Source organism: Erythrolamprus reginae, chromosome 6 (assembly GCF_031021105.1).
Source record: "Erythrolamprus reginae isolate rEryReg1 chromosome 6, rEryReg1.hap1, whole genome shotgun sequence".
NCBI lineage: Eukaryota > Metazoa > Chordata > Lepidosauria > Squamata > Dipsadidae > Erythrolamprus > Erythrolamprus reginae.
The window spans coordinates 37,136,307-38,106,598 of NC_091955.1; the positions used below are offsets into that span (position 1 = coordinate 37,136,307).

At 42.1% G+C, this 970,292-nt stretch overlaps 4 protein-coding genes and 1 long non-coding RNA gene across 10 annotated transcripts; 4 read left to right on the plus strand and 1 right to left on the minus strand.

Moving 5' to 3' along the window:
- The first annotated feature begins 36,062 nt into the window (after positions 1-36,062).
- CNTN1 (contactin 1) lies at positions 36,063-796,106 on the plus strand. Of its 4 annotated transcripts, none has more exons than XM_070755541.1 (25): positions 36,063-36,292; positions 289,103-289,218; positions 320,518-320,550; positions 322,331-322,369; positions 355,571-355,697; positions 360,341-360,519; positions 392,865-392,960; positions 394,908-395,114; positions 397,873-397,969; positions 414,258-414,439; positions 429,475-429,599; positions 537,687-537,804; positions 539,191-539,341; positions 547,219-547,346; positions 557,549-557,724; positions 620,926-621,046; positions 626,041-626,199; positions 653,490-653,639; positions 740,098-740,168; positions 762,016-762,250; positions 773,630-773,733; positions 787,768-787,954; positions 789,153-789,265; positions 791,184-791,340; positions 795,454-796,106. In XM_070755541.1, exons 2-25 carry the CDS (start codon positions 289,158-289,160, stop codon positions 795,531-795,533), a joined length of 3,096 nt encoding a protein of 1,031 aa, XP_070611642.1. In that variant the 5' UTR covers positions 36,063-36,292; positions 289,103-289,157; the 3' UTR covers positions 795,534-796,106. The 4 variants fall into 4 exon arrangements, with proteins under 4 accessions (XP_070611642.1, XP_070611645.1, XP_070611643.1 ...); XM_070755542.1 differs by lacking the exon at positions 36,063-36,292 and adding an exon at positions 69,001-69,022; XM_070755543.1 differs by lacking the exons at positions 36,063-36,292; positions 289,103-289,218 and adding an exon at positions 190,768-190,795.
- On the plus strand, positions 237,905-239,065 carry LOC139169121 (tigger transposable element-derived protein 1-like). Its single transcript, XM_070754943.1, has one exon. It carries the CDS (start codon positions 237,905-237,907, stop codon positions 239,063-239,065), a length of 1,161 nt encoding a protein of 386 aa, XP_070611044.1.
- LOC139169433 (cyclin-dependent kinase 2-associated protein 1-like) lies at positions 601,602-601,867 on the plus strand. Its single transcript, XM_070755545.1, is given in 2 exon segments — positions 601,602-601,673; positions 601,676-601,867. Coding segments are annotated over 2 exon segments (264 nt in total).
- Positions 796,107-902,477: 106,371 nt separating the features above from the next.
- On the minus strand, positions 902,478-940,107 carry YAF2 (YY1 associated factor 2). 3 transcript variants are annotated; one of them, XM_070755574.1, is made up of 4 exons: positions 939,696-940,107; positions 938,872-938,997; positions 922,783-922,935; positions 902,478-903,477 (listed from the first exon to the last, which is right to left on the minus strand). In XM_070755574.1, exons 2-4 carry the CDS (start codon positions 938,904-938,906, stop codon positions 903,240-903,242), a joined length of 426 nt encoding a protein of 141 aa, XP_070611675.1. In that variant the 5' UTR covers positions 938,907-938,997; positions 939,696-940,107; the 3' UTR covers positions 902,478-903,239. The 3 variants fall into 3 exon arrangements, with proteins under 3 accessions (XP_070611675.1, XP_070611674.1, XP_070611673.1); XM_070755573.1 differs by having other exon boundaries at positions 939,398-939,697; XM_070755572.1 differs by lacking the exon at positions 939,696-940,107 and adding an exon at positions 939,398-939,662 and having other exon boundaries at positions 938,872-939,000.
- Positions 939,371-951,846, plus strand: LOC139169439 (uncharacterized). The gene is made up of 3 exons (XR_011559474.1): positions 939,371-940,273; positions 944,353-944,452; positions 951,792-951,846. It is a non-coding gene; the product is annotated as an uncharacterized lncRNA (long non-coding RNA).
- The last annotated feature ends 18,446 nt before the right edge of the window (positions 951,847-970,292 follow it).

A 970,292-nucleotide genomic window follows, 5' to 3' on the forward strand; every position in this document is an offset into this window, starting at 1 on the left:
CTTCAAGCCTTGCAAAGCACCACAGGCAGAAGCCTTGCCTGCCATTGGATGAGGGGTTTGTGGGTTCATCGCCACTGAGCAGATGCAACCTCTGAAGAAAAAAAACAAGTGGACATGTAATGTAACTCCATAATCAGTGGACATTCAGTGGACATTCAGAAGCCTTAAATTTGCAAATTTTGGAGATCCCTGAGGCTGAGGCAGAGATAGCAGTGCCCTTCCCCAGCCAATCTTAATGAAAGAAGCTGAATGGCAGTAAGTGCATCAATTTTTGATATCTAAACCTTCTAAGCCTTATTCAATTAGTAGGAAACACATCTTTGTCAATGTTCAAGTAACATACAAAGTAACACATGCATATTTTCTACATAAATATCGAAGTGCCAACTCAGCTGCCACTATATGTTCCTCTGTAGTCTCTTCTGTAAATTTCAAAATTCATTAACGTAATGTTTAGAGAACAACAGTGTGATATCTCCAAACATGCCACAAACAATTCTTGACTTCCAAGAGATTCCTTGTTGTGCACTTTCAGTTAATTTTAAGGAAACATTTAACTTCCAAACTTACCTGCTTAAAGCAGAATTCTGCCTTCCCACTGTAGAAGAACTATTACTTCTTTGAGGAAGTAACAATGCTAGGAAAGATAAGAGCACATTCAAGTCATTTAATTATGCAAATTATAAACCAAGAACTACTGGTCTGGTTGCATTTATTATATATTATTAATCATGTGAAGATTCCCACAATGGAGTGTTTCCTCCCTCCCTCTCTTTATTTTTCTTCCTCCCATCTGCACTATAATTAACCACCTGTATTCTATTGATTGAAATATAATTTTTGATGTACAATGCTGATGTTGATCTGGAAAGTATAACATTGCAATAAAAATGACTGTAAATTTGATAAAGAGATGGGGATATTCACCTTCTAATCCTCCTGCCTTGAGCACAGAAAAAAGCTTGGTGGTTTTGGGCAAGTGAATCAATCTTGTCCTAGGAAGAAATGGGATATAGAGAAAATTGAAATTCAGCAAAATAGCTTCCTTTTTTCTCTTACTCCTCCCCTGTCTTTCTCTCTCCCACTTTCTCTCTCCCCCTCCCTTCCCCTCTCTCTTCCTCTCTCTCCATTCCTTTATTCCTCTTTCTCCTTCCCTGTCTCTCTCCCTCCCTCTTTCTCTCCCTCCCTCCCTTCCTCTCTCTCTTTCTCTCTCTCCTTTCCTTTTTCTCTGGCTAGCAGCAGAGGCAAGCCTGGAGCCCGGCTTCCCCCCCGCCGGACATTTGCAGGCTCCAAGTGCCCCGGTAAGGGGAAGGCTCACCTGTCCCGCCCCCCCCCCCCCGAGTCGGGGGGGGCAGGCGAGCCTTCCCCTTACCGGCGTGCTTGGAGCCTGCAAATGTCCGGGGGGGGGGGGCAGGTGAGCCTTCCCTTTACCGGCGCGCTTGGAGCCTGCAAATGTCGGGGGGAAGCCGGAGCAGGACTCTTTTAAAGATTTGAGGGTCACTGGGGATGGCTGAACATGCCACGGACAAAAAAAAAGCACTGTGGAAGGCAGAGGGGAACAAGGGAAGCAGAACTAGAGTCTGACTCGGATGTCTGGGAAGAAGAGCGAGCCAGAAACGAAGAAAAAAGGGGAAGCAGCACCTTGGATTAGAGAAAGTCACTGTGGAAGAGCTGCTCTATCAGCTGGAAGCCAGCCCTAAGCCTGGAACGAGGGAAGTCTGGGGCTGGGGAACTTAAGAGAATGCAGGCACTAAATAAAGCGAAGCCAAAAATGTGCTAAAAACCACTTGTTAACAGCTGACATGCATTCACAACCTCTGGATTGTTTGTTTTGTTTGTTTGGTTTTTTTCCATTTCGGTTTCAAGGAGGACAAGTGTCAGATGGTAGGAATGGTGGCTGCGGGGTTAATGTTCTGAGCTCAGTGAGACACTCTGGGCTGTCTTGCATTTCCTCCCATCCCCACCCAGCCCCTCCCTCAATCCCGTTTCCCCCACTCTCGCCCGCCGAGTGCCCTCAGTCTTGCTCCTTTACTATTTCCTCCCTTGGCTTCGCTCCACCAAAGATGGCAGAATTGGGATTGGCTACTTGATTGAGAGGCGTAGCGACTGTCTGGGGCCTCGACATTTGCAGGCTCCAAGCGCACCGGTAAGGGGAAGGCTCGCCTGCCCCACCACCCCGACATTTGCAGGCTCCAAGCGCACTGGTAAGGGGAAGGCTCGCCTGCCCCGCACCCCCAACATTTGCAGGCTCCAAGCGCGCCGGTAAGGGGAAGGCTCGCCTGCTCCCCCGACATTTGCAGGCTCCAAGCACGGCGGTAAGGGGAAGGCTCGCCTGCCCCCCCGACATTTGCAGGCTCCAAGCGCGTCAGTAAGGGGAAGGCTCGCCTGCCCCGCCCCCCAACATTTGCAGGCTCCAAGCATGCCGGTAAGGGGAAGGCTTGCCTGCCCCCCGACATTTGCAGGCTCCAAGCGCGCCTGTAAGGGGAAGGCTCGCCTGCCCCCCCAACATTTGCAGGCTCCAAGCACGCCGGTAAAGGGAAGGCTTGCCTGCCCCCCCCCACCCCAGACATTTGCAGGCTCCAAGCGCGCCTGCAGGCTCCAAGCGCTGTAAAGGTAGCCCCCCCTACTTACCTTAACCTCTGGTCCGGGGAGCTCCCAAACGAAAGCCTCTTCGGTTGCCAGCCAAGGCTTAAATAAGGGGAGTGCCCGGAAATTCCCGCGCTGAGGAGAGAAGCCATTTGATTGGCTTACCTCCCTCTGTGCTAGGATTCTGATTGGTGCACGGGGGTCTATTTCCCCCTGCGCTATTGCTCACGCACACAGCTTACAGGGAACAGTGTTTATGACTATAATACAAATCAGTTTCCTTGGTGTCTGACCTGATGCTTTCTTTTGAAGGTGGTGTAGCTCTGTCTGGAGGTGTTAGTACAGGAAGTTAAGGGCAGTGTGGTACTGGGGCAATATATGAAGAAATGTCAGGCTACGTTACAGGCGGTGCATTTTTGCCAGTGCGACGTTTGGAAGGGTCCACCATGCAGAAGTAGCAATTTGTTGAGTGATCAGTCGGTTCATGCCAAATTCTTGGGATAGCAAAATGCATGGCTCTCTTCTCTCCCCTGTACCAACCTATAAGCAAGCAAAATAAAATTTGGATTGAGAATTTGATTTAGGCCTATTTCACATTAATGACTAGTGATATTTACAATATTAACACAGTTAATCTGTTATTTAAGAGAGTAGCATTTATCCACTTACCTTCAAGAGTTTTCTTGCAGTGCTCATATGTGAAATAAGGAGCCCATGGTTTGTCTTGGTCACCAACAGGCATGCTGAAGTATGCTTTGTAGGCCTCACAATCTTAGCAGATGCTTCCACAGAGTACTTTTTTGCTCAATATATACATTTACATTCCTAAGCTCCTCCTGTAATGGGTGTGGGGTGAAGTGTGAATACTGTCATTATCAGAATCTGACTAGATATTGAATTCACACCTGTCTGTCTAGGTCAATTCCCCTTTGTCTGTGATGGCCATTGCCCACTTACTATGCAATCCCAATCAATTGGATCCTGTCTCTCCATCTATCAGGAAGGGCTATAGTGGCCCTATATAACTGTAGTTATACAGCTACCTACAATTCTGTACAGTCCCAGAAAGTTCTAGATAATTCTGGACAGTTCTAGAAACTTCTTGATAGTTCTCACAATTCCAGAAGCTTCTTCAGTATCTTGGAATATTGTGAATATCCTTAAAAATAAATCAATTTCAAAATATCATTGTGCTGACCACAAAACAAAGTTTACAGGGAATAATAACTTTTTTCTATTCATTTAAGGTACAATCAATCAGGAAAACACACAACAACTGGGAACAAAAACTTTTTTGAAAATTGTTACATGGTGAATCCATACTATATTCAGCACACTTTTAAGTTGCCCCAACATTCAGTTTTCACTACTGAATCACAAAATGGGCACAAATATACAATCTACTTTGCTTTTTCCAACATTCATTTCATGCAAAAAATCAACTATTATTTGCTATTTTTCTATCAGGATTTGCAATTACCTTATTAAAATTTACTCATATGTATTGTATCTCATTTATTTCCCCATTTTAGTACATATCCTATTATAGTGTACAAATTTACCTACTTTTCAAGTTTTTCATCATTTATGTATAACCTTTTCTTAACTTTTCAGATCTGTATGTTGAGTTGAATCACATCTTTCACTGTAAAGCATTCAGATAATCAGCCAATAATATAGCATCATCTGCATATGAAGCTACAATCACATTTCCATTAACAAACTTCCATTTTATATTTATCCATGAATACATTAAAAACCAATGGGACATCATCCCATTTGTTAAGCTTTTATTTTGTTCTTGCAAATATGCTTTACTTTCATCAGTTGCTTGTCATATTTATTAAGTTTGTACCAACAGATATAAAATCCATAAGTAATATTACCATATTCTGCATTTATTCTAGATATTTGCAACTGAACTGCTTTTGACAGTATTACTCTCTAGGAGTTATATTTTAGGAGATTTTTTAATTAAAGATAATGTCTATGATCATACAGGTGATTAATCTATTGCAGGGTGTTAAACTCAAGGCTTGGAACTGGTCCACAGGGCTGCCCTCGACAGTGAAGGATTGACCTGCAGTGCCTCTGCCAGTGAAAATAGAGTTTGGAGAGCACAAAACATTCAGATTCTCAGCCAATAATATCCTCTTAAGCTTTGTTTTTGACTGCGCCAACCTCCTGCAGCCCTCTGCCAGCAAAAATGGAGCTCAGGAGGTGTGCATGCTCCATTTTTACTGGCAGAGGTCTGCAGGAGGCTGTCATTGCCGAAAATAGAACTCTGAGGGAGGTGCACAGTCTCCGCAAGGTCCTTTTTCCCTGGCAGAGGGATAGCAAAACAAACACAAAACAAAAGAAGAAATGTTTCCCCTTACGTATTTGAACATTATTATTTATTTGACTTCTATGCCGCCCAATCCCAAAGGACTCAGAAGGGACCTGAAAGGGAAAGAGGATGGTGATCTATGCCATGCTATGCTATGCTATACAACTATACTAATACTATGCTATGCAATGCTATGCAATGCTATGCTATGCTATGTTGGATCAGAGGGTCCTACCTTGCAGAGTGCCCAACCTGTTAGGACTGAGGCAAGACCTTCCGGAGGAGATGGCTATTAAAGTACAAACAAGCATGTTCGAATGAACCAAACTTTTATTAGAAAAAGTAGAAAAATAAAGTTTGCCTTAAGAGGCTTAAAATGTACGTCTACATGTCTAGAAAACTAAGACCGTAATTTCCGCTTAATTGCTTCTCTTCCTGCAAAGAGGAGGATGTGAGCAAAGCAGTTACATCATAGAGGAGGAGCTACATTAATAAACAGAGTTAACTAACTACTGGATGTTTCTTAATGTCTTTGGAGGCTGTCAATCAGCAGCGTGACACCCCTTCTTTGGCAGTCATCACAGACATAAGGGACATCAAGACATCAAGGCATCAATTCACTTAAGGCACATTTTTTGGAGAGGTATTCATGTTGATCAACTGGCAACGGCTTATTCAGCAAGTCAGCGATCTGCTCAGTAGTAGGCACATACTGAATTTTCACGAATCCTTCTTTCACACTCTCTCTGGTATTTCTATACCGGATATCAATGTGCCGTGAACGAGCTCCAACAAATTCAGCTTCAGCAATATATGTGACTGAAATATTATCCTCCATAATAACAATTGGTTTCTTTGGACATTCCCAAATACTATCAGTGAGAGGAGAAACAGAGGTTAATGCATTACAGCAATCAGAAACACATGCATATTCAGCCTCAGTTGAAGAGCAAGAAATAAACTTCTGCTGCCTAACTTTCCAAAAGATAGGAGAACCATTTAAAAACAGTATATAACCAGAAGTACTTTTCGTGTTTCTGTGTCACTTGCCCAATCAGCATCTGCATAACAAATCACTTCAGGGTACTTAACATGTTTCGGCTCAAGGAACAGCTTCTTGTCCTTAGTAAGCTTCATGTATCTCAACAGTCTCTTTATACAAGACCAGTGGAATGTAGTTGCATTGCCAACGTATCTGGACAGTAGATTCACACTCAGTGAAATGTCAGGTCTTGTCCAACTGCTGATGTACAATAGCGATCCAATCACTGACCGGTACAGCGTTTTGTTCTCAAAATCAGGATGTTCTTCTCGGGTTAACCTGTAAAAATCAGTCTGCATAGGAGAACGACAAGTGTTCGCATCAGACATGTTACAATTTTGCAAAAGCTGGTCAACCTTACTTTCTTGTGAAAGAGAGAACCCCTTCTCAGTTTTCTCAAACTGAACACCTAGATAATCATTAATATGTCCTAGGCCAGTGTTTTTCAACCAGTGTGCCGTGGCACACTAGTGTGCCGCGAGACATGGTCAGGTGTGCCGCGAAGCTCAGAGAGAGAAAGAAAGCAAGAGAGAGAGAAAGAAAGAGAAATAAAGAAAGAGAGAGGGAGAAAGCAAGAGAGCGAGAGAGAGAACAAGAGAAAGAAAGCAAGAGAGAGAGCAAGAGAGAGAGAGCAAGAGAGAGAGAGCAAGAGAGAGAAAGAAAGCAAGAGAGAGAGAGAAAGAGGGAGGGAAGGAGAGAGAAAGACATAGAGGGAGGTAAGGAGGGAGAGAAAGAGAGCAAAAAAAGAGGAAGGAAGGAAGAGAAAGAAAGAGGGATGGAGAGAGAGAAAGAAAGAGGAAGGAAGGGAGAGAGAGATAATTTTTTTGTCCAAACTTTTTTTAGCTCCCCGCCCCGCTCAATGTGCCCCAGGGTTTCGTAAATATAAAAAATGTGCCACGGCTCAAAAAAGGTTGAAAATCACTGTCCTAGGCTTTTTAAGGTGAAATGTTTCTCAAGACCCTTAGCAAAAGTTTTACTCATGCTTTCATTTGGACCAATGTAAACAATATCATCAACATAAACAAGAACAATTTCATAAGTCTTACCTTGCCCTTTTGTAAACACGCATTCATCAGAGACGGACTTTAAAAAGCCCATTGAATTTAGCTTTTGGGTTAAGAGATGGTGCCACATAAGGGCACTCTGTTTGAGGCCGTATAAAGACTTGCTCAGAGACCAGACATCACCTTCTCGGTCCTGGAACCTGGGAGCACCTTTGACGTAGATCTCTTCATTCAGATCAGCGTTCAAATAGGCAGTCTCTACATCGAACTGAAAAGCCTCTAAGTTCAAAGCAGTAGCAGTGATCAGAGCAATCTTGACACTCTCATTTCTGACTGTGGGTGAAAATGTGTCAGTGTAGTCATCTGGATAAACTTGAGAGAATCCTTGAGCCACAAATCTAGCTTTGTACAGCTTTCCTTCATTAGGTTTTTGTTTGACTTTATACACCCAGTGTGTGCCAATGACTTTCTTGTTCTTAGGAGGCTCCACCTGTTGGAACACCTTAAGTTTCTTTAAACAGTCCAGTTCGCGTTCCATAGCCTCATACCATTTTTCTTGTTCAGATTCAGGCAAAAGTTTGATCTGGGAAAATGATCAGGTGGAAGTGTAAGATTATTACACAAGAAAAAAAAAGGAGATTGAGATACTTGCTGTGCAAATCTCTTTGGAGGGGTTCCTTTAGTGGTTCTCTTTGAACGTCTTGGAACGCTGGTCCATCCTTCATCATCATCTCCGCCTTCAAGTTCATCGTCAGGGATTTCCTCTGCGACTGTCGAAGGCTGTTCATCATCTGGAACATCAGGAACATCTGGGACAGCTGCCTGAGCATCATGTTCCGCTATACCATCCTTAGGAAAATAAACTGAAGTATCATTACTATGTATACTGGACCAATTTGTGTCTTCCTCAAATTTAGCTGAATTAGAAATATATGCTCTGTGATGAGAGTCAGCAAATTTGTAGTACTTAGAGCTTTCATCAAAGCCGATGAATCTCAATCTTTCTGACACAGGACCTCCTTTCCTTCTTTGTTCAAGTGGAATGTTAACAGTGGCATAACAACCAAAAATGTAGATGTTTTGAACATCAGGCTTCTTAGCATGAAGCAAGTAATAAGGAGTCTCTTGTATTACGCTACTCCATGTTCTGTTAACAATGTAATTAGCATACCTTAATGCTTCACCCCAGTATGAAAAGTCCAAGCCTGCATCCTCTAGGAGACAACGAAACATTGTCTGCAGGACCCCTTTTCGACGTTCACAAATCCCATTGTGGGCAGGAGTCGCAGGTGCTGAGGTCTGCTGGCGGATTCCATTCCTGGCCATCCATCCTTGGAACTGTTGCGACATGAATTCGCCTCCACGGTCACTTTGAATTCGCTTGATCCAGACGTCATGTTGGGTGCAGCAAAGTCTTTAAAGACCCCAAACGCCTCAGATTTTTGCTTTAATAGAAAAACATAGCCAAATCGTGAGTAACTGTCAACTACAGTTAAGAAATACTTATGTTTACCAACAGTAGGCCGAAATGGACCGACAATGTCGGTGTGGACCAATTCAAAAATGCGTGAAGACAATCGAAGGGCAAACTTAGGTATGGGAGATGTTTTGGACTTTGCTGTGTTGCAAACTTTACAGTCTAAATGAACTTTGCAAGCCCCATCAATTTTGAAACCATCAACATATTCAGACATCTTTGCTAAAACGGGGTAAGAAGCATCCCCCAAGCGACGATGCCATCTGTGAATGCACCTGGAATGAAAAGATTTGTTTGTTAATACATGTTTAACATTTGTAACAACATTAGGAACCTCGGAGATTTCATTGGCTTTAGGAGCCTCTGAACTTGTAGTCGCACCAGGTTTTCTCTCTGGACCTGTGCTTTTGCCCACTGGAACATTTATACTTACACCACCTTTAGTTGGAGGTTTAGGTTTTAAATAAAAAACACCTCTGATGGGAATGGCAGTAGCAAGAATTTTGCCATCCTTGGTAATGTAAGTCTCTGTAAGGTCATGGGTTACTACAGTCCCTAATTCTTCTCTCAGGCAATACACACTAAGAATGTTGTTCTTGGCAGTTGGAACGTAGAAAACACTTGAGATATGGCAGTCCAGTTCTTCGACGTAGACTTTTCCTTTTCCTTCCACTTTGGAGAGATTCTCTGCAAATCCAAACACCTCTTTGACATCTGTCTGGTGTAGCTCAGTGAAGGATTCCTTCCGGTATGCGACGTACACAGCCGCTCCGCTGTCTAGGGTCCATAGTTGACGTATGTCGTAGAGTGGACTCTTATCAGGAACAGCTTTGAGGAGGAGAGTGCTAACATAAGTAGTTTTCTCACCTTTGGAGTCTTTGGGAGTTGACTTTGCAGTCCCAGAACTCTTTCCTTAGGATCCTTTCTTCTGTGACCCCTTTGGTTGAGTTGGATATGCGGGAGGATCAGATTCGCCAGATTGAACACTTTGCAAATCAGCAGACTTACGAGTGTCATCCTTCTTAGGTTGCTTCTGGCATGAGTATCTCGGTGTACTGGTTTTCTGTTGACCGCTCTTGGCCAAGCTAGGTTTGTGCGTTGCTGACATTGGCCTAAAGCTAGTGTGCAGCAACTCTTCTTCTTCAGTTAGCATGTTACAGAGTCTCTGTGTTGTCTTTTGGGCCAATGGGTACATATTAAACTTGTAAATGGCTTCCCTCCATTCAGGGCCAAGGGAATTTACGATAGCAGCATTGACTTGGGTATTGTCCATGTGATATCCTCTCTCCTCCAAATCTTTATGCATTAATAGCATCTTGGATAAGTGTGAAGCAATTTCATTCCCTGTAGGAAGTTTAATATTATGAAATTTGGATATCCGAATGAAGTTGCCTTCATCTGAGATTGGCCTAAACATGCCATCAAGTGACTCTAACAGCTCAGCAGAAGTAATGTCAGGTGTGTACTTGATTGACAGTTGTGAGTCTATGCTCATAAGAATGAGGAGCTTTGCTTTTATGTCAGCTTCTCTTTCTTCTTCAGTCCAGCGCCTTACTGGGGGATTGAGAGCAATCTGATCAATCTGATGAGCCAGTAGGTACAAATTAATCCTGTGAAGCCACATCTTATAGTTCTGCCCATTTGACTTCAACACGAACTCACCTTTCAGTGCTGAAGAGGTGATAGTTTGCCTTGTAGATGCAGCCATCTGAGCTGCTTGCAGCTGTTGGGGTTGAGCCCCAACACCCGCTGGCAAAACTGGAGGTTGAAGCAGCTGGGGAAGCTGTGTTGGCATCTGTGGAGTGAGGACTGGAAGTCTCTGTGGTGAAGCAGAAGTTCCTGGAATTTGAGGAGCTGCATCCTTTTGCATTTGTGCGGCCTGAGAAGCTTGAGAGACACTTGGTTTAGAATCAAAATGATGAAAAAACCTGGTTGTTCCAGCTTCAGGAATTGGCTTAGCTTTGTGAGCATACCATCCACTAGTGGCCGCTGTTGCGTAACTTGCTGCGGTGGGTAAGATGCCCCCCCCCATGGCTTGCAACTTCTAAAGGGGGATCCACCCTCCTTTCTCCTGTAACTTCTGTGGGTAATCCACCCCCCTTTTCCTTTTTTGCTTGTAAAGGAAAGGGCTCTATTTGAGACATATGAGCAGGGTAGAAATGTGAGATTAACGAGGCGTGGCTCTGTTGCACATGTCTGCCTTCGGCTGGATAGGACAAAGACATCACTGTGCTATATGCTATATGCTATATGCTATATGCTATATGCTATATGCTATATGCTATATGCTATATGCTATATGCTATATGCTATATGCTATATGCTATATGCTATATGCTATATGCTATATGCTATATGCCAGTGTTTCCCAACCTTTTTTGAGCCGCGGCACAGTATTCATATTTTCAAAATCCTGGGGAACACTGAACGGGGGGGGGGAGGAGCGGCTAAAGAAAAGTTTGGACAAAAAAAATCTATTCCTCCAATTTGCTCTATTTCTCCCTCCCTCTTTCTCTCTCTTCCTTTCTTCACTTCTTTCTCTCCATCCCTCTTTCTTTCTTTCTTCCTCTCTTTTTTGCTCTCTTTTTCTCTCCCTCCTTCCCTCCCTCTATGTCTTTCTCTCTCCCTTGCTCTCTCTGCCTCTCTTTCTATCTCTTTCATTATCTCTCTTTCTCTCTCTCTCTTTCTCTGTGTCTCTTGCTATCTCTTTCTCTCTCTCTCTCTCTGTCTCTCTCTCTCTCTCTTGCTATCTCTCTTTCTTTCTCTTTCCTTCTCTCTCTCTCACTTTCTCTGTCTCTCTTTCTCTCTCTCTCCGTCTCTCTTGCTATGTCTCTCTTTCTTTCTCTCTGCCTCTCTTGCTATGTCTCTTTCTCTCTCTCTTTCTCTCTCTCACTTTCTCTGTCTCTCTTTCTCTGTCTCTCCGTCTCTCTTGCTATGTCTCTCTTTCTTTCTCTCTCTGCCTCTCTTGCTATGTCTCTCTTTCTCTCTCTCTTGCTTTCTTTCCCTCTCTTTTTCTCTTGCTTTCTTTCTCTCATTCTCTCTCCCCTCCTTTTTCTCTCTCTCTCTTTCTTTCACCACGCCGTTGAAACACATCACAACTTCATTCCAACGGCTCTCCAAGAAAGAAACGCAGCAGGAAGATCTGCAACCTAACCGGGGCTTCTTCAGAGGGGAACCAACCAGCCCTAAGCACGGACTCAGTGCTGGGGATTCAGTCAAGAAGGGGCAGAATTGCAGAGGAGCTGACAAGGGGCGAAAGGGGGGCTTGAAACATAGCCCACCCTGGTATTTATTGTTGCTCCTGTGGGAGGGCATCGTGGGACTGCAGCCACCTCCCCCTTCGAGGTGGGAGATGACTTGCCGGCAACAGAGAGAAAAAGAGAGCTCGAGCCGGAGAGAGAGTGGAGGGCGCCGTTGTCTTCGCCTCCGCCCGGCTCTGCAGCTAAGAGGCAGCATCCATCAACCCCCTCGCCCTCCCAGGCGGCGCCCGGCCACGCTCCACCTCCCGGTAGCCCGGCCGACTTTTACCTGCTGCCGGAGCCATTTTCTCACACCCTGCCGCCACCAGGGAAGCTCCAGCCAGGCGGAGCGCACCGTAAAACAAGAAGAAAAGGTCAGCTGTGAGGTGGCACACCCCCACCCCGCCTTTCCGCGGGACCTTTTCTTCATGTTTTATAAGGTGCGCTCCGCTCGGCTGCAGCTTCCCTGGCGGCGGCAGGGTGTGAGCTTTGGGGCCCAGAAGGAGGGAGGGTTGCCGGCAGTAGCAGGGGCAAGGTGGTCAGCTGTGAGGTGGCTACTCCTGGTGCCGCTGCCGCCGCCGCCACCAGGGAAATTCCCCCCACACGCACTTAGCCATGCCGCACTTAGCGCCCCGCCCAGCTGGAGCTTCCCTAGGAGCTTCGCGGCACACCTGACCGTGTCTCGCGGCACACTAGTTGGGAAACGCTGCTACATGCCACATGCCACATGCCACATGCCACATGCCACATGCCACATGCCACATGCCACATGCCACATGCCACATGCCACATGCCACATGCCACATTTATTTATTTATTTGATTTTTATGCCGCCCTTCTCCTTAGACTCAGGGCGGCTTACAACATGTTGGGGAGGACGAAACACGAACCTACTGGGCCCACCAGAAGTTGGGAAACAGGCCATTTCTGGCCTCTAGAGGACATCCAGGGGGGTGGGGGAAGCTTTTTTCACCCTCCCAAGGCATTGAATTATGGGTGTGGGCACTCACGTATGCACGATAGTGCATGCCCATGCTTTTTAGGCAGTCAAGGAAAAAAAGATTCGCCATCACTGATTAGCATGTAGCATATAGCATATAGCATATAGCATATAGCATATAGCATATAGCATATAGCATATAGCATATAGCATATAGCATATAACATATAGCATATAGCATATAGCATATAATGGCATGGCATGGCATGGCATAGAATAGAATAGAATAGAATAGATGTTTAGAGATTTCATCTAAATGCTGGATACCTAGGTCATATTATAATACTGGGGGGGGCAACTACTGACCCCCTCAGAGAGGGTCCCCACTTGGGCGTCCTCGACTCACAGCTAACATTAGAGCACCATCTTTCAGCTGTGGCAAAGAGGGCATTTGCCCAGGTTCGCCTGGTGCACCAGTTGCGGCCCTATTTTGGCCAGGAGTCACTGCTCACAATCACTCACACCCTCATCATCTCGAGATTTGACTACTGCAATGATCTCTATATGGGGCTACCTTTGAAAAGTGTTCAGAAACTTCAGATTGTGCAGAATGCAGCTGCAAGAGCAATCATGGGCTTTCCTAGATATGCCCATGTCTCGTCAACACTCTGCAGCCTGCACTGACTGCCGATCAGTTTCTGGTCACAATTCAAAGTGTTGGTTATGACCTATAAAGCCCTACATGGCATCGGACCAGAATACCTTCGGGACCGCCTTCAGCCACACAAATCCCAGCAAACTATTAGGTCCCACAGAGTTGGCCTTCTCTGGGTTCCATCAACAAAAAAATGTTGTCTGGCGGGACCCAGGGGAAGAGCCCCGACCCTCTGGAATCAACTCCCCATGGAGATTAGGACTGCCCCCACTCTCCTTGCCTCTCGTAACTCCTGAAAACCCACCTATATTGCCAGGGCATGGGAAAATTGATATACCAATCGTGTTATGCCAGGCTTCACATTACGAGCCCCAATTAAGTCCAAAAAGTAAATTCAAACACACACACTGTTGTAAAGTAAACAAAGAATCGGTTTATCAAAGGAAAATATTGTACACATGCACTTTAATCAGCCAAAGTCTTCTCCCACAAACCTGGAATTCTGTGAAAAGCAAAAACAAAAACAAAAGCAGAGCAGATAAAGGCAGCTGTGAAGACATCACAGCCACCCCCCTTCAAGCTGTACTTAACTGTGAAATATTCAAAAAGTCCTGGTAAATCCTGAAACAGTCCAAAATCAAACAGCACTCATCTCTCACCAAACGAATAATCTCCCATGCACGCTCTCAGTGATGCTGGCAATTTATCAGCAGCCCCATTAGCCTAATTGCCCCAGCCACAGGTGTTCTCCCTTATTTTCTATAATACTTGCGCAGTTGTTCCCTTCTCGTCATAAACCTGCATCTGCAACCATCTATGAATCCCTCTTCCTCTGAATCTACTGATGATTCACTAATGGGGTCATTAGCTAATGGGCTGCCTGTAACTACCTCATCATCTGATCCTGCTACATTCCCAGAATCTGCCCTTGACACATAATCCTCAATGTCCAAAGCTGTTGGCAGCAAAACCGGTCTCTGATAACGTGAGGATTCTCCTCCCAAACCAGCACCCACAGTCCTAAGAGCAGGAACTGGCCCAGAGCCAACCACAACACCATTTCCCCCCGGAAGGCCCCTCCCCTGAATCCTGTGCAAGGTATGGGGCTTGTGCGAAAACTGCACGTGAAACACCTGAATGCGTGCGGGAGCATCCACCAGTGTGGCCTCCACCCAAGAGCAATCATCTGACTCATCCTCAACCCATTGCACTAAATACTGGAAGCAATCGTCCACCCAACGTGAGTCCCCAATGGCATGGATCATGACGTCAAGCAGGTGATCCCAAACACAGGTTGCAGGCAGGGTGGGTATACTAGGACGGAACGGGCAGTCAGGTTGAACAGGAACCAATGATGAAACACCGTGTGAACTCGCATGTTGGCAGGCAGGGTTAGACGATATGCCATAGGATTGATGACCTGCTCAAAGGACCCATGAACCATGGATCTAACTTTCGACGAGGCAATTCCGAGGTGATGTACTTTGTAGACAGCCACACCTGATCTCCGACAGCCAACGGGGGGACGTCTCACTGGGACCAATCAGCAAATCACTTGTAATACTGCTTGGCCTTAAGCAGATATCGTTTCGCCATCTCATGTACCATGTGAAGTTCCGAGAGAAACTCCTCCACCGCTGGGACTGGGGAATCTAACAGGGTTAGTGGAAAGAACCGAGGATGGAACCCATAATTGGCATAGAAGGGCGTGATTCTTATAGATATATGATGAGAGTAATTGAAAGCAAACTCTGCCACCGGGAGACAGTGTGACCAGTCAGACTGCCGGTCCGACACAAAACACCACAAGTATTGCTTGAGAATGCCAATGACCTTCTCAGTGCCACCATCAGTCTGAGGGTGCTGTGTCGATGCGAGACAAACCTGCACCTGTAAAGCAGACATGAGTTCCCTCCAGAAACGTGCTGTGAATTGAGTCCCCCGGTCTGACACCACCTGATCTGGAAACCCATGGAGCCGGAAAATGTTCTGTAGGAATAGTTGGGCAGTGACATGAACTGTGGGCACTCGGTGGCATGGAATAAAATGTGCCATTTTAGTCAGCATGTCCACCACCACCACCACCGTGGTGAACCTCGAAGACACTGGCAAATACAAAGTCCATGGACACAGCTCCCCATAGCCTCGTGGACATTGGCAATGGCTGTAACAATCCTGGCGGGGCCCCTGTACCAGATTTGGCTGCATGGCAATGTTCACAAGTGTTCACATAGGATTGTACATCATCATGGAGCCGCAGCCACCAGAACGTTCGGGACACTAAGTCCAAAATCTTGAACAATCCAAAATGACCAGCGGCGGGATTGTTGTGATATTGGGACATGATTAAACTGTGAAGTGGCCCTGCTGACATGTACAATTCTTTCTCCCAGATCAGATAATTCTGTTCCGAGGGTGTGAGCTTGCAGGAGTGGTAGGTGCATGGAAACAGAGTGCCACCCTCCGGACGGGCCTGAAGAAGCACAGCGCTGACAGCGACATCAGACGCATCGGTCTCCACAACAAACGGCCCATGCGGGTCTGGATACTGCAGCAGGGGTTCCTTCATAAAAGCGTCCTTGAGAGCCATAAATGCCTGCTGCTCAACCTTACTCCATTGAAATGGCATGTGTTTCTGCAACAGGCGGGTGAGGGGTGCGGTCAAGATGGCAAAACCTGGGATGAACGTGCAATAATAATTCGCAAACCCCAACAATCTCTGCATGTCCTTCACCCTCCATGGGGGTTGCCAGGTTTTGAGAGCTGACACCTTGCCTAGGTCCATAGCCCTGGAGAAATGACGTGTCCCAGAAATTCAATGGTGGTCTGAAAAAACTGACATTTCTCCAACTTGGCATATAAGCTCTGCTCTCGCAAATGGTGCAGAACCCGGCGAAAATGCCACAAATGACTGGACTGTGATGGGGAGTACATAAGAATGTCATCAAGGTAAATGACCACAAAATGGTCTAGCATATCCCTGAACATATCGTTCATCAGGTGCTGGAAGACCGCCAGGGTGTTGGTGAGACCGAAGGGCATACTCAAAATGCCCGTACATGGTGCTGAACGCCATTTTCCACTCATCCCCCAGTCGTATCTGCACCAAATTATATGCACTGCGTAGATCGATCTTGGAAAACACTTTGGCAGCTCGCAGGCATTCCATTAACTCGGGAATCAACGGCAACGGGTACTGGTTGTGCACCATTATAGCATTTAGGCATCGGTAATCACAGCACAAACATAAATCCCCAGTCTTTTTCTTAACAAACAAAACAGGTACGGAGAGAGGCAAGGTCGAGGGCCTGATGAACCTTTTAGCAAGACTCTTGTCAATGAAGTCCTTGAGGGCCACTAGTTCGGGTTCAGACATGGAATATAACTGACCGGCAGGAAGGTTGGTGTCAGGAAAGAGTGCGATGGCACAATCATATGGCTGATGCGGTGGCAGCTGATCCACCTCCTTCTTGTTGAAAACATAAGTGAATTCTGTGAGGCACTCAGGTAAAACAGCCTTGGGGATCCTGGGCCCTTGAGCAGCACAAACATGAATGCGATGGTCCACACACTGCAGATTTGAAAAGGTGACTATGTTCTGGGACCACACCACATGAGGATTGTGTGCACGTAGCCAAGAAAATCCCAAAACTACAGGAAAATGGAAGCCTCGGGTGACGTAGAACTGGAGAGCCTCCTTGTGGGTTCCGATGACCATACACACTGGCAAGTTTTGGAACCAGATGGGCCCGGACAACAAAACTCGCCCATCTATAGTTTCCACAGTTAATGGAGGATCCATAGGACACAATGGCAAAGAATGTCTCTGCGCAAAAACCTTGTCCAAGAAGTTCATGGTAGCCCCTGAATCCACAAGGGCAAGAGCCACGAGATGCCGGGTACGATGGTCTACATGGAGTTGTACTGCAATCATTAAGTGTCAGTATGAGCCGGGGTCATCAGCCAAAGAGTCCAGAGAGGGTTGAATACCGGACCGACCTAGTGTTGCCACCAAGCCGGGCTCCCCTCGTTTCCCGACTGAGCCTCTGGCTGAGAAACCAGGGTCATGGGAACCAACACCGAGAAATCAGGAACTGTGGTTGAAACATGGGGTGCAGACTCTGGAATCTGTCCTGGAGGAGTTGGGATGGTGACAATCAGTACAGGAGTGATCGGGACAGGGACAGCAGCCGTGCTCCGCCGTTTGCGAGGACAGGCATTTGCAAAATGACCTGCACCCCCGCCATAATAACACAGACCTGATGCACGTTGATGAGCCTCAGTGGTCAGGCGGGATCTGGCAACGCTCACATCCATTGGTTCCACCAGAGATGAATGATCCACCATACGAGGAGGCAGGGCTGGCATGAAACGGTGGGGTGCAGGATCCAGATACTGGACTGGCACATTTGGCACCCCCCAACGTGGTGTGGTGCCAGAAACCTGGGGAGAGGACCGTCCAGTCCAACGTACCTCTCCGGCCAGCAGCCGGGCTTCTATGTCCTGGCAGTGCTGCTCCAGCCCATCCAGGGTGCGCAGCAGGGCCTCGTGAACCAGCTCGTCCAATATAGCCTCAGACAAGCCGTCCTGGAACACCTCCATCAACACGGCCACATTCCATTGCATCTGCACGCGGAAGTCACTCATATATTCCGCCAACGGGCGTGAGCCTTGTTTCAATTTCTTCAACACCCTCGTGGCTGTCTACTCCTGCACTGGATCCGCAAACTGCCATTGCAACCAGTGTTCCCTCTAATTTTTTTTGGGGGGGGGGCGGAAAAGTATAGTGTCTGAGCGGCAGTCCCTTCGGGACTGGGCGGCACAGAAATAATAAAGAAAGAAAGAAACAAAGAAACAAAGAAACAAAGAAACAAAGAAACAAAGAAACAAAGAAACAAAGAAACAAAGAAACAAATAAAAAACCCACCCTGTTTTGCCTCAGAGAATTTCAAAATAAAATACTGTACTATGTGTCTATAAAAGTGAGCTCATAATAGGGCAACTCTATCAATATCAAAATGCCACTTAAATAGTTGAGCTAGTTTCAAACTAGATTTTGATTTTCTTTCTCTCTTCCTTACTCCCATTCTTTTTCTTTCTCTTTTCCTTCCTCTCTTTTTTCTATCTGTTTCTCTCTCTCTTCCTCTCTTCCTCTCTCTCTCCTTCCCTCTCCCTCTTTCCCTCTCGGCTTCTGGGCAGGTTTGGAAAACTCTGAGTTGATGATGATTTTTAAGTGAGCGATTGCTCACTGCTCAGCTTAGAGGTAACTATGATTGCAACTGCTTGCAAAAAATGGTGTAGTCCTGCAGCAGCAGATCATCTCGGTCCAGCAATGGAGACACCCATGCTGCAGCGGGGTCTGCCAACAAGCTGCAGAGGAAAGCCACCTTCTCTGCATCCCTGGGAAAATGTATCATTTGTGCAATGATAAACAGCTGCACCTGGCTGAGGAAGGCAGGAAACATGCTACGTTCGCTCCAAAACGTCTCAGGCATAGCCACAAAACACTTCCTCCGTGGCGGGGGCTGTGGGGCAGCAACCAGCAGCTGCACCAGGGGAGGGGCTGACTGCTCTGATAACACGTCCACCTGGTTCTGCAGAGCAGCATCAGGTTTTGTATTTCCAAATGGAGAGCCTCAAAAACAGCCTGTATCTCAGCCATAGAAACATAGAAGACTGACGGCAGAAAAAGACCTCATGATCCATCTAGTCTGCCCTTATAATATTTTCTGTATTTTATCTTAGGATGGATATATGTTTATCCCAGGCATGTTTAAATTCAGTTACTGAATTTACCAACCACGTCTGATGGAAGTTTGTTCCAAGGATCTACTACTCTTTCAGTAAAATAATATTTTCTCACGTTGCTTTTGATCTTTCCCCCAACTAACTTCAGATTGTGTCCCCTGGTTCTTGTGTTCACTTTCCTATTAAAAACACTTCCCTCCTGGACCTTATTTAACCCTTTAACATATTTAAATGTTTTGATCATGTCCCCCCTTTTCCTTCTGTCCTCCAGACTATACAGATTGAGTTCATTAAGTCTTTCCTGATACGTTTTATGCTTAAGACCTTCCACCATTCTTGTAGCCTGTCTTTGGACCCATTCAATTTTGTCAATATGTTTTTGTAGGTGAGATCTCCAGAACTGAACACAGTATTCCAAATGTGGTCTCACCAGCACTCTATATAGCGGGATCATAATCTCCCTCTTCCTGCTTGTTATACCTCTAGCTATGCAGCCAAGCATCCTACTTGCTGTCCCTACCACCTGACTGCACTGTTCACCCGTTTTGAGACTGTCAGAAATCACTACCCCTAAATCCTACTCTTCTGAAGTTTTTGCTAACACAAAACTGCCAATACAATACTCAGATTGAGGATTCCTTTTCCCCAAGTGCATTATTTTATATTTGGAAACATTAAACTGCAGTTTCCATTGCTTTGACCATTTATCTAGTAAAGCTAAATCATTAGACCCCATAGAGCTCCATGGTTCAACGAGGAGCTCCGGGAGTTGAAACGCCAGAAGAAACTTCTAGAGAAGCGATGGAGGAAGAGTAAGCCTGAATTCAACCGAACACTTGTAAGAGCTTTTATTAAGACCTACAAAGTGGCGCTCAAGGTGGCAAGATGCGCGTACCATGCCGCCTTGATTGCATCAGCGGAATCCCGCCTGGCCATTCTGTTTAGGGTGACCTGTTCCCTTCTAAATCAAGGGGGAGTTGGGGAGCCCTTACAGGGTAGTGCCGAGGAATTTAACTCGTTTTTCACTGATAAAGTCGCTCGGATCCGGGCTGATCTCGACTCCAATTGCATAGCAGTATCGGCTGACAATGAGTCAGTCGAGGTGACTGGGGCTAAACGTCTTTGTCCCTCAATCTGGGAGGGGTTTGACTTGGTGACACCTGATGAAGTAGACAAGGCCATTGGAGCTGTGAGTTCCGCCACCTGTCTACTGGATCCGCGTCCCTCTTGGTTGGTTTTGGCCAGCCGAGGGGTGACACGGAGCTGGGCCCAGGAGATTGTCCTTGCCGAGGGGTGACACGGAGCTGGGCCCAGGAGATTGTCCTTGGGGAGGGGGTCCTTTCTGGCCCTTTATAAGGAGGCACTTGTGCGCCCCCTCCTCAAGAAGCCTTCCCTGGACCCAGCCGTGTTTAATAACATCCAGTCTCCAACCTTCCCTTTATGGAGAAGGTTGTTGAGAAGGTGGTGGTGCTCCAACTCCAGCGGTCCTTGGAAGAAGCCGATTATCTAGGTCCTCAACAGTTTGGATTCAGGTTCGGCTACAACATGGAAACTGCTTTGGTCGCGTTGATGGATGATCTCTGGCGGGCCCGGGATAGGGGCTTGTCCTCTGTCCTGGTGCTTCTTGACCTTTCAGCGGCTTTCGATACCATCGACCATGGTATCCTTCTGTGCCAGCTGAAGGGGTTGGGAGTGGGAGGCACTGTTCTTCAGTGGTTCTCCTCCTACCTCTCCGGTCAGTCGCAGTCAGTGTTAGTGGGGGGTCAGAGATCGACCTCTAGGTTTCTCCCTTATGGGGTGCCTCAGGGGTTGGTCCTCTCCCCCCTGCTATTTAATATCTACATGAAACCGCTGGGTGATATCATCCAAGGGCATGGGGTGAGGTGTCATCAATACACCGATGATACCTAGCTATACATCTCCACCCCATGTCCAGTCAACGAAGCAGTGGAAGTGATGTGCCAGTGCCTGGAGGTGGTTGGGGCCTGGATGGGTGTGAACAAACTCAAACTCAACCCAGACAAGACGGAGTAGCTGTGGGTCTTGCCTCCCAAGAAGGACAATTCCATCTGTCCATCCATTACCCTGGGGGGAGAACTATTGACCCCCTCAGTGAGGGTCCACAACTTGGGCGCCCTCCTCGATCCACAGCTGACATTGGAACATCATCTTTCGGCTGTGGCGAGGAAGGCGTTTGCCCAGGTTCGCCTGGTGCACCAGTTGCAGCCCTATTTGGACAGTGAGCCATTGCTCACAGTCGCTCATGCCCTCATCACCTCGAGGTTCGATTACTGCAACGCTCTCTACATGGGGCTACCTTTGATAAGTGTTCGGAAACTTCAGATCATGGAGAATGCGACCGCGAGAGCCATCGTGGGGTTTCCTAGATTCGCCAACGTTTCTGCAACACTCTGCGGCCTGCACTGGCTGCCGGTCAGTTTCTGGTCACAATTCAAAGTGTTGTTAATGACCTTTAAAGCATGGCATTGGACCAGAATACATCCGGAACTGCCTTCTACTGCACAAATCCCTGCGGCCGATAAGGTCCCATAGAGTTGGCCTTCTCTGGGTCCCCTCGACCAAACAATGTCGTTTGGCAGGCCCCAGGCCCCTTCTCTATGGCGGCCCCGGCCCTCTGGAATCAACTCCCCCCAGAGATTAGAATGGCCCCTACCCTCCTTGTTTTCGCAAATTACTCAAGATCCACCTTGTCGCCAGGCATGGGGGAGTTAGGATATTCCTTCCCCTAGGCCATTACAAGTTATGTATGGTATGTTTGTGTGTATGTTTGTTTTTTATAATAAGAGTTTTTAGTTGTTTTATTAAATTGGATTGTTACATTGTTGTTAGCCGCCCCGAGTCTGCGGAGAGGGGCGGCATACAAATCCAATAAATAATAATAATAATTTACCATATTACAGACGCCTCCAGGAATATCAACCCTATTGCATACTTTAGAGTCATCGGCAAATAGGCAAACCTTGCCTACCAAACCTTCCCCTATGTCACTCACAAACATATTAAAAAGAATAGGACCCAGAACAGACCCTTGTGGCACACCGCTTGTAACTTGTCTCTGCTCAGAATACTCACCATTAACAATAACTCTCTGATGTCTATGCTTCAGCCAGCTGCAAATCCATTGAACTATCCAGGGATTAAGACCAATCTTCACTAATTTATCTATCAGCTCTTTATGTGGAACTGTATCAAAGGCTTTGCTGAAATCCAGATAGGCAATATCCAATGCACCACCTTGATCCAACACCTTTGTGACATAGTCAAAGAAATCAATGAGATTAGTCTGACATGATTTGCTTTCAGTAAAGCCATGCTGATTTGGGTCCAATAAGTTATTGTTTTTTAGGTGCTGATTTATCCTCTTTTTGAATAGAGTCTCTGTCATTTTAACTATAACTGGTCAAGCTAACTGGCCTGTAGTTACCAGCTTCTTCTCTACTGCCTTTCTTGTGGATAGGCACAACACTGGCCATTCTCCAATCCTCAGGAACATCTCCTGTTAACAAGTATTGGTTAAACAAATCAGTCAGGGGGGTAGCAAGGACAGATCTGAGTTCTTTGAGAACTCTGGGGTGGATGCCATCTGGACCCATTGCCTTATTTATCTTTAATCGTTCAAGTTCTTCTAAGATATCCGCTTCTAAGATCACTGGAGCTGAATCCATACAGCTGGAAGCAATGCTATATCTCTCTATAGTATTATTTTGTAAGGTGTCTTTTGAGAAAACTGAACAGAAGTAGCTATTCAAATGGTCAGCGATCTCCTTATTCCCATCAATGCATGTATTATTCCCAGTACTAAGCTTCGTGATGCTGCAGTTTTTCTTCTTCCTATCACTAATATATCTGAAGAACGTTTTATCCCCCTTCTTTACAGATTTGGCAATTTCTTCCTCTTTTGAGGCTTTAGCAGCATATATTATCTGTTTCGCCTCCTTCTGTCTCATTTTATACACCTCTCTATCAGCTATACTTCCAGACTCTTTATACCTCCTATAGGCAGCCTTTTTTTCATTGACTATAGCCCTTACATCATTGCTAAACCATAGCGGTTTCTTCTTCCTTTTACCTTTAGTTATTTGCCTTACATACAGTCCAGTGGCTTTTAAGATGGGCTTTTTAATACAGTCCACTGGGTGCTCGCTCCTGCCATTTTATCCCTCCCCTTTAATTCAATATTTAAATATTCCCCCATTGCATTAAAATTTGTTTTTCTGAAATCCAATACTTTGGTTGCAGTATAGGATTGCTCACAATCAGTTTTTACATCAAACCACAAACATAGATGGTCACTGCAACCTAAACTTTCTCCCACCTTGACCTCTGAAACCCAATTCCCATTCGTAAAAACTAGATCTAGAATATTCTCCCCTCTAGTTGGTGTCTTAACCAGCTGTGCCAGAGCTGCTCCTGTAAAGGCCTCTACTATATTCTTACTTTTGCATGTAAGGGCACTGGGGATATTCCAGTCAGCCTCAGGCATGTTGAAATCACCCATAACCACAATATCTCCCTTTAGTGCCATTTGGGTAATTTCATCCACCATCTTGTTGTCATATTCCTCAGATTGCCCTGGAGGCCTATAGATCACCCCAATTGTAATGACAGAGCCGTCTTTATTTTGCATGCAAATCCAGAGAGTCTCCAGATCTTTACATGTATTTTGAATTAGTGTTTTTAGACTTTCTTTAACATAAATGGCTATTCCACCTCCCCTTCTCTCTATTCTATCCTTCCTATACAGTGTATATCCTGGTATGAATATTTCCCATTCATTAGAATCCTTAAACCATGTCTCAGTTATGGCAACCAGATCCAAATTATCTCTAGATATTATGGCCATTAACTCACAGAGCTTGTTGCTCAAGCTTCGAGCATTCGTGCACATTACCCGGAGAACGTTATTTTTATTATTAGTTTGCCCCTTATCATCAACAACTACATCTATTTTATTTACAGCTCCCTTTTCATAAGCTTCCAGAAACTGATTTATCCTCATTGGTCGGGGACAGAAATCATCCACATCAGTTACATCTCTGTCCCCTTTACCTAGTTTAAATGCCTGTCCAAAAAGGTTCTGAATTCCTCACCGAGCACCTGGATACCTCTGTATGATGGATGCAAAACATCCCTCTTAAACAACTCCCTATTAGACCACCTACTGACATAATGACTGACATAGCCAAAACCTTCAGCTTTACACCACTGCCTTAACCACACATTAAACTCTCTGATACAAGTTGTTTTATCCTCCTGGCCACAAACTGGTAACACCTCTGAGAAAGTCACTGAATCAGTTATTTTACCCAGCTCCACACTTAGACATTGAAAATATATTTTTACTACATTAACATTTCTCTGGCACAAATCATTTGTGCCAAGATGCACCACCACATCAACGTTATTACCTTTACTCACAGCCTTGACAATGTTTGTAATCCGCCTCCTGTCCCTGCTGGCAGTGGCCCCTGGGAGACACCTCATCAGCTTCACCCCATCCTTACTCTGTCCCAAATCAACACCTCTAACAGTCAAGTCACCCACAAGAAAATGTGTCCTCTTTTTATTTCCGCTATGCACCTCACTTACAACAAATTCCCCCTTGAACATCCTTTCATTCTCCGCCTGAGGGGCCTTGCTAATATCTACAACATCCTTACTATTTAAATCCGCAATAACATTATAGGAATTTGATACAGAGAGACCAAAATTGCTATGTTTTTGCTCCACTGCACGTAATCTTCCTGAACCGACAGTTGTCCACACAACCCTCCTCCTCGGGGGGTGCTGTGGAAGTGGAGGCTGCACACATGGCTGCATTACAGCACGTGGCTAGGACAATCTTTCCACTTCTGACTGCAAGCTACAAACTAAGGACTGCAATCTAGAGATCTCACCATATAAACTAGATGTCCTTATGCAAAGAGGGCAGCACCCCAAGTTCCACAAAGTACTACGGAACACAACAGCCAAACAAGTGTTACACTGCACCAAGCCAGTCATCTTAACAATGTATTGAAATACAAGTACTTAGCAAGAAAATCAACAACCCCTATTGCTACCAAACTTTGCTGATTTTGGTTTATGGATATGATTTGTGCGTCATCTGTGCTTGAACACAAATTGCCAATAAAATTGTCCCTAACAGCCAGTAATATCTGCCCCACCTCATTGAATTCAAAAAATACAAAATGTAAATAGCACTACCTTTCTCTCCTCCTTCTCTGTGATCTGAAAGCCATGCCAGCAGCCATTGCAAAAACAAATGCAGGAAAAGCAAAAACAAACAAGAACAGGCCACAAAACTTGATCAGTGTGTGTCTGAAAGGTGGGAGATTATTCTGTTATGCCGGGTTTCAAGTTACGAGCCCCAATTAAGTCCGAAGTATAAATTCAAACACACACACTGTTGTAAAGTAAACAAAGAGTCAGTTTATCGAAAGAAAAACATTGTACAAATGCACTTTAATCAGCCAAAGTGCTCTCTCACAAATCAAAAGTCTGGAATGCTGTGAAAAACAAAAGCAGAACAGATAAAGGCAGCTGTGAAGACGTCACAGCCACCCCCCTTCAAGGGTCCTCAAGCTGTACTTAACTGTGAAATATTCAAAAAGTCCTGGTAAATCCTGAAACAGTTCAAAATCAAACAGTACTCGTCTCTCACAAAACAGATAATCTCCCATGCATGCTCTCAGTGACGCTGGCAATTTATCAGCAGCCCCATTAGCCTAATTGCCCCAGCCACAGGTGTTCTCCCTTATTTTCTATAATACTTGTGCAGTTGTTCCCTTCTTGTCATAAACCTGCGGCCTGCGAGCATCTATGAATCCCTCTTCCTCTGAATCTACTGATGTTTCACTAATGGGGTCATTAGCTAATGGGCTGCCTGTAACTACCTCATCATCCGATCCTGCTTCAGTCCCAGAATCTGCCCTTGACACAGAATCCTCACTATCCGAAGCTGTTGGCAGCAAAACCGGTCTCTGATAATGTGAGGATTCTCCCAAACCAACTCCCACAGTCCTTGGAGCAGGAACTGGCCCTGAGCCAACCACAACACCCTCGGCTGTTCCACTTTATGTATGATTTGTTTGGATTGCATGATTGTTCTTAATAAGGGTTTTAAATATTGTTTTTAATATTGGATTTGTATATTGTATTGTTTGTTATGAGCCACTCTGAGTCCTTGGAGAGGGGCTCTCCTCATTCTCCTGCATGGAAAACTGTGCGGTCTTTCCTGCTCGCCTCACACATCCTGCTTGGAGAGGCTAGCCCCTGTACCCCAGCTGGACCATGTGTAAAAGAGCACCACTGCTGCATTTAATGCCAAATTGAAAATTTGTTTTCCACCCATTTTTATTAATCTCATAACATGTCTTTAACTTTTTTCTTTACCTTTTTGAGTCTCCAATTTTTGAGATGACCTTTCATAACCATTCATAAACTGAAATAACATATAAAATATATTCAGAAAGGAAGAAATATTTTTGATTTTAAAAATTTGGTTTTGTAAATTTATAGTAATCATGGCTAAGTATTCTTAAGCAAAGCTTCCCAAACTAAGTGGTCTCTCCTCTTGGTCAGCTGTGTTTATTCTTATAGTAATCTTCTTGTGCACACAATTACAATGATTGATTTATTCCAAAGATAGCTAATTAGTAACAATGTGATAAATGGTTAATATACAACTTACAGACAGATCATGTCAAGCGTATAGGTGAGCCTGTTTTATTTAAGGTAGTATCCTCATACTCAGATTGATAATTATCATATACATTATTAAATTGCTCATATTGGAAGACAGACATTGCATAAAACAACAAAAGCAAATAAGTATAACAAGAATACCAAGAGCATAATGAATAACAACTCTGAGCCAAGACCATAAAGCATCCCATCAAGTAGGTAATACATCCTCTTGAATCTGAGAAGCCAATTCTTTCAAATTATCTTATTGATGTTTTACAATCTGAGATTTATTATTCACAATCCAAATGATGTATTAACAATAAAAAATCTATAGCAGTTCGATTGTCCAGAATTGCATGTTGAAATTCAATTTGTTCCTCATTTAATGCTGCAATATCTCAGGACTCTTAGGACTTTTAGGAAGAAGGATAATAGAACTTTTTCTCCTTATACCAGAAGAACTGGAGACTATGCCTGGCTGGATAAGAGTTATACCATCTTAAATCCTGATTTAATTTAATTATGTTTTTATATTTAGTATCTTAATTGGAGCTGGTATTTTAAATAAGGGTGTGGATGTGCTTGGGGGTATATGTCAGGAAGTTTGAATGAGAGGTTGCTTTAATTAATTTACGGAGGTAATTTTATAGAAAGATGGGTTTTTATTGTGTTGTTTTTAAACTATTTTATAGGGGGATTAATTCTTAATGACAAATGATTGTGTATGAATGGACGGAGAGTGGGACTAGGATGAATGAGCTGAATGGAAGGGCCAGAGGCGAGTGGAAGGGGGGAGCCTGTCAAGCCGCCAATCAGAATGTAAGACAAATAAAACTCAGAGTCCTTTTTGTAAAAGTTCAAAAGTGAATTTATCAAAATCAGAACTAGAAGCATCAAAAGAAAAGAAAAGACTGAGAAAATGGCACGATACAAGCATATATCAAATATTTGTATTTGTATTTGTATTTATTATATTTGTATGCCGCCCCTCTCCGTAGACTCGGGGCGGCTCACAGCCATGGCAGAGAACAATGTAAAATACAAATCTAATATTTAAAAAACTAAAAACCCATAATTTAAAAAACATACACACAACATAAACTATATAGGCCTGGGGAAGATGTCTCAATTCCCCCATGCCTGATGGCAGAGGTGGGTCTTAAGGAGTTTACGAAAGGCAAGGAGGGTGGGGGCAATCCTAATCTCCAGGGGGAGCTGGTTCCAGAGGGTCGGGGCCGCCACAGAGAAGGTTCTTCCCCTGGGTCCCGACAGACGACATTGTTTAGTCGATGGGACCCAGAGAAGGCCAACTCTGTGGGACCTAACTGGTTGCTGGGATTCGTGCAGCAGAAGGTGGTCCCAGAGATATTCTGTTCCGATGCCATGAAGGGCTTTATAGGTCATAACCAACACTTTGAATTGTGACCGGAAACTGATACCATGGTCGACCAAAGTAGTTTCCGTACTGTAGCCGGACCTGAATCCTGACTGCTGAGGACCTAGATAATCGGCTTTTTCCAAAGCCATTCCCAACCAAAACTGTATACCATGCCACCCTGGGAAATATGAGAAATGTGCAAATACCCAGACCGAGCCGACCAAGCCATGAGTCATAGGCCCAGCCCTATTTAAAGAGAAAAAAGAGATTATGCGGGGACTTCCATGGGAGTCTTCAGACAAGGGTGGCCTACAAATATAATAATAATAATAATAATTATTATTATTATTATTATTATTGATAATAATAATAATAATAATAATACTACTACAATGGTACCTTGTGATACGATCCCCTCGTGATACGAACACTTCGAGATACGAACCTGGGGTTCAAAAAATTTTTGCCTCTTCCTACGAACTTTTTTTCGCCTTACGAACCCACCGCAGATCGCAAAATGGCGCTCCGCTGGCCGCCGCCGCCCGGCTGTCACCTTTTAAAAGAGCCGGGGAGCTTCTTGGTGTTCTCCCGAACCCAAACCCAAATCCGAACTTTTCGGGTTCAGGTTCGGGAGGCCGCCAAGAAGTGCCGCCGCCTGCCTGTCACCTTCTTAAACAGCAGTGGGGCTTCTCGACGTTCTCCCGAACCCGAACCTGGAAGTTCGGGTTTGGGTGCGAGTTCCGGAGGCTGCAGAGAAGCGGACGGCTGTTTCAGAAGGTTACAGCCAAGCGGTGGCGCTCAGCGGAGCGCTGTTTTTGCGATCGGCGGCGGTGTTTTCGGCCAATCTGGAGGCTGGAAAGGAGGTGGGGAATCCCAATAGGGAATTCCATGGGCGGAGCTTTGACGTAACGAAGATGACCTTCCTGGATTAGATTAGATTAGATTTATTGGATTTATATGCCGCCCCTCTACACAAACTCGGAGGTCACGTTTCGGCCAACCAGGAAGGATGTCTTCGTGAGGTCAAACCTCCACCCATGGAATTCCCTATTGGGATTCCCCATCTCCTGTCCAGCCTCCAGATCGGCCGAAAATGGCACCACCCGGCTGTAACCTTCTGAAACAGCCGGGCGCTTCTCGGCAACCTCCGGAACCCGAACCTGAACTTCTGGGTTTGGGTTCGGGAGAACGCCGAGAAGCTCCCCGGGTGTTATAAAAGGTGACAGCTGGGTGGCGACGCCCAGTGGAGCACCATTTCGGGATTTTCCTCCCCCCCCTTGCACGCATTAATCACTTTTACATTGTTTTCAGTGGGAAACATTGTTTCGTGTTACAAACTTTTTGCCTTACAAACCTCCTTCCGGAACCAATTAGGTTCATAATACGAGGTATTACTGCATTTATTTATTTATTTATTTGTTTGTTTGTTTGTTTATTTATTTATTTATTTATGGGATTTGTATACTGCCCCTCTCCGTGGACTCGGGGCGGCTAACAACAGTGGTAAAAAGAGCATGTGCTAAAACAGCCAAAAATTCTTGTTATACAGTAAAACCAATCATACATACAAACATACCATGCATATATTGTAGAAGCCTACGGGGAAAGAATATCTCAGTTCCCCCATGCCTGACGGCAGAGGTGAGTTTTAAGGAGCTTACGAAAGGCAAGGACGATGGGGGCTATTCTAATCTCTGGGGGGAGTTGGTTCCAAAGGGTTGGGGTCACCACAGAGAAGGCTCTTCCCCTGGGTCCCGCCAAACGACATTGTTTAGTTGATGGGAACCGGAGAAGGCCCACTCTGTTGGACCAAACTGGTCGCTGGGATTCGTGCGGCAGAAGGCGGTCCCAGAGATAATCTGGTCCAGTGCCATGAAGGGCTTTATAGGTCATAACCAACACTTTGAATTGCGACCGGAAACTGATCGCCACCAATGCCGACTGCGGAGTGTTGGTGTGACATGGGCATATTTAGGGAAGCCCATGAATGCTCTGGCGGCAGCATTCTGCACAATCTGAAGTTTCCAAACACTTTTCAAAGGGAGCCCCATGTAGAGAGCATTACACTAGTCGGGCCTCAAGGTGATGAGGGCATGAGTGACTGTGAGCAGTGACTCCCGATCCAGATAGGGCCGCAACTGGTGCACCAGGCGAACCTGGGCAAACGCCCCCCTCGCCACAGCTGCAAGATGTTTCTCTAATGTGAGCTGTGGATTGAGGAGGACGCCCAAGTTGCGGACCCTCTCTGAGGGGGTTAGTAATTCCCCCCCAGGGTTATGGATGGACAGATGGAATTGTCCTTGGGAGGCAAAACCCACAGCCACTCTGTCTTATCAGGGTTGAGTTTGAGTCTGTTGACACCCATCCAGACCCCAACAGCCTTCAGGCACCGCCACATCACTTCCACTGCTTCACTGACTGGACATGGGGTGGAGATGTAAAGCTGGGTATCATCTGCATATTGATGATACCTCACCCCATGCCCTTGGATGATCTCACCCAGTGGTTTCATGTAGATATTAAATAGTAGGGGAGAGAGAACCGACCCCTGAGGTACCCCACAAGGGAGAAGCCTATGGGTCGACCTCTTACCCCCCACTAACACTGACTGCAACCGATCGGAGAGGTAGGAGGAGAACCATTGAAGAACAGTGCCTCCCACTCCCAACCCCTCCAGCCAGCGCAGAAGGATACCATGGTCGATGGTATCTAAAGCCGCTGAGAGGTCGTGAAGCACCAGGACAGAGCATAAACCCCTGTCCCGGGCCCACTGAGGGCCTAGATAATCAGCTTCTTCCAAGGACCGTTGGAGCTGGAGCGCCACCACCAACTAACTTCCCCATAAAGATTAGATTAGATTAGATTAGATTTATTGGATTTATATGCCACCCCTCTCCGGAAACTCGGAAACTTTATCACAACAATAATAAAAACAGTACATAGTAACAAATACAATTCCCACCAATCTAATTACAATGTTAAATTTAAAAAAAAAATCATAAAACAATCCCAATATATATAATAAAACAGACACACAGTCAATCAATCAGACGACAAAACAACATGGGCAAGGGGGAGATGTTTTAGTTCCCCCATGCTTGACGACAGAGGTGGGTTTTAAGGAGTTTATGAAAGGCAGGGAGGGTGGAGGCAATCCTAATCTCAGGGGGGAGCTGGTTCTAGACGGTCGGAGCCCCCACAGAGAAGGCTCTTCCCCTGGGTCCCGCCAGACGACATTGTTTAGTCGACGGGACCCGAAGAAGCCCGACTCTGTGGGACCTAACCGGTCACTGGATTCGTGCGGCAGGAGGCGGTCCCGAAGATATTCTGGTCCGGTGCCATGAAGGGCTTTATAGGTCATAACCAACACTTTGAATTGTGACCGGAAACTGATCGGCAACCAATGCAGACTGCGGAGTGTTGGAGTAATATGAGCATACTTAGAGAAGCCCATAATTGCTCTCGCAGCTGCATTCTGCACGATCTGAACTTTCCGAACACTTTTCAAAGGTAGCCCATGTAGAGAGCATTACAGTAGTCGAGCCTCGAGGTGATGAGGGCATGAGTGACTGTGAGCAATGACTCCCGGTCCAAATAGGGCCGCAACTGGCGCACCAGGCAAACCTGGGCAAACGCCCCCCTCGCAACAGCTGAAAGGTGTTTTTCTAATGTGAGCTGTGGATTGAGGAGGACGCCCAAGTTGCGGACCCTCTCTGAGGGGGTCAATAATTCCCCCCCCAGGGTAATGGACGGACAGATAGAATTGTCCTTGGGAGGCAAAACCCACAGCCACTCCGTCTTGTCTGGGTTGAGTTTGAGTTTGTTGACACCCATCCAGGCCCCAACAGCCTCCAGGCACCGGCACATCACTTCCACTGCTTCGTTGGAAGGGAAGGTTGGAGACTGGACGATAGTTGTTAAGAATTGCTGGGTCCAGGGAAGGCTTCTTGAGGAGGGGGCGCACAAGCAGAAACCAGCCAGGAGGGACATGGATCCAGTAAACAGGTGGCGGAACTCACAGCTCCAATGGCCTTGTCCACTTCATCAGGTGTCACCAGATCAAACTCTTCCCAGACAGGTGGACAAGTACAAGCCCCAGGCACGTCGACTAACTCATTGTCAGTCGACTCTGTAGTCCAATTGGAGTCGAGGTCCACCCGGATCCGAGCGATTTTATCAGCGAAAAACTTGTTAAAATCCTCGGCGCTACTCTACAAGGGCTCCCCAACTCCCCCCGGTTAAGAAGGGAGTGGGTCACCCTAAACAGAGCAGCCGGGCGGGATTCCGCTGATGCAATCAAGGCGGCATGATACGTGCATCTTTTAGCCTTGAGCACCACTTTGTAAGTCTTAATAAAAGTTCTTACAAGTGTTCGATCGGATTCAGACTTACTCTTCCTCCAGCGCTTCTCTAGATGTCTCTTTTGGCGTTTCAACTCCCGGAGCTCCTCGTTGAACCATGGAGCTCGATGAGGTCTAGTACCGCAGAGAGGTCGCAATTGTGCAATCCGGTCAAGAGCCTCCACTGCAGCCTTGTTTCTGGCCTCAGCAAGAGACTCCGCCGAACCGTGGATGAGTGTCTCTGGAATAACCCCAAGCGCCCTTTGAAAGCCCTCTGGGTCACATGAGGCGTCTGGGGCGGAACTGCCTAATCGGTTCCGCCTCCCTGCGGGGAAGGATTGGAGCCAAGAAGTCAAGCCGCAGTAGAAAATGGTCTGACCATGACAAAGACAACACTTCTAAGCCCCTTAATGTCAGACCATTACTCAATTGCCCAGAGAGGAATACCATGTCGGGTGCGTGCCCCCCCTTGTGAGTCGGACCCTGTACTGCTTGAGTCAGGTCCATGGCGGTCATGGTGGCCATGAATTCCTGTGCTAATCCAGAGGTTTCGCCGAGCGACGGTAGGTTAAAATCCCCCAAGACAATGAGTCTGGGGAATCCCACCGCCAACCCGGCCACATCCTCGAGCAGCACAGGCAGGGCTGTTGACACGCAGCTGGGAGGCAGGTACGTGAGCAACAAGCCCACCTGAACCCCTAAGTCTAACTTCACTAGGAGGGACTCACAACCTGCAATCTCTGGAGCAATGAGTCTACATAGGCAAAGGCTCTCCCTGGCTATAATAGCCACTCCTCCCCCCCCATCCCTGAGGTCAAGGCTGGTGCCATATATGAAACCCGGCTGGGCAAATTTCAGAGAGAGGAACTGCCAGGTCGGACTCCCCATCCAGGATCAAATCCTGGATGAGGAGAGCTTTATTTACCACCGACCTGGCATTGAGCAGCAGCAGCCTGAGCCCAGGGCCAGAGTTACACTCATCACCAGTACCCTAAGTTGAGCTCACAGAGCCCGAACGAGGGATCATTATTAAGCAACAATCTCTCCTTCCCCTGGAACAACTAATTCTGTGGTTCCCGCCATATCTGCCTCTCTCCAGCAACACTGGAATATTCCAACCCTCTGCCACCCCAGAGATCGGTGCCTCCTCCCCTCCTGCCTCTCTCTCATCAGGTTGGCCATTTAAATCATTCATATCATTCCCATTTACCCCATCCATACCATAATCCCACCGACCCCACCCATCCCATTCATACCATTCCACTCATTCCATACATATAATTAAACCCACCCCAATTATCCATAATTTAAAAATTAAAAATTAATTAATTACTAGTAATATTAATATTAAAAAATCTAAAATTAATAATAAAAATTAAAAGTTCAGGAAATAGGAAATAAATTAAAGTTCATTAATCAGCAGTCAAAGATAGCACCAATTCTCAAGGTGGACTCCAAATGTTCAATGTTCCATTTGGCACAATTCAAAAGGGAGTTGCAAAATCCTAGGTATATAAATTCTGTCCTCCAGAGTCTCTGAGGCAGGTTTCTATATCTTTCTCTATATTTCAACCACCACTTACGGCCTCTCTGACAATACATATACAATACATCAGTTCATTAGATTAAATAAGGTCAGCAGCAAAGTAGCAAAAATGGTGCCAAGTTCTCAATGGTAAAGTCAAGAGTTGCTTAGGATCTAAAATTAATTCAATGCCCCCTAGAAGTGGGGGGGGAGATGTCCAGGGGGGAAGATGTCCGAATCCTGGGTATGCCAGTTGTTAATTACCCTGTCTTCCAGGCTCTTTGGTGCCAGCCGCTGCCACCGGTCGGCACTCCCAGGTCTTTCTTTCTATCCTGGTTCTCGTAGCACCTCCGTTCTTCGCTGGTTAGCCTCCAGTTAGATCCCAGTAACACCGCTGCTTTCGGGCGACACCTCCAACTCCCACTTGTCCAGCGGCTTGGCATGGCCTCCCAATGTTCCCAAACACTCCCAACACCTCCAATCACCCTCCAATCGCCCTCAAAACACCTCCGAATGCTCCTGGGAGATCCCACGCAGCCTCAATGCAACCTTGACATTGCCCTCGGCTTTCTCTCCTCTCTCGCGACCATCTTTTCCACCGCCACAGCCAGGCCCAGTCTCTCTCGTAGGCCCATCATCTGGCAGACCTTCCAACACCAAGTGCTCCAGCGTCTAGGTCCACCCGGGGGGCCTTGAATAGGATCGGCAATGTCCCTTCCATCCAATCCACCAAACCTGAGGCTTCTTATTAACTCGATCTCCCACCGCTCAATCAATCTTAAAGCAGCAGCAATCAATCTTAAATCTTAAAGCAGCATGGGTCAATGAGACAGCAAATCCTAAACAGCGGCTGCCATTTTCCACAGCACAGCTGACTGCCTCCCGATCTTTTGCAGTCCAGGCAGCTCTCTGATTGCAAGGGAAGACGTCGAGCAGGGAGCTTCAGAAACAGAAACAACTCACCCAGCCAAATTTGCTAAGGAGTAAGCTCGCTGACATGATTTATTGCCTATATCCGAGATGTTTCACCCATTGTCTCAGGGAGCAGCCGTTCCTCCCCTCCTCCTTGCTGCCCCACCGGAACTGGTGACCTATAAAGTCCTTCATGGCATCGGACCAGAATACCTCCGGGACCGCCTTCTGCCGCACGAATCCCAGCGACCAGTTAGTTCCCACAGAGTTGGCCTTCTCCGGGTCCCGTCGACTAAACAATGTCGTTTGGCGGGACCCAGGGGAAGAGCCTTCTCTGTGGCGGCCCCGACCCCAGAGATCAGAATTGCCCCCACCCTCCTTGCCTTTCATAAACTTCTTAAAACCCACCTCTGTTGTCAGACATGGGGGAATTGAGATATCCCCTCCCCCCAGGTCTATACAATTTATGCATGATAAGTTTGTGTGTATGTTTTGCTTTTTAATATGGGTTTTTTAGTTACTTAAATATTAGATTTGTCATACATTGTTTTATTATTGTTGTGAGCCACCCCGAGTCTGTGGAGAGGGGCGGCATACAAATCTAATAAATAAATAAATAAATAAATAAATAAATAATTATCATTATCATTATCATTATTTATTACTAATTTTTTTCTTATGAATATTTCTTATGAATTATTTTTTAACACAAAATAAAATGAAAAAATAAAGACATTTGATAACATTTGGATACAAGCAACAAATTACAGTCATACAGTCCTGAGTGGGAGGAAAAGGATGATAGGAATTATGAGATCAGACCTTGATCATTTGTCCCGACTCCAAAATGCGGCATGACTTTAAAACTGACTGGATTGGATTTCCACCCTCGAGAGAAAAGCCCAGCCAGCTAATTTCCCCCCTCCTCCCCCACTCCAAAATGCGGCATGACTTTAAAAACTGACTGGATTGGATTTCCACCTTAGAGAGAAAGAGAAAAGCCCAGTCGGCTAATTCCCCCCTCCCCCTCACTCCAAAATGCAGGATGACTTTAAAAACTGACTGGATTGGATTTCCACCCTAGAGAGAAAGAGAAAAGCCCAGCCGGCTAATTCCCCCCTCCCCCCAGTCCAAAATGCGGTGCGATTTTAAAAACTGACTGGATGGGATTTCTACCGTAGAGAGAAAGAGAAAAGCCCAGCCAGCTAATTCCCCCCTCCCCCGACTCCAAAATGCGGGATGACTAAGAACTGACTGGATTGGATTTCTACCCTCACGAGAAAGAGAAAAGCCCAGCTGGCTAATTTCCCCCCTCCCCCGACTCCAAAATGCGGCACGTGATTTTAAAACTGACTGGATTGGATTTCCACCATGGGGAAGGAGCGGGGAAGAAAGAAGGAGAGAAAAGTATGGCTTTTTCTAATTGGATATTGTATTTTTTAAATTCTCATTGAAGGCATTTGTAATTGCTTCTAAATGATGTTGGTTTTGCTTTTGCAAAAAACAAAAAATCAAAACAACCTCCTTAGGTGCAAGTCAGCTGAAAGTTCTACATAATTCGTTAACAATCAAGGCATGTTAAACTGATCTGTGTTTCCTGAACTAGATACTGGATATTGGATACTAGATGTAGAAGTTGTTTATGGTTATTCCCAGTTTCTGGAAGTATTGTCTACAAGGTGGGAAGATGTTCCTCTAAAGAGATGTCTCTTGTGGCTTGTACAGATATTTTAAAATGTGAAACATTTTCTAATAACCAAGATGGAAGGGACCTTGGAGGTCTTCTAGTCCAACCCCCTGCTTAGGCAGAAAACCCTACAGACAAGTGGGTATCCAACATCTTCTTTAAAACTTCCAGTGTTTGAGCATTCACAACTTCTAGAGGCAAGTAGTTCCATGGATTAATTGTTCTCACATTCACTCCTTGCTTCCAAGTTGCTTCTCTCCTTGATTAGTTTCCACTCACTGCTTCTTGTCCTACAGGTGCTCTGGAGAATAACTTGACTCCCCCTTCTTTGTGGCAGCCTCTTATTTACATTGTAAATAAGCTGTCTCAGACAGTTCTCTTAAAACAGAACTCTTATAAAATTGAAGTAATATCCTAATATACATTTCGAAACTTTGAACTAGAGGAATCAGCAAATGTTTGATACTTTAGTGATGGGACAGATATTTAGCAAGATGTTTAATAAATTCCACTGCTGGTTGGCATTTATAGCCAAAGAAACATGCAAACAATTGTAGCCTTCTGTTAAAATGAAGCCTTCTGTGAACATAATACAGTGGTACCTCGAGATACGAGTTTCATTCGTTCCGGACCTGGGCTCTTAAGTCGAGCAGCTCTTATCTCGAACGACTTTTCCCCATAGGAATTAATGTAAATAATTTTAATTGGTTCCAGCCCTCAAAAAACTCACAAAGTTAGTCTAAATTATGCAGAAAGACATGTTTTTAATGAAGAAATGTACATGTACATATAAATGAATAATGAAGTTTCTTTCACTTAACTTGTAAACTTTCTTAAACTTTTAAATTTACATATGTTCAACTTCTCTGCCACCCAATCCTGTAGGACAGAGGTCCCCAACCCTTTTTGCACCAGGGACCGGCTTTAAGCGATCAAGAGAGGAATGGGTGAATGAATGGACGGAGGGTGGGAAGGAAGGAAGGAAAGAGGGAAGGGACAGGAACAGAGGAAGGAAGCAAGGAAACTTATGAAAGGGGAGAGTAAGAGAGGAATGAGTGAAGGGAGGGAGGGAGGGAAGAAGGTGGGAAGGAGAAAGAAAAGAAGAAATAGAGGAAGGGAAGGTAAAAGAGAGAAAGAAAAAGAGCAAGAAAGAAAGAAAGAAAGAAAGAAAGGGGGAAGGGACAGGAACAGAGGAAGGAAGCAAGGAAACTTATGAAAGGGGAGAGTAAGAGAGGAATGAGTGAAGGGAGGGAGGGAGGGAAGAAGGTGGGAAGGAGAAAGAAAAGAAGAAATAGAGGAAGGGAAGGTAAAAGAGAGAAAGAAAAAGAGCAAGAAAGAAAGCTGCAAGCACCCCCCCGAGCCCCCCAGGCCGGCTGCAACCTTTTAAAACACGCGCGCCGCTTCGCAGCTGTCTCCTGAAGCCGAACGCGGAAGTTAGCGTTTGGCTTCAGGAGACAGCTCCTTGGCGCTTGTATCTCGAATTTGGGCTTGTAAGTAGAACATGTACCTTTGTATTTCCACTCATAAATTAGTTTGATTAACAAAGAAGATAAAAACAAGGTTTTATCATGGTTAACATGGTTTCTTGATGGTAAAAAATATATTTAGGCAGGGTTCTCCAAACTTTTTACACAGGGGCCAGTTCACTGTCCCTCAGGCTGCTGGAGGGCCGGACTATAAAAAAACCCCTATGAACAAATCCCTGTGCACACTGCACATACCTTATTTTAAAGTAAAAAACAAAATGGGAATGTATTTAGAGAGGGGGAAGAAGTCTGAAATTCATATATGTTTAATTTTTTTTAAATTTAATTTTGTTTTTTAATATTAGGATGTATTAATTTGTAAAATTGGATTAGAATTTTAGAACTATGTAGAATTACATAGGTAAAATTAATGGAAGATACATAGGATAAATAAGGGGTTTATTATATGTACTGTATGCTTTTATGAGTTTGCATTATGAATTTAAAATATACTTGGAAATGTAGAGGATTGATGAAAGTTAATAATAGTATGTGCCTGAAAAGTAATTGAGCTTGGAAATATTGAATGAAATATAGAAAAGTAAATATGGAAATATATTAATTGATGCATTGGTGTTCAGATAGATTTTCATAGTATTATTAGATTACTATAATACTATGATAAATATTTAATAAATGAAGATTTTAAAGCATGGATTTATTAATAGTTGTGTTTTTGGTTTTTCTGGTTGTTTTAGTTTTAATAGTAATAGATTTTGGTTTTATTTTATTATTAATTTCTTTTAATAAAAAAGAAGGGACATTTTTTTCATAATTAGGAAAAAGTTGTATAAGGGTTTTTTGTTTCTTTTAAGAAGAATGAATAAAAAGGAGGAGTAGGCATGATGGCCTATCTGGATTTATAAGAGGATAATTATATTAATTGAAATAGAAAATAACAGAATAATATAGTGGGAAGGGACCTTATTGTGCCCCAGGACTGAGCCCCAAATAATTACGCAATAAGGTGTCTTGGGTGACATCTGTGGAAAAAAATCAGGCGCTCAGGCATGAATATTTATTTGTTTGTTTTTCTGTCTGTCTGTCTGTCTGTCTGTCTGTCTGTCTGTCTGTCTGTCTGTCTGTCTGTCTGTCTATCTATCTATCTATCTATCTATCTATCTATCTATCTATCTATCTATCTATCTATCTATCTATTTAGACTTCTATGCTGCTCAGTCCCGAAGGGACTGCTGCTCAGACACTATACTTTTCTGCCCACACCGAAAAAAAATTAGAGGGAACATTGGTTGTATCATCTGCAAACTTCAGTAGTTTAACAGATGGATTGTTTGAGATGCAGTCATTAGTGTATAGACAGAAGTGGTGAGAGTACACAGCCTTGGGGGGCACCTGTGCTAATTGTACATATATCTGATGTGATTTTTCCTAGCTTCACCTGCTGCTTTCTGTCTGTTAGGAAGCTTGTGATCCACTTACAAGTGTGTTCAGGTACCGCTAGCTGATTTAGTTTGATTAAGAGAATGTCCAGTATGATGGTATTGCATGCTGAACTGAAGTCTACAAAGAGGACCCTAGCGTAGGTCATTGGAGATTCAAGATGTTGAAGGATGTAGTGTAGAGCCATATTGACAGCATCATCTGTTGATCTATTTGCTTGGTGTGCAAATTGTAGGGGGTCTAACAGTGCATCTGTGATGGTTTTCAAGTGGGACATCACTAGCCTTTCAAAGATTTTCATAACTACAGATGTTAGAGCAACTGGTCTGTAGTTATTCAGTTCCTTGATGGAGGGCCTCTTCAGCACTGGAATGATAGTCGAGCGTTTGAAGCAGGAAGGAACATAGCACAACTCTAGTGATTTGTTGAAGATTTGGGTGAAGATGGGGGCCAATTGGTCAGCACAGACTTTTAAGCAAGAAGGAGTTATCTTGTCTGGGCCTGGTGTTTTCCAGGCTTCTATCTATGAAATAGATTTTTCACTTCCTTTTCTGTGATCACTAGGGGTTGTAAACCCAATGGGATGGGTTCAGTTGTAGAAGATTTAGCTCTTGTTGGTGTGTCTGGGATGGAGGTTTTGAAGATAAGTGGTTGTGGTTTCTTTTCAAACCTGCAGTAGAACAAATTCAGGTCATCTGCCAATTGCTGATCTCCTTCAGCTTGGGAAGGTGGTTTGCTGCAACCGGTGATGTTTTGAGAGTTTTCCACATGTTTGCTGGTTCATTTGTTGAGAATTGATTCTTTAGCTTTTCAGAGTAGTTCCTTTTTGCTGCTCTGATCTCCCTTGTTAATATATTTCTGGCCTGATTGTACAGCATTCTATCAACTTTTCTGTAGGCTTCCTCTTAGGAATTATGTAACTTACTTGCTCTCCTGCCGGCTGCAAAGACAGGAAGGCACGCTGAGGCGGCTGTGGGCTGCTTTGGCAGAATACGGGAGGGTGGGGCCAGAAGGATTCAGCAGGTTCGGGTTCCACGAACTAGCCCGAACCAGCTGCCAAGTTCGCACGAACCCGCCGAACCCGAATTTCATTGGGTTAGCCCAACACTATTAATGACCTTTGTGATCACATTAAAAGCAATTGTGTTCTCTTCGCCAATGATGTAAAACTTTTCAACACCACCAATAACACAGCTACTCTCCAAAAAGACCTAGACTTTGTTTCTGAATGGTCTAATATCTGGCAACTCCAAATCTCAACCAAAAAATGCTCTGTCCTTCACATTGGCAAAAAGAATCAGAATACCAAATATAAACTGAATAAACAAGAGCTTACAGAAAACCCTTACTCTGTAAAAGACCTTGGAACACTCATATCAAATGACCTAAGTGCCAAAGACCTATGTGCCCTTAGACTATTCATTGTTGACCTCTCCATATTCCTAAGAGGTCATTAAGGGGAGTGCATAAGTGCACCAGTGTGCCTTCCGTCCCCTATCCTATTGTCTCTTTATGTTTTACTAGCATCATGTATATGAATACTATTATTTCTAATATTTTATTCATGTATATTAATATGATTATATCTTCACACACCTACATTATGTACTAGACAAAACACATACCTACATTATGTACTAGACAAAACAAACAAACAAATTAATAAATAAAATGTCCAGAGATACTTTATCAGAAGAGCCCTCCACTCCTCCATGGGCAACAGAATTCCCTACACAACTAGACTTACAATCCTAAGCTTAGAACTACGTTGCCTTAAACATGACCTAAGCATAGCCCATAAAATCATCTGCTACAACTTCCTTCCTGTCAATGACTACTTCAGCTTCAACCACAGCAACACATGAGCACACAACAGATACAAACTTAAAGTAAACCACTCTAAATTTGACTGCAGGAAATACGACTTTAGTAACCGAGTAGTTGATGCATGGAACTCACTACTAGACTTTGTAGTATCATCACCTAACCCTCAAAACATTACCCTTAGACTATTCACTGTTGACCTCTCCCAATTCCTAAGAGGTCAGTAAGGGGCATGCACAAGTGCACCAGCGTGCCTTCCATCCTCTATCCTAATGTTTCCTTTTTTTTACTAGTATAATGTATATAAACATTATTATAACTTTCTGTACCACCAATACGTACTTGACAAAACAAACAAATAAAAATAATAAATGATGCTTACATGTTTCTTCACTTCTCCTCCTCTACTTCGCTTGCCTGCCAACTTGTCTGTTTATTGCAATGGATGCAATGGATTGGTATACATATATACAAATACAGACAAGATATAATGAAGATAATAAAGAAGAAGAAGGTATAAATCTTGAAAAAACTAAACTAGATGAAAGTTTGGCTCAGATGAGCATATGATAAAAAAGTTTTATGGTTATTTTTTATCTATTGATTTAGAATTTGAACAAGTTAAAGATACAATGATAAAGTGGATGAAGAATATAGGATATTCAAAAGTGGCAACAAATTTGGGAAAGAAATTATAAAATGTCAATGTCAACAGCGTATAAGGAGAATATATATAAGATGCTTTATAGATGGTATATGACACCAGAAAGATTAGCAAAAATGTTTAAGAATAGATCAATGAAATGCTGGAAATGTAATCAGTTACCAGGCTCTTTTTATCATATGTGGTGGACATGCACAGAAGTTAAGAAATTTTGGAAAGAGATTCAGCAATGCATACAGAAGATTTTGAAAAAGACTATTGAATTTAAACCAGAAATATTCTTATTAGGTAATTTACCAGAAAATTTTAATAAAGATGAAACATATTTGATTATACATGTTTTAACAGCAGCTAGAATAGCATATGCACAAAATTGGAAGCTGAATAAAATTCCAGACGAAAGAGAAATATTATGTAAGATTTTAGACTGTGCTGAAATGAATAGGCTTACTTTAAAACTTAAAGATAAAGAGTGTGATTACTATAAGATTTGGGGGAAGTTTTATGAATGGTTGGAAATTAAAAATAATTGAGAAGTATTGTCTTTTACTTATTTTTGAAGAAATACATGATGATGTAATTTTAATCTATTAAAGACCCAGATGACGAAATAAGGACTGGTGGCAGCATTGGATAAGGAGTCAACACAGAGATGAATGGGTTAAATTAGAAATTGAGTTAAGCTGTTAAGATGTTTATGTCTTATTATAAATAGAAAAAGGGAATATAAGGGACTGGATTTTATAATATTGTTATTTGTAGATGAAATATATCTCATGTGTGGTTAATTTTAATTAGCATAGCAAAGAACAGGATAAAAGGTACATATTGAAAGTATTATTAGCGCTTTTTTCTCTCTCTGAATATTAAAAAATATTATTAATTATTATTTAAAACATTGATTCTGTGTTTTTATTGCTCATGTTATTTTATTGTATGTTGAAAGAAAAATAAAGAAAAAAATTATACCCCCCCCCCAAAATAAAAGAGATGGAAGGGATCTCAGAGGCCAACTAGTCTGACCCCCTAGTCTGATCTCCAAGCAGGAGATTGAAACAGAATGATAGAAATAGAGGGAACCTCAGAGGCCATCTAGTCTGACCCCCAGCTCAAGCAGGAGATTGAAACAGAATGATAGAGATGAAGCAGACCTCAGAGGCCATCTAGTCTGACCCCCAGCTTAAGCAGGAGATTGAAAGAGAATGATAGAAATGGAGGGGATCTCAGAGGCCATCTAATCTGACCCTCTTCACAAGCAGGAGAATTGGTCTCCCGGTCAAACTTCTGGGCTGCTAAAATGGCTGGTAGAACTCCCTGCCTCACAACAAGCTAATCCTTAAAAACTAATTTGGGAAGCCAATCAAAGCAATCCTCACAAAAGAGGGGTGGGAGAGAGCATCCTCTTAGCAAAGGACAGAATTGAAGTTGCTGGTTACTGTCTAGGGCCCCTTTATGACTTGGTCATCATGGTGATCTGTAGAATTTTTATGATGCATGGAGGCTGATGTAAAAGGAACAAGTGGTTTTGACAAAACAAACTAGAGGGTATCTAGTCCAACCCCCTTCTCAAGCAGGAGACCCTTAACAGAATTGGGTGGGACCTTAAGGAGATCATCTATAATCATAGAGATCATCTAGTCCAACCCACTTCTCAAGCCGATTTCTACAGAGTGTGAGAGATGGAAGGGACTACAGAGGTCATCTAGTCCAGCCCCCTTCACAAGCAGGAGATTTCTACAGAACAACAGAGTTTGAGGAGACATCAGAGGTCATGTAGTCCAACCCCCTGCTCAAGTCAGTGATGTCTACAGATTCCCATACAAATTAATGTGTTGGAAAGGACCTCAGAAGTCATCTTTTCCCATCCTCCCACCCTCCACCCATACAAATTAGCAAGAGTTGGAAGGGACTCTGGAGAGAGAGAGAGAGAGAGAGAGAAATGCGAAGGGAGTTTGAGAGAGGACCATGTAGCAGTGAGTTCCCCTGGCCAATTTATCAGCTCAGAATTTGTCAAATGTGTATGGGTGGAAGGGCGGGGTGGGAATGGATGACCTCCAAGGTCCCTTCCAACTCTAGTTAAATGTGTATGGGTGGAGGACAGGGGTAGCCCCTTACCCCCACTTCTGAGGCCTCAGAGTTTTTGCCTCTCTCAGCAAACACTTTCTTTTCTCATAAGTGCTACACTTATCATAAAAATTCCACAGATTACCATGACAACCAGGTCATAAAGGGGCCCCAGTAACCAGTAACTTCACTTCTGTCCTTTGCTAAGAGGATGCTACCTAGCGCTCTCTCCCACCTCTCTTTTGTGAGGACCAATCTGATTGGCTTCCCAAATTAGCTTTTTAAGGATTAGCATGTTGTGAGGCAGGAAGTTCCACCAGCCAATTTAGCAGCCCAGAAATCCTGCTTGTTAAGAGGTTTGGACTAGATGGCCTCTGAGGTCTCCATCTCTATCATTCCGTTTCAATCTCCTGCTTGAGCTGGGGGGTCAGACTAGATGGCCTCTGAGATCCCTTCCATCTCTATAATTCTGTATCAGTCTCCTGTTTGAGCTGGGAGTCAGACTAGATGGCCTCTGAGATCCCCTCCATCTCTATGATTCTGTAACAGTCTCCTGCATGAGAAGGGGGTCCTCACGATGAACTGGTGTGTGTCTGTGTATGAAAGAGCGAACTGTCCCATTCTTTATTTCCCAAAGTAGCATTTTGTTAGGACTGTTCTGATTGGATGGTGGCGAAGTGTCCCATATGGCCAAAGGGCTGGGGCGAATAGCTAGGGGCCTTTTGACAAGAGAGATGGCCTATCAGTTGCTGTGGAACAAAGAGCTTCATCCAACTGGCAGAGGCAAAAAGTCCCATCCCCCTTTTAAGCACCTTACATTGAGCAGAGGCTGGGTGGGTGTCTGCACTTGCTAGCAGCCAGGCTGAAGAAGGGAAGAGCTGGGCGGCTTGCAGGCCTTTTAAAAAGGCCGCTCGCTAAGTCCAGTCACTTCTGCCCTTGTGACATGCACAAACATTCTGGGAGGTCTTGCACTGCTGTGAAAGACCTCCCAGCAAACAGGAAATCCATGCTGTGTTCTCTAGCACTAACGCAAATGTCGGCCCCGCGCTGAGTGCATGCGGCCTCTCAATTGCGATGGATGCGGAATAACACACGGACACTAGAGCTGGGTAATAAGGGCCACTTTATTAAATATGAACATAGAAGACCTGCAGAGGTCACTAAATGGGGTGGAAGTTCCTATGTGCAACATACTTGGGCAACTAAATGGGTTTAACTCCAGCCTGGGCAGTATGAGGCTATCTTTAGGCTACGCCCAGCCCTATAAGCCATGCCTCAAGCATGTGGGAGGGCTCACCCCCATGACCCGGAACTGGAAATGATGTGAGCCCCAAAGGCACCCCCTCTCCAGCACCCCGGTCGTGTAGGCAGCGTGAGCTATGGAAAGGGGCAGCCGATCATCTTCCAAAAGATGCCCAATGGAGTACATACAGTTGCTACTGATACTCTTTTCCGCCCCGTTACTGCCACAGCAGGGGGTCAGATCTCTATCTTGGCCCCATGACTCCCCCCTAATCCTGCACCAGCTCTTGCATGCACCTCTGCAAGCCATGAAGGAAAATGTCATTCCCGACATCTGATAGGTGAACTCATCGTCCCGATAAAGGCTGGTACAATCAAACATAGGCCCTGGGGTCTAATCACTGAGCCACCATCTGCTTTAACATAGCTTGCCACGTGTTCTGCTACCTGTATCCTTGTCAAGTCCCCCACAATTGGTTTGATGGCCTCTCTACACCCTTCCCTTGAAGGGTCTCAAACCACATGCAATGTGTGTTGAGCCATATGCTCCACAAGACCCGAGGGTCAACAACGGCTTGATACACCAGTGCCAAGCCCAACACAAATCAAGGTAATTGCAACCGAAGCGCAACACCAATCACTTGGGCCCATCTACGGCTCCACATTTCCAACAATTGGAGAAGCCCCGTCTCAACGGAGACCTCTGTGCCCTGGCCATTCCATTATGGCCCAGAGACTCAGTGACAATTGCATTTCCTCAGATGGTGACGCAGCACTTCTTCCAATGTTTAGATGGGTCAATGTGTCCCTCACTTCTGGGTACCATATGCCCCAACCATTTGCCCTCTGGGCTGCACTCTGCCCTCCCACCATACACATACTCCCTGTTAACGGACTGAGCATTTCATTGCCTTTTCTCTTCGCCCAGCCATTGGACAAGTTGTGCCCCATAGCCATTGTCTGATGGCTGATAGCCATTGTCTGTCGGGAAAGCAGAATACTCCTATGTGGTTACTAGGTGCCATTCAATGGAGTGCCTGGCACCCCAGCCTAGCAATGGTCCTTTTATTGAAAATCACATCAGGTTTTCACTGCCGAAGCCTCCTCTGACCAAGAAAGCGTGAGTGACAGGGATGAGGGGAGTTTGGCAGACAGCCCAGGAGGAGATCAATCATCTGTATCATCCTTGGATTCTGAGCAAGAATTAATGACACATCCACGCATGTGTAGAGTGATGCATAGGAGACAAAAACTGAAGGATTATTACAAGAGAAAATGAGGCCACCTGTGGTTGGGTGGGGTGCTATAATTAGTGCTACAGATAAAAGTGCAGGATTAAGAGGGAAAGAATGGGGAAAACCTGTTTTTAGTGCTAGTTCTTTCATTCTTCTGGCATTACTGAAGATTACAGATTAACAGAGTTGGAAAGGATCTTGAAGGTCATCTAGTCCAACTCCCACCCAAGCAGGAGATCCTATACAACAGGGGTCCCCAAACTTTTTATACAGGGGGCCAGTTCACTGTCCCTCGAACTGTTGGAGGGCCGGACTATTAAAAAAAACTATGAACAAATCCCTATGCACACTGCACATACCTTATTTTAACGTAAAAAACAAAATGGGAATGTACTATTTAGAGGGGGGGGGAAGAAGTCTGAAATTTATATATGTTTATGCTTTGTTTTTAAATTTTTTTTGTTAACATCTGATTGGCTATACAAGGTTCTCTTGGTTTATAGAAAAATGTATAAAAAGGTTTATAGAAAAATATATAAAGAAAGAAGGAAGCACTTTGGCATAATTGGTATAATTGGTGTTGTACTTTTTGAAGGAACATTAAGGAGGGAATTTAATTAAAAGAAAAGTATGTACCTGGATGACAACATCAGGAAAAAAACCTTTTGCAACTTTTTTGATGATTGATATTAGTTACTGACAAAATATCGCATTTTATTCAGGGAAAATTAGATGGTACATTGTATTGTTTGAATGTATGTTGAGAGAAAAATCCCCCCCCAAAAAAGTCCTTCCTTCCTCCGCCCCTCCATTAATTTCATTCTTCCTTCCTTCCTTGTTCCCTCCATTTCTTCTTCCTCCCTTCTTCCTTTCCTTCCTTCCATTCCCCTCAATTTTTCCTTCTTTCCCTCCCTCCCTCCTTCCCTCCTTTCCACTTCTCTCTTCCCTCTCCCTTTTTTCCTTCTTTCTCATTTGTTTTGTTTCCCTCTCCCTCGTTCTTTCCCTCCATCATTTTCTATTTTTCTCTTTTTCTCTCTCACATTCCCTTCCCCTCTCACTTCTGTTTTCTCTCCCTCTCTCTCTTGCTTTCTCTCTCTCTCCTTTTCTTCTCTCTTCCTTCCTCTCTTCTTCTTTTTTCTGCCCTGCAACACGCCACGGGGCAGTCGGCTGCAAGCAGGAGTTCCAAGATGGTGGCACCGACATCGGGTCGCAGTACATTGCTGGCACTGTGCTGGGCATGGGCATGGGGCTGGCACTGGCCCGCTGGCTGGGCCGGGACGGAGGTGCCAGCCCCATGCCCAGCGCATGTCCTGCAACACATCCAGCCGCCGCCGCCGCTGGTGCCTTGCAGCCAACTGCCCCACTGCCTCCCCACGGCTACTGCTCAGAGCCCTCCCACTTGACCCACGTTTGGCTGCGCCACCTTCGCGGCTTGCCCTTGCTGCCCCACGCCCGCCAGAGCTGCCCGGTGCGGCTGAAGCGCGGGGCGGAGTAGGCGGCGGCTGCTTCAGGCCCGCCCCCGAGCTGAGCTTTCTTTGGCTTCCTTTGAGGCAAAGCTGCAAAGCTCATCTGCCGCCTCGAAGGAAACCAAAGGAAGCTCAGCTCAACGAGGACCAGCTGTTGGTCCCTATAGTATACAACTTCTGACAAATGGCAGTCCAATTTCTTCTTGAAAGCTTCCTGTGATGAAGCTCCCACAATCTCTGAAGGCAAACTGTTAATTGGTTGATTGCTCTCCTTACTTCTAGGTTGAATCTCTCCTTAATCAGCTTCCATCTAGTATTCCTAGTATGGCCTTTGGCTGCCCTGGAAAATAGGTTGACCCCCCCCCTCCTGTCTATGACAGCCCCTCAATACTGGAATACTGCTATTATGTATCCCTCTGTTAATGCAATTTAGGATTGCATTGGCTTTTTTGGTTTCCACAGCACACTACTGGCTCATATTTAACTGGTTGTCCACTAAGATGCTAAGATTCCTCTCACAGTTACTGCTATTAAGCCTGGTTTTATTTTTTATTAGAGCTGGAAGGTACTTTTTAGGTCATCTAGTCAAAACCCCTGCTCAAGCAGGAACCCCACACCATTTTAGAGAAATGTCCATCCAATCTCCTCTTGAAAGTCTCAAGTGTTGGAGCCTTCACAATCTCTGCAGACAAGCCGTTCCACTGGTTGATCACTCTCATCATCAGAAAGTTTCTCCTTATTTCCAGGTTGAATCTCCCTTTAGTCAGCTTCCATCCATTGTTCCTTGTTTGGTTTTCTGGGGTTTTATAACCATATTTTTCAGAGTTTACCAAGCTTCTTGAGTTGTTTTTCTTTTTAGGATTTTCATCCAAGTAAACTTTCCCAAGTTCTCTCTAGGTTTATTAAAATCAGCTCTTTTAAAATCTATGACTCTAGTATCATTATGTTCTATTACTTGAGTTTGCGTTACGTTGAATTCTAGTATGACCTGGTCACCCTCACTCAAGGTTCCTGCAGTTTCAACTCCCTCTATCACTTATTCTCTGTTTGTAATAATTATGTCCAGTATGACTGTACCTCTAGTTTCTACCTCTACCTTTTGGATAACAAAGTTGACAGCTAGATCAGTCAGGAACCTATTCGATATCTCAACTTGGTGCGGAATTGTTGTCAGGATAATTGAAGTCCCCCATTACTATTGCAGTGCATTTCCTACATCTATTTGTTGGTTGGCAAAAAGTACATCTATTTTTTCTGCTTGGTTGGGAAGCCTGTGAATACACCTTTGGCCATGTCATTCTATTTTTCTTTTATATTGACCCATATGCATTTAATGAAGTTTTCATCTTTGGTTTCATGCATTTCTGTAGCAATATACTGGTCCTTTACATACAGTGCAACTCCACTTCCACTTTCATGGGGTCTGGGTTTTTTTTTCCTTTTGAAAAGTTTGTATCCTTCTATCAGTATGTTCCAGTCACGGGTTTCATCTCACTAAGTTCCTCTTATTCCAACTATATCATATCTACCTTCATGAATTAATAGTTCAGGTTCACCCTGTTTGTTCCCCAGACTTTGTGCATTTGTATAAAGGCACTTGAGATCTTTATGTCTGACTCTGGGTATGCTTCCTATGTCTCCTATTTGGTGTTTGAATTTGTCTTCTTTCTCACCCCTCTTTACCTGATTATTTGACTTGTTTTCTAGGGCTTTTTGTTTGAAAACTACTACAGCAAACAAGACAAAAACCTCCTACGCACCAAATCTAATAGAGCCTTCGACAACTTGGTCAACAATAAACTCAAAGACTCGAGACCTATCCCACCTCTCAAAGGACCCAACAATAAAGAATACCATGATGATTCATCAAAAGCTAACCTCCTGAACTCATTCTTTGGCTCTGTCTTTGTCAACAGCAATGGCTCATCCCCCAAATTCATTTCTCGCACCACAAACTTTCTCAACGACCTAACCCAAATAAACTTCAGTGAAGACTGAGTTGAAAAAGCATTTTGTGACCTTAAACCTTCTCTATCGTCGGACCAGATGGTCTATGTGCTTACTTCCTAAAAAAAAGCTCTCTTCTGCCATAGCTGAACCACTAAGGATAATTTTCAAAAAATCCTTCAGAACCAGCACAGTTCCTAAGCTATGGTCTAAAGCAATGGTCATCCCCATCTTCAAAAAAGGACACCCCTCTCTTGTAGATAACTACAGACCAATATCACTATGCTGCATCCCAGGCAAAGTCATGGAATCAATTATAAACAAATCAATTATTCTCCATCTAGAAACTAATAATTTGCTCTCTAACAAACAATTTGGATTCAGAAAAAAACTATCCTGCAACCTGCAGCTCCTCCACTGCAAAAATATATGGACAACTCATCTAGATCAAGGGAAATCTATAGATGCGATTTATATCGACTTCTGCAAAGCCTTTGATTCAGTGGTCCATGACAAACTACTCCTAAAACTCAAATCCTATGGCATCTCAGGATCCCTCCAGAGATGGATTACAGCATTCCTGTCAAACAGACAACAAGTGGTCAAAATAGGAAGCACCATATCCACCCCCGTCCCAGTTAAAAGTGGTGTACCCCACGGTAGTGTACTAGGACCAACACTCTTTATTCTCTACATCAATGACCTTTGCAATTACATCACAAGCAACTGTGTCTCTTCGCTGATGATGTAAAACTCTTCAACACCACCGATAACACAACTACTCTCCAAAAAGACCTGAACTCTGTTTCTGAGCAGTCTAACACATGGCAACTCCAAATCTCAACTAGCAAATGCTCTGTCCTACACATTGGGAAAAAGAATCTGAACTCCAAATACAAACTGAATAAACAAATTATCACAGATAACCCCCACTCGGTTAAAGACCTCGGTATACTAATAACAAAAGATTTAAGTGCCAAAGCCCACTGCAACAACATAGCCAAGAAGGCTTCAGGAGTTGTAAACCTAATCCTACGTAGCTTCTGCTCTGGCAATCTCACACTACTTACCAGAGCTTACAAAACTTTCACCAGACCCATCCTTGAATACGGCTCATCTGTTTGGAACCAATATCGCATCTCAGACATTAACACCCTTGAAAATGTCCAAAGAGGAAGACTTCCGGTTTTTGGCGTCAAGCTGTTACCAGGCAGCCTTCCTTTTCCCCGGGGGTTGTCCTGGCCTTTCGTGTGTTTTTTTGGTGCTTAACGGTGATCACTGACCTGGAGAGATGGTGATTTAATAGAGGAACTCCTTGTGTACCTGAGGGAGGTCGGCGGACCCACCAGGAAGCAGGGAAACCCCCTTTGCCAGCACACGAAGAACTGATCTTCAGATCGGCCTGAAGCTGTGACGCTCCGACTCCATTAAGGAAGCTGTGAGAAGGCGGCGGTGAAAGCTTTGGAGTGAAATAAGTGAAGAGATTCCTTTTGATCGATCGTTGTTTGTGGATAATAGCAGATGAAAGACCCCTGTTGTGTCCTTTGTATTGTTAAGGAAGAGTGCCAAAACCTTTGAGAAAAGCGGCGACTGCGATCCTTAATTGGCTGATGGCGGCAGAGAACAAACAAGACTAGGCAGATCGAGCAGATGTGATTTAAAACCTTATACCAACTGAACTTTTTCTGCTGGACTCTGTGATTTTGCAGTGAAAGATTGGAAACAACGTGTGATACACAACATTTGGGGGTGAGAAAGTTTTGGATGTCTTGATGGTAAGAGGAAGTTTTGAACAGATTAAGTGGATTAGAACGAACTGAGTCGGTGACAAGCCACAAAAATCGGAGGTTTTTATATACTTAATCTTTTTCCTTTTTTTTTACCCTCTCTTTCATCTCCCCTCTGTCTAACCCCACTACTTCACCTCACTTTTGATTGCATATTGACTCTGCATTGTTGTTCCAGTTGTCAGAAAACAAACAAAAAATCTACAAACTTTTGAACTTTGATTCCCTATTAACTCTACAACGCTGTTCCCTTACTGATAGACTGTCAGAGATTGTCAGAGACTTCCTTAATCATAGAGACTCTCAGAGACTGAACTGTGAACTGTGACTCAGCGCTATTGCATCAGCCCAAGAAGAGAGAAAAAGAAAAGGAAAGAAAAACATCCCTCAATATTATCTGCTCCTTATTAATTTCCTTCCCACTCCTGAATATTCCTGTCTACTGTTACTCTCCTTTTTCCAGTTACAGTTATCTTCCTTTTTTGAATACTCTATATGTGATTTGTTGCAATGTTGAGAATAACCCCTTGATTGTTTGATTTTTGAAAACATTTTTGAAAACATTCTACATTGATATATTGCCATTACATCTATATACTGTCATTGATAATACTTTATACTGTTATATTATCATCATTACTAGAGATCTATTGAATCTATGAATTAATTGGATTACTGAGCTAGATTTATTTACGGATTTATATCTAAACTAATAATTTATTTATTTATTGACCTATATACATATATGCTGATGTGTTAACCTATCTACTTATTATATACTTATTTACCTATCTATCAATATAAACACTACAATTTGTCAAACAACTGTATTTAACTATTATAACTATTAATTATTATATATTAATTGAAAGCTATTTTTCATTACCTATTAATTACTCAATTCTTCTAACCTACTCTAACCTTCTTGAATACCCATATCTAGAACATTAATAATATTTATTAGATATTGATATAGAACTGTATATTGACATTTTTGAGTCTTAAGAATTGGATTATAGAGCCTATTATAATATTATTATAAGCTATCCTACTATAAGTTTACTATAAGTTATTCTATTAAGATTAATATAAATTAATAGTATCGAACATTTTGAGTATAAGCTAAACCCATATTTCTGTATCTCTTACTATACCCTGTCTGACTTTCCCATAAATATTCAAAATGTCATCTACTAATACAAATACAAGTACTAAAGCTTGGAAGAAGGCAGCACCTCAATCTTCAACTCCGACCATCCAGCGTAACTTAGAAAACTCTTCTACTGACAAAACATCAGCTGTACAATCAGACCAAGCTGCACCCATCACCCTAGCTTCCCTACAGGAGATAATGATTAATATGCAGAAATCAATGGATCAGAAGTATGAATTAATGATGGAAAATATGGGTGCAATGAAGGAAGATATCAAGGAAGAGATCAAGAAAATTGACGATCGTGTTGGACAGCTTGATGAGAAGATAGTGATGATGCATGGAACCCTCACACAGAATGATGAAAAAATTCAAAAAATTGAGGAACAAAATGATAGAATGGAAACCAGGTTGCAATACGCAGAAAGTAGGACAGAATACATCAATAAAAATCTGGAAGAGGCCATTTTAAATCTTGAGCTTGAGAAATCAGCATTCTTCTTGAGGTTCCAGAATATTAGCGAATCAAGTGAAGAGAACCTGCCTCAGATTATGTCAGAAATTCTTGCACCCATCACAAATAAAACCCCACAGGAAATGTATCAACAAATGGATGAAATTTACAGATTATCTACAAGTTACGCAAAAAGAAATCGCCTACCCAGGGAAGTACATATTAGATTCACTAAGCGTACTATAAGAGATGAAATCTACAATATGTCAAAGGAAAATCCTCCATCATATAAAGGAAAAGAGATCATAGTCCTTCGTCAAGTTCCTAGACGAGTGCGTGAAAAGCGGAAACCCTATCAAACCCTAGCTAATAAACTCAACAGAAACAAGATACCATTTAGATGGCTGACACCTGAGGGCATGCTTATCTCCTTAATTGACAAAAAATACAAAATAACTTCGACAGAAGATGCAAGAGACTTTTACGATCAAGTCATCAAAAAGGTAGATGAGGAATGTATTAGGGAGCAAGAATCAAAAGATAAATCTAGCCTGGATGAAATCAGCTCTGAAGACACTCTCGCAGATAAGGAAACTGGACTTAAATTAACGGAAGAATATGGCAGAGACGGCCCAACAACAAGATCTCAAGCGGAGGCGAGAAAGGAGAAAAGAAGAGAACCAGCAAACTAACTTACATCACAAAAACCCCTTACCGAATAATGAAATAAGACTATTCTCTATCAATATCAACGGCCTCAACTCTCCTAGTAAAAGGAAAAAAACATTCTACAAAATTGAACAACAAAAAGCAGATATAATCTGTCTCCAAGAAACGCATGTAAAAAAACAAGACCAATTAATCTTAAACCATCCCAAGCTTGGAGAAATCTTCTCATCCCTTGCTGAAGTCAAGAAAAGAGGAGTAGTACTATACATTAAACCTAAACTTAACCCTAAACTAATTTACACAGATGACAACGGACAGATATTAATAGTACAAATTACATCAGGAACAAAAAAAATACATATAATCGCAATCTATGCTCCCACAATAAATCAATCCACTTTTTATGCAAAGCTACATCAAAAAATCACGGAATTAAACTTAACAAATATAATAATAACAGGCGACTTCAATGCAATATTAGACAGGAAAAAGGATCATAAAAGCACTAAGCAAATGAAAAAGAGAAAACAACTACTGACAACTTTTGAACAACTTACAACTGAATTAGCACTAAAAGACATATGGCGTCACTTTAATCCAAACAATAGACAATATACTTTTTTCTCTTTTCCTCACAAGTCATGGTCCCGCATAGATATGGCCTGGGCTGATTTAGAATTTATCAATGAAGTAACAGACATACAAATACTTCCAAACTCCTGGGCAGATCATAACCCCATATTGTTGAAATGGAGAGATTCAACTAATAACCATTCAAGACGATGGACTATGAACCAAACAATATTTAAAGAAGAAAACTTTCAAAAAATGTTAAAACAACAATTGGGTGAGTTTCTCCAAATTAACAATGATGGTAACACTTCCACACAAAACCTATGGGACACAATGAAAGCCTATGTGTGAGGAACCTATATTGCATACCAAAATAAAAAGAAAAAACAGAAACAAAACAGCCTATCCACACTAAAAATAAAACTTCAGAACCTTGAAAAAACCCTACAAATGAAACCAGACAACGCCGAAATTTTAGGAGAATTGAATATTACAAAACATTACATAAACCTGCAAACTCAAGAAGAACTCTCACATAAACTAAGGATTGCCAAACAAAAGCACTTTGAATTTGCAAACAAACCTGGGCGATGGTTAGCCTCAAAACTCGCTCACCAAAAAGCAGATAAAATTATAGAGGCATTATATGATCATACAGATGCTTTAAAAACAACACTCAGCGATAAAAAACAAATAATTAAATCTTTCTTTGAGGAATTATATAAAAAAGATGACGTAAATGAACAATTAATAAATAATCTATTCAAGAACTTAGAAAATACAGAAAAAATAAATAAGGAAGATCAGGATATGCTAAATGACAAAATAACATCAATGGAACTAACTAGTGCAATTACAAAACAAAAAAATAATAAAACCCCAGGCACAGACGGTATACCTGCCGAATTCTATAAACAATTTCAAGAAATTCTGGAGCCTATAATGTTACCCCTTGTTAATGAAATTCTCGAGGGTTCAAAACTTCCTTCCTCCTGGAACGAGGCCTACATAACTTTAATACCTAAAGATACACAAAATAGAGCTCACATTCAAAATTATCGTCCAATATCCCTGCTTAACTCAGATTATAAAATCTTTGCATCCATCATAGCTGAAAGATTTAAACGAATATTAACTGTTAGAATACATACAGACCAAAATGGCTTCCTTCCGGCAAGAAACATAACAACAAACACAAGGATTATTTTGGACTCTTTAGAATACTACAATAAAAACATAGATAAACCAGTAGCATTCCTATTCGTAGATCTACAGAAAGCTTTTGATAGTTTATACTGGCAATTCTTTACAACACAAATAGCGTCAATGCAATTTGGTAATAAATTTACAGAACTCATTAAAACTATATACTCAATACAAACAGCCAAAATACTGATAAACAATGATATGACAGAAACAATAAGTATAAAAAAAGGAGTGAGGCAGGGCTGTCCCTTAGCCCCCCTGATTTTTATCTTTGCACTAGAAGTTCTACTAAATAAAATAAGACACAATAAGGAAATCCAAGGATTAAAAATTAAAAATGAACACTATAAACTTCAAGCTTTTGCTGATGACATGGTGTTCATTGTACAAGACCCCTTAAAATCTGCACCTATCCTAATTAATGAAATAAATAAATTTGGAGAGATTGCTGGATTAAAAATTAATAGAGAAAAAACAAAAATGATAACAAAAAATATGACAAAAAAGCAGATATCGAAATTAGAAGAATCCACTAAAATAAAAACCGCCAAAAAAGTTAAATACTTAGGATTATGGATTACCGCAAATTGCAGCACTATCAAGAAAGACAATTACGATAAACTAATCAATGAAATGGACAAAGATTTTTGCAGATGGTCGAAACTCCCACTCTCTATAATGGGGAAAATTGCTGTAATTAAAAGCAATATACTTCCTAGATTTCTATACCTTTTCCAAACTGCACCCATTAAACTAAATAGGACCTTTTTCAAAAACTTACACAAAAAAATTCGCAAATTCATATGGACAAAAAAAAAGGCCAGGATAAAACTTAAGGACCTATAAGACCATAGGTCAAGGGGTGGTTTTGGGTTACCAAACATGGAACTATACTACCATGCCTCAATTGTAAACCTACTGAAAGAATGGATAATACTTAAAAATTCTAGAATATTAACACTTGAAGGCTATGACCTTCAATCCGGATGGCACAAGTTTCTGATGACAGACATAGATAAAATACCAACATATTTCAGATCACACTACATCCGAAAAACCTTAATTAACACCTAGCACTTCATTAAAAAAACCCACTACCTCTGCATCCCAAAATGGATTTCACCAACAGAAGCCATTATATACCCGAATGCATTAACCCCTGATAAAATTATAACATACGACCAACTACTAAACGAAAATAATGAGCTAATTCCTAAGCAAAAACTCATGGAAAAAGGTATTAAAGTAGATTGGTTACACTACCTACAAATAAATAAGATAAGAACAAATCAGACTTCCAAAAAAATAACCCCCTCGATAAAATAATTTTTGGTCCACAAAAAAAGCAAATATCAAATATATACAATATCCTCTTTCAACACGATACTGTTGAAGAAATAGTTAAAGGATCTATGATAGCGTGGTCACAAAACTTTGGGTACACAATTTATTTAAACGAATGGGAAAAAAATTTGGACTGCTAACTATAAACTAACGATGGCAACCTCATATAAGGAAAACCATTATAAAATGTTCTACAGATGGCACTTGCCACCTGCTAGACTTGCAAAAATGTATCCAAATCTATCACCATTATGTTGGAAATGCAGAGAAAAACCAGGTACATATTACCACATCTGGTGGACATGTGAAACCACCCAAAAATATTGGGAAAAAATTAAAACTATACTAGAACAAATTACCTCTCAGACTATCCATGAGAAACCCGAACTATTTCTACTAGGAATCACAAGACAAAATTTTAGTAAAGAAAACAGATATATTATAATCCATATTATTACAGCCGCACGGATTTTATATGCACAATTTTGGAAGCAAGAAAAAACCCCAACTACTCTATCACTCTTGATTAAAATAATGGAATGCGCAGAAATGTCCAAACTAACAATGGAACTGCAAAACAAGGATGAGACAGATTTCTACAAAGCTTGGGATAAATGGTACCTCTGGTTAAAAAAAAGGAATTATCTAAAAATTACCCATCAAGAAAAATATCCAACAAAAACAACTTGAAAAAATAGCAATTTACATCACAAATCATAACATCAAACTGAAACAACAAACTGTAAACATCGATCGACACGAACTCCAACTTTACAAAGAAAATAAACCCCTAAATGAATTATATATATTGGCACTAAAAACTACATTCAAAACATATCGATAAAGCCTTAGGGTAAAACACACCAACTACGAGCTCAAACTACAGGCCGCAAATCATGAAAGACCCAGCTCTAACGCTGGTTTTCGCTTCTCTATCCCCCCCTCCTTCTTCTCCCTATCCTCCTTCCTTCTATATCTACTTCCCTCCCTTCACAACCCCCTTCTCCCACTCCCCAATTACTACATAAGTAGAGTGTAAAAAATGTACAATATGCATATCTCTTTTGTCTTTCTGTATTTGGTTTTTATTGTATATATTTAATAAATTTATTTTCAAAAAAAGAGAGAAAATGTCCAAAGATACTTCACCAGAAGAGCCCTTCATTCCTCCACTTGAAACAGAATACCCTACGAGACTAGACTTTGAATCCTGGGCCTAGAAAGCTTAGAACTAAGATGCCTTAAATATGATCTAAGTATTGCCCACAAGATCATATGCTGCAACATCCTTCCTGTCGGTGACTACTTCACCTTCAACCACAACAACACAAGAGCACACAACAGATTTAAACTTAATATTAACCGCTCCAAACTTGACTGTAAAAAATATGACTTCAGTAACCGAGTTGTAGAAGCGTGGAACTCATTACCGGACTCCATAGTGTCATCCCCAAATCCCCAACACTTTACCATTAGATTATCTACGGTTGACCTATCCAGATTCCTAAGAAGTCAGTAAGGGGCGAGTACAAGTGCAGTAGAGTGCCTTCCGTCCCCTGTCCTATTGCTCTCCTATATCTCATATACTTTTCTTCTATTCCTATATCTCTTCTTCTATTCTTTCATTGATATGTTTTATGCCTATATCTTCTCTTCTATTCTTTCTTAGATATATTTAACTATGAATATATCCTCTATAACCTTCATTATGTATTTTACTATGTGTATACCCACTAAAACCCTCATTGTGTATTGGACAAAATCAAATAAATAAATAAATAAAATTAGGTCCTTGAGATCCTAAATATGGGTCACCCTCTCCCCTCAATTTTAGTTTAAAGCCCTCCTGATAAGTTGAGCCAGTTGTTTTCCAAAAATATTCTTCCCAGTCTTTGTGAGGTGCAGCCCATCCTTTGGCAAAAGCCTATCATGAAGATAGTACAGACTATCATCCAGGAATGCAAAGTTTTTTTGGTGACACCAATCCTTTAGCCTGTGGTTGACTTCTAGAATCCTTTGTTTCCTTATTGGATGTTGGCCTTTCATTGGCAGCACAGATGAAAAAATACTTGTGCACTTAACTTCTTGACTTTCTTGCCTAGCTGCTCATAATCACTCAATATTGTTTTCAAGTCCTTTTTTGTGTCATTGATTCCTACATATAGTAGATGTTTCCCCAATCTATCCCCCGCAATGGTGTGCAGTAAAATACAGTAATACCTCGTCTTATGAACTTAATTGGTTCCAGGAGTAGGTTCGTAAGGTGAAATGTTCGTAAGATGTTCGTAAAATGTTCCCATAGGAAACAATGTAAAAGTGATTAATGCCTGCAAAAAGAAAAAAAAATCACAAAATGGTGCTCCGCTGGGCGCCGCCGCCTGGCTGTCACCTTTTAAAACAGCCAGGGGGCTTCTCGGCGTTCTCCCGAACCCGAACCCAAACCCAAACTTTTCGGGTTCGGGAGGCCGCTGAGAAGCGCCGCCACCCAGCTGTCACCTTCTCCTCAACGCCGAACCAGGAAGTTCAGGTTTGGGTTCGGGTTCCGGAGGCCGCTGAGAAGCGCCCAGCTGTTTCAGAAGGTTACAGCCAGGCGGCGCTGCTTGGCGGAGCGCCATTTTTGTGATCGGCAGCGGCGTTTTCGGCCGATCTGGAGCCTGGAAAGGAGCTGGGGAATCCCAATAGGGAATTCCATGGGTGGAGCTTTGACGTCCATCTTTGTGTTTCAGAAGGTGACAGCCGGGCGGCGGCGCTTCTCGGCAGCCTCCCGAACCCGAACCCGAAAAGCCCCCCGGCTGTTCTAAAAGGTGACAGCCGGGGGGCGGCGCCCAGCAGAGTGCCATTTTGCAATCTGCGGTGGGTTTGTAAGCCGAAAAAAGTTTGTAAGAAGAGGCAAAAAAATTTCGAACCCCGGGTTCGTATCACGAGGGGTTTGTATCACGAGGTACCACTGTATATTACTTCACTGCTAAGACCGAATAAAATTTAGTAATTCAACAACTCTTTTTAAAGTTATCATTCTTAAAACATGGTGCACTATGAGGTAATAATACTTCAGTGCTAGTGTGTGGAACAGGTCCAGAATTCCTTATTTGCTAAGTTGCTAAGGTTGGACACCCCTGTTCTAGATCCTACTTGGTTTTTTAAATTTACTTATTATCATATTTTGTTTCTAATCACACTGTTCCTACAAGTGATTTATAAATGGTGCCCAAAACTTACTATGCTGTTTGACTTGGAAAGCTCTCCCAGTAATTAAACTCCACTTGATGATTTTAATCACAGAATATGTTTATTTATCTGGTATCTTCTTATCAACTTAGGATTGAGATGAAATTCCTCAGACCTGTGTCCACAATTTGTATCATCACAAAGGTGTAAAAAATGAATGCTCTTCCCCGCTCCTGGTTACTGGTTCACAGGCTTGCTGCTTCTTGGTAACAGACTAAAAATGCCTGCTGATGAGCAAGGCTTAGCTACTTCCCTACCCTGATGAGCTCAATGGCCCAATAAGAATTCACAGAAGTGGTCACATGTAAAACTACATGTGAAATATAAGTACATTCCCTTAATGCAATGTCTTAAAGAAACATGTCTTAAGACAAGCTAAGTATCTCTTTCTATGGTGACAGTACACTCTCCACCTGAAATTTGTAAAATTCCACTGCCAACCAGTGAATAAACTGAAATAAACAAAGGCATAGGCTAAATAAAGCAAATTATCTATCTAAGATAAACAATGTAACGTAACTATCTAATTAACTAAATAAATAAATAAATAAGGCATACCATAACAGTGTAACTTAATTATCTAAGTAACTAAAGTAAACAAAGTGTATCATCAAACAATGCAAACATTGAGATATATACAAGGCATGTAAAGCATGAAGTTCAATCTTGAAGCTCTATCTTTCTTACCAGCAAGACTAGGTTGGTGACTGGTCTGCTGTAGAGTTTCTTGGTAAAAGTCTTTGAGTTGGGCAGAACCTGGAATACAAGTCCCATGTGCCAAGAGTTTCAAGCTGTGAGGGAGCCGTTTGCCCGGATCTGCCTGGTGCACCAGTTGCGGCTCTATCTGAACAGGGAGTCTTTACTCACAGTCACTCATGCCCTTATCATCTCGAGGTTCGACTACTATAATGCTCTCTACATGGTGCTACCTTTGAAGAGTATTTGGAAACTGCAAATTGTACAGAATGCAGCCGCACAAGCGGTCATGGGCCTGCCTCTCTCTCCAACATTCCGGGGTCTGCATTGTTTGCTAATTCAGTGTTGGTTATGGACTATAAAGCCCTACATGGCATCGGACCAGATTACTTGCAGGACCACCTATTGCCACACCAATTCCAGTGACTGGTTAGGTCCCACATAGTCAGCCTTCTCCAGGTCCTGCCAACTAGACAATGTTGTTTGCAGGACCTAGGGGAAGAGTCTTCTCTGTGGGGGCCCTGGCATTCTGAAATCAGCTCCCCCTGGGAATTTGCACTGTCCCCACCCTCCTCACCTTTAATGAGAGTCTTAAGACTCATCTATGTCACCTGGCTTGGACTGATTAGATCTTAGCCCCTGGCCAATGAATGATTGTATGATAGCTGTAAAAATGGGTATGATTGATTTTTAAATTCAATTAGGGATTCCAGATAGACATGACATTTTAAATTTAATTGGATTAGTTTTACTGTTACTGTTATTGTTTTTATATGCTGTAAGCCACACCAAGTCTTCGGAGAGGGGTGGCATAGAAATCTAACAAACAAACAAACAAACAAACAAACAAACAAACAACAAATACATACACTCTGGTGTATGCTATGGCTGCTATTGCCAGTGTGGATGCATCTGAGAAGACATGCAGTTGCATTTTATACTCTTGCTCTGCTGATAAAACATCTGCTGGATGATTGCTAGGAAGAATATGGGCTCTTTTCTGAAGCGAATAAGCATACCTAAAAGGCTGTTGGTAAGATCGGGTCCTGTAAGAAGGATTTTGTTCAAAGAGAGGTTTTTGAACTGAGCATTTCTATCAAAGACTACTCTTATCTGCCCTGGCTTTTGTAGGTGGTGGTTTAACCTTTGCTCTTAGCTGAATAAGCAAGTAACTTTTACCCTAGATACATAGAGAATATAATTTTATAGGCTTAAATAATTCAGAATAATGAGATGCTTTTTATTGACAAGATTGGTTTCCCATATCATTGCAATAATTTGGTAATAACCTATAGTAGGGGATCGCATTTGGTTATCAAAATATCTGCCCACCAATCAACTGGGTCATAAGCTTGCTTGCTGGTTCCTGGGCCCATTCCTCATAGAAGCAGTCATCAACCCAGTGATCTACAGACTAACCTTGCCTCACACACTCTGAATTTGTCCTGTCTTCCATCACTCCCTTGTTGTCCCAGCCCATCCTGCCTGCCTAGTCCATTCTGCTGCACGACTGCTGTCTGTGCCTAGCATCCAGTATGCATCACCAGAGCCTGAGATTGCCGGCATTAGGGATTCCCTATGGCTGAAAGGTCAGTTCCAGTACTTGGAGGGAGGGGCAGCAGCCGGAGGATGTGGACTCTTATCACGCTCCAAATCTGGTCTGGACATTTCATGAACATTTCCCATCTAAACCGCATCCTGACCGACAGATCCAGGGGAAGGGTCCTGTGGTGAGGTATAATTTTGTGGTCCACTTGCACCCTGCACAATTAGTCACAGACCCAGAGGACACAGAGACAGTGGAAGCATGGTACAGGCATCCTGTGTTCCTAGTACCCGAGACTGACAGTGAAGAAGACATGATGTTAGAGTCTGAAGTGCAACCAGATCCTTCTGCATGTCCTGACATGAATGACTCAGGAGAAGAGGAGGAGCCTCTTCTGAATTTGCAGATTCTCTAAGACAGCGTTTCCCAACCGGTGTGCCGCGGCACACTGGTGTGCCGCGAGACATCGCCAGGTGTGCCGCCTGGGCGGGGCGCTGCGGTGCCTCTGAACTCTCCGCTCCTGCCCGATGCCGCGGTTTCTGGCGCTCTCCTGCTGGGCCCCAAAGAAGGAAGGCAGGAAGGAGAGCTCCGTTCTTCGCGCAGGCAGTCGCGGGGAGATGGCGGGGGGGGGGGGCGGCTAAAGCGGCCCCGGGCACCGTTCCCTGTAGGCTTTTCCAGGGGCGCGCAGGAGAGCGCCAGAAACCGCGGCATCGGGCAGGAGCGGAGAGTTCAGAGGCACCGCAGCGCCCCGCCCAGGCGACAGGGAAGCTTCAGCTGGGCCGCGGTATCGAGCAGGAACCGGGAGGTCGGAGGCACCGGCACGGCAGCGCCCGCCCAGCTGAAGCTTCCCTGTCGTCATCGGCAAGTGTCCTTTGGGGCCCGGCGGGAGGGCACTGGCGGTGCGAGCGGGGGGGGCGCGGCTGCAGCGGCGCAGGCAGTCACGGGGAGATGGCGGGGGGGGGGCTAAAGCGGCCCCGGGCACCGTTCCCTGTAGGTGGCCCTGTAGGCTTTTCCAGGGGTGCGCAGGGAGCCGCGGCCACCCGCCCGCCTACCGGATTTCCCTCCGCGCGGTTGGGAAGGTGGATTCGCCGCCCCCGCCAGCCCGATCTCCCTCCGTGGGGGGGTAGGGGGCGACAAACCGACGACCGGGGGCTGTCCGTCCGTGTTGGGTGGTGCAGGGCAGGCACAGGCAGCCCCAGGGGAGAACAAGGGAGGGAGAGAAAGGAAAGAGAGAGTAAGGGAGGGAGAGAAAATTGAATGAAGGAGGGAGAGAAAGAAAGAGTAAGAAGTAGAAAGGATAGAGATAAAGGAAGAGAAAGAGGGGGAGAAAGGAAAGAGGGAGGAAGGTGGGAGAGAAAATTGAATGAAGGAGGGAGAGAAAGAAAGAGTAAGAAGTAGAAAGGATAGAGAAAAAGGAAGAGAAAGGGAGGGAGAGAAAGGAAAGAGGGAGGAAGGGGGGGGAGAAAATTGAATGAAGGAGGGAGAGAAAGAAAGAGTAAGAAGCAGAAAGGATAGAGAAAAAGGAAGAGAAAGGGAGGGGGAGAAAGGAAAGAGGGAGGAAGGGGGGAGAGAAAATTGAATGAAGGAGGGAGAGAAAGAAAGAGTAAGAAGTAGAAAGGATAGAGAAAAAGGAAGAGAGGGAGGGAGAGAAAGGAAAGAGAGAGAGAGGGAGGGAGAGAAAATTGAATGAAGGAGGGAGAGAAAGAAAGAGTAAGAAGTAGAAAGGATAGAGAAAAAGGAAGAGAAAGGGAGGGAGAGAAAGGAAAGAGAGCGAAAGGGAGAGAAAGGGAGGGAGAGAAAATTGAATGAAGGAGGGAGAGAAAGAAAGAGTAAGAAGTAGAAAGGATAGAGAAAAAGGAAGAGAAAGGGAGGGGGAGAAAGGAAAGAGGGAGGAAGGGGGGAGAGAAAGAAGATATGAAGGAGGGAGAAAAAGAAAGAGATAGAAAGGAAAGAGGGAGAGAAAGGAATGAGAGAGAAAGGGAATGAAAGAGGGAGAAGGGGTGAGAGATAGAAAGGATAGAAAGGGAGAGAAAGGAAAGAGAGAAAGGGAGGGAGAGGAAGGAAAGAGATGAGAGAGGAAGGAGGAGACAGAAAGAGAGGAAGGAAGGAAGAGAGAAAGAAAGAGGGATGGAGAGAGAAAGGAAGGAAGAGAGAGAAAGAGGGAGGGAGAGAGAAATAGAGCGAAAGGGAGGAAGAGATTTTTTTTTGTCCAAACTCTTTTTAGCGCCCCCCCCCCATGTTCCCCAGGATTTTGAAAATATGAAAAATGTGCCGCGGCTCCAAAAAGGTTGGGAAACACTGGTCTAAGAGGCATGGGTGCTTACTCAGGAGGATGTTTACTCATGAGTAGCACTGCTGACTACTGGGCTACACCTTCAGGATATTTAAGACAGACTAATGTGTCACTCCGGTGCAGAGAACAACATGGTTCATGCTAGCATCTAGAATCCAGTTCTTGTTTTTTCAGCTTGCGATACAAAGAGACACATTCTTGGCTTTCTGATGAGCTCCAAGTTTCCAGCTAACTTCTGAGTGTCTCTGCTTCTGAATATTATTCCAGCTGGGTAATTATTGTCTCTTTCTGGGATTAAAGCCAGCTGATAAGACTTTGTAAGCAGAATGGCAAAGCCATTAGACTTTAGTTTCATTAAAAAAAAAATTGTAACTGCAAAATACTTCTTGTGTATAGTAAAAATCATTTATTATTTAAAACTGGTGGTGTGCATCTGCAGGGCCGCCGATAGGGCAGTATTACCGGGACTGGCGTCAGGGACCCGGGCAAATTGAAAAATGAGGGGGGCCCGGCAATTGAAGAGTCGGAGTGCTAAGGAAGCTAATTGAATTCAGTTACAAAATTGTTACAATCGAGACCAGGCAAAGGGAACAGATCAGCAAAAATGCCTAATTTTTCTCTATTCTGCCTAAAGAGCTTCATAGCTGCTAAACATGAAGTTTGGATCAGAGCCAATTTGGTATACATTTTGGTTATGGTGTTAGATTTTTTTCAAAATTGTGCCCTTGTAAGTGTGAGGAAAAGATGTGTTGCTTTGGAGTTGACATGTGTTTTGGAGCCGTCTCGCCATTTTAGATTTGGGAAGCAAACACCATCCTTGATTCCAGAAGCAAGCATTGTGGGAAGTGGGAAGATTTGAATATGCAAAGGAGAAGCTGGGTACAGCTACTAAAGACTTCAAAAAAACAAACTACATCATATTTTAAGACTTGTACAGAGAAGATCTGAAGCAGGAGTTTGTTATTTTAAATTTTACATTCTAAATTATATTAAATGCATACAAAGTAATATCTCTCCGTATGTTTAATAGATATGATAACATCCTAGGAAAAGAAGAAAGAATAAAGAGAAAAAAAGGTGTTGCTCTTAGAGCCACGAACATGCTATTTGTTAAGAGACATTATACATTACACATTTAAAAGCTTAAGTATATTAAGTTATGGAACTCAATAGCAGGTACGTGTATGAGAAAAAATCTTGGAGTTTTTGCATATTTGCTTCATAATATGGATTTGATGATACATGAGGGTATGTTCTTTTTTATAAAGTACTTTAATTTTAAAATTTTGCAAACTTTGGAAAATGCTAGAAAGAGATAGGGGGAGAGGTTAATGAGAAGAAGAGGGAAGGTTTTTTTGCTCTTCCCTCCTCTTTCTCTTCTTTTTTCTTGCACTGTGCTTTTTACACCTATGGTGGAGTTTACTATAGTTTTAAACATTATTGTGTATAATTTATCTTCTGGTTACCTGTTATTTATTGGTATTATTGTGAAAACCAATATTTTTTTAGTGTGATGCAGGAGTATTTTGTCTTTATCCTTTGTGCCATCTTATTGCTGCTTTTAATATTGTTGATGGCAAAATTAATAATATTTTGTTAATTTTGTGTATTTGCACTGTTCTGGTTATTTATTTATATGTATGTAATATGTTGATGTCACTTGAATATTTTTTCTGTGTTATTAACATATTATTAATCTGTCAAACAAGTGTACCTTGTTGTAGTGGCAGGGTTTATTTTTTTTTTTTGAAAGGTAAATTTAATACATAATTGGTATGTCGCAAAATAAAGTAGTTTTAAAATGGCGGGGGGGGGGCAGACACTTAGGCTGTATGGGGCCCCAAAATTCCTGATGGCGGTCCTGTGCATCTGATTTGGGGGAGCTCGATGCTGGAACAGAACAGGGGCAGAGGAAGATATCTACTCCTTTTTTACTATGTTGTTTGAGCTAGAATGCTCTCCCAGTAGTTAAATTCCATGTGCTGATTTTAATTACAAAATATGTTTATTTATCTGGTATCTTCATATCAACTTATGATTGAGATGAAATTCATCAGACCTGTGTCCACAATCTGTATCATTGTGAAGGGGTAAAAAATAAATGCTATTTCCCGCTCCTTGTTACTGGTTTACAGGCTTGCTGCTTCTTAGTTACAAACCAAAATGCCCACTGATGAGTGAAGCTTAGCTACTTGTCAATCCTGATGAGCTCAATGGCCCAATAAGAACTCACAGAAGTGGTCACATGTAAAACCACATTACCTAGAGTGCAATCTAACTGCAATTCCCTTAAAGCAGTGATTTTCAACCTTTTTTGAGCTGCGGCATTTTTTACATTTACAAAATCCTGGGGCACACTACCAACCAAAATGACACAAAATAACACTCTAAGACATTCTCCTCTCTTTTCCCATCCCTGCCTCCTCCCCCCTTGTGTGTGTGTGTGTGTATACTCTTGAACCATTTCTCTTTCTCTCTTTCTTGCTTTCTCTCTCTCTTTCTCTCTTTCTTGTACACCACGCCGCAGCAGCAGCATTGGGCAGTAGCCACGGGGCGGCGGCGGGGCAGTCAGCTGTGAGGTGGAGCTCCAGAAGGGAGGCACAGATGGCGGCTGCTGGATGTTTTGCTAGATGTCGTACATGCTGGCACTGGGCATGGGTGTGGGGCTGGAGTCTCCATCCCGGCCTAGCCAGCGGGCCAGTGCCAACCCCACAGTGCCAGCATGTACGGCGTCTAGCAACATGTCCAGCCGCTGCCGTCAGTGCCTCAGTTTGGGAGCTGTGCCTCACAGCTGACCGCCCTGCCGCCGCCCCACGGCTGCTGCCCAATGCTGCTGCTGCTGCGGCGTGGTGTACACTGTTGCCGATCGCTCGCAGCAGCCGCTCCACAGCTACTGCCCGGTGTCACTGCTGCTAGCGCCCTCCTGCCGGGCCCCAAAGCTCACCTGAGGTACTGAATGAAAACTAATTTTTGGCTTTTTGTATGTTTCCTACATACTGTAGTCAAGGAAGATGTGCAATTATACAGTGTGGAAGAAAAAGACAAACTAAAAAAGTACTACACTGAAATATCAACTATGCTTTATTGTACCATACATTGAATCTTGTGTCTTTTTCATATAACTACTATTTTTGTTGTAATTTGTTTATCTGCTTCCTTTCTACAAAAGGGACACTACAGTATAAGACTAAAAGATAGTTGAAATTTGCCTCAAAATATTTAAACCTATTATTAACAAGCTAGACTGCAAGTAATAATAGGGGAAATTGAGGCAAATTGTGAATTTTCTTTTAAAGTGACAGCACAATAATACACAAGCTCGAATATTTAATTCTCTCTTTTTCTTTCTCTCCCACTGCTTGTTTTTCTATTCCTGAAATTCGACGTACAAGTTTTTTGGGCACAGTTTTTCTGACTCCCCTGTCCAGCTAGTCGATTACTTATTGCCCTCACTATACTTTCCTCGCAGCACGGCGACCTAAATTTTTCCACGCGCTAATTCCTTAGGAACGGCACCCAGATCGATGGCCGGTGCAGGGTTTCATTGTGAGACTGAGCATGTGCGAAAAGCTACCTTCTCCTCCTCCCCCACTCCCCAGCACTGAGACGGCGGGTGGGGTTGCTGCGTCGCTTTTGCATCTGCAATAATGTGTCATCGCAAATAGAAAAGAGATGGTCGAGCGGGATGGAGCGAGCCACTGACTCTCTTTGCCATCGCCTCTATCTCTCCAGGGGACCTAACGGCTGGTTTCGTTCCCAGCTCCTACTGATTCTGCCGTCCGTGGCTTTTTTGCAATCGGCTGGCAGGTTGCGGCGGTTTCTTAATCCGCAAAGCCCCACTCTGACCCAACATCGCCGCTCTAATTGATGAGTCCAAGAATGACATCACGCTCGTCCAATCGGTACCGGCGCTGCTTCAGTTCCCAACCTCAGTTCCAATCTCGATCGGTTTGGTCCGCCCATAGCCCCTCTGGCAAGGGCGGGCAACTATCAAGGTAGCGAGGAGGACGCGCTAGGCTGGAGGAGGCGGGCTGTACAGGCGTACGGGCCGGGCACTCCCAGGCGCTTGCGGCTGAGGCGGAAAGTCTTTAGCTGACGCCCAACCGTGCGCATCCATAGCTGCTAACGACAGGTAGGAAATATGGTTTTTCTTGTTGTTCGCTGCATAAATGGAGGCCTGAAGAGCCGCTTTAGTTATCAGGTGGAAAACCTGCCCAAGCCCTTCGGAGAGGTGGTGGATGAGCCAGGAGGTTTTTAGGGAATGCCTGTCATTCGGAGGAAAGGTGTGTCTGAAAAGTAACCTACTAGAGAAAGGGAGAATCTGGCCGAGGGCAAGTCATCTTCTGAGGGAAGATGGAGAGAAGGAAGAGCAGGTCAACAAAGTTGTCAAAGAGGATACCAGGAAAAATTTTTCAGTGTATGCTGCAGTAGCAGCAGCAGGGATAAGCTGTGCCTGGAATAATAATCAGTTCCAGCCTGTTTGGTCAGTTAGATAAGCTAATATTTCATCAAAGGGGGCTTCCTAGCCCCTTTACTCTCATTTTCCTCTTTCCATATTAGAAGTTTTGATTTCAAGGGCACATCAGCTTTGCCACCAGGACATGCATGTTTGCTTATTATTTTGCTTCATAAAACAAACTTAGGCATGCAAAAAATGTTCTTGATATTTCCTGCCCTGTTTTATCAATTATTCACTTTTGGTCAGAAACAGCTAAGTGACACAGTTTGGAATAGCTAAAAAAAGGAAAGATTCCATTTCTGCTTATTTGTAGAAACACAAATATTATTTGTTTGTTTGTCATCTATCTCTCATGCAACAACAAAGCTGTAAAATTGGATGGGCTGATGCTCCTCAATAGATTTCCATGATTTGAACCTGAATCTCTGTACTGCCAATCTTAAAATTTACAGAGAATGTCAAAACATGGTTTAAAGAGATGGTCCGAATTCAAAGGAGTTCTTATTGTGAAAGCACAACTTGACCTTTTCTTTGAGGTATTTATGACATACTACATATGTTAAAATATATTCCGGCAAGACAAGATGAAGGGTGAAAAGGCCTGTAAATCCTGTCAGAAAAGTCAAAGTATATATTTTAAAGAAAATCAATAAGAATAGAAGGAAGGAACATTGGAGGTTTTCTAGTCCAGCCCCCTGCTCAAGTAGGAGACCCTATGCCCGTGATGGCGAACCTATAGCACGTATGCCACAGGTGGCACATGGAGCCATATCGGAGGGCACGTGAGGTGTTGCCCTATGTCAGCTCCAGCGTGCATGTATGTGTTAGCCAGTTGATTTTCAGCCTTGGGGAAGGCCATTTCACCCCTGGAGTACGAAAAACCACCCAAAGGACAAACCGGAAATTCAGAAAAGCTGTTTTTTGTACTCTGGGGCTTCAAGAAGCTTCCCTAAAGGCTCCGCAGTGTGAAAAACAGCATAACACGAAAATCAGAAGTCTATTTTTCTGAACTTCTGGTTTGCCGGTTTGGCTGTTTTTTCATCGTCCCAGGCTTCAGTGAGGCCGGTGTGTGGGAGGGAATGGGTGTGGACATATGCCCACGTGCCAGCATATGCACACCCACTCTTTTGGCACACGAACCAAAAAAAGGTTTGCCATCACCATTCCCAATTCTTGCAGCCATTCTTCTGTTTTAGTCTCCAGGCCTTTAATCATCAGTTGCTCTTCTTGGCACTTTTTCCAGTCTCAACATCTTTCTTTTAATGTGGTGATCAAAACTGAATGCAATATTCCAGGTGTGGCCTTACTGAGGCTTTATAAAGTAGTATGCCCTTCGCAAACTCCTTAAAACCCACCTCTGCCGTCAGTCATGGGGAAATTGATTCTCCCGGGCCGTTCCGTTTTATGCATGGTTTGTCTGTGATGTATGACTGTTTTTATATTAAGGGTTTTAAACTATTTTTTAATCATTGGATTTGTACTGTGTTTTGTTGTTGTGAGCCGCCCCGAGTCTCCGGAAAGGGGCAGCATACAAATCTAATAAATAAATAAATAAACAAACAAATAAATATTAACATGTGATTTTGATTCTATGTCTCTGTTTATACAACCAAGGATATTATTAGGTTTTTTGGCTGCTACTTCACACTGCTGATTCACATTTAAGTGACTGTCAACTAGAACTCCAAAGTCCCTCTCAGTTATTGTTTTTGAGCTAGATTTTGCCTAATCTGTACTTGTATTTTTGGTTTTTCCTGTCCAGGTGTTTTTTTCACATTAAATTTCATTTTGTTGGATAGGGCACGTTGTTCAAGTCTGTTAAGATTGGATCCTGAGATTGTCTTCTGGGGTGTTGGCCAATGTTCCCTCTAATGCGTGCAGTGTGCTGGGCACAGGGAAAACCAAGCTCAGCCCAGAGTTTTCCATGCCAGCGCGATGGAGCCGGTGCCCCGTGGGCTCTAGGCCCCGCCCAGCTTCTCCGGCTCTGTTGCTGCGTGCTGCTTCACCGGGCGGTCTTGGCATCAGTGGGCCCCTGTACTGCGGGGGGGGGGCATGCAAGCCCCTTGCCTCCACCACCTCCTCTTCCACTACCCTGCTGCATGAGCCAGTTTACAAGGGGCTGGTGGAAGATCTGATGTCGCTTTTACTCTTTTTTCCCCCTACCTTTAGCAAAAGCGACATCGGGTCTTCAACCAGCCCCTTGTAAACAGGCTCAGGTAGCACGGTGGTGGAAGGGGAGGCAGTGGAGGCAAGGGGCTTGCATGCCCCACCCCATGGCACAAAGCGAGCACAGCGGTCAGGGCAGCAGGGGCCCCCTGACGTTAAGACCTGCGACAGCCAGTAAAGCTGCTGACAGCAACCACCTGATCGCTGTGAAGGAGTCTCAAAAGCCTCCTGAGGGGGTTTAAAGCAGGGCCTGAAAGATTCCCCCCCCCCCCCCCCCGCTGCATTTTGAAATGGAGAATCCAGAAGTCAAAAAAGATGCAAGCTGTCCATTGTGAGTGCTGAGACAATGGGAGGAGTTGTGAAGCTTCGGAGAGAGGGGTGGGGATTGGAGAGGGAGGACAAAGCTTCGGAGAGGGAGGATGAAAAGGTGGGAGGGGCTGGAGCCGAGTGCCTGGCAGCACGTCTCTTCCCCACCCCGTTTCCCTCCAACACGGCTGGGTCCCCCCCCCCATTTTTGAGCCAATGGAATCTGCTCCAGGACAATCCTTCCTTTATTTCTTTATTGGCCAAGTGTTATTGGACACACAAGGGAGGAGAGATAAACAAATGGAGGCCTGAAGTGAAGGGGGGAGAGAGGGAGAGGACACAGGAATGAGAGAGACCTGGAAGGAGAGAATTTGAGAGAGGGAAAAGAGAAAGAAAGAAAAGGGAAAGAGAGGGAGGGAAAGAGAGAAGTGGAGAGGAAGGAAGGAAGGGAGGGATGGAGGGAGGAGAAATGGAGGGAGGAAGGAGGAAGAATGAAATGAATGGAGGGAAAGAGGGTGGAAGGACTTTTGGGGGGGTAATTTACAATGTACAGTACCTTCTAATTTTCCATGAATAAAATGCAGTATTTTCTTAGTAACTAATATCAATCATCCCAAAAGTTGCAAGTTTTTTTCTGCTTTTGTCATCCAGTTACATACATGTTTTTAGTTAAATTCCCTCCTTAATGTTCTAACTTATTAACCAGTATGCCAAAGTGCTAAATTCAATTCCATTTATGTATTAATCCAAAACAGTATCACCTACTGCGTATCTTATTATAATCAATACTAACTTTATTAAAACAGATCAGCAATTCCTAAATTCATATATCTAAATAGAAAAATAGGAAGTTAAAAAAAAGAGCAAACAAAACAATACTCCAAGCTTAATCAACCCTTCTCAAACTCCAATTTCTTCAATCTGAGCAGAACTTTGAACCAAACCCTTTTCTTGTTTATTTTTTTGTATCCCCTTTAAATCTCCTTTTCCATTTTATTCTTTCTATTCTTCCTTCTAGGGAGAAAGGATTTTGTTAGAAAAATAAAGGGGTTATTGGATCAAACTTTGGACACTTGACAAGTTAGTTATGATGGTGGCCATGTCCCAGGGTTATATGAACATCTTTTGGGATGTTCAAGCAGCTCCAGGGATTCACTTAACGACTGTGGCAAGAAAGGCGGTAAAGTGAGGCAGAACTCAATAACCATCTTACTCAGGAGATAGAAACGTTGGCCTCATTGGTTCATTTACTGACCGTTCAAAGTCACAATGGCCCTGAAAAAACTGACTTATGCCCCTTTTTCACACTTAGGACCTTCGCAGCAGCCAGATGATTGGAGGATCAAAACTTTGCTGCCGTTTCATTTTTATGACCGTTGCTGTGTGTCTTGAGGTCACGTGACCCCCTTTTGTTTCTAACCGATCCACGCCCAGGCATGGAAATGTGCTGCTCAGATATTATACTTTTCTGCTCACACCGAAAAAGTATTATTATTATTTTTTAATAAACTTTATTGATTTTCTTAAAATTGACAAACATACAAGCACACATTTAACATAAAATTGGGGTTGCAAATACCCCGCTTGTTCAAGAAGTCAAATTGCAATACAGAAAAGAGAATACATTATTAATATGTTAAGTCAACCTATTACTTTAAGTGAAAAGAAGAAATTTTGTTACCTTATTATATAAAAAAACATAAACTTCATATCTAAGCAAAGTACAAACACAAAAATTAAATCCTAACCATACTACTATTGTGCATTTTTAATTGTTCTTTTTGTCTATCCATGTATACACTTTATTCCAAATCACATAAAATTCAGATTCTTCTTGGTTATTTAACCGTCTTGTCATCATATCCATTTCAGCACAATCTAATATTTTCTTAATAACCTCCTCCTCTTTGGGAATATCTTCCCCCTTCCAATTTTGCGCATATACTATCCTGGCCGCTGTTGTTATGTGAATAACTAGATGTAAAATATCTTTCTTATATTTCTGTTTGGTTATACCTAATAAGTAAAATTCCGGAGTTTTTTTAATCTCTTGCTTTATTATTTCTTTTATTATTCTTTCTATCATTTTCCAATATGTCTTATCTGGCTTTCCAATATGTTGTTCATAATATTCTAACATATTAATAATCATTCTAAGATTATTTTTAATTTGTCTACCTGGGAGGAAACCATTTTGATCTTGGTGAATTTTACCATTTAAAATCTTTTTAAGTCTACCTGCATAAATAGAAGTAAATATTTTATAGTCTACATTTAATAGTGATATAGGCCTATAATTTTTTATATTTTCTTTATCTGTTCCTGATTTATGAATTAAAGTCATTAAAGATTCTAGCCATGATTTAGGAATTTTACCACTCATTCTACTTTCATTGAAAGTTTCCAACATATTATTTATTATTACATCACTATCTATTTTGTACCATTCTGCCGGTATTGCATCAGGCCCAGTTGCTTTATTGTTTTTTTGCTTTTTAATAGTTAATTGCAATTCTTCAATTGTTATTGGACTATCTAGATTTTCTTGCTGTTCTTCCGTTAATTGTGGTAATTCTAGGGATTCTAAGTAATTAAAAGTCTCATCTTCATTGGTATCCTCTTTTTTATATAATTCTTTATAAAATTCTTGTATTTTTTTTTGCCTTCTCCTCTATATTATGTTTAACCGTTCCATTTTCATCTACTAACTCTTTGATTATTTTTGATTGTCTGTATTTCCTTAACTTATATGCAAGCCATCTTCCTGGTTTATTCACATGTTCAAAGTAATGTTGTTTGGCCTTTTTAATCTTTTCTGCTAACTGTCTTTGTTCTATAAGTTTAATTTTATGCCTTTGCAATTCTTTTTTTTTTAAATATTTTTTATTATTTTCAAAAGAGAACAAACAAAGACATACAACATTGAACATTTAAGGAGCTACCATTGCTCCGCTTATCTTAGAAGTCTAACTAATACAAAATATAAAAAACTCTAACTATTATCAGATCTAAGCAGAGAAACCACACTTGAAGATTACATTATCGTTAAGTTTAGTTATAAATTTTTAAAATTAAAATTATTAATTAAAATTAAAATTATTAATTAAAATTATTAATTAAGTTTCTTTATGAGTTTTTTTTAAAGAAAAATCATGAAAAATAATATACATATATATATATATGTTTTCGTAAATTTTCACGGGTATATGTATGTAGATTGTTCTGAGTTCGGGTTTTGCCCTGTGTAATGTTTTGCATGTCTATGCGACGTTTCGGCAAAATCACATTCACCATCATCAGGCTGATGATGGTGAATGTGATTTCGCCGAAACGTCGCATAGACATGCAAAACATTACACAGGGCAAAACCCGAACTCAGAACAATCTACACACACACACACACACACACACACACACACACACATATATATATATATATAAAAGCAATAAACAAATTAGTAATACAGGAAGGAGATAATATAAACACTTCTAAGTTAGTTATAATATAAACTATATAGTGCTATCTTATGATTTTAAAATAGTCATTTATTCTTATATATTTAATTTTTTATACTGTTTTTAACATTCCACCAATCATATACTTTATCCCAAATTTTATAAAATTCTGTTTCAGTTTGATTGTTCAAACGTTTAGTCATCATATCTAGTTCTGCACACTCTATAATTTTTTTAAACACCTCAGTGTCTTTCGGTATTGTCTTTTCTTTCCATTTCTGCGCGAATGTTATTCGTGCCGCTGTCAATACTGTATATGTATTATTAAATAGTAAATTTCTTTTTTATACTTTATGTTTGAAATACCCAATAGAAAAAATTCAGGAGATTTTTTTATCTTCTCCTTTGTTATTTCATTTATCCAATTCTCTACTTTATTCCAAAATATTTTTCTCTCCGGACAGGTCCACCATGCATGGTAATATGTGCCAACTTCTTTTTTACATTTCCAACAAATGGGCGATACCGAAGGAAACATTTTGGAGATTCTATATGGTGGAAGGTGCCATCTATAAAACATCTTAATTTGATTTTCTTTGAAAGAGATTGATTTTGTTATTTTCCAATTATACATCCATATCTTTTCCCAAGTATCTAAATCAATCTCTTTGCCAAAATTTTTGCACCAACTGATCATATTATCCTTCAATATCCAACCTATCGTTCTATGATTTAATAAATATTTATAAACGTTTCCAATTGTCTTTGATTTTGGAATAATAATTTGCCCAATACATTATTTTCTTTTTTAAAAATATAAGTCTTTACATCTATTTGATATCTAGAACTAATCTGCATATAATGCCACCAATCTAAATCTATACCTAACTCATATAACTCTTGTTTTGTTCTTAATTTTAATTGATTATCTAACAAATCACTATATTTCCAAATCTTACCTTTTCCTTTAAGATTTGGGTGCACTATGGCTTCAAGGGGTGAAACCCATTCTGGCATTACTAAAAAGTGATTTTTCTTTATTTCATTCCACACTTCTATCAATGCCTTTCTAATAACATTATTTTTAAAATATGAGTGGGTTCTTAACTTATCATACCATACAAATGCATGCCACCCGACCATCAAGTCGTGGCCTTCTAGATTAAGCAATCTTTGATTTTCTAGTGTGAGCCATTCTTTTATCCATGTCAGGGCCGTGGCATGGTAATATAATTTCCAATTTGGGAGACCCAGGCCTCCTCTTTCCTTACGATCTTCTAATGAGTTTTGTTTTATTCTTGATTTTTTACCTTGCCAAATAAATTTTCTTATTATCTTATTCAATTCGGCAAAGAATTTCGTTCCTGGATTTATTAGAATCACTTGGAAAAGAAACAATATTTTTGGAAGGATATTCATTTTAACTGTGGAAATTCTTCCTACAAGTGATAATTGTAGATTACTCCATATTTCTAAGTCTTTTTTAATCTGACTTAATAATTTTAAATAATTATCGTCTTTTAAAGATACGGCTTTAGAAGTCATCCATATCCCTAAATATTTCACTTTTTTCGTGATCTTCATGTTTGATAGGTCTCCTAAGTATTTTCTCTGTATTTCAGTCATGTTTTTTGTTAATATCTGTGTCTTTTCCTTATTTATTTTCAATCCTGCAACTTTCCCATATTCTTCAATCACATTTATTAAATTTAAAATAGATTCTATTGGGTCATCCAAAATAAACACTACGTCATCAGCAAATGCTTGTGTTTTATAGGTTTCTTTTCTAATTTTCAATCCTTTTATTTTCTTGTCTGCTCTTATTTTTATCAACAATGCTTCTAAAGTTAAAATAAATAACAATGGTGATATTGGACAACCTTGTCTTACTCCTCTTTGTATAATTACTTTTTCTGTTTGTTCACTATTTATTATAATTTTAGCAGTTTGTTCAGAATATATAGCATCTATTATATTAAAAAACTTTGTTCCTACTTCCATCTTATTTAATTGTATTTTCATAAAATTCCAATCCACGTTATCAAATGCTTTTTGAGCGTCTAGAAATATAAGTGCCATTTGCTTTTCAGGGTGCTGCTCATAGTATTCCAAAGTATTAACTATTATTCTTAAATTATTTTTAATTTGTCTTCCTGGTAGAAATCCATTTTGATCACTATGTATCATATTATTTATAATACTTTTAAATCTATTGGCAAATATTGATATAAAGATTTTGTAGCCGACGTTCAACAATGATATAGGTCTATAATTTTCAATTTTTTCTTTCTTAGTATCTGCCTTATGTATTAAGGTTATTAAAGTTTCTGACCAGGTTTTTGGTAATTTACCTGTTGTCAATATTTGATTATATATCTCAAGCATGTTGGAGAAAAATATTTCTAGTTCTAGTTTATAAAATTCAGCTGGTATTGCGTCTGGACCAGTCACTTTATTATTTTTTTGATTCTTTATAGATTGTTTTAATTCTATATCTGAAACAGGTCTATTTAATCTTTGCTGTTGAGCTTCCGTTAAAACTGGAAGTTCTATTTTTCCCAGATATTTAAAAATTAAATCCTCACTTATCTCTTCTTTCTTATATAATTGTTTATAGAATTCCGATACTATTTCCTTTTTATCTTCTATTCTATGTTTTATTGTACCTTTTGAATCTGTCAGATTTTTTATAATTTTATTTTCTCTCTCTTTTCTTAGTTTGTATGCCAGCCATCTTCCAGGTTTATTCGCATGTTCAAAATAATCTTGTTTTACTCTCTTTATCTTTTCTACAATTAATTCTTGTTCTATTAATCTCAGTTTATGTCTTATTAATTCTCTCTGATTTTTTAATTTGTCGTCCTTATCCTCTTTTTGCATTAAAATTTCTAATTTTCTTAATTCTTCTACTAATGTTCCTTGATATTCTTTCTTTTCTTTATTTTTTTTGCTATGAATGATATTGTTAATCCGCGTATATATGCTTTGGTTGTATCCCATAAATTTTGAGGGGTGGTATCTGTGTTTTTATTTATTTTTTAAAAAATCTCTAATTCCTTCTCTATCCATTTCTTATATTCAGGATCTTTTATTATTGTTCTACTCATTGACCAATTCTTTATTATCCTTTTACCTTTCCAATATATGGATAGAGGGTTATGATCCGCCCAAGTGTTTGTCTCTATTTCTATTTCACTTATTTGTTCCATTATGTGAATAGGAGCCCAAGCCATATCAATTCTAGACCATGTCTTATGTGGGTTGGAATAAAAAGTATACTGTTTATCTTTTAAATGCTGTTCTCGCCATACGTCTTTTAATGCTAATTCTGAACTCATTTTCCAAAATGAGGCCGGTAATATTACCTTTTTTTTCTTTTCTTTTCTTTTCCCGTTATAATCCATTTGGTCATCTGAAATTGCATTAAAGTCTCCTATTATTATCATATTTTCAATTGATAACTCATTAATTTTTTCATGTAAATCTTTATAAAATTGTTTTTGATTATCATTTGGTGCATAAATTGAGACAATTGTTAAAGGTTTTATTTCTAAATCTAATTGTACTATCAAAATCCTTCCATCCCCGTCATTGTATATTTCTTTGGATTCAATTAGATCATCAATATACATTACTACACCTCTTTTCTTTTGATTAGCCAAGCTTGTATATAATTTCCCCAATTTTGAGTTTTTAAGAAGACTTCTTTTTGATTTTTTGATATGGACTTCTTGCAGGATGTTTATCTGGGCTTTTTGCTTCGTAAGTTTAGTTAATACTTGGTTTCTCTTCCTTGGGTTATTCAATCCATTTACATTGACTGAAAATATTTTCAGATCATGTGTCATCTTTATTTATAGTACCTTTTCGGTTCTTTTGGTTCTCGAAGTCGGGTATCCAAAATTAAGTCCTGTGAGATCTGTAGTTGTTTCTGCCTCACCACCAATGCTTCTTCCCCTCCACCACCCGTGGCCCCCATCGTTTCATCGCTAGGCTGTGGTTGAATCTGGATTTGTGCGGTGCTGTCCAGTCCACTGCGTGCCAGGAAAGATCTTGCTTGTTCTACGCTTTCTATTTTCACTCTCGTTGATTGCCATGTTAAGGTCAGGCCTTCTGGGATCAGCCATCTGAAAACAATGTTCTTTCTGATTAAAATGCTTGTAAGAAAATAATATTGTCTTCTACTCTCTCGGATTCTCCTCGGAACTTGTTTCAGAATCGTGATTTCTTTCCCATCCCGTTTAATGGACTCATTTTTTGTGCATCTCAGTATCGTGTCTTTAACGATTCTTCTTGTAAACTTGATATGGACTTCTCTAGGTAAATTATGGCGCCTTACATATCCAGTCTGGACTCGGTAGACTTTGTCGATTTCTTTTACCAGGTCTGTTGGGTCTAACTGCAAAATAGCGCCCAAAACTTCTGCCATTTTTGCAGGCAGATCTTCGTCTTTTTCTTCTTCAATATTTTGGAACCTCAAGCCATGTTGTGCGGAGTGAAGTTCAAGATTAGTTATTGCTATATCAAAATCTCTGTGGGCTGCATAGTTACGATCTTCATATTCTTCTACTCTCTGTCCCACATCTTGGATTTTCCCTTCTGTCACTTGTATTCTCTTTTTGCTGTCTTGTAATTTTTGTTGAATGACTTTTATGTTTCCATCCATTTCGACAACGTTCCCTTTTACTTCAGTTAATTCGGTTCTAAGTTCCGCAATTTCTTTTTTGATTTCGTCTTTCATCTCCTTCATCTCTTGCCTCAGTTCTTGTAAGTAAGTTTTCATTTCTTCCTTGTCAGTGTCACTTTGAGTTTTTGCCTGGGTTTGTAATGCTTTAATGTCTGCTAGTGCTTCTTAGATAATCTGGAAACTAGGGTCCATCGTAGGCTTATCTTTTTCTTTCTCTTTGGCCAACATTGTAGGTATGGTCCTTTGTTGTAGCGGTGATGAAGTTGGGGAGACCCTGGGTGTAGAGGTTGGGACGGGAGTAGTTGGTTGTTTTCGCGTTGTTATTGTAGTCACTGATGTCACACTCTGTGCCCTGTGGGAACCTTTCATAATCCAAAATCACTGTTATTATTTTATTTTAAAAATTATTTTAATCTAAATCTTATGTATTCTTAATGGGAAAGTGAAACAAAGGAGAGGGGGAAAAAAAGGAAATTAAGTATATCAATTCAATTCAATTTATGTTATAATTAATTATTTTGGTTTAATTAGAAAGAAAGGGAAAATGAAAAAAATGGAAGAGAAAAAGAGAAAAGAGAAAAGAAAGGAAGGGTGGAAAAATATAAAAATATTTCAATAAGTTCCTAGACTCCTTAAAGGGGGGTTCAGGTAGGGGAAAGGAAGAAGCCAATATTCTAGCACATAGCTATTTGATACCAAAAAGAGAAAAAATATATAAATATGATTTTAAAAGGGAAAAAAGGGGAGAAATTTAATTGAAAGAATTGAAAGGGAAAAAAAATCCAAAAAATCTAAAGGAAAGGTCCAATAGGTGAGGAAAGGAGCAAAAAAAGAAGGAAACTATTAAGTCCAAAAATGCCAAATATAGGTTATGTTTTAATAAAAATCTCAAAAAAGAAGATGCTCCAAGGAAGTGTCCACTGTAATATCCAATGTAATGTCCAGTTAAAATAAATGTCTTCTTATTATATGGAAAAACAAGGAGAGAAGAAACAAGCACGAAAAATATCCTTACACCTCCAAATTTGTGTTGAGAAAGAGAGAATAATCCCACTTAGTCCATAGGAAAAATATTTCTGGCAATAAATCCAATTAAAGTGAACCTTTCCAAATTCAAGTACTTATAAAATAATCTGAGTCTCTTTATTTTATAAAAAAAGTAGAAAAAGTAAAAATACAAGAAATATCCTTACACCTCTCTTATAACACAGAAAAATAGTCCCATCAGGTCCAAAAACAACGATAGAAGAGAAATAAAAATGATGTCAACAGTTTTAAAAATAGAAAAATAGAGTAAATAATCCAAATTTCATTTCAAATAATTGTAGCTTCAGTAGGATTCCATTCAAATAACGTAGCTTCAATTTAATTCAGTTCATAGGTTCATGTATTCAGTTCATTGGTATATTTTACTTCATCCACTAAATGTTTAGCAAATCAAAGTTTAACTTTATTTAACTTTATTTAAAAGGAAGAAAAAGAAAATTTATATATCAAAAATATAGGAAAAAAGTAAAAAGGGAAAATGTACACACCACACTATAATCTTTAGTTTAGAAAAAAGTGAAAGTTATACTTAATTGTAGCAAAGACAAGTAGTTCCGGCTGGTTTTCTCTTCAGCGAATGGATATCACTTTCAGTTTTCTTCTTTTGTGGATTCACCTTAAAGTTTAAAAGCTTCTTCTTCCAAAGTCGTCCCGATACCAAAAGAATTCCGTGTGGTGCTAACGATCTCCTTTATCTGCCGATCTGTTTTTTGTAGACTTCAATTCTGTTTTTTAAACCTTCCGCTTTTGGCGGCCGCTATGGCTGTGTCCAGGCAGCCGCCTGGGCACAGCTCTCCATTCCTGCAGCTGCGGGGTAATCCCTAACCCCCGAGACCCCAGCGATCGGTCTCGGGGTGTCCAGGAGACCCCCTGTCCTGTGCTGACCCCTCCGGTGCCGGCACAACGCGAATCCGCGTCCTACAGGAGGGAAAGGAAGGTTGCGGAGCCGGAGCTTGGCTTCCGCACCTCCGACGCGGTCAAACTCCACCCGGAAGACATGCCTTTGCAATTCTATCTTTCCCTTAATTTCTTTATTTTTACCATTTTGTTGTGAGAGCACCTCTAATTGTTTTAATTCTGTCATTAATTGTTCATATTGTAGCTTTTTTCTTTGTTTACCTTCGCTGTATAAGAAATTGTTAATCCTCTGATGTACACCTTCGCTGTATCCCATAAGTTTTGAGGGGAAGTTTCTGAATTTCAATTTATCTCAAAGAAAATCTTTCATTCTTCTTCTATCCACTCCTTGTATTGTGGGTGTCTTATGACATTCCTGTTCATTTGCCAATTTAAGTATTTCATATTACTTTTCAAATATATCACTATCGGATTGTGATCTGCCCAAGTATTTATGTCTATCTCTATCTCTTTAATTTGTTCTGAAGTATCCTTTGAAGCCCAAGCCATATCTATTCTTGTTCAAATATTGTGGGGATTTGAATAAAATGTATATTGTCTAGTTTGTGGATGTCTTTCCCTCCAAATATCATTTAACAATAGTTCAGTTTTCATTTTTTGAAAGGTAGTTGGTAATATATTTTTCTTCTTGTTTTTCTTTCCCCCTGAATGATCTAATAATCTATTCGAAATTGCATTGTAATCTCCAATTAGAATCATATTTTCAATATTTAACTCGTTTATTTTTTGGTGCAACTGCTTATAAAATACCATTTGGTTATCATTTGGAGCATAAATAGAGACAATGACAATCGGTTTCGGCTCTATATTTATCTGAACAATTAATATTCTACCTTCTTTATCAGCATATAATTGTTTGGAGTTTATAGAGTTTTCAATATACATAGCTATCCCTCTTTTTCTTTGGTCTGCCAACGCGGCGTACATATTTTCAATTTTTGGATTCAATAATAATTTCCGATTTGTCTTTTTAATATGAACCTCTTGTAATATTACTATCTGTGCTTCTTGTTTTTTAAGTTTAGCGAATATTTGTTTCCTTTTTCTCGGCACATTCAGTCCATTAACATTGACGGAAAATTTTTTAAAGTCTTTCGACATAATTATTTATAATATTTCTTGGGGTCTTTCGATTCGCGTTGAGGTTATTTTCTTCTCGCACCTGTTTCCTCTTCCCTCCCCTGGGCAGTGTCACCTGTCTCGTCCTCCTTTCTTTCTGGCAGTTCTTTCATTGGTTGTTCAAACTTGCGTATTCCACTGGTTTCATAGAACTCTCGTGCCTCTTCAATATTATCAATCTTAAACCTTTGTGAATTCCAGTACAGTGAAAGTCCTTCTGGAATAAGACAGCGGAAGGTTATATTTTCCTTAATCAAAATTTTGGTCAAAAAATAATAATCCCTTCTGCTTTCTCTTACTCTTCTTGGAACTTGTTTCAATATTGTAATCTCTCTTCCTTTATCTTGTAGTTTTTGGCATCTTGTCCATTTCAAAATATTATCTCTTGTAGTTCTCCTGACAAATTTAATATGGACTTCTCTTGGTAAGTTATGTCTGCGAACGTAGCTGGTTTGGATGCAAAAGACTTCATCAATTTCTTTTGTCAGTTCTGCTGGATCCACTTGAAGGATTCCTCCAATTATTTGTGCCATTTTTGTTTGTAAATCTTCATCTTTTTCTTCTATTATATCCTGGAATCTCAAGCCGTAGGATGCACGTTGAACTTCAAGATGTGTAATTGATTCGTCATATCTTCTATTTCTAGAGTCAGCTCTATCTTCAAAATAATCCATTCTCCGTTCGACTTTTTCGGTTTTTTCTTCTACTGCCTTTATTCTTTGTTCATTCTCTTTCAAAGTCTCTTGTATTTCTTTCATCTTCTCTTTCATCTCTCCCTTATCAGCTCTTAATTCCGCCATTTCAGCCTTTAAACCTTCACGTTGTTGGTTTGCGTCATCTTGGGATTTAAACATAAAGTCTTTCATTGCATTCAGTGTCTCTTGTATTGTTTGAAGAGTAGGTTGCGCCTGTGCTTTCTCTTTCTCTTTTGCAGACATGGTTGCAGAAACACTTTGATGTACTGGAGATGGGTGAGGTGATACTTGAGGGGATGCAGTTAAAGTTTGTTTTTTAATAGTCTTTGTATATGTGGATGTACTAGACATCCTAGTTTGTTCTTAAAAGATACACCTGAGTAGGCTTCTCTTGTCCTTCTAATATTTTATTTTTGTTGGCTATAAATATATTCTTTCCTTTCCCTTTTTATTTTATTTATTTATTTATTTTTGAGAGGAGGAAAACTCCAATAAACTTCAAAACACTCTTACTTTGTAGCTTATATTACTACTTATATTCTATAAAATTTTACTATAATTTCTTAATAACACAAATTAAATACTATATCTAAGTTGTCAGAATTATAAAAAAGCTAAATCTGGTAAAATATGTTTGATAATTATCCACAATACTTTTTATGATCTATCAATATTAAAAAATCATGTAACTAACGTTCAATCTATTTTAAAATAGCAATACTGTATTAATTTATTAATTTCATAAGAGAAAAAGAAGATTATTTCTTAATATAAAATTTACAATGTTGAAATCACCAAGTTTCAAGTAAAGGCAAGGAAAGAAGAAAGAAATTATTTAATGGTGGCAAAAAAAAAAGAACAGGGGAGAAAGGAAGAGAATTTTCTAAATCCAATAATTATTCTTTTATAAAAAATATTCCTTTTTATTAGCACTTTATAACCTAGTAAAATTTATTATTATTATTTTAAATTTCAGTAAGAAATAAGAAAAATAAATAAACACACCAAACCAGGGAAGGGGGAGGCAAACCAGGGGTAATTCAGCAATTCATTATGTCAGTTAATTCTATTTAAAAATCCTATACAATTTTAATATTAATATTCCCTATATCTTAAAGGAGAAGGAAGAAAGAGAAAAAAAAAGAAAAAGAAAAAGAAAGGAATGAAGAGGAAAAAGGAAAGACCTCAAAGAAAAAAGAAACAAAGAATAAGAAAAATACTATAAGCAAAATTAATATACTTATATTTTTAGCCAAATATAAAACTCCTTGATAAATTAAAATTGATTGAAGTCCTCTTTAGTAGTTGTCTTCTAAGCTCCGAGGTGCCAAATAGTTCCAAAGGTGAAATTAATCTAATTTTATATAGTTCAAAACAGCGTTAATTAATCCAATTCTAGTTCGATGCAAAGCCAAATTTCAAAGTCCAAATCCAGTCCTTAAATCCAAGGTTTTAATAAAGATAATTCAGTCCAATTCCAAACATAAAGGTTAAAATATATCCTCAAGACCAGTAAAGCGAAAACCGAAGAAATATTCCTCTTTTGCAGCCAGTTCCAACAACAACACCAAAGATCCAAAAAACAGCAATCAAATCAAAATCACACCAACCTTGTCCATCTTCTTATTTTAAGTCCTCGATATTACCGCATAATCCATTTAAGTTTTGAGATATTTAGTAGTTTAATTCCATTTTATTTTGAGTATCAGCGACAAGAAAAAATAATCCCTCCGCCAGTAGAAAGAAGTTCTGGGATTATCAATATAGTATAATTGTTCTTTATTGCTAATAAAGTTTATATTTATTCATAACACATGATTTTCTCTTCCAAGTTGTAGATATAGTATATATTAATACATAGTCTCAAATCTAAAAATTTTAATCCAGTCCAAATCAAACAGAGAGAAAAAGTAGATCCTGCCGTTTGCTCTTTTTCGGCCCCTGGATACGAATTTTCTTTAAAAACTTTCTTTTTTTGCCTTATTTACTCAAGAGTTCAATTTAATCAAGTCTTCCAAGTTTTTATTTAATGATGGAATTTTACCTTAAATCTTCTTTTCATTTCTGTATTCTTCTTCTGCTTTAACTGTGCTTTTTAAAGTTCTTGTATTCTTCTTTTTCCTTCTTTCTTGCTTCCCACTGATCTGGACGGATCACAAATGGCCGAGCCCCCTGGGAATACGAGGGCCGGTTGTCCTTCACCAGAGCTGCGGGGCAATCCCTTGCCTTCGGAGCTCAGGCACCAGCTCCTCGGGTTCAGGGAAGCCCCCTGTTCCAGGAACGGGCCATCCTGACCCGAACCGATCGCAAACGCGACCTCTGGAGAGGTTGAAGAAGTCTCGGGGACAGAGCCCTGCTCCGGAGCCTCCGCTGTGATTCTGGACCAAACCGGAAGTCACACCAAAAGCAAAAAAAAAATTAGAGGGAATACTGGTATTGGCTATTCCTTCCAGCTTAAGCATCATTTGCAGATTTGATGCATTCTCCTTCTATTTCCTCATCTAAGTCTATACACATGTGCTAGTATATACACATGTGCTAGTATAATACACATGTGCTAGTATACTAATTAAGGCAGAGGGTGTGTTGGTCACATATATTGTAGCATGAATGCACAGACAGCTGGAATTTGATTCAGCTTTATGCTTTGTGAAAATATGTGATAATGATTTTTTAAAATGGCAGATACATGAATCTTTAACCTAGATTTATCTTCATAGTTTTAAACTTAGAATATTTATTGGCATGTATTTTGATAAGCATTAATAGTGTTGGTTATAGTTCACATATACATTTTACTATTACTCTTATGATTATGCAACCCACAAGTAGTTGGTTTTTGTGTCCAATGTTTTATATATTTATAGAATAATTTACAGTTCTACATCTGAAAAATATATACTTATGTTATACTTTTAAAGTAATTAATCTTGATCGTACCAGCATCTGCTGGTAAGAACAGAAAAGCATTCCTAGAGCTACCATTGAATTCAGAAGAAATATCTTCATGTTAATTAAAATATAATATATAGGAATAGTTTTCAATGAACTTAAAGAAAAATTACTGCTTTGATGTGAATACAAGAGCCACTAAATTATGTTCTTAGCCATATATACCATCCAGATCAATAAGTTCTCAATAATGAGCAAAAATAATCAAAATCAATTATCCATACTGAGATAAAGCCTACAACACAGTACAGTGGTACCTCATCTTACGAACACCTCTTCTAATGAACTTTTCGAGATACGAACCTGGTGTTTAAGATTTTTTTGCCTCTTCTTCCAAACTATTTTCACCTTACGAACCCAAGATGCCGCCGCTGGGATGCCCCGCCTCCAGACTTCTGTTGCCAGCCAAAGCGCTGAGATTTCCCTGAGCCTCCTTTCGCTGGGAATCCCCACCTCCAGACCTCCGTTGCCAGCTGAAGCACCTGTTCTTGTGCTGCTGGGATTCCCCTGAGGCTCCCCTCGCTGTGATTCCCTTCATTTTTGCCGGCGCTGCTTTGAATCCTAGCGAGGGGAGCCTTAGGGAAACCCCAGCAGCACAAGAACGGGTGCTTCGGCTGGCAATGGAAGTCCGGAGGTGGGGTTTCCCAGAGGCGCAAGGCAAAAGGGATGGGTTTTGGGATTGCATGCATTATTTGATTTACATTGATTCCTATGGGAAACATTGTTTCATCTTACGAACTTTTCTACTTACGAACCTCATCACGGAATGAATTAAGTTTGTAAGACAAGGTACCACTGTATTGGTCCAAAGTTACTGAAATGTAAACCACACTGTTTTACATTATTTCTACCAGTATTTTAAAATTAAATAAATTAAAATAATAAATTAAATTAAAAAATTAAATTAATTAAATTAATAAATTAAATTAAATTAAATTAAATTAAATTAAATTAAATTAAATTAAATTAAATTAAATTAAATTAAATTACTGGTAGAAATAATGTGAAACAGTGTGGTTTACATTTCAGGACTTCTGTGGAATAGGGGCTCCAGTTGGAGTTTATACACATGCCTCCTAAACGTTTCATTCTCCGTACTGAAAGAGCGGGTCCGGCAGTCACGTGGGTTGCTCGCTGTCCAATCCGCAGAGGACCGAGCCTAGTCTTTAAAAAGCCTGCTGGATTGCAAATTAAGCCCACTAACATTTCAGAGGATAAAAAATGCCCACCCAGAATCAGACACAAACACCTAAAATGCCTGTACACTAATGCACAAAGCCTGGGGAACAAACAAGACAAACTAGAAGTACTAATGCACGAGGGCCAATACGATCTAATTGGTATTACAGAAACATGGGACGAATCACATGACTGGAACACACAGATAAAGGGCTACAATCTCTTCAAGAAAAACAGGTCAAACAAGGAAGGAGGTGGAGTTGCACCATACATAAAAGACCACTACACCGCCACTGAGCTATATCAATCCAAAGAAGATAACCCCCTTGAAACCATATGGGTTAACATAAAAGAAAAAAAGGACAACATTACAATTGGAGTTTACTACAGGCCCCCAAACCAAACAGATACTATGGACAACCTCTTTACAACCCAACTATCAGCAATATGCAACAAGCACAGCACAATAATAATGGGGGACTTTAACTACCCCGATATTAACTGGAAAACAAACTCAGCACCAAGTGGAAAGTCTGACAGATTTCTCACCAGCCTCGCCGATAACTTTCTAACTCAAAAAGTGGAAACAGCAACCAGAGGGACTGCAATACTAGACCTAATTTTAACAAACAGGGAAGAAATGATTGAGGGAATAGAAGGAGAAGAGACGCTAGGTGAGAGTGACCATACCATCTTAAAATTCAACATTGTGCAATCACTAACTACAACACCCAACTCGACTACAGTCCCAGACTTCAGAAAAGCGGACTTTAACAATCTCAGAGCGAACCTGAAGAATAAACCCTGGAAGGAACGTCTTAAGAGTAAATCCACACAGGATGCCTGGGAAGCCCTAAAAAAACACTATCATTGAGGCCCAAAACAATTCAATCCCCATGAAAAAGAAAAGCAGAAAAACTAAAATGAAACCAGCATGGCTAAACAAGGTCCACGCAGACAACGTAAAAGAAAAAAAAGCCAAATACAACAAATGGAAAGAAGGACTCATAACAAAGATGGAATATCAGCAAACAGCCAGAACCTGCAAGCAAAACATAAGTACAGCAAAAGCTCAACATGAACAGCACCTCGCAACGAAAATTAACGACAACAAAAAAAGCTTCTTCCACCGCATAAACAAAAAAAAAAAAAAATCAAGAAAACAGTCACCATACTAAAAAACAAAGATGGTAACGAAATCACCAACAACTAAGCACAGCTGCTCAATACCTACTTTACATCATAAAGCAGGGGTCCCCAAACTTTTTACACAGGGGGCCAGTTCACTGTCTCTCAAACTGTTGGAGGGCCAGACTATAAAAATAATGTATGAACAAATCCCCATGCACACTGCACATACCTTATTTAAAGTAAAAAACAAAATGGGAAAAAATACAATATTTAATATTTATTCTCCCCCCCCTCTCTCTTTGTCCTTCTCTCTTTCTATTTCTCTCTTGCTTGCTTGCTTGCTTTCTCTTCTCTCTTTCTCTCACTCACTCTCTTTATATCTCTCCCTCTTTCTCTCTCCCTCTCTCTGTCTCTCCCTCCCTTTCTATCTCTCCTCTTCCTCTCTCCCTCTATCTCTCCCTCTTTCTCTCCCTCTCCCCCTTTCTCTCTTTCTTTCTCTTTTCTTTCTCTCTCTTCTCTTTCTCTCACTCACTTACTCTTTGTATCTCTCCCTATTTCTCTCTACCTTTCTTTCTCTTTCTCTCTCTTGCTTTCTCTCTGTCCCTCTCTTTCTTTCTCTTATCTCTCATTCTCTCACTCACTCTCTTTGTATCTCTCTTTGTATCTCTCTATCTCTCCCTCTTTCTCTCTCCCTTTCTATCTCTCCTCTCCCTTTCTCTCTCTCTCTTGCTTTTTTCTCTCTTTCTCTCTCCCCTCTTTTTTTTCTCTCTCTCTTTCTCTCTCATACACCACGCCGGCAACAGAGAGAGAAAGAGAGAGGCAGAGGTCGGGCGCGTTACCAGGAGGTGGAGGCGGCGTGGGGATGCTGGGTGCCGAGGACACCGAGGAGGGGGTGGACGTGGCCTCTCAGCTGCAGAGCCGAACAAGGGCGGAGGCAACGGCGGAGTCCGGCGCTGGGGCCATATGGAGCCGCTCATCCAGGGGGGCGTGGCCCTCGGCTCTCTCTCTTTCTCTCCCTGTTGCCGGCATGGTATATGAGAGAGAAAGAGAGAGGCAGAAGTCAAGCGCGTTACCGGGAGGTGGAGGCGGCGTGGGGACGCTGGGTGCCGGGGACACCAAGGAGGGGGTGGACATGGCCTCTCAGCTGCAGAGCCGAGGCCATGCGGAGCCGCTCATCCAGGGCGGCGTGGACCGGCAAGGTGCCCTTCGCTCTCTCTCTTTCTCTCCCTGTTGCCGGCGTGGTATATGAGAGAGAAAGAGAGAGAACGGAGGGTGACTTGCCAGTCCACGCCCCCCTGGATGAGCAGCCCTGCATGGCCCCAGCGCCGGACTCCGCCGTTGCCTCCACCCTTGTTCGGCTCCGCAGCTGAGAGGCCATGTCCACCCCCTCCTCGGTGTCCCCGGCACCCAGCGTCCCCACGCCGCCTCCACCACCCGGTAATGCGCCCGACCTCTGTCTCTCTCTCTCTCATATACCACGCCGGCAACAGGGAGAGAAAGAGAGAGAGCAGAGGGCGACTTGCCAGTCCACGCCCCCCTGGATGAGCGGCCCCGCATGGCCCCAGCACCGGGTTCCGCTGTTGCCTCCGCCCCCATTCGGCTCTGCAGCTGAGAGGCAGTAGCTAAGTTCACTCCTTTGTCTTCCCCGGCACCTAGTGTCCGGCCCCACGCCGCCTCCAGCTCCCGGTAACACGCCCAACCTCTACTTGCAGGAACGGGTGGTGGGACGGCGCATAGGGGCAAATGTTTCTGTGCGAGGTGGTCGCGCTAGCAGCTTAGAAGGAACAATGACGGCGCGGCCACCTCGCCGCTGACACAGCCCTTCCCGGCAGAGCCCTCCCCAACAGCTCCCTCTGCCAGCGCACAGCTCTGCTCGCCCGAAGCCTGGTGTTGAGGCTGGAGAGCGGGCTTCGGGCTCTCGGCTTCAGCGGCTGCCATTGGGCCATTGTTTTCGTGGCGGCTGCCCTGCGCTTTTTAAATGCGCCGCTTTTCTGCGCTGCTTTCTCGGGCAGCTGGCTTTACTGGCCAGTGCAGGGTGGCTGCTACGACAACAACGATGCCATGGCGTCCGCTGATGCCAAGAGCTGTCAAAGAGGCCCTGAAGGGGGACAGGGTGGTCCCTGCCGCCTGTGTCAGCGGCGAGGTGTGCTTGCCTTGTGCCGTGTGGGGGGGAGAGGCGATGGAGGTCAGGGATTTTCAAGCAGCCGCCTTCCCCCCCCCACACACACTCAGTGGACAGTTTTTCAATTGCCATCGCCTTTTCCTGAATTTCGCGTCCACTCACCGCGGAGGAGGAGGTGGAGAGGCAAGGAGGCGGGGAGGAAAGCGGCCCTGCAATTGGCCAATTTATTTCTCGCCTTTAGGGAGAGGAACTGTTGCTGCTCTGCCATAGGGCAGCAACAGTTTCTCTCCCTAAAGGCGAGAAATAAATTGGCCAATTGCAGGCCCGCTTTCCTCCCCGCCCCCTTGCCTCTCCACCTTCTCGCTCAGCAGCCGACCGCGGTGAGTAGACAGGAGATTTGGGAGCTTATTATATTGATCAGTAAACTTTTGTGAGCTGCCGCAGGCCGGTTAAAAGACCTCATCGGGCCGCATCCGGCCCGCGGGCCATAGTTTGGGGACCGCTGTCATAAAGGAACTACCAACCAAACAACCTACAACCTAACTGCAAATAACAGCCCCGGAACCGAACTCAACACCGACAAAGCTACCATTAGGGACTACTTGAGGGAGCTTAATGAGTACAAATCACCGGGACCTGAAAGACTCCACCCCAGAGTCCTAAAAGAACTGGCAGACACCATAGCAGAACCTCTTCTCCTCATCTACCAAAAATCGTGGGCCACTGGAGACCTACCAGAAGACTGGAAACGAGTGGACGTAGTTCCTATCCACAAAAAGGGGGAAAAGACGGATCCAAGCAACTACAGATCTATTAGCCTGACTTCAATACCTGGAAAAATACTGGAGAAAATAATAAAAAACAGCTTTGCCACTACCTGGAAACAAACAAGATAATATCCAACAGCCAACATGGGTTTGTCAGAAACAAATCATGCCAAACCAATCTCATATCCTTTTTCAACACCATAACCAAATCGTTAGACTAGCGCAACACGGTGGACCTCATATACTTAGACTTCAGCAAAGCTTTAGACAAAGTCGACCACCATCTCCTAATCAACAAATTAGAAAAAAGCGGAGTAGACTACAACACATGCAGATGGATCAATAGCTGGCTGACCAACCGCACCCAACGAGTTGTCCTCAGGGGTTCCAAATCCACATGGAAGAACGTAGGCAGTGGGGTACCACAGGGTTCAGTCAATGACTTTTCATCAACGACTTGGACGAGGGAATAGAAGGGCAACTGATCAAATTCGCAGACACCAAGCTGGCAGGGGTAGCCAATAGTCTAGAAGACAGGCTCAAATTATAGAAAGATCTAGACAGACTAACACAGTGGGCCCACACCAACAAAATGAAGTTTAACATCAACAAGAGCAAAATCCTTCACCTAGGCAGAAAAAACCCTGGACACACATACAACTTGGGAGAAACCCCTCTTAGCAGTAGCGACTGCGAAAGAGACCTCGGAGTCTTGGTGGACAATCAACTAAACACGAGCCAACAATGTGCAGCAGCAGCTTAAAAAGCCAACACAATCCTAAGCTGCATCAACAGGGGAATACACTCCAAGACCAGGGAAGTCTTAATACCACTGTACTACGCCCTGGTTCGACCACACCTGGAGTACTGTATTCAGTTCTGGTCACCACACTTCAAAAGAGACATTGAAACTCTGGAGAAGGTGCAAAAAAGAGCAACCAAGATGATTAAGGGATTGGAAACCAAGACTTACGAAGAGAGACTGAGGGAACTGGGCATGGATAGCCTAGAGAAAAGGAGGGCCAGAGCGGACATGATAGCAGTCTACAAGTATACGAGGGGATGTCACAGAGAGGAGGGGATCACTTTATTCTTCAGGGCATCAGAGGGCCAGATGAGGAACAACGGCTGGAAGCTGACCAAGGAGAGATTCAACATGGAGATAAGGAGGAACTTCCTGACGGTCAGAGCGATCAACCAATGGAACAACCTACCAGCGGACGTTGTGAACTCCAACACTCTGGACATTTTAAAGAGAAGATTGAACTGCTACTTGACTGGTGTACTATAGGGTTCCTGCTTGGGCAGGGGGTTGAACTCGATGGCCTTCATGGTCCCTTTCAACTATAACAATAAATAAATAAATCCGCCCCTTCCCCAGAATTCGCTCGGTCCTGCGATCCAGCAGGACGTGTGGATGGCTCGCTCCTCTCTATAACACCCAGTAATTGAAACGTCCCTTGCGGATCGCCTACGCGCGTCCTGCCTGGCGCCATTAAGTCCGCTGCTTGGCCCTGTGTGAGCCACTCAGGCCTTTTCTCCCTGGCTAGGCCTCCAAACCAGTGTGCCTTAGTTTACTTGTTAAGGTTAGCGAGGCCTGCCCTTCTGTACTCACTGGCACGAACTCTGGTACCGGCCAGATTAACTTTGAGCTGCAGACGCTCCTGGGCCTAGGAGCAGGGCCCCCTTCCTCTTGGGAACGTTGCCCTTTAGAGCTTCTCCCATCCTTTTGGCTCAAGTCTTGCACCTGTAATTTGTTCAGGCCATGACTTCGTTTCCCAAGAGAGGCATTTCAAAATGTCCCAGAGAGGTTAGGCCTACTGGCGATGAAATTGAAAATATCCCCCAGGCTCTTCCTCCTCTTCCTCCATAGCCCCTTTAATGGCTAGACCCAACAGGGCTGAGAAGAGAAGGGACCAAGTTCTGCAAAGAATGCATGAGAAATTGGCTAAATGTTTAAAAGTACAGGCCCAAGTGCACGTTAGCTCGGACCCTCCAGAGGCTTCAAAACTGCCTCCCTCTGATGTCCCTGTGCTCTCTCTGGATGAGCCAAACCTAAACAGACCCCAACCTAACTTATGGGGCTTACGTCCAGAGGAGCCAGATATTATGATGGAAGATCCCTCTGAGCCAGACCCAACCCAGGCCTACAGGGCATCTCTCTTTACTGGTTACCATTACTAATCTTCCTCCAGAGCTTCAATCTATGTATTCTGCCTTGTCTCAAGCCATTGATGCCAAGCTCTTGGCTATCAATGTGCCTTCTTTCTCTCGTCACCCTCCACGTGCCCCTAGGCCCGTGAGTTCCTTCTCATCCTACAGAAATTCCAGAGCCTGAAGACTTGGATTCCTCCCAGGATGAGAATAGGGATGTGGACGTAGAGGACAGGGATGATCCATTCCAATGCTTGTCAGAGGATGAGGAATCACAAATCAAGATTCCAACTCCTGCGGCAATTTTTCCAGCCCAACTCTTCAAATCTCTTCTATTCAAGGCAAGAGTGGCCACAGGCTTGGCTGGTCAAGATAAACAATCTGTTTCTTCCACAGATCCACCTGAGGAAAACCTGCCTTATTTTATGGAGGAATAGAAAGACAATGAGGTCATCCCCATGCCAAAATTGTTCAAATACGTTCTGCTCAAGCAGTGGGACCACTCTGCCTTCGGTTTCAATCCCACAACTAAAGACAAGAAGTTATATAAGCTTTCTCCATCTTATGAAGATCTTCTTGTCTGTCCCAAAGCTGATGAACCGGTAAAAACCCTACACTCTGCGGCTGCCTGGTGAAGCAGAGGAGATGCTAAAACCCGAAGACAAATAGCCTACAGCAGATGCTCAAAAGGTATTTCTTAGCAGATACCTGGGCTATCAAGAGTGCAGCAGCAGCATCTTTCTTCTCTAGAGCTATTCTCTTGTGGTTTCAACAGCTCCAGCAGCATATCCCCCTGATGATCTATGGGGCCAATAAGACTTCAATAAAGTTTTTGCAGCGGCCCAATACGTAGCAGATGCTACCTTGCAATCATCGAGATTTGCAGCAAGGTCAGTAGTGGCCTCAACGACAGCTAGAAGACTTCTATGGCAGGCGGAAGTTAGACAAAAATGGCAACTGGCCATTGGTCCTTTGAAATGCGACCTTCTGTTTGGTGACCTCTTGGACCCCCTTCTCACTGAGACCACTGACAAAAAGAAAGCTACCAATACTCAGCCCTTTCGACGTCCTAGCCATCAACAGGATCAAGGATTCGCTTTCCAGAGAAGCACAGGTCAGTATTCCCCTCGTTTTCGTTCCCAAGGTGGCAGAAACCCCGGGGTAGAGGATCCCGTTTTCAAAGTGTTTCCTTCTCGACCAGAGCTTCCAGGAAGCCTAGATGGTAATCCATTCTACTCCCATTGGGGGGGCGCCTGACCTGGTTCTCCTCCAGCTGGCGCCGTTCCTGTAAGGACCTCTGTGGAATGGGGGCTCCAGTTGGAGTTTATAGACATTCCTCCCAAACGTTTCATTCTCCGTACTGAAAGAGTGGGTCCAGGAGTCATGTGGGTTGCTCACTGTCCAATCCATTGGGGACTGAGCCTAGTCTTTAAAAAGCCTGCTGGATCCGCCCCTTCCCCAGAATTCGCTCAGTCCCGCAGTCCAGTGGGTCTCGTGGTGGCTCGTTCCTCTCACTAGACACCTTCCCTTCATCTTCTTTCTACCAGATAAGTAAAAATCCTTTTCTATTTTTTACTAGAGCTTGCCTTTATTGCACGCCAGCCTTACTGGGCTCGGTGTTGAGGGAGAAGCCGCGGTGCGGCTCCCTGTGGTTTTTATTGCAAACGCCTTGCTTGCGCTGCTGCCGGATTATATTTACAAGTAAATCTACCGTATATACTCGAGTATAAGCCGACCCGAGTATCAGCCGAGGCACCAGTTTTTGCCACAAAAACCTGGGAAAACTTATTGACCCGAGTATAAGCCGAGGTTAGAAAATGCAGTGGCTACTGGTAACTTATAAAAATGGAAACCAATAAAATTACATTAATTGAGACATCAGTAGATTAAATGTTTTAGAATATTTATTTTAAAGAAAACCAAAATTAGCTCTGTAAATTTAAAAGAGGGTAAATGAAAGCAATCTGGTAATAACAATAAATTAAAAAGTAAAAAAGGAGCTCAATCAGCAACCAAGCTAAAACCTATTTCTAAACCTAACCCAGGGGTCTTTAAACTTGACAGTTTTAAGACTAGTGGACTTCAACTCCCAGAATTCCTGCACCAGTCATGCTACTTCAGGAGTAGGAGTTGAAGTCCACAAGCCCTAATTTTTCTAGGTTTGAAGACTCTTGCATTTCTAACCCTAACCCTGGGCTCTTTAAACTTGAGTTTTTAGAAGCCTGGAGAGAGTTCATGCTGTTTCCCTGCCCCCCTCTTTAGCTTGCTGGCTGGCTCGTTGGCTTGATCTCCTACCCCTGATCCTCCCTCCTCCTCTTCGTCTCCCTTTATTGCCCCATGTGTTGTGCAGGGAAGCAGATTTACTAAAGAGATCCACTTTGGACGGCAACAGGGAAAGGAGGAGGTGGAGAGCCAGAATAGCCCACAGCTGCGTGGGAGGAGGAGGAAAGGAAAGAGCTGCCCTCCTCCTCCTTCTCCTCCTTCTGTACCAAGTGGATCTCTTTAACAAATCTGCTTCTCTCTCCGGCTGGAGGCTTCTAAAGCCTGGAGAGAGTTCATGCCGTCCTGGTCCCTCCCACCCTTTAGCTTGCTGGCTCTCTCCTCCGTCTCCCTTTATTGCCCCATGTGTTGTGCAGGGAAGCAGATTTGCTAAAGAGATCCACTTGGGACGGCAACAGGGAAAGGAGGAGGTGGAGAGCCAGAATAGCCCACAGCTGCTTGGGAGGAGGAGGAAAGGAAAGAGCTGCCCTCCTCCTCTTTCCGTACCAAGTGGATCTCTTTAACAAATCTGCTTCTCTCTCCGGCTGGAGGCTTCTAAAGCCTGGAGAGAGTTCATGCCGTCCCGGTCCCTCCCACCCTTTAGCTTGCTGGCTCTCTCCTCCGTCTCCCTTTATTGCCCCATGTGTTGTGCAGGGAAGCAGATTTGCTAAAGAGATCCACTTGGGACGGCAACAGGGAAATGAGGCGAAGGAGAGCCAGAATAGCCCACAGCCGCAGGGGGGGAGGAGGAAAGGAAAGAGCTGCCCTTCTCCTCCTTAAATCTGCTTCTCTCTCCGGCTGGAGGCTTCTAAAGCCTGGAGAGAGTTCATGCCATCGCCGTCCTCCCCGTTTAGCTTGCTGGCGGGGTGCCCTCTTGTGGTGATTCGGCGCCCTCTTATGGTGACTCGAGTATAAGCCGAGGTCGGGTTTTTCAGCCCATTTTTGGGACTGAAAACTCGGCTTATACTCGAGAATATACGGTACTCGGCTAGGAGGTTTCAAGCAAGCTGAGGATTGTAAAAGAAAGGAATCAAAGGGCTTTTTTTCTCACCTCCTGCGGTGTGGGACATTAGCAAGTTTTTTTCCCTTGATTGTCCCCCGGACTTTAGTCTCCCCTCCGTATTTAAGTTTTCGGAGTGGTATATTTGGTGCGAAGGCCCTCAGCGCTCAGTAATTGCAGGCCCTTTCGGATTGCCAACGTGCTTCCCGTCTGGCGCCAGTAAGTCCACTGCTTGGCCCTGGAGTAAGCTGTGAGCCACTCAGGCCTTTTCTCCCTGGCTAGGCCTCCAAACCAGTGTGCCTTGGTTTACTTGTTAAGGTTAGTGAGGCCTGCCCTTCTGTACTCACTGGCACGAACTCTGGAACCATCCAGATTGACTTTGAGTTCGCAGACACTCCTGGGCCTAGGAGCAGGGGCCCCCCTTCCTCTTGGGAATGCTGCCCTTATAGCTTCTCCCATCAGATTTTTGGGGGGGTTTTTTGAAAATAATTTTCATTTACATATATATAAGACAATAACAACAGACAATACATTTACATAAAAAGAAAATAAAATAAAATACAGAAAAAACAAGCAAGAGATATATTTAATAGAGACTGTTGACAGCGTTCTATCTTCGTTTTGTTCTTAAGTTTCCGGCGATGTTTAACCCAGCGATTTAAGTTATATGTTTGTTGTAATTGGGTTTTTATTTATTTAAATTACTTCCTTGTCATGCAGCACTATAAAGGTGAGTTCTTTTATTTAGCCAAATATAAAATTCTTCCCATATTTGGTAGTATTTCGTTTTTTCTTTTCCTTTTAGCTCCATTGTTAATTTGTCTGCTTCAGCACAATCTAACATTTTTTTAATTAAATTCCGTTCATTTGGCATATTTTCATTCTTCCAGAAATGTGCGATAGCTATTCTTGTTGAAGTTATTAAATGTTGTATTAAATAGTAATGTTCCTTGTTCATCTGATTTTCAATAATGCCAAGCAAAAATATTTCAGGTTTAATTTCTAATTCAATCTTGGTTATTTCCTTTATCCATTTCTGAAGTTTGTGCCAGATTTCTTTAACTTGTCTGCAGGTCCACCACATATGGAAGTATGAGCCTTGTTTCTCACCACACTTCCAGAAATTAGGCTTAAGGTTAGCGTACATTTTTGCTAGTCTTTCGGGGGGCATATGCCACCTATAAAACATTTTTATTGCATTTTCCTTGTATGCGGTGGATTTTGTGATTTTGTAGTTGGTATGCCATATTTTTCCCATTGGTCCAATTGTATTGTATGACCTATATTCTTTGCCCAAGCGATCATATTTCCTTTAACTATTTCTTCTACATTTTGGTGTTCTTGGAGTATTTTGTAAATGTTTGCAATTGATTTTTTGTGGGGGCCTAATAAGATTTTATCTAATGGAGTGTAATTTTTCTGTATTCCATATTTCTTTATATCTACATGGAATCTAGATGATATTTGATAGTAGCACCACCAGTCCACATTTATCCCTTCTTCATTCAACTGTGTTCGTGTTTTTAATTTTGAATCTTTATCTAATAATTGTGAGTATTTTAATAGTTTTTGTCGGTTTATAGTATTTGGGTAAATTATTGCTTCTATGCTTGAAAACCATAATGGTATTTTAAAATAATGTTGCTTTCTAATTAAGTTCCAGTTGTCCATTAGTGACTTCCTTACCAGATGGTGTTTAAAATATGAGTGTGTTGTAGATTTGTTATCCCAAATAAAACTGTGCCATCCGGACTGGATATCATGTCCCTCCAAAGCAAGTAGTCTGGTATTTTCAAGTTGTATCCACTCTTTAACCCATGTTAGCACTGCTACTCGGTAGTAAAGTTTGAAGTCAGGTAGGCCAAGCCCCCCTTGCTTTGGATTATCTTGTGTCCATTTAAGTCTGATTCTTGGTCTTTTCTTTTGCCATATAAATTTAGATATTAATTTGTCTAGTTTTTTAAAAAAGGTGCCTTCTAATTTTATTGGAATTGTTTGGAAGTAATATAAGAATTTGGGTAATATTGTCATTTTTATTGTGGTGATTCTTCCTAATAATGAGATTGGTAATTTAGTCCATGTATCCAATTGTGATTCTGTTTTTTTTAGTAGTGTATCGTAGTTATCTTTTTTTAGTGTTATACATCTAGCTGATAGATTTATTCCTAGATATTTAATTCTTTCTGTAATCTCCAGTTTTAATTTATTAGTCAAAGTTTGTTTGTCTTTTGCTGTCATATTTTTAACTATAATTTTAGTTTTGGTTTTATTGATTTTTAGTCCTGCTACTTGTTCATAATTGTTTACTTCTTCCATTAATTTTTGGCCCGTTTGTATTGGATTTTCAATGGTGAAGGCTATATCATCTGTGAATGCTTGTAATTTAAATTCGTGACCTTTAGTTTTTAAGCCTGTTATTTCTACGTTTTTTCGTATTTGGTTTAACAAAATTTCAGTAGCTAATATAAAAAGGAGTGGGGATAATGGGCATCCTTGACGTACTCCTTTATTTATTTGAAATGTGTCAGTTGTCTCTCCATTGATTATGATTCGAGCTGATTGCTTTGAATATATAGTTTGAATTGTTTTAGTAAATTTTTGTCCAAAATTCATTTTTTTCAGTACCTCAAATAGGAATTACCAATTTAAATTATCGAACGCTTTTGGGGCATCCATAAATATTATTGCCGCTGTTTTTTCTGAGTGAGATTCGTAATATTCTAGAGTGTCCAACATTATTCTAATGTTGTTTTGAATATGCCTACTAGGTAGGAACCCATTTTGATCTGAATGTATCCATTTGTTTAATATTATTTTGAGTCTATCAGCTATTATTGCAGTGAAAATTTTATAGTCCGCATTTAACAAAGCTATGGGTCTGTAGCTCACTATTTTTTCTTTTTCCTTTTTGTCTTTGGGGATTAAGGCTATCAGGGAGTCTGTCCATGAGTTTGGCATTTTCCCTAAATTTAGAACTTCATTGAATACTTCCAGCATCAATTCTTTTAGAGTGTCCCCAAATTCTTTATAGTATTCTGCCGGAATTCCATCTGGTCCGGGAGATTTGTTATTTTTTTGTTTACTTATGGCTGTGTCTAATTCTTCCCTAGTTACCTCCTTCCCTAGAAGTTCTCTATCAAAATCCGTTAACTCCTCTATTTCTCATTTTGTTAGATAGTTATTTATGTCTTTTTCGTTTATTTCTTCCTTTTGATATAGAGTTTGATAGTAATCCCTGATGATCTTCTTTTTTTCCTTTAGTGCAAGTTGTAATATTCCTTTATTATCTTCTAATTGATGTATATACTTATTTTCTTTCTCTTTTTTTAATTTGTATGCCAGCCATTTACCTGTTTTGTTGGCATGTTCAAAATGGTTTTGTTTTTATCTTTTTATTTGTATAGTTATGTCTTCTTGTATAATTAAGTTTATTTTATGTTTAATTTTGTCCTTTTCTTGGTTTAAATTGTTATTTTGGGGGTCATCTTGTAGCTGTGTTTCCAGTTTTTTAATTTGTTCTTGTAGATGTGTCCCAAATATTTTGGATTGGGGTGTCGTTGTTCCAATCATATTTCAAAAAATATTTTAATTCTCTGGTCATATATTTTATATATTCTTTTCCTTTTATTATATTTGGATATATGGCCCAACGTTTATTCCCTTTTCCTTCTGTTTTAAGTTTTACTACTATGGGGTGATGGTCTGCCCATGTGTTTATGCCAATATTGATTTCTTCTATTATATTTTCGATTTCATTTGTGGTCCAGAACAGTGTTCCCTCTAATTTTTTTGGGGGGTGGGCGGAAAAGTATAGTGTCTGAGCGGCAGTCCCTTCGGGACTGGGCGGCACAGAAATATTAAATAAATAAACAAACAAACAAATAAACAAATAAATAAATAAAAAACCCACCCTGTTTTGCCTCAGAGAATTTCAAAATAAAATACTGTACTGTGTGTCTATAACAGTGAGCTCATAATAGGGCAACTCTATCAATATCAAAATGCCACTTAAATAGTTGAGCTAGTTTCAAACTAGATTTTGATTTTCTTTCTCTCTTCCTTACTCCCATTCTTTTTCTTTCTTGTTTCCTTCCTCTCTTTTTTCTATCTGTTTCTCTCTTCCTCTCTCTCTCCTTCCCTCTCTCTCTCCTTCCCTCTCGACTTCTGGACAGGTTTGGAAAACTCTGAGTTGATGATGATTTTTAAGTGAGCGATTGCTCACTGCTCAGCTTAGAGGGAACTATGGTCCAGAACATATCTAGTCTGGACCATGATTGGTGTGGGGAGGAGGAGTATGTGAATTTGGTCTTATGTTTATTTCTTTCTCTCCATGTGTCTTTTAATCTATGTTCTTCCACCAGATCAAAAAAGACTGAGGGCAGGCTTTTCCTGTTACTACATTTGTTATTCCCCCCCCCTGTTTTATAGTCTATTCGAGGGTCTACAATTGCGTTGTAATCACCCAATATGCACATGTTGGGGTTTTGCATTCTATTTATTTGATCGTGTAATTTCTTGTAAAATTCTTTTTGATTCGTGTTGGGTGCATAAATAACAATCATTAATATCTCTTTTTGGTCTATGGTAATTTCTAGCATTAGGGTTCTCCCTACTTCGTCTAGGTATTTTTGTTTGGGGTTTAACCATTCTTTGACGTAGACTACTATGCCTCTCTTTTTATTCTCTGATGAAGCTGCAAACATTTTTCCAAGTTTTGGTTTTTCTTACAATTTTTCCTCACATTTTTTAATATGGGTTTCCTGTAGACAAGTTACATCCGCGTTTTTATTTAGTAATTTTTTGTAAATTTGTTTTCTTTTAATCGCTGAATTCAATCCATTGATGTTTACCGAAAATATTTTTGCTTGTTTGACCATGTTATTGTTTCCTAGCTGTGGCTCTTGTAACTATTCTCTCTCTTTCCTCTCTTGCCTCTCTTGGTTCTTGGTTCCTGTCTTTTGTTTCTGGGTTAATGTTTCTTGCTTCCTGATTGTTGGGTTCGTTCTCCGTATTGCTGTTCCTGGTTCCTTCCAAATTTTCCTCTATAAATCTGTCGGCTTCATATGTGTCGATTTTAATCTTTCTATCTTTCCATGTGATTAGTAGACCCTCCGGGATTAGCCATCGGAAAGGGATCCCTTGTCTGATCAGTCTGATTTTTGGCTCAAGTCTTGTCCCTGTAATTTGTTCAGGCCATGACTTTGTTTCCCAAGAGAGGCACAACTAAAGGTCCCAGAGAGGTTAGGCCTACTGGCAATGAAATTGATAGTATCTCCCAGGCCTCTTTCTCCTCTTCCTCGGGAGCCCATACAATGGCTAGACGTACCAGGACTGAGAAGAAAAGGGACCTAGCCCAACAGAGAATCCATGAAAAACGTTTAAAAGTGCAGGCCCAAGTGCACATTAGTCCTGACCCTCCAGAGGCTTCTAACTTGCTTCCCTCTGGGGTCCCTGTGCTCTCTCTGGATGAGCCAAACCTAAACAGACCCCAACCTAACTTATGGGGCTTAGGTCCAGAGGAGCCAGACATTATGGAAGATCCCTCCCAGCCAGAACCATCCCAGGCCTTCAGGGAATCTCCAGCTCTACCTGCTAATATTTCTAATTTGCGTCCAGAGTTTCAATCTATTTTTTCTGTACTGTCTAAAGCCATTGATGCCAAGCTCTCGGCTATCAATGTGCCTTCTCACTCTCATCTCCCTCCACGCGCCCCCCAGCCCGTGAGTTCCCTCTCATCCTACAGAATTCCAATTAATGAGGATTCGAATTCTTCCCAGGATGAGAATGTGGACGTAGAGGATGATGATGACCTGTTTCAGCACTGTCAGAAGATGAGGAATCTCAAATTAAGATTCCAGCCCCGGCTGCCATTTTTCCATTTCAACTCTTCAAATCTCTTCTTTTCAAGGCAAGAATTTCTACAGGCCTAGCCAGGCAAGAAAAACAGTCTACTCCTTCCACAGATCCTCCTGAGGAGAATTTACCATACTTCGTGGAGGAGCAGGAAGACAAAGAGGTAATTCCAATGCCCAAATTGTTTGAAGATGCTTTGCTTAAGCAGTGGGACCATCCAGCCTCTGGCTTTAACCCCATAATCAAAGACAAGAAGTTATATAAGCTTTCCCCTTCTTATGAAGATCTTCTTGTCTGTCCTAAACCTGATGAACCTGTTAAGACTTTACATTCTGCAGCGGCTAAGCTGGGTGAAGCAGAGGAGGTTCTACGGCCCGAAGACAAACGCCTAGGGCAGATGCTCAAGAGATGTTTCTTCGCAGATACCTGGGCTATCAAGAGTGCTGCAGCAGCATCTTTCTTTTCTAGAGCTATGCTTTTATGGCTTCAACAGCTCCAGCAGCACATTCCCCCTGATGATCTATGGGGCCAACAGGTTTTTGCAGCAGCCCAATATGTAGCGGATGCTACCCTGCAATCATCAAGATTTGCAGCCAGGTCAGTAGCGGCATCAACAATGGCCAGGAGGCTCTTATGGCTGCGCCCTTGGCAGGCGGGGGTGAGGCAAAAGTGGCAGCTGGCCATGGATGGGTCCCTTGAAACGCAACCTCCTATTTGGAGACCTCCTGGACCCTCTTCTCACAGAGACTGCTGACAAAAAGAAGGTTTTGGGGCCCATCACCAAGAAGGCCACCAAAACTCAACCTTTTCGATGCCCAAATCATCAACAGGATCAAGGGTTCGCCTTTCAAAGAAACCCAGGTCAGTATTCCCCTTGTTTTCGCTCCCAAGCAGGCAGAAACCCCAGGGGTAGAGGATCCCGCTACCAAAGAGGGTCCTCCTTGACCAGAGCTTCCAGAAAGCCCAGATGGTGAGATTCATTCCATTCCCATAGGGGGGCGCCAGGCTTGGTTCTCCACCAGATAGCGCCATTCCTGTAAGGACCCCTGGGTTATTGACACTGTGGAATGGGGTCTCCGTTTAGAGTTTATTTCCATTCCCCCTAAATGTTTTATCTCATGCCCATCCCCCAGGTCTTCCTCATCTCGTATTCGAATGGAGGAAGCTATTCTTCATTTGTTATCTATCAAGGCTATTCAACCTGTTCCCTCTTCCCAGAGAGGTATGGGCTTCTACTCCATCCTCTTCATGGTCCCTAAGACATCTGGAGGATGGAGAGCCATCTTGGATCTTAAAAATTTGAACCAGTTTATTAAGTATAGGAAGTTCAAGATGCATTCCTTGTCATCCATCTTAGCCGCTATCCACCCTGGGGACTTCATGGTCTCCTTGGAACTCATGGAAGCCTATCTTCATATTCCCATTGCCAAAGGCCACAGGAAATTTCTTCATTTTGCCTTCCAGGGCAAGCACTACCAGTACAGGGCAATGCCCTTCGGGCTCTCCTCGGCTCCTAGAGTTTTTACTAAGCTCCTAGGAACCCTGGCGGCTCATATCCGAACCACGCCCATCCACATTTTATGCTATTTGGATGACATATTAATTCACGGGGCCTCTAAAGAGGGCACCTGTTCAGACCTCAGCATTACCATGTCTATCCTACAGGATCATGGTTTCTCCAGTAAAGACTCCTAGTAAAGACTCCTTTACTAAGCTCCTAGGAACCCTGGCGGCTCATATCCGAACCACACCCATCCACATTTTATGCTATTTGGATGACATATTAATTCACGGGGCCTCTAAAGAAGTCACCCGTTCAGACTTCAATATTGCCATGTCTATTCTACACGATCATGGTTTTTCCATTAATTTCAAAAAAAGTCAGCTCCAGCCGTCTACTTCTATTCAACACCTGGGAGCTATTATAAATTCAGATCTCTCTCAGGTCTTTCTCTCTACTGAGAGAAAAGCCAGTATCAAGGAGCTTATCTCCAGGATAAGGTCTTAGGACAGGATTTCCATTGTTACCCTGTCCTCCCTACTGGGAAAGATGGGTCCTGCATTGGTATTATCCCATGGGCTTGTCTTCACACCAGGGATCTCCAATGGCTTCTGTTACCATTCCAGAGATTGGGGAACAGCAACTCAGCACGCCTCATCATCGTTCCACCCACAGTCCTAAGACCTCTTACGTGGTGGACCTCCCCCGCTGTAGACAAGGGATCCTCCTTCAGGTGTCCAGGTCAATTTTCTATCACCACAGATGCCAGCTTATCGGGCTGGGGAGCCCACGCTCAGGGCTTGATAGCCCAGGGCACGTGGTCAGCAGAGGAGGCTTTCAGACCAATCAACTGGCTGGAATTGAGAGCAGTGTTGTTAGCCCTCAAACAATTCAAACCTCACATCATCAATCAACATGTACTCATTCTCATGGACAATATAGCCACAAAGAACCATATTTACAGACGAGGGGGTACCAGGTCCAAGGCCCTGATGAGGGAAGCCCTGAAGTTGGGTCTCTGGTCAGAGAGACATCTAGAAACATAGAAGACTGACGGCAGAAAAAGACCTCATGATCCATCTAGTCTGCCCTTATACTATTTTCTGTATTTTATCTTAGGATGGATATATGTTTATCCCAGGCATGTTTAAATTCAGTTACTGTGGATTTATTTACCACGTCTGCTGGAAGTTTGTTCCAAGGATCTACTACTCTTTCAGTAAAATAATATTTTCTCATGTTGCTTTTGATCTTTCCCCCAACTAACTTCAGATTGTGTCCCCTTGTTCTTGTGTTCACTTTCCTATTAAAAACACTTCCCTCCTGGACCTTATTTAACCCTTTAACATATTTAAATGTTTTGATCATGTCCCCCCGTTTCCTTCTGTTCTTCAGGCTATACAGATTGAGTTCATTAAGTCTTTCCTGATACGTTTTATGCTTAGACCTTCCACCATTCTTGTAGCCTGTCTTTGGACCTGTTCAATTTTGTCAATATCTTTTTGTAGGTGAGGACTCCAGAACTGAACACAGTATTCCAAATGTGGTCTCACCAGCACTCTATATAGCGGGATCATAATCTCCCTCTTCCTGCTTGTTATACCTCTAGCTATGCAGCCAAGCATCCTACTTGCTTTCCCTACCGCCTGACTGCACTGTTCACCCATTTTGAGACTGTCAGAAATCACTACCCCTAAATCCTTTTCTTCTGAAGTTTTTGCTAACACAGAACTGCCAATACAATACTCAGATTGAGGATTCCTTTTCCCCAAGTGCAATATTGTACATTTGGAAACATTAAACTGCAGTTTCCATTGCTTTGACCATTTATCTAGTAAAGCTAAATCATTTACCATATTACAGACGCCTCCAGGAATATCAACCCTATTGCACACTTTAGAGTCATCGGCAAATAGGTAAACCTTCCCTACCAAACCTTCCCCTATGTCACTCACAAACATATTAAAAAGAATAGGACCCAGAACAGACCCTTGTGCCACACCGCTTGTAACCTGTCTCTGCTCAGAATACTCGCCGTTAACAATAACTCTCTGATGTCTACACTTCAGCCAACTTCAAATCCATTGAACTATCCAGGGATTAAGACCAATCTTCACTAACTTATCTATCAGCTCTTTATGGTGAACCGTAGAAATCAATGAAATTAGTCTGACATGATTTGCCTTCAGTAAAGCCATGCTGATTTGGGTCCAATAAGTTATTGTTTTTTAGGTGCTGATTTATCCTCTTTTTGATTAGAGTCTACATCATTTTAACTATAACTGATATCAAACTAACTGGCCTGTAGTTACCAGCTTCTTCTCTACTGCTCTTCTTGTGGGTCGGCCCACAGGGACATCTACAGTCCCTGTGGACCGACCACATATCGGGAGTTCTCAACGTACAGGCAGACTGGCTCTCCCAGTCAACTGTGGACCCAGGAGAGTGGAGCCTCCATCCGGCTCTGTTTCAGCAAACCTACCTCGAATTCGGTCACCCATTGCTAGACCTGTTTGCGACCACGATCAACACTCAACTCCCTCGATTCTATTCCTGGTTCCCATCCCCGGGAGTGGAGGCAACAAATGCACTCAGAGTCCCGTGGCCTCGAGAGCTGCTTTACGCTTTCCCTCCAATTCCAATTCTCCCAGACGTGATCCACAAGATCATCCTCGAGAAGGCCCAAGTGATACTGATAAATCCTTACTGGCCACGCTGGCCTTGGTTCGTGGACCTACAATGTCTGTCCGTCCAGGACCCCTGATGACTCCCCATTTTGGAGGATATGTTGCAGCAGGGGGCCTCTCAACATCCGGATCCAGAGTGGTTCCACCTCACTGCTTGGCTATTATCCGGCGTGATCTAGATCTACGAGACTACGACCCGGACACTATAGAAATAATCCTGAAAGCCTGAAGAGTCTCCACCAATAGAATTTACGATCACACCTGGTCCAGGTTTCACCAATGGTGCTCACAGGAAGACCTATCCCCTCTGTGCATTCCCATTCACAGAATCATAGCCTTCCTGATGAAAGGTTTCCATCAAGGCCTCTCAACTAGCACCATTCGCTGTCATCTAGCCGCTCTATCTTTGGTCCTAGCAGGACCCTGCAGACAAGCACTCCGCTCTTTCCCGGAAATTCAAGAATTTCTAAGAGACATTTCCAACCTCAGGCCTTCCAAGGTTCACAGATACCCATCCTAGGACCTATCATGGGTTCTCCATTCCCTCACTCAGGCACCATACGAACCCCTAAGGTCAGCATCCTTTAGGTACCTATCTTACAAGGTAGCATTCCTGGTGGTGATAACATCTGCCTGATGCATTTCAGAATTGGCAGCCCTATCCATTCGACAGGATCTATGCCAGTTCCATACAGACAAAATAGTCGTGCACCTGGACCCCACCTTTCTACCCGAGGTCAGTTCCATGTTCCACAGATCCCAGGACATTGTATTGCCTTCATTTTGTTCCAATCAGGACCATCAACTTGCGGTCAGATGGCACACCTTAGATCTCACCAGAGCGCTGATAATCTATATCCAACGGACAAGACCCATCCGAAAGTCAGAAGCCCTATTCATAGCCTACCATCCCAGATCCCTGGGTTCTAAGGTATCCTCAACCGTAATAGGCCGTTGGATCCGAGGGACCATCTCAAAGGCTTATGAGTCAGCTTCCCTCAGCATACCCAGAGGTATCATAGCACACTCCACAAGAAGTGCAGCTACATCTGCCGCATGGGCAACTCAAGCTCCATTGGAAGAAGTCTGCAAAGCAGCCACTTGGGCCTCTCCAAACTCTTTCATAACACTACAAAATTGACTCTTACGCTTCAGCGGATGCTGCCTTCGGCAGAAGAGTCCTCCAATCCGTTATCCCTCATGATAGCAAACTAATCCCTCCCTAGGGACTCATCTATTGGGTATGTCCCACGTGACTGCTGGACCCGCTCATTCAGTATGGAGAATAGGCGTTGATCGCTTACCTGAACGCCTCTTCTCGTGCGCTGAGCGGGTACAGCAGTCACTTCCCTCCCTTTTCCTATTCTAACTGTGTTATATTCTTAACCTTTAATTTTTCCTATCATGAGAGTTGAGCACTATTTGAGCCTAAGTCTAGAATTTTTCCTATCATGAGAGTTGAGCACTATTTGAGCCTCCACATTTGAGCCTAAGTCTATGGATTCATGAATTCTGGGGAAGGGGCGGATCCAGCAGGCTTTTTAAAGACTAGGCTCGGTCCTCTGCGGATTGGATAGCGTGAATGCTGTATCCGCTCAGCGTATGAGAAGAGGCATTCAGGTAAGCGATCAACGCCTATTTACATTAAATAAAAAATTTGTTCCTTTTTAAAAGTTTTGTTTATTAGATTTTGAAAATTAAAAATATATACATAATATTTTTTTACATTTACCCATTTTACTTTACCCATTTCCTTATATTTCTTGTTTTACAATATTATATACATTGTGTTTATATATATTTACAATAGATAGTAAAATAATACATAGTAAAAAATATACATTGTGTATATTTAGATATACAATAGATAGATACAGATGTACAATGGCACCTCTACGCCTCTACTTAAGAACTTTTCTAGATAAGAACTGAGTGTTCAAGATTTTTTTGCCTCTTCTTAAGAACTATTTTCTACTTAAGAACCTGAGCCCAGAAAAATTTCCCAGGAAATTTGAGAGCAGCATGAAGGCCCAGCCAGTTTCCTGCCATTCTCCCTTTAATCCTGGCCATGTCGGGCTTTTTTGGGCTGTCAGAGGAGCCTTTCGGTGGCACTTAAGGAGGCTTTGGCAGTCCAGAGCAAACAGAGCGTTTTCCTTTCTCTGGGCACTTGGAGAGGGAATAAATCACTTCACTGTGGTGACTCCCTTGTGTTGCCTCCCATACACCCAGTGCGAGGTTGCCCCCTGGAGCATCTGGGTGTGGAAAGGCAAAAGGGGGGCCTTCACCTTGGTCGGATCAACTCGGCTTCAGCCAAACCGAGGAGTCACCACAGTGAAAGAAAGGAGCCAGCTACAAAGCGAGCGAGAGGAGAGGGGAGCCCTTCAGCATGGGAAGGAAGAGGAAGCAGGTAGCAGCAGCAGCCGCCTTTTGGTCAAAGGAGCAGAAGATTCCCCCCTTACACCTACCTGGGTTTCTCTCTCTGATGCAATGTATGGGAGGCAGCCTCGCGCTGGGTGTATGGGAGGCACGTGCTCCTCCTTGCTGCCTCATAATCCCTCTTTTTTTTTAAGCCTTAAAGTTTTGGATTTTTTTGATTCCCCTCACCTCACTTTCTTCTTTCAGCAGTGACTGTCTTCCTCCTCTTCTTCCTCCTCCTACTCCCACCCAAATTCGGAGCTTTTATTTCTTTCCTAATGGGTTTGCACGCATTATTTGCTTTTACATTGATTCCTATAGGAAAAATTGCTCCTCTAATTTTAGATATTGTATCTTTTTCTCTTTATTTTTTTTTTGCCATAAAGGAGATTGTCAGGCCCCGAATATCTACCTTTGTTGTATCCCAGAGATTTTGTGGGGTTGTTTCATTATTTTTATTTATATCAAAGAAGAATTCCAATTCTTTTTTGATCCATTCTTTATATAAAGGGTCTCGCAAAACATTTCTATTCATATGCCAATTATTGGGTTTTTGCTTACCTTTCCAATATATAACTAGTGGGTTGTGGTCTGCCCAACTATTGGTTTCTATTTCGATATCTGTGATCCGTTCCATCGTGTGGGCACAGGGGTGCCCAAGCCATATCTATCCTAGTCCAAATTTTGTGGGGGTTTGAGTAAAAAGTATATTGTTTGTTTTGTGGATGGCATTCACGCTATACATCTTTTAGCAACAATTCAGTGCTCATTTTCCAGAAAGTTGTTGGTAAGATTACCTTTTTTTCCTTTTCTTTCTTTTCACCTGAATGGTCCATTTGACTGTTAGAGATTGCGTTAAAGTCACCTACTATTATCATATTTTCTATTGATAATTCAATTATTTTGTCGTGTAATTCCTTATAAAATTGTTTTTGGTTATCATTCGGTGCGTATATAGATATAATGAGAGGTTTTGGTTCTAAATCTAATTGTATCTAATTCTACCTTCTTGATCACTATATATTTGTTTTGAATCTATTGCTTCATCACTATACATTGCTACACTTCTATCTATAGTTTGGGGCATACCAAATTGAGAGGGGGGAAATTAAAAGTTTAGCACATCATTCTATTTCTATAATAAAGAAGAAACCATAAAATATAAAATGCAATAAGAAAAAGAGAGTCAAAGATATACTTAAGTTATGTTTTCAATGTAAATAATTCCAAAAAAAGGGGAAGAGAGGGTTTGGGTTTTTTGGTTGAGTCCTTCTTAGATCTTAGAGTCCTTAGTCTGTAATGTTTATTCAATCCTCAGCCTCGCAACCGCTCCCAATCCACAAAAGAGAGTCCAGGGAAATTGACGACAATCCACAAATCCACAAAAATATAAAAAAAGAGAAAGTGCAAGTTTATCTTTTTTTAAAAATAGAATTTATTAAATTATATACATAAATGAAAGACATACATTAACAGACCATTGAATTCATAGATTGTGAGTACAGTTTTTCATTTTTCTGTTAAAGGACAATACAACAAATAAACCCATCCCATCCCTACCCCTGCTGCCTCATTGCAGCTTCTCTTATTATATTTTTACGGAAGTTCATATCAGCGAAATCATATATATAAATATTTATAAATTGTACATATATACATCTCTGTTCGTATATCAAAATAACAATAATATTTCAATTGAAAGGGTTTGTCAACAAATAAAGTGGTATTTATCTATATTTGGGTTGTTATTGTATGTTAATTCTTTTATTTATTTATTTATTTGTTTGTTTGTTTGTTTATTATCCCCCCGATCATTGACCCAATTATAAAAGTTTTTCCATGTGTCTGTGTCTTGTGAGTTTTTATCATTTTTCAATTTTTGTGTTAATGTATCATATTCAGCACAGTCTAGGATGTTTTTGATCAAATCTCTCTCTGTTGGTGGTTCTTCTTTCTTCCAGTTTTGTGCTATAGTAATCCTGCTTGCCGTTATTATGTGTTGTAATAAATGGTATTCTTTTTTCTTAACTTTTAAGTCTATTATACCTAATAGGAAAATCTCTGGTTTAAATTGTAATTTAATTTTAGTAATTTCATATATCCAATTTCTAATTTTAATCCATATTGTTCTGATTTTTGGACAGGTCCACCACATGTGGAAGAATGTTCCATTTGAATTTGTACATCTCCAACAATTCGGTTTTAATTTTGGATAAATTTGGGCTAGTCTTGATGGTGATATATTCCACCTATAAAACATTTTTATAATATTTTCTTTGTATGCTGCAGATTTGATTATTTTATAGTTCTTTTTCCATACTGTCTCCCATTGGTCAATGTAGATGTTATATCCCATGTTTCTTGCCCAACTAGTCATAGATCCTTTCACTAATTCTGTTTCCATTTCATAGTGTATTAAATAGTTGTATAATTTTGTTATGAAGTTTTTTTCTCCTCCTAATATCAATTTGTCGAGGTCTGTATCTTTTTCCTGTATCCCTTCTTTTTTTAGATCAGTTTGCCATTTTGAATATATTAATGTGTAGGGCCACCAGTCAATTTTAATATTTTGTTCTGTTAAGACTTCTCTTGATTTGATAATACCCTCTGAGTTTAATATTTGATTATAAGTTACCATTTTTTTTAGTTCTGTAGTATTCGGGTGTGTCAAGACTTCCATGCCAGAGTACCACCTGGGAATTCTTGTGTAATGTTCTTTTTTTATTTTTAACCATATTGTTATTAGGGCATCTCTAATCATATGATTTTAAAAATATGTTGGAATTTTTTGGTTTTGGTTCCACAAGATATTATGCCAACCGGTTAGCATATTGTGGCCTTCTAATGCTAGTAGTCTTTCATATTTAATTTCTATCCAATCTTTGATCCAGAGAAGGGTAGCAGCATGATAGTATATTTTAAAATCTGGTAAGCCCAGACCTCCCTGTCTGGTTTTATCCTGTAGCCATTTCAATCTTATTCTAGTCCTTTTGTTGTTCCATATAAATTTGGAGATATTTTTATTTAATTTGGTGAAGAAATGGTTATCTAGTTTTACCGGTAAGGTTTGGAAGAGGTAGAGGAATTTTGGTAGAATTGTCATTTTTATTGTTGCTACTCTTCGTAATAAAGAAATTTGAAGTTTGTTCCAATCGTTCAGCTGCTTCTCTGTTTTTTTCAGCAGTGCTTCATAATTGTTTTCTTTAATTGTACTGCATTTTTTTGTTAATATGATACCTAAGTATTTGACCTTTTTAGCAATCTTGATTTCCAACATATCCTCTAAAATTTTTTCTTGTTCTTTATTCATGTTTTTGGTTATAATTTTAGTTTTTTGAATATTTATTTTTAGTCCTGCTACGTTACCAAATTCCTTTACTTCCTCCATTAAATGTTAGATCTAATCTGCTTTAACAATGTCTCGGTAGCTAAGATATACAATAAAAGAGATAATGGACATCCTTGTCGGACCCCTTTTTCAATTTGGAATTTTTCAGTTATGTCCCCATTAATTGAAATTCTTGTGTATTGCTTTTGATAAATAGTCTCAATCACTGTAATAAATTTAGAGCCAAATTTCATTTGTTTTGTTAATTCCTTCATAAATTTCTAATTCAAATTATCAAACGCTTTTTGAGCACCTAGAAAAATGAGGGCTATTTGTTTTTCAGAGTGCTTTTCATAAAATTCTAGGATGTCCAATATTGTCCTTGTATTGTTTCTGGTAAATCTACCAGGTAGGAAACCATTCTGGTCGGAGTGTATCCTGTTGTTTAGAATTGGTTTTAATCTGTTTGCCATAATACTCATAAAAATTTGCATTCAATAGCGATATGGGTCTATAGTTTTGTATTTTATGTTTATCTGTTTCACTTTTCGGTATTAGGCTCATTGCTTCTGTCCAGGAGTTGGGTATTAATCCTTATTCAAACACCTCATTGTATACCACCAATAGAGGTTCTCCTAAATTAATGATAAATTCTTTATAGAATTCACAGGGAATACCATCAGGGTCTGGAGCTTTGTTATTTTTCAAGTTCCTTATTATATCTTCTAATTCTGTCATAGTAATTTCCTTATTTAGTGTTCCTCTTTCACTATCTGTTAATTCCCCCATCTCCATTTTTATTATATATATCTTTTGATCTTCTACCGTGTTTCCCCGAAAGTAAGACAGTGTCTTACTTTCTTTTTATCCCCAAAAGCCCCACTATGTCTTACTTTCGGGGTATGTCTTATATTGGAAAAAACGGTGCCCGTTAAGTTACCTCGTTGAGCAGGAAGGTAGCGCTGGAGTCAGAAAAAGACATAGACAGATGGGGAGGGAGCCGGCCGGCCGGCGAGGCCCGGAGTGCGCTGCCAGCTGGGAAGGAAGGAAGGAGGGAGGCGGCCCCTGCCCCCACTGCTTTCCCTGCCGCACTGCTCCCAAGCGCCTTCCTCGCCCTCGCCGCCGCTGCCTTCTCGCTCTCCAGGTCCAGCTAGATGAGAGGGAGGCAGCAATACCCCCGTGTTTCCCCGAAAGTAAGACATATGTCTTACTTTCGGGGTATGGCTTATATTAGCCGACCCCCCTGAAACCCCCGATACGTCTTACAATCGGGGGTGTCTTACTATCGGGGAAACAGGGTATTGGTTTGACTTCTTTTTTATATACAGTGATCCCCCGGGTATCGCGATCCCGATCATTGCGAACGGCTATATGGCGATTTTTCAACCCGGAAGTCAAAACACCATCTGCGCATGCGCGCCCTTTTTTCTATGGCCACGCATGCGTAGATGGCGCCGGGCAGATCAGCTGCTGGGCGGCTTCCCTGGGTCTTCCCCCTCTTGCTGGCGGGAGGGCGAGCGGCGGGCATCAGCGAGGAGTTTCCCCACCGCCCACGCAAACTCCTCGCTGCCGCTCGCCCACCCTTCGCCCGCCCACGCCGTTCGCTCGCACCGCTTCCCAGCTGAGTCCTGAAGCGAATTGGCTTCAGGACTCAGCTGGGAAGCGGTGCGAGCGAACGGCTTGTCCGCCGCCTGCCTGCCCGCGCGCCCGCCGCTCGCCCGCCCTTCGCCCGCCCACGCCGTTCGCTCGCGCCGCTTCCCAGCTGAGTCCTGAAGCGAATTGGCTTCAGGACTCAGCTGGGAAGCGGCGCGAGCGAACGGCGTGGGCGGGCGAAGGGCGGGCGAGCGGCAGCAAGGAGTTTGCGTGGGTGGTGGGGAAACCCCAGCGCCGCTTCCCAGCTGAGTCCCCTTCCCAGGAACCCCAATCTTCGGCTCCTCGCTAGCGCTGCGGAAGTAAAAACACCATCTGCGCATGCGCAGATGGTGTTTTTACTTCCGCAGCGCTACTTCGTGAAAAACCGATCATTGCGAGGTGTCCTGGAACGGAACCCTCGCAATGATCGGGGGACCACTGTAGGTCTTTATAATAATTAATAGCAATTTGTTTTTTCTCCTCTATCGTGGCGAGTTTGCATCCTTTGCTGTCTTCTAGGAATTGAATATATCGTTCTTCTTCTTTTTTGAGTTTATAAACTAGCCATCTGCCGGGTTTGTTTGCGTTTTCAAAGTAGTATTGCTTAGCCCTTTTTAATTTCCACACTATTTCATCCTGTGTTATTAAATTGATTTGATGTCTAAGTTTATCTTTTTCCTCTTTTAATTGCTCATTTGATATGTCTTTTTGCAGATCTATTTCTACTTGTTTGATTTTTGTTTGACATTCTTTAATTTGTTGGTTTTTAATTTTCTTTAGTTTGGCCGAATGTGAAATTGTGACCCCCCCTTAAGTATGCTTTCATGGTGTCCCATAGGTTCTGCATGGAGGTTTCTTCGTTCCAGTTGTCCTTAAGAAAAAAGTTTCAGTTCCTTCTGTATGTGATCTATATCAGAGGTCCCCAACCGCCGGTCCACGGACCGGCACCGGGCCGTTGGGGGTTTTCAGCCAGTCCGTGGCACCAGGGCCCCCTCGGCCTTTCCGCACCACCAGCGGCGCTCCCCCGCCAGCCAGCCAAGCCCCGCGCCCGCCGGAACCGGCTCCTCGCTCTCCCCCCGCCGCCCGCCGCGTTTGCAGGAGGTGGGGAGGGTCGGGTGGCCCGCCAAGGCCAGGAGGGACGCCGCTGCCCCCCCTTCCCTCTCTCCGCCCGCCGCTGCGCCTCCTTGATGCCGAGAGGAAATGCCGGCAAAGGCTTTTCTCAGCGGAGGTCTTCAATGTCGGGGGCGCACGGGCGGTTGCACGCGCTCCCTATCTCCCTGCTAGCCCACTCGGAGTATTCAAAATAAGAAAAACCTTTGCCGGCGAAGGCTTTTCTTATTTTGAATATTCCGAGTGGGCTAGCAGGGAGATAGGGAGCGCGTGCAACCGCCTGTGCGCCCCCGACATTGAATATCACCTTCGCCGGCCCCACCTCTCCTGCAAACCCCCTTGCTGAGAGCCCGGGGCGAAAGTGCTCTCGCAAAGGTGAGGCGGGCAGGGCGTGCGCGCGTCACCGCTGAGAAGAACGGAGAACGAGAGTGAGTGATAGCAACAGACAGCAAGATAGAGAGAAAGTGAGAAAGAGAGAGTGAGAGAAAGGGGGGGAGAAAGAGATAGCAAGAGAGAGAACAAGAGAGAGAAAGAGCGTGAGAAAGAAAACAAGAAAGAGTGAGAGAGAGAGAAAGCAAAAGAGACAGAAAGAAAACAAGAGAGAGAAAGTGAGAAGAAGAGAGAGAAAGAGGGGGAGAGAGAGAGAAAGAGAGGGAGAGGGAGAAAGAGACAGGGAGAGGGGGGAGAGATAGCAAGAGAGGGAGAGAGAGAAAGAGAGAGGGAAAGGGGGGAGAGATAGCAAGAGAGGGAGAGAGAGAAAGAGAGAGGGAAAGGGGAGAGAGGGGGGAGAGAAAGAGAGAGGGAGAGAGAGAGGAGATAAAGGAAGAGGAGAGAGAGAAAGGAAGAGAAAGAAAGAAAGAGGGATAGAAAGAGAGAGAGAGTGAGAGATGCTCAGTGAGCCTTTTTTTGAAGTTGCCTTTCTTTCTTTCTTTCTCTTTCTTGCTTTCTTTCTTGCTCTTTTTCTTTCTCTCTTTTACCTTCCCTTCCTCTATTTCTTCTTTTCTTTCTCCTTCCTACCTTCTTCCCTTACTCTCCCCTTTCATAAGTTTCCTTGCTTCCTTCCTCTGTTCCTGTCCCTTCCCCCCTTCTTTCTTTCTTTCCTTCCTTCCTTTCCTCCCTCCATTTCTTGCTTTCCTTTTCCTTCCTCCCTTCTTTCCTCCCTCATTCCCTTCTTTCACTCCTTCCTCTCTTCCTCTCCCCTTTCACACCTTTCCTTGCTTCCTTTGCACCCTTCTTCTGTTCCTGTCCCTTCCCTCTTTCCTTCCTTCCTTCCCACCCTCCGTCCATTCATTCACCAATTCCTCTCTTGATCGCCCCTTTTACGGCGCCGCTGACAGCTAGCTCCCCCCCCCCCACCGGGCCATGGAAAACTGGTCTAGCTTAAAGCCGGTCCCTGGTGCAAAAAAGGTTGGGGACCTCTGATCTATATGATCTTTTTCCTTCAGTAATGACTGGTTTAGAGACCATTTTAGGAAATCTTTTTTTGGTTCTTTTATTTTAATTATGATTGGATGATGGTTCGCCCATATATTAGTTCTGATCTCAACTTGTTCTATACAATTGTCCAAACCCATATCTCCCCCAGCCATGTCTATCCTTGACCACGATTTTTGAGGTGGTGAGAAGAAAGTATATTCCATTTTTCCTGGGTGTCTTTCTCTCTATAAATCTAATAAATTAAACTCTCTCACCATTTCAAAAAAATTGTTTGGTAAGGTTTTCCTGTCTTGGGTTTTCCTATTCACTGTTTTATAATCCTTTTGTGTGTTGTGAATTGCATTAAAATCTCCTATAATACAAATATTTTTTCCTCCTAATTGTGTTATTTGTTCAGTTGTTTTTTGATAAAATTCTGTCTGGTTTGAATTTGGGGCATATATCATCATCAAGACTGCAGATCTCTGGCCAATTTTAATTTTCAAATTAAGGATTCTTCCCTCTGGATCTGCATATATTAATTCAGGTTGTAGTCTCTCTTTTACATAAATTGCTATACCTCTTTTTTTGTGTCTGCTAAAGCAGTAAATAGTTTTCCTAGTTTTTAATTTTGAAGTAGATTTCGATCTTGATTTCTAATATGGGTTTCTTGCATACATATTATATCTGCCACTTCTTTCTGTAGTTTATTCAACGTTTGATTTCTTTTAATAGAGTTTAATCCGTTTATATTGACTGAAAATATTTTGAGAGATTTCATTTTATTTTTTATTTTTTCCCTTTCCCCCCTTTTAAACTTTGTTTGTTTCTTTATTTCTTTATCTATTCGTTGATGTTCCCTTTTCTTCTTATCGTTATTTTTGTTTCTTATTCTTATTGTTTTTCACTGCCGCTATTGTTGTCACTCTGTCTTTTTTTCTTGGAGTAAGATCTTTTTCTGTTTCTTCGCTTAGTTGCCTCTGTTCTCCTTCTTCCCTTGTGGTCTGAGATCCTCCTTCGGAACCGGTTAGATTCTCACCTTCCAAATATTGAAATATGAAGTTGTCCGCCTTTTCAAATGAGTCTATCTTGATTTTTTTGCCTTTCCAGGTTATTAACAGTCCCTCTGGAATTAGCCACCTAAATGGTATCTCTTTTCTCATCAGTTTTGCTGTCAAAAAATGAAATTCTCTACGCCTCTCTCTGATTCTTTTAGGAACCTGTTTTAGTATGATTATCTCTTTGTCATTACACATTATTTGCTCATTTCTTGTGGCTCTGTAGATTGCGTCTCTCGCTGTTTTTTTGTAAAGCGTATGTGTACCTCTCTTGGGACTCTGTTTTTCTTTGCGTAGTTAGTCTGAATTCTGTAGACCTCATCTATATGGTTTCTCACTTCATCTTCATCTAGTTGTAAGTTATCTGTTAATATCTTCACCATTTTACTTGGTAGATCTTCTGCTTGCTCAGGTACGTTTTGAAAATGGAGATAATACGAGGATTTTTCCATCTCTAACACCACAATAGCACCCTCTAGCTCTTTATTTGCTGCTTTCAGTCTTCCTTCAGCGTGTATAATGTTGTCGTCAGTTTTGATTATATTGGCTTCCATACTTCTAATCTTTTGTTCATGACTGTTGATCGCATCCTGGACGCCTTCCATTGTTGCCTCTAATCCTTCAATCTTCCCTGCCATTTTGTCAAAGTTCTTATTAGTTTCTTCCTGGTTTCTCTTCATTGTTTCCTATGTTAGAGTTGATGATTCTTGGCTTCTTGCCATACATTCTTGTATAAGTTCAAGTGAGGCCTGTATTGACTGAAGAGTTGGTAACTGACTCTGTTTATCTGTAGAGGTCATCTCTGTGTTCAGTTTTGAGCTTGAAACATTTGGGCTTCCTGCTGGAGTTGGTTTTTTTAGTGTTTTGGTGAAAGTTGTTGACATACTTGAAGGAGTATTCCATGGCTTTCTTTAGTAATTAGTGTGTAGAATTGTAGGATAGGTGAAGTATCTACCTTGAGTTTAGTTAATTATCAGTTGAAAAGGTATAAGTATTTTAAATCAATTCTTTTGGCAATATTTTTCTCTTATCCACTGGCTACACAATATTTTCAAAATTCTCTACAGTATAGTTAATGTTTAGTATAATTAATATTTTTCAAATAGTAAATGGTGGGTAATAAATATTTTATAAATAAATATCTATAAAAATAAATCTAATAAGATTGCTCATACAAATTATCAATTATACCGACAATGCTATCACATATATCACATAATATTCACAAATTCCTCTTAACTGTTTCTATTATTAAATCTTAAATATCAAATATATTAAGTATACAGTATTTCTATGTTTATTTAATTTTGATTGTATTTAAATTATGTAGGTTGTATATATCTATATGTTTGTACCATCCCTCAGTCTTATCTCAGACCATTATTATTATTATTTTCTATTTCCTCATATTATAGTGTCTATCACGAAGTATCCTAAACAATACTAGTTATGCAAACTTATATTACCACTATTGATTTCACAGGCTAAAATTTCAATTCCTTAAATAATTCATTGTTTAACAATCACTTTGGCGACTACTCAGATTATATACTTATCAAAATTTCAGTTCATCAAAATTTCTCTTCATCAAGTAATTAAAATGTCCAATAAATAAATCAAATAGTTATATCACTTATATGATTAAATAGATCAATTTATCAGTTTAAATATAAATAGATATCAATAAGTATTATCTTCATATCTAATAATTCAACACAATAATTATAATAAGTGCTGCAGTTAAGTGAATAAACGTATTGAATAGACAATTAATCAAACATTAAGGAGTTCTAATAGTGAGTTAACGTATAAGAGATTGTAGTATTAATCAGTTATAACTTAAATTGGGATAACTTTCTAATAGGCAAACAAACTCAGTTCAGTTTAAGATTATAAAAGCCAAAAAGAGATGAAAATTCCAACTTTCCACGTGGGACTGGTGTCTCCGTTCTTCTTGTGTCTGGGTGTACTCTTGTCATCAAGTGCCCCCGTTCAGTCAGCTCGTCGTTGTCCCTCCTCACCATCTCCTCACTGTTTCACTCTCCCCGACTTTCTTTCCAAACCCCAAAAAAGGCAAAACAAGCTGGTCTTATTCTTTTTCTTTCGCACCACCGTGATGTAAAAGCCTCTAGCCACTCTCTGTCACTCCGAGCTCCGTCTCTCCATCTCTCCGTTGGTCGTTTCCTTCCTTCTGGGGATGCACAAAATCCTGGCAGCTCTGCTGTACTGCTCCCCAGCCAGCACTTAAGAAACGCCTCGGCTCCGCTCACCCGTGCACCTCTCTCAGCACACTCCATTCTCCGCTCACCGTTCTTCGCTCTCCTTCTCTCACAGTACACTGCCCGCCATTCACTTCTGCTCGCCAACTTCGACTTCCTTTTACTTTCTCTTGCCTTTGCTCCACTCTCAACACTCGCTGCTTTTCCGCACTCCAGGAGACTCACAACGCTCAAAGAGAAAAGCTCACCGAAAATACATCTCTAGTTTGGGTAAGTAAATCAGTTGCAGTCGTATTTCACCATTTTCGCTGATACCCCCATTTGTATTTCTTGACTTCCCCAATGTTTGCTCGGTGTGCTAGGCCTTCGGGCTGAAGGAAAACCTCAGCTTTTTCCTCCGTCTGTTCACGGGGCTTTGGCCTCTCGTCCAGGGAGGTTTGCGCGTCCACCCCCCGCTCGAGACTTCCCCTTTCTTTAGCTCACTCACTCGACCGTGAGGAACTATCTCCGTTATCACGACTAACAAACGGAAAATTTCGAGTGCAGCTCTGGAACCCCAAGTCCACACATTGCACTGGCCTCGCCCCGCCCCCGGAAGCCCCGCAACTTTATCTTCTATTTATAATCCAAATTGGGAATTCTGTCCATTTATGTGTAGGTTCGTTATGAAGGGTAGTTTAATCCATACGCTGCAATCTCTTGTAAAATAGTCCGCTTAGAAATTTATCCAAACTTCAAAAATCCATCTTGTAGAGTCAGGGTAATTTATTTCATCAGGTTTCAATAAAAAATTGACAATGTCCAGTGTTTAATCTATGATATACCTTGTCTGTTAAAGTTCGTTTATAAGAAAGAAGCAAATAGTTAACAAAAAAAAATAGATCCGGTTGTAGCTTTACTTTCACCCAAGGATTTGATTCTTAAAAGGAAAACTTTTCTTTGTTCGCCTTTTTAATTTCAAGTTCTTTTGCTTTTCAAAAAATTAAACTCCAAAGTTTTACCTTATTCTGTACTTTTCTTTCTTTCTGTAGATCTTTATTTCTTTCGACTTCTGTTTAAATATTTTGCTTCCTCCTCCATGTACAAGCCACTATGGCCGCGTCCCAGTAGGAATTGGGGCGTGGTTCTTCATCGCTGTAGCTGCGGGGTATTCCTTCCCCTCTGAGGCAGTGGTGTTCTGCCCCTCGGGATCCAGGAGACCCCCTGTTCTAGGTCGAGCCCTCCGAGCTCGGCTGAAACGCAATTAGTGCCCTACAGCATTAAAAAAGGAGAGACGGGGACGGAGCACTATCCCCGTCCTCCCGGCTCGGCTCGATCCCTACCCTATTCTAGAAAAAATAGTCACTGTAGATCAGCAGAATCATCTGCCCTACTCTAATTATATCACTTTCAATCCAATAAAATCAGCATATTCCATTCTGAAAAGAAGGGAAAGAAAAAAGAAAGAAAAGAAAGAAAGAAAGAAAGAAAGAAGATCATTAAATTAAATTTAATGATATTCCAAATTATATTAAAAATATAGTCAACATTTCTAGTATATCATTATTCCCTTTTCTTTAACTTTAAAAAAGTTTATATCAGCATATATCATTAAAAATATTTTCTATTTCCATGCTTTTTCTTTTTACATTCATCATAGTTTATCTGCTTATAGTTCATTTACTTATATAATTCCATAGTCCTTCTCATCTATATATTTAAATCAACAACAACATTAACCAAATTAATCCTTAAACCTTAATCATTAGTATTAGTCATCCTACCAAACCTAAGTTAACCTAAACATTTTCAATTCAATTTTATATTCAGTAGTATTATTTCATTATCCTAATAATGTCCCCATCAAAATAATTTTATATGTCTCAAAAGAGTAACTTAGTTAACCATTATTTCATATGCAACTCACTTAACATCTTAATCTTTACCTTAATCATTAAAGCTAAACAACCCTATCAAACCTAACCCTTTTTCAATTTCTCATTCAGCAGTAATATTTCATTAATTTCCCCCTAGAAAAATTTCATTATTTCCACCAAGACAATATTTTTTTAAAATCTCAGATATCTTAGTTAAACATTCAATTAATCTCATTTAAAATCCAAATCTTTAATTAGATCATCCTGCATTAAATCAATTTATTCCTAAAAGTTTCATTACATTCTCTTATAATAAAGTCCAATTTAAAATCAATTTAAAGTCAATTTCATTTTTAAAATCTATTTAAAAGCTTTAAACCCTCATTTAAATCCTTTACTTTTAATAATATTATTTCATTATTCTGTAATTTTACCCACCAAAGTAATTTTATGAGTCTCAAATATCTTAATTAATCAGTATTACATATGCCACTCAATCAAAGTCAATTAAATCAATTAACAATCATAGTCTTAAATTAATCCCTCCTCCATCAAAGCAGATTCTTCCTTGCAATGTCATTAAACTTTTCGTATAGTAAAGTTCAATTAGAGTTCAGTTAGAATCTAGTTTGAATTAATAGTCCAATTAAAACGCAAGGCCTCTCTCAGGCTCCTGTACCTCCTTCCATGCCGCATCACATGTTCTCTCTTACCCTTCCAGAAACAGGGTCGGGCTTCTTCTTCCCTGAGGGTGTTTCTTCCCCAAAAGGTCCGAAATTCCCTCTTGTGGTGGTCCTCAGAGAACCTGAGCCAGGGCTCCTGCTTTCTCGAGCCATCCCGTCTGCTCCTGACCACAGATGCCAGCCTTTCAGGATGGGGTGCCCATATTCATGTGTCAGTAGTCCAGGGCCTTTGGTCAGAGGAGTCCTCCTTGCCCATCAACATCCTGGAGTTGCGGGCAGTTTACCTGGCTCTTCAACATCTGAGCCGGCATATGGTGGTCCTCACTGATAACACCTCAACCTACCACACATTAACTGGTCCTTAAATGAATGCAGCACGGAACCCATCCATTCTACTATATATAATACCATCACCTATCTGGGACTCAACCAACTAGTAACTAATAATACCAGACTTGATAACTGTCTGGATCTCATCTTCTGCAACAGCAAAAGTGCAATATATGGCTTACAAATAACAGAACCATTTTCCAACAGCGACCACAGCATGATAAACTTCAGTCTCAATCTAAGCCACACTATGATCCACCAAAATAATACAACACCAAAATTCAATTTCAAAAAAGCGAGCTATGAACTCATTGAAGTCCACCTCTCAACATTAAACTGGAAAACTCTATTCTCTGAATGCTACAACACATTCCTACTTGAAATGAAAATTATCATCAGACTTCATGTACCTCTAACATGTACCATAAACAAAAAAAATAACCTTCCCATCTTAATAAGAAAATTACAAACAAGAAAAAAATCTCTCTAGAGGAAAAACAAAAAAGGACACGTTTCCAACTTCAAAAGCCGATATAAAAGCATTTGCAATCAAATAAAAGCAGAATGCCTTAACTACTACAGCAAATAAGAGGAAAACCTCCTACGCACCAAATCTAATAGAGCTTTCTACAACTTTGTCAACAATAAACTCAAAGACTCTAGACCCATCCCACCTCTCAAAGGATCCAACAACAAAGAATACCACGATGATTCATCCAAAGCCAACCTCCTAAACTCTTTCTTTGGCTCTGTCTTTATTAACAGCAATGGCTCATCCCCCAATTTCATCAATCACACCTCAAACTCCCTCAACGACCTAACCCAAGAAGACATCCCTGAAGACCGAGTTGAAAAAGCATTACGTGACCTTAAACCTTCTCTATCAGTCAGACCAGATGGTCTATGTGCTTACTTCCTAAAAAAAGCTCTCTTCTGCCATTGCTGAACCACTAAGCATAATTTTTGAAAAATCCTTCAGAACCAGCACACTTCCTAAGTTATGGTCGAAAGCAATGGTCATCCCCATCTTCAAAAAAGCAGACCCCTCTCTTGTTGATAACTACAGAGCAATTTCACTATGCTGCGTCCCATGCAAAGTCATGGAATCAATTATAAATACAGTGATCCCTCGAGTTTCGCGATCTCGATCTTCGCGAAACGCTATATCGCGATTTTTCCACCCGATGACGTCACTCTCTTCCTTTCTCATCTTTCTTTCTCTCTCTCTTTCTCTATCTTGCTTCTTCCTCTCTCACACTCTCTTCCTCCCTCTCTCATGTCTTTCTTTCCTTCTCTCTCTTTCTCTATCTCTCCCCCTCTTGCTGGCGGGCGGGCGAGCGGGGGCATCAGCGTTCGGCCGCCCAGCAACTGATCTGCTCAGTAGCGCAGCAGCAGCGAGGAGCCGAATCGGGGTTTCCCCTTTGCGTGGGCGGCGGGGAAACCCCGATCGTCTGCTCGCTGCTACTGCGCTACCGAGCAGATCAGCTGCAGCAGCAGCGAGCAGACGAAGACCGGGGTTTCCCCGCCGCCCACGCAAAGGGGAAACCCCGTTTTGGCTCCTCGCTGCTGCTGCGCTACCGAGCAGATCAGCTGCTGGGCAGCCGAAGGAACCTTCCCTGGGTCTTCCCCGCCGCCCACGCAAACTCCACCATCTGCGCATGCGCGGCCATGAAAAAAAGGGCGCGCATGCGCAGATGGTGTTTTTACTTCCGCAACCCTACATCACGAAAAATAGATTATCGCGAGGGGTCTTGGAATGGAACCCTCGCGATAATCGAGAGATCACTGTAAATCAGTTACTCTCCATCTAGAAACAAATAATTTGCTCTCTAACAAACGAATTTGGATTCAGAAAAAAACTATCCTGCAACCTGCAGCTCCTCCACTGCAAAAATATATGGACAACTCATCTAGATCAAGGGAAATCTATAGATGTAAATTATATCAACTTCTGCAAAGCCTTTGATTCAGTGGTCCACGACAAACTACTACTAAAACTCAAACCCTATGGCACCTCAGGATCCCTCCATAGCTGGATTACAGCATTCCTGTCAGACAACAAGTGGTCAAATTAGGAAGCACCATATCCACCCCCATCCCAGTTAAAAGCAGTGTTCCCCAAGGTAGTGTATTGGGACCAAAGCTCTTCATTCTCTACATCAATGACCTTTGCGATTACATCACAAGCAACTGTGTCCTCTTCGCCAACAATGTAAAACTCTTCAACACCACCCATAACACAACTACTCTCGAAAAAGACTGAACTCTGTTTCTGAGTGGTCTAACACATGGCAACTTCAAATCTCAACTAGCAAATGCTCTGTCCTACACATTGGGAAGAAGAATCTGAACTTCAAATATGAACTGAATAATCAAATTATCACAGATAATCCCCACTCGGGGATTCCCCACTCGGTTAAAGACCTCAGTATACTAATAACAAAAAATAAGTGCCAAAGCGCACTGCAACAACATAGGCAAGAAGGCTTCAAGAGTTGTAAACCTAATCCTACGTAGCTTCTGCTCTGGCAATCTCACACTGCTTACCAGAGCTTACAAAACTCGAATACAGCTCATCTGTTTGGAAGCCATATCACATCTCAGACATTAACACCCTTGAAAATGTCCAAAGATACTTCACCAGAAGAGCCCTTCATTTCTCCACTCAAAATAGAATACCCTATGAGACTAGACTTTCAATCCTGGGCCTAGAAAGCCTTAAACAAGATCTAAGTATTGCCCACAAGATCATATGCTGCAACGTCCTGCCTGTCAGCGACTACTTCACCTTCAACCACAACAACACAAGAGCACACAACAGATATAAACTTAATATTAACCGCTCCAAACTTGACTGTAAAAAATATGACTTCAGTAACCGAGTTGTAGAAGCGTGGAACTCATTACCGGACTCCATAGTATCATCCTCAAACCCTCAACACTTTACCCTTAGATTATCTACGGTTGACCTATCCAGATTCCTAAGAGGTCAGTAAGGGGCGAGTACAAGTGCAGTAGAGTGCTTTCCGTCCCCTGTCCTATTGCTCTCCTATATCTCCTATACTTTTCTTCTATTCCTATATCTCTTCTTCTATTCTTTCATTGATATGTTCTATTACTATATCTTCTTTTCTATTCTTTCATAGATATATTTTACTATGAGTATCTCCACTATAACCTTCATCATGTATTTTACTGTGTGTGTGTGTGTGTGTGTGTGTGTGTGTGTATATATATATATATATGTCACATATATATATATATACCCACTAAAACTCTCATTGTGTATTGGACAAAACAAACAAACAAACAAACACCACAGCCAAGGCTCACATCAACAGGCAGGGGGGTACTCGATCTCCTGCCCTTATGGAGGAGGCCAGAATCCTTTGCACTTGGGCCGAGACACATCTTCTATCCATCACGTTGGATTACATTGCGGGGGAGGACAACACCACAGCGGACTGGCTGAGTCGTTCCACCAGCGGACTGGCTGAGTCGTTCCATCCTACCATCTTCCGGTATATCTGCCGACACTTTGGGCAAACTCACGTGGACCTCTTTGCCACCAGCTAGAATACCCATCTGCCTCGCTTCTCTACCAGGTTCCGCTGTCGGGGGGCAGAGGGCACGGATGCGCTTTGCTCCCCTTGGCCAGAGGGGCTTCTCTATGCCTTCCCCCCTCTAGCCTTAATCCCCAGAGCGATCCGCAAACTTGTACAGGAGGGTGCAGATCTGATTCTGGTGGCTCCTTACTGGCCATGCAGAGCCTGGTTTGTAGACCTGGTGACCTTATCTGCATCCCCTCCTTGGCGTCTTCCAGTATCTCCCAACACTCTGAGTCAGGGATTGATCTTCCATCCAGACCCCCACTGGATGAAACTGACCGCCTGGTGCTTGAACGCCTCACCCTAGTCAGCCACCAGGTGCCCATGGGAGCGATGGACCTGATCTTGAACAGCAGACATCCGTCGACCAGTGGATCTACGCTTCTACCTGGTGCACCTTCTGCAGGTGGTGCAAGGGAGCAAACTGCTCTCCAATGGACCTAACGGTAGGACAGATGCTGGGGTTCCTGAGTGAGGGGTTTGACAAGGGGCTGGCTCCCAACACCCTCAAATGCCAGGTAGCAGCTTTATCGTCAGTCTTGGTCTGCGCAGATTCCTCTCCCTTGTCACAACACCTGCTGATTAAAAGGCTGTTGAGGGGTGCCTCTATATGCAGCCCTCCGGTCACTCATCATTTCCCAACATGGAATCTGACCAAGGTGCTGACGAAACGCCCATACGAGCCATTCCGAGACTCTTCCATGTGTCACCTTACCTTAAGTCACCTCGGCCAGAAGGATTTCCAAATTAGCTGCCTTCTCTATGTGCAAGGATCTCTGTCTTTTTCTGCCTGACAAGGTAGTCATATGTCTTGACCCTTCCTTTCTCCCTAAAATAAATTCATTGTTTCACAGATCCCAGGAACTCTCCCTTATCTCCTTTTGTTCCAGACCAGTACATCCACTGGAATGGAAGTGGCATACCTTAGACATCAGATGTGCTTTACGTATCTATTTGTAGCACATGGCAGAATGGAGAAAATTCGAGGCCCTTTTCATTTCGTATCTCCCAGCCTCCATGGGGAGAAAAGTCAACTCCAATACCATAGGCAGATGAATAAGGGCAGTCATAGCTAAGGCTTACAATGTAAGCTCCTCGCCCTAGGGGCATTACGACCCATTCTACCAGGAGCCCAGCTGTCTCGGCCGCCTAATCTAAACAGGCCTCTCTAGAAGAGGTGTGCAGAGCAGCCACCTGGTCTGCACCAACTACTTTCATCAGGCACTATAAGATAGACTCCTTTGCCTCTTCTGATGCAGCCTTCGGTAGAAGGGTTCTCCAGCAGGTTATTCCTGCATCTGCACCAGCTACCTAGAATTTCCCCTCCCGAGGGACTCAGGCTTTGGCAGGTTCCACTGACTGTGGACTACACCAATGGTTGAAGAATCAACCATTGAACTTTCTTACCTGAACGGTGATTCTCAGTGTTTGGTGTAGTTCGCAGTCAGCCCCCCCCCCCCATTGGCTCATTTTCGTACCTAGATTTTGCTACCATGTCCTTTTCTGACCTTACCATGCTCGTCTAGAGCAAATCGCATGTCTACTCTGGCGTCTTGTTCTACATGTCTTGACTGTATGTTGTTTTCTGTCAGTCTTGCATTCACGTTGACCACACTGAGCCCAAGCTTCGAACTTCAAAAAAAGCGGGAAGACTGACAGAATTTTATCTTTTATAACATGGGCTCAGTCCTGATTGGTTGACGGATGGAGGTCAACCCACTGACTGTGGACTACACCAAACACTGAGAATCACCGTTCAGGTAAGGAAGTTCAATGGTTAATTTTCTCATATTGCTTTTGATCTTTCCCCCAACTAACCTCAGATTGTGTCATCTTGTTCTTGTGTTCACTTTCCTATTAAAAACACTTCCCTCCTGAACCTTATTTAACCCTTTAACATATTTAACCCTGCTGTTACGTTCGGGTCTGTGAGACCTGAAATCAAAGTTTGAGCCCCTGTAAAAACTTTTCCCTGCATATCTGAAACTTGAAATTTTATGACTTTGCATCATTTCAGGTGTTCTCCCTATGATAATTTTTTTTGGGGTGGGGGCTTCTTTCTTGTTGAAAAAAAAGTCCCTAAAGTTCTGTTCCTGGGTCAGCCTGACCCGAACCAAAAATTCTTCATTTGAGATGCTTATGTTTGGTCAATTTGAAAACGTTTTTCACTTGGAAGGTAGTCTGAACATTTCTGCAGACAATGAAATGAAAATTGAACTGAAAAAATTGGTGCTTATTGGGTTATTTTGATCAAAAAGTCCCCGCCCCCTTTCTGTGATCTTTTTTTTCAATTTATAGATAGTTTAGCCTGCAAAATCCATTCAATTTTATTAAAGTTGGTGTGGGATTGGTAGTTTGAACATTTCTGAACATAAGAAAAATATAAATGAACTGAAAAAAATGATGTTTATTGGGGGGGGGGTTAATCAGAAATAAGGTCCCCCCCGGCTGCTTGCAACCGTTTTCACTTTAAATTTTTTTTAGACTCTAAATTCAAAATATTTTTAACATCTTAGGCATTGATTTACTAAACTTAACATTGCTGATCATCATAAAAATATTTTTGAGGGTGGGGGAAAATTCTTTTGGGGGAAAAAACGTACACTTTTACTGTTTCAGGTTGTATAGGACCCGGACCAAAACATTTTTTTAAGGTACCTAAATTTGGTCTTTTGAAAGCTTTTTCTTTGCTGGTAAACTAGTTTGAACATTTCTGCACACAATGAAATGAAAATTGAACTGAGAAAATTGATGCTTAGTGGTTTATTTTGATCAAAAATCCCCCACCCCCATTTTTGAGCATTTCGTGTCAGTTTATATTTTTTTAGGCTACAATTCTCCAAGGGATTTTCCCTCAAAAGGTTTGATATACAAAATTGAACATTCCTGATCATAAGAAAAATATAAATGAACTGAAAGAATTGATGCTTATTGGTTTATTTTGACCAAAAAGCCCCCGCCCCCATTTTTGAGCATTTTGTGTCAGTTTATATTTTTTTAGGCTGCAAATCTCCAAGGGATTTCCCCCCAAAAGGTTTGATATACAAAACTGAACATTACTGATAATAAGAAAAATATAAATGAACTGAAAAAAGTGATGCTTATCAGTTTATTTTCGAATATAAGACCATAAACTACTTGAGTATAAGCCTATTTGAGTATAAGCATGGGGGCCGCCGTTTATGAGCAAAATAAACCAATAAGGATCAATTTTTTCAGTTCAATTATCATTTCATTGTGTGCAGAAATGTTCAAACTAGTTTCCAAGTGAAAAAAGCTTTCAAAAAGACCGAATACAAGTACTTAAAATGAACAATTTTCGGTCCGGGTCAAACAGAACTTTAGGATGTGTTTTTGAGCAGAACAGCAGGGTTAAATGTTTCGATCATGTCCCCCCATTTCCTTCTGTCCTCTAGACCAGTGACTTTCAACCTTTTTTGAGCCGCGGCACATTTTTTACATTTACAAAATCCTGGGGCACACCACCAACCAAAATGACACAAAATGACACTCTAACACAGTACATATTATACATATAGTTAATAATATAGTTTCTAAATGTATTTATACACACTTAGTGTGAAACCTCGGCCTGTTTCAATGAACACAAAAGGGATATCCTGGCAGAAATGGTAGCTTGGGGACCCATGTTTCATTTTCCCACGGCACATCTGACCATGTTTCACGGCACACTAGTGTGCCGCAGCACACTGGTTGAAAAACACTGCTCTAGACCAGTGTTTCCCAACCTTTTTTGAGCCGCGGCACATTATTCACATTTACAAAATCCTGGGGAACATTGAGCGGGGGGGGCCCCCTAAAAAAAAGTTTGGACCAAAAAATATCTCTCTTCCTCCCTTTCGCTCTATTTCTCCCTTCCTTCCTCTTTCCTTCCCCCTCTCTCTCCATCTATCTTTGTTTCTCCCTTCCTTCCTCTCTTTTTTGCCCTCCTCTCTCCCTCCTTCCCTTCCTCTATGTCTTTCCCTCACCCTCCTTCCCCCCTCTTTATCTCTCTTTCTTGCTTTCTCTTTCTTTCTCTCCCCCCTCTTCCTCTCTCTTTCTCTCTCTCCCTCTCTTGCTATCTCTTTCTCTCCCCCCTCTCTCTTTCTCTCCCTCCCTCTCTTGCTATCTCTTTCTCTCCCCACTCTCTCCCTCTCTTTCTCTCTCTCCCTCTCTTGCTATCTCTTTCTCTCCCTCCCTCTCTCCCTCTCTTTCTCTCTCTCCCTCTCTTGCTATCTCTTTCTCTTTCTCTCCCCCCACTCCCTCTCTCTTTCTCTCTCTCCCTCTCTTGCTATCTCTTTCTCTCCCCCTCTCTCTTTCTCTCTCTCCCTCTCTTGCTATCTCTTTCTTTCTCTCCCCCCACTCTCCCTCTCTTTCTCTCTCCCTCTCTTGCTATCTCTTTCTCTCCCCCTCTCTCATTCTCTCTTTCTCTCTTGCTATCTTTCTCTCTCCCTCTCTTTCTCTCTCTCCCTCTCTTGCTATCTCTTTCTCTCTTTCTCACCTCCCTCTCTCCCACTCTCTCTCTTTCTTTCTTTCTCTCTCTCCCTCTCTATCTCTCCCCCTCTCTCTTTCTCTCTCTTTCTCTCCCCCTCTCCCTCTCTCTTTCTCTCTCCCTCTCGCTATCTCTTTCTCTCCCCCCTCTCTCCCTCTCTCTTTCTCTCTCCCCCCTCTCTCCCTCTCTTTCTCTCTACCTCTCTTGCTATCACTTTCTCTCTCTCTCTCCCCCTCTCTACCTCTCTTTTTCTCTCCGTCTCTTGCTATCTCTTTCTCTCCCTCCCTCTCTTGCTATCGCTTTCTCTCTCTTTCTCTCCCCCCTCTCTCCCTCTCTCTTTCTCTCTCTCCCTCTCTTGCTATCTCTTTCTCTTTCTCTCCCCCCCTCTCCCTCTCTCTCTCTCTCCCTCTCTTGCTATCTCTTTCTCTCTTTCTCTCTCCCCTGTCTCTCCCTCTTTCTCTCTCTCCCTCTCTTGCTATTACTTTCTCTCTTTCTCTCCACCCTCCCTCTCTTTCTCTCTCTCCCTCTCTTGCTATCTCTTTCTCTTCCCCCTCTCTCCCTCTCTCTTTCCCTCTCTCCCTTTCATGCTATCTCTTTCTCCCCCTCTCTCCCTCTCTCTTTCTCTCTCTCCCTCTTGCTATCTCTTTCCCTCTCTTTCTCTTCCCCCTCTCTCCCTCTCTCTTTCTCTCTCCCTCTCTTGCTATCTCTTTCTCTTTCTCCCCCCCACTCTCCCTCTCTCTGTCCCTCTCTTGCTAACACTCCCCCTCTCTCCTTCTCTCTTTCTCTCTCTCCCTCTTTTGCTATCTCTTTCTCCCCCCTCTCTTCCTCTCTTGCTATCTCTTTCTCATTCTCCCCCCTCTCTCCCTCTCTCTTTGTCTCTCTCCCTCTCTTGCTATCTCTTTCTCTCTCTCTCTCCCCTTTCTCCCTCTCTCTTTCTCTCTCTGCCTCTCTTTCTCTCTCTTTCTCTCCCCCTCCCTCTCTCTTTCTCTCCCTCTCTTGCTATCTCTTTCTCTCCCCCCTCTCCCTCTCTCTCTCCCTCTCTTGCTATCTCTTTCTCTCCCTCCCTCTCCCTCCCGCTCTTGCTATCTCTCTCTACCCTCTCTCCCTCTCTCTCTCCCTCTCTTGCTATCTCTTTCTCTCTCCCCCTCTCTCCCTCTCTCTTTCTCTCTCCCTCTCTTGCTATCTCTCTTTCTCTTCCCCTCCCTCTCTTTCTCTCTCCCTCTCTTGCTTTCTCTTTCTCTCCCTCTCTCTTTCTCCCTCTCTTGCTATCTCTTTCTCTCTCTCCCTCTCTTGTTATCTCTTTCTCTCCCCCTCTCTCTTTCTCTATCTCCCTCTCTTGCTATCTCTTTCTCTACCCTCTCTCCCTCTCTCTCTCCCTCTCTTGCTATCTCTTTCTCTCTTCCCCCTCTCTCCCTCTCTCTTTCTCTCCCTCTCTTGCTATCTCTTTCTCTCCCCCCTCTCTCTCTCTTTCCCTCTTTGCTATCTGTTTCTCCCTTTCTCTCCCCCCTCTCCCTCTCTCTTTCTCTCTCTCCCTCTCTTGCTATCTGTTTCCCTCTCCCTCTCTCTTTCTCTCTCTCCCTCTCTTGCTATATCTTTCTCTCCCCCTCTCTCCCTCTCTCCCTCCCTCTCTTGCTATCGCTTTCTCTCTCCCCCCTCTCTCCCTCTCTTGCTATCTCTTTCTCTCTCTCCCTCTCTTGCTATCTCTTTCTCTCCCCCCCTCTCCCTCTCTCTCTCTCTCCCTCTCTTGCTATCTCTTTCTCTCCCCCCTCTTTCCCTCTCTCTCTCCCCCCTCTCTCCGTCTCTCTTTCTCTCCCTCTCTTGCTACCTCTTTCTCTCTCTTTCTCTCCCCCTCTCTCCCTCTCTCTCTCCCTCTCTTGCTATCTCTTTCTCTCCCCCCTCCGTCTCTCTTTCTCTCCCTCTCTTGCTATCTCTTTCTCTCTCCCCCTCTCTCTTTCTCTCTCCCCCTCTTGCTATCTCTTTCTCTCTCCCTCTCTCCCTCTCTTGCTATCTCTTTCTCCCCCTCTCTCCCTCTCTCTTTCTCTCTCTCCCTCTCTTGTTATCTCTTTCTCTCCCCCCTCTCTCTTTCTCTCTCTCCCTCTCTTGCTATCTCTTTCTTTTCCCCTCTCTCCCTCTCTCTCTCCCTCTCTTGCTATCTCTTTCTCTCCCCACTCTCCCTCTCTCTTTCTCTCCCCCCCTCTCTCTCCCTCTCTTGCTATCTCTTTCTCCCCCCTCTCCCTCTCTCTCTTCCTCTCTTGCTATCTCTTTATCTCCCCCCTCTCCCTCTCTCTCCCTCTCTTGCTATCTCTTTATCTCCCCCCTCTCTCCCTCTCTCTTTCTCTCAGCAGCGGCATTGGGCAGTAGCCGTGGGGCGGCGGCAGGGTGATCCGCTGTTTGGCGGAGCTCCGGAACGGAGGCACCGACGGCGGTGGATAGACGTGTTGCTAGACGCTGTAGATGCTGGCGTTGCTCTGGGCATGGACGTGGGGCTGGAGCCTTCGTCCCGGCCCAGCCAGCAGGCAAGTGCCAGCCACGCAATTCCAGCAAGTCTAGCCGCCGCTGTCAGTGCCTCTGTTCAGAGCTGCGCCTCACAGCTGATCACCCTGGCGCCGCCCCACGGCTACTGCCTGCTGCTGCCGCCATCACCCTCCAGCTGCGCGCTGCCCTCCAGCTGCCGCCGCCCTCCCACCAGGCCTCAAAGCTCACCTGCTGCTGTCACCAGGGAAGCTCCAGCCGGGCGGGGTGCTGCAGCTGCCGGAAAACTTGGAAGGCGCAAAGAAGGAAGCTCAGCTTCCGGGTCTCACAACTTTTTGCTCTTCGCAAAATGTTGTGAGACCAGAAGCTGAGCTTCTTTCTTCGCGGCACACCTGACCATGTCTCACGGCACACCAGTGTGCCGTGGCACACCAGTTGGGAAACACTGTTCTAGACTATACAAATTGAGTTCATTAAGTCTTTCCTGATAGGTTTTATGCCATTCTTGTAGCCTGTCTTTGGACCCGTTCAATTTTGTCAATATCTTTTTGTAGGTGAGGTCCCCAGAACTGAACACAGTATTCCAAATGTGGGTCATCAGCGCTCTATATAGCGGGATCACAATCTCCCTCTTCCTGCTTGTTATACCTCTAGCTATGCAACCAAACATCCTCCTTGCTTTTCCTATCGCCCGACTACACTGTTCACCCATTTTGAGACTGTCAGAAATCACTACCCCTAAATCCTTCTCTTCTGAAGTTTTTGCTAACAAAGAACTGCCAATACAATACTCAGTTTGAGGATTCCTTTTCTCCAAGTGCATTATTTACATTTGGAAACATGAAACTGCATGATTGCAATATCATTACTTTTTAGGGTTTTCAATACACTACTTATATCTTCATACAACTTCTCTACATCCTTCTCATCACTGTCAGCTGTGGGAGCATAAACTTGCATAACATTCATATTTACTGGAGTACTAGTTATTTGGATCATCATTACTCTATCGGATACAGGAATAAAGGACTTGATGCATTTATTTACAAGATTGTTTATTACTATAGCTATTTCTATTCCAATGATGTTTACTATTTTCACATTCGGATTTGTAGTTTTGGGTTTATCTTGCTTCTAGCAGACCGAGAGATTCATAGCACTCCAGCACCATTTAAGGGGTACCCTTACTTGAGGCAATTGTTAAATTTTGCCAACATTAAAGTGATTTTTATGGGAAATATTATTATTATTTATTATTTATTAGATTTGTATGCCGCCCCTCTCCCTAGACTCGGGGCAGCTTACAGCAATGATAAAAACAATATATAATGACAAATCTAATAGTTAGAATCTAAAATAACAATAATACATTTAAAAAGTCTAAAAAACAAGAAACCCCAATATATATAAGAAAAAAACCCCATACATACAGTCATATCATACACAAAGAACTACATAGGCAGGGGGAGATGTTTCACTTCCCCCATGCCTGACGACAGAGGTGGATTTTAAGGAGTTTACGAAAGGCAAGGAGGGTGGGGTCAGTTCTAATCTCTGGAGGGAGCTGATTCCAGAGGGTCGGAGTTGCCACAGAGAAGGCTCTTCCTCTGGGTTCTGCCAAACGACATTGTTTAGTTGACGGGACCCGGAGGAGACCAACTCTGTGGGACCTAACCGGTCGCTGGGATTCATGCGGCAGAAGTCGGTCTCGTAGATACCCTGGTCCGGTGCCATGAAGGGCTTTATAGGTGATGACCAACACTTTGAATTGTGACCGGAAACTGATCGGCAACCAATGCAGACTGCGGAGTGTTGGAGTAACATGGGCATATTTTGGAAAGCCCATGATTGCTCTCGCAGCTGCATTCTGCACGATCTGAAGTTTCCGAACACTCTTCAAAGGTAGCCCCATGTAGAGAGCATTACAGTAGTCGAGCCTCGAAGTGATGAGGGCATGAGTGACTGTGAGCAGTGAGTCCTGGTCCAGATAGGGCCGCAACTGGTGCACCAGGCGAACCTGGGCAAACGCCCCCCTTGGCACAGCTGAAAGATGTTTCTCTAATGTGAGCTGTGGATCGAGGAGCATATCCAAGTTGCGGACCCTCTCCGAGAGGATCAATAATTCCCCCCCCGGGTGATGGACAGACAGATGGAATTGTCCTTGGGAGGCAAAACCCACAGCCACTCCGTCTTATCAGGGTTGACTTTGAGTCTGTTGACACCCATTCAGGTCCCAACAGTCTCCAGACACCGGCACATCACTTCCACTGCTTCGTTGACTGGACATGGGGTGGAGATGTAAAGCTGGGTATGATTAACGTACTGATGATACCTCACCCCATGCCCTTGGATGATCTCACCCAGCGGTTTCATGTAGATATTAAATAGCAGGGGGGAGAGGACCGACCCCTGAGGCACCCCACAAGGGAGAGACCTCGGGGTTGACCTCTGACCTCCCACTAACACCGACTGCGACCAACCGGAGAGATAGGAGGAGAACCACTGAAGAACAGTGCCTCCCACTCCCAACCCCTCCAGCCGGCGCAGAAGGATGCCATGGTCGATGGTATCGAAAGCCGCTGAGAGGTCAAGGAGCATCAGGACAGAGGATAAATAAATATATACAGTAGTGTAATAGTCTACCCTTCACTGTGCACATGCTGTTCAATTGGCTGCCATCATACCATGTGTTGTTCTTCTGAAACCATTCTGATCAATGAAGTCTCTGCCTTGAGTTGATACTAAAGAGTCAGCTGCCACTTATCAGGCCTGTTGGTCCATGGGAGATATTCGATTCCCTCCAACCCACCTTTATAGCATAAAAGCTATACTGAGTAGGGGGCCTCAACCCGCCATCTGGGGACACAATCTGTGAGGGTTTCAGGCTCCCTTTAAGAAAGCCTAACTGCCTGTTTGTTGGAAGAATGGCAGGATTGGGAATATACATATACATATATATTACTGAATAAAATTACAAGTATTTGAATTAGCAGTTACAGAAAGTCAATCCTTATGAAATGAAGTCACTTGTAATATTTCTTTATTATTAGATTTATATCTTTCTTTTGTACAATTCTTGTTGGCTTAACTGCCCTGGCTGCTACCTGATTGGTTGAACTTAATCAGCCAGCATGCAGGAGACTTGGATACTTTATTGGTCTCTACCCCCCTCAGCTTTCCCCATAAATAATGAAGTTGACAGCCTTAATTCCATTGTTACTGTTTTAACCATAGTTCTTGAATAAACAGCTATATTCTCCTTGGACGGAGGAGTCACTAGTCAGGATGGGTTGTACTCGCTCGTCAGAGGCGTGTCCGAGTCAGAGAAGTATAAAAATGCTAGAACCACCCACAGGCCCCAGTTTTTTTGACCCGCCTCTAACAGAGACACACTCATGGCAGTACAACCATCCTCACTGAGACTCTCCTAATTAGGTTAGTAATATCATTCAGCCTTCCAAATTTTCTTGTAGCATCAGTCCTGAGGGAGCAGTTGGGTGCAGTGATCCTTCGGTCCAGCCAAACTGCTGGGGGGGGGTAAGGCCCTAGGCCTTTACCCCTCCCCTGGTTCTGTTTGCCTCCTTGGCCATTAGGGCTGCCTGCTGGTTACAGCGGGATCCTTGTTGCCTCTGTCCTCCTAACCAGACGAGCGAGCCTCACTGTGACCCTTCGCCTTGGGGCTGGTTACAGTCCCAGCAGCGGTCTTTTTTGCCTCTAATCAGCTCCTAACAGCACGCCAAGCCTCCGCTCCCCGGGAGGGAAAGTGGGAGAAGTGGGGGATCTGGTAATTCTGTGGGGAGGCGAACAGGTCCACTAGTGGTTTGCTGAACTGGATCGATATTCAGTGGAACACAGCAGGGTCCAGAATCCACTCTGCCTGGTTCACTGTCGTCCTGCTGAGGGCGTCTGCCTGGATGTTGTCCGTTCCCGAGATGTGTTCCGAGTTGAGAGAAGCTAAGTTTCTCTCTGCCCAGAGACTGATCCTCTTGGCCTCTGACATAAGGGTCCTGGATTGGGTACCCCCTTCCCGGTTGTTGTGGGCCTTGGTGGCCATGTTGTCTGTTTTTATCAGTATGTCTTGTTCGGCTATAAGTTGACTGAAGGCTTTAAGGGCTAGGAAGACCGTGTGGAGTTCTAGCCAGTTGATTGAGCATGAAGCTTGGCTTGCAGTGCAAAGGCCCTGAGCCTGAAGACTGTTGCAATGAGCTCCCCAGCCCGACAGACTGGCATCCGTGGTGATTGTTATGGATGGGGAGCTTCGGTACAGGGTGCCTTCTGTGATGGCTGTGGATCTCCACCAGGACAGGGACCTTCGTACCTATGGAGGAAGATGGATTTGTCTTGCGAGACGGGCCTGAATTGACTTTTGGAAAGGTAATAGGAACCACTGGAGATCTCGGGAGTGGAGTCTGGCCCAAGGGACTATGGAAAAACTGGACACCATCTTCCCTAATAAAAAAGAGAGGGAAGAGAGGGGAGGAAAGGGGTCCTCCTGAATTTGGTAAACTAACTCCCTTTTCTTTTTTTTAATAAAAGTTTTTATTTACACGTATACAAAACATAAAAGACAATAATAACAGTTGATAATTGATGCCAGGTACATTATAATATATCTTAATATAAAAATATAACAATCAATAAACATATAGACTTACGAAGAAAGGATAGAGAGAGAGTAGAGAGAAGAAGGGGAAAGAAAAAGAGGCGAAGCAAAAGAGAGGAGAGAAAAAGAAAGAAAAAGAAGGGTGGGCGAGTGTACAGTGGAGCTGTGTTAAGAATATGAACTAGTTTTAAATTTATTAGCTCATTACCTTAGATCAAGTTTTGTAGTATAGATAGGTAGAAGCAAGCGTTGAATAAATCATGGTATAGAGATTTTGGAACTAGAAGTTAAATTTCATATTTATATATCTAATATCTCTTATAGCTATTGGAGAAAAAAGGAAAAGTTTTATACCGGATTTGTATCTGATCTAATATATACAGATCATTCCACTGTTTAAGCAGATTGTTCTCTTTTTTTAACCACCTGTAGAAGGGATCCCAACAATTGTTAAATGAAGACTCGATTTCATTTCTAATTGCCATGGTGGAGGAAGGGAAACTAACTCCCTGATGCTATTCATCTGCTCTGGAGACTTTGATCTTTTTTAATGAGTTTCTTGTAAGCATGTAATGACCGGGTTATGTTTAATAAGTTTGTGGAATATTTTTTTCCTCTTCACCGGATAATTCAGTCCATTGATATTTACTGATATTAGTCTTGTTTCTTGAATTGGGTTTGTCTTGGAGTATTTCCCTTTTCCTTTAGTTTCCTTTCTTTGCCCCAGTTTGGGATCTTGTTGTCGCGCCTTGTCTTCCATCGTCCTCGGGTCCTTTGGTCCCTTGAGTCTGGGAGGGAAGTTCTTCTGAACTTAATTCATCATAGCTGGTTCCTTCTCTCTCTGGTTGTTCCTTGGAGGCTAGATCTTCTATTTCTTTGATGTGAAGGTTGAAGAATTCTCTAGCTTCCTTTAGTGAGTTGATCCTATGCTTTTTTTCAAGGAATGTAATGAGAATTCCCTCCGGTATTAACTGATAAAATGGTATTCTATGTTTTTTCAGTCTGGCTGTTAGGAATTGATGTGTCTTCTTTAATTAACTACTCACACAGTCCAGGGAATTATTACAGCTCAAATCTAAAGCAGGACTCCAAAACCATGACAGTAGAAAAGCCTCTCAGTTCCAAGGCACTGTTCTTCATTGCTGAATGTTGCTTGCCACACACCCTTTCCTATCAGCCTGTCTTTATGTACTGCCAAGATGTGGCCAAATATCCCATCTAACCAATGCCAATAACCCCTTCTAAAGAGATATTCATGTCTGGATATGATCCTCCTTATTCTTGCATCTAACATGGGGTCCTGATCCTCAAAGTCTCCATCATCCTTTGACTCAGACAATACCCTAACTGGGGATTCTACAGTCTCTGGTGGTTCCTCAGTTCCTAACTCTTCCTCAGTCTCACTGTCAGACTCAGATGGCAAGAATACTGGCCTGCAACTCCTCTGTCTCCTAGTCCTTGAAATCTATGACCAGCTGAGCCGGACGTGGACTTCTCACAACACTATCCCCCACTGCAGGGCCCTTTCAACAGATCCATCGCAGGGGATGTGGTCAGCAAAGGCTGTAACAGTCCAGGAGGTGCTCCCATGGCTGTCCTGGCTTGACGGCAACGAACACAAAAGTTCACATAGGAATGGACATCATGCTAGAGTCTAGGCCATCAGAAAGTTTGAGAAACTAGGTGCAGGGTTTTTAGGAGATCAAAATATCCAGCTGCTGGGTTGTGCCAACTTGGGGTGTACTTGACTCTAAAACTGAATCTGGCAAAAAAGAAGGAACAACAGATCTGATGCTGATTCAGTTTTCTTGCAGTTTGCAGGAACTCCAAGTTTTTGTAGTGAGTCCGGACTTCTACTTGATGGCCAGCTCCCTCAAGGTGATGTCTCCAGGTCTCAAAGGCGGTCTTGATGTCCAATAGTTCCTTCTCCCAAATAGTGTAATGGTGCTTGGGTGGATTCAGCTTTCTGGAATAATAAGCACATGGGAACAGGGGGCCACCATCCTGATGCATCTGGAGAAGCACAGCTCCAAATACAACATCCCATGCTTCTGCCTCCACCACAAAGGATGATGAGGGTCTGTATGCTTCAGCATGAGTTCCTTCATGCTAAAAGAAGGGTCAGAAACGTCTGCTGCTTGGGATCACCCTACTGGAATACAACTTTTTTTTGCAGAAGCTGAGTGAGGGGCGTGGTCAGGTTTGCAGACCCCAGCATGAACATTTGGTAATAGTTCATGAATCCCAAGATTCTCTGGATGTCTTTCACCCAATGCAAGGGTTGCCACGTTTTCAAGGCCTCGACCATACCAGGATCCATGGCAATGCCTTCTGGAGAAATAAGATGTCCCAAGAACTCAATTGACATTTCTCTAACTTGGCGTAAAGGTGATGTTCTCTCAGGCATTGCAGGACTTGATGGAGATGCTGACGATAACTCATGCGTAATGGGGAGTAGATCAGGATGTCATCAAGATAACTATGACAAATTGGTCCAACAAATCCTGGAAAATGTTGTTCATTAAGTGTTGGAAGACAACCGGAGCATTCGTGAGTCCAAAGGCATGATCGTATACTCAAAATGACCATACCAGGTGCCGAATGCTGTCTTCCACTCATCTCCCTCTTGGATGCATACCAGGTTGTAGACGCCCTGCAGATCTAACTTGGTGGAGATGGTTTCCATTCAAAGATGTTCCATGTGTTCAGGAATCAAAGGCAAAGGGTACCAGTTGTGCACTGTAATGGCATTCAATTTGTGATAGTCACAAACAGGTGCAAATCTCTGGTTTTCTTTTTCACAAACAGGACTGAAGCCAACAAGGGTCGGACGAAACCCTTGCCCAAGTTTTTGTCCAAAAAGTCCTGTAACGCGGCCAATACGGGTTCCGACATTGAGTAAATGTGTCCCACTGGAAGCCTGGTGCTCAGAAGCAAGTCAATGGCACAATCATATAGGTGGGAATGGGGTGCAAATGGCCTGCCACTTTCTCGCTGAACACATCTGCAAAGTCTGAGATGTCTGCCAGCAATGAGACATCAGGTTGCCCTGGCACCTGGGCTGCATAGACTTGGCATATGTGGTCCACACACTGTGGGCTAGAAAATGCAATAAAGTTCTGGGATCACACAATACAAGGGTCATGAGTTCTTAGCCATGCCAACCCAAGGACCAAGGGGAAATGAAGTCCTTTGGTGACATAGAACTGGATGGCCTCCTCATATTGTCCGATGACCAGGCACACAGGCTGGGTCATGAACTTGATCGGTCCAGACAGCAACAGATGTCCATCAATCATCTCAACTATTATTGAGGGCTTGACTGGGCACAAAGGAATAGCATAATGACAAGCAAAAGCTTCACCCATTAAATTCGTGATGGCTCCAGAATCCACCAAGGTGTGTGCTGGAAGGCCCCGGGTATAATTCTCAAGAAATACCTTGGTATTTCCAGGGTCCAGGATCTACTTCTGCAGAATCTGGCTTGGTGCCTGTCTGACCCAATATTTCCATTAGGCCAGGCTCTGGTCATTTCCCAACAGGGTTGCCTAGAACTGGGTAACCGGATCATAGACTAGAACAGGAGCAGGGGTTGCTGCACCACATCTCTTATTGTTGCAAGAGATGGCAAATGGCCCACCTCCCTACCATATAAACATAAGCCCTCGGCTTGACATCAGACCTTTTCTGCATTGGACAGGTGAGGTCTGGCTGCACTGAGGTCCATGGGTTCCTCTCTGGGAGCAGGAACTGAGCGAAACACAGGTCACACATATGGCGTCTGACTGAAACATCTTGGTTTTGATACTGGTAGATTGACAGGTATCATCTAGGCAACATGGGGGGGGGGGGTTGTAATTGACCTCAAAATCCGTGACCACCTGAACTGTATGTGGACCACTCACAACACTGACATCCTTCCAGATGATGAACACGATATCTGCAAACTAACAACAAGCAGGAAGCCCTTCAAAATTAATCAATCACCTCAGCAAACTTGTTTTAACTGTATATGTGGGTACAATAGAATGGATTGTTATTTTAGAAATAGAACCTTCTGCCGTTGTGCCAAATGGGGACATCTAGTAGAGTTTGCAGAACTTCCTTGTCGGCACCAGCAAGAATACCCATTGGGGCATACTCCCCAAAGCCTCTTTCTGCTTCTACTTCAAGGCTACCTCCAGGATTTAGAGCAAGATCTTCTCATAGATCCCCCACTCTGTTACTGGAGTCCTGTTACTCCACCTCCAGAGATCTTTCTCCAGTTTCTTACTATGTGAGCCATGCCGCCCTGGTTGACCTGTCACAAAAGTTGTTTGTTACTATTCATATTTAGGGCCAACCCTGTCGGATGGAGGTGGACACTAGGTCATCCAAACCTTTACTCTTCTGGAACACCTTGATACAGTTATTCCCTAATTTTGATAAGGAACATTTAGAACCATGCCCCATTGCTTTCAAAGATTACCAAGGGAATCGAATTCCGCTTGTAGAGTGTGGATCTTTCCTTATCTCCTATAGAGGGTTCAAAGACTATCTTCCTCTCATCATTGTCTACGGACACTTGCCTGCTCTGCTCAGCCTCAACTAGTTCCACGAGTTGGGTCTGGCTGTCACTGGAATCCATATGACCATCGTTTCACCAACCTCCACCATCACTTCTGAAGGCCACATGGCATTGCTGCAGAAGGAGTTTCCTGATGTTTTCACCCTGGGAATCGGTAATACACTGGAACCCAATTTCTTTTCATTTGGATCCTCAGGGGGCCCCATCTGTCTTAAGTCTCAAAGGGTCTCAGTAGTTCTAATGCCTAAAGTAGACCTCGAATTGGACCAGATAATTTCTCAAGGTGTATTACAGCCCGCTGACCACGCTAGGTGGGAAACTCCCATCATAATTCCCCTCAAACCAGATGGTACAGTAGAATTTGTGCTGATTATAAAGCTACCCTTCAGTCCAATCTTTATCCTATCCTGGTAATGCAACACCTCCTGCACTCATTGGGCTAGGGGTCTGTTTTCTCCAAGCTGGACCTTGCACAAGCTTGCCAGCAGCTCCCGGTGGGTGAGCCAATTGCCTTAGCTCAGATTAATGTTACCCACCGGGGAGCTTTTAAACGCACCAGTTCCAGTTTGGCATTAGCATTGCCCCCGGCATTTTTTAGAGCCTCATGACAATGCTCTTACATGGGATGCAGGGTGGTGGTGGCTTATTTTGATGATGGGCTCATTTCCCCTTACACCCCGTCAGAACTATAGCAGGAGGAAGCAGGAGGAAGCTTGGAGACGCTGCTCCGCCAGACTACGGCAGAACCATCTTAAAATAGGGGACTTGCAGTTAAGATTAGCAGCTTCTTTTTACAGCCCCAGGGAGAGAAGAAGTCTCTGCATTTAATGATCCTGTCAATCTGCCTCTCTGGTAACCCTCAGTGGCTCCGTGAGAATTGAGAGCCGACCAACTGATCAGCTGGGGCTCGGGAAATGGCGACCGCTAGCATTCCTTGAATGCCGAAGCCGAGGGAACTGCCGGAGTTGCTTGCCGCTTGTTATTTAACCATCTGTGTGCCTGCCTGTGCCCTGCCTGAGAAGACCAATCGACCTGTTCCCTGGGTGATTCTTCGTGGCTCCGGTTCCGGTGGAGGCAGAGGGAGGGAGGATTCACTGCCCCACCGGACTACGGTGAAAAATCTTTAAAAATATAGAGAAATTGGGTACTCAGCTCAATGGCTCATCTGCAGTCCGGAAGGTGAGCATTTGCTGCATAAAATGATGCCAATGCCCCACTTTTCCATGGCATTTTCTGTCCTCTTCGTTGCGAAGACTTGTCGGATCGATCAGCTGGGAAGCGGGAATGGCGGCCGCTAATTAGAACACAGCTACCTGCCATTTGCTGCAGGTTGCTGTCCTTTGTAGCCGCGCTCGAGAGATGGGGAGATTCGGAGGCCGGAAGAGAGCACCCCTCAACAAGATCCTGATGCCCTGCTGCTCCGGAATGTCTTTCGGGTGGTTTTCTATTGCGGAAGTACTACCAAAAAGGCTGAGCACCAAGATTGAACAAGACAACTGGACCTTCGTTACTAAATTTGTTTCTGGGATGCTGTGGTGCCAAATGGTGGGGGCGCCCGACGTCGGGGGGACTATTGAAACGGAGGTCATTGTGCAGGTTTGGAACCGGAGGGATTATTGTGAGAGGAGATGCCGCCAAGGGGGAACAGCGGACATTGGAGGGTGACTGAAGCAAACGACAGGAGCAAGGAAGGACACAAGGTTAAGGAAGTCGGAGGAAATAACAACTAAGCCATATGGACTTGGACTGGGGGTGCTGGTCAGGGGTCAGGACCAGCACTTTGGTGATTTCTTTCCCCAGAAACCTGGACAATTGCTAAGTGGAGAATCATACCAGACCCTTAAGAAGCCATTTATTTGGACTTTGGCGCCATCTTCCTGTTGACTTCTTAAGAGCTGCTGATTGACTCCTTTTTCTATATTTTTAATATTTTTATATTTTTATATTTAGCTATTTTTATATTTTACCTGTTTTAATATCTAATTAATTTAATTAATTGGGAATTGTATTTTAACTAATCTATATTTAATAATTAATTATTGGGGTTTTAGTGATGGATGTTTTTAATTATCAGATTGAAAGGAATGGAATGAATAGGTGTGGATGGGAGGGTGGTAGTGATGATATGAGTGAATGGGATTATTTTAGTAATTATTGGAATGAATGGAATACTGTGAATGAAAATGAATGGGAGGGGGGGGGTGATAGATGGAATGGAGTAGGTGGGGGGATTATAATAAGTATGAAATGAATGACTATGACATGAATGGAATTTTTGGCACACCTGACGCTGGAAGGGCAGGAGGGGGGGACACTTATCTCTGGGGTGGCAGAGGGTCAATATATCCCGGTCTTGCTGGGGAGAGGCAGGTATGGCGGAAGCCATGGAGCTAGCCGTTCCAGGGGAAGGAGGGATCGCTGCTTAGTAGCAATCCCTTCTTCCGGCTCCATGAGCTTAACTCAAGGCACTGGTGATGAGTGTAATTCTGGCCCTGGGCTCAAGCTGTTGCTACTCAATGCCAGGTCGGTGGTAAATAAAGCTCTCCTCATCCGGGATTTGATCCTGGATGAGGAGGCCGACCTGGCTTGTGTGACCGAAACCTGGCTGGGCCCGGAGGGAGGAGTTCCTCTCTCTGAAATTTGCCCAGCTGGGTTTCGGGTATGGCACCAACCTCGACCCCAGGGAAGGGGGGGAGGAGTGGCTATTATAGCCAGGGAGAGTCTTTGCCTGCGTAGGTTCATTGCTCCAGAGGTTGCGGGTTGCGAGTCCCTCCTGGTGAAGTTGGACTTAGGGGTTCAGGTGGGCTTGTTACTCACATACCTGCCTCCCAGCTGAATGTCAACAGCCCTGCCTGTGCTACACGAGGAGGTGGCCGGGTTGGCGGTGGAGTTCCCCGGACTTATCGTCCTGGGGGAATTCAATGTACCGTCGCTCGGCAGTTCCTCTGGATTGGCACAGGAGTTCATGGCCACCATGGCAGCCATGGACCTGACTCAAGTAGTTCAGGGTCCGACTCACGAGGGTGGACACGTGCCCGATATGATATTCCTCTCTGAGCAATTGAGTAATGATCTGAGACTAAGGGGCTCAGAAGTGTTGCCTTTGTCATGGTCAGATCATTTCCTACTGCGGCTTAACTTCCTGGTTCCAATTCTTCCCCACAGGGAGGCGGAACCGCCCCAGACGCCTGATGGATCCAGAAGGTTTCCAGATGGCGCTTGGGGTTATTCCAGATACACTCATCAACAGTTCGGCAGAGTCTCTTGCTGAGGCCTGGAACAAGGCTGTAGGGGAGGCTCTTGACCGGATTATGCCCTTGCGACCTCTCCGTGGCACTAAACCCTGTAGAGCTCCATGGTTCAACGAGGAGCTCCGGGAGTTGAAACGGCAGAACAGACGTCTGGAGAAGCGATGGAGGAAGAGTAAGTTCGAATCCGATCAAACACTTGTAAGAGCTCATATTAAGACTTACAAAGTGGCGCTCAAGGCGGCAAGATGCGCGTATAATGCCACTTTGATTGCATCAGCGGAATCCTGCCTGGCCGCTCTGTTTAGAGTAACCCGCTCCCTTCTTAATCAGGGGGGAGTTGGGGAGCCCTTGCAGAGTAGTGCCGAAGATTTTAACATGTTTTTTGCTGATAAAATCGCTCAGATCCGAGCGGACCTCAACTCCAATTGTAAAACAGAGTCGACTGACAACGAGTCAGTCGAGGCGACTGGGGCTAAACGTCTTTGTCCATCTGTCTGGGAGGAGTTTGACTTGGTGACACCTGATGAAGTGGACAAGGCCATTGGAGCTGTGAGTTCCGCCACCTGTTTACTGGATCCGTGTCCCTCTTGGCTGGTTTCGGCCAGTCGAGGGGTGACACGGAGCTGGGTCCAGGAGATTGTCAACGCCTCCTTGGGGAAGGGGTCCTTTCCGGCCCTTTATAAGGAGGCACTTGTGCGCCCCCTCCTCAAGAAGCCTTCCCTGGACCCAGACGTGCTTAATAACTACCGTCCAGTCTCCAACCTTCTCTTTATGGGGAAGGTTGTTGAGAAGGTGGTGGCACTTCAACTCCAGTGGTCCTTGGAAGAAGCCGATTATCTAGGTCCACAACAGTCTGGATTCAGGCCCGGCTACAGCACGGAAACTGCTTTGGTCGCGTTGATGGATGATCTCTGGCGGGCCCGGGACAGGGGCTTGTCCTCTGTCCTGGTGCTCCTTGACCCTCTCAGCGGCTTTCGATACCATCGACCATGGTATCCTTCTGCGCCGGCTGGAGGGGTTGGGACTGGGAGGCACTGTTCTTCAGTGGTTCTCCTCCTACCTCTCCGGTCGGTCGCAGTCGGTGTTAGTGGGGGGTCAGAGGTCGACCTCGAGGTCTCTCCCTTGTGGGGTGCCTCAGGGGTCGGTCCTCTCCCCCCTGCTATTTAATATCTACATGAAACCACTGGGTGAGATCATCCAAGGGCATGGGGTGAGGTACCATCAATACGCCGATGATACCCAGTTGTACATCTCCACCCCATGTCCAGTCAACGAAGCAGTGGAAGTGATGTGCCGGTGCCTGGAGGCTGTTGGGGCCTGGATGGGTGTCAACAAACTCAAACTCAACCCAGACAAGATGGAGTGTCTGTGGGTTTTGCCTCCCAAGGACAATTCTATCTGTCCGTCCATTACCCTGGGGGGGGGATTATTGACCCCCTCAGAGAGGGTCCGCAACTTGGGCGTCCTCCTCGATCCACAGCTCACATTAGAGAAACACCTTTCAGCTGTGGCGAGGGGGGCGTTTGCCCAGGTTTGCCTGGTGCGCCAGTTGCGGCCCTATTTGGACCGGGAGACATTACTCACAGTCATTCATGCCCTCATCACCTCGAGGCTCGACTACTGTAACGCTCTCTACATGGGGATACCTTTGAAAAGTGTTTTGAAACTTCAGATCGTGCAGAATGCAGCTGCGAGAGCAATTATGGGCTTCTTTAAGTATGCCCATATTACTCCAACACTCCGCAGTCTGCATTGGCTGCCGATCAGTTTCCGGTCACAATTCAAAGTGTTGGTTATGACCTATAAAGCCCTTCATGGCACCGGACCAGAATATCTTCAGGACCGCCTCCTGCCGCACGAATCCCAGCGACCGGTTAGGTCCCACAGAGTCGGCCTTCTTCAGGTCCCGTCGACTAAACAATGTCATCTGGCGGGACCCAGGGGAAGAGCCTTCTCTGTGGGGGCTCCGACCCTCTGGAACCAGCTCCCCCCTGAGATTAGGATTGCCCCCACCGTCCCTGCCTTTCGTAAACTCCTTAAAACCCACCTCTGTCATCAGGCATGGGGGAGGGGGTCCTTTCTGACTCCCTACAAGGAGGCACTTGTGCACCCCCTCCTCAAGAAGCCTTCCCTGGACCCAACCATTCTCAACAAGTATCGCCCAGTCTCCAACCTTCCCTTTATGGGGAAGGTGGTTGAAAAGGTGGTAGTGCTCCAGCTCCAATGGTCCTTGGAAGAAGCCAATTATCTAGGCCCTCAACAGTCAGGCTTCAGGCCAGGCTACAGCAGAGAAACTACTTTGGACACATTGATGGGTTTATCCTCTGTCCTGGTGCTTCTTGACCTCTCAGCAGCGTTCGATACCATTGATCATGGTATCCTTCTGCGCCGGCTGGTGGGGTTGGGAGTGGGAGGTACTGTCCTTCATTGGTTCTCCTTCTAGCTCTCCGGTTGGTTGCAGTTGGTGTTAGTGGGAGGTCAGGGGTCAACCTCTAGGTCTCTCCCTTGTGGGGTGCCTCAGGGGTCGGTCCTCTTCCCCCTGCTATTTAATATCTACATGAAACCGCTGGGTGAGATCATCTAGGGGCATGATGTGAGTTATCATCAGTATGCTGATGATACCCAGCTGTACATCTCCTTCCCATGTCCAGTCAACGAAGCAGTGGAAGTGATGTGCCGGTGCCTGGAGGCTATTAGGGTCTGGATGGGTGTCAACAGACTCAAACTCAACCCTGACAAGACGGAGAGGCTGTTGGTTTTGCTTCCCAAGGACAATTCCATCTGTCCATCCATTACCCTGGGGGGGGGGGAGAATTACTGATGGATGGCAACTTGGGCATCCTCCTCGATCCACAGCTAACATTAGAGAACCATCTTTCGACTGTGGTGAGGGGGGCATTTGCCCAAGTTCACCTGGTACACCAGTTGCGGCCCTACATGGACCAGGACTCACTACTCACAGTCACTCATGCCCTCACCACCTCGATGTTCGACTACTGTAATGCTCTCTACATGGGGCTACCTTTGAAGAGTGTTCAGAAACTCCAGATCATGCAGAATGCAGCTGCAAGAGCAATCATGGGCTTTTCCAGATATGCCCATGTCACATCAACACTCCGCAGTCTGCATTGGTTGCCAGTCAGTTTCCAGTCACAATTCAAAGTGTTGGTTATGACCTATAAAACCCTTCATGGCACTGGACCAGAATATCTTCAGGATCGTCTTCTGCCGCACAAATCCCAGCGACCAATTAGGTCCCACAGAGTTGGTCTTCTCCGGGTCCCGTCAACGAAACAATGTCGTCTGGTGGGACCGGAGTCTGCGGAGAGGGGCGGCATACAAATCTAATTAATAATAATAATAATAATAATAATAATAATAATAATAATAATAACCTCTGTGGTGGCCCCGACCCTCTGGAATCAACTCCCCCCGGAGATCAGGACTGCCCCCACCCTCCTTGCCTTTAGCAAACTGTTAAAAACCCACCTCTGCCGACAGGCATGGGGAAATTGATTCCCCCTGACTGTTCCATTTTATGTATGGTTTGTTTGGAATGTATGACTGTTTTTATATTAAAGTTTTTAAATGTTTTAATCATTGGATTTGTACTGTGCTTTGCTGTTGTGAGCCACTCTGAGTCTTCGGAGAGGGGCGGCATACAAATCTTATCATCATCATCATCATCATCATCATCATCATCATTATTATTATTAGCTTCACTTCTTCCAAAATTGAGACTATTCAATCAGCCCCTAGACCCTCCTCCAAGTCAGAGTTGCAGGCTTTCCTAGGCCTCCTGAATTTTTATTCAGTATTTTTTACCACACAATGCCACCCTGGCTGAAGCTCTTCACAGACTTTTAAATAACCACACTGAATGGCATTGGGGTTAGCAGAGGAGACTACTTTTAGAACAATTAAACAACTTTTAACTTCTGAGGCTGTTCTTGTTCAATATAGTAACAGCCTCCCCTTTCTGTTAGCGTGTGATGCCTCACCATATGGGGTGGGAGCAGTATTTAGTCACATCTTCCCAATAGGCTCAGAGGCGCGATTGCCTTTTTTTCCTTGTACATTGTCTCAAGCGGAAAGGAAGCGTAGCAGCTTGACCACAAGGCTCTCGCTTGCGTTGCTGGTGTAAAATAGTTCCATGATTATCTTTATGGGTGGCACTTTTATCTGCTGACTGATCATAAGCCCCTCCTAGGCATCATTGCAAATAATAGGCAGACCTCTAATGTCCTTTCTCCTTGGAGGGGGGAGTCGCCAGTCAGGATGGGTTGTACTCGCTCGTCAGAGGCGTGTCCGAGTCATGAAAAGTATAAATATGCTGGAACCACCCACAGGCCCCGTTTTCTGACTTGCATCAATAGAGACACACTCGTGGCAGCACAACCATTCCTATTTGTGATTCCTATCTCCAATTGGTTAGTACCTTTCAAATTACAATTATTTCCTTTAGGATTAGCTCTAAATTATTGGATTTGGTTCGAGGGAGCAGTCGGGTGCAGCGGTCCTTTGGCCCAGCCCCTCTGCTGGTGGGTAAGGCCCTAGGCCTTCCCCACTCAGGCTCCAATTTCTCCTTCGGCCTTTAGGGCTGCCTTGGAGCCTCTCGCAGGCAAGCCTTAAGCCTAGTTAGGGATCCCTGCTGGTTACAGTGGGATCCCGGTTGCCAGCGTCCCTCCTAGCAGATGTGCGAGCCCTCACCGAATCCTCATGCCCCGGGGCTGGTTACAGCTTCGGCGGCAACCTTTTCTTCTGAGTCGGCTTCTGGCGCTGCACCAGACTGGCCTGCGATTGGCCTGATAAGGAGCCGATCGCTATCACCTTTAGCGAGCCGTGACACAGCTTAAATTCCGGCTCCCAAAATGCCGCTGTTGGTTTTTTGGCGCTGCGCCAATGCCCTAAGTTAGGTCCGATATTGGCCCGAATTGCTGGTGATGCAGCAGGTGCGGGCCCACTCCTAATTACAGGGTCTCCTGGCAATTTTCTTAATAGGCCCTCATTCGGCCTAAGGTAAGCCTCTTGCTTTCCTGCCATTCCTGGGCCCGGTTGCTCTCCACAGGGGGGAAAGAACCCGCTTTAGGGTTTTATAACTTCACTATCGGAGCAGTCCCAGAGTTATTTGATTCAGGCCTTGACCAGATGAGACCTCTGGCCCCTCCTTGGACCTACCCTAGGGCTTCAGTTGTCTTCCAGGCCTCTGGGGACGTCTACGCCTCTGGATTAAAGAAGGAGAATAAACAATATCATTTATACTACAGTGGTTTCCCCTCTGGGCCTCCTGGTACAATTGAGCTAGGCCTAAATTTGATAGTAGTACCAAAGAGTAAGATTCAAATCGACAAACAGTCTTTAATCAATTCTCCCCTTACCACCTTAGATATTGACCACAGAGGAATGTTCATTCCTTTCCCCCTCCCTTCCAATCTCCTCTTGCCTACCCTGTCCAAAAATGGCAAATAATTCCAAGGCAGGGAGGAAAAGAACCAAGAAAACCAATAGGCCTCTCCAGGAAGATCCTGACACCATCTCTACTATTCCGGAGAGCAATCCAATTGCTCAGTCCTCCAGAGCAGAGAAGTGCAGAGACCGAACCCTTCAGCGCATTCATGAAAGAGCGGCTAGGGCCCTATCTCCTTCTCTAGCCAGGAATCTTGAACCGGCTCCCTCTCCCATCGGGGGCTAACCCCCCACTAGCTTCCAGCATCTGGGGTCCAGCGGGCCTACCTAATCTAAACCCCAATTTCGGAGACCCTAGACCCCCAATTCCTCTTTCTCCTACTATCCTGATTACCCCTTCGGCTCTTCCAGTTCCCCCTACAGGAGAGATTTATTTATTTAATTTATTTATTTATTGGATTTGTATGCCGCCCCTCTCCGCAAATGCAGCAGACATCACAACCTACCCATCAGCAAGAACCTACTCTTTCCTCTCCTCCGGTCTTTGACCCGTTAGCCATACAGAAGTGGATGGAGTCAGCGGTCCAACATAGTGTGGCCCCCGGTATCAGCAACCTGACGTCCGTCATGCCTCCTAGACCAGCAGAGGCCCCCCCAGTGGCCCCTCTACTTCAACCCTCCCTGTCTTTAAGACCCATTCAGGGGTCCTGGTCCGACTCTTCCGATGAAGATTCGGATTCTTCTGACAAGGAAACCCTAGAGGAAGGTGATGCTGGGCTCTTAGAAGACGAAGGAGACACCCCAGCCTTACCCATGTCAGCAGCCTTGTTTCCAACGGAGCTGTTCTCCACCATATTGTTGAAGGCTCGAACAGCAGCGGGTCTGACAGACCCTCCAGCTCAGGTTCAACCTTCGGCTACACAGGTGGAAACCCTGTTCATAGCTTATGCCGGCTCCTCCCTTCTTTGTAGAAACCGTCATGAAACAATGCCTGAATCCCGCGGCAGGTCCTGCTCGTTCCAGCTTAGAAAAAAGATTCTTCAATTCAGCTTCAGAGCTTTCATCTTTTCTGGAACCTCCAGCAGTGGACATTCCAGTCCTAGCCTTGCAGTCTTCAGAGACCCTTCCAGGTGAGCTTCTCAAAGCAGAGGACCAAAAGATCGACCAGGTCCTACAGAAAACCCCCCAAGCCTCAGCTTGGGCAATTAAAGAAGCATCTTCATCCTCTTTTTTTGCCAGAACCATGCTGATCTATATTAGACAATTACAGGAGCATATTTCAGCCTCTGACATTACGGCTCAGCAGACTTTGAACAAGCTATTTGCCACCTGCCAATTGCTATCTGACATGACCCTCTACACTTCCAGGTTTGCAGCCAAAACCATGGCCTCCTCAGTGGTGGCCAGGAGGATTACCTGGCTCAAGAAATGGCAGGTAGACATCAAGCACAAGTGGCGATTCGCATTGGCAGAGTACAAGGGAAAAAGTCTCTTTGGTGACGTCCTCGAGCCCTTTCTCATTGACTCGAAGGACAAGAAGAAGATCTTACCTTCGAGCCAGAAGAAGACCACCCAACATCCTTTCCCATACTTTCGCCGACCCTTTCGTCAGCCAGACTAATCGTTCTCCTACTACAAGGGTCCATCTCAGTCAAATGACACGATGTGCAATGCCCAAGACAAGGCCTCGAGAGGTAGAGGGACCAAGCGACCCTTTCGGGGGTCCACCGGAAATTGCCAGGGACGAACAGGTAGGTGGTAGATCCCCTCCTCCTGAACTATCTTCAGTCCCAATAGGTGGCCACCTGGCCAAATTTTCCTCCCATTGGGCCTCCACCTGCTCATATCTCTGGGTCTTCAACATCGTTACCCACGGCTTACACTTAGAATTCATCTCCATGCCTCCCTCTTTCTTTATCTGCTGTTCTGTCTCTAGGAACCCCTCCAAAAGGGCCCTCATGGAACAGACTATACAACACCTCCTGGACATCCGGGACATCCAGCCTATCCCCCCTGAGTTTCTAGGACAGGGTTTTTACTCTATTTTGTTTATTGTACCTAAGTCCTCCGGAGGTTGGCGAGCAATCTTGGGTTTAAAATGCCTTAATTTCTTTTTTAAATACCATAAATTCAAAATGCACACTCTGAAGACCATCTTAGCTTGAATCAGAAATGATGACTTTATGCCTCCCTAGATTTAATGGAGGCCTACCTTCACATTCCCATTGCCAGGGAACACCGCAGGTTTCTCCACTTCTCCTATGTGGGCAATCATTTCCAATACCGAGCCCTTCCTTTCGGCCTTTCCTCAGCCCTTCGTGTTTTCACGAAGGTTCTGTCTGTCTTAGCAGCCCACCTCAGATCCATCTCCATCCAAGTCCAGTTCTATCTAGATGACATTCTTGTGTTAGCCAGCTCCTTTAACCAGGCTAAGGCCCACCTGCAGATCACAACCGAAGTCCTATCAGCCCACAGCTTTTCAGTTAACTTCCAAAAAAGCCAACTCACTCCTTCTGTTGCAGAAACACAGATGTTTGATGCCAATAAGGGACCAGAGACCACAGGAGGATACAGGATACAGGTTTATTTGGTGCATGCATCAGGTTCAGAAGATATAAAAGCAATGTCTGAACAACGTGGATTGCTTTTCAGGGCTCTTTATACATTTCCAAAGGAGTACAAAAAACACACAGTATCAGCCAATCAGATACTAGTTGTCAACGTTTCCTTATACAGAAAGTAAAAAGAGGTTATACAATGTAGGAGATACAGAATGTACAGAATGTACAGCAAAGAGGCACTTGCGGTTAGATTGTGGGTTCCTGCAAGGAGCTATGTGCCTTGAGAGCAGGTGGCTCCTTCCTGAGTACATTTCGTGGTTACGCGTTCAAGCAGGAGCTGCACCCCACCCGGGCACAGAGGAAACAGAGGTGTGAAAACGGAAAGATCCTTTTGCCCGGCTCTCAGCACTTTAACAATGCTAAGAGTACAGCAGATATGTAGGACAAAGGTCATATATAAAAAAAACAGAATTCAGCAAGAGATGCAATATAAAATGATATCAAAGCAAAGCCCAGCTTCCTCATTTCCCCCCTCTTGGAACTCCAACCGAAATAAAGGTTATTCGGATGGGGTTTCAACCCTGCTGCTGGAAGGGGGTTGAAGGTGTTGGAGGGTTCGGGGCTGAAGTGGCAGGAGTACTTCGTATATTGGCTCCTCATTATCGGGGTCCTGAGTGGCAGGTTCCCCTTCCTCATTTCCTCCCCTGCGGTTGTTTAGCAATTGCATGTGCCACAGAGCCAAAATCTTCTCGGAGGACTTTTTGTCCGCCACCAGCGAGACAGTGCTATGAAAAAGCTTCATAAAAAGAGGAAGCACAAAGTTTCATAATAAGGAAGCACAAAGTGGACAATAACACAGCCAGCCACCAGAAAAACAACACAAGCCAAAACATATTTGATACCGGGTAAAGAAGGAAGCCATCCAGCGAGGGCATGAGAGAGGTCCAAACCTTTCCAAGTCTGCACTGGAACATGTGCAATCTTGACCATGCGATCGGTGATTTCCTCAATGACCTCCCCACTATTATCAATCTCAATGCAGCAGTCAGACAAATTAAACTTTCCACACACACCCTTCCTTTGCTAAAAGATATTCCAAATCTAGCCTGTTTTGCATGACATACGTGCATGACTTAACACTCTCCGAGGCCAAGTGGGCAAGACCACGGACCGTCTCGTTAGTGACAATTTCCACCACAGCCTGGAGGCGGATGAGACAGTTAAGCATATAAATGGGGGTGCGATAACCAAAGGTACCATCCTCAGCCCAGGTGGCCAGGCCATAAACCTTTACAATACGTTCGGGGGGCCATTCATCATCCTTCCAGTTCCCGATCTTAAGGTCACTAATGAGGGATCTTTTAGAGCAAACATTGCCAATTTCATCATATACAGGCACCCCAAGAACTCGTCTTTGCTTCAGGGGGAGCAGAAAAAAACCAGGGCGAATGACACCAAGGACACAAGAGCCACACCAGTTGAGTGGGAGTTGGGCATAAGCATATTTTCCACAAATCCAGTACATGCCATCTGGAGCAAGCCAAAGCAAATTGGTGTTTTGGGGGTCCAAAATATATGGGTTCAGGAGGCTAACGTTTTGCAACGCCCGGGCCATGGGGGTTGACTGCAGACCCTTGCCAGACCACCAGGCTGCATTGTTCCACGTGGACAGGCAATGCAGGTTTCCAACGTGGGCACAGCCAGCGGTGTGGTTACGGGTATAACAGACATTGCCCACCAAGTTAGAGAATAGAGCCCAGTTCCCCTCCTTCCCCGCAGTATTTGTCAGATTACCAGCCAGCTCAATGTCATGGACAAAGGTGTAATTCAACACAAGTGCTTCCCAAGGCCATTTTTCACCCATGTTAGTTCCCCCACAGACAAAACAGTTCTTAACCTGAAGGGTGTGTGCCACATCTTGTGCAAGTTGTACAAAAGTATTGGTTACAGCAGGGGGGGCTGCCCATGCATTTAGTTTATCCATTTCCTGATAGTAGGACCAAAAGAGGCTCTTTTTCCGTCCTACTGTCCGGGTCTGGGCCGTGATTTCCAAGGACAGAATCAGGGAGGGGTCATATCCCTGGCCATCTATTTGCATTCCAAAAAACATAGGAGCTTGTGGGACCACAACCGGAGTGAAAGAAAGAGTGACAGGGTTACACTGGCCACTTTTGCAGTTCGGGGAAACACCCACAAGATAAGGAGAACTTCATCCCACCCATAGTGCCAGGGGTCCATGTAGCAAACGTAACGCAAGACCAATAGGGACAGTAGTTGTGGCCAATCACATGACAGTCACCCCATTGGGAACAATGGCAAACATGTTTATGTTGGGATGAATAGGAGCGCTCCCAACTCAGGCTGCCACACCCGCCTTGGGGGTGGGCATTGCGGTCAATATACTGTAATAGCAGGCATCAAAAGTAAAATTAACAGGGAGATTGAGAGTGGGAATAGAGGTACGGCGAATCTCCTCTCTCCGACCGTATGTAATGTGGCAGAGAGTAACATGATATTCAGTGATTTTAGTGGCCTGTTTAGGGTCATAGCACAGAATACCCCGAGACCCATTGCATCGCTGGTAGGTAGTGGCATTCACGGTGCAAGGGGGAAGATTAAAAGTTTCACAAGACGGAGGAGTATGGTAAACAAGAGTGCGGGCAAGAAAATTGTCTGTGCGGGTAGTTTGAATACAGGGGAGGCAGGCTGAAGGAGAGCGTGCCTTGTCCCGCAAAGCCCTTTTACTACGAGAGAGGGTCTTAGGGCGGCTGTCAGGGGCCCGCAAAGGGATTATCGGAGCGCAGGGCTGCAATTCATGAAGGCGGCACACGAAGCCCTGAGTTCCATTACAGCGATAAAGAGTATCCCCAATGTGCTGGCATGGGAGAAAATCCAAGGGGGTACAGGATGGAGGCTCCCCAGCATAATAGTACACAATATCACCATTAGGAAAACATATAGGACAAGTGTCAGGAATTGGACGCCCTCCCTTAGAGACGGGCTTGGGAGCCGGTAAAAGGGGGAGATTGAGTGACATAACATCTAATAGTACTCCCGGTCTTACACTGATAGAATTTACGACCATCATGCCAACAAGGGGGTAGTCCAACCTTAGTGCAGTTGGGGGGTCTGAGGGTGGTCTGAGCAAGTTGCTTTTTACCTGGGGGCCCTCGCATACACTTCATGCAGGGGGGGTTTGACACTGCTGTAACCTGTAAAGTTGTAAGTGCCAAAGCAGAGGGCTCCACCGAGGGGGTGGGATTAAAATTGGGATCCGTGTCTTCGCATATGGCAACGGAATCCAAAGGCCCATCTGACTCTCCCTTTGCACGAAAAATACGGTAGGCATACATAGAATTAATAGAAACACTTATCAGCAAGGGGGAAAAAAAAAAGGAAAAAAAATGAGCACGCTCAATACCAACACAAGGGTTTTACGGAGATAAGCCAAACGGCGGAGGGTGGTATGCAAGTAACTTCCAGACTCCATAATAGGACAATCAACCATGGGGACCCCGGCGGTGGAAGAGAGGGTGCTGAGTACTCACCAAGAAGAGGAAGTAGAGAAAGGCCAGAAACTGAAGCAAAAGAGGAATCACTATAACATAAACAGTTTTGATGCAATCGGGGGACATCCAGGAGGTAGGGGTCCTGGAGAGACTGCAACTTCCACCGCAACTTTGGGGGGGGTAATAGGTTTAGCGGCACCTGGGGTGGCGGGTAAGGCCGCTGCTGGAGTTGCTGGCAAACCGTTGCCCGTGCGATGGACGCGGGCTTCCGGAGCCGCGGCTACAGGGGTTACTCCTGGATCGTTGCCCGTGCGATGGACGCGGGCTTCCGGAGCCGCGCCTGCAGGGGGGGCTTCTTCGAGCCGTCCGTCCGTTGAGGGACCGCTTCCGGTGGGTCTCCTGGAGGGAGGGCTCTCCTCTGCTTCTTCAGCATGAGTTTGAGAGGATCTGTGGGGTGAGGCAATTCCTTCCATGTGGTGGGGATTGCAAGCTTGATCCTCGTCCAATTAATCCAAGATTTGATGGAATCAACCTCGACAGCAAGAGGGGAGATCATGACCACAATATATTGCCCTTTCCATGTGGGCCTGAGAACTTCCCTGTTCTAGTCTTTCACCCACACCTCTTGGCCAGGTATAATGTTGACAAGAATGTAGGGTCTGCATTGTAACACATAATCTTGGAGTTCATTAACAGTGGCATTTAGTGTCTATAGCTGTTTAAATTTAAGGGAATCTGCCACATGAGTGGAATATTGGATCGTGTGGGGGGGTAAAAGATTGGGTACCCTCCCATACAGTAATTCATAAGGGGAAACATGTATGTTCTTTTGAGGGGCACATGTCACAGCAAAAAGGGCCATTGGAAGCTGAGTTTTCTGACATATTTTGGCTAATGTATCTTTAACAGTCCTGTTAACTCTCTCCACGCGACCACTGGGGGGTGCATGAAAACTACGTGAAGCTTCCAAGTGATGCCAAGCATCGAAGCAATTTTCTGGGTGCCCTTATGGATAAATTCTGGACCGTTGTCTGAGGAAATTCTTGAAGGCAGCCCATACCTCGGAATGATGAGGTTTAGTAGGGCCCGGGTGACTTCCATCGGGGTTTGGAGAATAAGGGATGGCTTAGACACGTTAATGGTGGGTTTCCCTGCTTGTCACACTGCTTTCATCAAAAGGATTTGGTAGTCCTTGATCTTGTCAAGGTTACCCTCTACATAGGGGTCCCACTGGGGGTCCTCTGCCGGGAACTTCTGACCCACATATGTCTCTAGGTCTAAACCTGGGGGGGGGCATTGGGTTTTAGGATTTTTTTCTCTTTCCTCCGATTTAAACAGGGTTCCCATTAGCTGTTGCAAGTCCATCCATAATGGTTTTCTAGAGGCTTGCAACTTCTAAGGGTTTTTCACTATATGGGCCATAGTGCAATTTCCAATTCAAAAGATCGGAGGTGGTGAAAGGAACATGTTGGAATAGGGGCATTCTTGAGGTTTTTGTGAAATCATCTGGATCAATGGCAATTTGATCCACTCTGCGAAGTGGGGCTGTGAAGGACACTGATGTGGTTTTTGCTCTGGTGCGTTCCGCAATGGGTCCTTCACCTACTGGACCTGGCAGAGACAGACTGGCCATTCGCTCACTGGGGCCTGGTAGAGTCTCCAGTTGAGGAATGGACCCTGAGGAGGGGTCTTTGAATGGTTGTGAGAGATCTCTTTGTATCCGGGTATTGCTGGAGGAGGGTCTGATAACGGGCAAACCTGTCAGGGGTGGTTTCTGGCCATAAGGCAAAAGGACATATGGTGGGGACTGGGACACCTCCTCCGGGCAACTAGACAGTACGGGGGGTTTTGATTTTTCCATCTCCATGGGGGGGGGGCTGACTGAGTCCTTTGCCCCTTTTGGTGTGGGAGATGGAACAATGTGAACTTCTCTGGGGCCGCCAGGGAGGGGATGAGTTACCTCCCCCTCTCCTAGGGGTCCTTCTCCTGAGCGTGGCCCCTGAAGGAATGGGGACCATGGCCAGGACTTTACACTGTTGGGTCCTACATTTGGTGACCCATGGAGGTGGATTTTGAGCTAGTTTCAACCAAATATCAATGTATGGCTCTTGGTCAGGATGGCCCAAGGCAGGATCAAATACAAGTCTAGTGGGAATATCGAAGGTTCCTATATCAGGCCATCCCAAGTTAAAAGAGGGCCATTCTGACGTACACAGGTCATTTTATACTATACTCTCGAGTTTGATTATTATAGACCTGGTTGAAATGTTTCATTACACACTCAAGGGGGGTCTTGGGCACACTTGGTTTCCCTCCCATATTCCACCCGGGGCACCAGACAGAAAAGGGCAGGGAGTATACAAGGGAGGTAAGGGGTCCTTCCCTTGAGACACAAAAGGAATTTTATTCACTTCACACAATCTCTACCGGCCCAAGGTCCTGGAGCTCACAGCCACCTGTGGGAACCGCGGTAGGCAATCACACACACAACGTTTTCTCTCAGAAAACACAGGCCACCCACCTTGGGGGTCCCTCAGTGAAGAACGAGCCAAAACGAGGGTGATCAGTCCTCGCCTCTGTCCCTCTACATAGGGAGAGATAGACTCGTACCAGTCTCTAAAAAGTGTCTACTACAGAGGCCTCGCCTTAGAACTTGCCTTTTATCTTGGAGACTCGGTTACTCTTCCAGGCCGGCGTACAGATGTCCTGATCTCTGGTTTCCTCTCAAGAGTGGTTCTTGGATCGCAAACCGTCAGCGTGGCTGCCCTGGTGTCAACAGGAAGGTCCTCGGAGAAAGATTTCCGATGGCGCCTGGACTGTTCCTCTTTCACACCTGGGGCAGACACCACTGAGGTGGGCGTCCAGAGGAATCCAAAGTCCCGTCTAGTCCCTTTGTGGTCGCCAGAAAATGTTGCAGAAACACAGATGTTTGATGCCAATAAGGGACCAGAGACCACAGGAGGATACAGGATACAGGTTTATTTGGTGCATGCATCAGGTTCAGAAGATATAAAAGCAATGTCTGAACAACGTGGATTGCTTTTCAGGGCTCTTTATACATTTCCAAAGGAGTACAAAAAACACACAGTATCAGCCAATCAGATACTAGTTGTCAACGTTTCCTTATACAGAAAGTAAAAAGAGGTTATACAATGTAGGAGATACAGAATGTACAGAATGTACAGCAAAGAGGCACTTGCGGTTAGATTGTGGGTTCCTGCAAGGAGCTATGTGCCTTGAGAGCAGGTGGCTCCTTCCTGAGTACATTTCGTGGTTACGCGTTCAAGCAGGAGCTGCACCCCACCCGGGCACAGAGGAAACAGAGGTGTGAAAACGGAAAGATCCTTTTGCCCGGCTCTCAGCACTTTAACAATGCTAAGAGTACAGCAGATATGTAGGACAAAGGTCATATATAAAAAAAACAGAATTCAGCAAGAGATGCAATATAAAATGATATCAAAGCAAAGCCCAGCTTCCTCACTTCCACTTCCATTCTTCATTTGGGCACAATCATAAACTCCTCCGAGGGTCTAGTTGCCCTTTCCCCTGAATGGATAAACAGTATTAGGGAATTGATCTCTCAGCTCCAGGGCGACCCTTCCCCGCCTCTCTTCCCTACTAGGGAAGGTGGTATCTAGTTTCTCCGTAGTTCCCTGGGCCAGGCTTCACTCCTGAGACCTCCAGTGGTTTCTCCTCCCCTTCCAAAAGTTGGGTCAGGCGCATCTTGCAAGACGAACCCATCTTCCCTCACAGGTCAGAAGATCCCTCGTGTGGTGGAAGTCCAGAGCCATCGAAGAAGGCACCCTGTATTGAGCCTCCCCAACCATAACAATCACCACAAATGCCAGTCTGTCGGGTTGGGGAGCCCACTACCTCAACCAGCAAGCTCAAGGCCTTTGGAATTCAAATCAAGCTTCCTGCTCAAATCAACTGGCTAGAGCTACACACAGTCTTTCTAGCCCTCAAGAGTTTCAATCATCTCATAACGGGACAGGATGTCCTTATCAGGACTGACAGTATGGCCACCAAGGCCCACATCAACCAGCAAGGTGGCACCCGATCCAAGACCCTGATGTCAGAAGCCAAGAGAATCGGCCTTTGGGCGGAGAGACATTTAACCTCTCTCTGATCAAAACACATCTCAGGAACAGACAACATTCAAGCTGACGCACTCAGCAGGACATCAGTGAACCAGGCCGAGTGGAAGCTAGACCTGTCAGTCTTCCACTGGATATTGAACAAGTTCGGCAAACCACTGGTGGATCTATTTGCCTCTCCTCACAACAAACAGCTCCCTCACTTCTTCTCCTGCTTTCCCTCCCGGGGAGCGGAGAACTTCGATACCCTCCATTGTCCCTGGCTGAGGGGATTGCTCTACGCCTTCCCTCCCCTACTTATCCTTCCCCAGGTCATCCACAGAATCCTGGAGGAACAAGCGGAGGTCATCCTGATAGCTCCTTTCTGGTCCAGGCAACCCTGGTTTGCAGACTTAAAGATATTGTCAGCAGCGGAACCATGGCATCTTCCAGTGGAATCACAGCTTCTCTCCCAGAGTCCCCTGCTCCTCCCAGATCTAGGCCGGTGCAGCTTGACCGCCTGACTTTTGAGCTGAGCGTCCTGAGGAGCCAGGATTTCAACAAAGACATCATCGACTACATCCACAAAGCAGAAAAACAGTCCATGGAGCGCATCTACTCCTCAACTTGGCAGACCTTTTCTTTCTGGTGCAAATCACAAGGACTCTCTCCCATTCATATCCCTCTTTCTAAGGTCCTCAAATTCCTGAAACAGGGCCAGGATAAAGGACTGTCTACAAACACCATCTGCCAACAAACTGCAGCCCTCTCCTCCATCATTGCTTGCGACAACTGGACCTCACTTGCTCACATTCCCCTAGTATCCAAATTCCTCAGAGGTGTCTCTAACGTCCACCCCACTGTCATCTATCGATTTCCCACTTGGGATCTCCTGAAGGTACTGTATTCCCTGAGCCGCCCTATGAACCTCTACGGGAAGCCTCTCTTTGCTTCCTCTCAAGGTAGCATTTCTTATAGTCATCACCACAGCCAGACGAATCTCTGAGCTAGCAGCCTTATCAGACAGAAAAGATCTATGCCTTTTCCACCAGGATAGAGTAGTCCTCCATCCTGACCCATCTTTTATTCCCAAGATCAACTCGACCTTTCATAGAAGCCAAGACATCATCTTGCCCACCTTACGTGTCCGGCCCTCTCACCCATCAGAACATAGATGGCACACACTAGACGTTAAGAGAGCACTCTGTATTTATCTCAAACAAACACAGCCTATCAGACGAACTGAGGCGCTGTTTGTCTTCTTCTCGCCTCAAAAGATTGGCCTCAAAGCCTCCTCCTCTACCATTGGTTGATGGATAAGGGGTGCCATCGCCAAGGCCTATGACGTAGAAGGCATTCAGAGACCTCTGGGTATCACTGCTCACTCCACTAGGAGCGCAGCCACCTCAGCTGCTTGGGCCACTCAATGCCCATTGGAGGAGCTATGCAGGGCAGCTACCTGGACCTCCCTCACTCCTTTCATTCGTCACTACAATGTCGACAAATTTGCTTCGACGCAAGCTGCCTTCGTCAGAAGTGTCCTTCAAAGGTTAGTAGAACATGTGGGGTAATCCCTCCCTCAGGACAATAACTTTGACATGTCCCATCCTGACTGGCGACTCCCCCCTCCAAGGAGAATGAGCGTTGACTCACCTGATATGCTCTTTCTCTTGGTAGGGTAGTCGCCAGTCAGGTCCCTCCCTTCCTTACTGTTCTCTACCTCATATTTCTTTATACCTGCCTGTCTACTTCCCCACTCCGTTCTAGGGTTTACAATTTGTGTATATAGTTCAAAAAATATTGTTTAGACAATTTAGGAGTCTAGGTTGTGCTGCCAATCCGAGTCAATGTTTTCACTTCATCATCAAAACTGGGCCTGTGGGCAGTTCCAGCATATTTATATTTTTTGTGACTCGGACATGCCTCTGATGAGCGAGTACAACCCACCTCCGGACTTCCGTGTTTTTGCGATGCTGCGATTTCACTGAGGCTCCCTTTGCTGGGAAACCCCACCCCCAGACTTCCGTTGCCAGCGAAGTGCTCGTTTTTGCGATGCTGGGTTTCGCCTGCTGGGATTCGCCTGCAGCATCGCAAAAACACAGAAGTCCGGAGGTGGGGTTTCCCATGGAGGGGAGCCTCAGGGGAATCCCAGCAGTGCAAAAACGGGTGCTTCGCTGGCAACGGAAGTCCGGAGGCGAGGCATCCCAGCATCCCAGTAGGTTTGTAAGATGAAAATAGTTTGTAAGAAGAGGCAAAAAAATCTTAAACCCCGGGTTTGTATCTCGAAAAGTTTGTGTGACGAGGCGTTTGTAAGACAAGGTATCACTCTACATTGTTAGTTTCTAGGTGGAGGGTAATTGATTCTTTTATGATTGATTCCATGGCTTTGCATGGAATCAGCATAGAGAGATTTGTCTGTAGTTTTCAACTAGATTGGGATCTTCCTTTTTGAAGATGGGGATGACCGTTGCTAGTGACCATAGCTTTGGTAGTGAGCTGGTCCTTTATGATTTTTAAAAAAGATTATGCTTACTGATTCGGCTCTGGCGATTGAGAGAAATATGGGTGAGGTGCGATTAGGGAATTTGGGGGATGAGCCGTTACTATTTACAAAGACTGAGCCAAAGAACGTGTTGAAGAGGTTAGTTTTGATTGATTCATCGTAGTATTCTTTGTTGTTGGCCCTTTTAGTGGTGGGATGGGTCTCGAGTCCTTGAGTTTGCAGTTTACAAAGTTATAGAAGGAATGGTTGGATTTGGTGTGCAGGAGGTTTTCCTATTGTTTGCTGTGATAGTTGAAGCATTTTGTCTTTATTGGTGGCATATGTTTTTGTAGAGGATTTTGAAGTTGGTACATGGTCTTTTATGTTTTTCCGCCAGAGGTAATTTTTTTGGGATTGTAGTTTTCTTATTGAGATAGGTAGGTTGTTTTTCTTGTTTATAGTACTTATTAGTGGTACATGTAGTCTGATAATTCTTTTGACTTCAAGCAAGAATATGTTGTAAAGGTCATCGGCAGTGTTGCAGCCAGAGAACAGAGTTTGCCAGTCAATAGTTGAGAGATTGACGTGTATGAATGTATAGTTGGCTTTTAAAAAGTTGTACTTGGGTGTCACATTATTAAGGTGATTCCTGCAGTGGCGTAGGTTGAGGCTGAAGTTAATCATGGTGTGGTCACTGTTGGAAAATGGTTCTTTTATTTGTAGTCCCTAAATTGTTATTTTGCTATTGCAAACTATGAACTGTTGCAAATTAGGCAGCTGTTGAATCTAGTATTGTTTGTTACTAGTTGGTTGAGTCCCAGATTGGTAACAGCTTTGTATAGGGTTGTATGGATGGGTTCCGTTGTGCATTAGTTTAGGGTTCAGTTAATGTGGAGTAGGTTGAGGTCATCAAGGAAGATAAGGGGGTATGGGCAGGAGGCTACCCACATAGTAGTGAGGTTAACTTGTTCCCATGGGTGATGTCATAGTCTGGGGCTCTGTAACAAAGTAGGAAGCGAAGTGTGGCATTTAGGGTTAGATCAAAGATGATGGTTTCTCTTATTTTCCCCATAATAACAATTTCTGTGATGTGGGGTGAACTAAGGAGAGAGACTAGCCCAGTCACCTACCCAGCTTTCATACCTAAAAGAGACCACAGTCTCTTAATTACTAATGCAACACCTCAACCACTACCTCAGACTGGCTCTCCTCTCATGAAAAACTGGAAGCAAATGAATAACCTAGCTTGCTTGAACAAAGAACAATAATGAGCAAAAACAAAGTAGTGTGCATTTGTTCAGTAGCCTGAGTGAACAAAACATCCTTTCAGTGCTGTTGAAATTCTGATATATAAGACAGCAAATTCTAAATGTGCCAGTTCATAGCTATTCACTTGGAAAACATGTCATTGTCCTAAGAAACCTTGATGGTAAGCCCAGTGAGATCAACAGAAATTCTGTGCTTTGTAGCCAGAATTCATTATAGTTTGTAAAATTATAATTTTAGGAGAAGACATAGAGAAATACTGAATTAAAGTATAAAAATACTCCTTTGGATAAATGTTTTAGATCATATTTCAAATGCAATGTGATTAATATTTTAGGTAGATGTATTTTGATCTGCTTTAAATATTAATCAAGTTCTCTATAAAAAATCTTTGTGCAGGGAAAGACTTAAAACTATTATTAAAATGTAGAATGAATCTGCATTCTCTTTTTCACTTTATGTGCATATGCTGTGGCTGGCCATAACATCTACTTTTGATGTACATTTTGTATATATTATTTTGAAGTTCTGAAACTTTTTGAAACATCAAGTATATATACAATAAACATAAATATATAAGTTGTTGCAGCCATAGAGAACTGCGGGCCTCTCCTGTCCCCCTAAACAAAATTTTCAGATTATAATTTCACTCCATAGGGACTAGACAGCTAAATCCTCTTACCACTAACTAGCCTTGATAGCCCATTCAGAAGAAAGAAAAGAAGGAGGGAGGGAGGGAGGGAAGGAAACTAAATTATGGAACAATGCTTTGAGAAAGCTGGAACTCCTTGAGTGGCATCTGAGTTTCCTGTGATGTGAATCGTGAGTTGCGACGGACGCCGGAGTAAACACACGGACCACAGAGCTGGGTTTTATGGGTCACTTTATTTATTAAATCAGGACCTGTAGGGGTAAAATAAATGGGGCGGAACTCACATCCAACATTCATGGCAACTATTGGCAAAATTCCTTGCTGAGCAAAGGAAAGAAGCCCTTGACCTTGGCCTTGACCTTCCTTGCTCTTGGCCGTGCCCCAAGGCATGTGGGAAGGCTCCACCTGGCATGTCACCAATAGGCTTGTGGCAGGTGAGCCCCAAGGGCACCTGCCCCATACAGGGGGTCAAATCTCTATTTGGGCTCCCTGCTGCCCCCCACCTGCACCAGTTCATGCAGGCACCTCTGCAGGTCCTGTTAGTCTGTCAAAGCATAAACTGTGGCTCCCCATTAGCTCGCCCCTTCTAAGGCAAGCCACTCCTCCATACTTGGGGCCAAGCCCCTCGCCAAGGAATCTGGCGCCATGACCTGTGGATTCGCATGACCTGCAAGTTGACTGCTGCTTGTCCCCCCTTCCTCCCTTGAGGTCAAGCCCAACATTCGCAAAATGAGCCATTGGCCCGCAAAGACAGCAGCTTGCCACTCTGAGCCAAGCTGCGCTTCCAAACTTGGAGCCAGGCCCCTTGATAGACAATCTAGCGCCATGAGCATCCTGCCTACTGTTGCTCACCCTAAGGAGGTCAAGCCTTCTCTCGCAGACTGGGACAACGGCCCGCAATCTCTCTGGCAACAAACCCTCCCCTGCCGGGGTTCTCTTTCTTGGGCCAGGGGGAGGGGTGGCAACAGTAAAATACTTTTCTCCTATGCCAGATGGTCATCCTCAGCTGGGTTGGTACTCCTCTCCCTCATTCTCTCTTTGCTGCTGCTTCACCAACCTGGACTGAGATTTCTACTACAGCCCTCGAGGTTCAGCTTTTCTATTCCATCTCAAATGACGGTCCTCAGGTCCAATCCACCCAGGAAGCTGTGGGGAAAAGAAAACAAACACATCGGTCCCTCCACTGGGGGATCTACAAGGGAGCCCAATCACCTCCACGCCTTTGCTGGGAGCAAGGACACACGGCCCCAACTTGCCACTCCAACACTTTTGGTGACCTGATGGAACTCTTGCCCTGCTCCCCTGCGTCCTTCACTTCAATGTTGGTTAGACTCTGTGCCATTCCTCTTTGCGTGATTGTGACTTGTCCAATGGTCACTCTAAGGTGCACAGCCACATGGCCATGCGCCCCAAAATAACCACCCGCATACTCTTTTCCAAGGATGCACAAGGAGCCAGGCGTTGGAGTTGGGGGCGAGGAGCGACGAAAGTGTGGAGGCCGGAAAAGGTTACTTTAAATGTTGGGTGCGTGGGGGAGCAGGAGGTGGGGAGGCACCAGCAGTAGACTTAGGTGGAAGGAAAGGGAGCCGCGGCTGCCCCCACCCCCACGGCGCCTCCGCCCCCTCGCACCCCTGGCCTCTTGCCGCTGTTCCCCCCACCCGATCCGCCCCTGTCTCCGGCTTTCTCCTCCGCCTCCCACCTTGTGGCGCGGCTCCGCCTGCAGTGGTGGCTGCAGTGGCGGTAGCGGCTGTGGCTTCTTCTCCTCATCCAGCCACTAGCAAAGGGGCTGTGAGAGGAGTGGGGCAGGCGTCCCCGAAGCACTCTGAGAAAAGCCTCTCACAGCCGGAGCGTTTCTGGAAAGCCTGCCCTTATTTTCAAAATAAGAAAAACCTTTCTCGGCCTCCAGAGAAGAAAGGAAGAGAGAGAAAATTAGAAAAAGAGAGAGAGAGAGAAAGAGGGGGAGAGAGAAAGAGAGAGAAAGAAAGCAAGAGAGAGAGAGAAGAGAGGAAGGAAGAGTGAGAGAGGAAGAAAGCAAGAGAGAGAGAAGAGAGGAAGGAAGAGAGAGAAATGATAGAAAAATGGGAGTAAAAAAGAGAAATGAGAAAATGATTGAGGCAGAGAATGAGAGGAAAGAGAGAAAAACAGAGAGAAGTAACTCTTGATTTAAAGCATATGGTAAAAAGCACTTAAATAAAAACAGAAAAAAACCCCAGCCCTCACCTGTTTTTGGAAATGGCTCAAGAGTTCACACACACACACACACACACACACACACACAAGAGGGGAGGACACAGGGATGGAAAAAGAGAGAAGTGAGAGAGAGAAGGAATGAGAGAAAAAGGGAGGAAGAGGGAGAAATGAGAAACAAATGAGACAGAAAAGGCGGAGAGACAGGAGAGGTACGCAGAAATGAGAACAGTGGTAGAAATTTGAGGAGGGATGATTGATTATTATTATTTTTTTTGAAAAAATAGTTTATTAAATTTCACATTTTAAAAAAAGGTGAAAAGGGAAGAGGGTGAGGGTCAAAGAGGTAAAGATGATAGGCAGGTGATTACATCATTGTAAAAGTAATTCTGAAATATATGGAAAATTATGAATGGTATAAGTAATTATCTTGAAAAAATAATTACATTTCATAGCAACAGATACAAAGTGTATTTACAACAGATATAAAGTATATGCATATAATATATACTAACTAGTAAGTAACTAACTAGTAAGTAGACCACCATTATAATAGACCCTGAAAAAAAAGAAAGAAATGGGGGAATCAAAAAGGAAGTATAGAATAGAAAAAGACAAGTATAGAAAAAAATAAAGAGGGTAAAGAGATTCTGCATGATCTTAGACGTTTGTAGGATATGCGACATAATAGTGCGTTGGAGTAGTAGATGTAGATGGTAAAAAAATATAAAAAGTTAATATAAAAATAGGTTAAGTTAGAAGTAGTTGGAGAAGTAAAAAATTATGTTATAAATATTTTATCTTTAAAGTCGAATTGGTTATTGTCGGTGTTTGGATTAGTTATAATAGTATCTAATATTTTCTTTTAGAGCGGTCAAAGATGGGGTGAATTTACTAATCCTAACAGGTAAAGGATTGGTATTTTTTTGCTGCAATCCATTGATACCACTTATCCCATATTTTATAAAAATCAGATACTTTTTTGTCTTGAATTTCCATAGTAATTTTGGTCATATCGGCACATTCCATAATTTTAGTAATAACTGTTAGAGTCAAGGGGATTATTCCCTGCTTCCAGGTTTGAGCATATGTGATTCTGGCAGCTCCTAGAATCTGTAATATAAGATATTTTTTTTGACGTGTGTATTTTTGTCTAAATATTCCTAATAGGAATAACTCCGGTTTGAGTGTTACATCAGTCGATATGACTTGGTCCATTAGAGCTTTAATATCCTTCCAGAATTTTTTTAGTGTAGGTACAGGTCCACCATAGGTGGTAATATCTCCCTGGTTTTGCTTTACATTTCCAACATTTGGATGATAAATTCGAAAACATTTTTAATAACCTTGCCGAAGGCAAGTGCCATCGGTAAAACATTTTTAGTTGGTTTTCTTTATAGGACATTGCTAGTGTCATTTTATAGTTGGTGTTCCACATTTTCTCCCATTCTACTAGATTGATCGTGTAGCCAAAATTCTGGCACCAAGCAATCATGCAGCCTTTAACTTGTTCTTCACAATTATCTTGGGATAATAAGTAATTGTATAATTTAGATATCATTTTTACCTTTGGGCCGAAGAAAATTAAGTCTATTGTATTATTTTTTTGAAAACCAAGTCTTTTTTTATGGTCATTGTATTTGAAATTGATTTGTGAATAAGTAAACCAGTCCAAATTTATCCCTATATCTTGTAGTTGTTGTCTTGTTAGTAAGATATTGTTTTCATCTAATAGTTGTTGGTATGTTAGCGATTTGGAATATGAAAAATGGTTGGGATACGTAATTAATTCGTTAGGGGCTATCCATTTGGGTACGGAGTGGTAATAATTTTTTTTATAGTTTGCCAAGTTGTTATCAAAGTTTTACATAGGTAGTGCTGTTTAAAATAGGTATTTTTTGGGAGTCCATCGTTAAGATCGAGTGCCATCCAAATTGAAGGTTGAAACCTTCAATATAAAAATCTTGGTAGGATGTTGCATTTAATAGCGAATATTTTCCCATCAGGGAGAGTTTCAAATTTGACCATCTTAGTAGATCTTTTTGTACCTCTTTAAGTAATTGGTCGTAATTATCTTTTTTTATGGTACTATAATTTGACATCATCCATATTCCCAAGTATTTGATCTTTTTAACTGTCTTTATGTTAATTGAATCCTCCAAAAGTATAATTTGTTTTGGGAACAGGTTTTTAGTTAAAATTTGAGTCTTTGTCTTATTAATTTTTAAGCCAGTTACTTCACCAAATTTATATATTTCCTTTAGTAAAATCGGAACTGTTTCTATTGGATCCTGTATAATGAAGACAACATCATCCGTGAACGCTTGTAGTTTGAATTTTTCTTTTTTAATGTTGATACCCTGGATTAAATAGTTTCTTATGTGATTTAAGAGTCTTTCAATGGCCAAAATGAAAATCAGTGGAGCTAGGGGAAATCCTTGACGTACTCGTTTTGTTATTGGTATTTTTTCAGTAATGTCATTGTTGAAAAGAATTTTCGCAGATTGTTGCGAATAAATAGTTTTAATTAAATTAAGGAAATTTTCACCAAAGTCCATATATTCAATTTGTGTAATAAAATATTCCCATTGTAAACTATCAAATGCCTTCCTTAAGTCCATGAATATTAAAGCTACTGGTTTATCGAAATTTTTATTGTAATATTCAAGGGTATTTAATAAAACTAAAAGTTGTTTAATAAAATAAATCAACCTGTTCCAATAAATATATTTAATTATAAAATATTTAACATAACAATTCAAGAATTCTTTCAACAAATCTATATTACAACACATGAAAACATTATATTATATTAACCATACCCATGATTTTTGTAAAATGTGAATAAATACATGTTAAAATTATTTTTCAACATTTACGAGAGCATCCCAAAATACCATTTCCAAACAGGAAACTACTATAGAAAACTAATTTATATTGTTTCTAATACATGAAGAAGAAAAGGCTGCTTTCCAATTGGAAATGAGACTTCTCACCATGATTAGGAATGTCATTTCTAGTGACAAAGTACTAGAATAATTCTGCAGTTAATCAGCATTTCCCAAATATTTCTGTGTACATAAATATTTTTTTCAAAACAATATTAAAACTCAGATTAATAGAGTTGGAAGGGAGCTTCTGGTCATCTAGTCCAATCCCCTGCCCAAGCAGGAGACTGTACCATTTCTGGAAGAGAGTGGAGAGTGGCTCCACTCTCCAGGAGAGTGGAGCCTTCATCCGGCTCTGTTTCAACAAATCTGCTTCAGGTTCGGTCTCCCATCGCTAGACCTATTTGCGACCAAAGCCAATGCTCAACTCCCTCGATTCTTCTCCAGGTTCCCATCCCTGGGAGCGGAGGCGACCAACGCACTCAGAATCCCTTGGCCTCGAAGTCTGCTGTATGCCTTACCTCCAATTCCAATTCTCCCAGGTGTGATCCACAAGATCATCCTCAAGAAGGCCCAGGTAATTCTAATAGCCCCTCTCTGGCCACGCCGGCCCTGGTTCGCGGACCTGCAATGTCTGTTCGTCCAGGACCTCTACCGACTCCCCATTTCGGAGGATATGTTGCAGCAGGGCGCCTCTTTCCATCCAGAACTGGAGTGGTTCCACCTCACCGCTGGGCTATTATCCGGCACAACTTAGACCTGCGAGGATATGACCCAGACACGATAGAAATAATCCTAAAAGCCAGATGAGTGTTCACCAACAGGATTTACGACCATACCTGATCAAAATTCCACCAATGGTGCTCACAAGAGGATCTATCCCCCCTGGGTCTTCCCATCCACAGGATAGTAGCTTTCCTCATGAGAGGGTTCCAGCAAGGTCTTTCTTCCAGCACCATTCGTCGTCACCTGGCAGCCCTATCTTCGGTCTTGGCAGGGCCTTGCAGACAACCACTCTGCTCCTTTCTGGAAATTCAATAATTTCTTAGAGGTATTTCGAACCTCAGACCTCCCAGAGTTCACAGATACCCGTCTTGGGACTTACCGCGAGTTCTTCACTCCCTTACTCAGGCACCGTACAAACCACTAAGATCAGCGTCCTTCAGGTACCTATCTTATAAGGTAGCATTCCTGGTGGCGATAACATTTGGCCGATGCATCTCAGAATTGGCAGCCCTTTCAGTCAGGCAGGATCTATGCCAGTTCCATCCGGACAAGTAGTCCTGCGTTTGGACCCCACCTTTCTACCTAAGGTCAGTTCCATGTTTCATAGATACCAGGACATTGTGTTACCCTCATTCTGTTCCAACCAAAACCATAATCTAGCGGTCAGGTGGCACACCGTAGATCTCACCAGAGCGCTGAGAATCTGCATCCAACCGACAAGACCCATTCGAAGGTCTGAAGCTCTATTCGTGGCCTACCATCCCAGATCCATGGGATCCAAGGTATCCTCAACTGTAATAGGCCATTAGATCAGAGGGACTATCTCAAAGACTTATGAGTCAGCTTCCCTCACAATACCTGGAAGTATCACAGCACATTCCACAAGAAGTGCATCCACATCTGCTGCATGGGCAACTCAAGCTCCATTGGAAGAAGTCTGCAAAGCAGCCACTTGGGCCTCTCCAAACTCTTTCATAAGGCATTACAAAATTGACTCTTGCACTTCAGCGGATGCTGCCTTCGGCAGAAGAGTCCTCCAATCCGTTATCTCTCACAATAGCGAACTAATCCCTCCCTAGGGACTCATCTATTGGGTATGTCCCACATGACTGCTGTACCCACTCTCAGTATGGAGAATAGGTGTTGATTGCTTATCTGAACGCCTCTTCTCGTACGATGAGCGGGTACAGCAGTCACTTCCCTCCCTGTACTTCTTTTTCTAACGATGGTTATTCCTTTAACCTGTTCTTTCCTTATCATGAGAGTCGAACATTATTGAGCCACCACAATCGAGCCTAAGTCTACGGATTCGCGAATTCTGGGGAAGGGGTGGATCCAGCAGGCTTTTAAAAGACAGGCTCGGTCCCTGACGGATTGGACAGCGAGCAACCCACGTGACTGCTGTACCCACTCATCGTATGAGAAAAGGCATTCAGGTAAGCAATCAATGCCTATTTTCCATTGTCTTGAAATAACACTGCAGCTATTGCCATGTCGCTGGCGTCTGACTGGATTACAAACTTCTGTTCGGTGTCAGAATGTTGCAAGATTGGCTCCTCTGAATAAAGTCTCTTGAGCTTTTCAAATGCCTTTTGGCATTCCATCGTCCACTTGATTGGCTGAGACGGTCTGGGCTTAGTAGGGACTGACCCGGTCTTCAGTAGTTCGGTTAGGGGCAAAGCAACCTCAGCAAAAGCTGGAATGAACTGCCGGTAGAAATTTGCAAAGCCTAAGAAACTCTGTAATTGTTTGCGTGTGCAGGGGGGGGATGTCAATCTAAGACAGCCTTCACTTTAGCCGGGTCCATTTCTATGCCTTCGCTAGATTTGTGGTATCCCAAATAGTCTACTGACGCTTGGTGAAATTTGCATTTGGAAAGCTTTACATAGAGCTTAGCAGCCAAAAGTTTCTTCAAAACGTGCCTCACCAATTTGACGTGATCAGGGAGATTCTGGCTGTAAATAAGAATGTCTTCTAAGTACACAAGAACTCCGTTGTAGAGGTGGTCGTGTAGAACTTCATTTATGTATTGCATGAATACAGCAGGGGCTCCTTTTAAGCCAAATGGTATCACCCGAAATTGGAAACTCCCTAATGGGCAGTTGAAACTGGTTTTCCACTCGTCCCCCCTCCTTTATTCAGATGTGGTAATACTCCTTCCTTAAGTCTAGCTTGGTAAAATACTTCCCCTTGGCTAGATGATTTACCAAGTCTTTCATGAGGGGGAGGGGATATGTGTTCTGCATGCACACACAGTTCAAATTTTTGTAGTCCACCACAAGACACACTCCTCCATCCTTCTTAAAGAGAACTGGGGCTGCTGTCCTGGAATTAGCAGGCTGGATGAATCCCTTTTTTAAGTTGGTTTCTATGTAATTTCTCATTTCTCCCAATTCTTTCAGGGACATTGCGTACATTCTAGGTTTTGGGAGAGTGACCCCTGGTTCAAATTCTATAGCGCAGTCAGTGGGTCTGTGAGGGGGCAGTTCATTGTAATCTTCCTCACTGAAAACTTTTCCCAAGTCTCTGTATTCCAAAGGCTCCCTCTGTAGATCTGGAAGTGTTCCTTCCTTCATCGCAGCCACTACCAAAACCCCATCTGGCTCCTCCCGGGGAAGGGGTTTTCTCCTGTTGGTCTCTGGAACAAGGTTGGAGCCCAGGGGAGGAAGGGTTTGCGATATCCACCCTCCCACCGAATGGTGGGGGTCCATTTGTCCAGTCAGGCCAAGCCCAATATGACAGCTTCTGACATCTTGGGGGCGACTATGAATCTTAAGAGTTCATGGTGTCGGCCTATCCGCAGCTCCACTAACTCAGTCAGGAGAGTAGCAGGAACTCCACCTATTATAGAACTGTCCAGCTGTTGGAACCGGATGGGCTTTGCCATAGGCCTGGTCTGGATTTTTAACTTCTCCACTACAACTTTACTGATAAGACCCCTTGAACACCCTGTTTCAATCAGGGCCCATAACTCTTCCTCCTCCCCCGTGGTCATCACCTCAATCCTTGATTTATCGAGTAATGGATGGATGGGCTCACTCACTATTGGGTCATCTTCTCCACCGGGCTCCTCATCCAAATCGGGGCTGGTCTTCACCCTCAATAAAGTCCTCCGGAGGACACCGCTCTGCTGTTTGAAATACCCAGCAACCCTGCATAGGGGCTTCTTCAGATCCTCTTTATGCTATTTGGCATGGCTCGGGATTAGGGGGAGAGAGGGGCGTCAAGCAGTCGGCCCCCTTATGTCCATTCTGGTCACATCGATAGCAAATTCTTCCTCTAGTGGCCCCTAAGCAATGGGGCCCCAAACGGCAAGGGGAGATAACAATGCCTGAAAAAATTATCTGGTGTAGAAAGGGGAGGAGGAGGTTCCTTCTCAGCAGAAATTGTTTCACCCAATGTAACTGCGTTTGTGTACCAGTCTTGAATGGACCAGTTGCTTCCCCTCTGCGTTTCACAAGCCTCTCTCAATTCTGGATCAAGAGCATCTTTGAAAATATGGATCAATTGGGGTTCTGGCTACTCCCTCAAGTTGCATGTAATTTTCTGGAAAACATCTATAAAAATCCTTACTGGCTGTCCGGCTTGCTGGAAATGGAAAATCTGGTTATATTCCTTTGTCTGTGGTTCTACCCTCTTCCACTGGGGGGCTCACTCGTATTGCAATTCCGAAAGCAGTCTAGGCCAGCTCACTGAAATTTGAGAAGCAGCGAAGGAAGGAGGAGGGAATTTTTTCATGGGGGAATTCCTTAGTTGTGCCAGTAAGTTTTCCTTCTGCATATACCGTACATGCTTGCAGAGATTGGGGCTTGAAAACCTACATTATTTGCTGCTGCCATGCGAGAAGGTAATTTCAGGGTCCCATAGGGAGGGGGGTTATTAGGAATCCACTGGCATTTCACCCATCAAAACTCAGGAAAATAAATTGCATTTGGTTTCCTCAACTCAGCCCTGACCTTTTGTCTTCTATGCTGAGGACACCCCCCTTGTACCATTGATCCGCTGGATTCCAGCTGGATCTTTATCTGCCAGGAGAGGGGGGAAGAACACTCTAAGCTGTTCTGCATTCAGGCTCTTAGTTAACTTTTTCCTTTCCATTCTTTTGAGAAGTTGGGAGGGAGCCGAAGCTGTTATAAGAGGTGGGAATTGCTGGTATCTGATGTCATCGAAGCAAGTAGCGTCTGAGAAATAAATCCCAACCCACTGCTGTGCTCTCACACGAGGTTCTATTTATTAACAAAGCCATTTTGGATTCATGTCTGGCAATACCAGCAGTTGAGGTTCACTTCCGTTCTCTACTAAGTTAAAGTTCATTTTCACAAACCCACACCCACAAGTGCAATCACGTGGACCAATCTGGGAAAGGGAGGGCTGGTCTCTTCACTGGTTCAATCACCTAGGACTCAGCTGCTGTGTCAGGACCCTGACATTGATCTCTTTAGCAAATCTGCTTCTCTCTCCAGCTGGGGGCTTCTAAAGCCTGGAGAGAGTTCATGCCAGTTCTCCCCCCTTTAGCTGGCTGGCTGACTTGCTGGCTAGATCTCCCTCCCACCCCTGATCCTTCCTCCTCCTCCGTCTGCATTTATTGCCCCATGTGTTGTGCGGGGAAACAGATTTGCTAAAGAGATACACTTGGGATGGCAGCAAGGAAAGGAGGAGGAGGAGAGCCAGAGGAGGAAAATGAGGAAGAGGAAAGAAATAAGAACCCTTGTCTCTTTCCTTTCTTCCTCCTCCTTTTCCTCCACGACTGCTACTGACAGGAGAAAAGAAAAGAAGAAGGGAAAGCAGCCGACAGCAAAAGAAGAGAGCAAAATCTCCTCTTTCCTTTCCTCTTCCTCTTCTTCCTCCGCGGCTGCGGGCTACCCTGGCTCTCTTCCTCCTCCTTTCCCTGCTGTCATCCCAAGTGGATCTCTTTAGCAAATCTGCTTCCCCACACAACACGTGGGGCAATAAAGGCAGACAAAGGAGGAGGGGGAATCGGGTGGGAGGGAGATCCAGCAGCAGGCCAGCCAGACAGCTAAAGGGGGGGGGACTCTCTCTTTTCAGGCTTTAGAAGCCCCCAGCCGGTGAGAGCGAGAAAAAAAGATGGCAGGAGGAAGAGGCAAGGGGGCTGGACATGGGTGGGGAGGGAGGGAGAAGTGCCCCAGAAAGTGGGAGGAAGGGGGGAAAGGGGGAAAATAGAAGCAATGGGGTTTAATAATAAATAGCAAGGTCAATGTGCATGTGTATCTTGAGCTCTCTATTGCACCAGTAGGAATCGCGGGGTGGGGAAAGTGGCTGTGTTGGAAAAGGTGGGGGGAGGATGGAGAGCACAAAAAGGAAGGAGCAGTTGATCCCATGCCGGAGGCTTCTTCAGGGTTCCGCTGTCGCCAGTTAGCCTGGGCTTGCAAATGGGCAAGCCAACCCTTTTCCTCCTCTGCCTCCTCCCTTGCCCGACTTTCTCCCCACAGGTTCAGCTGACTCACAAAGTCAGCATCCGAGCCCTTCTCTCTTCCCCTCCCCTCTGCCGGGAAACGTTCTCTACCCAGCCCCTTTTACAAAATAAGGATGATTAAGAAGGAGGATCAGGGAAAATTTTCCTCCCTTCTGTAAAGGAGGTGCAAAAGTGATCGAGGCTTGTTTGTGACCGGGGGGAATGAAAGGGGAGGGGGGTGTCTGGATATTTTTTGGAAGGGGGGTATGATGAATGGAGGATGCACAGGCTAAATTCTCCTCTTCCCCTCCCTAACTCACCCCTCCCCATACCAACAACTACATCACATCCAAACGACGAATGATTATTAAGGAAAGGGAGGGAGGAGTTTGCAAGTGAGCTTTTTTTACCTTGCTGGGGAAGAGCGGCAGGCTTAAGATCTCTGTCCCTGTCTCTGAGTCACTCTGGAGTACAGATCCCAACGAGCCAGGGCGAGGGGGGCGGGAGAGAAACTAGATTATGAATATGACTTCATTGATGACAGCCATTTACTTCTCTCTTCCTAAAACTCCCGCCCCGCCTCTCGGCTCAGCTGCTTTGCTCCCATTCCGATGCTCTGTACTAGATAAGAGAGAAGGGAGGGGGAAGTTCCTGACTGGACGAAGCTGAGCTCTTGGGCTCCCCATCCGGAAGAGGAAATGGAGAGGCATATTCGCTACTGTGCGGAGCTTTAACCCGCTGCGCAAAAAAATGTGGCAGAGCGGGCGAGCTTGGTCGGAGTGCGCGAGTGTGGCTGCCATCTATTTCTCTCTCTCTCTCTCTTCTGGATGGACAGGAGAGCCCAGAGCTGCCACCTTCTCGCCCGCCTATCCTGCCGTTCCAAGAGATGCACCAAGGCCACCCAGGAGCCGCCGCTGCCAGGACAGGATCCCCTCGCTGCCCATGTCCCCACTGCGCCCCACACCAGCAACAAAGCGGCAGTGGCAACTGCTGGGGTGAACTTTCCCCTTGGTTGCCTTTCCATGGTGGGAGCAGTGGTGGTGGCTAATGGAGTGGGGATACTGGCAATGAGGGGATGCCATCCTGGCAGTGGTGGCTCCCGAGTGGCCTTGGTGCAGCTCTTGGAGCGGGCAGGATGGCGCCTTTGGCGAGGGGGGGCGACCAGCAAGGCGGCCTGGGGCTCCCACAGACACATTTTGCCAGCGAGATGGTCTCACCCGCCGCTTCCTTGCCTCTGTCCCCACTCCTTTCGCCTCCACTTCATCCACCCGCTGCTTTTTTTTTAAAGCCTTAATGTTTTGGATTTTCCTAATGGGCTTGCACGCATTATTCGCTTTTACATTGATTCCTATGGGAAACATTGTTTCAACTTACGAACTTTTCTTCTTACGAACCTTGTCACTGAATGAATGAAGTTCGTAAGATGAAGTACCACTGTAATAAATAAAAACTAATGTTTGTTGTTCTTTTTTTTGATCTTAGTAAAATATATCCCATTGTAGTAGGAGAAAATTCATGTCATTACAGCGGCATCACATGACACATTGGGACGTCCCCCCCCACATTGCTAAACTGGGCATGGGCGTGGCCAGTGCATGATGCATTCGTCTCGCAGCCAGGAGTTTGACAGTCCTGCTTTATTTGATAGAATTGAGCATAAATAATCTAGCAGAGCTGATAATACATATTTAGAATAAGGAAAAAAGAGTAATTGGCGATATATAACTTTTTCATGCAAAAGTAAGGACAATATATAAAATAAAGATGTGGGAAGAAATTTAGCTGTATCGTGCCATGCATGTTGGCACTACAAGGACTGCAGGGAGGGAAAACTTAGCTCTATCTCTGATGTAGGCTGGACCAACTGTTTGCTGCAGTGATTATTTTAGTAATCTGATCAATATATTTCCATTATGGACTGCAATGCTGGCTGCAGAAAGTATCCTGATTATTTTAATGTATGCATTATGCATTTTCTTGCTTTAGACTTGAGACTGAATAATATGGATGTCATTATTATGAGATGAACCTTTGCAGAAAATGACTGCAGTCAAATCAGGCCAGAACTGGGGGGAGAGGGGTGTGTGCTGCTTTTTTAAAAAGAAGATATTGCCTTGATTTTACCATGCTCAGAACAACTGATTTAAAAATGATGTAGCCATCTAGAGAGCTAATTTCCTGCCTCTAGCTTGTTTTCCTCAGAAGATTGGCTGAGAGACGATAACAGCTGTGCTTTCCTCTGAGGTCACAGCTTGAAATCCCAAGTCATCCCTGTTCTGTCTTTCTCTTTTAATTTGCTTTCTGCCACAGAAGAGAATATGTGAAGTTTTGGGGTGCAGCTATCTGAAATGCTATTTCAGAGCATTTATTTAAGAGATTTATTATAGACAAAAAAACCCAAAAGGGAATTCTTCAGCTAAGGTAAATATTTCTAATCCCTTCCTTATATGACAGTACAGTCAAATTTTTGTGATCAGCTTTTTCTGTGATAAGCTTTTTAAGAGGGAGTGTGAAACATAGCCTATTTGGGGACATTGCTTTTGTAGCAAGCATCTAAAGAGGGATTATAATGTGGAAAGCTCCTTGATTATTTTTTTAAAATACTGTGTTTGGTATATTTGGATCTTTTACTGAAGATTTCTAACAGGAAGGGGGAATAGTATATTAAGCTGATACCTACAATGATATCAATGTTACCTGGACTTGATGATATTGTTTTATTTTCATGCTGTTAGTATACACACCAGGTAAACAATCAAACATCAACATCAAAAACAAAGTATTTGTGGTGCTTGCGATTCTCAAATGGGCAAAGGAAGCATATCTATCTATATATATAAAATTTCATTCAAAATTTCATTCAAAATTTCTTAATACTGAAATACTTTGGCAAAAAATTAGATAACTATAATACAACAGTGTATTACTACATAGGGATAAGGAATTAGTATATTTGTATGCATTGCTCTTTGAAGCTAGGAGTCAAAAGCAGCAATAGATGGATATTATGAAAATAAAAATGCCATTATTTTCTATATAGTTGATCTTTATAATTTGTGGAAGAATGGTGATAACTGAATATACATTTGTAACTTATTGTTGTGAGCCGCCCCGAGTTTGCGGAGAGGGGCGGCATATAAATCCAATAAACCTAAACCTAAACTGGTGTTTAATAAAAGCTAATGCATTGTGCAACATAGTTAATAGTATCAAAAATGTTTTTAAACATATGCCATACTAAATTTATAAAGTATCTGACAGCTTTTTGATATTGTGAGAAATATACTAGCCTTAGTTACAATTTATTGTAATGCAATTTTTGCTTTCCACATAACCATTTTCATATTTTGTCCCATGTCTATTCCTGTTTTTGACTTTTTGACTTGTTGCTTTTATGGCTATTAATACATCTTTTTCTTATAAACTCAACTAATTTTTAATCCATACATAATTTGCAGTTCAGTAATATCTATTCATTAAAACTTATGAACACTTTTAATACAGTAAATAGCTTTTTCTAACTTGAATTCTCTTATGTGAAACATTTTTATCACTTTTCTTTCTTTTCTCTATAAATATTCATTGAATGTTTCTACAGGAATGCATTTTGTTTTTGCTTTCTTTCTTGTTGAAACCCATTTTACTCTCACTTTCCTGTTAAATGCTATTTTATTTTATTTTATTTACATATATACTAGTTGGCTTCCTATTTCATTGTCCACCACACAACATTTTATACTACTGTTTTAAATCCAACACAGAATTTTGTCCTGAGCATTATATCTTTTTCACCTTTACCATCCTAAATTCTGTTTACTACCAAGTCATACCATTTTTCCAAAAAAAATTTTTTATTGATTTATTTACATTAAAAACAAAACATACAGAAAAAAAATATTGAGAATACAACATATATGGGCTTTTTGCACATGCGTCCTCGAGAGTAGACACTCCCACGGAACGCTCTCCAGATGTGATTTGAGAAAACAAATCTTAACCCTTAACAGCCCTCTCAAACTATGTGAAAAATGGACTGAGAGGTAGAGAATTTAAAAGAGACTTGGAAAACCTGCTGGGATCAGCTAAAAAGAGGAGTTACAGAGCAGAACTTTACCGTTAAAAAAGTGAGTAAAAAAGACAAAGGGAAATGGCAATTATTCCAGATCTGGGGGGAAAAATGGATACACTCCTTCAGGCATTTGCAAATGTAGGACAACAACTGAAAGACATGCAATTAGCCATGAAAGAAGTGACAAATGGTATGAATGAATTAAAAGACCAATCTAAAGATCAGGAGGCAAGGATCTCGAGACTTGAGGCAGACAGAAAAAAACAAGAGCAGCGTATAAACAATTTAGAAGACCGGCAAAGAAGATCAAACTTACGTTTGAGGGGATGTAAACAGGATTTTGCTGAAAATAAGAATTTAATTCAATTGATTTACCAATGGCTCCTAGAAAACAAAATTAAAGTCGATTTGGGTGAATTTGAAAGAGTTCATTGGGTCCACGGTCCTCGGAACTCAGACAATCAAAGAGACATTGTTGTAAGATTTGCCTTGGAGCAGAGGGCTGCTGAAGTTTTAGAGAGCTTAAACAAACTTCTAATCTCCATTACAAAGGCTCTCCTGTCCGTGTCTTGAAAGATCTGTCTGCTCAAACACTGCTGGCAAGAAATCAGATGAGACCTGTTGCGAATTTGCTTTTTCAGAACAGTGTTCGTTTTACGTGGAAACACCCAGCTACGATTCTGGTCTTTAAAGGTACCAAAACGTATTTGGCAAGTTCTCTGGAGGAGGGAATGAAAATGCTTTGACAGTTGGGAATAAATCCGGATATAAATCAGCAGGCAACATCAACAAAGGAGATAAGTGGAGCTGATGGGGGAGGAGGAACAGGAGATTTCATTTGTGATTTATCAACAGGAGATTCTACCAGCCAAGAGTCTGCGAAGGAGGAGAGAATCGTTGTACTAGAAAAGGAACTAGCTTTACTCCGAGAGAAGGGAAAGAAGGAGGAGGGGTGAGCTACGTGTCAAAGAAAGAAATAAGAACTGGATTGTATAATTGGCATTGTTGTTCCCAGCTGATTAGCTTTTTGGGTATTCTCTTTCCTTTCAATACTTAATAAGGGGAAATGAAGGAATAGAGGGGGGGGGTTTGAGGGTTACTATTTGTTACTTAAATGGGTAATTTTTTAGAGCGTCCTTAGAGGGATAGCAAAGCCATGGGTGCCTCTCGGAGCCAATGGAGTTTTTTTCCATTGATTCCCCCTTGGAGGAATGTTGAGGGAGGGGCACTTGGGTGTGGGTTTAAAACTACAAATGAAGAATCTTCCAATATGCTTCGCTTTACAGAGGAGAGAAATATATCTGAAAGGAATGGGTGAAAGGATTTTGATGCAATTAAATGTGAATGGAATGTTGTCACGGAATAAACGTTATAGAATCATGAAATTGGCTAGAGACAAAAAAGTAGATTTCTTATTTTTATCAGAAACACATAAAGGGAGGAAAAGAGAAGATAAATTAATTAATTATAATGACTGGGGTTGGATATATGAATCTAGCGGAAATACTAAAAGCAGAGGAGTAGCGATATTAATACACCAAAGAGTTCCCTTTGAACCAATTCAGACTAAAAGGGACAAGGAGGGAAGGATGTTGTTTATTAAAGGAAAAATGAATAATAAGGTAATAACATTAGCAGTAATTTATGCCCCAAATGCAAATACAAAGCAATATATATTAAATACAAAGCGTAAATTGAATAACTTTGCAGAAGGCACAGTGATTCTGGCAGGTGATTTTAACATTGAATTGACAGCAGGGAAACGAAAAAAAATAATTTGCCTTTAAATAAATTAGGTATGTTGGATCTTCATGCCGAAGCGACAAATAGAGCTACGTTTTATTCAGCTAGGCACAATTTATTTAAATAATAAACAAAATTATTGATTTAAATAATAAACAAAAAATATGGAGATATAATCCTCTTGTGTCAGTAAGAGAAGAAGATAAATTGAAACTCCAAAAAGAATTGACTGAATATTTTAAAATAAATGATACGGGAAATATGAAGCAATCAATAATTTGGGATGCACATAAGGCCTTTATGAGAGGGAATTGTATTAGTACTGAAATTTATATTAAAAAAAGATGGGAAGTAGAAAGAAAAAAGCTAATTAAAGAAATAGAGTTAACGCAAGAAAGATTGAGAATCACAAGAAATAGGGAGTGGAATAATTTATTAAAAATTAAAAAGAAGCAACTGATACTTATGGATGAGCAGCAATGGAATAAAATGAGATTGATTGTAAAGCAGAAAATTATGGGATGGGGAATAAATCAATGAAACAAATGGCAAATTATTTAAAAAACGAAAAGAAAAATCTTGCATCTCTGCATTAAAGGATAAAAAAGGTATAATAAAACGTAGTAATGATGAATTGCAAAAAATAATGAAAGAGTTTTATGAAAATTTATATAAAAAAGATCAAGTCATTCTGCAAAACATAGAGGTTAAGGAGAAACTAATCGAATAAGACAAACAAATATTAAATGGGAAAATAACAAATGATGAAATTATTAGAGTTATTAATGGTTTGAAACCTAAAGCTCCAGGCCCAGATGGATTTATAGGGGAATATTATAAGACTTATGTGATTCACTTATTACCGTAATTGGAAAAATTATTTAATAACATACTTCAAACCTTTAATATTCCACAGTGATGGAAGACATCCGAAATTCTTACTATCCCAAAACCAGATCGGGATTTGTTAGATCCGGGATCCTATCGCCCCATCAGTTTATTAAATCAGGATTATAAAATATTTATGAAAATTATAGCAAATAGGATAGAGAGTATCTTACCAAAAATAATTGGTGAAGACCAATATGGATTTGTTAAAGGAAGGAAAATTTATGAACCAATTAGAAATGTTGTTAATGTGCTACACCAAAAAGAAATTATGCATCTTAAAGTTAGATGTGTATAAAGCTTTTGATAAAGTTAATCATCATTACCTGTTTCAACTTTGTAAAGAATTAAATATGGGAGAAAATTTCTGTCAAATGATAAGAGAAATTTATAAGGATAATACGGCCTACATTAGGGTAAATGGAAATAGAACAGAGAAAGTTAATATTCAAAATGAAACTAAGCAGGGATGCCCACTACCCCCCATGTTGTTCGCAATGGAAATCGAGGTTCTGGCAAATAAAATTAGAAATGATAAGGACTGGAAGGGTTACCAAATTGGAAAACTTGAATTGAAATTAAATCTTTTTGCAGACGATGCCATAATATTGTCTGAAACCCCCATTGAAATGATGAAAAAAATAATGGTTTTACTTCAGGAATTTAAAGACCAATCAGGTCTTTCAATTAATATTGAGAAATCAGAAATAATTTGTTTAAATAAAGGTCCTAAAGAGTAAATCGAGATACAAAAAATTTCAGGATTGAAACTAGGATGTAAAAAAATGAAATATTTAGGAATTTGGTTATTCAAAAACCCAAATAAAATTGCTGAGGTAAATTACAATTTAATATGGAAAAAAATGCAAAAGCAAATTAAAAAGTGGAAAGATAAGAGTTTGAGAAAAATGGCAAAAATAAGAGCTCTTAAAATGATGATTATTCAAAAAATGATGTATTTATTCCAAGTTTTACCAGGTACCTTTCCAGGAGCAAAATTAAGAGAATGGGATAACAAAATGAACTTTTGGATTGAAGGAAACAAAAAACCTAGAACAAGGAAACGATGGCTGATTGCCAGAGAAAAAGATGGAGGATTTGGGGTGCCCGAGTTTAGAATTATATAGAGAAGCATTTCAAATAGAAAGATTAATGGAATTACAATTATTGACAGAAAAGAAGTGGGTGAAACTTGAAAGGGAGATTAATAATATTAAAAATAAAGAGATCTTATTTAAAAAATGGAGTAAAATAAAAATCAATAGCTTAGCCGATCCCTTGAAAGCAGCCTTAGATATTTGGTCAAAATGGCAAAGGAAATTAGCACATAGGATTTCAAAATTATCAACGTTGCATGTTTTGAATATAAATAATGATGTTAACCTAGGTAGAGTTATAAAGGAATTAAATGATAAAGGTATAATGAGAATAGAACAATTATATGAGACAGACGGAAGAGTTAATAGAACTCGCTTCGAATGGTGGTTGGGCCAACAAAAATGGTTGCAGATTAATGCAATATGTAAATATTTAAATAAAAGTGAGAATAAAGAAGCATTTTTGAGAGAAGAAAACTGTCTAGAGAAAATATTAAAAGAAAAGATTAATGATTCAAAAGGACAGGCTAGTAATATTTATAGCATGTTATTACAAGTGGAAGAGGAAGTGATTAAAGGCCTAACAAGATATTGGCAAAATGAATTACGGATTAATGAAAGCGAGATGGAAGAAGTAGTAGAAAATATACATAAGATAAAGAATACAAGACTTAGAGAAATGAGAAGGAAAATTTTACATAAATGGTATTTCATGCCAGTAAAACTAGCACACTTCCAGAGGAAAGGGAAAGGAAATTGCTGGTATGGTTGCCAAATAAAAGGAGTTTTTATGCATATGCTCTGGGAATGTGTTGAAGTTCAAAAATTTTGGAAGGAAGTACAGAATGAAATAAATAATATGCTAAACGTTAATTGGATAATTACAAAAGAATTAGCAATACTAGTTAAATATGGGGAATTACGAGAATTTAAAGAAATCAAAACAGCAGCTTTGGAAAGCGCTCAAGCAGTAGTGGTATTAGGTGGAAAGATAGCAATAAATGGACAATCCAGAATTGGTACTGGTACATGGTGGACCACATCCACTTTGAAATTATGGAAATAAGATTAAATAACTTTGATGAAAATAAATTGGAGAAGCTGATGGCACGATGGAATAAGGTGAAAAATTATATCTTAAGTAGAATTTATGACGACAATGTGAAAAATAAATTCCAATCACTTTTTGTATGTAAAGAAATGTAAACTGAAGCTAAGGAAGAAATTGAAACTTATTGTAAATAATATAACCCCTTAAATGGTGGTGGGTTTTTATTGGTGTTGGGCACGGTTTTTTTAAAGTATTTTTTGTTTGTTGTTAATTTAGTAAATAAACCAATTAATTTTTTTTTAAAGAATACAACATATATATGTACAAAACGAAACAAACAAAACAAAAAATCGATTAGTTAATCATTTGATACATATCTATCAAGAACATCTTATAATGAATATATTCCACGGCTAATACAGACGGTAATATGAAAAAACTGGTTTCGGTTATTCACTTAATTCACTATTTTGTTGTGCTTTCAACCGATTAAAATCCATCATAGGTATAATAATATATTTCTAGTATATCAAATCATTCATAATTTATCTCAATTTTTTTAAATAATTATAAAAATTTATTCCTTTTTGCATATATATTATCTATTTCATATAAATATCTCATTTTTATTTTTTTCTTGTTTTTAACCATTTGTAAAAGTCGTTCCAAGTCTTATAATATTCGGAGTCTTCTTTATTATTTATTTTATGTGTCATCATATCAACTTCGGCACAGTCCATAATTTTTTTAACTAACATAGAATCATCTGGGAGGTCTTTATGTTTCCAATATTGTGCAATTGAAATTCTAGCTGCTGTCAAAATATGTAACGTTTAAATAGTATTGTTTCTTTCCCATCTTCTGATCTATAATGCCTAATAAAAATGTTTCGGGTTTTTTGTTAATTTGAGTTTTAGTCAGTTCCTCTATCCAATTATGTATTTTATTCCAGAATTTCCTAATTTGTGGGCAGGTCCAACATATGTGAAAATAGGTCCCTGCTTTTTCGTTACATCTCCAGCAATTTGGCTTTAGTAGGGGATACATTTGTGCCAGCCGTGCTGGGGGGAGATGCCACCTACAGTACATTTTATAGATATTTTCTTTGTAGGCGACCGATTTGGTTAGTTTATAATTCTTGTTCCAAATTGTATCCCATTTATCTGGATCGATGTCGTATTCAAAGTTTTTATGCCAACTTTGAATATTTCCTTTTAAATTATAGCTCTGCGTTTTGTGTTTTAACAAAAAGTTGTATATTCTAGTAATCATTTCTTTTTACCTAATATTATCAAATCCAACTCTGATTTCTTTTTTAACATTCCTCTTTTCCTATTATCTTCTTCATATTTTGCTTTTATTTGCATTAGTGGCCACCAATCAATTTTAATTCCTTCGCTATCTAATTGTATATTTGTTTTTAATTCTCCTCTTTCATTTAGTAAGTCATAATAGGTAATTAATTTTTTAGTATCAATTGTGTTAGGATGCATTATGGCTTAAATTAGTGAAAACCATCCAGGAATTTGAAGGTAGTGCTGGTTTTTAATTCTCCACTGCACTTGGAAGGAGAGTCCAACAGGGGTAATTTACCAATCCTATTGGAAGAGACTGAGTTAAAAATTTACATATTAATTAAGTACCGCCCCCTTGTAGTCACTACCAGTACAAGGCCATGCCATTTGGCCTGTCATCGGCACCCTGGACCTTTACAAAACCTTTAGACGTATTGACCGCCAATCTCCGAGTTCAATCCATCCGGTTGATGGCCTATTTGGACGACATAATTATACTGTCCAGGTCCCCGTCAAAGGCGAGGGAAGACCTGGCAGTAACCATACAGACACTGGAGGCTCACAGCTTTACCATCAACAAGGAAAAAAGGCAAATTTCTCCCACTACCAGATTATTACACCTGGGGTCCATCATAAACACGCTTTCAGGCACCATATCGCTCTCTCCAGAGAGACAGAACAACATACACCAATTGATTTGCAGCATTCATCACCAAAGGTGGGTCCCTCTACCATTGCTCTCCAAAATATTGGGGACCCCGGTGTCTGCCATAGGCATCGTACTGTAGGCCAGACATCACATCCAGACTCTTCAATGGTTTCTACTTCCCACACAAAAGATCAAAGTGAGTCATTCTCACAAGTGGGTCCACGTGCCTTGAGAGGTCAGAGAGTCCTTGAAGTGGTGGACATCCCAAGCACTATGTAGGGGCTGTCTATTCCACATACAAGATCGTGTCATCCTTATAATGGATGCCAGACTTTTGGGATGGGGTGCTCACATTGGACCTCACATGACCCAAGGCCTCTGGTCTGCAGAAGACCTATCACCGGTCAATATCAACTTCCTAGAACTCAGGGAAATGTTCCTGGCCCTCCAATCATTTTCTCATCTAGTTCAGGGCAGACACGTGTTGGTGTTAACAGACAATGTCGCGACCAGAACCCATCTGAACCACCAGGGGGGCACGAGGTCACACTGTCTCATGAAAGAAACTACCAACCTTTTCGAATGAGCTGAATCTCACCTAGCATCATTGACAGCAGAGCATATTGCCGGAACCAGCAATACTCAAGTGGACTGGCTGAGCAGAGCTACCCTGGATCCCTCAGAGATTGGATCCAGAACTATTTCAGCAAATAATCCACAGATTCGGGATTTCACTGGTGGATCTCTTTGCAAGCCACCAAAATGCTCAGCTTCTAAGATTCTACACACGCTTTCCAGAGCCGGGAGCAGAAAGAGTCAACGCTCTACTATCCCCTTGTCCTCCCGGATTTCTATATGCCTTCCCTCCAACAAGCCTCATGCAAAGAGTAGTGGACAAAATTCTGCAGGAACAGGCGGAACTGGCCACGACGCCTGTGGTTCTCAGACCTTGTGGCACTATCAGTATCACCTCCGTGGAGAATCCCAGATCAGGACATTTCCCTCAGCCAGGGAATCCTATGACATCCAGATCCCTAGTGGCTTCAACTGACTGTCTGGCACTTGAGAGGAGCAGACTAAGACACCTTCATTTACCGGAGAAGGTAATCGCCACGATGCAGGCCGCGTGACGTCCATCAACCTCCAGAATATACCAGGCGACATGGGTGGCTTTCTGTGAGTTTTGTGACAAACATCAACTTAACCCTAGAGAGGCATCGGTGATTCCCGTCTTGGAATTCCTACAAGCGGGAATGGAGCGAGGCTTGGCTCCTAATACTTTGAAAAGACAAGTGATGGCTCTTTCAACCATGATACAGGTATCAGAGGCATGCTCGTTAGCCTATCACCCATGGGTGAGGGATTTCATACGAGGCGCCTCTAACAAACATTCCCCGCCAGTTCGTAGGTTCCCGTCATGGGATCTTTCCCTAGTACTCAGGTCACTGACGAAGCCTCTGTTCGAGCCCCTGAGATCAATCTCACTTCGTTTGCTATCCATTAAGACAGCCTTTCTTGTGGCAATAACGTTAGCACGCAGAGTGTCAGAACTATCGGCACTATCTATTCGACTGGATCTTTGTATCATCTATCTGGATAGAGTTGTATTAAGACTGGATCCCACCTTTATACCAAAGGTGAATACTACTTTCCACAGGAAACAGGAACTAGTACTTCCGGATTTCTGCACGCATGGTAACCACCCGACGGAGCTAAACTGGCACAAAATTGATGTCAGGCAAGCACTGAAGATTTACATTAGGAGGTCTGAGCCATTCAGAAAGTCTTTTCACATCATAAGATGGGACTTGGAGTGTCCTCAAAATCCATCAGCCGTTGGCTTCGAGACTGCATTATTGAGGTTTACAAAGCAAGTGCCCAGGTTCCGCCATTGGGAAGCACAGCCCACTCGACTCAGAGTGTGGCTACGTCAGCTGCATGGTCAACACAGGCATCCATCGAGGACATTTGCCGAGCAGCGACCTGGGCAGCTCCTTCAACATTTATCCATCATTATAAATTGGACTCCTTGCTTCAGCGGAGGCAGCATTTGGTAGACGAGTTCTACGAGTGTGTTCTCCTCTGATGACCCTGACACGACCTTCTCCCTCCCATGGGCCTTAATCCCATGATGGACTCTCCTTCCAAGTGCAGTGGAGAAGAACCATTGTACCTACCTGAACTGTCTTCTCGATGCACTGGAAGAAGAGTCCAAACCCACCCGGCACTGTTATAGTTCAGGGACGCCGGAGTTTTGGGTTCAGTTAAGTTATATGGTTGTTGACAATAAAATTTGGTTATCCTTCTTACATTGTCTTCGTTTTTTAAACTGAGCTCATGGGGACTACAAGGGGGCAGTACTTAATTAATATGTAAATTTTTAACTCAATAGGATTGGTAAATTACCCATGTTGGACTCTCCTTCCAGTGCATCGAGAAGACTGTTCAGGTAGGTACAACGGTTCTTTTTGTCCATATCTCATTTATGACATTTCTAATTTTATGTGTTTTAAAATAAGTAAATATTTTATCTTTTCCATCCATGAGAAATGTGTGCAAACCTAGATGTAAATCGTGTCCTTCAAGCAGGAGAAGTCTTTTATCCTTCAGAGTTATCCATTCCTTGAGCCAAACTGTTATTGCTGCTTGGTGGTAGAGTTGAAAGTCAAGGAGTCCAAAACCCCCATGGATCCTATTATCCTGTAGATAAGACAGTCTAATTCTTGGCCTTTTCCTTGCCCATACAAAATTTGTTATAATTTTATTCAATGTTTTGAAATATTTTCTATTTAAATTAGTTGGGATTGTTTGAAAAAGGTACAATAGTTTTGGAAGAATTACCATTTTGATTGTGTTGGCTTTTTTAGCCGCTGCTGCACATTGCTGGCATGTTATCTACCAAGACTCCAAGATCTCTTTCACAGTCACTACTGCTAAGTTAGGTTCCTCCCAGTCTCTATGCGTATCCAGTGTTCCCTCTAAGCTGCGCGGATGCGCAGCCACGCACGTGTTTACAGACCTCCACGCAGCAGTTTCCAACTGCCTCGCAGAGGTAGTAGACCGGACCGGTAGCCGACTGACCAGAGCCAAGGAGCGTGAGAGGTGTAGCGGCCATTGCAGCTGGGGCTGCTTTTGTTCAGTCGGGCGGACTCCCACTTCACGCGCCCTGCTGCTGCCCCTTTGGATCGTCACCTTCGGGGTACGTGCCCGACGGGGAGTTTAGAAAAGCACATGCCGGAACAGGTCTGAGAGGGCGCCGGGTATCTCGGATTTTCAGCCAAGCGCTCTGCGAGGCGAGCGAGGCTGCACTGCCTCGAATCGGGTGCTGGGGCAGGAAGGGTTAAAGCAGTTGCCTTTTGTGAAGGGCTGTTAATCTTTGTTGCTGGCAGAATATGCCGGGGGTGGGGAAGCGGCTACCTCACTGGGGCGGAGGGAGAAGAGAAGAGGGGTGGCAATTGCCGAAGGGTTCCGACTGGGAGAAGGGCACTTGGTAAGCCCCAAGGGCTCTCTTAAGGAGGGGAAAGTGCACTGCTTTTTTTCTTCAGCTGCTCAAAGTCTATTAAATGTAAGCCTTCTGCCAGTTCTTGGGCTTTTAGACTTTCCTCAAGCCAGGAATTTGGAAGAAATACCATCCCCCCTTCCCTCCCTATTGGCTCATACAGAGATGGAGGCAGAGGGGAAGAGGGGAGGAGTGAGAGGGGGAGGGAATGTGAGAGAGAAAAAGAGAAAGAAAAATGAGAAAATGATGGAGGGAAAGAATGAGGGAGAGGAAAAAGAAACAAATGAGAGAGAAGGGGAGAGAAGAAAAAAAGAGGGAGAGGGAAGAGAGAAGTGGAGAGTAGGGAAGGACGGAAGAAAAGAAGGAGAAATGGAGGGAAGAAGGAAGGAAGAAATGAATGGAGGGATGGAGGAAGGAAGGACTTTTTTGTGTGTGCGTGTGTAATTTTTTAAAAAAAATTCTCTCAACATACATTCAAATAATAAATTAGATGGTACATTTTCCATGAATAAAATGTGGTATTTTGTTAGTAACTAATATCAATAATCAAAAAAGTTGCAAAAAGGTTTTTTTTCTAATTTTGTCATCCAGTTACATACTTTTCTTTTAATTAAATTCCCTCCTTAATATTCCTTCAAAAAGTACACCACCAATTATATTTCTAACTTATTAACCATTATGCCAAAGTGCTTCCTTCTTTGTTCATACATTTTTCTATAAACCAAGAAAACCTTCTACAGTGATCCCCCGGTTATTGCGTCCCCGACCATTGCGAACAGGGTAATTTGCGATTTTTGAACCCGGAAGTCAAAACACCATCTGCGCATGCGTGCCCTTTTTTTTCTATGGGCACGCATGCGTAGATGGCGCCCGGCAGATCAGCTGCTGGGCGGCTTCCCTGGGTCTTCCCCCTCTTGCTGGCGGGAGGGCGAGCGGCGGGCATCAGCAAGGAGTTTCCCCACCGCCCACGCAAACTCCTCGCTGCCGCCCGCCCTTCGCCCGCCCACGCCGTTCATTCTCGCCGCTTCCCACCTGAGTCCTGAAGCGAATTTGCTTCAGGACTCAGGTGGAAAGCGGCGAGAGCGAGCGCTAGCGAACGGCTTGTCCGCCGCCCGCTCGCGTGTCCCGCGCCCACGCCGTTCATTCTCGCCGCTTCCCACATGAGTCCTGAAGCGAATTCGCTTCAGGACTCAGGTGGAAAGCGGCGAGAGCGAGCGCTAGCGAACGGCTTGTCCGCCGCCCGCTCGCGCGTCCCGCGCCCACGCCGTTCATTCTCGCCGCTTCCCACCTGAGTCCTGAAGCGAATTTGCTTCAGGACTCAGCTGGGAAGCGCGAGCGAGCGGCGCCAGCGAACGGCTTGTCCGCCGCCTGCCTGCCCGCTAGCGAGGAGCCGAAGATTGGGGGCGGCGCGGCTGTTTTAAAACGTCGCCGCCGGCATGGGGGGCTTCCTAGCAGCCCCCCAAACCTGGGTTGGGGGTCCGGGGGGTGCTGGCAAGCCCCCCATGCCGGCGGCGATGTTTTAAAACAGCCGCCCCGCCCCCAATCTTCGGCTCCTCGCTAGCGCTGCGGAAGTAAAAACACCATCTGCACATGCGCATATGGTGTTTTTACTTCCGCAGCGCTACTTCGTGAAAACCCGCTCGTTGCGGGGGGTCCTGGAACGGAACCCTCGCAACGAGCGGGGGATCACTGTATAGCCAATCAGATGTTAACAAAAAAAATAAAAACAAAACATAAAAGTATACGAATTTCAGACTTCTTCCCCCCTCTAAATAGCACATTTACCTAATCCCAAATTTAAAAATTATTTCAACCCATCTAACATTTAGCCAATTAATACTTATCTACATTTCTTACTTAATTATTAATCTTAAATTTTAGCCAATTTGAGAAAAGGAAAAAAATTCTAAATATTCTCTATTTTCAATCAATTAAAAATCATTAATATCATTAATCTCCCCAACAATTCTAAATTCAATTCCATTTATGCATTAATCCAAATCAGTATCACCTACATATCTTATTATAGTAATCAATACTTCTAACTTTATTAAAACAAATCAGCAATTCCTAAATTCATATATCTAAATAGAAAAAATAATTAAAGTTAAAAAAGAGCAAACAAAACAATACTCCAAGTTTAATCAACCCTTCTCAAACTCCAATTTCTTTAATTTGAGCAGAATTTTGAACTGAACTCTTTTCTTTTTTTATTGTTTTGTATCCCCTTTTAATTCTTTTTTCCATTTTATTCTTTCTATTCTTCCTTCTAGGACGGAAGGACTTTGTTAGAAAAATAAAGGGGTTATTGGATCAAACTTTGGACACTTGACAACATAGTTATGATAATGGCAATGTCCCAGGGTTATGTGAACATCTTTTGGGATCTTCTGACAAGTAACTGCAGGGATTCACTTAACAACTGTGGCAAGAAAGGTGGTAAAGTGAGGCAGAACTCACTTAATAACCGTCTTACTCGGCAGATAGAAATGTTGGCCTCCACTGGGGTCAGAACAGAAGTCAAGGATTATCTGTCTGACCAGTGCACTCTTTTAGAAGCAGATCAGGAGTCCATTTTGAAGCGCCACAGAAAACATCTAGGGGGGAAGGCAGGTTGTCTTCGGCTTATATCGGTTCATTTACTGACTGTTCAAAGTTGCAACGGCCCTGAAAAAAGTGGCTTTTGCCCCTTTTTCACACTTAGGACCTTCGCAGCAGCCTGATGATCGCTGGATCAAAACCTGTCTGCCATTTTATATTTATGACTATTGCTGTGTGTCCTGAGGTCACGTGACCCCCTTTTGTTTCTAACCGAACCACGCCTAGGCATGAAAATGTGCTGCTCAGACATTATACTGTTCCGCCCCTACAGAAAAAAAATTAGAGGGAACAGTGTGCATGTCTAGGATTTTTTTTACCTAGGTGAAGGACTTTACTTTTCTTGATGTTGAACATCATTTTGTTAGTTTGGGCACACAGTGTTAATCTATCTAGGTCCTTTTGTATTTTGAGTCTATCCTCTAGGGTGTTGGCTACCCCCGCCAGCTTGGTGTCATCTGCAAATTTGATTAGTTCCCCCTCTATTCACTCATATCGGTTATTAGTGAAAATGTTGGAGAGCACAGGGTCCAGGACTGAACCTGGTTGCTCCTGCCTAGCTCCTTCCATGTGGATTTGGAGCCATTGAGGACAACTCGTTGGATGAGGTTGGTCAGCCATCTGTTTATCCATCTACATAATCTACCCCATTTTTTCCTAATTTGTGGATTAGGATATTGTGATCTACTTTATCAAAAGTTTTACTGAAGTCCAAGTATATTGGGTCTACAGCATTGCGTTGGTCTACTGATTTGGTTATGGTGTTGAAAATGATATGAGATTGGTTTGGCATGATTTGTTTCTGACAAACCCATGTTGGCTGTTAGTTTATTATCTTGTTTGTTTCTAAGTAGTGGCAAAGCTGTTTTTAAATTATTTTTTCCAGTATTTTTCCAGGTATAGAAATCAGACTTATTGGTCTTTAGTTTCATGGGTCTGTCTTTTTTCCTTTTTTGTGGATGGGTGCTACATCGGCTCGTTTTCAATCTTCCGGTAGCTCTCCTGTGTTGGTAGATAAAGAGTAGTGGTTCCCCGATGATGTCTGCCAGTTCTTTTAGGACTCTGGGGTATAGTCTGTCTGCTGCTGGCAATTTGTACTCATTGAGATCCCACAAGTGGTCCCTTTTTATGTTTTTATTTATGTTGAGTTCAGTTCCATGGCTGTTTTTTGCAGCTGTGTTGCAGATTAGTTGGTTGGTGGTTCCTTTTTGTGTGAAAACTGATGCGAAATAGGCATTGAGCAGCTGTGATTTGCTTCTGTTATCTGCAGTTTCTTTACGGTCTTCATTTTTTAGTGTAGCAACTGTTTCCTTGATTTTCTTCTCGTTGTTTATGTGCTGGAAGAAGCTTTTTTTGTCATTGACTTTCATTGCAAGATATTGTTCGTGTTGGGCCTTTGCTGTTCTTATTTTTTGGTTGCAGATTCTGGCTGTTTGTTGGAATTCTGCCTTGGTTATGTGTCCTTTCAATTTTTTGCATTTGACTTTTTTTACCTTTTAGGTTATTGGTGAGGTCTTTGTTTAGCCTTGTTGGTTTCTTTTTAGTGTTCTTGTTTAGTGTTCTTGTTTTTCATAGGGATTATGTTGTTTTGGGCATCTATGTTTGTGTTTTTTAGGGCCTCCCAAGCTTCCTGTGTGGATTTATCCTTTAGAACTTCCTTCCAGGAGATCGTTCCCAGATTGTTTCTGAATTTATTGAAGTGCACTTTTCTGAAGTCTGGGAATATAGTGGTGTTGGGTCCAGCAGTTAGTGATTGCAATATATTGTATTTTCAGATGACATGGTCACTTTCATCCAACGTCCCTTCTACTTCAATTGCTTCTCGCAGGCAAGCCCTAAGCCAGGTGAGGGATCCCTGCTGGTTACAGAGGGATCCCTGTTGCCAGTGTCCCTCCTAGTGGACGTGCGAGCCCTCACTGAATCCTCACACCCCGGGGCTGGTTACAGCTTCGGTGGCACCCCTTTCTAATACCAGGCCTTTTCTTCTGAATCGCGTAGTGGTGCTGCGCAAGGCCGGCCTGCGATTGGCCTGATAAGGAGCCGATCGCTCTTACCTGTAGCGAGCCATGACGCAGGCTTAAATTCCAGCTCCTTAAAATGCCGCTGTAGTTTTTTTAGCGCTGCACCAACACCCTAAGTTAGGCCCGATATTGGCCCTAATTGCTGGTGGCGCAGCAGGCGCGGGCCCGCTCCTAATTACAGGGTCTCCTGGCAATTTTCTTAATAGGCCCTCATTCAGCCTAAGGGAAGCCTCTTGCCTTCCTGCCATTCCTGGGCCCAGTTGCTCTCCCCAGGAGGAAAAGAACCCCCTTTAGGGTTTTATAACTTGACCATCGGAGCAGTCCCAGAGTTATTTGATTCAGGCCTTGACCAGCTGAGACCTCTGGCCCCTCCTTGGGCCTACCCTAGGGCTTCAGTCCTCTTTCAGGCCTCTTGGGACGCCTAAGCCTCTGGCTTAAAAAAGGAGAATAAACAATATCATTTATACTACAGGAGTTTCCCCTTCTGGGCCTCCTGGTACAATTGAGCTAGGCCTAAATTTGAGAGTAGTACCAAAGGGTAAGATTCAAATAGACAAACAGTCTTTATTCAATTCTCCCCTTACCACCTTACAGATTGACCACAGGGGAGTGTTCACTCCTTTTCCCCTCCCTTCCAATCTCCTCTTGCCTACATGGCAGATAATTCCAAGGCGGGGCGGGGGGGAGAGAAACAAGAAAACCAATAGGCCTCTCCAGGAAGATCCTGACACCATCTCTACTATTCCTGAGAGTAATCCAATCGCTCAGTCCTCCAGAGCAGAGAAGCACAGAGACCGAACCCTTCAGCGCATTAATGAAAGAGCGGCTAGGGCCCTCTCTCCTTCTCCAGCCAGGAATCCGGAACCGGCTTCCTCTCCCGCTACCCCATCGGGGGCTAACCCCCCACTAGCTGCCATCATCTGGGGTCCAGCGGGCCTACCTAATCAAAACCCCAACTTGGCAATCCCTAGACCCCAAATTCCTCTTTCTCCTACTATCCTGATTGCTCCTCCGGTTCCCCCTACAGGATAAATGCAGCAGACATCACAACCTCCCCATCAGCAAGAAGCTTCTCTTGTCTCTCCTCCGGTCTTCGACCCTGTAGCCGTACAGAAGTGGATCGAGTCAGCAGTCCAAAGTAGCATGGCCTCCAGTATCAGCAACCTGATGTCTGTCCTGCCTCCTAGACCAGCAGAGGCCCCCCAGTGGCCCCTCTACTTCAACCCTCCCTGTCTTTAAGACCCATTCAGGGGTCCTGGTCCGACTCTTCCAACGAAGACTCGGATTCTTCTGACAAGGAAACCCCAGAGGAGGTTAATGCTGGGCTCTCAGGAAACGAAGGAGCTACCCCAGCCTTACCCATATCAGCAGCTTTGTTTCTGATGGAGCTGTTCTCCACCATATTGTTGAAGGCTCGAACCGCAGCAGGCCTGACAGCCCCTCCAGCTCAGGTTCAACCTTCAGCTACGCAGGTGGAAACCCTGTTCATACCTTATATGGAGGAACAGAATGTTGTGCCGGCTCCTCCCTTCTTTGTAGAAACCGTCATGAAACAATGCCTGAATCCCGGGGCAGGTCCTGCTCCTTCCAGCTTAGAAAAAAGATTCTTCAATTCAGCTTCAAAGCTCTCATCTTTTCTGGAATCTCCAGCAGTGGACATCCCAGTCCCAGCCTTGCACTCTTCAGAGACCCTTCCAGGAAAAGCAGATGAGCTTCTGAAGGCAGAGGACCGAAAGATTAACCAGGTCCTACAGAAAACCCACCAAGCCTCAGCTTGGGCAATTAAAGGAGCATCTTCATCCTCCTTCTTTGCCAGAACCATGCTGATCTATATTAGACAATTACAGGAGCATATTTCAGCCTCTGACATTACGGCTCAGCAGACTTTGAACAAGCTATTTGCCTCCTGCCAATTGCTATCTGACTTGACCCTCTACACTTCCACGTTTGCAGCCAAAACCATGGCCTCCTCAGTGGTGGCAAGGAGGATGACCTGGGTCAAGAAATGGCAGGTAGACATCAAGCACAAGTGGCGATTCGCATTGGCAGAGTACAAGGGAAAAAGCCTCTTTGGTGACGTCCTCGAGCCCTTTCTCATTGACTCAAAGGACAGGAAGAAGATCTTACGTTCGAGCCAAAAGAAGACCATCCAACATCCTTCCCTGTATTTTTGCCGACCCTTTCGTCAGACAGACCAATCGTTCTCCTACTACAAGGGTCCATCTCAGTCGAATTACAAGATGCACAATGCCCAAGACAAGACTTCAAGAAGTAGAGGGACCAAGCGACCCTTTCAGGGGTCCACCGGAAATCGCCAAGGACAAAGAGGTAGGTGGTAGATTCCCTCCTCCTGAACTGTCTTCAGTCCCAATAGGCTGCCACCTGGCCAAATTTGCCTCCCATTGAACCTCCACCTGCTCATATCTCTGGGTCCTCAACATCGTTACCCACGGCTTACACTTAGAATTCATCTCCATGCCTCCCTCTTTCTTTATCTCCTGTTCTGAATCTAGGAACCCCTCCAAAAGGGCCCTCATGGAACAGACTATCCAACACCTCCTGGACATCCTGGACATCCAGCCTGTCCCTCCTGATTTTCTAGGACAGGATTTTTATTCTATTTTGTTTACTGTCCCTAAGTCCTTCGGAGGTTGGTGAGCAATCTTGGATTTAAAACGCCTTAATTTCTTTTTGAAATACCATAAATTCAAGATGCACATCCTGAAGACCATCTTAGCTTGAATCAGAAAGGGCGACTTTATGTCCTCCCTAGATTTAACGGAGGCGTACCTCCACATTCCGTTTGCTGGGGAACACTGCAGGTTTCTCCGCTTCTCTTATGCGGGCAAGCATTTCCAATATTGAGCTCTTCCCTTCGGCCTTTCCTCAGCCCCTCGTGTTTTCACGAAGGTCCTGTCTGTCTTAGCAGCCCACCTCAGATCCATTCCCATCTGAGTCCAGTTCTATCTAGACGACATTCTTGTGTTAGCCAGCTCCTTTAACCAGGCTAAGGCCCACCTCCAGATCATGACCGAAGTCCTATCAGCCCACGGCTTTTCAGTTAACTTCCAAAAAAGCCAACTCACTCCTTCCACTTCCATCCTTCATTTGGGCACAATCATAAACTCTTCCGAGGGTCTAGTCACTCTTTCCCCTGAGCAGATAAACAGTATTAGGGAGTTGGTCTCTCAAGTCCAGGGCGATCCTTCCCCCCCCTCTTCCCTCCTCCTTACTTGGGAAGATGGTATACAGTTTCTCCATAGTTCCCTGGGCCAGATTCACTCCCGAGACCTCCAGTGGTTTCTCCTCCCCTTCCAAAAGTTGGGTCAGGCGCATCTTCCAAGATGAACCCATCTTCCCTCACAGGTCAGAAGATCCCTCGTGTGGTGGAAGTTCAGAGCGATTGAAGAAGGCACCTTGTATCGAGCCTCCCCAACCATAACAATCACCACAAATGCCAGTCTGTCGGGTTGGGGAGCCCACTGCCACAACCAGCAAGCTCAAGGCCTTTGGAACTCAAATCAAGCTTCCTGCTCAAATCAACTGGCTAGTCTTTCTAGCCCTCAAGAGTTTCAATCATCCCATAATGGGACAGGATGTCCTTATCAGGACCGACAATATGGCCACCAAGGCCCACAACAACCGGCAAGATGGCACCTGATCCAAGACCCTGATGTCAGAAGCCAAGAGAATCGGCCTTTGGGCGGAGAGACATTTAACCTCTCTCCAATCAGAACACATCTCGGGAACAAACAACATTCAAGCAGATGCACTCAGCAGGACAACAGTGGACCAGGCACAATGGAAGTCTTCCACCGGATATTGAACAGGTTCAGCAAACCACTGGTGGATCTATTTGCCTCTCCTCACAACAAACAGCTCCCCTGCTTTCTCTCCCGCTTTCCCTCCTGGGGACCTTCATTGCCCTGGCTGAGGGGATTGCTCTATGCCTTTCCCCCCCCCAATCCTTCCCCAGGTCATCCACAGAATCCTGGAGGAACAAGTGGGGGTCATCCTGATAGCTCCTTTCTGGCCCAGGCAACCCTGGTTTGCAGTCTTAAAGATCTTGTCGGCAGCGGAACCATGGCATGTTCCAGTGGAACCACAGCTTCTCTCCACCCGGATCCAGGTTGGTGCCACTTGACCACCTGGCTTTTGAGCGGAGCGTCCTGAGGAGCCAGGATTTCGACAATGAAGTTATTGACTACATCCACAAAGCACGAAAACCATCCAGGGAGCACATCTACTCCTCAACTTGGCGGACCTTTTGTTCCTGGTGAAACTCGCAAGGACTCTGTCCCATTCACATCTCTCTTTCTAAGGTCCTCAGATTCCTGAAACAGCCTGGATAAAGGACTGTCTACAAACACCATCCGCTGACAAACTGCAGCCCTCTCCTCCATCATTGCTTGCGACAACTGGACCTCACTTGCTCACATTCCCCTAGTATCCAGATTCCTCAGGTGTGTCTCTAACGTCCACCCCCCTGTCATCCATCAATTTCCCACTTGGGATCTCCCTGCATTCCCTGACAGAGCCGCCCTACGAACTTGTATGGGAGGCCTCTCTTCGCTTCCTTTCTCTCAAGGTAGCATTTCTTATAGCCATCACCACAGCCATATGAATCTCCGAGCTAGCAGCCTTATCAGTCAGAGAAGATCTATGCCTTTCCCACCAGGATAGAGTAGTCCTCCGTCCTGATCCATCTTTTATTCCCAAAATCAACTCAACCTTTCATAGAAGCCAAGACATCATCTTGCCCACCTTCTGTGCCCAGCCATCTCACCCATCAGAACATAGATGGCACACACTAGACGTTAAGAGAGCATTCTGTATTTATCTCAAACGAACACAGCCTATCAGACGAACTGAGGCGCTGTTTGTCTTCTTCTCGCCTCAAAAGATTGGCCTCAAAGCCTCCTCCTCTACCATTGGTCAATGGATAAGGGGTGCCATCGCCAAGGCCTATGACATAGAAAGCATTCAGAGACCTCTGGGCATCACTGCTCACTCCACTAGGAGTGCAGCCACCTCAGCGGCTTGGGCCACTCAATGCCCATTGGAGGAACTATGCAGGGCAGCTACCTGGACCTCCCTCACTCCTTTCATTTGTCACTACAAGGTCGACAAATTTGCTTTGATGCAAGCTGCCTTTGTCAGAAGGGTCCTTCAAAGGATAGTAGAGCACGTGGGGTAATCCCTCCCTCAGGACAATAACTTTGACATGTCCCATCCTGACTGGCGACTTCCCCCTCCAGAGAGAATAACCTATACCACGGTTTTTCAAAAAATATTAATTAAAAAAATACTTCGCAGGTTTTTTTCCTATACCACGGTTTTTCCTACCCGATGACGTCATATGTCATCGCCAAACTAATAATTTTTGCAAATTAAAAAAAAAAATATTGTTAATAAATAATTATGTTTATAAATATCAGGATCACTAAGTGCCTTATTCAATGGTGAGTACCAGTAATAATGGTGAGTAAATGGTTGTTAAGGGAATGGGAAATGGTAATTTAGGGGTTTAAAGGGTTAAGGGAAGGCTTGTGATACTGTCCATAGCCAAAAATGGTGTATTTACTTTCGCATCTCTACTTCGCAGAAATGCGACTTTCGCGGGCGGTCTCGGAACGCATCCCCCGCGGAAATCGAGGGAACACTGTATATAGTTCAAAAAATTTTGTTTAGACAATTTAGGAGTCTAGGTTGTGCTGCCACTACGAGTCAACGTTTTCACTTCATCATCAAAACTGGGCCTGTGGGCGGTACTAGCATATTTATATTTTTCATGACTCGGACACACCTCTGACAAGTGAGTACAACCCATCCTGACTGGCGACTCCCTTACCAAGAGAAAGAGCGTATCAGGTGAGTCAACACTCATTTTAGTTGTTTGTGTCTGATTCTGGGTGGACATTTTTTATCCTGCAGTAGATTTGTGGGCTTGACTTGTTCCCCTTCCTTATTTTCTTCGTTATTCAGTCTCTTCATTTGGTCACCCACCCCTATTGGTCCTTGTTTAAAGCCCTCCTGATAAGATGGCCTAGTCGGTTTCCTAGAAGGTTCTTCCCAGCTCTAGTGAGGTGTAGCCCGACCCTTGCTAGAAGTCCTTCTTGGAGATTTTGTAGGGTGAGGTCGAGGAAACCAAAGTTATTTTGGTGACACCATCTCCTTAGCCAATAGTTTATTTGTGGGATTTTGTGTTCTCTGGCTGGGTGTCATCCTCTTGTGGGTAGGATGGAAGAAAAAAAAAACCTGTACACCTATAGTCCTAGTCTCTCATTATTGCAAGTCTTTTCCTGTGTCATTTGTTCCCTTATGGATCACCAGTAGGGGGTTGTAATCTGTGGGTTTTATTATTTTGGTTAGGTTTTACGTTATGTCAGAGATTTTAGCTCCATGGAGGCAGCACACCTCTCTGGTTTAATTGTCTTGTCTGCAGATGGTAGGTTCAATTACCCTGAGAATTAAGTCACCAATCACCAGCACTCTCATTTTCCTTTTGATTGGGTTAGTGTGGGGGAGTCTCTTTCTTGGTTGCGGTGGCACCTGGTGGCACTGTTTTATTGTGCTTTCTTTCTGGTTATTCTTTGTCAATTATCTGTGGGCTCTCTGGTGTTAGGAGTCCTAGGTATTTGTTGCTTGTAAACAGTGGAAGTGGGAGGGTTGGAATTGGTAGCAGTTTTTTATTTGGTTTGTTTTTCCTTTTTTGTGTGACACATGTCCATCCGTTTTCATCCTCTGGGGGGATTGGTTCTTGAGGAAAAATAGAAAACCTAGAGAAAAATCGCCATGAAATCACTTCCTTCCTTATCATTGTGTGTGGTTGGTTTGTCTTCCATGTGTCTGGGTGGTTGCAAGGTGGGTGTGGGAGAGTAGAATGAGAGAAGTTGTGCTTTTAGTTTGTTAGGTTCTTTTGTAGGGTGTGTGTATGTATTTTGCAAGATGAGTTGAAGTGTGGTGGGAGAGCTGTATCCTGGTTGGGTAGGTTTGAGTGTTCAGTTATATGATTCACTACATTTCTCCTACTCTCTCTTACTCAAACTCATAGTTCTAAGCCAGTTGCTTTTCCCCAGCCTCTGTAAATTCAAACTGATTGGAGAATGGCAATTTCCCTCCTTTCTCCTCCTCTTCTTATTCAAACTCACAGTCCTCTGGCAGTTGCTCTTTCCCCAACCTCTGTAAATTCAAACTGATTGCACAATATAAAGGACATAACTGTCAACCATACCGTTGACTTCTGCAATGTGAGACTTTGTGTTACGTTTTCTATATCAGGTACATCTTATTTCTATATTTTGTTTTATTTTAAGATTGTTTTAATTTAATTAATGTCATTTAATTTAATCTCATATAATTCTTTGATTTTCTGTGCATTGTCCACTAGTGGCCGATATCTTATAGTTTAGCCTCTGGTTTGCTTATTTTTCGTCATTCTGAACTGTAATTTGTCTTCATTTCAGGTTGGAGGGTGAAAAGCTCGGTTGTTCTTTTTTCAGATTTTTAAAGAATTTGTTTTGTTTGAGCCATTCATACCATTTTTCCCCAGGCTGTGTAGAAGTCTAATTTGTTTTTATCCTGTAAATCGTAAGTCATTTTTGTTTATTTTGTTTATTCTGCACATTCAAGTACTTTAATTATAGTATACAGTGGTACCTCTACTTAAGAACTTAATTCATTCCGTGACCAAGTTCTTAACTAGAAACATTCTTAAGAAGAAGCAATTTTTCCCATAGGAATCAATGTAAAAGCAAATAATGCATGCAAACCCATTAGGAAAGAAATAAAAGCTCAAAATTTGGGTGGGAGGAGGAGGAGGAGGAAGAAGAGGAGGACAGTCGCTGCCAAAGGAAGAAGGTGAGGTGAGAGGAATAAAAAAAATCCAAAACTTTAAGGCTTTAAAAAAAAGAGAGAGGGACTCTGAGGCGGCAAGGAGGAGCACTGGTCATTTGACTGGGTGGACATAGCCAAGTTGAAATTACTCATGTCAATGGGTGCTTTTCCCAGCGCCTCCCCTCCTAGCTCCTCCTTGTCACACCCGATCTCAACCAGCCTCAGTGTATCTATAGTTCTGTAAAAATGTTGTTGACTTTTTTCGACTTTATTATCTGCATCTAGATACTACACATGTACTTTCATGGACTATTGAAAGCAGGAAATGGCTCACATTCTTTGTCCAAGAGTATGATAGGCAGGTCATAAAACAGGATGTTGAGGGGCTGCTAGAAAGAAGTGGGTCAATGTATTTTCCAAAGCAGCAGAAGGCAAAACAAGAAGCAATGGGTAGAAACTGAACAAAGAGAGAAGCAACCTAAGGAGAAATTTCCTGACAGTGAGAACAGTTAACCAGTGAAACTTCTTGTCTCCAGAAATTCTGGGTGTTCCAACACTAGAGGTTTTCAAGAAGAAACTGGACAGCCGTTTCTCTAAAATGGTATAGGGTCCCCTCCAAATTCCCTTGTAAGCATTATTCTGACACCTTTTCCAGGCCCTCCGTTCAGATTTGGCATTCTGTTTTCCTGCCTTGAGCAGGGGGTTTGACTAGAAGACCTCCAAAGTCCCTCTCAATTCTGTCATTCTGTTATCCCTGAGCTAAATAGATAAGACCCTTATTGGGACCCTCTCTTTTGCTCCCTCTGGACTAATGAAATAAAGAGCTGCATCTAGACGTTGCTTTTAATAAGATTTATAGAAACCTGCAGTTGAATGCTCTTCATGTCTCCTTACCTGGAGACCCAATTTCATTTGGAATTTAATCCCAGTCTCATGGCCCTTTTAGCACTTCTCCAAAATGCACCCCCAAGAAGCCCTCTCTCTCTCTCTCTCCTTCCCTCTCCCACATAGAGATTTGATTGGATATCTCTCTCCCACCCTCCTTCCCTCCCTCTCTGCTTTAGGCTTAGAAAATCTGTCAGTGCTGTTCCACATTTGGCAATGCTTAAGGAGAATTAGGGGCTAGGGACACTTGACATTCTCCTCTCTGCTGCAGTTGAGGCTGTCAGAAAGACTTTGGCAAGCAGACAATGCCTTTTCCTCAGCTTCTCAGCACTAATGCGAGATGTAGCTCTACTGTCCAGGACAGACAAAGCCTCTCATTTTGTACAAACCATCTGCTGACAGTGGATACACAATTGTGGGTGGTGTGGTGGGTCCATCCAGGACACAGAAGTTCTGTCAGTAGCCTGGCAGCCTGGCTTGAGCAATGATTTTTTTAAAAAAAATATTTTCCCTACGGGGAGCTATTGAAATGGGAAGCATGCTTCTGCCTATATAACTAGAGGGAGACTCTCTGTCCCACAAAAAACCATGGCTTGAAGACTGCTCCTATGCCATGCCCTGCTGCCTTCCCCAAACACCTCCCCCCATTGCAAATGCAGTGTGCTGTTTCAGTGGGAAATGCCTGTCATACAAAAAATCCCACTCACTCATCTCTTGCTGGCAGGCTGACTAATTGGGTGAGAGGAGAGGCAGAGAAGCTGGAGGGAAGTCGATCAGCACCCTCCAAAAGAAGGGGGCTGAGGGAAAGTGTATGTGCTAGAGCATGCTGCAGGTGCCCTCGCTCACCCATTTACCTGGCTTTCCTCTGTGGTCCAGCTCAATTCCGAGGACCAGGAGATGGAGGAGTACTGGCATTGCAGGCCAGTGTTCTTACCATATGAGTCTGAGAGTGAGAGTGAGAGACTGAGGAACCACCAGAGACCGTAGAGCCCCTAATTAGGGTATTTTCTGAGTCAGAGGATGATGGGGACTTTGAGGATCAGGACCCCCTATTAGGTGCAAGAATAAGGATCAGATCCAGACATGAATATTTGTCTAGAAGGGGTTATTGGCGTTGATTAGATCTATGGGACATTTAGCCACACCTTGGCAGTATATAAGGACAGGTTGGTGGGAAAAGGAGTATGGCAAACAACATTCAGCAATGGAGGACAATGCCAGAGGTCCTTCCCCCCAGCCTTTGCCCAAAGCCTGGTGCTGCACCAGGAGGCTGAAGTTGGAATTTCTTCCCCACATATACCTTGGCAATGGGACTGTTTCTCTCTACCCCGCTTTGCAGATGCTGGATCAGGGGGACGGATCTAGCTTTACTACTCATTGCAGTTAGGAATCTTAAGGCTGAGAATGAATGTTTGTGTTGTAGCCAGCTCCTAGATCAGCCTCCTGCAAACTCAATTTTTCAAGGAGCCTGAACAAACTTTGGGCATCACTTGCTGAAGTAGAGGGTGGTCCTGGAGCTAATAGGTGGCCATGCTAAGTACATGAAGGACCCCATCATGAGTCCTGGTGCCTCAGCAAGCAAAACTTCAATTAGGTTTCTAGGAAAACGATGGAGTTTGTAGGCCGCTAGCACCCAGATTGGCTGCAACACAAGCGTTCATTCTCAGTTTTATTTGAGATTCATAGCAGCAATGGATAGCAAAACTGACTCCAGCCGTGCCTTCCAGCTCCTAACAAAGGATTGCCTTGGCCATGACCAGCTGGTACAAATGTACCAGGATGAAGGCTGGGCCGTGCAAAGGCAAGTTGTGCTTCACTCCTGCACACTAAGGCCATCACTACTGCTGTGTTGGCCTGCCTGTACCAACCTCTCTTGATGCCACAGCACCATCTTTAGGATCCACAGTCTCAAAGATTGCAAGGCAAGAGAAAAGGTGGCCACATGTCCTGCCACTGCCATTCCAGAGGGTTGCAAGGGGGTATAAAGATAAAGGTTCACTCATTTGCTTTGCTCTGCTGCCTCTGCTGGCTTTTCTCAGCTCTCCTTGTTTTGCAGTCAGCTTTTCATTTAGGGAGCTGTGTGGCAAGAGATAAGGCATTTCATTTCACTTTGCAAGAGTGGAGTTGGGACAGCAAAGCCAGCAATGCTTCGGCCTTCCAGCTGGGACAACAATTTTTCGCTGATAAAATCGCTCAGATCCAGGTGGACCTTGACTCCAATTGGATAACAGAGTCGACTGACAATGAGTCAGTCGAGGTGACTGGGGCACGTACTTGTCCACCTGTCTGGGAAGAGTTTGATCTGGTGACACCTGATGAAGTGGACAAGCCATTGGAGCTTTGAGTTCTGCCACCTGCTTACTGGATCTGTGTCCCTCCTGGCTGGTTTCGGCCAGCAGGGAGATGACACAGTGCTGGGTCCAGGAGATTGTCAACGCCTCCTTGGGGAGGAGTCCTTTCCGGCTCCTTATAAGGGGGCATGTGCGTTTCCTCCTCAAGAAGCCTTCCCTGGACCTAGCCGTGCTTAATAACTACCATCCAGTCTCCAACCTTCCCTTTATGGGGAAGGTTGTCGAGAAGGTGGTGGTGCTCCAACTCCAGTGGTCCTTGGAAGAAGCCGATTATCTAGGTCCCTGGCAGTCTGGATTCAGGCCCGGCTACAGCACGGAAACTGCTTTGGTTGCGTTGATGGATGATCTCTGGCAGGCCCGGGACAGGGGCTTGTCCTCTGTCCTGGTGCTTCTTGACTTCTCAGCGGCTTTCGATACCATCGACCATGGTATCCTTCTGCACCGACTGGAGGGGTTGGGAGTGGGAGGCACTGTTCTCCAGTGGTTCTCCTCCTACCTATCCGGTCGGTCACAGTCGGTGTTAGTGGGGGTCAGGGATCGACCTCGAGGTTACTCCCTTGTGGGGTGCGTCAGGGGTCGGTCCTCTCCCCCCTGCTATTCAATACCTACATGAAACCGCTGGGCGAGATCATCCAAGGGCATGGGGTGAGGTATCATCAGTATGCGGATGATACCCAGTTATACATCTCCACCCCAAGTCCAGTCAACGAAGCAGTAGAAGTGATGTGCCGGTGCCTGAAGGCTGTTGGGGTCTGGATGGGTGTCAACAGACTCAAACTCAACCCGGATAAGACGGAGTGGCTGTGGGTTCTGCCTCCCATGGACAATTCCATCTGTCCATCCTTAACCCTGGGGGGGGGGAATTATTGACCCCCTCAGAGAGGGTCTGCAACTTGGGCGTCCTCCTCGATCCACAGCTCACATTAGAGAAACATCTTTCAGCTGTGGTGAGGGGGGCGTTTGCCCAGGTTCGCCTGGTGCACCAGTTGCGGCCCTATCTGGACCAGGACTCACTGCTCACAGTCACTCATGCCCTCATCACCTCGAGGTTCGACTACTGTAATGCTCTCTACATAGGGCTACCTTTGAAAAGTGTTCGGAAACTTCAGATCGTGCAGAATGCAGCTGCGAGAGGAATCATGGGCTTCCCAAGGTATGCCCATGTTACACCAACACGCCGCAGTCTGCATTGGTTGCCGATCAATTTCCGGTCACAATTCAAAGTGTTGGTTATGACCTATAAAGCCCTTCATGGCATCGGACCAGAATATCTCCGGAACCGCCTTCTGCCGCACGAATCCCAGCGACCGGTTTGGTCTCACAGAGTTGGCCTTCTCTGGGTCCCGTCGACTAAGCAATGTCGTTTGGCGGGACCCAGGAGAAGAGCCTTCTCTGTGGTGGCCCTGACCCTCTGGAACCAGCTCCCCCCGGATATCAGAGTTGCCCCCACCCTCTTTGCCTTTCGCAAGCTCCTTAAAACCCACCTCTGTCATCAGGCATGGGGGAATTGAAATTTCCCTTCCCCCTAGGCTTATAGAATTTATACATGGTATGCTTGTATGTATGAGTGGTTCTTTAAATTGGGGTTTTTTAGATTATTTTTAATATTAGATTTGTCTACATTGTATTTTTATATTGTTGTTAGCCACCCCGAGTCTTCGGAGAGGGGCGGCATACAAATCAAATCAAATCAAACCAAAGCAAAAAATAAATAAATAAACAAACAAACAAACAAATAAATAAATTAAATGTCTGCTCATGCTGCCATTCCAGAGGGCAGAGAGCAGCTGGGAGGCCAGGCACTCCCACAACCTGACTTGCGTGATGGTAGCAGGGGTCACTGCTCAGGGTGTGTGTGCCTCTGGGCTTGCATGCAGTGGACTGCGCTCACCCAGACGCCTCCAAAATTAAATGCTGAAAGTAGCATACCACAGCAGGGAGACTCACTCCAAACCTGCCTGTTTGGCCAAAGACCCAAGGCCTGGTCAGTTGACCTCCTTTTGGGATTGGCTCTCGGCTGTCACCCACTCAGTCTCCCCTCCACCAGGATCTTCCGGGCTCTCTGGTATGAGCCTCCCAAAAATTCAAGGGTACAAATTTCAGACACACACACGTTTGAAAATTCAAAACAATGTTCTTTATCACAAAATTCAAAATAAACTTAGCACTCTTTTTGTATTGCAAAGAGCACTCGTCCCAAAACAACCTGGTAGTCTGTACAATTCCCTTAATCAGTCCTTAAGTACTTAGCTTGCAGCTGTGAAGAAACACCACAGCCCTTCTTCTTCCAACGAAGTGAGAGACACACACACTTTGCTCTGCTTTGGTTTCTTTTTTTTCTTTTTTTAAAAAATATACCTTATTAGATTATATAAAAAAAGAGAACAGGGAAAAGGGGGCTGGGAATACAAAAAAGAGAAGTGGGAGGGGGTTGGGGTTGGGGTAAACAGTATTTTTATACAGCGACTTATATATATTATTGTATATACATTCCAAATATTTGTCTATATGTAGGTATTTTGTATTCAATATTCTTATTTGGATAATCTTATAGCTGTAGTATTTAATGGTCCAAGAATAGCGTAGAAAGAAGAGGTGGTTGGCGGTGGGATAGAAAAGGAAAGAGAATGGAAAGAAAAGACAAAGATAGAGAGGAAAAAGAAGAAAAAGGGGAGGGGTGGTACCTGCAAACTAGCAGGCATTTGGATTATGACCACTTAGTTTGATTATATTTATTATTTTTGTTAGTGAGAAGTAATTGTAGGTTGCGATATTAGTAAATTTCTGATAATTATCAAATGGATTGAACCCAGAGAGGGGTTGTATTGATTTTGATCTGAATTTCTATTGTGTATATCGTTATTTTCATTTGTATTAAGAGATTTTAATTGGTTTTTGTTTTATTGTCCTTAAAGTTGGATAGCTTTGCTCTGCTTTGGTTTCAAAGTCATGAAAAATCAACAAACAAAGTCCGGAGACAGCAAGGCAGTCCTGAAGAACAACGATCAGATAATCTTCCACAACGGCCAAACCCACACGCTTCTATTTATATCAGCAGCACTAATTACTGGAGCCCCACCCAAACATAGGTGACCTCTCTTATCTCCTGTAATATATCCTCAATTGGTCTCTTCTACGCATAACTCCTGCGCCTGCGTGGGTCCAAGACTTCCACATCCGAATCGACCAAAGATAATGGAGATTGACTTCCTGGGCTGTGTGCCAAGCCCCCCTCTTCCAAGTCTCGCGGGCCCCAGGGAAAGAGCCTTCTCTGTGGCGGCCCCGGCCCTCTGGAATCAACTCCCCCCGGAGATTAGAACTGCTCCCACCCTCCTTGTCTTCTGTAAACTACTTAAGACCCACCTATACCGCCAGTCATGGGGGATTTGAGACATCTTTCCCCCAGGCTCGTTATAATTTATGTTTGGTATGTATGTGCTGTTTGGTTTTTAATTATGATAAGGTTTTTAGTTTTTTAATATTATATTTGTGCCATTATAATATTGTTTTTATCGTTGTTGTGAGCCGCCCCGAGTCTTCGGAGAGGGGCGGCATACAAATCTAATAAATAATAATAATAATAATAATTATTATTATTATTATTGTTATTATTATTATTTGTACGAGGAAACTGAACTACCTGATTCTGTCGGCAATAAAACAGTCCTATGACATGTTGAAGTTTCCCCTGCATCCACCTCCACATTCCCTGGGGCAGGAGCTGGGCCAGAGCTAACCACAACAACATCCAACCTCTGACAGGGTGACTCATTGCTTCTGGGTGGCAGGCGAGCACAGCGCTGTGCTGGAGTACTCTGAGCCCACAGCAGACACTTTCTCTTGGGGCTCCCTCCATTGCGGAAGAGATTGGCAAAGTAAATTCACCAGGCAGATATCAGCTGGGCCACATGGTTGAGGCAAGCAAGGGAACCGGAGAGCAGCAGCAGTTATGTTGTGGGCGTGACTCTAGGCATTGGCCAAGGTGGGCAAGGCACGATAAGGAATGAATGGGAGAGGCAAACAGAGAGGTGTGGGGCCAGCTATTGGCTCGATTTGCCAGTTCACCAAACTGCGCAGAATCTTAACAAGCAGTTTGCTGAACTGGTCTGAATTTGCAGCAGCCCACCTCTGGTCTCCCCATAACAGAGGCTTTAGTCTTATAATAAGAAAACAAAAGACACACAGGTAAAACAAGTAGCACATCCCCAAAGTAAAACATTGATTCATTCAGGATTTGTCCGGGTATTCTCTGAGAAAGATTTGGAGGAGTTTGGGTGTCCAAACATGTTTAGAATCCACCCATTTGGATTGTGAAGGTGGAATGTGTTTCACAGTGAGGTGCTGGACTTTCTCTCTATGTTTCCTTGAATATAGAATCATAGAATCATAGAGTTGGAAGAGACCTCCAGGGTCATCGGGTCCTCCCCCCTGCTCAATGCAGGATTCATTAAGTGATCCCAGAAAGATGACTGTCCAGTCTCTGTTTGAAGACCTCCAGTGAAGGCGAGCCTACCACCTCCTGTGGCAAACTGTTCCACTGGTTTATCACCCTTACTGGGGCAGCTCTTGCATAGATACAAAGTCCTAACCAGAGACCACTTCAATGGGGAGAACTCTGTGCTATTATGCATATAATAGTTACATGCTACCTCTGCAAAAGGTAAAAGGTCAGCCCAATTATCTTGTTTGTAATTAATGTAGCACCCAAGGAACTATTCGAGGACTAAATTGGTTCTCTTGCATGCCTCATTAGATTAGGGGTTATGGGAGAAGCTTAAGCCCTGGGTGGGTCCTATCAGTTTCAGAAATTCCTGCCAAAATTGTGATGTGAACTGCACTCCTCTGTCAGAAATAATGTATTCAGTGGCACTGTGCATTTTATACCTATATTGCATGAAAAGCTCAGATAATGTTTTTGTGGAGGGAATTTTGGGGCAAGCCACAAAATGCACCTGTTTTGAAAAAAGACCAGTAACAACCCAAATAACAGTATTCTCCCCATTTCAGGTAGTTCCACAATAAAGTTCCTAGATATTTTTTTCCATGGTGCCAGTCTGCAAAAGTTCGGTAGGATTCCTGGGTGGTCTCTTTGCCAATGTACAGACTGGACATCTGGCCACATACCATATTTTTCGGTGTATAAGACGCACCTTTTTCCTCCCTAAATTAGGCTGATCGTTAGGGTGTGTCTTATACACTGAATGTAGCTTTCCCCCCAGCCCTAACTAGCTGCTAATGATCTTCCCAGCTCTTACCTTGCAGGCTCTTTCATTGTTTCTCTCTGTGAAGAATGTTTTCAAGCCCTAAGTCTTTGCAGGGTTTTTTTCATTACTCTAACTTGCTCTGAGTAAATTTCTTTCTAGCCCTAACCAGGTGCTAACAATGTTCTCAGCTCTTATCACTTGCAAGATCTTTCATTGTTAATCTCTGCCAAGAATTTATTCCAAACCCTGTTTTTGCAGGGGTTTTATTTTTCATTGCTTTACTTGCTCCAGATATTTCTTTCCAGTCCTAATCAGGTGCTATTAATGTACCCAAGTTCTTTCATTGTTACTATCTGTGAAGAATGTTTTCAAGCCCTAAGTCTTTGCAGGGTTTTTTTTATTACTCTAACTTGCTCTGAGTAAGTTTCTCTCAGCCCTAACCAGGTGCTAACAATGTTCCCAGCTTTTACCCGCTTGCAAGCTCTTTCACTGTTGTTCTCTGGAAAGAAGAATGTTTTCCAAGCCCTAAGTCTTTGCAGCGTTTTTTCCATTGCTCTACTTGCAATGTAAGGAAAATCTGAGGAAGGCTACGCACCTGGGATCAGCTGGGGTGTGAGTTCAGATGGCGGTGGCTAGCTTTCCACCTGGTTCTTTTCTTTTAGAGAGAGAGAAAAAAATGGGGGTGGGTGAATAACAAGCTTCTCTAGAGAAAGAAATGTGTATTTCCCACCAATTGCAGTGTAAAGACAGAAAGAAAGGCAGAATTACATTGCAATTGATGCAATACACATTTCTTTGTTTAGAGAAGCTGGTTATTCGCCAACCCCCTTTTTTTCCTCTCTCTCTCTTTAAAAGAAAAGAACCTGGCCACCCCCAACCGAACTCACACTACAGCCAATCCCAGGTGCGTAGCCTTCTTCAGATCTTCCTCAGATGGGCTTGGCTTCCCACTCACGGCAGCAATGTCTTCAGAGCCTGGAGCTGTCATGCAGTTGCAGAGCGATGCCAGCTCTAAGTCCAGCTAGAACAGAAGGGAGTGTGAATCTAAACCGTAGGGTGGGTGGGTATGGGAGGGGGAGATAACCAGGAGTAGAGCTGAGTCTGGCATGACTGGTGGAGGAATTCTGGGAGTTGAAGTCCACAAGTCACTGAGACCGCTGACAAAAAGAAAGTTTGGGGGCCCACCAACAAGAAGTCCATCAAAACTCAGCCTTTTCGATGCCCCAATCATCAACAAGATCAGGGGTTCGCCTTCCAGGTGAACTCAGGTCAGTATACCTCTCGTTTTCGCTCCCAAGCAGACAGAAACACCAGGGGCAGAGGATCCCGCTTTCAAAGAGGTTCTTCCTCATCCAGAGCTTCCAGAAGGCCCAGATGGTAATCTCCATTCTACTCCCGTTGGGGTGGTGTCTAGCTTGGTTCGCCTCCAGCTGGCGCAGTTCCTGTAAGGACCCCTGGGTTATTTCTACTGTGGAATGACTCCAGTTGGAGTTTATCTCCATGCCTCCCAAGCATTTCATTTCTTGCCCATCTCCTAGATCTACTCCATCTCGTCTTCGAATAGAGGAAGCTATTCAACATCTGTTGTCCATCAGGGCTATCCAACTAGTCCCCTTTTCTCAAAGAGGTCTCGGCTTCTACTCCATCCTCTTCATGGTCCCTAAGACGTCTGGAGGATGAAGGGCCATTTTAGACCTTAAAAAATTAAACCAATTGATTAAATATAGAAAATTTAAGATGCATTCCCTGTCATCCATCCTAGCCTCTATTCATCCTGGAGACTTCATGGTTTCCTTGGATCTTACAGAAGCCTATCTCCACATCCCTATTGCTAAGGGCTACAGACAATTCCTGCGCTTTGCCTTCCAGGGGAAGCATTATCAGTATAGGGCCATGCCCTTTGGGCTGTCCTTGACTCCTCGAGTCTTTGCTAAGCTCCTAGGCGCCTTGGCGGCCCACATCCGAACCACGCCCATCCAGATTTTGTGCTATTTGGATGACATATTAATTCACAGTCCCTCTGAAGAAGGCACCTGTTCAGACCTCAATATTGCCATGTCTATCCTAAAGGATAATCGTTTTTCTATTAACTTAAAAAAAAAAGTCAATTCCATTCTTCCACTTCTATTCAGCACCTGGGAGCAATTATAAATTCAGATCTCTCCCAGGTCTATCTTTCTACTGGAAGAAAGATCAGTATCAAGGAGCTTATCTCCCAGATAAGGTCGCAAAGAAGGACTACCATCGTCACCCTGTCTTCCCTACTGGGAAAGATGGTGTCCTGCATTGGCATTATCCCATGGGCTCGCCTCCATGCCAGGGATCTACAGTGGCTTCTGTTACCGTTCCAGAGATTGGGGAACAGCAACTCCGCATGCCTCATCACTGTTCCGACCACAGTATTAAGGTCCCTTACGTGGTGGACTTCCTCTGCTCTGGACAAGGGATCCCCCTTCAGGAGTCCAGAATAATTCACCATCACCACGGATGCCAGCCTGACGGGCTGGGGGGCCCACGCTCAAGGTTTGATAGCCCAAGGCACGTGGTCAGCGGAGGAGTCATCCAGACCCATCAACTGGCTGGAATTGAGAGCAGTGTCATTAGCCCTCAAACAATTCAAACCACACATCATCAATCAACGTCCTGATTCTCACGGACAATATAGCTTCAAAGAGCCATATCTGCAGACAAGGGGGCACCAGGTCCAAGGCCCTGATGAGGGAAGCCCTGAAACTGGGTCTCTGGGCAGAGAGACGTCTTCAGACCTTATGGGCCGACCACATTTTGGGAGTCCTCAGTGTGCACGCAGACTGGCTCTCCAGGTCAACTCTGGATCCAGGAGAGTGGAGCCTCCATCCGGTCCTATTCCAACAGATCTGCCTCAGATTCGGTCACTCATCGGTAGACCTATTTGCGACCGTGACCAACACTCAACTCCCTCGATTCTATTCCAGGTTTCCATCCCCGGGAGCGGAGGCAACAAATGCACTCAGGACTCCTTGACCTTGAGGGCTGCTTTACGCCTTCCCTCCAATACCAATTCTTCCAGATGTAATCCACAAGATCATCCTCGAGAAGGCCCAGGTGATCCTGATAGCCCCTCACTGGCCTCACCGGCCCAGGTTCATCCAGGACCCCTGGTGACTCCCCGTTTCGGAGGATATGTTGCAGCAGGGGGCCTCTCACCCTCCAGACCAGGAGTGGTTCCACCTCACCACTTGGCTATTATCAGGGTTACAACCGGACACTATAGAAGTAATCCTCAAATCCAGAAGAGTTTCTACCAACAGGATCTACGACCATACCTGGTCCAAGTTTCACCAGTGGTGCACACAGGGAGATCTATCACCCCTGTGTATTCCCATTCACAGAATCGTATGAAAGATTTTCATCAAGGCCTCTCAACTAGCACCATCTGCCGTCATCTAGCGGCTTATCTTCAGTCCTAGCAGGGCCTCGCAGACAACCACTCCATTCCTTCCCAGAAATTCAAGAATTTTATTTTTATTTTTTATTTTTTATTTTATTAATAGAGTTGAAAGGGACCGTTAGGTCATCGAGTCCAACCCCCTGCCTGAGCAGGAAACCCTACAGCACCCCAGCCAAATGGAAGTCCAATCTCCTCTTGAAGGTGTCCAGAGTTGGGGAGTTCACCACCTCCCCTGACAGGCAGTTCCATTGCTTGATCGCTCTGACCGTCAGGAAGTTCTTCCTTATTTCCAGGTTGAATCTCTCCTTGGTCAGCTTCCAACCATTGTTCCTCGTCCGGCCCTCTGGTGCCCTGGGGAATAAAGAGACCCCCTCCTCACCGTGGCAACCCCTCAAGTATCTGTAAACTGCTATCATGTCCCCTCTAGACCTTCTTTTTTCTAGGCTGTCCATGCCCAGTTCTCTCAATCTCTCTTCGTAAGTCTTGGTTTCGAGTCCCCTAATCATTTTGGTTGCTCTTTTTTGCACCTTCTCCAGAGTTTCGATGTCTTTTTTGTAGTGAGGTGACCAAAATTGGATGCAGTACTCCAGGTGGGGTCTGACCAGGGCATAGTAGAGTGGTATTAGTACTTCCCTGGTCTTGGAGTGTATTCCTCTGTTGATGCAGCTTAGGATTGAGTTGGCTTTTTTGGCTGCTGCTGCACATTGCTGACTCATGTTTAGTTGATTGTCCACCAAGACTCCAAGATCTCTTTCGCAGTCACTACTGCTGAGTGGGGTATCTCCCAGGCTGTATGTATGTCTAGGATTCTTTTTACAGAGGTGGAGGACTCTGCATTTGTCGGTGTTGAACCTCATTTTGTTGGTATGGGCCCACTGTGATAGTCTGTCTAGGTCTTCTTGTATTCTGAGCCTGTCCTCAAGGGTGTTGGCTACCCCCGCCAACTTGGTGTCATCTGCAAATTTTATTAGTTCCCCTTTTATTCCCTCGTCCAGGTCGTTGATGAAGATGTTAAAGAGTACAGGACCCAGGACAGAGCCCTGTGGTACTCCACTGTCTACTTTTTTCCATGTGGATTTGGTGCCGTTGAGGACAACTCTTTGGGTGCGGTTGGTCAGCCAACTGTTTATCCATCTACATGTGTAGTAATCTACTCCATGTTTTTCTAGTTTGTGGATTAGGAGATTGTGGTCGACTTTATCGAAAGCCTTACTGAAGTCCAAGTATATGAGGTCCACTGAGTTGCGTTGGTCAACTGACTTGGTTATGGTGTTGAAAAATGATATGAGATTGGTTTGCCATGATTTGTTTCTGATGAATCCGTGCTGGCTATTGGATATGATCTTGTTTGTTTCTAGGAAGTGGATAAGTTGTTTTTTGATTATTTTCTCCAGTATTTTTCCAGGTATAGAGGTCAGACTGATTGGTCTGTAGTTACCTGGGTCGGTCTTTTTGCCTTTTTTGTGGATGGGGACTACGTCAGCTCGCTTCCAGTCTTCCGGTAGGTCTCCAGTGATCCAGGATATTTGGTAGATGAGGAGGAGTGGTTCCGCTATGGTGTCTGCCAATTCTTTTAGGACTTTGGGGTGAAGTCCGTCTGGCCCTGGTGATTTGTATTCGTTGAGTTCTCTCAGGTAGTCCCTCACTGTGCTTTTGTCTATGTTAGAGTTCGATTCTGGGGCAGTTTGTTGCAGTTAAATTGCAGATTGGTTGGAGGGAGGTTCCCTTTTGTGTCAAGACTGATGCAAAGTAGGCGTTGAGTAGCTGTGCTTGGTCATTGCTGTCTGTGATTTCTTTACCCTCTTCGTTTTTTAGTGTGATGATTGTTTCTTTGATTTTCTTCTTATTGTTGATGTGTTGGAAGAATCTTTTTTTGTTGTCTTTGACTTCCGCTGCAAGGTGTTGTTCATATTGTGCCTTTGCTGTTTTTATTTTTTGTTTGCAGGAACTGGCTGTTTGCTGATATTCCGCTTTGGTTATGAGTCCTTCTTTCCATTGTTTGTACTTAGCTTTTTTTCCTTTTATGTCATCTGCGAGGGCTTTGTTTAGCCATGCAGGTTTAGTTTTGGTTTTCCTGTTTTTCCTTTTCATGGGGATTGTGTTGTTTTGGGCGTCTATGATGCTGTTTTTTAGGATCGCCCAGGCTTCCTGAGTGGTTTTTCCTTCTAAGAGTTCGTTCCAGGGGCATTGTTCAAGGTTCGCTCTGAGCTTGTTAAAGTCCGCTTTTCTGAAGTCTGGGACTGTAGTGGTGTTGGGTATAGTAGCTAGTGATTGCACTATGTTGAATTTGAGGATGACGTGGTCGCTCTCTCCCAGTTTCCCTTCTTCTTCTGTTCCCTCTATTGTTTCTTCCCTGTTTGTTAGTATTAGGTCTAATATAGCATTCCCTCTGGTTCCTGTTTCAACTTTTTGGGTTAGAAAGTTGTCAGCTAGACTGGAAAGAAATTTGGCAGACTTTCCGCTTGGTGCTGAGTTAGTTTTCCAGTTGATGTCTGGGTAGTTGAAGTCCCCTATTATTGTCGTGCTGTGTTTGTTGCATATGTCTGTTAGTTGGCATGTGAAGAGGTCGTCCATTGTGTCTGTTTGGGTGGTCTGTAATATACTCCAATTGTGGTGTTGCTCTTTTTTTCTTTTATGTTGACCCATATGTTTTCTAGGGGGTTATCATCTTTGGTTGGATGTAGTTCTGTGGCAGTGTAGTGGTCTTTGATGTATAGTGCAACACCTCCTCCTTTCTTGTTTGACCTGTTCTTCTTGAAGAGGTTGTAACCCATTATCTGTGTGTTCCAGGCGTGTGTTTCGTCCCACCGGGTTTCTGTGATTCCAATTAGATCGTATTGGCCCTCTTGTATTAATAATTCCAGTTCATCCTGTTTGTTTCCCAAGCTTTGTGCGTTCGTGTACAGGCATTTTAGATGTTTGTGTTTGTTTGCAGGTAGAAATTTTTTATTCTCAGGTTTGTTTGTAGGCTTGTCCCGTTCCCCTTCCTTGTTTTGTTCAGTGTTTTGTCGTATAGTTTGGTCACCCTCCCCTCTCAGAGCTAGTTTAAAGCCCTCCTGATGAGTTGGGCTAGTCGGTTGCCTAGGAGGTTCTTCCCCGCTCTAGTGAGGTGTAGCCCGTCGCTTGCTAGAAGCCCTTCTTGGAGATAGTGCAGGCCATGGTCGAGGAAGCCGAAGTTCTTATGGCGACACCATCCTTTAAGCCAGTGATTTATCTGTGGGATTTTACGTTCTCTGGCGGGGTGTCATCCTCTAGTGGGGAGGATGGAAGAAAAAACAACCTGAGCACCTGTTTTTCTGATTGTGTTGCCCAAGTGGTCATAGTCTTTCATAATTTGGTTCATGTCTTTCCCTGTGTTGTTGGTTCCCGCATGAATCACCAATAGTGGGTAGTAGTCCGTGGGTTTGAGTATTTTGGTGAGGTTTTCAGTTATGTCAGAGATTTTAGCTCCAGGGAGGCAGCACACCTCTCTAGATTGGTTGTCTGGTCTGCAGATGGGAGGCTCAGTTCCCCTGAGGATTGAGTCTCCAATTACCAGTACTCTCCTTTTCTTTTTGGCTGGCTTGGGGTGAGGGAGGTTAGCTTCTGTTGTTGAGGCTTTTGGTGGAGTTGTGTTGTGCTTGGTTCTTGGTGTTTCTTTGTCAGATGTTTGCAGGTTTTCTTGTTCCGAGAGTACTGAATATTTGTTGCTTGTAGGCAGTGGGGTTGGGAGGAGGAGGGTTGGAGTTGGTGGAGGCTTGTTTTTTCGTCTTAGGGTGATGTGTGTCCAGCTATTTACTGCTTCTGGGGCGTGGATTCGGCTTAGCTCTTCTGGGGTGTTGGTTTTGTTGGGAGTCTGATGGATTTTCTCATTGTGATGTTGGTGCTTCAGGGTTGTTAGGTTTTTCTCTAGGTTTTCGATTTTTTCCTCAAGTAGCTGGATGAGTTTGCATTTGTTGCAGGTAAAGTTTTGGAGGTTTGAGGGGAGGAGTGAGTACATGGAGCACAAACTGCAGCACACCATGGATTCAGTTCCGTCTTCATCTATGCTTGTTCGGGGAGTGACTTCTGTGTGCATGGTTGGTGTATCTTCTCTCTCTCTCTCTGTGTTGTTCTTTATGTGTGTGGTAGGTTGCAGGGTGGGTGCGGGAGAGTGCAGAGGTGACATGTCTGCTCTTGTTGCTGGGTTGGTGATTTCCTCTGCTTCCCTGGTCAGCAAACCTGGTGTTCTTTTGCCTCGCGGTGAGCTTTTAGCTTCTTCCCAGCATGCACCAGGAGTATGCAAATTACCCCCTGAAGCTCAGATTCCTGAGTGGTGAGTTCCTCTGCTTCCCTGGTCAGCAAACCCGGTGTTCTTTTGCCTCGCGGTGAGCTTTTAGCTTCTTCCCAGCATGCACCAGGAGTATGCAAATTACCCCCTGAAGCTCAGATTCCTCAGAGGAAATTCCTAAGAGGCATCTCAAATCTTAGGCCTCCCACGGTTCACAGATACCCGTCCTGGGACTTACCATGGGTTCGCATTCCCTCACTCAAGCGCCATACGAACCCCTAAGGTCAGCATCCCAGAGACCATCTTACAAGGTAGCCTTTCTGGTGGCAATAATATCTGCCCAGCACATCTCAGAACTGGCGGCCCTCTCCATTTGACAGAATCTATGCCAGTTCCATACGGACAAAGTAGTCCTGCGCCTGGACCCCACCTTTCTAACAAAGGTCAGTTCCATGTTCCACAGATCCCAGGACATTGTGTTGCCTTCATTCTGTTCCAATCAGAACCATCATCTTGCGCTCAGATGGCACACCCTAGACCTCACCAGAGCTCTACGAATCTATATCCAATGGACAAGACCAGTTCGGAGGTCCGAAGCCTTATTCATAGCCTACCATCCCAGATCCCTGGGATCCAGCGCATCCTCAACCGTATTAAGTTGTTGGATCCGAGGGACAATTCAATTCAATTCAATTCAATTTATTAGATTTGTATGCCGCCCCTCTCTGAAGACTCGGGGAGACTCACAACAACAATAAAAACAATATTCTAGTGAAAACAAATCTAATAATAAAAAGCACATAAAAACCCTATCATATTTAAAAAGCAAACAACACATACATATCCAAACATAAATATAAAAAAGCCTGGGGGAAAGGTGTCTCAACTCCCCCATGCCTGGCGGTATAGATGGGTCTTGAGTAATTTATGAAAGATAAGGAGGGTGGGGGCAGTTCTAATCTCTGGGGGGAGTTGATTCCAGAGGGCCAGGGCTGCCACAGAGAAGGCTCTCCCCCTGGGGACTGCCAAACTACATTGTTTAGTCAACGGGACCCGGAGAAGGTCAACTCTGTGGGACCTTATCGGTCCCTGGGATTTGTGCGGTAGGAGGCGGTTCCGGAGGTACTCTGGTCCAATGCCATGTAGGGCTTTAAAGGTCATAACCAACACTTTGAATTGTGACCAGAAACTGGTTGGCAGCCAATGCAGGCCACGGAGTGTTGCAAAGATGTGGGCGAATCTAGGAAGCCCCACGATGGCTCTCGCGGCCGCATTCTGCACGATCTGAAGTTTCCGAACACTTTTCAGAGGTAGCCCCATGTAGAGAGCATTGCAGTAATCGAACCTCGAGGTGATGACGGCATGAGCGACTGTGAGCAATGACTCCCTGTCCAAATAGGGCAAACGCCCTCCTCACCATAGCCGAAGATGATGTTCCAATGTCAGCTGTGGATCGAGGAGGACGCCCAAGTTGCAAACCCTCTCTGAGGGGGTCAATAGTTTCCGCCCCCCAGGGTGATGGACGGACAGATGGAATTGTCCTTGGGAGGCAAGACCCACAGCCACTCTGTCTTGTCTGGGTTGAGTTTGAGTTTGTTGACAACAGCCTCCAGGCACTGGCACATCACTTCCACTGCTTTATTGACTGGACATGGGGTGGAGATGTATAACTGGGTATTATCGGCATATTGATGATACCTCACCACATGCCCTTGGATGATCTCACCCAGCGGTTTCATGTAGATATTGAATAGCAGGGGGGAGAGAACTGACACCTGAGGCACCCCACAAGGGAGAGACCTCGAGGTTGACCTCTCACCCCCCACTAACACCGACTGCGACAGACCGGAGAGGTAGGAGGAGAGCCACTGGAGAACAGTGCCTCCCACTCCCAACCCCTCCAGCCGGCACAGAAGGATACCATGGTCGATGGTATCGAAAGCCGCTAAGAGGTCAAGAAACCAGGGCAGAGGATAATCCCCTGTCCCGGGCCCACCAGAGATCATCCATCAACGCGACCAAAGCAGTTTCCGTGCTGTAGCCAGGCCTGAATCCAGACTGCTGAGGACCTAGATAATCGACTTCTTCCAAGGACCGCTGGAGTTGGAGCGCCACCACCTTCTCAACAACCTTCCCCATAAAGGGAAGGTTGGAGACTGGATGGTAGTTATTAAGCACGGCTGGGTCCAGGGAAGGCTTCTTGAGGAGGGGGCACACAAGTGCCTCCTTATAAGGAGCTGGAAAGGACCCCCTCCCCAATGAGACATTGACAATCTCCTGGACCCAGCTTCGTGTCACCTCTCGACTGGCCGAAACCAACCAAGAGGGACACGGATCCAGTAAACAGGTGGCAGAACTCACAGCTCCAATGGCCTTGTCCACTTCATCAGGTGTCACCAAGTCAAACTTCCCCCAGACAGATGGGCAAAGACGTTTAGCCCCAGTCACTTTGACTGACTCATTGTCAGCCGATACTGCTATACAATTGGAGTCGAGGTCCGCCTGGATACGAGTGACTTCATCAGCAAAAAATGAGTTAAATTTCTCGGCACTACCCTGCAAGTGCTCCCCAACTCCCCCCTGATTTAGAAGGGAGTGGGTCACCCTAAACAGAGCAGCCGGGCGGGATTCCGTTGATGCAATCAAGGTGGCAAGGTGGCATGGCATCTTGCTGCCTTGAGCGCCACTTTATAGGTCTTAATAAAAGCTCCTACAAGTGTTTGATTGAATTCAGACTTACTCTTCCTGCATCATTTCTCTAGATGTCTCTTCTGGCGTTTCAACTCCCGGAGCTCCTCGTTGAACCATGGAGCTCTTCGGGGTCTAGTGCCACGGAGAGGTCACAATGGCACAATTCGGTCAAGAGCCTCTGCTGCTGCCTTGTTCCAGGCCTCAGTGAGAGACTCTGCCAAGCTGTGGACGAGTGAATCTGGTAAAACCCCAAGCACCCTCTGAAAGCCCTCAGGGTCCATCAGGCATCTGGGGCGGAACCTCCTAATCGGTTCCGCCTCCCTGCAGGGGAGGATTGGAGCCAGGAAATCAAGCCGCAGTAGAAAATGGTCTGACCATGACAAAGGCAATGCTTCTAAGTCCCTTAGTCTCAGACCATTACTCAAATACCATGTCGGGTGTGTGTCCCCCCTCATAAGTTGGACCCTGAACTACTTGAGTCAGGTCCATGGCTGTCATGGTGGCCATGAACTCCTGTGCTAGTCCAGAGGAACTGCCGAGTGATGGCAGGTTGAAGTCCCCCAGGACGATAAGTCCAGGGAACTCCACCGCCAACCGGGCTACCTCCTCGAGCAGCACAGGCAGGGCTGTTGACACGCAGCTGGGAGGCAGGTATGTCAGTAAGAAGCCCACCTGAACCCCTAAGTCCAACTTCACAAGGAGTGACTCACAACCCGCAATCTCAGGGGCAGTGAGTCTACGCAGGCGAAGATTCTCCTTGGCTACAATAGCCACTCCTCCCCACCTTCCCTGGGGTCGAGGCTGATGCCATATCTGAAACCCGGCTGGGCATATTTCCGAGAGACTAACTCCTCCCTCTGGGCCCAGCCAGGTTTCAGTCACACATGCCAGATCGGTCTCCTCATCCGGGATCAGATCCCGGATGAGGAGAGCTTTGTTCACGACCGATCTGGCATTGAGCAGCAGCAGCTTGAGCCCAGGGCCCGGATTGCACTCGTCATCAGGATCCCGGGTTGAGCTCACGGGGCCAGAACAAGGGATCGCTTTTAGGCAGATATCTCTTTCCTCCAGAACGGCTCGCCCCATGGCTCCCGCCATATCTACCTCTCCCCAGCACAACCGGAATGTTCTGGCTCTGTGTCACCCCGGAGATAGATATCCCCTTTCCTCCTGTCTCTCTACCGCCAGGTAGGCTAAATTCCACATTCATACTATCTCTATTATTCCCATACATATCATCCCACCCAGCCCACTCATTCATATCATAAAACTTACACCACCCACTCCAATCATCAATCATTAAAAAAAACCCATAAATTAGTTAAATGTTAATTATAAAATACTAAATATAAATATGAGTCAGCTCCCCTCAGCGTACCAAGAGGTATCGTGGCACATTCCACAAAAAGTGCAGCCACATCTGCCGCATGGGCAACTCAAGCTCCATTGGCGGAAGTCTGCAAAGCAGCCACTTGGTCCTCTCCAAACTCTTTCATAAGGCACTACAAAGTTGACTCCTTCAGCAGAAGAGTCCTCCAATCCGTTATCTCTCACGATAGCGAACTAATCCCTCCCTAGGGACTCATCTATTGGTTATGTCCCACGTGACTGCTGGACCCGTTCTTTCAGTACGGAGAATAGGCATTGATTGCTTACCTGAATGCCTCTTCTCTTTGAAGGGAGGAGTTGACAGTCAGGATGGATTGTACTCGCTTGTCAGAGGCGTGTCTGAGTCAGAGAAGTATAATATTGCTGGAACTGCCCACAGGCCCAGTTTTTTTTGACTCGCCTCTAACAGAGACATCTCGTGACAACACAACCTTTCCTCACTGTGACTCCTTCCAAATTCATCTTATTAGGTTAGTAATTCCAAAATTAGTCCATTAGTATTTTTTCTTAATGGGCCCTGAGGGAGCAGTGGGGTGTGGTGACCTTCTGCTCCAGCTCTGTCCTTCCAACCCCCCCACCGGCTCCTATTCCTCCTTCGGTCATTAGGACTGCCCTGGAGCCCCTCGCTGGCAAGCCCTAAGCCAGGTGAGGGACCTTGACTGGTTACAGTTGGGTCTCTGTTGCCAACGTCCCTCCTAGCAGGGACGGGCGAGCCCTCACAGCGGCCTTTCACCCTGGGGCTGGTTACAGTTCCGGCGGTGGTTTTATTAACGTCGGCCTTTAACTCAGCACCAGGCTCACTGGCGATCAGCCCGATAAGAAGCCAATCGCTTTTTTCTTCCCTGTGACGCAGGAAGAATTTTCAGGTTTGTGATCATCGGAGCTTCCCAGGCCCTCCCGATCGTCCGATAAAAGATACCAGCATTTACCCAGTGACGCAGCAAGGCCTAGCTCCTGTTGTGGTTGGCTCTGGCCCAGCTCCTGCCCCAGGGAATGGGGAGGTGGATGCAGGGGAAAATTCAACATGTCACAGGCCTGTGTTATTGCCGACAGAATCAGTTCAGAGTTTAGTTTCCTCAGACGAAGAAGAAGGTGGGAGTGACTTGGCAGAGGAGGGCTTGGCACACAGCCCAGACAGTCAATCTTCCTTATCTTCCCTTGATTCAGATGATGATATTTTGGACCCACGCAAGCACAGAATTATGCGTAGAACAGACCAAGCAAGAACATATTACAGGAAATAAGTGAGGCCACCTGTGTTTGGGTGAGGCTCCAGTAATTAGGGCTGCTGCTATAAATAGCAGCATGTGGGTTTGGCCGTAGTGGAAGAATATCTGATCGGAGTTTGTCAGGAATCCTGTGTTTTCTGGACTTTGTTGCTTTTTCACGCCGTGGAAAACAAAGCAGAGCAACATGTGTGTGTGTGTCTCACTTTGTTGGAAGAAGAAGGGGTGTGAAGTTTCTTCATAGCTGCTAGCTAAGTACTTAATGACTGCTTAAGGAAAATTGTACAGACTACCCGGTTGTTTTGGGAAGGGTGCTCTTTGCAATACAAAAAGGGTGCTTAGTTTATTTTGAATTTCGTGATAAAGAACATTGTTTTGAATTTTCAAACGTGTGTGTGTCTGAAATTTGTACCCTTGAATTTTCGGGAGGCTCCTATCAGAGAGCCCGGCAGAACAGCTCCCGGCTTAGTCACACAGTTTTAATTTCACTCAGTCCTTTTATCTCTCGAGCTGTTGGCCTTTTTTTCACTGGTTTATAGCTCTTTCAACTGCTCTATTTAATTCATTTATCGCCTCCACTTGGTAGATGACCTGGAGTTTCTCCAAGGTTTTGGCACCCTTTTTGGCCTATTTGTTATGAGGGCATTTGGCGTTTCCAGGCTGCTGGAAACAACTAGGCCCTGGGCTTTAAGAAGGAGACAATTAACTGCACTGAGAAGTTCCCCCATTGGGGCCCTCCTTTCCCCTTTGTTCTAAATTAAGGGCTAGGCCTTTCCCTTTAAGAATTGGCTGTAATTGTTTTTTACAAGATCAAATTATCTTACGCATTTATTCAGTTGAATTCCTGCCTAATTATTAATAACGTTTATTTCATTTTCTCCTTACCTCCACAGATCCCTGCAAGGGGATTCTGCCTCCTTTTCCTACTGATTCCCTTTCCTACCTTGCCCCAATTTCCTGTCCTTACCATGGCAGATTTAGCTAAGGCGGGAGGGAAAAGAACCAAGAAATCTGTCAGGCCTCACCAGGAAGTCCCTGATGCCATCTCTATTCCAAAGAACAGGGATCCTGTATCTCAATCCTCTAGAGTGGAGAGGCATAGGGATCGTACCCTACAACATTTGCACAAAAAAGCAGCCAGGGCTCTGTCTCCAGCACCCACTACTTCCTCTGCTACCCAAACCGGGCCTACTACCCCACTTGCTGCTAGCATCTGGGGTCCAGCAGGCTTACCAAATCAAAATTTGAATCTAAGTTCTACTAGGCCTCCAGTTCCTCTATCTCCTACGATCCTCCTAGTTCCTCCAGCGCAGCCTATTACTACCTCAATCGGCTAGCTCAATCGGCTTCTCAACCAGAGATCCCTCCCTCCTCTTCAACAACCCTTGACTCTTCAACCATCCACAGGTGGATTGAATCTGCAGTTCAACACAGCTTTGATTCCAAATTTGGCTCTTCATCTGCAGCCATTCCTACTAAGCCAGTGCAAGCTCCATTAGAGGTTCTTTCTTCCGTCTCTTCCTCCGTCAGCAGACCCACTCAAGACTCCTGGTCTGATTCCTCCAATGAGGATTCAGACGTTTTGGACAAGGAATCCCCGGAGGGGGACGACGCAGGTCTGTCGGACAACAAAGGAACTGCTCCATCCTTATCAATGTCAGCAGCTTTATTCCAAGCTGACCTATTTTCAACCATCCTATTAAAAGCTCATATGGCTGCCACCGCCTGCTCAAGCCCAACCTTTGGCCTCTCAAGTGGAAACCCTGTGGAAACCCTACACAGAGGAACAAGACGTGATACCTGCTCCTCCTCTCTTCGTAGAGACTGTCACAAAGCAATGCCTGAACCCTGCGGCGGGCCCTGCTAATCTAGAGAAAAAATTATTTAACGTGGCCTCGGAGCTCGATTCCTTTCTAGAACCTCTTGCAGTGGATTTTTCAGTTCTGGCCCTACATTCCTCAGAGAACCTTCTGGGTAAGGAAGAGGAACTCCTAAAGGCAGAAGACCGAAAGGTCGATCAACTCCTACAGAAGAGTCACCAGTCTGCTGCCTGGACAATCAAAGGAGCGTCCACCTCTTCCTTCTTCACAAGAACCATGCTTCTCTATATTAGAAAATTACAAGAACAGATTACAGCCTCTGACATCTCAATTCAGCAGACACTAAACAAACTATTTGCTACCTGTCAATTGCTTTCAGGCACTACCCTATATACATCCCGATTTGCAGCCAAGACCATGGCTTCTTCAGTAGCGGCCAGGAGGATGACCTGGCTGAAGAAATGGCAAGTAGATATTAAACACAAGTGGTGTTTTGCCACAGCAGAATATAAGAGCAAGAACCTCTTCGGTTACGTCCTCAAGCCTTTTCTCATTGACTCTAAGGTTAGTAATTCCAAAATTAGTCCATTAGTATTTTTTCTTAATGGGCCCTGAGGGAGCAGTGGGGTGTGGTGACCTTCTGCTCCAGCTCTGTCCTTCCAACCCCCCCACCGGCTCCTATTCCTCCTTCGGTCATTAGGACTGCCCTGGAGCCCCTCGCTGGCAAGCCCTAAGCCAGGTGAGGGACCTTGACTGGTTACAGTTGGGTCTCTGTTGCCAACGTCCCTCCTAGCAGGGACGGGCGAGCCCTCACAGCGGCCTTTCACCCTGGGGCTGGTTACAGTTCCGGCGGTGGTTTTATTAACGTCGGCCTTTAACTCAGCACCAGGCTCACTGGCGATCAGCCCGATAAGAAGCCAATCGCTTTTTTCTTCCCTGTGACGCAGGAAGAATTTTCAGGTTTGTGATCATCGGAGCTTCCCAGGCCCTCCCGATCGTCCGATAAAAGATACCAGCATTTACCCAGTGACGCAGCAAGGCCTAGCTCCTGTTGTGGTTGGCTCCTCAAGCCTTTTCTCATTGACTCTAAGGACAAGAAGAAGATTCTACCCTAGAGTCAAAAGAAATCGTCCCAACGTCCATCTCCTTATTATCGTCAGCTCTTTCATCAAACTGACCAATCCTTTTCTTACTACAAGAGACTGACACAGCAAAACTACAAGTCTCGCAACTTCCAGGACAAGAGCTCAAGAGATAGAGCGGCCAAATGTCCCTTTCATGGGTCTACAGGAACCCACCAGGGCCAAAGAGGTAGGTGGTGATCTTCCCCTTCCAGATTTTTTCTTCAGCCCCTATCAGCGGCCGCTTAGCCAAATTTGCCTCTCAATGGGCTGCCACTTCCTCAGATCCCTGGGTTCTTAGTACCATTACTAAGGGTTTATATTTAGAGTTTACTTCCCCTCCCCCTAGCTTTTTTATTACCTGCACTGTTTCCAGAAATACCTCCAAGAGGGCCGTTATGGAGCAGGCCATTCAACAACTTCTAGATATCCGGGCTATTCAGCCCGTTCATTCTGAATTCCAGGGACAGGGGTTTTATTCTATTCTCTTTATTGTTCCCAAATCCTCGGGAGGCTGGAGACCAATCCTAGATTTGGAATGACTCAACCTCTACATTAAATACCACAAGTTTAAGATGCACACCCTTAAGACTATCTTGACCTGATTCAGGAAGGGGGACTTTATGGCCTCCCTAGATTTGATGGAGACATATCTCCTTATACCCATAGGTAAGGAACACCGCAGGTTCCTCTGCTTCTCCTATGTGGAAAAGCATTTTCAGTACCGAGCCCTCCCTTTCGGTTTGTCCTCAGCTCCCTGGGTTTTCACAAAGGTTTTATCAGTTTTAGCGGCCCACCTCAGATCTATTCCCATCCGTGTTCAGTTCTAGACGACATCTTGGTATTAGCTAATTAGACGACATCTTGGTATTAGCTAATTCCCTCAGTCAGGCCCAGGACCACATGGAAACCACAGTCAGACTTCGCTCAGATCATGGCTTTTCTATTAATTTCCAGAAAAGTCAACTTTCCCCTTCTACGTCTATCCTTCATTTGGGTACAGTTATTAATTCCTCGCTGGGTCTGGTAAGCCTCTCTCCTGATCGGATTAACAGCCTTAGGGGCTTGGCATCCCAGATTCAGGATGACCCCTCCCCTCCCCTCCTTTCCCTCTCCTCCTTGCTGGGGAAGATGGTTTCCTGTTTTTCCATAGTTCCCTGGGCTAGGCTCCATTCTCGAGACCTTCAGTGGTTCCTCCTACCCTCCCAAAAGCTGGGCTAGGCGCACCTGGCAAGATGAACTCATCTCCCTCCAAACGTTCGAAGATCTCTATTGTGGTGGAAGTCTGGAGCCATCGAGGAAGGCACCCTATACCAATCTTACCCATCCATAACCATCACCACGGACGCCAGCCTAGCGGGATGGGGGGCCCACTGCCGCAACCACAAGCTCAGGGCCTGTGGAACACGAGCCAGTCCTCCTGTTCCATCAACTGGCTGGAATTACATACTGTCCTTCTGGCCCTCAGGAAGTTCAGTCACCTAATTGCGAGCCAAGATGTGTTGATCAGAACTGACAATATGGCCACCAAAGCCCATATCAACCGTCAGCGGGGCACCCAGTCCAGAACCCTGATGCTAGAGGCCAAGAAGATCGGCCTCTGGGCAGAGAGACACTCTCTTCGATCAGAACACATCTCGGAAATGGACAACACCCAGGCAGATGCCCTCAGCAGAACAATAAACCAAGCGGAGTGGAAGTTAGACCGGAGAGTTTTACGCCAGATCTCAAACAGGTTTGGGAAACTGCTAGTGAATCTGTTCGGCTCCTCTCACAACAATCAACTCCCACGCTTCTTCTCCCACTTCCCTTGTCGGGGGTCGGAGAATCACGATGCCCTTCACTGCCCCTGGCCCAGGGGCCTACTGTACGTCTTTCCCCCATTGCCAATCCTTCCACAAGTTGTCCACAAGATTCTGGAGGAGCAAGCAGAAGTCATCCTGATAGCTCTTTTCTGTCCCAGGCAACCCTGGTTTGCAGACTTAAGGATCTTGTCGGTAGCAGAGCCATGGCAGATACCAACAGACTCTCACCTCCTTTCACAAGGGCTCCTGTTCCACCCGACCCAGGCAAGTGCCGCTTGAATGCCTGGCGTTTGAGCAGAGCATCCTGAGAAACCACGATTTTGACAGCGATGTCATCGATTACATCCACAAGGCTCGCAAACCTTCCACGGAACGTATTTACTCCTCAACCTGGCGAACCTTCTGTTTCTGGTGCAAGTCACAGGGATTGTCTCCTATCCATATCCCTATTTCCAAAGTCCTCAGATTCCTGAAGCAGGGCCTGGACAAGGGACTTTCCTCGAGCACCATTCGGCGACAGACATCAGCTCTGTCCTCCATCATCGCTTGTTACAATTAGTCTTCCATCGCTCACATTCCCTTAGTGTCCAGATTCCTGAGGGTCGTCTCCAACTCTCACCTCCCCGTCGTTCACCGTTTTCCCACTTGGGACCTTCCCAAGGTCCTGTATTCCTTAACAGAACCTCCTTACGAACCCTTGAGGGACGCCTCCCTAAGGTACCTTTCTCTCAAGGTGTCCTTCCTAATCGCTATTACAACAGCCAAACGGATCTATGAACTAGCGGCCCTATCGGTCAAGGAGGACCTCTGTGTTTTCCACCGGGATAAAGTAGTCCGCCTTGATCCATCCTTTATCCCCAAGATCAATTCAATCTTTCATCGAAGCCAGGACATAGTTCTACCGACTTTCTGCTCTCGACCTTCTCATCCCTTGGAGTACATATGGCATACATTCGATGTGAGGAGAGCCCTCCGTATCTACTGAAAGAGAACACGGCCCATCAGACAAACTGAGGCCTTGTTCATATTTTTCTCACTCCAAAAGATTGGACTTAAAGCTTCCTCCTCTACTATTGGTTGATGGATCCGTGAGGCCATAGCAAAAGCCTATGATGTGGAGGACGTGCAAAGACCCTTGGGCATCACCGCCCACTCCACTAGGAGTGTGGCCACATTTGCGGCCTGGGCCACTCAATGCCCCTTGGAGGTTGGAGGATTTATGCAGAGCAGCTACCTGGACCTCTCTCATGCCATTCATTCGCCATTATAAGATTGATAAATTTGCCTCAGCTCAGGCGGCCTTTGGCTGGAGGGTCCTTCAACGAGTAGTGGAGATTATCCCTCCCTTGGGACAATAACTTTGACATGTCCCATCCTGACTGTTGACTCCTCCCTCCAAGGAGAATGAGTGTTGACTCACCTGATACGCTCTTTCTCTTGGTAGAGGAGTCGTCATTCAGGTCCCGCCCTTTTCTGTGGGCCTTGCCTATCGATTCCTTCCCTTTTTCCTTTCATTCTCCTTGCTCTGCATCTAGCACCTATAGTTTCTGTACATAGTTCAGCTCTTTACCAAGTTTAAACCATTAAGAGTTTAAGTTTTGTGCTGCCACTCCGAATCAATGTTTTCAGTTACGTCATCAAAAACTGGGCCTGTGGGCGGTTCCAGCAATTTTATACTTCTCTGACTCGGACACGCCTCTGACAAGCGAGTACAACCCATCCTGACTGTCGACTCCTCTACCAAGAGAAAGAGCGTATCAGGTGAATCAACGCTCATTCTCATATGCTGAGCGGGTACAGCAGTCACTTCCCTCCCTATTTTCTTTCTAACCATGGTTATATCTTTTAACCTATTTCTTCCTATCAAGAGAGTAGAGCATTATTTGAGCCACCACCTTTGAGCCTAAGTCTACGGATTTGTGAATTCTGGGGAAGGGGCAGATCCAGCAAGCTTTTTAAAGACTAGGCTCGGTCCTATGCAGATTGGACAGTGAGCAACCCACATGACTGCTGTACCACTAAGCATAATTTTCAAAAAATCCTTCAGTACTAGCACACTTCCTAAGCTATGGTCGAAAGCAATGGTCATCCCCGTCTTCAAAAAAGGAGACCAATATCACTATGCTGCATCCCATGTAAAGTTATGGAATCAATTATAAACCAATCAATTACTCTCACCTAGAAACTAATAATCTGCTCTCTAACAAACAATTTGGATTCAGAAAAAAACTATCCTGCAACCTGTAGCTCCTCCACTGCAAAAACATATGGACAACTCACCTTGATCAAGGAAAAACTATAGATGCAATTTATATTGACTTCTCCAAAGCCTTTGATTCAGTAGTCCATGACAAACTACTTCAAAAACTCAAATGCTATGGCATCTCAGGATTCCTCCACAGCTGGATTACTGCATTCCTGTCTAACAGGCAACAAATGGTCAAAATAGGAAGCTCCATATCCACACTGGTTCCTGCTAAAAGTGGTGTCCCCCAAGGTAGTGTACTGGGACCTACGCTCTTTATTCTCTACATCAATGACCTTTGCGATCTCATCACAAGCAACAGTGTTCTTATTGCAGACGATGTAAACTCTTCAACACCACTGATAATACAACTACCCTACAAAAAGACCTAGACTCAGTTTCTGACTGTCCAACACATGACAACTCCAAATCTCAACCAGCAAATGCTCTGTCCTACACATCAGCAAAAAGAATCAGAAATTATCACAGATAATCCCCACTCGGTCAATTACCTCAGAATACTAATAACTAAAGATCTAAGTGCCAAAGCCCACTGCAACAACATCGCCAAGAAGGCCTCAAGAGTTGTTAATCTAATCCTACGTAGCTTCTGCTCTGGAAATCTCACACTACTTACCAGAGCTTACAAAACTTTTGCCAGACCCATCCTCAAATACAGCTCATCTGTTTGGAACCCATACCACATTTCTGACATTAACACCCTCAAAAATGACCAAAGATACTTCACCAGAAAAGCCCTTCACTCCTCTACCCGAAACAGAATACACTACGAAACTAGTCTTACAATCCTGGGTCTTGAAAGCTTAGAACTATGATGCCTTAAACATGATCTAAGTATTGCCCACAATATCATATGCTGCAATGACCTGCCTGTCAAGGACTACTTCAGCTTCAACCACAACAACACAAGAGCACACAACAGATTCAAGCTTAATATTAACCACTCCAAACTTGACTGTAAAAAATACGACTTTAGTAATCGGGTTGTCGAAGCGTGGAACTCATTACCGGACTCTAGTATCATCCCCTAACCCCCAACATTTTACCCTTAGACTATCCACGGTTGACCTCTCCATATTCGTAAGAGGTCAGTAAGGGGCATACATAAGCCCACTAGAGTGCCTTCCGTCCCCTGTCCTATAGTCTCTCCTATATCTCCTATATCTTCTCTACGATATCCTCTATAACCTTAATTGTGTATTATTGTGTATTATTGTGTATTGGACTAAATAAATAAATAAATAGCATTATTATTATTATTATTATTATTATTATTATTATTATTATTATTATTATTATTTTGGGATCTAGTGTGTTAGAGCGTCTGTTGGCGATGGCCACTTTGGTGTTGAATGGTAGTGGCATTTTTTTACTTGTAACCAGGTGTCGATTAAACTGTCTCTAATATAATTTTGTCTGAAGTATGTATGTATTTTATGCTTATCACCTCCCAGATATGTGTGTCAGCCTGCTTGGAGATCGAAAGCCTCTAGGGCTAGAAGTCTGGTATTTTGAGATGAATCCATTCTTTTATCCAGTTTAGTATTGCTGATTTATAATAAAGCTCCAAGTTTGGCAAAACAAGCCCCTCCCTCTTCCTATGATCCTGTAATTTGAGTTTAATCCTAGCTTTTTTCTTTGACCAAATGAATTTACGAAATTTTTGATTAAGATTTTGTAATGAATGTTTTATTACGTTTTATTGGAAATGCCTGAAAAAGAAATAGTACTCTTGGTAGGATGTTACTTTTAATTTCTGCTATTTTGCCCATTAAAGAAAGTTGTAAATTTGATCATTTATCTATTAGAATTGGACCAGTTTCAATGGGTCCTCTAATATGAAGGCCATATCATTCTCAAAGGCCTGGGTTTTGTATACCTCTTTTTTAATTTTTAAGCCCCTAATTTCTTTCATATTTCTTATTTAATAAGGTTTCCAAAGCTAAAATAAAAATTAGAGGTGCCAAAGGGCAGTCTTGCCATATTCCCTTGTTAATTTTTATTTTTGCAGTAATGTCGTTGCTTATTAATGTTTTTGCTGTTTGGTTGGAATAAATAGATTGAATCAGTCCTATGAATTTGTTACCAAATTGCATTGTTTCTAGTTGTGCTATAAAGAACGGCCAATAGAGGCTGTCAAAAGCTTTATGCATATCGACAAATATTAGTGCGGATTGTTTGTCAATTTGTTTATTGTAATATTCAAGTGTATCTCTTTAATTGCTTTTTATTGTTTATAAATTGATAAGATCTCTAAAGTACCAGTACATTTATTTTGCATATTTCATAGTAAACATTATTTCCCTGGGTCTCCCTGTTTTCTCTCCTCCCTACGTGGTATCTTTACCTTTTTTTAACTTTCCATTCCGTTTTTGTCTCCTCTGCCTTTCCTTTCCCTTTCTTTTAATTAAAAGAAATAAAATTCTTTCTTTTATTCCCTTTCTCTTTCTTTTTTCATGTCTACTAGTAATGGGTATCTTAATGAGAACTTTTGATTGTTAAATATATAAAACATATATATTTCAGTCTTTATATAGAACTTATTTGTTAGTAATTATTAATATTGTATAGCATTATATACCACATTTTTTGATAGGATAATATAGAGTAATAGTAATTTTTGAAACAGGATAGATTGTTAAATAGTTTTACCAATACTATTGAATGGTAATTTGGGGAAGAATATTTAAGATATTAGGGGAACAAAATAAAATAATCAATGAAATGTAACTACTACAATCCTAAAAACAGGAAAAAAAGGCAGCCGCCAAACAGGCTGTATCTACACCCACTCCATCTAACCAACACTCCATTGAAGATATGTTAACTACCAAAAAAGTTAGCAATATACCCCTGATTCAGACCATGAACACCACGTTAACTATGATGCAAGAGACTATGTTAAAACTCCAGGAGACAATGACTGAACCATAAAGATTTAAACACAAATATTCAAACATCAGATGAAAAAATGGAATTAATACAGGAAATTATTTTTTAAAAATGAGAAAAAATACAGTTAATAGAAACTAAGACTGAAAAGATGAGGGTAGGGGGGAGTGGAACATCTGGATCAGAAGGTTATGACAACCAAAAAGGAATTGGAAAACTCTATTATGAATCTCAAAATGGACTGTTCCTCATTTTATCTATGCTTTCAAAATGTTACAGAAATGAGAGATGAAGACCTGAGAGAGTTAATGACTAGAATAGTGGCAGAGGTACTCCGGAAAGGCAAAAGAAGCCAGTGATGAAATTGATGAGATTTACTGGCTGCATACCAATTATGCAAAATGCCACAATCTCCCAGGGAAATCGATCACATCGAAAGAAAAGGAAATAATTGTCTAGAAGCAAATCTCGAGTACTGTGAGTGAACACAGAAGAGAATATAGATTTTTGGTCAATATACTCTTTTTTTTAATTTAGGATTTTTATTGATTTTTTAAAAGATATAAACAAACATACAACATAAAACACGTGCTTTGTGATTAGTGCCCACCAACTGACAAGCATTCACACCCCACCACCAAATCAGGGGTGTTTCTTGTACAGTGATACCTCATCTTACAGACCCCTCGTCATACAAACTTTTCAAGATATGAACCCGGGGTTTAAGATTTCTTTGCCTCGTCTTAAAAACCCTTTCTGTCCCTTAAAAACCCTTTCTGTCTTACGAACCTGAGCCCGGGTCTGTGGGCTCTCTTACTGCGCCTGCACTCTCGTACTGTGCATGCGCTGACTGCTGAAGGAATTCCCCGCTAGAAAAGCTTCCTTGAGTTTTATCTTGTTTATATATGAAGGTTTTTTATATAAGGTTAAACAAAATTTCTTCTTTTCATTCAAATTAATATATTGATCTAAGGTATTAATAATGTATTCTTTTTTCTGTATGGTAATTTGACTTCTAGAATAAGAGGGGTAATTGCAACCCCAACTTTATGTTAAATGTGTGTTTGTGTGTTGGTCAATTTTTATGAAAAATCAATAAAGTTTATGAAGAAAAGAAAAGCTTCCTATCTTGCCCCAAATTCTTCAAAAAATAGCCACTCCAAAAGCTTCCTGTCTTGCCCCAAATTCCTCCAAAAATCGTCACTCCAAAAGCCTTAAAAAGTTTGGATTTTCCTAATGTGTTTGCACGCATTATTTGCTTTTACATTGATTCCTATGGGAAACAATGTTTCATCTTACGAACTTTTCACCTTACAAACCTCGTCCTGGAACCAATTAAGTTCGTAAGACAAGGTATCACTGTATACCATTTTAACTCAATCATTATAGAGTGATTCCAATTTATTCTTTGTAGCTTGGTCTCGGATTCTACTAGCCATATATCATCTTACTTTGTCCCATCGTCCCATCAGTTGCACAAATCAGTTTCATTAACCGAATTCATCCTTTTATCCATAATCTCAAAATGAATATGGTCCACCATGTACCGGTACCAATTTTGCATTGTTCATTTTGTCGCATCCTTCCAACTCAAGACTATTACCGCCTGAGCACTTTCTATCGCTGCTTGTTTTATTTCTCTAAATTCTCCTATCACATTGCTTTTAACTAATACTGCCATTTCCTTAGTAATTATCCATCATATACAGTAGTCCCTCGCTGTATCGCGCTTCACCTACTACGGCTTCACTTCATCGCGGGTTTTCAAGAAATATTAATTTAAAAAATCATTCGCGGATCTTCGCTGGTTCGCGGGTTTCTGAGGAAGACGATCGGCAGATTTAAACAATAAATAATAAAATGTATTACGAATTACAATACTGTATGTACGTTTTTATACTGTCCTCAGAAATTAGAAGCTTCATAGCCTGCCAGTGATGCCACTCGCCTACATGAGATAGTAAATTACACATGATTGGTTGGTTGCTAGAGAAGCGACCAACCGGAGGAGAAGGACCAGCTTTGTATCCCAGCGTCTGATTGGTCTCTGTGCTCTGCGCAGCGCATTCAATTCACCAGAAGCATTGGTTTAGAAGGAGAAAGAGGAAGTAGAAAGGAAGGAGAGGGAAGGAAGAAGAGGGAAACGACTAAAAACTTTAATTCAAGCATTCAATTCACCAGAAGCATTGGTTTAGAAGGAGAAAGAGGAAGTAGAAAGGAAGGAGAGGGAAGGAAGAAGAGGGAGACGACTAAAAACTTTAATTCAAGCCCAACCATGCCACCCAAACGGGCAAGTTCTTCATCTGCCGAAACCAAGGGGAAGCGTCAGCGCAAAACGCTGACGATTCAAGAAAAAGTGAAGCTGCTGGACATGCTCAAGGAAGGCAAATCGTACGCAGCAGTAGGCCGGCATTACAGGATAAATGAATCAAGTGTACGCTATATAAAGAAAGATGAGAAGAATATCAGGTCTACGGCGACTTTTACATTCAATAAAACGGCAAAAAGGGTAGTTAGCAGCAGAAATAAAGGCATCATTAAAATGGAGTCTGCTTTGGCAATTTGGATGGAAGACTGCCGTAAAAAAAATATTGTTTTGGACTCTAACATGATCAGGACAAAGGCTAAGTCTCTGTATGACACCATGACGGGAGATGACGACAATGAAGAACCCCAACCTTCAACATCAACGGCTTCTAGCACCCAGAAGATTGAATTTACTGCAAGCAAGGGGTGGTTTGAAAAATTCCAGAAGCGCTTTGGCATTAGGAGCGTTTCGTTACATGGAGAGGCTGCCTCTGCTGATAACGACGCAGCAGACTATTACGTGAGCCACACATTCCGCACCATTATAGAAGAAGGGGGCTATGTACCTGAACAAGTCTTTAATATGGATGAGACAGGCTTGTTCTGGAAGAGGATGCCATCGCGGACTTTTATTATGAAGGAGGAAGCCAAAGCCCCTGGCTTTAAAGCACAAAAAGATCGTGTGACATTGGTAATGTGTGGCAATGCTGCTGGATTCATGGTAAAGCCAGGGCTTATTTATAAGTCGCTGAATCCCAGAGCCCTCAAGAATAAAAACAAGAATGTGTTGCCTGTGTATTGGATGCACAACCGCAAGGCATGGATCACAAAGAACCTTACGAGGGACTGGTTCCATCAGTGTTTTCTTCTGGAGGTCAAGGAATATTTAAAAGAGAAGGGCCTGGAGTTCAAGGTGCTTTTGCTCATGGATAACGCTGGCGGCCATGCTACCGACATTGGGTACAGTGGAGTCAAGATTACCTTCTTGCCACCTAACACTACGTCGTTGATCCAGCCAATGGACCAAGGCGTCATTCGTGCGTTTAAGGCACTGTATACGAGAAATTCGTTACAGGCACTCGTCGAAGCAATGAATGTGGATGACAATTTCTCACTAAAAGCGTACTGACGTGAGTACACGATATTATCATGTCTCAAAAATATTCAGAAGGCCCTCACTGAAATGAAAAAGGAAACAATGAACTCGTGCTGGAAGAAATTGTGGCCTGAAGTAGTGAAGGATTACAGAGGATTCTCAGCAGAAGAAATTCAGCATTCGGCAATAAATAAGGCTGTGGTCCTTGCAAAAGCCCTAGGGGGAGAGGGCTTTACTGATATGACTGCCCAAGATGTGAATGATCTTTTGGACACGCACGCCCAGCCATTGTCTGACGAAGACCTGCTGGAGTTGACCAAGTCCGCTAGCGAAGAAGAGGAGGAAGACAACGATTATGCTGTCGAAGAGGACTTTGGCTTGACGCTTGAACGCCTTGCAATGATGCAACGAACGGCTCAACAACTTGTGCAAATGGCCGAAGAGTTTGACACGGATATGATCCGTGCAATTCAGTTACGAAATTACATTGAAACGGGCATGCTGCCATACAAGAACTTGTTGACCCAGCTCAAGAAAGAACGCCAGCAACTTCCAATCACGATGTTCTTAACTCGTGAACAGAAGTCTGATAAGCCAGCGATAGCGCCTTTAGCAGAAGTAGAAGTCTGTGCTGCCGAAACATCTGAGAACCAAGATGAGGTACCACCTGAGGAAGTGGTACCTCAAGAAGCCCAGTAAGCTCATCACATCATCATTGTAAATATTGTAAATACGTATTGTAAATTGTACATTGTAAATACTATACTCATCATCATCGATCTACAAATATGGTGAGTACCCATAAAAAATTTCTTTTTTATTATTTTTATTATTTTTAAGTTATATTATATATGTACTACTGTGATATGTATTTTGTAGGAGTGTGGGAAGGGTTTATAAACACTTAAACACTTTATAAACACTTATAAACACTTAAAACAATGAATATAAATACTTTAATAAGAACTGTCAGTCGATAAATTCCACATCGCGGATTTCACCTATCGCGGCAAGGTCTGGAACGTAACACCCGCGATAGGTGAGGGACTACTGTATTTAACATCCTATTAATATCCTCTTGCACTTTTTCCCATAAATTCTGCACTACCGGGCATTCCCAAAACATATGCATGAACACTCCTTTATCTTGGCACCCATGCCAACAGACACCTTTAATGTTCTGCTGAAAATATGCAAGTTGAATGGATTTGTAATGCCACTTATGTAATATTTTCCTTCTCATTTCCCTAACCCTTGTATTCTTAGTTTTCCTTATGTTCTCCACTATGTTTTTCATCTCTTGCACATCTACTTGTATTTCACTTTGCCACCATTTAGTCAATCCTTGGATCACATCCCCCTCTGACCGCATTAACACCTTATATATATATTACTTGCTTGCACCTTGGTACCTGTTGTGGTTGGCTCCTGCCCCAAGGAATGTGGAGGTGGATGCAGGGGAAACATCAACATGTCATAGGCCTGTTTTATTGCCGACAGAGGCAGGTAGTACAGTTTCCTCAGATGAAGAAGAAGGTAGGGGTGACTTGGAAGAGGGGGTTTGGCACACAGCCCAGGAAGCCAATCTCCATTATCTTCGGTTGATTTGGATGAGGAAGTATTAGACCCATGCATGCGCAGAATTATGCATAGAAGACACCAATTGCAGAAATATTACAGGAGATAAGAGAGGCCACCTGTGTTTGTGTGGGGCTCCAGTAATTAGAGCTGCTGATATAAATAGCAGCATGTTGGTCTGGCCGTTGTGGAAGATTATCTGATCGTTGTTCTTCAGGACTGTGCCTTGCTGTTTGTTGATTTTTCACGACTTTGAAACCAAAGCAGAGCAAAGTGTGTGTGTGTTTTACTTCGTGGAAGAAGAAGGGCTGTGACAGTTCTTCACAGCTGCTAGCTAAGTACTTAAAGACTGATTAAGGGGATTGTACAGACTACCAGGTTGTATTGGGACGAGTGCTCTTTGCAATACAAAAAGGGTGCTTTGTTTCTTTTGAATTTTTGTGATAAAGAACATTGTTTTTGAACTTTCAAGCATGTGTGTCTGAAATTTGTACCATAGAGCCAGGCAGAACAGTACCCTCACTTTTTTCTCTTATTATTTTCTCTAACTCTATCTCCTCCCTAAATAGTGCTTCTTTATTCTCCCTTTCATTCAGGTATTTACATATTGCATTTATTTGTAGCCATCTTCCCTTACCCAACCACCATTCTATATAATTTCTATCTGGCCTCCCATCTTTCTCATATAACTGTTCTATCTTATTTATTTTATTTATTTATTTACTCGATTTTTATGCCGCCCTTCTCCTTAGACTCAAGGCGGCTTACAACATGTTAGCAATAGCACTTTTTTAACAGAGCAAGGCTATTGCCCCCACAATCCGGGTCCTCATTTTACCCACCTCGGAAGGATGGAAGGCTGAGTCAACCTTGAGCTGGTGATGAGATTTGAACCGCTGACCTTCAGATCAGCTTCAGTGGCCTGCAGTGCAGCACTCTACCTGCAATAACCCTGTTTAGATTTGTTTCATTATCTCTATTTATTACATATAACAATGAAAATTTTGATTTATATAATCCTATTTCCCCCTGCCATTTTTTCCAGATTTCCACAGTGCCTTTCATGGGGCCTATTAATTTATTTAGATCGCTTCTATTCTACCTTATAAAAATTAATTCTCTATTCTTCATCCCATTTATCTCTTTTTCCAATTTCACACATTTTCAAATAATTGCAACTCCATTAATCTTTCAATTTGAAATGCTTCTCTATACAACTGCAAACAGGGAATTCCACATCTGCCCTCTTTTTCATTAGCTATTAAACACCTTTTCCTTACCTCAGTCTCTTATCTTCTTCAACCCCCAAATTAAGTTTTTTATCCCACTCCCTAAACTTTCATGCTAATAAAACCCCTGGCAATACTTGAAACAGGTACATCATCTTGGGGACTATCATCATTTTTAATGCTCTTATTTTAGCCATTCTCCTTAACCTTTTCTCTTTCCAGCTCCTCATCTGTTTTAACCTTTTCCTCCATATCTGTCTATAATAAACCTCCACAATTTTTCCTGGATTACTCAATAATCAAATTCCTAAATATTTCATTTTCTTTAGTCCCAACTTCAACCCTGATTCCTTCCTGATTTCTATCTGCTCTCTCGGACCTATATTTAAACACATAATCTCAGATTTTTCCATATTAACCGATAACCCCGATTGCTGTTTAAACTCTTGCAAAATATTTCTTATACCTTTAATCATCTCCATCAGGGCCTGGGTCAGTATAATTGCATCATCTGCAAATAGGTTTAATTTAATTTCTAATTCCCCTATTTTATATCCTACTCAAGTATTACCTTGTCTTATCTTATTAGCTAATGTCTCTATTGCTATTGTAAACATCCCTGCTTGGTACCATTTTGAATTTTAATTCTCTGCGTTCTTTGTCCATTCACCCTTATATATGCTTCATTCTCTTTATAAATCTCTTTTATAATTCCGCTAAATTTGTCCCTATTTTACCAACATTAAGGACTTCAATATTTACCTGCTCTTCTTTATACAAATCCTCATAATATTTTCTCATTATCTTCTCTAACTGCTCTTTACCAAATCTAACCTCTCCACTAGGGTCTCCCAATGCTAATATACATGATTTTTCTTTCCACTTCTTCAAATATCTTGCCATTTGTTGCATTGCTCATTGCTCACAGTCACTCATGCCCTCATCACCTCGAGGTTCGACTACTGTAATGCTCTCTACATGGGGCTACCTTTGAAAAGTGTTCGGAAACTTCAGATCGTGCAAAATGCAGCTGCGAGAGCAGTCATGGGCCTACCTAGGTATGCCCATGTTTCACCATCACTCCGCAGTCTGCATTGGTTGCCGATCAATTTCCGGTCACAATTCAAAGTGTTGGTTATGACCTTTAAAGCCCTTCATGGCATCGGACCAGAATATCTCCGAGACCGCCTCCTGCCGCACGAATCCCAGCGACCGATTAGGTCCCACAGAGTGGGCCTTCTCCGGGTCCCGTCAACTAAACAATGTCGGTTGGCGGGCCCCAGGGGAAGAGCCTTCTCTGTGGCGGCCCCGGCCCTCTGGAACCAACTCCCCCCGGAGATTAGAACTGCCCCTACTCTTCCTGCCTTCCGTAAACTCCTTAAAACCCACCTTTGCCGTCAGGCATGGGGGAACTGAAACATCTCCCCCTGGGCACGTTTAATTTATGCATGGTATGTCTGTGTGTGTGACTGTTAGCATATGGGGTTTTTTAAATATTTAAATATTTTAAATTTGTCTGATTGCTTATGATTTGTTTTTACATGTTGTGAGCCGCCCCGAGTCTTCGGAGAGGGGCGGCATACAAATCTAAGTAATAAATAAATAAATAAATAAATAAATTGATTTTGTCCCCCAGCTCAATATTTTTTATCGCATCGTCATTCTCATCTTATTCCATTGGATCTCATCATACACCTTCAATTGTTTCCTTTTCAATTTCAATAGGATATTCCATTCCCTACTCTTAGTTAATTTCAGCTGCTCTTGTATCATATCAATTTCTCTTATCTTACTCTCCCTTTCTCTACCCCACCTCTTTCTGATATCTGCTTCCATACATATACATTGTCTCCTCATATAAGCCTTACATGCATCCCAAACGATTCTTGAATATCGCCTACATCATCAATTCTAAAATATTCACATAACTCTGTCTGCAGTTTATCTTTGTCTTGTTTGTTAGAAGTTATGACTGCATTATATCTCCAAATTCTTTGATTACATTCCTGATCTATTTCCAATTCTGCCAATAGTGGGGCATGATCTGACAACCAAATACTTTTTATATCTACTTTTTAAACTTGTATATTGCCCACCCTATTCATTAATATATAGTCAATGCAACTAAATATATAAATGTATTTACTATCTACGTGAAACTGCAGGGCGAGATTATCCAGGGGCATGGGGTGAGGTATCATCAGTATGCTGATGATACCAAGCTGTGCATCTCTACCCCATGTCCAGTCAACGAAGCAGTGGAAGTGATGTGCCTGTGCCTGGAGGTTCTTAGGGTCTGGATGGGTGTCAACAGACTCAAACTCAACCCTGATAAGACGGAGTGGCTGTGGGTTTTGCTTCCCAAGGACAATTCCATCGGTCCATCCATTACTCTGGCGGGTGTTGTGTTTGGGCCTGGGCCAGCTGTTGCTTCCACAGATGGGAGAGACGCGGCACAAAGTGAATGTGAAAGCCTGGCTGACAGCCAGGAAGATGTGGCAGGCAGCCAGGGAAATGTGGCAGACAGCCAGGAAGATGTGGCAGACAGCCAGGAAGATTCAGCAGACAGCCCAGGGGATTTGGCCTGCAGTCCCTCAGACAGTCTGTCCTCACTCAGTTCGTCTGCAGATCAATACATTGATTTACGTAGCCGAAGAGCTATACAAAGAAGGGATTGCTTTAAGGAATATTACAAATCATGATAGGAGCACCTGGGTTGGGTGTGGTTCCCTTAATGAGGGCTAAAGGGATAAAAATGGAACAAGGGCCAAGGCAAACTGGCTTTTTATCTGTGTTGTTTTTGTGGTTCCTGCTTCGAAGTTTCTGTGCCGTTGGAGTTTTCAACTCAGCTTTGTCAGACAAGTGGGAGGTGAAAACTCTGGGACTTGCTGTTTGCTTCAAAGATTCAAAAGGACTCCTGAAACGTCTTTGCTCATTCCAGGTTGTCTTTGTTTGTTTTTCCCTGTGTTTCTTTTGTATGCAGCTGAAATAAGCTTTGCATTGTTTTCGGATATTAAGAACTGTTTTTTGAGTAAGCTATTTTTGTTTATCTAATACAAGGTTGCTGATTAACAGAGCACGTGTGTGTTTGATTTCTTTTAACTGGACAATTACGCATTGCCGAGCCAGTCAGGCAGAACAGGGGGGAAATACTGTCCCCCTCAGAGAGGGTCCGCAACTTGGGCGTCCTCCTCGATCCAAAGCTAACATTAGAGAACCATATTTTGGCTGTGACGAGGGAGGTGTTTGCCCAGGTTCGCCTGGTGCACCAGTTGTGGCCCTACCTGGACCGGGAGTCACTGCTCACAGTCACTTATGTCCTCATCACCTCGAGATTCAACTACTGTAATGCTCTCTTCATGGGGCTACCTTTGAAGAGTGTTCGGAAACTTCAGATTGTGCAGAAGGCAGCTGCGAGAGCAATCATGGTCTTTCCCAGATAGGCCCATGTAACACCAACACTCAGCAGTCTGCATTGGTTGCCGATCAGTTTCCGGTCACAACTCAAAGTGTTGGTTATGACCTATAAAGCCCTTCATGGCACCGGACCAGAATACCTTCGGGACCGCCTTCTGCCACACGAATCACAGTGACTGATTAGGTCCCACAGAGTTGGCCTTCTCCGGGTCCTGTCGATGAAACAATGTCATCTGGTGGGACCCAGGGGAAGAGCCTTCTCTGTGGTGGCCCTGACCCTCTTGAATCAACTGCCCCCGGAGATCAGGACTGCCCCCACCCTCCTTGCCTTTTGCAAACTCCTTAAAACACACCTCTGTCATCAGGCATGGGGAAATTGATTTCCCCGGGCCATTGCATTTTATGCATGGTTTGTCTGGGACAGTGTTTCCCAACCTTTTTTGAGCCGCGGCACATTATTCATATTTTCAAAATCCTGGGGAACACTGAAAGAGGGGGGCGGGGGGGGCGGGCTAAAGAAAAGTTTGGACAAAAAAACCCTCTCTCTTCCTCCCTTTCGCTCTATTTCTCCCTCTTTCTCTCTTTTCCTTCCTTCCCTTCTTTCTCTCTCTCCATCCCTCTTTCTTTCTTTCTTCCTCTCTTTTTTGCTCTCTTTCTCTCTCCCTCCTTCCCTTCCTCTATGTCTTTCTCTCTCCCTTGCTCTCTCTCTCTGTCTGTCTCTCTTACTATCTCTTGCTTTTTCCTCTCTCTCTTGCTCTCTCTCTCTCTTTCACTGTCTTGCTATATGTCTCTCTTTGCCTCTCTTGCTATCTCTCTTTCTCTCTCTTTCTCTCTCTCTGTCTCTCTTGCTATGTCTCTCTCTCTTTCTTTCTTTCTTTCTCTCTCTCTCTCTGTGCCTCTCTTGCTAAGTCTCTTTTTCTCTTGCTATGTCTCTTTCTTTTTCTCTCTCTCTGCCTCTCTTGCTATGTCTCTCTTTCTCTCTCTCTTTCTCTATCTCTCTTTCTTTGCCTCTCTTTCTTGCTCTGTCTCTCTTTCTCTGCCTCTCTTGCTATGTCTCTCTTTCTCTCTCTGCCTCTCTTATATGTCTCTCTTTCTTTCTCTCTCTCTCTCAGCTGACTGCAAGCGGGAGCCCTGACGGCGGCAGCTGGACATGCTGCTGGACACCGTATATGCCAGGCCCGCAGCGCCAGCATGTACGATGTCCAGCAGCACATCCAACCACCACCGTCAGGGCTCCCGCTTGCAGTCAGCTGAGAGAGAGAGCGATCCCTCTCGCCGCCGCCATCTCCCCGTGACTGCCTGTGGCCGCTGCAGCGGGCCCCCCCCGCTCCCATCGCCAGTGCCCTCCCGCCGGGCCACAAAGGACACTTGCCGTCGACGCCAGAGAAGCTCCAGCTGGGCGGGGCGCTGCCGGTACTTCCGTCCTGGGGCTCCCGCTCGCAGCTGTCAACCGGCTCCTGCTCGATGCCACGGTTTTCGGCGCTCTCCTGCTGGGCCCCAAAGAAGGAAGGCGGGAAAAAAGCGCGAAGAATGGAGCTCTCCTTCTTCCTGCCTTCCTTCTTTGGGGCCCAGCAGGAGAGCGCCGAAAACCGCGGCATCGAGCAGTAGCCGGGGGACAGATGCGAGCGGGAGCCCCAGGACAGAAGTACCTGCAGCGCCCCGCCCAGCTGGAGCTTGGCGGCACACCTGGCCATGTCTCGCGGCACACTAGTGTGCCGCGGCACACCGGTTGGGAAACGCTGGTCTGGGATGTATGACTGTTTTTATATTAAGGGTTTTAAACTGGTTTTTTTTTAATCATTGGATTTGTACTGTGTTTTGTTGTTGTGAGCCGCTCCAAGTCTCTGGAGAGGGGCAGGGCATAGAAATCTTAATAATAATAATAATAATAATAATAATAATAATAATAATAACAACAACAACAACAACAACAACAACAACAACAACAATGATATCTTGCTGAATAATAAGTACATCTATCTGGTATATCTGCATGGAGACCCATCATATTAAGTCTATTTAAACATAACATCCTGCTATTTTTTATCCCATTTGTTAATTGAATATTGAAATCTTCTGCCAAAAACGTTATGCCCTCCATAAAGTTATCCAACTCTTTGTATTTATTATAAATTGTTTTGTTTTCGCATTTGGGGCATAAATTGCCGCCAGTGTCAATTTCTTTTGATTTATTTTCCCTTTAACCACCTACCTTCTCTATCTTTTTGAACTCCAACCACCTCAAATAAAACCCTCTGATGAATAAGTATCACCGTACCTCTACTATTTTGCGTTCCTCGAGATTCATATACCCATTTCCAATTTCTATCATTAACCAATTTATCCCTTCCTCCCCATTTTGTATGTGTTTCTGTCAAAATCATAATACCCACCTTATTTTGCTTAGCCATCCTCAATAACCTATAATGTTTCAAATCTGATCCCAAAGCATTCACATTTAAAACCATTATAGTACGCTCACTCATAATATACAAAAATAACCCTTTTCCCTTCTTGTTTTGCTCTTGGTTTACTTATTTTCCCCTTCCTCACCCCTCGAAAGTGCCTTCGCCCATGCTCCCCCTGCCAAGAAGGGGGAGGACAAGAAAAACCCTTGGCCAATCATAATCAGCAGCATCTCTACTGATTATGTTCCTTCATTGCTGAGCTCCACTTGCAACCACTTTTTAATATATTTGGAAAAGGAAATCCCCTCCCACCCTCCTTTAATTAACCATTGAATGATACCTTCTTTTACTTTTTTCCCATCTTCACCCCCAAAGAGAATAAAAATTAATAATAGTTTCCGGAAACATCTCCAAAAGGGTACAGCAGAGTCAGTTTCAACTCTTCACTTCTTTGCTTTCCTCTTGTGCTGGGCTCTTGGTTTTCTCTTCTGCTCCCTTCTAATGACGTCCACCTGCCCCATCAACTCCTTCAACTGCTCCTCTCTTTGCTTTTCCTCCTCATCTGGGATACCATGACCGCTGGAGTAATCTCCTCCTCTCCTTGTGGCTCTCCAACTGCTCTGCTTTCTCCTCCTTTTGCTCCTTGTGACTCTCCATCTGCTCCGCTTTCTCCAAACTCAATTCCAAGTTGGTTCAATAGGACCTTCCTCTCCTCCAACATTAGCAAAAGTAGCTAAGCAAAAAGACATATGTTTGCAGGAAACCCATATTAAAGAAAATGAAAGGAAATATTTAGAATACCCAAGTGTATTTATCTTGAACAGATTAAAAAAAAGAGGAGTAGCAATACATATTAAGAAGGAAAGTAAAAATAAGTAAAAATATCTAGTGACCCCAAGGGAATAGTACTAATCATAAAAATAGGAAATACAATTATTTTGATTGTAAATACATACGCCCCAAACAAGCAATAAAAATAATTTTATAAGAAAACACATACAAAATAGTCCAAATTGAATATAACAATATTTGTATAATTAGAGACTTTAATGGAATAGTTGATGGGAAAAAAGATCATACAGGAGGGAAAAAGAAGCAAATGGAAATCTTCATTACCAAAAACATTATTTTGATATGGCAGAAGAACTTAATCTCATAGATCTCTATAGGACACTTCACCCAAAAGACAGTTTACCTTTTATTCTTACTCACACAAAACATACGCAAGAATAGATATGGCCTGGATATCATGCAAATTCAGTAAAAATGTGGAAAAAGTAGAAATTACACCAAACATTTGGGCAGACCACAACTTCATTAAAATAACAGATAAATATAAAACAGAGTAATAGAAGATAGACCTTCAATATACAATTTATACAAGATAGCCAATGTATACAAATGATAGAAAAAGAATTAGGACTATTCTTCATGAAAAATAGAAAACAACCAACCTCCACACAAAATCTTTGGGATACATTGAAAGTGTACTCTAGAGGAATAATATCCTATAAAGCAAAAATAAAGAAAGAAAAGAAGTAACAATATAAGAACATATTAAGAGAAATCAAACAATTAGAAAGTAAAGCACAGGGAAAACCAGGAGATGAAAAGATACAAGAATCTTTAATAGAAGCCAAAAAACAAACTGAATTTAATTGATCAAATGGAATATGCCAGAAACCTTAAATTTGTGAAACAATCACACTTTGAAAATGCAAATAAACCAGGTAGGTGGCTTGCATATAAAATTTAAAAAGCGAGAGGAAGTAGAGTGATTCACTAATTAAAGGATAAAGTAGGAAACTTACAAAATAACAAAGAGAAAATAAAAGATATTGCCGTCTAATTCTTTGAAAATTTATATAAGCAGGGTCATAAGAACATAAGAAGAGTCATGCTGAATCAGGCCAACGCCCATCGAGTCCAGCATTCTGTGTCACACAGTGGCCCACCAATTGTCCTTGGGGATCTTGAGCAGAAAGAGAAGGCAAAACCCTCCCTTTCCCCTGACCCCCAACAAATGGTACTAAAGGGAATCCTGCCTGCCTCAACCAACATAGAGGCGGCACATGGACATCCGTTTCAATAACCACCGATACACTTGGCATCCATGAATCTGTCTAATCCTGCCTTGAAGCTATCAAGGCTGACAGCTGCCACGACCTCTTCTGGAAGTGAATTCCATAAATCAACAACCCTCTGTGGGTAGAATAGGATGAAATAGAGACAGATAAAATTGAGGAATACAGTAATACCTCGTCTTACAAATTTAATTGGTTCCCGGAGGAGGTTCGTAAGGCAAAAAGTTCATAAGACAAAACAATGTTTCCCATAGGAAACAATGTAAAATCAATTAATGCATGCAAGCAAAACCCCCCCACAAAAACGGTGCTCCACTGGGCGCCACCGCCCGGTTGTCACCTTTTGAAACAGTCGGGTGCTTCTCAGCGTTCTCCCGAATGCCGAACCCGGAAGTTTGGCAAACATTCGGGTTTGGGTTTGGGTGGCCGCCAAGAAGCCACACCGACCAGTTGTCGCCTTTTGAAACAGCCGGGGGGCTTCTTGGCGTTCTCCCGAACTCGAACGCCAAACCCAAACTTTTGCCGAACTTCCGGGTTTGGCATTTGGGAGGCCGCCGAGAAGCCCCGCCACCCGGCTGTCGCCATTTGAAACAGCCAGGGGGCTTCTCAGTGTTCTCCCGAATGCCGAACCCGGAAGTTCGGCAAAAGTTCGGGTTCACCATTTGGGTTCGAGAGGATGCCGAGAAGCTCCACCGCCCAGCTGTCAGCTTTGCAAAAGAGCCGCGGAGCTGTCGGCCGGTCGGGAGGCTCAAATGGAGGTGGGGAATCCCAATAGGGAATTCCATGGGCGGAGCTTTGATGTCACGGAGACATCCTTCCTGGCCGGCCGAAAAGGCAACAGCCGGGCGGCGGGGCTTCTCGGCGGCCACCGAAACCCAAACTTTTGCCGAACCTCTGGGTTCGGTGTTCAGGCGGGTTCGTAATACAGAAAAAGTTCGTAAGAAGAGGCAAAAAAATTCTGAACCCTGGGTTCGTATCTTGGAAAGTTTGTATGACGAGGGGTTCGTATCATGAGGTACTACTGTACTTTCAACAGACAACTATTCCTACTATAAAGGCAGAACATAAACAAATGTTAAATAAATAAATAAGCTTAGAGTAACTAAAAATGCCATTCAGAAACAGGAGAACAATAAAACACCCGGACCAGATGACTTCCCTGCAGAATTTTACAAGATAGCTAACTGGAGCAATACAACAACTAAAATTGGAACTATACAATGAAGTCCTGATTGATGGGAAAATACCAGAATCATGGAGGGAATCACATATCATCACATTTGTTCGTTTGTTTGTATTTCCATGCCACCCTTCTCTGGCTTACTCAGGGTAGCTAACAAAGACAGGCTTTTCAACATTGTTATAAGATGGTGCAGAACCAAATTTAATTCAAAATTATAGTCCTATCTCCTGGTTAAACACTGACTATAAAATTTTAATGAATACAATGGCAGAAAGAATAAAAAGAATATTGAATAAAATTATACATTCGGACCAAAACAGATTTCTGCCTGAGTCCAATTGGGTCAAATATGAGAACAATTTAAACATTTTGGAATATTACGAGGCACCTCCAGAAAGACAAATAGCAATTGTCTTTCTGGATGTGCAAAAATGTAGATTGGCAATATATGAAATTATTAATTTAAAAAATGGAATTTGGTGACAAATTTTTAAAAATGATTGAAACTATATACTCTAGCCAATCTGCCAAAGTGATAATAAACCAAAGTACAACTAAAGTCTTTCAGATCCAAAAAGCAGTGAAACAGGGTTGTCCAGTGTCACCACTACTTTTTATTTTAACATTAGAAATATTATTAAACAATTATTTTTATAATTGTTCTCTTATTATTGAACATTTCTTTGTTAAATTGATACCTGAGTATTTAATTATCTGGGGCGCAGAGCCAACTGCGGAGCCGGACGGTCAGTGTGGAGCCGAGCTCTCTTCAACTCTGCCGTTCTACAGACATTCGATCGGTCTTCGAGGACCACAGACCTTACGTGCAAAGGTCTGAAGGAAGGGGGGTATCGCCAGACCTATTTTTGGGGTGGCAGCCCAATCGACGAAGCGAACTATCCCCCGGAAAGATCTGTGTGCCTGTAAATTAGGAGCATAATGGCAGCCTAGAGAGCTTCCAGCTGGAGAAGAACGAAGCACTAACCAGCGAGGGCGATCATGACGGTGGATCTGATCTTAAACATACCAGAATCTGATGATCTTTGAGAGCAAACAGTGAGTTTACCCTTGGGAACTGCACCGTCTTAAAATTTGTTTATCTACGAACTGTAAAGATTTCAGAAGGAAGGAGGAGGGAGACGCCATCTTCCTCCCCTCCGCTAGTGGCGAGTTAAAATAAAAGACGAATAAAACGGTCAAAGAAGCCTTTAAATCTTTTACTATTTTCATTAAGAAGATCTGACGCTCCCTGAGGATAACTAAAAGCTACAAAAAACAATGCCTTTTTTTCCTCCTTGTTTGAGACATAGCGACAGTGAATTTACCTAATATCAGGAAACGCCAGACTTCACTTCACTTATTTTTCTTTTCTTTCCCTTCTTGTCTTGTCTTACTTTACACGGTGTGTTATACTGTACGTATGCTAAAATAAAAAGACTAGGACTAAGACTAAAGACTGGGGAACTGAGAAACTGGGACCTTTACTTTGGAAAAACAGAGAAGGACACAGAAAGACCCAAACGATCTAGGAAACTCCAGAGAACCTCCGTTGTGACTAGCGGACTGTCATTAACAAGCAGAAGGGAGGCATATACATTGGAGGACACTTAGAAGACTTCTGGAAGAAGGTTTATTGTGTGATTTGGTGTGAATTTAAAATTTTTTGATCAGGAATCTGTCTGTCCATTCATATTAATCTCTACAATTTAGAATTAATGGCTAGCTTTTGATGACCTAGAGATACAACTGGAGCAAAGAGATTGAAGACTGGTTTGATTTAAATAAATATAAATACATATACATATATATATATATAATTCATACTAAATACATAAAATAGATATTACTGTCAAAAATATATACGTCTTTATATATCCCATTATATTCATTATATCCTTATTAAATATTATATTATATTATTATTAAATGTTATAATTATATTATTATTAAATGTTATATATATAGGTTAGATAATTAATGTTATATATATAGGTTAGATAATTTAACTGTGCTAATAATAATGATATAAACATTTTATCTGACTAATTGATTAATCTACTGTTTAAATAATCAATTGCTAAAGCATAAAAACAGAATACTAGATCTTTAGAATAAATAAATAATCAACTGATCCATATTGCATATATATTACTTACAAGAATTAATTTGTTTATACTGATATATTGATTCATTCATTAATTAAATGATATTTGATATATTTACTGATCTGTGATATATTTACATAATGAAATTTTGATACTATTTGCTCTATTAGCCACTTCTGGACTGCTTGTTACACTGTATGTGTATGTATATATATATATATATATATTTGTTTTCATAAATTTTCACGGGTATATGTATGAGTTCGGGTTTTGCCCTGTGTAATATTTTGCATGTTTATGCGACGTTTCGGCGAAATCACATTCACCATCATCAGGCTGAAGTTTCCAAGCTTCGTGCTGTTGTAAAATGGAATGTTTGCAACTGTCATTTCTTCCTAGTATATAGTGTGGGGGTGGAGATTTGGTTTGAATGTAGCAAATAGATTGGGTGATTATGTTTCAGTGATCTGATTGGTTGGTGCAATCATAATTATTAGAAGGATTGACATGGTGATTTTTATGAAGTGTTTTTGTTTAAGGCTGGTTTCCAAATTTCAAAATTCCAAATTCATAATTATTAGAAGGATTGACATGGTGATTTTTATGAGGTGTTTTTTTTGTTTAAGGCTGGTTTCCAAATTTCTGGTAGGCGGGACGTGTCATCTCTTTTATTTATGCAAAGGGGGCTCCTCTCAATTTCTATGGCTTCTAGAGCAATTCTTCTATATAAATTCTCTGTTTTGTGAAGTAATTTAGTTTTTTCAAAGTCAATTTCATGCCCTGTTTTTTTAATGTGCTGGACAAGGGAGGAAGTCTTTTCTTCTTTTTTAACTGCATTCACATGTTCTGCAAGGCGTGCACTTACTCTTCAGTTGGTTTATCCAATGTATGTGGCTGCACATGTTTTGCAAGGGATTTCATAGATTCCTTGGTATTCCAATTGGATTTTATCTTTGGGGCTCCTTAGGATATTAGATATTTTTTGGTTGGTGCAAAATGAAGTTTTGATGTTATGTAAAATTCTGCACAAACATAACATCAAAACTTCATTTTGCACCAACCAGAAAATATCTAATATCCTAAGGAGCCCCAAAGATAAAATCCAATTGGAATACCAAGGAATCTATGAAATCCCTTACATCCCTTGTTATGTAAAATTCTGCACAAACATAACATCAAAACTTCATTTTGCACCAACCAAAAAATATCTAATAACCTAAGGAGCCCCAAAGATAAAATCCAATTGGAATACCAAGGAATCTATGAAATCCCTTGCAAAACATGTGCAGCCACATACATTGGACAAACCAACCGAAGAGTAAGTGCACGCCTTGCAGAACATGTGAATGCAGTTAAAAAAGAAGAAAAGACTTCCTCCCTTGTCCAGCACATTAAAAAAACAGGGCACGAAATTGACTTTGAAAAAACTAAATTACTTCACAAAACAGAGAATTTATATAGAAGAATTGCTCTAGAAGCCATAGAAATTGAGAGGAGCCCCCTTTGCATAAATAAAAGAGATGACACGTCCCGCCTACCAGAAATTTGGAAACCAGCCTTAAACAAAAAAAACACCTCATAAAAATCACCATGTCAATCCTTCTAATAATTATGAATTTGGAATTTGGAAATTTGGAAACCAGCCTTAAACAAAAACACTTCATAAAAATCACCATGTCAATCCTTCTAATAATTATGATTACACCAACCAATCAGATCACTGAAACATAATCACCCAATCTATTTGCTACATTCAAACCAAATCTCCACCCCCACACTATATACTAGGAAGAAATGACAGTTGCAAACATTCCATTTTATAACAGCACGAAGCTTGGAAACTTCAGCCTGATGATGGTGAATGTGATTTCGCCGAAACATCGCATAAACATGCAAAATATTACACAGGGCAAAACCCGAACTCAGAACAATCTACACACACACACACACACACATATATATATATATATATATGTCACATGTTTAAGCTGAATTTTTTTGAAAATTAAGGGAGACTAGGATAGATCTATTTCGGCCTTATTTTGGCCTCATCAGCTAGCCATACCCACTGGGACTTGAACCTGCAACCTTTGCCTTGTAAGGCAGAGAATTATCCTCTAGGCTACATATATATATATATACACACACTTTGATGTATTTTTTAAAAAAAAAATTTGTAAAATAATTTTTATTTACATATATACAATGAGACAATAACGACAAACAATACATTTACATAAAAAATGAAAAAACAAGCAAGAGATATGTTCTACTCTCCTCCTGTAGTAGGGACTGTTGACGACGTCCTCTCTTTTTAAAAAATTCTTGGCGGTGTTAAGACCAGTGGTTTAAGTTGTATATTGTTATAATTGAGTTCTTATATTATAAATTCTTATCAAATAAACAAAACTAAAATTGTGTTAATTGTTTAAGAAAATTTGTTATTTAAATTATATCTTTATCTCGCAGCACTTAAAGAGATGTTCTATTATTTAACCAGATGTAAAATTCTTCCCATATTTGGTAGTATTTTGTTTTTTCTTTTTCTTTTAGTTCCATTGTTAATTTATCTGCTTCAGCACAATCTAACATTTTTTTTTATTAAATTACATTCGTTTGGCATATTTTCATTTTTCCAAAATTGTGCTATAGCTATTCTTGTTGATGTTATTAAATGTTGTATCAAGTAGTAATGTTCCTTATTCATCTGATTTTCAATAATACCAAGCAAAAATATTTCAGGTTTCATTTCCAATTCTATCTTAATTATTTCTTTTATCCACTTTTGAAGTTTGAGCCAAATTACTTTAACTTGCCTGCAGGTCCACCCCATATGGAAATATGAACCTTCTTTCTCACCACATTTCCAACAGTTGGGTTTGAGATTAGTGTACATTTTGGCTAGCCTTGCAGGGGGCATGTGCCACCTGTAAAACATTTTTATTGCATTTTCTTTGTATGCGGTGAATTTTGTAATTTTGTAATTTGTATGCCACATTTTTTCCCATTGATCTAATTGTATTGTGTGGCCTATATTCTTTGCCCAAGCAATCATATTCCCTTTTACAATTTCCTCGAAGTATTTTGTAAATGTTTGTAATTGATTTTTTATTTGATCCTAATAAGATTTTATCTAATGGGGTATAGTTTCTCTGTATTCCATATTTCCCTATGTCCACATGAAATCTAGATGTTATTTGATAATATTTTAATTCCCTCTTCGTTTAACTGTGTTCGTGTTTTTAATTTGCAATCTTTATCTAATAACTGTGAGTAGTTTAATAATTTTTGCCGACTTAGAGTGTTCGGATAGATTATTGCTTCTATACTTGAGAACCATAATGGTATTTTAAAATAATGTTGCTTCCTAATTAGATTCCAATTGTCTAATAATGACTTCCTTACCAGATGGTGTTTAAAGTATGAGTGTGTGGTGGATTTATTGTCCCAGATGAAGCTATGCCATCCGGACTGAATGTTGTGTCCTTCCAAAGCTAGTAGTCTCGTGTTTTGAAGTAGTATCCACTCTCTAACTCATGTTAGAGCTGCTGCTCGGTAATAGAGTTTGAAGTCAGGCAAGCCAAGTCCACCTTGCTTGGGACTATCTTGTGTCCATTTGAGTCTAATTCTTGGCCTTTTCTTCTGCCATATTAATTTTGATATTAGTTTGTCTAATTTTTTTAAAAAGGTTCCTTCTAATTTAATTGGGATTGTTTGGAAGAAATATAAAAATTTGGGTAGTATAGTCATTTTTATTGTCGCAATTCTTCCTAGTACTGAAATTGGTAATCTAGTCCATGTATCTAATTGTGATTCTGTTTTCTTTAGTAATGTATCATAGTTATCTTTTTTTAGTGTTATGCATCTAGATGATAAGTTTATTCGTAAGTATTTAATTCTTTCTGTAATCTCCAATTCTAATTTACTAGATAGTGTTTGTTTGTCTTCTGCTGTCATATTCTTAATTATAACTTTGGTTTTAGTTTTGTTGATTTTTAGCCCTGCCACTTGTCCATAGTCATTTATTTCTTCCATTAATTTTTTGCCCGTTTGTATCGGATTTTCGATAATAAAGGCTATATCGTCCGCAAATGCTTGTAGTTTAAACTCATGACCTTTGATTTTTAAACCTGTTATTTCTTCATTTTTTCGTATTTGGTTTAGCAAAATTTCAGTGCATAGTATAAAGAGGAGTGGGGATAATGGACATCCTTGTCGCACTCCCTTATTTATTTGAAGTGTGTCAGTTGTCTCTCCATTGATTATGATTTTAGTTAACTGCTTTGAGTATATAGTTTGAATTATTCTGGTAAATTTTTGTCCAAAATTGATTTTTTTCAGTACCTTGAATAAAAATTCCCAGTTTAAATTGTTGAACGCTTTTTGGGCATCCATGAATATTATTGTGGCTGATTTTTCCGAATGTGATTCGTAATATTCTAGAGTGTCTAGCATTATTCTGATGTTATTTTGAATGTGTCTATTAGGTAGAAACCCATTTTGATCCGAGTGTATCCATTTGTTTAATATTATTTTTAGTCTATAGGCTATTATTGCTGTGAAAATTTTATAATCCGCATTTAGTAAAGCTATGGGTCTACAGTTCATTATTTTTTCTTTTTCCTTTTTATCTTTGGAGATTAAAGTTATCAAAGAGTCTGTCCATGAGTCTGGCATTTCCCCTAAATTTAAAACTTCATTAAATATTTCTAACATCAGGTCTTTTAAAATGTCTCCTAATTCTTTATAATATTCTGCCAGGATTCCATCTGGGCTGGGCGATTTATTATTTTTTTGTTTGCGTATAGCTGTTTCTAATTATTCCCTAGTTATATCCTTCCCTCAAAATTCTCTATCAAACTCCATTATCTTCTCTAGTTCACATTTTACTAAATAGCTACTTATGTCTTTTTTGTTTATTTCTTCTTTCTGATATAGTATTTGATAATATTACCTAGCTATCGTCTTTTTTTCCTTTAATGCAAATTGTAGCATTCCTTTATTATCTTCTAATTGGTGAATATATCTATCCTCTTTCTCTTTTTTTAATTTATATGCCAGCCATTTACCTGTTTTGTTATCATGTTCAAAATGGTTTTGTTTTGATCTTTTTATTTGTACAGCTATGTCCTCTTGTATGATTAAATTTGTTTTATGTTTAATTTTGTGTTTTTCTTGGTTTAGGTTGTTATTCTGGGGGTCATCCTGTAACCGTGTTTCCAATTTTTTTATTTGCTCTTGTAAATCTCTTAATTTTTGTTTTTTCCCCTTATTTTCTCTACTTGTATATGCAATTGTTAAACCCCTTGTGTACTCCTTAGTAGAATCCCAAATGTTTTGAGCAGAAGTGTCATTGTTCCAATTGTATTTCAAAAAGTCTTTTAATTCTCTGGTTATGTATTTTATATATTCTTTTTCTTTTATTATATTTGGGTATATAGCCCAACATTTGTTTCCTTTTCCTATTGTTTTAAGTCTTACTGTTATGGGGTGATGATCTGCCCATGTGTTTATACCAATATTAATTTCTTCTATTATGTTTTTGATTTCATTTGTGGTCCAGAACATGTCTAATCTGGACCATGATTGGTGTGGGGATGAGTAGTATGTAAATTTAGTCTTATGTTTATTTCTTTCTCTCCATGTATCTTTTAATCTGTGCTCTTCTGCCATATCAAAAAAGATTGAGGGCAAACCTTTTCTATTACTACATTTTTTATTTTTGCTTCCTGTTTTATAGTCAATTCGTGGGTCTACTATCGCATTGAAGTCCCCTAATATACATATGTTTGGATTTTGCATTCTATTTATTTGGTTATATAATTTTTAATAAAAATCTTTTTGATTCGTATTTGGTGCATAAATAACAGTTATTAATATCACTTTTTGATTTATGGTGATTTCTAATATTAGGATTCTTCCTTCTTCGTCTGAGTAATTTTGTTTCAGGTTTAACCATTCTTTAACGTAAACTGCTATGCCTCTCTTTTTATTCTCCGATGAAGCTACAAACATTTTCCCAAGTTTCGGATTTTCTAACAATTTTTCCTCAGATTTTTTAATGTGGGGTTCCTGCAGGCAAGTTACATCCGCATTTTCATTTAGTAATATTTTATAGGTTTGTTTTCTTTTGATTACTGAATTCAGTCCATTAATGTTTACCAAAAATATCTTTGCTTGTTTAACCATGTTATTGTTTTCTAGCCGTGGCTCTTGTAATTATTCTTTCTCTTTCCTCTCTAGGATCTTGGTTTGTGTCTTTTGTTTTTGGGTTCTGGTTCCGCGCTTCCTGACTGGGAGGTTCGCTCTCCACGTTACTGTTCCTGGTTCCTTCTAGGTTTTCCTCAATAAATCTGTCGGCTTTTTCATATGTGTCAATTTTGATCTTTCTGTCTTTCCATGTAATTAGTAGGCCTTCCGGAATTAGCCAACAGAATGGAATCCCTTGTCTGATCAGTCTATTTGATATAAATTGAAAATCTCTTCTCTTATTTTCTTTGGGATTTGCTTTAGAATTACTATTTCTTTTCCTTCAAATATTAATGGTTCTCCTCTTGTACTTTTATAAATTTCATCTCTGACGGTCTTTTTGGTCAATCTGATGTGGACCTCTCTGGGTAATTTAAAACGTCTCGCGTAGTTAGTTTGGACCCTGTATAGTTCGTTGATATGATTCCTAAGTCCTTCTTCATCTATTTCCAGGAGTGTGGTAAATATTTTCATAATTTTTGTAAAAAGATCTTCATCGTTGGTTTCAGGTACGTTTTGAACTCGTAGGTAGAAATTTGCTTTTTCCATTTCCAGTAATGCCACAGCGCCCTCCAACTCATGGTTTGCCGCTCTTAATCTCACTTCTGTTTCTTCTATTTTTCGGTCTGCCTTCACTGAGTTTTCTTCTATCAATTTGATTTTTTGGTCGTGATTTTCAATGGTGGCTTGTATGTTTTTTATTTGGGTTTTAATTTCTTCCATGTTTCCATTCATAAATTAAAATATTTTATTTGTTTGGATTTGGTTTTGTACCATGGTTTCCTGCATCCTGAACATAGTTTCTTGAGTTTGTTTCATGAAATCATGGATTAAATCCAGTGAGCTTTGAATAGTTTGAAGGGTTGGCCCTTGCTCTTGTTTTTCTATTGTAGTCATCTCCGTCGATGCTTTATTTCCGATTGTGAGCGGTGTTGTTGGTGTTTGCTTCTTGAGTGATTTTGTATAAGTTTGTGACATTTTTACCTTTCTAAAGAAATTACTCCACACTCTCATTCAATATTAAAGGTAAAGAAAGTCTTGTTTTCACAATTATATTGCTATCTATAATCTATTCATTCAATCAGTTCTAGATTTAATCAGTCTATTTTTTTAAGATCAATTTTAAAACACACTTAATTCAGTACATTTAATTACTATAATATTTCTTATGCTTATACTTATCCTATCGAGATGTCTAATAAAAGAAGAGATATCAAAATAATAAGGTTGGTATGGAATAATTAAGTTAAATTAATACAATGTTAACACTATATTATATTATTTACTTATTAAGATATTATTGCTTATACATTAATCACACACTTATTTATATACACTTATAACAAAATTATAAAGTAAAAGAAAAACTTTAGTCAATTTAATATTCTATTGTAAAAGTTCAATTCACCTTTCTCTAAACCTTCAGTTCAATTCAATTCCTTTGTCATTTAATAGTTTCTTAATAGCAATCACTATACAAGGTTATATTATATTTACAAATTCAAACAGAAATTAATTATAGTTAGTTTTTTTACACCAAAATCAATTATTTAATTAGTACAATTCAATTATTTAATTAGTACAATTCATAAAAATATTTAAGTATTTAAGTTGTAGATATGCAGTTATAGCTATGTAAAATGTATAAATGTATAGGTTATATGTGTATCAAGAGAATTAATAAGTTGTGCTATGTTAAATTACAAATTGGGGGAGGGAAATAAAGGGGAATGTAACTTATTAGAGGGAAGGAATTAGAACAAAGGAGTATTTAAAATGGGGGGAAAGGAAAAAAAGGGAAAGGGGAAAAAAGAAAAAAAAGAAAAAAGAAAAGGTTGCTAAGGAGTTCTGTTTAAAGGTTCTGTTGAAAAGTTCAAAAAAGGATTCGAAATAGTTCAAAACTTAGGTATAGATCTGTTGTAAAAAATAAGTTATGTGAAAAAAAAGAAAAGAAAATAATATAATAATATGTATTTAAAAAGAAATAGCCAAGGGGACAAAGTTCAAAATGAGGAAAAGAAAAAAGAAAAAAAAATCACAAAAAGCAATAACACAGGTTGGAGAGTCTTCCCGTCAGGAAGCTAGTTGGCGTTTACGTTGACATATATCTTTGAGGTCACCAGAAAAAAAGAAAAAATAAAGAGGAAAAAAAGGAAAAAGAGGAACAAAAATAGCGGAGAAAAGTTGTAACGCTTAATGTCTCAAAAGGCTAATAATTGTCCAGAGCTCACGTTTAGTATTTGGATCTATTTATCTGAATCACCAGTTTATTCTCGTTAATTCTCGTTCGCTCTTGTTAGTTCTCTCTGTTTACGGCAAGTTCTTAAGTTACGGCAAGTTCTTAAGTTTGCCTAGCCTTTACAGAAGTCTCTCCTTAAAGGGGCCGCAATTAGCGTATCCAAACAGGAGGGGGAAAAAAACAAAAGGAAAAGTACGGTAAAAGACACGGGGGAGAGAAAAATAAAAATCCACAAAATCTAATTTCCAATTACCTGTAGTCCAAATGCCGGTTGTCTCAGGGGGTTATAAAAATAAGAAAAGACAAAAGAGAAGAGCGGAAAAATAGTAGCTGGGTTTTTTTTTTCTGTTTCTTGGTGGGCTCACGTTGTTAAAGTTATAATCTTTCCGATCTCGCACTTTAGCTCCGATCTATATTTTAACTCGCTGACAGCTTAATCTTGTAGGAGGCTTTCTCGTTTCTGGCTTGTTTTGGAACTTCTTAATATGAGGTCGATCTTGTTTTCTTATTATTATTTTGGCTGTCACCCTCCGATCCACTGATCTACGCCGACTCTCTTGTATTGTCTCCTTCCTGGTGTCTTAAGGGGTCGCCATGTCTTCGGGCCGTAATGTTGCCACACCGGCTTCTTTCCTGTCAGGTTTAGTGGGATCTAGCCACGGAAAGCAGGGTTTGCGCACACCCACACCCTCCTGGAGTATTCCCACTTTTGTCACTCACCTCTCCGGGATTTGCAATGGCTCTGAGGAGCCCCCCAAATGAAAAATCTCAGAATCAAGTGGAGCAATGACTCCCTTAACTCTGCTTCACCATGGCCCCACCCCTGGAAGTCTCTGATGTATTATTATATGATCTGAAATAACGTATTAAGGACTTATTAAGATATAGGACACTAAGACTACGCTATACCGAGAAAAGCTGTATTAAGGAATGTTATATTAAGAATAGAACTTTATACCCACTGAATGGTAACCTTTTAGATGTTTTAGATATTGAACAGAAGAACTTTATAGCATATCTGACATATCCTAATATCTCTACCTCTTTTCTTCTAAACTATACTCTTCCTACTAACCTTAAGGAATATATTAGAAACAGACTCAGAAAATAATATCATTAGCAACAAGAACTCAAGACAAAACTGAGCTTTCCTTTATTTAAAATTGAGAGTACCTTCTCTTTCAAATTGTGGAAGGGAACATAAGAGATTCATATAAGTGGACTAACTGGTGGAACTTTATCAAAATGACACGTCTCTTGAATTTATTTAGACTGAGAACAGGGAGGAGACCGATTAATCAATCTACTTCGGCTATCCCCAGCCCCTCTACTCAGAGATCTTTAGAGGACATGTTGTCCAGAGAAAAATCAAATTAGTTTAAAGACCTGCAAACAATGTTACTACAAATGCAGGAAATGATGTCCAAAAACCATGAAGACATAAACAAAAATTGGGGAGGTTAGAAGCGATACAACAGAATTAAAGGAGAGAATGCAAAATATGGACAATAAGCATGAGATCTTTCAACAACAGATACTCAAGCACGAACGAAAAATACAAGAATTGGAAGATAGATTAGACCAAGACCATAAATATATGCAGGACATGACTGACAGACTAGTCCAGGCAAATAAGGAATTAGAAAACACAGTAATCCAATTAGAAACCGAGAAAGCTAACCACTACCTCCATTTCCAAAATTTAAGGGAGGATAAAAGTGAGGACCTCCCGGACATAATGGCAGACATTCTGTCTAAGGCTCTGGGAACGGAGAAGGAGGAAATGATCAATGAACTTGACGAGGTTTATAGGATAAATTTATTTATTTATTTATTTATTGGATTTGTATGCCGCCCTTATCCGCAGACTCTGGGCGGCTAACAACAATGATAAAAAACAACATGTAACAATCCAATTTAATAAAACAACTAAAAATCCTTATTATAAAACCAAACATACACACAAACATACCATACATAACTTGTAATGGCCTAGGGGAAGGAATATCCTAACTCTCCCATGCCTGGTGACAAAGGTGGGTCTTGAGTAATTTGCGAAAGACAAGGAGGGTGGGGGCCGTTCTAATCTCTGGGGGGAGTTGATTCCAGAGGGCCGGAGCCGCCACATTGTTTGGTCGACGGGACCCGGAGAAGGCCAACTCTGTGGGACCTTATCGGCCCCACTAACACCGACTGCGACTGACCAGAGAGGTAGGAGGAGAACTACTGAAGAACAGTGCCTCCCACTCCCAACCACTCCAGCCGGCGCAGAAGGATACCATGGTCGATGGTATCGAAAGCCGCTGATAGGTCAAGAAGCACCAGGGCAGAGGACAAGCCCCTGTCCCGGGCCCGCCAGAGATCATCCATCAACGCGACCAAAGCAGTTTCCATGCTGTAGCCGGGCCTGAATCCAGACTGTTGAGGACCTAGATAATCGACTTCTTCCAAGGACCGCTGGAGTTGGAGCGCCACCACCTTCTCAACAACCTTTGCCATAAAGGGAAGGTTGGAGACTGGACGGTAGTTATTAAACACGGCTGGGTCCAGGGAAGGCTTCTTGAGGAGGGGGTGCACAAGTGCCTCCTTATAAAGGGCCGGAAAGGACCCCCTCCCCAAGGAGGGGTTGACAATCTCCTGGGCCCAGCTCCCTGTCACCCCTCGGCTGGCCGAAACCAACCAAGAGGGACACGGATCCAGTAGACAGGTGGTGGAACTCACAGCTCCAATGGCCTTGTCAAATACTAATTATGCCAGACACCATAATCTTCCAAAGGAAGTACATATTAAGCTAGTGAAGAAATCAGTTAGGGACGAGATACTCCACAGAGCACGTGAAGACCCCATTGAATATAAAGGGAGACAATTAGTCATTCTAAAACAAGTCCCGAAACGTGTCAGAGATTTACGTAAGCTATACGCTTTTCTTTCAGCTAAACTGACTAGACATAATATAAACTTCAGATGGCTGGTCCCGGAAGGAATTCTGGTGACCTGGCAGGATAAGAAAATAAAAATCGATTCAATTGACAAGGCGGAAGAGTTGTATGAAAAAAATTTTGCTAACCAATGACCAATGGAAACTAGAAACCAAACTGAAACAAGGAACCCTCTCCCAATTGTAGAACGACTAGATGATCAGGTATTAAATAGACCGGAAGAGATAGTGGATAAAAATAAAAAACTTGACAGAAAAGATGGCTATACAGACTTACCTAAAGATATTAGAAGCACAAGGGCAACTAGACCCAAATATAAATAACCAAAACATAGCTTCACAAAGAAAGATAAATTGGGGAATTGAATTTTATTTAGTTAATATAAATGGCCTAAACTCACCAAACAAAAGAAACAAAACCCTTAATAAATTATCTAAGCTTAATATAGACATAATTGCCATGCAAGAGGTACACATTAAAAATAAATTTGAACATCTACTCAAAAGGAATAAATTGGGAAACTTATTTTCATCTTTAGCACAAGAAAAAAAGAGAGGTGTAATCTTTTATATTAACCTAAATATTCAAGCAAAACTAAGATTTAAAGATTCAGAGGGTAGAATCTTAATAGTTATAATCCAAAAAGAACAAGAAATAATAACTTTAATTAACATATATGCCTTGAACGAAGGACAAGAAAAAATTTATAAAAAATTACAGACCATTGTTAGAGAGCATGCCACTGAAAATGTTTGTTTGATGGGGGATTTCAGTGGGATAACTAACAAAGAACTTGATTATAATAATGGTGGGGGGGGGGAAAATTAAAAAATCCTCCCAAAATCTTTCTCTGAACTAATCAAAGAATTTAAACTTAAAGATAACTGGAGGGAAAGGAATCTACTAACCAAAAAATTCACCTACTATTCAGATAGACACCAATCATGGTCAAGATTAGACATGTTCTGGTCAACAACTGAACTCAATACAAAAATAGAGACGATTGAGATAGAATCCAACCTTATCTCTGTTCACAATGCTATAAAGATAACTTGGAAAGGACAAAAACAGTGCCATAGATGGACACTTCAAAAATCGATTCTAAATCATGAAAACTTTAAACAAAAACTCCAAACAGAAACTAGATTCTTTTTCCAAGAAAATGATAAAGAACACACCAATTTACAAAACCTTTGGGATACAGCTAAAGCTGTAATAAGGGGAATTGCGATCTCATATATGGCTAAAGAATAGAAAAATAAAAAGGAAAAAAATGAAAACTTAGAAGGAGACTACAAAATATTAGAAGAAAAACTGCAAAAACAACCGCAAAAGAAAGACCTAAGACAAAAGATGTCTTGGATTAAACATCAAATTAGTTTGTTAGATAAAGAGAAATTAGCCCAACAAATTAAAGTAGTAATCAATATAACCTTGAAAACGCAAACAAACCTAGTAAATGGCTAGCTAACAAACTTAAAAAACAAAAAGAAAAGAAACTAATTCATTGTCTTATAACATAGGATGGGGAACTATGCCATGATTTGGAAAAGAAAAAACACATAGCCAGAGACTTCTATAGTAATCTCTATGACAATCAAGAAAATATAATTAAGGAAATACAATACCAAAAAATTCAAGAAATATTAGAGCAGGCCTGTCTCCCTAAAATACCAAATGATACTAAAGAATTATTAAACATGAAAATTTCCACCACTGAATTAAAAGATACAATAAAAAGTCAAAAAATAAATAAAGCTCCCAGCCCAGACGGCCTTGCAAGTGAATTTTACAAAGATCTACCACCACAAATTGAAGAGACCCTACTAGAAGTTCTTAATGAAGCTTTAGAGAAAGGAAAAATTCCCTCATCTTGGACAGAAGCAAATCTGGCCCTGATAGCCAAAAAAGATACAGACCCAACGGAAATAGCAAATTACAGACCCATCTCTCTACTAAATGCGGACTATAAAGGTTAGGTTTAGGTTTAGGTTTATTGGATTTATATGCCGCCCCTCTCCGCAAACTCGGGGCGGCTCACAACAATAATAAAAAAACAGTACAGTACACAATACCAAATCCAATGCCCACCCATCCAGATTCCAATTGAAATTAATAATCTCATAAAAAAAACAAAAACAAAACAGTATATATAAAAAACAGGCACACAGTCAATCAATCAACAAAACAACATGGGCAAGGGGGAGGTGTTTTAGTTCCCCCATGCCTGACGGCAAAGGTGGGTCTTAAGGAGTTTACGAAAGGCAGGGAGGGTGGGGGCAATCCTAATCTCAGGGGGGAGCTGGTTCCAGAGGGTCGGGGCCCCCACAGAGAAGGCTCTTCCCCTGGGTCCCGCCAGACGACATTGTTTAGTCGACGGGACCCGGAGAAGGCCAACTCTGTGGGACCTAACCGGTCGCTGGGATTCGTGCGGCAGGAGGCGGTCCCGAAGATATTCTGGTCCGGTGCCATGAAGGGCTTTATAGGTCATAACCAACACTTTGAATTGTGACCGGAAACTGATCGGCAGCCAATGCAGACTGCGGAGTGTTGGAGTGATATGGGCATACTTGGAGAAGCCCATAATTGCTCTCGCAGCTGCATTCTGCACGGTCTGAAGTTTCCGAACACTTTTCAAAGGTAGCCCCATGTAGAGAGCGTTACAGTAGTCGAGCCTCGAGGTGATGAGGGCATGAGTGACTGTGAGCAATGACTCCCGGTCCAAATAGGGCCGCAACTGGCGCACCAGGCGAACCTGGGCAAACGCCCCCCTCGCCACAGCTGAAAGGTGTTTTTCTAATGTGAGCTGTGGATCGAGGAGGACGCCCAAGTTGCGGACCCTCTCTGAGGGGGTCAATAATTCCCCCCCCAGGGTAATGGACGGACAGATAGAATTGTCCTTGGGAGGCAAGACCCACAGCCACTCCGTCTTGTCTGGGTTGAGTTTGAGTTTGTTGACACCCATCCAGGCCCCAACAGCCTCCAGGCACCGGCACATCACTTCCACTGCTTCGTTGACTGGACATGGGGTGGAGATGTACAACTGGGTATCATCGGCATATTGATGATACCTCACCCCATGCCCTTGGATGATCTCACCCAGCGGTTTCATGTAGATATTAAATAGCAGGGGGGAGAGGACCGACCCCTGAGGCACCCCACAAGGGAGAAACCTCGGGGTCGACCTCTGACCCCCCACTAACACCGACTGCGACCGACCGGAGAGGTAGGAGGAGAACCACTGAAGAACAGTGCCTCCCACTCCCAACCCCTCCAGCCGGCGCAGAAGGATACCATGGTCGATGGTATCGAAAGCCGCTGAGAGGTCAAGGAGCACCAGGACAGAGGACAAGCCCCTGTCCCGGGCCCGCCAGAGATCATCCATCAACGCGACCAAAGCAGTTTCCGTGCTGTAGCCGGGCCTGAATCCAGACTGCTGAGGACCTAGATAATCGGCTTCATCCAAGGACCGCTGGAGTTGAAGTGCCACCACCTTCTCGACAACCTTCCCCATGAAGGGAAGGTTGGAGACTGGACGGTAGTTATTAAGCACGGCTGGGTCCAGGGAAGGCTTCTTGAGGAGGGGGCGCACAACCGCCTCCTTATAAAGTGGCGGAAAGGACCCCCTCCCCAAGGAGGCGTTGACAATCTCCTGGACCCAGCTCCGTGTCACCCCTCGACTGGCCGAAACCAGCCAAGAGGGACACGGATCCAGTAAACAGGTGGCGGAACTCACAGCTCCAATGGCCTTGTCCACTTCATCAGGTGTCACCAAGTCAAACTCCCCCCAGACAGATGGACAAAGACGTTTAGCCCCAGTCACCTCGACTGACTCATTGTCAGTCGACTCTGTTTCACAATTGGAGTCGAGGTCGGCCCGGATCCGAGCGATTTTATCAGCGAAAAACGTGTTAAAATCCTCGGCACTACTCTGCAAGGGCTCCCCAACTCCCCTCTGATTAAGAAGGGAGCGGGTTACCCTAAACAGAGCGGCCGGGCGGGATTCCGCTGATGCAATCAAGGCGGCATGATACGCGCATCTTGCCGCCTTGAGCGCCACTTTGTAAGTCTTAATATGAGCTCTTACAAGTGTTCGATCGGATTCGGACTTACTCTTCCTTCAGTTCCATTCTAGCAAACAGAATTAAAGGCTATCTTAACCAATTTATACACTCCGATCAAAATGGTTTTCTCCCAGGGAGACAATTAAGGAATAATATAAGATTGATACTAGACATTCATGAATATTATGAAATCCATAGTGATAAACAAGTGGCCCTAATTTTTTTAGACGCCCAGAAGGCCTTCGACAATCTATCTTGGAATTTTATGATTAAACAACAAGAATATATGGAATTCGACCAAAAATTTATAAATGCGATCAAAGCCATATATACCCACCAATCCGCATATATTATTCTCAATGGAGATGTAACAACTAAAATATGTATACAAAAAGGCACAAGACAAGGATGTCCATTTTCTCCCTTACTTTTTATTCTGACACTAGAAGTTTTAACTAGAATTATCAGGAAAAACGAGATAAAAGGACTAAAATGTAAAAATGAGACATATAAACTACAAGCGTTTGCGGATGACCTTGTATTTATCTTAGAAGATCCATTAGATTCAGGCCCAAAACTACTTACTATTTTAGAAAACTACGGTATGGTGGCAGGACTAAAAATCAACAAACTAAAAACCCAAATTATAACCAAAAATATGAAAGAATTGCAAAAAATTAACCTAGTATCAAAATTGGATATTCAAATAACCAAAAAAAAAAAAATACCTAGGCATCAACATGACAGCAAAAGTCTCTAGCCTAAAAGAAGACAATTACGATAAACTAATTGATAAAATTCAAAAAGAGATAGAGAAATGGAAGAAACTGCAACTCTCTTTATTAGAAAGAATAGCGGCCATTAAACTTAATATACTACCAAAAATTATATTTCTATTCCAGACAATTCCAATTTACCTTAAGCAAGATTTTTTAATTAAATTGAACAAACTAACTAGCAATTTTATTTGGCAAAATAAACGTCCCAGAATCTGACTTAAATATATGCAAGAAAGAAAAGAGGAAGGAAGCCTTGCTTTACTGATATGGAAAGACTATTACAATGCTGCATCCCTAATGTGGATAAGGGAATGGATACTTTTAACCAACACCAGATTGTTAAGTCTAGAAGGGCATGACCTCCATTCAGGTTGGCATTCTTATCTATGGGGAAAAAAATTAAAAACCCACAGATATTTCACTAACCACCTTGTTAGAAAATCCTTGCTACATACTTGGGAAAAAATTAGGAATCAGCTATATAAAGGGATCCCATTATGGTACGTACCTTTAGCAGCCTATGTACACCCTAACTTCCATTAAAAAATAACATAATAAGATATAAAGATATAATAAATACCAGCTGAGAAATTAAATCAAGAGCAGAACTAGAAACTCTAGGTCAAAAAACAGAATGGTGGGAGTATCTACAAATCCAATCGAAATTTAATAAAGATAAAAATACGTTAGGAATAGCAAAAAATACTTTATTAAATAAAATATGTCTAGGACCACCGCAACTAATCAAAAAATTTTATTGTCACCTAACAACTAATGAATTTGACAACACTAAAATAAAAACCAACGTTAAACAATGGAATCTCGACCTTAAAAAAGAAATTAAAGCCGAAGAATGGCAACTCATATGGAGCAGAAATTTTAAATTGACTCTAGCTACATCATATAAGGAAAATTTAATTAAAATGTTCTATAGATGGCATATTACTGCAATAAAATTAGCTAAGTTAAACAATAAATTATCACCCAACTGCTGGAAATGTCATCAAGAACAAGGTACTTATTTCCATTTATGGTGGCAATATAAAAAATCGCAGACCTACTGGAAAAAATTAGGAAATTGGATAGACGAAATTTTAAATTTGAAAATCGAAAAAACCCCGGAATGCTTTCTTTTAGGCACTCTAAGACAAAATCTTTCCAAAAATCAAGTTCACCTAATTATTCATTTAACTACAGCAGCCAGATTAGCATTTGCGCAATGGTGGAAAAACAAAGATATACCCCAAGATGACTTAATAATAGGGAAAATCAAGTATTGTGTAGAAATGACTAAGTTAACTATGGCAGTTAGAAACAATACTGAGTCCTCATTTAACAACTGTTGGGATCCTTTCTATGGTTGGTTAGAAAAAAAAGAACAACTTTCCTAACAAATGACAAGAACAGTATATATTCAAACAGACACAAATCTGGTATTAAATCTTTCCTTCTTTCTCAATAGATGTATGAGACATCGATATGTACTTTAAAATTGGACTGGCTTTCTTAAAACTTCTTTATCTTGATTTATTCAACACTTTCTTTTACTTATCTATAATTTCAAATATTAGATATAAGGAAATGAGCTGCTGAAAATATATCTAGTTCATAATCTCAATACAGATCTATCGTACACCCGCCCACCCTTTTCTTCCCTCTACTCTTCTCTTTCCCTTTCTTTCTTTTCTTTCTCTATGTTTGTATGTTTATTGACTTTTTTTGTTTATTTGTCTTGATCTATTGTCGAAGTACAGTGGTACCTCAAGATACGAACCTCTCGTCTTACGAACAACTCGTGATACGAACCCGGGGTTCAGGAAAATTTTGCCTCTTCTTACGAACTTTTTTCGAGTTACGAACCGGCGTTCGGAGACTGCTGGGAAGCCGCGCGGCTGTTTTAAAAGGTAACAGCCGGGTGGCGGGGCTTCCCAGAAGCCTCCCAAACGCCGGTTCGTAACTCGAACAAAGTTCGTAAGAAGAGGCAAAATTTTGCTGAACCCCGGGTTCGGTTCGGGAGGTTGCTGGGAAGCCCCCCAGGCCGGCTGCGACCTTTTAAAACACCCGCGCCGCTTCGTAGCTGTCTCCCCAAGCCGAACGCGGAAGTTCGGCTTTAGCGTTCGGCTTCAGGAGACAGCTGCGAAGCGGCGCGGGTGTTTTAAAAGGTCGCAGCCGGCCTGGGGGGCTTGCCACCCCCCCCGAACCCCGAACCCGGAAGCTGCTACGAGCGGCATTTCACTTTATCTCCCAGGCAAAAAGATGCCGGCATTCTGGGATGATGGGGCCGGACTTCCCAGGCGGAAGGCGTGCCCTTCTCCCCGGCATCTTTTTGCCTGGGAGGGAAGGTGAAATGCCGCTCGTAGCAGCTGCTACGAGCGGCATTTCGCTTTCTCTCCCAGGCAAAAAGTTGCTGGCATTCTGGGATGACGGGGCCGGACTTCCCAGGCGGAAGGCGTGCCCCTCTCCCCGGCATCTTTTTGCCTGGGAGGGAAGGTGAAATGCCGCTCGTAGCAGCTGCTACGAGCGGCATTTCACTTTCTCTCCCAGGCAAAAAGATGCCGGCATTCAGGGATGACGGGGCCGGACTTCCCAGGCGGAAGGCGTGCCCCTCTCCCCGGCATCTTTTTGCCTGGGAGGGAAGGTGAAATGCCGCTCGTAGCAGCTGCTACGAGCGGCATTTCACTTTCTCTCCCAGGCAAAAAGTTGCCGGCATTCTGGGATGATGGGGCCGGACTTCCCAGGCGGAAGGCGTGCCCCTCTCCCCGGCATCTTTTTGCCTGGGAGGGAAGGTGAAATGCCGCTCGTAGCAGCTGCTAGAGCCGCCGGCATTTCACCTTCCCTCCCAGGCAAAAAGAAGCCGCGCTGCTGCTCCAGTCGCCCGGTCCTCTCCTGCCTCCCGCGCCGATGTTCCCCACTGCGTCGGGGGCCGCCAGCCCCGAATCGGACGCACCCTCGCCGCTGCCGCCGCGCCCACTGCCCGCCCCATTCTCTCTGGAGGTCTAGCCAGAGCCGGAGCCAGGTCCGCTCGGCCGCGCCTCCTCGCCTGCCGCCCAGCCGCCCAGGATGCTGACCTGCTACCTCGCGGTGCGCCCGCCGCCGGCCCGATCCTGCGCCTCCTGCTTCCCCCCCAGCCAAAAATACAAAGGCGGTCTGCCGCTCCCGCGGAGCAATGGGAAGCTGAAGCCGCCGGCGGTTTCAGCCTCCCTTTGCTCCACGCTGCTCCGCCCTGCCTGTCTTTGTGTTTTTGGCTGGGGAGGGGAGCAGGAGGACCTTCCTGACTCCCTCCCCCCAGCACTTCACCCAGGACAACAGGCAGGGCGAAGCAGCGTGGGGCAAAGGGAGGCTCAAGCCTCCTTTGGTGGTGGCGGCCGGCTTCCTGGTTTCTGAGTTTTGGGCTTGCACGCATTAATTGCTTTTCCATTGATTCCTATGGGAAACAATGTTTCATCTTACGAACTTTTCACCTTTTCACCTCCCGGCACCAATTAAGTTCGTATCTTGAGGTACCACTGTATATTGTTTAGACTATAATCCAACATGATTATTATTTTCTGTAATTTGAAATGTTTTTTATTGTCAATCGCAATTATATGTATTCATTGTATATTTGTAAATAAAATATTTTAAATATAAAAAAATTATTTTAAATAAAGTATTAAATTTTCTTTACCACTGTAGACACAGCTCTCTCTCTAATTTTCCTTCTTGTTTTGATGTCATGATTGTTATTTTAAGGCCTGCCATTGAGCCATATTTTTCTAGTTAACTGATCAAGGATGGGCCTATTTTGTGTAGATTATTGATAATTTGGACATCAAAGGAACTGAAATTAAAAACCAAAATTACAAATTACATGTGTTTGTGGAATATATATATATGTATATATGTATATGTGTATATACATATAAGGCAAAGGTTTCAGGTTCAAGTCCCAGTGGGGTATGGCTAGCTGATGAGGCCAAAATAAGGCCGAAATAGATCTATCCTAGTCTCCCTTAATTTTCAAATTCAGCAAAAAAACATGTGACACATAGAGATAGAATTGTCAGCTATCAATAAAATTAACTGCCTTGGAAATGGCCCTGGGTTGGGCTGAGAGGCAAATAAGGAGCTGTGATGTTCCTTCAATACACCAGGGTGATTAGACACAAAAATATGTAACCCTTCCCTGATGCAGAGCTGAAGAGATTGGATACTGTAACATAGAGGATAATTCTCTGCCTTAGAAGGCAAAGGTTGCAGGTTCAAGTCCCAGTGGAGTATGGCTAGCTGATGAGGCCAAAACAAGGCCGAAATAGATCTATCCTAGTCTCCCTTAATTTACAAATTCAGCAAAAAAACATGTGACATATATATATATGTATGTATGTATATATGTATAAATAATCCAACAGAAAAAACATATAGCCCCTCCCTGGTACAAAGCTGAAGGCATCAAATTTGGTGGCCTAGAGGTTAAGCCCCAGGATCAAATCGCAGTAAGGGTATGGCTAGCTGATGAGGCCAAAACAAGGCCGAAATAGCGCTCTCCTAGTCTCCCTTAATTTTAAAAATTCAGCACAAACATATGATACATACAGAACATAGTTTGTTGGCTATGAATAAATTAACTGCCTTGAAATGGCCCTGGCTTGGGCCTAGAGGCAAAAAGGAGCTGTGACGTTCCTTCAATATACCAGGGTGATCCGACATAAAAAACCTATAGCCCATCCCTGGTACAGAGCTGAAGGGATCAGGTCTGGTGGCCTAGTGGTTAATTCTATGCCTTACAAGGCAGAAGCTGCCGGATCAAATCCCATAAGGGTGTGGCTAGCTGATAAGGCCAGAACAAGGCCGAAATGGTGCCATCCTAGTCTCCCTTAATTTTAAAATTTCAGCAAAAAACGTGAAGTCTGGTAGGCGGGAGGTATCATCCCACTTGTTCATATTTTGGGGATGTTTTTCTATCTCGATGGCTTCCATGATTATTCTTTTGCTGTAGTGTTCTGTTTTGGAAATTAATTTAGTACTGTCAAAATCAATTTCATGTCCTGTTGTTTTGAAGTATTGGAAAAGGGAGGAGGGTTTTTTTTTCTCTTAATGCATTCTTATGTTCTGCAACACATGCATTTGCTCTCCTGTTAGTTTGTCCAATATATGTGGCTGAGCAGATTTTACATGTATTTGATAAACTCCCTGGTTTTCTAGCTGGATATAACTTTGGGGTTTCTTAGGATGTTGGCTATTTTTTAATCTGTACCAAAGGCTGTCTTGATGTTGTGTTTGCGGAGAATTTTGCTGATTTTATCCGTCGTACCTTTGATGTAAGGGAGGAGGGCGATGACATTGTCCTGTTCTGTGTCTTCGTTCTTGGGGGGTGTCTCTTTTTGGATGAAGTTGGTGATTGCCTCTCTTTGGTTTGCGATGATGGGTGACAGGGGTGATCTCATGGGGGCTCCTTCTATCTGTTTGTATCTTTGTCCATTGTGGATGAAGTATGTGTTCATCAGGCAGTGGTCGGTCAATTCTAAGATGTGCTTCGGGGGGTTGTATTTGTTTTGGATGGCTGTCAGGGCTTCTTTAATAGGCACTTGGGTGAAGAGAGATATGATATCAAAGCTTACAAGAATGTCACTGAATTACACAGTCTCACAAATGTATTAATTTCCAATGGATTCCAAAGAGAGGCAATCACCAACTTAATCCAAAAAGAGACACCCCAAGAACGAAGACACAGAACAGGACAATGGCATCGCTCTCCTCCCTTACATGATGAGGCCAGAACAAGGCCGAAATAGTCCTATCCTAGTCTCCCTTAATTTTAAAAAATCAGCAAAAATATGTGATGCATGTATAGGTCATCCACAAATAGTTGTAATTTGTAATTTTCCTTTTTAATTTTAGTTCCTTTGATGTTCATATGTGTGTGTGTGTGTGTGTGTGTGTCACATGTTTTTGAATAAATTAACTTCCTTGTAATGGCCCTGGGTTGACGGTCTTGGTATATTCGGGTTTCTTCCCGTGTAGGATTTGGAAATTTCTGGCGACGTTTCGACGAGGTCCCACTCGTCATCTTGAGGCTGGTGTTTCTGTCCTTGTTCTAAGGCGAACACTGCGAGACCTGAGCTGCCTTCCTTCTATAAATACTGGTGGCTGGGTGTGGTTTGATGACTCAGCAATTGCCTGCTGTGTAGAAACTTCCTGGTGAGTCAGTGGGGTAACATCTGGGGTCGTTGATGTAGCTGAGGTATGCTGATTAGTTAATGGTTGTAGATTAGGCGTGATATCCTGAGTAGTTGGAACTTGCAGGCTACTTGATTGTTTTGCAATGTGTGTTCTGAGTCTGGTTTCTATGGCTGGGATACATTTGAGGGCTGGTTTCCAGATGTCTGGTAAGTGGGAAGTATCATCCCGCTTGTTCATATTTTGGGGATGTTTTTCTATCTCGATGGCTTCCATGATTATTCTTTTGCTGTAGTGTTCTGTTTTGGAAATTAATTTGGTACTGTCAAAATCAATTTCATGTCCTGTAGTTTTGAAGTGTTGGAAAAGGGAGGAGGTTTTTTCTTTTTTCTTTAATGCATTCTTATGTTCTGCAACACGTGCATTTACTCTCCTGTTAGTTTGTCCAATATATGTGGCTGGGCAGATTTTACAAGGTATTTGATAAACTCCCTGGTTTTCTAGTTGGATATTGTCTTTCGGGTTTCTTAGGATGTTGGCTATTTTTTTATCTGTACCAAAGGCTGTCTTGATGTTGTGTTTGCGGAGAATTTTACTGATTTTATCTGTGGTGCCTTTGATGTAAGGGAGGAGGGCGATGCCATTGTCCTGTTCTGTGTCTTGGTTCTTGGGGGGTGTCTCTTTTTGGATTAAGTTGTTGATTGCCTCTCTTTGGAATCCATTGGAAATTAATACATTTGTGAGACTGTGTAATTCAGGTTCCAGGTGGTCTTTGTCGGCTAGGCGTTTGGTTCTGGAAATGAGGGTCTTGGCTATGGAATTGATCTGTGCAGGGTGGTGGTGGGATTTTGCGTTCAAGTAGCGGTTGGTGTATGTCTTCTTCTGGTAGACGGTATGTCATAGGGAGCCATCGGGTTTTTTGTACATTAGGACATCCAGGAAGGGAAGTTTGTTGTTGGTTTCTATTTCCATGGTGAATTGTATTTTGGGGTGTAGGCTGTAGAGTTGTGTGAGAAAGCTGTCCAGTTTTTCTTTCCCATGTGGCCAAATTACGAAGGTATCATCTACATATCTAAGCCAGAGTTTGGTTTTGTATTCAGATTTGTCCAAGGCGTTGGTTTCAAAATATTCCATGTATAAGTTTGCGATGACGGGTGACGGGTGACAGGGGTGATCCCATGGGGACTCCTTCTATCTGTTTGTATCTTTGTCCATTGTGGATGAAGTATGTATTCATCAGGCAGTGGTTGGTCAGATCTACCAATGCCTTGGACAAATCTGAATACAAACTTTGCTCGTGCAGAGAGCCGGCAGAACATATATCATAAAAGGCCCATCCTTGATTAAAAGAAAAGTTTTGAAAGCTAATAAAATTTATTGTTTTAAAAAATAAAAATAAAATGTATATTAATGAGGTGGACAAAATTAGAGAAGTATAGAAATAACCTGCCAGTCTGTCGTATCCTACCCTGGGTCTCTGAGAATGGCACCACTAGTTATACAGGAATGTTACAGGGATCACATATCAACTTATCAGGGGGTCATATTGCTTTCACTCTGACCTGAACTGGTCAGAGCTTCTCACCCCTTAGTGCCAGAAAGGATGAACTGTACCACCTCCACACCTTTACCTTTCAGTGCTGTCTCCAGGTCCTTGGAGCTGGTTTCTCTGCCTTCTTCCCCAGTGTTGCACAGCTTTGATATTGGGGCGTTGGTTTGGCATTTTGCAACTCAGTGCTCCTCCTTTCTGTACTTGAAGTATGGTTAGAACTTAGAATACACTTATTGTCACTTGTAAGTACACTAACGGCATACATTAAATGAAATTTCATTGCAGACACTTCTCAAAGAGTATAGTATAATACCTCCAATATAACTACATAGACATGACAAAATAAATAAATACAATATTATGCATATACCCACACAGAGAAATAACACAGTCTACTTCAGATATATACAGTGATACCTCATCTTACAAACGCCTCATCATACAAACTTTTCGAGATACAAACCCAGGGTTTAAGATTTTTTTGCCTCTTCTTACAAACTATTTTCACCTTACAAACCCACCGCCGCCGCTGGGATGGACCGCCTCCGGACTTCCGTTGCCAGCAAAGCACCCATTTTTGCACTGCTGGCTCCCCTCCATGGGAAACCCCACCTACAGACTTCCGTGTTTTTGTGATGCTGCAGGGGAATCCCAGCAGCGCAAAAACGGGCGCTTCGCTGGCAACGGAAGTCCGGAGGTGGGGTTTCCCAGCAACGGGAGCCTCAGTGAAATCGCAGCATCGCAAAAACACAGAGGTCCGGAGATGGGGTTTCGAGGACTTCAATGTTTTTGCAATGTTGCGATTTCACTGATGCTCCCTTTCCCATAGGAATTAATGGAAAAGCAATTAATGCGTGCAAGCCCAACATTCACCCCTTTTGCCAGCGAAGCGCTCATTTTTTTGCTGCTGGGATTTCCCTGCAGCATTGCAAAAACACAGAAGTCCGGAGGTGGGATTTCCCATGGATGGGAGCCTCAGGGCAATCCCAGCAGCACAAAAACGGGCGCTTCGGCTGGCAAAAGGGGTGAATTTTGGGCTTGCACGCATTAATCGCTTTTCCATTAATTCCTATGGGAAACATTGTTTCATCTTACAAACTTTTCACCTTAAGAACCTCGTCCCGGAACCAATTAAGTTTGTAAGACAAGGTATCACTGTATATGTACATGGTGAGAAAAACAAATCTTGCAAATTTTCCAGATGGATGGCATAGGGAACAGATTACAGAATCTGGTAGTCCTGCTAGAAATACTTTGAAATTTCCTCATAGAGGGAAGCAAAAGAAACAGACCATGGAGTGAATGTGTGGGATCTATAATAATGCTTTCAGCTCTGAGCACATAGGTCTTATAAGCAGTATCCTGATTAACATGAAGCGAGCTTCCTATAATTATCTCAGCTGTCCTTACCATTCTCTGAATAGACTTTCTCTCTAAGGCACTGTACCCACCATCTGGGCACTTCGATACTCTTTGATGACCTTGAGGTCCCTTTACAAGCAGGGGAGGGATTTATGCCATCCATGGCCCCTATGGTGTCGGTCATTGGTGAAGTCAATTTCTACCTCATCTGCTAACACATACCAGTATTGTAGGATGCATAGGGCCACACACAAAATACAGGTGTGGCAGATGTCATTGTTGAGGCCATCTTTGAAGCAATCAATCAGGATGTCTTCAGGCTATGTGATTAGCTGGCTTACCAACTCTTAGATCTCCTGGCTCTATGCAGCCACTGATCGCTGCACTTGGGTGATAGTCTTTGTTCAGTTTCGAGCCTTGCATTCCACCAATGGGTGTCAAAGGGCTTCTGTATTATTGTAGTTCGGCAACTATGGGGTATTGTTATTGTAAGAGAAGACCATCCACTCAGTAGCTGCACTCTCCAGAGCCATAGTTATGCATCTTATTCAGGCTGCCTCCATCCCCAGTTCAGCCCCATACTCCTGCATGCAGTTCCAGATATGCATCAAGAAGAACAGTAGTTGCTCAGGGTCTCCCCCATATTTCACATCCAAGACATTTGGGGCTCAACACCTCCAAAGGGCAGCCTCCTGCAGCCCCTGCAGGAGGAGACTTGTGTAGCAGTTGCTGGTAGCATCACTTGTGCTGGTGCCAGATCAGGTGGACCAGGTGCAGCTGTCATAATGGCTCCATCAATGGCTTGAATTGGAGTTTGCCGGGAAGCCTGGGTTATGTGTGCCAGAGTTTCCTGGGCTGTTCAACTCTCTATCACCTCTTGTATGAGGTACAGGGCCAGCTGGGCACCCTCCATACCCAGTGATCATCTATGCCTGTCAAAGTCCAGGTCCTCTCGTCATTCTTCCTTATCACATGTATAGTGCATTCTAGGGGGGGAGCCAGCTGTAGCTCCAGTTTCATCCAGCTCACTGTTGTGGCTGAACATTAGGTGTTCAGTCCCCATGGCAGATTGCTGTCTCTGAGTTAACCATTAAGGCAGATCTTGTCTAATATCAGAGCTGCTTCTGTTCAATTCCTAGGAAAGAAAAACATTTGTCTCCATAGATTTAGAGAAAAGGTAGGAAAGAAGTGAACACAGATGAGTCAGGCCAGATCTGAAAACCACGTGAAGCATCAAATTAAAACAAACCTTAGAACCTTAAACACCAACACCCCTTGAAACTAGGCAAGTAGAATTCAATCCCTGACCATAAGACATTTTGGGGAAGTCTCTGCATTCTGAAGCCAGAAGAGTTGACCTTGAAAATAATAAAGTCTAAGCTGACATTTGCAAAATCTCACAAAAAAAATCCTCCTTCATGCTTCCGCCACCCCAGTGCCCATCGCGCCCCCTTTCCCCGTTTTCATGGCAGTAGGTAGCAAGCTGGCAAACAAATGAAGATGCAGGCTAACAAACGAGAAGATGCAGAACACATGAGCTTCAGTATTCAGTATTTCTCTACCCATGACCAATGTTCCCTCTAATTTTTTTTCAGTGTGGGCGGAAAAGTATAGTGTCTGAGCGGCAGTCCCCTTGGGACTGGGCGGCATATAAATAAATAAACAAACAAACAAATAAATAAATAAATAAATAAATAAATAAATAAGAAAAAATCCCTTCTTTTTTATTGAAAGAAATTAATAATTTAAAAAAACTAAAATCCATTACTATTAAAACTAAATCAACCAGCAAAACCAAAAACATAACTATTAATAAAAACAGGTGAGGGGTGGGTTTTTTTTCTCTGTTATTATTTAAGTGCTTTTACCATATGCTTTAAATCAAGAGTTACTTCTCTCTCTGTTTCTCTCTCTTTCCTCTCATTCTCTGCCTCAATCATTTTCTCATTTCTCTTTTTTCTCCCCTTTTTTCTATCATTTCTCTCTATCTCTTCCTTCCACTCTTCTCTATCTCTTGCTTTCTCTGTCTCTCTCTCTCTTGCTTTCTTCCTCTCTCTCACTCTCTTCCTTCCTCTCCCATCTCTTTCTCTTTCTTTCTCTCTCTTTCTCTCTCTCTCCCCCTCTTTCTCTCTCTCTTTCCCTCTCTTGTTTTCTTTCTCACACTCTTTCTCTCTTGTTCTCTCTCCCTTGCTATCTCTTTCTCTCCCCCCCTCTCTCTCTCTTTCTCACTTTCTCTCTATCTTGTCTGTTGCTCTCACTCTCGTTCTCTCTCCATTCTTCTCACAGCGGAGGCCGGCGAAGGTGATATTCAATGTCAGGGGCGCGCGGGCGGTTGCGCGCCCCCCCATCTTCTTGCCAGCCCGCCCGGAATATTCAAAATAAGAAAAGCCTTCGCCGGCGAAGGTTTTCCTTATTTTGAATGTTCTGAGCGGGCTGGCAGGGGGATGGGGAGCGTGCGCAACCGCCTGCGTGCCCCCGACATTGACTATCACCTTTGCCGGCCTCCGCTGTGACAACGCCTGCCCCGCCTCTCCTGCAACCCCCTTGCTGAGAGCCCGGGACGAAAGTGCTCTCGGCAAAGGGACTGTGAGATGGGCAGGGCGTGCGTTTCTGGTGCGGGAGGAGCCGCGCCCGAAGGCAGGAGGTGGCGGAGGGTTAGAGGGGGCGGATCGGGTGGGCGGGGGGCAGCGCCGAAAGGCCGAGGGGGCCGGAGGCACCGTGGGGAGGCAGGGGCGGCCGCGGCTCCCTTCCCTTCTACTGCCAGCGCCTCCCCGCCCCCCGCGGGCTGGCAGGGGGATGAGGAGCACGCGCCCATGAAAAAGGGTGCACGGGGGGTATTTTGGGGCACACGCGTGCTCACGCGCACAGCTTACGGGGAACGCTGCCCATGACTTCAATTTTAGAAACAGAAATAAGCAGGCAAACATTCGTGATAAAAATGTATCAACATCTTCACTACTTTCATTTGCATTAAATCAACCAGGCTAGACATTCACTGTGCATTTATTTTGCTGTTTTGAAACAGCAATAGCACTTGGACTCCTATACCACTTTACAGTGTTTTACAGTCCTCTCTAAGTGGTTTACAGAGTCAGCACACAGTGAAACTTCTGGTCACAAACACTTCTTTTTTGGCAAAGTATCTTTTTATTTTTCTCTCCAATCACATGTACAAAAAAAATATCATTAGTACTGAATTATATTACAATTAATCATTTTTACAATTTCGGTATACATAATTTAACCAATGCTACTTCCTTTACATTTGACATCTGAACAAAAATAACTGGGTTCATTTTAATCAACTGAATTGTTACACTATTACCTATATTTTATATATTCTATATTTTCTATTTGTATTTACTTCTTTTTATTAGTATTTTAACCTTTAGTATTTTAATTATAATTGATTTATATTTTAACTAAATTATTGGGGGGGGGGGTTATTGATGGATAACTGGGATGGGCATAGGGTGTATGGAGCAAATGATTGGTATGGATGGGGCGGATGGGATGGGTGGGGTCATAGTATGGGTGAAATGAATGGGAGTGATGTAAATAATACACTTGGCCAACCTGGCGCTGGAGAGGCAGGAGGGGGAGGGGCGGCTATCTCTGGGGTGACAGAGGGTCAGGATATCTCAGTGCTGCTGCGGAGAGGCAGATATGGCGGTTCTTCCAGATACACTCGTCCGCAGCTCGGCAGAGTCTCTGGCTGAGGCCTGGAACAAGGCTGCAGCGGAGGCCCTTGACCGAATTGCGCCACTGCGACCTCTCCGTGGCGCTAGACCCCGTAGAGCTCCATGGTTCAACAAGGAGCTCCGGGAGTTGAAACGCCAGAAGAGACGTCTAGAGAAGCAATGGAGGAAGAGTAAGTCCGAATCCGATCGAACACTTGTAAGAGCACATGTTAAGACTTACAAAGTGGCGCTCAAGGCGGCAAGATGCGCGTATCATGCCGCCTTGATTGCATCAGCGGAATCCCGCCCGGCCGCTCTGTTTAGGGTAACCCGCTCCCTTCTTAATCAGGGGGGAGTTGGGGAGCCCTTACAGAGTAGTGCCGAGGACTTTAACACGTTTTTCGCTGATAAAATCGCCCGGATCCGGGCGGACCTCGACTCCAATTGTAATACAGAGTCGACTGACAACGAGTCAGTCGAGGTGACTGGGGCTAAACGTCTTTGTCCAGCTGTCTGGGAGGAGTTTGACTTGGCGACACCTGATGAAGTGGACAAGGCTATTGGAGCTGTGAGTTCCGCCACCTGTTTACTGGATCCGTGTCCCTCCTGGTTGGTTTCGGCCAGCAGGGAGGTGACACGGAGCTGGGCCCAGGAGATTACCAACGCTTCCTTGGGGAGGGGAGTTTTTCCATCACTCTATAAAGAAGCGCTCGTGCGCCCCCTCCTCAGGAAGCCCTCCCTGGACCCAGCCGTGCTTAACAACTACCGTCCAGTCTCCAACCTTCCCTTTATGGGGAAGGTTGTTGAGAAGGTGGTGGCACTCCAACTCCAGCGGTCCTTGGAAGAAGCCGATTATCTAGGTCCTCAGCAGTCGGGATTCAGGCCCGGCTACAGCACAGAAACTGCTTTGGTCGCGTTGATGGATGATCTCTGGCGGGCCCGGGACAGGGGCCTGTCCTCTGTCCTGGTGCTTCTTGACCTCTCAGCGGCTTTCGATACCATCGACCATGGTATCCTTCTGCGCCGGCTGGAGGGGTTGGGAGTGAGGGGCACTGTCCTTCAGTGGTTCTCCTCCTACCTCTCCGGTTGGTCGCAGTCGGTGTTAGTGGGGGGTCAGAGGTCGACCTCCAGGTTTCTCCCTTGTGGGGTGCCTTAGGGGTCGGTCCTCTCCCCCCTACTATTTAACATCTACATGAAACCCCTGGGTGAGATCATCCAAGGGCATGGGGTGAGGTATCATCAATACGCCGATGATACCCAGTTATACATCTCCACCCCATGTCCAGTCAGCGAAGCAGTGGAAGTGATGTGCCGGTGCCTGGAGGCTGTTGGGGTCTGGATGGGTGTCAACAAACTCAAACTCAATCCAGACAAGACGGAGTGGCTGTGGGTCTTGCCTCCCAAGGACAATTCCATCTGTCCGTCCATTACCCTGGGGGGAGAAACATTGATCCCCTCAGAGAGGGTTCGCAACTTGGGCGTCCTCCTCGATCCACAGCTCACATTAGAGAAACATCTTTCAGCTGTGGCGAGGGGGGCGTTCGCCCAGGTTCGCCTGGTGCATCAGTTGCGACCCTATTTGGACCGGGAGTCACTGCTCACAGTCACTCATGCCCTCATCACCTCGAGGTTCGACTACTGTAACGCTCTCTACATGGGGCTACCTTTGAAAAGTGTTCGGAAACTTCAGATCGTGCAGAATGCAGCTGCGAGAGCAATCATGGGCTTTCCCAAATATGCCCATGTCACACCAACACTCCGCAGTCTGCATTGGTTGCCGATCAGTTTCCGGTCACAATTCAAAGTGTTGGTTATGACCTATAAAGCCCTTCATGGCACCGGACCAGAATATCTCCGGGACCGCCTTCTGCCGCACGAATCCCAGCGGCCAGTTAGGTCCCACAGAGTGGGTCTTCTCCGGGTCCCGTCAACGAAACAATGCCACTTGGCGGGGCCCAGGAGAAGAGCCTTCTCTGTGGCGGCCCCGGCCCTCTGGAACCAACTCCCCCCAGAGATTAGAACTGCCCCTACCCTCCTTGCCTTTCGTAAGCTACTCAAAACCCACCTCTGCCGCCAGGCATGGGGGAATTAAGACTTCTTCCCCCCGCTAGGCTGATACAACTGTATGTATGGTATGTTTGTACGTATGTTGGTTTTATACATTTAGGGGTTTTAAGTTAGTTTTTAGTATTGGATTTTTTACTGTATATTGTTCATGTATATTGTTCATGACTGTTGTTCGCCGCCCCGAGTTTTCGGAGAGGGGTGGCATATAAATCCAATAAATTGAATTGAATTGAATTGAAAAATATTATAATTTATAAAAATGTACACCACAATTGTATATTATGCATAATTTTGAGTATACTGGTCTAATTATGTGGGTAATTCATTTTTTAATAATTGAAGAATTTGAAACATAGAAACATAGAAGTCTGACGGCAGAAAAAGACCTCATGGTCCATCTAGTCTGCCCTTATACTATTTCCTGTATTTTATCTTACAATGGATATATGTTTATCCCAGGCATGTTTAAATTCGGTTACTGTGGATTTACCAACCACGTCTGCTGGAAGTTTGTTCCAAGGATCTACTACTCTTTCAGTAAAATAATATTTTATCATGTTGCCTTTGATCTTTCCCCCAACTAACTTCAGATTGTGTCCCCTTGTTCTTGTGTTCACTTTCCTATTAAAAACACTTCCCTCCTGAACCCTATTTAACCCTTTAACATATTTAAATGTTTCGATCATGTCCCCCCTTTTCCTTCTGTCTTCCAGACTATACAGATTGAGTTCATTAAGTCTTTCCTGATACGTTTTATACTTAAGACCTTCCACCATTCTTGTAGCCCGTCTTTGGACCCGTTCAATTTTGTCAATATCTTTTTGTAGGTGAGGTCTCCAGAACTGAACACAGTACTCCAAATGTGGTCTCACCAGCGCTCTATATAATGTTCTGTCTGGGTTTTCCCAGACCTCAACACCAACTGAAAAAACAGCCAGACACTCTGGTAAAAGCCAAAAGTATTTTATAGCTGGAAAAAATAAGCACAAAGGAAAACCTGTCTTCACAACAGACAGGCTATAATACGTTACAGCAGGGTCCTGATGTCCAGTCAATACCACAAGCTTCTTGCTGGCACCCCCCCCCAAGGTTTCAATAGTCCAAGGTACAAACCAGGATTGTAAGCCACCAAAGTTCACAGACAGGTCTCACGAATCTCCAAGATAAAACTCCACAAGCCAGGAAGGGTGGGTCCGCCTTTTATCCTTTCCCAAGAGCACCACACCCAAACCCAGCTGTGACCTCTAATGCTGGAAATACTTAGCCAATTGAGTCCGTCTCTGATTAGCTCTCCTTTGTCGCATATCTATGATGTCTTGAGCATTTTCCCCTAAGGAATCCAGGCTGCTTGCTGGGGAGAGCTCCCCCTGGTGGAACTCTGGCTGTCCTTCTTCTTCAGCCTGGGATTCCTCTTCCTCGTCAGTCTGCACCTCCTGTTCCTCAGCCTCTCCCTCTGAGCTGGAAACCGACAGAAGGTCAGCCATTCCCGGAGGGGTCCCAGACTGAACCACAACATATAAGAGGATCACAATCTCCCTCTTCCTGCTTGTTATATCTCTAGCTATGCAGCCAAGCATCCTACTTCCTTTTCCTACCGCCCGACCACACTGCTCACCCATTTTGAGACTTTCAGAAATCACTACCCCTAAATCCTTCTCTTCTGAAGTTTTTGCTAACAGAGAACTGCCAATACAATACTCAGATTGAGGATTCCTTTTCCCCAAGTGCATTATTTTACATTTGGAAACATTAAACTGCAGTTTCCATTGCTTTGACCATTTATCTAGTAAAGCTAAATCATTTACCATATTACAGACCCCTCCAGGAATATCAACCCTATTGCACACTTTAGAGTCATCGGCAAATAGGCAAACCTTCCCTACCAGACCTTCCCCTATGTCACTCACAAACATATTAAATTAATGAAACATTAATTATTTTAATTAGCGAATACTATGGATGGATATAGCATTGCTTCCAGCTGTAGGGATTCAGCTCCAGTGATCTTAGAGGCTGATGTCTTAAAAGAACTTGAACAATTAAAGATAAATAAGGCAATGGGTCCAGATGGTATCCACCCCAGAGTTCTTAAAGAACTCATATCTGTCATTGCTACTCCCTCTGACAGGAGATGTTCCTGATGATTGGAGAATGGCCAGTGTTGTGCCTATGCACAAGAAGGTGAGTAGAGAAGAAGCTGGTAACTACAGGCCAGTTAGCTTGACATCAGTTATAGTTAAAATGATGGAGACTCTACTCAAAAAGAGGATAAATCAGCACCTAAAAATCAATAACTTATTGGACCCAAACTAGCATGGCTTTACTGGGGGCAAATCATGTCAGACTAATCTCATTGATTTCTTTGATTATGTCACAAAGGTGTTGGATGAAGGTGGTGCCATGGATATTGCCTATCTGGACTTCAGCAAAGCCTTTGAAATGGTTCCACATAAAGAGCTGATAGATAAGTTAGTGAAGATTGGACTTAATCCCTGGATAGTTCAGTGGATTTGCAGCTGGCTGAAGCATAGACATCAGAGGGTTGTTGTTAGTGGCGAGTATTCTGAGCAGAGACTGGTTAGAAGCGGTGTGCCACAAGGGTCTGTTCTGGGTCCTATTCTTTTTAACATCTTTGTGAGTGATATAGGGGAAGGTTTGGTAGGGAAGGTTTGCCTATTTGCCGATGACTCTAAAGTGTGCAATAGGGTTGATATTGCTGGAGACGTCTGTAATATGGCAAACGATTTAGCTTTACTAGATAAATGGTCAAAGCAATGGAAACTGCAGTTTAATGTTTCCAAATGTAAAATAATGCACCTGGGGAAAAGGAATCCTCAATCTGAGTATTGTATTGGTAGTTCTGTGTTAGCAAAAACTTCAGAAGAGAAGGATTTAGGAGTAGTGATTTCTGACAGTCTCAAAATGGGTGAACAGTGCGGTCAGGTGGTAGGCAAAAGAAGTAGAATGCTTGGCTGCATAGGTAGAGGTATAACAAGCAGGAAGAGGGAGATAGTGATCCTGCTGTATAGAGCGCTGGTGGGACCACATTTGGAATACTGTGTTCAGTTCTGGGGACCTCACCTACAAAAAGATATCGACAATATTTATTTATTTATTTATTTATTTATTTATTATTTAGATTTGTATGCCGCCCCTCTCCGAAGACTCGGGGCGGCTCACAACAAGATAGAACAAATCATAAATAATCAGAAAACTTTAAAATTTATACAAGATTTAAAAGAACCCCATATACTAACAGACGCACACACAAACATACCGTGCATAAATTAAACATGCCCGGGGGAGGTGTTTCAATTCCCCCATGCCTGACGGCAGAGGTGGGTTTTAAGGAGTTTACGGAAGGCAGGGAGAGTAGGGGCAGTTCTAATCTCTGGGGGGAGTTGGTTCCAGAGAGTCGGTGCCGCCACAGAGAAGGCTCTTCCCCTGCAGCCCGCCAACCAACATTGTTTAGTTGACGGGACCCAGAGAAGGCCCACTCTGTGGGACCTAATCGGTCGCTGGGATTCGTGCGGCAGGAGGCGGTCTCGGAGATATTCTGGTCCAGTGCCATGAAGGGCTTTAAAGGTCATAACCAACACTTTGAATTGTGACTGGAAATTGATCGGCAGCCAATGCAGACTGCGGAGTGATGGTGAAACATGGGCATACCTAGGTAAGCCCATGACTGCTCTCGCAGCTGCATTCTGCACGATCTGAAGTTTCCGAACACTTTTCAAAGGTAGCCCCATGTAGAGAGCATTACACTAGTCGAACCTCGAGGTGATGAGGACATGAGTGACTGTGAGCAATGAGTCCCGGTTCAGATAATGGGTCCAAAGACGGGCTACAAAAATGGTGGAAGGTCTTAAGCATAAAACATATCAGAAAAGACTTAATGAACTCAATCTGTATAGTCTGGAGGACAGAAAGGAAAGGGGGGACATAATTGAAACATTTAAATATGTTAAAGGGTTAAATAAGGTTCAGGAGGGAAGTGTTTTTAGTAGGAAAGTGAACACAAGAACAAGGGGGCATTATCTGAGGTTAGTTGGGGAAAAGATCAGAAGCAACATGAGAAAATATTATTTTACTGAAAGAGTAGTAGATGCTTGGAACAAACTTCCAGCAGACGTGGTTGGTAAATCCACAGTAACTGAATTTAAACATGCCTGGGATAAACATATATCCATCCTAAGATAAAATACAGGAAATAGCATAAGGGCAGACTACATGGACCATGAGGTCTTTTTCTGCCGTCAATCTTCTATGTTTCTATGTCTCACACATGCACACTCATGGATCTCCAAGTTTTTCTCAGACAGCTGCATCTCTGCTAGATGAATTTAGAAGAATAAGAGTAGATTGTCAGCGGAGCATTTCTGGAACTCTGATTCTAGGACTTCCACCATTACAAATGTTGGAACTCCACACTACATTACCCAGAAACCCTCACTTAGGTAGTGCCTGAGTATGGTCAACTGTTTCCTGGAGATATAACTGTCTACTCTAGACTTTCATTTTACCTTCTGAAACTTTTTCCATAAAGATATTCCTGTCTGCTTCATAACCTTCTGACCCAGGCATCTAATAGGGGCTTCTGACCCCCAATGTCTCCCTCCTCTTCTGACTCAGACATTACCATCATTGGGGTTTCTACAGTCTGGAGGTTTCTCAGGTTTCTCAGGTTCCAATTCTCCCTCACTCTCACTCTCAAGAACACTGGCCTAGGGTACCAAGACGGACCCAGTTCATCCTCCTCAGAATCTATGATTAACTAACCTGGTCGTGGACCACTCACAACAGTAAATAATACTAAATTTAATAAGTATATGTCATTCATATCTTAATTCATAAACACTGTGGCATCTATCCTATTTTATGGATTTTAAACAGGTATGCCACAGATTTTGAAATAATGCTAGGAGATATTCAGAATCCAAAATCACTTATTTCTCTCTTTTTGTTTTTATATACAGCTGGATTCCATTATTTGAAGTTCAGACATTCTTGTGAATCAACATTCTTGTGAAAATGAAGTTGAGGTCTTTCTCCAATTATTTTGTTGCCCTTTATCTATTTTTTTATCTGGCAGGTAAGATATATTCTAATTTTTATCTATAATAGCTATTTTAACTTATTTTAACAGGGCTGGAATCATCGTTGTGATCTACTTTGAGGTAAATATGCAAAGAATTAAAAAGAAAGGCTATAATGCTGTATCAAAATGTTTTGACACAAGAATGAATCAATTACATTCAACAACATTCAGCTTAATCTCCCTTACAGGATCGTTCAAATAAGGTTTTAAAAAGAAAATTAATTCAGCCTTGAAGTTTTAGTACATACTTAAAGATACTATGTTTCCCTGAAAATACAATCTATCCAAAAAACAATGCGTAGCCCAATTTTCACGCCTGTTCCTAATATAAGCCCTACCCAAAAAAATAAGCCCTAGTGAAGGGGATGGGAGCACAGGAGGTAATTCTTCCCTTTCCCGGTCATCTTATGGAGGCTTGGCCCCTTAAACACAGCCAGTGATGGCTTGGAGCTACCTCTCAGCTGAGTCAGCGATGGCTTGGTGCTACCTTTCATTTTGTTTCTCCAGGCACCTGGAGGTGTTTCTGGTACACTCTTGCCAACCACTGGCCTTGCCCATGGTGCCAGGTAACCTCACACCTGAAGGCCCCTGTCTTCAGCATCTCTGGAACAGGTGGTGACCATGGTTTGCGCTCTAGCAAGCCTGGAGCTCAGTTCTTGCTCAGGCTGCTGTTATGATGAGACAGAAGGTCATACAGCACATTGGAGTTGGCTCTCCCTGCCTCTGCTCGGCTGGTGGGCCTGCTGCTGCTGGCCTTATGGGGATTCTTCACCCTCCTGGCTGTTCTGTTCTCGACAGCCCTATTAAGCTGCTCTTGCCTAGCATGGGGCAACTCGGCCCATATCTACAACCCTGGAGCACCTCTCCCACCACCAACCTGCCAGGGCCCCCTTTGACAAGGGTCACACTGCCTTGTGCGAGTTCCATAGCAGCCCTGCAGCAGGACGGATGAGAGAGCAGGAAATTGCCCCTTCCTCCCTTGCACCTACAAACCCTATCTTTCCTGGCCACTAAGCCCCTGCCTGCATCCCTCTCACTGGAGCAAGATGAGCAAATCGCCACAGAGGCCTCCTAGTGCTATGCTCTGCTGCAGTCACAGAGCAAACTTCTTTCTTCCCTGTGTACAATTGCAAAGCTAAGTATCTGAAGCCACAGAAGGAGCATTTTTTGTATGTGTGTCTATGCAGGGTTCCCCAAGGAAAACCAGGAAAATTCCTCCACACCGATAGATCACTGTATGAAAGAGTTTTCCTCACTCTGCCCGCTTCTGATCTTTATCCCTCTCCCACAACTCAAGTAAAATCAAACCATGATCATAGAATCATAGAGTTGGAAGGAACCTTCAGAGTCATCGGGTCCAACCCCCTGCTCAATGCAGGATTCATTAAACCATCCCAGAAAGATGACTGTCCAGTCTCTGTTTGAAGATCTCCAGTGAAGGCGAGCCCACCACCTCCTGTGGCAAATTGTTCCACTGGTTTATCACCCATACTCTTTGAAAGTTTTTTCTGATATCTTAATCTAGTCTCTTGCAGTTTCATTCCATTGTTTATTGTGCAATGAAGAGATTCAAATGTGGAATTAAATATAGAACTAAAAATGCTAGAAGCACAGAGAGATGAGAACTTGCCATCTACCGGTTGGAGGAGTCATTACAAGGATAATTAATTTTCTTTTCTTTTTAAGTTTGTTAAATTTAAATCATTAAAAGGGGTGGGGAAGGGTCATTGGAAAAAAGGAGAAGGGGAAGAAAAGCATTACATAGTAATAAAAGAGATCTTAAACTATACATACGGTCATCTATATCACTATATTATGACCACAATTACATTACATAACAAGAGATATAAAATGTGTGTACGTAATATAAAAGAAAGTAGTGAATCTATGAGGTACAAAAAGAAATAGAAGAGAAGGGAAAATAAGAGAAGAAAGGAGAACAGAGATGTTGGTGGAGAAAGATTGGGGATAGAGCACAGGGTGTGGGGAGTCTGCAAGATAGTGGGCGTTTTCAGGATATGCAACATTGTAATATGATAAGATAGTGGGTGTATATGTTAGAGAGTAAAGTGATCAAGTATAAAGTTAGATCAATAATTATATTTATTGTGTGAAATTATAAATCAATTAATGTTTCAAAATGATTAAAGAATAGTTAAAGAAAATAGATCAAGTTAATTGTACTCGGTATTTGGTCATGTTCTGTTAATAATTTGTGTTTTCATTTAGAATGGTAGAAGAGGGGGGAAATTTATTGTTTTTGGGAGAAAATTGATAGGTATTTTTTTGCTGCAATCCATTGGTACCATTTCTCCCATATCTTGTAGAAATCTGATTCTTTTTTATTTTGAATTTCCATAGTTATTTTAGTCATCTCCACAGATTCCATAATTTTAGTGATAGTTGTTAAGATAGAGGGTTTTTTTTCCTGCTTCCGTTTCTGGGTGTATGTGATTCTAGCTGCTGTTAAAATCTGTAAGGTAAGATATCTTTCCTCTCGTGTAAGTTTCTGTCTAAATATGCCTAAAAGAAACAATTCTGGTTTAAGAGTGACATTATTCGTTATGACCTGGTCTAAGAGATTTTTTATTTCTTTCCAGAATTTTTTGGCACAGGTACAGGTCCACCATAGATGGTAGTAGGTTCCAGGTTTAATTTTACACTTCCAACATGTATGGGATAAATTTGAATACATTCTAGACAGTCTAGCTGGGGGTAGGTGCCATTGGTAGAACATTTTAAGTTGGTTCACTTTATAAGATCTTATAATTTACTGTCATATTTTTCCCACTCTATTAGATTAATCGTATAGCCAAAATTCTGGGCCCAGGCAATCATACATCCTTTAACTTGTTCCTCCATATTGTCTTGCATTAGTAGATAATTATAAAGTTTAGAAATCATTTTTGCACTTGGGCCAAAAAGAATTAAGTCTATTGGATTATTTTTTTGAAAGCCAAATCTATTTTTGTGTTTGTTATATTTGGAATTAATTTGTAAATGAGGACCCAGATTGTGGGGGCAATATGCTGAAAAGTGTTCTGTTAAAAAGTGCTATTGTTAACATGTTGTAAGCCGCCCTGAGTCTAAGGAGAAGGGCGGCATAAAAATTGAATAAATAAATATGTTAGCCAGTCCAGATTTATCCCTAAATCTTGAAGATGTTTTTATTTATTTATTATTATTATTTGGATTTGTATGCCGCCCCTCTCCGAAGACTCGGGGCGGCATGTTGTTTTGTCAGCAGAATATTGTTTTCATCTAATAATTGTTGGTATGTTAATATTTTCGAATGAGACAAAAGGGGACAAAAGATTGGGATAGGTAATTAATTCATTCAGAGATATCCATTTGGAATGGTAGTAGTTTCTTTTTATGTGTTGCCATGTTGTTATTAGGGTTTTTCTTAAATAATGGTGTTTAAAGTAATTGGGTATTTTGTGAGTGTCCATTGTTAGAAAGAGTGCCATCCAGATTGTAAGTCAAAACCCTCAAGAGTTAGTAATCTTGTATTCTTCAGCATTACCCAGTCTCTTAACATGGATAATATTGCAGCTTGATGGTATAATTGGAAGTTGGGGAGTCTGAGGCCTCCTCTGGTTCTACGGTCGTGGAGATTTTTAAATTTAATCCTAGCCTTCTTTTTGGACCAATAAATTTCCGGATTTCCTATGTAAATTGTTAAAGGTTGTGTTCAAGTTTATTGAGGCGACTTGGAAAAGGTACAAAAATCTTAGTAGAATATTAGATTTTATTGCGAATATTTTCCCCATCAGGAAAAGTTTCAAATTGGACCATCTTACTTAGTCTTTTTGGATATCTTTAAGTAATTTATCCAAGTTATCTTTTTTTATAGTACTGTAATTTGACGTCATCCATAAACCCAGATATTTAATTTTTTTGATTATTTTAAAGTTAATTCTTCTAATAAGATATTTTGGTTTTGAGTCGTGTTTTGTTAAAATTTTAGTTTTTTCCTTGTTAATTTTTAGGCCTGTTGCTTCTCCAAATTTATGAATTTCTTTTAGTAGAATTGGTGCAGTTTCTATAGGATCCTGTACAATAAAAACAATGTTGTCTGCAAACGCTTGTAGTTTAAATTGTTCTCTTTTAATTTTAACAGCTTGAATTTGATTATTATTTCTTAGGTTATTCAGTAGCATTTCAATAGCCAGAATGAAAATCAAAGGAGCTAAGGGGCATCCTTGACATACACCTTTTGTTATTTGTATTTTCTTAGTACATTGTTAAAAAGAATTTTAGCAGATTGTTGGGAGTAGATAGCTTTGACTAAATTGAGGAAATTATCCCCAAACTTCATATGATCAATTTGACTTATAAAGTATTGCCAGTGCAAACTATTGAAAGCTTTCCTTAAATCCATAAATATTAGGGCTACTGGTTTATCGCTATGTTTATCATAGTATTCAAGAGTGTTTAGTATTATTCTTGTGTTAGTGGCTGTATTTCTGGAAGGTAAGAATCTATTTTGGTCTGGGTGGATTATGGTGTTTAGAATTTTTTAAAAACGGTCTACAATTATTGAAGTAAAAATTTTATAGTCGGTATTGAGTAATGATATGGGTCTGTAGTTTTCAAGGTATTCTCTATTTTGGTTATTTTTCGGAATTAATGTTATATAAGCTTCTGACCAGGAGTTAGGAAGTTTATCATGTAATAGAGCATCATTGTAGATATCAAGCATTATAGGTTCCAGTATGTCTTGGTGGTGTTTATAGAATTCAATGGGAATTCCATCCAGGCCTGGGATTTTATTGTTTTTTTGCTTTGCAATTGCAGTTTTAAATTCTGTTATAGTAATTGTATTATTTAACATGTATCTTTCTTCATCATTTATTAATTTTTTTTCATTTTGATCTAAGTATTTTAGTATCAATTCTTCATTCATTGTTTCTGTATTGTATAATTCTTGATAAACATCTTGAATTATTTGTTTCGTGGTATTTGATTTTAAATATCCAAAGTTATCATATAAGACCTCAATGTTTTTATCTAATTTTTGATGAGCCAATTTAAGGGCCAGCCATCGATCCGGTTTATTGGTGGATTCAAAGTGTGATTGTTTTGCCATTTTCAATTTGTGTGAAAGTTGTTGTTGGGTTATTAAATTTATTTCATGGTTAATGGGTTTTATTTCAGCTAAAATCAAAGTATTATTAGAGTTTGTCTGTAGAGTTTTTTCTGCATCTTGTAAGGATGTATTTAATTTATGTAATTTCCCTTGTTTTTATTTTTTATTTTTGGCAGAGTAGGATATGTAAATTCCTTGGATGTAGGCTTTAGTGGTATCCCAAACAATTTGTTGGGATATACTATCATTACAATTAAGTACAAGAAAGATAGGTAAATCACGTTGTATTATATCCTGAAATTGTTGTCCATTGATAATTGTCTGGTACATGGACCATCTTTGTAATTTTTTGTTATTTGGATCTCTAAGTGTTAATAACAATGGATTGTGGTCTCTCCGGGTGCCAGTTTGTATTTGAATATCTGTAATTTCATTTATGAGTTCTGAATTAGACCAAGTCATATCAATATGTGATCAGGATTTGTGCAGGGGGGGTAGGTATACTGTTAAGAATCAAGGTGGTAAAATCTCCACATATCTTTTACAGCAAATTCATGTATTGATTGGTCAAAGGTGGTTGGAAGTAGTTTTTTTGAATTGTACTTAGAGCTACCTTTATAGTCATTTGTTTTGTCTGTAATAGCATTGAAATCTCCAATTATAATAAAATTTGTTAGATCCAATTCTAGTATTTTTTCATGTAAGTTCTTAAAAAATGTAAGTTGCTTGATAGAAGGGGCATATTTTTCTATAGTTGTTAACTTTTTATATCCTAAAGTTACTTGAACTATCAATATTTGACCATTTTGTTTGGCATAAATAAGCTTTGGAGAAAAGCTGTTTTTGACATATGTGGCTATGCCTTTTTTAAAACCGTTGCTGATGCAGTAAAGAGTTCTCCAACATTGGGAGAATGTAATAAATTAACCTCATCCTTTGAGATATGAGTCTCCTGCAAGCATATTATATCATAATTGTGTTTGGTTAGTTTATGGAAAATTTTTATTCTCTTGTTATTTGAATTTAAGCCATTGATATTGTTGTGGTTAGCTCTGGCCCAGCTCCTGCCCCAAGGAATGTGGAGGTGGAGGTGGGGGAGACATCCACATGCCGCAGGCCTGTTTTGCTCCCAGTAGAATCTGACGACGAAGTCTCCTCTGACCAAGGAAGTGTGAGTGACAGGGAAGAGGGGAGTTTGGCAGACAGCCCAGGAGGAGATCAGTCATCTGTATCATCCCTGGGTTCTGAACAAGAATTAATGACACATCCACGCATGCGTACAGTGATGCATAGGAGACAACAACTGAAGGATTATTACAAGAGAAAATGAGGCCACCTGTGGTTGGGTGGGGCTGCTGTAATTAGTGCTACAGATAAAAGTGCAGCCTGGTGTATTAGCCTCATGGCAGTTTATCTGATTCATTGTTTCGTCAAGATCGTGGTTTTTGCTGTTCAGGATTGTGTGTATGGACTCTCTGGACTTTAGAATTGGACTCAATTTCCCAGTTATTGGGTGAGCAATTGGACTGCATTCAACCTGTGCCTTGTGTATACCAGAAAATCCCTTTGACATTTAAAAAGGGAGCTGTTTTCTGTTTATAAAAACTTTTGGGTTTTCCTTTTATCATGTGGTGTGTGTCTTCCTGGACTAATTACCCTGTAATTATGGATGGTTGAGACACACTGGCAGAACAGATATTAGATGAAAATATTGTAATCCCATTATGTCGAGAGTTGGGGTATGGGTTCTCTTGACTTCTTTCGTGCCTCGGTTTTTGCTCATGTAATTGGACCTCATCTTGCATAGTCGTCATCAAATTATTTTGTTTCAGGCTCTTTGTCTAATAGTTTATCCTCCGAACTAATTTCTCCGGTGCTAACCTTGTCTGTATCGTCCTCTTTTGTCCTCGTGTCTTCAACCGGCTTGAGAATTTGATTGTAGAAATCTTTTGCTTCATCTGGTGAAGTAATTTTATACTTTTTATCAATTAATGTCACCAAGATACCCTCGGGTGTCAACCATATGAACGGGATTCTGTTCTTGTTTAGTTTATTGGTTATAATTTGGTATGGTTTTCTTTTGTCTCTCACTCATCTAGGGATTAGGCGTAGCACAATAATTTCTCTGCCTTTGTAGGATACAGTGTTTTCCTTCAACATGTTATATACCTCGTCTCTAATAAATCGAATATGGACTTCTCTTGGAAGTCTATGACGTTTTGTGTAGGTTGTTGAGATTCGGTATGTTTCATCAGTGTGTTGAAGCATTTCTTGTGGGGTCTTTGCCGGTTATATTTGCAAGTATCTCCGCCACTGTGTGTGGTAAGTCTTGATATTCAGATTCAGTAAAGTTTTGGAAACGCAAGAAAAACACTGATTTTTCTAGCTCGAGGTTGATTATTGCTTCCTCTAGGTTTTTGTTAATATATTCAGTCCTTGCTTCAGCAAATTGTAAGCGTGTATCCATCCTTTCATTTATCTCTTCTATGGTTTTTATTTTTTGGATGTTGTTTGTTAGGATACCATGGACATCTTCCCGTCGTTGTCTAATTTTTCCATCCGCTCATCCAGATGTCCTACGTGGTCTTCTATTTTTTTATGTCTTCTTTCATTGTTCCCATAGTTCCTGTTAAAACATCATAATTCCGGTCAATTGACTCCTGTATTTTAGTCATCATGTCAAAAAGTGAAGTTAATGTAATGGTCGATGTTGGTTGGGAAAGTTGTGTCATTGGTATTTTTTCAGTAAAGGCCAGTTCTGTTGTACGTTGATGGTTGTGTAGTAATCTTCCAAGATTTTGTGATTGTAGATAGACTTGAAGAGGACATCTTAAGTAGGCTCCAAATAAAATCTAATTTACTCATACACTTTTAATTAGTATAGATTAGGATGGCACAATTGTGAGGTTTAGTTAGTGTTAAGTATTCAGTAGGTTGAGAGCAAATTGAGAAAGGTGCCATGAGATAAGGTATAGTAAATAGAGGAATGGTAGTATCAGAGAGGGAAAGATGTTAAGGTAAATCAAAGAATTCAAAAATTCCAAAAATCAAATTGTTCGTTTAAATGTTATAATAATAATAATAATAATAATAATAATAATAATAATTATTATTATTATTATTATTATTATTTATTAGATGTGTATGCCGCCCCTCTCCGAAGACTCGGGGCGGTTTACAACAACATAAACAGTGTACAAATCCAATTTTTAAAAAATACAATTTAAAACCATTATAATAAAATAATCACACAATCCAATCAAACCATACACCAACCTTGACAATTGGGTGTGTGTGTTAAATTTCCCCATGCTTGTTCTGCCGGTGTGTTGCCAACCGTCCTTAATTACAGCTTAATTAGTCCAAGCAGACACACAGATATGATAGAAGGCAAATAAATGTTCTTTACCAACAGAAGAGAAGAAAAAACTCCCTTTTAATCTTCAAAGGGATTTCTTGTAGCAACAAGGCACAGTTGAGATACAATACAAGAACAAAGTCCAATTATTAACTCAGTAACTGTGAAATTGGGTCACAGATACTGTTGTTCAAACAGTGATAAACATTCACAATGAAGTATAATCCAAAGTCCAGGAATCCAAACACAGTCTTGAATACCATCAGGAAACAACAATTCACCTTGACGAACTATGATCAGATAATCTTCCACAGTGGCCAAGCCAGCACGTTGCTATTTTATCAGCAGCTCTAATTACTGGAGCCCCACCCAACCACAGGTGGCCTCTCTTATCTCTTATAATATGTCTTAAGTGGTTCTCTCCTATGCATAGCTCTACACATACATGGGTTTATCATACGTTGCTCCTCTGAATCCAAAGAAGATAAGGAAGATTGATCTCCTCCTGGGCTGTCAGCCAAGTCCCCCTCTTCCATCACACCCACACTTCCTTCGTCATTGGATACTTCACTAGTTGACTCTATCGGGAGCAAAACAGCCCTGTGACATGTGGATGTTTTCCCCACATCCACCTCCACATTCCTTGCGGCAGGAGCTGGGCCAGAGCTAACCACAGCAACCCCCCCCCCCGGAAGGCCCCTCCCCTGGCTCCAGCACAAGGGATGAGGCTTCTGTGGAAATTGTTCATGAAAAGCCTGGACAAGGGCGGGAGCGTCAACCAGGGCAGCCTCCACCCACGAACAATTGTCATGCTCACCCTCCACCCATTGCCCAAGATATTGAAAACAATCGTCCACCCAACGGGAGTCCCGGATGGCATGGATCATGACCGCAGGCAGATGATCCTGAACACAGGGTGCAGGCAAAAGGGGGACACTGGGAGGAAGTGGGCAATCAGGAGAAACGGGTACCAAAAGGGAACTTCTCAATCGGGAAAGGGCCCATGAAGTGTGGATCCAGTTTCCGTCAAGGTAATTCCGAAGCGATGTGTTTGGTGGACAACCACACCTGATCACCAACAGCCAACGTGGGGACATCTCGCTGGGACCGGTCTGCCACCCGTTTGTAGTCCTCTTTGGCCTTAATCAAATACCGCTTCACCATCTCATGAACTGCTTGCAGTTCCGATAAGAAGTCCTCTGCTGTGAGGACCGGGAAGTCTAACAAGGTTAATGGGAAAAACCGGGGATGGAATCCATAGTTTGCACAAAATGGCGTAAGTCTTATGGAGGTATGTTGGGAGTTATTAAATGCAAACTCCGCTACCGGGAGGAAACGTGACCAATCAGCCTGCCAGTCTGACACAAAGCACCACAGATATTGTTCCAAAATGCCAATGTTTTATTCTGTCCCATCAGTCTGAGGGTGTTGGGTCGAAGCAAGACAGACTTGGACCTGTAAAGCAGATATAAGTTCTTTTCAGAACCGTGCTGTGAACTGAGGTCCTCGGTCCAACACAACCCGATCTGGAAGTCCATGGAGCCGGAATACATGCTGCAAATACAATTGAGCAGTGACATGGGCTGTGGGTACCTGGTGACAGGGGATGAAATGGACCATTTTTGTCAACATGTCCATCACCACCATGACTGTGGTGAACCTCGACGAGAGGGGCAAGTGTGAGACAACGTCCATAGACACAGCTCCCCACGGCCTCGTGCGCATTGGCAATAGCTGTAATAATCCTGGCGGGACCCCTGTGGCTGAATTGTCCGCATGACACCGTTCACATGTGGCAACATACGAGTGAACGTCATCTTGGATTCACAGCCACCAAAATATTCGGGTCACATCCACCTTCACATTCCTTGGGGCAGGAGCTGGGCCAGAGCTAACCACAACAAAGCCTGGGGGCAAATATGAGTTTTTAATAACTTACAAAAGGCAAGGAGGGTGGGGGCAGTTCTAATCTCTGGGGAGAGTTGGTTCCAGAGAGAAGGCTCTTCCTCTGGGTCCCGCCAGATGACATTGTTTAGTCGATGGGACCCAGAGAAGACCAACTCTGTGGGACCTAATCGGCCCCTGGGATTCGTGCGTCAGAAAGCGGTCTCGGAGATATTCTGGTCTGATGCCATGTAGGGCTTTATAGGTCATAACCAACACTTTGAATTGTGCCTATACCTAGTTTGCAATATATAAATATATAATTATGTATTTATTCAAATAAACAGCTAATATTCATACAATCAATCTATCTGAATGTTGAAATGTAAGAAGTTCATTCAATTATGACAATTATACTATATATAGTCAGTTAATCAAAAAGTCAATTTTAAATATTAGATTAAAGTTATAAATATATAAGTAAATGCAAATTTATTAAATATAAAATTAATTTATCAAATAATAAGTCAACTATCTACTATCTATAGATTTGTAAATTACTGTTTATCTATATTGAAATAGTGGAAAAGTTTGTTAATATCATAACAAAGACCAAAGAGAAAAGTTGAGAGAGTATGTAAAAAAGAATTAATTCTAAAGGTTGATTCAAGAAAGAGAGAAGAAAAAGATTTTTTTTGGCAATTTCACAGTTTTACAGTTCAAATTCAAAGATACAAATATGAATATATAAATATATCAGCAATTAAATACAAATTATGTAGAGTGTAAATACTTAAGCAATGATTGGTTTGGTATAAATTTGAAAGGCAATATAGTAATATAGTAAATATCTAAACATAAGGAAAGTAGTAAAAAGAAGGTATCATTAACTTTCCCTTTATATAAGTTCATTCAGTTTGAGTAGGTCCAATAGATCCAGTAAGTCCAGTAGTTCAAATAGGGTAAATCCATTTTGTCTTTAAATGTTTGTGCAATATTTTAATGGTCATATCTTAAGTAGTCAAATATATAAAGAGTTGAAATAAGTTAATTAATCAGTTATTCAATCAGTTAATGAAGTTCAGTCGTTGTTATTGATATTATTGGGTATAGCAAATCCAAGGGAGGATCCAATTGATATAGTTAATAGAGTCTGAGTATCCAAACAAATAAATCTGCGAGGTAATTCAATCAGCAACAAGAGAAAGGAGAGATCTGCGAATCCACAGGTTCCAAAGATAAAGAAGGTATTCTAAAAGACGTGGGTTAAAAGTCAAGGGATGAAAGAAAACAAAAAAAGGGGGCTCTGTGGGGAGTTCCGGTTTTTATAAGTTCAGCGGTGCCTGATTGATTCCATTCATTCCATACAGTCTAATCCAAGTTGTAATCAAAACGATGACAGCAATCACAATCAAACTCCTTTCTCTTACCTTCAGCACGTTCTAAAATCTTTCACCCTTTGGAGTCAATGTCCAGTATTAGTCCTTCTTTCTGTTGTTGTAAATTCTAAAGCCAGAATCCAGTGAAAACTGAGTTATAAAGTATTTACGCCTATTCCAGCTAATTATTGCATAGTTACTGCCGCCATATTTATCAGGAAAAAATCATAGTCGCCGCCTTCTAGAAAGTTCCAGTTCAGGGGGAGATGGCAAGCTCAGACTACAAAGGGGATACTTTCTGTTGCTTTCTATACCAAATACCAAAATCACTCACAATCTTTCAAAGTCTCAATCCCAAAGTGCTCCGTCGCTACCGTGGCTTCCACGAATGAATCAGGAATGCCGTGTTTCTGGATATTTCCAGACAGATCTCTTTGAGTGACAATCAAGAGGGTTTCCTCACTTCCTGAGGGGCCCGCTGGCCACACCCCTCTTCAAAACCATGGGCTCTACAAGTGCGCGGTCATGTGATACAGCAATCAAAACACTCAAAAGGCCAAAACAATCCTGGAGGAACGGAATCGCCCAACAATAGCACGACGTCACAACCGGAGGTCCTGAGAATTTCATTTCATATGCTCTGTAGATGCTGGCCATGGTCGTGGATTTTATCTGTCCTGGTTATGAGATTGGAATGTGTTTATTTTGTATTTATCTTTGAGAATGGAGGAAGCTAACATCTTCTGTTTGCAACAAGAAGTTTCATGAGAAGTATTTGAACTGGCTGATAGAGATATGGCCACAGGGTGGGCAAAAAATATTAGAAAAAATTAAACATGAGAAGAATAATTTGAGGATAATCATACAATGGGTATTATTATTAGAAAGAGTCTTTGTAATTTGGAATAAATTTGCAAATGAAAAAATATGGATGGTAGCAGAATTTCTGAAGAGGAAGAAGATGGAGATTATTATAAAATTATAAATTAGAAGAATAAATTTTTGTAAAATTATGAGTGGGATGTATTGGAATTAAATGATGAATTTTAAAGTTATTTGTAATTTAAAAAAGGGAAATTATACTAAGAAGAGATTGAACATAAGATATGGGGATATGAATGAAATTTAGAAGGGAAATTAATGATTAAGATATAAGAGTATTAATTGAGCTTTATATCTAAGATATAAACACCAGGCGGTGTTGTGGTTAGCTCTGGCCCAGCTCCTGCCCCAAGGAATGTGGAGGTGGATGTGGGGAAAACATCCAAATGTCACAGGCCTGTTTTGCTGTCGACAGAGTTTACCAGTGAATTATCCTCTGAAGAAGGAAGTGTCAATGGGATGGATGAGGGGGGCTTGGCAGACAGCCCAGGAAGAAGCCAATCCTCCTTACCTTCGTTAGATTCAGTTGAGGAAATAATGATAGACCCAGGCATGTGTAGAACTGTGCATAGGAGAGAACAGCTTCAAAAATATTACAGAAGATAATTGAGTCCACCTGTGTTTGGGTGGGGTTCACGTAATTAGGGCTGCTGTTAAATTGGCAGCGTGCCGGCCTCACAGTGTGGAAGATTATCTGATCGTATTGGTTTGGATCGTGCCTTGCTGTTTCTGGATTGTGCTCAGGACTTTGTTTGTATTCCCGGACTTTGGAATATAAAGACATTGTGAGTGTTTATCACGTCTGAACAACAGTAGCTGTGACAAACTTCACAGTTACTGGTTTATTGCTGGGATTTATTGCTGGACTCTGTAATCTGTCTGTATTCAAGAGTGCATTGTTGTACAAGAAATCCCTTTGAAGCTTCTTTTTTGTTTGGATAAATAACATTTAATTGCATTCTTTCGTTTGTGTGTTTGCTTGGCTAAATTTCCCTTTAATTGCAGGCGTGTGGCATACGCCGGCTGAACATGTTATGATATATTTTGGGGGTAAATAATGAAAAATGGAATAATAGAACAATAGCATAATAATAGAACAATGAAAATAGAACAATGAAAATTGAAAATGGTTATGATTAGTGTTGAGTGAACTGAACTTCCACAGTTCGGGTCCGTGCCAAATTTGGCCGGGTTCAGTACACCAAACCTGATACTGGACTTTTCAAGAAGTCCATGTACAGGTTTGGCGTTCAAATGAACACCGCGATACACCAATCAACAGGCGTATTGTAAGCCGAAGCCATGCTGCATCTGGGCAGAAAACGCAAGGACCGGCTGTGATTGTCCATGCGTCCTGCTTACTAGTGATTGGCCAGCTGGATGCATGGCTGTGATTGGCACTGCGGGACACCTGACCCTACCTGTATAAAAGGCAAGACCACATGCTCCAGCACCATTAAACAAGCGCCGCATTAGCTAGAGACAGTGCTGCTGCTGCTGACAGGGAGAGATAGATTGGTGAGATTTCTAAGGACAGATCACCTAGGCATCTAAGACAAAAAAAGGGAAGATTTTGGGGGGGGAGTCTCCCTGCATCTGGTGGTGGCTGCCATTGAAAGGGGACATATCTCAACTGTGGAAGAAGCTGATTATCTAGGCCCTCAACAGTCAGGATTCAGGCCTGGCTACATCACGGAAACTGCTTTGGTCGCGCTGATAGATGATCACTGGCGGGCCTGGGACAGGGGTTTATCCTCTGTCCTGCTGCTTCTTGACCTCTCAGCGGCTTTCTATAGCATCGACCATGGTATCCTTTTGCGCCGGCTGGAGGGGTTGGGAGTGGGAGGCACTGTTCTTCAGTGGTTCTCCTCCTACCTCTCCGGTCGGTCGCAGTCAGTGTTAGTGGGGGGGTCAGAGGTCGACTTCAAGGTTACTCCCTTGTGGGGTGCCTCAGGGGTCGGGCCTCTCCCCACTGCTATTCAATATCTACATAAAACTGCTGGGTGAGATCATCCAGAGGCATGGGGTGAGGTATCATCAGTATGCTGATGATACCCAGCTGTACATCTCCACCCCATGTCCAGTCAACAAAGCAGTGGAAGTGATGTGCCAGTGCCTGGAGGCTGTTGGGGCCTGTATGGGTGTCAACAGACTCAAACTCAACCCGGATAAGATGGAGTGGCTGTGGGTTCTGCCTCCCAGGGACAATTCCATCTGTCTGTCCATAACCCTGGGGGGGGGAATTATTGACCCCCTCAGAGAGGGTCCGCAACTTGGGCGTCCTCCTCAATCCACAGCTCACATTAGAGAACCATCTTTCAGCTGTGGTGAGGGGGACGTTTGCCCAGGTTCGCCTACTGCACCAGTTGCGGCCCTATCTGGATCGGGACTCACTGCTCACAGTCACTCATGCCCTCATCACCTCGAGGTTCCATTACTGTAATGCTCTCTACATGGGGCTACCTTTGAAAAGTGTTCAGAAACTTCAGATCGTGCAGAATGCAGCTGCGAGAGCAATCATGGGCTTCCCAAGGTATGCCCATGTTACACCAACACTCAGCAGTCTGCATTGGTTGCCGATCAGTTTCCGGTCACAATTCAAAGTGTTGGTTATGACCTAAAAAGCCCTTCATGGCATCGGACCAGAATATCTCCGGGACCGCCTTCTGCTGCATGAATCCCAGCGACCGGTTAGGTCCCACAGAGTTGGTGTTCTCCGGGTCCCGTTGACTAAACAATGTCGTTTGGTGGGACCCAGGGGAAGAGCCTTCTCCATGGCGGCCCCGACCCTCTGGAACCAGCTCCCCCCAGAGATTAGAACTGCCCTCACCCTCCTTGCCTGTCGCAAACTCCTTAAAACCTATCTCTGCCATCAGGCATGGGGGAATTGAGACATCTCCCCCGGTCCTATACAATTTATGCATGGTATGGTTGTGTGCATGTTTACTTTAAATAATGGGTTTTTTAGTGTTTTTAAATTATTAGATTTGTTGTACATTGTTTTATTGTTGCTGTGAGCTGCCCTGTGTCTACGGAGAGGGGCAGCATACAAATCTGATAGATAGATAGATAGATAGATAGATAGATAGATAGATAGATAGATAGATAGATAGATAGACATCGCCTCCCAAACAACAAGGCCACCTGCCTCTCCCCAAAGGGACAGTGGAGGATCATCACCAATGCCACTTCCACCAACAGCAGCAACACCATTACCAAGCCTGTCCATACTGTCCCAGGGAAGCTTTCAGCTGTCCATCCCTCAAACTTTGGAGAGAAAGCGGACGTTTGGTCGATCTCACCCACGAGCCCAGGCCCTTAATGCCAGCATTTCAAAGCTGCAGGTATTTGAAATGCTCCCCTACCGCCTGGTTGAGACAGAAAGCTTCAAAAATTTTATGGAAGTGGCTGTCCTACTTCCACAATACCCACTTCCACAATCCCAGCCGCTACTACTTTTCATGCCAGGCCATCCCTGCCCTGCACCAACAGTTAGTGGAGAAAGTTAGGTGTGCACTGCGCAATGCTGTCAGTTCCTGCGTCCACATCCCCACTGTCACATGGGCCAGTAAAACATCTCTCACTGCCCATTGGGTGAATGTAGTGGCGGCTGGGAATGAGGCGGGAAGCAATTTAGCGCATATCCTTCCACCACCCAGGATTGCTGGACATCAGTTGGTGCCTCCTGTTGCCTCCTCCTCCTACTCTGCTTCCTCCTCTTCACCCTTCACATGCAGTAAGCGCAGTGCAGCAACCACTGATTTGAGCACGGCCATGGGAAAACGGCAGCAGGCGGTGCTAAAACTCATCTGCCCAGGAGCTGTGGACTGGCATCCAGGGGCAGACAGCCGAGTGGTTGCTGCCGCTGCATCTGAAGCCTGGCAAGGTGGTGTGCCACAACAGGCAGAACCTTGTGGCAGCCTTGGGCCGAGCGGGGTTGATGCTCATCCCTTGCCTGGCGCATGTGCTCAACTTGGTGGTGCAGAAATTCCTGGCCAATTATTCAGCGCTGCTGCATAAAGTGCATGCCGTATGTGCGCACTTTCACCATTCCCACCCTGCTGCTGCTCGCCTACCTTCCCTGCAGAGAAACTTTGGCCTTCCCACCCACTGCCTTGTATGCGATTTGCCAACCAGGTGGAATTCCACGCTGCATATGCTGGAAAGGGTGTGTGAGCAGCAGCAGGCAATAGTGGAGTTCCAGCTTCAAAACGCCCGGGTGAGTAGAAGTGCAGACCACCAGCACTTTACCACCCATGACTGGGCCTCCATGAGGGACATTTGTGCTGTGCTGCAGTGCTTCCAGTACGCCACTGATATGGTCAGTGCTGATAATGCCAATGTCAGCACTACCATCCCCATCCTTTGCCTACTGGAAAAAACCCTTCGGGCCATGACGGAGGATGTGATGGTGGCACAGGAGGAAGCAGAGGAGGAGGAGTAAGGCCTGTTTTCCCAGGCAGCAGGGAAGCGCATACGTGGCTCGCAGGGTGAGTGGCTGGGCCGACAGCAGCCATGTACTCTGCTGTCCAGCCAGTAGAGAGTTTGGGGGGGAGAGGAGGAGGAGGCCTTGCAGCAGGGTGCCCTCCAGTGCAGCTCACAGGCATCAATGGAGCATGGCTGGAGGGAGGAGCAGGAGGAAGAGGAGGAGGAGAGACCTGTTACTGACAACCTCTCCTTGATTCAGGGCAGCCTGGCTCACATGAGCCACTACATGCTCCAGTGCCTGCGCAATGACCCCAGGGATCCCCGGTATAAGGACAACATCACCTCTTTGATCCCAGCACTCGAGCGGGAGCGCAAAATGAGAGAATATAAGCGCGCGCTGGTGGATGCATTAGTGGCAGAGTTCCCACAGGACTTGGAGGGCTCAGTGGTGGCACACGGAGTAGGAGGAGGACGCAGTCACCAATGCAGTGGGGGCACTGGCAGCATCTCACTGGGGAGGGTGAACATGGCCACAATGTGGGAAAACCTATTTTATAATCCCCCCACAATCGGATGTGATGGCCCATAATACCAGAAGGTAGAATGTGACACACATGGTGGATGACTAACTGTCCAAGCGTCTCATGGTACTTAGTGATGCCTCCAACCTCTTCAATGTTTGGGTAGGTAAATTAGACACTTGGCCAGAGCTTGCCCTCTATGCCCTGGAGGTGCTGGCCTGCCCTGCGGCAAGTGTCCTGTCCGAGTGTGTATTCAGCACCGCAGGAGGGGTCATCACTGACAAAAGGATCTGCCTATCCACAGACAACGCGGACATACTTACATTCCTTAAAATGAACCAAGCGTGGATCCCATGGGACTTGGCTGTGCTACCACCTGAGTGAGTGGTTAGAATGTTTGCTACCACCACCATCTCCTCCTCCTTCTCCTCTGTCACTTCCACCTGCATCACCTCCCCCCCCCAGACAGCTGTAAAATTCATGTATGTATATATTTAGGTTTATTTTTATGTAAATACTTGTGTATAGTTTGGATTCATATTCTGACAATTTTGTAACTGCATCTGCTCATCCATAAAATTAATGTTTGCAGAGATGGTTTCTAACAGCCAAAATGCATGTTCCTTCCAAGGGGGGTCACCTTGAAAAAAGCTGAAATAATTTGCCCCCTTCAATGGGGTTCGGGTTCGCCCAACACTAGTTATGATTATTTTGGATATTAATATTTTTATTATTTCTGATATTAATGGGAGAGAGGTGAGGGGAAAAGGTATGAAGGTTTAATTATAAGATAAACAAAGATTAGGAGAATTTTATATGTGGATGAATTATGTTTAACTGAAATATAGAATTAAGAAGATGGGTCATTCCGTGTGAAGTGGACCAGTGGTCCCCATCTTACCATCTCAGATTTTGATGAAATTTGGCACATAGTTCCTTTATGATATAAAACTATGCTGTGCAAAATTTTAGTTCAAAAGACTAAAAATTGGGAGTTGTAGGAGACCTCAAATAAAGGGTTGCAAAATGCTGAGTCGGCAAAAATGACATTTTGGGCCAAATTCCAAAAGCTGTTACCGCAGCAGTTTCATTTATTTATTTTATTTTATTTATTTATTTATTTTGTCCAATACACAATAATATGCTACAAACTTATAGAGATACTATGGAGTCCGGTAATGAGTTCCATGCTTCAACAACTCGATTACTAAAGTCGTATTTTTTACAGTCAAGTTTGCAGCTTGAATCTGTTGTGTGCTCTTGTGTTGTTGTGGTTGAAGCTGAAGTAGTCTTTGATAGGCAGGACATTGCAGCATATGATCTTGTGGGCAATACTTAGATCATGTTTAAGATGTTGTAGTTCTAAGCTTTCAAGACCCAGGGTTGTAAGTCTAGTTTTGTAGGGAATTCTGTTTTGGGTAAAGGAGTGAAGGGCTCTTCTGGTGAAGTATCTTTGGACATTTTTGAGGGGCTGTTAATGTCAGAAATGTGGTATGGGTTCCAAATAGATGAGCTGTATTCTAGGATGGGTCTGGCAAAAGTTTTTAAAGCTCTGGTAAGTAGTGTGAGATTTCCAGAGCAGAAGCTACGTATGATTAGATTAACAACTCTTGAGGCCTTCTTGGCGATGTTATTGCAGATCTTTAGTTATTAGTATTCCAAGGTCCTTGACTGAGTGGGGATTATCTGTGATAATTTGTTTATTCAGTTTGTATTTGAAGTTCTGATTATTTTTGCCGATGTGTAGGACAGAGCATTTCAGTAGTATGTTGGAGATATTTGGAGAACCTGCACACCTTGTAAGGCTTTATAAACTGGCAAAACCCCATGTACCTAGTCCTCTTACTTTTTACATGGTTCAGGCTCAAACTTTGCAAAAAAACACCCTGAAAAATGAATTTACAGCAATCTTCAGGCTTCTGTAGTTTCAAAACTACTTGGCCTGATTTTTAGCAGGTGTACTAATTACACAGTTGCAATGAGGACTTTAATTTGCAGCACTTTCCTTCAAGTTGTTGAAAAAATATAAGAGTTCAAAGTTGGTACTTAACGTGTTTTTGCCAACTTTGGGTTATTTTTGATGCCCTGTTTGATCCTACTTTTGGGAATTACCTCTTGGCGATGAGCCACCATTGACCAATACATGTTTAAAGTACTAACTGACTTATATAGCCATTAGAAACATCAATAGGCCTGTTTCCTCTATCATGCAGTAATGCTGACAAAACCCCCACTTTTTCGGACCCTTATTTGAAACCTGACCTCACCCTTCCATTTCCTAACAAACATTCCTGTTTTTTAGTTTTCTTGAACGCAGTCTAATAACATAATGTGTTCTTTATTTTTTTAAAATGCTGCTTATTGAAAAAAGAATCACTTTTACTGCACTTGTATCAAGGGTGCAGTGCAGAAATCACATGCTGCCCTCACACTGTTGAAGACATTTTTTCAATCCTTATATGAAAAGACACCAAAAGTAAAACAATATATTTTTTAAAAAGAGAATCTACTCTTTTTATTGGTCCTAAATTGAAGAGGATTGAAGCTGTCCCACAGGGCATCAAAAATAGCCAGAGAGGAAGTTTGACCCATACCAACATCTCGCGTATTAACACCACTTTCTCAGCCTACTACCAAAGCAACCTTTCCCTCCTGCTGAGGCTTTAGGAATACCTTCAAAGCAAATTCGCCCATCATTTCAGCATGAACCATCCTGCTCCCGACTGAGATATGGCTCCAACCATGCCTGCTTGCTGACCTTGAACTTGCTCAGCAAGCACAAACAATGCCTTTTGCAGTAGCAAAAGCCAAAATCAAAGCATTGTTTTTAGCTTCTCTTAGATGATGGGATGGGCGCCTTCAAAGGTAGAGGAAAAAATTTAGACATTTCCTGAAAATAAACCCTAGCACTTTTTGGGAGGTCAAAATAAAATAAGACCAGGGCTTATTTTTGGGAAAACATGATAGTTAAGAGTCAAATTCAGTTACTAAAAAGCAACATATTAATTACTTATAATCTTATTGATATGTGATACAGTATATCATTTCCACATTAGATACATTTATTTGGTTTTAGTTTAACATACCCAGCATTTTTTTCTCCAGGCAGTATTTGTAGAAACAAAATGTGAATTTGAATACTATGTCTCATGTTGGAATTCAAGCATTATTCAGGCTTAAGCCTTAACTAGGAGTTTTATAATTTCCATTAATTATTCATTTATTTAACTTTTTAATTGACTTGATTTTTTAAAAGGTCACATAAGAAGCCTTTTTCTTCCTCTTATTTCCTTTTTGCTCCATTTTCTGAACTATTCCTAGCAAGTTTTATAATAGTCAGGAGAGAGGAGAGGGTGTGGCCAAACGTCATAGCAGGATGGAGTTCCCCACACTCCATTGGGGAACACCAATATCCTCGCCATTAGGAGGTCCAGACCTGTCAGAATTCGACCAGAACTGTCTTGAAGGAGTGGGGGAGAAGAGAGGTGCCTGTTGGCAAGCTGAGGGGATAGCAAACACCCCAGAAAGCTGACTCAGTCCTCTTTGCCTGGAGCGATAGAAGATGACATTAAGAGTCATCCTAGCTGGGGTGGCCGTGAACAACTGAATTGTTTTTGAATGATTGAAGTAACCTGGGAAAGAGATGCAAGATTATGTGCTGGGGAGCAGAAGAGATGGGAAGTAGAAGCTGATGAGTGTTGCTGCCAACATAAGCTTGAAAAGGACCTTTGGATAATTTTAAAGGGGAACAAATTAAAGGAAGTGTAGAAAGCAACTATGTAGCCAATAGAGGACCATAGAGACATTAAGAAAAAAGGAGGAACTGAAACTGATACCCAGTTTTTGAGAACTTAGTTTTTTCTAAAATGAACTTGGTTTAAGAGATGAGTGAAGAAGTTTGGAAGAGAATGTTTTGTTAACAAGATGGATTTAAAGATGAATATTGTTCTGCCTGTCCCCAGGCCACCTAGAAACGAAGTAAGTAATCAAACACACACACACACACACACACACACAGGCTTGTAAAAATAAAGCAAAGAGGTGTTCTTTATATTCAGAAGGCTGCAAGCCACGGAGTTTCAGAGCAATGTTAGTTTAAGAGTCCAGCAGAATGAAGCACTCAAGTCAGTACAGAGGTCTTTCTGGCTTACATCAGCCACAACTCACAGCTTAAATGTCAGAATGTCCAAAGATATCCACAGGGGGGAGAAGAAGCGTAATGCCCTCAGATGGAATCTCCATCCTGCCCTTCACTTGTCCTCCTGTTGAAATGCTGCATTCTCTGAGTGCTTAACAGCCCTCTAAAAATTTTTCCAATGTAAAAATTCATTCAGACAAATGAAGGAAGTGCCAAGTAGTTTAATATAATGCAATCTTTTTATAATCTCCTACATCTGTGATGGGCAGGACCAAGATTCCATCTGAGGGTATTACGCTTCCCCCCCCCCCATTTCTCTTCCTTAGAATGGAAGGGTGGAGACAAAGTGTGCGTAGCTGTCATGGGGTTGCTCAATCTGAAGTGGGAGAATGAAGCTCGGAAAAACTCCACTTTAACCCAGTGAGAAGGGTATTTTTTTGGGGGGGTGCATCTTTTCCCCGGCTTCTCCAAGCTTTCTTCTCCCACTTCAGATTGAACAGCCCAGTGACAGCTTGGCATGCTTCTTCTCCCCCCCCCCATTCTGAGGAAGAGAAATGGGGGGGTGGAGAGAAAGCATGATATATCAAGGCGCCAGCTCTGCTGCTGCTGCTGCTGCTACTGCGTGGGAGAAGCCGGGGGGAGCGCAGGGAGGCATCCAGCCATGGCAATCATAGAAACATAGAAACATAGAAGACTGACGGCAGAAAAAGACCCCATGGTCCATCTAGTCTGCCCTTTTACTATTTCCTGTATTTTATCTTACAATGGATATATGTTTATCCCAGGCATGTTTAAATTCGGTTACTGTGGATTTACCAACCACGTCTGCTGGAAGTTTGTTCCAAGGATCTACTACTCTTTCAGTAAAATAATACTTTCTCATGTTGCCTTTGATCTTTCCCCCAACTAACTTCAGATTGTGTCCCCTTGTTCTTGTGTTCACTTTCCTGTTAAAAACACTTCCCTCCTGAACCCTATTTAACCCTTTAACATATTTAAATGTTTCGATCATGTCCCCCCTTTTCCTTCTGTCTTCCAGACTATACAGATTGAGTTCATTAAATCTTTCCTGATACGTTTTATACTTCAGACCTTCCACCATTCTTGTAGCCCATCTTTGGACCCGTTCAATTTTGTCAATATCTTTTTGTAGGTGAGGTCTCCAGAACTGAACACAGTACTCCAAATGTGGTCTCACCAGCGCTCTATATAAGGGGATCACAATCTCCCTCTTCCTGCTTGTTATACCTCTAGCTATGCAGCCAAGCATCCTACTTGCCTTTCCTACTGCCCGACCACACTGCTCACCCATTTTGAGACTGTCAGAAATCACTACCCCTAAATCCTTCTCTTCTGAAGTTTTTGCTAACACAGAACTGCCAATGCAATACTCAGATTTAGGATTCCTTTTCCCCAAGTGCATTATTTTACATTTGGAAACATTAAACTGCAGTTTCCATTGCTTTGACCATTTATCTAGTAACGCTAAATCATTTACCATATTACAGACCCCTCCAGGAATATCAACCCTATTGCACACTTTAGAGTCATCGGCAAATAGGCAAACCTTCCCTACCAAACCTTCCCCTATGTCACTCACAAACATATTAAAAAGAATAGGACCCAGAACAGACCCTTGTGGCACACCGCTTGTAACCTGTCTCTGCTCAGAATACTCGCCATTAACAATAACTCTCTGATGTCTATGCTTCAGCCAGCTTGAAATCCACTGAACTATCCAGGGATTAAGTCCAATCTTCACTAATTTATCTATCAGCTCTTTATGTGAAACCGTATCAAAGGCTTTGCTGAAGTCCAGATAGGCAATATCCACGGCACCACCTTGATCCAACACCTTTGTGACATAGTCAAAGAACTCTATGAGATTAGTCTGACACGATTTGCCTTCAGTAAAGCCATGCTGATTTCCATCTTGCTTTCTCAATGCAAAGACAGAGAGAAGGGAGGGAGGGTAGCCAATGCCTCAAACAACAAGAGGCTCATCCTCCCATACTCTTAGCAGGATCAGACAACGTGTCCTACTCAGCCACGCACTCCCCATGCCAGCAAGCACAGACTTTCACCTTCTTCCTGAGGCAGGCGAGCCATCTCCACTCCTGGCTGCCCCCAAACTCCCTTATGTGTTGTCCTTCTTAAAGGCAGTGGCAGTAGGCAACTCTGCCAGCACCAGACCCATCCACCTTGGCTGGCCGGATTCTGCCAAAGGATTCTTATGCCACACACACACACCAGCTTAGGTGACACTTCCAAATGGCATATTCTGGGCAACTGGCAAGCAGCTGCACCAGCTCTCCTCAAAGTTCTTGCGACCCTTCTGCTTCAGGGGGAATATGCAGCAGGAGTTATCTCCATTTCGTACCCTCTCAGCAGGGGGAACATGCATCTTTCTGGAGTTTAATACCTCTACGTGTCTGCCAGCTGTTATCTTTAGGGGAAAAATGGTTGCAAACTACAGCAACTCTTCTTGCAAGAGTAGTTCTCGCAGTGAGAAGAGTTTGCAAGCTTCTCTTCTGGGAGAGCGAAACGATTTTCCGAAGGCTGAAAATCAGCTGGCCAGCGTGCGCATGCACACTGGAGCTGATATAGGGCAATGCCTCAAGTGTCCTCTGATATGGCTCTGCGTGCCACCTGTGGCACATGTGCCATAGGTTTGCCATCATGGCTCTATGGGATTTTAAAAGATGTATTATAGAACTTGGAGTTGGAAAAGAAAAGAAAAAGGATATGAAAGAGAACAATGAAAACAATTATGAACCTGAGGACAATTATGATAATGATGAACACAAAACAAAAGAAAAAAAGACTCTAAATCAGTGATGGCGAACCTATGGCATGCATGTTACAGGTGGCACACTGAGTCATATCTACCAGCACATGAGTTATTGCCCAGGCTCAGCTCCAGCACACATGTGCATGCCAGCCAGCTGATTTTTGGCTCTCATGGAGGCTCTGGGAGGAGATTTTCTGCTTCTGCAGAACCTCTGGAGCCTTGGGAGGGTGAAAAACAGGGCTACCAAAAGTTGAAAAACAGGCCATTTCTGGCCTCCAGAGGGCCTCGGGGGGCAGGGGAGGCCATTTCTGCCCTCCCCAGGCATTGAATTATGGATGTGGGCATTTGCACTTGCATGTGCTTTCGGTACCCAAAAATGCTCTAAATAGACAAATTGATGATTATGCTGATTACACTGGGGTTTACAGTGACCAAAAGAGTACAGGAAGAAAGTATTGGTATTGAATGAAACAATTAAAGAAAGAAGGGGATAGTATAGAGAAGAGATTAAGAAGGATTGAATGATTGAAGGGAAAAATATTGACTTCTTTCCCGTTCTTTTCCTTTTCCAGAGGGGGGGACAAAAACGGGAGGTAAAGACTCATGGAGCTCCAGAGAGGAGAAAGATGTGGGAGAGATGAGCAGAGGGGGGGGGACCAAAATGGGAGGGAAAGACTCATGGAGCTTAAGAGAGGAGAAAGGTGTGGGGGAGATGAGCAGAAGGGGTGGACAAAAACAGGAGGGAGAGACTCATGGAGCTCAAGAGAGGAGAAAGGTGTGGGGGAGATAAGCAGACGGGGGGACAAAAACAGGAGGGAAAGACTCATGGAGCTCAAGAGAGGAGAAAGTTGTGAGGGAGATGAGCAGAGGGGGTGGACAAAAATGGGAGGGAAAGACTCATGGAGCTCAAGAAAGGAGAAAGGTGTGGGGGAGATGAGCAGAGTGGGGGGACAAAACCGGGAGGCAGGGACTCATGGAGCTCAAGAGAGGCTCTTTTTGCCTTGCTTTGTTGGGACTGCAACCTCTTGCTGTCCCTTCCCCCACTCCGTTCGCCTCAGCTTCGTCTGTCCGCCGCTTTAAAAAAAAAAAAAGCCTTAATGTTTTGGATTTTCCTAATGGGCTGGCACGCATGATTGGCTTTTCCATTGATTCCTATGGGAAACATTGTTTCATCTTACAAACTTTTTACCTTACGAACCTCGTTCCAGAACCAATTAAGTATTACTAACTAATTATAGTCCTAATCAAAAGATAAATAATTGTATGTAGGGGCACAGATTTGGAGTAGATAATTAATGTGATTATTGAATATAAAAAGAAAATATTTTCTCATCAATTCCATACTTCATATTAGATTGATGCAAAATTGGCTGCACTATTTTTTTCTAACTGCTGAAAGAAAGTATAAAATGTAAAGTTATTGTTATGCTGGGCTTCACATTACAAGCCCCCAATTAAGTCCAAAGGAAAAATTCAAACACACACCTTTGTAAAGTAAACAAAGTTGGTTTACTAAAAGGAAAATACTGTCCAAAACGCACTCCTAATCAGCCAAAGTGCTCTCCCACACACAACAAGCCTTGAATGCTGTGAAAAACAAAACAAAAGCAAAGCAGATAAAACGCAGCTGTGAAGACTTCACAGCCACCACCCCCTTCAAGAGTCCTCATGCATAAACTTAACTATGAATTAGTCCAAGAGTCCTGTAAAATCCTGAAACAATTCAAAGTCCTTGTACAATCCAGATGTAAAACACAGTTCTCTCTCTCTCCAAACAGATAAACTTCCACGCCGAGAAGCAACAATGTTGGCAATTTATCAGCAGCCCCATTAGCCTAATTGCCCCAGCCACAGGTGTTCTCCCTTATTTCCTGTAATACTTGCGCAGTAATACTTCCTTGACATCAACCTATGTCTGCAAACATCTATGAATGCCTCCCTTTCTGAATCTACCAATAATAATGATGATGATTCACTAATGGGGTAATTAGCGACTGGGCTGCCTGTAATTACCTCATCCGTTGATCCTACTTCACTAGAATCTTCCCCTGACACAGACGCTTCGCTGTCAGAAGCTGTTGGCACTAAAACTGGCCTCTGATAATGTGAGGATTCTCCCACATCAACCCCCATAGTCCTCGGAGCAGGAGCTGGCCCAGAGGCCAACCACAACACCATCCCCCCACGGAAGGCCCCTCCCCTGACTCCAGCGTAAGGGATGGGGCTTGTGCAGAAATTGCACGTGAAACACCTGAATGAGGGCAGGAGCATCCACCAGAGCAATCATCTAGCTCGCCCTTAACACATTGCACTAAATAGTGGAAGCAATCGTCCACCCAACGGGAGTCCCGAATGGCATGGATCATGACGTCGGGCAGGTGATCCCGAGCACAGGGTGCAGGCAGTGTGGGTACATTAGGACGGAGCGGGCAGTCAGCATAAACAGGAACCAATAGGGAACCATGAAACACTGTGTGAACTCACATATTGGCAGGCAGGGTGAGACGATACGCCACAGGATTGATGACCTGCTTGATGGTGAAAGGGCCCATGAATCGTGGATCTAACTTTTGACGAGGCAACTCCGAGGCGATGTACTTTGTGGACAGCCACACCTGATCTCCAATGGCCAATGGGGGGACGCCTCGCCGGGACCGATCAGCAAATTGCTTGCAATCCTCCTTGGCCTTGAGCAGATATCGTTTCACCATCTCATGCACCGTGTGAAGTTCTGAAAGGAAGTCCTCCACCACCGGGACTGGGGAATCTAACAAGGTTATTGGAAAAAAATGAGGATGGAACCCATAATTGGCATAGAAGGGCGTGATTCTTATGGCTGTATGATGGGAGTAATTGAAAGCAAACTCAGCCACCGGGAGACAGCGAGACCAGGCAGACTACTGGTCTGACACAAAACACCGCAAATATTGCTTGAGAATGCCAATGACTTTCTCAGTGTCACCAGTCTGAGGGTGCTGTGTCGATGCGAGACAAACCTGCACCTGTAAAGCGGACATGAGTTTCCTCCAGAACCGTGGCGTGAATTGAGTCCCCCGGTCAGACACTACCTGATCTGGAAGCCTATGGAGCCGGAAAATGTTCTGTAGGAATAGTTGGGCAGTGACATGAACTATGGGCACTCGGTGGCATGGAATGAAGTGTGCCATTTTAGTCAGCATGTCTACCACCACCATCACCGTACTGAACCCCAAACACACTGACTGGCAAGTGAGTTACAAAGTCCATGGACACAGCTGCCCACGGCCTCGTGGGCATTGGCAATGGCTGTAACAATCCTGGCGGGGGCCCTGTAGCGGACTTGCCCGCATGACAACATTCACAAGTGTTGACATAGGATTGTACATCATCATGGAGCCGCAGCCACCAGAATGACCAGCGGCGGGATTGTCGTGACACTGGGACATGATTAAACCGTGACGCGGCCCTGCTGGCACGTACAACTGCCCCCGGTACCAGAGCAGTCCATCCGCAAATGTCCAGGGAGAATTGGGCCCCATCTCCCGCACCCACTGTGCCACAAAACCACCACCCCGCTGCATCTCTCAAATACACCTCCTCAAATCGACGGGGTCATGGGTGGCAGCCAAAGCTTCCACGGGCAGGATAGTTTGTAATGGGGCTGGTTCTTTGGGATGCATGAACTCAGATTTTCAAGATAAAGTGTCCGCTCGAGGCTTTTGAAAACTACTGGATCTGAAAGTTGAACCGTGCAAAGAACGACCAATGTATCTGTCATTGATTCAACTTTTGGGACGTTTGCAGGAACTCCAGATTCTGATGGTCCGTCCAGAACTCCACCTGATGCCAAGCTCCATCGAGATGATGCCTCCATGTCCCGAACGCAGACTTGACAGCCAACAATTCTTTCTCTCAGATCATATAATTGCATTCCAAGGGTGTGAGCTTGTGGGAGTCGTAGGCGTACGGGAACAGAGTGCCTCCCTCGGGACGGGCCTGAAGAAGCACATCGCCGACGGTGACATCGGAAGCATCGGTCTCCACAACAAATGGCCGATGCGGGTCTGGATGCTGCAGCAGGGGTTCCTTCATAAACGCGTCCTTGAGAGCCACAAAGGCCTGCTGCTCAACCTCACCCCATTGAAATGGCACGTGTTTCTGCAACAGGCAGGTGAGGGACACTGTCACGGTCAATCTCTGCACGTCGTTCACCCTCTGCGGGGGTTGTCAGGTTTTTAGAGCCAACACCTTGCCCGGGTCCATGGCTATGCCCCCTGGAGAAATGACGTGCCCCAGAAATTCAATGGTGGTCTGAAAAAACTGACATTTCTCCAACTTGGCATATAAACTCTGCTCTCGCAAATGGTGCAGAACCCGGCACAAATGCCACAAATGACTGGACTGTGATGGGGAGTACACTAGAATGTCATCAAGGTAAATGACCACAAAATAGTGTAGCATATCCCAGAACACATCGTTCATCAGGTCCCCATACCGGGTGCCAAACGCCGTTTTCCACTCATCTCCCGGCCGTATCCTCACCAAATTATATGCACTGTGTAGATCGATCTTGGAAAACACTTTGGCAGCCTGCAGGCATTCCATCAACTTGGTAATCAACGGCAACGGGTACCGGTTGCGCACCGTGATAGCATTAAGGAGTTGGTAATCACAGCACAAACGTAAGTCCCCAGTCTTTTTCTTAACAAACAGAACAGGCATGGACAGAGGCGAGGTCGAGGGCCTGATGAACCCTTTTGCAAGATTCTTGTCAACGAACTCCTTGAGGGCCACTAGTTCAGGCATGGAATATAACCGATTGGCAGGAAGCTTGGCATCCGGAAATAGTTCAGTGGCACAATCATATGGCTGATGTGGCGGCAGCCGATCTGCCTCCTTCTCATTGAAAATATCAGCAAATTCTGTGAAGCACTCAGGTAAAACAACTGCAGGTATCCCGGGCCCTTGAGAAGCACAAACATGATGGTGATGGTCCACACACTGCAGATTTGAGAAAGTGACTATGTTCTGGGACCACACCACATGAGGATCATGCACACGTAAACAAGACAATCCCAAAATTACAGGAAAATGGAGGTCTCAGGTGACGTAGAATAGGAGAGCCTCTTCGTGGGTCCCGATGACCATACGAACTGGCAAGGTCTGGAACCGGATGGGCCTGGACAACAAAACTCACCCATAGATAGTTTCCACAGTCAACGGGGGTTCCACAGGACATAATGTCTCTGCGCAAAACCCTCATCCAAGAAGTTCGTGGTGGCTCCCGAATCCACAAGGGCAAGAGTCGCGATATGCTGGGTACGGCAATGTACCTGGAGTTGTACTGCAATCGTTAGTTGTCGGTACGATTCGGGGTCATCAACCAAAGTGTTCTGAGAGGGTTGAATACCGGCCTGACCTAGCGTTGCCACCAAGCCGGGCTCCCTTGTTTCCCGACTGAGCCTCTGGCTGGGAAACCAGGGGCATGGGAACCGACACCGAGGAATCAGGAACTGTGGTTGAAACGTGGGGTGCACACTCTGGAGTCGGGATGGCAGCAGTTGGCACGGGTGTGATTGGGACAGTGGCAGCAGCCGTGCTCTGCCATTTGCGAGGACAAGCATTTGCAAAATGACGTGCCCCCCCCAATAATAGCACACACCTGTCGCACGTCGATGAGCCCTCTCCCCAGGGGTCACGCGGGATCGAACAAAGCTCACATCCATTGGTTCCCCCAGAGATGCACGATTCGACATATGAGGAGGCAAGGCAAGCATGAGTCTTCGGAGAGGGGTGGCATGCAAATCTAATAAATTATTATTATTATTATTATTATTATTATTATTATTATTATTATTATTATTATGAAACGACGAGGTGCAGGAACCGGGTACTGGACTGGCACAGATGGCACCCCCCAATGCGGAGCAGGCACAGGCGTGGCACCAGAAACTCGGGGGGAGGACAGCCCAGCCCGACGCACCTCTCGGGTCAGCACCTGCACCATGAGGCCGTGGAAGTCACTCATATATTCCGCCAACAGGGGCAAGCCTTGTTTCAATTGCTTCAACACCCTCTTGGCCGTCTGCTCCCGCACTGGATCCGCAAACTGCCATCGCAACTGGTTGCAAAAAGTTGGTTTATGAAAAGGAAAATACTGTCCAAAACAGACTGTTAATCAGCCAAAGTGCTCTCCCACACTCAAAAAGCCTTGAATGCTATGAAAAACAAAACAAAAGCAAAGCAGATAAAACGCAGCTGTGAAGATATCACAGTTATCAAGCCTATATGTAATATATTTTTGATACAGGATGTGAACAATTTATGAAATATAAATATAGTCAAATTATAGTAGAATTGAAATGGGAATAAAGATTTAAGATTGTGATCATATAGAACAAATTAAGAGGGATTTTTTCTGTCACTTAATAAAATTAAAATTAGCCATTTTGGGATGGTTTGTAGAGGGTATAGGCGGAAGTAGGGAAGAGGGAGAGAGAAGAGAGTAGGAGGGGAGGAAGAGAGGGTAGTAGAAAAGTGGAGAGAAGCTGTAAGAAAGTAGATAACTGAGGTGGAATTGGCACCTGAGATAGAAAGAGGGGAGTGGGGGAAATAAATAATAAAAATTAAAATTTAGAATGCAATCTAGGGTATTATAGTTAAATATAATGAGATGATACATGTCTATGAATTGATATTGAAGGTATATGTGATGTTTTGTATATTTTTCAATGTGGAGAAAAAAATGAAAAAAAAAATAGTCAGGAGACTGCTTCTATTTTTATAAACAAAATGTAACTGCTTATTTAAAAAATTCTTTACTCTCTTTTTATTAAAATAGGCCTGAAATACTCAACTGCTATTGGAAGTAATGGTAAGTAATGTAGCAGAAATCCCCTCCTTTCCTTTTTTTGTAGATTGATGTAAACATAGATTTTCAAGGCATCTAAGGTTCAAACTTTGACAGATTTGTGCTGTTAGTGATGATATAAGTATGATAAATGACAATGCAGATCATGCATCAAGCTAAGCCATAATGCAGTTATTGATTTTGACTTTGTGTATTTTATGAAATAGCCATTGTTGTTTGCAAGCTATGATTTATGGGTCAGAGAAGTATCCAATCAATTATTGCTCAAATATTATTAAGAAACCTGTCCTGTGAAACCACACTTTAAGATTTTGTAGCATTCTAACACCAAATGTGAAATTCACCTTTTTTTAAACAACATCAACTGCTTAGGGATACAGTGGTACATCTATTTAAGAACTTAATTCATTTCGTGACCAGATTTTTAAGTAGAAAAGTTTGTAAGTAGAAGCAGTTTTTCCCATAGGAATCAATGTAAAAGCAAATAATGCGTGCAAACCCATTAGGAAAGAAATAAAAGCTCGGAATTTGGGTGGGAGGAGGAGAAGGAAGAAGCTTTGTAGCCGACGCTTTTCCTTCACTGTGGTGACTCCTTGGTTTGGCTGAAGCCAAGTTGATTCGGCCAGGGCAAAGCACCCCCTTTTGCCTTTCCATGCCCAGACGCTCTGGGAGGCAACCTTGTGCCAGGTGTGTGGGAAGTAGCGCGAGGGAGTCACCACAGCGTAGTGGTTTATTCCCTCTCCAAGCACCCAGAGAAAGGAAAACACTCCGTTCGCTTGGGGCTGCCCAGAGCAAAGGGAGCGTTTCTTTTCTCTGGCCCCTGGCATAAGTTTATTCCCTCTCCAAGTGCCCAGAGAAAGGAAAATGCTTCATTCTCTCTGGACTGCCAAAGCCTTCTTAAGCACCACCAAAAGGCTCCTCTGTCAGCTCAGAAAAGCCCAAGATGGCCGGGATTTAAAGGGGAATGCTGCCCTCAAATTTTCGTGCTCGGGTTCTTAAGTAGAAAATGGTTCTTAAGAGACAAAAAAATCTTGAATACCCGGTTCTTATCTAGAAAAGTTCTTAAGTAGAGGCATTCTTAAGTAGAGGTACCACTGTATTTCATATTTTTTTGAGGTGTGCAATCAATAATGGCTGAATCTTTGCCTCTGATATCCATGGAAGCTTTGGCATTGAGTAAAAACAACTAACTACATTTTAGATATTTTACCTGAAACATTTAATTTTATCTCAGCTAGGTCTTTTAAGTTTAAGAAAGAAATACTGAAATGAAATATAAATACTCAACAGTTGAATGGACATCTTTGGATACAGGAAGTAATATTTAAGATATGCCAAACTATCGGAGTTGAATGTGTATTATTAATCATGTCACTATTGTTCTATTGCTTTTAAGTCAAGACTAAATGTTTCCTTTATCAGTGAATAATTTGGTAAAATACACTAGTGTAACATTCTGATTAAAGTTACTATTTAATATGCAGGTAATTAAAGTTAATATATCAACTGTTCTGTATTTTTTTGCATGAGCTTTGCTTTTTGCTTTTCTTTTTTCACTGAACCCCAGATTTGTTTCAAATGTCTGGTACAACCCAAGTCAAGTACTATTTGGTGCATCCCTGGTAATAAAATAATATTCAAGTGATTTTTCTGTAAAGTAATAATATTGGTATGTCTTACAGAAGCAGTGATATTTTTAACTTAGTAGCTGCTCATGGGTTGGGGAACTCATTGAAAAAGCTGAAAAAATAATGTTTTGTTTTTCTATTCCAATACTTAACAGTTCGTGACATGATACATGGAATCACAGTTCACGTACGAGGTAAGTTGAGCTCTTCTATTCTCATGTAAAATTGGATAATTCAGTGAATGATTTTATATCTTTAAGCAAATTTTTTTAAAAAATACTAGTCTTGTTTTCAATTAACAGGCAATAGTATATTTAATGGACAAAGTTTTACAATTTAAACAGAAAATATAAAATAATTACTGCTTATGATCCCCAATGATTCTCGAAGTAATTTACATGTAATAAAAAGCAGTTGAAAAAAATTGTTTTAATAAAATGTAAACAATTTTAAAAACAAAGGAAAACATTAAAGCTATATGAGACTTGTTTTGATATCTTATCAGGTTACTTACCTAAGTAATTTCTATTTTGATTGGTAGTTTCTCTTTTTTTAATTAAAATTTTAAATTGATTTTATAAAATATGAACACACACACAACATACAACAAGTACTCTGTGATTGGTGTCCACCACCAGAAAAACATTCACCTACCACCACCAATTTGGGGGTGTTTCTTACCATTCTCCACTTGCACTGCTTCGGAGAGTCCAACATGGGTTAATCTTCAGCCTAGCTGGAAGGGACTGAGTTAAAAATTAGCATAATTTACTGGTCCAACCCCCATGCTGCCCTTCCCGGGTCAGTCTAAAAAACTCAGTCATAGTGTAGGGACACATGAGTTTTTCCTCCTAGGACTCTTAGAGTCTAGGAGTAGTTTTAATTGTTTCTTATTTGCTATTAATTGTATATTTATCTGTATTAACTGTTTGAAATAAATGTGCTAACTGTACTTAATGAATTTTTCTCCTTTCTGTTTCTATTCCAGATTTATGGAGCAGCACACCTCGTTGGGGACCCTGCTCTGTGGAGTATGGCCCCAAATTCGGCTTTCCCAGTTCGGAGCCTGTTCCCTGCGTGGGTACAGCTCCCAAGATTGGAGGTTACCGGTGATGAAGGTCCCTGGCCTGCGCGGCCATACCGTTCCTTGCAGCAGGAGGAGATTCAAATCTCCCGCCACAGAACGACACCGGCAGAGGTCCCCGGCCTGCGCGGCCATACCTCAGGGCGAGGCGTTTTTCTTTTACTATGCTGGGCCAGAGCGAGCAATTTGAAATTCCCGCCCAAAAACGCCACCCGGGATCGGATTTAAACCGATTATTCCCCTTTGCCGCCTGAGTCGGCTACATAAGGGAGGGGCCATTACAAGATGGCGCGGCACACAGGGAGCCGCCATTTTGGAGCAACCGACTTCCGGCCTGGGTCCTAGAGGGGCAGGAAGAGACCGGATTTCCTGTTACACAGGAAAAAGAATTGCGGTGGCCATTTTTTCGCTCGGTAATACTGGTTATAACAAAAGAAAAGGCTCTTTCCTCCATTCTCACGTTACGGAGGCTTGCAATTAACTCCCCAATGGCTGATCTTCCACAGCAGGGGACAGCAGAGCCCTCAGCCACAAAGGCCAAGGAGAAGACACACTCCTCAAAGGCAAAGTCAAAAACCTCTCAGTCATCATCTGGATTAAGAGAGGCCGAGCGTCGAATTAAAGCATTGGAGGAGCAACTAGAGGCTCAGAAGCAATGCAATGCCACTGTCTCATCAGTGCCAGGTCAGAGTGGGGGTGTGATAACTGGGACTCCACCAAGACTCCCAGAAGGAAGTGGTTTGGCAACAGACAGGGACTGGTCCCCAGATAGGTTCGGGGGCCCATCCCAGGTGGCAGAACCTATAAGACCTGAGGTTACCAGGCCATCCTCTGTCTCTCCTGCATGGCACATGCCGCCCCCACCATTGCCTACTGCCACATTCACCCCAACAGCTGCGGGGCTCAGATCATCTCCAGATACCTGGCAACGCCTGCCACCAGCCTTGCAGGATATGATTGCTTCAGCATATTCACATGGCATAGTAACGGGAGTGCAACAAGCAAATGCACCTCCTGCCTCACTAAATCCTACTCCTCCTCCTTCCCTACAAAGGAATATCTGGGCAGCACCGGCTCCCCCATCCCCTGCTCATGACTCCTTCCTAGAAGATCCTGCATTCAGAGGGCAGGGCTCAGAGCCAGATGATGGCCTATCTGAGGATGAAGGAGCACCCCCGGAACCACCAACATATACAGGCCTCTTTAGACCCGCTATCTTTCGCGTACTGCTTAATAAAGCAAAGATGACTGTGGCTTTGGGCACCCCTGAAAAGCCCACAGATTCTGCATCAGCCCCTCCTCCAGCCTCGAGGGTGCTCATGGAGATCCAAAGGGATGCTGACCTTATACCAGCCCCTAAGCTCTTTTTGGACAATGTACAAAGGCCTTGGCAATACCCAGCAGCTGCTCTAGGCCCAACAGCTTCTGAGCATAAATTTTATGCATTTGAGCCAGAATTGGAAAAGTTACTTGAATTTCCAACGGTAGATGCTCCGATTGCAGCTCTAGTATCTAACGCATTAGTTCCTTCCGAGGTGGCAGATGGCCTAAAGCCGGAAGACCGGAAGGCAGAGGCAATTAATAAAAAAGCTCACCAGATGTCGGCATGGGCCCTCAAAGCAGCTTCGGCAGCCTCATTTTTTAACAGAGCTTCGGTCCTTTGGCTCCAAGAAATGCTCTCGAAGCTGGGACCTGAGGAGGGTCGCTTAAGGCAGGACCTTAACAAGTTGCTAGCCGCGGCAGAATTCTCGGCAGATGCCACTCTGTCTGCATCTCGTTTCTCCTCACGAGCCCTAGCAGCAAACCAGTCATCCCGACGCTTACTCTGGCTCCGGACTTGGCAAGCTGACGCCAAGTCCAAAGGACGTCTAGCCTCGGCCCCATTTGATGGGTCAAGATTGTTTGGAGAATCTCTGGACAAAGTCCTTGTGGAAGACAAGGACAAGAAGAAAGTCATGCCTAGAACTTACAGAAGGCAGGAAAGACGCACTGCTCCATATTCTAGGCGCCAGCCCTTTCGGGCCGAATCTTCCCCCTCTGCACCCCAGGCTGGAAGATCATATACCCAGGGGTCCTACTCCCAACTGTCCTACAGAGGGGACAGGGGTGGCTTTGGAGATAGGAACAGGCAGTTCCAACAATCAAGGAGGACCTATAGAGGTTCCAACAGGGGAGGCTTTAGAAGGAACAAATGACTCTACCAAGTCAGTTCCCATAGGGGGGCGGCTGCAGCACTTCACCGCCTCCTGGGCATCTATGTCCACCGACACTTGGGCCATAAATACCATAACTCAAGGACTCACCCTGGAGTTTACCCTGAATCCTCCAAACAGATTTCTGGAGTGTCCGGTTCTCTCCAACAATCACAAGCGCAACCTCCTTTACCAAGAAATTCATCATCTATTTCAAATCAGGGCCATCGAGAAGGTTCCTCCACACCAGGAGAAACAGGGGTACTATTCCATAGTGTTTATAGTACCCAAAGCCTCAGGGGGTTGCCGCCTCATCCTCAACCTGAAGCAGTTGAACTTATACATAAAATACCGAAGGTTCAAAATGCACTCTCTAAGGACCATACTATCCGCAATACGTCAACAGGACTGGCTGACGTCAATAGACCTCAAAGAGGCATACCTCCATGTCCCAGTGCATCCAGATTCCAGGAAATACCTTCGGTTTTGTTTCGAAAACCACCATTTCCAGTACAAGGCGATGCCTTTTGGCCTATCGTCAGCTCCCAGGACTTTTACAAAGTTATTGGACATCCTCACTGCGGAGTTACGGACACGCCCGCTACGACTGATGGCGTATCTGGACGATATTATTATACTGTCCAGCAGCTACAGTCGGGCACGACGCGACCTGTCGGAGACTATGGAGACCTTGGCAGAGGCGGGGTTCTCAATCAACTACCAAAAGAGTCATCTCATACCGACCAGGTACTTACCTCACCTAGGTACCTACATAGACACCACGGAAGGCAAGGTCTTCCTATCATCAGACCGCCAGGTCAAGGTCAGGTCGCTGATCACAGAAGCGCAACGCAACCGTACAGTAACGTTGGCCTTTCTGTCCCAGCTGTTGGGAGTTCTCATCTCCTGCATAGACATTGTTCCCTGGGCCAGACTGCATGCCAGACCACTGCAGTGGTTTCTCATTCCTTTTCAACAAAACCGGACCAGCCACTCTTCCAGATTGGTGACAATCTCACCAGACGTACGCAGATCGCTCCCATGGTGGAAGTCGTCGGCGCTACATCAAGGATCGCCGTTCCTACTACAACAAGAGGTGACGATAACTACGGACGCGAGTCTCTCAGGTTGGGGAGCTCACTCCGAGGTAGGGATGGCCCAAGGATTATGGAGTCCAGAGGACCTCGCATGCACCAACATCAATTACTTGGAACTCAGAGCAGTCCACCTAGCTCTACGACACTTCACGGGCCTGGTGAGGGGCCGAAATGTACTGATACTTACAGACAATGTGGCGACCAGGGCACACATCAACCATCAAGGCGGCACGAAATCAGGTCGCCTGATGAGAGAATCTCAGTCCCTGTTCAGGTGGGCAGAGCAACGCCTCGCATCTCTGCGAGCAGAGCACATATCCGGCACCTCCAACATACAGGCAGATTGGCTCAGTCGGACTACTATCGACCCGACAGAGTGGAGCCTGAGTTCGGATCTTTTCCAGGACATTGTGCGCAGATTTGGGATTCCAGCAGTGGACCTATTCGCCACCTGCCACAACAGCCACCTACCGAGGTTCTTCTCAAGGTTCCCCTCACCAGGAGCGGAACAGATCAATGCTCTAGCCTGCCCATGGCCGAGGGAGCTGCTGTATGCATTCCCCCCCGTCTGCCTAATTCCGAGGGTAATACACAAACTATTACAAGAACAAGCAGAAATTCTCCTGGTAGCTCCTCATTGGCCCAGACGCCCTTGGTTTGCGGACCTAGTGGACCTTTCAATTTCTCCCCCTTGGCGCATTCCACATCACAAGGTGGTGCTGACACAGGGATCAATTTGCCACCCAGACCCCCAGTGGTGGAGTCTTGCCGTGTGGCACTTGAGGGGGAGAGACTAAGAAGGGAACAGGTTCCGGATAAGGTGATATCCACCATACAGGCAGCACGCCGTCCTTCCACAACGCGAATTTACCAGGCTACCTGGAAAGCCTACTGTGCTTTCTGCAGAGGTCGTAATCAGGATCCTCAGTCACCTTCAGTGATCCAAATTCTGGAGTTCTTACAAGCCGGTTTGGATAAAGGATTGGCTCCAAATACACTCCGCAGGCAAACGGCAGCTATTGCCACTATACTTAAAATGGACTTTGCTACTCCAATCTCCCAGCACCCATGGATTCGGGATTTTATTAGGGGAGCAGCGAACATTAGACCTCCTACTATACACCGTTTCCCCACATGGGATCTACCACTGGTGTTACAGGCCCTCACGGAGCCTCCCTTCGAACCCTTGAGGGAGATACCGCTACGCCTGTTATCTCTGAAGACAGCTTTCCTCACGGCAATCACATCAGCAAGGAGGGTCTCCGAACTCTCAGCCCTATCAGTCCGGCCGGACTTATGTATCTTCCACACCAAAAGAGTGGTCCTCAGGCCAGATCCCGCCTTCCTACCTAAGGTGAACACGGTCTTTCACAGATCTCAGGACATTGTACTGCCAGACTTTTGTGCCCAGGGGTCCCACCCACTGGAACTAAGATGGCACAAGTTGGATGTCAGACGGGCCATCAAACTTTATATTCGACGGACTAACACCTTTAGAAAAACAGAAGCCCTATTTGTCGCATATTTTCCAGCATCTATGGGGAGTAAAGTTTCGCCCAAGACAATTAGTTGCTGGATTCGTTCCTGCATCATCACGGCTTACAAATCAAGGTCTACACCGATACCAAGAGGCATCACAGCGCACTCAACAAGGAGTGCAGCCACTTCAGCGGCATGGACGACACAGGCCCCGATCGACGATATTTGCCGTGCGGCAACTTGGGCCACGCCTAATACATTCGTTAAACATTACAGATTGGACACTTTCGCTTCTGCGGAAGCAGCCTTTGGACGCAGAGTACTGCAGAGAGTTTGCACCGATACTGCGCCCCTGGTCCAGCCTTTCCCCCCCTAATGAGTTAAGCTTGGGTATATCCCATGTTGGACTCTCCGAAGCAGTGCAAGTGGAGAAGAACCGTTGCACTTACCTGAACGGTCTTCTCGCTGCACTGCAAGGAGAGTCCAAACCCACCCGGCTGTTTGGGCCCAGGGTCTCAGGGTTGTCATAGTTTGAGTTACTTCCAAGTTAGTTAATTAATAAAGTTCTTTGGTTTACTATCACTATGACTTCATTTTATTGTAAGACTGACCCGGGAAGGGCAGCATGGGGGTTGGACCAGTAAATTATGCTAATTTTTAACTCAGTCCCTTCCAGCTAGGCTGAAGATTAACCCATGTTGGACTCTCCTTGCAGTGCAGCGAGAAGAACGTTCAGGTAAGTGCAACGGTTCTTTTAACTCTGTTTACATATTATAAAGTGATTCCAATTTATTGCTTGTAGCTTGGTCTCGGATTCTACTAGCCATATATCATCTTACTTTCTCCCATCATCCCATCAGTTGTCGCAAATCAGTTTCAATAATCGAATTCATCCTTTTATCCATAATCTCAAATTGGATATGATCCATCATGTACTGATACCAATTTTGCATTGTCCATTTTGTCGCATCCTTCCAACCCAAGACTATTACCATCTGAGCGCTTTCTATTGCTGCTTGTTTTATTTTTATGAATTCTCCCATCGCATTGCTTTTAACTAATACTGCCATTTCCTTAGTAATTATCCATCATATATTTAACATCCTATTAATATCCTGTTGTACTTTTTTCCATAAATTCTGCACTACCAGGCATTCCCAAAACATATGCATGAACACTCCTTTATCTTGGCACCCATGCCAACAGACACCTTTAACATTCTGCTGAAAATATGCAAGTTGAACAGGTGTGTAATACCACTTATGTAATATTTTCCTTCTCATTTCCCTAACCCTTGTATTCTTAATTTTCCTTATATTCTCCACTATATTTTTCATCTCTTGCACATCTACTTGTATTTCACTCTGCCACCATTTAGTCAATCCTTGGGTCACATACCCATCTGACTGCACTAACATCTTAGATATATTACTTGCTTGCGCCTTGGTACCCTCACTTTTTTCTCTTATTTTTTCCTCTAACTCTATCTCCTCACTAAATAGTGCTTCTTTATTCTCCCTTTCATTGAGATATTTACATATTGCATTTATTGGTAGCCATCTTCCCTTACCCAACCACCATTCTATATAATTTCTATCTGGCCTCCCATCCTTTTCATATAACTATTCTATCTTAGTTATCCCTCTTCCCTTCAACTCTCCTATAACCCTATTTAAATTTGTTCCATTATCTCTATTTATTACATATAACGATGACAGTTTTGATTTGTATAATCCTATTTTCCCCTGCCATTTTTTCCAGATTTCCATAGTACCTTTCATGGGATCTATTAATTTATCTAGATCTCTCTTATTCCACCTTATAAAATTAGTTCTCTATTCTTCATCCCATTCATCCCTTTTTCCAATTTCACACATTTATTTTCAAATAATTGCAACTCCATTAATCTTTCAATTTGAAATACTTCTCTATACAACTCCAAACAGGGACATCCGCATCCATCCTCTTTTTCATTAGCTATTAACCACTTTTTCCTTACTCTCAGTCTTTTACCTTCTTCAACCCAATAATTAAGTTTTTGTCCCACTCCCTGAACTTTGATGCTGATAAACCCCCTGGCAATACCTGAAACAGGTGTATCATATTGGGAACTATCATCATTTTTAATTCTCTTATTTTAGCCATTCTCCTTAGCTTTTTCTCTTTCCAGCTCCTCATCTGTTTCAACATTTTCTTCCATATTTGTCTATAATTCACCTCCTCAATTTTCACTGGATCTCTCAATAACCAAATTCCCAAGTATTTAATTTTCTTTAGTCCTAACTTCAACCCTGATTCTTTCCTAATTTCTATCTGCTTTCTCAGACCTGTATTTAAACACATAATCTCTGATTTTTCCATATTGACTGATAATCCCAATTACTGTTGAAACTCTTGCAAAATATTTCTTATACCTTTAATCATCTCCGTTGGGGTCTGGGTCAGTATAATTGCATCATCTGCAAATATGTTTAATTTCATTTCTAAATCCCCTATTTTATATCCTACCCAAGTGTTATCTTGTCTTATCTTATTAGCTAATGTCTCTATTGCTATTACAAATAACATTGGAGATAAAGGGCATCCCTGCTTGGTACCATTTTGAATTTTAATTCTCTGCGTTCTTTGTCCCTTCACTTTTATAAATGCTTCATTCCCTTTATAAATCTATTTTATAGTTTCACAAAATTTGTCCCTCATATTTAATTACTGTATATACTCGAGTATAAGTCGACATTTTCAGCACAAAAATGTGCTGAAAAATCCAACCTCGACTTATACTAGAGTCACTGACTTTCACTGACATGAAAACTGTCCCAAAGCTCCACAGTTCCGATGTGAAAGGCAGGGAGGAAAGAAACCTCATGGCTGGCAACAGGAGGGTTTTTTTCCTTTCTGCTCTTGCTACCACTCAACTGCCTGATTGGCAGCAGGCTGAACCAATCACAGCTCCTTCTCTACACAGAAAGGAGGTACTGAGAGAGCTATCTGATTGGCAGCAGGCTGTACCAATCACAGCTCCTCCTCTACAGGAAATACTGGGGGAAGGGGCGGGAGGGTTGATCCTCCTCAATTATTTTTGGTAAAATATGTTCAAGTCTGTTTGCCAATATCTTTATAAATATTTTATAATCTTGATTTGCCAAACTAATAGGACGGTAGGACCCTGGCTCTCTTAAACATCGGTCAATCTTCAGGATGGTAACAATCTCTGAAATCTTCCATGTCTGCGGGATATCATGAGTTAACAATATATTATTAAACAATTTTCCCAAATGTGGCAACAATTCATTTATATAGGTTTTATAAAATTCTCCTGTGAACCCAACCAGGCTGGATCCTTTGGCTTATTTTAAGCCTTTAATAACTCTAGCAATTTCATCTTGTGTAATTTCTGCATTCAATATTTGTTTATCTTTTTTGCTTACTATTTTCCCAACATTAAGGACTCCTATATTTACCTGCTCCTCTTTATACAAATCCTCATAATATTTTCTTATTATCTTGTCTAACTGCTCTTTACCATATCTAGCCACTCCACTAGTGTCTCTCAATGCTAATATACATGTTTTTTCTTTCCTCTTGTTCAAATATCTTGCCATTTTTTGCATTGATTTTGTTTCCCAGCTCAATATTTTTGTCACATTGTCATTCTCATTTTATTCCATTGGATCTCATCATACACTTTCAATTGTTTCCTTTTCAATTTCAATAGGGTATACCATTCCCTACTTTTAGTTAATCTCAAATGCTCTTGTATCAAATCTATTTCCCTTATCTTACTCTCCCTTTCTCTACCCCACCTCTTTCTAATATCTGCTTCCATACATATACATTGTCCCCTCATATAAGCCTTACACGCATCCCAAACAATTGATTGTTGAATATCGCCTACATCATTAATTCTAAAATATTCACATAACTCTGTCTGCAGTTTATCTTTGTCATGTTCGTTAGAAGTTATGACTGCATTATATCTCCAAATTCTTTGATTACATTCCTGATCTATTTCCAATTCTGCCAATAGTGGGGCATGATCTGACAACCAAATACTTTTTATATCTACTTTTTTAACTTGTATATTGCCCACTCTATTCATTAATATATAGTCAATCCAACTAAATGTATGATATCCTGCTGAATAATAAGTACAGTGATACCTCGTCTTACGAACCCCTCTTCATATGAACTTTTCATGATATGATCCCGGTGTATAAGATTTTTTTGCCTCTTCTTCCGAACTATTGTCACCTTACGAACCCGAGCCGCCGGCGCTGGAATGCCCCGCCTCCGGACTTCCATTGCCAGCCGAAGTGCTTGGATTTCCCTGAGCCTCCCCTTGCTGGGAATCCCTGCCTCTGGACTTCTGTTGGTCCGGGATTAATAGGAATAACTTGAAAAAGAAATAAAATTTTGGGTAGAATATTCATTTTAATTGTGGAAATTCTTCCCACTAGTGATAATTGCAAATTATTCCAAATTTCGAAATCTTTTTTGATCTATCCTAATAATTTTAAATAGTTATTGTTTTTTAAAGATCTGGCTTTGGAGGTCATCCATATACCTAAATATTTCACCTTTTTTGTGATTTTCATATTTGTTAAATTTTCTAGATATTTTCTCTATATCTCTGTCATGTTTTTTGTTAATATCTGTGTCTTTTCTTTATCTATTTTCAAACCTGCGACGTTCCCGTATTCTTCAATTAGCTTTATTAACCTTAAGATTGATGTTGTAGCATCTTCTATAATGAAAACTACATCATCGGCGAATGCTTGCACTTTATAAGTTTCTTTTTTAATCTTCAGTCCTTTTATTTCCCTCTCTGCTCTTATTTTTATCAGCAAAACTTCTAATGTTAAGTTAAATAATAATGGCGATATTGAGCAACCTTGTCTTACTCCTCTCTGTATTGTTAATTTTTCTGTTTGTTTCTAGCTGATTGTTCAGAATATATGGCATCTATTATATTAAATAATTTAGTTCCGACCTCCATCTTATTCAATTGTATTTTCATAAAATTCCAATCTACGTTATCGAACGCTTTCTTAGCATCTAAAAATATAAGTGACATTTGTTTAATTCCTCCTATTACTTCTGCCATGTTTGCTGATAAATCTTCAAGGTTGGTTATTGCTGCGTCGAAGCCTCTGCAGGCTGCATTATTGTTATCTTCATATTCTTCTACTTTCTGTCCCATATCTTGGATTTTTATCTTCTGTTGCTTTTATTCTTTTTTCGTTCTCTTGTAAATTTTGTTGTATTACTTTCATATTTCCATCCATTTCACCCATACTCCCTTTGACTTCATCAATTTCAGTTTTAAGTTTGCCAATCTCTTTTTTTAATCTCTGTTTTCAACGTGCCCATCTCATTTTTCATCTCTTGCTTCATTTCTTCGAAGTATTTTTTCACTTCCTCTTTATTTGTTTCAAGTTGAGTTTTTGTCTGAGTTTGTGTCTTCTGCATGAAATCTTGGATACCTGCTAATGTATCTTGTATAGACTGAAGGTGGCTTTTCTTTCTCTTTTTCTTTTTCCTTGGCTAACATTGTTGTTATTGTCTGTTGTAGTGGAGATGATATTGGAGATACTTTGGGTGTAGGGGTTGGGGTTGGAGTAGATGTTTGCTTTCGAGTTGTTGTTGTTGTCACCGAAGTCACACTTTGTGCCCTGTAAGAACCTTTCATATCTGAAAAATTTAAACCTTGTTATACAATTTCTTAAAACAATCTCTTATTTTCCACAGTTAAAGAATAAATTGGCAATTATAATACCAACAATAAAAAATATAAAATAAAATAAAGAGGAAAGGAGTATAGAAAATATCAATTTAAATTTAATAACAATATGAAAAAAAAGAAAAAGCAAAAAAGGGAGAAAATTAAGTAAAGAGAGAAAGGAAAGTCAATAGAAGCAAAGTTATAATAATACTGGGACAAGAAAAGCAAGAAATAGAGAAAAAAAGAAAGATCAATCTCTTAAATATTAAATCTTAAGGTGGTGGGGCAGGTACAGAAAGGGAAAAAACAGGGTTGCTAGCACATATTATATTTCTAATTTAGTTAATAAAAAAGAGAAAGCAGGGAAAGAAAATAGTAGGAAAAATATTAAAATTGTTTAATCCAAAAATATATATGTAAAAATTTAAAAGGGGAGAAATAAAAATCAAAATATTTTCTTAGCAATATTACAAGAAAACAAAAAGGCAAAAATTATCAAAAGTTCAAATAGAGAGAAAAAAAATTGCTTAAAACAGTTATGTTTTAGTATGAAAGTCCAAAAATAAAAACTCCAAAGCCAATATCAAATATAACGTTTATAAAGTCCAAAATTCAGTAAAAATAAGTCTATTCTTTCTTCCTTTCTTAAAAAAATAGATCATTACGCTTCTGGTGTCTGAAGAAAAAATAGTCCCCTAATACATGTCTCCAAAGTTTTTTCTCTTTATTCTCTTTATTCCTTGAACTCAAATTCCAGATAAAAATAGGAAAAATAAAAATAAGGTTCAAAATTTTATTCCAACAAGGTAAAAATTCATTAAAAACAATCTATAAATCGTTTATTCAATTAATTTCATTTCATTTATTCAATTCATTCTAAAATAGTCCAAACAAAATATTCTTCCAATTATTTATTTATCAGTCCAAATATTTGTAGCAATTTGAAATTAGAGATACAGTGTTCCCTCGATTTTCGCGGGGGATGCGTTCCGAGACCGCCCACGAAAGTCGAATATCCGCGAAGTAGAGATGCGGAAGTAAATACACTATTTTTGGCTATGAACAGTATCACAAGCTTTCCCTTAACACTTTAAACCCCTAAAGTGCAATTTCCCATTCCCTTAGCAACCATTTAGATCATTACTCCCCATGTTTATTTATTAAAGTTTATTAAAAATACATATTTATTAAAGGCAGATGAAAGTTTGGCGATGACATATGACATCATCGGGCAGGAAAAATCGTGGTATAGGGGGAAAACCCGCAAAGTATTTTTTAATTAATATTTTTGAAAAACCGTGGTATAGACTTTTCACGAAGTTTGAACCCGCGAAAATCGAGGGAACACTGTAATTATAGTTTTAAAAATACGAAAAACACTGTATAATGTCTATTGTATGTGATGAAATAGAAAGTGTAAAATTGTCGTTCCTTTAAAAAAAAAAAAACCAATGCAACTCCACAAAGACAAATAGATCTGGCTGTATTCTTCCTTTGCGGATGGATATCACTTTCAGGTTAAAGGCTTTGTTTATAAATCTCCTTTAGCGTTGAGATCTTCTCTTTTCTTTTTTGGATGGTATATACCAAAAGATTACCTTAAGGTGCTTATCTTCTCTCTTCTCTGTTGATCCGGCTCTTTGTAGACTTCTTTGTGCTTTTCTAGACTCCCTTCGTGAGACAGCTGCTATGGCCGTGCCCGGACAGCTGCCTGGATGCGGTTCTTCATTGTTGTAGCTTTGGGGCTTTCCCTACCCTCCGGGGCAGTGGCTCCGGGAGACCCCCTGTCCTGCGTTGAGCCCCCTGGGCTCCAACGGAGCGCAAATCGCGCCCTACGACGAGAAAAAGAGTGCCGTGAAGACGGAGCGATGTCTTCGCGCACCCGACATGGTCGAGTATTGATTTTTATAATATAAAAACACACACACAACATATAACAAGTGCTCAAGTTTGTGCCCACCACCAGACAGACATTCGTACCTCACCACCAATCGGGGGTGTTTCTTGTAAAAATCATTTTAACCCAAGAGCGAAATATTTATTTACATATTATAAAGTGATTCCAACTTGTTTCTTATAGCTTGGTCTCAGATCCTACTCGCCATATATCGTCTTACCTTGTCCCATCGCCCCATCAGTTGTCGCAAATCAGTTTAATTAGTCAAATTCATCCTTTTGTCCATAATCTCAAATTGAATGTGGTCCACCATGTACCTGTACCAATTTTGCATTGTCCATTTTGTTGTGTCCTTCCAACCAAATACTATTACCGCCTGAGCACTTTCTATCACTGCTTGTTTTATTTCTCTGAATTCTCCCATCTCATTACTTTTAACTAATACTGCCATTTCCTTAGTAATTATCCATCTTATATTTAATTTCCTATTAATATCCTCTTGCACTTTTTGCCAAAAATTCTGCACTACTGGGCCTTCCCAGAGCATATGCATAAACACTCCTTTATCTTGGCAACCATGCCCACAAATACCTTTAACATTCTGCTGAAAGTATGCAAGTTGAACGGGTATGCAATACCACTTCTGTAATATTTTCCTTCTCATTTCCCTAGCTCTTGTATTCTTAATTTTCCTTATATTCTCTACTATATTTTTCATCTCTTGCACCTCTACTTGTATCTCATTTTGCCACCATTTAGTCAATCCTTGGATCACATCCCCGTCTGACTTATTTATTTTCCCTTTAACAAACAGCCACCTTCCTTCTCTATCTTTCTGAACTCCAACCTCAACTAAAACCCTTTGATGAATAAGAATTGCAGTACTTCTACTATTTTGCGTTCCTCGAGATTCATATACCCATTTCCAATTTCTCTCATTAACCAATTTTTCCCTTCCTCCCCGTCCTTTGTGCATTTCTGTCAAAATCAAAATATCCACCTTATTTTGCTTAGCCATCCTCAATATCCTATAACGTTTCAAGTCCGATCCCAAACCATTCACATTTAAAAACATTATAATACACTCACTCATAATACATAAAAACAACCCTTTTCCCCTTCTTATTTTGCTTTGGTTTACTTATTTTCCCCTTCCTCACCCCAACCCCGCCCCCCCAAGGTGCCTCCCCCGTGCTCCTCCCACCAAAGAGGGGGTGGACAAAAATTTCCCTTGTCCAGTCATGAGGCACCTCTGCTGATTACCTTCCTACATCACTGAGCTCCCCTTGCAATTACTTTTTAATATATTTTGGAGGAGGAAACCCCTTCCACCCTCCTTTATTTAATCATTGAATAAAACCTTCTTTTCCTTTTTTCCCATCTCTCCCCCAAAGAGAATAAAAATTGACAATAATTTCCGGAAACACCTCCAAAAAGAGGAGACAGAGACAGTTTCAACTCTTCATTTCTTCGCTTTCCTCTTGTGCTGAGCTCTTGGTTTTCTCTTCTGCTTCCTTCTAATGGCCTTCACCTGTCCCAACAACTCCTTCAACTGCTCCTCCCTTTGCCTTTCCTCCTCATCTGGGGCGCCATGACCGCTAGAATAATCTCCTCCTCCTGCTGCTCCTTGTGGCTCTCCAACTGCTCTGCTTTTTGTAGGTGAGGAGCCCTTGTCCAAGGCTTTCTTTCCTGTCAAAGGTCTTGGGGACTCTGGTATCCTGTATCGACGTCATACCATGGGCAAGACATCACTTGAGACCGCTTCAGTGGTTCCTGCTTCCTTTCCAACGGACAAAATCAAGCCACCTCCACAGGAAGGTTTTGCTTCCCAGCGGAGTTCGCAGCTCTCTTCGCTGGTGGGCTTCCCCGGCCTTGGACAAGGGCTCCTCCTATCTGCCAAGAGACCATCTTACGGTAACGACGGATGCCAGTTTAACGGGATGGGGGGCCCACCTTGCCTCTCAGATGGCCCAGGGCCTATGGGACAATCAGGACTTACAGGAGTGCAACATCAACTTCCTGGAGTTGAAGGCGGTCTCGCTGGCCCTCTGGAGCTTCGCCCCCTGGGTACGGGGGCATCATGTCCTCATCCTCACGGACAATGTCTCTACCCGGGCCCATATCAACAGGCAGGGGGGAACACGATCACGTCGCCTAATGGCGGAGTCGGAGTCCCTGTTACGGTGGGCGGAGGCCAATTTAGCCTCACTCTCAACGGAACATATCTCGGGTGTGGACAATGTTTGCGCGGACTGGCTGAGTCGGGAGACTCTAGATTCCGGGGAGTGGCGCCTGGAACCCACGATCTTCCAGGAGATTATCGGGAGGTTCGGCGAGCCAATATTGGACCTGTTTGCGACCTGCCACAACACCCAGCTTCCCCACTTCTTTTCCTGTTTTCCCTCCCCTGGAGCGGAGGGAGTGAATGCTCTAAGCCAACGGTGGCTGTCAGGCCTGCTTTATGCCTTTCCGCTGGTCCCACTGATACCGAAGGTAATTTGAAAGTTACTGGAGGAACGTGCAGAAATTCTCCTGCTGGCTCCGTATTGGCCGAGACGCATCTGGTTTGCCGATCTGGTGGAACTATCGGTTTCAACCTACTGGAGGATTTCAGACCATCGAATACTCCTCACGCAGGGGACAATGAGCCATCCAGAGCCTCACTGGTGGCAGCTGACCGTATGGCACTTGAGCGGGAACATCTGAAGAACCAGCTCATGCCAGATGCGGTCATAGACACCATGCAGGCAGCCCGCAGACCTTCTACCAGGCGGGTTTACCAAGCGACGTGGGCGGCGTTCTGCGATTTCTGCAAGCAGAGACAAGTGGACCCGCAGGGAGCCTCTCCTTTGATGGTGCTTTCTTTTTTACAAGCGGGCCTGGAGAAGGGCCTCGCTCCAAACACCCTTCGATGCCACGTGGCTGCTTTGTCAACTATCCTTGTCAAGGATCACTACCGTCCCCTCTCAAGGCATCCCTGGATCAGGGATTTTCTGTGAGGGGCGACCAACTTGAAGCCATCTACGGTTCATAGGTTTCCTTCCTGGGACCTGTCATTGGTGCTTCATGCCTTGACAGGTCCTCCATTTGAGCCTCTAAGACAAATTTCCCTGAGGTTCCTGTCCATTAAAACTGCCTTTCTGGTGGCTATTACATCTGCCAGGAGAGTCTCTGAAATCTCAGCGTTGTCAACCAGGCAGGACCTTTGCAGGTTTTATCCGGACAGGGTTGTGCTGAGATTGGACCCGGTGTTTATCCCTAAGGTGAACTCCACTTTTCATAGGTCGCAGGACATAGTTGTTCCGGACTTCTGCACTCACGGGAGCCACCCGTCTGAACTGAGGTGGCACAAACTGGACGTTAGACGTGCTTTGAAAATCTATATACGCCGAACTCAGGGGTTCAGAGCTTCCGAAGGTCTATTCATATCTTTCTCCACTAGAGCGATGGGAAGGAAGGTTTCTTCTCAAACAATCAGCCGTTGGTTGCGGGATTGTATCTCTGAGGCGTACAAGGCTAAGAACACCCCCGTTCCACAGGGGATAACAGGACACTCTACCCGAAGTGCGGCCACATCATCGGCCTGGAGGACACAGGCATCACTGGAGGACATTTGCCGAGCAGCCACTTGGGTGGCTCCGTCCACCTTTATAAGACATTACCGGATTGACTCATTTGCTTCCTTGGAAGCAGCGTTTGGGAGGAGGGTTTTGCAAGGGGTATGCTCCTTCTCAGCGCCCCTGGTCCAGCCTTCTCCCTCCCTTTGACTATAACTTGGGCATATCCCATCCTGGACTCTCCTTGCAAATGCATTGGAGAAGGACTGTTGAACTTACCTGAACGGTCTTCTCGATGCACTGCAAGGAGAGTCCAGACCCGCCCGGCTTTGGGACCAGGGTCACGGTTTTTGTTAAAGTTCTTGTTGAAGCTTGTGGGTTTCTTATGGTTCAATAAAAGCTTTGTTTTGCATTACTGCTCCTTCGTACATATTAGACTGGAGGGCTAAGGGGGGCGGTGCCTGACTAATATTTAAATTAAACTCAGTCCCAGCCAATCAGACTGAAGAATAACCCATCCTGGACTCTCCTTGCAGTGCATCGAGAAGACCGTTCAGGTAAGTTCAACGGTACTTATCTCTATTTAATACGTACAAAGTTGACAGCTTTGATCTCTTTATTCCCATTTCCCCTGCCATTTTGACCAAATTTCTAAAGTCCCCTTCAAAGAATCCATTAATTTATCAATTTCCTTTTTATTCCATTTTATAAATAACAGCTCTCTATTATTAATTTTATTAATCTCTTTTTCCAATCTAACCCATTTATTATTCTCTAATATCTGCAGCTCCATTAATCTTTCAATTTGAAACGCGTCTCTATATAGCTCCAAGCTAGAGTTTCCCCATCCTCCATCTTTTTCATTAGCAATCAGCCATCTTTTCCTTATTCTAGGTCTTTTATTCTGTTCTATCCAATAATTCAATTTACTATCCCATTCCCTCAACTTTGCATCTGAAAAGGTACCTGGTAAGATCTGAAATAAATACATCATTTTTGGGATAATCATCATTTTAAATGCTCTTATCTTTGCCATCCTTCTCAATTTTTATTTTTTCCAACTCTTCATCTGTTTTAACATTTTCTTCCACATCAGGTTATAATTAAACTTCACTATTTTATTTGGATTTTTTAATAACCATACTCCCAAATAATTCATTGTAATCTCAATTTGCTCTTTGGGACCTGTATTCAAACAAATTATCTCTGATTTTTCTATATTAACTGATAATCCAGACTGTTGTTTAAATTCCTGTAATATAATCATTATTTTTTTAATCATTTCAATCGGCGTCTCAGTTAATATAATAGCATCATCCGCAAAAAGATTTAATTTTAATTCTAATTTACCAGTTGGTATCCTCTCCAATTTTTCCCCCTTCTTATCTTATTGGCTAGCACCTCCATTGCCATTGCAAATAGCATTGGAGATAATGGGCAACCCTGTTTAGTGCCGTTTTGAATTTTAACTTTTTCTGTTCTATATCCATTAACTCTAATATAGGCTATATTTTCTTTATATATTCCTTTTATAGTTTCACAAACATTTTCTCCCATGTTTAAATCCTTACATAACTGATATAAATAATTATGATTAACTTTATCAAAAGCTTTATACACATCTAATTTTAAGATTCCCAATTTCCTTTTAGTGGCGGTAGCATGATGTAACACATTAACAACATTCCTTATTGGTTCATATATTTTCCTTCCTTTTACAAATCCATATTGATCTTCTCCAATTATCTTTGGTAAGATATTCTCAATCCTATTAGCTAATACCTTCATAAATACTGTACCTTTCCAGCTGTTTTCGATCTGGTGATAGTTCCCTCTTTGTCGTTATTATCCTGGGCTCCCTTTTTTTCTGTGTCCAGCAAGCTTTCTTGTGAGCTTATCTCGTCCTTTGTCTCCCTGTCAACCTGCGCTTGCTGCTGCTGCATTCTTTGCTTGGTTGTCATAGAGACGGGGAGGGGTAGATATCAAGGGGGGGTGCAGGAGGAGAAAAGTTTCAGTTAGAATAAATTTCGATTTCCCAGATGGCAGTGAAGACCGTTAGACGGGCAAATTCCTGAGAAGCCCGGGAGGAGCATCTTGGGCCACCTGATGCATCTGGACAAAGGAGATTGGGCGAATGCCCAACAGCGGGGGAGAAAAGGGGGTTTTAGTATGTGTGGTACGCACCATTTTTCCTCAGACTTTGCTTTGCTTTCGATGCTTCAAGTTGTTATTTTGATAAATTCACTTTGAAGCTTAATCTAAAGGACTCCGAGTTTTATTTGTCTGAATTCTGACTGGCAGCCTTGACATTAAGCAAAGTCAGCGTAAACAGTCACACCTGGAGAGCAATCTACCAGGGACTGGCGAAAATGTCTCGAAATGAAAGTGAGAGGGTAACTTCCGAAGAAGAAGTTGCTCTTAAAAGCCCTGACCCCCTTATCCTGGAGAAAGAGGAAACATCAGACCTCAGCGGAGACGAACCTGCCAGACGGGCAAATGTGACCCATCAGAAAAAAAAAAAGTAAGGAGAAGTGGGAGGTTAACCAGGAAGAAAATCTATTGGCAAAATTGATGTCAGGAATTAGGGAGGCCCTGTCAGCGATGGAAAAGAAAAGTCAGGCTTCCCTAAAAGCCGTTCCGAGTGAGGAAGAGGGGGAGGAGGATGAGGATCAGATGCTGGGACCCTTGGGCCAGGGAGAACAGCGTCAAAAGGCAGCTGCCCAAAGTCCTCCCCCCCACAGAGGCCTGAGCCCCGTGAGCCCAAGACGCCCTGCACAGAGGGGGGGAGCCCGCAGAAGCAAGGACCCAACCACCTCCCCTTCACCCAGCGTTACGATGGAGCGCCGGCGGGGCTGAGGTATTTCCTGGCCCATGTAAACCAATACATGGAAGATTATGAGAATGAATTTCCCATGGCCCGAGTGGTGACCCGGGCGTTGGATGCGGAAGCCACAAATTGCATGGTGTCACTGCATGAGAGGAGAGACCCCATCCTCAGGAATTTTGATCAGTTTATGATGGCACTCAGAGCGCGTTTTCAGGATCTCCAGGCAGAGAGGAAAGCTAGATTAAAGCTGAAAACCCTGAAGCAGGGAGGGAGATCAGTTACTGAATACACACAGGAGTTCAGGGAACTGATGGCTTACGTGAGCTCGTACCCAATGAATATTCTAATGGAATAGTACATGGATGGGTTGGATGATGAAGTTTACCGGCATTGCAGAGGCAGAGCAACCCCTGGAAACCTTAGCAGATGCTTCGAGCTGGTGGCAGTGGTGGAGATAGATCTCCAGAGAAGCCAACGGGAGAAAAGCCCCCCCCCAGGGGAGAGAGGGTCCTGAGGAAAACACCCTGGAGCTTCCCAGACAAGCCCAAATCTACATCGTGTTTCCGCTGTGGAAAAGAAAGTCACTGGGCGGCGGAATGCTTTGCCAAACCTGTGCCAACGGTGACACCTAGTGGCGGAAAAAATCGGAGCAACGGATCAAGAAATCCCCAGAGGCTGGCAAAAGTGGAAAGGAAACCGTAGAGGTCGCCCCCCCCCCCCGAAAGGGAGGAGTTGGGATCTCCGGATCATCCTAACATCCTGGAAAGCGAGCTGGAAGAAGCTTTGTCGGTAAGGCCTCTCCCTGGCTGTGTATATATTTCCCTAACTATAAGGGACCCAAACGGGGGGACAAGGGGAAGCATGGTAGCCCTGCTGGATTCGGGCTGCACCAGAAATTTAATGTCCCCTGAGGTAGCGGAGAGTTTGGGCCTCAAACTCAAGAAATTAAGGGACCCCATTTCTTTTACCCAGTTGGATGGTTCAATAGCAGGGGAGAAGGCCTTCACTCAGGAGACAGGAACTTTAATTATGACAATGGTCTCCCACCAAGAGACTATACAATTCATTGTGGGACCTGTGCTTGATAGCGCAGTCATTTTGGGTCTACCCTGGTTACAGAAATGGAATCCAGAAGTTAACTGGTGTACTGGGGCGGTCACTATCTCCTACAAGGGGAAAGAGGAACTGGGATTTGTACTGGCAGAATTGGGAAGGAAAGTTCCCCCTCTGGTGGAAAAAATTGCAGGCGAGGAAAAAATCCCCAGGGAATATTGGGGTCTTAAAGCAGTCTTCAGCTAAAGGGAAGCTGACAAACTGCCCCCACATAGGACCACGGACTATAACATTGATATAGCGCCTGGGGCGAAATTGCCCAAGCCCAGGATGTACTCTTTGACTCCTGGGGAACTGGGTGAGTTACGGCGATTCATTGACAAAAATTTGGAAAGGGGATTTATACAACCGTCCAGACTTCAAATGGCAGCCCCCATCATGTTCAGAGAGAAGAAAAATAGCTCGCTCCGCCTAGTGGTGGACTATAGAAATTTTAATGCCATTTGCATGCATAATGTATACCCCCTGCCCCTTATGAAGGACATGTTAACTTACCTGGCAAAAGGGAAGTTCTTCACAAAATTGGACTTACGCAAAGCATTCTATCAGGTGTGCATAAAAGAGGGAGATGAGTGGGAAACCGCTTTCAACACTCCATTAGGATGTTTTCAATTCAGGGTACTCCCTTTTGGCCTACAGGGGGTGCCAGGAGTCTTCATGCAACTAATCAATGAGGTACTGCATGAACATTTATTTAAGGGATGCTTGATCTACCTAGATGATATTTTAATATATTCAGAGTCCCTAGAGGAACATGTAACTCTGGTCAGAGAAGTCTTAAAGAAACTTAAGGCAGCGGAACTGTATGCTAATTTGAAAAAGTGAATTTCACCAGAGCAAAATTGACTATTTAGGTTATCGCATCTCACATGATAGGGTGGAAATGGATCCGGAGAAGGTAAAGACAGTCTTGGAGTGGAAGGCCCCACAAACTAGGAAGCAATTGCAAAGCTTTCTGGGTTTCGCTAATTTTTATCGGCAATTTATCCCAGCGTTTTCTCAGATAGCACTGCCGATTACCAGCCTCCTGAAAACAAAAGGAGAAGGTAAACCCAAACCCAATGGGCCTCTGTCGTGGTCCATGTAGTGCCAGGCAGCTTTTGAAAAGCTGAAAAAACTGTTAGCAAGTGAACCAATCCTTAAACATCCTGATTTAGAAGAGCCATTTGTGGTACAAGTGGATGCCAGTGATATGGCCTTGGAAGCGGTATTACTACAACGAGATGAGGGACAGGTGTTACGTCCCTGTGCGTATACATCGAGAAAGCTAAGCGACACCGAGCGGAGATGGGCAGTGTGGGAAAAAGAAGTGTTTGCAGTACGCTGGGCACTATTCACCTGGAGGCATTTCCTAGAAGGAGCAAAGCAACCTTTTGAGGTGTGGACAGATCACAAAAACCTGGAAGCTTTGAAACCCCCCCAGAAATTATCCCCTAAACAAGCCAGATGGGCGCAGCATTTCAGTCGATTCAATTTCTCACTACGCTATTTACCGGGGGGAGCAATTTTATGGCAGATGCTTTGTCGGGAATGCCGCAGTAAAACAGCGGAAGGCTAGAACTAATTCAGTCAGTAATACAACCCTCACAAACTGCTTGCTCAGCGATGACTCGACACCAGAGCACAAAGAAGACGGAACTTCCTGATGGTTTGATGGCAGACCTGCAAAAGGCGTTGGAAACCAATGATTGGTTTTGGACTCATGAGAGGGACTGCACCAAGAGGAACAGCCTAGCTTGGCTGGGATCTCGTTTGTATACCCCACTAGCGTTGAGGCCTTTAATATTGGAAAGAGGACATGATTCCAAGGTGGCAGGACATTTCGCTTTCTTGAAAATCCTGCATTTATTAAGAAGGCAGTTCTGGTGGCCCTCCATGAAAAAGGACATTGAGGCTTATGTAGCACGTTGCCCAGTATGTGCAGCTGCTAAACGACCGCATAGTAACAGCCGGCTGTCAGAATCTAGCTCGCGTATCCCTCTCCAGGGTGCTGATTGGGCGCGTAAGCTCAGTTACTCGTAAGCGGGAACTTTCCTCTGTATTCATTGGTAGCTGCCTCAGAAGGCGTGCTGTATATAAGCCTGTGTATTCATGTTTCTGTTCTTAAGCCTGTACCTGCCCTGTTGGCACGACTTGTCATTAAACTGTCATGTTTGATTAAAGGCCTCAGTTATTATACTGGCGACGAGAATTCAACCCTGCCTTTTCCATCTCGCATCTATATCTGCAGTAAGTGAAAATGTCTGTGCAGCTTACTTTTCCCCCTTTCAACCCACAAGGGGAGACCTGGGACTCTTATGTCGCCCGGTTCGACTGTTTCCTAATCTCGAATGGGTATACCGAGATTTCTGGGGACCGCAAAAGATCTTATTTTCTCGGTTTCTGTGGCCCCGAGATGTTTGAGACGGCCAGGGCTTTATTTGCTCCAGTCTCCATACACGATGTGCCTTGGCAGACGTTCCTGTCAACGCTTCAAGATCATTATGCCCCAGACCCATCCCGCTGTGCCCGGAGATACGTCTTTTATCAGAGGAACCAGGCGGAGGGGGAATCGATTAATGAGTTTGTGGCCGCTCTCCGCCGGGCAGCCTTATATTGCGAGTTTTCAGACTTGAATGATTATTTGCTGGACAGGCTAATGTTCGGAGTCCGGGATGGCCGCCTTAAACGCCGCTTGTTAGCCACCCGGGAATTAACTTTTCAAACAGCATTAGCTGAGGCTCGTGCTTTTGAACTTTCCACACAATCTCTGGCAGCCATGGACAGTTCCGTGAACGCTACGGCCAAAGGGCCAACTGTGCCGGAAAAACCTAAAACCGCTGCGGAAAAGGAGGACAGCAGCAAGGCTGAGGAGGAGGAAGTCTGCCGGCTGGGGGCTTCTCGGGGTCGTGAGCCTCCTGCTAGCCGCCCCCGTCCCCCTCTATCCCCTTGCAGAGGATGTGGGGGAAACCATTATCGGTCCAATTGCCCATTCAAGGAAGCGGCTTGTCGGCGTTGTGGGGCCAGAGGCCACATTGCGAGAGTCTGCCGTTCCCGTAGGTCCCCTCCAGCCGCCCCCAGAGAGCAGAAAGAGTTCCAAAGATTCAATCCCGCTGGCAGAGGAGATTTTCTTCCACTAAGAGGGATGACTGCAATGCCATTTATAGCTGCCCGCGCCCAGCAACCACTTATGTGAGGAAAACATCGGTTTCAACGGAAAAGATCTCCGTGATGGTTCGCCTGGGAGGCGTGACTTGCTCTATGCAAGTGGACACGGGCTCCGCTCATTCCTTGGTTTCCTGGGCCACGATAAAGAGATGCATGCCCTGCTTGAGCAAGAATCGCTTACAGCCATGTACTGTGACTTTACGGGACTACCAAGGGGCACCCATTCCGGTTTTGGGGGAAGGGAGATTCCCTGTCAGATTCAAATCGTTCACGGGCAAGTTGCCTCTTATGGTGGTGGACGGGCCATTTTCCAGCCTCCTGGGTTTAGACTGGTTCAAGTCTTCGGGGCTCTCTGTTTCGGGGGTGAACGCCGTTAGGGGGGGTCTGTATTTAATGAGCTTACTAAGGAATTTCCCTCAGTCTTCGATGATAAGCTGGGTTGTTACACTGGGACCCCGATTTCTTTCAGCCTTGACCCCAAAGTGCCAGCGGTGCGGCTGAAACCCCGCAGGGTGCCCATTCCCCTCAGGCCAAAGGTTGATGCTGAATTAGACCGTCTGATTGCCCAAGGGGTGTTAGAGCCAGTTGACCAGGCTGTTTGGGAGACCCCACTGGTCATCGCTTTTAAGGGGGATGGGGGGTTGAGATTATGCAGGGACTATAAATGCACTGTCAATAAGGCTCTGGCTCACCACTCGTACCCGCTCCCAGTGGTGCAGCAGTTACTCCACACTCTGGGTAATGGTAAGCTCTTTGCCAAGCTCGACCTCTCCCAGGCTTACCAGCAGCTCCCCGTTGACCCCATGACTGCTGAGACTCAGGCGATTATCATACATCGGGGGGGTTTTCAAGTGCCACAGGCTACAATTTGGGGTCTCTATTGCACCGGGAATGTTTCAAGGATTAATGGAGCGTTTGTTGTATGGGCTGGACGGCACGGTGCCCTACTTTGACGATGTCCTGGTCTCGGGCAGTTCCGAAGACGAACTACTTCGCAGGGTAAAGAAGGTACTGGTCAAGTTTCAGGAGGCGGGACTAAAACTCAAATCAAAGAAGTGTGTTTTTGGTATTTCCAGAGGTTGATTTCCTGGGATTCAGGGTGGATGGGAAGGGAATCCATCCCACCCCGGAAAAGACTAGGGCCATATGGGATGCCCCCAGACCCCAGTCGAGGGAGGAGCTGCAGGCTTTCCTGGGGCTTTTGAATTTCTATGTGGTCTTTATCCCGCATAAGGCTTCGGTGGCAGAACCGTTGCATAGGCTGCTGGACAAGCGGTCTGCCTGGCACTGGGAGGAGCGGGAAGAAGCTTCTTTTAGAGGGGTAAAAGGAATACTCACCTCAAATAGCGTCCTGGCACAATATTCCCCAAGTCTGCCATTAGTTCTTACCTGCGACGCCTCCCGGTACGGAGTGGGGGCAGTCCTCAGCCATAGATTGCCAAACGGCTCGGAGGCCCCTTTGGCGTTTTTTTCTCGGACCCTGGCCGTGGCGGAAAGAAACTATGGGCAAATAGATAAGGAGGCATTAGCCCTTGTGGCGGGAGTCCGCCATTTCCACGAATACTTGTAAGGTAGAAGGTTCGAGTTAGTAACAGACCACCAGCCATTGTTGGGGTTACTAGCAGGCAACCGCCAGAGCCCAGCTGTGTTGTCTCTGCGCATGACGCGCTGGATTGTTTTTCTGGCCAATTACACCTATACCCTAATATATAAACCGGGTCGCCACATTGCACACGCCGACACACTCAGCAGATGCCCTGTAACCGAGGAATTAGCAGACCCCGCACCGGCCAGCTCCGTCTTGGCGCTTTCAGAAGGGCCTTTAGTACTAGCTGCTCCAGAGGTGTCAAGGGAGACAGGAAAAGATCGAATTTTGGCCCAGGTAAGACAATGGGTCTTGAGGGGATGGCCACTCGCTGCCCCAGATGACCTATTCATACCTTTTTTTCGTTGCCGCACTGAGTTCTCAGTGGAGAAGGGAGTTCTTTTCAGGGGAGGCAGAGTGGTCATTCCAGGTAAACTGCGGAACCAGGTTTTGTCTCTGCTGCACAAGGGTCACCCTGGCATTGTGAGAATGAAGGGATTGGCCAGGGATTACGTATGGTGGCCAAGCTTAGATAAGGAAGTGGAGCAGCGTGTGGCTGACTGTGCTGTGTGTCAGGAGAGCAGGTCTATTCCCCCCGTGCTGAACCTTTGACTTGGGAGCCGCCCTCTGGCCCCTGGACGCGCTTACATATAGATTTGGCCGGTCCCTTCATGGGGCAAACGTTCTTAATTACTGTAGATGCATATTCCAAATGGGTGGAGGTGGCCCAGTTACAGTCCACTCAGTCGCAGGCCATCATTGATTCTCTGATGGCCCTTTTTGCCACACATGGCTTTCCGGACCTATTGGTCTCGGACAATGGGCCGCAGTTTACATCTGTCCTTTTTGAGTCATTTTTAGCAACTGCAGGTGTTAGACATGCCTTAACCTCGCCTTGACATCCGGCCAGCAATGGTCAGGCGGAACGGGCAGTTCGGTCAGTTAAAGAGTCCCTCAAAAGGTTGCCTCCAACGTCTTGGAAAGCTAGATTGGCTGATGTGCTTCTGGCCCAACACACCACCCCATGTGTAACTACGGGAAGGACACCAGCGGAGCTTTTAATGGGTCGCAAGTTGAGGATTATACTTGACAGGCTCCACCCAGGGTACACGGCAGCAGTGCAATGGCCTGAAGCAGCCGGACGAGAGGTGTCAGTAGGAGATGCGGTATTTGCCCGCGCCTATTCGGGTCAAAAGAATTGGGAGAAAGGCACGGTGTGCAGGGAACTGGGGCCTCGCTCGTTCGAGGTAGAGTTGAGGGACGGGCGAATATGGAGAAGACACCTGGATCAGGTCAGACTTAATAGAGAGGGAATGCGTGGAGACCGGGGAACCAATGAGTTTCAGGGGGAGTGTTTTCAGGAACCGCCCACAGCAGAAGAGAGTTCAGGAAATTCATCCTCGGCAAATAGCAGGGAGGCGGAGGTGGTTCAGGCTCCCCAAACTATCCACCCGGCTGAGATCACCGGTTCTGGACATTCCGCAGAGCCCCAGCGCTCCGAGAGAATCTGTCGCAGACCGTCATATTTGAAAGATTATGTTTGTGTCAGCCGAAGGGGCAGGAGTGCTGTGTCCGCATAGTAACAGCCAGCTGTCAGAATCTAGCTCGCGTATCCCTCTCCAGGGTGCTGATTGGGCGCGTAAGCTCAGTTACTCGTAAGCGGGAACTTTCCTCTGTATTCATTGGTAGCTGCCTCAGAAGGCGTGCTGTATATAAGCCTGTGTATTCATGTTTCTGTTCTTAAGCCTGTACCTGCCCTGTTGGCACGACTTGTCATTAAACTGTCATGTTTGATTAAAGGCCTCAGTTATTATAGCTTATGTAGCACGTTGCCCAGTATGTGCAGCTGCTAAACGACCCCCAGGTCTCCCCCAAGGACTTTTGCAGACAGTGGCGAGACCGGGGGCACCCTGAAGGAAATATCAATGGATTTTATTGTGGACCTACCTGAGAGTGGGGGAATACAGTGATTTGGGTTGTTACTGACCTTTTTTCCAAACAGGTGCACTTTGTGGCGTGTTCAAAAATCCTCACTGCCAAAACACTGGCCAGATTGTTCATACAACATGTGTATCGGTTACACGGAGTTCCTGAATGAATCATATCGGATCGTGGGGTGCAATTTACCTCTAATTTTTGGAAAGAGTTTATGGGGTTATTGGGCACTAAACAGCTCGAGCCATCACCCTCAAACCAATGGGAGGTGCGAGAGGACAAACTCCATCCTAGAACAATACCTGAGGTGTTATTTGAACTACCAACAAGATAATTGGAGTGAGCTCTTGCCCTTCGCAGAAATGGCCTATAATAACTCATTACACAGTAATACGGGGTTCACTCCTTTTAAGTTAGTAAGTGGACAAGACTTTGTGCCAATTCCGGAACTACCCCAGGATAAGCCCCAACAACCATCCTTAAAAGATTGGATGTCGCAACTCAAGGTGACTTGGCCCATAGCGCGGAAAGTGCTTCATGAGGCTCAAATAGCTCATAAGGCCCAAGCGGATAAGAAAAGGATAGCTGCAGTGTACAAGGTGGGAGATAGGGTCTACCTTTCAAAAAAATTCTTGAGGACAACGCAGAAATCCAAAAAATTAGGAGCTAAGTACGTAGGTCCTTTCCCTATTATACAAGTGGTAAATTTGGTGGCATTGAAGTTAGAATTGCCAAAAGAACTTAGGAAAGTCCACCCAGTATTCCATATCAGTTTACTGAAACTGGAATGGATAAGTGAATTGCGGCCACCGCACCCAGATCCCCCTGCCCCACTGCTCATTGAGGGTGAGCAACATTTTGAAGTAAAAGAGGTGTTGGACTCCTGGAAAACCAGGGGGGAAATTCAGTATCTAGTAGCTTGGAAACATTTCCCTGTATCACATGCAGAATGGGTGGACGAAAAACATATGAATTCCCTGAGGGAAATTGACCGTTTTCGATTGAAATATCCTGATAAGCCATAATGTGGTATTGTATATATTTGTGTTGTTTTGTTTTTGTCTTTTAGGACTAAAGTCCCACTTCCAGGGGGGGGGCAAATGTCAACCTGCGCTTGCTGCTGCTGCATTCTTTGCTTGGTTGTCATAGAGATGGGGAGGGGTAGATATCAAGGGGGGTTGGGAAGTGTGCAGGAGGAGAAAAGTTTCAGTTAGAATAAGTTTCGATTTCCCAGGTGGCAGTAAAGACCGTTAGACAGGCAAATTCCTGAGAAGCCTGGGAGGAGCATCTTGGACCACCTGATGCATCTGGACAAAGGAGATTGGGCGGATGTCCAATGGGGGGGGGAGAAAAGGTTTTTTTAGTATGTGGTGTACGCAACATTTTTCCTCAGATTTTGCTTTGCCTTCGATGCTTCAAGTTCTGATTTTGATAAATTCACTTTGAACCTTAATCTAAAGGACTCCGAGTTTTATTTGTCTGAATTCTGACTGGCAGCCTTGACACTCCCCTTCTCTTCTTGTTTCCTCTCTGATCTTATGTTTCTCTATTTCTTTAATGTGTTGTTCATAAAACTCCCTTGCTTCTTCTGGGGAATTTATTCTATGTTTTTTATCAAGTAATGTAATTAGCATTCCCTCCGGGATCAGCCATCTAAAGGGAACCCTATGACGGTTTAGTTTAGAAGAGAGAAATTGGTATGATCTTTTTTCGCGGACTCGCTTCGGAATTTGTTTTAATACAATCACTTCTTTCCTCTTGTAGGTAAGTGTATTACCTCTGACTGCATTATAGACCTCGTCTCTGGCTGCCTTCTTGGCAAATCGCACATGAATTTCTCTTGGCAATTTGTTCCGTTGGGCGTAGCTAGTATAGACTCTATATATTTCATCAATTTCTTTTAGAGCCTTTTGCGGTGTTGTTTCCATAATGTCCGCCACGATTTCCACCATTATTCTGGGGAGATGTTTGTCTCTGCTTTCTTGAATATTTTGAAAGTGGAGGTAGAAAGACGATTTTTCTAGTTCGAGGGTCAATATCGCTTCTTCCAGGACTTTGGTGGCCGATATTGCTTGCTTCTCTGTCTCATGCAGTTTTGCTTCAATCCTCTCATTTTGCTCTTCTAAAACTTGCATTCGTTCGTTATTTTTTATTAGAGCTTCTTTGAAGAGTTCCTTCCATCCTTTCATCTAATTTACCTACCCTATCTTCAACTCTTTTGATATCGTCTCTCATCACCTCCATGTTCCCGGACAGTTTTTCATAATTCCGATCCATTGATTGGTCTATAGACTGTTGCATCTTTGACATCATTTCTTGCATTGATGTAATGATTGCATCTGATGTCTGAGGAGTAGTTGCTTTATCAGTCATTGCTGCTTCCATACGTTGGTTCTGTGGTGTTTGCGGTTGTGGTGCCGATAGTTTTCCCCCCGGTTTAAATTGGGACATTTTAAGTGCCTTCAAAATACAATAGAACGTTTCCATCTTTTGTTGTAAAAGACTTACCTAAGATATTGTTTATATTACAATTGTTACAGTTACAGTTTTAATCACAGTAATAGTATGTTTTAATTTTATCACTAAAATCAATGCATTCAAATCAGTTCAATCAAGGTAAATCAATAGGTCAGTACTTTAAATTACTCAGGTTAATCAAAACAATTTAATTAGTTAAGGAAATTTAAAGTAATATGGAGTCAGAATAATTAGTTTTAAAAATCTATTGGTAAGCCTATATATTTATAAATATTATCATAGGTTTTATAAATACAACCTGAAGTAATCTATGAAAAAAGTCTATCAAAGCACTCAAATAATATCAATAGTTAATATCAAAATTAGTCAAAATATAGGTATAGGTATGTTGATTTCAAAGGTATTAACTTCAGTTACAATGAACAATATTAATCAAATTGTAATTTAAAAAAATTCAACACCACCAAATATAATTCATAAAGCGTATTAATATAAATTCATAAGTTCAATGTTATATCAAATTCAAGATCTATAATAATAATGTCATAATCTATTTAATGGGAAGGATGGGGAGGGAAACAGGAGAGGAAAGGAAAAAAAGGAGAGTAAAAATAATAATAAAAAATAAGATAATAATATTAATATCAATAATAATAAAAAGTAGGAAAAAATGGCAAAAGTAGAGGCAAAAAGAAAAAAAGGAATCAAAAAGAAAAAAGGAATAATTAAATACTTCTGAGTCATAATAATAATAATGAAAAAAACTAATGCGCAGGGCCGCCGGTTTCCCTTATATATATATATATTCTATACACGTAATCTTTTCAATGAATGCCTGTCTGCTTTAGAAATAAGGTTTTCTTTTCTAATTCTGTCAGTCTGTCACTTTTACTTTCTCCACTTCCGTCTTGTTCTGTAACAAAAAGAATTCTAATGGCCGCTTTGACAATCTCTGAAACACCCACACAACAGGCAGCAGAAGTAAATTCTTACCAAATCCCTCTCTCTTTCGTTGCAACAACGACTTTCAATATTTGAGGGGCTGCCACAGAGAGGATGGAGTCAGCACTAGAAGGCGAGACAAGAAACAATGGATGGAAGCTGACCAAGGAGAGATTCAGCTTGGAAATAAGGAGGAATTTTCTGACAGTGAGAGCGATCAACCAGTGGAACAGCTTTCCTGCGGAGGTTGTGAATGCTCCAATATTTGAGACTTTTAAGGGGAGATTGGACTGCGAGTTGTCAAAGAAATGGCAGCCCAGTCTTTTGTTAAAAACCTCCAGTGATTGAGCATCCAGAACCTCTGAATACAAGCAGTTCCACTGGTTAATTGTTCTCACTGTGAGGAAGTTTCTCCTTATTTTAGGTTGCTTCTCTTTTGGTTCAGTTTCCATCCATTGCTTCTTGTTTTGCCTTCTGCTGCTTTGGAAAATATATTGCCCCCCTCTTCTTTGTGGCAGCACCTCAAAACCCTGTTTTGCGAAGCATGCATGCCATTTCCTCCTTTAGGTGCTCTATGAAAGTACATCTATAGTATGTAGATGCAGATAATAAAGGGGGGAAAAGTTGAACAACATTTTTATAGAAATATAGATACATTGAGGCCTTTGAGGTGAGCAGCCAGGAGGTAAGGCAAGTCTGGGTGTGACAAGGAATGGCTGGGAGGAGAGGGGTGAGACAGAGCCAGGTAAGGCACCCCTCAATATGAGTGACATTGAGTTGGCCATGCCCATCCAGTCATATGACCACTCGGTCATACCCACCCAGCCGATCATTAGGGCAGTTTTAATGTTTCATATCTGAATCTACTGCAGAGAATGATAATGTAATAAAGAATAATCCCACACAAAAGAAATCCCTTATAAATGTTATGAAAATCAAATGATATATTTAAATGGTCTCCTTTGTTTTATTTGTTTGTTTGTTTGATGTACAAGATACTCAGGACTTTTAAAAAAAATTTCCCATACAATAACTTAAGTTTTGAATTTCCTCTTCTTAATAGGAAATAAAGGAAAATAAATTCTGTTACTCTTAATAGATGCCATTTTTCATTTTAACCTAGGGAGATTTCACTTAATATAATTACATAGCAGTTTAACCTGGTCTCGAGATCAGAACTTTAGAAGTAATATCATTGTTTACTGTATTAATATAAAAACAAATTATAATGAGCAATTTATGGGTTGACTATAACATCTTTTTCTTTCAACAGTCAGATACACAGCTCATTATTTCCTTGAAGATGTTTTATTTGTAGATATAATTGGTTTAAAATTATATAAACATGTATAGTAATTGTTGGTAGATAAAATAATTCAAATGGAAATTACCTATGTGGTTGAAACTGATGTTTCTCTCCAGAATTGAATAATTTCAATAATATCTGGCAAAAAGGTCAAATAAAATATAACTTGTAGTGACTGGCTGTGTTAATTAGTTTTCAGAATCATCAGAAGTTTAAAAAAGTTTTTCTAGTATTTTTTGTTAAGTGTAACCTATTATATAACTGTGCTAAAACTCTCTTTTAACAGATCACAAGAAAAAAGAATTAAATTGTTTTTAGATTACGTTTACTTTATTGTCTTCCTGGTTTTATATTGAGAGATAGGATAATCGAAAAACTAATGCAGTCATATATCCTAATTAAAGCCAAATGTGCACTTGTTGCTTCACTGCTGCAAGTGATTTATTATTACCTTCATTTTTTATATAATATACAATACTTCAGTGTTTTAAACTTTCATAGAAAAATATTAACATATTACTTTCTTGATGTTTTGTTATAGTATTATATACTAACGGAACTGAGACCACCACAAACTGTTAGACAGTATGTGCATTGTATCTACAGATCTTAGAAGGATGGTCAAGGGAAAAATGTTATTTATTTAGCATTTATTGCATATTCATAATCCGCTACATAAATTTTGCACCAAGCTTTCATTTGGACTGTAGACATAAAACTAGATGGAAAAGAGTATGAAAATAAGTGCTTTCAGTAGATGCATGTTCAATATAGAATAGCTATTAATGAATTGTCTGGGACTACTGAAAATATCCTTTGGGGCTTGTTCTGAAAGCATTAAGGACTTAGGGAAGATACTCATTCAAAGTAAGTATACTGTATACTGTAGTATAGTAGTATATTGACAAGATAAAATAATTAATTGGAAATTATAGCTTGTGGCTGTTCTTGTGTTGCATCTTTAAAAGAATTTTAAAATGTTTAAACTAACTAATTGTGTGACATTATTCAATTGCCTTGCCATCTATTTGCAGATGAATTAAAAGGTTATGGACCAATTTTTGAAGAGCAGCCCATTGATACAATATACCCAGAAGAGTCTCCAGATGCAAAAGTGTCAATGAACTGCAGAGCTAGAGGAATCCCTACACCTACCTACAAGTAACTAGGGTTGCTTTCCTAATGTTATAGTAATAATAATAATTGTACTAATTCAGTTTAGATCTGAGATTTGGTCCAAAAATGCAACGGTGGTGGATAATCCTAGAAAGTTTGGAAAAGAAAGGTTAATGATTTAGTTCCAAGGTTTTATTTTTTCAGAAAGGACATTTTAATTTACAGCCACCTACAGTATATTGTTGCTATGTGAGTAGCAATGCAAAGTAGCACACAAAGTCAGTTGGGAAGTTTTCAGGAAGTCAGAAGTCATGATGATAATCATGTGAGATCCACACTTAACACACAGAATCTTCACTTAACTAAAAGTAACTGGGGGCTGCAATAACTACTATTGCTAACTCGTAAGGTCAAATATCACTGTTTATCAGTGTTTCATTTAGCAATGGAAAGTGCCAATTGTTTTTACTAAATGAGTCCTACCGGTATATAATTTTTAGCAAATAAAAGTGTACTGTCACAATGAATAGAAAACAAATGGTATTTTTCCAGTGGTGACATTAGTATGAGTGGAAGTGAAGAAATGGATTCCATTTTCCAAGCTCTGATTTTTCCAGCCTGGAAGCTTTAAAAAGGCACTATCCACCCCAGAGAGGCAGATAGAAACAAGGGAAAATTCCAAGGATCTTGAGGAGAAAGGCAATCTCCCGGAAGGTTCAGGAATCCTCCCTTGATTCCAGCTGGGAAGAAACCATTTTGGCAGTTTCAAAGTGCTGACAGCTGAAGAGAAGGAAGTGAAGATTAGGAAATCAACATAAAATTGTTGATATGAGAAGAGATCCTCCTAAAGGAGGTACAAATATTGGATTGAATGGAGGAGTGGAAACATTGTAACTCAAGGATTTGAGGCAGAGTGATTGCCTGACAATAGTGGCAATCAGGAGGAGGAAAGAGTAGATAATTTGGTTGAAAAGTGGCAGTGCAAAGAAACAAAATAGCAAACAAGAAGAGAAAAGAAACTCCAATCGTATACAGGTTGGTGACTATGTGGATTGGTGGCTATAAGCTTCACTTATTTCCTTAATGAAATTTATAAAACCCTATAAAATTTCAGTGGAACTTAAGGGCTGATATTTTTGGATCAAATAACTGAATTGATTGAATGATGAACTATGGTGTGGTGGATTTACAGGCTGACCTTACAGAAAGAGACAGAAATTAAGAGAAGTGATTACCAGAGACATTACATTTGGACAATTTGGAATTATTGTTATAATTCCATAACTCAATAACTTTAGAAGTCCAAAAATTGGAAATAATGTGGTGTTAAGTAAAGAAGATGCAAGACTAAAAGAAGATTGCATAGACCTATGAAAATAATATAAGATAAGTGATCCTATTAAACAATAGTGAATAAAAACACTTAATAGTTAATTGAAAGATAAGTAAATCAAGAGGAAGAGGTAATTCAAGAAGGTTGAAATAATTGTATAATTTATAATATTTACTATATTTAATTTTTAAGAAATTATAGTGATACAGATTGATTATAGTTGGATTGAAATTTTAATTTGATGATATATACTACTTTATCATTTTATATTATGTAGCAAATGTATAAAAATCAAACCGATAGATAGATGCTGATCACATAAGGAAAATAGCAAAATAGGTACAGTAGAGTTTCAGTTATCTGACATGAACGGGCGGGCCGATAGTTGGATAGCTAAAAATGTCAGATAATCCTGCTCGCCTGCCCGCTTCCCTCCTCGGCTCTCCTCGGCTCTCTCACTTGCTTCCTTCACTGACTCGCTCGCTTGCTCGCTTCCCTCCTTCCAGCTTGCTTCCCTTTTGCGGCTGCCATGTTTGGGGGCATGTCTGGGGGCTGTGGAAGTGCCTACAGCCATGCCCCCAAGCAGCTGCAACATCGGATAATCCAGAATGTCAGATTATCGAAGGACGGATAACCAAGACTCCACTGTACCATATTTTTCAGAGTATAAGAGGCGCCGGAGTATAAGACACACCTTAGTTTTTGGGGAGGAAAATAGAGGAAAAAATCTACCAAGCAAGTATTTATCTGGTTAGCATCCTTAGTCTGTTCAGCTTCAGCACATTATTTTATCCCCTGGTTAGGGCTGAAAAAGCCTTTTTCTGAGAGAGTAGGAATGAAAACAATCCTTCAAAGATTTAGGGCAGGAAAAAAATGCTGCAGAGGGAGTAGGAATTTTTTTAAAATTCTGCAAGCCAGGAAGATAATTAGCACTACGTTAGGACTGAAAAAGCCTTTTTCAGAGGGAGTAGGAATAAAAACAATCCTGCTAAGACTTAGGACAGGAAAAACCTTCTTCAGAGGGAGTAAGGAGCCAGGAAGATCATAAGCACCTTAACTAAGGCTGGGAGGGGGGGGGGGGAAAGCTTCAAAAAAGCTACATTCAGAGTATAAGACACATCCAAATTTTCAGTCTCTTTTAGGGAGGAAAAAGATGTGTCTTATACTCCAAAAAATAAGGTATATTTTGAGAGTGGTATGTGGGCAGATAAACAGCTTTAAGTAGGAAATAGTCAGTCTGGTTCTTCTGTCTCACCAGCTTGCAGCACTAGTCATCATCTGAACACAGGTGAAAGCAAAACTCCAAATTGGGGAAGGCAAGTAGCATTCAAAGTTATGTGGCCATAAACCCCAGGACTCTTCCAACCACCGGCAGAACCTAACACCACCCTGAAAAGAAATTTCTACAGTAGAGCTACCAGGAAGCTCAGAAAACACAGTAATTTGGTTGATCACTGATTTGTTATCTAAACAAATGCATTTTGTGGCCTGCCAAAAGATCCCTTCTGCCCATATCTTGACTAAATTGTTCATCCACCACATCTATAGGCTGCATGCTGCTTTACAATGGATAATTTCCAACTGAGGAAAGGACATTGTGCCCATGCCTGAGCTGCTCTTGATCACCCACCAACCCCCTCTCCCATTCCATCTTTTAAAAGATTGGGTTACCCAGCTACAGAATTCCTGGCTGGTTATCAGAAAATAATTGGAGGAGGCAGGAGAAATGTATACAGATTAACACATTGGAAGAGACCTTGTAGGTTATCTAGTCCAACCCCCTGCCCAAGCAAACTCTACACTAGTGCTTCTCAAATAGTGCCCCCCCTGGGGGGGCATAGAGCGATGCCAGGGACAGGGCATGTGACCCCAAGGAATATGTGTGATTGTTCTCAATTGATTCCCTAACCGAAAACAGGGTCCACTAAATTTTGTGGGACTTAGTCCCAGGTAAGTGGGTAATGCAGCCTTCTCCAGTCAATAGTTTGCTTGCAGCTTATAATAAGTAAAATAATAAATATTAACACTAAAATTCCATTGGGGCCCAGATTGAAGAGTTGGGGGTGCGTGAAATGTTTGCTTCTTCCTAGGACAGAAAATAATTGAGAAGCACTGCCCTACACCATTTCTGACAGATGGTAGTCCAGTCTCTTCTTGAAAGCTTCCAGTAATGAAGCTCCCACAACTTCAGAATGCAAGCTGTTCCATTGGTTAGAAACATAGAAACATAGAAGTCTGACGGCAGAAAAAGACCCCATGGTCCATCTAGTCTGCCCTTATACTATTTTCTGTATTTTATCTTAGGATGGATACATGTTTATCCCAGGCATGTTTAAATTCAGTTACTGTGGATTTATCTACCACGTCTGCTGGAAGTTTGTTCCAAGGATCTACTACTCTTTCAGTAAAATAATATTTTCTCATGTTGCTTTTGATCTTTCCCCTGCTCTGACTGTCAGAAAAATTCTCATTTCCAGGTTGAATCGCTCCTTGTTCAGTTTCTATCCATTATTCCTTGTCTGGCCTTCAGGTGCTTTGGAAATTTATAAATTTATAAAAAACATTCAGACAAAAAATGAACAAATCCCAAAGACTTAAAAATAGGAGACCAGGTCTTTCTGTCTATTAAATACATGCAATCCAGATAGCCTTCCAAAAATCTGGGATAAAAAAACTGGGAAGTATGTTGACCCTTTCTCTGTCAAAAGAATAATCAACCCAGTCACAGTGGAACTTGAGCTGCTGAAATCACTTAGACGCATTCACCTGATTTTCCATTGTGATTTGTTAAAATCAGAAACTCAGTCCCTTCTGCACCCAATGCTGCCTCCATCACCTAAGCCACTCATGATTCAGGAGGAACAACATTTTGAAATTAAGGACATTTTAGACTTTCATAAAAACCAAGGAAAACTCCAGTATCTAGTGGCACTGAAAGACTTTGCTCCTGAGACTGAATGGGTGGATCTTAAATACGCTAAAGCACCCAAACTCTTCAAACGTTTTCATAAGCAATATCGTTATAAACCAAAATAGTTCCCTATTCTAACTATATATTTACTTTGTTTCTCTCTCTTGCTTTGTTGTGTGTTTCTGTTGATGTCCTTGTCAAGAGGGGTAGAATGTAATATCCATCAGCGTCAACCTGCCACTTTGCCAGCATTCTGCCATCAATTGGGAATGATTTAGGTACAGTCAAATTCCAACTGAATTTCCAATTTCAATGGAACAGATACTCTTATTGCCATAATCTCATTCTGTAGGGATAAGATACCATGTTCTGAAGGCAATGTGAGCAACTGAAGTGCTGAAACAATGTGTTAATATTTTTTTAATAAATATTTTCCTTGAATAGGTGGCAACGTAACAACTGGGATGTTGATATTAAACTGACAAAGGAACATTATAGTATGGTAGGAGGTAACCTGGAAATCAATAATCCTGAGAAGTCAAGGGATGAAGGAACATATGTTTGCATAGCATACAATATACATGGAACTATAAGAAGCCGGGAAGCAACTTTAAACTTTGGTTGTAAGTCATCTTTACATGAACCTTTACCTTTAGACAAACTCTTTGAATTGATGTTCAGTAGATTGGTATGTTAGACTGTGTTGTCAAATAATATGTGGGTATATAGATAATTTTGTATTTATTTGTTTATTTTGTCATGTTTATATAATGTATAATGGAGGTGATGACCCTTAGAGAGCTGTATGCAATAAAATTTCATTTTATGTATGCCACTTGCTTGCTTGCTTGCTTGCTTGCTTGCTTGCTTGCTTGCTTGCTTGCTTGCTTGCTTGCTTGCTTGCTTATTTATTTGAGTTTAAAGGGACCTTATAAGTCATAAAGTCCAACCCCCTGCTCAAGCAGAAACCCTACACCACCCCAGCCAGATGGCAGTCCAATTTCTTCTTGAATATGTCAAGAGTCAGGGCATTCATAACCTCCACTGCCAGGCCGTTCCCCTGGTTGATCACTCTCACTGTCAGGAAGTCCTTGCTTATGTCAAGGTTGAATCTCTCCTTGGTCAGCTTCCATCTGTTGTCCCTCGTCTGGTCCTCTGGTGCCCTGGAAAATAAAGTGTCCCCCACCTCTCTATGGCAACCCCTCAAATACCTGTATACTGCTATCATGTCCCCCCTGGCCTTTCTTTTCGCTAGACTATCTATGCCTAGTTCCAGCAACCTCTCTTTCTATGTCCTGGTTTCCAGTCCCTTTATCATTTTGGTTGCTCTTTTCTGTACCTTTTCTAGAATTTCTATGTCTCTTTTGAAGTGTGGTGACCAGAACTGAATGCAATACTTCAGGTATGGTCTGACCAGGGCGTAATAGAGTGGAATTAATACCTCCCTAGTCTTGGAGTGTATCCCCCTGTTGATACAGTTTAAGATTGTGTTGGCTTTTTTAGCTGCTACTGCACATTGCTGGCTCATATTTAGTTGGTTGTCTACCAAGACTCCGAGATCTCTTTCACAGTCGCTACCAGTGTTCCCTCTAAGGTGCACAGCATGCTATAGCACAGAGATTTTTAGCCCTCAGTGCGGGAATTTCAAATTCCAGCACGGAGGACTGACCTCTGCACCGGAATTTGAAATTAGAGGAACTGTTGCTGCTCTGCAAACATAGGGTAGCAACAGTTCCTTCAAGTAAAGGCAGAAAAGAAAGGGGCCAATTGCAGGCCCGCTTTCTTCCCCACCCCTTAAATCCCAGATTTTCTCCTCCCCGGCCCCCAGCAGCCAAACAGTTGTTTAGCTGCCGTCCGGCCAAGGTAAGAAAACCGTCCGCTGCCCCGCAGCTGCCCCGCTGCCCAGGCCCAGCCATCGGCCTATTGTGGTTCCCCTGCCCAGCCTCCGGCTTGCCGCAGCCCGCCCACCACCCAGGCCTGACCACCGGCCTATTGTGATTCTCCTGCCGCTGCCCAGGCCCAGCCGCCGGCTTGTTGCAGACCGCCCGCCACCCAAGCTTCACCACCGGCCTATCACGGTTCCCCTGCCACCATCCCATAGCCGAGGCCCGACCACCGGCTTGCTTCGGCCCAGCACCACCCAGGGCCCCCCGCCAGCTTATCGCGGTTCCCCTGCCGCAGCCCAGGCCCACCCACCAGCTTGCCACGGCCCACCCACCACACAGCCCCCCACCGGCCTATCACGGTTCCCACACGCTACCTTGCAGCCCAGGCCCACTCCCCGGCTTACCACCCACCCACCACCCAGGCCTGCCTGCCGGCCTATCGTGGTTCCCCTGCCACAGCACAAGCCGGACCACTGCCGCCCCGCAGCCAGCCTGCTGTGGTTCCCCCACCGCCACCCAGCTGCTTCTTGGGCTTGCTACTGGCGGCATTGGCCCGCCCGCCGGACTATTGCTGTTTCCCCGCTGCAGCCCAGGCCCGACCGCCGGCCTGTTATAGTTCCCCCGCTGCTGGCAGTGTTGGCCTCGGGCAAGAGCCTGGCCTAGGCTGGGCGCTGCTGGCTTTCAAGCATGGCCCTTCGCTTCACCCCACCACCCTATCCTGTAGGATCTACCGTACGTTGATGGGCGAAGGGGTGGATGCAGCTGCTGCCTCTCAGCTGGAGAGCCAGATGGGGGCGGAGGCGACGGCAGAGTCCAGTGCTGGGGCCAAGCGGGGCCGCTCATTCAGGGGGCCGCGGACCCTCTGCGCTCTCTCTTTCAACTCTCTTCTCTCTCTCTCTCTTTCTCTCTCTGTTGCCGGCGTGGTGTACAAGAGAGAAAGAGAGAGAGAAAGCAAGAGAGAGAGAGAAAAGGAGAGGAAGATAAAGAGAAGAAAGGAGAGAGAAAGAGAGAACAAGAGAGAGAGAGAAAACAAGAGAGACAGAGCAAGAGAGAAAAAAGGAGTGAGAAAAAGAGAGAGAGAGTGAGTGAGAAAGAAAACGAGAGAGAGAGAGAAAAGGAGAGGAAGGGGGGAGAGAGAGAAAGAGATGAAAGCAAAAAGGGGAGAAGAAAGGGAAATGAGAAAATGATTGAGGCAGAGAATGAGAGGAAAGAGAGAAACAAAAGAGAGAAGTGACACTTGATTTAAAGCATATGGGAAAAAGCACCCAAATAATAACAAAAAAACCCAGCCCTCATCTGTTTTTGTAAATGGTTCAAGAGTTCACACACACACACCCAGGGGGGGAGGAGACAGGGATGGAAAAAGAAAGGAGACATGAGAGGGGGAAGGAATGAGAGGAAGAGGGAGAAATGAGAAACAAATGAGAGAGAAAAGGGGGAGAGACAGGAGAGAGACCCAGAAATGAGACAGTGGTAGAAATTTGAGGAAGGGTGATTGATTATTAAATATGGATTGACCATGGAATGATGATAAAAGATATATTTAGGTGTTGTTTAATATTAGGATGTATTAATTTATAAAATTGGATTCGAATTTTAGAACTATATATAATTACATAGGTAAAATTAATGGAAGATACATGTAATAAATAAGGGGTTTATGATTTGTACTGTATGCTTTTATGAGTTTGCATTATGAATTTAAAATATACTTGAAAATGTAGAAAATTGATTAACGTTAATAATAGTAAATGCTAAGTGCCTGAAAATTAATTGAGCTTGGAAATATTGAATGAAATTATAGAAAAGTATAATTTATGGAAATGTATTAATTGATGCATTGGTGTTCAGATAGATTTTCATAGTATTATTAGATTACTATAATACTATGATAAATATTTAAGAAATGAAGATTTTAAAGCATGGATTTATTAATAGTTGTATTTTTGGTTTTATTGGTTGTTTTAGTTTTAATAGTAATAGATTTTGGTTTTGTTTTATTATTAATTTCTTTTAATAAAAAAGAAGGGATTTTTTCCTTATTTATTTATTTATTTACTTACTTACTTACTTACTTACTTACTTACTTACTTACTTACTTACTTAGACTTTTATGCCACCCAGTCCCAAAGGGACTGCCACTACACTATACTTTTCCACCCACACCGAAAAAAAATTAGAGGGAACACTGGTCGCTACTACTAAGTAAGTTTCCTCCCAGTTTGTATGTGTGTCTAGGGTTTTTCTTATCTAGGTGAAGTACTTTGCTTTTATCAATGTTGAACATCATTTTGCTGTTTGGGCCCCCTGTGCTAATCTATCTAGATCATTCTGTATTGTGAGCCTATCCTAAGGTGTTGGCTGCCCGCACCAGCTTGGTGTCATCTACAAATTTGATTATTTTCCCTTCAATTTCCTCATCTACGTCATTGATGAAAATGTTGCAGAGCACAGGGCCTAGGACTGAACCCTGTGGTACCCCACTGCCTACCTCCTTCCATGTGGATTTGGAGCCATTGAGGACAACTCGTTGGGTGAAGTTGGCCAGCCAACTGTTAATCCATCTACACGTGTTGTAATCTACCCCCTTTTTTTTCTAATTTGTGTATTAGGAGATTGTGATCTACTTTATCAAAAGCTTTGCTGAAATCCAAGTATATAAGTGCACTGATGTGCCCATCGTCCCCTCTCCAATTGTCTTTCCTTATCTCATTTATCATATATATTCTCTCCTTATCTATATCTATATCTATATATATATTATATATATATATATAACATATATATTCTCTCCTTATCTCTTATATCATATATATTCTCTCCCTCCCATCTACTTCTCCTCTTTTTACTTTCTATCGTTATATATATTACTTAATGTCTATTCTCTTCCATATGTATTGTATATTGGACAAAGAATAAAATAAAAAAAATAAATATTAGGTCCGCTGTATTGCATTGATCTACTGATTTGGTTATGGTGTTGAAAAATGCTATGAGATTAGTTTGGCATGAATTGTTCTGACAAACCCATGTTTGGTGTTGGTTATTATCTTGTTTGTTTCTAGGCAGTGGCAAAGCTGCTTTTTGAATATTTTTTCCATTATTTTTCCAGGTATAGAAGTCAGACTGATTGATCTGTAGTTGCGTGGGTCTGTCTTTTATTCTTTTTTATGGATGGAGACTATATCGGCTCGTTTCCAATCTTCTGGTAGTTCTCCTGTGTTCCAGGATTTTTGATAGATAAGGAGTACTGGTTCCGCAATGGTATCTGCCAGTTCTTTTAAGACTCTGGGGCTAAGTCCATCTGCTCTTATTGTGTTTTTATTTATGTTGAGTTCAGTTCCAGGGCTGATTTTTACAGTTGTGACGCAGATTAGTTGGTTGATTAGTGTACATTCAAAATGACAATAAAGTTATTCTACGTTTAAGTCTACTGACTTAATTTAGTTTGACATTGTCATGACCCGTGCTGATTGGAACAGTATAAATGAGAGATTTTATACTATTTTTAAAAAAATTAACTGTGATTAGAATGAGAAAGGTGAGTGAATATGAATGGATCATTTTCTTCTAGATGAAAAATATTTATTATATCTTCTAGATAAACCTATCTGCTTATATGTAATAATGAATTTTGTTACTGCTGGTTGATTACATAGCAGTTTATTAAAACAAACCTCGTGCTTCTATAAAATAGATACCAAAATAATGGTATTTTTGCAAACATGACTTTAATTTTAAAAAACATCTTATTTCTGGGTTTTTTTAAAAATAAACTGAAAAACTTTCCAAACAGTATTACTTTAGGGTCATTTTCAAAACTTTCTACTGCAAAGTTACTCTGCCAATCATTGCTGGAACATATGTCTTCATGATATATCCCTGCTTTCTTACTAGCCTATTGATAAGAAAGTATGAAATTAACTTAGATATTTTAGCCTCAAGGCATGGTTTTGTTTCCATCCACAAAAGTAGATCTCTCATGAAGTCATGTTAGTGCTCCTGATGTTGGAATTCAACTTTGCCTGTCTGGATTTGAAGTTGTGAATTAGTTAACTGTGAGGAGTAATGAATTTGATTACAGATTAACAGAGTTTGAAGGAATCTTGTAGGTCATTTAGTCCACCCACCCACCCAAGCAGGAGACCCTACACCATTTCTGACAGATGACAGTCCAATCTCTCTTGAAAGTTTCCAGTGATGAAGCTCCCACAACTTCCAAAGGCAAGCTGTTCAATTGGTTGATTGCTCTCACTGTCAGACAATTTCTTGATCTCCACATCTCTGTGGCAGCCCTTAAAATATTGGAACACTGCTATTATGTCTCCCCTGGTCCTTCTCTTCACTAGACAAGCCATGCCCAGTCCCTGCAACCATTCATTGTTCAACCGTTAGACCCAGTACACTGTAATATCTTCATAAATGACTTAGATGAAGGAATAGAAAGGAACTTACCAAATTTGTGGATGATACTAAGTTGACAGGAATAGCCAGCACCCTATCAATTCAAAATCCAATCTCCTAATCATCGTAGTTGCTCCAGTCCCCTAATCATTGTGGTTGTGGTATTAGTACACCACTTGATCTTCCCTCTGTTCATATAACTTAAGCTTGCATTGGCTCTTTTGGCTGCCGTTGTACACTGTTGGCTCATATTTAATCGGTTGTCCACTAAGACAGTGTTTCCCAACCTTTTTTGAGCCGCGGCACATTATTCGTATTTTCAAAATCCTGGGGAACACTGAAAGGGGGGGGCGGGCTAAAGAAAAGTTTGGACAAAAAAACCCTCTCTCTTCCTCCCTTTCGCTCTATTTCTCCCTCTTTCTCTCTTTTCCTTCCTTCCCTTCATTCTCTCTCTCCATCCCTCTTTCTTTCTTTCTTTCTTCCTCTCTTTTTTGCTCTCTTTCTCTCTCCCTCCTTCCCTTCCTCTATGTCTTTCTCTCTCCCTTGCTCTCTCTCTGTCTCTCTTGCTATCTCTTTCTTGCTTTTTTCTCTCTCTCTTGCTCTCTCTCTCTCTTTCACTGTCTTGCTATATGTCTCTTTCTTTCTCTTTGCCTCTCTTGCTATCTCTCTTTCTCTCTCTGTCTCTCTTGCTATGTCTCTCTTTCTTTCTCTTTCTCTCTCTCTCTGTGCCTCTCTTGCTAAGTCTCTCTTTTTCTCTTGCTATGTCTCTCTTTCTTTTTCTCTCTCTCTGCCTCTCTTGCTATGTCTCTCTTTCTTTTTCTCTCTCTCTGCCTCTCTTGCTATGTCTCTCTTTCTCTCTCTCTTTCTCTATCTCTCTTTCTCTATCTCTCTTTCTCTGCCTCTCTTGCTATGTCTCTCTTTCTCTCTCTCTCTGCCTCTTATATGTCTCTCTTTCTCTCTCTCTCTCAGCTGACTGCAAGCGGGAGCCCTGACGGCGGCAGCTGGACGTGGTGCTGGACACCGTATATGCCAGGCACGCAGCATACGTACGACGTCCAGCAGAACGTCCAACCGCCACCGTCAGGGCTCCCACTTGCAGTCAGCTGAGAGAGAGAGAGAGAGCGATCCCTCTCGCCGCCGCCATCTCCCCCGACTGCCTGCGGCCGCTGCGGCCACCCCCCCCCCCCGCTCCCATCGGACACTTGCCGTCGACGAAAGAGGAGCTCCAGCTGGGCGGGGCGCTGCCGGTACTTCCGTCCTGGGGCTCCCGCTCGCAGCTGTCCCCCGCCTCCTGCTCGATGCCGCGGTTTTCGGCGCTCTCCTGCTGGGCCCCAAAGAAAGAAGGCAGGAAAAAGGTGCGAAGAATGGAGCTCTCCTTCTTCCTGCCTTCCTTCTTTGGGGCCCAGCAGGAGAGCGCCGAAAACCGCGGCATCGAGCAGGAGACAGCTGCGAGCGGGAGCCCCAGGACGGAAGTACCGGCAGCGCCCCGCCCAGCTGAAGCTTGGCGGCACACCTGGCCATGTCTCGCGGCACACCAGTGTGCCGCGGCACACCGGTTGGGAAACGCTGCACTAAGACTCCAAGATCTCTCTCACAGTTACTGCTATTAAGCCTGGTTTCACCCAGTCTATATGTGTACTTTTGATTTTTCTTGCCTAAGTGTAGGACTTTTACTTTTCTCTACATTAAATTTCATTTTGTTAGATAAGGTCCAGGGTCTATGGATCTTGAACCTACCATCTAGGGTGCTGGCTATTCCTGTCAGCTTAGTATCATCTAAGTCGTTTATGAAGATATAGGAGTGTACTAGTCTAAGACAGAACATTATGGTACCCCCTGCTTACTTCCTTTTAAAAAAAAATTATTGAATTGTTTTAAAAAACATAACCAAAAACATATATACATTTACACATTTGCAATATACAAAAAAAGGAAAAAATACAAACCAAAACAAACAAAAAACAACAACAACAAAAATATACAAAAATATACAATAAACAATTACAAAAATAACCCCCTGCTTACTTCCATCCATGTAGATGTAGTACCATACCGTCGAGTACGGTTTGTCAGCCAGTTACAAATTCATCTGGAGGTAATGCTATCTATCCCACTTTTTTCTAGTTCACCAAGAAGTAGGTTGTGATGTACTGTCAAATATCTTGCTGAAGTATATTATGACTACAATATTTCACTGGTCTACTAATTTAGTCACTATGTTGAAGAATGAAATAAGATTGGTTGGGCATTGTTCTGGTTTCAGGGTCATACAGATAATAATTGGGATAAATGATTGCTCAATGCCTCTCATTGTAAAAACACTTCTTTATTTCTCTCATTAATACACCAACTTTGCACGCAGTGTTTTCTTTCCTCATCTCTATCTTTAGCAATTAAGTAGATTAGCTTGGTAGTAACATAAAAACATTCCAGAAGTCATTCTAAAATGTATGGGCTAATCAGTACTAGCCAGGAGTCATAAAAGTAGGTAATAAATCACACATTGTTAGCTTACGCTCCAGAGCGTGTCCTGGACGCGTCCATTTGGGGATTGCAAGATTGAACGAAATCAGCTTCTCTTCCATTCACACCCGGATGTGAGGAAACTGATTAACCAGTTCCTCACCTTCTAATATTTCTTCCCTAACACTTGTTCCCTTCTCTTCTGAAAGCGTCTGAAGTAAGGGTTAATCCACCTCAGGTCTTCCTCACTAGATCCTGAATGCATCTCTACATAATTTGCCTCCCTCTCTGAACTAACCTCCCTTTCTATCTGTAAATCAGGCCTGTCTGCAAATTCAAAATCGCTCTCCACTTTGGAATCTGAATAATCCTCAGGCTGAACGGGAGTATAGACAACACCACCCCTCTCCTCATGCCCCCCCTCCCCCGGTGGATAAATGGGGATAGGTTTGTTAGGAAAATGAACATGAAAGTCAAAAAGTAATTCAGGAGCTTCAAAGTCTTTAGCATCCCTCCAGTCAGTGTTATCAGGCCTGCCTCCCAACCATTCCACCAGGTATTGGAAACAGTTGTCGAGCCAACAAGAGTCTTGGATGCCAGTAATGTTCAAGCGGGGCACTGGAACGTGAAGTCTGGCCACAGGGCATGGAGGAGCAGGAACGGCAGGACCTGGAACTGGTGGGCAAAGTGGAGAGTCAGGTGACACTGGAACCAATAGTAAGTGATGAAAAATGGGATGGACATGCATAGAAGTGGGCAAAGTCAAATGGTATGTAACTGGATTTATGACCTTTTCAACAGGAAAAGGGCCAATGAAATGTTGGTCAAGCTTGCGGTGATGTTCAGAAGAAAGGTATTTGGTAGAAAGCCGGTGTATCCACAGTGCCAGAAACTCAGCTTCTACACATGCTCAGAAGAAAAAATAAATTTACCCCCCCCTCCCAAATCAAACAAAATTCAAACAAAAGTTTTTAAAAGATGGCGATATCTATGGACAGGCACTGACCGAACCAGTTCTGTAACATCATCATGACATCACCAGTGGGTTCTACTGGTTCAGGTGAACCAGTTCAAACCAGGAGGAACCCACCTCTGGTTTGTATCCTTGTATCAGTATGTTCCAGTCATGGGTTTTGTTCCACTAAGTTTCTATAATTCAAACTACAGTGGTACCTTGGTTCTCGACCACAATTCGTTCCAGAAGTGTGGTCAAGAACCGATTTGGTCGAGTACCGAATTAATTTATCCCATAGGAAATAATGGAAATGGGTTTAATTGGTTTCCAGCCCTATTTCCTTTATTTCCTATGGGATAAAGATATGAGGTCTAAGTACTCCAAGCTGTAGTAAGGGTGGGGGCAGTTTCGGGGGGGGGGCTCCTTTCCTCAGTGGTTCGTCTTCCCTTTAAGCAGTTACACCAACTTTCTCTTTCCCGAGAGTAGCGATGGCAGCAGAGGCTTTCCTTAGAGCAGCAGCAGCGCCGGGAACGTGAGATGAGAAAGGGAAGCCGTTGACGTTCCCGGCGCTGCTGCTGCTTTAAGGAAAGCCTCTACCGCCGTCAGGAAGGAGAAAGTTGGTGTAGCTGCTTAAAGGGAAGGCAAACCACTGAGGAAAGGAGCCCCCCCAAAACTGACGGTATTGAGCCGCCCCCACCCTTCCTACACCCTTCCGCTCCAAGCTGTAGGGAGTGGGGGGGTGGCTGCAATACCGTCAGTTTTGGGGGGGCTCCTTTCCTCAGTGGTTCATCTTCCGTTTAAGCAGTTACACCAACTTTCTCTTTCCCGAGAGTAGCGACGGCAGCAGAGGCTTTCCTTAGAGCAGTAGCAGCGCCGGGAACGTCAGCGGCTTCCCTTTCTCATCTCATGTTCCCGGCGCTGCTGCTGCTCTAAGGAAAGCCTGTGCTGCCGTCGCTACTCTCGGGAAAGAGAAAGTTGGTGTAACTGCTTAAAGGGAAGACGAACCACTGAGGAAAGGAGCCCCCCCGAAACTGACGGTATTGCAGCCGCCCCCCCACTCCCTACAGCTTGGAGCGGAAGGGTGTAGGAAGGGTGGGGCGGCTGCAATACCGTCAGTTTCGGGGGGCTCCTTTCCTCAGTGGTTCGTCTTCCCTTTAAGCAGTTACACCAACTTTCTCTTTCCCGAGAGTAGCGATGGCAGCAGAAGCTTTCCTTAGAGCAGCAGCAGCGCCGGGAACGTGAGATGAGAAAGGGAAGCCGCTGACGTTCCCGGCGCTGCTACTGCTCCAAGGAAAGCCTCTGCTGCTGTCGCTACTCTCGGGAAAGAGAAAGTTGGTGTAACTGCTTAAAGGGAAGACAAACCACTGAGGAAAGGAGCTCCCCCGAAACTGCCGGTATTGCAGCCGCCCCCCCACTCCCTACAGCTTGGAGCACGACTGGCAGGCTGTTTAGTGGGCGGCCAGAATGGGCGTGTCGGATTTCGACTCCCATTCCTTCTCACCCCGTCCCCTCATTTCGGATAATAAACAAAATTTTCTGTGGCTGTTCGGTATCCGAATTTTTGTTCAGATACCGAAGCAAATTTTTGCCGAAAATTTTGTTCGGTATCCGAAATGTACGAGAACCAAAGCGTTCGAGTACCGAGGTAACACTGTATTTCATATCTACCATCACGTATTAATAGTTCAAGTTCACCCTGTTTCTTTCCCAATCATTGTGCATTTGTATAAAGGCACTTTAGGTCTTTATGTCTGACTCTGAATATGCTTCCTTTGTCTCCTATTTGGAATTTGAGTTTGTCTTCCTTCCTATCCCTCCTTACCTCATTTGACTTGTTTTCTAGAGGTTTTTGCTTGGAATTAGGTCCTGGAGATTGGTCACCTTCCCCACTCAATTTTAGTTTAAAGCCCTCCTTTATTTAAAATTGAGGCAGTCATTTTCCGAAAACATACCTTCCCAGGCTTTGTGAGGTGCAGCCCATCCCTTGGCAAAAGCCCATCATGGAGATAGTGCAGACCATAGTCCAGGAAGCCAAAGTTTTTTCAGTGACACCAACCTTTTAGTCAGTGTTCACTTCTAGAATACTTTGCTCTCTTACCAGAAGTTGACCTTTCTTTAGCAATAAAGATGAAATAATTACTTGTGTACCTAAATCCTTGACTTTCTTGCCTAGTTGCTTGTAACCACTCAATATTGTTTACAAGTCCTTTTTTTGTGTCATTTGTCAATACATGTAGTGATAGAAAAGAGTAGTAATCTGTGGTTAGGTTGTCAGCCACATCTCTGATTTTTGCTCCATGGTGACAACATACCTCTCTGGATTGACTGTCTGATCTACAGATGGCAAGTTCTATTTCCTTGAGAATTAAATCTCCTAGCACTTTTTTTTCCTAGGGAGTTTTGGGGTATTTCTCTATCACAGAGGCATTTGATGGTGCTACTTTTTTATGGACATTTGATGATGCTTCTTTTCTAGGTGTCTGCATGTTTTCTTTCAGGGATAGTCCACCCTGAGTCCTTGGAGAGGGGCGGCATATAAATCCAATAAATAAATAAATAATAAATAGTCCATTAAATTAATTGTTTAGCACCAGTGGGACTTCATCAGAGTAGGTTGATTTGGACAGGGATTTTGTACTAGGTTTGTGTGTTCTTCCATCTGTCGTCATCTTCTAAGGAGTCAATTCTTTCAGAAGTTTTTAAAAATAATCTGTTCCTACTTGCTTTTCTCTTGCCACTACTGGGTATTCAGCTCTCCCTGCTTTTCCCAGTTCATGTCATTGCTTCCCTGCCCCCCCCAAAACCCCTGTCTATTTCTCTGCTATGTTGTTCTGCTGTTATTCTCAGCCACAAGTCCTCTGCTCTGCTGTGCTGCAATGCTCCACCACCACCATCAGCCTCTTGCTCCACCATTACTCTACCATCACTTTTCATTCTACTCTCTGCATTGCTCTCAAGTTCTGGTTTGCTGTGCTGCTGGATCTCCTTTCTATTGCACTGCTGCTTCTCTTTGCTCCTCAGTCACGTGGCTCCTGTTTGCTGATCCATCACACCAGTGTGTTCCCAGCAAACAGGGCCTGGATGTCCTATAGTAAGCTCTCCACTCCTCTCCGCAGCTGACTCTCCTTCTTCTCCCTGCTCCACTCTCACTGACTTGCCTTTTTGTTCTCTGCCAGTCGTTGCTTTGCCCTCAGTTGACTCACTTCTCTGCCTCATAGAATATTTTTTTAAAAATTTAAGATATGAAAGGCTCCTACAGGGCACAAAGTGTGACTTCGGTGACAACAACAACAACCCGAAAACAAGCAGCTACTACAACTCCAACTTCAACCCGTATACCCAAAGTTCCTCCAACATCATCTCCGCTACAACAAAGGACCATAACTACAATGCTGGCCAAGGAGAAAGAAAAAGAGAAAGAAAAGTTACCTGCAGATCCAAATTTCCAGTCTATTCAAGATGCATTAGCAGGCATTCAAGATTTTATGCAGAAGACACAAACTCAGAAACAAACTCAACTTGAGACTAACAAAGAGGAAATGAAGAAGTACCTGGAAGAAATGAGACAAGAGATGAAAGATGAGATTAAAAAAGAACTAACAGAAGTAAAAGGAAACATGGTGGAAATGGATGGGAACATAAAAGTCATACAACAAAATCTACAAGAGAGTGAAAAAAGAATAAAAGTTACAGAAGAAAAAATCCAAGCTATGGGGCAGAAAGTGGAAGAATATGAAGATCATAACTACAACGCCCACAGAGGCTTTGACATTGCAATAACTAACCTCGAACTCCAATCCGCATCACATGGCCTGAGATTTCAAAACATTGAAGAAGATAGAGATGAAGATTTATCTACAAAAATGGCAGAAGTAATAGGAGGAATTATGCAAGAGGACCCTGCAGAATTGAAAAGAGAAATAGACGAAGTTTACAGAGTCCAAACTGGATATACAAGACACCATAATCTACCAAGAGAAGTACATATTAAGTTTTCAAGAAGAGTAATTAAAGACAAGATTATGAGACTGACAAGAAACCAGAAATTCCAACTTAACGGAAAAGGAATTACAATTTTGAAATAAGTTCTGAAAAGGGTGAGAGAAAGCAGAAGAAAATATTACTTCCTTACAAGTATTTTAATCAAGAAAAATATTGTGTTTAGATGGTTGGTACCAGAGGGCCTTCCCTAACTTGGCAATCAACAAAAGTGATAATAGACAGTGTGGAACTAGCAAGATCCTTTTTAGCACGCACCGGGCTGGACAGGTGTGATCAGCCTCAGATAGAACCAAAGAGTAGTGATGACATGATGGGGGCCACAGGTGGAGGTGGGGAAGAAATACCAGAAGCAAAGAAGAAACAACCACAGGCATCACAAGAATTAATCTTAGAAACTAGACTCCGAGAACCAAAGGAACCAAAAAAATACTACAAATAGAGATGACATATGACTTGAAAATTTTCTCAGTCAACGTAAATGGCTTGAACAATCCAAAAAAAAGAAACCAAATATTTACCAAACTTAAACAAAAAGCGCAGATAAATATTTTACAAGAAGTTCATATTAAAAAAAACAAAACGGAGTCTTCTAAATAACTCAAAATTGGAAAAATTATACACTAGTTTGGCAAACCAAAAGAAAAAGGGAGTAGCAATGTATATAGATGAAGCAATTGAATCTAAAGAAATATACAATGATACTGATGGAAGGATTCTGATGGTACAATTAGACCTAGAAACAAAACCTCTTGTAATTGTCTCAATTTATGCACCAAATGACAACCAAAAACAATTTTATAAAGATTTACATGAAAAAATAAGTGAATTGGAAATTGAAAACATGATAATAATAGGAGATTTTAATGCAATCTCAGATGATCAAATGGATTACACTGGAAAAAGAAAAGAAAAGAAAAAAAGGTAATCTTACCTGTGACATTTTGGAAAATGAGTATAGAACTATCACTGAAGGATATATGGAGAGAATACCACTTAAAAGATAAACAATATACTTTCTATTCTAACCCACATAAGACGTGGTCCAGGATCGATATGGCTTGGGCCCCAGCGCATATAATGGAACAAATCAGTAAAATAGAAATAGAAAAAAAATACCTGGACAGATCATAATCCTCTATCGATATATTGGAAAGGTAAAAAGAAAACAAATAACTGGTCAATGAATAGAAATATAATAAAAGATCGAGAGTATAAAAAATGGATAGAGAGAGAATTAGAGATTTTCTTTAAAATAAATAAAAATAGTGACACTACCGCTCAAAACTTATGGGACACAACAAAGGCATATATACGTGGGTTAACAATCTTTTATATAGCAAAAAAAAATAACGGAAAGAAAATACGTTATGAAAGATTAGTAGAAGAACTTAAAAAATTAGAAATGTTAATGCAAAAAGCTGATAACGATGATAAAGCTAAAAATCAAAGAGAGTTAATAAAGCATAAGTCGATATTGATAGAACAGGAACCAATAGTAGAAAAGATAAAGAGAGCAAAGCAAGAATATTTCGAACATGCGAACAAACCAGGAATATGGTTGTTGTATAAACTAAGAAAAGAGAGGGAAAATAAAATTCTAAAAAATTTGATAGATTCAAAAGGTAAAATAAAGCATAGAACAGAAGAAAAGAAGGAAATAGCATTAGAATTTTATAGACAATTATAAATGAGGACTTAATTTTTGAATATTTGAAAAATATAGATTTACCAGTATTAACTGAAACACGATAACAAAGACTAAATAAACCTATTACAGAAATGGAATTAAAACAATCTATAAAGAACCAGAAAAATAATAAAGTGACGGGCCAAGATGCAATACCAGTAGAATTTTATAAATTAGATATAGAAATATTTTTTTCAAATATGTTTGAGATATATAATCAAATAATGGCAGAAGGTATATTACCTAAAACATGGGCAGAAACGTTAATAACTTTAATATATAAAGTAGGAACAGAAAAAGAAAACATTGAAAACTATAGACCAATTTCATTGTTAAACGTAGATTATAAAATGTTTATATCAATCTTTGCTAACAGGTTTAAAAATATTATAAACGATATGATACATAGTGATCAAAATGGATTTTTACTAGGAAGACAAATTAAAAATAATTTAAGAACAATAATAAATACATTAGAATAACATCCAGAAAAACAAATGACGCTTATATTTTTAGATGTGAAAAAAGCATTTGACAATGTAGACTGGAATTTTATGAAAATACAATTAAATAAGATGGAGGTCGGAACAAAGTTTTTCAATATTATAGGTGCCATATATTCTGAACAATCAGCTAAAATGATAATAAACAGCGAGCTGACCGAAAAAGTAGCAATACAACGAGGAGTTGCCCAATATCACCATTGTTATTCATCTTAACTCTGAAAGCATTGTTGATAAAAATAAGAGCAGACAGGGAAATAAAAGGATTGAAGATTAAAAAAGAGATTTATAAAGTACAAGCATTTGCAGATATGTGGTCTTAATCTTAGAAGATCCCAAAAAATCTATCTCAAGGTTAATAAATTTAATTGAAGAATATGGGAAAGTCGCAGGACTGAAAATAAATAAAGAAAAGACACAGATACTAATAAAAAAACATGACAAAGATACAAAGAAAACATTTAGAAGATTTATCAAATATGAAAATTACAAAAAAGGTGAAATATTTAGGGATATGGATGACTTCTAAAGCCATATCTTTAAAAAATGATAATTATTTAAAATTATTAGGTCAGATTAAAAAAGACTTAGAAGTTTGGAACAATTTGCAATTATCATTGGTGGGAAGAATACAATTAAAATGAATATCCTCCCTAAATTTTTGTTTCTTTTTCAAGTTATTCCAATAAATCCCGGATCGGAATTTTTTATGGAATTAAATAAGATAATAAAAAAATTCATACAGCAAGGTAAGAAACCAAGAATAAAACAAAATTCATTAGAAGATCGAAAATAAAGAGGAGGCCTCGGCCTCCCAAATTGGAAATTATATTATTATGCCACCGCCCTAACATGGATAAAAGAGTAGTTGACCTTAGAAAATCAAAGGTTACTCAACTTAGAAGGTCATGATTTAATGGTGGGTTGGCATGCCTTTATATGGTATGACAAGGTTAAAACACACTCATATTTTAAAAATAATATTATTAGAAAAGCACTGATTGATGTATGGATTGACATAAAGAAAAATCATTTCTTAGTAATGCCAGAATGGATTTCACCCATAGAAGCTATTACACATCCGAATTTAGTAAAAGAAGGTAAGATTTGGAAATATAGGGATTTACTGGACAATCAATTAAAACTAAGAACAAAACAAGAGCTGCAAGAATTAGGTATTGATTTAGATTGGTGGCAATACATACAGATTAGTTCCAGATACCAAATGGTGCAAAAATTTTGGCAAAGAGATAAATTTAGAAACATGGGAAAAGATTTGGGTGTATAATTGGAAAATAACAAAATAAATTTCCTTCAAAGAAAATCAAATTAAGATGTTTTATAGATGGCACCTTCCACCATATAGAATTTCCAAAATGTTTCCAACTGTCTCACCTGTATGTTGGAAATGTAAAAAAGAAATTGGTACATATTACCATGCATGGTGGACATGTTCTGAGGCAAAAAACTATTGGAACAAACTAGAGAAATGAATAAATGAAATAACAAAGGAGAAGATTTAAAAATCTCCTGAATTTTTTTTATTGAGTATTTCAAACATTAAGTATAAAAAAGAAATTTATTGCTTAATAATACATATATTGATTGCGGCAAGAATTACATTTGCGCAGAAATGGAAAGAAAAGGAAATACCAAAGGATGCAGAAGTTTTTAAAAAAATTATGGAATGTGCAGAATTAGACATGATGACAAAACGTTTGAATAATCAAGTTGAAACAGAATTTTATAAAATATGGGATAAAGTATACGAATGGTGGAACTTTAAAAATAGTATTAAAAGTTAAAGAAATAAGAATTTAGAACTATTTGAACTTATTATTTTGAAATTTTATAAGATAGAGTGAAACAGTTTAAAAATAACAAACACAGAATTTTTTTTCTTTTTTTTCTTTTTTCTCATAGATAAAGAAATTTAATTAACATAAGAATATAGAGTTAAATTTAACAAGTATGTAATATATATGTGCTATTTCTGTATTGATCTGACCACAGTTAGGTTTTTGCTTTTTGTAGTAGTTAGACTTCTATGACAAGCGGAGCAATGATAGCTCCTTGAGTGTTTAATGTTGTATGTTTTTGTTTGTCTTTAAAAAAACCCAATAAAAATATATTTTTTAAAGAAAGAAGATTTTCCTTCCTGCTCCACAGCTGGCTGCACTCACTCACTGGCTCACTTCCTTGTTCTCCACCAGTTTGTTTTCCCTCTCCACTCACCTCACATCAATGGGCCTCCAGACTCTTGCCTAAGCTTCTCAGGTGCAGCTGGATTTCTCTCATTGTGGGTCACTGCCCTTAGTGGCATTTTCCTCCTATTTGTTTAATCTTCCCTCTCCTTTTCCTTTCTCCATTCCTTTTTCTTTCTTTCTCTCTTCTCCTCCTCCCTGCTCCACTCTCTGACCAGATCACCTCTTTCCTGTCTAGGTATAAAACCTTGTTTTTCTCCACATTAAATTTCTTGTTGTTTGATAAAGCCCATCAAGATATTTTTGGATACTGAGCTTGCCTTCTGAGATGTTGGCTATCCTGCCAACTTAGTGTCATTTGCAAATTTGATGAGTTCCCCTTCTATTTCTTCATCTAAGTCATTTGTGAAGATATTGAAGAGCACTGTGGCCAACACAGAACCTTGTGGTAGCTTACTGCTTACATCCCTCCATGTAGATGTATTACCATTAAGTACCATACTCATTGAGTATGGTTTGTCAGCCAGTTACAGATCCATCTAGTGGTGATGCTATCTATCCCACTTTTTTCTAGCTTACCAAGAAGTAAATTGTTGTCTCCTTTGCCAAATGCTTTGCAGAAGTTTAAATACAGTGGTACCTCAAGATACGAACCCCTCGTCTTATGAACAACTCGAGATACGAACCCGGGGTTCAGAAAAAATTTGCCTCTTCTTACGAACTTTTTTCGTGTTACGAACGCCAAACCCGAACTTCCGGGTTCGGCGTTCGGGAGGCTGCTGGGAAGCCCCCGGCTGTTTTAAAAGGTGACAGCCGGGCGGCGGGGCTTCCCAGCAGCCTCCAAACGCCGAACCCGGAAGTTCGGGTTTGGCGTTCGTAACACGAAAAAAGTTCGTAAGAAGAGGCAAATTTTTTCTAAACTGTTCGGAGGCAGCTGGGAAGCCGCGCGGCTGTTTTAAAAGGTGACAGCCGGGCTGGGGGGCTTCCCAGCAGCCTCCGAATGCCAAACGCGGAAGTTCGGGTTTGGCGTTCGGCTTCGGGAGATGGCTGCGAAGCCACCCGGCTGTTTTAAAAGGTCACAGCCGGGCTGGGGGGCTTCCCAGCAACCTCCCGAACCCCGAACTTTTGCCGAACTTCCGGGTTCGGGAGGTTGCTGGGAGGCCTCCCAGCCCGGCTGTCACCTTTTAAAACAGCCACGCGGCTTTCCAGCAGCCTCCGAACGCCGAACGCGGAAGTTCAGGTTTGGCGTTCGGCTTCGGGAAGCTGCTGGGAAGCCGCCTGGCTGTTTTAAAAGGTCACAGCTGGGCTGGGGGGCTTCCCAGCAACCTCCCGAACCCCGAACCTTTGCTGAACTTCCGGGTTCGGGGTTCGGGAGGTTGCTGGGATGCCTCCGAGCCCGGCTGTCACCTTTTAAAACAGCCGCGCGGCTTTCTAGCAGCCTCCGAACGCCAAACACAGAAGTTCGGGTTTGGTGTTCGGCTTCGGGAAGCTGCTGGGAAGCTGCCCGGTTGTTTTAAAAGGTCACAGCTGGGCTGGGGGGCTTCCCAGCAACCTCCCGAATCCTGAACTTTTGCCGAACTTCCGGGTTCGAGGTTCGGGAGGTTGCTGGGATGCCTCCGAGCCCGGCTGTCACCTTTTAAAACAGCCGCGCAGCTTTCCAGCAGCCTCCGAACGCCGAACCCGGAAGTTTGGGTTTGGCATTCGGCGTTCGGGAGGTCGCTGAGAAGCCCCCAGGCTGTTTTAAAAGGTGACAGCCGGGCGGTAGCGTTTTTTTGCGGGGGGGGGGGTTTGGTTGCACGGATTAATTGACTTTACATTGTTTCCTATGGGAAACAATGTTTCGTCTTACGAACCTTTCGTCTTACGAACCTCCCCCTGGAACCAATTAGGTTCGTAAGACGAGGTATGACTGTATATTATGCCCACAGCATTTTGCTGTGTAGCATGAATCCATTTATTTAAGATCAGCTGGAATGGGTTACAATATAGCACAAAGTAACAACAATTGAAACAGTGTAAACCTGCAAAGCAGCATGGCCATGAATCCTTTTTAAAAGTTTTCCCTTGTAGGTGCAGCTTAATAGCTGCTTGAATTTCCCGGTTGCGTTTCACCCAATCAACGGCTGATATGTAGATTGGGCTAATTTACATACATAACACCCCTCCCTTCATAGTCCCTTCATAATATCAATCAGTCAACCATGTGATATAGTCTTCCAATCGGATTGGTCGCCGCGTTTCCCTTTCTGACCTGTGCAGTTCAGTTGAATCATCAGTGGCGAGAGGGGAGGTCGGCTCTTGTGCGGCTCCGCGGAGCTCCATTGGCAGCCTGTGTTGAGTCTCCCTGCGTTGAGTCTGCAGTACCTATGCCAGCGTCCAGGAGTCATTGGCTCCCCCCACTGTATCTCCAGGGAAGGTCAGATAGGTACTCCCTTACGTCCTTGGGTAATTGAGTGTCCAGGGAGTGCCGCAGTTGCCTCTGGTTGCTCCCTGTGGGGAGCGAAGACCCAGATTTCTTGCTTAGTGTCTGGTTTTCCCCTGATCGGAGGCTGGATTACTCATCTCCTGAGTTGATCTATGTCCCTCCTCCACTCTCAACTATCATTTAACAGGACTTTATATGACTTGTGGCCTGTTTTTTCCACTATGTTACCCATTTGCCAGGCTACCCTTCCATCGAAGTTCTGTGCAAAAACTGTTTCTCTCACTTCAAAACTGCGTTCAAGTAGTGTGCCCTTTTTCTGGTGATTTATTTATTTATTTATTTACTTACTTACTTACTTATTTATTTATTTGGTTTGTATGCCGCCCCTTTCTGTGGACTCGGGGCAGCTAACAACAATAATGAAACAATATGTAACAAATCTAATATTTAAAATAATTTTAAAAGCCCTTATTTTAAAAAACCAAACATACACACAAGCATACCATGCATAAATTGTACAGGCCTAGGGGGAAGGGAATATCTCAGTTCTCCCATGCCTGATGACAAAAGTGGGTTTTAAGGAGCTTACAAAAGGCGAGGAGGGTGGGGGCAATTCTGATATCTGGGGGGAATTGGTTCCAGAGGGTCAGGGCCGCCACAGAGAAGGCTCTTCCCCTGGGTCCCGCCAAAAGACATTGTTTAGTCAACGGGACCTGGAGAAGGCCAACTCTGTGGGATCTAACTGGTCGCTGGGATTCGTGCGGCAGAAGGAGATCCCGGAGATATTCTGGTCCGATGCCATGAAGGGCTTTATAGGTCATAACCAACACTTTGAATTGTGACCGGAAACTGATCGGCAACCAATGCAGACTGCGGAGTGTTGGTGTAACATGGGCATATTTAGGGAAGCCCATGATTGCTCTCGCAGCTGCATTCTGCACAAACTGAAGTTTCTGAACACTTTTCAGAGATAGCCGCACGTAGAGAACGTTACAGTAGTCGAGCTTCGAGGTGATGAGGGCATGAGTGACTGAGCAGTGACTCCTGGTCCAAATAGGGCCGCAACTGGTGCACCAGGCGAATCTGGGCAAACACCCCCCTCGCCACAGCTGAAAGATGTTTCTCTAATGTGAGCTGTGGATTGAGGAGGATGCCCAAGTTGCAGACCCTCTCTGAGGGGGTCAGTGATTCCCCCCCCCCAGGGTAATGGACAGACAGATGGAATTGTCCTTGGGAGGCAAAACCCACAGCTACTCTGCCTTATCAGGGTTGAGTTTGAGTCTGTTGACACCCATCCAGACCCCAACAGCCTCCAGGCACCGGCACATCACTTCCACTGCTTCGCTGACTGGAGATGGGGTGGAGATGTAAAGCTGGGTATCATCTGCGTACTGATGATACCTCACCTCATGCCCTTGGATGATCTCACCCAGCAGTTTCATGTAGATATTAAATAGTAGGGGGGAGAGGACCGACCCCTGAGGTACCCCACAAGGGAGCAACCTAGAGGTCGACCTCTGGCCCCCCACTAACACTGACTGCGACCGACCGGAGAGGTAGGAGGACAACTACTGAAGAACAGTGCCTCCCACTCCCAACCCCTCCAACTGGCGCAAGAGGATACCATGGTCGATGGTATTGAAAGCCGCTGAGAGGTCAAGAAGTACCAGGACAGAGGATAAACCCCTGTCCCGGGCCCGCCAGAGATCATCCTTCAGCGCGACCAAAGCAGTTTCTGTGATGTAGCCGTGCCTGAATCCTGACTGCTGAGGGCCTAGATAATCGGCTTCTTCCAAGGACCGCTGGAGCTGGAGCGCCACCACCTTCTCAACAACCTTCCCCATAAAGGGAAAGTTGGAGATTGGATGATAGTTGTTGAGAATGGCTGGGTCCAGGGAAGGCTTCTTGAGGAGGGGGCACACAAGTGCCTCCTTGTAGGGACCCGGAAAGGACCCCCTCCCCAAGGAGGCATTGACAATCTCCTAAACCCAGCTCCGAGATCAGCCAGGAGGGACACAGATACAGCAAACAGGTGGCGGAACTCACAGCTCCAATGGCCTTGTCCACTTCATCAGGTTTCACCAGATCAAACTCCTCCCAGACAGATGGACAAGTACGTGCCCCAGTCACCTTGACTGACTTGTTTTCAGTCGACTCTATTATTATTATTATTATTATTATTATTATTATTATTATTATTATCATCATCATCATTAATTAATTAATTAATTAATTAATTAAATTCGTATGCCGCCCCTCTCCGTAGACTCCAATTGGAGTCGAGGTCTGCTCGGACCCGAGCGATTTTATCAGCGAAAAAAGTGTTAAAGTCCTCGGCACTACTCTGCAAGGGCTCCCCAACTCCCCCCTGGTTAAGAAGGGAGCGGGTCACCCTAAACAGAGCGGCTGGGCGGGATTCCACTGATGCAATCAAGGCGGCATGATATGCGCATCTTGCTGCCTTGAGCGCCACTTTGTAAGTCTTAATATGAGCTCTTGCAAGTGTCAGATTCAGACTTACTCTTCCTCCATCGCTTCTCCAGATGTCTCTTCTGGCATTTCAACTCCCGGAGCTCCTCGTTGAACCATAGAGTTCTACGGGGTCTAGTGCTGCAGAGAGGTCACAGCGGCGTAATCCGGTCAAGAGCCTCTGCTGCAGCCTTGTTCCAGGCTTCAGCAAGAGACTCTACCGAACTGTGGATGAGTGCATCTGGAATAACCCCAAACGGCTTCTAAAAACCTTCTGGATCCATCAGGCGCCTGAGGCAGAACAACCTAATTGGTTCCACCTCCCTGCGGGGAAGGATTGGAGCCAGGAAGTCAAGCCATAGTAGAAAATGGTCCGACCATGACAAAGGCAACACTTCTAAGCCCCTTAGTGTCAGACCATTACTCAATTGCTCAGAGAGGAATACCATGTCGGGTGTGTGCCCCCCCCCCTCGTGAGTCGGACCCTGTACTACTTGAGTCAAGTCCGTGGCTGTCATGGTGGCAATGAACTCCTGTGCCAGTCCAGAGGTTTCACCGAGTGATGGCAGGTTAAAGTTCCCCAAGACATTAACTCTGGGGAACCCCACCGCCAACCCGGCTACCTCCTCGAGTAGCACAGGCAGGTCTTTTGGCACTCAGCTGGTAGGCAGGTACGTGAGAAACAAGCCCACCTGAACCACTAAGTCCAACTTCACCATGAGGGACTCACAACCCGCAATCTCTGGAGCAACTAGTCTATGCAGGCAAAGGCTCTCCCTGGCTATAATAGCCACTCCTCCCCCCCTTCCCTGGGGTCGAGGTTGATGCCATATCTGAAACCCGGCTGGGCAGATTTCAGAGAGAGGAACTCCTCCATCTGTGCCCAGCCAGGTTTCAGTTACATGTGCCAGGTCGGCCTCCTCATCCAGGATCAGATCCCAGATGAGGAGAGCTTTATTTACCACTGACCTGGCATTGAGTAGCAGCAGCTTGAGCCAAGGGCCAGAATTACACTCATCACCAGTGCCCAGGGTTGAGCTCAGAGAGCCAGAACAAGGGATCGTTATTAAGCAGCGATCCCTCGTTCCCCTGTGGCTCCCGCCATATCTGCCTCTCCCCAGCAACACCAGGATATTCCGACCCTCTGCCACCCCAGAGATCGTTGCCCCCTCCCCTCCCCTCTCTCCAGTGTCAGGTAGGCTAATTAAATCATTCACACCGTTTCCATTCGTTTCATCCATACCAAAATCCCACCCAGCCCACCCATAACAATCACTCATGTCATACATATTATCGCATCCATCCCAATTATCTATCAAATTTAAATCCCCCCCAATAAATTAGCCAAAAAGTTATTACTAAAATCTCCATATAAAAATCCTATTAATAGTTAATAATGAACATGAAATTACTGTAATACTAGAATACCAATTACTCTAGGTTACTCTTAAGATCTTAATAGAATAACATTAATTATTAAAAATTGTTAAAATTATAAAGTGCTAAAATTATAAAGTGCTAAAATATAGGAAATAATTAAGATCAGTTGTCCATCAAGTCAGCAATACAACAACAGTTCTAAAAGGTGAGTTCTGGAAAAGAGATTTGGTGTTCAGGAAGAAGTCCTGGCATATTGTTCTCCAGGGTCTTTGGTGCCGGCCAATGCCACTGGCCGGCACTCTCAGGTCTTTTCTCTGGCTCCACAGTCGCCTTTGTTCTTCTACTCTTGCAGTATTTCCACATCTCCAGTCCCTCTGCAGTATTATATGATTTTAGTACAAGCTCCATGTACTTTCAGTAGGGCGAGCCTCAGTCTCAGTCTCGGTCTCCTCCTTCCTCTCATCAGTTTATTATATTCCCTTGGTCTCCTCTCTTCTCTTGATGTAATTTTATCCTCCCCTTCCTATAATGGCTGTTCCGACTCCAGCCTGATTGATTGATTGATTGATTGATTGATTAATTGGAGTTGCATGCCGCCCCTCTCCGTAGACTCGGGGCGGCTAACAACAGTGGTAAAAACAACATGCGACAATCCAATACTAAAACAGCTAAAAACCCTTATTTTAAAACCAATCATACATACAAACATACCATACATAAATTGTAGAAGCCTAGGGGGAAAGAATATCTCAGTCCCCCCATGCCTGATGACAGAGGTGGGTTTTAAGAAGCTTACGAAAGGCAAGAAGGGTGGGGGCTATTCTAATCTCTGGGGGGAGTTGGTTCCAGAGGGCCGGGGCCACCACAGAGAAGGCACTTCCCCTGGGTCCTGCCAAATGACATTGTTTAGTTGACGGGACCTGGAGAAGGCCCACTCTGTGGGACCTAACTGGCCACTGGGATTCGTGCGGCAGAAGGCGGTCCCGGAGATAATCTGGCCCGGTGCCATGAAGGGCTTTATAGGTCATAACCAACTCTTTGAATTGTGACCAGAAACTGATCGGCAACCAATGCAGACTGTGGAGTGTTGGTGTAACATGGGCATATTTAGGGAAGCCCATGATTGCTCTCGCAGCTGCATTCTGCACGATCTGAAGTTTCCGAACACTTTTCAAAAGTAGCCCCATGTAGAGAGCATTACAGTAGTCGAGCCTCGAGGTGATGAGGGCATGAGTGACTGTGAGCAGTGACTCCCTATCCAGATAGGGCCGCAACTGGTGCACCAGGCGAAGCTGGGCAAACGCTCCCCTCGCCACAGCTGAAAGATGTTTCTCTAATGTGAGCTGTGGATCAAGGAGGATGCACAAGTACATCGAACCCCGTTCCAGTGGTCCAATCAACACTCCCACCATCTGGTGCCACAGCGTCCAAGGACCGTCTGGCTCGGTGGTCAAAAGTTAGCTGTCTAGTTCAGTTCTATGTCAGTTCTTAACCATCCCCCTCTTCTTAACATTCTTAACGTTTGTAGTGTGAAAATTAAGTGACCTTAATTTTTGTCCCATTAGAAGCTGTGCAGGGCTTTTATTTGTTATTGTGCTTGGTGTTATGTGTTGGGTTAACAGGAACTGGTCAATTCTCTCTTGCCAGTCCCCAGGTGCTCAGCGGCTCAATGCCTCTTTTGCTACTCTCACCATTCGTTCTTGCCCATTACTAGCAGGAGAAAAAGGTTTCTAATGCCAAGTTCTGCCAGGAATATCTCCATTTGCCTTGCAGTGATTTATCAGACACAATCACATTAGGAAGTCTATGTGTGGCAAACAGTTTTCTCAATGCTTTTACAGTTGCACAAGTAGTTGTGGACCCCATCATAATTATTTCCAACCATTTTGAGTAAGCATACACTACTATTAAGAATGACTGTACCATCCAGAAATATGGGGCCAAAGACTGCACCTACTCCATAGGGGAATGCGTTGCAGGTTAGTCGTAAGGGCAAGGTTGTATTATATTGAATATTAGAAGACAAAAGGTTTTTTATTGCCTTGAATGCACTCTATTCTTTGTCTCCCCATGTCTAGCTGGCTCCTTTCTGAAGCAATCTATGTAGGGGCTTCGCTCTGAGAGAGGCGGCACCTGACCGGTCCCTGACACAGTCGCTCGCCCGAGCCGAGCCTGCCGCCCAATAATATGGCACCAGTGCAGATTACAGCTCTGCCCCTTCAAGGCCTCTGATTTGGCGATGGCAGCATCCTGGGGCATGGAGGTGACATTCCCGGTGCTGCTGCTCATCGAAGGGAAGCTGCTGGAGACGCCTCAGCAGTTGCCACTGCCGCTGCCACCTCCTGTCCCGCCTTGGTAGCATCCGATGTATAAGACACACCCAATTTTCAAAGCACTTTTTAAACGTAAAAAGGTGTGTTTTATACACCAAAAAATACCATAAGTATCTGCCTTCGTCTTCATTGCATAAACAAAGCCAAACCTTGAGAAATGATCCACAATGCTCAGAATATATCGTGAACCATCATAGCTAGTTTTCCTCATTGGACCTATTATATCCATAAACACTAGCTCCAATATATCCTTAGTTTTAAAACCTTCGGTTTGTAGGGGTAACCTTGCTTTTCTCCTCATGGCAAATGTTGCAATCTACAAATCTGGAACATGATTTAAGGTTTATGCCATTAACAAGCCCAATTGTCTTTTTCACCAATTGAAAATTCAAATGCCCCATTCTCCTATGCATGAAATGGATACAATTATTATGAGGTTTTACATTTGTTTGTTTGTTTCTCTATGTTAATAACATATAAACCATCTTTAAGCTCTGCAACAATTTTACACCCCTCTTTCTCAATAATACAATTGTCATTCTTAAACAATACTGTATAACCTATCTTAGTTAATACATTGACAGACAGCAGGTTATACTTTGCCTGAGGAATATATAATGAGAACATTGTGTTTTTAAGAAACAAACAGTTTGCATTTCCCTCCCCAGCTGCATTAATTTTCCAACAGTTAGCTAAGCAGATACTCTACTTCAGGGGTCCCCAAACCTTTTACACAGGGGGCCAGTTCACTGTCCCTCGGACTGTTGGAGGGCCGGACTATATAAAAAAAACTATGAACAATTCCCTATGCACACTGCACATACCTTATTTTAAAGTAAAAAGAAAATGGGAACATACTATTTAGAGGGGGGAAAGAAGTCTGAAATTCATATATGTTTATGTTTTAATTTTCTTTTGTTAACATCTGATTGGCTATAAAAGGTTTTCTTGGCTTATAGAAAATTGTATAAAGAAAGGAAACACTGGCATAATGGGTAATAAGTTAGAAATATAATTGATGTTGTACTTTTTGAAGGAACATTAAGGCGGGAATCTAATTAAGAGAAAGTGAATGTAACTGGATGACAAAATTAGAAAAAAAAACTTTTTTGATGATTGATATTAATTACTAATACCGCATTTTATTCATACAGGCTAGAGGGAACAGTGGCCAGGAGCACAGGATATGGACGCATCCTGTGCTCCTGTCATCACCCACGGGCCGGATAAATGGCCTCAGCGGGCCGCATGTAGCCCCCGGGCCGCAGTTTGGGGACCGCTGCTCTACTTACTGGCATTTAACTTTTCAAAAGATTTCTTTTCATTAATTAAACAATGTGTCGACCCACTATCAACAACCCACAACCACATTTCACATTCCTGGTTTGTTTTACATTCCTGGTAGCAACAAAAATATCACCAGGCTCTTCTTTCTGGTGACAAAATTTTGCTAAATCTCCTGGCCTTTTACAGTTATAGCATTTTCTTACAGAAATATTTCAAGATACAAAGTTCCTTCTCGGCTTTTCTTCTTGCTTAGGTTTTTTTCTTAATATCAAACGGTCTCTCCATATACTTGATTCTTCAAGCAGACGGCCAGTCACCTCAGTCAAAGTAAGTTCATCTCTGGCCAACACTCCTAATGATGATACATAGGCATCGTAGCTGTCATCAAGCGAAGATAAAACAATGATGAATCTCTGAGAAAATAAGCTCTTTTTCATGCAGCTCTGTCAAAATCCCCTTAATCACAGTCAAATGAGCTAGCATGTCTCCATTCCAGGCTAAGTGGGTACGAAAAAGTTTTCTTGTTAACTGTATATGTGCTCCAACACTGTGCTCCAGCACATATATCCTCTGCAAAATGTCCCAACACTTGGCAGCCGAACTCTTACCACGAATGTGAGCTAGTTGCAGGTCATCAGGTGTAAGTCCTATCAAGCTGTGAGCCTTATCATTGTCCCGGTCAAACTCTATCAAGCAAATAATCCTCTAGAAGCCGAGGAATAAGCAAACAATGTTTATTGAAGCAACAACTCTAAAACAAGAACAGAAGACGCCACATAGTGGTGCATATAAAAAGTCTCACTAATGACCAATTACTTAAGCTATTATGACCTCCATCCATACACGCCCTGGTAACAGCCTTAATACATTACACTAACATCTTCAGTATTTTGGAGGTTGCACGCCTGCAGGAAGATCCTGAATTTTGCCATGTAGGTTGTCCAGGTACCCTTCTCCAGGTTGAAGTGCTTGGGAGCTTGTGCTACTGACAATTCCATTTTTACGGTTTTGGTTTGTGTTGATTCTAGATCTTCATTGCCAGTGTTTAATTTGAGAAAATAATGGAAGACCACATTGTAGCCTGAATTTAAAATCGGCTGGAATGGGTTACAATATAGCACAAACTAACAACAAGTGAAACGTGTAAATCTGCAAAGCGGCACGGCTGCGAGTTGTTTTTAAAAAATATAGGAGAGACAATTGGACAGGGGACGGAAGGCACACTAGTGCACTTATGTTCGCCCCTTACTGACCTCTAAGGAATCTGGAGAAGTCAACCGTTGAAAGTCTAAGGGAAAAATGTTGGGGGTTGGGGGTTGACACCACGGAGTCTGGTAATGAGTTCCATGCTTCAACAACTCGATTGCTAAAGTCATATTTTTTACAGTCAAGTTTGGAGCGGTTGATATTAAGTTTGAACCTGTTGCATGCTCTTGTGTTATTGCGGTTGAAGCTGAAGTAATTGTTGACAGGCAGAATGTTGCAGCATATGATCTTGTGGGCAATACTTAGATCATGTTTAACGTGTTGTAGTTCTAAGCTTTCTAGACCCAGGATTGTGAGTCTAGTTTCGTAGGGTATTCTGTTTCGAGTGGTGGAGTGAAGGGCTCTTCTGGTGAAGTATCGTTGGACCCTTTCTAGGGTGTTGATGTCCGAAATTCAGTGTGGGTTCCAGACAGGTGAGCTGTATTCGAGGATGGGTCTGGCGAAAGTTTTGTAAGCTCTGGTGAGTAGTGTGAGATTGGCGGAGCAGAAGCTACGTAGGATCAGGTTGACAATTTTAGAAGCCTTTTTGGTGATATTGTTGCAGTGGGTTTTGGCACTTAGGTCATTTGATATTAGTATTCCAAGGTCTTTTACTGCATGGGGGTTGTTTGTCAGATTTTGTTTATTTAGTTTGTATATGAGGTTCGGATTCTTTTTGCCGATGTGGAGAACAGAGCATTTGCTAGATGATATTTGAATTTGCAAGTGTTAGACCAATCTGAGATGAAGTTAAGGTCTTTTTGGAGAATAGTTGTGTTGTCTGTGGTATTGAAAAGTTTTACATCGTCGACAAAAAGAACACAGTTGCTTATGATATGATCGCAGAGGTCGTTGATGTAGAGAATTAAAAGAGTAGGTCCTAGTACACTGCCTTGGGGAACACCACTTTTAACAGGGACGGGGGTGGAAATGGTGCTTCCAATTTTGACAACTTGTTGTCTGTTTGACAGGAATGCTGTAATCCAGCTGTGGAGGAATCCTGAGATGCCATAGGATTTAAGTTTTAGGAATAGTTTGTCATGGACCACTAAATCAAAGGCTTTGCAGAAGTCGATATAAATTGCATCAATAGATTTTCCTTGATCTAGGTGGGTAGTCCATATGTTTTTGCAGTGAAGTAGTTGTAGGTTGCAGGATAATTTCCTTCTGAATCCAAATTGTTTGTTAGAGAGTAGATTATTAGATTCTAAGTGAAGAGTAATTGATTGATTTATAATTGATTCCATGACTTTATATGAGACACAGCATAATGATATTGGTCTGTAGTTATCAATGAGAGAAGGATCCCCTTTTTTGAAGATGGGGATGACTAGTGCTTTTAACCATAGCTTGGGAAGTGTGCTGGTCCTGAAGGATTTTTGGAATATAATGCTTAGAGGTTCGGCTATAGCAGAGGAAAGCTGTTTTAGGAAGTATGCACAAAGACCGTCAGGTCCAACTGATAGGGAAGGTTTGAGATCTTGTATTGCTTTTTCAATGCGGTCTACAGTGAAGTCGATTTGGGTTTGGTCGTTGAGTGGGTTAGAGGTGCGATTTGTGAAGATGGGGGATGAGCCGTTACTGTTAACAAAGACAGAGCCAAAGAAAGAGTTGAAGAGGTTGGCTTTGGATGGACCATCATGGTATTCTTTGTTGTTGGGTCCAATGAGAGGTGGGATAGGTCTAGAGTCTTTGAGTTTGTTGTTGACAAAGTTGTAGAAGTTAGTGTGAAGGAGGTTTTCCTCTTGTTTGCTATGATAGTTGAGACATTCTGCTTCTATTCGCTGGCATATGCTTTTGTAGCGGCTTTTGAAGTTGGTTACTTGGCCTTTTTTGTTTTTACGCCGGAGAGATCTTTTTTTTTTTTTTGTAGTTTCCTTATTGAGACAGGTAAATTATTTTTCCTTTTACCTTTGGTTGATGTTAGTGGTACATGTAGTCTGATAAGTCTTTTAATTTGGAGTAAGAATGTGTTGTAGAGATCATCAATAGTGTTGCAGTTTGAAAATAAAGTTTGCCAGTTAAGAATTGAGAGATTGGCATCTATGAGTTCATAGTTGGCTTTCCTGAAATTGTACTTAGGTGTCTCATTATTCATATGGATGTTAGGTTGGTATAGATTGAGATTGAAATTTATCATACTATGATTGCTGTTGGAAAAGGGTTCCTTTACATGCAATCCATAGATAGCGCTTTTGCTATTACAGAATATGAGGTCAAGACAGTTGTTGAGTCTAGTATTGTTTGATACTAATTGGTCAAGTCCCAGGCTGGTGACCGCATTGAATAAAGTAGTATGGATTGGTTCCGTGCTGCATTCATTTAGGGTCCAGTTGATGTATGGTAGGTTGAGATCACCAAGGAAGATAGTGGGGTAGGAGCAGGAGGTTGCCCACATTAGTAGTGAAGCTAATTTGGTTGGGTGATGTCATAGTCAGGAGCCTGGTAGCATAGTAGGAAGCAGAGTGTGTTATTCAGGGAAAGATCACATATAATGGTTTCAGGGAGGATAAGATCATGTGCAATTTGGATGTTTTTTAGATTAAGTGTTTTTTTAATAGAATATAGCTACACCGCCTCCTCTGCGGGATTCTCGGTCAGATTGGAAAACAAGGTAGTTATTTGATGTGATGACGGAGTCAGGATAGGATGAATTTAGCCATGTTTCACAGACAAAGATTATGTCAAATATGTTGGTACTAAGGAATTCAGACAACCTGTTGGTTATGCTTCTTGCATTGATTAGTTTACATTTAAGATTGATTTTGGGTTCTGGATTGAAACTGGGTTGTCTTGAAGTAGTAAGGGGGGCGCTTCCCTATTCATGGCTGGAAGTGTTAGGGATGTCCGTTTGCTGGTGAGGGATGGTAGGGATAGAAGTGTGGGATGGCTGAAAGATGAAGGGAGGGTTATGGGTCTTGGTTTTGATGCATTCAGTGCGGTAATCTATGTATAGATTAGTTTCACCAGGATCTTGACATCTCTTAAGTTCGGCCCGAAGTTCACGAGAGCGGATGCGTTTTCCCTTGCAGGCGCGGCTTCTGGCTGCATTTCACCCAATTAGTGGCCGGTATTTAGATCAGGCTAATTTACATACATAACACTTTATTTATTGCAGCATTATTGAATTATATAATTCCCAGCAATTGTGGAAAGTAGCTTTTTTAAAAAGCAAAGTCTCCCAGCTACTGACTATTTCTCTGCATTTTTGAATGAAGGCAGCCATACTACTGCTGGCCTTGTTACTGAGACAACACAATGATGACGGACTTCTGTGTTTTTGTGATGCTGCGATTTCGCTGAGGCTCCCCTTGCTGGGAAACCCCACCTCCAGACTTCCGTTGCCAGTGAAGCACCCATTTTTGCGCTGCTGGGATTCCCCTGCAGCATCGCAAAAACACAGAAGTCTAGAGGTGGTGTTTCCCATGGAGGGGAGTCTCAGGGGAATCCCAGCAGCACAAAAATGGGCACTTCGCTGGCAACAGAAGTCCGGAGGCGGGGCATCCCAGTGGCAGTGGCTTGGGTTTGTAAGGTGAAAATAGTTTGGAAGAAGAGGCAAAAAAATCTTAAACCCCGGGTTTATATCTCGAAAAGTTTGTATGATGAGGGGTTTGTAAGACGACGTATCACTGTATTGGGAGATGTTATTTTTTGTAGATAAATTGGATAATAGTTAATATGAGATACATTCTTCTTCATATGTTTATATATATTGTCTTGCATAGATTTATATCCTTTTCCTCCGGAAGAGAGACATGCAGTAAAAGTGCGAGAAGGTGTAGGTGCTGTTCTTCTCTGTGATCCTCCACCTCATTATCCAGGTAATTAAATTTATATATTTCAGTTTCAGTTGGAACAATAACATAAGAATTAATATACAGTAATTAGAATAATATTAATCTTGACTATGACTAAATTTGTAAGTCTCTTGAGCCTTAGAAAAAGAGGAAGCTTGACATGTGAAAATAAAATTCCTTATAGTATGGTTGTCTTCCTTCAGATAATAAAGATTATAAACGAATTGAATCTGTTTACTATTATAATAATTTATTATTCAAAGTTGAAAACAGCTGAAAACTTTCAGAGAAATATTGTATGTATTTTACAAATGGAAACTAATTTTATCAAGTATATATTTAATGTATTCAGATAATTTTATTTATTTATTACTTAGATTTGTATGCCGCCCCTCTCCGGGTTATGAGCATTTCCTTAGTGAATGTTCAAAGTTATGGGATTACACCCCATTTATGAACAAATCCTGAAATTATGAATATTACAGCACCCTTACAAATGACCACAGAGGCTCTGCAACATTTGCCCCACCAATTTCCCCCTTCCTGGCTGGGTTTTCACAGGCATTTTACTTTGAGAAGTTCTCCTCTCTGTCGTGCTTTCTTTGCCTACTTCATCACTTCAGACTTTCAGTGCATTAGCAGAGAACCGAAGCCTAACGTACTGCGAGATCAGTAGTGCGAGATCTTATGCTACTGATTTCATGTGATCTTGCACTTTAGGCCTCTATTCTCTGTGAATTGAGGCTTGGACATTTGCAAATGGATGGAAGGCTTTCTTTCAGGCTTTCTCTCTGTTTACCATTTCCTTGCTAAAGCCCGCAGGGAGACTGTTGCAAAACACAATTGCAAAAAGCTTTTGTTGGCATCAGCGACTGGGCACATCCCTCAAAGCTTTGTTCTTATAGGCAAAGGCTTTTTGAAAAGGACTGCTCAAACCTAAAGGGATGCAATTCTCAAGGAATTTGGTGACAAGGAAAGAGGCACAGAAGACTGCATGCAGTCTTTTGGGCCTCCTTTATCACCAGTAATCTGCTTGACAAGGCCTCTGATGATGAAAAAGGAGGCCGGGAAGCAGGCCTGGCCTTCTTTTTCATCACTAGACTCCTCATCAAGCCCTTTGTTGATGAGAAAGGAGGAAGAAGGCAAAGAAACAGGCGGCAGAGGAGATAGATCTTCATAAAATAAGACATCCAGTATGGCAGGAGGGGGAAAAGCTATTGTGGGGACCCCAGAAGAAGAATGAGATATCTGTGGGTTGGGGGAGGCCTTGGAGTAGATGGCCTGTTTCCTCACTAGCGCCCCCTCCCCCATGGCCTTTTCCACCCTGAGATACCTCATGCACTTAACAAGCTTCACATTTGATTATCAGATGTGTGGACCAAAGGAGGGAGTGATGGCGTTCAAGGTACAAGATTCACTCCCACAAATACTCGGGTTATGAATGGAATGTGCACACTCCATTACATTCGTAACTTGAGGACTATAAATGAAGAAAAGTTGTTCCAAAGTTCTAACAGTTGGCCCTCTTGCAGTCATGTGATCTCATTTTGGGCACTCAGTAACCAGCCCACATTTATAGCTTTTTGCAATGTCCATGGTCATATGACTGCTTTTTATAAAATTGATGCTGATAACTGGCATTTACTTCTGGTTTTGGGGGCAAAAACGGTCCATTGCAAATAACGGTTTCACTTAACAATCACAGTAATTGCATAATGTAATAAAGTTAGTAAAATCGGGTTGGTTGTGTCAGTGGTCTGCTTTATGACCATCATCACTTATGATCCTTATGGGCATTTACAGTTGTAAATGCATAGCCAAGAACACTGATATGACTGGTAATCCCTGATCCATGACTAACCAGTGCTTATCTTGCTTAGTTTCCAACAGAATTAGCTAGGTGTTACCAAAGCTTTTAAACAATAGCTTCAGCTCTATTAATAAATTTTAAATACATTTTTCTATCTCCAGATGATCTAAGTTATCGCTGGTTTCTGAATGATTTCCCAGAATTCATTACTTTGGATAAACGGCGATATGTGTCACAAATAAATGGTAATCTTTACATTGCCAAAGTTGAACCTACTGATAAAGGCAACTATTCATGCTGTGTTACCAGTAATTCAATTACTAAGAGTGTATTCAGCAGTTTCATTTCACTCATTCCTCAAGCAGATCGTAAGTATTCCTCAAAAGTCTTGTGTATGTCAGATGTTCTTCTTAAACAATGTCTCCTTTTCTTTTGTATATTTTATCCAGTTCAGTGAAACACTATATGAAAGTAATGTTTGGCTTAGATTCTCATTTCAGCTTGTTATTTCTGAATTTTAGATTTTACACTTTATCTTATAAATCCAACTTTTGTTTTTGTTATCCATTCAGTCTCTTTCTCTGTGTGTATTTGTGAGTGTGAAATAGAGAGAGCGAGAGAGACAGAGACAGAAAGAGAACAGGGCAGTTGTAAATACCGTATTTTTCAGTGTATAAGATGCGCCGGTATATAAGACACACCTAGATTTTAGAGGAGGAAAAAAAGGAAAAAAGTATTCTGAACCAAATGGTGTAGTATTATATTGTTTAATAAAATACCAGTGTAGCAGAATACTTTTTACAACCATGTATACTTTTTAAAACCATGTAGACTTTTTACAAACTTCAAGCTTGGCAGCTTCAAGATTTGTGGACTTTAATTTGCAGAATTCCTACACCAGACATGCTAGTTCAGAAATGGAAGTTGAGGTTCACAAGCCTTAAACTTGCCATGTTTGAAGACACTTGCACTCCTAACCTCTAACTCAGATGTCTTCAAACTTGACAGCTTCAAGACTTGTGGACTTCAGCTCCCAGAATTCCTCCACCAGTCATGCCAGACTCTCCTCCTGGTTGTCTTCCTCCGCATACCCACCCCCCCACAGTTCAGATTCACATACCCTTCTGCTGTAGCTGAACTTAGAGCTGGCATCGCTCTGCAACTGCATGACAGCTCCAGGCTCTGAAGACATAGCAGCCACGAGTGGGAAGCCAAGCCCAGCTGAGGAAGATCTCAGGAAGGCTGCGCACCTGGGATCAGCTTGGGTGTGAGTCTGGCTGGTGGTGGCTAGCTTTCCACCAGGTTCTTTTCTTTTAAAGAGAAAGAGAGAAAAGGGGTGGGCAAATAGCCAGCTTCTCTAGAGAAAGAGATGTGCATCTCCCATCAATTGCAGTGTAAAGACAGAAAGAAAGACAGAATTACATTGCAATTGATGGGAGCTGCACATTTCTTTCTCTAGAGAAACTGGCTATTCACACATCCCTTCTCTCTCTCTCTCTCTTTAAAAGAAAGGAACCTGGTGGAAATCTAGCCATCCCCAGCCAGACTCACACCTCAGACGATCCCAGGTGCGTAGCCTTCCTCACATTGCAAGTAGAGCAATGGAAAAAACCCTGCAAAGACTTAGGGCTTGGAAAACATTCTTCTTTGTAGAGAGTAACAATGAAAGAGTTTGCAAGTGGGTTAGAGCTGGGAACATTGTTAGTACCTGGTTAGGACTGGAAAGAAACATTCGGAGCAAGTAAAACAATGAAAAAAACCCTACAAAGACGGGGTTTGGAATACATTCTTTGCAGAGAGCAACAATGAAAGAGCCTGGGTACATTAATAACACTGGGTTAGGGTTAGGAAGAAATATTGGGAACAAGTAATGCAATGAAAAAAAAACCCTACAAAGACAGAGTTTGGAATACATTCTTGACAGAATGTAACAATGAAAGAGCTTGCAAACCAGTAAAAGCTGGGAAAATTGTTAGCACCTAGTTAGGGCTGAAAAAAACTTATTCAGAGCAAGTTAGAGTAATGAAACAAACCCTGCAAAGACTTAGGACTTGGAAAACATTCTTCACAGAGAGTAACAATGAAAGAGCTTGGGTACATTAATAGCACCTGGTTAGGGCTGGAAAGAAACATTTAGAGCAAATAAAGAATGAAAAAAAAATCAAAGGCAGAGTTTGGAATACATTCTTGGCAGAGATTAACAATGAAAGAGGTTGCAAGCCATTAAGAGCTGGGAACAGTAATTTAAGTAAGAGTAATTTTAAAAAAACCTGCAAAGACTTAGGGCTTGGAAAACATTATTCGCATAGAAAAACAATGAAAGAGCCTGCAAGGTAAGAGATGGGAAGATAGTTAGCAGCTAGTAAGGGCTGGAAAAAAGCTACATTCAGATGCACCCTAATTATCAGCCTATTTTAGGGAAGAAAAAGGTGCGTCTTATAAACCAAAATACAGTAATCAGTGAGCCAAGTCTGATCATGGCTTACTTTCAAATTAACTCACTTGCTTGACTGAATAATGTGTGTCTCAGAAATGTATGATATAAAACTTGTAAACTATAAAAAATAGAAATATATGAAAGGATATGAAACAGGCACTGCTTTTCCCATGTTTGGAAAATCAAATGTGAGAATGTTTACATTTTTAACATGTGACAGATAAGAATACAGGAAGCAATATAATAGTTAACATTCTCAAAACAGTTTTTGGTTAACTGGTAAGAAACAGTTTACATAGATGTTAAACGAAATATTGGGATTTTTTCTATTTTAAAGATTTTCATATTTTATTTTGATTAAATATTTCAGCTTTTACGTTTTGAGAATTTTTACAAATTATCAAAATAAAGCAGTTAGAATTTCTGTAATTTCTTAGCCTCCAGTATTGTCCAGATTTTTATGGCCCAGGTGTGGTATTGATATTTTATGACAAATTAAATCAATTTTTAACTGTAAAATAAATGTGTGTGATCCCTTCCTTCAGCTTCGTACAACTGTTTCATTTTGCAAATACATCTCGGTTTCCATGCTTAGTTTTTTTTTTTAAAGAAATTAACTTTCCAAATATTATATGTTCTAAGTATTCATTTTGTAGCAAACTATTTATTTTATTGTTTTTTCTTGTTAGGATCAAAAGGCTATGTGCCAGATATCAGAGTGGACTTCAAAGATATATATGCACTTTTAGGACAAAATGTGACACTAGAATGCTTTGCGCTTGGAAAGTACGTATTCTTGAATTTAGTAATATGCATGGCAAAATGCAATCTATTTTGGCCAGGGCTGGGTAGCTTTATTCTGCTATCAGAAGCAATCCTAATATATGAATTTGAAAGAGTTCTCAGTGCCTCCTATCACTCATTCTGTGCACTATATACAAATGCACAATATCTGGGGTTCCCAGGATGATCTATAACTACTAATACATGAGGGTGGATATAATATAGTTGGAATAACAGAACCTCTATATTAATACACAAAACCAAAGATGAAAACCTCCTAGAATACACATGGGTCAATATAAAAGAAAAAAAGAATGACATGGTCATAAGTGTATACTTATAAGGCCACCCAATCAAGCAGAAAAAATAGATGTCCTTTTTGCCAACCAACTAACAAATATATGTAGGAAACACACTATAATGGTAATGGAGGACTTCAATTACCCTGATATCAATTAGAAAACTAATTCTGCACTAAATAAGAAATCCAGTAGGTTCCTGACCTAGCTATCAACCTAGCTGACAGCTTTGTTGTCCAAAAAGCAGAGGAGGGAACTAGAGGGACAGCCATACTGGACTTAATTCTTACAAACAGAGAAGAAGAGATCAAGGGAGTGGAAACTGTAGGAATCTTGGGTGAGAGTAGCCATGTCATACTATAATTCAACATAGCACAAACACAAGCAAAAGAACATAATGCCATCAGACTTGTAGATTTTAAAAGAGCTGATTTTAATAAACTCAAAGACAACTTGAGAAAGATTCCTTGGATGAAAATCTTAAAGGGACAAAAAACTGAAGAAGAACAAGAAATGCAAGAAGAATCCAGCATGGCTTCACAAAGATCTCTGTCAGGCCGAAGCCATCGTGTGATTTGGAGATTTTGGCCTGCCACATACTATGTATTAGACTGCATTCATGTGGGAATTTGGGAGGGGTTGCTGCATGAGGGAAGTAGAAAAGTAGCCATAACAAATTCCTTCCAGATTCTCAAGGTCATTCTTTGTTCGACATATGCCCAGAAGTTGATGGGAGTAACGGACACATTGGCATGAAAAAGTCAACATGATAAACTGTGGATGTGGGAACAAGTGTATGAACTTTAAACTGGGTGGAGAAACCTTGGTAGCCTTGTTTCTCACAGATATGCCAACATGGCTTTGCTAGTAAATTGGAACTTTGAGAAATGCTATGCCTCGGACTCTGATTTAATTTTGGATGCTGTTTGGAACCTTGACACTAACCCAAATCTCCCTTAAAAAATTCATCCAGCTACCCCAAACCTCAGGGAGCTATTCGGGGCCCTAAGCCCCAGCACCAACCCAGCACAGATGGTGCAAAGACTCAGGGACGATGGAGGAGAAGAAGCCAGCCACAGGGGAACCAGTACAGGATAAGCCGATTATTAGAAGCCTCTACTCTCCATCCCTGGAATTCATGGCTGCAATTGAGGCCACAGAGAAGGAATGCCAGTTGGCGAATAGGCACAAACAGCCAGCCTCTGAGACCCCCTTTCAGTTGGAAGGGACCTCTCAAGGTACAGTTGGGTGTGTGTGAATCCTTCCCCCCCACTGAGTTTGGGAAACTCAAGTGGACGTGGGGTTGGCCTCGGCCCTGAGTGGAAGCCACAGGAGAGCATGCTCACTAGGCACTCTGAAGTCAAAGGATCACAGCCACCGTCTCACAGTCAATCATTGGTGGAGCTCCCTGACCAGTTTCGGATGCCTAAGCATAAGTTGGACAAATCCCCAACCAGGATCCAAAGCCACTAGATGGCACCTGGCTCAACCCACATTCTCCTTTTCGAGGAAGTACCTGGGACCCCAAGGGAATGGGGATATGGCCTCTTTCCACATCGTGGCAAGCAGAACCCCAGGGGACCTCTCCACTGGGGTAAAGACCACATGGGCTACCTTCACCCTGAGCTGAGGGCTGTTAAGGAGTGTGCAGAACAATCCTGATAAACCAAGGATTCCCCTAAAATCAACATCCAAATTCCCCGTTGTAGGAACTGGCCCAGAGCCAGCCACAACACACACACACACCCAGAAGGCCCCTCCCCTGAACCCTGCGCACAGGATGGGGCTTGTTCAGAAACTGTACATGAAAATCCCAAATGAGCTCAGGTGCATCCACGAGGGGGACCTCCACCCAAGAACAATCATCCAGACCTCCCTCTGTCCATTGTACCAAATATTGAAAAAAATCAGAAGATCCCAAACACAGGGTGCAGACAGGCCTGAAACACCAGGACGGAGCGGGCAGTCAGGACTAACAAGAACAAATAGGGAGCGACAAAACACCAGGTGGATTCTCATGTAGGCAGGCAGGGACAGACGATAGGCCACAGGGTTTACAACCTGCTCCACTGTGAAAGGACCCATGAACCATGGATCCAACTTCCGACGGGGCGACTCCGAGGAAGTGTACTTTGTGGAAAGCCACACCTGATCTCCGACAGCCAATGGGAGAACATCATGACAGGAATGGTCAGCATACCTCTTATATTCTTCCTTGGCTTTTCTGGGGTATCTCTTCACCATTTCATGCACTGACTGTAGTTAAGACAAGAACTCCTCCGCAGCTGGGACTGGGGAATCCAAAAGGGTCAGCGGGAAAAAACAGGGATGGAAGAGATACCGTGATCATTCGGACTGTCGGTCCAACACAAAACACCGCAGGTACTGTTCGAGAATGCTGATGACCTTCTCAGTGCCACCATCGGTCTCGGGGTGCTGTATAGACGCCAAACAGACTTATTGGAGCACTGACTGGTGATCGGGCTGCACCCATCTCCCCATCTGATTCCTCTCCCCCACTGTCTGTCCCTGGCTGTGAGTCAATCTCATTGTCTGATTCTGCTGGCAATAAAACAGATTTCTGATAAATCGAGGATTCCTCTAAATCAACATCCAAATTTCCCACTGCAAGAGCTGGCCCAGAGCCAACCACAACACCAACCAAGCAGCTATCAGGCCTTTGGGATGTTGGATTTCCAGACAAGCCACAGTCCCATGCCCTGAGTGAACAAGAGATGTGATGTGGTCAAGCTGGCCATCGAGCTTCCAAGTGCCTGGCACTGCCCCCCCCCCTGCATTTCCGAGAGCCACGCCACACCTGGTCCTCAAGAAGAAGCCTGCGAGGCAACCGGAGCTGGGGCGCTGGGCCCTACAAGCAGAAGTGTCCCCTCCTCCCTCTGACAACACCAAGGTATTGCCAGTGGAGGAATCAGTCCCGAGATGAGATAAGGTGGTGAAGACGACCCGATGGTGAGTGAAGCAGTTTGCCCCTTCCTCATAAAAGCAAAAATTGCAGTGGCAGAGATGGCTGTTTAAAGTGCCTAGTAAACAAGGCAGCGGTAGAGAAGCTGGGGATCTGTACCAAGCCCCTAACAAACCCCATCCGATTCCAACAAATAATTGGAGGGGACACCACTCTCCTCATCGTTGGTAGATTTACAAATGGGACATCACCACAAACTTCTCTGGTTCATAGTTGCCCCCAAAATGTCAGAAGCAATCATCCTGGGGTTGGCCTGACTAGACAAGTGGATCCCAGAATAAGATGGGAGGATGGGTACTGGAAGCTGACCCTGCACATCAGGCCCACAACCCCACTAGAAAATCAAAACCACCCAGAGAAATTAACATCCCAAGGCACCACCAGTCCCCAACTGGCAGCCCCCAGGTTCCCAGCAGATACTGCCCGAATACCAAGATATGGAGGGGGTATTTAGTGAGGAAGTCTGCAATGAACTCCCCCCTCACTGGCCAATAGACGATAGAATTCAAATTGGGAGCAATACTCCCCAAACCCAAAATGTACTCCATGACTCCAAACGAACTGGGGTAGTTGAAGTGATACATCAATGCCAATTTGAAGTGGGGTTTCATCCAGCCTCTGAAATTGAGGGTTGCCATACCTGTACAGTTCAAAGAGAAAAAAGACCGGTGTGTGTGTCAAATTGTGTGCCATTTTTGTTGGATAAATGGCATGTGTGTGCAAAACACCTACCCCCTTCCCCACCTGAATCACTTGTTTACCAAACTGGACTTGAGAGAGGCTTAGTATCGCATATGAATCAGGGAGGAGGATGAGTGGAAAACCACTTTCAACTGCCACCTGGGGAGTTTCCAGTTTAAAGTCATGCCCTTGGGACTGCAAGGGGCCCTGTGATCTTTATGCAATACATCAACAAGGTGTTCCACCCCCATTTATACAAGGGGATGCTCATTTATTTGGATGACATTCTCATCTACGGAAAAATGTTGGAGGAGCATGTGAAGTTAGTGCGACAAGTCTTGAGAAAACTTCTAGCAGCCAAGCTCTATGCAAAGCTCTCCAAGTGCAAATTCCATAAAACCTTGCTTGACTACTTAGGATACCACATTTCCATGTAGGGAATAGAGATGGATCCAGGGAAAGTGAAAGCAATGCTTGATTGACAGGCCTCACGTACTCGCTAACAACTTCAAAGCTTTTTAGGCTTCACAACCTTTACCGGAAGTTTATACCAGCCTTTGCTGAGGTGGCTGACAGAACTGCTAAAAATTGGCCAATTGCCCACCAAACCAAATCCCAGTCAGCCGATTGGCTGGATGATGGAATGCCAAAAGGCATTCGAGAGGCTCAAGCAACTCTTTGCCAAGGAATCCATCCTACAACACCCAGACCCAGAATGCCAGTTCATAGTCCAGTCAGATGCCAGCAACGTGGCAGTGGCAGCGGTGCTGTTACAAGATAATGGAAAAGGCCAGCTCCTGCCATATACTTACATTTTGAAAAAACTCACAGCAACAGAGTGAAAATGGGCCACCTGGGAAAAGGAAGCCTAAGCCGTTTGTTGGGCACTGCTAACTTGGCCTTTCGTCCTCTGGACCCTTCAGGGAAGCTTCCCTAAATCTCCAGAAGCAAAAAAATCACCCAATGAACAAACCAGAAGTTCAGTAAAAGGCACTTCTGGTTTGCCGTTGTTAGCATCCTTAGCAACTAGGATTGACAGTGGGCGGGGCACAGAAGTTCTGGCTTCTGCTCCCGATCCAGCTTTCCACTCCAAGATACCAACTGCTGCAGCTGCAGCTGCCGCACAGCCATAGAGCAGCTGCTGGGCAGAAGGGGTGCAGGGGCTAAAGCTGCAGCAGCAGCTATCTTGAGTACAGAGATCCGGGTTGGAATCAGTGGTGTGTTGCCAATCCTGATAGAATTGGCTGTGGTGTCAAGCAAGCCACCCACAACAGCCGCACTATGACTGTTAGTCAGCGAAGGCTGGGGGGGGCACAAGCCAGTCAGGCGGCAGCTTGTTTGGCAACATGACCAATTCCATTGGGATTGGCAGGGCACAGGGTGCAGAGGTATGGTTGTTGCTTCCGACCCAGCTCCCTTTCCTTAAGATAGCTGCTACTGCAGTTTCAGCCCCTGCGTGCTGCCGAGGAGTGCCCTGCTCCTGTGCCCCTTCTGCCTGGCAGCCACTCTATGCGGTAGCTGAAGCTGCAGCAGTGGCTATCTTGGCATGGAAAGCTGGATCAGGAGCAGTGCCCAAAACCTCTGCATCTTGCATGCTGCCAATCCCGATGGAGCTGGCCACAGCACCAAGCAAGCTGTCACCCGCCCAGCTTGCATCCCCTGGCCCCCACTTGCCCGTAGCAGACACACTATGGCTGAGAGTCAGTGGGAACCAGGGAGCCCAAACCAGGTGGGTGACAGCTTGCTTAGCATTTCGGCCGATTCCACTGGGATTGGCAGGGTGCAGAGGTTTCAGTTGCCACTCCCGATCTGGCTTTCCATACCAAGATAACCGCTGCTGCAGCTTCAGCTTCCCCTGGGCTTCTCCCGTTCTTAGGTCTGGGGACCATGCCCACCCCTGCCGGTCCTCTGGTTGCTCTCTTTTTTTGGCGGGGGCGCCGCAGCCTCTGGAGCCATAGCCCTTACATGGCCCGGGAAGGAAGAGGCACAGGTAGCCCTCGCCCGCCATCCCTGCAGTACCCCTGAGAGGAAACAGAGACAGAGAGAGGCAAAGAAAGAGACAAAGATGGAGGCAGAGAGACAAGAGGTAAAGAGAGAGGGGGGAAGCGAGAGGGGGAGGGAATGTGAGAGAGAGAAGAGAAAGAAAAATGAGAAAATGGTGGAGGGAAAGAACAAGGGAGAGGAAAAAGAAATGAGAGAGAGAAGGGGAGAGAAGGAAAAAGAGAGTGAGAGGGAAGAGAAAAACAGAAATGAAAGGGAGAGAGTGAGAAAGAGATGAGAGCAAAAAAGGGGAGAAAAAGAGAGAAATGAGAAAATGATGGAGGCAGAGAATGAGAGGAAAGAGAGAGAAACAAAAGAGAGGGAGACTCTTGATTTAAATCATATGATAAAAAGCATCCAAAGAAGAAGGGAGGGGAAAAAACCCAGCCCTTACCCATTTTTGGAAATGGTTCAAGAGTGAACACACAAACACACACACACAAATAAACACACATACAGGGGGATGAGACAGGGATGGAAAAATAGAGGGGGGAAGTGTGAATGACTGAGAGAAAGAGAGAAATGAGAAAATGATGGAGGGAACTAGAGTCAAATGAGAGAGAAAGGAGAGAGAAATGAGAGAAAGATTGAGAGAGAGAGAGAATCAGGGAGAAAAGGGAAACAAATGAGAGAGAGAAGGGGAGAGAAAGAAAAAGGGAGAGAGAGGGGGAAAGAAACAAATGAATGTGAGAGAAATGAGAGCAAAAATGGGGACAGAGAAAAACAAATGATAGAGAGAACGGGGAGAGATGGAGAGGTACACAGACCTGGAGGGAGAGAATGAGAGAGAGAGAATGAGAGAGGGAGAAAAGGGAAACAAGTGAGATAGAGAAGAGGAGAGAAAGAAAAAGAGAGAGAGAGGAAAGAGAGAAAAATAAATGAAAGTGAGAGAACTGAGAGCAAAAAGGTAGAGAGAGAGAGGAAAGAGAGAGAGAAACAAATGAAAGTGAGAGAAATTAGAGGAAAAATGGGGAGGGAAAGAGAGAGAGAGAGAAACAAATGAGAGAGAGAGAAGGGGGAAAGAGAAGGAGAGGTACACAGAAATGAGAGAGACCTGGAGGGAGAGAATGAGAGAGAGGGAAAAGAGAGAGAGAGAAGTGGAGAGAAAGAAAGAAAAGGGAAAGAGAGCGGGAGGGAAAGAAAGAAATGAAAAGGAAGGAAGGAAGGAAAGAAGGAAGGAAGGAAGGAAGATATTTCCCACACAAAACACCAGCAGCCACAAAATTCCTCCACTTGTGGCTAGAGAGGTTTGTGTGTCTGGGTGGGGGAGATGTTGGCCATTTCCATCCAGGTTCTGGGGACCTGTTGTTTTCTTTACTATGCTTCCGGTGTTTTCTTTACTGTGGGAAAGGACAGGCCCAAAGGGCTCTTGGCACTCTTTTAAGGTTGCAGAGACTTCCAAGATCCCTTCCTGCTCTTTCTACTGGTGGAGTGCTACAGTTGCTGCTACTTGTGCATTTCCTAAGCAGAAGCCAAGGCTACCTTTAAGCCATGTGGACAATGAAGATGTTAAGCTCATCCTCTATCCCCATGATGGTGAACCTATGGCACTCAGTTTTCATAAAAACTGGGGTGTTTGTGCCTTACCCGAGCCCGCAGAAGCACTCTGAGATCTCCCAAATCCTCTGTGTGCCCCGTTATTCAAAAAGTGGGGTGTGCAGAAGGTTTGAGAGGCCTGCAAAGTGCTCTGGGGAGGGGCAGGGGGGACTAAAGTTATTTTCTTACTTACCTCTTTTCAATCTTGGTGTGTCTTATAGTCTGAAAAATATGGTAACTTGCCCTATTGGCACTTGGAGATAAATACGTGGGTGTTGGGTTGTGGTTTGGACACTCGATCTCAAAAAGGTTCACCATCACTGCTCTAGGATCCAGATGAATCTTGAGAAGTTGAATAATGGACCCTATTTAACAAAATGAAATTCAATGTGGAGAAAAGTAAAGTTCTATATTTAGGCAAGAAAAAACAAATTTACACATATAGACTGAGTGAAACCAAGCTTAATAACAGAAACTGTGAAAGGGATCTTGCAATCTTAGTGGATAACCAGCTAAATATCAGCCAGCAGTGTGCAGTAGCAGCCAAAAAATCCAATGCAATCTGAAGTTGCATTAATGGGTGGGATACAATCAAGATCAAGTGAGGTACAAATACCACTCTGTAAAGCTTAGTAAGATCACAGCTAGAGTACTGCATCCAGTTTTGGTCACCATACTATAAAACAGATGCTGAAATTTTACAAAAAGTGCAGAAAAGAGCAACGACTATGATTAGGGGGCTGGGGACTAAAACATATGAAGAATGTTTACAGGAACTGGGCATGGCTAGTCTAATGAAGAGAAGGAACAGGTGAGACATGGTAGCAGTGTTCCAATATTTTAGGGTCTGTCAGAGAGAGGAATGGGTCAAGCATATGTAGGCCAGACAAGGAATAATGGATGAAAACTGAACAAGGAGAGATTAAACCTAGAAATAAGGAGAAATTTTCTGATATTGAGAGCAATCAACCAATGGAACAGCTTGCCTCATCACTTGAGACTTTCAAGAAAAGATTGGACTGCCACTTGGCACAAATGGTGTAAAATCTCCTGCTTGGGTGGGGGATTGGACTAGATGACCTACAAGGTCTCTTCCAACGCTGTTAATCTGTAAAGCATCTGTAAGCACTTAATGTATTTTTTGGAGTATAAGACACATCAGAGGGAGTAAAATAGTGGGGGAATCTACTTACCATGTATTCACCTAGCTAGCAACCTTAGTCTGATCAGCTTCGGCACATTATTTTATCCCCTGATTAGGGCTGAAAAAATCTTTTTTCGGGGGGGATTAGCAATGAAAACTGTTCTGCTTTGGGCCTGAATGGATTCGCACATAGAACCACCCACTGGCAAAAAGTTCAAACCAGAACAAAATTGTGTTTTAGAAACAAAAGTTCTAGAAGTTTTAGAAACGAAGAGTTGTTCTTCTAATTTCTGCTGGCAACATTCCCAGTTAAGTTGATAAAAGAGCTGACTGCGGGCGGAGAGCCCAGTCTAATTAAAACATTCCAAAGTGATTACATGCATTTTCAAAACATACTCTATTAATCTTCAGTCTGTCAAACAGCTACATCTCAGTGATGTTAAAGGGAAAGCAACAGTTTGACAGTGAAGCATTTCTGGAACTCCAGATCTAGCATGGCCACCATTATGATTCATTGTCATACCACACCTCTTTCTCCCAGAAATTCTCCTTTTATACTGTCTAGGTATGGTCACTGTTCCCCAGAGCTATATAACTGACTAGACTTCTTTCATAGATTCACTTTCTACACTTTTCCTCATAAAGCTGTTGCTGTCTGCTTCTAAACCTTCTGACCTGGGCATCTAATAGGGGCTCCTGATCCTCAATGTCCTCCTTCCCCTCTGAGTCAGACATTACCATCCTTGGGGTTTCTACAATCTCTGGAGGTTCTTCAGGTTCCACTCTCCCTCACTCTCACTCTCTGATTCAACTGGCAAGAATGCTGGCCTAGGGTACCAAGACAAGCCTGGTTCATTCTCCTCAGAATCTGTGACTAACTGACCCAGTCGTGGACCACTCACAACAAAAACAAGCCTGTAAAAACATAGGGCTGGAAAAAACCTTCAGACGGAATAGGAATAATAAAATCCTGCAAGCCGGGAAGACTGTTAGCACCACATTAGGGCTAAAAAACTTTATGTATAAATTTAACATGTTTCATGAATATGGCTCCTAATGTGGTATGGCTTAGCATTACAGCTACAAAAAAGCATTGAAGGTGACAATGAAATTGTCCTTAATGAAACTAGCCAGACATTTTCCAGTTTATTGTTCAGTTATTATGAATTCAATCTATTCTCCGTACTGAGAGAGCGGGTCCAGCAGTCACGTGGGTTGCTCGCTGTCCAATCTGTCGGGGACCGAGCCTAGTCTTTAAAAAGCCTGCTGGATTCCCAGAATTTGCTCGGTCCTGCAGTCCAGCGGGACTCGTGGTGGCTCATTCCTCTCGCAAAACACCTTCCCTTCGTCTTCTTTCTACCAGATAAGTAAAATTCAATTACTGCCTTTTACTTGGAGCTTGCTTGCCTTGGTTGCGTGCCAGCCTTACTGGACTCCGCCGAGGGAGAAGCCACGGTGCGGCTCCCTGCGGTTTTTTTGCAAATGCCTTGCTTGAGCTGCTGCCGGATTTCATTTACAAGTAAATCTACTTGGCCAGGAGGTTACCGGCAAGCTAAGGATTGTTTTAAAAAGGAAACAAAGGGCTCATTTTTACCTCCTGCAGTGTGGGACAGTTAGCAAGCTTCCCTTGATTGTCCCCCGGACTTTAGTCTCCCCTCCGTATTTAAATTTTCGGAGCAGTTTATTTTGGCGCGAAGGCCCTCAGCTCCCAGTAATTGTAGGCCCTTGCTGATCGACCTCGCGCATCCCGCCTGGCACCAGTAAGTCCACCGCTTGGCCCTGGAGTAAGCTTTGAGTCCCTCAGGCCTTTTCTCCCTAGCTAGGCGTCCAAACCAGCGTGCCTTGGTTTAGTTTTGGATTAAGGTTACTGAGGCCTGCCCTTCTGCATTCTCTGGCATGAACTCTGGTACCCACCAGATTGACTTTGAGTCGCAGACACTCCTGGGCTTAAGAGCAGGGCCCCCTTCCTCTTGGGAACGCTACCCTTATAGCTTCTCCCATCAAGTCTTTCCCTGTAATTTGTTCAGGCCATGACTTCATTTCCCAAGAGAGGCACAACTAAAGGTCCCACAGAGGTTAGGCCTACTAGCGATGAAATTGATAGTACCCCCAGGCCTCTTCCTCCTCTTCCTCGGGAGTCCATACATTGGCTAGACCCACCAGGGCTGAGAAGAGAAGGGACCTAGCCCTGCAGAGAATCCATGAAAAATCTGCTAAACGTTTAAAGGTGCAGGCCCAAGTGCACATTAGCCCTGACCCCCCAGAGGCTTCTAACCTGCCTCCTGCTGGGGTCCCTGTGCTCTCTCTGGATGAGCCAAACATAAACAGACCCCAACCTAACTTATGAGGCTAAGGTCCAGAGGAGCCAGACATTATGGAAGATCCCTCCCAACCAGAACCATCCCAGGCCTTCAGGAAATCTTCAGCCTTACCTGCAAACATTACTAATCTGCCTCCAGAATTTCAGTCTATGTTTTCTAAAGCCATTGATGCCAAGCTCTCGGCTATCAATGTGCCTTCTCACTCTCGTCCCCTTCCACACGCTCCCCGGCCTGTGAGTCCCCTCTCATCCTACAGAGTTCCAGTTAATGAGGATTCGGACTTTTCCCAGGATGAGAACAAGGACGTGGACGTAGAGGATGATGATAACCCTTTTCATCGCCTGTCGGAAGATGAGGAATCTCAAATTAAGATTCCAGCCCCAGCTGCCATCTTTCCATTCCAACTCTTCAAATCTCTTCTTTGCAATGCAAGAGTTTCTACAGGCTTAGTCGGGCAAGATAAACAGTCTACTCCTTCCACAGATCCTCCTGAGGAGAATTTACCATACTTCATGGAGGAGCAGGAAGACAAAGAGGTAATTCCAATGCCAAATTGTTTAAAGATGCCTTGCTTAAGCAGTGGGACCATCCAGCCTTTGGCTTTAACCCCACAACCAAAGACAAGAAGTTATATAAGCTTTCCCCTTCTTATGAAGATCTTGTCTGCCCTAAACCTGATGAACCTGTTAAGACTCTACATTCTATGGCTGCTATGCCGGGTGAAGCAGAGAAGGTTCTACAGCCCGAAGACAAACGCCTAGAGCAGATGCTCAAGAGATGTTTCTTCGCGGATACCTGGGCTATCAAGAGTGCTGCAGCAGCAGCTTTCTTTTCTAGAGCTATGCTTTTATGGCTTCAAAAGCTCCAGCAGCACATTCCCCCTGATGATCTATGGGGCCAACAGGACTTTAACAAGATTTTGGCAGTGGCCCAATATGTAGCTGATGCTACCCTGCAATCATCAAGATTTGCAGCCAGGTCAGTAGCGGCATCAACAACAGCCAGAAGGCTTCTATGGCTGCGCCCTTGGCAGGCGGGGAAGAGGCAAAAATGTCAGCTGGCCATGGGTCCTTTGAAACACGACCTTCTATTTGAAGACCTCCTGGACCCCCTTCTCACAGAGACCGCTGACAAAAAGAAGGTTTTGGGGCCCACCACCAAGAAGGCCATCAAAACTCAACCCTTTCGACGTCCAAATCATCAACAGGATCAAGGGTTCACCATCCAAAGAAACTCAGGTCAGTATTCCCCTTGTTTTCGCTCCCAAGCAGGGAGAAACCCCAGGGGTAGAGGATCCCGTTACCAAAGACGTTCCTCCTCGACCAGAGCTTCAGGAAAGCCCAGATGGTGAGATTCATTCCATTCCCATAGGGGGGCACCTGGCTTGGTTCTCCAGATGGTGTCATTCCTGTAAGGACCCCTGGGTTATTGCTACTGTGGAATGGGGCCTCCAGTTGGAGTTTATTTCTATTCCTCCTAAACGTTTTATCTCATGCCCATCCCCCAGGTTTTCCCCATCTCATATTCGAATGGAGGAACCTATTCAACATCTGTTGTCTATCAGGGCTATCCAACCTGTTCCCTCTTCCCAGAGAGGTCTGGGCTTCTACTCCATCCTCTTCTTGGTTCCCAAGACATCTGGAGGATGGAGAGCCATCTTGGACCTTAAAAATATGAACCAGTTTATTAAGTATAGGAAGTTCAAGATGCATTCTTTGTCATCCATCTTAGCCGCTATCCATCCTGGGGACTTTATGGTCTCCTTGGATCTCACGGAAGCCTATCTTCATATTCCCATTGCCAAAGGCCACAGGACATTCCTTCACTTTGCCTTCCAGGGCAAGCACTACCAGTACAGGGCAATGCCCTTCGGGCTCTCCTCGGCTCCCAGAATCTTTACTAACCTCCTAGGAACCCTGGCGGCTCATATTCGAGCCCCGCCCATCCACATTTTATGTTATTTGGATGACATATTAATTCATGGGGCCTCTATTAATTCATGGGGCCTCTGTTCAGACCTCAATATTACCATATCTATCCTACGGGATCAGGGTTTCTACATTAATCTCAAAAAAAGTCAGCTCCATTCATCTATTTCTATTCAACACCTGGGAGCCATCATTAACTCAGATCTCCCTCAGGTCTTTCTCTCTACTGAGAGAAAAGTCAGCATTAAGGAGCTTATTTCCCAGATACGATCTCAGAGAAGGACTTCCATCGTTACCCTGTCTTCTCTACTGGGAAAGATGGTATCCTGCATTGGCATTATTCCCTGGGCCCATCTTTTTTGCCAGGGATCTCCAATGGCTTCTATTACCATTCCAGAGATCAGGGAACAGCAACTCAACAAGCCTCATCACTGTTCCATCCACAGTTTTAAGATCCCTTATGTGGTGGACCTCCCCCACTCTGGACAGAGGATCCCCCCTTCAGATGTCCAGACCAATTCACCATCACCACGGATGCCAGTTTATTGGGCTGGGAAGCCCATGCCCAGGGGCTGATAGCCCAAGGCACGTGGTCAGCGGAGGAGGCTTCCAGACCCATCAATTGGCTGGAATTGAGAGCAGTGTCTCTGGCCTTCAAACAATTCAAACCGCATATCATCAATCAACATGTTCTGATTCTTACGGACAATATAGCCACAAAGAGCCATATTTGCAAACAAGGGGGCACCAGGTCCAAGGCCCTGATGAGGGAAGCCCTGAAGTTGGGCCTCTGGGCAGAAAGGCATCTTCAGTCATTAAAAGCCGACCACATATTGGGAGTCCTCAATGTACAAGTGGACTCGATCTCCTGATCGACTCTTGACCCAGGAGAGTGGAGTCTTCATCCGGCTCTGTTTCAGCAAATCTGCCTCAAGTTCGGTGACCCATTGCTAGACCTATTTGCGACTGAGGCCAATGCTCAACTCCCTTGATTCTTCTCCAGGTTTCCATCCCCGGGAGCGGAGGCGATCAACGCACTCAGAATCCCTTCGCCTCGAGGGCTTCTTTACGCCTTCCCTCCAATTCTAATTCTCCCAGATGTGATCCAAAAGATCATCCTCAAGAAGGCCCAGGTGATTCTGATAGCCCCTCACTTGCCATGCCGGCTTTGGTTCAACTTCAACGTCTGTCCGTCCAGGACCCCTGGTGACTCCTCGTTTCGGAGGATATGTTGCAGCAGGGCGCCTCCATCCAGATCCGGAGTGGTTCCACCTCACTGCTTGGCTATTATCTGGTGTGATTTAGACCTGTGAGGATACGACCCGGACACTGTAGAAATAATCCTAAAAGCCAGAAGAGTGTCCACCAACAGGATTTACGACCATACCTGGTCCAAATTCCACCAATGGTGCTCACAAGAGGATCTATCCCCCCTGTGTCTTCCCATCCACAGGATAGTGGCCTTCCTCATGAAAGGGTTACAACAAGGCCTTTCATCCAGCACCATCCATCGTCACCTGGCAGCCCTATCTTCGGTCTTAGCAGGACCTCGCAGACAACCACTCCGCTCCTTCCCGGAAATTCAAGAATTTGTCAGACCTTCCCAGGTCCACAGATATCCGTCCTGGGACTTACCGTGGGTTCTCCATTCCCTTACTCGGGCACCATACAAACCCCTAAGATCAGCGTCCTTCAGGTACCTATCTTACAAGGTAGCACTCCTGGTGGCAATAACATCTGCCCGACGCAACTTAGAATTGGCAGCCCTTTCAATCAGGCAGGATCTATGCCAGTTCCATCCGGACAAAGTAGTCCTACGTTTGGACCCCACCTTTCTACCCAAGGTCAGTTCCATGTTCCATAGATCCTAGGATATTGTCTTGCCTTCCTTTTGTTCCAACCAGAACCATCATCTTGCGGTCAGATGGCACATCCTAGATCTCACCAGAGCGCTGACAATCTACATCCAACGGACAAGACCCATTCGAAGGTCTGAAGTCCTATTCGTGGCCTATCATCCCAGGTCCATGGGATCCAAGGTATCCTCAACAGTAATAGGCCGTTTGATCAGAGGGACTATCTCAAAGGCTTATGACTCAGCCTCCCTTTCCATACCTAGGAGTATCACAGCACACTCTACAAGATGTGCAGCCACATCTGCCTCATGGGCAACTCAATCTCCATTGGAAGAAGTCTGCAAAGCAGCCACTTGGGCCTCTCCAAAGTCTTTCATAAGGCATTACAAAATTGACTCTTATGCTTCAGCGGATGCTGCCTTCGGCAGAAGAGTCCTCCAATCCATTATCTCTCATGATAGCGAACTAATCCCTCCCTAGGGACTCATTTATTTATTTATTACTTAGATTTGTATGCCGCCCCTCTCCGAAGACTCATCTATTGGGTATGTCCCACGTGACTGCTGGACCCGCTCTCTCAGTACAGAGAATAGGTGTTGATTGCTTACCTGAACGCCGGGTTGGTGCAGCATGTAGACTGCTGTACTGCAGGCCACTGAAGCTGACTGTAAATCTGAAGGTCAGCAGTTCAAATCTCATCATCGGCTCAAGGTTGACTCAGTCTTCCATCCTTCCAAGGTGGGTAAAATGAGGACCCGGATTGTGGGGGCAATATGCTGGCTCTGTTAAAAAAAGTGCTATTGTTAACATGTTGTAAGCCGCCCTGAGTCTAAGGAGAAGGGCGGCATAAAAAATTGAATAAATAAATAAATCTTCTCGTATGATGAGCGGGTACAGCAGTCACTTCCCTCCCTTTATGTTTTTCAAACCTATGGTTATTCCTTTAATCTGTTTTCTTCCTATCATGAGAGTTGAACATTATTGAGCCCCACAATCGAGCCTAAGTCTACGGATTCGAGAATTCTGGGGAAGGGGCAGATCCAGCAGGCTTTTTAAAGACTAGTCTCGGTCCCCGATGGATTGGACAGTGAGCAACCCACGTGACTGCTGTACCTGCTCATTGTACAAGAAGAGGCGTTGAGGTAAGCAATCAACGCCTATTTTATGACTCAGGTTTTTGTGGAAAGATATCTTTAAAATAACGTATAATCCATTTACTTGACAAAAGAAAATATTGTTTTAACATATTATTGGCATTAGAGAGGTGTGTAGAGGTAATATAGAATTTATTCATTCTTTCTTAGACAAGTGAAGGAAGCAGGTTGAGAAGGGGAAAGATCATGTCAGTGTGCAGTAAAACAAGAGCTAAGTGAAATTTCTGCTTAAGAAACTCTTTTGTAATTGTGAAACATGAAGAGGAAAGCTGATGCTATAATGACTTAATAAATGAAAGTTCCAACAGCTAATTGAAGCTGAATTAAATTGTTTTCCATTTTCTTTAAGCCCTGTTCCTGAGCTTAGATGGAGTAAATATCTTGAACCAATGCCAAGCAGTGCAGATATAAGCATGTCTGGTGCAGTTCTAAAGATCTTCAATATTCAATTTGAAGATGAAGGAATATATGAATGTGAAGCTGAAAATTACAGAGGAATGGATAAACATTCAGCAAAAGTGTATGTTCAAGGTAAATAGAATTTCTTCATGCATTTCATCACTGAAAAATACATTTATACATATTTATCTAATATCATTTTAGAAGGTTGGTTTTTCAAAATTTCATAAATTAATGTAATATTTTGCACTGTGACACAATTCAGAATAATTCAATTAACTAAAGGTAGGTTGATAATAAACTGAACCAGCAAACATTATTCCAATTTTTAATTAGCAGCATTAAGCATTAATTTGGGTTAACTTCTAATTTCAAGTATAGAAAATTAATTATTTTGAGATAGATAGATAGATAGATAGATAGATAGATAGATAGATAGATAGATAGATAGATATTGAATACATGAACAGTGTGGCATCTTGGTATCATTAATTTTGAATAATAATAATAATAATAATAATAATAATAATAATTTATTAGATTTGTATGCCGCCCCTCTCCATGGACTCGGAGTGGCTCACAACAAAATAATAATGTTAACAAATGTAAACAAATCTAATGTTGAAAACATTTAAAAACCCAATATTAAAACCATGCAACACAATCATTCCATACATAAATTATATATGCCCAGGGGTAATCTAGTTCCCCCATGCCTGGCGGCATAGGTGGGTCTTAAATAATTTACAAAAGGCAAGGAGGGTAGGGGCGGTTCTAATCTCTGGGAAGAGTTAATTCCAAAGGGCCAGGTCCACCACAGAGAAGGCTCTCCCCCCAGGGCCCGCCAACCAACATTGTTTAGTTGACAGGACCCAGAAGAGGCCAACTCTGTGGGACCTAATCGGTCGCTTGGATTCGTGCAGCAGAAGACGGTTCTGGAGGTATTCTGGTCTGATGCCATGTAGGGCATTACCAACACTTTGAATTGTGACCGGAAACTGATCGGCAAGTGATGCAAGGCATGGAGTGTTGGAGAGACATGGGCAAATCTAGGTAGCCCTATGATGGCTCTCACGGCTGCGTTCTGCATGATCTGAAGTTTCCAAACACTCTTCAAAGGTAGCCCCATGTAGAGAGCGTTGCAGTAGTCGAACCTCGAGGTGATGAGGGCATGAGCGACTGTGAGAAGTGACTCCCAGTCCAAATAGGGCTGCAATTGGTGCACCAGGCAAACCTGGGCAAACACCCTCCTTGCCATAGCCAAAAGATGGTTCTCTAATGTTAGCTATGGATCGAGGAGGATGCCCAAGTTGTGGACCCTCTCCAAGGGGTCAGTAATTCTCCTCCAGGGTAATGGACGGACAGATGGAATTGTCCTTGGGAGGTAAAACCCACAGCCACTCTGTCTTGTCAGGGTTGAGCTTGAGCCTCTTGACACCCATCCAGACCCCAACAGCCTCCAGACCCCAACAGCCTCCAGACCCCAGCACATCACCTCCACTGATTCACCAACTGGACATGGGGTGGAGATGTACAACTGGGTTGTATAACTCACTCCATGCCGTTGGATGATCTCACCCAGCGGTTTCATGTAGATATTAAATAGCAGGGGGGAGAGGACCGACCCCTGAGGCACCCCACAAGGGAGAGACCTAGAGGTTGACCTCTGATCCCCCACTAACACCGACTGCGACCGACCGGATAGGTAGGAGGAGAACAACTACAGAACAGTGCCTCCCACTCCCAACCCCTCCAGCCGACGCAGAAGGATACCATGGTCGATGGTATCGAAAGCCGCTGAGAGGTCAAGAAGCACCAGGACAGAGGACAAGCCCCTGTCCCGGACCCGCCAGAGATCATCCATCAGCATGACCAAAGCAGTTTCAGTGCTGTAGCCAGGCCTGAACCCTGACTGCTGAGGGCGTAGATAATCGGCTTCTTCCAAGGACCACTGGAGCTGGAGCGCTACCACCTTCTCAACAACCTTCCCCATGAAGGGAAGGTTGGAGACTGGACGATTGTTATTAAGTACGGCTGGGTCCAGGGAAGGCTTCTTGAGGAGGGGGCGCACAAGTGCCTCCTTGTAGGGAGCCGGGAAGGACCCCCTCCCCAAAGAAGCGTTGACAATCTCCTGGACCCAGCTCCGTGTCACCTCTCTGCTGGCCAAAACCAGCCGAGAGGGAGAGGGATCCAGTAAACAGGTGGCAGAACTCACAGCTCCAATGGCCTTGTCCACTTCATCAGGTGTCACCAGGTCAAACTCCTCCCAGACAGGTGGACAAAGATGAGCCCCAGTCACCTTGACTGACTCGTTGTCAGCCGACTCTGCTATCCAATCGGAGTCAAGGTCCATCTGTATCTTAGCGATTTTATCAGTGAAAAATGTGTTAAAATCCTCGGCACCTCTCTGCAAGGGCTCTCCAGCTCCCCCCTGATTAAGAAGGGAGGGGGTCACCCTAAACATAGCGGCCGGGTGAGATTCCACTGATGCAATCAAGGTGGCATGATACGTGATCTTGCCGTCTTGAGCACCATTTTACAAGTCTTAATGTGAGCTCTTAGTGTTCGATGGGACTCAGACTTACTTTTCCTCCACCGCTTCTCTAGACGTCTCTTCTGGCATTTCAACTCCTGGAGTTCCTCGGTGAATCAAGGAGCCCTCCGGGGTCTAGTGCCAGAGAGAGGTAGCAACGGCGCAATCCAGTCAAGAGCCTCTATCGCAGCCGTGTTCTAGGCCACAGCAAGAGACTCTGCCGAACTGTGTGCGCCCTCTGAAAGCCCTCTAGGTCCATCAGGCGTCTGGGGCGGAATCACCTAGTTGGTTCCGCCTCCCTGCGGGGAAGGATTGGAGCCATAAAGTCGAGCTATAGCAGAAAATGGTCTGACCATGACAAAGGCAAAACCTCTAAGCCCCTTAGCCTCAGACCATTGCTCAGACCATGAGAGAAATATGTCGGGTGCGACACGCGACCCTGAACTACTTGGGTCAGGTCCATGGCTGTCATGGTGGCCATGAACACCTGTACTAACCCAGAGGATCCGCCAACCCAGCAGGTTGAAATCTCCCAGGACAATAAGCCAAGGGAGCTCTACCACCAACCCAGCTACCTCCTCAAGCAGCACAGGCAGGGATGTTGACACACAGCTGGGAGGCAGGTATGTGAGTAACAAGCCCACCTGAACTTCACCAGGAGGGACTCACAACCCGCAATCTCAGGGGCAACAAGTCTGGGTAGGCAAATTGACTCTCTGGCTATAATAGCCACTCCTCCCCTCCTTCCCTGGGGTCGAGGCTGATGCCATAGCTGGAACCCTGGAATTTCCGAGAGAGGAACTTCTCCCTCCAAGCCCAGCTAGGTTTCAGTCACACAAACCAGGTCGGCCTCCTCATCCAGGATCAAATCCTGGACGAGGAGAGCTTTATTTACCATCGACCTGGCATTGAGTAGTAGCAGCTTGAGCCCAGGGCCCAGATTACACTCATCACCAGTACCCCGGGTAAAGCTCGTGGGGCCAGAACTAGGGATGGCTTTCAAGCAGCGATCCCTTCTTCCCCTGGAACAGCTTGCCCCATGGCTCCCGCCATATCTGCCTCTCCCCAGCACAACCGGGATGTTCTGGCCCTCCGCCATCCCTCTCTGTTACCAGGTGGGCTAACTTTATCGCTCATACCAATCCCATTTACCTCATGCATACCATCCCACCCATCCCATTCATTCATCTCATACATATCATTCCACCCTGCCCAGTCATCCATCATTAAAAAACCCGCAATGAATTAGTTAAAAAAGAATTAATATAAACATTAACCCAAATTATACTAACATTAATAAAATTAAAGGTAAAATCCATACTAATTATTAAAAAATATAGGGAATATAAGAGGTAGTTCAGATTTCAATTAATCAATCAATTAAGTCAGGTCCGTACAAATAGCACCAGAATCTAAAAGGTGAGTTCTAGGAATGTATGATGTTTGTTGGTGAACCAAAGTCTGAGTCCTGGGTATATAACTCTGTCCTCCCAGGCTCTTTGGTGTCGGTCGCTATTGCTGGCCAAGTCTTTCTCTCTGTCATTGTTCTCAGCTCCCCCACCTCCACGGCACACCCTCGGCTCTTGTGAGTTGCCCCGGATGCCTTCCAGTGCCTTTGTTGGTATTGGAGGACCTCTTTCGATCTCCAGGCCCTCAGTGGTAGCACACAGCCTCTATAAGATTTTCATACCATCAGATTTCGGCCCACCAGTCTCCTTCATGTTCCTCTCGGCCTCCTCCCTCACTGCAACAGCCGGTCAATCCACTCTGCATGGATCCTCCATCTGCCAAGCCGTCCGACGCCGAGTGCGTCCACCATGTAGCTACTCAGCATCCTGGGTCTGTCCGGTAGGTCAGGTTGTTTTTTAGGGGCATCTTGTTTCACTTATTTTCTTCCTTCGGCCAGTGCAATATAGCTCGTTCGGCTCGCTCATTTACTCACTCGCCTACCTCAGCCTGCCTTGATTTTTGTCTTGGCTGGGTTTCCCGATCCTTTTATTTTTCCATCAGCATGACTCAGCGCAAATAGCAGCCGCCATTTTCCACATCCCAGCTGACTCCAGATCGAGCACTCAGCGTGTCCGCGGCTAATTCCGCCACGGAATGCTGCCGGAGCAGGAGGATTCAGACGCAGGATTAGTTTGCCTCTCTAAACCTCTAGAATGAATTTGTCAGCTTGGACTGAATGCCTCTATATTTCCAGATCTTCCACCGTAGTCCGGCGGAGCTGCAGCTTCCCCCTTCCACTTTGCTGCCCCACCGGAACCGGAAAATAGTGAAACCAGATAATAGTTATAATCTTGATAAACTTAATTACATTAATCATACACACATCCTTATAATAACATTATAAATATTACAATTAAAATTGCTAACATTTTAGCATTAATTTGGGTTAACTTCTAATTTCAAGTATAGAAAATTAATTATTTTGGGATCGATAGATGGATAGATAGATAGATAGATAGATAGATAGATAGATAGATAGATAGATAGATAGATAGATAGATATTGAATACATGAACAGTGTGGCATCTTGCTATCATTAATTTTGAAATCAGATAATAGTGATAATCTTGATAAACTTAATTACATTAATCATACACACATCCTTATAATAACATTATAAATATTACAATTAAAATTGCTAACATTTTCGTATTTGCTCTACCATGTATATTCATCATTTATTTATTCAGTATTTTAATACACAATATACAATAATCACCTTACAACTTCTGTTCCGTTCATTTACATACTAATTTTAAAATATTATATAGACATATGCATAATAATATTTTCACTATCTGGTTTCTACCTCTATTCTATTTCTTAAAAGAACAAATCTTATACTTGTAGGTATTCTATTTCTATCCATCATCTTTTTTCTCTTTTAGTATTTCAATTCTTGTTGACTTTTTCGCATGTTTTCCATACTCCTTCCATTTTCTCCTCTATTTCCTGGGTTTACTGTTCATTTTTCATTGTCATTTGATGAATGACCGAGTCTTCAGAGAAGGGCAATATACAAATCTAAATCTAAATAATAATAATAATAATAATAATAATAATAATAATAATAATAATAATAATAATAATAATAATGAAAAGCATCATTTGAAGTTCTGGTCTCACAACTATATCATGTATCAAGTCCTTTATCTCCCTGTGGTTCTTTGTTATAGTTTCATGAATACTTTGAAAAATCAATATTTCCTGTTGAAGCATCCTGTCTTATTTTGATGAGTCAAAAGGTTACTCAATGAGCTCTCAAACTCTCAGTTGTCTATAACATCAAAAAGCCAGTATTAAAACAATTTATTCAGTCCCAAAATTATTCCTCAGGATGCACACTATTTATAGTTCTTTATTGTCCTCAGCCAGTCAGTTTACTCCTTCCAAATTTTCCTTGTTTCACCTCTTTATGTAGTTATCAGACAACAATTATTATGTTCAACATTAACTCAATACTGCCTATCTTCAGGGATCGGTCCCACCCAGAATGGGGGGAGGATGCTGCTCTGGTAGTGGAAGTGGAGCTGCGTGTGCAGCTCCATTACCACTGGGCATACACACACTAGGCACGTGCAACCGGCACAATTTAAGTAAAACTTACTGGTTTTTTTACTTCCGCACATGCACAGAAGCAAAGAAATCTGCAATTTTGGCCCAAATCTCGCTGCTGGAAGGATGTTCACATGAGATTTCAGCTGCTGCACATGCGCAGCAGCCGAATCTCACTGCGGCACCTAGAGAAGCAGCTGGAGCCAGCAGAAACAGCGGCCTGTCTGAGATCTGGCTGTGTGGCCTGCTCTAAGCTCTCCCGCACCACAGTCATCTCTTGGCACATGCAACGATGGTGCCCCAAGTGAGTCGTGGCCTTTATTTATTTATTATTGGATTTGTAGTCTTTGGGAGCAGCACTTTGCTCCCGAAGGCCACGACTTGTTCAGGACATCATCACCGCGCTAAGAGATGCCTGCAGCATGGGAGAGAACAGAGCAGGCCACGTGGCTGGAGCTTGGGGCCACCTGGCTTGCTCCCCGCACCATGGCTCCCTTTCAGGAGATCACACAAGCACCAGAGCAAGGCAAAAGGGAAGGGCCAGGCGGTCCACTCATGGCATGGCGGGTGGCAGCACAGTGGAGCAGGCAGTGGGCAGGCCACTTGCGATGGAGCTGCTGCTCATGGAGTGGCAGAGCAGGCAGCCTGTTCATGGCGGAGCCTCCATAGGTAGAGCAGTTCGGGCAAGCAGATGGGCCGTTTGTGGTGGAGCTGCTGGTTGCGGAGCCACCGTGAATGGTGCAACAGAGCGGTGGGGCAGGGAAGTGGATGGGCCACTCACGGTGGAGCTGCTGCTTGCAGTGCAGCAGAACTTCCCTGAGCGGCGCAACACAGCAGGCGGCAGATGAATGGTGGCTGTTACTTACCTTACTTTGGACAGTTTTCAGGCCTTTTTGCTTCCACGCATGCGTGAAAGCAAAAAAAATTCCTGGAAATCTCTCGCACGTGTCCTTGCATGAGATCAGCTTTTGTGTATGTGCAGAAGCTGAATCCTGTGCCAGGCATGTGCGTGCCAGGCGTGCACATGCTCCCACCAGGTGGTCCGCCACTGCCTATCTTGTATTTGGTTCTCATTGTATATATTCCTATTTTCTCCAGTTTCACCTTATCCTGTTCTTTCAATAAAGTACCTATGCATATAGTCTGTTTTATTGAAAGATAGATGGGTTTAGCTGCATATTGAGCTGCACACAGATTAATGTGTAATGTGGACAAAACAGTGAAACAGCAGCTACCCAGGAAGTGGGAGTTAGGTTAACGACTATACAGAGGCCTAGTACTCTGCCAACACACTTACCTGCATATGGCCATACAGCAATATACATAGACGAGCATCTCCAGAAGCCACTATTTCACAGAGCCAGGTGTCTTCTCAAATCTCTAATTCTTCCAAACACTCATCAGCAAGTAATGCACTTGCCATTTCCAGGGCAAAGGCTGAAGCTGCAAAAGCATGAGCAGCCTTTGCTGAAAAAGAAATGGAAATAAAAAGAGAGAGAGCATGGTTAGAGACTGAAATAAGCTGAAGGAATGCAGCAAGAGACACCCCTAGAAATGCAGAAAGCCCTTTTAGAATTGAACCTAGAGCAGCTTGCCATAGAGAAAGAAGTATCAGCTTCCACAGCCAAAGTCAAAGCCCTAGAAAGAGCTGTATATTCTGACAACAAATGCAGTAAATGTAGCAATATGTTTTTCCAGAAGCTGAACCCCAAGATCCTCTGCAACACACTTCAGAATATGTCTATCCAGGCCAAGCAGCAACGCTCAGTTCAATGGAAAAGAGAACCTTCAAGAAGCAAGCCAAAGATGCTACTCAGCACCACTGTAGGCTAACAACAAGCCTCAAACGTACAAATCAGAAAGCTCTAAGCAAAGCTTGCACCTCTGATAACAGACCCCACACACCCAAGGTGTTTGAGCCTGCAAATTATCCTATCCAGCCTTCACACAGGAGCATAATAGAAAATAATACCTGAAACCAGAGACATCTTAAAGATATGACTACACAAAACTTTTTCACCACAGCAATGCACAGTCAGCTAATCAATAATAATAATAATAATAATAATAATAATTATTATTATTATTATTATTATTATTATTATTATTATTATTTAGATTGGTATGCTACCCCTTGCCATACACCTTGCCAAGTTCCTTGCATGACGTGAGCCAGTCACACAAGGACTTGAAAAGTTTAATGATCATCCTGAAAGTTATAGAGCCTGGCGATCTTCCTTTCCAAAAGCCATCAGAGGCTTAGATTTGTCATGTAGTGAAGAGATAGATTTAATAGTAAATGGTTTGGAATCAAATCTACTGAGCATACAAAATGAGTCAGGACAATAAACATAAACTACCCTGAAACTGGCCTTAAAATTATCTAGGACAGACCTGATGAGTGCTAGATTCAGCAGAAGCTGAATTCAAAATACTTGATAGCTTTCCCAAAATACATAACAGAGCCTATCAGAAACCTAGGAAACTTAGTGACCTACCGATGGAACTTCAAGTACCTAAGACAGAAGGAGACTTGCAAGGACTTGCATTCCTTGACACATCCAGAGGTGTCAACCCTATTGTATAAAGTTACCCTATAACTTACAATAGCAGTGGATCACACATGGCTTCAAATACAAAAAAAAGTACAACATTCCATTTCCCTTCTTTGTTTTTGTGGACTTCTTGTGCCAATAAGCTAAAACAAGAAACGATCCTAGCTTTGACTTCACATTGTCATGTGCTGTTCCTTCAGAACATAATCCTCGTAAGCCTCCAGTAACAGTCCACAAAATTAATGGGACTCCTCCAGATTCCCTTCACAGGTCTGCCAGCTCCTCCCACATAGAAACTGAGATCAGAGATCTTGGTAAGCATGTCTTCTACACCAGAATCCAAGGGGTGGATTCTAAATATTTTCTACCAGTTCTCTGTTGTGGGTATGATTTATTGGTCATATGACTGAGTGAGCATGACCAACTTAATGTCACACCCATGCTCACTCACATGATCCCACACCAAACCACAACCACAGGAAAAGGTAGGAAAATCTCCCCTTTAGCGGCCCCACCTCACCCTGCCCCACTTGCCACCCCCAAGTTGCAAGTCGTGCATTTTACCAGAGACTGGCACATCTCTCAGCCATTGCGTGCAGGGAAACACTTTGCCATAGTAAAGAAAAACTTATCTTGAGCAAGTGAGCATCAGGCAGTTGGGGTGAGCAAGCAGGGGCCAGTTTAGGGGTGTTGCCAGCTAGAGGTTGCTACTGCTTCTGTGACCCAGGCCAAATTATTGCTAACGGTTCTCCCAAACCGGTGTGAACCAGTAGTAACCCACCACTGCATAAGCCACATCCTCTCCTAAAATGCAAAGCCTTCAGGGAGAAGTCCATGGAGAACTGCAAAGATTTCCTGAAAGCAAACAGCATTTGTTACAAGTGCTGCTCATGAGTCCCCACTTTGCCAATGACTGCGAGGTCAGTGAAAAATGCATGGAATATGGCACCCAGGGCCAGCTCCATGGACCTTACAACACACTTACAGTCCCAGTGAACATGACAAGGAGGAAGGACACACTGATACAATCACAACAGAAATCAATGTAAAATGCACAGGAGTCTTCAAAGTGATTGCAGGTGGCAAGTCCTGCTCCAAAATCTGTTTAGTATGAGTCTTCATAGCAGGCCAAAGTGACAAAGCCATTAAGATTCATGCCATTCTAGATAACCAAAGTATCAGGTCTTTAGCCAACTCAAACTTTGAAACCTTTGGCATTAAAGGCCCCAGCACTCCGTATTCCTTAACATCCTGTGCAGGAATTGTGGAGATGGCGGGGAGAAGAGCATCTGCTTACATAGTCAAGTCGGTAGATGAGGAAACATGGCTGACTTTAACAACTCTTATTGAATGCAACCAGATCCCTGACCATAGATCTGAAATCTCTACAGCAGATGCAGCAATTCATAGCACATTTGAACTTCATAGCACATTTGATACCAGAGCGCAATTTTCAGACTCAGATAGTCTTACTCCTAGGGAGAGATATTTTATGAGTCCATAAGCCAAGAACTCAGATAAATAGTCCCCACAATGCTCAGAAATTAGGCCTAGTGTGGGTCATTATATGATGTGTGTCTAGGTAGCATACACAAGCCAATCTCTGTTAACAATATGCTTACAATCACATTATAAAATAGACATCCTCCTATTTTTCAGCCAAGCCACAATTAATTCCTCTTAAAGGAATCACTGCACATTACCCATTTGCCTTGTCCCTCCATAGGCCCCTTTAATGACAATCTCGCCTTTAAGGTGCACAAGGCTTCCAAAAGACTAAGGATGACAACCGGGTGACAATAACTACTAACAACAAACTCTCTTTAGAAATGACAGAGCAGAGATTAGTCAAAGAAGATACTGACCCCTCTTGCCTTCATATCACAGAGGCAATACCTAATTAACAATAAAGGACAAGCTGTAGCCTGCTCCTTGCTACAGTCTCCATCTATGCCACAGGAGGTTGAACAACTAGCCTTGTGGTGTGACTGGAACAATCTAAAACTGAACACACTCAAAACCATAGAAATGTTAGTAGATTTTAGGAGAAACTCGCCCATCCCACCACCTCTCACCACACTAGACAACACAGTATCAATAGTAAGGACTTTCAAATTTCTAGATTCTATCATATCTCAAGACCTAAAATGGTCACCTAACATCAAAAATGTCATCAAAAAAGCACAACAAAGAATGTTTTTTCTGCACCAACTCAGGAAGCTCAAACTGCCCAAGGAGCTGTTGATACAGTTCTACAGAGGAATCATTGAGTCTGTCATTTGCACCTCTATAATTGTCTGGTTTGGTTCTGCAACCCGCAAGACCTACACAGACTTCAGAGGATAATCAGAACTGCAGAAACAACAATTGCTACCAACCTGCCTTCCATTGCAGACTTGTATACTGCACAAGTCAAAAAAAGAGCTGTGAAAATATTTACTCTCCTCTCTCATCCCCGACATAATCAGAACTGAGTCCTTCGGAATTGGGCAGCATAGAAGTCAAACAAACAAACAGTTTCAACTCCTACCCTCAAAACGTCGCTACAGAGCATTCCACACCAAGATACAAGAACATTTTTTTCCCAAGACAACTAGATAAAGAACAGTTTTCTCTCTCTGCTAAACAAATAATTCCCTCAACACTATCAAACTATTTACTAAGTCTCCACTACTATTACTACTAGTTTCTTTCCAATCATTCCTATCATCCATTTCTTCCCACTGTAACTCCTTAAGATTTTCATTAATATTGATTGTTTCCTCATTGCTTATTTGACCCCTATGACAATCATTAAGTGTTGTACCTCATGATTCTTGACAAATGTATATTTTCTTTTATGTACACTGAGAGCATATGATCAAAGACAGATTCCTTGTGTGTCCAATCATACTTGGCCAATAAAGAATTCTATTCTATTCTGTTCTATTCTTCAGAACCTGTGGACAACACCATAGCTCAAATGGCGCATACCACAAATATCATCAAGCAAAAAGCAATTGAACCAATCTTCTGCAATGTATTCCATAATTTCTGTTCAACAGAATGGTGCTGGATATACATTAAATGACCTCAGCAATTCTAAGGGAAAAGCTAGCAATAGGATGTTATATTCCAGACTTAGTTTAGTGTTAAGTTCCCAGAGGTCTCATTGGGAACTGCAGTGACAGTACCTCATTGACAACCATATCACCAAAAATGCAGTGGTAGCTCAGTTAATGCTACCATCTCAGAACTCAAATAGTTGTATCTGTTGATACCAAACAGGGAGTGTCATGCCCCAACATATAATCTTTATATACTGATGTTGCTCTCTAGCCCAATCCCTTTATCCATCAGCCTGCATGCTCAAAACATGCTGGGAAGTCAGACTCCACTTTTCTTTAGCATTTGGAGAAGACAGAAGCACAAAGAAGAATCCATCTTAATCTGTGGCACATAGTCAACCAAGGACAAACCCACATAGAGCATCGCTGGTGAGATTTAGATTACTTGTATTTATTAATAATTATGTTCAGCAGTAACAGCCAGTAAAAGCTCAGTACGAACTAAGCCTAGCAACAAAGGTCCAAGACAATTTAAAAAAGCTTCTTCCAACACATAAACACCCCCCCAAAAAATCAAGGAAGCAGTCAGTCCACTAGAAGTAACGGACAATAAAGAGAAAGCAGAACTGCTCAACAACTTTTATCGCATCTGTTTTCATGCACAAAGAAACAACAAAACAATGAGCTTGTATCACAGCTGCAGAAATCAAAATTGAAACAAAACACTACTTTAATAAAAATACAGTAAGAGACCACCTATTGGAACTCAATGAGTAAAAATCACCAGGACCAGATGGACTGCACCCCAGATTCCTAAAGGAGCTTGCCGATGTCATCACTGAACCTCTGTACCACATCTTTCAAATATACTGGACCACAGGAGACCTACCAGACCATTGGAAACGAGCCGGCATGGTCTCTATTTACAAAAAAGGCAAAAAAACAGACCCAGGAAACTACAGACCTATCAGCCTATCGTCTATTCCCGGGAAAATATTAGAAAAGATAATCAAGAAACAGATCTGCCACCATCTTGAATCGAACAACGTAATAACCACCAGCTAACATGGATTTGTCAGAAACAAATCATGCCAAACCAACCTCATTTCATTCTTCGACACTGTGACCAAATCAATTGACCAGAGAAATGCATTGGACATAATATACTTAGACTTTAGCAAAGCATTCGACAAGGTGGACCACAACCTCCTACTCTCCAAAGTAAAGAAGAGTGGGATCAACAGTAACACAACAAGATGGATTGAAAACTGGCTTACCAATCGCACCCAGCGAGTAGCCCTCAATGGGACTAAGTCCACATGGAAAGAGGTAGGCAGCGGGGTACCACAGGGAACAATCCTAGGCCCAGTACTCTTTAACATATTTATCAACGACCTAGACTAGGGAATACAGGGGGAAATAATTAAATTTGCACCAAGCTGGCGGGAGCGGCCAACACCCCAGAGGATAGGCTACAGAAAGATCTAGACAGACTTGTACAGTGGGCCAAAATGAACAAAATGAAGTTCAATGTAGAGAAGAGTAAAATCCTGCACCTAGGCAAAAAAACCCCCAAAACATGCATACAAATTGGGTGAAATCACACTCACCATAAGTGACTGTGAAAGGGATCTTGGAGTCTTGGTGAATAACCAGCTAAACATGGGCCAGCAATGTGCGGCAGTGGCTAAAAAAGCCAACACAATCCTAAACTGCACAAACAGGGGGATACACTCCATGACCAGAGAGGTAATAATACCACTCTATAAGGCCCTGGAGTCTTGCATCCAGTTCTGGTCACCACACTTCAAAAGAGATATAGAGACTCTGGAAAGGGTGCAGAAAAGAGCAACTAAAATGATAAAGGGACTAGAGACCAGGCCATATGAGGAAAAATTGCTGGAACTGGCCATGGATAGTCTAGTAAAAAGAAGGGCTAGGGGGGACATAATAGGTACTTAAGGGGTTGCCACGGAGAGGAGGGGGTCACACTATTTTCCAGGGCACCAGAGGGCCAGACGAGAAACAACGGTTGGAAGCTGACCAAGGAAAGATTCAACCTGGAGATAAGGAAGAACTTTTTGACGGTGAGAGCGTTCATCCAGTAGAACGGCCTGCCAGCGGAGGTTGTGAACTCCCCAACTTTGGACATTTTCAAGAGGAGATTGGACTGCCATTTGGCTGGGGTGCTGTAGGATTTCCTGCTCAAGCAGGGGGTTGGACTTGATGACCTGTAAGGTCCCTTTCAACTCTAATAATAAATAAGTTAAATAAATAAATAAACAAATAAATAAATAAATAACTGCTATCTTGTATTTGGTTCTCATTGTATGTATTCCTATTTTCCTCAGTTTGACCATGTCCTTTTCTTTCAATAAAGCATCCAGAACTACACACATGGTCTGTTTTATTGGAGGATAGGCGGGTTTAGCTGTATGTCAAGCTGTATACAGACTAAGGTGTAAAGAGGACAGAATAAACTTTTGGCCACGCTTGTTATTTATATTGCTTTGATTCTTACTCGGCTGATCATTAATGTTTTGTTCATTAAGAAATTATGTTTAAAATTCATAATTTTAATTAACTTATTGACTGTAGGTATTTGTATAATATTTTAATTTCCATTTGTTAACTGTCTGGAATCTGTGGCAGATTTGGTGGGATAGAAATAGAAGTAAAAAGGAAATGTCATTAAGCATGGCATAAGATCCCATTTGTTAACATACAGTCACGAGACCTGGTTTGGATGAAATAGGAAATCATAATTACTCATGGTATGAATGACCATCAACAAGACTTAAACTCATATATTCTCTATTCATTCTTTGATGTGCTTCAAAGGAAAAACATAAATATTTGCTTTTAAATGAACTATTAGCACTGTCACAGCAAAACGCTGGGAATGTTGGCTTTTGGTTTTTGAGCAGTTATTTATTAATTAGAGCAGGCGTTTCAAACTCAATTTCATTGAGGGCTACATCAAGGTTGTGTTTGACCTTGGGGGGCTGGGGAGCATGGCCAATTTGATGTTAATCATGTGGTGGTGGTCTGAGCACTGTGGTGCCTGTGGTGGTCTGAGCGCTCTGCCAGTGAAAAATGGGCTCATGATCTTCATTTTTGGCTGGGGACGGCCTCCTGCAACCCTCTGCCAGAGAAAATGAAGCTCAAGAGGGTCACATCCTTGTGAATTCTGTTTTTGGCTGGGATAGCCTTCTGCATCCAACTGCCAGTGAAAAGGTGGCTCTCCTGAGTTCTGTTTTCACTGGCAGAGGCACTGCAGGCTGATCCTTTGCTGTTTCCAAAGGCCCTGTGCGCCAGATCTAAGTACCCCACTCATGGGCCTTGAGTTCAATACCTTTAAATTAGAGTTTTATATTATATGTATGAATTAAGCTGGCTCTTAGGGCTAGAAGAAACTGTTTTAAGCATGCATACAATACAAGAAAAGCTGTTTCTCTTGTCTTTCAGCATATCCAGAATGGGTGGAACATATTAATGATACCGAAAGAGATATTGGTAGTGAATTCCATTGGCCATGTATAGCTGCAGGCAAGCCTATTCCAACAATCCGGTGGCTGAGAAATGGATTACCGGTAGGATTAACTTACTTATGAATCACAAAATATTATCTTTAATGGTTAAAAAGCAATAATAAATTGATACAATTCTTTTGATAAATAATGTCCAAGTGAAATAAGTTTTCAAAAATGAACTTTTACAGTTCATGTAAAATACATGTTTTAGAAAAAATACAGTGTTCTGTCTGGGTGCCCCCAGACTTCAACACCAACTGGAAAAAACAGCCAGACACGCTGGTAAAAGCAAAGGCACTTTATAGTTTGAAAAATAAACACAGAGAAAAACCTGTTCTTCCCAACAGGCAGACTATGAGGCTTCACAGCAGAGTCCTGACGACCAGACAATACAGCAGACTTCTTGCTGGCACACACACCACTGTAGAGAATAAGACCCATGCCTTTCCCCCCAAGGTTTCAGTCTTCAAGGCCACAAGCCAGAATCAGAGACGCCAAAGATCACAGCCAGGTCCCAGGACTCCCAAAGATAATACTCCACAATACAGGAAGGGTGGGTCTGCCTTTTCAGCCTTTCTGGGGAGAACCACACCCAAACCCAGCTGTTGCCTATTTAGGGCTGGAAATACCTGGCTAATTGTCCCCTTCATTGTGCTGCTCTTCTCTGCCTGAGATCGATGATGGCTTGTGCATTTTCATCTAAGGACTCCAGGCTGCTTGCTGGGTAGAGCTCCACCCCGGGGGACTCAGGCTGTTCTCCCTCTCCCTCGGCCTGATATTCCTCCTCCCCGTCTGCCTGGGCCTCCTCCTCCTCCTCCTGTTCCTCATCCTCCCCCTCTGAGCATGGAACTGGCAGAGGGTCAGCCGTTCCCTGAGGAGCCTCAGATGGAATCACAACATACAGTAATTGTATATTTCTTTTGGATTTAATTTTTTAATTTTTTTCTGCACCATACAGTAAAAATATACATCAAAAAACACATCCTACATGCCTAACATTATTTATATATGGGATTTTCTTATCTGATAAAAAACATAGTAAATAAAAAGCTTTTCAGAAACAATTACTATATTTTTCGGTGTATAAGATGCACCCAGATTTCAGAGGAAGAAAACAAGGAAAAAAGTATTCTGAACCAAATGGTGTAGTATTATATTGTTTAATAAAATACCAGTGTAGCAGAATACTTTTTACAACCATGTATACTTTTTACAAACTTCAAACCTGACAGCTTCAAGATTTGTGGACTTCAGCTCCCAGAATTCCTCCACCAGTCATGCTGCCTTAGGAATGGGAGTTGAAGTCCACAAGCCTTAAACTTGCCAGGTTTGAAGACCAAAGTCAAGTTTCACCAAACCCAGCTTATTTAACCCCTATGACAATCATTACGCATTGTATCTCATGATTCTTGACAAGTGTATCTTTTATTTTATGTACACTGAGAGCATAGGCACTAATGGCAAATTCCTTGTGTGTCCAATCACACTTGACCAATAAAGATTCCTATTCTACTCTACTCTACTCTACTCTATCCTATTCTGAAACCTTGTGTAAAACCTTAGATAATCTTGAAAAAGCTAAACAGGGTTAGATGGGATTCTGCTGCTTACTTGGATAAGAGACTACAGGGGGAAATTCTAAATATAGACTCCTACCAGGAAATAACACATAGGCCAGAAGGTAATGGAAAACCCCCCCAATTTCTCCATTGTTTCCAAGAAAATAACCTAAACCCGTCCATGTGATCCTTCCTAGAAGTGGTGCCCCATTTTGAAGCCTTGTCTGCTTTTAACCACAGGCATTCCCAGGCGCGAGTCATTCCCTTTCACATGTTTTCTTTGACCAAATTCATGGAAAATGCTTCATTTCCCAAATTACCAATAACGAGTTCCTTATAGAATGGTTCTGGAAGAACCTATGTATTTTTTTGTTTTTCATACTACACAAACACGTGTCACTCTATTTATAAACCGTGTCCTTCTAAGATCAAAGTTCTTTTATTTCTGAGCATAATCCATTCTTTAATCTGTGTCATTGCTGCAGCTTGGTAGTAAAGCTCCCAATTTGGAAGTCCAAACCACCTCTTATTCTTGTATCTAACTAATCCTGGGTCTCTTCCTTTGCCAAATAAATTTTGGCGTCAAACTCGGCCTAGTCAGCATTTCTAGATAATACAGTCCATTTATCATTTAAGCATATGAATTTTGTTCACCTGAGTCCTGGCAACAAGCATCCAGCAGAGAGATGACTTTTATTGTGACAGAAATCATGGTTTTAAAGCCTTGTTCAAGCACACCCCCAATCTCACATCTCTTCCATTGAAAGACATTGAATCCCCACTCCCAATTTCCCAAGATCCTTTGCCTTTATACTCCTGGAAGTGACATCACACCACAAAGAGGCTAAGTCAATACACTAATACCTTTTACTATGCAACTCCTCTCGCCTTCTGAGCAATATTCTATAGCGAGGGTCTATCTACTGACTTCCTACTCTAATGTCTTCCTCATCCTCCAACTGGGACCACTCCTCTATTGTCATATCAGCCCCCTCTAGAGGCTCACTCAGGTCACTTTCTCCCTCACTCTTACTCTCTACTTCAGCTGGCAACCACCCTGGCCCAGGGTATCCAGAGGAACCTGGCTCAGAATCTGAGATGACCTGAAGTGGACAAGGAGCACTCACAACAACAGTGACAATGGACATCCTTGTCTTGTTCCTTTAGTGATATCCACCTTGTCAGTCATTTCGCCATTTAATATTATGCTTGCTGTTTGTTGCTTGGCTGCATAGCTAGAGGTATAACAAGCAGGAAGAGGGAGATTGTGATCCCGCTATATAGAGCGCTGGTGAGAACACATTTGGAATACTGTGTTCAGTTCTGGAGACCTCACCTACAAAAAGATATTGACAAAATTGAATGGGTCCAACGACGGGCTACAAGAATGGTGGAAGGTCTTAAGCATAAAACTTATCAGGAAAGAGTTAATGAACTCAATCTGTATAGTCTGGAGAACAGAAGGAAAAGGGGGGACATGGTTGAAACATTTAAATATGTTAAAGGGTTAAATAAGGTTCAGGAGAGGTGTTTTTAATAGGAAAGTGAACACAAGAACAAGGGGACACAATCTGAAGTTAGTTGGGGGAAAGATCAAAAGCAACATGAGAAAATATTATTTTAGTGAAAGAGTAGTAGATCCTTGGAACAAACTTCCAGCAGACATGGTTGGTAAATCCACAGTAACTGAATTTAAACATGCCTGGGATAAACATATATCCATACTAAGATAAAATACAGGAAATAGTATAAGGGCAGACCAGATGGACCATGGGGTATTTTTCTGCCATCAATCTTTTTTTTTTTTAATAAATATTTTTATTGAATATATACATTAAAAACAGGGTACAGAAAAGCAAAAGGGATATATATAATATACATTCTAACATTTATAATTTACTTGTATAGTACACATAGGTGGGGAGGGAGAAAAGAAGAAAGGTAGGGGGTTGGGGAAGAAGGGAAAGAGATATAAGGGGAAGAGGGATAGGAGATTGGAGCAAAAGGGGAGTGGTAAGAGGAGAAGCCAGCGTTAGAGCTGGGGCTTTCATGCTTTGCGGCCTGTGGTTTAAGCATAGGTAGTGTAGATTTCCCTAAGGTTTTCTCCATATGCTTTTGATGTAATTGTTAGTGCCAATACATATCAGTGATTTAAGGGTTTGTTTTCTTTGTAATTTAAAGTTCATGTCAATCGATGTTTACAGTTTGTCGTTTCAATTTAATGTTATGATTTGTGATGTAGGTTGCTAGTTTTTCAAGTTGTTTTTGTTGGATATTTTTCTTGATGAATAATTTTTAAGTAATTTCTTTTTTTTAACCAGAGGTACCATTTGTCCCATGCTTTGTAGAAATCTGTCTCATCCTTGTTTTGCAATTCCATTGCGAGCTTGGACATTTCTGCACATTCCATTATTTTAATCAGAAGTGATAGAACGGTTGGGTTTTTTTCTTGTTTCCAGAATTGTCCATATAAAATCCTTGCGGCTGTAATAATATGAATTATAATATATCTGTTTTCTTTACTAAAGTTTTGTCTTATGATTCCTAATAAAAATAGTTTGGGTTTTGCATGGATGCTCTGGGAAGTAATTTGTTCTAGCATAGTTCTGATTTTATACCAATATTTTTGGGTGGTTTCACATGTCCACCAGATGTGGTAGTATGTACCTGGTTTTTCCCTGCACTTCCAACATAGTGGTGATAGATTTGGATACATTTTTGCGAGCCTAGCAGGTGGCAAGTGCCATCTGTAGAACATTTTGTAATGATTTTCCTTATATGAAGTTGCCATCGTTAGTTTATAGTTAACAGTCCAAATTTTTTCCCATTTGTTTAAATAGATTGTGTACCCAAAATTTTGTGACCACGCTATCATAGTTCCTTTATTTCTTCTACAGTATCGTGTTGGAGGAGGATATTGTATATGTTTGATATTTGTTTTTTGGGGGGGCCAAAAATTATCTTATCAAGGAGATTATTTTTTTGAAAGCCTAATTTGTTTTTATCTTCATTATATTTTGATTTAATTTGTAGGTAGTGTAACCAATCCACTTTAATACCTTTTTCCATGAGTTTTTGTTTAGGGATTAGATCATTATTTTCGTTTAACAGTTGGTCATATGTTATAATTTTGTCAGGGGTTAATACATTCGGGTATATAATTGCTTCTGTTGGGGATATCCATTTTGGGATACAGAGGTAATGGGTTTTTTTAATGAAGTGCCAGGTGTTAATTAAGGTTTTTCGTATGCAGTGTGATCTGAAGTATGTTAGTATTTTACCTGTGTCTGCCGTCAGAAACTTGTGCCACCCAGAAGGTCATAGCCTTCAAGTGTTAATATTCTAAAATTTTTAAGTGTTATCCATTCTTTCAGTAAATTTGCAATTGAGGCATGGTAATATAGTTCCATGTTTGGTAACCCGAATTCACCTCTTGACCTATGGTCTTGTAGGTCTTTAAGTTTTATTCTGGCCTTTTTTTTTGTCCATATAAATTTGTGAATTTTTTTGTGTAAGTTTTTGAAAAAAAAACTGTTTAATTTAATGGGTGCAGTTTGAAAAAGGTATAAAAATCTAGGGAGTATATTACTTTTAATTACAGCAATTTTCCCCATTATAGAAAGTGGGAGCTTCGACCATCTGCAAAAATCTTTGTCCATTTCATTGATTAGTTTATCGTAGTTGTCTTTCTTAATAGTGCTGCAATTAGCGGTAATCCATAGTCCTAGGTATTTAACTTTTTTGGCGGTTTTAATTTTAGTAAGTTCCTATAGTTTCAATATCTGCTGTTTTGTCATATTTTTTGTTATCATTTTTGTTTTTTCCCTGTTAATTTTTAGTCCCGCAATCTCTCCAAATTTATTTATTTCATTAATTAGAATAGGTGCAGATTTTAAGGGGTCTTGTACAATGAACACCATGTCATCAGCAAATGCTTGAAGTTTATAGTGTTCGCTTTTAATTTTTAATCCTTGGATTTCCTTGTTGTGTCTTATTTTATTTAGTAGAACTTCTAGAGCGAAAATGAAAATCAGGGGGGCTAAGGAACAGCCCTGTCTCACTCCTTTTTTTATGTTTATTGTTTCTGTCATATCATTGTTTATCAGTATTTTAGCTGTTTGTATTGAGTATATAGTTTTAATGAGTTCTGTAAATTTATTACCAAGTTGCATTGACACCATTTGTATTGTGAAAAATTGCCAGTATAAACTATCGAAGGCTTTCTGTAAATCTACGAATAAGAATGCTACTGGTTTATCTATATTTTTATCGTAATATTCTAAAGAGTCCAAAATAATCCTTGTGTTTGTTGCTATGTTTCTTGCTGGAAGGAAGCCATTTTGGTCTGTATGTATTCTAACAGTTAGTATTCGTTTAAATCTTTCAGCTATGATAGACGCAAAGATTTTATAGTCTGAGTTAAGCAGAGATATTGGGCGATAATTTTGGATGTAAGCTCTGTTTTGTGTATCTTTAGGTATTAAGGTTATGTAAGCCTCATTCCAAGAGGATGGGAGTTTTGAACCTTCGAAGATTTCATTAAAAAGAGGTAACATTATAGGCTCCAGGATTTCTTGAAATTGTTTGTAGAATTCGGCAGGTACAGTGTTCCCTCGATTTTCGCGGGGGTTACGTTCCAAGACCTCCCACGAAAATCGATTTTCCGCGAAGTAGAGGTGCGGAAGTAAAAACACCATTTTTGACTATGGACAGCCAAAAACAACCCCTCTCACTGGCTTTCTTCGGACACGGGTCCTCCTGCAGCAGCGCTGGCGGCCACCGTTCCCCGTAGGCACCCGCCCGCCGTTCGCCCGCCGTTCGCCCGCCCGCCGTTCGCCCGGCCACCCGCCCGTCCGCTGTTCGCCCAGCCGCTCGCTCGCCGCTCGACCACCTACCCGCCCGCCATTCACCTGCCGCTCGCCCGGCCACCTGCCGTTCGCCCGCTCGCTCGCTCGCCGCTCGCCCGTTCGCCCGCCGTTCGCCCGCCCGCCGTTCGCCCAGCTGCTTGCTCGCCCCTCGCCCGTTCGCCCCCCCGCTGCTCGCCCGCCCGCTTGCCGCCCGCTCCACCTCTCTTTCTCCTCTGCTGCAAGAGAGGCGGGACAGGCATTCTCCGGAGGCTGGTGGGTGCACGGGCCGGCGCGTGAGAGAGAAAGAGGGGGGAGAGCAAGAGATAGCAAGAGAGAGAGAAAGAGTGAGAGAAAGAAAACAAGAGAGGGAAAGTGAGAAAAAGAGAGAGAGCAAGAGGGGGAGAGATAGAGAAAGAGAGAGAAGGAAAGAAAGAAATAGATGAGAGAGGGAGGAAGAGAGTGTGAGAGAGGAAGAAAGCAAGATAGAGAAAGAGAGAGAGAAAGAAAGAAAGATGAGAAAGGAAGGAAGAGAATGAGAGAGGAAGAAAGAGAGAGAGAGAAGAGTGGAAGGAAGAGAGAGAGAAATGATAGAAAAAAGGGGAGAAAAAAAGAGAAATGAGAAAATGATTGAAGCAGAGAATGACAGGAAAGAAAGAGAAAGAGACAGAGAAGTGATTCTTGGTGATGACGTATGATGTCATCGGGTGGGAAAAACCGTGGTATAGAAAAAAAACCGTGGAGTATTTTTTAATTAATATTTTTTGAAAAACCGTGGTATAGCGTTTCACGAAGTTTGAAGCCGCGAAAATCAAGGGATCACTGTATACCGTCTGTACCCGGGGTTTTATTATTTTTTTGTTTCGTAATTGCATTAATTAGTTCTATTGGTGTTATTTTGTCATTTAGCATATCCTGATCTTCCTTATTTATTTTTTCTGTATTTTCTAAGGTCTCGAATAGTTTATTTATTAGTTGTTCATTTACATCATCTTTTTTATACAATTCCTCAAAGAAGGATTTAATTATTTGTTTTTTATCAGTAAGTGTTGTTTTTAAAACACTTGTATGATCATATATTGCCTCTATAATTTTATCTGCTTTTTGATGAGCGAGTTTTGAGGCTAACCATCGCCCGGGTTTGTTTGCAAATTCAAAGTGTTTTTGTTTGGCAATCCTTAATTTATGTGAGAGTTCTTCTTGAGTTTGTAGGTTTATGTAGTGTTTTGTAATATTCAGTTCTCCTAAAGTTTTGGTATTGTCTGGTTTTGTTTGTAGGATTTTTTCAAGGTTCTGAAGTTTTATTTTTAGTGTGGATAGGCTGTTTTGTTTCTGTTTTTTCTTTTTACTTTGGTATGCAATATAGATTCCTCGCACATAGGCTTTCATTGTGTCCCATAAGTTTTGTGTGGAAGTGTTACCATCATTGTTAATTTGGAGAAATTTACATAGTTCTTGTTTTAACATTTTTTGAAAGTTTTCTTCTTTAAATATTGTTTGGTTCATAGTCCATCGTCTTGAATGGTTATTAGTTGAATCTCTCCATTTTAACAATATGGGGTTATGATCTGCCCAGGAGTTTGGAAGTATTTGTATGTCTGTTACTTCATTGATAAATTCTAAATCAGCCCAGGCCATATCAATGCGGGACCATGACTTGTGAGGAAAAGAGAAAAAAGTGTATTGTCTATTGTTTGGATTAAAGTGACGCCATATGTCTTTTAGAGCTAATTCAGTTGTAAGTTGTTCAAAAGTTGTCGGTAGTTGTTTTCTCTTTTTCATTTGTTTAGTGCTTTTATGATCCTTTTTCCTGTCTAATATTGCATTGAAGTCGCCTGTTATTATTATATTTGTTAAGTTTAATTCCGTGATTTTTTGATGTAGCTTTGCATAAAAAGTGGATTGATTTATTGTGGGAGCATAGATTGCGATTATATGTATTTTTTTTGTTCCTGATGTAATTTGTACTATTAATATCTGTCCGTTGTCATCTGTGTAAATTAGTTTAGGGTTGAGTTTAGGTTTAATGTATAGTACTACCCCTCTTTTCTTGACTTCAGCAAGGGATGAGAAGATTTCTCCAAGCTTGGGATGGTTTAAGATTAGTTGGTCTTGTTTTCTTACATGCGTTTCTTGGAGACAGATTATATCTGCTTTTTGTTGTTCAATTTTGTAGAATGTTTTTTTCCTTTTACTAGGAGAGTTGAGGCCGTTGATATTGATAGAGAATAGTCTTATTTCATTGTTCGGTAAGGTTTTTTTGTGATGTAAGATAGTTTGCTGGTTCTCTTCTTTTCTCCTTTCTCACCTCCGCTTGAGATCTTGTTGTTGTGCCGTCTCTGCCATATTCTTCTGTTAATTTAAGCCCAGTTTCCTTATCTGCGAGAGTGTCTTCAGAGCTAATTTCATCCAGGCTAGATTTATCTTTTGATTCTTGCTCCCTAATACATTCCTCGTCTACCTTTTTGATGACTTGATCGTAAAAGTCCCTTGCATCTTCTATCGAAGTTATTTTGTATTTTTTGTCAATTAAGGAGATAAGCATGCCCTCAGGTGTCAGCCATCTAAATGGTATCTTGTTTCTGTTGAGTTTATTAGCTAGGGTTTGATATGGTTTCCGCTTTTCACACACTCGTCTGGGAACTTGACGAAGGACTATGATCTCTTTTCCTTTATATGATGGAGGATTTTCCTTTGACGTATTGTAAATTTCGTCCCTTATAGTACGCTTTGTGAATCTAATACAGTAATACCTCATGATACGAACTTAATTGGTGCAAGGAGGAGGTTCGTAAGACGAAAGGTTCGTAAGACGAAACATTGTTTCCCATAGGAAACAATGTAAAGTCTATTAATCCGTGCAACAACAAAAAAACCCCCGCAAAAAAAACGCTGCCGCCCGGCTGTCACTTTTAAAACAGGGGGGGGCAGCAGCTGCCACAGCCGCTGGCTTCCCCGCCGCTCGCCTGCCCAGGATGCTGACCTGCTACCTCGCGGGGAAGCCGGGCAAGAGCGATCTTCTGCCGGCCATGGGCGAGCGGCGGGGAGTCGCCCATGGCCGGCAGAAGATCGCTCTTGCCTGGCTTCACCGCGAGGCATCAGGTCAGCAAGAGCGATCTTCTGCCGGTCATGGGCGACTCCCCGCCGCTCGCCCATGGCTGGCAGAAGATCGCTCTTGCCCGGCTTCCCCGCGAGGCTTCCCCCCCCACCGCCGCCGCCCGCTGGCTGCGAGCCCTCTGCCAGGCGGCCAAGAAGCATTCAGGGCGAAGTGACGTGGAGGAATGGGGAGCTGAAACCAGGCGGTTTCAGCTTTCCATCCCTTCACGTCACTTCGCCGCTAAATCGTGTGGCAGCAAACATGCTTTGGGGTTTTGGCTGGGGGGGAGGGAGTTAGGAAGGTCCTACTTCTCCCCCCAGCCAAAACCCCAAAGCCTGTTTACTGCCACACGATTTAGCCAGGACAGGAGCGAAGTTTGGGTTTGGCGTTTGGCTTCGGGAGATGGCTGGGATGACGCGCAGCTCTTTTAAAAGGTCACAGCCGGGCTGGGGGGCTTCCCAGCAACCCCCCCAGCCCGGCTGTGACCTTTTAAAATGGCCGCGCGGCTTCCCAGCCATCTCCCGAAGCCAAACGCCAAACCCAAACTTCCGCGTTTGGCGGCTGCTGGAAACCCCCCCAGCCCGGCTGTCACCTTTTAAAACAGCCACGCAGCTTTCCAGCAGCCTTCAAACGCATTGTTCTCCGGACCCCGCCCGCTCAGCCCGGCTGCTGGATTCAAAGTGCTGGGGTGGGGTGGGGCTGTCGGGACAAGGAGCGAGGGGGCTGCGAAGGGGCGCGCGCGGCAGAGCTCCGGCGGAGGAGCCGCGCACAAAGGCCGAGGCGAGGCTGAGCAGGAGGCGAAGCCAACCAGCGAGGCGGTGGGCTGGGAGCCGCAGGCGAAAGGAGCTCAGGCATTGTTCTCCGGACCCCGCCCGCAGCCTGGAGAGGGAAAGGGCCGCCGCGGGGCTGAGCGGGCGGGGTCCGGAGAACAATGCCTGGCGCCGCGCTCCGATGCCCGAGCTCCTTTCGCCTGCGGCTCCCAGCCCACCGCCTCGCTGGTTGGCTTCTCCTCCTGCTCAGCCTCACCTCGGCCTTTGTGCGTGGCTTGTCCTGACAGCCCCCCCACCCCAGCACTTTGAATCCAGCAGCTTCTGCTGGATACGGGCGGTGGGTGGGACGAGCGGCGTGGAAGCCAGGGGCTTGGCAGCTCGCCCCGCCCATCGCCCGTATCCAGCAGAAGCGGCGGGATTCAAAGTGCTGGGGTGGGGGGTGTCCCGACAGCCCCCCCACCCCAGCACTTTGAATCCAGCAGCTTCTGATGGATACGGGCGGTGGGTGGGACGAGCGGCGCGGAAGCCAGGGGCTTGGCAGCTCGCCCCGCCCATTGCTCGTATCCAGCAGAAGCAGCGGGATTCAAAGTGCTGGGGTGGTGGGTGTCCCGACAGCCCCCCCACCCCAGCACTTTGAATCCAGCAGCTTCTGCTGGATACGGGCGGTGGGTGGGACGAGCGGCGCGGAAGCCAGGGGCTTGGCAGCTCGCCCCGCCCACCGCCCGTATCCAGCAGAAGCGGCAGGATTCAAAGTGCTGGGGTGGGGGGTGTCCCAGACCTGCTGCCTTTTCCCGTGCTCGCCGCCGACCCGATCCTGCGCCTCCTGCTTCCCCCCCCCAGCCAAAAATATAAAGGGGTCTCCGGTGGCAGACCCTCTTTGTGTTTTTCACTGGGAGGGGGGAGCAGGAGGACCTTCCTGACTCCCTCCCCCAGCGCCGGACCTCCTGCCCTCCCTCCCAGCCAAAAACCCAAAGCGGCCTCCCGAACGTTTTCCATCTTACGAACCTGCCGCCGAGAAGCCCCGCCGCCCGGCTGTCACCTTTAAAACAGCCGGGGGGCTTCCCAGCAGCTTCCCGAAGCCGAACGCCAAACCCGAACTTCCGGCTTCGGCTTCCGGGAAGACCCCCGGCTGTTTTAAAAGGTGACAGCTGGGCTGCGGGGCTTCCCAGCAGCCTCCCAAACGCCGAACCCGGAAGTTCGGGTTTGGCGTTCGTAAGACGAAAAAAGTTCGTAAGAAGAGGCAAAAATTTTCTGAACCCCGGGTTCGTATCTCGGGTTGTTCGTAAGACGAGGGGTTCGTATCTTGAGGTACCACTGTATGTACTTCCCTAGGTAGACGATTTCTTTTTGCATAGCTTGTCGATAGTCTGTAAATTTAATCCATTTGTTGGTACATTTCCTGTGGCGTTTTGCTTACGATGGGTGCAAGAATTTCTGACATGATCTGGGGCAGGTTTTCTTCACTTGATTCGCTAATATTCTGAAACCTCAAGAAGAATGCTGATTTTTCAAGCTCAAGATTTAAAATGGCCTCTTCCAGATTTTTATTAATATATTCTGTTCTACTTTCTGCGTATTGTAATCTGGTTTCCATTCTATCATTTAGTTCCTCAATTTTTTTAATTTTTTCATCATTCTGTGCTAAGGTGATGGGTGCAGCTTGGTCTGATTGTACAGCTGATGTTTTGTCAGTAGAAGAGTTTTCTAAGTTACGCTGGATGGTCGGGGTTGAAGATTGAGGTGCTGCCTTCTTCCAAGCTTTAGTACTTGTGTTTGTATTATTAGATGACATTTTGAATATTTTATGGGAAAGTCAGATAGAGTATAGTAAAAGATACAGAAATATGAGTTTAGCTTATACTCAAAGTGTTCGATATTATTGATTTATATTAATCTTAATAGAATAACTTATAGTAAACTTATAGTAGGATAACTTATAATAATATTATAATAGGCTCTATAATCCAAGTCTTAAGACTCAAAAATGTCAATATACAGTTCTATATCAATATCTAATAAGTATTATTAATGTTCTAGATATGGGTATTCAAGTAGGTTAGAATAAGTTAGAATAATTGAGTAAGTAATAAGTAATGGAAAGTAACTTTCAATTAATATATAATAATTAATAGTTATAATAGTTAAATACAGTTGTTTAGCAAATTGTAGTATTTATATTGATAGATAGGTAAATAAGTAGATAATAAGTAGATAGGTTAACACATCAGCATATATGTATATAGGTCATTAAATAAATTATTAGTTTAGATATAAATCAGTAAGTAAATCTAGCTCAGTAATCCAATTAATTCATAGGTTCAATAGATCTCTAATAGTGATGATAATATAACAGTATAAAGTATTATCAATGACAGTATAAAGATGTAATGGCAATATATCAGTATAGAATGTTTTCAAAAATCAATCAATCAAGGGGTTATTCTCAACATTGCAACAAATCACATATAGAGTATTCAAAAAAGAAAGATAACTGTAATTGGAAAAAGGAGAGTAACAGGAGACAGGAATGGTTGTGGGTTTTGCCTCCCAAGGACAATCCTATCTGTCCATCCATTACCCTGGGGGGGGGGGAATTATTGATCCCCTCAGAGAGGGTCTGCAACTTGGGCGTCCTCCTCGATCCACAGCTCACATTAGAGAACCATCTTTCAGCTGTGGTGAGGGGGGCGTTTGCCCAGGTTCGCCTGGTACACCAGTTGCGACCCTATCTGGACCGGGACTCATTGCTCACAGTCACTCATGCCCTCATCACCTCGAGGTTCGACTACTGTAATGCTCTCTACATGGGGCTACCTTTGAAAAGTGTTCGGAAACTTCAGATCGTGCAGAATGCAGCTGCGAGAGCAGTCATGGGCTTACCTAGGTATGCCCATGTTTCACCATCACTCCGCAGTCTGCATTGGTTGCCGATCAATTTCCGGTCACAATTCAAAGTGTTGGTTATGACCTTTAAAGCCCTTCATGGCACTGGACCAGAATATCTCCGGGACCGCCTCCTGCCGCACGAATCCCAGCGACCGATTAGGTCCCACAGAGTGGGCCTTCTCCGGGTCCCGTCAACTAAACAATGTCAGTTGGCGGGCCCCAGGGGAAGAGCCTTCTCTGTGGCGGCACCGGCTCTCTGGAACCAACTCCCACCAGAGATTAGAACTGCCCCTACTATTCCTGCCTTCCGTAAACTCCTTAAAACCCACCTTTGCCATCAGGCATGGGGGAATTGAAACACCTCCCCCAGGCTTGTTCAATTTTATACATGGTATGCTTGTGTGTGTGTCTGTTAGTATATGGGGTTCTTTTAAATCTTTAAATATTTTAAAGTTATTTGAATTATTTATGATTTGTTATATCTTGTTGTGAGCCGCCCCGAGTCTTCGGAGAGGGGCAGCATACAAATCTAAATAATAAATAAATAAATAAATAAATAAATAAATAAATAAATAAATATTCAGGAGTGGGAAGGAAATTAATAAGGAGCAGATAATATCGAGGGATGCTTTTCTTCCCTTTTCTTTTTCTCTCTTCTTGGGCTGATGCAATAGCGCTGAGTCACAGTTCACAGTTCAGTCTCTGGGAGTCTCTATGATTAAGGAAGTCTCTGACAATATCTGACAGTCTATCAGTAAGGGAACAGCGTTGTAGAGTTAATAGGAAATCAAAGTTCAAAGTTTGTAGTTTTTTGTTTGTTTTCTGACAACTGGAACAACAATGCAAAGTCAATATGCAATCAAAAGTGAGATGAAGTAGTGGGATTAGACAGAGGGGAGATGAAAGAGAGGGTAGAAAAAAGAAAAAAGATTAAGTATATAAAAACCTCCGATTTTTGTGGCTTGTCACCGACTCAGTTCGTTCTAATCCACTTAAATCTGTCCAAAACTTCCTCTTACCATCAAGACATCCAAAACTTTCTCACCCCCAAATGTTGTGTATCACACGTTGTTTCCAATTTATCACTGCAAAATCACAGAGTCCAGCAGAAAAGGTTCAGTTGGTATAAGGTTTTAAATCACATCTGCTCGATCTGCCTAGTCTTGTTCTCTGCCGCCATCAGCCAATTAAACAGGATCGCAGTCGCAGCTTTCCTCAAGGGTTTTGGCACTCTTCCTTAACAATACAAAGGACACAACAGGGGGTCTTTCATCTGCTATTATCCACAAACAACGATCGATCAAATGGAATCTCTTCACTTATTTCACTCCAAAAGCTTTCACCGCCGCCTTCTCACAGCTTCCTTAATGGAGTCGGAGCGTCACAGCTTCAGGCCGATCTGCAGATCGGCTCTTCGTGCGCTGGCAAAAAGGGTTTCCCTGCTTCCCGGTGGGTCCGCCGACCTCCCTCAGGTACACAAGGAGTTCCTCTATTAAATCACCATCTCTCCAGGTCAGTGATCGTCGTTAAGCACCAAAAAAACACACGAAAGGCCAGGACAACCCCCGGAGAAATGGAAGGCTGCCTGGTGTCAGCTTGACGCCAAAAACCGGAAGTCTCTGCCATCAATCTTCCATGTTTCTATATTGCTTGTATATTGCTTCTATAACATGTAAGAATCTCATTCCAAAATTCATATACTGTACTGTAATTGATGATTCAAAAATCGCCAGCTTACATTATCAAAGGCCTTTTGTGCATCCAAAAAAGATCAATGCCATTTGTTTCTCCGGATGTTGTTCATAATATTCTATAGTATTCAAAATTGTATGCATATTATCCCTTATTTATCTTTTGGGCAAAAAGCCATTTTGATCTGTATCGATAAATTCATTTAAATATTTTTAAATCTGTTAGCAATTATTGATACAAATTTCTTGTAATCTACATTTAGTAATGATATTGGTCTATAATTCTTTATTTTCTGAATGTCTGTCCTTCTTTTGGTATCAAAGTTATATAAGCCTCTCCATATATCCACAATTTAGCTTCTAGTATTGCTTTATTTAACAAGTCTAACATTATTAATCCAAATATTTCTTCAAAAGTCTTATATACTTTTGCTGATAATCCATCTGGTCCTGATGATTTCCCTTTCTTTCTTTTTTTAATAGCTTCAGACAATTCCTACATAGTTATTTTTGCATCTAACATTTCTCTGTTAGTTTCTGAAAATTTGGGAAAATTCACATTTTCCAAATATTAGTATATCTTATTGTCATTAATTATATCTTGTTTATATAAATCTTTGTAGAATCTCCATGTTATTTCCTCCTTTTCATCTTCTTTATATTTCAATTCTCCTTGTTCATCTTCTAAGTGCTTTATCCATTTTTTCTCTTTATCTTTTTTCACTTTGTAAGCAAGCCACATCCTGGTTTGTTTGAATGTTTGAAAAAACATGAACAAACTTCCAGCCATTTTTGTGTTCTTAGCCACTTCTTCATTTTCTATTTTTTTCCATTTTTATGTTCTTAGCCACTTCTTCATTTTCTAATAGATTCAATCTGTGTTTAGTTCAGCCCAATATTTCTTGAACTTTTGAGTCTTGTGGTGTTAATTGTTACTGTTGTTCCAAGTTTCTATATCTCCTTTCCAAAGATCTCCTTTTACATCCAACAATTTGTCTTTTTCGCTTGCTTGTATAAATTGATACCAAGTCTCTAAAATAAGCTTTAGCAGTGTCCCAGAGTATTTGCAAAGTAGTACCTTCCTTTTTATTTTCTTGAAAGAAAAATGCCATTTCTTTTTTTATAAATACTTCAAAGGTTTTTTCTTGTAATATTTCTCCCTTTAATGTCCATCTTGGACTTTTACTTTTGCCTTTCCATTGAATCATAATAGGATTGTAGTCTGCCCAAACACTTGTTTCAATATCTATTTTTTCAAGTAGTTTTATCAGACCCAAAGTAGTCTATATCATATCAATTCTTGACCACAATCTATGTCTAGATGAATAAAAGGTATATTGTTGTTGTCTAGCATGTCTCTCTCTCCAAACATCAATCAAATTCCATTCATCGACCATATCAAGGTTTTCATTTTGACTTTATTTTCTTTACTGGTCTTGTGATCTAAATCAGTATTAGCTATTACATTAAATTCTCCAAATACACAAATATTCTGATAGTCCAATTCATTAATTTTTTGTGTAATTTTATATAAAACGCTTCTTGATTATAATTTGGTGCATATATTGCTATCAATAAAATATTTTGATTGTTCATGCTTATTTCTGCCATCAATACTTTACCTTCTTCATCAGAATATATGCCCTTTGATTCTATTTTCTTCTGTGTGTACAAAGCTAATCCTCTTTTACTTTGATCTATTAGGGCTGTATAAAGTTCTCCGAATGTTTTGTTTTCCAGAAATTTCTGATGTTGCTTTTTAATATGTAATTCTTGTAAGCAAGTTATGTCCATATTTAATTTTTAAAAGTTTTGTAAATATTCTGTTTCTCTTAAATGATGAATTTAGTCCATTAACATTTATTGAAATCCATTTGAACTCTTTATCCATACTTTGTTTTATTTATTTTTCCTATATTAAGTCTTTTGCTTTTCTGTTGCCAATCTTGTCATGATTCTTTGCCTCTGGTTCTTAATCTCCACCGATGGTAATGATCTCTCCCATTGATCTGCCGTTGCTTGAAGTTCCAGTCCTGATAATGCCATTTCTAATCCTCCTGTCGCCTCAGCCAATAAGTATTCTTCAGACAGTTCTTTCAGTCCTTCTTCTATTTGTGTCATATCCTTTTCCTTCCTTCTCAATTGTACCACTTTTCTTCCTTCTTCCATCTGTAGAAAGTTCTGCCTATAAAGTATCTCTGCTTTATTAAGTGTATCCAGCCTAAATCTTTGCCCTTGCCAAACTAGAAAGATACCTTCTGGCACTAACCATCGATAATTAGCTCCTCTCTCGCGCAAAATTAATCCAATGGGTAAAGTAGTAATAGAAATTAAAATTAAAATTAATCCTCTGGGTATACCAACCTGACATGCAGGTACACGTCTGTCAAATTAATTCAATGGGTAGAACAAGAAAAAAAAATAGTTAAAAGATAAAAGTCACCCAGAAAAAAAATAAAGACTTTTGCGATAGTCCTGTGGTGCGCCAAACATTCTTCTCTCTCCCCTGACCCTCCAAGTCAGGTTAGACCCCTAAATGAGCCCCCAAATTTCAACAGATCAGCTAACCACCCTGGACATCAGGAAGAGGCTGCTGTTGCACTCCAGATGCAGCCATGCCCCCCCCAAAAGTATTTCTATTTATTTGTGAAACCATCTTATTTTTCTGTGAAAATATTGTGTTTGTAAAACTCTTTACTATGGCTTTCTATGGCCTAACTATGATGAACGTAATTATTAAGATGAAGACTATGGTGAATTCTGCTTGTTTTGCCTAATTCCATTCATCTTAGGCAGCACCTTACACAAAAATTTAAACATATGAGAATTTGATTTTGTTTAACAAACTTATTATTTTGTAAATTATGTAATTGGAAGGTTCTCTTCCTATATGCAAAGTTTCTCCATCTTTATTAGGTTACTATGCTGGTTGTGATGGAAACTGCAGACTATTAAACTATATCATAATTTGGCCAAGAAAAAATGTCTAACGTAGATATTGGATTCTCCCTTAATTCTCAGAATTGGAAAAATAAATAAAATAAATATGGTAGTGTTCATTGCAGTATTATTAAAAATATCGGATCTGCCTTGCTTAGCTTGTGTGTAGGGATGAAAGAGGGAAGGATGAAAGGGCAATAAAGCTTTGTGTGTATGTGATAGAAACCCAGGAGGTGGGAATGACAGATGAGAAGGACCAGAGGAACCGGATCCTGCTTCTACCAGCATCTCATGACCAGGCACCCCGAGAAATATGTAGATTACTCCACACACATCTCAAACTTCTCAAAACATCTTGACAAGCTCCAGTTGATTGGAAATAGATTGGTCACCGAGGATGATGGTGGAGAGGAGTGGCATGGGATGAGGAAACCTAAACATATGCATAAATACTCCCTTATCTTGACACCCATGCCAACAAGGGGCGGCATACAAATCTTGACACCCATGTGGAGAGGGGCAGCATACAAATCCAATAAATGAATGAATGAATGAATGAATGAATGAATGAATAAATAAATAAATAAATAAATAAATAAATAAAGTATTCTTAAGATGCTGTGAAAATATGCAAGTTGAGCGGGTGTGTGATACCATTTATGTAATATTTTCCTTCTTGTTTCCTTGACCCTTGCATTCTTAATTTTCCTTATATTCTCCACTATATTTTTCATCTCTTGCACATCTACTTGTAATTCACTTTGCCACCATTTAGTCAGTCCTTGGATTACACACACGTCTGCCTGCACTAACATCTTGCACTGCCTGCACTAACATCTGCACTGCCTGCACTATATATTACTTGCTTGCGCCTTGGTGCCGTCACTTTTTTCTTTTATTATTTTCTCTAACTCTATCTCCTCCCTTAGTAGTGATTCTTTATTCTCCCTTTCATTCAGATATTTGCATATTGCATTTATTTGTAAGCATCTTCACTTACCCAGCCACCATTCTGTGTGATTTCTATTTGGCCTCCCATCCTTCTTTTATAACTGTTCTATCTATCTTAAGTTGTTCCACCCCAGACGCCCGATGGACCTAGAGGGCTTTCAGAAGGCGCTTGGGGTTATTCCAGATACACTCATCCACAGTTCAGTGGAGTCCCTTGCTGAGGCCTGGAACAAGGCTGCAGCAGGGGCTCTTGACCGGAATGTGCCGTTGCAACCTCTCCGTGGCACTAGACTCCATAGAGCTCCATGGTTCAACGAGGAGCTCCGGGAGTTGAAACGCCAGAAGAGACGTCTAGAGAAGCGATGGAGGAAGAGTAAGTCTGAATCCGACCGAACACTTGTAAGAGCTTTTATTAAGACTTACAAAGTGGCACTCAAGGCGGAAAGATGCACGTATCATGCCGATTATCTAGGCCCTCAACAGTCAGGATTCAGGCCCGGCTACAGTACGGAAACTGCTTTGGTCATGCTGATGGATGATCTCTGGCGGGCCCGGGACAGGGATTTATCCTCTGTCCTGGTGCTTCTTGACCTCTCAGCGGCTTTCGATACTATCGACCATGGTATCCTTCTGCGCCGGCTGGAGAGGTTGAGAGTGGGAGGCACTGTTCTTCAGTGGTTCTCCTCCTACCTCTCTGGTCGGTCGCAGTCGGTGTTAGTGGAGGGTCAGAGGTCAACCTCTAGGTTGCTCCCTTGTGGAGTACCTCAGGGGTCGGTCCTCTCCCCCCTGCTATTTAATATCTACATGAAACCGCTGGGTGAGATAATCCAAGGGCATGGGGGGAGGTATCATCAGTATGCAGATGATACCCAGCTGTACATCTCCATCCCTTGTTCAGTCAGCGAAGCAGTGGAAGTGATGTGCCAGTGACTGGAGGCTGTTGGGGCCTGGATGGGTGTCAACAGACTCAAACTCAACCCTGATAAGACGGAGTGGCTGTGGGTTTGCCTCCCAAGGACAATTCTATCTGTGCATCCATCACCCTGGGTGGAGTCATTGACCCCTCAGAGAGGGTCCGCAACTTGGGCGTCCTCCTCGATCCACAGCTCACATTAGAGAAACATCTTTCAGCTGTGGCGAGGGGGGCGTTTGTCCAGGTTCGCCTGGTGCACCAGTTGCGGCCCTATTTGGACCGGGAGTCACTCCTCACAGTCACTCATGTCCTCATCACCTCGAGGCTCGACTACTGCAATGCTCTCTACATGGGACTACAGTTAAGTCCCACAGAGTGGGCCTTCTCCGGGTCCCATCAACTAAACAATGTCGTTTGGCGGGACCCAGGGGAAGAGCTTTCTCTGTGGCGGCCCCGGCCCTTTGGAACCAACTCCCCCCAGAGATTAGAATTGCCCCCACCCTCCTCGCCTTTTGTAAACTTCTTAAAACCCACCTCTGCCGTCAGGCATGGGGGAACTGAGATATTCTTTCCCCCTAGGCCTTTACAATTTACGCATGGTATGTCTGTATGTATGTTTGGTTTGTATAATAAGTTTTTTTTTAGTTATTTTAGTATTGGATTGGATTGTTACATGCTGTTTTTATCATTGTTGTTAGCCGCCCGAGTCTACGGAGAGGGGCGGCATACAAATCCAATAAATAAATAAATCTTAGTTATCCCTCTTCCCTTCAACTCTCCTATAACCCTATTTAGATTTGTTTCATTATCTCTATTTATTACATATAACGATGACAATTTTGATTTATATAATTCTGTTTTCCCTTTTGTCCAAATTTCCACAGTCCCTTTCAAGGGACCTGTTAATTTATCTAGATCGCTCTTATTCCACCTTATAAAAATTAATTATCTCTTCTTTATCCCGTTCATCTCCTTTTCCAGTTTCACCTATTTATTTTCAAATAATTGCAACTCCATTAATCTTTCAATTTGAAATGCATCTCTATAAAGCTCCAAACAGGGACTTCCGCATCCACCCTCTTTTTCATTAGCTATTAACTACAGCCCCCACCATGGAGGAAATGTTTGGTGGCTATGCCTGAAAAGTTTTGGGGTGAACTTAGTATGTTTTCTGCCTTCCTTAGCCAGGTGCAGTTGTTTATCAATGCACAAATGATACATTTTTCCATGGATGCAGAGAAGGTGGCTTTCCTCTGCAGCTTATTGGCCGGCCCCGCTGCAACATGTCTGTCTCCATTACTGGACCGCAATGATCCACTGCTGCAGGATTATACTGTGATGGCAGTTTGCAGATCCAGTGCAGGAGCAGACGGCCACGAGGGCGGTGAAGCAGTTGAAACAAGGTTCGCACCTGTTGGCAGAATATATGAGTGACTTCCATGGTCTCATGTTGCAAGTGCAATGGAATGAGGCCGCGTTGATGGAGGCGTCCCAGGAGGGCTTGTCCGAGACTATGCTGGATGAGCTGGTTCATGAGGCCTTGCCGTGCACCCTGGATGGGCTGGAGCAGCACTGCTTGGCCATTGAAGCCCAGCTGATGGCCCGAGAGCTGCGTCGGGCTGGACCATCCTCCCCCCGAGTTTCTGGCGTCACGCCTGTGCCTGCTCCACGTCGGGGGGTGTCAACTGTGCCAGCCCAGAATCCAGTTCCTGCGCTTCGTCACTTCATGCCAGCCCTGCCTCCTTGCATGGCGGATTGTGTCCCTGCAGGGGTGCCCATGGATGTGATCTTTGTTCGATCCCGTGTGATCCCTAAGGAGAGGGCTTATTGACGTGCAACAGGTCTGTGTTATTATTACGGGGGGGCAGATCATTTTGTGAATGTCTGTCCTTGCAAATGGCAGAGCACGGCTGCTGCCGCTGTTCCAATTACTCCCGGACCGACTGCTGCTATCCTGACTCCTCCAGGACAGCTTCTAGAGTCTGCACCCCGTGTGTCCACCACAGTTCCTGATTCCCCGATGTCGGTTCCCATGCCTCTGGTTTCTCAGCCAGCAGTTCAGTCGGGAAATGAGGGGAGCCTGGCTTGATGGCAACGCTAGGTCGGGCCAGTGTTAAACCCTCTCAGGATTCTTTGGCTGATGACCCTGGATCGTACCGACACCTAATGATTGCTGCTCAAATCCAGGTGGATCATCGTACTCGGCATATTGCGGCTCTTGCCCTCATGGATTCGGGGGCCACCACGAACTTCTTGGATGAGATTTTTGCACAGAGACATTCGTTGCCATTGTGTTCTGTGGAACCTCTGTTGACTGTGGAGATGGGTGAGTTTTGTTGTCCAGGCCCATCTGATTCCAGACCTTGCCGGTGCATATGGTCATCGGGACCCACGAGGAGGCTCTCCAGTTCTACGTCATGCGAGGTCTCCATTTTCCTATAGTTTTGGGGTTCTCTTGGTTACGTGCACACGATCCTCATGTGGTGTGGTCCCAGAACATAGTCACCGTTTCAAGTCTCCAGTGTGTGAACCATCACCGTCATGTTTGCGCTGCTCAAGGTCCCGGGATCCCCACGACTCACAGAATTCGCTGATGCTTTCAACGAGAAAGAGGCGGATCGGCTGCCACTGCATCAGCCCTATGATTGTGCCATTGAACTATTTCCCAATGCCAAGCTTCCTTCTGGCTGTTTATATTCCATGTGTGAACCTGAATTAGTGGCACTCAAGGACTTCATTGACAAGAATCTTGCTAAAGGCTTCATCAGGCCCTCGACCTCGCCTCTGTCCATGCCTGTTTTGTTTGTTAAGAAAAAGACTGGGGAATTACGTCTGTGCTGTGATTACAGACACCTGAATGCTATCACAGTGCACAAGCCGTATCCGTTGCCATTGATTCCTGAGTTGATGGAATGTTTATGAGCTGCCAAAGTGTTTTCCAAGATTGATCTATGCAGTGCATATAATTTGGTGCGGATATAGCTGGGGATGAGTGGAAAACGGCGTTTGGCACCCGATATAGGCATTTTGAATATACCGTTATGCCCTTCGGTCTCACCAACACGCCGGTGGTCTTCCAGCACCTGATGAACAATGTGTTCAGGGATATGCTAGACCATTTTGTGGTCATTTATCTTGATGACATTCTCGTGTACTCCCCATCACAGTCCAGTCATTTGGGGCATTTGCGCCGGGTTGGGGAAGTGTCAGTTTTTTCAGATCACCATTGAATTTCTAGGGCACGTCATTTCTCCAGGGGGCATAGCCATGGACCAGGCAGGGTGTCAGCTCTCAAAACCTGTCAACCCCCATGGAGGGTGAAGGACGTGCAGAGGTTGTTGGGGTTTGCGAATTATTATTGCACGTTCATCCCAGGTTTTGCCAATCTGACCACGCCTCTCACCTGCCTGTTGTAGAAACATGTGCCATTTCAGTGGGGTGAGGGGGAGCAGCAGGCCTTTGTGGCTCTTAAGGACACTTTTATGAAAGAACCCCTGCTGCAGCATCCAGACCCGCGTCAGCTGTTTGTTGTGGAGACCGACGCCTCTGATGTCGCCGTCGGCACTGTGCTTCTTCAGGCCCGTCCAGAAGGTGGCACCCTCTTTCCGTGTGCCTACCACTCCCATAAGCTCACATCCTTGGAGCGGAACTATACGATTTGGGAGAAAAAATTGTTGGTGGTCAAGTCTGTGTTCGAGACGAAACACATCGCCTCAGAGTTGCCCTGTCGAAAATCAGATCCACGATTCATGGGCCCTTTCCCTATCGAGCAGGTTATCAATCCTGTGGCGTATCGTCTCACCTTGCCTGCCAACATGCACATCCACCCCATATTTCATCATTCCCTCTTGGTCCCTGTTTGTCCTGACTGCCCGCTCCATCCTAGTGTACTCATCCTGCCTGCACCCTGTGTTCAGGATCACATTCCTGACATCATGATCCATGCCATCCGGGACTCACGTTGAGTGGACGATTGCTTCCCGTACTTAGTGCAATGGGTGCAGGGCGAGCCAGACAACTGCTCGTGGGTGGAGCCTGCATTGGTAGATGGTCCTGCTCTCATTCAAGCATTTCATGCGCAATTTCAGCAGAAGCTCCGTCCCTTGCACTGGAGTCAGGGGAGGGGCCTTCCGGGGGGGATGGTGTTGTGGTTGGCTCTGGGCAAGAAGATAGTGAAAGTGAACTGGAATCCTCAGAGGAGGTAATTGCAGGCAGCCCATTAGATAGTCACCCCGTGAGTGATTCATCATCATTATCATCACTGGATTCGGAAGAGGAGACATTAATTGATGTGCACAGACACAGGGCAATGTCTAGGAAAGAGCAACTGCGTAAATGCTACAGGAAATAAGGGAGATCACCTGTGGCTGGGGATAATTAGGCTAATGGGGCTGCTGTTAAATTGTCAGTGTTCTTGCCTCTGGGTGTGGAAGTTTATCCGTGAAGGAGAGACGTGTAGTTTGCATCAGGATTCTATAAGGACTCTTTGAACTGTTTCCAGGACTTTTGAACTAAATCATAGTTAAGTTTATGACTTGAGAACTCTTGAAGCGGGGTGACTGTGACGTCTTCGCTGGGGGAAAGTGTTATTTTCAATGATTCAGTGAATCTCCTGGAGTCCTAGGGGTGATATACTTTTAAATCATTACAAAGTCCTGTTGTTCTCTTCTTCTTCTTTCTTTTCTCTAATTGATATTAATCTCCTTGGATTTCCTCAGGTTTCTTTTCCAATGTTTTTCTATTGTCTGTCTCTAGCGATGTTCCCCACAACCTTGTAGTGTCCTGTCAAGTGGCTCCACACACGCCTCTATCCACTTTCTCCACAGCAACTTAATTAATTTCTCTCCATCCTGTATTCCAACGATCACAATGTCTCTTAAATCTTTCAAATCTTTTTGGAACCTCACAGTGGCTCGATCTCTTTAAAATCCAGTCTTTTTATAGATCAAGGCACTGGCTTCCTCTACTGATTCATCTCTTGTCTTCCTCAGTCTATTGTTGTTGTTTTTTCACTTTCACCTCCTCCTTTCTCTCGCTACTGACTTAACAAGTTTGGAGATGACTAAGTCTCTAAATTATTAATTTTCTCTGTAAATGTCCTTAGTCCCTTCAAGCACCGATGTAACCCAACTCTCTTAATTAAAAGCTTCCTATTTTGTGGATTCCTGCAGCTTCAGATCCGCCATGTTGATCCATATCAGCAGACGTTTTTCGCATCAAGTAGGGAGGGTGCCCTCCACCTCAGTGTGCGAATGTCTTTGCCATGCTACTGCCTGGCATGCCCCTCTTTTCTCCATGTCATCCTTCAGATTCTCATTTAACTCCTTACACAATTTATATAAATAACTGTGGCTAACCTTATCAAAGGCTTTATACACATCTAATTTCAAAATTTCCAATTTCCTCTTAGTTATGGTAGCATGGTGCATCACATTGACAGCAGTTCTTATTGGTTCACTTATCTTCCTTCCCTTTACAAATCCATACTGGTCTTCCTCAATAATTTTTAGCAAGTAAGTAGACCACCATTATAATAGACCCTGAAAAAAAAAGAAATGGGGGAATCAAAAAGGAAGTTTAAAATAGAAAAAGTCAAGTATAGAAAAAAAGAAAGAGGATAAAGAGAATCTGCATGATTGCAGACGTTTGTAGGATATGTGACATAATAGTGTGTTAGAGTAGTAGGTGTAGATGGTAAAAAAAATGTAAAAAGTTAGTATAAAAATAGATTAAGATAGAAGTAGGTAGAGAAATAAAGAATTATGTTACAAATACTTTATCTTTAAAGTTGAGTTGGTTATTGTCGGTATCTAATATTTTCGTTTAAAGCGGTAAAAGATGGGGTGAGTTTACTAATCTTAACAGGTAAAGAATTGGTATTTTTTTGCTGCAATCCATTGACACCACTGATCCCATATTTTATAAAAATCAGATTCTTTTTTGTCTTGAATTTCCATAGTAATTTTGGTCATCTCGGCACATTCCATAATTTTAGTAATAACTGTTAGAGTCGAGGGGATTATTCGCTGCTTCCAAGTTTGAGCATATGTGATTCTGGCACCTCCTAGAATTTGTAATATAAGATATTTTTCTTGACGCATGAATTTTTGTCTAAATATTCCTAGTAGAAATAACTCCGGTTTGGGTGTTACATCAATCAATATGACTTAGTCCATTAGAGCTTTAATATCCTTCTAGAATTTTTTAGCGTAGGTACAGGTCCACTATAGGTGGTAATATGTCCCTTGTTTTGCTTTACATTTCCAACATTTGGATGATAAATTCGAAAACATTTTTTATAACCTTCCCGGAGGTAAGTGCCATCGGTAACATTTTTAGTTGGTTTTCTTTATAGGACATTGCTAGTGTCATTTTATAGTTTTTAATATATTGCTAAAAAAAATAGACACTTAAACAACAGAATATAACTCCAAGTAAATCAAACTTCTATGAAATCAAACTGTCCACTTAGGAAGCAGCAAACATGCTGACAACAAAATTTCATTTTGTTCATTCATATAAGTCTTAAACATCTGTAGCAATTTATCTATCTTCTCTTCCATGCCCATCTTGGCTCTGCCCTCCGCCATCTTTTCTTTGTATTTTACTCACTGTTTTCCAATTTCAGAATCCAATGGCATCCATCTTTTCCAAATTTTCTTCTTCACCTCTTTGTTCTCCTTTAATTTCTCTTTCTTTCTATCTACTTTTTAAGGCGTTTGAGGGAGTTTTCAGGGTTTCTATCAACTTTCCAAAACCTTTTCAGGGAGCCCTCCTGTGGTTGCATCTAAAACCCTTGGTGACGCATGTGTAATCTCTTGGTTGATTATTCTCAATGTCAGAGAAATTCTCCTTATTTCTAGGTTGCATTTAGGATTACGTCAGCTTTTTTTGCTGCTGCCGCATGCTCATATTTAACTGGTTGTTCACTAAAACTCCAAAATCCCTCTCACAGTTACTGCTATTGAATCCAAGATGGCACCGCTGAAGGCTGCCTTGGTGAAATGCTCTCTAATGGTTTCTTTATTTTTTATTATTGTCTGGCCTTTCGGTGGCGCTTAAGGAGGCTTTGGCAGTCCAGAGCGAACGAAGCATTTTCCTTTCTCTGGGCGCTTTGAGAGGGAATAAACCACTTTGCTGTAGTGACTCCCTTGTGCTGCCTCCCATACACCTGGTACGAGGTTGCCTTTCAGAACGTCTGGACACAGAAAGGCAAAAGGGGGTGCTTCACCCCGGCCGGATCAACTTGGCTTCAGTCAAACCAAGGAGTCACCACAGTGAAGGAAAGGCTCCTGCTACAAAGTGAGCAAGTGAGAGGAGAGGAGAGCCCCTCAGCCTGGGAAGGAAGAGGAAGCAGGTAGCAGCAGCAGCGGGCTTTCGGTCAAAGGAGCAGGAGGTTACCTCCTCTCGCTTGCCTGGGTTTCTCTCTCTGGTGCAGCATATGGAAGGCAGCCTTGGGCCGGGTGTATGGGAGGCGTGTGCTCCTCCTCACTGTTGTACATACTCCTGGTCAGTTGGAGGAGGATGAAAAAATTGAGGACTCTGATACAGATAGTGTTTATGAATTAGTGGTGGGCCCGGGGTTACAGGTAGTAGAACAGGTGGCAGGCCAGCCACAGATGTGGCTATGAGTCCAGAATCTAGCGAGGAAAAATCAGACGTTCGCTGGGTCAATCCTAAGTTCAGAAGGGTTCAAAAACGTAAACAACAGGAAGCTAAGCCAGAGACAAATCCGATGGTCCTTCTTCTTTGCCAGATTCGACTTCCGCATTACCTACATTTCTAAGTGGGACAACAAACAAGCCAACACACTCTCTCGCAAACCACGAACCTGCACCGCTTCGTACCATTCTGCCTCTTGCGTCGATCGCAGCCGCCCACATTGCGGTAGATCTTCGCAAAAGAATTCGGGAAGCACAATGCCAGGACCCCTTTGTCACCCAAAGGAAACAAGATCTAGGACCTGATTCTCCATGGACCATCGCTGAGGACTTGCTCTGCTACCGTGACCTGCTCTACTTTCCCGCAGGTACACTCCAAGGTCTCATCCTCAACCAGTGTCATGATAATCCCGCCGCTGGGCATTTTGGCCTCTTCCAAACCCTACACCTCATTTCTCGTACCTTTTGGTGGCCCAGACTCCGCCATGATGTCAGTACCTACGTTAACTCATGTATCCGTTGTCGCCAAGCCAAAGCCACCACCGGACCCCCTCCAGGATTATTGCAACCTTTACCTACACCTGAAAGACCCTGGGATACCATTTCTATAGACTTCCTCACCTGCTTACCTGTTTCCCAAGGGTTCTCTGCTATATTTGTAGTAGTGGACATGTTAACCAAGATGGCTCATTTCATCCCTTGTCGTCGAATCCCACAGCCAAAATCACAGTTCACCTATTTATCCAAAATATCTTCCGCCTCCACCTGACACCATCGTCTCCGACCACGGTCCGCAATTCACCACCCAGTTTTGGAAAGAACTCATGAACTCTCTCTAAGTCAAGATTTCCCTGGCATCTACCCATCACCCCCAAACCGATGGGGGCACTGAAAAAGTTATTGGCATTCTGCAACAATACCTCCGTTGTTTTGTTCACGACAGAAGACTACAAATGCTTTGCCGACCGTTCCCGCAGAGACACTCCCCCATTGACTGTTGGCAATCAAGTTTGGCTTTCTACCTAATACCTTTCTTCTGAACCTCACCGCAAGCTTGATCAACGTTTCATTGGGCCTTTCCCTGTTGAAAAGGTCATCAATCCTGTCACATACCATTTGACTCTACCTCTCCATGCGGGTGCATCCCGTTTTTCATCGCTCACTATTGCTGCCAGTCTCCCCTGACTCTCCACTTCGGGCCCCACTCCTGGACCCTGCCGGTCCTGCTCCCTCCCATCCGGACGCTGCCCTTTGCATTCCACTACGACGCTTGGACATTACTAGCATCCGGGACTCTCATTGGCTCAACGACCATTTCCAATACCAGGTGGAATGGTCCGGAGGCGGGTCTGACACCACTGTTTGGATGGATGCTCATGACTTTGATGCTCCTGCTTTGATTGCTAACTTTCATGTTCATTTCCCGGATAAACCTCACCCTAATTTTCCTCCAGTGGAGGGGAGGGACCCTGAGGAGGGGGATGGTGTTGTACATACTCCTGGTCAGTTGGAGGATGATGAAGAAATTAAGGACTCTGATACAGATAGTGTTTATGAATTAGTGGTGGCCCCAGAGTTATAGGTAGTAGAACAGGTGGGAGGCCAGCCACAGGATGTGGCTATGAGTCCAGAATCTAGCGAGGAAGAATCAGACGTTCCCTGGGTCAATCCTACATTCAGAAGGGTCCAAAAATGTAAAGAACAGGTGTTTGGAAGAAGATATTAAGGGGAGGAATGGGTTAAATACTGGAGTGATTTATTTGGTACGTCAGGGGGTCAGTGGGGAAGAAGGGTGGAGTTTCAATGTTGTAGGGCGAAAATGAAAGGTTTCCGTTCAGCTCCCAAGCAAGCAAATGCATTCTGTGTTATTTTACAGTAATTTCTGCTGTTTTTGAATCATGCTGTGAGTACATAAATCTTGTTAAACTGAGAAGGCTGGGAGGAATGTATGAGGAATGCAATTAAGAAAGATAATGGGCTGAGAGGAATGTGCTAGTATGAACTGTATTTTGAATACGGAAGGGAAGAAAAATAAAGATGGAGTTTCTTTGTTTATGAAATACTGCATTTAGTAAGAATTAGTTTGTAATAGCTAAAGTTCTACCAGAAACCAGAACACTCACCGCCTCAGAGTTCCTCTTTTTTTTTTTAAGCCTTAAAGTTTTGGGTGTTTTTTTATTCCCCTCACCTTCTTCCTTTGGCAGCAACTGTCCTCCTCCTCTTCTTCCTCCTCCTCCTCCCACCCAAATTCCAAGTTTTTATTACTTTCCTAATGGGTTTGCATGCATTATTTGCTTTTACATTGATTCATATGGGAAAATTGCTTCTAGTTATAAACTTTTCTAATTAAGAACCTGATCATGGAACGAATTAAGTTCTTAATTATTATTATTATTTATTATTTATTGGATTTGTATGTCGCCCCTCTCCGGAGACTCGGGGCAGCTAACAGCAATACGGGTAGAGGTACTACTGTAAATCAATTGATGATAGCATATCCCAGGATTTCAGATTAAACGATCACAGAATTTAAGGGACATCTGATAAAAGGAAGGGAGGAGGCTTATGCTTAGATATCAACAAAAGCTGATCTCAGGATATAACTATATAAATTATGTGACAAAAACTTAGAGTCTTTACTCACTAACTGTAAACTATTTAATTATCCCTATGAGTTCTCATTTCTACTAATTGCTGTGTATGTCCTGTCACAAGCCTGTGTAAATAAGGCATTAAGAACTCTAGCTGACCAAATTATGGAGCCTGAAGCGATTTATCCCAATTTACTGAGCTCACAAAATATTTTTAGCATGTCAATTTATTTATTTATTTATTATTTATTGGATTTGTATGCCGCCCCTCTCCGCAGACTAGAGGCAAAAATACTTTAGACCATTGCTACACAACACTAAAAGATGCTTATCTGTCTTTACCACAAAGAGCTGTGGGACACTGATCATTTCATGATTGTACCTGCTTACAGGCAAAGACTTAAAACCACAAAACCAACAGTTAAATCAGGGAAGACTTGGACTGAAGAGGCAACGTTAAAGCTACAGGTTTGCTTTGACTGCACTGATTGGAATATTTTAAAAATACCTCTGCAGACCTGGATGAACTCATAGATACTGTAATATCATATGTCAGTTTCTGTGAAGACCTATATGTACTGACCAGGAAGTTGCAAATATACAGTAACAACAAACCTTGGTTCACAGCTAAATCTAAGTTTTCCCCCTGAATGCCATTACTCTACTAAACAAATAATTCCCTCAACACTGTCAAACTATTTACTAAGTCTGCACTACTATTAATCCTCTCCTCATTCCCATCACCCATCTCCTCTCACTAATGACCATATGACTGTAACTTTATTGGTTGTAGTTAGTGTTGGGTGAAACCGACAAAGTTCAGGTTTGGTGGGTTCGGACGAAATTGCCATGAGAGTTCAGATAGGTTTGCCGAACCTGAACCCCAACCCCAACCCCAACACCTCTGACCCAGCGGGAGGTGAAGCGCTGGGTGGGGGAGGCAGCGATGGGCTATGAGCTGAAACATTAAATTGCGCTCACCACTGCAGCTTGTAAGTTCTTGTGGCAGTACCTGCCTCCTGAGCCCTCTTGCCTGGCAGGAGGTGAAGCGCTGGAGGGGGTGTGTCAGGCTCCATCAAGCAGGTGATGTCCCTGCCCCTAGTTCTCTCTCGTTTCGGTGGCTCCCGGGCATTGCCCGCTTGATGGAGCCTGACACCCCCCTCCAGCACTTCGCCTCCCACCAGGCAAGAGGGCTCAGGAGGTAGGTCCTACCGAGCTGGTTTCTGAGGATTCTGGCAAAGCCTCCCCCTCCTGCCCACCGCCCGCTTGAAGCTGCCGGCTGGGATCCTGAAGAGCCGGCTGGCAGAACCTGCCTCTCCACCCCTCTGACCCGGCGGGAGGTGAAGCACTGGAGGGGGGTGTCAGGCTCTAGTTCTCTCTCGTTTCGGCGGTACCTGTAAGTTCGGTTCGCCCAACACTAGTTTTAGTCTTACGATTTATTAATATGATTTGATTTCTTATTTGTATCCGGACTATCATTAAGTGGCCAATAAAAATTATATTCTGTTCTGTTCTATCTGGTTTCATCCAGTTTATATGTGTACTTTTGGTTTTTCTTGCCTAAGTGTAAGACTATTTTTCTTTAGATTGACTTTCATTATGTTAGATAAGGCCCAGGGTTCATATCTGTCAAGATTCAGGTGAAACTATCTTCTAGGGTATTGACTATTTCTACCTGCTTAGTCTCATCTACAATTTGGTAAGTTTCCTTTCTAATCCCTCATCTAAGTTGTTTATGAAGATATTGAAGAGTACAGTAGTACCTCTAGATACGAGCTGCTCCACATGCAAGTATTCCAAGTTACGAGCTGAGACGCGAGCAAAATTTCTGTTTGACACCCGAGCTCAAATTCGGGATATGAGCCAAGCGTCCACTAGGTGGCACAAGAATTCCGTGCTTCCAGTTATCTCGGCGCAAAAAACAAAGTCTAAAGGCATTCGTTCGAGATGCGAATTGATCGACATACGAGCTCGGGTCTGGCACGAATTAAACTCGCATGTCGAGGTACCACTGTACTGGGTTTAAGATGGAACCTTATGGTACCCTACTGCTTACCTCCATCCATGTAGACCATCAAGGACTATTCATTGAGTACGATTTGTCAGCCAATTGTGAATCCATCTGGTAGTGATGCTAACTATCCCACTTTTTTCTAGCTTACCAAGAAGTAGGTTCTGGTCTACTTTGCCAAATGTCATGCTGAAGTCCATTGTATTTGGCTTGTTTACTAATTTAGTCACTATGTTTGGCATGATCTCATTTTAACAAACCTATGCTGACTGCTAGATATTCCTTTACTCATTTCTAGATGTTGGCAGATCTATTTTTAATTATCTTTTCTACTACCTGCCCGGGTATTGATGCTATGCTGACTGGCTCTGGTTCCCTACCCCCCTTATTTGAAGATAGGAACTACATCAGCTCTTTTTCTACCCTTTGGTAGTTCTCCGGTGTTCCAGAATTTTTGAAAGATGTGGTATAATGATTTGACATGACATCTGCCAGCTCCTTTAGAACTTTGGGATGTAATCCATCCTGGTGATTTGCAGTCATCAAGATCAGACAAGTGTTCTCTTACTATTTTTTTTTGTTTATTTTACCTTTTATTTCTAGTCTGTCTTTCACAGTTACGTTTTTGGTAGGTTAGGCTAGAGTTTCTCTTTGCATGAAGACCTTGATATGACCCCATGAACTTAATAAACTACTTTCAAAACTTACCAGTGAACTGGACACCCTTTCCCCCATCTGTGATGATCCTTCTTAGCATTCCATGTAGCCAATACATGAGCTGCAGGCACAACTTGGCCAGATAGGAGCAGGCGATGAAGTTTGCTTGCTTGGAAAAAAGGGTCTATTACAATCCATATTATTCCCCCCTCTCTCTCTGGGAGTGTCACTATGAAGTCCACTACTATCTCCTTCTATGGCTGAGTTGGGTCAGCTACCTGCTGGTCTTTTCCCTGGTCTATTTTTCATTGCTGCGCACATTGCACAAGTTTTCACGTCACCCTCTGCGTCCTTTTTTATTTGTGGCCACCAAAATTGTCTCCTTGCTAAGTCTTTAAGAACCTAAAGTCATCAGATTGCTTGGCATCATGGCTCCATTACAAAAGTTAGAGTGTTAGGGTGCTGGGGGATGTATAACTTGTCACCCTTCCAGGGCAGTCCTTCTTTCAGTGTCAGATTTTCCCTGTGGTTCTTATTTATTTATTTATTAATTAATTAATTAATAGAGTTGAAAGGGACCGTTACGTCATCGAGTCCAACCCCCTGCCTGAGCAGGAAACCCTACAGCACCCCAGCCAAATGGAAGTCCAATCTCCAATGTCCAGAGTTGGGGAGTTCACCACCTCCCCAGGCAGGCAGTTCCATTGGTTGATCACTCTGACCGTCAGGAAGTTCTTCCTTATTTCCAGGTTGAATCTCTCCTTGGTCAGCTTCCAACCATTGTTCCTCGTCCGGCCCTCTGGTGCCCTGGGGAATAAAGAGACCCCCTCCTCACCGTGGCAACCCCTCAAGTATCTGTAAACTGCTATCATGTCCCCTCTAGACCTTCTTTTTTCTAGGCTGTCCATACCCAGTTCTCTCAATCTCTCTTCGTAAGTCTTGGTTTCGAGTCCCCTAATCATTTTGGTTGCTCTTTTTTGCACCTTCTCCAGAGTTTCGATGTCTTTTTTGTAGTGAGGTGACCAAAATTGGATGCAGTACTCCAGGTGGGGTCTGACCAGGGCATAGTAGAGTGGTATTAGTACTTCCCTGGTCTTGGAGCGTATTCCTCTGTTGATGCAGCTTAGGATTGAGTTGGCTTTTTTGGCTGCTGCTGCACATTGCTGACTCATGTTTAGTTGATTGTCCACCAAGACTCCAAGATCTTTTTCGCAGTCACTACTGCTGAGTGGGGTATCTCCCAGGCTGTATGTATGTCTAGGGTTCTTTTTGCCGAGGTGGAGGACTCTGCATTTGTCGGTGTTGAACCTAATTTTGTTGGTATGGGCCCACTGTGATAGTCTGTCTAGGTCTTCTTGTACTCTGAGCCTGTCCTCAAGGGTGTTGGCTACCCCCGCCAGCTTGGTGTCATCTGCAAATTTTATTAGTTCCCCTTTTATTCCCTCGTCCAGGTCATTGATGAAGATGTTAAAGTGTACAGGACCCAGGACAGAGCCCTGTGGTACTCCACTGTCTACTTTTTTCCATGTGGATTTGGTGCCGTTGAGGACAACTCGTTGGGTGCGGTTGGTCAGCCAACTGTTTATCCATCTACATGTGTAGTAATCTACTCCATTTTTTTCTAGTTTGTGGATTAGGAGATTGTGGTCGACTTTATCGAAAGCCTTACTGAAGTCCAAGTATATGAGGTTCACTGAGTTGCGTTGGTCAACTGACTTGGTTATGGTGTTGAAAAATGATATGAGGTTGGTTTGGCATGATTTGTTTCTGATGAATCCGTGCTGGCTATTGGATATGATCTTGTTTGTTTCTAGGAAGTGGGTAAGTTGTTTATTGATTATTTTCTCCAGTATTTTTCCAGGTATAGAGGTCAGACTGATTGGTCTGTAGTTGCCTGGGTCGGTCTTTTTGCCTTTTTTGTGGATGGGGACTACGTCAGCTCGCTTCCAGTCTTCCGGTAGGTCTCCAGTGATCCAGGATATTTGGTAGATGAGGAGGAGTGGTTCCGCTATGGTGTCTGCCAATTCTTTTAGGACTTTGGGGTGAAGTCCGTCTGGCCCTGGTGATTTGTATTCGTTGAGTTCCCTCAGGTAGTCCCTCACTGTGCTTTTGTCTATGTTGAGTTCGGTTCTAGGGCAGTTTGTTGCAGTTAAATTGCAGATTGGTTGGAGGGAGGTTCCCTTTTGTGTGAAGACTGATGCAAAGTAGGCGTTGAGTAGCTGTGCTTGGTCGTTGCTGTCTGTGATTTCTCTACCCTCTTCGTTTTTTAGTGTGACGATTGTTTCTTTGATTTTCTTCTTATTGTTGATGTGTTGGAAGAATCTTTTTTTGTTGTCTTTGACTTCCGCTGCAAGGTGTTGTTCATATTGTGCCTTTGCTGTTTTTATTTTTTGTTTGCAGGAACTGGCTGTTTGCTGATATTCCGCTTTGGTTATGAGTCCTTCTTTCCATTGTTTGTACTTAGCTTTTTTTCCTTTTATGTCGTTTTCGAGGGCTTTGTTTAGCCATGTGGGTTTAGTTTTGGTTTTCCTGTTTTTCCTTTTCATGGGGATTGCTTTTCATGATGCTGTTTTTAAGGATCGCCCAGGCTTCCTGAGTGGTTTTTCCTTCTAATAGTTCGTTCCTGGGGCATTGTTCAAGGTTCGCTCTGAGCTTGTTAAAGTCCGCTTTTCTGAAGTCTGGGACTGTAGTGGTGTTGGGTATAGTAGCTAGTGATTGCACTATGTTGAACTTGAGGATGACGTGGTCGCTCTCTCCCAGTTTCCCTTCTTCTTCTGTTCCCTCTATTGTTTCTTCCCTGTTTGTTAGTATTAGGTCTAATATAGCATTCCCTCTGGTTCCTGTTTCAACTTTTTGGGTTAGAAAGTTGTCAGCTAGACTGGAAAGAAATTTGGCAGACTTTCTGCTTGGTGCTGAGTTAGTTTTCCAGTTGATGTCTGGGTAGTTGAAGTCCCCCATTATTGTCGTGCTGTGTTTGTTGCATATGTCTGTTAGTTGGCATGTGAAGAGGTCGTCCATTGTGTCTGTTTGATTGGGTGGTCTGTAGTATACTCCAATTGTGGTGTTGCTCTTTTTTTCTTTTATGTTGACCCATATGATTTCTAGGGGGTTATCATCTTTGGTTGGATGTAGTTCTGTGGCAGTGTAGTGGTCTTTGATGTATAATGCAACACCTCCTCCTTTTTTGTTTGACCTGTTCTTCTTGAAGAGGTTGTAACCCATTATCTGTGTGTTCCAGGCGTGTGTTTCGTCCCACCAGGTTTCTGTGATTCCAATTAGATCGTATTGGCCCTCGTGTATTAATAATTCCAGTTCATCCTGTTTGTTTCCCAAGCTTTGTGCGTTTGTGTACAGGCATTTTAGATGTTTGTGTTTGTTTGCAGGTAGAAATTTTTTATTCTCAGGTTTGTTTGTAGGTTTGTCCCATTCCCCTTCCTTGTTTTGTTCAGTGTTTTGTCGTATAGTTTGGTCACCCTCCCCTCTCAGAGCTAGTTTAAAGCCCTCCTGATAAGTTGGGCTAGTCGGTTGCCTAGGAGGTTCTTCCCCGCTCTAGTGAGGTGTAGCCCGTCGCTTGCTAGAAGCCCTTCTTGGAGATAGTGCAGGCCTTGGTCGAGGAAGCCAAAGTTCTTGTGGCGACACCATCCTTTAAGCCAGTGGTTTATCTGCGGGATTTTGCGTTCTCTGGCGGGGTGTCGTCCTCTAGTGGGGAGGATGGAAGAGAAAACAACCTGAGCACCTGTTTTTCTGATTGTGTTGCCCAAGTGGTCATAGTCTTTCATAATTTGGTTCATGTCCTTCCCTGTGTCGTTGATTCCCGCATGAATCACCAATAGTGGGTAGTAGTCCGTGGGTTTGAGTATTTTGGTGAGGTTTTCAGTTATGTCAGAGATTTTAGCTCCAGGGAGGCAGCACACCTCTCTAGATTGGTTGTCTGGTCTGCAGATAGGAGGCTCAGTTCCCCTGAGGATTGAGTCTCCAATTACCAGTACTCTCCTTTTCTTTTTGGCTGGCTTGGGGTGAGGGAGGTTAGCTTCTGTTGTTGAGGCTTTTGGTGGAGTTGTGTTGTGCTTGGTTCTTGGTGGTTCTTTGTCAGATGTTTGTAGGTTTTCTTGTTCCGAGAGTACTGAATATTTGTTGCTTGTAGGCAGTGGGGTTGGGAGGAGGAGGGTTGGAGTCGGTGGAGGCTTGTTTTTTCGTCTTAGGGTGATGTGTGTCCAGCTATTTACTGCTTCTGGGGCGTGGATTCGGCTTAGCTCCTCTGGGGTGTTGGTTTTGTTGGGAGTCTGATGGATTTTCTTATTGTGATGTTGGTGCTTCAGGGTTGTTAGGTTTTTCTCTAGGTTTTCGATTTTTTCCTCAAGTAGCTGGATGATTTTGCATTTGTTGCAGGTAAAGTTTTGGAGGTTTGAGGGGAGGAGTGAGTACATGGAGCACAAACTGCAGCACACCATGGATTCAGTTCCGTCTTCATCTATGCTTGTTAGGGGAGTGACTTCTGTGTGCATGGTTGGTGTATCTTCTCTCTCTCTCTCTCTGTTGTTCTTTATGTGTGTGGTAGGTTGCAGGGTGGGTGCGGGAGAGTGCAGAGGTGACATGTCTGCACTTGTTGCTGGGTTGGTGATTTCCTCTGCTTCCCTGGTCAGCAAACCCGGTGTTCTTTTGCCTCGCGGTGAGCTTTTAGCTTCTTCCCAGCATGCACCAGGAGTATGCAAATTACCCCCTGAAGCTCAGATTCTTACGTTCTAGCTGGGCTGGGGCTTCTTCGTACACTGACGTCTGGGGAACCCCCTGCGTCAGCTTGGAGATTAAGGCTTCTTCCGCTGGCGTTCCTACTGTCAGCTGTATGCTAGTGCGAAGCACCGATGTCAGCTGGACGTTGGGATTGTTGTTGGGGGTTAAAGGAGGCTGCGGATACAAAGCCGGAGCGGGTTTGGGCTACTTCCGCTGACGTTCCTACGTCAGCTGTATGCCTGTGCAAGGCTCCGCTGTCAGCTGTGCGTTGGGATTGCTGCTGGGGGTTTGAGGAGGCTGCGGAGCAAAGTCTTGGGTTACTTCCGCTGATGTCAGGGGCTCAGGGGAACCTCCTGCATCAGCTGTGCGTCGGGAACAAGGCCCTAGCCCTGGTTTACAAGCTTCAGATGTCTCAAGCCTTAGTTGATAGCTTGGCTGGTAGGTATATCTGAGAATATGATTGCTAGGATCCCTCCCAACCACTAGGGGGAGCTGGAGCGTTGCTGCCAGATTAGGTGACTTTTCAAATTGATAGAAGCTTTCACTTCCGAGACCACAGGAAGTCTCTTGGTCTTTGTTAAATTGATGGAACACGTGGTAATGGCGGTGCCTAATCCTAAATCAGCGTTGGGAAGGCTCAGGCATTTGCAGAGTCAGTTGGCTCCTAACGCTGTTGAAATGAGCTGCAGGCGGCTGATGGCTCTTCACTGGGGACTTTTCTTTGCAAGCTCCCAGGTAACTTTGTTGGGCTTAATTGGAGTCAGTTGTGTAGGGCTGGCTAGGGAATAAGGCTCTTGGAGGTTCACCTTTCCCCCAATTTAAATTGCAGGGCTGTGGGGAATCGGCTGTGCCTTGTTTGTCTTGTTTGGTGCTGCTTCGGCAGGGAGGTCAGCTGGGAGGTTTCTATAGCATGGAAGTAATTTAAATCAGCTGGGGATGTACTCCCTCTGTTAGGTATTTTTTGGTTCCGTCTCTCTCACTTTACACTTTAGTAAACGACAGCGTGGTTTTTCTTTTCTCTTTCTCTTTGGTAAGGTGCTCTCTGTTTCACTCACTCACTCACTCACCTCCGTTTGCTGCTTTGAGTTTCTTGTTGTCTCTCGTGATTCCTTATTGTTAAGTTGAATCTGGTTTGCTGTTTTTGCTGATTTTTGTACAGAACAAAGTACTCAATGAGAATATTTCCTTCATTCAGATCTAGGATGTGTTCTTTGAGTGTTCCCTTTATTTTTTTGAGCAGTTCCCTTTATTTTTTTGAGCAGTTCCCTTTATTTTCTTGAACCACTTCTTTGGGTTGCAACTCTCTTTTTAGTTGTTGGGTCAGCTCACCCCTGGGGTTGGACTATTTCCCTCTTGCCTGCTGCCTCATGGTCACCTATATCACTTGGGGGGGGGGAGGAATGAGAGTCTACCACCTCCAGATAGGGTATCTGCCAGGAACCTCTTCCTCCCTGGGATGTACTTCAACTCAAAATCAAATTGATTGAAGTATTGCACCCACCAAACTTGCTTTGGGAAGTCTGAAGCACCTCCAGGTTCAAATGGTACTTTCTTTCCCTTGAGAAATTGGCACCACATTAACTGTGTCCATTGCACAGCAAAGGCTTCCTTGTCCCACACTGTCCAACTTCTCCCCATTTTGGTGAGTTTTTGGGACATATAGGTGCATGGTTGTGGCTCCCTCTCTTGATTTTTCTGGAGGAAACTGCTTTTGACCACCAGATCACTGATACCAGCCTGAATAACAAAAGGCTCCTCGGGTTGAGGGTGGTTCAAGAATGGTTCCTCAACAGTCTCTTTAACTTCTCAAAAGTCATTCCATTCTCCAGGTTAGAGGCTGACTCAGGTGCGGTTTCCCTCCTCCTTTTCTGTCTTCAGCAGCTCAGTGATCGGCAGAGCAATCTTGGCAAAAGAGGGAATAAATTTCCTAAAGAAGTTTGTGAATCCCCAAAAATTCTGCAGCTGCTTGCCAGTTCAGGGGGGGGGGTCTGCCACTGGAGTATGGCTTTTACTTTCACTGGGTTCATCTCCACCTCTTCACTTGGCACTCGGTAGCCCAGGTAGTCTAGGCAAGTCTTGTAGAATCTTAGGCAGCTTAGTGTACAGATTCACCACTCTAAGCTTTTTAAGCACCTTGCATACTAACTTCATATGCCCTTCCATTGTTTTGGTGAAGATGAGAATGTTGTTCAGTTATACTAGGATCCCTTTGTAAAAATGCTCATGCAAGCACCTTGTTAATTAGCTGCATGAACACGGCACAGGCTCCTTGGAGGCCAAATGGCATTACTTTGAATTGAAAGCTCCCTAGCAGGAAATCAAAGACAGTCTTTCACTTTTTGCCTTCCTTGTCTCACCTGTAATATGCCTCCCTCAGGTCTATCTTGGTGAAAATTGTATCCTTCACCAAATGACCCAACATGTCATTAGAGGGAGAGGATACATGTTTTACACACAAGTTTTATCCCTCTAAAATCCACACACAGCCTCAACAAACCATCCTTTTTCTCCTTGAATAGTACAGGAGCGGTTCTAGTACAGAAGTGGGTCACTACCTTCCATTTTTTCCATCCCACTCTGATCAACCCGTCACACCTTCTCACTCTTTTTGTGCTCTATGTGTCCACTACCTTCCGTTTTTCCCCACCCACTCTGATCAACTCCCCACACCTTCTCCCTCCCACCCAGCCATTTTGTTGCCCTTAATTCTGACTTGGGGCTGAGGGGTGTATTTATTTATTTATTTAATTTATTTATTTATTGTTAGAGTTGAAAGGGACCATGCAGATCATCAAGTCCAACCCCCTGCCTGAGCAGGAATCCTAAAGCACCCCAGCCAAGTGGCAGTCCAATCTCCTCTTGAAAGTGTCCAGAGTTGGGGAGTTCACAACCTCTGCAGGCAGGTTGTTCCAATGGTTGATCGCTCTGACCGTCAGGAAGTTCTTCCTTACTTCTAGGTTGATCGGTGCAAGGGAGCTCACTCCATCAGACCCCATCCCAATCCTGCAGCCTGAGAGAAAGAAAAAGGGAGGTCAAAGCAAGAAAAAAACAGAAATGAAGGTGAGAGAAATAATAAAAAATAAGAAATGAGAGCAAAAAGGGAGGAGAAACAAATGAGAGAGAGAAGGGGGAGGGAGAAGTACACAGAAATGACCTGGAGGGAAAGAAAAAGAGGGAAAAGAGAGAGAGAGAAGTGGAGAGAAAGAAAGAAAAGGGGGAAAGAGGTAGGGAAAGAGAGAAGTGGAGAGAAAGGAAGGCGGGAAGGAAGGAGAAATGGAGAGAACAAGGAAGGAAGGAGAAAGAATGAAAGGAATGGAGGGATAGAGGAAGGAAAGGGGGTGTAATTTTTTTTCTCTCAACATACATTCTAACAATACAGTGTACCATCTAATTTTCTATGAATAAAACACAGTATTTTGTTAGTAAATAATATCAATCATCAAAAAGTTGCAATTTTTCTAATTTTGTCATCCAGTTACATATATTTTCTTTTAATTAAATTCCCTCCTTAATGTTCCTTCAAAAAGTACAACACCAATTAAATTTCTAACTTATTAACCATTACGCCAAAATGCTTCCTTCTTTCTTTATACATTTTTCTGTAAACCAAGAAAAGAAAATTAAAAACAAAACATGAACATACACGAATTTTAGACTTCTTCCCCCCTCTAAATAGTGAAAAAATTCTAAATATTCTCAATTTTCAATCAATTAAAAATCATTAATATCATTAATCTCCCCAACAATTCTAAATTCAATTCCATTTATGCATTATTATTATTATTATTATTATTATTATTATTATTTATTAAATTTGTATGCCGTGTTTCTCCGAAGACTCGGGGCAGCTCACAACAATAATAGAAACAATATAACAGTGAAACAAATCTAATATTAAAAAATAAAACATATATAAAACCCCAGCAATTAAAACCATTAATCCAAATCATTATCACCTACTACATATCTTATTATAATCAATACTTCTAACTTTATTAAAACAGATCAGCAATTCCTAAATTCATATATCTAAATAGAAAAAATAATTAAAGTTAAAAAAAAGATCAAACAAAACAATACTCCAAGCTTAATCAACCTTTCTCAAACTCCAATTTCTTTAATCTGAGCAGAACTTTGAACTGAACCCTTTTCTTTTTAATTTTTTTTGTATCCCCTTTTAGTCCCCTTTTCCATTTTATTATTTCTATTCTTCCTTCTTTGTTAGAAAAATAAAGGGGTTATTGGATCAAACTTTGGATACTTGACAACGTAGTTATGATGGTGGCAATGTCCCAGGGTTATGTGAACATCTTTTAGGATTTTCTGAAAAGCAACTGCAGAGATTCACTTAACGACTGTGGCAAGAAACGTGTTAAAGTGAGGCAGAACTCACTTAATTACCGTCTTACTCAGGAGATAGAAATGTTGGCCTCCATTGGGGTCAAAACAGAAGTCAAGGATTGTTTGTTTGTTTGTTTGTTTTTTTGAGTTGAAAGGGACCTTACAGGTCATCAAGTTCAACCCCCTGCCTGAGCAGGAAATCCTACAGCACCCCAGCCAGATGGCAGTCCAATCTCCTCTTGAAAATGTCCAAAGTTGGGGAGTCCACAACCTCCGCTGGCAGGCCGTTCCACTGGTTGATCGCTCTCACTGTCAGGAAATTCTTTCTTATCTCCAGGTTGAATCTTTCCTTGGTCAGTTTCCAACCGTTGTTCCTCGTCCGGCCCTCTGGTGCCCTGGAAAACATGTGTCCCCCTCCTGTCCGTGGCAACCCCTTATGTACCTGTATACAGCTATCATGTCCCCCCTAGCCCTTCTTTTTACTAGACTATCCATGCCCAGTTCCAGCAACCTTTCCTCGTATGACCTGGTCTCTAGTCCCCTTATCATTTTAGTTGCTCTTTTCTTCACCCTCTCTACAGTCTCTATATCTTTTTTGAAGTGTGGTGACCAGAACTGGATGCAATACTCCAGGAGCGGTCTGACCAGGGCCTTATAGAGTGGTATTATTACCTCTCTGGTCTTGGAGTGTATCCCCCTGTTCATGCAGCTTAGGATTGTGTTGGCTTTTTTAGCTGCTGCTGCACATTGCTGGCCCATGTTTAGCTGGTTAACCACTAAGACTCCAAGATCCCTTTCACAGTCACTCATGGTGAGTGTGGTTTCGCCTAATTTGTATGCATGTTTTGGGGTTTTTTTGCCTAGGTGCAGGATTTTACTCTTCTCTACATTGAACTTCATTTTGTTCATTTCGGCCCACTGTACAAATCTGTCTAGATCTTTCTGAATTCTTTGTCTATCCTCTGGGGTGTTGGCCATTCCTGCCAGCTTGGTGTCATCTGCGAATTTAATTAATTCCCTTTCTATTCCCTCGTCTAGGTCATTGATAAATATGTTGAAGAGTACTGGGCCTAGGACTGATCCCTGTGCCTACCTCTTTCCATGTGGATTTAGTCCCGTTGAGGGCTACATGTTGGGTGCAATTGGTCAGCCGGTTTTCAATCCATCTTGTTCTGTTACTGTCTATTCCACTCTTCTTTACTTTGGAGAGGAGAAGGTTGTGGTCCACCTTGTCGAATGCTTTGCTAAAGTCTAACTATACTATGTCCACTGCATTTCTCTGGTCAATTGATTTGGTCACAGTGTCGAAAAATGAAATGAGGTTGGTTTGGCATGATTTGTTTCTGACAAATCCGTGTTGGCTGGTGGTTATTACGTTGTTTGATTCAAGGTGGTGGCAGATCTGTTTATCTTTTCCAATATTTTCCCGGGAATAGATGTTAGGCTGATTGGTCTATAGTTTCCTGGATCTGTTTTTTTGTCTTTTTTGTAAATAGGGACCACGTCGGCTCATTTCCAATCATCTGGTAGGTCTCCTGTGGTCCAGGATTTTTGAAAGATGTGGTACAGAGGTTCAGTGATGACATCGGCTAGCTCCTTTAGGACTCTGTGATGCAGGACATCTGGTCCTGGTGATTTGTACTCATTCAGTTCCAATAGGTGGTCTCTTACTGTATTTCTATTAAAGTAGTGTTTTGTTCCAATTTTGATTTCTCCAGCTGTGATACAAGCTCGTTGTTTTGTTGTTTCTTTGTGCGTGAAAACAGATGCAAAAAAGGTGTTGAGCAGTTCTGCTATCTCTTTATTGTCCGTTACTTCTGTGCTGTCTTCTCTTTCTAGCGGACCGACTGCTTCCTTGATTTTTATGGGGTGTTAATGTGTTGGAAGAAGCTTTTTTATTGTCTTGGACCTTTGTTGCTAGGCTTAGTTCATACTGGGCTTTTGCTGTCCTGATTTTTTCCTTGCAGATTCTGGCCGTTTGTTGGTATTCTGCCTTGATTATGTGCCCTTCTTTCCATTTTTTGTATTTGTCTTTTTTTTCATTCAGTTTGTTTGTTAGGTCCTTGTGTAGCCAAGCTGGTTTCCTTTTTGATTTTGGGTGTTTCTTTTTCATCGGGATAGCATTGTTTTGGGCTTTTGTGATCGTGGTTTTTAAGATTTCCCAAGCTTCTTGTGTGGTTTTGCCTTTTAGGACTGTTGTCCAAGGGATCACTCTCAGGCTTTCTCTAAGCTTTTTTAAAATCTGGGATTTTGGTGTTTTTGGGTCTAGTTGATTGTGTTGATATTATATTGAATTTGAGAATGTTGTGGTCACTTTCACCCAGCACTCCATCTGTTTCGACCCCAGTGATAACTTCTTCTCTGTTTGTGAGAATTAGTTCCAGTGTGACTGCCCCTCTAGTTCCTTCCTCTACTTTTTGGACTATGAAGTTGTCTGCTAGGCATGTCAGAAATTTGTTTGATTTTTCTCTTGGTGAGGAATTATTGTTCCAATTTATGTCCGGGTAGTTAAAGTCTCCCATTATTACTGTGTTGTTTTTCTTGCATATGTGTGTCAGTTGGTTGTTGAAAAGGCTGTCCATTGTTTCTGTTTTGTTTGGTGGTCTGTAGTACACACCAATTATTGTGTTGCAATTTTTTTCTTCTTTGATGTTGACCCATAAGCTTTCTAGAAGGTTTTCTTCTTTTATAGTTTGTATCTCAGTGACATTGTAGTAGTCTTTTATGTACAGTGCAACTCTATCTCCTTTTTTGTGTGATCTGGTTTTTTTTGAATAGTTTGTATCCTTTGATCTGTATATTCAGTTGTGTGTATCGTCCCACCAAGTTTTGGTGATTCCAACTATGTCGTATTTGCCTTCGTGGATTAGAATTTCTAGTTCACCGTGTTTATTCCCTAGGCTTTGTGCATTGATATAGAGGCATTTGAGTTCTTTGTGTCTGTTTTTGGGAGGGCCCTGGGTGACTTCTGGTTGGTGTTTGTGTGTGCCTCCCTTCCCTTCCCTTTTTGGTTTGTTGTTGACCCTGCTTGCTGAGGGGCCCTGATCGGCGTTAGAGTCTGGAATATGAATGCCCACCCCACACGGTGTTAGTTTAAAGTCCTTCTGATGAGTTGGGCTAGACAGTTTCCAAGGACATTCTTCCCGGTCTTAGTGAGGTGTAACCTGTCCCTAGCTAGAAGCCCATCCTGGAGAAAGTGTAGTCCATGATCTAGAAATCCAAAGTTTCTTTGGCGGTACCAACCTTTTAGCCAGTGGCTCAACTGTAGAATTTTTCGTTCTCTTGTTGGGTTCCGTCCTCTTGTAGGTAGTATGGACGAAAAAACTACCTGTGCACCCATATCTTTGACTTTCTTGGCCAGTTGGTCATAGTCCCTCATTGTTGTTTCTAGGTCTTTTGCTGTGTTGTTTGTTCCCACATGGAATGTTATTAGGGGGTAGTAGTCTGTGGGCTTTATTATTTATTATCTGTCTGACTAATGCACTCTTTTAGAAGCAGATTAGGAGTCCATTTTGAAGCTCCACAGAAAACATCTAGGGGGGAAGGCAGGTTGTCCTCGACTTACAATGGTTCATTTACTGACTGTTTAAAGTCGCAACGACCCTGAAAAAAGTGACTTATGCACCCTTTTCACACTTAGCCTGATGATCGCAGGATCAAATCTTTGCTGCCATTTCATATTTATGACCATTGCTGTGTGTCCTGAGGTCACGTGACTCCCTTTTGTTTCTAACCAATTCACGCCCAGGCATGAAAACGTGCCGCTCAGACATTATACTTTTTTGTCCACATCAAAAAAAAATTAGAGGAACACTGTATAGGACATCACATATCTCTTTACTGAATACCACTCCCCTCAGGTCTCCATAATCTTGGCAGATGAGCTGAGTCTCTGGTTGTTGCTCCAAGGCCACTTCCAGCTGCTAACCTCCTCTAGCCTCCTTAGTCCACTGTTCAGCCTCTTCCCCAAACTCCCAACAGGGGAGAAGACAGGAGCCCCCTCCTTATGCTATGAAAGATATGCTGGCACACCTGGCCAAAGGAAAAGACTTCACCAAGTTGAATTTGTGGGAGGTGTACTATTGAGTGAGGATCAAAGCAGGGGATAAATTGAAAACTGCTTTCAGTTGCCCCTTAGAATGCTTCCAGGTCTGGCTTCTCCCTTTTGGACTTCAAAGGGCCCCTGTTGTGTTTATTCAGCAAATAAACTCAAGGTTTTTCAGTACAGAATCTGAATTAATTCAATGAAACTCTGAACTGATATTCAGCTTAATTAATCATCAAGGTTAGCTGGGTGATCTTTTATCTTAAACAGAGCAGGCAGAAAGAGAAAAAAGGAAAAGTCACACACAAAGACTTCTCAAACTTCTTATATTTTACATGGCTTGCACAAATTGTCATAGTGTTAGAAACATAATTTCATATCCAGTATTCAGAAAGAATACTTTTTCTGGCATATATCACAAAGCTTTGTTACATGGTGCTATCTCACATTTTTGCAGAATTCACATTTTGCATTTCACAAGTTATTTTACTAGACTACTTGACAATTAGCCTGGAGCTTTATCTGCAGTTGGCACATTAATAAAAATACAGTAAAAGACAACCTATTGGAACTCAATGAGTACAAATCACCAGGACCAGATGGGCTGCATCCCAGAGTCCTAAATGAGCTAGCTGATGTCATCACTGAACCTCTCTACCACATGTTTCAAAAATCCTTGATCACAGGAGATATACCAGACAATTGGAAATGAGCTGACGCCCCTATTTACAAAAAAGGCAAAAAAACAGATCCAGGAAACTATAGACCAATCAGCCTAACATCTATTCCTGGGAAAATACTAGAAAAAATAATCATGAAACAGATCTGTCATCACCTTGAGTCGAACAACATAATAACCACTAGCCAACACGCATTCGTCAGAAACAAATCATGTCAAACCAACCTCATTTCATTCTTCGACACTGTGACCAAATCAAGTGACCAGAGAAACGCAGTGGACTTAATATACCTAGACTTTAGCAAAGCATTCGAAAAGGTGGACCACAACCTATTACTCTCCAAAGTAAAGAAGAGTGGGATCGACAGTAACACAAGATGGATTGAAAACTGGCTGACCAATCGCACCCAGCGAGTAGCCCTCAATGGGATTAAGTCCACATGGAAAGAGGTAGGCAGCGGGGTACCACAGGGATCAGTCCTAGGCCCAGTATTCTTTAACATATTTATCAATGACCTAGATGAGGGAATAGAGGGGGAATTAATTAATTTCGCAGATGACACCAAGCTGGCAGGAGTGGCCAATACCCCAGAGGATAAGCTCAGGATACAGAAAGATCTAGACAGACTTGTACAGTGGGCCGAAACAAACAAAATGAAGTTCAATGTAGAGAAAAGTAAAATCCTGCACCTAGGTAAAAAAAAACCAAAACATACATACAAACTGGGTGAAACCACACTCACCTTAAGTGACTGTGAAAGGGATCTTAGACTCTTGGTGGTTAATCAGCTAAACATGGGCCAGCAATGTGCAGCAGCGGCTAAAAAAGCCAACACAATCCTAAGATGCATGAACAGGGGGATACCACACTATAATGCCCTGGTCAGACCCTACCTGGAGTATTGCATCCAGTTCTGGTCACCACACTTCAAAAGAGATATAGAGACTCTGGAAAGGGTGCAGAAAAGAGCAACTAAAATGATAAGGGGACTAGAGACCAGGCCATACGAAGAAAGGTTGCTGGAACTGGGCATGGATAGTCTAGTAAAAAGAAGGGCCGGGGGGGGGGGACATGATAGCTGTATATAGGTACCTAAGGGGTTGCCACAGAGAGGAGGTGGTCACACTATTTTCCAGGGCAACAGAGGGACGGACGAGGAACAACGGTTGGAAGTTGACCAAGGAGAGATTCAACCTAGAGATAAGGAAGAACTTCCTGCCGGTGAGAGCGTTCAACCAGTGGAACGGCCTGCCAGTGGAGGTTGTGAACTCTCCAACTTTGGACATTTTCAAGAGGAGATTGGACTGCCATCTGGCTGGGGGGGAGGTGTAGGATTTCCTGCTCAGGCAGTGGGTTGAACTTGATGACCTGCAATGTCCCTTTAATCTCTAATAAATAAATAAATTAGGTTACAATTGAGCTTTTCTCAGCAGCAATTAACAACAGCTTAGTTAGGTTATACTCTGTGTATACTCTAATCCTTTCAATCCTCCCTTTTTAAAGCAATAGGATGCTTCCTATTGCTGGAACAATGGTGAATATTGCTTGGGTACTAATATCAAAGTAAGAACCTTGGCAGGTGATCTTCCCGAAGTTACAAGTGTTGTTCCAGAAATTATGCTAGTATTACAGATATATTCCGGTGGGGGAAGCAGGAGGGAGGGAGGAAGCTGCAGCTCCCCGGACAACAGGTGAAACATCTTGAATATAGGGGGGGATTTGATTATGTCAGCGAACTATCTCTAGAAATTCTTGTAGGGTGAGTTGTCCCTGCCTTCAGAGCCCCCCATTTGATACTCTTTGGATGATAATTAAGAACTTTGCTGGCCACGGAAGAGTCGGACTCTGATCAGCTGGGCTGTGGAAAATGGCGGCCGCCACAGCGAACTGACTTGAATGGAAGGCGGAAGGCGGAAAGAGCGAGAAGCAGGAGAGTGAGGAGTGAGGAGTGAGAGAACGAGAGGCGAGTGTCCTGGATTGTGCTGGCTGAGGAGTGAGAGAACGAGAGGCGAGTGTCCAGGACTGTGCTGGCAGGAGATGTTGGAGGTGGGCCGGGGACGTTGGTGCGCTGTTGGTGGGAGCGCCCAGCGCCGGAAGGTCTGCCAATCGAAGGGCCAGCGTGGAGAGGCCAGACCGACTGTCGTCGCTGGGAACGAGGTCTGCAAGGGGAGAGGAACTGAAAGCGAGTCCTGCGAGGGGAGAGGAGCTGAGGAGGATGTCGGGGTGACGCCGAGGCTGTATTGTGAGCATTCGGAGCTGTGGAATGAACGTTTGGTGGTCCTGCAGTACTATTGGCAAAGGGAGTTGCGAAAATATCACCTGGACTGCAGCAACACCAACAGAAAGTGCAGACCAACGACTGGCGAGAACCGGGGGTCCTGGGCAAAGCCAAGGAGCCGGAGGCAGAATCGGGTAACATCAAGAGGAGACGACCTACCCAGGACTGGGACATTCCCCTATCCTAACCCCCCTCTTTTCTACCTTTTGTCGGGGACATAGAACATACTATTAATCCAGAACTAGAAACTGAGAAGTGATACGACTTTGCTGCTAACCAAATTCCTATATTCCTATATTCGCTACATATACACTTTATATATTACTGATTAGATTGGACTCATTTTAATCAACTAAATTATTACATTATTATTCATATTTTATATATTTTATATTTTTATATATATCTATTATTTTTACTAGTATTCTAATTTTAGTATTTTTAACTATAAATTGATCTATATTTTAACTAATTTTTTTGGGGGGGGGTTAATGATGGACAATTGGGGAGGGTGTAGTATGTATGGAGTGAATGAATGGGATGGATGGGATGGATGGGGTTACAATATGGGTGAAATGAATGGGAAGGATGCAAGTAACATAGTTGGCCCACCTGGCGCTGGAGAGGCAGTAGGGGGGGAAGGCACCTATCTCTGGGGGGACAGAGGGTCAGAACATCCCAGTGTTGCTGGGGAGAGGCAGATATGGCGGGGGCCACAGAGTTAGCCATTCCAGGGGAACGAGGGATCGTTGCGTAATAACGATCCCTTGTTCTGGCTCTGTGAGCGCAACCTTGGGTGCTGGTGATGAGTGTAATTCTGGCCCTGGGCTCAGGTTGCTGCTGCTTAATGCCAGGTCTCCTCATCCGGGATCTAATCCTGGATGAGGAGGCCGACCTGGCATGTATTACTGAAACCTGGCTGGGCCCAGAGGGAGGAGTTCCTCTCTCTGAAATTTGCCCAGCTGGGTTTCAGATATGGCATCAACCTCGACCCCAGGGAAGGGGGGGGGAGTGGCTATTATAGCCAGGGAGTGCCTTTGCCTACGTGGACTCATTGCTCCAGAGATTGCAGGTTGCGAATCTCTCTTGATGAAGCTGGACTTAGGGGTTCAGGTGGGCTTGTTTCTCACGTACCTGCCTCCCAGCTGCGTGTCAAAAGCCCTGCCTGTGCTACTCGAGGAGGTAGCGGGGTTGGCGGTGGAGTTCCCCAGACTTATTGTCTTGGGGGACTTCAATCTGCCGTCACTCGGCGAAACCTCTGGACTGGCACAGGAGTTCATGGCCACCATGACAGCCATGGACCTGACTCAAGTAATACAGGGTCCAACTCACGAGGGAGGGCACGCACCCGACATGGTATTCCTCTCTGAGCAATTGAGTAATGGTCTGAGACTAAGGGGCTTAGAAATACTGCCTTTGTCATGGTCAGACCATTTCCTACTACGGCTTGACTTCCTGGCTCCAATCCTTCCCTGCAGGGAGGCGGAACCAATTAAGATGTTCCGCCCCAAACGCCTGATGGACCCAGAGGGCTTTCAGACGGCGCTTGGGGTTATTCCAGATGCACTCGTCCACAGTTCGGCGGAGTCTCTTGCGGACGCCTGGAACAAGGCTGCAGCAGAGGCTCTTGATCGGATTGCGCCTTAGCGACCTCTCCGTGGCGCTAGACCCCGTAGAGCCCCATGGTTCAACGAGGAGCTCCGGGAGTTGAAACGCCAAAAGAGACGTCTAGAGAAGCGATGGAGGAAGAGTAAGTCTGAATCCGATCGAACACTTGTAAGAGCTTTTATTAAGACTTACAAAGTGGCACTCAAGGCGGCAAGATGCGCGTATCATGCCGCCTTGATTGCATCAGCGGAATCCCGCCCGGCCGCTCTGTTTAGGGTGACCCGCTCCCTTCTTAATCAGAGGGGAGTTGGGGAGCCCTTACAGAGTAGTGCCGAGGATTTTAACTCATTTTCGCTGATAAAATCGCTTAGATCCGGGCGGACCTCGACTCCAATTGGAAAACAGAGTCGGCTGACAACGAGTCAGTTGAGGTGACTGGGGCCCGTACTTGTCCATCTGTCTGGGAAGAGTTTGATCTGGTGACACCTGATGAAGTGGACAAGGCCATTGGAGCTGTGAGTTCCGCCACCTGTTTACTGGATCCGTGACCCTCCTGGCTGGTTTCGGCCAGCAGGGAGGTGACACGGTGCTGGGTCCAGGAGATTATCAATGCTTCCTTGGGGAGGGGATCCTTTCCATCATCCTATAAAGAGGTGCTCATGCGCCCCCTCCTCAAGAAGCCTTCCCTGGACCCAGCCGTTCTTAATAACTACCGGCCAGTCTCCAACCTTCCCTTTATGGGGAAGGTTGTCGAGAAGGCGGTGGCACTCCAGCTCCAACGATCCTTGGAAGAAGCCGATTATCTAGGTCCCCAGCAGTCAGGTTTCAGACCCGGTTACAGAACGGAAACTGCTTTGGTCGCGTTGATGGATGATCTCTGGCGGGCCCCGGACAGGGGTTTATCCTCTGTCCTGGTGCTTCTTGACCTCTCAGCGGCTTTCGATACCATCGACCATGGTATCCTTCTGCACCGGCTGGAGGGGTTGGGAGTGGGAGGCACTGTTCTCCAGTGGTTCTCCTCCTACCTCTCCGGTTGGTCGCAGTCGGTGTTAATGGGGGGTCAGAGGTCGACTCCGAGGTCTCTCCCTTGTGGGGTGCCTCAGGGGTCGGTCCTCTCCCCCCTGCTATTTAATATCTACATGAAACCGCTGGGTGAGATCATCCAAGGGCATGGGGTGAGGTATCATCAGTACGCTGATGATACCCAGCTTTACATCTCCACCCCATGTCCAGTCAACGAAGCAGTGGAAGTGATGTGCCGGTGTCTGGAGGCTGTTGGGGTCTGGGTGGGTGTCAACAGACTCAAACTCAACCCGGATAAGACGGAGTGGCTGTGGGTTTTGCCTCCCAAGGACAATCCCATCTGTCCGTCCATTACCCTGGGGGGGGGAACTTTTGACCCAATCGGAGAGGGTCCGCAACTTGGGCGTCCTCCTCGATCCACAGCTCACATTAGAGAAACATCTTTCAGCTGTGGCGAGGGGGGCGTTTTCCCAGGTTCGCCTGGTGCACCAGTTGCGGCCCTATCTGGACCGGGACTCACTGCTCACAGTCACTCATGCCCTCATCACCTCGAGGTTCGACTACTGTAATGCTCTCTACATGGGGCTACCTTTGAAAAGTGTTCGGAAACTTCAGATCGTGCAGAATGCAGCTGCGAGAGCAGTCATGGGCCTACCTAGGTATGCCCATGTTTCACCAACACTCCGCAGTCTGCATTGGTTGCCGATCAACTTCCGGTCACAATTCAAAGTGTTGGTTATGACATTTAAAGCCCTTCATGGCACTGGACCAGAATATCTCCGAGACCGCCTGCTGCCGCACGAATCCCAGCGACCGATTAGGTCCCACAGAGTGGGCCTTCTCCGGGTCCCGTCAACTAAACAATGTCGGTTGGCGGGCCCCAGGGGAAGAGCCTTCTCTATGGCGGCCCCGACCCTCTGGAACCAACTCCCCCCGGAGATTAGAACTGCCCCTACTCTCCTTGCCTTTCGTAAGCTCCTTAAGACCCACCTGTGTCGTCAGGCATGGGGGAACTGAGACATCTCCCCCGGGCATATACAATTTATGAATGGTATGTGTGTATGTATGTGTGTTTAGAAAATGGGGTTTTTTAAATGTTTTTAGTAGAAATTTAGATTTGCTGTAATTGTTTTTTGTTATTCTGTTGTGAGCCGCCCCGAGTCTGCGGAGAGGGGCGGCATACAAATCTAAATAAACATAAACATAAACATCAAGCAAGGTAATATCATCAAGGCCAGAGCTATGAGGAACAAAATTCTCTTCCAATCTCCAAACATTCCTTCAGACCACCTGGTGGTATCTAAGATTCCATCCCAGGTTTGATCAGGAACACAGGCAAGCTTCCTCATATGGTTTGTGATTTCTTCAATTGTATTTCCTGTTATCATGTATCTGAAAACAGCAATTGGTTAGATTAAATTTTCCACAGACTCCTCCTCCTTTGGCTAGAAGGTAATCTAGAGCCAATCTATTTTGGTAAATAGCAGTCCTCATTTGAGTATTAGCTTTAGCCAACAAATTAAGGGTTACAGGCATTAAAAACAACCAGTCACTTTTCGGCATTGCCCAAATATAGTGTGGTTATAAACCAACTGTTGGGTATAATAAATTTTGTTCAAAGATGACACAAAGATGGATGCCTAGTCCCCTTGCTGAAAACCGGAAGTAGGGAAAATATGCAAAAAAAGTAGGGGAAAGTAGGGAAAAGACCTTTAAAAAGTGGAGAAAACTAAGGAAAAGACCTCAGGTAATCCATAGTGAAGAGTTCCTGAGCGAAAAGACATACGGGATTGCAAAGAAGCCTAGAAGCGCTCGACCATCAAAAGGTTCGCAAGGTTTGAAAAGCAAAGGAGACCCAATCACCCAAACTCATCAAACCCAGTGAGTTTCCAGCATGCTACAGTGTATAACAACGTGTATCCTTGTCAAACCTACCCCTGTTACTACCAGCTGCTCCATAACAAAACAAAGAATCTCCGTAGTTTAAATCCGAAGCATATCATCCAGATGTTCTTTCTCTCCTTCAATCCAGAAAGATTCTTTCTCTCCTTCAAACCTATGCTCACACACTTTAAAACCAACCCTTTTGCAAGGATTTTTGTGTTTCCTTCCTGCAAGCAGCTACATTAAGAAGTAATCTTTGAAGGTGAAAATCCCCCCCCCTCCTGCATCAACAGAAAAATCTCAGTGTGGCTTGTAAAGATTGATCGCTGGGAGCACTTTAAACATTTGAGGAAAACCAGACACTCAGCCATTGAGAAGTGCTGTGAGGATTTCCTAAAAGTCCAGCTGGGGATTGAATCACCAAACTCTGAGGGGTTAATCTGAATCCCATAAAACAAACAAAAATTATCTAATTCTCAGAATTAGAGTATGATGGTCCAATCTTGTCAGACCGCATTGGATTTAGGATCAGCTTGCGTAAAGAAGCAAAGAGCCAGCAGCAAAAACTATTTAAAATTCAAAAGCTTTCCCCCCCCTCTTATTTCTGTCTTCTCAAAATTTTGGCTTGGCTGGGTTTCTGCTCACAAGGATAGCTATTAACATTCCAATCCTGGCTACAAAGTAAGTAATTAAGCAATAAATCACAGAGGCCTAGGATCTATTATCAAGTTAAACCTTCCCAGCTTCCTATGCAAGCAAGTGGCATAGAATCGCAAAGCTTCACTCTTCCCCAGCCTTTTGCTTTTGAATAACAAACGAAGCTGCCTAGTGAAGAGGAGAAAAGGTGGCATCGCGAATTCTGCATTTAAAAATCAGTTCTAAAACAAATGTTTGTACTTAATGATTAAAACTTATGACCCTCCTGATCCAACAAGTATTTCAGCCTGTTTCAATGTAAAAGTCAACTACCTCAAAAACTTTCATCCTACTTCACTACTTAAGTTCATTACCCATTGTTTAATGATAATTTTAAGGATTTAAAGGAATTACTAATTACATATAGTAATGCTTAATCCATCTGATTAATTATTCTTTAGTTAAATAACAGTTAATAATTAGAATTTTAATAACTAATTAGAGTTTAATTGTTTTAATTGATTTAAACTAATTAGTTACATTGTTTATTGATCTATTGTTAACACACTAATTAACAGACTACTGATCTATTGTTAACAGACTAGACTAATGCAATTTATTAATTAATTACTATCAAAGAATGCTAGATTAATTAATTTGATTATGCAATATTGAGTAATTGGTTGTGAATCAATCATCAATATCTGGTTGTGAGTCTTTTTTACTATACAGTCAAACTATCCCTGGACATGCCATCAAGCAAATAGCCACCTTTCTACAAGAAAATTCTTCATTTCCATATATATGTGCATTCTGCTCTCCAAAACTGGATAATCTTATTACCATGTCTGACAAGATCCATACCCTAGAAGCAACTACAAAGATCCAACAAGCATACATTGAAAACCCTAAACCACATCTTGCATTCGTGGAGAAAAATATCCAAGCACTGAAAAATGCAAACTCATCAGACCAAATACCCTACACCACTCCACCACCACCTGTTTATACTCCACCAAAACCACCTCAACCACTACCCCTACTTCAAAGACCTACCAACTCAACCACTGATATCCCCCACCCTAATCAAAGATGCCATGGAGCACGAACAAAAACATCATAATGCAATTCTTTTTGGTGTAGAAGAAAATGATGAATCTGACCTAGCAAAGGTACAAAACATCATCTGTAACCATCATACACAAACCATTGCCCCTGAAGATATCATAGAAGTTTCCAGAGATGGCCCTGAGCACAGGAATAGTGACGGCTTGGTGGCCCCCCAATTCTGCAGAGTGTTATGCAAAAATGAGCCCACCAAACAACAATTCATCAAGACCATAAACTCCATTGCCAGAAACAATACCAACAAACTTAGATCCAGACCAGATCTATCTCTCCTACAATGTATCTGCTCCCGTGAACTACAGGCAGAACTTAAAAGATGACTGGATCTTGGAGACTTCCCTGTGTGTGTGTGGGAGGAGTCTGCTGGTGCCTTGAAAAAGCTTCAAAGACGCTGAGTAACATCCAGCCATCCCTGGGAGAAGTGCCTGAGAGACTTCCCTGTGTGTGTGTGGGAGGAGTCTGCTGGTGCCTTGAAAAAGCTTCAAAGACGCTGAGTAACATCCAGCCATCCCTGGGAGAAGTGCCTGGGAGACTTCCCTGTGCGTGGGAGGAGTCTGCTGGTGCCTTGAAAAAGCCTTAAGGACACTGAGCAACACCACAGCGACTGGAGAGGTGGCAAGTGTGAAAAACTGGAGATGCCTCCTGAGAGGAACAACGGACATTGGGGAGTGACCGGAGGGATTGATAGTAGTCAGGAGAGATATAAAGACAGAGAAGTCCCAGGAGACAATAGCCAACCACATGGACATGAACTGGGGATGCTGGTTGGTGGCAGCAACCAGCATTGTAGTGGTCATTTTTGCCCAGAAACCTGGACATTTGGGAACCTGGACTATCAATCAGGGTCTCATACTAGACTTTTTTGGAACTTAATAATGATTAAGATCTGATTTTATCTTATCAATATCAATATTAGCTTAATATAAATTTTTCTATTTTTATTTCATATTTATATATTGTGATATATTTTATTAGTGCTTTTAATTACTACTAATTTGATCTATTTTTAATATTATTGGGGGGATTCTTAATTAATAGATGACTGGGATGGATGTAATATTGTGCATGAGACGAATGATTGGTATGATTGGGATGGTTGGGGTGGGTGGGGTTACGGTATGGATGAGATGAATGGTAACAGTATGAATGATAGATTTGGCCCACCTGACGCTCGAGAGGCGGGAGGGGAAGGGGCACCGATCTCTGGGGTGGCAGAGGAGCTATTGCTGGGGAGAGGCAGATATGGCGGGGACCACGGAGTTAGCCATTCCAGGGGAACAAGGGACCATTGCTTAATAACGATCCCTTGTTCTGGCTCCATGAGCCCAACCTTGGGCACTGGTGATGAGTGTAACTCTGGCCCTGGGCTCAGGTTGCTGCTGCTCAATGCCAGGTCGGTGGTAAATAAAGGTCTCCTCATCCAGGATCTGATCCTGGATGAGGAGGCTGACCTGGCATGTATTACTGAAACCTGGCTGGGCCCAGAGGGAGGAGTTCCTCTCTCTGAAATTTGCCCAGCCGGGTTTCAGATATGGCATCAACCTCGCCCCCAGGGAAGGGGGGGGAGGAGTGGCTATTATAGCCAGGGAGAGCCTTTGCCTACGTGGACTCATTGCTCCGGAAATTGCGGGTTGCGAGTCTCTCTTGGTGAAGTACATGCAACCAACAAGCAAATCCACACTACCAAAACCCTTTTTGGATATGGTGGAACAGCTTAATTTGATAGATTTATGGAGGACATTTCACCCCAATACAAAACAGTATACAGTTCTCTCTAAGGTGCGCGCGCATGGAAAAATAACCCCCCGCGCAGCCTTTTCCAAGGTTGCCCAGCCGAGGCGGGCATCGGAGTGACAAGGTTTTTCTTCATTTGAAAAACTGCGCGCTCCCCACTCCACTTTGGCCCCGCCCGTTCGGGAAAAGATGGCGGCGCCCATCAGGCACTTCCACCCTTTCCCTGAGGCTCAGCATGTGCTGGGATGGAAGGGGGGAGGCAGCGGTGGCTGACATCAAGGCTGGCGCCCAGGGAAGCGGCACGCTTTTCAAACATGCCGCTTCCCCGAGTAGCCAGCTTTGCCTCCTCCTCCCCTGTTGCCGTGCTGGGGCTGCCTCCTGGAGCCAGGGGCAATGTGCCCAACCTCGGCCTACCCGGCCCTGGTGTGGCCGAAGCACAAGTTTTACCTCCTCTCCTGCCACCACCTCCTGCAGCCACCCCCGACTCCCCCCAGGCGCCTCTGGCACCTTCGCACCCCTGGCCTCTCACCGCTGCCCCCGCCCACCCGATCCGCCCTTCTCTCCGGTTTTCTCCTCCTCCGCCTGCCATCTTGGGGTGTGGCTCTTCCCACAGCGGTGGCTGCAGCGGTGGCAGCTGCGGCTTCTCCTCATCTACGCGCCCAGTGAGGGGGCTGCAAGAGCACTTTCTCTGAGTGCTTCAGGAACGCTCCCCCCCCGCAGCCCCTTTGCTGGGAGCACTTTCATCCCAGACTGTCAGCAACGAGGCTGCAGGAGAGGCTGGGCAGGTGTTCCTGAAAGCGCTCTCACAGCCGCTTCGCTGACAGACAGAAAGAGAGAGAGCAACAGACAGAGCAAGATAGAAAGGAAGAGAGAGGGAGAGAGAAAGTGAGAAAAAGAGAGGGGGGGAGAGAAAGAGAGAGAGAACAAGAGAGGGAAAGAAATCAAGAGAGAGAGAAAGAAAACAAGAGAGAGAAAGAGTGAGTGAGAGAAAGAGAGAGAGAGAAAGCAAGAGGGGGAGAGAGAAAGAGAGAAAGAAAGAGAGAGAGAGAAGAGAGGGAGAGAGAGGAAGAAAGCGAGAGAGAGAGAGAAGAGAGGGAGGAAGATAGAGAAATGATAGAAAAAAGGGGAGAAAAAAGAAATGTTTAGTTTTAATAGTAATAGATTTTGGTTTTGTTTTATTATTAATTTCTTTCAATAAAAAGAAGGGATTCCCCCCCCTATTTATTTATTTATTTATTTATTTGTTTGTTTGTTTATTTATATTTCTATGCCGCCCAGTGCCAAAGGGACTGCCACTCAGACACTATACTTTTCCGCCCACACCGGAAAAAAATTAGAGGGAACATTGCATTCTACTCCAATCCCCGTAAAATATATACCAGGATAGATATGGCATGGGTATCAAGTGAATTAAGTAGAAAAGTAGAAACAAAAGAAATTATGCCTAATATACAGTTTGGGCAGATCACAACCTGATAAAAAGAGTTTGGAAAAATACTAAATCAAACAATAGGAGATGGACTCTTAATACACAGCTCATTCAAGACAATTAACATTTGTATAATATTAGAGAAGGAATTAAAGATATTTATGATAGAAAACAACCCCCCACGCAGCCTTTTCCAAGGTTGCCCAGCCGAGGCGGGCATCGGAGTGACAAGGTTTTTCTTCATTTGAAAAACTGCGCGCTCCCCACTCCACTTTGGCCCCAAAGCAACAAACTACTAAACAAAATATTTGGGACATAATGAAAGTATTTACTAGGGGAGTAATAATATCATATACTGAAGAAAAAATAAGGAAAAAAAGAGTGAATATAACAAAATAGTAAAGGATATTAAAAATTTAGAAATTCAATCACAAAATACACCAGGGGATAGGAAAACAGAGGAACTATTAATTGAAGCTAGACATAAATTAAAGGTAAATGAACATTAAAGATCTTAGATTTGCCAAACAATCATATTTTGAGAAAGCTAATAAGACAGGAAGATGGTTGGCATATAAAATTAAAAAAGGAAGAGGAAATAAGATAATACATCAGTTAGAAGATAGTTCCAGTAATTTACAAAATAGTGATGAAAAAATTAAGGAGATTGCAGTGGCATTTTATGAAAATTTATACAGGCAAGAAGAAATAGGAAAAGATAAAATAGATGAATATTTACAACAAGCCACTATCCCCAAAATAAAAGAGGAAGACAAACTAATATTGAATAAAGTGATAACCATGGAGGAGCTAAGAAATGCCATACAAAGACAAAAGAATAATAAATCACCTGGGCCAAATGGATTCCCCACAGAATTTTATAAAACAGCCACTGAAGAAGTGTTGGAATTGAAATTGAAATTGTAATTATGTAATTATTGTAAAAATCCCAAAATCATGGATGGAATCATATACGGGGGTGGGTGGGGATATTTAGTCAGACACCAATTGTGCAAGTTCTCTCACTTAAAAAGATGAGAGAAGCCTGTAATTGACATCATAGGTAGACCTCAACTATGAGAGACAACGTGAGAAAACACATCCAGAAAATCACATTGTCTGATTATTAATGAATTTATTTGCAAATCATAGTGGAAAATAAGTATTTGGTAACCTACAAACATGCAAGATTTCTAGGTCTCACAGACCTGTAACTTCTTCTTTAAAAGACTCCTCTGCCCTCCACTGATTACCTGTAGCAATGGCTCCTGTTTGAACTTGTTATCAGTATAAAAGACATCTGTCCACAACCTGAAACAGTCACACTCCAAACTCCACTATGGTGAAGACCAAAGAGCTGTTGAAGGACACCAGAAACAAAATTGTAGCTCTGCTGGCTGGAAAGACTGAATCTGCAATAGGTAAACAGCTTGGTGTGAAGAAATCAACTGTGGGAGCAATAATTAGAAAATGGAAAACCTCCATTTGATAATCTCCCTCGATCTGGGGCTCTCACCCCGTGGGGTCAAAATGATCACAAGAACAGTGAGTAAAAATCCAAGAATCACACGGGGGGACCTAGTGAATGACCTGCAGAGAGCTGGACCAATGTAACAAAGGCTACCACCAGTAACACACTATGCCACCAGGAACTCAGATCCTGCAATGCCAGACATGTCCCCTTGCTTAAACCAGTACATGTCTGGGCCCATCTATGGTCAGATGAAACCAAAGTAGAACTGTTTGGTAGAAACACAATTCGTAGTGTTTGAAGGAGAAAGAATGCTGAGTTGCACCCAAAGACCACCATACCTACTGAGAAGCATGTGGATGTCAACATCATGCTTTGGGGCTGTTTCTCTGCAAAGGGACCAGGACTTATACATGAAAGAATAAATGGGGCCATGTATCATGAGATTTTGAGTGCAAACCTCCTTCCATCAGCAAGGGCACTGAAGATGAAACATGGCTGAATCTTTCAGCATGACAATGATCCCAAGCACACCGTCAAGGCAACGAAAGAATGGCTTTGTAAGAAGCATTTCAAGGTCCTGGAGTGGCCTATCCAATCTCTAGATTTCAACCCTATAGAAAACCTTTGGAGGGAGTTGAAAGTCTGTGTTGCCCAGCGACAGCCCCAAAACATCACTGATCTAGAGGAGATCTGCATGGAGGAATGGGCTAACATGCCAGCAACAATGTGTGCCAACCTTGTGAGGACTTAAGAAAACATTTGACCACTTCATTAAAAAAAACCACTACCTCTGTATCCCAAAATGGATATCCCCAACAGAAGCAATTATATACCTGAATGCATTAACCCCTGACAAAATTATAACATATGACCAACTGTTAAACGAAAATAATGATCTAATCCCTAAACAAAAAGGTATTAAAGTGGATTGGTTACACTACTTACAAATTAAATCAAAATATAATGAAGAACAAATTAGGCTTTCAAAAAAATAATCTCCTTGATAAGATAATTTTTGCCCCCCCAAAAAACAAATATCAAACATATACAATATCCTCCTCCAACACGATACTGTAGAAGAAATAGTTAAAGGAACTATGATAGCGTGGTCACAAAATTTTGGGTACACAATTTATTTAAACGAATGGGAAAAAATTTGGACTGTTAACTATAAACTAACGATGGCAACTTCATATAAGGAAAATCATTACAAAATGTTCTACAGATGGCACTTGCCACCTGCTAGACTTGCAAAAATGTATCCAAACCTATCACCACTATGTTGGAAGTGCAGGGAAAAACCAGGTACATACTACCACATCTGGTGGACATGTGAAACCACCCAAAAATATTGGTATAAAATCAGAACTATGTTAGAACAAATTACTTCCCAGAGCATCCATGCAAAACCCAAACTATTTTTATTAGGAATCATAAGACAAAACTTTAGTAAAGAAAACAGATATATTATAATTCATATTATTACAGCCGCAAGGATTTTATATGCACAATTCTGGAAACAAGAAAAAAACCCAACCGTTCTATCACTTCTGATTAAAATAATGGAATGTGCAGAAATGTCCAAGCTCGCAATGGAATTGCAAAACAAGGATGAGACAGATTTCTACAAAGCATGGGACAAATGGTACCTCTGGTTAAAAAAAAGAAATCACTTAAAAATTATTCATCAAGAAAAATATCCAACCAACACAACTTGAAAAACTAGCAAACTACATCACAAATCATAACATTAAATTGAAACGACAAACTGTAAACATCGATTGACACGAACTTTAAATTACAAAGAAAACAAACCCTTAAACCACTGATACGTATTGGCACTAATAATTACATCAAAAACATATGGATAAAACCTTAGGGAAATCTACACCACCTATGCTTAAACCACAGGCCACAAAGCATGAAAGCCCCAGCTCTAACGCTGGCCCTCTCTTCTTACCACTCCCCTTTTGCTCCAATTTCGTATCCCTCTTCCCCTTATATCTCTTTCCCTTCCTCCCGAACTCCCTACCTTTCTTCTTTTCTCCTTCCCCACCTACGTGTACTATATAAATAAATTATAAATGCTAGAATGTATATTATATATATCCCTTTTGCTTTTCTGTACCCTGTTTTTAATGTATATATTCAATAAAAATATTTTCCAAAAAAAAGAAAAGAAAACATTTGACCTCTGTCATTGCCAACAAAGGATATATAACAAAGTATTGAGATGAACTTTTGTTATTAATACTTATTTTCCACCATAATGTGCAAATAAATTTGTTAAAAATCAGACAATGTGATTTTCTGGATGTGTTTTCTCATGTTGTCTCTCATAGTTGAGGTCTACCTATAATTTTATTTATTTATTTATTTATTTGAATTTGTATGCTGCCCCTCTCTGAGGACTCAGGGCGGCTCACAGCATATACAAAGACACAATAGTACAGTAATCCAATTATAAAAATAATCTTTCATTAACATTCATTCAATAAAATCATACTAAAAACATTCATTGGTCAGGGGGAAGATCTAGTAACCCCAGGCCTGGCGACAAAGATGAGTTTTTAAACTCTTTCGAAAGGCAAGGAAGGTGGGGGCAGTGCGAATCTCCAGGGGGAGCTGATTCCAGAGGGCCAGGCCCCCACAGAGAAGGCTCTTCCCCTTGGTCCCGTCAGCCAACATTATTTGGTTGACAGGACCCGAAGGAGACCAACATTGTGGGACCTCACCGGTTGCTGGAATTCGTGTGGCAGAAGGAGTTCTCAGAAAGAGTCTGGTCCTATGCCACTTAGGGCTTTATAGGTCATAACCAACACTTTGAATTGTGTCCAGAAACAGATTGGTAGCCAACGCAGTCCGCGGAGTGATGACAAGATATGGGCATGTCTTGGAAGGCCAAAAACCGATCATGCAGTTATATTTTGGACAATCTGAAGTTTCCAAACACTCTTCAAAGGTAGCCCCATGTAGAGAGCATTGCAGTAGTCGAACCTTGATGTGATAAGGGCATGAGTGACTGTGAGCAAAGACTACCTGTCCAAATAGGGCCGCAGCTGGTGTGTCAGGCGGACCTGGGCAAATGCCCCCCTCGCCACAGCCGGAAGATGGTGTTTTAAAGTCAGCTGTGGATTGAGGAGGACGCCCAAGTTGCGAACCTTCTCTGAGGGGGTCAATAATTCCCCCCCTAGGGTAATGGATGGACAGATGGACCTGTCCTTGGGAGGCAGTAGCCACAGCCACTCCGTCTTGTCTGGATTGAGTTGGAGCCTGTTGGTACCCATCCAGACCCTGACAGCCTCCAGACATCAGCACATCACTTCCAATGCTTCGCTAAGTAGACACGGGGTGGAGATGTACAGCTGAGTATCATCAGCATACTGGTGGTAATTCACCCCGATCTCACCCAATGGTTTCATGTAGATATTAAACAGCAGGGGGAGAGGACCCCACAAGGAGTTCCTCTGACCCCTCCGCTAGTACCAACTGTGACCAACCAGAGAGGTAGGAGGAGAACCACCATAAAACGGTGCCTCCCACTCCCAACCCCTCCAGTCAGTGCAGAAGGATACCATGATCAATGGTATCAAAAGCCGCTGAGAGGTCAAGAAGCACCAGGACAGAGGATAACCCCTATCTTGGGCCTGCCAGAGATCATCCATCAGCGCGACCAAAGCAATTTCCGTGTTGTAGCCGGGTCTGAATCCTGACTGCCAAGGGCCTAGATAATCGGCTTCTTCCAAGGACCGCTGGAGCTGGAGTGATACCACTTTCTCAGCAACCTTCCCCATAAAGGGAAGGTTGGAGACAGGACAATAATTGTTAAATATGGCTGGGTCCAGGGAAGGCTTCGTGAGGAGGGGGCGCACAAGTGCCTCCTTGTAGGTGTTGTACATACTCCTGGTCAGTTGGAGGATGATGAAGAGCTTGAGGACTCTGATACAGATAGTGTTTATGAATTAGTGGTAGGCCCTGGGTTACAGGTATTAGAACAGGTGGGAGGCCAGCTACAGGATGTTGCTATGAGTCCAGAATCTAGTGAAGAAGAGACAGACATTCACTGGGTTAATCCTCAATTCAGAAGGGTCCAAAAACGCAAGGAACAGGTGTTAGGAAAAAGATATTAAGGGGAGGAATGGGTTAAATACTGGAGTGATGTATTCGTTATGTCAGGAGGCCAGTGGGCAAGAAGGGCAGAGTTTCAATGTTGTAGTTCTAAAATGAAACGTGTTTCAGTTTGGCTCAAGAGCGAGTAAGTTTATTCTCTGTTATATTGCAGTCATTCCTGCTGTTTTTGAATCATGCTGTAAATACATAAATTTTAGGAGATGGGAGGAGGCATGAAGGAATGTATGTAGAATGTAATTAAGAGAGATAACAGGAGAAAGGAATGTGCCAGTCTGTATTGCACTTTTTAACATGGAAGCGAAGAGAATAAAAATGCAGTTTCTTTGTTTATGAAATACTGCATTCAGAAACCAGAAAAGTAGGGAGCCGGGAAGGACCCCTCACTCAGAGAAGCATTGGTAATCTCCTGGACCCAGCTCCGTATCACCTCCCTGCTGGTTGAGACCAGCCAGGAGGGACACTGGTCCAACAAACAGGTGGCGGAACTCACAATGGCCTCAGGTGTCACCAGGTCAAACTCGTTCCAAACAGGTGGACTAAGACGAGCCCTTGTCACCTTGACTGACTCGTTGTCAACCGACTCTGCACTCCAATTGGAGTCAAGATCAGTCCAGATCTGAGCGATTTTATCTGCGAAAAACTTATTGAAGGCCTCAGCGCTACCCTGCAAGGGCTCCCCAACTCCCCCCTGATTAAGGAGGGAGCGAGTCAGGCCAACATTGTAAGCACATCTTGTCAACATGATCATCACTTTGTAAATCTTAATATGAGTTTTTACAAGTGTTTGGTCAGATTTGGATCTGGTCTTTCTCCATTGCTTCTCCAGACTTCTCTTCTGGTGTTTCATTCCCTGGACCTTGTCAGTAAACCAAGGAGATCACCAGGGACTGTTGCCACAGAGAGGTCGCAAAGGCGCAATTCGGTCTAGAGCCTCCGTTGCAGCTGTATTCCAGGCTGCAGCAAGAGACTCTGCCAAACTGTGTACAAGTGAATCCGGTAAAACCCCAAGTGCCCTTTGAAAACCTGGATCCATCAGGCGTCTGGGGCAGAACCTCCTAATCAGTTCTGCTTCCCTGCAGGGAAGGATTGGAGCCTTAAAATCAAGCCGCAATAGAAAATGATCTGACCATGACAAAGGCAACGTCTCTAAGCCCCTTAATATCAGATCATTATTCAACTGCCCTGAGAGAAATACCATGTTGAGAGTGTGCCCCCTCTCATGGGTTGGGCCCTGAACTACTTGGGTCAGTTCCATGGTTGCCATGGTGGCCATGAACTCCTGTGCCAACCCAGAGAATTCACCCAACCACAGCAGATTAAAATCCCCCAAGGCAATAATTCTGGGGATTCCACTGCCAGCCTGGCTATCTCCTCGAGTAGCGCAGGCAGGACTGTTGACATGCAACTGGGAGGCAGGTACGTGAGCAACAAGTCCATCTGTACCCCTAGGTCCAACCTCATAAGAAGGGACACACAACCAGGTCTTCCTGGCTATAATTGCCACTCCTCCCCCTTTCCCCTGGGGTCGCGGCTAGTGCCACACCTTAAACCCGGCTAGGCACATTTCTGAGAAAGGAACTCCTCCCTCTGGGCCCAGCCAGGTTTCAGTCACACATGCCAGGTCTGCCTCCTCCTTCAGGAGTAAATCCTGGATGAGGGGAGCTTTATTTATAGCAGACCTGGCATTGAGCAGCAACAGCCTGAGCCCAGGGTCCAGATTTTGCTTGTCACCAGTTCTCCGTGTTGAGTCCATGGAGTCCAAGGGACCGCTTTCAAGCACCGGTGCCTTTTTCCCCAAGAGCGGCCTGCCCCATGTCTCCCACCATATCTGCCTCTCCCCAGCAAGACCGGAATACTCCAGCCCTCTACCACCCCAGAGATGGGCTCCCCCTTCCTCCCGCCACTACGTCACCTGGCCAACTGACCCTCCCATTAATTCCATTCATCCCAACCATTCTCTCCATTCAGTCATTAATTACAATTAATGCTTTATATGCAACAACACTATGAAAACACAAGAAGGATTTATAAATTGTCACTCCTGCAAAAAATACCTGCCTTAACATAAATAAGCTCATCGCCACTTTTCTTCAAGATAATCCTTCTTTCTACTATTTCTGCCCATCCTGTACTCCCAAATCAGACTCCCTTGGCAAATCTATCCGATGTAATACAATCAACAGTCTCTAAAACTCAACAAATATACACAGAAAGCATGGAACCATGGCTTGCCTCCATAGAAAAAAACATCCAAGACCTGATACAAGCTAAAATACCAAAACAAGTACCCTATACCACCCCGCCACCACCACTTTATACTCCACCACAACCTTCATCTCCAAGCCCTACCACTGACATCTCCACTCTGATGCAAGATGCCATGGAACGTGGACAAAAATGCCTTAACGCCGTACTTTTTGGCCTAGAGGAAAATGGGGAATCAGATCTATTTAATATTCGTAGCATCATCCACAACCAGCATCCTCAATCAATCACCCCTGACGATATTTAGCGGTTTCTAGAAGCGCCCTGTACTAAAGTACAGTGATGGAACAGTGGCTCCCCGGCTATGCAGAATAGTTTGCAAAAATGAAACTACCAAACAACAGTTCATCAGGACCATGAACTCCATCGCCAGAAACAACGCAAATTACAACAAACTCAGATCCAGACCAGGCCTAACACTACTCCAATGTATCCGCTCTCGTGAACTACGGGCCGAACTCCGGAGACGTTGTGACCAAGGTGAAACTAACCTCTACATTGAGTACTGCTCTGATTGTATCAGGACCAAATCTCATAATCCTCCCTTCTTCTCCAAACCCACTGTCCCTCCTCAGCCATCTTCTCCACCTATCATCCCTCATCTTCAAACGGACCCCCCCAGCACTTCAAGCAACAAATAGGATAGTGCACCTCTTACTACCTCATTCCATTCCAATTTCAACCCAACTCAACCCAATCCCACCCTTGACCACAATCTCAAATGTAACTCAATCTCAAATGTAAACTAATCAATGCAAGAAGCATAATCAACAAATTATCTGAATTCCTCATCCTTCTTGACACAAACCCATTTGACTTAATATTTGTTTGTGAAACATGGCTGAACTCTTCATATCCTGACTCCATCATCACACAAAGTAACTACCTGGTCTTCCGGTCTGACCGCGACTCCCGCAGAGGGGGTGGTGTAGCCATATTCTACAAAAGCTCACTCAACCTAAAAAACATTCAAGTTACACAAGATCTCATTCTCCCTGAAAGCCTAGTTTGCGACATTTCCCTCAACATTACACTCCGTTTCCTTCTGTGCTACAGAGCTCCAAACTACGACATTACCCATGCAACTAAACTAACCTCCCTCCTAACTTGGGCAACCTCCTGCCCCCATCCCATTATTTTCCTTGGTGACCTCAACCTACCACACATCAACTGGTCACTAAACAAATGCTCCACTGAACCTATACATACCGCCATCTATAATGCCGTCACCAGCCTAGGACTGGAACAATTAGTATCAAACAACACCAGACTCAACAACTGTCTCGATCTCATATTCTGCAACAGCAAAAGTGCTATCTATGGACTGCACATAAAAGAACCCTTCTCCAACAGCGACCACAGCACGATCAACTTCAACCTCAACCTACATCATCTAAACACTCACCTGAAGTATGCGGTGCCTAAGTACAATTTCAGGAAAGCCAACTATGAACTCATAGACGCCAATCTCTCATTTATTAATTGGCAATCCTTGTTCTCTAACTGCATCATCATTGATGACCTCTACAACACGTTCTTACACCAAATTAATAGACTTATAGATCTGCATGTTCCACTCACCTCTCCTAGAAGAAAACGAAAAAATAACGTACCAGTCTCGATAAAGAAACTACAAACTAAAAAAAGATCCCTCTGGCGTAGAAACAAAAAAGGCCCAATAACTGTTCTGTCTGGGTGCCCCCAGACTTCAACACCAACTGGAAAAAACAGCCAGACACGCTGGTAAAAGCAAAAGCACTTTATAGTTTGAAAAATAAACACAGAGAAAAACCTGTTCTTCCCAACAGGCAGGCTATGAGGCTTCACAGCAAAGTCCTGACGGCCAGACAATACAGCAGACTTCTTGCTGGCACACACACCACTGTAGAGAATAAGCCCCCACGCCTTTTTCCCCAAGGTTTCAGCCTTCAAGGCCACAAGCCAGAATCAGAGACGCCAAAGATCACAGCCAGGTCCCAGGACTCCCAAAGATAATACTCCACAATACAGGAAGGGTGGGTCTGCCTTTTCAGCCTTTCTGGGGAGAACCACACCCAAACCCAGCTGTTACCTATTTAGGACTGGAAGTACCTGGCTAATTGTCCCCTTCGTTGTGCTGCTCTTCTCTGCCTGTGATCGATGATGGCTTGAGCATTTTCATCTAAGGACTCCAGGCTGCTTGCTGGGGAGAGCTCCACCCCGGGGGATTCTGGCTGTTCTCCCTCTCCCTCGGCCTGATATTCCTCCTCCCCTTCTGCCTGGGCCTCCTCCTCCTCCTCCTGTTCCTCATCCTCCCCCTCTGAGCAGGGAGCCGGCAGAGGTTCAGCCGTTCCCTGAGGAGCCTCAGAAGGAATCACAACAGTAACCAACTTTAAAAGCCGCTACAGAAGCATATGCCAACAAATAAAAGTAGAATGTCTCAACTATCACAGTGAACAAGAGGAAAATCTCCTACGCACCAAATCTAACCGTGCCTTCTACAACTTCGTCAACAACAAAATTAACAACTCCAGACCTATTCCACCTCTCGTAGGACCCAACAACAAAGAATACCATGATGACCCATCCAAAGCTAACCTCTTCAACTCCTTTTTTGTCTCCGTTTTTTTTAACAGTAATGGCTCATCCCCCCTCTTCGCAAATCGCATTCCAAACTCATTAAAAAACCTAACCCAAATCACCTTCACTATAGACTACATTGAAAAAGCAATCCGTGACCTCAAACCTTCCCTATCTGTTGGACCAGACGGTCTTTGTGCATACTTCCTAAGAAAACTTTCTTCTGCCATAGCTGAACCCCTAAGCATTATCTTCCAAAAATCCTTCAGGACCAGCACTCTCCCCAAGCTGTGGTCAAAAGCAATAGTCATCCCCATTTTCAAAAAAGGAGGCCCATCACTAGTTGACAACTGCATACCAATATCACTATGCTGCGTCCCTTGTAAAATGATGGAATCAATTATAAATCAATCAATCGCCCTTTACATAGAATCTAATAACCTACTATCGAAAAAACAATTTGGATTCAGAAAGAAACTATCCTGCAACCTACAACTACTTCACTGCAAAAACATCTGGACTACCCACCTTAATCAAGGAAAATCCATTGATGCAATTTATATCAACTTCTGCAAAGCCTTTGACTCAGTGGTTCATGACAAACTTCTCCTAAAACTCAAATCCTACGGCATCTCAGGACTCCTCCACAACTGGATTACAGCATTCCTGTCAAACAGGCAACAAGTTGTCAAAATCGGAAGCGCCATTTCCACCCCAGTCCCTGTCAAAAGCGGCGTGCCCCAAGCGTACTAGGTCCTACTCTTTTCATCCTATACATCAGTGACCTCTGTGATAATATTGCAAGCAACTGTGTGCTTTTTGCCGACGATGTGAAACTTTTCAACACCACTGACAACACACTCACTCTCCAAAAAGACCTTGACTTTGTTTCAGATTGGTCTAACACCTGGCAACTTCAAATATCAACCAACAAATGCTCTACCCTCCACATCAGCAAAAGGAATCCAAACCTCACATATGAACTGAATAAACAAATTCTCACAGCCAACCAATGTCCCCTCTAATTTTTTTCTGGTGTGGGCGGAAAAGTATAGTGTCTGAGCGGCAGTCCCTTCGGGACTGGGCGGCACTCTTTCCCTTTCACTTTTTCCCTCTCAGCTTCTGGGCAGGTTTGAAAAACTCTGAGTTGATGATGATTGCTCACTGCTCAGCTTAGAGGGAACTATGCAGCCAACCCACACTCAGTAAAAGACCTTGGAATACTAATATCAAACGACCTAAGTGCTAAAGCCCACTGCAACAATATCGCCAAAAAGGCTTTCAGAGTTGTTAACCTGATCCTAAGTAGCTTCTGCTCTGGCAATCTCACACTACTGACTAGAGCCTACAAAACCTATGCCAGACCCATTCTCGAATACAGCTCATATGTCTGGAACCCACACCACATCTCAGACATCAACACTCTCGAAAACGTCCAAAGATATTTCACCAGAAGAGCCCTTCACTCCTCCACTCGAAACAGAATATCCTACGAAAATAGACTAACTATCCTGGGTCTAGAAAGCTTAGAACTGCGCCGCCTAAAACACGACTTAAGTATTGCCCACAAGATCATATGCTGCAACATCCTTCCGGTCAACGACTACTTCAGCTTCAACCACAACAACACAAGAGCACTCAACAGATTCAAACTTAATATTAACCGCTCCAAACTTGACTGTAAAAAATATGACTTTAACAATCGAGTTGTCGAAGGGTGGAACTCATTACTGGACTCAATAGTGTCAACTCGCAACCCCCAACATTTCTTCCTTAGACTCTCCACGATTGACCTCTCCAGGTTCCTAAGAGGCCAGTAAGGGGCGTATATAAGTGCACTGATGTGCCTATCGTCCCCTGTCCAATTGTTTTCCCTTATCTTATATATCATACATATTCTCTCCTTATCTATCTATGTGTATATTCTCTCCTTATCTCTTATATCATATATATTCTCTCCCTCCCATCTACTTCTCTTCTTTTTTACTTTCTATCTTTATATATATTACTTAATGTCTATTCGCTTCCATATGTATTGTATATTGGACAAAGAATAAATAAATAAATAATAAATAAATCAATACAATACAATACAAAATAATATAAGAACTCATTTCTGGAATGAATTTCTCAGTTAACATTCAACAACCATTCAATCAATCTCACAACATACATCTTCAATCACTTACACTCATTAATTTAAGCTATGATGTCAATTACAATTACATTAATTTAAGTTAAATGATGGCCTCTCTCATCTTTTTAAGTGGGAGAACTTGCACAATTAGTGTCTGACTAAATACTTCCCCCCCACACACTGTATTACCACATTGTTGAAAGAAGGTACAGAACCAAATTTGATTCAAAATTATAGATCAATCTCATCATTAAACGCCAATTATAATTTTTTATTAATATTGTGCCAGAATGATTAAAAATAGTTTTGGATAGAAGTGCATCCAGAAAGGCAGATGGCAGCTGTTTTTCTGGAAGTGCAAAAGCATTTGACAATGTAGATTGGCAATATATGAAATTACTAATCAGGCAAATGGAATTTGGTGACAAATTTACAAAAATGATTGAAACAGTATACTCTTCCCAGTCTGCCAAAATATTAATAAATGGGGACATGACAAAAACATTCAAAATTCAAAAAGGAGTCAGGCAAGGGTGCCCTTTATCCCCTCTACTTTTTATATTATATTCTAGAGTGACGATGGAGGAACACTGCTAAGAGCCTATATTAGGACTTATCTAGTGGTGATAAGGGCGGCAAAATTTATATATTTTTCTGCTCTTATTGCATCTGCAGTTTCTCGCCCAATTGCCCTGTTTAGGGTGACCCGTTCCCTTCTCAATGTAGAGAGAACGGAGGATCCCTTGCAGGGCAGAGCTGAGGATTTTGTTCAGTATCTGTCGGACAAAATCGATCAGATTCAGGTAGACCTGAATTCCAATTGAATAATATCAAGTGAGGTGACTGGAGCAAGTCTTAATTCCATCGTGTGTGTGTGGGGAGTTTGACCCTGTGACCCCCAATGAAGTGCACAAGGCCATAGGAATGATGAGCACCTCCACTTGTTTGTTGGACCCATGTCCAGGAGTGGGCTACTGCCCAGAGGGGGGGGGACGCAGTGGGGTAGCGAAAATGGAGCTCCACCCCAAAGCACCCAATTTGCACTGAAAGATGTTGAAATAAAATGCAGGGCATCCTGCATAAGCAGTGTGGTAGTGAAAATTTTGGTAGCCCTTCACTGCCCATGTACCTCCTGGCTGGTCTCGGCCAGTAGGGAGGGGACACAAGGCTGGCTCGTGTGATTATCAACTCTTCTTTGAGTGAGGGGTTCTTCCCGCAACCTCTGAAGGAAGCAGTTGTAAGGCTCCTCCTCAAGAAGCCTTCCCTGGATCCAGCCTCATTGAATAACAGTTACTACTACTAGTTGCCATACAGTAAACTAACAAAGTTAGTCTGTAAAATATAGAGACTATCTTTAAGGAAATATTACTGGTTGGCCATAAGAGGGTGACAGCACCGTTCCCTTTGGGGGGAGTTACCTACAACTACAACAACTCTGCTTAATGTATGTTGAAAGTTTCACACCGAGACATACTAACATTGGTTATGGGCCCAGGGTAGAGTGATGTAGTTTCTGAATGTGTGGTTTAAATTGTTCAGTATTGTATTCCAGTTAGTATTGGTGTGACAGTATTATTAAGATGGCAACGTTCCAGTCCAGTAAGGCTTTCTCCATTGCTTAGTTGAATGGCAGCAATTATAAAACACATGGTCTACAAAATGTGCCATGTTGTTGAAATGGGAGGGACTGTGGGACATTGTTGCTGGCATCCCCCACCCCGACCTGGCTGCCTTGGATCCTAATGTGGAAGAGGATGCCAAGAAGAAAAGAGATTTTGACCAGGACAATGATAAGGCTCACAGCATTATAGGCCTTACACTTGATGACAAGCAACTAACTCACATTTGTGGTGAAAGTTCAGCTGCCATGTGTTGAGACATTTTGGGGAAGATATATGTGCGGGACAGTGTTGGAGCACATATACAGTTAACAAGGAAACTATTTCGTACCCGCTTAGCCCAGAATGGAGACATGCTAGCTCATTTGACTGTGATAAAAGAGATATTGGCAGAGCTTCATGAAAAAGAACTTATTTTCGTAGAGATACAGCAAGGCTATATTGTTTTATCTTCACTTGATGACAGTTACGATGACTATGTTTCATTGTTAGCAGTGTTGACCAAAGAGGAACTGACTTTGACCGAGGTGACTGGCCATTTGCTGGAGGAAGCAAGAATGCGGAGTGACTGTTTATTGTTAAGAGATAAGCCTCAAGAAAAGCCTCAAGATAAGCAGCATGAAAGAAGGGATTTTGTGTCTATAAATGTTTCTGTAAGGAAATGCTATATTTGTCAAAGGCCAGGACATTTAACCATGTTTTGCTGAAGGAAAGAGAAAATACCTGGCAATTCTTTTGTTGCAACCAGGAATGTTAAACAAACCAGGAATGTGAATTGCAATTTGTTGATAGTGGGTTGACACATTGTTTAATTAGTGGTAAGAGGTGTTTTGGAAAACTAAGTGCCAGTAATGAAAGTATCTGTTTAGCTAATGGCTGGAGAGTTAAAGCAGCTGGGGAGGGAGAAGCAACATGTTTGTTTCTTAAAGAGACAATGTTCTCCTTATTTATCCCTCAGGCAAAGTATAATTTGCTGTCTGTCAATGTATTAGCTAAGATGGGTTATACAGTATTGCTTAAGAATGATAATTGCATTGTTGAGAAAGGGGGGTGTAAAATAGTTGCAGAACTAAAAGATGGTTTATATGTTATTAATGAAGAGAAACAAGCTAAAACAAATGCCATGTTTAGTAATGTACAACCTCATGATAATTGTATACATTTAATGCATAGATGAATGGGGCATTTGAATTTTCAACTGGTGAAAAAGACAATTGGACTTGTTAATGGCATAAAACTTAAACCATGTTCCAGATTTGTAGATTGCAACATTTGCCACGAGGAGAAAACAAAGTTACCCCGGTAAACCATTATGAATGTTTTAAAAGTAAGGCTATATTAGAGCTAGTGTTTGTGGATGTGATAGGTCCAATGAGGAAACCTGGCTATGATGGTTCACGCTATATACTGAGCATTTCTCAAGGTTTTGGTTTGTTTATGCGATGAAGACGAAGGCAGATACTTATAGACTGTTTTGTAACTGGCTAGGGTTTGTGGAAAGAAGGATAATAAGAAAGTTATTAGTGTGGTGACAAATAATGGTACAGAGTTTACTAACTAGAGATTTGTTGGATTGCTAAAGGATGCTGGTATAGAGCATAGGCTGTCTGTGCCATATAGACCACTGCACAATACATTGGTAGAGAGAAGAGGCCAAACATTACAAGCCATGATTAGAACAATGATAAGGAATTATGACTTGGTGATTCAATTATGGGCTGAGGCTTTGATGTGTGCAAATGTGATCTCAAATAATGTTGTTCACTCGGCTACTGGAGAGATACCATTCATGAGATGGTACAGTAGGAAGCCTGACTTCAGCTATCTTCATGCGTTTGGAGTACCAGCATGGGTGCATGTTCCATTGCAGCTTAAGAGAAAAGGACAGCATAGAGCGTGATTATTGTACTTCATTGGATATAACAATAATCACAGGTCCTATAAGTTATGGGATAAGAACAGTGGTGCATGTTTGTATAGTGCAAGTGCCAAGTTTCTGGAAAATACTGGATGAAACAGGGTAGAACATCCTGAAGGGACAAGTGAAGAAGTTGTCATTCAGACTCCATTATTTTCTGAGAATAAGGATAGCTGTCAGAGACTGCGTAGCAGTGTTAGAAGTGAATCTGAAGAGTCAGTGGATAAGGAGTTGTCAGATGATGAAACTCCAGGTATTAATGAGAGTGCTTCAGTAGTGGATGTAAAACCTGAGGTGAAAGAAGAGCCAATACTGAGTGTTAATGATGTAGTTGTTCCCAGAAGAGGTACTAGGATTAGGTGGAAACCTGATAGGTATTAAGCTAATGTAGCTTGTAAAGTCGTTGTGGAACCATCGCATTATAGCGAAATTAGGTTGTATCCAAATAAGGAGAAGAAATATTGGTATGATGCAATGAGGAAAGAATTGGCTGCAATGCAGGAGTTGGGTGAGGAAGTGCAGTGGCCTTCAGGAGAGCATTTGGTTGGATCTCACTGGGTTTGTAAGTTTAAGACCAGGTCTGATGGTGCTATTAAATACAAGGCTAGGTTAGTAGCACAGGTTTTCTCCCAGATGGAGGGTGACTATGATGAAGTATTTGCCCCAAGTTTGAAAGAAGAGCCAATGCCGAGTGTTAGTGATGTGGTTGTTCCCAGAATAGGTACTAGGATTAGGCAGGAACATGATGGGTATCAAGCTAATGTAGCTTGTAAAGTCATTGTGGAACCACCGCAATATAGCAAAATTAGGTTACATCTAGATAAGGAGGAGAAATATTGGTATGATGCAATGAGAAAAGAATTGGCTGCAATGAGTTGGGTGTTTATGAGAAGTGCAGTTGCCTCCAGAGGGGTATTTGGTTGGATCTCACTGGGTTTACAAGATTATGACCAGGTCCAATGATGCTATTAAATACAAGCATAGGTTAGTAGCACAGGGTTTCTCCTAGATGGAGGGTGGCTATGATGAAGTATTTGCCCAAAGTTTGTGGGCAGCAACTCTAACAACAGTGTTGGTTTGGGCTGAAAAGCACAAGTTCTGTGTCCACCATGTTGATGTGGAAACTGTGTATTTGCATGCAGCATTGCAGCATGGAATTTATATGAGGATTCCACCTGGTGTTATGCATGAAAAAGGTAGATGCTGGAAGCCATAGAAGAGTTTATACAGATTAAAGCAATCTTGATATGAGTGGAATTCATTAATAGTAAAAGAATTGGAGAACATGGGATTTAGCGCAAGTAATGCTGATCCATGCATGTTTATAAGAGAGGGAAAAGGTTCCATGGAGGTATTATTGCTTTTCACGGACCATATAGTAATCATTGCTCGGTCTGTAAAGTCTGTAAAAAGGATTGTGAATGATTTAGAAAACAAGTTCAGAATTCAAAATTTAGGTGAGATTAGGCATTGATATTATGAAAACAGATAAAGGCTATATAGGTTGTCGCAAGCCGGAAAGATTAATAGTCTGCTAAAGAAATATAATATGGAAAGTTGTAAGGTTGGTAGAACTCCGATGGAGAGTTGCTTTGTTCATAGCAATGAAAAAGGAAAGGCTGTTGATAAGGAACTGTATCATTTCCTTATAGGGAGCTTGTCATATTTGGGAAACTGGTTGCAGACGGATATAGCTTATAGCATGAACCAGTAGGCACAGTACAATGAGGAGCCAACTGAATATCAGTGGAAGGCGGCAAAACGTATATTGCGGTGTCTAAAGAGTACCATGTATTGTGGTTTATTTTTGGAGCCAGATGATAGTTTGGAATTGATGGCATATGCAGATTTCAGTTTCGCCTCTGATAATGTGACCAGGAACTCTATGACCGGATCAGCTTTTTTGCTTGGTGGAGCCTTGGTAGGCTGGAAGTCAATGAGATAGCACACATCAGTTTGCTAACAATGGAGGCCGAATTTGCTGGTCTGTCACAGTTATGTCCAGATTTAGTGGTGTATCAGCAGTTGCTGATGGACCTCGGTATAGAGTGCAAAAAGCCTATTACAGTATATGAGGATAACCAGTCAGCTATAAGTATGGCTAAGAATAAAGCTGTTAAGACTAGATCTAAGAACACGGACTTGAAGTATTTAAATGTGAGACAGTGTGTAAAAGATGGGAAAATCAAACTTGAATACTGTGAAATTATGGATAACATAGCTGACAATTTTACCAAGGCAGAAGGTGCTAAACTACATGCTGAGAGTTGTAATATGTGAGACAATGAATGGAAAATGTATTTTCAACCCCAAGGGGGGAGAGGCTACATGGTACGTAACCTCCTTGGATGTTGCCATACAGTAAACTAACAATGTTAGTCTGTAAAAGATAGAGACTCTATCTTTAAGGAAATATTACTGGTTGGCCAAAGAGGACACCAGCACTTTTCCCTTTGGGGGGAGTTACTTTGTTAGAGATATCTTTGACTGTGAGCTGTATTATTCTTGCTGTGTGCAGTTTGAAAACTATTAGAGTTATATTTTTGATTCTGTATATTTGTAAATAATAATATTGTTGTAGATACATTGATACTAAGTTTGAGTCATTGTCTGGCTAAGTCACATTACCTACATCTACAACAACTCTGCTTAATGTATGTTGAAGATTTTGCATCGAGACATACTAACAATAACTGTCGTCCTGTCTCCAACCTTCCCTACATTGGGAAGGTTGTTGAGATAGTGGTGGTGCTCCAAGTCCTGCGGACCTTGGAAGAAGCGGATTATCTAGACCAATTTCAATCTGGTTTCAGACCTCGCTACAGCATGGAAACCTCTTTGGTTGCACTGATGGATGATCTCTGGCGGGCCCAGGATAGGGGGCACTTCTCTATCCTGGTGCGGGAGCAGACAGCCACGAGGGTGTTGAAACAGCTGAAACAAGGTTCACGCCCTCTAGTGGAGTATTTAAGTGACTTTCGTAGCCTCAGTGGACAAGTGCAATGGAATGAGGCCGCCTTGATGGAGGTGTTTCAGGATGGCTTGTCAGAGACTATGCTTGATGAGCTGGTGCATAAGGCCCTGCCGGGCACCTTGGAGGAGCTGGAGCAGCATTGTTTGGCCATTGAGGCTCGGCTGCTAGCTTGAGAGGTGCGCCAGGCTGGGCGGTCCTCCCCCCGTGTTTCGGGTGTCACGCCAGTGCCTGCTCCATGGCGGGGGGTGTCTGCTATGCCTGTGCCAACCCCGGTTCCTGTACCCCGTCACTTCCTGCCTGCCCTGCCTCCTCGTCTAGTGTATCGTGCCCCTGCTGGAGAGCCCATGGAGGTGAACTTCGTGTGACCCCATTTGTCCCCAGAGGAGAGAGCACAGAGACGTGTGACAGGCCGGTGCTACTATACCAGGGGGGCAGGACATTTCGTGCATGCCTGTCCCAACAGACGAAGGAGCACAGTTGCTGCCACGGTGTCGACTCCTCCCAGTCCTCCTGTTGCCACGCAGACTCTTGCAGGACAGCTCCCAGAGTCCTCAACCCATGTTCCCACCACGGCTCTGGATCCCTCGATGGCTGTCCCCATGCCCCTGGTTTCCCCACTGGAGGTGCAGTCGGGAAATGAGGGCGGCCCGGCTTGGTGGAAACGCTAGGTCAGGCTGGCATTTCATCAGTTAAAGATTCTTTGGCTAACGACCCCAGAACGTACCGTCACCTCACGATTAATGTCAAGCTCCTGGTGGATCGGCGATTTCTGCTCTTGCCCTCGTGGATTCGGGGGCCACCACGAATTTCCTGGATGAGGAGTTTGCACAGAGACATTCATGGCCCTTGTGTTCTGTGGACCCTCCGTTGACTGTAAAAACCATTGATGGGCGGGTGTTGTTGTCTGGGCCCATCCGTTTTCAGACCTTGCCGGTGCGGATCAGCATCGGGACTCATGTGGAGGCATTACAATTTTATGTCACGCGGGGCCTCCGTTTCTCTCTTGTCTTGGGGTTGTCATGGTTACGGGTGCATGATCCTCAGGTGGTGTGGTCGCAAAACATTGTCATGTTTCCCAGTTTGCAATGTGTAGACCACCATTGTCACGTATGTGCCACGCAAGGGCCCGTTATCCCCGCAGCAGTGTTACCAAAGGGCCTCGCTGAGTTTGCGGAGGTCTTTAATGAAAAACAGGCGGACCGCATGCCGCCGCATCGCCCTTATGATTGTGCCATCGACCTGTTCCCTGATTCCAAGTTGCCGGCTGGTCGTTTGTACTCTATATCAGAACCTGAACTCGTGGCCCTCAAGGAGTTCATAGATAAAAATCTGGCCAAAGGGTTCATCAGGCCATCGACCTCCCCATTGTCGGCGCCTGTCTTGTTTGTGAAAAAAAAGACTGGGGACTTACGTCTGTGTTGTGACTACCGGTGCCTGAACGCCATTACGGTGCGCAATCGCTATCCCTTGCCACTGATTCTGGAATTAATGGAATGTTTACGAGCTGCCACTGTTTTTTCCAAGATCGACCTACGCAGCGCTTACAATTTGGTTCATATAAGGCCAGGGGATTAGTGGAAAACAGTGTTTGGCACCCGATATGGGCATTTTGAGTATACAGTGATGCCCTTTGGACTCACCAATGCCCCGGCTGTTTTCCAGCATTTGATGGTGTATTCAGGGACATGTTAGACCATTTTGTGGTCATATATTTGGATGACATTTTAGTTTACTCCCCCTCCAAGTCTAGTCATTTGGGACATTTGCACCAGGTTTTGCTCCGCTTGAGAGAGCATTGTTTATATGCTAAGCTGGAGAAGTGTCAGTTTCTGCAGACCACCATAGAATTTTTGGGTCATGTCATTTCTTCAGGGGGCATCGCTATGGTCCTGGGAAAGGTGTCAGCAGTAAAGACCTGGCAACCCCCAAAGAGAGTCAAGGATGTGCAGAGTTTGTTGGAGTTTGCAAACTACTATCGCACATTCATACCAGGGTTTGTCCAATTGACTGCACCTCTCACCCGGCTGTTGCAAAAACAGGTCTCATTCCATTGGGCTGAGGAGGAGCAGCGGGCTTTTGTAGCTCTTAAGGACGCGTTCATGAAAGAGCCCTTGTTGCAACATCCTGATCCATGTCGGCCGTTTGTCGTTGAGACGGACGCCTCTGATGTTGCCGTGGGAGCTGTACTTCTCCAGACCCGTCCCGAAGGTGGTACCTTGTTTCCGTGTGCCTACCACTCCAGAAAACTCATGCCCTCGGAAAGGAAGTACATGATCTGGGAAAAGGAACTTTTGGCAGTCAAGTTGGCGTTTGAGACGTGGCAACCTCATCTCGAGGGCACCCAGCATCAGGTCGAGGTCAGGAACGACCATAAAAACTTGGAGTACCTGCAAACGGACCGAAAGTTGAAACAACGACAGATACATTGGTCGTTCTTTTTTGCAATGTTCAATTTTCGGATCCGGTACACACCCAGCTTCCAGAATCCCAGAGCGGATGCTTTGTCTAGGAAACCCGAGTTTCTGCATCCGAAAGAGCCGGCCCCATTACAGACAATCTTGCCAGAAGCAGCGCTGGCTGCTACCCAGGACCCCGTTGACTTGTGGAGGCATATCCGTGAGATGCAGCGGGGGGTGGGTTTGTGGCACAGCGAGTGAGGGAGATGGTGCCCAATTCTCCCTGGACATTTGCTGAGGGACTGCTCTGGTACCGGGGGCAGTTGTACGTCCCAGCAGGGCCGCTTCGCAGATTGATTCTGTCCCAATGCCATGACAATCCTGCGGCGGGTCATTTTCGCTTGTTTAAAACTTTGGACTTAGTGACTCGAACATTTTGGTGGCCACGAATCCAAGATGATGTTCACTCGTATGTTGCCACATGTGAACGGTGTCATGCAGCCAAGTCAGCCACAGGGGCCCCGCCAGGATTATTACAGCCATTGCCAATGCCCTCGAGGCCGTGGGGAGCTGTGTCCACACACTTGCCCCCCTCATCGCGGTTCACCACAGTCATGGTTGTGATGGACATGTTGACAAAAATGGTCCATTTCATCCCTTGTCACAAGGTACCCACATCCCATGACACCGCTAAATTGTTTTTGCAACGTGTCTTCCGGATCCATGGACTTCCAGATCGAGTTGTGTCGGACCAAGGAACTCAGTTCACGGCACGGTTCTGGAAAGAGCTTATGTCTGCTTTGCAGGTTCAAGTGTGTCTTGCTTCGACCCAGCACTCTCAGACTGATGGGGGAACAGAAAAAACCATTGGCATTCTGGAACAATACCTGCGGTGCTTTGTGTCCAACCGGCAGGCTGATTGGTCACGTTTCCTCCCGGTAGCGGAGTTTGCATTCAATAACTCCCGGCATATGTCCATAAGACTCACGCCCTTTTATGCTAACTATGGCTTCCATCCCCGGTTTTTCCCATTAACCCTGTTAGATTCCCCGGTCCCCGCAGCAGAGGACTTCTTATCGGAACTGCACATGGTTCATGAGATGGTGAAGCGGTATTTAATTAATGCCAAAGAGGATTACAAATGGGTGGCGGACTGGTCTCGGCGAGACGTCCCCCTGTTGGCTGTTGGTGACCAGGTGTGGTTATCCATCAAACACATTGCTTCGGAATTACCTGGATGTAAACTGGATCCACGCTTCATGGGCCCTTTCCCGATTGAGAAGGTCATCAATCCGGTGGCCTATCGGCTTATGTTGCCTGCCAACCTGCGGGTTCACCCCGTTTTCCACCGTTCCCTTTTGGTACCTGTTTCTCCTGAGTGCTCCCTTCATCCCAGTGTCCCTTTGTTGCCTGCCCCCTGTGTTCGGGATCATTTCACCGAGGTCATGGTCCATGCCTTCCGGGACTCCCGTTGGGTGGATGATTGTTTTCAATATCTTATTTATTTATTTATTTATTTATTTATTTATTTATTTATTTATTTATTTATTTATTTATTTATTTGTATGCCGCCCCTCTCCGTAGACTCGGGGCAGCTCACAACACAATAAAACAATTCATGACAAATCTAATAATTTACAATTTAAAATATTTCAAAAACCCCATTATTAAGCAGACATACATACAAACATGCCATACATAAATTGTATAGGCCCGGGGGAGATATCTCAGTTCCACCATGCCTGCCGACAAAGGTGGGTTTTGAGGAGTTTACGTAAGGCAAGGAGGGTAAGGGCAGTTCTAATCTCTGGGGGGAGCTGGTTCCAGAGAGTCGGGGCCACCACAGAGAAGGCTCTTCCCCTGGGGCCCGCCAACCAACATTGTTTAGTTGACGGGACCCGGAGAAGGCCCACTCTGTGGGACCTAATCGGTCGCTGAACCAGAGCAAAGTGTGTTTCACTTTGTGAAAGAAGGACTGTGAATTGGTTCACAGCTGCAAGCTAAGTATCACAGAACTAATAAGGGACTTGTACAAATTACCAGTTTGTTTGGAGAAGAGTGCTCTTTGCTATAGCAAAAGAGGGCTTAGTTTAAGGGAATTTTCATTATAAAGAACATTGTTTTGAATTTTCAAACGTTTATGTGTCTGAAATTTGTACCTGTGAATTTTTGGGAGGAGTCTACCAGAGAGCCCAACAGAACACACAACCTAAAACAGTGCATAGTGAAAAGTGCCCAACACCCCGACACACACACACACATACCCCACCACCAAATTGGGGGTGTTTCTTATATAACCCACTTTGACCCAAGAGCAATATATCTATTTACATATTATAGAAATTAATATTAAAGAAATTTATTTCTTGTAGCTTGGTCTCGGATTCTACTCGACATATATGGTCTTACCTTGTCCCACCGTCTCATCACTTGTCTCAATTCAGTTTCATTATCCAAATTTATCCTTTTATCCATAATTTTAAATTGAGTATGGTCCACCATGTACCTATAGCAATTTTGCATTGTCCATTTTGTCGCATCCTTCCAACCCAAAACTATTACCACCTGAGTGCTTTCTATTGCTGCTTGTTTTATTTCTCTAAATTCTCCCATCGCATTGCTTTTAACTAATACTGCCATTTCTTTAGTGATTGTCCATTGTATATTGAACATTCTATTAATGTCCTCTTGCAATTTTTTCCAAACTTCCTGCACTATCAGGCATTCTGAAAACATATGCATAAATACTCCTTTATCTTGACACCCGTGCCAACAAATACCCCTGACATTCTGCTGAAAGTGTGCAAGTTGAACAAGAGTATAATACCATTTATGTAATATTTTCCTTCTCATTTCCCTAATTCTTGTATTCTTAATTTTCCTTATATTTTCTACTGTACTTTCCATCTCTTGTACCTCTACTTGTATCTCATTTTGCCACCATTTAGTCAATCCTTGAATCGTGTCCCCGTCTGACTGCACTAGCAACTTATATATATTGGTTGCTTGCGCCTTTATACCCTCACTTTTTTCTCTTATTATTTTCTCTAACCCTGTCTTCTCCCTCAATACTACTTCTTTATTCTCCCTTTCATTGAGATACTTACATATTGCATTTATTTGTAGCCATCTTCCCTTACCTAACCACCATTCTATACAGTTTCTACTTGGCCTGCCATCCTTTTCATATAACTGTTCTATCTTAGTTATCCCTCTTCCCTTCAACTCTCCTATAACCCTATTTAAATTCGTTTCTTTATCTCTATTTATTACATAAAGCGATGACAGTTTAGATTTATATAATCCTATTTTCCCCTGCCATTTTTTCCAAATTTCCATAATCCCTTTCATGTGACCTATTAATTTACCTAAGTCGCTCCTATTCCACTTTGTAAAAATTAATTCTCTATTCTTCATCCCGTTTATCTGTTTTTCCAATTTCACCCATTTGTTTTCACATAATTGCAACTCCATTAACCTTTCCATTTGAACAACTTCCCTATACAGCTCCAAACAAGGAACTTCCCATCCCCCCTCTTTTTCGAGTCTACGGAGAGGGGCAGCATACAAATCCAATAAATAATAATAATAATAATAATAATAATAATTATTATTATTATTATTATTATTATTAACCACTTTTTCCTTATTCTTGGTCTCTTATCTTCTTCAATCCTATAATTAAGTTTTTTGTCCCACTCCTTAAACTTAAGTGCTGATAGCCCCCCTGACAGCACCTGAAATAGGTACATCATTTTGGGAACTATCATAATTTTTAAAGCTCTTATTTTAGAAATTCTCCTTAGCTTTTTCTCTTTCCAGCTCCTCATCTGTTTCAACATTTTCCTCCATATTAATCTATAATTCACCTCCTCAATTTTCGCTGGGTTTCTCAATAACTAAATTATTTTTTTTAGTCCTAATTTCAACCCTGATTCTTTCCTAATTTCTATCTGTTCTCTTGGACCTGTATTTAAACACATAATCTCTGATTTTTCCATATTAACTGACAGTCCTGATTCCTGTTTAAACTCTTGTAAAATATTTCTTATACCTTTAATCATCTCCATCGGGGTCTGGGTCAATATAATTGCATCATCTGCAAATAAGTTTAATTTCATTTCTAATTCCCCTATTTTATATCCTGCCCAAGTGTTATCTTGTCTTATCTTATTAGCTAAAATCTCTATTGCTATTACAAATAACTTTGGAGATAAAGGACATCCCTGCTTGGTGCCGTTTAATATTTTAATTCTCTGCGTTCTTTGTCCATTCACCCTTATATACGCTTCATTCCCTTGATAAATCTCTTTTATAGTTTCACAAAATTTATCCCCCATATTTAGTTCCTTACATAATTTATATAAATAGCTACGGTTAACTTTATCAAAAGTTAAACCATCTTTCCGTCTTTGGCCCTGGGAGGAGAAGAAATCCTTCTCTCAGATAGAGTTCACAACCTGGGTATCCTCCTAGATCCACAGCTGAGGTTAGAACAACATCTCTCAGCTGTGGCTAGGGGGGCTTTCGCGCAGGTTTGGCTTGTTTACAAACTGCGGCCCTACCTTGACCAGGAGGCGCTCCGCACAGTCACTCGTGGCCTCATCACCTTTTGTCTTGACTATTGCAATGTGCGTTACATGGGGCTACCCTTGAAGAGTGTTCGGAGACTTCAACTGGTGCAAAAATGCAGCAGCGCATGCAATAACGGGTGTACCACAGTATGCCCATCTCTATGCGAGCTGCATTGGTTGCCCGTCGGTCTCCAACTACAATTCAGGGTGTTGGTTATCACATTTAAAGCCCTAAATAGCTCGTGGCCAGACTATGTATGGGACTGCCTCCTCCCTGGAGCTCCCACTCGCAGCCGACCACCCTGCTACCAACCTCTGGCTACTGCCCGATGCCGCTGTTCCCAGCATGGTGTACAAGAGAGTAAGAGAGAGAGAGAGCAAGAGAGAGAGAGAAAAAGAGAGGAGGAGAGAGAAAGAGAGAAAGAAAGCATGAGAGAGAGAGAGAGAAAGCAAGAGAGAGAGAGAGAAAGAGAGTGAGTGTGAGATAGAGAAAGAGAGTGAGAGAGCGAAAGAAAGAAAGAGAAAAGGAGAGAAAGAGTGTTTGTAAGAGAGAGAAAGCAAGAGAGAGAGAAAGAGAGAGAAAGAAAGCAAGAGAGAGAGAAAAGGAGAGGAAGGGAGAGAGAGAGAGAGAGAAGTGAGATCAAAAACGGGAGAAAAAAGAGAAATTAGAAAACGATTGAGGCAGAGAATGAGAGGAAAGAGAGAGAAACCAAAGGGAGAGAGAGAAGAGACTCTTGATTTAAAGCATATGATGAAAAGCACCCAAAGAATAAGAGAGAAAACCCCCCCAGCCCTCACCTGTTTTTGGAAATGGTTCAAGTGTGTGTACACACACACACACATGGGGGGGGAGAGGGATGGAAAAAGAGAGGAAAGTGTCTTAGACTATCATTTCGTGTCATTTTGGTTGGTGGTGTGCCCCAGGATTTTGTAAATGTAAAAAAATGTGCCGCGGCTCAAAAAAGGTTGAAAATCACTGCAGTATAGTCACTTGCTTGCCTTCAGCTAATAGCATGCTTCTATGAGAGCCATTAGTTCACTGCTTGTGCATTCATATGGGAAGGGAGCCATCTCTGAATCAACAGTCCATCTTCTGTCACTACTGCTAATCCTATGTATCTTTTTCCATTTTTCATAAAAGAAAAACCATCTATCCAGAGTGCCAGATTTCCATCCATCAATGGTTCAATCTTTAGATCACATTTGGACCCTGTGATGCACTCTAACACTTCTAAGCAATCGGGGTGTGAAAACATGAAGAGGGGCTTCAAGAATAATTCTCTGTGATTCTGCAATCAAGACAGCTATAGCTGCATCTCCTTTTAAATAGATAGATAGATAGATTTTTATGGGCCAAGTGTGATTGGACACACAAGGAATTTGTCTTGGTGCATATGCTCTCAGCGTACATAAAATAAAATATACATTTGTCAAGAATCATGTGGTATGCAGGGTATTGCAACTTCTGGTGGCAGCGGAGTCGCGTCGGGAGGCTGGGGACAGAGTTCCGTCCCTGGACCTTCGTTTTTGCCCTGGTGGTCACGACCCAATGATCCGATCGGACCCAGAGAGTCCGATCCAGAACAGGGGGTTTCCCACCATCCGGGAGGTATTTTGCGGCTTCCCCGAAGGAAAAGGATTGCCCCACAGCGTCAGGAGCAAAGATCCGGGCCCTGGCAATGTCTGGCGCCTGGCCATAGCGGCACGTCCACAAGAAGGGAGACAAAAAAAGGAAGTCTGACAGAGTATATAGATCAACGGAGAAGAAAGGAGGTAAAGAGATTAAAATATTCCTACAAGCTCAATTAATATGAGAAATATATTAAATTAAGGTGAAGAAGAAGAAAGCTGCAGCAATTTGCCAGTGTGATAAGCTGGAACAGCTTCAGCTCACATGACTACTGAGACCATATTAGAGCATAAGATCTAGTTTGCTCTAAATTTATTCTGTGACTTTATTCCTGGAAGGTTTTATTAAATATATTAGAACCGAGGGGATAAGGACTGTATTGAACTGAACTTTATTCCTATAATCAAATAGAATCAACTAAATTTAAAATTACCGGCTCTCTTTCCTCTTTCATGGAATCTACGTGGAAAGCAACAGCAGGAAAATATTCCACAAGATGGAGTTTTCTAATATAAGACTCTATGCTAATTAAATTACCCCTAATAACTGCTTTCTTCGTGTCCCAGATAACTGATTGCTTCATTCCATCATTTTGATTTATTTCATAAAATTCCTGAATATCTCTGGGTTTTTTTTCTATTTTCTTCACTTGCTGAGACAATTGTGTTGTATCTCCAAATTCTTTGTTTATTAATGGAGTCTATTTTTATAGTTGCTGTTATGGGTACGTGGTCAGATATCCAATAACTTTTAACTTCCGCTTTTTTAAGTTGAATGTTTCCTGTTTTGTTCATGAATATGTAATCAATACAACTAAACTTATTATGTCTTCCTGAGTAGTATGTTCCTCTATTTAAATTATCAGCATGTAAGTCTATCATATTTAACTTATTCAAATTTAATTGTTTCTTTTCTTTGTTATTCGCTGTTATTTCTACATTAAAATCCCCAGCAAATATCACCGTCCCCTCTGAAAATAAATCCAATTTACGTTTTGCATTCATAATAAATTGTTTAGCATTTACATTTGGAGCGTATATTACTGCTAACGTTATCATCTTTTGATTAATTTTCCCTTTTACAAATAATAGTCTTCCTTCTTTTGTTTGTATCACCTGAAATGCATTTCTTTGATTTATTAAAATAGCCACCCACCTACTGTTTGCTTTTCCTCTAGATTCAAAAATATGTTCCCAATCCTTACTCTCAATCAATTTATCCATATTTTTCCTTCCCTTGTGAGTTTCAGTAAGAAATAAAAAGTCCACATAGTTTTCCTTCACTAATTTCATTAATCTGTGTCTTTTCAAAGGCGATGCAAGACCATTTATATTTAATGTCATAATTGTTCGATCACTCATAATATTTCCATTTAACATGTTTCCCTCCTGGAACCCAGAGTTCTCCCAAAAATTTTTTACAGACATTTCATTTCTTTTTCTGCCTCGTGACTCTAGCCTCCATCTTAGAAGATTCCAGGGCTTCTTTTTCCTTCTCCAAAAGAGCTTGCTTTTTCAGTTCATACTCCTTAACGTTGAATATTGATCACAAAAGTTCCATGAGATCTTTACCCCCTTCTCCTCCTTTTGCACCCCCCTCTTCCATCGCCTCTGTTGCTTTTGTTGCCTGTTGCTTTAAATCCAAACTCAGACTGAGTTTCGCCAGCATCTCTTTTCCTTCTTCTAATGACTTTGCTCGGTACATTCTCCCCTCCTGAAACACCACCACGATAGCAGGATATTGCCAGCTGAAACGCACATTTCCTTTCAACAAAACTTCTGTTATTAAACGCATTTGGCTTCTTGCTTGCAGAGTTGATACCGACAGATCTTTTAAAACCCGAATCGAGGCCCCTTTAAAGGCACGGTTAGTGATTTTTCTTAGGTTAGTTTCTTGGGTAACTGTTTCGGCCGTACTTTCTGAGAGGAATTTAATTACGATATCTCATTGATTTGCATCTCTTCTTGCTCCAAAAACCCAGTATGCACGTTCTATTTCATGATCCAGCACTTTGATTTTATACTCCTTAAACCATTGCTGAATATTTTGGATCATGTTTCTACTGTCAGCCAAATCTGCTTTAAACCCCCTCAGACGTAAATTCGCTCTTCTTAGTCTGTCCTCCAGCATACTTATACGCTGCCGATCCTGTTCCCTCTCTTCTTCTAATTTTGAAACCCTAGCACCCTGGGCTTGTTGTTCTATTTTCACTGTTTGCAGCTCGGTTGCAGTGTTAGTAACCACGTCTTGCATTTCTTTTAATTGCTGACCAACCACAACGAAAGTTTCCACCAAAGCATCCATTCTCTCTGTGAGTTCTGCCCCAACTACCTCCACCATTTTCTTCCTCTTAACTTATTGTTTACTCACAGTTCCGAGTGGAAAGCAGGCTGTTTTCAAGTTGTTTCTCTCTCCTTCGATGAGCCCAAGGTATTTCCAAGTTCCAAATTTATAGCTTTTTTACTTAATCCAATTTGTTTGAGACTTTGGGAGGTTCGACAGGGCTTAAAATCCAATGTTTACTTTCTCATTTGAAGAGCGTTCAGCAAAGCGTCTACACTCACTGACGCATGCGCAAAAACCCCTTATATTAGAAAAAGTTGGGGGATGGAAAGGGAAAAAAGAATAAGGGAAATAGAATTAATAAGAGAAAATTTGAGAATAACTAGAAATAAAGAATGGAATGACCTGTTAAAACTTAAACAAAGACGATTAAAGGATATAGAGGAAGAAAACTGGAATAATATGAGAATGGCGGTGAAACAGAGAATAGAAATATGGGGGGGGGGGGCAATCAGCATTACAAATGGCGAACTATCTTAAAAAAAGAAAAGAAAAATTCATAATAAGTGGCCTGAAAGATAAAAATGGAGTAATGTCAAGTAATAAAAGAAATATATAAGGAAAATACAGCTTACGTTAGAGTGAATGGAAATAGAACGGAGAAGATAGAAATAAATAATAGAACTAAGCAGGGATGTCCCCTATCCCCGATGCTTTTTGCAATGGCAATTGAAACATTAGCAAATAAAATTAGAAAAGATAAACAATGGAAGGGATATCAGATAGGAAATATGGAATTAAAATTAAACTTATTTGCAGATGATGCCATAATAGTTACAGAAACACCAATAGATATGGTTAAAAGAATGATCAAAATACTTCAGGAGTTTAAAGATCAATCAGGGTAAATATGGAAAAATCAGAAATTATTTGTTTAAATACTGGGCCTAAAGAACAAATTGAAATACGGAAGGTATCAGGTTTAAAATTGGGTAACAAGTAAATGAAATATTTAGGAGTATGGTTATTAAAGAATCCGGAAAAAATTGTGGAATTTAATTATAACTTAATATGGAGAAAAATCCAGAAACAAATTAAGAATTGGAGAAATAAAAATTTGAGAAGACTGGCCAAAGTAAGAGCATTAAAGATGATGATTATCCCAAAAATGTTATACATTTTACAGGTAATACATGGAACCTTCCCAATAAAAAGATTAAGAGAATGGGATACCAAATTAAACGTGTGGATAGAAGGTAATAAAAGACCAAGAATTTTAAAAAAATGGCTGATAGCCACGGAAGACGGGTGGGGGGGGGTTTGGGGAAATCCCAGCTTGGAGTATTATAGGGACGCATATCAAATTGATAGGCTAATGGAACTACAATTATTAGAGGAAAAACCATGGGTAGTATTAGAGAAAGAAATTAATGATATTAAGAATCAGGAACTATTATTCAGGAAATGGAACAAGGTAGAGATAAACAGATTATTAGACCTTACTAAAGCGATAATAGAGAGTTGGACAAAATGGCAAGATAAATTGAAAATGACAAACTCTAAATTAGCAACGCTGCATGTGATAAATACAAAGAAAGAAAGTAACCTCACAAAGATAATATGGGAATTAAGGAGGAAAGGTATACAGAGAATGGAACAGTTATGAAAAGGATGGAAGAATTAATAGAAATGAAATAGAGAGGTGCCTTGGACAACAAAATTGGTTACAAATTAACGCAATAAGTACATATTTAAGTAAAAGGGAAAATAAAGAAATATTTATTAGACAAGAAACGAATTTAGAGAAGATATTAAGGGAAAAGAGTAAGAATATAAAAGCACAAACAAGTAACATATATAGAGAATTATTACAAGCAGAGGAACAAGTAGTAAAATGATTGACGAGATACTGGCAGGATGAATTAGAAATTGATGAATGGGATATGGAAGGTATAATTGAAAATATTAAAAGAATTAAAAATACAAAAATACAAAAATAAGAGAGATGAGAAGAAAAATATTACATAAATGGTATTATACACCAGTACAATTAGCACGCTTTCAAACAACGAGGAAAGGAAACTGTTGGCATGGCTGTAAGGAAAAAGGAGTATTTATGCATATGTTTTGGGAATGTAATAAAGTTCAAAAATTTTGGAAGCAGATACAAATGGAGGTGAATAAAATTACGAGTGATAATTGGAAAATAACCAAGGAAAGCAGCATTATTGATAAAAATAGTGAGGTAAAAGGATATGAAGAAATCAAAACTGCAGCGATAGAAAGCGCCCAGGAAACCATAGTGCTTGGGTGGAAAGATGATAATAAATGGACGATAAAAAATTGGTGCAGGTACATGGTGGACCACATTCACTATGAAATTATGGAAATTAGATTACATAATTATAATGAAGAGAAATTAGCAGCAACAATGAGGCGGTGGGAGAAGGTTAAAAATTATATATTAACAATATCAACAAGCGATGCAAATGTAAGAAATAAAATTCAATCACTTTACAATGAATGAATAATGTAACCCAGAGACGAAATAAATGAAGGATACTAAATTGAATCTTCCCTGGTGAAGGGAATCTTTATTTTTCTGTTTGGTGAAGGTATACTTTTATGTCTAAGTTTTTGTTTTGTTTTCTGTAAAACTTAATAGTTTTACAGAAATAGTTTTAGTATTTTGATATAGTAATTTTTATATTGAATAATAAGTTGCATATTTTGGAAAAATTCTCTCACTTATATAAGTTATTTTAAGGATTTTTGTCATATCTTCTGTTTTTTTCTTGATATACTTTGACATATTTTATGTTTTTTCTTTCCTTTTCTCATATCCTTACTTTTTTAAAGAAGAGTTAGTAGTATTTTTAAGTAAATAGATATAAAAAGTATTTGATATATTTAAGTATTTAAATACTTAAATACTTAAGTATTTTTAAGTAAATAGATATAAAAAGTATATTACATAAATTTTATTACTCTTTATATCCATATACTTAGTATATTTTAACATTTAATTATATTAAGCATTTTTATTGTATCTACTAGATTATATATTAAGTCTAATAGTAGTGGTTGGAACAATTGATTTTTAAGTATTTTAAAGTATTAAGCAAATAGAAGATAAAGTTTTTTTTGTTTTTTTTTTAATTTTTAAACTGTTATGTTTATTGGCAAGGATCCAGAATAAAATTGGAGAATGTGGATGAAGCTAGAGCCTTTTTTGAAGAAACTGGCCTGTATAGGTCAGAACAACCGCACAAAGAAATTAAAGAAAGAGAAGAGGAACAGGGGGCTGCCAGTAAGGAGAGGGAGAAGGCCCAAGGTGCTAAGAGAAAACAACCACAAATACAACAAGAATTGGTGCTAAGTAGCAGATTTCGAGAACACAAAGAAACCAAGAAATACTAGAAATAGATATGTGCTCCGACATTTAAAAAATTTTGTTAACGTAAATGGATTAAGTAATCCAAGAAAAAGAAATCAAGTATTCTCCAAACTTAAAAAATAAAGAACGCAAATTACAATTTTACAAGAAGTCCATATCAAAAAATTAAACAGAAAACTATTATGCAACCCAAAACTAGGTAATATTTTAACCAATTTAGCTGACCAAAAAAAAGAAGTATTGCAGTTTATATTGATGAAACAATTGAGACCAAACAACTATACAGCGATCAAGAGGGTAGAATCTTAATGTTACAAGTAAAATTAGAAACAGGACCTCTCATCATTATATCAATCTATGCACCAAATGAAAATCAAAAACAATTTTATAAGAAATTACATGACAAAATAATTGAGTTATCTATTGAAAATATGATCATAGTTGGAGATTTTAATGCTATTTCTAATAGTCAAATGGACCATTCAGGTAAAAAGAAAGATAAGAAAAAGAAAACAATTTTACCAACAACATTTGGGAAAATGAGTTTAGAACTATCATTGCAAGATATTTGGCATGAACATCATCCATCAAATAAACAATGTACCTTCTATTCAAATCCTCATAAAATTTGGACTAGAATAGATATGGCATGGGCCCCTACACACATTTCAGAATATATCTCGAATATTGAAATAGAAACAAATAACTGGGCAGATCATAATCCATTAGTAATTTTATGGAAAGAAAATTAAAAAAACAAGCAATTGGCGAATGAATAGAAATATTTTACGAGATCCCCAATATACAGAATGGATAGAAAAAGAATTAGAAATCTTCTTTAATATAAATAAAAATACAGATACAACACCATAAAACTTGTGGGATACAATGAAGGCGTATATACGTGGCCTGACAATTTCATATATAGCAAAAAAGAATAAAGAGAAAAAAACAATTTCAACAATTAGAGGAAGAATTAAAAGATTTAGAAGCAATATCACAAAGTAATCAAGATGATAATACAGTTAAAAGGAAAATGGATTTAATAAAACATAAAATAAATTTGATAGAACAAGAACAAATAGCTGAAAAAATAAAATGTGCCAAACAGGAATATTTTGAATATGCAAATAAACCGGAACGTTGGTTAGCATATAAATTAAGGAATCAAAGAGAATCTAAAAGAATAAAGAAATTAGAAGATAGTAAAGGCACAATTAGATATAGAACAGATGAAAAGAAGGAGATAGTGTCGGGATTTTATAAAAAATTATACCAAAAAGAAGACATAGTAGAAGATAAGGCCTTTGAATTTTTAAGTTCAATAGATTTACCAATAATAACAGAAGAACAACAACAGAAGCTCAACGCATCATTTACAATGGTTGAATTACAACAAGTACTTAAGAACCAGAAAAATAATAAAGCTACTGGACCCAATGCTATACCGGCAGAATTTTAAAAGTTAAATAATAATATACTTATAACAAATATGTTAGAGATTTTTAATAACATAATTGCAGATGGCAAAATCCCCAAATCCTGGTCAGAAGCTTTAATAACTCTAATACACAAACCAGGTACAGAGAAGGAAAAAATTCAAAATTATAGGCCAATCTCCTTATTAAATGTACATTACAAATTTTTTGTTTCAGTATATGCCTTCAGACTTAAAAATATTATGAATGGAATAATACATGAAGACCAAAATGGATTTTTACCTGGTAGGCAGATTAAAAATAATTTGAGGACAATTATAAACACACTAGAATATTATGAACAACATTCAGAAAAACAAATGGCATTAGTATTCTTAGATGCAAAAAAAAAGCATTTGATAATGTTGATTGGTCTTTTATGAAACTGCAATTGAACAAAATGAATTTTGGTAACAAATTCTTTAATATAATTGACGCTATATATTCAAATCAAAACGGCTACTATTATTTTGAACACTGATCAAACAGAAAAGTTTGAAATACAAAGAGGAGTTAGACAGGGTTGCCCCATTTCACCATTGTTATTTATTTTAACATTAGAAACCTTATTGATAAAAGTAAGAACAAATAATAATATTAAAGGTCTAGAAATTAAAAAAGAATCTTACAAAGCACAGGCATTTGTGGACGATGTTGCTCTTATAATAGAAGATCCATTAACTTCAATATCAAAATTAATAGATTTAATAGAAGAATATGGGAGTGTAGCAGGTTTGAAAATTAATAAAAATAGACACAATTATTAACTAAAAATATGACAGATTTTCAGACAAAACAATTAGAAAAAATAACAAAAATGAAGATAACAAAGAAAGTAAAATACTTAGGTATTTGGATTTCAGCTAAATCTGTGTCATTAAAAGATGACACTTTTAAAGCAAATTAAAAAGGACTTAGAAATATGGAATAATTTACAGTTATCATTATTAGGAAGAATTTCCACAATTAAGATGAATATTTTACCCAAAGTTCTGTTTTTATTCCAGGTAATTCCCATAAAGCCAGGAGGAGCTTTTTTAAAAAAATTAACAAAGATAACAAAAAAATTTATATGGCAAGATAAAAAACCTAGAATAAAATAAAGTGCATTAGAAGATGTAAAGGAGAGAGGAGGCCTCGCCCTCCCAAATTGGAAACTATATTATCAAACAGCAGCTTTATCCTGGATCAAAGAATGGCTCACTTTAGAAAATAGAAGGTTACTAAATTTGGAAGGCCATGACTTAATGCTAGGCTGGCATGCTTTTATATGGTATGAGAAGTATAAAATACACTCCTATTTCAAGAGGCATATAATTAGAAAGACATTATTGAAAGTTTGGAATGATATAAAAAAAGACCACTTCTTAGTTATATCAGAATGGATATCCCTGATTGAAGCTATATGTCCCCCTAATTTATTACAAGAAGATAAAATATGGAAATACAGGGATATATTAGATAATAAGTGGAATCTGAAAAGAAGAGAGGAATTTTTTTTTTTTTTTTTTTATTATTAAAATATAGACATATACATCGTTATATACAACATATGATACAAGATACAATGCGGGGCATATCACATATAAAGGGAAAAGACAACTAAAAAAAACAATAAACAAACAAACAAACAAAAACAAAACTAATAACAATATCGGCGAATAAGCAGGGGAGTTGAATTGAAAACGAAAATTAGATCTAGATATTTTTGCTCAGTTAACATATTTCAAATAGGTTATCAAGAGTGTTAGAAGCCAGCGTTGCGTTTACATATATTATTAGGAAGTTCGCAAAAAATAATGATAGGTATAGGTAGTTAAATACATATACAGTCTCGTGTAATAATATTAGATAATGAAATACTTTATACCGGATTTGTGACAGTTCATGGTTTGTTTATTTTTTATTTTTTTTTTGGTTTTTAACCTTCTTAAAGCCTATTGGTCTCTCTGTTGCTTTCTAGCCATTTATAGAGAGGGTCCCAACAACTGTTAAACGTATCTGACGGTTCGTTCCTGACTAATAGGGTCAGTTTCGACATTTCTGCGCAGTACATTATTTTCCTAAGTATTGCTTCTTTTGGGGGAAGATCTTCATTTTTCCACCACTGCGCGTATGTAAGTCTTGCTGCGGTAGTTAAGTGGATGATAAGGTGAGTTTGGGGTTTTGACAGTTTTTGCCTAATTATACCTAGTAAAAAACATTCAGGGGTTTTGTCGAACGTCAAATTTAATATTTCTTCAATCCAATTTCCAATCATCTCCCAATAGGATTTGGCTTTACTGCATTCCCACCATAGATGAAAGTAGGTACCCAATTCTTGTTGACATTTCCAACAGATTGGTGAAAGTTTGTTGTTCACTTTGGTTAATTTAATTGGGGTGATATGCCAACGGTAAAACATTTTGACCAGGTTTTCTTTATAAGAGGTGGCAATAGTCAGTTTATAGTTCTTTGTCCAAAGTATTTGCCATTCCTCCTCTTTTATCTCTTTTTTAAGGTCAAGGTGCCATTTCTTAACATTGGATTTTTGGTTAAAGGAGTCCAAGTCATTGTAATTTAAGTAGCCATAGAAGTTTTTGATTATCTTATCTTGTGGGCCTATACATAGCTTATCTAACAAAGCATTTTTGGTAATCCCGGAATTTTTGGTGTCTTTGTTAAATTTGGTCTGGATCTGAAGGTATTCCCACCATTCCACTTTTTGGCCCAAATTTTCAAGTTCTAATCTTGTTTTAATTGTCCCATTTGGGTTTAAAATGTCTTTATATCTTAATATATTATTTCTCTTATGTAAATTAGGATGTACATAGGCTTCTAAAGGAGCATACCACATGGGAATTCCTTTGTATAATTTAGTTTTAGTTTTTTTCCAGGTGCCAATTAACGATTTTCTAATCAGGTGGTTGGAGAAGTATTTGTGGGTTGACGGCTTTTCGTCCCAGAGATAGTAATGCCACCCTGCATGGAGGTCATGGCCTTCTAATTTAAGAAGTCTAGTGTTTAATAAACTCATCCAATCTCTTGTCCAGTCTAGCGATGCAGCAGTATAGTAGTTCTTCCAATTTGGAAGAGCCAGACCGCCCTCTTCTTTTTTCCCTTGTAAGTATTTTAGTCGAATTCGGGGCCGTTTGTTTTGCCAGATAAAATTGTTGGTTATTTTAGTCAAATTGGTAAAAAAATCCTGTTTTACTTGTATAGGGATAGTTTGAAATAAAAACAATATTTTAGGCAGAGTGTTCATTTTTATGGCTGCAATTCTCCCAAGGAGAGATAGTTGTAAATTCCTCCATTTTGACAAGTCTTTATTTATCTTGTCCAGTAATATATCGTAATTATTTGATTTCAAGCTTGACACTCTATTTGTCAAATTGATGCCAAGGTATTTGATTTTTGTGACAATTTGAATATCCAATTTAGCAGATAAGATATCTTTTTGTGCTTGTCGCATGTTTTTTGTTAAAATTTGGGTTTTAGTTTTGTTTATTTTGAGGCCTGCCACTGTACCATATTCTTCCAGAACTTCTAATAATTTAGGACCTGATTTTAAAGGATCTTCTAAGATAAATACCAAATCGTCTGCGAAAGCTTGGAGCTTATAAATTTCTTTCTTACAGTTTAGACCCCGTATGTCTTCCTTGTCTCTAATTATTCTTGTTAGTACTTCAAGAGTTAAGATGAATAGTAAAGGGGACAGTGGACAACCTTGTCTTGTGCCTTTGTGTAAAGAGATTTTGGATGATGTATCTCCGTTGAGGATTATATAGGCCGATTGGACAGAGTAAATAGCTTTTATTGCGTTAATAAATTTGGGGCCAAATTCCATATACTCAAGCTGTTTTATCATAAATTTCCAAGACACATTGTCGAAGGCCTTCTGGGCGTCGAGAAATATTAACGCCACTTGTTTCTCATTATGGGCTTCATAGTATTCGAGCGTGTCTAGTACAATTCTAATATTATTCTTTAACTGTCTCCCTGGGAGAAAACCGTTCTGATCTGGATGTATAAAATAATTTAAAAAACTTTTGATTCTATTCGCTAAGATAGAGGTGAATATCTTGTAATCGGCATTTAAGAGAGAGATCGGGCGATAATTAGCTATATCTGTATGGTCTGTATCTTTTTTTGGAATTAACGCTAGGTTTGCTTCTGTCCATGAATTTGGGATTTTGCCTCTATCTAGAGCTTCATTTAACGTCTCTAAAAAGGCTTTTTCCATTTCTTTAGGAAGGTCTTTATAGAGTTCTGTGGGGAGTCCATCCGGACCTGGTGCTTTGTTGTTTTTTTGATTTTTTATTACTTCCTTTAATTCTGTTTCAGTAATCGGTTTATTGATTATATTGACCATTTCTTGTGGTACTTTAGGGAGTTTAGCCTGTTCTAGGATTTCTTGAATTTTTGCGTCTTGGGTATTATTTTGTATAGTTTCAGAATATTCATAAAGTTTACTATAGAAGTCGCTAGCAATCGATTTTTTCCTTTCCAAGTCATGACATGGTTCCCCATTTTTGTTTTTTAGACAGTTTATCAGTTTCTTTTCCTTTTGCTTCCTGAGCTTATTAGCTAGCCATTTGCTAGGTTTGTTGGCATTCTCAAAATTGTATTGGTTAGTTCTTTTTATTTGTTGTGCCCAGTTTTGTTGGTCGATTAAGTTTAGTTGGTGTTTAATATGTAGCATACTTTGTTTGATTTCTTTTTTAGTGGGGAAGTTCTGAAGTTCTTCCTCTAAAGCCCTATATTCTTCTTCTAAATTAGCTAACTTCTGTTTTTTTTGTTTAAATTCTCTAGCCATGAATGATATAGCTATCCCTCTAATAACAGCTTTGGCTGTATCCCAAACATTTTGAAGGCTAGTGTCCTCTTTTGAATTTTCTTGGAAGAAATAGTTCATTTCAGTTTTAAGTTTTTGCTTAAAATCTTCCTGACTTAAAATAGATTTCTGAAGCGACCATCTACAACTCTGTTTATTCCCTTTCCAACAAACTTTGAGCGCACTATGGTCTGAAATATAATTAGGTTCTATATCTATCGAGTGGATTTTGGTGTTAATTTCTATTGTCGTCCAGACCATATCCAATCTTGACCAAGATTGATGCCTATCAGAATAAAAGGTAAATTTTTTAAGTTTGGGGTTTCTGTCCCTCCAGCTATCTTTCAATTTTAGTTCTTTAATTAGATCGAAAAAAGTTTTAGGTAATATTCTTTTCTTTTGTTTGGTCTTTTTGTCATTCTTGTAGTCCATTTCGTTGTTAGTTATGCCATTAAAGTCACCTAATAAGCAGATGTTCTCAGTGGAATGTTCTCTGATGGTGATTAATAGTTTTTTGTAAAAATTTTCTTGGCCTTCATTCGGGGCATAAATATTTATTAAAGTTATTTTGTCTTTTTCTATAGTAAGTTCTAGGATTAAAATTCTACCTTCTCTATCTTTATATTTCAATTCAGCTTGAATATTAGGATTGATATAACATATTACACCTCTCTTTTTTTCCCCGGCAAGCGACGTAAACAGATTTCCAAGTTTATTTCTTTTTAGTAGGTGCTCAAATTTTTTTTTGATGTGCACTTCTTGCAATGCAATAATGTCGAAGTTTAATTTAGCAATTTTATTTAAAGTTTGGCTTCTTTTTTTTGGTGCATTTAGGCCATTTATGTTAATTGAGTATAGTTCAATTCCTTTGTTTAATTTTTCTTGTGCCAAGTTTAAGTTATCTGTACTTGGGTCTTGTTGCCCTTGTGCTTCTAGTTTCTTTTGGGTATCCTGTATAGCCATTGTTGCCTAAAGTTAGTTTATCAGTAGCCTGAGTTCTTTCTAAACTTGTTGGGCTCTGTTCTATAGGTTGTACACTAGTGGAAGGGAGGGTCGTTGTTCCGGTATCGTCTTGATTTTCAGGAGTTCGGTCGGTAGAGAAATTTTTGTCGAAAAATTCTTCAGCTTTTTCGACAGAGTCTATTTTTATTTTCCTATCTTGCCAGGTCACCAGCATGCCCTCTGGGACCAGCCATCTGAAATTTATATTGTGTCTGGTCAGTTTTGCTGACAGAAAGGTGTATGGCCTACGAAGGTCTCTGACGTGTTTTGGGACCTGTTTTAATATTACCAATTGTCTCCCTTTATGTTCTATAGGGTCTTCCCGGGCTCTGTGAAGGATTTCATCCCTGACTGATTTTTTGATAAATTTGTTTTTTTTTTGTTTTTTTTTTAAATAAATTTTTTATTACAAATATATACACATTTACATACAATATATGTTTTATATTAATACAAGGCTAAATCAACGCGTAACAAATACACGAACAAACAAACATGACAAACAAACAAACAAAAATATTCTTTAAAAAAAAGATCTAATTGCTTATTTAAGTACATTAATAACAATAACTATTCACTTAGCATATTTTATAATATTTGTACTTGTATTCCCTTCAGGAGGTAAGTTTTGAATGATTTTTGATTTTAAATTATTTTCTGGTGAAGCATGTTGTGTCCTCAGCGTATACCATTTTCTCTTGTAGGTTGTCACTGTTTTTTAAATCATTTAATTCTTTCTTATCCGCCTTCTTTTATTCATATTCAATTTCTTTAATGTCATACAGATCTTTTTTTATAAAAAGGTTTTTTGTATATCTTTTGTATATATTTTTTTTCTATGTAATGAAAAGGATATAAAGTATTGTTAATTTGATTTTTTCTTTTGAATTTTATTTCTTTTCTTAAACCAGTTATAAAGATGTATCCAGGTTTTATCGTGTTCGGAATCCTCTTTGTTTTTTAATTTAATTGTTAGTGCGTCAAATTCAGCACAATCTAATATTTTTTTAATTATCAAATCGTCTTCAGGTGGTTCGGGTTGCTTCCAATTTTGAGCTATCGTTATTCTAATTGCTGTTAATATATGAATTAATAAGTAGTGTTTGTTTTTTTCAATTTTTTGATCTATAATTCCCAGGAGAAAGGCTTCAGGTTTTTTATTTATCTTCATTTGTAAGATCTCTTCTATCCAATTCTGCATTTTGTTCCAGAATTTTTTTATTTTTGAACAGGTCCACCAAATGTGGTAATATGTCCCCATTTTTTTGCACCTCCAACATTTTAGGCTTATTCCTTTATACATTTTGGCTAATGTTGCCGGTGGAAGGTGCCACCTATAATACATTTTGTATATGTTTTCCTTATAAGCTGTAGATTTTGTTAATTTATAGTTCTTGGTCCAAATTGATTCCCACTTATCTAAATTTATGCTATAACCAAAATTTTTGCCCCAACTATGTATACTATTTTTAACGATATGTTCATTTTTTGATAAATTTGATGTGAACTTCTTTGGGGAGGTTATGGCGTCTAGCGTAATTAGTGTTTATACGATAGGCTTCATCGATTTCGTTTAGCATTGTATCCTTTTCAATGCCCAGAGCCTTTGAAAGGATATCGGCCATAACATCTGGTAGGTCTTCACTTTTTTCCTCCCTAAGATTTTGAAATCTGAGATATTGGTTAGCTTTTTCGCTCTCTAATTGAATTACTGTGTTCTCTAAATCTTTGTTGGCGTGGATTAATTTATCTGTCAGGTCTTCCATTTGTTTGTGCTCTTGGTCTATTTTGTCTTCTAAGACCTGTATCCTCTGTTCTTGTTTAGTCATTTGTTGTTGAAAAGCCTCGTGCTTTTTGTCCATGTTCTGCATCCACTCTTTTAATTCGGATGTGTCACTCCTCACCTCACCTAGTTCTTTTTTAATATCCTGATGATTTTTCAACATTAGCTCCTGCATTTGAAGCAGCGTAGCTTGGAGATCTTTATAAGAATTAGACCTCTCTCTAGGTATCATATCGTCGAGAGATCTCTGGGTAGAGGGACTTGGTATAGCAGATGTAGAGTGGGTGATTGATTTTTTCCCTGATCCTAGCCTAGACAAATTAGAAAGGCTTGTCATTTTTATAGCTGACCACCAATTTGCCCACCGGTACAGTTGTTTGATGGTCTGATCCAGATTTTGGTATCAATAAAGTAAAACAGTATATTTTAAGTAATGTGTAGTTAGGATATCAATTCCTGTTGGACTCAATATTAAACCTTGAAAGTTTAAAAATATTTCTTCCCTCTAGAGAGTGTAAATACGTAGGGGAAGATAGAAGGAATGAGTTCAAACAGGTTATGTACTAATTAATTGTTAAGTAAATATATATATGTAAGTTCAACAAAGTATATAACTATTACAATGAAAATACTACCTTATCTTAATTATAGTAAGCTTCTAATTAAGGTGTCATTTACTATTGACCGGTAACTAATTAACAAAGACAGAGTAATATATATAGATTGATTCAGAATATTGTTGCAGGTATATCTTATCTTATATTTCTATTTCTATTGTTCTATTTCTATTAAATACCCAGTACAAGTTTTATAGTTTAGTGTTAGTACTTGCAGAGTTAATAGTATATTCAAATATTCCTATAGCTAAGTTTTTTTTTTTTTTTTACAAAAAGACAATAATTATCAATTAATATATACAAAAAATTAATAATAGCAGTTAATGTCTTGTTATATTAAATATAATATCTAATATATTAAATAGTAAAGTCAATAAGCTTATTCATATAAATTCATTACATTAGAGTTGATTAGGCTTTAAGTTATTTGGTATAGATAATGACGATATAAAGTCGAGGGATACAAACTTGGTAAAGTACAGAAACCTTGTGTAGATCTTCAACTAATAATAGAGATTAGGAATTTGCGAAACAATAGATCGTAAGAGTTACTTGTGCAGTTAAACAATTAAATGGAGTTTCAAACCCTTCTAAATCTTCAAGCTTTACTTCCTGGAGTTCGGGTAGGATTTCAATGATGTCGCACGCTGATGTTGTTTTGAGTTCGTTATATCGCTGAATCAGTTATTCAGTAGGACTGATCTCTCTAGTAGTCTCTGGGGTGCTCCAGCCGCTTATGATCTCTCCTGCGGCCTACCCCTCCCGATATCAGATGAAAGAGGTGCCTCCGCTCTCCGTCTCTCCTAGACCAAGAAGGTTGAAAATTGGAAAAGCCGACGCTTCCTCAACTCGCTCTCCTGTGACGCAGCAGCAATAACCAAGATCGAAGGGCCAGAGAGGAACCAGGAACCAGGAAGTGGATGGATCGGCTGTCTCGTTGAGTCCTCTTTAGAAGATTCCAGATTTAATCATTTAAAAGTTCATTCAGACTTTTATATTTCCTCGCGGGACGTCAGGTCTTCTTAGTAAATGGTATACGCTTTAAAAGATGTTATTGATAGCTTTCATAAATAGATATTGTGACTCAAAAACAAACGCTCGCCGCCAGCCGGAAGGGGGAAGCTGTCAATTCCTCCCTCCTCCTTCCCTTGTCGCTGCTTATCAGATTTTTAGCTCTAGTGACGCCAGCCCGTATGTGAGGAAAAAGAAGCTCAATTCGTAGATCTCACGTTCAATCCAGCTCCGGTATGTTATTCGTCAACTCCTCTACCCCGGTCGCCGTTGCTAGCGTTAGTTTAGTCACCACCAGCTGGGAACACTCTAGGCCGCCATGACGCTCCTAGCTTGCAGGCACTCAGTCGTAGGGGGAATGTCCGCTCCGCCGATCGGGCTGCCGCCACAAATCGTGCTGACGGTATCCCCTTAACGCCAGACCCTTTTCCGCAGAGTCTGGGATCCCCTTGGGACCAAAGAGAACCTGAAAAACGGTGGTGTTTGGCGGAGCTCGGCTCCACACCGTCCGTTCTGTTCCCCAGTTGGATACAGGTGTAAGTAATAGATTGGTGGCAATATGCACAGATTAAGTCTAGATTTCATAAAGACGTAAGAACATATATATGTAGAAAAGATAACTACATTTTAGGCAAATTATTAATCACAAATCAAGGAAAATTGATTGGTAAAGTATATAAATACCTAATTAATTGTAAAACTGTAGGTTGGATATTAAAAGATAATATGATTAGTTGGTGTAGAAACTTAGGTAAAGAAATAGATTTAAATACATGGGAAAAGGTGTGGACATATAATTGGAAAATAACTAAGTCAGTTTCTTTTAAAGAAAACCAAATTAAGATGTTTTACAGATGGCATTTACCACCTAATAGAATTTCAAAAATGTTGGAAATGTAAAACAGAAATAGGCACTTATTATCATACATGGTAGACTTGCTCAAAAACAAAGAGCTCTTGGAACATGGTAGAAAAATGGTTAAGAGAAATAACGCAGCAAAAAATTAAGAAATTGCTCTTCCTGAGCAATTGAGTAATGGTCTGAGACTAAGGGGCTTAGAAGCATTGCCTTTGTCATGGTCAGACCATTTTCTACTACGGCTTGACTTCCTGGCTCCAATCGTTCCCCGCAGGGAGGCGGAACCAATGAAGATGTTCCGCCCCAGACGCCTTTCAGAGGGCTTTCAGACGGCGCTTGGGGTTATTCCAGAGGCACTCGTCCACAGTTCGGCGGAGTCTCTTGCGGAGGCCTGGAACAGGGTTGCGGCGGAGGCTCTTGACCGGATTGCGCCTTTGCGACCTCTCCATGGCGCTAGACCCCGTAGAGCCCCATGGTTCAACAAGGAGCTCCGGGAGTTGAAACGCCAAAAGAGACGTCTAGAGAAGCGATGGAAGAAGAGTAGGTCTGAATCTGATTGAACACTTGTAAGAGCTTTTATTAAGACTTACAAAGTGGCGCTCAAGGCGGCAAGATGCGCGTACCATGGCGTCTTGATTGCATCAGCGGAATCCCGCCCGGCCGCTCTGTTTAGGGTGACCCGCTCCCTTCTTAACCAGGGTGGAGTTGGGGAGCCCTCGCAGAGCAGTGCCGAGGATTTTAACACGTTTTTCGCTGATAAAGTCGCTCAGATCAGGGCCGATCTCGATTCCAATTGTAAAACAGAGTCGACTGACAATGAGTCAGTCGAGGTGACTGGGGCACGTACTTGTCCACCTGTCTGGGAAGAGTTTGATCTGGTGACATCTGATGAAGTGGACAAGGCCATTGGAGCTGTGAGTTCTGCCACCTGTTTACTGGATCCGTGTCCCTCCTGGTTGGTTTCGGCCAGCAGGGAGGTGACATAGAGCTGGGCCCAGGAGATTGGGGAGGGGAGTCTTTCCAACACTCTATAAAGAAGCGCTTCCCTGGACCCAGCCGTACTTAATAACTATCGTCCAGTCTCCAACCTTCCCTTTATGGGGAAGGTTGTTGAGAAGGTGGTGGCACTCCAGCTCCAACGGTCCTTGGAAGAAGCCGATTATCTAGGTCCCCAGCAGTTGGGTTTCAGGCCCGGTTACAGAATGGAAACTGCTTTGGTCGCGTTGATGGATGATCTCTGGCGGGCCCGGGACAGGGGTTTATCCTCTGTCCTGGTGCTCCTTGACCTCTCAGCGGCTTTCAATACCATCAACCATGGTATCCTTCTGCACCGGCTGGAGGGATTGGGGGTGGGAGGCACTGTTCTCCAGTGGTTCTCCTCCTACCTCTCTGGCCGGTCGCAGTCGGTGTTAGTGGGGGGTCAGAGGTCGGCTCCGAGGTCTCTCCCTTGTGGGGTGCCTCAGGGGTCGGTCCTCTCCCCCCTGCTAGTTAATATCTACATGAAACCGCTGGGTGAGATCATCCAAGGACATGGGGTGAGGTATCATCAATATACTGATGATACCCAGCTTTACATCTCCACCCCATGTCCAGTCAACGAAGTGGTGGAAGTGATGTGCCGGTGCCTGGAGGCTGTTGGGGCCTGGATGGGTGTCAACAGACTCAAACTCAATGCGGATAAGACGGAGTGGCTGTGGGTTTTGCCTCCCAAGGACAATCCCATCTGTCCGTCCATTACCCTGGGGGGGGAATTATTGACCCCCTCAGAGAGGGTCCGCAACTTGGGCGTCCTCCTCAATCTACAGCTCACATTAGAGAACCATCTTTCAGCTGTGGCGAGGGGGGCGTTTGCCCAGGTTCGCCTGGTGCACCAGTTGCGGCCCTATCTGGACCGGGACTCGTTGCTCACAGTCACTCATGCCCTCATCACCTCGAGGTTCGACTACTGTAATGCTCTCTACGTGGGGCTACCTTTGAAAAGTGTTCAGAAACTTCAGATCGTGCAGAATGCAGCTGCGAGAGCAGTCATGGGCTTACCTAGGTATGCCCATGTTTCACCATCACTCCGCAGTCTGCATTGGCTGCCGATCAATATCCAGTCGCAATTCAAAGTGTTGGTTATGACCTTTAAAGCCCTTCATGGCACTGGACCAGAATATCTCCGAGACCACCTCCTGCCGCACGAATCCCAGCGACCGATTAGGTCCCACAGAGTGGGCCTTCTCCGGGTCCCGTCAACCAAACAATGTCGGTTGGCGGGCCCCAGGGGAAGAGCCTTCTCTGTGGCGGCACCGGCTCTCTGGAACCAACTCCCCCAGAGATTAGAACTGCCCCTACTCTTCCTGCCTTCCATAAACTCCTTAAAACCCACCTTTGCTGTCAGGCATGGGGGAATTGAAACACCTCCCCCGGGCATGTTCAATTTATACATGGTATGCTTGTGTGTGTGTCTGTTAGTATATGGGGTTCTTTTAAATCTTTAAATATTTTAAAGTTATTTGGATTATTTATGATTTGTTCTATCTTGTTGTGAGCCGCCCCGAGTCTTCGGAGAGGGGTGGCATACAAATCTAAATAATAAATAAATAAATAAAACTCCAGAATTTTTTTTATTAGGTATCTCAAATAATAAATATAAAAAAGAAATATATTACTTAATAATTCACATATTAGTAGCTGCTAGGATAGTCTTTGCACAAAGATGGAAAGAAATGGAGATACCGAAACAAGTACTTAGGAAAATTATAGAATGCACAGAGCTCGATATGATGACGAGGCAGTTAAATAACCAAGAAGAATCGGAAGAGAGGTGAACCGTGCATGCGTGCGAGTGGGCGAGCGGGGGGCAGCCGGCGCGCGCACCCGCCAGCCTCAGGAGAACGCCCGCTTCGCCTCTCTTGCAGCGGAGGAGAAAGAGAGGTGAAGCGGGCGGGCGGAAGAGCCGGCGGGGGGCAGCCGGCGGGCACGCAGGCAGGGAGATGGGAAGTGCGCAACCGAGGAAAAGGGTGCGCGCGGGGTATTTTGGAGTGCGCGCGCGCTCACGTGCGCAGCTTACGGGGAACGGTGACTGGGACCCATTCTGAACCCACTTTTTATAGCCAGACTCCCACAGCACAGCCCTTTTGTTTTGTGAGGTATAAATCAAATGGGACAGATCTGGTAGAACAAGCTGCTCTCACTAAACTTTCCCTTAAGATCTTCCAGGCTTGGGTATGTTCCTCTGTCCACACTTGGTACAATTGTTTGGCTATTAAAGAATAGAGGTGGATACAGGCATATCCTGTAATACCCAAGACGGACCTAAGTTGTTTCACATTGTTTGGCATTGGCTTCCAAGTAAGCATCGAGTTCCTTTATCCCGCACATAACCTAAACAGTTTACAGTTTAGTTAATTGGATTGTTTTTTGGGAGGTTGGGTATCCCTTTTTAGCCAGGTGATTTCTCTTCCAGCTGTTGTTCATTTTTTGGCTGCCAATAACAAATCGTCTACATATTGTAAAAGCATTGTGGGTGAGGCAACAAAGTGTCTTAAATTCACAGAAAGAGCAGCAGCAATGACTGCAGGGCTGTTTTTATATTCCTGGGGTAATCTAGCCCATGTCATCTGGCAGCAGCATCTATTATCTGGATGGGGTCATTAGAAAGCAAAGTAATATTGGCACTCTATGACCAAGGGGATACAGAAAAAGGCATCTTTTATGTCTATTATCACTTGGAGGTGTGATAGGGTGTCAAAAGGGTGTAAGGATTGGCCACTCTAGGGTATAAATCCTGAATCCTGTAATTGGTCTCCCTTAGCTGTGGATGAAGTTAGGCAAACATACAAAAAAAACAGGCTGATAAAAAGTGCATTAAGCTAAAGGTTTTTAAGGTGGGAGACAAGGTCTATCTCTCTACCAATTTCCTGCAATCTACAACTATCAAAGAAATTGGGGCCAAAATACATTGAAGCTTTCCCCATCAAGAGGATTATTAACCCAATAACTGCAGAACGTGAGCTGCCAAAAATATTCAGATGTGTACACCACCTGGTATTTCGTTGCAGCCTACCAAAATCAGAAACCACATCTTCCCTGTGTCATGAATCGCAATCACCTCCCAACCCTATTATGATCAAGGGAGAGCAACACTTTGAAGTCAAAGACATTTTGGACTCTCATATACATAGGTGGGGACTCAATATTTGGTAGTCTGGAAAGACTTTCTCCCCTCAGAAACTGAATGAGTTAACTCCCAACATATTAAAGCCTTCAGATTGCTTAAAAGAACAAACAATTGGTCAACAATTCCATAGAGTTACAAACTACAGACTACTTTCATTTTCCATACAAGCATTCTTGTCTTTTTCTTAATATTCTAAAGCGGACTTCTAGCAAAGGCTCTTGATCTTCCTCTTCATCTAAATCAGACTCTACTGTCATTGGCATATCTGCCACCTCAGGTGGTCCTTATGTTTCATCCAGGTCTGTTTCTCCCTCCTTCTCACTCTCTGCATCAGCTGGCAACACCACTACCAAGATGGCCCTAGAACTCTAGAGTTCTGCTGAAGTCCCCCAAGAAGGTTCATCCAACAATAGAATGAAAGGGGGGAAGTGGGGCAAAGGATGAAAGAGAGAAGGCTGAAAGGGCAATAAAGCTTTGTGTGTACATATTGGAAATCAGGAGGGTGGAATGACAAATGAGAAGCATGTTACTCTTTGTACCATCATGCCATCACCAGATGCTCTGAATAAAATGTGCATTACTCCCCAAATATCTCAGAAATCTCACAACATCTTGGTGAGCTCTGGTTGGCACAGACTACATCTTATTTTTTTATCCAGCAAGTGAGGTATTGTCAGAACTGGCTTGATTTTATTACAATCATCAATCTTGGTAAAAGAACCCTTTGCTTTAACCAAATGGTGTCAAATGTTTTTCTTTCCTAAGGTACAAGATTGAGGCAAGTGTGACAAAAGCTGTTATCCAAATGAAACCAAACTAAAAATATCTATGTTTGCCTTAAAAAATGAAGGTAGGGTGAGATATAAGAAGAAGAAAAAATACATCCTTATTCTCAAACAGCAATCATTATCTTGAAATTTATCATTATCTATTTTATCTATCTTTTTATCTATTTTTATGTATTTTACTCACAGTATTGGAAAGGAGAATTGAGATTTTCTAGCCTGAAGCTTGAAGATTCAGGCATGTATCAATGTGTAGCAGAAAATATACATGGAATGATCTATTCAAATGCTGAATTAAAAGTTATTGGTAAGTGTATTATATTACATTATTATAAAACATTTAAGGTAGAAAATACAATAAGAATATTCAGCTACCTCCTGGTCCAGAGATGGGTTCATACCGGTGCGCCCGCTGATTGCACAATTTGCATGCGACAACTCTGGTGCTGTCTTTGCCAGTCTGTGTACAATGCCATCTTTTTTCCTAATTTTCAGTGGGTATTTTGCTCTCTGAGCATGCGCAGAAGGAAAATCATCCTTCTGCTAAGGCGCAGAAGGAAAATCAAGTGAAACATCATGATGCGCATACAGCGCACTGGTAGGAAGGTAAGAGAAACCCGCCCCTGATCTGGTCATATCAGGTGCTCATCAACCAATCTGCATTAACAGCTATATGCATGTTCCTAAAATCAAATGGCCATGTTTTATCTTTTTGAACAATTTTTTCCATGGTGGTTTTACATTTAGATATAAATATGTGATAGTTTATTTCATTCTATGCTCTGGGGTTGTTCCATTGAAAACAAATTGATTCCTCATTAGCCTTACACAAACTCCATGTTTGATCTGAAGAATTCTATTACATATTTAGAGATTTATGTAATGTGGAAAAAAGTATTAAAATGCTTATTGTACCATAGAAATCTATTGTGAGCCGCCCCGAGTCTTCGGAGAGGGGCGGTATATAAATCTAATTAATAATAACAATAACAACAACAACAATAATAATAATAATCATGTTTCACTTGATTTTGCTTCTGCGCCTGCGCAGAAGGATGATTTTCCTTCTGCGCATGCTCAGAGAGCAAAATACCCATTGAAAATTAGGAAAAAAGATGGCATATTATTATTTGCATAATTTGTAGTATTATAAATTGTTATTTTTTTGTCTAATTACAGTAGTGTAAAGTTCTTTGGAAATATTTGAAGAATTAGAATGAAACCTGTAGAAACTGTAGTGGCATATAGAGAGACAGACAGAACATTTTCTCTGTTTTGGTTCTGGTGAGTTACAATAAGGATGGAAAACTTCTGTCAACCAATAGTATTTTAAGCATTTGTGTTGATTTTAGTCTGCCATATCAAATATATATTTTGTTTCTTTCAACATGCAGAAGAAATATATTATTTCTTACTTTCTAGACTTGTTAAATATGGTTTCTCAAATAAAATTAATGCATAAAATCATTTATTTACTTAAATTATCTATGTTTAAGAATAGATACAACTATAATGTCTCAAAAATTCAACATTATAGTTCAACTTTGTTTTATTCTGCAAAATCTCTCTAGGTTTTGTATAATTGACTATTATATGCTATTGTCAAAAGGAATGTCTTCAGCAGGCATAGGATCACACTAGTAGCATCATACTGTAAAGCATACATGTCTAATAATTATGTTTTTCTTCACAGTTTTACCTCCAACCTTTGAATTCTATCCAATGAAAAAAGAGGTTTTGGCTGCAAAAGGAGGGCAAGCTATAATTGAGTGCAAGCCTAGAGCAGCTCCTAAACCAAAAATTACCTGGAGTAGAGGGACAGAAATTCTTAGAAACTCAACCAGGTTAGTATTACTATTGAATATAGTAAATAATCTACAAAGCATTACTTCAGAGTTCAATCTCAAATTTTTAAAAACCCTATGTTTTTACATAGTTTGGCCTGAATACAATGTGCCTCAGAAATTGGAAATGTTATTAATACAACATAATAAATCTTAGGTTAGTTGGTCATATTGGCTTCTTCATGGTTAAGGTTTGTGAGGAAATATTGTTAAAGGAAAATGCGACCATGCTTCTTTTTCTGCTCTTCAAATTCTGCATTTTTCTTGTGCACTGCTTGGATAGTCCAAGCATGGATTAATTCCATATGATTCGCCAGACACTGCATTGCAAAGTTCCTTGGCCATGCCTCTTCTGCCGGGCTGAGTCTCCAGTTTTTCAGCTTAGTCAGCCTAGAGAGCTGTGAATTTCCATGCTTGAACTCAATAAATGTAGGAAATAGCTCAGAAAAATTGGCAATGGCACAAAATTAAATGTCCCAAAAAAGGCTTCTTCTTTGAAGTGCCGTGGCTTACCTTTTCTCAGCGCTGATGGCCAGAAGCAATGTCAGAGCTCTCCCCTGCATTGTGAGGGAGGGGCGATGGCTGTACAGCAGCTTCTCTTTCATTGTGCCTATAGACTGAGGTTTCAGTTTCAGAAGGCTGGAAAAGATCCATGTGAGCACTTAGAAACCATGTTGTCGGTTTCATGCTATTCTGTTTACTGCAGCGCTTGTAACTGGATGTTTTGCCGGTTTCGCACCATTTTCTACTGACCAAGTGTGCTCACAAGCCATGTTGTTGGTTTGGTGCCTATCTACTGTCTTGGCTTTGTAGCAAGTATTATTATTTTCTGGATTTAGCTTGCCAACCCCTTTGGGATCAATACTGAGCGTTGTTATTGTTCTTTTGCAGACGCATCCTTCCCAGGCTTGGGATTTGGCCCAGTTATAGTGAGGCTATCACAACCATTCATAGCATTTTGAGCCTTTTAAAATGGCAGATCACTCCAGACCTCAAAGCAGTAATTCTGCTGAGTTTTCTAGCAAGGCCAGATCTTTTTCAAAGGAGCCATTCACAAGATCTAAGGCTAAAGATATGAGGAAAACCTTATCAGCCTCTGACAAGGATGCCAAGAGAAGGCAAAAAGCTTTGGAAGAAAAAGTTTCTGAAGTCCCAAAAACAGGTAGAATCTGCCAAGGCCCCTAGTTTTCCTGTGGTAAGGTCTGAGTTCATTACTCTTTTAGAAATGGAGCTACCTTATCAAGGCCTAGAGGACAACCAATTAATCTGGTCACCTAATATTACCACCGGACCACAGCCTTTTTCCATCTATTTCCTATGAAGAAGAATTAGATTCCTTCCGATACCAAGCTCTTGTTAGTTTGAACCCACTAGCAGGCTTTTGGTGCCATCAGTTACCTTCACTCCTACAGAGGATTTGGCCCCTGGCCTCTCTCATGAGTTGTGTAGCATTATTGCTCAAACTATTGCTCAGAGCATAGAGGCTGCTTTACACAAGAGGGGCCTTTTGGGCCCAATTCCATCAGGTCCTTCTCATTCAGCGAGTGTGCATCAGCAATTGTACATTGATAGAGATTGTGCATTTCTCACATCATTCCCTCCATAGTGATGTTTCCATGGTGGGGGATGACGAGGTAGTTGACTATGAGTTTTCTGAGGATGAGGGTCTGCCTATAGGACAAGCCTTTTTTTACAGGGCTGTTTCATCCTAATTTGTTTAAGACCTTGTTGTTCAAGGCCAAGAGCCAGAGATGGCCTGCCAAGAGCCAGGAATGGTCAGGTACTACGCTTCAGTAGTGATTTTCGGGATTTTCTACGCATGCGCAGCAAGCAAAATCTCATGTGAAGATGCTCTTGTGAATGAGATTTCAGGAATTTCGCCAATTCATTTGCTTCTGCACACGTGTCCTCATGTGATATTTCACTTGCTGCACATGCGCAGAAACCAAATCTTGCACTGACAGGTGCACATGTGTCTGCCGGATGCACACGCACCCACAACATCCTTGGAGGACGCACAGTAGTGCCGAAGATGGCAGTCCTTTGCTGGCCAAGACCATGGTTAATATTGCTGTGGCCAGTGGTTTGTCTGATGCATCTACAACCCCTTAGGACCCAAGTGTGCTCCTTTATACAGAATCCGTCACTGCTCAGGAGATGATTCCTTCTCCAAAACTTTTTGTAGACATTATACAAAGGCAGTGGAACCAGCCTGGCTCCATTACTGCCCCCAGTGGGATGGACAGGAAGTTGTATGCTGTGGATCAAGACCTGGAGGAGCTTCTCAAATTACCATTTGTGGATGCTCTTCTGGCCTGTTTGACTACAATGGCTATTCTACCTTCACAGCAGAAGGTCTAAAAACCAAAGACAGGAAAGCAGAGCTGGCTGCTCATAAGATACACTAGGTGGCTGCCTGGGGAATTTGATCTACTACAGCAGCATCTTTTTTTCTCTAAAATATCCGTATTATGGCTCCACCAAATGCAGGCCCAAGCATCCCCTGAAAGCGCCAGGTGCATCCGGACATAAGTAAATTGATTGCAGCTCCTGAATTTTCAACTGATGTGATCTTCAATGATTTCTAGGAGATCAGTAAGGGGCGTACATAAATGCACCAGCGTGCCTTCCATACCCTGTCCTTATGTTTCTTTTTTACTAGTATCATGTATATGAATATTATTATATCTTTGTATACCACCAATATGCACTTGACAAAACAAACAAACAAATAAAATAAAATAAAATAAACTTCACTTTGAGGCACTTAGTGTCCGGTGTCACCTCCAGGCGCCTTTTATGGCTGCATCACTTGCAAGCTGATATGAAAACCAAATGAAAGCTTTTAAAGGAGGCAATCTTTTTGGTGAGGTGTTGGACCCTATATTGGTAGAGATAAGAGAAAATCTCTCCCTCACTTCTACAGGAGGGTAGAGAGAAGGACCATTTCTTATTATGTAGGCAGTCCTTTCTGAGGCAGAGTTTAACTTCTCAGCCTGAGGCAGGGTTTAACTTCCCAGCCTATTAGAGACCATATTCCCAGGGTCTTGAACGCTCTCAGGGCAGATCATCCTTCCAAAACAGAAATAAACAGCCACAAAACAGGAGGCCAATTCAGGGGTGACAGCAACAGGCCCTTCCATTGGAGGAAATTACTCTCAGTCCAAGGTCCACATTGGTAATTGCATAAAAGGGCTTGCCAGCCAATGGCACACTACTGATGCTTGGGCATTACAAACAGTGAAGCTCAGGCTCACTCTAGAGTTCTGCTGAAGTCCCCCAAGAAGGTTCATCCAATGTTTCTTTTCCAGGGAGACCACAAAAAGGTCTCTGATGGAAGCTGAGATTCAGCACCTGCTGGACATTCAGGCAATTGAGTTGGTCCCAATGAAGCAGTGGTATTTTGGCTTTTATTCAATCCTCTTTCTGGTACCAAAGAGCTTGGGATAGTAGTGGTGGTGGAGGTGGAGAGCCATCCTGGATTTAAAGAAGCTCAATGTATACATAAAATACAAACACTTTGAAATGCAATCCCTGCATTCCATCCTGGGAAATCTGCCCAAATCCCAAACACCCTCAAGAGCAGTGATGTCATATATTAGCATATATGGGTCTGCAGAGCCCATCAATATAATGGCTACTTTCCGGAGAATTGAATCCTTATTTGTTTCATTTCATCCAACTTCTACAGATAGGAAGGTGATGCCTTCTGCCACCGGCCCCTGGATCAAGGCATGTATTGTGTTGCTCTACAAGAATCAGGCACAAGGGGCACAAGGCCCATTTGACCAGAAGTTCACCCACCATGGCTGCTTGGTCCATGCAAGCATCAATCCAAGATATTTTCAGGGCGGCAACTTGGGCCTCCCCTTCACCATTCATCAGGAATTATAAATTGGACATGTTTGCCTTGGCTGAGGCTGCGTTTGGGTACAGTGCTCCAGAGGGTTCTTCCAGTCGGAGGAACTCTGGACCAGACCTTTGGCTATTTAGCTTGGGTGTATCCCAAGACTCTCCAAGCAGCTCACAAGAGAAAGAAAGTTGGTCTTATTTAAACATTCATTCTCGGTGCACTGCCAAAAGAGTCCAATCCCACCCAGGATCCTTGCTGGTTCAGTGTCTGAGTGTGGCGGATTCATCATCCTGGCTATGTCATCTCAAGATCCAAGTCCTCGTCAAAAAACTGGAGGCTCAGCTGAGCAGAAAAGGCTTGGCCAGGGAATTTTACAACTCAGTCACTGGCCAATCAGATGGAATTAACACATGCTTGGACTCTCTCAGAGTGCACTGAGAATGAACGTTTCAGACCAACATTCTTCCCATCAGTATAGCTAGTTTATTCATTTGAGCTTTGTTCATTGGATAAAGATAGGCAGAGTGATAAGTAATGACAGTGGTTGCTTTTGAATGAATCTAAAAAAGTCTATTTATGGGCAATACAATCTTTAAAGTAGCTGCATATTTTTCACACACTTCCCCACACAAACTATGTTTTTCTGTGAATTGGGATTAAAACAAAACATTCCCTTTTGTTTCCTACTGGTGCCATCTACTTCCTATAAGGTATTTTTTCTCCCTCCATGCTAGTTCAGCATAAATTAGATGTTATGCTTCGGGCCTAATAATTGGAATATCGGGAGAAGCCATGAGCAGATATTTGAAAGCAAAACACTTTTATATAGAGAAAGGATTTATACAGGCAGAATCATGCTTTTTCAGGCCATATTGGCAGCTTTCTTAATGAAATTAATTAAGTGATAATGGAACTGGCTGCCGCCAAGATGTCATGAGATAAATCACAACCAATTGGTCCAATAAATCCCGGAAAATGTCATTCATGAAGTGTTGGAAAACAGCCAGAGCATTGGTAAGTCCAAAGGGCATGACTGTATACTCGAAATGGCCATGCTAGGTCCCGAACACAGTCTTCCACTCATCACCTTCTTGGATGCGTACCAGTTTGTAGATCGATCTTGGTGAAGATGGCTGCCGATCGAAGACGCTCCATGAGTTCAGGAACCAAAGGCAAAGGGTACTGGTTGCACATGGTAATAGCATTCAGTTTCCAATAGTCACAGCATAGGCGTAAATCTCTGGTTTTCTTTTTCACAAACAGGACTGGGACAGCAAAGGTGATGATGAGGGTTGGATGAAACCCCTGGCCAGGTTTTTGTCTAAAAAGTCCCTTAACGCAGCCAATTCGGGTTCCAACATTGAGTAAATGCATCCCCCTGAGGGCTTGCCATTTGGCAGCAGTTCAACAGCACAATCATAAGGTCGATGTGGGGGCAAATGGTCCACCTCTTTCTCACTAAACACATCCACAAAGTCCAAGAGGTCAACCGGCAAGGTGACATCAGGCTGTCCTGGAACCTGCACAGTCTTGGCATATGTGGTCCACACACTTTAAGCTTGGGAATGACACAAAGTCCTGGGACCACAGAATGCGGGGGTCATGGGTTTGCAGCCAGGCCAGGACAAGGACCAAAGGAAAATGGAGTCCTTTGGTGACATAAAACTGGATGACTTCCTCATGTTGTCTGATGGCCAGGCGCACGGGCTGAGTCATGAACTTGATGGATCCAGACAGTAGCACACGACCATTGATCGTCTCAACCATCATCATGGGAGGTTTGACTGGGCACAAAGGTATAGCATGGGGATGAGCAAGGTCATCATCCATGAAATTTGTGGTGGCTCCGGAATCCATCAAGGTGGCAGGGCTTGGGTATGATTCTTAGGAAATGCCTTGGTTGCTATAATCAGATGTCTGGGTGGTCCTGGGTCTCCCTCTGTAGAATTGGAACTCATCTTGTTACCTGCCTGACCTAATGTTTCCATTAGGCTGGGCCTGGTTGTTTCCTGGCAGAGTTGCCTGGAACTGCTGTATAGGAACATGGATTGGAACAGGAACTGCCGCACCATGTCTTCTAGGGGCAAGAGATGGCAAAGTGTCCTCCCTCCCTACAATATAGATACAAATTTGCAGCTTGGCACCTGGCTTTTTCTGTCAGTCAGGCAAGGTCAGCAGTGCTGATGTCATAGGTTCATTTCTGGAAGCAGCTGCTTGACGAACCCCAGGGTATGCAGGTGGTAACTGGAGAAAGTGCCTTGGGGCAGGGATGGGTGGGTTAACAGGTATCAGATGCACCCCCCAGCAAGGAGCAGGGACTAGTCTGTAAATATCAGAAACTGGAGCCAGCTGCCTAGCAAGGTAAGCAACCATGGACTGCATTCTGGCTTCGATGTCTAAGCAATATTGATACAATTCATTCAGGGTAGCAGGGATGGCCATTCAGGATCTTGGAAGACAGGCCATCTTGGAAGATTTCCATTAACATATCCTCCGTCCAGTTTAACTGTTGACTTAATCTACAGAAATTGCTGATGTAATCTGCAACATATCTGGGACCTTGTTTTAATTGTCTTAATTATCTAGTGGCATTCTGAATGTGAAGAAGGTCATCAAATTCTCACTGCAACTGATTAGAGAAGGCTGTGTAATTTTGTAAAGTAGGGTCTTGGGTAGCTAGCAAAGAAGATGCCCAATCAATAGCTGAGCTAGATAACAAACTAATGATAAAAGCAACCTTAATATTATCTTGAGGAGGCCTCTGCATTGGTTTAAAAATGATGGAAATTTAGCATGCTCTTCAGTGAATCTGTCTGCTAAAGCCAAAAGACATCTGAGTCGGGGGGGGGGGGCTTGAGGAAGTGGGGCTTGCTGACCTTGAGTTTTGTAACTGTGCCAACTGATTCATTAAATTTTGCACATCTCGGCTTAAGCCCTGGTTGTCTGCTCGCAATTGTTCCATGACCTCCAGGAGCCTGCACAATGGATTGAGTGAGGTAGAGTTTCAAACTGTTTTGCTTCAGGCCTAAGAATTGGAGCAAAGGGAGAATCTATACACAGATATTTGAAAGCAAAACACTTTTATATAGAGAAAGGATTTATATAGGCAGAATGCTTTTTCAGTCCATGTTGGCAGCTTTCTCAGTGAAATTGGTAAAGAGATAACGGAACTGGCTGCCGCCAGGAGTTCAAACCAATTAACATTCTTGAGCTAAGATAAGATCTCATCAGTCCCAAACACACTTACAGAATGCCAGGGTTTTTTCCCCCTTCTTCTTTCTGAGACAGCTGCATCTCTGCTTGTTAGATTTAAAAGAATAATCACAGTTTCTCAGCAAGGCATTTCTGGAACTCTGGATCCAAGACCTCTATCATACAAATGTTGAAACTCTACAGCTCATTACCTAGAAATTCTCACTTTTATATTGTATGGGTGTGGTCACTGATCTCCAGAGCTAGAAATGACTAGACTTCTCCCCATAGACTTACTATCTGAACTTTTTCCCATAAGGTTTTTCCTGTCTGCTTCTAAACCTTCTAAGGCAGGCATCTAATAGGGGCTCCTAGTCCCCCAGCTCTTCATCCCCCTCTGAGTCAAGGGAGACCATCATTGGGGTTTCTACAGTCTCTGGAGGTTGCTCAGGTTCTAGCTGTCACTCTCTGATTCAGCTGGCAAGAACACTGGCCTAGGGTCCCAAGATGGCCCCGATTCATCCTCCTCAGAGTCTGTCACTAATTGGCTGGGTCATGGACCCCTCACAACAGTTGCATATATAAAAAGATGTTCTTTCCAACTTTTTGCCACCATTGAGCTGCTGTGTAATTGAAAGATGTGTTTGTTCTACTTGGACAATTGAGTAATTCTCCCTCTTTTCTGGAGCTAGGCAGCACAAAGTGAACAAATGGCAATGATTATTACAGGTTTTGTGTCAATGGCAGGAGTGAAAAAATGTGTTATGCCATAATTCCATTTTCTTATTCTATTGTTGATTCTCAAGTTCCTTAACAATTTCTTTTTCAATAGGATACATATATGGTATGATGGCAGTCTAGAAATTATTAATGTTACAGCAGTGGATGCAGGCAATTACACCTGTTTTGTGGAAAACAACAAAGGAAAAGCTAATAGTTCTTCTGCTCTTATAGTCACAGGTAATTCTCAAACTTCTCTACATTCTCAAATTTAAATATAGCATGTACTTCAGATTACATATGTTGAAATCCTTTTTGATTTTCTAAATAAATCTGGGTCACTTTGATGAGCCTATTAATTAATCATTGTATATATTTGTAATTGTATTTATTCTGCTGTAAGCTGCCCTGAGTCAGTTGAGAAGGGCAGCTTAGATAGATAGATAGATAGATAGATAGATAGATAGATAGATAGATAGATAGATAGATAGATTAATAAATTAATAAATCTTAGATATTGCTTCTGATTCTGATTACTTACTTTTTGTATGTGGATCACTCTAGCTTACACTTTACACAAGAGTAGCTATATTAATCTAAAGCTATATTAATCTAAAGCAAACTGCAGTTTGGCAGTCTGTCTGCAGGGGCAGTGGGGAATTGGGTTGCATGAGTGGAGGGCTAGTGCATAAAAGTGTGGATGCAGCCCTTGGGCAAGTGGCAGGTTGACGTGTAGGCATGCAGCTTGACTTGTGGGAGTGGTGGGCTGTTGTGCATGTGTGTGAATGCCTGCTGGCCTGATGCTTATGCAAGTTAAGCTGTACACGGACCCACCGCCCAGCCGCACACATGACCCCATTCTGAATAGGCCATTCAGATAAGCATTCAGCAAAGAGTCTTGTGACAATTGGCACTTTTATTATTGCATAAGCTTTCTTGAACTATAGGTCACTTCATTAGATGCATAGTTACTCATATATTAAAAGTTAAAATCAAGTACGAGGGTTGCCCAGAAAGTAATGCACCACATTTTTTTCTTCAACAATTATTTATTGAACACAATGAAACTTACACAAGAAAGAATGATGTTTCTTCTACACTCCCTATCTTTCCACGTACTCTCTATCCCGTTCTATGGCCTTCCTCCAGCGAGACACAAGGGTGTATATGCTCTGTCAGTTCTGATCACGAAGCCATTTTTGCATTGTGCGAATCACCTAATGATCTCATCCTCTGTGCCCAGTGACTAACCATACTTCTGTCAACTGCAGATTCTCCATAAACTGTACACAAACGTTTGTGAATGTTCTCAACAGTTTCTTTCTCCGCAGTTAAAAATTCAATGATGACATGCTGCTTGTACCGTACATCACTTACAGATGCCATTTCAAAACACTGCTGCAGCTACTCTGTTTAAAGAAATGCAAAATTTACACACGCACTCCTGACAATTCAAATAATGTATATCTAAAGTTTCATATTCATACCATTATTGTAGACTGAGAAAAAAAATGTGGTGCATTACTTTCTGGGCGACCCTCTTACATAGATATTTATTTGTATATGTAAGTGAGAGGAAGAATATTTTATGTCAGAGACATAATAAAAATGATTTGTTTTGTAGCACAATTTGCACTAATCCAGGAGTGTCAAACTCAATTTCATTGAGGGCTACATCAGGGTGGGGTTTGACCTTGGAGGGCTGAGGTGTGGCCATGTTGGGTGTGACATGGGACTTGTGCGGGGAGGTACCTGTTGTGGCCCAGTGCTAAGGCAGGACTTCCCTGAGACTCTCCCTCATGATAGCAATGGGAGGGAGAGTCAATTGTTCCTGGGCACTTGGGTTTTGTAGGATGTTTATTTTTGTTTTGAGAAGTTTGGAGAGATTTTGAGATGGTGTACATTGCACTGAATTTCAGGAGCAAAATAAAGTTAAATTGATAGTGGAGGAGGGGCAAAGAGATGAACTGACAGTCTTTCAACACAGAGCCTGCAGGGATTTTGGTAGACTTTGAGGCATTTTTTTGATATCAGGGAGTGGATCCCTGATCATGTGATCTGTTCAAGGCTGGAACAACATTGGTCTCTGGAACATCAGATTGCCATGAACCACAAGCTTTTTTAGCTCCTAGTTCTCCATTTCTCCAATGCACTTGCAAGGAGAGTCCAGGATGGGTAATTCTTCAGTCTGATTGGTCGGGACTGAGTTTAATTTAAATAATAGGCAGGTACCGCCCCCCTTAGCCCTCCAGTCTAAAAACTCAGTCGCAGTATAGGGACTCTGAGTTTGTTTCTCTTCAATAAATTTATATTTATTGTTTATTGTTAATTATATGTATTAATTTAATTTAATATTTTGTTTTTCTCTTCCTTTTCTTATCTTGCAGGTGCAGTTTGGGGGAAAACCTTTTTTTTCCTCAGGCAGCCCTGGATTCAAACCTCCAGTGGGTTTATCCAGGGGTCTGCAGCTCCTCCTTTCCCATCCCACGAGCTGGGCTGGCAGCCTTGTCCCCGGAGTGAGCACCCAGGGAGACTACCTCCGAGGTAGACCCTGGAAGAGAGGAAGGGGTTGACGCCTCGGGAGGGTCCGTCCCGCCCGTGGCGAATAAACCCGAGGACCAGGAGAGGAAGGTCCTCAGTGAAGAGGGGAGCGCGCCTCGCCCCCCCCCCCCCCTTACCATCGGCGGAGAAGTCAAATGGGAAGCGCTGAAAGGCTCGACATGCCTTTATAATACGGCAGGGTCTGGCAGCGAGGAAAAGCCTCGGCGGTCGCCGTTTGCCTACAGCGCCGGAGGAAGGGCGGGGAAGCCAGGGGAGGCTTCCCGCCCGTTTCCATGGCAACAACCGGCGGCCATTTCTAAGGAGCCCGTAATCGAGCGGGCAGGCCAGTTACTGTCTGAAGGCATCATTGGTTGCCAGGGCAACGGCCCGGCGGCCATGTTTTTTGAGCATGCGCACAGCAGCGTCTTCCTCAGCAAGGCTGTTTTTTCGCGCCAAGTGTCCCCTCTGCCGAGAGACGCGCAGGCGCACAGCACTAACCAGCAGTTACTGCCTTAGACGCCATTACTGCTAGCGGTTAGGAGCAACGATTCGGTTGTGGATTCTACCTTTAACAACCTTCGATTGCTGTTCAGTTGCTTGAGTGTGCAGAAGCAGACGATCCTTGCTGTCTCAACCTTTTCGTGAGTTATGGCTGACCAATCTATTCCGGCTGGGGAGGAAGCCAGTGCTACCAGGCCCCCTACCCCCAAGGAAAGGCCCCAGAAACAAAAATCTTCCCAAGGGGCTGCGCTCAGGGAGGCTGAGAAGAGGATTAAAGCGCTGGAGAAACAGTTAGAATCCTCTCAGAGGTCTGGAGGCACGCTTGCGCCTGCTCAGCCCCCCATTTCCATCCCTCAGCCAGCCTCCCCCTTATTTGCACCAGGGGTAGCAGGCTCGGCCTCGGTGAGGGACTGGTCACCGGAAAGATACTTCCAACCCTCAACTTCTTCCAGACCAGATGTCTTTGCTTTTGGAAGACAAGCAGCGTGGCCCAGCACATCTACTGCCCCACAGCCAATGCCCCCTCAGGGTGGCCAGACTTCAGCAGCCACTTTCACCCCTACGGCTGCTGGATTGCGCACGGCACAGGATGCCTGGCAAACCATGCCTCAAGCCCTGCAGGACCTGATTGTCAGCGCCTACACACAGGGGCAGGCTAGCGTGGCTCAGCAGCAGCAGGTACCGGCCGGACCTGCTCCGTCGAGATTCAGAGACCCCTGGACGGCTCCAGCCTCTCAATCCATCCTGGAGTCGGGGGAGGAGGATGAATTTTCCAGAGAAGGCTTCAGCGAGGATGAGGATGAGTTATCCGGCGATGAACAGCCACCTGAGCAACCCGCCTTACCAGGCCTGTTCAAGGCCTCACTCTTCCGGGTTCTCCTGAACAAAGCCAGGATCACCATTGACCAGGCTGGTGAGGGAGGTCAAGGGGCTGCTTCTGCTCTAGATCAGCCTACGAGTGGCCTCTTTGTATTTCCAAAACAGGAGACTGTTAATGTTCCATCCTCCCATCTTTTTCTAGAGACTGTACAACGCCCATGGGAAAACCCAGCGACGGGTCAGGGCCCGTCTAACCTAGACAGACGTTTCTACACCTTTGACCAGCACATGGAGGACCTCCTGGAGCTGCCGATAGTGGACAAGCCGGTAACCGGCCTAGTCTCAAATGCCCTAGTCCCTTCAGAATCCCAGGAGGGACTAAAAGCGGAAGACAAAAGGGCGGACAATGTTGTTCGCAGGGCTCACCAGATGTCAGCTTGGGCCGTAAGAGCCGCCTCGGCGGCATCATTCTTTAATAGAGCTACGCTCCTCTGGATAAAGGACATTCAGTCCAGAGTCGATCCGCAGGATGCGAGACTACGCCAAGACTTAAACAAACTGTTGGCGGCCACTGAATTTTCGGCGGACGCAACAGTCAATGCCGCCAAATTCTCATCAAGGGCAATGGCCGCGTCGGTCGCCTCCCGCAGACTCATCTGGCTAAGGAATTGGCAGGCCGACGTGAAGTCAAAATGGGCCCTAGCTTCTTCACCGTTTAAGGGCAAGAAGCTCTTCGGAGACATCTTGGACGATGTGCTAGTGGAGGATAGGGATAAGAAGAAGATTATGCCCAACTCCAGTAAGAAGCAAGGACGGCGTTTTACACCTTACCAACGGCGGCAGTCCTTTCGGAATGATTCCACCTCGACCAACAACCAAGGGTCGAGGCCCTACTTTCAGGGATCCTTCGGTCAGGGTTCCTTTCGCACGGACAGGAACCCACAATTTGATCGCTCCAGGTCCTACCAGGGCCGCCGTCCCTTTAGAGGTTCAGGCAGAGGGTTCAGGAAGACCAAGTGACTTTCTTCCGGACATCCCTTTAGGCGGCAGACTAACCCATTTCTCCGACGTCTGGACCAACACCTCATCAGATCCATGGGCGACTTCAACAGTTTCACAAGGCCTACAGATCGAATTTCTTTGCCCTCCACCTTGTCGCTACCTGCCTTGTCGCGCCCCCTTGGAGATGTCCAAGAAGAGGCTCCTATATCAGGAGGTATCTCACCTACTGGAGATAGGTGCCATCGAGGAGGTCCCTATACCTCAGCGGGGTTTGGGATTCTACTCAGCGATCTTCTTGGTACCAAAATCGTCAGGAGGGGCACGCCTCATTCTGAACCTGCGGAGACTGAACCTCTATGTAAAGTACAGGAGGTTCAGAATGCATTCTCTGCGTTCCATCCTGGCAGCTATCAGACAGGGGGACTACATGACGTCCATAGACCTACAAGAGGCTTACCTTCACGTCCCCATCCTTCCGTCTCACCGACAATATCTGCGCTTCAGCCTGGATGGAGTCCATTTTCAATACAGGGCCATGCCCTTCGGGCTTTCATCGGCCCCAAGATCCTTCACGAAGCTGCTGGACGTTCTCACGGCAGGCCTCAGGCAGAAGTCGGTGCGCCTAATGGCCTATCTGGACGATATCGTGATTCTGTCCAGATCACGAGACCTTGCGCTTCAGGACCTGCATCTCACGATCCAGACACTTCAGGACCACGGCTTTTCGATCAACTTCGAAAAAAGCCACTTGACTCCCACAACACGGCTGGCCCACCTGGGTACCAGTATAGACTCCAGGAAGGGACTTGTTTTCCTGTCCCAGGAGAGGCAGTCCACTATCAGAGAGCTCGTCCGGAGCTTGGCGACACAGCAGTTCCCCAGACTCTCGTCTCTGTCCAAGCTTCTAGGTACACTGGTGTCCTGTATCGACATCATTCCATGGGCCAGGTACCACCTACGCCCTCTCCAGTGGTTCCTCCTACCATACCAAAGGAGAAAGACCAGCCATTCCCACCTTCAGGTGCACCTCGACCCGGCAGTTCGACGGTCCTTACGGTGGTGGATTTCCCCAGCTCTCACAAAGGGGTCACTCTTCCTAGACAAGCAATTTCTGACAATGACGACAGACGCCAGCCTGACGGGATGGGGAGCCCATCTTTCCTCCAATTTGGCCCAGGGCCTTTGGGACCCATCCGACCTGAGAGAAGTCAACATCAACTTCTTGGAGTTAAAGGCAGTTTCCCTGGCTCTCCTCAGCTTCGCGAACCTGGTAACGGGCCACCATGTCCTGGTTCGGACCGACAATGTCTCTACCCGGTCTCACATCAACAGACAAGGGGGGACTCGGTCTCGACGACTGATGAGGGAGTCAGAGTCCCTGTTCAGATGGGCAGAGGCAAATCTGGCTTCCCTGTCAGCGGAGCACATCTCAGGCGTAGAGAATGTGTGCGCGGACTGGCTGAGCCGGGAGACATTGGATCCAGGGGAGTGGCAGCTGGATCCAGCAATTTTTCAGATCATCACTCGAAAGTTTGGGATGCCAATCCTGGACCTGTTTGCTACCCGAAGCAACTCCCAGCTCCCACGTTTCTTCTCCCGCTTCCCGACCCCCGGAGCGGAAGGAGTGGACGCTCTTCGGATACGGTGGCCGCCAGGACTTCTATATGCATTTCCCCCGATCTCCATCATCCCCAGGGTCATGCGAAAGATTCTGGAGCAACGAGCGGAGGTACTGTTGCTGGCTCCATACTGGCCGCGTCGCCTTTGGTTTGCGGACTTGATGCAACTGTCAGTGTCACCCCCCTGGAGGATTCCAGATCACCTGATTTCCCTCTCCCAGGGCTCGATCTCCCATCCAGAGCCACAGTGGTGGCAGCTGACCGTATGGAAATTGAGCGGCAACATCTAAGACAACATCTCTTACCAGAGGCAGTTATTGATACAATCCAGGCGGCTCGCAGGCCTTCGACAAGAAGAATATACCAGGCTACCTGGGTTTCCTTCTCCAGGTTCTGTGAGGAGCGGGAGGTGGATCCACAAAAGGCCTCCCCTCCCCTGGTCCTAAGTTTTCTTCAGGCGGGCCTTGAAAAAGGTCTTGCTCCAAACACCTTACGCCGTCATGTGGCCGCTTTATCCACCATCATAGGAGGGGGCAACTCCCGCCCTCTGACCAGACACCCCTGGATCAGGGACTTTTTGAAAGGGGCAGCTAACATCAGACCACCACCGATCCATCGGTTCCCTTCTTGGGATTTATCCTTGGTGCTCCACGCCTTAACGGGACCTCCATTTGAACCTTTTCGCCACATACCTCTCAGAATGTTAACCCTCAAGACGGCCCTTTTGGTCGCAATCACATCCGCCAGGAGGGTCTCTGAGATTGCAGCGTTCTCAATCAGGGAGGATCTTTGCACCTTTCACACGGACAGGGTGGTCTTAAGACTTGACCCAGCCTTTCTACCAAAGATCAACTCTGCTTTCCACAGGACACAGGAGGTAGTCCTCCCAGACTTCTGTACCCACGGGACTCACCCCTCGGAGCTTAGGTGGCATAAGCTCGATGTGAGACGAGCTCTGAAAATTTACATTCGCAGGACTCAGGGATTCAGAGTTTCGGAGGCTTTATTCGTGTCCTTTGCAACCAGGACGTTGGGCACTAAAGTCTCCCCTAGGACAATCAGCCGCTGGCTTTGTGATTGCATTAGAGAGGCTTACCGGACTAAAGGATCCCCTGTGCCTCAGGGACTCACGGGACATTCCACTCGTAGTACGGCCACTTCAGCAGCCTGGAGCACCCAGGCTTCACTAGAGGATATTTGCAGGGCGGCCACTTGGGCGGCGCCGTCCTCATTTATCAGACACTATCGAATTGACTCTTTCGCTTCCGCGGAAGCAGCATTTGGGAGGAGGGTACTACAGCGGGTGTGTTCCTTCTCAGAGCCCCCGGTCCGACCTTCTCCCTCCCTTGGTTAATATCTTGGGTATATCCCATCCTGGACTCTCCTTGCAAGTGCATTGGAGAAGGACCGTTGAAACTTACCTGAACGGTCTTCTCGATGCACTGCAAGGAGAGTCCAGACCCTCCCAAATTGGGACCAGGGACTCTTTCTGACAAGGGTATGCCTTTGGGAGTTGTTTTTTTCCAGTTACCTTGAATGTTGAATAAATTTGTGTTAGCTATACTGCTCCTTCGTTTCCTTTAGACTGGAGGGCTAAGGGGGGCGGTACCTGCCTATTATTTAAATTAAACTCAGTCCCGACCAATCAGACTGAAGAATTACCCATCCTGGACTCTCCTTGCAGTGCATCGAGAAGACCGTTCAGGTAAGTTTCAACGGTCCTTCGCAAGCCAGCTTTTCTTCCTCACTAAAACCTACAAGGTTGTGCTGAAAAACCTAAAAAAAGGGCCATATCATATGTAGCATTTAGACTTATATACTCCTTCATAGTGCTTTTACAGTGCTCTTTAAGCTGTTTACAAAATCAGCATATTGGCCCCAACAATCTGGGCCTCATTTTACCCACTTCAGAAGGATGGAATCCTGAGTCAACCTTGAGTCCTAGGAGAGGGGCAGCATACAAATCTAATAAATTATTATTAATTATTATTATTGAGTCAGTGGTAAGATTTGAAGTGCTGAACTACAGCTAGCAGTTAGTTGAAGTAGCCTGCAGTCATGAGTGGGATGGCAGGCATAAGACTCATCCCACATTGCAGCACAGCTAGAAGATGAAGTTGGATGGCTCCGCCCTTGCCTTGCCACCTGCCTCCCCTTCTTCATGGCAGCAGGTGAAGGTAGATGCATGGGGGGAGGCACACAATCCAGCCCACAGACACATTGGATGGCTGCCTAACCTTCTGCCCCATCCTAGCTGCGGTGGCCATAGGGAAGCAAGGACATACTGTGGGGCAGAACATGCGGGTAGGCGGCCAGTGCTGCCCAACATTTCACACAGGCCAGATAATGTTCTTCCTCCCCTATGCCTCTGCCTGCTGCTTAGGGCCAGCCTGGCAATCACAAACTCACCTGCACAGTGCTTCTTACAGAACCCCTCAGCTGGCAGGCTGCTGCCCTAACCCTTGTGTTTGACACCCCTGCAATAGTCAAATAGAAATTATATAATTCTTTCCTCAGAATAACACATAGCATTATAAAATAGTATTTTATATAACTTTAAGCTAGATCTGACATAATTTTAAACAGGATTAAATTCAAATCATAGTCATTTAACAAGTGACTATTTATAGTAATATTATTAAAAATAGTGTTGGAGTATTTCATAGAAGTTATTTTAAATATTATTGAGCAATAAGAAATATTTTGTGCACATTCTTTATTGTATTAAGAATAGAATCTTATGTACTCTTATACAAAAATAGCAATTTGAGCACCGTATTTTTCAGAGTATAAGATGTCCTCCCCCCCCCCCCAAAAAAAAAGAGGTTGAAAATTTGGGTGCATCTTATCCTCCTTAGGGCTTTTTTTCAGCCCTAATCAGGCACTAACAATTTTCCTGGCTCTTAACAGCTTGCAGGGTTTTTAATTGCTACTCACTCCAAATAACGTTTTTTCTAGCCCTAAGTCTTTGCAGACTTAACCAGGGGATAAAATAATGTGCTGAAGCTGGCCAGACTAAGGATGCTAGCCAAATGAATACCCGGTAGACATATTTTTTCACACTATTTTCCTCCCCCAAAACCAAGGTACGTCTTATACTCTGAAAAATACGGTATTTTATTTATAGATAAATTATGTTAATTCTGAACTTCCCTGTTATACTAATTACATTGCAGACACTCAACCTGTTATTTATTTATGTATCCTGCAGTAAATTTACATGGTGCTAACAAAACTTCGCACCATAAATTTGGTTTGAGGATTTAAATATATATATATTTAATGCAGAAATATTACCCTTGTTGACATAAATGCAAATTTTCACCAACACTTTATTAAAGTCCCCATAAAGATTAAATTTCTAGAAATAACCTCTTGAAATATTTAAATATCTGCTGCTTGTATTTGCTGTTTCTAGTCTCAGCTGTGATCTGGGACATTATTCTAAAGAAATTGGTATGATAAATTTACATGATGCTCCCACTGCTGTATCATTCTCCAAATCTGTCTCTTATGAATAATCTTTGACGCAGGTTGTTATCATAATTTTTACCATTGACCCTAAGATTGGCCTAGAACTGTAAATATTATCCATGAAAGAAAGGTTAAATAAAAACCATTTCTGTATCAGAATTTGCAAAAAAAAGAAAGACCTACCAAAACAACCACAAATTTTAAAAATATTTTACTTATATGATTTTACTCTGAGTCTTCGGAGAGGGGTGGTGTACAAGTCTAATAAATTATTATTTATTATTGTTGTTATTATTATTGTTATTATTATTATTATTGTTATTATTATTATTGTTGTTATTATTATAATTATATCTCTTTTGCTATTGAAATGCAGTCACCCAATGTAAAGTATATTTTTCAGCTTTTAAGTAGATCAGAACCTTAATTGTTGAATATTTAATTACTTGCTAATATATAACCACCTTTTTTCTGTTAACTGCAAAGCTGCAACAAGGATAACATTAGCACCAACTAATGTTGATGTCATTGTTGGATTGAACGCTACCATGCAATGTCTTGCATCCCATGATCCTTCTTTAGACCTGACTTTTATTTGGCTCTTAAATGGATATCCAGTAAATGTTGATAAAGAGAGTGATTATTATGAAAGATCTATCATGGTGAGTTGCCTCACATTTCTCTGTTGACATATTAACATTTGATGTAATTTTTTTCTTAGTATTTTGGAGAAAGGAAAAGATGGAATAATTATTATGAAGTGTGTCCCCCCCCCCCCAGTATTACAATTTACTCCAGAAACCATATTACAGTTTGCTTCCTACTTAGAAGAAAAGAAAGTTTCTGTGTCATGAGTCTTCTATAAACTTATTGATCATAAGTTCATTAGTAATACTCCAGCATCAAAATAAGTTATTCCAAAAATTGGTTATTGTCATGTCCTGACAATAGAGAATGTTGTTTATACATAGCAATGTCTTCTTTCAAAATTCTTCCTGCAACTAAACACAAAAAACTGCACTTGGGTCAGAAGAATGATTGATATGAATCAGTCTCAGTATGATGAATCCATCCCACTGTGTTCAGTGTCAGACTACATATATTATTTATTTATTGTAACTGTCATTTTTTGTTTAGGCAAAACCTTGGAGCCCCGAGTTTTCGGAGAGGGGAGGCATACAAATCTAATAAATAATAATAATCCATTTCTTGAATTTCCCTGGCTACTTAAAGAACCTCTCAAAGTGCTGCTTTGAGTACTCTATGGGTTCTTCAAACAGCATATCCTATTTGGTGTATTAGTTTTGAGCCAAGATATTAAAATTCCCTCCACAAATACATAAAAAATTGAATGGATAGGCAAGCATGTAGAGTTTCTTGTTTAGATACTACCCGTCTTATGGAAGTATCTAAACAAGATACTTGTTTAGATACTTGTGGAAGTATCTTGTGGAATACTGTGCCTCCAGAAATATGGATGACCTGTTCCCTAAAGTGTTCAGAGTCAAAAGGGATGCCTCACACAGTGTTAAATAAATAATTATATGAATTAAATTAAATATTTAAATGTAAATGAGGGGGCGGAGCCAAGCCGAAGCGACACAACAGACTCCCAAATTCTCTGGGGTAGCCTGTTGAACCGCGGCTGATTGGGGTCTCATGATGTTTACTGTCTTGGCTTGGAGAGTCAGGTGAGAGAGGGGAACATCTGGGGATCTGCAGGATATCGCAAAATCCTGCAGGAAGCCAGTCCCCTGACCATCAGCCTGCTGGAAGTAATCAGTTACTTATAGCCTCGGAAGTGACTGAAGCTGAGAAGCTCATCAATATTCATGGGGCCATCTGAATTGTTTTGGGAATTTAAAATCTGGACTTTGGAGAGAAGAGATATATTGGAGGTTTCTTAAAATTTGACTTGGAACAACATGTGAAAACACCGGAACTTTGATTTCCGGCTCAGTGGCGGGGAAAGCTTTGTGTATTGCCATATCTCATGAATGCTGCATTTAAAGTGCCAAAACGATATGTTAACAATGTTTTTGTAAAGTGCTACAACTCTAAAGAAGCTGATATTTTAAAGAGAAAAGTATTTCTGCTTGTTTTGGCTGGATTTTCAGTATCTTTTATTGCTTTCTTTTTATATACTTAAAATATATACTTAATATATACTTTTTATATACTTAAAATACTTTGAAAGATTCTTTCATTCTATTTTTTTTTAAAGGCTTTTCTTATACTGCCATCTAGTGGCAAGAAGTTAAAAGAAAAAGTACAGGCTGCAGCATAGGAAAGTGGCCTTGACATTTTGCTACATTTAATAACAAAGCCAGGTGCAGTTTGTTGACTCAGTGTGTTTATTTATTTATTTATTTTGTCCAATACACAATGAGTGTTTTAGTGGGTATATATCTATATACAGTATACATAATAAAATACATGATGAAGGTTATAGAGGAGATACTCATAGTAAAATATATCTAAGAAAGAATAGAAAAGAAGATATAGTAATAGAACATATCAATGAAAGAATAGAAGAAGAAATATAGGAATAGAAGAATGGTATAGGAGATATAGGAGAGCAATAGGACAGGTGACGGAAGGCACTCTAGTGCACTTGTACTCGCCCCTTACTGACCTCTTAGGAATCTGGAGAGGTCAACCGTGAATAATCTAAGGGTAAAGTGTTGGGGGTTTGGGGATGACACTATGGAGTCCGGTAATGAGTTCCACGCTTCGACAACTCGGTTACTGAAGTCATATTTTTTACAGCGGTTAATATTAAGTTTAAATCTGTTGTGTGCTCTTGTGTTGTTGTGGTTGAAGCTGAAGCTGAAGCTGAAGTAGTCGCTGACAGGCAGGACGTTGCAGCATATGATCTTGTTATTGCTACAAAGTGATAAACATGTTTTTTTTCTTTTGAAAAGTACATTAACTCTGCTTCTTGGTTTGAGGCTTCTGTATAATAATTCAGCTAAAAGACCCTTTTAGGGTTATATGTTATAATCCTATAATTTTTATACCCAGACACTTTTTCTATTTGAACCTTAATTTTATTTTATCTGTAATTCAAGTTTGTTTGTTTTTTTTAAAAAAAATTATATTTGATTTTTAATTTTTTTTATTTTTAAATCTTTAAATTCTTATTTTTATTTTCTTAGACCTTTTTTTATTATACTTTACTTTTTTCTATTTTTTATTATCTTATTATTTTTATCAGATTTTGATTTTGATAGCTTCTTCCTGAGAATTGGCTTTTATATTCCTCCTTTTATCAGACCCCAATTCAAGTGTTGGGTCTGACTAGGTAATTTTGAGGGGGGGGATTTTTTTCTTCATTTTTTTTTTGATTGGACTCAATTTTATCGGGCGTTCTTGGGATTGCCAGGTATTTTTACCTACTACAGGATTTTATTTTTATTTTTTGGGCTTTTTATTTTTTCTTCTTTGGCAGTTCCTCTCTTCTTCTTTTACTTGTATTTGTTTGATCACTGGATATTTCTATCTATTTATTGGATTATATTTGATTTTTTGAAAAACTATTTTTTTATTTTATCGGGTGTTTTTAACACCGGGTTTGTATACCCATCCTTTGGATTATTACCTGATTGGAATACTTCAGACTGATTGGATTATAAAATGGCAGCAAAGAAACCACCTCATTCTACAAGCACTCCTCCACAGACATCAGGCATCACAGAGAAATTGGAATTTGCTGAAATTAAGAGTGCAATTCAGGCTTTAAGAGAAGAAGTAAAATTGAGTAGAGAAAGTGCTAATCAAGAATTCAATTTAGTTAAAGAAAATCTGAACCAAGTGATAAAAAATTTAAATTGTGTTAATGTTGAAATGAAAGGAATGAAGGAAATTATTGCTAAAAACGAGCAATGAATACAAAAGGTCAAAGAAAAGGTGCAGACCCATAAACGATAGAGGAATTGATGACAGAAGAGAAAAAACAAGAAAAAAATTCAGTAATTCTTGAAGAAGACCACGCAGAATTTTATCTGCATTTTCAGAACATTCCAGAAGACAAAGGTGAGAATCTTCAAGAGATATTAGGTGATATTTTGGCAGAAACAGTGGAAGAAGACAAAGAAAAATAATGATTGATATTGATGAAGCTTTCAGAGTGAGCACTAGATATGTGGTCAAACACAATTTACCAAGAGCAGTTCATGCTAGACTTACTAAAAAACGGTGTAGAATGCAAATACTTCAAAAGCTGAGAACTGCGACTATCAAGTATAGAGAGAAGGAAATTACAGTTTTAAAGCAGGTCCCAAGGAAGATAAGAGATCTACGAAGAGAATACCATTTTTTAACAAGAAAGCTTCACCAAAGAGGAATCGATTTTAGATGGCTGATTCCAAATGGCATATTTCTGGTATGGCAAGGTCAAAGATATAGACTGAATTAAGTTAATAAAGCTGAACTGTTTTTTCATCAGAAGTTTGAACAGACCAAGGAAGGAGCGAAGGAGATGCAAGTAGCTGTGAGGACATAGGAACCAGCTCCCATAGAAGAGGGACTAAAAATCTTAAGTGAAGAATACTTACTAAGTGTGAAAGCGGGAGGAGCAGATATCTCACCTCAAGACCAAGGAGCAATAACAAGTGTAGAACAACTTTTTCTGACTGATAGTAAGGAACAAAGAGAAAGGGTGATGACGAGAGCAGCAAAGGAGAGGCAAAAGCAAATAGGAAAACAAATACAAATTGAAAATGGATGAAAAGCTTAAATGGATTTCAATAAATATTAATGGACTTAATTCATCAAATAAGATAAATAGAATTTTTAACAAACTTAAAAAAATAAATTTGGATATAATTTGTCTTCAGGAAGTTCATATTAAAAATCAACATAAATTTTGTTTAGAAAATAAGTCATTTGGAGAACTTTATACTTCATTAATAGATCAGGCTAAAAGAGGAGTTGCTTTGTATATACAAAAGAAAATTGACTACCATCATATTTATTCAGATGAAGAAGGCAAAATATTGTTGGTAGCAATATATGCCCCAAATGACAATCAAGAAGCCTTTTACTTAAAGTTACACAAGAAAATTAATGAATTAAACTATGAGAATATCTCTGTGTTGGGTGATTTCAATGTGATAGTGCAACCAGATCTGGACTACAAAACAAATAAGAGCAACAAACTTAAAAAGAGGACTTTGCCTAAATCTTTTTTTAATTTTTTTTAATTGATTTTGAAAAAAACAAAGGATAGCATATATACATTTCTAAATAGTTCATGCTCCGTATCTGTTACATTTTGAATTGTCAATTCTACACATTATCTTAAATTTAACTCTATGCACTTACGTGTATAAAACAAGCAAAAATATTCTTTGTTTTATAGCAATCAATAATTAAACATAGATAGTTGTTTCATATCTCTATGCATCTATATATTTTTATATTGATTTTCTTTCTGTTTGTGTACACTGATACTCTGCATTGTTAGATTTGATTCGTGCCATTTTTGACAAGTTTTGTTGGTATCTTTACTTTTCATTCCTTTAATTGCATTCGTCATTTGGTCCATTTCCACACATCTATATATTTTTAATATAATTAAATTTTCAGGTGGAATCTGATATTTTTTCCACATTTGCGTGATAGAGATTCTTACCTTGGTAATTATATGTGTCATAAGATATAACATTTTTTGGGGGTATTGTTCTTTCCCAATTCCTAGAAGCATACCTTCTGGTGTAAACTCTATCTTTTCTTTTGTAATTTCTATAAGCCAACTATGAGTATTTTTCCAAACATTTTGTATTTTGGGGCAGGACCACCACATGTGAAAAAAAAAAGTCCCTGTCTGTTGCTTACATTTCCAGCAGATATTCAATTTTGGAAAAATCTTTGTGAGTCTTGATGGGGACATGTACCAGCTGTAGAAAAGTTTATAAAAGTTTTCTTTGTAGGCAGCTGGCAGTGTGGCCGTGGCAACTTGGAGCTGCCCTCACTCTGCTGAACTGAGCTCGATCCTCCCCGAAGGGGAGGTGACATAGGGGACACTATCAGGGGCCTGGTAGGGGGTTGGCAAATCCCCTCCAGGTGAACCGATCTGGTCTCGCACCGGCGGTGGTGCAAGGTTGGCCAGGCTGCCATGCCTGTGCCGACACCAGCCACGGGAGACAACGCAATGCAAGAGATTGAAGAAGAGCGGTAACATCTGGGAAGAGAAGAAAATTAAAAGCATTGGCAAGGTAAAAAAGAACTAAGCGGTGTGCTGGAGAGGTTGGAGTGCTAAGAGATCTGAAAAGGATATTTTGGATATTTTTTACGAACAGAAACAGAACACCGGAAATGAGATTGCAGCAGCTACTCATTATGGAGGCATATAGCGGAAGCGTGGAAAGTTCAGCATAATTGCCCAATATATTTCCTCTTCTTTTTCAAAGAGGTTCAAAGGCTTAAAATATTGAACTTGAATTTGGATTCTATTTGGATATTATTTGGATTATGTTTCTTTTTTGTCTCTCGAAACTATTTTCCTTTGCTCTTAAGGAAAAGAGGTAACAGCTTTGTGTATGGTCTGCCATCTTCTAGATCTGAGGAGACATTACATTGAGACTTGAGATTTGTATTTTTAAAAGAACGCAACAGATGGTTTCTTATTGCTTTGGAAGGATTGGCTTTCGTTGTTATGTATTTTCTCTTCAAGAAAGGATGATATCAGCATTGTTTTGGAACAGAGGAACTTTGCAAAGGAACTTTGCAGAGACATGTTTATATAATTTGGCAAGAGAATATAACTTTATATATTGTTCTTTTTTCCCTCTATAAAAAACAGATTGGAGCACAAAATAACAGCATTGTTAAGTAAAAAGACTTAAAGAATTTTTTTTTGAAAGGATGATAAATTACTATTACGTATAGAAATTAAACTAAATAATTTAAAATATATGAAAAGAAGTAATGATGTTAGGATGTAAGGATGTAATGGATATATAAATATATTAATTATGTTATATGGATGTAGTGATATATATTTAGGTGGGGAACAGAAATATGCTTACATAAAAGGATAAGAGAACAATTTTTTATATATTGGGGTTTTTTTACATTAGAGATAGCTTGAAATTATGTTTGGAGTTAAATTTAGAAAAAGAACTATGGGGTGAAATATGTTTGACAATATATATAACAGCATTTTTAAGGAAAAAGTTTTAAGGATGCTACAATGTTGTTTCTTATAAGAATTAAAAATGTGTAAAAAGATGTAATGATATAAAGAGGCAATGAGGTAAAGATGATAATTAAATTAATTTTTAATTGGTTTTGATTACAAATAAATTATAATGGCAAATGGAATGAATTTCGGGTTGGAGTTAAAATGTTTTAATGAAACGGGAATTAGTTAAAGTGAAAAAAGTTACATATGTTGCATATAATGTTCAATTGAGATATTTTTGGATTTATAAAATCACTTTTTGGGTAAAATTTTAAATACAAATTTTGAAAGAGGGAAAGAATGGAAAAATGAAATTGAAAATGGGTTATGATTTTTAAGGGATGATTAATGTTAATGAAGTGTATAATTTTACTGTTTAAATTATTAGGATAGGTGCAGTCTAGAAGTAGCTTTGGGAAAAATTAAAGAGGATACTAACTGGAATGTAAGGCACTGTTAATAAGATCTTATTATGAATATTAAATAGAGAAGAACTAAGGATTATGAATTAATAATGGAATTAATCTAGGATGAGTAATGAACTGAATTATGATATATAAATATATAAAAACTGGAGTATGATACTGTATGTATTGAATTAGAACGATAAGAATTATGAAAACTGAAGTTAATGAAGATTTTGTTTGATTATGCTTCTTTTAAAGAAGAGAAACTATCTCAGTGGTAACTATTGAAAATAGAATTTATGGAATAATAGAAGATACAAACTTTAATTTAGAAAGATGTACTATGAGGATATTATTATTTTATGTAAGATTATAATTTAACTTGGACTAGGGAAGAGGGAAGAGGAACTTCTTTTTTATCCATTTGGTTCTATATATTTAGAGTAGGGCATGATGATTCCGCTGGGTATGCAGCAATTTTCCTAGAAGTTGATTCCAATGGGTTATCAGGGTTTTTTTCTTTGTTCCTCTCTTTTTTTGTTTTCTTTTTTCCAAGAAATAGGGCATGTGGATTACATTGCATTTACAGTGATATAATTAGAATAGGGCAAGAGGATTCCGCTGGGTACACAGCGATAAAATTAGAGTAGGGTAAGATGATGTCACAGATTATAGACAATGCAGAAGGTTAGGAAGAATCTATTTGTTGCAAGATCTAGGTCTTTCTCTCTTTTTCTTCCCTTTTGTTTTTGGTCTTCTTTTCCCCCCTCACTATTTGTGTTTTCTCTATTTTTTTACAATCTCCCTTTTTTTGTTTTATTCTTTTTTCCTTACCTTTAATTTCATGTATTTTACTTTCCCCCCTCATAATTCCTTTATAAAGGAATTATTTCTAATTAGGTTTAGTAATTTGGTTAACTTGGCAATATTTTGATATACTTTTTGGCTTTTTTTCCTTTGATTGTTATTGGAAGGGTTTTTTGGGGTGTTTTTTTCTTTAGAGATTTTCTTTTACTGGGCATTTACTGCTAAAAAAGGTTAATAACTATACACGAAAATTGATATTCAGGAGTTATAGAGAAATTTGAATTGTTATAGCCTAATTAATCTAAGATGAACAAAATTTGAAATAGCTTAAAAGGTGTATTAGCTGACAGCGTATTAGTACAATATAAGAAAGTTGAGAAGCTTTGTCCAGATGTCAAAAGTAAAGGAGGTAGCACTGGATCTGTGTACTGTATTCTTAAAACAGAACTATTGTGAAGCAATTTGATGTTGTTGGTGTTTTATTGTGATTGGAGAAAAAAAATTAAAAGAATATTTGCCAAATAATCCTATGGAGAGGCTAACGGCCCCGTATCTGAAGTCTGCACACTGTTTCCAGCCTTGTCAGTTTTAGCAAAAGGCAGCTTTTCCTCTCGTACTCGCTGTCGCCACTTTCAGTGTAGGACTTACTCGATCACGGAGTTGAGCTGCATGTCTCATTCGCTGCCTCTTGTTATGGGCTGCTGTGGTTTCAGGCCCGCCATGCTGATGCCAGCTGAGACGGGCGCTTTCAACTCCCAATAGAGGGTGTCCTTTGCCCCGATTGGGAAATGCCTTTACCAATCGATGCCCGGAATTCTCCTCCTTATCTACATCATTCTCCAAACGAACTGTGCCTTGAAGGGTCTTGGGAATCCAAAGGAAAAGCAGCCTGGGGAGGGAGATATCCCTCCTTATGGCTGCTACACCACAGGCAGCCACTGGAAGTTGCCTAAATCTTTTTTTGAGATGGTAGATGAATGGAATATGGTGGATGTCTGGAGAGATAGGCACATGAAAGAAAATAAATACACTTTTTACTCTGCGAGACATGTTTCATGGACAAGAATTGATATGGTATGGACTGAATATTATGAACAACATCCTGAAAAACAAATGGCGCTAATAATGTAAATTGGCAATTCTTGGACAGACAACTACAATATATGAACTTTGGTGCAAGATTTCTTCATGTCATCGAGGCAATATATAAAAAACAATCGGCTAAGGTATCGAGTAATGGTGAAATGACGCAAAAGGTTCAAAATTTTAAAGGTACAAGGCAAGGATGTCCCTTCTGCCCGTTGTTATTTGTTTTGTTACTGGAAGGTTTAAATAGAAATATTAGATTTGACTCTCAGATTTCAGGACTAAAGATTAGAGACCAAGAATATAAGTTACAGGCCTTTGCTGATGATTTAGTTTTTGTACTTGAAAATCCAATAACTTCAGGCTCTAAACTCTTATCACAAATTGAAAGATATGGAGAGGTAGCAGGACTAAAGATTTAGTAAAGACAAAACTAAATTAATCACAAATAATATGACCGAAAAGCAGAAATTACAGCTTAAAAGATGTATGGATGTTCAAATGGTGAAAGAAGTAAAGTATTTGGGAATCTATTTAACAGCTAGATGTTCATCACTCAAAGAAGATAATTATGTAAAGCTTAAAAAGCAGGTAGAGAAAGACCTTCAAAAATGGAAGAATCTTCAGATATCATAGTTGGGCAGAATTGCTCTAATTAAGATGAATATTTTGGCAAGTAAGTGCCTGAAATTCAGCTTCTGCGCATGTGCAGAAGAAAAAAAAAACCAGAATTTTTTTAATTAAAAAAAAATTCAAAACAATTTTTGTTAAAAAGGTGGTGGTGCCTACGGACCGGCACTAACCAATCCAGTTCGGTAACATCATCGTGACATCAACAGCAGGTCACTACCAGTTTGATTGAACTAGTCCAAACACCCCGATCTGATCCCAGTAATAAGCCTCACACAGATCTCATTCAATGAAGATTTTGCCTTAGGCTAGATGTGTAAGCATGTTTTTCATCAGGTGCAATGGGGACACATCTTCTATGCATCCTGCATTAAGCCCTCTATAGTCAATGCACTGGTGCAGAGTTCCATTATTTTTCATCCATAGCAATACTGGGCCTGCCACCTGTAGTCTAGCTGGTTGAATTGCATCCCATAAATCCTAGTACTCCTTGGGGATTCCTTGCTCACCTTTCGGGTGCTCCTGCATGACTGCCTCTAGCTCCCTTGGTTCTTTGGTTTTTTTGCCTTTAGGTGTGGAATTTCTTCCTCTTTTTTGGACACTTTATGCCAGATTTTTAAGAGCCCTCTCCTCCAGTTCACATCAGGTTTCCATTTCTGGAGCCAAGCCAGTCCAAGCAGAAGGGGTCTCTTCATCCCTGGTACAACTATAAAACTCAGAGGTTTTTTGTATTTTCTGTCAACTGTCTGACTAGTAAACCCCAGAAAAGTAAACACTCTTGGGAACTTTGAATTCCCAAAAGTAAAGCTTTATTGGATACACTATCTCAGAACTGCATAAACAAAACCAACTCTGGGTTTCCCACATAAATAACTGCTTAGTTAAACAATATATTCCCTTTCCCCCCACCTCTGGGTGTTCACATTGTCCAGTTATAAAACTTCATTTTGTTATGGGAACAGTTCATTTCTCCAAGTAAACCTGTAGTCATAACTTTGATGAGGTTCAGGCTCTCATGGTTCATAGATGAAATCTTATCATTCCATTCCACTCTCCCTCTTCCTGCTTGAATGACAAGATGAGTAGCAAAGGAAGCTCAGAGGATGTAAAGTGGTTCAATCTTGACACTGCAATTCTGATTTCCAGTAGCTCAGTTATAAAATTAGACACCCCCCAGTTACTGTCCAATCTAGTTGGCAAAAAATTATTGGCGCTTTCAGCTGCTTGAGACCCAGTTCCAGTAGAATCCAGTAGAGCTACATCCTTGACAACCATGGTTATTTATCTGACTCGGGTTGCCTCTGTCCCCTATTCATCCCCATGCTGCTGCATGTAGTTCCAGTCTTGGGCTACAAAGAGCCCCTATATTTTACTCCTAAGACTAGAACATTTGGGACAGTTTCTTCAAGTGGAGGGGCTCGTGCAGCAGCAGCTGCTGCTTATGGCATCTCTAGTGTGGGTGGAGCAGATGCAACTGTTGCTGTGACTGATGCCGCTACAGCTCTCTCCATAGCTTGGCTTGGGTTTGTTTGAGGAGCCTGAGTAATCATCTCAATGAAAAATTCCCAGATTCTGTATCACCTCTTGTAACAGGTATACTCAGCATGGCATCTTCTAGGTCCACATCAAGAGGAGGGACTTCATCACTGTCCCCCTGACACCACTTTCGCCTGTGGGAACCTCTGCTTTCTTATTGTCATGGTTCTGAGTAATGCTCCCAATCAATTCAAGACTCTGAGGCTATGAATTTCTCAAAGATCTTGTTTATTGGATATATCATAATGGCATATTCAAATAAAACCAACTCTGAATAATTCCCATGCTTTGGTATAATTAAAAAATAGATACCAGCGACTCACCTTGTATCACAGGTCACATTAGCCAAACAAGTAATGAACTTCTCAGCATTCCCTCCTGCCATCGCTAGGGCACATTGAGCTGGCCTTGGTTCTCACAAGCCTTATTGCTGTTAGGTCTGGCGTTTTGGAGGAAAACATTCTATATTCCCTGTCACCCTCCACTCCTCATATACATGGCAACTAAGAAACGAAGTAGAGAACAATATGTATAACTGAGATTGATCACCAGTGGTAACAGTGGTACCTCATGATACGAACCCCTCATCTTACGAACAACCCGAGATACGAACCTGGGGTTCAGAAATTTTTTGCCTCTTCTTACGAACTTTTTTCTTCTTACGAACCTGCTGCCGCCGCCGCCACAAAGCCCCGCCGCCCGGCTGTCGCTTTTTGAAACAGCCGGGGGGCTTCTCAGCGTCCTCCTGAATCCAAAGGCCAAACCCGAACTTCCAGGTTCGGCGTTCAGGAGGCCGCCGAGAAGCCCCTCGGCTGTTTTAAAAGATGACAGCCAGGCAGCGGGGCTTCTCGGCGGCCTCCTGAACCCGAACACCAAACCTGAACTTCCGGGTTCGGTGTCCGGGAGGCCGCCGAGAAGCCCCCCGGCTGTCGTCTTTTAAAACAGCCAGGGGGCTTCTCAGAGTCCTCCTGAATCCGAAGGCCAAACTCGAACTTCCGGGTTAGGCGTTCGGGACGCCGCCGAGAAGTCCCCCGGCTGTTTTAAAAGATGACAGCCGGGCGGCGGGGGCTTCTCGGCGGCCTCCCGAACCCTGAACCCGGACGTTTGCCAAAAGTTCGGGTTCGGGGAAGCCGCTGAGAAGCCCCGCCGCCCGGCTGTCATCCTTTAAAAACAGCCGGGGGGCTTCTCAGTGTCCTACTGAACCCGAATGCCAAGCCCCCTGGCTGTTTTGAAAGATGACAGCCAGGCGGCGGGGCTTCTCGGCGGCCTCCCAAACCCAGAAGTTCGGTAAAAGTTCGGCGTTCAGGAGGCCGCCGAGAAGGCCCCCGGTCGTCTTTTAAAACAGCCAGGGGGCTTCTCAGCGTCCTCCTGAATCCGAAGGCCAAACTCGAACTTCTGGGTTCAGCATTCAGGAGGCCGCCGAGGAGCCCCCCGGCTGTTTTAAAAGACGACAGCCGGGCGGCGGGGCTTCTCGGCGGCCTCCCGAACCCCAAACCCGGATGTTTGGCAAATGTTCGGGTTCGGGAAGGCCGCTGAGAAGCCCCGCCGCCCGGCTGTCATCCTTTAAAAACAGCTGGGGGGCTTCTCAGTGTCCTCCTGAACCCGAACGCCAAACGCAAACATCCGGGTTTGGCATTCGGGAGGCCGCCGAGAAGCCCCCCGGCTGTTTTAAAAGACGACAGCCGGGCGGCGGGGCTTCTCGGCGGCCTCCCGACCGCGGAACCCAGAAGTTTGGCAAAAGTTCGGGTTCGGGAGGCCGCCGAAAAGCCCCGCCGCCCGGCTGTCACCTTTTGAAACAGCCCGGGGGGCTTCTCGGCGGCCTCCCAAATGCCGAACCCGGAAGTTCGGGTTTGGCGTTCGGCGTTCGGGAGGCCACCGAGAAGCCCCCCGGCTGTTTCAAAAGGTGACAGCCGGGCGGCGGCGTTTTTTTGCGGGGGGGGGTTTCGTTGCACGGAATAATTGATTTTACATTGTTTCCTATGGGAAACAATGTTTCGTCTTACAAACTTTTCGTCTTACGAACCTCCCCCCGGGAACCAATTAGGTTCGTAAGATGAGGTATTACTGTATATACATTTACATTCCTAAGCTCCTCCTGTAATGGGTGTGGGGTGAAGTGTGAATACTGTTGTTATCAGAATCGGAATAGATATTGAATTCACACCTGTCTGTCTAGGTCAATTCCCCTTTGTCTGTGATGGCCATTGCCCACTTACTATGCAATCCCAATCAATTAGATCCTGTCTCTCCGTCTCTCAGGAAGGGCAATGGTGGCCCTATATAACTGTAGTTATATAGCTACCTACAATTCTGTACAGTCCCAGAAAGTTCTAGATAATTCTGGACAGTTCTAGAAACTTCTTGATAGTTCTCACAATGCCAGAAGCTTCTTAAATATCTTGAAATATTGCGAATATCCTTAAAAATAGATCAATTTCAAAATATCATTGTGCTGACCACAAAAGCAATGTTTACAGGGAATAATAACTTTTTTCTATTCATTTAATGTACAAACAATCAGGAAAACAGACTTAACAACTGGGAACAATTTTTTTTTTGAAAATTGTTACATGGTGTAATTTTTAATTAGCTATATGATACAATATTAAAATTTAGATAAAAGAGATTTCATTATTCTTTGCATTGATGTAATGTAACCTTTTGTAATAAGACGGTGAGGGAAAAATTGTTGTATAAAATTAATAGAAACTTTTACACGAGGAGAGATAAGAGCCTCCATTGAGTGAATAATGAGAAAAGAAAAGTTTATATATGATTGATTTTAAGCATTGTTGTTGTATTTATAACTATACAGTATATTGTTTTACTTTATGGTGGAGAAAAATAAAAATATTACAGCGGGGGGAAAAAGATTTAAATGTAAATGTGGCCTACTGGTAGCCTGGATTCTGTGTTGTGTTTTTAATGAGAGTAGGTTCTTCAGAGAGGGGCGGCATACAAGTCTAATAAATAATAATAATAATAATAATAGCTATATTCTCTTTTAAATACCTCTTTCTGTTAATTAACTTATATATTTAACTAATCCATATATAGATATATTTACTTATTAATTGTCCCATTCCTAACTATTATTGATTATTATTATTACTACTAGCTGAAATATCAATTCATTGTTTGTTTTTTATTTATTTATTTATTAGAGTTGAAAGGGACCTTGCAGGTCATCAAGTCCAAACCCCTGCCTAGGCAGGAAATCCTACAGCACCCCAGCCAAATGACAGTCCAATCTCCTCTTGAAAATGTCCAGAGTTGGAGAGTTCACACCCTTCGCTGGCAGGCCATTCCACTGGTTGATCGCTCTGACCGTCAGGAAGTTCTTCCTTATTTCCAGGTTGAATCTCTCCTTGGTCAGCTTCCAACTGTTGTTCCTCATATGGCTCTCTGGTGCCCTGGAAAATAGTGCAACCCCCTCCTCTCTGTGGCAACTCCTCAAGTACCTGTACACTGCTATCATGTCCCCTCTGGCCCTTTTTTTTCCAAGGCTATCCATGCCCAGTTCCAGCAATCTTTCTTCATAAGTCTTGGTTTCTAGTCCCCTAATCATTTTGGTTGCTCTTTTTTGCACCTTCTCCAGAGTTTCAATATCTCTTTTGAAGTGTGGTGACCAGAACTGAATGTAGTACTCCAGATGTGGTCTGACCAGGGTGTTATAGAGTGGTATTAATACCTCCCTGGTCTTGGAGTGTATCTCCTTGTTGATGCAGCTTAGGATTGTGTTGGCTTTTTCGGCAAATTATTTTTTTATTTTTTCTCTCCAATCACAGTACAATAAAAATTATAACAACAACATCAAATTGTTTTACAATAAATCAATTTCACGTAATTATAGAATACAATGCTACCACCTTCACTTTTGACATCTGAATAAAAATAGCTGCCCAAATTTTTAATGATATAAAAATATATTATTAGCTAAGACCCCATTTAAGCTGTTCCGAATTCTAGTATCTCACATTGAATAAGCTGAAATGTTTCAAATCTCTCCTAATCGCTTCCATATCAATTTTCATATATAATCAATACCCTTTACAAATAATTAACGCCTATTAATAAAATAACCTTAAAAAAACATTTGAAAAATTCTTACAGTATCGTAGTCAAAGGGGAAAAAATAAACCCAATAATATCACCAAATATTGCCTAATTAATCCAATTACCAACCTAATTACTAATTGCTTTATATAAAAAATTAAAAAAGAAAAGGATAGAATCAAAATAAAATTTAATCTATAAAAAATAAAATAAAATTAAGTCTCTAAAGAAATTAAGAAATAAAAAAACATAAAACAGAGAATAGAAAATTACACCACATAGATAAGATAAATATAGGTGTTGTTCTGCCGGTGTGTCTCAACCGCCCGTAATTACAGGGTAATTAGTCCAGGAAGACACACACCACACAATAAAAGGAAAACCCAAAAGTTTTTATAAACAGAAAAACAGAAACAGCTCCCTTTTTAAATGTCAAAGGGATTTTCTGGTACACACAAGGCACAGGTTAAATGCAGTCCAATTGCTCACCCTATAACTGGGAAATTGAGTCCAATTCTAAAGTCCAGAGAGTCCACACACACAAACCTGAACAGCAAAAACCACGATCTTGATGAAACAATGAATCAGATAAACTGCCATGAGGCTAAAAACACCAGGCTGCACTTTTATCTGTAGCACTAATTACAGCAGCCCCACTCAACCACAGGTGGCCTCATTTTCTCTTGTAATAATCCTTTAGTTGTTGTCTCCTATGCATCACTCTACGTATGCGTGGATGTGTCATTAATTCTTGTTCAGAATCCAGAGATGATACAGATGACTGATCCCCTTCTGGGCTGTCTGCCAAACTCCCCTCTTCCCTGTCACTCACGCTTCCTTGGTCAGAGGAGACTTCGTCAGCAGATTCTACTGGGAGCAAAATAGACCTGCGGCATGTGGATGTTTCCCCCACATCCACCTCCACATTCCTTGGGGCAGGAGCTGGGCCACAGCTAACCACAACAGGTGTAAAGACGCAGCAGAATGAAAAAAGAAAGCTAAAAGAAAAAAGAAAAACGCAAAACAAAAAAAGAAAGAGGAGGAAAGAGCAAAGAAGAAATTTCCTCTTCTTCTCATTGACTTCTCCACCTATCTCCTTATAGCATTTTCAAAATTTGCAAAGTTTTAAAATTGCTTTATAAAAAAGAACATACCCAACAGAATCCTCCAACCTGAACAAAGAAAAGAAAAGAAAGAAATTTCCTTGATAGCCCACTGGGGTTAACTTTTATAAATAAAGCTGCATACCCAGCTGAATCATCGTGCCCTAGTCTAGTTTTATCGCTGCAAACCCAGCGGAATCATCATGCCCTAATCTAATTTGTTGGTCCCAGTGAATAAAAAAGAAAATTCCCCTTCCATAATCCTGACTCAACTTATAACCAGTGTTCCCTCTAATTTTTTTTCCCGGTGGGCGGAAAAGTATAGTGTCTGTGCGGCAGTCCCTTTGGGACTGGGCGGCACAGAAATAATAAACAAACAAACAAACAAACAAACAAATAAAAAACCCACCCTGTTTTGCCTCAGAGAATTTCAAAATAAAATACTGTGCTGTGTGTCTATAACAGTGAGCTCATAATAGGGCAACTATCAATATCAAAATGCCACTTAAATAGTTGAGCTAGTTTCAAACTAGACTTTGATTTTCTTTCTCTCTTCCTTACTCCCATTCTTTTTCTTTCTCTTTTCCTTCCTCTCTTTTTTCTATCTGTTTCTCTCTCTTCCTCTCTCTCTCCTTCCCTCTCACTCTTTCCCTCTCGGCTTCTGGGCAGGTTTGGAAAACTCTGAGTTGATGATGATTTTTAAGTGAGCGATTGCTCACTGCTCAGCTTAGAGGGAACTATGCTTATAACCTTTCAAAAATTAATAATATGCTCTTCCAAATTTGTGATCCAGATTGTCTGAAATTTAAATATCTAAGGTCATTTCTCCATCATTGTTCATAAAAAAAATTTTAAAGGGAAGGAAGAAAGCCTTCCAATATCCAACCGGGATCTAATTATAAATATAGCGCTGTATAACCAGCTAATTTTTTTATGCCCTACTCTAACTTTATCGCTGCAAGCCCAGCGGAATTCTCATGCCCTATTCTATTGACTTAAAACTATCAAAATATGGATTGAAGAAGGGGAAGCTTTTCCTATTACCTATCCCAATAGGTAATAGGAAAAGCTTCCCCTTCTTCAATCCATATTTTTGATAGTTTTAAGTCAATAAAGTAAATAACATATTTTCATTAGAAGATAGCTTAAACCAAAAATCAGTTCATTTCTTATCTAAGTAAATTCATTCCATTATTTCATTATTAATTCCATTTCCAATCCTTGTTTCTTATATTCTTGCCATCAAATCCATATATTTCCATATACACATGTGATTCTGATAAATCCTAAGTTCTAGATTTAATTTTAAATTTTCCCAAATATTAAATTTTTCTCCATGAAACATTTTCAATTTTTGCAGTTTTAAAATTGCTTTGTATATAAAGAAAAAAAATCCTTGGAAAATAGCTTATTCCAAGAATCAGTTCATTTCTTATCTAGATAAATTCATTCCATTCTTAATTCATTTTTAATACTTATTTCATACACATTATATCTTATAAAAATCTTATAGAATCAATTAGCTGTTCCTAAAATTTAAGATCATTTTCTTATATTCTTGCCATCACTTAGCATACTTCTCTTCTCCATTCAGATCATATATTTCCATATAAACATGTGTTTCTTTTATATCCTAAGTTCTAGATTTAAGTTTAAATTTTCCCAAATATTAATTTTTTAAAAAAGAAAAAGGTCTAATGAAAAATTTATAAAAATAAAATAAAAGAGTTGGTCAAAGCTTCATTATAACCAGTATCATATAAAACATAAGAAGCTTTTTATTTATTAAATAATTCCCATTTCCTCAAACCAGATATTCTCCAAAACAAAGTACATTCCCTCTAAAATTATATCCCCCTTTTTTAGGCTGTGCATAAAGAATTCTGTTTAAAAAGCTAGAAAAGTTAGAAAAGGTTCTTGCTTAGTTGCTCTGCAGATCTTTTCCATTCCGCTCCGTGACGTATTCAAATCTTCCCATTGTTATTCAAATCTTATTCAAATCTTCTCATTGCATTTACTTCCCGATTCCAAAATCGCAATTCTAAGATGGCAAATCGGCTCCCAAAGCCACACAACAGCCCCAACATGACACGACATTTCTAGGTAGTGGCAAAGCTATTTTTTTTAAATTATTTTCTCCAGTATTTTACAGGTATAGAAGTCAGATTGATAAGTCTGTAGTTACCTGGCTCCGTCTTTTTACCTTTTTTGTGGATGGGGACTACATCAGCTCATTTCCAATCTTCCGGGAGATCTCCAGGATTTTTGGTAGATGGGGAGAAGTGGTTCCGCAATTATGTCTGCCAGTTCTTTTAGGACTCTGGGGTGTAGTCCATCTGGTCCTGGCGATTTCTGGTCCCTTGTTGTGTTTTTATCAATGCTGAATTCGGTTCTGGGGCTGTTTATTGCAATTGAGTTGCAGGTTGGTTGGTTGGTGGTTCCTTTTTGTGTGAAGACTGATGGAAAATAGGCGTTGAGCACCTGTGCTTTATCTCTATTGTCTGTGATTTCTTTACCATCTTTGTTTTTTAGTGTAGTGACTGTTTCCTTGATTTCCTTCCTGTTGTTTATGTGCTGGAAGAAGCTTTTTTTGTTGTCATTGACTTTCATTGCTAGGTATTGCTCATGTTGGGCCTTTGCTGTTCTTATTTTTTGTTTGCAGGTTCTGGCTATTTGTTGAAATTATGCCTTGGTAATGTGTCCTTTCCATTTTTTGCATTTGCCTTTTTTTTTCTTTTAGGTTGTCTGTGAGGTCTTTGTTTAGCCATGCTGGTTTCTTTTTAGTTTTTCTGTTTTTCTTTTTCATAGGGATTGTATTGTTTGGGGCATCTATGATTGTGTTTTTTAGGGTCTCCCAGGCTTGCTGTGTGTATGATTTGATTTGATTTGATTTGATTTGATTTGATTTGATTTGATTTCCGCCCCTCTTTGGAGACTCAGGGTGGCTAACAGCAATAATAAAACAATGTACAATAATAATCCAATAAATACTAAAAAAGATTAAAAACCCATTAATATAAAAAAAGAAACCCCAAACATACATACAGACATACCATATATGAAATTGTAAAGGCCCAGGGGGAAAGAGCATCTCAATTCCCCCATGCCTGATGGCAGAGGTGGGTTTTAAGGAGCTTATGAAAGGCAAGGAGGGTGGGGGCAATTCTAATCTCTGGGGGGAGTTGGTTCCAGAGGGCCGGGGCCGTCACAGAGAAGGCTCTTATTTATTTATTTATTTATTTATTTATTATTTGGATTTGTATGCCGCCCCTCTCCGAAAACTCGGGGCGGCATTGTTTAGTTGATGGGACCCGGAGAAGACCCACTCTGTGGGACCTAACCGGTCACTGGGATTCGTGCAGCAGAAGACGGTCCCTGAGATAATCTGGTCTGGTGCCATGAAGGGCTTTATAGGTCATAACCAACACTTTGAATTGTGACCGGAAACTGATCGGCAACCAATGCAGACTGCGGAGTGTTGGTGTAACATGGGCATATTTGGGAAAGCCCATGATTGCTCTCACAGCTGCATTCTGCACGATCTGAAGTTTCCGAACACTTTTCAAAGGTAGCCCCATGTAGAAAGCGTTACAGTAGTCGAGCCTCGAGGTGATGAGGGCATGAGTGAATGTGAGCAGTGACTCCCGGTCCAAATAGGGCCGCAACTGGTGCACCAGACGAACCTGGGCAAACGCCCCCCCTCGCCACAGCTGAAAGGTGTTTCTCTAATGTAAGCTGTGGATCGAGGAGGACGCCCAAGTTGCGAACCCTCTCTGAGGGGGTCAATGATTCCCCCCCCCCAGGGTAATGGACGGACAGATGGAATTGTCCTTGGGAGGCAAAACCCACAGCCACTCCGTCTTGTCTGGGTTGAGTCTGAGTTTGTTGACACCCATCCAGACCCCACCAGCCTCCAGGCACCGGCACATCACTTCCACTGCTTCGTTGACTGGACATGGGGTGGAGATGTATAACTGGGTATCATCGGCGTATTGATGATACCTCACCCCATGCCCTTGGATGATCTCACCCAGCTGTTTACCCTTTAGGACTTCCTTCCAGGAGATTTTTTCCAGGTTGGCTTTGATCTTATTGAAATCCGCTTTACTGAAGTCTGGGGCTATAGTGGTGTTGGGTTCAGCAGTTAGTAATTGCATTATATTGAATTTGAGGATGACATGGTCAGTCTTCGATTCCCTCTATCATTTCGTCGCTATTTGTTAGTATTAGGTGTAGTATTGCAGTCCCTCTGGTTCCTGTTTCCACTTTTTGGGCTAGAAAGTTATCTGCGAGACTGGTGAGAAATCTATCAGATTTTCCACTTGGTGCTGAGTTGGTTTTCCAGTTGATGTCAGGGTAGTTGAAGTCCCTCATTATTGTTGTGCTGTGCTTATTGCATATTTCTGTTAGTTGGCTTGTAAAGAGGTTGTCCATTGCATCAGTTGGTTTGGTGGACTGTAGTATACTCCTATTGTAGTGTTGCACTTCTTTTCTTTTTTGTTGACCCATATGCTTTCTAGGGGGTTATCTTCTTTGGTTGGATATAGCTCCCTGGCAGTGTAGTGGTCTTTTATGTATAATGCAACTCCACCTCCTTTCTTGTTTGACCTGTTTTTCTTGAAGAGATTGTAGCCCTTTATCTGCGTGTTCCAGTTGTGTGTTTCGTCCCACCAGGTTTCTGTTATTCCAATTAGATCATAGTCACCCTCGAGCATTAATAATTCCAGTTCGTCCTGCTTGTTCCCCAGGCTTTGTGCGTTTGTGTACAGGCATTTTAGGTGTTTGAGTTTGATTCTGGGTGGATATTTTTTATCCTCTGATTTATTTACAGACTAGACTTGTTCCCCTCCCTTATTTTGTTCATTATTCAGTCCCTTAGTTTGGTCACCCACCCCTCTTGGATCTAGTTTAAAGCCCTCCTGATAAGTTGGTCTAGTCAATTTCCTAGGAATTTCTTCCCAGCTCTGGTGAGGTGTAGTCCATCTCTTGCTAGAAGCCTTTCTTGGAGGTATTGTAGGCCGTGGTTGAGGAAACCAAAATGATTTTGGTGACACCATCTCCTTTGCCAGTAGTTTATTTGTGGGAGTTTGCATTCTCTGGCCAGGTGTCATCATCTTGTGGGTAGAATGGAGGAAAAAACAATCTGTACTCCTGTCTTTTTGACTGTGTTGCCCAAGTGGTCATAGTTTTCATTATTTGATTCATGTCTTTCCCTGTGTAGTTTGTTCCTGCATGGATCACTAGTATGGGGTAGTAGCCAGTGGGCTTTAATATTTTGGTAAGATTTTGTGTTATGTCAGAGATTTTGGCTCCAGGGAGGCAGCACACCTCTCTGGATTGATTGTCCGGCCTGCAAATGGCAGGTTCAGTTCCCCTGAGAATTGAATCTCCAATTACCAGCACTCTCCTTTTCTTTTTGGTTGGGTTGGGGAGGGTAGTTTTCGTTGTAGAGGCATTTGGTGGTGCTGTGATTTTGTGCTTGGTTCTTGATTCCTTATCAGGTGTTTGTTTTCTTGTGCTAGGAGTATTGTATATTTGTTGCTTGCAGACAGTGGGGTTGGGAGGAGGTCGGTTATAATTGGTAGAGGTTTTGGATTGGTTAGTTTTTTTCTACTTTGGGTGACATGTGTCCAACCATTTACTACCTCGGGAGGGTTAATTTTGTTTTGCTCGTCTGAGGTATTGGTTCTGTTGGGAATATGTTGGTCTTTCTCATTTAGATGTTAGTGTTTCAGGGTTTTTAGATTTTTCTCTAAGTTTTCAATTTTTTCCTCAAGTAATTGGATTAGTTTGCATTTGTTGCAAGTAAAGTTTAGGAGATTTGAAGGTAGGAGTGTATACATTGAGCACAGTCTGCAGCTAACCATGGAGTCAGGTCCTTCCTCGTCTTTATATGTGGTGGATTTCTTTTCCATGTCTACTCTATCTGTGCGTGGTTCATTCTTCATTGTAAGGTAAGTTGCAGGTTGTGTGTGGGAGAGTAGAGTGTTGGAAGTTTTGCCTATGGTTTGTTAGGCTTTGTTGCTGAATGTGTGTAGGTATTTTGCAAGAGTGTGGGAGAGTGGTGGGGAGTTATATCTTGGTTGGGTCCAGTGGTATTCAGATGAGTGCTCTTTATGTATTATTGTTATGATGAGTTATGTTCTCTTGTTTTTGTTGATTTGTTTGTTGCTTGTTTTTTGTTTTTTTAAATGATTGTTAGTTGTTATTTTTTCTATTTTTTCTTGCTCTTTAAGGGAACATGGTCTAGTTGTAACTTGATAGGGGCGATGGTGAGCTCAGGTAAGTATTGCAAGCAGTGGGGGTTTCTGGCTGGTTCTGCTGGACTTTGTTTACTTGTTTATTTTTGGTTAAATTAGATCACATAATCTCTTTGTGTCCTTTTGGGGCCACGTGGTCTGTTTGCCTGTGATGGTGGCTTCTGGTCACGTTAGTTATGTTTTTGCTCACTTGCTTGCTTGCTTTTTTTTGTTCATTTGTTAATCCTCTTTTCTTTGGGAGCACATGGTCTGGGTTTGGATTGGTTGTGCGAGGGGTAACCCTTTCCCTTAAAATGGCTTAGCTGGATTTGAACTTCTTCTTCCACCGACTGTTAGATGGGGCTGTGGGTTTGTTTTTGCTGGGCTTTGGGCTCCTTTGCTGTGGTCGGGGGCTTTTGGCTGCCTCTGCTGGATTCGTCTTGTTCTGCTGTCTTTGAGGGCTTCTGGGTGGCTCAGCTGGAGTTCGGGCGCCTTCCATGAACATTGGAGGCTAAGTGCTGACTCTGCCAGGCTCTGGGCGTCTTTCACACTGGGTGCTCCAGGGCAGAACCAGCAGGGCGTCGGGGCTCCAAGGAGGACATTGAGGCTCCGACGGCTGGGGGATACACCTGGTGTCTGGCGCTCCCGGGCGGGATCTTAATTGAAAGATTGTTGAAAGATCTTAATTAATTAAGTCCTCGGAGAGGGGCGGCATACAAATCCAATTAAATAAATAAATAAAATTAATTAATTAATCTTTGGCCTTGACTTGATCCTAATTAATTAATCTTAATTAACTCAATTTGATTTATATTTATACAGACCATTTGAGCGAATTGATTGAGATGTAATCCATTATATATCAATCACCTACTACAGCTTAAAATTCACCAACCTTGCCTAAAATTAAATTAGATACTAATCAATATAACAAGCCCTCCCAAACACACCATCCACCCATCGCACACTGGACACATCCTCGTCTAACAAGGTTCCAGCTCCTTCCTCCATGACCCCTGCTTAGCAAGCAACAACCTTAATGTCCCTACAGTAAATGATGATAAGGATGCAGGAATCAATTGATATGAAATAATGACCGGAATGACTGGAAATATGGGAGCTATTAAAGAAGATATCAGGAGAATAGACAATAGAGTTGAAAAAATGGACGAGAGAATAGAAAATATTGAGGGGTTGCTAACAAACATCGATGAAATAATTAAAAAAGTGGAGGAATATAATGAGTGTGTGGAAATAAGATTACAATACACAGAAAGTAGGACCAAGTATATCAACAGAAATCTGGAAAAGGCCATCTTAAATCTAGAACTCGAAAAATTGGCCTTTTTTCTCAGATTCCAGAATGTCGTTGAAGAGAAAGAAGAGAACCCTCTGAGGAAAATGACAGAAATCCTTACAGGGATCACCAACAAACCTCCACAAGAAATAACATCACAAACTGATGAAATTTATAGGACAAGCACCACATACGCACAAAGAAATAAACTTCCAAGAGAAGTCCACATTCAGTTTACTAAGAGGTCAGTAAGAGACAAAATATACAATCTCTCCAAGGAAAATACCACTATATACAAAGAGAAAGAAATACTAGTTCTGAGACAAATCCCGCAAAGAGTAAGGGAAAAGAGAAGACCTTACCATTTTCTAACCACAAAACTTAACAGACATAGAATTCCCTTTCACTGGTTAGTACCAGAAGGACTACTCATAACGCTCCTTGATAAAAAATATAAGATCATGATCGTAGAAGACACTAAAGACTTTTTCGATCAATACATAAAAAATATAGACGAGGAAGAAACACGAGGGGAGGTTGAAAGAGGTAGAGAAAGTGTGGAAGAGCTGAGTTCGGAAGAGAACATCCTAGAAAGAAAAAATAGAACAGAATGACTGGCAGGGAACTTTGACCGAGAAGGGCCTGCAACGAGAGCCCAAGCCAAGGCAAAGAAGGAAAAGCCAAACTAAACAACAAAATGAATTGCAAAAAGGAAATATCAAGCTATTCTCAATGAACATAAAATGGACTAAATTCACCTGCTAGAAGAAGGAAAATATTCTTGCATTTCCCAAAACTGGGGAAAATATTCATCACATCAGCACCAATTATTATTATTATTATTATTATTATTATTATTATTATTATTATTATTATTATTATTATTTATTAGATTTGTATGCCGCCCCTAGGAATAGCTCTATACATTACAGACAGATTACATCCAAACCTCATATATAAAGATGAAGAAGGGAGAATACTGATAGTCCAAATTGAAGACGGACAAAAGAAAATAACAATTATAACTATCTACGTACTATCCAATAACTAATCTGCCTTTTTTGCTGACCTACACTATAAGATTCTAGATATAAACCCAGAAAATTTTGTAATAATTGGTGACTTAATGCGATCACTGACAGAAAAAAAAGATTATACAGGTTTAAACAAAATTAAAAACAGGAAAGTTCTTCCCTCAACGTTTCAACAAATGAAAAGTGAATTAAAGATAAAAGATAAAAGATATTTGGCGTTATTACCATCCAAGTAAACAATACACCTTTTTTCCACCCCACCCCCCCATAAATCTTGGTCAAGAATTGACATGGCATGGGCAGACCAAAACCTGGTAAACAAAATATCTGACATTGAAATACTGCCAAATACATCAGCTGATCACAACCCCTTACTCCTGCAGTGGAGGACCCTTGACCAATCACTTGTAAGAGACAAAAACTACCATAGCTTATATAGCTAGAAATAAAAAACGAAAAGATGAAGAACTAAATAGACTAACCAATAAACTTAAAAAATTAGAAAAAAAACTACAGGAGAACCCAAACAATAATAAAACAATTGATGAACTTAATATAATCAAACATAAGATAAACTTAAAATCACAAGACAAAATAATAAAGAAATTAAAAATGGTAAAGCAAAATAACTTCAAATCAGCTAACAAACTTGGAAGATGGTTGGTGCACAAACTGGCAAAACAAAGATCTGATAGGACCATTAAAGCATTATATGACGATAACAGTATTTAGTAGAAAGCCAAACTTGAACACCAACAGTTAATGGGGGAATGTCTGCGGGAACGGTCGGCAAAGCATTTGTAGTCTTCTTTGGCTTGAGTTAAGGAACGTTGGACGAGTTGATGAACGGCACGTAACTCGTTGAGAAAATCACCAGCACGTGGAAATGGTGAATTAGCCGGAGTGAGCGGAAACAAACGGGGATGGAACCCGTAGGTGGCGCAGAATGGTGTGGTCTGCGTAGAGGTATGTTCAGAGTTATTAAAGGCGAACTCCACTACAGAGAGATATTTGGACCAATCGTTTTGTCTGTCGTGAACAAAACAACGGAGGTATTGTTGCAGGATGCCAATAACTTTTTCGGTGCCCCCATCGGTTTGGGGGTGATGGGTAGATGGCAGGGAAATCTTGACTTGGAGAGAGGTCATGAGTTCTTTCCAGAACTGGGCGGTGAATTGTGGACCGCGGTTGGAGACGATGGTTATCTGGTAATCCATGGAGGCGGAAGATATTTTGGATAAATAGGTGAGCTGTGATTTTGGCTGTAGGAATTCGACAACAAGGGATGAAATGAGCCATCTTAGTTAACATGTCCACTACTACAAATATAGCAGTGAACCCTTGGGAAACAGGTAAGCAGGTGAGGAAGTCCATTGAAATGGTACCCCAGGGTATTTCAGGTGTAGGTAAAGGTTGCAATAATCCTGGAGGGGGTCCGGTGGCGGCTTTGGCTTGGCGACAATGGATACATGAGTTCACGTAGGTACTGACATCATGGCGGAGTCTGGGCCACCAAAAGGTACGAGAAATGAGGCATAGGGTTTTGAAGAGGCCAAAATGCCTGGCGGCGGGATTATCGTGACACTGGTTGAGGATGAGACCAGGTGATGTCGCCAGGTTTCAAAAGCAGTCTTGATGGCTAAAAGTTCCTTTTCCCAAATGGTATATTTCTGTTCGGGAGGTTTTAATTTCCTAGAATAATAGGCACAGGGAAATAAAGGTCCGCCGTCTAGGCATTGTTGGAGAATACAGCTCCTACTCCAACGTCGGAGGCGTCGGTTTTGACGGTAAATGGACAGTGGGGATCAGTGTATTGGAGAATAGGTTCTTGCATGGAATCTTTGTTGAGATTAAGAAAGGCTTGTTGTTCTTCGGTGCCCCATTGGAATGGAACGTTTTTCTAGAGAAGGCGAGTGAGGGGAGCAGTCAAGCTGGCAAAGTTAGGGATGAAGGTTCGGTAATAGTTGACAAAACCGAGAAATCATTGGACATCTTTGGCTCAAGCCGGTGGTTGCCCTGTTTGCAAGGCATCAAGTTTGTCAGTGTCAATGGCGATACCTTGAGGGGAAATGACATGGTCTAAGAAGTCGATGGCTGTTTGAAAAAATTGGCATTTTTCTAACTTTGCATACAGGTGGGGTTGTCGGAGGCGTTGGAGTACTTATCGTAAGTGGTGTAGGTGAGTTTCTGGTGAAGGAGAATATATAAAAATGTCATCAATGTAGACAATCATGAAGTGTTCAATAAAGTCTTTAAAGATCTCATTCATAAAATGTTGGAATACTGCAGGGGGATTGGTAAGTCCAAAAGGCATGACAGTGAATTCAAATTGGCCATAGCGGGTGGCGAAGGCGGTCTTCCATTCATCACCTTGATGGATGCGAATGAGGTTGTAGGCATCTCATAAGTCGATTTTGGTGAAAATGGTTGCTGTACGGAGGCGGTCCATGAGTTCTGAGATTAAAGGGAGAGGGTAGCGGTTGCTAATGGTAATGGAATTGAGTTTACGGAAGTCACAGCAAAGTCTAAGGTCTCCAGTTTTCTTTTTGACAAAAAGTACTGGGGCGGAAAGTGGTGAAGACGAGGGTTGGATGAAACCTCTGGCAAGGTTCTGGTCAATAAAGTTTTTTAAGGCGGCTGACTCGGGTTGAGACATTGAATAGAGGCGTCCAGCAGGGAGTTTGGTGTCGGGTAAGAGGTCAATGGTACAGTTGTAGGGTCGGTGGGGAGGTAACTGGTCTGCTTCTTTCTCATCGAAAACGTTGGTGAAGTCAGCAATCTTTGGAGGGAGGGTGCAGGCGAGTTGGGAAGGAAGTGGAGTAGTAAATGGTGGACGGATGTGGTCGACGCATTGTAGACTTAGAAAGGATATCCGGTTTTGGGACCACACGATGTTGAGATCGTGGGTTCTGAGCCATGCTAATCCAAGAACTATAGGAAATTGGAGGCCTTTGGTGACATAAAATTGAATAGGTTCTTCGTGATGTTCAATGGTTAAGGTAAGTGCTTGGGTCTGGAATTTGATTGGTCCGGACAAGAGAACTCGGCCGTCGATGGTTTCAACAATAATAGGAGGTGTGACGGGGCACAATGGGATGGCATGAGAACGAGCGAAGGTCTCATCCATGAAGTTGGTGGTGGCTCCAGAATCCACTAAAGCAATAGCAGGGAGGGTTTTGGGTGGGTTTTCTAAGTTTACTTTAGTGGCTAAGGTCAGGTGTCTAGCTGGTCTCGTTTCCTCTGTCTTATTGTCATTTGGTTTGGTGCCTGCCCGACCTAAGGTTTGCTTTAGGCCTGGCTCTGGTCATTTCCTGGCAATGTAGCCTGCACCTGAAACACGGGTGTGGTGTTCGAGACTGGAGTGGACAGAGTGAGACATCATCTCTGAGGGCAAGTAGTTATCATGTGTCCAGCCTCTCCACAATACATGCATAGGCCTTCCACTCAACGTTTGGCTCTCTCGGCATCACTCAGGCGAGGTCTGGCCATACCGAGATCCATTGGTTCATCTTGAGTGATGACCGCTGGTCGGTTTCCCCGTGTCTGTTGGTATCTGGAAAGGACGTCTTGGCATGGAGTTGAAACCGTTGTTTTGCAATCTTTGGCGTGGAGTTGGCACTGGTCTGGTTCTCTCTCCAAACTGGTTTTCATATCTGGTGGCACAGTCCTGGGCAGATGAGAATTTAGTTTCGATGGTCAAACAGGTGTCGTAGAGTTCATTTAACGTGTTGGGCGTTGGTTGGCGTGTCATCTCATGCACAATTCTGGGTTTCAGGCCATCTTGGAACAGTTCAGGGGTGTGACTAGTTTCGGGAAGTCGGATATATACTCCAAGATGGTTTTATTGCCCATGTGCAATTTGCGTAGCTGAGTGATAGCGTTTTGTACACGCATGGGGTTTTGAAATTCTTGTTCAACCTCTGGCGAAATGCAGCATAATTTTGCAGGATTGGATCCTGGTCTGCTATAAAGGGCATTGCCCACTCAAATGCAGCATCTTTACACAGGCTTATCATGAAAGAAACTTTCATAGCATCTCTAGCAAAGTCCTCAGGAGACTTGTTGAAAAAATTCTGGCATTCTTGTAGAAATATGTCCAGTTTATCTCTTGCCCCTGTAAAAACGGATGGCTTAGCTAAGTAAATCTTAGGTCTTGGTTGAATGATTATTTGTGGTTGCGTGGGGGGGGGGGGCTTGATTTTGTAATGCAATGATTTGTGCTTGTAAAGCAGTCACTGTTTGTGCTAAAAGTTGAACATCATTAGCTAAATTGGCCATCCTGAGCTGGCTGGTTGAATTTCTTAATTAATTCAAAGAGTGGGGAGTTTCAACACTGTTCTGGTTTCTGGTAGAAGTTTAGTAATTACAAATAACTCTCATTAAATTCATCATTTCATGAATAAAGCAACTCCATTTATTTCTCTGCTCTCCTTTTTTAAAAAAAATATTTTTATTGGTTTTGCACATAAAATTACATAAAACAAACATAAAACAGTGCACAGTGCATGTGCCCATCACCCGACTGACAATCCCACCACCACCACCACCAATTGCAGGGGGTTCAAATATTTACTAGTTTATATATATATATATTTTTCCTTAGCTCTACTTTGCATTTGTTATTATTAAAAGAGTGATTGGAGTTTATTCTTCACATTTTCATCACAGATTCTACTCAGCATATAACCTTTCACCTTATTCTATCGTGCCATCAGCTTCTCCAATTTATTTTCATCAAGGTTGTTTAATCTTATTTCCATGATTTCAAAATGAATGTGATCCACCATGTACCAGTACCAGTTCTGTAGTTTCCATTTTATGGACTCTTTCCAACCCAATACTACTACCGCTTGAGCGCTTTCCAGTGCTGCAGTTTTTATTTCTTTAAAATCTCTTAGTTCTCTTTGTTTAATTAATATCGCTATTTCTTTTGTAATTATCCAGTTAATATTTAGCATTTTATTTATTTTGTTCTGCACTTCCTTCCAAAATTTCTGAACTTCAACACACTCCCAGAACATATGCATGAAAATTCCTTTCCTTTGGCAACCATGCCAACAATTACCTTTCCCTTTCCCCTGGAAGTGTGCAAGTTGTGCTGGTACATAATACCATTTATGTAAAAATTTTCTTCTCATCTCTTCAACTTTTGTATTCTTAATCTTATATATATTTTCTACTATTTCTTTCATTTCACTTTCATCTATTTGTAAATCATTTTGCCAGCATCTTGTCAAGCCTTTTATTACTCCCTCTTCCGCTTGCGATAACATTCTGTATATATTACTAGCTTGTGCTTTTGTATCATTAATCTTTTCTTTTAATATTTTCTCTAAGCAATTTTCTTCTCTCAAGAAAGCTTCTTTATTCTCACTTTTATTTACATATTGCATTGATCTGCAGCCATTTCTGTTGACCCAGCCACCATTCCAGCCGAGTTCTGCTAACTCTTCCGTCCTTCTCATATAATTGTTCAATTCTCATTATCCCTTTACTATTTAATTCTTTTATAATTCTGCTTAAGTTAATGCCATTACCTGTATTCAATACATGTAACGTTGATAATTTTGAATTTCTAACTCCCAATTTCCCCTGCCATTTAAACCATATTTCTAAAACTGCTTTCAGAGGATTGGTTAAATTATTAATTTCTATTTTACTCTATTTTTTAAATAATAACTCATTATTTATATTATTGATTTCCTTTTCCAATTTCACCCACTTCTTTTCCCCCCCATAACTGTAGTTCCATTAATCTTTCTATTTGAAATGCTTCCCTATATAACTCTAAGATCGGGCTTCCCCACCCCCCCTCTTTCTCGTTGGCAAACAGCCATCTTTTCCTTATTCTAGGTCTTTTGTTTCCTTCAATCCAAAAGTTTAGTTTACTGTCCCATTCCCTCAATTTTGCCCCAGGAGAAGTAGCTGGTAAAACCTGAAATAAATACATCATTTTTGGAATAATCATCATTTTAAGGGCTCTAATCTTTGCCATTCTTCTCAACTTTTTTTTCTTCCAGTTTTTTATCTGCTTTTGAAGTCTCTTCCATATTGAGTTATAATTAACCATCACAATTTTATTAGGATTTTTTAACAGCCAAACTCCTAAATATTTCATTTTTTATATCCTAATTTCAATCCTGACACTTTTTGTATCTCAATTTATTTATTTATTTATTTATTTATTTATTACTTAGATTTGTATGCCGCCCCTCTCCGAAGACTCGGGGCGGCTCACAACACGTGGAAACAAATCATAAATAATCTGACAATTTAAAATATTAAAGATTTAAAAAAGACCCCATATACTAACTGACATACACACAAGCATACCATACATAAATTAGACATTTGCTATTTAGGACCTTTATTTAAACAAATTGTCTCTGATTTCTCTATATTAACTCTAAGACCTGATTGATCTTTAAATTCCTGGAGTAAAATCATTATTCTTTTCATCATTTCAATTGGGGTTTCAGTCAATACCATAGCATCATCTGAAAAAACATTTAGTTTTAATTCAAGTTTTCCTATTTGGTAACCTCTCCACTCCTTATCGTTTCTAATTTTATTTGCTAAGACCTCAATTGCCAATGCAAATAGCATTGGGGATAGTGGGCAACCCTACTTAGTTCCGTTCTGAATTTTAACCTTCTCTGTTCTATTACTGTTTACCCTTATATAAGCTATATTATCCTTATAAATTGCTCTTATAATTTGACAAAAATTGTCTCCCATATTTAAATCCGTACACAATTGAAACAAGTAATCATGGTTAACTTTATTAAAAGCTTTGTACACATCTAACTTTAAAATACCTAATTTCCTTTTGGTAGTGGTGGCATGGTGTATCACATTAACAACATTTTTAATTGGTTCATAAATCTTTCTTCCTTTAACAAATCCATTTTGATCTTCTCCAATTATCTTTGGTGAAATATTCTCTATTCTGTTTCCCAATATTTTCATAAATATTTTATAATCCTGATTAAGTAAGCTGATAGGACAATAGGAACCTGGGTCCATTAAATCACAATCCGGCTTTGGGATAGTTATAATCTCCGAAGTCTTCCATGACAGTGGAATGTCAAAGGTCTGAAAAACATTATTAAACAATTTCTCCAAATGCGGTAATAATTCATTCATATAAGTCTTGTAATATTCACCAGTAAAACCATCTGGGCCGGGAGCTTTAGCAGGTTTTAACCCTTTAATAACTCTAGATATCTCATAATTTGTTATTTTTGCATTTAAGATTTGTCTATGTTCTTCCGTTAATTTTTCCTTAACTTCTATGGTTTGCATTGTGATTTGTTCTTTTTTTATATAAATTTTCATAAAAGTCTCTCATTATTTTTTCCAGTTCAATGTTACTGTGTTTTATTGCAACATCCTTATCCTTTAAAGCAGGGATATACGATTTCTCCTTTCTTTTTTTCAAATAATGTACCATTTGTTTCATTGATTTGTTCCCCCATCCCATAATTCTCTGTTTTACAATCATCTTCATTTTATTCCATTTTTCCTCCTCAAGAGTATGTAATTTCTTTTTCTTAAGTTGTAATAATTTATTCCAGTCCCTATTTCTTGTCATTTTCAGACTCTCTTGGATTAGGTCTATTTCTTTAATTATTCTTTCTCTTTCTACTTCCCAAGATTTTTTAATATAAGTTTCAGTACTAATACAATTACCTCTCATAAAAGCCTTGTGTGTATCCCAAATTATTGTTTGCTTAATTTCTCCTGTTTTGTTTATATTAACGAAACAGGAGAAATTATTGACATTAGAATCCTTAATGACATTAGAATGCTTTAATAACATTAGAATCCTTTCACCCATTATACATACTTTTGAGTGTGTTTCCCCCTTCTGCAAAACAGAGCCTAATTATGTCTTTGTTAATTATCTTGAACCCCCACCCTAGTGCCCCTTCCCCTGTGCCCCCCCCCGAGGGGGAGACAATGAAAAGAAAATTCATTGATCCAAAGAGGCACCCCTGGATTTGCATTCCACTGAGGAATTCCCCAACCTTTCCCCTTTAAAAACAGTAAAGAAACCCCCCCTCCTTCCCTCTTTATCCCTTGTCAATTAGGAGAGAATACACAAAGAAGCAAGTTAGCTGAGAACAATAAAACCATTTTAACGGTTCAGTTCTTATTTCTTCTTTTGACGTGTAGTTCTGGGTTCTTCTCCCTCTCCTGGAGTAATGCCAACTCCTTTTGTAGAGCCATAATTTTTTCATATTTTTCTCGATCTATGGTACGAATTGGCTCAGCTGTAAACAGATCCCGAGCCAAATCTTCTCTTTCTCTCCCTCCTTCCGCTGCAATTTTCTTCTTCCCTGACGATGCTTGCTGATTTAAATCCAAATCGACCCCCAGTTGCTGAAGCATTTTCTTTCCCTCCTCTAAAGATCTTGCTTGGAGGACTGTGGAATCTTTAAAAACCATTATTATCGCTGGGTATTTCCAGGTAAAGTGAACTCCGTTTTGAAATAATTGATTCGCAATAGGTCTCATTTGATTTCTTGCCTGCAGCGTCTCAGCAGACAAATCATTTAAAACGCATATTGAAGTGCCTTTATAATGTAAATTTGGAGTTTGCTTTAATTCTCTGTAAATCTTTGCTGCCCTCCTCTCCGAGATAAATCTCACAATAATATCTCTCTGGTTGCTTGGATTCCAAGGGTCAGTATGCTCTCTCAAATTCATTCAAGTCAATTTTGATCTTATTTTCACAGAGCCACTGATGGATCGCTTTGATAAGGCATTTACTCTCAACAAAATCTTGTTTAAAACCCCTTAAACGCAAATTAGATCTTCTTTGTCTATCTTCTAGATTATTTATACGTGACTCATGACGAACTTTCCCCTCCTCCAGTTTCACAATTCTCGCATCTTGTGATTTGGATTGTTCTTTTAAGTCTTTAACTCCTGCACTCACAGCAGCTATAGCCGTTTGCATCTCTCTGAACTGTTGCCCCATATTTGCAAATGCCGTTAAAAGTGAATCCATTTCCCCCCCAAATCCAGAGTAGTCGCCATTTTTCCTTTGTTCTCTATTTTTTCCCCTACTCACGTTTAAAACAGTAGCATGCTTCTCTTTTTAAAATGATCCAAACACGTTTTCAAAAACTCCGTTTGATTCTCTTCCTCTCAATCCACTTTTTCACCAAGCCAGAGAGGGTTGTCAGGGGTTAACTTTCACTTTTCTAATTCACATTAGGGAGCTCCCCATAGAGGCGTCTATCTCAGTCGACGCATGTGCAAATCCTATTTCTCTGCTCTCCTGAACTTCAAACATTCCAGACATCCCTCGGTCCGTTATCTCTCTCTTAGCCGCATTTCTCACATTCCTTTTCCTGCTTCACTTAGACAAGATTTATTTCCTAACTACATAGCTATAAAAAGACAGCAGCATTGACTAAATACAATACAAAGTACTTTGGCTTACTTTAGCGTGGCAAAAACCTCCATATTTCTTTTCAGCAACGTTGAAACTCCACCTTTCTTCTCCACTAGGCCCCTGATGTGCCAATTACCTCACTACAATATTTAACCCATTCCTCTCCTTAATATCTTCTTCCATGTTCTGTCGGGCTCTCTTGTAGACTCCTCCCAAAAATTCACAGGTACAAATTTCAGACACACACACATTTGAAAATTCAAAACAATGTTCTTTATAATGAAAATTCACTTAAACTAAGCCCTCTTTTGGTATAGCAAAGAGCACTGGTCTCCAAACAAACTGGTAATTTGTACAAGTCCATTATCAGTTCTGTGATACTTAGTTTGCAGCTGTGGAGGCAATTCACAGTCCTTCTTCTTTCACAAAGTGAAACACACTTTACTCTGGTTTAGTTTCAAAGCGGGGAAAAATCAGCACACAAAAGGTCAAAGTCAGTAAAGCAGTCCTGAAACACAACGATCGGATAATCCTCCACAATGGCCAAACCCACAGGCCGCTATTTATAGCAGCCTCACTAATTACCACAGCCCCACCCAACCACAGGTGGCCTCATTTTCTTTGATAATAATCTCTCAGTTGTTGTTGCCTATGCATCGCTCTCCGCATGCGTGGCTGTATCATTAACTCTTGTTCTGAATCCAAGGAGGAGCTAGATAATTTATCTCCTTCTGAGCTGTCTGCCACACTCTCCTCCTCCCTGTCACTCATGTCCTCTTGGTCAGAGGAGCCTTCATCAGCAGATTCCACCGGGGGCAAAACAGGCCTGCAGCATGTGGATGTCTCCCCCACATCCACAGTCCTTGAGGCAGGAGCTGGGCCAGAGCTAACCACAACACCCAGCGAGCATCTGATTCTCCTTCACTAGATCCTGAACTCATAGCCCCATCCTGTGGCTGACCTCCCACCTGTTCTACTACCTGTAACCCCAGGCCCCCCACTACTTCATAAACACTATCTGAATCCGAGTCCTCAATATCTTCATCATCCTCCAACTGATCAGGAGTATGTACAACACCTTGTAGAGAGCCGGGAAGGACCCCCCCATCAAAGAAGTGTTGACAATCTCCTGGACCCAGCTCCATGTCACCTCCCTGTTGGCCTGCTGTTCAGCAAACAGGTGGTGGCACTCACAGCTCCAATGGCCTTGTCCACTTCATCAGGTGTCACCAGGTCAAACTCCTCCCAGACAGATAGACAAAGATGGCCCCCTGTCACTTCGACTGATTCATTGTCAGCCGACACTGCAATCCAATCGGAGTCAAGGTCCATCTGAGCTATTTTATCAGGGAAAAACATGTTAAAATCCTTGGCACTACCCTGCAAGAGCTCCCCACCCCCCTCCACCACTTCTCTAGACGTTTCCTCTGGCGTTTCAACACCCGGAGTTCCTCGGTAAACCAAGGAGCTCTCTGGGTTCTAGTGCCACAGAGAGGTTGCAACAGCACAATCTGGTCAAGAGCCTCTGTCACAGCGTTGTTCCAGGCCACAGCAAGGGACTCTGCCAAACTGTGTATGAGTGAATGCAGTAAAACCCCGAGCACCCATCAGGTTCTGCCTCCCCGCGAGGGAAGATTGGAGACTTGAAGTCAAGCCATAGCAGAAAATGGTCTGACCATGACAAAGGCAAAACATCCAAGCCCCTTAATCTCAGACCATCACTCAGCTGCTCTGAGAGAAATAAGGTGTGTGTCCCCCCCTTGTGAGTTGGACCCTGAACTACATGGGTCAGGTCCATGGCTGCCATGGTGGCCATGAACTCCTGCGCTAACCCAGAGGATTCACCGAGTGATGGCAGATTAAAGTCCCCCAGACTATAAGTCCGAGGAACTCCACTGCCAGCCCGGCTACCTCCTCGAGCAGCGCAGGCAGGGCTGTTGTCACGCAGCTGGGAGACAAGTATGTGAGCAACAAGCCCACCTGAACCCCTAGGTCTAACTTCAGAAAGAGGGACTCACAACCCACAATCTCAGGAGCAGCGAGTCTACGTAGGCCAAAAGTCTCCTTGGCTATAATAGCCACTCCTCTCCCACTTCCCTAGGGGTCGCGGCTGATGCCATACCTGAAACACGGCTGGGCATATTTCAGAGAGAGGAACTTCTCCCTCTGGGCCCAGCCAGGTTTCAGTCACCCACACCAGGTCGTCCTCCTCCTCCAGGATTAAATCCCAGATGAAGAGAGCTTTATTTACAACCGACCTGGCATTGAGCAGCAGCAGCCTGAGCCCAGGGCCCAGATTACACTCGTCACCAGTACCCCGGGCTGAACTCATGGGACCGGAACAAGGGATCACTTTCAAGCAGTCATCCCTCCTTCCCTGAGAGCGGCCTGCCCCATGGCTCCCACCATATCTGCCTCTCCCCAGCAGCCCCGGAATATTCTGGCCCTCAGCCACCCCAGAGACAGGCTCCCCCATCCCTCCCGCCTCTACGTCGCCAGGTAAGCTGACCTTTCCACTCATAGCATTATTTCCATTATAATAATAATAATAATAATAATAATAATAATAATATTTGTATGCCGCCCCTCTCCATACATACTTTCCATCCAATCCCAACTATCCATCATTAAAAACCCCTCAATAAATTAATTAAAAATCAGCAATAAATACATTGTAAATAAAACATTAAAATACCATTAATACTATTAATACTATGAATATAGGGAATTAATTAAAATTGAGTTCATTAACCTAAAGGTCCATCAACTCTAATTCATGAATTCATTAGTTCAAGCCAGCATTAAAATAGTGTTGTCCATAAAAAACAGCTGGGTTATAAATCTTTCAAAGGGAATGTCCTAGTCTCTGGTCTCGCTGTTCTTTCCTGAATGTTGGTCACTCTGTCAATCAAGTTATTTGGTGCCAGCCACTGCCTCCGGCCAGCATTCTCAGTTCCTTTCTGTGTGCCCGGTATGCCTCAACCTCTTCCTCCATCTCCTCTGTTATGTATGGAAGGACCAACGACAGGAGATGCCTAGAGAGGCTCCATACAGGAAGTGTTATGAGAACAGGAAAGGGCACCGGGAGAGGGGCGGTAACCTAGCAACTGGGGAAAATAAGGGATTACCATTGGTTCGTTCCTCAGCCAGCTGGCAGTTAAATAGGGGAAACCCGAGGAGGTTTGACAGTTGAATACTGACTGTTGTATTAACGTTATGTTTATGCTGGAATAAAGCAGTTCAAGCAAAGCCGCAATTATGTGTCCGAATCTGTACCAAGCCACTTCATTGGCGACGAGGATTTCCACGCAAGTATACAATCCAAGAAATTAAGTTAAATAAAAGGAAATGATGTCTACACAACTTAATTTTCCGCCTTTCAACCCTAAGAGTGAAACATGGGATTCATATGTGGCCCGATTTGACTGTTTCCTTATTGCTAATGGGTTCACAGAAATCTCAGACGACAGGAAACGTGCATATTTTCTAGGGTTCTGTGGAGCCGAAATGTTCGAAACAGCAAGAGCCCTATTTGCCCCCACCCCAATACATGACATTCCATGGCAGCAGTTCTTAAATACCCTCCAGGAACATTATGCCCCAGCACTTTCCCGGTGTGCCAGGAGATATAAATTCTACCATCGTAATCAAACAGAAGGAGAATCAATAAATGATTTTGTAGCGGCTCTCCGATGCGCAGCATTATACTGCGAGTTTGACAACTTAGAAGATTATTTACTAGACCGACTTGTATTTGGTGTAAGAGACGGCCGTTTAAAACACCGTTTATTGTCAATCAGAGACTTAACGTTCAAGACAGCTTTAGTGGAGGCTAGGGCTTTCAAGCTCTCAATGCAGTCATTAGCAGAGATGGAAAGCACTGTAAATGCCACCACATTACTTCCTGATGTTAATACAAAACAAATTCCACAAGACATTGAAAGGTCTTTGGGGTTAGAAGAAGAAGAGGTCTGCAAATTAGCTGTTGCAAGAAACAAAGTCTAGCCAGTTGAGCGAGCTAGACGACCACCATCTCCATGCAGAGGGAGATCACTTTAGATCAAATTGCCCATTTAAAGACTTTAATTGTTGGAGATGCGGAGGACGGGGCCATATAGCCAGAGCCTGTGAATTCCGCCGACAGCAACCTTCAACAGCCTCAAGCCAGAAGTATAATAGCTTTAGCGGAGGACGAGGGAACTACAAGGACTCGAATTACCGACGTCAAGATTGCAATGTAATATACACGCGTCCATCGCAGAGGTCTACGGTTGTCAGTGAAACTTCCTCATCATCCGAAAAGATTACAGTGGTTGTTCGCCTGGGCCACATGCCGTGCAACATGCAGGTTGACATGGGTTCGGCTTGCTCACTGGTGTCGTGGTCTACAGCTAAGCGGTGTTTTCCGAAATTGTCAAAAAATGGGTTGTTACCATGCCGATTGAATCTACGAGATTATCAAGGCCGCGCTATTCCAGTGATAGGAGAAGGACGTTTTGCTGTTCAGTTCAAAAAATTTAAGGGACAATTACCATTAATAGTGGTGGATGGGCCATTTTCTAATCTATTGGGGTTGGATTGGTTCCAAGCATTGGGCCTAGAAGTAACGGGAATAAATATGGTAAGGGGGGCTTCTTCGTTCATGACCTTGGCCCAAGAATTTCCAGATGTGTTTGATGGGAAACTAGGCTGTTATAACGGTTCACCTATTTCTTTCAGCTTGGATCCGAAAGTGCCTGCACTACGCTTAAAGCCCCACCGAGTACCTTTGGCACTCAGACCAAAGGTAGATGAGGAATTAGATAAGCCCAGGGAGTTTTAGAGCCAACAGATCAAGCTGTATGGGAAACTCCTGTCGTAACTGTAGTAAAGGCGGATGGAGGAATTTGTATATGTGGGGATTATAAATGTACCATAAACAAGGCATTAGCTCACCATTCTTATCCCCTTCCAGTAGTACAGCATCTTCTGCACTCACTGGGGAAGGGTAATTTGTATGTGAAGTTAGACCTATCGCAGGCCTACCAACAGCTTACGGTGGACCGTGAAACTGCAGAAGCACAAGCTATAGTCACACATAGAGGGGTGTTTAGTTGCCGAAGGTTACAGTTTGGGGTATCAATAGCCCCGGGAATTTTCCAGGGATTCATGGAGAGGCTTCTTTATGGATTGGAAGGGGTCGTGCCATACTTCGACGATGTCCTAGTATCCGCCTGCTCGGAGACGGAATTATTAGCAAGAGTTAAATTGGTCTTAACAAAATTTCAAGAGAAGGGGTTGAAGTTAAAATTGAGTAAGTGCGTGTTGGAAGTTACTAAAGTAGAATTCTTAGGGTTTATAGTGGATGGACAAGGTATCCATCCTACCCCTGAGAAAACCAGAGCCATCAGGGAAGCCCCTACTCCTCAGTCTAAAGTGGAATTACAAGCTTTTTTAGGATTGCTAAATTTCTACGCTGTGTTTATTCCGCACAAAGCATCAATAGCGGAACCGTTACATCGTTTATTAGATAGTAAGACACATTGGCACTGGGGACCCAGAGAAGAGGCCGCTTTTGTGGCCGTAAAAGATGTTCTGACCTCCAATACTATATTGATTCAATATTCCCCAACATTACCATTGGTTTTGACTTGTGATGCCTCCCAGTTTGGAGTAGGAGCTGTGTTAAGTCATAGACTTCCAAATGGGTCGGAGGCCCCATTAGCGTATTTTTCTAGAACTCTTGCTAAGGCTGAGCGAAACTTCGGGCAAATAGACAAAGAAGCATTGGCCTTAGTGGCAGGGGTGCGAAGATTTCACGATTATTTGTACGGAAGAAAATTTGAACTTGTAACTGATCATCAACCCTTACTAGGAATTTTAGCAGGAAATCGCCAAAGTCCTGTAGTTCTGTCACCCCGCATGGCGAGATGGATTATATTCTTAGCAAACTATACTTACAGGTTGGTGTACCGGCCGGGAAAGCACATTGCCCATGCCGATGCGTTAAGTAGATGTCCTCTTCCAGATATCTTGGAAGACCCGGTGCCAGTGTCCTGTGTGTTAGCCATTGAGGAGAGTCCATTAGTTTTAGTCGCATCGGAGGTAGCGAAACAGACAAGCCGTGACCCAACGTTGGCTATAGTAAGACAGTGGGTGCTCCGGGGGTGGCCTAAAAAGGAGCAAGCACCTGAATATTCCTGTTATTGGAGGTGCCGTTCGGAATTATCAATGGAAAAGGGCTCTTTATTAAGGGGGTCCAGAGTAATTATTCCACCCTCTCTTAGGCGTCAAGTGCTAAGTCTTCTCCACAAGGGGCACCCCGGAATTGTAAGGATGAAAGGCCTGGCCCGAGACTACGTGTGGTGGCCGGGAATAGATCACCAGATAGAAGACTGTGTAGAGGCATGTCTAAGGTGTCAAGAAAACAGGCCCTCACCTCCTAGAGCACCACCACTAGCATGGGAACCCCCTGCAGGCCCATGGGCTCGCCTCCATATTGATCTAGCTGGGCCTTTCCTGGGTCAAAATTTTTTAATAGTTGTGGACGCCCATTCAAAATGGTTGGAAGTGGTGCATTTACATTCTACCCAATCATTTGCAGTTATCAATGCATTGAATGCATTGTTTGCAACCCACGGATACCCAGATATTGTGGTGTCGGATAACGGACCACAGTTCACATCGGTCCTATTTGAAAATTACTTAGCGGCTGCGGGAATCCGTCATGCCCTTATGTCACCGTGACACCCGGCTAGTAATGGACAGGCGGAGCGAATGGTACGGTCAGCGAAAGATTCACTTAAGAAACTTCCACAAGGGTCTTGGTCAAAGAAATTATCAGAGATGTTATTGGCCCAGCATTCCACTCCATGTGTGGCCACTCAAAAAACCCCAGCAGAGCTGCTAATGGGTCGAAAATTAAGAATAATTTTAGACAGGTTACACCCATGGTACGGAAACAATTCTCCGTGGCCGGAGGCTCCTCCTAGAAACTTGGAAGTAGGATCTCGGGGTTTTGCCCGAGCTTATGGGGAAGGTCCAACCTGGGTTCCAGCCACCATAGTGAAAGTGTCGGGTCCTCGTTCTTATGAAGTTGAATTAGAGGATGGCAGGGTATGGCGTAGACACTTAGATCAGGTCCGTCTCCGCAAAGCAGAGAAACTCATGGAAGATAAGATCCATTCCGCGAGAGGATAATGAAGTACGTTTGGAAATGGCAGGTCCAGGGGTCTTGAACAGTAACGTAGATACCCACCTTACGTCCCAGTTTACCGTTCCTTTAAGTGCAGAGCCAGAATTCCACGAACCTCTGCGAGGTCAGGTAGCAGGGGAAGACGGACTACGTCATTCGGGTAGAATAGTTCGGAAGCCAACCTACTTAAAGGATTATGTATGTTCCAGAGTAAGGGGGGAGGAGTGTTATGTATGGAAGGACCAACGACAGGAGATGCCTAGAGAGGCTCCATACAGGAAGTGTTATGAGAACAGGAAAGGGCACCGGGAGAGGGGCGGTAACCTAGCAACCGGGGAAAATAAGGGATTACCATTGGTTCGTTCCTCAGCCAGCTGGCAGTTAAATAGGGGAAACCTGAGGAGGTTTGACAGTTGAATACTGACTGTTATATTAACGTTATGTTTATGCTGGAATAAAGCAGTTCAAGCAAAGCCGCAATTACGCGTCCGAATCTGTAGCAAGCCACTTCATCCTCCATCTCCTCGGCACCCTCGGCTGTTGCTGGTCACCCTCCAATGTCAGCCGCTCTCACCGGTCGATATTTCCGGCTCTCTGCAGCTCCACACAGCTTCAACTCGACCCGCCAGCGTTCTCCTCGCCCTCCTCCTCGGTGGTGGCCGGTCCCAGCCACTCCGTACAGGCCCTCTGCCCGACAAGCCCTCCAACACGAACACTCCCATCGTCCAGCGCCCCAGGTCCGTCCGGCGGGCCAGAGCCGCCTCGACCACTTCGACCTCCACTCGACTGTCCCACATTTTGCCCACCTCTGTTGCCAGTAGCTCTCACCTACTGGCTCAGTTCTGCTCAGCTTGGTCTCGCGCAATTCGGCTTAGCTCTTCAAAACATCCTCAAAGGCGGCTGCCATCTTCCACACCCCAGTTGATCAGCTTCCTCTGCATCCATGGACAGCCCCCAAACCGTCACAGCAAATGCCATGTCGGGAGTCTCCAAAAACAGGAACACCTCAACCAGACCAAGATAAGAAAAAAATTGCTGGCTTGAACTAAATTAACCTATATTCCTGATGTTACATTGTAGTTCAGTGGAGCAGCAACTTCCACCTTCATCCTGCTGTCCCACTGGAACTTGAAGGCTTTGGTCATACCCCATACATTATTTAATGAGGTGTCCTCATTGGAAAAAGAAGGTTAATTCTCTTTCCATCATTGTTATATAGTTTTTATCTCTTGTACGTGATTGGTCAAGGGTGCATCTTTGCTTTCTGTTCTTTCCAAACTGTTCCACTGCAAAAGTAAGGGGTTGTGGTCAGCCCATATTGGGTAATATTTCTATTTATATATCTATTTCTATATTTTGTTTGTCAATTCTTGGTCTGCCCAAGCCATGTCAATTCTTGACCATGATCTGTGTGGGATGGAGAAAAAAGTGTATTGTTTGCTTTCGGGATGATAGTATCGCCAAATATATTTTATCTTTAATTCACTTTTTATTTGTTGAAACCTCGAGGGGAGTACTTTCCTATTTTTAATTTTATTTAAGCCTTTATAGTCTTTTTTCCTATCACTAATAGTATTAAAAATTCTGGATCTATATCTAGTATCTTTTGGTGTAAGTCAGCAAAAAAGGTTGGTTGATTAATGGATGGTGCATAAATAGCTATAATTGTTATTTTCTTTTGTCCATCTTCAATTTGGATTATCAGTATTCCCCCTTCTTCATCTTTATATATAAGATTTGGATATAACCTATCTGCAACTTATAATATTATTCCTCGCTTTTTAACTACTGCGGAAGTAGTAAATATTTCACCCAGTCTGGAGAAATGCAGGAGGGAAATATCGGCCTGTTTAATATGTGTTTCTTGAAGGCATATTATGTCCCAGCTTTCATATAAATTAAAACTGAGGTACGTGATCCTTTCAACTTTTTCTAGTGATATTCCTTCTAAATTTATCAGTGGTAAATTAATTGGCTGTTTGCTGACAACCATGATCTTAGTTTTTGAGGTGTTAAGCTTCAAGTCATGTTTTTCAGATATTTCTGAGATCTGTTGGTGAGCTGAAGGTTTTCATGCTTATTGGCAAGAAGAACTGTATCATCAGCGTATCTTAAATTGTTGATCTGAATACCATTTACTGTACTTAGAGACCATCATCAATGTTTTCCAGTGCTTAGTTGAAAATTAACTCAGACTGGATAATAAACAATAGTGGAGACAAAATACAGCCCTGTCTGACTCTTCTTCCTATTTCTGCATCATCTGAATATTTTTAGCCTAGTCTCACATTTGCTACCTAATGCTATATAACGAATATCGATTCGTTATGATGCTCTGCCCTCCCCCACATGGCTAAGGAGCCCGGTGCGTAGCGTGGCGGGCGGGAGCAGAGCAGTGCCAGCAAGATGGCCAAAGGCTGTGGTGGGGCCGGTGAGACCCGTAGGCTGGGACCCAACTAGCTTCCTCCTCCTCCTCGGGGCTCTCCAGACGGAGGCATAGTGGCACAGACCTCGCTGGGTGGACCGGCCCCAGAGCTTCCTGGTGCCCACATGTCCTACAAGCCATTCTCCTACCAGTATGGTGGGCTCTGGGCAGTACCGACACCTGATTAATGACTACGGATGCCCCTCGCTAGGCTACACACGAGGAGTACCGCCAGCAACCAAGTCCCTCAGAGCAAATATGCAGAACTCCTGACCATCATCAAAGAATTAGGAAAATAAATCAGCCCTACGTACGCTGGCAGTAAAAGTGCCATGGAAAGGCTAAAGCAGGGTATCATTCATGCCAGAGGTCTGGTCCAAGAATGTTTAGCAAAGACTGAGCGAAATGCAAGATCTTAAGATCCTCATTTCTCTGGGAGAAAAAAAACAAAAATGCAAACCGACCCTTCAAACTGGCAATTCTGCACATCGTTCTTTCTAGTTTGGGATCGCTCCCTTTTCAAGAACAGTTTCCTGCTCTCATTCAGACGTTTCTAATCCTACCATAAACTTACTTTTAACTCTAATTCTTTCTGCAAGCCACCATCCTGGATTAATCCAGTTAAAAAACCAAAAATGAAAATGAAGAATGAAAATTGTTCACTGGGGTGGTGCTATTTTTGGTGCTATTTTTTTTTTGTTCTTTTCACCCAAATTCCGCTCTTATTTGGGAACAAGCTTCGCCTCTTTCCCATTTAAGTTGTCATCTGAACCCAACATCTCCTCTCACTTTCCTGCCATCGTTTTCCAAACTCGCATCCCTCTTAGATAGTTTTTGCATTCAGGACTGACAAAGGGATCCCTTGCAGCTTTCCAGAGATCTCTGGCTGAAATAAAACTGGACACGTTTCCCTCAACAGAAATCTCCTGTTTTTGATGAGATCCTTAAGTTTATATTTAAACTATTTTAATTAAGAGCTTTTTAACAACAATAATCCTGGCTGATAAATCTTCTACCTAGTCATAAAATTTGAGACTTAGATGTGAACTTTGTCATTCAGTTTCATTCAAATTCCCCAAATTTGGGAGATTGGAAACTAAGACTAAAAACCTAACTACAAATGGTCTTCGTTATCAGTGCTAACACTGAATTTCCTTATAAGTTACTTCCAATGTTACTTCCAATGTCCACAAATTTCCAGAATCTTTTAGTCCTCAGCCTAAATTGGGAGCATCTAGGGACCAACTGATAACTTATCTTACAAGTCTCTCTAATATGCCTTGAAGATGCTTGGCTAACTATTGTTGACAGCTTCCTCTACATGATGCCATCTTCTCAACTTGAATCTATAGCTGAGACAAACTAATTTTATATTTACCAGATCCTCTGACAAAACTGTGTTTTCCATTTTTCCCAAAGTCACCCTTGCTTAATATTCAATCTACTGGACTTTAGAAGCAACTGTGATGATGTTCCATATATTGTGATCTACCTACTCCTACTGGTTATTTTTCCTAGCAGCTCATTTTTCTTCTTCTCTCTGGTCACTGCCCTTTTACACTAGTAACATTAGACTAACATGATACTTGGCTGCTGATGTAAGGTGCACATGCTACACCTCTTTTTACAAATTGATTTTGCATTTTTGAGAGAGAGAGAGAGAGAGTTTTGCACTTTCCTATAAAGGAAATTGTTGGACACAATCCAACAAGATGCAGTAAAGTTCTACACTTAGGCAGGGATAACCAAATGCACTAGCAGTTCCTGACTCAACAGTAGTAATTGTGAGAAGGATCTAGGTGTCCTAGTGAACCACTACTTAAGTATACACCAATAGAATGCTGCAGATGCTGGGGGAAAACAATGCAGCCTTTGATTGTGTCAACAGAGGGACGACATCAAGAAGTGATGGTACCATACTATACTGCACTAGTGAGGCACCCAGTTCCGGTCACCACAATACAAAAAGGATGTTGAGACCCTGGAAAGAGTGCAGAGAAGAGCAACAAAGACAATACATGGTCTGGAGGCTAAACTATATGATAAACAAATAAGGCATATGATTAGTCTAACAAAGCATAAGGCATAAGGACGTCATGTCGGAGCGGAGCGGTCTTCGAAAGTTCTCGGGACCGTTGTCCGTTTTTCAGCCTTTTGGTCCGCCATTGAGGCAGTTGCCGCCTGGAGGGACGAGCAACTTGAAGGGGAACTCTCCGTGCACCCGTTGCGGTAAGGCAACCCCTCGGGGGGTGCGGAGAAATGCCCGGGACCGGGGTTGAAGAGATCGGCTTGTGTCGATCCAGAGACGTGGCTACCCGACATCTTACAGGAAGCTAGAAGAGCAGCTAACATAGGCCTAAGTATCGGGGAAAGATTTATTGAAACGGATGGTATAGTGGCTGGATAAGGGTGGTTCGTGCCTGGAGAGATTGAGAGATTGAGAAGGTTTTTGAACGGTGAACTCTTGATGCGAACGAGAAGAATAACCAGTTTGGGAGAACTTTGAAGAATTTACTGTGGCGGCCGTTATCGAGCGTGGTGAGAGACACGGGGGTCGTATTGTGTACAAGGGAATTGGAGCCGAGGGAGGAACCCGGCAGGATCTTCTCCCCCCTGTAATCTTGGTTTTCGTGTTGGAGTGAATAACATCGGAGCGGATCGGCAGCAAGAGCAAGGTGGATTTTTCTTTATCGAAAGTGGATGGTGGTTTGCGGAAGTTTGTGGAAGCAAGAGAGAGAGGGATACTTGGAGTGGCCTAGAGTGACTCAGCAAACCAGAAGCCTGTGCTGACACGTGGATAAATCAGCACATATAACATTTGGATATCTTTGGAATATTTGGAACCATTTGGATATATATTGTTGCAAAACAGCTTTGGGAAAATATAAATTACAAATCAATCAAAGTCCTGTGCACAGTTTGAACTCTTAGATACCCTGATAGCTGGCTATTAAATTATTATTGAACTATTAAGAAAATTGCAAGCAGAAGACAGAAGATAGAAGATATGAAAGCTATGTGAAGCTATATAAAATTACTGTCTGAAATATAATTATAGACTTTATTAATTTACTTCAACCTTCCTTGCCCTTTCCTTTTCTATTTTTCTTTTTTCTTGTTATTCATCATTAGGTTTCAAAACTAAGATCTTACTATCCTTTTGTTATAATAGTTTAGTATAATCATATATTTATATTCATACTTATATATTTAGTAATATTATTAATATTATCACTATCACTCATTAGGAGGTTTGGTTTAGAATTTAGAGTTTTAAAAGATATTTATACTTAATGGTGATCTAACTGTGTTTAAGATTTAACTGTGTTTAAGATATTATGAAATTAAGATATTAAGATATTAAGGACATTAAGAAATTAATGAATTTTTGAAAACTAAAAGTGATAGGATCCTGTAAGTGCTTTTAGCTAATACCCTAAATATTTAACAAATCAACTGGTACTTGTATAATTTTTGATGAATTGGCTTGACTGATTTGACTAGAGCGATTATAATTTATTTTTATAAACTACAGCTGTCTGCAATCTTTAGGTAACAATAATATATCTATTCTATTTAACTTATATCTGAATTAATTAAATCAAATTATACTATATTTATAATTATATTTTAAATTATCCCATTCAATAGAATTAATTGCTTAACTGTTTGATTAATTGACTGATTAACTGATTAATTGATTGTTCAATTGATTGACTGATTAACTGATTGTACAACTTGTGATACTGTGATATTGAGAATATTTAAGATGTCAAGGCCCTCAGCAAACGCTTCTCAATCCAAAGGTGGTAACAAATCAGTAACATCTCAGCCAGCAACTCCTCAAAATACTAGAGGAGCAGAAAGTGTGACAAACATGACCTCTCAGACTCCAGTTATAACACTCGCATCTCTGCAAGATCTAATGTTAAAGATGCAAGAATCATTGGACCAAAACTATGAAAAACTGACAGGGAATATTGAGAATGTAAGAGGTGAAATCCAAAAAGATATACAGAGAGTGGAGGACAGAGTAGGCAAAATGGATGAAAAAATCGAGTCCATATAAGGTGCCCTCTCCAAAAACGCACAAAAAATACAGGAGATTGAGCAGAAAAATTGGAAATTAAAATACAGGAAGCAGAAACCAATACAATGTCAGCTATTAAAAATATGAAAGAGGCCCTACTTAATATTGAACTCGAAAAAGCCTCTTTTTTCTTAAGATTCCAAAATATACAAGAAAATAAACAAGAAAATATTGCAGAAACAATGGCTGAAATAATAGCGGGTGTCACAGGTTCAACAGCAAGCAGGGTGCTGAAGGAGATAGATGAAATATATCGTGTATATACCAGCTATGCCCATAGAAATAAATTACCTCGAGAGGTACACGTCAGATTTGTTAAAAAAACAGCAAGGGATGAGATATACCATCTAGCGAAGGATGATCCAATAATACACAAAGGAAAGGAGGTAATAGTCCTAAAACAAATCCCTAGACGGATTAGAGAAAAAAGAAGACTGTACCAATCTCTGACATCTAAATTACATCGACATAAAATTTCTTTTAGGTGGCTTATACCCGAAGGTCTTCTAATCACCCTTCTGGGGAAGAAGTACAGGATAAATTCAACTGAAGAGGCTCAAAATTTTCTTGATTAAAATATTAAATTAATTGAAACACAGGAACTAGGGGGGAGGAGGGAAAAGGAGGGGGAGAGTAGAGATGAATCAATATCGGACAAGAACATACAAGAACCAGAGATCAGATACAAACGAATTACTAATGGCAAAGAAGGGGCAATTACAAGGTCTAGAACAGGAACCAGAGATCGGAATTAAGGAAACAATTATAGACGATGAAATATCAATGGTATAAATGCAAAAAACATCAATGGTATAAATGCAAAAAAAAAAAGAAACAAAATATAGCATAAATTAATGAAAAGCAATCCAGATATAACCTGTCTCCAATAAGTACATATCAAAAAAGATCAGTATTCAGTTTTAGAATATCGAAAATTAGGAAAACTTTTTGCATCCCTAGCACCAGTTAAGAAACGTGGGATAGCAATTTATGTTAAACCACGATTGAAACCAAAATTAATATATTCTGATGAGGAAGGAAGGATTCTGGTGGTGAAAATAAACAACAGTAATAATCTCAATATATGCTCCAAGTATAAAGCAGATTGAATTTTATGCAAAAATACATAGAATCTTATTAGATATTGATCCCCCAAAAAATAGTAATTGTTGGAGATTATAATTCGATAGTGGACAGGAAAAAAGATTATAAAAGTAATAATAAAAGAAAAATTAGAAAAACCCTCCCGTCTACCTTTAATCAAATGACAGAAGAATATCTATTGAAAGATGTTTGGAGACATTTCCATCCTGCTACCAGATACCATACATTCTTCTCATACCCGCACAAGTCATGGTCTTGGATAGACATGGCTTGGGCTAACCAAGAATTTATTAAAAATATAACAGAATCAGAAATCTTGCCCAATACTTGGGCAGATCACAATCCAATATGGGTAAAAAGGAAGGAGCAGGAAAGCTATGTCAAAAAAAGATGGTCTTTAAATCAATCTGTTACCAAAGAAAAGGAATATATATCAATGATGGAAAAGGAGCTAAAATATTTTTTAGAAATAAATGATAATGAAGAAACAAATAAAGCTAATCTATGGGACACTACAAAGGCTTATATTAGAGGTTTATCAATATCCTATTTAGCGGTCAAAAACAAACAAAAGAAGAGTGAAATACAAAAATTATCTCAGAAAATAGTCTCCCTAGAAGAAGAATTACATAAAAACCCATCAGATAAAAAAATATTGGAAGAATTAAATCTGACAAAACACAAAGTTAATTTACAAAATCAAGAAGAATTAGTACAAAAAATAAAGAGTCAAAAACAATTTTTTTTAAAAAAATGCCAATAAGCCTGGAAGATGGCTAGCTTGGAAGCTAGCAAAACAACAATCAGAAAGATATATTGAAGCGCTTATTGATGCATCAGGAGAAAGACAAACAGGTGAAAAAGAAAAAAAAGTAATAGTCAAACAATTTTACTCTAGATTATATGATCAGGAAGAGGTGGAAGAAAGTACAATTAATAATTATTTAGAACAAATAGACCTACCCAAAATTATGGAGGAAGAAAAAAAACCTGAATGCAAATATTACAGTAACTGAACTAAGACTAATTCTGGGCAGGCAGAAAAACAACAAATCTCCGGGACCTGAAGAAATCCCGTTTGAACTATATAAGGCGCTTCAAAACACATTAGAAATAAAAATGCTAGACTTATTTAATGATATTATGATGGGAGGAAAATACCAGAATCATGGAAACATGCATATATAAGTCTAATCCCTAAAAATGAATTAGAAAAAAAATTAATCCAAAACTATCGACCAATCACTGTTCTGAATACAGACTATAAAATATTAGCGGCAATTATTGCAGAAAGGTTAAAATCAATATTAAATAAAATTATTCACATAGACCAAAATGGATTCATACCGTATAGACAGATCAAAAACAATTCTAGGACGATACTAAATACAATTGAATATTATGATCTACAGGTTGGAAAACAAGCAGCTCTAATATTCGCAGATGCAGAAAAAGCCTTTGATAAAGTGAGTTGGAGATATTTTACACTGCAATTCCAAAAAATGAACTTTGGCGACAAACCATTAGGATTAATCAACGCAATATATACTCAACAAAAAACAAAGGTGATAATTAATAAAGAAATGACAGAGGAGATAGAAATTTAAAAAGGCGTAAGGCAAGGATGTCCACTAGCACCATTAATCTTCATAACGGCTTTAGAAACCTTACTAATTAAAATAAGAAACAATTCAAACATAACAGGATTAAAAGTTAAAAATGAAGAATTCAAACTTCAAGCCTACGCTGACGATATGGTATTCATTTTGGAAGACCCACTAATATCAGATAAACACCTATTGAAAGAAATAGAAGATTTTGGAGCTATTGCAGGATTAAAAATAAACAAAAATAAGATAAGATAATAACTAAAAATATGACTTCAAAGCAAAATTCAGAATTAGAAAATAAACTAGAATTTAACATAGCTCAAAAAGTTAAATACTTAGGAATAACGCTTTCGGCCAAATGCAGTACCATATTTAAAGATAACTATGAAAATTTTTTACAAACAACAAAAATAAATTTAGACAAATGGTCTAAGCTCCAACTCTCATTTTTAGGCAAAATTGCTACGATAAAAATGAATGTGTTACCTAAGATTATTTTCCTTTTCCAAACAATCCCCATTAAACTACCTAGGAAATTTTTCGACACACTTAAAAAACTGACGCACCAATTCATTTGGAGTAAGAAAAAAGCCAGACTGAAATACAAAAATTTACAAGACCATAAGAACAGAGGAGGGATGGGAGTCCCGGATTGGAAATTATACTATACAGCCGCTTCAATGAGCTGGATAAAAGATTGGATTACCTTAGGGAAAAGAGAATATTAGCTCTAGAAGGTTTTAACCTCAAATTCGGGTGGCATTCTTACCTATTTGGAAAAAAGAATGAATCATATACACACTTTAATCAGCACTTTATAAGGAAAAGCCTAATAGAATCATGGTTTAGAGTACAAAAATCCCAATACCTGCAGATACCTAGATGGATCTCGCCAAATGAGGCTATAATATACCCCAAAATAATGATTCTAAAGAATAAAATAATATACGACCAAATCTTAGATGAAAATAATACATTAATGTCCAAACAGGATCTGCAGCAAAAAGGGATTGAAATTGAATGGATCCAGTATTATCTAATTAGGTCAAGATATAAAGAGGACAAAGAAAGACAGGGATTCCAAAAAATAGGTGCATTAGATAAAATTTTATTAGGCCCAGACGAAAAACAAATCTCAAAAATATATAAATATTTGTTATATCAAGAACTAGCGGAGGAAGAAGTAAAAGGAAGTATGATAGCTTGGGGTCAAAATTTTGGATACACAATAAATTTACCGGAATGGGAAAACATATGGACAGTCAACTATAAAACAATGCTCTCAGTTCCATACAGAGAAAACATCTATAAGATGTTTTATAGATGGCATCTTCCCCCAGCTCGATTATCAAAAATGTACCCCAAACTCTCTCCAATTTGTTGGAAATGTCGGAAAAAAACGGGTACCTATTACCACATGTGGTGGACATGTTAAAAATTTTGGGAAAAAATTAGGAATATGATGGAAGGAATTATAGGAAGGGAAATACTTATGAAACCAGAACTATTCTTACTCGGAATATTTAGACAAAAATTCTCTAAGAATGATAGACATGTAATACTACATGCAACAACAGCAGCAAGAATTACGTACGCACAATCTTGGAAGCAGGGACCCATCCCAACGATGTATAGTGTGATAACAAAAATCTACGAGGTAGTAGAAATGACCAAACTAACATATGAAATACAGGACAAGGATATGGAGGACTTCCATAACAGCTGGGACAGATGGTATATCTGGATTGCCAAAAACAAATTAAATTGAAAGAAAATTGGGAACCCTAAATCCAAATTTAGAGAGAAAAATCAAATTGATACTAAGAAAAAATAATAACAAACCAAGCATTACTATACCATTGAAAAAAAAAACCATATAAAACTGACATAATAACAGGAAATTGGATGATTGTATATATGCAATAAATATGTAACAATTATTAAAAGGAAGATTTTCCTTTTTGTATGATGTATAAGCTGCAAGTCAAATACCAAATTTTGAATGTATAAAGCAAAATGCTTTACAGTATTCTCTTTTTCTCTCTCTCCCTTTCTCTTTTCTATATTTGTATGTAATGTATATATTCCTATTTTGTCGTTGTTTTTTTTCCTTTTATGTTTACATGTTTTTCCTTTTATGTTTACATGTTTTAATGTATATATTTAATAAAGTCTTTTAAAAAAAAGAAATCTCCTCCCGCATTACGGGGGTTTTCTATACAATGCATCAGTAGTTTTGCATCAATGAAGAACAGAACTGTAGCATTACATTGAGTTGTGAACATCTACAAAAAAAAATCAGAATCCTGCACAACGCAGCAAGGTAAATACTTAGAATTTGCAGGGTTTCTTTTTTGGGAGGCAAAAAACATTGCCTTAATCACTCCAAATTAACTTGCCTCCCAGCCCAACCATTTCAGGAACTATTTTTAAGATTTATAAAGTTCTCGGCCATCTGCCCTTCACACACTATAATTATCTGGAATATTCTTCTGTTGGCATGCACGTCACGAACAGTATATTTTAAAAGGTCCTTTTCTTTGCATGAGTTTTCCAAAATAATCCCCCCTCCAAAAAACCCCATGCAACTTCCTCCCAAGCAGAAAACAGTCAATTTTCAGCCCTGTATTAACAATTCTCCCTGTCCCCAGGTTGAAAAATTGCAATTTTGCCTCTTTGTATGTATTTATTACTTGACGTAATAAAAGCTTGTTTTCAGTAATAAAGAAAAAAATAGATTTGTTATGATTCGTATGTCTTTGTCATCTAGTCATCCAGTTCCAATTGTTTCAGGATTTGTAATAGTTTACTATGTCTTATTTTATCAAATGCTTTTTCAAAATTGATGAAGCACATGTAAACACTAATTGTTTTCTGCAATTCATTGTATTTTTCTTTGTTTTGATTTTTATAAGAGAGTTTTTCATCCATGAGATGAAGAATTTCATCCATCATTCATTGTTGTTTCTTGTGGTACCTCTCTTTTTGTTTTGAGTTACTTCTACTATTGATTTTTAAATTTATTCCAATTCACTTCTACATCTTCTTTATTTAAGTTTTTCTCAATGTATTCTCTTAAATGAATTTCTACTTCTTCTTTTATCTTATCTCCATGTTTAAAGATTAAGTCATTGTCAATTTTTGGTTTAGGAGGATTCGGATTTTTCATCTTTTTTAGTTTCAGCTGGATTTCAGCAAGTAGTAGATTATGATCGGATGGTACATCTGCACCTGGATATGTCTTTGCTGATTTTACTGAGTTTCTAAATCTTTTGTTTATAGTAATATAGTCAATTTGGTTCCTTACTATATTATTTTGTGTATCTGCTGGTGATCTCCAAGTATAGAGGCATCTTTTTTGGTAACTTGAAAAAAGTATTCATCACATATTGCCTATGTTCCTTGCACTAGTCTACAAATCTATCACCTCTACCATGTTCCTCACTAGGATCCTGAATACCTTGAAATAAATGAATAATCTGGAATGAATTAATTTTAATTTAATTTAATTTATTTGATTTATGTTCTGCTGGGCTCTCTGATAGGAGCCTCCTGAAAATTCAAGGATACAAATTTCAGACACACACACATTTGAAAATTCAAAACAATGTTCTTTATCACAAAAGTCAAAATAAACTAAGCACTCTTTTTGTATTGCAAAGAGCACTCTTCCCAAAACAACCAGGTAGTCTGTACAATTTCCCTTAAGCAGTCATTAAGTATTTAGCCAGCAACTGTGGAGAAACTTCACACCCCTTCTTCTTCCAATGAAGGGAGACACACACACACGCTGATCTGCTTTGGTTTCAAAGGCGTGAAAAAGCAACTAAGTCCAGCACACAAGATTCCTGACGAAACTGCAACAGATATTCTTCCACAATGGCCAAACCCACATGCTGCTATTTATAGCAGCAGCCCTAATTACTGGAGCCCCACCCAAACACAGGTGGCCTCCCTTATTTCTTGTAATATGTTCTTCCTTGGTCTCTTCTACGCATAATCCTGCGCTTGCATGGGTCCAAAATGTCATCATCTGAAGCTATAGAAGATAAGGAAGATTGACTGCCTTGGCTGTGTGCCAAGCCCTCCTCTGCCGAGTCACTCCTACCTTCTTCTTCGTCCGAGGAAACTAAACTCTGAACTGATTCTGTTGGCAATAACACAGGCCTGTGACATGTTGAATTTTCCCCTGCATCCACCTCCCCATTCCCTGGGGCAGGAGCTGGGCCAGAGCCAACCACAACAATTTATAACCACCCATCTTCTGAGAGACTTTGGGCAGCGTACAACAATAAAAACAGAATACAATAATTTTTTTTAAAACCCAGTATTAAAAGACATCCATCCATCTATTGTTCATCACTTCTGCCAGAGCAGAGTGCTGTTGCTCAATGGCCCGAGGCCTGCCATGTTTTTAAGGCCTTTCAGAAGGCTAGGATGTGGGAATGGTGTGAATCTTCAGGGTGAGTTGGTTCCAGAGAGCAAGAGCTGCCACAGAGAAGGCCCTACTCCGTGGTCCCTCCAATCGGCATTACTTGGCTGATAGGATCCAGAGGAGGCCAGCTCTGTGGGTTCTGATCGGTTGCTGGGAAGATAATCCTGTAAATAATACGGTCCTAAGCCATGTAGGGCTTTCTAGGTGATAACCAATACCTTAAATTGCATTTGGAGACCAATTGGAGCTCACAGAGTGTTGGAGTTATGGGTATGTATCTGGGTACACCCACAACAGCTCACGCAGCTGTATTCTGGACTAATTGTAGTCTCCAACCTTTCTTTAAGGGTAGCCCCATGTAGAGCACATTGCAGTAGTTGAGCTGTAAGGTGATAAGGGCATGAGTGCCTGTGAGAAGAGACTTCTATCCAAATAGGGCCACAACTGTTGTACCAGGTGAATCTGTTCGAAGATCCTCTTAGCCACAGCTGAGAGATGTTGTTCTTTATTTTGTTTTTTAAATATTTTTTATTATTTTTCATAAGACAGACAAAAACAAACAACATTCAACATTTAAGGAGCTACCATTGCTCCGCTTGTCGTAGAAGTCTAAGTAGTACAGGAAAAAAAACAGCTAACTATATTCAGATCAATACAGAAATATAACATGCGCACACTATATTCTTGTTAAATTTAACTCTATATTCTTTATATTAATTAAGTTTCTTATCTATAAAATATCAAATACTTATTCAAAAAATAAAATATAGAAAATAACACTTCTAACTTTATCATACTGTAAAAATACTCTGTTTATATTGTTTTTAAATTATTGCGTTCTATCTATTAACCTTCAAAATAATAAGTTCAGATAATTATAAATTCTTACTTATTTGATTTTTAAAACTATTTTTAAAATTCCACCATTCATATACTTTATCCCATATTTTATAAAATTCTGTTTCAACTTGATTATTCAAACGTTTTGTCATGTCTAGTTCTGCACATTCCATAATTTTTAAAAATACTTCTACATCTTTTGGTATTTCCTTTTCTTTCCATTTCTGTGCAAATGTAATTCTTGCCGCAACCAATATATGTATTATTAAATAGTAAATTTCTTTTTTATATTTCATATTTGAAATACCCAATAGGAAAAAATCGGAAGATTTTTTAATCTTCTCCTTTGTTATTTCATTTATCCATTTCTCTACTTTATTCCAATATTTCTTGGCTTCAGAACATGTCCACCATGCATGATAATATGTACCAGTTTCTTTTTTACATTTCCAACAGAAGGATGAAGTAGTCGGAAACATTTTGGAGATTCTATATGGTGGAAGGTGCCATCTATAAAACATTTTAATTTGGTTTTCTTTGAAAGAAATTGATTTTGTTATTTTCCAATTATACACCCATATCTTTTCCCATGTTTCTAAATTTATCTCTTTGCCAAAATTTTTGCACCAGCTGATCATGTTGTCATTCAATATCCAACCTATCATTCTATGATTTATTAAATATTTATATACATTTCCAATTAACTTCACTTGATTTTGAAGTAATAATTTACTTAATACATTATTTTATTTTCTAAAAATATAAGTTTTTATATCCATTTGGTATCTGGAACTAATCTGTATATATTGCCACCAATCTAAATCAATACCTAATTCTTGTAACTCTTGTTTTGTTCTTAATATTAAGATATTTCCAAATCTTACCTTCTTTTATGTAATTCGGGTGGGAGATGGCTTCAATAGGTGAAATCCATTCTGGCATTACTAGAAAATGATTTTTCTTTATTTCAATCTATGCATCAACCAATGCTTTCCTAATAATGTTATTTTTAAAATATGAGTGTGTTTTTAACTTTTCATACCATATAAAAGCATGCCAACCCAACATTAAGTCATGACCTTCTAGATTAAGTAACCTTTGATTTTCTAAAGTCAACCACTCTTTTATCCATGTTAGGGCAGTGGCTTGATAATATAATTTCCAATTTGGGAGGCCGAGGACTCCTCTTTCTTTGCGATCTTCTAATGAATTTTGTTTTATTCTTGGTTTCTTACCTTGCCATATATATATATTTTTTAATCTTATTTAATTCTGCAAAAAAATTCAGTCCAGGATTTATTGGGATAACTTGAAAAAGAAAAAAAATTTTGGGGAGAATATTCATTTTAATTGTAGAAATTCTTCCCACTAGTGATAATTGTAAATTACTCCAGACTTCCAAATCTTTTTTAATCTGACCTAATAATTTTAAATAATTATCATTTTTTAAAGATATGGCCATATACCTAAATATTTCACCTTTTTTGTAATTTTCATATTTGATAGATCTTCTAAATGTTTTCTCTGTATCTCTGTCATATTTTTTGTTAGTATCTGTGTCTTTTCTTTATTTATTTTCAATCCTGCGACGTTCCCATATTCTTCAATTAAATTTATTAACTTTGAGATAGATACTGTAGGGTCTTCTAAAATAAAGACCACGTCATCAGCAAACTCTTGTACTTTATAGTCTCTTTTTTAATCTTCAATCCTTTTATTTCCCTATCAGCTCTTATTTTTATCAACAGTGCTTCTAATGTTAAAATAAATAATAATGGCGATATTGGACAACCTTGTCTTACTCCTCGTTGTGTTGCTACTTTTATCGTCTGCTCACTATTTATTATAATTCTAGCTGATCGTTCAGAATATATGGCATCTATTATGTTAAAAAAATTTGTTCCAACCTCCATCTTATTTAATTGTATTTTCATAAAATTCCAATCTACGTTATCAAATGCTTTTTTCGCATCTAAAAATATAAGTGACATTTGTTTTTCTGGGTGCTGTTCATAGCATTCTAATGTATTTACTATTGTTGTTAAATTATTTTTAATTTGTCTTCCTGGTAAAAATCCATTTTGGTCACTATGTATCATATCATTTATAATACTTTTAAACCTATTAGCGAAAATTGATATAAAAAATTTATAATCTACATTTAACAATGAAATTGGTCTATAATTCTCAATTTTTTCTTTTTCCATGCCCGCTTTATGTATTAAAGTTATTAAAGTTTCTGACCATGTTATAGGTAATTTACCTTCTGCCATTATTTGATTATATATCTCCAAAATGTTTGAAAAAAGTATTTCTATACCTAACTTATAGAATTCTGCTGGTATCGCATCTGGACCCGTCGCTTTATTATTTTTCTGATTCTTTATAGATTGTCTTAATTCCATTTCTGTAATAGGTTTATTTAATTTTTGCTGTTGTGTTTTGGTTAACGCTGGTAAGTCTATATCTCTGAAATATTCAAAAATTAAATCCTTGTTTATTTCTTCTCTCTTGTATAATTGTTTATAAAATTCTACTACTATTCCCTTTCCCCCCCTGTTCTGTGTTTTATTTTGCCTTTAGAGTCCATCAAATTTTTAATAATCTTATTTTCCCTCTCTTTTCTAAGTTTATATGACAACCATCTTCCTGGTTTGTTCGCGTATTCAAAATATTCTTGTTTTGCTCCCTTTATCTTTTCTACTATTGGTTCTTGTTCTATCAATCTCAATTTATGTTTTATTAATTCTCTCTGATTTTTAACTTTATCATCATTATCCTGTTTTTGCATTACCAATTCTATTTTTTTTAGTTCTTCTTTTAATTTTTGATAATATATTTTCTTTTCTTTATTTCTTTTTGCTATGAAAGAAATTGTTAACCCACGTATATATGCCTTTGTTGTATCCCATAGGTTTCGGGGGGTAGTGTCACTGTTTTTGTTTATTTTAAAAAATATCTCTAATTCTTTCTCTATCCATTTTTTATACTCTAGGTCTTTTGTTATATTTCTATTCATTGACCAATTATTTATTTTCCTTTTACCTTTCCAATATATAAGTAAAGGATTATGGTCCGCCCAGGTATTTGTCTCTATTTCTATTTCACTGATTTATTCCAATATATGTGCTGGGGCCCAAGCCATGTCAATCCTGGACTAGGTCTTGTGTGGGTTAGAATAAAAAGTATATTGCTTATCTTTTAAATGGTATTCTTGCCATATATCTTTTAATACTAATTCTGTATGCGTTTTCCAAAATGTTATAGGTAAAATTACCTTTTTTTCTTTTCTTTTCTTTTCCTGGTATAATCCATTTGGTCATCTGAGATTGCATTAAAATCTCCTATTATTATCATATTTTCAATTGATAATTCATTTATTTTTTCATGTTCTCGAAGTCTCGTTTCTAAGATCAGTTCTTGTGAAGCCTATAGTTGTTTCTTCTTCACTTCTTGAATTTCTCCCCCCTCTCCACCAGTGGCCCCCATCATGTCATCTGTACTTTTGAGTTCAATCTGGAGTTGATCAGCCCTGTCCAATCCGCTTCATGCGAGAAAAGATCTTGCTTGTTCGACACTTTCTATCTTCACTTTCGTTGCTTGCCAGGTTAGAGTAAGGCCTTCTGGTACTAACCATCTGAAAACAATATTATTTTTTATTAAAACACTTGTAAGGAAGTGATATTCTCTTCTGCTTTCTCTTACCCTTTTAGGAACTTGTTTCAAAATTGTGATTTCTTTTCCATTACGTTGAAAAATCTGATTTCTTGCCTGTCTCAGTATGTCATCTTTGATTATTCCTCTTGCAAACTTAATGTGTACTTCTCTTGGTAAATTGTGGCATCTTACGTATCCAGTTTGGACTCTGTAAACTTTGTCTATTTCTCTTATCAGTTCTGCTGGATCTGCTTGTAAGATTTCTCCTATTACTTCCGCCATTTTTGCTGATAAATCTTCATCTATTTCTTCTTCAATATTTTGAATTCTCAGGCCATGTGATGCGGATTGGAGTTCAAGGTTGGTTATTGCTATGTCGAAGTCTCTGCAGGCTTCATAGTTGTGATCTTCATATTCCTTTTGTCCCATAACTTGAATTTTTTCTTCTGTTGCTTTTATTCTTTTTTCACTTTCTTGCAAATTTTGTTGTATAACTTTAATATTCCCATCCATTTCAGTCATGCTCCCTTTTACTTCTGCTATTTCAGTTTTGAGTTCGCCAATTTCTTTTTTGATTTCGTTTTTCATCTCCTTCATCTCTTGCTTCATTTCTTCCAGGTACTTTTTCACTTCTTCTTTGTTAGTTTCAAGTTGAGTTTTTGTCTGAGTTTGTGTCTTCTGCATAAAATCTTGGATGCCTGCTAATGTATCTTGAATAGACTGAAGATTTAATTCTGCAGGTGACTTTTCTTTCTCTTTTTCTTTCTCCTTAGCCAACATTGTAGTTATTGTCCTTTGTTGTAATGGAGATGATGTTGGAGAAACTTTAGGTGTGGGGGTCGGAGTTGGAGTTGGAGTAGCTGTTTGTTTTCGGGTTGATGTTGTTGTCACCGAAGTCACACTTTGTGCCCTGTATGAACCTTTCATATCTCAAAATTTCTACCTTGTTTTACAATTACTTAAAACAATCTCTTATTATTCACAGTTAAGAAAAAGAAAAGATTTAAAATTTATAATGCTGACAATAGAAAATAAAATTAAAAAGGGGAAAGGAATATATAAAATATCAATTCAATTTTTATTAATAATTAAAAAGGAGGGGACAAGAGAGAAAGCAAACGTAATTGATTAAAAAAGAAACAAGGATTAAAAAAAAGAAAAAATAGGGGAAAACCAATCTCTTGAAATCCAAGGGTTATGAGGGGGGACCAGGTGGAAAAGGGGAGAGAATAAAACTTATTTAATCCAAAAATCTATATATAATATTTTTAAAAAATAGGAAAATAAAAAAATAAAGATAAAAATGTAAATATGTAGATTTTTTTTTTAAAGGAAGGAAAAAATATCAAAAATCCAAAAATCCAAATAAGTCCAAATAATCCAAATATAAAAAAATGGAACTTGAAACTGTTATGCCTTAATATCAATATCCAAAAATGAAAACTTTCCTTTTTGGAGAGATGTTGTTCTAATCTCAACTACAGATCTAGGATAACTCCCAGATTATGAGCCCACTCTGAGGAGGTTAAAGTTTCCCTTCCCAGAGTTCAGGATGGACAGAAGGAACAGTCCTTAGGTGGCAAAACCAACAGCCACTTAATCTTGTTGGGGTTGAGCTTGAGCCTGTTGAGAATTAAGAATACTGAAGCAACAAAAAATAAACTATCCCATAATAATAGTCAAAATATTCTTTGTTTTGCCATATTTCTAAATATTCCTTTATATATATAAGAATATTTAAGATTTAATTGGATTTGTATGCTGCCCCTCTCTGGGGACTCAGGCAGCTCACAACATATACAAAAAACAGAAAACAAAAAACAATAGTAAACAATCCAATTAATGATAGATTTAAAAACAATTCTTTAAAAAAATCTAATTTAAGAAGCTATCATTACCATTTATTCAACAATCATACTAAAACATTCATTGGTCAGGGGGGAAGATCTAAAACCCCCAGGCCTGGCGGAAAAGATGAGTGTTTAAACTCTTTTGAAAGGCAAGGAGGGTGGGGGCAGTTTGAATCTCTGGGGGGAACTGATTCCAGAGGGCCGGGCCCCCACAGAGAAGGCTCTTCCCTTAGGTCCTGCCAGCCTGCATTGTTTGGTCGACAGGACCCTAAGGAGGCTAACTCTGTGGGACCTCACCGGTCGCTGGGATTTGTGCAGCAGAAGGTGGACTCGGAGATAGTCTGGTACTATGCCATGTAGGGCTTTATATGTCATAACCAACACTTTTAATTGTGTCCGGAAACAGATCGGCAGCCAGTGCAGTCCACAGTGATGACGAGATATGGTCATGTCTTTGCAGGCCCCAAAACACTCGCACGACTGCATTTTGGATGATCTGAAGTTTCCGAACACTCTTCAAAGGTAGCCCCATGTAGAGAGCATTGCAGTAGTCGAACCTCGAGGTGATAAGGACATGGTTGACCAGGAATAAGGACTCCCTGTCCAAATAGGGCCGCAACTGGTGCACCAGGCGAACCCGGGCAAACGCCCCCCCTTGCCACAGCTGAAAGATGTTGCTCTAAAGTTAGCTATGGATCAAGGAGGACTCCCAAGTTGCGAACCCTCTCTTAGGGGGTCAATAATCCCCCCAGGGCAATGGACAGACAGATGGACGTGTCCTTGGGAGGCAGTACTCACAGCCACTCTGTCTTGTCTGGATTGAGTCTGAGTCTGTTGGCACCCATCCAAACCCTGACAGCCTCCATACACCGGCACATCACCTCCACTGCTTCGCTGAGTGGACATGGGGTGGAGATGTACAGCTGAGTGTCGTCAGCATATTGGTGGTAACTCACCCCATGCCCTTGGATGATCTCACCCAGTGGTTTCATGTAGATATTAAACATCAGGGGGGAGAGGACTGACCCCTGACGCACCCCACAAGATAGGGACCTAGGAATCGACCTCTGACCCCCTGCTAACACTGACAGCGAGCAACCAGAAAGGTAGGAGGAGAATCACCATAGAACAGTGCCTCCCACTCCCAACCCCTCCAGTCGGCGCAGAAGGATACCATGATTGATGGTATTGAAAGCTGCTGAGAGGTCAAGAAGCACCAGATGATGAACCCCAGGCCCGCCAGAGATCACCCATCAGCGCAACTAAAGCAGTTTCCGTACTGTATTATACTGTACTATATGATTGAGACGTTTATTAAAATGCCTATTTAAGCAATGTATTTTGGGACAATCAATATTTTTTTCTATGGCTATCTTGATCACTCTGTTTCCAAATATTGGATGGTCAGTATTTAATGGTCCGTATCACATTCTTTCATACATTTAAGCATTTAAGTAGATTGTAATTTAGAGAGAATTACAGAAATAAAACTTTCACTATGTCAGTATGTTCTTTGCAACAATTAATACAAATGCTGAAAGTTGGCATTCTGCCAAAAAGAGGAGATAATGATTTTAAAAGCCATGTTATTGTTCAAAATACAAATTATTATATTGATACCTAATATCAATTTATGTTGTAAGATTAAATACTGCTGTATTTGAAAGTGATATCTGATTTCACAATTTTTAATGTGTATTTTAAATACAATATAATTAATTGATGTAAATAATAATTAAATTATTTTAAAGAGCTATATGCAGTTCAGAAATATATATCTTATTCATTTTACAGATTTATTTTTTAGAAAACTTTATTTTAGGAGTATTTTTACTTCTATATGAAATTTAAATTTAAAGGGCTGTTACAATTTTTTCCCCCTGATTTGCAGATAAAAGACAATGGTGAACTTATTGTCAAGAATGCCCAGTTGCGCCATGCTGGAAGATACACATGTGTTGCTCAGACAATTGTTGATAATGCCACAGCTTCAGCTGATCTTGTTGTGAGAGGTAAAATGTTTTCTTAATTTTTTAAAATTAAGCTATTCCCACATTATTCACTACAATACTATCAAATAAAATTGGGGTGGGTGGCAGGGTGTATAGCAGTGTTGGTGAACCTTTTGGGCACTGAGTGCCGAAACAGGAGTGTGCACCAGAAACCAGAAGAGCAGCCACCAGATGTGCATGCGAATCCTGGGAAGATGATATTCTGGTTTACAGCATGCACATGGGCCAGTTGGTCTTCGCATGTGCATGCGCACTGGGTGGCTGCTCTTCTGTTTTTTCTTCTGGAAGACCAGCTGGCTGTTGCACATGTATGCTCCGGAAACTGGAAGACCATGCACACTCTGGGAAGATACAAAAGGAAACCAGCAAGTTACAAAAGGAAACCAGTCAGTGAGGTAATTTGTCATGACCTCACTGACAAATTGTATGAAGTAATTAGATTAGATTAGATTTATTGGATTTATATGCCGCCCCTCTCCGCAAACTCGGGGCGGCTCACAACAACAATAAAACAGTACATAATAACAAATCCAATGCCCACCAATCTAATTACAGTTTAAAATTAATAAATTTATAAAACAATCCCAATGTATATAAAAACAGACACACAGTCAATCAATCAATGGCAAAACAACATGGGCAAGGGGGAGATGTTTAGTTCCCCCATGCCTGACGGCAGAGGTGGGTCTTAAGGAGTTTACGAAAGGCAGGGAGGGTGGGGGCAATCCTAATCTCAGGGGGGAGCTGGTTCCAGAGGGCCGGGCCCCCCACAGAGAAGGCTCTTCCCCTGGGTCCCGCCAGACGGCATTGTTTGGTCGACGGGACCCGGAGAAGGCCGACTCTGTGGGACCTAACCGGTCGCTGGGATTCGTGCGGCAGGAGGCGGTCCCGAAGATATTCTGGTCCGGTGCCATGAAGGGCTTTATAGGTCATAACCAACACTTTCAATTGTGACCGGAAACTGATCGGCAACCAATGCAGACTGCGGAGTGTTGGAGTGATATGGGCATACTTAGAGACGCCCATAATTGCTCTCGCAGCTGCATTCTGCACGATCTGAAGTTTCCGAACACTTTTCAGAGGTAGCCCCATGTAGAGAGCGTTACAGTAGTCGAGCCTCGAGGTGATGAGGGCATGAGTGACTGTGAGCAATGACTCCCGGTCCAAATAGGGCCGCAACTGTCGCACCAGGCGAACCTGGGCAAACGCCCCCCTCGCCACAGCTGAAAGATGTTTCTCTAATGAGAGCTGTGGATCGAGGAGGACGCCCAAGTTGCGGACCCTCTCTGAGGGGGTCAATAATTCCCCCCCCCCAGGGTAATGGACGGACAGATAGAATTGTCCTTGGGAGGCAAAACCCACAGCCACTCCGTCTTGTCTGGGTTGAGTTTGAGTCTGTTGACACCCATCCAGACCCCAACAGCCTCCAGGCACTGGCACATCACTTCCACTGCTTCATTGACTGGACATGGGGTGGAGATGTATAACTGGGTATCATCCACATACTGATGATACCTCACCCCATGCCCCTGGTTGATCTCACCCAGCGGTTTCATGTAGATATTGTACAGCAGGGAGGCGAGGACCGACCCCTGAGGCACCCCACAAGGGAGTAATGTCGAGGTCAACATCTGACCCCCCACTAACACCGACTGCGACCGACCGGATAGGTAGGAGGAGAACCACTGGAGAACAGTGCCTCCCACTCCCAACCCCTCCAGCCGGCGCAGAAGGATACCATGGTCGATGGTATTGAAAGCCGCTGAGAGGTCAAGAAGCACCAGGACAGAGGATAAACCCCTGTCCTGGGCCCGCCAGAGATCATCCATCAACGCGACCAAAGCAGTTTCCGTGCTGTAGCTGGGCCTGAATCCAGATTGCTGGGGACCTAGACTGTGGCTTCTTCCAAGGACCGCTAGAGCTCGAGCGCCACCACCTTCTCGACAACCTTCTGCATAAAGGGAAGGTTGGAGATTGGCCAATAGTTGTTAAGAATGGCTGGGTCCAGGGAAGGCTTCTTGAGGAGGGGGCGCACAAGTGCCTCCTTATAAGGAGCCAGAAAGGACCCCCTCCCCAAAGAAGCGTTGATAATCTCCTGGACCCAGCTCTGTGTCACCTCCCTGCTGGCCGAGACCAGCCAGGAGGGACACGGATCCAGTAAGCAGGTGGCGGAACTCACAGCTCCAATGGCCTTGTTCACTTCATCAGGTGTCACCAGATCAAACTCTTCCCAGACAGGTGGACAAGTATGGGCCCCAGTCACCTCGACTGACTCATTGTCAGTCGACACTGTTATCCAATTAGAGTCGAGGTCCGCCCGGATCCGAGCGATTTTATCAGCAAAAAACGTGTTAAAATCCTTGGCACTACTCTGTAAGGGCTCCCCAACTCCCCCCTGGTTAAGAAGGGAGCTGGTTAAGAAGGGAGCTGGGCGGGATTCTGCTGATGCAATCAAGGCGGCATGATACGCGCATCTTGCCGCCTTGAGCGCCACTTTGTTAGTCTTAATATGAGCTCTTACAAGTGTTCGGTCGGATTTGGACTTACTCTTCCTCCATCGCTTCTTTAGACGTCTCTTCTGGCGTTTCAACTCCCGGAGCTCCTTGTTGAAAATGGAGATCTACGGGGTCTAGTGCCGCGGAGAGGTTGCAACGGCGCAATCCGGTCAAGAGCCTCTGCTGCAGCCTTGTTCCAGGCCTCAGCAAGAGACTCGGCCGAACTGTGGATGAGTGCATCTGGAATAACCCCAAGCGCCCTCTGAAAGCCCTCTGGGTCCATCAGGCGTCTGGGTCGGAACCACCTAGTCAGTTCCGCCTCCCTGCGGGGAAGGATTGGAGCCAAGAAGTCAAGCCGCAATAGAAAATGGTCTGACCATGACAAAGGCAACACTTCTAAGCCCCTTAGTGTCAGACCATTACTCAATTGCCCAGAGAGGAATGCCATGTCGGCTGTGTGCTCCCCCTCATGAGTCGGACCCTGTACTACTTGAGTCAGGTCCATGGCTGTCATGGTGGCCATTAACTCCTGCACTAGCCCAGAGGTTTTGCCGAGCGACGGCAGGAGTCCCCCAAGACAATAAGTCCTACTGCCAGCCTGGCTACCTCCTCGAGCAGCACCGGCAGGGCTGTTGACACACAGCTGGGAGGCAGGTATGTGAGCAACAAGGCCACCTGAACCCCTAAGTCCAACTTCACCGCAATCTCTGGAGCAACGAGTCTCCACAGTCAATGGCTCTCCCTGGCTATAATAGCCACTCCTCCCGCCCTTCCCTGGGGTCAAGGCTGATGCCATATCTGAAACCCGGCTGGGCAGATTTCAGAGAGAGGAACTCCTCCCTCTGGGCCCAGCCACGTTTCAGTCACACATGCCAGGTCAGCCTCCTCATCCAGGATCAAATCCTGGATGAGGAGAGCTTTATTTACCACCGACCTGGCATTGAGTAGCAGCAGCCTGAGTCCAGGGCCAGAATTACACTCATCACCATGAGTGTAATTCGGAGCCGGAAAAAGGGATTGCTATTAAGCAGCGATATCTCCTTCCCCTGGAACGGCTAACTCCGTAGCTCCCGCCTCTCCAGCAGCACCGGAATATTCCGACCCTCTGCCACCCCAGAGATAGCCCCCTCCCCTCCTGCCTCTCTAGCGTCAGGTGGGCCAAATATATCATTCACACCATTTCTATTCACCTCATCCATACCATAACCCCACCCACCCCAACCATCCCACTCATACCAATCATTCATCCCATACACATTATTAGATCCATCCCAGTTATCCATTAGTTAAAAAGCCCCCCCAATAATTTAATTAAAAATGGATTATATATATAAACAATAAATGGAGTAGCTTATATAATTTTCCTGTAATAGATTTACAAAATAGGCTTATTAAAGCTTTGAAAAATGTTGTGAGAAGACATAAAGAAAAATGAAAATAAATCAAGTTCTAGAGCATTCTAGATCATTAGAAGAAAATATAGGAAGAAATAAAAAATGGACATATATGATCAAGGTCAAATAGATATGTTGGTATCTCCGGTAACCCTTGATGGATTTTTTTCTGATCAGGACTGAAACGCTGAGTCTGTAAGCATTTATTCATAGATAAGAGATGGGATTCAAGATAAAGAGATAATTTTCTTTATTTTAAAACAGTGGTCCCCAAACTGACTTGACGTGAGACGGGTATGGGATTTGCAGATACATACACATGTGCATGCACAGCTCCATTGGTATGAGTGGCAGTTATGCACGGCCTCCACTTGTGCAAATGGAGTTTTGCATGCAAGAGGAAGGGCCTTGCACTCATACATGAAACTCTGAGCAAAGGGCACTTGCATCGTGCATGAAGTCTCCATTTGCATGAGCAAAGGGTGCTTGAGCTCACATGCGAAGCTTAACTTGGGTGAGCAGAAGGCACTTGTGCTCGTGCATGAAGCTCTCCTCACACAAGCAGAGGATGCTCATGTGTGATGCCTCATTCCCATGAATGAAACTTCACCACACCATCAGCTCAATCTCCCACGGCTCTTGTGAAGTGAATGTCTTGTGCAAGCACAAATACCCGCCACTTGTCCCCACCATTATGCCAGTGGAGCTTTGTGTACGAGTGCTGGCACCCTCTGCTGGTGTGTGAAGCTCCATTTGCATGAATAGAGGATGCACACATGTGCCATTTGCATCAATGGAGCTTTGCACACACATATCTGCCATTCACATACTGCCCCTGCTGTCTGCTCGCACAAGTGTATGAGATTTGTATGAGACCAAAACTATGATATTACTTTATAAAATACCTTTTCCAATCTAGTATTCCCTATTATTGTTCAATGGCTAACATTTCATATAGCCATGCTACTTGATATTTTGCAGATTAAATTTTAATATGTGAAAATAGTAGATTACCGAAAGTTGTAATGAAATAATTTAACTCAGTTAAATATGGGTTCACTTTTTGACAAAATTATGTCATATTTTTTCATGGAAATATTTTTAGGTCCCCCAGGACCTCCTGGTGGACTCAAAGTAGAAGACATTAAAAATACATCTGTAATTCTTACATGGAGCCGTGGGATAGAAAATCATAGTCCTATATCAAATTACACTATTCAGTCAAGGACTTTTCTGTCTGAGTATTGGAAAGACATGAAAACAGGTAAGAATCTTATTAAAAATATTAGCTTGGAGCCTAAATAATGAAATATAATTTTTGATATAGTTGCATTTACAAGACACCTTTATGAGTAGAACACTGTTTTAATTATTCCTGATGGTACAAAATAGAAACAACAACAAAATTGTCCTTTCTCTTTCCAGCCCTTCATCTGTTTTATCATTTTCCTCCATATCTGTCTACAATTCACCTCAACAATTTTCCCTGGGTTCCTTAATACCTATATTTCCAAATATTGCATTTTCTTTAATTCCAGTTTCAACCCTGATTCGTTTCTAATTTCTATCTGCTCTCTTGGACCCATGTTTAAACACATAAACTCTGACTTATCAATATTAATAACCCTGATTGCTGTTTAAACTCTTGTGAAATGATATTTATTTCTTTGATCACCTCAATTGGAGTCTAGGTCAATATAATTGCATTGTCTGCAAATAACTTTAATTTCATCTCCTCCAAGAAGCATTGGGGGAAAAGTAAATCTGAATCTGACCGAACACTTGTAAAAGCTCATATGGAGACTTACAAAGTGGCACTCAGGGGGACAAGATGCGTGTATCATGTGGACTTCATTGCATCTGTGGAATCCTGCCCAGCCGCCCTGTTTAGGGTGATATGCTCCCTCCTTAAGTGTGTGTTTGTGTGTGGGTTGCGGATGCCGCAAAGTCCCTGTGGGGAACAGGGTCTTCAGAGGGACTCAGGGCAACCCAGATGCGTGGGGGTCACTCATGAAACCGAATCCTAGAAAGAAAACCTGGACACATTTCTCTCTGGGTGAAATGACACAGTATTGAGCTGTGCTCGCCCTTTTATTGGGGGGAATATGCAAATTGGGTAAGGTTATACGTATATGTCAAGTGGTATACAACATCCAATAACATAACTCTAAGTTATGACACAACTTCCCAGCCTTTCCTATCTACATATGGCACATAACTAACTTCTACTGAACAAATGTCTCTTATGGCCAATTTCCTGGGACATTTGTTGTGAATATGGTTATCTTCTTGTTTACCACAAAGCAAGGTCTTTTATTGCTGCTTTCGTCCGGTGTGCCCCAGGAAATGTAAACATGCATCCTTTTATCACAATTCTCATCCTGCTGGCACATTCTTGTTATTTGAGGAGAGCTGCCTTGAACTACTTTATGGCCAGTCACTTCCAAGCAGATTTCACCAGAAATGCAGACTCACTTTGTGACCTATGTGCAGTTCTGTTATAAGACATTTATGTTAGAAGTCCAGATATTGAATCCTATTTTAACATGATATGGCAGCCACATCTCCTCCTTTTTGTTTTTGTTGGAACGCAAGCACCCAAATCAGTGCTCTGTTTCTATTTCTTCATCACCGGGGAAGTGGAAAGGTTCCTTTGTGTTCGTTGGATCATCATAATTCGGTTCCAGGGAGGCCATGAGAGGTTGAGCAGACTCATACAATACATTGTGAACAAAGGCAGAGCGACACATAGAAAACAAGGAAGGAATACATTGGATAAAACAACATAACAATATAGCGGCTGAAATAAGAGAAGTCATTAAGGAACACAGAAAGGGGGGGTACATACAGGAATCAGACAATGCCAAGAATCATATGCATATCAACAGTTTGCAACAAACAAAACGTAGACAAGTTGGAAAGATTTGCAAGACATAGCCAAATATTATACTCCATCCGCTGTTGCAGGTCCTCAGATCGTCTGGGGCGGGAGTAAGTGGGAGTGTGAAAACAGGTAACTAGGGCAATAAGAAAAACTAAACACAAAAAACACAACACAAATTTAAAAACATGCAAGAAAAATGACATATATGACATGGGTCCTTTCAATCCCCCCCAAAGAGTGACAAAGGAGGGGCGCTTGCGAATGCGTAAGGCAGGGCATCCTCGAGGCGGGGGGTACCCTGGGGGATCAGGAAAAACTTCAGCATAGGTTGGAGGTTGATGCAGTCCAGATTCCTGGGCGGGCATGGAAACAGGCTCTGTGGCTGGAGTGGGCATCATCAATGAAAAAGACAGCACTCAGAGAGGTCGGGGAGGGATTCCTTCTTTTCCTTAGTTTTTGGCAAAAAGGGGCGAACGTGTCGGCCAGGAACCCACAAAACACGATCTTCAAGTTGCACCACGGCATAGCCTCGGCCCCAGCTGATGAGATCTGCGGGGCCTCTCCAGGTCAGATCCGGAAGTATCCTGTAATAAATGGAGGGTCGGGGAGGCAAAAACATGCGCAGCAAAGTGTCACTGGGCGGCAGTAGAGGGAGCGGAGGACCCAGTTAAGTTCAGGAATTTAAGAGTAAAAAGTACTCTGTTCAATTGGTTTTGCAAGGATGGGAGGCCCTGAGGGATTTTCTCCGTTTTCAATTTTTCTAGCGCCTGTTTTAAGTTCTTTAGGGCGTCCCATAGTTGCAAAGGTACAAATACAATGATTGATAACGTGTTTGGTGGCTACACCTCTCTGTGGGGAGGCCATAATAAAACCAGAATAGATATCAATGGAAACATGTAAATATTTCCAGGGTGCAAAAGGTTGGAATTGCATAACATCCATTTGCCAAATTTGTAAAGCCTCAAGACCACGCAGGTTAACTCCTATAGGGATGGAATTAGCATGCTGACTGCATGTGGGGCACTGCTGAACAATGGCCGAGGCTTCAGATTTTGAAATACTAAATTGTTTGGTGAGAGCTTTGGCATTTTGATGGAAATAGGAGTGGCTCTCCCAAGGGGTTGAGGAAGACAAAGAAAAAATAGCAGGTGACCGTGCAGCCTGATCGGCAGCGTCGCTGCCCTCAGTTAACATGCCAGGAAAGGGTTGATGGCTGCGTATGTGGGTGACAAAAAAGGGAGCAGTCCTAGCCATAACAAGTTGCTGGAGAGTCAAAAACAAAGCCATTAAGGAGCTCTCAACAGCCGGAGACAAATAGGTGTCAAAATGTTAAGAATAATCTGAGAAACATACAAGGAGTCTACAATGAGATTAAAAGGTGTATCAGGTAATTTCTGAAAGGCCAAAATGGAAGCGGCCAATTCTACGCAATGAGAAAGAGCAGAATTTGTTAAAAGGATGGGTGAGGCATATCAGCGGCAAGTAAGATATCATGTGGTACAAAGTGGTACAAAAGAACGTTCGCATGAGAGAGGCGAAAGGGCTCCAACAATGAATGCACTACATATTGACACATAGTAGGGCTGTTTAACATGCCTTAAGACAAAACTTTCCACTGATAGTGAGAAGTAAGATAACTATTGTTGAAAACAGGGAAAGTAAAAGCAAACAACAAATGGTCTTGGAGTTGCAAAGGAATGGAAAAGAAAGCATCTTTTAAATCAATTACAGCCAGTTCAAAATTTTGAGGAAGAAGATTGGGGTTGGAAGACAGTTATAGATTGTGGTAAGATTTTTAAAAACAGTCTGACAATAAGCAGAAATAAGGCCATATTCAGTGATAGATTGTTTCAAGTTTTTAAGAACCGAGAAAGCGATAGGTTCATAGACCGGGACAGCGCCCGTGAAATCAACAGGGAATTGAGAAAGGGTCTCAAGATCATCTGGAGAAAGGGATGGGTCAGCGTGGGTGGAGGCCAGCCCCCACACAACCGCGCTGCCAGAAGAAAGATCTGAGCAAAGAGGAGAGGAAAAGTAAGCAGAAGCAGAAGTAGGGTGTGCCTGGGAGGGCGGAGGTAGCATAGGAGGGGGAGGAGGTAAAGGTATGACAGCAGGGAAATCCTGAGGAGGTATAGGCACGGGGTCTTGGGGGGGTATAGGTGGAGGAGGAAAGGGGTCGGTAGGGGAGGGGGGACAAGGCGGAGGTGGTGCCGAAGGCTCGGCAGGATGAGCGATAGAGAGGTCAGAGGGAGAGAAAGAATCAGAGGTATGAAAACGAAGGGCTGCAAGAACAGCCTTCCAAGTTAAAAGAATTTCTGCAGGAGCCCGAGACTCCTATCTTAATCCAAACGGCAGGCTTTATCGAGCCGTGAGGAGGATAAGAGGGACAATGTTTCCAAATATAAGTTAAAAGTTGGCATAACTTGCCTTTAGTAGGGAAAAGAAAGTCTTGTCTAAATTTAGAACCAAAAGCTCTGAGAATCTGTCCAAGCTGCTTCATGTGACCGGCCTGCTGCTGCCGGGACAGATCTCCCCCCATACTTACGAAATCGCCCGCTCCTATCGACGGACGACGAGGGTGCCGGTAAGCGATGAGGGTCTCAGGCATGTGTCGACAGCATCGGCACGCTGAGGTAACAGGGATAAACCTGCCCGCGTTCTCCACCACCTGCGGATGCCGCAAAGTCCCTGTGGGGAACAGGGTCTTCAGAGGGATTCAGGGCAACCCAGACGCGTGGGGTCATTCACGAAACCAAATCCTAGAAAGAAAACCTGGACACATTTCTCTCCGGGTGAAATGACACAGTATAGAGCTGTGCACGCCCTTTTATTGGGGGGAATATGCAAATTGGGTAAGGTTATACGTATATGTCAAGTGGTATACAACATCCAATAACATAACTCTAAGATATGACACAACTTCCCAACCTTTCCTATCTACATATGGCACGTAACTAACTTTTACTGAACAAATGTCTCTTATGGCCAATTTCCTAGGACATTTGTTGTGAATATGGTTATCTTCTTGTTTACCGCAAAGCAAGGTCTTTTATTGCTGCTTTCGTCCGGTGTGCCCCAGGAAATGTAAACATGCATCCTTTTATCACAGTTCTCATCCTGCTGGCACATTCTTGATATTCGAGGAGAGCTGCCTTGAACTGCTTTATGGCCAGTCACTTCCAAGCAGATTTCACCAGAAATGCAGACTCACTTTGTGACCTACGTGCAGTTCTGTTATAAGACATTTATGTTAGAAGTCCAGATATTGAATCCTATCCTAACATGATATGGCAGCCACAGTGGGTGTGTTGACAAACCCTTACAGGGTAGTGAGTTTTTCACAGATAAAATCGCTCCGATTCGGACGATCTTGACTCCGACTGGAATGCAGTTTTGGCAATGAGTCAGTTGAGGTGAAAGGGGCTTGTCATAGTCCTGTTGTGTGAGAGGAGTTTAACCTGGCCATGGGAGCTGTGAACTCCACCGCCTGTTTGTTGGACCCGTGTCCCTCCTGGCTGGTTTTGGCCAGCAGGGAGGTGACATGGAGTTGGGTCCAGGAGATTGTCAATATTTCTTTGAGGCAGTTGTGCGCCTCCTCTTCAAGAATCCTTTCCTGGATCCAGCTCTATTTAACAACTATCATTCTGTCTCCAACCTTCCCTTCACTGGAAAGGTTGTTGAGAAGGTGGTATCGCTCCAGCTCCAACGTTGCTTGGATAAAGCCAATTATCTGGGCCCTCAACAGTCAGGATTCATGTCCGGCTATAGCACAGAAACTGCTTTGGTTCTGCTGACGGATGATCTCTGGCAGGCCCAGGATAGGGTTTATCCTCTATCCTGGTGCTTCCTGACCTCTCAGTGGCTTTTGATACCATCGACCATGGTATCCTTCTGCGCCAGCTGGAGGGTTTAGGAGTGGGAGGTAATGTTTTATGGTGGTTCACCTCCTACCTCCCCGGTCGGTCGCAATCGGTGTTAGCAAGGGATCAGAAGTTGACTCTTAGGTCCCTCCCTTGTTCCTCAGGGGTCGATCGTCTCCCCCCTGCTGTTTAATATGTACTTCCTCAAATGGGACTCTCTGATGAATAAGAATAGCAGTACCTGTACTCTTTTGGGTACCCCAGGACTCATGCACCCATTTACAATTTTATCAGATCAGTTTGTCCCTTCCTTGGTGTTGTTTGTGTGTTTTTGTCAAAACCATAATTTATTTATTTATTTATTAGATTTGTATGCCGCCCCTCTCCGTAGACTCAGGGCGGCTCACAATACAATAAAAACAGTTTATAACAAATCTAATAATTTACAATATAAAATATTTAAAAAAACCATTATTAAACAGACATACACACAAGCATACCGTACATAAATTGTATAGGCCCGGGGGAGATATCTCAGTTCCCCCATGCCTGACGACAAAGGTGGGTTTTAAGGAGTTTGCAAAAGGCGAGGAGGGTAGGGGCAGTTCTAATCTCTGGGGGGAGCTGGTTCCAGAGAGTCAGGGCAGCCACAGAGAAGACTCTTCCCCTGGGGCCTGCCAACCGACATTGTTTAGTTGACGGGACCCGGAGAAGGCCCACTCTGTGGGACCTAATCGGTCACTGGGATTCGTGCGACAGAAGGCGGTCTCGGAGATATTCTGGTCCAATGCCATGAAGTGCTTTAAACAAACAAACAAATTCCAAACAATTATATGCAGACAACGAAGGCAGAATATTGATTGTGCAGGTTAATACAGAGCCTAAACCTCTTGTCATCGTTTCTATTTATGCCCCAAATGAAAATTAAATGATATTTTATAAACAATTACACCAGAAAATAATTGAACTAAACATTGAAAATATGCTTATAATTGTTGATTTTAATGCAATTTCAAATAGACAATTAGACCACTCGGGAGGGGGAAAAAATAGTAAAAAAAAGAAAAATATATTACCTACCACTTTTCAAAAGATGAAAACAGAATTATTATTAAATAATATTTGGAGGGAAAGACATCCCCAAACAAGACAATATACTTTCTATTCAAACCCCCACAAACTTTGGACAAGAATAGATTATGGTGTGGGCTTCAAAAATAACCACAGAACAAATAAAAGAGGTTGAAATAGATGTCAATACATGGGCAGATCATAACTCGGTAGTAGTCTATATGAAAAATAATAAGAAATACTCAAATTGGCGGATGAATAGAAATATTTTAAAAGAAAAAAAATATAAGGAATGGATAGAGAAAGAATTAAAGATTTTTTTTGAAATAAATTAAAATTTAGATACTACCCCACAAAACCTATGGGATACTGCCAAGGCATACATAAGAGGATTAACGATTTCTTATACTGCAAAGGTAAACAAAGAAAAAAAAATACAATATGAACAATTAATAAATGAATTAAAACAAGTAGAATCTTTATCGCAACAAAATGCTAAGAACAGGGAGCTAAAGGGAAAGATAGATGTAATCAAACATAAAATTAAACTCATAGAGCAAAATCAAATAGCAGAAAAGATAAAAATAGCTAAACAACTATACTTTGAACATGCCAATAAGCCAGGAAGATGGCTTGCGTATAAATTAAGGAAACATAGACAGTCAAAAATAATCAAAAAGTTAGAGGATGAAGATGGAATAATAAAATATAATATAGATGAAAAAACAAAAATAGTACAAAACTTTTTAAAAGAGTTATATAAAAAAGAAGATATCAGTGAAGATGAAGTTTTTAATTATCTAGAATACACAAAGTTACCGCAATTAACGGAAGAACAACAGGAAAGTATAGATAGACCAATAACAATCGAGGAGCTTCTTATAACTATTAAAAAGCAAAAAAATAATAAAGCTACTGGACCTGATGCCATACCAGCAGAATGGTAAAAAAATAGATAGTGAAGTAATAACAAATAATATGTGGGAAATTTTTAATGAAACTAGACTGGATGGTAAAATTCCAAAATCATGGTCTGAATCCTTAATAACTTTAATTCATAAATCAGGAACAGCAAAAGAAAATATTAAAAACTACAGACCTATATCATTATTAAATGTTGACTATAAAATATTTACTACAATATATGCTGATAGATTAAAAAGGATTTTAAATGAAAAAAGTCATCAAGATCAAAACGGTTTTTTACCAGGTAGACAGATTAAAAATAATGTTAGAATGATTATCAACACATTAGAATATTATGAACAACATCCTGAAAAAACAGTATCACTAATATTTTTAGATGCCAAAAAAGCCTTTGATAATGTCAATTGGACTTTTATAAAAATGCAATTAAACAAAATGATATTTGGTACCAGATTGGTAAATCTAATAGACGCTATTTATTCAAAACAAACAACAAAAATTATATTAAATAATAAACAATTGGAAGCATTTGAAATAAGTAAAGGAGTTCGACAAGGATGTCCAATATCACCCTTATTATTTATTTTATCTTTAGAAACTTTACTGATAAAAGTAAGAGCAGATCCTAAAATAAAAGGTTTGACTGTTGGAAAAGAAATGTATAAAGTCCAAGCATTTGCAGATGATTTGACTTTTACAATAGAAGATCCGATAACAACAGTTCCAATATTAATACAGACAATAGAACAATATGGAAAAGTCGCAGGATTAAAAATAAATAAGAGTAAAACACAATTCATAGTGAAAAATATGAGTAAAGCTCAAGAAAGAAAACTGGAATGCATTAAATGGTTAAAAAAGTTAAATATTTGGGAATATGGATAACACCAAAAACAATATCATTAAAAAATGACAATTATATGAAATTAATAGCTGAAATTAAAAAAGATTTGGAAATTTAGAACAATTTAAAAATATCCTTTCTAGGAAGAATTGCCACAATCAAGATGAATATTTTACCTAAAATTTTGTTTTTGTTTCAGGTCATCCCAATAAACCCGGGGGGAATTTTTTAAAAAAACTTAACAATGATAGTTTAAAAAAAATTATGGCAAGGGAAAAAAGCAAGAATAAAGATAAATATTTTGGAAGCTATTAAAGAAAGGGGAGGGTTCACCCTACCTAATTGGAAATTATATTATTAGGCAGCCGCCTTAACATGGATTAGAGACTGGATAGTATTAGAAGATAAAAGAACATTAAAATTAGAAGGACATGATCTTATGCTTGGCTGGCATGCCTTTTTATGGTATGATAAGGATAAAAATCATTCATATTTCAAAAGACATACAATAAGAAAATATTTGTTGGAAGTCTGGAAAGACATAAAAACGAACCATTTTTTGACCATTCCTGAATGGATTTCCCACTTAGAAGCAATAACACACCCAAACTCAATAAGGGATATGATAATAATAAGATACAAGGATCTTCTGGACGATCAAATGAAATTAAAATATAGAACTAAATTACAAGAAGAAGGGGCCACAATTGATTGGTGGCAATATGCACAGATTCAGTCTAGACATCAGAGAGATAGTACGACATATATCTTTAATAAGAATAAAAATTTATTAGGTAATTTATTAATTACTAACCAGACTAAAATAATAGGGAAAGTTTACAAATACCTGATTGCCCACAAAAATATAGACTTGACCTTAAAGGATAATATGATAAGTTGGTGCAAAAATATTGGTAAAGAAATAGATATAGATACATGGGAAAAAGTCTGGATCTCAAATTGGAAAATGACAAAATCAGTTTCCCTAAAAGAAAATCAAATTAAAATGTTTTATAGGTGGCACCTTCCACCAAATAGGATAGCAAAAATGTTCCGAAAGACTTCCCCATTATGTTGGAAATTTAAGAAGGAAATAGGGTCCTACTACCATCAATGGTGGATGTGTAGTAAAGCTAAGCTTTACTGGAAAATGATAGAAAGAATAATAAAAGAAATAGTAAAACAGGAGATAGAAATAACCCCGGAATTTTATTTACTGGGAATAACCAATCAGAAATATAAGAAAGAAATTCTGTATTTAGTTATTCACATTTTGACCGTGACCAGGATAATATATGCGCAAAATTGGAAAGGGAAAAATATCCCCAAAGAAGAGGAAGTCATTAAAAAAATATTAGACTGCGCTGAAATGGATATGATGACAAGACGGTTAAAAAATCAAGAAGAAACAGAATTTTATGAAATATGGAACAAAGTGTATATATGGATAAATAAGAAGAAATAAAAAAGTTAAAACAAACAAATAAACAAATAAGAGAATTGTATCAGTAGAGATATGATTTAAGTGTTATATTAGAATTAGTAGAAATAAGATTTTAAAATTATGTTAGAATTAGTTTATGCATGAAGACTAAAAAGTTAAACAAATTTCTTCTTTTCATTTATAATAATAAGTTGATTTTAAGTATTTTCTTAAGTATTCTTTTTTCTGTATTGAAATTTTTACTTTTAGAATAAGCGGGGAAGATACAACCCCATTTCTATGTTAAATGTATGTTTGTCAGTTTTGTCTATTTTATGAAAATTAATACAATTTATTGGAAAAAAAAAGAAAAAGAAAAGGAGAAAGCTCCGACAGAACCAAACTTTCAGACTATACAAGATTCTGTGGCTGTCATTCAAGACTTTATGCAGAAAACTCAAATTTCTATGGATACAAACAGAGAAGAAGTGAAAAAGTACCTTGAAGAAATAAAAGTTGAGATGGGAGACCTTAAAGTCGAAATGAAATAAAGTATGAAAGTAATGGATGGAAAAATAGAAGTTATACAACAAAATTTGCATGATAATGAACAAAGAATTAAAACAATGGAAGACAAAGTGGAAAACGCTGGACAGAAGATGGAGGAATTTGAAGAACATAGTTATATAATCCACAGAGGCTTCAACGAAGCTATAACACATCTGGAATTACAATCTGCCTCACACGGGTTGAGATTTCAAAATGTAAGTGAAGAAAAGGATGAAGATTTAAGGGTAAAGATGGCTGAGATAATAGGAGAAATTCTGCAGATGGACCCACAAGAACTCTTTAAAAATAGATGAAATTTACAGAGTGCAAACTAGCTATGCCAGGAAACACAACCTGTCAAGAGAGGTCCATATTAAGTTTTCTAGGAAAACAACTAGAGACGATATCTATGGACAAGAAACCAAAATTTGAAATATAAAGGAAAAGACATCATAATCCTAAAACAAGTTCCAAAAAGAGTAAGAGAAAGTAGGAGGGAATATTATTTTCTCACTAGAATATTAATAAAAGAAAACATAACCTTTTGATGGTTGGTCTCTCCTTATATTGGCAAGGAGCTAGGATCAAGATAGAGAATGTAGAAGAAGCTAGAGCATTTTTTGCGCAAAGTGGTTTGAATAGAACCGAACAACCAGGTATAGAATCCAAAGACAAAGAAGAGGAACAGGGGGCTGCCTGTAAAGAGAGGGAGGAAATACAAGATGTCAGAAGGAAACAGCCACAAATACAACAAGAATTGGTATTAAGCAGCAGAAATACTATAAATAAAGATGTTATCAGATTTTTTTTTAAAATCGGTAAATGTAAATGGATTAAATCATCCTAGAAAAAGAAACCAAATATTTACTAAACTCAAAAAACAAAGAGCACAAATAAGCATCTTGCAAGAAGTACATATTAAAAAATCAAATAGAAAATTACTAAGTAATCCAAAATTAGGAAATTTAGCTGACCAAAAAAAGAGAGGTGTGGCAATGTATATTGATGATGCAATAGATTCTAAACAACTATATAGAAGGTAGAATCTTAATTGTACAATTAAAATTAGAACCAAAACCTCTCGTTATTATATCTATATACACACCAAACAATAACCAAAAACAATTTTATAAGGTATTACAGGACAAAATAATTGAATTATCAATAGAAAATATGATAATAGTAGGCAACTTTAATGCAATTTCTAACAGTCAAATGGACTATTCAGGTAAAAAGAAAGAAAAGAAAAAAAGTCAATTTTACCAACAACTTTCTGGAAAATGAGCACTGAATTACTTTTAAAAGATGTTTGGCGAGAATATCATCCACAAAATAAACAATATACTTTTTTCTCAAATCCCCATAAAATTTGGACTAGGATAAACATGGCTTGGGCACCAGCCTATACGATGGAATGGATTACAGATATCGAAATAGAAACAAATAGTTGGGTAGACCACAACCCACTAGTCATATACTAGAAAGGTAAGAAAAAATTCAATAATTGGCATATAAATAGAAACATTTTGCGAGATCCCTTATATAAAGAATGGATCGAAAAAGAATTATAATTTTTTTCCGACACAAATAAAAATAATGAAACAACCCCACAAAATTAATGGGATTCAAAAAAGGCATATATTCGGGGCTTAACAATTTCTTTCATGGCAAAAAAAATAAAAAAATAAAGAGAAAAAGAAACAATATCAAAAATTAGTGGAGGTCCTCAGCAGTCAGGATTCAGGCCCGGCTACAGCACGGAAACTGCTTTGGTCGCGCTGATGGATGATCTCTGGCGGGCCCGGGACAGGGGTTTATCCTCTGTCCTGGTGCTTCTTGACCTCTCAGCGGCTTTCGATACCATCGACCATGGTATCCTTCTGCACCAGCTGGAGGGGCTGGGAGTGGGAGGCACTGTCCTTCAGTGGTTCTCTTCCTACCTCTCTGGCCGGTCGCAGTCGGTGTTAGTGGGGGGTCAGAGGTCGACCTCTAGGTTACTCCCTTGTGGGGTGCCTCAGGGGTCGGTCCTCTCCCCCCTACTATTTAATATCTACATGAAACCGCTGGGTGAGATCATCCAAGGGCATGGGGTGAGGTATCATCAGTATGCAGATGATACCCAGCTTTACATCTCCACCCCTTGTCCAGTCGGCGAAGCAGTGGAAGTGATGTGCCGGTGCTTGGAGGCTGTTGGGGTCTGGATGGGTGTCAACAGACTCAAGCTCAACCCGGATAAGACGGAGTGGCTGTGGGTTTTGCCTCCCAAGGACAATTCCATCTGTCCATCCATCACCCTGGGGGGGGAGTCACTAACCCCCTCAGAGAGGGTCCGCAACTTGGGCGTCCTCCTCGATCCACAGCTCACATTAGAGAAACATCTTTCAGCTGTGGCGAGGGGGGGGCGTTTGCCCAGGTTCGCCTGGTGCACCAGTTGCGGCCCTATTTGGACCGGGAGTCACTGCTCACAGTCACTCATGCCCTCATCACCTCGAGGCTCGACTACTGTAACGCTCTCTACATGGGGCTACCTTTGAAAAGTGTTCGGAAACTTCAGATCGTGCAGAATGCAGCTGCGAGAGCTATCATGGGCTTTCCTAAATTTGCCCATGTCACACCAACACTCCGCAGTCTGCATTGGTTGCCGATCAGTTTCCGGTCACAATTCAAAGTGTTGGTTATGACCTATAAAGCCCTTCATGGCACCGGACCAGAATATCTCCGGGACCGCCTTCTGCCGCACGAATCCCAGCGACCAGTTAGGTCCCACAGAGTTGGCCTTCTCCGGGTCCCGTCAACTAAACAATGTCGTTTGGCGGGACCCAGGGGAAGAGCCTTCTCTGTGGCGGCCCCGACCCTTTGGAATCAACTCCCCCCAGATATCAGAGTTGCCCCCACCCTCCTAGCCTTTCGTAAGCTCCTTAAAACCCACCTCTGTCGTCAGGCATGGGGGAATTGACATGTTCCTTCCCCCTAGGCTTATAAAATTTATGTATGGTATGCTAGTGTGTATGACTGGTTTTTAACTTGTGGTGTTCTTAAAATTAATTTAATATTGGATTTGTCTTGTATTGCTGTTGCTGTGAGCCGCCCCAAGTCTGCGGAGAGGGGCGGCATACAAATCTGATTAAACTGAAACTGAAATTGAAATTAGAATTAGAACTATAACATAACAAATATGATAATAAAGTTAAAAAACAGATGGACTTATTAAAACATAAAATAAATTTGATAGAACAGGAAGAAATAGCTGAAAAAAATAAAAAGAGCAAAACAAGAATATTTTGAGCATGCAAATAAACCGGGAAAATGGTTGGCTTACAAACTAAGGAAAAATAGAGAATCTAAAACTATGAAAAAATTAGTAGATGGTAAAGATACAATAAGACATAGAATAGATGAAAAGAAGGAAATAATGTTAGAATTTTATAAAAATTTATATAAAAAAGAAGAAATAAAAGAAGAGAAGATCTTTGATTATTTAAGCTCAATAGACTTACCTTCATTAGCAGAAGAACAGCAACAAAAGCTTAACAAACCCTTTACAATGCCTGAATTGCAGCAATCCTTTAAAAATCAGAAAAATAACAAAGCCACAGGCCCAGATGCAATACCTGCGGAATTTTATAAATTAGAAAGTAATGTACTCTCTTTGAACATGCTGGAGATATTTAACAAGATAATTGCGGATGGTAAATTGCCTAGATCCTGGTCAGAAACTTTAATAACATTAATACACAAAACGGGAACAGAAAAGGAAAAAATTGAAAATTACAGACCGATTTCGTTATTAAATGTGGATTATAAAATTTTTGTATTAATATATGCGTATAGACTTAAAATTATTATGAATGAAATAATACATGAAGACCAGAATGGATTTTTGCCAGGTAGACAAATTAAAAATAATCTGAGGACAATTATAAACACATTGGAATATTACAAACAACACCCAGAAAAACAAATGGCACTAGTATTCCTAGATGCCAAAAAAGCACTTGACAATGTAGATTGGATTTTTATGAAAATGCAATTAAATAAGATGAATGTGGGAACCAAATTTTTTAACATAATAGACGCTATTTACTCAAATCAATCAGCTAAAATTATATTAAATAATGAACAATCAGAAAGATTAGAAATACAAAGAGGAGTTAGACAAGGTTGCCCCATCTCACCATTGTTATTTATTTTAACACTAGAAAAATTGTTAATAAAAATAAGAGCTAATAACGACATTATCTTAACATTGGAAACATTATTAATAAAGATAAGAACAAAAAATGGCATTAAAGGATTACAGATAAAAAAAGAATCATACAAAGTCCAGGCAGATGATGTGGTCTTCATAATAGAAGATCCCATGACATCAATAATAAAATTAATAGATTTAATAGAAGAATAAGGAAAAGACGCAATTATTGACATAAAATATGATAGATTCACAGATAAGACAATTAGAAAACTTAACAAACATGAAGATAACAAAAAAAGTAAAATATTTGGGTATGATTTCAGCCAAAGCCATATCCTTAAAAAATGATAATTATATAAAACTTTTAGGTCAAATTAAAAAAGACTTGGAAATATGGAATAATCTACAGTTATCTTTACTAGGAAGAATTTCTACAATTAAAATGAATATTCTCCCTAAAGTATTGTTTTTATTTCGGGCAATTCCAATAAATCTGGGAGGGAATTTTTTTAAAGAATTAACCAAGATTACTAAAAAATTTATATGGCAAGGTAAAAAACCAAGAATAAAACAAAGTTCATTAGAAGACCGGAAGGAGAGTGGCGAGCTCGCCCTTCCAAATTGGAAGTTATACTATCAAGTGGCAGCTTTATCTTGGATAAAAGAATGGTTAACTTTGGAAAACAAGACTATTAAATTTGGAGGGCCATGATTTAATGTTAGGTTGGCATGCCTTTGTCTGGTATGAAAAGTCCAAAAATCATTCATATTTTAAAAGGCACACAATCAGAAAGGCATTATTAGATGTTTGGAATGAGATTAAAAAATCACTTTCTGGTAATGCCAGAATGGATCTCGTCAATAGAAGCTATAAGTCCCCCAAATTTATTAAAAAAAGGTAAAATATGGAAATATAGACATACAGTACTTGACAATCAATTAAAAATAAAAACAAAACAAGAATTACAGGAAGTAGGCGTAGAAATGGATTGGTGGCAATACGTTCAGATTAAATCTAGATTTCAAAAAGATGCAAGAATATTTATATTTAAGAAAAATAATATATTAGGGAAATTACTAATTCAAAATCAAGGAAAATTGATAGGGAAGGTGTATAAATATTTAATAAATCACAAGACAATAGGTTGGATATAGACAATATGATTAGTTGGTGTAAAAACTTAGGAAAAGAAATAGATTTAGATACATGGGAAAAGGTTTGGATATATAATTGGAAAATAACTAAATCAGTTTCTTTTAAAGAAAATCAAATTAAAATGTTCTATAGATGGCACTTGCCACCCAATAGAATCTCAAAGATGTCTCCAAGTACAGTACTTCACCAAATTGTTGGAAATGTAAAAAAGAAATTGACACATACTTCCATACATGGTGGACAAGTCCAAAAACAAAGATTTATTGGAATAAGGTGGAAAAATTGTTAAGATAAATTACAAATAAAGAAATTAGGAAGACCCCAGAATTTTTTTTATTAGGTATTACAGACACCAGATATAAAAAAGAAACATATTATTTAATCATCCATATTTTAGTAGCTGCAAGGATTGCCTTTGCACAAAAATGGAAAGAAAAGGAAATTCCAAAAGACAAAGAGGTTTTTAGGAAGATTATGGAATGTGCAAAATTAGATATGATGACGAGGCGGTTGACTAACCAAGTTGAAACAGAATTTTATAAAACTTGGCAGGTTTACAACTGGTGGAACATGAAAAAAGATTTTTAAAGTTTTTAAAAAGATATTAAAGTTGACCTCTGACCCCCCACTAACACCGATTGCGACCGACCGGAGAGGTAGGAGGAGAACCACTGAAGAACAGTGCCTCCCACTCCCAACCCCTCCAGCCGGCACAGAAGAATACCTTGGTTGATGGTATCAAAAGCCACTGAGAGGTCAAGAAGCACCAGGACAGAGGACAAGCCCCTGTCTCGGGCCCGCCAGAGATCATCCATCAACGCAACCAAAGCAGTTTCCGTGCTGTAGCGGGCCTGAACCCTGACTGCTGAGGGCCTAGATAATCAGCTTCTTCCAAGGACCACTGGAGTTGGAGCGCCACCACCTTCTCAACAACCTTCCCCAAAAAGGGAAGGTTGGAGACTGGACGATAGTTGTTGAGCACGGCTGGGTCCAGAGAAGGCTTCTTGAGGAAGGGACGCACAAGTGCCTCCTTATAAGGAGTTGGAAAGGACCCCCTCCCCAAGGAGGCGTTGATAATCTCCTGGACCCAGCTCCGTGTCACCTCTCGGCCGGCCGAAACCAACCAAGAGGGACACGGATCCAGTAAACAGGTGGTGGAACTCACATCTCCAATGGCCTTGTCCACTTCATCAGGTGTCACCAAGTCAAACTCCTCCCAGATGGATGGACAAAGACATTTAGCCCCAGTCACCTCAACTGACTCGTTGTCAGTCGATACTGCTATACAACTGGAGTCGAGATCTGCCCGGATCCGAGCAACTTTATCAGCGAAAAACAAGTTAAATTCCTCGGCACTGCCCTGCAAGGGCTCCCCAGCTCCCTTCTGATTTAGAAGGGAGCTGGTCACCCTAAACAGAGCGGCCGGGCTGGATTCCGCTGATGCAATCAAGGCTCATCTTGCCACCTTGAGTGCCACTTTGTAGGTCTTAATAAAAGATATTTGATAGATAAGTTTATTTTTTCTGAATTAGTATAAATTACAATTATATAACCGATAGAAAATATTGAAAATTGAAATTTATATGATAGCATATATTATATAGAGATATATCATTGATATGTTTACTTTTCTGTACTGACCTAAACTATAATTAGTTTTTATTTTGAGTGCCACTTTGTACGTCTTAATAAAAGATATTTGATAGATCTAGGGGGGGAAATGGATACACTCCTCCAGGCTTTTACTAACGTGGGGCAACAACTTAAAGAAATGTAACTAGCCATGAAAGAAATGACAAATGGCATGAATGAACTGAAAGTTCAATCCAAAGATCAGGAGATAAGGATCTTGAGACTGGAGGCTGATAGGAAAAAACAAGAGCAGCGTATAAACATTTTAGAGGACCGGCAGAGGAGATCAAACTTACGATTGAGGGGCTTTAAGCAGGATTTTGGTGAAAATAAGAAATTAATCCAATTGATTTACCAATGGTTCCTGGAAAGTAAAATTACAGTGGACTTGTATAAAATTGAGAGAGTCCATTGGGTTTACGATCCTCGAAATTTAGCTAAGCAAAAAGATATTGTGATAAGATTTGCCATGGAGCGGAGAGCAGCCGAAGTTTTTACACAGCTGAAACAAACTCCAAATCTTCATTACAAAGGCTCTCCAGTCCATGTCTTGAAAGATCTATCTCCTCAGACGCTGCTGGCAAGAAATCAGATGAGACAAGTGACAAATATGCTCCATCAGAATAATCAGCGTTACACATGGAAATTTCCAGCTACAATCCTGATCTTCAAAGATGCCAAGACTTATTTTGCGAGTTCCCTGGAAGAAGGAATGCAAATGCTTCGACAGCTGGGAATAAATCCGGATATAAATCACCACGCAATGCCAACAAAACACACAATTAGAGCTGAAAGGGGAGAAACAATGGGAGAAGCAATCAGAAATATTCTGTTTGAATATAGGTCCCAAAGAGCAAATCGAGATACGAAAAAACTCAGGATTGAAATTAGGATGGAAAAAAATGAAATATTTAGGAATTTGGCTATTTAAAAACCCAAATAAAATTGCTGAGGCAAATTACAACTTAATATGGAAAAAAATGCAAAAGCAAATTAAAAAGTGGAAAGATAAAAGTTTGAGAAAAATGGCCAAAATAAGAGCTCTTAAAATGATGATCATTCAAAAAATGATGTACTTATTCCAAGTTTTACCAGGTACCTTCCCAGGAGTAAAACTAAGGGAATGGGACACTAAAATGAACTATTGGATTGAAGGAAATAAAAAACCTAGAACAAGGAAACGATGGCTGATTGCCAGAGAAAAAGATGGAGGATGGGGGTACCCAAATTTAGAATTATATAGAGAGGCATTTCAAATAGAAAGATTAATGGAATTACAATTACTGACAGAAAAGAAGTGGGTGAAACTTGAAAAGGAGATTAACAACGTTAAAAACAAAGAGATTTTATTTAAAAAATGGAGTAAAATAGAAATCAATAGATTAGCCGATCCTTTGAAAGCAGCTGTAGATATTTGGTCAAAATGGCAAGGGAAATTAGCAAATAGGAACTCAAAATTATCAACGTTGCATGTTTTGAACATAAATAATGATGTTAATCTAGATAGAGTTATAAAGGAATTAAACGATAAAGGCATAATGAGATTAGAACAATTATATGAAACAGATGGAAGAGTTAACAGAACTCGCCTCGAATGGTGGTTGGGCCAACAAAAATGGTTGCAGATTAATGCAATATGCAAATATTTGAATAAAATGGAGATTAAAGAAGCATTTTTGAGAGAAGAAAACTGTCTTGAGAAAATACTGAAAGAAAAGATTAATGATTCAAAAGGACAGGCTAGTAAGATTTATAGTATGTTATTACAAGTGGAAGAGGAAGTGATTAAAGGCCTAACAAGATACTGGCAAAACAAATTACAGATCAATGAAAATGAGATGGAAGAAGTAGTAGAAAATATATATAAGATAAAGAACACAAGAATTAGAGAAATGAGAAGGAAAATTTTACACAAATGGTACTTCACGCCAGTAAAACCAGCACACTTCCAGAGGAAAGGAAAAGGAAACTGTTGGCATGGTTGCCAAATAAAAGGAGATTTTATGCATATGCTTTGGGAATGCGCTGAAGTTCAAAAATTTTGGAAGGAAGTACAGAATGAAATTAACAATATGCTAAACATTAATTGGATAATCACGAAAGAATTAGCAACACTAGTTAAACATGGGGAATCACGAAAATTTAGAGAAATCAAAACAACAGCCTTGGAAAGTGCACAAGCAGTAGTGGTATTAGGGTGGAAGGACAGCAATAAATGGACAATCCAAAATTGGTACTGGTACATGGTGGACCACATTCACTTTGAAATTACGGAATCAAGATTAAGTAACTGTGATGAAAATAAATTGGGGAAGCTGATGGCACGATGGAATAAGGTGAAAGATTATATTTTACGTAGAATATATGACGACAATGTGAAAAATAAACTTCAATCACTCTTTGTATGTAAAGAAATGTAAACCGGAGCCAAGGAAGAAATTGAAATTTACTGTAAATAACTGAACCCTCTAAATGGTGGAGGGGTTATTGGTGTTGGGCACTTTTTCTTTAAGTTTTTTTGTTTGTTCGTTGTGAAAAAAATTAATTAAAAAACTTATTTTTTAAAAAAAACTGGAGTTGAGATCCGCCTGGATCCGAGCGACTTTATCAGCGAAAAACAAGTTAAATTCCTCGGCACTGCCCTGCAAGGGCTCCCCAACTCCCTTCTGATTTAGAAGGGAGCTGGTCACCCTAAACAGAGCGGTCGGGCGGGATTCCGCTGATGCAATCAAGGCTCATCTTGCCACCTTGAGTGCCACTTTGTAGGTCTTAATAAACGATATTTGATAGATAAGTTTATTTTTTCTGAATTAGTATAAATTACAATTATATAATCGATAGAAAATATTGAAAAGTTGAAATTTCTATGATAACATATATTATATAGAGATATATCATTGATATGTTTACTTTTCTGTACTGATCTAAACTATAATTAGTTTTTATTTTCTGTATTAAGAAGACTTCTATGCTGAGCGGAGCAATTGTAGCTCCTTTTTATGTTAAATGTTGTATGTCTTGTTATGTCTTTATTTTGAATATCAATAAAAATATTTTTTAAAAACCAAATCTTCACTTCCGTAATTTCTTCTCCCGCTGCTATCTCAGTTACAGGGTTTTGCAGACGATGTTGTTTTTATATTAGAAGCATAGTTCCCTCTAAGCTGAGCAGTGAGCAATCACTCATTTAAAAATCATCATCAACTCAGAGTTTTCCAAACCTGCCCAGAAGCCGAGAGGGAAAGAGTGAGAGGGAAGGAGAGAGAGAGGAAGGGAGGAAGAGAGAGAAACAGATAGAAAAAAGAGAGGAAGGAAAAGAGAAAGAAAAAGAATGGGAGTAAGGAAGAGAGAAAGAAAATCAAAATCTAGTTTGAAACTAGCTCAACTATTTAAGTGGCATTTTGATATTGATAGAGTTGCCCTATTATGAGCTCACTGTTATAGACACACAGTATAGTATTTTATTTTGAAATTCTCTGAGGCAAAACAGGGTGGGTTTTTTGTTTGTTTGTTTGTTTGTTTGTTCGTTTATTTATTTATTTATTTATTTATTTATTTATTATTTCTGTGCCGCCCAGTCCCAAAGGGACTGCCGCTCAGACACTATATTTTTCCGCCCACCCCAAAAAAAAATTAGAGGGAACACTGATTAGAAGACCCATTAATTTCAATATCAAAATTAATAGACTCAATAGAAGAGTATGGAAGAGTGGCAGGTCTGAAAATTAATAAAAATAAGTCACAAATATTAACGAAAAATAGCTTCAATCGGAGATATCCATTCTGGCATAGCTAAAAAGTGATCTTTCTTTATATCATTCCAAACTTCTATAAGGGCCTTTCTAATTGTATGTCTCTTAAAGTAAGAATGTGTTTTGTGTTTTTCATACCATATAAAAGCATGTCACCCTAACATTAAATCATGTCCTTCCAGATTTAACAATCTTGTATTTTGTAAAGTAAGCCATTCTTAAATCCAAGTTAAGGTTGCTGCTTGATAATATAGCTTCCAATTTGGGAGGGCGAGGCCTCCTCTTTCCTTTACATCTTCTAATGCACATAGTTTTATTCTGGGTTTTTTATCTTGCCATATAAATTTTTTCGTTGTCCTCTTTAATTTCCTCTTTCTTATATAATTCTTTATAAAATTCTTTTTAAAAAACCTTTTCCTGGGTTTATAGGGATTACCTGAAATAAAAACAGAACTTTGGGTAAAATATTCCTCTTAATTGTGGAGATCCTACTTAGTAATTGCAAGTTATTCCAAATTGCCAAGTCCTTTTTAATTTGCTTTAAAAGTTTCATGTAATTATCCTCTTTTAATGACATGAATTTTGCTGATACCCAAACACCTAGGTATTTTACTTTCTTCGTTATCTTCATATTTGATTTTATTTCTAATTGCTTTATCTGAAGGTCTGTCATATTTTTCGTTAATATTTGTGACTTATTTTTATTAATTTTCAGACCTGCCACTCTTCCATACTCTTCTATTGAGTCTATTAATTTTGATATTGAAATTAATGGGTCTTCTAATATAAAAACAACATCGTCTGCAAAACCCTGTAATTTATATGTTTATTTTTTAATTTCTAAGCCTTTAATATTTTTAATCTATTCTTACCTTTGTCAATAAGGCTTCTAATGTTAAAATAAATAGTAATGGGGAAATAGGGCAACCTTGTCTGACTCCTATTTGTATTTCAAACTTCTCTGTTTCGTCATTGTTGAGAATAATTTTAGCTGTTTGGATAGAATATATGGCATCAATCATATTAAAAAATTTAGTTCCAAAATTCATTTTGTTTCATAAATGACTAGTCAACGTTGTCAAATGCTTTTTTTGCATCTAGGAATATTAATGCCATTTGTTTTTCTGGGTGTTGTTCATAATATTCTAATGTGTTTATAATTGTCGTCAAATTGTTTTTAATCTGCCTGTCCAGTAAGAAACCATTTTGATCTTCATGTATTATTCCAGTCATAATGCTTTTAAATCTATAAGTGTATATTGAAACAAAGATTTTATAATCCACATTTAATAATGAAATTGGTCTGTAATTTTGAATTTTTTCTTTCTCAGTGTCTGATTTATGTATTAAAGATATTAAAGATTCTGACCAAGTTTTAGGGATTTTACTATCTGATATTATATTATTAAAAATCTCTAACATATTTGTTGTAAGTACGTTGCTATTTAACTTATAAAATTCTGCTGGTATAGCATCAGGGCCAGTAGCCTTATTATTTTTTTGACTCTTAAGTACTTGTTGCAATTAACCATTGTGAAAGGAGCATTAAGTTTCTGTTGTTGTTCTTCTGTTAAAGAAAGTAAATCTATAGAACTTAGAAATTCGAAGGCCTTATCTTCATTTATGTCTTATTTTTGATATAGTTTCTTATAAAATTCTAACACTATCTCCTTCTTTTCATCAGTTCCATGTCTAAGTATACCTTTACTATCTTCTAATTTTTTAATTATTCTAGCCTCTCTTTGATTTCTTAGTTTAAATGCTAACCAGTGGCCTGGCTTATTAGTGTGTTCAAAATATTCCTGTTTGGCCCATTTAATTTTTTCTGCTAGCTGTTCTTGTTCTATTAAGTTTATTTTGTGTTTAACTAACTCCCTTTTCTTTTTCGTATCGTCTCCCTGGTTATTTTGTGATGCTGTTTCTAGGATTTTTAATTCTATTTCTAATTGTTGAAGTTGTTGTTTTTTCTCCTTATTCTTTTTTGCAGTATAAGATATTTTCAGGCCGTGTATATATGCTTTAGTTGTGTCCCATAAATTTTGTGATGAAGTGTCTGTATTTTTGTTTAAGTTAAAAAAAAATCGAATTCTTTTTCTATCCAATCTTTATATTGAGGGTCATGTAAGATATTCCTATTCATTCACCAATAACTCTGTTTTTTATTCCCTTTCCAAGTAATTGTTAATGGATTGTGGTCTGCCCAGTTATTTGTTTCAATTTCAATATTCAAAACATATTCAGAAATCTGAGTTGAAATCCATGCCATGTCTATTCTAGTCCAAATTTTGTGAGTGTATTGTTTATTTGTTGGGTGGCGGTCTCGCCAAATGTCTTGCAATAATAACTCTGAAGTCATTTTCCAAAATGTTGTTGGTAAGATTGTTTTCTTTTTCTTATCTTTCTTTTTACCTGAGTAATCCATTTGGCAATTAGCTATTGCATTGAAATCTCCAATTATAATCATATTTTCAATAGATAGCTCCATTATTTTTTCGTGTAATTTTTTATAAAATATTTTTTGGTTTTCATTTGGTGCATATATTGATATAATGACAGGAGGTCCTGTTTCTAGGTTTACTTGCAGGATTAAAATTCTACCCTCTTGATCACTAGAGAGTTGTTTAACCTTGATCATTTCATCAATATAAACTACTATGCCCCCCTTTTTTTTCCAGCTAAGTTAGTAAACATATTACCTAATTTTGGATTATGTAGTAAAGTTCTATTTGAATTTTTAATATGGACCTTATAAAATTATAATTTGCGCTCTTTGCTTTTTAAGTTTGGAAAATATCTGTTTTCTTTTTCTTGGAGTATTTAATCTGTTTACGTTTACGGAGAAGATTTTGACATCTGAGTACATTTCTATTTATAGTATGTTTTTGTTTCTTTAGGTTCTCGAAGTCTACTACTTAACACCAATTCTTGTTGTACTTGTGGTTGTTTTTTCTTAACACCTTGCGCCTCCTCCCTCTCCTTGGAAGTCATCCCCTGCTCCTCTTCTCTTGCTCCAATTTCTTTGTAGGGTTGATCATGCCTAAAGAGGCCAGATTGCTCATAGAAAGCTCTAGCTTCGTCTACAGTCTCTAATTTTATTCTGGATCTTTGCCAATAAAAGGAGATGCCTTCTGGAATAAGCCACCGAAAGATTATTTTTTCTTTAATTAAAATTCTTGTTAGGAAGTAACATTCCCTTCAACTTTCAAACTCATCAGGGCCCCCCCTTGTAGAGCGTCTAAAGCTGTCGGTGATGCATGTGCTATTGAGTCTTGGTGGATAACCAACTAAATATGAGCCAGCAATGTGCAGTGGCAGCTAAAAAAGCCAACACAATCTTAAGATGCATCAACAGAGGGATACACTCCAAGACTAGGGAAGTACTAATACCGCTATATAATGCCCTAGTCAGACCACACTTGGATTACTGCATTCAATTCTGGTCACCTCACTACAAAAGGGTCATAGAAACTCTGAGAAAGGTACAGAAGAGAGCAATCAAAATAATAAAGGGACTCGAAACCAAGACATATGAAGAGAGGTTACTGGAACTGAGCATGTATAGTCTAGTGCAATGATGGCGAAATGATGGCACAGGTGCCACAGATGGCACGTGGAGCCCTATCTGCTGGCACACAAGTTGTTGCCCTAACTCAGCTCCAATGTGCATGTTTGTGCTGGCCATCTGATTTTTGGCTCGCACAGAGGCTCTGGGAGGGCGTTTTTGGCTTCCGGGAGGATGGGGGAGGGTGTTTTTATCCTTGCCTGGCTCCAGGGAAGCTTTTTGAGCCTGGGGAGGGTGAAACACGAGCCTATTGGGCCCACCAGAAGTTGGGAAACAGGCAGTTTCTGGCCTCCAGAACGCCTCAGAGGGGCGGGGGGTAGCTGTTTTTGCCCTCTCCAGGCATTAAATTATGGGTATGGGCACTCACGTATGCATGATAGACCACGCCCCCACTCTTTTGGCACCCAAGGAAAAAAAGATTCGCCATCATTGGTCTAGTGAAAAGGAGGGCCGGGGTGGTGGTGGTCATGATAGCAGTATACAGGTATTTGAGGGGTTGCCACAGAAGGGAAGGAGTCACATTATTTTCCAGGGTACCAGCAGGCCAGACCAGGATCAATGGATGGAAACTTACCAAGGAGAGATTCAACCTGGAATTAAGGATTATAATTTCCTGACGGTGAGGTTGATCAACCAATAGAACAGCCTGCCAGTGGAGATTGTAAATGCCTCAATACTTGACATACTCAAGAGGAGATTGGACTGCCATCTGACTAGAGTATTGTAGGATTCCTGCTTGAGCAGGGGATTGGACTAGATGACCTACCAAGATCCCTTTCAATTCTAATAAATAAATAAACTACATTAAGGCCCCTGAAATCAACACATAAGCAAAAACCCCATTCTTTTTCTCCCTGAACAAGACAGGAACTGCCCCCCTGGACCGGGCAGGTTGCATAAATACCCTCTTTAGATTTTTGTCAATATAGGCCCTCATTTCTTTGAACTCCCAGGGTATCGTTGAGTACATTTTGGATTTCAGAAAAATAGCCCTGGGGAGGATCTCTATCCCACAGATGGTGGAGCTATGAGGAGGTAGGTTGTCATTGAAAACCTCTTGCAGGTCTTCATATTCTACAGGGTAACCCAATTCCCAGTTCACTGGTGCTCTGCGCTAGAAATGAACTTCCATCTTCATGTGTATGTGGTGTAAGTTCTAGGCTGAGCCTCAGATGTCTGAAAACGCCCCCCACCAGATAGTGGGGCCCCACTTATCTAGCCATGACAAATCAAGTACTATATCCTCAGTTATCCTTGGGACAATGACAAAATGTAATGTCTCTCAATGGGCTCATATTTCTAAGATCATCCACTCTGTAATGTGTGGCTGGTTGCCCCTCTCCCCAATAGTTTGAATCCATCCTTTCAAACCTAATAAACTTGACATACTGGGGAATGAGAAGAGAAGGAGGGTGGAGGGGAGGAAGGAAAGAAGGAAGGAGATGGGAATGAGAAGGATGGAAGCTGGCCCTGCCCACACATCCCAGCCACTGAGGTCAATCATAACCCTGATGCAGCCCTCAATGAAATAGAGTTTGATACCCCTGTACAAGACTATTATTAATAGGATATTTGTATAAGAGCAACATAAAAATTGCTGGTAATATCCAAACAATATTATTTAAATTTCTATTTGCAAGGCTGCTTTTCAAAAAAAATGGATGCTGTCATATCAGCAAGCACAAATAGCAATAGCACTTAGACTTATATACCGCTTAATAATGCTTTACAGCCATCTCTAAGCAATTTTACAAGGTCAGCATATTGCCCACAATCTGAGTCCTCATTTTACTGACCTTGAAAGGATGGAAGGCTGAATCAACATTGAGTGGTCCAAAATTGAACTCCTGGAGTGAGCGGGAAATTAGCCTTCAATACTGCATTCTAATCACCCAAATCGCCCAAATATTATCTTAGCACTGATTATACAAGGGTCACCCAGAAACTAATGCACCACATTTTTTCCCCCCAGCCTACAGTAATGGTACGAATGCAAAACTTTAGATATACATTATTTGAATTGTCAGGAGTGCGTGTGTAAATGTTGTGTTTCTTCAGACAGATAGCGTAGCTGCAGCAGTGTTTTGAAAAAAATGTGATGCATTACTTTCTAGGCGACCCTCGTACTTTGGGCAATGGTTCTTGCGTAATATTCATTACACCAATCACACTGATTGCCAATGCATTTTACTCCTATTTCAAGTAATTGTTTTACTCATTAAATACTATATTTTTAATGAATCCATTATTATATAATGAATTATTTCCGAAAGGATGTGCAACTATGAGTGTAGATATCTATTGATATTCACACTGTTCAGAATTTTGCACTTCTTTCCAAAAGGTGCATAGAAATGTATAAGAATAACACCTATATTAGTGAAAAATGTATAAACACATATATGGAATGTAGCTTTTAAATTATGTGTCTATTAAGAAAAAGGAAAGTTATTTTCAAATAAATGTGTTTCATACATAATTTATTTTAAAAAATTACAACCTGCTGAATAAATGAACAAAAGCAATTCAAAATAGGCAAAGCAGAAAAATTGCCTAGTAGATTTCTCCATCCATATTTCTATATTCATTCAAGAAATTAAACTGGATTATTTAGCAATTAAAATCATTTGAGCAAGCCAATATTAGATGTTATGATTTTTGTTGCAGTGTTGTTTTTAATTATTGTCTCTGTTTGTATTTAGATCCTTCCATTGTTGATGGAAATGCGGAATCAGCAAACGTTATTGATTTAATTCCATGGATGGAATATGAATTTCGTATAATGGCCACTAATATTTTAGGGACAGGAGATCCTAGTATACCATCACAGAAAATTAGAACAGAAGGATCTCGTACGTACAGTAAACATTGCATTTGATTTCATTATTGTTTATTATTTGATTATTTCAATGAATTATTACTTATGCAAAGTTGAACACATTTTCTATACATTCAAGCATTTGTGTTTCTAAAATTGTTCTATACTGGAATCACTTTTTTAAAGAAAACTATTAATTTTCAAAAATTTTCTTTAAAAACAATAATATGATTATACTTTTAGTAATTCTACATTGTTACATAAAATATTTCATGTCTGCATATCATCACAGTACAAACCTTATTGCTTTAACATAACTGTTCATTTCTATTTATATACATATTGTACCTTTTTACTTACATATTTACAACTTATTTTGCGAGTTACTTGTAATCATCTTGGTTTTTTTCCTTAGTTCAATCCATTTGTGCCACTGTTCCCATGTCTCATAATATTCTGATTCTTTTTGGCCTCTTAGTTCCATTGTAAATTTATCCATTTTAGAACAATCATAAGTTTTGTTAATTATTGCCTTTGGGGAGGTGGTTGTCTGTATTTTTCCAAAATTAGGTGAAAGTAATCCTAGCTGCAATATTAGGTATTTTTTACCTTTGCTATATTCATTTTTGAAAATTCCCAATAAGAATAACACCGCAGTATATTTTTTTGTTGTTATCTCCTGTAGCCATTTGTGAATTTTACTCCATTTTTTTTTTGTCTTGGAACACAACCACCACATGTGAAAGAAGATGCCATTAGTTTTTTTGCATTGCCAATAATTGGGTTTTAATTTTGGATATGTTTTTGCCAATTGGGTTGGGGCCAAATGCCATCTATAACATCTTATAATTATTTTCTTTATTATGATACTGATATGGATAGCTTTAAGTTTCTGTTCCATGCCTGTTCCCAATCTGCCAAATGGATGTTATGCCCTATATTTTGTTCCCATACTACCATGGGTTCTTTGACCACATCTTCATTCCTTTCATACTGTAGTAAATGGCTCTAGATTCTAGAGATGATTTTGTTTTTAGGGCTGGTCAAAAGCTTGTCTAGTGTGCTTGGTGCCACACTTATTCTGTATTCTTTTATACTGGAATCACGCTGACCAAGGAGAGATTCAACCTAAAAATAAGGAAGAACTTCCTGACGGTCAGAGCGAATAACCAGTGGAACGGCCTGCCCATGGAGGTTGTGAACTCCCCAACTTTGGACATTTTCAAGAGGAGATTGGACTGTCATTTGGCTGGGGTGCTGTAGGATTTCCTGCTTAAGCAGGGGTTTGGACTTGATGACCTACAAGGTCCCTTTCAACCCTAATAAATAAATAAATAAACATTCAATACGGTTGCCAAGTCGCAGGATGGGTATCTGTTCTGCCGGGCTCTCTGATAGGAGCCTCCCGAAAATTCAAGGATACAAATTTCAGACACACACACGTTTGAAAATTCAAAACAATGTTCTTTATCACAAAAGTCAAAATAAACTAAGCACTCTTTTTGTATTGCAAAGAGCACTCTTCCCAAAACAACCAGGTAGTCTGTACAATTTCCCTTAAGCAGTCATTAAGTGCTTAGCCAGCAGCTGTGGAGAAACTTCACATCCCTTCTTCTTCCAACGAAGGGAGACACACACACACACTGCTCTGCTTTGGTTTCAAAGGCGTGAAAAAGCAACAAAGTCCAGCACACAAGATTCCTGACGAAACTGCAATAGATATTCTTCCACAATGGCCAAACCCACATGCTGCTATTTATAGCAGCAGCCCTAATTACTGGAGCCCCACCCAAACACAGGTGGCCTCCCTTATTTCTTGTAATATGTTCTTACTTGGTCTCTTCTATGCATAATTCTGCGCTTGCGTGGGTCCACATGTCATCATCTGAAACAATAGAAGATAAGGAAGATTGACTGCCGTGGCTGTGTGACAAGCCCTCCTCTGCCGAGTCACTCCCACCTTCTTCTTCATCTCTGAACTGAACTCTGAACTGATTCTGTTGGCAATAACACAGGCCTGTGACATACTGAAGTTTCCCCTGCATCCACCTCCCCATTCCCTGGGGCAGGAGCTGGGCCAGAGCCAACCACAACAGGTATCTATGCACTGTTGGTGGACAGATGTTAGCAGCCTCCTTAAGGAATCTAGTAATGAGTGGATGGTGAGACACCGAGCCCACCAAGTGACATGAGAGCACTGTGGCCAGAGCTGCCACTTGGCATCAAAGGGTGTTTGGTGAAAGACCCTTAGCCAGCCCCTATCTCAGGAACTGAGGGATCTCAATGATGGACAGATCGATGGGCGAGCAGTCCTCCTGGAGACACCACAACCTGAAAACTTGCCATGTCACCGAGTAGATCCTTTCCATGGAAGGTTGTCAAGCTACCAACATGACTTCAATGATGTTATCTGGCGATGCTTTAGAGTGAGCCGCTCAAGCACCAGGCAGTCAGTTGCAGCCAGCGTGGTTCAGGATGCTGCACTGACCTCTGAGCAAGTGACCACTCTGTTGGCAGGATCCGCCACAGTGGAATGACTAACAGTGACTTGAGATCTGCAAGCCAAGCCCTTCTCGGCCAGTGGGGGGGCCAACAGGATCACCTCAGCTTCCAGATCCAGTATTCTGCGGATCACCTTAGGCAGGAGAGGAAGGGGAGGGAACGCGTAAAGTAGAGGCCAGCTATAACTGAGAGTGTCCATTCCCTCTGACAGAAATTGAGGAAGTTAGGCTTTTTGTGGGGTAGCAAAAAGGTCCATGACATGTTTCCCATAATGTTCCACTAAACGTTGGAAAAGGGAAGGATGGACGCCCCAATTCCCCTTGATTCACCTCATGATGGCTTAACCAATTGGCTGTCGTGTTGTCTACTCCTGAAATATGTTCTGCTGAGATGGAAAGTAGATGTTTCTCCGCCCATAGCCCCGATGCTTTGGCTTCCGCCATCAATTGTTTAGAGATGGTACCACCCTGCCTATTAATATGGGCTTTACCTGTCACATTGTCAATCAAAATTAATACATGATGACCAGACAGTAAGGATTGAAATCTCTGAAGGGCCAGGAAGACCGCCCAGAGTTCAAGTAAATTGATGGAAAAAGCTGTTTCCACAACAGACTAAGTGCCTTGGGTAACCTCAACCCTAACATGAGCACTCCAACCCCTGGTGCTGGAGTCAGTGGTGACTGTAACCCTGGATGCTCCAGGATACATGTTCCCTAGTTAATGGCATGGGATCTCCACCACACTGAAAATATGCAAACAGATGCAGGAATCTGCACTTTGGTCTTTGAGGTGCTATGCCCCGCTCGCTGGAATGTGAGCATAAACCATTGGAAGTCTCTGGAATGCAAGTGAGCCCAGGGAACAATGCAATGACTGATATCATCTTGCCAAGGAAAGATGACAACAGAGGAATCAGTCCTTGATTCAGAACACGCTCAACAGACTCCAATAGGTCATCTCTCGTCTCCTGGGACAGGTACACCTTGCACTCCAGAGAGTCAATCATGGCACCTAAATGACTCAGTCTAGTAGCTGAAGAGAGTTGACTCTTGCCCATGTTCACAAGGAACCTGTGGTGTCTGAGAGAGTGTTGAGTACTACCTGGACATCCTCCTCCACTTGGCATATGGAGGAAGATTGGATGAGGATATTGTCCAGATAGCATGGCTCTGAGATGGGCTGCTAGGGCATCTAGGATCTTCGTGAATACTCTTGGCTGATGATAGTGAAAAGGGAAGAGGCCTATATTCATAATGTTCCCCCGCATATGAAAAGCGGAGGTATCTGCGATATTCTGGCAAAATGGGGACATGGAGGTAGGCCTCCAACAAATCAATAGAGGAAAGGAAGTCACCTTGACCATACCTGCCAATATTGACTGAAAGGTATGCATTTTGAACTTGTGGTATACAATGAATTTATTTAGCCACTTGAGATTGAGAAAGGCTCTCCACCACCCTGATGAATTTGGTATGACAAATAATATGGAGTAGTCCTCAGGCATCCTTTGGATGGCACAGATGTCTAACAGGTGCAAAATGGCATCCACCATGAGAGCCCACTTAGCGGAATTCGAGGACCGGGAGCACCATACAAAGAAATCCGGGGGAGGGGTGGGAGAGGAACTCAAGGGCAAGACCAGCTGACAATGTCTCATGCTTGGCAAACAGTGCCAACCAACCTTCAATGGAGGCTCCCCAGAGGGCCTAGTGGTTCCAGCAGAAGGGGTGTCCACCAGCTCCTCGAAAGGTTCAGAACTGGGTCTGTCATTTGCTGTTTCTGATAAGATCTATATTGACCTTTAGTTTCTAAAACCACATTTGGGGAAAGAAGATGCCCTATTGACCACTTCGCGGTTAGCAATTGGGAAGACCTTTCATTTGTCCTTGGTTTCAGTGACAATGGGATCAAGTCATGACCCAAATAACATCTGACCCTTGATGGGTGCTGCAGCCAAGCTGCCCCTTTCCGCAGTCTGCGGAGAGGGGCGGCATAAAAATCTAATAAATAAATAAATAAATTTGTGGCAGACATCAGTTTGCCAGGAGTGCAGCCAGTGCATCCTCCAGGCTATGATGGTGGAGCCCATAGCTCTGACAGAGAATCTGGCAATGTGCAGAGTTGCATTGGATGTAAATTGGGCTGCTGCTATCAATTTAGTCTTGTTGCACTGTGGTGTCAGAGACAGGAATATGTTGTTGCAATGTACGCAGCCACTTGATGGACATTCTACAAAAAAGGAGTCTGTAACTGATGCTTTAACTGCCCAAACCGAGCCTAATATGATCTTTGTAGCACAGTCTCAGTTTTACGGTCCTTTGGCTTAAGCAGTTCCTCAGAATCTCCTGGCATATGAGCATTAGAGAAGAGAGTCAGCACAGGAGCACTGATTGCTGAAACCGACAGGTGTTGTGTCAGGTGCGATGCTACATTAAAGAATTTTTTATCTAAAGCATTTGGGAGGAGATCTGCAGCTGGAACTTCCCATTGTTTCATGATAGAGTCTCTTAGGGCTGGAACAATCTCTGTCTGGGAATCAGCAGCCTCAAACAGACAATCTACCTGCAGTGTACCCTTGGATGGGTCAACAGGTATAGAAGCCAAGTTGCTGTTGCTTTGCTTGGTAAAGATTTTTTAAAACCTGGCTGAAAGAACCCTGACGTATTGGGAGGCTCTGGTTCAGTATCTTCATCTTCTGACAATTCTATGTCCCCAACCTCCCTATCTTTGAGTGCTGATATTCTTCTTGGTCAGAGGGGTCAGCAAGGGAGTCCCTGGGAGAGGAGTGGGGTGGTGGTCATTGAGGCTATGTACATAGGTGGAATTGGAGGGCTAACCATATACATTAGAATGGCCAGGGCAAATTTGGGGAGTGGTGGAATCCCCAGCCATAGCCCTGCGTTCCTGAAATTCAGGAGTATTAATGACATTGTCTGTATTTGATGCAGGCCTGTGTTCCAAGTTGGTGGGTGGAACAGTGAGGGGGTGGGACACCTCCCACACATCTGCATCTGCTAATCTTAGATCAACATTATCTAAGGACATAGTGTCAGATGCCCTTGATGAATGTGGCTTGCTGACTGACAAAGTTTGACCTTTACTAAGAGGAGCCCTTGAACCTTCTTTGGGTTTCTGCTGTAATTTGTCCTTGGGGGGGCTGGGCTTGAGACACAGTCCTTGCTTCCCCCCCCCCCCCCCCCGAGGATGCCCTAGCCACCTTGGAGCGTTCTGTGACTGCTGATAGCTGGTCTCTGATAGGAGAATGATTTCTGCATGAAGATGCCAAAGGTTAGGTGCGCAGGGGATGAGGAAGCCTCTGCTTCCTCTTCCTGGCGTGAGGCAATCTTGTTCTTGGCTTTGCAGGGTTTAGAAACCCTCTCAGCCATTATGTCAGTGTCTTATCAGCAATGAATAGCTGTGTGGCTGCTTCTCTGCTCCACTGGAACTCAGCTGTCAACTCTAATGATATTAATATATTATAATGAGATAAAAAATGGCCAGTGGCAAGTTAATGAATGCAAAATGGCCACTGGCACAATAATTTATTCAAAATGGCCACTGGCACAATAATTTATTCAAAATGGCCACTGGCACAATAATTTATTCAAAATGGCCACTGGCACAATAATTTATTCAAAATGGCCACTGGCACAATAATTTATTCAAAATGGCCACTGGCACAATAATTTATTCAAAATGGCCACTGGCACTATAATTTATTCAAAATGGCCACAAAAAAGCTGATTCCTGTCAGATTGAGGCCCTGTCAGCTCCGACAATCTCAGCAGCTTCAGGAAACTGCATGGAGATAAGTCTTCTGTATCCATGGTTACGGGGGTGTCAATCATTATTCAAGTAACCTATTTGTAGAAAGTTTAAAATAATTGGTTAAGCAGCGCGTGGGAAAGTGCAAACAGCTGTCAAAGCCGCGTCTCCCAAAACCGGAGCCCTTCAAAAAAGGGAAACTCGAGCCGCATGTTGTTACATGTTGCTACAAAATGTTTTCTTTGTTGCAAGCTGTGGATTTCTAATAAACAAATCTGACCAGACCACTTTGTATTCTCTCACGACTTAAAAAGCAAGCAATGGCAAAAATAGGCCTAATCGTTCAAGCTCGGTAACAGAAAAACTATTTTGATCCAGCTATTAGGCCATGGAGGACCCAGCTGGAGGGAGAAGTAGATGGCCACACGAGCATTTGACTCCTGCGACTTGATGAAGCCATATCTGGAACCAGATGTGTAAAGAATCTCTCTCCCCTCGAGTTTTCGAAGGAATGATTAAAGAACTGACATCCAAACCCAAAGTAGGGTGAAAGGAGAGTCTACAGAGAGGAGCGGCATACAAATCTAATAAATAAAATAAATAAATAAAAATAAAATTCAATAAATATTTCATGGTTTGACAGCTGTCATCGACTCACAGGTGAATTTGAAGAAAAAAATTCAACTCAGAAACTGGCTAGCCTTGAAGAATGAGAGCAATGCATGCATCCTATGGCTAGGGACTGAGCCAAAAAGAGGGGATGTGACCCATGAGGACCCCTATTTATATGTTTTCAGGCTCAGTTCTTATTGGCTATGGCTGGTGTTATTCCCATCCTTGGAGACTAGTTCCACTCACTATGGAGAACAAACTATCAAAATTTAAAGTGTTTTCTAATATTTCAAAGTAATATCTAATGTATAGTAAACCTCTCCATGAAAATATCTTTCTGTCATTCCATTTTTCAGGCAGTGGGAAGGTTTGTGTATGCACAGCTACTTGACTTCTTTTGAATGAGTAACACACACCAGGGATATGCACTGTAGTATCTATAGGAAGTCCTCAAGTTAGAACAACAATTGAGCACAAAATTTCCATTACTAAATGAGATGGTTGTTAAGTGAGTTTTGCCGCATTTTATGACTTCTCTTGCCCTATTTGTGAAATGAATCATTGCAGTTGTTAAAATTAGTAACATGATTGTTAAGTGAATCTGGCTTCCCCATTGACATTGCTTGTCAGAAGGTCGCAAAAGGGAATCACATGATCCTGGGACACTGCAACTATCATAAATACAAACCAGTTGCCAAGCATCTGAATTTTAATCATGGGGATGTTGCAGTGGTCATAAGTTTGAAAAATGGTCATAAATCACTTTTTTCAGTGATATAGCTTTGAACAATCACTAAATGAACTTTTGTAGATTGTGTTCAGATGTGTTTTTTAAAAAAAAAATCTGTTATGAATCTTCACAATTCTGCTTCATAGGATGACCAGAATTTTTTTACTCTCTATAATTTAAACATCTCACTAGCCTTTTATCTAAGTTAAAATATATGTTTTTACCTGTTAAAGAATTATTTTTGGTATGCTAAATAGGTCTGTGTCCTACACTATAACTATATATTTGTTCTGACAAATGATAAGTTTTCTTTATTAAAATATTTATTGAAAATTCTAATGATTAATGGTTTTTGGATTAATGGATCTCAAGAGGGAAAAAAGAGAGCTAAAAAGAAAGAATAAAAAGAAGGAAGGAAGGAGGGAGGGAAAGAATCCCACAACATTTGAATAAATTAAATATCAAGAATGTTAGAAATAAAGGGCATTATACAAAGCTTGTTTGTTTTATCAAAGCTATTTTTTTCTTTTTCCCTGTCCAAAAGGCTTCTTTAATAAAAAATAAAAGTCTATAACTGTTAGAAAAATTCCCCAGACCAAGAGAATAAAAGCAAAAGTCTTTATTAACAACATAATATAAAACATAGAAAGATATAGAAAACATAGAACACATTTGACTGGCAGGATCATACAGGGACCTGGAGAGGTCACGGGAAGGATACCCGTGTGCCTTTGAAGGTAAAGTACCCAACTACAAGACTCATCTTATATAGGTCTTGTTTACACCCCTTCTTTCTCCATTGTCCGTCCATATATGGAGTTGTTTTTCTGTTATTCCACCATATTTCATCATAGTTCTTAGAAACTAACTAACTCACTTTATCATGTTATCCTTGATTGTTGCTTGGCTTGGAGTATTGGGTCACCTCGTCCTTAATGCATCATGGACATCGTTCCTAAGAATTTCATATCCAAACATGTTCCCTCCTGTTTTGCAATCCCTTCCTGTCAAGGCCTGCTATTCCTCAAACCAAGATTTGGAAGTTCAGTACGTTAGAAGAGTGATTTTATGCCTAGGCCCTATACGTTTCTTACAATTTCCCCTCTCTTAATTTTTATAAATATTCCAAATTTTTATAACATCTATATGTCCTGCATCATAATGCAGACCTCCCTATTTGAGGGGATATTCATCTTTATTCCAGCTGGCCTTCCAGCAGGTAATGCAGGTAATGCAAACCGGCGCACATTTGATACAGATACAGGTTACAAAACTTAATACAATGGTTACAATGATTCCTACAAATGAGTCTGGCAACCAAGAGGTTAAGGTGTTCCATATGTCACTAGATGCGGCATTGTTGATTATAAATGTATGATTCTACTCCTAACTGCGAATACTTGTGCCTTATCACTACTTGCAAAACTTTTTCAAAGTCCTTGCCCTCATGTCCCATTTTGATCAATATCTATATGTATATTTATGGCTACTCTATTTTATGCTACAGATTTCTGTATTTCCTCCATTTTTATCCGCCAAAATCGCTATGGTAAATAGGATTTCATTAATGTCTTTTCTAATACACAATATTCACCTGTTGATATTGTAAGGCAATATCACCTTATATTCTTGATAGTACTACTATCATCCTACTATTCCTTGTATCTTATTCATGAGTGTGAGATCTGTTACCTATTATATATTATATTCTCTGGGCTTTAATCAAAACAACACTTGGAAATATAGGCCACTGAATAAGCCATTATTTTGGTATATGCTCATAATGGGGTACATATACCGTTTCTCCACCTTCTGGGACATTGTTTCTTTCACCTCACCTTTCTCTATTATAATGCCTGCTGATACATGACCATCATGGTATAGTGTAGAACAGTTTTGTTTCTTTTTTTTTTTTTTTTCCAATTTTTTTATTATTTTTCATAAAAAGACAAACAAATACAAACAAACAATGAACATAAAGTGGGGGTGTATTTCCCCCGCTTCTTATGAAAGTATAAATTCAAATATAGAAAAAGAATACATATGTGTTAACTATTATAAAAAAAAAAGAAAAGATTAATAAATTTGGGTTGAAGTTTACAAATCTTAATGTGGGTATTAAGGTTAGTATAACATAGTTACCAGAAAGGAAAGATACCTTTAATATAATCCTAATTACTATAATAAAATAGTGTTAAACCTTCAATCTAAACAGTAAGACTAAATTCAACTATTATACTTCAAAAATCTTAATATATTGTTTATACTTATACATACATAGCTATATCATAATCATCAAAAAATCCTTTTAAACTAATATTACTATTGTTATCATCTAGATAAAAACTAATACAGAATAAAGAGAAAGAAAAAACAACCACTAAAAATATATCTTATTTTTTCTTATCTATCCATTTGTAAACGTTATTCCATGTTTCATAAAATTTAGTATCCTCTTGATCGTTTAATCTTCTTGTCATCATATCCATTTCAGCGCAGTCTAATATCTTAGCTATAACCTCTTCTTCCTTGGGGATTTCCTCCCCTTTCCAGTTTTGCGCATATATTATTCTAGCCGCGGTTAATATATGTATGATTAAATAAAAAATTTCTTTCTTATAGATCTGGGTTGTGACACCTAATAGATAAAATTCCGGGGTATTATCTATATCTTGTTTTATTATTTCTTTTAATATTTTTTCAATCATCTTCCAATATAGTTTTGCTTTGCTACATGTCCACCATTGATGATAGTAAGTTCCTATATCCTTCTTACATTTCCAACATATTGGGGATGTTTTAGGAAACATTTTTGCTATCCTATTTGGTGGAAGATGCCATCTATAGAACATTTTGATTTGGTTTTCTTTTAAGGAAACTGATTTAGTCATTTTCCAATTATTAATCCAGACTTTCTCCCATGTGTCTATATCTATTTCCTTACCAATATTTCTACACCATCTTTTCATAGTATCTTTTAAAGTCAACTCTATATTTTTATGAGCAATAAGTAGTTTATATATTTTCCCTATCATTTTTGTAGAGTTAGTGGTTATTAAGGTAGTTAAAGAATTCTTACTTTTATTAAAAATGTAAAGAGTTTTATCCTTCTGATATCTAGATCGGATCTGGGCATAGTGCCACCAATCTATTATTATCCCTTCTTCTTGTAGTTCAATTCTAGATTTAAGCTTCATCTGATCATTTAATAGTTCTTTATATCTATGAGTCATTTTCTTGTCCTTTATAGACTTTGGATGCGTTATTGCTTCTAAGGGGGCTAACCAATCTGGGATGCTTAAGAAATGATTCTTCTTTATATCTTTCCATACTTCTAGTAAGTATTTCCTTAATGTATGCCTTTTAAAGTATGAATGGTTTTTGTCCTTATCATACCATAAAAATGCGTGCCATCCAAGCATTAAATCATGTCCTTCTAGTTCGAGTGTTCTTTTATTATCTAAGATTATCCAATCTCTAAGCCATGTTAGTGCGGCGGCCTGATAGTATAATTTCCAATTTGGAAGGCCAAATCCTCCTCTTTCTTTGATATCTTCTAAGCAATTCATTTTTATCCTTGCTTTTTTACCTTGCCATATAAATTTTTTAACTAAGTTGGTTAAAGTTTTTAAAAAGATACCCCCTGGGTTTATTGGTATTGTCTGAAAAAGAAATAAGACCTTGGGTAAAATATTCATCTTAATTGTTGCAATTCTTCCTAAGAAAGATATTTTCAAATTGTTCCAGGTTGCTAAGTCTTTTTTAATTTCTGCTAACAATTTCATATAATTATCATTTTTTAATGTTATTGTTTTCGCTGTTAAATTTATTCCTAAATATTTTACCTTTTTTACAGTCTTTATTCCCGAAATAGTTTCTAATTTAGTTTCTAGTGTTTTGTTCATATTTTTAGTCAAGTAATGTGTTTTGTTTTTGTTTATCTTTAAACCTGCTACGTTTCCATATTGTTCAATGGTTTGTAATAAAGTAGGAACTGTTGTAGTCGGTTCTTCAATTATAAACATTAGATCATCTGCAAAGGCCTGGAGTTTATAGATTTCATCTCCTACGGTTAAACCTTTTATTCTGGGGTCCGCTCTTATTTTAATTAATAAGGTTTCAAGGGTCATAATAAATAACAATGGTGATATAGGACATCCTTGGCGAACTCCCTTATTTATATCAAGTATTGGTAATTGACTGTTATTCAATATTATATTCGTTGTTTGTTTTGAATATATGGTATCTATTAGATTAACAAATTTTGGGCCAAATCTCATTTTATTTAATTGCATTTTTATAAATATCCAATTAACGTTGTCGAAGGCTTTTTGAGCATCCAAAAACATTAAAGATGCCATCTTATCTGGGTGTTGTTCATAGTACTCTAGTATATTTATTACAGTTCTAATATTATTTTTAATTTGTCTCCCTGGAAGAAACCCATTTTGGTCTTGGTGTATTATTCCATTTATAACTCCTTTGAGTCTCTCTGCATAAATGGCAATAAAAATCTTATAGTCTACATTTAATAGTGATATAGGCCTATAATTTTTAATTTTTTCTGGTTCTGTACCCTGTTTATGTATTAAGGTTGTCAGTGATTCTGACCAAGATTTAGGAATTTTTCCATCAAGTCTACAGAAATTAAAAGTTTCTAACATATGATTTCTTATTGTTTCATTATCTATCTTGTACCATTCTGCAGGTATGGCATCTGGGCCTGTGGCCTTGTTGCTTTTCTGTTTTTTAATTGTTATTAGGAGTTCCTCCATTGTTATTGGTCCATCCATGGTAGCCTGTTGATCTTCTGTTATTTGTGGTAAATTTGAAGCCTCTAAATAATTAAAAACTTCATCTTCAATGACATGATCTTTAGCATATAATTCCTTGTAAAAATTATACACAATGTCTGCCTTACCTTCTGTATCGAATTTTATTTTACCATCTTTATCTTCTAATTTTTGGATTAATTTTGATTGACTCTGTTTTCTAAGTTTATACGCTAGCCATCTGCCAGGTTTATTTGCATATTCAAAGTATTGTTGCTTTGCTCTTTTAATCTTTTCAGTTAGTTGGTTTTGTTCTATAACTCTAATTTTATGTTTAATTACGTTTATTTCTGTCTTTAGATCTCTATTCTTAGTATGTTGCTGCGATAAGGATTCTAATTGTTTTAATTCGTTTGTTAATTGTAAATACTCTAATTTCTTTTCCTTATTGTATTTTGCTGTATAAGATATTGTTAAACCTCTTATGTACGCTTTAACTGTATCCCATAAGTTCTGTGGAGTAGTATCTGATGTTTTATTAATTTCAAAAAATATTTTTAATTCCTTTTCAATCCAATCCTTATATTTCTTGTCGTTTAATATATACCTGTTCATCCGCCAATTGTTCTGTTTATTATTCATCGTCATATAGACCACTATTGGATTATGATCGGCCCATGTATTAACGTCTATCTCGACTTCTCTTATTTGTTCTGCCACTGTTTTTGGTGCCCATAACATGTCAATTCTCGTCCAAATTTTGTGAGGATTGGAATAAAAGGTAAATTGCCTTTTGAGAGGGTGTCTTTCCCTCCAAATATCGCTTAATAATAGTTCCGCTTTCATTTTTTGAAAAGTACTGGGTAGCAAGTTTCTTCTTGTTTTTTTGCCTTTTCCCCTTTTTTTATTACCTCCCCCTCCTGAGTGGTCTAATTGTCTATTCGCGATAGCATTAAAATCACCTATTATCAATAGATTATCAATAGCTAAATCTGTTATTATTTGGTGTAAATTTTTATAGAATGTCATTTGGTCTTCATTGGGGGCATAAATAGAAACAACCACTAGAGGTCTGGGTTCAATGTCTACTTGTACAATCAATATCCTACCCTCTTTATCCTTATATATTTGTTTGGAATTTATAGAATTCTTGACATACATCACTACACCTCTTTTTTTTTGGTCTGCTAATGCAGCATACATTTTTCCAATTTTGGGATTCAACAGTAATTTTTGGTTATCTTTTTTAATATGAACTTCTTGTAGTATTGCAATCTGAACATTTTGGTTTCTGATTTTGGAAAAAATTTGCTTCCTTTTTCTTGGTTCGTTAAGTCCATTAACATTTACGGAAAAGATTTTCAAGTCTTTATTCGTTGTCATTTAATAGGTTTTTTGGTTTCTCGCTGAGGTTGAACTCTTCTAGAGCCTTGGTCCTGCTCTATTACTTGGGCAGTTGCCCCCAGGTTTTCTTCTTGCTGAATTAGTGATTTTTCCCCTGGTTGCTGTTGAGCTGGTTGTAATTGGACCACTAGTTGCTTACTTGCATGGTCGGAGTGGCCCAAACCACTCTGTTCAAGAAAGAACATAGCTTGATCTACGTTTTCCAGTTTGTACCTTGTAGAGCGCCATGTCAGAGAAAGTCCTTGTGGAATAAGCCAACGGTAAGTGATATTTTCTTTAATCAAGATTTTGGTTAAAAAGTGGTAATCTCTTCTGTTTTCTCTGACACTTCTTGGAACTTGTTTTAATATCTTTATTTCTACTCCATGTCGTTGAGGCGGGGAGTTTCTTGAATAATGAAGTATCTCATCTCGCAACGCCTTTCTTGTGAATTTAATATGTATCTCTCTTGGGAGGTTGTGTCGACGGATATAGCTATTCGAAATTCGGTATACTTCATCGATTTCTTTCTGTAAAGCCATGGGGTCCTCTTGAAGTATACCTCCAATGATTTCCGCCATAGTCGTTTTTAAGTCTTCATCTTTTTCCTCTTTTATATTCTGAAATCGAAGTCCGTACGAAGCTCGTTGCATCTCCAGCTGGATGATAGATTCATCATATCTTTTGTATCTTTCATCAGCTCTCCCTTCAAGATACTCCATTCTTTTCTCATTTTTGTCAGCTTGCTCTTCAACTTTTTTAACTCGGTCATCACTTTCTTGAAGAGTTTGTTGAATCTGCTTTATCTGATCTTTCATCTCGCCCATATCAGCTTTCATTTGAGCCATCTCCACTTTAAATTCTGCCAAGTCAGCTTTTATGGCTTCTCTTTGTTGTGTTGCCTCCTCCTTTATGGCTTCTCTTTGTTGTGTTGCCTCTTCCTTTATGGCCTCTCTTTGTTGAGTGGCATCTTCTTGTGATTTGACCATAAAGTCCTTCAAAGCATTCAAAGTCTCATGAATAGTTGCAATATTGGACTGCATTGTTTTGTCTTTGTCTTTGTCTTTGGTAGACATGGTTAGCACTTGATGCGAAGGAGAAGAATGCGGTGACACTTGTGGAGATAGAGTAGTTGGTGTTGTTTGTTTCTTTGTTGTTTTAACAAAAGTTGAGGTGTGGGACATTATCAAATTAGAATCCACTATTTTAAATTTTAAGGTTAGTTTCAATTTTATATATAGTGAAAAGGAAAAGAAATTACTATAAATTCCAAATCTATTCAATATATTTTGTTTCCCTTATAATATGACTATACCAATTCAATAACAATTCAATTCATAACAAAGTTCAAAAGAAGAAGAGAAAAAAGAAATATTATTGTTTAGTGCCACAGGGAAGAAAAAACAAGTATTAGCCTTTTCAAGTAAAAGGAGGACAGAAAATGAAAGAAGAGAAGGAATATCAACTGTATATAGAAGACAAAAGAAAGAGAAGAAAAAAAAAGTTTTTTGGAAGAAAAGACTTTAGGAGGAGGGAAGAAAAAAAGAAAAGGGGAAAAAGTGAAGTAAAAAGAATTGTTCAAAAAGAAAAAGAAGGAGGGTGGTATTTTAGTTCAACTATTTAGAATAGAGCAGGAACCCAAGGTTTTAACAATGCATATACAGTAGTTCAAACCAAACTTCTTCTAGTAATAAAAATGTAAGGAAGAAAGTCAAAGAAAAATCAGGGAAAAAACCAGATAATTATTCAAAGACACAATAACAGTATTGTATACTTTAGTTCTTCTTATAAATCCTGTAATTTTGCTAGGAAGTAGAAATGAAGATCCAAATCTCAAAGGGTAAAGTTATATTTGATTTCAATTCAAAATTCAAGGAGTAAAGCAATTCCAAAGCTTGCTTGTGTTCAAGATGGAGTCAGTTTATTTTCCAAATTCAAGACAGGAGCAAAGAACAAAGAAAGAGATCCCAAGATGGAGTCAAGTTAATTTTCGTGCAGCAGGCAGATGTTAAACCAAAGAGTTCTCAGCAAATAATCCAAAAGGTGTCAGCAATAATCCAAAAGGTGTCAGCAAATAGTCCAAAAGGCTCAGCAAGTATTCCAAATAGGTTAATCCAACAATAAGTAATCCAAGAAAAAAGTAATTTCAATCTCTTCTAGGTTCCATTTAATTCATGATTATTAAGTTATTCATATTGTGAAAATAGGCAGCAAGAAAGAAAAAAAAAGGCAGCAAGACTGTGTTCCTCCGCTTCAGAAATTAAGTCCAGAAGATTATGATTTTAAAAGTCTATCAAGAACAGATTCTGTTCATCACTAGAAATTTTCTTTAGCAGTTAAAATTTTCTAAATAGTCATATCAAATTTAAACTATTTTGTTAAAGCATAAAGTCAGAAAATTATTTTGTAGATTCCCAAGCTCACGTTCAAAATGGAAAAGTAAAAGTGAAGGAAAAAAAATTAGGTCCGGCTGTTATTTGCGGATGGGTTTAAACAAGAAAAAACTTTCACTTTCGCCCTGGAAAAAAAAAACTTTTACTTAAAAGTTTTACGATCTTCTGACTTAAAAACGAAACAGAATGGAGATTTTTACCTTAAGTCCTTTCTCTGCTATATTCTTTTTCTATGTAGATGTAGATATTTTTACTTTCGCTTTTTTGCTTTTATTCTTCCCGCTGAGTGAGGGGAGAAAGCGCTGGCCGGTCCTCTTAAGCAAAGAGGAGCGGTTCTCCCGTCTCCGAAGCTGCGGGGCGAACCGCTGCCTCTGGAGTCCTGGCGATGGGTCCTCGGGCAGAGGAGAGCCCCCTGTTCATGGATCGGGCCATCCGGGCCCGATCCGATCGCAATTGCGACCTTCGGAGGGGGTAGAAGAGATTCGCCTGGCAGAGCCCTGCCAGACACGTCTCGCCGCGATCTCCACCAAACCGGAAGCCCGAACAGTTTTGTTTCTTAAGTACCCCTTTAAAAAAGAGTGTTACCTCCATAAATGTTAGGCTTGTCTATTGTGCAGGGCTCATCTATTCCATTTGCAAGAATGCATAAGCATAAACATATAAGCCACCAAATAAAAAACCACCCTTTATGTAAATATAAGACTTGTCCTAGGGCTTCAGCTTCTTCCTTTTCAGCATCTATATGGATAAATGTGTTTACACCTCTTGCCTATATACTGCATATGCATAGGCTGGTAATATGTACTTCCCTGCAATTACCAGGCATTTTTAATTTGTCCATATAGGGCATTCCAAGTAATTACCTTTGCAAATTATAACTGTTAGGTTTTATAATAATATTGACTTCTTCAAACAAAAGGGGACATATAGACATTATATCTGGATGTGTTAATTCCCCTTTCTTAATGTGTCTCCCATCTCCCTTGTTTGACTTTGTCTCTTTTCTTTTACATAGCTAATTGCACAGTTTTGCTAGGGCTATGTTGTATAAAAATAGCAGTTTGGAGGGTGCTCTTGTTTCATGGTATGGCAACAATAATTCTTCTTCTATAATCCTACAATTCTTATATAAAGGTTTGTAATTTCCATACCTTTACAAACATTACCTATAGATAGCTTCCATTTAATAGCTATATCCCAATCCTTTTACTTCCATATCATATGTACAATTGCACTGTGAATATTTGCCTACTGGCATTCCATTACTGAAAGTGGATCTGATGCATATTCCAACTTTCAAATCTGGGTCAATTAATGCTAGTGATGATGTTTGTGTATACCAATGATCATGTTCAGTATGGAAACAGAGCTGCTATCAGGTGATTAGATAACACAGCCTCCGATCCCATCCCTACCTTTGTATACAATGTAACATTCCACAAAACAATCACCAACTTTATTATCACATTCATGCTGCTATGTGTTATGTGGACTACCCTCCCCCAAGGGTATAGTTGTATGTCATGTGTCTATGTGACAGTATTCTATACACTAACACTCTGAGTCCAGGGACTTACATCCACAGATTTCCACAACATAAATGTGACCTATTCAGATATATCCTCTTCTCCATGAGAATGACAATAGCAATGAAAATAATTCCTACCCAGATTCACAAATCCAGCCCCCCAAAGTTTCATTTATTTAAAAAACAATAAAAGGTTTTCAGTCCTTCTTTCTCTCACTCTGGTTTTGGGAGACACTGATGAACTGATGAAGTCCAGTCATTCATCTAGAGAAGGCATCAGACCCTCCATGTGGGCCCTTTCTCACTGGCGTGCACAGTCATCTCAATAATTATCAGTATTTGCAATGGACTTTCCCAAATAAGCTTCCATTTAACTTCTTTTAAGATTTTACTCAGGACTCAGTCACCGCTCTTAAAATTATGCACTTATAAATAAGCCCACAGCCCGTCAGACCTTAAACAAGAAAAAAAAACTGGGACAAGTTTTTGTATTTGTTTCAGAAATAGTTTGGCATCTCATTCCAGTATAATGTACTTAAATATACATTGCAAAATCATTTATACACATAAAAATGCTAAAAGTAAATGTTTTGAGGTTGTTATAACTTTATAGTTCTTCTGGGATTCAATTCTCTCCCCAACCAACATTTACTGCCACAAACAACCCAAATACCAACACTACTATTATAACAGCCAGAGTTGGAAGGGACCTTAAAGGTCATCTAATCCAACCCCCTTCTCCAGCAAACATCTCTATCAATTCATAAAAATGACAATCTCCTTTTAAAACAGGCAAACCAGCATCCTCAGAAGACATATCATGTATTCTAACAGTCTTCACATAGGAGTATATCTTCATCAATAAACAAAATAGAACACGGAACCACAATCCCAAACATATGTATAAACACTACCTATACCATGCTGTATGAAACAACTACACTTCCCTTCATTCCCTCAGATTACAAACCACAGAGAGAATAATGTGTAAAAGGAAAAGAATGTTGCACAACTAAAAACTCATAAACAACTTTTTCTTCCCTTAAAACAGAGCCAAATCGAAAAATCCTGACACCATACGGTATGGATACATACTTTCACAGAACTGGTTTATCTAAATTTACATGAGTCTCTCAGCTGTATTCAATGATGCCACAGATTTAATCCGGAAAGCAAGTGTTTATCACTGAGTTCTAATCAATTGCGAAAATTTTGCCTAAAATGTTTAGCTTCCTTATGAGCATTGTAAAATTCAGCAACAATTTCCACAGCAGCAATTAAACATGTTCACCACAAGTCTACCTACCAGTACTTCATTTATCAGATAATTGTTCATTCATAATTCCTAATCAAAGTTCTTTAGAAATGTTTCCCCTCATCTGGAACCTCAAGATATCTTTCAAAAATTCCCAGCTAGCAACTTTTTTTTGAGCATACAACAAGAGACTATTCCTTCCAACAGATATAAAAGGCAATATTTTTAAAAAGAAATCTAATTCCTAATATGTGTCTTTTAAATATATTTGTGCCAAAATGTTTTCATTCAACTTCTTTTCAAAGTTTACCAGATTTTAGAAGTACTGTGTTAGCTTTTTCTGTAATGATGAAGTTTCTGAAAAGTAACTTAATAGTTAATTAGTAGTAACTTAGTAGGCTTAACATTCCATCTCAGTTCTCTGATTCAAACCAAGATAAACTCTTATATCAGAAAACATGAAAATTGCCAGTTATTTTCCTCAGTATTGAACTCTATTTCTACTATATATGGAAGAAACCTCTTTCATACCCACATCTGTACACTAACCTTGGGAATTCACTGACACGGAATTCCCTCCAACTGCCAAATAAAGCCATAAAAAAATCTTTATAACTTCTTTCTCATCCTCACCCCTCTAATAATACATAACAAATAAACTTAACAACTCAGCCACATAACTGCAAACCTTTCACCTGTTTATTAAACACATGCCATCTATCCCACTACAATATTCAAATTCTATACTCCCTCAAATAAAGCATATCCACAAATCCCCTCATCTCCAGCTGCTTATAAATCAATCCTGCTGCTTATAAATCAATTCTCTTTCAAATCTACTGTACCAAAAATCCCAGGAAGAATAATATCCCTTCAACAATCATAAGCTTACTTCCTTAAAAAAAACCTCACAGTCTGGTAACCCACTTAACTTCAAGACGGCATTCATAGTTTCACATTCCTTGTCTTAAACAAGCAATACTATAATTCCTACACACACAGTCTTAACTCCAATTCAACAAACAAAAAGACTTTGTAATTAACATCTGCTCACCTGAAACACTTATCTTCCATTACTAATCACATTTATCAAAAGCTCTATTTTTCAAGAATTCAAGAATTGATGGCAGATTGCCCTACACCTCTTGCAATAATCTTTTTTGCTCTAACAGCAATCTAACTATAACCATATGGATTATAACTTCTTAAATAATACCAGCTAAGGGACAAAATACTACATATCACAGCTGCTATCACCCCATAGAGTCACTGTTCTGCTCTTCAACGTACAACTTACAAACAGCCTATGTCCCTTGTCAGAGGGGGGGGGGGAGAAAAGAAAGAAAGGAAAACACAACACTCCACCGCAGCATCTGCTGTCATTTTAAGTAGACGAAACTCATTCTTAGCATATGCTATGCCCTAAGTCTAAAGTAAACACCCATATATTGCGAGAGCAGTCATGGGCTTACCTAGGTATGCCCATGTTTCACCATCACTCCGCAGTCTGCATTGGCTGCCGATCAATTTCCGGTCACAATTCAAAGTGTTGGTTATGACCTTTAAAGCCCTTCATGGCATCGGACCAGAATATCTCCGAGACCGCCTTCTGCCGCACGAATCCCAGCGACCGATTAGGTCCCACAGAGTGGGCCTCCTCCGGGTCCTGTCAACTAAACAATGTCGGTTGGCGGGCCCCAGGGGGAGAGCCTTCTCTGTGGCGGCACCGACTCTCTGGAACCAACTCCCCCCGGAGATCAGAACTGCCCCTACTCTTCCTGCCTTCCGCAAACTCCTCAAAACCAACCTTTGCCGTCAGGCATGGGGAAACTAAACATCTCCCCCTGGGCACGTTGAATTTATATATGGTATGCTTGTGTGTATGTATTTTAGTATATGGGGTTTTTTAAATTTTTCAATATTTTAATTAATTGGATTATGTATTGGATTGCTTTTCACTTGTTGTGAGCCGCCCCGAGTCTTCGGAGAGGGGCGGCATACAAATCCAAATAATAAATAAAAAAATAAATAATAAATAAATATTTATGTTCCATAATAAAACCCCTGTTTCATTATGTCGTAGACATTCACCCAGAGGTGAAACATAAGCAAGCCGGGCCCTAATATTTAAATATTTAAACTGATGCCGTAAACACTTTCACTTAACAGTGTCACCACCCAACATGTGTTTTAAATTAGCTATCGTGCACAAGAACCCAGCACAAATATAGAGACATTTTCCCACATGCTCTTCGTGCCCACATGTATTCAATCATATCTCTACGTATCACCAACCCATAGTTACTAGATCAGACTCCTTGGCCAACTTTACTCACCAAGGACACTTGCTTTTGCCGGCAGCTGTAACCTTTCCCGGGAAACCTCTTATTCTCCTGGCCCCTCAGTTCGAAAAGAAGCTAATTCCTGGATATGGAAGCAAGAGAAAACCAGCCACTGGAAAAACTCCAGTAAGGGCGCCCTGCCAGGCTTTTCCTGTCCTCCAGCCAGGAAAAGAGTTATTGGGCCCCACGTTGGGCACCAATCTGTTAGAAAAATTCCCCAAACCAAGAGAATAAAAGCAAAAGTCTTTATTAACAATGTAATATAAAACATAGAAAGATATAGAAAACATAGAACACATTTGACCGGCATGATAATACAGGGACTTGGAGAGGTCACGGGAAGGTTACCCGTGTGCCTCTGAAGGTAAAGTACCCAACTACAAGGATCATCTTATATAGGTTTTTTTATGTCTTGTTTACACCCCTTCTTTCTCCATTGTCCGTCCATATATGGAGTTGTTTTTCTGTTATTCCACCATATTTCATCATAGTTCTTAGGAACTGACTAACTCACTTTATCATGTTATCCTTGATAGTTGCTTGGCTTGGAGTATGGGGTCACCTCATCCTTAATGCATCATGGACATCGTTCCTAAGAATTTCATATCCAAACATAGACATGTTCCCTCCTGTTTTGCAATCCCTTCCTGGTAAGGCCTGCTGTTCCCCAAACCAAGGTTCGGAAGTTCAGTACGTTAGAAGAGTGATTTTATGCCCAGGCCCTATACGTTTCTTACAATAACAAACTTCTTTAATGAATCAAATTAAAAGTCATCATCCAGGTCATTCTTTTGGTTTATGATTTGTATTTCCACCTTAACCAATTTGTTTGAATAGCTAGTAGAAAGTCCTTATTCCGTTATTCCCTTGGCTAGTCATTTGTGTTTCCAATTTAGCTAGCTTCTCTTTCTTTTAATCCACACTTTTTCTATTTTCCAGTGTTTCTAATATTTTTTCATCAGGGGAAAAAAAATCCCCATCTGTTTATCCTGTAAGTTTCTCAAAATATTTTCTTTCATACCTGTCATTGCTTTATTAACATCTTTCGGACATAAGTCTATCCATAGGAACAGACATCATTGCTGATGTTTGGTGATCAGTTTCCAAAATCATGAAAACCTGAATGTCTATTATGACTTTGGATCAGGGTTTCTAACTTACCTTGCTGCTGGTTTGCTTCCTCCCACATGTACACATGCACAGTGGCAAAAAATCCAATTTTGTAAAGCCCAAAACAAGATGGCAGCACATGCACAGTACTGGAAACTCAATTTATTGTTTATATCGTAACTGAATGAGTCCTTTGGGATTGGGCGGCATGGAAGTCGAATATATAAATAAATAAATAAATTTTGTTGTGAGTTGTCCTGAGTCTATGGAGAAGGGCAGCATAGAAGTCCAAATAATAAATAAATAATAAATAAAACTTCTTCACATGCTCAGAAGAAAAAATGGATAGACAATGTAGTTTCTATGAAAATCTCTCTCACTCTTAAGTACAGGAGGCAGTTGGGGGGGGGGCTGACAGAAGTGGAAGTGCAGCTACCACTGGTCCTGCCCTCTTCATCCCACTGTTTGCTTGCCCATGGCTGCAGCTGGCCTAGCCCTTGGCATGCCCTGGCCTCCACCCCATTTGCTGACCCAGGTACTGCTGGGACACTTCTCAGCCATGGCAGGTACCATGCTGGCTGCCAGACAGCTGCCCATGCTGCTGCTGGCCGGGTAGGTGCTCTTCGCCCTCCTGGCAGGACGGGTGCAGTCCAGGTCATGCCAAGAGCTTGACCCCAATTATTTTATATATTCATTTATTTATTTTGTCAGGTATGTATTGGAAGTATACATAGATATAACACTGTTTATATACATGATATGGATACTAATCAGAGGGAAACATTGGGATAGAGACAGTAGGCACACTGATGCACTTATGCATGCCTCTCACTGAATTGGGTGAAGTCAATAGTAGATAGTATAAGGATAAATATTTGGGGCTTTGGTGACAAAACTACAGAGTCAGGTAGTGAGTTCCAGGCATTAACTACTCAGTTGCTAAAGTCATGTTTTCTACAGTCATTTTGGAGTGGTTTACTTTGAGTTTGTATCTGTTGTGTGCTCGTGTATTGTTGTGGTTGAAGCTAAAGTAGTCGTTGACAGGAAGAACGTTATAGCAGATGATTTTACGGGCTATGTTTAGGTCATGTTTAAGGTGACGTAGTTCTAAGCTTTCTAAGCCTAGGATTTCAAGTCTGATTGCATTCTGTTGCAAGTAGAGGAGTGGAGGGCTCTTCTCATAAAGTATCTCTGGATAGTTTCTAATGAATTTATGTCTGAAATGCGGTGTGGCTTTCAGAATGATGAGCTGTATTCAATGATTGGTCTGGCAAAGATTTTGTATGCTCTGGTTAGTGTTGTGATATTACCGGAGAAGAAGCTGCGTAAGATTAGGTTAACAATTCTTGAGGCCTTTTTGTTGCAGTGGGTTTTGGCACCTAGATTATTTGATATGAGTATCTCAAGGTCTTTTATAGAGTGAGGGTTGTCTACAAGGTCTTTTCTATTCAGCTAGTATTTGGTGTTCTGATTATTTTTGCCAATGTGTAGGGCAGAGCATTTGTTGGTTGAGATTTGGAGTTAGTTTATTTATTTATTTATTACTTAGATTTGTATGCCGCCCCTCTCCGAAGACTCGGGGCGGCTCACAACATGTAGTAACAAATCATAAGCAATCAGACAATTTAAAATATGGTCAGATGTTTGACCATTCTGACACAAGGTCAAGGTCTTTTTGGAGGTTATCAGTGTTGTCAGTGGTGTTGAAGAGTTTTACATTGTCGGTGAAGAGTATATAGAGTATGAAGAATGTTGGTCTAGTACACTGCCTTGGGGTACAGTGCTGTTAACCGGAACAGGAATGTGGCTGTGGACAAGCAGACAGTGGGATGGAGAGGGCAGAGCTAGTGATAGCTACCCAAACATGTTTCATCCAGAGGGAGAAATGATGAAGACTCAAAACTTTGTGGGCTTGCAAAGGGGACAGTTTGAAATGGAGCAATTAGCTCAGTTTCAAAGCATCCCCTTTGCTAGCAGACAAAGCTTCATCTCCGTCTGGGCAAAGAGTGTGCAGCAGAACCAGGTGGAACATGGGTAATTCCAATACACTGCCCATTCCATCCCAATATCTCTCAGCTTGTCTAGAGCCACACTAAACTGTCACCTGCATTGGGCATTGGGATCACCTGCCTTCCCTATGCCTCTGCCTCCCCCTGCTGCCAGTGCCACCACACAAGCCTCCCGCAAATCAGGAGCTGGAGTCAGGCAGCTGGATCCCCTATCTTCTCCTCCCACCTCTGCCTCTATTAGTGTTTGTGCTGCACCAAGGGGTGAGTGGGCTATGGCTGCTGCCAGACATGTTTGGGCCACCCATGCTCATTGCCTTTTGTGCTGGCCATGCCTGTCCCCCAGGCTTATTTTCGGGGTGGGTCTTATTTGGAGGAAATACATTATATATTCATTGAAAAAACTTATAGTAAAATATTCTATATTTATCGGGGTCCTTAATTCATTTATAACTTTCTTGGATCAAAGTATTATTTAGCTTTTTGCCATTGATTTCCAATTTCTTAAATTGTTAAATTTATGGTTAATATTTATTTTATTCAAGGATGACTATTAAACTCAGTAGGTAGCTTCATTTCAAGGTTCTCTAATAGGTGACTTCCAAAAGTGATTAGAAAGTGAAATTAGAGAACCCAATGTAGTTTAATAGACTCTGCCATGGTTGAGATGTGATGGCTTTTTGCTTTGTCTCCTGGTGCGCAAATCTCGGAGACTGCTGTCTGAAGCATTTGTGGGTAATATCTCATCCTCTCCTTCTCCAGAGATGTTCCTTAGAACCAATCAACTCACTTGTTCTTGAGTCTTTGTCTTAGTCATCATCTCCATTCATACAGAGATGTGGTAGTTCACTATAGTTGCCACAGAAATCTGCTGGCAAGTGATAAATTTTCTTAGCAGCCTTTAATAGAAATATATAAAACATTGCCAGTTACATTTTTAGTTACTTTTTCAATGATTTCCTATATCAAACTTGATTTTAAGGTACACATACTAAATCTTAAACCTATATTTACTCAAACTATCAACCTCTGAATAACCTTTTTCTGGACTACTTTCACTAATATAAATCCTTTCAACCACCCCTTTGTGTATTTAAAATTAGGATTTTTAATAAATATTCATCATTTACATATTGAATCGCTTTAGAAATACATAGAAATTTATAGTCTTAATAGATTTGAGCTTTTAATTGTTCCTTTTATCACTGCATTAGTACAAAACTGATAATTTCTTGACTTAGCCTGATTTAAAACTATTTGGCTTTAACGTCTCTTTAAATCTTCTGCCCAGAAAGTCCACTGAAAAAAATTAAACCCAAGGTATCATATAAATGTCTATAATCTCTAATATAATGAGCTTTTATGATTTCTTGAAGTTTCAATCAAAATCATATGTGAAACCTCCTAGAACATAGTAGGCAAAATAGCTGAAAATCAGGTATTTATGTTTTGTAAGACATTTGACACATTTCTAAATGATTTTCACACGATTAAAAGCTATTTTCTATTTAAAGTAGATACTATAGTAAACTAACACTTACCTTTTATGTTAGTTTGGCAGTGCAAGAACACAAAACATACAGGTAATTGTTAAATTATGATTATAAAGAAAATGTCAAAACGTTGAATTAGGTAATTTAAATGTACACCTGATCGAAAGTTTTAAATTCTGATTTTCTAAAGTCCAATATCAGAGGCATGATCTTATCCTTTGCAACACCTGTCCTGCTTTGTTTGTTTAATTTACATCTTAGCACATAGTTGAATGTGCATATTATTTTGCCTTCAACAGGTATTTCTTTCTCTACATGAAGAATTAGCACTGCTCCTATTGTTCAAGACAATGCATGCTGTTTTTGACTGTATGAAGGAGATAACAGCATTTCTCCAAGAAGTCATATATCATTGTAAATATATCTAGAAAAGCTTGAATATCATTCTTCAACAAGTCTAAATTATTCTTTTGTATTTGCTTTTTAGTGCATTGTTCAGTATAAATGCATATGTGAAATATAAATTGACATTGCTAAAATATAACAACAATCACTAATTTTCTATTGAATCTGGTATTGCTTTAAGGACTAAGAAACCTTTAGCTAGACAGGCTAATCAAAAGTTCAATGAAGAAAATCTATGTAATTCCAAGTAAAACAGAATGTAAGTCAATAAATTGAGCTAATGCTATTTATATTTTTTTTTCTACATTTGCTTTAATGTAAGAGCTTAAATATAGAATACATAAACATGTAAGAGTACTTATGTAAAAAATAAATGCTTATGATAATTTGATGAATAGAAAAGCATTAAAATGCATAAAGACTTTTTAAACAAAACAATGAAGATTCAGTTGTACAACTTAAACAAATTTAACACCTAGCATCATTGACTGTTGGCAATCATTTGTAGGTGAAGCTTACACAAAATGTAGCAGATTGTTGGTGATAAATAACTGGAATAACTGCAAGATTATAGCATTTCAAAAACCCTATTTATTACTTAGATTACAATATATTTGATAGATAAAGCATTATAACAGAACCAGTGAGAATAAATTTTGAGAACATTTTAGAACAGAAACAATAGCTATAATGACTCCATCATTGATTTTATCAAATTTTGCTAAAATGCATTATTTCCTCTATACGTTAACATTTTGTTCTGCTAAGTGAAAAGATAAACAGTTGAAGACTTTTAAGTATATATATTCTTAAACTGAATTCTAGCACAGTTGTGGAAAAAATCAACTATATTATCTGGATTGTGACTTAAATTTAAAGTAGTATGTTTAGGACAGAGATATACTAAAACTTCCTGATGGTATAAACTAAACTTAACATTAAACTGAGATTGTTTTCTGTAATGGCTTAATTTTATAGTTTTAATATGTTACATATAGAAATAATGATACAACTTGATTCATTTTTCTATATTTGTCCATATCAGTGATGAACTGCCTTTCTTTATCACATCTATAAATATCAAACTTTATAATACGGAATGTTGTCCTATGATGTTCAGAAAGTTTATATCCATTTGCCCTTATGTGATTGTTACAAATGGTTGTGGATTTGAGCATAGATTCATCTGCCTAGTTTATAACCACACACAAACAAACAAACAAACACACATACATACATATATTATTTGTTTTTTCTGCATGTAATGATTGCAGTGATGAAGGCACATAGTGTAAACGCTTGATATTTGGCCTGCAATTAATGTGCTTTGTGTTAATGCACATTTGACTTAGCAATATGCATGTCATCATGCAGACTTTGGAATATGATTTAAACTCTGATTAGGATGACAGACACCAACGGTTAGTAATTAAGACCACTGAAATGGTTCTTCTAGACTTTAACATTACTGATTCCAGTAATTAAGAGCCTTCCAAACTCAATACATACTAAGACTTCCAAAAATGCTGTATTTTTGTCACCCACCAAGAAGCTAGTATTCTCATAGTTAAAAACATTTAATTAGGCAGAGCTTTGATAACCAGCGAAGATGATTGTAAATCTAATGCCAATAACTAAATAAATAAAGCCTTTTTGGGCAGGCAGTTAAAATGACCAGGCATATATTGACTTCATTACTAAAATGCTGCATTGTGAAATCAAAAATCTATCCAAGATCCTTAATCACTATTGGTAAAACCATAATTAGAACTTCAGCAAGAGGCTGAAAATCTATCTAAGTCTGTTGCATAAATCAAAATCAGAAGCACACACAGTTAACTGATTCAGCTGGATTCACTAGCTTCTTTATAAACATAAATATATATATACAATACCACAATTAGATTATTTATTCAATGTAGCAACAGTTACAAGCAGTTTCATTTCCAGCAGCTGACTATCTTTCAGTTCAGAGTTCAGAGTACAGAGTGGGCTGAACCATGCCCAACCTTCTAGTTTCAGTTTAAATTCTCTGCACAGGCTCAGATGTGTTTAGCTCCCATTGGCTGACTTAGTCGTTATGCTTATTCATTGATTCACCTTGTTACCATTGGCTCTCCATGAATATTCATGACTGGAAGACACATAAATCAAATAATTTAATATTCTTCCTAGACCTGCATTTGAAGACCCAAAAGTTCCCTTCAACTACCCAAGAATAATTTTAGTGTAATACATTCTTTGCAATGAAACAAAGATAATCTACAAATGCTAATAATTGACAATCCCACCTTGAAACATTCCAGTGTATATGCAACTACCAGCCTTGTAACTCTTGAACCCAAGATCTTTCAATGCATTATCTGAACAGATATTCCAATTCCTGACTGACTACTTCAGCCCCTAAATGGCCTTGTTCAATTAATACATCATGTTAGGCTTTTTACTTTCATATCTTGGTGTTTGAACCATGTATCATCTTCATAGTGTACATTTTTCATCTGTGAAAAATATTTTGGCACTAACCTTGCTTTATACTATACCTCATTATTGGGCAGTTTCTTTTTATACACCCACTTACATCCTATAGCTTTGCTACCCTGTGGCAAAGTCATAGAAGTGAAAATGTTAAGTTCACCCATAGAATTCATATCTTGTACATGGCTTCTTTCCACTTTACCTGTTCTATTTTAGGTAATGCCAATACTTCCTTTTAGTTTCTTGGCTCATACTATACATTATACACTTTAACTTTATTTGCAGTATACCTGTCAAGTGGAATTCCCTTATTCCATCACTCTGACCTGCGTGATATTGACCTCTCCTGTGTGTTACTCCTTTCTTGCTTCACATCTTTTTCAGCTTTATCAGTTTCTCTCATCTGAACACTGACAACCTCACTAAGTGAGTTACCCTCACTAAATGGATCACCTTCACTAAGTGAATCATCATCATTAATTGAATCATTCCCAAAATTTGTATCAATCCTTTTCCAATTTTGCTCTGCAAAACTTGCAGACCTGGAAATCACTATTCTCTTGCTCCCATCAATGAAGTGATAGCTTTAATGAACCTGGCTCATAGCCCATAAACATGAGCTTTCTAGTCTTTGATTGTCCCTTTCTTCTAATTGCTTTTTGAATATGCACCCATACATTACTTCCCAAAACTCTTAAATGTGCCAAAGGTGGCTTCCTCCCATATAGCACAGCATATGTATTATCATTAATGGATGAACGCCACAACCCATTAATTAAATAATTATCAGTCAACATAGCTTCACCCAATGTGACCTGCTCAGACCAGAATCATCCAGCAGTGAGTCTTTCATCATCTGTAAGACTCCACTCTCTTTTTAACCACACTATTCTCAGCTGCTGTGTACGGATTTGTACATTTGTGCTTTATACCTAACTGTCCCAACTACTATTGAAAACTTGTTGACATACATTCTGAGCCTTTGTCAAGTCTGCAGCTGACATATCTGTTGTTTATATCTTCTTTCTATGAAACTTACTGTTCTATGCAAGAGATGAACTCATGAATCATGTTGTGCAACATTTCCAAAAGTTTGGGCACATTGAACCTTTTGTCCCTGCAACACATAAAGATTATCTTCTTTTATGCCCAGTGCACATACATTCCCATTTCTCTTCATGAGACACCAAATGTGGTCTCAAACCTTTGCTTGTCTAAACTGGAGACACTCAGCAAATTAAGCTGTTTCAGGTACGCATAATATATCATTAAACTTCATTTCCAGATATGGAATTTGTACAATGTGCCTTCCAATTACCTTAGCCTTCTGGCCATTTGCCAAGACTACTGCATCTTGAGCAGTTGTAGCAAAACAATCTAGAATTATTAATTATTATTATGTACTAGATCAGTGATAGCGAACCACAGGCGGCACATGGAGCCTTATCTGCTAGCATGCAAGTCATTGCCCTAGCTCAGCTTCAATGTGCATATGTGTGCCAGCCAGTTGATTTTTGGCTTGCACAGAGACTCTGGGAGGGTGTTTTTGGCTTCCAGAGAACTTCCAGGGAGTGAGGAAGGGTATTTTTACCCTCCCCCGACTCCAGGGAAGCCTTTGCAGCCATGGGAGGGCAAAACACGAGCCTATTGGGCCCACTAGAAATTGGGAAACAGGTCGTTTCCGGCCTCCAGAGGGCCTCCGGTGGACAGGGGAAGCTGTTTTTGCCCTTCCCAGGTATTGAATTATGGGTGTGGGCACTCGCGCATGTGCAATAGTGCACGCCCACAATCTTTTGGCACCCGGGGGAAAAAAGGTTTGCCATCATTGTACTAGATGGTCTGGGAAGAGAAAGGAATAGTATAATGTGAATAATGGAAAGCAAGAGCTTGAATTCCATTTGATTGATTTGGTCATGACAGAATAGTATGATATATCTAGATTCTACGTCTGACTTCACCTAAGTTCATTTAGATTCTATGCTTGACTCTTCACAAGCAGATGATTGTGGACATACACACATTCTGGTCCATCGGAAGTGATAATTCTTATTACTATCAACAACCTCAAAATTGTTGTAATTGTGCTCTGCTCCAATTTCTTTCTATCTGAACCACTTGGATTTTTTCTCTAATATATTTTACTCAAGTATAACCTCTGTAACCTTCATTGTGTATTATTGTGCATTGGACAAAATAAATAAATAAAATTAAATAAATAAATAAATAAATAAAGCTGGCTGCCTTCAAAGCAAGTCCTTAAAAGTGGCTTGCCTGGAGACAGCTAGCATTCTGCATTCACTACAGCTGAGATACAATAAAGCTTCTTCCAAGCTACTGTGACTCCTTTGTTATATGAATCTAACACTGGCAATGAAGGAGGAAGGAACAAAAGACATTTTGTAGCACCAGCAACCATCTTAACACAGAATTGCAAAGAGGAAACTGCACAGCCAACAAAAAGAATGGCTATGCACACATCTCCAGCTCCAACACTCTACGATCCAAAGAAGGAATCATGGAAAATATACTGCTCAAAAAAATAAAGGGAACATTCAAATAACACATACTAGAACTGAATGAATGAAATATTCTCATTGAATACTTTGTTCTGTACAAAGTTGAATATGCACAACAGCATGTGAAATTGATTGTCAATCAATGTTGAAATCAATAGTTTGATTGTTGAAATCAACAGTTTGATTTCATAGAAGTTTGATTTATTTGGAGTTGTATTGTGTTGTTTAAGTGTTCCCTTTATTTTTTTGAGCAGTGTATATATGTCCAGATTCAGAATGTTCTTGAAGGCAAATAATTTCCACGACCTATCAAACATCAGGAAGAGGGCTCTTTTCCTTACATACTGCTGTCCAGAGATTTACAACATGGCTCAGACACTCAGACATCAATGGACATCAAATCAATATCCTGGTCCATGTTACAAATTAACCTGGCCGAACATTACCAACCCTCTGTTATGCCGATGATGAGTAGGAATGAATTCTACCACAGGAAGCAAAGAGAGGAGAAACAATTAATGACTTTGTAGCAAGCCTGAGACAAATAACAAAATGCAAATTTGATAACCCAGAGGACATGATGAAAGACCGCATCATCCTGGACATGAGAGATTTAATACTCCAAAAGAAATTCATCCCAGGGAACAATAAGATCACACAGAATTAACCTTCTCCAGGTACCTAAGAAATGCAGGACCACAGGGGAGGGCCTTCTCTGTGGCTGCCCCACATCTATGGAACCAACTCCCCCCCCCAAAAGTGAACAATGGGAACTGAACTGCTGAAGATCATCAAGGCCAACCAAATTGGGGATATTAGTTAATGTTAAGATCTTTGCTTTGTCATCTTTCCTCCACTCCTCCCCCCCTTCCATCTTCTTTATTCCCTATTGAACACCATTGGAGAATTGCGCCCCTAGTGGAAGATCTTATAACACAACAGACTTAAAGAACGACATATAGAAGACACTACTATCATTCTGGCCTGGATTGATTGACTGACTGATGAATTTTGAACTATTGATTTGAGAACTGATTTTCATATTATATTATTGTCTCAGTTTAATTTTATAATTGACCGGTTAATCTTTTAAAAATTTTAATCTTTTTAACTAATTTATTGGGGGGTAATTTTAGTGATGGATGTTTGGGATCGGATGGAAGGTATGTATGAGATGAATAAAATGAAAGATTGGATTAGCTTGCCTGGTGATGTAGAGGCAGGTGGATGGGGGAACTCATCTCTGGGGTGGAAGAGGGCCAAAAAATTCCGGTGCTGCTGGAGAGAGGCAAATATGACAGGAGACGTGGGGCAGGCCATTTCAGGGGAACGAGGGAATGCTGCTTGAAAGTGATCCCATATTCCAGCATCTTGGACTCAATCCGGGCCACTGGTGATGAGTGTAATCTGGACCCTGGACTCAGGCTGCTGCTGCTCAATGCCAGGTCGGTTGTGAATAAGGCTCTTCTCATCCGGGATCTTATCCTGGAGGAGGAGGCCGAGCTGGTATGTGTGACTGAAACCTGGCTGGGTCCAGAGGGAGGAGTTCCTCTCTCTGAAATATGCCCAACCGGGTTTCAGGTATGGCATTAGCCATGACCCCAGGGAGGGGGGGGAGTGGCTATTATAGCCAAGGAGACTATTAGCCTGTGCAGACTCGCTGCTCCTGAGATTGTGGGTTGTGAGTTTCTCTTTGTGAAGCTAGACCTAGGGGTTCAGGTGGGCTTGTTGCCCACATACCTGCCTCCCTGTGCTGCTCAAGGAGGTAGCCAGGCTGGCGGTAGAGTTTCCTAGACTTTTTGTTTTGGGGAAATTGAATCTGCCGTCGCTCTGCGAATCCTCTGGGCTAGCAGAAGAGTTCATGTTCACCATGACAGCCATGGACCTGACCCAAGTCGTTGAAAGTCTGATTCACAAGGGGGGGGGCATGCACCCGACATGATATTTCTCTCGGAGCAGCTGAATGATGGTGTGAGACTAAGGGGCTTAGATGTTTTGCCTTTGTCATGGTCAGACCATTTTCTACTACAGCTTGACTTCAAGGCTCCAATCCTCCCCCACAGGGAGGCGGAATCGACTAGGTGCTTCCGTCCCAGGTGCCTGATGGACCCAGAGGGCTTTCAGAGGGCGCTTGGGGTTTTACCGGATTCACTTATCCACAGTTTGGCAGAGTCTCTTGCTGTGGCCTGGAACAAGGCTGCAGCAGAGGCTCCTGACCAGATTGCACTGTTGCGACCTCTCCCTGGCACTAGACCCTGGAGAGCTCATGGTATACCGAGGAGCTCCGAGTGTTGAAAAGCCAGAAGAGACGTCTGGAGAAGTGATGGAGGAAAAGTAAATCTGAATCTGAACGAACACTTGTAAGAGCTTATATTACAACTTACAAAGTGGCGCTCAAGGAGGCAAGATGCACATATCATCCTGCCCAGCCATCAATGTTCCCTCTATTTTTTTTCCGGTGTGGGCGGAAAAGTATAGTGTCTGAGCGGCAGTCCCCTTGGGACTGCGCGGCATAGAAAAATAAATAAATAAATAAATAAATAAGAAAAAAACTCCCTGCTTTTTTATTAAAAGAAATTAATAATTTAAAAAAACCAAAATCCATTACTAAAACTAAAACAACCAGCAAAACCAAAAACATAACTATTAATAAAGACAGGTGAGGACTGGGTTTTTTTTCTCTGTTATTATTTAAGTGCTTTTACCATATGCATTAAATCAAGAGTCACTTCTCTCTCTGTTTCTCTCTCTTTCCTGTCATTCTCTGCCTCAATCATTTTCTCATTTCTCTTTTTTTCTCCCCTTTTTCTATCATTTCTCTCTCTCTCTCTTCCTTCCACTCTTCTTTCTCTATTACTTTCTCTCTGTCTCTCTCTCTCTTGCTTCCTTCCTCTCTCACTCTCTCTCTCACTCTCTTCCTTCCTCTCTCATCTCTCTTTCTCTTTCTTGCTCTCTCACTCCCTCTCTTTCTTCCTCTCTTCTCTCTCTCTCTCTTTCTTTCCCCCCTCTTGCTCTCTCTCTTTTTCTCACTTTCTCTCTCTTGTTTTCATTCTCTCTCTCTCTCACTCTTTCTCTCTTGTTTTCTTTCTCTCTCACTCACTCTTTCTCTCTCTTGTTCTCTCTCTCTTGCTATCTCGCTTTCTCCCCCCCTCTTTCGCTCTCTCTTTCTCACTTTCTCTCTATCTTGCTCTGTCTGTTGCTCTCATTCTCTTGTTCTCTCTCCATTCTTCTCACAGCGGAGGGCGGCAAAGGTGATTTTCAATGTTGGGCACTCCCCATTCCCCTGCCAGCCTGCTCAGAACATTCAAAATAAGAAAAACCTTTGCTGGCGAAGGTTTTTCTTATTTTGAATGTTCCGGGCGGGCTGGCAGTGGGATGGGGAGTGTGCGCGCCTGCGCCCCGACATTGAAAATCACCTTCGCCGGCCTCTGCTGTGAGAATGCCTGCCCCGCCTCTCCTGCAGTCCCCTCGCTGACAGCCCAGGATGAAAGCGCTCTCGGCGAAGGGACTGCGAGAGGGGCGGGGCGGGCGTTCTCAAAGCGCTTGGAGTGGCTAGCAGCCAGATGAGGATGAGAAGCTGCAGCCGCTGCGAGAGGAGCCACACCCCAAGTGGAGGAGGAGAAAGAGAGGCAGATCGGGCAGGCGGGTGGGGGGCAGTGGCGAGAAGCCAGAGGCGTGAGAGGGCCGGAGGCGCTGGGGGGGTGGCCGCGGCTCCTTGCGCACCCTTGGAAAAGGGTGCATGGGGGGGTGTTTTGGGGTGTGTGTGCACGCATGTGCGCAGCTTAGAGGGTACAGTGCCGGCTGCCCTGTTTAGGATAACCTGCTCCCTTCTTAATCAGGGGGGAATTGGGGAGCCCTTGCAGGGTAGTGCTGAGGATTTTAACACGTTTTCGCTGATAAAATCGCTCGGATCTGGGCGGACCTCGACTCCCACTGGATAACAGAGTTGACTGACAACGAGTCAGTTGAGGTGACTGGGGCCTGTCATTCTCCATCTGTCTGGGAGGAGTTTGTTCTGGTGACATCTGATGAAGTGGACAAGGCCATTGGAGCTGTGAGTTCTGCCACCTGTTTACTCGATCCGTGTTCCTCCTGGTTGGTTTCGGCCAGCATGTAACTGGGTCCAGGAGATTGTCAATGCTTCTTTGGGGAGGGGTCCTTCCCAGCTCCCTACAAGGAGGTACTCATGTGCCCCCTCCTCAAGAAGCCTTCCCAGCCATTCTCAACAACTATCGTCCAGGAAGGTTGTTGAGAACGTGGTGGCGCTCCAGCTCCAGTGGTCCTTGGAAGAAGCCGATTATCTAGCCCCTCAACAGTCAGGATTCAGGCCGGTTGCAGCACAGAAACTGCTTTGGTCATGCTGATGGATGATCTCTGGCAGGCCCAGGACAGGGGCTTGTCCTCAATCCTGGTGTTTCTTGACCTTTCAGCAGCTTTCAATATCATCGATCATGGTATCGTCCTGCACCGGCTGAGGGGGTTGGGAGTGGAAGGCACTGTTCTGCAGTAGTTCTGCTCCTACCTCTCCGGTTGGTCACATGCCCTCATCATCTTGAGGTTCGACTATTGCAATGCTCTCTACATGGGGCATGCAGAATGCGGCCGTGAGAGCAATCATGGGCCTGCCTAGGTACACCCATGTTTCATCAACACTCGAGGCTCTGCACTGGCTGCTGATCAGTTTCCAGTCACAATTCAAAGTGTTGGTTATGACCGAGTCTATGGAGAGGGGCGGCATACAAATCTAATAAATAATAATAATAATAATAATAATAATAATATAATGTCTTACGTGGCATCGAACCAGAATACCTCTGGGACCGTCTTCTGCCGCACGAATCCCAGCGGCCAATTAGGTCCCACAGAGAGGGCCTTCTCCGGGTCCCGTCGACTAAGCTATGTCATCTGGTGGGGCCCAGGGGAAGAGCCTTCTCTGTGGCGGCCCCAGCCCTCTGGAACCAACTCCCCCCAGAGACCAGAACTGCCCTCACCCTCCTTGCTTTTCGTAAGTTGTTGAAAACTCACCTTTGCCGCCAGGCATAAGGATATTGACACCTCCCTTAACTACTGTTTTACGTATGGTTTGATTGGGTTGTGTGATTATTTTATTACTAAAGGTTTTTAAATTGTGATTTTAGATATTGGATTTGTACATTGTTTTATTGTTGTGAGCCTGAGTTCTCGGAGAGGGGTGGCATACAAATCTAATAAATAAATAAATACTGCTCCCACCCTACTGACCTTCCGAAAGGCTGCAAAGACCTGGCTTTGCTGGCAGGCCTGTAGGCCATGAACATTTTCATTTGTCACGGCCAAATTGTGTTGAGTGGCATGCATGGCTATTGATTGGATTGTTTGAGCCATGGATTTTATAATTGGAGATTTATTTATTCATTTATTATTTTTATATTGTTATAAGCTGCCCCGAGTGCATTGGGTTTGGGTGGCATAGAAGTCAAACAAACAAACAAATAAACAAACAAACAAATAAATAAATACACACACACAAACAAACAGTTAGTTAGTTAGTTAGTTAAATTAGGAGCTATGTTCAAGGATATCGTGGAAGCAGCAAGAGCAGCTGAAACATCAGAAATATCTGCAAATGTCCAGAAAACAAAAACCGCAGTTCATTACACATAGCACCAGACCAACTGGACAACAGAGGTTCCGGAGTTTGAGGGAGACAGAGAAGAAGAGAAAGAAAGATGCTGGCCGATCTGAGACTGCAAAGGAAGCTACAGAGGGGGTGAGCCAAGAATTCTCTACTGCCCCAATTGCCTAGGAAATCACCCTAGAGCCAGCTGCAATTTCATGGACAGTCTGCAGCCCCTGCCAAAAGAGGGGACACATCGCTGAAGCGTGCAGCCCTACCTGCGCTATATCAGAATGCCCTAGTCCAGCTTAGACCAAGCATCGGAAATTGGCACCAAACTCAAAATAGATCAGGAGCACAGAGGGAGAAGAAGGGAAACAATTCAGCAGAAGAGGGAGTTACCATACAGTTGGACACTCCATTACAGATGAGGATGAGAAATTTTTTATTCAAGTGGAAATAAACAACCAACCCTGCAGGATGGAGGTGGACATCAGATCCACCTATACTATTATATCATGGACTAAAATTAAACAAATCATGCCAGACATTACCACCCAGCAGTTAATGCCCAGTGGAATAAGACTGAGGGATTTCCAAGGGAATCGAATTCCGGTATTGGGAACAACAGAAATACCGGTGTGGTTTTAAAGGAAACCTCGCCATAATGATAGTTGATGGAGAAAGGCAAACATTGCTGGGGGTTAAATGGCTAAAACCCCTAGGAATTAAGATGACTGTACTTCATCATCACACAGATGACTTCGGGAGCAACCTGACAAAGACATTCCAGGATGATTTTTTCAATGAACTGGAGGAAAGCCTATATCTTTTAACTTAGACACAAATGTAAACCCCACTATATTAAAACTGCACAGGGTTCCCCTACCTCTTCTTCCCAAGGTAGAGGCATAACTAGATAAACTAGTGGCACAAGAGGTTCTAAAGCCAATAGACCATGCTATGTGGGAGATCCCCATTGTTACATCCGTGAAATTGAATGGGTCCATAAGAATATGTGCTGACTACGAGGCCACAATCAATAAAGCTCTCCAACAGAATGCATATCCAGTACCAGTTGTGCAACACTTACTGCACTCATTGGGACAAGGAAACATATTTTCCAAATTGGACTTAGTCCAGGCATATCAGCATCTGCCTGTGAATGAAAAGACTGCAGAAGCTCAAACCATTGTAACCCACAGTATTTCGATGCACTATACCACAATTTGGGGTGAGCGTGGCACTGGGGCTGTTCCAAAGTATGATAGAATGGCTACTCCATGGCATTCCGGGGGTTGTGCCATATTTCAATGATATCTTAATATCAGGGACATAGAAGAAACAACTTATGGAGAGGCTACAGGAAGTTTTAAAAAGATTCCAAGAGAAAGGACTGAAAGTAAGGAGAAATAAATGCCCAATAGAGGTATCATGTGAGGAATTCTTGGGATTCTGTATTGATGGGACTGGAATTCACCCCATAAAAGCCAAAATTAAGGCCATTAAGGAAGCCCCAATTCCTGGGTTTTCCTGGGTTACTCAATAAAGTGGACTTACAAGCCTTTTTAGGGTTATTAAATTTCTACACTATTTTCTTACAATAGAAGGCAACAGTTGCTGAACCCCTACATAGACTCTTGGGAAAGGCGGCCATGTGGAAATGAGGACAAAGAAAGCACAATGCATTTAAGGCTGTGAAGAACTTATTATCATTGTACAGCATTATTGTACAATACAGTACTACTTTACCCCTAAGGCTCACATGTGATGCTTCCCCTTTTGGAGTAGGGGCAGTACTCAGCCATATTTTCCCAAATGGCTCAGAGGCACTAATCAGCTTTTATTCAAAGACATTATCCCTCATTGAGAGGAACTATAGCCAGATTGACAAAGAGGCATTAGCAGCAGTTGCAGGAATAAAAAGATTCCATGAATACCCCTATGGGCGGAAATTTGAACTAATCATCAGCCATAAGGCATTGCTAGGACTGCTGGCAGGAGATAGGCAAACACTACAATTTATGTCACATAGAATGACTCAACGGTTCATTTTCCTGTCAGGTTACAGGCATAAGCTTTACCACAAAGCAGGAAAATAAATTGGGCATGCCCATGCCTTAAGCCATTGCCCAGACCCAGGCTTTATCTCAGATCCTGCACCATTGATTGACATCTTGCTAATTGACATCAAATACACCAGCCCAGTGTCAGCCAAGGAATTCACGGAGAATATAATGAAAGACCAGGTACTGGCAAAGAACTGGGTACTGAGGGAGTGGCTTCAAGAATAGACTGAGAAAAAATTCAGAACCTTTAAGAGCAAGCAACAGGAGCTATCAGTTATTAAGGGTTTGTTAATAACTGCTCTGGGGAAAAGGGTGATTATTCCCAAAGTTTAAGAAGAGGAATTATGGAAACATTACATAAGGGGCACCCAGGCATTGTCTGCATGAAAAGTCTGGCAAGGAGCTACTTATGGTGTCCATAGCTAGACAAGGACATTGAGGGATGGGTAGCCACATGTAACCCTTGCCAGGAATCAAAGGCAGCTCCCCCCAGAATGACACCAACTGAATGGGATACCCCCAGAGGATCTTGGGCTAGACTTTGCGGGACCACTAGCTGGACAATCATTATAGTCGTAGATGCCTATTCTAAGTGGTTAGAGGTAGTTCCCATGGCTTCTACAACAACAAATACAACTATCAGGGCACTCTGAAAATTATTTGCCACCCATGGGCTACCAGACACCATACTCCGATAACAGACCCCAATTAATGGTCAGACAAATGGAAGTTTTCCTAGCAAACCTAGGCATCAGACACACATTAGTCTCATCGTTGTATCTATCCAGCAGGCAGACAGAACAAATGGTCCGGCTAACCAAAGGGGCTTTAGCGAAAATGGGTCCAGGACCAACCTCACCTCATTCTACATCACTGTGACCAAATCAATTGACCAGAGAAACACAGTGGACTTAATATACCTGAACTTTAGCAAAGCATTCAACAAAGTGGACCACTATCTGCTACTCTGCAAAATAAGGAAAAGTGGGATAGACAGTAACACAAGATGGATTGAAAACTGACTGACTAACCACACCCAGCAAGTAGTCCTCAATGGGTCTATGTCCACATGGAAAGAAGTAAGCAGCGGGGTACCACAAGGATAAATCCTAGGCCCAGTATTCCTTAACATATTCATCAATGGCCTAGATGAGGGAATAGAGGGGGAATTAATTAAATTCACAGATGACACCAAGCTGGCGGGAGTGGCCAGAAGATAGGCTCAGGATACAGAAAGATCTAGACAGACTTGTACAGCAGGCTCAAACAAACAAAATGAAGTTCAATGTAGAGAAAAGTAAAATTTATTTATTTATTTATTTATTCGAGTTCTGTGCTGCCCAATCCCAAAGGACTCAGGGACTCTAGATAAGAAAAACCCAAAATATATATACAAACTGGGTGAAACCACACTCAATACAAGTGACTGTGGGAGAGATCTAGGAGTCTTGGTGGACAACCAACTAAACACGAACCAGCAGCTGAAAAAGCCAACACAATCTTGAGCTGCATCAACAGAGGGATACAATCTAGGACTAAGGAGATACTAATACCACTCTATAATACCCTAGTCAGACCACACCTAGAGTACTGCACTCAATTTTGGGTTTCGCACTACAAAAAAGACATTGAAACTCTGGAAAAAGTACAGAAGAGAGCAACCAGAATGATAAAGGGACTGGAAACCAAAACATATGAGGAAAGGTTGCAGGAACTGGGCATCAATAGTCTAGTGAAGAGGAGGTCCAGAAGGGACATGATAGCAGTTTTCAAATACTTGAGAGGCTGCCAAAGTGAGGAGAGGGTCACACTATTTACCAAAGCACCAGAGGGCCAGACAGGAGCAATAGATGGAAGCTGTTCAGGAGAGGAGAGATTCAACCTAAAAATAAGGAAGAACTTTCTTTTTTTTCAATATTTTTTTATTAATTTTCTTAAAATAACAGACAGACTTACAAACATTCAACATAGAATGTGGGGATGTATCATCCCCGCTTTTCTCAAAAGTATAAATGCAGATACAGAAAAAGGAATACATGGTTAAATGCGTAATTCAATACTACTAATACAAAAATATCTAGTAAGGAAAAGGTGATATTATAAAAAAGAAAAATAGTTATAACTAATATAAAGTCAAACAATCTTGTCAATTCTATGTATATAAACTAAATCTAATATTAATCTCAATAAAAAGAAAAGAAAGATTTAAACCAAAATATCTATACTTATTATTAATCTTCTATTATTATTATTATTATTTTTTTCTTATCTATCCATTCATAAACATTGTTCCATGTTTCATAAAATTTCGTTTCTTCTTGATCATTCAAGCGTCTTGTCATCATATCCATCTCCGCGCAGTCTAATATTTTTGTAATAACTCCCTCTTCTTTGGGGATATTTTCCCCTTTCCAATTTTGCGCGTAAATAATCCTTGCCGCTGTAAAAATATGTATGATTAAGTACAAGATTTCTTTTTTGTAATTTTGGTTAGTAATTCCTAGTAAACAGAACTCCGGGGTAATTTCTATTTTTTGCTTTGTAATCTCTTTTGTCATTTTCTCTATCATTTTCCAATACATTTTGGCTTTATTACATGTCCACCATTGGTGGTAGTAGGATCCTATTTCTTTCTTACATTTCCAACACAAAGGTGATGTCTTAGGGAACATTTTTGCTATTCTACTTGGTGGGAGATGCCATCTATAGAACATTTTAATTTGATTCTCTTTCAAAGAAACTGATTTTGTCATCTTCCAATTGCACATCCAAACTTTCTCCCATGTGTCTAAATCTATTTCTTTGCCTATATTTCTGCACCACAGTATCATACTATCTTTTAATGTTAAATCAATATTCTTGTGAGCAATCAGATATTTGTATATTTTCCCAATTACCCTGTTTTGATTTTTAGTAATTAAATCACTTAACAAATTTTTATTTTTATTGAATATATAAAGTATATTGTCTTTCTGGTATCTAGATCTAATCTGTGCATAGTGCCACCAATCGATTTGTATCCCTTCGTCTTGTAATTTAATTCTAGTTTTTAATTTCATTTGATCATCTAACAAATCTTTATATCTTATTTTTCTTGTATCCTTGATGGAATTTGGATGTATTATTGCATCTAATGGGGCAACCCAATCCGGAATTGTTAAGAAGTGGTTTTTCTTTATATCTTTCCATACATCAAATAAATATTTTCTTAATGTATGTCTTTTAAAATAAGAATGATTTTTGTCTTTATCGTACCAAATGAAGGCATGCCAGCCAAGCATAAGATCATGTCCTTCTAATTTTAATGTTCTCGTGTCCTCTAGGGTTATCCAATTTTTAATCCATGTTAAGGCGGCTGCCTGGTAATATAATTTCCAATTTGGGAGGGCATCTTCTAACATATTTATCTTAATTCTTGCCTTTTTTCCTTGCCATAAAAATTTTCTAACCACATTTGTTAGATTTTTGAAAAAATTTGCCCCTGGATTTATTGGGATCACTTGAAATAAAAATAATACCTTAGGTAAGATATTCATCTTAATTATAGGAAGAACTTTCTGATGGTGAGAGCGATCAACCAGTGGAATGTCCTGCCTGCAGAGGTTGCAAACGCCCCAACACTGGAGACCTTCAAAAAGAGACTGGACTGCCATATGTCTGGAATAGTATAGGGTCTCCTGCACTAGCAGGAGATTGGACTAGAAGACCCACAGGGTCCCTTCCAACACAAACTATAAATAAATAAAAATAAATAAACTGAATTCACCGATCCAAAGTCATACAGAGACCAGCTGGAAGACGGCCTGGAGTCATCATATAGACCAACTTAGGCACTTAGGAGAAGTGTTGTGTATGGTGGTATGTTCCAAATTCTGCAGGTCACTTTTATTTATTTATTTATTGTTAGAGTTGAAAAGGACCATGAAGGCCATCGAGTTTAACCCCCTGCCCAAGCAGGAACCCTATAGTACACCAGTCAAGTGGCAGTTCAATCTAATCTTAAAAATGTCCAGAGTGTTGGAGTTCACAACGTCCGCTGGTAGGTTGTTCCATTGGTTGATCGCTCTGACCGTCAGGAAGTTCCTCCTTATCTCCATGTTGAATCTCTCCTTGGTCAGCTTCCAGCTGTTGTTCCTCGTCCGGCCCTCTGGTGCCCTGAAGAATAAAGTGATCCCCTCCTCTCTGTGACATCCCCTCGTATACTTGTAGACTGCTTTCATGTCCGCTCTGGCCCTCCTTTTCTCTAGGCTATTCATGCCCAGTTCCCTCAGTCTCTCATCGTAAGTCTTGGTTTCCAATCCCTTAATCATCTTGGTTGCTCTTTTTTGCACCTTCTCCAGAGTTTCAATGTCTCTTTTGAAGTGTGGTGACCACAACTGAATACAGTACTCCATGTGTGGTAGGACCAGGGCGTAGTAGAGTGGTATTAATACTTCCCTGGTCTTGGAGTGTATTCCCCTGTTGATGCAGCTTAGGATTGTGTTGGCTTTTTTAGCTGCTGCTGCACATTGTTGGCTCATGTTTAGTTGATTGTCCACCAAGACTCCGAGGTCTCTTTTGCAGTCGCTACTGCTAAGTGGGGTTTCTCCCAGATTGTATGTGTGTCCAGGGTTTTTTCTGCCTAGGTGAAGGACTTTGCTCTTGTCGATGTTAAACATCATTTTGTTGGTGTGGGCCCACTGTGTTAGTCTGTCTAGGTCTTTCTGTAATTTGAGCCTGTCTTCTAGGGTATTGGCTACCCCCACCAGCTTGGTGTCATCTGTGAATTTGATCAGTTGCCCTTCTATTCCCTCGTCCAAGTCGTTGATGAAAATGTTGAAGAGCACAGGGCCCAGGACTGAACCCTGTGGTACCCCACTGCCTACATTCTTCCATGTGGATTTGGAACCGCTGAGGACAACTCGTTGGGTGCGGTTGGTCAGCCAGCTATTGATCCATCTGCATGTGTTGTAGTCTACTCTGCTTTTTTCTAATTTGTTGATTAGGAGATAGTGGTCGACTTTGTCGAAAGCTTTGCTGAAGTCTAAGTATATGAGGTCCACAGTGTTGCGCTGGTCTACTGATTTGGTTATGGTGTTGAAAAAGGATATGAGATTGGTTTGACATGATTTGTTTCTGACAAACCCGTGTTGGCTGTTGGATATTATCTTGTTTGTTTCCAGGTAGTGGCAAAGCTGGTTTTTTTATTATTTTCTCCAGTATTTTTCCAGGTATTGAAGTCAGGCTAATAGGTCTTTAGTTGCTTGGATCCATCTTTTTCCCTTTTTTGTGGATGGGAACTACGTCCGCTTGTTTCCAGTCTTCTGGTAGGTCTCCAGTGGCCCAAGATTTTTGGTAGATGAGGAGAAGAGGTTCCCAGTCTGCCAGTTCTTTTCGGACTCTGGGGTGGAGTCCGTCAGGTCCCGGTGATTTGTACTTGTTAAGCTCCCTCAAGTAGTCCCTAATGGTAGCTTTGTCTGTGTTGAGTTCGGTTCCGGGGCTGTTATTTGCAGTTAGGTTGTAGGTTGGTTGGTTGGTGGTTCCTTTATGTGTGAAGACTGTGTGAAGACTGACAAAGCTGTGCTTTGTCTCTGTTGTCGGTGATTTCGTTACCATCTTTGTTTTTTAGTATGGTGACTGTTTCCTTGATTTTTTTCTTGCTGTTTATGTGGTGGAAGAAGCTTTTTTTGTTGTCGTAAATTTTCATTGCGAGGTGCTGTTCGTGTTGAGCTTTTGCTGTTCTTATGTTTTGCTTGCAGGTTCTGGCTGTTTGCTGATATTCCATCTTGGTTATGAGCACCGTTCCCTGTAAGCTGTGCGCGCACCCCAAAATACCCCACGCGCGCTCTTTTCCATGGGCGCGCGCCCCCCATTCCCCCTGCCAGCCTGCGGGGGGGGGTGCGGCAGTAGGAGAAAAGGGAGCCGCGGCCGCCCCTGCCTCCCCACGGTGTCTCCGGCCAAACGCGCCCCTGGCTTCTTGGCCTTGCCCCCCACCCGCCCGATCCGCCCCCTCTCCTCCTCCGCCGCCTCCTGCCTTGGCGTGCGACTTCTCCCGCGGCGGTAGTGGCTGCGAGACGAAAGCGCTGCCAGCCATCCAGGGGGCTGCGAGGGAGGGCTTTCTCCGCGGGCTTCGGGAATGCCCGCCCCACCCCTCTCGCAGCCCCTTCGCTGGGAGCGCTTTCATCCCAGACTTCCAGCAAAGGGGCTGCAGTAGAGGCAGGGCAGGCATTCCCGAAGGGCAGGGTGATCAGCTGTGAGGCGGAGCTCCGGAACTGAGGCACCGCCGGCGAGGGGGCTGGGAGAAAGTGCTCTCGCAGCCCCCTCACCGTCAGTGCCTCAGTTTCGGAGCTCCGCCTCACAGCTGATCACCCTGCCGCCGTCCCACGGCTACTGCCCAATGCCGCTTCTAAGAGAGAGAGAGAAAGGGGGGGAGAGAGAAATAGCAAGAGAGAGAAGAGAAAGAAAGCAAGAGAGAGAAAGAAAACAAGAGAGAAAGAGAGAGAGAGATGAAAGGGGGGAGAGAGAGCTAGCAAGAGAGAGAAGAGAAAGAAAGCAAGAGAGATAGATAGAAAGAAAGAAAGAGTGAGAGAGAAAGAAAGCAATAGAGAGAGAGAGAGAGAGAGCAAGAGAGAGAGAGAGCAAGAGGGGGAGAGAGAAAGAGAGAGAAATGACTCTTGATTTAAAGCATATGGTAAAAAGCACCCAAATAATAACAGAGAGAAAAACCCCCAGCCGTGTGTGTGTGTGTGTGTGTGAACTCTTGAACCATTTCCAATAGCTCACCTCTAATTGGAAATGGTTCAAGAGTTCACACACACACACACACACACACACACAAGGGGGGAGGAGACAGGGATGGAAAAAGAGAAGATAATAATAGTAATAGATTTTGGTTTTGTTTTATTATTAATTTCTTTTAATAAAAAAATAAGGGAATTTTTTTCTTATTTATTTATCTATGCCGCCCAGTCCCAAAGGGACTGTCACTCAGACACTATACTTTTCCGCCCACACCGGAAAAAAATTAGAGGGAACATTGGTTATGAGTCCTTCTTTCCATTTGTTGTATTTGGCTTTTTTTTTATTTTACGTTGTCTGCAAGTTCCTTGTTTAGCCATGCTGGTTTCATTTTAGTTTTTCTGCTTTTCTTTTTCGTGGGGATTGAATTGTTTTGGGCCTCAATGATAGTGTTTTTTAGGGCTTCCCAGGCATCCTGTGTGGATTTACTCTTTAGAAGTTCCTTCCAGGGTTCATACTTCAGGTTCGCTCTGAGCTTGTTAAAGTCCTCTTTTCTGAAGTCTGGGACTGTAGTTGAGTTGGGTGTTGTACTTAGTGATTGCACAATGTTGAATTTTAGGATGGTATGGTCACTCTCACCTAGCGTCCCTTCTCCTTCTATTCTCTCAATCATTTCTTCCCTGTTTGTTAAAATTAGGTCTAGTATTGCAGTCCCTCTGGTTGCTGTTTCCACTTTTTGAGTTAAAAAGTTATCAGTGAGGCTGGTGAGAAATCTGTCAGACTTTCCACTTGGTGCTGAGTTTGTTTTCCAGTTAATGTCGGGGTAGTTAAAGTCCCCCATTATTATTGTTCTGTGCTTGTTGCATATTGCTGATAGTTGGGTTGTAAAGAGGTTGTCCATTGTATCTGTTTGGTTTGGGGGCCTATAGTAAAGTCCAATTGTAATGTTGTCCTTTTTTTCTTTTATGTTGACCCATATGATTTCTAGGGGGTTGTCTTCTTTGGATTGATATAGCTCAGTGGCGGTGTAGTGGTCTCTTATGTATAGTGCAACTCCACCTCCTTTCATGTTTGACCTGTTTTTCTTGAAGAGATTGTAGCCTGTTATCTGTGTGTTCCAGTCATGTGATTCGTCCCACCATGTTTCTGTAACACCAATTAGATCATATTGGCCCTCATGCATTAGTATTTCTAGCTCGTCTTGTTTGTTCCCCAGGCTTTGTGCATTAGTGTACAGGCATTTTAGGTGTTTGTGTCTGATTCTGGGTGGGCATTTTTTACCCTCTGAAATGTTAGTGGGCTTAATTTGCACCCATTTCTTATTTGGTTCATTGTTCAGTCTCTTACTTTGATCACCCGTTCCCTCAGATCTAGTTTAAAGCCCTCCTGATAAGTTAGGCTAGTCAGTTTCCAAGGAGGTTCTTTCCAGCTCTGGTAAGGTGTAGTCCGTCTGTTGCTAGGAGCCCTTCTTGAAGGTATTGTAGACTTGCTGATTGGTGAGCTGGAGCCGGAGTTTTTGAATGGCTGTCAGAAACTGGCTGCCTCCAAAGCAAGTCCTTAAAAACAGCTTGCCTGAGCCAGCTGGCATTCTGCATTCGCTACAGCTGAGATAAAATAAAGCTTTTTCTGAGTTACTGTGACTCCAATCTCCTTTAGTTATGCGAATTAACAGAAATGGAAGGTATCTATCCAGTGAGCAGAATATGGGAAATTTACTTAAATTATGTCAAGAGAATAGTACTATCCAGTTATCTTCTTAGTAACAGAAACCACATCTTAAGTACTGTTCAAGCATGTCTTTAATTTGGTCAATTTTTGCAGTCTGTGCAGTCTCTGCAACTCTGCCTACAGAAATTTCCCCAGAATCACAAAGTGAATTTTGTACTCCTATTCCAGTTATGAGATCTCATATGGTCTTCATAGTTTCCAAACACTGTGAAGTGATAATTGAGCTAGCTTCTAAGATCACATTCAAAGAAGAAAGTAAATGACTCATTTTTGAGAATATGTTTACTATAACTAGGAAGTAATGTATGTAGAAATGTAATGTTGTGCATTTGGAGAAGTAAAAAAGGATTCCAGAAGTATTAATGCATTTGTAAACTTAAATGGTGAGTTCTTCAATCTCTTGTATATACATAAGGTATATTTCCATTTAATGCTAAACTTCTGCCTTTACACAAGCACCCCAGAAATCTCAGAAAATGTATTAAATCTTGAATGAATAAAATGTTCTCTTTCCAGATTGATATAGCACACCTGCAGGACCTACCCTCTAAATTTATTGAATGGCAAATAGATTAAACCTCATTAAAGAAGGATGAAAATAGAGTCTGGGCTAAAAGCATCCTTCTGTTGTTTTCCTTTATTCTGTGTAAAATCTGTTGCTGTTATTTTAAATTTCCTGGGCTAGGACTGATGATTACCCAAATTTGCAAGCTGCAAAATTTTCCACTCATATAATTGTAGTTACTTTCATCCGCCAACTCCTCCCTAAATTTTATTTGTGTGATAAGGCATCTTTCTTTCAATTCTTCCAGTTGAAAGAATAGAATTTTGGAAGTGGGGAGAAATCAGTCTTGACTGAGTTTCCTTACAATTTAGAGTTTGTTGCTACCAGTGCACTCTGCATGCTGCTCTGTGTCTCCACCAAGTGTACACGCATGCCCAAGCAAGATTTTGCTTCTGCGCATGCACAGGGAGCAAAATCTGAGGAAGCAAACCCCCTCCCTGAGGGGATGCACACACTTGTGAAATCTTGGTGGTTTTTTGCTTCCGTGCATGCGTGGAAGCAAAAATTTGCTAAAATTTGCTAAAAATTGCTAAAATTTGCTAAAATTTGCTAAAAATTGCCAAAATCTCACACAGAGGTGTGTCCTCTTTCAAAATGAAGATTTTTGCTTCATGCACTTGCACAGAAGCCAAATTTTACTCCAACGTGCAAACCCAGCAGCTGGTCGCTCAGAGCTACATGTGAAGCTCCATTTCCACTACTGGTGCGCCATCCCCCACTATCCCCCCAAAAAACCCAATACTGGATGTCACCCCAAACGACAGTGAAATCAATGTTATTTGAAACTCGAAGTTTGCATTATGTGGTTGACAAACAAAAGAATAATAATGAAATACTGTGAAAAAATAAAATACAATGCCTCCCTAATATTGAAGTAGAGGCAAACGTAAATATAAAATACTGTTTAATAAAATATGTTAACAATAAAATCAATTTGATGTAGAGATTTAAAGCATCAGACTAAAAACTGGAATGTGCAAAGAGGTCTTATTTTCTGTGGGCCGTGATGGCTCTTTATTGTTCTTCCATTTTTCCATATGAACATAAGAAGGTAAAGAATCCTTGTAGAACTGGATCAAAAGCTGACCCACAGTGGTATAAGGGTATAAGAAATGTGGGAAAATATAGATTTAGGGTTTTTTTCAGAGCATAAATTCCAATTTGATTTGCTGAAATTTGCCTTGCCTATGTTAATGAATGAAATGTTAAACAGGATTTAATATTGTTTGAGACAGACTGCCATAGCGAAATTTAAAAATGAACAAAAGAATCAAGTAAAGCCATGAAACAGCTCCTATTTATTATTCCAATTCTAATTCGATTCCTAAATGCTGTGCTAGATTATTGATATTACTATTTTAAAAGTTGCATACCAGTAGACAGAAGTTCATTTGTTAAAATTCTTTATCAGGGATGGGAAACAATGGTCCTTCAGAAATGCTGAACAATCCCCAAAAGATACTTTCCACATGATTACAGTTCTATATTAGCATGGCTGTATTTCTACAACTATTATAGTCTGTCCAGAGTCCAGACAGATCAGGGGTGGGCTACTGCCCAAACGGGGGGGGAACGCAGTGGGGTAGCAAAAATGAAGCTCCACCCCAGAGCACCCAATTTGCACTGAAAGATGTTGAAAGAAAATGCAGGGTGTCCTGCATAAGCCACGTCCACAATATGGTAGTAAAATTTTGGTAGCCCTTTACTGAAATAGATCCCATTGTAATGGGATCTTTTATTAAAATATTAGCACTATCTCCTGCAATTGGTGGTGGTGGGGAGATTATCTAGGCCCTCGACAGTCAAGATTCAGACCCAGCTATAGCATGGAAACTGCTTTGGTCGCACTGATAGATGATCTCTAGTGGACCTGGGACAGGGGTTTATGTCCTGGTGCCTCTTGATCTCTCAGCGGCTTTCGGTACCATTGATCAGGGTATCTTTCTGCATCATCTGGAGGGGTTAGGAGTGGGAGGCACTGTTCTAAGGTGGTTCTCCTCCTACCTCTCTGGTCAGTTGCAGCCGGTGTTAGCAGGGGGTCAGAGGTTGACTCCTAGGCCTCTATCTACATAAAACCGCTCAGTGAGATCATCCAGGGGCACAGGGTGAGTTACCACCAGTATGCTGATGATACTCAGCTGTACATTTCCAGCAGTGGAAGTAATGTGCTGGTATTTGGAGGCAGTCAGGGTCTGGATGGGTGTCAACAGGCTCAAGCTCAATCCAGATAAGACGGAGCGGCTGTGGGAACTGCCTTCCAAGGACACGTCCATCTGTCTGTCCATTGCCCTGGGTGGGGGAATTATTGACCCCCACATTGAGGGTCCACAACTTGGGTGTCCTTGATCCACAACTAACTGTAGAAAACCATCTTTCAGCTGTGGCAAGGGGGGCGTTTGCCCAGGCTTTGCCTGGTACATCAGTTGCAGCCCTATTTGGACAGGGAGTCTTTGCTCATGGTCACTCATGCCCTTATCATCTCAAGGTTTGACTACTGCAATGCTCTCTACATGGGAGACTACTGCAATGCTCTCTACATGGGAGAGTGTTCAGAAACTTCAAATTGTCCAAAATGCAGCTGCACAATTAGTGTTGGGCCTTCCAAAATATGCCCATATCTCTCCATCACTCCACAGACTGCATTGGCTGCCGATTGGTTTCTGGACACAATTCAAGGTGTTGGTTATGACCTATAAAACCCTACATGGCACAGGACCAGATTATCTCCAAGACCGCCTTCTGCCATATGAATCCCAGTGTCTGGTTAGGTCCCACAGAGTTGGTTTCCTCAGGGTCCTGTGAACCTGACAATGCTGGCTGGGGGGGCCTAGGGGAAGAGCTTTCTCTGTGGGAGCCCCAGCCCTCTGGAATCAACTCCCCCCAAAGATTTGCGCTACCCCCACCCTCCTTGCCTTCCGTAAGAATTTGAAAACACATTTATATTACCAGGCTTGGGGTCATTAGACCTCACCCTCTGCGCAATGAATGTATCTGGTATGACTTTTTTATTTTTAATGTTTATTTTTAATAGTTATTATCCTATTAAGTGGCCTAGAATGTTTTATCTATTGTACTTTTTATTAAAATGTTGTAAGCCGCCCCAAGTCCACGGAGAGGGATGGCATATAAGTCAAATAAATAAATAAACAAACAAACAAATAATAAAATCTGTTATCACTGAGTTATTTGCAGTTGCAAGGCTGGGCGTTTGAAGAGGGAGGGGCGAGGGTAGAGACAATGGGGAGATCGGAGTAAGGAAGGTAGGGGGGCAGACCAGATTGAATGGGAAGGGAAAGGAGGGGTGATCTGGTCACCCAGACTTCAGGAGAAAGAAAGCACCATGGCCTGGCAATAGGCAAGAATTTCTCTCTGCATAATTTGCAGTCTATTGCCTGTTGGTAATGGCTGGGAACATAGTGCAAGTAGCCACGCAGTAGCCACCGCCTTCTTCCCCCTGTCATCTTCCTCCTCCCCCTCCCCTTCTATTTTTGATGAATCCCAGGGAGAGAGATGCAGGCGCATGCCAGACACTTAACTACTGTTTGGAGGTGTGAGGTTTTGAGATTTATGAAGAGTAGTCACAACATTTGGATGGGGAGTGTGGATATAAAGGCTAGTTGAGGGGAGGGAGGCAGCCTGTTTGCAGGATGCCCAGGGGCAAAGGAGGCACAGGGGATGGCTCCATGTTGGTTTAGAAGCTTCAAGCAGAAGTTTTTTAAATCTCCTATCACCACCTGACCACAAGCATGCATACACACACCCTCCTCCTCCTTCCTTCCCTCTTTCTCTCATACTCCCACACACATACACATACACTAGGAGAATTGCAGAACTAAGCCCTCATTTGATTTAAATCCAGACAGCATTCAGAGGCTGACATTCATTCAATAGATAGAGCAATCATAAGCAGGCTGGCTGATGGGCTTCTTGCAGGGTGGTTTTGACTGCACAGCACTTGGAAAGTGCGCAGAGGTTTCTTGTTGCCTGCGCAGCCGCACAGCCACATAGCTTAGAGGGAACAGTGTGCTAGCGGCCTGGCACCCAAGTTGGACAGCAGACAGGATAGCGAGGACTCAGTGCCAGAGGCAGAGGTTCAGCCAGATGTTTGGAACCTCAAGCACTTCGTAGCAGTGATGAGGAAGAAGAGGTTTCTCCTCATCTTCATCAAGATCCTGCAGAGCTGCCAAGAGATAGGAATGGTTACTCCAGAGGAGGTGTCCTCAGGAATAAGACTGGGGGCTAATTGGCCACTTCCCTAGTCTACTTAAGAACAGTAGAGGCAGCTGAAAGGCTGAAAGAAAATAGTTTCCCATGTATATGACTTGTATATCTGTTGTAAATTGTCTAAATTCTCCAAATCCCCGCCGCCTGGGCGTTATAGTTCCTACTATAGCCAGGCTGGATGGGGTCACTGACAGGAGTCTGGTTTGGGGTCAGCATACCCTCCAGACAAACCATCTTGACCTCCACCAGGGGCAGTGTAAATGGTGAGGCTGCCAGGCTGTAGCCGACAAAGCCGCGGCGCTGACACGGCAACAGAAGGATTTTCAAGGAGCCTGGTAACACCTGGAAAGAGAAACTAAGTTTAGAACTGAAGAAAGGGTGGAGAACCTAAAATTCTGCTGGTGAGTGTTGCTGCTTGAAGGAGACATTGGATATATATGGGTATAGCTAGCTGATGAGGCCAAAATAAGGCTGAAATAGATCTATCCTAGTCTCCTTTAATTTTCAAATTCAGCAAAAAAACATGTGACATATATATATATATATATATATATATATATATATATATATATATATTTTCGTAGATTTTCACGGGTACAGGTATGACGGTCTTGGTATATTCGGGTTTCTTCTCGTGTAGGATTTGGAAATTTCTGGCGATGTTTCGACGAGGTCTCACTCGTCATCTTCAGGCTGGTGTTTCTGTCCTTGTTCTAAGGCGAACACTATATATATATTGCTTTGATTCAATTTGGAAAATCTATTTGCCAAAAATGGAGGTGCAGCTGTTTGGCACTGAGGACAACGGTAAGCATCCGGAATAGCGAAAAATGCAAAAAATTGGGTTTTTTAAAAAATACAAAGGCACTATAAAGGGATTGTTTATTTATTGCTGAATTAATTGAGAAGATGTGATGGTTATACTTTAATTTGGTGAAAAAATTTGAAGAAATAATTTTATGGACTAATTCTATGGAATTCTATTAAATGTCCACCTACAGGTTGGAGGAATAGGGGTAGCAGAGGGGGCCTCCCCCTATTTGATCTAGCAGTAGCAGAGGGGGCCTCCCCCTATTTGATCTGCAGTCGATTGACTTGGTTTAAGAACACTTATCTATTGTTGTGGCGACATGGAAGGAATCTGTCTTTTCTGTGTGGGATGGAAAATAGCTGTTCATGGTGAAAAAAGAACGCTATTTTAAGGATTGAATTTTCTGTGATGGAGCTTCAGGGAGACAGAAATGGACAAAATGGATAAAAGGGAAAACACTACAGAAGGACTTAACAAATGTTACACATACAAGGAGATTACATCTGGACATACAAAAGAATTTTAAAGGACAAGGCTACCAGGTGGAGGAAAATTTGGACAATGATGAAGATGAAAAAGATGATTTAGATAATGACAAAATTATAAAAGGATAATTAGCTTTTCTTCTTGCTTCTGAAGTTTTGATACCCATTTTGAATTATTGTTTCTTATTACTTTTTGTTTTTGTACTATTTGAAAGAAAAGAAGGAGGGTGAAGTAATAGTGAGGCTGGGAAATAATAGTTCAGGTGATATAAATTGATTCATAAATTTTAAATAAGCCTAAGCATTTAACATAAAAAGTGTTAAAAATAATAAATAGAGTAAGATCATAAATAACGTATTTATTGATGATGGTGGAATATTAAGGTACAGCAATAATGAAAAATAAAGGGATTTGGAAAATAAATATGATGAGATGAGTGTATGTATACAGCAATAATGAATCTACTTTTCTCCACTGCATCTGGAAGGAGAGTCCAACATGGGTATTTCACCAATCCTATTGGTAGAGACTGAGTTAAAATTTACATATCAATTGAGCACCGCCCCCTCTGCTCTCCCCATGAGCCAGTTTTAAAAACTCAGTCCCAGAGTAGAGACTACTGAGTTTTGCTCTAAGATAATAAAGATTGTAATTTACCTGTTTAATCCCTTTTTTCTTGTGTTTTTCAGGAATGACCAGAGGGAAGAAGACAGGAAACAGACTGGATGGGGTTGCTGCCCTCCGCGGGCTATACCCCCGACGATTCTCCTCAGGGGTCTGACTTCCGTCCGCGGGAACACCCTGCAGAGGAGCACCTCAGCCTGGGGTCCCTGGCCTTCGTGGCCATACTGAGGCTGCGAGCCGAAGGTGGGTGGGTCCGCCCCCCCCCACCGGGAGGCTCGAGGACAGCGCCCAAACAGCCAAGCACTCCGGGAGCGCCTCACAGGTGATCGAGCGGCCAGCGCGGCCTCCGCCGCCAAAGCCACTGCCGAAACCCCCGCCATAACCGCCGCTGAAGCGGCCGCCGCAGCCGCGAGAGCCGCCGCAGCCGGGGAACCCGAAACGAGGCCACGGCAGATAGTGGAGGGATCAACCTCCAGAGCCAGAGGGAGGCGAGCGGTAGGGCCCGAGGAACGAGTGGCCGGAGGCCGCCATGTTTTATGACGCGGCGGGCCATATATTGGCGCGAAGGCGGTGCCTTCAAGGGAACAGAGCTGAAAGGGCCGGAGGGTCCTAGTGCGCAGGCGCGGAGTGCCAGCAAGGCGGCAATGCCATTTTGAGCCCCTGACGAGGCAGTTTGGAGGTGGAAAGAGCAACAGCATGGCTCTGCCGTATTGTTCTGTTACCGTGAGTACTATGGAGGCCCACCAGGGAAATGACAAACCTGGCTCCCCTGCGCCACCAAAGGATAAGGGCAAGGGGAAAGGCAAAGAAAAAGCCAAAGCCTCCCACTCTTTTGCCTCCTCTTCCTCCATTAAGGAGGCTGAAAAGCGCATAAAGGCGCTTGAAAAGAAGCTGAAAGCAGCTCTACAAGCATCTCCAGCGGGGCTACCTCTCACCCAGAGACAACCCTCAGATCCCGTGACACCCCCATCCACATTTGGACCGATTGGGGTTCCTACTGCAGGGGACTGGTCACCGGACAGACAGTTCCTGCCCCTCCCTCCGGTCATGCCATCGCCCAGCACCTCCTGGGCCAGACCAGGGTCAGTGGGACACTCAGGGAGAAGCTCCCAGGGGCCATCAGCCACCTTTACCCCCACGGCGGCTGGCCTGAGATCGCAACCAGGTGCGTGGCAAAACATGCCCCCAGACCTGCAAGACATTATCACCAATGCATATTCGCAGGGCATTGCAACGGGGGCTCAACAGTATGGCAGGCATCCACAAATGAAGGGATCATGGTCGGCACCCCCCCCCTCGGGTTTGGGGTCCTTGTTAGAGGAACCGGCTCAGTTTGAGAACAGTGACTGAGAGGATGGCCTCTCAGAGGATGAGACAACACCAGAACCGACGCCCACGGTTGGCCTGTTTAAACTGGCCCTCTTTAGAACCTTACTATACAAGGCCAAGCAGGTGATGAATCTACCTGGCTCAGCAAGGGCAACGGAGACCACCCTACTCGAGGAGCCTCAGCCCGAGTCCGACCATTTCCCTGCCTCAGATATTTTTGTGAAGGGGATCAAGAGGCCCTGGCAGAGCCCAGCAGCGACTCAGGGGCCTTCCAATCTCGAGATAAAATTCTATACTTTCGATGAGGAGGTGAAGAAACTTCTCGAATTTCCCCCCATCGATCAGCCAGTCGTGACGCTTGTCTCCAGCGCATTGGGGCCCTCAGAGACCGGTGACAGTCTGAGACCGGAGGAGAGGAAGGCGGAGACATTGCTGCGCAAAGCACACCAGATGTCTGGCTGGGGATTCAGGGCAGCCGCCGCAGCATCATTACTTAACCGGGCATCGATGCTGTGGATCCAGGAGATGCAATCCCGCCTGGGACCCGAGGACGGCCGCCTTCGCCAAGATTTGAGTAAGCTGTTGGCAGTGGCGGAATTCTCCGCGGATGCCACTCTCCACGTGGCCAAGTTTTCCGCCAGAAGCATGGCAACCACGCTATCATCTCGCCGTCTCCTGTGGCTAAGGAACTGGCAGGCAGATCTTAAATCTAAGTGGCGACTGGCCTCTGGCCCCTTCCAAGGCTCAACGCTCTTCAGGGACTTGCTGGAGAAAGTCCTCGTGGAGGACAAAGATAAGAGAAAGGTACTTCCCAGGGCCAATAGACGACAGGACGACAGTCTTTTCGTTGGGACCCAGCTTCCGGCTCCACCCAAAACCAGTGGCCCTTTGCCCAGGGCCAATACAATCAACAGTCCTATAGGAGTGACCGAGGCTCCTTTCAGGACAGACCGAGGGGCTACCAACAATCCAGAAGGCCCTTTCGTGGAGGCAACCAAAGAGGGTTTAAACGTACGAAGTGACTCGGTCGCCCCTCAGCCCATAGGAGGGAAACTACAGAGCTTCAACACCACCTGGCATGCGACCTCCTCCGACAAATGGGCTCTGGCTACGGTTACACAAGGACTCAGGTTGGAATTCATTCAACTGCCTCCCAACCGTTTCTTACACTGTCCAAGGATAAAGGATTCTCAAAAGAAACTGCAATTGCGCAGGGAAATTACGCACCTGTTAGACATCCAAGCCATAGAACAGGTCCCCCAACAGGAGGAAGGCAAGGGGTTCTATTCGATGATCTTCATCATCCCCAAGGCCTCCGGGGGATGCAGGTTAATCCTCAACCTGAAGCAACTGAACCTCTTCATAAGATACCAGAGGTTCAGGATGCATTCCCTGCAAACTATTCTGCTTCCATCCGAGCTCAGGACTTTTTAACATCCATAGACCTCAAGGAAGCATACTTGCATGTTCCCATTCACCCAGAACATCGCAGGTTTCTCCGATTCTGTACCGAAGAGAGGCATTACCAGTACAGGGCCATGCCGTTCGGCCTTTCATCGGCCCCAAGGACGTTTACGAAGCTCCTGGACATGCTGACGGCCAACTTACGAGCACGGTCCATCAGGCTGATGGCCTACCTGGACGACATAATCATATTGTCCAGGTCTCCGTCGACAGCAAGGAGAGACCTAAACGAGACCATTCACACGTTAGAAATCCACGGCTTCACCATCAATGTGGAGAAAAGCCAGTTTTCACCCACCACCAAACTACTGCACCTAGGAGCCATTATAGACACCCAGGCGGGCACGGTGTCACTTTCTCCAGAAAGGCAGGACAACATACGCCGTTTGGTAACCAGCATTCAGCACAAACCGGTTCCATTATCACTACTATCAAAAATACTGGGAACCCTGGTGTCGGCCATTGGCATCGTCCCCTGGGCCAGATACCATATCAGGACACTACAGTGGTTCATGCTTCCAGCTCAGAGAACCAAGGTGAGCCATTCCCACCAGCAAGTACGCCTACCCCAGAAGGTCAGGGAATCCTTGAGATGGTGGGCATCTCCCGCAATAGGCAGGGGCTCCCCCTTCCAAATACGGGACAAGATAATCCTGACCACCGACGCCAGCCTTACCGGTTGGGGGGCCCACATTGGGGCCCACATGGCTCAAGGCCTGTGGACAGCAGAGGACCTATCGTCGGTCAACATAAACTTTCTAGAACTAAAAGCTGTTTTTCTAGGTTTACAGACATTCACACCACTGGTCCATGGAAGGCATGTATTGGTGCTCACGGACAATGTCGCGACCAGGGCTCACTTGAACCATCAAGGGGGCACGAGGTCGCAGCGCCTCATGGAAGAGACAGACAACCTCTTCAACTGGGCCGAACAACATCTGAGGTCCCTGTCAGCAGAGCACATTGCAGGAGTCAGCAATACGCAGGCGGACTGGTTGAGTCGGTCCACCTTAGACCCATCAGAATGGAGACTGGACCCGAACCTATTCCAGCAGATGGGGATCAGGTTTGGGTTCCTGTTAGTGGACCTGTTTGCAAGCGCCCAGAACGCTCAACTCCCGAGATTCTATACACGTTTTCCAGAATCAGGAGCGGAGAAGGTCAACGCCCTTCTGACACCCTGGCCCCCGGGACTACTCTATGCGTTCCCACCAACAAACCATATACCAAGAGTAGTGGAAAAACTCCTGAGGGAAAGGGCGGAGGTGTTGCTGGTGGCGCCACACTGGCCCCGTCGCCCGTGGTTTTCCGACCTGGTGGCACTGTCGGTGTCACCTCCATGGAGAATTCCGGACCAGATGATAGCCCTCAGCCAGGGGAATCTGCAACACCCAGATCCCCAGTGGCTTCAACTGACCGTCTGGCACTTGAACGGCTCAGACTACGACAACTGAATTTACCGGAGAAGGTCATCGACACCATGCAGGCTGCAAGGCGTCCATCTACATCTCGGATCTACCAGACAACGTGGGCGGCCTTTTGCGGTTTCTGCGACAAACAACAAATAAATCCTAGAAAGGCTTTGGTGATTACTGTTCTGGAGTTCCTACAAGCGGGAATTGAACGTGAGTTAGCGCCTAACACTCTAAAGTGGCATGTGGCGGCCCTTTCAACCATGGTACAAGTAGCAGAAGTACGCTCCTTGGCTTACCATCCTTGGGTGAAGGATTTTTTGCGGGGAGCATCGAACCAACATTCTCCACCGGTTCGGAGGTTTCCATCATGGGACCTCGCGCTAGTGCTCAGAGCACTAACAAAGCCACCGTTTGAACCTTTGAGATCCATACCGTTGCGACTGCTTTCTATCAAAACAGCCTTTCTGGTGGCCATCACATCGGCACGGAGAGTGTCGGAATTATCTGCCTTGTCGGTAAGACCCGACCTTTGCATCTTCTATCCAGATAGGGTAGTGTTGAGATTGCACCCTTCTTTCATACCGAAGGTGAACACAGAGTTCCACAGGAAACAGGAACTGATTCTTCCTGATTTTTGCACCCACGGCAGTCATCCGTCGGAATTGCGCTGGCATAAGATCGATGTACGCCGTGCGGTCAAGATATACATTAGACGGACAGAGACCTTTCGGAAGACAGAAAGGTTGTTTATCTCCTTTTCGCAGGATAAACAGGGACTTGGACTTTCATCTACCTCCATTAGTCGTTGGATCAGAGACTGTATTGCGAATCAGTGTTGGAAGGAGTGGGATGTATGCAGTAACTGATATTATTTTAAGTATCAGCAATGCTGAAGAGACTTTGAGCACTATAAATACATTTACTCCAACTGGACATGAACCATCTGGGCAACCTGAACACAATCCTCTATATTCTGTATCCAAATGAAGCTAAGTGTACAGTCTTCATTTGGTCAGAATATACTATAATTCTGCAATGCTTCATTCAATCTTTTTGAATGCACTCCCTATTGTTTGCAGCATTGTCAGGGCTGGCAGGGTTTCTATCTACAGTAATTCCAGCTCTAAAAAGCCTCTGCTGCAGTCACAAACAGTAAGACTTGCATATGCCTTCCAAAGATATATGGGGCTTGGTGCTGTCATTTGAAATAGTATCAGATTTATCAGATGGATTTTCTTGTAGGGGTGATGATATGCCTGTCTGGAACTGACATTTCAGTTGTATCTTGCTTTTTCTAGTTTCACTCAGCTCTAGTATAAATAAATAGTATAAATAAATCCAATGCAAACTAATCAATGCAAGAAGCATAATTAACAAGATGTCTGAATTCTTCCTCCTCCTAAAGAGTGACACCTTCAACATTATCTTTGTCTGCGAAACATGGCTAAATTCATCCCTCACTGATTCCATTATCACAACAAAAAATATCTTGTCTTCTGGTCTGACCATGAATCCCATAATGGAGGTGGAGTAGCTAAATCCTCCAAGAAGACACTAAACCTAAAAAGCATCCAATTTACATATGATCTTACCCTCCCTGAAACCATTGTCTGTGATCTATCCCTAAATGCCACAATCCACTTCCTACTTTGTTACACAGCCTCAGACTATGATATCACCCATGTAAACAAATTAACCTCACTGCTAATGTGGGCAGCCTACTACCCATACTCCCTTATCTTTCTTGGAGACCTCAATCTACCCCACATTAACTGGACCCTAAATGAACTGATTCCATCCATACAATCCTGTACAATGCTGTTACCAACCTGGGACTTGACCAACTAGTAACAAATAATACTAGACTCAACAACTGCCCAGATTTCATATTCTGCAACAGCAAAAGCACAATTTATGGACTACAAATAAAAGAACCATTTTCCAACAATGACCACAACAATGACCTCAACCTATGCCATTGCAAGAATCATCTTAATAATGTGACACCCAAGCACAACTTTTTAAAAAAACCTAACTGTGAACTCATAGAGGCTGATCTCTCAACTCTTGACTGGCAAACTATTATCTGGCTGTAACACTGCCGATGACCTCTACAACATATTCTTGCTCAAAGTCAAAAGAACTATCAGGCTACACGTAACACTAAAACTACCATAAGCAAGAAAAACAATCTACCGATCCCAATAAGGAAACTACAATTCAAAAAGAAATCCCTCTAGTGGAAAAACAAAAAGGCTATGTAGCAAAAAATGCCACAAAAATATATGCCACTAAATAAATTCCATTCAAATCCATTCAATTTATTAGACTTGTATGCCACCCCTCTCTGAGGACCCAGAGCGGCTAAAAATAGAATGCTTCAACTATCACAGCAAACAAGAGGAAAACCTCCTGCACATCAAATCCAACAGTGCCTTCTACAACTTTGTAAATAACAAAGTCAAGGACTCCAGATCCATCCCACCACTAAAAGGACCTAACAACAGGGAATGCTCTGATGAATTAATCAAAGCTTACCTCTTCAACACATTTGTAAACAGCAATGGCTCATGCCCAAAATTCCCTAATTGCACCTCAAACACTCACAACACCTTAACACAAATAGACTTCACAGAAGACAATGCTGTAAAAGCACTACGTGAACTTAAACCTTCCCTATCAATCGGGCTTGATGGCCTATGTCCACAGCCATAGCTGAACATAATCTTTGAAAATCATTCAGGAACAGTTCACTACCAAAACTATGGTCCCTAGCCAGTCATCCCCATCTTCAAAAAAGGAGATCCCAGTCTAGTTTAAAACTACAGACCAATTTCACCATGTTGCATCACATGCAAAGTCGTTGAATCAATCATAAACAAACCAATTACCCTTCACCTAGAAACTAACAATCTACTCTCTGACAAACAATTTGGTTTCAGGAAAAAATATCTTGTAACCTGCAACTCCTTTCCAGTATAAGATTTTTTATTTTTTCTCCGCCATACGGTAAAACAATATATAGTTATAAACACAACAACAATGCTTAAAACAATCATATATAATTTTTTCTTTTCTCATTACTCCCTCAATGGAGGCTCTTATCTCTCCTTGTGTAAAATTTTCTATTAATTTTATACAACATTATCAATTCTTAAAAATCTAAATAAATTTTTTCCCTCACCGTCTTACTACAAAAGGTTACATTACAACAGTGCAAAGAATAATAAAATCTCTTTTATCTGAATTTTAATATTGTATCATATAGTTAATTAAAAATTCTCTCTATCTATATTTTTAATAAAAGAAAATATTCATAATATATCACCTACATTGTAAAATAAAGTTCTATATGTTTAAAATCTAAACAATAAGTAGGTTTTGTATTATATCATTATATAGTGCTACCATCATTTCTCATCTTTGCCATCTGGCTTGCAAAGTTTAACTCAAATTCTCATGTTTCAATTTTTTTCAAAATTAACCAATTACTAATACATATATATCTTTTAATTTTCTATCCAATCATAAAACTTCACCCAAATTTTATAATGATCTGAATCTTGTTTATCTTTAAGTTTCAAAGTCAATCTATTTATCTCTACACAATCCATAATTTTTCTCAAAACTTCCCTTTCCGTTGGTATCCTATTCAATTTCCAACATTGGGAATTATTGACCCCTTCAGAGAGGGTTGGCAACTTGGGCGTCCTCCTCGATCCACAGCTGACATTGGAACATCATCTTTCGGCTGTGTCGAGGAGGGCGTTTGCCCAGGTTCTCCTGGTGCACCAGTTGCAGCCCTATTTGGACAGGGAGTCAGTCATTGTTCACGGTCGCTCATGCCCTCATCACCTCGAGGTTCGATTACTGCAACACTCTCTACATGGGGCTACCTTTGAAAAGTGTTCGGAAATTTCAGATCGTGCAGAATGCGGCAGCGAGAGCCATTGTGGGGCTTCCTAGATTTGCCCACGTTTCTACAACACTCTGTGGCCTGCACTGGCTGCCAATCAGTTTCTGGTCACAATTCAAAGTGTTGGTTATGACCTTTAAAGCCCTACATGGCAATGGACCAGAGTACCTCCGGAACTGCCTGCTACCGCCCGAATCCCAGCGACCGATAAGGTCCCACAGAGTTGGCCTTCCCCAGGTCCCGTCGACTAAACAATGTCGTTTGGCGGGCCCCAGGGGAAGAGCCTTCTCTGTGGTGGCCCCAGCCCTCTGGAATCAACTCCCCCCGGAGATTAGACCAGCCCCCACCCTCCTTGTCTTTCGCAAATTACTCAAGACGCACCTATATCACCAGACATGGGGGAACTGAGACACCTCCCCCAGGCTTTTATATTTTATGTTTGGTATGTATGTGCTGTATGGTTTTAATTGTTGGGGTTTTATATATCTTTTCTTTTAATATTAGATTTGTTTACTGTTATATTGTTTTTATTGTTGTTGTGAGCTGCCCCGAGTCTTCGGAGAGGGGCGGCATACAAATCTAATAAATTGAATTGAATTGAATATACAATCCTAGCTGCTGTAATTATATGTATAATTAAATATGTCTCTTCTTTATCAAAATTATCTGGTAAAATACCCAGAAGGTATACCTCAGGTCTAAGATCAATAGTCTTTCTTAAAATGTTGGATTCTTCTAAATCCAATATTGAATTCGTGTCCAAAATTTACGTGCTTCTGGACAAGTCCATCCCATGTGATAGAATGAGCCAGGTAACTCGCTGCATTTCCAACAGTTCATTGACAAATTCTGAAACATTTTAGCTAGCTTTTGTGGTGATATATGCCATGTATAAAATCTTATACATATTTTCCTTCATCTTTTCCCAAATTGCCATCAATGAACTCCTTATAATATGTCTCTGAAAGTATGTTCTTCTTCTCATACCACATAAATGCGTGCCAACCTATTTGCAAATCATGTTCTTCTAAAACCAATAGTCTTTTATTGCTAAGTAAAATCCAGTCCTTTACCCTTGTCATTGCTGCAGCTTGATAATAGAGCTCCCAGTGTGGTAGCTCAAATCCTCCTCTTTCTCTCGTGTCTTGTAAATTTTTTAGATTGATCCTTGGTCTTTGTCCTTGCCATACAAATTTTGTTGTCATTTTATTTAATTCATTAAAAAAAGTCTTTCAACTTTAATTGGGATAGTCTTGGCAAAATATTCATCTTAATTAGAGCAATTCTGCCCAACAATGATATCTGAAGATTCTTCCATTTTTTAAGGTCTTTCTCTATCTGCTTTTTAAGCTTTACATAATTATCTTCTTTGAGTGATGAACATCTAGCTGTTAAATGGATTCCCAAATACAGTACTTTACTTCTTTCACTATTTGAACATCCATACATCTTTTAAGATGTAATTTCTGCTTTTCGGTCATATTCTTTGTTATTAGTTTAGTTTTGTCTTTATTGATCTTTAGTCCTGCTACCTCCCCATATCTTTCAATTTGTGATAACAGTTTCAGGCCTGAAGATATTGGATTTTCAAGTACAAAAACTAAATTGTCAGCAAAGGCCTGTAACTTATATTCTTGGTCTCTAATCTTTAGTCCTGAGATCTGAGAGTCAGATCTAATATTTCTATTTAAAACTTCTAGTGACAAAATAAATAACAACGGGAACAAGGGACATCCTTGCCTTGTACCTTTAAAAATTTTGACCTTTTGCATCATTTCTCTATTAATGAATATCTTAGCTGATTGTTTTTTATATATTGCCTCGATCACATGAAGAAATCTTGCACCAAAGTTCATATATTGTAGTTGTCTGTTCAAGAATTGCCAATTTACATTATCAAATGCTTTTTGCGCATCTAAAAACATCAGCGCCATTTGTTTTTCAGGATGTTGTTCATAATATTCGATAGTATTTAAGATTATACGCATGTTGTCTTTTATTTGTCTTTTAGGCAGAAATCCATTCTAATCTGTATGAACAAATTCATTTAAGAATCTTTTGAGACTGTTTGCTATTATAGATGCAAATATTTTGTAATCCACATTTAAAAGTGATATGGGTCTGTAGTTTTTCACGTTCAAAGTATCAGCTCCCTCTTTTGGTATCAATGAAATAAAAGCTCTGTCCAGGAGTCTGGTATTTTAGCATTCCACATAACTTCATTAAATATGTCAAACATTAGAAGCCCAAAGACTTCCTCAAAAGTTTTATAGGTAGCCCATCTGAACCCGGGGCTCTTTCGTTCTTTTGTTTCTTTATAGCTTCCAATAATTCCATCATAGTTATTCTAGCATCAAGATTTTCCCTAAATGTTTCTGGTAGTTTAGGTAAATTTGCTTCTTCCAAGTATTGACAATTTTTTTGTCATCTATAAATTCTTGTTTATATAAGTCTCTATAATAGTTCCAAACAATTTGTTTTTTCTCCTCCTCTCTATAGTGCAGTTCACCTTTCTCATCTTGCAGTTGTTTTATCCATTTTTGTTCTTATCTTTCCTTATTTTGTAAGCCAACTACCTTCCAGGCTTATTTGCCTGTTCAAAAAATTTTATGATCTGCCCAAACATTAGATTCCATATCAAATTTTTGAACAAAATTCAGCAGATCAAATGTAGTCCATGCTATATCAATTCTTGTCCATGAAACATGTCTTGCAGAGTAAAAAATGTATTGTTTTTCTTTCAGGTGCCTATCTCTCCAGACATCCACTATATTCCATTCATCTACCATCTCAAAAAAAGTCTCTTTTTAAGTCTGTTGCTCTTATTTGTTTTATGGTCCAGATCTGGTTGTACTATCGCATTTAAATCACCTAATACACAGATATTCTCATAGTTTAATTCATTAATTTTCTTGTATCTTCTTGATTGTCATTTGGGGCATATATTGCTACCAACAATATTTTTTTATTATTAAGTTTTAAATCAACCATCAGTATTCTGCCTTCTTGATCCGAATAAATATGATTGGAGTCAATTTTCTTCTGTATATACAAAGCAACTCCTCTTTTTGTCTGATCTATTAATGAAGTATAAAGTTCTCCAAATGACTTATTTTCTAAAAATTTCTTATGTTGATTTTTAATATGAACTTCCTAAAGACAAATTATATCCAAATTTAATTTTTAAAGTTTCTTAAAAATTCTATTTCTCTTATTTGATGAATTAAGTCCATTAACATTTATTGAAATCCATTTAAGCTCTTCATCCATTTTCAATTTGTATTTGTTTTCCTATATTAAGGCTTTTGCCTTTCCTTTGCTGCTCTCGTCATCACCCTTTCTCTTTGTTCCTTACTATCAGTCAGAAAAAGTTGTTCTACACTTGTGTTGGTTTATGTTTATTAGATTTGTATGCCGCCCCTCTCCGTAAACTCGGGGCGGCTCACAACACAGTAAAAAACAGTTTATAACAAATCTAATAAATTTACAATTTAAAATATTTTTTAAAACCCATTATTAAGCAGACATACACACAAGCATACCATATATAAATTGTATAGGCCCAGGGGAGATATTTCAGTTCCCCCATGCCTGATGACAAAGGTGGGTTTTAAGGAGTTTACAAAGGACAAGGAGGGTAGGGGCAGTTCTAATCTCTGGGGGGAGTTGGTTCTAGAGAGTCAGGGCTGCCACAGAGAAGGCTCTTCCCCTGGGGCCTGCCAACCGACATTGTTTAGTTGACGGGACCTGGAGAAGGCCCACTCTGTGGGACCTAATCGGTCGCTGGGATTCGTGCGGCAGGAGGCGGTCTCAGAGATATTCTGGTCCAATGCCATGAAGGGCTTTAAAGGTCATAACCAACACTTTGAATTGTGACCGGAAATTGATCGGCAACCAATGCAGACTGCGGAGTGTTGGAGTAACATGGGCATACCTAGGGAAGCCCATGACTGCTCTCGCAGCTGCATTCTGCACGATCTGAAGTTTCCGAACACTTTTCAAAGGTAGCCCCATGTAGAGAGCATTATAGTAGTCGAACCTCGAGGTGATGAGGGCATGAGTGACTGTGAGCAGTGAGTCCCGGTCCAGATAGCGAACCTGGGCAAACGCCCCCCCTCGCTACAGCTGAAAAATGGTTCTCTAATGTGAGCTGTGGATCGAGGAGGACGCCCAAGTTGCGGACCCTCTCCGAGGGGGTCAATAATTCCCCCCCCAGGGTGATGGACGGACAGGTGGGATTGTCCTTGGGAGGCAAAACCCACAGCCACTCCGTCTTATCAGGGTTGAGTTTAAGTCTGTTGGCACCCATCCAGGCCCCAACAGCCTCCAGACACCGGCACATCACTTCCACTGCTTCGTTGATTGGACATGGGGTGGAGATGTAAAGCTGGGTATCATCAGCGTACTGATGATACCTCACCCCATGCCCTTGGATGATCTCACCCAGCGGTTTCATGTAGATATTGAATAGCAGTGGGGAGACGACCGACCCCTGAGGCACCCCACAAGGGAGAAACCTCGGGGTCGACCTCTGGCCCCCCACTAACACCGACTGCGACCAACCGGAGAGGTAGGAGGAGAACCACTAAAGAACAGTACCTCCCACTCCCAACCCCTCCAGCCGGCGCAGAAGGATACCATGGTCGATGGTATCGAAAGCTGCTGAGATGTCAAGAAGCATCAGGACAGAGGATAAACTCCTGTCCCGGGCCCGCCAGAGATTATCCATCAACGCAACCAAAGCAGTTTCCGTGCTGTAACCGGGCCTGAAACTCGACTGCTGGGGACCTAGATAATCGGCTTCTTCCAAGGACCGCTGGCGTGCTACCACCTTCTCAACAACCTTCCCCATAAAGGGAAGGTTGGAGACTGGACGATAGTTATTAAGTACGGCTGGGTCCAGGGAAGGCTTCTTGAGGAGGGGGCGCACCAGCACCTCTTTATAGGGTGTTGGAAAGGATCCCATCCCCAAGGAAGTGTTGACAATCTCCTGGACCCAGCTCCGTGTCACCTCCCTGCTGGCCGAAACCAGCCAGGAGGGACACGGATCCTGTAAGCAGGTGGTGGAACTCACAGCTCCAATGGCCTTGTCCACTTCATCAGGTGTCACCAGATCAAACTCTTCCCAGACAAGTGGACAAGTACGGGCCCCAGTCACCTCGACTGACTCATTGTCAGTCAACTCTGTTTTCCAATTGGAGTTGAGGTCCGTCCGGATCCGAGCAATTTTATCAGCGAAAAACGTGTTAAAATCCTCGGCACTACTCTGTAAGAGCTCCCCAACTCCCCCCCTGGTTAAGAAGGGAGCGGTCACCCTAAACAGAGCGGCCGGGCGGGATTCCGCTGATGCAATCAAGACGGCATGATATGCGCATCTTGCCGCCTTGAGCGCCACTTTGTAAGTCTTAATAAAAGCTCTTACAAGTGTTCGATCGGATTCAGACTTACTCTTCCTCCATCGCTTCTCTAGACGTCTCTTCTGGCGTTTCAACTCCCGGAGCTCCTCGTTGAACCATGGAGCTCTATGGGGTCTAGCGCCACGGAGAGGTCGCAAAGGCGCTATCCGATCAAGAGCTTCCGCTGAAGCCTTGTTCCAGGCCTCCGCAAGAGACTCCGCCGAACTGTGGACGAGTGCATCTGGAATAACCCCAAGTGCCATCTGAAAGCCCTCTGGGTCCATCAGGCGTTTGGGGCGGAACATCTTAATCGGTTCCGCCTCCCTGCGGGGGAGGATTGGAGTCAAGCCGTAGTAGAAAATGATCCGACCATGACAAAGGCAACGTTTCTAAGCCCCTTAGTCTCAGACCATTACTCAATTGCTCGGAGAGGAATACCATGTCAGGTGCGTGTCCTCCCTCATGAGTTGGACCCCATACTACTTGAGTCAGGTCCATGGCTGTCATTGTGGCCATGAACTCCTGTGCCAGTTCATAGGCTTCGCTGAGTGACGTCAGGTTGAAGTCCCCCAAGACAATAAGTCCGGGGAACTCCACTGCCAACCCAGCTACCTCCTCGAGTAGCACAGGCAGGGCTTTTGACATGCAGCTGGGAGGCAGGTACATGAGAAATAAGCCCACCTGGACCCCTAAGTCCAACTTCATCAAGAGAGACTCGCAACCCACAATTTCCGGAGCAATTAGTCTACTTGTTATCGCTTCTTGGTCTTGAGATGAGATATCTGCTCCTCCTGCTGCCACACCTAGTAAATATTCTTCACTTAAGACTTTTAGTCCTTCTTCTATGGGAGCTGGTTCCTTTGCCCTCACAACTACTTGCATCTCCTTCTTCCTCAGTCTATTCAAACTTCTGATGAAAAAACAGTTCCGCTTTATTAACTGAATCCAGTCTATATCTTTGACCTTGCCATACCAGAAATATGCCCTTTGGGATCAGCCATCTGAAATTGATTCCTCTTTGGTGAAGCTTTCTTGTTAAAAAATGGTGTTCTCTTCGTAGATCTCTTATCTTCCTTGATACCTGCTTTAAAACTGTAATTTCCTTCTTTCTATATTTGATAGTCGCAGTTCTCAGCAACTAAAAGGTCGCAGTTCTCTACGCTGCTTTTTAGTAAATCTAGCATAAACTTCTCTTGGTAAATTGTGTCTGGCTGCATATCTAATGCTCACTCTGAAAGCTTCATCAATATCAATCATTATTTTTTCTTTGTCTTCTTCCATTGTTTCTGCCAAAATATCACCTAATATCTCTTGAAGATTCTCATCTTTGTCTTTTGGGATGTTCTGAAAAGGCAGATAAAATTCTGCGCAATCTGCTTCAAGAATTGCTGAAATTCTTTCTTGTTTTTTCTGTTCTGTCATCAATTCCTCTATCTTTGTATCATTTGTCTGCACCTTTTCTTTGACCTTTTGTATTTGTTGCTCATTTTTAGTAATAATTTCCTTCATTACCTTCATTTCAACAATAACATAATTTAAATTTTTTATCACTTGGTTCAGATTTTTTTAACTAAATTGAATTCTTGATTAGCACTTTCTCTACTCAATTTTACTTTTTCTCTTAAAGCCTGAATTGCTTAATTTCAGCAAATTCCAATTTCTCTGTGATGCTTGATTTCTGCGGAGGAGTGCTTGTAGAATGAGATGGTTTCTTTGCTGCCATTTTATAATCCAATTAGGCTGAAGAATTCCAATCAGGTAATAATCCAAAGGGTGGGTATACAAACCCGGTGTTAAAAACCCCATAAATTCAAAAAATAGTTTTTAAAAAATGAAAAATAATACAATGAATAGATAGAAAAATCCAGTGATTGAACAAACACAAGTAAAAGAAGAAGAGAGGAACTGCCAAAGGAGAAAAAAGAAGAAAAAAGAAAAAGAAGCCAAAAAAATAAAAATAAAATCCAGTAGTAGGTAAAAATACCTGGCGATCCTAAGAACGCCCGATAAAATTAAGTCCAATCGAAAAAATAATAAAATTGAAAGAAAAAAATATCCCCCCCAAAATTAACTAAATAAGATAATAAAAAATGGAAAAAAGTGAAGTATACTAAAAGTATAATAAAAAGGCCTAAGAAAATAAAAATAAAGATTAAAAAATTAAAAAATTAAAAATCAAATATAAAAAATAATTTTTAAAAAGTTAAACTTGAATTATAAACAAAATTAAAATTATGGTTCAAATAGAAAAAGTGGCTGGGTATAAAAATTATAGTGACCAATATGTATATATATATACAGTATATATATATGCAACATATACTGCTTATAGGATTATAACATGTTGTGGTTGGATATGACCCAGCCCCAAGGAATGTGGAGGTGGATGCAGGGGAAACATCAACATGTCATGGGCCTGGTCAGGTAGTGAAGTTTCCTCAAAAGAAGAAGAAGGTGGGGGTGACTTGGAAGAGGGGGGCTTGGCAGACAGCCCAGGAAGCCAATCTCCATTATCTTCGGTAGATTCGGATGAGGAATTGCTAGACCCATGCATGCGCAGAGTTATGCATAGAAGAGACCAATTGAAGAAATATTACAGGTGATAGAGAATCCACCTGTGGTTGGGTGGGGCTCACGTAATTATAGCAATTGTTTAATTGGCAGCGTGCGGGCTGAGCAGTGTGGAGATTATCTGATCATAGTTGTTGGGAGTCACGGAGTTTGAGAAAAGAAATCCTTGTAAGTTTTTGCCACGTCTGGAACAAACAGTATTTGTGCCGAACTGCACAGTACTGGTTTATTGCTGATTTATTGCTTGCCTTGTTTATTTATTTATTTATTTATTTATTATTTAGATTTGTATGCCGCCCCTCTCCGCAGACTCGGGGCGGCATATATTGTTATGGGACTGTAATCCATTACTGCCTTGTTTATACAAGAAATCCCTTTGAATTCTAAAAGGGAGTTTAGCTGCTCTTTTGTTGAGATAAAAGACATTTACTGGACTTCTACTGAGTGTATGTGTCTGTTTTGAGCCAATTTCCTTTTCATCGGAGGCTTGTACTAGAAGCCGGCAGAACATAACGCATAACCGTTAAAGGGTCTTTTAGCTGAATTATCATACAGAAGCCTCAAACCAAGAAACAGAGTGAATGTACTTTTTAAAAGAGAAGGAAAAAAACTGTTTATCACTTTATAGCAATAACACACTGAATCAGCAAACCTGGCTTTGTTATTAAATGTAACAAAATGTCAAGGCCACTTTCCCATGCTACAGCCAGTACTTTTTCTTTTAACTTCTTGCCACTAGATGGCAGAAAAGCCTTTTTTCAAAAAAAAAAAAAGAACTAAAAAATCTTTCGAAGTATTTTAAGTATCTTAAACATAAAAATATAAAAAGAAAGTAATAAAAAGTGCTAAAACAAGCAGAAATACTTTTCTCTTTAAAATATCAGCTTCTTTAGAGTTGTAGCACTTTACAAAAACGATGTTAACATATTGTTCTGGCACTTTAAATGCAGCATTCAGGATAGACGGCAATACACAAAGCTTTCCCCGCCGCTGACCTGGAAATCAAAGTTCCGGTTTTCACGTCTCTCCCTCACCAAAAAACAGTTCCAAGTCAAATTTAAAAAAACCTCCAATATATCTCTTCTCTCCAAAGTTCAGATTTTAAATTCCCCAAACAATTCTCTCACTAGATGGCACCATGTATATTGATTAGCCCCCCAGCTATGGTCACCTCTGAGGCTATAGGTAACTGATTACTTCCAGCAGGCTGATGGTCAGGTGACTGGCTTCCTGCAGGATTTTGCAATATCCTGCGGTTCCCCAGATGTTCCCCTCTCTCACCTGACTCTCCACATCATGGGACCCCAATCAGCCGTGGTTCAACAGGCCACCCCAGAGAATTGGGGAGTCTGTTGTGTCACTTCAGCTTAGCTCCGCCCCTCTCGCCTGCAACTCCTTTACTGCAAAAACATATGAACAACATAGCTCGATCAGGGCAAATCAATACACCCAATTTACATAGACTTCTGTAAAGCCTTCAACTCAGTGGTTCATGATAAACTACTTCAAAAACTGAAATCCTATGGCATCTCAGGATCCCTACATAACTGGATAACTGTATTCCTATCAAACAGACAACATTGTCAAAATAGGGGGCGCCATATCTAATCCTGTTCCTGTTAAGTGGTATACCTCAAGGCAACCTACTAGGATCAGCACTCTTCATACTCTGTATAAATGGCCTTTATTTATTTTATTTATGTATTTATTTATTGGATTTGTATGCCGCCCCTCTCTGTAGACTCGGGGCGGCTAACAACAATGATAAAAACAACATGTAACAATCCAATCCAATACTAAAATAACTAAAAAACCCTTATTATAAAAACCAAACATACATACAGACATACCATGCGTAAATTGTAAAGGCCTAGGGGGAAAGAATAAGAAGCTTACGAAAGGCGAGGAGGGTGGGGGCAATTCTAATCTCTGGGGGAAGTTGGTTCCACAGGGCCGGGGCCGCCACAGAGAAAGCTCTTCCCCTGGGTCCCGCCAAACGACATTGTTTGGTTGACGGGACCCGGAGAAGGCCCACTCTGTGGGACCTAACTGGTCGCTGGGATTCGTGCAGAAGAAGGCGGTCCCTGAAATAATCTGGTCCGGTGCCATGAAGGGCTTTATAGGTCATAACTAACACTTTGAATTGTGACCCGAAACGGATCAGCAACCAATGCAGACTGCGGAGTGTTGGTGTAACATGGGCATATTTGGGGAAGCCCATGACTGCTCTCGCAGCTGCATTCTTCACGATCTGAAGTTTGCAACCACATTACTAGCAACTGCATTCTCCTCGCCTCCGATGTAAATTTGTCCAACACCAAGAACAATACAGCTACCCTCCCAAAAGACCTTGACTTTGTTTCAGAATGATCAAACATCTGGCAACTCCAAATCTCCACCATAAAATGCTCTGTCCTACACATTGGCAAAAAGAATCCAAACATCAAATACAAACTGAATATACAAGACCTTAAAGACAACCCTCATTCCAAGACCTTGGAATACTCATATCGAATGACCTAAGTGCCAAAACCCACTGCAACAACATTGCAAAAAAGGCTTCAAGAGTTGTTAACCTAATCCTATGTATCTTCTTCTCCAGTAATTTTTATTTATTTATTTTTTATTTATTAATAGAGTTGAAAGGAACCGTTAGGTCATCGAGTCCAACCCCCTGCCTGAGCAGGAAACCCTACAGCACCCGAGCCGAATGGAAGTCCAATCTCCTCTTGAAGGTGTCTAGAGTTGGGGAGTTCACCACCTCCCCTGGCAGGCAGTTTCATTGGTTGATCACTCTGACCGTCAGGAAGTTCTTCCTTATTTCCAGGTTGAATCTCTCCTTGGTCAGCTTCCAACCGTTGTTCCTCGTCCGGCCCTCTGGTGCCCTGGGGAATAAAGAGACCCCCTCCTCACCGTGGCAACCCCTCAAGTATCTGTAAACTGCTATCATGTCCCCTCTAGACCTTCTTTTTTCTAGGCTGTCCATGCCCAGTTCTCTCAATCTCTCTTCGTAAGTCTTGGTTTCGAGTCCCCTAATCATTTTGGTTGCTCTTTTTTGCACCTTCTCCAGAGTTTCGATGTCTTTTTTGTAGTGAGGTGACCAAAATTGGATGCAGTACTCCAGGTGGGGTCTGACCAGGGCATAGTAGAGTGTACTTCCCTGGTCTTGGAGCGTATTCCTCTGTTGATGCAGCTTAGGATTGAGTTGGCTTTTTTGGCTGCTGCTGCACATTGCTGACTCATGTTTAGTTGATTGTCCACCAAGACTCCAAGATCTTTTTTGCAGTCACTACTGCTGAGTGGGGTATCTCCCAGGCTGTATGTATGTCTAGGGTTCTTTTTGCCGAGGTGGAGGACTCTGCATTTGTCGGTGTTGAACCTCATTTTGTTGGTATGGGCCCACTGTGATAGTCTGTCTAGGTCTTCTTGTACTCTGAGCCTGTCCTCAAGGGTGTTGTCTACCCCCGCCAGCTTGGTGTCATCTGCAAATTTTATTAGTTCCCCTTTTATTCCCTCATCCAGGTCGTTGATGAAGATGTTAAAGAGTACAGGACCCAGGACAGAGCCCTCTGGTACTCCACTGTCTACTTTTTTCCATGTGGATTTGGTGCCGTTGAGGACAACTCGTTGGGTGCGGTTGGTCAGCCAACTGTTTATCCATCTACATGTGTAGTAATCTACTCCATTTTTTTCTAGTTTGTGGATTAGGAGATTGTGGTTGACTTTATCGAAAGCCTTACTGAAATCCAAGTATATGAGGTCCACTGAGTTGCGTTGGTCAACTGACTTGGTTATGGTGTTGAAAAATGATATGAGATTGGTTTGGCATGATTTGTTTCTGATGAATCCGTGCTGGCTATTGGATATGATCTTGTTTGTTTCTAGGAAGTGGGTAAGTTTTTTGATTATTTTCTCCAGTATTTTTCCAGGTATAGAGGTCAGACTGATTGGTCTGTAGTTACCTGGGTCGGTCTTTTTGCCTTTTTTGTGGATGGGGACTACGTCAGCTCGCTTCCAGTCTTCCGGTAGGTCTCCAGTGATCCAGGATATTTGGTAGATGAGGAGGAGTGGTTCCGCTATGGTGTCTGCCAATTCTTTTAGGACTTTGGGGTGAAGTCCGTCTGGCCCTGGTGATTTGTATTCGTTGAGTTCCCTCAGGTAGTCCCTCACTGTGCTTTTGTCTATGTTGAGTTCGGTTCTGGGGCAATATCACTCCAAAGCATACAAAACTTTCTCCAAACCAATCCTTGAATAATGCTCATCTATCTGGACCCCCCCCCCAACATTTTGGACATAAATACATTAGAAAACATCCAGAGATACTTTAGGAGAAGAGCCCTCCACTCCTCGCAACAGAATAGCATATGCAACCAGACTTGAAATCCTAGGCTTAGAAAGCTTAGAATTATGTCACCTTAAACACGCCCATAGAATCATCTGCTATAACGTCCTTCCTGTCAATGAATACTTCAGCTTCAACCACAACAATGCACAAGCACATAACAGATACAAACTCAAAGTAAACTGCTCCTAACTCGACCGTGAAAAATATGATTTCAGCAAGCAAGTTATTAATGCATGGAATTTACTACCAGATTCTGTAGTTTCATCACCAAACCCCCAAAACTTCACCCTTAGACTATCCACTGTTGATCTCACCCAATTTCTTAAAGGTCAGTAAGGGGCATACATAAGTGAACCAGCATGCCTACCGTCCCTGTCATAAGTTTCTTTAAAAAAAAATATATTTTTATTATTTTTAGAATAAAGGACATAACATGTCAAACAAACATAAAATAGACAAAACATAACACATAACATAAAAAGGAGCTACAATTGCTCCGCTCAGTATTGAAGTCTTCTTAATACAAAAAGGAAAAACTAATTATAGTTTAGATCAATTCAGAAAACTAAACATTTCTATAAAATATCTTTATATAATATATTCTGTCTAATAAATTTAACTATAAAACTATCTTTAAACATTTATTTTATTCCATCAACTATATTCCATCAAGTTTTATAAAATTCTGTTTCTACTTGGTTATTCAACCGCCTCGTCATCATATAGAATTCTGCACATTCCATAATCTTACTAAAGACTTCCTCATCCTTGGGGATTTCCATTTCTTTCCATCTTTGTGCAAAAACAATCCTTGCAGATACTAAAATATGAATTATTAAATAATATATTTCTTTTTTATATTTGTTATTTATGATACCTAATAAAAAAAATTCTGGAGTCTTCCTAATTTCTTGTTCAGTTATTTCTCTTAGCTATCTTTCCGCCTTATTCCAATAATTCTTTGCTTTCAGACACGTCCACCATAAATGAAAATATGTACCAATTTCTTTTTTACATTTCCAACAATTGGGCGATCTATTTGGGAACATCTTTGAAATTCTATTAGGTAGCAAATGCCATCTATAGAACATCTTTATTTGATTTTCTTTAAAAGAGACTGATTTGGTTATTTTCCAATTGTATGTCCAGACTTTTTCCCATGTATCTAAATCTATTTCTTTTCCTAAATTTTTACACCAACTAATCATATTATCTTTTAAGATCCAATCTATTGTCCTATAATTAATCAAGTATTTATATACCGATCAATTTTCCTTGATTTTTAATTAATATTTTCCCTAATATGTTGTTGTCTTTCTTAAATATATGTTCTTACATCTTTTTGAAATCTGGATTTAATCTGTGTATACTGCCACCAATCCATTACCACAACTTGTAACTCTTGTCTCATTTTTAATTTCAGTTGATTATCTAATATGTCCCTAAACCTCCATATCTTACCTTCTTGTAATAAATTTGGGGGACATATACCTTGTATTGGAGAGGTCCATTCTGGCATTACTAAAAAATTATTTTTCCTTATCGCATTCCATTCATTCAATAAGACCTTTCTAATTGTATGTCTCTTAAAGTAGGAATGTTGTTTGTACTTATCATACCAAATAAAAGCATGCCATCCTAGCATTAAGTCGTGTCCTTCAAGATTTAATAATCTTCTATTTTCCAGAGTTAACCATTCTTTTATCCAGGATAAGGCTGCTGCTTGATAATATAACTTCCAATTTGGAAGGGTGAGGCTGCCCCTCTCCTTCAAATCTTCTAATGCACTTTGTTTTATTCTTGGTTTTTTCCCTTGCCATATAATTTTTTTTGTAATCTTAGTCAATTCTTTAAAAAAATTTACTCTCGGATTAATTGGAATTACCTGAAATAAAAACAGTACTTTGGGGAGAATATTCATTTTTATTGTAGAAATTCTTCCAAGTAATGTTAATTGTAAATTATTCCATATTTCTAAATATTTTTTAATTTGACCTGGAAGTTTCACATAGTTTTTATGATATAGCTTTGGCTGTAATCCAAATACCCAAATATTTTATTTTCTTTGTTATTTTCATACTTGTCTACTTTTCTAATTGGTTTATCTGTAAATCTGTCATTTTTTGTTAATAATTGCGTATTTTTCTTGTTAATTTTCAAACCTGCCACTTTCCCATAATCTTCTATTAGGTCTATTAATTTTAATATTGATGTCAAAGGGTCTTCTATAATAAAGACCACATCGTCGGCAAATGCCTGGGCTTTGTAAGATTCTTTTTTAATCTCTAATCCTTTAATGTTATTAACAATGTTTCTAGTGTTAAAATAAATAACAATGGTGAGATGGGGCAGCCCTGTCTAACTCCTCTATGTATTTCTAACCTTTCTGTTTGTTCATTATTTAAAATAATTTTGGCTGATTGATTTGAGTATATAGCATCAATAATATTGAAAAAATTTGTACCAACATTCATCTTATTTAATTGCAGTTTCATAAAAGTCCAATTAACGTTATTGAAAGCTTTTTTAGCATCTAAAAATACTAACGCCATTTGTTTTTCTGGGTGTTGTTCATAAAATTCCAATGTACAGTGGTACCTCGGTACTCGAACACTTCCTTTCTCGTACATTTCGGATACCGAACAAAATTTTCGGCAAAAATTTGCTTCTGTATCTGAACAAAAATTCGGATACCGAACAGCCACAGAAAATTTTGTTTATTATCCGAAATGAGGGGACGGGGTGAGAAGGAATGGGAGTCGGAATCCGACACGCCCATTCTGGCCGCCCACTAAACAGCCTCCCAGTCGTGCTCCAAGCTGTAGGGAGTGGGGAGGGGGCAGCTGCAATTCCGGCAGTTTCGGGGGAGCTCCTTTCCTTTAAGCAGTTACACCAACTTTCTCTTTCCCGAGAGTAGCGACAGCAGCAGAGGCTTTCCTTAGAGCAGCAGCAGCCCCGGGAACGTGAGATGAGAAAGGGAAGCCACTGACGTTCCCGGCGCTGCTGCTGCTCTAAGGAAAGCGTCTGCTGCCGTCGCTACTCTTGGGAAAGAGAAAGTTGGTGTAACTGCTTAAAGGAAAGGAGCCCCCCCGAAACTGCCGGTATTGCAGCCACCCCCCCCCCACTCCCTACAGCTTGGAGCGGAAGGGTGTAGGAAGGGTGGGGCGGCTGCAATTCCGGCAGTTTCGGGGGGGCTCCTTTCCTTTAAGCAGTTACACCAACTTTCTCTTTCCCGAGAGTAGCGACGGCAGCAGAGGCTTTCCTTAGAGCAGCAGCAGTGCCGGGAACGTGAGATGAGAAAGGGAAGCCTCTGACGTTCCCGGCGCTGCTGCTGCTCTAAGGAAAGCCTCTGCTGCCGTCGCTACTCTCGGGAAAGAGAAAGTTGGTGTAACTGCTTAAAGGGAAGACGAACCACTGAGGAAAGGAGCCCCCCCCCCCCGAAACTGCCCCCACCCTAACTACAGCTTGGAGTGCTTAGACCTCATATCTTTATCCCATAGGAAATAAAGGAAATAGGGGCTGGAAACCAATTAAACCCATTTCCATTATTTCCCATGGGATAAATTAATTCGGTACTCGACCAAATGGGTTCTCGACCACACTTTTGGAATGGATTATGGTCGAATACCGAGGTACCACTGTATATTGTTTATTTTGTGGGTGGCGTTCACGCCAAATGTCTTTTAACAATAATTCTGAACTCATTTCCCAGAAAGTTGGCAAAATTGTTTTCTTTTTCTTTTCTTTCTTTTTACCTGAATAGTCCATTTGACTATTTGAAATTAAGTTGAAATCGCCCACTATTATCATATTTTCAATTGATAATTCAATTATTTTATCATGTAGTTCCTTGTAAAATTGTTTTTGATTGTCATTTGGTGCATATATAGATATAATGATGAGAGGTTTTGGTTCTAATTTTAATTGTACAATTAAAATTCTGCCTTCTTGATCACTATATAGTTGTTTTGTATCTATTGTATCATCAACATACATTGCTATACCTCTTTTCTTTTGATCGGTTAAGCTTGTATATATATTTCCTAATTTTGAATTACATAATAATTTTCTATTCAATTTTTTAATGTGCACTTCTTGTAAAATATTTATTTGTGCTCTTTGTTTTTTGAGTTTTGCAAATATTTGGTTTCTTTTTCTTTCCATTTACATTTACTGAAAAGATTTTTATGTCTGATGACATCTCTATTTATAGTATTTCTTGGTTTCTTTAGGTTATCGTAGTCTGCTGCTTAATACCAGTTCTTGTTGTGTTTGTGTTTGTTTTCTCCTAGCACCTTGTGTTTCCTCCCTCTCTTTGCAGGTAGCCCCCTGCTCCTCTTCTCTGTCTTTAATTTCTTTGCATGGTTGTTCGGACCTGTTCAGACCACTTTCTTCATAAAACACCCTAGCTTCATCTACATTCTCTATCTTTATTCTGGCACCTTGCCAATATAGGGAGAGACATTCAGGGATAAACCATCGGAAAATTATGTTTTCTTTGATTAATATTCTAGTAAGGAAATAATATTCCATCCTGCTTTCCCTCATTCTTTTTGGGACTTGTTTTAGTATTATAATATATTTTCCTTTATAGTTCAAGCTTTTATTTCTTGTCCATTTTAAAATGTCATCTGTGATTGTCTTCCTGATGAACTTAATATGCACTTCCCGTGGTAAGTTATGCTTTCTGGCATGGTCTGAACTCTGTAAATTTCATCAATTTCTTTCTGCCATTTTTGAACTTAAATCTTCATCTTTTCCTTAGTTACATTTTGAAATCTCAGTCTGTGTGAGGCGCATTGTAATACTAGGTGAGTTATTGCTTCATCAAATCCTCTATTGATTATGCTACTATGTTCTTCAAATTCATCAATTTTCTGTTTTGCTTTCTCCATCTTTTCTTCCACTTTTTTAATCCGTTGATCATTATCTTTTAAAGCTTGTTGTATAACTTCTATTTTTCCATCCATTACTTTCATGCTTTCTTTCACGTCTCCCACTTCAACTTTTACAATTCACATTGTAATTTCTTTCACAGTGTCTCTTTAAGATCACAGGATTAACTGCTTATGTCCCGAGCAGTGTTCCTTCTATTTTTTTCCCGGTGTGGGCGGAAAGGTATAGTGTCTAAGCAGCAGTCTTTTTAGGACTGGGCAGCATAGAAGTCTAAATAAATAAGTAAGTAAGTAAGTAAGTAAGTAAGTAAGTAAGTAAGTAAGTAAGTAAGTAAGTAAGTAAGTAAGTAAGTAAATAAATGTGGGTGCATGCTTGTTTGTTTATTTAGATTTGTATGCCGCCCCTCTCCGCAGACTCGGAGAGGCTCACAACAAAGTGAAAAAACAGTTTACAACAAATCTAAATTTCTACTAAAAACATTTAAAAGACCCCATTTTCTAAACACACATACATACACACATACCATTCATAAATTGTATATGCCCGGGGGAGATGTCTCAGTTCCCCCATGCCTGATGACACAGGTGGGTCTTAAGGAGCTTACGAAAGGCAAGGAGAGTAGGGGCAGTTCTAATCTCCGGGGGGAGTTGGTTCCAGAGGGCCGGGGCCGCCACAGAGAAGGCTCTTCCCCTGGGGCCCGCCAACCGACATTGTTTAGTTGACGGGACCCGGAGAAGGCCCACTCTGTGGGACCTAATTGGTCGCTGGGATTCGTGCGGCAGCAGGTGGTCTCGGAGATAGTTCTGACATCAATAATTCGCTCCCCCTCCTTTCTCTCTCTTCCTTCCTCTCTCATCTCTTTCCTTTCTCTCCCTCTCTTTCTCTTTCCGTTCTCACCCTCCCTTTTTCTCTCTATCCTTTATATCTCTCACTCTTTCTTTCTCCCTCCATCATTCCCTCTTTTTCTCCCTCCCTTTCTCTCCCTCTTTCTCTATCCTTTCTATCGGTCACTCTGTCTTTCTCTCCCTCCTTCATTCCCTCTTTCTCTCTCTCCTTTTCTCTCTTTCCTTTCTCTCCCTCCCTCTTTCTCTCTATCCTTTATATCTCTCTCTTTCTCTTCCTCCTTCATTCCCTCTTTCTCTTTCCCTCCCTCCCTTTCTCTCCCTCCCTCTTTCTCTCTATCCCTTATATATCTCTTTATTTCTTTCTCTCCCTCCTTCATTCCCTCTTTCTCTCCCTCCTTTTCTCTCTTTCCTTTCTTTTCCTCCATCTTTCTCTCTATCCTTTATATCTCTTTCTTTCTTTCTCTCCCTCCTTCTTTCCCTCCTTCCCTTTCTCTCTCTATCCTTTATATCTCTCACTCTTTCTTTCTCTCCCTCCTTCATTCCCTCTTTCTCTCCCTCATTTTCTCTCTTTCCTTTCTCTCCCTCCCTCTTTCTCTATCCTTTCTATCGGTCACTCTTTCTTTCTCTCCCTCCTTCATTCCCTCTTTCTCTCTCTCCTTTTCTCTCTTTCCTTTCTCTCCCTCCCTCTTTCTCTCTATCCTTTATATCTCTCTCTCTTTCTCTTCCTCCTTCATTCCCTCTTTCTCTTTCCCTCCCTCCCTTTCTCTCCCTCCCTCTTTCTCTCTATCCCTTATATATCTCTTTATTTCTTTCTCTCTCTCCTTCATTCACTCTTTCTCTCCCTCCTTTTCTCTCTCTTTCCTTTCTTTTCCTACATCTTTCTTTCTATCCTTTATATCTCTTTCTTTCTCTCCCTCCTTCTTTCTCTCCCTCCTTCCCTTTCTCTCTCTATCCTTTATATCTCTCACTCTTTCTTTCTCTCCCTCCTTCATTCCCTCTTTCTCTCCCTCATTTTCTCTCTTTCCTTTCTCTCCCTCCCTCTTTCTCTCTTGGGCGCCCTCCTCGATCCACAGCTGACATTGGAACATCATCTTTCGGCTGTGGCGAGGAGGGCGTTTGCCCAGGTTCGCCTGGTGCACCAGTTGCGGCCCTATTTGGACAGGGAGTCATTGCTTACAGTCACTCATGCCCTCATCACCTCAAAGTTCGATTACTGCAACACTCTCTACATGGGGCTACCTCTGAAAAGTGTTCGGAAACTTCGGATCGTGCAGAACGCAGCCGCGAGAGCCATCGTGGGGCTTCCAAGATTCGCCCACGTTTCTTCAGTCACAATTCAATTGGTCATGACCTGTAAAGCCCTACATGGCAATGGACCAGATTACCTCCGGAACTGCCTGCTACCGCACAAATCCCAGCGACCGATAAGGTCCCACAGAGTTGGCCTTCTCTGGGTCCTGTCGACTAAACAATGTCGTTTGGCGGGCCCCAGGGAAAGAGCCTTCTCTGTGGTGGCCCCGCCCCTCTGGAACCAACTCCCCCCGGAGATTAGAACTGCCCCCACCCTCCCTGTCTTTCGTAAACTACTCAAGACTCATTTATACCGCCAGGCATGGGGGAGTTGAGATAGCTCTTCCCCCTAGGCCCTTACAAGTTATGCATGGAATATTTGTGTGTAAGTTTGGTTCTATAATAGGGGTTTTTAGTTGTTTTTTATTATTGGATTGTACATGTTGTGTTTATTATTGTTGTTAGCCACCCCGAGTCTGTGGAGAGGGGCGGCATACAAATCCAATAAATAATAATAATAATAATAATAATAATTATTATTATTATTATTAATTATTTATATATATCTCTTTCTCTCCCTCCTTCATTCCCTCTTTTTCTTTCCCTCCCTCCTTTCTCTCCCTCCCTCCCTTTCTCTCTATCCTTTATAGCTCTCACTCTTTCTTTGTTTCTCTTCCTCCTTCATTCCCTCTTTCTCTCCCTCCTTTTCTCTCTCTTCCCTTTCTCTCCCTCCCTCTTTCTATCCTTTCTATCTCTCACTCTTTCTTTGTTTCTCTTCCTCCATTCCCTCTTTCTCTCCCTCCTTTTCTCTCTTTCCTTTCTCTCCCTCCCTATTCCTCTCCCTCTCTCTTTCTCTCTATCCTTTCACTCTCTCTTTCTTTCTCTCCCTCCTTCATTCCCTCTTTCTCTTTCCCTCCCTTTCTCTCCCTCCCTCCCTCTTTATCTCTATCCTTTATATCTCTCACTCTTTGTTTCTCTTCCTCCTTCATTCCCTCTATCTCCCTCCTTTTCTATTTCTTTCCTTTCCCTCCCTCCCTATTTCTCTCTATCCTTTATACATCTCTCTCTCTTTCTCTCCCTCCTTCATTCCCTCTTTCTCTTTCCCTCCCTCCCTTTCTCTCTCTCCCTCTTTCTCTCTATCCTTTATATCTCTCTCTTTCTTTCTCTCCATCCTTCATTCCCTCTTTCTCATCAAGTTGGCGATGTGGCTGGCGGATTCGCCCCCCCGCACGGACGGACATCAGGCCGGCGGCGTGGCCGGTGGATTCGCCCCCCCACGAACAGACATCGGGCTGGCAGTGTGGCCAGCGGATTCGGGGACCACCTGCACGTACGGACATCGGACTGGCGGCAGGGCTGGCAGATTCCCCCCCTGCACATACGGACATTGGGCTGGCTGCAGGCAGCCAGCTTTGCTGACCGGCGCAGGGCTCAAAGCCGGCTTTCCAGGAAAGCAGCGCGCTTTTCAAACGCGCTGCTTTCCTGCACCTCTTTCCTGGGCGGGGGGGGGAGGCGGCCATGCCGCCAGTTTGATGAGAAAGAGGGAATGAAGGAGGGAGAGAAAGAAAGAGAGCTCCCCCCGCATGGACAGACATCAGGCTGGCAGCAGGGCCGGCGGATTGGCCCCCCCCGCACGGACGGACATCAGGCTGGTGGCGTGGCCGGCGGATTCCCCCCCCCCGCACGGACGGATATCAGGCTGGCGGTGTGGGCGGCGGATTTCCCCCCCCCCTGCACGGACGGATATCAAGCTGGCGGCGGGGCCGGCGGATTCACACACCCCGCAGGAACGGACATCAGGCTGGCGGATTCACCCCACACACACAAACGGACATCGGGCTTGCGGTATGGCTGGCGGATTCATGCCCCCCCGCACGTACGGACATCGGGCTGGCGGCAGGGCCGGCGGATTCCCCCCCGCACATACAGACATCGGGCTGGCGGCGGGCAGCCGGCTTTCCTGACCAGCGCAGGGCTCAAGCCCTGTGCCAGCAGCAAACCCAGCTTCCCGGGAAAGCAGCCCGCTTTTCAAACATGCTGCTTTCCTGCACCTCTTTCCTGGGCAGGGGGGGAGGCGGCCACACCGCCAGCTCAATAAGAAAGAGCGAATGAAGGAGGGAGAGAAAGAAAGAGAGCTCCATGCGCATGGACGGACATCAGGCTGCAGCATGGCTGGCAGATTCATGCCCCCCCGCACGTACAGACATCGGGCTGGCAGCAGGGCCGGCGGATTCACCACCACCCCGCACTGATGGACATCAGGCTGGTGGCGTGGCCGGCGGATTCACCCCCCCACACACGGACGGATATCAGGCTGGCGGCGTGGACGGCGGATTTCCCCCCCCCCGCACGGACGGATATCAAGCTGGCGGCGGGGTCGGCGGATTCACCCCCCCCCACATGAACTGACATCAGGCTGGCGGATTCTCCACACACACACAAACGGACATTGGGCTTGCGGTATGGCTGGCGGATTCATGCCCCCCCACACGTACGGACATCGGGCTGGCGGCAGGGCCGGCGGATTCCCCCACACACATACGGACATTGGGCTGGCGGCGGGCAGCCGGCTTTCCTGACCAGCGCAGGGCTCAAGCCCTGTGCCAGCAGCAAACCCAGCTTCCCGGGAAAGCAGCCCGCTTTTCAAACATGCTGCTTTCCTGCACCTCTTTCCTGGGCAGGGGGGGAGGCGGCCACGCCGCCAGCTCAATGAGAAAGAGCGAATGAAGGAGGGAGAGAAAGAAAGAGCTGCCCCCGCACGGACGGACATCAGGGTGGCGACGTGGCTGGCGGATTCACCCCCCCGCATGGACGGACATCAGGCTGGCGGATTCATGCCCCCCCGCACGTACGGACATCGGGTTGGCGGCAGGGCCGGCAGATTTCCCCCCCAGCATGTACGGACATTGGGCTGGCGGTGGGCAGCCAGCTTTGCTGACCGGCACAGGGCTCAAGCCCTGTGCTGGCCAGCAAAGCCGGCTTTCTGGGAAAGCAGCGCGCTTTTCAAACATGCTGCTTTCCTGCACCTCTTTCCTGGGCAGGGGGGCGATGCGGCCACCTTCTCCCCCCTCCTGCCCAAGAAAGAGGTGCAGGAAATCAGCGCATTTGAAAATCGGGCTGCTTTCCTGGAAAGCCGGTTTTGCTGGTCGGCGTGCCCTCCCCTTGGCTTTGCCTCCCGCCGCCCCTGTGCAGCTCACCTCAGAAGCCTTGACGCTTTGCTGGCCAGCACGGCGGCGGGGGAGGAGGCGGAGTTCAGGGCGGAGTAGGCCCATTCCAGGCCCGTCACTCCCGGCTCCAGGGGGCAGCTCCCTGCGTGGCGGCTGGGGAGGAGGCGAACACCTCCTCTGATGCCGAGTGGAAGCGGAAGGGTGTGGGAGGAGGTGGGCGCGGCCGATGGCAGAGCCCAGGAAGCCGGGGCTTTCTCCCCCACCGACAGCTTGGGAGGGGCGGATCAGCTGTCAGTCGGGGAGAAACCCACTCTGCACCAGCTTGGAAAATTCTGGGCTGTCGTTAAGATTTGCCTGCGCTATAGCGCGCTGCGCACCTTACTGGTCCCGAGAGAGCAAATGAATAGCCAATACAGTTTCCTTTTGCTTTGGTTTATAAAAAATCATACAAGTACAAATCCTAAACCCCTGAGTCTCAACTGAAGTATATTTCTAATTCTTAGTTCTTTCCAGGGTTAGGATTACCAAAAAAGATTTTAAAAGAAAAAAATATTAATGCAGTTTACGCAACTCCTTTGTTCCTTTGTTCTTACAGTGTGATCACGAGTAATCAAGTTCCTGTTAGTAATTTTCCACTCCTGCTGGCTTTAAATTCTTTTAAACTTCTCTATGTTCACCTTATTTCAAAGTCTTTCCTTATAAAATTAATGTTGTGCAATCTGAATTCTATGCTTTTCCATTTTCCTTTTACCTTTTCTTCTTCTCTGTTGATCTTCTCTGGTTGACTTCTTTTTAAAATGTTTCTCCTTCCTTCTGCGTGTGCGCGCTGCTATGGCCGAGAGCCTGCCATCGCTGGGTCTCGGTTGTTCTTTACCAGAGCTGCGGGGTAATCCCCCTCTGTTGGGACTGTGGCGATCATATGTAGAATCTAGTGTTTAAATGTAGCATTTCCTGTCCTGATACTCTCCAGATGTGTTGAATTATAAAGTCTTCATGATTAGAAGATGAGTGCATTAGAGGAAATAGGCCTAGCCAGTTCAGCTTTCAATCTTTATTATGTATATTACAATAATCATAAATAATTTTTTTAGCAATCTATTGCTTATATTATTTTGAACAATTAATTATAAACATTTTTGAGAGTTTCTAACCCATATCTTTTCTTAGTTTTCTAATCAATTTTTTTAACTTTTACTGTTTATGACTGCATTTTGTTTTATTGAATGCAGTCTGTCCTTAATTGGTTTTAAAATGAGCAGTTATACAATAAGTTAAATAAATAAATATTATTTCTCAATGGCAAATATAATGCAAACTATTTTGTGGATCAGGTTTCTCCAACTCTGTTTCCAGACGGGTAAAGCTAAATTTCTCATTAGGCACCAATTGAAAATGATGTTAGTTCTACTTTATCCCTTCAGGAAGATATTACTTTGAGGGCAAGGCCACTGTAAGCAATATATAAGATATAAGCATGCATATTCTCTGATTCCAAAATATTATTCATTGTATAAACTCTTGAGCTAAGAACAATATATCCTTCTAGTATCTGCTTATACCATGGTCTCCAAAGAGAAACTATTCAATAACTCAATTTATGCTGGTAGCAGTCTATATTTCATTATTTAAGGCCTAAAATGGTGCAAGACTTATAATTTCAAATGCATGGAGAAATTAAATTATGTTTTTATTTCATGGAAGCAGAGTAAACATGGATCTTTATTATCATTATTTTCTATTATTCAGCTCCAAATGTGGCCCCTTCTGAGGTTGGAGGAGGAGGTGGAAGCAATAGAGAACTGACAATAACATGGGTGGTAGGTATTATCCAGTATATATATCTATATTGTAGAAGAATGTTAAACTGTCCAGAGTCACTTAGGTGAGATGGTCAATGTAGGCATTAAATAAATGAATGAATAAATAAAAAGAAGTTACATTCTTCCACTGAAATAAATGTGTTTTCTGCTATATATGTATAGATCACTATAGAATGAGGTTATTAAAAATATTACTAAATAATTTGTGAACATATGTGATGAATTTTTGTGTCCATACTTACATTTTTAAAGATTCAAAATTCCTTTTCAAAGTGGTCTTAAAGGCTAAATGAAATAAAATTAGCAAAAGTGATGATGATATTATATATTGAACAAATATTGGACACTTTTTCTTAGGCCAGAACATTAAATAAAATGTACACAAATGTTTAGCAAACAGATTACTTGATAGATGAATGCACACAATATAATGCAGACCAGCTACAATATTGATTGCTATCATATTTTTGGAGTATAAGACACACCTTTTATCCCCAAAAAGAGGGTGAAAACTTGGGTGCATCTTATATGCTGACTGTAGCCCCACCCATCCACCCCCACTTTTTGATCTCTGCTTGCCAGCAATTTACCTCCTCGCAGCAAACAGCAGAAGAGCCTGCTTAGCACAAGCTATCTGCTTCCCAACACTTAGTTGATTGATTGAAGTTGCCAGCAAACCCACCTACTAAAAGGAAAGTAAAACAAAAGCTGCACGGAGGTAAATTGCTGGAGGGATCAGACTGTGCTGAAACTGGCTGTTTGTTTTTGCTGCACAGAGATAAGTCAATAACTATAAATGCCTATGGAATATTCAAATTTATTAGACTTTTTTTAAAGACTGCTGTATTATTAACTTAACAAAATGAAGAAGCTTTTTAAATGCTTGATCTGAAGAGGCCCAGAGCTATTGTATCTTATTTTAAATAGCAGAGACTTTTAAGTAACAGTGTCCTGTTTTATTATTAAGATAAGGCAGCTGAGCTAAACCCTCACTTAATCATGTTTAGAGTAGATCTATTTAAATAATTGGGAGGTGTTAGTGTGATTACATTTAAGAAAACCATCTGGGATTAATATACTGTCATAATGTACATTTCTCCAATTCTTTGCTATTTATATGGGTCAGGCACACATGCACAGAAATACACAGCAAACAGTGTATAACATCTGTGCTGTTTGCTGTTTAGCAAATTGCTGGGAGGTAGAGGCCTTTTTCCTTGTTTTCCTCCCCCAAAACTAAGATGCATCTTATACTTCAATGTGTTTTATACTGTTGTGGTTAGCTCTGGCCCAGCTCCTGCTCCAAGGAATATGCAGGTGGATGTGGGGGAGACATCCACATGCCGCAGGCCTGTTTTTGCTCCCGATGGACTTTGCCGATGAAGCATGAGTGACAGGGAAGAGGGGAGTTTGGCAGACAGCCCAGGAGGAGATCAATCATCTGTATCATCCTTGGATTCTGAACAGGAATTAATGACACATCCACGCATGCGTAGAGTGATGCATAGGAGACAACAACTGAAGGATTATTACAAGAGAAAATGAGGCCACCTGTGGTTGGGTGGGGCTCCAGTAATTAGGGCTGCTGCTATAAATAGCAGCGTGTGGGTTTGCCCATTGTGAAAGAGTATCTGATCGCAGTGCTTCAGGAATTGTGTGTTGCTGTTTTCTGGACTTTGTTTGTTGATTTTTCACGCCTTTGAAACCACAGCAGAGCAATATGTGTGTCTGTGTCTCATTTCGTTGGAAGAAGAAGGGGTGGGAAGTTTCTTCACAGCTGCTAGCTAAGTACTTAATGACTGCTTAAGGGAAATTGTACAGACTACCCGGTTGTTTTGCTTAGTTTATTTTGAATTTTGTGATAAAGAACAAACATGTGTGTCTGAAATTTGTACCCTTGAATTTTCGGGAGGCTCCTACCAGAGAGCCCGGCAGAACAGTATACTCTTTCACCCCAGACACACACTGTTCCAGAATGAAATGTTTTGGATTGTTTGCTTCTCTTTTTTCTGGCATTTATCTGATCATGGCTGCTGGTATGGCAGAAATCCAAGCAGTCTTTGATGCTCTGAAGTTGGAAATCCAAGGGTTGACGCAGATTGTGCTGCAATTACAGAGCCAGGTGGATACATTGTCTCAGCAGCCTGTCATTCCACCAGTACAGCCAGCAGCTCCTGCCCCATAGTCCCTACCAAGGAGGAAATGCTTTGTGGCTCTGCCTGAAAAATTCTGGGGTGACAGACGCATGTTTGCAGCTTTCCTCAGTCAGGTGCAGTTGTTTATTAATGCACAACTGCCCCATTTTCCAAGAAATGCAGAGAAGGTGGCGTTCCTCTGCAGTTTGTTGGCCGCCTCGCTGCTTCCTGGGTGTCTCCATTGCTGGACAGAGATGATCCAATACTGTAGGATTACACCGCCTTTTGTGCCCAGTTGCGCCGGCAGTTTTCGGATCTGGTGTGGGAGCAGACGGCCATGAGTGTTGAAACAGCTGAAACAACGTTCGCGCCCATTGGTGGAATATTTAAGTGACTTTCGTAGCCTCAGTGGACAGGTGCAGTGGAATGAGACCGCCTTGATGGAGGTGTTTCAAGATGGCTTGTCAGAGACTGTGCTTGATGAGCTGGTGCATGAGGCTCTGCCGGGCACCCTGGATGAGCTGGAGCAGCATTGTTTGGCCATTGAGGCTTGGCTGCTGGTGCGAGAGCTGCGCCGGGCTGGGCGGTCCTCCCCCCGCATTTTGGGCATCACGCCAGTGCCTGCTCCATGGTGGGGGGTGTCTGCTATGCCCATGCCGACCCTGGTTCCTGTAACCCGTCGCTTCCTGCCTGCCCTGCCTCCTCGTCTAGCGGATCATGCCCCTGCCGGGGAGCCTATGGACGTGAACTTCGTGCGACCCCATTTGTCTCCGGAGGACAGAGCGCAGCGACATGCGCAAGGCTGGTGCTTTTATTGTGGGGGGCAGGTCATTTCGCAAATGCCTGTCCCTGCAAATGAAGGAGCACGGTTGCTGCCGCGGTGTTGACTGCTCCCAGTCCTCCTGTTGCCACGCCGACTCTTGCAGGACAGCTCCCAGAGTCGTCAACTCATGTTCCCACCATGGTTCCGGATTCCTCGATGGCTGTCCCCATGCCCCTGGTTTCCCTGCTGGAGGTGCAGTCGGGAAACGAGGGCGGCCCGACTTGGTGGTAATGCTAGATCAGGCTGGCATTTCATTGGTTAAGGATTATTTGGCTAACGACCCCGGAACGTATCGTCACCTCATGATTAATGTCAAGGTCCTGGTGGATTGGCGTACTCAATCGATTTCTGCTCTTGCCCTCGTGGATTCGGGAGCCACCATGAATTTCCTGGATGAGGAGTTTGCACAGAGACATTCGTTACCCCTCCGTTGACTGTAGAAACCATTGATGGGCGGGTGTTGTTGTCTGGGCCCATCCATTTTCAGACCTTGCCGGTGCAGATCAGCATAGGGACTCATGTGGAGGCATTACAATTTTATGTCACGCAGGGCCTCCATTTCCCTCTTGCCTTGGGGTTGTCATGGTTACAGGCACATGATCCTAAGGTGGTGTGGTCGCAGAACATCGTCACATTTCCCAGTTTGCAATGTGTAGACCACCATCATCACGTGTGTGCCGCGCAAGGGCCCGTTATACCCGCAGCAGTGTTACCAGAGGGCGTCGCTGAGTTTGCGGATGTCTTTAATGAAAAACAGGTGGACCGCATGCCGCCGCATCACCCTTATGATTTTGCCATAGACTTGTTACCCGATGCCAAGTTGCCGGCTGGTCGTTTGTACTCTATATCAGAACCTTAACTGGTGGCCCTCAAGGAGTTCATAGATAAAAATCTGGTCAAAGTGTTCATCAGGCCATCGACCTCCCCACTGTTGGCGCCCGTCTTGTTTGTGAAAAAAAAGACTGGGGACTTAAGTCTGTGTTGTGATTACCAGCGCCTGAACGCCATTACAGTGCACAATCGCTATCCCAACTGAAGGATTATTACAAGAGAAAATGAGGCCACCTGTGGTTGGGTGGGGCTCCAGTAATTAGGGCTGCTGCTATAAATAGCAGCGTGTGGGTTTGCCCGTTGTGAAAGAGTATCTGATCGCAGTTCTTCAGGAATCCTGTGTTGCTATTTTCTGGACTTTGTTTGTTGATTTTTCACGCCTTTGAAACCAAAGCAGAGCAACGTGTGTGTGTGTGTGTCTCACTTTGTTGGAAGAAGAAGGGGTGTGAAGTTTCTTCACAGCTGCTGGCTAAGTATTTAATGACTGCTTAAGGGAAATTGTACAGACTACCCGGTTGTTTTGGGATGAGTGCTCTTTGCAATACAAAAAGAGTGCTTAGTTTATTTTGAATTTTGTGATAAAGAACATTGTTTTGAATATTCAAACGTGTGTGTCTCTGAAATTTGTACCCTTGAATTTTTGGGAGGCTCCTACCAGAGAGCCCGGCAGAACATATATTCTGAAAAATATGGTAAATAGTATGGTCACATTACAATTTCTCTTGATGAACATTCTTTCTGTCTAGGTCAGTTAGAGTGAGTGAGACAGTGGAAAGTGAGGTGTTGGATGCTTTAAAGAAGGACTTGGTTTTGAGGACTTGATTTTGCCTGTGAGGGAGAGAGATTAAAGGATGATGTGAATCAGCAAATCTGAAGGCAACTCTAAAGGCATTTCTTATTTTATTTGAACCTCACTCTATTTGAACTTTACTCTGTTTGAACTTTACTTAATCAGTGGATTATCCTTGCTATTTTCCAACTTTTTCTACTAAAATACTCTAAGGAACTTGAACTGGGAAAACTGAAAACTGAACAATACAGGATCGTAAATTAGAACCCTCTCCACTACTTTCTTTTCTTTACTTCTTCTTCTACCCAAGAAAAGTAGAGTGATTCTCTAATCTGAAAGGTAACTTTGTATCAAGTAAACAGCTCCTATTCTAAACCTTTGTTACAAAATAATAATACTGAATGATTCTGAACATTGATTATTATTTAATACCTGGACTCTGTGAACTATACAATTTATAGAGGAAGATGTATTTATATCTATATTTATATTCTTCTCTTGCCCTTATGTTTGATAAGAACTGACTTTATTTATAGCTATTATAAGGAAATTATATTCTGATTGATTTATTATTGAATGATTTCTATTGATTACTTTCTAAGATATATACTTCATTACAAATATTAAATATTAACCAAGCACTACCAAGTAATATTAAGTCTTAAGATACCTGCAATGTTTAATGATTTATAGTCTTAATTGATTTAGTCCTTGTCTTTACCCATTTACGAATTTAGAAGATTGTTTGGATTAGAAATTAACATATTTTTTTAAAAAGCATATTATAATTTGGGAAGATTGTGGTAGGGTAGCTCTATATCCATCTTACTCTTCTTTTTAGGAGGAAAAAAACAATCTGGTACAAACTAGATACACTTTATAAGAAATAGACTATATTAGTAATTAAAAATTAAGATATTTATGGTCAATTGGTGTACCCTTTGGAAAGTTTATAAAATGTCAACCTTTACCCAAAGTACCCTAATGAAAGTAACCAAAAAACCCTCCAACCATCCCTTCACCAGTGACACCATCAAGTCAACGTGTGATGGAGATAGCACACACAACCGCCCCAGATTACATTAGCATTACTACAAGATATGATGGTGAAAATGAAACAATCAATTGATAGAAATTACGAAGTGATGAGAGGCAATCTGGGGGAATTGAAGGAAGACATTAAAAGAACTGATGAAAGAGTAGGCAGATTAGATGACACAATTGAGTTAATTCAAGGTACACTAACCAAAAACAAACAAAAAATTAAGGAAACAGGAGAGAAGACTGATACAATGGAAGTGAGATTCAACACAACAGAAAACAGAACCACAAATATTAGCAGAGATCTTAAAGAAGCTATTATTAACCTAGAATTAGAAAAATCAGTGTTCTTTTTACACTTCCAAAATGTTCCAGAAATTAAGGATGAAAACCTCCTTGAAATCATGGCAGTGATTATTGCAGGCATAACAAACTCAACCCCCCAGAGAGCTTTGAGTTAAATTAATGAAATTGGGTTTCAATGAGCTATGCCCGTAAACACAAACATGCGAGAGAGGTACATGTGCACTTCACAAAGAAAATAGTGAGGTATGAGGTTTACAATCTGGCAAGGGAGAATACGGTGACATATATAGAGAAAGAAATAATCATCCTCAAACAAATATCCTGATGCATAAGTCTTACCAACTTCTAACAGCCAGATTAAACAAGCATAGAATACTATTCAGATGGTTAATACCTGAGGATGCTGCAAAGTCCCTGAGGGGAACGATGTCTTCAGAGGGACTTAGAGCAACCCCAGCCATGGGGGGTCACTCACGAATGCGAATCCTAGAAAGAAAACTTGGACACATTTCTCTCCGGGTGAAATGACACAGTATTGAGCTGTGCACGTCCTTTTATTGGGGGAATATGCAAATTGAGAATGATTATACGTACATGTCAAGTGATATACAAACATCCAATAACGTAACTCTAAGATATGACACAACTTCCGAGTCCTTCCTATCTACATATGGCACGTAACTAGTTTCTACTGAGCAAATGTCTCTCATGGCCAATTTCCTGGGACCTTTTGTTGTTTAACCCAGATATCTCCTGTTTACCACAAAGCAAGGTCTTTTATCACAGCCTTCATCCTGTTTACATTCTTGTTATTTGAGGAGAGTTGCTTTGAACCGTTTTATGGCCAGTCACTTCCTAAGCAGATTTCACCAGAAATGCAGACTCACTATGTGACCTTTATGTACAGTCCTGTTCTGGTTAATGAAGTCGGAGTGTATGAGGCATTTATGTCAGAAGTCCAGATATCAAATCCTATCCTAACATTATGCTATGGCAGCTACAAATACCAGAAGGACTTCTCATCACTTTCTGGAAAAAAAACCATAGGATTAACTCCATAGAGGAGGATAGAGAATTATTTAATCTCCACATCAAAGAGATAGAACTAGACCCGAAAGAGGGAGTGGAGAAAGAAGGAGCAAGCTCAGAAGAACACCCATCTCAAACAAAGATGGGCCAGACTCAAGAGATCAAACAACTAGACTAGAGGATGATGGAAGACAAGGCGCTACAACAAGATCTAAAGCAAAGAGAGGAAACTAGAAGAAACCAAGCCAAGATAAATTCAAACAAAGAAATTAACTTAAAAAATATATTACAAACTCATTAAACATAACCCAGTCATTACCTGCCTGCAAGAAACACACATCAAAAATGACCACCACCATCTCTTACAATGTCCAGAGCTGGGTTTATGTTTTGTCAGTTCATCCTCCATTAAAAAAGGATAAATCCCAAACTAATATACAGTGACGAAGAAGGTAGATTTCTTATAATTGAAATGACTATAGGAGAAAGTAAAGTGGAGCTGGGTAAAATAACTGATTCAGTGACTTTCTCAGAGGTGTTACCGGTTTGTGGCCAGGAGGATAAAACAACTTGTATCAGAGAGTTTAATGTGTGGTTAAGGCAGTGGTGTAAAGCTGAAGGTTTTGGCTATGTAAGTCATGATGTCAGTAGGTGGTCTAATAGGGAGTTGTTTAAGAGGGATGGTTTGCATCCATCATACAGAGGTACCCAGGTGCTCGGTGAGGAATTCAGAACTTTTTTGGACAGGCATTTAAACTAGGTAAAGGGGACAGAGATGTAACTGATGTGGATGATTTCTGTCCCCGACCAATGAGGATAAATCAGTTTCTGGAAGCTTATGAAAAGGGAGCTGTAAATAGAATAGATGTAGTTGTTGATGATAAGGGGCAAAGTAATAATGAAAATAATGTTCTTCGGGTAATGTGCACGAATGCTCGAAGCTTGAGCAACAAGCTCTGTGAGTTAATGGCCATAATATCTAGAGATAATTTGGATCTGGTTGCCATAACTGAGACATGGTTTAAGGATTCTAATGAATGGGAAATATCCATACCAGGATATACACTGTATAGGAAGGATAGAATAGAGAGAAAGGGAGGTGGAGTAGCCATTTATGTTAAAGAAAGTCTAAAAACAACACTAATTCAAAATACGTGTAAAGATCTGGAGAGTCTCTGGATTTGCATGCAAAATAAAGACGGTTCTGTCATTAGAATTGGGGTGATCTATAGGCCTCCAGGGCAATCTGAGGAATATGACAACAAGATGGTGGATGAAATTACCCAAATGGCAGTAAAGGGAAATATTGTGGTTATGGGTGATTTCAACATGCCTGATGTTGACTGGAATATCCCCAGTGCCCTTACATGCAAAAGTAAGAATATAGTAGAGGCCTTTACAGGAGCAGCTCTGGCACAGCTGGTTAAGACACCAACTAGAGAGGAGAAGATTCTAGATTTAGTTTTTACAAATGGGAATTGGGTTTCAGAGGTCAAGGTGGGAGAAAATTTAGGTTGCAGTGACCATCTATGTTTGTGGTTTGATGTAAAAACTGATTGTGAGCAATCCTATACTGCAATCAAAGTATTGGATTTCAGAAAAACAAATTTTAATGCAATGGGGGAATATTTAAATAATGAATTAAAGGGGAGGGATAAAATGGCAGGAGCAAGCACCCAGTGGGCTGTATTAAAAAAGGCCATCTTAAAAGCCACAGGACTGTATGTAAGGCAAATAACTAAAGGTAAAAGGAAGAAGAAACCGCTATGGTTTAGCAATGATGTAAGGGCTATAGTCAATGAAAAAAAGGCTGCCTATAGGAGGTATAAAGAGTCTGGAAGTATAGCTGAAAGAGAGGTGTATAAAATGAGACAGAAGGAGGCGAAACAGATAATACATGCTGCTAAAGCCTCAAAAGAGGAAGAAATTGCCAAATCTGTAAAGAAGGGGGATAAAACCTTCTTCAGATATATTAGTGATAGGAAGAAGAAAAACTGCAGCATCACAAAGCTTAGTACCGGGAATAATACATGCATTGATGGGAATAAGGAGATCGCTGTCCATTTCAATAGCTACTTCTGTTCAGTTTTCTCAAAAGACACCTTACAAAATAATACTATAGAGGGATATAGCATTGCTTCCAGCTGTACGGATTCAGCTCCAGTGATCTTAGAAGCCGATGTCTTAGAAGAACTTGAACGATTAAAGATAAATAAGGCAATGGGTCCAGATGGCATCCACCCCAGAGTTCTTAAAGAACTCAGATCTGTCATTGCTACCCCCCTGACTGATTTGTTTAACCAATCCCTGTTAACAGGAGATGTTCCTGAGGATTGGAGAATGGCCAGTGTTGTGCCTATCCACAAGAAGGGCAGTAGAGAAGAAGCTGGTAACTACAGGCCAGTTAGCTTGACATCAGTTATAGTTAAAATGATGGAGACTCTACTCAAAAAGAGGATAAATCAGCACCTAAAAAACAATAACTTATTGGACCCAAATCAGCATGGCTTTACTGAAGGCAAATCATGTCAGACTAATCTCATTGATTTCTTTGAATATGTCACAAAGGTGTTGGATCAAGGTGGTGCGGTGGATATTGCCTATCTGGGACTTCAGCAAAGCCTTTGATATGGTAAATAGTAAATAAGATAAATAGATAAATTAGTAAAGATTGGACTTAATCCCTGGATAGTTCAGTGGATTTCAATCTGGCTGAAGCATAGACATCAGAGAGTTATTGTTAATGGCGAGTATTCTGAGCAGAGACAGATTACAAGCGGTGTGCCACAAGGGTCTGTTCTGGGTCCTATTCTTTTTAATATGTTTGTGAGTGACATAGGGGAAGGTTTGGTAGGGAAGGTTTGCCTATTTGCCGATGACTCTAAAGTGTGCAATAGAGTTGATATTCCTGGAGGGGTCTGTAATATGGTAAATGATTTAGCTTTACTAGATAAATGGTCAAAGCAATGGAAACTTCAGTTTAATGTTTCCAAATGTAAAATAATGCACTTGGGGAAAAGGAATCCTCAATCTGAGTATTGCATTGGCAGTTCTGTGTTAGCAAAAACTTCAGAAGAGAAGGATTGGCTGCATAGCTAGAGGTATAACAAGCAGGAAGAGGGAGATTGTGATCCCCTTGTATAGAGCGCTGGTGAGACCACATTTGGAATACTGTGTTCAGTTCTGGAGACCTCACCTACAAAAAGATATTGACAAAATTGAACGGGTCCAAAGACGGGCTACAAGAATGGTGGAAGGTCTTAAGCATAAAATGTATCAGGAAAGACTTAATGAACTCAATCTGTATAGTCTGGAGGACAGAAGGAAAAGGGGGGACATGATCGAAACATTTAAATATCTTAAAGGGTTAAATAAGGTTCAGGAGGGAAGTGTTTTTAATAGGAAAGTGAACACAAGAACAAGGGGACACAATCTGAAGTTAGTTGGGGGAAAGATCAAAAGCAACGTGAGGAAATATTATTTCACTGAAAGAGTAGTAGATCCTTGGAACAAACTTCCAGCAGACGTGGTTGGTAAATCCACAGTAACTGAATTTAAACATGCCTGGGATAAACATATATCCATCCTAAGATAAAACACAGGAAATAGTATAAGGGCAGAGTAGATGGACCATGAGGTCTTTTTCTGCCATCAGTCTTCTATGTTTCTATGTTTCTATCAACCTTTTAGCCAGTGGTTCAATTACAGAATTTTTTATTCTCTTGCGGGGTGCCATCCTCTCGTAGTAGTATGGATGAAAAAACTACCTGTACACCTATATCTTTGATTTTGTTGCACAGTTGGTCATAGTCCCTCATTGTTTTTAGGTCTTTTCCTCTATCATTTGTTCCCACATGGAATACTAATAGTGGGTAGTAGTTGGTGGGTTTTATTATCTTGGTTACTTTTTCTATTATGTCAGAAAGTTTGGCTCCAGGGAGGCAGCATGCCTCTCTGGATTGATTGTTCGGTCCGCAGATGACAGGTTCAGTTCCCCTGAGAATTGAGTCCCCTATTATAAGCACTCTTTTTTCCCCCCTTTGGCTGGGGTTGTTTGTGGAGTCCTGTTTTGTTGTGGTGTCTGGTAGTGCTGTTTTATTGAGGATTTATTTTATTTATTGTATTTATTATATTGGATTTGTATGCTGCCCCTCTCCGAGGACTCAGGGCAGCTCACAGCATATATAAAAAACAGAACAATAATGTAATCCAATTAAAAGAAAAGATTAACCAAAAAATTAACTTATTAACCAAACATTCAGCAATCATACTTAAGGCATTCAGTGGTCAGGGGAAGATCTAAAAGTTCCAAGCCTGGCGGCAAAGATGAGTTTTTAAGCTCTTTCGGAAGGCAAGGAGGGAGGGGGCAGTGTGAATCTCTGGGGGGAGTTGATTCCAGAGGGCTCCCACACAGAAGGCTCTACCCCTAGGTCCCACCAATCGACATTGTTTGGTCGACGGGACCCTAAGGAGGTCAACTCTGTGGGACCTCACCGATCGCTGGGATTCGTGCGGCAGAAGGTGGTCTCAGAGATAATCTGGTCCTCTTCCATGTAGGGCTTTATAGGTCATAACCAATACTTTGAATTGTGCCCGGAAACTGATCGGTAGCCAATGCAGTCCGCGGAGTGATGGTGAGATGTGGGCATTTCTTGGAAGGCCCAAGACAGTTGAAGTTTCCGAACACTCTTCAAAGGTAGCCCCATGTAGAGAGCATTGCAGTAGTTGAACCTCGAGGTGATAAGGGCATGAGTGACCGTGAGCAAAGACTCCCTGTCCAAATAGGGCCGCAACTGGTGCACCAGGCGAACCCGGGCAAACGCCCCCCTCGCCACAGCTGAAAGATGGTGTTCTAAAGTTAGCTGTGGATCGAGGAGGACGCCCAAGTTGTGAACCCTCTCTGAGGGAGTCAATAATTCCCCCCCCCCCGGGTGATGGACGGACACGTGGATGTGTCCTTGGAAGGCAGTACCCACAGCCACTCCGTCTTGTCTGGATTGAGTCTGAGCCTGTTGGCACCCATCCAGATCCTGACAGCTTCCAGACACTGGCTCATCACTCCCACTGCTTTGCTGAGTGAACATGGGGTGGAGATGTACAGCTGGGTGTCTTCAGCGTACTGATGGTAACTCACCCCATGCCCTTGAATGATCTCACCCAGAGGTTTCATGTATATATTAAACAGCAGAGGGGAGAGAACCAAGTCCTGAGGAACCCCACAAGGTAGGGACCTAGGAGATTACCTCTGCCCCCCCACTAACACCGACTGAGACTGACCAGAGAGGTAGGAGGAGAACCACCGTAAAGCGGTGTCTCCCACTCCCAACCCCTCCAATCGGCGCAGAAGGATACCATGATCGATGGTATCGAAAGCCACTGAGAGGTCAAGAAGCACCAGGACAGAGGTTAAACCCCTGTCCCGGGCCCACCAGAGATCATCCATCAGCGTGACCAAAGCAGTTTCCATGTTGTAGCCAGGTCTGAATCCTGACTGTCGAGGGTTTAGATAATCGGCTTCTTCCAAGGACTACTGGAGTTGGAGCGACACCACCTTCTCAACAACCTTCCCCATAAAAGGAAGGTTGGAGACAGGACGATAGTTATTAAATATGGTTGGGTCCAGGGAAGGCTTCTTGAGGAGAGGGCGCACAAGTGCCTCCTTGTACAGAGCCGGAAAGGACCCCTCCCTCAGAGAAGCATTGGTAATCTCCTGGACCCAGCTCCATGTCACCTCCTTGCTGTCTGAGACCAGCCAGGAGGTACACGGGTCCAACAAGCAGGTAGTGGAACTCACAGCTCCAATGGCCTTGTCCACTTCATCAAATATCACCAGGTCAAACTTGCTCCAAACAAATGGATTAAGATGGGCCCCTGTCACCTCGACTGACTCGTTGTCAGTCGACTCTGTACTCCAATTGGAGTTAAGGTCAGTCTGGATCTTAGCAATTTTGTCTGCGAAAAATTTATTAAAAGCCTCGGCACTACCCTGCAAGGGTTCCCCAACTCCCCCCTGATTAAGAAGGGAGCAAGTCACTCTAAACAGGGCGGCCGGGCGAGATTCCGCAGATGCAATCAGGCCGACATTGTATGCACACCTTCTCGACCTGATTGCCACTTTGTAAATCTCAATATGAACTTTTACAAGTGTTCAGTCAGATTCGGATCTGGTCTTCCTCCAGCTATTCTCTAGAGTTCTCTTTTGGCGTTTCATTCCCTGGAGCTTCTCAGTAAACCAAGGAGACCTCCAGGGTCTGTTGCCAGAGAGAAGTTGCAAAGGCGCAATTCGGTCTAGAGCCTCCGTCACAGCCATATTCCAGGCTGCAGCAAGCGACTCCACCAAACTGTGGACAAGTGAATCCGGCAAAACCCAAAGTGCCCTTTGAAAACCTTCTGGATCCATCAGGCGTCTGGGGCGGAACCTCCTAATCGGTTCCGTCTCCCTGCGGGGAAGGTTTGGAGCCTTAAAATCAAGCCGCAGTAGAAAATGATCTCACCATGACAATGGCAACGTTTCCAAGTCCCTTAATATCAGATCATTACTCAACTGTCCCGAGAGGAAAACCATGTCGAGAGTGTGTCTCCTCTCATGGGTTGGGCCCTAAACTACTTGGGTCAGGTCCATGGTTGCCATGGTGGCCATGAACTCCTGCGCCAACCCTGAGGGTTCACCGAGTGACGGCAGGTTAAAATCCCCCAAGACAATAAGTCTTGGGGACTCCACCACCAACCCGGCTACCTCCTCGAGCAGCGCAGGCAGGGCTGTTGACATGCAGCTGAGAGGCAGGTACGTGAGCAACAAGTCCATCTGTACCCCTAAGTCCAACCTCATAAGAAGGGACTCACAACTCACAAGGTCTTCTTGGCTTGAATTAAAAGAAGAGGAAGTTAACCTGTAATGGTGGGAATACTTACGGATAAAATCAAGATTAGACAAAGATAGGAGAGTGGGGGAATATTGAAATGAAAGTAGCACTAGATAAAATACTACTAGGCCCAGAAGAGTAACTGATTAAAAAACTCTATTGTTATATACTAAATTTTAAAATGGAAATGAAAGAAAATATGATTAAATGGGCACTGGATTTTGGATATTCAATTAATTTAAATGAATGGCAACAGATGTGGAGTAGAAATAAAAAGTTAACATTAGCTATGGCACATAAAGAAAATTGGTACAAGATGTATTACACATGGCATATGACTCCCACAAAATTAGCAAAAATAGATTAAAAAAACATTCACCTAGATGTTGGAGGTGTAAAAAGGAATTCGGATCATATTATCACATGTGGTGGAGCTGTGAAAAAATTAAGAGATATTGGGGAACAATTCAGCTATGGTTAGAAGACAAATTAGAGAGAAAAGTAGAAAAGAAGCCTGAATTATTTTTACTAGGTATAGCCCGCAAACACTTTGATAAAGATCAATTGTATTTAATTTACCACAACATAACAGCTGCAAGGATAGTGATCGCACAAAACTGGAAAAATGAAATCATACCCATGGAAGAAGATACTATTGAAAAAATAATATCATGTGCGGAAAAAGACAATCTTACTAAAAAAATAAAAAATAGACACAAGGAAGAATTTATTAACTGCTGGGATAAATTTTATAATTGGATTGGGAAAAGAGAAAAAAAGAGAGAGCTAATAAGTAACAAGAAACTTGGAAAGTAAAGGCCAGAGTTTTGGATGTAAAAGGGAATTTTAAAAAAAGGTATACCTGATTAAGATCATTGCTAGGATTTGGTGTATAATATAAATATGACTTGCGTTAATGTGAAAGAAACACTGTTAGAATTGTAATGCAGGTCACGTCACAAATTGTCCAATTTTTTAATGTTTTGTTTTTCTTGTTGTATGTGTTTGTTTATAAATAAAATTTATTTTAATAAAAAGTGAAAATAATAATAATAATAATAATAATAATAATAATAATAATAATAATAATAATAATACAAAATTTACTAATTATATAAGTCAGGTAATTAATATCAGCATTCATTCTATTATTATGTTGTTATCTTTGTTATAGTATTTTAAATCAGTTAATTATTTATAATTTCACATAGTAAACATTCACTTTTACCTTTAAACAAATATTTTGTGTGGAGCTAACTTATTTATTTATTTATTGGACTTATATGCCGCCCCTCTCCATGGACTCGGGGCGGCTTACATTTCAATAAAAAATACAATATACAAAACACTTCTAATCCAATTCATAGAAATAATTAATTTAAAAATTATCTTAAAAAACTGAACATTTAAAAATCAAACATTCATATGCATATTATCACATCCTACACATTCACTGGGCAGAGGCTGGGATCTAGTGGCCCCAAGCCTGATGGAATAAGTGCGTTTTCAGATTCTTATGAAAGGCAAGGTATTTAAGTTTTTACAGAAGGCAAGGAGGGTTGGGGCAGTGCGAATCTCTGGGGGAAGTTGATTCCCAAGGGCAGGAGCCCCTACAGAGAAGGCTCTTCCTCTAGGTGCCACCAAATAACATGGTCCAGTTGATGGGACCTAGAGAAGACCAACACTGTGGGACCTAACCGGAGGCTGGGATTCATGCGGCAGAAGGCGGTCCTGCAAGTAATCTGGTCCTATGCCATGTAGGACTTTATAAGTCATAACCAATACTTTGAATTGGGTCTGGAAACCAATTGGCAGCCAGGGCAGTCCGCAGAGTGCTGGAGAAGTGTGGGCATACCTTGGCAGGCCCTGACAGCTCGCACGACTGCATTCTGCACAATTTGTAGTTTCTGAACACTTTTCAAAGGTAGCCCCACGTAGAGAGCATTGCAGTAGTCGAATCTCAAGGTGACCGAGGGAGCAGAGACCCGGTGAACCTGGGCAAACACCCTGCTTGCCAAAGCCAAGAGATCATGGTCTAAAGTCAACTGTGGATCAAGGAGGACGCTCAATTTGTGGACCCTCTCTGAGGGGGTCAAAAGATCCCTCCCCAGGGTGATGGACAGACAGATGGAAGTGTCTTTGGCAGGAAAACCCACAGCCACTCTGTCTTGTCGGGATTGAGCTTGAGCCTGTTGGCATCCATCCAGACCCTAACAGCCTCCAGACACCGGCACATTACTTTCACTGCTTCATTGATTGGACAAGGGGTGGAGATATATAACTTGAGTGTCATCAGCATACTGATGACAGTTCACCCCGTGCCCATGGATGATCTTGCCCAGCAGTTTCATGTAGATATTGAACAGCAGGGGGGGAGAGGACCAACCCCTGAGGGACTCGACAAGGGAGAGACCTAAGAACCAGCCTCTGAGCCCCCACCAACACCAACTATGACCAACCAGAGAGTTAGGAGGAGAGCCACAGTAAAACGGTGCCTCCCACTCCCAACCCCTACAGTAGGCACAGAAGGATATCATGGTCAATGGTATCGAAAGCTGCTGAGAGGTCAAGGAGCATCAGGATAGAGGATAAACCCCTATCTCAGGCCTGCCAGAGATAATCCATCGGCACGACCAAAGCAGTTTCCATGCTATAGCCAGGCCTGAATCCTGACTGCTGAGGGCATACATAAACGGCTTCATCCAAGGACCACTGGAGCTGGAGTAACACCACATTCTCAACAACCTTCCCCATAAAGGGAAGGTTGCAGACTGCATGATAGTTACTAAAAACAGCTGGGCTCAGGGAAGGCTTCTAGAGGAGGAGGCACATGAGTGCCTCCTTGTAAGGAGCCAGGAAGGATCCCCCCTCAATGAAGCATTGGTAATCTCCAGGACCCAGCTTTGTGTCACCTCCCTGTTGGCCGAAACCAACCAGGAGGGACATGGGTCCAGTAAACAGGTGGCAGAACTCACAGCTCCAATGGCCTTGCCCACTTCATCAGGTGTCACCAGGTCAAACTCCTCCCAGATAGGTGGACTAAGATGGGCCCTTATCACCTTGACTAACTCGTTGTCAGCTGACAGTGCATTCCAATTAGAATCGAGGTCCATCTGGATCTGAGTGATTTTATCTGCAAACAATGTATTAAAGTCGTCAGCACTACCCTGCAAGGGTTCGTCAACTGCCCCCTGGTTAAGGAGGGAATGAGTCACCCTAAAAAGGGCAGCTGGGAGGGATTCCGCAGATGCAATCAGGGTGACATTATACACACATCTTGTCATCCTGATCGCCAATTTGTAAATCTCCATATGAGCTTTTACAAGTGTTCGGTCAGATTCGGATTTACTTTTCCTCCAGTGCTTCTCTAGACATCTCTTGTGGCATTTCATCCCCCAGAGTTCCTCAGTAAACCAAGGAGCTCTCCAGGGTCTGCTGCTACAGAGAGGTCGCAAAGGCACAATTCGGTCAAGAACCTCTGCTGCAGCTGTATTCCAGGCAGCAGCATGCGACTCTGCCGAACCGTGTACAAGCGAATCCGGCAGAACCCCAAGTGCCTTCTGAAAACCCTCTGGGTCCATCAGGCATCTGGGGTGGAACCTGCTAATTGGTTCTGCCTCCCTGCGGGGAAGGATTGCCGCCTTAAAATCCAGCTGTAGCAGGAAATGATTTGACCATGACAAAGGCAAGGTATCTAAGCACCTTCATTTCAGATCATCACTCAACTGCTCTGAGTGGAATGCCATATTGGGAGCATGCCCCACTTGTGAGTCGGACTCTGAACTACTTGGGTCAGGTCTATGGTTGCCATGGTGGCCATGAACTCCTGTGCCAACACACTCGCCAAGTCTGGGGAACTCCACCACCAACCCGGCTACCTCCTTGAGCAGCGCAAGCAGGGCTGTTGACACATAGCTGAGAGGCAGGTACGTGAGTAACAAGCCCACCTGTACCCCTAGATCCAACTTCACAAAAAGAGACTCACAACCTGATATCTCAGGAGCAGCAAGTCCGTGTAGGCCGTTGGTTTTCTTGGCTATGATAGCCACTCCTCCCCCCCCTTCCCTGGGGTTGCGGCTGGTGCCACACCTGAAATCCGGCTGGACACATTTCAGAGAGAGGAACCCCTCCCTCTGAGCCCAGGCAGGTCTCAGTCACACATGCCAGGTCAGCCTCCTTCTCCAGGAGGAGATCCTGGATAAGGGAAGCTTTATTTACATTTTTAATGTCTTCTTCTTTTTTCTTATTACTATTCTCAATGTAGTCATAGTTTTCAAGATAACAGTCATATTAGTATTCATAATGTTGTTCAAAGTATTCATTAACAGAGTCATTGAGTTTCATTTCAGTTCCAATCATCTTTTCTTCTTCCTCCTTATATGTCTTGATGTTCAGTCTTCCAATTTTGTCTTTTCCATTTTCCCCTTAAAAAATAAGTCCAACTCTCCAAAAAATTCTCCTCAATTTATTTATCTTAACTTTTACTTATATCTCTACCAGGTCTGTTAAAGCAAAAGTTCACAATCCTTGGCATTTAGTTTCCATTCATTTTAAATTTCTACTCTATAGTCTCCATTTCCTACGTTAGCTGCTCCTTGATTTCTGGTCTCTTTCTTTTCCCCTTTAAACTATTAAAATACTTTGCTAGTGATTATTTCGGCCAGATCACTTATCAGCTTTTACTTCTTGATCTCCTTCTTCGTCTCTCCTGCACATTTCTTTAAATTCTCTTCCCAGATGACTTCCAAGTTCAAAGACAAACAATCCATGCGTTTTGTAGCTGTCACAGCTAGCTTTTTGAACCAATTTTTGCTGCCACTGGTCGAGGGCTCTAAATTGGCTCTGTGGGGTATGCGTTTCTGTCCTGGGTCCGATAGAACCAGGTCCCCCAAATGACAGGGATTTGGAGTTCCCCTGCAGAGCACCATGCCTCTCTCCTCCTGCAATCATTCTTGATATGTTTTAGTTGCTCTTCTTTACACTGTTTCCAAAATCTCAACATATTTTTTGTAATGTAGTGATGCACGGGATGCACTATTCCAGGTGTGGCCTTTCTAAGACTTTATAAAGTAATAGTAATACTTCATATGATTTAGATTCTATGCCTCTGCTTACACAACCAAGGATTTTTTGGGGTACTGCCAACACTAACTCATGTTTAAATGATTTTCCACTAGGACTCCAAGGTCCCTCTCACATTTACTTTTTTTGAACCAGGTTTTGCCTAATCTGCCCCGGTGTAAAACCTTCCTTTTCTCCACATTATTTTTTTTTTACTAAGGCCCATTGTTCAAATCTGTCAAGATCTAAGATGGAACCTTTTGGTACCCCACTGCTTCCTTCCTTCCTTCCATGTAGATTAAGCACTAGTGAATACAGTTTGTCAGCCAGTTACAATTCCATCTGGTAGTATTTATTTATTTATTTATTTATTATTTAGATTTGTATGCCGCCCCTCTCCGAGGATAGTAATAGTGTCTATCCCACGTTTACATTCTAGTACCAAAACATAGTATTAAAATTAACACATTATAATAAAAATATTTAAAATATTTCAGAAATAAATACCAGTATGTAAAAGTTTACTGTTGAAATATATTTTTATTGTTGAAATATATTTTTACTGTTGAAATATATTTAAAAGAAAATTTTGGAAATGTTTTTATAACTATAAAAATAGTTATTTGACTTCTTTGGGATTCTATGAAAGCTCTTTCATGTAAGCAATCTTTCATTGGCAATCTTGTTTTAGAAATAAAATTAATGGTTATAAAGTTCTTTCCACTGCTGTATATCCACTAATATATTTCTTAGTACCAATTACAAGGAATGCAGAATTTAAAACTATTTTTTTCTGTAACTTCTATTTCATCAATTCTTTAGTCACTAAAACCTTTAGTGACTAAAATCCACATGTGTATATCTTATGCAAGCTTGTGTCCCTGTTGGAGGAAAAGGTGTGAAGTCTCGAAGAGAGAGTGTCCACTTTGAAACTCATTAGGAATGCAGAGGCCCAAATAGAAGAGCCCCTTCTGTTTCATGAAGAGAAAGAAAATCCTAGCATACCAGTAGAAGCAATGGAATGGAAACATGTGTCTCAGACAAGGAGGAGGGGTAGGAGGCTGTCAGTACCTATATAGTTTAAGAACCCATACCAGGTTCTCAGGCAAGAAAACAATGAAGAGGAGCAGAATCATACATCTGGATCACCCATGAGGAGCAGTCCAGTTAGCACTCAGAAACCTCTTGAACTGAGGAAATGAACAGTCCCAAAGAAGAAAATGAGAGTGGTGGTTGTGGAGGATTCCCTATTGAGAGGAACAGAAGTGGCTGTGTGCAGACCTGACACAACTTCACGAGTGGTATGCTGTCTTCCAGGAGCATGAATCAAAGATGTGTTTGAGAGGCTGCCAAGACTTTTTCGTCCTACAGATGACTACCCATTTCTATTGATACATATAGGGACAAACAGCACTGCAACACAAGATTTTGAAACTATCTGCAGAGATTTTGAGGACCTAGGCAGGAAAGTGAAGGAACTGGGAGCACAGGTAGTCTTCTCCTCTATCCTCCCAGTGGATAGTCATGGAAGAAGAAGATGGAACAAGGTTTTGAAGGTAAACAACTGGCTACGTTGGTGGTGCTACCAACAGTGATCTGGATTTCTAAACCACGGAGTGAGCTACTTATATGATGGACTCTTGGCAAGGGATGGGTTGCACCTTATAATAATGGGAAAGAATATTTTTGGAAGGCATCTTGCGTCATCAGGAGAGCTTTAAACTAAAGCAGAAAGGGAAGGGAAGTAAAAGGGCAAGCAAACATGCACAGCCAATGAATGCAGAGAACAATCCTACTGGCCAAATAAAAAGAGAAGAACAAAGGCATAACGTTTGGGAGAGACCCAGAGAAGGCAAGCTAAATCACAAACTAAAATGCTTTTACACTAATGCACATAGCATGGGAAACAAAAAAGAAGAATTGGAGATCCTAACACAAGAAAATAAATATGATGTCATAGGTTTTACTTGCAGTGATCTTTGAAAATTCATGGACAACAGGAGAAGTCCATGTAGAATGGAGAAGGGCAAATGTTGTCCCTATCTTCAAAAAGGGTAAAAAGATGGAACCAGGAAACTACAGGCCTGTGAGTCTGATTTCAATACCAGGAAAGCTCCTTGAACAAGTTATAAAGCAGCATGTATGTTAGCACTTGGATAGGAATGCAGGTGATCCTGCATTCCTATCCAGAGCCAACATGGATTTGTAACAAACAAGTCATTGCAGACTAATCTAATTTCTTTCTATGATAGAATTACCAAATGGGTTGATCAGGGAAATGCAGTAGATGTGGTATATCTTGACTTCAGTAAAGCATTTGACAAAGTATCTAATTCCATCCTTATTGAAAAAATGGTCAAGTGTGGGATTGACAAAAGAACAGTTAGATGGATTCAAAATGGCTTAGTGATCATACTCAAAGAGTGGTAATAAATGGTTGCACATCCAATTGGAAGAATGTTTCAAGTAAAGTGCCACAAGGATCTGTCCTAGGCCCAGTGCTATTTAACATATTTATAAATGATCTAGATGAAGGAATTGAAGGAAAACTTATCAAATTTACTGATGACACAAAGTTAGGCGATGTTGCTAATACTAAACAAGATAGAGATAGGATTCAGAAAGATCTAGGCAAGCTTGAACAATGGGCTGAAACTAACAGAATGCTATTTAACAGAGAGAAATGCAAGATCCTACATCTGGGCAAAAATAATGAAAACAACACATATAGAATGGGAGGAATATGTCTGAGCAGCAGCACAGGTGAGAAGGACCTGGGTGTATTGGTAGATCACAGATTAAACACGAGCCGACAGTGTGAAACAGCTGCAAAAAAGGCAAACACAAGTATTTCCTTGCTTAAAATCTTCAGGGGAACACTTCTCCTAGTAGATGATAATATTGAAATTTTATGTATTCTTATTCAAATAAGAATAATGCATAATTCTTGTATTTTGTCTTATAGCCTTTGCCAAAAGAGTATCACTTTGGTAATAATTTTGGATATGTGGTAGCTTTCAAGTCCTTTGATCAAAACGATTGGAAAAGTGTTATAGTTCCTCAACCTGAAATTGGTCGATATGTCCATAAGGATGAATCAATGTTTCCTTCATCAAAGTATCAAGTAAAGGTGAAAGCATTTAATAACAAAGGGGAAGGACCTTTTAGTCTTACTGCTATTATCTATTCGGCAGAAGATGGTGAGTAAAAGATGGTGGGATGAAAATTAAGAGTAGCTTTTCTTATGCTTGCTGCAATGTACTTAAAAGAATTCTCATGTAAACAGTCTCATTCCTAGGATCTATTTCCAAAGATAATTAAGTTGACCCAACCATCCTGTTTAGCATATTGGCTACACACATAATCATCTCAGTCAGTTCTGATCTGTAATATCAGAGCAATCCATTTTTCTTGAATGGATTGAAAGTAGAGCTGAGCCCAAGGATGTCTGCCATAAGAAGAAAGCAAAATTCAGAAAAGTGCATGTCACGATAATTCACATTTGAAGTGCATACCAAATAAAGCAATGTATTATAAAAGTTTCAGATTGTTAGGCCATCTCAGGTTAATTAACATTTATATATATATATATAAAAAAACAATTTTCTATTATTTTATTGAGCATATCATAATGCAGGCCAAGCTTCTGCATCTCTGGAAATACACTAAAACTCTAAATGTAATAAAATCACTAGTATAAAATTTAAATACCTTTCCATACAAGATTATTCAGTTGTATTTGAAAATTTTCATTCCATATATAATTGTTTCCTCTGAGCAGTAACTACTTGATATATATTTGACTGAGAGCACAGTTACAGGATTAAATATAGAAAGATTTTTTTGAGCCTTTATGTTGCAACTTGCTAAAAAAAAGATCTTCAAAAGATAATTGATCTCTTCGTCACAAATCAATTTTTATAGACATTGGACTGCCTCCAGTGAATTGTGTTCACTAGTAGGTTAATATTTTCTTTTTAAAAAATTTAAACAGAGCAGCAGCACCTGTTAATTCTCCAGAGAGAACGGGGGCAGCAGTCAGTGGGTTGACCTCATCCATCAACCAATCAGGACTGACCCCATATTATAAAAGCTTCTAGTCTGTCAATCACTCAGCTTTTTCGCTCGGTTCTCAACAGTGCAGGATGTGTGATTCAACCTAGCTTTACTACTTTCTCCTTCCTCTCCCTCCCTTCCTTGCAATTGCCAGTTTCCTGTATCCCAGGTATTTTAAAAAAGAAGAAAAAGAAGAATCCTTTCTCCCCTTTACCTGCTGTCTCAGGAGGGGCTATTCAGGACCGAGGGGAGGTTCGTCCTTCCGTGCTCACTCACCCCCAGGCCAGCCAATCACTTTCTCTGCTGCCTTTTGCCTTGGAGGGATGCTTTTATTCCCCGTGACTTCTAAGTCCCTCCCTGAGAGGCTCCCTTCCCAGCAAACAGAGTCACTAAAGCAGGAATCTTCCCAATACCTTCATTTCAGCTTCTTTCTATGGCGCTCGGCTTTGATTGATTGCTTCCTGCCTGCCAGCTGATCAGCTCCGGTGGCAGCTCGGCTCTCCGGCAGTTTAATTTCCTGTAGAATTTATCAACTGTGGTATGGTCTTCGCCTTGGAGGGCTCTCACCGCTGCTGGAGCTTGGGCCATTACTTGGAATCAGTGGTAGCCAAAGTTACTAGTAATTCATACACTGATTCAGGGGGAGTTTTCTTCCAATTTTTCCTCCAATTTCTTTTCAGTTAGCTCAGAAAGGAGAGGAAGAGGGAGATAATAAGTTAGTAGAGCTAAACCCGTCAGGAAAGGCTTCCCACCATTTTCAATTTTCTTTAACTGCTGGCGGCCATTTTATAATCAGAGTTTTCATCAACCATTTGGTCTGGGCCTTTATTTCAATGGCTAGCACTACCTCAATGGCTCAAGACCCAGAGGTTCCCTCTTTATCTTCCTCTGCTCCTGAAGGGGAATCTCATTCTCCAGGTCCCAGTGCTTTAGGCTATTCATTTGCCCATTCCAGGAAGCGTGCATTAAAGGCAAAACAGGGTAGGCCTAAAGCCAGCAATGCCTCAAAAAAATCTGAAACTTGGCTGCATAAGGCCTTAACTAAGACCAGGACTCAAAATCTCATGCAGCCTCGAGTGGGTATACCTTTACCCTGCAACCTGCTGACCAAGCAGATAAGGCTCCTATGGGATCCAATAATTTGGTCCTGGCAAATACTGATATTTGGGGCTCCTCTTTAAATGTTTTACCTTCCGCACCCCTCCCCTCCTCTTCCTCTTTCTTCTCTCCCTCCTCCTCTACCTTCTGTCTTGCCTCAGGTTTCTGCTCCTCCTGTCATGCCTGTTCAGGTTTTTTCCTTCTAATCCCTTCTTGCAGGATCCCAACAATGTACTCTCATCAGCTGTTAACCAGAGTGTTGCACAGTGCATGCAACTCATGAGGGGAGCCCAAGATCCTGCTGCCACTTCCCCTCAAGCCAATATGCCAATTCTCCTGACAGATCAGCCTCAAAACCAGACTTGGCAAAATCAGCCTCAATCCACCTATGTGGCACAATTCAGGAACCCTTCTGAGGAGGATGAAGGGGCACAGATATAGAGCTCTCCCATGATGAGGGTAGTGATTTCTGACAGTCTCAAAATGGGTGAGCAGTGTGGTCGGATGGTAGGAAAAGCAAGTAGGATGCTTGGCTGCATAGCTAGAGGTATAACAAGCAGGAAGAGGGAGATTGTGATCCTGCTATATAGAGCGCTGGTGAGACCACATTTGGAATATTGTGTTCAGTTCTGGAGACCTCACCTACAAAAAGATATTGACAAAATTGAATGGGTCCAAAGACGGGCTACAAGAATGGTGGAAGGTCTTAAGCATAAAACGTATCAGGAAAGACTTAATGAACTCAATCTGTATAGTCTGGAGGACAGAAGGAAAAGGGGGGACATGATCGAAACATTTAAATATGTCAAAGGGTTAAATAAGGTTCAGGAGGGAAGTGTTTTTAATAGGAAAGTGAACACAAGAACAAGGGGACACAATCTGAAGTTAGTTGGGGAAAAGATCAAAAGCAGCATGAGAAAATATTATTTTACTGAAAGAGTAGTAGATCCTTGGAACAAACTTCCAGCAGACATGGTTGGTAAATCCACAGTAACTGAATTTAAACATGCCTGGGATAAACATATATCTATCCCAAGATAAAATACAAAAAATAGTATAAGGGCAGATTAGATGGATCATGAGGTCTTTTTCTTCCGTCAGTCTTCTATGTTTCTATGTTTCTAACCCCCGACAATGGTGGGGTTGTTCCATCTGCTCCTCTTTTGTTGCTTCCAATGTTGCTGCCAACATTGCTGCTGCAGCTCCTTCTGCCACCCCCAGGTCAGATATCAATCCCCTTTTCTCTTTATCTACCCTGGAGGTTCAACTGATCCCATTTTCACCGCTCTTTGTCCAGGTGGTTCATGGGCAGTGGCAATTCCTCTTCGGCAGGGACTCTTCACTCAGTCATTGATAGGAAATTCTTTAACGTTGGTCCAGAATTAGCTCCCATGCTCAACCCTCCAGCAATGGATGCTCCAGTTACTGCTCTACTATCCCCCACCAACCTTCCCGATGCTGCTGTGGAGCTGTTACAACTGCAGAGCTGTTACAATTGGAGGATAAGAAACTTGAGCACATCCTTGTCAAGAATCAGCAACAGGCGCCTTGGCAGTAAGAGCAGCCACTTTGGCTTCCTTCTTTTCTAGAGCTAATTTAACCTGGTTGCAGGACGTGCAGGAAAGGATTCCAGCGGCAGATACCAGATCTCACCAGGACATAGCCAAGATGCTAGCAGCCACTCGCTTCACAGTGGATGCCTCCCTGCAAGCGGCCAGGTTTGCATCCTGCACCATGGCCACATCAGTCATAGCCCACAGACTACTTTGGCTGTGTTCTTGGCAGGCTGATGCCAAGCATAAATAGAAGCTCGCCACATCTCCCTTTGATGGCCAACACCTATTTGGCAGAAGCCTGGACTTGTTACTGACAGAGGATAAGAACAAACATAAAATATTACCTGCAACATCTCTCAGAAGTAACACTTGGTCTGCCCCTAATCCTAGGAGACAGTTTCGTCCTCCAGTCCAGACTCCTACCCCTCCCAGACAACAAAATTATTATGGGGGGAGGCAGAGGTCTTTTCAGGATGGGTCCTTTCAAGGTAGAAGGTCCAAGCATCCCTTTCGAGGCAGAGGAGGTCATTCTTTCCACTGCACTAATTAAGTCACTGTCAGATCTGAACCCTCCCATTGGTGGTCGCTTGTCTCTTTTTGCGGACCAATGGGAGAAAACCACATCTGATGTGTGGGTCAGGAAGATGGTGAAATTTGGCCTCTCCCTAGAATTTCTCTCCACTCCCCTGCAATTCTTTATCTGGTGTCCTATGTCTAACAACTTGACCAAGAAACGCCACGTGAAGGCGTTTGTGCCAGATTTGTGCCATTCAGCAGGTGCTGGATCCGGAAGCTGGATCAGTATTCCATCCTTTTCTTGGTCTCTAAGTCTTCGGACAGCTGGAGAGCCATTATTGACCTCAAGTGATTGAACCGTCACATTCGATACCGACGATTCAAGATGCACTCGCTTCAGTCCATCTTGGCATGCATACAGAAGGGCTATCTCCTAGCTTTGATTGACCTAATGGAGGCCTACCAGATTCTTCAATAAAAGACATGACAGAAAGAGTTCCTTCTTCAGAAGGCTCTTTTACTTCTTCAATAGTATCAAAATGTAACTCTTTCCTTTACAGAACAAATCACTAACCAACTACTATCATACCACACTATACTAAACCACTAAGCCAAACCATCAAACCAGACCACACCCACACAAAAGGTGTATTACATTACTTACATGTGCTGGCCAATCAGATCTTAGAACAGATTGCATCATTCTGCTGAAACACCATTAATTAGCATTTTCTTTACTTCTACTGTACTTGTAATATTACTTCAGGATTATATGCTGACATATTATACTGCAATCTGTGGCCCAGTGGGATGGCAACCTATCTGAAGCCCTTTCACTAAAAGCCTCTTTTAAGTGCCAATACTCTTCTGAAATCTTTTCTTCCCCAGCTGCAACTATATATGCCTACCTGACTGCAACTCTCCAGAAGACCCCTCTGTGGTGGAGCAAGGTTCCCCTTTTGGTCGTAGAGGATGTTCAATACTCCAGTGTGCCAGTTGATATCTGGGTTCCATTTCTTCAACTATGGCAATCCTAGCAATAAAGGCCTGCCCATCCCAGGGGATATAATACACAATGAAGGTTATAGAGGATATACAGTAGTCCCTCACCTATCGCTGGTGTTACGTTCCAGACCTGGCCGCGATAGGTGAAATCCGCGATGGGGAATTTATCGACTGATAGTACTTATTTAAGTATTTATATTGTAATTGTTTGGTAAGTTTTCATTGTTTTAAGTGTTTATAAACCCTTCCCACACAGTATTTATTTTAGATACAGTATTTAAATACAGTATTTACAATTTTAGATATATATATATATTTGGAAAACCTGCCGATCGAGTTCGGCGGGCTGTTTAAATCTGCCGATCGACTTCCTCGGAAACCCGCGATGAAGTGAAGCCGCAGTATAGCGAGGGACTACTGTAGTAGAGAAGATAAAGGAGATATAGGACAGGGGATGGAAGGCACTCTAGTAAGCTTATGTACGCCCCTTACTGACCTCTTAGGAATCTGGAGAGGTCAACTGTGGATAGTCTAAGGGTAAAGTGTTGAGGGTTAGGGGGTGACACTACAGAGTCCAGTAATGAGTTCCATGCTTCAACAACTCTATTACTAAAGTCCTATTTTTTACAGTCCAGTTTGGAGCGGTTAATATTAAGCTTGAATCTGTTGTGTGCTCTTGTGTTGTTGTGGTTGAAGCTGAAGTAGTCTTTGATATGCAGGACATTGCAGCATATGATCTTGTGGGCAATATTTAGATCATGTTTAAGGCGTCGTAGTTCTAAGCTTTCAAGACGCAGGATTGTAAGTCTAGTTTCGTAGGGTATTCTGTTTCGGGTAGAGGAGTGAAGGGCTCTTCTGGTGAAGTATCTTTGGACATTTTCAAGGGTGTTAATGTCAGAAATGTGGTATAGGTTCCAAACAGATGAGCTGTATTCTAGGATGGGTCTGGTGAAAGTTTTGTAAGCTCTGGTAAGTAGTGTGAGATTTCCAGAGCAGAAGCTACATAGGATTAGATTAACAGCTCTTGAGACCTTCTTGGTGATGTTGTTGTAGGGAGCTTTGGCACTTAGATCTTTAGTTATTAGTATTCTGAGGTCCTTGACCGAGTGAGGATTATCTGTGATAATTTGTTTATTCAGTTTGTATTTGAAGTTCTGATTCTTTTTGCCAATGTGTAGGACAGAGCATTTGCTGGTTGAGATTTGGAGTTGCCCTGTGTTGGACCAGTCAGAAACTGAGTCTAGGTCTTTTTGTAGAATAGTTGTATCATCAGTGGTGTTGAAGAGTTTTACATCATCTGCAAAAAGAACACAGTTGCTTGTGATGAGATCGCAAAGATCATTGATGTAGAGTAGGCTATCTTGGGAGACACCGCTTTTAACAGGGATGGATGTGGATATGGAGCTTCCTATTTTGACCACTTGTTGCCTGTTTGACAGGAATGCAGTAATCCAGCTGTAGAGGGATCCTGAGATGCCATAGGACTTGAGTTTTGAAGTAGTTTGTCGTGGACCACTGAATCAAAAGTTTTGCATAAGTCAATATAAATTGTATCTATAGATTTTCCTTGGTCAAGATGAGTTGTCCATAAGTTTTTGCAGTGGAAGAGCTGTAGATTGCAGGATAGTTTTTTTCTGAATCCAAATTGTTTGTTAGAGAGCAGATTATTAGTTTCCAGGTGAGAGTAATTGATTGGTTTATAATTGATTCCATAACTTTACATGGGACGCAGCATAGTGATATTGGTCTGTAGTTATCGACAAGGGAGGGGTCTCTTTTTTTGAAGAGGGGGGTGACCATAGCTGTTGACCATAGTTTAGGAAGTGTGCTGGTTTTGAAAGATTTTTCAAACATTATGCTCAGTGGTTCTGCTATAGCAGAAGAGAGATTTTTTAGAAAATATACACATAGACCATCTGGTCCGACTGATAGGGAAGGTTTAAGGTCATGTAATGCTTTTTCAACTTGGTCTTCAGTGAAGTCTATTGGATTAGATCATTGAGAGAGTTTGAGGTGCGAGTGATGAATTTGGGGGATGAGCCATTGCTGTTGACAAAGAATGAATTGAGAAGGTTAGCTTTGGATGAATCATCGTGGTATTCTTTGTTGTTGAGTCCTTTGAGAGGTGGGATAGGTCTAGAGTCCTTGAGTTTGTTGTTGGCAAAGTTGTAGAAGGTTCGATTGGATTTGGTGCATAGGAGGTTTTCCTCTTGTATGTTGTGGTAATTGAGACATTCTGCTTTTATTTGTTTGTATATGCTTTTATAACAGCTTTTGAAGTTTGCTACTTGTCCTTTTTTGTTTTTACGCCAGAGAGATTTTTTTAATTGTAATTTTCTTATTGAGATGGGGTGGTTATTTTTCTTGATTGAGGCAGATGCAAATGGTACGTAAAGTCTGATGATTATTTTCATCTCAAGCAAGAATGTATTGTAGAGGTCATCCGTAGAGTTGCAGTTAGAGAATAAGGTTTGCCAGTTTAATGTTGAAAGATGGGCATCAATGAGTTCACAGTTCGCTTTTTTGAAGTTGAATTTCGGAGTTGCATTATTTGGGTGGATCTTAGTGTGGCTTAGGTTGAGACTGAAGTTTATCATGCTGTGGTCACTGTTGGAAAAAGGTTATTTTATTTGTAAGCCATATATTGTACTTTTGCTGTTGCAGAAGATGACATCCAGACAGTTATCTAATCTAGTGTTGTTAGTTACTAGTTGGTCAAGTCCCAGACTGGTGACTGTGTTATATATAGTAGAGTGGATAGGTTCCGTGCTACATTCATTTAATATCCAGTTAATGTGTGGTAGGTTGAGGTCACCAAGGAAGATGATGGGGTATGGGCAGTGGGTAGCCTACATTAGTATGCTGATAATTTGTTTGCATGTGCGATGTCATAGTCAGGAGCTCTGTAGCAAAGTAAGATGCAAATGGTGGTATTTAGGGATAGATCACAGATAATAGTTTCAGGGAGTAATAGATCCTGCGCAACTTTGATGTTTTCTGGTTTAGAAATTTTTTGTAAAATATAGCTACCCCGCCTCCTCTGCGGGATTCACAGTCATAACGAGAGACAAGATAGGTCCTTGTTGTAATAATAGAGTCTGGGTAGGATGCATTAAATAAAGCTTATAGTCTCGTAGTGGCTCCTGATCTTCATTTATATAGGTTCAGTTTCATATTGAGCTGGTCCTTCCCCAGCAACTGACCCATCCAGCTAGCAGAAGGCTATGGACCCTTCATGGGTTTTAGCTTTAATCCCATTTCCTCCACCACTTTGGGGCTAATTAAACACCAGGTACAATCAGAGTCTGAAAGGGCCAGCATCCTCCCCGGGCACCACATAACAAACTCTGCAGCAACCCCCTCCAGGGACCTGGCAACAGCTCTCACTTTTGAAGCCTCATTAGGAAATTATTCCCAAAAATCTTCCATATAGTGCCAAACCTGAAAAAATATCCCAGCCCTCCAAGAGCTGAGCCAGCTGACGGTAGGAAGCATATCTTAGTCTTCACCAACAACACCACAGTCAAGGCTCATATCAACAGACAGGGTGGTACCTAATCACCTGCACTCATGGAGGAGGCCATGGCCCTCTGCACCTGAGTGGAGGAACACCTGCTCTCCATCTCAGCAGACTACATTGCCGGGAAGGACAACATCAAAGTGGACTGGCTGAGCCGACCCACAATAGATCAGACAGATTGGAGGTTGCACCCCAATATCTTCCGACAGATCTGTGGGCACTTCAGCCAGCCTCAAGTGGACCTTTTCGCCACCAGGCAGAACAGTCAACTGCCCCGTTTCTTCATCAGGTTCCACTGTCAGGAGGCAGAGGGCACAGATGCTCTTCGATCACAATGGCCAGAGGGGCTCCTGTATGCCTTTCCTCCTCTAGCTCTGATCCCCAGGGTGATTCACAAACTGATAGAGGAGGGGGAGGAGCTGGTCCTGGTGGCTCTGTATTGGCCAAACAGAGCTGGTTTGCAAACCTTGTGATTCTATCTGCTTCCCCTCCTTGGCATCTTCCTATGTCACTCACTGCACTCAGCCAGGGGTCAGTCTCCCATCCAGATCGTCTCTGGATGAAACTGACCATCCAGCACTTGAAATGCTCACCTTGATCAACTACCAAGTGCCTCCAAGAACAATGGAGCTGATCCTTGACAGCAGATGACCTTCCATTCAGCAAATCTACGCCTCCACATGGCGTGTCTTTTGTAAGTGGTGCAAGGAAATTTGGTACTCCCCTACGGACTTGATGGTGGATCAAGTGCTGGGGTTTCTCAGAGAGGGATTTCACAAGAGTTTGGCTTGCAATACCCTCAAATGCCAGATAGCAGCCTTGTCTTCAGTATTGGCCTGTGCAGACCTCTCTCCCTTGTCCCAGCATCTCCTAATTAAGACACTTCTGAGGGGTGCCTCCCTACACAGCCCTCCAGTAGTTCACCATTATCCAATGTGGAATTTGACCAAGGTTCTGGACTCCTTAACTAGGTCACCCTATGAGCCACTCTGAGACTGTTCCACCAGCACCTTGCCCAAAAGGCAGCTTTTCGGGTGGCCATCACCTCAGCTAGGAGGATTTCGGAAATCTCTCGACATGCAAGGACCTCTGCCTCTTTTTACCAGACAAGGTAGTTCTCCGGCTTGATCCCTCCTTTCTTCCCAAAGTTAATTCTTGGTACCATAGATCCCAAGACCTCACCCCTCCTTCCTTTTGTTCTTGACCTGTCCATCTTTTGGAATGGATGTGGCACACCTTGGATGTCAGACACACTCTATGTACATACCTGAAGGGTGGAGGAGATCTGAGGCACTTTTCATTTCCTATCTACCTGCTTCCATGGGTAAGAAGGTTTCTTCCACCACCATAGGCAGGTGGATCACAGCTGTCATTGCAAAGGCTTATTACCTGTCCTCGCCCCCATGGTATCACAGCTCATTCCACCAGGAGCACAGCTGTTTCGGCTGCCTGGTCCAAACAGGCATCTCTAGAGGAAGATTGCAGAGCAGCCACCTGGTCATCACCAACCACCTTTATTAAACAGTATAAGATAGATACCTTTGCCTCTTCCAATGCTGCCTTTGGTAGGAGGGTCCTACAGGAAGTAATTCCTGCTACTATTACAGTTACCTAGAGATCCTTCCCCATGGGACATAGACTTTGGCAGATCCCACTGACTGCTGTCTCTGCCCTCTCTGGAGAATTAACTATTCTTTCTCCTTACCTGAATGGTAATTCTCAGAAGGCAAAGACACCAGTCAGACCCTCCCCTTATTTTCTCTCTCTATTGTGTTGCTTGGGTTTTTTCTTGCCTTATCTTGTTTTTCCTATGAGAAGAAGGCCATTGTACTATATGTCTTGGCTCTTTTAACTGTTTGTTGTCTGTCAATCATCTATGACTCTTGAGCACACTATGAGCCCATGCATCATCCTTCATGAAAAAACGGATTGACAGACTAGAAGCATTTATAATATGAACTCAGTCCTGATTGGTTCACAGATGAGGTCAACCCACTGACTGGTGTCTCCACCTTCTGAGAATTACCATTCAGGTAAGGAGAAACAACAGTTAAATTTAGTTAATCTTGAATTAATCAAAATGCAATGTAAAGCAATTCAACAACTAGTTTTTTATTTGTATATAAAACTAGTTTTTAAATTGCTTGTTGCGTTTTGATTAAGTGTGTGTGTGTGTGTATGACATGTATGTATGTGATGAATAACCTAGTAAAGTCAAACTATAGGACACCCAAACTGTTGGCATTTATTTTGTCCATAACAAAAAATAAATCATACATTTTAGGCACTTGGAGAAATTCATTAATTGCATCTAACTTCATTTAGATACATAATTTGGATACTGAAAAAGAATTGTTAATTTGATGCCTAATAAATTGTTATTTCATAAACATCTATATACAGTAACTTTCTCTGCAATATACTAGTACTTTGATTCTTTATGGTCTTAGTGCAAAACTGTGAATCAGGATTCTTTATGAATTTATATGTTCACACATTTTTTTCATTTGATTTTAAATAGTTTCAGAATTCAAGGCAATTTGCTTAAGTAGAAGCAAAATGAAAGATAAAACTGGCAGGTTTCTTTCTATAATTTTGAAGGTGGCTAGCCATTGTTTCTTCTTAGGGCTAAGGGGAAGTGACTGGTCCAAAATCACACAGATGACTTAATCTGGCGTAGCTGCTAAAGGCACCAGACAAGAAACTGGAAGAAATATTGACCATGCTGCCAAAGAAAATACCAAATGAAATAATTGGAAATCCTTGATTATTTACACATTACTCAGAAAATTGGATTCACAATATTAATATTCTGCTCAATTTTCCAGCTCCTACTGAAAGGCCTAGAAATGTGAAAATAAAAGTTCTGTCATCCATGGAAGTATCTGTTTCCTGGGAACACATTTTCAATCCAGCTGTTACTGGATATGAGGTGAGATTAAAAATGCATTCTCTTGTATTAATCATATCACAAGATACAAAAGAACTGAGCATAATATTGTATTCATGTTTATAGTAAAAAAGATTATCTGAGTTCGAAATGGATTATAAATACAAGAATAGCTTTGCAGAATTGTATACTTTTGCCCTTTACTATTCCTGAAACTTCTGACTATATAAAATACTATAGTGATTCATAAATGATCAAACAATTACCAGAAAATGCAATAATGGTAAGCACAAGTAACTTGACGAAGAAATTGAAGAACTTGAAGAAATTACTTGACACTTCCATAGTTGACATCTAAATGCAAGAGGTTTTATCTGAAATGCCTTACTGAAAGGATTAGTACAAATCACTATGAGTCCTATAATAAGAGGAGACATTAGGGGTATGAGTCATTTTCCAAGTTGGGTGGAGGTAGCCTCCAGGTATGGGATGTCATTGTCCTTTGACCAATGAGGACAGAATCTGAGCTTTAAATTTTGTTCCTTTTTCTGCATTCCCCCTCTTTAGATTCAGTCCTTGATCTCAAAGGACGTGTGCATTGTTTCCCATGGCTGGAAGCTATTGTAACAAATTCTCCTTTCCTTTTTTTTTGCTTTCTTTTTTCCAAATTTCATCATGAAGCCTCCAGCATCAAACTCTTGCTGAACTGGGTCGAGGTCCTCCCTAGTACCGCTGAGTGCTGCTGCCTGGGTAGAGGGCGGCTATGGCTTCAGCTTAGCCATGTGCCAGCCTCCAGCCAGGGAGAAGTTCTGTTTGAGCCTGTGCTCACTTGTCAACTACCAAAACCAAATTTTCTATTCCCTGTCACTTCTGAAATATTGTACTAAGAAATCAGTAAAATATTTTAAAAGGAAAGTATAGAGGTATAGACAAGAAGCATACAACCTTTCTTGTCACAATTGTTAACTGAATCACTACAGTTTATAAGTTAGTAACCTGGTTAAGTAAATTTGGCTTCTCCATTGCTTTTACTTGTCAAAAGGCCACAAAGGGTTATCACATGACTTTGGGACACAATGATCACATGACCTTGGGATATAATGGTAATAAATATGAACCAGTTGCCAAGCAGCTGAATTTTGATCACAAGAAGGTGATCATGTGGATGCTACAAAGGATTTAACAGAAAAAAATGGGCATAACTCACACTTTTCAGTGCTGTTTTAATTTTGAATGGTCACTAAATGAACTGTTGTAAGTTGAGGACTACCTATACTTACCCACCTTAGCCAAATATCAAAGAAGCATGAAATCTTACACCGATAACTTACTTGGTAAATTGGATATATGCCTGGAGTGAAAATCACTTCCCTTTGGCTATCACTTCCTGATGTTCATTCTATCTTTAGAAAGCCTTAAGTGACTTAAAGCTTTCTCCCAATGTCTCCAGGCTCATGCTTTGGGAAGATTCCCAACCATTGGGCTCATGCACACCCTTCTATGAAGGTTATAGTGATTCTTCTAATGTGATTCCTCCAAAAGGATTCCATCTAAATAGTTTGTTGCTGGGTGTAAATGGAGTATCCCAGGAAAAAAAATGTCCTACTAGATTTCATGACACAAAAGTGTTGTTTAAAAGGCAAATGGACTTTTTGCTGTTTTGCTTCTCATCCGAAAAGCTTCTTCAGTTCTGAAGTCAAGAAGTTTCATGGATAAGAAGCAAAATGTTTTCAAGGAAAAGAACAAGAAAAAAACAGTTACCTTTTAAACAGCATTTCCGACAGCCATGACCTGGATGATTGTGTCATGACTACATCATGTCCTGCCATTCTATTGGAAGTGGGGTGGGAATGGGAAAGATAGTTTGCTGGCATTTTTCTCATGCTTTTGCTGTAACTGCTGGGGAATTAGGGAGAGGGATTGTCTGTGGAGACAGAGCAGACTTCCCTTCAGCTGGTTCCAGCCTGTTTTCAAAGCCATCATGCCCTGAGAATGAACTATTATCTGCCTAAGAAGAGGATATATCTTACACATAACAACTGCATCAAGAATAATATCCGTGCCTTATTGGAAAAACAAAAACGTACCGACTGAGGAAGATGTAATAGAGAAAATAATAATATACATGGAAATGGATAAAATAACAATGGAATTAAAAAATAAGGAGGATTCGGAATACAGTATTATGACTGTTGGGGCAAGTTCTATTGTTGTTGGAAAAAAGGTAAATGTAACAAATGTAGTTAGTAATAGTAATAGTAATAGAATATATACTTTGTCACCAAGAAATATCTTTTATTTTCCATATATATCTGTTCTGCCGGGCTTCTTGACACGAGCCACCAAAAAGTTCACAAGTAGGAATTCAGACACACACAGTTGTAAAGTCAATAACACTGTTTTATCGAAAGGAAAGTATGAGCCAAACACACTTTTAGTCAGTCAAAGTGCTCACCTTCAAAGCCTTGAATGCTGTGAATGAACAAACACAAAGCAGATAAAAGGCAGCTGTAAAGAGCCAACCCCCCTTCAAGAGTTCTCAAGTCACAAACTTAACTATGATTTAGTTCAAAAGTCCTGGAAACAGTTCAAAGAGTCTTTGTAGAATCCTGATGCAAAGTACACGTCTCTCCTTCACAGAATGGATAAACTTCCATGCCCAGATGCAAGAATGCTGGCTATTTAACAGCAGCCCCATTAGCCTAATTTATTTATTTATTTTTATTTATTATTTAGATTTGTATACCGCCCCTCTCCGCAGACTCGGGGCGGCTCACAACAGAATAAAACAATTCATGACAAATCTAAATTATAGTTTAAAATGTTTAAAAAAACCCATTTACTAAGCAAACATACATACAAACATACCATGCATAAATTGTATATGCCCGGGGGAGATGTCTCAATTCCCCCATGCCTGATGACAAAGGTGGGTTTTAAGAAGCTTACGAAAGGCAAGGAGAGTAGGGGCAGTTCTAATCTCTGGGGGGAGTTGGTTCCAGAGAGTTTGTTTAGTTGACGGGACCTGGAGAAGGCCCACTCTGTGGGACCTAATTACCCCCAGCCACAGGTTATCTCCCTTATTTCTTATAGTATTTCCGCAGTTGCTCTTTCCTTGACATTGCCCTGCGTCTGTGCACATCAATGAAAGTTTCCCCTTCCGAATCCAATGATGATAATGATGATGAATCACTCATGGGGCGACTGTCTAATGGACTGCTTATAATTCCTTCCTCTGTGGATCCCACTTCACTTTCATTATCTGCTACAGATGCTTCACTGTCGGAAGCAGTCGGCAGTAAAACTGGCCTCTGACTATGGGAGGATTCTCCTATATCAACACCCACAGTCCTTGGAAGCAGGAGCTGGCCCAGAGCCAACCACAACACATATATATAAAAGAAAGGAAAATAAAAGTTATTTCTTGGTGACAAAGTCTTAAGAAAAAATCCATGCTGTAGCCAGGACTGAATCCTGACTGTTGAGGGCCTAGATAACCGGCTTCTTCCAAGGACCGCTGGAGCTTGAGTGACACCACCTTCTGAACAACCTTCCCCATGAAGGGAAGGTTGGAGACTGGATGATAATTATTAAGCATGGCTGGGTCCAAGGAAGCCTTCTTGAGGAAGGGGCGCACAAGTGCCTCCTTGTAGGGAGCCGGGAAGGACCCCCCCCTCAAAGAAGCGTTGACAATCTCCTGGACCCAGTTCCATGTCACCTCTCTGCTGGCTGAAACCAGCCAAGAGGGAAACTGATCCAGTAAGCAGGTGGTGGAACTCACAGCTCCAATGGCCTTGTTCACTTCATCAGGTGTCACCAGGTCAAACTCCCCCCAGACAGGTGGACAAGGATGGGCCCCAGTCACCTCGACTGACTCATTGTCAGCTGACACTGCAATCCAATCGGAGTCAAGGCTCATCCGAATCTGAGTGACTTTATCAGCAAAAACAAGTATTTTATAGTCTCCTTTGTTTTCTAGCTGGATCTTGTATTTGGGGTTTCTTAAGATGTTGGCTATTTTTTGGTCAGTGCCAAAGGCTGTCTTGCTATTGTGTTTCTGGAGAATTTTGCTGATTTTATCTGTGGTGCCTTTGATGTAAGGGAGGAAGGCAATACCATTCTCCTGTTCTGTGTCTCAGTACTTGGGGGATGTCTTCTTTCGGATTAGGTTGGCAATTGTGTTTCTTTGGAATCTGTTAGAAACATAGAAGATTAATGGCAGAAAAAGACCTTATGGTCCATCTAGTCTGCCCTTATACTATTTCCTGTATTTTATCTTAGGATGGATATATGTTTATCCCAGGAAGGTTTAAATTTACCAACCACATCTGCTGGAAGTTTGTTCCAAGCATCTACTACTCTCACGTTGTATTTTCTCATGTTGCTTCTGATCTTTCCCCCAACTAAACTCAGATTGTGACTCCTTGTTCTTCTATTTATTTTCCTATTAAAAACACTTCCCTCCTGAATCTTATTTAACCCTTTAACATATTTAAATGTTTCAATCATGTCCCCCACTTTCCCTTCTGCCCTCCAGACTATACAGATTGAGTTCATTAAATCTTTCCTGATAAGTTTTATGCTTAAGACCTTCCAGCATTTTTGTAGCCCGTCTTTGGACCCATTCAATTTTATCAATATATTTTTGTAGGTGAGGTCTCCAGAACTAAACACAGTATTACAAATGTGGTCTCACTAGCACTCTATACAATGGGATCACAATGCCCCTCTTCCTGTTTGTTATACCTCTAGCTATGCAGCTTACTTGCTTTCCCCACTGCCTGACTGCACTGTTCACTCATTTTGAGACTGTCAGAAATCAATGAAAAGTATTTTTGCTAATACAGAATTACCAATACAATACTCAGATTGAGGATTTATTTTCCCCAAGTGAATTATTTTACATTTGGAAATATTAAACTGCAGTTTCCATTGCTTTGACCACCTATCTAGTAAAGCTAAATAATTTTGCCATATTACAGATGCCTCCAGGAATATCAATCCTATTGCACACTTTAGAGTCATCGGCAAATAGGCAAATCTTCCCTATGAAACCTTCCCCTATGTCACTCACAAATATATTAAAAGAATAGGACCCAGAACAGACCCTTGTGGCATACTGCTTGTAACCAGACTCTGCTCAGAAAATTTGCCATTAACAACAACCCTGCTGCAAATCCACTGAACTATCCAGGCATTAAGTCCAATCTTCACTAACCTACCAACCTATCTGGAACCATATCAAAGGCTTTGCTGAAGTCCAGATAGGCAATATCCACGGCACTACCTTCATCCAACACCTTTGGGACATAGTCAAAGAAATCAATAAGGTTAGTCTGACATGATTTGCCCTCAGTAAAGTCATGCTGGTTTGGGTCCAGAGTCTCTTGCCGTGGCCTGGAACAGGGCTGTGACGGAGGCTCTTGACTGGATTGCACCATTGCGACCTCTCTATGGCACTAGACCCCGGAGAGCTCCTTGGTTTACCGAGAAACTCCAACAGTTGAAATGCCAAAAGAGACATCTAGAGAAGAGGTGGAGGAAAAGTAAATCCGAGTCCGATCGAACACTTGTAAGAGCTCACATTAAGACTTAGTTTTGATCTTCAAATTTTACAGCATTAATTTTTAATTTCTCCTTTTTCCCTCTTTTCCCTTTGTTCTTTTTAAAATAAAATCAACTTAGAATATATGCATTGTTAACTACCCTTGGTTTCCTGCTCTACTTTACTGAAATTAAAACCTCCTTTTCTACAGACACTGCTTCCTCTCTGCTCTCTCTTTTTTCTCTCTCTCTTTCTTTTCTTCTCTTTAGTATAATTTTTATATTTCTTCTCTCTCTTTACTATTATTTTTCTTCTCTGTATTGAATCTCTGTTTCTTTCTTCTTTCTTAAATTGTTTTTAAATTGTTTTTATTTGTCTGCCCTCCTTTTGGTCTTGTCAAATTAAGGTAACAAGATAATTCACTGTGAAATTTGCTAACAATTTTACTGATACTTCTGCTATATTATTAGTTAAATTTTATTGCGATATTTTAAAGAAAATTTGTTGAAAAATCAATTGAACAGGTTTGGAATTTATGGTGATTCTTTTCTTTTCACTAATTATTAAACAATAAGAATTGTAAATTTGAAAATGTCGAGTACTTCAACCCACACTAAAACAATTAAAAAGCAAACAGCAACTGCAGCTTCATCACCCCAAGGCTCACCCCATCCTTCTCCGGCACACCAGACTGTATCTGTAACCATGTTTACTAAAGAGAAGGAGAAAGAGAAACCACAACAGCCTACGCTTACAACAATGCAAGAGACTTTGAATGCAATGAAGGACTTCATGCTTAACAAGACGATGCAACTCAACAAAGAGAAGCCATAGAAGATGATGCAACTCAACAAAGAGAAGCTATAAAAACAGAGATGGCTGTATTCAAAACAGAGATGGCTGAACTCAAAGCAGACACGGGAGAAATGAAGGCACAGATGAAGGAGATTCAACAAACTCTGAAAGAGAGCGAAGATCGAGTCAAAACAGTTGAAGAGAAGACTGATAAAATGGAAAAAAGAATGGACTATCTTGAGGACAGAGCTGACTCGAGATACAGAAGATATGATGAATCAATCATTCATTTGGAAATGCAATGTGCTTCGTATGGACTACGATTTCAAAATATAATAGAAGAAAAAGACGAAGATATAAAGATGACTATGGCTGAAACCATTGGAGGAATCCTCCAGGCAGATCCCATGGAAATAATGAAAGAAATCGACGAAGTTTTCAGAATTTCAAATAGCTACATACGTCGCCACAATTTTCCGAGAGAGATTCACATCAAGTTTACAAGAAGAACTTTCAGAGATGATATACTACACTGGGCAAGAACTGGAAAACTGCAACACAAAGGAACAGAAATAAAAATATTAAAACAAGTCCCAAGAAGTGTCAGAGAAAGCAGAAGAGACTACCATTTCCTAACCAGAATTTTGATTAAAGAAAACATAACTTTTCGTTGGCTTATTCCACAAGGACTATCATTAACCTGGCATTCCAAAAGATACAAACTGGAAAATCTGGATCAAGCAAGAGACTTTTTTGAAAATAGTGGAATAAGCCAATCGAACCAACCAGTAAAGGAACCGACAGTAAAACAGCAACCAGTAAAGGAATTAACAGTACAACAGGAGGAAGCCATGGGGGCAGCTGCACAAGAAGCAGAGCAGGACCAAGGCGCTAGAAGAAAACAACCTCAGCGCGAAACCAAAAAGTACAACAAATGACAACATTGAAAGACTTAAAAATTTTCTCAGTAAATGTAAATGGACTCAATGAACCAAAGAAAAGAAAACAAATGTTTTCTAAAATTAAAAACCAAAAAGCTCAAATTGTAATATTACAAGAAGTACACATTAAAAAAAGTAATTGGAAATTATTATTAAATCCTAAAATTGGAAATATGTATGCTGCATTAGCAGACCAAAAAAAGAGAGGAGTAGTGATGTATGTTGAGAACTCTATAAATTCCAAACAATTATTTATAGATGATGAAGGTAGAATTTTGATTGTCCAAGTTAATATTGAATCTAGACCTCTTGCTATTGTTTCTATCTATGCCCCAAATGTAGACCAAATGACTTTCTATAAAAAATTACATCAAAAAATAACAGAGTTAAATATTGAAAATATGCTAATAATTGGAGATTTTAATGCTATTACAAATAGACAGCTAGACCACTCGGGGGGGGGGGAATAGTAAAAAGAATTTTTTTTTTTACTGCCTACCACTTTTCAAAAAATGAAAGCAGAATTATTATTAAATGATATCTGGAGGGAAAGACACCCTCAAAAAAGACAATATACTTTTTATTCTAACCCCCACAAAATTTGGACAAGAATAGACATGGTGTGGGCTCCAAAAACAACCGCAGAACAAATAAAAGAGGTGGAAATAGGTGTCAATACATGGGCGGATCACAATCCCGTAGTAGTCTATATGAGAGTTAATAAAAAACATTTTAATTGGCAGATGAATAGAAATATATTGAAAGAAAAAAAATATAAAGATTGGATTGAGAAAGAATTAAAAATATTTTTTGAAATTAATAAAAACTCAAACACCACTCCACAAAATTTATGGGATACAACCAAAGCATACATAAGAGGATTAACGATATCTTATACTGCAAAACATAATAAGGAAAATAGAATAAAATATGAACAATTAATAAATGAATTAAAACAACCAGAATTTTTATCACAACAAAATATAAAAAACAAAGAATTAAAAGGAAAAATAGAGGTAACTAAACATAAAATTAGATTGATGGAACAGAACCAAACTGGGGAAAAAATAAAAAGAGCTAAACAATATTATTTTGAACATGCTAATAAACCAGGCAGATGACTCGCATATAAACTTAGGAAACAGAGGCAGTCAAAAGTAATTAAAAAACTAGAAAATAAAGATGGAATAATAAAATATGATATGGAAGGGAAAGCAGACATTGTACAAAATTTCTTTAAAGAATTATATAAAAAAGAAAACATTAGTGAAGAGGAAGTTTTCAAATATTTAGAACATGCTGAATTACCACAATTAACGGAAGAGCAACAGGCAAATATGGAAGAACCAATAACAATGGAAGAATTTCTTACAATAATTAAAAAACAGAAAAATAACAAAGCTACTGGACCCGATGCCATACCGGCAAAATGGTATAAAATAGAAAATGAGACAATAAGAAATAATATCTTAGAAATTTTTAATGAATGTAGACTTGAAGATAAAATCCCTAAATCTTGGTCTAAATCTTTAATAACCTTAATTCATAAACCGGGTACAGCAATAGAAAAAATTAAAAATTATAGACCCATATCATTATTAAACGTAGATTACAAGATATTTATTGCAATATATGCAAACAGATTAAAAAGGGTTATAAATGGCATAATTCCTCAAGACCAGAACAGTTTTCTACCAGGTAGACAAATTAAAAATAATCTTGGAATGGTTATTAACACATTAGAATATTATGAGCAACATCCTGGAAAAACACTATCATTAATGTTTCTAGATGCTCAAAAAGCTTTTGATAATGTCAATTGGACATTTATAAAAATGCAATTGAATAAAATGGGATTTGGTCCTAAATTCTCAAATTTAATAGATGCTATTTATTCAAAACAAACCATAAAAATTATTTTAAATAACGAACAATTGGACACATTTGAAATAAATAAAGAAGTTCGCCAAGGATGTCCTATATCACCTTTATTATTTATTATGTCCCTAGAAACCCTATTAATCAAAATAAGAGCAGACTCAAATATAAAAGGTCTGACCGTTGGAAAGGAGACATACAAAGTCCAAGCCTTTGCGGACGATCTGACTTTCATAATTGAAGATCCGATAACGACAGTCCCAATATTAATTCAGACAATAGAACAATATGGAAAGGTAGCAGGTTTAAAAATAAATAAAAGTAAAACACAATTTATAACAAAAAATATGAGCAAAATACAAGAAAGCAAACTGGAACACATCTCTGGAATACAAGTAGTTAAAAAGGTTAAATATTTGGGAATATGGCTAACAGCAAAAACAATAACATTAAAAAATGATAATTATACAAAATTAATGGTGGAAATTAAAAAAGACCTAGAAATTTGGAATAACTTAAAAATATCCTTTTTGGGAAGAGTCGCCACAATTAAGATGAATATTTTGCCTAAAATTCTATTTCTCTTTCAGGTGATCCCAATAAATCCGGGGGGAAACGTTTTCAAAGATTTAACAAATATAGTTAAAAAATTTGTATGGCAAGGAAAAAAAGCAAGAATAAAGATAAATATGTTAGAAGATATTAAAGAAAGGGGAGGATTTGCACTTCCCAATTGGAAATTATATTATCAGGCAGCCGCCTTAACGTGGATTAGAGATTGGATAACCTTAGAAGATAAAAGAACACTAAACCTAGAAGGATACGACCTTCTGCTTGGTTGGCATGCCTTTATATGGTATGACAAAGATAAAAATCACTCATATTTTAAAAGACATACTTTAAGAAAATATTTATTAGAAGTCTGGAAAGATATAAGAAAAAACCATTTTTTAACTATTCCTGAATGGGTTGCCAATAATACACCCAAAATCCATAAAAGATATGAAAATAATAAGATATAAAGACTTATTAAACGACCAAATGAAATTAAAATCTAGGATTAAACTACAAGAGGAAGGGACAATAATTGATTGGTGGCATTACGCACAGATTCGATCTAGATATCAGAAAGATAGTAGGCTTTATATTTTTAACAAGAATAAAAATTTATTAAGCAATTTAATTACTACTAATCAAACTAAAACAATTGGGAAAACCTACAAATATCTGATAGCACATAAAAACATAGAGCTGACCTTAAAAGACAGTATGATAAGTTGGTGTAGAAATTTTGGAAAAGAAATAGATATAGATACATGGGAGAAAGTTTGGATTCATAACTGGAAAATGACAAAATCAGTGTCCCTAAAAGAAAATCAAATTAAAATGTTTTATAGATGGCACCTCCCACCAAATAGGATAGCAAAAATGTTTCCCAAAACTTCCCCGATGTGTTAGAAATGTAAGAAAGAGATAGGGTCTTATTACCATCAATGGTGGACATGTAGTAAAGCTAGAATCTATTGGAAGATGATAGAGAAAATAATGAAAGAAATAGTAAAGCAAGATGTAGAAATTACCCCGGAATTTTATTTATTAGGAATCACAAACCAGAGTTATAAGAAAGAAATTTTATATCTAATTATACATATTTTAACTGCGGCTAGGATTATATATGCGCAAAATTGGAAAGGGGAGAATATCCCCAAAGAAGAAGAAGTTATCACAAAAATATTAGATTGCGCCGAGATGGATATGATGACAAGACGCTTAAATGATCAAGAAGACACGAAATTTTATGAAACGTGGAACAAAGTTTATATATGGATAAATAAGAAAAAATAATAGAAAATTAAGATATAAATGTGTAATTGTTTTGGTAAGGATAAGACTTTTTTTTAGGTTATAGTAGTATTAGATAAACTAAGTTTGATCTAGAAATATAGTAGAATTAGGTTATATATTAAGAATTATTATGAGAAGGATTTTTTTTTTAAATGAAAAGTTTAACAAATCATTTTTTCTAATATTCAATTATATATACAATTATGTATTCTTTTTTCTGTATTGAAATTTATACTTTCGGGATAAGCGGGGAATATACATCCCCACCTTTTTATGTTAAATGTATGTATGTCTGTTTGTTTATTTTATGAAAAATTAATAAAAAGATTATTAAAATAGGAAAAAAAAGACTTAAAAGTGGCGCTCAAGGCGGCAAGATGCGCGTATAATGCTGCCTTGATTGCATCAGCGGAATCCTTTCCGACTGCTCTGTTTAGGGTGACCGCTCCCTTCTTAATCGGGGGTGGTGGTTGGGGAGCCCTTGCAGAGCAGTGCCCAGCCACATATATTGGACAAATTAATAGGAGGATAAATGCACTCATCACAGAATACAAGAGCGCAGTCAGAAAAGAAGAAAAAACTTTCTCCCTTTTCCAACACATCAAGACAACAGGACATGAAATTGATTTTGAAAGAACTAAATTAATTTCCAAAACTGAACACTTTAACAAAAGAATAATTAGGGAAACCATTGAAATAGAAAAACACCCCATAACATGAATAAACATGACAATACCTCCTGCCTACCAAACATCTGGAAACCAGCCATCATCAACAACCAAATCCTACCCAGAACAACAAAGGACATCACCATCAATCACCCTTACCAGATCCAAACCCATACCCACCCCACAGACAAAATACAACCATCACCCACAAGCCAAAGCACGTCAGCATCTCCAACTGCTGCACCCCCCTCCAACACTCACACAAAGCAAACTGACACACACCATAAAAACATAGTCAGACCACAAACTCGGAGCGAAACCAAAACCCAGGAGGTTACACCACAGACATACATTACAAAGCAGTTGACTAATCTGCAGGCATCAACTGTAACAACTACTCAGGATGTCACCTCTAATCTGCAAATATCAACTAATCTGCAAACATCAAATGCATCAATTACTCAAGGTGTTACCCATCCACTAATCACGTTGTTACAACACAGCCAAGCAACTTGCTTGCAGCTTGTGACCCAGCAATCCACACCCACCCACCAATATTTATAGAGGGAAGACAGCTCAGATCATGCTTTGTTTGCCCTAGCACAAAGCTGAAAACACCAGCCTGAAAATGACAAGTGGGACTTCATCAAAATGTCGCTGATATTCTATCCATCTTACACAGGGAAAGACCTGAATACACCAAGCCTGGCTCAAAAAAAATAAATGGAACACTCAAATACATTTGATTTCCATTGTTGATCCTAGATTTGAATGAATGAAATATTCTCATTGAATACTTTGTTCTGTACAAAGTTGAATGTGCTGACAATAAAATCACACAAAAATCATCAATGGAAATCAATTGTATTTACCAATGGAGGCTTGGATTTGAAGTCACAAATAAAATTATAGTGGAGAAACACACTACAGGCTGATCCAACTTTGATGTAATGACCTTAAAACAAGTCAAAATGAGGCTCAGTATTGTGTGTGGCCTCCACGTGCCTGTATGACCTCCCTTCAACACCTGGGCATGCTCCTGATGAGTTTGTGGATGGTCTCCTGCGGGATCTCTTCCCAGACCTGGACTAAAGCATCCACCAACTCCTGGACAGTTTGTGGTGCAACGTGATGTTGGTGGATGGAGCGAGACATGATGTTCTAGATGTGCTCAATCGGATTCAGGTTTGGGGAACGGGCCAATCCATAGCTTCAATGCCTTCATCTTGCAGGAACTGCTGACACACTCCAGTCACATGAGGTCTGGCATTGTCCTGCATTAGGAGGAACCCAGGGCCAACCACACCAGCATATGGTCTCACAAGGGGTCTGAGGATCTCATCTCAGTACCTAAAGGCAGTCAGGCTACCTCTGGCGAGCACATGGAGAGCCGTGTGGCCCTCCAAAGAAATACCACCCCACACCATTACTGACCCATTGCCAAACCAGTCATGCTGAAGGATGTTGCAGGCAGCAGATCACTCTCCATGGTTTGTGCAGACACATGCACATTTGTGGCCTGCTGGAGGTCATTTTGCAGTGCTCTGGCAGTGCTCCTCCTATTCATCCTTGCAGGAAGGCGGAGGTAGCAGTCCTGCTGCTGGGTTGTTGCCCTCCTATGGCCCCTTCTATGTCTCCTGGTGTACTGGCCTGTCTCCTGGTAGCACCTCCAGCCTCTGGACACTACGCTGACAGACAAAGCAAACCTTCTTGCCACAGCTTGCCTTGATGTGCCATCCTGGATGAGCTGCACTACCTGAGCCACTTGTGTGGGTTGTAGAGTCTGCCCCATGCTATCACGAGTATGAAAGCATAACCAACATTCAAAAGTGACCAAAACATCAGCCAGAAAGCATTGGTACTGAGAAGTGATCTGTGGTCCCCACCTGCAGAACCACTCCTTTATTAAGTGTGTCTTGATAATTGCCAATAATTTCCATCTGTTGTCTATTCCTTTTGCACAACAGCATGTGAAATTGATTGTCAATCAGGAAATGTATGATATAAAATAATAACAAACATTTAAACACAGCATCTGCCTTGTGGCATCACATTGGCTGCCGGTGGACTGGCCAAGGGGTTGGTTTTGGGGATGAAAAAGATTCTTTGTACTTTGTATGGGCTTTTTCAGATTTCATATTCTCTCATTAAAAGTTTTTTTTAATTTAGGTCAATGGAGTCAAGAGTCTTGCTTTCTTGTGGAACAAGCTAGGGCAGTGGGGCAGGTCCTTACAGACTGAAAATCTCAGCTTCTCTGTTTCTCCTACTGAGTTAGTTCTGAAATCTGGTGTGTTTTTAAATACAGTATAGGTTTCCGTTGCTTTTGAAATAAGCAATGGAACTGCTTATTATTTCAAATATATATTTCCTTTTACATTTGAATTTTTATTTTTATTTTTTACAGATCAGTTACTGGTCCAGCAGTGAAAAAGAAATAGCTGCAAGTAGAGTGCAAGTGAGCAGTCAGAATTTTTCAGTAATGTTAGAAAACCTGAAACCTTATACAAAATACTATACAAAAGTGGCAGCTTTCAATGCAGCTGGCATTGGACCTTACACTTATCCTTTGGATTTTGTTACAGAAAAAGCACGTAAGCATCTAAAGTAGGAGATGGAGATAAATAGTAAAGATAAGATCCGATGGACATGAAATAAATGAAACTTATATCTGTAGACTTCATCAGACAACATAATTTGTCTTACAGCTCCTTGCTCAAGGATGAGCTCAATATAAAATGTCTGGGAGCTTGAAATATTCCATTTCTGATTTGTAAATATTGTAATGTTTTAATTATCTTAAATTATTTTTTTCATATGGAATTGCCACTTTGTCTAAATGTACAGTGATACCTTGTCTTACGAACCCCTCTTCATATGAACTTTTCGTGATACAAACCCGGGGTTTAAGATTTGTTTGCCTCTTCTTCCGAACTATTTTCACCTTACGAACCTGAGCCGCCACCGCTGGGATGCCCCACCTCCAGACTTCCGTTGCCAGCCGAAGTGCCTGTTCTTGCATTGCTGGGATTTCCCTGAGGCTCCCCTTGCTGGGATTCCCTTCATTTTTGCCGGTGCTGCTTTGAATCCCAGTGAGGGAAGCCTCAGGGAAATCCCAGCGCTTCGGCTGGCAACGGAAGTCCGGAGGTGGGGTTTCCCAGTGAGGGGAGCCTCAGGGAAATCCCAGTGCTTCAGCTGGCAACGAAAGTCTGGAGGCGGGGCTTCCCAGCAGCACAAGGCAAAGGGGGTGACTTTGGGAATTGGGCACACATTATTTGCTTTTACATTGAATCCTATGGGGAAAATTGCTTCGTCTTACAAACTTTTTTACTTACGAATCTGGTCACGGAACGAATTAAGTTTGTAAGACGAGGTATCACTGTACTCAGGCATTGCTGGTAAATGATGCATGCTAATATATACCTCTGGTGTGAAGTTGTTAGATCCTGTAACAGTATCAGCTGCCCCGAGTCTTCAGAGAAGGGCGGCATACAAGTCTAATAAATCATCATCATCATCATCATCATCATCTTGGTTGCATAGTTTTGCTTCTGTCCATAGATCATTGTGACATGGTCTACAAATGCTGGACAGGAGCTGCATAAGATTTGGTGACAATTTTTAAGCAAGAGGAAGCTATGAATAATTGTATAAGTCAGAATGGGTAGTAGATGATACCATTAGTGAATTTTACTTGGGGAGATAAATAGACAAATGTATATGACGGAGATAATAATTTTTATAAAATTTAATTGTACTGGTTAGAATAAAGGGATGTGCTATTTCTTTTAGCTCCAAGGCAGCAACCAAGAATTATTAATGCTGTAAGAACCGGTTCAAAGTACATCATCACATGGGAGCATGTTAAGTCACAGTCCAATGAATCTACTGTGAAAGGATATAAAGTAAGATTGATATTTAAGTCTTTGGGGCGTACTGGCTGTTTTGGTGCCATATTTGAATTGTATATTCATAAAGTAAATTGCTGTTTAAAAGGAAGAGAGTTAAGTGATATCTTAAAAAAAGATATCTTAGACCATAAAAAGCAAACTTAAATTTGGTTCCAATGAATACCAAAAAAAAGAATCTTATGAAATTTCTTTCAAAATCATAATGGATTTTGAAAGAAATTTCATAAGATTCTTGTATTAGAAGATAATTTTTAAGAATCAGTTGAATTAGCAGTATAATAACTGCTAATTCAACTAATTCTTAGAAACTATCTTCTAATAAGAAGATATAAAACAAGATATAACAATAGCTATAAGGCAGAGAAACATACCTATGATTTCTTATTCTCTTGCACTAATAAGTATAAGGGTAATCAATCAACTTTTGTACCAGTATCTATTATGCTCAGAGCTGATTTATCTTATGTATGATGATATGCATGTTGCTTCTTTTCAGTGGTGGAAAGAAGGAAGCAGGCCTGGGTGCTGGTTGGGGAATTCTGGGAGTTGTAGTCCATAAGTCTTAAAGTTGTCAAGGATGGACATCCTTTGTGATCAGTGAAAGGCCGCACTTACCTTTGTATGCTGGGATGCCTCTGAGGGTGCAGCGGGTGTGGGCGGGCGTGGGATAGTTGTGGGTGCATGTGCGGTGGTTGGACATGCACACCCGGTGCAAGATTTGCTTACTGTGCATGCACAGGAAGCAAAATCTCATGCAAGAATACACATGACCGTGAGATTTTTTGTGTTTTATACCCTTTTTTTGCTTCTGTGCATGCACAAAAGCAAAAAAAGCAAAAAACGTCAAAATCTCGTGGTTGCGCGCATCCTCGTACAAGATTTTGCTTCCCACATATGAACAGGAAGCAAATCTCATGCTGGGTGCATGTGCCCAGCTGCTAGTCAGCTGGAGCTGTGAGCACATCTCCATTTCCATTACCTGGACAGCATCCCCCTGCCTCCCATCCAGGCAGCAGCCCTTCGCTGCTTGTGGTGGCTGAAGAAATCTATTTGGTACTTTCTTCATTTCAGCAAGAAGGAAACATTAGGAATCAAGGTCTATAGAGCACAGAAAAAGAATGAACCATAAAGGAGACAGGAAATGATTCAGGGGTGAAATGCTCCCAGTTCGCTCATGCCTGTCGGTCATAGGAGAGCTGCTCATGAAGGGAGGGTGAGGCTCCTCCTACCTGCCTGAATGCCGCCATTTCAGTTCTTTTACCCTCTGTGCATGCACAGAAGGCTTTGTATATGTGCAGAGGGTAAAAGAACCCAAATGGTGATGTCTGGACAGATGAGCAGAGCTTTGTGCTCCCTTCGCATCTGGCTCTCTTACGACCAACAGGTACAATCTAATCAGGAGCATTTCAGCCCTGGCATGATTGCTTCCATCTTATATAATTCCTCACATGAATTGTGGAAGTGTTGCTGTTTACTTCTCATAATAGTAATTGCCTAATGCTGTTTGTATGTAATACCACAATTCTTTCCTATTCCTAGCGATAATATAAAGGAAATAAATTTTGGATTTCCTGGTAGAGCTTGTCTATTTGCCCATTACTATTTGCTCTCCTTAAAACATAGAAGCAACAGAAAATTTAAATATATATGTTGCTTAAATATAATTTGCTAATGTTCTCTTAGAGAGAGAACATTGGCAAATTATATTTAAGCAATATGTATATTTAAAAAGGGAGTGGAAACTTTTTACTTTTATTTACAAACATGTATATAAAATGGAATATTATATTGATTCAAGACAACATTTATAAATATTTTGCCTTGATTTTTAAAATAATGATCTGGAGTATTAATTTCTTGGATGATGTTTATGAACTTACCTTGCCATGCTATTTTTATTATTCTCTAAAAGGTGCTCTATAGACCAGATGGTCAATTTAATGGTACACTCTTTAAGACCGGTAACCATTATATAGAAGTTCCTGCACCTGTTAAAGGTCAGTACATTGTTGAAGTTCGGGTCCACAGTGAAGGGGGAGATGGAGAAGTAGCTCATGTAAAAATCCCAGGTATGTCTATGAAAAAATGAAACTGTATGAAAGATATTATTTTTCTATAGTTTAAATATTTTAATATTTAGCTATGTTTAAGGTTTAAAATGTTAACAGTATTTTCTGCTATCTTTTATATCTGATGGAGATAATTGGTCAAGAAATATGAAATATAACTAAATAAATAAATATATACAGTAGTCATTTATTTTCAAATAATTGTCTAACAAAAATTATTTTCTTTCTAGTTATTCAAATAAGTTAATATATCATAAATATACATTTTAGAGGTTTCCTTTCATTTTAGAGGTTTCCTTTCCCAAATATACTATTTTTTCTTATTCTGGGGCTGTTTCTGGAAGGGTCGAACAAAGAATGCTGGGGGTGAAGCCACCAGCAGATTCCCATGAGATAGGAGAGTCAGCCTAACTAAAAAAAAAGGACGGCACCTATATTGGGCAGCAATATAGAAGGTATTGGAGATAGATGATCACTTTAGAGCAGGGATGGGTTTCAATTTTTTTTTACTACCACTCTGTGGGTATGGCTTGTTTTGTGGCTGTGGCTTGATGGTCATGTGATTGGGTGGGCATAGTTTGGCAGTCATGTGACTGGGTGGGGGTGCTGGGTGATCATATGACTGAGTGATCATGTGACTGGGTGGTCGTGGCCAACTTGACATCACTGACATCAAGGGTTAAGGTTAGGGCCTCTCCTTGCCTCAAAGGCCTCAACAAGGCCTCAACAAGATACAATCTCCCTGTCTAGTTACTACTACTGAACATCCAAAATATACTATTTAATTCTATGTATGTATGCCATATGTGTACATATATATTACACACAAGTACACAAAAAGATACATTATCTACTATATATACTAAGTGTTGATCATGACCTATAAAGCCCTTCATGGCATCGGGCCAGAATATCTCAGAGACAGCCTTCTGCCGCACAAATCCCAGAGACCAATTAGGTCCCACAGAGTTGGCCTTCTCCGGGTCCCGTCGACTAAACAATGTTGTCTGTTGGGACCCAGGGGAAGAGCCTTCTCTGTGGCGGCCCCGACCCTCTGGAACCAGCTCCCCCCGGAGATTAGAACTGCCCCCACCCTCCTTGCCTTTCGTAAACTTCTTAAAACCCACCTCTGCCGCCAGGCATGGGGGAACTGAGACATCTCCCCCGGGCCTATACAGCTTATGCATGGTATGTTTGTGTGTATGTTTCTTTTTAATTAGGGGTTTTTAGTTATTTTTAATTATTAGATTTGTTATATATTTTACTATTACTGTTGTGAGCCACCCCGAGTCTACGGAGAGGCATACAAATCTAATAAATAATAATAAAATAATAATAATAATAGTAATAGTAATAGTACTAATAATAATAATACTATATGTGTATATACACACACATTAAAACTACACATTAACCTCACTGCATTTGGAAAAACATACTCATAGTCCACTTTCTGCCACACATTTAACCATAACTTCTGTATATTAGAGCATTGCACATGCCTTCAGATGTACTTCCCTAGCTTGCACATGACTGTTACAGACAGGAAAATGTGGTGAAACTCTCTTAACAATGCTCTTACTTAGCAACCAAAATTTTGGGTTCAATTGTAGTCATAGGTCAAGGACTATCTCTGCCTTCCTCTGCATGGCAGCCTTGTCCTATAAACTCCTTCTCCTTTCTGGCAATTTTCCTTTCTGTTAGAGGCATCAAACTAAGCCATCAGATAATGTAAGGTTTCCTGTTGCAGAACAGGGTGGAGTAGATGAATTCTGAGATATCTTCCAACCCTAAATCGCTGTGCTGTTTCAAAGTGTCAAAACCACATCTAGTGCCAGAGTTTGTGGTACTTCCTTCCTCTTCTTCTCCCCTTCCTTCCTTTCCTCCTTCCTTTTTCTCTTTCTCTTTCTCTTTCTTATCTCTCTCCCTTCCTTCCTCCCTCTCTCTCCTTCCTTCCTTCCTTCCTTCTTTCTTTCTTTCTTTCTTTCTTTCTTGCCTCTCTCTCTTTCTCTTTCTATATGAGCTATATGCTATATGCTATATGAGCTTTACTGATTGATATGTGGATTTTATTCATTATGTATCTTCATGTGATCTGCTACCTCTGCTATAAGTAGTATGCCAGCAAATGATTTAGATGTTTTGGATACCTTGAATAGTTAATATCATGGAGGTAACAAAAAATATGCAGGAAGCACATTAAATCATTTGTTGTTTTGTGTTAGTTTATTATTTATTTATTTATTTATTTATTTATTTATTTATTTATTTATTTATTTATTTATTTATTTATTTATTTATTTATTTATTTATTTAGATTTGTATGCCGCCCCTCTCCGCAGACTAGTTTAGGTCAGGAGTCAGCAACCTTAAACACTCAAAGAGCCATTTGGACCCATTTTCCACAGTAAACAAAACATAGAGAGCCCCAAAACCTGGGTGGGTATGGTCAATCATGCACTCCCCCCAATTACATGAACCCCCTTCACATCCTTATTCCTTCCTTCTTTCCCCCTCCTTTGATTATATCTTCCTTCCTTCCCCTGCCTCTGATTTTACCTTCCCCCCTCCCTCCCTCCCTCCCTCCTCTTTCTCTCCTCCCTTCCTCCCTTCCTTCTCTTTCTCTACCCACCCCTCTCCTTCTCTCACACACACATGCAAACACACACACATACATACACAAACACACCTGATCTGAGCACTAAGTATCTGTTGTTACAGAAGTTTTCATTTCTCTCTATAATACACCTGATACTAATCAATACCCTACCTCTCAACTATGTAAAGCCTATGCATATTTACTTGGCAGTAAGGCTACTCTCTTTCAGTGGAATTTATTCCTAATAGATACACAATCATGATTGCAGACAGGCAGCTAACTCCTTTGTTTAATAGGCTCTAAGTAAAATGTCTACATTAACAAAATTTATACTTAAACAACAGAATATAGAAGCAACAAATCATAGCAATAATGTGAACTATATTTCTTTACCCCTATCCCCCTCACTTCCTTTTGCTTTCAGGGTGGGAGGGAAACCCAAATAAAAACGGGAAGGTGCAAAATAGGAGAAATCCTTTTCCTATGTTGCAGCCATGCACCATTTCTGGGACTGAAAGGTTGAAGGGACCCAAGCAGGGCTGGGTTAAAATTTAACTAACTGCCAGTTTGCTTCCTCAAGATGGCAACTGCATGCACAGTGCCAGAAACTCGGCTTCTGCACATGCTCAGAAGAAACATAAAACAAAAAATTAAATTAAAAAATTAAATTAAAAAAGAAAGCTGAAAACAAGTTGGCAATCACGTCTACAGTACTGGAAACTCAGCTTCTGCACATGATCAGAAAAAAAATTGTTGTTTTTTTTAAAAAATGGCAGTGCCCATGGACCAGCACCAATTGATCCAGTTCAGTGACATCATGCAACCTGTTCGGGTGAACCGATCCAAACTGGGAGGAACCCACCCCTGAGTTAGGGGCAATAAGAAAGGCACCATTTCATACTACATGGGATAAACTTATTCTGCTCTATTTTACTGAGAAAACAACATGAACAGATTATAAAATAAGTGATGATGTATTGCTGGATAATGCACCTCCAGATTTGATAGGGATCCATATTCTTCTGAGGAGCTGAGGATATTTCAGAATATTAATAGTATAATAACAGTTAGATTTAAAACTTGGCAATGTTCTGCTACTGATATTATCATTCAGGAAAATAAAATGCAAAACTGATAATTTGATATTGATAGTTCATTATTGACACTGATCCTGGGGCAGTCACTCTTCTGAGCTCTAGAAAGGCAACGGCAATGGCAAACCCACTTCCCAAAAATGTTTTCAAGGGGAAAAAACTGATTTTGTCCGTGTAGTTGTCAGGAATAAAGTCTAATTTGAAATCACAAAGAGGCAAAATAATGAGGAAAAACATGAATATAAAACATTTAAAATAGGACAAGTTATAGAAAATAATTATAATTATAATTATAAAATATCTGACTATCACAATTCAGAGAATACAGTTTGGGAAAGAATCTTTAGAACATCTGTTTTACTTGTAGTCTTGCTTAATCTTCAATCTTTTGTATAAAATGCAAATCTGTTTGATTTTCAGGAGCTGTTGCTGGAATATTACCTAGCTGTTTTGGTTTATTGTTGCCTGCTCTTGGTATCCTTATCTTTTTGGAATTCTGAATGTACCTGAACATGTCCTCAGTTTAGTGCAAAGGACTGAACCTAAAAGAAATTATTCTTTTTTTCAATTTTTGAAGCATTGTCCTAAGCCAAATAAATCACACTTCCAAGTAAATTATCTTTCTGACTTAACTATGGAACTTCAAGGACTGAAACACCCAGAAACTCCTTCAAGTTTTGAAAGTCTGAGGAATAGTTATTAACATGTTCAATTATGCCTTATGAAACACTTCTGCTGATCTGCAACAGTTGCATGATTCAGTCCAATGGGGCAAGTTACAGTGTTAAATCTAATAATGTAAGCTGTATAGTAAAAATAAAATCACCACACATAGGTGCTTTAATTTTCATATAAAATTGTGAATACATAATAGAGATTGAAAAATTGATTGTATGTGGTACATGTAGAAGCAACTATGTCTGTCCATACTATCCTATCTGTTTTTGTGTACTGAAGTTTTTTTTAATAGCACCTATGACTTTTCAGGTTTTTAAAGATACAGTCAAAGCAAAAGCATTGCACTCATTTTACAGCTTTTATACTTGAAGTGAATAAATGGATTGAAGACAGCAGAATGCAAATTAAGGAATTTAACTCAACGTATTGTTTTAAATAATGCAAATCAAGTGGGATTTATTTCAGTCACAGAGAAGTTTATTTTGCTGTAAATGATCTTAGTAGTGTGGGAAGCCTCCCCCCCCCCCAAGAATGAAATATTTTAAGGAATATTTAAAAAGGCAAAATAAAATATTTCCTCTAAAAGACAATTTTTTTAAAAAATAAGGAAAACAGAAACTCAAAGCCCTAGCTCCCTGTCCCCAAGCAAATACTGGAGAGGTAGCTTTTAGAAATGGAAATTTGGTAATCCATACAAGATAAGATATTTTGAAATTCCCTGCAGCAAAGTTTGAATAAAGACAGAGTAATAGGATTAGCCCTCACTCAAGATCCAAAATAGGACAAAAGCCAGGAATGTTTGCATCACCCTCAGCAGTCCAAACATCAACCAAATGTAGCTCAGACAAACACCTAGGATTTGGACTTTGACTATAGAGCAAAGAAACCATGCATACACACAGGCTTCATTGAAAGCCCCCATTGGGCTGTTTTTCACTCTCCCCAGGGTTCAGGAAAGCCTCATGAAGCCTGGGGAGAACAAAAAACAGACAAAGGAGGATGGGTTTTTTGTGGTCCAAAGGACAAACCAGGAGTTTGGAAACAAACTTCAGTTGGGATGTCGGGATATTTTTTGCTGGCCTCAGGGTTTATGGAAGCTTCCTGAAGCCTGTGGAGGGTGAAAAACAGCCCAACAGATGAACCAGAAGTTTGGAAAGTGTTCTGAAGTTCAGGGTTTCCTGAAGCCTGGGGATGGCAAAAACAGCTGAAAAGAAGGCAGCTGCATCAGAATCACAAACATGTTGTTTGACTCCATTTTGTCTCCAGTGCCTTTCCCCTGGATTGGAACGGAACCAGATGGATATTTCTTCCCACAATAGCTATATAAACAAATTTACTTTTAGTATTTTATTTAAATGTAATTGCTATATTTAAGTAAGTTAGATTTTAATATTATAGACACCTTATTTTTATTAATTCATTATAAATATGATGGAAATTTGAAAAGTAATTTCAAGATTGCATAAATATTGACAGGAATATAGTTGCAACATTCTCACAAATTCTCGTTGTTCGTGGGAGCACCTCTGGTTAGCTGAAGCCAAAGCTGCTGGAGAGGGAGCTCCCGCATTGAATGCCGCATCTGACAGCCAGCTATAAAAGAGCTGTCAGATGCAAAGAGTTTTTGCTGGCTGACTGGAGCTGTTAGATTGTTAAGGTTGTTGCTGTTCCTGTTAAGCCTAATAAAGGTTTCTTTGGTTTTACATCCTGGCTCACCTCAGTTATTACCCCCTCAATTCACAGACAGAACATTAGCAATGAAGGTGGGATGCTGAGGCAGCTGATGACCGAAACCCCCACAAATTGAGCTGAGCTGAGATGTTCAAAGGCCTCAGTTTGGCCTTCTCAGGATGGCAAGCAACAACAGTCCAATCTCTTTTGAAGCATATAGCCCAGTCACAGAAATGTGGGACGTGTACCTGGATAACGTTTCCTTCATGCCAAAGACCTCACCGAGTTATCCAGTGGAAGAAAAAGAGCCTATTTTCTGTATGCTTGTGGCCATCAGATGTTCTCTATTGCACTGGCTCTAGTCTCCCCTCAACTAGTCTAAGCAGTGTCTTGGGAAGAGCGCCTTGCAAAGTTAAGGAACCACTATGCTCCAACCCCTTCTTGCATAGCCCAGCAGTTCGTATTCAGGCAGAGGACTCAAAGGGAGGGTGAGTCAATTAACCAATATATGACTTCCCTCAGAGATGCTGCCCTGGACTGTGAGTTTGGGGACTTGGACAATTCCCTCCTTGAACAACTAGTGTATGGCAAGAGGGATATTCATCTACAACACCATTTGTTAGCACACACAGAACTTATCCTCAAGATTGCCCTTGGTGAAGTCAGAGCCTCGGAGATGTCTAATGACTCCACAGCTGAAATACACAGATTCTAGCCGATTGCTGCCCCTGCCAGCCATTCTGAGGTGGTCTACTATGCACTCCCAGATGATGCCACAGATGACGGGGATGTCAGTCACCTCCGGTCATCACTGCAAAAGAAATAGCCCACAGCATGAAAAAACTTTATGCCGCCCTGCCCTGGCTGTAATGAAATGCACCCTCAATCCACTTGCCATTTTAAAACAGCTATCTGTCACCCCTGTGGCAAGCAGGGTCATTTGGCCAGTGTATGCCACGCCAACCTGTCAGCAGGTCCTTCAAGCTCAGAGATGACTGCTTTACCATTATGAGGGACTATGAAGTCACTGAAGAGGATGTCTGCCAAGCCATTAGGTGGGGGTGGGGGAGAGGACAAGAAAAAGATCTACCTCACAGTTAAAATTGAGGGTGCCTCTTGCACCATGGAGGTTGACACAGGCTCCTCCTAGAGTATAATCTCCTGGGGTATTTAAAAAAATAGTGCCCACCCTCTCATCTCTCTCCCTATCTCCCTTGAGGCTAAGGGACTATCAGGGAAATAACATACCCATTCTGGGACGTGGATATTTTCTTGTGAAAAAGGTTCTTTCACTGGTTGCTTTCAGATCATTGTCACAGGTTCCCTTCCTCTACTAGGGCTGGATTGGTTCAGCTCCTTGGGCCTTGGTATTACTGGCATCTACTGTCTATGATGACTTCAGCAGGCTGGCTAGTGAGTTTGCAGATGTCTTCAAGGACTGTTGGCACCCCCATCACCTTACATTTAGATCTTCAGGTGGGCCCCTTCAGTTGAAGCCTAGACAAGTATCTTTCACCCTTTGCCCAAAGATGGATGCTGAGCTGGATAAATTAATTGCCCAAAGTGTTCTTGAACCCACAGACCATGCCAAATGGGAGATGTCTATCATCATTCCCATTAAGCTAGGTGGGTCTATTTGCATCTGTGCTGACTGTTCTGCCGGGCTCTCTGATAGGAGCCTCCCGAAAATTCAAGGGTACAAATTGCAGACACACACACATTTGAAAATTCAAAACAATGTTCTTTAGCACAAAATTCAAAATAAACTAAGCACTCTTTTTGTATTGCAAAGAGCACTCGTCCCAAAACAACAGGGTAGTCTGTACAATTTCCCTTAAGCAGTCATTGTTCTGTCTGGGTCTCCCCAGACGCCAACACCAACCAAAAAGAGTATCCAGACACACTGGTAAAAAGCAAAGGCAGTTTATATACTGGAAAGCAAACACAGGTAACAAAAACTGTTCTTACAGACAGGAACACGATGAAGCTTCACAGAGGTTTCATGAAGGCCAGGCAATAAAACAGGATTCTTGCTGGCAAAAACAACACTGGAGATAATAAAACCCATACCTCCCCCAAGTCTTTCAGCCTTCTAGGCCACAAGCCAAGATCAGAGACGCCAAGAATCGAAGCAAGGTCACAGGACTCCCAGTTGATAACTCTCCACAAGACTGTAAGGGCGGGCCTGCCTTTTCAACCCTGCTGAGGAGAATGACACCCAAACCCAGCTGTTGCCAATTCAGGGATGGAAATACCTTTCTAATTGGCCCCTTCTTTGAGCTGCACGTCTCTGCCTCATGTCTATTATAGCCTGTGCGTCTTCATCCAATGAATCCAGGCTACTAGCTGGGGAGAGCCCCCCCCGGGGGTCTCAGGCTGCTCTCCCTCCTCCTCTTCCTGATGTTCCTCTCCCCCGTCTTCCTGGTCCTCCCCCTCCTGGTCGCAGTCCTCCTCCTCTGGGCATGGATACGGCAGAGCTCCAGCCGGTCCCTGAGGAGCCTCAGGCTGAATCACAACAGTCATTAAGTACTTAGCTAGCAGCTGTGAAGAAACTTCACACCCCTTCTTCTTCCAAAGAAGTGACACACACACACACACGTTGCTCTGCTGTGGTTTCAAAGGCATGAAAAATCAACAAACAAAGTCCAGAAAACAGCAACACACGATTCCTGAAGAACTGCAATCAGATATTCTTTCACAACGGCCAAATCCACACGCTGCTATTTATAGCAGCAGCCCTAATTACTAGAGCCCCACCCAACCACAGGTGGCCTCATTTTCTCTTGTAATAATCCTTCAGTTGTTGTCTTCTATGCATCACTCTACACATGCGTGGATGTGTCATTAATTCTTGTTCAGAATCCAAGGATGATACAGATGATTGATCTCCTCCTGGGCTGTCTGCCAAACTCCCCTCTTCTCTGTCACTCATGCTTCCTTGGTCAGAGGAGACTTCATCGGCAGATTCCATCGGGAGCAAAACAGGCCTGCGGCATGTGGATGTCTTCCCCACACCCACCTCCACATTCCTTGGGGCAGGAACTGGGCCAGAGCTAACCACAACACCTGACTATAAATGTTCTTTGAACAAGGCCTTGTAGGCACACCCCTACCCTGTCCCAGTTGTCCAGCACCTGCTCCATTCATTAGGCCAGGGCTCCATTTTTGCCAAACTGGACATGGCGCAAGCACATCAGCAGCTCCCAGTAGATGAGGTGACTGCTGATGTCCAAACAATTGTCACCCACTGGGGGGGAAGCTTTAAATGCTGCACCTCCAGTTTGGCATGAGTGTCGCCTTGGTCTTTTTCAAAACCTAAGGGAGAGGCTGCTGCAGGGATTACCCTACTTTCCTTACTTTGATGACATCCTCATATCTGCCTCTAGCAAGCAGGAACTCATCGACTGGATATGGCATGTCCTACTGCAGTTCAGGGAGGCAGACCTCAAACACAAAAATAATAATTTTCAGTTGGGGGTCCCATGTGTAAAGTTCCTAGGGTATCTAATTAATGCTATGGGTATCCACTCTACACTTTCCAAGGTGGCTGCCATTCAAGTTGGCTCCCCCTCCCTCTAATAATTCTGAATTGCAAGCCTTTTTAGACCTTTTGAATTTTTACAGTGTGTTTCTCACACACAAGCCACTGTCCCAGACCACAAACCACTCTTCCATAAGCTGTTGGACTCCAAAACATCATGGTTTGGGGACAAGAAGGAACTTGCAGCTTTTGAGGCTGTTAACAACATCTGACCTTCTTACGTCAGATGCTGTTCTTTTTTATTTATTTATTAATAGAGTTGAAAGGGACCGTTAGGTCATCGAGTCCAACCCCCTGCCTGAGCAGGAAACCCTACATCACCCCAGCCAAATGGAAGTCCAATCTCCTCTTGAAGGTGTCCAGAGTTGGGGAGTTCACCACCTCCCCTGGCAGGCAGTTCCATTGGTTGATCGCTCTGACCGTCAGGAAGTTCTTCCTTATTTCCAGGTTGAATCTCTCCTTGGTCAGCTTCCAACCATTGTTCCTCGTCCGGCCCTCTGGTGCCCTGGGGAATAAAGAGACCCCCTCCTCACCGTGGCAACCCCTCAAGTATCTGTAAACTGCTATCATGTCCCCTCTAGACCTTCTTTTTTCTAGGCTGTCCATGCCCAGTTCTCTCAATCTCTCTTCGTAAGTCTTGGTTTCGAGTCCCCTAATCATTTTGGTTGCTCTTTTTTGCACCTTCTCCAGAGTTTCGATGTCTTTTTTGTAGTGAGGTGACCAGAATTGGATACAGTACTCCAGGTGGGGTCTGACCAGGGCATAGTAGAGTGGTATTAGTACTTCCCTGGTCTTGGAGCGTATTCCTCTGTTGATGCAGCTTAGGATTGAGTTGGCTTTTTTGGCTGCTGCTGCACATTGCTGACTCATGTTTAGTTGATTGTCCACCAAGACTCCAAGATCTCTTTCGCAGTCACTACTGCTGAGTGGGGTATCTCCCAGGCTGTATGTATGTCTAGGGTTCCTTTTGCCGAGGTGGAGGACTCTGCATTTGTTGGTGTTGAACCTCATTTTGTTGGTATGGGCCCACTGTGATAGTCTGTCTAGGTCTTCTTGTACTCTGAGCCTGTCCTCAAGGGTGTTGGCTACCCCCGCCAGCTTGGTGTCATCTGCAAATTTTATTAGTTCCCCTTTTATTCCCTCGTCCAGGTCGTTGATGAAGATGTTAAAGAGTACAGGACCCAGGACAGAGCCCTCTGGTACTCCACTGTCTACTTTTTTCCATGTGGATTTGGTGCCGTTGAGGACAACTCGTTGGGTGCGGTTGGTCAGCCAACTGTTTATCCATCTACATGTGTAGTAATCTACTCCATTTTTTTCTAGTTTGTGGATTAGGAGATTGTGGTCGACTTTATCGAAAGCCTTACTGAAGTCCAAGTATATGAGGTCCACTGAGTTGCGTTGGTCAACTGACTTGGTTATGGTGTTGAAAAATGATATGAGATTGGTTTGGCATGATTTGTTTCTGATGAATCCGTGCTGGCTATTGGATATGATCTTGTTTGTTTCTAGGAAGTGGGTAAGTTGTTTTTTGATTATTTTCTCCAGTATTTTTCCAGGTATAGAGGTCAGACTGATTGGTCTGTAGTTACCTGGGTCGGTCTTTTTGCCTTTTTTGTGGATGGGGACTACGTCAGCTTGCTTCCAGTCTTCCGGTAGGTCTCCAGTGATCCAGGATATTTGGTAGATGAGGAGGAGTGATTCCGCTATGGTGTCTGCCAATTCTTTTAGGACTTTGGGGTGAAGTCCGTCTGGCCCTGGTGATTTGTATTCGTTGAGTTCCCTCAGGTAGTCCCTCACTGTGCTTTTGTCTATGTTGAGTTCGGTTCTGGGGCAGTTTGTTGCAGTTAAATTGCAGATTGGTTGGAGGGAGGTTCCCTTTTGTGTGAAGACTGTTGTAAAGTAGGCATTGAGTAGCTGTGCTTGGTTATTGCTGTCTGTGATTTATCTACCCTCTTCGTTTTTTAGTGTGACGATTGTTTCTTTGATTTTCTTCTTATTGTTGATGTGTTGGAAGAATCTTTTTTTGTTGTCTTTGACTTCTGCTGCAAGGTGTTGTTCATATTGTGCCTTTGCTGTTTTTATTTTTTGTTTGCAGGAACTGGCTGTTTGCTGATATTCCGCTTTGGTTATGAGTCCTTCTTTCCATTGTTTGTACTTAGCTTTTTTTCCTTTTATGTCATCTGTGAGGGCTTTGTTTAGCCATGCAGGTTTAGTTTTGGTTTTCCTGTTTTTCCTTTTCATGGGGATTGCATTGTTTTGGGCATCTATGATGCTGTTTTTTAGGATCACCCAGGCTTCCTGAGTGGTTTTTCCTTCTAAGAGTTCGTTCCAGGGGCATTGTTCAAGGTTCGCTCTGAGCTTGTTAAAGTCCGCTTCTCTGAAGTCTGGGACTGTAGTGGTGTTGGGTATAGTAGCTAGTGATTGCACTATGTTGAATTTGAGGATGACGTGGTCGCTCTCTCCCAGTTTCCCTTCTTCTTCTGTTCCCTCTATTGTTTCTTCCCTGTTTGTTAGTATTAGGTCTAATATAGCACTCCCTCTGGTTCCTGTTTCAACTTTTTGGGTTAGAAAGTTGTCAGCTAGACTGGAAAGAAATTTGGCAGACTTTCCGCTTGGTGCTGAGTTAGTTTTCCAGTTGATGTCTGGGTAGTTGAAGTCCCCCATTATTGTCATGCTGTGTTTGTTGCATATGTCTGTTAGTTGGCATGTGAAGTGGTCGTCCATTGTGTCTGTTTGATTGGGTGGTCTGTAGTATACTCCAATTGTGGTGTTGCTCTTTTTTTCTTTTATGTTGACCCATATGATTTCTAGGGGGTTATCATCTTTGGTTGGATGTAGTTCTGTGGCAGTGTAGTGGTCTTTGATGTATAGTGCAACACCTCCTCCTTTCTTGTTTGACCTGTTCTTCTTGAAGAGGTTGTAACCCATTATCTGTGTGTTCCAGGCGTGTGTTTCGTCCCACCAGGTTTCTGTGATTCCAATTAGATCATATTGGCCCTTGTGTATTAATAATTCCAGTTCGTCCTGTTTGTTTCCCAAGCTTTGTGCGTTCGTGTATAGGCATTTTAGATGTTTGTGTTTGTTTGCAGGTAGAAATTTTTTAATCTCAGGTTTGTTTGTAGCCTTGTCCTGTTCCCCTTCCTTGTTTTGTTCAGTGTTTTGTCGTATAGTTTGGTCACCCTCCCCTCTCAGAGCTAGTTTAAAGCCCTCCTGATGAGTTGGGCTAGTCGGTTGCCTAGGAGGTTCTTCCCCGCTCTATTGAGGTGTAGCCCGTCGCTTGCTAGAAGCTCTTCTTGGAGATAGTGCAGGCCGTGGTCGAGGAAGCCGAAGTTCTTATGGCGACACCATCCTTTAAGCCAGTGATTTATCTGCGGGATTTTGCGTTCTCTGGCGGGGTGTCGTCCTCTAGTGGGGAGGATGGAGGAAAAAACAACCTGAGCACCTGTTTTTCTGATTGTGTTGCCAAAGTGGTCATAGTCTTTCATAATTTGGTTCATGTCTTTCCCTGTGTCGTTGATTCCCGCATGAATCACCAATAGTGGGTAGTAGTCCGTGGGTTTGAGTATTTTGGTGAGGTTTTCAGTTATGTCAGAGATTTTAGCTCCAGGGAGGCAGCACACCTCTCTAGATTGGTTGTCTGGTCTGCAGATGGGAGGCTCAGTTCCCCTGAGGATTGAGTCTCCAATTACCAGTACTCTCCTTTTCTTTTTGGCTGGCTTGTGGTGAGGGAGGTTAGCTTCTGTTGTTGAGGCTTTTGGTGGAGTTGTGTTGTGCTTGGTTCTTGGTGGTTCTTTGTCAGATGTTTGCAGGTTTTCTTGTTCCGAGAGTACTGAATATTTGTTGCTTGTAGGCAGTGGGGTTGGGAGGAGGAGGGTTGGAGTTGGTGGAGGCTTGTTTTTTCATCTTCAGGTGATATGTGTCCAGCTATTTACTGCTTCTGGGGCGTGGATTCGGCTTAGCTCCTCTGGGGTGTTGGTTTTGTTGGGAGTCTGATGGATTTTCTCCTTGTGATGTTGGTGCTTCAGGGTTGTTAGGTTTTTCTCTAGGTTTTCGATTTTTTCCTCAAGTAGCTGGATGAGTTTGCATTTGTTGCAGGTAAAGTTTAGGAGGTTCGAGGGGAGGAGTGAGTACATGGAGCACAAACTGCAGCACACCATGGATTCAGTTCCGTCTTCATCTATGCTTGTTCGGGGAGTGACTTCTGTGTGCATGGTTGGTGTATCTTCTCTCTCACTCTCTGTGTTGTTCTTTATGTGTGTGCAGGGTGGGTGCGGGAGAGTGCAGAGGTGACATGTCTGCTCTTGTTGCTGGGTTGGTGATTTCCTCTGCTTCCCTGGTCAGCAAATCCGGTGTTCTTTTGCCTCGCGGTGAGCTTTTAGCTTCTTCCCAGCATGCACCAGGAGTATGCAAATTACCCCCTGAAGCTCAGATTCCTGGGTGGTGAGTTCCTCTGCTTCCCTGGTCAGCAAACCCGGTGTTCTTTTGCCTCGCGGTGAGCTTTTAGCTTCTTCCCAGCATGCACCAGGAGTATGCAAATTACCCCCTGAAGCTCAGATATTGTATTCTCATACAATACAGCCACAAGCTGCCCCTTACGGTGGCTGCAGATGCTTTCCCCTATGGTATTGGAGCAGTGCTCAGCCAAATGTCAGTGTTCCAGTGTTCCAAATAGCATCTGAGAAATAAATCACAGTTCAAACTTTGCCCTCTTCAAAATTTATTTATTAATTTAAATTGAACGGGTCCAAAGACCGGCTACAAGAATGGTGGAAGGTCTTAAGCATAAAACGTATCAGGAAAGACTTAATTAACTCAATCTGTATAGTCTGGAGGACAGAAGGAAAAGGGGGGACATGATCGAAACATTTAAATATGTTAAAGGGTTAAATAAGGTTCAGGAGGGAAGTGTTTTTAATAGGAAAGTGAACACAAGAACAAGGGGACACAATCTGAAGTTAGTTGGGAGAAAGATCAAAAGCAACATGAGAAAATATTATTTTACTTAAAGAGTAGTAGATCCTTGGAACAAACTTCCAGTAGACGTGGTTGGTAAATCCACAGTAACTGAATTTAAACATGCCTGGAATAAACATATATCCATTGTAAGATAAAATACAGGAAATAGTATAAGGGCAAACTAGATGGACCATGAGGTCTTTTTCTGCCATCAGTCTTATATGTTTCTATGTTTCTAACAGAACCATGTTAGCCAAATAGCACTGAGATGACTATCACCTATTATTCCAGAACCATCTCCTCCACTGAGAAGAATTACAGTCAAACTGACAAAGAGGCCCTTGTCTTGGTGACAGCTATCAAAAAATTCCATGATTATATTTATTTGAGTTAATAATGGATCACAAGCCCCTTTTGAGCCTTTTAGCAGGAGACTGCCAAATATGGTCCCTGGGAAGGGTTGCCACAGAATTTCTCCTTTATAAGGCACGACAACATGAACTATCAGTGCAGCGGTGGTGTCTACTGTGGGGTAATAGGGTGATGGTACCCCAAAGATTGCAACACTCCATCCTCACATCTGACAGCTACCGCAGGATAGCTAGTATGAAGGCCCTGGGAAGGAGCTATGTTTGGTGGCCAGACATTGATTAGGCCATCGCACAGTGGGTGGAAGGATGCCACTCATGACAGAAGTCTCACCCCACTGCTCCAGCCACCTCATCAAGGGAATGAGAAGTCCCTAGGGTCCCCTAGTCCAGGGTTCAATTGGACTTTACAATTCCTAGTGCTGGTTGATGCATACTCTAAATGGGTAGAAGTTAAACGCAGGACCTCTACCACTTCTGAGGCAATAATTAGGACCCTGATGAAGATATTTACCACTCATGGGTTGCCTGATGTCCTAGTGTCAGATAACAGGTTGCAACTAACCTCCACATGCTTCCAGATGTTCTTAGTGGCCCATGGCATCTGCCATGCCCTAAGTGGCCCCCTGGCATCCAGGCAGCAATGGCAGGACAGAGAGAGCTGTGTGGCCTGCCAAAGAAGTCCTAGGCCATTTTGAACCAGGGAATTGGCAGGACAAGGTCTCTAAATATCTCCACTCTGTGTGTGTCTAGCAACTGCCAAACTCTTAATAGGCTATGCACTGACCTCGACTGGCTGCATCCCATTATTTGCCTGACACTCCCATGGACTCCTCCAGTAGACCCAGGGTTTTCACGGGGGGCAGACCCACGTGTTTTCATGCACAAAATGTCAGGGGTGAATCATGATGGCTACTTGGGCATGTTAGTCAAGTAACCGGCCCCTGCTCTTACAGGTTTGGACTGGATGACGAGAGGACTTGGCAATAGCGCATTGACCAGTTTGGGGGGGGGGCATTGACTCAGGCTTTTCATAGGCAGGATGAACAGGTGTCAATTGAAACAAAAACATACACACACCCTTCTAAGCAAGCCTAGTAAAAGAGCTGTCAGACACAAAGCTCTTTTGCTGGCTGACTGGAGCTGTTAAATTGTTAAGGTTTGTTGCTGTTCCTGTTAAGCCTAATAAAGGCTTCTTTGGTTTCACATCCTGGCTCGCCTCAGTTATTAACCCCTTAGTTTACTGAGTATTTAAAATAGTATTTAAAATAGTTTTTAAAAATTTAAGCAAATGCCGTAATAACAAATAAATATGCAGTAAAAAGAAAACACATTAGCAGTTAACAAAATCTATCTGAACAGATTTTCCCCCCTCTCAGACACATGTTGCCTTCTTTTAGTGAAGCCGAACCTGGAGGAAAATGATTTGCAATTTTCAATGAATTAGTATTGTTCTACTTCCTAGAGTTGTAAATAAGAGCTGCAATGTCCTAATCCAATTTCCCTATTTAATTATCCAAAGAGATAGATCCATTACAATTCAAAAATAGACCTCAATTATTATTTTCTTCAAATATGTTTTCAAATTTAGAGTTCGTACAAAAGATAAATAATGTATTTGTTCTGACTGTTTCTATGCGGTATTTAAATTTTTTAAAAAGGAATACTTATTTCAGAAACTATGATGTATTGAGAATTTAATATGAATTAAAAGAAAAAAACTGCTCAAGTTATACTGAATCATTGGCTCAAATAATAATGTAAATGTTTCATGCTTCCAGAATTATAAGCTTGGAGTCATTATTTTATTAGCAAAGCCTTGCTAGCTGCTTTAGAAATAGAATTTAACTTTTTAGAACTGATATTGAAGTTGCCCATAATGACACCGTCCATGTGAAGCAAGAACAGATCTGTCAGTACTTTACACTCATTCTTTAATTTGTGTGATTTTGTATTATATATTTATATTTTAAAACTCTAGACTCTTCATGCAAAGTATCAACTGTTTTACTTTTGTTATACTTTAAAACATTTTTAAACAGTAGGTGAAAAGATAAATGATTTTTAATTGATTATTAGAAGATTCATAAATGTTATTCATAATTATATATTTATTTGAAGAAACTAAATTTCATGCATAAGAAACTAATGTGTTTGGGAGTCTTCTATACATTTTGATTTGGATCACCTTTATGCAAGATCTCTCATACTTTATATAACCCACATTTACAATTGTTGTTTCTTTTTCTTTTTTTGTCAAAGTGCATGTTTGCCTATTGAATTTCTAACACATGATAAAAATATCAAAAAGTAGATATTTTTGCACGGATAACATTTGAAAAATCAAAGCACTTGTATTTGATTTAAGCTGCAATACAGGAGTGGGATTTCATCATTCAGACTAATGAACTAATCCCAGATTTTCATTGTTCTATACAGCTGTACAAATTATACTGAAATAGTCAGTTACCAATTGTTGTTAGCACAACTAATTATATACTGTACCATCTGGTTTACAATGTAAGGTTCTTAATTAAAGTTTATATAGATTCATTGCTTGTTTCTTTGTACTTCAGGCAATATTGATATTATTACCGGTATTTGATACTGGTAAATATTAATTTTTTAAGTTACTTTTTATCATTTTCCTTACTATTGAATAGACCAGGACTATACTTTGTGCATTTTATGGTTGAAAAATGAATTATAATTAAATAAATGTATTAATTATACTTCAGATATAACAATTGTCATTTGATTTTTTCAGAGCCTTATATTTCTTTGTATATGAGAGGTGTAGAGAGGAAAAGCACAATCCATAGAAATAAAGTGTTTTCTTGTGACCTGTGGATTAATCGATAATCTCTTTAACGTTACTGATTTAATACATATATTTCTCAATTATCTCAATTTTCTTTTGATTGATTAGGAGCCCTGGTGGTGCAATGATGAGAATGAAGTACAGGTTATACTTAAGTTACAAATGTAGTAGAGCCTGCCAATTACAAGAAAAGCAGAACTCAAATGCTGATGAAATTGTAAGAACTTAAAATCTAAGGAAAATAGCTTCACCAACATCTGAGTTCTGCTTTTCTACAATGAGGTCAGCATTCCTGCATTGTTCAACATTCATCGGGCTGAACTACAAGCTCCTTGTTGATTGCTGTCACCTGTTCTGCCGGCGTGTCCCAACTGCCCATAATTACAGGGTAATTAGTCCAGAAAGACACACACCACACGATAGAAGGAAAACCAAAAGTCTTTATCAACAGAAAAACAGAAAAAACTCCCTTTTTAAATGTCAAAGGGATTTTCTGGTACACACAAAACGCAGGTAAATGCAATCCAATTTCTCACTCAGTAACTGGGAAATTAAGTCCAAATTCCAAAATCCAGAAAGTCCACACACAATTTTGAACAGGGAAACAGCAAAATCACGAGCTTGACCAAACTATGAATCAGATAAACTTCCACAAAGCTAAATCAGCATGCTGCCCTTTTTATCTGTAGCACTAATTACAGCACCCCACCCAACCACAGGTGGCCTCACTTATCTCCTGTAATAATCCTTCAGTTGTTCTCTTCTATGCATCACTCTCCGCATGTGGGGGTCTGTCATAAGTTCATGTTCAGAATCTAGGGATGATAAGGAAGATTGATCTCCTCCTGGGCTGTGTTGTGGTTAGCTCTGGCCCAGCTCCTGCCCCAAGGAATATGGAGGTGGAGGTGGGCCGCAGGCCTGTTTTGCTCCCAGTAGAATTTGCCGACGAAGTCTCCTCTGATCAAGCAAGCGTGAGTGACAGGGAAGAGGGGAGTTTGGCAGACAGCCCAAGAGGAGATCAGTCATCTGTATCATCCCTGGATTCTGAACAAGAATTAATGACTCATCCCCACATGTGTAGAGTGATGCATAGGAGACAACAACTGAAGGATTATTACAAGAGAAAAGGAGGCCGGACTTCCGGTCTGGAGGAGACCGCATCGGGATCTCCCTGGCAGCGCTCTGCCTTGAGATCCTTTCTACCCCCTCCGAAGGTCGCAATTGCGATCGGATCGGGCCCGGATGGCCCGATCCCAGAACAGGGGGCTCCCCTCTGCCCGAGGAGCCGTCGCCGAGACTCCGGAGGCAGCGGTTCGCCCCGCAGCTTCGGAGACAGGAGAACCGATCCTCCTTGCATAGGAGGATCGGCCAGCGCTTTCTCCCCTCACCGAGTGGGAAGCAAGAAAAAGCTTAACAAGTGAAAGTACTAAAACCAACTTGACTGAAAGAGAATACAGCAGAGAAAGGACCTAAGGTAAAAAAAACCTCTTTTTGTTTCGTGTTTAAAAGCAGAAGATCTGATCGTGAAAGTTCTAAGTGAAAGTTTTTTTCTTTTTCAATAAGGCGAAGGTGAAAGTTTTTTCCTTCTTTGGATTCATCCGCAAATAACAGCCGGATCTAATTTTTTCACTTTCATTTTTTCCATCTTGCACTTGAATTTTGGAACTTAAAAATATTTTTTTCTACTTTATGGATTAACAAAATAATTCAAGCTTGATATGACTATTTAGAAAATTTAAATTGCTAAAGAAATTTGTAATGATGAATAGAATTCATTTTTGATAGATTGCTAAAAATATAGTGTTCCGGGCTTAAATTTTGATAGCGGAGGAACACAGTCCTGCTGCCTTTTTTCTCATCTTGTTGTCTTTTTTCACAACAATGAAATAACTCAATAACTACAAAATAAATGGAAAATAGAAGGAACTGAAACCTTGCCTTTGGATTATTTACTCCTGGATTAACCTATTTGTATTACTTGCTGAGCGTTTTTGGATTATTTGCTGACTGCCTTTGGATTATTTGCTGAGAACTTTTTAACACCTGCCTTGCTGTACGAATTTTAACCTGACTCCATCTTGGGATTTGTTTCTCTGCTTTTATCCTGAACTTGGAAAACAAACTGACTTCATTTTAAACACAAGAAATCTACTAATTTGACTTTCCCTTTGAACTTGAAATCGGAATTAAACATAACTTTATACTTTGATATTTGGATTTACATCTTTACTCTTCAGCACAACTACTGGACCTATAAGAAGAACATAAGTATATAACATTGATATTGTGTCTCTTGAATAATTACTTCTTTTTTTCCTGATCTCTCCTTGATTCCTTTCTTTCTCTTTTCTTCTGTGTACTGCTAGTTTTAAAAGAAACCTGATTTGAAACATATGCATTGTTAACAAACCTTGGTCCCCTGCTCTATTCTAATTAGCTGAACTAAAATATCACCTCCTTTTTGTTTTTTCTCTCCCCTAAAACAATTCCCCCCACTCTCTTTATTAATTTTCTCCTCTCTCTTCTCTCCTCCTCCTTTTTTCTTTTTATAATTTCTTCTTTCCATCCTTTTTTTTTATTTTTATGAATAGCCAATATCTTTTCTTTCTTTTATCTACTTTGTCCTCCTACCAGATTACTTATTTTTAACTCTTACTTTTCACTTATTTTTTTTTTAAAAAAAAGTTTTACACCTGCTCTTTTTGGCATTGCATATTTAGAGTTTTAAAAAAATCACAATAATTTTGTTGGTAATTGTTGGTAACTGAATTGGTATATATAGTTATATTTTAAGGGAAATTGTCAAAAAATAGATTGACAGATTTGGAATTTATACGAATTCTTTTCTTTTTACTACATATAATTTGAAATTAATTTAAACCAATTCAAATTTTAAAGAGTGAGTTCAAATTTGACAATGTCAAATACTTCAACCTTTGTTAAAACGGTTAAAAAACAAACTACAGCAACAATTCCCTCTCCACAAGGGTCACCGCATCCTTCCCCGTCGCACCAGGTGTTAACCATGTCTACCAAGGACAAAGACAAAGAAAAACTAACGCAGTCTAATTTTGCAACACTACAAGAAACTTTGAACACTTTGAAGGACTTTATGTTTAAATCCCAAGAGGAAGCCACCCAACAAAGAGAGGCCATAAAAGAGGATGCAACACAACAAAGAGAAGCTATAAAAGCAGACCTGGCGGAATTTAAAATGGAGATGGCCCAATTGAAAGTTGATATGGGTGAGATGAAAGACCAGATAAAGGAGATTCAACAAACACTACAAGAAAGTGATGACCGAGTTAAAAAAGTTGAAGAGAAATCTGACAAAAATGAAAAAAGAATGGACTACCTTGAAGGGAGAGCTGATGCAAGATACAGAAGATATGATGAATCAATCACTCAGTTGGAGATGCAACGAGCTTCGTATGGACTTCGATTTCAGAATATAAAAGAGGAAAAAGATGAAGACTTAAAAATGACTATGGCTGAAACTATTGGAGGAATACTCCAAGAGGATCCCACAGCACTACTGAAAGAAATTGATGAAGTTTACAGAATCTCGAATAGCTACATTCGTCGCCACAACCTCCCAAGAGAGATACACATCAAATTCACAAGAAAAGCTCTGCGAGATGACATACTTCATTGGTCAAGAAATGCCAAACTCCAACATCAAGGAGCTGAAATAAAAATATTAAAACAAAACCAAATAACTGAAAAAATTAAAAGAGCAAAGCAACACTACTTTGAATATGCAAATAAACCAGGCAGATGGTTAGCATATAAACTTAGAAAACAGCGCCAATCAAAATTAATTAAAAAACTAGAAGACAAAGATGGTACAATAAAATATGATACAGAAGGAAAGGCAGACATTGTGTATAATTTTTATAAAGAACTATATGCCAAAGATAATGTTAGCGAAGATGAAGTCTTTAACTATTTACAAGCTTCAAAATTACCACAAATAACAGAAGACCAACAGGCCACCATGGATGGACCAATAACAATGGAAGAACTCCTAACAACAATTAAAAAACAGAAAAGCAACAAGGCCACAGGCCCAGACGCCATACCCGCAGAATGGTACAAGATAGAAAATGAAACAATAAGAAACCACATGTTAGAAACCTTCAATCTATGTAGACTTGAGGGTAAAATCCCTAAATCTTGGTCAGAATCACTGACAACTTTAATACACAAACAGGGCACAGACCCAGAAAAAATTAAAAACTATAGGCCTATATCATTATTAAATGTAGATTATAAGATATTTATCGCCATTTATGCAGACAGACTCAAAAGAGTTATAAATGGAATAATACACCAAGACCAAAATGGGTTTCTACCAGGGAGACAAATTAAAAACAATCTTAGAACAGTAATAAATACACTAGAGTATTATGAACAACATCCAGGCAAGACGGCATCTTTAATGTTTCTAGATGCTCAAAAGGCCTTTGATAACGTCAATTGGATATTCATAAAAATGCAATTAAATAAAATGAGATTTGGCCCAAAATTTGTTAACTTAATAGATACTATATATTCAAAACAAACAACTAACATAATATTGAACAACAATCAATTACCAACACTTGATATAAATAAGGGAGTTCGTCAAGGTTGCCCTATATCACCATTGTTATTTATCATGATTCTTGAAACTTTATTAATTAAAATAAGAGCGGATCCTAAAATAAAAGGTTTAACTGTAGGAGACGAAACTTATAAAGTCCAAGCCTTTGCAGATGACTTAACGTTCATAATTGAAGAACCGATAACAACAGTTCCTACTTTATTGCAAGCTATTGAACAATATGGAAAGGTAGCAGGTTTAAAGATAAACAAAAGCAAAACACATTTTTTGACTAAAAATATGAACAAAACAGAAGAAACTAAATTAGAAAGCATCTCTGGAATAAAGACTGTAAAATAAGCAAAATACTTAGGAATAAATTTAACAGCGAAAACAATAACATTAAAAAATGATAATTATACAAAATTACTAACAGAAATTAAAAAAGATTTAGCAATGTGGAATAACCTGAAAATATCTTTTTTAGGAAGAATTGCAACAATTAAGATGAATATTTTACCCAAGGTTTTATTTCTCTTCCAGGTAATTCCAATAAATCCAGAGGGAATTTTTTTTAAAACTTTAACAAACCTAGTTAAAAAATTCATATGGCAAGGGAAAAAAGCAAGGATAAAAATGAATTGCTTAGAAGATATCAAAGAAAGAGGAGGATTCGTCCTTCCAAATTGGAAATTATACTATCAGGCTGCTGCATTAACATGGCTTAGAGTGTGGATAACTCTAGAGAACAAAAGAATACTAAACTTGAAGGACATGATCTAATGCTTGGATGGCACGCATTTGTATGGTATGATAAGGAAAAAAATAATTCATATTTTAAAAGGCATACATTAAGGAAGTATTTACTAGAAGTCTGGAAGGACATAAAGAAAAACCACTTTTTAAATATCCCAGAATGGCTAGCTCCCCTAGAAGCAATAACGCATCCAAAGTCCATAAAAGACAAGAAAATAACTTATAGATATAAAGAATTACTAAATGATCAGATGAAGCTAAAATCTAGGATTAAATTACAAGAAGAAGGGATAATAATAGACTGGTGGCATTATGCCCAGATTCGATCTAGATACCAGAAGGATAAAACTCTATACATTTTTAATAAAAGTAAGAATCTTTTAAGCAATCTAATTACTACCAATCCAATAAAAATGATAGGGAAAATATATAAATTTCTCATCGCTCATAAAAATATAGAGTTGACTTTAAAAGATACTATGATAAGATGGTGTAGAAATATTGGCAAGGAAATAGACATAGATACACGGGAGAAAGTTTGGATTAATAATTGGAAAATGACCAAATCAGTTTCATTAAAAGAAAATCAAATCAAAATGTTCTACAGATGGCATCTCCCACCAAATAGGATAGCAAAAATGTTTCCCAAAACATCCCCATTATGCTGGAAATGTAAGAAGGATATAGGAACCTATTACCATCAATGGTGGACATGTGGTAAAGCTAAAATATATTGGAAGATGATTGAGAAAATATTAAAAGAAATAATAAAGCAAGATATAGATAATACCCCGGAATTTTACTTATTAGGAGTTACCAATCAGACTTACAAGAAAGAAATTCTTTACTTAATTATACACATATTAACTGTGGCTAGAATAATATATGCGCAAAATTGGAAGGGGGAGGAAATCCCCAAGGAAGAAGAAGTTATAGCTAAAATATTAGATTGCGCTGAAATGGACATGATGACAAGAAGATTAAATGATCAAGAAGATACTAAATTCTATGAAACATGGAACAATGTTTATAAATGGATAGATAAGAAAAAATAAGATATGCACATTTATTTTTAGTTAATTTTTTGTATTTGTTTTTACCTAGGTGATAACAATATTAACACTAGTTTAAATGCATTTTTTGATGATTATGACATAGCAGTTTATGTATAAGTAACACATTAAGAATTTTGGTCTATATATGTATAATAGTTGAAATTAGTTTAAACGTTTTGTTTGATGAATATGGCATCTTACTATAGTAATTAAGATTACATTTAAGGTATTTTTTGATGACTATGTTATACTAATTTCACCTAATATTTACATTGTATTCAAGATTTATAAAACCTTAACTCAAATTTACTAAACCTTATAACATTTAACATATATTCAACTATGTATTCTTTTTCTGTACTTGAATGTATACTTTCAAAAGAAGCGGGGGAAATACACCCCCACTTTATGTTTAGTGTTTGTATGTGTGTCTGTTTATTTTATGAAAATTAATAAAAAAATTGAAAAAAAAACCAAGAGAAAAGGAGGCCACCTGTGATTGGGTGGGGCTGCTGTAATTAGTGCTACAGATAAAAGTGCAACCTGGTGTTTTAGCCTCATGGCAGTTTATCTGATTCATTGTTTGTCAAGATCGTGGTTTTTGCTCTTCAGGATTGTGTGTGTGGACTCTCTGGACTTTAGAATTGGACTCAATTTCCCAGTTGCAATTGGACTGCATTTAACCTGTGCCTTGTGTGTACTAGAAAATTCCTTTGACATTTAAAAAGGGATCTGTTTCTGTTTTTCTGTTCATAAAAACTTTTGGGTTTTCCTTTTATCGTGTGGTGTGTGTCTTCCTGGACTAATTACCCTGTAATTACGGGCGGTTGAGACACGCCGGCAGAACAGACTGTCTGCCAAACTCCCCTCTTCCCTGTCACTCATACTTCCTTGGTTAGAGGAGACTTCATCGGCAGATTCTATCGGGAGCAAAACAGGCCTGTGGCATGTGGATGTTTCCCCCACATCCACCTCCACATTCCTTGGGGCAGGAGCTGGGCCAGAGCTAACCACAACACCACCGCTGCCTTCATGCCTCAATTTCTGAAGCTGCTCATTCAAACTAGCCACCCGGCAGCCAGCAGGAGGCTGCTGCAGCCCCACTTCAGCCTTTTCTGCCACAAGGCCTGCGGGAATGCTGGCCTCATGGCAGAAAGGGAGAAGTCTTTTGCTAATGCTAGAGAAATGGCTTTCTTTTTTTCTTTTTTTTTGAAAAAAAGTTTTATTAGTTTTTATCAAAGTTATACAAACTGAAATACAGTAATGGGAAACTTTTCAAACATTTCTCATATTACCAACCACGACCACTCAAGGTTATATAAGACATATAAAATAGGTCAAAAAAATATGTATAAAAGTTTTCCCCCATAACAATTACACTAATCTCTTCCCCCCCCAACCTCCCCCCTTCCTCGAACTTCCCAGAGTGAAATCAAATTATCAATTCCCTCAAAATCCAAATCATACATGCTTAAATTCTATATTAACTATTATCTCTCCCTAACTCTACTACTTTCACACCCAAATCCATTTAGGCTCTTTATACTAATAAAAAATCCTAATCTATTCATATACTATTTGAAGTTTTTTTGAGTGATATTTAATTTGAATATAATCTATCCATTTTTTCCAGTCCAATATGTATTTTTCATTCGAGTGATCCTTCATGTAGGCCGATATCTTCGCCATCTCCGCTAGATTCATGACCTTTATTGTCCATTCTTGAATTGTGGGTAACTCTTCCTTCTTCCAATATTGGGCGATCAAGAGTCTCGCTGCTGTTATTAGATTCAATATCAATTTAGTCTCTATACTTGTACAGTCTGTGGTAATACCTAATAAGAACAACTGTGGTATAAACTTCAATTTTTTCTTAAGAACGTTTTGCATAATCCACCATATTTTTATCCAAAATGCTTTTACTTTTACACATGTCCACCACACATGAAAATAAGTAGCGTCCATACAATCACATCGCCAGCATTACATACTAGCCAACTTCTTAGGGTCCAAGTGCCATCTATAAAGCATTTTATAAAAGTTTTCTCTCAAATTTTGAGCTTGTGTGAATTTAACGTTTCTTACCCAAATTACTTCCCATGTATCTAATGTAATCGTTTCCTCAAAATTCTGTGACCATTTTATCATACAATCCTTAATTAGTTCTGTTTCAGAGTCTTTTTCTATAAGTATATTATATATTCTTTTTATGTGCATTGGACCTTGGTCCTTAATTTGTTTTATTAATTGTCCTTCCTGTTGTTCCATACCAAGTCTTTGATCCTTTTGCCATCTATCCTTCAACTGTACGTATTGAAACCATGTTTGCACTAATCCTTCTTCTTTTAAATCATTCAAAGATTTTAATTGTAATACTCCATCATTTAATTTCAGTAATTCCTTATATGTTACAACATCTTGCTTTTGTTCTGTACTGGTATTCTCTATTGCGTGTCTGGGCGCCACCCATATAGGTACTTTATAATCCATTATCCCTTGATATTTTCTCCAGACACGCAACAGAGCATTCCTTAGTACATGGCTCTTGAAAGTCCTGTCCGCCTTTTGATTATAAACCAAATATGCATGCCAGCCATATAACAATTCATACCCTTCTATGTTCAATATCATTTCATTAGTTAAGTTTACCCAATCACTTATAGCTACCAAAACTGTTGCATCATAATACAATTTCAAATTAGGCAATTTTAGACCACCTCTTTCTCTTATATCCTGCATTATTTTCATTTTTACTCTTGGTTTTTTCCCTTGCCATACATATTTATTAATTCCTCTCTGCCATTCCAACAATTTTGAATCATTTTTAAGTATTGGAATCATTTGGAACAAAAACAAAAATTTAGGTAAAACATTCATTTTTATTACCGCTATCCTCCCCAACAGTGATAATTGCAATTTTTTCCATTTATCCATCTCTATCTGTATCTTGGACCATAAAGTTTCATAGTTATGCTTATATAATTTTCCATTCTCTGCTGAAATATAAACCCCCAGGTATTTTACTTTTTTCACAATCTCACATCCAGTTGCCTTTACCAAACCATCTTTTTGATTCCCTGTCATATTTATTGTTATCATCTTGGTTTTCCCCACATTAATTTTAAAACCAGATACTTTTCCATACTCCTTAATAATTTCCATTAATACCTTAGTAGATTGTAGAGGCTGTGTTAATGTTACCACCACGTCATCTGCAAATGCACGCACTCTATAATCATGATGTTTAACTTTAACCCCCCTTATTTCCTCTACTTTACGTATTTTATTTAACAACATTTCCAGAGTCAATATAAACAATAATGGTGATAATGGGCAACCCTGCCTTGTACCTTTACCAATTTGAAAAGATTCTGTTAAATTCCCATTAATTATTATCCGTGCAGTTTGTTCTTTATATATTGCTTTAATAGACTGAGTAAAATGTTCTCCCATTTGCATCTTTTGAAGTATCTTTTCCAAAAATTGCCAATTCAATCTGTCAAATGCTTTCTCGGCATCTAAAAACATTAGCACCGCCGGAGTCTGAATATCTCTCCTAAGATACTCCAATATATTCACAATTTGTCTAACATTCTCTCCATCTGTCTACCTTGTATAAAACCTGTTTGATCTTTATGTATTATCTGTTGCATGATTGGCATCAGTCTGTTAGCTAAAATTTTTGTAAAAATTTTATAGTCTATATTAAGCAGTGATATAGGTCTATAATTCTTAGGGTGAGTGTGATCTTGATCTTCTTTTGGAATTAGAGAAATAAAAGTTGTTTTCCATGATGGAGGGACCCTCTTTCCTTCTAGTATTTTATTGAATAATTCTTTAAGTGGTTCTACTATCTCATCCTGAAGGCTCTTATAATACACTGCTGTCAAACCATCCGTACCTGGAGCTTTCCCTATTTTTAACTGTTTAATTGCCAGTAAAATCTCATCTTTGGTTATATATGAGTTTAATTTCTCTTTTTGTGCTTCGGGGATTTTAAGAGTACACTCCTTGTCTAAATATCTATCTATATCAATACCTTGTATTTTGTCTTTTGTGTACAAATCTCTATAAAAATCTATAAAAGCCTTTTTAATCAAATCCTGTTGAAATACCTCTTTACCTTTATATAATACCTTATCTATTGTTCAGGTTTTTTGCTTTTTCCTTAACATGTATACTAACCATCTACCAGGCTTATTGGCATTACAAAAATTATTATGTTTTGCATATTGCAAGTTAGTAGCTACTTGATCTGAAACCAACATGTTAAATTGTGATCTTAATAATGTAATTATTTCTCTAATTTTCTTATCTTCTGGGTTATATATCAGTTCTTGTTCTTTCTTTTTAATTTCTTTTTCCAATTCCTCTTTTTTTTTGTTTCTGTTTCCGTCTATAAACATTATTCTGGTTTATTAATACCCCCCTCATAAAGGCTTTACTTGCGTCCCAGACCATATCTATCGTTGTTTCCTTTTGCATATTTAAGGTAAAAAATTCCTTCATCAACTTTTTACATTCCGAAACGTTCCCCTCATATCTAAATAAATTTTCATTTAGACGCCACGTTCTCCTAGGTTTCTCTCCCGTTTCCAACTCCATCCATACTGGACTATGGTCTGACAGCGTTCTTGGACAAATTTTTATCTTCTTGACCCTAGAACAAAAATCATTTGTTATTAGTATAAAGTCAATTCTTGAGAATGAGTGATGCCTATCTGAAAAAAAAGTAAAATCTTGTTCTTTATCATTCCTTTCTCTCCATAAGTCTCTTAATTCTATATCACCCATCATGTCAAAAAACGATTTAGGGAGCTTAGCCTTATTTTGAATATTCTTAGAAGGACCCTTCTTGTCTATTCTAACATCAATTACTCCATTCCAATCTCCCATCACTATATATGATTTACAATCCAAGTTTATTAATTTTTTATGTAATAACTCATAAAATTTTCCTTGCTGTTGGTTAGGTGCGTATATTCCAACTACCGTAAAATTCTTTGTCTCTATTGTTAAGTCAATTATTATATATCTGCCCAGATTATCAGCTTCAATCACTTTGACTTTAAGATCAGGTCTTACATATACAACAATTCCATTCTTTTTTTCCAGAGCCGATGCAATATATGGTGTCCCTAGTTTTGCGTTCTGTAAAAATTTTTGATCTTCCAGTCTTATATGAGTCTCTTGCAAGCATATTATATCATTTTTAAATTGTTTCAGATAATGAAATACTTTTCTTCTTTTTTGCAGTGAATTTAAACCATTAACATTCCATGTCAGAAATTTAATTGCCATCTTTGGCACCGGAAAGCCTCTGGAGCACTGCCTCCAGGTCCGCTGGAGTCGTTTTAGATCTGGCTCCTCCCACTGCTTTCGATCCATCCACCACTTGGGCATATGTCATCAAAGGTAGCTTGGCCTCTTGCTCTCTACGCCTTGCTACTGCACATGTTTGCCTCTGGTCTTGTGGTTTTAGTTGTTTCTGGGTTTTACCCCGAACTATTATCTCTTCTGGTGGTTGTATTGAGCTTTCTTGTATAGCCCTCGCTCCTTCCTGTGCCTGCTCCCTCGTTGGTGCTATTACTTGTTCCTGACGTACCTTTAAAATTTTTTCATAAAACTCTCTTGCTTTCACTACTGTATTAAGACGATGCCTTTCTCCCTTGTATGTAACTATTAATCCATATGGGACATCCCATCTATATTGTACTTGTCGCATTTTTAGCTCAGAAACCAGAAAAGAATAGTCCTTCCTTGCTTTTAACATCTTAGAAGGGATTTCTTTCAGTACAGCAACTTCTTGCCCTAGAACTTGAAGTTTGTTTTGAAATGAGTGTTGTATAACTCTGTTTCTTGCACCTCTTGTAACAAAATATATAACAACATCTCTTGGTAATTTCCTTTGTCTGGCAATCCATGAGTTCACACGGTAAATTTTATCGATATTCCAAGCCCAGTCAACATCTTTATCCTCTAGAAATTTCTCCAGGGCGTCTGCAAAAATTTGTCTTAAATCTTCTCCTTCATTTTCTCTCAGACCTCTTATTCTGATAGCCCCTTCCATAGATCTATATTGCATCATTACACATTCAGCATCTGATATTTCTATTTTCTCTTGTACCTCCTCCATTTTATTTTCCAGCTGTAAATTAACTTCTCCGATTTCTTGTATTTGTAACAGTATCCCTTGAAATGCTAAAACAATATCCTCCCTCATCGCATCATGTTGATGTTGAATTGTTTCCATCACACCATCAACTTTTTCCTCCCATTTCCCCTCCATTTTCTGAATTTTTTCATCTAACTCTTCTGATTGTTTTTTAAATCCCATTTGTAATGCCTGATGCAACTCCTGTATAGTTGTAGCTGGTGGATCTAAGAATGGTGCTTTGGGCTGTTGTTTAGAAGCCATTTTTCAAATCAATTTGTCTATCCTTTCTTCTTAATATTCTTTCTTAAATACTTTATCCCCACTTTTTCTTTCCTTCTTTTTCCCCCCTTCCAGAAGTCTTCCAGAAGTCTAATTGTTAAGTTTACAAGGGAAGTCCATTTAAAGTAAACAGGAAAAATCTGTGAGCCGGCTCGAATTTACAATCGCTAATGATCACTCTCGCTCAAACTTTCACTTTTCACTTTCGTTTCGGCCTAGCACAGCGCCATTTTCAGAGCCGCTTTCCTTCCGCTGAGCTCAGAAGAGAATTTTAATAGAGTTGAAAAAAAGAACGATACTTGCTATTTTCTTTCCTTTTTCCTCGCAATTCACTCTGCCTGCAACTATGTCCTTCCAAAAGCATTAGTTGTTACAATCTTGCAGGGGTGGTCGTGTCACTTCGGTCTGCTTGATTCAGCAGAAACACCTCGGAAGCGGAGCTTTCGCCGGGCACAATAGGGAGCTTCCCTCTCACCTCCCCGGAAAATTCCCTGGGGGGTCAAAAGGGGCTCTACCCTTGCCCAGCTACTCTCTTCACCCTCTTCTCACAGGGGGCGAAGTTTTCAAGCCGCTAGACAGCCGATTTTCGCTGTTCTAGCGACTACACTATCTCGAGGGTTGGCAGTCCCAGAAAAGGCTGCCAGCAGCGACAGCGGAGCCACCGGAAGTCAGAAATGGCTTTCTTTAGATCCCACATTCATTCAGCCTTGTCAGCTGAAAGGCTGCTGCTTTTCAGCTACAAGGGCAGCAGCTGTGGCCTAGAGGTGGAGCTCATGTTTTGCAATCAAAAGGTTGTGAGTTCATTCCTAGGTAGAGGCAGATGTACGCTCCCCTGCTTGGGCAGGGGGTTGGACTAGATGACCTGCAAGGTGTCTTCCAATTCTGTCAATCTGTTAAAAAGACCTCATTTGGTCTCAACCTGCAGGGTGGCTGCTTTGAATGAACAGCTTCAGGGAATGAGTAAGCCTGTGTTGGAGCTCCAGAAATCTTCAAAAAGGTGAGTGATTGGAAATGGAACTGGGAGGAGCAAGTTGAATGTGGGATGCTGTGGAAATCCAGAAAGGCAGGATAGGGTGGGATGGGGAAATGGGTAAGGAGCATGTTGCAGATCTTTGCAGTTGGTCATAAGGGTGACTGACCACTGTGGTGCTGCAACATACAGTACTTAATTTTGGGACCAGGTTAGATTATTATTAGATTATTTATTAGAGTTGGAAGGGACCCTGTAGGCAGTGTTCCCTCTAATTTTTTTTCGATGTGGGTGGAAAAGTATAGTGTCTGAGCGGCAGTCCCTTTGCAACTGGGCGGCATAGAAGTCAAAATGAATGAATGAATGAATGAATGAATGAATGAATGAATGAATGAATACATACATAAATAGGAAAAAATTCCCTTCTTTTTTATTAAAAGAAATTAATAATAAAACAAAACCAAAATGTATTACTATTAAAACTAAAACAACCAGTACAACCAAAAACACAACTATTAATAAATCCATGCTTTAAAATCTTCATTTCTTAAATATTTATCATAGTATTATAGTAATCTAATAATACTATGAAAATCTATCTGAACACCAATGAATCAATTAATATATTTCCATATTTACTTTGCTATAGTTTCATTCTATATTTCCAAGCTCAATTAATTTTCAGGCACTTAGCATTTACTATTATTAACTTTCATCAATCTACGTTTCCAAGTATATTTTAAATTCATAATGCGAAGTCATAAAATCATACAGTACATATCATAAACTCCTTATTTATCCTATGTATCTTCCATTAATTTTACCTATGTAATTCTATATAGTTCTAAAATTCTAATCCAATTTTACGAATTAATACATCCTAATATTAAACAACATCTAAATATATCTTTTACCATCTGTTCTGCTGGGCTTCACAGCACGAGCCCCCAATTAAGTGCAAAGGTAGGAATTCGGACACACACACTTGAAAAGTCAAGAACACTGGTTTTTATCGAAAGTAAAATAGAAGCAAAACACCCTTTTGGTAGTCAAAAGGCTCACCTTCAAAGCAAAAGACTTGAATGCTGTGAAAAACAATAAACAAACACAAAGCAATTAACAAGCAGCTGTGAATACATCACAGCCACTCTCCTTCAAATGTTTTCAACTCACACACTTGACTATGGTTTAGTTTCAGAGTCCTAGAATCAATGCAAAGAGAGTCCTTGGAGAATCCTGAGATGAAAGCCACTTTCACCGAACGGATAAACTTCCACACTCAGAGGACAGAATGCTGCCAATTTAACAGCAGCCCCAATTAGTTGAACCACACCCAACCACAGGCAAACTCCCTTATTTCCTGTAGTATTTATGCAGTTGCTCTTTCCTAGTCATTGCCCTGCGTCTGTGTACGTGAATGAATGTCTCTTCATCCGAATCCAGCGAGGATAATCATCATTATCCTCGCTGGATTCGGATGGAGAGACATTACTGAATTACTCCCTAATGGGCTGTCTGCCATGACCCCCTTTGAGGATCCCATTTCACTTCCACTATATGCTTCCAACGCTTCGCTATCAGAAACAGTCGGCAGTAAAACTGGCCTCTGACACTGGGAGTATTCACCCATACCCACCCACACAGTCCTTGGGGCAGGTGCTGGCCCAGAGCCAAACACAACACCATCATTCCATAGTCAATCCATATTTAATAATCAATCACCCCTCCTCAAATTTCTACCATTCTTGCCAAAGGGAAGAAACCATGTTGTTTTTCAGTAGCCTGCGTTTTTCTTTTGATATTTGTTATTTTTCTTTTTAATTATAAGCTACCAAAGGTTTTTACGCAGCTGAGAGACATGAAAATTAAAGTATATTAAGAAATTGGATGATTGATATTGTGTTGCTGATCTTAATCTGCAGTAAAGATATTTTGGTTTTTAAAAAACCCACCATATTTTACCTCAGATAATTTCAAAATAAAATACTGTGTGTCTATAACAGTGACCTCAGAATGGGGCAACTCTGCTAAGTATTAAAATGCCACTTAAATAGTTGAATTAATTTCAAACTAGATTTTCATTTTCTTTCTCTCTCTCTCTCTCTCTCTCTTTCTCTCTCTCTCCCTTCCTCTCGTCCCTCTTTCCCTCTCTCTCCCTCTCTTTCTTTCTCTCTTCCTCCCTCCCTCCCTTTATATTTATCTCTTCCTTATTTCCTTCCTCTCTTCCTCCCTTTCTCCCTCTCTTTCTCTCTCTCCCTTTCTTTCTTTCATTCTTCCTTCTACTTTTTTCTCTTTCTCTCTCTCTTCCCTCTTTCCCTCCCTCTCACGATCTCTCTCTTTTCCTTCCTCCCTCCCTTTATGTTTCTCCATTCCTCCCTTCCTCTATTCCTCCCTTTCTCTCTCCCTCTCACTCTTTCTCCCTTTTCTCTCACTTCCCCCCCACACAACAACCTCACCCTGAATGCAACGGTTTCTGCCTCCAGACTCAATTTTTTTATAACCTGCATTTCACACTTCTCAGATTCCACCCCTGCGCCCCATCACCCCATCCCTACCTACCTCAACAGATGCTTAAACATTTTTTCCGTTCGTTTCTCTTCTGACCTTGGCTGTAATTCTGACTTACCTTGCAAGGTAAGGTGAATGCATTTGTCTCTCTCGGTACAGAATTCAGTGTTCCGGCCTCCCCCACCCCCCACCCAGGAAAGTGGCACAGGAAAGTGGTGCATTTGAAAAGTGTGGTGCAGGAAAGCGGTGCGTTTGAAAAGCGCGCCACTTTCCTGGGCAGCCGGCTTTGCTGGCCGGCGCGCCTTCCCCTTGGCTCCATGCCCTCCCCTTGGCTCTGCCTCCCGCTGCCTGACGCTTGAGAGCAGGCTCGGGGCTCTCGGCATCAGTGGCCACCACAGCGCCGTTGCTGAGGTGGTTGTCGCAGCGGCTGCCCTGTGCTGGCCAGGAAAGCCGGCTGCCCAGGAAAGCGGCACAGCAAAGCAGCATGGTTGAAAAGTGCACCCCTTTCCCGGGCAGCCGGCTTTGCTGGCCAGTGCAGGGCTTTGCTGGCCAGCACGGCGGGGGAGGAGCCAGAGTTCAGGGCTGAGTAGGCCTAGCCTGGGCCCATCGCCCCTGACTCCAGGGGGCAGTCCCCAGCGCGGCGGTGGGGGGGAGGCAGAGTTCAGGGCCGAGTAGGCCGAGCCCGGGCCCATCGCCCCAAGCTCCAGGGGGCAGCCCCCAGTGTGGTGGCGGGGGAGGAGGCCAACGCCTCCTCCGATGCTGCGTGGGTGGATATCAGAGCCTCGGCAGCCTCAGCCCTGGCCGCCGATGCCAAAGCGCGAAAAACCACCATGCTATAGCGTGCTGCGTGCCTTAGAGGGAACACTGCCTGTAGATCATCTAGACCAAGGCACCCACCCACCAGCAAGAGTCCCTACAGCATTTCGGACAAATGGCAGTCCACTCCCTTTGAAAGTCTCAAGCTCTCACAACCTCTGCAAGCAAGCTGTTCCACTGGTTGATTACTCTCACTGTCAGAAAGTTCCTCCTTATTTAAAGGTTGAATCTCTCCTTGGTCAGAAGCACTTTTGGGGGATGAGGTCATAATTTTGAATTGTCACTAAGTGAACTATCTTAACTTGAGGAATACTTGTAGTGCAGGCAAACACTGCCCATAGTCTTGAGTTTGTTCCTGCCAGGTTGAGGTTGACTCAGAGTTTCATCCTTCCAAGATAAAATGAGGATTCAGATTGTTGGGAGCAATAAGCTGGCTCTGTAAACTGCTCAGCGATGCTGTAAAGCACTATGGAATGGTATATAGTGTTACTGCTATTTTAGAAATCATATTACTTAGTTAATGCTTATTATAGTAAATATTTCCCTTGTCTGCTGCTTGAGAATATTTAAACATGCATATTGTTAATATGCATCAGGGGATTGCTTAGGGGAAAATTACAGGAACCCGAAGCTGTATGAAATTTCAATGACCAAAGATATAAACATTGAGTAATTAACTAGTATTCTCTTTATGAATTTTAAGAATATTTCATTTATCAATAATAATGACTCCCAACAGGATATTCTTCCATATTCTGCCACATGACAAATAATTTTGAGAGTTACACAAACCCTCCTGGTTTATCTGCTTCACTGCCACTTTTCCATCAGTATTTTTTCTGTTATTTCTGTCACCATTTCATGGTTAATTTCTCTTATTAGATTTAGATTTAATTGGATTTATATGTTGCCCCTCTCCAAGAACTCGGGGTGGTTCACAGCATGTACAGAAAAAATAGGAAACAATAATAACAATCCAATTATACTTTAAAAACAATCTTAAAATTCTAATTAAAAACTATCAATATCATATATTCAGCAGTCAAACTAAGCATTCATCAGTCAGGGGGGAAGGTCTAAGGAACCCCAGGCCTGGCGGCAAAGATGAGTTTTTAAACTTTTTTAGAAGATAAGGAGGGTGGGGGCAGTACGAATCTCTGGGGGGAGCTGATTCCAGAGGGCCGGGGCTCCCACATAGAAGGCTCTTCCCCTAGGTCCCACCAGCCGACATTGTTTCGTCGACGGGACCCTGAGGAGACTCTGCTGAGCTGTGGACAAATGAATCTGGCAAAACCCCAAGCGCCCATTGAAAACCTTCTGGATCCATCAGGCGTCTGGGGCAAAACCTCCTAATCGGTTCCGCCTCCCTGCGGGGTAGGATTGGAGCCTTAAAATCAAGCCGCAATAGAAAATTATCTTACCATGACAAAGGCAATGTCTCTAAGCCCCTTAATATCAGATCATTACTCAACTGTCCCTAGAGAAAAACCATATCGAGAGTGCGCCTCCTCTCATGGGTTGGGCCCTGAACTACTTGGGTCAGATCCATGGTTGCCATGGTGGCCAATAATTCCTGCACCAACCCAGAGGATCCGCTGAGCGACAGCAGATTAAAATCCCCCAAGACAATAAGTCTGGAGGACTCTACTGCCAGCCTGGCCACCCCCTCGAGTAGCGCAGGCAGGGCTGTTGACACGCAACTGGGAGGCAGGTACGTGAGCAACAAGTCCACCTATACCCCTAGGTCCAACCTCATAAGAAGGGACTCACAACTCGCAATCTCAGGGACAGCAAGCCTATGCAGTTTGATGGTCTTCTTGGCTATAATTGCCACTCCTCCCCCCCTTCCCTGGGGTTGTGGCTGGTGCCACACCTGAAACCCGGCCTGGCACATTTTTGAGAGAGGAACTCCTCCCTCTGGGCCCAGCCAGGTCTCAGTCACACACACCAGGTCTGCCTCCTCATCCAGAAGTAAATCCTGGATGAGGGGAGCTTTATTTAAAGCAGACCTGGCATTGAGCAGCAACAGCCTGAGCCCAAGGTCTGGATTTTGCTTGTCACCAGTTCTCCGGGTTGAGTCCATGGGGCCGGAACAAGGAACTGCTTTCAAGCAGTGGTCCCTTCTTCCCCGCGAGCAGCCTTATTAGTAATGTGCCACTGACATTATTAGGAAAACTGAAATGTCATTGACTAAATGAAGTAAACACAAATGGAAGGAACAGTATTGTTGCTGATATTGCAAACCAATTCGCAAAAAATAATAATGAATGTTTCATGATACCATTATTTTCTTCAGCATGAAATAATGATGCAGCTCTAATTTTCATGGCAATGAATCACTTTCATTCTGATGGTAGGTCATCTTCTGCAGATAACGGTTTGCAATGGATGCCAAAGTAAACACACAGACCACAGAGCTGGGATTTATGGGTCACTTTATTTATTAAATCTGGACCTGTAGAGGTGAATGAAATGGGGCAGAAATCATGTTCAACATTCCTGGGCAACTATGGGCGAAGGTCCTTGCTGAGCAAAGGAATGAAGCCATTGACCTTGAACTTGGCCATGAACTTGGCCTTGGCCTTGACCTTCCTTGTTCTTAGTCATGCCCAAAGCATTTGAGAAGGCTCCACCTGGCTTGTCACCTGTAGGCTTGTGGCAGGTGAGCCCCAAGGGTACCCCCTCTCCAATCACATGTGCTAGGTTGGCTTTGGGCTCCTGGTGAAGGGCAGCCCATAACCTTCCAAAACGTGCTCCAAAGGAGGACACACAGTTGCTGTTAGTCCCTTTTTCTGCCCCATATTGCCTTCCCCAGTGACCAAAGGAATATAATCCAATTGACCTTTTTATGCAGCCACAAAAAGATTCCTACTCGGCCCCTGCAGTTGACCACTACTCACACTGAGATAAGGACAAGGGATCTCCCTTCAGGTGTCCAGACCAATTCACCATCACCACGGATGCCAGCATATCGGGCTGGGGAGCCTATGCCCAGGGCCTGATAGCCCAAGGCACATGGTCAGCAGAGGAGGCTTCCAGACCTATCAACTGGTTGGAATTGAGAGCAGTGTCCTTAGCCCTCAAACAATTCAAACGCACATCATCAATCAACATGTTCTGATTCTCACAGACAATATAGCCAATATTTGCAGAATAGGGGCACCAGGTCCAAGGCTCTGATGAGAGAAGCCCTGAAGTTAGGTATCTGGCCCTGGGCTCAAGCTGCTGCTACTCAATGCCAGGCCAGTGGTAAATAAAGCTCTCCTCATCCAGGATTTGATCTTGGATGAGGAGGCCGACCTGGCATGTGTAGCTGAAACCTGGCTGGGCCTGGAGGGAGGAGTTCCTCTCTCTGAAATCTGCCCAGCCGGGTTTCAGATATGGTATCACTCTTGACCCCAGGGAAGGGGGGGAGGAGTGGCCATTATAGCCAGGGAGAGTCTTTGCCTGCGTAGACTCGTTGCTCCAGAGATTGCGGGTTGCGAGTCCCTCCTGGTGAAGTTGGACTTAGGGGTTCAGGTGGGCTTGTTTCTCATGTACCTGCCTCCCAGAGTCTTGACACAGCGGTTAACGAGACGGTTCTTTATTTTCAGCTCTTTTAGAAGTGACTACCAGCTGGAACGCGTCTCAGCTGGGCAAGGGAAAATCGGCTCCTTTTATACATTTATTTTCCCGCTCAAAAACAAGCTGTCAGCGCCTCAACCAATCAGGCGCAACCTATTTACATATTTTCCCTGGTTACAGTTTACAGCGATATTTAAGTATTCAACGCCCCTCCCTCTCTAGAGAAAAAAAATACATGTTAATCAGAGAGCCATGTGACGTAGTCGTCCAATCGGGACGGTCTCTGTATGCTTCTTGTCGACCTGCGCAGTTCAGTTGGTCTCTCGATGTCGGCGGAAGAGGAGGTCGGTTCATCGGTACCTCCTCTGGTTTCTAAGGGCCGAGGCTGAGCTTCGGCCCCCAGAGTCGAGCTGGCTGGCACATCACCGACCTCTGCTGATGAAGATGGCTCCGGGGTGCTGGCAGAGCAGCTTCGTAGTGGTGAGTCCAAGTTTAATTCCAGTAATGTTGGTATTGCGTCGTCTTCAATTGGATGTTTTGCATTCACATCAGGTCGTTGAGCCATAGGCTCCGTTTCAGGGCACCTCCTTAAATGATCGATGTGCCTAGTCCATACTCGGCCATCGGTTAACAGTATTACATAAGTCTTTGGTGCTTTTTGTTGTACCACGGTGCCCTTAAGCCAATTAAGGCCCCCACTGAAATTTTTTGCAAACACACATTGCCCTAAAAACAGATGTCTTTCAGACTTTTCAGACATGTAATTGTTTGTACAAAACATAGGGTGCAATCTGTCCAAAGTTGACCTCAGCCTTCTACCCATGAGGATTTCTGCTGGGCTTCTATGGGTTATTGCATTTGGAGTGATGTGCTGGGCCAATAGGAACTTATCTAAATGCTCTTGCACCTCTCCAGGCCCAGCTCTTTTCAAGGCCTCCTTGGCAACACGAACATATCTCTCTGCCAATCCATTCGCCCATGGCGAAAAAGGAGAGATGAGGGCGTGCCTAACCCCCAATTGGTCTAGAAATAGTTCAAATTGTCTGGCAGTCAGTTGGGGCCCATTGTCAGATACCAATACGTCTGGACAGCCATGTGTGGTAAAGAGATGGTGCAGAGCTCTTATAGTTGCACATGTGGTGATATTATGCATAACAATTATCTCGACCCATTTAGAATACGCGTCAACCACTATTAAGAAATATTTTGATTCAATGGGACCAGCGAAATCTATGTGAATTCGGGACCATGGCCCTTTGGGTTGCTCCCAATCCATGGGAGTAGTCTTAGGAGGTTTTGGCCTTGATTCCTGACAGGGGTCACACTTGGCCACCCACCTCTCAATTTCGGCATCAAGTCCTGGCCACCAGAAATAACCCCTTGCTAACCCCTTCATCCTTACGATGCCTGGATGACCCACATGCAACATATTCAAAACTTTAGACTTCAGACTTTCCGGAATTACTACCCGGTCACCCCACAATAGACAACCTTTAACATAAGATAGTTCCAATCTCTTACTCTTAAATTCAGACATGTCTTTCCCATTATACTCGTTATTCCATCCCCTTAATACAGAATTAATAACTTTCATGAGAATGGGGTCTTTTTTGGTATGTTCTGCCACTTCCTTGGCAGTTGTCAGGGGGTTATCTTCTAACTCTATCAGTAAGACATCAGCAGAAGGGGCAGGGTCTTCTACTATTTCTGGGATGGGGCATCTGCTAAGGCCATCCGCATGGTTTATGGTCGTCCCTCCCCTGTGTGTTAGCTTATATTGATATCCTGACAAAAAGATAGCCCATCTAATTAATTGTGGGGACATGAAGGGTGGAGTTGGTTTGTCTGGGGCTAGAAGGCCTAACAATGGTTTGTGATCGGTAACCAACTCAAAATGTCTTCCAAAAATGTAATTGTGAAACTTTTTAACTCCCGCTACCAATCCTAAAGCCTCTTTGTCCAGCTGACTGTAGTTCCTTTCTGTGCTGGACAGCATTCTTGAGAAAAATGCTATAGGGGCCTCTGTGCCGTTAGGCAGCACATGAGCCAGGACACTACCCACCCCATAGGGAGAAGCATCGCACGTAAGATGTAGGGGGAGTAACGTACTGTACTGTACCACTACGCTTTTGGAAGTTAAGAGGTTCTTTATTCGAGAAAAAGCTTCACTTTCAATTCTCCCCCAATTCCAAGGAACTTCTTTCTGAAGCAGCCGGTGTAGAGGTTCTGCTGCTGTGGCCTTCTGTCTCAAAAAAACAGAGTAGAAATTAAGTAGGCCTAAAAAGGCCTGCAATTCTGCCTTACTCTTGGGCTCTGGGGCCTCCTGTATTGCCTTGACCTTATCACTGGTGGGATGGATTCCTTCGCCATCTATTGTATAACCCAAAAAATTGACACTTTTGGTTCCCCACACGCATTTGCCTGGTTTAACTTTAAGTCCCTTGCCCTGCAGTCTTGTTAGAACTTCCCTTATTCTTGTGTTTAACTGGGTCTGATCCCTCCCTGAAATTAAAATATCATCAAAGTAGGGTATGGTTCCCCTGATTCCTGCCAATAACCGCTCCATGAGACTCTGAAAAATCCCCGGGGCTACACTGACGCCAAATTGCAACCGGGTGCATCTGAAAGCCCCTCTATGGGTAACAACAGTTTGTGCTAATGAGGTAGGTTCGTCTACAGGCAGTTGTTGGTATGCCTGCACGAGGTCGATTTTTGCGAATACTTTCCCCTCCCCTAGGGAGTGGAGTAGGTGTTGTACGACAGGTATGGGGTATGGATGATGTTTCAAGGCTCTATTTAAGGTTGATTTGTAGTCTGCGCAGACTCGTAAGGAGCCATCTTGTTTGAGAGGAGTTACTATTGGGGTTTCCCATGGAGCTTGGTCTACTGGGACTAAAATGCCTTGATGGATGAGTTTATCCAATTCTATATCTAATTTAGGAAGTAGTGGCAGGGGGACTCTCCGTGGTTTGAGGTGGATAGGAGGCACTTTAGGGTCAGTGTATTGGTCCTTTATATGATCCCAGAGTGGGACTAAAGACGTCAGGGAATTCTCTGACGAAATCAGGAATGACAGTATGTGATAATTTGTGAATGCCTAAGACTTCTATACCAAGGGGAGCCATCCACTCTAAGCCTAAAAGTGAGTGAGTTGGCCCTGACACCACTAACAATGGAAGATCAGCTTTAAAACGTTTGTATACAATTGGTACAGTTAGTATCCCCAGGACAGGAATTAACCCCCCTTGAAAATCCTTAATAATTACATTTGAATGCATTAAATCAGTTTTGCTAATATGTGGCATATACAGTTTGACTTTTGTCCAGGGCATAATACTATAGCTAGAACCAGTATCCAGTTCCATCTGGCATGGTTTAGAATTTAGAAGTAAAGAAATATTAATTTTGGCTTTGTTGGTCGTTACAGTGTTATTAATTGAAATGTCCCGGTTACCTCTTAAGTAGTCGCGGTTAAAGTTGGAGTGATTGTTGCGGCCGGAAGGTTTGAATCCTCTGTTTTCGCGCAGTTGATTTTGGAATCTTGGCGCCCGTTGAGTGGAGAATGTTTCCTCCGGCATGGGGGCTCTGCATGCTTCGGCTATGTGCCCCCGGCGGCCACAACGGTGGCAATTGGCATCGCGGAAAGGGCAATGGTGGCGGGAATGATTGCCCCGGCAACCCGAACACGGAAGTGATTGGTGAGGTTGCCTCAGGGATCGAGGATGGTCTTGACAGATGAGAAAGCAGTCGTTTTCGGAGGTCGTAGATGGGCTCACCTCGTTTGGAGACTCGGCGCGTTGAGTAGGAGAAGAGATGTGAGCCACGACTTCTTGCTTGTCGTTCTGTTTAAGCTCTTTTGCAGCCGCCTCAGCAACTTCCGCGGTCTGGGCTAATTTGATGACCGTTTGAAGTGAAGGTTCCTCTTCGGTCAGGAGTTTGTTTCTGACGGTTGAATTTCTCATTCCGAAGATGAGAGCGTCAATTAGGCGTGCTTCCGGGTTTTCAAAGCGGCACTTTGACAGCACGGTTCGTAGGCGCGTAGTGTATTGGTTGATGCTTTCTGCCTCTAGCTGCCCCATTCTCGAAAACTGGTGTCTGTAAACGATCGCCGGCTTCGTCGGTTGGAAATGGGCCGAAAGTTTTGTCTTCAGGGAGATGGAATTTGCCGGTGCCGGGTCGGTTAATGTCTGGGCGAGATCGAACATCTCCGAGCCGCAGTAATTTAAGAAGATTGCTCTCTTCCGATCATTGTTGGCGTCCCTCATGCAGGCAGCCTTGAGGAAGACGTCGAATTTTGCGAGGTAGGCATCCCAGGTAGATTTCTCCGGGTTGAAGAATTCCGGAGCTCTTCCGACCGACAGGGAATCCATAGCGGCAAGCCGAAGGCTCGTTCTTCCGTCGTCGCCAGGTGAAGAGTCTTGACACAGCGGTTAACGAGACGGTTCTTTATTTTCAGCTCTTTTAGAAGTGACTACCAGCTGGAACGCGTCTCAGCTGGGCAAGGGAAAATCGGCTCCTTTTATACATTTATTTTCCCGCTCAAAAACAAGCTGTCAGCGCCTCAACCAATCAGGCGCAACCTATTTACATATTTTCCCTGGTTACAGTTTACAGCGATATTTAAGTATTCAACACTTGACCCCAGGGAAGGGGGGGAGGAGTGGCCATTATAGCCAGGGAGAGTCTTTGCCTGCGTAGACTCGTTGCTCCAGAGATTGCGGGTTGCGAGTCCCTCCTGGTGAAGTTGGACTTAGGGGTTCAGGTGGGCTTGTTTCTCATGTACCTGCCTCCCAGCTGCGTGTCACAAGCCCTGCCTGTGCTACTCAAGGAGGTACCCGGGTTGGCGGAGGGGTTCCCCAAACTTATTGTCTTGGGGGACTTTAACCTGCCATCACTTGGGGAAACCTCTGGACTGGCACAGGAGTTCATGGCCGCCATGACAGCCATAGACCTGACCCAAGTAGTACAGGGTCCGACTCATGAGGGGGTGCACGTACCTGACATGGTATTCCTCTCTGGGCAATTGAGTAATGGTCTGACACTAAGGGGCTTGCCTAGTGTTGCCTTTGTCATGTGCAGACCATTTTCTACTGCGGCTTAATTTCCTGGCTCCAATCCTTCCCCGCAGGGAGGCGGAAGCGATTAGGTTATTCCACCCCAGACGCCTGATGGATCCAGAAGGTTTTCAGAAGGCGCTTGGGGTTATTCCAGATACACTCATCCACAGTTCGGCAGAGTCTCTGGCTGAGGCCTGGAACAAGGCTGCTGCAGAGGCTCTTGACCGAATTGCGCCGTTACGACCTCTCCGCGGCACTAGACCCCATAGAGCTCCATGGTTCAACGAGGGGCTCCGGAAGTTGAAATGCCAGAAGAGATGTCTAGAGAAGCGATGGAGGAAGAGTAAGTCTGAATCCGATCGAACACTTGTAAGAGCTCACGTGAAGACTTACAAAGTGGCGCTCAAGGCGGCAAGATGCTCGTATCATGCCGCCTTGATTGCATCAGCGGGTTCCCGCCTGGCCGCTCTGTTTAGGGTAACCCGCTCCCTTCTTAACCGGGGGGGAGTTGGAGAGCCCTTGCAGAGTAGTGCCGAGGATTTTAACAAGTTTTTTGCTGATAAAATCGCTCGGATCCGGGCGGACCTCAACTCCAATTGGGAAACAGAATTGACTGACAATGAGTCCGTTGAGGTGACTGGGGCACGTACTTGTCCATCTGTCTGGGAAGAGTTTGATCTTGTGACACCTGATGAAGTGGACAAGGCCATTGGAGCTGTGAGTTCCGCCACTTGTTTGCTGGATCCATGTCCCTCCTGGCTGGTTTCAGTCAGCAGGGAGGTGACACAGAGCTGGGTCCAGGAGATTGTCAATGCTTCTTTGGGGAGGGGGTCCTTCCCAGATCCCTATAAGGAGGCACTTGTGCGCCCCCTCCTCAAGAAGCCTTCCCTGGACCCAGCCATCCTTAACAACTATCGCCCAGTCTCCAACCTTCCCTTTATGGGGAAGGTTGTCGAGAAGGTGGTGGCGCTCCAGCTCCAGTGGTCCTTGGAAGAAGCCGATTATCTAGGTCTTCAACAGTCAGGATTCAGGCCCGGCTACAGCACGGAAACTGCTTTGGTCACGCTGATGGATGATCTCTGGCAGGCCCAGGACAGGGGTTTATCTTCTGTCCTGGTGCTCCTTGACCTCTCAGCAGCTTTCGAAACCATCGACTATGGTATCCTTCTGCGCCGGCTGGAGGGGTTGGGAGTGGGAGGCACTGTTCTTCAGTGGTTCTCCTCCTACCTCTCTGGTCGGTCGCAGTCGATATTAGCAGAGGGTCAGAGGTCGACCTCTAGGTTACTCCCTTGTGGGGTGCCTCAGGGGTCGGTCCTCTCCCCCCTACTATTTAATATCTACATGAAACTGCTGGGTGAGATCATCGAAGGGCATGGGGTGAGATATCATCAATATGCAGATGATACCCAGCTTTACATCTCCACCCCCTGTCCAGTCAGTGAAGCAGTGGAAGTGATGTGCCGGTGTCTGGAGGCTATTGGGGTCTGGATGGGTGTCAACAGACTCAAACTCAACCCTGATAAGACGGAGTGGCTGTGGGGTTTGCCTCCCAAGGACAATTCCATCTGTCCACCCATTACCCTGGGGGGGAATTACTAACCCCCTCAGAGAGGGTCCGCAACTTGGGCGTCCTCCTTGATCCACAGCTCACATTAGCGAAACATCTTTCAGGTGTGGCGAGGGGGACGTTTGCCCAGGTTCGTCTGGTGCACCAGTTGCGGCCCTGTTTGGATCGGGAGTCACTGCTCACAGTCACTCATGCCCTCATCACCTCAAGGCTCAACTACTGTAATGATCTCTACATGGGGCTACCTTTGAAAAGTGTTCAGAAACTTCAGATCGTGCAGAATACAGCTCCGAGAGCAATCATGGGCTTTCCTAAATATGCCCATGTTACACCAACACTCCGCAGTCTGCATTGGTTGCCGACCAGTTTCCTGTCACAATTCAAAGTGTTGGTTATGACCTATAAAGCCCTTCATGGCACCGGACCAGATTATCTCCGGGACCGCCTTCTGCCGCACGAATCCCAGTGACCAGTTAGGTCCCACAGAGTGGGCCTTCTCCGGGTCCGTCAACTAAACAATGTTGTTTGGCGGGACCCAGGGGAAGAGCGTTCTCTGTGGCGGCCCCGGCCCTCTGGAACCAATTTCCCCCAGAGATTAGAATAGCCCCCACCCTCCTTGCCTTTCATAAGCTCCTTAAAACCCACCTCTGCCATCAGGCATGGGGGAACTGAGATATTCTTTCCCCCTAGGCTTCTACAATTTATGCATGGTATGTTTGTATGTATGATTGGTTTTATAACAAGGGTTTTTAGCTGTTTTTAGTATTGGTCACATATTGTTTTTACCACTGTTGTTAGCCGCCCCGAGTTCATGGAGAGGGGCGGCATACAAATCAAATCAAATCAAATCAAATAAATAAATAAATAAATAAATAAATAAATAAATAAATAATAATAAAAAAATCTGGGCAGAGAGGCATCTTCAGTTATTAAAGGCCGACCACATATCAGAAGTCCTCAATGTACAAGCAGATTGGCTCTCCCAGTTGACTCTAGACCTAGGAGAGTGGAGCCTTCATCCATCCCTGCAGCATCGCAAAAACACGGAAGTCTGGAGGTGGTGTTTCCCATGGAGGGGAGCCTCAGGGGAATCCCAGCAGTGCAAAAACGGGCGCTTCGCTGGCAATGGAAGTCCGGAGGTGGGGTTTCCCAGCGAGGGGAGCCTCAGCGAAATCGCAGCATCACAAAAACACAGAAATCTGGAAGTGAGGTTTCGAGGACTTCCGTGTTTTTGCGATGCTGCGGGGCATCCCAGTGGCGGTGGCTTGGGTTTGTAAGGTGAAAATAGTTTGGAAGAAGAGGCAAAAAAATCTTAAACCCTGGGCTTGTATCTCACAAAGTTTGTATGACGAGGGGTTTGTAAGATGAGGCATCACTGTATTTCCTACTAAATCACTTTATCAGAAAAATGGCTTCACAAAAATTAATGCATCATTTTAAGTGCTAATGATTTTTATGTATCTTCGTGTGAATATTTGTGTTCTTTACATTTTTAAATTTTATTTAAAGTGACAGTAACTGGACATTATGAATAATTAGATGATATTGCTGCCTTACCTGATGAGGATTAGGAATATTAAAAATAGGGGCAGTTTTTTTTACTGGACCTAGATTATTTTACTTAGAAATATATATTACTATGATGATGATGATTATTATTATTATTATTATTATTGTTATTATTATTATTATTATTATTTCAAATTTCCTGCAGTTCTGAAACATTTTGCTGTGTAGAGAAATAAAAGCCTAAAGCAGTGATGGCGAACCTTTTTTCCCCTCGGGTGCTGAAAGTATATGCACACACACCATCGCGCCTGCACGAGTGCCCACATCTATAATTCAATGCCTGGGAAGGGCGAAAATTGCTTCCCCTGCCCTCCTGGAGGCCAGAAACAGCCTGTTTCCCAACTCCTGGTGGGCCCGGTAGGACCATTTTTCACCCTCCCCTTTCCCATCCTTCTGGAGGCCCTCTGGAAAACGAAAATGCCCTCCCAGAGCCTCCATGTGAGTCAAAAATCAGCTAGCCGGTGCACACATGCGTGTTGGAGCTGAGGTAGGGCAACAGCTCATGTGCCAGCAAATATGGCTCCATGTGCCACCTGTGGCACCAATACCACAGGTTCGCCATCACTGGCTTAAAATACCTTAGATGCAAAAAACAATCTGTCATAATAAAATGGCAAAATATGGCTGGATTTTTATATTCACCTGAGGTTCAGTTGGATACAGATAATTCTTTTTTTTAATAATATGTTTATTGAATATATACATTAAAAACGGGATACAGAAAAGTAAAAGGAATATATATAATGTACATTCTAGCAATTATAGTTTACTTATATAGTACACGTAAGTGGGGAAGGAGAAAAGAGGAAAGGGAAGGGGATTGGGGAAGAAGGGAAAGAGATACAAGAGGAGGAAAGATAGAAAATTAGAGCAAAAAAGAGTAGTAAGAAGAGTGTAGAGGGCCAGCATTAGAGCTGGGGCTTCCATGCTTTGCGGCCTGTGGTTTAAACATATAGTGTTTAACATATAGTGAAGTTTTATCCATATGTGTTTGACATAGTTGCTAGTGCCAACACATATCAGTGGTTTAAGAGTTTGTTCATTCAGTTTCTTTGTGGTTCAAAATTTGTGTCGATCGATGTTTACAGTTTGCCGTTTCAATTTGATATTATGATTTGTGTCGTAGTTTGCTGGTTTTACACGTTGTTTTTGTTGGACATTTTTCTTGATGAATAATTTTTAAGTAATTTCTTTTTTTTAACCAATGGTACCATTTGTCCCAGGCCTTGTAGAAATCTGTCTCATCCTTATTTTGCAGTTCCATTGTTAACTTGGACATTTCTGCATACAGTGATCCCCCGGTTATTGCGTCCCCGACCACTGCGAACAGGGTAATTTGCGATTTTTCAACCCGCTCGGTCTCGCCGCTTTCGAGCTGAGTCCTGAAGCAAATTCGCTGCAGGACTCAGCTCGAAAGCGGCGAGAGCGAGCACGGACAAGCCGTTCGCTGGCGCTCGGTCTCGCCGCTTTCGAGCTGAGTCCTGAAGCGAATTCGCTGCAGGACTCAGCTCGAAAGCGGCGAGACCGAGCGCAGACAAGCCGTTCGCTGGCGCTCGGTCTCGCCGCTTTCGAGCTGAGTCCTGAAGCGAATTCGCTGCAGGACTCAGCTCGAAAGCGGCGAGACCGAGCGCGGACAAGCCGTTCGCTGGCGCTCGGTCTCGCCGCTTTCGAGCTGAGTCCTGAAGCAAATTCGCTGCAGGACTCAGCTCGAAAGCGGCGAGAGCGAGCGCGGACAAGCCGTTCGCTGGCGCTCGGTCTCGCCGCTTTCGAGCTGAGTCCTGAAGCGAATTCGCTGCAGGACTCAGCTCGAAAGCGGCGAGAGCGAGCGCGGACAAGCCGTTCGCTGGCGCTCGGTCTCGCCGCTTTCGAGCTGAGTCCTGAAGCGAATTCGCTGCAGGACTCAGCTCGAAAGCAGCGAGACCGAGCGCGGACAAGCCGTTCGCTGGCGCTCGGTCTCGCCGCTTTCGAGCTGAGTTCTGAAGCGAATTCGCTGCAGGACTCAGCTCGAAAGCGGCGAGACCGAGCGCCAGCGAACGGCTTGTCCGCCGCCTGCCTGCCCGCTAGCGAGGAGCCGAAGATTGGGGGCGGCGCGGCTGTTTTAAAACGTCGCTGCCGGCATGGGGGGGCTTGCCAGCACCCCCCGGACCCCCAACCCGGGTTTGGGGGGCTGCTAGGAAGCCCCCCATGCCGGCGGCGACGTTTTAAAACAGCCGCGCCGCCCCCAATCTTCGGCTCCTCGCTAGCGCTGGGGAGTAAAAACACCATCTGCACATGCGCAGATGGTGTTTTTACTTCCGCAGCGCTACTTCGCGAAAACCCGCTCGTTGCGGGCGGTCCTGGAACGGAACCCTCGCAACGAGCGGGGGATCACTGTATTCCATTATTTTAATCAAAAGAGATAAAACGGTTGGGGTTTTTTTCTGTTTCCAGTATTGTGCATATAGAATCCTTGCAGCTGTAATAATGTGAATTATAATATATCTGTTTTCTTTATTAATATTATGTCTTATGATTCCTAATAAAAATAGTTCGGGTCTTACTTGGATGGTCTGGGAGGTGATCTGTTCTAATATAGTTTTGATTTTATACCAATATTTTTGGGTGGTTTCACATGTCCACCAGATGTGGTAATATGTGCCTGGTTTTTCCCTGCACTTCCAACATAGTGGTGATAAATTTGGATACATTTTTGCAACTCTAGCCGGTGGTAGGTGCCATCTGTAAAATATTTTGTAATGATTTTCCTTATATGAAGTTGCCATCGTTAGTTTGTATTTGACAGTCCAAATTTTTTCCCATTCATTTAAATTAATTGTATATCCAAAATTTTGTGACCAAGCTATCATAGGTCCTTTAACTGTTTCTTCTACTGTATCATGTTGAAGGAGGAGATTGTATATGCTTGATATTTGTTTTTTTTGTGAGCCAAAAATAATCTTATCAAGGATTTTTTTTTTTTTGAAAGCCTAATTTGTTCTTATCTTCATTATATTTTGATTTAATTTGTAGGTAGTGTAGCCAATCCACTTTAATACCTTTTTCCACAAGTTTTTGTTTAGGGATTAGATCATTATTTTCATTTAACAGTTGGTCCTTTGTTATGATTTTGTCAGGGGTTAATGCATTCGGGTATATAATTGCTTCTGTTGGGGATATCCATTTCGGGATACAGAGATAATGGTTTTTTTTATGAAGTGCCAGGTGTTAATTAAAGTTTTTCGTATGTAGTGTGACCTAAAGTATGTTGGTATTTTACCTATGTCTGCCATCAAAAACACGTGCCACCCGGATTGAAGGTTATAGCCTTTAAGTGTTAATATTCTAGAATTTTTTAATGTTATCCATTCTTTCAGTAAATTTGCAATTGAGGCATAGTAATATAATTCCATGTTTAGTAACCCGAATCCACCTCTTGATCTATGGTCTTGTAGGTTTTTGAGTTTTATTCTGGCCTTTTTTTTTTGTCCATATAAATTTGTGATTTTTTTGTGTGTAGGTTATTGAAAAAGGTCCTGTTTAATTTAATGGGTGCAGTTTGAAAAAGGTATAGAAATCTAGGGATTATATTACTTTTAATTACGGCAATTTTCCCCATTATTATTATATTTCAATACCAAAATGGACATCTCCGAACGAATTACTAATTTTTCCTAACCTTTTCTCCCACACCAAAATGTTGAGATACCAACAATTACTTGATAAATCAGATGCTCTCATATCCAAACAACAATTGAACGATCAAGGAATAAACATAGATTGGTTAACATATTTACAAATTAAATCAAAATACGAACAACACAAAAAACAATTTGGATTCCAAAATGACAATGTGATAGATACAATTCTTTTCGCCCCCCCCACAAAAATGATCTCTAAATTATATAATTACTTACTAACACAAGAAAACTGTGAAGAACAAGTGAAAGGCTGTATGATAGCCTGGGCTCAAAATTTTGGGTATACGATCAATTTAATCGAATGGGAGAAAATCTGGACACTAAACTACAAAATAACAACAGCAATGACCTATAAAGAGAATCAAATAAAAATGTTTTATCGATGGCATTTGCCCCCAGCAAGAATATCCAAAATGTTCTCCAACTTTTCACCCACCTGTTGGAAATGTAAAATAAAACCGGGAACATATTACCACACATGGTGGACATGCCCACTTGCGTAAAAATACTGGACAACCATTCAAAACCTAATTGACCAAGTCATGTCAATTAAATTGCCATTCAAACCTGAGCTCTACCTTCTAGGTATATTTAGGCAAAAATACCTTATTTTACAAATTATAACAGCAGCAAGAATATCGTACGCCCTCTTTTGGAAACGAGACCAAATACCTTCTTTATTTGTAATAATCACAAAAATTATGGAGTGTGCCGAAATGTCAAAAACAGCAATGGAAACACAAAATAAAAAAGATTCAGAATATTATGAAATATGGGAAAATTGGTACAAATGGGTTTCTCAAAAAAAAATACAAAAATTACCTATTGTAAAACCACTATCTTATCAAACCATTAACTATATCTTACCTTCGAACGCTCTAATTAAATTTAAAGCAATTAAAAGATTGAGCGCCAAAAACCAATCAATTTGCAATAAAATTTATACCATATCTCTTTTTATCTGTCTTTCAACCAACTCAATATACATTATAACACTAACAACTTTCACCAACACATACAACATATTTACTATACTATTCATATACTCCTCACACTACTTCCAGACAAAAGTCGTCCCTGAAAACGTCTGCGCTAAACGCAGATTTTTCTTTTTTTTTTCCTTTTCTTTTTTATTCTTTCTTTTCTTTCATCTATCCTCTTCCTGTTTCTCTCTTCTTATTCCTTTAACTTAGAAAATATTTTTACTAACCTGTTATTACTTAATACATATTAAAGGAAATACAACATTTACTATTATAACTTTAGGAAATTCTTCATTCTCTTTATTTACTGCTTATTTATTGTTTATTTATAATGTTTAAGAAATATAACATCTCTATTAAGAAGTTGATTTAATGTTTATTTATAACGTTTAAGAAATATAGTATCTCTTCCAAGAAATATATGTATTACAATCTATAGCTTACAATGTATAACCGCACGCCCTATCTTAACTGCTTGACTTTGTACCCCTTCCCTTTTTTCCCTTCCGTCCTTCCCCTGTTTTCCTTTTTCCCTTTTTTTCTTTCTTTTTCCTTTTTCATTCTATTTATAAATAAAGTATATTTTTTTTTAAAAAGTGGGAGCTTTGACCATCTGGAGAAATCTTTGTCCATTTTGTTGATTAATTTGTCATAGTTGTCTTTCTTAATAGTGCTACAATTAGCGGTAATCCATAGTCCTAGGTATTTAACTTTTTTGGCGGTTTTGATTTTAATAGATTCCTCTAGTTTCGATATCTGCTGTTTTGTCATATTTTTTGTTATCATCTTAGTTTTTTCCCTGTTGATTTTTAGTCCAGCAATCTCTCCAAATTTATTTATTTCATTAATCAGAATAGGTGCAGATTCTAAGGGGTCTTGTACAATGAACACCATGTCATCAGCAAATGCTTGAAGTTTACAGTGTTCACTTTTACATTTTAGTCCTTGGATTTCCTTGTTGTGTCTTATTTTATTAAGTAGAACTTCTAGTGCGAAAATAAAAATAAGGGGGGGGCTAAGGGGCAGCCCTGCCTCACTCCTTTTTTAATGTTTATTGTTTCTGTCATATCGTTGTTTATCAGTATCTTGGCTGTATTGAATAGTTATAATGAGTTCTGTAAATTTAATACCAAGTTGCATTGGTGCCATTTGGGTTGTGAAGAATTGCCAGTATAAACTATCAAAGGCTTTCTATAAGTCTACAAATAGGAATGCTACTGGTTTGTCTATGTTTTTATTGTAGTATTCTAGAGAGTCCAAAATAATCCTTGTATTTGTTGCTATATTTCTTGCTGGAAGGAAGCAATTCTGGTCTGTATGTATTCTAACAGTAAGTATTTTTTTAAATCTTTCAGCTGTGATTGATGCAAAGATTTTATAGTCTGAATTAAGAAGGGATATTGGGCGATAATTTTGGATGTAGGCTCTATTTTGAGTGTCTTTATGTATTAATGTTATGTAGGCCTCATTCCAAGAGGAAGGAAGTTTTGAACCTTCATAAATTTCAGAGAGGTAGCATTATAGGCTCCAGTATTTCTTGAAATTGTTTGTAGAATTCAGCGGGTATACCGTCTATTCCTGGGGCTTTATTGTTTTTTTGTTTCATAATTGTGTTAATTAATTCTATTGATGTTATTTTGTCATTTAGCATATCCTGATCTTCCTTATTTATTTATTTTGTATTTTCTAAGCTCTCAAATAGTTTATTTATTAATTGTTCATTTACGTCATCTTTTTTATACAATTCCTCAAAGAAGGATTTAATTATTTGTTTTTTTATCACTAATTGTTGTTTTTAAAACTCCTGTATGATCATATATTGCCTCTATGGTTTTGTTCGCTTTTTGATGAGTGAGTTTTGAGGCTAACCATCGGCCGGATTTGTTTGCAAATTTGAAATGCTTTTGTTTAGTAATCCTTAATTTGTGTGAGAGTTCTTCTTGGGTTTGTAAGTTTATGTAATGCTTTGTAATATTCAGTTCTCCTAAAATTTCAGTGTTGTTTGGTTTGGTTTGTGTTCTGTCTGGGTTTTCCCAGACCTCCACACCCACTGGAAAAATAGCCAGACACTCTGGTAAAATCCAAAAGTAATTTATAGCAGGAAAAAATAAGCACAAAGGAAAACCTGTCTTCACAGCAGACAGGTTACAATACTTTACAACAGGGTCCTGATGTCCAGTCAATTCCAAAAGCTTCTTGCTGGCACCCCCCCCCCCCAAGGTTTCAAGAGTCCAAGGCACAAACCAGGATTGTAGCCACCAAAGTTCACAGACAGGTCTCACGAATCTCCAAGATAAAACTCCACAAGCCAGGAAGGGTGGGGCCGCCTTTTATCCTTTCCCAAGAGCACCACACCCAAACCCAGCTGTGACCTCTAATGCTGGAAATATCTAGCCAATTGCGTTCTTCTCTCGTTAGCTCTCCTCTGTCGCATATCTATGAAGTCACTAGCATCTTCCCCCAGGGAATCCAGGCTGCTTGCTGGGGAGAGCTCCCCCTGGTGGAACTCTGGCTGTCCTTCATCTTCAGCCTGGGATTCAGCTTCGTCGTCAGTCTGCCCCTCCTGGTCCTCAGCCTCTGAGCTGGACACCGACAGCAAATCAGCCATTCCCGGAGGGGTCCCAGGCTGAACCACAACACCATCCCCCCGCGGAAGGCCCCTCCCCACCTGCCAGCGGAGAGGACGCGGTTTCTGAGGGAACTGGGCGTGAAAAGCCCGAAGAAGATCGGGAGCGTCCAACAACGCCGCTTCCACCCAGGAGCAATCATCCGGATCCCCCTCTACCCATTGCACCTTGTACTGGAAACACCCATCCACCCAACGGGAATCCACAATGTCATGTACCATAGCTTCAGGGAGGTGATCACGAACACACGGGGCAGGAAACACGGGAACATTGGGACGGAGCGGACAATCGGGAGGGACAGGGACTAGCAGCGAACGGTGAAACACAGGGTGAACCCGCAAATTGTCCGGCAGGGTGAGCCGGTAAGCCACCGGATTAATCACCCGCTCAACGGGAAAAGGACCCAGGAACCGGGGATCTAGTTTGTGCCGGGGTAGTTCAGAGGCTACATATTTTGTGGACAACCACACCTGATCCCCCACCACCAAGGGGGGCACATCCCGCCTGGAGCGATCAGCCACCCTCTTGTAGTCCTCCTTGGCTTTATTCAGGTATCTCTTCACCATCTCGTGAACCGCCTGCAGCTCTGAGAGAAAGTCCTCAGCAGCAGGCACCGGGGAATCTAGGAGGGTCAAGGGAAAGAAGCGAGGGTGAAATCCATAGTTTGCGAAAAAGGGCGTGAGCCGGGTCGATGAGTGACGGGAATTGTTGAACGCGAACTCCGCGACAGGGATAAACCGGGACCAATCCGTCTGGCGATCCGCCACGACACACCGCAGGTATTGTTCCAATATCCCGATCACTTTTCTGTACCGCCATCGGTCTGGGGGTGCTGCGTCGAGGCGAGGCACACGGACACATTCAGGGCCGACATCAATTCCCGCCAAAACCGGGCTGTGAACTGTGTGCCCCTATCAGAGACCACTCGATCCGGAAGCCCATGTAACCGAAACATGTGACTAATAAACATTTGAGCCGTGAGTTGGGCAGTGGGCACCCTAGTGCAAGGGACAAAATGCACCATCTTGGTGAGCATGTCCATCACCACCATGACTACCGTGAAGCGAGCAGAGGCAGGCAAATGAGTGACAAAGTCAATGGACACGGCACCCCAGGGTCTCTCAGGCGTGGGCAAAGGTCGCAGTAATCCCGGTGGGGCTCCAGTCACCCCCTTGGCTGTACGACACTGGACACAGGTGGCCACATAGGAACGCACATCATCTTGAAGGCGTGGCCACCAGAATGTCCGAGAGACTAGCTCCAATGTTTTAAACAGCCCAAAATGCCCCGCCACTGGACAGTCATGACACTGGGTCATAATCAACCCTCTCACTGGGCCGGCGGGAACATACAGCTGCCCCCGGTACCGAAGCAGCCCGTCTTGAAACGTCCATGGGGAATTGGGTGGTAACTCCCGCACTCTCTGCGCTACAAACCCATCCCCACGCTGCGCCTCCCGTAAACGGTGACGCAAGTCCACTGGGTCCTGAATGGCAGCCAACGCTGCAGGGGGTAACACTGTCTGCAGAGGAGCCAGCTCTTTCGGGTGCGTGTATTCTGGCTTGCGCGACAAGGCATCCGCTCGGGGGTTCTGGGCACTGGGAGTGTACCTGATGCGGAAATTGAACCGCGCGAAAAAGAAAGACCAGCGGATCTGTCTCTGGTTTAATTTCCGGGCCGTCTGCAAATACTCAAGGTTCCGGTGATCCGTCCGTACCTCGATTTGATGACGGGCCCCCTCCAGGTAATGCCGCCAATGCTCAAAGGCGGCCTTCACCGCTAAAAGTTCCTTCTCCCAAATAGTATAGTTCCTTTCCGAGGGAGACAGCTTCCGGGAGAAGTAGGCACACGGAAACAACATGTCACCGGGCCGCTGGGCTTGGAGAAGCACTGCGCCAACCGCTACATCTGAAGCGTCGGTTTCTAACACAAACGGCTGAGCGGGATCAGGATGGCGCAGAAGCGGTTCCGCCATGAACGCCGCTTTCAGGGCATCAAAAGCCCGCTGTTCCGCCTCCCCCCAACCAAATGGGACTTGTTTTTGTAACAACCGAGTCAAGGGCGTGGTTAACGTGGCATACCCCGGAACAAAAGCCCGATAGTAGTTTGCAAACCCCAAAAGACGTTGTACGTCTTTCACCCGTCGTGGAGGTTGCCAAGACTGAAGTGCGGCCACTTTGTTCGGGTCCATGGAAATGCCACCTGGAGATAAAATGTGCCCCAGGAATTCGACGGTAGTCTGGAAGAATTGGCACTTCTCCAGCTTGGCATACAACTGCTGCTCCCGCAACCGGAGCAGGACCCGGCGCAAATGGGTCAAATGCAAGGCATGGTTCGGGGAATACACTAAAATGTCATCAAGGTAAATCACCACAAAATGGTCCAACATGTCCCGGAACACGTCGTTCATCAGATGTTGGAACACGGCCGGGGCGTTGGTGAGGCCAAATGGCATCACTGTATATTCAAAGTGGCCGTAACGCGTGCCAAACGCTGTCTTCCACTCATCCCCGGCCCGCATCCGGACCAAATTATACGCACTGCGCAAATCGATTTTGGTGAATACCGTTGCCGTCCGCAACCGGTCCATGAGTTCAGGGATCAAGGGCAAGGGGTACCTATTCCGCACTGTGATGGCGTTAAGGCGGCGATAGTCACAGCAGAGGCGAAGATCGCCTGTTTTCTTTTTCACGAACAAAACAGGGGCAGACAAAGGGGACTTGGATGGCCGAATAAATCCCTTGGCCAGATTCTTTTCCACAAACTCCTTGAGCGCCACAAGCTCCGGCTCGGACATGGAATACAAACGACCAGCCGGGAGCTTGGCGTCAGGGAGCAGGTCAATGGCACAGTCATACGTCCGATGTGGTGGTAGCCGATCCGCCTCCTTTTCGTTGAACACATCGGCGAATTCCTCGAGGCAACGGGGTAATTGAATCGCGGGAACTACTGGGCCTTGGGCTGCGCACACATGTCGGTGATGGTCCACGCACTGCAAACTGGAGAAGGTGACCAAGTTCTGAGACCACACCACCTGTGGGTCATGTGCACGCAGCCATGACAACCCCAACACGAGGGGAAAATGAAGCCCCTTGGTAACATAAAACTGTAGGGCCTCCTCATGAGTTCCAATGCACATCCGCACCGGCAGGGTCTGGAAACGGATGGGACCAGCCAACAAAACCCGCCCATCGATAGTCTCCACAGTTAATGGCGGGGTAACAGGACAAAGGGGCAAGGAATGACGTTGGGCAAAGGCTTCGTCTAAGAAGTTTGTCGTCGCCCCCGAATCCACGAGGGCCAACGCGGGGTAAGTCCGAGTCCGTTGCGCGATATGCAAGGTCACCGCAAGCGTCAAATGTCGAGACGGTCCGAATTCGGGAGTCGTGGAGTCAGACGAAAATGGGATCCCCGCCCGACCTAGTGTTGCCACCAAGCCGGGCCCCCCTCGTTTCCCGATCGTTCCGGCGACGGGGGACATCCAGACGAAGGCCCCGCCATCGGAGAGTTCAGGGCAGGAACGGGGACACCAGGGGTTGTCTCCTGTAACTGCACAGGGGACGCCATGGGAAGCACGGGAGGGCTGTAGGGTACAGGAACGACGGCAGCCACGGTGCTCCGCCTCTTGTGGGGACAAACAACAGCAAAATGTCCCGGGGCCCCACAATAGAAGCACAACCCAGCTGCCCGCCGACGCCCTCGTTCCTCCGGGGTCTGTCGGGGTCGGGCGTAACTTACGTCCATCGGCTCCCCGGCAGCAACACGATCCATCAAGCGTGGAGGCAGCGCTGGTGAAAAACGTCGGGGCGCAGGGACCGGAGCCGGGGTGCTTACGGTTGGCAACCCCCGCCGCGAAACAGGTGTCGGCGGGACGCCTGACGCACGGGGGTTGGACCGTCCCGCTCGACGGACTTCCCTGGCCAACAGCCTGGCCTCTATTGCCAAGCAATGCCGCTCCAAACCGTCCAACGTGCCGGGCATCACCTCATGCACTAAGGCGTCCAACATCGTGTCGGATAGTCCATCCTGAAAGGCCTCGATCAGGGCAGCCTCATTCCACTGGACTTGCCCGGCCAGAGACCTAAAGTCAGCCATATAGTCCACCAGGGGGCGCGAACCCTGGCGTAATTGCTTCAGCGCCCGCGTGGCCGTTTGTTCCTGCACCGGGTCCGCAAATTGGTGACGCAGCAAGTCACAAAAAGCATTGTAGTCCTGGAGTAGCGGATCATCCCGGGCCAGGTACGGTGCCACCCACGACGCTGCAGGGCCAGCCAATAAACTGCACAGAAACGCCACCTTGTGGTCATCCCCTGGGAAGTGCACCATCTGCGCGTTGATAAAAAGCTGCACCTGGCTCTGGAACGCAGAAAACAGCCGCCGGTCCCCCCAGAACTTTTCCGGCATCGCCACAAAACATTTTCTTCTGGGCACCGGTGCTGGAGGTGGTACCACAGGTGCCGCCTGGGGTGGGGCCGCCTGGGACAAAATCTCCACTTGACGTTGTAATAACAAGACTGTCTGGGTCAAGTGAGCAATGTCCCCTCGCAACTCTGCAAAGACAGCCTGCATGTCAGCTGCAGCAACATCCATGGTGACAGGCAAGAACAGGAAGCCGAAAAACAAAAGATGTCCAACCAGGAACCAGCAGCAAAGAGCAAGGAACAAAACAACCAAACCACCCCTCCAAAATGAGCACCAGATGTCTGGTGGTTGGTGGAGTTTTATTCTGTTCTGTCTGGGTTTTCCCAGACCTCCACACCCACTGGAAAAATAGCCAGACACTCTGGTAAAATCCAAAAGTAATTTATAGCAGGAAAAAATAAGCACAAAGGAAAACCTGTCTTCACAGCAGACAGGTTACAATACTTTACAACAGGGTCCTGATGTCCAGTCAATTCCAAAAGCTTCTTGCTGGCACCCCCCCCCCCCCCCCCAAGGTTTCAAGAGTCCAAGGCACAAACCAGGATTGTAGCCACCAAAGTTCACAGACAGGTCTCACGAATCTCCAAGATAAAACTCCACAAGCCAGGAAGGGTGGGGCCGCCTTTTATCCTTTCCCAAGAGCACCACACCCAAACCCAGCTGTGACCTCTAATGCTGGAAATATCTAGCCAATTGCGTTCTTCTCTCGTTAGCTCTCCTCTGTCGCATATCTATGAAGTCACTAGCATCTTCCCCCAGGGAATCCAGGCTGCTTGCTGGGGAGAGCTCCCCCTGGTGGAACTCTGGCTGTCCTTCATCTTCAGCCTGGGATTCAACTTCGTCGTCAGTCTGCCCCTCCTGGTCCTCAGCCTCTGAGCTGGACACCGACAGCAAATCAGCCATTCCCGGAGGGGTCCCAGGCTGAACCACAACAGTTTGTAAGGTTTTTTCAATGTTCTGAAGTTTTATTTTTAGTGTAGATAGGCTGTTTTGTTTCTGTTTTTTCTTTTTACTTTGGTATGCAATATAAATTCATCACACATAGGCTTTCATTGTGTCCCATAAGTTTTGTGTGGAAGTGTTACCATCATTGTTAGTTTGGAGAAATTCACATATCTCTTGTTTTAAAGTTTTTTGAAAGTTTTCTTCTTTAAATATTGTTTGGTTCATAGTCTATCGCCTTGCATAATTATTGGTTGAATCTCTCCATTTCAACAATATGGGGTTATGGTCTGCCCAGGAATTCGTAAGTATTTGTATGTCTGTTACTTCATTGATAAATTCTAAATCAGCCCAGGCCATATCAATGCGGGACCATGACTTGTGAGGAAAGGAGAAAAAAGTATATTGTCTATTGTTTGGATTGAAGTGATGCCATATGTCTTTTAGAGCTAATTCAGTTGCAAGTTGTTCGAAGGTTGTCGGTAGTTGTTTTCTCTTTTTCATTTGTTTAGTGCTTTTATGATCCTTTTTCCTATCTAATATTGTGTTGAAATCGCCAACTATTATTATATTTGTCAAATTTAGTTCCGTAATTTTTTTATGTAGGTTTGCGTAGAAAATACATTGATCTATTGTGGGAGCATAGATTGCGATTATGTGTATTTTCTTTGGTCCTGATGTAATTTGTACCATTAATATCTGTCCATTGTCATCTGTATAAATTAGTTGGGGGTTGAATTTGGGTTTAATGTATAGTACTACTCCTCTCTTCTTAGCTTGAGCAAGGAATGAGAAGATTTCTACAAGCCTGGGATGGTTCAAAATTAGTTGGTCTTGTTTTCTTACATGCGTTTCTTGGAGACATATTATATCATATTGTTGTTGGATTTTATGGAATTTTTTTTCCTTTTAATAGGAGAGTTGAGGCCATTAATATTAATGGAGAATAATTTTATTTCATTGTTCGCTAAGGTTTTTTTGTGATGTAGGTTAGTTTGCTGGTTCTCTTCTTTTCTCCTTTCTCGCCTCCGCTTTAGATCTTGTTGTTGGACCAGCTCTGCCACATTCTTCCATTGATTTAAGTCCAATTTCCTTATCTGAGAGAATGTCTTCAGAGCTAAGTTCGTCCAGAGTAGGTTTATCTTTTGATTCTTGTTCCCTAATACATTCCTCATTCACCTTTTTGATGACTTGGTCATAGAAGTCCCTTGCATCTTCTATCGAAGTTATTTTGCATTTTTTATCAATTAAGGAGATAAACATGCCCTCAGGTGTCAGCCATCTAAATGGTATCTTATTTCTGTTAAGTTTATTAGCTAGTGTTTGATAAGGTCTGGGAACTTAATGTAGGACTATTATCTCTTTTTCTTTATATGATACAGGGTTTTCCTTTGACATATTATAGATTTCATCTCTTATAGTACGCTTTATAAATCTGATATGTACTTCCCTGGGTAAGCGATTTCTTTTTGCATAGCTTGTGGATAATCTGTAAATTTCATCTATTTGTTGATACATTTCCTGTGGGGTTTTGTTAGTAATGGATGCGAGAATTTCCGATATGATCTGGGGCTGGTTCTCTTCGTTTGATTCACTAATATTCTGGAACCTCAAGAAGAATGCTGATTTTTCAAGTTTGAGGTTTATTATGGCCTCTTCCAGATTTTTATTAATATATTCTGTTCTACTTTCTGTGTATTGTAGTCTGGTTTCCATTCTATCATTTAGTTCCTCAATTTTTTTAATTTTTTCATCATTCTGTGTTCCATGCATCATCTCTATTTTCTTATCAAGATGCCCAACACGGTCGTCAATTTTTTAAATGTCTTCCTTGATATCTTCCTTCATCGCACCCATATTTCCCATTATTAATTCATAATTCCGATCCATTGATTGCTGCATTTTAATCATTATCTCTTGTAAGGAGTCTAAGGTGATAGGTGCAACTTGGTCTGATTGTACAACTGATGTTTTGTCAGTAGAAGGTTCTGAGTTACGCTGGATGGTCGGAGTTGAGAGTTGAGGTGTTGCCTTCCTCCAAGCTTTAGTAATTGTATTTGTATTAGTGGATGACATTTTGAATATTTTATAGGAAAATCAGATATAGTAAAAGATACGGAAATATTAGTTTTAGCTTGTACTCAAAAGGGTCAATGTTGTTGATTTATATTAATCTTAGTAAGATAACTTATAATAAACTCTACAGTCCAAATCTTAAGAGTCAAAATTGTCAATATACAATTCTATATCAATAGCTCATAAGTATTATTAATGTTCTAAATATGATTATTCAAATATTCAAGTAAGTTGGAGTAAGTTAAGGACAGAATAATTAAGTAATTAATAAGTGATAAAAAGTAACTTTCAATTAATATATAATAGTTAATAGTTATAATAGTTAATTAAAGTTGTTTAGCAAGTTATAGTATTTGTATTAATAGATAGATCAACACATGAGCATATATGTATATAGGTCAATAAATAAATTATTAATTTAAATATAAATCAGTAAGTAAATCTAATTCAGTAATTCAATTAATTTATAGGTTCAATAAATCTCTAATAGTAATGACAGTATAACAGTATAGAGTATTATCAATGGCAGTATAACGGTGTAATGGCAGAATATCAGTATAGAATATTATCAAAAATCAATCAAAGGGTTATTCTCAATGTTGCAGCAAATCACATATAAAGTATTCAAAAAATAATTGAAAGAGAGAGAGCAGCAGGGGGCAGGAATATTCAGGAGTGGGAAGGAAAACAATAAGAAGCAGGTAGTATCAAGAAACGTTTTCTTCCTTTTTCTTTTTCTCTCTCTTTGGGCTTATGCAATAGTGCTGAGTCACAGTTCAGTCTCTGACAGTCTCTATCAGTAAGGGAACAGTGTTGTAGGTTTAATAAGAAATCAAAGTTCAAAGTTTGTAGTTTTTTGTTTGTTTTTTAACAACTGGAGCAACAATGCAAAGTCAATACACAGTCAAAAGCGAGGTAGAAAAAATGGATTAAAGGGATTAAACAAAGGGGGGGAGAGGTGAAAGGGAAGGTAAAAAAAAAGTATATAAAGACCTCCGATTTTGTAGCTTGTCACCGACTCTATTCGTTCTAATCGTTCTAATCCACTTAAATCTGTCCAAAACTTCCTCTTACCATCAAGACATCCAAAAACTTTCTCTCTCCCAACTGTTGTGTATCACACATTGTTTCCAATCTATCACTGCAATAATCTCAAATGGAGTCCAGCAGAAAAGTTCAGATGGTATATAGTTTTCACTCACACATCCACTCGATCTGCCTAATCTTGTTTGTTCCCTGCTGCCATCAGCCAGTTAAACAAAATCGCAGTCACCGCTTTTTCTCAATGGTTTTGGCACTCTTCCTTAACAATGCAAAGCACACAACAGGGGGTCTTTAATCTGCTATTATCCACAAACAACGATCAATCAAATGGAAATTCTTCACTTATTTCACTCCAAAGGCTTTCACCACCATCTTCTCACAGCTTCCTTAATCGAGTCGGAGCGTCACAGCTTCAGGCCGATCAGCAGATCGGTTCTTCATGAGCTGGGAAAAAGGGACACTTTCGGTTTTGACGTCACGCTGACCCCAGGCAGCCTTCCGTTTCTCCGGGGCTGTCCTGGCCTTTTGTGTGTTTCTTGGTGGCTTAACGGCGATCACCGACCTGGAGAGACGGTGATTTAATAGAGGAATTCCTTGTGCACCTGAGGGAGGTCAGCAGACCCACCGGGAAGCAGGGAACCCTTTTTGGATACAGATAATTCTTAATTCAACTTTGATGATTGATTTAGTTATTAAAGGAGGGAAAATTACTGCAAACAATGTGTTTATGAAATATTCTTAGAATTTAAATCTATTTAGCTTCAGCACATTATTTTATCCCCTGGTTAGGGTTGAAAAAAAACTTTTTCAGAGGGAGTAGTAATGAAAACAAGCCTGCAAAGACTTAAGGCAGGAAAAACTGCTTCAGGGAAAGTAGGAATAAAAATAAATGCTGCAAGCCAGGAAGTTCATTAGCACCATGTTAGGGCTGAAAAAGTCTTTTTCAGAAGGAATACGAATGAAAACTTCCCCGCAAAGAGTTAGGGCTGCAAAGACTTAAGTTTTCTTGGGGGGGGGGGTGAAGTAGGAAGATGGTTAGCACCTAGATAGGGCTGGAAGAAAATTATTTGATCCTATGACCCTAGTACAAGATGAAAACAAGATTACCATATTTTTCGGAGTATAAGATGCCCCTTTTTTCTTCCTTAAGAGAGACTGAAAATTTGGGTGCATCTTATGCGCCCAATGTAGCTTTTTCAAAGAATTTTCTTCCAGCCCTACCTAGGTGCTAACCATCTTCCTAAGTCAAAAAAAGAAGGACCTTTTTCTTCCTAACAGAAACCTAAAATATTTGGTAAACCTAATATGTGTGGTCATATTGTCTTTTTAAACTAAGTCACAATGAATCAGACCCATCTAAAAGGAAACTAGGCATGGCTAGAAATGCACTTATACAAAATAAAACATTATTTTGCTGTACTCATTTTGCAAGAACCATGGTAGCACAGTGATTAGAATGCAGTACTGCAGGGCTAACTCACTGCTCACTCCAGGAATTCAATCATGACCGGCTCAGGATTGACTCACCCTTCCATCCTTCTGAGGTTGTTAAAATGAGAAGCCAGATTGTTGGGGGCAAAATGCTGGCTCTGTGAACCACTTGGAGAGGGTTATAAACCATGGTGGGCTCCTGTTCCACGGGGGGGGGGACTCCAGTGGGGTAGAAAAAATAGAGCTGTGCGATTAGCTCCAGCAAAAATGGAGCTGCATGCGCCACTCCGTCTGACTGGCAGCCATTTACCAGTGCCACAAGATTCCGGTGATTATTGCCGGAATCTTGTGCGAGATTTCGATCGCTACACATGTAGCGACCTGCTGATGACATCTCGGTGAGGTCACGGAACTGGTTCAGTTGATGCCAATCCCTGGGTGCCACCATCTTATTTTTAAAAAAATTCTTCTGAGCAGCATGCGCAAAAGCCAAGTTTCTGGCACTGCGCATGTGTCACCATGTTGTTTTCAGTTTTTTATTTTTTGGTATTGCATATGTGTGCGTGTGCGATTTGCGTGCCTGTCCACATGGCACAGGAGGAAGCAAACCAGCATCAAGATAAGTTAGAACTTACCCCTGTTCCTTCCCTTAAAGACCCCTTTCTTGAGTCTAATTCTGAGGAGACTTCTCAGGCTTTTTCTGTCATATCCCATATTCATTAACTATTTTATTTATTTATACATTCAGTATTTAATCCCCACTGTCTCTAGGTCTATTGAAAATAAATTTGAACAATGTACATCAATCTTATTACATCTCAATGTCACTCTTAAATTCTGATAGTGAGTGTTCTGCCTGACTGGGCTCAGGCAATGCGTAACAGTCCAAGGAAAAGAAATCAAACACACACGTGCTCTACTAATCAGCAAACTTGTATTAGATAAACAAAAAAGGGTTACTCAAAAACAGTTCTTAGTGTCCGAAAACAATGAGAGTGCAAGGCTTACTTCAGCTGCATACAAAAACACAGGAAAAAACAAACAAAGACAACCTGGAATGAGCAAAGACGTTTCAGGAGTCCTTTTGAATCTTTGGAGCAAACAGCAAGTCCCAGAGTTTTCACCTCCCACTTGTCTGAAAAAGCTGGGTTGAAAACTCCAATGGCACGGAACAGAAACTTCAGAGCAGGAACCACAAAATAACACAGATAAACAGCCACAGTTTGCCTTGGCCTTTGTTCCCTTTTATCCCTTTAGCTCTCATTAAGGGAGCCACACCCAGCCCTCAGTATAAGAACCACACCCAGCCCAGGTGCTCCTATAATGACTTGTAATACTCCTTAAATCGATCCATTCTTTGCATAGCTCTTCGGCTACGCAGATCAATATATTGATTTGCAGAAGAACCCAGGGACAAAAGACTGTCTAAGGGACTGCATGCCAAATCCCCTGGGCTGTCTGCTGAATCCTGCGTCCCAGTGGCCTCGTCCTCCTGGCTGTCTGCCACATCTTCCTGGCTGTCTGCCACATCTTCCTGGCTGTCAGCCAGGCTTTCGCATTCACTTTGTGCCGCGTCTCTCCCATCTGTGGGAGCAACGGCTGGCCCAGGCCCAAACACAACAGTGAGTAACACATCAACTCATTGTTTCTTCTACTCCTTTTCCTTTTCTTATGTAAACAGTTGCCTGAGGCCAAAGGTAGCACAATTCCTATACCATCCTATTTACAAAGTCAACTGGATGGACAATTGATTTTTACTGGATAGATTTTTCCCAGGCCTTGGCCATTTGAAACAACAGTTTTACAAGGGTTTTGAGTTTTGAGCTCGAAGGCTGCTTGGAAAGAAGATGATTACCTCTAAATTTTAATTTTGTAACCCAGAAAAGTGAGGGAAATGTGTGCATGCCTGTGTGTGAGAATGAGAGGACCCTTTTTCCAATCACTGCTGGATATTGCTTCCTCTGTCTGTTCTACCAAGAGAACCTGGAAAGTGTTAGAGGGCCTTTTGTTAGGGAAAAGAGAGTGTGTGAAAATGGAATGGAAAAATAAATGAGAGAGTTAAACTTGGGCAACCAGCAGGAACGTCACTGAGCAAAGCCCTAAAATAAGAGGGGCCCTTACTTCTGGAAGCAAGCAGAGGTCCTCCCGGACTCTATTGAATATGAAAACTGTGGCAGTAAAGCCAGTAGAAGGAGGTGTCCTTACTCACTTTGGGGAGCAGTGGAGTCCTCCCTGACCCCTTTTTGATCTGCAAATTGATGTTGGGTGTTTCCCTACAAAGGAGGGGCCCTTACTCTGATAGGGGGCCAGAGTCCTATCAGACCCTTTTTGGTCCAAAAACTGCTGGTGGGGTGGCAGTCTCATTTAAGAGGCTCCATTCGTTAGGACCCAGCAGTGCCAAATTGAATCCTTACACCAGTAAGGGAAACATGGGATGCTCTAACTCAATGATCAGGATAGGCACTCTGGTGCACTTATGTAAACCCCTTATTGACCTCTTAGGAACTTGGTGAGGTCAACCGTGGATAGTCTAAGGGCAAAGTGTTGGGGGTTAGGGGATGATTCCACGCTTCGACAACTCTATTACTAAAGTCGTATTTTTTTACAGTGAAGTTTGGAGTGGTTAATATTAAGCTTGTATTGTGGATTGTTGTGGTTGAAGCTGAAGTAGTCTTTGACAGCAGGACGTTGCAGCATATGATCTTGTGGGCAATACTTAGATCATGTTTGAGGCGTCTTAGTTCTAAGCTTTCTAGACCCAGGATTGTAAGTCTAGTTTCGTAGGGTATTCTGTTATGGGTAGAGGAGTGAAGAACTCTTCTGGTGAAGTATTTCTGGACATTTTCGAGGGTATTAATGTCAGAAATGCGGTATGGGTTCCAAACAGATGAGTTATATTCTAGGATAGGTCTGGCGAAAGTTTTGTTAGTTCTGGTAAATACTGTGAGATTGCCAGAGCGGAAGCTATGTAGGATTAGATTAACAACTCTTAAAGCCTTCTTGGTGATGTTGTTGCAATGGGCTTTGGCACTTAAGTCTTTAGTTATTACTACTCTGAGGTCCTTGACCGAGTGGGGATTATCTGTGATAATTTGTTGATTCAGTTTGTATTTGGAGTTTTGATTCTTTTTGCCGATGTGAAGGATAGAGCATTTGCAGGGACAGGGACAGGGGTAGATATGGTGCTTCCTATTTTAACCACGTGTTGTCTGTTTGACAGGAATGCTGTAATCCATCTGTGGAGGGATCCTGAGATGCCATAGGATTTGAGTTTTAGAAGTAGTTTGTTGTGGACCACTGAATCAAAGGCTTTGCATAAGTCAATATAAATTGCATCTATAGATTTTCTTTGATCAACATGAGTTGTCCATATGTTTTTGCAGTGGAGGAGCTGCAGGTTGCAGGATAGTTTTTTTCTGAATCCAAATTGTTTGTTAGAGAGCAGATTATTAGTTTCTAGGTGGAGAGTAATTGATTGATTTATAATTGATTCCATGACTTTAAATGGGACACAGCATAGTGATATTGGTCTGTAGTTATCGACAAGAATGGGGTCTCCTTTTTTGACGATGGGGATGACCATAGATTTTGATCATAGTTTGGGAAGTGTGCTGGTTCTGAAGGATTTTTTGAAGATTATGCCCAGTGGTGCAGCTATAGCAGAAGAGAGTTTTTTTAGGAAGTATGCACATAGGCCATCTGGTCCGACTGATAGAGAGGGTTTAAGGTCATGTAATGCTTTTTCAACTAGGTCTTCACTGAAGTCCATTTGGGTTAGGTCATTGAGAGAGTTTGTGGTGCGAGAGATGAATTTGGGGGATGAGCCATTGCTGTTGACAAAGACAGAGCCAAAGAATGAATTCAGGAGGTTAGCTTTGGATGAATTGTCTTGGCATTCTTTGTTGTTGGGTCCTTTGAGAGATGGGATAGGTCTACAGTCCTTGAGTTTGTTGTTGACAAAGTTGTAGAAGGCTCGATTGGACTTGGAGTGTAGGAGGTTTTCCTCTTGTATGCTGTGGTAGTTGAGACATTCTGCTTTTATTTGTTTGCATATGCTTTTATAACGGCTTTTGAAGTTTGCTATTTGTCCTTTTTTGTTTTTACGCCAGAGAGATTTTTTTTTAGTTTGTAATTTTCTTATTGAGATGGGGAGGTTATTTTTCTTGATTGAGGTAGATGTTAATGGTACGTAAAGTCTGACGATTATTTTCATCTTGAGCAAGAATGTGTTGTAGAGGTCATCCGTAGAGTTCCAGTTTGTGAATAAAGTTTGCCAGTTTAATGTTGAGAGATGGGTATCATTGAGTTCATAGTTCTGTGTCGCATTATTTGGGTGGATCTCGGTGTGGCTTAAGTTGAGACTGAAGTTTATCATGCTGTGGTCACTGTTGGAGAAAGGTTCTATTATTTGTAAGTCATATATTGTACTTTTGCTGTTGCAGAAGATGAGATCTAGACAGTTATCTACTCTAGTATTGTTAGTTACCAATTGGTCAAGTCCCAGATTGGTGACGGTGTTATATATAGTAGAGTGGATAGGTTCCATGCTACATTCATTTAATATCGAGTTAATGAGGTCTCCGAGGAAGATAATGGGGTATGGGCAGATGGTTGCCCTCGTTAGTAATGTGAATAATTTGTTAGCATGTTCGATGTCATAGTCTGGGGCTCTGTAGCAGAGTAAGAAGCGAACTGTGGTATTTAGGGATAAATCACAGACAACAGTTTCAGGTACCGATAAATCCTGTGCAACTTTGAGGATTTTTAGGTTCAGCGATTTTTTGGAGAATATAGCTACTCCACCTCCTCTGCAGGATTCACGGTCTGAGCGGAAAACTTGGTAGTTTTTTGATGTGATAATGGAGTCTGGGTAGGAAGTATTTAGCCATATTTCGCATATAAAAATTATATCAAAGTTGGAGGTGTCAAGCAGAAGGAGGAATTCAGACATCTTGTTGACTAAACTTCTAGCACTTAATAGTTTACATTTGAGATTGGTCTTTTTTTGGGGATTTTGGGGTGGTTAGAGGAAGTAAGGGGCACGCTTTCCTATTATTTGTTTGAGATGGTAGGGATGTCCATTTGTTGTTGTGGGATGGTGGTCTGGCAGGTGTCAGTTTGATGTTGTGAGAGAGGTTGGAAGTTAGATCGGAAGATGTAGGGAGGATTATGGGTTTTGGGTTTGATGCTTTCTGTGCAGTAATCTATGTAAATACCACATGTAAATATTCAAATAGTTAATATAGAGATAGAAACTAACCTAGCTTCGGACCATAATGCATTAAAACTAACCTGGAAAGTAAAAAGTCAATAGGTAGATGGACATGAAAAAAGTCAATTTTAAAACAAGAAGCCTTCAAACAAAAATTAGAAAAAGAACTAAAATTCTATTTCCAAGAAAACATTAAAGAACATACTAACGTACAAAATTGTTTAATTAAAAAATTAAATTAAAAAATGAAGTGGCTGTTTTGTTTCTCAGATGTACAGATCTACACATGGCTCACTGCATTGTACTACATATACCACTAATGCATACAACACAAATAGAGCAACTGGTATATGCAGTATAATGCACTGAAATATGTGCAGATCTGTACATCTGAGAAACAAAACAACCAAAAGCCAATGGGAGAATCCAAAAGTCGGTAATATTCTTGTTAACATTATTTGTAGTTCTATTAGTTAAAGTATTTTCATGTAACAAATATTCAGGAATCTATAAACTTTAAGAAGAGGTAGATAGGACATTTTTGCCTAGGACAGGGGTCTCAAACTCGTGGCCCGGGGGCCATCTGCGGCCCTTGGGACAATAGTTTGCGGCTCCCACCTCAATATCAAAGTTTAATGTTAGTGCGGCCCGAGTTTGATACGAATGGCACTTTTCAGTGTTGTGTGCGGAGCTGAATGAACCTACCAATCACAATGGGGTATATTGTTCTCGGAGTTGGGACATCAGCCGGGCTTATTACAAACTTGCTCCATTACCCCAGGCTCAGAAGTGGAGGAGGCTGCGGAAATTGCTACTCAGCGAGACAGAAAAAAAGCGGAAAAGACGCATCGGCTAAAGTTTTGCCGCTAAACACTGAAACAGTGACACCAAGTGGAATTATATATTACACAGCCCCAAACATGTCTTTTTCAAAGCCTGCAGTGAAGAGGAAGGTTGGTGATGAGCACAGACAATGTCAGGAAAGTGGGAAGTGCAATATTTCTTTGTTGAGTACAGGGGCATCCCGACGTGTCTTATTTGCACAGAGAAAGATGTGGTGCACAAAGAATACAATTTGAAACGTCATTACACAATTAGATATGCTGAGGAGTATCAGATCCAGGGGCTTAAAGCACAGGTTTTGTGCTTTTTTTTAGAGGAAATGGAGTAAAAATATGGGGATGTGCTCTACTTCACTGAGGTACATTGGCTCAGCAGGGGAAATATATTGAAGAGATTTTTTGAGTTGAGAGCGGAAGTGAAAACCTTCATGGAGAATGATGGGGTTGCTGTTCCTGTCCTAAGTGATCCAAAATGGCTTATGGACTTAGCTTTTGTTGATATCAATACATGAGCTTAATGTACTGAACAAGAAGTTACAAGGCAAGGGACAACTTGCCAGTGCTGCCTATGACAACGTGATACAAAACTTATGTTATGGAAAGCCAAGCTTTCTCAGACAAACCTTTGTCATTTCCTAACATGCAAGGCACTCATGGATGCAGGCACACCATTCAGTGGTGAGGAATATGTGGATGTCATTTTGAAGCTACAGGAGGAATTTGATCACAGATTTGCAGACTTCAAGACGCACAGAGCCAAATTTCAAATTTTTGCGGACCCCTTCTCCTTTAATGTGCAAGATGCCCCTCCTGTGCTTCAAATGGTGCTCACTGACCTGCAGTGCAACTCTGAACTCAAAGCCAAGTTCAGGGAGGTGAGTGGAAAATCAGAGAAGCTTGGGCAATTTTTGAGAGAATTGCCCCCCAGCTTCCCTGAGCTTTCCCAATGTTCAAGCGGACCATGTGTCTTTTTGGGAACACATACTTGTGCGAAAAGCTCTTTTCTATCTTGAACTTCAATAAGTCCAAGTACAGGTCCAGATTTACTGATGAGCATCTTCAAGCCCTACTGAGGGTCTCAACTGCTTCCTCCCTTAAGCCAAATGTGGCTCGGCTATGCAAGAGTAAGCGCTGCCAGATCTCTAGCAGCAAGAAGTAAGCAGAAGAAGCCATGTTCAAAACAGTTTATGTTCAATGTTCCATTCATGTTCAGAAAGTTAAATGTTAAAGAACTGTTAATACAGACATTTGAATCTGAATAATAATAATTACATTTCTCTTATCAGCAACTATATGTGTTTTCTTCAGTCTTCTATATCTGTTGTATTATTATTATTATTATTATTATTATTAATTTTCATTTTATTTATTACAGATTTATTTTTTCTTATGAATTTGTTTATTTTTATTTTTAACACAAAATAAGATGAAAAAATGAAGACATTTGATAACATTGGAATGTTTTTGTAAGAGCTTTTCTTGTGGAAAACCTGATATGGCGTAACCTCACCCAGACTCTACCTCCAGCGGCCCCCGAGTAAATTGAGTTTGAGACCCCTGGCCTAGGATCTATATTACTGGAATAGCAGCTCTTAAGAAAGGGACCACCTAGTGGGCTTTCCTCTCTTTCTTAAGTACCCAGCCAGCCATCCGCCCACTGCTCATGAAAGAAGAAAAGTCCCTCTCCCGATTTAAGAATAAAGGAAGAGCCTTTTGGGGGGAAGAGACCCTTTCTTACCTCCCCAAGCTTAAGAGCTGAGTTATATATCGCTCCGGTCCCGACCACAGGGGTATCTCGTTGCGGCCTGCGCTTCCTACCACAACTCCCAAGTGCGTGTTGCTGTCACTCAGCTGCCTTCGAACTGGAAAAGCAGAATCCCCCTGGCGCCGGTGCGTCTCCTGTTCCAGCGACAGAGCCAGTTGGCTGAATGCGTACAACAGCGAGCACAAACCAAAGCCCAGACACAGTAACACTATCCGCGCCAGCCGCCGCATTCTCCCACGGTCCTGCTTGTTAGCTGAAGCCGGGGCCTGGTGGGGGAACGCCAATCCCAGCAGCGACTGGCAATTCCGTCGGAGGGCGATGACACATCCTCAGCTGCTTTGAGAGATTTGGAAAGGTGGCAAACACCACAAAAACGACAACAGCGCCACTTCGGGCGCCAACGCTGGACAGAGACGAATAGTGGGAGAGGCCTCTGAGATGGATGAAGACGGCACCATTTAGGCATCTTGACGTAAGCGAGCAGCCGAGCGGGAGGTGGGGGCCGTTGGGCCTTGTGGTTGGCTGCTTGTGCAAAGCTACGAAGGTTGTCAAAAGCCCATCGAGGCGTTGAGCTAGATTCTGAATGACTGAGAAACATTTCTGCCATTGGGCAGCCAAAGGTTAACGTTATAAACAGATTAACAATTGAAAGGCATCTTGTAGGACATCTAGTTCAATCCTCCTCCCAAGATGTCACCATTTCTACCATACAGCAGTCCAGTCCCTTCTTGGGGCTTGGCTGGTTTGTGTGGCCCGGTTGCTGGCACACTGCCTACCATTAATTAAAACAAAAACTGCAGAGGAGCTAGTTGCCTTTACCCCCAACAGTGCATAAAATGAACGTTCTACTGTCAGCCCCCAGTGCAGTTATTTGGAAACCGAGTGATCTGAATTAAAATTAGGAGAGATGTTATGTTATATTGTTCATAGTGGGTTGCTAGTACTTTCACCTTGATCGGCAACAGCTCTCGAATTTCTGGTCGGGTTATTTTTTTTTCTTCCCAGGTGGCAAACATTGGTTTTAGATTGCCTGCATGCTTGTGCCATGTTCTTGAAATAGGACTTACCATCTAAATAGGTCCACTATAATATGATGCGGCATTTAGATATTCTTTTGCATCATACAATAAGACCCACTCCAAACAAAATTGTGAAGAAAGTTATTTTTATCAAGATGCTCTTCTGCCAATACACAAGTCTATCTGGAAGATAAAAATAGAAGTTAACAAAGGACAGTAAAATATAGTACAGTAAGAGCTCACTGCCCAACATCTCTGGACTGCTGTTTTATGATAAACCACAATGTTGTGAATTATTATTATTTTTTTGTAAATTAGTAATGTGCTTGAGAACCTTTAATTCTTAAAAGTTCTCAAGGAAGGGCTTACAAGAGGGGAGCTACATAATCTGGCTTCTTTGGCATTATTACAAGAACTGATAGGTAGAAAGAGGCAAATTTTTGTAAAGGCATATCTGGCTGGAGAATTCTGGGAGTTGAAGTCCACAAATTTTAAAGTGGCCAAATTTGGGGATCCCTGTATTACAGTAAACTTTAAAGGAGAAGGGAATTATATCAACATCTGTCTCTGAAAAAAAAATCAAAATCAAATATTTTGGTCATGACCCTATTGTAAAAAGTTAAGCCTCTCTCTTTCTCTGTAATAATAAAAATCTATCTGTTGTCAGAAAACAAGATCAACTAATAAGTGGATATTCCATAAAACAGTTTTTAGAAACGTAATTAAATTGTCTAAAGGACTATTCTTTCAAAAGAAACCAATTACTTTATTTCCAGTAAAACTAGAATTGCATCACACTGATATGCTGAGCAATTAATCAAAGAGTTAATTATAGAGGAATCATAAAACCATTTTCCTCATGTTTTATTCCATTGAAAGCTGTGTTGTGGTAAAAGCTTTCAAAAACGTACTAATGTCTGATGAAATTCACTAATTGCTGGGTGGCTTTGGGAGTGGGCAAATTGGCAGTTGACACTGGTGCTGCTGAGTGGGAACAGTTTCAACAGACATAAATAAAACCAGTTTAACAATAGGATGAAGTCTTCTTCAAATATATGCCAAAGAAACAAATTTAATTTTATATTTATTGTTTAATTAATGAATTGTAATACTTCAATAACATCATGGACTTATTTTAGAATAAAATCAGATATATTAGCCTTATAGATAATAAAAATCAATATTTTCCATGATAGGGTAGAGAAAGTGTGATCCTAAGTTAATCATCAGAATAAAATTTTGAAAGATGATATCTTCTTTATTCTGACCATCCATTTTTGTGTATTTTTTTAAAAAAGTAATTATAAAAAAAAGGATTGTATTCTGCTTCTAATGAAAAGGCATGCCTCAGAAATGATATTTATGATCACTTTCAAGCTTAATTTGATACAGATTTCATATGTCTTAAATAATAATAATAATAATAATAATAATAATAATAATAATAATTTATTAGATTTGTATGCCGCCCCTCTCCGAAGACTCGGGATGGCTCACAACAATAATAAAAAACAATATTATAGTGAAACAAATCTAATATTAAAAAAGAAGCATATAAAACCCTATCATATTTAAAAACCAAACCAAACATACATACCAAACATAAAATATAAAAAAGCCTGGGGGAAAGGTGTCTCAACTCCCCCATGCCTGGCGGTATAGGTGGGTCTTGAGTAGTTTATGAAAGACAAAGAGGGTGGGGGCAGTTCTAATCTCTGGGGGGAGTTGATTCCAGAAGGCCGGGGCCACCACAGAGAAGGCTCTTCTCCTGGGGCCCGCCAAACGACATTGTTTAGTCGACAGGAGAAGGCCAACTCTGTGGGACCTTATCAGTCGCTGGGATTCGTGCGATAGTAGGCAATTCCGGAGGTACTCTGGTCCAATGCCATGTAAGGCTTTAAAGGTCATAACCAACACATTGAATTGTGACCGGAAATTGATCGGCACCCAATGCAGGCCGCAGAGTGTTGTAGAAACGTGGGTGAATCTGGGAAGCTCCACGATGGCTCTTGCAGCCGCGTTCTGCACGATCTGAAGTTTCCGAACACTTTTCAAAGGTAGCCCCATGTAGAGAGCGTTGCAGTAATCAAATCTCGAGGTGATGAGGGCATGAGCAACTGTGAGCAATGACTCCCTGTCCAAATAGGACCGCAACTGGTTTACCAGGCGAACCTGGGCAAACACCCTCCTCGCCACAGCCGAAAGATGATGTTCCAATGTCAGCTGTGGATCGAGGAGGACGCCCAAGTGGCAAACCCTCTCTGAGGGGGGTCAGTATTTCCCCCCCCCAGGGTGATGGACGGAGAGATGAAATTGTCCTTGGGAGGCCAGACCCACAGCCACTCTGTCTTGTCTGGGTTGAGTTTGAGTTTGTTGGCACCCATCCAGGCCCCAACAGCCTCCAGGCACCGGCACATCACTTCCACTGCTTTGTTGACTGGACATGGAGTGGCGATGTATAACTGGGTATCATCGGCATATTGATGATGCCTCACCCAGCGGTTTCATGTAGATATTGAATAGCAGGGGGGGAGAGGATCGACCCCTGAGGTACCCCACAAGGGAGAGACCTAGAGGTCGACCTCTGGCCCCCCACTAAAACCGACTGCGACCGACCGGAGAGGTAGGAGGAGAACCACTGAAGAACAGTGCCTCCCACTCCCAGCCCCTCCAGCCAGCACAGAAGGATACCATGGTCAAAAGCCAAATAATATGTGGCTAAATTAATGTAATGTAATAATGTTACATTTATAAATAAAATGTATTTATATCCATTTTCAAAGATAGCTATTACAAAAAAGAATACAGTGATCCCCCGGTTATTGCGTCCCCGACCATTGCGAACAGGGTAATTCGCGATTTTTCAACCCGGAAGTCAAAACACCATCTGCACATGCGTGCCCTTTTTTCTATGGGCACGCATGCGTAGATGGTGCCAGGCAGATCAGCTGCTGGGCGGCTTCCCTGGGTCTTCCCCCTCTTGCTGGCGGGAGGGCGAGCAGCGGGCATCAGCAAGGAGTTTCCCCACCGCCCACGCAAACTCCTCGCTGCCGCCCGCCCTTCGCCCGCCCACACCGTTCATTCTCGCGGCCAGAGCGAGCGCGGACAAGCCGTTCGCTGGCGCTAGCTCTCGCCTGCCTGCCCGCTAGCGAGGAGCCGCCTGCCTGCCCGCTAGCGAGGAGCCGCCTGCCTGCCCGCTAGCGAGGAGCCGAAGATTGGGGGCGGCGCGGCTGTTTTAAAACGTCGCCACCGACATGGGGGGCTTGCCAGCACCCCCCGGACCCCCAACCCGGGTTTGGGGGGCTGCTAGGAAGCCCCCCATGCCAGCGGGGACGTTTTAAAACACCTGCGCGACTTTCCAATGAGTCCCGAAGACAAACCCGGGTTGGGGGTTCGGGGGTGTGCTAGCGAGCCCCCCATGTCGGCGGGGATGTTTTAAAACACCCGCGCGACTTTCCAATGAGTCCCGAAGACAAACGCGTTGTCTTCGGGACTCATTGGAAAGTCGCACGGGTGTTTTAAAACATCCCCGCCGACATGGGGGGCTCGCTAGCACACCCCCAAACCCGGGTTGGGGGTTCGGGGGTGTGCTAGCGAGCCCCCCATGTCGGCGGGGATGTTTTAAAACACCCGCGCCACTTTCCAATGAGTCCCGAAGACAACGCGTTTGTCTTCGGGACTCATTGGAAAGTCGCGCGGGTGTTTTAAAACATCCCCGCCGACATGGGGGGCTCGCTAGCACACCCCCGAACCCCCAACCCGGGTTAGGGGGTGCTAGCGAGCCCCCCATGTCAGCGGGGATGTTTTAAAACACCCGCGCCGCCCCCAATCTTCGGCTCCTCGCTAGCGCTGCGGAAGTAAAAACACCATCTGCACATGCGCAGATGGTGTTTTTACTTCCGCAGCGCTACTTCGTGAAAACCCGCTCGTTGCGGGGGGTCCTGGAACGGAACCCTCGCAACGAGCGGGGGATCACTGTACTTTAAAGAGGGATTCTTGTAAAGAAATAATGTATAATTAGTTTTGAAACATTTTGCATCAAAGAATCTAGTTTCTGCCATCCACAAGCTGAGCTAGCAACACTAGAGATTTGCTGCACTCACTGTCAAGATGACTGAATCATATGGACTGATTGGGTATCTAAAGTAGCTTCCTAAATACTAAATGAATAACTAGATATGCCAATTATATAGTTATATAACTTATAGATTTCAATTTCCCCCTAAGTGGCTAGCCACATTTAGGTTGTTTATTATTTTATTTTATTAATTTAATTTAATTGACTTCTATGCTGCCCAATCCCAATGGGACTCAGGGCGGTTTACAACAATAAATAGTACATACAATAAACAAGTCAAATAATTAGCAATAAGAACATTAAAACCAATAATAAACCATAATGGATTCCAATCAAATCCACATATATACAAAACAGTTGCAGTTGGATGTGATAAGAAGTTACATTCACAGCCCCGAGGCCTGGCTGCAAAGCCAGGTCTTCACAGCCTTTTGGAAGGATAGTAGGGTAGGAACAGTGTGGACATCAGGGGGTAGTTGGTTCCATGACATCAGGGTAGTAGCCACAGAGAATGCTCTTCCTCACGGGCCTATCAATTTGCATTGTTTAGTCGACAGGACCTGGAGGAGGCCAACTTCCTGTGATCTTACTGGTTTCTTGGATATATATGGCAGGAGACGGTCTCGTAAATAGACTGGTCCTAAGCCATGTAGATCCTTACAGGTAAAAAACCAAAACCTTGAATTGTGACCGGAGATCAATTGGTAGCCAGCGCAGCCATGGAATGTTGGTATTATATGGGTATATAAAGGAACACCCATGACAGCTCAAGCAGCTGCATTCTGAACTTTCTGTAGTCTCCGAACACTCTCCACTCCCATGTAGAGCACGTTGCAATAATTTAGATGGGAAATGAGGGCCTGAGTGACCGTGCGCAGAGTCTCCTGGTCCAGATAGGGCCTCAACTGGTATACTAGTTGAACCTGGGTAAAGGTCCCTCTGGCCACAGCTGAGAAATGGTGGTCAAGGTTCAGCTGTGGATCTAGGAGACACCCAAGTTATCTGAGGGGGTTAAATCCCTCCCCCAGAACAATTGATGAACAGATGGAATGGTCCTTCGGAGGAAATGCCCAGAACAGCGCACACTACATCAACCACTTCACTGAATTGGCACGGGGTAGAGATATAATTGGGTATCATGAGCATACTGATGAAACTGCACCCCATGTGGATGATCTCACCTAGCGTTTCATGTAAATGTTAAATAGTAGAGGGGAGAGGACAGACCCCTGTGGGGCACTCCACAAAGTAGGGGCCTAGGGGTGAATCTCTGTCTCCCACTAACGCCGGCTGCGAAGGACTAGAGAGGTAGGAGGAGAATCATCATAGAACAGTGCCCCCCACTCCCAACCCATCAAGGCGTCAAAGAAGGATACCTTGTTCAATGGTATCAAAGGCCACTGAGAGGTCAAGAAGCACCAGTATAGAAAAATAACCTTTATCCCGGGCTCGCCAGAGCTCATTCATCAGCGTCACCAAAGCAGTTTCCATGCTGTGACCAGTCCTAAAACCAGACTGAAAAAGGTCAAGATAATCGGCTTCATCCAAGGACCACTGGAGTTGGAGTGCCACCACCTTCTCTACCTTACTCAAGAAGACTGGTCTAAAGTTTTTTAACTTGGCTGGATGCAGGGACTGTTTCTTGAGGAGGGGTTGCATAATCGCTTCTTTCAGTGGTTGCAGAAAGGACTCCTCGCTCAAGGAAGTGTTAGTCAACACCTGGATCCAGCCATGTGTCACTTCTCTGCTTGATGCATCCAGCCAGGATGGACACTGGTCCAGTTAGCAGGTGGAGGAATTCACAGGTCCCATGGCCTTGTCCACTTCATCAGGCATTACCAAGTCAAATTCAATTATTGGGAAATTACCTATAGATTTTTTTTAATTTGAAAAAAATATTAAAAGTTACAGAGAAATTAATTGCATTGTTCCCCAGTATGACTTAAATAAATAAACTCTGTTTAGAAGCCAATAAAGGACCAAGCAGTACTTTGTAACATAAAAGTAGTCTGTGAGGGCGATGGGTAGTTAAAAAATGAGATAAATAAAATAAAATAAACATCCCAATTTAAGCCTTTAAAGTTCTTATTCATTTAGAAGAACATAATGAATGTTAACTTATTAGACAGCAGACGTAAGAAATGCCATATTCAAGTTTTACATATCACATCACACTTTCATTTTATGCAACTAATTGTATTTCACATTTAACATTGTACAAAATAGACAGTACCATTGTGGCTATAGGAGTACTGGAATTCAAAACAGAAAAATACATTACTGCAAGAGACCAGCAAACATCACAATTAGCAGGGCTACAAAATTCAATTCTAGTTGAAAGGCTTTTACTATACATATTTAATATTTTTGGTTAGAATTATTACCAAATATCCTATATAATTTTTCATAGTTCACATAGTTCACAAAATAAATATTTTAAGTGAAAAAAAGTTAATTCCTAACTATTATGTGAAATGCTCCCTTCAACACTACAAAACTGGACTTTTAACCAAAACAAATAATATTAACAGCTTGATCCCATGTATATTTTCCCAGAGTTAAATTTCACTGAATTCAGTGGGATCTATCCAAGTAAGTGTGCATAAGATTAATCTAACACAGAAACCAAATAATAATTGGTTTCCATATATAAATTGACTAGACTTTCTCTTGTAGCTTATTATTTTAAGATCCCTCATTATGAGAACCTTCATTTTTAAGTCACTCTGAGTCAGACAGATGTTTTTATGAAGATGTTTGTTGGTACAAAAATGCAAATATTGGTAACAGGTCCAAGCAACTGAAAAATACAATAAATTTGGGGAAATGAATTAGAATGTTTCAACTACTACTATTTAATTTCTACAATGCAACTTTTATGCATGTTTGTTTGGAATGAATTTCAAAACAGCTCAGTGCCTAAATTCCCTAGGGCAGGGGTGTCAAACACAAGGCCCATGGGCCACAATGTCAGATTTGGCCCCTGTGGCCATCCTAGAAACTACGGAGCTGGTCTACGTCACTTTGGCCCGGCTCATGCTATCCAGGTAGGTGTGTGGGTCCACAGGCCTGGTCCACGCCATCTGGGCAGGTGCGTATTCAAAGGAGACAGGGGAAACACACACACTTATCCAGATGGCATGGACCAGGCCTGTATGCACAGGAGGTGTCGGTCAGTGCCACCTTGGTCCAGCCCACCCCATCCCAGCATGGATGCCAGCAGATTACATATAAGACCAGTGCCACCAGATTACAGATAAGACCAGTGTCTCTGGAATTTCAGGTTGTGCATGTGCACAGGGCAAGCTGTCCGAGTGGGGGCTCCGCAGCTGGACCTGCAAGAAACAGGCACGGCAGCACTGGCAGCAGGCTGTCACGGTGGGTGGGGAGAAATAAGAACATAAGAAGAGCCATGCTGAATCAGGCCAAAACCCATCGAGTCCAGCATTCTGTGTCACACAGTGGCCCACCAATTGTCCATGGGGATCTTGAGCAGAAAGAGAAGGCAAGACCCTCCCTTTTCCTTGACCCCCAACAAGTGGTACTCAAGGGAATCCTGCCTGCCTCAAACAACATAGAGGCAGCACTTGGACATCCGTTTCAATAACCATCTATATGCTTGGCATCCATGAATCTGTCTAATCCTGCCTTGAAGCTTATCAAGGCTGACAGCTGTCATGACCTCTTCTGGAAGTGAATTCCATAAACCAACAAATGTGATGTGGATCATTGGATGTACCTGCTAGCGGCCAGCTAGAAATGCTGAGTAAGCCCAGTAGGCAAGAGATGGCCACCGCGAGTGGGGAAAGCCAGATTGGTGCAATCCAGATTCAGCAGGGATTGTGTGCTTCTCCTCATCTCTGCTGGGCCTGGGTGGCCATGGCACTGATGGGGACCCAGCTTTCCCCACTCGTGATGGGCTTCTTTTGCCTGCTGGACTTGGGCATGCTCTACCACCTCTACTCAGCCTTTCTAGCTGGCCATTTCACCTCCTTCGAACTGGGCGAGACTGCCGAGCAGTGATAGAGTTGTCATCCAGGAGCTGTCAGGGGTAGACATCCCAATGATGCACCTCCTTCACCGAGGCTTCTCAGTGGGGAGATCCGAGCCCTGCCCTGCCCTGTGAGGCAGCAATTCCAGAGTACTTTTGCAGTGCTGCCTTACCAATGCAGCTCCTTCACACAAAGTCCCTGAGGGTGCAGTCCCTTCCATGGACTGAAGTGGCCCTGCTGAAGGCAGCTTGCTATCTTTCAGCCCCTCTGCCACATCTCCATTCTGAGTTGAAGGTTGCAAACTGTTAGGACTCTGTCCATAACTGTTGAGTTGGCAATATATTGGCTGCAGGTGTTGCAGACTGCCACAAGAGGGTGCTAAAGTTCTGAGTCACCTTCTCTGTTTCTCTTTGCCTGGCTACTCACTGTTAATGGCTACTTGCTATTAAGTTAGCTCTGCATGCTCTGTATCGTAGTCATGTATTACAGTTAAAATGTGTTTAAGCTTGATATCTTTGTTTACTGATTATGACAAAGACAACTGGCAAGAAAGTACATATTGGTATGTACTTGGTAATAGTTGGATTGTTATTCTGACTGTTATGTGTATGACTTTAGACTGTTTATAGAAATACATTATTTCTCAAAGTAAACTTTACTTCAAGTTAATATATCTGTGTGTGGTTGAGTTAATGTTAATGTATGAGCAGAGTAATCCTTGTTTATCAAGGTTGTGCACACACAGAAATGTTTACATTGAGATTAGTTGTGAATATCACAACTAATCTCAATGTAAACACTTCTGTGTGTGCACAACCTTGATAAACAAGGATTACTCTGCTCATACATTAACACTAGTTATGGACCCAGATAGATATTGAGAGTTAGCATGAATATTCAGTTTCATATTCAGATAGCTAACCTGTTGTTTACTCTTAAATTAACAATGGTACAAGAACAGTCAATTAGTTTATCCCTTATAACCCAACTAGATGAAACAAATTATGTTTCCTGGTCAATCAAGTGCAGCTTACTTCTGTATAACGAAGGCTTAGGGATTGTGGTTAATAATCCACTGGATGTTACAGCCTGTGATCCAACAACCCAAGATAAAAAGAAAATAGCTGACTCTAACCAGAATAATGAAAAGGCACTTTGCATTATTGGACTGACCCTAAGTGATCTTCAACTGTTTCATATTCTTGGTGAAGTGTCTGCTGCCAGATATTGGAATACCTGAAAAACAGTTTATGTTCAAGACAGTGTTGGTGCGCACATACACCTTACATGTAAACTGTTCAGGGATAATACTGTTGCTGCTGCTGACAGGGAGAGATAGGTTGGGGAGATTTCAAACATCAACTAGACTGCATCTGCTGGCTGCTCCACTAAAAGGGAGATTTCTCAACTGTGACATTGTCTTCAAAAGCCATCCAAGGTAAATAAAGAAGAAAACTTGTGTGGGCGAGGGGCATACCAACCTATCCAGCCAGGCAGGGCACAAGAAGAAAAAAGGTTTTGTGGGCAGGGTGCCAGTTCCTCTCTCCTCCAGTTCCAGTTTTCCTGTGTGCCAGTCTTGTCCTGTGGTCAAAGCCAGCCAGCCAGGGCAACAGAAGAAAAAACAATTTGTGGGCAGGGTGCCTGTTGCTCTCTCCCCAAGTTGCATTTTCCTGTGTGCCAGTCTCATCCTGTGGGCATAATAGCCTAGGCAGCAAGGGCACAAGAAGAAACAGACTTTGGTGGGCAGGGTGCCAGTTCCTCTCTCCTCCAGTTCCAGTTTTCCTATATCCCTGTCAACCTTCACTTATGCTGCTGCATTCTTTCACTTGGTTGCCAATAGTTATGGGGTGGGGTAGTAAGAAGGGTGTGGGTGGGAAGAGTGCTGGAGAAGAGTTAGGTTTCGTTTTCCTAGGTACTAGGGGGAGACTGTTAGAGGAAAATTCCCGAAGAGTGACATGAGGACCAAGATGTCTCACCTGATGATTATGGACAATGGGGATTGGGCTTTGTCCCAAGGGGGGTGGAAAAAGGGGTTTGATATACGTTTGTATCGCACCATTTTCTCAGACTTTTCTTTTCTTTCGATGCTTCTAGTTCTGATTTTGATAAATTCACTTTTCCTCTTTTACAAAAAAGGACTCTGAGTTTTATTTGTCTGAATTCTGACTGGCAGCTTGACATTAAGCAAAGTCTGCCTTTACAGTCACTCCTGGAGAAGCAGTTCTACCAGAGACTTGCGAATATGTCCCGACGCGAAAGCGAGGGAGATTCCTCCGGAGAGGACACTGCCCTCAAAAGCCTTCCTCCTCCGATACTTGAAAAAGAGGGAGCTCTGGAGCCTAGCGGAGATGACCAGTCCCAAGATGAGCCTGTGAGAAGAGCTCCCCCGATGGTCAACAGGTGTGGGTGTAAGTGATCTCCTGGGTGATGTAATGAGGGATTCTGATGCTAATGTGACCCACTGTAAGAAACAAAAGAAAGAGAAGTGGGTAGTCAGCCAGGAAGGGGGTCTGCTGTTGGAGCTGGTGACTGGGATTAAGGAAGCCCTATCAGGGGTGGAGAAGAAAAGTCAGGAATTCTTAACTGGCTTCATGGGTGAGGAGAAGGGGGAGGATGAAGAGATAGCTGGGCCCTCTGGGCAGGAATTGCAGCGGAGAGTAGCCGCCCGAACCCCCCTCCGGCACGAAATCCGAGTCCTCTGATCCCAAGGTGTACACAGCAAAGGGGGGGGAGGCCCGCAGAAGTAAGGCCCCAACTGCCCCCCCTTCACCCAGCGATATGATGGAGCGCCGGGAAGTTTGAGATATTTCCTGGCCCAAGTGAATCAATACATGGAAGATTATGAGGATGAGTTCCCTAATGACCCAGCCCGGGTGAGGAGCATAACCCGCGCGTTGGATGCGAAAGCCGCGGATTGGATGATGACATTACATGAATGGAGGGACCCCATCCTTAGGAATTTTGATCAGTTTATGACGGCCCTCAGAGCGCACTTTGAAGATCTCCTGGCTGAAAGAAAAGCCAGAACCAAACTGAAAACCCTGAAGCAGGAAGGGAGATCAGTCACTGAATATACCCAAGAGTTTAGGGAGCTGATGGCTTATGTTAGTTCGTATCCAATGAATATCCTCATGGAGTATTTTATGGAGGGGTTGGATGATGAGGTTTACCAGCACTGCTGAGCCAGAGCAACCCCGAGAAACCTCAGTAGATGGTTCCAGTTAGCAGCAGAGGTGGAGGTGGATCTCCTGAGAAGCCAATGGGAGAAGAGTTCCCCCTCAGGTGGAGGACAGAGCCTGAAGAAAGGCCCCAGGGTGTTTCCAGAGAAACCCAAACCTTCAGCCTGCTTCCGATGTGGGAAGGAGGGTCATCGAGCAGCAGAGTGCCTGGCCAAGCCTGTGCCGAGAGTGACCCGTACTATTGGAAAGAAGCCAGAGCAATGGGCCAAGAAATCCCCAGATGCTGGGCGAGTGGAAAAGAAAACCATAGAGGTCACCCCCCCCCCAAAAAAAAGGGAGGAGTTGAGATCTCCGGTACATCCAATCATCATGGATAGCGAGCCGGAAGAAGCCGTATCAGAAGCCCCCCCCCCGGATGCGTATACATTCCTCTCACTTTAAGGTACCTGACCGGGGGGGGGGGGGGCAAAGGGAACCATGTTAGCCCTTTTGGATTTGGGCTGTACCAGGAACCTTATGTTTCTGGAGGTGGCGGAGGGCTTGGGCCTCAAATTGCGAGGCCTGGGGGACCCCATTTCATTTACCCAGTTGGATGGATCAATTGCAGGGGAGAAACCAGCCACCCATGAGACAGGGACCCTTAACATGATGATGGGGTCCCACCAAGAGACTATACAGTTTATTGTGGGACCTTTGCTGGATAATGCAGTTATATTGGGACTGCCTTGGCTACAAAAGTGGAATCCGGAAATTAACTGGCGCACCGGTGCTGTGACCATTACCTATAAAGGAAAGGATGAACTGGGATTTGTTTTAGCAGAACTTGGATGGAGAATACCCTCCCCCCCCCGAGATGGAAAAGATTATAGGGGAGGAGAAAATTCCTAAAGAGTACTGGGACCTTAAGGCAGTTTTCAGTGAAAGGGAAGCTGATAAATTGCCATGGACTGTAGTATTGATATACTGCCTGGAGCAAAACTGCCAAAGCCTAAGATGTATTCCTTAACCCCTGGAGAGCTGGGTGAATTACGCAGGTTCATTGACAAGAATTTGGCAAGGGGCTTCATACAGCCAGCGAGGCCTCAAATGGCAGTTCCTATCATGTTCAGAGAGAAGAAAGATGGCTCTCTCCACTTAGTAGTAGACTTTTGATTTCTGAACACCATTTTTATGCATAATGTGTACCCCCTGCCACTAATGAAGGACATGTTAACCTACCTGGCTAAGGGGAAATTTTTCACAAAGCTGGACTTACGAGAGGCATACTATAGAGTGTGCATCAAGGAGGGAGATGAGTGGAAAACAGCTTTCAACACCCCCTTGGGATTATTTCAATTTAGGGTGATCCCATTTGGCCTACAGGGGGCGCCAGGGGTCTTCATGCAACTAATCAATGAGGTACTGCACGAGCACTTATTTAAAGGATGCTTGATCTATTTGGATGACATATTAATATACTCAGAGACCCTAGAGCAGGGGTCCCCAAACTTTTTACACAGGAGGCCAGTTCACTGTCCTTCGGGCAGTTGGAGGGCCGGACTATTAAAAAAAACTATGAACAAATCCCTATGCACACTGCACATACCTTATCTTAAAGTAAAAAACAAAATGGGAATGTACTATTTAGAGGGGGGGAAGAAGTCTGAAATTAATATATGTTTATGTTTTGCTTTTAATTTTCTTATGTTAACATCTGATTGGCTGTTCAAGGTTTTTTTGGCTTATAGAAAAATGTATAAAGAAAGAAGGAAGCACTTTGGCATAATGATTAATAAGTTAGAAAAATAATTGGTGTTGTACTTTTTGAAGGAACATTAAGGAGGGAATTTAATTTAAAAAATGAATGTAACTGGATGGCAAAATTAGAAAAAAAACTTTTGCAACTTTTTTGATGATTAATATTAGTTACTAACAAAATACCGCATTTTATTCATGGAAAATTAGATGGTACACTGTATTGTTTGAATGTATGTTAAGAGAAAAATAAAAAAAATTACCCCTCCCCAAAACAGTCCTTCCTTCCTCTGTCCCTCCATTTCTCCTTTCTTCCTTCCTTCCTTCCTTTCCTTCTTTCCCTCCTTCATTCCTCTCCACTTCTCTTTCCCTCCCTCTCTTTCCCTTTTCTTTCTTTCTTGCTCTTTTTTCTTTCTGCTCCTGTCAATCACCGGCGGGCCGGATAAATGGCCTCAGTGGGCCACACACGGCCCACGGGCTGTAGTTTGAGGACCGCTGCCCTAGAGGAACATGTAGCCCTGGTCAGGGAAGTTCTAAAAAAACTTAAAGGTGCAGAACTTTATGCGAACTTGGCAAAGTGTGAGTTTCACCAGAGTAGAATTGACTATTTGGGTTACTGCATATCGCACCAAGGGGTGGAGATGGATCTGGAAAAAGTGATGGCAGTCTTGGAGTTTTCTAGGGTTCGCTAACTTCTATCGATAATTTATTCCAGCTTTCTCCCAGATAGCGCTGCCAATCACCAGCTTACTGAAAACCATGGGAGAGGGTAAACCCAAACCCAACGGCCCACTGCAGTGGACCATGGAATGTCAAGCAGCTTTTGAGAAGCTGAAAAGACTGTTTGCGAGTGAGCCTATTCTTAAACACCCAAATTTAGAACCGCCTTTTGTGGTGCAAGTGGATGTAAGTGATGTGGCCGTGAGAGCGGTACTATTACAAAAGGATGAAGAACATGGGTTACGCCCTTGTGCATACACTTCTAGAAAATTAACTGAAACTGAACGGAGGTGGGCTGTGTGGGAAAAGGAAGCGTTTGCAGTGTGCTGGGCCCTACTCTCCTGGATACATTTTCTAGAAGGTGCCAAGCAACTGTTCAAAGTGTGGGCGGATCATAAAAACTTGGAAGCATTAAAGACCCCCCAGGAAACTGTCCCCAAAGCAAGTTAGGTGGGCGCAGCATTTTAGCCGGTTCAATTTCACGCTGCGCTATATACCTGGGGGTAACAACTTTATGGCTGATGCACTTTCCAGATTGCCACAATACAACAGTGGTAGATTGGAACTGATTCAACCAGTGATTCGAAAATCACAAAAGGCTTGTCTGGCAATTACCAGACAACAGAGGTCAGGGAAAACTGAACTCCCTGACAGTCTAGTTGCAAATTCATTTCATTTCATTTCATTTTATTGGATTTGTATGCCGCCCCTCTCCGCAGACTCGGGGCGGCTAACAACAGTAGTAAAAACAACATGCGACAATCCAATAATAAAGAAACTAAAATCCCTGATGATTGGGTTTTAACTCACCAAGGGGATTGCACCTAGCAGAGTGGGTTGGCGTGGATAGGATCCCGGTTATATGTCCCTGCTGCCATGAGGGCAACAATATTGGAGAGAGGACACAATTCCAAAGTATCTGGTCACTTTGCTTTCCTAAAAGCTCTACACCTATTGAGAAGGCAGTTTTGGTGGCCTTCCATGAAAAAGGACATCGAGACTTATGTGGCAAGCTGCCCTGTGTGTCTGGCAGCGAAGCAGGCCTCGGGTCGTCCTCAAGGACTGTTGCAAACTGTGGTGAGACCTGGAGAACCCTGGAAAGAGATTTCTATGGATTTCATTGTGGATTTACCTGAGAGTGGGGGAAATTATTATTATTATTTTTATTATTATTTATAGGATTTGTATGCTGCCCCTCTCCGTAGACTCGGGGCGGCTAACAACAGTGGTAAAAACAACATGCGACAATCCAATACTAAAAACCCTTATTTTAAAACCAATCATATATAAAAACAAACCATACATAAATTGTAGAAGCCTAGGGGGAAGGAATATCTCAGTTCCCCCATGCCTGACGACAGAGGTGGGTTTTAAGAAGCTTACGAAAGGCAAGAAGGGTGGGGGCTATACTAATCTCTGGGGTAAGTTGGTTCCAGAGGGCCGGGGCCACCACAGAGAAGACTCTTCCCCTGGGTCCCGCCAAACAACATTGTTTAGTTGACGGGACCCGGAGAAGGCCCACTCTGTGGGACCTAACTGGTCGCTGGGATTCGTGCGCCAGAAGGCGGTCCCGGAGATAATCTGGCCCGGTGCCATGAAGGGCTTTATAGGGCATAACCAACACTTTGAATTGTGACAGGAAACTGATCGGCAACCAATGCAGACTGCTGAGTGTTGGTGTAACATGGGCATATTTAGGAAAGCCCATGATTGCTCTCGCAGCTGCGTTCTGCATGATCTGAAGTTTCCGAACACTTTTCAAAGGTAGCCCAATGTAGAGAGCATTACAGTAGTCTAGCCTCGAGGTGAGGAGGGCATGAGTGACTGTGAGCAGTGACTCCCGACCCAAATAGGGCTGCAACTGGTGCACCAGGCGAACCTGGGCAAACGCCCCCCTCGCCACAGCTGAAAGATGTTCCTCTAATGTGAGCTGTGGATCAAGGAGGACGCCCAAGTTGCGGACCCTCTCTGAGGGGGTTAGTAATTCCCACCCAGGGTAATGGATGGACAGATGGAATTGTCCTTGGGAGGCAAATCCCACAGCCACTCCGTCTTATCAGGGTTGAGTTTAAGTCTGTTGACACCCATCCAGACCCCAACAGCCTCCAGACACCAGCACATCATTTCCACTGCTTCACTGACTGGACAGGGGGTGGAGATGTAAAGCTGGGTATCATCTTCATAATCGGCTTCTTCCAAGGACCGTTGGAGCTGAAGCGCCACCACCTTCTCAACAACCTTCCCCATGAAGGGAAAGTTGGAGACTGGGCGGTAGTTGTTAAGAATGGATGGGTCCAGGGAAGGCTTCTTGAGGAGGGGGCGCACAAGTGCTTCCTTGTAGGGATCCGGAAAGGACCCCCTCCCCAGAGAAGCATTGACAATCTCCTGGACCCAGCTCCGTGTCACCTCCCTGCTGGCCAAAACCAGCCAGGAGGGACACGGATCCAGCAAACAGATGGCGGAACTCACAGCTCCAATGGCCTTGTCCACTTCATCAGGTGTCACCAGATCAAACTCTTCCCAGACAGGTGGACAAGTACGGGCCCCAGTCACCTTGACTGATTCGTTATCAGTCAACTCTGTTTCCCAATTGGAGTTGAGGTCCGCCCGGATCCGAGCGATTTTATCAGCGAAAAACGTGTTAAAATCCTCGGCACTACTCTGCAAGGGTTCCCCAACTCCCCCCTGGTTAAAAAGGGAGCGGGTCACCCTAAACAGAGCGGGCGGGTGGGACTCCGCTGATGCAATCAAGGTGGCATTATACGCGCATCTTGCCACTTTGAGCACCACTTTGTAAGTCTTAATGTGAGCTCTTACAAGTGTTCGATCAGATTCAGAGTTACTCTTCCTCCATCGCTTCTCTAGACGTCTCTTCTGGCATTTCAACTCCCGGAGCTCCTCATTGAACCATGGGGTCTAGCGCCACGGAGAGGTCACAATGGCACAATTTGGTCAAGAGCCTCCACTGCAGCGTTGTTCCAGGCCTCAGCCAGAGACTCTGCCGAGTTGTGGACGAGTGTATTTGGAATAACCCCAAGCGCCTTCTGAAAACCTTCTGGATCCATCAGGCGCCTGAGGCAGAACAACCTAATTGGTTCCGCCTCCCTGTGGGGAAGGATTGGAGCCAGGAAATTAAGCCGCAGTAAAAAATGGTCCGACCATGACAAAAGCAACACTTCTAAGCCCCTTAGTCTCAGACCATTATTCAATTGCTCAGAGAGGAATACCATGTCGGGTGCGTGCCCCCCCTCGTGAGTCGGACCCTGTACTACTTGGGTCAGGTCCATGGCTGTCATGGTGGCCATGAACTACTGTGCCAGTCCAGAGGTTACGCCGAGTGACGGCAGGTTAAAGTCCCCCAAGACAATAAGTCTGGGAAACTCCACCGCCAACCCGGCTACCTCCTCGAGTAGCACAGGCAGGGCCTGTGACATGCAGCTGGGAGGCAGGTATGTGAGAAACAGGCCCACCTGAACCCCTAAGTCCAACTTCACAAGGAGAGACTCGCAACCCGCAATCTCTGGAGCAATGAGAGCCAAGGCTCTCCCTGGCTATAATAGCCACTCCTCCCCCCCTTCCCTGGGGTCGAGGCTGATGCCATATCTGAAACCTGGCTGGGCAAATTTCAGAGAGAGGAACTCCTCCCTCCGGGCCCAGCCAGGTTTCAGTTATACTCAGGTCGGCCTCCTCATCCAGGATTAAATCCCGGATGAGGAGAGCTTTATTTACCACCGACCTGGCATTGAGTAGCAGCAGCTTGAGCCCAGGGCCAGAATTATACTCATCACCAGTACCCAGGGTTGGGTTCACAGAGCCGGAACAAGGGATCACTATTAAGCAGCGATCCCTCGTTCCCCTGGAATGGCTAGCTCTGTGGCCCCCGCCATATCTGCCTCTCCCCAGCAAGACCGGGATATTCTGACCCTCCGCCACCCCAGACATCAGTGCTCCTTCCCCTCTCGCCTCTCCAGTGTCAGGTAGGCTAATTAAATCATTCATACCATTTTCATACATTTCATCCGAACCAAAATCCCACCCAACCCACCCATAACAATCATTCATTTCATACCTATCATCACAACCCCTCCAATCATCCATCTAATTTAAAATCCCTCCCCAATAAATTAGTTAAAATATTAATAAGTAAAAACTCTAAAACCCTACCAGTAATTAATATAAACATCAAATAGAGAATATAAATTAATTATTAAATAGAAAATGGAGGAAAAAAAGCAGCAAGAAGGAACCAAACTCCAGGCTGGCTTAATTTTAAAAAAGGTCCAAAGCCAATGTCTTAGTCTCAAAGTGCAATAATAGAGTGGACTTCTCAGTGCTGGCAACTGCCATTAACCAGCACTCCAGGATCTGTCTCTTGCCTTATTTGGGATAATTCCAAGTTCTCTCCCTGTAGCAGTCCCAATAATTGCTGGTCGCCCCAGTCTCCCTCCAAGAGCTATTAGTTCTGTTGGGTGACATCTCCGAATCCCCACACCCTCCGTGGTTCCGTACAACTCTCAAACCTCTTCTGAGCAGCCTCCACATGGTCCCGACAGAGATGGTCCCGACACAGATGGTCTCCATACTGGTTGGTAATTCAGGTTCCACTGCCAGGCGGCATCCCCTTCGACGCCAGGCACCCCCACCATTTGGCATCCTGGCATCTGAGGTCTGCCTTGTCCGATAAGCCAGGGTTAGCAGGGCTGTCTAATCCGATCCGGGTCGGCTGCAGATCGGCGCGGCAGGCGGGAGGCAATGAGCGGCTTGGTTTCTCAATCTCTCCTCTTAGCCGCCATTTCCCAAGTCCCAGCTGATCCTCAGTGCTTTCAATGTCTCTGCTGTTTTTGTTCTGTCGGTTCTTTCACAGTAGTTCTCCCACCGGCGACAGGCAGTTAAAGTGTCAAACAGATGTCAAGCAGTCACAGAGAGCAATAAGTAAGTCGCAGAAGCTCACAGAAGCTTAAGGTGGATGGCTCAGGCGGCAAGCAACTGGGGGGGGGCGGCTCAAGTTGTAATGGCAGCTGCCATTTTCGGCGTCCCAGCTGGTCCCAGCGGATCAACAGGTTGACTCTCCAACGCCTCTCCAATGCCTCCAACGTTTTCCCAGGCAGGGTCCTCTAATACTGGCACTTCTCCCCTCTCTGATGTTGCAAAAGATGAGCTGCTGCGTTTGTTAAAAAAACCCCATATTTCGATGTTGCCCCCGTAGTCCAGCGGAGCAATGGAACTCTCCTCCTCCCTGTTGCTCCACCGGAACCGGAATATGGTTATTTGGGTTGTAACTGATCTTTTTTCCAAACAGGTTCATTTTGTGGCATGTCCAAAAATTCCCACTTCCAGAGTGTTAGCCAAAATGTTCATACATGTGCATCATCTCCATGGAGTTCCTGAGAGAGTCATATCAGACCGAGGAGTACAATTCACCTCAGACTTTTGGAAGGAGTTTTTGGGGTTGTTAGGTACAAAACAAGGGCTCAGTTTGGCCCATCACCCTCAGACTAACGGGGTGTGTGAGAGGGCTAACTCCGTGTTGGAACAGTACCTCAGGTGTTATTTGAATTATCAGCAGGATAATTGGAGTGAACTTTTACCGTTTGCAGAGGTTGCTTATAATAACTCGCTATATAGCAGTACAGGGTTCACTCCATTTAAAGTAGTGAGTGGACAGGATTTTGTGCCAATTCCAAAACTACCCCAGTATGAGCCCAAGCATCCATCATTAAAGGATTGGGTAGCACAGTTAAAAGCAACCTGGCCTGTAGCTCGGAAGGCATTGGATGAGGCTCACGATGCCCATAAGGCCCGGTCTGACAAAAAGAGAAGAGCTGCGGTAGACTACCAGGTGGGAGACAGAGTTTACCTCTCTACGAAGTTCTTGAGGACCACTCAAAAAACAAAGAAATTTGGTGCTAAGTATGTGGGTCCTTTCCCAATTATACAGAGGGTGAATTCGGTGGCAATGAAATTAGAATTGCCAAAAATGTTAAGGAAAATTCACCCAGTGTTCCACCTGAGTTTATTGAAACCAGAATGAAGTTGTGACCTGCGTCCCGTTCAAGATCCCCCAGCCCCTTTACTCATTGATGGAGAACAACATTTTGAGGTTAAAGAAGTGTTGGACTCAAGGAAACATAGGGGGAAATTCAATACTTAGTGGCGTGGAAACATTTCCCTGATTCTCATGCAGAATGGGTTGAAGAGAAGCACATGAATGCCCATAGAGAAATTGGTTTAGAGCTAAGTACCCTGATAAGCCTTAATGTATAATGTATATATTGGTGTTGTTTTGTTTTTTCGTTTTTATACGACTGAAGTCCCTGTTCCAGGGGGTCCGAATGTCAACCTTCACTTATGCTGCTGCATTCTTTCACTTGGTTGGCAATAGTTACGGGGTGGGGTAGTGAGAAGGGTATGAGTGGGAAGAGTGCTGGAGAAGAGTTAGGTTTTGTTTTCCTAGGTACCAGGAGGAGACCGTTAGAGGAAAATTCCAGAAGAGTAACTTGAGGGCCAAGATGTCCCACCTGATGATTATGGACAATGGGGATTGGGCTTTGTCCCAAGGGGGGTGGAAAAAGGGGTTTCTCAGACTTTGCTTTTCTTTCGATGCTTCTAGTTTTGATTTTGATAAATTCACTTTTCCTCTTTTACAAAAAAGGACTCTTAGTTTTATTTGTCTGAATTCTGACTGGCAGCTTGATAGTGCCAGTCTCGTCTTGTGGGCAAAACAGCCTAGCCAGCCAGGGCAACAAAAGAAAAAAAGTTTTGTGGGCAGGGTGCCAGTTGCTCTCTCCCCAAGTTGCATTTTCCTATGTGCCAGTCTTATCCTGTAGTCAAAGCCAGCCAGCCAGGGCAACAGAAGAAAAACAGTTTTGTGGACAGGGTGTGAGTTGCTCTCTCCTCCAGTTCCAGTTTTCCTGTGTGCCAGTCTTGTCCTGTGGTCAAAGGCAGCCAGCCAGGGCAACAGAAGAAAAAAAGTGTCAGCCTTCTTGTTCAGAGGCCATGAGGGGAATAAATTGCTACCGGTGCGGTAAACAAGGGCACAGAGCATTTGAGTGCCTGGCACCAGCCCCCCCCTCTCCAAAGAGCCAAACCTCACACAACGGCAAGGCGAAGACTTGGAAGACCCTCTGAACCAGGATGTTGGGCTTTTCAAACAACAGAGCTATTCCCTCCTGAGGTATACTCCTGGGGCCAAAGAAGCCATCCCTTCAGGACCCAGCCCCAACTGGAATGAGGAATTGGCTGGAGAAGATGACCCAATGGTGAGTGAACCTATTCCCCCATTCCTCCTTAAGGCGAAGATTAAAGTAATCACCACGGAGGAGAAGGGGGAAGTAAAGGCCCTGCTAGACACAGGATGCTCCAGATGTCTAATCAGCAAAGCAGTAGTGCAAAGATTAAAAATCCAAACCAAACCTTTAGCCAAACCCATCCGTTTCCAACAAATGGATGGTTCCCTCGTAGGCGGAGAACCAGCCACACTCCTGACAGAACTAGCTGAATTACAAATAGGTCGACACTGTGAGCTCCTGCGGTTCATAGTCACCCCCCAAATGTCAGAAGCCATCATCCTGGGTTTGGTTTGGTTGGATAAATGGACCCCCACTATAAAGTGGGAGGATGGATATTGCAAGCTTTTCCTCCGCATAGAGCTTACTCCTCTCACAGAAAATGACAGGAAAAGTCCTTTCCCCCAAGAGAGAGCAGATGGACCTTTAGTAGCAATAATGATGAAGGAAAGGACACTGCCAGGTCTCCAAAAGGTACCCCTTGAATACAGACACTTGGAGAGAGTTTTCAGTGAGGAAGATTGCAATGAATTGCTACCTCACAGACCCACAGACCGTGCAATAGAACTTGAGCCAGGGGCAGCTCTCGCAAGACCTAGAATGTATGCAATGTCACCAAAGGAGATGGAAGAGCTGAGAAAGTAGATAGACACCAACCTGAGAAGGGGATTCATTCAGCCTGCAAATTCCAAGATATCAGTACTAGTGCTCTTTAAGGAGAAAAAAGATGGCGGCATTCATCTGGTAGCAGATTTTCGCAATCTAAATGCAGTGTGCGTACAGAACACTTATCCCCTCCCCCGTATGAAGGATCTATTCAATCATCTAGCAAAGGGGAAAATATTCACCAAGCTGGATTTAAGAGAGGCTTATTATCGCATCAGAATAAAGGAAGGGGATGAGTGGAAGACAGCTTTTAACTGCCCATTGGGGAATTTCCAATTTTGTGTCATGTCATTTGGCCTAAAAGGAGCCCCCGCAGTATTCATGCAGTACATCAATGAAGTATTACACGCCCATCTTTACGAGGGCATCCTATGTATCTAGATGATATTCTTATCTATAGTCAGAACCTGCCTGACCACGTCAAATTGGTGAGGCAAGTCTTGAAAAAACTTTTGGCCACTAAGCTCTATGTGAAACTTTCCAAATGCGAATTTCACAAAACCTCAGTAGACTATGTGGGATATCGCATCTCAAACAAAGGCATAGAGATGGACCCAGCCAAGGTGAAGGCTGTGCTTGACTAGCAAGCTCCCCGCACGCGCAAACAACTGCAGTTTCTTAGGATTCGCAAATTTCTATCGACAGTTCATTCCAGCTTTTGCTGAAGTTGCTTTGCCTTTAACTGAACTCCTAAAAACCGGTTCCACTCCTACTAAGCCCAAACCTTCTCAGCCAATTAGGTGGACAATGGAATGCCAAAAGGCTTTTGAAGGCCTAAAAAGACTGCAAAGGAACCAATCCTGCAACATTCGGACCCAACATAAAAGTTTGTGATTCAGTCAGATGCCAGTGATGTAGCAGTAGTGGCTGTGTTGCTACAAGAGAATGGCAAAGGACAGCTGTTGCCATGTGCATACCTTTCCAAAAAGCTGAACCCCACCGAAAGGAGATGGGCCATATGGGAGAAGGAAGCTTTTGCTATTCGAGTAGCATTGGAGGCGTGGAGACATTTCTTAGAGGGTGGACCAATTCCTTTCAAGGTGTGGACTGATCATAAGAACTCCAGACTTGGGGGTCACTTCAGGTTCCTGAAAACATTGCACCTAGTGTGAAGACAATTCTGGTGGCCTAGGATGCGAGCAGAAGTTGAAGATTATGTGAAAAGTTGTGCCACCTGCGCCACCAGAAAACATAGACCTGGTAAACCCTCAGGGTTGTTGCAGCAAGTCGCCAACCCTAGCAGGCCCTGGGAAGAGATAGCAATGGATTTTATTGTGGAACTCCCTGAGAGCAAGGGAAACACCGTTATTTGGACTGTTATCGATTTGTTCTCCAAACAAGTTCATTTCATTGCTTGTTCAGGACTGCCCACAGCCAGACATCTAAGTTAAATTATTCTTAAAACACATTTACAGATTGCATAGAATTCCCCGTAGGATTATATCAGATTGAGGGGTCCAATTCACCGCCAAGTTCTGGAGAGAATTCGTCCGCACCATTGGTTCCACCCAAAGACTCAATTCTGCGTTCCACCCTTCCACAAATGGAGCAGTAGAAAGAGCTAACGCCCTAGTGGGACAGTACCTTGGATGTTATGTGAGTTACCAACAAACCAATTCGGCTGAACTACTGCCTTTTGCGGAAGTAGCATACAACAACTCTGTACACAGCAGTATGGGACTAACTCCTTTCCAGGTCACCAGTGGACAAGATTTCGTTCCCATGCCGGAACTACCTATTGAACCTCCTTCGTCCATCACGTTGGCAGAGTGGATAGAGAAACTGAAGAGAGGATGGGAGGACACCAAGAAGGTGCTAACAGAGGCCGCAAAAGCTTACAAGAATCAAGCAGACAAACACCGATCTCCTCAACCCCCTTTTAATGTGGGAGATAAAGTTTTCCTGTCAACAAAATACATCCGGCTAAGGCTGCCTAGCAAAAAACTAGGTCCAAAATTTTTAGGCCCTTTCCCAATTGTGAAAATAATCAACCCGGTCACGGTGTAGCTCACATTGCCTAGAATCCTAGGGAGGATTCACCCCATATTTCACTGCAGCCTGCTAAAGCCTGTGATCGGGTCCAACATTAGGCCATGTGCACAGCCGCTTCCTCTCCCCCCTAGTGATTCAGGGGCAGACTGAATTAAAAAATAATTTAGATTCCCACATTTTCCGAGGCAAACTGCAGTACCTGATTCATTGGAAAGGTACCCCCAGTCGGAAGCAAAATGAGTTAAGAGCCAGGATGTCAAAGCTGATAGATTAATTAAGCGGTTTCATGAAACTTACGCAACTAAACCGAAATGACTTAATTTGATTTAACTGATACTAACCCCTATGTGTTTATTCTAATTTTTCAGGAGATGGTTCTTTGCGAAGGTGGGCCACCTGTCAGGCTGAAGTCTTCATGTGGAGTTAGAGAGTTCAGCCTGACACAGCACAAGGGGGGATGGGAGGGATGGTGAATAGTCAGAGGGGAAAGTTACTAGACACAACCAAAGATTCCTTTCTCCAAGCCAAGGCTACCGTTTGTTCTGCCTCAACTGAAGAGAAGAGGGAGTTGATAAGTCCCTGCACACAGACTGCCTCTTGTGATGAACTTGTGGGTGTGGGGGATGTAAGATGAACCTTAACCTAGGTAGGATTCTGGGAAGTATTCAGAATCGGAATGACAATGACGTAGCTAACATGGTTCTGTTAATAAATCAAGCTCTGATTGAGAGAATTGGATTGGGGCTTGGTTTATTTCTCAGATGCTGTTTGGAATGCTGACAAAACGTTTTGTGGGCAGGGTGCCAGTTGCTCTCTCCTCCAGTTCCAGTTTTCCTTTGTGTCAGTCTCGTCCTTTGGGCATAACAGCCTAGCCAGCCAGGGCATGAGAAGAAACAGACTTTGGTAGGCAGGGTGCCAGTTGCTCTCTCCCCAAGTTGCATTTTCCTGTATGCCAGTCTTGTCCTGTGGTCAAAGCCAGCCAGCCAGGGCAACAGAAGAAAAAAGGTTTTGTGGGCAGGGTGCCAGTTACTCTCTCCTCCAGTTCCAGTTTTCCTGTGTGCCAGTCTTGTCCTGTGGTCAAAGCCAGTCAACCAGGGCAACAGAAGAAAAAAGGTTTGGGGGCAGGATGCCAGTTGCTCTCTCCCCAAGTTGCATTTTCCTGTGTGCCAGTCTTGTCCTGTGGTCAAAGCAAGCAGCCAGGGCAACGGAAGAAAAAAAGGTTTTGTGGGCAGTTTCCCTGAATCTTGGAGTTTCTGCAGTTCTCAAGTGTGGCAATTTGTTCCTGTGGGCATAGCCGCCTAGCCATCCATCCAAGGCAAACAAAGAAAAAGGCTTTTTGAGGACCTGTCTCGCTGCATCTTCTGGCTGCCACTCAAAGGGGAACCACGCTTTCATAGTTCAGGTACGTGCGGAATTAAAAGTGGGCGGTCAGTCTTGCATTGCTGCTACTGACCTCAGTCAATTTAATTTTGGGTAAAACAAGGGCCAATTTCTTTCTCTGCATCTCCTTTTTCTATCTAATGAAAAGCGCCTAGTGCTCTCTGTCAGTTTAATTTTGGGTAAAACAAGGGCCACTTCCATTTGTCTGCATTTCCTTTTTCTATCTATTCTAAAGCCTCTAGAGCTCTCTGTCAGTTTAATTTTGGGTAAAATAAGGGCCATTTCCATTTTTCTGCATTTCCTTTTTCTATGTAATCTAAAGCCTGTAGAGCTCTCTGTCAATTTAATTTGGGGTCAAACACTGGGTCTGCTATTCTGGGAGTTGGAAGTCCATTCATCTGAAATATGTCGTGGTTGAGAAACATGAGACTACATTAATTAATCTACTTGTTAAACCTAATGTGATTTCAAAGCAGTAGCACCTTGTTTTGAGCTCTGGGATATTGGTAGATTTCTCAGCGATAGACTTGTCCAACATGCAGATTGGGTAGAAAAAGTTACTGTAGAATTGATAAATCAGGGCTTTCAAGTAAATAAAAAGGGGTGGACGGTCAGTCTTGTCTTGCTACTGATCCCTGGCACATGTAATTTGGGGTCAACCACAGGGCCAATTCCTTTCTCTGCATTTCCTTTTTCTATCTAATCTGAAGCCTCTAGTGCTCTCTGTAAATTTATTTTTGGGTAAAACAAGGGCAAATTCCTTTCTCTTCATTTCCTTTTTCTATCTAATCTAAAGCCTCTAGTGATCTATGTAAATTTAATTTTGAGTCAAACACATGTCCGCTATTCTGGGAGTTGAAGTCCATTCATCTGAAATATGTTGTGGTTGAGAAACATGAGACTACATTAATGAATCTACTTGTTAAACCTAATGTGATTCCAAAGCAGTAGCACCTTGTTTTGAGTTCTGGGATATTGGTAGATTTCCCAGCGATAGACTTGTCCAACGTGCAGATTGGGTGGAAAAAGTTGCTGTAGAATTGATAAATCAGGGCTTTCAAGTAAATAAAAAGGGGCGGTCAGTCTTGCATTGCTGCTACTGACCTCTGGGTCAACAATAGACTTGTCCTAGGTGCAGATTGGCTTGGAAAAGTTCACGTAGAAGTGATCAATCAAGCCATTCCAGTAATTAAGAAGTGCTATTGCTAGCATGTTGTAAGCCGCCCTGAGTCGAAGGAGAAGTGTGGCATAAAAATCAAATAAATAAATACATAAATAAAAAGGGATGGACGGTCAGTATTTTCTTGCTAATGACCTCTGGCACATGTAATTTGGGGTCAACCACAGGGCCAATTCCTTTCTCTGCATTTCCTTTTTCTATCTAATCTGAAGCCTCTAGTGCTCTCTGTAAATTTATTTTTGGGTAAAACAGGGCCAATTCCTTTCTCTACATTTCCGTTTTCTATCTAATCTGAAGCCCCTAGTGCTCTCTGTACATTTATTTTTGGGTAAAACAAGGGCCAATTCCTTTCTCTGCATTTCCTTTTTCTATCTAATCTAAAGCCTCTAGTGCTCTCTGTAATTTTGGATCAAACACGGGCCCACTTCCTGTATCTGTGATTTTAATGTTTTTCTGATTAATACAAGGGTTCTATTGCTGTCTGGGCATTTAATTTTTACAGGGCATTTATTTTTCAAATTCTAGGTCCACCTGAACACCGCACCTTCTTCTGTTCCCAAGTTCCTTGGGCCAGTGTCACTGCAAGGCTTCAACCATGAAGAAAGCCACAAAAAAGGGATGTGGCCGTGGTGCTGCTGATGGTGGTGGTGATGGAGCTGGTGCTGCAGGGGCAGGGAGAGGGCATGTAACATCTGCGCCTCAAACCCCTATCTGTGGTGCAAGCAGGCGCCTGGGTTTGGGGCCTATATTGGCAGGCCCCAAAACTGCTTCCAGAGTGGTGAAGGAAGAAGTTGGAGATAATATGGCACACAGTGCTACCAGTTCCGTGGTACTGCCTTCTACACACTCCAACGCAGCTGCGAGTTCAGAGCTCTCATCATCACACACCCCTCAAAGCAGCAAGGCTGTCTCAGCCAGAAGCAGTGGAGTCTTTAATGCTATTGGATGACACTTGTAACTGGAATGCCATGGGCCATCCCCCTACCCCATCCCCAGTTGCAGACCTTGAGCTTCTGGATAGCCAAGAGCTTCTGCTGGAGAACGAGGAGGTGTCCAGGGCATCATCAGGGAAGACCACGATGGAGGATGATGAGACCCAAATCTCCGCTCCTGATGCTTACCGCAGTGTTGAGCCTGAGAGGGAGGCTAGTGGGGAGGAGTGGGTGGAAGAAGATGCTATGGGTGATGACGAGGTGCTAGATCCCACGTAGACCAAAGGCTAGCAGAGTTCAGAGGAGGAAGAGGCTGTGGTGGTCGCACAGTCCCAGGCAGCCAGCAGAAGAGGGAGAAGGGTGCAAACCCTCAGTGCTCAGTCTGCTGGTACTACTGCCCACCGTGGCCAGGGACTGAGTGCGCCACATGTGCCACAAAGAATCTCACCAGCATGGCATTTTTTCAAGCAGTTTACAGATGACAAGACAAAGGTCATTTGCACGCTCTGCCACCAGTCCCTGAAGCGATGGAGAGGTGTTAATAATTTCAGCACCACCTGCATGACTAGGCACCTGAATACAAGACTTTCTTGAACTTCGGTGGCAACAATATCTTCAAAATATTCAAACACCTGGGTCTTCCTCTTCTGCTATGGCTGCCTCGGCCCCTGCCACCACCTCCTCAACAACAAGGCTACCTGTCTCTCCCCAAAGGGACAATGTAGGATCACCACCACCACCACCTCCACCAACAGCACCAGCACCAGCATTTCAAAGCTGCTGGCATTTGAAATGCTCCCCTACCGCCTGGTGGAGACAGAAAGTTTCAAGAATTTTATGGAAGTGGCTGTCCCACAATACGCTGTTCCCAGACACTACTACTTTTAACGCCAGGCCATCCCTGCCCTGCACCAACATGTAGTGGAGAAAGTTCGGTGTGCACTGCACAATGCTGTCAGTTCCCGCGTCCAGTAAACATGGCCAGGGCTGGTACATCTCTCTCACTGCCCACTGGGTGAATGTAGTGGCGGCTGGGAATGAGGCGGGAAGCAATTTAGCGCATATCCTTCCACCACCCTGGATTGCTGGGCATCAGTCGGTGCCTGCTGTTGCCTCCTCCTCCTCCTCTGCTTCCCCCTTTTCACCCTCTACATCCAGTAAGCGCAGCGTAGCAATCTCTGACTTCAGAATGGCCATGGGGAAACGGCAGCAGGCGGTGCTAAAACTCATCTGCTTGGGCAAGAGACCACACACCGCCCAGGAGTTATGGACCGGCAAAATGCAGCTTCAAAATGCCCGGGTGAGTAGAAGTGCAGACCAACAGCACTTTACCAACACTGAGTGGGCCTCCATGAAGGACATTTGTGCCATGCTGCAATGCTTCTAGTATGCCACTGATAATGCCATTGTCAGTGCTACCATCCCCATACTTTGCCTACTGGAAAAAACCTTTCAGGCCATGATGGAGAATGTGGCATAAGAGGAAGCAGAGGAGGAGGAGAAAGGAGGAGGGGGAGGAGGAAGGCCTATTTTCCCAGGCAGCAGGGGGGCGCATCCGTGGCTCACAGGGTGGGTGGCTGGGCCGACAGCAGCAAAGTACTCCGCTGTCCAGCCAGCATAGAGTTTTTTGGGGGGAGGAGGAAAATGAGGAGGAGGAGGACTTGCAGCAGGGTGGCCCCCAGTGCAGCTCACGGGCATCAATGGAGTATGGCTGGAGGGAGGAGCAGGAAGAAGAGGAGGAGAGACCTGTTACTGACAACATCTCCTTAACTCAGGGTAGCCTGACTCACATGAGCCACTACATGTTCCAGTGCCTGCGCAATGACCCCAGGGTAGCCTGCATCGTCACCTCTGCCAGTTACTGGGTAGCCACCCTGCTGGATCCCTGTTATAAGGACAATATCACCTCCTTGATCCCAGCACTCAAGCAGGAGCACAAAATGAGAGAGTACAAGCATGCGCTAGTGGATGCACTAGTGGCAGTTTCCACAGCAATTGGAGTGCTCAGTGGTGGCACACTGAGTAGGAGAAGGACGCAGTCGCCAACGCAGCAGGGGCACTGGCAGCACCTCACAGCAGAGGGTGAACTTCAAGTTAGTATATCTGTGTCTGGCTGAGTAGTTATTCACAACTAATCTCAATCTAAACATTTATGTGTGTGCACAACCTTGTTAAACAAGGATTACTCTGCTCATACATTAATACAGATAAATTCCCCACTCAGCCAGCACTCCCAGAAGGTGCAGTGATGGGCAACCTTTTGAGCTTGGTGTGTCAAAATTCGCCAAAAAACTGAGCATAACTCAGGTGGTGTGTCACCTTGAGAAAAAAACATAATTTTGTGATATTTATAGTTTAAATAACAAATATGCATAATTATCTTTCTCTCTCTTTCCTGTCATTCTCTGCCTCAATCATTTTCTCATTTCTCTTTTTTTTCTCCCCTTTATTCTATCATTTCTCTCCCTCTCTCTTCCTATCTTCTCTCTCACACACTCTCTCTCTCCCTTCCTTTCTTTCCTTCTCTCTTCCTTCCACTTTTTTCTTTCTCTCTCTCTTTTCCTTCTTTCCCCTCTTCCCCTCCCTCTCTTTCTCCCTCTCTCCCTTTATATTTATCTCTTCCTTCCTTCCTCTCTTCCTCCCTTTCTCTCTCCCTCTCGTTCACTTTTCTCTCTTTGGCGAACCCCCAAACTGTTCAGATTCAAGAAAAAGCTTATCAAGGGGGGTGGGGGGTTGTAAAAATCTAGTTATGAGCCACCAAAGGAGGAAGCAAATGGCGTGACGTCCACGCAGGTTTTTTTTTTCAGACTCTCTTTTTTGCGAGCCTGGCATGATTTTTTTTGTTACAAATTAATAACCCGGAAAGGGTTTACCTTAGCACCTTAGTCTCCTGTAACACCGTTCTGGTAGGCGAGCAGGGAGCAGAGGGGCGAGGGCAGTGTTCCCTCTAATTTTTTTTCGGGGTGGGCGGAAAAGTACAGTGTCCGAGCGGCAGTCCCTTTGGGACTGGGGGGCATATAAGTATAAATAAATAAATAAATAAATAAATAAATAAATAAATAAATAAAGTAAGTGTGGGCGTGCGCTATCACACATGAGTGAGTTCTTGCATCCATAATTCTATCCTTTCTATGTCTCCCTCCCTCTTTCCTTTCTATCTCTCCCTCCCTTTCCTCCCTCCCTCTTTCCTTTCTATCTCTCCCTCCCTCTTTCCTTTCTATCTTTCTCTCCCCCTGCCTTTCTCCAAGCCTTTCCTTTTCCCTCTCCCTCTCCTACTACCCCTCACCCTCCTTTCTATCTCTCCCTCCCTTTCCTCCCTCCCTCTTTCCTTTCTATCTTTCTCTCCCCCTGCCTTTCTCCAAGCCCTTCCTTTTCCCTCTCTCTATCCTACTTCCCCCTCTCCCTCCTGTCTATCTCATCCTCCCTCTTCCCTTTCCCCCATTCTCTCCCTCTTCCTTTCTTTCTCTCCCTCTTTCCTTCTATCTTTCTCCCTCTTTCCCTTCATCTCTCCCTCTCTCTTTATCTCAATTCCCTCTTTCTCCCTGGGCTGCTGTGCCTGCCCTGCAGCCCTACCACGGACGGACTGCCTTAGCATCGGGGCCCCCCCACACGCTGCAGCTGCCGGACCATCAGCGGCACCCCCCCCACATGCTGCGTTTCTCCCTCTTTTCCTTCATTTCTCCACGCACACGCTGGCAGCACACGCGCACACACCCCACACACTCTGCGTTTCTCCCTGCGTTTCTCCCTCTTTCCCTTCATCTCTCCACGCACACGTTGCAGCTCCCGGACCATCAGCGGCACACACACACGCGCACCCCCCCCACACACGCTGCATTTCTCCCTCTTTTCCTTCATTTCTCCACGCACACGCTGGCAGCACACGCGCACACACCCCACACACTCTGCGTTTCTCCCTCTTTCCCTTCATCTCTCCACGCACACGCTGCAGCTCCCGGCACACACACACGCGCACACCCCCCCACACGCTGCATTTCTCCCTGCCTTTCTCACTCTTCCTCTTTCTTTCTTGCTCTCTCACTCTCTCTTCCTTCCTATATTCTCTCTCTCTCTCCCTTCCTTTCTTTCCTTCTCTCTTCCTTCCACTTTTTTCTCTTTTCCTTCCTTCCCCTATTTCCCTCCCTCTCCCTCTTTATATTTATCTCTTCCTCCCTTTCTCTCTCCCTCTCATTCACTTTTCTCTCCCTTCCCTCCCTCCCTCCCTCCTTCTGTCCTCTCCTCTTTCCCTCCCTCTCTTTCCCTTCTTTCTCTCCACATCTCCGGCGTGCAGCTGGCTTTGCTGACCGGCACAAGTCTCAAGCCAGCTGCCCTGGAAAGCCAGGAAGGTCCTCCTGCCCCCCCCACCGAAAAAAACCCGGAGGTCTGCCGCCACCAGCCTGAACCTCCCGTTGCTCCACTCGGCTTCGCTGTGGACCTCCATTGTGTTTTCGGGGGGAGGGAGCGGCGGGAAAGCCCTGTGCCGGCCAGGAAAGCTGGCTTTCCAAGAAAGCAGCGCGCTTTTCAAATGCACTGCTTTCTTACAACTCTTTCCTGGGCAGGGGGAGGGAGGAGGCCTGAAATAGGCCTGCAACCCCTCCCCTCGCTCCCAGCGGCCCCTGCGAGCCAACCACCATTCGTGGTGGGCTCCGACGCTTGGCGCCACGCCAATCAGCTGGGAGGCGGCGCCCCGCCCCCCCCAGCTGAAACTGATGTTGGGCCGGGGCGATTCTTCCCCGGCCGGACAGGTATGCTTGTGCTGCCAAAGGCAGCATGTGGGCAAGCCTGCGCTCTGCGCAGGCGCACCCAGCTGGGAGGCAATTGCACTCCCTAAAGCTCCGTTTCTCCGGCGGCCGCGTGTCCCCAAAAATGGCTACGCGTGTCAGTGCTGACACGCGTGTCATAGGTTCGCCATCACTGTTCTAGTGCCATTGCAGGCCTGGGAAGGTGAAGCTGAAGTGAAATGAGCTGCAGTTGAGAGTTTGGAGCCCTGCATCCCTTGCTCTCTGGAGTAACAGTGTGGAAGGGTAACTCGGCAGGGCACAGCCCAAACCAGGGTCCAGGGCTCAAAGACCCACTTCCACGAAAGGCCCTCTTCCTCCAGCCTTGGGATAGGCATCACTTCCTATGCTACCACTCACCATGCTTTGGGGAAACCTAGCTGGGTGCCATGTGTTGTGTCTTGTAGCAGGCAGACAAATGCCGCACCCTCCCATGTTTTGTGTTGGGCCTGGTGATGAAGTGCCTCTTTTGTGTACCTGATGCACCTCAGCACCACTATGGGCCACTGTGGTCCAGTGCACGAGGAGAACATACTCCATGCGCAGACCAAGGACAAGACCCATGAGAGGACTGAGAAGATGAATATCAGTGACCTGCTTTCCAACCACAAGCCAAATTACAGTGAGATGCAATAATAATAATTAATAATTTATTAGATTTGTATGCTACCCCTCTCCGAAGACTCGGGGCGGCTCACAATAGTGAACAATGTAAACAAATCCAATACTTAAAAAGACATTTAAAAACCCATATCATTAAAATAACCATTACAACTCAATCATACCATACATAAACCATATTAGCAAGGGGATACCTCAATTACCCCATGCCTGGCGATAGAGGTGGGTTTTCAGCAAGTTACGAAAGGCAAGGAGGGTGGGAGCGGATCTGGGGGGAGCTGATTCCAGAGGGCTGGGGCAGCCACAGAGAAGGCTCTTCCCCTGGGGCTGACCAGATGACATTATTTAGTCTACGGGACCTGGAGAAGGCCAACTCTGTGGGATCTAATCAGCCGCTGGGATTCATGTGCCAGAAGACGGTCCCGAAGGTATTCTTGTCCAATGCCATGTAGGGCTTTATAAGTCATTACCAACACTTTGAATTGTGACCAGAAACTAATCGGCAGCCAGTGCAGGCCGCGGAGTGTTGATAAGATGTGGGCAAATCTAGGAAGGCCCACAATTGCTCTTGTGGCCGTGATCTGAAGTTTCTGAACACTCTTCAGTGGTAGCCCCGTGTAGAGAGTGTTGTAGTAGTCGAACCTCGAGGTGATGAGGGCATGAGTAACTCTGAGTAATGACTCCCTGTCCAAATAGGGCCACAACTGGTGCACCAGGCGAACCTGGGCAAACACCCTCCTCACCACAGCTGAAAGATGGTGTTCTAATGTTAGCTGTGGATCGAGGAGGATGCCCAAGTTGCAAACCCTCTCCGAGGGGGTCAATAATTCCCCCCCCCAGGGTAATGGACGGACAGATGGAATTGTCCTTGGGAAGCAAACCCACAGCCACTCCGTCTTGTCAGGGTTGAGTTTGAGGCTGTTGACACCCATCCAGACCCCAACAGCCTCCAGGCATCCGCACATCACTTCCTCTGCTTCACTGACTGGACACGAGGTGGAGATGTATAACTGGGTATCATCAGCGTATTGATGATACCTCACCCCATGCCCTTGGATGATCTTACCCAGCGGTTTCATGTCGATGTTAAATAGTAGATGGGAGAGGACTGATCCCTGAGGCATCCCGCAAAGAAGAGACCTAGAAGTCGACCTCTGACCCCCCACTAACATTGACTGTGACCGACCGGAGAGGTAGAACCACTGGAGAACAGTGCCTCCCACTCCCAGCCCCTCCAGCCGGCGCAGAACGCATCCAGTAAACAGGTGGTGGAACTCACAGCTCCAATGGCCTTGTCCACTTCATCAGGTGTCACCAGGTCAAACTCCTCCCAGACTGATGGACAAGGACGGGTCAGTCACCTCGACTGACTCGTTGTCAGCCGACACTGCTATCCAGTCGGAGTCAAGTTCCATCTGGATCCGAGCGATTTTATCAGCGAAAAACATATTAAAATCCTCGGCACTGCTCTGCAACGGTTCCCCAACTCCCCTCTGGTTAAGTCACCCTAAACAGAGTGGCCCGGTGAGATTCCGCTGATGCAATCAAGGCGGCATGGTATGCACATCTTGCCGCCTTGAGTGCCACTTTGTAAGTCTTAATATGAGTTAACATATAACAAGTGTTCGTTTGGACTCAGATTTACTTTTTCTCCACCGCTTCTCTAGATGTCTCTTTTGGCGTTTCAACTCCCGGAGTTCCTCAGTAAATTAAGGAGCTCTCTGGGGTCTAGTGCCACAGAAAGGTCACAACGGCACAATCCAGTCAAGAGCCTCCATCGCAGCCTTGTTCCAGGCCACGGCAAGAGACCACATCTCATTCTGCTTCCTGCCTCCAATTGCTGCTTGGATGGACAGCAAGTTCTGGAGCTACAGCATGGTCAGCTGAGGGGCCATCAGACTGCACCTATAGCTGGAAACCATCCTCCATGCACATAAAGGGCAGCAAGCATGCAGTAGCTGATGGTTTCGAGCTGTAGCTGCCCTGCCTCCCCTCCCCTCATCCTGTGGGATGAGTCTCCTGCTCACTGCTCAGCACCAGGTACCCACCAGAGATGCCTGGATTCCCTCCCCAACTCTACCTGGTCCCCATACATGTGAGTGATGTCAAGTTGTCCATACCCCTAGGTCACGCCCAGGCATCCTTGACCACCCCTGCCATGCCCCTCCTTTCCCCTAGCCCTCGCAGGACAACCACAATGCTGATCCAGCCCTCAATGAAATCAAATTTGACACCCCTGTCCTAGGGGAACAGCCTCAAGCCCAGCTGCATCTGCAATAAATTATGAAGGTACCAAAATAATGTGACTGATGATGTTAACATACAAAAGTTACCATTACATATTTTGTGACCAGATATATGACACAAATAAGCAGCTTAAGTTATTATTGTGATGGCATCAATGTGCACATGCCATGAACCTCCACTTCCCCCACTCATGCTTGCGCCGAAAATGCAAGGATTGCACTGATTACTGTAGTGCTATAAATTATGAACTCAGGGAGACATTTCTAAGTAGAAATGCATAGACTTTTGTGCTGTCAATTATGTATAAGTTCTGAATTGCTAATACAGTAATACCTCATGATACGAACTTAATTGGTGCAAGGAGGAGGTTCGTAAGACGAAAGGTTCGTAAGACGAAACATTGTTTCCCATAGGAAACAATGTAAAGTCTATTAATCCATGCAACAACAAAAAAACCCCCGCAAAAAACCGCTGCCGCCCGGCTGTCACCTTTTAAAACAGCCGGGGGGGGGGGCCAGCAACTGCCACAGCCGCCGGCTTCCCCGCCGCTCGCCCGCCCAGGATGCTGACCTGCTGCCTCGTGGGGAAGCCGGGCAAGAGCGATCTTCTGCCGGCCATGGGCGAGCGGCGGGGAGTCGCCCATGGACGGCAGAAGATCGCTATTGTCCGGCTTCCCCGTGAGGCATCAGGTCAGCAAGAGCGATCTTCTGCCGGCCATTGGAGACTCCTCGCCGCTCGTCCATGGCCGGCAGAAGATCGCTCTTGCCCGGCTTCCCCGCGAGGCTTCCCCCCCCACCGCTGCCGCCCGCTGGCTGCGAGCGCTCTGCCAGGCGGCCAAGAAGCATTCAGGGCGAAGTGACGTGGAGGAATGGGGAGCTGAAACCGGGCGGTTTCAGCTTTCCATCCCTTCACGTCACTTCGCCGCTAAATCGTGTGGCAGCAAACATGCTTTGGAGTTTTGGCTGGGGGGGAGGGAGTTAGGAAGGTCCTACTTCTCCCCCCAGCCAAAACCCCAAAGCCTGTTTACTGCCACACGATTTAGCCAGGACAGGAGCGAAGTTTGGGTTTGGCGTTTGGCTTCGGGAGATGACTGGGAAGACGCGCGGCTCTTTTAAAAGGTCACAGCCGGGCTGGGGGACTTCCCAGCAACCTTTTAAAACGGCCGTGCGGCTTCCCAGCCATCTCCCGAAGCCAAACGCCAAACCCAAACTTCCGCATTTGGCGTTTGGAGGCTGCTGGAAAGCCCCCCCAGCCCGGCTGTCACCTTTTAAAACAGCCGCGCGGCTTTCCAGCGGCGTCCAAGCGCATTGTTCTCCGGACCCCGCCCGCTCAGCCCGGCTGCTGGATTCAAAGTGCTGGGGTGGGGGGGCTGTCGGGACAAGGAGCGAGGGGGCTGCGAAGGGGCGCGCGCGGCAGAGCTCCGGCGGAGGAGCCGCGCCCAAAGGCCGAGGCGAGGCTGAGCAGGAGGCGAAGCCAACCAGCGAGGTGGTGGGCTGGGAGCCGCAGGCGAAAGGAGCTCGGGCATTGTTCTCCGGACCCCGCCCGCAGCCTGGAGAGGGAAAGGGCTGCCACCGGGCTGAGCGGGCGGGGTCCGGAGAACAATGCCTGGCGCAGCGCTCCGATGCCCGAGCTCCTTTCGCCTGCGGCTCCCAGCCCACCGCCTCGCTGGTTGGCTTCTCCTGCTCAGCCTCGCCTCGGCCTTTGTGCGCGGCTTGTCCCGACAGCCCCCCCACCCCAGCACTTTGAATCCAGCAGCTTCTGCTGGATACGGGCGGTGGGTGGGACGAGCGGCGCGGAAGCCAGGGGCTGTGGCAGCTCGCCCCGCCCATCGCCCGTATCCAGCAGAAGCGGCGGAATTCAAAGTGCTGGGGTGGGGGGTGTCCCAACAGCCCCCCACCCCAGCACTTTGAATCCAGCAGCTTCTGCTGGATACGGGCGGTGGGTGGGACGAGCGGCGCGGAAGCCAGGGGCTGTGGCAGCTCGCCCCGCCCATCGCCCGTATCCAGCAGAAGCGGCGGGATTCAAAGTGCTGGGGTGGGGGGTGTCCCGACAGCCCCCCACCCCAGCACTTTGAATCCAGCCGCTTCTGCTGGATACGGGCGGTGGGTGGGACGAGCGGCACGGAAGCCAGGGGCTGTGGCAGCTCACCCCGCCCATCGCCCGTATCCAGCAGAAGCGGCAGGATTCAAAGTGCTGGGGTGGGGGGTGTCCCGACAGCCCCCCACCCCAGCACTTTGAATCCAGCAGCTTCTGCTGGATACGGGCGGTGGGTGGGACGAGCGGCGCGGAAGCCAGGGTCTGTGGCAGCTCGCCCCGCCCATCGCCCGTATGCAGCAGAAGCGGCGGGATTCAAAGTGCTGGGGTGGGGGGTGTCCCAGACCTGCTGCCTTTTCCCGCGCCCGCCGCCGGCCCGATCCTGCGCCTCCTGCTTCCCCCCCCCAGCCAAAAATACAAAGGGGTCTCCGGCGGCAGACCGTCTTTGTGTTTTTCACTGGGAGGGGGGAGCAGGAGGACCTTCCTGACTCCCTCCCCCAGCGCCGGACCTCCTGCCCTCCCTCCCAGCCAAAAACCCAAAGCGGCCTCCCGAACGTTTTCCATCTTACGAACCTGCCGCCGCCGCCGAGAAGCCCCGCCGTCCGGCTGTCACCTTTAAAACAGCCGGGGGGTGTTTTAAAAGGTGACAGCTGGGCTGCAGGGCTTCCCAGCAGCCTCCCGAACGCCGAACCCGGAAGTTCGGGTTTGGCGTTCGTAAGACGAAAAAAGTTCGTAAGAAGAGGCAAAAATTTTCTGAACCCCGGGTTCGTATCTCGGGTTGTTCGTAAGACGAGGGGTTCGTATCTTGAGGTATCACTGTATTACTAAATTAAAATAATTTTAGATTGGGTTCACATTCTCATCAGTAAATGTCCTTCATTTAAGTGAACAATCATATATAAAAACACCCTTAGAAGTTCTAAATCATCGTTTCCCTCCCACTATATTTCTAATTCTACAGTACAGGTGAAAGAGTTAATCATTAATTTGTACATTAAAACATATAACTGATTATAAACCAAATTTCAAAACCTATACTCATAAAAATATTTTATTGAAAAGTTTACATAATACTGAATAGGACTGTAAATCCTTTTGTTTTGTATCTTATATTGCTAAATGCATAAATGTCCACCATATCAAAAAACAAAAAGAACTGTATTTCACCTACAATTTACTCTATAATATTTAATAAAAAATGCAAAAATGCAAAAGGCTGATTCAGCAAGAAAGGTAATATATATAGCATTTGGTTACTTATTTACTCTGGTGCAACTTTTTATATCACTGGCCTGAATTCTAAAGGCTGCACAGGTTCTTTTCCCACCCATATATACACACATATACAGGCACCATTGCTTTTAAAGTTCACCTCCTCCAACTGTAGTCCCCTGCACTACTCATGTTCAATCTTGGGAGACCTTCGGGAATGCTCTCTGGTACGGTGCAAAGAACTATGGATAAAATCACACACAAATAAAGCAAAATAAACTTAAAAGCCTCTTTGGATCCCAGCCTCCTGCTGAACAGATATATCACTATAACACTGAGCAAATCTCAGAGAAAGTAAGTAGAAAGTATCAGTTATGATAGTATCAAGTTTGGGATTTTAAAGTTATCAGCAAGTTTTAAGACATAGAATTAAAAAAACAGAAAATCACTAATAATTTCAGAATAAATTTATGTTCTATAACAGAGAATACCAGTGTATAAGGACAAGGTAGTACTATATTTGAATTATAAAGCTAAACAATTAATGTAACAGATTTACTTTTTTGCTTGTAAACATTAACAATAAATTTTCTAAATGTATGAGGAAAATATTGGAGAAGCTAGTAACATTATTCGGTTACAATAATCCAGTAAAATGTGTTGGACGTTGGCAAAAATTCATACAAATGTTTTATTTAATAACATTTTTCTATTCAACCACACCAAGTACCAGCAGGTGTTTTAAAGATAATCATTATGAAAAGTCTTTTGCAGCAATAGTTGATTAAGTTAATCTTTGACTTGCATACATATATAACTATGATTCACAATTCTCAAATAATACATATTTAGGCAGCTTGAACTATTTTTTTTAATTCATTCAGTACATGCCAATAGCATAGAATCAAGAGTTCTGTTAAAATTCACTAAAGTAAAAGAGGAAAAGGACTTGCCATAACACTGTATCAAGAACATTCAAACCACATTTTCATGGCACCATTGTATATGAAGATTAAAAAGTTGATCTAAAAATGTTTTGTAGATTGCAGTGCAATTTAATTGCACTGCAGCACTGCTTTTAAAAAACTGCATAAATCATACTTGAGTAAACATAATCATGCATGGTGATAATAACTCATGAAAATGTGATAACTGTTGGCAGAAGTTGTATATATGTAACTTTTTGAGACTAAATAAACGGAAGTAAATAAACTTTAATGAGATTCTCCATTCAGTGATGATGCTTCTCCTCGAGGTGAAGATGACCTGGACATTCCTCTCTCTGTATTGTCAGAACTAGAACCACTCTGACTGTGCTGGTCTGCAGAAGTTGCACTTGAAGCAGGTGATGACTTAGTTTTTTCCTTAAAGTCTGTAATAATGACTGTCAGATCACCAACAGTAACTTCCAAATGTTGAGCACTACTTCGATCCACATTTTTCAATCTGGGCCTAAAATAATATAAATAATCAAATGAAAGAAGAAACTCAAGAAATGTTCCAGTTTTTTACTTTAAAGATTTTTCTGGAACCACAAAGAATGCTTGTATCTCCTGTATTATGATACAATTCATTAGCAAGTTCTTCTAAAATTGATTGAATCTTTGAATTATGTCAAGCAAACGTCTTCGTTAGCCCTGATCCCTGAATATTTAAAATAGAAGTGACAAATACTGAAACTGAAGTTTTAGATATGCCAGGCATGTGCTACGCCCTGACCTATGATTCTAACCTCATAATCTATTTATATTTCACCTTTATTATTCATATAAATAACTCAACAGGCAAACATACCAAATGCTCCTCCTCCCTCCTATCTTTCCTACAACAACCTTGTGAGGTTAGTTGGCTGAGAGAGAGTTACTGGTCAAAAGCCACAGCCAGCTTTCATGCGTAAAGTGGGATTAGAACTCACAGTCTCCTGGTTTCTAATATGATGCCTTAACCATCCTGCTCACCAATACTATATGGAACACAATTTCACCAGGAAAGAAGAGGCCAGAGGAACATATGCAAAACTACTATGAGGAATATTTGAAGCATTTGATAAAGTTCAGATCTGTTCTGATCTGAACTCTGGATGGGCAGTTCCTGTGAAGCTGACAGAAGTATGGTCCAACTTGGTTACTAGGTAGGAGTTTGAGCCTGTTGGTCATCAGCAAGTAGATAAGCACAAGACAGAAATCAGTATATTAAATCTATGTACCTCCTGGGAGATGATGTGGTTGGCTCCAGGCATAGATAAATTAGAGGTACAATATTTTGTGTACTATAAGATGCACTCCACTCTCTCCAAAAGTGGTTGGAAATGTCTGTGCATCTTATAGAGTGAATATTGTGGTGGGTGGTACCGTCACCGCCGTTTGCTGCCATCCCTACTATCAGGGAATGCCACCATTTGCTGCTGCCGAATGGCGGCAGTGATGATGGGCAGCTGCAATCCCTGCCTAGAACAGCTGATCGGCAGTATTCTGGGAGAAAGATCTGCCAATCAGCTGCTCGGCAATGAAATCTCCAGTGTTTCCCAGCAGCAGTGTTAGCAGCTCAGCTCAATTGACTGGTGGTGGTGCAATGGAGTGGAGCCCTGATAAGCCATGTGCTGGGGCTGCGATAACGTGCTGAAGCTGAGCAAGCTGTTTGCTGCAAGGACGCTAGTCAGATGAGTGCTGGGAGGCAGAGGCAGATTTTTTTTGTTTTCTTCCTGTAAATCTAATGTATGCATCTTATAGTGCAAAAAATATGGTAATCCCCAATTTACGACCTATTGTTTAACTGACAGTTGATGACAACCTTGGAATAGGAGCTTTATAGCCTGTAAAGTACTTCCAGCCATTATAAATCAACATACTGTCCCTCCCCTGCCACATGACTGCAGTTTGGGCATTTAGAACCAGTTGTCAAGTGTTCTGTGATCCATGTGCAATCTTTTCTGCTCATTTTTTTCAAAAAGCAATGGACCAGCAGGAAAGTTTGCAAGTGTTAGGGATGTTAAATTTGAGGTTCATTCCTACAGCCCACTGAGGGATTTCTTCTCCTTTCCACGAAGAGAGGGAAGATCCTCCCATATGCTAGAAAAAAGGAGCTCAGATCTAGCAAAAACAGTACTATTTGTTTCAGTCCCTCAGCAGGGGAAAACACTAGCAAATGTTGGCATTTCCATACTTCCGAAGGGGAAAATGGCTCAGAATGCTGGCATTTACAAGTATTTTCATCAGATTTCAGGTCTGTTCCCCCAGTGCAAGAGAATAGGCGTTGATTGCTTACCTGAATGCCTCTTCTCGTGTGATGAGCGGATACAGCAGTCATGTGGGTTGCTCGCTGTCCAATCCGTTGAGGACCGAGCCTAGTCTTTAAAAGCCTGCTGGATCTGCCCCTTCCCCAGAATTCACAAATCCGTAGACTTAGGCTCAATTATGGTGGCTCAATAGTGTTCAACTCTCATGATAGGAAAGAAACAGGTTAAAGGAATATACATAGTTAGAAAGAAATACAGGGAGGGAAGTGACCGCTGTACCCGCTCATCGTACTAGAAGAGGCGTTCAGGTAAGCAATCAACGCCTATTCTCCGTACTGAGAGAGCGGGTCCAGCAGTCACGTGGGACATACCCAATAGATGAGTCCCTAGGAAGGGATTAGTTCACTATCGTGAGAGATAACGGATTGGAGGACTCTTCTGCCGACTAGGGTAATTAGTCCGGGAAGACACACACCACATGATAAAAGGAAAACCCAAAAGTTTTTATAAACAGAAAAACAGAAACAGCTCCCTTTTTAAATGTCAAAGGGATTTTCTGGTACACACAAGGCACAGGTTAAATGCAATCCAATTGCTCACCCAATAACTGGGAAATTGAGTCGAATTCTAAAGTCCAGAGAGTCCACACACAATCTTGAACAGCACAAAAACCACGATCTTGATGAAACAATGAATCAGATAAATTGCCATGAGGCTTAAACACCAGGCTGCACTTTTATCTGTAGCACTAATTACCACAGGTGGCCTCATTTTCTCTTGTAATAATCCTTCAGTTGTTGTCTCCTATGCATCACTCTACGCATGCGTGGATGTGTCATTAATTCTTGTTCAGAATCCAGGGATGATACAGATGATTGATCTCCTCCTAGGCTGTCTGCCAAACTCCCCTCTTCCCTGTCACTCACGCTTCCTTGGTCAGAGGAGGCTTCGTCGGCAGATTCCATCAGGAGCAAAACAGCATGTGGATGTTTTTCCCACATCCACCTGCACATTCCTTGGGGCAGGAGCTGGGCCAGAGCTAACCACAACACCTTATGAAAGAGTTTGGAGAGGCCCAAGTGGCTGCTTTGCAGACTTCTTCCAATGGAGCTTGAGTTGCCCATGCGGCAGATGTGGCTGCACCTCTTGTGGAATGTGCTGTGATACTTCTAGGTATGGTGAGGGAAGCTGACTCATAAGCCTTTGAGATAGTCCCTCGGATCCAACGGCCTATTACGGTTGAGGATACCTTGGATCCTATGGTTCTGAGATGGTAGGCCACGAATAGAGCTTCAGGCCTCCGAATGAGTCTTGTCCATTGGATGTAGATTCTCAGCGCTCTGGTGAGATCTAGGGTGTGCCATTTGACCGCATGATGGTTCTCGTTGGAACAAAATGAAGGCAACACAATATCCTGGGATCTGTGGAACATGGAACTGACCATGCATAGAAAGGTGGGGTCCAAACGCAGGACTATTTTGTCAGAATGGAACTGGCATAGATTCTGCCTAATTGAAAGGGCTGCTAATTCTGAGATGTGTCGGGCAGATGTTATCGCCATCAGGAATGCTACCTGGTAAGATAGGTACGTGAAGGACGCTGACCTTAGGCGTTCGTAGGGTGCCTGAGTAAGGGAATGGAGAACCCTCGGTAAGTCCCAGGATGGGTATTTGTGAACCCTGGAAGGTTTGAGGTTTGAAATACCTCTAAAAAATTCTTGAATTTCCGGAAAGGAGCGGAGTGGTTGTCTGCAAGGCCCTGCTAAGACTGAAGATAGGGCTGCCAGATGGTGACAGATGGTACTGGATGAAAGGCCTTGCTGGAACCTTTTCATGAGGAAAGCTACTATCCTGTGGATGGGAATACACAGGGGGGATAGATCCTCCTGTGAGCACCATTGGTGGAATTTGGACCAGGTATGGTCGTAAATCCTGTTGGTGGACACTCTTCTGGCTTTTAGAATTATTTCTACAGTGTCCGGGTCGTATCCTTGCAGGTCTAAGTCACGCCGGATAATAGCCAAGCGGTGAGGTGGAACCACTCCGGATCTGGATGGAGAGAGGCCCCCTGCTGCAACATATCCTCCGAAACGGGGAGTCGCCAGGGGTCCTGGATGGACAAACGTTGCAGGTCCGTAAACCAGGGCCGGCGTGGCCAGTGAGGGGCTATCAGAATCACCTGGGCCTTCTCAAGGATGATTTTGTGGATTACATCTGGAAGAATTGGATTTGGAGGGAAGGCGTAAAGCAGCCCTCGAGGCCAAGGGATTCTGAGTGCATTAATCGCCTCTGCTCCCGGGGATGGGAACCTGGAGTAGAATCGAGGGAGTTGAGCATTGGCCTCGGTCGCAAATAGGTCTAGCAATGGGTGACCAAACCTGAGGCAGATTTGCTGAAACAGAGCCGGATGAAGGCTCCACTCTCCTGGGTCTAGAGTCGACCGGGAGAGCCAATCCGCTTGTACATTGAGGACTGCCAATATGTGGTTGGCCTTTAACGACTGAAGATGCCTCTCTGCCCAGAGACCCAACTTCAGGGCTTCTCTCATCAGGGCCTTGTACCTGGTGCCCCCTTGTCTGTAAATATGACTCTTTGTAGCTATATTGTCCATGAGAATCAGAACATGTTGATTGATGATGTGCGGTTTGAATTGTTTGAGGGCCAAAGACACTGCTCTCAATTCCAGCCAGTTGATAGGTCTGGAAGCCTCCTCCGCTGACCACGTGCCTTGGGCTATCAGGCCCTGGGTATGGGCTCCCCAACCCGATAAGATGGCATCCGTGGTGATGGTGAATTGATCTGGACACCTGAAGGGAGATCCTTTGTCCAGAGCAGGGGAGGTCCACCACATAAGGGATCTTAAAACTGTGGATGGGACGGTGATGAGGCATGTCGAGTTGCTGTTCCCCGATCTCTGGAATGGTAACAGAAGCCATTGGAGATCCCTGGCATGAAGACGGGCACAGGGGATAATGCCAATGCAGGATATCATCTTTCCCAGTAGAGAAGACAGGGTAACGATGGAAGTCCTTCTCTGAGATCGTATTTGGGAAATGAGCTTCTTAATACTGACTTTTCTCTCAGTAGAGAGAAAAACCTGAGAGACATCCGAATCTATGATGGCACCCAGGTGTTGAATAGAAGTAGACGGATGGAGCTGACTTTTTTTGAGATTAATTGAGAAACCATGATCCTGTAGGATAGACATGGTAATGTTGAGGTCTGAGCAGATGTCCTCTTTAGGGGCCCCATGAATTAATATGTCATCCAAATAGCATAAAATATGAATGGGCGTGGCTCAGATGTGAGCCACCAGGGCTCCTAGGAGCTTAGTAAAGACTCGAGGAGCCAAGGAGAGCCCGAAGGGCATGGCCCTATATTGATAGTGCTTGCCCTGGAAGGCAAAGTGTAGAAATTTCCTGTGACCTTTGGCAATGGGAATATGAAGATAGGCTTCCGTGAGATCCAAGGAGACCATAAAGTCCCCAGGATGGATAGCGGCTAGGATGGATGACAAAGAATGCATCTTAAATTTTCCTATATTTAATAAACTGGTTCAAATTTTTAAGGTCCAAGATGGCTCTCCATCCTCCAGATGTCTTAGGGACCATGAAGAGGATGGAGTAGAAGCCCAGACCTCTTTGGGAAAATGGAACAGGTTGGATAGCCCTGATAGACAACAGATGTTGAATAGCTTCCCCCATTCGGAGATGAGATGTGGAAGACCTGGGGGATGGGCAAGAAATGAAACGTTTAGGAGGTATGGAAATAAACTCCAACTGAAGACCCCATTCCACAGTAGCAATAACCCAGGGGTTCTTACAGGAATGGCGCCATCTGGAGGAGAACCAAGCCAGGCGCCTCCCTATGGGAGTGGAATGAAGCTCACCATCTGGGCTTTCTGGAAGCTCTGGTCGAGGAGGAACCTCTTTGGTAATGGGATCCTCTACCCCTGGGGTTTCTGCCAGCTTGAGAACAAAAACGAGGGGAATACTGACCTGAGTTTCTCTGGAAGGCGAACCCTTGATTCTATTGATGATTGGGATGTTGAAAGGGTTGAGTTTTGATGGCCTTCTTGTTGGTGGGCCCCAAAACTTTCTTTTTGTCAGCGGTTTCAGTGAAAAGAGGGTCCAGGAGGTTGCCAAATAGGAGATCGCGCTTTAAAGGACCCATGGCCAGCTGCCATTTTTGCCTCACTCCCGCCTGCCAAGAGTGCAGCCATAGAAGCCTTCTGGCCGTCGTTGAGGCCGCTAGTGACCTGGCTGGAAATCTTGATGATTGCAGGGTAGCATCAGCTACATATTGGGCCGCTGCAAAAACTTTGTTGAAATCCTGTTGGCCTCGTAGATCATCAGGGGGGATGTGCTGCTGGAGCTGTTGAAGCAATAAAAGCATAGCTCTAGAAAAGAAAGATGCTGCTGCTGCATTCTTGATAGCCCAGGTATCCGCGAAGAAACATATTTTGAGCATCTGCTCTAGGCGTTTGTCTTCGGGTTTTAAAACCTCCTCTGCTTCACCAGGCATAGCACCCGCAGAGTGTAAAGTCTTAACCAGTTCATCAGGTTTAGGGCAGACAAGAAGATCTTCATAAGATGGGGAAAGCTTATATAATTTCTTGTCTTTGGTTGTGGGATTGAAGGCAAGGCTGGGTGGTCCCACTGCTTGAGCAGAGCATCTTTAAACAATTTGGGCATTGGAATGACCTCTTTGTCTTCCTGTTCCTCCATGAAGTATGGTAGATTTTCCTCAGGAGGATCTGTGGAAGGAGCAGACTGTTTATCTTGCCCGGCTACGCCTGCAGAAACTCTTGCTTTAAATAGAAGAGATTTGAAGAGTTGAAAAGGAAAGATCACAGCCAGAATTGGAATCTTGATTTGATCCTCATCTTTTGACAGGCAATAAAAAGGGTCATCTTTATCCTCTACGTCTACGTCATCGTTCTCATCCTGAGAAGAATCTGAATCCTCATTATTTGGAATTCTGTAGGATGAGAGTGAACTCACGGGCCTAGGGGCGCATGGAAGGGGACGAGAGTGAGAAGGCACATTGATGGCCGATAAGGCAGAAAACATAGATTGAAACTCTGGAGGCAGATTAGTAGTGGTTGCAGGTAAAGATGGAGATTCCCTGTAGGCCTGGGATGGGTCCAGCTCGGAGGGATCTTCCATAATGTCTGGCTCCTCTGGACCTAAGCCCCATTAGTTAGGTTGGGGTCTGCTTAGGTTTGGCTCATCCAGAGAGAGCACAGGGACCCCAGAGGGAGGCAGGTTAGAAGCCTCTGGGGGGTCATTGCTGATGTGCACTTGGTCCTGCACCTTTAAACGTTTAGCTGATTTTTCATGGATTCTCTGCAAGGCTTGGTCCCTTCTCTTCTCAGCCCTGGTGGGTTTAGCCCAAGTAGGGGCTCCCGAGGAAGAGGAGGAAGAGGCCTGGGGGATATTATCAATTTCATCACCAGTAGGCCTAATCTCTCTGGGACCTTTAGATGTGCCTCTCTTGGGAAATGAAGTCATGGCTTGAACAAATTACAGGGACAAGACTTGAGCCAAAATCTGATGGGAGAAGCTTCTAGGGCAACGTTCCCAAGAGGAAGGGGCCCCTGCTCCTAGGCCAAGGAGCGTCTGCGACTCACAGTCAATCTGGTCAGTACCAGAGTTCATGCCAGGGAGTGCAGAAGGGCAGGCCTCACTAACCTTAATCAAAGTAAACCAAGGCTCACTGGTTTGGAGGCCTAACCAGGGAGAAAAGGCCTGAGGGATTCAAAGCTTACTCCAGGGCCAAGCGGCGGACTTACTGGTGCCAGACGGGACGCGTGTGGGCGATCCACAAGGGCCAACAATAACTGGGCACTGAGGGCCTTCGTGCCAAAATAAACCGCTCCGAGATTTTAAAAACGGAGGGGAGTCTAAAGTCCGGGGGACAATCAAGGGAAGCTTGCTAACAGTCCCACACCGCAGGAAGAAAAAAACCCCTTTTTTCCTTTTAAAATCAATCCTTAGCTTGCCGGTAAACCTCCTGGCCGAGTAGATTTACTAGTAAATGCAATCCGGCAGCGGCACGAGCAGGAGGGTGTTTTGGAAAAAACCGGCAGTTTCTCCCTCGGCGCCGAGCCCAGTAAGACTGGCGCGCAACCAAGGCAAGCTTTAGAGTAAAAGATAGAATTAAATTTTACTTATCTGAATAGAAAGATAGATAGATAGATAGATAGATAGATAGATAGATAGATAGATGGGTGGGTGGGTGGGTGGGTGGGTGGGTGGGTGGGTGGGTGGGTGGGTGGGTGGGTGGGTGGGTGGGTGGGTGGGTGGATGGATAAATAGATAGATAGATGGATGGATGGATGGATGGATGGATGGACGAGGGGAAGGTGTTTTGCAAGAGGAATGAGCCACCACATGTCCTGCTGGATTGCAGGACCCAGCGAATTCTGGGGAAGGGGTGGATCCAGCAGACTTTTTAAAGACTAGGCTCGGTCCTCAACGGATTGGACAGCGAGCAACTCACGTGACTGCTGGACCCGCTCTCTCAGTACAGAGAATTTTCTCTCCCTGCATGGGGGATGAGGGTGGGGAGGAAATCCCTTGACATACTGGGGTAACAGAATTCAAACCTGGCAAAAGTGGTAGTGCTAAGGTTCTGACCATTTCAGAATGCTGAAGTTTGGTAGCATTTTCCACTCTGGAAAAGAAAACACTAATGAAAGCCAAGTTTTACGCTCCTCCAGAGAAAACATTACTGAGAAATAATAATAACGCTTGGATTTTGGCAGTGGTTTGCTCTCCAAACTTGTTTCAATTTTAGCTTCTGAATGTTTCATTACCAGACTGGGTAACATTACCAGCAGAATTTTCTTGTCCTATTCTCCCTAGCTTATAAATTAATAAGCTTATTATTATTATTGTTTCTTCATTGCTTATTTGACCCTATGACAATAATTAAGTGTTGTACCACATGATTCCTGACAAATGTATCTTTTTTTTATGTACACTGAGAGCTTTTGCACAAGACAAATTCCTTGTGTGTCCAATCACACTTGGCCAATAAAATTCTATTCTATTCTATTCTATTCTATTCTATTCTAAATGTCTTGGGTGCCAGTATGGTCATTTGATTGGTTGTTTGGAGTTATATTCAAATTCTGAATAGATTATTGGTTCTCTTGTTGATTGCAAGTCTATCCTATAACCTATTAGCTTGATGAAGTGTCATATTTATAATAAAGGGAACACTTTCTGGTATTTAACTGAAATATATTTAAACAGTAGAAGTATGGAGCAACAGGAATGGCTTTCCTCAGCTAGTAGCTGAAAACAATCTTACATATGTTGAAAAATTATCTATCCCCAACAATGAACTTCAACAGAAATAAAACTTACCACAAGACTCCACTATACCCAAATTCTACTGACTTACCAAAATACACAAAAATGAAATTCCTCTCTATCTCATCGTGGCGTTATCTGGAGCACCAAGCTACAAACTAGCAAAAGCTTAAGAAAAAGATTTCACCATCAACAATTTGGCTTATTTTATAAACACACCTGAGCAATTCCTTCAACTAATTAATAACATCAAAATCAATGAAGTAGAAATAATGGTCTCATTTGACATGACTGCATTATTCATATCTATCAACACTAACCTGGCCAAAAAACTATCTACGATCTACTTACAGAAAATTAAAGCCATAATGAAAAGACACCTAAAGAACACTTCGTGTCACTGACACTACTATGAAATATCTGTAATTATGCCACATAACGTACTTCAAATTTATTGGCAAAATCTATCAACAAATACAAGGTACACCTATGGGATCACCTATATCTAGCCTAATAGCAGAAGCAGTAATGCAGAAACTTACATGCAGAGTCCTGCCAATCATCCAGCCAAAATTTTGGATACGTTACAAGGACAACACTTTTACCATCATCAAATGCAACAGATTATTAAGAGATACACCATTTACTCAACAAAATATTCACATCAGTTTTACACATGAGTGTGTAAAAGAACAATTCCCCTTCCTAAATATTGACATAAGGAGACAAGATAACGACAAATTAACAACCTGTATACAGTAATCCCTTGCTATTTCATGGTTCATCTTTTGCGGATTTGCTACTTCATGGGTATTCAAAGGGGGCTTAAATCCATTAAAAATTCATAAACTTCTTCCACAGTACTACTGTACTCTATTAAAGAAACTGGTAAGATATCACATGTAGTTCCAGCTGAGAAACATTATAGAATGACTGTTTAATGCAAAGGGTGGGTTTTAAAAGTCCAAATAATTGTTAAATACATTAAAAATATATTTCCTCTACTTCACGGAAATTCATTTTTTATGGATGGTCTTGGAACGCATATAAAAAATCCACGCACACAGACCAAATTCTAAAATTCACAAGCAGCCACCCCACTGCATACAAGCAGAGCTACATCTGGATCCTTTAAAAAAAAACAGAACACACTGCAGCACAGAGTCATTAAGAAAAGCAGAAGAGAAGCACTTTTCAATATTTTCCTCTGCAGTTGCTATCCAAAAAAATTCCTAATATGATCCTTGTCATCCAAACCCCAACAAAATACACAGCCAACCACAACACAAAATCAAGTCCTGCCATACATCAAAGGAACATCTGAACAGCTGCTGGAATACTGCAACTCCTAGGAATAATGATAATTCAAAAACTCACATTTATACTCAGAAAAGAGCTATCTAAAGTCAAAGGCAAAATACAGAAAGAAGACAACAGCAACATAGTATACAAAATGAACTGCAACAATTATAACCAATTCCATGTGCAACAACCAGGAAGACAATAAGGGTTCATGAACATCAACTAGCAGTTAAATGGCAGGACCAAAAATCACTGATCTCAAACCACTTTGATAATAAAGAAGAGCTGTTTGATGGGAAGGAACAAAAATCATTGGCCATGCCAGCACCTGCCACTCATGTGAATTTATGGAAGCCTGGTATTCTACCAAAGGAGCAGTTAAAAAGTTATTGATCTACATCTAGCATATGAATATCTAACAAACCAGTCAATTCAAACAACCTTATCAACAAGAGAACCAAAGCTGCTCAGAATATAAATATACCTCCAAATAAACAACCAATCAAATGACCAATTGACCATAAGGATACACAAGACATTTATAAACTAATAGGACAAAAGAATCCTTTCTGATGATGTTACACAGCCTGGTAACAACAGAAACTACAGTGGTACCTCGTGATACGAACGCCTCGTCATACGAACTTTTCGAGATACGAACCCAGGGTTTGGAATTTTTTTGCCTCTTCTTACGAACTTTTTTCACCTTACGAAACTGCCGCTGGAATGCCCCGCCTCCAGACTTTCGTTGCAAGCCAAGCGCCAGTTTTTGCGATCCTGAGATCCCCCGAGGCTCCCCTCCATGGGAAACCCCACCTCCTGACTTCCGCAAAAACGCAATGCTATAGGGAAATCCCAGGAGGAAAATCCCAGGATTGCAAAAATGGGCAAAGTTGGGGGGACAAAAACAGGAATAAAAGACTCATGGAGCTCAAGAGAGAAGAAAGGTGTGGGGAGATGAGGAGAGTGGGGTGGGAAAAAATGGGAAGAAAAGACTCATGGAGCTCAAGAGAGGAGAAAGGTGTGGGGGAGATGAGGAGAGTGGGGTGGGAAAAAACGGGAAGAAAAGACTCATGGAGCTCAAGAGAGGAGAAAGGTGTGGGGGAGATGAGCAGAGTGGGGTGGGAAAAATGGGAAGAAAAGACTCATGGAGCTCAAGGAAAGAGAAAGGTGTGGGGGAGATCAGCAGAGTGGGGTTAGTTAAAAAGGGTTAGAAAAGACTGATGGAGCTCAAGAGAGGAGAAAGGTGTGGGGGAGATGAGCAGAGTGGGGTGGGGAAAAACGGGAAGAAAAGACTCATGGAGCTCAAGAGAGGAGAAAGGTGTGGGGGAGATGAGCAGAGTGGGGTGGGGAAAAACGGGAAGAAAAGACTCATGGAGCTCAAGAGAGCAGAAAGGTGTGGGGGAGATGAGCAGAGTGGGGTGGGAAAAAACGGGAAGAAAAGACTCATGGAGCTCAAGAGAGAAGAAAGGTGTGGAGGAGATGAGCAGAGTGGGGTGGGAAAAAACGGGAAGAAAAGACTCATGGAGCTCAAGGGAGGAGATAGGTATGGGGGAGATGAGAGTGGGGTGGGGGAAAACGGGAAGAAAAGACTCATGGAGCTCAAGAGAGGAGAAAGGTGTGGGGGAGATGAGCAGAGTGGGGTGGGAAAAAACGGGAAGAAAAGACTCATGGAGCTCAAGAGAGGAGAAAGGTGTGGGGGAGATGAGCAGAGTGGGGTGGGAAAAAATGGGAAGAAAAGACTCATGGAGCTCAAGAGAGGAGAAAGGTGTGGAGGAGATGAGCAGAGTGGGGTGGGAAAAAACGGGAAGAAAAGACTCATGGAGCTCAAGGAAGGAGAAAGGTGTGAGGGAGATGAGGAGAGTGGGGTGGGAAAAAATGGGAAGAAAAGACTCATGGAGCTCAAGGAAGGAGAAAGGTGTGGGGGAGATGATCAGAGTGGGGTGGGAAAAAACATGAAGAAAAGATTCATGGAGCTCAAGGAAGGAGAAAGGTGTGGGGGAGATGAGCAGAGTGGGGTGGGAAAAAACGGGAAGAAAAGACTCATGGAGCTCAAGGGAGGAGATAGGGGTGGGGGAGATGAGAGTGGGGTGGAGAAAAACGGGAAGAAAAGACTCATGGAGCTCGAGGGAGGAGAAAGGTGTGGGGGAGATGAGCAGAGTGGCGTGGGAAAAAACGGGAAGAAAAGACTCATGGAGCTCAAGAGAGGAGAAAGGTGTGGGGGAGATGAACAGAGTGGGGTGGGGAAAAACGGGAAGAAAAGACTCATGGAGCTCAAGGAAGGAGAAAGGTGTGGGGGAGATGAGCAGAGTGGGAAAAACGGGAATAAAAGACTCATGGAGCTCAAGAGAGAAGAAAGGTGTGGGGTAGGTGAGGAGAGTGGGAAAAACCGGGAAGAAAAGACTCATGGAGCTCAAGAGAGGAGAAAGGTGTGGAGGAGATGAGGAGAGTGGGGTGGGAAAAAATGGGAAGAAAAGACTCATGGAGCTCAAGAGAGAAGAAAGGTGTGGAGGAGATGAGGAGAGTGGGGTGGGAAAAAATGGGAAGAAAAGACTCATGGAGCTCAAGAAAGGAGAAAGGTGTGGGGGAGATGAGCAGAGTGGGGTGGGAAAAAACGGGAAGAAAAGACTCATGGAGCTCAAGGGAGGAGAAAGGTGTGGGGGAGATGAGCAGAGTGGGGTGGGAAAAAACGGGAAGAAAAGACTCATGGAGCTCAAGAGAGGAGAAAGGTGTGGGGGAGATGAGCAGAGTGGGAAAAAACAGGAAGAAAAGACTCATGGAGCTCAAGAAAGAAGAAAGGTGTGGGGGAGATGAGCAGAGTGGGAAAAAACGGGAAGAAAAGACTCATGGAGCTCAAGAGAGGAGAAAGGTGTGGAGGAGATGAGGAGAGTGGGGTGGGAAAAAACGGGAAGAAAAGACTCATGGAGCTCAAAAGAGGAGAAAGGTGTGGGGGAGATGAGCAGAGTGGAGGGGGGGCAAAAACAGGAGGCAGGGACTCATGGAGCTCAAGAGAGGCTCTTTTCACCTTGCTTCGTTGGGACTCCCTCCCCCGACTCCGTTCCCCTCAGCTTTTTCTGGCCACCGCTTTTTTTTTTAAGCCTTAATATTTTGGATTCTCCTAATGGGCTTGCACGCATTATTGGCTTTTCCATAGATTCCTATGGGAATCATTGTTTCATCTTACGAACTTTTCACCTTACGAACCTTGTCCTGGAACCAATTAAGTTCATAAGACTAGGTATTACTGTATATTGAAACAAGCTTGAAAAGGAAACCACTACTAAAAACATTACAGTATTCCAGAGTTAAGCCATCCAGAGCAATGGTGTTTTCTAGTGTTTTCACCAGTTTTGAAACCTTTATCTCCAGTGCACTGAGGACATTACTTGCTGCGCTGGAGAAATGAACCCCAAATCTGTGGAAAACATTAGTTAATGTTATAATTCTCACAATGATTATCTCTGATGGTATTAGGAAAGGCCCCCTGGGTGGTGTGGGAGTTAATTCCCTCTCTCCAACCCACCAAGGACAGGGCAGACCCATGGCTCTGTTCAATGTTTCAACTAATGATCAATTTCCCGCTTTACAACCACAATTAGAAGAGTTGGGATTGTAGCCATTGAATAAAATAGTAATATAGTATTTCACTTAACAACTACTTTACTCAATGACTGAGATTCCAGACCCAATTGTGGTCTTTCTGTAATCATTGATTACAGAATGACACTTTCTGTAATCATTGATTGAATGGTTCAGTCTATACTGAAAAATGTAACGGTCTATCTGCTCTTCAAGAGGGTATCTGCAGATTTTCATTCCCAGCCTTTGTGGAAATTTCGGTGTTAGATGGAATTAAGGGAAACTACAGTAGGTCTAAAACATCTGGTCAGCATTCACATTTGAAATCATATAAAATTGATATCATACAGCAAATATCCAATTACAAAGCATGATAGGACATGAGATTTTAGTGCTATTGTTCACAAAACCAATGTTATGTTGGGTACATTATCATTAAGTTTGTAAATTCCATTAAAAACTCTACTCAGTAATTTCAGTGAAGGGCTACCAAAATTTTTACTACCAAACTGTGGACATGGCTTATTTTGTTGGTGTGGTTTGATGGTCATGTGACCAGGTAGAATTGGCTTGCCAGCCATGTGACCAGATAGCTTGACGATCATGTGACTTACTCAAAGGCAACAATCTAAAGTGTTCCTTGCTACTTTCACAGCCTAAGTGTATATCACAAAATGCTCCATTCTACATAACAGTAGAATGTTTTCCTTCCTGCAGACTACCAAGCAAAATCAAGGTTTCTGGCAAAACATTAGGTTTCAAGCATTATTAATTTCATTTTATAGAGCAGGGATCCCCAAACTTGGAAACTTTAAGGCTTGTGAATTTCAACTCCCAGAATTTTCCAGCCAGCTATGAAGACCTCTGTTTCAAAGAATACTATAGCATTCGGAAAGGAGGGGGAAACAGAAACCCAAATCACACAGATTGATTCCAGATCTTATCTCCTTATACTTTTCCTAGTCTCTTTTGTTTGTAGCAGAATCGCCAGCTTTGGAGTTTTTAAACGCTTTCGGGAAGAAAGCAGAGGTTGCCCAAAGAGGACGTCCTGCAGTTTCTTTCAACATCTTTCAGTGCAAATTGGGTACTCTGGGTGGCGCTCCATTTTCACTACCCCACTGCGTGCCCCCCCCCCCAATCCGGGCAGCAGCACCCCTGTGTAATTTATTAATTTAAGTTATCAAAGAGATTCATGTCCTCATTGCTGTTTCACTATTTTGATTTGGTACTCTTTGCTTTTTCATTGTGCTAAAGAAAATAGTAGATTAAATAATCAGCTTTTATTTTAGCCAAACAAAAACACTATGAGCGATCTACTTCAGAAATGTATTTGAATCTGCAATATAATGTCATATGTTCATTTGTGTATTCCAAACTTGAAAACCGCAGCTTGATTTGATTTTTAAATGTATTAAACATAGTTACAACACTGTACATGAGTATTGAGAAAAAGAAAATAATGGGCATAATATAAGGGTAACCAGTCGTTGTACAATAATAAATACCAATATGTTATAGCTAAACTGGCTCATTGTATAATCACTTTTACAGATATCCTTTATAAATGTATCCAATATCTCTAGTAATTTTGCAGCAACAAATTCCATACTTTTGCATTCTTAAAAAAGTATTTTGTTTCAGTTAATGCTTCTGAATTTTACATTAGGAGAAAAATGCTATTAAATGTGATTTAGAGAAATCTAGCAGATTGGAAATACTGAAAGCTTATTTAAAAGAAAATCTTCTGAAATAATAATGGAAATCAACCAAACATATTAAATCTAATAAAAGATAAATTATCTTTACTAATGACATATTTACCTTTTATAAATAATTTCCTTAATTCATCCCCAAAATTTTTATTTAATTATGTTCACAGTCTCATGCCTATATTATTGAAGCTACTAAGAGTTTGAATGGGATATCATGAGGCAAATCCAGTTATTCAAATAGCAAACATTTAAGAGTATTTTAGTTAAAGTGTATTTGGAAAATGAAGAACCTGAATGAAAGCTTCTGAAACATTTCTGTTACTCCTGCACCACATTTGGTAGCAAAAGTGTACTCTGAAACAAACTGGGAATGATGTTATAGAATGCCTTGTAATGGAACTTATATGCTTCTTGTGGTATGGTTTACTCACCTTGGTTCATGGCTTAGTTCACTTTGTGAAGCCACAAAATAGGGGATGAGAGACTCATCAAATGTTTTTTTTTAAATCACTGTGGAATATCCTAACAAAACATAAACCATCATAAACTAGCAAGGCACAATATTTACACACACACACACACACACACATATATTTGTTTTCGTAGATTTTCACAGGTACAGGTATGATGGTCTTGGTATATTCGGGTTTCTTCCCATGTAGGATTTGGAAATTTCTGGCGACGTTTCGATGAGATCCCACTCATCATCTTCAGGCTGGTGTTTCTGTCCTTGTTCTACAGCGAGACCTCAGCTGCCTTCCTTCTATAAATACTGGTGGCTGGGTGTGGTTTGATGGCTCAGCAATTGTCTGCTGTGTAGAAACTTCCTGGTGAGTCAGTGGGATGAGTTTTCCACTTCATAGAAATCATAAAGGAACAAAACCTACAACCCAGTGACCTTCTCTTAAGCTTCAATGTCATATCTCTCTTCACCCAAGTGCCTATTAAAGAAGCCCTGACAGCCATCCAAAACAAATACAACCCCCGAAGCACATCTTAGATCTGACCAACCACTGCCTGATGAATACATACTTCATCCAAAATGGACAAAGATACAAACAGATAGAAGAAGCCCCCATGGGATCACCCCTGTCACCCGTCATTTCTAACTTATACATGGAATATTTTGAAACTAATGCCTTGGAGAAATCTGAACCCAAACCCAAACTCTGGCTTAGATATGTAGATGATACCTTCGTAATTTGTCCACATGGGAAAGAAAAACTGGACAGCTTCCTCACACATCTCAACAGCCTACACCCCAAAATACAATTCACCATGGAAATAGAAACCAACAACAAACTTCCCTTCCTGGATGTCCTAATCAACAAAAAACCCAATGGCTCCTTAGGACATACCGTCTACCAGAAGAAGACACACACCAACCGCTACTTGAATGCAAAATCCCACCATCACCCTGCACAGATCAATTCCGTAGCCAAGACCCTCATTTCCAGAACCAAACGCCTAGCCGACAAAGACCACCTGGAACCCGAATTACACAGTCTCACAAATGTATTAATTCCAAAGAGAGGCAATCACCAACTTAATCCAAAAAGAGACACCCCCCAAGAACCAAGACACAGAACAGGACAATGGCATCGCCCTCCTCCCTTACATCAAAGGCACCACAGATAAAATCAGCAAAATTCTCCGCAAACACAACATCAAGACAGCCAGATAAAGACAGTACAGATAAAAAAATAGCCAACATCCTAAGAAATCCCAAAGACAATATCCAGCTAGAAAACCAGGGAGTTTATCAAATACCGTGTAAAATCTGCCCAGCCACATATATTGGACAAACTAACAGGAGAGTAAATGCACGTGTTTCAGAACATTAGAATGCATTAAGGAAAAAAGAAAAAACCTCCTCCCTTTTCCAACACTTCAAAACTACAGGTCATGAAATTGATTTTGACAGTACCAAATTAATTTCCAAAACAGAACACTACAGCAAAAGAATAATCATGGAAGCCATCGAGATAGAAAAACATCCCCAAAATATGAACAAGTGGGATGATACCTCCCGCCTACCAGACATCTGGAAACCAGCCCTCAAACGTATCCCAGCCATAGAAACTGAAACCAGACTCAGAACACACATTGCAAAACAATCAAGTAGCCTGCAAGCTTCAACTACTCAGGATATCATGCCTAATCTACAACCATTAACTAATCAGCATACCTCAGTTACATCAATGACTCACCAGGAAGTTTCTACACAGCAGACAATTGCTGAGCCATCAAACCACACCCAGCCACCAGTATTTATAGAAGGAAGGCAGCTCAGGTCTCGCTGTGTTCCCCCTAGAAAAAGGACAGAAACACCAGCCTGAAGATGATGAGTGGGACCTCGTCGAAACGTCGCGAGAAATTTCCAAATCTTACACGGGAAGAAACCCGAATATACCAAGACCATCATATATATATATATATATATATGTGTGTAGATTGTTCTGAGTTCGGGTTTTGCCCCGTGTAATATTTTGAGTGTCTATGCGATGTTTCAGTGAAATCACATTCACCATCATCAGGCTGAAGTTTTAAGCTTCGTGCTGCTGTAAATATAAATATGTGATACATACAGAATATAGTTGTCGGCTATGAATAAATTAACTGCCTTGAAATGTAGATTGTTCTGAGTTCAGGTTTTGCCCCGTGTAATATTTTGCATGTCTATGCGACGTTTGCATGTCTATGCGACGTTTCGGTGAAATCACATTCACCATCATCAGGCTGAAGTTGCAAGCTTCATGCTGCTGTAAATATAAATCTACGAAAACATATATATATATATATATATATATATATATATATATATGTGTGTGTGTGTGTGTGTGTGTGTGTGTGTCACATGTTTAAGCTGAATTTGAAAATTAAGGGAGACTAGGATAGATCTATTTCGGCCTTATTTTGTCCTCATCAGCTAGCCATACCCACTGGGACTTGAACCTGCAACCTTTGCCTTGTAAGGCAGAGAATTATCCTCTAGGCTACAGTATCCAATCCCTTCAGCTCTGTACCATATATATATATATATATATATATATATATATATATATATATATATACACACACATACATATATACATACATACTGTGATACATATACAAAAACATGTGATACACACACACACACACACACACACACACACATATATATATATATATACATACATATATACATACATACTGTGCTGTGTTTCAGATAGGCATAAATATAGTTTTATTATGTACAGTCCCAGGTTTTCGGTTCAGGGAGCACTTAATGCCTCAGAAGGTTTCATGATACCTCTAAATCAGAACCCTGACTTATCTCTAGTTAGTAGTTTCTGCTGTATTTGATAGATCTTGAGTATTGTATGTTTTCTCTGAAAATACAAAATATCCTGCAGTTTCCCTATCTAACATACACAATTTTAAAACCATAGCAATAATGCGGGAAAGTTTACAGGTCTCCTTTTTGATTTTACACATTTCATTTATTTTCTGTTTTTGATCAACATATTTAGCTTTTACTACCATTTTCTAAGAATTTTACAAGAAGATGACAATTTAATACTTATTTATGTATTTTGAATAATCCCAAATAGCATAAATTTTACCTGGTTTTTTTATGACTGTTCTTTTTGGTAGTAGTTTCTTTTTCACTTTTTTCTTTTTCTACTTTGTCTTTTTTTTCTTTTTTTGATTGGGTGGGGGACACAAATTGCTGGGTAACCTGTTGTGCAACCAGCTGAGAGACAGGTCGAGGTTTCCTGTTTGTACATATATAAAAAATTTCAATTAAGTAGCATTAGTATAGTAATTTTTTACATTATTTTTTACAAACTAATATTTGAATAAATAACCTATATAACATCAACATGTGGATATATTTAGAGTTGCTATTTTTCCTGCTCTCCTGTCTTGCCAGATAATATTTTCTAAATAATGCAAAATATTATGTCATTTTAGCTTGGAATGTTACCTGATTTTCTATGGAAGAATGAAATAGTGATTAGAATGTAGAAAAAGAAAAGTCTACCAATCTGATGTTTCTATCTGTCCAATCCTCCCTAAGTACATATTTCTGACTAATATGAGCAATTTGAGCTTATGAGAATAATATGATATATTTACCATTGCTTTTCCTATCAGTTCTGCTATAAAACGTTTTGTGTTAATACAGCATAAAGCCCATGCTTGGAAATCTATTCCAAGGAAGCTTCAATTAATCCATAGAGGTACATAACTCCTGACATTACAAGCAGACATATGTGACTGCATACAATTCATTGTCAATCTCTAGTACTGCTTAGGAGTGAAAATTATTATTATTAATGAAAGAAAATGAATAAAGGATATCCTAATTAAATCAGAACAATATTATATTTTTTCACCAAACCAGGTAGCAGCTCTTAGCTAAAGTTGGCTGATTTTGAAAAGCTGGGAATAAATTGACTCAGTAATAACTGTACCTGGATGGGAAAACATTAGAAAATTTCAAGCGAGTATTCAAGTGTAAGTTTTAAAAAAGTACAAAATAATTCAGTGGCAAATTTGTATTGTTGCCATAAAAACTAAATATGTTTGTGTTCATTGGTTATGTTCATGAACAATTGCACTTGATCAGAGAAATATTTCATATTACACATTTTCTAGGCAAAAATCAAACTTTTCTAGAAAACAAGTATCCAGTAATAAAAAATACAAAAACTAAAGTCCATATCAACCAAGTAAATTACATAGGCAATAGAAATTAATATATCCAGGAGATGGGTCCTTTCATGTACTTAGGCCTGAGAAACAGATCTATTGAGCCTTATAAAAGGCCAGTAAGGTTGAGTCCATCCAGAGGAAGAATGTTTGGGGAGGGGCACTATACCAGAAAAGACACCCCTTTAGAGCCCCACCAACCAGCATCCTTAGTTGATGGAATCTGAAGTGTGTCCATCCTGCCAAGGATAGACCCTCAAGTAACCCAGTCCTAAGTCATGAAGGGCTTTAAACCCTTACCTTGATTTGTATTCAGAAGTACACTGGTAAGCAATTCAGCATACAAAATAGAGGTATAGAATGTACCGAGTAACCAATGCTGTTTAAACTTGTGCTGCTGCATTCTGAAGCAGTTGAAGCTTTCAAATGCTCTGTAATTATTGCCCCATATTTAATCATGGTATTGATATTGATTCATTATATGTCAATTAGAAAAGTAATATTTAGTTAAAATGCTCCCTCTATTCATCAGTAATACAATACAAATCATAAATGCAATTTGTGATCAAGCCTGTTAAGAATAGAATAAGCCTAAAGATGTCAGTAACCCTTTAGAAAAACAGCAACATTCTTGTCAGCTACCAAAAAAATTCAATTTATGTCAACTTTATATTCATTTCAATATCTAATAGGAGTCTTCAATTTTTATCCTAGTAGGATAAATATTCTGAAAAGGAGTGTACTAGAACTTGAGTCTTCCATTTTTAATTCCTTGCTGCTACAGCCCATTAGTTTTCATCACTGGGGCCAGGTATATTGGATTAGAATAGAATAGAATTTTATTGGCCAAGTGTGATTGGACACACAAGGAATTTGTCTTGGTGCAGATGCTCTCAGCGTACATAAAAGAAAAAGATACATTTGTCAAGAATCATGTGGTACAACACTTAATGATTGTCATAGGGGTCAAATAAGCAATGAAGAAACAATCAATATTAATAAAAATCTTATTGCCCTATTTGTTAACAAGTGTACAGTAGCTCTACCTTAATAGATTGCCTGAGTGAATCAGGTTTTATATCTGATTTTATTTATATATAGAGAGTGGGTTATTTATTTAAAATTGTAATGGCTGCCTAATTCATAAAACTATGGGTAGTCTGTAAAATTGTATAGCTAGTTAAATTAACAATGGCCGTCCATTCCAATAGATCCTGATCTGCTTATAAAATCTACTCCAAAATTGAAACAATTATAAACATAGAAATCAAGAAAATTAAATAAAACTAGATTATTAAGGCCTTCCTTCTATCCCAACTGTTTTATGCCTCTCTGAAAGATCTGTAATTGGTTTGGAAAGAATTATGCCCTTGGTTGGGCAAGTCAGGAATCTTCAGAAAGACTTCTCATCTACCTATAACTATTTTTCTTGTGTGGAGGAAAATATAGTATTTTATAAAAGATCTCTGAAAGTACGTAGAATCTCTAAGAAAATATATTTTGAGTTAAACTTTATTTACATTTTATTTTTATTCAGAACCATTATGTTTAGTGCTAATACTGATGATATATTACCTAGTTTGGAAAATGAAACATCTGTAAGGAAAAAATAAAGCTCATAGAGCACCAAGGCCCCTCATTTCACCCCGAGCTACAAATATTCTTCTTTAGAGTTAATATTATATTATTTCTGCTTATTAAACTTGCACGTATGTTTATACTGTTTAGTAAATAAGCTTTTAGAGTATACATCTGAACGTAATTAGGCACTTAAAACTACTCATTGAAATGTTAGAGGGGCACAAATAAAACTACTTAGAAGTACTTAAGCGATGTATTTCCATGGCTGCTGGAATTAGATCAGTTTGCTAAAATTCATTCTTGTAATTCTTTTCAAATCATGCACACCTGGCAGAAAATCCAAGCTTTAAAGAAATGGAAATACTATTTAAAGAATATTAAAACAATTGTTCATAAGATATTTTGATGAGTATTTGTTTGAAGATATAGAAATTATATTAGCTATTTGTTACTGTTAAAATTCAAACAAGAGAACTCTTTTATTTATCACATTTTTGACCATCCCCTTCCCTCACAAATAGAGATTACCTGTGTTTTAGCAACTTTTACTGGTTAGTGTTGTGGCCCACCAGCAGAGCTGGCAGCAGATTAGGACAGTGAGGAGGTTGTAGAGGAACATGGACCAGTCCTGGAGTATGCGAGAGGCTCTGACGAGTGCTCTGCATTGGAGGCAGAGATGAGGCCAAGGGAGTCTGAAAGATATCAGCTATCAGTTGCCTCTGTAGTCAGACATCAGCAAGGCAGACGAACAGCTGGAGCCTATTCCCACTGTGTGCATGCGCAAAGTTGCCAGAGGAAGGGAACAAGCTAAGAAACAAGGGTCAACTTGAGAGTAAGGCCACAGATGGACAATGAATGTCCCCTCTCATAGGGAATAAAATAGGAGCAAAAGGGAAGGGGTGTTTGCAGGAGACAATTAATTAATTTGGCCGAAGTTCTGTTCCTACATTCTTAACAAGTATTGTCTGTTATGGTATGGAGAAGTCTGAAAGATATCAGTTTGACAGCTCTCCAAGCCTGATAAAGGTCTGTAATTGAGAAATATGTTGAAAAACTATTGGCCGTGACTTTGCTGGAGATGAATTCACTGTAAACTAAATACCATATTTTTCAGAGTATAAGACACACCTTTTTCTTCCCTAAAAGAGGCTGATAATTTGAGTGTGTCTTATACAGTGGTATCTCGGTTCTCAAACGCCTCGGTTTTCATACATTTCGGATTTCAAACAAAATTTTCTGCAAAAATTTGCTTCGGTATCCAAACAAAAATTCGGATACTGAACAGAAAATTTTGTTTACTATCCGAAATGTAAGATCTGAGGGGACGAGGTCAGAGGGAATGGGAGTCGGAATCCCGACACACCCCTCCTGGCCGCCCTCTTAACAGCCTCCCAGTCTCTACCTTGTAACTGCTCCAAGCTGCAGGAAGGGTAGGGCTGGCTGCAATACCGGCAGCTTCGGGGGGCTCCTTTCCTCAATGGTTCAGTTCGGTACCTCCAGGCAGCTGCACCAACTTTTTCCTTCCCGGTGGCGGCGGCTCCGGCGGCTTCCCTACGAGGAGGAGCAGCATCAGGAACGTCATGTGATGAAGGTAAAGCCGCCGGAGCCGTCGCTGCCGGGAAGGAAAAAGTTGGTGCAGCTGCCTGGAGGTACCGAACTGAACCGCTGAGGAAAGGAGCCCCCCCCAAACTGCCGGTATTGCAGCCAGCCCTACCCTTCCTGCAGCTTGGAGCAGTTACAAGGTAGAGACTGGGAGGCTGTTAAGAGGGCGGCCAGGAGGGGCGTGTCGGGATTCCGACTCCCATTCCCTCTCACCCCGTCCCCTCAGATCCTTATCCCATAGGAAATAGAGGAAATACTGTAGATTTAATTGGTTCCCAGCAAGTCAATGGGCTGGGAACCAATTAAATCCATTTCCATTATTTCCTATGGGATAAATTAATGCGGTTCTCAATCAAATCGGTTCTCAACCACACTTCTGGAACGGATTGTGGTCGAGAACCGAGGTACCACTGTACTCTGAATGTAGGCCCCCCCCCCAAGCTGTAACTAGCTGCTAACTATTTTCCCAGATCTTACCTTATAGGGTTTTTTTCATTGCTCTACCTTGCTCGGAATAAGTTTCTTTCCAGCCCTAACCAGGTGCTAATGATGTTCCCAACTCTTACCGGCTTGCAAGCTCTTTCATTGTTATTCTCTGTGAAGAATGTTTTCCAAGCCCTAAGTCTTTGCAGAGTTTTTTCAATTGCTCTACTTGCTCGGAATGTTGCTTTCCAGGTGCTAATGATGTTCCTAACTCTTACTGGCTTGCAAGCTCTTTCATTGTTACTCTCTCCGAATAAAGTGTTTTTAAAGCCCTAACCAGGGGATAAAATAATGTGCTGGCTAAGGACAATAGCCAGATGAATACCTGGTAAGTGGATTCTTTTCCCTATTTTCCTCCCCCAAAATTAAGGTGTGCATATTACTATTATTATTATTATTATTATTATTATTATTATTATTATTATTAATTAGATTTGTATGCTGCCCCTCTCCGAAGACTCGGAGGGGCTCACAACAACAATATACAATACAAATCCAATGATTAAAAAACAAAACAATTAAAACCCTTGATATAAAAACAATCATACATCCCAAACAACCATAAAACAGGACGGCCGAGGGGAATCAATTTCCCCAGGACTGGCGGCAGAGGTGGGTTTTTAGGAGTTTGTGAAAGGCAAGGAGGGTGGGAGCAGTCCTAATCCCTGGGGGAAGTTGATTCCAGAGGGCTGGGGCCCCCACAGAGAAGGCTCTTCTTCTGGGTCCTGCCAGACGGCATTTTTTTGTCGACGGGACCCGTAGAAGGCCAACTTTGTGGGACCTAATTGGTCGCTGGGATTCGTGCGGCAGAAGGTATTCTGGTCCAATGCCACGAAGGGCTTTATAGGTCATAACCAACACTTTGAATTGTGACCAGAAACTGATCGGCAACCAATGCAGACTGCTGAGTGTTGATGTGACATGGGCATATCTGGGAAAGCCCAGGATTGTTCTCGCAGCTTCATTATACTCCAAAAAAAAAATACAGTAAAAGGGTTTTTATCGGGACATAGAGTCACCTTCGTGCTTTTGCCAAAGCCTAGGTCAGAAGAGTTAGAATTGATTTGAAAAAAAAAATAGTCTGGACAAAATTAAGTTATCTCAACATTAGTCACCTTTAGCAGTCAGTGTGATTTGTTCATCATATAGAAACATAGAAACATAGAAGACTGACAGCAGAAAAAGACCTCATGGTCCATCTAGTCTGCCCTTATACTATTTCCAGTATTTTATCTTATAATGGATATATGTTTATCCCAGGCATGTTTAAATTCAGTTACTGTGGATTTACCAACCACGTCTGCTGGAAGTTTGTTCCAAGGATCTACTACTCTTTCAGTAAAATAATATTTTCTCATGTTGCTTTCGATCTTTCCCCCAACTAACTTCAGATTGTGTCCCCTTGTTCTTGTGTTCACTTTCCTATTAAAAACACTTCCCTCCTGAATCTTATTTAACCCTTTAACATATTTAAATGTTTCGATCATGTCCCCCCTTTTCCTTCTGTCCTCCAGACTATACAGATTGAGTTCATTAAGTCTTTCCTGATACGTTTTATGCTTAAGATCTTCCACCATTCTTGTAGCCCGTCTTTGGACCCGTTCAATTTTGTCAATATCTTTTTGTAGGTGAGGTCTCCAGAACTGAACACAGTATTCCAAATGTGGTTTCACCAGTGCTCTATATAAGGGGATCACAATCTCCCTCTTCCTGCTTGTTATACCTCTAGCTATGCAGCCAAGCATCCTACTTGCTTTTCCTACCGCCCGACCACACTGCTCACCCATTTTGTGACTGTCAGATATCACTACCCCTAAATCCTTCTCTTCTGAAGTTTTTGCTAACACTGAACTGTCAATGCAATACTCAGATTGAGGATTCCTTTTCCCCAGGTGCATTATTTTACATTTGGAGTTGCTTGCTAACATCTACTGCACTAATAGCATTTCACTAAACTTTTGCAAAGTGATGTCTGCCAATACAGACCCTTGAATAATTCTTACTGGCAGTGTGCATGTTTTCCTACTGTAATTCTATATGTGTTCAATCAACAGATTCTTTCTCCCATAATTTTAAACTTCTTTAAATGTAAATATGACTTTTTGTATTAATTTACAAATAATTTATAAAGCACTATGAATTTGATTTAAAAGCCAATTTCATATATATATAACATGACATATAGTTAGAGGAAAAAAATTAATGTGCTCTGGTCAAATTATAAATCTCAGTAAATCCCTAAGTAAAGAAAAGCTGATGATTAACCCAACATGTACAAAGCAAATTTCTGCAAATTTGAAAGCATGCTAAGTATTTATACAGTCAATTTTCATTAGTTTCAGTAATTATGTTCTATATAGTTAACCTCAATATTGAATTAGCAAATACAGGAACCGCCACTGAGAACAAGAGTGTGGGTGACTCAAGTTATTTTGCATGTCTGTGAAAACGCCACAAATCTTAATTTTATGGCTACAAGTAAATTTTAGCAAGGAGGTAAATTCACAAATATGAAATTCATGAATAATGAGAATAAATAGTAAATATGTCATTCAAAAATTTGAAGTTTCATTCCGTATTTTAAAACACTACATTTTGTATAAATAGCAACCTCCAAACATTTCCTGTAGCCAAAGCCAAGTCATATTATTTCTATTTCTACTTCTGAATTATTACCTATTTTTCTTACAGACGTTGCTGAAATATCCTAACTTCAATTTCTTTGAGTAAATATGAGGAAATCCAAACAAGATTTTGTATTATTTAGTTCTAATACAATTATCAATTGCACTACTTGCAGTTTTAATCATGTCTTATTTCTCTATATAGGTTTCTAAGTAAATGACATACTTATTTCATTACCTTATAAAAGTAAAGTTGCATGACCTTGACCACAAGCAAGAATGATGATTATGTATAGGGAGTGCATATGGAAATGTGGTTCATAAGCATTATGTTTCTTCTTCACTCAGGAAATATTATCCTAGGATAGACACACATGCAGAATATACATGATCAAGTCTAAAATGCTAACGGTCTTTTGACTATTAGCATAAATTAGAAAATGAACGAAAACCAGACTATAAGAAAAGCACTAGCAAAATATACTATTGATATACTAATGTACTAGCAACATATACTAATTGATAGTATGCATTCTGATATAAATGATTTGTGAAAAACACAGATAAAAAATGATAACATACTTGTACCCAGTGTTAGAAATAATATAACAATTTTGGAATTTTATTTTTTATCATTTATATTTTGTATTCCAGTTCATTGCATACCTTCTCAATATTCATACTATTTGGATCTGAGCACAGTCATAAATTATTAATACTATACTCTCAAAAATATGAGATATTTAACATCAAATGTAAGAGAGTCGTTGGCTACAAGTGTTTTTCTGACTCAGCAATCCAGATGTTTAGAACTAGCCAATTTTTAAAACAGACTATTAATTCAAAAATTCAGAAGGGCCTTATCCTTAGCTCATTTCAATACACTCCACACAATGGTCATGGAGGGAGAAGTTAAATACCATATTTTTCAGTGTATAAGACGCACCGGAATATAAGACTCACCTAGATTTTGGAGGAGAAAAACAAGAAAAAAAGTATTCTGAGCCGAATGGTCTAGTAACATCACACTTGGCCAATAAAGAATTCTATTATATTTTATTCTAATGTTTCCTTTATAAACACTTTAGCTGAAACGATGTTCATACATTCAACTTTAAGACTTGAGGACTTCAACTCCCATTCTAAGCTAGTCCTCCTCTAAATGTGGCCACTTTGCTCTATTTACAAAGAGCCATAAAGATTATCACAGGAGATTCAGGAAAAGAAGATCAAAGGGGGAGATAGCAAAGTGACAGTACCCCGTTAGTTGGCTCTCCCTAGGGTAGCAACTGAGGTGACCGCTCCTCAGGCATTCTGGGAGCAGGCTTTGTGCAGAAAGGGCAGCAGTGGTGGGAAGGGCTCACTTCAGGCAGCAACTGTGGCAGCTTCTCAGTAATCTAAATATTTAAATGTACATGTATTTTTACTGCTGCTGAAGGGAAGGCTCACTAGCATAGCAACAAAGACAGCAGCTTCCCAGTAATCTAAATACACTGCTAAAAAATATAAAGGGAACACTTAAACAACAGAATATAACTCCAAGTAAATGAAACTTCTGTGAAATCAAACTGTCCACTTAAGAAGCAATACTGACTGACAATCAATTTCACATGCTTTGTGCAAATGAAATATTCAATGAGAATATTTCATTCATTCAGATCTAGGATATGTTATTTGAGTGTTCCTTTTATTTTATTGGGCAATATATTTAAAATTTAAATGTGCATGTGTTTTACTGCTGTTGAAGGGAAGGCTAACTACAGAGGTTGGACAAAAAAATGGAAACACTTGACTTTTTGCCATGATGTTTGAACATGTTCAAATCAATCAAAACTTGACATATTTTAATGGGGTTTTAAAATTCTGTTATTTGATTTTTTTAACTACCTTTTTTAAAATAGAAATTTAAGGAAATTGGTTATAGCCTTCTAGAAATGGCAGACCTCTCAGACTTTCAAAGAGGCCAAATTGTTGGTGCTTGAATGGCAGGCGCTAGTGTAATAGAAAGTGCCCGCATGTTTGGCATTTCAAGAGGTAATGTCTCAAAAGTAATGGCTGTTTTTGAAAGAAAAGGGAAAACGTTCTCAGCCAAGTACAGGTCTGGTCGAAAGTCAAAGTTTTCTAAGAGAGACCGCTGGACTCTAAAGCGAATTGTTAAAGCACATCGCAAGCCCACAGCTCCTAAAATCACTGCAGAGCTCAATAGACACGTACAGAACCCAGTTTCCACAAAAACTGTTCGAAGGGAGCTTCACAAATCTGGATTCCACAGAAGAGCTGCAATTAGAAAACCTTTGCTCTCAAAGACAAATGTTTCAAAGCAGTTAGAGTGGTGTAGAAACCACCAGAAATGGTCCCTCAAGCAGTAGCTATATGTGATTTTCTCTGACGAATCATTGTTTACCATTTTTCCAACCTCCGGCCGTGTTTACATTTGGAGACAGCCAAAAGAATCATTTCATCCAGACTGCCTTCTCCCAACCGTCAAACATGGCGGGGGTTCAGTGATGATCTGGGGTACTATTTCTTGGAAACCCGCCAGGCCAATGATTTCCCTTCATGGAAGAATTAACAGCCATCACTATTTAGGAATTTTGGCCAACCAAATTCATCCTATGGTTCAAGAACTGTTTCCAGAGGGGGATGCCATCTTTCAATATGATAATGCACCAATCCATAGAGCAAGAATTGTTAAAGAATGGCACGAGGAACATTCTAATGAAGTTCAGCATCTCATCTGGCCACCCCAATCACCAGACCTCAACATTATTGAGCATTTATAGTCGATTTTAGAGATTCAAGTAAGAAGTCAATTTCCACCACCATTGTCTCTAAAAGAATTGGAGGGTGCTTTAACTGAAGAATAGGTTAAAATTCCATTGGAAACAATTCACAATTTGTATTAATCAATACCTCGTAGAATTGAGGCTGTATTTGCTGCAAAAGGTGGACCAACACCATATTAAAAGATGTTTTGATGATTTTTCAAGGTGTTTCCATTTGTTTGTCCACCCCCTGTAGCACAGCAACAGAGACAGAAACTTCTCAGTAATCTAAATATTTAAATGTGCATGTATTTTACTGCTATTAAGGGGCGAGCTGACTAGCACAGCAAGAGAAGGAAGCTTCTCAGTAATTATTTAAAGGTGAATGTATTTTACTGCTGGCTAGGGGCAGGCTGGCTAGCATAGCAACAGGGAAGGAAGCTTTTCAGTAATATAAATATTTACCGAGTACATCTGTTTTACTGCTGAGGGCTCGCTGATAAGGTAACATGAAAAAATGCCGGTAAAAGCCGGCTGATGAAGCATTTGCTGCTCTTTCTCCGCCCTCTCTACTGAGTCAGCCATCCCACCATCCTTCCCTCCTCCACCCACCCACCCACCCACCCAGAGATAGAAGCTGCTTCCTTCTTTGCCAACTTACTGATCACCCTAGGAGTCCTGGATGGCTTGAAATGGGTGAGCGGGGGGGGTGGTGGTGTCAGCAGCCGGTGTCGTCTGAGACTGCTGGACGTGAACGGGTGATTTCCTCTGCTCCACCCAGATGCTGGCAGAGCTGCTCACAAGTGGTGACTTCGATGTATAAGACACACCCAGTTTTTGATGCACTTTTTGGAAGTAAAAAGGTGCATCTTATGCACCGAAGAATACGGTACATACTTTGAATCTAAATTTTGATTCTGCAGTGCTAGAGGCGTTAAAATCAAAGTTCATGTAACTATATTGTCAGAGCAATTTTACTGTGATATTATCAAAGCAAAATTTTATTTTATAGTCGCCTTGTCCGTCCCCCCCCCCCCTTGGCCAAGGCGCCTGCCCTGCCCTCTCCAAAAGCTGTGCCGAGGCCGCCCGAGAGCCCCCCTGCCAGGACAGGTTGGCGGGGTGGGGAATTGAATTGCTGCCAGGACGGGAGATTCCCCCGGGGCAGGCGCTGTCCTGGGGCTAAAGGTAGACTGCGCTGGCCGAGGGAGGTTCTGCCGGCGGGGTGGGAGCTGCGCCAGGAGGGGATGATGGGCTCTGTGGTCCCCCTGTCCCTGACTGAAGAAGATGGCAGAGAAGGTGTGGGCACTGGAGGAGGTCATGTGGCGTGACCCGCAAGTCTGGGACTACCTGCCCAGCCGCCGCCCCAACATCGCCGCGAGGATTATGGAGCATGGCCCAGGTGTCGCCTGGCAAGCCCGGCCTGGCCCTCGGTGGGGAGGGAGGGTGTTCTTGCACGAAGGGGGAGGAGGAAGAAGGGAAGGAAGAGGAAAGAGTAGGAAAGAGAAGGAAAGAGGAGGAAGGAGGAGAAAGAGGGGAGAGAGAAAAGACAGGATAGAAAGAAGGGGGAAGAGGAAGGAAAGGAAGAGAAGGAAAAGAGAAGAGGAGGGGGGAAGAAGGGAAGGGAGGAAGAAGAATGAGAAGGAAAGAGAGGAGGAGGAGGAGGAAGAGAGGATAAAGGCAGGATAGAAAAAAGGGGAAGGAGAAGGAAAGGAGAGAGGGAGAAGAAGAAGGAAAGGGGAGGGGAGGAGGTGGAAGAGAAAAAGGAAAGGGAATCAGCCAAAACTTCAAAGCGCCTTCCTCATTGTGGATCCTGAGCCTTCGGTGCCACGAACCCCCCTCCCCTCCGTGGAGGAAGGCGAATCTTCTGCTCAAGCCCCTCCTGCACAGGGAAGGAGGCACCAATTCGCTGGATGGTGGTTTAATATGACTCTTCGTGATCAGTCAAATGCAGCAATAAACTCCATCCTTCCACCCGCTGCCCACCCTTCCCAAAAGTTCCAATTCTTTTCATTGTCTATCTTTCTTCAAAAAACCCCTTTGGAGTCTGCAATGCCAAAGGGTTTTTTTTCTCCACCCGCCTCTCTTCCCGTTTGACAGGGGACTTTATCTCGAAGCCCGAAAGGCAAGGACACTTTTCTTTTAGTCTCCTGAAACACCTGGGATCTTCTGGACTGAAGAATTGAAATAAAGCTGCCAGGCCTTCTGTCAAATCTCCCCTCACCTCCTTTGAAGGGGGGGCAGACGGGAGGAAAGTGGGGAGAGCCCAGCAGAGAGGAGGTGGCGGGAGGCGTCATCTCCACACCCAGGAAAGAAGACAGTGGATCATTCTCAGAAGAAACGGCTGACGCGAAGCTCTCACCGGTGGACCTGGGCTATGCGGGGGACGTGGCTGGAGGCCGGGCACCCCGCCAACCCGTCCTGGCAGCGGGGGCTCTCGGGTGGCCTCGGCATGACTTTTGGAGCGGGCAGGCTGGGCGCCCTTGGCCGAGGGTGGGGAGGACAGGCAAGGCAGCCGGGTGGGAAGACAGCAGCTCTGGGCTGTCCTGCTTGTCCAGGAGCTGAAACTTCCGCCCTTCCCCACACCCGGTCTTGGCCCCCGCAGGCTTCTGGCAGGAGGGGGTGGTGGGTGATGGATGGCCGGGGCTCCCACGGACACATTTTGGCAGTGACATGGGGGAAATCCCCTCTCGCCTGCCGTTTCCTTGGCTTGCCGCTTTTTAAGTCTTAAAGTTTTGGAATTTTCCTAATGGGCTTGCACGCATCATTCGCTTTTACATTGATTCCTATAGGATAAATTTCTTCTACTTACGAACTTTTCTACTTACAAACCTGGTCACGGAATGAATTAAGTTCATAAGTAGAGGTACCACTGTACTCAATTTACAACCATAATTTCAATCGCAAAGGGATGTAGTCATAAGGCAAGACATCAGCTCTCTTAGCTGCCATTAAGAGAGAATCGAGGTTTGTTAAAGTGGAGGGGGGGGTGCCTCAGAGTGGTGAGGGAGGCCCTGGGAGACCCAGCACAACCAACATGCAAATTAGGAGCATGCTGCAGTTGCAACCTCACCCTACTTGTAAACCTACCTTGCAGTGTAGTGCAAAACTGCTGTACATCAGGAAACCTAACCACCATTCCGGCCTAGCAGTGCTTAAAGATGCAGGGTCACTGCAACTTCCCCACCCACCTATCTCCCCACCTGATTTAAGGCTTTTTGGTTGATTTGCATAGTATTACTCATTGGTGGCAGCACTGGGGCTGAAGCTGAAGTAAAGCTCCAGTGCCTTCAGCTCTCTCAACCAGCTGCCACCAAGCCCATCCTCTACTTAAGCCCAAGGAATGCTGCTATCACCGAGAAATGCCATCTCAAACCCTATGCCCTGCTAACCTGTGCTGCTTTATGCAATTTTCCTAGTCACACATCCCATGCCCTCTCCAAGCTGTGACCCATTTTTGTAATCATTCAGAAACCTTTTCCAACTCTTTCAAGAATGAAATGTGCAGTTTGGAGAATGATAGGAGCCTCATTCTTGCAGTACTTCAAAATGCTGTTAAAGGTTCCTAATAAAACACAGTAAGAAGAAATTAATGAATGATAGGAGCCTCATTCTTGCAGTACTTCAAAATGCTGTTAAAGGTTCCTAATAAAACACAGTAAGAAGAAATTAATTGATTTAAAACTACTGCTAAAGATACAATTGGCATCCGTAACAGTTTCCCCTGATTACTTTGTTAATGAGATTTCTCCTTGAATAGATGTGTCCTGACTGCAGAACGTTACCAATATTCTGGCAATTTTTTGACCAAATTTAAACATATTCAGGGCTACCTTAAAACACATCCTGGTAATTTAAACACATTCAAATACTTTTTACAACTTACAAAATACTGCTATCTGTTCTACAATTCTTCACTAGTGGTCTATCATTTAATTTTGATGTGCATGTATGATTCTTTTTTCAATAAGCAACATTTTTAAAAAAATAAAGAACACATTATGTTATAAGACTGTGTTCAAGAAAACTAAAAAACAGGAATGTTTGTTAGAAAATGGAAGGGTGAGGCCAGGTTTCACATAAGGTTCCGAAAAAGTAGGGGGTTTGTCAGCATTGCTGCATGATAGAGGAAACAGGCACATTGATGTTTCTAATGCTTCTGCTGCACGAATCCCAGCGACCAGTTAGATCCCACAGAGTGGGCCTTCTCTGGGTCCCGTCAACTAAACAATGTTGTTTGGTGGGACCCAGGGGAAGAGCCTGCCCCTGCCCTCCACCCAATAGCATTCGGTGTATAAGATGCACCCAGTTTTTGGTGCACTTTTTTGAGGTAAAAAGGTGCATCTTATACACCAAAAATATGGTACAACAGATTCATAACAAGTATGTTGCATAACTGAACTGGGCAGAAAATATTGCTGATAATTTTTTTTAATGTTACAAATGCATGTGTACATGCATGTCCACTGGCTTGGGATGAATATGTGAAGTTTGAGAGTGCCAAAGAAATAACAAATAATGATATGGGTACAAATAGATCAAGATCTCAGTATTAATCGTTGTGAGTCCCAAGTGACAGAAAACAAAATTGAACCATTCCACACATGAATCACTTGCTTTATATATTTAAGTAAATAACTTATGTTTAATTTTTCTAGATTTTGGATAAATGCTAAATATAGGTTACTACTGTACCTGGAGCAAAATATGATCTCTAACTCTGTTAAAAAACAGCAGCAAAAGATGGTGGTTTGAAAGAAAACATAAATTGTTGAAAGAACATTTAAAAACTGTAAGTTCATCAGTAACTAGTTAAAGTAACAGTGAAACATAGATTACACTTAATATGAAAATATTATCTTAATTATATTTACACACTTGTATATGTAAAGAAACAGGGAATAGTTCAGCAAATACTTATTGTTACTCACTAGGCAATCCTATTGACATTTATCTATGTCAAGAGAGGCTCTGCTGTTTTTTTCCCCCTTGGATGTGGACTAATAAACCTTTGCTTTACATTTGTCTCCCAAATTACCAATAACCATGTTTTTCACTTAAAAAAAAAATCCTACAAAAGTTTGAAATTTTCATAAACTCAGCAGCCACCACTCACTCATCTTTTATAAATATGTATCTCCATCCAGTATTTCCTTATTTCCCTCTCTCCTTATAACAACTGTTTTTGGAAATCAAATAATTTTTAAATGTTTTGGAATACAGGGGGAGAAAAATATATTTATTGTCTACATTATCATTGTTAATATATTAATATTTTCAAATGTAATAGAGAGTACTCCCTGGTCTCGCATTCTATTTTGATCAACAATATGTATGTGATTTCTAATATCACAATATAAATGGAAAAGTCAATGGACTTGTCCATGTGTGCACATGTTTGTGCACAACACAACAACAGAGTTGTCTCAATAAAACCAATCTGCCCCATTTTTGTTTTCTTTTCAATTGATGATGACACAAAATCCAATCTCACAATTTATGCAACTGCTTGCTATTAATATCTGGTCAGTTTGAGCATTCCAAAGCATGAGAAATACTTTAGCTTACCATGATTAAAACCCAACAGCCAGTACTTCCCATCTTCCTACAAATCCAAAGAGGTGGGAAGGAGACAGAAAGAGCTTCTTATTAGCAAGTTTTAAGTTCATCACTGGGGAGTTCTGTTTCAGCCCAAGAGTGGTATGTTTATTGAAATAAAGAAAGTGAAGGGTGCAAATGGAGTTGTTTATACTTCCCAGAGAAGAGAGCAATCCATATGCCTGCCCCACAGCTATGGTGGTGGCAGTCGCTGGCTCCCCTGTTCTGATCCACCTTTCCTGACTCCGACCCTGGTCTCCTTTCCGCAGCCGCCGCCCATCCGTCCCCACTCCTGCTTTGCCCGGGGAAGTGGCTGTCAGGCCAGGGTTCTTGGCCGCTCACTCACCGGGTGGAGGTGCCCTTTCTCACATCGCACATCATGCACTTGAAGGCCTCGGCGCTGTTCCGGAAGGTGCACACGCTGCAGTCCCAATAGCCCTCGTCGGAGGAAGGTTTCGGTTGCCGCTTCGGCCTACTCAAAAAAGCAGGGAGCGGGGAAGAGGGAGGACGAGAAAAACGTAGGGAAATTTAAGACACAAAACAAGGCATCACCGCCGCCGCTCTTTCCTCCCTCCCTCCTTCCCCTCAGGGCCTCGCTTCTCCTCGACCGCCGCCGCTTCTTCCCACCGCGTCTCCTCCTCCTCCCTCTCTTTTCCTTTCCCTTCTCCTCCACACCGCCATCGCTTCTGCTACGTTGGGGGGGGGGCGCCAAAGACTTTGGCAGAGGGGGAGGGTGATAAAAACAAACGGGGATGCCGGCCTCGGAATCCCACCACCGCCGGATGTCTCCTGACCGGCCTGCCCGCGGAGGCCCTTTGCCTGTCTGCCTGCCTACGTGATTGCCCTCCCTCTCGTCTTTCCGCTCTCCTCACCTTGTGGGGCTCTTCTTGTCTCCCATGTCGGCTACAGACGCGTCTCCAGACCGGGGCGGCCCTTTGTGTATTCGGAGCGACCGAAGGCTCGGAGAGGCGACGGCTGGCACTCAGGCGGAGGAACTCAGCGAAGCAGCAGGAGGAGGAGCCGCTGCAACCGCTATTGCTGCGGCGAACAGTTACCGCCTGCCGCTCGCCTCCAAGCGCGGCCGCCGACACCTCAGATGTCGGGGAAACTCCTGGTGCTGCCGCCCCCTTACTCTCCCCGACCTTGTTCTCCCCCTTTCTTCCCACTCACGTGTTCCTCCCGTCGCCAACCAACAGCCAGGCCGAGGCGTCCCAGACGGCGGCCGAGGCAAAGCGAACGGTTTTCGTCTTCCTCAGACGGTCAGGAGGAGCCCTTTTGAGGGTCCGAAGCACCGCAGCCGGTTTCCCCTTTTGCGCGAAGACGCATTTGCCGGAGATGGGTTTCCCCCCACGTCGCGAAACCGTAACCTTTCCTAGGCCAAGCCTTTAACGAACGGTTGCCCTAATTTTCAACTGAACGCAGTCGCTCATTTGGGTTAGCGTCTCCCAGCATGCCCATGCCGTCAACCCAAAACCATACCGTTGGATTTCATATAAATCCGGCGTAACCCTATTCCACGTTTATATCGGGAAGGAGTACAATGCTGACTTTAGCTATGCTTATGTCATTGGGTCCCCGAATGCCTGAAAGTCTCTCCCTCCAAAGCATGTGCGCGCATCCAGCTCCGGTACAGCTGTCAGATCTCGGCTAAGACAGGGTCAACTTGCAGTGAGTGATGATTTAAGAATGCAAACAACGGAATATGATTGTGGTGAAGTAGCTGATCTGCATTGAACAATTTTAATCATGTAAGCAAGGGGAGTACATCATATCACTTTCCATATTACTTGAAATCATAGAACATAAAATGTAATATGGGTAGATGTGCATTGTTTAGGGTTATTACTGAAAGTGATTATTGTATGCATCAGTGTGCTATATTTAATAATTTCAAATTTTTAGTAGCTATATTATTTTAACATTTTCCTGGATCAATTGAGGATGCTTTCACATTTGCCATTAACTATGGCATCAACACAGTTCGTGGAATTTGTGTTTTTTTTTTAACCTCATGACAACTTTGTCTGGTCCCCAGGCCTATCTAAGGCAGTTTTAAATCAGCCTTTAATTTGTACCAATGTTTTCCCTCTTTATGTTATGGATACAATCTTTGCCAATTTAGAATTTGCTGCATTCCTATTGGTCATTTTAGGCTGCTGCAAATATGTACCCCCCCCCCCCGTTTCAGTCACTAGGCACTGTCCATGGCCATTTTGGCTTGAACTAAACACCTGCTTTTTACAGAAGCATCTGAATGTATAAATGCCTGACCAATGTACATGGGAAGGTAACAATAGTGACAGATGAATAAAATATGCTAGCAGATGAGGGCACATTTTGGGGGGAAATTTTGGACACAATATTTATTTCAGGCCCCATTTCTCTTATTTGACCTAAGCATTCTGAAAGTTGGGTGTCTTGGGCTCAGACTAATTTTTTTAAAAAAATATAGTTTATTGAATTTAAACAGTTAAAAAAGGGGTAGGGAAGGGGAATGAGAAAAAAGGGAAAAGGGAAGGGAGTACATAGTGAAGAAAAATCTTGTATTATACATAAATAAATCTGTATCCATATACAGTATTATAACAACAATTATCTATATTTAGATATTAGAGAAATAAAAGGCAAATATGCACAATATATAATCAAAAGATAAGATCATAAGAAAAAAAAGAAGCGCTAGGAAAGGGAAGAAAAAAGAAAAAGGAAGAATTAGAGGAGCTGGGTAGGAAAGAGGTGAAGGAATGTCTGCAATGGCAGACATTTTTGTAATGTACGACTTTATAGTCTAGAGCAGTGTTTCCCAACCTTTTTTGAGCCGCGGCACATTATTCACATTTTCAAAATCCTGGGGAACATTGAGCGGGGGGGGGGGTTGGACAAAAAAATCTCTCTTCCTCCCTTTCGCTCTAGTTCTCTCTCCCTCCCTCTTTCTCTCCCTTCCTCTTTCTCTCTCCATCCCTTTCTTTCTCCCTTCCTTCCTCTCTCTTTTGCTCTTTCTCTCTCCCTCCTTCCCCCCTCTTGCTGTTTCTTTCTTTCTTTCTTTCTCTTTCTCTCTCTCATTCTGTCTCTCTTGCTGTCTCTTTCTCTCATTCTTTCTCTCTTCCTTCCTTCCTTCCTCTCTCTTTGCTCTCTTTCTCTCTCCCTCCTTTCCCCCTCTTGCTGTCTCACTCTTTCTCTCTCTCTCTCATTCTGTCTCTCTTGCTATCTCTTTCTCTCTTCCTCCCTTCCTGTCTTTTGCTTTCTCTCTCCCTCCTTCCCCCCTCTTGCTGTCTCTTTCTTTCTTTCTCTCTCTCATTCTGTCTCTCTTGCTATCTCTTCCTTCCTTCCTTCCTTCCTCTCTCTTTTGCTCTCTTTCTCTCTCCCTCCTTCCCCCCTCTTGCTGTCTCTTTCTTTCTTTCTCTCTCTCTCTCATTCTGTCTCTCTTGCTATCTCTTTCTTTCTTCCTTCCTTCCTCTCTCTTTTGCTCTCTTTCTCTCTCCCTCCTTCCTCTCTCTCTCATTCTGTCTCTCTTGCTATCTCTTTCTCTCTCTTCCTTTCTTTGTCTCTCTTGTTCTCTCTTCCTTTCTTCTCTGCGGAGGCCGGCAAAGCTTTTTCCGGGTAGGCTGGCTGGGGGATAGGGCACACGCACGCACGCACCCCCGACGTTCCAAAGAACCTTCTCCGACCTCCGCTGTGAGAAGGTTTTCTCCGAGCGCTCGCCGCCATTGCAGCCACCACTGCGGGAGGAGCTGGAGAAAGGGGCAGATCGGGCGGGCGGGCGTCAGCGGCGAGAAGCCAGGGGCGCGAGGGGAGCGGAGGCACTGGGGGGTGGGGGCAGCCGCGGAGCCGGCCTCCGCACTTTCATCGCTCCCCACCCCAAACTCCAATGCCCAGCTCCTTACACGGAAGAATTAAGCTCTCCTTTTTCCTGCCTTCCTTCTTTGGGGCCCAGCAGGTTTGCGCCGGAAGCAGCAGCATCGGACAGGAGCCGGGGGACAGCTGCGAGTGGGAGCTCCAGGTTGGAGGCACCGGCAGCGCCCCGCCCAGCTGCAGCTTCCCTAGGAGCTTCGCGGCACACCTGACCGTGTCTCGCGGCACACTAGTGTGCCGCGGCACACCGGTTGGGAAACGCTGGTCTAGAGGAGTAGTGGGTGTATATGATAAGAGGTAGTGAATCACATGTAGAGTTAAAAGAATAAGTCTTCATCTTCCTGTAACGTTGTCAATAATTTAGTATTACAAAGTAGTTAAAGAATTATGTTGCAAGAGTCTATATTTGAGTTCAAATTATTTGTAATCTATATTTGGTCATATTGTTATTAACTGTTTTCAGTTGGATTGTGAGAAGGAATGAAAAATTAATCTTATTTTTTTAGAGAAAATTGATAAGTATTTTTTGTTGTTAGCCATTGATACCATTTCTCCCATACCTTGTAGAAATCTGATTCCTTCTTATTTTGAATTTCCATCATAATTTTGGTCATCTCCACACATTCCATAATTTTTGTAATAATGTTTAATAAGGTTGGGATTTTCTCGTTTCCATAATTGGGCATAAGTAATTCTGGCTGCTGTTAGGATTTGAATAGTGAGGTATCTGTCTTCTTGTGGGAATTTTTGCCTAAAAATACCTAAAATAAATAATTCGGGTTTGGGTATTATATTATTCAATATGACTTGATCCAAGAGAGTTTTCATTTCTTTCCAGAATTTTTTAGTATATAAGCATGTCCACCATAGGTGGTAATAAGTTCCAGGGTGGGTTTTGCACTTCCAACAGATTGGGGAAAGGTTTGGATAGTTTTGATAATCTGGCAGGAGGTAAGTGCCATCGATGAAACATTTTGAACTGGTTTTATTTGTACAATGTTGCTAGCGTCATTTTGTAGTTTGTTGTCCAAATTTCCCCATTCCATTAAATTGATTGTGTAACTGAAATTCTGGGCCCAAGCAATCATGGACCCTTTAACTTGTTCCTCCACATTATCGTGCATTAGTAAGTAATTATAAAGTTTAGAAACCATTTTTGCACTTGAGCCCAAAAGGATTAAATCTATTGGATTATTATTTTGAAAATAGAATTTGTTTTTATGTTCCTTGTATTTTGAATTTGTAGATATGTTAACTAATTCAAATTTATCCCTTTTTCTTGAAGTTGTTGTTTTGTTAGTAAATTATGATTTTCATCTAATAATTGTTGATAGGTTAAAGTTTTGGAGGGAGAGAAAAGGTAATTAATTTATTTGGTGATATCCATTTCGGAGTGGAATGATAATTTTTTTGGATGTGTTGCCATGTAGTTATTAAAGCTTTTCTTAAATAATGATGTTTGAAATAATTGGGTATTTTATGCATATCTGTCATTAGGAAGGAGTGCCATCTGGACTGCAGGTCGAATCCCTCAAGAGTTAATAGCCTTGGTTTTTCAGAGTTACCCAGTCTTTTTAAAAAAATATATTTTTATTAAATTGCATAGACAGACATGACATACATAACATGCAACACTTAGTGGAGCTACAGTCGCTCCGCTTAGAGTAGAAGTCATCTTTATATTAAAAAAAAAGTAAAAAGAAAAGATCTTATCGTTGTTTAACACCATCTATAAAATGCTTAAAAATATAAATTATAAGGTAATAGATAGAAACACATCTAAAGTATTTAAGAACATATATAAAAATTTTAAAATTATAGCTTAAATTGAACTAAAATAAGAAAAAAAAAGTAGAAGAAAAAAGGAGTTTACATTTATATTGTGAATAATCACCATCTAATATGACTACTAGGTACTAGTATATTTAAAATAGTATAACAATAAAATTATCTCTTTTTCTTTGTATCCCACCAGATGTATACCTTTTGCCAAACATCATAGAATTCTGATTCTTCTTGGTTGTTTAACCTTCTCGTCATCATGTCAAGCTCAGCACATTCTAAAACTTTCTTAAGTAAGTCTGTTTCTTTTGGGGTCTCAATTTCTTTCCATTTTTGAGCAAAAGCTATCCTAGCTGCTACTAATATATGGATTATTAAATAATATATATCTTTTTTATATTTCTTATTTGAAATACCTAATAAAAAGAGTTCTGGTGTTTTCTTGATTTCTTGCTGTGTTATTTCTTTTAAACATTTTTCTATTAGGTTCCAATATTCTTTTGCTTTTGGGCATGTCCACCAAGTATGATAATAAGTACCTATTTCTACTTTACATTTCCAACAGTTGGGTGACTTAGTTTGGAACATTTTTGAGATTCTATTTGGTAGCAGATGCCATCTATAAAACATTTTAATTTGATTTTCTTTAAAGGAAGTTGACTTTGTTATTTTCCAAATATATGTCCATACCTTTTCCCAAGTGTTTAAGTCTATCTCTTTGTTTAGGTTTCTACACCAACCAATCATATTATCCTTTAATGTCCATTCAGTATTTTTACAATTAATTAAAAATTTATGTTTTTCCAATGAATTTTCTTTGATTTGTTGTTAATAGTTTACCTAAAATGTTATTATCATTTCTAAGTACAGTGGTACCTCATGATACGAACCCCTCATCATACGAACTTTTCGAGATACGAACCCAGGGTTCAGAATTTTTTTGCCTCTTTTTACAAACTTTTTTCACCTTACAAACCTGCCAAGCCACCACTGAGATTCCCCGCCTCCGGACTTTCGTTGCAAGCCACGTGCAGGTTTTTGCGATCCTGGGATCTCCTGAGGCTCCCCTTCACGGGAAACCCCACCTCCTGACTTCCGTGTTTTTGCAATGCTGTAGGAAAATCCCAGGAGGGGAATCCCAGGATCGCAAAAACAGGCACTCTGCTGGGCAGAGTAGGGGGGACAAAAACAGGAAGAAAAGATTCATGGAGCTCAAGGGAGGAGAAAGGTGTGGGGTAGATGAGGAGAGAGAGGTGGACAAAAATGGGAAGAAAAGACTCATGGAGCTCAAGGGAGGAGAAAGGTGTGGGGGAGATGAGGAGAGAGCAGTGGGCAAAAACGGGAGGGAAAGGCTCATGGAGCTCAAGGGAGAAGAAAGGTGTGGGGGAGATGAGGAGAGAGAGGTGGGCAAAAACGGGAAGAAAAGGCTCATGGAGCTCAAGGGAGAAGAAGGGTGTGGGGTAGATGAGGAGAGAGAGGTGGACAAAAATGGGAATAAAAGACTCATGGAGCTCAAGGGAGGAGAAAGATGTGGGGGAGATGAGGAGAGAGAGGTGGACAAAAACAGGAAGAAAAGGCTCATGGCGCTCAAGGGAGGAGAAAGGTGTGGGGGAGATGAGGAGAGAGAGGTGGGCAAAAACGGGAAGAAAAGACTCATGGAGCTCAAGGGAGGAGAAAGGTGTGGGGGAGATGAGGAGAGAGGTGGACAAAAATGGGAAGAAAAGGCTCATGGAGCTCAAGGGAGAAGAAAGGTGTGGGGGAGATGAGGAGAGAGAGGTGGGCAAAAACGGGAGGGAAAGGCTCATGGAGCTCAAGGTAGAAGAAAGGTGTTCGCCTCAGCTTTGTCTGGCCACCGCTTTTTTTTTTAAGCCTTAATATTTTGGATTCTCCTAATGGGCTTGCACGCATTATTGGTTTTCCATTGATTCCTATTGGAAACATTGTTTCATCTTACGAACTTTTCACCTTACGAACCTCATCCCGGAACCAATTAAGTTCGTAAGATGAGGTATTACTGTATATATGTTATTTTATCTTTATAGAACCTAGACTTTATCTGCGCATATTGCCACCAGTCTATAACAATACCTGTCTCCAACAGGTCCTGATTCGTTTTTAAATTCCACTGATTATCTACTAAGTCCTTATATTTCCAGATCTTAAATTTGTGTGGCTTATAGCCTCTATAGGAGATATCCATTCTGGCAAAACTAAAAAATAATCTTTCTTTATATCGATCCAAACATCTATAAGTGCCTTCCTAATTTATATGTCTCTTAAAATGGGAATGTGTTCTATACTTTTTATACCATACGAAAGCATGCCATCCCAACATTAAATCATGGCCTTCTAGATTTAATAACCTTCTGTTTTGTAAAGTAAGCCATTCTTTAATCCAAGTTAAAGAAGTGGCTTGATAGTATAACTTCCAATTCAGAAAGGTGAGACCCCCTCTTTCTTTTGTATATTCTGTTGTACACTGTTTTATTCTAGGTTTTTTATCTTGCCATATAAATTTTTCTGTTATTCTTGTTAATTCTTTAAAAAATTCTTTTCCAGGATTTATTGGAATTACTTGAAATAAAAATAAAACTTTGGGTAAGATATTCATCTTAATTGTGGAAATTCTACCTTAATAAAATGATAATTGCAAGTTCTTCCAAATTGCTAAGTCGTTTTTGATTTGCTTTAGGAGCTTATTGTAGTTGTCTTCTTTTAATGACATGGATTTTGCTGATATCCAAATACCTAAATATTTTACTTTCTTGGTTATTTTCATGTTTGATTTAGTTTCTAATTGCTTTATCTGGGAATCTGTCATATTTTTTAGTTAATATTTGTATCTTGTTTTAATTGACTTTCGGACCAGCTACTTTCCCATATTCTTCTAATAAGTCTATTAACTTTGAGATAGAGACTATTGGGTCTTCTAATATGAAGACAACATCATCTGCGAAGGCTTGTAATTTGTATATTTCTTTTTTAATTTCTAAGCCTTTAATATTTTCTTCTTTTCTTACCTTTATCGGTAAGGTTTCTAGTGTTAAAATAAATAATAATGGAGAAATAGGAGAGCCTTGTCTAACTCATCTTTGTATCTCAAACTTTTCTGTTTGGTCATTATTGATAATTTTGGCTGTTTGTGTAGAGTAAATAGCATCGATTATGTTAAAAAAGTTGGTTCCAAAGTTCATTTTGTTAAGTTGTATTTTCATAAAAGTCCAGTCTACATTGTCAAATGCTTTTTTTTGCGTCTAAAAATATTAAAGCCGTTTGCTTTTCCGGATGTTGTTCGTAATATTGTAATGTGTTTATAATGGTCCTCAAATTATTTTTAATCTGTCTATCTGGCAAAAAGCCGTTTTGGTCCTCATGTATTATTCCAATAATGATGTTTTTTAATCTATAAGCAAACATTGAAACAAAGATTTTATAATCCACATTCAATAATGAAATTGGTCTATAGTTTTGAATTTTTTCTTTTTCTGTATCAGGTTTATGTATTAAGGTTATTAGGGCTTCTGACCATGTTTTAGGGATGTTACCATCTGAAATGATATTATTAAAAATCTCTAACATGTTTGTTAAGAGTATATTAGTATTTAACTTGTAAAATTCAGCAGGTATGGCATCAGGACCAGTGGCTTTATTATTTTTTTTATTTTTAAGTGCTTGCTGTAATTTAATCATAGTGAATGGAGCATTGAGCTTCTGTTGTTGTTCTTCTGTTCAAGAAGGTAGGTCAATAGAATTTAAGAAATCAAGGCCTTATCTTCGTTTATATCTTCTTTGTGGTATAGGTTTTTATAAAATTCTAATGCTATCTCCTTTTTCTCAGCAGTTCCATGTCTGCATATACCTTTACTATCTTCTATTTTTTTTATTATTCTGGTCTTTTTGATTCCTTAATTTATATGCTAACCATCGACCTGGTTTGTTAGCATGTTCAAAGTATTCCTGTTTGGCCTGTTTAATTTTTTCTGCCAGTTGTTCTTGTTCTATTAAATTTGTTTTATGTTTAATTAATTCCCTTTTCTTTTTATTCTCGTCCTCGCTCTGACTACTTTGTGATGGTACTTCTAAGGCTTTTAATTCTGCCTGTAATTTTTGGAGTTGGTTTTTCTTCTCTTTGTTCTTTTTTGCAGTATAGGATATTGTCAGTCCACGAATGTATGCTTTAGTTGTGTCCCATAAATTTTGTGGGGAAGTATCTATATTGTTATTTAGGTTAAAAAAAAATTCTAATTCTTTTTCTATCCAATCTTTGGTCTTGTAAAATATTTCTATTAATTCGCCAATACAGTAATACCTCATGATACGAACTTAATTGGTGCAAGGAGGAGGTTCGTAAGATGAAAGGTTCGTAAGACGAAACATTGTTTCCCATAGGAAACAATGTAAAGTCAATTAATCCGTGCAACCAAAAACCCCCCCACAAAAAAACGGCTTTCGGCGACTGCTGGGAAGCCGCGCGGCTGTTTTAAAAGGTGACAGCCGGCCTGGGGGGCTTCCCAGCACCCCCCCCGAACCCGGGTTCGGGGCTCGGGGGGGTGTTGGCAAGCCCCCCAGGCCGGCTGCGACCTTTTAAAACAGCCACGCCGCTTCGCAGCTGTCTCCCGAAGCCGAACGCGGAAGTTCGGCTTTAGCGTTCGGCTTCAGGAGACAGCTGCGAAGCGGCGCGGGTGTTTTAAAAGGTCGCAGCCGGCCTGGGGGGCTTGCCAGCACCCCCCCGAACTCTTCCTTTTAAAACACCCTTCCTTTTAAAACCCTTCCTTTTAAAAAACCCGGGGTTCGGGGGGGTGCTGGCAAGCCCCCCAGGCCGGCTGCGACCTTTTAAAACACCCGCGCCGCTTCGCAGCTGTCTCCTGAAGCCGAACGCTAAAGCCGAACTTCCGCGTTCGGCTTTGGGAGACAGCTGGGAAGCGGCGCGGGTGTTTTAAAAGGTTGCAGCCGGCCTGGGGGGCTTCCCAGCAACCTCCCGAACTGAACCCGGGGTTCAGCAAAATTTTGCCTCTTCTTACGAACTTTGTTCAAGTTACGAACCGGCGTTCGGGAGGCTTCTGGGAAGCCCCGCCGCCCGGCTGTCACCTTTTAAAACAGCCGCACGGCTTCCCAGCAGTCTCCGAACGCCGGTTCGTAACTCGAAAAAAGTTTGTAAGAAGAGGCAAAATTTTTCTGAACCCTGGGTTCGTATCACGAGTTGTTCGTAAGACGAGGGGTTCGTATCTTGAGGTACCACTGTACCTCTGTTTTTTGTTTCCCTTCCAGGTAATTGTTACTGGATTGTGGTCTGCCCAATTGTTTGTTTCAATTTCAATATTTGAAACAAAATCAGAAATCTGAGTTGAAATCCATGCCATATCTATTCTAGTCCAAATTTTATGCGGGTTTGAATAGAAAGTATATTGCTTGTTTGTAGGGTGGAGGTCGCGCCATATGTCTTGCAATGCTAATTCTGAAGTCAAATTCCAAAATGTTGTTGGTAAAATTGTTTTCTTTTTCTTGTCCTTTTTACCTGAATAATCCATTTGGCTATTGTTGTGGTTAGCTCTGGCCCAACTCCTGCCCCAAGGACTGTGGATGTGGGGGAGACATCCACATGCCGCAGGTCTGTTTTGCTCCCGGTGGAATCTGCTGATGAAGGCTCCTCTGACCAAGAAGACATGAGTGACAGGGAGGAGGAGAGTGTGGCAGACAGCTCAGAAGGAGATTAATTATCTAGCTCCTCCTTGGATTCAGAACAAGAGTTAATGATACAGCCACGCATGCGGAGAGCGATGCATAGGCAGCAACAACTGAGAGATTATCAAAGAAAATGAGGCCACCTGTGGTTGGGTGGGGCTGTGGTAATTAGTGAGGCTGCTATAAATAGCAGCCTGTGGGTTTGGCCATTTTGGAGGATTATCTGATCGTTGTGTTTCGTGTCTGCCTTGCTGACTTCGAACTTTGTGTGCTGATTTTTCCCTGCTTTGAAACTAAACCAGAGCAAAGTGTGTTTCACTTTGTGAAAGAAGAAGGACTGTGAATTGCCTCACAGCTGCAAGCTAAGTATTTCAGAACTGATAAGGGACTTGTACAAATTACCAGTTTGTTTGGAGATGAGTGCTCTTTGCCATACAAAAAGAGTGCTTAGCTTATTTGAATTTTTGGTATAAAGAACATTGTTTTGAATTTTCAAATGTGTGTGTGTCTGAAATTTGTATCTGTGAATTTTGGGGAGGATTCTACCAGAGAGCTCGACAGAATAGCTATTAGCTATCGCATGAAAGTCTCCAATTATGATCATATTTTTAATAGATAACTCTGCTATTTTTTCATGTAATTCTTTGTAAAATGTTTTTTGGTCTTCATTTGGAGCATAAATTGATATAATGACAAGAGGTCCTATTTCTAGATTTACTTGCAACATTAAAATTCTACCATCATTATCACTATAAAGTTGTTTAACCTCAATCATTTCATTTATATAAATAGCTATCCCTCTTCTTTTTTTATCGGCTAGGCTAGTAAACAAATTACCTAATTTTGAGTTGTATAATAGCTCTTTGTTTGAGTTTTTAATTTAGGATAAGTTCGAGCTGAAGCTCTATTTTATAGTCTCTAGGGTTGTGTGAGCTGTAACTGTTCCAGCTTCTTTAAGTCCACTCACACCGGCAAAATTCTTGCTTTCTTCTTCGCCTTAATTAAATTCAGTATATAGCAGTTTTATTTGTAGGGATAAAAGTCACTTTACCTTCTTTCTTCTTTTTTCTCTGTTGGTTCAGACACTCAGTTTGACTTCTTGAGTTTTTTTCTTTGTTCTTCCTCTCGTGTGGAGAAGTCGCTATGGCCGGGCGCCGGCTATTACCAGGCCCCGGATCTTTGCTCCTGGCACTGCGGGGCAATCCTACACCCCGGGGGCATTGGCGAGTACCCGCTTGATGTCCAAAGGCCCCCTGTTCTGGATCGGACCCTCTGGGTCCGGATCGCTACAGTGCGACCGCGAGGGCAAAAACGAAGGTCTGTTGACAGAGGCCTGTCTCCAGCCTCCTGACACGGCTCGGCTGCCACCAGAAGTCAGAGTTACCCAGTCTTTTAACATAGTTAATATGGAGGCTTGATGATATAATTGAAAGTTTGGGAGGATGAAACCTCTTATTCTGTGATCTTGCAAATTTTTAAATTTAATCCTTGCCTCTTTTTTTGTCCAAATGAAATTATGAATTTTCTTGTGCAAATTGTTGAAAAAGGTTTTATTTAAGTTTATTGAGGCGACTTGAAATAGGTACAAAAATTGAGGAAGGATATTAGATTTTATTGCGGATATCTTTTATTTTATTTATTTATTTATTAGATATGTATGCCACCCCCCTCCTCCAGAGACTTGGAGCAGAACAGTTTTGGATTAGACCATCTTGCTATGTCTTTTTGTATGTCTTGGACTAATTTACCAAAGTTGTCCTTTTTTATAGTGCTATAATTTGAACTAATGCAAAGGCCTAAGTATTTAGTTTTTTTCACTATTTTTAAATTAATGGTTTCTTCCAGCAGGGTATTTTGTTTTGGTGTCATGTTTTTAGTTAAGGTTTGGGTTTTTTCGTTGTTGATTTTCAGTCCTGTTATTTCTCTGAATTTATGAATTTCTTTCAATAGAATCGGTGCTGTTTCTATAGGATCCTGTAATATGAAAACAATATCGTCTGCAAAGGTCTGTAACTTAAATTGTTCCCTTTTTATTTTCATACCTTGAATTTGTGTATTATTTCTTATGTTGTTCAATAATGTTTCAATGGCAAGAATGAAAATCAGGGGAGCTAGAGGGCAGCCTTTTGTTATTCCTATTTTCTCAGTGCTGTCATTGTTGAAAAGTATTTTAGCAGATTGTTGAGAGTATATGGCTTTTATTAAATTGACAAAATTATCCCCAAATTTCATATGATCGATTTGACTTGTAAAATATTGCCAATGCAGGCTATCAAAGGCTTTCCTTAAGTCTATAAATATTAAAGCTACCGGTTTATCGCTGTTTTTGTCATAATATTCAAGTGTTGAGTATTGTTCTTGTATTGTTACCAATATTTCTTAAAGATAAAAATCCATTTTGATCCAGATGTATTATGGCATTTAGAACTTTTTAAAGACGTTCTGCGATTATTGAGGTAAAAATTTTATAGTCAGAATTTAGTAATGAGATGGGTCTGTAATTTTCAAGATATTTTCTATTCTTATTTTCTTTTGAAATTAATGTTATATAGGCTTCTGTCCACGATTTGGGAACTTTTCCTTGCAACAGTGCTTCGTTATAGATGTCAAGCAATTATGGGTTCCAATAATTCCTGATGGAGTTTATAAAATTCTGCGGGGATTCCATCCAGACCGGGTTTTTTATTATTTTCTTGTTTTGCATTGCTGATTTTAATTCTGTTGTAGTAATTATATTATTTAATGTATGTCTATCTTCATCATTTATTAGTATTTTTTCATTTTGATCTAAGTATTTTGAAATCAGTTCCTCATTTATTATTTCTGTATTGTATAGTTCCTGGTAGAATTGTTGAATTATTTGTTTCTTGTCGTTGGGGTTTGATTTTAACTGTCCAGAAAAGTCGTATAAAGCCTCGATGTTTTTATCTGATGTGCTAGTTTAAAGGCCAACCATTGACCAGGCTTATTTGCGGATTCAAAGTATGATTGTTTTGCCATTTTTAATTAGTAAGAGATGTGTTGTTGTGTTATTAAATTTATTTCATGTTTAATGGAATTTATTTCAGCTAGTATCGAGGTGTTATTGGGATTATTCTGAAGGGTTTTTTCAGCATTTTGTAGAGAGGTAATTAATTTGCATAATTTCTCTTATTTTTATTTTTTATTTTTAGCAGAGTAAGATATGTAAATTCATTGGGTGTAGGCTTTAGCAGTATCCCAAACAGTTTGTAGTGATATAGTACAGTTACAGTTGATTTTGAAAAACGTAAGTAAATCACGCTGTATGATATCCTTAAATTAGTTCTTCATTAATAATTATCTGGTTCAATGACCATCTTTGTAATTTTTTGTTGTTTGAATCTCTAAGTGTTGTTAATAGGGGATTATGGTTTGCCCAGGATACGGTTAGTATTTGGATATCTGTTGTTTCATTTAAGATTTCTGAATTGGACCAAGCCATATCTATACGTGACCAAGATTTGTGTGGAGGGGAAAAGAAAGTATACTGTTTACAATCAGGATAATAAACTCTCCATATATCTTTTACGGCGAATTCCTGTACTAATTGATCAAAGGAGATTGGAAGTAGCTTTCTGAAATTATGTTTAGAACTGCCTTTGTAATCTTTTGTTTTATTTATGATAGCATTAAAGTCTCCCATTATAATAAAATTTACTAGATTTAATTCTAGTATTTTTTCATGTAACTTCGTGATTTTTTCTGTCCCATTAGCGTTTGGCCATTTTGATCAGCATAGGTTTTGGGGAAAATATAGGTTTAACTTATATGGCTATTCCTCTTTTTTTAACTGGTGTTGATGAAATAAAGAGTTCTCCAAGATTGGGAGAATGTAGTATGTTAACATCGTCTTTCGAAATATCAGTCTCTTGCAAGCATAGTTGTGGTTGGTTAATTTATGAAAGATTTTCTTTCTCTTATTGTTTGAATTTAAGCCATTGATGTTAGTTGAAAATATTTTAGTTCCATATTGTTGATAGTTAAGATGTAAATTCTCTTGTCCTCCCCTTTCGCGCCTTGGTTTTTGTTCTGGTAATTGGACCTCGCCTTCCATAGTCATCGTTGGGTTGTTTAAGTTTTGCATCTTTGTCTAAAAGATTGTCTTCAAAACTATGTTTTTCAATACTAAGCTTATCTTTATTGTCGTCTTCTTTTGTATATCATCCACTGGCTTGAGTATTTGATCGTAGAAATCTTTTGCATCATCTGGTGAAATGAGTTTGTATTTTTTATCGATCAACATCACCAACATGCCCTCAGGGGTCAACCATCTGAAAGGAATTCTATTCTTATTTAATTTATTGGCTAACGTTTGGTATGATTTTCTTTTATCTGGGGACTCATCTGGGGATTTGGCGGAGCACAATGATCTCCCTATCTTCATAGGTTGCTACATTTTCCTTCGACATATTATATACTTAGTCTCTGATTGTTCTTCTAATGCAGTGGTCCCCAACCTTTTTTCCACCAGGGACCAGTTTCAGCAAGACAATTTTTCTATGGCCCGGTGGGGGCGGAAAGGGGTGTGGTTTTGGGCGGGATTAAGCATGAGGGTATAGCTTATCATTCCATTGTCTCTCTTCCCTCCCCCCCTTTTTAATTTTGCGGGGGAACCGAGGTGACAGAGGGAGGAAGTGTAGGAAGGGGCGGTTTCCTGTCTCTTTCCCCTCACGTTCACTCGGGACTGCCGTTTGCCTTTCAGCAGATTCAGAGGACAGCCCCCCGCCACCGCCCGCTCCGGCTGGGATTCCAGCAAGGAATCCCAGAGGAGGGGGAGGTGCCTCCATGGACACAGTCACCTTCCTTTGTGATCGCTGCCTGCTTGGAGTGCCCACCACCAGATCCGGTAATTTTCTTGCAGCAAGGAATCCTTCCAAAAGAAAATTACCGGAGCTGGTGGTGGGGGTTTCATGGTCACACGCACACCACTGGCTTCGCTCCTACCCAGGACCCCGGGAATAGGGTGGGGGAGCCTAGCAAAAAAAAGAGCTGCACAATGCCAAAGCCTTTCCGTTTGAGCTGCAGGCAGAGCAAGGGCTTTGCGAGGGCTTCGCAAGGAGGAAATAGACCACTTTCGACAAGAGAAGAAAGACAGGAAAGGAAGAAAGCAAGCAAGCAAGTAAAGGTTTTCTCAGCCCGATGGAAACGGCCGGTCCCGAGTGAACGCGAGGGGAAAGAGACAGGAAACAGCTTGGCACTCGCCGGCTCCACAGCAGCTGCTGACTCCGTGGACTGGTGCAACATGCCTTGCGGCCCGGTACTGGTCCGCGGCCCGGTGGTTGGGGACCCCTGTTCTAATGAATCGAATGTGAACTTCTCTTCGGAGTCTGTGGTGTCATGCATAGCTTGTCGAGATTCCGTATATTTCATCAGTTTGTTGGATCATTTCTTGTGGTGATTTTCTGGTTATATTAGCAAATATTTCCATCATTATCTGTGGTACGTCCTGTTCTTCTGATTCTGTTACGTTTTGCATTGGAGGAAAAACGCTGATTTTTCTAGTTCCAGATTGATTATTGCTTCTTCCAGATTTGTATTAATATATTCAGTCCTCCTCTTGGCAAATTGTAGGCGTGTTTCCATCCTTTCGTTTATCTCTTCAATCTTTTTAATTTTTTGTTCGTTGTGTGTGAGAATTCCATGGACGTCTTCCATTCGTTCATCCACTCGTCCAAATGGCCTACGTGGTCTTCTATTTTTTTTATATCTTCTTTCATCACTCCCATATTTCCCGTCAGGGCTTCCCAATTCCGGTCAATCGATTCCTGCATTATGGTCATCATATCGAATAATGAGGTTAATGTAATAGTCGATGATGGTTGGGAGGATTGTGAAGAGGATGTTTTCTCCGTAGAGTTCATTTCCGTTGTATGTTACATGGAAGCTGTTGATGGTTTTGTAGCTGTCTTCTTCCAAGTCTTTGTTATTGTGGTTTGGTTTGAAGAGGACATTTTAAATAGGTTCCAAATGGACTCATAGGTAGAAGATTTAAGCTTGTACAGTTATATAATTACGTTGGTATTCAGTTTCAGTAGAAAATATGGATTTTAAGAATTGATAAATTAAGAAAGGAAGGAAGATGAAGTAAATAGGTGGAAGATGAAATTTAATAAGAATAAATATAGGTATCAACCAAAGTATCGGTATCAAAAAAGAAGAAAGTATGTCAAAATATATCAATCAATTCCAGATCAATTCAATAATTTAAATCAATTACTATAATATTATACCTACGTTATATTAAGTAAATATATATAAATAAACAATAATCAATCAATCAATATCAAAATACTAACAATTCATTCAATTTATTGTATTAGCCGTTATAATGTATCAATGAATTAATCAGTAAATCAGTTCAGTTTTATATATTGATTTGAAATTGTAAGTATAAATAGATATACATTTATTAAATATAAAGTTAATTTATCCAGTGGTTAATCTACTATCTATGTGCTTAATATTGAGTATATCTTTATATGAAATGTATATTTATGAAATTTATAAAATTTAATATGGTTAAAGATGAGAGGCTAGAAAGACAATATAAGAAGGAGTAAAGATAAGAGAAGACAGAAAAATGAGAATTGGAAAGATGAGAAATAGAAATACAAAAAGGAGAAAATGAAAAATCTAAATATAGTAATACCTCCTCTTACGAACTTAATTGGTTCCTAAGGTGAAAAGTTTGTAAGATGAAACAATGTTTCCCGTAGAAATCAATGGAAAAGCCAATAATTAGTGCAAGCCCATTAGGAAAATCCAAAACATTAACGCTTTAAAAAAAAGCAGTGGGCAGACGAAGCTGAGGCAAACGGAGTGGGGAAAAGGATAGCAAGAGGTGGCAAGAGGTGGCAGTCCCAACAAAGCAAGGTGAAAAGAGCCTCTCTTGAGCTCTGTGAGTCCCTGCCTCCTGTTTTTGTCCCCCCCACTGTGCTCATCTCCCCCACTCTTTTCTCCTTTCTTGAGCTCCGTGAATCTTTCCCTCCCGTTTTTGTCCACCCCACTGTGCTCATCTCCCTCACAACTTTCTCCTCTCTTGAGCTCCATGACTCTTTCCCTCCCGTTCTTCTCCACCCCACTGTGCTCATTTTCCCCATGCAGTTTGGAAGGGGGGAGTTTGTCGCTGGGATACAAAGCAGCTCGGCGGGGAGCCAGCTGCGGAGCCGGGTGGTCAGTGGAGAGCGGAGCTCTGGATTACATCGCCACTTTTGGGGCGTTAAAACGGTCTACTTTCGACCACAGATCCCACGGGAAGGTATCTGATGAGTGGGGGGGTCCTGCTAGCAGATTTTCAGATGGCGGTTCGATTGGTGGATCAGGAATTTCCCAACGGAAAATCGAGCGCTTAAAATCAGGAGCACAATGGTGGCCTGAGGTACTCCTGGCTGGAGAACATTTAAGCAAAAACTGGCGGGGCAACTGTGCAGACTAGAGCTGTGTGAACACCCATCAGGACTGCAATTTGTTTGCTTTCGTTCGTGGATTTAGCAGTGAGTTTCTTAGGGATTGAGCCCGGTTGGTATGCTTATTAAAGACAATCAAGGAAATGAGAAGGAGGGTGGGAGCTGTCATCCTTCCCCCTCAAATAGCGGCGAGACTTTTGTGATCGAGAAAAATTTTATTACTTAATCAGCGATCTATAGGCACAGTTGAACGTTCGGGCTCTCTGCAAAAGAAAAAGAGGGGGAAAAAACTAATTTAATTAGGCCATTGGGTCTTTTATCTGTTGCTACTTAAAATTGAGGAAGTGACTAAGAAGGAAGAAGCGCGGTTGCCATTTGCTTCCTCCTGAAAACGGCAGATTTTTCTAAAAAAACCGAAAGAAGATCAACGTCATTGAAGATTTCTATTTAGGACTAACTTCCTCAAATGCTAAAATTTATCAATGCTAAAATTTAATTGTTAAACAACAATCTGCATGGCTAACTGCTTCATGTAGTTCTGTAATCAAATTGGATACTCCACACGAACATTGACTGTGCTAGCTGAGCTCAGATACAGAAGCATACCAAAAAAAACCCCTTTGCGAGGTGGGATTTAGAAGTTTCTGGCACCTTTTCTTTCCTGCATCTAGATATGAGACCTACTATCTACAAAACCATCTACAAATTAAATTTCTATTACAATACAAAGGAATTGATGAACTGACATACTGATGAATTGTACCTAATTGTAAGTACTGATTATAATATCTTTAATATCTGAACTTTTGATTATTGGATTACCATACTACATAGTTAAATAATACCAAATTAATTTATTGTATCTATTGTATTACATTGTATTACATAGCCAATGAAGACACTCCAGACTATTAACTTTAATATCATCTAATGAATTAAATAATAATAACTTATTGTAATGTATATATTGATAATATAAATAACTCCATTTAGTAAAACTTATATCTACATAGTTCTATGTAGCTTTCAATACTTTCCTCTTTTTTTCTTGACTGCATATACTTATTAAGGCTAATGATTTAATCTATCTATCTATTTTAGCCCATACTGTATAGGGCTTCTAGTATTATTATTGCTGGGAATCGTTTATGCTCGATTTTTTGATCTTCTGGATGAATTATAAAACATTGGTTACTTGCAATTGATTAACTTTAAATAATTGAATGTTTACATTTAATAATTTTTACAACCTTATATACGACTTATCTGTAACTCTGTAGGAATATTATATTCACTATATAGAACTGTCCCATAATATTTTGGTATCAATTTTAGGTTTTGCTTAGAAATATTACCTGAGTTTAGAAAAAAAATCTTAACAGAATTTTGCCAAAAGACTCTCCAAGCTTATTTATGACCGAATCTAGCACAATATTGTAAAGAGTGGAAGGTAACAAAAAAGGTATTTCTTTTTTTTTTAAATAAAACTTTATTGAATTTTCATAAAAAGACAAACATGACATACATACATATAACAATTATTTGGGGTTACAATTATCCCACTTGTTTTTGAAGTCTCACTAATGCAGGAAAAAAGAGTTCATTCAACTCATAAGATTAATATAATAAATCAAGTATAAAGAATTTTTTTTGTTATTATATCCTTATTTTGTGAAAAGTTAACAAAATAAAACTATTTTTAATATCCATACATGCTTTCAGATCATCTGAATTTTGTTTTTTCTCTTTTACTTAACCATATAAACAATTTATTCCAAATCTCACAAAATTCTGATTCATCATGGTTATTTAACCACCTTGTCATCATATCCCTTTCGGCACACTCTATAATTTTATTTATTACATCGTCTTCCTCGGGAATATCTCCTCCCTTCCAATTCTGTGCAAATACTATTCTAGCTGCTGTTAAAATATGAATAATTTTTTTTAAAAAATCCTTTTAAAATTTTTGATTCATTATACCCAATAAAAAAAATTCTGGCGTTTTCTTAATATCTTGTAATTTCTTTTATCCACTTTTCAATATGACTTAGTTTTTTGGCAAGTCCACCACTGATGATAAAAACAACCTATTTCTCGCTTGCATTTCCAACAATTTGGGGACATGTTAGGAAACATTTTTGCTATTCTATTTGGTGGCAAGTGCCACCTATAAAACATCTTAATTTGGTTTTCTTTTAATGAGACTGATTTTGTCATTTTCCAATTAAATGTCCAGACTTCCTCCCACGTTTGTAAATCGATCTCTCTTCCTAAATTTTTGCACCAGCTTATCATATTATCTTTTAACATCTGGTCTATATTTTTATAACCTATCAGATATTTATATGCCTTCCCTATTAATTTACTCTGATTTGTTGTTAACAAATTACCTAAAAAAAATTTATTCTTCATAAATGAATATGTTTTGATATCTTTTTGATGTCTAAACTGTATCTGTGTATATTGCCACCAATCTATTATTATTCCTATGTTTGTCTTGATTTTAATTTCATTTGGTCATTTAATAAGTCTTTATATTTTGGTGTCTTCTTTTCCTGCATTAAATTAAGGTGACAAATCACATCTAGTGGAGAAATCCATTCTGGAATCGTTAAGAAATGATTTTTCTTTATATCTTTCCAAACTTCTAAGTAAGTATTTTCTTATTATATGTCTCTTAAAATAGGAATGTGTTTTATCCTTTTCATACCAAACAAAGGCATGCCAGCCGAGCATAAGATCACAACCGTCTAAATTTAATAATCTTCTATTTTCGAATGTTATCCAGTCTTTAATCCAAGATAAGGCTGCTGCCTGATAATAAATCTTCCAATTTGGTAATATAAATCTTCCTCTTTCTTTTATATCTTCTAGTGCACTTAATTTTATTCTTGCTTTCTTACCGTGCCATATAAATTTCCTAACTATCACTGTTAGGTCTTTAAAAAATCCCCCCCCCCCCCCGGATTTATCGGCAATACCTGAAATAAAAACAATACCTTGGGTAATATATTCATCTTAATTGTAGAAATTATTCCTATAAAATATCATTTCAAATTATTCCATATTTTTAAATCTTTTTTAATTTCACCAATAAGTTTCATTTTTTAAGGATATGGTTTTAGACGTAATCCAAATTCCTAAGTACTTCACTTTTTTTAACTATCTTCATTTCTGTGATACATTCTAGTTGTTGTTTCTGTGTTTCTGTCATATTTTTGACAACTAATTGTGTCTTATTTCTATTTATTATTAAGCCCGCTACTTTGCCGTATTCTTCTATCATTTCTATCAAAATAGATACTGTGTTTATGGGGTTTTCAATTATAAAGGTCAGGTCATCAGCAAAGGCTTGCACTTTATAGGTTTCTTTTCCTATAGTTAATCCTTGAATTTGATGAACTTTAAATAATTGAATGTTTACATTTAATAATTTTTACAACCTTATATATGACTGATCTGTAACTCTGTAGGAATATTATATTCACTATATAGAACTGTCCCATAATATTTTGGTATCAATTTTAGGTTTTGCTTAGAAATATTACCTGAGTTTAGAAAAAAAAAATCTTAACAGTATTTTGCCAAAATACTCTCCAAGCTTGTTTATGATCGAATCTAGCACAATATTGTAAAGAGTGGAAGGTAACAAAAAAGGTGTTTCTAAGTGGAACTCTTGGTGGGAAATCATAAATCTGACTAGACTGGGATCTGGGAGGAGACAGATTAGCCAGTCTAACCTCTGCCATTCCCCGCTCTTCCTCTCAGAGATCCCTTGAGGATATGCTTCCCAGGGAAAGATCTAATTCATTCAAGGACCTACAGACCATGCTGCTCCAAATGCAAGACATGATATCCAAAAACCATGAAGATATCAAAAAAGAAATAGGGGAGGTCAGAAATGATACAAGTGAGCTGAAAGAAAAAATCCAAAATATGGATAAGAAACATGAAATCTTTCAGCAGCAAATTCTAAAACACGAGCAAAAAATCCAAGATTTACAGGACAGAATAGTTCAAGACCACAGATATATGGAAGAAATGAACGAAAGAATAATGAGGCAAATAAAGAGTTGGAACCGTCAATGATTCAGCTAGAATTTGACAAAGCAAATCGCTATCTCCGTTTTCAGACTCTGAAAGAGGATAGAAATGAAGATCTTCCTGAAACTATGGCTGACATTCTTTCCAAAGCTTTGGGTACTGAGAAAGAGGTTATGCTCAATGAATTAGACGAGGTCTACAGAATTAACAGCAACTACGTGAAACGCCATAACCTGCCCAAAGAGATCTCCGTTAAACTCGTAAAAAAGTCAGTGAGGGATGAAATACTACATAGAGCAAGGGAAGATCCTATAGAACACAAGAGAAGGCAACTAGTGATACTCAAGCAGGTTCCAAAAAAAGTAAGAGATCTGCGCAAGCCATATTCTTCTTTGACCTCTAATCTAACCAGACATAATATCAACTTTAGATGGTTAGTTCCAGAGGGTATTTTAGTGATGTGGCAAGAAAAAAGAATTAAAATAGATACCATAGAAAAAGCGGAAGAATTCTACGAACAAAACTTTAACAAGGAACAACCCCCAGAAAACAAAAATTTAAATGATCCTAGAGACACACCAAGACCGATAGAAAGATCAGAAGACCTGGAATGGAAGTGACAACAAGAGATAGTGGATAAGATAAGGAAATTGATCACTCAGAAGAGCCTAAAGAAATACGAAGTATGAGAGCAACTAGACCTAAGTACAAGTAAAATAGCTCATGGAGGAACTAATATAGGGATGGAAATATATTTAGCAAATGTAAATGGTTTAAACGCTCCTAAAAAAGAAACACATTTCTTAATAAAATAATTAAAAATAACTTAGATATAATAGCCTTACAGGAGGTCCACATCAAAGAAAAATTTGAACACCTTCTAAAAATAGATAAACTGGGAAATCTATTCACATCACTACCCAAGAAAAAAAGAGGAGTGGTTTTTTATATAAATATAAATATCAAGGCAATATTAAAATATAAAGATCCAGATGGGAGAATATTAATTGTAGAAATCCAAAAAAATCAAGAGGTTATAACTCTAGTTAATGTATATGCGTCCAATGAAGCTGAAGAAAAACTTTATTTAAAATTGCATAACAAAATTAGGGAATTCACAAAAGAAAATTTATGTTTGATGGGAGATTTCAATGGAATAATTAATAGAGAATATGATTATAAAAACAGTGGACTACAAAAACAAAACAATTTTTTTTTACCAAAGGCCTTTTTTGAAATAATTAAAGAATTTAAACTAAAAGATGCCTGGAGAGAGAGAAACCCCCAAGCTAAAAAATTTACATACTACTCTAACAGTCAAAAATCTTGGTCAAGGTTAGACATAATCTGGACCACAATAGGAGATCAATAGGACAGGGGACGGAAGGCACTCTAGTGCATTTGTACTCGCCCCTTACTGACCTCTTAGGAATCTGGATAGGTCAACCATAGATAATCTAAGGGTAAAGTGTTGGGGGTTTGGGATGACACTATGGAGTCTGGTAATGAGTTCCACGCTTCGACATCTCAGTTACTGAAGTCATATTTTTTACAATCAAGTTTGGAGCGGTTAATATTAAGTTTAAATCTGTTGTGTGCTCTTGTGGTTGAAGCTGAAGTAATCGCCGACAGGCAGGACATTGCAGCATATGATCTTGTGGGCATTAATTAGATCTTGTTTAAGGCATCTTAGTTCTAAGCTTTCTAGGCCCAGGATTGAAAGTCTAGTCTCGTAGGGTATTCTATTTCGAGTGGAGGAGTGAAGTATCTTTGGACATTTTCAAGGGTGTTAATGTCTGAGATGTGATATGGGTTCCAAACAGATGAGCTGTATTCGAGGATGGGTTTGGCAAAAGTTTTGTAAGCTCTGGTAAGTAGTGTGAGATTGCCAGAGCAGAAGCTACATAGGATTAGGTTTACAACTCTTGAAGCCTTCTTGGCTATGTTGTTGCAGTGGGCTTTGGCACTTAAATCTTTTGTTATTAGTATACCGAGGTCTTTAACCGAGTGGGGATTATCTGTGATAATTTGATTATTCAGTTCATATTTGGAGTTCAGATTCTTCTTCCCAATGTGTAGGACAGAGCATTTGCTAGTTGAGGTTTGGAGTTGCCATGTGTTAGACCACTCAGAAATAGAGTTCAGGTCTTTTTGGAGAGTAGTTGTGTTATCGGTGGTGTTGAAGAGTTTTACATTGTCGGCGAAGAGGACACAGTTGCTTGTGATGTAATCGCAAAGGTCATTGATGTAGAGAATGAAGAGCATTGGTCCCAGTACACTACCTTGGGGAACACCGCTTTTAACTGGGACGGAGGTGGATATGGTGCTTCCTATTTTGACCACTTGTCTGTTTGACAGGAATGCTGTAATCCAGCTATGGAGGGATCCTGAGATGCCATAGGATTTGAGTTTTAGGAGTAGTTTGTCGTGGACCACTGAATCAAAGGCTTTGCTGAAGTCAATATAAATTGCATCTATAGATTTCCCTTGATCTAGATGAGTTGTCCATATATTTTTGCAGTGGAGGAGCTGCAGGTTGCAGGATAGTTTTTTTCTGAAACCAAATTGTTTGTTAGAGAGCAAATTATTAGTTTCTAGGTGGAGAGTAATTGATTGATTTATAATTGATTCCATGACTTTACATGGGACACAGCATAGTGATATTGGTCTGTAGTTATCGACAAGAGTGGGGTCTCCTTTTTTGAAGATGGGGAAGATCATAGCTTTTGACCATAGTTTGGGAAGCGTGCTGGTTCTAAAGAATTTTTTGAAGATTATGCTCAGTGGTTCAGCTATAGCAGAAAAGAGGTTTTTTAGGAAGTATGCACATAGGCCATCTGGTCCGACTGACAGGGAGGGTTTAAGGTCATGTAATGCTTTTTCAACTCAGTCTTCAGTGAAGTCTACTTGGGTTAGATCGTTGAGGGAGTTTGAGGTCCGATTGATGAAATTGGGGGATGAGCCATTGCTGTTAACAAAGACAGAGCCAAAGAAAGGGTTGAGGAGGTTGGCTTTGGATGAATCATCGTGGTATTCTTTGTTGTTGGGTCCTTTGAGAGGTGGGATAGGTCTAGAGTCTTTGAGTTTATTGTTGACAAAGTTGTAGAAAGCTCTATTAGATTTGGTGTGTAGGAGGTTTTCCTCTTGTTTGCTGTAGTAGTTAAGGCATTCTGCTTTTATTTGATTGCAAATGCTTTTTTTTTTAAAATAATTTTTATTAAATTTACAAAGATATATACAAAGAACGGAAGAGTGGCTACATCTTGTTTTGCATCATTATGTCGACATATAATCACATGCTCTTATTAAATTTATAACATGTAATTGTTCTGTTTAAATAAACTTTATCAGTTCAATATACATATCAATACTGAACAAATTACCCAGTTAAAAATTATTATTTTTTTAAACGTTCTATCTCCGTAATTTGTTGCCTTTTAACTCTTCTGACTCTTCCTTCCCCCGCCCTCCCCCCCAGTGAACTGTTTCTAACAGTTCTAAACATCTTAGATTAATGATTGAGCGGCATATGGTTGCTGCGGTTTTTCCAATATTTTTTTAGTCTACACTTGAGTTAAGATCCGATTGAATTGAGAAAAATGTTGATAACAGTCCGATAAAAATATTCAGAATTTTATATTTTGTCAGTGTCAAAACTTCTCCCCTGTCTATTAGCCTATATTTGGTTTACATTTTATCTTTTTTCTTTCTTTTTTTACCCAATCATAAAATTTTTCCCAGGTCTCATAATATCTTGAATCCTCTTTGTTTTTAAGTTTTTGGGTGAGCCTGTCCATTTCTGCACAATCGTATATTTTCTTAATAATCTCTCTTTCGATTGGTGTATTCTCTTTTTTCCAATTCTGCGCAATTGTGATTCTCATAGCTGTAATTATGTGTTGAATTAAATAAAAGTCCTCTTTTTTACCTTTCAAATCTATTATGCCCAAAAGAAAGATTTCTGGCCTTAATTTTAATGTGATTGCCGTGATCTCTTGAATCCATATTTGAATTTTTTCCCACAACTTTTTTATGTGTGGACATGTCCACCATAAGTGGTAAAAGGATCCGGTTTTGTTGTTACACCTCCAACAGTTTGGTTTCAGATTGGGATAAATCTTAGCCAATCTAGTTGGAGCTAGGTGCCATCTATAGAACATTTTTTGTGAGTTTTCCTTGTACGGTACTGATTTGGTTAGTTTCAAATTTTTCCACATTTGCTCCCACTGTTCTATATAAATATTATAACCTATATTTTGAGCCCAACTAATCATATTTTCTTTTACTATTTCAGTTTCCATGTTATATCCCATTATATAGTTGTACATTTTAGTTATAATTTTTTTTTTCATGTCCTAATAGTATTTTGTCAATTAAACTATCCTTTTCTTGAATTCCCTCTTTCTTTTTATTCTTGTTCCATTTTGTCGAAATTTGGGAATAAGACCACCAATCAATATTGATGTTTTGATTTTGTAATTGTTGCCTGGTTTTTATAATTCCCTTCTCATCCAGTATATGATTATAGCTCAGCAATTTTTGTGTTTGAAATAGATTAGGATGTCTAAGGGCTTCGAGGCTGGAATACCACCTTGGGATTTTGGAGTAGTGCTCTTTTTTAATTTTTAACCATGTGTTTATTGGGGAGTCTCTGATCATGTGGTTTTTAAAATATACTGAAATCTTCTCTTTTTCATTCCATAAAAAACTGTGCCATCCCTGTAAAATATTGTGCCCTTCTAATGCCAATAGTCTCTGGTTTTGGAGGGTTATCCACTCCTTTACCCATAGGAGGACCGCTGATTGGTAATAGCTTTCAAAGTTTGGTAAGCCAAATCCACCTTGTGTTACTTTGTCTTGTAAAAATTTAAATCTTACCCTTGGTTTTTTCCCCTCCCAGATAAATTTAGAAATAGTTGTGTTTATTTTGGTAAAAAAGTTTTTGTTCAATTTTACTGGGATGGTCTGAAATAGATATAAAAATTTAGGTAAGATAGACATTTTGATTGTAGCTATCCTCCCTGATAGCGAAATATGGATTTTATTCCATCTGATTAGCTGTTGCTCGGTTTTTTTGATAAGTGAGTCATAGTTATCTTTTTGAATTGTGCCGCATCTTTTAGTTAATACTATGCCCAAATATTTTACTTTTTTTGACAATTTGGATTCCTAAAATTCTTTCTAATTCCTGTTCTTGTTTAGTATCCATATTTTTAGTTATGATTTTAGTTTTTTGTTTGTTGATTTTTAGGCCTGCTACTTCTCTGTATTGTTGTAGTTCTTTCAATAAATGTTCCCCAGCTTCTGTTGGGTCAAAATAAATGCCAGATCATCCGCGTAGGCCTGGACCTTAAATTCCTGTTTTTTAACCTTGAGGCCTGTGATTCTTACATTGGTTCTTATTTGGTTCAATAATGTTTCTACTGCTAAAATATATAGAAGCGGGGATAGGGGGCATCCTTGACGGACTCCTTTTGAGATTTGAAAGGAATTTGTTAATTCACCATTAAGTATAATTTGGGCTGACTGAGTGTTATATATAGTTTGAATCATTTTTATCATTTTTGGACCAAATTGCATTTTTTAAATTAATTCGAGGGTGAATTCCTATCTTAGATTATTGAAGGCCTTTTGGGCATCTAAAAATATTAGCGCTAATTGTTTTTCTGAATGTGCCTCGTAGTATTCTAAAATATTCAATATTGTCCTTGTGTTGTTTCGTATGTATCTACCTGGGAGGAATCCATTTTGATCATCCTTTATTATTTTGTTCAGGATTGGTTTAAGTCTTTCTGCCATTATTGTCATAAAAATTTTGTAGTCAACATTGAGAAGGGATATTGGTCTATAGTTTTGTATGTGTTTCCCCCCCCCCCGGATCTTTCGGAATTATGCTTATTAGGGCTTGTGTCCAAGATGCCGGTAACAAACCTTTTTCTAACACTTCATTAAATATTATTACTAAAATTTCAGGTAAAGACTCCTTTAATTCTTTATAAAATTCGGCCGGTATCCCATCTGGGCCTGGGGTTTTGTTATTCTTTTGTTTAGCTATCACGTATTCAACTTCTGATAAAGTTATTTCTTCGTTTAGTGTAATTTTATCTGATTCTGCTATCTTTTGTACTTTTGCTTCTTCTAAGTATTTATTTAATTGATCTTGATTTATTTCTTCCCTTTGATACAAATGGGCGTAATATTCAACTACTATGTTCTTTCCCCCCCCCCATTATATGTTGTATTTCTCAGTTTTTATCCTCTAAGACTTGTATGTGTCGCTCTTCTTCCTGTTTTTTTAATTTGTAAGCAAGCCATCTGCCTATTTTATTCGCATTTTCAAATTGGTATTGGTTAGTCTTCCTTAGTTTTGTAACAATTTCGTCTTGTATTATTAAGTTAATGTTATGTTTTATTATATCTAGCTCTTCTCTTATTTTTCCATTTTGAAGGTCTTTTTGAGTTTCTATTTCTAGATATTTTAGTTTACTTTTGTATTCATCTAGTTTTTTATCTTTATGTTTCTTCTTTTTTGCTAGATAAGCTATTGTTATCCCCCTCATAAATGCTTTTATTGTGTCCCAGATATTCTGAATAGTAGTAACAGGGTTCCAATTATCCCGTAAAAATAGCTTGAGTTCTTGTTTAATATGTTTAATATAATCCTGGTCTTGGAATAACATTTGGTTTATGGACCAGCGGTGCTGTCCTGGGGTCGGCATTTTAATTTTCATCAGTATTGGGTGGTGGTCTGCCCATAGATTTGGGCCTATTTCAATCTCATGGATTAGTTTTCCAATATTTTGGTCTGCCCAGATCATGTCTATTCGGGACCAAGATTTCTGGGGGGGTGAATAAAAAGTGTATTCCTGGCTAGATGGGTGTCTTTCTCTCCAAATATCTACTAATCTATATTCTCTTGCTATTTCCTGGAATTCTGATGGTAATGTTTTCCTGTCTTTCAATTTTTTCCTCATAGTTTTAAAATCTTTTTTAATGTCACTCACCGCATTATAATCCCCAATGATACAAATGTCCCCTTTTTTTATGTGTCCTACCTGTTCTGCTAATTTTTTGTAAAATTGTTTCTGTTTTGTGTTTGTAGCGTAAATCGCAATTATCACTATTTCTTTATGTCCTATTTTAATTCTTACAATTAATATTCTTCCTTCTTCATCCGAATAAATTTTTTCCGGCTGTAGTGTGTCCCTGATATATAAAGCAATCCCTCTCTTTTTTGAATCTGTTAAAGCTGTGAATAATTTGCCTAGGTTTTTTTTTCCCAATAATTTGCGATCCTGGTTTCTTATATGTACTTCTTGAAGGCATAATATATCTGAATTTTGTTTTAATAATTTCATCATTATCTGTTTTCTTTTTATCGGTGAATTCAATCCATTGATGTTTACAGAGATTAAATCAAGTGTTTTTAACGTAATTTTCTTCCCTTCTTTTCCCGGTTACTTTCCTTTCCTTTATTGACGTTTAGCCGCCGCTCTTGTTGTAATTCTTCTACAACTTCTTCTACAACTGCTTTCTCGAACGAATCTATTTTGATTTTTTTTCCGTTCCAAGTTACCAGGAGACCGTCCGGGATTAGCCATCGGAATGGGATTCCCCTTCTCAATAACTTCGCCGTAAAGTAGTGGAACTCTCTCCTTTTCTCCCTTATTCTTTTCGGAATCTATTTGAGGATTATTATTTCTTTTTCTTGATACATAATTTTTTCATTTCTTGTTGATTTGTATATTTTATCCCTAATGGATTTTTTTGTAAATTTTACATGGACTTCTCTGGGTAATCTATAGTTCTTAGCATAATTTGTTTGAATTCTGTAAATTTCATCGATGTGATTTTTTACCTCGTCTAGATCAATTTGTGTGTTCTCGCTGATTAACTGAGCTAATTTGTTAAATAAATCTTCGTCTGCATTTTCGGAGATATTTTGGAAGCGGAGAAAGTAAGCTGATTTTTCCATTTCCAGGATTGCGATGGAGTTTTCGAGCTCATTATTGGCTGCTATTAATCTTCCTTCTGCTTCGATTCTTCTCTCGTCTATTCTTTTTGTGTCTGTTTCAATTTTTTGTATCCTCTGTTCATGGTTAATTATAATCTCCTGTATGCCTTCCATTCGATTTTCCAAGCCTTCAATTTTCCCGGATATTTTTTCAAAATTTTGGTTTGTTTCCTCATGATTTTGCCTTATGGTTTCTTGAGTCACTGTAGATGCCTCCTGACTATGGACCATGAACTCTTGAATTAAGTTTAGAGAGGCCTGAATTGATTGCAGAGAAGTTTTGTCAGTTGTTGCTATTTCTGTATTTAGTTTTGTACTTTGAGTCGTCGGTGTTCCTGGTGTAGTTTTTTTCTGATATTTTGAAAAGTTGGTTGTCATACTCTCTTTCCAGTTAGAGATAGCTACAGAGTTGTCCAAAATAGGGTCCGTTCCACGTATTCAGTTAATTAATGAGGGGAAGATTGTCATTTAAATCACAATTCAAAGCTAGTCTCACTTGACAAATTAGAGTAATTAAATTCGTTCTAATGTGACTAGGTTCTCCAATATCATCCGATAAAAGAAGAGTCAAATATAAAATTTCTAGTTTCTAATTAACTATGTATATATATATTTCTTAACTAGTCACCTACTATCAATTGATCAATTAAATAAATAGCAAATAACAAGTTTCAATAAATATATAAATAGGGTATAAATAGAAATAGAATCTAAATAGACAATTGAAGTGAATAATTAATCGTTAGTAATAGTATAATATAATAATAGTAATAGTTAAATAGTATTAAATGATTAAATAGGTTAATTAATTAAATAATTAATACTTAACAGTTGTCGACAGTAATAAATAGCTTAATTAATATAAATCTAACTTAAGTTTCTTCTATAATAGTCCTAAAATCCTTAAAACACCCTATAAGCACTTTATAATCACTATAATTAATAGTTAATCTTAAATAGTTT

Bases quoted from the DNA above. Each gene is read 5' to 3' on its own strand.
- LOC139169121 (XM_070754943.1), top strand. From the start codon at position 237,905: ATGCCACCCAAACGGGCAAGTTCTTCATCTGCCGAAACCAAGGGGAAG.
- CNTN1 (XM_070755541.1), top strand. From the start codon at position 289,158: ATGAAGTTGAGGTCTTTCTCCAATTATTTTGTTGCCCTTTATCTATTT. The intron at 539,342-547,218 runs GTTAGTATTACT...CTTTTTCAATAG, and splicing joins ATTCTTAGAAACTCAACCAG to GATACATATATGGTATGATG. The intron at 789,266-791,183 runs GTAAGATTGATA...ATTCTCTAAAAG, and splicing joins CTACTGTGAAAGGATATAAA to GTGCTCTATAGACCAGATGG.
- YAF2 (XM_070755572.1), bottom strand. From the start codon at position 939,423: ATGGGAGACAAGAAGAGCCCCACAAG. The intron at 939,001-939,397 runs GTGAGGAGAGCG...TGCTTTTTTGAG, and splicing joins GACAAGAAGAGCCCCACAAG to TAGGCCGAAGCGGCAACCGA. The intron at 903,478-922,782 runs GTAAAATTTATG...ATATTATTTTAG, and splicing joins AACAGTCATAAAAAAACCAG to GCCCAGATTGAAAAATGTGG.